Here is a 1,134,018-nt window from a genome sequence, read left to right as displayed (position 1 = left end):
ATTTTTGTAACAAAGATGTTAATTGTAGCGCTAACAGCCAAAAATCCCGAGATAAATACCAAGAAACCAAAAATAAATGTTCAACTTTTTTTTTTTAAATTTATTTGTTTGAGAGGTTGAGTTACAGACAGCGAGAGGGAGAGACAGAGAGAGAGGTCTTCCATCTGCTGGTTAACTCCCCAGATGGCAGCAACGGCTGGAGCTGAGCCAATCCGAAGCCAGGAGCAAGGAGCTTCTTCTGGGTCTCCCACGCGGGTGCAGGCGTCCAAGCACTTGGTCCGTCTACTGCTTTCCCAGGCCATAGCAGAGAGCTGAATCAGCAGCCAGGACTAGAACTGGCACCCATATGGGATGCTGGTGCCACAGGTGGAGGATTAACCTACTGCACCACAGCCTTGGCCCCAATGTCCAACCTTAAGATACTGGTTAACAAATTGCAACAAATTTACATACCGGAATCCCGCCTCCTTCCATGTATTAAACAATCACATGGGAAAATGCTCACCATGTAGGATACAAAATTGCAGTTACAATAAAACCCCAATTTTGTTTAATTGTAACAAGTGGAGACCTCTGTAGTGGGATCGGAGGAGCTTCTCTCCCTTTGTATATATTTGTGTTTTTGAAAAGTCCCATAGTGAATTCTATAGTACAGAGATATTACCTTTTTTTAAAAAAAGATTTATGTATTTATTTGAGAATCAGAGTTATACAGACAGATGAAGAGACACAGAGAGAAAGATCTTTCACCCATTGATTCATGACCCAAATGGCTGCAATGGCTGCAGCTGGGCCAGGCCAAAGCCAGGAGTCAGGAGCTTCTTCTCGGTCTCCCATGTGGGTGTGGGAGCCCAAGCACTTGGACCATCTTCCTCTGCTTTCCCAGGTGCAGTAACAGGGAGCTGGACCCAAAGTAGAGCAGCCGAGTCTCAAACTGGTGCCCATAGGGGATACTGGTGTCGCAGAGGTAGCTTTACTGGCTACACCATAGCACTGGCCCTGATATTACCTTTTGAATAGGAAAAATGGCAACTTCTTTTCTTAAAGATTTTACTTATTTATTTGAGAGGTAGAGTTACAGAGAGAGGGGGAGAGAGAAAAAGAGAGAGGTCTTCCATCCATTGGTTTACTCCCCAAATGGCAGCACTGGCTGAAGCTGGGCAGATCTGGAGCCAGGAGCTTCTTCCAGGTCTCCCACGCGGGTGCCAGGGCCCAAGGACTTGGCCATCTTCTGCTGCTTTCCCAGGCCACAGCAGAGAGCTGGATCAGAAAAGGAGCCCATATGGGATGCAGGCAGAGACTTAGCCCATTATGCCACAGCACCAGCCTCAAATTGGCAACTGTTTTAAGTCAGGAAAAGGTAATCTTTCTCCAAAGAGTGGAGCCTGTCTTGGGCAACGAGTACTTTGTGTGCTTTTTGGTGAGTCCGAATGTCATCCAGCCTACGGGCGCCTTGGTCTTTGGGTTCAGGGTATGATTAGGAAACCATTGTGCTTCTCCACAGGCTTAGTGCAACTCTTTCTCTAAACTGCGGTGATCAATGCTTCTACCCCTTCAGTGTGGTCTCTTCTTCCTCCCAGGAGAAATGAGCATTCAATTCTCATCTCCACACTGAGCTTTTACAGGTGCCTGCTTGACCTTGGTAGGTCCTGCCAGTAACCTTGAAGGAAGCAGGGATTGCATGCCCACTTTTCAGAAAGGAAGCTGCAGTCTACGAGATACGCAGTGATAAGCCCAAAGTCACAATTAAGACCAGGAGTGACAACTGGTGCCCAAAGAGCACAGGGTTTGTGGGGTGGGGGTGAAGGGACAAGCATGTTTTCTCTGGTGGAAGCTTCTATGTGGCAGGAATTCACTTGGCTCCAATAAAACAGGAGTTTATGAAGGTTTGCTGTGTGCATGGCACAGGCAAGGGGAGTGGGAGCAGCCTTCCCCTTCTATTTTCTGTGGTGATTCTGACCAGACATGGTCTCCCCCAGGAAGGAAAGCAGCCAAGACTTTGTGCACACGAAAGTACACAAAATGTAACATTTAGCCATTCACTTAAAAAAAAAGATTTTGAACCTACAATATTTTTACTAACGACCCCAAGAAGGAGACTGACATCCCAGGGAAACAAGAAAATGGCTCATTCATTTATTCACTCAAGCATTAATTTAAAAAATATTTAAAAGACTTAATTATTTGAAAGGCAGAGAGAGAGAGAGAGAGAGAGAGAGAGAGAGAGAGATCTTCTATCTTCTAAATCACTCTTCAAATGGCCTCGGCCAGGTGCGGACCATGCTGAAGCCAGAATCCAGGAAACTCATCCTGGAATCCCACACGGGTTGCAGAGGCCCAAGTACTTGGGCCATCTTCCACTGCCTTCCCAGATGCATTAGCAGGAAGCTGGATTGGAAGCAGAGCAGCCAGGACTCAAATCGGCGCTCTGATATGGGATGTGATGCCACAAGCGATGGCTTAACCTGCTGCACCACAACACCAGCCCTGAATTTAAACTTTGTTTAAATATTTATTATTTATTTTTATCTTGGGGGTGGGGGGAGAGGGGGAGAGAGAGAGAGAGAGAGAGAGAGAGAGAGAGAGGAACTCCCATCCACTGGTAACTCCCTAGTGCCAGGGAGTTGAGAACTCAGTCTGGGTCTCCCACGTGGCTGGCAGAGACCTAACTGCTTGATTGCTGCCTGGGGGGAGCAGAGGAGGACACGGCCCAAGTTGAGGGATGATGCTGCAAAAGGCAAGGAAGCAGAGTCGCCCCCAGAGCCTCTGGAAGGAATGTGGCCCTGCCGACATCTTGCCTGTAGCCCCCTAAGACTCATTTTTGACCTCTGACCTTCAAAAGCATGAGATGAATTTGTGTTTTTCTGAGCCACCAGATATAGGGTAACTTTTAAACAGCAGCAATAGAAAACTAGTACCTGTTATGTGAGTGCAAGGGATAGAAACAGACTCTGGCTACATTAAACAAAAATCAGTTCCCTTGGGCGGTTACAGTTGTACAGCCATGGGCTCAGAAATGCAAGGAGTGAGCACTGCTGGGTAATCTGGAGACCAGGACTAAGTGAGAGGAGCTGCTCACCTCCACCCCAGCCTTCTGCGTGTGCACCGCCTTGAGTGGCCCTCTTTCTGCTTGCATGCATTCCCCATTGCTCCCTGGAGGAGTAGGCAGGTAGGGTCTGACTGGTGAGCGGAGGGAGGAGGAACGGAGCACAGCTTAGCCCTTCCCTTTTCTTTTCCCCTCAGATCTGTCTGCCACCTGGACTCATTCCCCATCCCTCTCCTTCGTGCTCCAAGCTTCCCAGGGTCTGGCTGTCTGGGGAGGACTATGGTTTTCTAGCACCGGCCGGGACCAGGAGTAGAAGTTTGGTTTCGGGGACCAGCCTGAGTCTGCCCACTTATCCATGAATAAAGATACGTCTCACACAGCTGTGTCAGCCAGAAAGGCGATGGGTTCCTCTTCCTCTGCCTTCCTGCAGTGGTCTCGCTTCACTTAATTCTAAACTGGGGTGAGGCCACACCAGAATCCAACAATTTCTTATGAATGACTCAGTCCCTGCCATTGTCTATATCTTATTTCACTCAAGATTCAAATCTCTGGCTCACCGTGGGTCTCACATTCAAGCCATGGGCAAAGGGGGAGAAGATCTTGATTGACGGCTCCCTCAGGAATGCAAGGAATGGAAGTCATTTCCTCAAAGCAAATGGTGGCTGTTTCCAAAGTAAGAGGGAAGATCTATGGGGGAGGCAGAAGCAGCAGATGTGTCCTCCACAGGGAGTGACTGCATAGGTCCAAGAGAAAGACAACCAGGGCCCAGACTATGGAGGTGGAATGAATGGGACTTGACACCAGGCCAGATGGGGATAGCAATGTCCCAGTATTGGGACCCCATGGCTGGGGGGATGATGGTGCCATTAATAGACATCACCTTCATGTGTTAATTGATTCGTTCGACATACATTTAATGAGCATTTACTGTGTGCCCACTACTGTGCCTGGTGCTAAGGACCCAGGCATGAATGAGAAGGGCCAGGTCTCTATCCTCATACAACCTGCAGTCATGCAGGGGAAAGAAACAAAAATGGTGTTGATGGCAGCTTGCTGTAGTGAGAACACAAAGGCAGGAGGCACCTCGCTCAGGTTTGAAGGGAAATGAGGTCAAGATGAGATGAACCTCTAAGAATGAGCAGGATTTGCCAGAGAAGAAAGCTTTTCCAGTTAAAGGGAACAGCGTGTGCGAAGGCTTGAGACCATGGAAACAAGAGAAATTCTGATTCCCAGCAGGAGGAGCATCCCTTGGGCATTGTGAAAATCCTCTACTGCGAGGGACTCGGGGCAAACAGAGATGTCGTTCACCTTGCAGAGTTGAAAGGGCAAGGGCTGGCGTTGTGGCGTGGTGGTGCCAGCATCCCATACCAGAGCACCAGTTCATTCCTGGTTATCCCACTTCCAATCCAGCTCCCTGGGAAAGCAGCAGAAGATGGCCCAAGTGTCTGAGCCCCTGCCACACATGCGGGAGCCCTGAATTCATTTCCAGGCTTCCAGCTTCAGCCTGGCCCAGCCCTGGCCATTGTGGCCATTTGGAGAATGAATTAGCAAATGGAAGCTCTCTCACCACCCCCAGCTCCCCATAACTCTGTTTTTCAAATAAATAAATAAATCTTAAAAAAGGAGAAGCTGGAAGGGCAGCATTGTACCTGCCTTCCCAGCCACAAGGGAATGAGTGCATGACCAGGCTTGGCCAGGGCCTGTCCCTAACCAGGACTTTGACCCCTGGGGCAGAAGGGATGGGGGGCAGATCTCCTTCTTGGTGGGGAGGTGAGAGTCCAGTAGCAGTGGGTGGCCACTGGCCGTCGTGGCTGTCCAGCCGTGTTTTGCCTGTGCCATGTCTTTGGCTATGTACTTAGCCTAATTGTTTTTGGTTCCTACTCATGTTTGGGATTCTTGACAACCTGACTTTCTCCAAGAAATCCCTTCACTGCTGGGGTTAGCCCCCGAGAACCCAGACTGGTGCAGAGCCAGGAGAGGGTCACTGTACCCAGAGCTCCAACTCAACAGGGAAAGGGAAGAAATAGAGGAGTGGAGGCCGAGTCCTACCTTACCCGGATTTCATGTTTGAGCCGAGTCCAGGTACAAGCCCCACAGCTCAGGGAAGTGCACCACGCTGGGGACCTGCTCTGTTCCTCTCGCTGGGATCTGGGCCAGGTGGTGGGTTGAGAAGGCTTTGCTTCCCAGGAGACAAGAGAGATGCCTGGGAGGAAAAGTCTCCCTGCCTGCCTGCCTTTGGATGCAACGCTCAGAGTAACTGACATCTTGGGACCACAAGGGGAGAGCTGAGAGCTGAGAGAGAAGCTGATCCACAGTCTGAAAGCACTGAGCTGTGGAGTTCAACAACCCGCATGTCACCTTCCCCCAGACTCCTCGTCATGGGGGATGATCTCCTAAGGCTCAAAGCACATTTATTGGAGTATTCCAGTCCCTGTCAAAAGCACCTTCTATGGCACTGCAAGTCGCTTCACCCCTCTGGGTCTCAATTTCCCTTTGCAAAATCAGCAAGCTGCCAGCTAGCTCCCTCCCAGGATCATGGCGAGCATCAAATCTGACAGCGTTTATGTCGAGGGTTTTGCACCGTGTATCTCTCACGGCAAGCGCTCGGTAACTTACCTATGTGAACTGTGACCACCTGCGTTAAAACCATGGCATGTATGAGTTTGTCTTGGAGAGAGTAGAGTGAAAAGGAGAATGAAGACTAAAAATCTGAGGAGGTGGCTGGCGCCGCGGCTTAATAGGCTAATCCTCCACCTAGCGGCGCTGGCACACCGGGTTCTAGTCCCGGTCGGGGCGCCGGATTCTGTCCCGGTTGCCCCTCTTCCAGGCCAGCTCTCTGCTGTGGCCCGGGAAGGCAGTGGAGGATGGCCCAAGTGCTTGGGCCCTGCACCCCATGGGAGACCAGGAGAAGCACCTGGCTCCTGCCTTCGGATCAGCACAGTGCGCCGGCTGCAGCGCACTGGCCGTGGCGGCCATTGTGGGGTGAACCAATGGAAAAGGAAGACCTTTCTCTCTGTCTCTCTCTCTCTCACTATCCACCCTGCCTGTCAAAAAAAAAAAAAAAAAAAATCTGAGGAGCTGACACTTGAGAGGAAAGAAGTGGCCCACATAGGAGTCAGGGATGATTCGGGAGTTTGGGGGGAAACCTGAAATTCCATCCTGTCCACATCCTTCCCATCTGGAGAATTCCTACTAATCCATGTAAGCCCAGGTTAGATAGCCCCTTCATGAAACCTTTGTGGGAGACTGGTCCACAGCCTCACGCGCCGAAAGGTTTGCCCTTTCTCCCCTTGCATTTGTCATGATTTATTATGATTTCCTGCTTCTATATCTGTCCTTGTCCTAGACCATGATAGAATTCAGAACCCAGCGGTGCCCTGACCGTATTTCCTGCTGCTAGCCTGGGGCCTGGCAGCCAGTGGCAATAATGGGAGCTATCTTTGGATGATTAATTAACTTGTACCAGGCACTATACTGACTGCTTTATGTATTTTAAATCATTTAATCCCCATGACAACTTGATGAGGTAGGTGCTATTATTAGCCTCGTTTGACAGATGAAGAACTTTAAAAGCAGAGGCTGGGGTGGGTGTTGCGATACAGCTGATTAAACTGTCACTTAGGACTCCTGCATCCCGTATCAGAGTGCTGGCTGGAGTCCTGGCACCTCCGGCTTCTGCTCCAGCTTCCTGTTAATGCATCCTGGGAGGCAGCAGATGATGGCTCAAGTGCTTGGGCCCTGCCACCCGCTGTGGGAAACCGGGACAGAGTTCTTGGCTCCTGGCTTTGGCCTGGCCTGAAGGTATCTGGAGAGTGAACCAGAAGATGATGGAGGATATTTCTCTCTATCTCTGTCTCTATCTCTATCTCTATCTCTATCTCTATCTCTATCTCTATCTCTATCTCTATCTCTCTCTGCTTTTCAAGTAGATGAAAACAAATAAACATTTAAAAACAACAGAGAGGTTAAGTAACTTGCTCAGTACGGCTACAGACTCAGGGGATCTGCCTGCCTAGCCTGCTAACCACTCTGCCGTTGTTGTCTTTTATATGTCATGGGTGCTGATAAATGTTTGCTGATTGAAATGGTGAAGGATTCGTTACCAAAAACAGTAAGAGTTTCAGGGAGTGTATTCGTCAGTTTCAACTAAGTTTGCAGCAGTGACAGCCTCTGAATCTCAGCTTACGGAAAGGGTTGCCTTGAGCTGCAGTTCAGCCAGGGCTCTGTTGCAAGCTGAAGGAGCGGCTCCTATCTGGAATAGCGCTGCCTTTAGGGGAGAGGGAAAACATACACTGGTGTACTGGAGTCCCCTTGCGTTAGAGACAGCTGACAGTGTACATCTCTTCCTAACCCTGGTGGCCTGAAACCAGTCGTGATGGGAGGATTCCTGCTATGGAAACCAGCAGATGTTTCCTCCCCCCGGAGAGCTGGTTGTTGAACACCAGCACAGCACTGCTAAAGGACAGGATTGGCACGGGTCATGGAAGTGCCCCAGGTCACATGTACTTATATTTTACTTGTCAAAAAAAGCTCCTGGCCAACTGGTAGTCAAGGGAGCCAGGAATCCCCTTCTCCCACTGGGGGGGGGGGGGGACTTCGTAGGGGAAGCAATGAATATTCATGAACAAGGACATAGCCTGCCTTCCTTGGAGGAGTCAAGGGCAGTGACTGAGAAAGGATTCTGAGACCTGGCCTCTGGCGTTTGTCTGTGACCTTTGACAGGGAAGCAGTCACAGGGCTTCCGTTTTGCTCCCACCATGTGACAATCCAGGTTTCCTATCACTTGATAAAATAAGCCACCATTTGTTGAGTAAGGACTGGTCCCAGGCCCTGGGTTCTGTTCTCCACATACAATTCCATTGCATCACCACACTACTTCTGCTATATCAGAAATATCTTATCTCTGTTTTACGCAAGAAAAACCCGAGGCTCAGCAGGGGTAATTGGCTTGCTTGAAGTCACACATACCATGTTCTTTTTTGGAGGACTGTACTGCTTTCCAGAAATATTTGATGTCCCTCTCTATGGGAGGATTTTATGTATCTGCTTTGTTGAACTTCTCTGAGGGCATGTGACTTGCTCTGAGCAATAAAATGTTGGCAGAAGTGACACGCATGTCACCTCAAGGCTGGAGTTTTGAGAGCCAAGGCAGGATTCATTTGTTCTCTTCTCCCTGCCTCTGCATTCCTAGAAAACCATGTTGAGGGGCCAGCGCTATGGTGCTGCGGGTTAAAAGCCCTGGCTTGCAGCACCAGCATCCCATATGGGTGCTGATTTGAGTCCTGGCTGCTCCACTTCCGATCCAGCTCTCTGCTGTGGCCTGGGAAAGCCATGAAGATGGCCCAAGTGCTTGGGTCCCTGCACCAGGAAGACCCAGAAGAAGCTCCTGGCTCCTGGCTTTCGATCAGCACAACTCCGGCTGTTGTGGCCACTTGGGGAGTGAACCAGCGGAAGGGAGACCTTTCTCTCTGCCTCTCCCTCTTGCTGTCTGTAACTCTGCCTCTCAAATAAATAAATAAAATCTTAAAAACAAAACAAAACTGTGTTGAGATGGAAACTCTTTCCACCTAGGTCCTTGAGAAACTACCTTGAACAAAGCAAATGAATTGATTCTGATGAGCAGATAGTACGAGCAAGGATTTTGTTGTTTGCAACTACTAAGACTTTCCCGGTTGTTTCTTACTGCGGCACAGTCTAATGATATAACCCACGCTGGGGTGGGGATAACTTTTTAGAGTTCATAATCCCAGAACTGAAGGCAGCAAAAAAGAAAGGGGAAGAAAGAAGCATTCATTGGGCAATTGCCAGTGGTTTGGTGTAGCCAAAGCATGGAGTGTAAACAGAAGAGGAGCGGGAGACCATGTGAGAGACTAGGCTGACAGGGGCTACGTCTTGAAGGGCCCTGGGTGCTGGATCTAGGAGTTTGGACTTAACCTGACAACAACCCATTGGAAGGGTTTTGAGTTGTGTACTAATCATTTAGGAAGCAGGTTCAGCTAGTATAGATCAGCTATTATAACAGAAACTCTAAAATAACAATGGCCTATACAAGATAAAAGTTTAGCTCTCATGTATGTAAAACCTTGGTGACAAGAGAGAGGGGGTGGTTTGCCCTACTATCAGGGACCCTGGCTCCTCCTGGATGAGCGCTCTGACTTCTTCAACAGGCGGCTTCCTTGTTGTGGTTCAGGAGAGCAGCTCCAATTCTTATCATCACTTGTGTGCTGCAGCCAGAAGGGAGGAGGGGTAAAAGCACAACCTGGAACTGCATGCGTGACTTTCATTCACATTGCACTTGCTGGAGCTGAGTCACACAGCGCAGACAGCAGTTGGGGTGCGGGGAAATGTCGTTTTTATTCCGGACAGGCCTGAGCTCAGCCAGGAGGCAGGATAGATAGATGCTGGAGGACAAGCTTCTCCAACAGGGAGGGACAATCCCACTTGCCTTTTGGAAAGCTCTCTCTGGAGAAAGCTGGAGAATGGGCCAGATGATCGGGGTCACAGCCGAGGGAAAGACCAAAATAAGACACTGAGGTCCAGGCAGAGCCATGTGGGACGAGAAGTGGCAGAAGGATTGGGAGATATTTGGAGTTAAGTGGCCAGTACGTGGCTGCCTCCTAGGTGCACATTGGCAGAAGCTGGGTCAGAATCGGGGTGGCGGGCTAGCATTGCGGTGCAGTGAGATAAGGTCTGGGACTCCAGCCTTCCATACGAGCGCTGGTTCAAGTCCTGGCTGCTCCGCTTTGATCCAGTTCCCTGCTAATGCATCTGGGAAACCAGTGGGAAATGAACCCAATTACTTGGACCCTAGCAACTTACATGGGAGACCTGGACAGAATTCCTGGCTCCTGGCTTTGGACTGGCCCAGCCAAATGGCCGTTGCAGACATCTGGGGAGTGAGCCAGCAAACGGAGTAGCTCTCTCTCTGTCTCTCCGTCTCTCTCTCTGTAACTCTGCCTTTGCAATGAATAAAATATATCTTAAAAAAAAAATAAGTGTAGTATCTGACACATGAACCGGGTGCTCCAGTATGGGATGCAGGCATACCAGGCACCAACTTAATTGCTGATAATTAACTGTTCTCTTCCTTCCTTCATTTTTTAAAAAGATTTATTTATTTATTTGAAATACAGAGGGAGAGGGAGAGACAGAGACAGAGACAGAGATACCCTCCTTCTTCTGGTTCACTCCCTAAATGGCTACAATGGCCTGGGCTGGGCCAGGCCCAGGAACCTGGAACTCCATCTGGGTCTCCCATGTAGGTGGCGGGGTGGGGGGGGGGAGTTCTTGGGCCACTCTCTGCTGCTTTCCCAGGCACAATAGCAGGGAGTTGGATCAAAAGTGGGGCAGCTGGGACTCAAACTGGAACCCACATGGGATGCTAGCTTTGCAGGAAGTGACTTAACCTGATGCACTACAATGTTGGCCCTGGTTGTACTTCTTATAACCATACTTCTCATAGTCTGAAACTGTACATGTACTTGTGTGATGAGCTGTTTAATGTCTCCCTCCCCAGACTCTGGGAGCCTGTGCCTAGCACAATGCCTGGCATACAGTAAATGCTCATGAATGAATGAATGAATGAATGAGATGAAGGAGGAGGAGCTGATGGCAATGACAACTCCTTGATCTAATTTGACTGAGGAGTATCAAACTTTTCAACTAAGCATTGATCAGTTATTCTTTTAAAAATAATTTCTGGGACCAGTGTTGTGGTATAGCATGTTAAACCACTGTTTATTGGCATCCCATGGTGCCACGGCTCACTAGGCTAATCCTCCACCTGTGGCGCCGGCACTCCAGGTTCTAGTCCTAGTTGGGGCGCCGGATTCTGTCCCGGTTGCTCCTCTTCCAGTCCAGCTCTCTGCTGTGGCCCGGGAAGGCAGTGGAGGATGGCCCAAGTGCTTGGACCCTGCACCCGCATGGGAGACCAGGGGGAAGCACCTGGCTCCTGGCTTCAGATCAGCGCAGGGCACTGGCCATGGCAGCCATTTGGGGGGGTTAACCAATGGAAGGAAGACCTTTCTCTCTGTCTCTCTCTCTCACTGTCTAACTCTGCCTGTCAAAAAAAAAAAAGAAAGAAAAAAAAGAAAAAAAAAGAATATTGGCATCCCATATCGGAGCAATGGCTTGAGTCCCAGCTGCTCTGCTTCTGATCCAACTTCCTGCTATTGTGCCTGGGAAGGCAGCAGAGAGTGGCCCAAGAACTTCGCCCCCGTCACCTTTCAGGATTTGGCCTGGACCAGCGCTGGCTATTGTGGTCATCTGGGGAGTGAAGCAACAGATGGAAGATATCTCTCTCTCTCTCTCTCTCTCTCTCTCTCTCTCTGACACTCTGCCTTTTAAATAAATAAATACATCCTAAAAAAAAATTTCTACTCATTGGAATCCACCATGCCCCTTTCCTAATGGGCATTAGGCTGTCCTAGTAGCGTCTCCAGCTGGTTGGGGAATGTTTCTTTCATTTTTAGTTATTAATGCTGTCTCTGGTTCCTGGAATTAACTCGGCCTTTCCAAAGGTCAGTGTCCTGTTGGAGTCAAAGTGCAGAAGGCAGGACTTAGCGCCTGGAGAGGAGGTGGGCATGGGCTGCTGTCCTTGCCCTGCCCTCTGGTGGGGAGGAGGAAGGGGAAAAGGCTGCCACCTGGCCTTGTCTAGTCCCTTCTTCGTGTCTTGGAAAGTGGCTGGGCTCCTGTCCTGTCTGTCTTCACAGCTCATTATCGACAAACACACCCCCACAGGCCCTGCTGATAAAGGGCTTGGTGCCAGGCAGCTCTCCTCTGTTAATGGCCTACCGCCTCCAGCTCACCCTCATGGCTCACCTCTTTTTTTTTTTTTTTTTTTTTAAGATTTATTTATTTATTTGAAAGAGTAAGGGCAGAGGCAGGTGGAGGTGAAAGAAGGAGAGAGAGAGAGAGAAAGAGAGAGAGAGAGGGGTCTTCCATCTGCTGGTTCATTCCCCAGCTGGTCACAATGGCCAGGGCTAGGCCAAGCCAAAGCCAGGAGTTTCATTGTGGTCTCCCACGTGGGTGCAGGGGCCCAAGCACTTGGGCCATCTTTCGCTGCTTTCTCGGGCGTATTAGCATGGAGCTGGATGGGAAGTGGAGCAGCCGGGATTCAAACCCATGCCATACGGGGATGCCTGCGTTGCAGGCAACAGGTTAACCTGCACTGGCCCCTAACAGCTCACCACTTTGCCCTCACCAGGTTAGCAGTCCCCATCACATCTGCTCTGTGCAGCTCCAACCCTGGGGTCGGCGGACATGAGCAGGACCTCTCTTTCTATCTCTTCTTGCCCACCTGCCATCTGGGCACGTCCTGGGCTCTCTCCCTGCGACGCCCTCTCCCCTCTTTCAGGCAGGCAATTGTAGTTGCCCAGCAGCCGTCAAGCAGGGAGGAGAAGTCCGATGCCCTCTGGTGGCAGCCCGAACCCAGGGACTGTGCACCAAACTTAGTGGCATAACGCAACCACCATTTAGGGAGTTAAAAATGTTTTTTTTTTTTTTTAAAAATCGATTTAGTTATCTATTTACCTGAAAGGCAGAGCAACAGTGAGAGGAGAAGAGAATGAGAGGAAGGGAGAGATTTTTCATCCATGGATTCGCTGCCTAAATGACCACAATAGCCATGGCTGAACCAGGCTGAAACCAGGAGCAAGGAACTCCATCCAGGTCTCCCACATGGGTGGCAGGGACCCAAATACTTGGAGCATCTTCTGCTGCTTTCCCAAGTGCACTATCAGGGTAGATCAGAAGTGTAGCAGCCAGGGCCGGCGCCGCGGCTCACTAGGCTAATCCTCCACCTAGCGGCGCCGGCACACTGGGTTCTAGTCCCGGTCGGGGCGCCGGATTCTGTCCCAGTTGCCCCTCTTCCAGGCCAGCTCTCTGCTGTGGCCAGGGAGTGCAGTGGAGGATGGCCCAAGTGCTTGGGCCCTGCACCCCATGGGAGACCAGGAGAAGCACCTGGCTCCTGCCATCGGATCAGCCGGCCGCAGTGCGCCGGCCGCGGTGGCCATTGGAAGAAGACCTTTCTCTCTGTCTCTCTCTCTCACTGTCCACTTTGCCTGTCCAAAAAAAAAGTGTAGCAGCCAGGACTTGAACTGGTGTTCTGATTCGAGATTGGGTTTAACCTGCTGCACCACAAGGCTGGCCCCTGGGGGTTGGGCATTTGGCAAGGCAGAGTGAGCATAGCTGATTTCTGCTTGTGGAAGGTGGCCTCTAAGCTGTTTCCCAGTGACACCTGCCTCCTGGGTTCACCCCCTTGTGTAGTCCCCAGCCACGTTTTACCAGTGTCACCAATAGTCCATCACTTTCTAGATTGTGAGGGCTGCTGTGGTTTCTGCCCCTCTGTCTCTCGGGGTCACTCCCTTTGGGGGATGCCAGCTACCCTGCTGGGAGGACAGTCACAGGTGGAGAGGTCCACCTGGAGGGGAACTGAGGCCTTTGTCAATGGCCACATGAATGAACTTGGAAATGGATCTTCTAGCCCCAGAGAAAGTTCTGGATGACCCCAGCCCTGGCCAACAACTCGATTGCAACTTCATGAAAGACCCTGAGTCCGAGCCACCCAGGTAACAGCTCCTGGATTCTTGATTACCTGAAACTTTGTGAGCTGACGACTGGGCGCTGTTTTTAGTTGCTACATTCTGGGGTAATTTGTTATGCAACAACAGATAATTAATGCTTCGCTGCATCATGTCTGGGCCTTGGCTAGGAAGACACGAATGGGGGGAGCTAGAGTCACCCGGAGGCTGCCTCCCTCACAGGTCTGGTGCCTGTGCTGTGCCTGTCACTGAGGGCCTACACGTGCCTCTCCCTGTGGTGTGGCCTCTTCCCTGGGCAGAGCAGCTGGATTCCAGGGCAGAGTGTCTGCAGAGTGAGCTCTCCAAGAGACCAAGGAAGAAGTTGTAAGGTGTCATTTGGCCTAAGCTTGAAAGTCAAGCATGGTGACTTCTGCTGCGTTCTCTTGGTTCTAAGGGAGTCGCCAAGGCCAGTTCGCGTTCATGGGGAGGAGAATTTGACTGGTCCTCCTGGAGGAAGAGTGGTGAGATCATGGTGCAGAAGAGCACAGTGGTGGCCATCTTTGCAAAACGCTGGTGGCCACAGCCGCCTGCCTCCAGGGGAGCAACCCATCTGTCGCGCTGCTCCAGCCCTGTGGGAGAGGGGCAGGTGGTGACTGGTGGTGACTTCTTCTTCTTTGTCTTTTTTTTTTTTTTTTTTAAGATTTTGCTTTATTTACTTGAGAGGTAGACAGACAAAAAGACAGAGAGAAAGGTCTTCCATCCGCTGGTTCACTCCTCAAATGGTCCCACTGGCTGGAGCTGGGCTGATCCAAAGCCAGGAGCCAGGAAGTTCTTCCGGGTCTCCCACGTGGGTGCAGGGGCCCAAGCACTTGGGCCATCTTCTACTGCTTTCCCAGATTATAGCAGACAGCTAGATCAGAAGAGGAACAGCCGGGACACGAACCAGCGCCCATGTGGGATGCTGGCGCCACAGGCAGAGGTTTAGTTCACAATGCCACAGCGCCAGGCCCAGACAGATGACTTCTTTTCACAAGCCCTGCACACCTCCAGCCATGAGCAGTGAGAGTTAGAGCTGACTGGTGCCTCCTGCACGGCCTCTCTGGGCTTAGAAGGTAGAGATCTCCTAGCCTTTCGTTCTCAGCTGTGGACTCTGGTATTGATTCTACCTTCCTGGGGCAAAAGGGAAGGTCTCTCCCCACCAGTTCACCCCACCCTTTCTCTGCCAGCCTCTGTGCTTATCAGCACTTACCTCTCCCGTTCTGTACCCATCTCACCAACTGGGAGTGATGAGCCCATTTCACAGAGGAGCAAGGAAATGGAGGTTGCACAGGTGGTAGAGCAGGGACTGCGTGCCAGCTGTGACCCCTACATCCATGCTTTAGAGGATCTGGAGTTCCAGAAGGCCTACCTATAGGTGTAGGAGCACCAGCCTTGGTCTCCTCGGGGACTCTCAGAGGGTGAGTAGTGTGGGGGGCCTTTGAACCCCCATCTAAGTGTTGGGGCTAGATATCAGGTGTGCTCTTTGGGTGAAAGGGGAGGAGAAGAGAGAGAAATGTTTTCTTTTTTAAAGATTTTTTTATTGGCCGGTGCTGCGGCTCACTAGGCTAATCCTCCGCCTGCAGTGCCAGCACCCTAGGTTCTAGTCCCGGTCAGGGTGCCAGTTCTGTCCCGGTTGCCCCTCTTCCAGTCCAGCTCTCTGCTGTGGCCCAGGAGTGCAGTGGAGGATGGCCCAAGTGCTTGGGCCCTGCACCCACATGGGAGACCAGGAGAAGCACCTGGCTCCTGGCTTCAGATCAGCGTGGTGCACCAGCTGCAGCGCGCCAGCCACAGCGGCCATTAGGGGGTGAACCAACGAAAAAAGGAAGACCTTTCTCTCTGTCTCTCTCTCTCGCTGTCCACTCTGCCTGTCAAAAAAAAAAAAAAAAAAAGATTTATTTATCTATTTATCTGAGAGAGTTACAGAGAGAGGTCTTCAATGTACTGATTTACTTCGCAATGGCCAGGGAAGGGCCAGGCTGAAGCCAGGAGCTTCATCAAGGTCTCCCACATGAGGGCAGAGGCCCAAGTGTTTGGGTCATCGTCTGCTGCCTTCCCAGGAGCATTAGCAGGGAGCTGGATCCAAAGCGGAGCAGCTGGGACTGGAACCGGCATCCAAATGGAGGCTAGCATCGCAGGCGGTGGCTTTACCTGCTGCACCACAGTGCCAGCTCTGAGAATGGATTTTTACTTTCTCTCAGGCCTGGCCCCCCAGTCTGACTGTGGCCTGAAGTTGATCCTCGTCCAGGGTGCAGCCCTGGACTCAGTGCATCGCTGTGTTTGTTGTACTGGAACTTTGGAACTTCTGGTCGGAGAGCCCTCTGAACTCGTGGGGCCCGTGGATGCTGGTCTCCTGCCAGTGCCCAGCCTGCCCTGCTCCCTGCCGACCCCTGCTTCCCATCATGCCACACTCACAAGTCCTAGGATGTGACCGTTCCCGGCACTGACTGGCTGCTGGGCACTGAGCTCATGTTGGGGACCCAGAAATAAGGGAGACGGGACCTCTGTCCTCCAACAGGTCCCTGTCTCGTAGCAGGAAAAACAAGAGGACTTAACTGCCGGTATCGGGGAGCGTTTTGTCAGGATAAGGAGCACACAAAGGTGAGCGTGCGTCACTCGACAGTAAAAGGGGCTCAGTGAGCCACCGACAGCTGCAACAACAGAGATGACACTCAGATCACCACGCAGAACAAAAGCAGCATCCCTGGGCTGTCACTCTCGAGATGAGGTTGTCCAAGATTCTACAGCCTCTCTCTCTCTCTCTCTCTCCCTCTCTCTCTCTCTTCTCTCTCTCTCTCGGATCGCTTATTCTGGGAGCGGCCCTATGTCAAGCATCGCAGTAGCAAGGACCCGGAGTCGCTACCAACAGCTACGTAAGTGAGCTCCTAAGTGGCTCATCCAGCCCCAGCTACAGCCGTCAGCTGCTGGTGGGCCTGGCTGCCTGCTGGCCCACAGACCTGGCCCAACCGCGCAGCTGAGCTCCCGCCTCGCTCCTGGCTCTCAGAACCTGTATGAGATGAGAAATGCTGGTTTTAAGCCGGCTACGTTTTGAGATTACTCGTCACACAGAAGTAAATGAGGAATATAATATTTCAATAGGTTAAATGTGTGGATGTTGTAAGTGCTTCTGGGCCAGGTGGCTCTCCCAGGAACTTCCAAGGGTTTTCTGTGCTGGGCTAAGCCTCGGAGATGGGGAGGCGAGGGGCCGGGCGCCGTCTAGATGTCAGGGGCTCTCCAAAGCAGCCACAGACTCTGCCCATAGAACCAGGCCTAGCACAGCCACGCAAAGCGCCGAGGCGCACACCTGCAGCAGGCAGAGGGCTCCAGGAACGCTCTCCCAGCCCTGCCCGTGGGCCCCGGCTGCAGCAGGAATCCACCCGGGGCCCAGATGCTAGGAACAGCTGCTATCCTGGGAGCTCTTTCGGTGTGCCAGGTGAATTTCCGTGTGCCAGGTGAATTTCTTCGTTCGCTCTTCCCTAGACCTTCTGAAGAAGCTATTACTACGCCTATTTTACAGTGGAGAACTCGCAGTCTCCATAAGCTAAAGGGCCGCAGAGTGACCCGGGTGTGGCAGCGGTAGAGGGAAAGCCCGGTTCATTCAGTTCCAGGACAGAGAGGCAAGGAGGCAGCCACCTTAGACCTGCAGACACTGATCTCGCCCAGTTCCTGGGAGTCTTGTCCTAGGAGGACAAAGCACGGAGAGAAGGCCACACATCTCCGCTCAGAGGCCCTGGGGTCACGGATGAAGAGGCTGGCAGATGACAGCAGGGCTACCTGGCCATCATGGGAGTCACAGAGGTGGGCGCTGAGTCACAGAGAGGGAGGAGGTGGCTTCCGCCCTGCCTCCTGCTGCCCGATGTGTGTGGTCGCCGTGTGGAGAAACATTAGGGTAGAGAGGAGGTGGGGGAAGGAGTGAAAAACCAACTACAGAAATCAGATGTCGTAATTGTGCCTGGGGCCAACCACACACTGGGTGGGCGCTGTGTCAAGCAGCCTCACGGGTGGGCCCGGGGAGGGCCTTCCCAGTTCTGGAGTGTGCCACAGAAGAGCCGGGAGCAGCGGCTGACCCAGGCGGGCCGAGGGGAGAGCACCGAGCCACCTGCTGGCTTTGACCATGGGCGCCTCGCTCATCTAGGCAATAAACATTTCTAAGCAATCAGCTGCTTGCGTGCTAAGCACTGTTTTTGAGGAGCTGCGGATATATCAGTGAACAAAATGATCAAAGACCCCCGAGCCTAGGGAGATTCAAATACTTAGACCAATCTACAAAGTTCAAAATGAGAAAAAGCCAAGACAAGAAGAAAAATAGAGGCAAGAGGAGCAAGATTGACATGATATGCAAGAGAGGTGGGTTGAAATATATTGTTTTCAAGATTCATTTATTTGAAAGGCAGAGCACACATCCAGAGACAGAACTTCCATCTGCTAGTTCACTCCCTAGATGGCTGCGGCAGCTAGGACTGGGCCAGGCCGGAGCCAGAGCCTGACCTCCATCCCGTCTCCCTCACGCGTGAAGACCATCTTCCACTGCCTCCCAGAGCTGGATCAGAGAGGAGCAGCCAGTGCTCTCTATATGGGATGCGGTGTCACAGGCGGAGGCTACACCAGCTATACCACAATGCCCGGCCCAGGCTGAATTCTTAGAAGGCTCACCAGCAGGGCTCCTTGAGAAGGTGGCATCGCAGAGAGACTTGAAGGGGGGGAGCTGTGCCCCGTGCAGAGTCTGGGCATCTGGGAAAGGCCTTCCCGGCAGACACGCTGACGTACTTAGCATAAGGTGGCCTTACATCTGTCACTTACTCCTTAACACTTGGGAACAAATAAATTATATATCATAGGTTGATAGATGTACAACATATATGTGTACACACACATGTGGATACTATATATACACACATATATAAAAAAAGAATGAGAAAGTGAGAAAGCAAATGTGTTAAAATGTTAGCATTTGGGTGTAGGGTATGTACTATTTTGGGAATTTTTTCTGTGTGAATTTCAAAATAGAACATTAAGAAAAAATTTTAGCTGGTGTAAAAATTGTACATATGGAGCCAGCATTGTGGTGTAGCAGGTAAAGTTGCCGTCTGTGGTGCTGGCATCACATATGGGCGCCGGTTCATGTCCCAGCTGCTTCACTTCTGATCCAGCTCCTTGCTAATGGTCTGGGAAAAGCAGGGAAAGATGGCCCAAGTGCTTGGGACCCTGGTACCCACATGGGAGACCAAGAAGAAGCTCCTGGATCCTGGCTTCAGCCTGGCCCAGCACTGGCTGTTGCAGCTATTTGGGGGAAGTGAACCAACAGATGGAAGATCTCTCTCTCTCTCTCTCTCTGTAACTCTTGAGTTTGAAAATTCTTAAAAAATTGTGCATGTGTATATGATACCATATAATGTTTGCTACATTTGTGTATTATGTTCAAATTGGGGTAACGTATCTATCTCCTTGAATATTTACCATTTCTTTATGGTGAAGACATTTAAAACCCTTTCTTCTAAGTTTTTTAGAGAAATACATGTTAGAGAAGTACATTTTCATTACTTGTAGTCATCCTACTATGTGTAGCATACCAGAACATCCAGCTAAAGCCGATCTAACTTCTACCCAGCAATCTCCCTTCCCCATCCCCCCTCCCCCACACCCCATCCTCCTGTCAACTTCTATGGTGACATCAGCTTTTTCAATGAGATCATGAGGTACTTATCTATCATCTATCCGTGCCTGGCTCCTTCCACTCAGCATGACTTCCAGTTCCATCCATGTTGTTGCAAACAATAGGATTCCATCCTTTTTTATGGCTGAATAGCATTCCAGTCTGTATATGCATCACATTTTCTTTGTTCAAAACAAACCATGTTTTACAAAAGGATTTATATTACTCAAAAAAAAAAAAAAAGTCCCTTTGGGTGTTGATTGTGAGTGTGATCTGATGACAAAAGTCATTTCTTGGCATGTACATTGTATTTTAATAAAATGTTTAAAAATAAAATTTGAAACTTAATGGGCCGGCACCGCGGCTCACCAGGCTAATCCTCCGCCTTGCGGCGCCGGCACCCTGGGTTCTAGTCCCGGTCAGGGCGCCGGATTCTGTCCTGGTTGCTCCTCTTCCAGGCCAGCTCTCTGCTGTGGCCCGGGAGTGCAGTGGAGGATGGCCCAAGTGCTTGGGCCCTGCACCCCATGGGAGACCAGGAAAAGCACCTGGCTCCTGCCATCGGATCAGCGTGGTGTGCCGGCCGCAGCAGCCATTGTGGGGGTGAAACAATGGAAAAGGAAGACCTTTCTCTCTATCTCTCTCTCTCACTGTCTAACTGCTTGTCCAAAAAAAAAAAAAAAAAAAAAGAAAAAAGAAAAAAGAAAAAAGAAAAAGAAACTTAACACAATTTTTTCCAAGTTAAAATAAAATCCCAAGCAGGAGGAATGCTGGGCAGAGGTCTGAAAGGTGGGCGAGCACCTGGGTGCTGGCCACGAGGATAAAGGGAGCCCTTGGTGTTTCACCCCGGCCGCATCATCATCCCTTCCCCACTCTCATTCCCTGCCTCAAGGGCACAACCCCCAGCTGGGGTCCAGGGGGCTCAGGACCCTGGTTGGCCCATCAGGGAACAGGGCCAAGGAGGAGTGGCTTGGAGGCCCCCTGCCAGGGTGGGAGTGGGGGAGAGGTTGGTGAGGGTTGGGGGAGGGGGAGCTGCGAGCCTGCCTAAGGAGGAAGCCAACTCTGAGGAAGGAAGCGCAGAGACTTGAAGCAAAACAGATGCCCAACGACATTCTTGAACTCCTGGATCCGGTCCATGTCTGAACCTTTAGCCCTCAGCAGCTTAGTTACACGAGGCAATAAATGCTCTTTTTACTGGAGCCAGATTGAGCCAGGTTTTCTTTTACTTGCAAGGAAGAAGTGGGTGGGCTGATCCAGGGGCAGCCTGTCTGGCGAAGGGATAGAAAAGCAAAGGCCTAGAGGATGAGCAGCAGGATCTCAGGTGCGGAGGCAGAGAAAAAGTTCTGGAGAGAGGAAACAGCAGGTGCAAAGGCCCCGGGACAGAAAGGAGCAGGGCTGTTTCCTGGAGCGGACGGCCAGGAGACGGTGGCGGGGTGATGGGGAAGACATGAGGCCGGAGCCGGGGACCCTGACACAGACCTTGGGGGCTCTGCGAAGGATCTGAGACTTTGTCCCAAGAGCAATGGAAAGTCACTGAAGAGTTTTACTTTATTTTATTTTGTGCTGTGAAATTTAGAAATAGATTTTAGTTAAGATCTGAAATACCATTCCTAAAATGTTACCTTCTCTAGAAAACCACAGTTACCCAAAAATGCGCTGCCTCTATCGTGTTAGAACGTGCATTAGACTCAAATACAGAAGCCAGGAAGCAAATCACCACCCCTCAACAACCTGAGCAAAGCTGGAATGCCTGGGGGACAACACAGGTGGGCCTGCAGAGGAGGGGCCGGTTTGCTTCAAGCATCATAAACAGCGCAAGTGCATGGGTTTTGGGTATTTGCATTAAATTGAACCTTTGGACCAGGAGTCAGGGCATTTTACCACATATTAGAAAATTCTAGGGTGTCAAAGAGATAGAAACACCTGTGTTGAAGCAGTGCTGTCAACTAGGTAGTGCAATGTTCACTGAATTCTTCTTCTTAGGCTGTGTAAACTGGCAGCAACTCCCCGTTCTACAGCTGAGAGAAACCGGGCACAGAGATGCAAGTAAGTTTCCCAGGGTCACATCAGTGCAGAAATGTTCAAAGGGGTCCAAGGCAGGAGCTCTGACTCCTCGCATCCATAGGACCGGGGACCCTGCCACGCTGCCTCGGTAAAGGGACTCACTGCAGGGACCCAGGGTCTCATGGATGCTGGCGTGGCTGGAAGCCTCGGAGACACAGGCCCACACCCTGGGGCTCCCTCTGGAGAGGATCCCTTGGACCTTTCTGTCACCTGGCACCTGGCTACAGCCTCTGTGTCTCTGCTCGTTACCGGAGCATGTGGAGGGGGAGCCCGTGGGCGGCCAGTCAGCGGTGAGCAGGGCAGCAGAGGATCCTGGGGTGCAGCCGGGGCTGCCTGGGCACCCCCACTTCCTTGGCATGAATGAACTGCTTTTCCGGAGAGCATGGCTACCGCGCCAATCCTGGAAGAGGCCAGCTTGAGTCAGGCTTGCGTGACCCAGGCTCAGCCTTTCCACTCCTGCCCCTGTGGAACCTCATGCAGAATGCAAAGGACGCCCACCACCCAGCCCCGAGCCCCGCTGGGTGTTCCTCTGCTCAGGGCCCCCACCTCCCTGGGGGACTGCTTCTACCGTCCCACCCCAGCTGTCCCCCTCCGACGCAGTTCTGGACTTTCTCCTCTGACGGCATGCACGCTGGCTCAGGGTCAGGATCCTAATAGCTGCTACTCGGAACACGTCAGCTGCTGCAGGTGCCAGGCGCTAGGCAAGAGCTGGATGGGTGCCTCGACTCCTTACGTCAACCCTAGGAAGTAGCCATGGTCGTTATGCCCATTTTACAGATGAGTAAAGTGAGGCTCACAGAAGCTAAGAAATCACACCAAGGTCACACAGCCAGTGAGGGTTGCCGCAGGAGGCCTAACTCCTGTTGTCTAGAATCCGTGCAGCCACCCAGCCCAGGTTTTGCCCTGTGCTACCTCCCTGCCAGGGAGGGGTGGGGGTGAGAGCACGAAGCCTCCTCTCAAAGGTGCATGGCTTTGACCGTTCTGCCTGTCGTGCTGCAAGTTCATTTAGGCCCAGGGCGTCTCAAAGTGTGGTCTGCAGACCGGCCGCATCCGAAGCGCCTGGGGATTTGTCAGGAACGCAGGTTCTCAGGGGCGCCCCAGCCCCCGGGAACCCGAGTCTCTGGAGTGGGACCAGGAGTCCGGGCTCTACAAGTCCTCCAGGTGATCATGTGATTCTGTGCAGGCCCCAGCCCGAGAGCGGCAGCGGCGGCCCTTCTTGAACGAAAGCGTGTGAGTTCCTTAATTGTCGTATACTTCTCCCCGATTTTCCCCCAGATTTGTGTGAATAATAATATTAATAGACATGATAATAATAATAATAATAATAATAATAGAGAGTGAAAATAAGGACAAAGGGATCCAGTCCACACAATTCAGCATTTTAGCATGTTGTCTGTCTAGGAGAGGGCACATCAAAGGTTCATGGAAAATCTAAGTTTATTTTGCTGCAAAAGACTTTTGAAATCAGGGGCCAGTGTTGTGGCCCAGCAGGTTAAGCTGATGCTTGCGACACAGGCATCTCATATGAGCGTGCTGGTTTGAGCCTGGGTTACTCCGCTTCCAATCCAGCTCCCTGCTAATGTGCCTGGGGAGGCAGCAGAAGATGGCCCAAATCCCTGGGCCCCTGCCACCCATGTGGGAGACCCGGATGGAGTTCTGGGCTCCTGGATTAGGCCTGGTCCAACCCCAACAGTTGTGGCCATTTGGGGGAATGAATCAGCAGATAGAATATTCTCTCTCTCTCTCTGCCATTCAAATCAATCAATCAATGCTTAGAAAACACATTCAGGGCCAGCACTGTGCCACAGTGGATAATGTGCTGGCATCCTATATGGTGCCAGTTCATATCCTGGCTGCTCCACTTCCAATCCAGATCCCTGCTAACGCACCTGGGAAAGTAGTGAAAGATGGCCCAAGATCATAGGCCTCTGCTGCCCACCTGAGGGACCCAGATGAAGCCTCTGGCTCTGGGATTCTGTTGGGCCCAACTGCAGCCACTGTAGCAATTTGGGGAGTGAACCAGTGGATGGAAGATCTGTCTGTCTTGTCCTCGCTCTATGTAACTCTGCCTTTCAAATAAATAATTCTAAAAGAAAAGGAAAACACTTTTAAAACCATGTATATGAGGAAACTTTAAAAAGTTTACAGAGGGAATGTTGCTGTGGCGTAGCAGGTAAAGCCGCCGCCTGCAATGCTGGCATCCCATATGAGCACTGGTTAGAGTCCCGGCTGCTCCACTTCCAATCCAGCTCTCTGCTATGGCCTGGGAAAGCAGTAGAAGATGGCCCAAGTGCTTGGCCCCTGCACCCACGTAGGAGACCCAGAGGAAGCTCCAGCCAATGTGGCCAACTAGGGAATGAATCAGTAGATGGAAGTCCTCTCTCTCTCTCTCTCTCTCTCTCTCTCTCTCTCTCTGTAACTCTGACTTTCAAATAAATAAATAAATCTTTTTAAAAAGTTTATAGAAGATACAAACCATGGAAAAAGAATGCATGGATTTCAAAACATTTTGGCATCACAATAAACTTACCTTTAATTCCACCTTTTCATAGCCTTTATGAGGTCCCCTTGGATAATCCCTTTCCATCAGTGTACTTGAGCTTTGCTTTCCTGGTGCTGGTCCTGGGTTGGGTCCCGATGCACACGCCAGGTGCCTGCCTGCCTGTCCCTGTGTCAGGGGACACGGACCCCTTCCTAAGGACCAGAATGCAGGGTTTCGAGGGTTTGGGCCCAGAGATCTGTTCTACCGTGACCCTGAGCTGCATTATTTTAAGTTCCTCACCTGTGTCCGGCCCTCAGTTTGAGTCCAGGCTTTGTCATTTATGTGCTGTGTGCTTTGGTCCAATCGCTTGGCCTTTCTGAACCTCAAATTCCTCCCTTGTGGAATGAGGGTAATAGTTCCCACCTTGCAGGCTTGTTATGAAGATGGACAAAATGCATGTAGTGGAATGATGCCACTGTCTTGCTGTGCGACCTTGAGCAAATTAGCCTCTTGATGTTAATTCCTGCCTTGTAACAGGCTGTTACTAACGGCACATAGCTCATGGAGTGGCCGTGGCGCTCAAGGCTATGTAGATCTTGGAGCAGGCTGCGCGGAAGCAAGCACTCTCGGGGGGTGAGCTATGGATACGCCTGCAGCAGTGCCCAGAGGGCAGCAGAAGCTCAGTAAGTGGCAGCCACAGTCACGATTCACTTTCATCCCTGCATGTGGACAGCTCCGACCATACCAAGTCCCAAGACTGCCTTTCCGTTTCTGGGTCTCCAGCTCACTAATGCCTTCAAGTTTGCCGTGCTGACGGGGTTTGATTTCCTTCCTGCTGGTTCATCTGGTGTCTGACCCTGGGCTCCAGCCACCACTCAGGTCCCCTGCTTGCTCTTGGCCTGCTGTCAGCATTCTTTGCTTTGGGCTCATGTCCTATTCCCAGGGCCCACCTCACTGGCATAAAATCAGACAGACCAGAGTTAAGGTCCTGCTCCATTACTCACTAGATGTGTAACTGTAGACAAAGAATTTAGTCTCAGTGAGCTCATCTGTAAAATGGGGCTAGTAACACTTATCTTGCAATTGTGTGTTTGTAAACAGTCAGCATGGTGCTTGACACACAGTAGGTGTTCAACAAGTGTTAATTTCCTCTCTGTCTGCTCCCTGTGGAGTGAGTCTCATAATATTCCTGAACTTCTGGACCAGCCTAGGCCGTTGCTGTCAGCATTGCCTACGGGGGCTTCATCTGCTGTGCCACAAGGCTGGTCTCCAGGAAATTGACTTTTTTTTTTAAAGATTTATTTATTTATTTATTTGAAAGTCTGAGTTACACACAGAGAGAAGGAAAGGCAGAGAGAGAGTGAGAGAGAGGAGAGAGAGAGAGAGGTCTTCCATCCGCTGGTTGACTCCCCAGTTGGCTGCAATGGCCAGACCTGTGCTGATTCGAAGCCAGGAACCAGGAGCTTCTTCCAGGTTTCCCACGTGGGTGCAGGGATCCAAGAACTTGGGCCATCTTCTACTGCTTTCCCAGGCCATAGCAGAGAGCTGGATCAGAAGTGGAGCAGCTGGGACTTGAACAGGCGTCCATATGGGTTGCTGGCACTTCAAGTGGTGGCTTTACCCACTACACCACAGCACTGGCCCTGGTATATTGACTTTTAAAAGCAGGAAAAGTCTCTCTTACTTGTGGCAGAGGCTGCAGTTGCCCTGCAATACCCTTTCTTATTTAGGGGAGGGTGGGAGGAGCAGCAAAGCACCCAAATAAAGGCTAAGTCTCCCCACCTCCTCACAGCCAGTGACCTGAGAGGAAGTGTTTGGTGGGGGTGAAGGTTGAATTATGTGCCCCTCAAAAACATCCATGGCAACCCTCGTTTCCACAGATGACCTTATTTGGAAAAAGGACTTTACAAAGATAATCAAGTGACAGTGAGGTCCTTAGGGTGGACCCCAATGCAATGTGATTGGTGTCCTTATTGAAAGAGGAAGTTTGGGGTCAGCGCTGTAATGCAGTAGGTTAATCCTGCACCTGCGGCAACAGCATCCATATGGGTACTGGTTCTAGTCCCGGCTGCTCCTCTTCCCATCCAGCTCTCTGCTGTGGTCTGGAAAAGCAGTAGAAGATGGTCCAAGTCCTTGGGCCCCTGCACCCGTGTGGGAGACCTGGAAGAAGCTCCTGACTCCTGGCTACAGATCAGCGCAGCTCTGGCCATTGTGTCCATTTGTTGAGTGAGCCAATGGAAGGAAGCCATTTCTCTCTGTCTCTCTCTGTAACTCTGTCTCTCAAATAAATAAAATAAATCTTAAAAAAAAGAGGAAATTTGGATCTAGAGATAGAGACACACAGGGAAGCTGGTGAGAAGACACAAGGAGAGGACAGCCGTGAGGCTGGAGTGATACACCCAGAAGACAAGGATTGTTGGCAAAGACCAGAGGCCGGCAGAAGCCAGGAAGGATCAGCCCCCAGAGTCGTCAGAGAGAGCTCGGATCTGCCAACCCCTAGATCTGGACCTCCTACTTCCAGAACTACGAGATGATAAAGTCCTGTTGTTTTAAATCACCAGCTCGTTACGGCAGCCTTAGAAAATTAATACAGGTAGGGCCAGTGCTGTGGCTTAGCTGGTAAAGCCGCCACCTGTAATGCTGGCATCCTATATGGTCGCCAGTTCAAGTCCTCGCTGCTCCACTTCTTTTTTTTTTTTTTTTAAGATTTATTTGTTTATTTTAAAGTCAGAGTTACACAGAGAGAGAGGAGAGGCAGAGAGAGAGAGAGACAGAGAGAGAGAGAGAGAGAGAAAGAGGTGTTCCATCTGATGGTTCACTCCCCAATTGGCCACAATGGCCGCAGCTGTGCTGATCTGAAGCCAGGAGCCAAGAGCTTCTTCTGAGTCTCCCACACGGGTGCAGGGGCCCAAGCACTTGGTCCTTCTTCTACTGCTTTCCCAAGCCATAGCAGAGAGCTGGATTGGCAGTGGAGCAGCCGGAACTTGAACCGGTGCCCATATGGGATTCTGGCACTGTAGGCGGCAGCTTTACCCACCAAGCCACAGCGTCGGCCGCCCATAGGCATTTTATTACTGCGGTGTTGGTGACTTGGATCACAAATGATTTAGGAAGAACAGTTGAAATTGGCCAGAGTTCAGAGACCCTTTATTCTGCTTTAGTACCCTGTTCTCCTTCCCCCTCCTTCTCTTCTCCTTCTTCTTCTTCTTTCTTCCTCTTCCTCCTCCTCCTTCTACTTCATCAGATTTATTTATTTACTTGAGAGGCAGAGTTACAGAGAGAGGGAGAACAGAGAGGTCAGTCTTCCATCTGCTGGTTCACTCCCCAGATGGCCGCAACAGTCAGAGCTGGGCTGATCCAGAGCCAGGAGGTAGGAGCTTCTTCCAGATCTCTCACGTGAGTGCAGGGGTTCTAGCACTGGGCCATCTTATACTGATTTTCCAGCCCATCAGCAGAGAGCTGGATCAGAAGAGTAGCAACCAGGGCTTGAACCAGTGCCCATATGGGATGCCAGAGCCACAGGCAGATGCTGAACCTACTACGCCACAGCGCCAGTCCCAGTTCCCTGTTCTTGAGGGCTCTGCAGAGCAACCATGGATGGCAGGAGAACAGTGGCAAGAGACTGGCAGGACAGGAGCCTTTGGGCCAGACGCCAGCAGATGACAGTAAATTTTGCTGAACTTTTGGCAAGCAGTCGAGCATAAAGGCTGAGGTCAGAATCGAGCTCTGCCCTTACTTGCTGTGTGATACTCAGCAGGTTATTGAACTTCTCGGAGCTTTAGAGTCCTTATCTGTAAAATGGGAACAATTATAGCTCTTGTGACATAGGGTTGCCATGGACATTCAGTGACATCACAGAGCCGGTAGGGACAAAGGCAAAGCCACAGCCTACCTATACACAGCCCAGGAGGCAGACCTATCTGCTCTGATTACTCACCCTTGAGATCGCAGATGGACAGAATGGATTCTGATTCATTCCTCCTTGCTCCTACTGAGGCACTCAGTAAGCACACTGAGTGCACCTATTTTGTGCCTCCTGTGTACCAGGTAACGAGAAGCTGGTGAGACAGACCCAGGATGTAGCATCCACAGCTGCCAGCTCTCAAGAATGAGCAAACAGAAGGCAGAACCAAAGCCAGAGCCTCCCCTCCCTGCACTTCCACCTTTCCAGGCTCTGCCGTGGCCATCCTGATGTGTTCCCTCCCCATCACAGACGCTTGTTCTCTTCCTCACGAGAGAAGACTAGGATGTGAGTTCTCATACTATGGTGTAAATGACTACCAAGCTCTCAAACCGTGGACCTACAAATGACCCTCCTGGAAGGCTGTCGCTGTGCACAGAAAGCCAGAGGGTTCCAGGTAGGAAGGTGTCCGAGAAGCCGGTCTGAACCCTCTCCGCACAAAGGGGGAAGCTGAGCTAGATAATAGTGTCCCAGGTCCTGGCAAGATGACTCAGCCAAGGACACTGAGCCATCCGGGGCCCACTGGGTGTGGAGCAGAAAATGGCCCTCCCTGACTCCAAGGTCACTGCCCCGCATCATCCGTGGAATGAGCGTGTTCTGGCCAGGTTGTGCACGGTGCCTTAGGCAGAGGCCAAAGTAGGACAAGAACTGTCTCTGGGCATTTTTTTCGAAAAATGTTACTTCGGCTGGCGCTGCAGCTCAATAGGCTAATCCTCCGCCTGCGGCGCCGGCACCCGGGTTCTAGTCCCGGTCGGGGCGCCAGATTCTGTCCCGGTTGCTCCTCTTCCAGTCCAGCTCTCTGCTGTGGCCTGGGAGTGCAGTGGAGGATGGCCCAAGTGCTTGGGCTCCTGCACCCGCATGGGAGACCAGGAAGAAGCACCTGGCTGCTGGCCAGATCAGCGTGGTGCGCTGGCCGCAGCAGCCACTTGGGGGGTGAACCAACGGAAAAAGGAAGACCTTTCTCTCTCTCTCTCTCTCTCTCTCTCTCTCTCTCTCTAACTCTACCTGTCAAAAAAAATCTGCTTTAAATGTTACTTTAAAGATTTATTTATTTGAAAGGCAGAGTTACAGAGAGAGGGAAAGAGGGAAAGAGAGAGAGATCTTCCATTTGCTGGTTCACTCCCCAATGGCCTCAGTGTCCAGGCCTGAGCCAGGCTGAAGCCAGGAGCTTCTTCTGGGTCTCCCATGTGGGTCAGGGGCCCAGGCACTTGGGCCATCTTCCACTGCTTTCCCAGGTGCATTAGCAGGGAGCTGAATTGGAATTGGAGTAACTAGGACACGAGCCAGCACCCCTATGGGATGCCAGCATCCTAGAGGGAGGCTTAACTCACATGCCACAAGGTGGGGATGGGGTTAGGGGGTGGAGCCAGAGCCTGTGGGTTTTAAAAAGGCCACCTGCTGCCAGCAGACGTGAGCACATGCTAGACCCAAAGCCCTGTGGCCACATGGGTAGGAAATGCTGCCTTCACGGAGCACGGAATTCTCCCACAGGTACAAGACTCTAGACTGCTGCCACCTCTTCCTGCTCCCGGCTGCTTTAAGGACCACAGTCGGGCAGAGCGAGACCATTGCTCCTTTTTTTTTTTTTTTTTTTTCTTTTCCAAGGGAGACCCAGCTGCGCCTGTACGGTTACTGCTCAGCTCAGCGTTTGCACGCGTTTCCAAGTAACACAGCTCCTGGGTCTTCTTGAGCTGTGGCGGTGAGCACTCTGAGGAGCCGGGCACTCAGCGCCTGCCCCGGGAGCTCACCCGGAAGCTGAGCCGTGCCGAATGAGGAGCGTGAGGCACCACAGGAACCCCAGCCGCCGGCCGCCAAAGCCAAAGAGGGAGGCCTCGGCGCAGGGGGATCTCGGCATGATCCGCAGAGGAGGTGCCATTCCCGGGATTTTGTCGGGAGGGAAGGAGGAGGTGCTTTGAGCTGGAGTCACTTCCCTTGACAGGTGAGCGCTGGCAGGGGGCAGGTGAGGGAGACCCCTCCCCGAGCTGGGCAGGTCCTCTCTGTCTGGAGGACATTTTAGCCGGGCTTTGGGTCGGGGGAGTCCTGGAATATGTGTAGAAGCGGCAATGAAACAAAACCGCATTTTATTAGAAACACAGAGATGGCATTGGATCCGCACTCGAGGGATGAGCGAGCCGCTCCTGAGGAGCGGAGGGCGCAGCGGCAGCATCGAAGAGGCTTCCCGCCCACGCTCTGAGACCCAAGTGCCGCATCCGAGGCCGCCTCCCGCGCACACCCGCGCAACCCTGCGCTCCCGACCCGCCGGCGTGCGGCGGCCGCGGCACCGCGGCGCGGGTTTGCGGAGACGCTGCGCCGCGCTGAATGCTTTATGTCGGAATGGACCAATGGGATGGCGGCACCCGGTTGCCAGGGCTACACGGCGAGCGGGGGCGGAGCCGGGGCGCCGTGGGCGGAGCCGGGGCGGGGCTTATATAAGCGGGCGGCGGGCGCAAGGCGGGGCGTGGGGTCGGTGGCCGCTGGGCGGGTGGGGCGCAGGCCGCGGGGCCCGAGCCGGGGGGAGCGAGCGAGCGGAGGAGCCGAGGATCCGATTCACTCGCTGGGGAGACCTATGGGCCGAAGCCGTGTAAATGCGTTTTAAGGCGAGTGCGGGGGGTGGCTGGGGAGCCTCGGGCAGCGGCAGCCCCGGGCCAGGGCGCTCACCTGCTCCCCGGGCGCCGCTTGCCTCCTCTCAGCAGGGGCCTCGGCTCCGCAACTGCCACTCCTCCTCGGGGTGTTGCACAAGTTTCGAGGTCACCGGCGACCCCCCCTAGCAGCGCGCCTGCTCTGGCCCCCGCGAAGGAGGACGGGGCTTGGTAAGGGGGTCCAGAGGGTGGGGCGGGACCTCGGCCCTGCGCTCGGGAGGGGTCACCTGACAGAGCCTTAGCCTACGGAGCGCTCCCGGGAGCTCGCGTCCCCCGCCCACCACGGGGCGCCCCCTCCTGGCACGTCGGGAGCAGCCCGAACACCCTCTCCAGACGGGGAAACTGAGGCCCTGAGAGCTGAGTGCGCTAGAATCTAAGTTTCTATTCTGAGGCTGAGACCCCCCCTGGGTGTGGCTACCAAAACCCCACCGGGTGGGCGTGGCCAGGAGGGGGGGCGGTGGAGCTGGAAACTTCCCCACTCAAGTTTCTTATATTTTTTCTCTCATTCATTCCCTCTTTCCAAAGACCCAGAATTGCAGAACTGAAAAGGATCTTAAAAAAATTTTTTTTACAGATGTAGCCACTGAGGCTCGAGAGCCGGTGACATCTAGGCCTACGAGGCCTGGTCCCAGGGCTGCATCTAGGATTCTTGCCCGCCCACCCCCAGCAGCCCCAGTGAATTTCAGCTCCCGGGCTCGCGCTGGGGGCCGGGCGCGGTGGGACTGGGACGGGAGGGAGGGAGGCGGCTGCGGAGCCGGAGCCTGCCCCCAGCCCCGCTCTCCGTGTGTCCCCGCAGTGTTGCATACTTTCTAAGGCGTTGGCGGCGGCGGCGGGGGCTCCATCCAGGTCGCCGGCCGCTCTTCCTCGGCATGGCTGGCTACCTGAGGGAAGCGGACTTCGTGATGGTGGAAGAGGGTTTCAGCACCCGCGACCTGCTGGAGGAGCTCACTCTGGGGGCCTCCCAGGCCACCACGGTGAGGGCTGCGAGAGGGGGTGGGGCCCCTGCCTGGGGGAGCCCTCGCTGGTTCCTGTGCGGTTCAGCCCTTGCTCTGTGCCCGAGACGGGCTCCTCTTCTCCCCATTCCTGGCCCTAGATGGAGGGCTACTCCTGAGCACGCTGGGCCTTCTCTGCTCCTCCCCCTCTCCGTGGCTCCCGCAGGCATCCAGGGTAGGGAGCTCTGTGCATCTGGCCTCCTGAGATAACTCACCAGGGTGCTCCTCTCACATCCCCCTCACTGTCTTAGCAGCCCACCCCCACCTGCATCACAGCCCTGCTGCAGCCTGGAGTTCTTTGGCAGCGCCCCAGTGCTTACAGGATCACAGATCAGTCCCTGCCTTCCCGCAGGGCGCACTAGGCTTGTCAGTGCCCAGTGACTCTGTTCATGTTTCCCAGGGAGGCCACGCACTGTTGGCACACCTTTGCCCAGGCTGTGCCTCTGCCTGGAAGGCTCTCCCCTCAGCCTCTCCCCTTCACAAAATACCCCCTTTGCACCTTCTTTTATAAGAGTTATGTTTGAAAGAGCTACAGAGAGGGAGGGAGAGACAAGAGAGATCTTCCATTCATTGATTCACCCCTCAGATGGCTGCAATGGCTGGGGCTGGGCCAGGCTGAAGCCGGGAGCCAGCAGCTTTTCCCAGGTCTCCCATGTGGGTGCAGGGGCCCAAGCTGCCTTCCCAGGCCATTAACAGAGAGCTGGATTGGAAGAGGAGCACCTGGGACATGAACCGGCGCCCCTAAGGGATGCTGGCGTCGCAGGCGGCGGCTTTCCCCACTCCACCACAGTGCGGCCCCTGCATTTCTTTCCTCATGGCCTAACTACATTTTGTTGACATTCCCATTTGTTGCATGGATTAGTCATTGCCTAAGGGTCCTGCCTGGTCATCCCCGTCTGGCACCATAATGTCTGGCAGCAAATGGGCATCAGTTAAAAAAAAAAAGTGTCGCATAGAAGGGAAACAGTCCTGGGGAAGGCTTAGCCAGTGTGGTCTCACCCACAGGCTCAGACATATTGGGCCTGCAGCAAGGGTTGCCCGCGGGCTTGCGTTGCGGTGCATGGGACCACCTTGAGGCGTCATCCAGCACCTGTTCATGAAGGCAGGGGGCTGTAGGCCACAGCTTCAGCCCTCAGGGGATTGGCCCTGTCCTAGAGCCTGGGAGGCTGGAGCAGTTGCAGTGGGAGGCTCAGAGGTGCAGTTGCCTTCGTGGTTTGGGGGAGGTGGCATTTGCGCTGGAATTGGACCAAGATTAGGATCTGGTGGTGGTGGGGGGGGGGTGGATTCTACAGGGAGGGCCTGGTGAGAACAAAGGCTGGAGGTGGGGAATGGGCCAGTCTAGGGCTGGAGCTTTTGCGGCTTTGAGGGGAGGGGCTGGAGCTCGCTCACAGAGCCTTGGACGTCAGGCTCAGGAGCTCCGCAGGCTTGGGGAGCTTCAGAAAATGTTACAGCACCATGGCTTCTCGGCCAGGGCTGAACTTGGGGCCGGGAATTGCAAGGTCTGTGGGTGGCACGCATGGGGAGGGGCCGGGAGGGGTCTCACATCTGTCCTCCTCTTGTCGCGCAGGACGAGGTGGCTGCCTTCTTCGTGGCTGACCTGGGTGCCGTGGTGAGGAAGCACTTGTGCTTTCTGAAGTGCCTGCCGCGAGTCCGGCCCTTCTACGTGGTCAGGTGCAACAGCAGCCCCGGTGTGCTGAAGGTCCTGGCTGAGCTGGGGCTGGGCTTCAGCTGTGCCAACAAGGTGAGCCCCTGCCCCTCGGTGCACTGACCCTCCATGCCTACTGAGCACCGCGGCCCAGCTGGTGCCGGTGGTGCTTGGCCCCTGCCCTCTGGGAAGACGGTCCACTCAGGAGGGGGCTCAGGGGATGAGTGGGGGAGAAACAAGTGTGGGATTTGTCAGCCTTGAAGTTCCGAGTTGGAGCCTTGTGTGTCCCTGGCAGATGGGTTCCTGTTTTAACAGAGGTTTTTTTTTTTTTTTTTCATATGTTTTTGCATGCAGCTATCTATGGTATCTTCTGATTAAAACAAAGCAAAACACCTTCATATTGTTGGTTTTATTTTCTTTTGTAAAACGTGTGACCGCTTTTTCTTAACTGATCCTTAGCGCTTGTTGTTGTTCCCAGTTCTGCTGACTTCTGACCCGATTCCTGCTGTTTTGATGCCCTCCTGCTCTGTTCAGCTTTGTGTGGCTTGTGTGTTATCATCCAGCGTTCGCTGACCCGCTATAACGTGGCAGTAGCTGTGTCAGTGGGGGTGGCAGTACAGCATGACACAAGACAGACTGGAACGCTGGATTCATCTGTTTTCATTCTGTTCTTCTTAGAGAAAAGCCTTTAAGCTATGAGACTTCCTCAGAGTACAGCTTTGAATACATCTCGTGGGTTCATTTGTTCATCAGATATTTACCGAGCACCTCCCATGGGACAGGCGCTTTTCTAGGTGGGGATTTAGCAGTGCATACAACAACACACATCTTTAAAAAGTCCTTCCTTCATAGAGCTTGCTGTCTCAGAGATAAACAGTCTCTTAGCTGCTCAGTGCTGTGGAGAAAAAGCAGGAAAGGGAAGCAGAGAATGTTAGGTGAGAGGAATGCACTTTTTAGATAGTTTGGCCAAATCTTCGTTGAGATTTAGATACTGACTTGAAGGAGCCCAGGGCCCATGCCCGTGGATAACTAAGGGAGGAGCCTTCCAGGCATGGGCAGCAGCCAGTGCAAAGGCCCTGAGGTGGGAACAAGTCCCGGCGGTTGCTGTCTTGTGATTTGCTGGTTGGCAGCATGGCAGTGTTGTGAGGTGAGATCCAGAAAGGGTTCCTGGGGGAGAGAGGCGAGCTGGGCTGCACAGGGCGGGGGCACGGGAGTGATTCCAGCAGCTGGGGAGGTGTGCCCTACCTGGTGGGAGAGATGCCCTGGTGGGAACAAAGGCCTGGAGGGGGAAGTGCCCAGTGCCCGAGTTTCAGCTGCACCGAGGGGAGGTCCTGGAGCTGGGGCGCAGACGCTCAGAACGAGTGGGCTCACCTTCCAGGTCTGAATGGCAGCTCTTGGTGTGGGAGCAGAGCCCCTCCCTCTCGTCTGACAGCTCTTTCCCTGCGTGGGGAGATAGTGCCACTGTACAGTTGTACTGTCCTGGGGGCCAGGGCTGTAGCCCTCCGCTGCTGCCTCTGCTCCCAGCGAGAAGGAATAGGACCTTTTCCCACCCCCTGGGTTGGGGTAAAGACGAGGAGCGGTCCCCACACTGGCCAGAGTCCTCTGTGTGTGGAAACCCAGGGGCGAGGTGCTTGGCCCTCCGGCCCCAAGGCCAGAGCTGGGCGGTGCTAGGCTGAGGAAGACCTTGGAGCCGAGTGGGGACAGCAGGCGCGTCCACCGTTGGCTGATGGTGCCTGCCGTGTCAAGTGCTTTGCTAGTTATTTTCTGCACGTGAGCTCATTTTATTCTCAAAACAATCCTGTGAGGTCATTGTTCTGGCGGAATTCTGACGACAGCCCTGCGGAAGTGCATTTAACAGAGAAGGAAGCAGGGCCACTCACCCAGGGTCCCGCACTGAGTGGTGGCACCTTGAGTCTGAGTAGTGTGGTCCCAACTCTGCCACTGTTGTCTCCTCCAAGGTCCTCAGAAAGGGGGTTGACTGACCCTGGACTTGGCTGGTGACAACCTCCGCTTACTTCAAGAGCAAGGTCAGGCCCTGCCTCCCCGGCCTTGGCATCTGCTGATTCCTCTGTGGGTTTACTGAGGACTCTTAGAAGGCCGAAGCTGCCCTCTGCTGGTCAGTTGTGGTGGGCGGCCATGCTTAACATCGCCGCGCCTTAGCAGACCAAGGGCTGGGCATGAGCTGGAGTCACAGGTACAGACAAGTGCATGTTGGACAGACCCCAGGGCCGGGGGAACAGCCACTGCTTGCCCTGCGGCTGTGGTCCTCCTGGTCACCTTCCCAAAAACCCTGTGCCCTCATCCCTTGCCAGGCTTTGCTGTCTCCCTTGGCATCCTCCCATCTTTAAAAGCTTCCTGTGGACTCCACTTCCTCCTGCAGCCCATCCCTTGCCAAACTAAATGTAGTCATTGCCCTCATCTCACGCCCTAAGTCATCGCTCCCCAGCCTGCACACCGCTATGCTAATAATGAATTTCCTTTTATCGAGGTCCCTCGCCATCTCCAGGACCCAATAAATGCTTTATTTTAAATATTAATCACTGAATTATTCAACTCATCCTCTTGTTCACTCAAAAAGAAAGTACCTTTGTATCATCACAGGTAATCACCATTAGGGGTTTGGTGGAAATGCAGTACAGATAGTCCCCGATGGATGGGTTTTCTACTTTACAAAAGCAATGCACATTCCTTAGAAACTGCCCTTTGAGTTTTGAATTGTGGCCTTTCGTGGGCTAGCGATGTGCCGTGCGGTCTCCTCTCATGCTGCGGGCAGTGGCCGTGGCCGTGGCTCCCAGGCAGGGGGAACCACTGCTCCTCTACAGGGCGCTGTGTACCCAAGTCAGAAGGCTTGGTAGGTGAGGCACTATTTCTTTCTTTCTTTCTTTCTTTCTTTCTTTCTTTCTTTCTTTCTTTCTTTCTTTCTTTCTTTCTTTCTTTCTTTCTTTTATTATTTTTGACAGGCAGAGTGGACAGTGAGAGAGAGAGACAGAGAGAAAGGTCTTCCTTTTGCCGTTGGTTCACCCTCCAATGGCTGTCATGGCTGGCATGCTGCAGCCGGCACACTGCGCTGATCCGAAGCCAGGAGCCAGGTACTTATCCTGTTCTCCCATGGCGTGCATGGCCCAAGCACTTGGGCCATCCTCCACTGCACTCCCGGGCCACAGCAGAGAGCTGACCTGGAAGAGGGGCAACCGGGACAGAATCCAGCGCCCCGACTGGGACTAGAACCCAGTGTGCTGGCGCCGCAAGGCAGAGGATTAGCCTAGTGAGCTGCGGCACCGGCCGAGGCGCTATGTTTTCAATTAGTGCTGGGCTTTGTTGGGGTGTAACCCATCCTAAGTTAAGGAGCATCCATATCTTAAGGAATAACAGGTGATACATAGAAAATAGATAAAGTCTTTTGTGATTTTATAATGAAGCATGAGCAGATAGATATTCGTGGGATGTATGCTGTCTCACGGCAGCTTTAAGCTCAGCAGGCGTGGAAAGCTGTCCGTGTGATGTTGGGCACCTGATCTGCGGCAAGTTCCTTGGTCCTCTTATCCAACCTCTCACCATCATTCAACGCGGCAGTGTATTCTTTTTTTTAAAAAAAGTACTCAATAATAACATACACCTCTAGCTTTTAAAAAATCGATTTATTTGAAAGAGTGACAGGAAGAGAAACGAATGCACATACACACAGTGGGGAGAGAGAGAGAGAGAGAGAAAGACTCATCATCCATCCACTGTTCATTCACTTCTCAAATGTCCACAACAGCCAGGACTGGGCCAGGTTGAAAATAGGAGCCAGGAACTCCATCCTGGTCTCCCACATGGGTGGCAAGGCCCCAAGTACTTGAGCCATCTGCTGCTGCCTTCCCAGGCCCACGAGGAAGAACCTGGATAAGCAGTGGAGCAGACAGGACCCAGCCTGGCATTCCAGTGTGGGATTCCAGGATCAGAAGCAGTGGCTTCACCCACTGTGCCACAGTGCCGGCCCCACACTCCTGGTTTTATGGACCAGACAGATGTAAGGCAAGTGGACATTGCTCTGCCCTGCCGCACCCTCACTGGGCGCTTCTGACCACTGAGACAGTGCCGGCCGCCCAGACGCGAGTTTTGGTTTTACAAGAAAACGTTATGATCAGTGCAGTGCCCTCTTCCAGACAAGGTCTCCCACGCTGCCCCGCCCCGCCCCTCTGCAGGTGCTGGGAGACCTCCCTTCCTGCCTTCCTCTGCCTTTAGGGACCTTCTTTGTGACTCTGTCTTCTTGATTATCTCTTCTAATGGCCTTACGTGCCAGCAGCATGCCATGCCACCAGCAGCCGCAGCGGGGCCTGGCTGTCCCGCGGACTGGCACCAGCGTGTTCGGATGCGCGCCTTGCACAGGCCCTTCGTCTAGCCGTGCTCTCCGCACTTGCGATCTGTCACCCTGCTGGCCAGCCCGGCCTCTAGAACGGATCTCCTGTCCTTTTAGAGCTGGCCAAGTCATCTGTCCCAGGGCACTGATGGCAGCCTCTGGCCAGACTCCCCAGAATTCCCTCAGGCCCTTCCTAAGGTAGCTGGAGTGAAGTGCATTTTTAAAAAAATGATGTGTTAATTTTGGTGTTATTTGCAAGGCAGAATTAGAGTGAGCAAGCCAGTGAGTGAGCGAGAGAGATATCTTCCATCTGCTGGTTCATTTTGCTAAATACCTGCAACAAGCTGGCACTGGGCCAGACTGACACCAGAGACCCAGAACTCCACCAGGTCTCCCACATGGGTGGTGGGGTCCTGAGTGGTTGCGCCATCACCTGCTGCCTCCCAGGGTGCACGTTAGCAGGCAGCTGGACCTGAACCCGGGCATCCTGATATGGAATGCAGGCATCTCTGGTGGCACCTTCATTGCGAGGCCAAATACCCAGTCCAATGATGGTGTGTTTTGACCTTGTATTTAAACTGCGAATCGAACCATGCCGTTTCCCTTCCTGGACCCCGCCATACTTTCCCGTAACCTGTGAGATATAAAGCCAGATGCAGCCTTTTTGGGTTCCTGGCTGGCTGCACCTGCCTCCCTCCCACCTCCTTTTCCCTGCTGCTCTTCCCTTGCCCCAGCCCCTCTAGTGTCCTCCATTCCATAGCCGGGCTGAGCATCTTGCCTTAGAATTTTTGCGCAGGCTGCAGGCTGCAGGCTGCAGGCTGCAGGCTGCTTTCTCTGCTGGGAACACTCTTTTTTTTTTTTTTTTTTTGAAGAGTTATACACAGAAAGAGGGAGAGGGAGAGTGAGAGGGAGAGGGAAAGGGGTTCTGCATTCGCTGGTTCATTCCCCAGTTGGCTGCAACAGCTGGAGCTGCGCCAATCTAAAGCCAGGAGCCGGGAGCTTCTTCCGGGTCTCCCACGTGGGTGGGTGCAGGGGCCCAAGCACTTGGGCCATCTTCTACTGCCTTCCCAGGCCATAGCAGAGAGCTGGATCAGAGGTGGAGCAGCCGGGACTTGAACCAGCATCCATATGGGATGCCAGCACTGCAGGCAGTGACTTTACCTGCTATGCCACAGCACCGGCCCTGGGAACATTCTTTCCTTCCCTCCTGGCCTTGCAGAGGCCTCCTGTGGGGTTCTTCACCCCGGCCCCCATCCCAAATTCTCTAGCCTCTCCAGGGCTCTTAGCCATTGTAACACCATCATAATTCAGTGCTCGGTCATGACTGCCTGCCTGCCTTGCCAGCCTCGAGGCTCTGTGGGGCAGAGGATGCCTGCCTGCTCTGGTCACCACTTCACAGGTGTGCATTGGCACCTGTCTCAGAGCTTGCAGCCCAACAGATGCCCCAGAGACAGCCGTCAGAGCAGAGGTGAGGCTGTGCCCCATTGCAGTGCTGGGGTGCCATCTCGTGTGCCCTTAGAAGCTCTGTGACTTTGGAGAAGTCACTTCAAAGTTCTTTGAGCCTTTCCTATCTCAGGAGACTATTATGAGGATTCAATGAGACTGTATATAAAGCTTTTTCAAGGTGTATGTATTTTATCTGAAAGGCAGGGTGACAAAGAGAGGGAGAGTCAGAGAGAGAAAGAGATCTTCCATCTGCTGGTTCACTCCCAAATGACTACAACAGGCAGGGCTGGACCAGCCCAGAGCCAGGAGCCTGGAACGCCATCCGGGTCTCCCAGGTGGGTGGCAGGAACCCAAGTACTTGGATCATCATCCACTGCCTCCCAGGTGTATTAGCAGTGAGCTAGATTGGGAGCACAGAGTAGCTGTGGCTCCGATTTCAGATGCGGCATCCCAAGTGATGACTTAACCTTCTGCACATAACACCCATCCCGAGAGAATGTATATAAAATCTTAATGCCGTGGCTGGCATATAGTAAGTCTTTAGTGGATGACAACACCTACTTAAATATTTAGAATCAAAGCTAAATCCCAGGTCCCCAGCTCCCTCCTGTCATCACATGTCACAGGGCAGGGAGCAGAACCGCACTCACACCCAGAGGGGTGGCACAGTGGCTTCTGGGAAGCAAGGTGCAATGATGGCAGCGAGGCTGGCTCTGGAGTTGACCTTGGCATCCCCCTCCACTGCACATCAGATGTGTCACCACAGGCAGATGGCCCTCTCTGTACCCCATCTCGTCCTCCATAAAGCGTGGCCCGTGAGCATTTCATAGGTGAGTTCCAGGCGCTGTGTGGAACAGTGTGTGTGCACAGCCAAGCCTAATGTCCCTTACTTCTCAGTTCAAGTCTTACTACAAACTCAGGATGGCTAAACACAGCTCCCGTGTATCCTGCTGGGTTTCAAAACTGGCTCTCTCTGGACTTCCTTCCCTTCGTAATTCACAGAGCATCAGAATTGAGTTTCAAAGTCCATGCTGGGGCCAGCATTGTGGTGCAGCGGGTTAGGCTACCACTGTGTCGCCGGCATCCCATATGGGATCTCCGGGTCTAGTCCTGGCTGTTCCACTTCTGACATAGCTCCCTGCTAATGTGCCTGGGAAGGTGGTCTCAAATACTTGGACCCCTGCCACCCACATGGGAGACCCTAACGAAGTTCCAGACTCCTGGCTTCAGCCTGGCCCGGCGCTGGTTGCTCAACCACTTGGGGAGACCTGAGGATTGATCTCTCTCTTCGTTTGTCCCTCTGTCACTCTGCCTTTCAAATAAATAAATTTTTAGAAAATGGGGGGAGGGATGCATTCTGCCACTCATTTGCTATTTGAATTCTTTTCCTTCTCCATAGAATGGAGCCAACGCCCATCTGAATGGGCGATTCGTAACACCTGAATAAAACGCTGGCTCTAAAGCAGAGGCTGGCAAGCTATGGACAGGTGGCCAAACCCAGCCCGCCGTTGGGTTGTGCAGAGTTCTGCGGGATGGGGTTAAGCCCCTGCTTGGGGTGCCCACATTGCACACTGGAGTGCCCGGCTTGAATTCCACCTCCTCTGGTTCCAATCCAACCTCCTGCTAATGTGCTCCCTGGAGGGCAGCATGGTGGCTCAAGTGCATCTCTGCCTGGGGCCCCACGGGCGGAGATGGAGTTGGTCCAACATATTGGTGTCCCCACCAGGAAGATCATCTCTGCCAACCCCTGTAAGCAAATTGCCCAGATCAAGTACTCAGATGTCGCGTGAGAGACCTGGATGGAGTGCCAGACTCCTGGCTTTGACCTGGCCCAGTCCTGGCTGTGGCAGGCATTTAGGGGGTGAACCAGTGAATGGAAGACCTCTATCTCTCTGCCTTTCAAATAAAATGAAAATAAATGAATACAAATGAACGGTTTTATGGAATGCCACCACACTCAGTCATTTATCTGTTGTCTAAGGCTGCCTTGGGGCCACAGTAACAGTTGAGTCGTTTCAACAGAGATCCAGGTCTGGCAAAGCCCAAAGTGTTTACTCTAGCCCTTTATAGAGAGGGTCTGCCAGCGCCTGCTGTTTCGATATCCATGCACATTGTGGAATGGCTAAATCAAGCTCACTGTCATGTGCATTTTCTCACAGACGTCACTTTTTTGTGTTGAGAATCTACAGTCTCTTCCACCTTTCCTTTCCCTATATATTTGAAATGTGGAGAGACAACGGAGGGGAAGGGAGGGGAGGGGAGGGGAGGGGAGGGGAGGAGAGGGGAGCGGAGAGATCTCCCATGCCCTGGCTTAATCTGCCAAAGCCTGAAATAGCCAGGAACACCGTTTGGGTCTCCTCGATGTTGGCAGGAACTGCAGTCTCTGGGTACTTCCAGGTGCATTAGTAGGAAGCGGGTCGAAAGGGAAGTAGCTGGGACTTGAACTGGCGCTCCGGTGTGGGATGTGGGTGTTGAAAGCCGCGGTTTCCGCGGTTTAACCTGCCACTCTGCGGCCACAACTCTGCCCCACCCAAGCAGCTTTTCATCTCAGTGCACTATTGGTAGCTGCAGTCATCTGTCCTCACTAGAGATCTTCAACTTACTCCTCTGAATTCACACTTTGTGTCTTTTGACCAACGTCTCTCTGGCGCTCCCCGTCCCCTCCTAGCCCTGGCGACACCATTCTACCTGTCACTCCTCTGCCTTTGTCTCTGTCAGATCCCAGGCATGGGTGAGGCCGTGCACGTTGGTTTGTGCCTGGCTTATTTCATTTAACACAACATCCTCCAGGTTCATCCACGCTGCTGCAAATGGCGGGAATTCTTAGCCGGTTCCATGTCTTGGCTGCTGTGACACAGCCGCAGTGCTCATGGGAGATCAGATGTCTTGTGACACACTGATTTCATTTCTTTTTTTAATTTATACCGGGATGAGGTTGCTGGGTCTTGTGGAGTCTTATTTTTAAATTTTTGAGGAACCTCCACACTGCTTTCCAAGTGATAGTCTCTAAACATTTAAATCTACCAGGAAAATGGAGCCAGACGCCTGTTGTCAGTCCATACCATTCCTCTTTCTTAAGCCACTGAGTCGTCTGCATGAATAGAATCCTTTTTATTTGAATGACATAATGAAGTAGAGAGACTTGCAAATCTGCCTATGTTTGCTGTAAATGGGATCCCGTCCACCCCAGGGAGGTGCAGTGTACCAGCTACACGGCTGTGCGTGGCGGCCCCACATGTCCCTCTGTGACCCCTCGGCATTGGGCCTGGTTTCCGTGTTATCTGTTGTCTGAAAGTGAGCCCCGCCTGCGATGGACCTCCACCTGCATAGCTTTGCCTTTGCCCGTCTTTGTGTTTTCTTGGGGTCTGTGGGCCAGCAGGCCCCGGTGCCTCTACACAACCACCTTTGGGGCCCCACAGGCAGAGATGGAGTTGGTCCAGCATATTGGTGTCCCCACCAGTAAGATCATCTATGCCAACCCCTGCAAGCAAATTGCCCAGATCAAGTACGCTGCCAAGCACGGGGTCCGGCTGCTGAGCTTTGACAACGAGATGGAGCTGGCCAAGGTGGCGAAGAGCCACCCCAGTACCAAGTAAGTGGAGGAGCTGCCCAGGGCGGGGCTGGGGGGAAGGGGAGGGGGTGTGGAGCTGCCGGGAGGTCAGGGCCCTGGCCAGAATAAAGACAGAACTACCTGGGCACAGCCCTGGGCAGAGGGAGGCCGTAGAGGAGGTGGTCAGGAGAGCTTCATGGCAGAGGCGGCATTTGAAGCAGGTGTAGATAGTAAACTGAGCAAACACGTGGCAGTGAGCAATGGCCCGGGGTGCTCCGGGGTGAGTGGATCTGTGGTGTGGCTGGGACCTGCCGCGTGCACGGAGGGCAGGAGACGGTGAGCCACGTGGGTTCCAGGACAGTGGACTTTGGGATGGGTCTGGCCTAGATGTTTTCCTCCGGCCGTGGCTTTTCCTGGTTCCTCGACATCCTGGGATTCCACGGGAAGCCTGGCGGCCAGGTTCACCCGGAGCAGCTTCCGTCATGGTTTTGGGCTTCTCCTTAAGACTTTGTTGAAAGCACAGGTTCGTCTCATGCTCAAAAACTGAAAAGCCCTGGCTGCCCTGGAGGCTGAGTGGGAGGATGGAGCTCTAGGGAGAGGCGGCGAGGTCCTGGACAACACAGGCCTTGGAGGCGGCTTGGCTGTACTGGGAGTGGACGGGCCAGGCGCCCCCATGCGCTCGCTTGTCTCTGAGCCATGCGGGGGTCCACAGAGGGCGTGTCTGGGGGGCGGGGCTTCCCCTGCAGGCGTGCACTGCGTGTCTCATCAGGTTGGTCTTGTGCGTTGCCACGGACGACTCCTACTCCACGAGCCACCTGAGCCTGAAGTTCGGAGCGGCGCTGAATTCCTGCAGACATCTGCTTGAAAATGCCAAGAAGAGCCACGTGGAGGTGGTAGGGGTGAGGTGCGCACCGGGAGCCATCCCCTCCCCCGCCACTGCCTCCACTGGGCCAGGCCACAGCCCCTCTGTCTCCCAAGGGGGAATCCCTTCGGTCTGAGATCTCCCCTGGGCCACCCAGGGGGCCTATCCCTGGGCCTGGCATTCTGGAGAAGGGCCTCCCTCTGGAAAGGTTAGAAATATCCCCTTCCCTAACTCCCAGTCTCCAGAATGCCTTGTCCCGGGAGCTTCTCCCAGCAGCTCAGAGGCCACAGCCTCGAGACGTGGCTTTCCTTGGAGGGCTAAAGTAGAAGCGACACAGATGGCCCGGCACCTAGTGTTGTCCAGTCATCCCTGGAGGCCTCTGCCAGCTGCTCTGTGCACATCACCCTTAGCCTGTGGTCCAGCCTCCCTCCCCTGGCCTTGCAGATGGGAGGCTAGAAAGGCAGGCTGAGCACCTCACCAAGGCCACACCACTGACCAGGAGGCATGTCCAGAGCTGGCTGACTCTGGGGTCCCAATCCTCATCCTGAAAAGGTCACCTCCTGGGGCCACGTGGAGGGCTTGGGAGGAGAGCCAAGTGCCAAGAGACCTTGCTCTCCACGCTTCACATGCCACGAGGCCCTGGGCAACCCATTTAGCATTTTGGGCCCTCAGTCGGTGCATCTGTGAAATGGGTACAGTATGGTGGCACCCAGAGACCTGCGGGTAAGCCAAGGCTCCTCCTCCTTCCCCAGTTTCCACATCAGCAGTGGCTGTCCTGACCCTCGGGCCTATGCCCAGTCCATCGCAGATGCCCGGCTGGTATTTGAAATGGGTTCCGAGCTGGGTCACAGGATGCACATTCTTGACCTCGGCGGCGGCTTCCCTGGCATAGAGGGGGCCAAAGTGAGATTCGAAGAGGTAACCCTGGGTCTGGGGGTGTCTTGCTGGGCTCTTGGGGCGGGCGGGGGCAGGGAGCCCTCCGTGAGTGGTCTTGCGTGCCACATGCTGTGCGCTTGGTGCTTTCGCTGCGTTGTCTCGCTGCTTATTAACCTTGTGCTGCCGCTGAGCAAACAGGCTCAGAGAGATCGCTCACTTCCAGAGTCCACAGCAGGGCTGGCTGCACACTGGCTCTGCCTGACTCCAGCTCACGCACTTAACAAGCCCATATCTGCGTAACTCACAAGGCTCTGTTCACCCTCAGGTGGGGGTGGTGGTGGTGGTGAGAAATCAGGTGGGAAAGCAGGGAAAGGCCAAACCAACCTTGAGTCACAGCCTGGGTCATCTGTCTCCTTCCCATCTGTGAGAGGAAGAAAAAATGTGTTATAGCAATCCCTCCAACAACCACTAGGAGTCGCTGCTCCTCCAAAAGAGCCTACTTCTGTACTATTCATCCACATCCGGCAATTGACCCTAAGGAGATAATTCCAGATAGACGGGACGACCAAGCCTGGAAGACAGCTTTGTCGATAACAGAAGACCAGTGGACATCCCCGGTGCACCTAACACTCGGGGTTGCTTAAATTATGATCCATTCTTGAGAGGAAAACACATGCTGTGGGGAGGTCATTCGCAAGTCTGCTGAGTAAAACAGATTATTAAAAACAGATACACATTCCCATTATCTTTATAACTATTTATTTGAAAGGCAGAGTTACAGAGAGGCAGAAGGAGAGAGAGAGAGAGAGAGAGGGAGAGGGAGAAGAAGAGAGAGAGAGAGGTCTTCCATCCGCTGATTCACTCCCCAGATGGCTGCAATGGCCAGAGCTGGGCAAATCTGAAGCCAGGAGCTTCCTCCAGGTCTCCCACTCAGGTGCAGGAGCCCAAGGACCTGGGCCATCTTGTAGTGCTTTCCCAGGCTACAACAGGGAGCTGGATCGGAAGTGGAGCAGCTGAAACTCTAACCAGTGCTCAAATGGGATGCCGGCACTGCAGACAGTGGCTTTACCCACTATACCACAGCACTGGCCTTTTATCTTTATAATCTTTAAAATATGTATTTACTTGGAAGGCAAAGTGATGGGCAAAAGGGGAGAAAGACACACAGACAGAAAGAGAGAGAGAGAGAGAATATGAGTCTTCCGTCTGCTGGTTGACTCCCCAAATAACTGCAACAGCCAGGGCTGGGGCAAGCTGAGCCAGGAACCAGGAGATCCATCCAGGTCTCCCATGTGGGTGGCAGAAGCCCATGCACTTGGGCCATCCTCTGCTGCTCTCCCAGGTGCATTAGCAGGGAGCTGGATCTGAAGTGGAACAACTGGGTCTCCAACTGGTGTACTCTCGTAAGGGGTGCCAGCAGCTTAACCCGCTGTGCCACAATGTTGACCCCTATGTTTATAATTTTAAAAAGTTTGTTTGGGGGGGCTGGTGTTGTGATGTGGTGGGTTAAGCCTCTGCTTGTGGCTCCAGCATCCCATATGAGCACCAGTTTGAGTCCTGGCTGCTCTGCCTCTGATCCAGCTCCCTGCTAATGCACCTGGGAAAGCAGCGGATGATGGCTCAACTACCTGGGCCCCTGCACCTACATGGGACATCCAGATGGAGTCCCAGGCTCCTGGCTTTGGCCTGGACTAACTCCCAGCTGTTGTGGCCATTTAGGGAGTGAACCAGCAGGTAGAAGATGCTTCTCTGTCTGTCTCCCTCTCTCTGCATCTTCTGCCCATCAAATAAATACATAAATAAATCTTATAAAAAAGCGTTTTTGCGTGTTCATTGAAAAAAGGATTAAAGGAGCTAGTCCAGCAAGTTAGCAATGATTAGGTTCATCTTCAGGGCTAGGGAGCATTTTTTTCTACCAAGGGCCATGTGGATATTTATAACCTCATGTGTGGGCCATGCAAAATTATCAGATTAAAAAGTAACCTGCTCTGGGCTGGCGCCGCGGCTCACAGGCTAATCCTCCGCCTTGCGGCGCCGGCACACCGGGTTCTAGTCCCGGTCGGGGCACCGGATTCTGTCCCGGTTGCCCCTCTTCCAGGCCAGCTCTCTGCTGTGGCCCGGGAAGGCAGTGGAGGATGGCCCAAGTGCTTGGGCCCTGCACCCCATTGGAGACCAGGAGAAGCACCTGGCTCCTGCCATCGGATCAGCGCGGTGCACTGGCTGCAGTGTGCCGGTGTGGCGGCCATTGGAGGGTGAATCAACGGCAAAGGAAGACCTTTCTCTCTCTCTCTCTCTCTCTCTCACTCACTATCCACTCTGCCTGTCAAAAAAAAAAAAAAAAAAAAAAAAGTAACCTGCTCTGGATTGATTGACTTTGAAGTCCCACCTTGCAGTGCCTTGGCAGGGTCTCCAGCAGCCCTGCCCCTTCCTACATTCTGCCTGACTGCGAGTCACCGCTGAGCCGTAGCAGCCCCGAGCCGGAGTCACGGAAGCTTTCACAGGAGCTGTAGCGAGTCTTGAGCAGAAAGCCCCCCTCCGAAACCCGTAACTGTGCCCCGCCCCCGTCCCACCAGGTTGCTTCTGTGATCAACTCAGCCTTGGACCTGTACTTCCCAGAGGGCTGCGGTGTGGACGTCCTTGCCGAGCTGGGCCGCTACTACGTAACCTCGGCCTTCACCGTGGCTGTCAGCATCGTTGCCAAGAAGGAGGTTCTCCTGGACCAGCCCGGCAGGGAGGGTAGGTGCCAGGTGGGCAGTGGAGCCCCGTTCGCCCCTGAAGCAGGCACGGTGGCTGGCTGAGCAGGGTCTGGTTTCTGGGTCCAGTGACGGGGGTTGGGGGGACGAGAAGAAGGGGTCCTTGCTTTAGAGAAACCTACAGTCAACTTCCCCCACCCCCACGACGCATAGCTGGCGTCTTTTTTCCTAGGCATGTTCTTATGTTGAGAGTGGGCTCCAAAAAGCCTTAGAGGGAGAATGGATGCTTTGTTGACCCCATTTTACAGATGAGGAAACTGAGAGCCAGAGGGAATGCAAGTGAATTGCTTAATAGCGAGTAAGTGGCAAGGCCTGTGTTTGACCCCACGCCTGTCTCCTCTCCAAGGGCGGGCTCTTACTCACCCTGGGGCTTCTCAAGACATCATGAAAATGACTAATGGCAATATTACAAATGACGAGTGTAGGCAGGGAGACTGGGTCACTGGCCCAAGGTCACAAGGCTGATAAGGGGCAGTGCTGGAGTTCAAGTTCAGGCTGGGCTGACGCAGAGCTGCTGGGCCAACACTGAGCACATCCATGCTCTTCCCTGACCTTCCAGATGGATCCGTTCCCAGGGGGGGGGGAAAGGGACTCTGAGCTTGGGGCTTCCCCGCCCCCCTGCAGGACCCTCAGGCAGGGGAGGCTGAGTGCTGTGCGTTCTTCCCCAGGGGGAGGCACGTGCTGGGTGGTGGGCTCAGGTAGGCCATCCTGTGTGTGTGTGTAGGATGGTGTTCCCGCGGCTTCCTTTATAGAGCTAGAGCGTTGTCTCCGGCCAGGACACCTGGGCCCTCCTGCCAGCGCACCCCTCCCTATGGTGTGCCTCTGCGCAAATGGCTTAACCCCTTGGGGTCTCAGATTGGGGGGGCTACTCTTTCTGCCTTTTCTGGGGCAGCTTGGGGCTCAGGTGCAGGCGGGGGACCGTGTCCCGGGCAGGGTTGCCCTGCTGCAGGGTGAGTGTTCCCAGCATGGCTGTGAACCCTCCTAATGACGGGGGTCAGTGACAGGGCAAGGCTGTCGGTGGCTCCTGGAACGAGACCCACCACCCTGTGGTTGCACGGACCTGTCGCCCCTGCTGAGGCCACAGTTGGACCAGCTCCTCACGCCCAGCCCCCTCCCATCCAGCTTGTGCTGCCCCTGACCCCTGTCTCTCCCCCCCTCCCCGCAGAGGAAAACGGCTCCACCCCCAAGACCATCATGTACCACCTCGCAGAGGGCGTGTATGGGATCTTCAACTCAGTCCTGTTTGACAGCGTCTGCCCAACCCCCATCTTACAGAAGGTGAGCTGCCCACACGTGGGTGGGGCTGTCTTCAGTTGTGTGCCTCTGCGTGTGTGTGTGTGTGTGTGTGTATGTGTGTGTGTGAGCCACACTGCTTGTGTTTTACTGTTGTGTTAAAAGTACGACATACTCATTGTGGAAAATGGACAACAAAGATGTTGTCCACTCCACGCAGACTTTGAACGTTCTGTCTGTTTGTGTTTTTAAAATGTATTAGACTTTCCCCCCATAACATTGGGCTCACATGGCTTTGCGACCTGCCTTTGTCATTGTATGAGGTGTCGCTATTTCTGTGCCTTTTCCCTGTTCTTTGACAAAAGTGCCTTCTGCTTCTTTTTTGTGACAATGTGCTTTTTGATGACCTTGTAGTATTTCAACCCCTCTCACTCCGGTTGGGTTGCCCGTCTGGCTTCCTGGTTTGAGCCCTGGGAGTGTATCTGGACATACATCTCCAACTCCGGCCCCGGGGGAAATGCCTGTGTTGAGTGTTTCCATAGCAACAGGGATGCAGGAACAGACAGCAAGCATCCCTCGCAGCCTGCTGAGTCAGCCCAGGGCCTCTGCAGCTTCCACGGCAGACACAGCTCTGGGCCTCAGTCGGAGCGCCCCGCCCCCTTCCTGAGCGGCACCTAGACCCCTGCGAGCACTCAGTATGCTTTTTCCCTTCCTCTCACACCGTCTTATTTCTCAAGACCCCATCAGGGGGACCTCGAACATCAGCTTCTCTTTGGCCCCTTATCTGGCTGCAGGTGGGGGAACTCCCCCTTGCTTCCCTCCTCCAGGAACCCACGTAGATGTGGACCTGCTTGGTGGCTCCAGGTCCGTCCTTAAGCGTGGCTATGTCTGCTTGTCTGAGGAAGCCTCATGCTGGCTGAGAAATCCAGACGTTTCCACCCTGCACACGGGTGTGGCCTGTGTTCCTGTGGCCGCTCACACCCCACTTCCTGTATGGAGAGGGGAGCGGGCAGCAGCTGTCCCCAGCAATTCGCCCCCTGCCTGCCGCCTGCTCTCTTCCCTTCACGCACCCCATAGAAGAGCAGGACTGTGGCTCCAGCCATTGCCACGCCCCAGCCCTGGGTGCCCGCTTGGTCTGATCTCTGGTCGGCATTCCCGACTTCGGCACCGGATGTCACTGACTCTCTCTGGGGCCTGTGCAGTCCCACCTCTGGACTCTGCTGTGAGAGACAGAGGTCGTGCGGCTGACGGCACACGTACTACAAGTGGGAGTGTGTGTCCGGGGCGCTCAGCCTGGCTGGGTGGGGGTCTCTGCTCTTCTTCCCCCAGCCAGGGTCCCCACCCTGCTGGCCGTGCAAGCTTTGCACCCCTGCTCTTCCCTCCAAGGAGTTGGTGTTTAGACCCCAAGTGTAAAAAATTGTGGGACGCATAATCGTGTCTCAGGGTTTACTTCTTATTGTTGAACCTCGGTTGACCCTTTTTTGTGTTTCTTATTTTCTAAAATTCAGCAAATATCTGAGCAGGGGCCTGCAGGGACGGGGGTGAGTGAGAATTGTCTGTGCCTGGGAAATAGAAACTCACGGGATAGACGTGTGTGTGTGTGTGTGTGAGAGAGAGAGAGAGAGAGGGAGAGAGGGAGAGAGGGAGAGAGGGGGTCAGGTTGGTCCACAAGTTACAACAGTACCATCAGGAACATACAGAGCAAATACCGGCATTTTTATTTTTTCAGAAATATTTTTCATGTACATATCTCTAAAAGACAAGGACTTTGAACAAAACCCCACAGCGCCACTAGCCAAGTTAACAAGTCCCCAGTATCTCCCATCACACTGGCAGTGTCCAGAGATCCCTGAGCACCTCAAAGATGGTTTCCTTTAAAAAAAAAAAAGGTTTTATTTGTTTATTTGAAAGGCAGAGCTGCAGAGTGAGAGAGAGCGGGAGAGAGAGAGAAAGGTCTTCCATCCCCTAGTTCACCCCCCAAATGGCCACAATGGCTGGAGCTGCGCCAATCCAAAGCCAGGAGCCAGGAGCTTCTTCCCGGTCTCCCACGCTGGTGCAGGGGCTCAAGGACCTGGGTCATCCTCTACTGCTTTCCCAGGCCCTAGCAGAGAGCTGGCAGCTGGGACTCGAACCAGGGCCCATATGGGATGCCGGCACTGCAGGCGGCAGCTTTACCTGCTACGCCACAGCACCCGCCCCTCATAAAAGGTTTCTATACTTGATTTGCTTAAATCAGGAACCCAAGAAGGTCCATGCAGTGCGCTTGGCTGCAGTGCGCTTGGCTGCAATGCCTCTCTCTTCACCTGCCAGCATCGCCACCGTCCTTTGGCCTTGCAGACCTGTTTCTGGCAGCCCATCTGCCGACGACACCGGGCTGCTGTCCTGCACTTGCCTGCGTGCTGGGCTCTGCTGGTGGCCGTCTCTGGGGTTCCCCGGAGTGCTGTTGAGTGGGTTGCCCGGAGCCTGGGACTTTTTTTCTTGAACAGATTCCCAGTGAGTTTCTGGATGAACTTTCTTCAGGAGAAGTCTTGGCTTTGTTTTCCTCTTAGTAAGAAGCATCCTTATCATCTTACTGCCTCATCTCTCACCTTCCAGATCATTTGGTCACCTGTTTAGTTTCTTCGTAGCATGTCATCGTCTGAAATTCTCTTGTTTGTTTCGTTTTCTTGCTCAGAGTCTGCTCTCCCCTCGGGCAGGTAGGCTCTGGGAGGGTCACTGCCTTCTCCAATTTGTTCCCTCGGAGTTCCCAGTCTGTGGCACCGTGCCAGGCATGGCAGGTGCTCCACAAAGATTTGTTGAATGACTTAGGAATGGATCCATCATCCACTATGCTGTGAGACCTGGGGAGCAAGAGCTGTTCACATCTGCTTCCCCAGAACACAACTTGGTACACAGCAGGTGCTTAGTATATGTTGGAATTGAGTAGATTTTTAAAAAGTCAATAAGCAGGGGCAGATGTTGTGGTGCAGTGGATTAACCCCGCACTTGGGACACTTGTATCCCACATTGGAGTGTTGGTCCGAGTCCTGGCTACCGCACTTCCAATCCAGCTCCCTGCTGATGTCCTTGGGAAACAGCAGATGATGGCCCAAGTGCTTGAGACCCTGTCACCCACGTCGGGGTCCTGGAAGGAGTTCCTGGCTCCTGGCTTCAGCCTGGCCCAGCCCTGGATGTTGAGAGCATTTAGGGAGTGAACCAATGAATGGAAGAGCTCTTTCTCTCTGTCACTCTGCCTTTCAAATAAATAAATAAATCTTTAGTTTTATTTAAGTTATACAAGTTTCACATATTTCATATATAAAGATTTAGGAACACAGTGGCTTCCCCCCACCCTCCCTCCCACTCATGCTCCAACCCTTCCTCCCCCTCCCTCTTGAATTCCCACTCTTAAATTTTACAATAATCTATTTTTAGATATTATATAGGCAACATAAAATTTTATTTTATTTATTTTTAAAGATTTATTCATTTATTTTTGGAAGTCAGAGTTAGGGAGAGAGGGAGAGAGGGAGTGAGGGAGGGAGGGAGGGAGAGAGGGAGAGAGAGACAGAGAGAGAGACAGAGAGAGAGAGAGAGAGAGAGAGAGAGAGAAAGGGATCTTCCATCCACTGGTTCACTCTTCAGATGGCCACAATGGCCAGGGCTGGGCCAGGCCAAAGCCAGGAGCTTCATCTGTGTCCCCCCTGTGGATGGCAGGGGCCCAAATTCTTGGGCTGTCTTCTGCTGCTTTTCCCAGCTCATTAGCAGGGAGATGGCTTGGAAGTGGAGCAGCCGGGACATGAGCTGGAGCCCATATGGGATGCCAGGGTCACAGGCAATGGCTCTACCTACTATAACACAACACTGGCATCACAAGCAACATAAAATTTAAAGGGACTTTTCAAAAAGGATAAAATGTAAGCCCTTCCTGCAATCCTGTCCCCTAGCACAGCTCTACCCATTCGCCCCTCACGTCCCCTCCTTTTTCACCACGCACGTGCAGTGGTGCACGGTTGTGAATGTCGCACACACACTGGTGGCAGCTGAAGTCATTGTGCACTTACAGTGCAGTACTCCCGTGAGGTAAATACTACTATGCTACTCACAGATGAGGAGACAGAGGCTTAAAGAGGTGAAGTGTGTTGCCCAAAGTCCCATGGTTAACAAGGAGTAATGCTTGTGAACTACACAGAGACCGTGAGCCCCTTGGGGCTGGGATTCATGTCTTGCTCATCTTTGATTATCCGTCTGGTGCCAGGGAAAAAGCTCTTCCCTGCACTTCTACAAAATGACTGCCTCCTTATAAAATTGCTCTGTCACTGAGTGTTGAGCCGTTGCTGGTTGTGTTCTGACTCATGCTTCCCTGAATGTGCCCTCTGCCTAGGATGCGCGCTGCTGATCTGCAGAACCGGCTCGAGGCACTCATGGAAAGCGCATTCATTCTTAGGCTGAGTCTGCACTAGGGGGACTGGGCGAGAAGCTGGGAGCATTTCCTGGCCTCATGGTGTATATGCCAGGTGGTTTTCCCAAGGGCTCCCGTGAATATCTGGTGGCCAGCTGTGCCCATTACACAGGCATTGCTCACTACGCCCTTTGTCGTGTTGCTAGTTTATCTGAAGTTTTCCTCAACACTTCCTTCATTTGTAGGTCTTTGACGTGGTGAAAGCATGTTGATCCTTTGTGGTTTTATTCCCTTTGGCTTCAGTGTCAAAACCTTTGAAATCCTCCGTTCACCTAATTTGGGAGGTCGTGAAGTCTAACAGAGACTGGTTTGCATAGGTATGTGTGTGTACTTAATATGCTATTGAATCCAAATCTATTTTTTCAATCTGTTGGTTTATTCTAGCTTTGTGGTTCTTTGTTATTTTTCCATAGACGTTTCCACACGCACTCGTATGTCTTAATGAAGTGTGCTGTGATGAACGGTGAGGAAATTCGTCTCCCTTTTGTGCCCCACAGCATCTATATTCCCTTTTTATTAATATGTAAGGTTTTTCTCTTATAGAAACAGAGTGTTTATTGGAGAAATTTTAGCCCTAAACAGTAAAATAAATATAAAATTTTGTATATAGATTCCCTTTTTTTCTAAAGTACCACACAGCACATTGTTTTAATTTCTTTAAACTGATATACTGTGAGCACGTGGTTTTCTTCAAATACTGCATGTTGGGTGGACTTTTATTATATAAACATTTTAAGTGTTTATTGTGTGGTCTAAAATGACATGTTTTTGGGTGTAGAGGTGCAGTTTAAAGCGTGTGTCACTCGTTCATAAATGCAAGGTGTGGCTCAGTGCAGATAGAGACCCAGAGGGAGCATGTGCCATGGGAGTTTTGTGGGAATCTTGGGGTGCAAAATTCAGAGTGGAAGCTCCAGTCACCCTGCTTCACATGGAGGGAAGACTGGTGCCATCCTGTTTATTCTAGTATTTGTGCCTTTTTTTTTTTTTTTTTTTGGACAGGCAGAGTCAGACAGTGAGAGAGAGAGAGAGACAGAGAGAAAGGTCTTCCTTTTTCCATTGGTTCACCCCCCAAGTGGCTGCCACAGCCGGCGCGCTGTGTCGATCCGAAGGCAGGAGCCAGGTGCTTCCTCCTGGTCTCCCATGGGGTGCAGGGCCCAAGCACTTGGGCCATCCTCCACTGCCCTCCCGGGCCACAGCAGAGAGCTGGATTGGAAGAGGAGAAACCGGAACAGAATCCAGCACCCCAACCGGGACTAGAACCCGGTGTGCCTCAGGTGGAGGATTAGCCAAGTGAGCCGCGGCGCCGGCCAGTACTTGTGCTTTAAAAGGTGTGCCTGGGTGTGCTGTGTTAGCACTTACATGTATGGGTCTAGACTAAGAGAAAAGAGAAGCCTCAAACAGAATTACAGATGAAAGAGGCGACATTGCAGCTGATGCTACAGAAATGCAAAGGATGGCTGTGATCGGCCGTATACCAACACAGTGAATACCTATAAGACATGGAGAAGTTCCTAGTCCTAGCCTTCTGACCAGGACTGAATCATGCAATAGAAAAAACACACATTGACACTTCATTGTCAGCACAGAAAACCACACATATCTGAGAACTTAAGTGTTTTTTCTTTTTTTTAATTTATTTGACAGGTAGAGTTATAGACAGTGAGAGAGAGACAGAGAGAAAGGTCTTCCTTCCGTTGGTTCACCCCCCAAGTGTCCGCTACGGCCAGCGCTGTGCCGATCCAAAGCCAGGAGCCAGGTGCTTCTTCCTGGTCTCCCATGCGGGTGCAGGGGCCCAAGCACTTGGGCCATCCTCCACTGCCTTCCCGGGCCACAGCAGAGAGCTGGATTGGAAGAGAAGCAACCAGGACTAGAACCAGCACCCATATGGGATGCCGGCACTGCAGGCGGAGGTTTAACCAAGTGAGCTGTGGTGCCAGCCCCAAGTGTTTTGTTTTTTTTTTTAAGATTTTATTTATTTATTTGAGAGGTAGAGTTACAGACCATGAGAAGGAGAGACAGAAGGAAAGAGAGAGAGAGAGAGAGAGAGAGAGATCTTCCATCTGCTGGTTCACTCCCCAAATGGCCTCAACTGCTGGAACTGAGCTGATCTGAAGCCAGGAGCCAGGAGCTTCTTCCAGGCATCCCACATGGGTGCAGGCACCCAACCACTTGAGCCATATTCTACTGCTTTCCCAGGCCATAGCAGAGAGCTGGACTGGAAGAGGAGAAACCAGGACTAGAACCAAGCACCCATATGGGATGCCGGTGCCACAGGTGGAGGATCAACCTATTACACCACAGTACCGGCCCCCTAAGTTTTTTTTTAAAGATTTATTTATTGTGGCACAGCAGGTTAAAGCCCTGGCATGAAGTGTCAGCCTCCCATATGGGCACTGGTTCTAGTCCCAGCTGCTCCACTTCCGGTCCAGCTCTCTGCTATGGCCTGGGATAGCAGTAGAAGATGGCCCAAGTGCTTGGGCCCCTGCACCCACGTGGGGGACCTGGAAGAAGCTCCTGGCTCCTGGCTTCAGATCGGTGCAGCTCCGGCCATTGCGGCTATTTGGGGAGTGAACCAGCGGATGGAAGACCTCTCTCTCTGTCTCTACCTCTCTCTGTAACTCTGTCTTTCAAATAAATAAAATAAATCTTTTTTTTTAAAGATTATTTGAAGGGAAAGAGAAAGAGAGAGAAAGAGAAAGATTGACCTTTTATCTGCTGGTTCACTCCCCAAATGCCTGCAAAACCTAGGTCTTTGCCAGAAGTCAGGAACTCCATCTTGGCCTCCCACATGGTTGGCAGGGACCCAAGGACTTAAGCCATCATCTGCTGTCTCCCAGATGCATTAGCAGGAAGCTGGATCAAAAGTGTAAAGTAGCCAGGACTCAAACCAGGCCCTCTGATGTGGGTGCAGGCATTCTAAGCAGTGGCTTAACCTACTGTACCACAACACCCACTCCAAAACTTCAGTATCGATAGGGTTTGCACAACAGGTCATTAGGAATTGTTGAATAGCTGACACTGGGCAACTGGTTGTCAATATGCAAGAAATGAAATTGGATCCCTAACTCACACCCTCTACAAATATAAATTCCAGAAACCGATATAGGAGAATCTCTGTTTGACCTTGAAACAGGGAAGAATATCTTAAACTATGAAAAGTGGGAGAGCACTTTAAGATTTCTAGCAAATGGAACTAAATGATAAGTTTATTTTGTTGCAAAACAATTTTGAAGTCCATGTCTTCAAAAAGTTCATGAAAATGCACATTATGAGAAATTATGCACGAATTTCAAAATTGCTTTGTGCCAGAATAAGCTTACCTTTAAAAAAAAGATTTATTTATTTATTTGAAATTCAGAGGTACACAGAGAGGAGAGGCCAAGAGAGAGAAGTCAGAGTTGCAGAGAAAAGGAGAGGCAGAGAGAGAGAGAGAGAGAGAGAGAGAGGTCTTCCATCTGCTGGTTCACTTCCCAATTGGCCGCAATGGCCAGAGCTGCACGGGTTGAAGCCAGGAGCCAGGAGCCATATGGGTGCAGGGGCCCAACAACTTGGGCCATCTTCTGCTGATTTCCCAGTTCATAGCAGAGAGCTGGATTGGAAGTAGGGCAGCCGGGACTTGACCTGGCAAGCACATGGGATGCCGGCACTGCAGATGACGGCTTTACCTGCTACACCACAGCACTATTTCCCACTAACTTTTTTGAATTCTCCTTATAAGAATCTTAAGAAAATTAGGAAAAAGCAACCCAATAGAATTATTAGCAAAAGACTTATCCAAAGCAGGAGCTCTTCCTGGGTCTCCCACATGGGTGCAGGGTCCCAAGGACTTGGGCCATCCTCTACTGCTTTCCCAGGCCACAGCAGAGAGCTAGATAGGAAGTGGAGCAGCCGGGAGTAGAACCAGTGCCCCTATGGAATGCCGGCGCTTCAGGCCAGGGCGTTAACCTGCTGTGCCATAGCGACGGCCCCGAAATTTGTCCTTTTTTTTTTTTTTAATTTGACAGAGTTATAGACAGTGAGAGACAGAGAGAAAGGTCTTCCTTCCATTGGTTCATTCCCCAAATGGCCGCCACGGCTGGTGCTGCACCGATCCGAAGCCAGGAGCCAGGTGCTTCTTCCTGGTCTCCCATGGGGTGCAGGGCCCAAGCACTTGGGCCATCCTCCACTGCCTTCCCGGGCCACAGCAGAAAGCTGGACTGGAAGAGGAGGAACCGGGACTAGAACCGGCACCCATATGGGATGCTGGCACCGCAGGTGGAGGATTAACCAAGTGAGCCACGGCATCGTCCCCTTCTCTGTAGTTTTAATCAAATACGGGTGCTGCAGGCTGTTAACATGGACTGGGAAAATTATATTTGAATCACAGATCTATATTTTTTGTGTATTATGATGAAGGCAGTAATTGACTTTGCTCTTCCTGCCTTCCATTTACAATTATTGATCACTGAAGCTTGTTGAGTATAAGTTTGAATTTGGTTAGCTGAGGTTTCGTGTCAGATTTTTGTCTCTGTTCACGAAGGAGATTTTGACCATTGGGGTTTACTTCTGTGCCCCTACCCTGTTTGTGTATTGCTCTTATTCATCTCATTTTTTCACTTGGGCCATCTTCTGCCGCTTTTCCCAGGCATTGGCAGGGAGCTGGATTGGAAGTGGAGCAGCTGGGACACAAACTGGCGCCTATATCGGATGCTGGCGCCGCAGGTAGCGGCTTTACCCACCATGCCACCATGCTGGCCTCAGGCCCAGCTGTCTTTTGCAGGATTGAGCCCTGTGTTCCGTGGATCTGTGGGGAGCTGCTAGGAGGTCCCTTGTCTGGGACAGCTCAGAGCCCTGCTACCAACCCCCTGCAGAACCTGGGGAGGGTCTCTTCCTCTGAGTTTTCTCATCTGTAAAATGGGAGTTTGCAGCCTTGCCAACTGCCTCCCAGATGGGTGTGAAGGCATGGTGGATGTGCTGTAGACCAGGAAGCCCCGCCCCCTCAGAGGGCTTGCAGCTGGCTGACTGGCATCGGGCTCCTGTACAGACCTTGTCTTTTCCACGCACTTACCACGCGTGCCGCCAGCTGAGATTCACAAGCTTGACATGTGCTTTTGGAATATTTATCTTGCAGATTTGTACTTTTTTTCTTTTTTAAATAGTGACTTTACAAATCACTTTATTCTTATGAAGTTTCAAAAAATTTTTCCACCTACTTTGTATTTATCCCTCTATGGAGAAGTGAGTGCATGCTAACTTATCACCAAGGGTGCCTTTGCATTCATGGTGGACGAACATTTAACTCCCATTTTCTCAACAATCCTTGTGGATACATTTTTAAAAATTTGACAGGTAGAGTTTTTAGACAGTGAGAGAGAGAGAGAGAGAGAGAGAAAGGTCTTCCTTCCGTTGGTTCACCCCCAAATGGCCACCACAGCCGGCGTGCTGCGCCGATCTGAAGCCAGGAGCCAGGTGCTTCTTCCTGGTCTCCCACACGGGTGCAGGTGCCCAAGCACTTGGGCCATCCTCCACTGCCATCCCAGGCCACAGCAGAGAGCTGGACTGGAAGAGGAGCAACCGGGACTAGAACCGGCACCCATCTAGGATGCTGGCACCGCAAGCGGAGGATTAACCAAGTGAGCCATGGTACTGGCCCCTTGTGGATACATTTATAAAGCATGCCATACACCACATCTATAAAAGATAGCAAAGTATTATTTTTAAGATTTTATTTATTTAAGAGGCAGAGTTACAGAGAGAGAGGTCTTCCATTTGCTGTTTCACTCCCAAAATGGCCGCAGTAGTCAGGGCAGTAGTCAGGGCTGGGCCAGGCTGAAGCCAGGAGCCGGGAGCCCCAGCTGGGCTTCTTTTTTTTTTTTTTTTTTTGATAGGCAGAGTGGACAGTGAGAGAGAGAGAGACAGAGAGAAAGGTCTTCCTTTCGCCGTTGGTTCACCCTCCAATGGCCGCCGCGGCCGGCGCACCTCGCTGATCTGAAGCCAGTAGCCAGGTGCTTCTCCTGGTCTCCCATGGGATGCAGGGCCCAAGCACTTGGGTCATCCTCCACTGCACTCCCTGGCCACAGCAGAGAGCTGGCCTGGAAGAGGGGCAACCGGGACAGAATCCGGCGCCCCGACCGGGACTAGAACCCGCTGTGCCAGCACCGCAAGGCGGAGGATTAGCCTAGTGAGCCACGGCGCTGGCCCCCAGCTGGGTCTTCTTTGTGGGTGGCAGGGACCCAAGCACTTGAACCATCATCTGCTGCTTCCCAGGAGCGTTAACAGGGGACCAGACTGGAACAGAGTAACTGGGGCTCCAACTTGCATTTCCATACGGGTCGCAGTTGCAAGCTACTGTTTGACCCAGTGAACTACAAAGCCGCCCTGGAGAATGTTAAATAAACAGGACACACTTGTCTCTCAGGCCTGGAGCAAGAACCTCTGGAGCACTGTGCTCCCTGCTCTGTCCCAGCTCCTAGATCTGGGAATACAGCAGGTGCTCAATAAGTACTGACTGAATGAATCATGGCTTTAGGATCCTTTTCATTATTGATTTTAATAAGATGTGTGTTTTTGTTTATTAATGGGATGAATAGCTTATTAATGCTTTTTTGGGCCAAATGTCTGCATGTTATTTTATGGAATCTGTGACCTTTCTTTCCCAATTTTTTCTCCATTGCCTTTTTCTAGGCTCTTTTATTTATATCCTTTTCTTTCTTGTTCTTATCACTCATGTCTTTTATTCTGTCATTTAAAACAAAGAGTACATGAGCACCCCCTGGCTGCCAGATTGCCAGGCACGGAGGAGCTGGGGTGAATGAGCCCTGCTGACCCCTGCGCATGAGGGGTTTATGGTCTGATAATGAAGTCAGGCCTGAGCAGGTGTTTCACAAATATTGAATTATGAGAATGGTAAATATCAGGGCCGACATTGTGGTGCAGCGGGTTAAGCCGCCGCCTGTGACAGCAGCATCCCATATGGGTTCTGGTTCAAGTCCTGGCTGCTCCACTTCTGATCCAGCTTCCTGCTAATGCGCCTGGGAAAGCAGCGGAGGATGGAACAAGTTCTTGGGCCCCTGAACCTACATGGGAGACCCATATGGAGTTCTGGGCTCCTGGCTTCAGCCTGGCCCAGCCCTGACAGTTACAACCATTTGGGGAGTGAGCCAGTATAGATGGAAGATCTCTCTCTCTCTCTCTCTCTCTCTCTCTCTCTGTCTCTCTCCATAACTCTGCGTTTCAAATAAAAAACATGGCAAATGCTGTGAAAGCCAAGTTGGGGAGCATGGAACCTCAGGAGAGGCTTCCCCGAGGCTGCCTGGGATCAGATGGAGAAATAGGAGTTGGCAGATCGGGGGCCTCGAGGAACAGCCTGGGGACTGCAGTGGGGCGGGGGAGCCAGCAGGGATTTCTCGGGGAAATCCAGAGCGACTGGGGTCACAGGACTGCAGTGGGGGCTGTGAGGGGCACGGTCGGGGTGCTCTCACGCCCATCTTTGAGTGCTGACTCCCCTCTAGCACTGCCAGGCAGGACCTGGCACCACGACAAATGGCACTGAACTCTTGGTTGCCCCCAGATGACCTGTGTTACAGGTTTCTTCTCTGGATTTGGAATTCATTTAAGAATACAAGGTAGATTTTACGTCATTGGTAGTTGTATCTTTGGGCAAGTCACTGCACCTCCCGGAGCCTGGGCTCCCTGCAATGGGAGCAGTCACGTCTGCCCCGACGCGTCTTCCGTGACCTCCACCTGTCCTCCACGCCAGAGTCAGAGCCTGAGAGGGGCTGCGTCCCACCCACCTGGGCACTTCTGGCTCCTGCCCCTGGGCCTGCCGCAGAATGAAGGGCTCGGGGAGGGCTTCCCAGCATAGGGAGCTGGGCTGGGCTGGGCTTGAGGGTGGAGGTGTGGGGAAGTGGCCAGAGAAAACCAAAGCACAGGGCAGCAGCAACGATGACAATAAGACAGTGACCACAGTGCCTGCTCACTGCACCTGTGCCCACTTCTAAATGCTCTCCACTCAGGGAGGCGCTAGTGTTCCCATGTGACAGATGAATACACTGAGGGACAGAGAGATGGAGGGTATTGCCCATGGTCACGCAGCTCGCAAGTGTTGGGACCCGGATTGAAGACAAGGCATGGCAGCTTTCAAGTCTAAGAAGCAACACATGCAGAGAAGCAGCAGAGCGGGGAGGCTTCTCTCTGGTCCTTGTCCTAGTGGCTACGAGAGCCATGGAAGGCTTTGGAGGGAGGGAGTGCTCAGGCTGTGGCCTGCCCCGCAGAACTGATGTGGCCATCGCTCTCTCCTACAGAAACCATCCGCGGAGCAGCCCCTGTACAGCAGCAGCCTGTGGGGCCCGACGGCCGAGGGCTGTGACTGCGTGGCCGAGGGCCTGTGGCTGCCACAACTACACGTAGGGGACTGGCTGGTCTTTGACAACATGGGCGCCTACACCATTGGCACGGGTTCCCTCCTCAAGGGGACCCAGGCCTGTCGCATCACCTATGCCATGTCCCGGGTGGCTTGGTAAGAACTGGGGGGTAGGGGGAACGCTGTGCAGAAGCAGCCTGGGGGAAGCTGAGATCTGGGACCCTGCTTCCGTGTCATCCAGTTTGACAAGTAGCTCTTGGCTGCTGAGTCCAGGAGAGGCCTGGGCTTGGCCTCTGGCTGTGGCCGTGAGTGAGGCTGAGCATCCCCGGAGGAGCTCACGGCCCTGTGAGAGACACCGAGGGGCAGACAGGCACTCACGATCCAGGCCAAGTATCCCCTGTCCCAAAGGCTGAGGGCCAGCTGGGCTTTGGATCGGGGCTTATTTTGGATTTTGGAATATTTGCCTATCTGTAATGAGATTTCTTGGGGCTGGGACCCCAGTCGAAACATGTTCATTAATCACGTATAAGATGTGTATACATATACTTATTTTTTATTTTTAAAAAAGATTTATTTGAAAGGTACAGTTACAGAGAGAGAGAGAGAGAGAGAGAGAGAGAGGTCTTCCATCTGCTGGTTCACTCCCCAAATGGCTGCAACAGCTGGGGCTGGGCCAGGCTGAAGCCAGGAGCCAGGATTTTTTTTTTTTTCTGATCTCCCACGTGGGTGCAGGGACCCAAGGACCTGGGCCATCCTCTGCTGCCTTTCCGGGCACATTAACAGGGAGCTGGATCAGAAGTAGAGCAGCTGGGTTTGGAACTGGTGCCTAAAAGTCTGCAAAGGCCAGGGCTGGGGCCAGGCTGAAGCCAGGAGCCAGGAGCTTCATCCAGGTCTCCCCTGTGGTTGCAGGGGCCCAGGTACTCGGACACAGGGTGGAAGCTCTGAGCCCTCCCTCCCGGAGGAAGCGGGAGTCAGCTGGCAGGAGGGCATGGGCAGGGTTCTGCCGGCAGGAGGAACGGAGCCCAGATGTGTGCTGGAGGCACTAAGGGGCTGGTTGTGACTGGAGAGGGAAGCGGGGCTAGGTCTGGGGTTGCCTTGAAGGTTGAGTGACAGGGGGTGTGGGTTTGTCAGCTGCATCCATCACTAAGACCCCAAAATGTTGATGCGTTGAAATGCGTAAGTCTAGACGTTTCCCTTATCAACTTGTATTCCTGCAAACGCTTTAGTGCCTGGCTCTGTGCCCGGCCTCGGGGCCACTGGAGCATCTACAACAGCAGGCAGTCAGCTGTGGCGCAAAGCTGCACCCAGATGCAGGCAGAGAGTGACAGGGCCACAGGGAGGGGGAGACAGCGAGCTGGGGAGGGGCGCTCAGGGCCGCCCCTCGGAAAGCAGCACCCGACAGGCAAGGGGGTGTCACTGGCCTGCAGGAACAGGGGAGCAGGGAGGACAGTGCCAGTCTGGGAGGGTAGGGGCTCCAGCACTTTGGGAGCTGCTCAAAGCTCCGGAGCGGGGGTTTGCCCTTTGGGGAGATGTCTTGGGCCAGGGAGGCAACATGAGCAGGCCGGGAGACCACGTGGGGATGCCAGTGGGAGCGGAGACCAGTGCATCCATGCAAGGATGTCTGGTGGGGCTTCGCTGGGAGCAGGGACAAGATCTCCAAGGGCAGCCCCCGCAGCTGATCAGAAGGTGGAGCCATTTATTGATGAGGGCACGCAGGGGGAGGAATGGTTTGTGGGATTGGGGGGGTAGGCAGGAGATGATGTTTTTCAGGCCCTAAGCCTGGGGTGCGAGGATACGGACTTTGGAGTGTGATTGTTGGGTTCACATTCCACCACCTGCTAGAGATGTGCTCTGGGAAGGCCCCTCCTCTCCGGGTCTCATTTTTCTCAGCAGCAAAATGTCCCCTGGTGGGGTGTGGGGGAGGCCACCGTTAGATAACGTAAGTCAAGTGCCTAGCACATCTGGCACACAGTCAGTGCTCAATCAATGCACTTCCTTCTCCTTTGTGGGTGGTGGTGGTGGTGGAAGGGGGCAGTGTGGGAAGGTGGGCAGGTGTCAGCAGGTGCCCCCACCCCCCGCCAGCCAGGTGCCCAGGCCCATGGCCCCCAGCACCCCTCTCGCCCCCAGGGAAGCGCTGCGAGGGCAGCTGCTGCCCGCGGACCAGGAGGAGGACGCCGAGGGCGTGTGCAAGCCTCTGTCCTGCGGCTGGGAGATCACAGACACCTTGTGTGTGGGCCCCGTCTTCACCCCGGCGAGCATCATGTGAGCGGGCCCCGTTCCCCCCTGGAGAACCCCCGCGGGGCCCCAGCGATGCCTCTGGGAGAGGTGGGGCAGGCGGCGAGCAGAGCGCCCTGCGGCCGGGACTCAGGTGCCTGCTCTGCTGCCCCCACACTCCACCTGTAGTTTCTGCCCTGTAAATAGGACCAGTCTCACACTCGCTGTAGTTCAAGTATGCAACATAAATCCTGTCCCTTCAGTCGTGTCTGCCTCCTGTGCCTCGCAAGGGCCTGGTCAGCCAGGTGTGTGTGTGTGTGTGTGTGTGTGTGTGTGTGTGTGTGTGTGTGTGTCGGGGGGAGGGGTGCAATACAGGGTCTCCCGCCATCTCCTTCCTCCCTTTGTAAATATGAAGCAAATAAATATTTAGTTTTCTTATACTCCAGTGGCACCGAGCAGTTAATTCATGAAGCAGCCCGGACGAGATTTGCCCGCGCTGCCCGCGTGCACCCATATCCTCGGCTTCAGCCCTGACCTCACCCCTGGGCCCCAGCTGCGGTGTGGGTCTCTCTCATGGGCGCCCACCTTCTCTGACTCATCCCTCTCCCCGCAGGCCTCCAAAGCTGGCAGGGGTAGCTAGGGACTGGCGAGTGGCCTCTGCGTGAACCCAACACCCAGCCCAAGGCCTGGCCCAAAGGACTTGATAGGACTTTGGAAACGCACGCCAAAGGTCAAGGGCAGAGATGGGTGTCTGGGAGGTCGTGAGTGGCCTCTGCCTCCTGTTCTGTAAGCTGGCAAGGTGGGAAGAGGGATGCAGGCGCATGGCGGCTGACTTTGTGCCTTCAGGCAGCAGCTGCTGGAAAGACTTGACCATAGGCTGTTGCTGTGTCCCGGTGTGCATGGCCCTGCCACCTGAGAGCAAGTGCTTATCACAGACAAGGCTCCCGCACGCAGCCAGGGCCCCAAGCTGTGCTCCTTGGGCCTGGGAGTTGCTTATCAGCTGGGCTCAGAGCCTGGAGCTCCCCTATCTGCTGCAGGAGATCTTACAGTTCACATGGCATAAACTTGGCCTTCAAAAACACCTTCCAAAAATATATTTACAAGAGACAGCGAGCGCGAGCTCACTCCTGTCTACTGGTGCACTCCTCAGTGCCTGCAACGGCCTGGCTAGGAGCCAGAAACTCAATCCAGGTCTCTGACGTGGGCGGCAGGAGCCATCAACACTGCCTCCCAGAATCCGCATTGGTGGAAAGCCGGAGTCAGCAGCTGGAGCTGGGAATTGAACTCAGATTATTCTGATATTGGACACAGGAGTCTTACCAGTGTCCTCACTGCTAGGCTAAACACCCCCCACATTCACCCTTTCAGAGTGTTGGCGGGACCTCCCCAGAGCTGTGCAACCATCACCAGTCAACCCTGGAACACGGTCGTCAGCCCCAGAAGGAACCCTCCACCCGCTAGCAGTCTGCATTTTCCCTTTCCCCACCCGCTGTGAGCACGGCCCCTCACCAGCTCTACCAATCTGCCTACTCGGGACTTTTCACTCAGTATCCCAGCCGGTCCTTGGAGCCCCTCCCAAGTGATGCAGGGGCAGTGACCCCTCACCAGGCCGTCCTGCCTGGGACCTCCCGAGGGACACCCTCTCCCCAGCACCTCCCGTGGCCCTCCCCTTCCATTCACTCCTTTGCCCGCTCTGGGAGGTATGACCACACCGTCTCCATGGCTGAGCCTGCGCTGACTGCCCTCGCCGGTGATCGGGGGCCTCATTCCCTTCGCCCAGCTTCTGCCCAGATGCCTTCCTGTAGCGTAGCGCCCCCCCCCCCCCCCCCCCGCCTGTGTCCTCACGGCGCCTACGGCTATGCCCAGCTTCCTCTGTGGCATGTTTGCGTTGCATCTGCCTGTAGTCGGGACAGCAGCTCCTGGGCTGCAGCAACCTTATTTTTTATTTTTCTCACTGCTGTCCTTGTCACCCGGAACAGAGCAGATGTATATGCTAATGAATAACCTTTCTGAATCTGTTTAATCGTTTGTAAAATGTGGCTGCTGAGTGTTTTCCCCTCTGGGTTATTGAGATCAAACAAACAAACAAAAAAAATGGGGATAAAGTACTTCGCGCAGAGCCTAGTGCATCACTAGGTGCTCGATAAATGGCACTGAGAAGGAATTCCTCGGGCAGGTATTAAGCGCTAACTGTGGCCATGCCCGGCGGTGGACATCGGTGATGCAGAAGTCCGCACGCGTCCTCAAGGGACGCACGGAACAACGCAATCGTGAGGAGCTTGAGTGACAGAGGCTGAACTTGATTCAGCAGGCAGCAGGGAGCCCTAGATGCTCTGAGCACAAGTGTGACAGGCCCTTTGGGAAGACAACGGAAGTACATTCGACAGGGACAGCTGCGTCCGCGGTGCCTGGAATACTTGTAGCTGTCCAGTAGCTGTGGACCAAAGGAACTTTTGGGTCTCAGCTTGGGGCTCTACGCCTAGGTTAGAGCAGCTTCTCCCGGCTTCGCCAGCATCCTGTAGAGAACTCTGCTCACAACGTCCTGCGATTGTTCTACCTTCCTGCGCCTCTGTTAACCCCACAAGGGCAGCGAGCCTCTCTCCTACTTGCTAGCAGGATCTGAAGCCTCCGTCCACCCTTAGACTATGGTCTTGCTAACTCTGGGGAGAGGGCACCCCTGAATCCAGAAGGGGGCAGCATTTTGGCCCTTTCTCAGTTGGGGTTAACACAGGAACTGAGAGCCCTACGAGTGACCCCAGGGTTGCATGTTCAGGTCTAGCCCCACCCACTAGCGGGCAGGCGCTTTCTGCCGTCACTCAGCTAGGTGACCCTCGGGTAGGCTAGCCGGATAAATCCGAACGCACCTGCTGGCTGGCTGGCTGGTTGTCTACGCACGGCCCATGCAGTAGTAGGAATCCTAACACTCACTCCTTGGTCAGCTGACACCCCACTTCGACGTCCGGCCACTTATCTGCTCTACCCTGGCAAGCCCCTGTACGCGGGATGCCCGTCCCGGGCTGCGCTTCCCCGTCTGTGGGACGCGGACACTCCGTCCCCAGGGACGCCGCACAACGCGACCCCGCAGCCCGTGCCCCGGCGCCGCTCTCCGCGCGTGTGTGGGACGCGCGCTGGTGCCGGGGAGGCTCTCGCAGACGGGACACGAGGAGCCCCTTCCTCTAGAAGCGCCCGTTTCAGGGTTAGAAACGCCTCTCGGAACTACCGCCTCGCCCAAACAAGACGACTCGGTGTCCAGCCGACGGAGCCAACCCTGCCCATCACTCCTCAGTCCTGGAGGCCGTGGAATTCCGGCGTGTGACGTCACTTCCGGACCTGCCCCCCGACTCCGCGCACCCCCTAGCCCCGAGTCACAGGCTCTTTCGCCCTCTGCCGGCCCGGAGGAGGAACTGAGTCCACACAGCGGTGAGAAGAAACAACAGAGCCCATTGGTTGAAGTTAGAGAGACGCAGCTCCGCCCCTTAACCTCCACCAACGAAAAGCCGACCTTCTCCGAGGGCGGGACGCCTATGGGAAAGGGGTCAAGCCAGGACGAAGGCGGTATGGGAAGGGGGCGGCCTGGTGTCTTCCGGGCTAGAAGGGCTCCTGACAACACCGGAAGTGGGCTTGGTGACCATCAACTACTTCCGCTTCCACTTAAAAAGTACCAGTACCCCAGAATAAAAGACCTGGAAAACACGCAGGTCTGAGGCGGTGTATCCGCAGTGTTCTCAGCCGTGCGTTTCGTGTTTGAGAGAGGACATCTGCTGAGTGCATGCAGAAAACCAGGGGCTGTGAACAAATTCTTGATTTCCACACCAAGATGTTTTACATTTTGAAATGAGAGTGTCTACCAGCTGCTGATACCTAGCTTCGCAGTTTTGAAAGGGTAACAGAAAGTGGGCGAGACAGCAAGAGAGATCTTCCATCCCCTAGTTCACTCCCCAAACAGCTGCAACAGCCGGGGCTGGACCAGGGGAAGCCGGAGCCTGGAACTCTATCCAGGTCTCCCATGTGTGTGGCAGGGGCCCACATACTTGGGTCATTTGCTGCTGCTCTCTGGGCGCATTGGCAGGGAGCTGGATCAGAAGCAGAGTAGCCTGGACCGGAACCTGTGCTCTGATACAGGATGCTGGCTTGGCCTTGTGCCACAGTGCCAGTTCTTCACATTAAGTGATTTAATCCACACGGACTTGTAAAGTGCTTGTTATGGCACAGGCCCGACCCCTCACTGCCTGTGTTGCAATCCTGATTCTGCCACTTATTAACTGTATCCTTGCAAGTCATGCTTTGTGCCACGATTTCTGCGTTTGCTCAAATGAGATCATTGTACCTACCTTGTGCCATTGGTCTACAAATTAAGTTAATATGTTTAAAACACTTAGAACAGTACCTGCCACGTCTTGGTGTGCACACAATTTATTTCCATTTGCCAATTGGGAAACTGAGGCTTAGATACGAAGTGACTTTTCTAGAAGAGATAGTGACTCGTGGAGGCAGGTTGGGAAGCATCTCTGCCTAACCTAAAGGGACTGGAACCTGCTATACCAACCTCACCCTCTTCCTGTGTTTCAAGAAAGCCTGGATGGGACTGGCACTGTGGTGTAATGGATAAAGCTGCTGCATACAGTGCCGGCATCCTATATGGATGCCAGTTCAAGACCCGGCTGTTCCACTTCCGATCCAGCTCTCTGCTGTGGCCTGGGAAAGCAGTAGAAGATGACCCAAGTCCTTGGGCCCCTGCACCTACATGGGAGACCTGGAAGAAGCTCCTGGCTTCACATTGGTGCAGCTCTGGCCGTTGCAGCCAATTAGGGAGTGAACCAGTAGATGGAAGAGTTTCTCTCTCTCTCTCTCTCTCTCTCTCTCTCTCCCCTCTCCTTCTCTGCTTCTCCTCTCTCTGTGTAACTCTGACTTTCAATTAAATCTTAAAAAAAAAAAAAAAGGAAAGCCTGCGATGATTATAGTGGCCGTAATAGAAATATGTGTATTTGGTGGTACTCTGTTACCTAATGATGGCTCTCTGGCATTCCAGTAATCCAGTGAAGTTATCAGAGTTTACAATGAGGGTCCACAACTTGTCCCCCAGACTCAAGGCAAGGTTTCTGGGAGAAGTTACAATGGAGAACTCTGAAGAACCATCTTCTGCTAAATCCGATTGATTTAAAAACAAAAACAAAAACAAAACAGTAGAGGGGCTGGTGCTGTGGCATAGTAGGTAAAGCTGCCACCTGAAGCGCCAACATCCCATATGGGTGCCAGTTCGAGTCCTGGCTGCTCCACTTCTGATCCAGCTCTGGCCCGGGAAAGCAGTAGAAGATGGCCCAAGTCCCTGGGCCCCTGCACCCATGAGGAAATTGTAGAAGGAGCTCCTGGCTCCTGGCTCCTGGCTCTGGATTGGATCAGCCCAGCTCCAGCCGTTGTGGCCATTTGAGGAGCAAGCCAGCGGATGGAAGACACACTCTCTCTCTCTCTCTCTCTCTCTCTCTCTCTATATATATATATATATATCTTTCTCTGCTTCTGTGCAACTTTACCTTTCAAATAAATAAAATAAATCTTTTTAAAAAGCAAAACAAAGTAGAAATGAGCGTATGAGCATGGGAGGTTTGAGATCCTGTGACAGCCAAGTGGAGGGCACTGTGATTGGTGTGTTCGGTGCTGTGTGAGTGGAAAGCGCTCACCAGGAGGTCTGGTTAGGGATGCGCAGAACTGCCTGCTCGGGTTAGCACAGGTGTGCCGGAAGCAGCATGTCTTGGAGGATGAGCAGGAGTTGGCCAGGTAGAAAAGTCTGGGGAGACTGGAGGAGCTTCCGGACCAGGGCCGCGGCGTGCAGAGGTGCAGTGTGTGATAATTCAGAGTCCTGTCTTAGGAACTGGAGAACAGGCTGGAAGATGGGAATGAGATGATTGTGGGCATATAGTGAAGGGTTGTGTCCTGGAGGAATCAGTAAGTCATTCGAATTTCCGAGCAGGGGAGAGAGGAGGTCAGTTCTGCACCTTGGGCGGTACAGATAAGAAAGAGGCCATAGGTGATTTCTAAAATATCTCCGATGGTCCCACACTGCAGCGTTCACCTGCTACTGTGTGTCCATCCCCTCGAGGCTGGCCTGGGTGTGTCGGTTCCGTGCTAATGAACAGAATTGGCCGGCAGTGATGGGTTGTCACCTCTGCAATTAGACCCCTAAAGACTGGCGTCTGCGCTCACTTTCTTCTGGGGAAGACGTCAGCTGTGTCGTGAGCTTCCCCGGGGGCAGGCCCCTGTACTAAGGAACCCATGGCTCTGACCAGCGACCAGAGAGGAGTCCAAGCCTCTGGCAGCCACATCATGTGAGCAAGCTTTGGAAATGGATTCTCCCCCAGGCAAACCTTGGGCTGACTGCTTCCCAGGCCCACACACACTGCAGCTCTGTGAGGGGCCCTGGGGCACCCAGCTAAGCCACACCCAGGCCCACAGAAATTGTGAAATAAATGTTTATGGCTTGAAGTGTTAGGTAATTTGTTACATGATGATTGATAACCACCACAGAGGGAGTAGAAGCAAAGAGAGAAAGCAGGGAGATGAGACCACGCTGTAGGCCGAGGATGGGGTGGGGAGGAGCTGAACCAGGCAGCAGCTGTGGGGGTGGAGAGCAGGGGTGAGACTAGGCTATGTCTGGAAGAGGATGGACGTCATTTGGCGATGGAGTTGGATGTGGGAGCCAAGAAGAAGGCAGAGGAGAGAACGAGGCCTGTGCTGGGTTACACGGGGTGGGTGGTGGCTCCTGGAGCCGCTGGCACTCGGGTCACTGGGGAGGAGTTAACCAGGAGCTCCTTGAGGTTTCTGGTAGCAAGATACATCTGCAAAGCAGACCTGAGGTTGGACAAAGAGAGGGAAGGAATATGGCCGAGAAATGGAACTGGGGAGTAAGAGCTGGGAGAACTCTCTTCCCTGACGGGACCTTCTCTCCGCCCAGCCGTCCATTTCACAGACGTGTACCAGGGGCCGTCTTCGTGTCGGGCCCCGTTTCAGGCACCTGCGGACACAGAAGTGAGCACCAAAGTCCCTGCCTCCTGGTGTCCACGTGGCGGCAGAGAGAGAAACGGTAAGAGTCTTAGCTCCTAAATGTCTCTCAAGTTGCTTAACCATCCTGATCTTTGAGGACTCCCATATCCACAGAGATGATCCCCCCAACACACTGTCCTGTCAATCTCCTGACCTCCCCCAAAGACCTGGTCCCCTGTCCACCTCCGCCACTCACTCGGATGGCCATGCTACTGTCATCTCTAAGCAGCCCTTCCTGTGTTTCAAGCCAGTCCCTCCCACGTTTTGATCCCTCCATCCTTCCACACTAGGAGCTGCAATCTGTTGGTCCTGCCTCCTGTATCGCCCGTCTCCTTGTAGATGTGCTTTCTCCCAGCTGTATACATTAGCACAGGCACAGAGGTTCTGCAGCGACAGACTCCCAGGAATTCAGTGGCTTACGTCTAAGCTTTGGCATAGTGCAGGTTTGTTTATTAATACTACTTCAACACTGTGGGTCAACAGGGGCATTACTTACTGCGGCTCTTTAGAAACCCAGGCTGATGGTGGGGCCCGTGTTGTGGCGCAGCGGGTTAAGCCACGGCTTACAATGCTGGTGTCCTGAACTGGCTGCTCTGCTTCTGATCCACCTCTCTGTTAATGTTCCTGGGAAAGCAACAGAAGATGGCCCAAGTTCTTGAGCCCCTGCCACCCCTGCAGATGGAGTGCCAGGCTCCTGGCTTCGGTCTGCCCTGGCCTAGCCCAGCCTGTTGTAGCCATGTGGGAAGTAAACCAGTGGAAGGAAGATCTCTCTCTCTCTCTCTCTCTCAAATAAAAAATCTTTTAAAAAAGTAAAGAAACCCAGGGTGATGGAAAAGCCGCCATCTCTGATAAGGAGGACCCTGTGCCAGAGGGAAACACAGCTCCAGAGAGGCTTGTAGGCAAGGAGAGGCTCCAGCTGGGATCTGTCCCTGTTGAATTGGCCAGAGTGAGTCATGGCCACACCCAGCATCAAGTGGACAGAACAATGCTTTCCTACTCAGTGTCCACAAGGGGGGTGAAGGGGTGGGTTGGAGACCTGGAATACTTGTGCACAGGGATCTCAGGAGGCAGACGTAAAGGTTCTTACGCCAGCTTGAATTCATTGGTTGGGGCCGGCGCTGTGGTGTAGTGGGTGAAGCCGCCACCTGCAGTGCCCGCATCCCATATGGGTGCAGGTTCAAGGCTTGGCCGCTCCACTTCTGATCCAGCACTTTGCTAGTGGCCTAGGAAAGCAGTGGAGGATGGCCCAAGTCCTTGGGCCCCTGCCCCCATGTGAGAGACCCAGAGGAAGCTCCTGGCTCCTTCCTGGTTGGTGCAGCTCTGGTCGTTTCGGCCATTTGGGGAGTGAAACGGCCGACACCTGTACACCTGGAAGTCCCTTTCTCTCAGGTTCACAGCAGCTCCCCAGGGCAGGACATTCAGCCTCCCTGTGACTGGGGCAGGGGGAGGGGCAACATTTCCATTCCCAACTTTCAGATTTCAGGATTGGGACTCAGGCGTGGGCTTGGGGCATCCAGGTGTGGGCCAGAACATTCAGCAGAGACTTTCTTGAGGGGGGAAAGAAACAACCTTTTATTGATCTCCTACTGTGAGCCACTTTTCTCCCTGTTGGGTTACTTCAACTGCTTCCAAACCTACCTCCCCAACTCCAGTTTCACCTCCTCTCCAGTCCATGCTTTGTTATTAAAAATGTATTTATTGATATGAGAGGCAGGGAGACATACACACACAACTATACACACACACACACACACACACACACACTGGATTTCCAATCTGTAGGTTCACTCCTCCAGTGCCTACAATGGCCAGGACTGGGTAGGGCCAAAGCCTGACTCCAGGGATTCGATCTAGGTCTCTCACTAGGATGGCAAGAATCCACCCATTGCCTCCCTCCCGTGCTGTCTATTAGCAGGAAGCTGGAATCAGGAGGCAGAGCCAGGAGTCAAGCCCAGGCACTCCAATGTGGGACATAGGCATCTTAATTGGTAACTCGTCTCAAGGCCAAATCCATCTTCTGGAGTCCAGTTCAATTGTTAAGTCAGCATGTTCTACCTAAGGTGATATTTTGATCATGCCGTGTCCTGGCTTGAATCCCTTTAGGGGATGCTTCCTGCTTTCAGAATGAAGCTAGGGGCTGGCGCCACGGCTCAGTAGGCTAATCCTCCGCCTTGCAGTGCCGGCACACCAGGTTCTAGTCCTGGTCGGGGTGCCGGATTCTGTCCCGGTTCCCCTCTTCCAGGCCAGCTCTCTGCTGTGGCCAGGGAGTGCAGTGGAGGATGGCCCAAGTATCTGGGCCCTGCACCCCATGGGAGACCAGGATAAGCACCTGGCTCCTGCCATCAGATCAGCGTGGTGTGCCAGCTGCGGCGGCCATTGGAGGGTGAAACAATGGCAAAGGAAGACCTTTCTCTCTGTCTCTCTGTCTCACTGTCCACTCTGCCTGTCAAAAAAAAAAAAATGAAGCTAGGACTCTGGTCAATACCGCATGGCTTAGTGGGTAAAGCCACCATGTATGATGCTGGCATCCTCTATGGGTGCCAGTCGAGACCTGGCTGCTCTGCTTCTGATCCAAGCCCCCTGCTAATGTGCCTGGAAAGCAGCAGCAGATGGCCCCAATCCTCAGGCCCCTGCCAACCATGCAGGAGACCCAGATAAAGCTCCCGGCTCTTGGCTTCAGCCTGGCCCAACTCTGGCCATTGCAGCCATTTGGGGAATGAACCAATGGATGGAAGATTCTCTCTCTCTCTCTCTCTCTCTCTCTCTCTCTCTCTCTCTTCCTCTCACTGTATAACTCTGACTTTCAAGCAAATAAATGCATCTTTAAAAAAAAGAACAAAAACAGAAACAGAAACAAAAACAAAAAGTCCTACATGGCCCTAAGATTCTAAATCTGTGGTTCCCGTCACAACAGCTGGCCGCCAATGGCCATGGAGCACTTGTGATGTGGCCAGTCCAAATTGAGATGGTCCATACATCAAAGATGCCGTTCCAAAGAAAGGACTGTACAAGGTCTCCGTAATTTAAAATGCTACATACTGAAATGATTTTAGTTAGTACACATTGAGTTAAAGTATATAATTAAAATGAATTTTGCCCATTTCTTTTTGCCTTTTTAAATGCAGCTATTCGAAAGCTTAACATTCTGTGTGAATGTCCCATTATGTTCACATTGGGTCACACTGAATACCCCACCAGCTTCATCTCTCTCCACTCCTTTAATTTTAGTTAATGGAAATGTTTTTTACTTAGAGGTAACAGAAACTGACTTTGAGGGGAGATGAAAGTGAACGCTAGGAGAGTTGGTCAGCAGGCCTTCTGACCCTAAGGAACTGTGGGTCAGGGAGTCTGGAGGGAGCCGGACAGCGCCAGGGGCCTCAGCTGCAGAGGCGCCCGCACGCTAATGGGACTGAGCTCCATTTCCGGTCATATATTCCACATTTCAATTATTTATTTATTTGTAAATAATTGAATTTTATATAATAATTGTATAAATTATTTATTTATTCAATTATTTATTTATTTATTTATTTGAAAGGCAGAGAGACAGAAAGGGACAGAGACAGAGAGGAATTGTTCATCTGCTGGCTTGCTCCCTAAATGGCTTTTTTTTTAATTTAAAGGTTTATTTTTATTTATTTGGAAGACAGAGTTACAGAGAGAGGTAGAGAGAGAGAGAGAGAGGTCTTCCATCCGTTGGCTCACAGATAGCCGCAATGGCCGGAGCTGCACCGATCTGAAGCCAGGAGCCAGGAGCTTTTTCTGGGTCCCCCACGTGGGTGCAGGGGCCCAGGGACTTGGGCCATCTTCTACTGCTTTCCCAGGCCATAGCAGAGAGTTAGATTGGAAGAGGAGCAGCCGGGACTAGAACTGGCGCCCATATGGGATGCTGGTGCGTCAGGCCAGGGCGTAAACCCACTGCGCCACAGTGCCGGCCTCCCTAAATGGCTTTAAGAGCCACAGCTGGGCCAGGCCGAAGCCAGGAGCCTGGAACTCAAACCAGGCCTTCCGTGTGGGTGGCAGGGTCCAAATACTTGGGCCATCGCCTGCTACTTCTCAGGGTGTGCATTAGGAAGCAGCTGGAATCAGGAGAGGAGCTGGGACTTAATTCCAGGCACTCAGTACGGGATGTGGGTGTCCCAAGTGGCATCTTAACTGCCACACCAAATGCCCGCCCCTGACATCCCACAGTTCAAATTCCTGGGAGGAGACACCTGGTTAACTTAGTGCGAATCAGGTGCACCTGCTCTGGATCCACCCCCTGCAGCTACAGAGGACACCGAGAGCTGCCGGCTGCCTACTCCCCACACCTACCAGGCAGTGTGCGCTCTGCAGCCCCCAGGGCTCAGCGGGCCTCTGTCCAGGGCCCGAGGGTGAATGATTTCTGCTTAGCAATGCAGAGGGTTTTTGTTTCAATGACTCCGCTCTGCTAGGCAGAGCAAAAGCCACCAGACAATACACAAATTGTAGGTGTGACTATGTTTCTTTCTTTATTTTTTTAAAAGATTTATTTATTTATTTGAAAGCCAGGGTTACATAGAGAGAGAAAGAGAAGCAGAGAGAGAGAGAGAGAGAGATCCTTCATTTTCTGGTTCACTCCCCAGTTGGCCACAACGGGTGGAGCTGTGCCGATCCAAAGCCAGGAGCCAGGAGCTTCTTCTGGGTCTCCCATGTGGGTGCAGGGGCCCAAGGACTTGGACCATCCCCATTACTTTCCCAGGCCGTAGCGGAGAGCTGGATGGGAAGCGGAGCAGCCGGGACTCGAACTGGCACCCATATGGGATGCTGACACTGCAGAAAGCAGCTTTACCTGCTACGCCACAGTGCCGGCCCCAACTATGCTTCAATAAAACATTATTTACAAAGCCAGGAGGTGGGCCTTTGTGTACCAACCCCTACACTGCACTTTCTGTTCTCTGCCTGGGCTTTCCTTTTGCTCTTTCCTTCCGGCAAGCTCCTAGGTCACCTTCAAGTCTCAGCTTCTTGGAAGCTTTCCTTAGCTCCCGCACCATCCTCCACACCCCCTCTGCTTCCACAGACCCCGGAACCACACCCCAGAGTGTCTCAGATGTTATCCTCATTCTGTTCTAGGCTGCAGTGTTACACGCTCAGCCCCTGTCACGCCTGGCACAGGGCACACACGATGGAAGGCACAAAGCTTTTTGCTGTGAGCTTTTTTGTTAGCTATGTGAAAGCCACCTTCTGAAGCTCATTACCTCACAAAAGCATTACAGAGAGGCAGAGGCAGAGGCAGAGAGAAGGAGAGAGGGAGAGAGAGGGAGAGAGAGGGAGAGAGAGAGAGGTCTTCCAGATGGCCACAAGCACATCTTGGCCAGAGCTGCACTGATCCAAAGCCAGGAGCCAGGAGTTTCCTCTGGGTCTCCCACATGGGTGCAGGGCCCTAAGCACTCGGGCCATCTTCTGCTGCTTTCCCAGGCCATAGCAGACAGCTGGATGGGAAGTGGAGCATCCGGAACTCGAAGCAGCCCCCATATGGGATGGCAGCACTGCAGGAGGTAGTGGCTTTACCTGCTACACCACAGCACTGGCCCTGAGTGAAGGTTTCAAGACAGGAAAAGTGCAAAACTCTAAGGACAAGGAGCCTGCCTGATGTGAGAAGCCAGCCACACCCTAGGCGGGCTGCAGCCAGCGTGCGCTCATCCCGTTCTGGGATGAGGACCTGCTCCTGGTCAGGGCCCTGTGGAGGCAGGGGGAGGCTCACAGTTGCTCAGGGCCACGGTTACAGGCATGGCACCATGGCCCTGCCTCTTAGTAACCTCCAACAGAGCCTGGACGGGGCAGGGGAGCCTCTGGGGCCATGCACCACGGTGGTGGCCCCTGTGAGGCTTGGTCCAGCTGAGCACAGCGTCCCTGTTGCCCGGACAGGGTCAGGAGAGTCTCTTCTTCAATGTCACATCTTTGGGCAATGCGGATGTGACAGGTCTTTTCCCAAGCCTTGTGCACAGAGACTCAAGAGTAACAGGGAAATGGCTCCTCCCTGTCATTCCAGTCCACAAGAAGCTCCCCTGGGCCCCCGGTGGTAGTGGTGGTGGTGCGGGACCACCGGCGGCATGCCTTCCATAAGATGTAGCTGAGGCACCCAGGGCCGGGATGATGATCACTACAGCCTGCAAGCTGCCCACATCTGCCAGGAGAGACGCAGGCATCAGGGACGGCTGAGGACCTGCACCGCCCAGCTCACACAACGCGAGGCTCCCCAGGCATGGAGGGAGCACAGGGCTTGGAGGCAAAGAGTGAGCAACCGTGGGCAAGTCAATGGTTCTGGCCCCACGTGGCAGGTGCTTGTGCTTGGGTCACAGGGAGAGACAATAATGGTCACAGCAGGTGCTCTGCATGCCCTAGCTTATTCAACAAGCAAGCCCTCTCTGCTACCACCATGTACCTGCTGGAGAGGCTGGCTTCTCTGAGGTTGAAGAGTGCATAGGAGGAGCACCTGAACCCAGTTCTGCAGGCTTCCAGGCCATCCCCCTCTCCACTTGCTTCTATACTGTGTGTTCTGGACACTTACCAGGAGCTAGCCCACTAAGACAGCAGCTGGCACGTGGGAGACCCAGAGTAAATTCTAGCTGTCGTCAGATGTTACTATTACTTGGATGCATTTGGTCCTCACGGGAACCCAATAAGAGTAGAGATTTTTATCCCTATCCTGCAGGTGGGAAAACTGAGGCCAGTGAGGTGAAGAGTCTGGCTGAGGGTCACCCAGCTGGAAAGCAGGCAAGGCCAAGCTTCCATATGGGTTGACCCCTCCCCCTTGTCAGCCAAAGGGCTTGGTTAGCAGAGAATCCACTGCTTCCGCCTTAGTTTATTCAGTTGAAGAGTAGAATGAGTCCTTGGAGAGGGGTGAACAGAGGCCCTTTGAAAGCCCCATCCCATAGAAGGGAGGCCAATCGTGTGGGCACAGGCTCAGAGGACAGAGCTGGGACCAGTGCGGGCACAAGGGAACCCACGTACAGAAAGGCTTGCTAGTGATTGTTGTCCAGGAGTGGGGTAGGCTGACACACAGGTAGTGAGCTCCCCGTCATGGTGGTGTAGGAGCCTACAAGAGGAAAAGGCGGGGTTGTGCATTGCCAGGAACATGTGTGTGAGCTCTGGGTTCTGGTCCCCCAGCAGCTGTCAGCCTGCGGCTCTGTGAGAGGGCAGGGACGGCAGTGGGGCTTGGAACCTGCCCCCAGTGCTCCCTGGAGAAAGCTCCGCCCCCTCACTTCTTCCATTTTTTTCATTGCAGCCCAGGACTCAGCCTCACCCACCTCGCAGCCTTTACTCTGGCCTCCCTGCCTCCTGCTCTGCTCGGCTCCACGCAAGGGGGACAGACACCCGTGCTGCCCAGTCCCTGTCCTGGGCGCCTGCTGCCCTCAGGCGGCTCCCAGTGCAGCATCACAGGCCCCGCCTCCCTCTCCAGGTCCACCTGCCCCTCTGTCTCCCGCTCAGCCCTTGCCATGCGGCGCCTATTCCTCCCGCTTCCTGGGATCTTTGCTCATTTTTGGCAGGACCTCCTCCAGGAGGCCCCTGTTCCCTGAGTCTCCGTGCACACCCCCCACCCCCACCCCGCGCACGTGTGCAACACCGGCTCGCTCTCCACTCTTTGATGGACACTGGGGATGCTGCTGTCAGTAGGCATGCAGTAGGAACTCCACAAGGACTCTCGGGGAAGCCACGGAAGGAGTGAGCAGGGAGTGGCCAGCACCCTGGAGCTGTCTGAGGGCTGGAGAAGGGGTGTTCTCTGGTCTGGCCCACCCCCCACCCGCCCCACAAGTCCTGTGGCAGTTTCTGTCTCTGCGACTTGCCCAGAGTCAACACTTCTCCTACCCGAGCCGGGGGAGGATGGACCTGGCCTGGCCTGAACAAACAGGGCCTCCCCTACCCCGGCCAACTGCCCCACTCCAATCAGTTTGGGCCTTGGCTCCAGCCCAGGGGGCTGTTTCTGGTTCACCAGCATTCCTTTGTGTTTAATGTTAAACTTTTTATTAGTTTTATTTATTTGAGAGGCAGTGAGCTAGAGAGAGAGAGAGAGAGAGAGAGAGAGAGAGAGAGAGAATCATCCCCCTTCAAATGTCTGCAACAGAGGGGCTGGGTGGCAGCCAGGACCCAGGCACTCAATCTGGGTATCTCACATAGGCAACAGGAACCAAACCACTTGGGCCATCACTGCTGCCTCTCAGGGTATGAACCAATAGGAAGCTGGAGTTAGGAATCGGAGCTGGGACTCGAACCCAAGCTCTTCAACCAGTATCCCAACTGCCATGCCAAATGCCCACCCTAGAATCCCTGTTTGAAAACAGCCGGAGGCACTGGGTGCTGCCTGGGATGTCTGCATCCCATATCAGAGTGCTTGGTTTGAGTCCTGGCTGCTCCGCTTCCAACCCAGCTTCCTGTTAACCCAGGGGGCAGCAGATGATGGCTCAAGAACTTGGGTCCCTGCCACCCACATGGGAGACTTGGCTCCCCATTTGGCCTGGCCCAGCCCTAGCTGTTGTGGGAATTTGGGGAATGAACCAGCAGATGGAAGATTTTGCTCTCTCTCTCCTCTGCCTTTCAAATAAAAGGAAAGTAAATACAATTTAAAAGTGAAAAGGAAAAGCGGGAGCCAGGTGGGAGATGAGAGCGGGCGAGGCCCGGCTTCACCCAGCAGCAGTGGCCACTGCACCTGCAATTTCTGCAGGATCTTGAGCTCATCGCCTCCCCGCCTGGCCTCAGTTCCTCCACTGTAGCAGGGGAAGAATCACCCCTTCGTCCATCTCAGAATAGCATGGGGATGGGAGACTAATAATTAAAAAACCAACCAACCAACCTAACAAACAAACAAATAAAAAGGCTTTGGGACCACACAGCCCTGGGTCCCGGTCTGAGCTCTGCTATTTAATTGTAAGGTTGTAAGATGAAGCCTTTGCACTTGGCTTCTCCTTTGTAAATAAGGAATCTCCTTTAGGGTTGTTGTGAGGATTAAAGGAGACAGCAGCAAATGCTAATTATTATGTTGTGGTGTCTCCAGCAAGGCCTGGTGCCTAAATGAGTGGCAAATCATTAGGTGTCAGGATCTTTGAGAGGCAAAGATTTGAGACCCTGGGGAGCATTTGAGACCCCGGGTTTGTAAGGGGTCAGAGAGTTTCAGCTGGAAAGTCCCTAGGAACCGCGTGGTCCCAGGATACAATGGGTGAGGATCTTCCTAAGCTCACACCTAATTCCGGTGTCTGGCAGGTGACTTCCCCGGGCAGAACGTGAACTTGGCCTGGAAAGTTGGGTGTTTTCTTAAGGAACCAGAAAGTTTTCCAGTGGCTCAGCCTCTCCCTGTCCCACCCTTGTACTTGCCCTGTCCCTTCCTCAGTCCCATCAGTCTGAGGGCAAGTGGCCAAGGTTCAAGTACAAGGGCCTTGCCCTTGCCCAGCTGGAAACCAGAGGGCCTCTCTGCCTCGGTCAGGACCACTCAAGCTCCCTGGCTGTTGGGTAGAGAGCCCAGGGTCCAGGGAAGTGACAGAGAGGAGGGGCGGCGTCTACTACCTGTAGCAGTGGGCAGCAGTGGACACGCTGCAGGGGGAGCTACAGACCCAGCGCTGTGGGGTGGGAGGATCTTCAGCCCTGGATGGGTGGAGGTGGCAGGTGCTCAAGGCCCTTTCAGGGTGTTTCTCTCCTGTAAGGGGGCGACAGGCAGAGGCGTCACCCTGGGGCGACAAGGGTCCATCCACCTGCTGCAGCACCCCCTGCTGCTCAGAATGGGGCTCAGCACAGCAGGCTTCTTAGAAACCTCAAGGTCAAAGTTCCTATTAAACTGATGATGGCAGAAGGCTGTTTGACACCATGGAAAAACACTCATGGTCTTTCAAGTAAGAACGAAAACCCAGGCTATGGAGCGCTAGGTGGAATGTGCTTTGGTCTTTGTCAACTACACTCACATGGAAAGAAGACTGTAGTAAACCTTATCACCTAAATGTTGGCAGTGGGGATCCCCGGACAGTGACCGATGCGTGGTTTTCAATTTTGTGAAAAGATTTTCTACAGGGAGCACATTGCAGGGGGAACAAAAAAGACAAAACAAAAAACCTTTTTACCAAGGAAAGCAACACATTTTCAACGCGCACCTTCTGGCCACATTTCTGTTTGTAGGAACTGACTCTGCAGAACGCAGGGAAGGATGAACGTAGGTGACACATGACCATGTTTTTTGTAAAAGCAGATGACATTTTTACTGATGCATGAGCCAAAAGGTCTGGGAAGACCCGCATTGACGGCTAACAGCTGCTGACTCTGGGGCGTGGGACGGGGGCCTGTCTGAGTATAGTTACTTTTATGTTGCTTTGAATTGTGCTTCTTTTCCATGAGCATAAATTGTGTTATAATTTTTTTTAAAAAGAAAGGCAAACAAACCACTTCCCTAGTTCTTGTTCCTGCTGTTTTTTCCTGGTCCCTCCTGCACATGATCTGGCCAGGGGGTGGTCTGTGGGGCTGCCCTGGGGCGGGGGGCTCAGCTCCCAACTGAGCATCTTTCGAAGTGGGTTCTCTCTGACTTTTTTTTTTTTTTTGACATGCAAAGTTAGACAGAGAGAGAGAGAGAGACAGAGAGAAAGGTCTTCCTTCCGTTGGTTCACTCCCCAAATGGCTGCCACGGCTGGCGCGCTGCGCCGATCTGAAGCCAGGAGCCAGGTGCTTCTTCCTGGTCTCCCACGCGGGTGCAGGGCCCAAAGACTTGGGCCATCCTCCACTGCCTTCCCGGGCCACAGCAGAGAGCTGGACTGGAAGAGGAGCAACCGGGACAGAACCGGCGCCACAGCCGGGACTAGAACCTGGAGTACCAGCGCTGCAGGCGGAGGATTAGCCTAGTGAGCTGCGGCGCTGGCCTCTCTCTGACTTTTAGGATCCCACCTGGGGGCTGGCACTCTGGCTCCGTGGGTTAACGCCCTGGCCTGAAGCGCTGGCATCCCCTATGGGCGCTGGTTTGAGACCCAGCTACTCCACTTCCGATCCAGCTCTCTGCTATAGCCTGGGAAAGCAGTAGAAGATGGCCCAAGTCCTTGGGCCCCTGCGCCTGTGTGGGAGACCCAGAAGAAGCTCCTGGCTTCGGATCGGCACAGCTTTGGCTGTTGCAGCCATCTGGGGAGTGAACCATCGGATGGAAGACCTCTCTCTCTGCCTCTCCTTTCTCTGTGTAACTCTGACTTTCAAATAAATAAATAAATAAATCTTAAAAAAAAAAAAAAAACAGGATCCCACCTGACTTGGAGATGGTGGCATCACGATTCCAACTCTGGTGCTAGCCAGTTTACCCAATAAACTCTCTACATCCAGTAGGTGGACCCGTATGACATGGTCCCTGCCCAAAGATGCCCATGATCTTGAACTAGTGCAAGACCCCACATGCTTCAGGGTCCCAGGCCCATGAGTTCTGCTGGGGCTGGATGACTGGCCTGGAGTGGGCGTGGCCTTGGTGGGACATGAAGGAGGAGTAGGATTCCAACCTGAAGGCACAGGAAGGCACAGGCCTTCTAAGCAGGGAGAGGAGTCCTACAAAAGCAGATGTGTTCAGATCAGGAGTAGCTTCTGGTCCTCAAGTGCCCGGGCTTAACATCACCTCACAGTTGATTTCCTGCAGGAAGTGCCTACAGACAGAAAGGCTAGAGAGTGTCACCAGTAGTCTGTGCTGGGTGCTGGTGATGAGATGAAGCTGATGCCTGGGCCCAGAGCGGCCTCCGACCAGCTGAAGTGAGCACCCTGCCACCTCCAGCCTGCCCCATGCCTACACAGTAGCAGTAGCCCCAGCACAGCCCACACTGTGTCACCAGATGTCCCCTCTCCCTTCCTGTTCAGAACCTGTCCCGCTCCTGCTTGCCTTGGTACCTGAATCCCGCAATTCCTTGCTCTTCTAGAAGTGTCCTGTTAGAACTGTGCACAGGTCAGGGAAGGGGAGACAGCCCTGACCCCAAGCCTGTGACCCTGAGAACACGGTGGGGGGATGGAGGGTGGGAGGCATTGCAGGCATGTGACAGCGGGAAGCCCCTGTGAGTAAGAGCCTTGGACCAGGGACCCCATCCCTCTTACGGAGCCAGCCAGGCATGGAGACTCTTCAGGTAGAGATGAAGGCAGCTGTCCAGGGTCAGCTCTCCCCGAAGTTGGAGCCTACTCGAGGTTGGCCCAGGTCTCAACTGGCAGCCCCACCAGGGGATGCCCGCACCTGAAGCCTCTTCTCTCAGACCTCTGGGGGCCCTATCAGCACCTCCCTCCTCTCAATGGCAAGAACAGAGCTGCTGGGCCCCAGGAGCCTGCCCCAGGTTGGAAGACCTGGCAGCTTGGTTGGGCAGGGCCTTTGGCCTGGAGCAGGGAGTGAGCAGAGAGGTTGGTCCCGGGGCTCAGCCAGTAGGGAGTGAGGAAGGGGCAAAGGCTGCTTTTCTGGAAAGAAAAAAAAAAAAAAAAAAAAGGACTTCAGAGCCTGAAGGTCCTGAGGTCCCAGCATTGACTCCAGTGTCATGAAACCCGGCGCCCTGGGCTGTCGGTCCCAGTGCTCCTCCTACCTGGGCTCCCTGCAGCTCCAGCAGCTGCCAGGTTGGGCTTTGTCCTATGCTGCGCTGGTGCTGGCTCTGGACTCGGTGCCAGCCGGGGAGGTGCCAGGCGTGGGCAACCATGAGCTGGGGGAGGGGCAGTGCGGGCCAGACCAACTCTTTTCTCCTTGGTGGGGAGCACAGAGGAAGATGGTGCCCAGCGCTTGGTGTCTGGAGCCACAGGGACCCTGGTCACTCCCTTTCTTCCACTCAAACTCCAGGGTCCTTGGAGGTGGGAGGGGTCACCAGAATCCACCTGGGGCAGGCCGAAGCTTGCGTGGAAAGAGGTGAGGGCTTTGTGTCTGGAGGCCTGGGTCTGGGTCTTTCCAGCTGGGTCTCAGCTTTCTTTCCTGTGAAACATGGGGCTGAGACCAGGGGTCTCGGGAGCTCGCCTGGAGGCTGTGAGCAGGCTGCTGGGCACCAGGGCCCTGTGCTCAGTGCCCGGTTTCCACTTATGAGATTCTGGGGCCCGGATCCTGTCACCCTTTTCTCCCTCCTCCACCCTGCCCCTGCCCCTTTCAGCCTGCCCATGGTGCTCCCCCCCCCCCCCGGCTCAGGGTCCTCTCTGGCCACCGTTCTCCCCCACCCCTGCACACAGACTGGGAACCAGGACACTCCAGGTCTGGTCTCAGCTCCACCTCTGTCTCATGCTGTGTGACCTTGAGCTAGAAACTGAATTCTCTGGGCTTTGGGTTGTGGTAGAGGATCACACAGGATCCTCCAGCCTTCAGACTGGATCCCATCGAGGCCCACGGTTCTTGGGGGCTCACCAGGCTGAGGCTTTGTGCCTCTGGACTTGTCGTGACACTGGTCCAAAGCGTCCACCCTTCCCCCACTTCCTCTCATTCCTAGGGGGATGGGGAGCGTTTGCTAATGGTCAGAATGCAAAACCCAACTGTTGAGATTTGGAAAGCAGAGAGAAGACTGTTCTATTCTGTATCTAGGGTCAAAAAGCACAGAATTTTCACAAAGATGGAAAAGAGAAAAGAAAATAAACACATTCAACATTTCAAAATAATCTTTCCCCCTCCTATTTTTTGGAGACTGTATACCCCTCTCCTCTTCCCTCCCCTCCCCTCCTCCCCTCTCCCCTCTCCTCTCCCCTCTCCCCTCCCCTGCTCTTCTCCCCTCCCCTCCCCTCCTCTTCTCTTCTCTTCTATTCTATTCTCTTCTCTCTCCTTCCCTCCTTCTTCCCCTCCCACCTCTTTCTCTGTTCTGCCTCCCATCACCCTCTCTTCCCTTGTGTGGCTCAGGCTTCCCAGGGACATTGGGAGGAATCATCAGTGTCCCAGAGAACGACCATACCCGGTCCCGGTGGGCAGTGGTGGTTCAGCACCGCGGTCAGTACCCCCTTCCCTCCTGAGCACCTGCTTTCCACTGACCTCCTGGGGGGGGCGCTTGAGGACCCAGGCAGGAGGGGCGGAGGCAGGGAGTGTGTCCCGGTGAGAGCAGTCAGCCTCCCCGACAGGAAGGAAAGCCGGGTCCCGGTGCCCCTGAGGCAGGCCCTGTGCAGCCGGGAGACCTACTCTGCTGTTTTCTGCTGCCGGCTGCCACCCAGGGAGGCCTCAGAGCTAACGGCCTTATTAGGTGCTGAGCTGGCCAAGCGGTGGGACCCTGATCATCAGTGCTAGGATGCTGGCAACCAATCCTCTAGATCCTTAAGGCCTCCCCAGTAGGCAGGGGGAGACTGAGGCCCTGCTCACGGTCCACCCTGGGCCCTGGAGACACATGAGGCACGGCTCACAGCTGTGCCTGGATGCCCAATGGCGCAGTTCTATGACGGCGTGGAGCCTGGCTCCAGCCTCCCGCCTGGCACCGCAGGCGATCACAGTTCTGGCGGCCGCCGCCCGTCGCTCCAAGTCGAGCCTTTCCCGAGAGCTCCAGTGAAGAGTGTGGCTCTAGCTTCGGATGGAGCTGGCTTTCCTGCCAGCTCTGCCCAGCACTGGCTGGGGCCCCTGGGAAGAGACGTTTCCTCTCTCAAACACTGAGGTCCTGAGGCCGACCTCCCGGCTGGTCTCAGGGTGGGGCAGTTAAGGTGTAAAAGGGTACGAGCGCTTTGCTTGTCCACTAGAGATGGACACCCCGGGTGTGGTCGCTGTCATTCTACCCACTCCTTCCTGCCCTGGCTAAGATCTAGCTGATCTCGTCTTCCTCCCCAAGGCTTGGCTGCCTGGGTCTCCCATTTCACTGGGGTTCCTGGGATTCTTTCCTTTGGGAATTCTCTGGACACTTCTGCACACATGACCCTTGGAGAAGCCCACATTCCCTGGAGTCCTCACTTGGGTATGGAAGCAAGGTCCCTACAGTCGCTTCCAGAGTCAAGCGTGAAGGCTGGGAAGTGGCATTGCCTGGGCCTGGTGCTCAGGCCGGGTGGGGAAGGGGCAGGAAGGACTTTGCAGAGGGTGCTGCTCCCAGCACGGAGAAGACAGAAAAGACAGATCCACTGCGCTGAAGTGGAGGGGCATGGATTTGGGGGAGCCAAGGAACATAAGAGAAGGGGGGTTTGGGGATAACCTAGTCTCACAATCACTGCCCATAACTTCACTTAAATGGGGCTGTTCCCCACCAACCAACAGCCCGCCACCATCCTGGCCCAGGCCCCTCTTCCCAGAGCTCCAAACAAGTCAGGGACTGGGTGCTGCCCCGCTGCCCCCACCTGCAGGCTACAGGTGAAGATCCACTGGTGCCTCGGGCTGCACCTTCAGGGTGAAAAGAACCAAAGAAGCCAAGACTGGGCCCAGGACTCCCGCTTCCAAGGCTGCTGCCCTGCAGAACCGTGGCGGGCCAGGGGCCTTGCCACTTCCACAGCTCTGGGGCCAGCCCAGGGGGGCCATGTGCACAGCTCTCCCAGCTCCGGGCCAGGCTGTTCCCCCAGAGGTCAGCTGTCATGGTGGTAATCTTTCTAACAGTCTGCCACGTGGACCTGGGGACCTCCCTGGCCTAGGTGGATGCATTCAGCTCACAGAGCATAAGGGGTAGGGTGGGCTCCTTACAGGAAGGGCTGGCCTAGGGGTTCCAAATCCCAGCCATCTCTAGGCACTGACATTGGGACGCGGCTGCAGGGAGAGACAGGGTCCCTTTGAGGGCACTGCATTTTATAGCTTACCAGGAAACCATGCAAAACTGCCATTATTATCCCCATTTTCCATGTGGGACAAGTGAGGCCAGAGAGGCTAAGTCATTTCTCTACAGTCACACAGTGACAGAGCCTGGATTGAAGTCCAGCTCTTGCCACTGTCCCATGAGCGCCCCTCTGCCTGCTCCCAAGGCCACCATTGCTGCTTTTCCAGCCAAAGACTGACAGTCCTGCCTGGCTGTTAAGCTTCACAGACTGGACCGGGGTGTGAGCGCTGGCTCAGATCTCAGTTCCAATCCGAGCTTCTGCACTTACGAGCATGGGACATGGGACTCCAGACAAGTCACGTGTGCTCCCTGAACCTCGTTGCTCCTCCTCTGTAAAACAGGCACAATCCCACTGACCTAGCAGGCTGCAATGTGGACTGGCCATGCTGACTAGAACCCTGCCTGGGACAGAAGGGGCGGGGCTCGATGTTTGTCACAATGAACGAAACTGACCACTGACACCCTGTAACGTAGATTTAATACAAATGGACCCTAACGCACAAAATGGGCAATGTTTTAAATAAAAATACTGCTGTCAGGGGCTCAGATTCTGGTAGCTGAGCGGGTAGGTCAGGGCTGAGGACACCCCTAGCTCAGAGGAGGGCCCGGTGGGCAGAAACCCCCCAAGTTCAGCTATTGTGGCTCCCTTGGGATGGGTGGGCTCAGAGACCCCCTAGGCCCCAGGACAGAGGGGACTCTGCTGCCTGGAGGCCCAGTCCTTGGGTTCCCACCTCTGGGCAGGTCCAGGGCCTTGGAGCAGGGCACCTGGAGGCCCTGCTGCTTTCACGCCGTGGCCCAGAGGCCGACTCCAGCCTGAGTGCCTCACGGTTGGATGCTGTGGGGAGCAGCACGGCTGGGCGTGCCCAACATCCATTCCGACTGCCTTCCAGCGGCTTTTTGTGTGTGTGGTTGCAGCTGGAAAGAAGTCAGCTACATTTCCCAGACTCCCCTGCAGCCAAGGGTCTGGCTATGACTTCAGTTTCTCCAAACAGAACTGCACGTGGAGATGTGGATTTGAGACCTGAGTTAGGTGGGAGAGAGGCAGGCCTCCGGACATCCATTGGTTGGCCTGGACGGCGGCAGGGGCAGCACAGTTCTGCAGCCCAGTGGTTTCTCAGGCAGTGGCTTCCCACAGAGGGGAGCAGCTTTCCGGGTCACAATGGACTTGAATTTGGCAGCTGGGAGCCGTTCCTGGAAACTCGGCAAGGATTCTGCTCCCCGGCCCTTGCCAATGACTCTAAAAGCCATCAGGGATCTGGTGATACATCCTGGTCTAATTAAACCAGCCAGAGAGGTTCTTGTTCCTGTGTCAGGATCCCAACACAGATGCCAAGTCCGATGGGGGGATGGTAAGGCAGTCAATGGCGACAGCCCCTCCCAGGGCGCAGGTCCAGATGGAAACAAGCACCTGTGTCTGGATGCCTCCCCATCCCCAGCAGGGCACAGAGGCCTGGCTGGACCCCTGTCCGGTGCTGCTGGTCCTGCAGATACCTCTGGGCTAGTGGCCCTTGCCTCGGCCTCGGGTGTGCCCTCATCCCGCAGCAGGCCTGGGCAGAAGGTGGTGGCACAGTGACGGTGCCATGTGGGCTCTACTACAGGCTCCACAGGCATCATCTCTGACCTGCAGATCCATGGGAAAAGCAGGAACCACCCACCTCTGGGCAGAGGAGGGTGGGTTTCAGACTTCCTAGGGCCAGCTGCGGCTTGTGCCCACCGTGGGCTGGAGTCCAGCTTAAAGCTGCCCATCACGAGCTTGGTCAGGGGCAAGGAAGGCGTTCACGTGTCTTCTGAGCTGCTGGCTGCTGGCCACATCTGGCAGGTCCTGAGGCCACAGCAGCTGGGCAGGGGGCAGACACGGGAGGAAGTCAGTCTCTTGCCCCTGGAGGAAGGGGCTGAGGGCTGGGCAGGGGCTGCCCTGAGGAGAAGCCATGTCGCATCCTTGGACCAATGCTGCATCCCCTCAAGGTCAGAGCCACAGAGCATCCATGCTGGAGGAGTTTAGAGCTTTGTGGAGCACAACCTCCACCTTTCACACAGGGCAATGGGGGCTGGAGGTGGCCGAGGCCGGCTGGAGCCCAGGCCTCCCGTGTGTCCTGGGCAGGGCTCCTGGTGGTGGCAGCCGCCCCGAGAGAAGCTGGGGTCAGCCCCGGCTGGGGCTAGATGCGCACGGTGTTGATCCGCAAGGGCTGCACGTTCTTGCCATTGGCGTGGCTCTGGCCGGGGCTGAAGTAGGAGCAGAGCTTGCCCGGGAACTTCTCGCGGAAGGTGTAGAGCCAGGACATGTCGTCGGCATTGTAGAAGATGAGCAGGCCCTGGTCGTAGTCCAGGAAGACGCCCACCTTGTCCAGCTTGTCCCGGACGTTGAGCCGCGTCCAGGGCTCCGTGCAGGCGCTGTACTGGTTGCCGTCATGCATGACGATGCAGTAGAAGCCGCGGCTGGGCTGGATCTGGATGCTGCCTTTGCGGCTCGCGGCCTCGTGGGCCAGGCCGATCACCCACTGCGTTTTCTCGGCCACCACCACCTCCCAGTAGTGGACGCCGCTACTGAAGGCCTCCGAGCCCAGCACCGACACCTCCACATCGAAGCGCTTGGGCGAGTCCTGCAGCGGCTGGGGGTGCAGGTTGCCGTAGGCCACGATGGTGCAGTCGTCGGACAGGATGAGGCGCTGGTGAGCAGTGCCCGGGTCCAAGGTCAGGGCGGCTGGGACTGTGGGGTGGAGGAGAGAGGAGTTGAGTGGAGAGAGGGCAGCAGCCTGGCGTCTATTGGAGGGCAGGGCTCTGGCTGGTTCCAGGAGGCCACTGACCTGCTGTGTGGCCCTCAGTATGAGCCTCCCCTCTCTGGGCCTCGTCTTCGTCTGTGAAATGGAAGGGGCTGGCTAAAGCCTGCCTGGTTAAGCTTGGCTGCAGGGCTGGTGCTGTGGTGCATCAGGTGAAGCCACTAATCACATATCGGAACATCCTTCCCTTTCAGTTCCCTGCTGAGGTGCCTGGGAAGGCCGCGGAGGGGGGACCAGGTACTTGAGCCCCTACCACCCATGAGGGAGACCTGGATGGAGCTCCTGCCTCCTGGTTTAACACTGACTGCTGCAGCCATTTGATGAGTAAACTAATGAATAAAAACTCTCTCTGTCTCTCTCTCCCACTCTTGCTGTCACTCTGCCTTTCAAACAAACAATAAATCTTTAAAAAAAGTTGGCTGCAGGAAAGCCAGGGCTGGGGCTGCCTGTTCACTGCCCGATGCCCACGGTCAGGCACAGAGCGGGCATGCCACCAACCTGAGTTCAGTTATCCAGAAAGAGGTGCAGAAGCAGGCACCTGCAGAGCAGGACGGAGCCTCAAGACGCTGCAGGTGCTACTGCCCCCTAGGGGTGACTTGGAAATTATGAATGACAGGCAGGGCTGCTAAGGACCCTGCAGGAAATGCACAGGGCGGCACTGCAGAGGGCATACTCTCTGCCCTGCCCCCACCAACAGCCTTCAAATGTCCCAGACATTCATGGAGACCTGAAACTACAACCAAACTGCCTTTTATGCATAAGCATGACGTCACGTTTGCAGCTTCAGGATCCACTGGATATGTTGGAATGCGAGTGCCACGTAAGGGCAGGGAAGGTGGGATTCGTTTTGTTGGGACCTTCACTGAGAGACATCGGCTGCTTTGAAAAACCAGGGCGACACCACTGACAGTTACAACCCACCTGAGGGACTGTATTTGAGGCAGAATGATGTTTGACCTACTGACGTGAGCACCTACACATTCACATGCAAACAGTGTAGCATAAATAACTTCCTGCCGTGGCTCACTTGGCTAATCCGGCTAGTCCCGGTTGCTCCTCTTCCAGTCCAGCTCTCTGCTGTGGCCCGGGAGGGCAGTGGAGGATGGCCCAAGTCCTTGGGTTCCTGCACCCCCATGGGAGAATGGGAGGAAGCACCTGGCTCCTGGCTTTAGATCGGCGCAGCGCTGGCTGTGATGGCCATTAGGGGAGTGAACCAACGAAAGGAAGACCTTTCTCTCTGTCTCTCTCTCTCTCTCACTGTCTTAACTCTGCCTGGCAAAAAAAAAAAAAAAAAAAAAAAAAAAAAGAAAACCTTCCTGGGGCAGGGGTGGTGGTGTGGTGGTTAAGCTCTGCTGCTTGGGGGCTGGTGTGGTGCAGCAGGTTAAGCTGCTGTTTGCAACATGAGCGTTCCATGTTGGAGCACTGCTCTGAGCCCTGGCTGTTCCGCTTCAGATTCAGCTCCCTGCTTATGCACTGGGAAAGCAGTGGAGGGTGGCCTGAGTGCTTGGGCTCCTGCCACCCGTGCAGGAGACTCTGGACTCCTGGCTATAGCCTCGCCCAGCCTCAGCCCTGAGGTCATTTGGGTAGAAACCAGCGTATGGAAGACCCCCCCCCCCTTTGCCTTTCAGATAAATAAATAACCCCTCCCCCCCTTTTAAAGATGCTGCTCAGGATGCCTGCATCCCATACAGGAGCTCCCTATTTGAGTCCCAGCTCCACTCCAGATTCCAGCTTCCTGCTAATGTACACATGATGCCTCAAGTATGTGGCTACCTGCCACCATATGAGAGACCTGGACTGGGCTCCTGGCTCCTGGTTTCAGCCTAGCTCAGTCCTGGCTGTTACAGGCATTCGGGGGATTAACCAGTAACGAAGATCTGTGTCTGTCTCTGTCTCTTTAAAAAAATAATAAAAATAAATTGTAATCTCCTATTGTCCTTTATATTATAGTCAGAGTATGCATATATATATATATATATATATATATATGTAGATCCGCATATGTTATATACTCACATATGTATATTTGAAATTGTAGAAAGGCTATACTTTGGGACATTACACATTATTTGCTATGAAGAGTAGAAGATGGATCTAAAAGGTTGAAAACCACTCATTCTAGGCCCTTTTCCCCCTGACAGATGGGGGCACAGACCCAGGCCATGCAGCTGACAGTGGCAGAACCAGGGCTGATAAACGCTGTGGGCAGTCTGGCCCCAGCTCTCTCCTCCAGCCCACCTCTTACTCGCCACCCCCACCCCATGCAGCCCCAAGTCTTCGTTCCCTCCGCCCCTTCTGCTTGCTGCCATCACCCCTACAAGGCTCAGTCTCTGGGGAGACTGCTTGGCCACCCGGCAGCTGCACTCACTCTTCCCTCTGAAGTTCCCAGCCTCTGTCTCTGGCCCTCTACTGGCGCAGGGCATGGTCCCTTGCACCTGCACCTCTCCGCCATGGCACCAGGAGGGTGGGGACTGCAGCAATGAGCCAGGCTCTCCCTTGCGTGGCCAGTGCCCAGCACAGGGGCTGGCATGGGCAGGGCTCTGCAAAGGTTCATCAAATTAAATTGACCCTGTTGGTGTTGGGCAGGTAGCACAGGCTGGGGCACCTGGCTCTGGGCTGGCCACACCAGCCGAGCAGGTCCAGCTCTCATAGCCACATCTCTCTGTTTGCTCTCTCCTACCCGAGGGAGTGGTGACCAGCCAGGGGAGAAGTGGAATTTGGGGTTGGCTCTCCTGAGCCTGGGTGAACACCTCCAGGCCAGAGCAAGACGCAGTGGAGGAAGCATGGGAAGGAGGCAGCCCGGGACCAGTTCCTGGGGGCGAAGGACCTCTCCAGCGAACCATGGACGAACCCTGTGCCCTGCCATCTGAGGGGCACAGGGCAGCGGGACAGGCCCCTAAGGGCTTTAGCCACAGAGACATAGGGTGGGGAATCCCCACAGCAGGGATCGAGGCAGGCAGTGGGAGGGGGGAAGGGAGAAGAAGAACCTAATTGGACGCAGATGGGAACCAGGCTATGGGCAGAGGGTGTGGACCACACTCAGAGCCCGGGGCGGGGGCTGGGCAGTTCTGAGTGGTGGGGAAAGCCGGGCCTCTCCTCTAAGGCGCCCATGGGGATTTGGAGAAGAAACCGAGACTCAGGGCACAGGGCGGAGACACCCACGCAGACCGGAGGGCCCGGCCTCAGGGCGACGTGGGCCACTGCTGGAGATGGGAGGGGCTCCAGGAGACAGCTCGTGGGCTCTGAGACCCTGCGACAGCTCACAGGGCATGGGGGGAATGTTGTCGCCACCCAGCCTGGACCATGTGTTCTGAAGCCCCCTTACTGGGGGGGAGGGCAGGGGGCAGGGTCTGACTCTGGGGAAGCTTTTATAAGCACCCCAAGGGTGGGGACTGGCATGGGGCCTCCCGCAGAGGGGCCTGTCTCCTGGGATGCCCTCCTGCCCTCCCCCTGGGCAAGCATGGGCAGGAGTAAGAGCCTCAGACTCCAGGGAGCTTGGTCAAGGGCAAGTGCACACCCTGTCCCCCTCCCCGAGGAGTGGGTCCCTACACAGTCGCTTCCACCAGCCCCCAACCCCACCAGAGCTGTCAGGCCCAGCAAAACAAAGGCTTACAGGTCTTGGATCCAGACCCTGAGTTTTATAAAAACCAAACCCCAGGCACTGAGACAGCCGTCTTGTCCCCACAGTCCCCAAGTGAGCGGAGGCCTGTCTGAGCCCCGGGGTCAGAGGCGTTCGGGAAGGACCGTGGGCTGTGGCCCCACAGTGTTCCCGGCCACAGGTCAAGCACATGGCAGGGGAGGCCCTCCCTGGTCGCAGCGCCACGGCCGGCCTGCATCCCTTTGTTCTCAAGGGCGGCCGTGTGGAGCCGGCAGGGCCCTGACAACACAGGAAGCTCCGTCGGCTCTTTCCTCAGGGCAGGGCTCTAAGAAATCTGGCCCCTCGGGTCTGGCGCTTACTCAGGCTCTGGGCTGCACAGACAGGCATGGGGAAAAACCTGCTCACGCCCACGCCGGGGTATCACCGCAGGCCCAAGGGCATGCGTCACTGTACCCATTTTCCAGAAGGGGAAGCCGAGGATTCAGAGCCCTCTTGGAGTAAAGTGCCTTGCTCAAGTGGCCACTTAGGGTGGGAGTGGAGCTGGGGCTTGAGCTGAGGTCTTTTCACGTGACCTTCTGTCCATGAATGTGGCCTCAGACCGCCTGTTCTGCCAGAATGGGAAGCAGCTTGATGACTCAAGAGAAGAGAAAATAGGCACCAAGAACTGGCTGAGTCTTGGGGCTGTTATCACAGATAAATAATCTAACCCTCGTACCTACCGCAGGAGATAAATGGGACTATCCCTGTTTTATAGAGGTGGAGACTGAAGCTCAAAGGGGGTGGGCTGTGCCCTTGGCAGTGAATCTGCTGGGACTTAGGGTTCAGACGAGCAGGGGGAGGGGAGAGGGCAGCGCAGGAGGGGGAGGTGTCGGGAACCAGGACGGCCCTGTCCAGTGTCCTTGGGACAATGGGCTGCCTGGCCTGGCCGGGGAGGAGGCTTGAGCCCAGGAGCTGAGGCAGTCAGATCAGGGAGGGCAAGGTCATGGTCAGAATGGGGCTCTATAATGTGAGGCTGGGGGGTGAGCAGGGGGCCGGGGGGTGGTGGGGAGGGGAGGTTCCATGGCAGGGCAGTGACATGTGCTCCGTGGGGTCCTCGGGCGACCTAGTGGGCGACTCGGTAGGAATCTGGAGCTGCAAGGGAGGGGCAGGCAGGAAGCTGCTGGACCCCACGGGCCGGGTCCCTCGGGACACCCCTCCCATCCGGTCAGAAAGGGCTTTGGCGCTGGGAGAGGAGCCAGAGTGACTTCACAGCCCCCGGGAACGGAAGGGGCCTGGTTCGGCAGGCCACTGTGCTCTGATGTCCCACAGCTCCCTGAGGCTGCTCTCTCTGGGGTGCGAGTCCTCAGCTCTGGACACATTTTCAGTTGTTACACTGAGGGCGAGGGCCCAAGCAACCTCCAGCATCCAGTGGACAAAGGTCACAGCTGCTGCTCCAGGGCCTCTGACGCGCAAGACAGCGCCCCACACAGGGGTGCACTGGTCTCAAGGTCAACAGTGTTGTCAATGACGAGCCCTCCTCTGGGGCCAGCAGCAAGTCCCCACATCCACCTGCTCACCTATGACAAGGGACCACTTGCATGCCCTGGGGAACTGAGGCTCAGAGGAGGAAGTGACACATTTCCTCTGTTAGGGTGCTGGGCCCACAGGTGGTCCTCATCCCGCTGCGTCCTCCTGGGGAAGTCCCTCCCAGCCTGGGAGCTAGCCCGGAACCAGCACCACCAAGTCTGCTAGAAGATGGGCCCCTCCCCCACCTGCTGCCCCCTTTGTCAGTGGGGACCCGGGACCAGAGTTACGAGAACAAGGCAGTGTTACCTGCAGGGAAGCCCCGGATATGTGGCCCGGCATTCTCACCCTTGGAGATCATCCGGCCCCTCTTGGTCCTTCCAGAAAGCCACATTCTGGACCTACCCGGGCTCTCCCCTCCCCTCCCCCACCGCAATGGGGGTGTCCGGCTCCCGCAGTCTTCAGCGCTCAGTTCAAATACCATCTGTTCTGTGCCTCCCCAGCCCCTCCTCTGCCCCACACAGAGCCTCCTGTTGTCCCCCTCGTCGCTGCCCTTGTCCTAGGGGACCCTCAGGGTCTGGCTGCTTGCTCGTCTGTCTCCCCGGACTCCTGAAAGTGTCTTGGGAGTGATGAATGCATGACTCCAGATGGGTGGGAGAATGGTGACCTCTATGTGGCCTTGGGAAGCCAGGGTACATCCCTGACCCTCAGTCTCCCCAGCTGTTCCCACCCCCAGTGGGGGGGCTGGAGAACGGCCAGTGGGCTCGCTGAGGGCACAGGCCCTGGGGTCTGACGTCAGGGTCTCAGTCCCACAGGCTGCGATAGGAGACACATTCGTAACAGCTCCGAGGATAACGACGGTGCGAACCACCCCTGAGCGAGAATCCCCTTCCGTATCTGCATCTCACCTCTAGAGGACACTGTGCCGGACTCAGGGACACACAAGGGGCCCTGCCCCCAGTGGACCTGAACCTGCCCACTGACCCTCCCCTCTCCCTGCAATCCTGCACCACCGAGTGTCCATCCGGGCCAAGCGGTGGTCTCGGTCCCTACCTCGCTGGGAAAGGGGAGGCCATCTCAGAAGAGGATCCCATGAGTCCCACCTCGGCCCCACCTGCTTCAGGGCCCATTAACTCCACCTTCTTGGGGCTCCTGGCTGAGCCGTGTGGCCTTGGCCGGCTGGCAGCAGAGGCCAGCACGGGTAGCAGGCAAGGCTGTCCCTCCAGCAGCCAGAGATGCTTTCAAAACTTACGCCAGCTCACATCACTTCACTGCCCCAACTCAAGAAAGTAAGATCCACAAGGCAGGGACTTGTGCCTGTTTTGCTCATGGCCATAAACCTCTAGCACCTAGAATGGTGGGGCGAGGTAGGGGCCACAGTGCACAGGGACTGCCGGTGAAGTGCCCAGCGTCTGTCCCTTTATCTGGAGAGTGGGAATACGCATGGAACCTACCGCAAGGGCTTTTACGAGAAGGATGCACTGGGGCAGACAGAGGATACTGGGGTAGGCTGCCGCCTGCAGTGCTGGCATCCCACAAGAGCACCTGTTCAAGTCCTGGCTGCTCCACTTCTGATCCAGTTCCCTGCTAATGTGTCTGGGACACAGCTCACAGGCATGAGTTCCTGCCACCCATGTGGGAGACCCAGATGAAGCTCCTGGCTCCTAGCCTGGCCTAGCCCTGGCCACTGCGGCCATCTGAGGAGTGAACCAGCAGATAGAAGATCTCTCTCTCTCTCTGTCTCTCATTCTCGGTCACTCTGCCTTTCGTGTAAATAAAATCTTTGTTTTTTTTTTTTTTTTTTTTTTTTTTTTAAAAAAAAAACAGGAAAGAGGGAGAGGGGGTAGAAGGCCTTGCAGATTTCATGGGGTTCACTCAGTGAGCCGAGTGCCTGTGTGGGTGCCCAACACTGGCCTGGAACATACCAGCTCATACATGCTCAGCTCCCTGCTCCTGTGCTGGGGACACGCCCCCACTCGCTCCAGCCCCCGCTAATCCATGTGTCTTCCTAGTCCCCCTCAGCAGTGGCAGGGCCTTACCTGGGTGGATGTCCTGGAACAGGGACTTCCAGATGGTGTACTGCAGGGGGCCTGTGTACTTGGAGGTCGGGAAGTCTTCGTATGTCAGGTTGGTCTCGTGGGTTTTCCCCTTGAGCCTGGAAGGGCAGCAGGACAGAGGGCTGCACTGGGCCCTGGGCTCCTGCCCCAAGCCAGGGCCCTGCAGCCACCTTCAGGGCAGCAGACACAGGGTGAGGTCAGGAGCGAGAACTCTGTGGGACCCCGACTCAAGTGCTGCTCGTGCCACTTCTGACCTCTCTAGCTGTGACCCTCAGCTTTCTCTTCTTTAAAATGGGTACCACACCAGCGTCTGCCTTTGAGGCTTATTGTGAGGATTACCTAGCATAACGTGTATGAAACACTTGGCACAGTGCTTGGTTCATGGTCAACCCTGAGCCGTGATATTGATCAGCAATAAGCCCACATCTAATTGTTATTACTGAGGGCAGCACTGGGGCCAGAGGAACCTTGGTGGGTCAGGGAAGGGATGGCTGCCTGGGGAGGAGCCCCGGGGCACAGAGGATGGTGGCACTTACCGCTCGGACAGCGAGGCCACCCCGGCCAGGAAGGTGTGCCGGTCGGTCTCGGCCAGCCGCTCCTGCAGGATCTGGGCGCCTTCCTGCACCTTGCGCAGCTGCTGGCTGTAGCGCTGCACTTTCTGCTCGATGTCGGTCAGCGTGCGCGCCGTGTCGGCCTCCAGCTCCTCCAGCATGGCCTTCTGCCGCTCGCGCAGCAGCCGGTGCAGCCGCTCGAAGGCCTCGCCGATGGTGGTGCGCAGGCTCTTGGTGGAGGACTGGAAGGGAGGGGTGGGGGGACAATCCCCAGGGGTTACCGTGGGGGGAGCAGAGGGGGTGATCCTTGGATGAGAGAAGGAAAGGCAGAGCGGAGACAGAGGGGGAATCCCCAGCTGCCCGGCTTGGGTGGGAGGGACAGGGAAGCTGGGATGGGGGCTGGGGACAGGGGGAGATGCTGAGTTCAGCCTGGGACACTGAGGTCTTCGGTTTTCAAAACTCTGACTCCTGGGGTTCAGGGGAAGATGATAAGTAGGTCACAGATGCCACAGCTTTATCAACGGCCACACGCCTGGTGAACCTTGCTGATCGCTGGCCCTGTCCTGCCACAGCCAAGACCCTCAGGCTAAGGAACAAGAGCTAGCGCTGGGGGCCGATATCAGAGAGGGTGAGCACGGGCGTGCAGGGTTCTCTGCCCCAGCAGGTTCTGTGAGGCCCAGGAGTGCAGGGAGGAGGGATGGGGACAGGGTATGGCGCCTGGCAGCCTGGATCTCCGGTTGTGCCCACCTCAGTGGCCTAAGCTCCGTGAACCTGACATCACAGGGCACGGCAGAGATGTAAGGAGGAGACGCGCACCATGTGCCCCTGATTCCATGGGTACAGCCTGGGAGTCTGCAGGGAGAGGTGGCTTCTTTTTTTTTTTTTTTTTTTTTTGACAGGCAGAGTGGACAGTGAGAGAGAGAGACAGAGAGAAAGGTCTTCCTTTGCCGTTGGTTCACCCTCCAATGGCCGCCGCGGCCGGCGCGCTGCGGCCGGCGCACCGCGCTGATCCGATGGCAGGAGCCAGGAGCCAGGTGCTTTTCCTGGTCTCCCATGGGGTGCAGGGCCCAAGCACCTGGGCCATCCTCCACTGCACTCCCTGGCCACAGCAGAGGGCTGGCCTGGAAGAGGGGCAACCGGGACAGAATCCGGCGCCCCGACCGGGACTAGAACCCGGTGTGCCGGCGCCGCTAGGCGGAGGATTAGCCTAGTGAGCCGCGGCGCCGGCCGAGGTGGCTTCTCACGGGGCCGCGGAGGGCCAGGCAGAGGCGAGGCTGGCGGCAGGAAGACGGGGTTCAGAAGAGCCCACCAGGGGAGCAGCAGGTGGGGCCAGCCGCCTCCGCAATCGCCCTTTGTGGGATTCTGGCTTCGAGTTCATCGAGTCAGAGACCCCACTGTGTTCAGTGCCCGGGGCTCTGCGGGAGGCTCCACAAAGCCTCAATTAAGGCCTGTTCGCTCCCGTCGTGGCGGCAGGAAGTGCGGCTGGCAGCGGGCCAGCCTCTCCACGCATGCCCACCCAGACAGCCCTGCAGACAAAGACGGGGCGTGGTGCTGGCCTCCCTGCACCCCCCTCACCCAGGGGAGGGGCCCGGTGCTGATGGGGAGGGGGCGAGCTGCCCTCCAGAGGCTGCCCCATCCGAGGCCACCCGCTGTGGATCCTCTGAGACCCCGGGCTGCGCTGTGCTGCCCTCTGTGCGCTGCGCTGTTGCCTCTGCCGGCCAGCCCCTTCCACTCCACCCCTGCATGCCCTCCCTCACCTTTGATGTCCCTGCCCCAAGGGCTGCTGAGTCCCCATGGCCTCCGGTGACTCCTCAGTGCCACGTCTATTTCCCAGCTGGCTCCCCTCTCGTCCCACTGGGGTCCCACAGGTTCCTCTGATGGACTCAGCCCACAAGTCAGCCCCAGCCTCAGTTAGGGGGCTTCTCACGTGCAAACCCCGCCCCTGCCCCCATCCCTCCCAGTGACTAGGGAGACCTTGGGTTCCTCAGCTCGGCATTCAAAGCCCTTCTCACTTTGATTTAGCACCACTGCGCTGCAATCCCACCTGTCAAGGATGACCCCTGACTCAAATCTTTCCCTTACATAGCAAACTCCAACTGAGCCTGCAAGGCCCAGCTGGGAGGCCACCGCCTCTGAGACACGGTCCCCAGTGTTCCCAGAGCCTTCGGGAAGCAGTGTGAAGGCACTGTTGCACGTCTCCCTGGCTAGAGGATGAGTGACATCGCCTGGAGCCCTGTACCTCCCAGGCCCACCCCAAGGCCTGGCCCAGCCTGGCCCAAGGCTGGCAGTCAGAAGCTGTTTGAGGGGTAAGGGAGGAAAGGCGAGAGGCCGGCGTTGGGGTGCAGAGGGTTAAGCTGCTGCCTGCGACACCAGCATCCCACACAAGCACCAGTTTGGATCCCGGCTGCTCTGTTTCTGGCCCAGCTCCCTGCTAATGGTCCTGGGAAAGCAACAGCAGATGACCCAAGTGCTTGGGCCCCTGCCATCCATGTGGGAGTGGATGAAGTTCCAGTCTCCTGGCTTCAGCCTGGCCCAGCCCTGGTTATTGCGGCCATTTGGGGAGTGAACCAGTGGATGGAGGACCTCCTCTCTCTCTCTCTCTCTCTCTCTCTCTGTAACTCTGCCTTTCAAATAAATAAATAAATAAATAAGTAAATCATAAATAAGTAAAGTGAGAATATTTTTTAAAAAAGGAGGGAGGAGAGTGGGCTCTTGTTCAGGGTTGTTCCACAAAGTGGGTGTGGGCTCTGTCTTCCGTCCAGGCTGGGGCCCAGTGTTCCCAGACAAGAGAGGATGGGGTAACGAGAGACAGAGGCAGGGGAGGGCAGCGGGAGCCCCTGCCCCCAGGTCTGTCTCTGATGACTCCTCCCAAGTTTCCTGGCTTGCTGACCAACGCTGACCGATGAGCGTGGCTCTGGCCGCAGACATCCATGTGCAAGGTGGCGGCCGGCTCACTGAACTGGACAGCAAGCTGCTGATTTGCCACTTGCTGGCTGTGGGGCCTCAGGCCGGGCCCTCAGCCTCTCTGTGCCTTGGTTTCCTTACTGATACAACTGAGATAAAACAACAGTTCCTACCCTGCAAGGTGTATGTTTTCACTCATGTGTTCTACAGCTTTTTAATGTGTGCGTGCCAGAGACCGTGCTAGGTTTTGGGGAGTCCTGCTGTGGGGGTTCTGTGAGACAATGCAGAGGAGACAGAGGCGGCGCCGGCTCCACGTGCAGGCCCCCTGTACTCCAGTTCCCTCCAGACTAGAGCCCCCTCCCCCCACTGCTCCTTCCAGGGCCAGAGCTGGGAAGGCAGTCCCCCCCTCCAACCCCCAGCCCACCACATCCCATGGAACACCCCGGGGCCTGGAGGAGCAGGGGCCCTTGCAGACAAACACCCTGCCAAGAATGCGTCACCCTCAGGGCCAACCAAAGAAAACAGAGGCCCTGAGGAGGGAGATCAGACGGCCCCGGGGCTGGGCCACCGCAGGGGCAGGCGCCTCAGGAAAGCCAAGTCAGGCACCAGGTGAAATATGAGTCCACGGCATCCACAGGCATCTCTTGTATAAACAGCCCATGCAGACAGGAAGCGCTGGGGGACTGCAGGGGCGGGGGCCCCCAGGACCCCCCAGAGGCAGACAGATGGACAGGAAAGCCGGGGAGGAAGAGGTCAGTGGAGAAAAACAAAGGAGGGGTGGGAGGCGGCCGAGAAGAAGCAGACCCCTGTCCCGTCTCCTCCATGCAGACACTCCCTTGTGCCTCTCATCACCGACTGGGACAGACTCGCCGGCCAGATGGGGAGACTGAGGCAAGGAGAAGCAAGTAGGCCACGGGGTCCTGGGGCTGTTTCTCATCTGTTACCCACTGAGGCTCCTGCCCGGAGGCACTCTGGAATGTTCTTGGAAGAAATGCTTGTCATGACCTTCCTGAAACAGTCCCTCCCCCAGCCCCGCAGCGGGCTGGTGGCCACGCTGGGGTATGGATCTCGGTTTCCGTGGCCTCCTCGGGCCCCAGGATGACCTCTGGAGGCCCAGCACAGCCTGCAGGCCCCGCTCCCACTGCTGCTGGCGGCAGCACTCCTGCATGAGCCAGCCGGAAACCCCGGACCTCACTGTGCCCAGAGTCAGTCCAAGCAGTGGGGACTCCCCAGACTCCTCCTAGCCCTGGAGCTCCCGAAGAACTCTTCCTTGTCCCCCTCCCTGTCCCAGGACAGGTGGGGGCCCCAAAAAGTGTGCCCTGTGAGGTGGTGGCCAGATCAGAGCCTGGGCCCTTCCTCTTGGGTCAGGGAGAGTGACTTTCTTCCCACCCTGCCCTCACTAAACCACGGTAGCCAGAGACAGCAGACCGGCACCTGTGTCCCCATGGCTGGGTGGAAGAAGGGAGATGATTCCAGAGCTGCTGCACAAACCATCAAACCATCAGGAGGGCTGGCAGGGGACATGCTCAGGACTGCCCGCCCCAGCAACAGGCGTGTCCAATAAGGGACAGCAAAGACTGCGCCCACTCGCCCAGCCCTGCAGTACTCTGGGGGGTTCCGGAAGGCCCCTGGTCCCACCTCAACTTCCACCCCAAAATGGCCCCATCCTTAACCCAGTACCAGCCCAAATCTTTGCCCTCTGTCACTGCGGGGTGAGGGTCCCACTTGTTCACCTTCGCGGGAGCCCCACCAGCGGCCCCACCCCAGCGTCCGCCAGGCTCACCTTGGTCTCCGCCAGCTGTCGCTTAAGCAGCTGCAGGGCCTCTGTGTGCTCCCGCTCGCTGTCCTGAAGGGCCTGAAGCTGCTCCTTCAGCTCCCTCTGAAACACACAGAGGGCCGGGATGAGGGTGCGGGCGGACCTGCCCCAGGCATCCCGGGGTAGGTGCCGGGCATCATCCTGGCCTCGTAGCCCCCTTCCTCCGCACCTGCTTCCCCTGACAGCCCAACCAGCAAGTCCTGGAGAGTCTGACTCCTAAGTGTCTCCAGAATCCATTGGCATTTTCCATCTGGATTTTTCCCAACAGCCTCTCCTCTGCCCATCCTGGGAGTCCCTGGTCTCCCCGTCTCTCCAATCCACTTCTACGTGGGTGCTCCCTGGTCCCCTGCTTGGCTGCCAGCTCCCTGCTTAGAATCCTTTGGTGAGAGCAAGGCTGTGCAACAGTCCATTGCTACAGACTGAACGCCAGCATTTTTCAAATGCTTATGCTCAGCTCCGATAGCAAATTGCAAAATAAACACGTGACCAGAATGACTGATGGCTCCTTTGCTTCAGGTTTCAGAATGGCTCAGCAGGGCCCTGCTAGTGACCTTGTCCTTTGGGGTAGGGATTGCTATTGCAGAGCGATGGGTTTGGACACCAGCACCCTCTATCAGAGTGCCTAGGACTAAGTCCTACCTCTATTTCCAATCCAGCTCCCTGCTAATGCACTTGGGAAAGCAGAAGAATATGGCTCAAGTGCTTGGGCCCCCACTACCCATGCAGGAGACAGGGATGGAGTTCCAGGCTCCTGGCTTCAGCTTGGTCCAGCCCTGGCCATTGTGGCCATTTGGGGAGCGAACCAGTGGATGGAGGATCTTTCTCTGTCTCTCTCTCTCTCCCTCTCTCTCTCTCTCTCTCTCTCACACACACACACACACACACACACAATACCATCACAAGACCCAGCGATGTGCTAGCAAGCTGGATCTCCAGGAAGAAAGAAACAAAGAAGAGCCTGTTGCCCGATAGAGCTTGCCGATTTCCGTGGTGTGAGTGCCCCCATCAAAGCGGGTCTCAAGGTCTCAGTGTGAGGGCACTGGGTGCAGGGCTGGGAAGAGATGTGCACATTCAGCTCTCAGGAGCCGTGTGGTCACCTACAGCTCCCCACCACCTGCAGTCCTTCCCTACAGACTTGTTTTACATAAGAGAGAAATATATCTGCATCCGATTGCAGCTACAATGGTCAGGTTTCTGTTGCCAACAGCTGAGGGTCATTCCTAATGGCATCATGTGTGTCTGAGTCCTTGGTGCAGATGAGTCTTGTTGGCCTAAGGGTGCAGAGTGACCGGTCCTCGGCTCCCCTGCTGGCCTTGGCCTGTCCAGCTTAGGACGTGATGTGGCTGAGCAGCAGGTGCAAGGGGCACTGGGCTGAGCGGTTCTCCTCCTTGGGGGCGCCCACGGATCTCTGCAAGGGCCAGCCACCCAGGCCACTCCTCGTTGTTCTGAGAAACCGCCCTGGAGGTCTGCATGGCTTACATTGCTCAGTGCACCCCAGGGACTTGGCCAAATGCCTCCTGCACTCTGGAGGGGACAAGGAGATCTGGGCTCGGGGAGCAATGGCACACTCTTGACCCCGCCCATACACATGTGCTGCCACCTCCTTGGGCCCCGCATGGTGTTGGGGAAAGGGTGGGGGATGAAGGGCCAGTCCCAGCCCAAGGTGTGCACGTGAGCTGGAAGATACACACATACCCCAGTGAACGCTGGGGCAGTGTTTGGGGACCCCAAGCTGTTCCTCCTCCCACCTCCCCATCTCAGGGCAGGGTCCCCCATTTCCATCCAAGCCAGAAGCCTGGGAGTCATCTCTGCCACCTGCCACCCCCTCTCTACACAGTCATCAGCTTTGCTCTGGGCTGGTTCTCTCCTCTCTGTACCCGCTGCTCCTGGCTTGGTTTTCGTCCCTTCTCTGGACGGGGGCCCCAGGTGCCTCCCTGCCTCTGCCCTCTCCCTGCTGCTCCGAGCCCCCACCAGCAGCAGGAGTGACCATTCTCAAGGACAGACCCACACACGCTGCTCCCCTGCACCCCTCTGCAGGATTCCCACGTTGTCAGGGCAGAAGGGTACACGGCCTTAGCGTGACATTCAAAGCCCCTCACCACTGGCCCCCACCTTCTTCTCCAGTCTTCTGTCTTGGTCCTGACCTGTCTGTCCAATGTGCGGCCACTAGCCCCACATGGCCATTTATACTGCAATTCATTAAAATGAAATAAAATAGAAAATTCAGTTCTCTGGTTGCACTAGTTGCATCCCCGCACTCAGCAGCCACATGGAAACAGCGGCCATAGAACCAGGCAGTGCAGAGGCAGAACCCCCAGTCTTCCAGAAAGTTCTACAGGGCAGCGCTAAGCATCTCTCAGTGTCCTCAGGAGGCCTCTTCCCGGAAAGCTTCACCCACACACGTCCCCCCCCACTTCCTGGACGTGCACCCACCTCTTAAGACCCAGCCCAAATGTCAGCAATACCCAAATTGCCCGCATTTCACTGCCTCGCGGCGTTTTGGTTACAAGGCTTCCTGTCAGTGTCTCCTGCTAGCCTGGGGGCTCCTGAGGGCAGGTGCCATGTTGCAAAGATTTCTATGTGCTCAGTGTCCAGGGCAGGACCAGGCACAGACCAGCTAGGGTGGGTGCCTGCCTAGGGAACAGGGCCAGGTGGGAGGGGAGAGAGAGGGCAGGCCTCTCCCCCAGGGGGCGGGGGGTAGGGGGGTAAGGGCTAGGTGCAGGGCCTGAGGGAACAGCTAACTCAGGAAATCCTAACCCTAGCACGCCGGGACAGGATCGAGGAGGCAGCCCGAGCTCTGGGCCAGCTCCTACCGGAAAGATCTCCTTCCAGGCCTGGGGCCAGACAGACCTGCCTTAGGAAGCTGGCTCTGCCACCCATTCACTGTGTGACCCCAGGAGGTCACCAGCATCCCTGTGCCTCAGTCCCGGAGCTGCAGAATGGGGACAATAACTGCTCCTAGGGCCGGGAGGGTGAGATGAGGCACCAGCAGGAGAGGTTTGGCCTCACCGTGCACAGAGCCCAGCATACACTGGGCACACGGGCGAGGCGGCGGTCACTGTGTCCTGCCCGAGACCCCTCAGCCGCTTCCTCTTCCCTGGCTGTGTCCTCGGATGGCCAGAGTGGGAAGGAGCAGAGGGGGCCATCTGGCCCAGCCCCAGGGGTTGCCCAAGCAGGGCACAGCGGCACAAGGAAAGGGACTGACCGCGCCACGGCCGCACAGCTTGACCGGAGAGCACACCAGAATGTTTCCTCCCAGCAGGGCATTCAGACAGGAAGCAGGAACCTGCTGATAAAGTCCAAGGGAGAGAGCAGCCCGAGGAAGGACACTGGCACTGGTGCAGGCCCAGGAGCGCAGGGGCTAGAAGCGGGCGTGGCTTGCGCTTGAATTTCACAGGCACCTTGTCACCTAATTCTCACAAGGAGCCCTGAGATTAGTAGTGCCTTTATGACCCCATCTCACAAATGCGGAAATAGAGGCTCAGAGAGGTTGGGCAGGTTGCCTAAGGTCACACAGCGAGTATGAGATTGAGTGGCTCCAAGAATCCACTCAAAAAAACCACTCAGCCTCTCTGCCTCCCACTCAATTCAATACAGCAATAGTCCCATTCTCATTCTCTCCCCCCCTCCCTCCCTGCTACCTTTTCTTTCTTTTTGAAAGGCAGAGAGACAGAGAAAGAGACAGAGATCTTCCATCCACTGGTTCCCAAAGGGCCGCAACAGCCAGGTCTGGGCCGGGAGCCTAGAACTCCATCTGGGTCTCCCATGCAGGTGGCAGGGACTCAAGTACTCGGACCATCAGCTGCTGCCTCTCTGGTGCACATTACCAGCAAAGTGGAATCGGAAGTGGAGCCACAGCTGGAACCCAGCCACTCTGACATGCAATGTGGGTGTCCCAAGCAGTGTCCCCACTGTGGTGCCAAAGGCCCGGCCTGCAGCAGTAACTTCTGAGCACTGTGCAGCGCCAGGTTTGTGCTGGCCCTTTGGGCTGGACACGCAGGCTTTGCCTTGAAGAGTGTGCAGGCAGGTGACAAGGCAAAAACTTGGACAGGTAGGTTACCAGGGAGAAGAGGATACACGTGGACAGCCTGCCTTGGACCCAACACAGCTGTCGCCACCTGGCTGTGTGGGTGACACCCCACCTCCACCTCGCTCTCCAAGTCTGTAAAGCGAGGCCATCACAGCACCTGGCCCTTAGGTTTGCTGCAAGGATGAAATGAAGTCATGTATGACCTGACATGATGCAGGGGTGAGCTTGGTCCAAGCTGTGTCATTAGCATGACCATTGTGATTGCACGTGAGACACGCAGGCAGAGCCAGGCAGCTTCAAGGACAGAGCTGATCTCTGCTGGGAGGTCCCGGGGAGACGGACAGCAGCGTTCCTCCAAGCCTCCAGGATGGGGCTGGGGCCTCCAGGTGGACAGAACTAGCCAGGCCGGGCTCAGGCCTTCCTGGCGTGTGCAGGAAGTGGGCACAGTCAGGGACGGCTGCAGCCAGGTGTGTGACATCTGGATGAAGTCACAGCAGGAAAGGCCAGCTGGGGCAGGGCAGGGGACACAGGGCGGGACACCCCTCTGACGACACAGCCTGGCTCTGGGCACCGAGTTGTGCAACTCTACCTGCTGAGAGGTTTGGGGCTCCCGATGGTTCAGAGAGGCCAGGAGAGGGTGGGACACAGAGCAGGGCTCTACCACGCCCAAGGCCAAGGCCAGTCTTCCACTCTCCCCAGCCCAGGAGTCCCAGCTGCTGTGGGAAGCCGTCTTGGCTCTGGGGTTAGGGACCCTTCTTGTCCCAACTGAGACAGCAGGAACTCTGGAGTCAGAAAAACCTGGGCTGAAATCCCAGTTGCATAGCCTAGGGCAAGCCACTTCTTCCCCTCCCATGGTGGGGGTGTGGTGGGGGCTACCGGGATGACACTGACTGGTGGGTCCAGCAAGATGCCAGCACACAACAGGTGCTCAGGGCCTCTCCTCATCTCCATGCCTGGGCACTGCTCTCTGCCTCCCTGATCCAAGGACGTCACCACCAATCCAAATGTGGCAAACTGGAGCCTCTCCTTTCTCTCTCCTCCACCTGGCCTGTGTCCATGCCTGAAGCCCTCTTGTCCCTGGCCCTCCTGGCAGACCTGGATTCTTCTGGACCTTTTGTATCGTTGGGCCCCACCCCCACCCCCAGGTGCACACTGAAACTGCAGAGTCTCTGGCAACACCTGGCTGCTCCCCTGCCTCCAGTTCACGGTGCACACTGACCTATCGGGCCCAGGGCACACTACAGATCTGACCAGGCCACCCTCGCTCGTGTGAACCTGTTCCTGGCTCCCTGGCACCTGCAGGGTCAAGCCCAGCCTCCTTGGGCATGCGTGTGCGTGTGTGTGTGCACTCAAGGCCTCCCTGTGCTGGTCAAGCCTCTCTTTCCCATTCTAACATACCCCCTCCCCTCCAGCCACAGCGAGCACGGCCATGCCTGTCCGCGGTCAGACTCAGCTGGCCTGAGCTCCAGCTCCAGTCTCAGGGACACTTCGTTGCTGTGTGACTTAGGCAGTTTCTGAGCTTTGGTTTCCTCATTTGTAAAATGGGGCAATGAGATTCACCTCCTAGGGTTGCTGTGAACAGTTAATGAGAGAGAGGGAGAGACAGGAGAGGGAGTGGGAGGGGAGGGAAGAGAGGAGGGGAGGGGGAATGGTAGAGGAGGGAGGGAGGAAACGGAGGGAGAGAAGGAGGGAGGGGGAGGGGGAAAGTGCCTAAGTGAGCCTGCCAAAGCAGGCAGTTTGCACCCAGGCCACAGAGGCTGGGACCCTTTGATTCCCCCTGCCCATAACACCTCTCTCCCTGCTCCCTGGCCTGAGGCTCTCAGCACACCCTGGAGGACTCAGCTGGGCAGGCCTCAGCCCTGTCTCCCGGGACCCTGGCAGGGCAGCTGTGTTGCGAGCCCACCGAGGTCTGGCCCCAGCAGCCACAGAGGGAGCTCTGACTGCGGATATTGTAACATCCTCCACCTCCAGCCCGAGGGGGGACAGGTAAGGAGGGGCTTCTGAGTCGGCCCCTGCTGGGACCCCTGTGCTCCCCCCACTAGCAAGTCACTCCATCTCCCAGCCTCAGCGTCTCTATCTGTGGAGTGGGGCTGCTCCGAGCCCCACTCAGGGATCAGGGAGAGGTGAGATGCCTTTAACCCAGCCCCTGGCACACAGTCTGGGAAACAGCCACTATTATTCGTTAGTTGTTATTCTGTTGTGGCTCCCACCAGATCCTTTTCTTCCTATAAAATAAACAAACACCTTGCCCAGCCCCCTCCATGGCATTCACTCTGTCTACACCAGGGCTCCCGGCTGCCCAGCACCTGTGAAGCAGGAAGTGGGAATGCCAACAGCCAGTCCCAGTGTGTCCCCAGCCAGCCTTGCCCACACAGGGCTGCCCTCTGCACCTAAGTCCTGCCCTCTCCTGGAACAGTGACAGCTGAGGCCACTTCCCCACGACACAGCTGACCCAGCCACCGTGGGATAAACCAGCGACTCAGCCGCTGTCATTTCTTTGGGCGGAGAGCAAGGCCTTCTCCCTCTCTTCACTTGAAGTCAGCAGTCTCCGTGTCCATCCACTGTGCAGGAAGAGCCCAGAGCCAAGATCTGAACCCAGCCCCTGGCCCCGCTCTCTCCTGCGAGGCTGCCTTGGCGTCGCGGGATCACCACGTCGGCCCGTCTGGGCTCCCGGCCAAGGCTGATCCACCACTGTCTTTGTTGGCATGAAGGAGGCCTTGGGAAAGGCTCCAGTGGTCACATGAGGCCCGGAGCGGGTGGCCGGGTCTGAATCGGATCCCCTCTCTGGGGGTTAGGAACCCGAGACAGCCAGAGAGCCGGATGCCAGGCCTCACCAAGATGTCATCGCAGCCACCTGCCCTCAGGGCGTCAGCTGGCACAGACCGTGTCCTTCAACCCAGCTCTGTGCTGAGCCCCCTCAATTCAAAGCCAGGCAGGTGGTTGGGAGACGGCTCCGCAGCCTGCAGGGGTGGCTCAGAGGCTCTGGTCTGGGCCCTGCCTTTTACAGCTGGGCCACCAAGGCATCCAATTTTCGGAGCCTCTGCAGAGCCTGCTCCACAGGGGCGTGACGGAGATGGGAGGTCACACAGAGAAAGCTCTGATGCACAGTCCCAGGCATGGAACTAGGGCGCAGCTGGTACTGGCTGAGACGCCCTAAGCCACTGGAGCGAGCCGGCCAGGCCTCTCCTTTTCCACATGGCCCAGGTTCTCAGGAGCAGGTGAGGGGTGGGGGCAGGGAGAGACATCAGCAAACACACATTACATAAAGATTCTGTTGAACTATCAAGTAAGTCTAGCCATGTTTATTCATGGGGGGGGGCGGATTTCATTTTTATATTCTATAGCCTTACTTCTTACATTCATTTTATAATCAGGGTAAGTAGATACATAAAAATCGCTGTGTGCCCACTGGGCCAGTCAGATGGAGTATTCCTAACCCTAACAACATACTTCCCAGGAATGTCGCGTTATCCCCATGTTACAGGTTTGGAGAAGTGAAGTGACTCGGCCAAGGACATGCAGCCTGCTGGGACCGGACCGCTGTATTGGTACTGGAGCATGAAGCAGTTCTGCCTGGCACGAGCTGATGTTTGGGCTGAATCTTGAAAGCTGAGTGGGCTGTCGCTAGGTCAAGGCTCTCAACCAGGAGTGATGTTCACCCAGGAGATGTGTGTCAATGTTTGGAGATCGGTTTGGCTGTCACAACTTGGGGGAGGGTATTCCTCCTGGCAAACGGTGGGCAGGGGCTAAACTTCCTGCAGAGCACAAGAGGGCCCTGCACAACAAAGAGTTAGCCGGTCCCAAATGGCCGTGTGCTGCGGATGACAGGAGGCACTGGAGCTGCCCATCTCTCAGGGCCACAGAGGCTAATGTGGCACTATGCTTTTTCCTGGTTCATTTATTTTATTTTCGTCCACTTGGAAGGCAGAGCACACATGCATGTGTAAGAAAGGAGAGAGCTCAATCTTCTATCCACTGGTTCCCTCCCCAAATGGCCACAACCACACAGCCAGGGCTGGGCCAGGCCAAAGCCAGGAGGCAGGAACTCCATCTGAGTCTCCCGTGTGGGTGGCAGGACCCCATGCACTTGAGCCATCATCTGCTGCCACCCAGGGTGCACTAATAGGAAGCCAGGACTGGAGCCAGTGCTCTGACGTAGGATGTGAGTGTGCCACATGGCTTGCCCTGAGCACTAAGCTCTTCTAAGCTCATCTTAAGTAACGTCAACCCCATTACTTCCATGCTGTCAAGGAAGAATTGAGGCTCTGAGACTGCGATCGCAAGGATTGCAAGGCCAGTAATGGCAGAGCCAGGACTGGAACTTCCTGAGTTCAAGGCCAGAGCTGCTATTCTTGCTCTCTGCTGCCTCTAGCATTTCCAGGAAATGTCAAAGCTCCAGGCTAACTGCTAGGCAAGCTGTCGGAGACTGCAGCTGAGCACAGCCCTGGGCCCTGCTGGCTTCCAGGCCTCGGGCAAGTCCCTGCCCTCCCCTGCCGGCTGCATCTCCCCACCCGTTGAAGAACAAGGGTCCAGATGATCCCCCAGGCCCTGCTGGCTCTGAGGCTCCAGTGGCCACCAGCTGCTAGGGGAGGCGGGGGTGTGAGGGGTGGGCTCAGCCTCCTTCCAGAGCAGAAACAGCTAAGGAGCCCTGCTTTCCCACAAGAGGGGAGAGGCGGGCAGGGTGGAGGGTGGCTTGAGCCTCACTCAGGAGCGTCTCCTCTGGAGGGGGAAGCAGGTCTCTCTGCCACCACCCTGCCAAACCCAGAGGGGACCAAAGGTGTCTCCTTCCCAGGCAAGAGAGACAGGTCTGGGCGACCACCCAGCACAGGAGCCCTCACCGGCAGAGCGGGGAAGGATGGGAGCTGTGTTGTCCTGGTCCCTACCAAGTGCCAGGCACCGCACATGGCAGGTTCACCCTGGGTCAGCCTCAGGAAGGAAACATCTGACCTCATTTTATTAGAGGGAGCATCAGGCCTTCCCTGAAATGCCTTGCCAAGTTACACAGACAGGGCCCAAGGCAGGTCTGGAACCCAAGTGTGTCTGTGCCCAGGATAGGGCGCTCATGGGTAAGCGAGTGGCTACCCTGCTTTTCTTTCCATCCAAGAATGAAAGTGTCTCAGTAATGTTGGCAGGAAATATATGTTCAGTTTCTCCTGCATGCCCCAGGTCCTAGAATGCAGGGCAAAAGCCCAAATCACAATCATTCGGATTTCCTGGTTTGAGGTAGGGCTAGAGAGACAGACAGGGAGTGAAGAGCAGGGAGGCAGGGCACAGATCCGCCCAGGTATGGCTATGGGGGAGTCCCGGGACTTCCCCGACCTCAGTCCACATCTGCATAGTGAAGAAGCTGGCCTGCTGCTTCCAGGGTCCCTCAGACTCTCACTGTCAGTGTCCAGCTCTGTCCAAGGTTCTGGCCCCCTCCCTCTTGATGTGACTTCACAGGTGGGGAGACGGGGACACCAGCGCCCAGCAAAAGGACCTCAGGGATGGAGGGCCAATGCTCACCTCTGCAAGCTCCCAGAGCCCCTGACTCCTGCTCACCCTCCCATGTGGCCTCCATCCTCAGGCAGCTGACCTGAAGTCATGTTTTTGGGAGGAGAGAGACAGGGAGGTGGCGATGCTGAACACTGGCCATTTCTCCCGGGTCGATGGTCATCCTCATGGCACCTGCTAGGTACAGGCCACCTACCAAGATTTGCATGGGTCAGGGTTGGGACCCCTGGGAACAGAGAGGAAGGGCAGGTGTTGTGGTGCAGTGGGTTAAGCTGCTGCTTGTGGTATGGGCATCCCATATCCAAGTGCCAGTGCCTCGCTTCCGATCCAGCTCCCTGCTGCTTGTACCTGGGAAGGCAGCAGAAGATGGCCCAAGTACTTGGGTCCCTGCTACCCATGTAGGAAACCCAAAAAGAGTGCCTAGATCCTGGCTTCAGCCTGGCACAGCCCTTGATGCTGCAGCGATTTAGTGAGTGAACCAATAAATGGAAAACATCTCTCTCTCTTTCTCTCCCTATTGCTATGCCTTTCAAATAAATAAAACTTTTTTTTTTCAAAAATGAATGCTTTAAAAAAAGAACACAAGGGAAAATAGGTACTTAGCTCCTGCTTGAGAGCTCACTACCTCCTGGGTGAGCCCAGTCCATTTGCATAAAATGTTTCAGCCAAAAACCTGCTGCTTCCAAACTCTCCACGATCTGGGCCAGCTTAGAACAGAGTTGGTCATTCATTCACTCTTTCTTTCATTCACCTGTACTGGCGTGTCCTGGGGGCCAGGTCTTGCACCAGGCTCGGGGGCCACAGCCCTGCCCTTGGGAAATTGTGTGCTAGAATGGTATTGCAAAGCCAGGTGCATGGGGCTGCGGATTTAAATGGTGTGGATTAAGAAAAGGATTCCAGGTTCAAGCAGGCTTGGAAACCATTTGATCAAACACAGTTAAATAGGCTCATTTGCTACAAGATTTCCCCAAGCCTTTAATAGGCAAATGCTCACAGAGAATCCTCAGGATGTAGGTGTGTGATAATAGAAAGTATACTATGCTTCCCAAATATAGCCTGTCTTGGAACACATCTTTTTTAAAACATCATACTTGTTCATAGAGAGTATTTGAGGAAATCTTTCTCCAGCGCTAGGTTTTTGGCTGGTGGTGCTGGGGGAAGGCTTCATGGGGCGGGGGACACTGTGTAGGGTTTGGGGAGCTGAATGGCTCATCAGCAAGGTTTAAGGAAGATCAGTTACAGTTCTCCTCTGCTTGCCAAAACACCTGATGGCAATGATGAGCGAAGGGAGCCATCAAAAGCCCCGGAGGCCATCTCCCCTCCCTCAACTCCAGGCACCTCCGCTCTGGGTCTCCTTCTCCAAGTCTTTCATCTTCAAGCCTCAACCTGGCCCCTTCCTCTGGTTTACATCCAATACGGTTCTTACAGGTGTCCGACCTTGACTGTGCAGCCTTACAGAGCCGGGCCTCACCTAGGCACCCAAACGCCCCACTCTGACCCCTCTCAGGTTTACCCGCATCCCCCCCGCCCTCCCCCGGCCCAGAACAACGGAGCCCGGGTACTGATGCAGCCATACCTGATTCAGGTGCTGCCCTAGAGGCGCTCCTCCCAACCCGGCCCCCTCAGCTCCTCGCGGCGGCCCCGACCCCTGACAGCCGCCCCGCCTTCGCCTGGCCTTCCTCGGGCTTGGCCCCCTGGCTGCCCCAAGCCGGGCACTTGCTCAGCTCTGCTGTCCCGTGACTGCGCCGCCTCACCCCACCCTCGCCCTCTCCCCCACCCCGGGCCCGCCCCTACTCCAGGTCAATCTCAGATCCAACCTGGCAGAGACAGCCCGAGGCCCCGCCCCCGAGGCCCCGCCCCTTGCCGCTGCCCCACCCCGGATTAATCCTGATAGGCCCCGACCTCGCCGGCGGCCCCGCCCCGAGACACCTCCGAAGGGGCCGTGCCCGCGGGCCGGCCCCGCCCCCGCCCCGGGCCGGCCGGGCAGCGCACCTGCAGCTCCTCGAAGGCGTCGTCGATGCCGGTGACCTGGTGCTGCTCGTGCAGCGCGGGCTCGTCGCAGAAGAAGCAGAGCAGCGCGCGGTCCGTGAGGCAGAAGAGCTTGACCTTGTCGTGCGCCTGGCAAGGCCGCGCTGCGCGGCGCGCGTTGAGGATGGCGTCCAGCGGGAAGGCGCTGTAGCGCTCCACGATGTTGGCCAGCTTGAGGCTGGGCGCCAGTGCGGGCTCGGCGAAGGTGCGCCGACACTCGGGGCAGTCGCGGGCGCCCTGCGCCTCCTGCCGCACCCAGTGCTCGGTGATGCAGCGGCGGCAGAAGTAGTGCTCGCAGCCCAGGCTCACCGGGTCCTGGTAGATGCTCAGGCAGATGGAGCACAGCAGCTCGTCCTTGAGGCTGCACGCCATGGCGCCGGGGGCGGCGGGGGCGCGCGGGCGAGCGCGGCGCGGCCGGGGCTGCCCAGGGAGGGGCGAGGGGACCAGGATCGCGGAGGAGGGGGTGCCGTCCGGGAGGGGCGGCGCGGGAAGGGTTAAGGGTAGAGACCGCCTGGGATGAGCGCCCGGGGTGGGGGGCGGTCCGAGGTGATGGGTGGCCCCGAGAGCCAGGAGCAGCAGGAGGGGGGTACCTGGCGAGCGAGTTATGTGGGGAACGGGCAGTCCTAAGGGAGGAGTGCTGGGAGCAGGGGACTCGGGAGTGGGGGCGGAGGCCTGGGGGGGCTGAAATCCGGGGATGGGGGCAGTGGGGGGAGGGGGAGAGGCTGGGAATGGGGAGTCCAGGGGGAGGGGGCAGCCAGGCTGAGGAGCACAGCGGCTGTGCTCTGCAGGAGAGAGGAGAGGCGCCGGCCTGCTCCACTGCCCGAGCCCCGGCCCGGCGCGGTCCCTTACCCCGCCGGCTCAGCAGCCACCGCTTCGGTCCAGCGCAGCCTCTCAACCCGGAACCAGCCGAGCCCGAGCTGCCGGCGGCCGCGACTCCCTCCCCGCCCCCGTGGGCGGGACCCGAGCGACTCCGCCCCCGAGGCGGGCGGGGGGAGGGGTGGGGCGGCCCGCCCCCCACCCCCCCACGCGGCTGCTCCTGGAAGCGCCAGCCCAGCTGTTCTGTAGGGTCTGCACAGGGAGGGCGTCTAGGTCTCTCCTGGAGTCCTTTCCAGGGGCTGGGGTGGGGGAGGAGGAAACAGGTAATTGCAGAGGGCAAGGAATAAACAAGGAGCGTCTTTCCGGATCATCAGTTTGAAGAGTTGGGAAAAAAAATCAGGTTTTATATTGAAACAAACAAGGATATGTTATGTACTCCGCACAGCGCGCAATTTTTGCCTGAAATAAAAAGGTGAATCTTGAGAGATACCCTCAGCAGCAAGTTCAAGGCCCTCACACTCCAAAGCGTATCTGGGGGAGAAGTTCAGAAAGCCCCGGCTAATGTCCATCCCGTTGGGCAAACATTTCTGCATGTGTGTAAGGGGGAGGGGGTGGCTCAGGAGCAGAAAGCATAACAGGAGCCCACGTCTGGTGTGCCAGATGGAGGGGATAGGGGATTACCAACGGGCGAGGCGCGAAAGGGGAGAACTTAGGGCGGTGGGGTGGGGAAGGGCCTTGGGGGCGTGGGCAGCCTTGAGAGTGGCACTGGGCTCTCTGCAGGGAAACGACCTGGCCAGATCTGGGTTTCAGGAGGTGCTCACCGTGGCGTCGCAAGGTGAAGGCAGGGACCAGGGCCTTGCTCTGATGGGTGTGTGCAAAGAGCTCAGGACACCACAAAGGTGCACAGCTGAGTAGCAGCAGCAGTGGCAGCGGCTGCGAGGGTTGGGGGGGAGGGAACAACACCGGGCCCCAGGGAGGTTGCGGTTGCCATAGTGCTTGTGGGAGGTGAGACCTGAGACCTCCAGCAGTGGGTAAGGAGAGAGGACGGGGCCATTGTGACTGCATTTGGAGGTGCGGGAGAGGAGGGAGTCAGCCCCCCCCTTCCGCCTCCTTTAGCAACGTCTTCCCTGGACTGAACTTGACTGAGGCATGGCTGAAGAAGCCGCTCTTAGTTCCCTGCTGCCTGCCAGCCCTTCATCACACAGTCCCCTGGCCCAGTGTCCCCAGCCTCGCTGGAAACAGGCTGTGGGCTCGAGCAGCAGGCACTGCTCCTCCTGGCCGTCGGAGCCTGCTTCTGTGCAGATGGATCCCACGGCGTACGCTGACACGCACCCCTGTTTCCTTCCTTCCAGCAAGCAGGTTAAGGGCTAGGTTGCTGAAGCGTTTGAAATTAAAACGGGCTTGATGACGGATGAAGCCATGGCTTTCTTATCCAATGCCTATCTGCTGATATGACTCCAGCAGACCTTGTATGTGCGGATGGAATAAATTAACGCTCCTCACTCCCATGATGCTTCAGCCCAGAGGGAAAAACAATGAGAAATTGTTTTCAGGCACAGTAGGGTCTGCTGAGCATGCTCACATGTGGATCTGAGTGTCTATCTCAAAGGCTTTGTAACTGGTGTATGCTATTGTCCCCACTTTAAGAGGAACGTACCAAGGCTGAGAAAGCAGAAATTATTTAGTTGTCCACCAGAATGCGTCCTCTCACTCTCCTAGGATGTCTGGCCCCTGGAGGCTGCGCTTCCGGCTGCTCCTGGACCCCAGCGTGGCTGAGTGTGTGTGTAGGGGGCGGGGGTTCTTCCAATAGCACAGATTTGGAAGCAGGCTGGGAGGCACCGGGCTTCTGCTCGTCCATGCTTCGGTTCCTCTTCCCTGGAGTCAACACAGCTGTGCCAGGGCCCTGCTTTCACAGTGATGGCCAAGGTTACTGAGAGAGCAAAGATCCGGAGGGGACCTTAGTTCCTCTAGAACCAGAGGCAGCCAACCACATGGTCCAGAAAGGGACACTCCCACTCTCTAGAAGCCATTGCCTGTGGACCTTTTTGTTCACAGCTGTTTGTAGAAGAGGCTCTGGTCGTACCTGGTGCTGCTGGATAGATCCTTTCAGGAGGGAAGTTCCTCTTCATATCCAGCTCCAATCTCTTCCAAATGTACACAACATGGTTTTCTCTGGCTAAAAGTCACATCTCTTTTCTCTCTCCTAAGACTTTACAGTCCCAAGTCTTTTTGCCGCTTGAGCCGTCTGCCTCCCCTAACTCCATCTCAGTGAAGGTGCAGGACAGCAACGTCACGCTTCAGCCCGGCAAGTCCAGTTGCTCTGTTTCCCCGACATGATGGAGCTGAGGGGTCTGGACCAAGACTAAGAGACACCACCTGCAGCTCCCATTCATGGTCTAAAAAGTAACACCAGGAATGTATTCAGTCTAAAAAGTAACACCAGGAATGTATTCATAGTCTAAAAAGTAACACCAGGAATATATTCAAAATATATTTATATATATATATTTATATGGAAAGCTGTCCAAGAGATTGTTGAGGGAAGGAGGGGGCTTGGCACGGTGGTTAAGATGCCTGCATCCCATATTGGAACACCTGGGTTCAAGTCCTGGCTCTGTTTCTGGTTCCAGCTTCCTGCTCATGTGTGCCCTGAGAGGCAATGGTGGTGGCTCAAGCAGTTGGGTCCCCGCCACCCACATGGGAAACTTGGACTGAGTTTCGGCCTCCCAGCTTCTACATGGCCTAACTGCGCTGTTGTGGACATTTGGGGAGATTTCTTTTTGTCTTTCTATCTTTGTTTCAGTCCATCCCTGCTTTTCAAATAAATGAAAAGTAGATAAATAAGAAAAAACAGGGGCATATGACCATCCCATATGAGTGCTGGTTCAAGTCTTGGCTGCTTCACTTCCAATCCAGCTTCCTGCTGATGTGCCTGGGGAAGCAGTGGAAATGGTGCGTGTACTTGAGCCTTTGCCACCCCTGTGGGAGACCCAGATGGAGTTCCTGGCTCCTGGCGTTAGCCTGGCTCTGCCCCTGCCATTGTGGCCATTTGGGGAGTGAATCAGTGGATGGAAGATCTCTCTCTCCCTCTCTCTATAACTTTGCCTTTCAAATAAATGAAATGAATATTAAAAAGAAAAAATGAAGACTCAACCATACAGAGACGTATGGACATGGGCACACAAACATATACAGCGCATAAATTAAATAGAACTAAATGACAGTTATGTGTTCATCTATGGGCTGGGATTATGGGTAGCCTAACTTTGACATTATTTTTTTTTTTTTTTGACAGGCAGAGTGGACAGTGAGAGAGAGAGACAGAGAGAAAGGTCTTCCTTTGCCGTTGGTTCACCCTCCAATGGCCGCCGTGGCCAGTGCACCGCGCTGATCCGATGGCAGGAGCCAGGAGCCAGCTGCTTTTCCTGGTCTCCCATGGGGTGCAGGGCCCAAGCACCTGGGCCATTCTCCACTGCACTCCCTGGCCACAGCAGAGAGCTGGCCTGGAAGAGGGGCAACCGGGACAGAATCCAGCGCCCCGACCGGGACTAGAACCCGGTGTGCCGGCGCCGCAAGGCAGAGGAATAGCCTAGTGAGCCGCGGCGCCGGCCTGAAGCTTCTCTTAAAATGCTGTTTTCTGTAGTTCCCCCACTGCTAGCGCCTACCCCACGGCTGGCCTTTTGCTAGCCCGGCTTCTAGAAAGAATCTTCTACACAGCCATCCCAGCTGTTCATCAGCCTCTGCAGCCTGGTCCTGCTCCCACCACTGCACTGAGCTCACTCACAGTCTCCCAGCTGCCAATTAAAAGTAGCTCCAGATACACAGTTGCTGTGTAGCAAACCAAAATAGAGGGGAAAACTAAGAAGAAATCTGAAATATTTGTAATTCCACTACCAAGAAAGAACAATTGTTAATACTTGGATTATATCCTTAAAGACACACACATGCACACACACACAAACATGGGAGGGGGAGATTTGTTAAAAATAGAATTGAACTTACTGGGGTGGGTCTGTGGCCTAGCAGTGAAGATGCCTGCATGGGATACCGAAGTGCCCAGGGTTCTAATCTCAGCTCCGTCCTGATTCCAACTTTCTGTTAATGCAGATCCTGGGAGGCAGCGATGACAGCTCAAGCAGTGGAGTTCCTGCCACCCACGTCGCAGGTTTGGATTGAGTTCCTGGCTCCTGGCCTTCTGCACTGGCCTACAACTGGCCTGGTGCATTTGCGGAGCAAATCAGTGAATGAGAGCACTCTGCTCCTCTCTCTCTCTCTCTGCCTCTTAAATAAATGAACAAATAAAATATCAAAAAGAGGCTCACTCTCTAAACCAGTGCTTCTCAAAGCATAGTCCTGGACTAGCACTATGGGCTAGCACTGTGGCATAGGCAGTAAAGTTGTCACCTGCAATGCTGGTGTCCCACATGGGTGTCAGTTCAAGTCCCAGCTGCTCCACTTCCAATCTAGCTCCCTGCTGAAGATGGGTAGCACATGGCCCCAGTAGGTTGGGCCCCTGCCACCCATGGAGGAAACCAGGATGAACCTCCTAGCTCCTGGCTGTTGTGGCCATTTGGTGAGTGAACCAGAAGATAGAAGATCTCTCCCTCCCTCCCCTTCCCTCCTCCCTCCCTCTCAGTTACTCTGACTTTCAAATGAATAAATAAATCTTTAAAAAAACAGATAAGGAAGGACTAGAGTGGAATGGTTTATCTGGGAGGCGCAAACGTTAGCAGGAGAGTGGCAGCCCCATAAGAGCACCTTATTTCCAGAGAGGGCAATGGAGGTTCACCCCACAGGTCAACTCTGGGAACCGCTACAAGACCCATGTCTCCGTATGATTTCACCTAAAAGCCAAGGGAGCCGGGGTACTTAGACACCATCTTTGAATGTTCAGGCTGCTCCACAGTGCGTGTGAGCCGCGATGGGTGCAGTCAGCTCTCCGTACCTCTGAGGAGAAAGCCCCTCAAGCGCCATGCAGATGCCAGCGGTCAGCAGTCTTGGGGCACCCCTACAGGCTGAGGGGTAAGGCAGGCATGCACACTGTCTGCTGGAGTTCACCCCACGCACCTACGCAGGTGTACCTATACCCATGTTCGATTTCATGTTGTCACCGCTTCTCCATGGTGGTGGCCCGTCACTATTTATTTATTTATTGACAGATAGGGTTAGACAGTGAGAGAGAGAGAGAGACAGAAAGATCTTCCTTCCATTGATTCACTCCCCAAAAGGCCGCCACGGCCAGCGCTGCACCAATCCGAAGCCAGGAGCCAGGTGCTTCCTCCTGGTCTCCCATGTGGGTGCAGGGCCCAAGCACTTGGGCCATCCTCCACTGCCTTCCCAGGCTACAGCAGAGAGCTGGACTGGAAGAGGAGCAACTGGGACTAGAACTAGCACCCATATGGGATGCCGGTGCCGCAGGCGGAGGATTAACCAAGAGAGCCACGGCGCTGGCCCCCATCACTATTTATTATTATGGATATTATTGGGAGAAGGAAGAGGAAAAGGAGTAGGAAGAGCAAGAGAAGGGGCAGCCGGAGGAGGAGAGGAAGGAGGTAACAGGGGAGACGGTGGAAGGACCTCCAGCCCCCATTGCTGGAGTTGGTCCTGGGACTGTGACTGATGACATCTTCCTGGTCTGCCACCTATTCCACGTGCCCGTTACCTGGGCCAGCAGGGTCACCCACCCCTGCCAGTTCAGGAACTCCTGTCTTTGCCTGCTGGCCCACTGGCAAAAGGAACCCCAAAGTGCCCGGGAGCAGATATCCTGGAGAGAGAGACCCCCAGCTGGCTAGACAGGGACCAGAGAGCCCCTCCCCAGCGCCCGGGGAGGATCTGCGAAGAGACAGCACAGGCCTCTGTGAAGGCTGTCGGTCATGAGCTGAGCTAGTCCTTGTAGGCAAGGCTTGTCCGTGCTGTCGTAAATGACCTAGGAAAGGAGAATTTTATACGTCTTGGGGGAAAGTTTCACATGTTCTCCGTTGTCTTTATTGAGTCTCGATTGAAGACTTAACTTTCACCCGACTGACCAATGGAGATTATCTCCGTCCCCAACCAGTCACGAAAACTCCCCTTCGCCAGCCCATGAAACTCCAGGACAATCAGCTTTCAATGGTTCCCTTCTTCAGGGATCCCTCTGGGCACTGCTGGGAGCTTTTTTTTTTCTCCCCTTTTCTTTCTTTCAATAAACTGCTTCTGCTTTACACACTCTTCCTCGCCTACGCTCCTCATTCTTCGTGGATGCAAGACTTGAGCCAGCAGAGAAAAAGAATTGTAACTACTGCAGACTCCTGAAAGGGACTTGACGTCAGGATCGTTACTAGGTCCATTGTTGGAAACATTTTCCACCTTCCCCTGGGAATTAGGATCTCTAGGCCAACAGAACCCAAGCTCTGGGGACAGGAAGCATAATTTACCAAGAGCGTCATCAGGGAAAAAGGGGCGAGGGTCCCCTTGGCTCCCAGAGCCACATGTTCCACCCGAGAGGGCTACGGCATGCGTGTCGTGGCTGCTGCCACAGGGTGTGTGAATCCAGTTAAAGACAGCCCCTCCAGCAGACCTTCAAGCTGATTCTTTAGGAATGCCTTCCAGTGGTGATTGCAACAGGGTTCTCAGCCTGGCAGCTTTGGCTGATTTGGTCTAGAGAAGCACCAGTGACTGTGAACAGAGAAGTCAATTCAATACGAATCCCGTGAAGCCGTAGAATTCCAGCCCCTCCAGAGTAGTGGGGCTCAATGTAATCAACTGGACACACACGGGGCGGGTGCTGGTCTTAAGGGCTCAGCCTCAGCTGCTTCTCTGACAGATCGGATGCTTAGCGGTAGTAAAACCAGAGCAGCCTTGACCACAGGGAGCGGGTGCTCTCAGCACGCACACGGCTTCTGTCCCGGCCACCAGGGCTGCCTGGCTCCCTGGCCCGTTGCATGTGCTCTGGAATGGTTGAGGCGAGAATTAAGCTCACTTTCACAGGCGGAGCCACCCTATCTAGCCGGCTGCTGGGTGCTCACTCTGCCAGGGGTACTCTCTGGTGGACAGCGAGAGGTGACAGAGACCCGCACGTGCTGTGTCTTGCCTTGGGACCTTTCCGTCCGGTGCTTTGGAGGTTCTGAGCGATCAGCCACACGCTCGCCGCTGCCCAGCAGTCTGGCCTCAGGCTACTTCTCTCTGGGCACAAATTGGATGAAGTTTCACCTCCTGGGGAAATTCAGGGCAGCGAGAGAGCATTCTTACCTCTTACCAACTGATTGTGCCGAGCTGCCCACAAGCAGGCCCAGGCCCTCTCCTCCTTCGTCAGCTGGTCACGAGGAGCCCACACCATTTCAGAGGTGTGAGCAGAGGGGGAGACCCCAGGGCACACAGAGGTGGCAACAGGGGTTGCTGGGCCAGCATGTGTATTTTTTGTGACCTTTCCGCCTGCTCGGGCCTACTCTTGAGTGTTCCATGTCTGGTCTGCATGGCCTGGCACCTGCATGACTTCAGTGTCCACAATGTCCCTGGAAGCTCTGGATTGCCTATAGACAGCTTTATTTTTTATTTTTATTTTTTTTAAAGATTTATTTATTTGAAAGTCAGAGTTACACAGAGAGAGGAGAGGCAGAGGCAGAGGGAGAGAGAGACAGAGAGAGAGAGAGAGAGAGAGAGAGGTCTTCCATCTGATGGTTCACTCCCCAGATGGCTGCAACGGCCAGAGCTGTGCCGACCCGAAGCCAGGAGCCAGGAGCCAGGAGCCAGGAGCTTCTTCCCAGTCTCCCACGTGGGCACAGGGGCCCAAGGACTTGGGCCATCTTCTACAGCTTTCCCAGGCCATAGCAGAGAGCTGGACAGGAAGTGGAGCAGCCAGATCTCGAACTGGCGCCCATATGGGAAGCGGGCGCTTCAGGCCAGGGCGTTAACCCACTGCGCCACAGCACCGGCCCCTCCTATAGACATCTACGTAGCAACTATTCAAACCAATGTCAGGCATTGATTTTCAAGCCCTAAATGGTTCGCTGCCTCACAGAACACACCCTCGCTCTAGAATCCTAGGAGTCTGAACTGAACCCTCCTGCCGGGGCTTGCCAAAGGTTCCATGTGTGTCTCTTTCTCTATGAGCACTTCCATTATGTGTCATCTGATAATTAAATTGGCATGGTTGGGGCCGGTGCTGTGGTGCCGTGGTTAACGCCTTGGCCTGAAGTGCCGGCATCCCATATGGGCGCCGGTTCAAGACCCAGCTGCTCCACTTCCAATCCAGCTCTCTGCTGTGGCCTGGGAAAGCAGTAGAGAATGGCCCAAGTCCTTGGGCCCCTGCACCCACACAGGAGACCCGGAAGAAGCTCCTGGCTCCTGGCTCCTCGCTTTGGATTGGCATAGCTCTGGCCAGTGCGGCCAATTGGAGAGTGAACCATCAGATGGAAGATGTCTTCTCTCTCTGTGTAACTCTGACTTAAAAAAAAAAAACAAAAACTGGCATGGTCTTCCTACAATAAATGGATCAGAGCAGTAGTCCCACATGAGATGCATGCCGTCTCCCAAATCCAAAGAGGCCCACTGAGTGACTCTTGGTGGTAAGAGGGACAAAGCACAATTACCACCATTGCTTTGGAGGGGATGTCTCTGCATCCAGGGTGCTCGCCACTTCCTGTTCCTTTGGTCTGACGGATGCGGGATCATCACGGTGGAGAATCAGCCGATGTTCTGAGCAACGGCTGGTACCATACTGTGACAGAGCAGGCGAGTGGACACAGCACTGGAGCAGAATCCTGCGCGTACCCGCCGTCTGTTAAAAGTGGACGCCAGGTGCGTCTGATCTTCCTCCCTGCCCAACTGGAGAACGTGAAGGCCAATGCATTTGCCAGAACCCTGGCTGATAGCAAGTGCCAGAGGTGAGCTTGGTCTGTTTTAGTGAAGTTACCGCACCTGGCACAGAAGCTGCAATTGAGTCTGCCGCTTGTTACATTCATGGGATCACACAGTCACCCACCACCATCCATCTTGTTTATCATTTTGACTTTTGCAGCAGTTGGTTAAATGGGGATTCACGGGCACCACCCCTGCATTCTTTAACTCTCTCTCTGCAGTGAGCGGCAGGTGTGTGTGACGTCAGATGCTGCACTTGGGCTTTTCCCATCATGGATATTTCTTTATAGCCTAAGAAACTGAGAGGGCGCTTTCTCCCGCTGTTACCTTTAATCATCCCAATTAAATATCCGGGTGGGGAAACGGTCAAAGGGGAGTCTGCACACTCTGGGCCCACTGTGACATGGCCTTTGGCAAAGATCCCGTCCACCATCTTGTCCCCATAGGCCTCCACTTTCCAGGAGTGCCAGGGTAGCACTTTGGATCCCGGGTATCCGTGTCAGCGCAGAACCACAGAAATATCTGGATAAGCCTTTGTTCTGCAGTGACAGCCACTCATGTCAAATGGTTGGGGGATCGATTCTGTATACACGCACCATGGCATTGTGGAAGGCACCCTCGAAGGGGCTGGGTCTTTCCTTCAAACAGTGTTCTCTGAGCCCGAGGACGAGCACTGAAAGTGGGGGCGAGGGGAACAGTGATGCCCCATTGTGATCGCTTGCCTCCGCCTGCAGACCACATGCTCTTGCTCTGCTTGGGTTCTACTGGCCAATAATACCCTTGCTGGTTGCCCATCCATCTCCTCCATAGGAGCTCTGGGTTCCTGCAGATGCCTGTGTGTGAGGGCCCTCGGTTCACTTTCTGACTTTGCAATCGTGGTAATCCCACGTCCCTTGCCTCTGATGGCTACGTGCTGCCACGTGGTCTCTGCTGTCCTGGAATCCTAGAGGCCAGTTCCGTAGCCACCTCTTCTACTGTCCACCCGGCCTAGGGAGCGGTGCCGGTGCCCGCTGTGGGAGCTCCTGCTGTACCGCTCCAGTCGGGGAGCGCCCCGGGAACAGCCTCGGCTGCCGGGTCCTGGGTCTCAGGCCACGGATTCCTTGCAGCAGGCCCAGCTCTCTGCCCCTCTGCCCCTTTGTTCTGGTGGTTCATGCGGTTCTGCATGGTTTACGGCAGCTGCTCTTTCTGTGAGTTCAGCCATTGTCCACCCTACCGCGCGGTGATTTAGAGCGCTGGAGCTGGGGCCCACAGCAGCAGCTTGGCACCGCCAGGTGCTCCCTGTTAGCCCTGCCAGTGAGGAGGCGGACAAGGCTGAAACAGGACAGGGGACCCCCCCTTCCTGCTGCCTCTCAGCTGCTGTGAGCGCCACTCGAGCGATGCTGCTTCCCCTGCGGCAGCCGTGCCTTCGCTTAGCAGCCCCCGGCTCCAGCCCACGGCTTTCTTAACACGTCAGAGCACCAGCTCCGAATCGGAGTTGCAGAATCTCAGAATCCTTCCTGTAAGCGTCGCTACTTCTCCCCTCTTCCTTTGCTTCCCCAGCCCTGGCTGTCTCCCCGCTCCTGTCTCTGCTGCCTTTGTGATAATGTAGCACCCCCCCTCCCTTTACCTTTTCACTTACCTGCTTAAGAGATTTACTTCTGCTTTGTAATTTGTAGTGACTCTATTTTTTAAGAGATTTTTATTTATTTATTTGAGAGGTAGAGTGAAAGACAGAGAGAGGGAGAAACAGAGAGCGAGAGAGAGAGAGAGGTCTTCCAGCCACTGGTTTACTCCCCAAATGGCTGCAAAGGCCAGAGCTGGGTCAACCTGAAGCCAGGAGCCAGGTGCTTCTTCTGGGTCTCCCACTTGTATGCAGGGGCCTAACTACTTGGGTCACCTTCCACTGCTTTCCCAGTCCATAAGCAGAGAGCTGGATTGGAAGAGGAACAGCCAGGACATGAACCAGTGCCCATATGGGATGCTGGCACTGCAGGCAGAGGTTTAACCAGCTACTCCACAGTGCCAGCCCCTAAGAGCTTTCTTTCTGCTTAATAAATTATAGTGCGGTTTAACAAATTAGTGGTGTGGTTCCCGTCTCCTGATTGGACTCCGGTAATTCCTCCCCCACCCTCCGACGCCAAGCTTCAAGGAACCATCCGGGCTCCAAGTGTCCCTTCAAGGCCTCCATGGTGACAGACTCCTTCCCTGTCCCTGTGCTCCGTCCCCCTTCTTGACTGAACACCTTCAACTCCCAGGCCGAGGCACGACCTCTAGGCTCCTGTGGTACCTACTAGCCAGCCCTGAAGTTGAACAAATCCCCTCTCTCTAGGCAGAGCTGCTACTTCCTGTGCAGCACCCTGCTAAGGCTGGACCCTGTGACTGGCCTAGAGGAGGGAGGCGCAAGTGTCCCCTGCAAGGGATCTGCCTTAGGTGAGGCCTCGGTGTGGTCTCCAGGCAAGGGCTGGGGCCTGCCGCCCTCCAGTGAGGAGGAGCTGGACTGGCTGCCTCTCTCTTCATCGGCTCCTGGACCGGGAGCCCTCGCTGCCCTCCCTGCCCTCCCTGTCCCCCCTGCCCACCCTGCCCTCCCTGCCCTCCGGCTGCAGGAGATGAGGGGATTTCACAGAGGTTACCCTGCAGGTTTCTGGCTTTTGTGCTGTGCCCCAGGTCCGTGGCTGGCTATTTTGACCCTATAATTTTCTTCCTCCGGCGCAGCAATGGTGCTTCCCAACAGCCAAAAACTCCCACTGGCTCTTTAATTACCATTGCCTCATATCGGAAAGTACTGTAAAAAGCTCATGAGAAAAATGTCTATGAAGAAACTATGCATGGATCTCAAAAAATTTTTGTGCCAAAAACTTAACATTCCACCTTCCATGAACATTCGGAAGTCGCCTCCTTCCGGCCTCCAATTGACCACAGGTGAGCGTCTTTACAGCGGGGGTTCTCGCAGGCATCAAGGGCAACCAGCAATGGGATCTTGCTGCTATTGGCTGGCGAGGCATCTGATTCCAGAATCCACCCTGGGGATCTGCTTGCTAAGATCCCTTCTGATACAAGCTGTCTTCACTTTGGCAAGCAGAAGCAGACTCTGAGACAAAGATTTGGGTTAAATGAGCTTATTTGGGAAGTGTGGGTTACACTGGTAGGGAGGTGGGAAGTGAACAAGGAAGGCGGCCAACAAGAGTTTTCTTGAGCCAGCTCCCCCGGTGCGTGGGGAAGCTGACTCCTCAGGGAGCCCCAGGAAAGGGTGTAAACTGTGCTTCAGAAACACCTGCCAGAGGGCCGGGAGGCTGGGACACGCATGCAGCAACTCTCAGGGTTCTGGGTCAAGGGCAATGCCTACAGCTGGCAGGAGGGGCCCAAGGGTTACAGGTGGGGAACTGGCAGCAAGTGCAGCAACCGGCGTCTGCCTCTGAGCCGTGGGGTCCCCTGCTTCCAACACGGACCCTTGGAGATTGGAGGAAGCTGGGAATAGGGCACACACGGCTTCTCTACAGCTTCCTGTGAATCGACAATTCAAAGTAAAACATTAAAAAACGCATGGGCTGCCCCAGGGAACACATCGTAGGCAATTCATTTAACAACTGTGCGAATTATTCCATTCATTTACCCAATGCAGTTTCCTGGGTTTGCTTTTCCTGGGTACCACACCGAGGACAGAAGCACGTTTCATCTCTTACTCCAAATAAGTAGAAATGCTGGTTAGAATGCAACAAACAGGAGTGAATCTTCAGCCTAGCAGTTAAAAGGCATGCGTTCCACATGGGAGCACCTGGTTCCCTCCCTGGCTCCAGCTCCTGCCAGCGCAGACACTGGGAGACAGCAGAGGATGGCTCAAGTAATTGAATTCCCTTTACCCTTGTGGGAGACCTGGACAGTGTTTTTGGCTCCTGGCTCTGACTCCCAGGTGTTGAGAGCATTAAGGGAGCAAACTGTCACTGGAGGAAAGAGCCATGGGAGCTGTGGAAGCCGCAGGGTTCTTGTCTTCATGCAAAGAATTCAGGCGTGAGACAGAGAGCGAAGTCATACGCTTTTATTGGGGACAGGGCATCCGTCAGAATGGAAGGGACAGAGAGAGGGTGCCCAGTTGCTCGCACTGGGAGAAAGCGAGGTTACATGGATGAATGGAAGAATACACCTGGGCAGGCCAGGCGGGCGGCTCAGCAGAGAGCAGGGAGCTAAGCACGCAGTCTGTGTTTGGACTTCTGGTTTTTAAGGGAGTCTTTTACCCCCACGCCCTTTCCCTCCAGGACAAAAGATGGGGAGCCCTGGTGAAAAGGTTTGTTGGGTGAAAATTAGCAAATTGCTCCCCAGATTCGCTGGCACAGGGCAGAGGAGAGGGGCTTCCCTTAGGGGTGTGAGAAGGTTTCATTGCCCCATGTTGTCAGGTCAGGTGACCCATTTGGCCCTGAGGAGAGAGAATTCTCCCGGGAGCTTTCCTTGGGGGAAGGGCTGGGACCACCTGGGAGGTTATCAGGGTCTGGGCAGGACTTTGAAGTGCAAGATGCTGGGCTTCTGGGGCTTCCAAAGCAGATGCTGGTTTCTTCTCACACACTCACAGGCTAATTTTTAACTTCCTACCTACAAAACCAGGAGACAGAAAATCTCTCCCTGTGTCTCTCTACTCTCAAATAAAAGCAAGATGCTTAAAATCTGTATATTTAAAGCTATACTGCTGAGTGTCAAAGCTGGCGGTAGAGCCGCCAGGGAGCAGGTGTCATTGTAGCCTGCATTAATAGGGGTGTGAGGCTGAACTTGTCATTAGCTCTCTACCAATGGTGGGGGCTGGGAAAACCCCTGACCATGAAATTGATAGAAAATTTGTCTTGAAGGGCCGGTGTTGTGGAGGCAATGGCAGCATATGGTATCAGAGTGCCAGAGTGAGTCCTTCTGCTTCCAATCCAGCTTCCTGCTAACATGTCTGGGAAGGCAGCAGATGATGGCCCAAGTGTGTGGGCCCCTGCCACTCAAGTGAGGGGCCCAGATGGAGTTCCTGGCTCCTGGCTTTGGCCTGGCCCAGCCCAGACTCTCACATGAATTTGGAGAGTGAACCAAACGGTGGAAGGTGTCTTTCTCTCTGTATCTTCCTCATTGTCACTCTGCCCTTTGAATAAATAATAAATCTTCAAAAATTGTCTATTTTATTTTCTTAAAAGATTATTTATTTATTTGAGAGGCAGAGTTACAGACAGAGATGGAGAGACAGAAAAAAGAGATCTTTCATCTGCTGGTTCACTCCCCAAATGGTCTCAACAGCCGGAAGCTGGGTTGATCAGAACCCAGGAGCCAGGAGCTTTTGGGTCTCCCACATGGGTGCAGGGGCCCAAGCACCTGTGGGCCATCTTCCACTGCTTTCCCAGCCCATAGCAGAGAGCTGGATCAGAAGTAGAGCAGCCGGGACATGAACTGGTGCAATTATGGGATGCCAGTGCTGCAGATGGAGGCTTAGCCCAGTAAGTCACAGTGCTGGTACCCAATGGAGCTTCTTAAGACACCACCCACAGCACTCCTGCACCATACAGGACACATGGACTTTTCTGGAAAACAGCTCCCCCTGAACTATAAGACAAGTGCTGGGAGGGAGGGTCAGAAGACACACACACACACACAAAAAAAATCCAACGTGGAGAGTGTGTGTGCTGTATTCACTGAGACCCCCTCGAAGGGGCTTGTTGTGGGGGAAGAGCCAACAGATAACGCGGGGAGGCAGCAAGACAGCCAGGACACAGATGGGACAAAGGGCACTCCAGAACAAACAGCTGCCCCTTAGAGAAGCCCCCTGTTGAGCAGAGATGCCAAGACACTGCCCCCTCTCCCATGTTCGCTAATTGCTTAGGGCCTGTGCAGGGAGAGTATGGCCTGAGCTCGAAGCCGAGGCAGATCCTGAAGTCCCAAAGGCGGTGAGGCCGTCCGCTCCCCGTGTGGCTGCATGGCAAGTTCTCCCATGACGGGACACCTCGGGGCGCGCGTGCCCCAGCCCAGGGGAACGGCACTTGGAAGGAATCAGCGTAAGGCCGTTCTCAAGAGATGGAATCAGAAATAGAAGACGAGAGCAAGAGGAAGGGCTTCCGGAAAGAGAATCAGAATCCTAGGAATGAACTATTTTATAACACAGCTAATAAATTTATTGTAAGAACCACATGACGGGGGGATGAACTATTAGGAACTCAACAGATGTTCTCAAGGTTAGACGAAACAGCTAGAAAGAGAATCAGTAAATTGAAATTAATCTGAAGAAACTGCCCAGATGAGTCTGCCATGACACCCAGTGATGAGCAGCAATATGAGTGGGGGTCCAGGCCCCCAAAGCCACACATCTGGGATTAAATACCTAGTCTGCTACTTACCAGCAATAGGTTTAAGCATGTTTGTGTCTCTATTTTCTCATCTATAAATACCTGGAGATAACTAGTACCTGCCCCATGGTGTTGCTGAAAGGTTGAAATGAGTTTATAGTTCTAGGCACATAGTAAGTGCTCAGTGAACAGTAACGACTCTTATAGAGGAAAGGAGAATATATAACATAGATTAAAAGGTGTGGAGGACAAAGTGAAATGCTTCAACATTTATGGTAGATTAGAAATTCCAGCTGGCGCCGTGGCTCACTTGGTTAATCCTCTGCCTGTGGCGCCGGCATCCCATATGGGTGCCGGGATCTAGTCCTGGTCGGGGCGCTGGATTCTGTCCTGGTTGCTCCTCTTCCAGTCCAGCTCTCTGCTGTGGCCTGGGAGTGCTTGGGCCCTGCACCCACATGGGAGACCAGGAGGAAGCACCTGGCTCCTGGCTTTGGATCTGCGTAGCTCCAGCTGTGGCGGCCATTTGGGGAGTGAACCAACGGAAGGAAGACCTTTCTCTTTGTTTCTCCCTCTCACTATCTAAAACTCTACCTGTCAAATAAAAAAAAAAAAAAAGAAGAAAAAAAAAGAAAGAAATTCCAAAGGAAGAAACAGGGGAGAAGCAGAATTTGAAGAAATGACAGTAAACATCTTTCAGAAAGTGAAGAAAATGAGCCCTGATAGTGAAAAGGCGCTTGCACCTAACGTCCGCGGAGTGTGTGATCACTTAGGCTGCACAGGAGTTTTCCCAGCGTTTGTTCTAGACCATGGCGCAAGCATCAGCAAATTCAATGGGCTCAAGTCCCGTAGAGTGTGCTTGCTGACAACACACTGAAGTTAAAAGTCAATCACCAGAAGCTGTCTAGACAATCTCCAGATATTTGGAAACTAAGTAGCAGACTTTCAAGCAACCCAGGAGAAAAGAAAGAAATCAAAAGATAAGTTCAAAAACATTTTGAATGGAATTGAAACACTGACACAAGGCATTGACACCTGCAGGATGCTGCTGAAATAGTATGTGGGCTGAAAGTTGCAGCACTCAATGTTCTGAATGAGGAAAAAAAGTATCAACAGTGGCTTTCACTTTAAGAAAGAGAGAGGGAGAGAAAGAGAGAGAGAGAGAGAGAGAGAGAGAGAGAATAAAATGTAAAGTAAGCAAGCAGAAAAGAGGAAGCAATAGGGATGAGAGTAACACTCAATGAAATTGCAAAAACAATAGACAAAGGAGACCAATAAAACTGACCAATCTCTATCCAGACTGATCAAAGAAGAGAGAAGATAGAGATTTAGTAGTGCCAGGAATGAGTAAGCAGCCATCACTACAGATTTTAAACATAGCTAAAAGATAATAACAGCAATTTTATGCCAATACATTTGATAACCTAAGTGAGATAAATAAATTCCTTGAGAGTTACAAACTACCAAAGGTCACCCCTGAAGAAAGAGATAGCCTGCATAGCCCTATAAATATTAAATACATTGTATTTGTATTTAAAAACCTTCCACAAGGGAAACTTCAGGTGCAGATGGCGTCTCTGAGGAATTCTTCCAAATATGTAAGAAAGAAGAAATACCAATTTTAGGAAACTATAAAATTAAAAAGGAAGGAATACTTCCCAATTCATTCTGTGAAGCCAGCAATGTAACTTCAACAATGTATAAGAAAGCTGCATCGCAGGCAAAAGGGTCACACATTTCAGGAGAGTAGGATCGATGTGAGATTCTGAGTGTTCGCTACATGCCAGCGAATCAACAGACTGAGAGAGAAAAGTCTTAACAGACATAGGAAGAAAGTTCCTCAAAAACCAGCTTCCATTCCTCATTACACTCTCAGGAACAGTAAGAAAGTTTCCCAATTTGGCACTGTGATGTAGCAGGTAAAGCCATCTTCTGCTGCATCCCATATGGATGCTGGTTCAAGTCCCGGCTGCTCCACTTCCCAGCCAGCTCCCTGCTAATGGCCTCGGAAAGCAGTGGAAGATAGCTCAAGTCCTTGGGCCCCTGCATCTACCTGGGAGACCTGAAAGAAGCTCCTGGCTCCTGGCTTCGGATTGGCTCAGCTCCAGCCATTGCGGCCATTTTGGGGAGTGAACTAGTGGTTGGAAGACCTCTCTCTGTGTGTCTCTTCCTCTCTCTGTCTGTAAATCTGCCTTTCAAGTAAACAAATCTTTTTTTTTTTTTAAGAACATCTCAAATCTACTCTTTTAGCAAAAGCATCTTGAAAACAAGGTAGTCTAACTGCAACCCTTTCACTGCGTGATAGAGAGCTTCCATGTCTGCACTTGCGGCCTCTGACCCAGGTCTCCCCGTCTCCTCCCCTGCCCTGGCCACCACCTCAATCTCTAAATCTGAGCATTCGACTTTCTCAGATTCCACCTGGATCGTGATCGTGTGGTGTTTTTCTTTCCATGTTCAGCTTGTTTCACCGAGCATAACGTCTTCCACATTCATCCATTTTGTGGCAAATGGCAAGATCTCCTTTTTATAAAAAGAATAATATTCTGCTCACGTGTGTGCACGTGTGCACACATGCATGTGCGTGAGGATATCTTTATGAAGTAGTGACTTCATGTGGAAGTTGTATTCTATTTTATTTTCAAGATTTATTTATTTATTTGAAAGAGTTAATGAGAGTGAGAGAGAGGGAGACAAAGAGAGAGATCTTCTATCTGCTGGTTCACTTTCCAAATGGCTACAATGGCCGGAGTTGGGCAGATCTGAAGCCAGGAGCCAGGAGCTAGGAGCCAGGAGCTTCTTCTAGGTCTCCCACAAGGATACAGGAGCCCAAGGACTTGGGCTATCTTCCATTACTTTCCCAGGCCATTAGCAGAGAGCTGGATGGGAAGTGGAGCATCTGGGACTCAAACCTGTGCCCATGTGGATGCTGGCACTGCCGATAGTGGCTTTACCCGAGACGCCACGGTGCTGGCCCCGGAAATTGTATTTTAAATTTCTTTCCCACAATAGCTGCACCAATACACATTTCCGTCAACAGTGTATAAAACTTTTGCACTCTCACCAACACCTGTTAGCTCTTGTCTTTTTGATAACAACCATCCTAACAGGTATGAAGTGATATCTCATTATAGTTTAGTGATGTTGCATGTCTTTTGGGCATTTTTATGTCTTTTTGTGAGAGATATTTATTCAAGTTTTTGGCTCATTTTAGTTGGGATTATTTGTTTTTCCTCATTGAGTTGTGTGAGTTCTTTATATATTTAGATGGTTACTCTCTATCAGACATATGGCTTGCAAATACTTTATCCTAATCTTTTCATTTTGTTGATTTTTTTAGCAGTTTTTTTTTATTTATTTGAAAGGCAGAGTTATGGTGGTGGGGAGAGATATCTTTCAATCCCTGCTTGGCTCCCCAGAAGGCTGCAAAGGCCAGGGCTGTGCCATGCCAAAGTCAGGAGCTTGGAGCTTCTTCCATGTCTCCCATGTGGGTGCAGGGGCCCAAGCATTTGAGTCATCTTCCGCTGTTTCCCAGGTACATTAGCAGGGAGCTGCATCGGAAGTAGAGCAGCCAGGACTTGAAGCAGTGCCCATATGGAATGCTGTATCCACCCACTACGCCACAGGCCCCTTGTTGATTATTTGCTGTACAGTAACTTTTTAGTTTGATATAGTCCCATTTCTTTATTTTTGCTTTTGTGGCCTGAACTTTTAGTATCACATCCAAGATAACATTGCCAAAGCCAACATTAAAGAGCTTTCCCCGCTTTCTTCTAGGTGTTTTATGGTTTTAGATCTTGTCTGTAGGTCTTCGATCCATTTTTTTTTTATTTAATAAATGTGAATTTACAAAGTGCAACTTTTGTATTGTTGTGGCTCCCCCCACCAACCTCCCTCCCTCCCATGGCCCTCCCCTCTCCCACTCCCTCTCCCATCCCGCCCTTCATTGAGTTTCATTTTCAATCACCTTCATATACAGAAGATCAAATTAGTATACACTAAACAAGGATTTCAACAGGCTGCACTCACACAACCGCACAAGGTATAGGGCATTGTTCGACCAGTAGTGTTGTTTTTAAGTTTCATAGTAAAACACATTAAGGACAGAGATCCTACGTGGGGAGCCTGTACTCAGTGACTCCTGTTGTTGATTTAACAATTGGCACTCTTATTTATGATATCAGCAATCACCCGAGACTCTTGCTATGAGCTGTCTAGGCTATGGAAGCCCCTTGAGTTCACCAACTCTGAACTTGTTTAGTCAAGGCCATATCACAGTGGAGGTTCCTTCCTCCCTTCAGAGAAAGGCACCTCTCTCCTTGATGGCCTGTTCCTTCTGCTGGGGTCTTGTTCACCAGGATCTTTCATTTAGATTGTTTTTTGCCACCGTGTCATGGCTTCCCATGCCTGTGAGACTCTCATGGACCTTTTAGCCAGATCCGAATGTCCCAAGGGTTGATTCTGAGGCAGGAGTGCTGTTTTGGGCATTTGCCATTCTATGAGTCTGCTGGGTATCCTGCTTCCCCTGCAGGATCATACTCTCCCTTTTAATTCTATCCTTCATTGTTTGCTTACACTGGTCTTATTTGTGAACTCTCTTCGACACTTACCCTATCTTTTTGTTGAACCATTTTGAGGTAGCTGCTGTGTCTAATGTAAGATAAAGATCCAACTTCATTCTTTTGCAGGTGGAAATCCAGTCTTCCCAGCAGCATTATTGATGAGATTTTCCTTATGTGTTGTGTTGGTGTCTGTGTCATGTTTGGGTTTATTTCTGGGATTGGTATTCTGTCCCATTTGTCCATGTGTCTATTTTTATGCCAATACCTGCTGTTTTGATTACTACCTCTCTCTAATATAATTTGAAATCAGGGAATGATACCTTCAACTTTGTCTTTTTTTTCCCAAGAATTGCTTTGGCTACTCGGGATCTTTGCTGGTTCCATACAGATTTTAGAATTGTTTTTCCTATTTCTGTGAAGGGTGTCATTGGAATTTCCATAGAGATTGCATTGAATCTATATATTGCCTTGGGTAGTATGGATATTTCAACAATGTTATTTCTTCTAATCCATGAATGTGGAATGTCTTTCCATTTATTTGTGTTTCTTCAATTTCTTTTTTTTATTTGACAGATAGAGTTAGACAGTGAGAGAGAGAGAGAGAGACAGAGAGAAAGGTCTTCCCTCTGTTGGTTCACCCCCCAAATGGCCGCTATGGCAAGAGCTACGCCGATCCGAAGCCAGGAGCCAGGCACTTCTTCCTGGTCTCCCAAGCGCGTACAGGTGCCCAAGCACTTGGGCCATCCTCTACTGCCTTCCCTGGCCACAGCAGAGAGTTGGACTGGAAGAGGAGCAACCGGGACTAGAACCTGGTGCCCATACAGGATGCCGGTGCCACAGGCAGAGGATTAACCAAGTAAGCCAAGGCATTGGCTATTTGTGTTTCTTCAATTTCAAATGGAATTCATGTAGAACCTCTAGTTGACATCATTCTGACTACTGGAGCTTCCCCCTGTCCCCCGTAGTCAGAATCAAAGCAAGGTGTCTGCCCCCAGCCGTAGAGCTCAGCATTGTCCTGGGGATTCTTGGCCAGTGCCACTGGAACCAAGTAGGGTATCAGGACTCAAGATTAATGTGTGAGAACCTATCCTATTTCAATATGCTGGCACCAGTCGGAAATGAAAAGTAATGCCATCATTCAAATAGCACAAAAATATACAAAACACTTAGAATGAATCTGACGAAGGATACGTAAGTCCTACATGAGGGGTTTTTAAAAAGTACATGAAAAGCATATACTGGGGCCAGCACTGTGGCATAATGGGCTAAGCCTCCTCCTGTGGCGTGGAATCCCATATAGGCAGCAGTTCTAGTCCCGGCTGCTCCTCTTCCAATCCAGCTCTCTGCTATGGCCTGGGAAAGCAGTAGAAGATGGCCCAAGTGCTTGGGGCCCTGAATCCACGTGGGAGACCTGAAAGAAGCTCCTGGCTCCTGGTTCCTGGCTTTGGATCAGCCCAGCTCCAGCCATTGAGGCCATTTGGGGAGTGAACCCGTGGATGGAAGACTTCTCTCTCTTTCTCTCCCTCTCTCTGTCTGTAGCTCTACTTCTCAAATAAGTAAATAAAATATTTTTTTAAAAAAGCATACATTATGACAAAAGCATGCATGGATGTCAAAAACTTTTGTACCCAAATAAACTTATCTTTTAATTCCATTGTCCATGAACTTTTTGAAGTTCTCTCACACACTGAACAATACAGAGCATTGCTGCAAGAAATTAAAGAGACTATACACCCAAAATTCATCTACAGACTCAACAGGATCCCATTAAAAACCCTGGCAGGTCTTTGAGTATTATGTGTATAGAGACTTACAAGCTAAAGTTTATATAAAGTTATTAAAATTTAATTAAAAACACAGAGGACCTAAGACAGCTAAAAATAACTTTGAAAAATAAGAAAGTTGGAGCTATATTAAAACTTCAATATCTATTATAAGCTCTAACCCTCCAGACAGTGTGATGTTGATATCAAGGTAGAAATGTGGATCTATGGAACAGAGTAGAGATTCCAGAAATAGAGACCACTATATCAATTCCTCCCTCCCTCCCTCTTTCTTTCTTCTTCCTCCTTTTTTTTTTTTTTTTTTTTGACAGACAGAGTGGACAGTGAGAGAGACAGAAAGGTCTTCCTTTGCCGTTGGTTCACCCTCCAATGGCCGCTGCGACCGGCGCACCGTGCTGATTCGATGGCAGGAGCCAGGTGCTTCTCCTGGTCTCCCATGGGGTGCAGGGCCCAAGTACTTGGGCCATCCTCCACTGCACTCCCTGGCCACAGCAGAGAGCTGGCCTGGAAGAGGGGCAACCGGGACAGAATCTGGCGCCCGACCGGGACTAGAACCCGGTGTGCCGGCGCCGCAAGGCGGAGGATTAGCCTAGTGAGCTGTGGCGCCGGCTCTTTCTTCTTTTTTAAAAGATCCAAAGCCAGGAGCCAGGAGCTCCTTCCAGGTCTCCCACATGGGGGAAGAGGCCCAAGCACTCGGGCCATCTTCCACTGCTTTCCCAGTACATCAGCAGAATTGGATCAGAAGAGGAGCAGCCAGAACACAAACCACTGGCGCTGCGGGAGGAGGATTAACCCACTGTGCCACAGCACCAGCTCCAGCCAATCGGTTTTTGACAAAGATGTGAGAATAATTCAGTAGAGAAAGGAAAATCGGGCCGGCACTGTGGCGTAGCCAGTAAAGCTAAGCCGACACCTGCAGTGCTGGTATCCCATATCCATGCCAGTTTGAGTCCCGGCTTCTCCACTTCTGATCCAGCCCTCTGCTGTGGCCTGGGAAAGAGTGGAAGGTGGCCCAAGTCCTTAGGTTCCTGCACCCACATGGGAGACCTGGAAGAGGCTTCTGGCTCCTGGCTTCAGATTGGCCTGGCTCTGGCCATTGCTGCTGTTTGGGGCATGAACCAGCAGATGGAAGACCTCTGTCTCTGCCTTTGCCTCTCTGTAACTTGCCTTTCAAATAAATAAATCTTTAAAAAAAAAAAGAAAGGAAAATCTTTCCAACAGAAAGTATTGGAACAATTAGATATCCATAGGCAAATACATAAATACAACTTGATCTGTAACTCAAAATGGATCATAAACTTAAGTGTGTGATGTAAAGATATGAAACTTATGGAAAAAATCATAGAAGAAAATCTTTGTGAACCTTTGGGTTAGGCAAAGATTTCTTGGATATGACCCCGAAATTAAAAAAAAGTATACACCACACAAGAAAAATTAATAAATTGGATTTCATCAAAATTAAAAACATCTTCTCTTTGAAAGACACTTTCATAAAAATGAAAAGACAAGCACAGACAGGGAGAAAGTATCTCAAATCACACATCTGATCAAGGTCTTATACCCAGAACGTGCCCTGGGGTCTTCCCTTTCTCACAGGGTGCATTTCAACCCCCAGTGAACACCGTGGATATTACCAAGCCCTGCACACACTGTGTCTTTGCTACTTACCTGTGATAAAGTTTAATTTATGTATTAGACACAGTAAGAGCTTATCATCAACAGCAAATAGCAAACTAGGACATGATACAGTATGCTGTAATACACGTCTACACTTCGGGGCCATCGTAGAGTAAGATGAGAGCTGTTTGGAGACAAGCAGTGCAATCCTGTGACAGTGGAGCTGATGACTGAGGTGTTACCAGCGAAGAATGGGTGGGTGGCCGCATGCGCAGCGTGGGTACCGTAGGCCAGGGGATGAGCTGTGCGCCGGGTGAGACAGAGTGGGAAGGCACAACACTCCACACTACTCAGACAATGCCCAGTTTAAAACTTACAAACAAACAGACAAAAAAACCCATTTCGCTTATGAATTGTTTATTTCTGGAATATTCCATGGAACATTTTGGAGCACGACTGACCGCGGAGAGCTGGACAATGGACAGTGAGAGCCCAGATCAGAGAGGGCTACTGTAGAGAACTCCAACACTTGGGTGTGAGAGGACACACAACTCTTCCCAAAGAGCACACACCACCCAGACGTTTCACTCCAGAGCGCTGTGGATGGCAAAGCCGCAGACAAAGAGCTGTCTGCCATCATCAGTCATCGGGGAAACGCAGGTGCAAATGGTGAAGAGGCGCTCCTCTGCCCCTGTGACCACGTCGGAGCCCTCACCAGTGCTACTGAGGATGCGCGGCCGCTTCACCTCTCTGTCCTGCTGACGAGAATGTCAAGGGCACAGCTCTTTGTGGATAACAGCTTGACAGCTTCTTAAAAAAGCTTATGGGGCCAGTGTTGTGTCACAGAGGGTTAAGTCATCACTTGTGACGCTGGCATCCCACAGAGAGCGCTGGTTCTGCTTCTGATCCGGATCCCTGCTGGTGTGCCGGGAAAGCAGAGGTGGCCCAGGTACTTGGGCCCCTGCTACCCTGTGGGTGGCTTGGATGGAGCACTGGGCTCACGGCTTCGGTCTGACCCAGCCCAGGCCATTGAGGATATTTGGGGAGTGAACCAGAGGATGGAAGATCCCCTGTCTCTCCTTGTCTTTCTCTGTTACTCTACCTTTCAAATAAATAAATAAATTTTGCAAAAGAAAAATTTAAATATGTATCTACTGTATAATTCAGCCATTCTACTCCTAGTTACCCAGGATGAATGAAACTGTCTGTTCATACAGAGAGCTGCACACCAAGTTCCTTGCTGCTTTATTTATGAGAACTGAAATTTAGTTAGAAATAACTCAAATGTCCCAAATCAACAGGTGAACGGCTAGACAAACTGTGGCATGTTCATACAATAGATTACTACTTAGCAATAAAAAGAACAAGCTATTTATATGCACAACTTGGCTGAAATCTCAAAATAATTGTACCGAGTGAAAGAAACAACAAAGTAGCATATATATTCATATAAGATCCTAGAAAATGAAACTAGTAGTTAGTGACTGGAAGATTGGTGGTTCCCTCTGGATGGCGTGGATGGAGCAAGGGGTGGAGGGAAGGAGAAATTACAGAGTGACTAGGAAGCCTTGGGGGCGCCAGTGTTCATCGTCTTAACTGTGGTGATGATTACAGAAGAGTGTAAGTGAGGGGATTCTAGAATATTCACGGAAATAGGAATTGGGGCAGGCATTTGAACTAGTAATTAAGCCACTGGTTAAGATGCCCGTATCCCCGCTGTGGTCTGGTGGGCTAAGCCTCCACCTGTGGAGCCAGCATCCAGTATGGGTACCAGTATATGGGTACCAGTTCAAGTCCCACCAACTCCCTGCTAATAGCCTGGGAAAGCAGTAGAAGATGGTCCAAGTGCTTGGCCCCTGCACACGTGTGGGAGACCTGGAAGAAGCTCCTGGTTCCTGGCTTCGGACCAGCCCAGTTCCAGCCATTGGCAGCCACTTGGGGAGTGAACCAGAGAATGGACGACCTCTCTCTCTCCCCCCTCTGTCTGTAACTCTACCTCTCAAATAAATACAATCTTAAAAAAAAAAAAGTGCCCGTATCCCAGATGGGAGTCCCTGGGTTCAAGTCCCGGTTCCCCCTCCTGACTTCAGCTCCCTGCCAGCGCAGACCTCAGGGGGCAGCAGTGACGGTTGGAGCAGGTGGGTCCTTGCCCCTCACGGGGGAGACCTGGTGGGAGTTCCTGGCTCCCGGATTTGGCCTCAGGCCAGCCCTGGCTGTTGAGGGCATTTGGACAGTGAAGCAATGCACAGAAGTTCTCTCTCAAATTAAAAAAAAAAATTGAACTCACCAAAGAGAAAGTAAAAATGGAATTAGAGAATTCAAAGAAAGTTTATTTTGTTGCAAAAAAAAAATTGATACCCAGGCTTAATTTTTTCACAATAAGCATTTTTGCATGAGTGAGGACCCCTTGCAGGTCATGGACTTCAATTTTTTTTTTTTTTGCACCAAATAATCTTATCTTTCAATTCCATTTTCTATGAGATTTGGAAGCTCCCTCACGTGTTTGTCAAAGCTGTTCGCTTGCATTGTGTGTGGCTCATTGTCAGCTGCACCGGGAGGGAGTGTGGCCAGTAGGAAGTAAGGGGGTATGGAGATTCACAGTGACCACCGGATTCCAACGAGAAGGGGTTAGTGCAGTCATAGTGAGAATTTTTATTTTTGGAGGTTTTAAAGTGTGATGCGATGAAAACACCTTATTTTGTATATTTGGGACAAGTCTGGGGATTTCACTGTATTTTAGGTTTAAGTGTGCCCGGTGTGTACTTAACTTCCATGCCGGCTGAGGGACCAAAGGGAAGGGGTTAAGAAAATAGTCAACCCAAAAGTTGGGAAATAAGAGAAAGGAAGCCAAGGAAAAGCATGGTAAATGGAAAGACCCAGAGTAGAACGCTCCTGGACTCCATGGGGAGGCGGGTAGGGTTGGTTTAACACAGCCCCTTAGAAATCCCTATGGGAGCCCGGGAAGGCTTCCTGGAGGAGGGAAAATTTGTTTAAGATGTTTTTGAAAAACGGGCTGAAGTTGCCCACACAGAGCAGGCAGGGCTACAGTAATAAATGAGGGCTGCGTGAGCCGATGCAGAGAGGTAAACAGACGTGACGGCATCAGCACATAGGTGCCACCCCAGTGCCGCTGGCAGGAGGCTGCAGATGGAGGTTGGGGCTGCACCACCGAAGGCCGTGAGTGAGGGCCACGGACAGCCATTCCAGCAGAGGCAACGTGGTGAGAGTTGTCACAGATCCCTGTAGGGTAGCGTAGGGAGTGGACAGTGGAGCAGGGAGGGGGTGAGGAAGGCCCAGAGGGGCGAGAGGAGCCATTACTCCCTGATAACTCAGCTGCGTGCTCAGCGTCAGCGACAGATGCTCCGAGGAGCCGAGACTGGTGGGCTCGGCAGAGGCGGCTGTGGGGGGAGAGCCGCGCGGTCTCACAGCAGGTGTCTGGGGAAACACAGCCGCGTGGAGGCGACCCACCTGCCCACCTCCGGATCCACCCTAGCAAGTGAGAGTGGCAGGGAAAGAGCCCGGCCTTGGGGTCTGGCTCACCGCGTGTCCTAGTGCGTGCTTGCTGTGTGACCTCGGCCAAGTCCCTCGCTGCGTCTGGACCGTCTGCTCTACCACTCTCACCTCCAAGGGAGCCCGTGAGACGACCAGGCCCTTCCTTCTCTGGGGGCCCCGGCCTCCCTGCAGTAACGTCACCTCAGCTCGGCAACCCCAGCCCCACGTCTCTGTGCCCCCGAGTGGCCCAGGCCACAAGTGTGCCTTCCTAGTAGGACCACCACATCCCCACCACTGGGCTCCACAAACCCAGGAAGCAGGGCCCTCTGCTTTCTTTTCCCAAAATAAACATAGCTTCATTGCTTTCACACTAAAAATAATACGGGCTCAATGTTTAAAAATGTGAACTATAAGAAAAGTATGCATATGAAGGAGAAAGTAAAATTCAAATGAAATTCTATTACACACAGTAACCTCCACTAAGATTTTGTAAGTCTTCCAGATAACTCATTACACACACACGTACACACACACATTTCAAATACTCTTCTTTTTTTAAAGATCTATTTATTTATTTGAGAGGGAAAGACAGAGGGGCCTTCCATCTACTTGTTTACTTGGCTACAGCAGCTGGAGCTGGGCCGATCAGAAGCCAGGAGCTAGGAGTTTCTTCCATGTGTCCCACATGGGTGCCGGGGCCCAAGTACATGGGCCATCTTCTACTGCTTTCCCAGGCCATTAACAGAGAGCTGGATCAGAAGAGGAGCAGCCGGGACAGGAACCCTCACCCATGTGGGATGCCGGCGCCACAGGTGGAGGCTTAACCTACTACAACACAGCACCGGCCCCTTCAAATACCCTTACACACAAGTTCATATAAACTGGATTATAGTGTTTTGACTATGGTGCAATCTAAGTTTTTCACTCAATAACATATCCTGAGTATCTGTGTACCTTGTGTTATTTCTTTCTTTTTTTTTTTTTTTTTTTTTTTTTTTTTTTTTTTTTTTTTGACAGGCAGAGTGGACAGTGAGAGAGAGAGACAGAGAGAAAGGTCTTCCTTTGCCATTGGTTCACCCTCCAATGGCCGCCGCAGCCAGTGCACCGCGCTGATCCGAAGGCAGGAGCCAGGTGCTTATCCTGGTCTCCCATGGGGTGCAGGGCCCAGGTACTTGGGTCATCCTCCACTGCACTCCCTGGCCACAGCAGAGAGCTGGCCTGGAAGAAGGGCAACCGGGACAGAATCTGGTGCCCCAACCGGGACTAGAACCTGGTGTGCTGGCACCGCAAGGCGGAGGATTAGCCTAGTGAGACGCGGCGCCAGCCACCTTGTGTTATTTCTAAACATTTATTTTGATTACATAGTTACATGCAACTTACATGAAGATATAAAATCATCCGCATTGACATGAGTAGATCCCAGCTTTTTCTTTATGATTTGGTTTTTAATAGATTAATTTATCTGAGAGGCAGACAGAGAGAGCTCAAGTCTGCTGGCTCACTCCCTGAATGCCTACAACAGCTGGGGCTGGGGTAGAAGCCTGGGGGGTTGGGAGCTCAACTCCCACGTGGGTGGCAGGGACCCAAGTACTTGAGCCATCATTGCTGCCTCCTAGGGTCTGCACCAGCAGGAAGCGGGAGCCAGGAGCCGAAGCCGGATACTGAACCCAGGTACTCTGCTGTGGGACTCAGGCGTGTTACCTGGCAGGCAAAATGCTGGCCCTTCATCCTATTTTTATTATTGATTCCCTATTTCCTTCCCTAAAGGGATGGGCCATAAACACGGCTTCAGTGGAACTTCTGTAAGCATAAATCATTTCGTGCTTTGAGGACAAATTTCTAGACTTGAAATTGTTGGGTCTAATATATAAATATTAGAATAATTTTTAAAAATGTATTTATTTATTTATTTGAAAGGCAGAGTTACGAGAGAGATATCTATCTATCTATCTATCTGCTAATCTGCTGGTTCACTCCCCAAATGCTCATGATGTCTGGAGCTAGGCCAGGCTGAAGCCAGGAGCCAGGAGCTTCTTCCGGATCTCCCACATGGGTGCAGGGGCCCAAGGACTTGGGTCATCTAACACTGCTTTCCCAGGCATGTTAGCAGGCAGCTGGATCTGAAGTGGAGCAGCCGGGATGCAAACAGGTGCCGCTATAGGATGGCAGCTTTACCCATTATGCCACAGCACCAACTCTGAAAAGTTTCATGTTGCCCAACTACCCCACCAAAAGTTGGTACCAGTTCTCACTTTCCTCGATACATAAGTGCCCACTTCCCAACACCTCTTCTAAAAGAAGGCATTGACGGATTGTAACCTAACAGGTGAAGACGGCATCTTGTCATTTTTGTTGTCGTTTTGGTGAGTAGTGAAATTGATCATCTGCCATTTGGCTGTTGGAGCATTAGTGACACGGCCTGTTGATGCTCTTGTCTATTGCTATGTGGCATCCATTTGCTTATTTCTAATTGCTTTTTGAGAGTTTGTTGCATGTTAAGGGTTTGATCTTAGCTGCTACGCGTTCTCAGGGTCACCGGAGTCGAGCAATGAGGTCCCCTGTGAAGTCCCAGGAGACTGGAGCAGTTCTGCCTCTGGTCAGTGGAGGGCAGCAGTGGGCAAGGTTCACTTTCAGGCCAGATGGGTGCCTGGGAGCAGGATATGCCTGCAGACACACGCACACACACACACACACACACGCACACGCAGACACATGCACACAGAACATTCCACAGGGCTTCTTGGGGAACCAGTTGCTCCACTGCCTCTTCAGGGCCCCCGTACGGGTTACCTCCCCCTTAGTCCCGGGGGGAAATTCCAACCAGTAACCGAGAACCCCTCTGAAGTCAGTCACCTCCCAGTTGCTAGCAGGCTGCGACCTCCACGACCTACCACCTCTCTTTCTTTGTCTGTAAAATGGGCCCAGTGCGGTGGAGGCGGAGTGTGCTGAGCAAAGTAGTTGGGGTGCTTTGTGAGTGTGTACCCTGAGCTGGAGCCCACCCAGCCGCCTCCCCGACCTCCCCCACGTCCACTCACTGGCTGAGCTGGAGAAGCTTTGGTTCCTGCTGTCTCTGCTGGGTGTTCTTGCCAAGGAAGACTCTTCCTTTGGGTTGTATAGGGGGAGATGGCAGAGGAGGAGGCCAGTGAGGACGGAACCAGGTCATGGGGGTGGGCGGGGGCGGGGGCGGGGGAGAGAAGCTGTTCCTGGGCAGGACAGGCTGGCACCTGGTGACCTGTGGGAGGCTGGGGTGGGCTTCCTGTCTCCTACCTGAAGGACAGGGTGGACAGCAGGGGAGGTGCCGCTTTGCCATAGAGCAGATGAGTTCTGCCTTCATTGGGCTGGGTTGGAAGTGCTAGAAGGAAGTCCAGATCCTTCCAGCAATGGAAAGTCATGTCGTCATCATAGCCAGACCACCTCTCCTCCCCACCCCACCTCCTGCCCCTCCCCGCTCCCCCCTGCAAGCCTGGGTTGCTGTGTGCTCAGGGGTCGGAGCTGCTCTCCACCAACACAGGTTCAGGAAGGGTACTGGCTCCCCCTCCCCTCCTCTTTGGCCCTCCGCTTGCTCCCCAACTCCCCTTGGATCCTAGGGCACAAAGGGAGCCCCTTTCCACCGTTGGGGCTCCCTCCCCCTCCCTGATGGGGGGTGGGGGTGGGGAGGAGCAGAGCCCAAGGGGCCCCAGCTCAGGAGGGCAAACCGGAAAAATGACTTTCTGATGGGCACAACTCTGGCCTGGGGGTGGATGACTCATCAGAGGCAGCAGAGGGTGAGGGCAGTGGAGCGGGAAACTGGAGGCTGGGGAGCAGGCCCCTGAGCGGTGGGCCCGAACAGGCAGGTGGGAGGTCGTGACAACCCAGGGTCCGCCATAGGCAGGGGCCTGTCTCTGAGTTTCCCTCGGCCTGCAGCCTGGGCCCAGGGCTGAGGTCAGGTTGGCGACTTTGACTGTGACTGTCAGAGGCACAGCCCGGCAGAGGGCTGGCTGGCCGTGAGCGGGGCCTCCTCTGGCCTTGACCTGCCTCGTGCTCCTCTCCATGGACACTCAGAGGTCAGCCCCCTGTGCAGGTCCCACGGGGCTGAGCCTTCCCCCGACCCCTACCGTGTCTCACACCCGGAGTCCTGGGAGCCACAGTCAAGGTGAAGAAGCCAGAAGTGGGGGGACCACCCACCATGAAGCCACTCTGGCCCTGGGCGTTTCTCACGCAGCTGAGGGGGTCTGGGCAAGTCCCCTCTGGGGGTTTCAAGAGGAAGAAAGGAATGACACTGGTTAGAGAACCCCCTCCAGACGGACTGCAGGAGCTGTGGCTCTGTGGGGCGCGGTGAAGCTGGGACAACCCCCGCCTGTGTGTAAATGGGAGTGGCACTGGCAGGGAGCGGGAAGACCTCCTGTCACCCCTGCACACACACACACACACACACACACACACACACACACACCGGTTCTGGGCTAGGCTGTGGGTGGTGGGTGTGGCTTTCAGAATCTTATCAATCCCAAAGGAATGTAGGCAGCTTCAGTAAACCCCAGCCTCTGGCGGAGGAGTGGGTACAGGCCAGAGCGTGTCCTGGCTGTGGGTGGGGAGCCTGGCAGGCCTGGGCTGGGGCTGGCCAGGAAGTGGCACAGCGGGCATCAGACACACCTGCCCCTCCCCCCACTCCAGTTGGCTTTTCCTTCCTGCCAGGATCCCAGATGCCAGCTCCCCACACCTTCCTCCAAGGTCACACCTATCGGAGTGCTACAACCTTTGTTAGCACAGGGGCTTACATGGTGCGAGGCAGTTTTGTTTATGAGCGAGAGATCTTGGTTTGCTGGTTCTCTCCCCAAATGCCTGCATTAGTGGGGGCTGGGCCAGGAGCCAGGAGCCAGGAATTCAATCTGGTTCTCCCACAGGGGTGTCAGGGGCCCACCTTCTTGAGCTGTCACCTGCTGGGAGGCTTCCTGTGTATCAGAAAGAAGCTGGAATCCAGAGCAGAACTAGAACTTGAACCCGGGCCCTGGAAGACGGGATGTAGACACCCAAGGAGAGTCTTAGCTGCTGTGCCAAACTCCCACGCCAGATGTTTTTCAGTAGTATGTTATTTAATCCTCATGCCCACCCCCAATTCTCTCTCTCACTCTCTCTCTTTATGTGTGTATATATATATATATGATTTATTTTATTTATTTGAAAGAGTTACAGAATGAGGTCAAGCCAGAGAGAGAGAAAGGTCTTCCATCCTCCACTGGTTCACTCCCCAGATGGCTGTAATGGCTGGAGCTGGGTCAATCCAAAGCCAGGAGCCAGGAGCTTCTTCTGGGTCTCCCACGTGGGTGCAGGGGCCCAAGGACTTGGGCCATCCTCCACTGCTTTCCCAGGCCACAGCAGAGAGATGGATCAGAAGTAGAGCAGCCAGGAATCAAACTGGTGCCCTTATGGGATGCCAGCACTGCAGGCAGCAGCTTTACCTGCTACGCCACTGCGTCAGCCCTCCTCTCTATATTTATTTATTTGGAGGTAGAGTTACAGACAGTGAGAGGGAGAGACAGAGAGAAAGGTCTTTCTTCCGTTGGCTCACTCCCCAAATGGCCGCAATGGCCGGAGCTGTGCAGATCTGAAGCCAGGAGCCAGGAGCTTCTTCCAGGTCTCCCACACAGGTGCAGGAGCCCAAGGGCTTGGGCCATCTTCTACTGCTTTCCCAGGCCACAGTAGAGAGCTGGTTTGGAAGTGGAACAGCTGGGACTAGAACTGGTGCCCATATGGGATGCTGGCGCTGCAGGTGGAGGATTAACCTCCTGTGCTATGACGCTGGCCCCCCTTTTCTCTATATTTTTAAAGTTTTATTTATTTACTTGAGAGGGAGAGAGAGAGAGAGAGAGAGAGAGTTCTCATCTGCTGATTCACTCCCCAAATGCCCACGATGGTCAAGACGGGGTCAGGCTTCCCAGGCTTCCCGTGTGGGTGGCAGGAATCCCATTACTTTGGCTGTCACTGCTCCTTGAGCTGCCACTTCAGCAGAAAACTGGAGTCGGGATCCAGAGTTGGCCGTGAAACTCCGATACTTGTATGTGGGGCCTGGACATCCTGACCAGTGTCTTAACCACTTGGCCAAACGCCCACACCTGGCTCTGTGTTTCTAATCACTAGTTTAAACTTGAGGAAAAATAGGACTCAGAGAGGTTAAGCAGCTTGTCCAAGGTCAAGTAGCTCCCAGATGTTAGGGCCAAGTACTTACTGGCTGACTCCAAAGCTGGCTCAGTTCTCAGTTCACTCAGCTGGGTGTTCAGAAGAAATAAGACCTGGACTTGCCCTGAAGCCGTGTCCTAGAGGTAGTGGCAGACGGACAGTCTCAGCGCACGGATGGGGCAGCAGAGTGCGGTGGAGAGGCCCTGGGGTGGCTGCCCTTTCCCTGCAGTCTACTCTGTGGGTGGGGGCACGGCTGCAGCCACTCAAGGATTCAATCATTCCAGCAGAGAAGAAAAGGAAACCGGAGGAGGAAGATGAGGGGGACGAGAGAAGGAAACGGAGAGAGTGAGATAGTGTGTGTCTTCATGACGGCCATGGCGCCTGAATCCAGCTGTCCATCATTATGTCAGCCAATGACTTCTCATTTTTGCTTAAGCCAGTTTGGCATTTGCAATCCAAAGACACCAAATAAATGCCACTTGCATAGCATGGATGTAGCTTCAGAATGGAACTCTTGACTTTTATGCCCCAAGCAGCCATACTTCCTCATCTGGATCTTAGGCTCCGCCATCCACACAGTTTCTCAAGCCTTTTTTCATTTTTTAAAAAATTTATTTAGTTTTATTTGAAAGTCGCACTTACACAGAGAGAGGCAGAGAGAGAGAAAGAGAGAGAGAGGTCTTCCATCTAATGGTTCACTTCCCAGATGGCCGCAATGGCTGGAGCTGCGCTGATCTAAAGTCAGGAACTTCCTGTGGGTCTTCCACCTGGGTGAGTGGTCCAAGGACTTGGGCCATCTTCTACTGCTTTCCCAGGCCATAGCAGAGAGCTGTATCAGAAGTGGAGCAGCTGGGTCTCAAACAGGCACCTGTATGGGATGCTGGCTCTGCAGGTGGTGGCTTTACATGCTGTGCCAGAGCGCTGGCCCCTCAAGTCTTTTTTTTTTCTACCCTCTAACACCATATGTAACCTAGCAACAAGCACTGTAAATCCTGTATCCAAAATTTATCTCAAATTCTCCAATTTCTCCTCATTTGCTTTGCACTCCTGTCTGTGTTGTCACCCTCTCTCACTTGGATTGCCGCAAGTAGTCTCATCATGGGTCTCTCTGCTTTAGTCTTGTTTCCATAGTGATATTTCTCCACACAGAGGCCAAAGTCATCTTTCAAAAAACAGGAATCAAATTTTGTCACTCCTTTACATACATTTCTTCAGTATTTCCCACTGTACCTAAAATGAAATCCATGCTTTTTGCCAGGGCTTCCATTTCTTATCTACCTTGTTATGTCATCTTGCCTTCTTTCTATTCCACAAAGCTGCCAAGCTCATGTATGCCACAGGATACTTACATTTTCTGTAGAATCTGTGTCTTCACATGGCTGTCTTCTCATCAATCAGATCGGGTCTCTGGTGTCACCTCTTCTAGACGCTTTCTTTGAGTACCTTAATATCCATTTATCACTCCCTTCCCAAATCACTCTGGTCTGTCACCCTTCACTTTACTTCCTTCATAGAACTTTCCACAGCTTGTAATTTTGAGTGAATCAGAAATAGACTAGGCATCACAAAGATTGGAAAATAGCTTTGGACTAAGCTCAGGCCCTAATTGCATGAACATGATCTGCCTATACTCCTTGTCAAAAGAAAATGTATGCCCTGTGTTGAGGAAGGGAACATGATCCAGAGCTTCAAATTATCTCTACATCTTTATATACAGTGTCAAAATTTAGTTAAAATTACTAAGCATGTAAAGACACATGAATTGGTAAAAATAGCAAGAGGAAAAATGTGTAATAGAAACAGACCCACAGATATTGACATTATCAGACTTTTAAAAAACAGTACTTAGTACAAAAAATTTAAATAAAATGGGAAATTTCAGCAGGGAACTCAAAACTACAAAAATTGTAAAAGAAATTGTAGAACTAAAAAAATATTGAAATTAGGAACTCAACAGATGGTTGTGGTAACAGGTTGGACACAGCTGGAAAGAGAATTAGTGGACTGGAAATCGGCCAAAAGAAAAGTCCAGACAGGAGAAAGAAGAGATGAGAGAATAGAAATACAGAAAAGAATGAGACAACTGGAACAGAGTGGAAATGTCTAAATTGTGTGTAGTCAAAGACTCAAGTCAAAGAAAAGAAAGATTAGAGCAGATGTGGAATTTTCAGAGATGGTGGTTGATAATTTCCAAAACTGAAGATATCAGGACATGAGATTCATGAAGAACTATGAACTCCAGATAGAATTAATACAAAGAAGACCATGTTCAGGCACATGATGGTGAAAATTCTGAAAACCAGAGACTATGAGAAAATCTTAAAAACAACTAGAGGGGGCCCAGCACTGTGGCACAGTGGGTTAACGCCCTGGCCTGAAGCCACCTTCTGGGTGCCAGTCCTAGTCCTGGATGCTCCACTTCTGATCCATCTCCCTGTTGTGGCCTGGGATAGCAGTCGAAGATTGCCCAAGTCCTTGGGCCCCTGTACCCGTGTGGGAGACCCAGAAGAAGCTCCTGGCTCCTGGCTTTGGATCAGCGCAGCTCCGGCTGTTGCAGCCAATTGGGAGTGAACCAGTGGATGGAAGACCTCTCTCTCTCTCTCTCTCTGCCTCTCTTCTCTATGTGTAACTCTGATTCTCAAATAAAAAATAAATAAATCTTAAAAAAAAAAAAGAAAGAACTAGAGGAAAAAGAGTCTACAATAGGGTATACAACAGACTTCTCCACAGAAACCATGGATGCCAGAAGACAATGGAATACATGTTAACTTGAAATTCCCAAAAGAAAATGTTAACCATCTAGAATTCTATATCCATTACTGCTGTGATCTCATCTTCCTCTACTTCCCCCTTCACCCATTCATCAGTGGCCCTGGCTGATTGTTAGTCCTGTCATTCCAGTCATGTGTACAACATTCGGTCTTCGTACAGTTTCCTCTATCTGACTCGCTCTTCTCTCAGATATTCATCAGGTTGTTGCCCTCCTTACTTTCTTTTTTGGAGTAAGATTTATTTGTTTATTTATTTGAAAGAGAGGGGGAGAGAGAGAGAGAGAGAGAGAGAGAGAGAGAGAGGTCTTCCATCCACTGGTTCACTTCCCAACTAGCCACAACAGCTGGGGCTAGGTCAGGCCAAAGCCAGGAGCCAGGAGCTTCTTCTGGGTCTCCTACATAGGTGCAGGGACCCAAGGACTTGGGCCATCTTCTACTGCTTTCCCAGGCCATTAGCAGGGAGCTGGATCAGAAGTGGAGCAGCTGGGACTTGAACTGACACCCATATGGGATGCTGGCACTGTAGATAGCAGCTTAACCCACTGCACCATAGCACTATCCCCTCCTCATCACTTTCAAGGCTTTTCTCAAATGTCACTATTTCTACGAGTGACTTCCCTATAAAACCATGATGTACTTTCTCCATCTGGCATTCCCCATCCCTTTTTCATAAATTATTTTCTCTGTATGTCATTAATTTCTAATATATTATGTGTCTTTCTTATCTATGTTTATTTTTGTTGTCATCTCTCTTTTTTTAAAAGAATTTTATTTTATGCATTTTTTTTAAAAAAGGAAAGCAGCTTTTTTAGGAAGACTAAAATGATTGTCTTAAGGATTTGAAAGTTTCATTTCTGATGTCCTCCAATGGGAGGCCTTTTACACGCACCTGTTCTTTCTTCAGACTTTTATTTAAGGCTTCTTACCAGTAGCTTCAGCCTGGAATTCAGCTTAGTTTCCCTGGAATCACATCCTGGGCTCCAAGGTGCTGGACCTGAAACAAGAAAGATTGAGCCTGTCACTGTTGCTTACACCCCACATTTGTTCTCACAGAAGACACCGTTCCTAGAAGGTCAGATGTCCAAGTCTCAACAGCAAGCCATCAGCCTAAGGAGATCTCATTAAGTCATCATACATTATTTTATGCATTTGAAAGGCAGAATGATGGAGAGAGAGAGAGAGAGAGAGAGAGAGAGAGAGAGAGAGAGAGAGAGAGATCTTCCATCCCCTGGTTCACTTCCCAAATGGCTACAATGATCAGGGCTGAGCCAGGCCAAAACCAGGAGCCAGGAACTCCATCTGGGTTTCCCATGTGGGTGATAGAGGTTCAAGTACTTGGGCCATTTTCCACTGCCTTCCCAGGCACATATCAAGGAGCTGGATTGGAAACAGGGCAGCTAAGACTTGAACTGGCATTCTGATATGGGATCCAGTGCTGCAGGTAGTGGCTTAACCCACTGTCACAGCACCAGCCCTTTTTGCTCTCTTGACTTAAACGTAAGCTGATTGCTAAAATTTATTTATTTAAAAAAACAAATTTAAAACAATTCCAGGTGCTTGTATGAGGAGCATCATTCAGGGATTTAGGATGCCATGATGCCAGAAACAGAAGCCCCTTTTCCTTACTTGCTTATCCTTGGTTTGATTTTTCCCTGCATATTGTATTATAAGGTAAGTTTGATTTTTCTTTTGTAGTGTATGGGATAAAAGACAAATAAATGGATACTAACATGTGTTCAAGAATCAAGTTTTGGGACTGGCGCTGTGGCATAGCAGATAAAGCCGCTGCATGCTGTGCCGGCAACCCATTTGGGTGCCAGTTTGAGTCCTGGCTGCTCCACTTCTGATCCCGTTCTCTGCTATGGCCTGGAAAAGCAGTGGAAGATGGCTCAACTCCTTAGGTCCCTGTACCCATGTAGGAGACCTGGAAGAAGCTCCTGGCTCCTAGCTTTGAATCAGCACAGCTCCACCCCTTGCAGCCAACTGGGGCATGTCCGTCTCTCTCTGACTTTCAAATAAATAAATAAATCTTTAAAAAAAAAGAATCAAAGTTTTCCATTGCAAGTTATAAGAAATACAGCTACAGGGCCAGTATCATAGTGCAGTAGGTTAATCCTCTGCCTGCAGCGCCGGCATCCCATATGGGCGCCGGTTCTAGTCCTGGCTGCTCCTCTTCCAGTCCAGCTCTCTCCGTGGCCTGGGAAGGCAGTGGAGGATGGCCCAAGTGCTTGGACCCTGCACCCACATGGGAGACCAGGAGGAAGCACCTGGCTCCTGGCTTCGGATTGACGCAGCTCTGGCCGTTGCGGCCATTTGGGGAGTGAACCAAGGGAAGGAAGATCTTTCTCTCTATCTTTCCCTCTCACTGTCTGTAACTCTACCTCCTAAATAAATAAATAAAATAATTAAAAAAGAACACAGCTAGAAGTGACGTAAAGAACAAGGACATTTATTATCTCATGTAAGAAACCATCCAGGGGCAGGAGTTGTCTAGTGCTACCTCAGTGGTGGCCTTTGCTGTCCATCTTCACACTCCGTCACACCCAGGAGGTTGATGGAGGTGCAGTTTCATGAGCAGACACAAAAGCACCGTACTGGAGAGGGGTGGTTGCTTCTGGCTCTCTTTATGGGATAAGATATTCATTTTTTGCAGTGCTCACCCAGATACTTCCTCCATCTCATAGATCACTAGTGCACTGGCCACTAGGTCATTCCCAAGCCATTTACCAGTGAAGACAGATGGATTAGGCTGCTCGCTGCTGGGCTGGGAGGGGTCCTGGCCTCTGAGGCAATGGCTGCTGGGTGCCTGACCAAAATCAGGGCTCTGCCATCAAGAAAGGGCGTGGCAGCAGGTGGGCGATCGCGGACTCTTACGAAGCTTCTCTCAGTTGACTGTTTAAAAACTCATGTCACCTCCTTGAGCTCACTGATCCTTACCTGGCCAGGAATATTTTGTCATCTCGTGTTGCAAATGGACCTCAGAGACATTTGGTGCCTTACTGAAGGTCAGAGAGCTAAGACACATAAAAATCCTGTTTGGGGGTCTACCAGCCCTCACTGTCCTGCCAGTGGTCCAAACACCAGCCACAAAACTTGTACAGGAGGAATACTCACAGCTAATATGCGTGAGTCAAAGGCAGAAATAACCCAGATGCCATCAGCTGGTGGATGAGTAACCACGACGTGGCGAATGTGCACACTGAAACATCACTGACCCAGGCCAAGTAACACAGCATGGATGCGGGCAACAGCAGGAAATGAATCTTGTGCTCGTTGGAAGAATCCAGTCACAAAAGATCCCGTACTGTGCCACTTACGCAGAATGTCCAGAGAAGGGCAATCTCTAGAGACATAAAGTAGATTAGTGCTTGCCAGGGGCTGGAGGAAGGGGAGGGAATACGGGGCTCATTGATAACCAAGGCTTCGAGGTGTCTTAGCAGGGAGTGATGAAAATGTGCTGAAACTGCTGGTGGTCATAGGTTGTGCAACTCCATTTATACGCTCCAAGACACCGAGTTATACACTTTCAATGGGTGAACTATCTAGCATGGGAATTATACCACATGAAACTGTTCTGAAAAAAAATAACTGGCTGCAAAGTGTTTGAATTCCTCCCGTGGAGAAGCAGAATCCATACCCCCTCCCCTAGAATCTGGGTGGACTCGAGACTGCTTGACCAATAGAAGATGGCAGCCGAGACACCTGGTGACTTTGGGGTTTAGACTTTTCTACAGCTTCTAGGTTTCTCTAGACACTGCCCCTGGAGCCAGTCCCTCTCAAGACCCAACTGCCTTTCCTTGAGAAGCCCAAGTCACCTACCAGCCCTCCAGGTGACACTCCGAGCTGAGCCCTGCCGTCAGCCACCCGGGGCCGGGAGCCAGACAGGTGAGGGAAGGAGTCCCCACTATGGTCCCCGTCCCCAGCCACTGGCGTGTTCCCGGTTAGAGCCTGAGCCATGAAGGAGCAGAGACCAGCTGTTCCATGCTGTGTCTCACTGAGTTGTGAGGCTTGTCAGGCAGCCACAGCAGAAAGTCCTGGCTCCTTTCTCTGTCCCATCTGACCCCTCCCCAGTCTCTCAGGAGCCCCCCTTCAGGTGCCTTGGAGAAGCAGAACAGGGGAGGCCCACGCTCTGTCTCTGCTTTCCCCACTTCTTCCCAGGGTGCTTCCTTCCCACGCTGTATGAATATTTCACCTGCAGGTTCTCGTCCCTGGGTTAGTCCCTGATACACCTGCCTCCACACCTGGCGCCCTAACTCTGGGCAATGAGACCAGGGCTCTGGTTCACATAGATTTGCATGTCTTTTACATAAACTTGCTGGTACTCGAGTGACCGCAGTCTCTGTCTCTCCCTGCCCCTCTCTGAGGTCCCCTGGCCCCTCCAGCGCACAACAAGCATATCCTCTTCCCTTCAGCTCCTGCTCCTTCCCCTGGGTCCTCCGCCTCTTGGAAGGAAAGCAGCCTCCCAGTTGCCCAAGTCGTAACCCAGGACTCCCCGTGGACCTCGTCCCTATTTTCTCATCTAGTACTTGGTCTTTAAATACCATCTGTTCTTTGATGAACTCCTGAATTTTGTCTCCAGCCGTGACTTTTGCTCTGAACTTCTGGCCTGTCTACTCGTCTGGCCACCTGGCCACCTGACATGGGCGTTTGGAAGGGATCTCCAACTCAACACACCCACCACCGGTGCCCGGCTCGCCTCTCCCACATCTGCCTCTACTGCGGAAGCACGCGCTCCCTCCTCCCAGGTGCACTGACTGCCAGTTTTGCCTTTGCTCCGGACTCTGCATCACGCATCCAGGAAGTCGGAAATGCTGTTGGCTCCATTCCGAGTACATTCAGAATCCAGTCGCTGCTCAGTGTGACTTGGCCGCGCTGGAAGCCACCAGCATCTCTCTCCAGGATTGCTGCACAGGCTTCCAACCTTGCCTGTGTCTCAGTGATCCTTTTAAAAAAGGCCAAGCCTGTTACTCCTCTGCTGGAAACTTGTGCTGGCTTCTCATCACACAAGGAATAAGAGTCTTGGAGCCCACACCATAGCACAGTGGCTTAGGCTGTTGCCTGTGATGCTGGCTTCCCATATAAGCACACTGGTTCAAGTCCCGGCTGCTCTGCTTCTGATCCAGCTCCCTGCTAACGCTCCTGGGAAGGCAGCTCAAGATGTCTCAAGTGCTTGGGCCCATGCACCCACCTGGGAGACCTAGACGGGGTTCCAGGCTCCTGCTCTTGGCCTCGCTCAGCCCTGGAGGTTGCAGCCATGTTGGGAGTGAGGCAGCTGATGGAAGAGCTCCCTTTCTCTCTCTCTAACTCTGCCTTTCAAATAGGTAAAATTAATCTTTTTTAGGAGTCCTGATGTCGGCTGACTGCTTTCCCTCCTTCCTTCTCCTGAGCCACCTGGCCCTCCTTGCTCTTCCCTGCAGGTACTCCTTCTACAAAGCCTTAGCAACTGCTCTTTTCCTCTTTTTTTAAAAAAAATTATTTATTTGAAAGTCAGAGTTACACAGAGAGAGAAGGAGAGGCAGAGAGAGAGAGAGAGAGAGAGAGAGAGAGAGAGAGAGGTCTTCCATCCGATGGTTCACTCCCTAGATGGCCACAATAGCCGGAACTGCACCAATCAGAAGCCAAGAGCCAGGAGCTTTTTCCGGGTCTCCCACGTGGGTGCAGGGGCCCAAGGACTTGGGCCATTTTTCCCTGCTTTCCAGGCCATAGCAGAGAGCTGGATCGGAAGTAGAGCATCCAGGATTCGAACTGGTGCCAATATGGGATGCTGGCAGGCACTGCAGGTGGCGGCTTTACCCACTATGCCACAGCACCAGCCCCATGCTCTTTCCCTCTGCAAGGAATAGCTTTCCTTAAGCTGTCCCCAGGGCTCATCCTCTTGTTTCCTTCCATCTCTGCTCAAACCTTTCCAAAGGGAGGTCTGCTCTAGCTGTCCCCGGGGAGCCCAGCCCTGGCTTTCCTTCCCCCTGTGACAAGGGCTCCGACACGTCTTCCAGTGCCTTGTCTTCCTTCAGTTGAATGGAGCTCAGAGATTTCACCTGTTTTGGGCAACTGTGGATCTGGGAATTGTGCTTAGGGAAGTAGCTGGCATCTTGACCGTCTTCCGTGGACGGAATGGATTGATTGCAGACGGCCCCTCACTCACGTCCCTGTAGTCACCAGGTCCTTTCTGTTCCGCTGACATTGTCCGCCTGCGCCGCCTCCTCCACACATCCCCAGCCCACATCCTGGTTCGACCTCACCTTCTCCCGCCTCGATGATCGCACTTGTCCATTCACCCAGGTCCCTCCCCCTGCCCCCCACCATCTGGGCTTGCTGCAGCCACTTAAGATGTTCATTTTCAGAAAGATTTATTTATTTGAAAGGGAGAGAGATCTTCCATGTGCCGGTTCACTCCTGAAATGGCCACCATAGTCAGGTCTGGGCCAGGCCAAAGCCAGGAAGCAGAACTCCACCCTGGTCTCCCCTGCGGGTGGCAGGGGCCCAAGTACTTGGCCGTCTTCTGCTCTAAGAGTCATGCATGTTTTAATGGAAAACTTAAAAAGGCACAGATAAATGAAAAAGGGGAAACCCCACCCAAACCCCTCCCGATTAGAGACAAGTACTGGTGACCTCTGAGGCGTTTTCTGTGCCCTCCCTCACACAGCTGTGCTTCCACTGACTCCCAGATGAACGCCTGACTTTGGAAAAAGCCCGTAAGTGCAGCAGCTGACGTGTACGCTTGCTGCGTAACTTAAAGCGTGCTTTTTGACCTTGCAATGCCTCAGTTTCCCTCCTGTAACACAGTGGCATCCATACCTACCTCATGGCAGATGGTGGGGATTAAGTTTGGAAAGTGAACTTGTGCAGGGCTGAGCATTTACGCTGTGCCAAGCACCACTCCAAGCACATTCCACGCACGCACTCCTGTAAGCTGCAAAACCTCCCCATGGAGCAGGTGTGGGAATAGCATGGTTACCTAGCGAGGCTGCCGCCGCTTAACCAAGGGGAGGGGGCGCCAAGGTGCTCAGGGCCATCGCCAGCTTACAAGAGCCTGTGCGACACATGCGTCTCACAACCATCGCTGCTATTCACCCAACACTTAACCTGCCCTGGAGCCGGGACGAGCAGGCATTCTTCCCACAGTGCCAGCTTCCATAACCTGAGCCGTGCAGTGCTTGATGGATCAATCAGGGAGCACAATTTGCATCAGGCAGCTCGTGATTGGTTGTTCGCTCCTGCAAGCTGGGAGCAGCCCGAAGCTGCGGCAGCCCTGCGGCCGGCTGAGTTTTGCTTTGTTTATCCTAACAATGCTTGCTTCTCAAGGTGTGTTCCTGACGGTGCTGGTGGTGATAGAAATAGGAAGACTAGCTCTCCCGGAAGAAAACCTGGATGAAATCGAAGCCACAAATTGCTACGACAAACACCTTGATTACTAAGGTATCCACAAGAAAAATGACTTTGTAATTGCTACACTGAGAGTCTCTATCACAACCATTTTCCCATCTTTGATTAATTTAGAAAGAACAATAAAAATAGTAATGTGTGTTCACGTTTGTTGGGTTTACTATGTGTCAGGCTCTATGCAAGGCCCTCTGAATGCATGATTGATTTAATCATTTGAACCATGATCTTTGTTTTACATCTGTTCTACAGATGGGGAAACTGAGGCATAGGGAGATGAGCTCATCGCTCAGTGTGACACAATTAGAGAGGCAGGCAGAGCTGGGCCTCGAGCCCGTTCAGTGAGCTTGAGCTAGAAGCTGCAACCCCTGTGCTATGCTACTGGGTTGTACATAGTGTGAGGTGTCTTAGAACTGCAATTTGTGCACTGTAGTCGAACAGGCCACTGTTCAGTTTCTACCAATTTTGGGGACAGGTACTATTACTTATGTTCTTTATCAATGAAAACCAAGGCACAGAGATGTCAAACAAATTGCCTTAGCAAAGTCACCCAGCCAGTAAATGACTTGATCTGATATCAAAAGGGTACCTGTGTTGGAGCCGGTACTGTGGCATAGCAGGTAAAGCCACCGCCTGCAGGGCTGGCATCCCATATGGGTGCTGGTTCAAGTCCTGGCTGCTCTACTTCCAATCCAGCTCTCTGTGGCCTGGGAAAGCAGTAAAAGATGGCCCAAGTCCCTGGGCCCCTGCACCCACGTGGAAGATTCAGAGGAAGCTCCTGGCTCCTGGCTTCGGATCGGCACAACTCAGACCGTTGCAGCCAGTTGGGTTTGGGGAGTGAATCAGTGGATAGAGACCTCTTTCTCTCTCTCTCTGCTTCTCCTTCTTTCTCTGTGTAACTCTGATTTTCAAATAAATAAAGAGATTTTTTTAAGATTTATTTTATTTATTTGAAAGACAGAGTTACAGAAAGAGGTAGAGACAGAGAGAGAAGTCTTCCATCCGCTGGTTCACTCCCCAGATGGCTGCAACGCCAGAGCTGCACCAATCCAAAGCCAGGAGCTAGGAGCTTCTTCTGGGTCTCCCACGTGGGTGCAGGGGCCCAAGGACTTGGGTCATCTTCCACTGCTTTCCCAGGCTATAGCAGAGAGCTGGATTGGAAGAGGAGCAGCTGGGACCCGAACTGGTGCCCATATGGAATTCTGGCGCCTCAGGCCAGGGCTTTAACCCACTGTGCCACCGCGCCGGCCCCAGTAAATGGATCTTTAAAGAAAAATAAAAGAAGCTGGATCAGAAGGGGAGGAGCCAGAACTCCCAGGACTGAGCCCACTGCCCCACAACATGGGCTTCAGATTCAATGCTTTTTTTTTTAATATTTATTTATGTATTTGAAAGGCAGAATTACAGAGACAGAAGCAGAAACACAGAGAGATCTTCCATCTGCTGGTTCACTCCCCAAATGGTCGCAATGGCTGAAGCTGGCTGATCTGAAGCCAGGAGCCTGGAGCCTCCTCCAGATCTCTCACACAGGTACAGGGGCCCAAGGACTTGGGCCATCTTCTACTGCTTTCCCAGGCCATAGCAGAGAGCTGGGTCAGAAGTGGAGCAGATGGGACTCGAACCGGCACCCATGTGGGATGTCGGCACAGCAGGCAGCGGCCTTACCAACTATGCCACAGCACTGCCCCGAGATTCAGGCTTCTTAACATGGCATTCAGTGCCCTTCAGGTCTACACAGTCCTCGTCAGCTTCAGCTGTCCCCGGCCTACACCCCCCACCTCACTGCCCTCTGTAGCCTGGTGCAGTTTGCCTGCTGTGCCCCTTGCACGGGTCGCCCCCTCTGCCGGGGACAGTTTGTTTCCTTTTGCCTGACGGGCGTTCACTCCTGAGACATTGGTGGCACTGTCACTGCCCCTCACAAGGCTTCCCTGACCCCCCAGACTGGCTCTGGCTGGCCCTTGCCCATGCACATGCAATGCCCCCATCACCTCCCACACGGTGTTCTCATGGCCTGGCGTCAAGTTTGTCTTCCCGTGGGGCCCTGGGCTTCCAGAGGAGCTGGAGGGCAGTGAGGCGCAGTGGTCGCCTGCTGGCTGTGCAGCCATGACGTGTCCTCGCCCCTGCCTGTCCCTGTCACTGCCCGCCTCGAAGGCTCGTTGCGGGGATGCAGTGAGTCCATGCGTGTGGAAGACTCAGGACAGAGCCTGGCACGTCCTCATGAAGTGCTGTGCGTTTCCTTTCTGGTCTCTGTGCCAAGTGAGCGTGGTGTGGATGCACGGAGCGGCACGAGGCCGACGACACAGAGAACACAGTCCCCGGGGCAGAGTCGAGCCCAGCGAGGGCTCTCGAAGCAGACAAACGTGGGCTCAGATCCCAGACGCACAGCCCTGAGCAAGCCGCCTCCACCTCCTCCTCTTCCAGAGGAGGATGAAACCCACGCCTACCACGGGGACTCGGCTGTGTCTGTGGCCGTGCCCTTGGCCCAGGGCCCGGCGTGTGCTCGGATGTCATTTCCTTCCACCCAGCCCCCTCCAAGGGCCACAGCAGAAGAAAGATGGGCAGGGAAGTGGCTTTGGTCCACTTACAATCTTAGGGGATAAAGTTGTCTTTGTGAGTGAAAGACTCTCTCCCCAGCTCATGCTGTCCAGATCCCCGACCGTCCTGGGCCCCTTTGAACTCACCCAGCTTTGGCAGGAAACGGACTCCCCGCTGCAGAGCGAAGGGAGTGAGGCGCCCTCCCAGCTGGCTTCCTGCTGGGCGCAGGGCTGGGGGCAGCTGCAGGACGGACCGGGGAGCTCCTGGGCTGGACGCACTCTGCCCGGATGCTGGCCCCTCCTCATCTGCTGGCTCCCTGTGCCACCCCGACGACGAAGGCCTGTGCCTCTCCCATCTCACTGGCCCCGTCTGGGCACCGGGGTTCCCTTCACAACTTGCGAGGCCGCTTCCGGAGCAGGCATTCTGGGAGGCAGGAAGGGGGACCCCGCGGCTGCCAGGGAGATCAAAGGGTGTCTTCACAGAGGAGACCTCACAGCTGCTTGGCCCTGAGCAGCTCCCGGCTTCCTGCTCCGCACGGAGCCTGCTGGGCGGCCCTGGGAACGGCCGTGGCCTTGGCCAGGGTCAGCCACTGGGCTTCCTCGCTTCCTCACTTCCTCGGCGAGCCACCTGTGATGGAGGCACCACACTGGGTGTTCTTCAAGCTGAGCGCACAGGAAATGCCTGTCTGTAGCCTAGGACACCGGGGAGCTTCCCTGTTCACCCTTCCGGAACCTCCTGGGACTCTGCACGGCTGACGGGCCCTGGCCACCCTCCTCGGCTGGCCTTTGAGGCCCCGGCTGCTGCTTTCTGCTCGGGCCAAAGCTGGCTGCTCTCTCCCTGCCCTGCTCGGAGCTTCCTCCGCACGCCTAAGAGCTTGGTCCCTGTCCCCTCGGCCTCTCAGGGGCTCAGTACCAGGAGGATTGAGGAGCGGCACTTGCCCAGGTTGTCACCAAGGGAGGGAGATGGATTGCTGTCTTCCCTCTCCAAGAAGCCTGGGAAAGGCCAGGTCTCTGCACCCTCCAGGCTGAGCCCGCCCCAGGAGCTGCCTCTTCTCGCCACCCCAGCACCCTGGTGAAAACACAGCAGAACCTTGTTCCGAGACGCTTGTTGGAGCATGGGAGGGCATGCTGTGTCCAGGCCCGGGGCCAGGTGTAGGGACCACTGCTGTGGGATTTTGCAGTGGGGGAGGGAGACAGGGTCCGACTCCAAATACAAGTGTACTTCAAAAATTCATGGAAACTAGAATGAAAGGATAAAGCTATTTAGGTGCAAAGATGTAAAATTCAGGCACTATTCTTGCATCTTGTGCATTTTCTGTGAACTTTTTGAAGGCTCCTTACACAGCATGGGCAAGAATCAAGAAAGATGGAGAAGCCGGTGGGTGGAAAATGACTAAGGGCCATCCCCGGGTCAGGGGCCCAACAGGACTCTCGCTAAAGGCCAGAGTGACCAGGCATCACCCCGGTGAGGGGCTGGGGGTTGGGGGTGGGAGATGAGGAACCTGATTGGATATTGAGGTGATCAGATACAGAGGGAGGGTTCTTGCTGAACTGGATTTACAAGGAAATGCCCAATGGACCTAGGAGAAGGGTCAGGAGTCGGCTAACGTCTGATCAGGCAGAGACTCTGCCAGCCTGGTCCCCACTCTCCTCCCTCATCCCCTTGGTCAACGGGTGGCACAGCACAGAAATCCAACTTAAAGGTGCTTCAGCTGAAGGGGAAGTCATGGACTTACTAGTCTCTAAAATGGTTTCCTAGCTCCCCTCCCTGCTGTGGAGTGTGGCTTGAGTTAGCAAAGTATTAGTATCTATTAAGAGCGTCACCAAGCCCCAGCGCATGCCTAGGCCCACTGAGCCTTTGCTGCGCTCACTGTGCTTGTCACCAAGGTGGAGTCAAGGGCAGCGGGCAATTCAGGATCATCGGGACTCTCGCTGGGCGCTGTCTCTCACCCCAGCTCTTCCTCCTGTGAATCCACATCTCTTCTCACTCTGGTTTCTCCACTCCGTAGGAGCCAGCGTGCAGGCGGCTCTGATGGCGTCCGAATGGCTCTCCCGCCGGAAAGGAAACAGGAGCTGTCCCTGTCCGGCTCCAGCCTCAGTCGTAAAACGTGGTACACATGCATAGTGCGTGAGGGAAGCCAGGCTGCTCTAAGTCTTCCCAGTATTCTCGCACTCCGTCTCCCAGGGTCCGTGGCAGGGAATGGCTGGGAACTCCTTGGACCCAGGGCCTCTTCCGGCCCACCAGTCAACTCCATTTCCCAGATGGGGCCGTGCCACTCATTCTCACCGGCGGAATGAATACAGGGGCCCAGGCCCAAAATCCCCTGCAAAGTCAACCTGGATCCTGTGCCTTTGGCTGGACCAATCACTGGAGCTGAGAGGTGTGAGAGGCTGCGATTGGCCAAGCTTGGGTCAGGTGCTTGCCCCTCAGCCAATCAAAGCATCTGGAAGGCAGGGCCATGCATCCAGAGCCAAGAGGGGTGCCATGGACTGCATTCTGTCTCCCCTGAGTCCGTATACTGAAGCTCTGACCCCAATGTGACTGCATTTGGAGTGAGAGCCTTTAAGGGAGCCACTGAAATTAAATGAAGTTATAAGAGCAGGGCCGTAATCCAACAGGACTGGGTCTGTATGAGGAGAGGAAGAGACGCCAGAGCTTGCACGTGCTCTCTCTCTCTCCTTCTCTCTCTCTCTTGCTCGCTCACTTCTATGTGAAAAAGCCTCATCAGAAACCAGCCCTGCTGGAACCTTGATCTTGACCTTCCCACCTGCAGACCATGAGAAATTCCTGTTGTGTAAGCCACTCGGTCCGTGCTGTTTTGCTGTGGCACTGAGCAGATTCATACAGGATGAGTGGTTTCCCAAACAGCTGTGCTGCTTGAGGGCAGGGGGACTAGCAACACGGTGGATTACCACTGGGAGAACCATCACGAACCAGGAACTCCATCCCCAGGGTGTGGCTGCTGCACTATTGTTTGGCCCTGTTAACAACAGGTGTTTGTACCTGGAAGTAGTGACGTCACAGGCGGAGCAATGGCATCAATCTCACGCTGGTGAGGAGTAGCAGGCCAAGTCCAGAGTAGCTCTCAGCTTTGCTCTCTCCACTTGCATGTTCTCGCTACCACCCCACACGTGGGCCCTGATTCCTCTGGGTTGAAGGTGGAGGCCTTTGTAACCAAGAAGCAAGGTGGGAGACACGTGTGAGCACACATGTGCCTTCCCAGGCTTCTGCGCGTGACTTCTTCCAGCCTTTGGTTAGTGTCTCTCATTCTTTCTCTATTTAGTATTTTGCATCCCCTGTAAGGAAAAGGTATTTTCTCCTCCCCAGTTGACTTACTTATTTGTATCTGTATGGACTCATATAGTCCCGTTTTTCCCCAGTGGGTTCCAATCGACTGCTATCATCCTTTATTTCAATTTTCAGATTGTTCCGGACTTGGCCAACGGAAGCCTCTCGAGTTGGCTCCTGGGTCCTTTTGAGCCATCAATCTCCTGCACACTTCCATACTTTCTGGTGTGCGCCGATGTGCACCTGAATACTTGTGTGTGTGTGTGCACTGGCATGTGTTTAAGCACCAGGGAAATTTTAATTACCTATCTTTTAATAAATGCCGGATTCCACGGGGAAAGTTTATTTGGAGACATCGTGGGTATGCAGTCAGCTCTGGTCTCTGTGGATGCCTTGCGATGTGTTTGTTTTCGGAGTGAGTTCATTATGAGTCTCATATTGATCAAGCTAAGTTTGGTCTGATTTGGATGTGTCCTTGTGCTGTTATAGCAGACTAAAAAAAAGGCAATGGTTGCAGAATGATGGCAAACAAATTGAACCTGAGTTAGTTTATTTTTACTTTTTAAAAAAAAGATTTATTTATTTATTTGAAAGGCAGAGCTACAGAGAGGCAGAGGTAGAGGCATGGAGAGAGGTCTTCCATCTGCTGGTTCACTTCCCAAATGGCCGCAATGGCCAGAGCCGGACCGATCCGAACCAGGAGTCAGAAGCTTCTTCCGGGTCTCCCACGACGGTGCAGGGGCCCAAGAACTTGAGCCATCCTCCACTGCTTTCCCAGGCCACAGCAGAGAGCTGGGTTCGGTCTCAGCTCCTCTCCTGATCCCACCTTTGTGCTAATGGGAACCTAGAGGGCAGTGATGATGGTTCAGGTAGCTGTGTCCCTGCCACCCACATGAGAGCCCCGGATGGAGCTCCCGGCTCCTGGCTTCTGCTGTCCCAGCCTTGGCTGTTGCAGGCATCTGGGGAGGGAACCAACAGATGGGAGAGTTCTCTCTCTCTCTGTCTCTGCCTCTCTAACTAATAAAATTATAAAACATAAACAGAGAGGCTGGTGTTGCAAAATAAAGGGAGCTGTCTGAATACCATGAGTGAACTCTTTTTCTCTCTCTCTTTTTTTTTTTTTTTTTTTTTTTTGACAGGCAGAGGGGACAGTGAGAGAGACAGAGAGAAAGGTCTTCCTTTTTCTGTTGGTTCACCCTCCAATGGCCGTCGCTGATCTGAAGCCAGGAGCCACGTGCCTCACCTGGTTTCCCATGCAGGTGCAGGGCCCAAGGACCTGGGCCATCCTCCACTGCACTCCCGGGCCACAGCAGAGAGCTGGCCTGGAAGAGGGGCAACCGGGACAGAATCCGGCGCTCTGACCAGGACTAGAACCCGGTGTGCCGGCGCTGCAGGCGGAGGATTAGCCTAGTGAGCTGCCGCGCTGGCTGAGTAAACTGAGAGCCCATGGATCAAATCCTGCCAACGTTCAGCTACTTTGTTTCTGTACAACAAGAAGAATCAAGTAAAACAGAAATACATGACGACTGCTCACGGGAATGCATCTGAGTGGGAATTTGACTGTGGAAATGTTTGCCTGAGGATCAGTCACCACGTGACACAGGCACGAGCGGCCCCACGGTTGCTTGGACTTATCATGAGAGGGGCTTTCTGTGACTCATTTCCAAATTTATCCTATGTTTAAGACTTTCTCTTGGCCGGCGCCGCGGCTCACTAGGCTAATCCTCCGCCTTGCGGCGCCGGCATACCAGGTTCTAGTCCCGGTCAGGGCACCGGATTCTGTCCTGGTTGCCCCTCTTCCAGGCCAGCTCTCTGCTGTGGCCAGGGAGTGCAGTGGAGGATGGCCCAGGTGCTTGGGCCCTGCACCCCATGGGAGACCAGGAGAAGCACCTGGCTCCTGGCTTCGGATCAGCACGGTGCGCCGGCCGCAGCGCGCCAGCTGTGGCGGCCATTGGAGGGTGAACCAACGGCAAAAGGAAGAACTTTCTCTCTGTCTCTCTCTCTCACTGTCCATTCTGCCTGTCAAAAAATTTAAAAAAAGAAAGAAAAAAAAGACTTTCTCTTAAAGAAACTTTTCGCAATTGAAATCAATAAAAGGTGTTTTTTCTCAACTATAGTGGAGGTAGGTTTACAAATTTGGTTACACGTTTATTCACATGAACCTATGAAGAAGATCAATGCTGATGAGGCCGCGAGGAATTATTCTTGTTTAAAATATGTTAACGGGCCGGCGCCGCGGCTCACTAGGCTAATCCTCCGCCTAGCGGCGCCGGCACACCGGGTTCTAGTCCCGGTTGGGGCGCCGGATTCTGTCCCGGTTGCCCCTCTTCCAGGCCAGCCCTCTGCTGTGGCCCGGGAGTGCAGTGGAGGATGGCCCAGGTGCTTGGGCCCTGCACCCCATGGGAGACCAGGAAAAGCACCTGGTTCCTGGCTCCTGCCATCGGATCGGCGCGGTGCGCCGGCCGCAGCGCGCCGGCCGCGGCGGCCATTGGAGGGTGAACCAACGGCAAAGGAAGACCTTTCTCTCTGTCTCTCTCTCTCACTGTCCACTCTGCCTGTCAAAAAAAAAATAAAAATAAAAAAAAAATAAAAAAATAAATAAAAAAAATATGTTAACGGACATCTAAAATTTGCATATTGATAGAATACATTATGTGTGTACATTGATTAGTATGTAATTAGGGTAAACATATTTAGCCTTGGAAACACTTAACTTTTCTTTAGAGGGAAAACATGCACAATCCTATCCTCTAGGTGTTTTTAAATAGAGAAATACAGTACATTAACATTATCTATAGTCACCCTACTGTGAAATAGAACCCCAGAACTTCCTTCCCCTTCTGGTTATAACTTAGTACCTGTCAATTAGCCCTTTCCCGTCTGCTCCTCCCCCGTTCCCTCTGCAGCCTCTGATAACCACCATTATACTTTTAGCTTCTGCAGGATCATCTATCTTTTAGATTCCACACGTGAGACAGATTGTGTGATATTTGTCTTCCTGTGCTTGGCTTTATTTCATTTAACATAACGACCTCCAGTTCCATCCACATGCTGCAAAAGGCAAAGTCTTCATCCTTTTTCATGGCTGCATAATACTCCACTGCACATAGCATGTGCAGTATGTGTCACATTTTCTTTATCCATTCGTCAGTGACCAGACATTGAGGTGGTTTCCATTCCTTAGCTATTGTGAATTGTGCTGCAACAGACATGGCAGGTGTCTCTTCACAGGTGGACTTCATTTTCCTAGGATTATAACCAGGAGTGGGATTGCAGGATCAGATGTTAGGTCCTGTTTTTAGTTTTTGAGGTGCCTCCACACTGTTTTGGAATCACAAAAAGCTTACAGAAGTTAAGAAAGGAAATCAGAAACTATGAGGTTATTATGTACTTCTGTGGCAGATTAACACATAGGTGCTGTTTTCCTTCCTTCTTTTAAAGATATTCATGTATTTGAAGGTGGAGAGATAGAGAAAAACAGATACAGAAAGACAGACCTCCATTTGCTGATTCGTTCTCCAAATGCCCCCAACAGTCAGGGTGAGGCAGGCCAAAGCCGGGAACCAGGGACCTCATTCAGGTCTTCCAGGTGGGTGGCAGGGACCCAAGACTTGGGCTACCATCTGCTGCCTCCCAGGGTGCACATTAGCAGGGAACTGAAATTCAAAGTGCAGCTGGGACTCGAACCCAGGTACTCAGGTGTGGGGCGTGGATCTCCCAAGCAGCACCCTAGCCGTTGTGCCAAGCCTACCCCTACCCTTCTGACAACTGTACTAATGTAATTAAAATCACCCATCATTAACGTTTCCTTTTTTGTCTTTCAGGATTTTTAATATTTTATTTTCTGGATATTTCCCTGGCATATCTGTGTTTCTTGGAAGATCTTTTTTATCACTCACAGAATTTCATGACTTTTTTGCAAAGAACTGTGTCACACACGAGACACAATTATTTTTTCAAATAAATTATTGATTTATTTGAGAGGCAAAGCAACAGGCAGAAAGAGAGAGAAACAGAGAGAGAGAGAGAGAGAGAGAGAGAGAGTCTTCCATCCACTGGTTCACACTCCAAATGGCCTCAACAGCCAGAGCTGGGCTGATCCGAAGCCAGGAGCCGAACTTCTGGGTCTCCCACGCGGGTGCAGGGCCATCTTCTACTGCTTTCTCAGGCCGAGCAGAGAGCTGGATCGGAAGAGGAGCAGCCAGGACTTGAACCGGTGCCCATATGGGATGCCAGTGCTGCAGGTGCAGGCTCAGCCCACTAGGCTGCAGCGCCGGCACCAAGACACAAGTATTAATAAAAAGACCCTCTCTGGGAGCTGAACGTCCTAAGCCGCAGAGAACGTGTAATTCCCAGTGATATTCCTGTCACAAATGTCTGATCAGATGCTGATCACGAGGAGACATCAGATAACCCAAACTGAAGGACGTCTCGCCAAAGAGCTGTTCTGTGGGATCTGCAAACCTGCCAGGGCCACGAGTGACGGGGAAAGGCCCCGGGCAGCTCCGCCGACGAAAGGAGCCTGGAGAGGCAGACGCCGTCCTGGCTGCCGCCTGCGCTGCGACCCTCCTCCCAAACGGCTTGCTTGGAATGAGTGATAAAAGTTGAACAGCGACTCTAGGTTCAACAACAGAATAGGATCAATGTCCTGTTTTTCTCAGTTGTATTGCTGCTTTAAAGAGAATGCTGTTGTTATCAGGACATGGGCTTTGAAATGGTTAGTGGAGGGGCAGGTGCCGTGGTGTAGATCCAGCTCTCTGCTATGGCCTGGGAAAGCAGTAGAAGATGGCCCAAGGGCTCGGGCTCTTGCACCTGTGTGGGAGACCCGGAAGAAGCTCCTGGCTCCTGGCTTTGGATATGCACAGCTCTGGCTGTTGTGGTCAACTGGGGAGTGAACCAGCAGATGGAAGACCTCCCTCCCTCTCTCTCTCTCTCTCTCTCTCTCTGCCTCTCTAACTCTGCCTTTCAAGTAAAATAGATAAATCTTTAAAAAAAGAAAGAAATTTTTAGTGGGAAAGGTCATGAGGTCTCCGTGCTGTAGTCTGATGTGTCCCCCGGAAGTTCATGTGTTGGGAACTTAATTCCTCGCGTGGCAGCGTGGGAAGGTGGAGCTCAGAGGGGGCGTCTGGGGCACAGAGGGGGGCCCTCAGAAAAGCATTAGTGCCTTTCGTGCCTCTTCTGTGAATGCGGAGCTGGTTTAGTTATCAGGAGAGTGGGTTGTCACAAGCAGGTCGGCCCCTCCTGCCCCTCGCGTCTGCGTGCACCTGTTTGCTTGCCCTCTGCTTCCCACCACGAGCTGAGGCAGCCCGAGAACCTCCCCAGGCACCACCGCGGACCTTCCAGATCTGCCAGCCACAGGAAATCTCTTTTCTCTACAAAGGACCCAGTCTTAGCATTCTGCTACAGAAGCAGAAACTGGACCAAGACCCTCCCTATGAGTGTGTGTGTGTGTGTGTGTGTTAGGTAGAGCTACAGAGAATGACAGAGGGAGTGAGGTGAAACGTAAACTGTTGGTGAACCTAGGTAGAAGACATTTGGCCTTCTCTTGTGCTATTCTTGCAGCGTCTCTGAAATTTTCCAAAAAAGATCCCCTTAACAAAACCCCCAAATGCATTCAGAAGGACCCAGTGACGTGGGGTAAAGCAAGGAGGAGAGCTAAAGGTGACCTGAGCCACTTACTGGGGGTGACTGGGGTGTGGGGGTTGGGGGAGAGAGAGAGAATTGAGAGAATATCAACCCAGCAAGAAGGTATTTGGAGGAAGATGACAGGAGGCTCCAGACAGGTGGAGTCTGATCAGGTTGGGAGATTAACCTTGTGTCCATCGTGGGAGGGATGGGAGAGAGGGAGAGCCACGGTTGACCCCAGGGAAAACAGTGTGTAAGAGCCAGCCAGGGGGGAGGAGCCCGGAAATCAACAGAAAGGGAGCAATCAGAGAGGCAACGGAGCAACTAAAGGACAGTGGTGTCACAGAAACTGGGGAGGGAGCGGCCCCTGGGGACAAAGGCGCTGAGGGGCCAAACAGGATGCGGGACGAACTTATAGAGCAGATTGCCCGTTCCAGGCTGCCCTCGTGGGTCAGAGCAGCGCCTCATACCCCATAAACCTAGGTAATTTGTCCATTAAAAGGTGCATTCTAGCCAGCAGTGTATGATGGACCCACGAATATACCCGAGAAGACCCTGAAAAAGACAACAACTCATGAAGACCCGAACACCAGTGTTGAAAGTCAACCTCGGGTCAGAATCAAAACCTCCCAGCCACTAGAGAGTGTCGGAGGTGGCCTGACCGGCTGAATGGGCGAGCCCCTGTGACAGTCGCTGAGAAGTGCAGGGTGTGACTGTCTCATTCCTCCCTCCCTCTCTGCTCCTGGCTCCGAAACGGAAGCTTCATTGCACTCAGGAAACCAGACAGCAGCGTGTCTAGGGCTCGGTGCTGCTCTGGGGAGCTGGAGTGTCGTCTCCCCTCCTCCACATCAGTCCTTAGCTGGGAAAACCCCCACAAGCCCTAGAAAAACAAGCAGGAGGTGGAGGGAGGGAGGGACCTGGATTGCAGCTTGGATTGGGGGATTCTGGGTAATATTTATTTTTTCTTTGTCTTCCTCTTTACGCTTGTATACTACCACTCACGACTTCTGAAAATTCCTGGCCAAAAAAAAAAAAAAAAAAAAGCCTGGAGGAGCAAAGCATAAGAATATTAGCTGTCACCAGGCGCCGAGTCCAGAAGAGATTTTTCTGCTCTTCCTTGGACTTTTATGTCTTTCCAAATGTTTCTATAATTAGCATCGCATTGTTTTGGGAAAATAAAAAGTAAATGTAATTTAAAAAAAAAAAAAAAGAAAGATTCAAAGCTGCCCATGCATTTGCAGGGTGGTAGAAGTAGTGCCGGGGCCAGCGCCGCAGCTCACTAGGCTAATCCTCTGCCTGCGGTGCCAGCACACCGGGTTCTAGTCCCGGTTGGGGTGCTGGATTCTGTCCCGGTTGTCCCTCTTCCAGGCCAGCTCTCTGCTGGTGGCCAGGGAGTGCAGTGGAGGACGGCCCAAGTGCTTGGGCCCTGCACCCCATGGGAGACCAGGAGAAGCAGCTGGCTCCTGGCTTCAGATCAGCGTGGTGCGCTGGCCACAGCGCGCCGGTTGTGGCGGCCATTGGAGGGAGAACCAACGGCAAAGGAAGACCTTTCTCTCTGTCTCTCTCTCTCACTGTCCACTCTGCCTGTCCAAAAAAAAAAAAAAAAAAAAAAAAAAAAAGAAGTAGTGCCGCTGAGGGGTGAGTGGGGAAACAAACAGGACCGGGGTTCCTGTAATTGATCACTGGGGTTTCTAGAACACCCTTGGCTTTCAAAGCACTTTCACCAAGCAGAGAGCTTTACTTTTGCTCGCCCTGGGTTTCCTCCCTCCTGCCCTAGTTCCCGGAGGGGGCAAGTGGAGCATCGGGAGATGTCTTGCTTCTCCTTCGGGGATGAGCGTTTTCTTACGGATCCCAGGCTGCCCCCAACCCCCCCGTCTCTTTGGTTCTATGTCTGGGCCTAGGGTCTTGACCCAGGATGTGACCCTTCGCTGTGGGTGTCACGGTGTCCCCCCTTCCATGCGGTGCTGCCACCAGAGGCCCTAGCTGCCTCCCTCCACTCATCTACCAGGTGTTCACTGAGTACCAGCGAGGTGCCAGGCCCTGTGTAGTCCCTGGGCATGGAACTGGGAGCGAGGCAGCTGATGGACACGGGAGGCAGCCTACATGGGGAACACCCTAGTGGGTATCTCAGAACTCCGCCTTGCTCTGCTCCTAGCCACGTCCATGCCACTTGCCATGCAGACTCTCTCCAAAGACCACACGGTGGCAGACACGAAGGGGTCGGACCAGGCTCAGTGGCTGTGTGGCCTCAGACCCTGACTTCATCTCTCTGGGCCTCAGAGACCTTGTTTATATAACACGGATCCCAAGAGCTGCCTCACAGGATTGTGGAGAGGATGGGGGGCGGAGCAAGGGCCTGAGGGTGGGGCTTTGCTTAGAGGGGGCACCCAGTAAGGAGCGGCTACTACTATGGTTCCTTTTATTTATTATTTTTTAAGATTTATTTATTTATTTGAGAGGCAGAGGCAGAGAGAGGGAAAGAGGTCTTCCATCTGCTGGTTCACTCCCCAGATGGCTGCAATAGCCAGCGCTGAGCCGATCCAAGCCCAGAGCCAGGAGCTGCTACCGGGTCTTCCACATTTGTGGGCCAGCCTCCACTGCTTTCCCAAGCTGTTAGCAGGGAGCTGGGTCGGAAGTGGAGCAGCGGGGATTTGAACCAACTTGCTGTTCCCCGCTTCATCAGGGTTTGCTGTGAGCACTCAGCGCTTGTTGGGTCCTTGGGAGCTTGGGTGTCTGCCAGCTGCATGCTCCTTTATCCAGGTCTGGCACGCGATGGGGCCCGGCGTGAGCCATTCTTGAGAGTGTCACTCACCTGCCTGGCGTAGGACCACTTGGTGGCATTTGGCATGGTAGCATCCTGCAGCTCCTGTTAGGGAGGAAGGGTATCAGAAGCCGGCGGCGCAGGTGGAGGCTATGCCACAGCGCCAGCCCCACTATAGTTCCTTTTAAAGTTGTACTACATTTGCATGTACCTGTGGCATCTTCATAAGAGAGTGAAGTCTGCAGAAATGACCAAAGCAAGATTTTTTCTGTCGGTCTGTCTAGCTCTCTCTCTCCTTCCTTCCTCCTTCCCTTCATTCCTTCCCTCCTCCCTTCCTTTTATTTTTTGAGACAAAGAGACAGGAAGACAGAGAGAGCTCCCAACCTCTGTTTCACTCCTCAAATGCTTGCAACCCCAGCCTTTGCAGGCTGGGGCTGGGCTGGGCTGGGCAGAGCCAGGAGCTGGAATTTAGTTCAGGCCTCCCACCTGCGTGGCAGAAACCTACCTCCTTAAGCCATCACCTGCTGCCTCCCAGGTGTGCATCAGCAGGAAGCTGGAATTAACTCCCGGAGCCAAGAATGAATCCCAGGGACTCCGGAGAGGGCTGTGGGTGTCCTGACTGGCATCTTAGCCACTAGACTAAACGCCCAAACCTTTTTTTTTTTTAATTTGACTCCAGGATTTCCTTCACGCAATTCAAACCTCCATGGCCAGAAGCTGCAGCCCTCAGCTCTACGAGAGCAGAAATTTCATTTTGTCAGGTGCAGAGAGTCCAGTCTGGGTGAACTTGGTGAACTTGGATGAACTTTGGTGAACGATACTCTCAGGAAGCTGCTGAATGAACCAGGTGTGGTAGATCATATACACATGGAGCCGACCCTTCACAGGGACCTGGACACTCATGTCCACCCTCAAGCCTGGGAAGAGGAGCTCATCTGGAGTGTAGACTGTGACACTGAACCCTACCTGGGACCCCTCACACCAGCCCCTCCGCAGCCCTGTGGACAGATGGCGGCTATTGTTACAGGTGGTAAACAAGACCCAAGGCTCGGAGGAGGACCCATTCCTAGAAAGGACTCGGAGGTGGTTACGAAAGGTTGCTTCAGGGTAGGTGTTGGCCCAGGGGGCTGTGATGCCGGTTGAGACTCCCCTTCCCCATCCCATGCCGGAGTGCCTGGGTTTGGCTCCTGGCTCCAGCTCCAGCACCCTTGGAGGCTGCAACAAGGTCTCAGGGAAACCTGCATTGAGTTCCCAGCCCCCGAGCTTCAGCCTGGCCCGGGCTATTGCAGGCATTGGCAGGAGTGAGCCAGCCATGGAAAATTCCCTCTCTCTCTCTCTCTCACGACGCCTTTCAAGTACTTTTTTTTTTTTTTCAAGGAAGCTCTATCGAGAGGAAGGCAGGCATTCAGCCCAGTGGTTAAGAAGCCACTCGGAACACCTTCGTGTGTATCACATGGGCTCAAGTCCCTGCTCCACTCCTGACTACGGTTTCCTGTTAATGCAGACCCTAGGAGGCAGCAGCGGTATCTCAGGTCATGGGAGCCCTGGACTGAGTGTCTAGCTCCCAGCTTTGGTCGAGCCCAGCCCTGCCCTGCCATTGTAAGCATTTGGGGACTCAAAGCAGTGGAGGAAACACCCCTCCCCAACTTTATATTTCAAATAATAATAATAATAAAAGGTTGCTTTGGCCTCTGGAACCAGAACAAGGGTAGGGGACTGACCCATGTCTACCCCCCCCCCCCACCATGTGAGGAACATGGGCTTGCTGTGGGCTACACGGTGACTCCCATGGAGTACGTCCATGTCCTACCTCCTGGAATGTGTATACATGACCTTATTTAGTAGAAGGATCTTTGCAAATGTAATCAAGCTAAGGATCTCAAAATGAGACCATTCTGGATTACCCAGGGGGGCTCTAAATCCAAGACAAGCTCCCAATAGCAAAGGAAGGAGAAGATGTGAGGATGAAGGCCAAGGTCAGTGTGAGGCACCCCCAGAAGCTGGAGGGGTGGCGGCAGGACTCTCGCCTGGAGCCTCCGTGGGGAAGCTCAGTTTCAGGCATCCCGCCTCCACAGCTGTGCGAGAACCAATTCCTGTTGTTTTAAGCCATCGAGTTTGTGGTAATTTATGATGACAGCCCTAGGAACTCATACGCTGGCTCAAAGGGGAATTTGCTGGCTCGCTGTATAAAAAGCAAGGGCAGGGCTGCCCCTCTTGGCATGGGGTTTCAGGTCTCTGGGGCCATGGCTTCGGGTGCCCCCCACCAAGGAAGGGCCAGGAGAAGGGTTCTGATCGGCCTGGCTTGGGTTCTGTGACCCCCCAGTCCCCCACGAGAACCACTGCTCCAGAAGGGGGACGTGTGCAGCCCATAGAGGAAGAGCCTGGAGGGCAGGCGGCTTGCTCCGTGTCCATTCCCAGGGCATGTTCATCTGCAGCGTGCGTCTCTGTCTGACCTTGGCCATCACTCCAGCATGGGATGTGGGTGTGGGTAGCTCAGCTGGCATCATACCCCTGGGCCAAACACCTGCCCTGAAGCAACATTTTCGTAACTACCCCTGAGTCCTTTCTAGGAATGCAGTCCTCCTCTGAGCCTTGGGCCTTGTTTGTCACCTGTAACCATGGGGCTGATGCCATCTGTCTCCAGGGCTGCTGAGTGGCTGATGTGCTAGATAGGAACGGTGCCCAGTTAAGTTACATAGGTCAGGGCAGCTGTCTCTATCCCAGCCCCAGGAGCCTCTGGTATTCCTTTTATTTGCTTATTTAAAGAAAAGGTTTTCTGGAGTGTTTATTTCTTAGGAAGACAGAGTGACAGAGAGAGACAGAGGGACACAGAGAGGAGATCTTCCACCTGCTGGTTCACCCTCCTGATGGCCACAATAGCAGGGGCTGGGCCAGGCCAAAACCAGGGCCTGGAATTCAACCTCAGGCTCCCACGTGGGACCCAAGAACTTGGACCACCTTCCAGTGCCTTTCCAGGTGCATTAACAGGAAGCCGGATCTGAAGTGGGAGTGACTGGGACTCAAACTCGCACTCTGATATGGGATGTGGGTGTCCCAGGTGGTGGCTTACCACACTGCGCCACAATGCCTGCTCCTAAGTAATGTATTTTTTTTATTATTATTTATTTGAGAGGCAGGTACAGAGAGAGAGAGAGAGAGAGAGAGCGCCTATCCATAGGTTTGCTCCCCAAATGCCTGTCATCTCAGCTGGGGCCAAAGCCAGGAACCACAAACCCAGTCTAGTCTCCCACGTGGGTGGCAGGAACCCCATCACTCGCACCATCACCACTGCCTGCCAGGGTCTGTGTCAGCAGGAAGCTGGCGTCGCGAGGCAGAGCCAGACATGGAACCCAGGGACTCTGGTAGCCAGCACCTTAGCTCTGGGCCACGTGCCCGCCCCAGCCTCTGGTACGTGCGCAGGCTTTGCTCTAATGGCTCTCGTCCCTCCCCCTCGTTCTGTAAGCCACATGCAGGAATCTCATCTCAGGGAATGACTGTTAGGTTGCCTGCCTTGTGGGCCCTACTTGCTCTGGCCCCTTGTCTTGTCCCCTAGGGTAGCCATAGGGCGTTGTAGACCCTGCCCCTGTGGCTGCAGTTCACTGGCCCAGGGCTGGCCACCTGCCCGGGACCAGGCCCCTGCAGGGGAGGGTAGCTGCTGGTGCCCAGGAGTCTGATCCTCGGGAGAAAGCTGGAGATGCACACAGTTGACAGAGGCTTGAGGAAGGCAGAGGGGATGGCTCCTGGACCTCTGCTGGTCTCACCTCTTGGCTGCTCAAACCTTTCTTGGCTCCCGTGAGCTGGTCACACCTGCCTTTCCTGCTTATTTGCTAGCAAAAGACCGAATTGTGCCTCTTGTAGCCAAGGTGTGCAAGGGAGCTGCCCATTTTTATGCCTGAACGGATGAAAGGCTGCAACTACAGACTTGCTGACTCCATGTCATTTTACAGATGGGGAAACCGAGGCCGAGAGAGAAGAGTGGGTCGCCCAGACTGCAAGCCGGCACCCCAGGCACAGGCCCCCTGTTATCTGGCACTGCAACACTTCTCCAAAGACTTTTCCCCTAGTTCTGGTGCCCTGGTTTGTGTTCAACATGGGGTGACTTTATTCTCCTCTGCCTCAGTTTCCCCAACCTGTCTCCATGGGCGTTCGAGTCCTTGCAGAAGGGAGGGGAAGTAGATGTCAGACGTGGGCTGCTTTGCCTTCCTGCAAAGGGCTGTTGGCATTTCACTACTGCAGATGGCAGTCGTAAAGTCAAGGGCTGCCCTCAAGTTCTTTTTTTTTTTTTAAAGATTTATTTATTTATTTGAAAGGTAGAGTTACAGAGTGAGCAAGCGAGCGAGAGAGAGAGAGAGAACGAGAAAGAGAGGGGGGCTGGTGTCATGGTGAAGTAGGTTCATCTTCGCCTGCGGTGCCAGCATCCCATATGGGCGCTGGTTCTAGTCCTGGCTGCTCCTCTTCCAATCCAGCTCCCTGCTGTGGCCTGGGAAAGCAGTGGAAGATGGCCCAAGTGCTTGGGCCCCTGCACCCACATGGGAGACCCAGAGGAAGCACCTGGCTCCTGGCTTTGGATCGGCGCAGCTCCAGCCATTGCGGCCATCTGGGGAGTGAACCAATGGAATGAAGACCTTCCTTTCTGTCTCTCCCTCTAACTGTCTGTAACTCTACCTCTCAAATAAATAAATAAATAAATCTTTAAAGAGAGAGAGAGAGAGACCTTCCATCTGTTGGTTCACTCCCCAAATGGCCCCAATGGCTGGACTGGGGCTGTTGCCAGGCTGAAGTCAGGAGCCAGGAGCTCCCTCGGGGTCTCCTACATTGGTGCAGGGGCGCAGGGACTTGGGCCATCTTCTGCTGCTTTCCCAGGTGCATTTGCAGGGAGTTGGATCAGAAGTGGAGCAGCCAGGACTGGAACAAGTATCCACATGGAATGCCAGCACAGCACTGTGGGTGGGAGCCTAACCCGCTGCACCACAGCGTCGACTCCTCGTGTGGGCTCCTTCTCCCCTTTGGCAGCCCCTGGCCAGGCATCAAAGGAACCTGGGTACAGATCAGCAGGGAGACCCCACATGGGATGACTGTCAGTCCAGCGGGGAGCGGGGCCGATTATGGCCATCAGCCTCACTGTCCGCAGGCGATGGGTGGACCAAGTGGCCCTTCCACACCCATGAACTGCTTGGAGCCTATAGGAGAAGGGGAATTTGCACCGGTTGAGGACTGGTCATTTCCTGGACAACTACCCTGGGCAGTCTCCCTTCTCTGGGCAAGATCTGAACATTGAAAGTCCAGCAAGGTGCCTTGCTTATAGCGGGCACGTGACAAATGCTGGCACACGCTAGTTCTCATCTTGGCTGCCCTGTGAAGCAAGGATTATTAGGCTCACTGGGTGCCTGGGAAGACTGACATCCCCCAGGTTCTAAAGCTACTGGGAACCAGAAATTGAACTCTGTGTGCCTGACCTTGGCTCACAACTTACTGCAGAATCTTACTGGCCCATTTCATAGCTGGAGCAGCTGAGGCCAGAGATGCATCAAGGCTCACTGAAGCTCACTCGGGGTTGAACGGGGTCACGTGCGCTGCCCTGCCTGGCCGAGGCCCTGGCTTGCACTGGGTTCTGCTCTGCTCCCTGCTCTTCCCCCTGCCCCTCCCTCCGTGCCACAACTCCCAGCTCCCCACTGATGGTAGAGCCGCCAATGATGACTAAGACGTAGCGTGACCCTCTGGCTGGGAAAACAGGAGGCTACACTGCAGACGGGCGTCCTCAAATAACCATGGTGGCCAGTGCGGACCAGACTCAGAGCGCCTCCTGCTTGGAGCTCGGACACCCAGTCCTTAGAGATTTAGATTAACATAGGCTGGGCTGTCCTAGCTCGCACCTTAGGTCCTAGCTCACACCAATGGTGTCCCTAAGACCTCTTCAAACACCAGTGATTGCCAAAGTCCTGGCCACTTTTGGCTCCCACTGTCTCCTCCCTGCCAGCCCTTCCCACCTCCCCTCTGCTCAACTCTACTTTGTACACCCAAGGGCCAAGCTGCACCCAGTGTCCAGCTCTTACTGCAGGGTGGGGTTTGTGTCACAGCCACACCAGGGCAGGGAGCTGGATAGTAAGCACCCCAGCTCCTGGAAGTCCTTCAGCCACGGGTCAGCTGGCCTCTCAGGCTCTCCGTTCCACCCATCTCCCCTGCACTCCAAGACAACGCTCACGTATTCCCACGTGACCATTTCCTGAGCCTTTCACTTTCCAAAATTGAATCCCCAGCATTTTTCGTTGGATAAATGAACAGATACATATGGGATTTCACAGTCTGATGTCAAATAAAGCGATTAGATGTTTGAATGCAGAATTACAGCTGGGCACAGCTGGCCTTGTGACACAGCAGGCTAAGCCACCCTCTGCGACACCAGCGTCCTACGTCTGAGCACCAGTTCAAGTCCTGGCTGCTCCGCTGTCGATCCAGCTGCCTGCGAATGCACCTGGGAAAGCAGCAGCAGATGGCCCAAGGGCTGGGTCCCTGCCATCCACGTGGGAGACCCGGATGGAGTCCAGGCTCTTGGTTTCTGCCTGGCCTAGCCCGGCTATTTGAGGAATAAATCAGTGGATGGAAAGTCTTTCTGTCTGTCTCTTTTTTTCTGTCTTCTTATTCCTCTCTCTGTCCCTCTGCCTTTCAAATAAATTTTTTAAAATACATTAAAAAAAAAAAAAAAAGGAATTGCAGCTGGGATAAGTGAACTGAAAAGAGTCCTGAAGGTAGCAGAAGGCTGCATTTAGCAGGTGTCTGTGAGCAGGGCAGGGGGTGTGGTCAAGCAGGACAGCATATTCCAAAGTGAGGGGACCGCCTGTGCCAAGGCCCTGTGGCCAAAGGAGTCAGCACGCCTCCTGTGATCTCACAGGTGGCTGTGTGTGGCCAGAACACAGAGGCCAAGGAAGAAGATGTCTCTGGCTGAGGATGCAGAGGTCAGCAGGGGTCAGGCAGTGCAGACTTGGGGGCCATAAGCTCCAGCAATTTTTATGTTGGGCAATTTAGACCACTTCTCCTGCTCAGACCAGCACCGCTCTGGTGCAGCCAAAGCTCCCCTGATATCTCCGCTCAACAGAGAGCCAGCGCCCGGGGGTTCTCTAGAGAAGGTGGCAGCATTTTCCTCTCTGTCCCACTCCCCAAGAAAGCAGAGGCCACAGAGAGATCCACGATAGGAACCAGGCCACGGCCTTGTCAAGGCAGAGCAGCCACGTGGGGGTGTCCTCCAGGCCATAATTTGGGAAGCCGATGAGAAGGGCTTCAGGGGTTCCTGTTGGTTGGGAAGTGGGGACCGGTGTTCTTGGAGAACCGTTTCCAGGCAAGGTGGGCTGGAATTCCCAGGGACAAGTAGCCAACGTGGCCATGGCCTAACGCATGTGCCCTCTCGCAACCCCGGCCCTGCAGGTATTATCAGTTTGCATGTGGGAAAACAGGCCCGGAGAGGGGGAAGAAACTTGTCTAAAAATCACCAGCCCGGAGTGGCAAAGCTAGGATTCAAAGCCAGCTGGGTTGGAGGCTTAACCCTAAGCTGTTAACTCTACAGCCCCTGGCGGGGAAGAGGGTCTCCACGGGGCCCTGCTGCTGTGTGACCACACGGGCCCTGTGGGGAGAACTCTGACTACCAGGGCTCTGCTCACCTCCTCGCGCTCGTGCCTTCCCTCCTCTGAAGCTGAAGTCAGACTCTCACCTGCTTCTGCCCCGCTAGGTGCCCCTCCCTGCCCTGCCTCCTCCTTGTCCCAGAGCCCAGCGGCCTATGTGTCCTGCTGGGAGCTCTCTGCCCTCAGCTCTTCCCTAGCCTTGACCTCGTGCCCCTCTCTCGGCCCCTCCCCAGGCCCGCCAGCCCCCATGCCCCTCTCTCAGCTCCTCCCCAGGCCTGCCAGCCCCCGTGCCCCTCTCTCAGCCCCTCCCCAGGCCCGCCAGCCCCCGTGCCCCTCTCTCGGCCCCTCCCCAGGTCTGCCAGCCCCCGTGCCCCTCTCTCGGCCCCTCCCCAGGTCTGCCAGCCCCCGTGCCCTCTCTCGCCCCTCCCAGGCCTGCCAGCCCCCGTGCCCCTCTCGGCCCCTCCCCAAGCCCGGCAGCCTCTCCTAGGAAGTGAAGCTCTAAGTGGTCCTTTGTGGACCGCTGTCTCCTGGCGCAGACTGAGCTCCCCAAATCCGGTTCTCTCCTTCTGGGGAACACGTGGCTTCCCAGGCTTCCTTGCAGGAGGGCAGGGCCTTGTGACCAGCCTTGGCCAGTGGCTGGCCAGGAGTAGTGCGTGTCCCTTCCAGGCAGCACAAAGCCCCCTGCAGGAAACTGGGGAGGCCATGAGTCTTGGTGGCTGCATCTCCAAGATGGTAGGGACTCCTCAGCCCTGGGTTCTGAGCGACGAGAGAGAGAGAGAGAGAGCGCACAGAGGACCAGGGTGGGCGCACGGACGGGTGGGCTGGGTCCCCGCGGCCGTGGAGTTGCTGCACCACAGCTGGAGGATACCATGCTGTCTCCTAGCAGGGCCTGGGCCGTGTCCGTTGCTACGTCCTCAGAACCTGAGACCCTGCCCAAGACATTGGAATAGGTGTGGCAGATGGATACCTGTTGGGTGAATGAATGAGTGAAAAACACAGAAAATGTGTTTTCAGGGCTCACTGTGACCATTCCCCCCCTCATTCTAATCCACCGGACAGACCCTTATGCACACAAGAGTTAGGGTGCAATGCTGAGGACTAGAGAGGGCCAGCAGCGGGTTGGAGCAGGCACAGAGGGCTTCCTGCAGGAGAATGAAAAAGACTGGCAGGATCGGAGAGGATGCAAGGGGCCTCACTGGCCACACCATTGTTTGTGCATTCACTCAACAAACATTTTCTGATGCATCAATATAGATAAATGCTGTGTCAGCAATACAACCAGAGGACCTTGGGAACCAGAGGAAGTCTGTCTTTCCACGCAGAGGATCCAGTGTGGCTTCACGGAGGAGGTGATCGTTGAGCTGGGCCTTCATAACTAAGTGTTTGCCAGAGAACGAGAAGCCACGGGGAGCTCGGCGTGGACAGAGGCTGGGCGGCACACAGGTGCACGGTGTGTTCAGGCGCCAGGCAGCATCTCGCGCGGCTGCAGCTGCAGGGGTCAGAGGCAAAGAGCCCAGCTCAGCTTCCTGCACCGCACACACCGCCCCTCCCAGACCACAGTAACAGGGCCGTGGGAGGTACCTTTCTCTGAAGGGAGAGAGCTTCCACTTTGATTATGGCCCTGTCTAAAGTCGGAATTTGTGGACTCAAGAGGCTTCCATAGCCTCGCGGCTCATGACAAGAGCCTCAGGTGATTACTGACGTCATAAATAAGAGTGTCAATTGTTAAATCAACAACAGGAGTCACTGTGCACTTGCTCCCCATGTAGGACCTCTGTCCTTAATGTGTTGTACGATGAGAATTCACGGTAAAACTTGTCTTCAAATAGTACTTTATACTTTGTGTGTCTGTGTGGGTGCAAACTGTTGAAATCTTTACTTAGTATAGAGTTGGTCTTCTGTGTTTAAAGATAATTAAAAGGAATCTTTTTTTATTTGACAGGTAGAGTTATGGACAGAGAGAAAGGTCTTCCTTCCGTTGGTTCACCCTCCAAGTGGCCGCTACGGCCAGCGCTGCGCCGATCCAAAGCCAGGAGCCAGGTGCTTCTCCTGGTCTCCCATGCGGGTGCAGGGGCCCAAGCACTTGGGCCATTTTCCACTGCCCTCCCGGGCCACAGCAGAGAGCTAGACTGGAAGAGGAGCAACCGAGACTAGAACCCAGCATTCATATGGGATGCTGGCACCGCAGGTGGAGGACTAACCAAGTGAGCCATGGCGCCGGCCCCCTTATAGGGAATCTTAATGAAGAATGGGATGGGAGAGGGAGTAGGAGATGGGATGGTTTGGGGATGGGAGGGCAGGTATGGGAGGAAGAACCACTATAATCCAAAAGTTAAACTTATTTATTAAATAAAAGCTTTCTATAACAAATATAAATTAAAAAGCGAAAAAAAAACATAGCATCTTGGAAGTTCTAGAAGGCTTTTTAGAGAATGTGTAAGCTGAGCCCTCAAGGATGAGCTCAAGGTGGCCAGGAAAGACAGCGTGGAAGGCAGAAGGAACGGCACGTGCAAAGGCCTTGCAGATGGGAGCGAGCAACATGTGTGACAGGACTCACTGCATGTAGCTGTGTGTGTGACAGGGTCACTGTGGCTGTGTGTGTGACAGGGTCACTGTGGTTGTGTGTGTGACAGGGTCACTGTGGCTGTGTGTGTGACAGGGTCACTGTGGTTGTGTGTGTGACAGGGTCACTGTGGCTGTGTGTGTGACAGGGCTCACTGTGGCTGTGTGTGAGACAGGGTCACTGTGGCTGTGTGTGTGACAGGGTCACTGTGGCTGTGTGTGTGACAGGGATTACTGTGGCTGTGTGTGTGACAGGGATTACTGTGGCTGTGTGTGTGACAGGGTCACTGTGGCTGTGTGTGTGTCAGGGTCACTGTGGCTGTGTGTGTGACAGGGATTACTGTGGCTGTGTGTGTGACAGGGTCACTGTGGCTGTGTGTGTGACAGGGATTACTGTGGCTGTGTGTGTGACAGGGATTACTGTGGCTGTGTGTGTGACAGGGTCACTGTGGCTGTGTGTGAGACAGGGATTACTGTGGCTGTGTGTGAGACAGGGTCACTGTGGCTGCGGTGTGTGTCAGGGTTCACTGTGGCTGTGTGTGAGACAGGGTCACTGTGGCTATGTGTGTGACAGGGATTACTGTGGCTGTGTGTGAGACAGGGTCACTGTGGCTATGTGTGTGACAGGCTCACTGTGGCTGTGTGTGTGACAGGGTCACTGTGGCTGTGTGTGTGACAGGGATTACTGTGGCTGTGTGTGTGACAGGGTCACTGTGGCTGGTGAGCAGAGATGGCTGGGCCACGCCCCCGAAGCCCCTCCCACCCAGCAGCGAAGGCCTTCAGGATCCAGTCTCCCACCTCCCTGTGCCTTTCTTTGCATATGTTTGTCCACATGCTCAGGATGATGACGATGACGATGACAATGACAATGACATAATAGCTGAGGGTCTTTAGAGTGTGCTAATGCTGTGACAAGCATATCTCATTGACCCTCCCAGCCATGCCATGGTTGGTACATTTTAAATTTTTTGTATTCTGAGTGGATTTTCTCATACAGAGCATTTGTAGATTTATAGAAAACTTGGAGGCTGTTACAGAAGAATTCCCATACCCTGCCCTTGTTTCCCATACGAGGAACACGTTGCACTACTATTTGTTATGATTTGTCACAGCTGTGGATGGACACCTATTGACACAGTATTACTAATAAGAGTCTACTCCTTATTCAGAAGTCCTGGGTTTTACCTGACAACTGACTTCTGTCCCCCTGTCCCAGCAGGATTCCAGGTCACATTCAGTGGCCATGGCTGTGACGACTTCCTTGACTTTTTTTTTTTCAAGATTTATTTATTTATTTGAAAGTCAGAGTTACACAGATAAAGGAGAGGCAGAGAGAGGGAGAGAGAGAGAGAAAGTCTTCCATCTACTGGTTCACTCTCCAGCTGGCCACAACAGCCAGAGCTGTGCTGATCTAAAGCCAGGAGCTTCCTCCTGGTTTCCCACGCGGGTGCAGGGGCCCAAGGACTTGGGCCATCCTCTACTGCCTTTCCAGGCCACAGCAGAGAGCTGGATCAGAGGTGGAGCAGCTGGGACTCGAACAGACGCCCATACAAGATGTTGGCATTGCAGTCGGTGACTTTACCCGCTACGCCACAGTGCTGGCCCCTCTCTTTTTCTTTTCTCCCCCCTCTTTTTTTTTTTTTTTTTGCATTTTTTTTTTTTTACAGGCAGAGTGGATAGTGAGAGAGAGAGAGAGAGAGAGACAGAGAGAAAGGTCTTCCTTTTGCCGTTGGTTCACCCTCCAATGGCCGCCACGGCCGGCATGCTGCGGTCGGCACACCGCGCCAATCCGATGGCAGGAGCCAGGTACTTATCCTGGTCTCCCATGGGGTGCAGGGCCCAAGGACTTGGGCCATCCTCCACTGCACTCCCTGGCCACAGCAGAGAGCTGGCCTGGAAGAGGGGCAACCGGGACAGAATCCGGCACCCCGACCGGGACTAGAACCTGGTGTGTCAGCGCCGCAAGGCGGAGGATTAGCCTAGTGAGCCACGGCGCCGGCTCCCCCCCCCCTTTTTTTTTTTAAAGATTTTCGGACTTGATATTTCCAATGACCTTGACATTTTTTGTATATATTGGGATTTTAAAAATTTATTTTCATTTTATTTGAAATGCAGAGAGATCAGCATCTGCCTCTTCACTCCCCAAACGCCCTCCACAAACGTGGGCTGGGCTAGGTGGAAGCCTGGAGCTCCATCTGCATCTCCCATGTGGGTGGCAGGGACTCTAACCCTTCAGCCGTCATCTACTGCTCGCAGGGTGCTCATTCTTAGCAGGAAGCTGGACGGGACTTCATCCGGGCACTAGGGTATAGGATGTGGCCGTCCCCAGCAGCGACCGAAGCTGTTCCCCAGCCGTGACTGTTTTGAGGAGTGCTGGTCAGGTGTTTTGTGGAATGCCCTGTCCCTCTCATGACAACACTGGGGTTATAGGTCACCGAGAGGAATGCCACGGAGGTCAGGTGTCATCTCCATCCCGTCCTAACATGCCTAGTCTTATCCACACCCTCTGTGGCTGAGGCTGGTGGCCTGGACCACGTTGCAGAGGCGGAGGTTTTGAGCTGTTCTCGCTGCAAAGGCACATCTTGCAGGGGGCACAGCCCACGCCCGAGCAGCGGGAGGATGCTCTCCTCCTTCGGTACAAAGTATTCGGACTTCCGCACAGACCACTGGTCTCTTCTCCCCAGGTATAAGTCAATTTTCTCATTGAACTTCTCGACATGCGTTGGCACCTTTATCATCGAGGCCTGCCTCTCCTGCCCACCTGGCTCACCTCCCATCCGATTTCTGGACTTTCTCCACCTGGCTGGGAAAAGGAGTGGTCACCTGTGTGCTGTCGCACCTGCTTTGTGATCCCAGCTCGGCCAAGCTGCACACACTCAGGGTAGCCTGCTCTGTGTCAGACACCCAGCTTGGGGCTGGGGGCTGGAGAACAGCCCCTGTGGAGCCTGCCCTTGATTGCTCAGTGTTTGTCACCCTATGTAGACTGCAGTGTCCCTGGGGGTGGGGACTTGGCCCATTTCACGGCCCTGCCCGGCTCCCAGCCCACTGATGCTCAGTAGGTCCTCAAGGAACATTTGCTGAGTCGGGGTACACTTTCCCCTGGGACAGGCAAATGCAGCCAGGTGAGTGCTTGTGTGTGTGTGTCCCTCCCCTGAGGTCAAGGCCAGCCCCTGCCTCCTCCTGGTCTTCAGGCTGGGTGGCAGCGAGCACAGGAAGCTGGGACCTGGCAGCCTCCCCAGGTGGAAGTGAAGTTTGGAAGCTGCCACAGCCGGGAGGCCGAATCAGGAGGACTTGGTGACTGATTGGCTGGGGAGGGTGAGGCGGGAGGAGGAGTCACACGGATGGCTCTGAGGTCTGGAGCTGGGGACAGCCGGTGCCACCTCTGATAGAGTCCGCGAGAGAAGCCGCTGCCAGCCGCGGGTCGCCCCGACCGCCAGGCTCCGAGGCCTAGGGCCAGGGAGGGGTGGCCCGGCCTGCGCAGACTTCTGCCCCCCGCCCCCTCCATGTGCTCGTCTCTTAAAAATCAAATCTCAGCCTGGATTTTGAGCCCGGTCGTTTGTCATCAGGTGTGAGGGTCCATTCTGGGGGTCTTCCAGGGAGACCCCCAGGGGCAGCCTGGCACCGCCCGGGCTCCGGCCTGGTCAGGGCCCTGGCGCGCCAGGCCCAGGTTCTCGGGCCGCCGTCCCCGGGAAGGGGGGTGGCGAGGCGGCGGCGGTGGCCGCCCGGCCTGGGCGGGACAATGGCCGCGGCCGCCGGGGCCCCGGGAGCCCCCGCGCTGGGGAAGGGGCTGTCCTAGGGCCGGGCGCCGGTGCCCTCCCCGCGCGCGGCTCGGGCGGGCGGAGGGGGCCGAGGAGTTCCTTTGTGGCTGTGCCTCCGGCGCGGCGCGAGCTGGGGGCGCCGCGCAACTTTGCGAGGCGGCGGCAGCGGCGGCGGCGGCGAGCGCGAGACGAGGCCCCGGGGCCCGGACGGGGGCCCCCGCGCGCGCGCGCGCGCACCCCCGCCCCCCGCCGGCCCCCTCCCCTGCGCGCCGGCGCCCGCGCCCGCGCCCGGCGCTGCCCACTCGCGGGAGCCCCCGGGGCGGGCGGGCTGCGCAGCCGGAGAGGCGGGGGCCCGACGCGGCCCCCCCGAGCCCGGCGCCTGGCGCGGGGGCTCGCCGAGCGCACGGGGGGCCGCGCGGCGCTGCAGACCCAGCCTCCCGCCGCCGCCGCTGCCGCCGCCGCCGCCGCCGCCGCCGCCTCGGCGCTTGCAGAACCCAGAAGTGAACAGCAGGCGACCCGGAAGGTTTGCGCGCCGCTCTGCACCGAGCCGGAGCCCGAGCCGGAGCCGGCGCCGGAGCCCCAGCCGGGCCCTGCTCGGGCCGCCGGGCGCGGGGCTGCGGCCGCGTCCCGGAGGCGCCGCCAGCACAGCCAGGTCCGTGCGGGCCCGGGGCGCGCGGGGAGCGGGCCCGGCGGTGGCGGCGGGCGCCCGCCCGCGGGAAAGTTGCGCGGAGTTGCGGGCGGGGGCCGGGCCGGGGCGCGGGCGCTGTCAGCGCGGGCCGGGGCGCTCCGAGGACCGGGGGCCGCCAGCGCCCGGGGCCCGGCCCGGGGCGGCGGCGCGCGGGGTCGGAAGTGTCTCGGGCGGCGTGTCTGGGGCCGGGCTCCGAGTGGGCGCGCGCGCGTGTGTCTCCCTGAGCCGGGCTATTCAAACCTGCCGCAATTCTCCGGTAAACAATGATTCATGGGGCTTAATGCAAATAAACGGGTCGCAAACGGCGCGGTTCGCGCACTTTGCAGCCGGCCGGGTGGAGCGGCCAGTGCCGGATTTCTCCCTTTTTTTGCAGATCTGCAGAATATGGCGTCCCTGTCCTGTTTTAAAAATAAGCCAGGCTGCCATTTTTGTTTTTCTTTTGTCTGAAAATTTTAATAAAACTGTCTGAGAATGTGGGAGAGGCGGCTGGAAGCGGAGGGGCACGCAAAGGGTTGGTTTTTTTCCTTTTCTTTGGCGAGAGCCGAGCCTTGCCGGGAGGTGAGACACAATGCAATTGCACTTTAAAGAAAAAAAAAAGGGAAGCTGTCGGGTGGTTTTAGGGGGGAGGGCTGGGAATTTAAAGTTAACTCCGAAAGTTTTCTCTTTTTTTTTCCCCGTTCTTTCTTTTTCTGTTTCTCCTTTTTTCAAAGCTTCCCTTTCTTTTTCTTTCTTGTTTTTTTTTGGAAGGCCCTGAAATGCCGCCAAGGGGTCTCGGCCGGACTGCTCCCCCCAGCCGGCTGCCTTTGCAGGATCTGGGGGAAAAGTTAACTGCGGGTTGAGGTGGAGGGCTAGGGAGGGGAGTTTTGGGGGCGGGGGGGACAGGGGTCATGTGTTGGGAGGCATTGTAAGGAACTCTGTCCTCAGGTTTGGGGAGAGGGCGGGCAGCAAGGCTCTGGGTGGGCCCAGGATGTCCAGCCAGGTCCCCTGTCTCGGGATATAATCCTGCTGTCTCACCGCCCTCCAGCCGCCAGCCAGGTGGGCCCTTCAGGAGCTGTGTGGAGGAGGTGGGCCTGTCTCCTTCATGGGTGGTCAGGACTGCCTAGCAGGTGGGGGTCCTGGCCCAGGCACTGGGGTGGCCCTGGACGCTTTGGACAAATGTGCTTGACTGTTTGCATTTAGCCCCTTCCCCAACCTGGTGGCCCTCCTAGCCCCCAGAGGGGGCATCTGCTGGGGGAGGGAGGGCAGAGAAGACCCCCGATGTGGCTGTGGGCTTTCGGCTGGAGCAGGCCTGCAGCCCTGCTGGGTCTTGTCTGGTGAGAGAGGCAGCTGGTTTGCTGGTCCCCTGTAGGGGAGCCCATCCCGCGTGGCACCCTCTTGAGCTTTGTGCCACCCCTGCGGACACCCTGCAGGCTCCGGGTCAGAGGCAGTTCGGACTTCCATTTAGTTCCTGAAGTCTCTTGCTGGATGGGTCAGGGCCGCTGGCTCTGCGGTCTGCACATGGGGTCCGAAGGCCAGGCCCCAGGACCTAGGGTGGCTGGCGCTGTCCAGGGCACCAGGGCAGGGCTGGGCCTGGCCTTTCCCCTGTTGGGAAAGTCTGATGGTCCTGGGAGGCCTACGCTCTGCCCTGAGCCCGTGTAGCCCCTGCTCCAGCACTCCCTGGAGGGGGACCCTCTGGCCTCCCCTGGCTCTGAGCTGTTTTCACTGGGGAGTGGCAGTTCGCTGAGGGCAGAGGCAGGGGTTGGAGCCTGGGGTTCAGCAGCTCCGGGATACAGAGCTTGGCAGGCTCTGGGCTGGAGGGTGCCATGCCAGGCATTTTTAGACAGACAAACTGAGGTCCAGAGAGGGGGAGTGAGTTGCCCGAAGTCACACTGCCAGGTAGGAGGAGAGCTGTGCCGGGACCCGGATGTTCAGGCCACCACTGTGGTACTCAGCCCTGTTCTCCAGTGGGGGCCCTGACTTCTGGAAGACTTGCGTTGGGCAGAGCGGGACAGGCACAGCCCCTTCACTGCCCAGATCAGGATCCTTCCCGAGAGTCCGACTTTGTCGCTTGCAAGTGTGGGGTGTGACCGCTCTCACCCCGGGCCCTGCCACCAGCTCAGCTGGCATGGGTTGGTCTGGGTGGGATGCTTACCCCTATTGCAAATTTAGGAAACCGAAGCCAGGGTGCACAGGGGCAGAGGGAGCGTCTACGCAGGCCTGCGGACTGCTCATCTGGACCCTGCCCCGGTGGGCTTCGGTGCTCCGGGCCAGGACACATGCCTGCCTTCTGGGCTTTGTCGCTCAGATCTTTCTGCTAACCCCTGTGACTGTGGGAAAAGCCAGGGAGTGGAAAGGCCCTGGAGGCCATGGGGGCTCGGAGAGGGGAAGGCTCGGAGAGGGGAAGCCACCGCCTGGAAGGCCCAGAGCTCTGGCCTCCTGTCTGTGTGACACACTCAGAGGGGGAGCGGACCATTCTGCCCACCACTGGCTCCACCGGGCCCAGGGGAGCAGCGGTTGCTGTGGGTGGGGCCGCGGAATAATGGCCAGCGCTTGGGGGAGTCGTTGGGTTTGTCCCAGGGGTGGAGGACCCAGCCATCTGTGGTCTTGGGGAGTGGAGACAGGCTGTCTGGGTGAGAAGGAGGCATCGGGGTGTAGGTGGGCTGCGGACCGGACCTGGAGCTCACCTGACCCCCAGCTCACCTCTGGGCAGGTGCTTCCCTGCCCTGCCTGTCTGTCCAGCAGGGATTCATTCCTTTCTCTCTCCATGCATTCATGCTTCTGCCATTGGTCAGTTTTCCCTTGCTTTGTTTGCGAGCTCATTCCTCTGTCCCTTCCTTGTCATGCATCAGTTTAAGGTCGATTCTGTATTTTTTCGCAGTTGTGACAAGTTTTGGTTTTTGTCTCTGTTTCGGGAGCTGGCTGAGATGACTGAGGTCCATTCATCACTCTGTTGGCTTCTCATTGCAGCGGTCCCTCTGTCGCCCTTCCGTCCACCCGGCCCAGGCTGGGCAGACGTGTGGGGTACAGATGTAGCCCCCAGGGCTGCAGAGCCCGCGAGGACTGAGAGGCGAGGCTGCAGGTGCAGGGAGCACTCGCCAGGGCGGTGCTCGCTGGGTGCCTCTGTGAGTGGTGGGGGATGGGGTCTCGGGAGTTGACAGCCGTCACCATGGCATGCCGAGTCCCATCGTGTCCCATGGCTCGTGCGACTCTGAGCACATTCTTTCTCTCTTCGAGCCTCGGTCCCCCCTTCCCTAAGATGGAGAGTCCTCTCTGCCACTGGGAGTGACCCTGAGCCTGTGTCTGGTATCTCCCAACCTGACCAGAGGTGTGGTGGGGTGTCCACTGTTGTGTAGGCCTGACCTTGACTTTGAGGACCATGGTGGTGGCTTCACACTGAGCCAGATGATCTGGGGACCCCCAAGAACCCTGCTCTGTTTGCCATTCCCTTGCGGAAACTCTTCAAATGTTCCTGGGTGTTTTGGAGGGAAAAAAAAAAAGTCTTCTCTGGGCCTGAAAGGCCCTTCCTGGTCACCTCTCAGCCTCAGCTGCCCCACCCCCACCTCCCGGTCTCTCCCACCCCTGCCCCAGCTACATTGGCAGCCGCTTTTCCATGTGCAGGGCCTTTGCACATTCTCCCTCCAGGAATGCCCACCCCTAGATGTTCACGTGGCCGACACCTTCTTGTTCCAGGGGCGTCCTCCTCCGGGGGGCCTCCCTGGCCACTTGTTCTCAAAGAGCTTCCCACTGTCACTCTGTCACATCAGCCTCCTTTCGTGGTCTCTGTGGCTCTTGGCGGCATCAAAAACTTTCTCCCTTATTTGCTTCTTTGCACTTCTGGTCTGTCTGCGTCCCTCAGACTGGCTTAAGCCCCGTGCCCACGAGTGAGCGGGTGGTCGCGGTGTGGCAGGGCTGGGGCGTGGTGGAGGTGAGAGGCTGGGGAGGCCGGGTGGCTGCAGCCCTCGTGGCCAGGCAGGGCCTGGTCTCTCTCTCGCCCTTCCTCGGGGCCTCAGGGCAGTTGCTAGGACACAATGAGATGATTAAATCGTGGGCTCTCGGTCTCCCGGTGGCCTCTGATCTTTGCACATGAGCACATGAGTATCTTCCAAGCTCACAGCCTCTGACGCTTGCCTGGTCCTCTCTTGGCCTTAGAATGAGGGCAAGGCACCCTGGCAGCCCGGCTTGTGCAGCCCACAGTCTCTGTGGCTCCGTGAATAGTAGTGTGTTTCATCCTCATTGTTATTGCCCCCATTTTACAGATGAAGAAACCGAGGCACAAGAAGGTTAAGTCACTTGTGTGAGTTCCCACAGCTCCTCAGGGTGTTGCTGGGATTTGAACCCAGCACTCTGGGACTTAGACTCCCACGGCTGTCAGCTGTCAAGGGGAAGTCCAACCTCACCCTGCCCCTGCATGGAGCAGGCATCCCCTCCTGCAGCCCTGACGAAGGGCTTCTGACTGCGTTCGGAACCCGCCTCACGTCCCTCCTGGCCTGGCCTTCCAGCCTCCCGGGCCTCCCCTTGTTGGGCCAGGAAGTTAGCAAGGGTGAGCGCCTGGGAGGCGGTATCCCAGGCGGTATCCGTGTGGCCACTGCCCTGCCCTGCCCTCTCCTGGCTCTCGGGAATCGCTTCCTCCCCACTGGGTTGTGAGCGCCTTGAGGGCAGGTGGCCTGGGTGCATGGAGATGAAGACACTAACCCATGAATGAGCAAACACTGCACCGTGTCCATCCCCGGCAGCCAGCCACGGCTCTGCAGCTCCAGGCTCGCACCGCCCCGGCGCTTGGCCAGCCTTGGGGTGCTGGGGAAAGCAAGCAGCATTCTCTGTCCCCTGCAGCCTGTAGCTGACGGTGTTTATGCACACGACCTTGGAGCGTCGTCTGCAATCCGAAGTCCTGCGTCGTTAGGAGAGAGGTGGCCTTCACCGGTCATCCGGTCAAGCCTCATTTTACCGAAACCGAAGTGAGAGGGAGGAGCAGACCCTGCCCAAGGCCACGCCTGGTGGGCGTTCCCTTCCTCAGGTGCCAGTGGGGCTGCCATGGCACCTGCCTGGGCCTCCCAAGGTAGCAGCGGGTCCTCACTGGTGTAGTCATCGCCACTGGGGGCAGCTTTCCTGGATGTGCGGGGCTGCGTCTTGCCCTTAGGTGGTATTGAGGAAGCTACCGTGGGGGAGGGGCTGAGGACTATGGGAGTGGGGATGGTGGGGCTGCAGAGGATGTGGGTGGTGGCTGGACAGTGTGCTTAGTGGGTACACTGCGTGGAGATGGCCTGCCTGGGGATTTGGCTTTGCGGCTGGAGGGGGTCCTGCCTTACGTGTGTGGCCACCAGGATGTCCCATCTGGGTCCTTTCATAAGCTTTAGGCAGAGGATTCAGGCTCCGTGTGGGGACGGCCTAGCCAGCCATCCCAGGTCCTGGGGTTCTGCGAAGGGGACACCTGGCTGGGCCCCACCCCAACACAGACACACACATTCATCCGTGTTCGCATCGGGAGCCACTCCTCCATCACCGCTCGCCCTCCCCCTGCCCCTTCTTTGTCGGTTTGGGGTGCTTCCCAGCTGTTCAGGAAACCCCCCACACATGCTCTAAACGGGGCCCCCAGGAGCCAGGTGTTGAGGAGGCGTGCCCACAGGAGCGTGCATCCACACCCAGGACACACAGGTGTCCTATGAGAGCTCACCCATGCAGACCCCCACGTGTGCCTCCCAAGAAACAACGCGGCCGCACCCCTGCACCCCTGCGTGCTCTCACACTCGTGGCACCCACCCTGCTCCTCTGCTCTCCTCACCCAGGTCTCCGCGTGCACGGGGGTGTCTTCACACGCAGGTGCCTCTTGCACGCGCATGCCCAGGGACACCTGTGAGTCTGTAGCCTCCCCTTCTGGGCCTCGCACACCCTCGCGCTCCTGCGTGGGCCTGCACCCTGCTGGCACCTGCCTGAAAGGGTGGCCAGGTGGCTCATTTGCATTGCGCACCTCCATTCCAGCCCTGTGCTGGAGGCTTCAGGTAGAGGTGAGGAAGGCGGGTGTGGTCCCTGCCCGAGAGGGGAGACAGCTGTTACACAGAAGATCCCGCGAGAGCCGCCCCGGAGTCTGGGTTCTGGTCAGTGCCGGGGAGGAACTGCTTTTCTAGAAGGGCTTCCCCAGCGTTTTGTGCTTTGAGATTGGCTGTGATGGGGGTGGGGGAGGAGGGGCTGAAAAGAAGTGACATCTCGGCTGGGATCTGAAGCCTGCCAGGGGAGGCGCCCTCCAGGTGGCGGAAACAGCCTGGGCAAAGGCCCTGAGGCAGGAAAGCAAGGAGCATGAAGAAGGTGCAGGCAGTGAGAGCCGGGGGAGGTGGAGGCCACGGGGAGGTGGCAGCCCTGCCGGCGGCCCTCCCTGCTCTCCGCTTGCGCCAGCCTGGCCCTCCTGTGGCTGCCTTGCCCTGCTTAGGGCCCAGCCTTGCTGCTGGCTCCCACCTGGGCCTGAGCCCTGTCTGAGCAGCCCCACAGGCTGCCTGCCTTGGAGCCGAGGTACAGCAGTGCTGGAGGGGTCCGTGACCACCTACCCACCCCGCCCCGCCCCGAGGTCTGTCTGGGGAGCTGCTGGGGGTCAGGCCAGGGCTGCTGGTCAGCACGGCTTCTGCTTTGAGTGGATCCCAGTCCTGGGTCCCCACCAGTGGGCAGAGCAGCCCGTGGGGTCCTGCCTGCTCCCAGAGCCAGCACACCTCTGCCACCCAGGAGTGCCCCTGGTGGGCCAGGTGTCCGTGCAGGTCCTTGGAATGTGGAGAAGACCCTTCATGTGCCCTAGGGAACCTAACTGGCGACAGCGCCTACGGGGTCCTTGCTGTGCACCAGCCCTGTTCTAAAGCTATCACTTGGACTAACTCACTTATCCCTCACAGCAACCACAGTTCACAGATGAGAAAACTGAGGCTAGGGGGTTTAGGCACCGCCCCAAGGAACCAGAATGCATACTTTGAACCCCCGAGTGACCCCGTGACCCTCTGTGATGGAGTCTAAGATGTTCCGTTTTATAGAGGACGGGACGGAGGCCCAGTGGGGACAAGGCTCGCCACAGGGTCCTGCTGCCTCCGCCCTGATCAGCTGCAGGCCAGGCACCTCTCTGGGCCTCATTTCTGGCCCCCCAACAGGCATGCGATTACTGCAGAAGCCCCGGGGGAGACCTGGGGGGCCAGGCGGGGGCTGTATTTGAGCAGGACTTGGGGAGGCTCCTTAGGTCCTGCATGTGTGCTCATTTATTTATTTATTAAGATTGACTTGTTTCTTTGAAAGGCAGAGTGACAGAGAGACAGAGCTTGACCTGCTGTTTTACTCCCCAGATGGTCCCAATGGCTGGGGCTGGGCCAGGCTGAAGCCAGGAGCCCGGAACTCTGGGTCGCCCACCTGGTGGCAGGGGTGAGGGACTTGGGCCCTGGTCTGCTCCCTCCCAGGCGCGTAAGCAGAGAGCTGGATGGGAAGCGGAGCAGCAGTGCTCCTGTGGCTGTAGCTTAACCAGCAGTGCCAGGTGCTTTGTCACAGCCCCCCGGGGCCCCTTTCTGAATGTGTGTGGTGTCCCCAGCCTCTGCCTGGCAGGCCGGTAGGGGCATCTCCCTGGGAGCCAGAGCCGGAGCCAGAGAAGGGCCTGTGCTCCCTGCCCGCAGAGCCTTCTGTGGGCGCACTCCCGAGATGAGGGCGCCAGGCTCCCCAAGCGGGTGCCCTGGTTGCCGGATCGGGGGTAGGGAGCCCAGAGGGTGAGGGGAGCGGGGAGTGGGAGCCCCCGAGGGCCAAGGGTGGCCTCCCAGCTCCCCTTGCCCTCTGGCTGGCTGGGATCTGCCACCGTCACCACAGCGACAACAACCCTTCCCAGCCCCGCGGGGCTTCGGAGTCCCAGCCTAATTGGATGCAGGGCCCTTGGGAGCCTCACTCCTCAAGGAAGTTCCCATGAGCGACCTGAGACTTGCTGGCCGGGTGGGGCACAGCAGGGGGGCCCGGGGCTCCAGGCTGCACAGGGTGGGGGCGTGTGGAGGGTGGGGGCGTGTGGAGGGCAGAGGGGCCGTGGCAGGCAGCCCCCGAGCACGTGGGCATCTCAAGGAGCGGGGAGAATGGGAGACCTCGGCTTCTCCCTCTTAAATCGTCTCCTGCTGGTGGCTTCCTTCCGGCCCCTTGAGGACATGTCCCTTGGAAACTTGGACCACAGCAGCCTTCCCCAGCTCAGGGACAGCCCATGACCCCCCCCTGAACTTTTGTCAAGCACTGTAGCCTGCAACCCGGGCCGGTTCCCTTGTGAGTTCCTGCACTGTACCCGCACCGGAACAAACGCCTTGCCGTGTGCTGTCTTGCCTCTGGGCCTTTTCGCATGCTTTCCTGGGAGGCTAGCAGTTTTCCTTGCTTTTGCACGTGCTGCCCCTCGCTGGGAATGCTCTTTCCCCACCCCCTTGCTGTCCTGGTAAGCTTCTTCCCCTCCGAGGCCTGCAGGGAAGAGCCCGCCTCGCCCTGGTTCAGGGAACATTTATGGAGCATGGAGGGTGCATCAGGCAGACGGGCACCTGTCGTCGTGTGGCCCGTGCTCGGCTCTGGGGCTGGCTCACAGCTGATGGGAGCTGGGCCTGGAGGAATGCTTAGAGGTGTGACACACAGGAGGCAATGGGAGAATGTGGGGGGCGTGGGAGTGTAGAATGGGGGGCCCAGTTCTGTCAGGGCGAGGTGAGACAGTGACCCCCACGCTGAGAGCAGAAGCAGGAGCCGAGTGAGGTGTGGGGTCACAGCCCTGCCTTGGGGGAGTGTGCGCTGACGTGTGGGGCAGGTCGCCGGGCCGTTCACTCGAGACAATGGCGCCTGAGCTGAGCTTGTACTTAAGAATTGTGTTTATTTGATTTTCGCTTTATCTGAAAGGCAGAGAGAGATTGAGAGATTTCCGTGTGCTGTTTCACTCCCCAGATGCCTGCAACAGCGAGGCCTGGGCCAGGTCAAAGGCAGGAGCCAGGAGCTCCGTCAGGGTCTCCCACAAGGGTGGCAGGGACCCAAGCAATTGAGGCTTCCCTACTGCCCCCCAAACGTGTGCACCAGCAGGAAGCTGGAATTGGAAGCAGAGCCAGCACTTGAACCCAGGCCCCCCAGTGTGGGTCTTGGGTGGCCCTGGCAGTGTCTGACCGCTGCCCCAAATGCCCGTTCCCTGAGCTGAACTGATGGGAGGTCTCGGCCTGTGCAAAGGCCGTGTGCTGAGCGCTCCTCGTCCTGGGGGCCCTGCAGGCGCTGGAGGGATGGGTGTGCTGGGCGAGCCGGGTGAATGGGGCTGGTAGGACTGCTGGTTCTCAGAGTAGCCCCTGCGGCCCGGCTGTGGGTTAGAGCTCTGCCCCAAAGTGATGAGAACCCAAGAGGGATTTTAAGTGGGAGAAGGAGTGACAGGGCCTGCGCCTCCCCACCAGGGCCCTGCAATGGGATGGGGAGTCCTGCTGGGGCCTCTGTCCCCTGCGGCGGGTCAGAGCTGTCCTTGCCGGGGTCAGAGCTGTGGGACTGTGAGCAAGCCCCGCCCCTGCCCGAGCTCCTCTCTCCGCAGCAGACATGCAGCTCCCAGTGCAGACTCCTCAGTCCGGCCCTGGCTGGGGAACTGGGGCCTCTTGCCTTGCCAAAGCTTGCTCAAGCTTTATGTATTCGTGTGAGAGGCAGAGACAGACAGACACTCATGTCTGCTGCTTCACTCCCTAATGTCCGCAATGGCTAGCCAAACCAAAGCCAGGGCCGGGGAACCCAAACCACGACTCCTGCATGGGTGGCAGGGACCTGGCCAAGGCCTTGAGCCATCACTGACTGTGTCCCGGGGTGCGCATTAGCGGGAAGCTGGAACCGAGAGCAGAGCCGGGACTCACCCAGGCACTCCTGTGTCAGCTGAGGGCATCCCGACCTGGCGCCTTAACCCCTGCACCAAAGGCCTGCCCTGTGCACTTTGAGTTTTATAACAATATTCCCTTAAGAAGTCACATAACCGGGGGTGGAGCTGTGGCACAGTAGGCTAAGCCTCTGCCTGCAGTGCCGGCATCCCATATGGGCTCCGGCTCCTGTCCCAGGTCCCAGCTGCTCCTCTTCCCATCCAGCTCTCTACTGATGGCCTAGAAAGCAGCGGGGGATGGCCCAGTGCTTGGGCTCCTGCACCCACGTGGGAGACCCAGAAGAAGCTCCAGGTTCCTGGCTTTGGATCAGCCCAGCTCTGGCCGTTACAGCCATTTGAGGAGTGAACCAGCAGATGGAAGACCTCCCTGTCTCCCTCTCTGTCTGTAACTCTGCCTCTCAAATAAATAAATAAAAATCCAGTCCCATCTTTGCATCTGCCCCAAGCCCAGAATACCAGCACTGCCAGCATTTGGTGTCTTCTTCCCATGGCATTTTTTATAACCATGTTGCTTTCTTTCTGTCTCTTAATTTTTAAAATTTCTTCTCTGACTGTTTTATCATGACTGTAGGGGGCTGTTTTGTTCAGATTTTTTTCTTAAGATGTGTTTTTTTTTTTTTTTTTTTTTTTTGAAAGGCAGAGTTACAGAAGAGGAGGAGAGAGAGAGAAAAAGAGAAAGAGAGAGAGAGGTCTTCCATCCGCTGGTTCATTCTCCAAACAGCCACAAGCAATCTCTGCTGAAGCCAGGAGTCTGGGGCCTCCGGGCCTTCTATGTGGGCGCAGGGGCCCAAGCACTTGGACCGTCTGCCACTGCCTTCCCAGGTGCACTAGCAAGGAGCTTGAGTGGAAGTGGAGCAGATGGGTGTTGAACCGGTGCCCATATGCGTGCTGATGTCACAGGCAGAGATTTAACCTGCTAGGCCACCACACCGAACCCTCACCCGGATTTTTTATTTTCGTGTTATTTGAAGGGCAGCGAGATGGCCCGTCCCCTGGCTCGGTCTTGTGGGGGTGCTTTTGATCTACCCTGGGGACCCAGCCTCAGGGAAGAGGGCCGGGTCCAGAGCTGGGGGTGTGGATTCAGGTCCTGCGCTTCCTGCAAGACCTGGGTCACGAGACCTCATCTCTCTGGGCCTCAGTTCCTGAGGGGTGGCGCGTTGTCACCTGAGTCCGGCCAATGCCAGGAGCAGGGGCTCTGATGCCTGGATGCCCATACACTGTGTTACTGGGTAGCGAGCTTGCCAGAGCCATCTCCCCCCGTGTTTCAAGTTTTTGTCTTTTCTAGGTTTTGGCTATCATAAAACACCACTGAAGGAAACAGCTTTGAGCGTATAACTTTGTCTGCAGGTCATTTTTTTAAGGATTTGTTTTTATTCATTTGAAAGGCAGAGTTACAGAAAGAGAGGGAGAGACAGAGAGAGAGAGAGAGAGAGATCTTCCATCTGCTGGTTCTCTCCCCCAAATGGCCTCAATGGTCAGGGCTGGGCCAGCCAAAGCAGGAGCCAGGAACTTTATCCAGGCCTCCCACACAGGTGCAGGGGCCCAAGCATTTGGGCCGTCCTCTGCTGCTTTCCCAGGCTATTAACAGGGAGCTGGATCGGAAGTAGAGCAGCCTGGACTTGAACCCGTGCCCGTGTGGATGGCAGCATTGTAGGTGATGGCCTAACCCGCTACGCCACAGTGCCAGCCCTGCAGGTCATTTTTTTCGGGATGGGTGACCAAGAACAGGATCACTGGGCCAGGGAATCTGAACCTTTTTAGAGCTCTTGACACCTTGTTGCCAGGTTGTTTTCGGAAGTGACTGCGCCAGCTCAGCCGCGGGGGCCAGGTCCCCCTGCCCGCCCCAGTGCTGGCTGTCGGCACTTTCTGCTTTCTCTGCTCTTCTGACAGGTGAGCCTCACCTGCTGCTCCCTGCCAGGCAGGCGGGACCCCTTGCTGGCGTGTCAGCTGCTGGCATCCCTTCTGGGGTCACCCCTTCTCAGAGCAGTTAGGGAAGCAGGGCGGAGATCCGGGAACCCGGGGGCTGGCTCAGGAGTGGACGGAGGCCTTTTTCTGTCCAGGGACCCTGTCAGTGACTTCCCTCCACCTAAGCACTCATTCATTCATTCATTCATTCGTTCAAGCGTCTAGCAGAGGCTGTGCAGAGATTCAGAAGTGACCGACCCAGCCATGATGCCTCCCTGACTGTGTGTCCAGCCGCAGAGATGGATGAGAACAGAGACACCATGGTGCCTGGGTCCCAGTCCCAGCTCCTCGCACAGTGCCAGCTTCCTGGGGCAGCAGCTGATGGCTCCAGTGCCGGCTGCCGCAGGCATCCGGGGAGTGACCCAGTGGATGGGAGCCCCTCCCTCCCTCCCTCCCTCCCTCCCTCCTTCCTCCTTTCACATATAATAAATAAATAAAATGTAGAAAGGATGACAATGGAGTAACAGGGCCCTGATGATGAAAATGCAGGGTATAGAAGGGCAGAGAGGAGAGGCAGCCCGCATAGCCCCGGGTGGAGCTGGAGCAGTCCCCGAAGGCTTCCAGGAGGCAGTGAGGAAGGAGGGCAGAGGCACCAGGGAGAGGATGCAGCCTGGCTGGGTGTGAGGTGCGAGAAGGGGAGTGGAGCCTCAGGGTACAGGGAGCCATGGGTCTGACTCAGCCGGCCATGGTATGGTGGAGCAGGCAGAGAGGCAGGGAGGGCAGCCCTGGGGGGCGGGGCTGCAGCAGGAGGCTGTGGTGGGTGATGGTAGCCAGGGTGCAGGTGGGGCAGCCAGGGAGGGGGCTCTTGGCCAGAGCTGGAGACCGGGGCAGGAGAGGTGGCAGGGTACCCACTCGTGCCATGCAATCCCATGGAATTTCGAGGGCTAATTGCATGCCACCTCTTCCAGGCAGCCTTCCTGACAGCTCACTTGTGCCTTGAGGACAGGCGCTCTGCAGGGCCTGGCGTGGGTGCCCACCGCCAGCTGACCCTGCCCTTCCCCTTCCATCTGTGCCCCCACCTTGGGCTTCCAGCCACTTTCTTTGATTTTTCTTTTAGGAATAAATTTATTGTTTTCATTATAAAAGCAACCGAATGACATTACTGAGTTTGGAAATCGGAGAAACAAAGACAAGAAACAGAAGGGCCCGCGCCTCCCTCCGGGCGTGGCTGCATGCGGCTTTCCTTTGCTGACGCACGTTTTTATTTTTGCCTCCTGGTAATCATAGTGTCCGGGAAATTTTGGGTCCTGCTCTTTCCCACTCGCGTGGTCGGGAGCTGGTTCCCATGTGGCCAAGGGGGTCTGGGCAAGTCTGCGGGATAGGCTGGGGGTGCGGGGGCAGGACTGTGTGTCACAGGGGCAGAGCACAGCACAGGCCATCCTGGGCTGCCGGTCCTCTTTGTGTCCATCTGTCCAGGGCTGAAAGTCCCCCAGGTGGCAGGGCCTGGCATCTGGTGTGCCCCTCCCTTGGTTCCACCTCCCCCAGGGCCACTTTAGCAGAACTTCCTGGGCTGGCCTCAGAGGCTGCCCTCTCAGGAACAGGTGATGGACAGATTTGGTTTCAAACCCAGACTCAACTCTGTGAACTCAGGCAAGTTGCTTAACCATTCTGGACCTCAGTTTCTCCATCTGTACAATGGGTCTATAGTAACAGTAAATTAATGGCTGTGAACTATCCCAACAGAGTTTCTGGCCAGTTATGGGTGACCACCTTGGGCCAGAGGCTGGCACAGGTGACAAGTGAAGCCCACCGCTGGGCAAGTGGGACCCTGCCCGTGAAGAGCCGGCAGGCTAAGGGAGAGACGCCCAGGGAGACGTGCTCCCAGCCTGGAGTGTGGTTGGCTTTGTGTGTGGTGCTGGATCAGATCTGAGGGGGCGGGGTGGGGCGGGTGTTCTAGCTTTCTAACTCTGTTATGTCCTGGCTGTGTGGCTCTCACTTGTGGGTCAACCTCTCTGAGCCCCCGTGTCTGCTGTGAAACGCACACCTCGAGTCCCTGGGCAGATCCGGGACCTGGCTGCTGACACACTCAGCACATAGGTATCGGAGTCGATGGTAGCTGCCACTTATTGTTGTTATTGTTATTCCCATGTACAAGGTGCTGTTGGGAACACACAGGAAGTGACTGGCTGGGGGTCGGGGAAGGCTCCGTAGAAGAGGGAACACTGGGTCTTGAAGGATGAGTAGAAGTTCACCAAGTGGGAAAGCACACTCTAGGTAAGGAGCCTGCGATCCCAGCTTGCACCTGTCATCGAGGGGTTCGTGCTTTGGGGACGGCCCGGAGTGCCCTCGCTGCCGCCCTGGGGTCCGCAGCCTCCTGCCCCCGGCGGCTGCCGCGTCTCCCGTCCGTGTCTCTGTCTGGTGCTGTCTGTCTGCATGTTCCTGTGGTAGTGTTTGTCTGCATCTGAACCAGCGCATACGGGCCACACTGCGGGGGCTGAGGTGGGGGTGGGGCTGCCTTGGCCTCTAGCCCTAACCTCTGGGCATGGCCCCCCTGGGGCCCGGGGACAGCCCCTGCCTCTCACCTGCAGCCCTCAGGGGCCTCCTCGCCGGCCTCTCCAGTCCCTTCTGCGCCCAGCACTCGGGGTCCTGCCTAAGAAGCAGGGTCAGCCCCCCGGCTCCAGCCTCGCCTCCCAGCTCCCGGGGAAGCCTGGCAGGCTCGCAGCTCACCCTGCGTGCGCCTCTCCCCCGGGGCCTTCGTGTAAGCTCTTGCTCCCCCTCTCCTCAGGCTTGCCCCCCCATTCCTCCTTTGCTGACTCCCACTCATCCTTTAAGACCCAAGGCAGGCCTCACCTCCCCTGGGAAGTCCTCCTGGTGAGTCAGGGCCCTGGGCTGCTTCTCCAAGGGGCAGGGGGATGTGACTTGCCTGAGACCACATGGCAGGTGAGCCGGGGCCCAGTCTGAACTCGGGCTGCACACACAGCGGGCTGTTCCCTGGGCCCAGGGCTGGTGCAGGGAGTGGAGTGGGGTGGCTGGGTCTGGGGGTGATCCTGGAACCGCGGGCTTAGTCGGGGGGTGTGGGCTGAGGCGGGAGGCGTGGTGTTGTGGGTCAGTTCGTCTGGGCAGTGGGGAAGTCCCACTCGGAGCTGGCAGTGGCCAGGGGAGGTGCAGCCATGAGACACGGAGGCAGGTGTCAGGAATGCAGCTGGAGAGCGAGCTGGGGGCTCCTGGGAGGCCCCCGGCTGGTTAAGGTGCTGGGGGGTGACACTAGGGACTCCTGCCCCGCCCCCCGTGTGGGTAGGCGGTGGGAAGCTGGGAAGGAGACTGAGAAGGTGTGGGACCTGCAGTCTCTGCGTGGGGGGTCTTCCCCCAGGGCCTGGGTGAGGGGGCATGGAGGACGGGAGTGGCGGGTGGTCCATGGGCTGTGCGGAGGGCGTGGCGGTCACTGGGGGGCGGCGGAGGTCTCAGGCCGGCCCTCCCTTCTGCGGAAGCTGGGCCTCCTCCTCTGCTTTACCAGGGCTCCAGGGTGCAGGCTGCTTTCCGCCGGCCACCAGGCGCCGGTTTGGCCCAGAGTGTGTGTGGGGGGGGCAGCAGGACAGAGGAGCAGCTGCCAGCAGGGGCTGCCCTCACCCGCCACCTAGCTCAATTCGCTTTTAGAACAAGCAGAACAAGTGACCGCTGTTCCCCTCGAGCCCGGCAGGGGTCAGCCTGGGTTGCGGGGTCACGGCAGAGCCTTGGCTGATGTCTGGCACACAGTGTGCCTGTGCTGTGTGTCTTCCCTGCCTCTCTGAGCCCAGGGAATCAATCCCCACCAGCCTGGCTCCTCCATCTCCCCTCCCCTGGCTTCTCTGGGGCCTCTTGGTCCCCGCTGCTTCACTGCTCCCCGGTGCCTCCTCCCTGCTCAGCTCTGCCTTCAAGGCCCTGCCGGGTGGCCTCTTTGTCCGTCCCCACCTGCCCGCTCTCCACCCCTCCCTGCTGTCTGAGGGTAGCCGCTCCCCCTGCCCGTGCCCAAGCTGCCCCTGTGCCTGGCGTGCCCATCTGCCTTGTCCATCCATCCTCAATCTACATCTGACCACGCCCCTCTGCCGCTTCCCACCCTCGCTAGGAAACAGGTCTAAGTAGCATGGCCTGGCCCTGGCCCCCTTCCTCCCCACCTCTGCCCGAGACCCACCCAGGGTTGCAGGCTAGGGGCTCCCCGAGACTGGTGGTGAGCACCTTGCCCTGTTGTCAGCTGCTCAGTGAGAACCCAGCAAATGGCCAGCCCCCACCCCGGCTTCCCTGCTACTGGTGCACAGTCGAACACAGGAGCCAGGGTCATCGGTGACATCATCAAGTTACTCAGCAGCAGCCAGACAAGGACGCAGAGAAACAGAGGCTGTGGTCCACGGCAGACCCCTCCCCTCTGCGGGCCTGGTCCCCCTGCCTGACCAGGGGCCTGATAAGTGACAGAGAGGGTGCTCCTAGTGTGGCCACCCTGGGAAAGTCACCCCCTCCCCCACCAGCTCCCTGACCAGGGTGGAGGTTCTGAGAAGTGTGAACTTGGCAATGAACTGTAGGGGGGAGGAAGAGGAGAGGATGGCTCCCCCAGAATTGTCTGAGAAGTAGCCCAGCACAGCGGGTGGAATCCTGGGCTAGGAATGAAGTGGGGCAGCCTGTTTCACCCCACTCTGCAGATGAGGAAAACTGAGGCTTAGAGAGCCGACACGGGACCTCAGAGCACAGTGCTGCCCCCTGTCTCCTGCTGTGTGACCTGGAGCAAGGTGCCCCTGTCCTGGAGCCTGGGTCTGTCCCTCTGGACAGTGGGGTTGAGCATTCTTCCTTGCTTACCGGCTCCGATGACAATGCCGGGGGGCACAGAAGTGCTCCGTAAACCAAGCTGAACCAGAGAACTGTGATGACCTGTCCTTAAATTATCGCTGTATCCTCCATTCCGTCATACAACTCACCGCACTCCTAGCCTCTGGCCTGGGTGCTGGGGAGGCCCAGGTGAACAAGACAGCTGCAGCCAACTCCCAGGCTCCCTCAGGGAAGCTCCCCAGCTCCCTGTCCCCCCAAGCCTTGGAGGGGCCCCCCTACCTGGCCTTAGAGCTCTGTTCCGCCCCCTACTCCCCACCCCACTGTGGACAGTGGCAGGGCTGAGGCAGCTACCGAGCCTGCTGGCCGAGCAGGTGCACCCCTGGGCTTGCAGCCAGGCCACCCTGGGCAGGGCTTATTCCTAAGCCTGCAGTCAGGATGCTTTGTCCTTCCCTGAACAGCTAAGGGACTGATGAGCTGGAATCTGGTCGATTCTACTGGGAACCTCAGCTCCCTGCTTCTTTGCTGTGTGATCTTGAGCAAGTCACTTCACCTCTCTGAACTTCCATTTCCTGTGTTGTAAATGGGGCTGAGAGCACCTGTCTTTCAGTGTCCGTGTGCCTGGCACAAGGCAGGTGTTCGCTCATGCGCAGCCTCCTCCAGCCCCAGGGATCGGGAGCAGTCAGGGAGAGCTCCAGGCAGGAAGTGCTTCCTGTGCGGGGCTGCGTGCGGTTTGGGCGGGCAGAGAGAAGGCCATCTTGTGCCTGCCACAGCCTACTGGAGGAGGGTGTTTGAGCCCCAGCCTGGTCAGGCTCAGAACACTGGCTCCCAGGCTGGGGGTGAGAGGTGAGGACTTTTGCATATAGATACTGAGCTGTTGGCCTGTGGATATTTGCTCTCCCAAGGACTAGGGTTTGCAAAGCAAATTCCCCAGGGCTCAAGCAAGTCTGATTGGTAGGCTGGCTCCCCGGCAGTGGTCTTGGGCAGGTCTCTTCCTTCCTCTCTCTGCAGAGCCTCAGTGCCTTCGCCTCCACAGGGGGCTGGCAGTACCTCTTGCGCTTGCTTTTCGAGGAACAATCAGAGGAGAGAATTGGCATGGGAGTTTCTTAGAGCTAGAGATGAGATTGTATCCCTAGTGAGGGCTTTCTCCCGCAGTTGCAGCAGGCTTCCCACCTCCGGGGCCAGGAAAAGAGGCTGAAGGCACTTGGTTCTGGTTTTGCCTCTCAAACAGCTTCATTCAAGCCGCAGTCCCAGTTAGGCCGGTCGGTCTTATGAGAGCCTTGGTAGGAGCAGGAGTGACTGGGACCCACCCCTGTGCAGCAGGGGCCCTGTAAGGTTCCTGCTTGACCTACTCTGCGTCACGGGAAGACTCGGGTCCTCTGGAAGACAAGCTAGCCCCCCCCCCCCTTCACCCTGCCCTGGTTGAATAAAAAAGGCCTTCTAACCGCACAGGCCTGCCACAGACTCGCCACAGGTGAGGGCGGCCACACACATGTCCACTGTGGCACACTCGTAGGCAGGAGCCCCAGACCCCCCTAGCCTCAGCCCCAGAGCCCTCCACAGTGCACATCCCCAGGGATCAAGCGCCACCCGGGGCTGTGCCTGTTTCCTGTGGCCAGCTTTCCAGCAGTGTGGTTTGGGTCATGGAGCAAGAAGCCCCGGGTCTTGCCCAACTGCCCCGTGTCCTGAGGAGCACATGTGCCCAAGTGGGTGGGGAGGGTGGGGGGCAGGTGCTCTGGGGCCATTTACCGCCCCACCCCCGTCTGCGGATGGGTCTGTGGGGTTGGCTCTGCAGCCTGGGGGCCCTGCAGCAGGGTGCAGGGAGGGGGCTCTGGGTGGGTGCTGAGGTCTGCACGTGACCTGTGCCCCCTGAGGGAGAAGGCAGCCTGGAGGTGTGGTTCCCCAGGCTGCCCTGTTTGGGGGCTGAGGATCCCATGGGCACAGGGATGGTAGACACTAGCCCCGGCTTGGTGGGCGTAGCTGACGGTTGCTCTCTCCCCTCCGCAGGATGGCCGAGCCTCGATTTAACAACCCCTACTTCTGGCCCCCTCCTCCCACCATGCCCAGCCAGGTAAGCTCAAAGTCACCCCTGCGGCTGTGCCCTGGATTTTGGCTGTGGCCTGTGGGGCGGGTCCAGGGGGCTGGTGGGGTCTGGCGGCAGGGGGCTGGGAGAGGGGCAGGGCGTGCCCCTAGCCCCCCTCAGCCCCTCTCGGCTCCCACCCACAGCTGGACAACCTGGTCCTGATTAACAAGATCAAGGAGCAGCTGATGGCCGAGAAGATCCGGCCGCCTCACCTGCCACCCACATCAGCCTCGTCACAGCAGCCACTGCTCGTGCCGCCGGCGCCCGCCGAGAGCAGCCAGGCCGTGATGTCACTGCCCAAGTTGCAGCAGGTGCCAGGGCTGCACCCGCAGGCCGTGCCACAGCCTGACGTGGCGTTGCACGCGCGGCCAGCCACCAGCACGGTCACAGGTGCAGTGGGTGGACCTGGGTGGAGCGCAACGGGTGAACAGAGGGTGGGACAGACAGCGCTGGGGAGGGGGGTGGTGGTGGAGGTAGAACCTTGGAGAGGCCAGGTTGATGGGCCAGCCACAGCCCCCATACTGACCCCCACCCTGTCCTGGGAGGACTGCCTTCCCCCAGTGGCCCAGCTGGGGCCAGAGGCTCACTGGGAAAGCCAAGGCAACAGAGAAGACCCTGGCCGGTGTAGTAAGTGAGGGGAGACTTTGCTGGAGGAACTGAAATGCAGGGAGGGGTTATCCGCAACCCCCGACAACGCAGCCGAAGAGAAGATGTGGCTTTGAAGGGGATGCGGGCGGAGAGAGCTTGGGCGCAGGAGCCTCTGTGCCTGGGGAAGACAATGTGATGCTGCCGCTAAAGTCCTCCCCACCTGTTGAGCACCCATGTGTTTGCCAGTATTCAGTTTTCTGCCCTCTGCTGCCCTGTGAGTTGGGTGCTGTTAGTATTGCGGTACACAATGGATTATTAAAGGAGTTATTTATTTGAAAGAGCAATAGAGAGAGGGAGGGAGAAAGAGAGAAAGAGAGAAAGAGAAATCTTCCATCTGCTGGTTCACTCCTCCAGTGCCTGCAAAAGCCAGGTCTGGGCCACGCTGATGCCAGAAGCCAGGAACTCCATCCGGCCTTTTCAGTGGACTTTATCCACTGAAGGGGACATCGTGGGTCAGTGTCGAGGGCTTGGAGCCCCCAGTGGCCTCTGGAAAGCCTGGTGGGAAGCCTTCTGCAGAGGGTCACTGCAGCAGGACCTGTGTTCCTGGCCTGGCTTGTCTCTGCCACCAGCCAGGCCCTCTCCCTCTCCCTCGCCCCCGCCCTTGCCGTCACCCTCGCCCTCCCCTCCCCCTTTTCCTCTCCCCTCCCCCTACTCCTTTCCTTCTCTCTTCCCCTCTCCCTCCCCTCCCCCTCCCTCTCTCTCTCCCCCCTCCTCCTTTCCTTGGAGATACCCAAGAATTCTAGGGGTCTGGTGATCCTCATATGGGCCCCAGCCGCACTGTACACATCTCCTGTTATTATGATTTCATTAAACTTGTTTTTTTCATTATGAAAGTAATATTAAAAAAATAATATAAGCATATTAAGGGAAATTTGGAAAAAAAGAGAAACTAAAGAAAAAAATAACCACTCATAATCTCCAGCTCCTAAACCCAGAAGCTTAGAGAGCCGTTTGGTCCATTTCCTTCCTTTTTCATATCCGGGCTTGTTTTTTTTTTTATTTTCATCTGCGCGTGTGTTTTGCTGAGCTGGTCTTACGGCCACTTTATCATAAACACATTTATCGCACTTTCTGTTATGAAGGTAATGCATAGTTACTATGGAAAGCGTAGATCGCAGACAAGTTTTCATATGTTATCTCTAAAATTTATTTTATTTTATTCTTTAATCACAGATGTAAGAGATGGATGAATTCACCAGGTAAAAGATTCAAATAATATAGAAGCAGATAGACAGAGTCTGACAGTCTCCTGTTTCCCCGAAATTCTTCTCCCGTGCTGGAGAGATCCCCAGTTAGCTGCTGGCTGTGTCGATTCCCCTACACACGTGCGCACACGCGCACACACGCGCGCACACACTCACACATGTGTCGTCCACACAGACGGATGTGGTTTTACTGTGTGTTTTTTTTTAAATAGACGGATGCAAATCTGAGCTTCCCTTTGCCACGGGCGGCCCGTGTTGGCGGTCGGTCTGTGTCCCTGCTCTGTAGCTGTGCGGTTTCCGGGGCCGAGCAGTCCTCTGTGTGCACTTCCTCGGGCCGGGCTGGGGACAAGCAGGCTGTGTCTCGTCTGGGCTGCTCACAGTTGCACAGGACAGGCCCCGTGCACACAGATCTTTGGGCTCCTATGCAAATATGCCTTTAAGGTAGATTTCTAGAAATAGAATTGCTTGCTCAAAAGTTGTGTCTTCCGCTGCCTGCCGAGGGCCACACCCCATGCCTGTGCCCCACCCCGTGTGAAAGCGAGCAGAACTCGCCACCCGGGAGTCCCTTTCCCACACACAAATTATTGATTTTTCAGAAAAGGAATTCAAATCTCATGATAGATCTAGTTTTTGACCTTTTGTCTACTTAACAATATGACTATTTCTAGGCCCCTCAGTTTTAATAGAATAATTACAGAAGTTTAAAAAAACAGTTCACTGTTAAAAGAATCAGAGGATGCAGTTAAGTCCTTTTTTTAAAAAAGATTTATTTATTTTTTGAGAGGTAGAGTTACAGCCAGAGAGAAGAAGAGAGGGAAAAGGAGGGAGGGAGGGAGGGAAAGAGAGAGAGAGAGAGAGAGAGAGAGAGAGAAAGTCTTTCATCCGCTGGTTCACTCCCCAAATGGCCATAACGGCTGGGGCTGGGAGAGAAGCCAGGAACCAGGAGCTTCTTCTGGGTCTCTCATGTGAGTGCAGGGGCCCAAGCACTTGGGCCTTCATCTTCTACTGCTTTCCCAGGGGATCAGTAGGGAGCCGGAACGGAAGTGGAGCAGCTGGGACTTGAACAGGTGCCCATATGAAATGCTGGCACTACAGGCCCCAAGTTAATAGTTTTTTTAAATTACTGCTAATTCTACCATCCGTGTCTCGTTTGGGTACAGCTTCGCCTGCTGATCTTTCTGTCCCTGCACATGCAGAGTTTAAAACATAGTGTCCTTTTGGGGGGCAGTTGGTCAGAGGACTCGGGTGACTGCTGGCTGCGCCCTGCACCCAGGTGCCTGTCTCAGTGCGTCCTGGCAGTGAACCTGCTGCACCTAGTCTTCTGGGATTTCCAGGGCAGCCTGGTCTTCAGGCATCCACAGCATTGTGGGAAGGGGAGGCTCAGCCAGGTGGGGGACCCCGGGGTCCCGGAGGCCCTGCAGCCCCGGGCCCAGCCCTCGTGTCTTCTTTGCAGGTCTAGGGCTGTCCTCCCGGACTCCGGCTGTGAGCACGTCCGAGTCGAGCACGGGCACGGGCACGGGCACCGGCACGGGCACCAGCACCCCGTCCACGCCCACCACCACCAGCCAGAGCCGCCTCATCGCCTCGTCCCCCACCCTCATCTCAGGGATCACCAGCCCCCCCCTCCTGGACTCCATCAAGACAATCCAGGGCCACGGCCTGCTCGGCCCCCCCAAGTCTGAGCGCGGCCGCAAAAAGATCAAGGCGGAGAACCCAGGTGGCCCGCCGGTCCTCGTCGTCCCCTACCCCATCCTGGCCTCGGGCGAGACTGCAAAGGAGGGCAAGACATACAGGTGGGGGTCTTGGTGGACCGAGCATCACACCCCGGGGGTTGGATAAGAGGGGACCCAGAGGGGCGAGGCTCCCGGCCAGCCCCGCCCACACCCAAGGCCCCGCCCCTCCTCTCCTTAAGCAGTGGCCTGCTCTAGGAGCTCTCCCAGAATGCCAGTGCCATGGCTGCCCCTCCAGCAAGTCCAGAGTTACTGTTGGAGGCCGGGGTGCCGCAGGTGCAGCCAGGTTTGAGAACCACTTGGAGCGCTGGGACCTCCAGGCTGTGGCCCTGGCCAGGCTCAGGCCTCCCGTCTTCCCCGTGAGGTGCAGCACCGTGAGGTGCACCCCCGGCTGCTACACAGGTCCCCCACCCCGAGATGTAAGCACATCCTACTCCAGGTCAGCAAATGCCCAGGTTGGCAGCCGCCCTCTGTCCCTGCCAGGTGGGTCTGTGTCCCCCGACCTCCTCACTGGCCAGATCTGCCCTGGGTAGATGTACGGGTCGGGAGCTGGGGGGCGGGGATCTCCCAGGTGTGAACCTGCCTCTTGCCCGACAGGTGTAAGGTTTGCCCGCTGACCTTTTTCACCAAGTCTGAGATGCAGATCCACTCCAAGTCGCACACAGAGGCCAAGCCCCACAAGTGCCCGCACTGCTCCAAGTCCTTTGCCAACGCCTCCTACCTGGCCCAGCACCTGCGCATCCACCTGGGCGTCAAGCCCTACCACTGCTCCTACTGTGATAAGTCCTTCCGACAGCTCTCCCACCTCCAGCAGCACACCAGGTAGGTGGCGTGCCCGGGGCTTCCAGCTCAGTGCCTGGGCCTGGTACGTGGAGCGGGTGCAAGGAGGGGCACCATTTACTTGGCATTCCAGGCCGTTGGCTGTGTGGCTCCTTGGACCTCTGACTGTTGTCCCCTCCCACCCAGTTCCTCACTTCCAGTTCTTGCACCTGCTGTGCCCTTCACCTGGGATACCCTCCCCCATTTCCCATCTCTTAGCCCAGCTTTCTCCAGGAAGTCCTCCCAAGGTGTCTCCAGCTGTGGGCGGGGCCTGGCCTCTCCCCTCGGGCGCTGTGCATCCCCATCACGGCACCGCTGCCCCGGTCACGTCCTTACCTGCCTGTCTGCCCCCCTTTCTCAGCACACTGGGGCTCTCGAAGGCAAGGGCTCGGTCTCCGTCATCTCTGCCTCCCCAGCGTGTGGCACGTGACAGGCGTGCTGAGTCCTTGTGCAGTAAACGCAGCCAGTTTCTGCAGAGTTCCCGTTTCATGTTGAACAAATAGTGGCAGAGCCCCTGCAGACCGGGCCGAGGGTCCAGCAAGGAAGGAAACAGACAACAACCCTGCCCTCTGGGGGCTTCCAGACAAGTGTGTGAAAGGCAGAGGCAAAAATGCACGTTTGCTTTCAGGAGAGAGGTACAGACATCAGAAAGCCTGGCCCCCAAAGGAAAACACGCTGGGTGTCCCAAGAGACCAGCCGAAGGTTCCCCAAGATCACCGTTCCTCCGTCCGGAGGGCGGGAGCCCCGGTTTGAGTAGCTCTGATGCCGGGGCCCAGGCAGTCATTGCCGTGGAGTTTGTCACATCCAGACATCCAGAAAGAGCTCACGGCTGTGTCTGTCAGAGGGATTAATAGAGAGGCCGGTGTTTGTGTTGCTGGCTGTGGGGGCTTAGTTATGTGTGTATCGCCATTGCTGTTTTTTTATTATTATTATTATTATTTTTGATAGGCAGAGTGGACAGTGAGAGAGACAGAGAGAGACAGAGAGAAAGGTCTTCCTTTTGCCGTTGGTTCACCCTCCAATGGCCGCCGCGGCCGACGCGCTGAGGCCGGTGCACCGCGCTGATCCGAAGGCAGGAGCCAGCTACTTCTCCTGGTCTCCCATGGGGTGCAGGGCCCAAGCACTTGGGCCATCCTCCACTGCACTCCCTGGCCACAGCAGAGAGCTGGCCTGGAAGAGGGACAACCAGGACAGAATCCGGTGCCCCGACCGGGACTAGAACCCGGTGTGCCAGCGCCGCAAGGCGGAGGATTAGCCTAGTGAGCCAGGGCGCCAGCCTCCATTGCTGTTGAACCTGTGCACCCGAGGGTGCAGGATGCCTCACCTGCTCTGCCTCTCTGACCTGGGGCTGCTGTGTCTTAGGCTCCTCAGGAGAAGCGAGCAGCTTTCCAAGGCTCCTAAGGCGCTGATCTCAAAATAAGTACATAGATGCATAATAAATAAATAATAAAATAAAGAAAAGAACCTGCGGCACTGATCTGACCACGGAAGTTTGTTGCAGCAATTTTCTGAGTTTGCCACTGCTTTTATCATTTATTTGAATGTGGCCAGTTTTGTTTGCGTAGGGGTGCGTAACAAGTTGTTGATTGATTTAAAAAATCATCCTAGTTGTATGGCCCTTAAAACAAGAGCATGTGATGCAAAGGCTTGAGAGCTTAACTTCTGGCAGGAGACTTTGTAAAACCTCGAGTCAGAATTTTAATCGTGTGTGTGTGTGTGTGTGTGTGTGTGTGTAGCAGAAAAACAATTCATGCTGCCTTATCAAGGACTGGAACCAAGACCCGTCCAGCCAGACTGCCAGACTGTGCCCACACAACCCAGCACAACCCTGCTTTTGGAGAATCCTCGCGTTTGTCAACATCTCTAGACTCAAAGGAATTGACAGTATTTTTTTTTTTCCCCGATCGTAAGGCCTGGGATTCCACACACCCTGGAACGGGTTCCAGCCAGTTTCCTGGAGGGGCAAGGAGGCCTCCTTCCCCCATTTGAAGCACTAGCTTTCTCTCGGGCTTGTCAAGCCTAATTCAATGAGATTTGTCTTCAAGTGTGGCATTTCTGGCACGGTGGTGGTTGCAGATTTGATTTACCCAATTAAATCCTGCTGGAAGGAGGACAGATTCTTACTGAGCCTATTGACAGAACTAATGATCGGAGAAAGAAAAGGCTCTCCGTGGAGGCGCTGCAGATTTTTTTTCTGGCAATTATTTCAAGCCATTTTATACACAAGGCTAATTGCTGATGTTGTTTTTCAATGGGATTCTTATTTTAAAATTTCCTTGATAACGTATTAGTTTATATGCTCAGTTTTTATAGTTCTGCCACCCTCGCCCCCAGCATTCTTGAGACTTAGTGAGAAGGAGGCTTAGGGAGTGTTCGATTACAGTTAGCTAACGAGATCCTGCAGAATTGAGGGTTAGAGCCAGATCCAAGGCAAGGGCAGGGTGTAGACCGTGGATGGTTACCCACAGTGAAGTCAGCTGGAGCCAGTCCTAGGTAACACTTCCTGTTCCCGGGGTCTGGGCTCAGGGCGTCCACTCTGCACAGCTGTCTACTTCCGGACGCGGACTCGCGGATCCCGGGATCCCGCCGTGGCCTCTGGCGCTGTCTGCTCCTGGATGTCAGCTGCAAGCCTGCGCCCGTTTGTCTGCTCCTGCAGGAGGAGCCCAGCGTCACTCCTTCTCTTGCTGTCTGTCCCTGAACACTCAGTTTCTGACTTGCAGCTCAGGGCAGATGCCTTTAGGCTTGATAAGGGGGAGCCTCAGACCTGTGCATCAGTCCAGAGGGTTTGCAGGCGTGGAGGCGGAGGGAGTCGTCCCGGAAGGGGCCATGCATGACCTGAAGTTGGGGTTAAGAACCTGGGATGGGGCCGGCGCTGCAGCGTTGTAGGTTAAACATCCACCTGCAGCATCGCATCCCATGTGGGCATCGATTCAGATTGGCCCTCTGCCTCTCTGTGACTCTGACTTTCAAATAAATAAATAAATCTTTTTTTTAAAGAACCTGGGATCAGCACCCTTTGGGGTCTTTTCATTTATGTCCCACAGCAGGAGTTACACAGATGGTTACTGGTCGGTGTCTAAAGACTAAATCTTTTCATTTGTATTTATTTATTATTTTTTTTAAAAGATCTTTTATTTATTTGGAAGTCAGAGCTAGAGAGAGAGAGAGAGAGAGAGAGAGAGAGGTCTTCCATCCACTGGTTCACTCCTCAGATGGCCACAATGGCCAGGGCTGAGCCAGGCTGAAGCCCGGAACCAGGAGCTTCTTCCGGGTCTCCCATGTGGGTACCGGGGCCCAAGCACTTGGGCCATCTTCTGCTGCTTTCCCAGGCCACAGCAGAGAGCTGGGTTGGAGGTGGAGCAGCCGGGACGCTCACTGGCACCCTTACGGGATGCTCTCGTGGCAGGCAGCTTCACCTCTGTGCCACAGCGCTGGCCCTGGGACAAAATCTTCTTAAAGAAGCATCAGCAAAGATGATTGTGTTGGTCTCTGTACATGAACATTTTTTAAAGGTTTATTTTTTTTTAGATTTATTTATTTGACAGTTACATACAGAAAGAAGGAGAGGCAGAGAGAGAGAGGTCTTCCATCCTCTGGTTCACTCCCTAGTTGGCTGTAATGGCTGGAGCTGCATTGATTCAAAGCCAGGAACCAAGAGCTTCTTCCAGGTCTCTCATGGGGGTGCAGGGGCCCAAGGACTTGGGCCATTTTCTACTGCTTTCCCAGGCCGTAGCAGAGAGTTGAATGGAAAGTGGAGCAGCCAGGACTCAAACCAGTGTCCATATGGGATGCTGGCACTGCAGGCACTGGCTTTACCCGATACACCACAGTGCCAGCCCCTGCCCATCTTAAAAAAGTATACAAAATGTGTATATTTATTGTGTATTACATATATATTCCCATATTTCCATATGTTTAAAATTAACCCAGGGAGCCTGCACCTGTCTTGTGTTGAGTTGCAACTTTTGTGGCTGCGCTGATATTTGGCTAATTAAAAAATACAGAGACTATGACGAAGCAGGCCCGAGTGCACCCCTCTGTAAAGCGAGGGATCCGATCTTTGGTATTGCCCAGTGGCCATCAGGAAACTCTGAGAACACTGCATGTAACAGACAACCTGCCAGTGTTATTATTCTGAGTGAGGGGCCGGGGTCTGAGGACGGGACTGCAGGACGGCACGGGTCGGCAGGATAGGCAAGGCGCAGAACGCTCGCTCGTCCAGAACCTCAGCCCAGGAGCAGGTTGAGATGAGTGCGAAGAACTCTGTTTTCCACACGTAGACTTGGCCTTAAAAATATCATTTAAGCATGTGACCCCCAAAACCAACAAGAAATGAACAGGCCCGGGCAGGAGAGGATTTTCTAGAATGTTCCTTGGCCCAGGCATTGTTCTCCGTTCTGAGGGCACACTTTTTTCGCTGTCTTTTTCTCCCCTTTGGCATGATTCGAGTTCCTAAGTGCAGGAAACCAAACCAACAAGTTAAGAGGATTCTGTCGACATTTGGAGGACAATTTGTAAGCCACCAAGATTAACGAGGTGCCCTAACAGGCAAGAGGTGGGTGTCCCAGCTGCCCCCAAAGCCCCCGAGTCATCGAACAAGCAACAACAAAAATGCAAAGAAGAAGCAGGGTCCCCACGCCTCGTCGTCTGCTCCTCCACAGAAGCCCTGTGTCGTTCCCCGTCCCTTATAGGGACCAGAGGACCGGCTCCTGGAGTCAGACCCGCCCTCCCAGTGTTCCTGCCACTAGGGAAGGGGCCGAAAGCAGCCCCACCCAGCAGAGAGGGAGCAGGGCCCTGCCCCGGGAGCCGAGAGCGCGTGTCGCTGTGACAGCACGGAGGGTCTCCAGGGGAGTGGTGTGACGGGCGGGGAGGAGGAAGGGAGAGCAGGTGACTCGCAGAGCATCGCCTCCGCCTCCGTGCGGACTTCAGAAGGACCAGCCCTCTGAGCGTTAAACTCCCCGTGTCCTGACAGCAGGCAGGCAGGACGCTCGTCCCACAGGAGAGACAGCAGCGGTGTCTCGTGCAGTGAGCAGACGTGCCTGGGTCATCGCGTGGCGGCAGATGTGACCAAGTGGCTTCGTGGCTTCGGGAGGGGGTTGGTAAACCACAGGAATGGGCCCCCAGTTCTGTCTGTCTGCAGACCCAGCACGAGACAGAGGGAGTCTGGGTTGGTTGGTTTGTTTGTTTATGCAGGGAGCAAAGTGTGTTTGGTTTTTGTTTTGCTTTCCCTGACCGTGATGTCCTGTAGCCGCCTAATGGTGATGATAGTGGGGAAGGTGTCATTTGGTGTCCTCGGCTCTGATGGTAATAACGTAGCAGCAGCTGAACAACGGTCCCCCGGCTAAGAGCTCCTGTGTGTCCGGCCTGCGGACGAGATAGCCGGAAAGTCCTGTACATCTTGAGTTTGGTTTTGTTTTTTTTTAATTTTTTTTATTTTTTATTTTTTTGACAGGCAGAGTGGACAGTGAGAGAGAGAGAGAGACAGAGAGAAAGGTCTTCCTTTTGCCGTTGGTTCACCCTCCAATGGCCGCCGCGGCCGGAGCACCGCACTGATCCGAAGGCAGGAGCCAGGTGCTTCTCCTGGTCTCCCATGGGGTGCAGGGCCCAAGCACTTGGGCCATCCTCCACTGCACTCCCGGGCCACAGCAGAGAGCTGGCCTGGAAGAGGGGCAACCGGGACAGAATCCGGCGCCCCGACCGGGACTAGAACCCGGTGTGCCAGCGCCGCAAGGCGGAGGATTAGCCTAGTGAGCCATGGCGCCGGCTTGAGTTTGTTTTTCTGCACTAGAGATAATGAATTTGAAAAATGTCATGGAGAGGGAGACATCCCAAGGGATGTTGCTTTCATTGTATCTGCCATTGTTTCAGTTGCAAAGTCCAAGATGGCTGAAGCCATTCAGTCTCATGTGAGTTTAATACCTGGGAAAGAAAAGTGAAAGCTGACGAGTCCTTAGTAATCTTATCTAAATATTGAGTACATTTCCTCTTCACTAATGCGCTAATGCCAGAATTTGTTTTACCACACTGAAAGTGGGCGTCGCAACAATAGCCTATGAACACCTGTCGCATAAGTCATTTCGTCCCTCAGCTGTCATCAGCTGGGTTGTTACACTCACTTTAGAGCTGAGGGAGCTGGGTTCGTTGGGGCAGAGTCACTCGCGCAGGATCACCCAGCTAGGAGGCGGCAGAAAGGGGATTGGAGTGAGTGCCCCAGGCATGCGCGTGCTGCCGGGGGAGGCAAGGGGCTGGGCTGCCAGGCTGCAGGAGGGGCTCACGGGGGCTGGGCTGCCAGGCGAGAGAGCAGCAGGAGCCCGCGGAGCCCCTGGGCTGGGCCTGGCCCACGGGAGTGCAGGAGCCATCCCTGGTGCCATCTTGAGCTCACTGCTGCCTGAGGAGGTGTGACCGTCAGGGGTGGGGATGCCAGGGAAGATGCCCTACAAGGAGAAGATTCTGACCTGAGCGTTGGGGGCTTGGACCTGACCTGAAAGTTGGGGCTGCAGGCAAGCGCACTATGTTCAGTGGGAACAGGCAGCCTGGTCCTCGGTGCATCCGGCTTCCCCACCAGCCCGGCGCCTGCGGTGATGAGAGGCAGGCCTGGCCCCCAGGACTCCCACGGGGAGCTGGGCTGGCTGGTGGGTGTGGAACGCCCGTGGGAGAGAGGGAGAGATGCAGAGATTGCGGAGGAGCCCTGAGTTGAGCGTGGAGGGGGCTGTGCCCCCGCCCCCACCCCCACCCCCACCCCCAGCCTGAGGGCAAAGGGCATTCCTGGGGAGAGGAACAGCAGGAGCGAAGGCTCGGAGGCCTGGAGGGGGACCCACCTGCATGGGTGTTGGGGGAGGGGAGCGTCCAAATTTGAGGCCGGAACGTGGTCCCTCGCCTCAGTTGCCGTGTTTCCGTGGCACCTGTTACCTTCTGGGGTGGTTCACCCGTGTGCTGCCTCTTGCTGCTTGTTCAGGCGGTCGTTTGTGTCTGTTTTGTTCACGGATGTCTGGCAAGCACCCAGCATGGTGCCGGGTGCACAGGAGTCTGATGTGATAAATGTTGAATGAATGAATGAAAGTAATAGTGGCCAGTGTTTATTGAGGGCCAACTGTGTGCCAGTGCCAGGCTAAGCCCCTGACGGGTGTTGTTCACAAAGCTCAGGAAGGAGGCGGGGAGAGAGCTGCATTTTTATACGCTTTTTACAGATGAGCAAACAGGTGCAGGGATTTGCCCAGGGAGTCAGTGGTGGAGCCTGGATGAGACCTCCAGAACGGGGGGGGGGGGGGGGGGGACAGCAGGCACCTGACACGGAAAGCGGACAGGAAGTGGGGAGGGAGGCAGAGGAGCGGGGAAGGTCTCCCGGAGCCAGGAGTCCGCGTGCTCCGTGTGTGCTCTGGAGAAGCCGGGCCGGGTCTCCGTGTGGGCACTGGCTTGGGGTTGGGCGGAGCGGGGACCTTGGGGGGCTGGGTCGGGAGACCTGGTCAGCGAGGTCCCCAGCTCCTGCCACGGCCACCGGGGAGAGTGGGCGGCGTGGGGCTCCCGAGGCCGTGGCGGCGGTGGGGGGGCCCTGCCTCACTGGACTGCCCGTTGCAGAATCCACACAGGCGACAGACCCTACAAGTGCCCACATCCTGGCTGCGAAAAAGCTTTCACTCAGCTCTCCAACCTCCAGGTGAGTGCTGCCTGCTCCCCCTCCCCGGGCCGGGAGCCTGTGCGGATCCAGGACCCCTGGGCTGGGGGACCCGGCTGCCTTGTGACCCCCACCCCCCACCCCACTGTGCTCCCTGCAGTCTCACCAGCGCCAGCACAACAAGGACAAGCCCTACAAGTGTCCCAACTGCTACCGGGCCTACTCAGACTCCGCCTCCCTGCAGATCCACCTCTCGGCCCACGCCATCAAGCACGCCAAGGCCTACTGCTGCAGCATGTGCGGGCGGGCCTACACCTCGGTGAGTCCTCGCTCACTGTCCCCACCCCCCAACACCCCAGGGTCACAGGGAAGGGCAGAGCCGGCTTTGTGCTTCCCGCCTTCGTCTGCAGCTGCCCGGGCAGGGCCCCCAGTCTGGTTCCCGGGGCCCTGGGACAGCCTGGCCGGGTGGAGGTGGGGTGAGGGGTGCAGGAGAGACAAGCGCCTTCCTGGTGGCAGGGAAAGCTGCAACCCCCACCGTGGCCACAAGGTGGCCCCGTGACACGGCCCAGAGCAGCCCTGGATGGGAATTCCACACCCAGTGGCTTGGTCGGATATTCTGCCTAACAGACCTCCTAGGCCCCACGTAGGGACCGCTGAGCCTCTGTTTCCTCGTCTGCGATGGAGGCGCCAGCAGAGCCGTCGGCTGCTCACTGCAGTCTGATGAACGTTTGCCGGTGCAGCGATGGAGGCTTGGGCCGGGCCCTTAGGAGTCAGGATGAACCAAACACGGTGCTGCCCCCGGGAACGGCTAGGAGCTTCTGCTAGAGACAGGCACGGGACAGGGCACCGCGTGTGCAAACGTGCAATGGCCGGCCATCCTCAGCCCTGCATGGCAACAGGTTCCCAGCCCTGATCCCAGACGTCAGGCAGGATACCTGGGGGCTTCCCTGCGCATGGTCAGTGGCATCCCTGGCCTCTCCCTGCCAATGCCATTAGCCACCTCTCTGTAAGCTGTGACAGCCTGGAGGGTGTCCTAGGTTGGGACGTCACCTGTGATTGACAGCAGTGCTCCAAAGGAGGCGCGTGCCCCGGGAGGGGCAGGACAGAGAGGCCATCCGGGGCAGGGACATTTCCACGGAGCCTGGAGGACGGGTAGGTGAGGAGGAGAGAGGCGCGAAGAGCAAGGCGCTGACTGTTTGGCCGAGCGTCGCCCATGGGGTTGTAAGCGCAGGCACGGTTGGTGTGGTGCAGGGACCAAAAACAGATTCAGCTCACGCAGGGCCCCTGTGTGGAAGTTTGCATTTTTTCCCAGGTGGAATGGGAGGCCAGCAGGAGACCAGCAGGGAAGATTTTTTAAAATTTTATTTATTTTTAATTTTTTTAAAAGGCAGAGTGAGACAGGCACATTTTTTCCTTCTGCTGGTTCACTCCCCAAATGTCCACAACGGTCATCACGCTGGGCCAGGCTGAAGCCAGCAGCCAGGAGCCTCACCAGGGCGCCCACATGGGTGGCAGGGGCCCAGGCACGTGAGCCGTCACCTGCCGCCTCGCAGGGTGTGCGTGGGCAGGAAGCTGGATCAGAAGTGGAGCCAGAACCAAAGCCTCGCACTGCCACGTGGGATGCAGGCGTCCCACCTGATGCGCCGAGTGCCCGCCCCGAGGACGGTGTTCTTGGGCGGTGCCTCTGGCTGGGGGCAGCCAGTGTGGCTGAAGGCGGGGTGCTCAGCGAGCTGTCCCGTGCCAGCCAGGGCTGCTGCTTGCCAAGTGCTGGGAATTCGACATCTCCCCTGTCCTGGAGTTCAAGGTCAGAGCAGAGTTGAGAAACTGAAGCCGCGACCCACAAGGACAAGGCCCAAGAGGCTGGCTGATCTCCCGTCAACCCTTGAATTCTTTTTTGGTTTTTGAGGTTTATTTACTTATTGGAAAGGCAGAGGAACAGGGAGGGAGGGAGGGAGAGAGGAGGGGAGGGCCCGGGAGATATCTTCCATCAAACAGCCAGGGCTGGGCTAGGCCGAATCCAGGAGCTTCTTCCAGATCTCCCACATGGGTGCAGGGGTCAGGCACTTGGGCCATCCTCTGCTGCTTTCCCAGGTGCATTAGCAGGGAGCTGGATTGGAGGTGGAGCAGCCGGGACTTGAACCAGTGCTCCTATGTGAGATGCTGGTGTCACAAGCAGTGACTTAACCTGCTGCTCTGCACTGCCGGCCCCAAGCCTCAAGTTCTTTTCTTTTCTTTCTTTTCTTGGTCCCCTGGTTCCCGGAACAGTCCTCTTCTCGCTTGGCTCCTGCTGGCCGCTTGCCCTGGTGTCACCAGCAGGGTGCCAGTGCCCGTGAGGGCTCCCTCTGTTGGACTCTGAGCCCGCCGCGGTGTGAGGCCCAGGGGTGGCGGGGGGGGGGGGGGGGGGACAGGCTGGTAGGGGGGCGTGGCTTGGCGTGAGGGCTGAGAGCCTGCAGTGAGCCCCGGGGTCATGTGTCTCAGAGCAGACTTGGGGGCTCGGCTTCCCCCTGAGAGGACCCAGTGAGCAGGTGCCGAGTTCCAGGTGCCTTGGGCCTTCTGGAATGAACCACTGGGCCTGCGGAAGGAGTGGGTGCCGCACCCCATCCTGCCTGCTGGGGCCTTTATCCACATCACATCAGCAACCCCTTGAGGATCTTCCCTCCCCCTCCCTGCTTACAGAGGGGGGAAACTGAGGCTTGGGAGGGTGAAATGCCTTGTCCACGGTCCAGCTGCTCTGAGAAATGGCAGAGCCCTGGGCAGACCCGGGCCTACTGGGAACAGCAGGTAGGTGCAGGGAATCCTGCAGGCCCCCTGCCCTGGGACAACAGGACAGGCAGTAAAGTAGGCGCTGCCGAGGGGTGAGCCTGGTGCCAGGGCACTGGCTTGCACTCCAGCAGGTGAGCCAGAACTCCCCTGCCCTGGCAACAGTGCAGTCCATGCCGTGGCTCTAAACCAGTGCTGAATGTCCTAAGGCTGTGGCCACCACCAACCAGCAGCTGGCCCATCTTCCAAGGAGCCCTCCAGTGGCCACTTGGGGAACTGCAGCCTCCTTGCCTCTTTTTTTTTTTTTTTTTAATAAATCAGGATTATCTTTTTTAAAAGATTTATTTATTTATTTGAAAGGCAAGGTTACAGAGAGAGAGAGAGGAGAGACAAAGAAAGAGGGGAAGATAGAGATCTTCCATCCACTGATTCACTCCCCAAGTGACTGCCACAGCCAGAGCTGTTCCAGGCTGAAGCCAGGCCAGGAGCTTCTTCTGGGTCTCCCATGCAGGTGCAAGGGCCCAAGGACTTGGTCATCTTCCACTGCTTTCCCAGGCGCATTAGCAGGGAGCTGGATCAGAAGTGGGGCAGCTGGGACTCGAACTGGTACCCATACGGGATGCCGGCGCCACAGTGCCCACCCCTCCTGGCCTTTCTTGCCAGTGCTTACAGTCTCCTCCCTGTCCACAGGAGACCTACCTGATGAAGCACATGTCCAAACACACGGTGGTGGAGCACCTGGTGAGCCATCACTCTCCCCAGAGGACCGAGTCCCCAGGCATCCCGGTGCGAATCTCCCTCATCTGAGCCCCGCCCGGCCCGCCGGCCTGCACCGACCCAGGCTGCACCAGGCCCCGACGCCCTCCAGGGGCCCTCCGGGAACCACCAGGCGCTCTCACGACCTTCCCGACCTTCCAGAAAGCGTGGTCCACAGAAGCCCTGCCCGGTCCAGCTCCGAGGACGGCCAGGCCAGCTGCGAGGTTCTGCAGTGTCCGGTGGCATCCAAAGACGATCTCAGAGCACTTTGAACCTCTGCTGGATTTTCTTTCTGTTTCCCGCCCTTTACTTGCTTCACTGATTTTTTTTTTAAGTTTGTTTTGGAAATAACAGAAAAAAAAGAAGATATTTATTGGTCAGGAAGTTGGTGCTGCTAAGACCGAGACATGAAAAGAACTGGACGGATGGATGCAGAGAAGCAGAGGGCAACGTGGGACCTCCTCTAACCGGGCCTTGAAGGAAGGATCAGGCCTGGGTCTGCAAAGGGGACCCCAGGTGGGAGCGGGCAAGAAGCCGCCGGAGCGAGCCCCTTGCCCCTGGCTGCCTGGCCCAGCCCTCCGAGGGCTGCAGCGGCGGCCGGGACTGGCCAGGCTTCAGCAGGCGGAGACGAGAGAGGGGCCGGGGAGATCCGCAGGACCAAAGGGTGCAGTGATGGGCTGTGGGGCCGGGGTGGGCTGGGTGAGACCCGGCCCCTCCCCTGTTGCCCTGAAGACCACCCCAGTCTACCTCGGTGCTGGCCGGGAAACCTATGGGCTACCTCTCCTGCCACCCCAGGCTGTGGGCCTGGGCAGGGAGCGCGCCTGGGACCAGGACCCCTGTAGGGTTTCCTCCAGATGGGGACAGTGCCCAGGGAGGGGGTTGGTTGCCTTCCCTGCTGTTGGGGTGGGGGGGCTCCCCAGCCCCCCACCCCGAGCCCAGGGGAAGAGGGTCCCAGGAGCAGGCCGTGCCCCCAGCCCCCACAGACACACCCCGATCTGAAAGCCATGCGTGTCCCTGTATATAGGAACCATGTACAGAGCCCGGAGAAGCCCCCCACGTTCCCCCGGGGAATAAAAGAAAGCTAGACAGAAACTCATCTATATATTCTGTATCTGGAGTTCCGTTTTGAATATTAACTGTGTTATTTTTATACACTTTTTAAGCCTTAACTCGCCATTGATTTCCCAGTTTGACGATTCCTGGGGTTTCTCCTCCCGCGGGGGTCTCTGCCTCCACCCCACCCCTTGTTTGACTTGCGTCGTCCGAATCTCAGTATTGTAGCTTCTCGTCCGCATGTTACTGCCCTGTAAATACGCTGTGATCCATGCTGTTAACACCCCTTTGCTTTTTAATATGGGACCTCCAGGCCACCGTACTTAGAGACTAGTTACCTTATTAAAAAAAAGAAACCGTCTGTTGGCTTCTCCGTCTGCATCTTGGTGGCAGGGAGGTGAGGGCAGGCGCCCCTCAGGCTGTTCAGGAAGGAAGTTCGCGTCTGGGGAAGGAAAGGGGTGGGGAGCAAGGAGGAAAATCAAGTGTGGGGGGAAAAGCACTAAAGGGGGCAAGAAGCGAAGGAATGACGAGCCCTCTGCTCTCTGTATTTCTCTGTTGTGAAGAATAAACTGTACCTGCACCCGGGCGGCAGCCGTGTGTGGCGTGCTCTGTGCGGGGGCGGGGCGGGGCGCCCCCCCACTCTGTGCCTTGCCCTGCCCACCTCAGTCCCCCGACTTGGGGAAGGGAGCGGCCCCTTACCCTCTGCCCGTGGGCACATGGCTCCTGCGCCGGGAGGCCGGCAGCAGGTGGAGGCGGCCGTGCGGTGCGTAGGTGGCAGGGGGCTCAGTTGACCAGGCTCGTCCCGTTCTAGAGCGTCCACAGTCAGTGTTGGGCCCATCCGCGGCTCTCGCTTGCCCCTGCTTCGGGGGCAGAGGCACCCCACGCCTCTCTGGGCTGAGGGCCTGATGTGCGGAAGTCACGTTAGGTGTCTGGAGACAGGCCAAGGAGTCGCCTTCACGTCTGGTTCCCCCCATGGAGGCCCGTGAGTCGCTTCTCCAGGAGAAGAGCGCGGGAATTACGGCCCCCCAAATCGATCAGGGCTGCCCCCGGGGACCTGGACGTGGCTTAGCCCCGCGTCACCAGGGAGCCCTCCTGGCCCTGTGGGTTGAAACTCCGCTGCAAGGGATGGAGGGTCCCGGGGGGATTTATGGGCTGGCGTAACGGGGCAGTGGTGGGGCAGCTGCCCACTTGGGGCTCTCAGCATCCGCTTCCTGCGGGGTGAGCAGCCCCAGACAGACTGCAGCATTGTCAGGTCATCTGGCTCTGACTGGGACATGGCGCGGGCTGTGGGACCCACGTTCTTCACCCAGAGCACGGGGTGAAGCCCTCATCTCCACTGTGTCTCCGGAAGGGGGACCCAGCATGTGTCAGCGTCAGGAGGCAGAATGGGTGTGGGACCCCAAGGACCGGCATGCTTGCCGGGGATCCCACAGGTTGTCCTGGCTCATGAAAACAGGTGCACACCCCTGCAGTGAGTGATGCCATTGAGATCGACCACAGTGGCGTTTCCACCATGGAGAGTGGCAGACATGGCGATTCCGGGCTGGCTTCCCCCTCCCCCACACCCCACCCCCGAGAGCCAGGTGCTGCGTGTTTACCCAGCACCTGTGCTGCGGATTCTACCCAGGCTCTCCACTCCTAGGAACAAGTTAGTCAGGAGCCAGCAGGCACCTGCAGTCCCTGCAGACTGGGGGCAGGGGTGGCCGTGCTGGGCACAAGTGGACACAGGAGACCCAGAGCCGGTGGTAGCTCGGGTTCCCGTCCGGCTTCATTCTTCGGCTGTGTTTTGTTTCCTGTTTGCTCTCACATTGGTGAGTGAAAGCTGCTGGTGGTGTGAAGTCCATTCTAGTCTGCGCCCGGTGTCCTCATGGGTCACGTGAGGCAAGTAACAGGATGAAAGGAGTTGGTACTGAGGCTCAGGGCTGTGCCTGGCACCTGCAGGGTAACAGTAAATGCAGGTGTTGTCCTTGGCATAGTAGCCCTGGTGCATCTGTGTTCCTCGCCATCCGTGATCCCGAAGACACTCGGGAGTTTCTGGGGGTGCCAGGTGAGCTGGCGTGGCAGGGCAGGTAGAGGCTGCACAGGCAGCAGCGACACCCCGGGGACCGGGAGTCTGATTTCACCTGATCGCCCCTGTGGGCCTGGGATTCGTGCTGTGGCCTGCGGCTACGTCCGTGGAGGTAGCTGGAGAAGGAGCTTCCGTTCCTTGGCATTCCTGCTTCAGACTCAGGTCCCTGCATCCCCTGCCCCCTCCCTTCTTAGGTCCCAGGGCTCACTAGGAGGGAGCCATTTCCAAGATGTTGCCCACCCAGCAGCTCCCCTGGGGAGGTCTCCATCAATAGCACACAAGGCTGCTCCTAGCCCAGGGCCTGGACACTTCTTTCAAACAGGAAATGGCTGTTCTTGGGCAAAGTCCTTGCACTCTGAGAACTTGCTGGGGAAGGGGCAGGCAGGGAGAGGGAGGGCAAGTTGTGTTTTCCAGAGCTCTAGAGCAACCCCTGCAAGGAGGGGACTGGCATCCCCGTCGGACAGGTGAGAAACAGAACAGACCCAGCAAAGGTCAGGAACGTGCCCACGTCCCACACAGAGGTAGAGGAAGAGTGGATTCACGCCAGGATCTTACTGGCTTTCGGTCAGGTCTCTGAGTGGCCCAGGGTCATTAGGGTTGGTGCATGTCACCCTCGGTGACCGTCACTGGGTAAATCGGAGGACATTTTCCCACCAGTGCAGCCAGAGCATGACCACCTGGTCTTAGGCGTGCCTGGCTGTTCTCACCTCCAGTCCATAGTCCAAAAAGCCTTCTGGGTTTTGCTCCTGTAGCTCAGGCAGGAGGCCCCTGGGCACTCGAGACTGCGCTTTGGAGGAAAGAAATCCCCTGTGTCATGCCATCAGTACCTGAACCTGCTCATGGAAATGTATAAACATCATCAGGCTCGGACTGCTCTCTGCAATGCGAGGTCTGTGACAACACTGCAGAGAAAGGACAGTGTTGTGGCACAGCAGGTTAGGCATAGCAGAGTGCAAGTTTTCTCTCTCTCTCTCTCTCTCTCTTTCTCTCTCTATTTATTTATTTGAAAGTCAGAGTTACAGAGAGGCAGAGGCAGGGAGAGGTCTTCCACCCAATGGTTCACTCCCCAGATGGCCACAATGGCTGGAGCTGTGCGGATCAGAAGCCAGGAGCCAGGAGCTTCCTCCAGGTTTCCCACAAGGGCTTGGACCATCTACTGCTTTCCCAGGCCATAGCAGAGAGCTGGATCGGAAGTGCAGCAGCCGGGTCTCGAACCGGCGCCCACATGGGATGTCGGCGCTTCGGGCCAGGGCCACAACCCACTGCGCCACAGCGCCGGCCCCAGCCTTGGTTCTGCCTGAGGCCTGATGACATGGCCCCCCAACTCAGAGCCTGTGTTCTAGGAAGTCCACGAATGGAGACACTCACCTCCCAGGCACTGTGCTCCACTCCCACCCCACCCCCCCAAGCCCCACCAGCCTTGCGGCCAGGAAATATCATTTTCGTGGATTTAGAAAAGGCCACACGGCCACTTCTGGGACACTTTATTCCGATAGTACTTAAGGCACACAAACGACACCTGAGGGGCACCAGCCACCACCCGGCCGCCTGCCTTCCCGCTCTGCGGCAGTGCGTTTGGGCACAGGGACCAACCCGACTCTCCGCTGCGGACAGCACAGGGACCCACCAGGATTATCGGGCAGTTCGTTCTTTCTTCGTGCCTCAGTTTCTTTATTTTACAAAAGAGGGTCAGGCGAAAACATCCTTACAGGTGGCATCTGCTCGCTGATGGTGGCAAGGTCAGTGGTGCCCGGTCTCTAGACTGCTGGTCTGCGGCCAGCAGTGGCTCAGCCCAGCAGGAAAGTGCGGGAAGGAGACAGGGCTGGGGCCAGGCTCATACGCGGCTTCTGCGCGGGACCCCGGCTCGCGGGCCTCTCCTCCTCCCAGGTCCCACTCCACACCCTCCTGGAGCTACAGGAGCCACGCGGGGCCAGCAGAACCCCGGCAGGCAGGCGGGCTACGCCCGGGCTCTGGCGGTGGCGCTAGGTGCGCAGCAGCGCGTACTCCTTGCGCGCCCAGAGCAGGCGCGGGCGGCGGATCTCGGCCCGCGGGCCAATATCCGGGCTCCAGCAGAACTCGGGCGACAGCACCTTGGCGGGCTTGTGCAGCCAGAAGAACTTGTTGAGGTGGCTCTCGTCGTGCCAGCGCGCCTCGAGGCCGCGCGCGCGGTCCTGCCGCAGGCCCCGCGCACAGTGCGTCGTCAGCCCGCGCAGCGCCGCCACGCTGCCCCCGAACACGGCCGCGTGGTAGTAGAAGTCGCCCTCGCCCGGAGCCAGCGCGGCGGCCGAGCGCGCGTCGCGCTCGAAGGGCAGCAGGCGCCGCGGCCAGTGGTAGTGCCAGGCGTGCAGCTGCGCCACCGACTCGGCCAGCGCCTCGGGCCCGAAGGCGCCGCTGAAGTGCTGGTCCACGTCCATGCACAGCACGAAGTGCGCCTCGCGGCCCAGCCGCCCAGCCAGCGCGGCGCGCAGCGTGGACATGCGAGCCATGGACACGTCCTGCCAGCGCTGCTCGCGCACCACGCGCTGTACGTGCAGCCGGCGTCCGGGGCCCAGCGCCAGGCGTGGCATGGCGGTGGGGCGCTCGGTGAACACGTAGTACAGCACGCGCTGGCCCACCATGAAGTGCTGCTCTGCCGTCTCCAGGAAGCGCGCCAGGTACTTCTCCAGGTACCTACAGGCCGGCCGGGGCACCCGGGTCAACCCCAAAGCGGCTCCCTGCACGGCCCGCCCACGGGCGCATCCTCCACTCTGGTCTTGTTTCCTAGACCTACCCAAACCAGTGTCCTGAACTCCAGAACCTTCCAATTCTAGAATCTTGGAGTGGCAGATTAAAGAAGCTTGCAGGTGGTGTGCCCCACTTGCCTGGAAGGGCGGGGTCGCTGTGTTCCCTGGGACTGCTTTGGCCAGCAGGACACCTAGGGAGTGAGGCTGGGCTGGACCCTTGGGGGACTGGCATCGTTTGTGCCTGGAGAGCCCTGACCCTGTGTGCAGGCAGATGCAGAACGTTGGTGCAGCCCTGATGGGAGGCAGGCCAAGGTCGCCAGGCATAGAAGCCAGGTGGAGAGAGGGGCCTCCCAGGGGAGATCCAGACATTTGGGAGCAGTGAGGAGCCTGGCCGGCTGGGCTCTAAATTCCTGACACCCCCGCCCTATCACCATCTCTAATGCTAAGAAGTTTGCAGTTTTAAGTCATTGAGTTAGTGGTAATTCCTTAAGTAGATAGCCAGACTGCTTAGAATACTGGAAACTTGTATTAACAGACCTTGGGACAGTGGGATTTAACAAGAGCAGTCGTGCTAATATTTTGAGCATGTGTCACGTGGCTCTAAGACCATAGGTGTTATTTCATGTAAAGAGCTTTAGGCACGTGTACGCCGTGCGTAAGTGGGAGAGCCAAGTGCCTAAGTGGGAGAGCCAAGACTGCAACCCAGCTTGGCCCTGGCCTGTCCTTGCACTTGCTCATGGCTGGTGGCCCTGTAGGACACTGAAATCAGAGACCTCAGACACCTGAAGGCCCGGGTGCTGGAATCACACCCGGAGAGCCTGGAGTTTGTGGACCTGGAGATGTGGTCCACGGGCTGCCTCAGGAACGCCTTCGCGTCCCTGTCGTAAGTAGGGGGACAGAGGACCTCACCACTGGCCCACGGGTCAGCCCTTGGTCCTGTTCCCCCCCACACACCTTTCAGTGGTCCTCCTGGCTTCCTCTCCCTTCCAGAGCACGGGGGGAACAGAGTTAGAGGGGCCTTGAGTACCTGTTTGGTGTGTCTGGCAAAATAATAATAATAATAGTAATAATAAAAGGCTTCCCCGGGCTTTCAGCGTTCTCTGGAGGGGGAAGGAAGCCCTCCCACTGCCTTTGCAGAGCTGCCGGCTTTAACGTTAGACCTGTTTCCTTTAGTTGCTCTGAACTCTGTATCTTTGGGCTGTAGGATCTGGTCGCCGTCCTCAGCCAGGAGTCCCCTCTGCATCCAGCTTGGCCCCACCCCTCCTATCTGTACTGGGAGATCCACCTGCCCATCCCCGCCCCCTCCTGGTGTCCGGGCCTCAGTTCCTAGACGGATGCCCGCTCCTGCAGTGGTTTCTTCCACACTCTGCCGTCACCTGCTGCGGTGGCCAGTCCCTCCGCTTGGTCGTCATCAGTATCTGTCCCATGGCCAGACCTGCAGCCCCAGCCTTGCCACCCTGGGCGCCCCCTCTTGCAGCTCACTTCCTGTCTCCCCGCCCCACTCCTCACACCACCGAGTAGTTACTGAATCCTCTGAGCTGATGATCCTGCCCCTCTACGGGTACCTTTCGTCTCCCCCTCCCTGCAGTTCCCTTTCCCCAGCTTGGATCCACTCCCGTACATCTCCCCAGCACCCCCTCCCTGTCAAAATTCCCTGGCAAAATCGTGTCCCCCCCAACCACCACCACCATGCCCTCCCCTCCCACCGCCTGCAGCAGAGCCGCTGACCACCACCAGGCGCCCGGCTCCCTCTGTTCACCCAAGTGCTTGTCCCTTCCTCTCCCACTCTCACCTGAAGGACTCTGTCACCTCCTGACCACCGCCCCAGCCCCCGGTGGGTCAGCCCTGGTCTCTAGGCTGGCTCCTTCTCAGAGGTCCTGAGCCCCTGGCTGCCGGGCCCTGTGACGCTGGTGTCCAGGGAGGAGGGGGAAGAAGGGGATGGCCCTGGACTCGGCCTGGGAGTCTGGGGCAAGGGTGCTGCCTTTGCCTCTCGCTCCACTGTGGAATCGCAGTCAAGGGGAGCAGGATGCCCCGTGCCCTATGCACAGGCACAGCCCTCAACCTCCCTGCCTAGACAGCACCCCCATACCCAGGCCTTACCTGCCCACAGCAAAGACAGTCAGCCCAATGGTGAGGTTCCGCTCTCCTGCCACTTGCTGGGCCACATCTGGGTCAAAGGTGCCGTCCCAAATAATGGGAGCCCCCCAGGAGGTGCAGGTCAGGACTTCAGGCCGGGCCCTGGCCAGGGCAGGGGTGGGGAGACAGCTCCATTCAGCCGCCTGCTGGAGCCTGCTCTCTGCTGTCTCCCCAGTGCTGGGCCCTAGGGACCTGCAGATGCATCAGACCAGTCCTTGCCCCCCCCCAAACCCCTGGCCATAAGCAGTGAAGGTGGCTAGAGGACTGTGAGACATGTGACCCTAGGGTTGTGGGCTGAGCTCCTGGCTCTACTGGGGTGGGGGAAGGACAGGGACACCAGGACAGAGGGATGGCCACTCCTTACCAGGGATGTAAGACACCTGTGAAGTTGTCTCCCAGCTGGGACATTGTGGCTGAAGGGCAGAAACCCATGGGGATGAGGACTTCCAGGTGCCTGTAAGATGGGGACAGCTAAGGGGCGTGGGCACCTGCCTGGGGCTGAGCTCGCCACCACCTCCCATCCCTGGAGAGGGCTCTTGCAGAGGTCCACCCTAACCCTGACCCCGGAGTGCCCACCTCGGGTGCTTGGGAAGGGGCTTGTACCTGACGACTGGGAGCCCATACAGGAGCAAGCCCAAGAGGCCAAGTGCAAGTAGGATCAGCCGCCAGAGGGTTTTCTTCCTGGCCCTGGGGGTGAGGGGTGAGGATGGAGAGGAGCATCAGCAATTCATTCAGATATGCGCGTGTATGTGTGCGTGTGCGGGATCCACTGTGCGCTTCCAGTGTTTCAGTTTATTTCCTCTTCTGAATAAGAGTATTCACTGTGCACGTGGTGCAGGCACTCGCGGGGATAAATGAGTGTGTATGTGTATATATACATATGCCGTGCATAGTCTTCCCCTCTCCCAGCCACTCCGCTCCTGTGTATGGGGCAGCCAGTCTAATATTCTCTTCTTTCTTCTTAATTATTTTTGAGAGGCAGAGAGACATAGGGACAGAGAGCTGTGGTTCCCTCCCAAATGGCTCCGAGCTGGGAGCAGCCGGGAAGCAGGAATGCGCTCCAGGTTTGCATGGGTGGCAGGAACCCAGTTACTTGAGCCATTGCCGCAGCCTCCCGGGGACTGCATTGTTAGGAAGCTGGAATCAGGGGCCAGAGCTGGAGCCAGGGATGGAGCTCAGGCACTCCAGTGTGGGATCCGGGTGTCTTTACTCCCAGGCCAGATGTCTGCCCTGCTGCCCCACTAGTGGCTGCGGAGGGGCCCAGCTGGTTGGCACCTTGCATTCCCCATTGACCGTTATATCTCTTTGAGGCTGTTCCATCTCACAGCTTAAGGTCCTCACCCTTTTGTCAGGTTTCCCCTGCACTGACTGTGAATAATACAATTTACCGAACCAGGGCACCTCTGAGCGTTTAGATGTCTAATCCTTTGCTGTCCCCAGCAGTCTGACCTTGGGCATGCCTGGGGACTATGACATTAGGGTTGTGTTCATAGCCTGTGGGGTGGGTGGGGCTGATCTTGGACCTAAGAAGGCTGGGAGAGGATGAAGGGGGCTTATGGCTTGGTGGCTGGGAGTTGAGAGCTGTCTGGGACGGATGAGTTGCTGGGCTGGCTTTGATCAGAGACAATGTACTGGGGCAGGCATTTGGTGTAGGGGTTAAGATGCCACTTGGGATATTGGCATCCCACACGGGAGTGCCTGATTCTAGTCCCAGTTCTGCCTCCAGTCCCAGCTTCCTGCTAGTGTGCCATCCTGGAAGACAGCGGGTGATGGTTTGGGTGGTTGTGTCTCTGTGTCCCATGTGGGAGACCTGGATTGGGTTCTGAGTGCCTGGCTTCAGTGTGGCCCAGCCCTGACTGTTGTGGGCATTTGGAGAGATTTGGAGAGTGAACCAGTAGATGGAAGACCTGTCTGTCTCTGTCCCCGTGCATTTCAAATGAATAAATTAGAGGGTAGTGGTATAGTGGATAAAGCAACCCCATCCCGTATGGGTGCCTGTTTGTGCCCCAGCTGTTCCACTTCCAATCCAGCGCTCTACTAATGGCCTTGGAAAAGCAGCAGAAGATGGCCCAAGTGCTTGGGTCCCTTCTGCTCACATGGGAGACCTGGCTGAAGTTCCTGTTCCTGGCTTTGTTTGCCCAGCACTGGCCATCGCAGTCATTTGGGGAGTGAGTCAATGGATGGAAAATCTCTCTGTCTCTCCCTCTCTCTCTGTAACTCTTTCAAAATAAATAGATAAATCTTTAAAAATTAGTAAGTTGGAGAGAGAGAGAAATGTACAGCATCAGTCTGTGGTGTCTCTAGCCACCTGGCTGGGCGGGTTCCTGCCGCTCAGCTCAGTGGCCCCAGCCCTGGCTTAGAGGAGGTGAGGCCTTGGGACATGTCCCTGGTTAGCTGTTTCTCAGGAAGGGCCCCAAATGTTGAGAATCTTAATAAGCCCCTCCTGGGGAGCTTGTCCCACTCCGCCTTCCCCTGCTTTCCAGGGAGACTTCGGCTGTATGGTCAGACACAGACGCCGGGGCCCGATGCCCAGATTTGAGTCCCGGTCCCACACATCACTTAGTAACTGCATGGCCTCGAACCAGGTGTGGCCCTCTGCATGTCAGTCTTCGTGAGTGAAAGGGGATGAGAAGGACAGCTAGCTGAGAGCGGTCATCATGGGGTTAACGGGAGCTGGGCTACCAGAGTGAGGCCTCGCACCCCGCAGTAGCTCTGATGTTAGCTGCTGCGGACGGTGGGGGTGCCTTCCCCCTGCACACCCCCTAGGCAACCTCCTGCCCCCACTTCCTGCCTTACACGTCCTTCCCAAACATGGCTTCCCTGGTCTCTTTCAAGAAGGTTGCCTGCACCCTGCGCCTGCCTCTCCTGCTTCCTCAGCAGGTGTATCTGGGACGTGGCTCTGGGAACCACTTGCAGCTTTGTGCATGTGTGTGTCCACCTGGTGCCATTTCAGTCCGCACAGAGCACCTCCTCCTGCTCAGCTGGCCGAGCCAGAAACCGGGTGCACCTGACCGCTCCCTCTCCTGCACCACTGTCCGGCTGCTCTCGGCCCCCAGGTTGGGTTGACTTGGGCCTCCTTGATCTCTGCCCCTTCCGTTCTCCCCATAGTGACCCTGGCCTACCCTTCTGTCGCCGAGACCGTGGCAGCAGCTCCCTCCCCTCTCACCCACGAGGGTCATCTTGTAGAAAGCCCACCTGCCTTAACTGTTCCCAGATCACACAGAGGGATCCTCAAAGAAGAAACGCATTTAGAAGGCAAACATATGGAAATGCGCTTACCCTCACTGGTAATCAAAGACACACAAATCAGAACAAGGTGATATGTTTTGCCTATAAAATAAGCACTTTAAGAAAACCAATGAAAATAGCCAAGCTGCAAGAATGTGGAGAGACGGGCGCTCGTGTAAAATGCCACAGCCTTTAATCTTTGAAGGCTGCTCAGCTGTGGGAATGCAAAGCTCTCAGCATCCCTCCCCTTTGATTCAGAAACCCCTGCTTCTGGCAGTGTGTCCAAAGAGAATTTTCAGTATGGAGAAAGTTTGTGCCCCAAGAGGTTGGTCGGGGTCCGATCAGCCAAGCGTGCAGCATATTGTTTCTTGCACATACACTCAGCATCAAGCACGGTGGTAGGTCAAGGAGTAGAGGGGAGTGATACACAGCCCCTGGTTGGCAGGGTTGAGCCATGAAGGCAGGAGTGCGATTGGCGAGGGGGTATGGGTCATGTGACTGACGCAGAGCAGGTGAGCGGAACCCAGCACAGCCCATGTTGTGAGTAGGGTCAGCACAGGCTGTTCTGAGGGCGAATTGGAGGGTGTCACTCAGCCCTGGTGGGTAGGAAGTCGGGAGCCTTCCTGGAGGAGGGAGGTGACCTCTAAGCCAGGACCCGAAGAATCCCAAGTTATCCAAAGATGGCAGTGGCCCGTACAGAGGAAGCACCAGTGTGGCCAAGGGAGCAATGAGAGCGTAGAATGTGCGTGGACCTGCAGGTCGTTGTGCAGAGAGCGTGAGAGCCGAGCACGTACAGACAGGCAAGGCTGGTGACGCAGCACCTGCGCTCCAGGCCCAGGGCTTTGAACTTCACCTGAGGGCCTTGGGCAAGCCCTGGTAAGTATTTTCTCCAGGGTGTGGCACATATTTTCACACTTGAGAAGAAAAAAACAAATTCTCAGGCTGATCTGTTATACTTGGACATCGATGGCTAGGAAAGAGGGCCTGGCCAGAGGCAGGAGAAGAGCCAGGGGCCAGGGTGCAGCCAGGGGAGCTACTTGGGGGTGTGAGGCAGCGTGTTGGTGGTGGGCAAAGGAGCAGTGGGTGGTGAAGGGCACGACTCGGCCGTTGATTAGAGGGTCGGGGCTGGGGGCCAGGAAATGGAACAGTGGCCTGGCTGGGGCCAGGGGCCAGCGCCCAGAAGGCAGACTCAGTTCTGGGATTGACCTGGAGGATAGCGGTGTCACGGGAGAGAGCACCAAGGGAGAGGAGGCCAGGGCCACACAGGATGGCAACCAGAAGGGAATGAGGGTGGGGATTGCTAGAGGTGCTGTGTCTTACACAGGAAGACTTGAGCTTGGGTTGATGCTGCCCCGACAGCATGCCACGAGGTGCTGCCTGCCCCACTCAGCGCTGAGCCTCCCTTCATTAGACTTTGTGTTCTTGGTGCCAGCTCCCAGAGCCTGCCTCCTAATTGGTGGTATTAACATCGATTTGTTCAGTCAATAGATGAAGTGATGAATGGGTTCTTTGTCCTCATTCTCTTCCCCAAACTGTTACTCCTTTGCTTTTTAGCACTCCCCCTGTTTTCTCCAGGATTAAGGCTGCACTCCTTGTTCATAATCGTGACACTTCACTGAGCCAGCACTCTGCCAGGGGGCCCTTAGAGGGGACAGCGACTGAGCTCTGGAAGGCTAGGCCACTGGCTCAGGGGCCCACGGCTGGCGGGTAGTGGGGCCGAGCTTGGACTTCTGGTCTGTCTGACCTCCAGCATGGCTTTGGGCTCACCTTCTGGCTGCAGCTCAACCCTGATGCTCCTCTCCCCAGCGTCCTGGACCCTGTTACTCTCCCTGTAGGTTGGGCTCCTCCCAAGTCAGTGTCTGGTGCACGAAGCTGTGCCTCCCTCACTCTGTCTAAAGCAGCCCGGGCAGAACTGGCTGCGGCTGGGCCACTCTGGCTACCAGGAGCCTGGGGCAGATGCTGTCCAGGCAGCCACCCGCTCTGGGAGGTAACAGCCTGCGGCAGGGACAGGAAAAGGCGGCAGCCGGCCTCCCAGGCCTCAGCCGGCCCCAACTCCCCCATCGGGGTAGGACAAGCCAGTGCTTATCTAGGACACTGGATCTCGGCCAGGGCAGCCAGACAGAGTCAGCCCAAGTGGACTAGTTGAATTCACAGTCAGATCTAGGGGGGTGCTGGGACCCATCGGCTCCTCCTGCCCTCTCCCTTACTCCAGTCTGGGAGCCCTGGGTCCTGGGTGCCCTGCCTGAGCCGCGCGTCTCACCCTTGGTTCCGTGTTTACAAAGGGACCAACCACCCAGGCCCTGCCTGTAGAAGGTGTCCCATAAGCCCCACCCCAGCCCTGCTCCCCACTCCCTGCTTCCAGAAGAGAACCACAGCTCAGCCATTCTCTCCTCCGGGGAGAAGACTTCCTAATCCGCGGAGTCCCGGGGGATGGGGCGCTTGCCTGGCTTGAGGTGATGGTTCCCCTGGCCTGGGCTCTCTGGCTCACCAGGGGCTCAGAGTTGAGGGAAGCAAGAGGGGCTGCCCAACCATTCACAGGCCATGAGGGCCCCTGGATGCAGCCCCCTGCCCTGCTGTCCTCTGCGGATGGTGTCTGAGTTGCCTTTGCCCAGGATCTGGGGCTCAGCCGGTACCAGCTGGCTGGCTCGGGCACCTCTCCTAGGCTCCTTTGGCTGCTGGCAGCCAGCCTGGACCCCTCTCAGGTCAGCTGTCCCTCCCCGTCCCCCGTGACAGTGTCCCCACTCACCTGAGTCCTTCCTTGAAAGCCATGCGTGGAAGCTGGAGGGACAGACTGCCAGAGCTCTCAGCTCGGAGCCCAAGTGGCTCCTGCCCCTCTGCCTCAGGAGCCACACTCACAGGGGCAGTCTCCGGTGTACTGCCTGAGAGGGACCTGCTTGGGGGTGGGGCCTGCTGGAGGAAGTTGGCCCCGGCGTTGGGTGGAGCCAGTCACCTGGAAGAAAGTGGCTCCGAGGAAGGCCAGCCCTGGTCAGTGGAGACTCTGAGCCATTTTGCTCTGACTCCTGTTCCCTCCCCAGGGGCCCTCGAGCCCCTCCCCCAGGACTGTTCTGTTCCTGGGAATGGGGGCCAGGGGCTGGTGTTTGCCTGTTCTGCACAGAGCCTCAGCTGGAGGCTCTTGTGACGCCAGGCCATTCAGTTCACTCCGTGGAGTGCTTGTAGCTCCCCAGTGAAGGGGGCGCGTGCACCAGGCACCCAGGACGGCGTGGGAACCAAGGTAACTGGCAGTGACGGTTCTGTCGAAGTGGACGCTGGGTAGTGTCAGCTCTGTGATGACCCCGTTGCGGGTCACACTCTACCCCATAGGTACATAGTGTGGAGGCTCCCCCAGGGGCACAGGGCAAATCCCGAAGCTAAGGGCGGTGCCCGCTCCCCAGTTCCACTTCAAACCGCCACTCCCTTGCCTGGGACAGCCACTGGATCGTGAAGATAGTGCTGTCACAGGTTCGCGCCTTAGATGGTCGTCCGTGATGCCGCGGCCAGCCTCTGGCCGGGCTGCCCACCGCTCCCCTGCAGTGTGCTCAGTAAGCCTAACTCTGCTCGCCGACTGCCCTGCTGAATTTTTTTCCTCACTGGGGCCACTGGCCTTGGCTGCTCGTGTCCCGAGACGTTTTGGTAGCTTCTCTGATTGCCAGGAACCAACCTCCCACATGTGGCGCCATAGGCAGCAGCAGCTCCTCCGGGAGAATCCATGCCTGCTGTTGGCCTCCTGGTCACTCCCAGCCCTTCCCCCCGTCTCTGGCCTGGGAGCTTGCCCATGTGTGGGTCACTCTGGTGGCATGGGGAGGCCCCGTGCTCGCCCTGGGAGCGGAGGACCCCTTCCATTCCATCTTGGGGGGCTCCCTCTCTCCCTGCTTCTCAACTGACCACCCCTCTTGGGACCACACTGGCCTGAAAGACTTGTGGTGCCACTCTCCTTGCTGAGAAGGTGCTGTCGGGCCCTCCAGTGGGCGGGGCACTCTGCTGAAGCCGACTCCCATTGGAACCGGGCTCTCCCTGACAGACGCCCTGGCAAAGCTTTGCAGGGTTGTCTCTTGGGTGGGGCATTTTCTCCTCTTGTCCCGATGTGTGGTGGTTCTGAAGAATGGGACGATCTCCTTAACTGGGATCAGCTTGGCCCCCTGACCCCAAAAACAGGCGTCACATTTTCTTTTGTAATGTTGCCTGGACCCAGCAGACTTCCAGAACGGGCGGCCAGTCCTTGAGCAGAACTCTGAGTTACGATGCTGTCCTCAGCGTGATCTCTCGTCGCCGTCTGTAAGATCATCTGTTGTCTTTGTGAGCCTGACTGCTTAGGAAAGCTGTCCTTAACTTATTTATGTTTAAAGATTTGTTCAGGCCGGCGCTGCGGCTCAATAGGTTAATCCTCCACCTATCGGCACCGGCACAAGAGGTTCTAGTCCCGGTCGGGGCGCCAGATTCTTTCCCGGTTGCCCCTCTTCCAGGCCAGCTCTCTGCTGTGGCCCGGGAAGGCAGTGGAGGATGGCCAAAGTCCTTGGGCCCTGCACCCTATGGGAGACCAGGAGAAGCACCTGGCTCCTGCCTTCGGATCGGCACGGTGCGCCGGTCGCAGCACACTAGCCAGTCGTGGCGGCCATTGGGGGGTGAACCAACGGCAAAAGGAAGACCTTTCTCTCTGTCTCTCTCACTATCCACTCTGCCTGTCAAAAAAAAAAAAAAAAAAAGATTTGTTCATTTATTTTGAAAGTCAGTTTGGGAGAGGCAGAGAGAGACAGAGATCCATCTTCCATCCACTGGTTCACTCCCTAGATGGCCACAACGGCTGGGAGGCTGGGCCAGGCTGAAGCCAGGACCAGGAACTCCATTCGGGTCTCACGCCTACGAAACAGCTCAGCCTAAAGCTTAGCAATGGACCCCAGGTAAAGTTAGTCTAAGAGCCACTCCTGAAACCTTTTGGGTGCTCAGATGTGGCTGAAAGTGTTTCTGACACTGTCTCCTAGGGGTCAGATATTCCCTCCCAGCGTGGGACGGGACCAACAACCAGCTCACAGCCAGCCTGGCTAGGAGGGACAAACAGACCCTGGCTACAGGGCGACTGACTGATCAGTGGTGTGCGCCGAAAAATTCTGTTATCACATGGAGGGGATAAAAATCAAGATGGAATCCTGGTGTCGATCCTAAACAAAATCAGAAAAAGCCAACAGGTTGCAAAGGAAGGGTTCTTAGGTGTGACTGCCTGAGAGTAACTCAGCGTGTCTCCTCCAGAACACGCAAACACAACTCTCCTCCAGGTGGGGCCACCTACAGGCCCCTGGGTAACAGGACATTTCTAGGGCATCACCTCCTCCTCCTCGAGGCTCTGCCACTGCGGGAGCCCCGCAGCTGGGACACTGGGACACCCTGAAACCCTGGCACAGTTCCAGGGCGGGACACAACACCCCGGTTCAGCACGAAGCAGTTACAGGAGACCTTCCGAGTGCCACAGACTTGTCACTGCTGGCCCGCTGGGAATGCAGAGGGTTGCCCCAGCTCCCCTGCTCTGCCCAGATATGCAAATCACCTAGCTGGGAAAACCTGTTGGATCATGGGAAAACTCACCCTGACTGGGAAGACACTGCAGATAAATGTATGCCTCCTAGTTTGCAGCTGTTTAAACGCGCAGCCTCTGGCCGTCCTGGTACGGCATTGCTCACTGCTCTGGTGAGTGCTCTCACCACCCGTGACACTGTTCAGTCAGATGCTTCTTGCAGCATGTACAATTAGTGTTAATAAAAAGGAAAAAAGCTTAATGTTTAGAGATGGAAATGCTAACTTAAAAAGTGCTCGCTATAAACCATCTGGGAGCTGTGATACCAGTTCAGTGGATGAGGATCACGACTTTAAAAGCACCAAGAGAAAGGGAGACAGGCTAGGAATGGACTGCATGTCAAGGGTACTGTTTCATGAAACATGTTGCTGACACCCAAGGAAAGAGAGGTCTTCAAGAAGTTCATGGAAAATGTGTATCATCAAAGCTATGCGTGGATTTCTAGATTTTTTTATTTTTTGTGGCACCAAAGTACTTTTTGAGACTTACTTATTTGAAAGGCAGAGTTACAGACAGAGCGAAAGGTCTTCCATCCACTGGTTCACTCCTCAAATGGCTGCAAGGGCCTGAGCTCGGCCAATCTGAAGCTAGGAGCCAGGAACTTCATCCGGGTCTCCCATATGGGTGCCAGGGCCCAAGGACTTGGGCCATCTTGTACTGCTTTGCCAGGCCATCGCAGAGAGCTGGATGGGAAGAGGAGCAGCCGGGACAGCGAGGAAGTGTGGGACGGCAGAGGCTGCCTGCTTCCTGGCACCCATGTGGGATGTTGACGCCACAGGTGGATGCTTACCTACTGGCCACGGTGCTGGCCCCCGGGAAATATTTTTTAAAACTGTGGGCCACGACTGAACTTGCAAAATTCTGTGTGAAATGTAAGCAACAGGAGCAAGTACAGATTTAAGGAAGCAGTCCTCATACGTGCAGGGGCTGAGGCCTATCATTCACTGCACATAAAGACGGCCTCCCATCTGTGCAAGCCAGGTCTCTTGATTCTCTGTGTTTTTGTTTCTTTTCCACTGTGCACATGAAGTCAAGCTCTCTCCTCTGGCCTGTAGCTCCATTTTACCAGGCTTTTCAGAGAGGAGCTACAAGACACAGGCATTGTGGTTCTGAAGTTGCCATGCCAAATATTCCTTTGGAGATTCTGAATCCATAGGGGTGGGGCCTGGGGTTCTGAACAGTGCCTGGAGGAAAAAACCTAGGGGAAGGGAAGGAACACTGAGGCCCTTCCCCGTGGCAGGTGCAGGGTGGGCACACCTGCTGGGTTCTAGCCAGGCCTTGGCTCATAGAGGCACACGGTCAGCACCAGCCCTGCTGGCCTGCTGTGCCCTGTGTACCTCACAGATGTCTTAGCTTTGGCCTGGAATGTCCTTTCTCCTTTATTCAATGCTAGCGGCCACCTTCTCGGTTGTAGTCACTTTCTGTGGCAGCACCTGAAACACGCGTGGGAAGTGCTGAATGAAGCAGCGCAGGCCCACGGGTGCTGGAGCTGGGTGCTCGAGGGCGGGTGGGAGAGCCTGGCCCAGCATGCCTTCCAGGTGGGAATGGCACGGAGCGGGCTCCTGGATGCTCCCTCTGAGAGGCAGTGTGACAAGCAGAGGCGGCGTGGGCTCCCCCGTGGAACCTGGGCCCCAGCAGAGAGCACCGGAGCCGCCATCTGGTCAGGCAGTCGGGTAGGACACCCCCAACCCAGGGACCCGCCCCTCCGCCCTGACAGGCGAAAGGCAGAGAGAGACGAGATTTTACAGATTTATTTTTAAAAAACAAAAACAAAAGGTTAAAAAAGTCCTTCATTTCCAACCCTGCCTGGGGGTGTGGGTGGGAAGAGAACAGGCTGAGGAGGGCGCCCACCCCTGCTGGGAGAGGCCCCCTCTGCCCCCAGGAGCCTTCCGTGGGGATGGGACATGCCCTTCCCGCCCGCCTCCTCCTTAGGTAGCTCAAACTGCTGCTAGAAGTTTCCAAGCGAAGACGTGTGGGAGCGGGAGGGCAGAGGCCGCCTGCTTCCCGTCAGCAGTGGCTGCAGCTCGCCCTCCCCTCACTCGCGGGTGGGCAGCGGGCAGCCTGGGAGGCTCAGCCTCTGGGCACGAGGCCAGGCCACCGGCAGCCTCCTTAATGCTGTTTGTGACAGCAGGGCAGTGCAGGGACGTCACAGTGTGGGGAGGGGCTCCGGGGGCCCCGCGCGAGTCTAGCCTCCATCTCCTGCTCTGGGCTCCGCAGCAGGGCTGCCCTCCTCCTCTGTCCCCATCCTGAGGCTGGGTGGAGTCCAGGACAAAGCACTAAGCGGCTGTTTGCTACAAAACACCTGGAGGCGCCAGAGGGCGGCTCTGGCCTCTCTCTCAGTCCAGGCTCCCACAGTCACACAGTCACACACACAGCGTTAAGGCGTCTGTGCCAGCAGGCGTGGCCAAACTGGGCCCGCTGCTCCCTGTCCCCCTGCAGAGGGCGTGAGGGAGAACCCCCGGCCGCCTTGGCAGCAGGCTGAAGGGGAGAAGCTGGCAATGGAGAAGGGAGTGGGGTAAGAAAGGCAAGGGCTTTCAAGGCCTCTGTCCAGGCCTGCTGGCTGCCCTTGGAAGTAACCCAACTCAGGTTGGGAGCCCTGACCATATGCCCCCTGGAAAATGGGGACAGGGAGAGGGGAAGAGGGCGGGGCTAGAGTACTGGGACTTTGGAGGAAGCCAGTGCCATCAGTATTTACAAGCGTAAGCCCCGTCTTCTGCGCCACCTACCTCTCTGCCCCTCCCACAGAAATGAAGGCCCCTGAGAGCCACGGAGGGGGTGCCCAGACCCCCTCACCAGCCACGCCCCTAGGGAGAGCCCTTCCTCCACCTGGCCCCCTTCCTGGGCCCCTCAGGAATGTCTGGCTGGCTGGCTGGCTGGGCTGGGCTCGGGCGGGAGGAGGAGCCCTGGCCGAGTGGGCCGCGCCCTACGAGTCCTTGAGCATGCTGATGCGCGCGTAGATCTTGAGCGCGGGCCCCAGCTTGATGTTCATGGCGCTCATCAGGTGGTCCTCCTTGAGCAGCAGCAGCGCCTGCCCGTCGATCTCCTGGGCCCGGAACTCCTCCGCTATCTCCTGGCAGCCTGAGCGGGCAGCACCAAAGACGGGGCCATTAGCGTGGGCAGAGAGCTCATCCAGTTCAGTCCTGGACCCGCCCCTGGAGGACAGCACTGCTGTAGTTGGGCTGCAGCGCGAGAGGGCCTGAGTGACCCAGCGTGGCCGTGATGCTCTGGTGCGGAGCCCCCTCCATGACCAGGGCAGGCCCAGGGGACCACACAGGGGCTGAGGAGGTGACAGCACGGGGTTTCCAAGGTTATGTTGGAGTCGGCTGGCCGCGTGGGCTTGAGGACATTGAGCCCTCTGGAGAGGCCACCTCGCCATGTGAGCGAGCCCCTTGAAGTGGGCCCTCCAGCTCCCAACCTCACACCACACAGCCCTGGCTGCTGTCTTGGCTGAGACCCACAGGGGCCCCAGGCCAGAGCAGCTCAGCTCAGCCACCAAATTCCTGTTGCACAGAACTCTTGCGGTGGCAAGTGATGGCCATTTAAAGCCACAAGGTTCTGGAGTAATTTCTATCAGAGCAATAGGCAACTAACCCAGGTTCTGGTACCTCAAAGAGGGGCGCTACTGTTTAAAAAAAAAAAAAAAGCAAAAACCTACATACAAGGGCACAGCACTGGAGGAGGCTGTGAGCATCCCCGGTGCTCTGAGCGGCCTCACAGCCCAGGACCAGGATGCCACCGGGAGGCTCGGAGGAGGTGAGGGAGGTGAGGGAACTGCCACTGGAGGTGGGAAGACGTTCTCACGAGACAGCGAGATCCAGTAACCCTGCTGCAGGTTATGTGCCAAGGTTAATACACCTGCTGAGTGCAGTGAGCCAGCCTGGGAGGTTTCCAGGCAGGATGCTGAAGGTGTTGCCTGGCTGCTTGTGGCTACTTGGAAGCAAAATGAGAGAGGAGAAAGGGAAGGTAACAGGAAACTTGTCCAACATCAAGGAGTCTGGAAAATCCCAGCCTCTCCAGATGGCACATGCTGCTACCAGCAAGGGAGGGTTCTAACCAAAGAGCAAGTCCAAGGCAGAGTCAGGAAATCAGGTTGTAGATGAAACCGAGGGGGTGACTTAAACCTGCTGGAGCCTCAGAAAGATCTCAGGGGACACCTTGGAGAACTGCTCCTTTTAAAAAAAAAAAAATTTTTTTTTTTGAGAGGGAGATCTTCCATCTGTTGGTTCACTTACCAAATGCCTTCAATAGCTAGGGCTGGGCCAAGTCAAAGCTAGGAACTGGGAACTCAATCCAGGTCTCCCACATGAGTGGCAGGGACCCACTGCTCCCAGGGTGCACATTGGCAGGAAGCTGGACGGGGAAGCGGGGGAGCAGAGGCCAGGACTCGACCCAGGCATCCCAGCTGCACACAATGCCGCCCCTTGGCTTGCGGCCGAGGCTCACGGGCCGTCTCTCTGGAGCGGTGGTCAAGAGCCCCAAGAGCAACGAGAGCACGGTCCTCGGCGTGAGCAGCAGCCCAGGGAGAGAAAGGCTCATCGTACAGCCAACTCGGGGTGGGCCTCTGGCTAATGAGTGGAGCCAGTACGTGACTGGATGTGCGAGATGTACAGGAGCAGCGCTGGCAGAAACAGCCCGAGCTGGGAGCGGGGGGCAGAGGGGACGGAACTACGCGACGCAGGCTGAGAAGACGGTGGCCCTGAAGACCAGGCACACCTGTCACAGCAAAGGACCGACCACTCGGGCTCGTCCCCAGCATTGAGTCCTGCAAAGGCTGACGTGTGCCCTCCCGGACAGCGTCAGACCGGTGTGGGTCGGGGCCTCTCAGGTGCTCCCGAGGTCTTCCCTTTCTCAGTGGGTGCAGCTACAAGGGTTATCCTGTGTCTCCCCGCTATGCTCTGGGCCTGGGAGGGCACCAGTTCTCAGGGCTTCAGACTGAAAGGAGCCATGCCTGGGGAGCTGGCCTCATGGAGTCCACCTCTGCCCAGGCCTCAGGGAGAGGATGCGGTCCTGGGCTTGGAACTGACACTGTGATAGGCGAGGGGAGGCACGCTAATCACTGGGGGCCAGTGGTACTAGGGCAGCCCACCTCCCACCCAGCTCCTGGTGGTCGTGACCTCGTGAGTGTCCTCAAGCCACGGCCCCAGGGTGACCTGTGCAGAGGTAACGGCATGTGGCTTTAGGCTGGATCACAGAGGGCACACGGCTCCTGCCATGCTTGCTGAGACCACTGAGGCCTCCAACATCCGGCCCCTACTTGGAACCACACGAGGGAGGCGCCTTGGGAGAAGACCCTACAACCGCAGGAAAGCCATCGGGTGGCCTCAACCTTGGCCAACACCTCAGCTACAACCTCACAAGAGACTTCGAGGCAGAGCTGCCTCTCCCAAATCCCTCCCTCTCCGAGACTACACTGTCACAAGTTGGAAAAAAGCAGTAACCAATACAGTGGCTTCAGTGACAGTCAGCAGCTAAACCCAGTTCCGTTCAACTCCCAAGTCCGTGCTGTCAACCACAACACCACTCTCCAGAGTGGGAGGAACTCAGGCTGGCGGGCGCCACCCACACCTGGCCTGCTCACCGGGTGGGTGAGACCAGCAGGCCAACCATGTGCAGGCTTTGGGTCCCCCTGGAAGTATCGGGAATGACATGAGGTGTGCCTTTCCCGCTTCAGCTCAAGACTCCAGCCCTCCAAGCCACTGCGTTTGCTGCACAGGGCTTAGCGCGGTGCCCAGCTGCACCCCGACCTTCTGGGTCTCCCGCCTCTGCGCAAGCGGCAGTCTCCCCAGCTGGCACAGGCCCGAGTGTCATTCGCTTCTAACTTTCTTCATTTTGATGTTCTCCAGGGCAGATTTCCCATGTTCCCGCCAAACTCGGCCCCCAGCCTGCGCCAGGAGGGAGACGGGTTAGTGGCGACCTCAGCTCCGCTTTCTCCCGTTGGGCAGCATGCCAACAGCTAAGGAACGCTCTCCACCGTCTGCGTCTGTGCTGAGACGCCTGAGGGTCTCCCAGGTCGGAATCTCAGCTTACTCTTCTCTGCACCCCAGCTCACAACCCGAATCCTTCCTGGTGTGGGGCTCAGGTCCCTCACCCCTTCTCCTCCTTTGTGGTGGCAGGCCATCAGGGAACGCCCAGGGCCTTACCTGGCAGAGAGCGGATGAATTCGTAGACATCTTCTACGTTCCATTTGGTGGGCTCGCTGGGAAGGAAGTGGTGTCCCATGCCTACCAGGTCCCGCATGTGCATGTCAGGGAGCTCCAGGTCCCGCTGGCCTTGTCGCCGGCGGGAGGTGGAGGAGCTGGCTGAGATGGGCGACAAGGGTTCCTCATAGCTTGAGTTATCTGAGCAACGGCTGGAGTCCTCCTGGCTGTGTGTTAGCTGCAAAGCGGCAGTGACGGAGAGGGGTACGGTGCCTGTTGGCTGGGAGCAGAAACAGTGGCTTCAAGAAGGGCACAGCGTCTCTAGCAGCATGAGGGGCTAAGGCAGGTGGCTGCCCCCTTCTGGCCCAGCTGACTGCTACCTGTGAGTTCCTAGACAATCGCGTCTCTGTGCCGTCCTCTCAGACCCTAAGCAGAGGTACTCCCTCCCAGCCCTGCAGGATCTACCACACTGTGCTGCAGTTACTATTCTTGTAGATGTATTTTTAAGTTTTTTTTTTAAATTTTTAATTATTTGAGAGAGAGAGACAGTTTGCTCCCACTGACTCCCTAAATGCCTGCAATGGCTGGGGCTAGGCCAGGTGGGAAACGAGTGCAATCTAGGTCTCTCAGATGGGTGGCAGGAACTCCAATTATCTGAGCCATCACCATGCACTGGCAGGAAGCTGGAGTCAGGAGCCAGAGGCAAGTATTGAACCCAGGACCTCTGGTAGGGGAAACAAGTATCTTAACCAGTGTCTTTTGCTTTCCCTTTCAGATTCACTTATAAATTAGAAATACACAGTAACACGGAGAGAGGGAGAGAGACACAGCAATCTTCTATTCATTGGTTCACTCCCCAAATGCCTGGAAATCCATCCGGTCTCCTGTGTGAGCCACAGAGACCCAAGTGCTTGGGCCATCATCTGCCTTCCCAAGGACACTGGCAGCACTCTGATACGGGCTGCAGGCGCCCCAAGCTGTGACCTAACCTGCAGTGCCACAACACCTACCTTTTAACCAAGCATGTGTCCTAGAGTGAGGGTTTTTTTTTTTTTTTTTTTTTTTTTAAGCTTTAAAATGCATTTTCATGTGTTTGAAAGGCAGAGTTGAAGGGGAGGAGATTATCTTCCATTCACAGGTTTACTTCCCAAATGTCCACAACAGCCTGGGCCGGCCTAGGCCAAAGCCAGAAGCCTGCAACTCCATACAGATCTCCCTTGTGGATGGCAGGAACCCAAGGACTGGAGCCATCATCTGCTGCCTCCCAGGAGCACTAGCAGGAAGCTGGACTGGAAGCAGTGGTGGGACTGGATGCCAGGAACCCTGATGTGAGACACAGGCAGCTTAACCTGCGGTGCCACCCCACATGTGGGGGCTTTGAGTCAGGGCTCCATGTGTTTCAGGAGGGGTCTGTGAACCCCTTGGAACAGCATGTAAGTAAAACTGTGTGTGCATACATGTTCTGAGCCAGAGTTTTCATCAGATTTTTAAAAACATTTAGGAGGAAACATCAATCCCAACAAGAAGCCTGGTGCATACACGGCTGTGAAGCCTCACCAAGGCCATGAGTTCCTGCAGGGCATTGCTGTCCTCGGCATACAAGAGTTCCTGGCAAATGGCTGGTGCCACATCGAGCTTCGTGAGTGAGCATGCTTGATCCAACAGAGACTTTCAAGAACTCAATGCCCTGATGTTCAAGGAGGCAGAAAGCTGACAAGGTGAAGGATGGCAGCTGCCTTCTACCCCTAGCCTTGCAGCTAAGAGAGCCCAGAACCTTGGGGTGTCTTACACATGGCCAGACAGGGGAGACCCCACTTCCATGGCTCAACGAGTCAAGGTGACGCCAGGGCAAGGCCACTGCAGAGTGAGGCACCTCCTCAGAACTGGGTGTAAATGCAGGGACCCATTAAGGGGCCCAGGGGAGGCCTGGCTGCTAGGCCGTGAGAAGCGACCCCAGCAGAGTGTATAGGAGTCGGCCAGAGGGGAAGGTGGTGGGGACTGCTGGAACAGGGTGCGCACCTGCTTCTTGGTGTCCTTGGTGAGTGTGGGCAGACTGGCCTTGCTGGCTCGACGGCGGCTGTGGGCCGTGGTCCCAGCCTTCTGCAGCTTGCTTCGGTCGGAGTGGAAAAGCCCCACGCGTTTGGTGCACCCCACGTTGTACCTGTGGGAGACGAGGCAGTGAGCACAGTCCCAGGAGGTGCTGTCCCAGGCAGGATGAGAGCAGTCACCCTGTCTAGCACCGTCTGACCTGGCTCCACAGGTACTATGGGCTGCGTGCCTCTGGGCAGGTCACAGGCAGAAGCACAGCATGCTACTCAGGACCTGGGGGTGAAAACCAGTCCCTTTCTCCCACTGGTCTCACAACACAAGGGAACACCTGGAAAATGCCTGACCCGGCCTGGATCACAGTGAGCACTCGGGGCTGACACATTCTACTGCAAACAAGGCCCGTGCCACAACACTGCTGTCCCTTGTCCTGCCGGACGGCGGCTTGGCAAAGCCCGACAGAAGCGCCCTGGCCACCTCCAGCACAGCCAGAGGGGTACAAGGCATGTGCGCAGCTGAGCTCTAGCGCACACGGTGAGTGCTTCTGCCTAGTCCTGGGCCACCCTTCTCGCCTGGGCGCCCGGGGTCTCTGCCATTGCACAAAAACCATGCGGGGCTTCAGAGTTGGATGGCCCCAACCCCCAGTCTGTGACTGACTAGCTGGTCTCCTTGTACCCTAGTGTCCTGGCCTGGGCAGAGGGGACAGCAGTGACAGCTGCCTGGCAGATCGCCTTTGAGGCAGTGCAGAGCACCTGGCACGCCCCAGTACATGACAGAGGTTTTACTCTGATCACCAGTCTGCTAAGTGGTGGGAAAGCTTACAACGGAACACTGGGCTGCAGGGTTTTGGGCTAAGCTTCCAGAGGAAGGCCCACCCCAAGGGGTGACACTGCCAAGGGCAGGACAGAGAATGGGTGCCACAGGGACCGTGGAGGCCAGCACATGTCCTTCCCTGGACCCTCTGCCTCTCTCTGACTCGCACTCAGGGGTTCAGGTTTCTCTGGCTTGCTGCCGCTCCAGGCTGCAAAAGGAAACAGGGGGCTGGCTGGGTCCTGTCTCTGGCCTCCTGCAGGAAGTGACTGCTGGAAGGAGGTAGGCTGTAAAGGCAGGACACAGACCCAGTAGGGAAGGGAAGGGAGGGGTGGCAGCGAGGCCGAGGTCACTCACCTCTTTGCACAAGCCATGGAGCAGAAGCGCTTGGAACGCTTGAATTTGTAGGCAAAGTCCACCCGGCCACAGAGCTCACACTTGAGCTTGAGGGGAGTACCCTCCTCTTTGGATTCTGAAAAGGATGGAGACGGGTGAGCGTGGAGAATGAGGTCTGTGACAGCTCCGCAGGGCCCCCTGCTCTATCCTGCCTCTCACTGTGTTCCCTTCCACATGATAGGCAGGAGTGGTCCAGCCTGGGCGAGGCCAAAGTGTTTTCCTCCCTGTTTCGGAAGGGCTGTCTGTCTCTCAAAGTGCCCAAGCATATGCAGTGATGCCCCTCGCACAGTGAGTGCAAGGACTTCCCTTTCTGACCTTGGGAGGAAGCAGGGGCTCACAGGGACTGCTCTGTGGGCTGTCCCAGCGCACCTTCTAGAACTGTGCCCACGACTGTGACCCACCTCACTGGCTGCTGGCCAGGGTTGCAGACCCCAGGGCCTACGCTGCTGGGCCCTGCACAGCCCAGGCCCTTGCCTGGCCACCATGGTGCCCCAGTTCCTGGTGCAGGCTCCTGGGGCAAGAGGAGGAGAGCACTCGTGCCTGGTGCTGCCTCCAGTCACTCCCACAACTCGCCGGTGACTTCCCTAGGGAGTGCGGCTCCTGAACTCCTGTGGCTGCAGCAGGGCTGGGGAGCAGGGGACAAAGTGTTCCCTGGACGTCTCCTGTCCCTGCTGCCTAGGGACAGAGGGAAAGGTTCGCACGGCACCAGCTCCGGGTCAGACGCGTACCTTGCAGATAGGGCTCCTCCATCTCCGAGTCCGTGGTGGTGGTGTGATCCTGCTGGGGAAGCTTCTCAGGCAAGAACCCCTGGGCATACTTCTTCTTGAGATTCCCCACCAGCAGGGACGAGCGTCCCACCTAGAGGACAGGCGACACAGGGGCCGTGAGGGTCAGGGGGAGAGGCTCCCTCACCGCGCAGCCGCATCACAATCACATGAACCAAGTACCCAGGCAGATGCCAGCCCCCCTCCTGCCGCCCCCACATCACCATCCCAGCGTACCCTGCTCTGCTGTCTAGCTCACGAGGCACCCAAGTACAGGCAAGGCTTCCGCCCCGGGCCACGAGGGCTCGGCAGGCTAGGAAGTTACCTATTCCTCCAGGTGTCTGAGGGCACAGATCAGGTGTGCCACAGCACAGAGCAAGCGCCAGGCCTTGTGCTCACACACCGGCCAGGTGGGCCCAAAGCTGGGGCTGGGGTGCACAAGGGAAATGAACACCCTCTGCTGGCTTCCTACTCTTGCCCACATCACCGCTGCCCTGCCCAGGCCAGGGGCACAGGCAGCTAGGAGAGCTGACTCTGAGCCCCCTGGGGAAATGCGGCCCCACGCATCCTCATTTTTGCGCTCCCTTTGTGATCTCTGTCCAGGCAGCCTCTCTGGGGTGCTCTTCAATATGCTGGTGCCTCAGCCTTACTGCAGGAGAGCAGGGCCGAAGCAGGAGCTGGAGCTATGCACAGCTATGGCGCACAGCTTCCGGGGGGAAAGCAGACAAGAGGCGACTTGTCGTTGGCATTTAGAGGGGCGGTTCAGCCGCATGCTCATAGCCTTCTGCTGACTCATCAAGCCTCTCACGGATCCAAGAATGGGCACAGGGCAGATGGCATCGCAGGAAGGCAGCGACTCTGGCAGCCAAGTAATTGTCAGAAGAGAGCTCCTGTACACCTGCCTCTGGGCTCGCAACACCTGCAGGGCGGGACCGCCTGGCCTCCAGCTCCCGCTGTCCCCAGCCACCCCGGGTTCTCCTTGCTTCCCTGCAGGCTTAGGTTTCTACTGCAGACAGTGGACTACGCCCTGGCCAGAGCGCTCCCTGAGCACACTGACTCCCCTTGCAAGGCTGTGCCTGCAGGAAATGAACTCCAGGCGGGGACCCCGAGCCCCACCCCATTCCTGGTTTCCCTAAGAAGTCTGTTCTGTGCAGGGGCTTTCTGCTCCCTAACTGGCCAAAGCTCTGGCACTCACAACTCAGTGTGGCCTAATTTCAGAGTCTCTCATCTCTCATCAGATACCCAAAGTGAACTCCTTCTAACCGAGGAGTCACAGGTCACTAGCCAGGGACACAGCTGAGTGTGAAACCCCTCACCTGGGGACCCTGCCAGTTATTACTGATCCCTGACCCCTTCACGACCTTGCAAACATACACAATTCTAGAAAGAAACGGCTCTGACATTCTTTTGGGGGGGAGGGAATTAGCAAAGAAAGAGCAAATTGTCTACATTTTCAGAAATGTTACATGGAAATGTAAAAATATTCTAATACACATCCAAAATATACTTTAAAAAAAAAAAAAGAGGGGAAAAGAAGTAGTCCGTACCGGGAAAGGCTCCGCCCCCTCCTGGATCACAAACCCTTCGATAACATGCGTCAGGATTTGGGGTTTCACAATGGCCTGTGGTGGTTTATTCTCACCATTCTGGGGGGCAGTGCCGGCGATGCTGGAGGCAGAGTTTCCGTTCCCTGAGGTCATGCCGGGGCTGCTGAGGTCGGTCAGTGCATGAACAATGCCCTGCCCTGTCTCTGCAGGAGGAGAGCAGAACAAAGCATGCGCCGTCAGGACCAGGGGCCAGGCCCTGGCAGGAGCGCCCACACTGCAGGCGGGCCTGGCTTTTTGTGTGCCGCCACACGGCAATGCCAACCAGGCGGGCCCCTCCCCCAACGACCCATCTGCAGGCGGCACCGTTCCACGGCTGCACCACGAAGTGCGAGTGTCGCCCTTCCTGCCACGGTGCAGCCAGGCAGCCAGCAGTCTGTGCTGAGGGCCGTGGCACAGGCAGCCAGAGCCGTGTCTCTGAGGAGTTCAAACCCTGGGCAGCATCAACTTGGACAAATAAGGTAATGGTCAGCTACAGGGAGAAGCAAGCACTCAAGGCGATGTCCATACAACCAGGACAAGGGGCTGACCTCTGCTTAGGGCCTAGGGCATCCTGGGAGGCTCCTGGGAGGAGGATCAGACTTCAGAGCCCTGGGCATTATCAAAGCACTGAATCCCAGACGTCGATTCAAGGGAACTTGGTGTGTAGATCTGACTGTCCAGGGGCTGATTACCTGGGGTCACTCATCCAGACCTGCACCTGGGCATATCCCAGTTCTCCACGGGGAGCTGCCAGGCAGGACTGCGAGTTTCCATGCTGCTCCTGCTGCCCGCTGTTCTCAGCCCCACACACATCACAGACCCTCTCCCCCTCACTTCTCTGTGGCCCTTTCCTGAGCTCTCCCCTAGGAGTATGCTAGCTTTCCCCTGCAAGACCGGACAGCACGCTCCAGGAGGTATGGTGAGCCGCCTGGACACAGCCCCGGCCTCGCACAGCTCCCCAACATGGCGAGAGCTGCCTGCCTGTGGCCAGGGTGCCAATTCAGGAAGGCAGGAAGGAGGAGGGAGCAAACAAAGCAGTAGCCATGTTTGTGCTGCAACAAGCCTTGTTACTAAGCCTAACCCAGCGTGTGTGTGTGTGTGTGTGTGTGTGTGTGTGGAATATGCACTTTGATTTCAGTACATTGACAACTGAAGTAATTTTTGCACAAAGCTTTCTATGAAGATGCTCTTATTTCATATTAAAGATTGGAACTACCACCAGGGAACAAGAATCCACAGTGCCTGGTTGTATAGTAGGGAGAAATCAAAACAGGGAAGGTTCATGACTGGGTCGCAACAGGTCTCAGTCCCTTAGGCTCATTTTCTCACCAGAAGTGCTGGGGCTCAGTAAATTGGAATAAACTCTGTCTAATGAGATAAAGGGCTGCTCCAGCAGGCCATCAGCACAATAATGCCTCTGAGCTAAGCAGCCACCAACCAAGAGATGGCACTGATGAGGTGTTTTGTGTTTGCTTGTCACACCAGCAAGTTAGGAAAGCTGAGATGTCTATATTCCCTTGAAAAAACAATTATTTAACAGTTTCATCTTTTCTGCAGAGATGGAAAAAGTTCTCCTTTTTTTGGAATCAGTCTTTCTAAACTGCAAAGGTGTTTCAAAACTGAAAAAGGGAAATCTTTCCTTTATAATCTATAAATAGCTAGGAGGACTGAGTTAATCACACAATTAAATCAGATTTCTCTATTTTAATATTTAAAATTTTTAAGTATGCATTTGCATAATTATATTTTCCTCTGTTACCTAAAATATTTTAAATATGCAAAGACAAATATAGTTTATGTACATGAATAACTGTCATTAAAATACAAATCTTAGTATAGTATGAAAGCTAAAATTTTATTTTTAGATGGTGGCTATATCCTTCTCATTAGGACCGAGTGGAAACGTGCCCTGATAATTTAATGAACTACAGACAGCGGGACCACGGGACTGGAAAGCCGGGTGCACTGAACCCATCCAGCGATTTTCTGGCATCTGTTTGAATACCTCCGAGTGACAAAGGAACCCACTGCGTCTTTAGTAGTTTGCTCCCACCTTGGGCAACCCAATTAGAAAGTTCTTCCTTTGAGCCAAAAATCTGTCTTCCTGTTAATTTCTACCCAATTATCTTGGTTCTGTTCCTTAAGATCATAGAGAACAAGGCCAACTGGATTTGTATAATGGGCAAAAACACAGGCTTAGACCTGGCTTAGACACTGGTCTCCGTCACTGAGTGAATTATGGGCAAGTCATCGTCTCTCACTGAGCCACAGCGTCACGGGCTATAAAATAAGGATGCTAGTACCTACCTCACAGCAACACTGCGGGCACCAAGTGAGATGAGGAACAGCAGGAAAGCCACTCATGACCTCATACCAGCTCTCTCCTTCAGCCAAACCCCCTCTTGCTCTTTCAACTATGTGTTATATACAAAGTTGCAAGTTCATCGTTATCCTAGGTCTTCTTCACCTGCATCTTTTAACATCAGGTACCCAGACAATAATAAAAAAAATACCAAATATAGTTGTTGTTGTTGTTGTTGTTTTAAGAGATCTGGTTGGAAGACTTTTATTCAAACACCCCTGAAAACATAGGCAGAGGGAAGTGAGCTCTGTCCTCAGGTCCTAATTCCTCCATGAAACTCTGGGCCCACCCCCACCTGCCACCTGCCACCAGCACTCATCACCCACCAGCTGCAGATACCTCGTGGCCTTTTATGGGCTCTGTGCTGGCTCCCCGCCTCTTCCTTCCCCCTCTCAGATCGGTGCCTATTAACGCACACTGCCAGACGGGGGTCACTCTTGAGGACGGATTCCTTCCTTGTGCCAAACACTCGAGAGGACGCACAGATTCACCGGCCAGAGGCTCCAGAGCCAATGCCTGACACTGGGGAGCAAAGCCTTCAGAGGCAGAGTTTTTCAAAAAGGATCAGATAGAGAGAACACAAATAAACCTTTCGCCACGACACTGGAAACAGTCGCTTTCCGTAACCTCAGGAGACAGCATGCGGGAAGGGCGAGGAGGGTGTCTGTCTGGTGACTAGCGCGTTCGCAGCTTTTCTGCTTTGCACTCATCATCTGCTTTAGTAACAAAGGAGTTTGGGCTATTTCTGGAGCAACCAAACACAATCCCACCCCCTGCCACGCTCAGCACGCTGAGATTAATTTAATCTGCTTCCCGCTCTCCCAGACTGCTTTGCGGCCTGCTTGGGGGAAAGCAGCTTAACAGTGAACTTGCAGAAACCTGCCCTGCTGGTTGAGGCCAGATCAAAGAGACAAAGAAAGCCCCTATCTTCGGAATTCAGTTCTTTGCTCAGTTCCCTCCACCAGTCTGCAGGCTCTGAGTGCTGCCAGGGATTCCCACAGGTCTCAAATGCCTCCAGACAGTCAGACAGTCATTACCTGAACCAGAGGCTCACAGGCTGGGTGCTGGGAGTGCAGACTGGGGGAGGGAACTGAGGCCGAGTTTCTGAGGGTGGGGAGCAGGATCTTGCCTTTAACCGAAGCTGCAAGGGCCAAGCATTCGGATCCGAGTGAACAAGCCAGCGTGTGCCGGGGCGTCGCACGGCATCCACGTGTCCTCCTCCAGGCTTCTCAGTCCAGGCTTATTCACAGCCTCCGGCAAACTTCCTTTACTCAGAACAAACTGAAAAGACCGGCCAGTGGCCCCTCTACAAGCTCCTGTTCGTGAAATTATCTGCTTTGGGACTGGTCACTCTGATGAGCACAGCAGATTCCTCTGGGCAGGGAGGCTATAACTCACCTCTGTACCTTTCTGATTTTTAGACAGTGTATTTCATTTACCTGAAAGGCAGAGATCTCCTATCTGCCGGTTCACTCCCCAGATATCTGCAACAGCCAGGGCTGGGCTGGGCCAGGCCGAAGCCAGGAGCCTGGAACTCAATCTGGGTCTCCCACATGGGTGACAGGGACCCAGGTACTTGAGCCATCCCTCTGCTGCCTCCCAGGGAGCACACTAGCAGCAAGCTGGAGTGTAAAGTGGAGCCAAGATTGAACCAAGGCACTCTGATATAGGATGTCAGCATCCCCAGTGGCAGCTCCACTGCTGTGCCAGACGCCTGCCCCCGGTTCTGTATTTTTAGGAACTAATCCAATATCCAAGACATGGTGACATTGATGCCTGAGGTCTGTTCAGCTGGAGTGTACGGGAACCATGGTCTCAGCCTTCCCTGTCAACAGAAAAACTGCACGTCTCCCTGGTATCAAAACAAGCAACTTGGCACCAGCCGAGATTCGCAAATTGCTTTCTAAGGCTACGATGATTTGAGAGCAGCCAGGCTGGTGCCTGCCTACAGGAGGGACGCTTCTGGATACCTGTCTATAAAAAAGGAATAAGATACTCTTAGGCCACCGCTCCCTGTTTCAGTGGGGATTTCCTTAACAGAGCGGACACACAGCACTAAGTCTGCCATGGAAGACTGGAGCTGAGCAGATGCCCTGTGCCCTCTCAAACAGCTATGCTAGAACCAGACAACGTGGCAGGGCAGAAGCAAAAAGGCTTCTAGAAGAACAGTCCTGCCCTCAGGAGCAGGTGGAACGTGAGTGAGCAGCACTGAAGTCAGGGGGTACGCTGGTCCTGGCAATGCAAAATCTGGCCACTCTGGAACCATGTCTGAGGACAAAAACCACCAGGTTTGCTGGGACACGGTTTCTCACCACATCTGAAATGGCCATTTCTGATGGCGTGGCACTCACTCCCATCCACCCTTGACAAAGCCCTGAAGACCTGGGTCGGACGGGCGCCTCCTTCCAGCCCTGGGCGGGTCACTGCTGCTGTGTTCTCTGGACAGGAATCTTCTACCCAGCTCCGCAGACGGCAGTGGAAGCAAAGCAGAGCTGGTGAAGGCAGTGAATCGCCACCATGGATCATTCTCTTGTGGCAACTTCCGCTCAACAAATGGGCAAACGAGGCCACCTAAAGAACAGAGCAGGGGCCAGCACTGTGGTGTAGCGGGTAAAGCCACTGCCTACAGTGCCAACACTCCATGTGGACACCGTTTCGAGTCCTGGCTGCTCCACTTCCAGCCCAGCTCTGCTATGACCTGGGAAGGCAGCAGAGGATGGCCCAAGCCCACATGGGAGACTCGGAAGAGGCTCCCGCCTCCAGGCTTCAGATCAGCCCAGCTCTGGCTGTTGTGGCCATTAGAGGAGTGAGCTGGCAGATGGAGTACCACCCCCACACCGCCGCCTCTTTGTAACTCTTTCAAATAAATAAATAGATCCTAAAAAAAAAAAGAACACAGAGCCCTGTCTCTAGGCCCTGTGGTGCTGGTCACCTCACGGTGCCTCCACTGAGCAGGCCCCGCCTTGTGGGCAGGGAGGGTGAAGAACTGCTTGCTCTGAAGACAGCCTGAGCGAGCACCTGCAAGTGATGCCGGTGAAACCGTATCCAGGACGCCAACAGCAGCACGCCCAGGTGGCAGAGCGCACCTAGTGGAAGCAGCAGGCTGGACTGAGGGCAGAATGCCCAGCCCCTGTGGAAGGTCTGGGGGCCACTTGGGACCCCAAAGAAATTAGGGCCACCTGAAAACTGAGGGGTGGGCATGAGACATCATGAGTGCCAACTGTTGACACCTTCCCCCACTGGCTCCGCAGGGGAGGGGAGGAAGGGGGCTGGCCAGCTCCAGCTCTACCCTGGGACTGACTGAGCCCACTAATTAGAGGCTCATTTGGTTAACAACCCTCTTTAAAACACACTTGCAGTCATTCACACCTTCCTGTGAATCACCTGCCTCAGATAAGCACTGCTTTCCTCCCAGATTTCGGGAGGTCAAGTGTGCTGGGCGGTGGGGTGGCACTCACAGTTCACAGAGGACCGTGAACAGCTCAATTTTCCAGATGAAGCAACCTGGTGACTCACCCAAGGTCACACTGTGGCAGAACTCAGTGCCTCAGGTCCCCTGGGTGGGCTGCTCAGGGGAGGAAGGGCCGTGCTGGGATCCGTCACAGGACAGAGGACAGGGAACGGAAACCGCATCCTGGGACGTTTGAAACCAGAGGCCGGACGGCACATGTGGTGGGAGCGGTTGAGGTGAGAAAGGTGAGATGATCCCAGGGACTGGTTTCAAAAATGGGACTGCTGAGCTATTCGGGAGAGGCCCCTGCATCTGGCTCATCAGAACCTGGGCGCACTTCCCCGGCAGTGCTAACATGCAGCTAACACCACGTTTCCCCAGTTCTGAAATGCTTCCACTTTTAATGTGGCTCGTTTCCCCCACAGGACTTTGACACTGAAGTCACACATCGATCGCGCCTGAATCTGACAGTTCCCACACGCATGTGCACTTTGGAAGCCAGGCAAGAGCCTCTACCACATGCACAAAGGGCACTCTTGAGGGTGGGCGAGCTTCCCGCCCCGGGAGGCCTCTGTGCACCAGAAGGCAGGGCCAACCAGTGCCAAATGCTTGTAATTTTCCAGTCCTGCAAGGACACGGCTCGGACACGCACCTGGCCCGGAGGACGCGCGGCAGGCTGTGGCTCTCCTGGGGACGCCATCGCCCCTGCCCCGCAGCCCAGCCTCCTCAGGAGCAAACAGCAGTGCAGAGGATCCCTTGGGGCCCACGTTGCTGGGAGAGCGGTGAGCTCTGTTGTCACTGGAGGGTGAGGCCGAGTCCACCGGGGGTCCCTGCAGAGGCTGCGGTGTCGCTGCCCGGTGACCTGGTGGAGCCTGGGATACAGGACTGGAGGGCAGGCCTGCGCCCCGGGTCCTCAGCATCTGGGCTCGGGCATCTGTTGGGAGGGTGGCTCCTCCCGCGCTGGCAGCCATTACCATACAGCTGACTTCCCTGCTGTCTCCCAGGACACAGGCGGGGAGCGGGCCCTTCTGACTCACCCACAAGCCCCGGCTAAAGTGTACATAAGCTGAATTGTCAACAGCTGAATGTTTTCCAAGCTGCCACCCCCAGCTAAGAAGGAAGGAATCAATGGCACAACAGCCACCCCTCCCCCATGCGGTCAGGACACTGGGAGCCAAAGGGGATTTCCAAACAGCTGCGGCACCTACTCCCGGCCCACGACTGAGGACACGGGAGGGGCTGGATCACACACAGCCGCACCTGCAGGACCACAAGCAGCCAGGGAGACTCCGCATCCTCCTGAACACTGACAAGCAGGGTGGGTCCGGTGACACCCACTGGCAAGGCCAGGGGCTCCCACAGTGTCACATCCCAGGCTCTGACACGTTACAATTTCAAAAGGCAAAACGTCCGGAACTACTGGGAGAGGCTCTGCAGTCCCCATTCAGATCACGGGAGATGGCAGCAAGAGCAGCAGCAGCCCTGGCCTGGGCTCAGACCCAGGCTCATGTTCCAGCTGCATCTCTCACTCTCTGCGGGGCTTCAAGCATTTGCTGTCTGCTCTGAGACCGGGTTTCTCCTACCGCAAGGGAGGATCACGCTGCCTGGTGTGCAAGGTACAGTATCAGTTTCTACGTGGAACACACTTGGCACTGAATGGAGGGCGAAGCTGTGCTGCACCGCAATGAAAACTTCAGAATGAAAGATCTGGATTAAATCCTAGCTTGTGACGCCCAGCAGGTTGTAGACCTCAGTCTTCTCATCCACGGCATGGGGCATTTCGTTTGCCTTCCATGGAGGGGTGGGGATTACAGGAGGTGATGCAGGTATCACTCAGCGGGACAGGCCTGGCCTGGCCACAGGAGCACCCACGTCAGCGAGACCTCAGAGAAGCAGGGAACCATCCGAATCCCTCTCTCCCCAAGCCTGGCCTTTTGCACACTGGCAGCAGAGCTGGTCTTTCCTTGGCCCGAACTGAGGCAACACTCATGTTCCACAGACGTCCGATCTACTCGGGCTTCTCGTCCTGACGTTCCTGAAGTCAGGCTTCATGTTTCTCCCTCTTCTTCTTAATTTTTATTTATTTATTGAGAGATGAGAGAGAGGGAGAGCTCCCTTCTGCTGGTTCACACCCAAATACCTGCAATGGCCACAACTAGGCCGGGCCCAAGCAGGGAGCTGGGAGCTCGATCCAGGCCTCCTAGTGGGTGGCAAGACCTAACTGCTTGAGCCTCCCAGGGTCTGCACTAGCAGGAGGCCGGAGTCAGAAGCCAGGTACTCTGATGGGGGGCTGGCCACTCCTAACCAACCGCTCAGCTGCGAGGCCAGACTCCACCCCCCATTACCTCCACTCTGATGATGACAGAACAGAACAATTGCTTGTGCCCTTCGGGGCAGACCAACGGCCACTAATCCACAGAACAGGAAGAGAGAACACCAGACTCCTCTCCACACAGTTCAGAGTCCCAGAGCACTGTGCAGACAGTGCAGAAGAACCTCAGAAACCAGAGGTTAACTTTGAGACAAACAGAAGAACTGCTACATCCGGAAAACAGTAAATTGAAGAAGCCTGCGATGCCTTGGCCTATGAAAGAGAATCCATATAAAAGGCTGAAGACAATCGCAAGGAACAAAGATTTCTATGGGTTTACAAAAGAAATCTAGAAACCTGTAGGCAGCCATCTCACTATTTTCAGGCTGGTAACAAGGGCACGTAACCACTTTCCCTAACTTGGTAACTAATTTTTGGTTACTAACTGCAGGACCACTAATATTCTCATATACGTAGGGGTGGGAGGAGAGTGTAGGAGGAGTGCTAAGCCTCACTTTTCTTGACTATATGGGGTACTTCAAAAAGTTCATGGAAAAATGGAATTAAAGTTTGAGTTTAGGGGCAGACATTTGGCACAGCTTCAGTCGGCTGCACTGCAAACTGCAACGTCTGAGTTTAAGTCCCGGCTCCACTCCTGATTCCAGCTTCTTGCTAATGCACACCCTGGGAGACAACAGTTGATGGCTGCCACTCTTGTGGGAGATCCAGAGACTTCCAGGCTCCTGGGTGTGCCCTGGCCCAGCTCTGGCTGTTGTGCGCATTTGCGCAGTGCATCTCCCTCTGCCTTTCCAGTAATAAAATAAATGAAAACTTTTTAAAATGTGAGCTTATTTTGCTACAGAAACAATTATGAAATCCAAGCACAACTGTTCCCACATATTATGAGAAAGAACTGTTCTGCATCAAAAATCTCATACTTTAATTTCATTTTTCCATGCACGTGCTGAAGTGCCCTTGTATAATGCAATACATAATTAACAGTAATTTTGGAAATCAATCCTACTGCTAACTTCTGCTCTTGGAAAACATTATCATCTTCTGGTAACCACTAAGTTTTCAATCACCCTCCTCTGCCACTGTCAACGCACAGAACAGATAATGATCATGGGAAGCCTAGAAATATAGATTTAATCAAAATACTTTAAAAAATGTGTTTGTTTCATATTGACTGTTTTCTTTTAAAGTGTCATTTGTTTTCTACAAAAATGTCTTAATATAGCTGTGTGGCTGCAGGCCACATATGTATGGTTTTGAATATTCTAAAGATATCAGTGACGAGGGATAATTATACAGCCTTTGTGTCGTAAGAGCCATGCAAGTAGAATTTTAAAAATAGCTCGCAGCAGTCATGAACTTCCATTTCTTGCCAACAGTTTCAGTGTTCACTATCAGGAGTGGTCCTCCACATCTCCTAAAGAGCTGGCTTTGAAAGGGCAAGAATGCCACCTCTTCTTAACAGAAATAATACATTTCATTGCCAAGAAGAAAAGCATACATGAAGCAGACGTTTGCTTATGCTTTAAAGAAAGTCGTAACGGGGCTGGCTTTGTGGTGCAGCGGGTTGAGCTGCTGCTTGATCCAGTCCTAGCTGCTCTGCTTCTGATCCAGCTCCCTGCTCATGCGCTTGGGGCGGCAGCAGAAGATGGCCCAAGTACTCGGTGCCCTGCCACCCACGTGGGAGACCAGGATGGAGTTCCAGGCTCCTGGCTCCAGCCCAGCCCGGCCCTGACTGTTGTAGACATTTGGGGAGTGAACCTGCAGATGAAAGATGTCTCCCCTCACCCCTGCCCTGCCTTTCTTTCTCTGTTACTATGCCTTTCAAATAAATAAATAATCTTTGAAAAGGAAAAAGGAAAGTCACAATAGGGAACTGGGGCTCTGCAACCCCTGGATCACCCTGGCTCTCTGGCATCCGGGCTGCCGGCAGCCATCTCTTTAGCAGATGTAGAAGGCAGGCTCCTTTCTTCTGGACTTATGGAACTAAAATACCTCTCGGAAACAAAGCACAGGAAAGCCCGTCCTTTCTCACCAACTACACATAACTGGGAAGGGGAGGGAGAGAACAAAGACGTTTACTCTGCCAGCCTGGATGGTCTTCAAGGACCCCAGTAACTATTCTTTTTTCTTCCCCCTTTTTTAAAAAATTTATTAACATAGAGATTTCATGTATTTTTTGGTGCAATTCTAAGATAACTATACTTTCTTCCCTTCCTCAATCCCCCTCCTTCTTTCCTTCTATTGTTCCTTTAATTTTTACAGTAACATACTTTCAATTTACTGTATAATCACATGCTTAATGCACCACTAGCCATAAAGTTCAACAACTAAAAAGTAGAAAGACCAGTATTCCACAGGGGTATAGACAAGGGCTAAAACCAGTAAGCAAATCATAAGATGTCAGTTTCACTCTTAGATTTTTTTTTTGCATTCTATATTAACTACCACATATCAGGGAAAACATGATATTTGTCTTTCTGGGACTGGCTTATTTTTGTCTATTCTTTAAATGATATGCTGTGCTCTGATTATGCTCTTTTCTTCAAAACTAAAAACTTAAAATATTATTTATTTATTTTGAAAGTCATAGTTATAGAGAGGTTTTCTACCCACTGGTTTACCCTGTAAATGGCTGCAAAGGCCAAGGCTAAGCCAGGCTGAAGGCACAAGGCAGGAGTTTCATCCAGGTCTCCTATGTGAGTAGCACGACCCCAAACAGTTGGGCCATTTTCTGTTGCTTTTCCCAAGCCATTGGTAAGGAGTTTGACTGAAAGTGGAGTAGCCAGGACTCGAACCAGTGCCCATATGGGATGCTGGCATCACAGGTGGCTGCTTTATCTGCTATGCCACAGTGCCAGCTCCAGAACTAATTATTCTTAACTGTACAACTCTGGAATGACTCTAACATAGCCCAATTGCATTCTACTTCTGTTACCAATGAGGGAAAAACTCTAGAATTTGTAAGAATGCTGTGGTTGACAAGCATGAGGTTATTTTCCTAGCAAATTCACAAATGCCCATGATATAAAGTAGAATTAAACATAGTGTTTCTGAATGTCTTTACAAATATCAAATCAGTGTCCTGATGTGGCTAGAAATTAAAAATTTAAAATTTAAATAAAGTAATGCATAAAATAAACCCAGATCCATCTTAGTTGTGAATAATTATAGTTATCTCACGGGAAGGCATTTGGCTTAGTGGTTAAGAAAGCAGTCAGGGGGCCGGCGCCATGGTGCACTAGGTTAATCCTCTGCCTGCGGCGCTGGCACCCCATATGGGTGCCGGTTCTAGTCCCAGTTGCTGCTCTTCCAGTCCAGCTCTCTGCTGTGGCCCAGGAGTGCAGTGGAGGATGGCCCAAGTGCTTGGGCCCTGCACCCACATGGGAGACCAGGAGGAAGCACCTGGCTCCTGGCTTCGGATCGGCACAGCGCCATCCATTTGGGGAGTGAACCAATGGAAGGAAGACTTTTCTCTCTGCCTCTCTCTCACTGTCTATAACTCTACCTGTCAAATAAATTAAAAAAAAAAAAAAAAAAAAAAGAAGAAGAAGGAAAGCAGTCAGGACACCCATGTCCCACATCAGAGTATCTGGGTTTGTTCCTGGCTCAGGCTGCTGACTCCGGCCTCCTGCTAATGCAGACCCCAACAGGCAACGTTAATGCCTCAAGTCATTGGGTTTCTGTCACTCCCATGGGAGATTCAGATTTCTAAATTTTTTTTTAAAAAAGATTGATTGATTTATTTGAAAGGCAGAGTTACTGAGAGGCAGAAGCAGAGAGAGAGCTCTTCATCTGCTGGTTCACTCCCCAAATGGCCACAATGGCCAGAGCTGGGCCGATCTGAAGCCAGGAGCCTGGAGCTTCTTCTAGGTCTCCCACGTGGGTGCAGGTGCCCAAGGACTTGGGCCACCTTCTACTGCTTTCCCAAGTGCATTAGCAGAGAGCTGGATTGGAAGTGGAGCAGTCAGGACTCGAACTGGCACCCATATGGGATGCCGACACTGCAGACAGCGGTTTAGCTGATATGCCACAGCACTGGCCCAGGGGATCCGGCTTGTTTCCAGTCCCAGTTTTGGTCCAGGCCAGTTCTGGTTGTTGCAGGCATTTGGGGAGTGAACAAGTAGATGGGAACACTCTCTATCTGGCTCTCAAATAAATAAAGGGCCTCCACTGTGGCTTAGCAGGCTGCTGCCTGTGATGCTGGTACCCCACGTGGACGCCTGTTTGAGACCGAGCAGCAGCTCCATTTCCCATCCAGCTCCCTGCTAATGGCCTGGGAAAGCAGCAAAAGATGGTTCAGGTACCTGGGCCCTTGTATCCACATGGGAAACCTGGAAAAAGCTCCAGGCTCCTGGCTTCAGCCTGGCCATTTGGGGAGTGCACCTCCCTTTCTCTTTCCCTCTCTCTCTGTCTCTCCCCACCATGTTCCTCTGCCTTTCAAATAAATAAAAAATAAATCTTTAAAATAGATAAATAAAACTTAAAACAAACTATCTTACACTTATTCAAAGTCCTTTTAACTAGTGAGTCATGTTGTAGTTTAAACCATGCCATATGGCGCCAGTATTGTGGCATAGCAGGTAAATCTGCCACCTGTGATGCGGGCATCCCACACGGGTATTGGTTTGAGTCCCGGCTGCTCCACTTCTGATCCAGCTCCCTGCTAATGGCCTAAGAAAAGCAGTGGAAGGTGGCTCAAGTGTTTGGGCCCCAGCCATGAGGAAGACCTGGATGAAGTTCCTGGCTTCAGTCCTGGCCATTGCAGCCATATGGGAGAGTGAACCAGTGGATCCAAGATCGCTCTGTGTCTCTCCTTCTCTAACTCTGCCTTTCAAAGTAATAAATAAACTTTTTTAAAAAAATAAACCAGGCCATAAAGACGTTCAAGCACAGGTTCCTATATGCTGAGACCCTTAATGCAGCTCTGCGCTCCCCAGGAAGGTGTGCGATCCCCGGAAAGAGCCGCCTGTGGTCAGCACGGAGGCCCCGTCACAGCAGGTTGCATAAGGCAGTCAGGGCGGGCAGGCTCCGGCACAGGACCTCACTGTGAGACAGTCTCCCAAGGGTGTACAAAGTCCCTCTACATCCCCTTCTGTGAGATTCCTCCTGACCACAGAAAAACATCCTCTTCTTCCAGTTGCAAATTGGCACAAAACAAAGGAAATAAAAGAGAAAGCACCACTTAGGAAGACTGCTTACTCTCATCTCTCCACGTGGTCTCTGTTCAGAAGGGAATCTTTATGTGGGTGGGACCAAACGTCGGAAGATTAAATATGGAACAGCTGAAGAGAACTTGGACCGTAAACTCAGAATGACTCAAGAAGCGGGAACAAACCCACGGTCAGCTCATACTTGGTAATTACCAAACACGCGGCGGCAGCACCAGCGCTGGAACCACCATCCTAGAGCCTAGTTTTTCGTTTTGTTTTGGCTGCTGTCCCAATACCAGATCAAAGTGGACTCTGCCGGGAGGAGGGTGATCTTTATTAGGCAAATGGTTGCGGGAGTGAGGCCCATGGCCAGAGAGGAGGAGTCCCAGGCAGCCACGTCCCAGGACAGACGGACCCCAGCACACGGGGAGAAGCTCCTAGTTATCTGTGTGCGTCCTTACATGAGACCACCGAGGAAGGGCACGACCACGACCTGGGGGAGACCAGCTGGTTTTACACCATCATCTCGCCACTCCCTTTCCCTCTGGAAGATCAGAACCAAGGGATCCAAAGTATCTGAGACAGGAAATGAGTAAGGCAGGAAAAAGGATGTGGTCTGAAAAGGAGTGGATTCTGGGGCTGAGCCAGAGCGAGTAACAGCAGCAGGGTCACAGCTGGGGGAAGGGGTCCCGGTGGCAGGAAGAGGAATCTCAGGGGCCGTCAGCCGGGACTGGCAGAGTCTCCGTCTGGAGCAGCGAAACACCACCCTCCTCAGAGGAATCCTCCGCAGCCGGGCTCAGCGAGCCCAGACAATGGCCGGAGCCGTCACTGGGGAAGAGGAGAGGCGCTGGGGTTTCCTCTTTACTTGGGCTCCACAAAGGAAAATTAAAAATTAAGCCGAGACCTGGAAGAGAGGCAGACAGGACTGGGAGGGGTGTGATCTAACACCCACACACACGGGCCAGGCCCCGCAGGGCCCGGGGCCGGCGGAGAGACTGCTCCCGACAACGCGGCAGGACAGCGGAGAAGCCAGCCCGGGACGCAGAAAAGCGGACCGAGGAACGACCCACTTTCTCAGGACCAAGGCTGGAGAGCAAACAGGCATCTATTCTTCCCAGGGGGCATGGTCAGGCCTGGAAACAGACTTCGGGTGGGCTGAGAGGCAGGCCTCACGTGACCCAGAGGGCCTGGAAGGGGCAGGTTCCCAAAGAGCACCACTCCCCAGCTGCCAGACCCTCTGCGAAACAAGCCCGCCCTTGTGATCGCGCCAGGCCCAGAAGCTCTGGTTCCCTGGCAGGGGCTGTGACTTAGGTGCTGACTCAAAAGTGTGAACACCCCCCCCATCTCCCCCAGCACAGATGCCCGTGCTGGGTGTGGGCTGTGTGCTAAGATCACCTGTGTGTTCTCTCCAGTGCCTGGGGCAGCATGGCACAGCAGGCAGGAGCCTAAGCAAGCCCTGCTCGTCTGACACAATGAAACCAAAACTACTTTGCTTCCCTTCTAAAACCTAAGCCAGCAAGACCCTTTCTTTATGTGTTCTAGAGTCAAAACGATGGGAATCCCTACATCCCTTCCGACCCAAGCTTGAACCCCAATCTCCTGACCTGTGCCAGAATGGAAGGCTGGGGTGGGGAGGGGGCGGGAGGTGGAACTTCCTCATTAGCCTGTAACATTCATGCTGACCTAGAAATCCCGGCAGTGACAACATTTGGGTTGACTCAGGAGGGGAAGGAAAGCTCCTAGGTGAGTGCTAATTGGATTACCCAGTTATGCCCCAGAGCCAAATGGCTGGGAAAGGCCAGGACATCAGGGTCTGGTACAGCGAAAGTGACACTCTTCCAAACTACTAATCCAGACCCGCAGGCTGTTAGACAATGGGATGGGACAGCTTGAACTGGAGCTGTCCTAGAAAAATTGGGGCCACGGAGTGGATGTAGGTCGGTGGCTTTCCCACCAGGGGATCCTTGGGGCCCGCAATGCTAATGGGGAAGAGGGATAAGGATGAGGCGTTGGGCAGTGTCTGGGGGTAGAGCTGTCACCCACTAGGTGCGAAGTCCGAAGCAAAGGAAAGTTGACCAGAAGTGAAAGCAAGTTAGCCAAATCCGCTCCGCCTGTGCAGCGGGGCTGGGCTGGGGTGGCGCTGGCACCAACCGGCGTCCGGCCGCCCCCGGGGGACACGGCAGCTGCCCCGCCGGTCTGCAGCCTGACCTCGGTGGGCGCCGAGGTTAACGGAGAGAACCGACGACGACAAGTGGCACACAGCAAATGAACATGGAAGCGGACGGCAAGGCAAGGCTTGTCCTTCTCCAGCCAATAAAAACCCTGGAGACGCGGCGAGACGAAGCACCAGACCCCGCAGCGAAGCCCAGCCCGCCCTCCCCAGCCGGGGGGCCCGGGAAGTCGCTCTCCCCGGAGGCCGCGACGTGCGAGGCGGGGGTGTGCGGGCCTGGGACACGCGGAAGCTCTGGCGCGCAAAGGGGCAGCCGGCGCCTCGCGCGGCCCCGCAGGCGAAGCCGGCGACGCGCGGGCACCTCCCAGGCGCCGGGAGGGCGAGCGGCGCGGCTGGCACGGCCTGGTGGCCGAGTAGGCCCGGCCGCGAGTGGCACGGGAGGGCGGTGCCCGACGCCCAGCGCGGGCCCCGATGCCCTCCTGCCGAGAACCCTCCCCCGCCCCGACACTGACCTGTCCAGGGCCCGGCTGGGCCTGGCCGGGCGGGGCCTACGCAGCCCCTCGGCCGGGCGCCGCCTCGCGCGGGGTCCCGGGCCCGGGCGGGCCGCCTCCTCTCCGCCGGGAGCCTCCGAGCCGGGGCCAGGGGCTGCCGCGGCGCATCCGAACGCACCGGCCGGGCCGGCGTCAACAAAGGGCGGCGGGGACGCGAGGCCGGGGCGGGGGCGCGGGCGGCGGCTGGGATTGCGCGCGCGCGGCGGGCGCTCGAGGGCTGCAGCCGCCGCGGAGACAATGCGACGCGTCCGGGACGGCTCCCGCGGCCGCCTCCGCCGGGGGCGGGGCCGGCGCGCGGGGCGGGGCTGGCGCGCGGGGCGGGGCCAGGGCGCGGGGCGGGGCCGGCGTGGACGCGGGTCCGCGCGCTTCCTTTGTGCCGCCGAGCCCCGCCCGCGCCGTCGCCGGGGCTCTGCCGGGCCCGGGGCGCGACAGCCGGAGTTTCGGTTTCAGGGAGGCAGGCGGTGGGCCGCGAGCACGGCCGCCGTGACCGGTCTGCGAAGCGCCCCAGTGGCGGGGCGGCCTGCGAGTCCCGCTACGACCGTCGAGTGTGTAGGGCCTGGGTGGGGGGTAATGGTGATAGAGACCACCAGGCATGAAGGGCCGAGGTGCGGCACGGCCTGTGCTGTGCGCACGCAGCCTCCCTGGCTGTTCACCGTAATTCTCCCCACCAGGGACTAAGGGCTCCGGCCACAGCTCCAGACAGCTGGTCGGCCCCGCGGCCCGCCGCGAAGGTTACCCGAGGAAGTTGCTGCCCGCAAAACGCAGCCCGAGCCCGGGAAGCATCAGCGCTCGTCCCGGAACGCACCGGGCTCAGGGCTCGTCAGGGAGCGCGCTGGGCTGTGGACGCCAGGGCGTGCTGCGCGGGGCTGCACGCACACGGGGCCGGCTGGCACACAGGGCTCGCTGGCCCTTCTTGACCTCTCCTTTCCCAGCGTCCCTGTTCTCTGGACTTTTCTACCGTCCCAACTTCCTTCTCTGTCGCTCCTTTTCCTTTGCAAGGCCTCGTCCCCTTCCTCTTGTTTCCCGGCTTTACATTACTTTAAAAAATGTTTTTGACATTTATTTATTTGAGAGACAGCTCTCGACTGCTCCACAAATGCATGCACAAAAGGCAGGAGCTGGGAAGACAATCCAGGGTCGCCTACGGGGGTGGCAGGAACGCACCTGCTAGCTGTCAGGGCCACCTTCCAAGGTCCACACTAAAGGAAGGTGGAGCCAAGAGCCAGGGATGGAAACCTAAGCCAGGCGCTGCTATGCGGCATCCTAACCTGGGAACCTAACCCGGGCACTCGAAGGTGTCCTAGCCTGGGAACCTAACCCAGGCACTGCTAGGCTGGATGCAGGCATCCTAACCTGGGAGCCTAACCCGGGCATGCTAGGCTGGACGCAGGCATCCTAACCTGGGAACCTAACCCAGGCACTGCTAGGTGGGATGCAGGTGTCCTTAACCTGGGAGCCTAACCCAGGCATGCTAGGCTGGATGCAGGCATCCTAACCTGGGATCCTAACCCGGGCATGCTAGGCTGGATGCAGGCATCCTAACCTGGGAACCTAACCCGAGCACGGCTAGGCGGGATGCAGGCATCCTAACCAGTCCCTTAAACTCGAGGCCAGATGCCTGCCCCACACTACTTGATACTCTCAGACTGCTTATTTCTCTCTCTTTTTCCCATGCCTTTCTTTCCCCTCCACTGTTTTGCAAGCCCCTTTTTCATTAATGTGCACATCCTCTGCCTGCCTCGCTTTCCCCAGCCCTTCTGGGAAAGCTCCCCCCCCACCTCAAGGTCCAGACTCACAAGAGCAGCGGGCAGCGTTGCCCAGATTGGGACAGACAGGAAGCGCTGTGGCCTCTGCATGCCACACAGGCGCTCGGCTGAGCCGCCGCACGCGGTGTGGACGTGTGCGAGTGTGGCCGTGGCCCAGTGGAACTTTGTGGACAGCTGGAATTTCACCTACTTTTCACAGCTCACGAAACTGTGTTCTTATAACTTGGGAAAGATGTTTCAGCGACCCTTCTCGGCTGTGGACGGTGCAGACCCGGCCAAGCGATGGATGCAGCCGTGGCCCGCCACTTCCTCCCGGCAGTAGACTAACGTCAGCTGTCGGCCGCGGCTCTTGCTTTTCGTCCTCCAACGCGCGTACCTCGAGCCCTTCCGGGACGCCCCACATTTCAGTTTGGGTGGTCCCTTGCCCCTGTGCGTGGAGGCAGGCAGGGGACAGACCCCGCTTCCTGGGGAACCGCCTGGCGTCCACGGCGCTTTGTCTGCGGTGGGCGATTGCACGTGCGCAGGGTGGGCCGCAGAGCCCTTTGCAGCGGCCTCTGCTGCCAGGCGCTGACCGGTCCAAGAGCTGGGCCCTTGGGAGCGCAACTGATTTCAGAGAAAGAGGGGCTGATGGCCTCCCGGACACGATGGAGAGAGGCAGGCGGCTGGCAGCAACTCAGGGCTTGTTGGGTGACAGATACTTCAACCCTAAGTGCTGCTCCCCACCAGCGTGGACACGACGTGTGTCCTCGCGTGGGTCCTGGAGGAAACGTCTGTCACCAAATCGGTGGAGGAGGGAAGTTGGAGAGGGCAGAGTTAAGCAGAGGAGTCCGGAGAACAGTATCCAGATATGGAAGATCCCTGCCTCACCACTTTCTTATCTTTAAGATGCGAATAAAAAGGGGCTGGAGTTCTGGTGCAGCCGGTTAAGCCATCACGTGGTATGCTGGCATTCCAAATGAGTACCAAGAGTTCCGGCTACTTCACTTCTGATCCAACTCCCTGCTGATGCTCCCGGGAAAGCAGGGGAGATGGCCCAAGTGCTTGTAGGAGACCTGGGTGGCCACTTGGGGAGTGCACCAACGGATGGTCTCTCCCTCTCTAACTCTGCCTTTCAAGTGAATAAATCTAAAATTTTTTTTAAATGGTGGGACTCCCAGCCATTGCGGCCATTTGGGGAGTGAACAATCAGATGGCAGACCTCTCTCTCTATTGCTCCCTCTCTCTGTCTGTAACTCTGCCTCTCAAATAAATAAATAAGATATTTAAAACATGGGGGGGAAAAGTATGTAAATCCTGGCAGAGAGGGCTCAGTAACTGTTAGTTATTCTATTTTCTGGGCTAGAACTTTGGGCTAAATTCAGAAGATAACATTTAACAGATTATAATTAATTATAGTTTGGTTCTAAGCATAAATCTGAGACTGAGGAGACCTGGCATAAGAGTTCATATAAAAGGAAACCTCAAAAACAAACTGAACCCAGGCCGCTGGAATTCAGATGACACAGCACCCGACCCGGTGTCACCCCTATGGGGTCAGAGGAGTTGATGTGGAGCCACTGGGGCAGCGCTTGGGCAAGGGAGGGGAAGTGCTGCCCTTTCACACGGGGTGGCCCAGAGCCTCTTCGCGGTTTTGTTTTGTCCTCTGAGGAGTGGGCACTAGAACATTTGCCTCTCAGGGGCATTACGAGTGAGCCCACGTCTCAGGGTGGTGCCCAGTACATAGTAGGTGTTCAACAAAGTCTAATTCCTTCCTGCTGTACCAGAGGGATTTCAGAAACAGTCCTGCCTATGCCTTAAATAGGCAATAAAGACAAGTGGCTTTTTATATTTGATACCGGTTTGCTTAATTTGGGGATCACACTTTGAGAGAATTAATGAACAGCCAATCATGACCAGGATGGTGGTCCTGACGGATGTTGGTAAAAAAGGAAAACTGGAGGATCTTTAGCTTGATGCCTGTCTGTCTGTCTGTCTGTCTCTCTCTCCCTCTACCCCTCTCCCTCCCTCTCTGAATGGGTGAGCAAGAGACCTCCTAACTGTGTGTAAGCACTCTGAGGCACACACTGCTACAACTAACTGGAAGGACAGAATCACGACCAGCGGTGGCAAGTTCCAGGAGAGTAGGTTTCGGTGAAATCCCAAGAGCGACTTTCTGACAACCAGGGCAGCGCCCAGCACAGAAGGCTGCTTCCCAAGCTGGGCCCGCGTGTCACTGCCAGCATGCAGAGGCCACGGATGGCCTTCAGCCCGTCCTTTAATTTTTCGAGCATATTTTCTCCATATTTGTTTGCTTTCCTTTTTCTTGATCCCACCCCCTCCTCTTTATCGGACCTGTCTACCCTTGTTGCCCTACCATTTTCCAAAGTATTTTCTACGCATTTTTCCATCTTCAGTTTCCACACTGTTTCTGTCTTGGCTCTTCCTCCCCCCCTTCCTCCCCCCAGAGCTGCCGGCCATCCACGGCGCAGAATGTCACCGAGATCTGGGCCAGGACCGCTGTGCACACTGGCAGAGAGGGGAAGGAAGGCAAATGGGTGGCTGCAGAAGGCGGGGCTACCACTGTGACTCTCCCAGCAGGGTGGAGGGAGGCAGCAGAGTCTCGGGCCCTGGACCGGGCCCTCCCAGGCAGGTGACCTGGCATCCCAGGGTGGAACACAGTCCCATCAAAGGTGCCTTCTGTGAGCTGAACTTGCTCTGAATCCTCTTCTGGCTTCCCCTGGGCATTCCCTTATCCTTGAGATTTGGGAGCCATCTTGTTGTATTTCCCACGGCTAGGACTCCCGCTGACAGTGAATGAGGCAGGGCATCACAGCAACCGCATGCCCGCCTCCACTCCCCGAGTGCCCAGTGGATACCCATCTGATGCCAATGACCGTGGGCCTCCGAGTCCGCCTCTGCCATCATCTCTACTGTTCTTGCTCTGCTCTTTGACTCGTGCGTCTTTGGGTCCTCCCTGCTCACCCCTGCTCACCCCTGCTCACCTCATTCCCATCCGTTCCAGGCTTCCTTCTGGCTTCCTTGGGCTTGCAATGGCTGACCCTCCCATTCTAGATACCCCAAGAAAACGTGCCAGGGGTTGGCAAGGAAGGCCGACTTCCTCCCCTCTCCCCAGGGCCCCGCTCTGCTTCCTACCGTGAACTGGGGACTGCTGGACGTTAGGGCTCTTGGGTACAGGCAGGCCGCCAGGCACGGCAGTGACAATGGCTTGCTGATGCGGGGAGAGGCCAGGCCGCGACTCAGGCCCACTCTTCTCCCCAGGTGCCGCGTCTTTCCAGGCATCAGGGGCACACTGCTGGGGCTGTGGGGACAGAGAGAGATGGTCTTCCCACACACTGCCTCGATGCCCTTGGAGCTTGGGTGGAAGTCCAGGAAAGGGGAGCACTTCTCGTCTTTCTTAGAATGTCCAGGGATGACTTCCCCCACTCAGCCTGCCCAGGCACTCCTGCGGACAGGGGCTGTGGGACTGCCTGAACCAGGGCCTCCCCGTCTGCTCCTGGACCCCTGGGCCTGCTTACTCACCACTGGTGAAGCGGGCTGTAGTTGCAGGATGACAGCTGACGCGTGCTGGAACCTGCGCTGAGGAGTGTGTGACACGCCCTCAGGATGTCCATTCTGAGGCCCGGCATCTGCTGTGGGAGGGTGGCATTGCTGACTGCTGCCGGCCTTGTGCAGGTTGGCAGTGGGGCACTGGAGGGGCAGGGTAGGGGTCACGGGCCCTAGCGGCACAGCATGGGCTTCAGAGCTGGGCTGCAGGGCCAAGCTTGGTGGGACCGAGGCGAGCTGGGGTTGGGCCTGGGCTTGGAGCACAGGCCGTGCTTGCTGGCTGTGCTGTGGCTGCTGTGGCGGGGACGGCTGCTGCTGCTGCGTCACAAACTGGGGCTGGAGGTGCTTGGAAGATGACTGTGGGAGGATCTGGTGGGGCTGGAGTTGGGCATAAGCTGAAAGGAGAAAGACGGGGTTAGACAACGCGGCGGGACCCCTGCTCCGCTGTGCCCCAGCTTTCCCCCTCCCACAACCAGATTAAAAACTAAAAGCGACCTCCCGAACCCATTGTGTCAACTCTCGTCCCCTTCCTCTTGCACCACGAGCTGGGCCTGCTCTCTTCTTGCGTTTCACCCCTGCCGAAGCACTGGGCTCTCTGGGCTGCTCCTCAAAACCCAGCTCAAAGCCCACCTCCCCAGAAGCCACTTTGGACCGTTCTGGCTATGTGGGACACACTGGGGAGTGTCCCCACTCCCCCCACCCCCGCCCAGCTTTCACTTGCTGTCCCTGTGCCTGCAGACTCTGATGCTTCCCGCCAGTGCTGTGCGGCTGGTCCCTGTCCACCTTCTGGCTCTGCTCAGGCTGGGCTCCTGCGGGCAGAGCCAGCAGACACAGCAGCCCCCAGGCCCCGGCATCAGGCAGACTAGAGCTGCACTACTGTTTTCTTTTTGCTACAAACGGTGGAACCAGGTCCTTGCTATTTAACCTCTCTGGGCCTCAGCTTCCGGAAACTGAACACTGAAAAGAAAGAGAGTTTCTGCCTAGAAAGCTGCTGTAGAGATGAAAGGAGGCCAAACTGTGAGGATGAAACGAGAGGCACTGATACACCGTGCACAGCACACCACGCTTAGTCATTTCCAGCTAGAATTACAACCATTATTTCAGTCTTCGCTTAGCTGCCCAAAGTCTCCTGGGTGTACCTGTTTTGTGAGTGTTCATCACACTGGGGGATACTTTCTTATCAGTCCCCTTTTCCAGCCCATGAGTCCTCACAGTCAAAAATGACCATGGATCTCTCTTCCCAGAGCCTACTTCACTGCCTGCTAGCAAATGCTTTTACTCATGGCAAACTGTCCTGATCTGGAATTTATTTGCTGTCATGTGCTGCTGGTTTGTTCTTCCATTTCTAACCCAGTTGACTCCCTGAGGTGAGGATTCGTATATATTTTTAGGCATCCCTTCAGCCTCTGGCTTGCATCCTGAATACAGTAAAGATGCAGGGCGTTCAGCTCAGCCATCGCTTGTCCTCAGGCAGGTCACCGTGTCCGGCGGCATGCAGGTCAGCTGAGGATGAGGCCAGCGCTGCACAATCTTTCCTGCCTGCAGCTGCCCCTGCAGAACCTCTGGCCACTGCAGAGCCAGGGGAACAGAAAGTCCATAGATCAAAACCTCAAGACATGTTGGGGAATGTACCCCATTAACCATTTGAGGTTAATAAAAAGGAAAGAGTATGATTCAATTGCAGTATTGTTTGGGGGCCACATAATCCACTTGCTCCAAGTACTGCGGTAACTTTCTGTCTGGGCTCCCTAACTTCTCGCTGTAATCCATCCTACAGACGCAGTGCACAGATCGGACCTCTGACCAGGAACGCTCAGGGCCTCTCCTTTGCTTAGCGCAGCCCACAGCCGCTGGCATTCCAGATCTCTTTACAGCATAAACTCCCTTTTCACTTTCATCGCTTCTTTGACCTACACAGTCTTGATTGCTTGCAGAGCTCTGTACAGTTCGTGCCTGGGCTCCTTCTGTCTGGGGTGCCACAGATCAACTCCGAGTCTCCCTTCTGGGACCCTTACAGCCAACAGGACTTGTCCTTGTCCCAAGCTGCCCTGCCCTGCACTTCCCTGCCCTTGGATGCGAAATGCTCCCAGCAGCAGAGCTGGGGCCTGGGGGTCGCAATGCTTCAATCCGAACCCTAGTATTGTCGCTTGCTGGCTGTGTGGCCTGGGGAAGGGACTTGACGTCTCTGCTCCTGTGTCATCATCTTTAGGGTGAGGGTAGGGATGATCCCTATCTCACCATTATTTCAGAAAATCACTTGTTTTCTTTAGGAAGCAAGTTTTGTCATTTGTTCCCTCCAAGGTACCAGTGTTGCTCAACGAATGGACGACCATGCAGTGGGATTCCCCTCGGGGGATTCATTGGTCCCACGGGTGAGATGGGGGTCATCCCACAGGCCGCGATGATCTCGCTAACATTCTGGATTGCTGAAGACCCTGCACCTGGCCAAGCCCTGCTCACCACCACCACCCCTCCCCGCACTGGTGTCAGCCCCGCCTTGCTGATCTCCCTGCTGTTCTGCTCGACCTCATGTGTCTGTGTGCCTTTTTGGCTTCAGGTTCAGGGCTTCCACTTTCAGGAATGTCCTCCTTTCGCTTCGATGATTTCGAGTTTAATCCTTTGGCCGGGGTTCAGTTCCTGTTTTCTCTCGGTGTGCGTTAACCCTCCATTACCGGTTTTGCTCAGGGTTCTGGCGTGCTCTTTTTGATTCATTGGTGACTTAGCATCTCCTACAGACGTACTGCCGTGAGTCACGAACACCGGTTATTCCCCACACGGCAGCATCTTTGGAACTGGGCGCTATTACAGCCAGGGGACAGTCAGCTGAACTGGTGGTTAAGTCAGCTTAACTTCTTTCTTAGATTTAGCAAAATAAATAACGGCACTGCTTACAATCAGAAGTGACTTAGACGAAGTGAAAGGGGGCTGCTTTTATTCTTTTGTGTGTCTACGTCCTGCCTTTCTCTCTAGGCTGGATCCTTCTGAGTTAAATGTGCATCTGACTGTTATTCCTCTTCATTTAAAGGACACGCTTTAGCTGGCAGGAGTGTGTACTGTTTCACTCTCCGCACCGCCCTACGTAACACTCCACGTGTGCAGGTGCATGGCCACACCTGCTGCCAACCGCTGTCAGATCGATTGGTGCCTCTGCCTCTCCCGGGCCCTCCAAACAGTCTCGGGGTAGTGGAGGAGGGCGTTCCTCAGTGGAGCCAGGACGGGGCATGTCAGTTTGTGAAATGTCAAGGCACAGAAACCTCTCTAGAACTTTCTTCTCACTTCTTCCTAAGGTCCCGTAGCTTCATCTCTCCCCTGCACTCATTTGGCTCCCCAGCTGCTTCTAAGAAATGAAGGGAATGGGTTGGTTCCATGGGACCTCAGTGGCAGCTTCCGGAGAATCTGATCAACGCTTTCTGTTACACAGCAGGGAAGGGCAGGGCCCAGGGCCGCTATGGATTAAGGCCTCCTTCAGAGACTCCAGGCAAGGCAGCTTCCTGGCTGGTGCTCTAACCTTGAGTCACCTCCTTAGAATCTGAAGAAGCAACTTGGCTGTTTCCAAAACAGTTGTTGGTTAGCAACAAGAGGATGAGGTCTCCCTGCCCTTCGTCCCCTGCAGGAGGGCTGACTGAAGGCTCCCTGATGCACTCCCTCCCCAGCCCCAGGGCCCTGCATCCACTGCTAGGATGGATCAATAGCGGATCTATTGCTCTCAAGGCTTCCAGCTTGTAGGAAATACCTCACCATCCCAGAAATGCTACGACTCTTGCCCCAGGTAGAAGGGAGCTGCGAGCATAGGTCACAGGGTACCTTTATGCTCTTAGTTTTCTAGGAGTCCACTACAATTGACTTGAATTACTTGGCCTGTGAGTATGAGGGAGGGTGCCTAGGGAGAGGAAGGGCATATCACTTTAAGATTTAGAAAGTTAAGTGAAGATATACTTTCATACTTTCCACCATTCACACACTCAACAAACATTTCCTGGGGCCAGTGTGGTGGAATAGTGGGTAAGCCTCTGCCTGTCGGCTGTAAGGGTCCCCGAAGGGAGACTCGGAGTTGATCTGTGGCACCCCAGACAGAAGGAGCCCAGGCACGAAATGTACAGGGAGCAGCAAGCAGTCGAGACTGTGTGGGTCAAAGAAGTGATGAAAGTTTATGTTGTAGAGATCTGGAATGCTACAAGACCTGGAAGAAGATCTTGGCTTTGGCCTGGCTCAGGCCAGCCCTGGCTGGCAGCCATTTGGAGAGTGAACCAGTGGATGGTAGATCTCTCTCTCTCTCTTTCTCTAACTCTGCCTTTCAAATAAATAAATGAATAAATAAAATCCTTTTAAAATTTTTTACTAAGCATCTACTCTAGACTGAGTACTATGCGTGGTGCTGGCTAAAACCCAGTTCATAGAACGGATCACAGTCTAGTGAAAGAGACAGATGGTAGACAGACACCCTCGGCATAATTTGGTCAATGTTATGCTAGGAGATAAGCACAGGATATCAAGAACAAAGAAACAGTGGTTGGGTTTGGAAGCAGAGCAGGGAAGGCTTCCCAGAGGAAGTGGGTGTTTAACAGGATTCAGAGGTAGGAAGGTGACAAAACGCGCCTCTCGTGGGGAGGGGCAGAAGCAGAAGGTCCCGTGGTACAGCCAGGGCCCTGCACGGCAGCCTGCGCAGCGGAGGCCCAGGGTGTCTGCAGGTGAGGAGCCAGAAGAGAATGCAGCTTGATAGTATGTGTGCTGCCCAAGCCAGCACAGGAGGGGCCGGACTTTAGGTGGGGTCTGAATTAGGGTCACACCATCGAGAGGCCGCTCATCTCCAGCGGTGTCACGTGATTGGGCTTTAGGGAGCAACCAGGACTGGTGGACGCCGCAGGTCAGGGCCTCACATGCATGTGGATAGACAAGGAAGCCCTTTTTGGAAAGGCAGCCACGCACATTTTCCATGATGCATTCCCTGGAGGTTAGGGGCAGGAGGCACTTGAGAGGGGAAGGAGAGCTAAGGGAAGTGTCGTTGCAGGGCCACTCTGTGGTGGCTTTGACGTGCCTGGATGTCTTAGGCCTACTCTTGGCCACCTGGCAAAACCATCCAGTGCCCTCTATGTGCAGGATCCCTCGCCCTGTAGCTTGGGACAGTAACAAAGAAACTGGTGCCCGCACCTCTGGTGGCACAGCCTCAGTGGCCAAAGGCAAAGGTTTGCGAATGCAACAGCTCTGGGTTTGGATTTTGGTTTTGCCACGTAGAGGTGTGCAGCCTTAGAGAAACAGCTTCACCTCCTAAGGAGAAGCCAGGGAACACCATTCCCATCTTACAAGTAGGAACCGGGAGTCATTTCCAAAGTGATTCCCACAGTGTAGACGGTGAAGGGAGAGCTGACTTCATGTGCGACATGTGACAGATGAGGCGTGGGGCCCCACACGTGGCAAACGCTCAGAGACTGCCCACAGTTGAGTGAACAGCACGCCTGCAAGCACAACTTAGCACGGCAGGCCTGGTAGCCGCTGTGGTTGCCAAGAACTTTCTGGGTCATCTTGGAGAGATGGACAAGGGACAGGGTGTGTTATGCCACAAGGCAGGGAGGTCACAGGTAGATGACAAGGAAGTCCCAGAGGGGAGGAGTAAGGAAGAGGAGACAAGAGCATGCTTGCTGGGCTGTAACTCCTAGCAGAGTGCAAACCCTTGCTCACCTCTGTAGCAGCTGAGGTGCTTAGCATAGTAGATGCTAACAGCATTTGGGGAACTGAGCTGAATAATTAAGCAGAAAAACTGTGGATGGCAGTTAACGTATCTTCTTCATTTGTGAAATGGAATCATGGTTGTCAGGATGATACAAGAAGTGGAGGTAAAGCCTTTAGGACATCAGGGGAATGTGGTTTACTGGGAATTATTACTATTAATTACTATTATTATCATTAATTATTAGCTGGTAGCAGCCTGGGAAGCAGTATAAGAGAAGCTTGGATGGCTGGCACCGTGGCTCACTAGGCTAATCATCCGCCTGCGGTGCCAGCACCCAGGTTCTAGTCCCAGTTGGGGCACTGGATTCTGTCCCGGTTGCCCCTCTTCCAGTCCAGCTCTCTGCTGTGGCCCTGGAAGGCAGTGGAGGATGGCCCAAGTGCTTAGGCCCTGCACCCCATGGGAGACCAGGAGAAGCACCTGGCTCCTGGCTTTGGATCGGTACAATGCGCCAGCCGCAATGCACCTGCCATAGTAGCCACTTGGGGGGTGAACCAACGGCGAAAGGAAGACCTTTCTCTCTGTCTCTCTCTCTCACTGTCCACTCTGCCTGTCAAAAAAAAAAGCTTGGGGTGAAGGATTTCAGAAAAGAAGGAATGTCCACAGCGCACAGTCGGCTTGCACGCTCTCAGGCACACATGCACACATGCACACACGCACACGCTAGGTGAAATACACAGCTCCTCCACTGTAGCCCTGTGGTGATCTCGGCTTGCTCGTACAGTGGGTAGCTGAGGTGGCCTTCGTGGCTGGCTCCACGCTCTGCCCGTCAGCGCTGAGTTCAGCGGGGTCACGTACCCACCTGTCTGCTTGGGTTTCTACTGGGTTTCCTAAGCTGGCAAGTGTGGCCACCCCACAGCTCGGTGGCTGCTTTCAGAGGGAAATCTGGCACCTACGAATCCCGAGTCGGCCCGCAGCACAGGATCTGGCCCATCTCAGACACCACTGTTCTTGGATACAAACCCTTCTGGGAAGACACACAGCAGCCATGATGTGGCTGGGTGCTCGCCAGCATCTGGGGGCATAACTGGTGGGACAGGGCCAGGATTTCCAAGGAACTCTCAGTGCCACGCCACACCCCCCCCAACTTGATGAGTCACTTTCTCCTCACCTCTGGGCCCCGGCATGCACCCCAAGTCCTAACCTTATCCTCCAAAATGAGGACTCCATGAACCAGGCCTCCTGTCTAGAACGGAAAGCTGGGGCGAGATGGGGGCAGCTCCCTTGGGACTTGGCCTCCCTGAGGCCTGAGGTCAGGCCCTGGGCCCCTGGCTGCCCTCGGTGATTCAGTCCTCCCCAAGCGAGCAGGGTACCGCCAGACCTTCCCCCTTCCCCACCAAAGCCCAACCTCCTAGGCCCTGCTCCCTCCCCTGCATCCTCCCCCTCCCCCCTTCCAGGGCTTAAGGGACCTTTTCTATTTGCAGAGCCTAAAGAAACTGGTTGCCAAGGTGACAGAGCAGGAACAGCAGGGAGCTGGCCACTGCGGGAGGGGTTTTGCCCCCAAACAGCTGTCAGTGGGAGCGGCCCCAGCTGGGACTGGAGGGTTTGCTGCTCCGGAGGAAACACCCCCAGGAGAGGCTCCCCTCTGCTCTGTGCCCCCCCCAACTGCAACAGCTCTCCCCTAGTTACTTTCCCTGGGGGCAGCAGCCTGCCCATTTTAAAGCCTCTAATAACAAACAAAACTCTCTCTCTCTCTCTCTCCCTCTCTCTCTCTCTCTCCCCCTTTTGCTGGCACAGGCTCAAGCATGCTGCCTCCAGATCCCAGGTCTCCCAGTGGGTTGGCTGGGCAGGAGGCCGGAAGTCACCTCTGGGAGCTGCGCAGACCAAGACAGGTGCGGTGCCCAGCGCCCCGCTGCCCCTACTCAGGGCGTAAGGACTTGCTCCCAGAGAGGATCTGCCCCTCCTAAACCTCTCCCAGCTGCCTTTCCTTTGTGGGGGTGGGGGTGAGAGTGGGGGCAAGGAAGGGGGGTTGGCGAGAAGGGAAGAGCAGGAGGGACTGGGAGGCAGGGACAATGAAGCCGGCTGACCTGTGTCTCTGGGCAGAGCGTCCTCGCAGCCCTGCAGGGCACAGCTGCTCCCTCAGAATGTTCTGGGAGCTGCTTGTCTCTGCCCTGCAAGACAGCCATACCCTCAGGCCACAACGGCCTGGACCTCACTGGTGTTTATCTTTGCCCAGTGCAAGAGCAGACAGCCTCTGTCCACTCCACAAGCCTCAACCAGCCTGACACCCCCCAGGCTCTTAGAGCCCTAAGGCCAAGGAGGCCCGGGAAGTGCCTGTGAGAGCTGACCTGGCCATCTAGCCCTGACCCAGGCAGACACGGAGCTGGACCCCAGTTCTGCCACTCCGACTAGGTGACCTCGAGCGCGTTCCTGGGAGACTTCTCTGAGCCTCAGTTTTCTCATCTGTGAAATGGATAAACGTTCCTAGCACACAGAGTTCTTTTGAAGGTGGGGGAAGTGGTGTGCACAGGACCACCCAGCACATCGGCTGGTACGAGGTGGAGTTGGTTAGCGCTGGCGCCCGCCCGGGGCCTCAGTGCTACCACACAGCCTCAGGAGGAGCCCGCACTCACTCCAGAACTGCCCTTAGGATTTCAGGGTCTGTCTGAGGTTTGGAGAGAGGCTGCATGGCCCAAGGCTCTCGGGAAGTCCTGAGGCCCCAGGGTTTCTCCAAGGCTTGTGGGCTGAATGAGAACATTCGAGAAACACTGCCTTACGCCCTAGCTCTAGTCCAAACTGCTGTCAATGGTTTCTTTATCCACGAGAGGAAAGCCTAGCCCCGTCTCTGGGGAAACATCTAGAACCACAGTGCAGGGAGCCTCGGCAGGGAGGCGCCTTCCTCCACTCTGCAGGGGCCACCGGAAGGTGGCGGCTGACCTTCAGCCCTGGGTGGCTTTGGAAATCTCAAAAAGGCGAACAGAGAGCCTCGGCTCAGTTTCCCCAACTCAGTGCCGCTTGCTCTCCCTGTGCTTTCCTCCGGCCGTCTGTGTGAGACACACGTGCCATCCCTCTGACCCTCTGTGTCCACCCTGTGCTTACTCCTCAGATGCTGGCGTTGATGGGACTGGCTTAAACATCTGCCCCTTCCTTCTGACTGTGCACTCCTTTAGGTAAGAGATAATATTCGGGGGCCGGCGTGGTGGTACAGACAGTAAAACTGCTGCCTGCACACCGGCATCTTGTTATCTGAGTGAATTTGAGTCCTAGCTGCTCTGCTTCCCATCTAACTCCCTGCTAATGCCCCTAGGAAAGCAGAGGAAGACAGCCCCAGTGCTTAGGCCCCTGAACCCACATGGGAGACCTGGATGGGGTTCCAAGCTCCTGGCTTCAACCTGGTCTAGCCATTAAGGAGTGAACCAGCAGATAGAAGATCTCTGTCTATGTCTCTTCCTCTCTGTTGCTCTGCCTTTTAAATAAGTAAATAAATTAAAAAAAAAAGGATTTTATTTATTTGAGAGGTAGAGTTACAGACAGTGAGAGGGAGAGACAGAGAGAAAAGTCTTCTTTCCGTTGGTTCACTCTCAGATGGCCGCAATGGCCAGAGCCACGCCTATCTGAAGCCAGGTGCTTCCTCCTGGCTTCTCATGGGGGTGCAGGGGCCCAAGCACTTGGGCCATGTTCCACTGCTTTCCCAGGCCACAGCAGAGAGCTGGATCGGAAATGGAGCAGCCGGGACTAGAACCGGCGCCCATATGGGATGCTGGCACTGCAGGCCAAGGATTAACTTAGTGCACCACAGCAGCAATAAATCCTAAAAAGAGAGAAAGCAGCCCTATTTTGATCATCTTCGTTTTAATCCAGGGACAAGGACGCAGCAGGTTCTCAAGGGCAAGAGTGCAGGTTAGACTGGCTGCACACAGCCTGGCTGCGGACACGGGGTTGGCGGCCGCCTGGGGAGCAAAGCCTCGGCTCCCTGTGATGCTTAGTTCTGTGCTCTGACAGCTTGCTCGTGTTCTCCAGGCTGATAAGGCTGGCTTCTAGGGCTCTTGCCAGATTTTTCCATCACAGGTTTCCTATAATAGGCAGTGCTGGGAGGATTTCTGCAGGCAGAGAAGGGAAGCTGGCCAAGGAACACTGATTGGTCCCGACACAGAACTTGCCTCCCACGCTCTGCTGGCCCCCAGGCCAGGGGCTCCATCATGCTCCTCTAGCACTCGCAGCACAGTGCAGCACAGCACCAATAACACCCTACCAGCTGGCTGCCTTCTCACTGAGGCCTAGCTCACAGCAGGTGGTCCTGGACCACTGATCACTGGTCCCTGCATCTCCAGAGCTGGCCAGGGGCGGGGCCCAGGGCCCAAAGGTCCCTGCATCTCCAGAGCTGGCCGGGGGAGGGGCCCGGGGCTCACTGGTCCCTGCATCTCCAGAGCTGGCCGGGGGCGGGGCCCGGGGCTCACAGGTCCCTGCATCACCAGAGCTGGCCGGGGGCGGGGCCCGGGGCTCACAGGTCCCTGCATCTCCAGAGCTGGCCGGGGGCGGGGCCCGGGGCCCAAAGGTCCCTGCATCTGCAGAGCTGGCCAGGGGCGGGGCCCGGGGCTCACTGGTCCCTGCATCACCAGAGCTGGCCGGGGGCGGGGCCCGGGGCTCACAGGTCCCTGCATCACCAGAGCTGGCCGGGGGCGGGGCCCGGGGCCCGGGGCCCAAAGGTCCCTGCATCTGCAGAGCTGGCTGGGGGCGGGGCCTGGGGCCCAAAGGTCCCTGCATCTCCAGAGCTGGCCGGGGGCGGGGCCCGGGGCTCACAGGTCCCTGCATCTCCAGAGCTGGCCGGGGGCGGGGCCCGGGGCTCACAGGTCCCTGCATCTCCAGAGCTGGCCGGGGGCAGGGCCCGGGGCCCAAAGGTCCCTGCATCTCCAGAGCTGGCCGGGGGCGGGGCCTGGGGCTCACAGGTCCCTGCATCTCCAGAGCTGGCTGGGGGCAGGGCCTGGGGCCCAAAGGTCCCTGCATCTCCAGAGCTGGCCGGGGGCGGGGCCCAGGGCCCAAAGGTCCCTGCATCTCCAGAGCTGGCCAGGGGCGGGGCCCGGGGCCCGGGGCCCACTGGTCCCTGCATCACCATATTGGAGGATGAATGTCTGCAGTACAATGAGAAGATGAAGGTCACCCTTTCTAACCTCCCAGAGTGGCTCTCACCTACTTCTGGCTGGCCCCGTCCTGTGTCCTTTTCCCTGAGCCATAGGAATTTCAGAATGGTCTACTGCCAGCCTCCACGCACTCCAGGCTCAGAGCCATGAGTGTGCACCCAAGAATCATAGCAAGGGAGCACTGGCTTATGCCAAGGGGTGTGGCTTCCCTTCCTTAGTCAGGCAGAAGCATGAAGTGGGATCAAGGGCTGGCGAATACCTCCGGACCGGGAGAGAGAAGGGCGGACGCTGCACACCAACGCCCATAGGACGTCAGAAAGCTTCCCCCGACCTGTGCTCTGGGATGCCTTCTTCCTGGAGCTCTTACCTGGTGCAATGAGGGGGTGGGCGGCCACAGCGGGCACTGCCCGGCCCGGTCCAGCCCGGCCCTCCGTGCTCCCGGGCACGCTGCTGCTGCTGCTGGTGCTGCTGCTGCCATCTCCCTTCTTGAGCGGCTCTGTCACACTGTCCGTGACACCAGGCTTGGCACCTGCAGGGGACCCCTGGGCAGTGTTTCTGCCCTGTGAAGGGGTAGGCACGGGCTGGCTGCCCCCAGGCGAGGGTTTCAGGGCCAAGTTGGGCAGCACAGGCTGAGTGGGGGTAGGGCCCGAGCTGGCTGCAGCTGGAGTCTGCTGTGTTCGGAGGGTCAGGTTCTGCACCTGGAAAACAGGGGTCCATGGGAGTCCAGACAATGTGGGCAAAAACAAAGCCACACAGGCCTGGGAGATCGGAGGAGTTCGGGTGGGCCCAGCAGTGGCTCAACAGGACAGTGGGTTGGAAAATGAGACAGAGAGAGAGAGAGAGAGAGAGAGAGGATGAACATGAGAATGGGTTAGAGCACAAGCAAGGTTGTGTTAGTGACTGGATCCATCAGCAGAAGGAACTGGATTCGGAGAAGGCGCCACTGCCCAGGCGGGGGCTGGAGGCCAGGGACTCCCTTCTGTCACCCTCCCTCCTCCCCCAGACCACCAGGATTGGAGGCACACGACCCAGAAACAATTCCCAGACACGGCAGAGCAGGGGGCTTCCTGCGGTGCAGAAGGCCGGGGCACAGGTGAAAGTTAAATGAGCAGGGCCACCACCAGGCAAAGGACCGTCCTGTCCTCAGCCTAAGGTGAACTCGGCCCTTTTCCAGGCGGCCAGCACACTTATTCAACTCGGTCCCTGGCGCCCTCTGCTGGACACATGGAGGCTGTGCCGGACGCCTTGCTTGCAAACCCTCTGCCCAGGCCCTTTCGTAGACCGGGTTGGAGACGCTAGTGGGAGAACACCCTTCTCCACCACCCACGGAACCTCACGTCCACAGGCATCTCAGCGGAAGGCAGGGGCCTGGGATGCACCCTCACACCCTCTCCCATGCTGTTTGCCCGGATCCTAGCAGTGCCAGCGGGCATGACTTGGATGGAAGGTCCCAGTTAGGAAGCAGTGACAACAAAACAAGTCATCTTGGAAGGGTGGGAGGCGCGAAAGCCTCAGCATGCTGTCTTCTGACTCCTAACCCACGTCAGAGGAAACAGAACAGAGTCGAGAGGGCCCGAGGCCGCCTGAGTCTGGGAGTCCTGGGCAGCCCTCTCTCCCACCTGCTTTCCTGGAAGAACCCCCCCCTCCCCAAGCCTTAGCAAAGACTCAGAGCTCCTCCAGGGCGGGTGCCCCTCCCCGGCCTCAGTCCCCCTCTGCAGCTGCCCACCCCCGGCCCTCCCGTAGTGTGGAGTCCTCACCTGGGCGGGGGTGGGGGGCCGGGCGGGGGCGCCAGTGCCGAGCTCAGGCTGCACAGTAGCGACGGTGGCCGTGGGCGTGAAGATGAGCTGAGGGGACAAAGGAACAGTGCCGCCTAGGCTCCTAGCTACCTGCACCAGGTTACCTGGCTGGGCCTGGAATCACAGGAAACGAGGCGCCGTTTACCTGCCCAAGGTGGGCTCAGCCACAGGACAGAACAGGTTAGCCAGGGAGCAGGCATGGGGCAGGCTAGGGACACAGCAGGGCAGGCCAGGAGGGCAAGGGGACAGCTGGATGCCTGGCAAAGTTTGCAGCCCCCTCAGCACCCTCTGTGAGGGGCTCGTGCCTTCCCAGCACACCTCCAAGTCACCATCTGCTCAGCCTCCTGGTGAGCGGGGACCTAGGGCAGGGACACTGGCTGGAGGACCACGTTCTAGGTCTGACCACTCCTGCCCTTGGGGCTGGGTCAGAACAAGACTCTCCCCCAGAAGGGATCACATTCGATGCGTCCTTTTGGTGATTTTCTAGTCAAATTCGGATGTGATGGGGCGGGGGGCGGCGCTATACCAGCAGACGGCCTGGAGCTGTGGTGGTGTGTGACTGTCACCCACAAGGGTGCACTCGTGTGCCATTCTCTGTGACACCTCACCCTTTACGCCTAGGTGGCGGTGCTGTCCCTGGAACCTTGGGAGGATGCATTCTGTGACCATGTGCCCTGCTCGGGGGAGGGACCCCGCCAGGGCAGTTGAGTGGGACATGGGGAAGAAGCTTGGGTGTGGCAGCATGTGGCTGTGCAGGTCTCTATAGAGACAGAAGTGCATTTCACACTGGGTGTCTGACATCCCTGGGGATGGAGACGGGCCTCGGGCCAGGAGCTCAGGGCTAAGGACAGAAGTGTGGCAGTGGACCCAGAAAGGCCCTGGGTGCCAGGTTCTCGCCCCAGAAGCACAGCAGGGTATGTGTGATGGCACTGTCTTTAGGCTGGCGAGTCCCAGGCCCGAGGGGGAGCCTCGCACCTCACACACACCTGACCCAACGCAGCGCTCCTCCTGCCTCCCAGGGTCTCGGCTGCTGTCTTCCCCGGACAGGCTTCTTTCAGAGCCTGCTACGCTTCTAAAGGGCACCTTCAGGACACGTGCAAGGGGGGACTGCAGGTGTGCTGGTGATCCCCTGACCTGCCTGGGACAAGGGCCCTGCAGCTGGAGGCAGCCAGTCCGTGCAAGACCCTGCTTCTGTAGGGCATGTGGATGCCCGAGTGGGCAGGACCACATGGGTACAGACTCCTGCATCACCTACCCTCGTGAATTTTGAGGAGTGCTTTCTGATAAGAAGGGGACACTTCCGCCTCGCTTTGGGAGGAGAGAGAAAGGAGCCGTCACAGGTAACTTCGCTCTTTCAGCCTGGAACCCCACCCTTGCTTGAGTCTTGAGGCTGCACCAAAGCTGTCACTCAGCTCCCCCCCACCCCCGCCCCGGGCCCAACCTCTCTGCCCCACCCCCACAGCCTCCTGGGCTCCCGGCCTCTCTGTCCCCTGTCCCCCCAGGCTCGTGGGGCCCCGGCCTGGCTGGCTGGGACTCACCATCTGTGCTCTCAGGTACATCTGGGCTTGGCTGGCCGTCAGGGCTGGAGCAGATGTGTTGCCCAGCAGCACAGCCTGCTGCGCGATGCCTGAGGCTGTCGCCGAGTTCACGCTCTGAGCCCGGTTGATGAGCTGGGCTGCGGCTGGGGAGGCTGCCAGGTTGATCTGCTGGGACAGACAGACAGGAGTGACGGGAAACGGGAGGTTCTGCTGTGAGCGGCGATCCCTCAGCCACTTCCTCTCCCCTTCTTCTGTCCCTTGGTTTGTTCGGCCTCCTTTGCGACCCTCTCTGGCCCTTGGGCTTTGGAGCTACCCCCACCAGGCTCCCTGTCCCCCCATGCTGCCCTGTCTCTGGCCTAGGCACAGAGATGCCTGAGCGGAGAGATATAGAGATAGAGATAGAGAGAGATGATAGAGAGAGAGAGAGAGAGAGAGAGAGTCAAATGCCCACAATAGCCAGGGCTGGGCCAGGCAAAAGCCAGCAGCCCAGAACGTCATCTGGGTCTCCCATGTGGGTGGCAAAGACGCAGCACGTGAGCCATCATCTGCTGCCTCCCAGGGTGCGCATTAGCAGGAAGCTGGATCAGAAGTGGAGGAGCTGGGATTCAAACCAGGCACTCCTGGGATGCAGGAACCCCAAGTGGTGTGCTAACCCCTGCCAAAGTCTGCCCCCACCCCCCACCACCGCCTTCTTTTTTCTGGCGGGAGAACAGCCCCAGTTCTGCGTGGGTGAGGATTCACCACAGCCAGAGCGTCTCAGGCAAGGAGGAAGGGGCTGGCCAGAGCTGGGCCCTCAGCCGTGGCTCCCCGACGCTGCTCACCGAGGACGGCTGCGCCGGGGCCTGCGTGGACACACTGCTGCCGGAAGCGCTCCCCTGTCTGCTGGCCACCAGGCTCGCCTGGAAGAAGAAGCAGCTCCAGTCACTGGGCTCCAGCGACACGCCTCCCCCAGCCTCTCTTGCGCAGGATCCCGTGGTGGGAAAGGCAGCCCCGGAGCCCCCCGCCCGCCTGCCCCATCATGCAGCTTCCTAGCTTCCTCTTGCACAGGGCAGGGCTACCGTGGTCCCACGCTGCCGCTGGCTTGCTGAGGGCACTGAACGAGACCGAGCGCCGAGGCACAGCCCTGGGACTGCTGGCCACTCCCAGCGTGGGCATCTCCAGCTCTCTCCAGCCCCTGCTCTGGCCGGTCCCTCGCCCGCGACCCGCATCCCCCGGGCTGAGGCCTCAGTGTGCTCTGGACTGCCCAGGCTGCCCCCTCCCCTTGGCCAGCTTCCCTGCCGCCTGCCACCCAGTGGGAGGAGCCCTCTTTGTCACAAATCTTTGTGACTTGTCATCAAGGGGAAGGAGCTGTTCTGCCCTCTCATAGTGCCTATCACAGCTGAGACACTGAAGTCTGTTTCTTTGTTTCTATGGCTTCCTGTTTTTTTTTTTTTTTTTTTTTTTTTTCTGCATCCCCACTATAAACTCTAAGAAGACAGAGTCCAGGGTACCCAGAGTCTGACGTGGACTTTGCATGCAGTAGGTGTGCAAAGTATTTTGCTGAGTGAATGAATGAATGAATGGATGAACTCTTCTTCTCAGCCAGTAGGAGGAGAACATCAGACGGACAAGCCCTTCCCCACGGATGCCCCTGCGGAGTCCACGGTCCTTCTCCTGGGGGCAGGGAAGTGGGGAGAACTCCCTGTACTTCTGCCCTGGCTGGCGGGCGGCTTTGGGCTCAGCTCGTCACTGTCAGAGGCGATGACGACAGTCGTGTGGCCTCAGAGAGAGCGGGCACGGGAAGCCCCCGCGCAGGGCCCGCCTGGCTTCCGCGCCGCGACCCCTGGCAGCGCGTGGTGCACCTGTGGCTCTCACCTGCTGCACGGCCGCCAGGCTCTGGAGCTGGGCGCTGCTCAGGTGCTGCTGCTGCAGGGCTGCGGTCTGCAGCATGAGGTGCTGCTGCTGGGCGGCGTACATCTGCTGCAGGTACTGGGCCGCCGTGCTGGGCTGCCTGTGCAGTGCCTGCTGGATCACCTGGGAAGGTGGGAGAGGCGGGGAGCCTCAGTGGCCTGGCAGGCCCGGCTCTCCGCAGCCGCTCGTGCCCCAACCGTGACGAAGGCCGGCTCTGCAGCGGGATGGGGCAGACGGCTACGTGCACAGCTTTACAAACGCCCACCCTGCCTCCCCTGCACCTCTCCCCTGCACCTCTCCCCAGCACAGTCTGCTCCCGCGCCACTGCCTCGGGACATGAGGGAAAGCAGCACCGGGCCCTGAGCAGCTCTCGGGACAGAAGTGCCACGCCAGGGGCCAGGGGTGCTATTCCAGCATCAACAATGGCTGCCAAACTTGAACTCCCTGCACAGGTGACACAGTCCCCTAGGGTGGGGGTGGGGGCTGCAGCTCCAAGACTTGCGCAGTGCGGCTCCCTAGCTCAGCCACAGCTGAGCAGAAAGCCCTAGAAGAAGGTTCCTGGGCTCTGCAGAGCACCCCCAGCTCTTCTTCTCTGCCTCCCACTTCCTCCTTCCGGTCGCTGTCTCCCCTTCTCGGGCCTTACTGCCCAGGGTGGCTGAGCAGCCTTCTGCAAGAGGGGAGGACAGGCTGCTCTGATCCCCACTGGCCCCCGGAAGAACGAAGAGCGAAGGCCTTCCTGGCAGCCCTGAGACCCTCGGTCTTCTCCCAAGCCCCAGAGACCCCCTCCTCCTCCTCCCCCCACTGCCCTCCTGCCTTCTCTTCCTGGGGACGTCCTGGACTGGCCCCAGCCATGCCTGCTTCCTCTGAATCCCAGCCACAGGGACACTCCCGACGCTCGGCCCTGCCTGGGACAGGCCAGCAGGACTTCCAGGACCAAACAGCGTCTGGGCCCAGACTGAGGCTTCCGTGAAGAGGCTGAGACTGTCGCTCCCCCGTGGGCTCTGGGGTCTCTGCCGACACCCCCACTGCACCCAGCTCATCCGCCTTCCCCTCACATTCCTGTTTTTTCCAGAGTGCGTGCCTCTCTGGAACCCCTTTTATATCAACTCCCCTCCTCTGTCTTGAGCTGGGATAGGAAAGGCACGTCCTGATGTCCAGCAGCTGAGATGTGCATGCGCCAGGGGCTGGGGGAGGGGACTGTGGGCAGGGCAGGGGGGGCAGGAGCAGGTAACTCGGGTTTATTAAGCAGCAGGCAGAGGCACCGGTGTGTGTGTGTTGGGGGGGGGTGCAGGTTAGAGTGTCTGTTGTCTTCTTAGATCAGGTTTCTCAGGCCCGCTTACTGTCTGCTGTGGATTCCTCCCTTTCCTGTCTATCTCCGGGCCTCAAGCCAAGCAGGGTGAGGTCACTTTTCCAGTGGATCCTGAGCACAACAGCAAAGCCACTCTGAGAACGCGTGTCTCAGCCACAGCCTCTCCTTCCTGCCCTCTAACAGGACAGGAGGCCTGGGAGCCTCTAACAGACACGGCAGGGAGTAAGAACAGGAGCTTGGGGTGGGAGAGAGGTTCTTTCATCTGGTCTTTATCTGAACGACCTTGGACAAGTTGCTACCTTCTCCGAGCCTCTGTTTTCTCAGCTCTAGAACCGTCCCTGATAACAAGCAGTCACACAGCCGCAGGAGGAGGACAAGTCTGCAAAACGCTGAGCGCACTGCTGGGCACGCAGCAGCTGGCAGTGCACGGTCACGCTGTGTTTGCAGCAGCGTGCAGCACCTGGGAGGCCCTGGTGATGCCGCTCAGCAGACTTCGGGGAGGGGGGGGTAAAAAGCTTCAAACAAGGGTTCATTGGCTGCTCCTTTCTGGTCCTCTGTCTGGAAAACTGCAGCTTGCTCTTCACAGGGCCATGGCCATGGGCGCGGTGGGCTTGGGCCACGGCTGAGTCATCTTGTTCCCATCTGCCCTTTACTCTCTTAACCCGCCCACTCTCCCAAAATGGCGCTCTGGGATCTGAGTCCTCACCTCAGGAGACAGCAGCTTTTCCACCTGCTGAGAATCCTCCCCCTCGCCAAGCTTCCGTGGTCGGCCCCTCTTGCTTCACTCTCCTATTCTAATGACGCACAAATCTATGTCCCCCAACCCACTCATGTACGTTATCCATCAGACCATGCCACAACCCGCTCTGGGCCAGCCCTGTAGATCATTAAGGATGACAGTTCCTGGATCAGTTAGAATCTTACCTGCACAGTCTGCCGGTCAGGGATGCCACTGTACACAGAAATCTGGGGCCCCGTGGCACGGCCGCTTCCTCCGCTGCTGCCGCTGCTGCTGCCGCTGCCGCCATTGCTGCTACTGGAGCCACTGGTGCTGCTGGTGACACTGGCGCTGCCGGAGGTGTGCGGGGCTGGTGGCTCATTCTCCATGGCCTATGGGTGGCACAGTCAGGGTGCTCAGATGGCAGAAGAGCAGGCGGCTGCCAGAAAAGAAGAGGCAGAGGGGCGATGTGCGGCAAACGCATGCTAGCACGTGCCCTCGTCAGCCCTCCTAGCACGTGCCCTCCGTATCTGTGTGGTCGGCATCTGTGGATTCCACCAACTGAGAGTGGAAAATAAGCGGGGAAAAATCTGCATACGTACTAGATACACGCAGACGGCTTTTTCTTGACACCATTCCTTATACAACTCAATACAACAAACTATGTACTTGGCATTCACTGTGAATTAGGTATTTTTTTTACTCTTTTTTTTTTTAATTTAATGAGTACAAGCGTCATAAGTACAACTTTAGGAATGTAGTGATTCTTCCCACCATACCTGCCCTCCCACCCCAACTCCCACCATCCCCCCGCCTCCTCCCTCTCCCATTCCCAGTCCCATTCTCCATTCAGATTCATTTTCAGATAACTTTATACACAGAGGACCAACTTTATAGAGTGAAGATTTCAACAATTCGTGCGTGAGGTGTTTGAGGTGTGGAGAAGACGTAAAGCACGGGGAGTGTGCACAGGTGACGTCTGTGAGGCTGTGCATTCACAGCGCTGTTCCAGGCGAGGAGCTGGGGCACCTGCAGATCTTGGCGTCTGTGAGGGATCCCGGAGGCACCCCCCCCCCCCAGGAACACAGAGGAGTGACTGCGTATGCGTACACGACTTCCCACACGGCTTGTGGCGTGAAGTACTGAGACACACTGGTGACCAGGATGGGGCCAGGCTGCCTTCATCAGGTGAGACCTGAATCAGCTCTGCCTGGTTCCGGAGTCCACGATCCGGTCGTGCTGCGGGGACGTGGTCAAGCCGGCACAGCGGGGCAGATTTCCTATCACGTTCTCCCTGGCAGTGACCTCAGCTAGGACCTCTCACCCCTTCGACCTCTTTCTCTCTGGGATGAAGGAACTGAACTTCAGAGAACTCACAAGGGGCAGGATTACAGATCTGCTGAGAACAGGAGAGAAAGAGGCAGAGAAGGAGGTAACAAAATAAACGGAAGTGTTTGTTTTGTGTTGTGCTCAAAGCCAGAGGAGCTTCACTTAGGTTAGAAGTTTCTGTTTTCTTTACAAAGTCCATACTGAGTGCTGTCTGATCGAACGCTGAGCAGGGTGCTAAGTGGAGCAATGGGTTCAAACCTTAGGGTTTTGATGGGGCCTGTGTTGTGGGGCAGTGGATGGAGAGACCAGGGAGACCAGGATGGATTTCCGGCCTGGCTCAGCCCTGGCTGTTGTGTGAACAACAGATAGTTGGAGGGTCTCTCTTTGTCACTCTGCCTTTCAAATAAATAAAATAAATCTATTTTTAATCATTTTCACAAAGCCACAAAGAGGTAACCCGTTTTTTAAAAAAGATTTATTTATTTATTTGAAAGGCAGAGAGAGAGAAAAAAAGAGAGAGAGAGAGAGAGAGAGAGATGAAGTCTTCCATATGTTTGTTCATTCTCGACATGGCCACAACAGCCGGAGCTGAGCCAATCTGAAACCAGGAGCCAGGAGCCTCTTCTGAGTCTCCCACATGGGTACAGGAGCTCAAGGACTTGGGCCATCTTTTACTGCTTTCCCAGGCCATAGCAGAGAGCTGGATCAGAAGTGGAGCAGCCGGGACTCAAACCAGTGCCCATAAGGGATGCTGGCACTGCAGGCAGCGGCTTTACCTGCTATGCCACAGCGCTGGCCCCAATGAAATCAATCTTAAAAAAAAAAAATCCTCATGTTTTGGAGTCAGAAAGACCTGGCTTTGAGACCTGGCTCTCAAACTTTCTAGCCGCAAAGCTTTGCGAGTGGCACCTGCCTGACCTTCTAACTCTTCATCTGTCCCGGTCGGGAGCGTAGAGCAACATGTGACGGGTGCACAGCAGAGTGTCAGGCACCCACGTGCTGCTGCGTGTGGTTTATCAGCACCGTGCCCAGCCTGGCTCTTGCAGACTGGCTCCAGGGGATGGGGCCGCTCCAAGACGGACTTGGCAGAGCCTCTGGAAACCTCCCGTTCCTGCAGGGAGCATCCTGGGGCCTCCAAACAGAACTGGAAATTCCATTTCCCCTTGAGGCTCCATGCTGGGGACAGAGAGGGGCTGGAAAGAGGGGACGGGCGGTGGGAGAGGCACACCCAGATCTGAGGTCAGGTTCCTTGTGCTTCTTTCCGGCTGTTCCGCACAATCTCATTTCTACGCAGAAGCCTTTCCTTCTGCCATTCTTTCCTAGCTGTAAAAATAGCATTTCTCCATCACTCCATCAGTCAACCCCGTGCTTGCTGCTTATACTAATTTCAGGAGTGAAACAAATGTGATTTTCTGCATCCACGAAAGCACTGACTAGTGCCAAGGACAGAAGTCGGCGTTGGCGTCCTGTTGGCCTCCCCCCAGGCTGCCTTCTTCAGTCCAGGTGGGTTTCACTGGGGGCTGCAAAAGGTGCGGGCAGAGACTCATAAACCGCAGTGCTGGGCATTGGGAAGCCCGAGCCACTCCCAGGCGGCCAGCAGCGACTTGCTTACAGCTGCCAAAGCAGTCTGAGTCGGCACTCGTGACCTGGGCCTCAGGCAGTGATTCCCCCACCCCGGGTGCTGTACACCTGCTCTTCCTGCACAGTCCAAGGCCCCTAGTCCCCCATTCCCTTCGTCCTGCGCCCCACTCTGTTCTGGGGCTCGTTCCGGCCACTGGCTTGTTCAGCTTGCTCACAAAGTTGCTGATGCAGGAGTCAGTGAGACGGCAAAGTCAATAAGTGTGGCCCAGCCCTGCTCTGTGGAAATCCACCTTCTCTTCTGTTCTAGGGACGTGTAGCTCCCGATCTTGCAGAAACTGAAAAAACTGAGTAGATGAGACTCAACTGATTTTTTTTTTATTTGACAGATATAGTTAGACAGTGAGAGAGAGAGACAGAGAGAAAGTTCTTCCTTCCGTTGGTTCACCCCCCAAATGGCTGCCACAGCCGGAATTACGCCGATCTGAAGCCAGGAGCCAGGTGCTTCCTCCTTGTCTCCCATGCGGGTGCAGGGGCCCAAGCACTTGGGCCATCCTCCACTGCCCTCCCAGGCCACAGCAGAGAGCTGGACTGGAAGAGGAGCAACCAGGACTAGAACCTGGTGCCAATATGGGATGCTGGCACCACAGGCGGAGGATCAACCAAGTGAGCCACGGCACCAGCCCCCTCAACTGAAATTTAAGGATCATCGTGCAACAAGCCACCAAGTGGCAGCTCTGTTCAAACAAGGAACCCCCACAGAGCTCCTCTCCTCCCTTCCCAAAGCACTGAGCCACTCTGGGAATTCCCAATGGAAGTATTCACAGAGAAAATACAACGGAAGGGGCTGGTGGTGTGGTGTAGCAGGGAAAGCGCTACCTGTGACGCCGACACTGGCACCCCATAAGGGCTCTGGTTCTAGTCCCGGCTGTTCCACTTCTGATCCAGCTCTCTGCTATGGCCTGGGAAAGCAGCAGAAGATGGCCCAAGGCCCTGGGTCCCTGCACCCACGTGGGAGACCCGGAAGAAGCTCCTGGTTCCTGGCTCCTGGCTTCAGTCTGGCTCGGTCCTGGCTTTTGTGGCTCCTTGGGGAGTGAACCAGTAGATGGAAGAGCTCTCTCTGTGTGTCTCTTCTCTCTCTGTAACTATGTCTTTCACATAAATAAATCTTAAAAAAAATAGAGTAAAATAAAAATAAAATGGGAAAATAGGGTAGTAGCCACAGTAAATCAGAGGCTAGGATAAGCCACATCCCAGTGAGCAAGCCTCAACCTTAACTTTCTTTTTCTGTCTAATGCAGATGTGGTGGACAGTGTACCTGGATCCTTGCTGAGAAATAAAGCAAGACACAATCTAAGGACGGCACAGCATTCCTTTACGGAACAAACACCGTCCCTGCCCTGGTGAGGACAGCCACCGCTCTCCCGCAGGGGCCAGCCTTACCCTAGCCTCCTGGGGACCCAGGCGGGAGACACCGCTTGGACTCTGCCCACCTGCCTCCTTCTTGCTACCACAAGCATGCCTCGCCCTTCCCTCTCCACTGTGTCCTTCTCGGCTTCTGCTGCTCCTCCTCGCTTTGCCTTTTGGGTCTCCCTGGGTTCCCGGTCTCCATGGGTCTTTGCTGGCTGCTCCTTGGGCGGCCCTCCCCCTCCGGCACACTCAGCACGCTCGCTCGCTGTTCCCCTGTGGGCTCCTGGCACTCCCGTTCTGCTTTTGCCCTCTTGGCCTCCTGCGATTGATCGTGCCTGGCTGCTCTGGCTCACTCTAATGAGCTCCCTCTATTCTTGACCTCGCTGCTCGCTCCTGGCCCCACTCGCTTGCCCTTGACCGCCTCTCCCTGCATCTGGCTCTGTCCGGTTCTGTCTGTGCCTCCCTCCCTTGTCACATGCTCCAGTTCTCCCTCACTTGCTGTGGACTCCCTTGCTTGAGCTTGCTCCTCCTCCCCTGGACCTAGACAGCACATGAACTTGCCACTTGCTCTCCTCTCCAGCAGGCTGGCACCCTCTCTTCCATCTCATGCTTTTGATAGCCACAACTGTCAAGTGTGTGCTCCCTCACTCTCTTGCCTGCTCTCTCGCAATCACTCATGCAAAAGACAGGGGAAGGAAGGAGGCACAGACTCTGATTAGAGGCATCAGAGAGGCAGAGGGACAGCAAGCTTCCCACATACTGGGTTCACTCCCCAAATGCCTGCAATAGCTGGGGCTGGGCCAGCGCTGAAGCCGGAAATCAGGAACTCAATTCAGGTCTCCCATGTGGGTGGCGGGAACCCAATTACTTGAGTCATCGCCTGCTGCCTTAGCCAAGGTCTGCATTAGCAGAGTCAGGAGCCAGAGCTGGGAATGGAATCCAGGCTGCCACAGGATGCAGGCATTTTAGTCACGAGGCAAACACCCACCGCTGGACTAAAATCTGCAATTCAGTAACATTAACCGCACTCACAATGTTGTGCAACCATCCCTGCTATGGATTCCCAGAACTTTGTCATCATCTGAAACAGAAACGCTATTAACTCTTGGGCAATCACTGCCCATTCGGCTCATCCTGCCCCCTGCCTGGCCCCTGGTGACCTCTCATCTCCCTGTCTCTGTGAACTCACGTGTTCTAGATCTATCATCAGAGTCCACCCATGAAGTATTTGTCCTCTGGGTCTGGCTGATTTCGCTCAGCTTAGTTTCCAAGGTTCAGCCACAGGGTGGCATGGATCAGAATTTCCTTGCTCTTTATGGCTGAATGGCCACACACACGGCATCTGTTTATCCGTTCATCTGCCAAGGGACATGTGGGTTGCTTCTGCCTTTCGGCTGCGGTGGATTCCGATGGACAGCCACGTTTGAGTCTGTGCTCTTTGCTGGGTAAATGCTGGCAGGGAGGCTGCTGGGCTTGCTCACTCTAGTTGTCGTCATGTCATTTTAAAAAATGTATCTCACATATATTAGAAAATATCTCCCATATATTAAGCTTTTATTTTATTAAGCTTTTATATTAAAAAAGTATCTCACATATATTAAGCTTTTGTCTGAGTTTTATTTTTAATTGACAAACAACAGTTATATGTGCTTAGGGTATGCAATGTGGTATTTGATATATACAGCATTACAAGGTGGAATGATTAAGTCAGGCTGATTGAATCCATCCATTCATGTACTTATATTTTGTGGTGAAAGCATTTAAACTCTACTTTTGGCAATTCTGAGAGATATGTGCATTGCTATTTGTCACAGTCACCCTCCTGAAGGACAGGTCCCTGGAATCTATGCCTCTGCCTAACTGAAACTGTACCCCTTTGACCAGCCTCACTGTTCCCCTGATGCCCCCACACTCGCCTTGGGCAGCTGTCAGTCTCCTCTTGACTTCTACGACTTCCTCTTCTTCTTTTTAGATTCCACTTCAAGAAGTCTATGGAAAATGTATATTATGGAAAGCTGCGTGGATTTCATTTTAAAAATTATTATTTAAAGTTTATTGTATTTATTTGAAAGGCAGAGTGAGAGACAGATACCTTCTCTCAGCTAATTCCCTTGCAACAGCCAGGGCTGGGCCAGGCCAAAGCCAGGAGTCAGGATCTCCATCTGGGTCCTCCATGGGGGTGGCAGGGACCAAAGTATCTCTTGCCTCCCAGGACGCCCATCAGTGGAAGCTGGACGGGAAGTGGAGACGGGACCTGACCAGCACTGTGATGTGACATGCGGTAGCTTAACCTACTGCACCACAGAGCCCACCCCTCAAATTTCTTTTTGTATCAAGATGAACTCATCTTTTAATCCAATTTACTCACAAACTTCCTGAAGTACCCTTGTATATCTCTGAAGTGTTATTTTGTGAATATTTCCTTGTTTCCTTCTTGTAGCTCACAGTGTCGGGTCTTATACTTAAGTCTTTCATCTATTTTGAGTTGATTTTTATATATGGCATGAGATAATAATTCAGTTGCAGGGCCTGGTGTTGTGGTGTAGCAGGTTAAGCTGCCACCTCCAACTCCGGCATCCCATATGGGCACCAGTTAGAGTCCCAGCTGCTCCACTTCCGATCCAGCTCCCTGTTAATGAGCCTGGGAAAGCAGTGGAGGATGGCCCAACCACTTGGGCCCCTGCACCCATGAGAGAGACCTAGTGAAGCTCCTGGCTCCTTTCTTCGGACTCACCCAGCCCCCAGCTTTGGAAGCCATTTGGAGACTGAACCAGTGGATGGACGATCTCTCCCTTTCTCTTCCTCTGTAACTCTGCCTTTGAAATAAATAAAACAAATCATTTTTTTAAAAAAGAATTGCACTTTTCTGCTTGTGGATACCCAGTGTTTCCAATAGCATTTAATAAAGAGACTGACCTTTGTCCATTGTGTGTTTTGTACCTTATACAAAATTCAATTGGCCATACACATGGGTTCATTTGTTGGCTCTGTATCCTGTTTCATTGGTCAGTGTGTCTGTTCTTTTTTTTTTTAAAGAATTATTTTATTATTTATTTGAAAGAGGTGTTACAGAGAGAAGTAGAGATAAAGAGAGTAAAAAGAGAGAGAGAGAGAGAGAGAGGTCTTCCATCAATCTCCAATTGGCTGCAATGGCTGCAGCTGCACCAGCCCGAAGCCAGGAGCCAGGAGCTTCTTCCGTGTCTCCCATGCAGGTGCAGGGTCCCAAGGACTTGGGCCATCTTCTACTGCTTTCCCAGGCCATAGCAGAGAGCTAGATTAGAAGTGGAGCAGCCGGGACTCGAACCGGCGTCCATACGGGATGCTGGCACTGCAGGCCAGGGCATTAACCTGCTACACCACAGCGCCGGCCCCAGTGTGTCTGTTCTTATGCCAGCACCATGCAGTTTGGATTACTATCCTGGATCATCTGTTGAATTACTTCTGTTCTTGCACTGACACAACTCCCTGCTGAGCTACCCACTGGGGTATGTGAAGCCCACCTTGGTCTTATTCTGCCTCCCCAATGTCATCCACACCGTATTCTCACTGGGATCAGCACTGCTGCACACCACCTGAATCTGTGGACACCTTGCTATCCCCACCTCTGTGGCTCATAGTTGTGACTTTACTCCTGCTGTTCCCATCCCCTGAAATGCCTTCCTTCCATTTTTCACTTAACTTACTCCTTAGATCTTCAAAGAACATGAGTCTCTGCTGTGAACCATGTACTGAATGGCACCTTATTTAACTCTTTTCCTCTTATGCCCTTCAAATTAGGTCCTACATTCTTGCTTACAGTCATCCATTTGGACGACCGCTCCTACAACACTTTGTGCCTGGGGCTCTGTCTACCTTTGCCACTGGATCTGAGCTCTTGGAAAATAGGGATCATGTCATATTTTTCCATATATACCTGGTGCTTCCTTCCATAAGCGGTTGTTAATCAGGATTCCTTGAAATGTACCATCTTCCATCCTCTTCATCTGAAAGCTGAATTACACCTCAACTGAAGAATTTTCCCAAATTAGTATAAAGCATCAACCACCTATTATTTAATTCTAGTAACACCCATCAATGGTATCTATATTAGTAAAATGATTACTTACTTAGTGCCTACTGTTTGTCAAGCACTATATAGTAGGCACTTTATTAATATATACTCAAGATCGCCCTTATGGGGTAGGTATGAATATCCAAGTCTTGCCAATGAGAAACTTACCTAAGTAATTTATCTAAGGTCATTATAGAACTGGGATTCAAAACCAGGCCCAGCTCCAAAGTCAGTGCTCTTCCCATTACCCTTTCTGTAATTTCACCGAAAAATCACACCTTGAGCCCCTATTTCAGTGACACTAGGCAAAATCCACATCAGAACATACTAGATTTCCAGAACTGGAAAGAACTGAGATCACTGAATTGAATCTGCCAGTTATTAACGAATGTCCCCTAAATATTTTATACTTATAAAATGATCTCTCAATATAATGTATAGGTAAAGGTAATAATCTGACTATGTACCTATCAACCAGGTTAAGAAACTGAACACTACTACCATAATCTCCCTTATTTTTCCTAAGCAAAAAGTGAGGCCCACTTCTGAGTGATTAAGTGACTTACTGGAGGTGATATGGCCCCTTAAATCCCCATCCAGGACCAGGGAAGGCACCCCCAGAAAACCCAGTAGTTTTGAGCTGTTGAGGACTTACACTACCTTAGAAGTTAGCTCCTCCATATGTCACGCTCATTGTTTTCCAAGTAGAAGGAAACCTGAGGGCTGGCACTGTGGCCTAGCAGGCTAAGCCTCTGCCTGCGGCACCAGCATCCTGAATGGGTGCCAGTTCATGTCCCAGCTGCTCCTCTTCTGATCCAGCTCTCTGATAATGGCCTAGAGAAGCAGTGGAAGATGGCTCAAGTGCTTGAGCCCCTGCACCCTTGGGAGACCCAAAAGAAGCTCCTGGCTCCTGGTTTCTGGCTTTGAACTGGCCCTGTTCCTGCTGTTGTTGCGGCCATCTGGAGAGCGAACCAGTGGATAGAGATCTTTCTCTCTGTCTCTCCCTCTCTCTGTCTATAATCCTGCCTCTCAGATAAATAAATAAAATCTTAAAAAAAAAAAAGAAGAGAACTTGAGTTAGAAAAAGCAGAATCAACCAGGAAGGATGGATCAATAGAGTAGCTTTCTGCCTCCAAGCCCTGGACTTGGGAAGTCAAGGAGGCATTCCTGGAGGAGGCGTTCCTGGAGGGATCCGGGGGTATCCGTGGGTTTTCTTTATGCCTTGCCCTCTGTGCTCCCCACTGGGAAGTCTGAATTCCTTACACTTCCACTATGTCTGGGTGTCCAGCAATTTACCCACCTCTACCCAATTTCCTTTTCATCCCTACTCTTATTTCTGCCTTCTCTTTCTCTAACTTGTTCCTTATTTCTTCCTCGAGGCTTCCCGGCCCTGTGGACTCCCACTGTGAACCACAGCCAGATCTCATTAATGGCTGACATCCAGCGCTGGGTTCCAGCGCACTGTGTGGTTTTGTGTGAGCCCAGGCTCTGCCGGGCTGCGATTCCTACTTCAGTCATCCTCCCCTCCCAGCCGCAAGGGACCACTTTGAGCGATGTGCTGACTGTAACTGGCGTGGATGGTGATCTTATTACAGGTCCCTGCTGCCCGCAGGCCGAGACCAGCAGCTGGAGAAACACCGATGGCTCTGCCCTCCTAGGAGCCGCCGAGTCTCGGGAACACTAGGCCTTTGTCCCCAGGGTCAGGGAAAGCCATTTGCTGTGGATTACAGCTGTGACCAAGGTTTCAGGGAAGCAGAGGGGAAAGACACTGAGAGCAGAGCTCTCCAGACCTAGCCTGAGTCCCTGGGGTGAGGCGGGGTGAGGTTTTCTCTAATAGAATCAGAGCCTGACGGGAAGTGAGAGGTCCAGGCACCCCCACAAGGGCTGCTGGGATCATCACGCCTGTAGTGGTTTGCGCAGGGAGTTTGCAGAGGTGGGGGAAGGGGTCCTTTGCTATGGCTCTTTGGTTCCTCTCTGTCCCAGGCCTAAGGCTGTAAGAGCAGAGGGTGCAGACCCTAGACCTTGGTGCCTTAGGGGAGACTGCCTCACCTCTATGCTGCTGCCCGAGCCCAAGGGTCCTGATGACACCTAGGGGCCTGGCAATGGTGCTGGAAGTCATTGATGCCTGAGCTCAAACCTGGCACCACTCTCCCTCCCTGTCGCCAGTCCATGTCTCTAGAAACCGAAGTACCTCAATGAAGGCCAACAAGGCTGGAAGGCAGGATGAGAAGTAAAAGCCAGTCATGTCATCCTCGTCATCACTAGAGAATTGCACTGTGCAACAAACACCACCAATGTATGCCTTACTGTTTCCTTATCAGTTATCAGAGGCAGACTGCAAGTATTCCCATATTTACACTACACACCGGCGCTGGCTCATTGGAGCATGTGAGGAAGAAGGACCCAGTCCTTTGGGAGGGGCGAGCAGTCCAAGCCGCATATCATGCGGGAGCTGAGGGTCTGGGGACTGAGGCCCAAGGGTGAGTCTGTCCAGATGCAGGCAGCCTTAGCCTCCTTGCTCTAAGGCGGGGGTGGGGGGTGGGGGGTGGGGAACGTCTGGCCCGCGGGCCTATAAGGCCCTCAAGATCATCAGGTGTGGCCCTGCCAAGGCAACCTCGGAAGGACTTTTGAGAGTCACTACATCTGTAGCAGGCTCATTTTTAACCTGGTGGTTTCAAATGGCCAGGAAATGATGGCATAAATATCCAGATTGGCCCTTGGCAGAGAGGTTGCCCACGCCTGCTAAGGCCAGGTGATCCACAGCCTGCATCTTGCACGGGCCCCTGACCCAGGAGGAGTCGTGACCTTACTCTCGAGTGCCACGTGAGGAGAGGCACACACACAGGGAGAAGAGAGCCAGGAGAAGGTGGAGGTGGAGACAGGAGTGAGGCTGCCCCGAGCCAAGAACACCTGGTGCTGCCGGAAACCGGGAGGAGGCAAGGAGAGACTTCAGAGGGGGCCTGGCCCGCAGCCCCCCTGCTTCCACAGACCTGCGGAGCTGTCGCGGCAGCCCTGAGACATTACTGACCGGCCAGTATGCAGCCTGACAGCCCCAGATGGTCAGTGAACCTGCGGGTAAAGAGGAGGTGCAGGCAACAGCCTCGTCAACGTGACTGCTTACAGGTGTCAAGGCAGGGCTTTTCAAACGTGGTTCCCTGGCAGCTCTCCAAAAATGCAAGATTGCAGAAACTCTGGGAGTGGGGTTCTGCAGCCCCTGTCTTCCCAGGCCTGCTGGGGGATTCTGGTGCCCATAAACTCTGAAAGCCCTGCTCCAAGGGGCCCCACTGTCAACCTTGTGGGAGATTATGAAGTAGCAGCTCTGCTTACGATATAAGATGGCCTGCTGAGGCTCCTAAAAGAGGGGGCTAGAAGCTGGGGGGCAGTCCCCTGCGGAGAGTCAGAACCCCCAAGCCTCTCTGAGCCGGCAGGGGAGAATGATGGCATGCTCAGTTTAGCGTCTTCCTACTTCTCTCCAGCCTCCGGGCCTGCCTTCCAGGTGCCCACTCCTAGCACCTGCCTGCCACGTGCCCACATACAGCGTCTGCCTACCATATGCCCACTTACCATGTCCACCACAGGCCCAGATTCCGCGTCCGCCTGCCATGCATCCATGTACAGCACCTGCCTGCCACACACTACCACACACCCACATAGAGTGCCTGCCACACACTTCCATGCAGCACCCAGCCCCTGCCCACTCACAGGGCCTGCCTCCCACACGTCCACATCCAGCATCTGCCATGTGCCCACAGTCAGTGCCCACTTACAGCAGGTTCCAGGACCGTCAGTCACACTCCGTCTATGCCTTTGCCCAGACCTTCCCTCTGCTTTGGCCCCTCCCTCTCTACCTCCCTGGCCAGAACCCATTCATCCATTGCCATTCAAGCCTTCACGCCCACTCCCCTTACAGGCCTCCCTGCTGAACCCAGCCTGGATTCGGTGCCTTATTGTACACTTGGATAACACAGTAAGACAGCTGGTTTTCTTCACCAGGCAGCAATTCTATTATTTTTAGAGATCTGATGCTTAACATGGTGCCTGGCCAGCCATAGTCATTATTTGCTAAGTGAGGGAAGAACAAACCTTGAAGCTCTACTGGTGGATCTCAGTCTCCTGATGAAGAGCCCCAGGGTAAGGTGCTGAAGCACCCCAGGGAAAATGCAAAGTTGTCTGAGCAGGAACCTCTAAAGCTGTTAGCAGACAGTAACACCTCTACTCAGACGTGTTGGTCCAGATCACTGCTCTCAATAGCACGCACACTCCTGGACTTGGAGGTGGAGAGACAGGGACAATGAAAGACAAGAGGCACCAAGTGATGGGCGTGAATGGGAGATGACGAGCGCCCTGCTCAGAAAGCCCGGGCTCTGGACCTAGCTGGGCCATTCACTAGCCAGCACCAATGCAGCAGCATCACGCTTCTCCCTTACAGAAGCTGTGCAAAAGCGGAACATAATAGATATGGGAGAGCGCTTTGGAAACAGAAACTCCACAAATGCAAAGTGTCGTGAGAGAGAGTTCGGAGGCAGGGAGAGAGCTCGGGACTACGAAAATGAACAAACACTGCTAGAGCATAGTATAAATGGCTATGACCCTGGCCAAGTGACTGCACCTCTCTGTGCCTCGTTTTCCTCTTCTGTAAAATGGACAAAATAGTAGTACAGGTTTCATTGGTTTATTTTCAAGAATAGGTGAGAAAATGCACTTAAAGCATCAGACGCAGCTCAGGCACAGACTGGAAGAGAAGAGGTTCGGCCGGCAGTGTGGTACAGCAGGTCAAGTCTCCACCTGTGACACTGGCATCAAATACAGGTGTTGGCTGGTGTCCCTGCTGCTTCACTTCCGATCCAGTTCTCTGTTAATGGCCTGAGAAAAGCAGCAGAAGGTTTGGTTCAAGTGTTTGGGACTCTGCCACCCACATGGGAGATTGGGATGAATTTCCTGGCTCCTGGCTTTAGCCTGGCCCAGCCCTGGCTGTTGCTGCCATTGGGGGAATGAACTAATGGATGGGGGAATGAACCAGTGGATGGAAGATCTCAATCAATCTCTCTCTCTCTCTCTCTCTCTCTGACTTTCAAATAAATATATACATCTTTTTTTAAAAAAGAGGAGGTTAGAGTAGGATATGACCTTTTTTTCCTTAGAAGAAAAGATACTATAATTTCCTTCACTTGCTTCAAAATTAGAGAAATCCTCCTTGGGCGAGAGTGTAAATTCTTTGCACTGTGACCTCAGTCAATTGTTCCTTGTTTAGTCATGGTAGACCTCTACATTTTGGGGATTTGTTATAGAAACATCAGCAGCCAGAACTACAAAAAAAATTACAAAAAAGATTTATCCCAAAAATCTCTCCACACGAAATCTTGGCACCACACATGCGCACCACTGCCATACCTAGAGCTGGCCATTTTCTGCCCCTCCAACTCATTCTCAAGGCTGGGCTAAGCGTGGCGGGCCAGCCTTGCTGCCACTGCTGACTTCCCGACAGTCCTAACTAGACCAGGACAGGGAGCAGGGGAACAGCTGACTAGCAGGCTTTCAGAGGGGCTGCTCAAGGGCCTAGACTTTAGCTAGAAATTTTATACTCAGCCTTCTTTCTCTTCTTCCTCTTGCCACCCCTCCAAACTGAGTTGTACCCCAAACCTACCAGTGGCCCTGCAGGCATGGGGCCCAAGCACGGGGGCTAGGAATTTGCTGACTTGCTAAACACTAGCATTGCAGGTGCCATGGAGAAGCAGGGGCTGTGTGGGAGCTGTTTTCCTGCCACCACCTTAGCTCCTTCCTCCCTCTGAGGTTCTCTTACCCGCCACAAGCAGAGGAAAGGAGCAGAGTTGAGACATGTGATGTGTTCTAAAGAGACAGAGCGCTGGGGGGATAGGGCAGCTCCTGTCCTGAAGACTCCCATCTGGCACGGAAATGAGCTGTGTGTGTGTGTGTGTGTGTGTGTGTGTTTTTAAGATTTATGTATTTAATTGAAAGGCAGAGTCACAGAGAGAGAGGGGAAGACACAGAGAGAGACAGAGAGAGAATCTGGTTCACTCCCCAAATGGCCACAGCGACCAGGGCTGGGCCAATTCGAAGGCAGGAGCCAGGAGCTTCCTCCGGGTCTCCCATGTGGGTGCAGGGGCCCAAACACTTAGGCCATCTTCCACTGCTTTCCCAGGCCATTAGCAGGGAGCTGGATTGGGAGAGCAGCAGCCAGGACTTCAACCGGTGCCCATACTGGATGCCGGTGTTGTAGGCGGAGGCTTAACCTGCTGTGCCACGGCACTGGCCCTAGAAATGACCTTTTCTCCACTGGTAGACCATGTCCTGGGACCTGGTACTGGTGAATGAGAACTGTCCTTACTGCTGATTCTGTACCTGCTCGGGGACAAGAGCTTTAGAAGCAAGCTCTCATGTTTTCCTCATAACAACCTATGATACAGGGATGAGGTCCTCGTTTTCCCCAAAAGGAAACCTATAGGCTTGTAGAGGCCATGGAGCTAGCAGTCGGCAGCTGTAGGTCCATGCACAAGAGGCAGGATCACCTGTTCTCACTCGAGTCTAGGCCGCTGTGGGCGAATCACTCCTGTCAGGTTGACCTTGGCTCCTCTAGCCTTTGCCTCACAGCCCGTCTCTAGGCGTCTAAAGCACCGGGGTCAGTCCAGGGCAGACCTGTCACCTGTAGCTCTCCTGGTCCTGCCCGAATCCCAGGAATCATGGTGGAAGCAATAACTGGTGCACGGCTAACCTTTGCAGGCTCCCCCGCTGCTGAGTACTTCCATACACACTATCTACACAGAAGCCGGGTCTTATCTGCAGTGCTGGCCCAGCCATTTTTATATCACCTAATTCATAAGTGATACAAAACAAACGCAGCTGCCCCACAGTGCTCTGGAGAGAAAGGACAGAGGAAGGCAACCTGTTTGGATGCCCACATGTGCCAGGTGCAGTCTCAGGGGGTCAGTGTGATTGGAAAGAAAGGGGAGATGCTTTGTGCCCAGCAAAAGCTGTTTAGGTTCCTGCGCCTGCCCCAGCTAGTTGACCTTGGGCAGGTTACTTAGCCTCCTTGGATCTCAGCTTCTCCATCTGCCAGCCAGTGCTAATGATATTAAGAGGTAATGGGAAAATGCTGGCGCCGCAGCTCACTAGGCTAATCCTCTGCCTTGCGGCGCCGGCACACCAGGTTCTAGTCCCGGTCGGGGCGCCAGATTCTGTCCCGGTTGCTCCTCTTCCAGGCCAGCTCTCTGCTGTGGCCCGGGAGTGCAGTGGAGGATGGCCCAAGTGCTTGGACCCTGCACCCCATGGGAGACCAGGATAAGTACCTGGCTACTGCTATCGGATCAGCGCGGCGCGCTGGCCGCAGCGGCCATTGGAGGGTGAACGAACGGCAAAGGAAGACCTTTCTCTCTGTCTCTCTCTCTCTCTCACTGTCCACTCTGCCTGTCAAAAAAAAAAAAAAAAAAAAAAAAGGTAATGGGAAAATAAGGAAATGCAAGCCAAACACCCAGCGCCACGTGCAGCACAGAACAGGCACAAGGCCTTGCTTTGCCTGCTTGATCTTCTCAGCGTTGCTTTAGAGCAGGGGCTGCAGTGAAAAAGAGGTAAAGTGACCCTTCCAGGACGATCAGGCCAGCAAGTGACACAGACAGGGACAGTCTGAATCTTGAGCCCATGTTGGAGTTGTAATACAGAGTGTGGCAAGGGGAAGACCCTCAGACACCTGCACTTCTCATCCTTAGCCCCGCCTGGACGCGAGCTTTCCACTGGACTCCAGAAACCCCTATTCTCAAACTCTAGGAATTTTTCTTCCTAAGAAAGCAAAACAGAAAGACAGGTGAAATTGGAAGTGATAACCAAAAGAGACATAAGAGTGTGTGTGTGTGTGTGTGAGAGAGAGAGAGAGAGAGAGCGAGCGAGCACATGTGCACTCATGCACAGTGTGGGCCTTCAGACAGCTCATGGCCCAGTGGAAGGAAAAGTGCCAATTGTCTATGAACTTTCTGAAGCCCCCCATATGTGTGCTGGGGAGAGGGGGACAGTGAGAGACTAGAAGCTTTGTAGCAGCTGCTGTGACTCTGTTACCCTCCCCACACAGCTCCAAGCTCTGTGCAGCAATGCCAGAGTTAAGTGAATGTCCCAGGAACATCCTTCCTGAAGCTACTTTTCCTGCAATGATCAGCTTTTCAGTGCTCTCGGTGCTGGGACCAGGACCACAATACTCTGTGCACAGGTGTCTAGCTTCCTTTCTCTACCCCCTACATCTTCTTTGGGGAAGTTCCCTCCTTAGGCCCTCACCACTTTGGCCCAGCCACCATTTGGAGGACTCAGCCATTCCTAAGAGGCTTCTTCCCACCCTGCTTCTGCTTCCCCCAACTAGTCATGGCAGCTGTTCACAGCTTTGGCCTTGCAAAGCGACTCCAGAGCCCCCCAGTCCCAGCTCCGGGGCCTCCTTTCTCTCACTTATCCCAAATAAGAGCCGCTGATTGCCATCAACATCATGTTTCCCACAGAAACATAACAGCACCTCTGCAGTGGGTCTCTGAGCTGCTGTGACCACAGCCTTTGGCTTCCAGTCATATTTGGAATGTCCTATTCCACTTTACACCTGTAGGTTCGCTTTCCCTCTCTTAGCATCCCCGTGAGATTATAGCTGCTTGTCTTTCTAACTCATTCTTTGATATTTGCAGGAGAAAACAGATCCTCTTAACCCTCTATACCTGGACTCAAGTATAATTGATCTCTACTTCTCTCATATTTATAAAATTTAGGCAGCTAATTTTGGTAGCTAAAGTAGGCAGAACTAGGACTACAAAGGATATGATAAGGAAATAGATTCAAAACTTCTGTCTGAGCACCATAAATCCACTGAAATGTTAAGCTTCTTGCATGTTTAGCTCTTTTGTTTATGAATGTTTGAAGCCAATCTTGTCTTTCAGACTTGCAAGGCATCTCTGAATTGGTTTCATTATTCTAGTTACTAACAAAAAAGAGTAAATTCCATCCTATGAACTTCCTGATACTCATCTTCTGCTTAAGGTAGAAGAGACCTTGTTCTTATGTCATGGATGGGGCGACCATGAAACAGCTAAACAAAAAAGCTGGTCTCCTGGATTACTGGAACACGTGTCAACTCCCCAGCTGGTTCACACAACCACTGTTCATCTATCTTTTCCATATTCATCATACACTTAACACAGGATTGGTACTGAAGAGAATAAAAAATGATTCAAATGTTGACTGTTCTCAAGGAGCTAACAGTATAAGAGGAAAAACAACAAAAGTGGAAAAATGCATAAATAAATGAGTTAGCAAACATTTTCTGTAAAGAACCAGACAACACCAAGTTCAGGCTATACAGACCACATATGGTTACATACTCTTCTTTGATTCTACCCCCCCTCCCCATTTAAAATAACACTGTTCTTGGCTTGAGAGCTTTACATGAATAGGTGTGGGCTGATGTGGCCTTGGATCAGCCCCAACACGTGCAAGGTGTAAAATGGTCATTTCTGCTGAATCAGCTCAAGTTCCATTTGGGAAGGGTCTTTAATGACGGCTTTGATTGGGACTTTGGAAATGGAGAGAGGGACAGTCTAGGTGGAAGAAGACCATTTCCATTACACACTGTTCCCTGTTTTCTATTCTTAGAGTGGAGATTGAGAAGAGGGGTCGGTATCAGCGGGGAGCATATTAAAATGCAATTCTCAGGCCCACAGTGGGTCTCAGGCTTCAGCATTCACAGAATCACCTGGAGGGTGACTGCTGAGCCCCACCCCCGATCTCCAGTGCTGCGGCTCCAGGGACCACAGTTGGAGGACCACAGGTGGAACACAGTGGGGCAGAGCTGGGACGGAGATTGTTTTCAATTCTAAAGCTGTGATCAGGGCCTGAGAATGGAAAGGCAATGGCAGCCATCACTGGAGACAGGAGGAGCAGGACCCCTGCCAAAGGGCCCAGAGGCCTCGCAGAGCCCGGGGTCATTCCGCTTAGTCCAAGGCCTTGGAAAGCGGCTTTGAGCCACTGCGAGGGCAGGAGCTTCGAGGCTGCTGAGGCAGACAGCAGGTCACCGCGGGAGGCTCCTGGGCGGCTCCCCGGTCGTGGGCACACACTCCTTGTTCCTGAGACGCGTGCATGTTTTTACCACTCTTAGCAGACGGGCTCCTCTGCACTGTGCTTAGCACGGTCTCCTTTGATCGGGCCCAGTGGCAGTGTTTCTATCTCAGCAATTTGAGAAATGCCTTCTGAAAACTCAGATGTGGGGCTCAAAAGCTGAGATGAGGGAGGGACGGGGGTGGGGGTGGGGAGAAGGGAAAGACAAGCCAGAGAGAGAGAGAAATCTCAGAGGAGGCCACGGGCAACCAGACACACGAGGAGTCATTAATCTGGCAGACAGTGAATAGCAAAAGGCAATTAGCTTGCCTGGGGTTGTAGCAAGCCATTGAAGTCTGCAGGATGGCAACTGAGGGTCTGGTGTAAGGGCAGGGCCATTGCTAGGGAACTCAAAGGGACAAGATAAGGGAGGCTGGGGAAGCCACCTGGGGCTAGCAGGAAGGAAAAGGAAAATGCTGGGGGTGGGGGGGTCTCCATGGGTATTCATTACCCAGAGGAAGTGGCCAGGTGTGGCCGCACACTTGCCAGGCCTCGACGCACTGTTATCCTAGGACACAACCTTGAAAATGAACTTGGTGCTTTGGGTGTGTGTGCATAGCCACGCTAGCGCATGCATGCAGGCACACACATGCAAGCACGCACACATGTTCTCTTCCTATTTCTGCCTTTCCATCTACCTGCCCATCTACCCAGGCAGCTGGGCAGCTGAGGGAAGACTGCCTGGCGGCGTCATGGGGAACCACATGCCACAGCTCTGACGGAGTTGAGACAGACACAGCGCTCAACTCCAGTTCGCGGTGCTGCTTTCCAACGCTCTGGAGCAGGCTCATCCTTTCCGTCCTGCGCCTCACTCACACACGCATCCGCATTCCCACGTTCAGCCCTTGCAGGCACTCCCTGGCCACGCCACAGGATCCTGGTCCCTGCCTGTGCTCATTTTCCAGACACACTCATTCATTCGCCCGCGCTCTGCCGCTGCCATGCGTCAAACGCCACCTCCTGCTTCTACAAATCACTTCCAGTGTCAGAGTTGCTTCCGTAGCTTCTGTTCCTGCTGCCTGCAGGGCCCTGCTCGCTCTGTCACTCTTACAGAAAAGGAAAACGCATGAGCACTGGCTTGACTGAGGGAAGAGCCCAACCCCGAGCAGATTGTCCTACCGTGGGATGCAGGCTTGTGGCTGTGGTGTCCCCGCCTTCAAGACCATCCCATTTATCTCTCTTTGTTCCACTCCCTCTCTCTTCTTGCACAACGCTGCAATCACACACATACTCTGGGTTGGAAAAAAAAAAAGGGACGGCCTAATTTCCTGATGATTATGTTGTTACCTAGCAACAGCCAATCAGGGGCTGGGCTTTTTGCCTGCAGTATTTCATGCAAATAGTTTGGAGAAATTGCAGGGTAGCCCAGGCTGCTTAGTCTGTTTTCTCAGGGGACACATTACAAAATAAAACCAACCCAAAAGGGGGCTGGCGAGGCCAGGCACATGCTCCTGACCGCAGGTCCCCCCATCTCCCGCCCTCCCCTCTCTGCCCTGCACCTCCTTCCAAAAGCATGTGGTTCCTCAGGCAGACACTGGGGGTGTCCTGAAATGCACAAAGGGGCTCACTGGCAGCCATCTTTCACCCTGGACCCCTGTGCTGATTAGGGCAGCCTCTGGCACTCTGGAAACCCTGCCTCCCGGGGGCAGCAGAGAACGCTGCATGCCTGGCAGCTGTCTGGGGAGCACAAGGAGGAGAACCCTCAGAGAGCGCAAAAGCCTGGTGCTTGTCACGTAGGGCGTCCCTCGCACCCTTGCTGGCCAATCAGCTATGGGAAAGTCTTTATTGGCCACTGTACTCTTCCTGGTGCTAGCTGGCAAAATCCCCATTCAAATGACTGAACTAGGAAAGAAGCCACATTACTTCTTAGACCCCTTAAAAAAAAGTAGAGGCGGAACTCAAGCCCAGACACTCTGGTAAGGGGTATGGGTATCCCAGGCAGAAGCTTGATCCACTGTACCACAATCCCTACTCCTGCTGAGATTTTTTTTTTCTTCCAATAATCACTGAGCATTTGCTAGACAACACTGCAGGAGCCACACACACTGATTCTCTGTAAAGTCCTGGGGACTGGTTTGGTCAGATCTGGACAGCACTGGGCAAAGTGCACCCAGAAGGCAGTCCCCACACCTGCCTCCTAGGGGTGGCAGGCTGGGCTTTAGTCGGTATGGACCAGACTGCTGTCAGTTGGCTTGTCGTCATTGTTGTCGACTGCTCAGCAAGCAGGGCATTTTCTCTTGAAGGCAGAACACACCCAGTCGTCCCTGCCGGACGGCTCTTCCCTGCTGTTACTACTCACTGTGTTCAACAGCCTGGCAAAGGCATGGTGTTACTTACATGGGAGTGAGCACAGACATCAGCCCGGGCCATCATCAGGAATGGAAAACCAGTCCAAAATGCCTGTCCCATTAATTCATAGCTTATGCACATTGGTAAGAGCAGAGAGAATTATACCTCAATCATTGTAGGAAGGTGGTGACAGCTCTTCAACCTCTGACATTTGCAGTCTTACCACCCAGAACCATATTATGGAACCAAAGAAAAGGACTGTCAATCTGCCTTTGTGCAGAAGGGCGAGCTCGGGAACCACTGGGGGGCTGGGGACGTTGGAGAACTCTATTTCTACTCTGGGCCTAGAGGAAATTTCAGAAAGCTCTTTGACTCGGGCACTTCTATCCTCATAACCTTGGACTACATAGTAGAAACCCTGTTTTGCAGGGGGGAAGCTGATGGCCAATGTCCTCAAAGTTGTATGCTTATAAAGTGGTGACACTTGGATTAAAAAAGCAGGACTCCACAGTCGAAAGAACCCTACAACACCCCCAAGTCATTATAGCGGTAAAAGTAAAGGGAAAAGAGGAATGACAACAGGAAGTCATGTTTCAAAGGAAAATAAATAGCAAGAAAAGGGGGCAGGAGACAGCGAGAGTGCTTGTATCTCCTAGTTTTCTCCCCAAAGGCCCACAAAAGCTGGGCTGAGCCAGGAACCACATGGGTAGCAGGTACTCAAGAACTTTAGCCATCATCTGCTGCTTCCCAAGATTCGCCATGCACTCTGATGTTGGATGTAGGTATTCTGCTATGCCACAATTCCACCCACTGAATATCTTACGTTAATCATTGTATATTATTTCTTGAACATGATATGGCACTTTGCATTCCCTCCTTCTCATCTAAATATGAAGAGTCCTCAAAAAGTTCATAGCACCCTCCATAGCCTTGGCAGCTCGAGCCTCAGGTCTTTACTGATGTCATAAATAACAGTGTCAATTGTTAAATCAACAACAGGAGTCACTGTGTACCTGCTCCCCATGTAGTACCTCTATGCTTAATGTGTTGTAATATGTGAATTAACAGTAAAACTACTACTCAAACAGTACTTTATACTTTGTGTATCTGTGTGGGTGCAAACTGTTGAAATCTTAGTATATACTAAGTTGATCTTCTGTTTATGGGGATAGTTGAAAATGAATCTTGATGAAGAACGGGATGGTAGAGGGAATGGGAGATGGGATGGTTGCAGGTGGGAGGGAAGTTATGGGGGAAAAGCCGCTATGATCCAAAAGTTGTAATTTTGAAATTTATATTTATTAAATAAAAGTTTAAAAAAAAAAAAAAGGAAAATAAAGATTCGTGTTTTGCATTTCTCCTAAGTATCCAAAGATCTTTCATCTGGAGTTGGATGTTAAGCTTTCACCAGAATCGTACACTAGAACCACCAGGTGAGCCTGTCAGAAATGTCAATACCTGGGCCTCACTCCTGACGAATTAATTAAGAATCTCAGCAGGAGTAGGGATTGTGGTACAGTGGGTGAAGCTTCTGCCTGGGGTACCCATATCCCTTACCAGAGTGCCTGGGCTTGAGTTCCACCTCTACTCTTCTTTAAAAAGATGTATTTTAGGGGCCGGTGCCAGGGCTCATTTGGTTAATCCTCCTCCTGAGGCGCCAGCATCCCATATGGGCACCGGTTTCTAGTCCCGGTGTCTCCTCTTCCAGTCCAGCTCTCTGCTGTGGCCCAGGAAGGCAGTGGAGGATGGCCCAAGTGCTTGGGCCCTGCACCGGCATGGGAGACCAGGAAGAAGCACCTGACTCCTGGCTTCAGATCGGCGCAGTGCCGGCCGTAGCAGCCATTTTGGAGGTGAACCAACGGAAGGAAGACCTTTCTCTCTGTCTCTCACTATCTATAACTCTACCTGTCAAATAAACAAAATTTAAAAAAGATGGTATTTTACTTATTTGAAAGACAGAGTTCCAGAGAGAGGCAGAGACAGAGACAGAGACAGAGAGAGAGAGAGAGAGAAGGAGAGACAGAGAGATCTTCCATCTGCTGATTCACTCCCCAAATGGCCACAATGGTCAGAGCTGAGCCAATCTGAAGCCAGGAGCCAGGACTTCTTTGGGTCTCCCACGTGGGTGCAAGGGCCCAAGGACTTGGGCCGTCCTCCGCTGCTTTCTCAGGTGCATTAGCAGGGAGCTGGATTGGGTGTGAAGCAGCTGGGACTTGAACCGGTGCCCATATAGGGAGCGGGTGCTGCAGGCCGGGGCTTTAATCCACTGTGCCACAGCGCCAGCTCCTCACTTCTCATTTTGATCCAGCTTCCCACTAATGTGTACCCTGGAAGGCAGCATGTGGATGGCTCAAGTACTTGGGTCCCTGCCACCCACATGGAGACCCACATGGAATTCCCGAGAGACCTAAATGGAGTTTGGCCTGCCCAAAATGAGGGCCTCTGGGGAGAAGACCAGCAAATGGAAGAGCTCTGTTGTTCTGCCTTTCCAATAATAAAGAAGCTCTTTAAAAACAAAAGAATGTCGGCAGCAGGGGGAAGAGGCAGTGTTTTTTAAAAGCTTCCTAGGAATAGCTTAACCACTTTGGAAAAATGATCTGGCAATTCTTTTTATAAAAGTAAACATTCACCTTCCCTATAACCCAGAAATTCCATCCCTAGGAATTTACTCAAAGTGAAAACATATGTCCCAAAACGTCTTGTAAAAATATGCTTTTGGCTGCTTCATTCATAATCTTCAAAAACCTCATGGTACCCCAAAATGACAGAATACTACTCATCAAACAAGGAACCAGCTCTCCCCGTGTAACAGCAGACTGAGCACAGGAAGCCGTGCACAGCAGCACCCACGGACTGGCTCCGTGTCTGTGGAGTGCCAAGGACAGGAAAGTTTCCTACGTGGGAAAATTCAGCAGTGGGGCTGGCGCTGTGACATAGCACGTATAGCTGCCAGCATCTCATAGGTGCACCAGATCAAGTCCTGGCTGCCCCACTTCAGACCCAGCTCCCTGCTAATGCTCCTGGGAGCACAGTGGAAGACTTGGGCCCCTGCACCCTTGTGGGAGACCCAGAAGAAACCCCTGGCTTTGGGTTGGCCCAGCTCAGGCTGTTGCAGACATTTGGGGAGTGAACCAGCGGATGGAAGGCCTCTCTTCCTGTCTTTCCCTCTCTCTGTAACTCCTTCAAATAAATACATAAATCTCTATAAACCAACAAAAGAATGCAGCGGCTGCCTCTGGAGCTGGGAGGAGCCGGGAGGGGCTGGGAGGGACACGAGTGAACCCGTGCAATGCTGCTATGGCTTTGCACTCTACCAGCGCAGGCATCTGTCAAGATGTACAGAATGATGTTCTTCACATTTCTCTATTTTATGGTAGGCAAGTTTTATCTCAAAACAGAAAATCCAATAAGCACATCTGAACTCTAGTAAAATATTATGCATTCTGAAGTGTTCAGGGGTGAAGTATACTGATGCCTGCAACTTGCTTTGAAGTACAATTTTTAGGGCCAGCACTGTGGTATAGTAGGCTAAGCATCCGCCTGTGGCGCTGGCATCCCATACGGGTGCCAGTTTGTGTCCTGGTTGCTGCTTTTCTGGTCCAGCTCTCTGCTGGTGGCCTGGGAAGTCAGTGGAAGATGGCCCAAGTGCTTGGACTCCTGCACCCACTTGGGAGACCAGGAACAATCTCCTGGCTCCTGGCTCCTGGCTTTGGAGTGGCCCAGCTTTGGCCGTTGCTGGGGTGTGAACCAGCAGATGGAAGATCTCTCTCTCTTTCTTTCTCTACCCCCCTCCCTCCCTCTACCTCTCTCAGTAATTCTGTCTTTCAAATAAAAAAATAAATCTTAAAAAAGAAGGAAATGCAATTTTTTTTGGACAGGCAGAGTTACACAGAGAGAGAAAGAGACAGAGAGAAAGGTCTTCCTTTTTCTGTTGGTTCACCCCTAAAATGGCTGCTACGGCCAGTGTGCTGCGCTGATCCAAAGCCAGGAGCCAGGTGCTTCCTCCTGGTCTCCCATACGGGTGCAGGGCCCAAGCACTAGGGCCATCCTCCACTGCCTTCCCGGGCCACAGCAGAGAGCTGGACTGGAAGAGGAGCAACTGGGACAGAATCCAGCGCCCCAACCAGGACTAGAACCCGGGGTGCCAGCGCCACAGGTGGAGGATTAGCCTAGTGAGCTGCGGCGTCGGCCAGAAATGCAATTTTTAAAAAAAAGACAGGGGCTGGGCATTGCAGTGCAGTGGGTTAAGCCACTGCCTCCTGCAGTACTGGCATCCCAACGGCTCTGCTTCTGACCCAGTTCCCAGCCAATGCACCTGGGAAACAGCAGAAGATGATGCAAGTGCTTGGCCCCTGCCACCCACGTGGAAGGCCTAGATGGAGTTTCTGGCTCCTTGCACTCATTTGGGAAGTGAACCAGTGGATGGAAAATCTCTCTGTGTTTCTCTGTAACTCTGCCTTTCAAATGAATAAAATAAATCTTTTTTTTTTTTTTTTAAGGCGACTGGGGCTGGCATTGCCATGTAGCTGGTAAAGCTGCCCCCAGTGACACCAGCATCCCATATGGGCGCCAGTTTGAATTCTGGCTATTCTACCTCCAATCTAACTCCCTGTTAATGGCCTGGGAAAAAGCAACCGAAAATGCCCAAGAGTTTAGGCCCTTGCTGCCTGTGTGGGAGACCCTAATGAAGTTTCTGGTTCCTGGCTTCAGCCTGGCCCAGTGCTGGCTGCTGCAGCCACATGCGGAGTGAACCAGCAGATGGAAGATCTTTCTCTCTCTCTCTGTCTCTCCCTCTCTCTGTAACTTCAACTTCCAAAGCAAATAAATTAATCTTTAAAAAATAAAAAAATAATTTGAAAAAGATGGACTGATGACTGGCCAGAGGAATGGGTAGTTGGGCAGACATGGGTCTGTGGTAAGGCAACTATGGTAAAATGCTCATTGTAGAATCTAGATAGGATGATATAATATTCACTGTATAATTCTTTCAATATTTCTGGTATGTTAAAATTTTTTTTTCATAAGAAAATTTGGTGAAAAACTCACCAGGTAATTCTTAGGAGCAGACTTTGGGATAAAGGACAAATATCAATGACCTTAGTTGAAAGTGTGAAATGGGGCCAGCGCCGCGGTTCACTAGGCTAATCCTCTGCCTGTGGCACCAGCACACCAGGTTCTAGTCCCGGTCAGGGTGTCGGATTCTGTCCCGGTTGCTCCTCTTCCAGGCCAGCTCTCTGCTGTGGCCCGGCAGTGCAGTGGAGGATGGCCCAAGTGCTTGGGCCCTGCACCCGCATGGGAGACCAGGAGAAGCACCTGGCTCCTGGCTTCAGATCAGGCGCCGTGCATTGGCCGCAGCACGCCGGCCGTAGTGGCCATTTGGGGGGTGAACCAACAGCAAAGGAAGACCTTTCTCTCTGTCTCTCTCTCTCTCTGTCTAACTCTGTGTGAAATGAATAATATTGTGTCCCCAGATCTACAGAGATGAATGCAATCACCTCCCTCCCCAACCAAAGGACAAAACCCTGAAACCATGGAATGAATGTCCAAACTGAAACAAGACCTTCTAGAGTTAGGCTAAGTCCTCTGGAGCCACAATGGCCCACTTCACACTGGGCTTACAAAAGACACATCACGCCTCATGGGTCTACATGTCTGAAGTGTGTGCAGTCCTGGAAGATTCGGGCAGTATGGTAACCACACCCATGCTCGAGGTAAGAAACCCTCACCGTGGCCGGCAGGGCGGGGGTGCAGTGTGCAGTCACTGAGCTCTCCACTTCCCCTGCTGGGCCACAGATCCACAGGGACGGTGCTGATGGAGCACTTGGAGAGGAAGACGCAGGCGTGTGGCGCCTCAGAGGATCTGAATGGACAGTGGGTTTTAATGGGGTGGGAGAGGGTGAGGGAGGAGTAGGGGGAGTGATGCAGCCAAGTGCAGTATGGAGCCCCTGTTCCCTGAGCTGCCCATTTATTCTGCATAATTGCTTCATTTCCACTGGCAGTGCATCCCCACATGGATTTCATTACTGGTGCCTTGGATATCATATTGATTACCAGTTTCATCGATCCCTATCTTGCTAATTAGCATATAAATTAGCCATTTGGGGGAGGCATTAGGCAAAATTGAATTTTCTCCTTAATCTTCTTTCAGAAGGTAAATGAAAATGGATGTGGCCTTCCTCTGACACAATCTACGTGCTGTTCACAGCCAGGACAATCGTGCACTGAGGCCTTCCTACTCTGGGACACACGTAGTGGGGGCACAGCCCCTGAAGACCTCCCACAAACAGGTAAGGCAGAAGATGGAGCTGCAAGCCTAGATGCATGGCCCAACTGATGGACAGCAGTGTCCCCTCCCACACAGACACTAGAGCTGCCCCCCCCCACCATACAGCTGGCCCCCCTCCACGGCTAGGGTGGGGAACCCCACTCTGTTCTTTGGCTTGCTGTCAAGATGGGGAGTTGACTGTCAGAGGCTCTGGGTTGCAGGGCCTGCTCTGTCTCTTACCAGCTGTATAATCTCGGACACATTAACCTCTCCAAGCCTTAGTTTCCTGATCTGTAAACTGGGGATCATCACAGCACCTACTCCCTGAGAGAGCAAGAAAGGTACTCAGTGCACTCAGCACGGGGTCTGGCACACGCACGGCACATTAGTTTCCTGCAGCACCACCCCCAGGCACAGAGAGGCCAAATCAGAATTTTGTTTTTAAAGATTTATTTATTTATTTGAAAGTCAGAGTTACAGACAGAGAGAGACAGAGAGAGGTCTTCCATATGCTTGTTCACTCCCCCAAATGGCTGCAACAGCCAAAGCTGGCCAACCCAAAGCCAGGAGCCAGGAGCCTCTACCTGGCTTTCCACACAGGTGCAGGGGATCAAGGACTAGGGCCATCTTCTACTGCTTTCCCAGGCCATAGCAGAGAGCTGGATTGGAAGTGGAGCAGCCGGGACTTGAACCAATACCCATATGGGATGCCGGAACTGGTTTTATCTTCCATGTCACAGCCTCGGCCCCCAAATCAGAATCTTAGGAAACCAAATGCCAGGGTTCTGCAGAGGGAGCTGCACTACTTTGATATAAAGGCTGAAATCCAAGGCGCTTAGTCCTTGGAACAGGTCCCAGGCTAGAAGTCAGGTCAGCCCAGGTCAACCATGCAGGGCTGCATCCTGCGTCCTTGGTACTCAGGATGTGGCCCCTGGAGCAGGAGGGTCTCATAACCTGGGAGTGTGCCGAAAATGCAGAATCTCCGGCCCCTGCCTGGACCGCTGGATCAGAATCTGCTGTAACAATATTCCCCAGGTGACTCACATGCGGACTACAACTTGGGAAGCACTGTTTTGAGCAACCCTCTGAGTTAAAATCATACTGTGAGGCTGGCATTGTGGCATAACTGGACCCAGCTGCTCCACTTCCTATCCAGCTTCCTGCTAACGTGCCAGGAAAGCAGTGGAAAATGGCCCCAAGTACTTAGGCCCCTGCACTCTCTTTGGAGACTTGCATGAAGCTCCTGGCTCCTGGCTTTGGCCTGGCCCAGCCCTGGCCATTGTTGCCATTTGGGGAGTGAACCAGTGGATGGAAGATATCTCTTGGTCTCCCTCCCCCTCCTCCTCCCCCTCCCCCTCTGTGTGTGTGTGTGTGTAACCCTTTGAAATAAATAAATAAATATATATTTTTCAAACATTTATTTATTTGAAAGTCAGGGTTACAGAAGCAGAGAGAGAGAGAGAGAGAGAGAGAGAGAGAGAGGTCTTCCATCTGCTGCTTTACTCAAAAATGGCCTCAATGGCTGGAGCTGCGCCGATCTGAAGCCAGGAGCCTGGAGCTTTGTCCAGGTCTCCCACGCAGGTACAGGGGCCCAAGCACTTGGGCCATCTTCCACTGCCTTCCCAGGCCACAGCAGAGAGCTGGATCTGAGGTGGAGTAGCCAGGACTCGAACTGGCACCCAAATGGGATGCTGGCACTGCAAGCGGTGGCTTTACCCACTACACCACAGCACCAGACGCTAAATAAATATATTTTTTAAAAATCTTGCTCACATCACCTCAGATTTCTTTAATATAAAAGGAAAAATTTGAAAAAAATCATACACTGTAGGGGAAAGAAGGGGCTTTGGAGGTTGCCTAGTCAAAGCCAAGGCTCGGCAAGGCCAGAACGTTTGCCTGCAACAGGCCCTGGGGAGCCGCATCAAGCTTCCACCTCCTGCCTCTGAGCCAGTCCGGGTCCCGCCGTGGCCCTTCCCAGCCTCCTACTCCAGCCCACCTGCTCCTTTGGGAAGGCCTTGGGGTGCTGGTCTGGAGCCTGCCTCGGCTTCTAACCACCCCTTTGGGACATGAGGCCTGGTTCCTCGGGGGCCCCAGAGGATGCCGGCGCAGTGGAGGAACACACAGCTGAGGGCCCCTGTGAACGCCTATTCTTTGAACTCAGAAGGCGGGGCAACCAGGCGGCTGGGAGACAGCTGGGAGGGAGGCATATTTTCTATTGCAAACCCTTTTGCATCTTTTAATTTTTTGTTCCCATGCATGTAAAGCATATTCAAAAATTAGTCAATAATAATTTTAACTTCTAAGAAGGCCTCAGATAGATTGCAATTGAAAGTGATACCCGATCCTTGCCTGCCCGTAGATCATCTTGTTCTACTTGGGACTGCATCTTTACCCTGCCACCCCCTTCCTCTGAAACCTGAAACTTAAAAAGCATTGTGGAAAGATCCTGAGGCCAGGTGCTGACATAGATTCTGGTCCTGCCTCGGCACTATGAGCCAGACTCAGTTTTCTTCTCTCTGGGACGCGAGAGAGGCTCTGTAAGGTTTTCAATCCTGGTAAATGCAATTTCAGTCCTGCCCCCACCCCACTCAAGTCACAGGGAGAGGAAGGAGAGGACCTTCTGCCCTTGGGGGCTGTCACTCGACTTGGAATAACCAGTAAAAAAGGAAGGGCACTGAGCTTGTTACCAACCATATTTGCATAATATAATCCCATTTTTCTTAAGCACGCATGGCTCAATACTATAGCTTAGCCGGGAGAATACATTCCGAAGTGTTAATAATGGTTGCTTTGGGTTACTGCTGGTTTTTATTTTTCTCATTTGTGCTTTCCTTTATTTTCCAAATTGCCTGTACCCTTAATAGTATCGGAGCCCAAACACCACAGTGTCCTTAGCACAAAACCTAGGTGGAAGCTGGGGGAAGGATGTGCCTTCTCCACCTGGACAATGGGTCACTCCGAAGCTGGTGCCGCAGCTCTGCCCTGTGTGAGCTCACCGGCACTCCTGGCTTCCTAAATCCGTACTCCATGGATTCAGGGACTACATGCATGTTTCAGAGCCAGAAGTCACACTCAGAGGGGAAGCATCGGCTTCCTTGGCTTGTCCCCTAACGGAGTACAAGTGGCTCAGGACAGCTCCCGACCTAGAGGCTGACCATGAGGTGTCCTTGAGGCAAGGCCAGTTGATCCTGAAAGCCTCACATGGAGCCACATGCTAGGCAGGTGAAAAACACGCAGTTTCTGCAGTCAAGGACTTGGACGGTGTGCTAAGGACTACGGAAACATGCAAGGCAAAATGTGGAAAACTGGCGCTGCCATACAGAGTCAACAGCATAGCGCGGACACAGCCACTGTCCTTCCCTGCCACACTCGGTCACTATTTCCTCATCTGTAAAATGCAAATCACAACCCTGAAGGAACAATCACACAGAAGAATAAAGAGGATGCATGCAAAACTTCTAGAACAGTGTTCACACTCAAAGGCCCCTCAAAATGATCATTATTACTTGGGGCAGTGAGCTCACAGGGGCCACATTATCATCATCACTGTCCCCATTCAGAAAAAGTTCCAAGGAGCCATACAATGAGAGCTGAATGGCCCCCTAGAAGCTCAGAGTTTTGGGTCTGGTGGATGACACACAATCGGGGCCGTCCGCCCAGCTGCTGTGGGAGACTTCAGCACGCTGGCCTCTGGACACCAGCAGCCAGCCTGCATGGCCGCCGCATGAGCCAAGGGACGGTTTATGTCTTAGGGCTGTGACTCAGTCTACCTGCCACAAATCTGGCAAAGAAGCCACTGGGGCACAGGGGACAGGAAGGAACAAAGAAACGGAAATCACAGTCCTTGACCCCAGGATGTCTTAGGCGGGAACTCTCCGGATATAGTGGGGAGGAAAGGGGGAAGGAAGCTTTAAAATATTTACAAAACAATAACAAGTGAATAAATAATTCATTTATATCTAATTTTCACAGGAACTAGGATTCTGAAAATTGATGTGTCAATATTCTTTTCCATAAGGCACTGGGGACTCAGAAGTATATAAAAGAGATGTAGGAAAATAGGCAAGCTTTATGAGCCAGCTGTTTACTGTTATTTGTAAAAAATTTATGTGATAAACCTACAAGAGTATACTTCATCTTATGCAAATTTAAATAGATGCAAGTCAAAACTTTTAGAAATTTGGTGATACCTAGGGTTGACATAAGGTATCATCTTATACTACCGGTAGGAATGTAATTTGGGATATCCTTTTTAGCAGGCAATTTGGCAATAGACAGCATTTTTAAGGGCCATCCCCTTGCCATAACAACTCTGTTCTGATATCCATCTCCTACAGTATTTTAAGATGCATGGGCGAGGGTGTTCAGCATTGCACTGTCAAAGCAAAAACCTAGGAAGCAGCCACGTATTCATCAGCTGTGTAGCAGCAGGAATACCAATGTTAGCAATAATAGGAACGGAAATAACTGCCTAACGTTTACTGAGCACATACTATGTGGTAGACAGGTGCTGAGGCTCCACATGGATTACCTTATTTCATATTCACACCAAGTCTACAACATAGGCACAGTTACTCTGCCCATCTTGTAAATGAGGAAAATGAGACTCACAGAGACGCGGAAATTTCCCTCACCTTGTGGGTAACACAGGAGGATTGTGAGATGGCAGTCTGGTTCCAGAGTTTATGCTCTTAGCCACTATCTCTCTCTCTCTCTCTCTCTCTCTCTCTCTCACACACACACACACCCTACAGGCTAATTCAAAAAGCTCATGGAAAACGTGCATTATCTTTTCATTCCATTTTCTCATGAGATTTTTGAAGTAGCCTCATACACCTATACACATAATTAAATACTCTGTTATCAATTAAAAATAATTAGTTATGACTATACATGATGATATGGAAAAATCATAATTAATTATTAATCGAAAAGATCCAGGTTGGAATAATGTGCCTCAGATGACTGCCCTTTCGTGTTAACACGAAAGGAAATGTGTCAATGGGCCATCATATCATTCTTCTCTGCACTGAACAATAAACTGATCAACGCTTTAGGGGAATTGTCTGAAGAGTACAGGACACCAGTCCAAATATAAATCCTTTTGAAACATAAAAATGACATCAATTTAGTTTGGGTGGGAAGGGTAAGGGGTGCTGAGTATACATTTCTTTTTGTTTTTAAAGATTTATTTGTTTATTTGAAAGGTAGAGTTACAGAGAAAGAGATACACACACACACAATCCTCCATCTTCTGGTTCACTCCCCAAATATCTGCAATGTTCAAGGCTGGGCCAGCCTGAAGCCAGGAGCCTAGAACTCCATCCTGGTCTCCCATGTGGATGAGAGGGGTCTGATTACTTGGGTCATCCTCTGCTGCTTTCCTAGGCACAATAACAGGGAGCTTGATCAGAAATGGAGCAGCTGGGACTAAACTAAATTATTTTGTTACACAGTGAGAGGATGGACATTGAAAGAATGAGGGGAGGGGTTAAGAGAACTGGTATGAATGTTGAAGGCCCAACACAGGTACAGATTTAAAGCACAACATAGGGCATTTTAGATGTTTGTTTAAAAAAGAAGTGATTGATAGCATTACATTTCTGGAGAGAGATGATTCCAGTGGCCAGGGTGGGGTAGAATAAAGCTGCAGAGACCTAAGAAGAACATGTCAGAGCTTACAGCAGCAAGGTGAGCACAAGGTCACCGAAGTTGGGAGCCCGCTGCAGGAGAGGCAGCATGGCTGCCACGTATCTGAATGAAATCCAAGTCATAGCGTGGCTCTTTGTGCATCCGGCGGCTGCTTGTCCAGTCTCTCTTCTCTCCATTCTTTTGCATTCTGATAGATCCCCTTAGTCTAGGCTCTTAGCAAAATATGGTTGAGGTACTGCAAAAGCCTTCTAACATGTTCCCTCTTTCTAGTGTCACTTCTCTAATTCATTGTGCTCAGCCCCAGAAGTTGAATCTTCATATAGCACTGGTTCTTTCCTGGAAAGACCGCCACAGCCAACCTTTAGAAAAGGATCTGGACAATTCAGTGCGAGTCACTGCCCTCCAACCGGCCCCACCGACCCAGCGTCTCTGCTCACGCATTCAACAGAGCACTGAGCATGAACCCTGTGCAAGGCACCGCTCCTGATACTAGGGACAAAGCAGCAAACAGAACAAAGTCCCCTCGCTGCGGCGTCCACGTTCCGGCGGGCAGAGAGCAAATGAGCATTAGGCGTCGGTAAAGGCTTTGGAGGAAAGTAAAGCAGGGTCAAGGGCACACGGGCAGGATGCTATTACAGAGAGGAGTCCCAGAATGACTCTCCAATAAAGGACATTTGAGCAGAGACCTGAAGGGCACGCGGGAGTGAGTCACACAGCTCTCTGGGGAAGCTCCTCCCAGGCGAGGAGAATAACAGCTGCCAAGGCCGCAAGGCAGGAGCACGCATCACATGTCCAAGGAGTAGGAAAGACCCCTGGTGTGGCTGAGCTGGGGTCCGGGAGCTGGGTGTGGCAGAGTGCACACTGCATCCTCCGGGCAGTGGCTCTCAACTTCAGACGGTCTCACCTGCCCAGGGACATTTGGGAGTGGAGCCACTGGTGCCCAACAGATAGCAGTCACGGGTTCTGCTAAACAGCCCCACAGTGCACAACAGCCCCACCCACCCCACAACAAAGAACTCTCCACCAACAGTGTCAAGGTTGAGAAACCCTGATGTGGGACTCTTAGGCCACTGCGGGCACTCGGGCTTTTACTCCACGTGGGACGGAACGCTGTTAGAGTGAAGGGGTGACACCACAGAGCTTTGGTTTTGGAAGTATTACCCCTGCTGCCAGGTGGGGATCAGACTGCGGGCGGAAGGGGTTGAAGCAGAGCCTGACAGGAGGCTTCTGGAACCATCGACGCAGGAGCTAGCAGTAGTTTGAACTACGGTGGATAAAGGCAGAAAGAAGTGCTTCCATCCAGACACATTTTGAAAGAGGAGCTGACAGGATTTCACGCAGCAGTCTCACTCCAGCACCTGCACACCAGGCTCCCTCTCCACCTGGTTACTGCTACCCCTCCTCCTGCCCTGGCTTGCCTTTCTTACTTGGTTAAACTCTGTTTGTCTGTATTTCAGGATTTCAACCCAGAGTCTTTCTTAACACTAGGACGTACCTGTAACTCTTCTAGTCTGTACTTCTTTATTTAACCTTCCATATTCTTCGTGAATATATAAAGAGGTACCACATTTTATGGGAAAACTGAGCAAGTGCCTAAAGTTACCACTTAGTATTGTCATGGAAGTCCCAGACATAACATTAGGGCAAGAAAAAGAACGCAAATAAACAAAGTAAAACTGTAGTAGAGGAAGAAATCAAATTGCCAAAATTTGCAGATTATAAGATGTGTGTTTAGAACATCTGATTGAATCTAGTTACACAATTAAAACTGTAAGAGTTTTGCAAATTTCTGGCTAGAAAAATCAATATGTGGAAATCAAGCATATTTCCATACCTTGAATTAAATAATTAAAATACAAATTTTAAAACTCCATTATTTATAATATCATTAAAAAGGATAAAGTATCCAGGAATAGAACTAAAAAAAGACGCATATGATGCTCATGGGGAAAATTATAAAAACTTAGTGAAAGACATTTATTAAGACTTAAATAATTGGAGAGAGACATTATGTTCATAGTTTGGAAAACTCCATATTGTCATAATGTCACTTTTTCTTTTTTGACAGGCAGAGTGGATAGTGAGAGAGAGAGACAGAGAGAAAGGTCTTCCTTTTTTGCCATTGGTTCACCCTCCAATGGCCACCGCGGCTGGCGCACTGCGGCCAGCGCACCGCGCTGATCCGATGGCAGGAGCCAGGTACTTCTCCTGGTCTCCCATGGGGTGCAGGGCCCAAGCACTTGGGCCATCCTCCACTGCACTCCCTGGCCACAGCAGAGAGCTGGCCTGGAAGAGGGGGCAACCGGGACAGAATCCGGCACCCTGACCGGGACTAGAACCTGGTGTGCTGGCGCCGTAAGGCGGAGGATTAGCCTGGTGAGCCACAGCGCTGGCTGTCACTTTTTCTTAAATCAATCTATAGATTAAATGTAATTTCAATATAAATATTCCAAAGGAACTCTGACAAGCTGATTCTATGTGGAAATGCAAAATGCTCAAATTATATGCGAATCACTCTTGAGGAGAACAATGTGAGGAGAACTGTGCCATATCATATTTTAAGCTCCACTAATGAGGAAGGTTTGGTATTAGTTCTGGGACAGACCTTGTCCTTGACCTCCAATCATTATTAACACCTCTTCCTGGCTACACATTAAGTGACCTCATATTGGTAGCTTGAAACTAGTCACGGTGGGAGTATTTATACCACAGAAATCAACAAATACTACAACCAGGGCTGTCTGTGCATGGGACAGGGCTGGGGAGAGCTGGTGGTGAATCGCTCACCAGCTCACCACTGGACAGAATCAGACAGAATCCCAAAGCGGACCCCCATTCTGCGTATTCCATGGCAGGTGGGATCGGGAGGGAAGGCATGGTCATTTCATTACGTGGTATGAGCAAGCCAGGGGTCCACACGGAAAAATGAAATGGGTCTCCCATCTCACAACAAACCCTCAAATAACATTTTAGTAAATGAAGTATTTATGTGGAAAAGACAAAAAATACAAGATTTTCAAAAGCGAATGTGGGAGAAAATCTTAATGACTTCAGAGCAGGAAATAATTTGGACAAGAGACAAGTGATAAAAAATCTGCCTACATTAAAAGTAAACACTTCTTGGGGTTGGTGTTGTGGTGCAGTGAGTTAAGCTGCCATCTGCAACGCTGGCATCCCATAGGAGTGTCAGTTTGAGTCCCAGCTGCTCCACCTCTGCAAAATTGTATATTTTATAGCAAAAGAAAATTAGAAATGTACCAGGTGTCTAGCCTATTCCAAGGTCCTGTGGATGCTAAGGAAGGGCTGACTCCACTCCATCTCCACTCTGAAGTCAAACACTCCCAAGTCACTGAAGCTAATAAACATTTTCAAACCTTTCCCTTTGTGACTTGGCAGCATTCAGCCTGCTGACCATTCTTCTTGAACGGCATCTTACCTTGGCTTCCACGAAGCCCTAGTTCTCGGATCAGTCCTGTCTCTTTCAAAGCCTTGTAACCCATCACAGATCCACTGTACCCTAGAGTCCCCCAAGGACCACTCCTGGAACCTCCTTTGTTCATATTCTATTCTCTCTAGACACTCACATCCATGCCCATGGATTCAATTACCACCTGTACATCGAAGATTTAGGTCTCCAGCTCAGATTTGTCCTTGGAGCTCCAGCTAATCCATCTTCTTGTCAATGGATCAACTCAGATATTTAAAAGAAACTAAACTTTAATCTGTTAAATTCAAAACTCATGACTTCCCTTCAAAATAGTTTTTCTGGTGTTCTTTCCCAGTGGATGGCCCTACCAGTCATCCTTGACAATTTTGATCCTGAAGTCTTCTGCTTTTCTTTCTATAAAACCAAAGAACTCACTCTCTTTTCTTCCGCGGAAAGGGCTGAAAATGAGCAAAGTTATTTTTGTGATGATTTTAAGTTGGAATAAAGCCTTTCAACAAACAGCATCATCTGGCAATTTTGGTTCCATACACAGAAGGAGCTCAATAAAGCCAGTTCCTTTCCCTCTAATCAAGGGTTTTTCCAAAACACAACACCACCACCGTACAATTAAAGCACTTTCCGTTCTCCTGCACTTAACCCCTTTGGTGCACATTTCCTTCTTTCCTTTATATTTTTGTACACAAGAGGTTCTTAGTTTCTGATTTTTCCTCACTTTCTGCTTCTACTTTTTCCTGCCTTCCCTCAGCCCGCCTCCCCATGACTAAATCAGAACATGGTGTTTCCATTGACAGCTACTGCGTGCACCCTGGTGTAGAGGGATGAGCAAGGCAAGGTTCCTACTGTGGTGTGTCTTATATCTGGGGTGGGGAGCCAACAAAGTCAGATGGTAATATTAGCTAATTAGGAATTAGAATTAAAGGCGGTAATAGAGAACAATGAGGTGGTTCCGTCAGACTGGGTTGGTCAGGAAAGGCCTTTCTGGGGAGGCTCCATTTAAAAACAAGATCGAGTCACAAGAAGTCAGCGATCGCATGCATCCCTTTGCACTTGGGATATGCATGGCTTGGCAAAAAGACTAACAGAGAAACAAACTCAGTCTGCTGGACGTGCACAGTGGGTGAGAGCGAGTGGTGTGGGGCGAGAGGGACGCAGGGACTAGGAGACACGAGGCTTGGTGCACTCAGAAGACGGAACTCATGCTTTAGGGATGTCTTCTTTCTAGTGTCTGCGGGAGGTGCAGGGATGTCTTCTCTGTTTCCCTTCCAGGTGTTGGTTGTCTGTGTCTTCTTTTTCCCTTTTCCTTGACAAGTCTTTGTAAGGATTTATAATCTAATTAATCCTTAAAAAGAGCTAGTTTTTGGCTCTGCAGCCCCTGTCTCAGAGTGTTTTCTCTTTCACTAATTTCTGCTGTCTTTATTGTTTCCTTCTTTCTACTTTCTCATGATTCAGTTTGCTGGATTTTGGTAACTTCCTGAAATGGGGGAATTTAAGGGTATAAAGTTCCATCTAAGCTCAATTTCATTTATACTGCAGATGATTTTTTTTAAAAAAGACTTATTCATTTATTTGAAAGGCACAGTGATAGAGACAGAGATTTTCCATCCATTGGTTCACTTCCCAGATGTCTGCAACAGCCAGGGGCTGGGTCAGGCCAAAACCAGGAACAGGAACTCCAACTGGATGTCCCACGTGAGTGGCGGGGGCTCAAGCACTTGGACCACCCTCCTCTGCTTTCCCAGGCATATGATCAGGGAGCTGGGTAAGTACAGCTGAGGGACTTGAACTGGTGCTCCTATGGGATGCTGGCATCCATCACACGTGGTAGCCTGAGCCAGCATGCCATAATGCCGTCCCCTGAAGAAGACTTTATACAGAGTGTTTCTTATTCTTACTCAGGAATATTTCTTAATTTTTGCTGTGCTGGGTTATATACGAGTACACTGCTTAATTTCCAAATATATGGTGTTGGGGTGTTTCTAATCAACCTGTTCTTATTGAGTGCTAATGTAAGTACGTTGTGGTCAGAGAGAAGAGTCATGTGTGATTTTCAATCAATGTCAGTGTGATTTTCAGTCAATGTGTGAAATTTGGTGAGGAGGGTTCTATGGTCCACTACATGGCCGACTTTTATAAATGACCCGTGTGCATGTGAAAAGTGTATTCTGCAGTGGCTACACACAGTATTCTACATCCATCCGGTGGTGAAATCTGATCGTTGTGGTAGTCAAATCTTACATATTCTTACTGGGTTTTTGTTTGTTTGCTTGGTTTTACTACTTGTTAGACTGAATGCTGAGAGGAGAATGTGAATATAAAATACCTTGATAGTGAATTTGTCTTTTTTCTTAGAGTTCTGAAATTTTGCTTTATATATTTTGAGGCCATTTTATTAGATATGTAAAAATTTAAAATTGTTACAGCTTCCTAGTAAATATAAACTGATCATTTTAACGTAATTCCTTTTGTTTATATGAATGCTTTCTGACTAATGTAATTCTATCCTTAATGCACATATGGCTATATCAGCCTATTTTTAAAATTTTATTTAATTTACTTATTGAGATGAGAGAGAGAGAGAGAGATCGCATCTACTGGCTCACCCCATGGTCAGGACTGTGCTGGGCTAATGCCTGGACTGTGAACTCAATCCAGGTCTCCTACATGGGTAGCAGGAACCCAATCACCTGAGACATCACTGCTGCATCCTAGGGCTTCTCCATTAGCAGGAAGCTGGAATCAGGAGCCAGAGACGGGTATTGAACCAGGTACTTCGATGCAGGATGCAGGCATCCTAATCACTTTTTTTTTTTTTTTTTTTTTGACAGGCAGAGTGGACAGTGAGAGAGAGAGACAGAGAGAAAGGTCTTCCTTTGCTGTTGGTTCACCCTCCAATGGCCGCCGTGGCCGGCGCGCTGCGGCCGGTGCACCGCGCTGATCCGATGGCAGGAGCCAGGAGCCAGGTGCTTTTCCTGGTCTCCCATGGGGTGCAGGGCCCAAGCACCTGGGCCATCCTCCACTGCACTCCCGGGCCACAGCAGAGGGCTGGCCTGGAAGAGGGAGCAACCGGGACAGAATCCGGCACCCCGACCGGGACTAGAACCCGGTGTGCCGGCGCGTCTAGGCGGAGGATTAGCCTAGTGAGCTGCGGCGCCGGCCCTAATCACCATCTTAATCACTAGACTACCCACCCCTTGGCTTGCTTTTTTTTTTTTTTAATTTTTGCGTATTTTCATGGCATATCTTCTTTCCTATCTTTTTATTTTAAGCCTTTCTGCTTATTTTTGCCAGGTTTTCTCATCTTTGACACTACTGACATTGGGCCAGATAACCGTTGTGTGAGGGAGGTCCTGTGCATTGCAGTTTACAACAGCATCCCTTCCCCCAGGTTATGATGACCAAAAACAACTCCAAACACTGGTAAATATCCCCTCGGGGGCGGGGGGAGGACCCTCGGCTGAAAGCTACCGACCTGTGTTTCAGGTGTGTCTTCTGTAAATAGTGGATATTGAATTATTCTCTTTTTATACAGCATGATAATCTTTTTTATTTTTAGGATTATTTATTTGAAAGGCAAAGTTACAGAGAAAGAGAGGGAGGTAGGGAGGGACAGAGAGATCTTCTATCTGCTGGTTCATTCCCCAAATGGTCCTAATGGCCATGGGCTGGAACAGGCCAAAGCCAGGAACCATGAACTCCATCCACACAATGGGTGGCAGGTGTTCAAGCAGTAGGGCCATCTTCCACTGCTTTCCCAGGGGCATTAGCTGGACCACAAGTGGAGCAGCCAGGACTTGAACTGGCACACGTATGGGATGCTGGCATCACAGGCAGTGGCTTAACCCATTGTACCACGATGCTGGTCCCAGCAATCAGATTTTTAACAGGATCATTTAATCCAATTACAGTGAATGTAACACAGAAAGCTCAGTTTTTATTTGCCTCAAAATGCCTTTCTGGGCCACTCACCTAAGATCAACTTTCCTCCTGCCTGGGCCTACTTATGGAAAGAACAGAAAGGATGCACAACTTCACCACGGATGGAGACACTCTGAAGTTGCTGCTAGCTCATTTGGTGATTTCATGCAAATTAAATCAGGGCACCTGCTCTAGGCAGATGCTGCCCCGCTCACACGTGCCTTGGAAAGTGGAAGGGATCTTCGTGGAGATCAGAAAAAGCCAGCTCCTTCTCTGGGCAGAAGTCACCCAGAGCCAGGCACGTTTTGGCATCTGGGGTGAGGACTTGATTTTGGCTCCACGCATGCTCTTGGCAGGAAACTTTCATTCCACAAACAATCTGCAGAAAGTATTACGGAAGCCTTGGTCTTCCCGCTTCTATTTATCGGCTGCTTCTTTGAAGGGAGTCTGTTCATTTATTATGATTGTGTTTTAAAGGCATGTCTTTGGTTGTCTACAGTTTCCCTATGACATGTTTCAGTGTGGATTTCTTTTCATTTACCAGCTAGGGATTCATTAGGCTTCTTGAGTCCATGGATGGGTCTTTATATGTTAGGGAACATTCTCAGCCTGCCATCACCTCCTCAAATACGTCTGGGTTCCAAAACTCATTTTTCTGGCCTCTGCACCCTTCATCAAAGGCATGTTAGAACGTGCTCTTGCTCTGTGTCGATGTCTCTGACCCTAGCTTGTACAAGTTCTTTTTATCTTCTCTGCAGAATTCTGCATTATTTCTTCAGAGCCATCTTCTAGTCCTGTCCTACAGACCTCATTCAGTCCTGTATGATTGACTGGTAAATATGCTGAGTTCTTAATGTGGGCTGTTGTGTTTTTCAGATCTGGAACTTCTATTCAGTTCTTCTGCAGACTGTAAACAAGAATGCAGGATTTAGGCCAGAGGAGGGCAAAGGGACAGGAGCAGAGCATCTGGCACAGTGCACTCCTCAGGGCAACGGCGTACTCAGGGGGCCAGGCCAGCGGGGACAGGACAAGGTGCGAGGCGCCGGGCTGAGGCAGCTTTCTGAATATACAGCGCATGAAGTGCAGGCTGCTTGTGCAGGAAGAGCCCTCCTGCTCCCCTTTCCTACGCCCTGGACACCCTCCTAACCTTTGCCCCGGCAAATGCTTCTCAGGGACTTGGGGGACTGTATCTCCCACTGTCCCCTTCGCTTGCCACAAGTAAAGAAAGCTTTCCTCTGAGCAATTCTTGCTGGAGGTTGATTACCTGGTACCTCCCAAGCATCCCTTGTGGTCACTAATAAAACCTGTTAAAACACTTCTTATAGATTCCTATTATTTTTCAAAAGATTTATTTATGTATTTATTCATTTGAAAGGCAGAGAGAAGCAGACAGACAGAGACAGAAAGATCTTCCATCTGCTGGTTCACCCTCCAAATGCTCGCAACAACCAAGGCTGGGCTGGCTAGACTGAAGTCAGGAGCCAGGAACCCCATCACGGTATCAGAAACTCAAATCCTTGAGCCCTCGTCCCTGCCTCCTGGGCACACAGGCAGGAAGTTGGGTCAGAAACAGAGTAGCTGGGTCTCAGACCCGTGCTCCAGTATGGAATGTGGGCACCGTAAGTAGTGGTTTAACCCACTGAGCCACCACGCCCACCCCCGGACTCCTCTTCTTACAGATCTCTTTATGCTCAGTTTAAAAAGTCTCTTCACACGTGGTCAACGTAGTTCCTTCAGCCTGTCTAATGGCTGCAACATCAAGCGTTTCTGTGGTTCTCTTAGTGTCGCCTGTCATTTCTGTTGGCTGTTACTCAGTGTATCTTGTTATTCGGTAGAGCTGGTTATCTTCAACTGCTGGGCATTAGGCTACATTAAAAAGTTGGCAGAGGTGAACTGAGTCCCAGGATGATGCAACCTCCTGCAGAAGAGGCTTTTTCTTTGCTCTGTCAGGTGCCAGGGACACTGCAGGTATGGAACCACGCTGGTCTAAGTCAAAAGCCAGAGGCTGGCACCTGAGCGTCCCGGGCGTGGTGCGCTTCCAGCTCCCCCGCTCTGAGGCGCAGCGCCTTCGGGCTCCAGAGCCAAGGGAGAGGCCCATCGACTTTCTTACCTTGAGTAGGCTCCCAGCCTTCATTCCTGTCTTCCTCCCCCTACGAGACGACTGGAAGCTCTCAGCTTGATGTGCCAGGTATTCCTCCAGGCTAGCGACGTCCTCGAGACAGGCAGAGGTGTGAGTGCCAAGCCGGCCACTCTGGATCCTTGCTTTACCCTCTGTTTTGGCCAGGAGCTATCTGACTCTTTTGTTAGCACCTCAGTGCATGCAGGAAAATGTAAAGAATACGTCTCTCAGTTTTCGTGGCTGTCCTCAGTGGTCCTCATTACCTAGCTCACCACTCCCAGAAGTGAGAGCTCCCAGGTTAAGTGTGGTGCGAAGCCAATGGGTAATTTCTGAACGGGGACAGAGGCAGTCACCTGCTCACTTGTGGTCACGTCCTGTCACACTCTGTTTATAGGCAACAGACCAACGTGTGTAAACCATTAACTGAGAAGACCACAGAGTAGCTGCATTGTGTGGATTTACCGGCACCACTTTGCTTCACATAGATCCGTGTTCTCGCTCGCTCCTGGGTAGACAGGAAGCCCTTGGGTTCTGATGAGTGTCCACTCTTTATGACCTAGCACAGAAAGATAAAATGCGAGCCGGCCGCTTGCTCTGTCACCGTCCTGGGGCTTCAGAACCCAGAGGAGAATTCAGTTCTCAGGGATTCACCTCTTTCCCCCTCTCCCGCTTACTTGTAGTAGAACATCAGCTGAATGCTAAGGGCAATGAAAACTACTTTATATGACAGCTGAGTATCTGGTCAGAGTGCAAGGATCCAACTGGGTGACTACAAATGCAGGGTATGGGACCACCCAATTATGGCCCCCCGGAAGCCAGACTTTCCCTCTGCTGACAGACGTATGAATTAGAAATTCAAAAGACGTCTATCAAGAGCCACTGTATTTTATACAACTTTTGACTCACTAATCCTATGTTTATGAATTTTTCTTAAAAGATAATCATGGGAGTTCACACAGATTTAGCCACCAAATGGTAATTACAAGAGGAGAAATTAAAAATTTTAAATCTCATCATTGGGGATTTAGTGATGATACCTTCCAACACAGATAATATGATATTTAACGAACATAAATGTTTGCAATAAGATGGCAAAAACAGTTTATGAAAAAGATATGAAAAAGTTATGAAAAAAGGCAAGATCTTTTCTCTTTGATAAAAAATGTACTCATAAACTTAAAAAACTAGAAGGATATAAAACAAAAACATGACTTTGGGATGCTGCGGTAACAGATTTTGTTCCCTGGCTTTGCTTATATCCTTCCCAACCCCTGCATATTTGAGAGTGAAAACTTACTTTTCCTATAATAAGAAAAAATAACCTTGATTATTAAAATCAAAGTAGGAGTCCTTTTCATCTCTAATTGGCCACCTCAGACCAGCCCTTTCGGGTAGATCCATCTGCCCACTGCTGATCAGCGGGAAAGTGTCCCCTCTGCTGTCGCCATCCTCTGTCCCACCAGGGCCATTTGCTGCTTTTCAGCCACCTGGAATGGGGTGGCACTCACCCACCGGGCGGTAGGTGGTTCACAGTGTGTATTTGCTGAACCATACCGATGGCTAAGAGCCAGAAATTCACACACACAATGGAAACAGAATGGCACATCCTTAAAACGTGATGCTCGTTCCCCACCATACAGTCTCCATTTGAAACCATCCTTACGGCAGCATATCACTGTCACACTCAAGCTGAATAAAAATGGTTTTGAAAGAAAACCCAATGGGAAACTATTACTATGATGACTTCACGCCATCAGCCGGGAAGTGCATAGGGGAAGGCCTGCTTGCTGTTCATTTAGCAGTTCTGTGTCTTGCTGCTCAATGGGGCTTAATCACCTCTGCTGCTGAATTGCCTGTCTCATGGAGAGAAGCAAACCTACCCATACCCCTTCATAGAAAAAACACATGCCTGCAACGAGCTGGAATTTCCAGGAAAAAACACACCAGCTCAATTTGTAGGCATCCCCGTGGGATCACTGCACTGATGTCATTTTTAATATGCCTCGCTCTTCCCCTCCGCTTGGCACGACTCCTCGGCTCCTTCCTCCGCTGGCGCTGCTGCTTCCCCTGCCGGAGCAGATTGTCTTTGTGAATGACTCTCGCAGGGAGCATGTGCAGAAGCCCAGAGGCTCACTCCATGGGAACCCGAGAGACAGAGCTAAAGAATGGGCTAAACACAGCAGCTGAATGGAGCAGGTCATGCTGTTCCTGAAGCTGAAAAGGCTGATCCTGTAAAAGAGTTGATGAGAGCACCTAATCGGGTTTGACCTCACAGGCCGGGTGTGCGGAGGGCTGGGAATTGCAGCTTTGCACGGGAGAAGAGTAGCGAGACGCCAGGGCTGCCATCCAGACACACTTACTCACTCATTTGCTTGATTCAATTTTATTTGTACAAAGGGTTTGTTGAGGCAATGGCAGACTAAGCCTTCAGGGATCAAGGGCTATGCAAATAAAACCTTAATGGAACTAAATTAGCTGATGCCCACCCCCTCTCCCCCCCTTCACTGCTATTTCCCTTTGTGAGGCTGGAGCTGTCAATAGGAGGATTGAATCATTCTTGCTATATTTAAACACAGATTTTAAAAGGCCTCCTTTACAAAAATAGCAGTCACTATAATAAAACAGGCCTGATAATACCTAGTAACAAAACAACAAAAATATCTGCCTATAAAGAGAACAAATATCACATCACGGTCACAGCTGAACAGCAAGCTTGAGAAATGAGGACACCGGCTATGCCAGCCCTCGGTCCCTTTATTTCCTAATGAAGAACCAAGCCTTTCTGCAGAGCCAGACACTCTGCTTATGGTTGCTGCTCCAAAATAACTGCTGGATACGGAGTGGATCACATCCCAACAACCACACTTTACCTAGCCAGCTTCATTATCTAGTATATTCCTTTCTTTAAAAAGGAAGATCTCAAAGAATTGAAATTATTTTTCTGTGAACTACGGGAGAAGTAAATTGATCAGGAAGTTGGTGTAAATACTACATTCTCCTTGTAGTGGTCTACACTTTACTAAAATAGATTTGAATCACTCATCAGGAAGTCTCAATGTAGTCACTTGTCACCCCCAAAAGGTATATTACTGTTGATTATTATGTCTTTATAATTGAGAGACAAGAGAATAAGCCCAGAGATTTAAAACTACCTGAAGATTCTGCCAGTTTCCCAGCAAGGCACAGAACAACGCACTGGAATACCTGCCTTTCCGTTTCCTTATACAAGAAAGTTTAACATGCAAAAAAATCAACTGATGTAAACACCATATTAATAGAATGAAGATCATAGAGGGGCTGGTGCTATGGCTCAGCAGGTTAAAGCTCTGGCCTGAAGCACCGGCATCCCATATGGGCGTCGGTTCTAGTCCCAGCTGCTCCTCCTCCAATCCAGCTGTCTGCTATGGCCTGGATAGCAGTAGAAGATGGCCCAAGTCCTTGCCCCACATGATTTGGACTGTCCTGTCGCTGTTCTGCCATCTTGGAGCACTCAGTCAGTAATCACAAATTTAACCCTCCCCTAAGAAATCAACAGATAATAAATAGAAAAATAGCCACTGTTAGGAGTATTCATACTCTCAGCACCCCTGAGGGAGACCCAGAAGAGGCTCCTGGCTCCTGGCTTGGATTGGCACAGCTCTGGTCATTACGGCCATCTGGGGAGTGAACCAGCGGATAGAAGACCTTCTCTCTGTCTCTACCTCTCTCTAGAACTCTTTCAAATAAAATAAATCTTAAAAAAAAAAAAAAGATCATAAGATCATCCCTACAGACAAAAGTAAGCCATTCGACAAAATTCAATACCCAATTGTCATAACAACTCTGAGTAAACTAGGAATAAACAGAAAAGTCCTAGATATCACAAAGGACATGTGACAAAAGCCTACAGCTAATATTATGTTTACTTAGTGAAATGCTTAATGCTTTTCTCCTAAGATTGGGAATGGCGATTAATGGTCGATTGACTATTATACTGAAGGTGCTAGACGGTGCTATAAGGCAGGTCAAAAAAGGCATAAAGATTAGAACACTAAAGAAGTAAAACTGTCTTTAGTTGCAGGCAACATTATTTCAATTATAGAAAATCCTAAGGAATCTACAAAAAAAACTATTCTAACTAAATTAAATTTATCAAGGTCCCATGCTTCAGTGACACAGAGAAGGGAATTAATTTTACCAAAGTTGCAATTGTAGTTAGTAATTAATAGAGCCAGAATTCAAGTCCAGGGAGTTTGGCCCTGGAGCAGCCCTCTTAACTATTACTTCCATGGTAACAGAAATCAAAGTGCTACTGCAGATATACAAGGGCACTTCCAAAAGTTCATGGAAAACAGAATTAAAAGGTAAGTTTATTTTGTTGCAAAAAATTAAAATCCATGCACATTTTTCCCCATAATGTGAATTTTCCATGAACTTCTTAAAAATCCTTTGTAAAGGCAAACATGAACATCATTTTTTCTCTTCTATTCAACTACTACTAACTTCATCCTAAATTTTGGTGAAGAGGAATTTAAAAAAATGAGTTGTGAATTTGAATTCTCATTCTACATAAAAAAAGCATAAAAAAATAAAAACTGGGGACCAGTACTATGGCATAAAAGGTAAGGCCACCACCTGCAGCACCGACATCCCATATGGGCCCCAGTTCAAGTCCTGGCTGCTCCACTTCCAATTCAGCTCCCTGCTAATGTGCCAGGGAGAACAGTGGAAGATGGCCCAAGTACTTGGGCCCCTGCCCAGAAGAAGCTCCTGACGCCTGGCTCCCGGTTTCAGATCAGCCCAGCTCTGGCTGTTGCGGCCATTTGGGAGCGAACCAGCAACCAGCAGATGGAATCTCTCTCTCTCTGTAACTCTGGCTTTCAAATAAAGAAATAAATCTTTTTTAAAAAAATAAAAACTGTAGATTTAATCCTTATACAGGGCAGTATATTTCACACTAAAAAGAAAATCCCTCCCTAACACCAAGCCAGACATATATACCTTACCTAGCTCCTACCCCAGTAAATGGCAAATACTCAGGTTCATTCAACTTATCTCTAATATTTGAAAACTTAAAAGAGTAATTTTAAGAAAGATTTATTTATTGGGAAGGGAGTTGGAGAGAGACAGAGAGACAGAGAGGGAGAGAGGGAGAGAGGGAGAGAGGGAGAGAGAGAGAGAGAGAGAGAGAATCTTCCTTCTGTTGGCTAATTCCTCAATGGCTACAATGGCTGGGGCTAGTCCAGGCTGAAGCCAGGAGCCTGGAGCTTCATCCAGGTCTCCCACATGGGAGGCAGGGGCCCAAGCACTTGGGCTTTCCTAGGCACGTTAGCAGGGAGCTGGATTGGAAGCAGAGCAGACGCAACACAAACAGGCTTTCCACTATGGGATGCTGGCATTGCCTCAGTAGCTTAGCTCGTTGGGCCACAACACGGGACCCAACTTGGAGAGTATTAATGACGCATCAGAAACATCACTCCTGTTTATGAAACATAGTATGGCTCATTGATAAGCTCAGAAACGGTTACCAAAAGCCTGGTGTGGACTACAAAGATATGGCACTAATGCTACGGCCCCATTAGCCATAAGCCAAAGTAAAAGCTGGTAGCATTTATGTCTTCACAGGAGAAAGTCAGAGTTAACATCAGGGATATTATTTATGGATCTTTAAATAGTTATACTCAAGACTGCCTGTGCCATTAATAACAAAAACTAACAGGATAACTAGTGTTGTAAAGTTAACAAGTATTTATGGAGCCTACTATCGTTAGAGAAGTCAAAATACAGCCAGCCAGTGGACACCAGGCAGCAACACAAAGGTGAGAAGAAACTACAGCTATAAAAAGTGCAGGCTGAACATCCCTAATCCAAAAACCTGAAATCACATGCTCTTCAAAGTCCAAAATGTTTTGAGTGCCAACATGATATGACAGTGAAAAATTCTACACTATAAAAACTGCTTCATGCAAAAACTTGTTAAAAACGCTGTGTAAAAAAAAAATACCCTCAGCTATCTGTATGAGCTATATATGAACCATAAAAAATTATGTGTTTAGACTTCAGTCTCATTCCCAAGATATCTCATAATGTATATGCAAAGAGTCTAAAATAAAGAAAAATCCAGAGCTCTTCTGGTTCCAAGCATTTTGGAAAAGGGACACTCAACCTGTAGTTGTTATAGGACATTATAAAGAATAGCACAGCTGGAAATCAGCCACAGAAAAGTCATTTCATGGAGCATGTATGTGAAGGCTCTTTATGGAAATCCTAAGTTTAAAAGACAGTGTTACAAATACAGTCACACTTAGGTTATACCGACTATGATATCAATGGCAAGGCCCGACTGTGAACAACAGACAATATGACATTGGGGATGTATCCATCTTTTTCAGTTAATATCGATAATATAATGAACTGTCTTCACTGCTTTATTGTTGTTTTGATCCACTGTAGACATAAATGACAAAAATGAAATTATTTTTCTAATTAAAAAAAACTGCGCTCATCCAATTCCATCTTGCAATGCCTCCTGTGGCCCAGAACACATGATTGTAACATGAATATCCAAGGCTGTGTTTGTGGTCTAATGACAGTTGCACTGTGGAGCCACTGAGGGTGATGCAGCATGGCTTTCTAAGAGAGAGCATGGTATGGTACAAACGTGAGCAGGCCATCTAATATCACTGGACCCCAGCTTTTCCATTTAGCACCTAGTGTTACTGTGATGATTGAAATGCCTGGTATATAAAGCTAAATAAGTGAGCATGCAAACTTGCACATCTCTCTCTCTCTCTCTCTCTCTCTCTCTCTCTCTCCTCATCCTTCCTTCCCCTCCTCCACCATAGAAAGATTAATAGTTGAGGTTGATTTATTGCCCCATATAACTTGGCCCAAGAACAGATTGTTGTAATTGGACTCACTCATTTTCAGCATGGTCAGCAAGGACATAGAGAACAAAGTATTAATTCTGGAATTGGATAGTCTGCAGTTAGTAGAGCGTTCCACAGGTTCAACACTGCTAGAATTTAATTTGACTTTTAAAAAAGATTTATTTATTTGAAGGGCAGAATGACAGAGAGAGAGAGAGAGAGAGAGAGAGCGCGCGCAATAGTGAGAGCGAGAGACAGGGAAAGACTGGTCCACTCTCCAAATGGCCACAATGGTCCAGGCTGGTCCAGCCCAAAGCCAGGAGACTGGGACTCCATCCAGATCTCCCACAATGGGTGGCAGGGGCCCAAGCACTTGAGCCATCTTTTGCTGATTTCCCAGGTGCATTATTAAGGAGCTAGAATGGAAGCAGAGCAGCCAGGACCAAACCAGCACTGAGATATGAGATGCTGGTTGGCATTTCTGGCAGCAGCTTAACCCTCTGTGCCACAATGTCAGCCCCAATTTTTCTGACTTTTACTACTGTTTTGATCTTCCATTCACTTGTTCTGAATGTTTTACTCTTTGTTTGAATATTGGAATGAAGCATCAAAATAAGCATGTAAACACTGAAGACCCCTGACAAAGAATTTAAATAGAAGGTATGGCAGTTAAAGGGTTTATAGCCAAGACTCAGTAACTGATTATAGCTCTGTGTAATCATGGATGTCAGCAAGTGACAATCTGATCTGCCTTAGCCATATTGGGAAAATCCTTTTCAACTCCCTGCCATTCTAATGAATTAGTCTTGAATCATATGTTAAGACAGTCACGTTTGGAAGTCTAAATCTTATTTAGATTTATCTAAATGGATGATTCTTACTTTAAATATAGATCTATTTTATTCTTACTATTCAAAAGTGACATTTTCTCTAAAGAAAGAAATCTACTGTCAGTATGTAAGGTACCTAGACAATACGTGAGAGATTTCTCTAGGTGAGAGAAATAGCGACCAGATTTACCCTCCTGCCTTAAACTACTAAAAATCTGGACAAAAGATAGAAGTCAATGGTTTTCTGACATTATCTCGCAGACAACATGGGCCTGTGACATCTAAGAAAAGGGCTACAAACAGCATGCGCCCTGTGGGTGTGCTGGTCCCCTGCCTGTTCTAGGTGCTGTGCAGTGAAGGGGACTCCATGGTGAGGACACTAAGCACAGAGATCCAGGGAGGCAAAGTGGCCAGAATTGCAGAGCGGACAACTAGAGAGAAATGAGGGTGGTGGTGGTGGTGGTGATGGGAGAAAGAACCCTCTAGAATGCTACAGACACACCTCCCTGAGGCTTTGGGTAAATACTGATCTGCAAACACGTGAGAGGAAACCACTCAAGACCACTGGAAAGGAGTAGGAAGAGCAACTCCCAGGGCTCACATAGTTGGAAATAATTTGTGTTCCTATCAGTCAGATTGCAAGGCTCTTGTAATAGGCAAGGAATCCAACAGACTCCCCAGAAGGACACTGCCAAAATAGTGGGGCTAAATTAGTCCTAGACTAAAGGCTTCTGGACCTACCATAATACAGATCAGGATCAGTCTTTAAAAGGACTAAAGTGATTCCAGGAAACTTAATGGAAATCCAAAACAGAAGCCAAAACTAATTATAACAAAATTTAGTTACAAAGAATATAAAATTTACCATGCCTAGAACAAACTGGAAGACAAGACCCTCAACCAGAATAAAAAAAAAAAAACACATATGCAAGGGATGCAAAAACCAGCTGGCAAGGATATTAAAACACCTCAACAGATATGTAGCATAGATGTCCAAGAAGTGCAGGAAAACACGAACACGAGGACAGGAGAAGAAAGGGGGAACTGTAAGAAAGGTTTAAATCAAATTTTTAGAGACATAGAAACATAACATCTGAAAAATGGATGGGATGAGATTAACAAAAGATTAGAAACTCCAGAAGGAAAGATCCATGAACTTGAAGACACAGTACTAGAAATTATCCAAAGTAAAGCACAGAAAGACAGGATTTTGCATAAAAATGAACAAAGCATCAGCCAGCTGTAGGATAATATCAAGGAATCTAATATCCATGAAACTGAAGCTCTGTAAGTAAGAAACCTGAGGAGGAGGGGAACAGGGAAGGAATAATGGCTACAAATTTTCCAAATTTGATTATAATTATAATCTACAGGTTCAAGAAGCCCAAACCCAAGTAGTACAACTATAAAGAAAATGAATCCAAGGCACATCACAATCAAATTGCTGAAGTTATAAAAAGATAATCTTAAAAACAGCTAGAGAAAACTACATACTTATAGTGGACTAAAGATAAGAATTATAGCAGATTTCTTATCATTAACTATGCAATCCAGTAGACAATGGATGGAAATAATTGAAGTGCTAGAAAAACAAAATTATTTATCCAGATGCACAATGCTGGCTCCCTACCAACCTTATCTAGATGAATAATATAACATTTTGTTCAATAACAAGAGAACATACATTCTAGACCATAATAAGTCTCAATAAATTTAAGAGAATTGAAATCACACACAATATATTGTCTGAGCCTAACATAATTATCAGTAACAGAAAGCCATTATGAAATCTCTAATGTTTAGAAAACAACCAATGTACTTCAGAATAACTCAAAGGTCAAAGAAGAAATCGTAAGGAAAAATTAAAAATATTTTGAATCTAATGAAAACAAAAACATGAAATATCAAAATTCATTTGTATAGCTAAAGCAGTACTTTGAGGAACTTTTATGGTATTAAAACATCCATATTAGAAAAGAAGAAAGGCTTCAAATCATGAATCTCAGCTCCTCTCTTAAGAAACTGTAAAAAGAAGAGCAAGGGGGCAGTGTTGTGCCACTCTTAAGGAACTATACCTCTCTTAAGAAACTATAAAAAGAAGAGCAAGGGGGCAGTGGGTTAAGCCACCACCTGCAGTGCCGCATTCCATTTGGGCACTGGTTCAAGTCCCAATTGCTCCACTTCTGATCCAGCTCCCTGTTAACGTGCCTGAGAGGGCAGCAGAGCATGGCCCAAGTGCTTGGGTCTCTGCACCTGCGTGGGAGACCCAAAAGAAGCTCCTGGCTCCTGGCTTTGGCCTGGCCCAGTCCTGGCTATTGCAGCTATCTTTCAAAAACATAAGATAAATCTTAAAAAAATGAAAAAAAAAAAGAACAAATGAGATGCAAAGAAAGAATAAAGAAGGAAGTAATAAGGATGAGAATGGCAAACAATGAAATAAAGGCAGAGAAGCCGGCGCCGCGGCTCACTAGGCTAATCCTCTGCCTGCAGCGCCAGCACACCAGGTTCTAGTCCCAGTCGGGGCGCCGGATTCTGTCCCAATTGCCCCTCTTCCAGGCCAGCCCTCTGCTGTGGCCAGGGAGTGCAGTGGAGGATGGCCCAAGTGCTTGGGCCTTGCACCCCATGGGAGACCAGGAGAAGCACCTGGCTCCTGGCTTCAGATCAGCGCCGGGCACCGGCTGTAGCAGCCACTGGGGGGTGAACCAACAGAAAAAAGGAAGACTTTTCTCTCTCTCTCACTGTCCACTCTGCCTATCAAAAATAATTAAATAAATAAATAAATAACAACAACAACAACAAAAAAAAAGGCAGAGAAACTAGAGAAAGATCGATGAAATGAAAAGCTGGTTCTTCAGGCAGACCAATACAACTGACAAATCTTTAGACAAAGTGATCAAAAAGAGACAAAAGATACAAATTACCAATAGTAGCAATTAAAGAAATCCAACTGCAAAGGAAGACCTTTCTCTCTGTCTCTCTCTCTCACTGTCCACTCTGCCTGTCAAAAAATTAAAAAAAAAAAAAAAGGATAAGCCAAGGGGCTGGTGCTGTGGCATAGTGGGTAAAGCTGCCACCTGCAGTGCTGTCATCCCATATGGGCGCTGGTTTGAGATCTGGCTGCTCTACTTGATCCAGCTCTCTGCTATGGCCTGGGAAAGCAGTAGAAGATGGCCCAAGTCCTTGGGCCCCTGCACCCATGTGGGAGACCCAGAAGAAGCTCCTGGCTCCTAGCTTAGGATCGGTGCAGCTCTGGCCATTGCAGCCATCTGGGGAGTGAACCAGTGGATGGGAGACCTCTCTCTCTGCCTCTCCTCTCTCTGTGTAACTGTGACTTTCAAGTAAAATAAATAAATCTTTTAAAAAAAGGATAAGTCAATATTATCAAATAATTTATGCTGACAAATTAAACAACTTATGTAAAATGGGAAAATTCCTTTAAAGACACAAACTATTGGCACTTACTCAAAGAAATAGGTAGCTTGAATAGCAGAATAACTACTTAAGAACCACAATTCTTCATTTCTAACCTTTCCACAGAGACAGCTCTAGGCCCAGATGACTTTACTGGTGAATTCTACTAAATATTCAAGAAAGCAATAATACCAATACTATATAAACACTTTCAGAAAGTAGAAAGAGAGGAACACTCTTACCTACTCATTCCATAAAGCAAGGATTACCCTGATGCCACAGCCACACGAGGGCATTAAAAAAATAAAATATGTTGAAGGGTACCTAGCGGAAGAAGACAAACAGCCTATGCAGCAGAAACATGGGGACGAGAAAGAGGCCAGAGGATGGGAGGGACTTCAGATAGTGTCACACTGTCTTTGTGGAGCGTCCCTCAAGCACAAAGCCCTAACTGACATAACATTTCACAGCACAGGCTTATGGAGCTAGACAGCTCGGGTTCAGGGCCAGGCCCCACTGCTTACTATAGCTGTGTGACTTGGGCCGAGTCACCTAACTTCTCTGAGCTTCAAACTTTCTAGCCATACAGGGACATGGTAACAGAGAACCTCCCTCGTGTGGTGAAGATTAGATGAATACATTTCAAATGCTTACTCCAGTCCTGGCGCATGGTAAGCACTACCTACTTGTTTGCTCAGCTTATTGCTATACTGACTACTTTAGTGGGTTGTGGTTTCATTAGGTCATAATATTTGCCCTCAAAGTGAACGTTAAGCAGTACAATTAGAGACATTCCTCATTGTATTAGCTCCCTGTTGCTACCATACCAAATTACCACCCACAGGGGCTTTAAACGACAGCAGCGTGTTCTGTCACACTCATGAGTTTCACTGGGCTCTGCAGTGTTGTGTTCTCTCTGGACGTTCTCAGGAATAACCCATTCCTCGGGGCTCCCAGGTTCAGGGGCTGCCAGCACTCCTGCGCTAGCGGCCGTGTCGCTCTAATCTTTGCCTCGATGGTTATGAAGCTTCCTCCTCATCTCTGCCTCTCTCTTGCTAAGGACACGTTGTGAATGGGTTTAGGGCCCGCCCTATGCCCAGGATAACCTCCCCGTGTCAAATCCTTAACCATGTCTGCGGAGATCCCTTTTCCTTGTAAGGTAACAAGTACAGGTTCCAGGGACTAGGACCCACCACACTCACCAGTTGGGGTGGATGGATAGAGTGTGGGGATCACAACATCAATAGCATTAGTTTTTAAAGGACGTTTAAGGCTCGCTACAACTATCTATTGGCACACACACTACATTCCAAGGCACAGTCCATTCATCTGGATGCAGGTCCCAAAACCGGGAGCAGTGTCCACAACGGATTCTAACACCTCTGTGGTGCTGGCATGCAAACACAAATCTATAAAATTATGACACTCATCACAGCTTGGGATTTCTGGTGATTCAAAAAAATATTTTACTAAGATCACTAGTTAGAATCAATAAAATTGGGAGAAACTGGATTTGATGTCAGGAATTATGACTAAAGGAAGGCTGAAAAAAACTGACTCCATCTTAACGTGTATAGGTGCCTGGGCTTGGACCCTGTGTATCTCCGCTACAATAGACAGTAGTGAAAGCCTTCGATTCTCTACTTGAAAATCTGGCTCTCGTGGGGCTGGTGCTGTAGCACAGTGGGTTGAGCCTCTGCTTACAGCACCAACATCCCATGTCAGTGCCAGCTGCCCCACTTCTGACCCAGCTTTCTGCTGCTGTGCCTGGAATGTAGTGGGTGACAGTCCAGGCGCTTGGATCCTGCCAGTCATGTGACAAACCTGGATGGAGTTCCAGGCTCCTGGCCTTACCTGTCCCAGCCCTGGGCACTGCAGCCATTTGAGTAGATGGGAAATCTCTCTCTGTCACTCTGCCTTTCAAGTAAATGTATAAATCTTAAAAAAAAAGAAAATCTGGCTCTCTGAATTACTAGCAGCTTGCTGTGGGAGAAATTACTTCACCACTCTCAGCTTGCTTCCGCACTGGTGAAGTGCTGCAGAGTTGCTGGGAAGATTTTAAAAAGAATCCGTGTAATGCCAAGTCTATGACAATTAGCCTGTACACAAATGTTCAGTAAGCTGGAATCTCAGTTATTATTATGTAAAAAATGCTACTATTTATAACACAGCTCCATCTTCTAGTCCATTTCAGTAGAAATCCTTAACCTGTCCATTTTCAGGGGCAGGGGAGTTACTCCTTTGGGACTGACCTCATGGGGGTCACATAGAAAAACGCATAGGAAATTCTGCAGCCTGCCTTTCTGGTATGCATATCCTTGGGGCAACAGGAAAAGAAGAAGGAAGGAAGGACTTTGTAAGCCAGCCAAGGACAGGAAGAAGGGCCCCAAGAGTTTAAAGTGTGACTGAGAGGGGTACCAGGCAGGCCTCGAGGCTTGGGAAAAGCAAGAGAAAAAGTTAAGAATTTAAATAGCAGAAGTCTAAAGTGCTACAACAGATTCGTTCTCTGTAGGAATTCAACGTTAGGGCCTTGCCTTGCCCTTAGGAGAGATGAGGGCTGAGAGGATGGAGTTATAACAGGGACAATAAAATCAGGAAGCAACCAGGCTGGGCCAACCTAGGCCAGCTCCCTTCCCCGTGAGCACAGAACTGGGCCTGGGCCTGGGCCTGGGATAAAGCTGAGGGCAGACAAGGACCACCGACAATGCAGCAAAGTTTATATTTAAGGTGAATAAAACTCCAAGAACACGGTGTGCTGCTTCTCTCAGTAGCTCCAGCAGTTAGCCCAGTACCCCACATCATCGATGCACTGAGCTAGGACAAGCCCCGGCAGCCAATGAGAAGTCCACTCAGAGGACCCTTCTGACTGAGTGGCTCTGCCACTGGTCTCACCCTGTCCAGAGCACCCATCACATTGCTGACGGCATCTGGAAAGGCAGCTCCAAGCAGGTTCCTCCTAGGGGCCCTAAGAGCTCCTGGTGGCCCCTCTGTGAGCTCCGGATCCCTCGTCAGTGGGCCAGGCCCTTGGGGTTGGACACCAGTCTCCTCCTCGGCCTTGTTCCTGCACTCACCTTCCTCCAGGGCGCGCTGCAGCCCGGTCAGGCTGTGTGGAGCCCCTGCACCTGCTCACACACACACACACACACACACACACACTTTACCCATCCTGCTTCCTGTCATTCAGGAGCTCCTTGTCCTTTGATTGTCATCTCTGCTGTCACTTCCTCCAGAAATTGTCCCCAGAGCTGCTAAGCAGGGTTCAGTGACCCCGGCCCCAAGCTTCCCCAACACCTTGTCCGTCCTTCTGTTAGGGCGCTAACTATAGTACTGAAAGTACCGCCCCATGTCTGTCTTCCTTTGGAAATCTCTGGGGTTTCAGGATGCAGATCTGTTTACCCTTGCATCCCAGCCACTAGAATGGGGGAGAGAAGCTTGAACATGTCTGTGGAAGAAAGGCACAAGTTGTGAAGACCAAACAGAAATAAAGCTTAAATGTTTGGGTGAACCAGACACAGGAGGTTACTAGATGACAGGGAGGGGTAGGTCACATCTATAATTAGACATGCCATGGTTGGCAGCCACCTCCAATATTCCCAATTGTCCCTTGCCATCATAATCAGAAACTGATCAGGAGAGGCCTGATCCAGTATAACATTTTCTATCTTATATTATTCTTCTTTAAAAAAAGATTTTATTTATTTGAGAGGCAGAGTTACAGACAGAAAGAGGGAGAGACACAGAGAGAGGTCTTCCATGCACTGGTTCACTCCCTAAATGGATGCAACAGCTGGAGCGTGGCCGATCAGGAGTCAGGAGCTTTTCCTGGGTCACCTACGCAGATGCAGGGGCCCAAGCACTTGGGCCATCTTCCACTGGTTTCCCAGGCCACAGCAGGGAGCTGGACGGAAAGAGGAGCAGCCAGGACACAAACCAGCATCCATATGGGAAGCTGGTACTGCAGGTAGAGGCTTAGCCTACTACACCACAGCACCAGCCCCTTATATTATTTTTAACCATTTCTCATATTCACTTGTCTCTGAAAAAGCAATTTCATTTTCATGTGCTTCACATATACCATCTTTTGTGAAATAATCTCTGTTTCAAATGCTCCGAAAACCAGGTTCTTGCCTCTTACTCTGATTTTTCATTTTCTCTCTCCTTAAGTAGAATGGAAAACTTCCAGTGCAGATCAAGGATGAGAATAATCTCAGTGCAGATTTACTGTGCAACTTTGGGAAAGTTATGACACCCCTATACGTCTCAACTTTCTCTCCCTTCAAACAGAATCAAGTCTACTATTTAGGAGGTCACAGGAAGAAATAAAAATAGTAAAATTTACATAGTGCATACTATGCAGCTCACATGTATTAACCTGCTTAATTCTATAACTCTTGGAGACAGGGCCTCTGGTCATTTCCATGCTGCACCAGAAGCCTGGAACACACAGAGGGGATTCTTGAAGAAGACTGTGAGAGTTGCAATTGGTAAGTGCTACAGGCAAGGCTGGAACCCAAGTACTGTGACTCCGGTGCTCCTGCTGTTATCCATGGTCTCCCCTTGCCCTCTGCAGGCCACAGAACAGGAGTGGGGAACGTCTGGTCCACAGGCCGTGTAAGGTTTGTGAAATCATTTGGTCTGGCCCTGCCGAGGCAACTGCAGGTGTAATTCAAAATTCAATCAATTTTGCAGGATACATTTTAAGTTGGTAATTTTGTATGGCCTATGAACAATATTATAAATATCCAGTGGTCCTTGGCTGAAAAAAGGTTCCCTGCCCCTACCATAGAATGAAACTTAGAACAAAATTCCAGGATGTTCAAGCACAAAAAGGCTTTAAAATTATAATTTTTCTCAAACAAATGCATACCTTATCTTTTTAAAGATTTATTTATTTACTTGAAAGAGATTGTCCAGCCATTGGTTCACTCCTCAACTGGCTGTAACAGCTGGGGCTGAGCCAGGCTGAAGCCAGGAGCCTGGAATGATGCAGGTCCCCCTGTGTGTGGAAGGGGCCCACGCACCTGGGCTCTCCTGGCACATCAGCAGGAAGCTGGGTTGGAAGCAAGGACTTGAGCCAGAGCTCTGAAATGGGACGTGGGTTTCCGAAGGGGGCAGCTTAACCCACTGCGTTACAACAGACGCCCCAAAGGCACATCTTATTTGTAACTGAGATATGAGAAGGCCAAGAAAGGAGACACTGAATGGCAGACTTCAATCCAAACACATTTTACAGCCAAGATTGTAAGACCTCAACCACCCAACACTTACAGCTAAAATAAGAAAGTTCTCCTGTGATGCCAGCCCTCAAGGAGATGCATGGCTCGTCACTGGTACTATTCCCACAGCTCTGATGCTGCTGCTACGGGAACATCTACCCTGGGATATGGCTTTATGGATCAGCAAAATAGGCTTTTTGCAGGAGTAACTACACTTGGGTTATATATTTTCTACAGAAAAAACTTTATTTTTAGTAAATGCGTTAAATACTTAATTACATCCTATCACTCTCTACTCATGGAAACTAATTAGGGTCAATTTGAAGGAATATCCACTAGGGATACCTTTCTTTTTTTAAAAAAACAATATTTATTTATCTATTTATTTAAAAGGCAGAGTTACAGAGAGGCAGAGGCAGAGAGGTCGAGAGAGAGGTGTAGAGAGAGAGAGATAGAGAGAGAAAGAGAGGTCTTCCACCTGCTAGTTCTCTGTCCAGATGGCTGCAATGGCCAGAGCTGAGCTGATCCGAAGCCAGGAGCCAGGAGCTTCTTCCACGTCTCCAACACGGGTTCAGGGGCCCAAGCACTTGAGCCATCCTCTACTGCTTTCCCAGGCCATAGCAGAGAGCTGGATCAGAAGTGGAGTAGCCGGGACTCGAACCAGTGCCCGTATGGGATGCTGGCACTGCAGGTGGCAGCTTTACCCACTATGCCACAGTGCTGGCCCCAGGATACCTTTCAATTGTTGTTAGTCTGGTTATCATTACATTCCCTTCTGGACAATAGACCATTTAGAAAGTGCTGGATAAATATTTGTTGGTTAAATTACTATTATTGCAGAGTCAGAATTGTAGAAGCTTGCATTTCCAGATGGTTCCTAAAAAGGAATGGGTGCTTTGCAGTAGTCATCATTTGCCCTGGAGAACTTTGCCACGTGGTCTCCCTCTAACAGGGAGAACTTACTCAAGTCTTCCAAAAAGTCTGAGACCACCTTTATCGGGAACTGTGGTTTCTTATGTCTTTCTTCCCCCATCAGAAAGGAAACCAGAGAAAGATCAGGTTACACTGCTCCTCTGGGCCCGTATAAATTCCTGCGAGGTTCTCTCTTCTGTCAGGAAAAGTCTCCCTGGCAACCATATTTACACATGCCTCCTTTCACTCCCCAGTTGGTATAGAAATTAATTTGCATTGAATTGCTGAAGTTGACAAGTTAATCAGTCTAATAGACTTCCCAAAACTTCCTTCCTAAACAGTCTGCTCACTTTCTTTAAAAGTCTGAATGTAATTCTCTTTCAGCTCAAATATTTCTAAGCCTATCTAATACGTATACCAGATGCTTCTGGCTGTAGGTAGAGTAAAGGAGATTCTTGAAAGGGCACCCAGTCAGTATTATCAGTTAGCAGGATCCGGAGCCTACCACGGGACACTGAGTTCTGAGTAAGTCAGAGGTCACGCTCCCCCAGGAGCCGGGAAGACAGCCTGCACCACGCAGAACGACTCCGGCCTCAGATTCTGGGTGACCAGAGATTGCGACCTGGGTTACGGGAATGGCCATGAGTTACCAATGGCCACTCACTACTTTATCACCAAGCACTTCCGAAGCATCTGTTATTACTCGGTAAACAAGCCAGACATGGACCCTGACTTCACAGTGCACACTCAAATGTCTGAATAGTGAAGTAATACTGAGTTTGCTATTGGACTAAGGCTCACTATATGAGTTCCTGTCAGGGCTAGAACTGGGGACTTGGAGAAAGTTCGAGAAGTCCTCAGTGGAGGGGACGAGCTGGCCAAACAGTCTTTCACATAAAACGGCTTCCTTACATTTTGACGCAGACTGATGCAGCAATCGCACAAGGGTCCACAGATGGAAGGGGTTTATTTACCACAGGGCATAAGGCTGGGTCCTTAGCAGTACACCCGAGCTTTCTAAAAATAGTGTGAAAACGCATAAATGTATGAGTTATTCAGAAGCTAAACAGCCATTTACTGAACGATGACTACGTTCAAGGAATAGATTTAGTAACTGAAGTTATGTGTATGAAAAAGATCTAGTCCCTAGTAGTGACAATGTACAAAGTATTATAATGAGATACTAAAATACCAAAGAAGGATACCAATTCATAAAAATAAAGTTCAGAAATGCTTCTGAGAGATAATTCTTAAACTGAGTCTCACAAGCCAAATGGAGAAATTCGTTGTTCTAACAGGTGAATTTTGGGGTGATTTGCTATACATCAGCAGATTACTGCAGTGCCCTGTGGAGACTATACCACCAACACAAACGGGAGACTATGGAGAACGCCTACCATCTAAACTTTGTTTCAGGGTGCGTGTCGTAGGTTATGGCAGAAATCTCTGCATATATTTAAGAAAGCTCACATATCTTAGGCTTACCTGGTCCCTGCCGGAAGTGAAAAACAAGAACAAGCAGTCTGAATGGGAAAGAGCGAGGTAACCGGGGGAAGTAATACAATCTCATCATCTGCTTTCTCCCATCAAGGATCCAGGTTGGTCGGTGCAGGAGTTGGTCAAGTGTTGGTTAGTGTCAAGTGGTGCCAGGGCTTGGTCCAATCACTGCTCAGAGAGACCAGGAGAGGGAGGAGCAAGACAGGGAGTAAAAGTTGTTTGGGGGAGAGCAAGAACTATGAAAACCAGAAAACCTTCATTTGTTGCCAGTACCAGGTAATGGCTTTAAAACCAAAAATGAGGAAATCTTTTAAAATTTTTAAGTGTTTCTGCTTTTCATGATTCAAGCAGGTAGACAAAGCAGCCAAGCCAGCATCAAAGGCAGGAGTGGAACAGGAACATTCTGGACAGTGGTGTACACAGGGCCAGTGTGGTTCAAAGCTGCTGGGCAGTTCACGGTTTGAGGGACAAGTGTGGCCTGGCCACATCGTGGCTACACAGGTACCGTATCGCAGCAGACAAGTGCAGCCTACCTGCCCAGCTCCAACTTCTGCCTCCAGGAGAGAGCGCTCTCCACACCTTCCCATTAGCAGACAGGTACAAGTGACTACAAAAGGAACAGAAATGAGCTCGGGTCTTGTTTGACTTGGGAGTAACGGCACCGACACCGCAAGCCTATCTCATAACACCCTCACAGGATGATGGACGCGTGCCCAGAAGTCATTCTGCATGAAGAATGCCTTGGCTCTCGATTCTCTTCTCCTAGTGCCTGGGCATCTATGTGAAGTTCAGAAGGGCTTCCTTGCGCTCTTCATTTCAGCAGGCCCAGGGAGTCCACACTGAGGATCACAGGAAAACACAACTGTACCTACAACACAGCAAGGCCTCAAAGCTGCCCGGCCAAAATAAAGGTGACGGCATGACAGGAGCACCCTTTGTGGTTCCAGGAGGTACTAGTGACATGTTCGGGTACGACTGGTTGCATAATTTGCGGGCCCCAGTGAGAAATGAAAGTGCAGAGCCCTTTGTTACAAAACCTTGTGAAGAATGTCAGGACAGCGATGACACAGCATCAGGCCCTTGGCAGTGGAGTTTCCTGGGGCGCTGTGGGGGTTGCACACCCACGAAGCTGGCTTGCCTTCAGAGGCAGACAAGCACGGCCCTTGAAAAGAGCTTCAGAGCCAGAGCAGAATGCAAAACCCATCTGTGCCACTCGTTAGTTACGTGATCCTGGGCAATTTATTAAGCTGCTCCACGTCTTTGAGAGGTTGTGCGCAATCCAGCATTGTGAGAATTAAATGGGATAATGAAGAGAATGTATACAAAGCATTTAGCACAATGCCCATCACATAGTAAGTACTCAATAAATGGTGGCTATGCTGCTATTGTTCAATGAAAATGTACAGGTAGAAATTAAAGCAGTAAGTTTAAGAAATGAAGTGCTGTATCGCTGATAAGAATACGAATAAAACAAGATTTTAGAGCAACTAAAATCACAAGATGGACAGGGAAGATTAAACCTTTGGCTTGGCTCTGCTGCTTTCTCTAACCACTTTTCTATTTTTTTTCTTCCTTTCATTGCCAAACCAACAAAGGGCAGTCTACATGTTGCTTCCACTGCATGTCTGCATCCTATGCTACAATCCTCTTTTATCTGGCTTTTAATACCCCTATGGCCACACACACACATACACACACACACAACACTAAATTGAAGCTACCACTTTTAAAAAGTTACTATTGACCTTCTTTTCACTACACACACATAATGGGCATTTGCTACTTTCTGTACTATTTCATACTGCCGACCAATTTCTCCAGCTTGCAACCTTGTCTTTTCTGGACTTTTGTGATTCTAGCCTCTCGTGGGTCATTGCATATCTAACTGGCCATGCAGCCATCAGGTATACAGCCAGTGGTGGTGAACAGAACATCTGTTAGGTGAATAAAGTGAATGGTTCTTCTGCTTCTTTGATCCTCCTTGTATCAGAGATCCTCCTCGTATCGGACACTACCATACCGACTTCATTTCTTGTCCCTACCTCCCTAAACGTAGGCAGTCTCCAAGCTTCAGTCCTCGGTCCTCTCTTCTCTTCTGTGCTTTTACTACCAGCAAATCCAACTAATCATATGGGCTCAACTATTAGCTTCTTTACAGAAGACTCTGTGACTTCTCTCAAACCCTATCCTTCTACTTCCAATCAGTCGTGGGGCATGTTTACTGCAAAGCTCCAGGATCACCCCAGGATATCTAGCACTGAGCTGCTCCTCCCCCCGACCCCTCCAAAACTGTCTTTCCTTTCTGTCTGTACTATTTTTGCTAATTCTTCACCCATGGTTAAGACTATATTTGTGGCTCAGCAGATTGACCTGCCACCTGTGACACTGACATCTCATGTAAGCAACTGTTTGAATCCCAGCTGCTCCACTTCCGATTCAAGGTTCCTACCAGTGTGCCTGGAAAGATGGCCCAAGTGCCTGGACCCCTGCCACCCACGTGGGAGACCCAGATGGGAGTTCCAGGCTCCTGGTTTTGGCCTGGCCCAGCCCTTGCTACTGTGGCAGTTTGGGGAATAAACCAGTGGATGGAAGATTTCTCTCCCTCTCCCCCTCTCTCCCTCCCGCTCTCCTTATAACTATGCCTTTCAAATACATAAAATAAATCTTTCTTTAAGAAGACTATATTTGGGCTGGCGCTGCAGCTCACTTGGCTAATCCTCTGCCAGCAGCGCTGGCACCCCGGGTTCTAATGCCAGTTGGGGTGCCGGATTCTGTCCTGGTTGCTCCTCTTTCAATCCAGCTCTCTGCTGTGGCCCAGGAAGGCAGTGGAGGATGGCCCAAGTGCTTGGGTCCCTACACATGGGTCCCGCTAACTGGTTGCAGAGTTCTCTTTCCATATGATAGTTTATTATCCATAGTGTCGTTCAGAACCATCTGAACATACTACTTTCATGACCCTGCACTTAAAAATGTTTTTAAGACAGAGAGAGAGAAGCCGGCACCGTGGCTCACTGGGCTAATCCTCCGCCTTGCGGCGCCAGCACACCGGGTTCTAGTCCCGGTCAGGGCGCCGGATTCTGTCCCAGTTGCCCCTCTTCCAGGCCAGCTCTCTGCTGTGGCCCGGGAGTGCAGTGGAGGATGGCCCAAGTACTTGGGCCCTGCACCCCATGGGAGACCAGGAGAAGTACTTGGCTCCTGCCATCGGATCAGCACGTGCGCCAGCCGCAGCGCGCTGGCCGTGGCGGCCATTGGAGGGTGAACCAACGGCAAAAGGAAGACCTTTCTCTCTGTCTCTCTCTCTCACTGCCCACTCTGCCTGTCAAAAAAAAAAAAAAAAAAAAAAAGAGAGAGAGAGAGCAAGCAAGTGCACTCCCATTAGCTGGGCCACTCAACAAATGTCTGCAATGACTGTGGCTGAAATCAGGAACTGAAAACTCAATCCAAATCTCCCACATGGGTGGCTGGACCCAGTTACTTGAACCGTCTCTGCTGCCTGCTATTTCTGTATTAAACAGGAGGCTGGAGTCAGCAGTCAGAGCCAGATACTGAACCCAGGCACTACAATGTGGGATGTGTCTCAGCCAGCACCTTAACTTCCAAACATTCACACAGATGCCCCCATAGACTCTCCATCACCTACAGGATAAAATCCTGACTTCTTGGGCATTTAATGTTGCTACCATCTGGCTTCAACCAATACTTGCAATCTTATGACGTCTCCCACTTTAACCTCATTTTGCCAGACTGGTCAACCACATTGACTGACCTTTGAAAACTTTCTACTATATTCTAGCCCTGCTTTTCAAAAAGACGTATTCATTTATTTGAAAATTGGAGTTACAGGGACGGGGAGAAAGAGAAGGGGAGAGAGTCGAGATCTTTTATGTACTAGTTCCCTCCCCAGCTGCCTGCAACAGCCAGGCTGGGCCAGCAGCCAGGAACTCCATCTCCCATGTGAGGGTCTTCCATGTGAGAGGCAGGAACCCAAGTACTTGGGACCATCATCTGCTGGCCCCCAGGTACATCAGCAGGAAGCTGGATCAGAAAAGCAGAAGGCTGGGACTTGAACTAGACAAGACATATGATAATGGGCTGTGGGCAACCCAAGTGGCGGCTCACCCAGCTGCACCACAGAACCCACCCTGGCCCTGTGCTGTGCGAACATCATTTCTCTTCTCTGGAAGTCCCTTCTACTGTGGCCATGTCTCTGAAGGAGTCTTCCTTTTTTTTTTTTTTTTTTTTTTTTTTTTTTTTTTGACAGGCAGAGTGGACAGTGAGAGAGACAGAGAGAAAGGTCTTCCTTTTTTCTGTTGGTTCACCCCCCAATGGCTGCTGCAGCCGGCGCACCGCGCTGACCCGAAGCCAGGAGCCAGATGCTTCTCCTGGTCTCCCATGCAGGTGCAGGGCCCAAGCACTTGGGCCATCCTCCACTGCACTCCCTGGCCACAGCAGAGAGCTGGCCTGGAAGAGGGGCAGCCGGGACAGAATCTGGCGCCCCAACAGGACTAGAACCCGGTGTGCCGGCACCGCAGGCGGAGGATTAGCCTAGTGAGCCGCAGTGCCGGCCGGAGCCTTCCTTAATCAGTGTACTCCATCACCATCTTTTTCTTTCTCAACTCCTACAACATCACAGGTTCAAGCACCTCAAAAATGTACTAAATTACTGCTTTGCATGAGTGACTTCACTCTCTCTTCACAACTCTAGGAAGTACATGGGATTACCACCCACAAGAAGCTGATGTCAAATAACTTGCCCCCAACCACACAGCAGACAACTGGGGGACCTGGGACCCGAGTCCTTGGTTAGCTGAGAATAACCCCATGCTACACCACCTCTCTCATTTCCCCGTCTCCTTCGGAGCACAAATACAGCTCAGTATTTGCACACAGGCAGGTGTTCGGTAAATATGCTGATTGAGAAGATTGCTTAAATATCACCCATGATTTTCTAGCACTTACAGAATTGTCGGTCTTAGCAAAGTGCATTAGACGTATCACCCCAACGTTACCTTTATACATGGCTTGATTTATGATGGAAATGGGAGCTTTGCCAAAAACACACCAGGATGCACTGTGAACGTGAACCGCGACGGAAGGAAAGAGGAAAGGCCGAGCTGACTCAGACGCGAGGTGAGGTTTGGGGATGAGGTTCACCTCATTACTCCCGAGCCCACCGTGCTCTTCTTCTAAATGGTTAAGCACTAAAAATAGGCGAGCTGGTTGAGGTAAAATGGGTCTATTTATAGTTCCAGAGATAGACGTGAAGGCAGCAGAGTGGGATTTTCTCTGCTGTGGCAGCTGGGACCTCAGTCAGGGAAGCCCAGCCCAGGTGAATGGGGGGGGGGGGTAGGAGCTGGGGCGGAGATGGGAGAATCACACTCAGGAGGGAGAGGGAGCAGGAAGCAGGCGGCACAGGAAGTCGCCCAGGAGGAGTCTGTCCCATCCAGCCCTGTCTCTGTGGGCTCTGTCCTCTTTGCATGAGCTGTGGACTCCTTGTCCTGACCCCTACCACAGTCCCGCCCTCTCTTAATCCAGATCCTTCTAGCTCTGATCTCATGACTCATCTCCTTGGGTGTCACAGATGTGACATCAACACTGCTCCCTGGGTCTGACTGTCCTTTCCCTTGTGTGGTTCAGACTTAACTCCCTCGGGAAGATGTCCCCAGCGCTGAACACGATGCCCAGGTCCCGAGCTCTGGACCTCGGAGCAGCTGTCAACGACTCCCTTTCTACTTGCAAATGTCAGACCCTTACTTGGAAACTTTGATGACAAAGGCAGGAGAGAGGCTCAGAAACACTGCTGGGAGGGAACTGTGGGGCAGAGAAACAGTAAGAAGGAAGACACCGCTGTGAAACTGTGGTAGGAATGGGAAAGTCCAGGCTACCTCTGCAAAGCTCTGTTGTAGAGAAACTCAGACACCAGGGTTGCAAGATGAAGTATCGCCCAGAGACACCAGACTCAGAGTGACGGCACTCACTGTTCCCTCTGCTTCAGCCATCCATCCTGCCCTTCCAATCGTCCCCGCATGGCAAACTCCTATTCATCCGTCAACACCTTGGCTTCTGTGTGTTCTGCTCTGGAAAATCTCCCGTCTTCCCAGACAGCCAACTGTTCCCTCCTCTGTGTTTCCACTGCTCTTTTGAAAAAGCCAGCTATAATGCTATTACCACTTCTACAACAATTCTGTCTCTCCCATTACTTCTTTGAGGACGAGAATCAATTTCTCTCATTCTGCTCTGCATCCCCAAGGACACAGCTGAGTGGCCAACATGTCCCTAGGGCTTCTTGTTGTGTGATAAAAGACATCAGGAACAACACAGCAAGTGCAATGTGCACTTCACTTGCAAAAATCAAATGGGTTCCCAGTGCTTTCCATGCACAGTCATCTTCCCTTAATTTTGAAGAAACGCCTTTAGACTCACAAGGCAAACACTACTGCTCTAGCTCTTGCCTCCGTCGGTTTTTCATACCCACTGGCCACAGAAACATTCCCCTTACGCACACTAAAACTCCCAGGGCTAGCTCAATATTAGTGACCCATCTCCCAGGCTTCCATTTCTATTGTAGTGCAAGCTAAATTACACTGCGAGCCCGAAGCTGCCACCAGGCTTATTGAACTGGCGGAGGGGGAATAATTAAAAGACACTTCTGCAGCAGACCCAGGAGGGGGTGGCGGAGGAAGACGAATGCAAGCCTTGCTTCCTAAGAAATGTGCTGGCGACACACAGAAAACAGTCGCTTCCTCTGTTCCCAACAGCCCCGATCCAGGTGTCCGACAGTGGCCTCTCCCCCTGGACGCCGGGTCATCACCCGGCACGGAAAACCAGCGGCCAGCGCCTTTCTCGGGCATCCTTCGGTCTCCAACCTTGCGGCCTGCTTTTCCTTCGGGGAACTGTGGTCTCCCGGCAGCGCCGGCGGCCACCCAGGTCCCTGTGCCGGTGCCCCCCTCCCAGATCCCCGCACCAATCTCGCCCGCGTCCCACAGGGGGCCCCCCAAGCTAGACCGACTCCGGGTCAAAAGTGCCTGCGGCTGGGCTGTCAGGCGGCCGCTAGGAGGGGGCGCCCGCGGTGCGGCCCGACCCTCGGGGCTCCTTGCACTGTGCGGGACCTGCGGAGGAGACAGCGAAGGCCGCTCGAGGCCACGGGCTGCGGGGCCAGGCCTCCGAGCCGCTCGGCTCGCCCCGCACGGCGCGCGCGAGTGCCGGGACTGGAGCCGACTCGCCGCCGTCTCCCGCAAGCCCCAGTCCCGGAGCTCGCTCCCCATAGCCCTCGTCGCGGCGGAGTCCCGGACGCAGCCCCTGGCCCGTCGGCCCCGGCGCACCACGGTCAGTCGGTCACCGGCCCCGGACCGCTCGCTCCCCGAGCGGGCCCCACGCCGTGGAGCCCGGGTCTGACCGCCCGCCGTCTGCTGCCGGTGCCCACGGCAATGCCCCGCCCCGCGCGGCCCGGCCACCGCGCCGCTGCCCGGCGGTGACAGCTGAGAGCCCAAAGGGTTAAGCCGGCAGCGCGGCGGCCGGTATCCCCCCGCGCGCGCCGCCGGTCCGCCGCAAGCCGGCCCCAGCGCGCACGCGCCCGCCCGTTACCTGCGGTCGCCTCCGCGCTCCTCCTCCACCTGGCCGCTCTCTCCCGGGGGCCGCCCCTCAGCCCGCCCCCTCGGCTCGGCGCCGCGCACCCTGCTGCCTACTCGGACGCGGCCCGGGGAGGAGGGGCGTGGGGGCGATTACCATATATTAGCATACCGGCGCGCGTCACGTGGTCGCCGCAGCCAATGGTCACCGCGGAAAGGCGGGGATTGGGCTGAACACGCCTCTGTACTGCTCCCGGCCTGAACCGGTGGCCATGGCAACGGCTGGGCGGGCGGGGGAGTGGGGGGGCGCTGCAGCCCCCGTGGCCTCCCGGGAGCTTCTGGGCTACCTGAGCTCTGAGCGCCGCGCTTTCCCAGTCCGGACCATGGAGGGGGGCCTGCATTGGGCCCAGCCGGAGAGAGACTCCGATTCGGCACAAGCCAACACTTCCGCAGAATACGGTTCTCGGGGTCGTCCTGTGCTGTGGGCACTGTGTCAACCCGCAGGACCGCAGGGGAAACGGAGGCACGTCTAGAGCCACACCACCTCGCCACAGGGCAGGAGTGGAGCTCCGAGCCCGTCTCCAGCGAGGGTCTCCCAGCACCACCTCACCATTCCAGGTAGTCCAAGCTGTCGAGAACACTCAGAATTTGTGTGGTGCGTTTTCTGTTTCTCACAGTGCGGGCAGCCATCAGAACCGCCGAGTGCACAGGGGACTCTCCCGGAGGTGCCGGGGCCTGCCTAGGTCACACAGCTTTTGTAAAGGGCTGTGCTCAGTTACTACGATTTGTATTTGCTCGAGCTCACTGCTTCAGACACTTTGAATACCATGTTTTGAATTTTGAGTTCAAAATTAAATGGCAGTTATTGCTGTGGCCACTTTCCAGATTAGGAAACTGAGGCTGTGGGCCGTGAAGGGCATTGCCTAAGTTTGCCGTGGAGGGAAGTATGGGATTTAGGGTTGGTAGCTGGGTGGATCCAGCTCCAAAGCCACTGTCCTTGCGCCAGGTTCATTTAATTTAAGCTTGGCTTTTCGAACCCCCTCTGTCCTGGAAGCTTCTTTTCTCTCAAGACAGGACTGGGTTGTCTCTTACTCCTACAGTGAGTATGGCCTGTGACAGGGGACGGTGTATTAGGGCCACAGAAGCTAAACAGGAAGAGAAACTGGAGTCACCAGGTGGGGAGGGGTATTCAATTCTCCGAGTCTCTGTTTTTACCCCTGGGGATTCGATTGCTCACCTCAAGGCAGACAAATGTGAAAGCACAGCCCATCTACACGCAGACGGGCTTAGCTCAGTGGCTCTGCACCTTGAAGGTGCTGTGTAGGAGCTCCTGGACAGAGCCCGACACCACGAGCTGAACACACTTCGCGTCATAGGCATTTCAGGAGATTCTGGAAGGTCCTTGTGAGTGTCCGTACATTTCACCTTACCAGACTGAATGAAAAGCCAATGCACTCCTAAAGCGGGACTGTTGGGTGCGTCAGAGCACAAATGGAGAGGCAGAGCTCCTTGAGTGAAAACTCTGACTCACTGTGTGACCTTGGACAAGTTACTCAACCTCCCTGTTCCTCAGATTCCTCCCATGTGAGATGAGAAGCCAGTGAGTTAAGGTATAGAAAGCACTGAGCACAGGTAAACCCTCCTTGATCATTAGCTGTTGCCATTCCCGTTATAATCCCTGCAGCTGTCCCCTGAGCAGACAAGCCGACCGGACAGGATCGCTCAGGGCTCCCTCGCTGGCTTCAGGGTTTCAAAGCTGCCTCCCAGCCCTCGTGGTGCATGAACAGCCTGTTGTGCTGGTGAGTCTGGTTACAGCTCCGAATGACACTCTGTCGTCTGGGGACCATAAATAATTCCTGGGCTCAAAGGAGCTGGTTTCCCACACACGTCTCCTAGCACCAAATTACTGGAGTGGCTCCTTGCAGAAGGAGATCTTGCCGAACAGTGGAGCCATAAGTCAGGCTCCTTGAAACACTTTTATGAGCGCCTTAATGAGGGAGATGAGCTGTCATCAGGAACTTGCCCGTCCTTCCCGGCCACAGGAAATGAGCTCTTTGTGCTCAAAGGGTTTCCGAAGCGGAGGCGCAAAGAGGCTTCAGGAAGTGGGGTAGGGTTGAGAAGCTGGTGGCCCAGAGAATCCCAGGGCTAAACAGCCGCCATCCTGCCATTCACCCTAAAGGGTCAAATTACTCATGGCCTTATTGCAGCAATAGTGCCAAAGGGTGGCCTGTGCGTGGAGGTCCACTGTGTGTGCCCTCCAACAGCCAGCCCTACAGCAGGGGACCGCGGTTAAGGCGGGCACAGGGACAAGGGGGCGGTGCTGCCTGCAGCACTCTGCGTGGGAGGTTAGACAACTCGCTTAACCCCTTTGCCTCTCCCTGTCCACATCTAGAGACAGAACTAGGACCAGTGTCCACGTAGTAGACTCTTGGGAGGATTCAGTGAGTTACTAACTCAGAGGGCTTAGCGCATCCTAGAGACAGCGCTGGGGACCTGTTTGCTAATTAAACAGAATAAATACGTTAAGTCCCATGCAAACAAGGTCCTTGCTCTAGAGACAACAGCAGCCTTCAGTAAAGTGCCCTGGGCCCTCTCCCAACCGTGTGCTGCCCTCTGCTCGCCTGATGTTTATAAATGCTGCCCGGGACCAGCAAGAACCTGGGCTAACCCGGCCAAGTCATTTTACAGCAGCTGCTGTTTCATTACTGCGTTGTCCTCAGTGTTCAATCAGATAGTCTCTGCTGAGAAGTGACGGGGATCTGGGCTGGACAGAGGTCCTGTTTATCAAAATCACCTTCCTCTTCAGTATCTGGCTGTTTCTGGTGAACACCTTTGCTCTCCCATAATGAGAACAGCTAATTTTTCAAGCACTTACCTTGGCTTTGTGCTATAAACTTCGAAGGGTTCATGGGAAAATAGAATTAAAAGAGAAGTTTATTTTGGTACAAGATTTTTTTTAATCCATGGGTAGTTTTTTCTTTTTTAAAAATATTTTATTTATTTATTTGAGTGTTAGAGTTACAGACAGAGAGAGGGAGAGGCAGAGAGAAAGATCTTCCATCCGTTGGTTCACTTCCCAAATGGCCACAACAAGCCAGAGCTGGGAAGATCTGAAGCCAGGTGCCAGGAGTTTCTTTCAGGTCTCCCTCGTGGATCCAGGGGCCCAAGCACTTGGGCCATCCTCTACTGCTTTCCCAGGCCATCAGCAGAGAGCTGGATCAGAACAGGAGCAGCTGGGACTAGAACCAGCACCCACATGAGATGCCGGCGCCACAGGCAAAGGTTTAGCTCACTATGCCACAGCACTGGCCATGTAGTTTTTTCATAATATGCATTTTCTGTGAACTTTTTGAAACTTTGTGTATCATTTTATTTAACCCAGAGAGATGCAGTAACTTGTCCAAGATCATGGTGGAAGGCAGCTGGCAGAGCCAGGATTCCAGATAGGACTATCTGATACTCAAGCCGGAGCTAATACCACACCAGGATACACACATGCCTTCCGGCTCGCAGAGCCCAGGGAACGTGTTTAATTTATTTAACAGTCTTGTCCTATCCAGAGACACCCCTTCAGTTACCCACCAGTGCCGCGCTAAGAAAGTGCTCCATCTAATGAGCAAAGATAAATGACTGTGACGTCTTCTTTTAGTGATGAAGGCCCCTTTTCTCCTGGGCTGTCCCTGGTGGGAGGACAAGTAGCTGGCAGCCCTCCCCCCCACCCCATAACACCCTCTTCCCACTAAGTGGTCGCGTGGAAGGGCTTCCTCCTTTCCTCATGGTGGGGGAGTCGGGCTTCTTGGGTTCTGAGAGCCACAACAGAGGCAGTGGTGACTCATCGTCGATGTCTGTTTGGCGAGGACGGCAGGGCCGCCGGAACTTCTTGGGGGCTCTTTTCACACTGGCCTCCACAGGTGAGTTCATTTCCTAGGGCCTCCGTGTCTAAATACCACGTGCTGGGTGCCTTAAACTATCACAGACTTACTCTCACGTTTCAGGAGGCCAGCAGCCTGAAATCGAGGTGCTATCGGGGTTGGGTCCTTCTTCGGGGCTCCAAGGAAGAGTCTGGGGTTTTCCTGGCTCCAACTCGTAGTGTCTGCCGGCAGTGCTTGGTATTCCTTGGTTTGCCGGCCGGTGGGGTAGCTCCATCCTCTACCTCCGTTGTCCCGGGGTATTCTCCCTGTGTGTCTGTGTCCAGATTTCTCTACTCTTTATAAGGACACTAGTCATTGGGTGAGGGTCTGCATTAATCCAGCGTGACTATCTAAACTTGATGATGTTTGTTAGCATCTCATCTCCAAATAAGGTCACGTTTGCAGGTATTGGGGGGTGGGACTTGAATGTATCTTTTTGGGGAACACAAGTCAACCACAACAATGTGTTCAGGGTAGAGGAAAGCAGATGGGAGATGGAAAATGAAGGGAGGGGATGAAGGGAGAGGGGAGCAGTCCCCTGGCGGAAGAGAGTGGGATCCAAAGTCCCACTTAAGGAGGGGATCGCCTTTTGTTTCTTGGCCAATTCCATTCTTCCCCAAAGAGATCTGCTTGAACGTTTGCAAGATCAGAGCTGGAAGGGACTTTGCAGATGGGTTCCTTCACTCAATAACGTGTGTCCAGCTGTCCATGAGGGACAGGGCATTTGGAGAGACAAGACATGGACTGAAGAAGCTGTGGCCCTGAGACTGGGTGGGAGGCATCTAACATCACGCATCAAGTTCTAGTCCAGCCAAGCACAGCCAGGGGCATCAGGAACCCCACTTGAGGGCCCCCTGGGTGACTGCTCAGAAGGCCACCCTGTCCCTGGGCCTGACCCTCTGGTACATTCCCAGATCTAAGTTGTCAAAAGTTGTTTGTGTCTTAGGCTCATTAAATCCAGCTTCCCAAGCTTCCGTGAGCCGGGCCCATGTTGGAGGGTCTTTGGGTCTCTCCAAAAGTATATCTAGTCACCTGTCTTCTGTTTGGTCCAATTAATTGCCTGATATTTGAAACATCACCTCTGGATGGAACAGAAAAATTGGACAGAGATAATGTCTTATTCATTTTTCTTCTGCCTGTGGTGCTAATACAGAAACCATCATGAACTTGGCTCTCAATAACCATTTGTTCAATGAATGAGAGAACATTGCTCCAATTAGTACCAAGGGCTATTTATATCTTAGTGTCCTACATCCCATGCTCAGTGACAGTACCGAGCTGGTTTAAGATCCCTGAATTCCCCTCTCAAAGTCATAGTTGCTTTAGCATGAAATGCCACTTGTCACTATCAGAAGAGAAGAGGCTTTGATCGCAATATTGGTGGCTGATAGGAATATTGTCCCCCCTCATCCTGTCACGATGTGAGCTATCAGCCTAGAGCAGTGAGCCTGAAAACTGGGCAGGCTGGGGTCAGAGATGGGGTCAGCCCAGCAGGAGTTGTCAGATCAGAGCAGGGGTGAGGAGGAGGTCAGATGGGAGATCAAAGTCCAGGAACTGGGGCAGGTACCCTCTGTGCGGACTCTGGGGAAGCTAGCTCCTGGGCAGGTCCTTGGAGCAGGCCAGGCCTTCTGCCCGAAGGTCCCCAGACTATTCTTTGTCATCCATCTGGGTTTGAGGTCCCCTTTCACAAAGAGGATACAATCAGTCAACGCTATTCAGCAGGCCTTGTGTTCACATAATCAGATAAACTTCAAAATCCTGGAAACAACCTTATTTGTTCCAGCCACACGGCCCCGGGCTTACTGCTAATGTTTAGATTTGCACTTGGAGTCCTGGTCCTGGCTCTACAGCAGAATTAGCCAACAATCCGTTAAAGTACCCATCCTCAGGTCCCACCACAGAGATCCCGGCTCCCCAGGTCTGGGGCGGGCTGCTGACATCCTGAGAGGCGGTGTGACCACGGTGGTTGCATGTGGAGACTCGAGGGACAGGCAGTGTAGTCTTCTAATTGCTCTGGCACCAACCCGAGACTGATGTCTGTTAGGCACAGTGACCTTCATTTTGTGACCCTGAAATGAAGCAAAACAGAACACAGGAGTCATCTGGACCGGGGGCTCCACTTTCTGGTAGAGTGACATCGCACAGAGCCCACGCAGAGGCTACCTTCCATCCGTCATCGCCTGTCCAGTATCCCTGTTCTAGGATTCTCCTAGAACCTCCCGCACCTACAGGGCTGGGAGAAGAACGGCCAAACACCCCTGAGATTCTGCCCTTCACCCCAGACCACAGATAACTGGCCAGGGTGAGCACCTGACCCAAGCTGAGCCAATCATATCCCATCTCCAGCTGCCTGAAGCCTCTCCCCCAGGCCTTGGATGTTCTCTTGAATGGAGGGGATATAAACACGGGAGCTGCTAGCAGTGGCCATTTCCCACCATGCAAACCAGGGGGAAAAAAGGGTCACTCCAGGCTGCAGTGAGAAGGTAAAACTACCTCCAGCACTTGGCTCTCCCAGGGTGCTAAGGCTCCCGCTGCTTCCCTAGCCCAGGGGCCCCGCACCGTCTCCAGCCTCTGATCCCACAACACAGACTTTTTCATCACAGTAATCCTTCCAAGTGTTCAAGGCAGATGCAGCTGGCACTCTTTGTTTTTATTTGGTGCCAGGCAGTCAGGCTTCACCCCCAAGAAAAAGCAAAGTCAGGAGTCTCAGTGTGGAGTCTTGAGACCAAAAAGCCCTAGCCCAGCTCCAGAGCCTCTGCCCCTGCTTTGCATGAGTTTCTGCATCAGGGAACTTCAAGGGCTCAGAGAGCAGAAGAGACCTGGCTTTTGTACACCAGTTGGGTGCTGAGCCAGGCGTTCATGGGAGGGACCCCTGTTCCTGACTTTGCTTAGCTAAAGAGGTTTCTCTATACAGCCACCTGTCACACCCATGGGTGCCGTTCTCTTCCTTCATGTTGATAATTGCTCAGGGACTGACACCTGGATTCCCCCTCCACACACACACACACCTGCACTTGGTGATTAGGACTCATCTGTCTTTCTTGCAGCAGGAAGGTGAGGTGCAGCGGTTTCTGTCCTAGTATGGCTTCCTTTAGGCCTGCCTCTCCTGGCATGCCATGGGGCTGACTGGCGTGACCTCCTCCAGTGCCTCTTCTGCTCAGCTGTGTGTGCATCCATTCCTCTGCTTGATAGACAGGGCTCACTTTGAACTGGTTTGCTCCAGGACAGCCTCAAGTGCTGCTAATTTAGTGAACTGTTTTCCCGTGATCGCTGTTTAAGCCCCGATAGTGCCCTCTCCCCATGCTCCCTGACACCCCCAGTTTCTCCCCCGTGATCCTTCAGACCTCGAAGGCTTCTATTGCCTTTTCATTCCTATAACAAAATGCCCGAACCAGTCTAACTTTACAAAGAGGTTTATTTTGGCTTATACTTCTGGAGGTGCCAGGTCTCAAGGCTTGATCTGGTGATAGCCTTCTTGTCGGCAGGGTCCAGCACAGAGCATCACACAGCGAGAGAGAGGGAGTGTGAGCCTCTGTCTATACCTACCCTCTTTTTTATTTTTTTTTAAACAGATGTTTTTCAAAAGAGGAAAACCAAATGGCAACAGACACATGAAAAAATGCTCAGGATCACTAGCCGTCAGAGAAATGTAAATCAAAACCACAATGAGGTTTCACCTCACCCCAGTTAGAAAGGTATTCATACAGAAATCAACAAACAATAAATGCTGGCGAGGATGTGGGGAAAAAAGGTATCTTAATCCACTGTTGGTGGGAATGTAAACTGGCAAAGCCACTATGGAAGAGAGTATGGAGATACCTCAGAAATATGAATATAGACCTACCAGTGACCCAGCCATCCCACTTCTGGAAATTTACTTAAGGGAAATGAAATCAGTGAATAAAAGCGTTATCTACACTCCCATGTTTATTGCAGCTCAATTCACAATAGCTAAAACATGGAATACCTAAATGTCCATCAACTGAAGACTGGATAAAGAAATTACAGGATATGCACTCTTTGGAGTACTACACAGTAGTTACAAAAAATGAAATCTGGTCATTTGCAACAAAATGGATGTATCTGGAAAACATCCTACTTAGTGAAATAAGCCAGTCCCAAAGGGACAAATACCATATGTTCTCCCTGAACTGTGATAACTAATAGAGCACCTAAAAGGAAATCTGTAGAAGTGAAATTGACACTTCAAGAAGCAATGACTTGAACAGCCCTTGTCTTGACTGTCAAGGAAAAGCTTTTTTTCCCTTCTATTTGTTGAACTCTTTACTTAATATAGAGTTAATAATATGTGTATAAAGTCAATTGAACATAGAGCTCAGTAAAGAATAAGAATGGAATAAGAGAGGGAGCAGGAAATTTATAACTGTCAAGCTGTATAGTTTTGCATTATTCCTATGGACTTAACTTCTAAGTGTATAGTTTAAAAACTTGCCATGGGACCCCAAATCCCATTAAGCTGAGTGGTAAAAATGGTATCTTAAGTGTTAAAGTGGTCATATTAAGTGTTAAAGTGATCATATAAACAGGAACAAGTATCTGATAATAATAATGGATATAATTTAAAAAGGAGAGAATGTTCCAACATGGGAAGCAGTCCACACAGTAGACTCATAGAATGACAATTGCTTTAAGTAACACTCTGACCTCAGAATCAGCCCTTAAGGCTTCTTGGTTTGGCTGAAAAGCCCATGACAGTATTTCAGTCATGGAAAGCCAAGACATTGTGGCAAAAAAATGTTCTACATAAAGGATCTCTGTGAGTGAGACCCCAGTGGAAAGAAGGGGCCATCAAAGAAGGGTGTACTTTTCTCTGAAGGGAAGAGAGAACTTCCACTATGTTTGTATCCCTGTCTAAATATTGACAGAGTTCATGGATTCAGAAGGCTTCCATAGCCTAGGCTGTGCATGTCAAGAGCCTCATGTGGTCACTGACATCATGCATAAGAGTGTTAATTGTTAATTTAACAACAGAAGTCACTATGCACTAACTCCCCATGCAGGACCTCTATCCTCAGCGAGTTGTATTATGAGAGTTAACTGTAAAACTTGTTCTCAAAGAGTTTTGTGTGTGTGTGTGCAAATTTCTGAAATCTTTATTTAGTATAGAGTTGGTCTTCTGTGTATAAAGTTAATTGAAAATGAATCTTCATGGAAAGTGGAACTGGGAATGGGAGAGGGAGGGGGGGTAGGAGTGTGGGTAGGAGGGCGGGTATGGTGGGAAGAATCATTATATTCCTAAAGTTGTACTTACAAAATTTGTATTCCTTAAATAAAAGGTTTCTATGGAAAAAACATTTATTTATTCATTTGAGAAATAGAGTTATAGACAGAGAGAGGGAGAGACAGAGAGAGAGGGAGAGACAGAGAGAGAGGCCTGCCATCCATTGGTTTATTCCCCAAATGACTGCAACAGCCGGAGCTGGGCAGATACGAAGCCAGGAATCAGGAGCTTCTTCCAGATCTCCCACACGGGTGCAGGGGCCCAAGCACTTGCACCATCTTCCACTGCCTTCCCAGGCCATAGCAGAAAGCTGGATTGGAAGAGGAGAAGCTGGGACTGGAACCAGAGCCCCTGTGTGGAGATTTAACCTACTACACCACAGCGCAGTCCTCTTAAAGCCACAAGGAATCAATCGTGGGGGCTCCACCTCAGTGGCCTAATCCAGCTGAATCACTTCCCAAAGGATCCACCTCTAAACACCATAATGGATCAAGTTTCCACCCTCCTAGGACAATTCGTGTAAGACTTTGGGGACTCAACTTCTGAGTTTTGAGGAAACAGTGTTCAAAGCATAGCAGGACCAGTCGCTGGCACAGCACAGAATGCTGGCTGGAACATTTGACTGGTTTTCCTGTTCATTCCTGCCCCTGCCTTACTCTTCAGATATTTAAACATCCTCCTTGCTTACAGGTGAGGTTTAGAGAAGCTAACTAACTTAAGTGTTAATATTTTGAAAGTTTATTTATTTATTTGAAAGGAAGAGAGAAAAGGGGAGAGAGACAATCTTCTGCTCACTAGTTCACTCTCCAAATGCCTGTAACAGCTGGGACTGGGACAGACAGAAGCCAGGAGCCTGGGACTCAATCTGGGTCTCCCATGTGGGTGGCAGGGACCCAAGTACTGGCCCCTGCATCCATGGTGTGCATTAGCAGAAAGCTGGATTGGAAGCAGAGGCAGTACATGAACCTGGGTACTATGATATGGGTGCAGTGTCCCCAGCGGTGGCTTAATTTACGGCACCTGATTGATTCTTTTGGCTGGTAATTCATTCATTCAGTTGGCAAATTTTTATTGAGTAGCAGCTTTGTGCCAGGCCTGGGCTAAGCACCAAGAATGCAATGCTGAACAAAACTAGCGTGAAGAGTCCAGATTGGTGCACAGACATGAAAAATCATATATGTATGTATGTATATGGTGTCAAACTCTGATTGGTGCTGCAGAGAGAAAGACAAGGGTGCCAAGAAAGAGAATCATGCAGATTTATTTTAGATGGGGAGCCTCTGAAGACTTTTGGAATTAACCAGATAATGAAAGGAAGAATTTTTTTTTATGGGGGGGGGTGCGGGGACTGCATGTTTGAAGAATACCACGTTAGGTGACCTTGCCCAAGGTTACCCAGCTGGCATGGGACAGGGCTGGGTTCTGGGCACAGGCTCCCTGACTCTGAAGTCCGTGTTCTTTCTTTCCTCCAGGTTTTGCCCCTGCCCATTCAGCCGTCCTTCCTAGATCCCTGGGTGTGGGCCTCAGATATTCTCCAAATCACTGCTGTTTGGTCTATACCATAAAAAAAATGCTATCCTGGTAATATGGGCACAGCTGTGCCTTATGGAGAGGCCTCCTGCCTCCTCAAAGAGTCTGTCTTTCCCTAAACAGAGCCACCTGAGCTCAAGAATGTAAAGGAATATTAGAAAATCTACATGAGGAGTCTCCCACCGCAGTACAGTGAGGAAAGGAGCTCCCACTCCCGGGCTGCACACAGTGCCCACGGCTCCTCTGAAGTCACGTTCCTCACGACCCCATCCTGCAGCTGCAGTCCTGGGCACAGCCAAGGAGCCCAGGGCAGGGAACCTGAAGGCAAGGGAGAGAGAACAGAGGCGCTGCCCTTGTGAACATGTGTCACAGGGTGTGCTTGCACGGCAGAGAGTGAGGAATCCCGTCAGCAGTGGGGAGAGGAGGCAGCAGAGGCACCAGGAAGACCCAGCCTGACGGGGGGGCAGACACGGCTCACTGCCTCCCGACACCCATTGTCCTCAGTGAGGTCAGAGGTTTCACGCTGGCTTTTGGTAGGTCTAGACTAAGGGACAGGCAGATCTGTATCGTCTGCTGATTTCTGCAGCGCAAATGCTCCCACCAAAGTTGATTTCAAGTCATATCAGTCAATGCAGAGCTGGGGAGAAAATGTGTTCAGTCGGCTCTCATGGGCCCACGGGAGCTGGTTTTGGGACACCACTGACTATCTCTTCCTTTTCCTTGTTCAGCTGATAGGAACTCCCCCTCTGACTTTTATCAAGGAATTTAGTCACCTGCTAGAAACTACATTTCCCAGCTTCCCTAGATAAGAAATGACCGTATACTCATAAGAAAGATCTAGTCAATGGCCTGTGAATGAAAGTGATTTGGGAACTTCTCAATCAAATCCTTAAAAGGGTCATTGGTTGATTCTCTCTCTCTCTCTCTCTCTTGCTCTCTCTCTCTCTCTCTCCCTCTCTCTCCCTCTCCCTTTCCTACAGGCTGCAATGCAGACATGGTGTAGATGAGGATAATACCACAGGGGATGGCAGGAGCAGTGGATTAGAAACAACCTGGGTCGTTGAGCCCTGCCCAGGAGCAGGGCTGCCCGACAAGCCTGGGCCACCTGCTCACCTCTGCACTAGTCTGTGAGGAAGAAGCCAACGTGTACCTCATTGAAACCTTGAGTTTCGCCATCTGTTTATTAAGGCAGCCTCCCTTGAACACTCACACCTGCCCCAGAGCCACCTGGGACTGGGAGCATTTTTGGTTCTCTTTACCTCAAACTCTGCCCTCCATTTTTTTATGTCAAATGATTCTATTATAATCCAAAGATTATTTGTCAGCCTTTGGTGGGATGTGCCGCAGAAGTTGCCCCCAGATCTCAGTGGCTGACAACAACAAATTTCTTTCTCACTTATGTTCCCAGCAGTGGTCCCTTAAGCTTCTGCCCCATATGTCTTCACAGTCTAGGTCTAGGACTGAAGGAGCAGCCCCTGTGTCTGTCTGAAGACAGAGGACAAATGCAATGGTGAAACTTTGCAAAGTCTCTTAATGCTTCTGCTAGAGTGTGGCATGTGCCGTTTCTTTTCTTTCTTTTTTTTTTTTTTAAGATCATTTATTTGAAAGGCAGGAGAGAGAGAGAGAGAGAGAGAGAGCTTCCATTCACTTATTCACTTCCCAGATGGCTTCAACAGCCTGGGCTTGGCCAGGCTGAAGCCAGGAGCTAGGAATTTCTTCCAAGTCTCCCACGTGGGTGAGAGGTACCCATTTACTTGAGCCTTCACCTGCTGCCTCCCAGCATGCATATACACAGGAAGCTAGATCAGAAGCCGTGATGTGACAGAAATCCAGGCACTCCCGTATGGGATGCGGGAATCCCACGCAGTGGCTGAACCAGCTGCACAGTGACACCCGCCCCTGGCATGCATCATTTCTGTCCCTTCCACCGGCCCAGGTCGTGCTGCAAGTCTCATTGCAGTGGCAGAGATGGGGAATCCTCTTCCTGAGAACCCAGTAAATTGCTGGGAATAATATGACCTCCCCCAAGAGCCCAAAGTGAACATGATGCATCATGGGAGGGAAGGTGCTACTATGATTGCCATTTTACAGATAAGAGCACTGAGGCTTAGAGATGGTAAAGGCCACACAGTCATATGGTCTTCTACTTGCTCTTAGAATCAGAACTTTCCGGGAATCTCACCTTGACTTGTCTGCTATAGACAATACAGTTGTTAACCAAACCTTGTCGATCGGGAATACCCTTTGCCTTCTATAGTCTATTTTTGGAAGCCAAACTCAGGAGTCAGTGGAAAGCTCACTTAGGCTTAGCTTGTAGAAAGAAAAGGGCACCTGCAGGCTAGGAAGGAAGGAGGTTGGGTTCTGATCCAGGGGCTCTGCCAACACATCCCTGTTCAGACTCAGAACGTCGCTCTCTGGATATCGGCTCTCTGCACACGGACAGGCCCGGGGCATGCAAACCTATTCTGGCTCCATCTCGGTCTGTTTTCTGTTGCTATAATGAAGTAGCTCAGACTAGGTCGTTTATATAGACCAGAAGTTCATTTGGCTGACGAGCATCTCAGGGCACGGGGCCAGCACCTGCTCGGCATCTGGTGAGGACCTTCAGGCTGCACCCTCACACGGCAGAGGGCATCGCTTGGAGAGGCAGAGCAGGCCTGCCAGCTGGAGTCCCTGGGGATCCCGCCCTCATGACCTCATCTCGTCCTGATTGCCTCCCCAAAGCCCCACCCCCAAATACCATCAGCATATGAGTCTGAGGATTAAGTTCCCATTCTATGAACTTTGGGGAACAGGTTCAAACCATGGCAGGCTCTAAGAAGCTAATATCTAATTTCACTATTCCCAGAGGAACATGAGAAGCCCTGTTTTTTATTTAAAAGACAGTCTTGATAAATTGCTCCTGCCTGTTCATTTGTGCAGTCACTCAACCATTCAGTCAGGAGTGGACGGTGCGACCTTTGTCCCCGGTCTGCTCCAGGCACTGGGGGTGCAAGGATGAGTCACATCCAGGCTTTTGCTTCCAGGAGTTCACAGCGCTTTGGAGGGGACAGATAGAGATAAGGATCATGGGAAGCCTATGTTGAACATCCTACATACAAGGCAGGGCAGTCAGAGCTGTAAGGAACGTGCACAGAGACACTGAATCTGACCCGGCTATGGTGCTAGCCAGGAGGAGGATAAGGAGAGAGGAGCAGGCAGAGGGGTGAAGATGCTGCCTTCAGGCTTGGAATTATGGGACATGCAGGAGGCGTTCCAGCAGGCCTGGGGATGGCTGAAACTGAAGCCGGAAGGAAGTGTAGGTTCAGGATGTAGATTGGAGGGGGCAGCGGTCATTTACAAACAGATGGTCACTGAAGCCACGAAGCACCCGAGATTGGGATTTTTCCATCCGTCCATTGCTTCTGGATGCTGGGTCAAGATCAGTGTCCTGAACTTCAGCTGCACAGGGTGGCCGCACACAGCAGTGCTTCCCAGAGAGGGCCCTGCCAGGGACTGACCTGAGCGGGGTGCAACAGCATCCGAGCTGGCCCTGAAGAAACAGCCCCAGTCGCGTTTTATGGCCTTGTCTGACTCTGGAACACGGAGAGAGGGCACCAGGTCATCCCCCAGGCAGCAGCGACATCAATCAGACAGCACTCTGCTTCCTGAGGCCCCAGCCAAGAAGCCAGGACCTACCCAGCCCTGACCGGGATCAATTACAGGCCACTGCTCCGCCTGCCGGAGTTGCTTCCCTGGGCTTGTGCGGGCCTGGCCCTGAGAAGCCCCTGCGGGGAGGCAGCTCCCACACAGTGTCTGTGACAAGGTGCAGAGCTTGAACCCGGACAGGGCAAAGCAGCCAGAGCTGTTCCCCCTGAGAGAAGAGGGTAAGAGTAATGGCAATGAAACAACAGCATCGGCTGTCGTTGACTGCAGAGGGCCAGATGCCAGGCCCTTTGCTTCCCTGACTTAATCCTAACCTCACGGTGGCCTTTTGATCGAGGTTCTGCTGAGACTCATCGAGGCCCAGTGGCTCGCCCTGGGGCCACCCACTTAGGAGGTAGTGGCAGTCCAAGTTCCAATCCAGGTCTGTCTGCCTCCAGAGGCTGGGTTTAAAAACTGGCTGACAGCACCTATCTGGGGGAGTCAAATAGGTTTGGATTCAAATGCTGGCTTTAGCTACTTCCAATGATCTGAAGCAAGCGCTGAACTTTGGAAACCTCAGTTTCCTTATCTGCAAAGTGGGGAAAACAGAACCTACCTTGGGACATGGTTATGAAGATTGAGAATAATAAATGGGGCGGGCGTGTGGCTCAGTGGTTAAGTCACTGCTTGGGATGCCTGCCTCTCAGATCGAAGTGCCTGGTTTGAATGCCAGCTCCTCCGCTTCTGTTCCATCTTCTTGCTGTTGCTCACCCTGGCAAGCAGCAGATGATGGCTCAGGTTCTTGAGTCCCTGATGGAGTTCTGGGCTCCTGACTTTGGCCTGGCCTAGCCCTGGTTACTGTGGGCAGTTGGATTAAAAAAAAAATCAGTGGATGAAGATCTCTCTGTCTCTCAAATAAAGTAGAAATAAATTAAAAATGTAAAAGGATGGGGCCGGTGCTGTGGCGCAGCAGGTTGGTGCCCTGACCTGAAGTGCCTGCATGCCATATGGGCACCGGTTCTAGTCCCGGCTGCTCCTCTTCCTATCCAGCTCTCTGCTATGGTCTTGGAAAGCAGTAGAAGATGGCCCAGGTCCTTGGGCCCCTGCACCTGCGTGGGAGACCTAGAAGAAGCTCCTGGCTCCTGGCTTCGGATCAGTGCAGTTCCGGCCATTGTGGCCATCTGGGGAGTGAACTGTCAGATGGAGGACCTCTCTCTCTCTCTCTCTCTCTCTCTCTCTCTCTCTGCCTCTCCTCACTATGTAACTCTGACTTTCAAATAAATAAATAAATCTTAAAAAATGTAAAAGGATGATATTAATAAAATATAACACATAAGAGGCAGTGTTATCACCCTCCTCTGTCCCCTCCTCACTGCCACGTACCCTTGCTTTCCAAAAAGCCAGCATCAGTGAGGCAGGTGATTTGCTGTGGCTGCAAGTGAAGGGAAAGGAAAAGTAACTGAGAATTGAGGGCAAAAAGCAAGCAGAGGCTGGGTCACGAAAGGTTGCTTTGTAAACCATGATGAGGACTCTGGGCTTGATCCTGAGGTCAGGTGCAGCACTGAAGAATTGTAAACAGGTAGAGGAATAATGTGGTTGATTCTGCTTCTCAGAGAGAAGGCCGTTCGTCGATGTCTAGGACACAGTAGGTGTTCAACAACTATTCATTGACCAGATTTGCCCGCTGCTTCTCCCAGGTTTCCTTGTTTATGAAGATCAGGTAAACAGTCTTGCTAGCCCAGGGATGGCTGTGGATGCTATCATGCTATCTACGAGAGCCAAGAACACAGATAATCCTGGGTCCAAGGAGGCTTCAGGTGCTTTGCGAACAGGATGCATGGGTTGCACAGACACAGTGTGTCTGCAGTCATATCCTGCTTCTTCCCTACCCATGGGCCTCTCTATTCTTAGTTTTAGTTTCCCTAGCACTTTGGTTGCATGAGGTCCTTGAGTTTTCACTGGCTCCCTCTACATGATGAACTTGCAGTCATGGGTTTTTTAAAAATTAATTTATTTGAAAGGCAGAACTTCAGGAGAGAGAAAGATCCTCCATCTGATGGTTCACTCCCCAGGTGGCTGCGAAGGCCAGGGACTGGATCAGGCTGAAGTCAGAAGTCTGGAACGCCATCAGACTCTCCCACATGGGTAGCAGGGGCCCAAGTACTTTGGTCATCTTCTATTGCCTTCCCAGGTGCATTAGCAGGGAGCTGGATGGGAAGTGGAGCAGCCGGGACTCGAACCGATGTTCATATGAGATGCCAGCATCATAATTGGTGACTTAATCCACTGTGCCACAATGCTGACCCCTGTCTTGGGTTCTTTTGAGTGTTTAGGCTCATGATTTGTCTTTTTAGTTCAGAATCTATGAGAGAATCAAATGGGCCTAAGCTCACCTGTTCATGCAGTGTGGATCTTAGTGAGAGAGGCATTCATACCTGATTAAAATCAGTATTCTATGAGCAAAAAAATGGAGAGGGATAGTTTCTGGGAAGGCGATCAGTAGTGACCACTATAGTGACCACAAGTCGTTATGCAATCTCCGACCGTGATAAATGCTTGAAGAGGTAGAGGATGCTACAGGGGGACATCATTGAAACAGTGTGGGGAGGGGAGGCTTCAAAAGGACTGTGAGTATCTGCTCTGAGTCAATGTAGTACTGCTTAGTGCAGGCTACACTGCCACAACAAAAGTCCCCAAATACAGCAGCCTAAACGAGAGATGTCTACCTTCCTCATGTGAATAGTTCAGAGATGAGTAGTCCATCTACTCGGGGTGGACAGGGCTGGCTGTGTTCCAGGGGATGGGCTGGGACCCAGGTTGGGGAGGCGATGCCGTTCATGTAAGGCTCCTATTTCTGGGTGCAGAGCAGCAAGGGTGCCCACATCCTAGTGGCAAGAACTCACAGAGCCACATCTCACTGCAGGGGCAGACGGGAGGGTCCAATCCAGAGCGGCATCCAGGCCGTCCGTCAGAGCCCCGGGGGGTATAGCAAAGGAAGAGAGAAGAGAGCCCCTGAAAGCTATCCCCAGTCTCCGCTGTGGGCACCCTGCCCTTGAACAGGAGGTGAAAGACCAACGGCACAATAAGTAGGTAAACGCAGTAGGGGAGCCCAGGAAGAAAGGGACTTGGCATGGGAGACATTTCTGCGGCCCCCGAGGGCAGGAGCTCACGGGCACTGGGTTTAGCACGAGAAGTGGGGATGGAGCTAGCAGTACAGGCAATGCTTTGGAGTAACAGGGAGAAGAGGAGAGAGGCAGAAATAGACAAATCGAGAACAAAAAAAAAAAAAAAAAAAAAGGAGGGCTTTTTTAAGAAGTTGGGAGAGCTTTGAGAACGTCTTTAGGCAAAGAGGAAACCTCAGCAGAGGAGAATTTGCAGATGTGGAAAACAGGCAGCTGTCAACGCGGACAGGAGGGGATCGAGGACGCAGAGAGCAGCCTGGAGCAGAGACCTTTCTCCTGAGACAAGAGGAAGGCAGCGGGGTGGGTGGGGGGCATGGGAGGCAGCACTTCCTGCCTGATAGCACCGCTCTCCGCTCTCCGAGTGAACCAGAGAGAGGGGATCCCTGGCAGAGAATAAGCAGGTGGTTGAGCAAGGAGTGAAGGAATCTGTGCACCCATGAATAGATTCACATGGCTTTGACTCACGTATCCAAAGTCCACCAAAGCAGCTCAGTCTAGTTTAGAGACAAAGTAGGAGATGGCTTGTAGATCCAGAGGCAGGGAGGGCCTGGGGGCTTCAGAGAGAACCCGGATCCAAGGATATGGACGGCTCCATTCTCTCACTGTGCTGTCCATTCTCTCACTGTGCCATGGTCCATGGCACAGCCATGGGAGGTATGGAAGGAGTGAGAGGAGTCAGGAAATCTAGAACCTGGAAGGGGAATTGAGTTCCTGCTGGCTCAGGTGGGAGGTTGAAACATGAAATCTGGGTCTAAAATATATTGTGATTTAATGTGCACTTGTAAGTCGGTGACACCTGGGAGCCCCTTGAGTTAGGAATGCAACAGTGAAAACAGTAGGTGTGCTCCCAGTGGGTAATTTGAGAAAAGTTAAATTAAGTGTCTTTATAAAGGTGCTGGCAGGGTTTAGGGAAACCATAAGAGACAGTGACAGCAAAGCTCTTGTCATCCCAAGGTCTGAGAGGAAAGAGTGGTTGCCTGAGTTCAGGCGGTCTTCTTGGAGAGGCCCCCCAGCAGAGGCTGAGATCTGCAGCCTCATGCTGGGAGAGTCATGGGGACTAGGACCCTGTCTTTCTCCTCCTACCCGCCACTCTCCTGCTAGGGCTCCCATTGGCTGAACCCAACATGAAGTCTGAGGGCAAGAGTCCTCACTGAGGCGGTTCCTAGAGGTCAATTTCCTGTGCCAAAGCCGGGTGGGTGTGGCGGGGCGAGTGGAAGACTACGGGGCGCACATGCACAATGGACTCAGCCCCGCTGAGTAGCTGACGACCACCGTGACACTAACAGGACAGCTGGAGGCTTTGCCTCTGCTGGTGGGAGGGAAATGGCCCCATCCTGATTTTTAAGGGAGCTCTGTGATTGCGGTTTAGGTGTGAACAGGTATGTTTGGCAAATCGGGAGAGAAGGGGGCAATTACAGAAGGCAAGTTACGGGCACCAACCATGAGGAAGAATCCATTTAGCTGGTGCCCAGCGCAGTAGGCAGAGCAGTGGCCTCCCACAAATGTCTGTGTTCCCATCCCTGAAACCTGTGTATTTGCCACCTTACACAGCAAAAGGAGCTTTGCAGAATGGGATTAAGTTAAGGAATTTTTTTCTTATAGATGATCTTGGCTTATTCAGATGGGTCCAGTGTGTTCACAGCATTCTTATCAGAAGGAGGCAGACAAATCAGAGTCCAAGAAGGCAATGTGAGGACAGAAGCGGAGGAAACAGTGATGGGGGCCAAAAGCTAAGGCATGCAGGGGGCATCTAGAGGCTGGGAAAGCTAGGGATGCATTCTCCCCTGGAAGTCATGCAGCAGGCTGACCCATTTTAGATTTTTGGCCTTCAGGGCTGCAAAATAATATATCATATTATCTTCAGCCACTCACTCGATTTGTGTGACTTTTGTTATGGCAGCAACCGGAACCTAATAGACTCAATTATGATTGTTTAAACTGAAAAGAAACAACAGAAAAATATATACGCAAGTAAAAAGAACCACTTTGGGAATGAGCCGAAGGACTGTAACCTAGGAAAGGGGCTATGGCAAAACACAGGTACCCCCAGAGAGGGAAGTGTGGGGGAAGCTTTGTTAGCAAAAAGGGAGACATTCGTATACGCTGCTTGAATACACAGTCTTGGAGACCTGAGGCAGGAGTCGGTGGCAGCTCAGTGGTGCAGCTGTCCTTGTTGGAAGGGCGTCTTGTTTGAATTGGTGCTGTCTTTAAGAGTGTTAGGGATAAATGTGGGGTAGGCATCTGACCTAGCAGTTAAGTTGTTGGTTAGGATATCCACCTGCTATATTGGAGGGCCTGGGCTTGATGCCCACTCCTGGCTTCCTGCTAATGCAGACCCTGGAAGGCAGTGGTGATGGCTTAAGAGGTTAGGTTCCTGCTACCCCTGTGGGAGACCCGAATGGAGTTCAGGCTTCTGGCTTTGCCTCACCATTGAAAGCATTTGAGGAGTCAACCAGCAGATAGACCCTCTCTCCCATCCCACCCCTATCTTGCTGTCCATCTTCTAAGAAATGAATAAAAAGGTTTTTTTAAGTAGATGCGGATACAGAAGTCTGTCTGTACACACCTAGCATGCAAAGCATGGGGTTCACGAGGGACCTTTTTGAGCCAGTTCTGGTCTCAGAGGGGCAGAACACGAGCTCCTCTCCTCCATGCTCTGAACTTTTTAGCTCTTGTCAGACCCACTTCATCTTTGTATCAGTGATGTTCACCTTATAATTGTCTCTCTCTCTCTCTCTCTTTTTTTTTTTTTGACAGGCAGAGTGGATAGTGAGAGAGAGAGACAGAGAGAAAGGTCTTCCTTTGCCGTTGGTTCATCCTCCAATGGCCTCCACGGCCAGCGCACCGCGCTGATCCGATGTCAGGAGCCAGGTACTTCTCCTGGTCTCCCATGGGGTGCAGGGCCCAAGCACTTGGGCCATCCTCCACTGCACTCCCTGGCCACAGCAGAGAGCTGGGGCAGAATCCGGCGCCCCAACCGGGACTAAAACCCGGTGTGCCGGCGCTGCAAGGCGGAGGATTAGCTCAGCGAGCCGCGGTGCCGGCCATAATTGTCTCTTAAACACGTTAGGGACTGGTCAGTGGGAGCCGAATGGATGAAGGAGCCTGTGGTAAAGAATGAGACCCGATTCCGGCCTGAGAAGTGCAGGTGGTTTGTGGCTCTGGGTTCAGCATCTGTGTGTATCTGTATGTGTGCAGGGGAAGATAAAGGCAACTCTCTAAATAACATGCAAGCCCAGGACTTGCAGTCCCGCTGTGGTTCTCCACACGGGGAGCAGAGCCCAGTGGCTGGGGGTCAGTTCCTCTGCAAAGCCCAGGGTCAGGGGCACAGCACTGGTCTGAGAGGGGTGGCCGTGGCAGCCCAGCAGAACACCACGCAGCAAGCAGCACAATGCTAGCATCTGCCCAAGCTGAGCACTGGAGGGCGTCTAAGGCAGAGTGCAGGACCAGCCCCGGGCAGGGCCGGAACTCCTGCGGACACCAAGGGCATGGCGGCCTGGGGATGGCTCGGAGCCCCGCAGTTATCTGGGTCAGAGATGGGGAGGGACTGAGCTAGCAAAGGGGATGTACAGGTGCTACTGCAGCCTCATCACACGAACATAGCTCTGTGGCCTCCTGATCACTTCTGTAACACAAAGAGAAGGGATCTCTTATGGACTGATTTGTGACTCCCTAAAAAGACATGTTAGGGTCCCAGTGCTCAGCTCCTCAGAATATGACCTTCAAAGACAGGGTCTTGAGGAAGGCATTGAAGCAGCAGTTAAGACATCTGTGACCCACATTAGAGAACCTGCGGTTGATTCCTGGCTCCAGCTCCTAACTCCAGTTTCCTGGCAATGCAGATTCTCAGAGGCTGCAGTGATGGCCCAAGTGTCTGGGTCCCTGCCGCCCATGTGAGAAACCTGGATTGCGTTCTCGGCTCCTGCCTGTCTCCCAACCCCTGAGCACTGCAGGCATTTGGAGAGTGAACTAGTGGATTGGAGTTCTCTATTTCTCTGCCTGTCAAGTAGATAAAAATGACATAAACAAAAACTTTTAAAAAGGTAGGGTCTTTACAGAGGTAACAAGGTCATGAGGGCAGGTCCCCATCCAATATGACAAATGACCTTACAAAAAGCAGAAATTTGTGCTCAGACAACACAAAGGAAAGGCAGTGGAAAGAGACAGAGAGAAGTCGGCATCTGCCATCTAGGAGAGAGGCCCAAGGCAGAGGCTTCCTTCACAGCCCTGGAACGAATCAGCCCTGCTGATACCTCAACCTCACACTTTACACCTCTGCAACCATAAGATAGTGCAACCATAAAGTAAGTGACCAGCGTTGTGTTCCTGTGTTATGGCAGCTCTAGCAAACTAATACAGAGACATTGTCTCATCTTGCCTCCTCCATTCTGCATCATCTAGGGCCTCAGAGAGCTGCTGGCCTCTGTGTATGCATGAGTGTGTGTGTGAGTGCGTGTGTGTGTGTGTGTGTGTGTGTGTGAAGGGCTGGGCACCAATGGGTCAGCACCACTGTCACACCCAGCGGTGGATCAAGGGAGCAGGTACCATCCTGCCTCCTGGGCGGAGTGGTTGCCGGCGTCTGCAGATATCAACGGTGCCTGGCAGGAGCAGCTGTGGGAAATCAGGCTCAGAAGGCTGGAGAAGCCCCACAGAGGAGCGTGGGGAGTCCCTGGGGTCAGCAGCACGGCAGGGCTGCAGTGGGAACACACTCGTGTCGTGGCTTGAGTGAGACGTGTCCTGTGAACCATAAACCCCTGGAGACAGTGCAGAGGAGGCTGCAGACACTCGATTGCTTACCGTCACCTTCACAAACACACGCAGATCCACCCTCTCCACCAGCAACTGCCGTTTCAGCAGCTGGCGGTGGCCGCTCCCCAGCTTCCTCTCCTGCATTCGGAGATGACGCTGCTCCAAGTCACGGTGCACTGTGTGGTCTCGGGAAGTGGTCCCCCCAGCTGTTAAGGCTTTAGGGAAGTGGGAAGAAGCTCGCCCCACAGGGAGGCTTTGGGTGTTGCCTTAGATCAGCTTGGGTGAGGTGAGCCCCTGGGTGGAGCACCCTGGGACCCAGAGAGGGAAAGGTGGTTGAGACAAGGGAGGAAGTGGAGAGAAAGCAGAGACGTGGCTGGGTGCAGCATGTTGAAGTTCTGTGGGGTGGCAGCAAGGCGTGCACATGGGGACCTGATGGGAGGTGGGGCTTGCAAGCAGACAGGGGCCAGATTATGACAATGAGGTGTCCCATGGTGCTCCCTGGTGCTGGATGGAGTCCTGGCCTGGCCTGGGATGTCACCCTCCTCAGGAAGACCTGTGACTGCAGCCTCTGGCCGAGCAGCTTGGGATGCCTACTGGCCGATGAGCCATTCCTGTCAGTGACTTTCCAGTGTACAACACGCTTTCACAATTTCCAGTTACCTGTGGCTGCATAGCACACCAGCCCCAAACAACATTCACTGTGCTCACAGACCTACCATTTGGGCAGGCACGTCCAGGCTCCATTCTGCCTTAGCTGGGGCATCTGGGACCCTCTGAAAGCTCTGTCACCCACAGTCCAGCAGTAGACACTGGGCCCTCTGCCGGGGCTATGATTGGAGCCCACATTTGGCCTCTCCCTGTGGCCTGGCCTTTTTTTACAACCTCGTGGCTAGGTTCCAAGGGTGAGTGTCCTCAGAGTGAGGGCCAGGTGGAAGTTTTCCCAATTTAACCTTGCAAGTCTGAGCCATTTCCTCTATAGGCTACTCATTAGCGGCTGCTCACTAAGGACTGCCACATGCAAATGCGACAGAATTAGATGCTGCTACCCTACTTGTGGGTCTGCTTCTCAGGAAGGAGAAATGAGAACCTCCATGAGACATCGTCGCCACACAAAGTCATATATTTGCAGCAAATCTAGAGACCGTGGGAGATAAAATCTAAAGCCATTGGCCAGCGCCACGGCTCAATAGGCTAATCCTCTGCCTGCGGCGCACACCGGGTTCTAGTCCTGGTTGGGGTGCCAGATTCTGTCCCGGTTGCTCCTCTTCCAGTCCAGCTCTCTGCTGTGGCCCAGGAGTGCAGTGGAGGATGGCCCAAGTCCTTGGGCCCTGCACCCGAATGGGAGACCAGGGGAAGCACCTGGCTCCTGGCTTCAGATCAGCGTGGTGGGCTGGCTGCAGCGCGCTGGCTGTAGTGGCCACTTGGGGGGTGAACCAATGGAAAAGGAAGACCTTTCTCTCTCTCTCTCTCTCTCACTGTCCACTCTGTCTGTCAAAAAAAAAAAAAAAATCTAAAGCCATGGCTCCCTGGGCAAAGGGAAGAGGGCATCTTCTATCTTAGGGGAGAAGAGTAGACAAGAGGGGAAGTACTTGTCCTCACATGTCGGGGTGGGCACGGGCTCATGCAGGCACAGGTGAGAAACATGCTTAGACATATGCATGCCGTGTTCAGAAGGCTTAAGTGCCTCCTGGTGTGGAGACCTTACCATTCAAGCCAAGGAAAGGCGCATCCCCAGACATCGGTGCACCGCAGTTGCCCTGGCTGTGATCAGGACTGGTTCCAGCTAATTTCTCCCATCAGTTGAAGCCACCTGCTTGCTCTGGCGAAGTCATCTGTTTCTATTGTCTGGGCCTGAAAGACAATTTAATGCAATGTTCCTCTTCTGCCTAGCTACCTAAAGGGAGGAGCTCTTCAAACCCTTGTTAAGTGGATCACAATGCCACCTTTTGTCCGCAGAACTGTCAGAAAATGGTGGCTATGCTTTAACACCGCTGCCGTGCGGTAGGCCTGATAATATTCCAGAGAAGCAGTGACTTGCCTAGATCACATAAGCACCAAGGTCGAACCCCAGCAGGACAACACACACATGAGTACATGCACAAACACACAGACACATACAGGCGCACATAGCAAGTGCCTCTGGTGCCTAGCCCTGTGTCACTGTGTAGATGATGGTCTTTTCAAGCTTAACACTTTGGGGCCGGTGCTGTGGCATAGCAGGTAAAACTGCCACCTGCAGTGCCAGCATCCCATGTGGGTGCTGGTTCGAGTCCTGGCTGCTCCACTTCCAATCCAACTCTCTGCTATGGCCTGGGAAAGCACTAGAAGATGGCCCAAGTCCTTGGGCCCTGCATCTGTGTGAAACACTCAGAAGACGCTCCTGGCTCCTGGTTTCGGATGGGCACAGCTCTGCCAATTGGGGCCAGGTGAACCAGTGGATGGAAGACCTCTTTCTCTCTGCCTCTCCTTCTCTCTGTGTAATGCTTTCAAATAAATAAATCTTAAAAAAAAAAAAACACTTCAAAAGTTGGACTCCTAATTTTCCTAAACTGATTGTCCCATGGTCTTGAGATCATCTTTGATTTATTCTCACATCCATATCAAATTCATCAGCCGATGTTGCCAGTTCTATCTTCAAAATGCATTCAGACCCTAACCATGTCCTTTTTGTTTTAACTTTCTACACATATTTACTTTATATTTGTTTTTATTTATTTTAAGTAGGCATGATTATAAACTCTCAGCTGAATGCTAATGGACTATTTATTTATTTATTTATTTGACAGATAGAGCCAGACTGTGAGAGAGAGTCTTCCTTTTTCCGTTGGTTCACCCCCCAAATGGCCGATACAGCCAGCGCTGTGCTGATCCGAAGCCAGGAGCCAGGTACTTTCTCCTGGTCTCCCATGCAGGTGCAGGGCCCAAGCACCTGGGCCATCCTTCACTTCCTTCCCGGGCCACAGCAGAGAGCTGGACTGGAAGAGGAGCAACCGGGACAGAACCTGGCACCCATATGGGATGCCGGTGCTGCAGGTGGAGGATTAACCAAGTGAGCCACGGTGCTGGCCCCCCTACCCATGTCTTAACCTCTTAACTAACCCACGTCTATCACCAGGGTTCCATGTCATGTCTATGAGTGCTGTCGCAATAGATCTCCACTTACATCTCGCTTCTGTCCTTCTCATTCCCTTCCCCAGCCATTCTGCTCTCATCACAGCAGCCTGAACAGTTCTTGTGTCATAGCACGAATCAGATCCTGTCACTCTGCTTAAAACCCTGTGGCATCATAGGCTAAGCTGCACCCGCAATTTATTCCACATGGGCGGTACTTCAAGTCCAGGCTGCTCCACTTCTGATCCAGCTCACTGCTAATGCATCTGGGAAAGCAGCCAATGATCCAAGGACTTGGGCCCCTGAACTCATGTGTGTGACCAGGATGAAATTCCTGGTTTCTGGCTTTGGCCTGGCTCGGCCTTTGGCAATGTGGCCATTTGGGGAGTGAACCAGCAAATGGAAGATCTCTCTCTCTCTCTCTCTCTCTCTCTCTCTCTCTCTCTCTCTCTCTCTCTCTCCTTCTCTCTGTAACTGCCTTTCAAATAAATAATTCTTAAAACTAACAAACTCTATAATGACCCTATATCTCCTGCAGCATAAAAGCCAAAGTCAACACCACAGTCTACAGGCCCCACCTTAAGCTGTCTGTTGGCCCCAGACCTGGCTGACCTCATTTCCTGCCACTTTCCTGGTTTGATTCATGTCAACCGCTTTTGCCTCCTGGCTTTTGTTCAAGTGGGCCAGGTGCACCCCGCTTCAGGGCCTTTGCACTTGCTGTTTCCTCTGCCAGACGGCTACACGACTTCCTGTCCCTCCTCCAGGCATCTGCTGCAGTGTCACCCCATTGGCAAGGTCTTTCTGGAACATGCTATTTAAAGTGGCAACTCCAACTCCACCCCTGTTTCTCTCTAACTCTCTCCATTGATTTATTTTTCTCCACAGAACTCGTGATTACATTACATGTTACACATTTGGTTTTTAAAAGTTGTGTGCTTTCTCCCACTAGAGCTAAGTTCTGCAATCTCAGGGATTTTGTGTTTTGCTCATTGTTTTTTTTTTTTTTTTTTTTTTTTTTTTTTTTACTACTTAGAGCAGTGCCTGGCACATGGCAGGCTATTATGTGTTTCAAAAACAAATGAAAACGATGATGACTTCACCCAAGCACCCAAGTTCTCCTGGTGTTTCTAAAAGCAGTGGGGTATGTGTTCCTTTCTTGCATATGGTGTAGCCTTTATCATTTCAACATGATCCTTGGGCCATCTTCTGCTGCTTTCCCAGGCACATTAGCAGGGAGCTGGATCACTTAGTGATTTGGGCTTAAATTCTATTTTGTTTTCATATTGTTATTGTTACCAAGTTATATTCTTTTCTCTTCATTGTTGGATTGACTTCAAAGTGTTTTAAGTTCAAAGCCATGTTATCTGCTAAGAAAATATAATAGGAGAACAGAATCTTCTAACGGCTTGGGAGAATTGTTTTGTCTCAGGCAGAACATTCCTCAAGTGGTGACCCACATGCAAAGTTGTCAGTTTTGTGGTTAGTAAAAACAGACACACACAAGCACGCACACACGCACATACACACACACGCAGACACATTCACAGGACTACCAACTTCCCAAAACACAAAGACAAAGGCTTTCACAGGTGGGCAAACTTACCAGGGAAGGGAACAGCTATTGTAAAAGCCCTTCTTGGCAATGGGCCTGGCCATTCTGAGGAAGAGGCTGGGGTTGGGGGGGCTCAGTAATGTAAGAGAGGTGGGCCACTCAGGTAGAGCATGCTAGGTCATAGATGGGAATCACTTTTTATTCTAAATGTGATGAGAAGTCATTGAGGTGCTGAAGCAGGGGAGTGAGAGGACCTGGTGTGTGTGTGTGTGTGTGTGTGTGTGTGTGTGTGTACACTTATATATATATATATATATATAATTTTAATTTTTTGACAGGTAGAGTTATAGACAGTGAGAGAAAGAGACAGAGAGAAGGGTCTTCCTTCCGTTGGTTCACTCCCCAAATGGCTGCCACGGCTGGCGTTGCACCAATCCGAAGCCCGGAGCCAGGTGGTTCTTCCTGGTCTCCCATTCGGGTGCAGGACCCAAGCACTTGGGCCATCCTGCACTGCTCTCCCGGGCCACAGCAGAGAGCTGGACTGGAACAGGAACAACTGGGACTAGAACCCGGAGCCCATATGGGATGCCGATGCTGCAGGCAGAGGATTAGCCAAGTGAGCCACGACGACAGCCCCTATATAATTTTAATTTTATTAAAAAGGCAGGGAGACAGAGAAAGATATTCCAGCTGCTGCTTCACTTTCTCTCTCTCTTTTTTTTTTTTTTGACAGGCAGAGTGGACAGTGAGAGAGAGAGACAGAGAGAAAGGTCTTCCTTCTGTTGTTTCACCCTCCAATGGCCGTTGCACTGCACTGATCCGAAGGCAGGAGCCAGGTGCTTCTCCTGGTCTCCCATGGGGTGCAGGGCCCAAGGACTTGGGCCATCCTCCACTGCACTCCCTGGCCACAGCAGAGAGCTGGACTGGAAGTGGAGCAACTGGGACAGAATCTGGCGCCCCGACTGGGACTAGAACCCAGTGTGCTGGCACCGCAGGTGGAGGATTAGCCTATTGAGCCACAGTGCCGGGCTGCTGCTTCACTCTTTAAATGCCCTCAACAGCCAGGGATGGCCCAGGCCGAAGCCAGGATCCTGGAACTAAATCCAGGTTTCCTAGGTGGGTGGTGGCGATCTGACTACTGGAGTCCCTACCTGTTGTCTCCCAGGAGTGCATTAGTAGGAAGCTGGCAATGGAAACAGAACCAAGACCCAAACCTAGGCCCTATGATGGGGGATGCAGGCATCCCGAGCAGCATCTTAACATGCTGTGCCAAACATCTGCCCCTGGGCTTATAGATCTATAATTAACATTCATTTATTTGAAAGTCCGAGTTAAAGAGGGAGAGGGAGAAACACAGGGAGAGAGAGATATCCCATCTGCTGGTTTGTTCACTCTCCAAAGAGCTGCCACAGTCCAGGCCTGTGCCAGGGTTCTTCCAGGTCTCCCGCATGGGTGCAGCAGCCCAATGCTTTGGGCCATCTTCTGCTGCTTTCCTGGGCACATTAGCAGGGAGCTGGCTGGGAAGTGAAGCACTGGGTTCTAACAGGTGCCCATACGGGACGCTGGCATCACAGGCAGCAGCTTTACTCACCAGGCCACAGCGCTGTCCCGCCCCTGGTTTATATTTTGAAAGTCTTCTCTGGATTCTGTATGGTGGTGGGTTTCAAGGAGGTAAGAATGAAAGCAGAGACGATGGCCATGTAACTTGGGGGTGCCTAGGGACTGAGACAGGAAGAAGCAGGCAGACGCAGGCCGGGTGCTGATGCAGAGCCACAGGGCTGACTTCAGGGTATGAGCGAAGAGAGAAATCAGGTTTGGAGCTGGAGCATCTACGTGAAGGTGTCTCGTTATGCGCTGAGACTTCCCCTAACATGGGGACACTGGTGGGAGGCAGGTTGTGATGAGCGTGCAGGCTGGGAAGTCAGGGGTTTGTTCTGGCTGAGTTTGAACTGCTTGTCTGACCCTGAAGTGAAGATTGCAAATAGGCGATCGGATCTACAATTCCGGAGTTCAGGAAAAAGTGCTACCGATGCGGCTTTGTTAAGTCACGGGCAAACAGATGGTGTTTAAAAACCACGCGACTGCATATGTTCCCAGAGGGAGAGGATGCAGAGGTGAGAAGGGGCCTTGCGGTCCCCTGGAAAGAAGCTCATGGTTGGGCAAAGCTGAGTGGGAAGAGCAGAGAAGGTGCAGAGGGCGGGCCCGGCTAGAGTCCAGACCAGGGGTGCAGCGAAGCAGAGGTGACAAGTGACGACCACAGAGAACTGGCCTGACTTGTAAGCATTCCCAGAAGCTGGCAAGGGACCTGATTTCCTGGAGTCTTGCAGGCCCAGGGCTCTGGTGGCCGCTGCTCACACGTTCCTGGGGAGCGTGGCATGCTGTTGGCAGGAGACTCCGAGACGGTATCTGGGGTGTTGCTGAGGATGGGAGGCCCTACCCCTTTTATCCCTGGACCGCAGCAGCCCTCTCAGAGTAGCGGTGGCTTGAAAGAGGGAATGGAGTTGGCAGCTAAGAGCCCTTGTACACTGGATAAAAAAGGAGATTATCTAAATCGTGAAATCTGCAGGCCAAAAGCGAAAAGACTGAAAAACCAGGACAGTTGATTCCCAAGCATTGCCCCCCACCCCCGCTATCGGCCCTGGGGGGCTTCGTTGTTCCCCTTAGCAACAGATCGTTTTGCTTCTCCCCCTAGAGCCCGCCAAGAACCCCGTGGTCCCCAAGTAGAGAGTCTCACGCAGAGGGGGTTGATGGAGGACCCCAAGAAAAGCAAGCTGCTGGTTTCTGCTTCCCTCTGGATTCCCACAAAGGATCCCTGGGGTGGGGAGGGGCAAGTTCAGCACCTACAAGGAAGAGATGTGGTCGGTGGTGGTGGTGGGTGAGGAGATCAGGGAGGGGTGAGTTCTGCGCCCTCCAAAGCCGGCCCTGGGTTTTAGTGGAGCCTGGTGTTTGCTTGGGCGGAGGCGGCCGTTGCTGGCGGTGAGAAGGTAGAAGCTACCGGCAGACTCCTGTGTTGGACTCAGTGGGCCCCCAGGTGCAGCTGATATAGGTTCCCAGAGAGACACCACCCCCCCAACACACACACATCTGGCCAAGGAACCTGGTTGGGGTCCTCAGACTTTCTTTCAGTTTCTGGACACAAGAGGAACCACAACTGAGACCGCAGGCAAGCCCGGGACTCTTTCACTTCCCCAGACCTCCCCGCAGGCCCACCCAGCCGCTCTGCTCTGCAAACCCTGCCCCGCTGCCCTGCTGGCGTCCCCATTTGTTCTGGGACTCAGTGAGAGACAGCTCCTCGTTCCATGGCCCTCGGTCAGTCTCCGTCTGTCCTTGTGATGTCCGAAAGAGCAGGAAGCAAGGGCCTGCCAGGGAATCGCCCCTGACCACCCCAGAGCCACAAAGACTTGCCACCGAAGCCCAACTGTCGCCTGGAGACCCAAGTGGGGAGGTAGCGATGGCGGCTTTCTCGCTGTGGGCAGAGGAAGGCGCCTTGGCAGGCCCCAGGATGTCTCCCCTGCAATGTTTCTTCTAGAGAATGGGGGGGTGGGGTGCAGAAACAAGAACCATGCCGTTAGGATGAAGAGAGGGTAGTGCAGTGGGGCCTGTGTTCTCCACAAATGTGAGTTGTTTCTATTCCTAAAAGGCATCCTGGGTGACCAAATAAAAGGGGTCCTGGGAACCCACACACATCCAGCCGTATCGTTGAGAGATGCTTACCAGGATGTCCGACAGAGCAAGGTGCCGACAGCGGTAGTCTTACAGCGTTCAGTGTTGGGATGAGAATTGAACTCGGGCAAGCAGGACCTGCTTGAATGGAGGATGGCAGAGTTGCAGCTGAGCTGTTTCTTCCTTTGATTTAGAATCGACTATGCTTTGCAGTGACGTGGCTGAGCAAGGATGCCACCGGCTGGCCAGCTGACTGCTTCCCGAGAGGCCAGTGCTTGGGCTTGTAGGAAGTGTGTCTCCCAGGAGGGCAAGAAGGCCAAGGTGGAGTTGGGGAGCACACTGAGTGTGAATAAAAGGAGGTGATGGGGTCCAGGGACCAAGGGACTGCGTGGGAAAGGAAGTGAGACGGGTGGGTGGGGGCGGAAGGAAAGTGGGCCCTCCAGAAAGTGGACATCTATTTCCATTTGATTTATTGGTTTATTTATTTGCAAAGCTGGTCTCTCGGTTCTCTTTCTTCCCACAGCAGTTCTCTGGGCAGCCCTGGCCAAACTCTGGCGTGAGAACTTGTCAGGCTTCAGCCTCCTTCTAGGAACTCCTTACCCCATAGCCCCCAGAGGGGCTGGAGATTCAAGGGGGTAGAGGGGGGGAGACTTCTGGGCCTCAGGAGCTTCATTTTATTTCCCATGGTTGGGGGTGGAGGCTGCTCCTTGCCCCCCATACTCCATCCCCACCCATCCTGACCACAACCCTGGGTTTTGAACCCACCTCTCTTTGGCCCTGGAAAATCCCCTTCTTGTCTCAGTCTCTCCATCTGAGAAGGAAGGGGTTGGCCCAGGTGAACACAGCCCCTTTCTGGCTCAGGCAGCCTGTAGCTCTGTAAGCCTCCAGGACTCCTGGGGGAGGACTGGGGAAAGGAAGCAGACCCAGATTTTCCCGTGCAGCCCACAGTTGGGGAATTGCGATAAAGTAAGCTAATCTGGCTCACGCGACAAGGGGAAACTGAGGCAGTCATATTCTAGTATTTGCTGACTTTCTACAGATTTTAAATTCCACTCTTCTTGCTTAAAAAAAGATTCAGAGACACAAAAACCAAGCGGGAGAAAACAGATGGAGAGAGAGAGACAGAGGGTTCCTCTCTTCCGTTTACTTCCCACATGCCCATTATGGCTGAGGGGGTTAAAGCTGGAAGCTGGAACTCAGTCCAGGTCTCCTGGGGAGGTGCCAGGAACCCAACTACTTGAGCCATCTTCTGATGTCTCCCAGGATCTGTATTAGCAGAAAGTTGGAGTGAGGAATGGAACCTAGGTACTCCCATGTGGTACCCAGGCCTCCTAAAACGGGCCTTAATCTCTCATTTTAGCGCTTCTCACTTTAGAATAAAATACTTATTTATTTATTTATTTTGCAAGTCAGACGAGAGAGCAGAGATAGGTAGATAGACACACCGAGAGCGAGAGAGAGAGAAAAAGAGAGAGAGATCTCCCATCGACTGGTTCACTCCCCCAAATATCCCACAACAGCTGGGGCTGCACCAGGCTACAGGCCAAAGCTGGGCTATTTTGCTACCAATCTGCACATTGAGGGAAGTGAGAGTCTTTTTACATACCTTTTAATTGTTCCTTTTCCGAGTTTTAGCAGCTGCTGCCTGGTTCACCGACTTTCGGTTCTTGCTCTTCCTCTTTGGACCCTGACATCCGAAGCTGGGCGTTTCTCCACGGACGCTGCTTTAGGGTTCATGTTTTAGTGTTGCTGGGTAGCATTTTTGTCTTTGTTCAGCTAAGACGCTTCCTGCTTTTCCTTAGGCTTCCCTCTTGGCCCATGGGCCCTCCACCATCTGTCATGTTCCAGACCTAAGAGCCCTGGGCTGAGAGGTGTACTACAGATGCCTTATCTTTCTCCTTTTTCAATTGTATTCTTCCGTGAGTGCAATTTCTGAACTTTAATGAAGGCCAGTTTCTGAAAAAAAAAAAAAAAAGTTATAGTTAGAATTTTTGTGGCCTACTTAGTAAAATTTTTGCCTATCTTAACACCATGAAAATAGTCCATGTTTCCCCAAAAAGATTTATTGCTTTATTTTTTGTATTTAGGTTTCTGAGGAGATAAACGGAACAAACCAGGTATCTTTTGGTAAACCAGGGGGCTGCCTATGCTGAGGTCTGTTTCTGGACTCTGTTCTGTTCCATCTGTCTATGTGTCCTTGGGACTTACAAGTGTTCCTCGGGTTTGCTTTCAGGGCACATGGTTACATGTGGGCGGATGGCCACAGCTGGCCCCTGCACAGCTTCTTGTCCTTCTCTGTCTTGCTCTTTGCCCAGGGAGGCCGCCCTGAACTGATCATGCTAGAGTTCCTTCCCCAACCCTGGATTGCACGAAGGCCCCCTCCCCCGCCCTGGATTACACTAGGGCCCCCTCCCCCACCCTAGATACACTAGGGCCCCCTCCCCCACCCCAGATTACACTAGGGCCCCCTCCCCCATTTGGATTGCACTAGGGCCCCCTCCCCCACCCCAGATTACACTAGGGCCCCCTCCCCCATTTGGATTGCACTAGGGCCCCCTCCCCCACCCCAGATTACACTAGGGCCCCCTCCCCCACCCCGGATTACACTAGGGTCCCCTCCCCCATTTGGATTGCACTAGGGCCTCCTCCCCCACCCCTTCTGATTCTGAAGCCAGTGCGGAAGTCTGGTGACAGCTCAGAGGGAGAGAGGAGGGGAGAGACCAGAACATTCATGCCCCTGTTTCCCTTCCTGCGAGGTCCTCCCAGGTTGGTTTCATAATTGGACCGAAGTCATTGCTGCTCTCAAGGCAGCTGGTCCTTCCAAACTCTCTCTTTCCAGGCTCTGGCAACATCTCCCAGACGTTATCCCTTTCCTTCAAGGAGAGCTGACAGTGCCTATATCGCTAGCTCTTCCTGGCTTCCTGAAGTAGCCCGTGATCCCCCTGAGTCCTGCTAACACTTTTGTGATTAGTCCCTTTGCACAAGAACCTCTTAGAGGGGACTCTCTGTTCATCCGTCTGTCTGTCTCTCAAAATGTATTTAAAATTCTAATTTGAGGGGCCAGTGCTGTGGCACAGTGGATTAAAGCCCTGGCCTGAAGTGCCGGCATCCCATATGGGCACCAGTTCAAGTCCCAGCTGCTCCACTTCCGATCCAGTCTCTGCTATGGCCTGGGAAAGCAGCGGAAGATGGCCCAAGTGCTTGGGTCCCTGCACCCGGGTGGGAGACCTGGAGGAAGCTCCTGGCTTTAGATCAGCTCAGCTCTGGCTGTTGTGGCCATTTGGGAAATGAACCAGTGGATGGAAGATCTCTCTCTCTCTCTCTGGTTCTACCTCTCTCTGTAACTCTTTCAAATAAATAAAATAAATCTTTAAAAAATCTAATTTGAATGTGCTTTTCCCTATCAAGATCCTAACTAAAGCACTGGTGAATTAGAAAGTTTCTTTTTAAACTATCTAGTATTCAGCATCTTTGCTAACCATTCTTCAATTTTAAAAGTCTGTTTCCAAGCAGTGGAAGATGGCCAAGGGCTTGGGCCCCTGCAACCCTCATGGGAGACGCAGAAGAAGCTCCTGGTTCCTGGCTTCGGATTGGCTTCGCTCTGGCTGTTGCAGCCATTTGGGGAGTGAACCAGTAGATGGATGACCTTTCTCTGTCTCTCCTTCTCTCTGTCTATAACTCTACCTCTTAAGTAAGTAAATAAAATCTTTTTTCTAAAAAAAAAGGTCTGTTTCCAGAAATTCTTGGGACCCTAATGTAACCAGGGCGTCTTACAAATGGTGACCCTGGGGCTTCTCCTTTAAAGTCCACATAATGTTCATTTCTGAGCCTTTTCTTTCTTTCTCATTCTCCTTGCTGAGGATTCCATCGTAATGTTGAACAGAAATAGAGGTGTCTCATTTCCAGCTTTAGATGGAATGCAGTAGATGGTTCTTACATTTCTTGTAGAGTTGGGTAGACAGCCTCTCCCTGTGGAGAGCAACCGAGACTGGACTAAATTACTGGAATTGCTAAGACGAATTCTATGCATCTGATCTCCCACAACCTGGAGCTGAGAGAGAGTAAACAACTTCTACACAGCTGCCTCACCAATTCGACTGATAAGCTGCAGGAGCTGATCCTGCTCCTGATTGGAGGAGAGCAGTGTGCTCGGCGTGTGGGCAGCAGAGTTGGGATTGGTGGAAGAGGACTATAAAGGAGGAGAGAGACAACATGCACCAGGAACATCTAAAGGGAACATCTGTGCAGCCCCCGAGAGAGCCGGCCGGCGGTGTGACGCTCCTCTGCGGAAGCGGGGAAAGCGGTGGGGGTGCCGCCGCCCCTCCATGGAGGCGGGGGGGTGGGGGTGCGGCAGCTAACCCAGGACAGCGTCGTTCCTCCGCGAGTGAGGGAACGGCAGCTAACCTGGGAAGGGCCGGGCAAAGAGAACAGCGCAGGGTCCAGTGTCGTTCCTCCGCGAGAGGGGGAGCGACATCTCCCAAGTCAAGGAGTTTGTCTTCTGAGCAGATCGTGGTTCGCTGCATTGCTGGCGATGGTCACCTCCTGCCCTCCCTCCTGCCTGACCCTGCACGTCAGGGTCCACGCCCAGGGGACCTTCCCTCCCTGTGCCTGCTTGGAAGGGCGGGAGCAGAGCTGGCCGGTGCTCCCAGCTGCACCTGGGCTCTTGGTCTCTTCCAGGCAGAACAGGACGTCCACAGGGCAATGTTTTCATGTTTTATTATTCTTACACAGCATCTGCTTTTTCAAAATTCCTGATTTACTTCTCGTTTCTGTTAAGAGTAAGGAGAGGGAGCAGTCAAGGGGGTGATGAGGAGAAGACCCCATTTGTAATTTGCAACAATCCTCCGAAGCAGGTATTAGGATGCTTGTAAAGAAACTGGAGCTCGGACCGGTGGTCCCCAGCATCTCCCACTACTGTGGCAGAGAGGGATCCCGAATCCCTGGCGCCAGAACTCGTGCTTAGGATGCTACTTCCTTCCTCGTGGTGGAGAAGTGAACCCTGGCCCCATTTCACCACTAGCATTCTTCCCCTTCCCCCTGACCCTCGGAGCCCTCATCCCACCCTGACATTCAGTTCCCCAGCCGTTCTGCAGATTGGAAGCGCTGGGACCCTCTGACCCTGCTTCTGGATCCCTTCGGGTCCCTGCTGTGAGTATTGTGTACATACGCGTGCAGAGGGAGGGGGTGGGGGCTGGGAAAAGGAGGGGAGCTAGTGGGGTTCTGATTCCACTTCTCTGTGGCCCAGGCTTGGAGCTGCGATGGGCAGGCGTGTGCTGCTGCCTGGTCTGCTCCTGTGTCTTCCTCCGGCTGCAGGCTGGACGGCTTCTAACTGCCTAGTGACCGAAGGCTCCCGGCTGCCTCTGCTGTCTCGCTACTTCATAAGCTTCCGGCTGTACTCTAGCCTGCCCCTCCTTGCCACATGCTTCTCGGTGACCAACCTGACCCAGGCCTTGGAGGCTGTGCCGCAGAGGGTGCAGGGGCTCTGTCTCTCTGGTACTGTTTCTGTTCTGCCCCAGGATGCCTTCTCCAACTTTCTGGGACTCAAGGTCCTGGAACTGAATCTCCGTCTCAGCCAGCTCCTGCCAGGAGCTCTGCGGGGCCTGGAACAGCTGCAGTATCTCTGTTTCACGGCTCCCCCAATGAAAAAGACGCCACTTTTCCTACCCCCTGATGCCTTTAGCGGCCTCAGTGCCCTCCAACAGCTCAGTTTCTCGGGCCCCTGCCTGGACGAAAGCTTGGGTGTCCGACTGCCTCCTGCGCTACGGCAGCTGTCTGTCACACACGGTTGCCTTCAGGATATGGGGACGCTGGCCAACATCTTCCCAGATCTGGTGCAAGGCGCTTCCTCTGAGGATGCCTGGACCCTGGACAGGCTGGATCTGTCCTTCAACGCGAAGCTGCAGAATATCAGTTCTGGGGCTCTCCAGGGCCTGAGACTGGGGACCCTGCGTCTGGACCGCACCAAGATAAAAGCAGCTGCAGTGCTGGGACTGGGGTTGCAGAGTCTGGACACACTGTTCGCGTCATCCTCTGACACGGTGGTGCTGCCTGCCGAGCTGGTTGCCTCCTTGGAGCTGCAGCAGCTGCATTTGGGGGGCAATCGGATAAAGCGCATAGCGCCGGAGGCCTTGGCTTCCTGCCACAGCCTGAAGACCTTGGATCTTGGAAACACTGGCCTGACGGAGCTGCCACCAAGTTTCCTGGCCACCATGCCCAGGCTTCAGAGACTGAATCTGGCCCAAAACCAGCTGCAGGCTGTCATGCTGTGTGCAAACGAGACAGGGCCTGTGTCAGGCCTGTGGGCCCTGGACATGTCCAGCAATGGATTGCGCATCCTGCCTCCAGCCACCTTCTCCTGCCTGCCACAGCTACAGGAGCTGGAACTTCAGATAAACCAGCTGACTCACCTAGAGGGCCAGATGTTCCAAGGCCTACAGAGGCTAAAGACCTTGAACTTGCACAGCAATCCTTTGGTATCCCTGGGTGAGGGCTGGCTGGCTCCTCTGCGTGCTCTGACCAGTCTGAACCTGCTCAACACCCATGTGGAGCTGAGCTCAGCCGGGGCCTTCTGGGGAGCAGAGAGTCTGCAAGACTTGAAGCTGCAGCTCCCCCGTGGCCCTCCTGGGGTGGCGTTGTCCCTGCCCACCAGGCTGACCAGCCTGGAGCTGCACGCTGTCCCAGGCAGGAAGCCCTGGGAACTGGCTTCTAATGTCTTTCCAGTCTTGCAGACAATGACTTTAAAAGACTGGGGCCTGCAGCTGGGGCCCCAGAATATCTCCAAAATCCTCCCCACTCTTCGCCAGCTCTTTCTGATTGGCCGGAGCTTGGAGGCCCTCTGCTCCCAGGACAACTCTAGCTTCTTCCTGTGGCAGCTCCCCACGCTGCAGTCCCTGAAGGTCCAGGCGCTGGGACACATCTCCAGACCCTGCCGCATCACGGGGCTGCCCAGCCTCCAGGAGCTGAAGCTGGAGTCCTTGAAGTCTAGAGCCCAGCCCCGGCCCCTGCAGCTGGCAGAGCTGGTGGGGGAGCTGCCCCGGCTGGAGGTGCTGCAGCTGTACCACACGGGGCTGCAGACCCTGTCCGCCGCTGCGTTCCGGGGCCTCGGCAGTCTCCAGGTCTTGGTGCTGATGGAGGAGGACAACCTGGTGCTGGACGACAGCCTCCAGGACCACAGTCCCCGGATGCCCCAGTACATGTACATTCTCTCTTCATCCTTGGCCTGTCTCTGCGCCAATGCCTGGGTGGCACCCTGGCTGGAGAGGTCCCCTAGAACCTACTGGCACATCAGAGCGTACCAGATGTGCCCGGCAGAAGCTGAGGGCCGTCCCAAGAGCCCTCTCTTCCCCTTTCTCCAGAGCCACTGCTTCCAGACCTTGGAGCTGGCGCTTTTTGTGGGCTCCTCCTGCCTGCTGCTTCTGTTGATCGCCTTGCCCCTCCTCCAGGAAGCCCGCAACTCTTGGGTCCTTTATCTCCAGGCCTGGCTCAGGGCTTGGCTCCAGGGTCTGTGGGGTCAGAGGGGCGAGGGCAGGAGATTCCTCTACGATGTGTTCGTGTCCCACTGCAGCGAAGACCAGGGCTGGGTGGTGCAGGAGCTGCTGCCTGTTCTGGAGGGCTGTCCTCCAGCTGGCCGCGGACTGCGCCTCTGCCTCCCCGAGAGGGACTTTGAGCCGGGCAAAGACGTGGTTGACAATGTGGCCGACAGCATGGCGGGCAGCCGGGTGACCCTGTGCGTGATGAGTCACCGGGCCCTGCACACGGCCCGCTGCCGCCTGGAGCTCCGCCTGGCCACCTCCCTGGTGTTGGCTGCCCCTCGGCCCCCCGTGCTGCTGCTGGTCTTCCTGGAGCGCATCTCCCGCCACCAGCTGCCCCGCTACCACAGACTGGCCTGGCTGCTCCGCAGGGGCGACTACTGCCTGTGGCCCGAGGAAGAGGAAAAAAAGGAGGGCTTTTGGGCTTGGCTGGGGTGCAGGCTGCGGCAGTCTGGGTTAGGGTAGGGTGGGTGCTTGTGTGCTGGGGGCTGGGCTTAAGAAAAGCAAAGCAGCCTGGCAGGGAGCCAGCGGGTATGTGCCGGGGCGGGAGACAGAACCCAGCTTCCTGTAGGAGGTGGGGGGCACTGCCTGTGTGCGGAGGGTCACTTGTGAGGAGCACAGGCTCTGGAGGCCGGATGGGAGGATCCGGGAGCTGGCAGGTGGCCATGCAGCATGCGACACATTCCGACAACCTGCAAACCCTCAGTAAATTTACTAAATCCACAAAATGCTTGGCTTGCTGGAACTTTATTATGATGATGACGATGACGTTTTGAACGGAAGGCAGAAGGTGAAGGGGCAGCAGCCACAAACTGCAGCCCAGAGGAAATGAGCCTGGGAATGCACGGGGCAGGGTGGGGGAAGGGGCTCTGAGCCGCCGGAGACTGTGCGATGGGGTCCAGGCCAAGTCCGACCAGATCTTCAAGGGATAAGAGGGCCCCCTCTGCCATCTGGGTTAGAGAGGGATTGGCAGCCGAGCACTGCAAAGCTGGGATGCTGCCCAGGAGGCAGCAGATTGCCTGCTCCCGCGGTAAAAACACAAGGGGGCGTTCGCATCGATCGACCTCTGAGCCTCACAGCAACCCTGGGGGGAGGAAGCTGCCCCCTTGCTGCTGTGTGCCGCAGCCCTGATAAACCACGGGTAGCTCCCAGAACACTGTGCGCTCCTGCCCCTGGGCCTTGGAACGTGCTGCCCCTCCACTGCCGGAGTCTCTGTCCCTGCACACTCGGGCACTTGCCTCCATGTCCTCTGAGATCCAGCTCAGCTGTCACTTTCTCGGGAAACCTCTCCTGACTTCTGGGTCTGGGTAAGCTGTTGTCGCTGGGTTCCCACAACACCCTTCACCCCCTTTTCTCCGAGAACTGGTCACAGATCTGGGGGCCTGGAACCGTGGCACCCAAAATGGGGCATGGAAGATGACTCCCCTGGGTAAGAAAATGTTGAAACATCTCTATGTATTTTTAAAATTTTAAACTCATCTTATTCTGAAGCTAGACTGCCTGCTTTTTAGCCAGCTGACTTTGGCCTGTTAACTTCCTTGTATCCCAGTTTCCCCCTTTGTAAAATGGGCTAGCCTCAGACTCTCCCTTACAGGGCTTTGAGACAATTAATTGAGTTAATACATTTAAGGCACTGAGAGCAGGACCTAATTGTACATTGCAAATGTTCAGGAAAATGAGCTATTATTACATGTATATCATTGACAAATTTTTAAAAAATATTTATTTGTTTATTTGAAAGGCAGAGTTACAAAGAGAGGGAGAGACACAGAGGTCTTCCATCTGCTGGTTCATCCCCTGAATGGCCACAACAGTGGGGGTTGGGACCAGGCTGAAGCCAGGATCCAGGAGCTGCTTCTAGATCTCCCATGTGAGTGTAGAGGCCCAAGGACTTGGGCCATCTTCTACTGCTTTCCTAGGCCATAGCAGAGAGCTGGATTGAAATTGGAGCAGTTGGGACTCGAAACGGCCCCCATATGGGATGCCGGCACTGCAGGCGGCGGCTTTACCCGCTACGCCACGGCGCCGGCCCTGGTCATAAGTTTTGCTCATAGGAATGCTGGATCCAGAAAAGTTTGCAGATAAGGCCCTGGAGGCAGGGACCAGGTTTGGATTGTGACTGAGAGCCTAGTGTTGGGGCAGGTCAAGGTGGCAGTGACAACCGTGGGCAGCATGCTTGCAAACCCAACCCTGATGCACATCACAGAGCACCCAGGCCCGGTTAAGCTCTGGTGTTTTTTTCCATATGACACTCGCCAGGGCATTTGATCTCTTGGGACCTTTCTTAGTTTTCCTCTTCTGAAAACGCTAGGGCATTCCTAGACAAAGGTTTAGGAATCCACGGGCGAGTCCAGGCTGGATTTGTGGTGAAGCGCGCCCTCTAGTGTCCTAATGGCGCCCTTCCTTCTCCTCTTGCCTCCTTCCTCTTCAGGGCAGAACAAGGGAAGTAGACCCTTACCTGACCCTGCGAAGCTGCCTGGCCAGCTTCAGACCCCGCCACACTCTCAAAAGTCTCCAGACTGCCCCGCCCCCCCGAATCCCATACCACACTGTTCCCTCCACCATGGTGCCCAGTGGTCTCTTCCCCATAGAAGTGGAGCCCAGATGAGCCCCACATACCCACGTGGAGTCACACACATAGTTTTAAGCTTTCGTTTCAGGTATGGCTCGTATTGTCCGTGTGACCTTGTGCAGGTCACTTCTTTCTAAGCACTCAGTCTCACAGGACTGCTGTGAGAATTCAACCACACGGAGTGTTTATAGGTCGCTGTTACGTCCACTGAGTATTGAATGACCCAAGTTATTACTATAAATAAGTTGAAAAATGGTTCACAGAGAAGGAATTTGAACTAGGTCATCAAAACTAGGAAATCCCTTAGTTTTAATATAGTCACTATGTCCTTGCCATGTGCTAGGTACTGTCAATTTGCCCGAAGTCTCAAAACCATTAGTAAAAGTAACAGCAGCCAATGGTTACGAACCGACTTCTATGTGCCAAGCTCCTTACACACTTTCTCCTGCTGATTCCTCTCAATGACTCTATCAGGAAGATGTCATTATTAGGGTTTCCATTTTACAAATGAACAAACCGAGGCTTAAAGAGGTTAGGTGAAACCTGCCCAAAGTTTCACCACCACCGGTGAGCTTGGGCGAGCTCTGCATCCTGCATTTGAAAGCAAGAAACTTCAGACATAAGCACTTTGCTTTACCCAGGGCATCTCAACCTTCACAACACCCTGCAACGTAGGTGCTATTCCACCTGCACTTTACAGACTGCCCCCACCCCCCAAAAAAGTGCGTTTAAGGACACACAGCCAACATACTGTCAGTGCATACTGACAGCCAGCATTCGCCGGTCAGGACCCGGACCCCGAGCTAATCGGCTAGGTGTGTTATCTCATGGGGGCCTGTCAAACCCCAGTGACATGGATGCAATTATTATCTTCACGTCACAGGCGAGAATTCGCCTAAAGCCACGCTGCTTAGTTGTGAGCTGGAAACCGAACCCTCAACTGCCCGACCCCTCCTGCCCACCGGTCTGGACACCTCCAGCCACCCCTCCCCTTATTTCTCCTTTGATCTCTCCGGGTCCACGGCTCCCTCCCACCCTTCAATAGGCCCCGCCCCTTCCCGGTCCAGGCCCCGCCCACCGGGCGGTGCTGTTATCCCAGAGCCTACGAGAAAGGGTTGGCATCGCAATAGGCCCCGCCCCCACGGGTTGATTTGTCCCCGTGCCAGGACCTTGAGAAGGTTGCACATCTATTAGCTGACGACATCTGAAAGGCAGCGAACGGAGGGGGACGTCCACTGGCGCTCGCGCCTTGCCTTCTGGGAGTTGTAGTCTCAGACGCCCCGTTCCTGGGGTGGCGCCGTTCGGACTCCGCGTCCCAGCATCCTCTGCGCGAACTCAGGAGCACTTCCGCCCTGTTGTGAAGTGGGTGTCTCGGTGGGTGAGTCCGGGTGGCGGGGCGGGGGCAGCCGGGACTCAGGCTCTGGGCTGGAGGCTTAGGAGTAGGCGGTGTCAGAGGGGGCCGGGGCAGGTGAGAGGGGAGGAAGCGGCTGAACTGTGCGGGTGGAGGGAGAGGGGCGGTCAGAGGATGAACGCCCGGCGCTGGGACGGGTCACCGAGGGGTCGGGGAGGAGGAGGGAGAGAAAGGGCCCTGGTGGGGGAGGAGGGTCCTCGGAAGGAGGCTCAGAGAGGTCTGGGAGGTGGGAGCGTTCTCGGAGAGTCTGGAGCCCACACAAGGAAGGGTCGCGAGCTCTGGGGCCCTGGCCAGAAGTCAAGTCCGAGGGCCTCAGCTGGAGCCCGACCTGAAGGAATAGCGTTTCCGTCTCTGCCTGCTGGCCTAGAACAAGGGGGCCCACCCCGGGCTCCGCCCTCAGGGATGTCGCCTCGGGAGCCCAGTGGGAGGGACCGGCTGCGCGTTCTGTCCCGAACTTCCTTGTGCCCGAGGGAAGTGAATGGCAGTCTCCCAACATGCCTGCCCACCTGCTGACCCACGGATTGCTCTCCCATTTTCCCGCATCTGAGGGTCACCACATCGTTCTGCTTCTTCGATGTGTCTCGAATCCGCCCCTTTCTTGGCAGGGTTTTTTTGCCGAAGGCACCTGCCTTTCCCCTTCTCTTCAGCGTGGACAAACACACAGTAGCCAGTGTGGTCCGTTTAACCCACTTGAGCGGTCTCTTTCGCCCGCTTGAAGGCCTTCTTGGGCTCCAGCTGCCTGTTGAATTAAGTCCAAACACCCTAGCCTGCTATTCTAGACCCTTGCTAAACTTCCTTTGCAGCCTGCCTCGTGCATTCCACACTCCAGGGCTGTCGAGGGTTTCCCCATTTCCTGATCAGGCCGTTTGGCTTTCTACCATTTTGTATGCTGTTCTCTGTGCTCAGAGTATGCACCTCCTGCCCTGTCCCATTCTCTGCCAAGAGAGCCACTCTTCCTTCAAGAAGCAACTCAGCTGTCACTTTGTTAGGTTCTCGGAAGCAGATTAAGTGACCGGCTAACCCCCATGACTTCCTATGACTTCTCCTTAGATGACAGTTATCTGTGATTTTTTTTTTTTTTTTGGCTCCTTCTCTGAAATCTGAGTACCTCCAGGAGAGGAACAGCATCTGCGTCACCTTCGATTCCCCACTGCTCAGCTCAGAGCATTGACACTGCTGTAAACCAGGTCATTCGGTGAATATACCGGGAATGTGTGAGCTGCAGTCTTAGCCTGGCGAGCTGTCCAGGGACAGGGGCTTCAGTCTTTCACGGGACTGCAGGAAGCTGAGGCTGGTTCATTGCCAGAGGAGGGTTCAGCCTGGGATGGCAAATACATGGAATAGTGCTGCCACTTCCCTTCGCTGCGTGTCTGGCAGTCCTGGCCGATTGGTCAGAATGTGGATTCACCTGGGACTCAGGGTCCTTGGGACACACTCTAGGCAGCCACTTCCAGTTGATTGAAACTTGTGTTTTAAACAAAACCTATTTGCTTTCCCTGGTTTAAGTCCTGAAGTGTGAAGTCAGCCTGCTCCTAAACCAATATTTGGACCATCAGCCAAGTGGACCTAACAGCTGTTGGGAGCTTAGGAGCTTGCTTTCTTTCTTTTCTTTCTCTTTGGAGGTCAAGAACCAGTCTAGGTCTTTCCCGTGGGACTGGGGAAGATCTTCCTACTCTTCATTCATTGGGTGAGCTTTTCTTGTCTACATCCATCCTCTCTACCCCAACACCCAAGATGCCTGTTAGCTTCCTTGTGTGTGAAAAAGGATCCTGATGTTAACAGCAGTCAACACCTGGCCCTCACCTCTGTACCTTTTAGGTCTTCCTGGGTGGTAGAAGAGACTTCTGAGGTCACTTAGCTGAAAGGGTACAAAGTAATAGCCTCTGTTGAATGAAGCTCACCTCATGCTTTATTTAATCTTCATGTTTTTGTTGCTTTTGAAACAACGGTTTGTTGCCAGTGTTTAAAAATCCAGAGTTCTAGCAACTCTTGGAAAAATTGGAAGACCTGAGAACACACAAGCCTTTTGTTTCCCCCAGCCCTCCATAGATAGCCAGTGTTCCCATCCAATTAACATCGTTCATTGACTTCTTTTCCATAGCAAGGCTCCTGTAGACTTGTAGCCCCGAATTCTCATTTTCCTTTCCCTTTGCTCTACCCCCATCATGCTGATTGGGGCCCCTGGGGTAACTGCTAAGTAGGGTCAGTGGTAGATTGTGGCCTAGATAAGGTAGCTGCAAGGGCTACCTGACCAGTCTAAAGTCACACAGCTAGGAAATGGCAGGAAGGGAACTAGAACCCCCGTCTGCGCACTCCTGCCTTAATGTTCTTGCTGCTGTCCCATCCCATCTTCCCAGGAGTTTGATGACTAGCAGTACATAGAAGGTATGTGATGTGGTTAAAGAAAATGATTGGAGAAAAGGGATCTGGGCTTAGATGCTCACTCTACCAGTTGTGTCACCTTAAGTGAATCATGAAGCTCAGTTTCTTCAAATGTAAGTGAGGATACAGTGGAGTCATACTTTACTACTCGCTAATTACATCCTAAAGTCAGCACAGAAGGTGAAAATCACATTCAGCCAAAAATCACAGTTGGCTTGGAAAATCCTTTGGCAAGGAGCCATTTCTGAAGTCAACACACAATCTTTCAGTAAGTTAACCAGCGCAGCTGAGTTTTCTTGTTTGAACACTAGATCAGAGAGTTGGCTTGTGTTAGAGACCAGGCTGTATGAAAGATGCTCCGCTCAGACTCAGTGAAAAGAGAGGGAGCAGTGCAGCCATGGCTGTCACCACCACATGCTCGCTCTGCATCAGACACATAGTAAATGGAACTGCTTGCACTACTTACATTATTCTCTTTCGCTTTCTGGTCTTTGTATGTAGTGTGGGTTACAGGTCTGTGAAGTGCAACTGGATACTAATGGTACTACCTGCTTGTCTGGAGGACTCAGTGAGATTATGAATGAAGGGCACTTAGCACTATGCCTGCACTTTGTGGGCACTCAATAAGCAGATACTCTTGGAAGCCCAGACATTCCTAGTAGTGTCAGGGCTGAGGAATACCCTTGTCCATTTTCTCTTGGTCACCTCTCATAGAAGTCACCCTGGTGTTGGCTGATGGTGTTGATCTCCCTCTCTCCACAGTAGGTTACTGTCCACATTAGTCTTAAGGAAGGAGTGGAAAAGGTTGTGGTTGCATATAGTCCCTGGGGCTTTCTTATTTCTATTTGACATTAACCTTTGGGTTTTTAAGGTTTCCCAGAAGAAAATACCTATTATGTGAGACTCAAGGCTTTGGGCCAGGAAGAACTTTTAATTGCTATTTTTCCCCCCAGAAACCTTTTATTTAAGGTGTACAAACTTCATGCATTTCATAAATACAACTTTAACAACACAATGATTCTTTCCACTGTACCTGCCCTCCCACCTGTTTTCCTACCTTTCTTCCTCCTCCCTCTCCTAATTCCATTCTTATTTTTTTACTAAAATCCACTTTCAATTAACTTTATACACAGATTAATTCTATACTAAGAGTTCAACAAATAGTATGAAAAAAAAATACTGTTCCTCAACAGTTTTTTTTATTTCTCTTTTGATTTCTTCTGTGACCCACTGTTCATTCAGGAACATGTTGTTCAGTATCCATGTGTTTGCATATGTTCTAGAGCTTCTTGAGTTGTTGATTTTCAACTTCATTCCATTGTGGTCAGAGAAGAAGCATGGTATGATTTTGATTTTCTTGAATTTGCTGAGACCTGTGATCTATCCTAGAGAAGGTTCCATTCACTGGTGAGAAGAATGTGTATTCTACAACTTCAGGATGAAAAGTTCTGTAGATATCCATTAGGTCCATTTGGTCTGTAGTGTCAATTAACTGTTGTTTCCTTGCTGATTTTCTGTCTGTTTGATCTGTCCATTGCTGAAAGCAGGGTATTGAAGTCCATTACTCTTGTATGGGAGTCCATGTCTCCCTTTAGATCCATTAACATTTCTTTTAAATAGCCAGGTGTCCTGTAATTAGGTGGATATACATTTATTATAGTCACATCTTCCTGTTGAATTGATCCCTTAATCATTGCATAATGCCATTCTTTGTGTCTTTTAACAGTTTTTGTGTTAAAATCTATTTTGTGTGATACTAGGATGGCTGCACCAGCTCTTTTTTGGTTTCTGTTAACATGGAATATCTTTTTCCATCCTTTCACTTTCAGTCTGTTTGTATCTTTGTTGGTGAGATGTGTTTTTTGTAGGCAACACAAAGATGGCTTTTGTTTTTGAATCCATTTAGCCAGTCTGTATCTTTTTTTTTTTTTTTTTTTTGACAGGCAGAGTGGATAGAGAGAGAGAGACAGAGAGAAAGGTCTTCCTTTTGCCGTTGGTTCACCCTCCAATGGCCGCCGCGGCCGGCGCGCTGCGGCCGGCGCACCGCGCTGATCCGATGGCAGGAGCCAGGAGCCAGGTGCTTTTCCTGGTCTCCCATGGGGTGCAGGGCCCAAGCACCTGGGCCATCCTCCACTGCACTCCCTGGCCACAGCAGAGGGCTGGCCTGGAAGAGGGGCAACCGGGACAGAATCCGGCGCCCCGACCGGGACTAGAACCCGGTGTGCCGGCGCCGCTAGGCGGAGGATTAGCCTAGTGAGCCGCGGCGCCGGCCCGCCAGTCTGTATCTTTTAACTGGAGAGCTGAGGCCATTTACATTCAAGGTGACTGTGGATAAGTAACAACTTGGTCCTGCCATTTTCCCATAAAGATTTCTGTTGCTTACTATGGATTTCCTTTATGCTGTTACTGAGATTTTCTGCCTTCACCTTCTTTCATAGTGATGACCATGTTTCTGTGATTCTGTGTGAAGCACATCCTTAAGCGTATTTTGTAAGGTTGGATGAGTGGTGACAAATTCTTTCAATTTCTGTTTGTTATGGAAGGTTGTTATTTCACCTTCATTCATAAATGAGAGCTTTGCAAGGTACGTATTCTGAGTTGACAATATTTTCTCTTAAGATTGGAATATATCTTGCCTGTAGAGTTTCTGATGAGAAGTCTGCTGTGAGTCTAATTGGAGATTGTCTGAAAGTAATCTGGTGTTTCTCTCATGTACATTTTAGAATTTTCTTAATGATTTACTGTGGAGAGTTTGACTACAATGTGTTGTGGTAAGGATCTTTCCTGGTCATGTCTATTAGGAATTTTATGTGCTTCCTATAGTTGGATGTCCCTTTCTTTCTCCAAATTAGGGAAGTTTTCTGTAATTATTTCACTAAAAAGGCCTTCTACTCCGTTTTCTCTTTCTACACCTTCAGGAAATTCTAAGACCTGTATGTTGGGTCATTTGATAGTGTCCCATAAATCTCCAACACTGTTTTTTTAGTTTTTTAAATTTCTTCTTCTTGATTTTGGTCTGTCTGTAAAATTTCCCAAGATTTGTCTTGTAACTTGGATATTATTTTTTCTGCCTCACTGAGTGTGTTGTTAAGGCTTTCCACCACATTTTTTATTTGATCTATTGAATTCTTCATTTCCAATATTTCATTTTGATTTCTCTTTAAAATCTCAATTTCATGTGAGAAATTTTCATTCATGTCATGTATGGACTTCTTTAATTCATGGATTTGCTTTTGATTACTTTTAAGTAATCCTATGATCCATTTTTTGAATTTCGTTTCCAGCATTTCTTTGGTCTCTTCATTTTCACATTCTAGTATTGAAATGTTGCTGTGTTCCTTTGGAGGTGTCACTTTGTCTGCCTTATTCTTGTTTCTTAAATTGCTGCATTTACTTTTAGGCATTTGTGGAGATACTTGTTGTTTTTTAGTTTGTTTGTTTTTCCCTGTGATGGCTTTTATCTTTTGGCTATGCCTCTGTGGATTAGTGGAGTGTCTGTTTTTTCAGTGAATACCCTGAGGGGTGTACTGGGTGTGGCCAGGGAGCTCTGTTCAGTGCTACAGGGTGAGAGGAGTGTCCAAGGTGATACCCAAATTGGGTGTGGTAAATCTCTCTCTCTCTCTCTCTTTTAATCAGAGGAGAGATTTAATCTGCTCTGTTGGCATAGTCTTATGCTCACCCCCTCTCCTCCAAGGAGACCCTAGTGCCTGGTTGCTAGCCCCAGTGGGTGTAATATTCATTTGCACTGCCACAAGAACCATACAAAGGATCTGTGCAGTTGTCTGTGTGAGCATGGATCCTGCAGCAATGACCCTGACCAGGGAATCTGAGAGCCCCAAGTGTGTGGAGACATCCATAGTGACTGCCCAAAGACCCAGCCACACCCTGCGCCCTCACATGCAGCCACAGTGTTTTCACAGTCCCAGCACAAAGACCTCCACAGTCACGAGCCCTTAACCCCTGTCAATTCTCCCAGCCGGACTCAGGGGTCTTCTCTCAGCTGGATACTGGGTGTACAGACATGAGATGTTGCAGCTGTTACAGATGTCAAAAATGGCACCTACTCCCTCTCAGCTAGTTACAGGATGCAGGTGCTGGGTGGTCGGGGAGAGAAATGTGCCCCCCTTTTTAGCCTCTAGGTTGGCAGGTATACTGTTCCCCATAGGGCTCCAAGCCGGACTCTTACCAGTCTCTTCCCTCAGCTTTATCACCAGAGGCTTAGGCTGTTGCAGTCTGGTCTCGCTTTACTCTTCAAAGCTGGTTCTGAGGCTCTCAACTGCTGGGGTCCTGAGTTGTGTGCATCCACACCCTCCACGTAGATCCACAGTGTCCCTCTAATTTGTGTGGAGTTTCCTCTGCCATTTTCTCCCTAACTCTTCCCTGAGATTGCACTCTCTCCATTTTTTAAAAACTATCCTCCCCTAGACTAGAGCAGTAAGTCCCCTCCCTGTTCCGCCATCTTGGTCTCTTCCCTCCACCCATTTTCGGCTGTTATGTTGTAGTGGCTTCTTTGTGTTGGAGCACACACATCCTTGCTTGTGTCTTTTACTAGACTTCAACTTCCTTGAAGGTAGGGACTGTCTGTTGTGCTGCTGTTGAATCTCTAGCTCCCAGTACAGTGTACCTAGTGTGTATGACTGTATACAGTGTGAATGACTGGTGAATTAGCGCTTGCACATGAGAGTGATAGAAATGTGTTTGTATAGTCCATCTGTAAGGTTGTGGTTGGAGAGAAAAGTCTCCTGAATGGTTAATTATTTAGTTTAATATAAGTTTTGGACCTTTCATGCCCACTGGGCTCTTGATCTACCAGATTTACCATTTGAATAAAAGACAAAAAACCTTTTTGATGGTCCCACTATTTGTCAGGTACTGGATTGGACACTGAACACAGATTTAGGTAAGTTTCAGTATTGGCCCCAAGAACTGAGTTTAGTGGGGCTGTCAGATGTGGAAACAGGCAACTCTGTGAGTGTAGGCTACCACATCTTTTAGAGATACTTTGGGGTTTGCTTTGGGAACCTGGGACTAGGGAGGCAGTGCTTGGAGAGCAGGGCTGGGAGCAGGACATGACATGAGGGCGTGTTGATGAAGTCTTATCAGAGGAGGCACCATTTGAGCTGGTAGCTGAAGAATGGGCAGGATGTTGCCAGGTAGCCATGCGTTCTACTCCCCGCCTTTTCCTTAGTGTATGGAGGTTTTTAGGACAAGCCTTCATTTTTCATCGCCCTTGCCTTGTTCCCATACAGTCCAGTCAGATGACCTAAAATGCAAAATGCCACCCTCCCTTCATTCTCAGTTTAGCTGTGTCATAGCCACTTGGAAGCAGCTAATGGCCTCCTTTGAGCCAGAATTTTTTTTTTTTTTGTATCATCTACACTCGTTTGAAATGTCACAAAGAGAGCATTTTTTCAGATAACCCAGCATGAGTGTCATCAAGGAGGCAGTCATCTCCTTGGGGACACATATACATATCCCTCTAATATTAACGTAGAAAATGTATCACAGAGTGATGGCAATGGAGAGGAGAAAGGAGTTCCTCTGGCATGAACAGGAAGGTCGTTTATTCTTGTTTTATCGAGTGTGCACAGAAGGGGATTAGTAGTAATCCTTGCTTCGTGACACACCAACGTCATTAGTTGATGGGTTGTGCCTTTGCTGTTTACTGAGGGCTCCCTGTTTGCCTGTGTGCACTGAGCCCTAGGCTAGATCCCTTTGGAAGCTTATGATCTAGTGGGTGAGATGATTACAATAAAGGGTTAGGACTCGGAAAACAGAAGATACTGTGGAAGCTTGCAGTTTAGGACTGGATCTTGTTTCAGGAAACAAAGGCCTTGTGGAAAAAATGTAATCTAAGCCAAGACCCAGTGATGCGAAGAAAGGGAGGAGGAGGCCGCAGCACAGGGAAGGGTTCAGAGGGCAACACAGTATAGGGACTGCTTGCAAGCTGTGCAGCTAGAACACCCTGATGTGTGGAAACTTGAGGAAGAGATGAGGTTGGAGACATGGGCACGGTTTGTGCTTTATGCCCAGGGAAATGGGAGAGTGCTGATGGGCATTTAGTAGGGAAATGACGGAGTCAAATTTGATTTAGTCTAGGCAGCAGTGCAAAGGATGGACCGGGGTTGGGGGAGGGGAGTGGAGGCAGAGCTGTGAGTTGGGCAGCTGATCAAATGAAAGACAAAATGATGTCTGGACTGAGGAGGTGGCCCTGGGGATGTGGGGACCTAGGGAACATGGCTTGGTGATGAGTTGGATGTGAGGGATCTTGGAGGAGGATGACCAAGTGTCTAGTGTGTGTAGCTTGATGGCAGGTGATGCCTTCACTGATAAAGGGGAGGAGGGGGCACCAGACAGGTTTGCAGGAGAATGTGATAAATTCGATTTTGACACATGAGTTTGAGGTGCTAAGGGAAGCGTCCAGAGGAAACATCATGTAAGTGTTTGAATCTTGGGGTCTAGAGATTTGGAGACAGTCATGACTGGAGTTTTGGGAATAATCTGATTGGACGTTTGTCGCTCCCCCTCTTCGTGGAGGAACGACACTAAACCCTGCCTAGGCTTCCTATCCGAGTCACGGCACCATTATGTCGCTCCCCCTCTTCGTGGAGGAACGACACAGGACCCTGCGCTGTTCTTTTGTCTGCTCGGCCCTCCCCGGGTTTGCTGCTGGTTCTTCCCGGGTTGGCTACCGACCCTTCCACCTCCGTGGAAGGGCGGTTCCCCCTGCCACTTTCCCCACTTCCGCGGGGGAGCAGCACACCGCTGGCCAGCTCTCTCGGGGGCTGCTCAGATGTTCCTCAGGTGTTCCCCTTAGATGTTCTTGGTGCATGTTGTCTCTCTCCTCCTTTATAGTCCTCTTCCACCAATCCCAACTCTGCTACCCACACGCCGAGCACGCTGCTCTCCTCCAATCAGGAGCAGGATCAGCTCCTGCAGGTCATCACTCAAGTTGGCGAGAGGCAGCTGCGTAGAAGCTGTTTACTCCTCTCCCAGCGCCATATTGTGGGAGAGCAGATGCATAGAATAAGTCTTAATTCGAGTAACTTAGTCTAGTCTGAGTTGCTCCCCACAGACATTGATGAGTAATGCCAAATGGGTGCGATGGCTGATGGGGAGTGTAGAGGGGGAGAAGGATTTTGCAAGGGGGGCATCATTAGAAGAATGCCAGGTTTTAGAGTTCAAAAAGAAAGGCCTTAAGGAGGGGGTGACATTTGGAACCCAACTTGAGAGAAGGTTCGACCTTGGACATGTGTAGAAGGGAAGAAGGCTACACTGGGCAAGTTCTAGGAGGTTAGAGGGACCAGGTTAAGGTGTTTGGGTATGTCCCAGAGGATTTAACCATGTGCTGTCTTCCTCTAAAGTGTGCTGGCTGCTGGCGTCAGATTGTGGTGTCATTTCTGCATCTCTTAACACCTCTGTGCCTTGCAAAGGTGAAGGAAGGTGTAGGGGGATGAGGAAAGTGAGGCTCCTGGATCCTCTTGCTCACTCTGTCCTTTGTCTTTCTTCCTTCAGAGCCTTGGAGGAGCAGTCCTTGCCTCAGGAACCCCATGGAGGACGCCCTATAGATGCAGGAAGCCAAAGACAGCCCAGCTGAAGTGAGGCGTCCAGGCTAGACCATGGCTGTGGTCTTGGACTCTTGGGCCCAAGCCTCTCCCCCTCCAGAACCTGAAGACTTCCTGATTGTAAAACTGGAGGAGGACTCATGGGGATCAGAATCCAAACCCCTGGAAAACCACCATGACCCTGTCCCTGGGCCCGAGGCCTCCCGCCAGCGTTTCAGGCAGTTTCAGTACAGGGATGCGGCTGGACCGCACGAGGCCTTCAGCCAGCTCTGGGCTCTCTGCTGTCATTGGCTGAGGCCGGAGATCCGCCTCAAAGAACAGATCCTGGAGCTGCTGGTGCTGGAGCAGTTCCTGACTATCCTGCCCAAGGAGGTCCAGACCTGGGTGCGGGCGCGCCACCCTGAGAGTGGGGAGGAAGCAGTAGCCCTGGTGGAGGATTGGCACCGCGAGGCCCAGGCCGCGGGACAGCAGGTGAGGCAAATGCTCTGTTCTCTGAGTCTGTCGGCCAAGGTGGGGGACTGGGACTGGGTTAATAATAGCCCAGACCACTGTAATGGTAGCAGTAATTGATGGGCAACTGACATTTTCCGAGCCTTACTGTGTAGCAGGTACTGTTTCAAGTGTTTTATGTGTATTAGTGAGATAAGTACTGTTGTCAGTGAGGCAGAGAAAGGTGATCTGTCCAAGTCACACGGCTTCTAGGATGATGGAACCCGAATTTGAACTCAGTGTATCTCTAAAGCCTGTACTGCCTCCTACAACAGGACTCACACTGTGGCTCATCTGAAACGTCTTTTGTTTAGCAAAATTAGCAAAATGTTTTCACATATGTGATCTTGGATGCTTTTAGCAGTAATGTGGGTGGACAGAAATGGTATTGCCGTCCTCATTTTATAGGTAAAACTAGGCCCTGCAAGCCAGGTGCTCAGAGGGGGTCACTCAGTAAGTGAACCAGAGGCTGAACCTAGATCCTTAGCTTCTGAGGTCATTGTTCTTTCTACTACACAACAGATGCCTCTTCTGCAAACTATGGGAATTAAAATACCTCTAAGTCATGAAGCTCAAATAAGATATTAACTGACATTCTGTAACATTCACTGTGTGCCACACACTGTTCTGAGCTTGTTATACGTATCCTTCATCCAGTCAGCCCAGCAACCCAATAAGGCAGGTACTGTGATCATTGCCATTTTTCAAATGGGTAACTAGACAAAGTCCGTTGTTTGAATTTAGATAACTAAGTGGTAGAGCTGAAATAAGGGAAGCGGATGTATCATGTCGCAGATTTCACATTCACAGTTGTTTTAATTTGCAAGTGACTGAAGGTCTGTGATACAATTCATAATCATGCTGTTACACAGCTCTTGAGTCCTGCTTCGAGCTGGCATCCTATGTGGAACAGGTCCTTCACCTGGCCATGAGCTGGGCTAGCCAGCCAGAGTCTTCACCTCAACATAACCCTGTCGCTTTCCGCTTGTTACAGTCAGAAATTCTTAGGATATTATGCCTAACCACGCTTTGTTTTGGGAAATTAGAGGATTGGGAACCTACCTGATGCAAATGGCAGGGTTTTTCTGCACCTTTAAAATGGAATGCTCTATACTGCTGTGAGGTTGGGGGAAGAAGGTTTAAGAGCTGTGGCTTTGCTTCTGATTACCAGCTGATTAAACGTATGGTAAGAGTAATATTTAAAGTTACAGAACTATGTATGAGAGAGAGTGCCTCATTTTAATTGCCACCACCTCCCCATATAATTTCTTTGGGTATTTGGGCAGTGAATAAACAATGGAAGTCTTAGGGCTTCAGAGCTGGAAGAGGATGATCTTGAGACCCAGAGATGAGAACAGTCTTTATGATTACTCATCTGTAAAGTGAGAGGGTTGGACTAGACCAGAGGCTCTCGAAGTATGTCCTTGTGAGCTGACCGAGGCTTGAACTGCTTCTAAAATAGAAAATAAAATAAAATAAAATAAGGGAATGGAATCTTCTCTCTTATGTTTATTTTTCTGTCTTTATTTATTTGAAAGGCAGACACACACACACATACACACACACACATCTTCCATCTGCTGGAGTTGCTTCCCAAATGTCTACAACAGCCATGGCTGGGCCAGGCTGAAGTTGGGAACTGGGAACTTAATCCAGGTCTCCAAAATGGGTGGCAGGAATCCAACTACTTGAGCCGTCACCAGCTGCCTCTCAGGGTGCATGTTAGCAGAAAACTGGAATCGAATGCAGAGCTGGCATTCAGATGCTCCTGGGACTTTTGAGTTTTGGCTCTAACTTTTCTGGCTACTTCAGAGTGCTCACAAATTTCAAAACCATTAGGTAAGTAGTAAAGGCGCTACTTTTCGGGTAAATGTGGTATAGTTTATTCTCTTGCATTGCAAGGTGTGTGACTTAGTTACCTTCTGTGCAAGAGAAATTTATTTGTAGTGAGATGAATTGTATCAACTATATTCCTCAAAGTGAACTGCCACCTGAAAAAAGTCTGTGTCTGTAGACTAAATCGCTCATAAGATATTTTCCTAAAGGGCATTTTCAGTTATGTTATTTTGTTATTTTTAGTTTCTTTCCATCTATTATTGCCAATTTTTCAGGACCCGCTTGCTGCCAGAAACACAGGTGTTTTTAAAAAACGGACTTTACTTTTTAGAAAGTTTTATATCCAAGGCAAAATTGAGCAAAAAAGTAGAGTTCTGGCCCCTGCCTCCCTCCCAACATAGGTTCCCTTTGATGAGCCTATATTGATACATCATTATCAAAGTCCACAGTAGAATCAGGACTCTTAGAGTTATACATTCTATGAGTTTTGATAGATGTGTAATAACGCCCACCAGGAGTGTCATACAAAATAGTTTCACTGCTCTAAAAATCCTGTTCATTCTACCTATTCATCTTTCTTCTAACCCCTGGCAACCACTGATTTTTCTACTGTCTCTGTTTTGCCTTTTCTGGAATGTCATATGGTTATAATCATATGATATGTAGCATTTGCAGATAGCCTTTTTTGACTTAGTAATATGCGTTTTGGGTTCTTTCGTGTGTTTCTGTGGCTTGTTAGCTCATTTCTTTTTAGTGCTATGCAGTATTCCATGGTGTGGATATATCACAGTGTAGTCAGCCATTACCTACTGAAGGACATCCTGGCTGCTTCCAGGTTTGTTCAGGCTTTTGTGTAGTACACAGGCATTTTTGATGGATTTGTTGTTCACTGCCCCCCCCCTCCAGTATTCTACTGATTTTAAGAAAATTAATCTTTTTTGTGAATAGTGTGTCTAGTGAATTCTGAGGGTCACAGCAAAATTAAGAGAAAAATAGAGTTCCCATATTCCTCCTAATCCAAGATAAGCACAGCTCTCCCTCTGTCAACATCCTGCACTGAATTGAAGATCTGTTGTGAATGTTGCACCTACCTTGACAATCATTATCACCCAAAGTCCTTAGTTTACACTGAGGCTCACTCTTGGTGTTGTGCATCCTATGGGTTTTGACAAATATGTAATGTGTGGTACCCACCGTTATAGTATCAGGAGAGTTTCAGCTGCCCTGAAGGTCCTCTGGACTCTGCATATCAGCTTAATTATCCCTCCTGCGTCTCTCGACCATGGAAAACACTAGCCTTTTTTTTTTGGCTCCATAGTTGTTTTTTTTTTTTGTTTTTTTTTTTTTTTTAAGATTTTATTTATTTATTTGAGAGGTAGAGTTATAGACAGTGAGAGGGAGAGACAGAGAGAAAGATCTTCATTCTGTTGGTTCGCTTCCCAAATGGCTGCAACGGCTGGAGCTGCACTGATTCGAAGCCAGGAGCCAGGTGCTTCTTCCTGGTCTCTTATGCAGGTGCAGGGCCCAAGCACTTGGGCCATCTTCTACTGCTTTCCCAGGCCTCAGCAGAGAGCTGGATTGGAAGAGGAGCAGCTGGGACTAGAACCGGCGCCCATATGAGATGCCAGTGCTGCAGGTGGAGGGTTAACCTACTGTACCATGGTGCCTTTCCAGAATATTATATACTTGGAATCATATGGTATTGCAGCCTTTTCAGATTGGCTTCCTTCACTCAATAGTATACACTTAACTTTAATGCGTTTTGAAAAATGCTTTTTTAGCTCATTTCTTTTTAATGCTAAGTAATACTCATGGTCTCAATGTTTACTGCAGGTTATTTATCCACTCCCCTACTGATGGACGTCTTGGTTGTGTCTGTTTGGTAGCTATGTATAAGGCTGCTATAAATGTCTGTGTGCAGGTTTTTGTATGGACATAAGTTTCATTTCAGTTGGGTAAATACCAAGGAGCATGATTGCTCCATCATATGGTAAGAGTATGTTTAGTTTTGTACAAATCTGCCAAACTGTCTTCCAAAGTGGCTGTACCATTTTGTATTTCTACCAACACTGAATGAGAGTTCCTGTTGTCTCACATGCTTGCTAGCATTTGGTGTTGTATTTTGGATTTTAGCCATTCTAATAGTTGTCTAGTGTGTCTCATTGTTTTATAATTTGCAATTCCTGAATGACATATGATGTTGATATGCTTACTTACCATTGCTATGAGAAGATTTCAGCAAGTTCATGGAAATGCATATTATGAAACTATGCATAGACTTTTTTGCATCAAAGAAAACTTAAATCAGCTTGTTATAACATGTCTGAACAGGATCTAGTTTGAGGCACTAAGATGGGTAAGACATTGGTTTGTAAAGAACCCCTCAGAACAATATGAATTCTGCAAATATTGAAATAAGAACAAACTGAAAATTTATGGTTAAGCTTGAGTGGAAGCATTGGAGTTTTATGTAATGTTTATGGGGACTGTGGCCCAGAGAAATCAGCAGTTTACAAATGAATAACTTGCTTTAGGAAGGGACCAGATGATGTTGAATGTGAAGCCTGCTGCAACAGATCATCCACATCAAGTTGTGCAGAAAAAATTGCTTTTGTTTGTGCCCTAGTTGGAGAGCAGTGATTAATGGCAGAAACAGTAGCCTACATCATAGACATCTCAGTTGGCTCAGTGTATACAGTTCTGACTGATAAATTGAAGGGGAGCAAACTCTGTGCTTGGTAAGAGTGCCCATACTTGTGCCCAGATCAGCTTCAGATGAGAGCAGAGCTTTCAATGGAAGTTTCAAACCAGTGGGATCAAGTCCCTGAAGGATTAAAGAATTATAGCAGGAGATGAAACATTTTTCCAGTATGGTCCTTAAGACAAAGCACAAAACATTGGCTTCCAAGAGGTAGAAGTGGTCCAATCAAAGCAAAAGTGGACCAGTGAAGGGCAAAGGTCATGGCAACAGTTTTTTGGGGATGCCCAAGGCATTTTGCTTGTCAATTTTCTAGAGGGCCAGAGAATGATAATATCTGCTTTTCATCCAAGTGTTCTGAGAAATTCTCCAGTGCTTTAGCAGAGAGTGCCTGGGAAGCTTCAGCAGAGCTCTTGTCCTCCTTGATGGTGCTTCTGTGTATTCCTCTCATTGAGCAAGGACGATTTTGTGGACATTTGATGTGAAATCATTAGGTATCTAACTCACAGGCCTGAGTTGACTCCTTCTGACTCTTTTTCCTAATCTTCAAAAACTCTCAAAAGGCACATATCTTTCTTCAGTTGATAATGTAAAAAGGGTGGGGCCAGCTCCATGGCGCAGTAGGCTAATCCTCTGCCTACGGCGCCAGCATCCCATATGGACACCGGTTCTAGTCCCAGCTGCTCCACTTCCAATCCAGCTCTCTGCTATGACCTGGGAAAGCAGTAGAAGATGGCCCAAGTGTTGGGCCCCTACACCCATGTGGGAGACCGGGAGGAAGTACCTGGCTCCTGGCTTTGGATCGGCCAGTTCTGGCCGAGTGGCCATCTGGGGAGTGAACCAACTGAATGAAGACCTTTCTCTCTGTCTCTCCCTCTCACTGTCTGTAACTCTACCTCTCAAATAAATAAATATTTTTTTTAAAGAAAGGGCTACATTGATATGGATAAATTCCCAGGACCCTCAGTTCTTTAGAGATGAACTAATTGACTTGAATAACTGCTTAAAAAAAAGTGTCTTGAACTTGGGGCCGGCTCCATGGCACAGTAGGTTAATCATCTGCCTGCAGCGCCGGCATCCTATATGGGCGCCAGTTCTAGTCCTGGCTGCCCCTCTTCCAATCCAGCTCTCTGCTGTAGCTAGGGAAAGCAGATGTTCCAAGTGCTTGGGCCCTTGCACCTGCACAGGAGGCCGGGAAGAAGCACCTGGCTCTGGCTTTGGATCGGCACAGCTTTGGCCATTATGGCCATCTGTGGAGTGAACCAACAGAAAGAAGACCTTTCTCTGTCTCTCCCTCTCACTGTCTGTAATTCTACCTCTCAAATAAATAAATAAAATCTTTTTTAAAAAAGTATCTTGAACTTGATGGAACTTACTTTGAGAAAGTTTATATTTTAAATTTTTATTCCATTTTCCACCGACCTTTTATTTTTATTTTTTTAGCAAAGTAAGCAGTTTAATCTTTTTTTCTTTTCCCCCTATACTTCTGCTCCCATATACTTTATTATTTTTTCCCCAAAGAAACCTTTTATTTAATGAGTAAAAATTTCATAAGTACAACTTTAGGAATATAGTGATTGTTCCCACTATACCCACTCTCCCACCCCAACTCCCACCCCACCTCCTCCTCCCTTTCCCTCCCAGTTCCAGTCCCATTCTCCATTAAGATTCATTTTCAATTAACTTTATACACAGAAGACCAACTCTGTACTAAGTAAAGATTTCAACAATTTGCACACACAAACACATACACATATACACACAGAACTGAAAACAAGTTTTATAGTTATTTCTCATAATACAGCTCTTTGAGCACAGAGGTCTTGCATGGGAAGTTACTGCATAGTGACTTATGTTAATTTAACAGTTAACACTCTTATGTATGACATCAGTGATCACCTGGGGCTCTTGACATGAGCTGCCAAAGCTATGGAAGCCTTTTGAATCCACAATCTCCATTAATATTTAAAGGCCATAAGCAAAGTAGAAGTTCTCTCCTCCCTTTAGAGAAAAGTACATCCGTCTTTGATGGCCCCTTCTTTCCACTGGGGTCTCACTCACAGAGATCCTTCATGTAGGACATTTTTTGCCACAGTGTTTTGGCTTTCCATGTCTGAAATGCTCTCATGGGCTTTTTAGCCAGACCAGAATGCCTTAAGGGCTGACTCTGAGGTCAGAGTGCTATTTAAAGTGATTGTCATTCTATGACTCTGCTGTGTGGATGCTTCCCATGTTGGAACATTCACTCCTTTTTCATTCTATTATTATTGCAAGACACTAGATCTTATTTAACACTTAATTCTATTTATATGATCTCTTTAACACTTAAGATGGCATTTTTACCACCCAGGTTAATGAGATTTGGAGTCCCATGGCAGATTTTGAAACTGTACCCTTAGAAGTCTGTGTGAATGTATGCAGAACTATACGGCTTTACAGTTACAAACTTCCTCCTCCCTCTCTTATTCCCACTCTTAACTTTTTTACTGAGATCTATTTCAATTGACTTAATACAAATATGATTAGCTCTATGTTAAGTAAAGAGTTCAACAAATAGTATGAAGAAGAAAAAAAGCTGTTTTTTGACAGTTGAGATGGGCTGTTCAAGTCATTGCTTCTTGAAGCATCAATTTTCTACAGATTTTCTTTTAGGTGCTCTGTTATCACAGATCAGGGAGAACATGTGATATTTATCCCTTTCGGACTGGCTTATTTCAATAAGTAGAATGTTTCCAGATTCATCTATTTTGTTGCAAATGACCAGATTTCTTTTTTTTTTTTTTTTACCGCTTTGTAGTATTCCATAGTATACATATCCCATAGTTCCTTTATCCAATCTTAAGTTGATGGACATTTAGGTTGTTCCATGTTTTAGCTATTGTGATTTGAGCTGCAATAAATATGGGGGTGCAGCTAACTCTTTTATTTGCTTATTTCATTTCCTTTGGGTAAATTCCCAGGAGTGGGATGGCTGGATCATATGGTAGGTCTATATTCATATTTCTGAGGTGTCTCCATACTGTCTTCCATAGTAGGTTTACCAGTTTACATTCCCACCAACAGTGGATTAGGGTACCTTTCCCCCACATCCTTACCAGCATTTGTTGTTTGTTGATTTCTGTATGAAAGCCTTTCTAACTGGGGTGAGGTGAAACCTCATTGTGGTTTTGATTTGCATTTCCCTGATGGCTAGTGATCTGGAATATTTATTCCTGTGTCTGTTGGCCATTTGGATTTCTTCTTTTGAAAAATGTCTGTTTAAATCCTTTGCCCATTTCTAAACTTGGTTGTTTCGTTGTTATGGAGTTTTTGATCTCTTTATATATTCTGGTTATTAATCCTTTATCAGTTGCATAGTTTGCAGATAATTTCTCCCATTCTGTCAGTTGCCTCTTCACTTTCCTGAATGTTTCTATTGCAGTACAGAAGCTTCTCAATTTGATGTAATCCCATTTGTTAATTTTGACTTTGATTGCCTGTGCCTCTAGAGTCTTTTCCAAGAACTCTTTGCCTGTGCCGATGTCTTGGAGGATTTCCTCAATGTTCTCTCTCTCTCTCTCTCTCTCTCTCTCTCTCTCTCTCTCTCTTTTTTTTTTTTTTTGACAGAGTGGACAGTGAGAGAGAGAAAGGTCTTCCTTTGCCATTGGTTCACCCTCCAATGGCTGCTGCGGCCAGCGCACTGCGGCGGGCGCACCACGCTGATCTGATGGCAGGAGCCAGGTATTTATCCTGGTCTCCCATGGGGTGCAGGGCCCAAGCACTTGGGCCATCCTCCACTGCACTCCCTGGCCACAGCAGAGAGCTGGACTGGAAGAGGAGCAACCGGGACAGAATCCGGCGCCCCGACCGGGACTAGAACCCGGTATGCCGGCGCCGCAAGGCAGAGGATTAGCCTATTGAGCCGCGGCGCCAGCCTCAATGTTCTCTTAATTTGATAGTATCAAGTTGTAGGGTTGGTTAGGTCTCTAATCCATTTTGAATGGATATTTGTTTAAGATGTAAGGTTGGGGTACTGCTTCATTCTTCTGCAAGTGGGAATCCAGTTTTCCAGCACCATTTGTTGAAGAGACTGTACTTGCTCCAGGGATTGGTGTTAGCTCCTTGGTCAAATATAAGTTGGTTGTAGATGCTTGGATTGACTTCTGGCATTTCTATTCTGTTCTGTTGGTCTATCCATCTGTTTTTGTACCAGTACCAAGCTGTTTTGATTGTAACTGCCTTGTAGTATGTCTTTCAACCTGGTATTATGATGTCTCCAGCTTTGTTTTTGTTGTATAAGATTGGTTTCGCTGTTCAGGGTCTCTTGTGTTTCCATATGAATTTCAGCATCATTTTTTTCTAGATCTGGGAAGAATGTCTTTGATATTTTAATTGGTATCGCATTGAATCTGTAAATTGCTTTCAGAAGAATGGACATGTTGATGATACTGATTTTTCCAATCCACGAACATGGATGATTCTTCCATTTTGTTGGTATGTTCTTCTATTTCTTTATTTAATGTTTTATAATTCTCATCATAGAGATCTTTGATATCCTTGGTTAAATATATTCCAAAGTATTTGATTTTTTTTGTAGCTATTGTGAATGGGATTGATCTTAGAAGTTCTTTCTCAGCCAAGGCATTGTCTGTGTATAAAAGGCTGTTGATTTTTGTGTATTGATTTTATATCTTGCTACTTTACCAAACTCTTCTGTGAGTTCCAGTAGTCTCTTGGTGGAGTCTTTTGGATCTCCTATATATAGAATCATATCATCTGCAAACAGAGATAGTTTGACTTCTTCTTTCCCAATTTGTATCCCTTGATTTCTTTTTCTTGCCTGATGGCTCTGGCTAAAACTTCCAGGACTATATTGAATAATAGTAATGAGAATGGGCATCCTTCTCTGGTTCCGGATCTCAGTGGGAATGCTTCCAACTTTTCCCAGTCAATAGGGTGCTGGCCCTGGGTTTGTCATAAATTGCCTTGATTGTGTAGAGGAATGTTCATTCTATACCCAGTTTGCTTGGAGTTTTCATCATGAAAGGGTATTATATATATTTTTCATTTATTTTATTTTATTTTATTTTTATTTATTTATTTATTTGACAGGCAGAGTGGACAGTGAGAGAGACAGAGAGAAAGGTCTTCCTTTGCCGTTGGTTCACCCTCCAATGGCCGCCGCGCTGCAGCCAGCGCACCGCGCTGATCCGATGGCAGGAGCCAGGAGCCAGGTGCTTTTCCTGGTCTCTCATGGGGTGCAGGGCCCAAGCACCTGGGCCATCCTCCACTGCACTCCCGGGCCACAGCAGAGAGCTGGCCTGGAAGAGGGGCAACCGGGACAGAATCCGGCGCCCCAACCGGGACTAGAACCCCGTGTGCCGGCGCCGCTAGGCGGAGGATTAGCCTAGTGAGCCGTGGCGCCGGCCCGAAAGGGTATTATATTTTATCAAATGCTTTCTCTGCATCTGTTGAGATAATCATATGATTTTTCTTCTGCAGTTTGTTAATGTGATGTATCACATTGATTTATTTGTGATATTGAACCATTCCTGCATACCAGGGATAAATACACTTGGTCTGGGTGAATGATCTTTCTGATATATTGTTGGATTCAATTGCCTAGAATTTTGTTGAGGATTTTTGTGTCTATTGGTCTATAGTTCTGTTTCTCTGTTGCATCTTTTTCGGGTTTATGAATTAAGGTGATGCTGGCTTCATAGAAAGAATTTGGAAAGATTCCCTCCCTTTCAGTTGTTTTGGATAACTTGAGAAGAATTGGAGTTAATTCTTCTTTAAATGTCTGGTAGAATTCAGCAGTGAAGTTGTCCAGTCTTGGGCTTTTCTTGTTGGAGAGTCTATTACTGATTCAATTTCCATCTTGGTAATGGGTCTGTTTAGGTTTTCTATGTTTTCATGGCTCAATTTAGAAAGGTTGTATATGTCCGAGAATCTATCCATTTCTTCTAGGTTTCCCAGTTTGTTAGCATATAGCTCTTTGTAATTGTTTTTGATGATTCTTTTTATTTCTCTGGTGTTTGTTGTTACATTTCCTTTTTTATCTCTAATTTTATTGATTTGGGTCTTCTCTCCTTTTTTTGCTTAGTTGGGCCAATGGTGTGTCAATTTTGTTTATTTTTTCAAAAAATGAGCTCTTTTTTTGCTGATCTTTTGTATTTTTTTTGGTTTCAATTTTGTTGATTTCTTCTTAATTTTATTTATTTCTTTTCTCTTATTCTCTTACTAGTTTTGAGTTTGGTTTGCTGTTGTTTTTCTACATCCTTGAGATGGATTCATAGCTCATTTATTTGGTGCCTTCCAATTTCTTGATGTAGGCACTGATCGCTATAAACTTTCCTCTTAACACTGCTTTTGCTATATCCCATAAGTTTTGATATGTTGTATTGTTATCATCATTTGTTTCCAGAAATTGTTTTATTTCTCTTTTTATTTATTTTCTGACCCACTATTCATTCAAGAGCTTGTTGTTCAGTCTCCATGTGTTTTCATATGTTCCTGAGTTGTTGATTTCCAGCTTCATTGCACTGTTGTCTGAGAAAATGCATGATTTTGATTTTTTTTTAATTTGCTGAAACTTGCTTTATGGCCTAGTATTTGGTCAATCCTAAAAAAAGTTCAGTGTATTCTGCAATTGTAGGATGAAATGTTCTGTAGATGTTAGGTCCATTTGGCCTATAGTGTCGATTAGCTCTGCTGTTTCCTTGCTGATTTTCTGTCTGGTTGATATGTCCATTGCTGAAAGTGGGGTCTTGAAATCCCCTATTACTATAGTATTTCAGTGTATGTCTCCCTTAGGTCCCTTAACATGTAACTAGTCAGGTACCTTATAATTAGTTGCATATATGTTTATAATAGTTACATCTACCTATTGAATTGATCCCTTAATCATTACATAGTGCCTTTGTCTCTTTTAACAGTTTTTGTGGTAAAGTCTATTTTGTCTGATATTAGGATGGCTATACCAGCTCTTTTTTCGTTTCTGTTAGCATGGAATATCTTTTTCCATCCTTTCACTTTCAGTCTGCCTGCATTTTTGTGAGATGTGTTTCTTGTAGGCAGCAAATAGATGGGTTTTATTTTTTAATCCATTCAGCCAGTCTGTGTCTTTTAACTGGAGAGTTGAGGCCATTTACATTCAAGGTGACTATTGCTAAGTAACAACTTTGCCCTGCAATTTTTCCATAAATATTCCTAGTTTTTACTTTGGATTTCCTTTATACTTTTACTGGGAGATTTTCTTCCTTTACCTTCTTTTGCAGTGAGGACCATGTTTCTGTGTTCCTGTGTGCAGCATATCCTTAAGCATTTTTTTGCAGGGCTGTACTCTTTCTATTTTTTTTAAACTATTTTCTCCTAGACTAAGAGCAATAAGCTCCCTCACTGCTCTACCATCTTAATCTTCCACCAACCTTTAAAGCCCTCTCATATATCTTCTTTGGTGAATTGTCTGTTCAGCTCTTTTGCTTACTTTTAATTAAGTTAGTTATTTTAGTATATTTTGGGCTATTTGTTTAGTATATTTTGGATAGAGGCCCTTTGTCAGATGTGTGTCTGCAAATATTTTCTCTCAGTCTTTGGCTTGTCTTCTCATTCTCTAGATGGTGTTTCTCATAGTACATAAATGTTTAATTTTAATTAAGTCTAGCATTTCAACTATTGTTTTTTTCATGGATCCTGCATGCCTTTAGTTTTGCATCTAAAAATTTATCACTATACTTAAAGTCATTTAGATGGCCTCTTATATTATCTTTCAGAAGTTTTATAATTTTAGCATTTTATATTTAGGTGTATGATCCATTTTCAGTTGATTTTTATAAAAGGCAAAAAGTCTGTGTCTGGATTCATTTTTTTTTTCAATGTGGTTATCCAATTCCAGCACCATTTGTTGAATACTATTGTGCTTCCTTGTATTGCCTTTGCTCTTTTGTTAAAGTTTAGTTGACCGTATTTATGTGGATCTATTTCTGAGTTCTCTGTTTTTTTTTTTCTTTTTATCTTTGTCTCCTCTTTTGCCAATACCACACAGTCTTGATCACTGTAGCTTTATAATAAGTGTTGAAATCAAATAGTATCAGTCCTGCAACTTTATTCTTCAATATTGTATTGGCTGTTCAGTATCTTTTTGCTTTTCCATATAAACTTTAAATTTAGTTTGACTACCTCAGAATAACTTGCTGGAATTTTGATTGGGACTGCATTGAATAGCTAGATCAAATTGGGAAGAACTTGACAATAATGAGTCTCTGTCCATGACTATGGAAGATTTACATGGTTCTTCTTTGATATCTTTCATCAGACTTTTGTAGTTTTTCCTCATATTGTAAATATTTTGTTAGAGTTGTACCTAAATAGTTTAGTTTTTTAAGATAGGAATGGTGTTATGATTTTAATTTCAAGTTCGACTTGTTCATTGCTGGTATAAAAGAAAGTGACTTTTGTATATTAACCTTGCTTATTAGTTTCAAGAGTTTTTTGTTGATTCTTTCAGATTTTCTCTTTAGATGAACATGTCATCTATGAGCAATGACAGTTGTATTTTTTCCTTCCAGTCTGCATGTCTTTTATTTCCTTTTCTTGTTTTATTGCATTGGCTAGGAGTTCTAATATGATATTGAAAGAGTAGTGAGGGAATATCCTTGCTTTCTTCCTGGTGTTAGTGTGAAAGCTTTGAGCTGCTCACCATCATGTAGTTGTTGGCTGTAGGTGTTTGTATATATTCTTTGTAGGGTTGAGGGAGTTTCCTTGTATTACTAGTTTGCTGGGAATTTTGGAGAAAAAATGTTATTTTTGAAAGGAGAAAGAGAGAGAATTAAGAGAGATCGTATGAGCTGGTTCACTCCTCAGATGCCCTACAAGTAGGGTCCCCAGCTGGTGTTGGGCCAGGCTGAAGCCAGAAGCTGGAACTCAGTCTGGTCTTCTACACCGTGGCAGGAACCCAACTACTTGGGCTATTACCTGCTGCCTCCCAGGATGTGCATTATTAGGAAGCTGGGAGCAAAAGCAGAGCTGGGACTCACACTCAGGCACTCTGTGTGGGACGCAGGCATCTCAAGTGGCATCTTAACTGCTGTACAGATGCCCACTCTGCTGAGAATTTTTATAATGAATGGGTGTTGGATTTTGCAAATGCTTTTTTTAATCTGTAGATGTGATCATGTGATCTTTCTTCTTTAGTCTACAGATGTAATGAATTACATTAATTGATTTTCAAATATTGGACCAACCTTGCATATTTGGGAAAATCTCACTTGATTCTGGTATATAAGTTATTTTTATACATCATTGGGTTTGATTTGCTAAGAGTTTGGTGAGAATTTTTGCTTCTATGTTCATGAGACATTCGTTTCTAGTTTTCTTGCAATGTCTTTCTCTGGTTTTAATATTAGGGCTGTTCTGGTAGAGTATGTAAGAAAGTATTCCCTCTGCTTCTGTCTTCCAGAAGAATCTTTAAGAATTGGCATTATTTCTTCCTTAAATGTTTGGTAGAATTCACAAATGAACCTCTCTGAGCTTAGGGCCTTTTGTTTTGGAAGGTTGTTAATTATTGATTCAATTTTAAAAATAGATGTGGGCCTGTTCAGATAGTCTCTTTCTTTTGCATGTATTTAGGCAGATTGTGATTTTCAAGGAGCTAATCCTTTTCATCTAGGTAATCAAATATGTGGGCATAGAGTTGTTTTTAATGTTCCTTTATTATCCTCTTAATATCCATGGGTTCTGTAGTGATATCCTCTTTTATTTCTTTTTTTTTTAAGATTTATTTATTTTATTTGAAAGTCAGATTTACATAGAGAGAAAAGGAGAGGCAGAGAGAGAGAGTGGTCTTCCATCTGCTGGTGCACTCCCCAATTGGCCACAGTGGCTGGTGCTGCACCGATCCAAAGCCAGGAGTCAGGAGCTTCTTCTGAGTCTCTCATGGGGATGCATGGGCCCAAGGACTTGAGCAATCTTCTGCTGCTTTCCCAGGCCATAACAGAGAGCTGGATTAGAAATGGAACAGCCAGGACTCGAACTGGCACCCATATAGGATGCTGGCACTGCAGGTGGCTGCTTTACCCACTGTGCCACAGTGCTGGCCCCCTCTTCTATTTCTAATATTAACATCTCGTGTCTTCTCTCTTTATTTTCCTATTTACTCCAACTAGAAGCTTGTTGGTTTTATTCATTTTTTCAAATAGCTGACCTTTGGTTTTGCACTTTTTCTCTATTACTTTCCTGTTTTCAGTTTCATTGATTTCTGCTCTGATTTTTATTACTTTTTTCTGCCTACTTGGGGTTTAATTTGCTCTTGTTTTAGTTTCCTGAGGTAGAAATTTAGATTATTGATGTTAGAGCTTTCTTCTTTTCTAATAAATCCATTCAGTGCTATAATTTTCCTTTAAGCATTGTTATCACTATATTCCACAAATTTTAATGTTTTATTTTTTATTTAATTCAAAATGTTTAAAATTTTTCACTTGAGGTTTCTTTTTTGACTCAGTATGTTGCTTAGTTTCAAGCTTTTGGGATGTTCCAGCTTTCTCTCTGTTATTGATTTCTAGTTTAATTCTACTATGTTCTGACAGCAGATACGGTTTGACTTTATTCTTTTAAATTTGTTAAGGTGTGTTTTATAATTTAGAATGTGGTCTGTCTTTTGGGGAATGTATCTGAGCTTGAGAGAAGGATGTATATTCTGCTATTGTTGGATAAAATACTCTATAGATGTCAATTATATCCAGTTGATCGATGGTGCATCTGATGTATGTTTGTGATTATGGTATCTCTCTTGCTGGGTAACTCTCTGTCTACTTTACTTTACTGAATTTGTTTTTTTTACAGATTATTTTTGCCTACTAGATCTTCCATTTCTAACAGAGGCATATTAAGATCTACAAGTATAATAGTGGATTAATCAAGTTCTCTATAGTTCTATCAATATTTTTCTCACATATTTTGATGATCTGTAGTTAGAAGCAGTAAGGGTTAAGTGTGTAATCCTTAGGTGTGTTATTAAGAATTACTATGTCTTGGGCCGGCGCCGCAGCTCACTAGGCTAATCCTCCACCTGTAGCACCGGCACCCCGGGTTCTAGTCCCGGTTGGGGCGCCGGATTCTGTCCCAGTTGCTCTTCTTCCAGTCCAGCTCTCTGCTGTGGCCCGGGAGTGCAGTGGAGGATGGCCCAAGTGGTTGGGCCCTGCACCTGCATGGGAGACCAGGAGGAAACACCTGGCTCCTGGCTTTGGAGCCGCACAGCGCGCCTGCCACAACGCGCTGGCCGTAGCGGCCACTTGGGGGGTGAACCAATGGAAAAAGGAAGACCTTTCTCTCTGTCTCTCTCACTAACTCTGCCTGTCCAAAAAAAAAAAAAAAAAAAAAAAAAGAATTGCTATGTCTTATCGGAATACTGTTTCCTGTATCATTATGTAATGTCCCTTACCTCTGATAATTTCCTTTGGTCTAAAGTCTGCTGTGTCGGAAATGAATATAGCTTCTCTCACTTTCTTTTGATAAGTGTTAGCTCGGTATCTTTCTCCCTCCCTTTTAATTTGTATATAGCTTTATATTTAAAATGGATTTCTGTGGGGACCATTTGGTCTAGCAGTTAAGACACTGGTTAAGATGCCCATGTTCTATTTTGGAGTGCCTAGGTTTGATACTTGGCTCTGGCTCCAGATTCTAGCTTCTTGATAATGTAGACCCTGGAAGGCAATGGTGATGGCCTGGGTAATTGGGCTCCTGCCACTCATGTGGGAGACCTGGATTAACTTCCTGGTTCCTGGCTTTGGCCTCCAGTACAGGCTTTGCCCTCCAGTACAGGCTGTTGTAGGCATTTGGGAAGTAAACCAGGGGGTGGGAGCTTTCTCTATCAACTAGATTTTAAAAATTTAAAGTATATTTATGACAACATATTGTTGGGTCTTGTTTTTTCGATCCACCGTGGCACTCAGTCTCTGCCTTTTACTTGGTGCATTTAGACCATTGACATTTAAGGTAATTATGTAGTTGAATATTATAATATTTTCCGAAATTCTTGGTCTGACAATTCCAATGTTTCCCCCATGTCTGACTCTGACTCTGATGCTTATTCTCTGTAGTGTTTTTTCCCTTTTAGTGTACCTTGTAATTTTTTGTTGAAAAATGGGCAGTTATGCAGAGGGCAAAATTAACTGTGGTAAGTAGGCTGTTAGTAATGTTGTGATGAAGTGTGGGGGCCTGTGATTACGTCTCCATCTTTTGGTTAGCTTGGACTCTGAACTTCACCAGTGCTTCTCAGCTTCGCCCACAACCCTTGGGTGGGACGGGATGCCGGGAAGGGGGGTAGTTGGATATTAACCACTCCTCACGTGCCAGTCTCATCATCCCTGCTGCCCGTTGGGTGAGGCTGGTGGAAGTTTCTCCTGAAGGTGGGCCTTGTTAAGAAGAACACAGGGCTCCGTCATGTTTCAGAATGGTTCCTTTACCTTGTTCCTTGCTGGAATCATAAGGGATTTTTTCCCTCAGTGTCCGCTGTGAAGATCTAGTGGAGCTCTTGGAGGTGGAGCTCAGAAAAGTGTGTGTGCCCCTCTCTCTGCATGGAGTTTTTAGCCCTCGGAGTTGTCTGTACTGAGCCTTCAGCATTTGTTTCTGAGGTTTAGATTCCTCCCCTGGCACTGGTTCCTGCAGAGGTTTCTCCTCTGGTCAGTTATGATTCTCTGAATCCCCCTATTTGTGCAGTTTTGGGGGCAGCAGTATGCCCATTACCTTTTTCCTTGTCAGGGTATAGTGGCATCCCATGTGGGTGCTGGCTCGAGCCCCAGCATCTCCACTTCTGATCCAGCTCTCTGCTGTGGTCTGAGAAAGCAGCAGAGGATGGCCCAAGTCCTTGGGCCCCTGCACACAGTGGGAGACCTGGATGAAGCTCCTGGCTCCTGGCTTCGGCTTAACCCAGCTCTGACCGTTACAGCCATTTGTGAATGAACAAACAGAATGAACATATGTTTCCCTCTCTCTCTCTCACTCTCTCTCTCTTTCTCTCCTTCCTCCCACCCTCCCTCCCTATAACTCAGTCTTTCAAATAAATAAACAAGTCTAAAAAAAAAAAGAATCTGAATCTTTGTTTGGTAATGACAGTAGTTAGAGAGCTTGGGCTGGGAGTAGAGATTATTGTTGAATAACTGTAACAAAATGAGGCTTTTTTAAAAAAAAAACTTTTTTTTAAAGATTTGTTTACTTGAAAGGCAGAATTTACAGAGAGAGAGAGAGAGGGAGAGACAGAGAGAGATCTTCCCCAAATGGCCCCAATGGCTTGAGCTGGGCAAGTCCAAAGCCAGGAGCCAGGAGCTTCTTCTGGGTCTCCCACTTGGTCCAAGCACTTGGGCCATCTGCTGCTGCTTTCCAGGCACATTAGCAAGGAGTCTGGATTGGAAGTGGAGCAGCCAGGTCTTGAAACATCATAGGCAACAGATTTACCCACTATGCCACACACCGCCCCCGAAAAATTTTTTTTTTTAAAGAATCTTGGTAAACAGATGTTGTCTTCCTATGAGGTCACGCAGGACTTTGATGGATCTTCTCAGTGGGGTTGATCTTTGATGCTCATGGCCATTCCTAGCTATCTCCTTAATGGTAACAATCCCGTTCTTTGAGGGTGGATTTGAGTTCTCAGACTAACTGAAGGATTTTGGAGCTATGTTTGGCAAACCCAGTAAGTTGATGAAGATGGATATTATTTTGGGGTGTTTAAAATGAAGGTGCAGAGAAATATGTCTAGTTCCCATCTTTTCGGAAAAATGGGGGAGAACAAGACTTCAAGAATATATTTACATTTTGCTGTGTATGGAGAGAAACTCTGATCGAATGCAGAGAACCTGTTTCCCTGTGATAAGGAGGGGTCATGGAGTTGGGCAGAGGGCTGGAGACGGGTTGGGGTGGGGTATTTTCATTGACTACAGCTTTGTGTATGTCTGTTTTTGAGCCAAAAATTGAGATATGTTTTTTAAAGTTAAGTGTTTCTATAAAGCAAAGGCATTGTTACATTATTGGGGTTTTAGAGCCAGAAGTAATGCCTTGGTCTGTCTCTGACTTTGGAACCTACTGAGAACCTAGTGTTATGATTGATAGAGTTGATTGGATAATGTTATCCCGAGGTTGATCATTCCCTTTTGTTTTATATATATACGTATATATATATATATGTATGTATATATAAAACATATATATGTGTAAATATAATATTCTCTATCTCAGTACTTTTTTGCTTGGAATTCTACATTGACATTAAAGTTGCTGCTGTACTGCTTTCCTTTTGAGCTGTGTGTGTTAGCTTTGCTTATGCTTCTGTTTTAAGGTAAGGTGTGCCTTTCTAAACAACACATACTTTTATTTTATTTTAAAATTCCATCTGTAATTCTTCATTCCTCAGAATTTTTTATGTCAAAAATATTTTTGCTTTTAGCACAGATACTCAGAGCAAATACATTTAGTGTTATAATTGTATCTTTCTACCCCTTTTATACCTCCCTTTGCCTTTTAATGTATCTATTGTTAACTTTATCTTACTTTTTCTGTAACTTAAAAGGCAAACAACCTACTTTTTCATTTTTATTTGAAAGACAGAGACACTCAGAGATAGATAATAAACAGAGTGCTCCCTTCCATTGATTCACTCCCCAGATACCTACAGTGGCTGAAGCTGTGTCAAGCTAAAGCTGGGAGCCAGAAACTCAGTGTAGGTTATGATGTGGATGACCAGCCTCCTGCCTCCCAGGGTGCCCATTAGCAGGAAGCTAGAATTAGGAGTGGAGCTGGGACTCAAACCGTGTCATTCCAATATGGGATGCAGGTGTCGCAGCTGCCATCTTAACTAATAGGCCCAGCACTCGCCCCTATTTTTTTTTTTTTTGACATGCTGTATCAAAATTTATTAAATTATTTCTCTAGAATATACAGAAGACCAACTCAGTATACTAAGTAAAGATTTCAACAGTTTGCACCCACCTACACCATCAGGTATAAAGTACAGATTTAGAGCAATTTTTTAGTTATTTCTCATAGTACAGCTCATTAAGGACACATGGGGAGTAAGTGCACAGTGACTCCTGTTGTTGATTTAACAGTTAACACTCTTATTTTTGTGATCAGTGACCACCCAAGGCTCTTGACATGAGCTGCCAAGGCTATGGAAGTCTTTTGAGTCCACAAACTCTGACAGTATTTAGACAGGGCCATATGCAAAGTGGAAATTCTCTCCTCCCTTCAGAGAAAAGTACATCCTTTTTTGATGGCCCCTTCTTTCTTTTTCTTTTTTTTTTTTTTTAAGATTTTATTTATTTATGTGAGAGGTAGAGTTACAAACAGTAAGAGGAAGAGACAGAGAGAAAGGTCTTCCTTTCCGTTGGTTCACTCCCCAAATGGCCACAACAGCCGGAGCTGTGCTACCCGAAGCCAGGAGCCAGGAGCTTCTTCCTGGTCTCCCATGCTGGTGCAGGGGCCCAAGCACTTGGGCCATCTTCTACTGCTTTCCCAGGCCATAGCAGAGAGCTGGACTGGAAGAGGAGCAGCCAGGACTGGAACTGGTGCCCATATGGGATGCTGGTGCCGCAGGCAGAGGATTAACCTACTGCACCATGGCGTGATCCCTATGACCCATTCTTTCCACTGGGATCTCACAGAGATCCTTCATACAGAACATTTTTTACCACTGTGTCTTGGCTTTCCATGCCCGAAATGCTCTCATGGGCTTTTCAGCCAGATCCACATGCCTTAGGGGCTGATTCTGAGGTCAGAGTGCTGTTTAGGGCATTTTTCATTCCATGAGTCTGCTGTATGGACTGCTTCCCTTGTTGGAACTTTCTCTCCTTTTTAATCCTATCGTTATTACCAGACACTTGGTCTTATTTATGTGATCCATTTGACACTTAATCTTATCTATATGATCAATACCACACTTAATATCACTTTATCGTGTAAGATGCTGCCCCTATTCTTAATGCATATGGATTATTTTTTGATGTCACAAAAATTACACATAATTTATTCATTTATGAATAAAAAATGAACAATGAAACGTTTATATAGTCTGCCTGTGTTAATCAGAAGAGTGTTCATTTGGTGCTATAAATGCTGGTCTGTGTGTTGATATCTGTCTGATGGCTTTCTCACCATACCTGCAGCCATCTTTGAATCTTTAAAGAGTCTGTTAATCCCTGGAACATATTTGTAATCCAAATAACGTTCCTGGCCCTGTGAAAGTGGGCCTTAATTGAACTGACAATTAGGAATTTTGACCATCTGTGTGTAGGAAGTGGAACTGTGTGCAGAAGAGGCCAAGTCCTTAAAGGCAGTGGAAGAATCTCAGTGCTTCCAGCTACAAGCAGTAGATCACTGGCCTGAGGAACAGTCCCAGAAGCAGTGGGTGAAGGATCCATGTTCTGATCTTCCCAAGCATCTAGATGCTAAGGTGGCACCACAGCCCTTGAAAGAGAGTGGTAAGTACCAAGAATCTGGGAACATCAGAGAAGGCAGCCTGTCTTGCTCAGGGAGAGGGGTGGGGGGTAAGGAAGGGTGCATGGAGAAGAAGGATGTGTAGAATTCAAGGAATGGGTGGGATGGTGTCTGATGGACCCGGTTCCTGAGAAGTAGGGTCAGTGGCATTGTGAGAGAGGATGCAGCTCTCAGTGATGCTGGCACACTGTACTGTATCTGCAGGCAGGTAGCAGGTGCAGGCCGGGGCTGTGCTGAGCAGTAGTCACAGGAGGTCAGGGCTGCCATCTCACGCATGGCACACCACTCAGGATAGCTTAGGAACTACACATTCCAGAAGGGACGTAAGAGGGGGAGAGCTGCATGGCCATGGAGATGGTTTGGTCCAAGTATGGTTTTTGGAAAGCTGACTCTTAGAGGGAGGTGGTTTTGGGGGAACTAGAGCTTAGATTTCTAATCCATTTTCCCCCTCAGCTGTCCTCACTCCCCGAGTCCCTGCTGTCCCCAAGATGGGGAGTGTTGGAGATTGGGAGGTGGCAGTTGAGTCGCAGGTAAGTCTTTTGCTCTTTCTTTCCTGTCAGTACTACTCTTGTTCTCTTGCCAACCACTGGTCCTCCTCTCAGTCCGTGGCCTACCCTCAACAAAAGGCCACAATGCACATGGTGTTAGCCTTGTCCCTGTCTCCCAGCCTCCCTTTGGTTGTGCTGCTCCTTACATATGGTTCCCTGTTATCTTTCCTTGGGCCTGGGAGGGTATTCAAGGGTCAGTGACGTTTGGGCTCCTTTTCTTGCACCCTCACAGGAAGCCCTGGGCCCTGGCAAACCAGCAGAGAAGGAGTTCTGCAATGACCCCCTGGGAGATGACTGCGGGGACCGTGTGTGCCTGGGTAAGGAAGCAGTGCTGGTTTCTTCTGCTCTCAGTTCCAAAGGAATGCTTGGTCCATTCCCTTGTGAATCATGGCTCTGACATCTCTGGACTTTCAGAGACAGGGAGATTTGCCCTTTGTAGCTTACGCTGTAATGGCAGGGATGGAATCTTCCCTGATGGAGGCTGCAGGGTGGCTTCCAAGAGCCTGCCCTCTTGGGGCTCATTACCTTCCTTCCTTCAGGGGTTGCCTTGTCTGCTTTCTCAGAAATCCAAACTTCTGGCACCAGGTGGGTTCTGTCTATCAGGGCAGGTACAAGTGAACTAAGTTCATGAGATGGATGCATTAAGCCGTGATGAGAAAGAAATGTCACAGGACTCAAATACTTGACGGCCTGCTGGTCAGCTCAGGCTCCTTTCTCTGTAGGCCCCCACATGGAGAGCTGCAGAATAATGAGAATTTCCTGTGGGGTTTGGGATCACTGAGAGGGGAGTTGGACTCATGGCTGGGATACAGTAGAGGGACTGTGACAGGTGTGACTCTTGGCAAGGTTAGATGTGAGAAGCTCGCTGGCCACTTGCTTGACTGTGGTTCACGCAAGGGGAAATAGTGCTCGATACTCCCAACTTTGGCTGAACTAGATTGAAGCCTGTTACGGCGCTGGATGCTTTTCATCTGGTTCTCCTCAAGGACTTACTTTCATTGAAGGCTTCCTATTTTGTTCGGGCTGGGGGCTGTTGGGACAGCAATTTTTTAAGCTTAGCTGACTGTTTTACAAAATGAGGAAATTTACTTTGTCACATTATTAGACGTCTAGAGGAGGACATGCTCCAAGCATGATGCACATGAGCTCAGCTGCATTCTAGTGGGCATGGTCCTTTCCTTCCCCGCTGGCCTCAGGACACTGTCACAGTCAGAAGATGGATGCCAGTGGTGATGGAGGCCACACATCTCCTAGCAGGAGACTAGGACCTCCCCCACGCCCCCCGCACCTGCCACATACACTGCTCTCTATTCCAGCCACAGAATTCAGTCTGATCGGGCCCCTGTAGGTCATGTGCCCATCTGTGGACCAAAGCAGTCACTCCTGTATGTGATGCATTCCATAACAACAACAGAAAAGCCAGTGAACAAAGCAAACTGCACACTTCCTGGTACTTCCAGTTACCTCTCCCCATCCCTCCAGACACTGTAAGGGATTGGTATTGGGATTTCTCGTCAGCCTCTTTCCAGGAAAGAATGTATGTTTTAGGGACATTTTGAACAAATGCTGTTCAACAAATCATTTCTACTCAGTCGTTGCTCTTCTTTTGTTTGTATAGGAGTTCCAGTTGCAAAACCAAGTGTCACCTCTCAGCAAGAGCAAGGACCAGAGTTTTGGGGCTTAAGCCCTGTAAATTCTAGGGAAAGGAACGCTACAGATTATAGCCTGGATAATGAGCAAACAGAAGCAGCCCCAGCATTGTCCTGGAAGGACTCTAGGGCATGGGAGGAACAATACCAGTGGGATGTGGAGGACACGAAGGTGTCAGGTGTGCACTGGGGCTACGAGGAGACCAAGACCTTCCTGGCAATTCTCAGTGAGTCGCCTTTCTCTGAGAAGCTCCGCACCTGCCACCAGAACCGCCAGGTGTACCGGGCCATCGCAGAGCGGCTAAGGGCTCGGGGCTTCCTGCGGACACTGGAGCAGTGTCGCTACAGGGTCAAAAACCTCCTACGGAACTACCGGAAAGCCAAGAGCACCCAACCCCCAGGGACCTGCCCCTTCTATGAGGAGCTGGAGGCCTTGATGAGGTCTCGGATGACCGTCGGAGCCACAGACAGCCCAGGAGAGGCCATGGCACTCCCCAGGTTGGGGGACAGTGACGCCGAGATGGATGAGCAGGAGGAAGGGGGCTGGGAGCCTGAGGAAACAGCAGAATGCTGTAACGGTGCCGGCCTGGCCACCGAGGAGTCTACCCAGGGACACAAGATTGCAGGGGGCTCAAATCTGCTCCAGAGTCGAATTGGTAAGGACATGGGACAGCTTGATTGGATCCAGATTCCAGCCCTCCTGCCAGTCAGACTGCTGTTCCCTGAGGTCAGGGTGCAGACTGCAAGGCTGGGTTGGTGGTAGAATAAGGCACTCCTACTCCTCCTCTCTTGTTCTGGGACCAAGTCTCTTGGCTGGGTTTTCTTGGTTAAAGATGCAAGCACTTCTAAAGTGTTAAGGGGCCGTAAAAGAGGGAACTCAGTATTTCCCAAAGTGTGTCACTGGTAGTGTATGTGACTGGGGATGATCACAGGTGTTAGGTGAGTGAACTTGGAATTCTACTAATTCTATATTTCTCTTAATGTGTCTGAACACATTACTTAGCTAAAGAAAGATAGTGAAGTACTGAACAGGTAGAGCAGAAATCAGGACAGTGCAGAATAGAACAGACGATGTGTGGGGAGTGTCCAGTCGTTGAAAGATGGAAACGCTGGGGCCGGCGCCGTGGCTCACTTGGCTAATCCTCTGCCTGCGGTGCCAGCATCCCATATGGGTGCTGGGTTCTAGTCCCGGTTGCTCCTCTTCCAGTCCAGCTCTCTGCTGTGACCCGGGAAGGCAGTGGAGGATGGCCCAAGTGCTTGGGCCCTGCACCTGCGTGGGAGACCAGGAAGAAGCACCTGGCTCCTGGCTTCGGATCAGTGCAGCGCCAGCCGTAGTGGCCATTTGGGGAGTGAATCAACAGAAGGAAGACCTTTCTCTCTGTCTCTCTCACTGTCTGTAACTCTGCCTGTCTAATAAAAAAAAAAAAAAAGAGAGAAAGAAAGAAAGATGGAAACACTGACGCCCATGAGATGGAGCATCTGATCTGAAGACACAGAGGTAGGAGTGGAACCCATGGCCCCTGCCTGCCCATGTGAGGTGGGTTTTTCTGTACCCTACTGCATCCTGGGCCACATCATGTCCCCCGAGGAGCTGATATTGGACAGCTCTTTAGGGCTCTTTAGCGCCCATTAGGCCATCTTTAGTCAGGTTCTACTGTAGGGTTCTTTGAAGGCAGTTGTTGTCTTCAATCATTAGAGATTCTCAGCTGCCATGTTTTTTAAAAGACAAATTCATCAGGTAAATAGAGGATATTTTATTCAGAAGATAGAGGGAGAATCCTATGGGCCTTTCCCTGAACCAATCAGCTGAAGCCATAGACGTGGGGTCACCGGATAGAATTGATACAGTATGGTCCTTCGTGTTCTCCCAAACAGCCAAGACTCACAGGTGTCAATAGAATCACTTAAAAGGGGGTGGGGTGAGATGCTCTAGCTGACTTCCCCCCCGCACCCATGGGAGCATTCTCTCTAGCCACGCTGGTGCTTTCTGGATGCCTGGGTTCTGGGTATTTAGAAGGAGAGGTGACCCTGACCACTGATGACCTAGATAATCTCAGTAAGTCTCACACTTCTGAACTCTTCACTCCTGACAGCAGGTGTGCACTGGGGCTACGAGGAGACCAAGACCTTCCTGGCAATTCTCAGTGAGTCGCCTTTCTCTGAGAAGCTCCGCACCTGCCACCAGAACAGCCAGGTGTACCGGGCCATCGCAGAGCGGCTGTGTGCGCTGGGCTTCCTGCGGACACTGGAGCAGTGTCGCTACAGGTTCAAAAACCTCCTTCGAAGCTACCGGAAAGCCAAGAGCACCCATCCCCCGGGGACCTGCGCCTTCTATGAAGAGCTGGACTCACTGATGAGGGCTCGGACTGCAGTCAGGGCCCTGACCACTGTCAGGGAGGCCCCAGGGCTCCCGTGGTCTGGGCAGAGCAGTACTGAGACCTGGGCTGAGACGGCAGGCGAAGATGCCATCAAACCCGGAACTCCAGACACAGGTAAGCCCGGAGTCACTGTCTGCACACTGTGCAGGCATGTGGAAAGAGTGGGGGAGCCAGGTTCATGTCTTTTGTTTCTGAACTAAGAGAATGGGATTGAGTAGGGAAAAGGATTGTATTTTGCTTAAGTTGTCCAGTCTCTGACTTAGTGTGATCCCCTGTATGAGAAGTTACTCTAGCTTCCAGGGGTTCAGCCCGTCAATTACAGAGCTTTTCAGTTTGATATGACACAGGATATGTACTGAATGTACTAGAAGAAGGAAGTGTTCGTTATTGAGTAGTAAGACTGGGGAGACTGGCTGGCGGGTGCCTTGGGCTGGGCTTCCTGGCTCTCTGAGTGGAGTTACCACATCCCAGGCTGTGTCCCTCAGCTTTTGAGGTGAGCAGTGATTGTATATATCAGAACTTGATCAATTTCATGTTAGTGACATTTACAAGATGTGCGATACAAGATAAAAGTTAAATACATTTACCATATACAGGATCCGGACGGATAAGTAAATGCTAACGAGTGAGTGAACAAACGCTGCCTTTCTGTCCGTTCTTTCAGGCTTTGAGATGAGGTGTGAGGACGGAGATCAGACTTCAGAGCAGGACGCTGTGGAGGAGCTGCCTGGACATTTATCAGAATGGACTCCAGACGCGATTTGCCAAGCTGGTGACTGGGGGGATGACAGTGACAATGAAAACAATGGCGAAGGGGCGTGGGAAGACCCCCCAGAGGAACAGTGGGAGGAGTGTTCTTCTGAAGAGGACTTAGAAAAACTCATCGACCATCAGGGTCTGTACCTTGCAGAGAAACCCTACAAGTGCGACTCCTGCGTGCGGAGCTTCAGCCAGAGCTCCCCCTTCCTGGCTCACCAGCAGAAGCACACAGAGGAGAAGGCCTACGCATGCGGGGAGTGTGGGAAAGGCTTTCGTCACGGCTCCCACTGCAGTGCCCATCCGAGACTCCGCGCTGGGGAGCAGCCCTACAGATGCCTTGAATGTGAGAAAAGCTTCAGTGACCACTCCAGTCTCATTGCCCATCAGAAAACGCACATAGGAGAAAAGCCCTATAAGTGTGGGGAATGCTGGGAAAGCTTTAACAAGAGCTCGAACCTTCTGAAACATCAGAGGATCCACGGGGGAGGGAACCTGGACCCACGTGGTGAGCCTGGGGAGAACTTGGGCGGAAATCCATCTTGTAGCCCCCGCCGGAGGAGAGCCGCGGGGGAGACGGCCCCCGAAGAGCCTCCGCGTGTCAGGAAGAACCTGCGTGCTTCCGGGCTGCACGGCGCCAACTCAGGGGAGAAACTCTATCAGTGTCCGGAATGCGGAAGAAGCTTCTCCAAGAGTTCTGCCCTCATCAGTCACCAAAGAATCCACACAGGGGAGAAGCCCTTCGAATGTGGCGAGTGTGGGAAAAGCTTCAGTAAGAGCTCCACTCTGGCCAACCACCAGCGGACCCACACTGGGGAGAAGCCGTACCAGTGTGCGGACTGCGGCAAGTGCTTCAGCGAGCGCTCCAAGCTCATCACACACCAGCGAGTGCACACGGGGGAGAAGCCCTACAAGTGCCCCGAGTGTGGGAAGTTCTTCCGCGACCGTTCTAACCTCATTACCCACCAGCGGATCCACACGGGAGAGAAGCCCTATCAGTGTCGTGAGTGTGGGAAATGCTTCAACCAGAGCTCCAGCCTGATCATCCACCAGAGAATCCACACTGGGGAGAAGCCCTACAAGTGTACGGAGTGCGGCAAAGACTTCAACAACAGCTCTCACTTCAGCGCCCACCGCAGAACCCACACAGGGAGGAAGGAGTCCTAGGAGGCCCTCCCCCAGCTCCGAAGGCCATCAGCGTCTGTTTACGTCTCCCAAGAGCATAAGACACATGCTAGAAAGAACCCTTCCTGTTTGTAAGCTTGGTGTATGCCCAGGGAGGTTCTCTTGGTGTAATCCAGGTAATTTGGCAGCGAATTCAAACACTAAGGATCCATATTTGAAGGCACTTTCCTCAAGTGTCGTTTGTTTTCCTCCTGTGAAAAGCGCCACACCACACAATCCTCAGGCTGTCCTTGTATTTGCTGTGAGAGCTTTAGCAGTATTTGAGCCTAACTGCTCAAGTAGAGGATCAGGGTTAAACAGTGACCCCAGCACTGAGTTAGGCAGGGATTACCAACTCTTGCTTTGCCGTGAGTGTCCCTGTGCAACACCCCTCATCCACAGTGGCTTTCATACGTGGTGGTTTGCATTTGGGGCATGTCCTCCCAGAGAACTTTGAGACCTGCTGGGGAGAAAGGGGAACAATTGCACATCGATGGCTGAGAACAGTCCACCGTGAGCTCGGCAAAGTGTAGGAACAATCGTGACCCTGTTACAAAACCATTAAGAACAGTGAAAACAGCCAGTGTTTACTAAGCATCTGCTTTTTGGCAGGTTCTGGCTAAGCACTTTATATACATCATCTCATTTAGTCCCCACAGCAGCCCCAGGCTAGCTCCTGATGTTTTCCCCATTCCCCAAGGGAGAAAACTGAGGCCAGGGGGAGCTAAGAAACTTGCGAAGGTCACTCATCTGAGCGGGGGCGCAGCAGGAGTCCGGCAGGCCTGGCTGTCTCTAGAGTGACAAGCTGTTTGTGTAGGGCGGGGGACTCGGGTGCCAGGGCCTCCAATGCTTGGTGGATCACACCTGTTACTCCCTGGATTCTCCTTTGAACAAATGTGGAGATCCTCTAACGATGAAAGACGTGGGCTCTTCAGCACTAGGGAGGTGGGATGAGCAAAGCTGAGCCCTTACCAGAGCACTTGTGAGTTTCCACCTCTGCGGTGCCATGGGCGAGAGAGAGATACAGGTGGCTGAGGTTGGGAACACCACGTAGCCCAAGTGATGTTGCAGTGGGATTCTACGTTGGCTGAGCCAGTGGGGCTTAGAGTTTGCCCTTTCTCAGGGATCAGTCGTGCTTCTTGTGAGACCAAGGTTACAATTCCGGAGTCCTGGGGCCTTTCACCACTCCTCACAGCCCTGTGCTTTTGCTTCTCTTTGGTGTGGCGGGAGCTCTATTCCTGACCCCCATGCCAAGACTGGGGTAGAAGGAGTCGGTGAGTGTGGTTCTCGACTGGCAGAGGACTTTGAACACTGTCCACGTTCCAGGTTCTGGTACCATTTTATCCTGAGTCTGCTTGTCCCAGGTCTACCCAGTGCTTTCTGCATATTGATCATTCAGACCTACCTCCCACGTGGACAGGCTAAGTCAGAAAGGCTTTGGGCTCTAGAGATTCTCCTTGCAAGGGGTTCCATTGGGTTGTAAAGGAAAATCGCTCTCCTGACATCCCCCTGTGACCTTGAGGTGCCCTTCACGCCCAGGTTATTTTATGGTCTTGGGAAGTCCTTACTGAAAATGGATGACTGGAAGATTGGGGCTTTGTGTTCACATGTGAGGAAGTCAAAGGAGAGGCAGGGCATTCCACAGAACGGGGTCACTCCGTAACCCCTTCCTGTGCTTCAGGACCTGCCTTCCCAAGGTCCAGCCCATCTGGGACCACCATCTGTCAGCTGCTCTCCAACACACCCTTCCTGGTTCACGTTATCTCACGGGCAGGGGTCATGGGATAAGTACCTACAAGGAAGTGGTAGTGAGAGAGGAAGTGTCAGGAACTGCAAGAGTAGGTGAGATCAGAGAGGAAGGGTCCCTGCAGTGGGCAGGTGCCACGGTGTGAAAGCAGGGATTCAGGGTGGGGCTCGGGGCCATGAGATAAGCACTATTGATATGTAAAATGGGGGTGGGGTGTAGTGGGAGCTGCCATTGGAGGAGTTCTTGGGACAGGGTCTTGTAGGACCTTGTGTATGAGTGGAGCTTGGGCTCCAGGCTCAGGCTGACATGTTCTGGTATGCATTGTCAAAAGCCATCAGCCAGCCGGCGCCACGGCTCACTTGGCTAATCCTCTGCCTGCGGCGCCAGCACCCCGGGTTCTAGTCCTGGTTGAGGCACTGGATTCTGTCCCGGTTGCTCCTCTTCCAGTCCAGCTCTCTGCTGTGGCCCGGGAGTGCAGTGGAGGATGGCCCAAGTGGTTGGGCCCTGTACCCGCATGGGAGACCAGGAGGAAGCACCTGGCTCCTGACTTCAGATCGGCACAGCACGCCGGTCGTAGCGGCCATTTGGGGAGTGAACCAACGGAAGAAAGACCTTTCTCTCTCTCTCAGTGTCTAACTCTGCCTGTTAAAAAAAAAAAAAAAAAAAAAAAAAAAAAAAAAAAAAAAGCCGTCAGCCTAATGGAACTTACTGTTAGGGTAGCCTGTTGGGATACTTAGGAATATTCCAGTTAGGAGTGAGGATCTGGCCTGGAGTAGCAGCAGTGAAGGCAGATGCCTTGGGTGACTGGAGAACCTGTGTCATTCAGAACTGAGTGTGCGAGGTGCAGATGGGGCAGGTGGACAGGAGGCCACACATCTAGTTTGGGCCATTTGGAATGTCAGGTGACCAGAGGACAGTTGGTGATGCTGTGCATGTGGCTGTCTGGGCCTAAAGTAAGGGGGGAGGATAGGACTAGAGAGTTTCTTATGATAATGGTAGTTAAACCCAGGAAAGGGCGATTATGTTCCACATCAAAGAAGTGTTGGGCCTGAGACAGAACTTGATGGGAGGAAGGTACCCCTCAAAGTATACTCCCCACACCTACCACATCCTTCCAACTCCTGCCATTCTGGGGACACTGCCCCGCTTTCTGCTGACTCCTGAATTCTCCATGAATTTTCTGGAATGTTCACTGTAGAAGGCAAGCTGAGCTGTGAGTGGAAGTGAGATGGTAGCCCTCTCCCCCTTGAGTGTCACCCTTCCCCCTGCTCTTGGTGCCAGTCTCATGTTTTCAGTGAACACTTTTGGTGTTTGTATTGTCTACTGTTCCTTTCTCCTAACTCTTAGCCATAGGGTCAGCCGTGAAGGCAAGGGCAGGGTGAGCCAAGAGGGAAAGCTGAGACCAGTGGTCCCTCCCCAGCCACCTGACTTCCTTTGCAAGGACTCCGTCAGGGAGTGTCAGTGTTCGGGGCCTGGGCCTTCACCTTGCTGGGTCACCCAGGCCTCCTCCAGCAGATCCGTGCTGTTCCAGCCGGGCATCTCGTGTCACACACCCTGGGCATTGCTCACGCGAGTCTGTGGGAAGGAGATTCACACTGCAGAAGCAGAGCCCAGTTCCTCAACTCACACAGCCACAAGGTCAGACTCTGGTTCCAGAAGCCAAGGCTGTGCGTGCTGTCCTGGGAGGGTGTTCTGTGTGAGCTGCCACAGGCAGGGCCGCCTCCCCAGGTGGCTGCAGCCCCTTCCCTGATTTCTGTCCTTTCCACTCCAAGAAGGGCTTTGGCTCCTCTGAAGTGACCCCAAGGCTCCTCCAGGCGTCTCTGACTCCACAGACCCCTCAGGAGGCAGTGGACCCAAAGGCAGGGGCAGGGAAGGCGGCGCAGGGCGGCACTGGATGCCTAGATTGTTCTTGGGCCTTGGCGTCATCACTGAACTCATGGTTATGGCCCTCTGCCTTGCCCCTCCCATATGTAGCAGTGTGAAGTAACTGAGGTCCCCCTGCTGAAAGGTAGGACCCCTGGGTAGCACCTTTCCCTTGGGCCACAGAGGAGAGTGGAGGGGGAGAAACAGCTTTGGGCCCGGGCTGTGGAGAGTGTTGAGGTAGTGAGCGCAGTGATGTCTAGAGTGGAAGGGAGTATGGTGGGTGGGCTCCCTCTACCCAGGCTGCCTGAGACTTTGTGCGCCAGAGTTCCATCCGAGCTCCCATCATTTTTGCATTTTTTAAAAGCCATTATGTGGATGCTGATGACTTCAGATCTGTCTCCTGCTCTAGCCTCTTCTCGTGGGAGCCCAGCTGCCAGCAGGCCAGCCCTGCCTGGTGACTCCCAGGCCCCGGAAACCCCAAGTCCACCTGCATCTGTTGTCGGTCCGTCCACCCCACCAGCTCAGCACACAGTGGCTCCCAGACAAGCCGCCTTCACGTGCCCGGGAACTTAGAACTTCAGCCCCATCCCGGGCCCGTCTGCAGCTCCGTCTCCCTCCCAAGGGCATTCCAGTTGGGCTTCTCGCCTGGGAAGTCTCTGGATGGAGTCCCTGCCTAAAGCAGCAGCTTCCCTTTCCTGCAGCCTTGCTTCCTCCCTTTGGACATCCCTCAGCCCCTTTCATGTTGGCAGCAAACGCCAGTCTTAAGCCCCTGCCACAGTCTGCTGCTGCAGGAGGGGAGGGGCTGGTCCTGGGCTGGGTGATCGACTTGGTCCTCTTTTCTCTTGCACAGCTCTGGGCTCTTCCTCTTCATCTCTTCACCTCCCGGCTTCGGCATTACCACTCGCACATCCGCACCATCATTCTTTGCCTCTCTGGATTGCAGCAAACCTGGAGTCGCCTCTAGTGCACTTTTGAGCCAGGGCAAAGGCTGGTCCTTTCCTTCATTGTTATTCCCCAGCCTCTGTCCCGCCTTTTCCTCTGTTGTGTCTCTCATCTGGTCCCTGTTGGCAACCCCAGCAGCCCCCTCCCATGCTGCTTGGAGGAAGAGGCAGGGAGCCCAAGAAGTCCTGGCTCTTCTCAGTGTGTGGTCAGTTCACCCACTTCTGAAAGCTGGGAGCCCCTTTAAGAACCACTTGGGTAGGGGCCAGCGCTGTGGCTCACTTGGTTAATCCTCCGCCTGCAGCGCCGGCATCCCATATGAGCGCCGGGTTCTAGTCCTGGTTGCTCCTCTTCCAGTCCAGCTCCCTGCTGTGACCTGGGAAGGCAATGGAGGACGGCCTAAGTGTTTGGGCCCCTGCACCCGTATGGGAGACCAGGAAGAAGCACCTGGCTCCCAACTTTGGATCGCCGCAGTGCTGGCCATAGCGGCCATTTGGGGAGTGAACCAACGGAAGGAAGGTCTTTGTCTCTCTCTCACTGTCTATGACTCTACCTGTCCAAAAAAAAAAAAAAAAAAAAAGAACCACTTGGTTAAGTAAAGGGTGGTAGATGGCAGATTCCAAGTAAATGAAATTTTGCCTAAACACTGGACATGCAGACGGGGGCATCACATAGACATTGCTTTTCCAGTCAGGGCACGGTTAGTGATTGTCTTGTGTGTAGATGATGCTTCCGAGCCTGTCTACTCTTACCTGATCCTTACTCCTAAAGTGGCATTTATTTTTGTGCCATCTGGAGGGTTAGGGCCAGCAGAAGGGAGACTAGGAAAATAAGAATTTGGGGCTGGCGTCACGACTCAATAGGCTAATCCTCCACCTGCGGCGCCGGCACCCCAGGTTCTAGTCCCGGTCTGGGCACCGGATTCTGTCCCGGTTGCTCCTCTTCCAGTCCAGCTCTCTGCTGTGGCCCGGGAGTGCAGTGGAGGATGGCCCAAGTCCTTGGGTCCTGCACCCGCATGGGAGACCAGGAGAAGCACCTAGCTCCTGGCTTCGGATTAGCGTGGTGCACTGGCCGCAGCGCGCCGGCCACAGCGGCCATTGTGGGGTGAACTAACGGAAAAAGGAAGACCTTTCTCTCTGTCTCTCTCACTGTCCACTCTGCTTGTCAAAAACAAAACAAAACAAAAAAAGAAAAATAAGAATTGGGTCTAAGGCTGGTCTTGGAGCACTGAGCCCAAGCAGGAGAGGAGCCACTGGTTGGGGCTGCCAGAGCTGTTGTCACTAAAGTCTTTTTTCAATTTTTTTATTTTTATTTTTTAAAGATTTGAGAGAGTTACAGTGAGAGGGAGAGACAAAGTTCTTCCATCCGTTGGTTCAGTCCTCAAATGGCTGCAATGGCCAGAGCTGAGCCGATCCAAAGCCAGGAGCCTCCTCTGGGCCTCCCCTGCATGTGCAAGGGCCAGAGGACTTGGGCCATCTTCCACTGCTGTCCCTGGCCATTAGCAGAGAGCTGGATCAGAAGAGGAGCAGCTGGGACTAGAACCGGCACCTAGATGGGATGCTGGCACTGCAGGTGGTAGCTTTACCTGCTACACCACAGTGCCAGCCCTGTCCCTAAAATCTTGAGAGTCACTGGGTCAGGAAACCCTAGTTTGGTGGCAGGCGACAAAAGTGACACAGAGGAAGAAAGTCTTCCTCCTTCCACACAGACCACGCCTTGGCTTCAGTGCTTTGGGATTTATAGGCAGTGGAGACCTCCAGGGGAGGTTAGAGGGTGTGCCCTGAAGGTGGTGGAGAGAGGCTGCTTAGAAAGCCCCACTCTTGGGGCCGGCATTGTGCCACCTGCAACACTAGCATCCCATGTGAGTGCCCATTGGACTCCCTGCTGCTCTGCCTCTGATCCAGCTCCCTGCTAATGCACCCGGGACAGCAGTGGAAGATGGCTCAAGTACTTGGGCCCCTGTACCTATGTGGGAGACCCAGATGGAATTCCTGGCTCCTGGCTTTGGCCTGTCCTAGCCCAAGCCATTGCAGCCATTTGGGAAGTGAACCACTGAACGGAAGATTCACTTTCTCCCCCTCTTCCCCTGTCTTTGAAATAAATAAATCTAAAAAAAAAAAAAAAAAAAAAAAAAAAAGCCCTGTTCTGCAGACATCACCCAGGTCCCAGGGCACGTGAGAAACAGGAGGCTTGTGCATCGCACCCACATCTGAGGCCAACCCTGCTCCTGAAGTTTCCCAGATGTCCTTGTAGTGGAGGGGGAGAGGCATCAAGAAGGGGCAGGGGCTCCTTCCCGGGGCTGCTGGTGCGTCCTGGGGAAACAGCACAGAGACCTTATAGCAGCTCAATATTTGTGGTTGATTTTGATTGCCTCAGACTAACTGAAGTTAAAAGGGGTTAAATTTTGGCCACCAGGACGCTAGGGACTTAAGATCTAACTCTAAGAGCATGTCCTTTCAGTTTACAATTTGAGCCCCTGGCTTCATTTTGTCCTCCTTTCTCTTCTTCCTCTGCCGCTGCCTCCTCCTCCTCCTCCTCCTCCTCCTCCTCCACCTCTTCCACCTCCACCACCACCACCACCACCACCACCTTCTCCACTTCCTCCTCCTCCTTCTTCTAAGATTAAAGATTTGTTTGAGAGAGTAATGGGGGGGGGTATCTTCCATCTGCTGGGCTCACTCCCCAGTTGGCCACATCAGCTTAGGTCTGGTCAGGCTAAAACCGGGAGCCTAGAACTCCGATCTGGTTTCCCATATGGGTGACAGTGGCCCCAGTACTTCTGCCTTCCCAGGCACACTAGCAGGAAGTTGGGTTGGAAGTGGAGCAGTTGGGGCTCGAGCTGGTGCTCATGTGGGATGCCAGCGCTGGACGTGTCAGGTTGACTTGCAGTGCACAGTGCTGGCCCATCCTGTCTGTCTTTTTCCTGTGGTACTCTGAGCATCTCTTAAAGCTAGTTGGATCCTGTTTTGGGATGGGGTGGTCTGATAAGTTAGTAAGTTATATTAAACTACTGCCAGACAATAAAAAAAGGAACTTGTTTTGGATTCTTCTGGCATCACCCTCAGAATGGAGACGGGAGGAATGGCAATAAATGGTGGAGGCACAGTGAGGCCGCTGTAGTAGCTCGCAGTTGAAGTTTGCTCATCCACGTTCCCTCCCTTCTCCTCACTGAGTGGGACAGGGTAGGCAGCTCTTCGCCTTTAGACCCTACTGTCCTTGAAATCTGAGCAGGAGTTGACTGAGTGCACTATTTCCGAATTTGACTTGCTTTGTCCAGAATCCTTGGGAAACCTGTTTCTCCCTGAAGTTCCAGAGTACAGCACATACTGTAGCAGTGATTGGGATGCACTCATACTTCGTGTGTTGGGGACAAAGATGAGACCTGGGAGGGAACGAGGAGGAGGAAGCCCCAAGTCGTGTTCACATGTTTGCGTGGAACTTCTCTCCAGTAGTGGCTCCGATACTGACCAGACCCACGGGACTTGCCTTCCTGGGAGATGGGACAGAGGCCACAGACGTCTTGTCCATGCTCTTGCTGTTAGCCATGGTTTGACCACAGGTAGAGCAGGCATAGAGGTCAGTTATGAAATATGGGGTCTACAAAGGCTGACCAGCCAGTCCAGGCATGAAGAACTTTGTTGTCCAAGAGGGTTTAATCTGGATAGCTGAAAGCTGGCCAGGGCCAGTGGGACTGAAAATGTGATACTAGGAAAAAATCCTGTGTGAGAGAGATGCCTCATGGACTGGCGCTCACCCCCCGGCAGCCCCCATGGCAGTATGAAGCAGGAATCTGACTTGCGGGGCCAACTTGCTCTTAGGTAGCAGGAACCGTCAGGTGAGAGTGGGGTATCCTGGGGTTGAGCTCTAGGGAGGGGTGGGGCGGGGAGGGACCTGGTAGTTACCTGATAGGAGGGAGCTAGCTTGGGGGCAGAGGAAGGGCCGAGGGAAGAAAGGAGAGCAACTCAGAAAGCGAGGGGGTGGGTGAGGAGGGAAGAGGAACAGAAATGAGAAGGAGCAAAGGAGCAGGCGGGGAAGAGGTCACCAAGATAAGAAGGTGGGAAAAGCTAAGAGGTAGAGAGGGACCAGCTGTCGTCCAATGAGTGAGGGAGGCAGACAGCCAGGCCAGGTGGGAATGGGGCAGGCAGAACTGGAGAGGCAAGAGCAGGAACTGGAGCAGGTTGGAGGGGCAGGTGAAGCTGGAAGAACAGGAGGCAGCTGCTGTGGTTTCCAAGTGAGACGTGGAGGGCGGGCTGCACTGCTTGGCTCAACCTTCTGTATCCGCCCTCTGTTCCATTCTGTGACCCGGACTCCGTAGTAACCACGGTCCAGGATTCTCAGGCTGCAGTGTCCAAGATGCGAGCCACCAGCTACGTGTGCCGACTGAGCCCTCCACATGTGATGAATCTGCATTGAGATGTGTTGTGCACGTGAAATAGACACCAGATTTTGTGGACTGGTATGAGAAAAGGAAAAGATCTCCATATTTTTTATATAGGTTTCATCTTGGAATATCTTGAAATAATATTTTGGATATATTAGGCACAATAAAATATTTATTGAAGTGAATTTCACCTGCGGCTTTTTCCTTTTAGAATGTGGCTACTGGGAAAATGTAAATCATGCACTCCACTTGCATTTGCAGCTCACAGGCTGTTCCTCTTCTTGGCACTGTTCTAGGACATTTGAAGTAGAAAGACCCCCCGAAAGCCTCATTTTGTAGATCAGGCAGATAAATCCCAGGGGCCTGTTCAAGAGCACCCGGCGAATGTAGCAACCCCTGGACCAGGACCCGGGACTGTCGATCCCGTCAGTGCAGTTTCCTCCGTGAGCTCGAGCCGGCCGGACACAGCCTGTGCTGCGCACAGCTACGAGGGCGGTCACCCTCCTGTAACCACGCGAGGAGTACGAGAGGTGGACCTGCTGCCCCACACCTGCCTGCCTGCCTTCAGGGGCCTCGCTGTTGCTCTTGTAGGGAGGCTCCTTCACGATGGGCCACCAGGTGAAGGTGTAAGCAAACTTGACCCCTAGCAGCCTGTAGTTGATCCACGAGCCGGGACCCGGAAGGAAATATCTGCCTTTGGCGTGGGGTGAAGCAGAGGAGTCGCAGTCTTTATCTCCTATCATCCTAGTTTTCAGAACCTTTTCAGAGCTTATCTCATTGACACCTACAGGGAAGCTTTTGAGTGAAGATACTGTGCCTGCTAAGGAGGGGAACTTGTCCCGGAGCCTGCGGTCTGATGAACTTGGAGCCAGAAGAGCAGAGGCCTCTCGCCTGGGCTTGCTGGCCGTTGGTCTGCTGCTCTTTCTCCTGTGGGATCCGGAGGCGGGTCACACTGCCATCAGGCACTCTTCCGCACCCAGGACTTTGCGATGCTGATTCACCCCCGGTTTCTGTAGGATCCTAGGGTGTGGGAGATGGACTTTGATACGGGCCTAGCACGTCTCATCCATAAGAATGCCCTATGTCAGGGCTGAAGTCTGCCCCCAGCACTGCCCACCCGAGAGTGCTGAATCTCCCAACTCAGTCCTCTTGGTCCTTGCCGGTGCTGCGTGTGCTTCTGCGAGGGCTCGGGCTCCACAGCCCTCTCCCGGACCTTGTCTTCAGTCCATGGCAAGCAGAGTTCCTACAGATGAACTCCATGAGACCGAAGCACCCAGGGTCAGGACTGCCTGCCTCTCCCGGGCCTCCCTCACGTGGCTGGTTTTACCCATCATCGCCTCCTAACGCCTTGGCTGCTGCCTCTTCCCACTTCAGGCTCCTGCCCGCCCCTCCAAACCTGTCCATCCAGCCCTTCTGAAATGCTCCATGTTGACCAACACACCCCTCACCCCCCATAGTCTGTCTCTTACCCTCTTCTGTACCAGTTGACCTTACTGAAGCCTAGCTTTTTCTGGCGGATCCTGTATCTTTGCTGGCCTTTCCGAAAGGAAGCTGCCCCTGGCTCCCAGCTCAGGTGCCTCTTGGCATGGAGGCATGGTTGCTGTCCTCAGTGCCTGCTGCTGCCTGCAGAGCGTTGCTGCTGTTCCTTCCTATGCATTTGACCACGGGGCTGGCGTTGTGGCACAGAGTGGGGTAAGCTACGGCCTGCACTGCCAGAATCCTCTAGCTGGTTCGAGTTCTGGCTGTTCTACTTCTTATCTGGCTCCCTACTAATGCACCAAGGGCTTGGGCCCCCACACCCATGTGGGAGACCCATGTAGGCGACCCATGTGGGCTCCTGGCTACTGGCTTCTGGCTTTCGCCTGGCCCATCCATGGCCATTGCAGCCATCTGGAGAGTGAACCAGCAGATGGAAGAGCGCTCTCTCCCTCTCCCTCTCTTTCTATAACTCTTTCAAACAATAATTAAAAAAGGATCCAATAGCTATAAAGGGTCTGAGGGCCAGGCACGATTTGGGACTTTAGGTAGCTGACCGTAATTTCAGCCTCCCCCAACTCAGTGAGATAGTTTTGTTAGCATCCCCATTTTACAGTGGGGCTGTGGAGATTCAGGACAAGTTGCTTGAGTAGGAAAGCCCAGATTCCAACTCAGCTAGTTTGGGTCCAAGGCCTGAACTCTTAATGCCACTCTACCATAAGGCCCTTTGAAAGTCCCTGTTCTTTCAATGCCTATGCCATTCATCTGTATCATAAAGAGTCTTCCGCTGGGGGACTGGCACTGTGGTATAGCAGGTAAAGCTACCACCTGCAGTGCCAGCATCCCATATTGGTGCCAGTTCGTGTCCCAACTGCTCTACTTCCAACCCAGCTCCCTGCTAATGGCCAGGGAAAAGCAGCAGAAGATGGTCCAAGTGTTTGGGCCCCTGCCACCCACATGGGAGACCTAGAAGCAGCTCTTGGCTCCTGGTTTGGCCCAGCCCTGGCCATTGTGACTATCTGGGGAGTGAACCAGTGGATGGAAGTTCTCTCTGTCTCTGTCTCTCTCTCTGTCTCCCTCTCTCTCTGTAAGTATTTCAAATAAATAAATAAAATCTTAAAAACAATAGTATTCCCCCCGTGTCTGGGTCAGCTCTCACTTCCTGCATGTTCTGCAGTCATCCAAGACTTCCTCCCCTGTTGGCAGTCTTCCTCTACCCCCCAGCTCTTGCTGTCACCCAGGCTGACTCTGCATCCTGCAGAAGGGCTATGTGGAAGGCCATCTTTGATTTCATGGTTGTCTCTACCACTCCAGCTCGAACATATCTTGTTCTTGACCCCACCTGTGACAGCATGAATTCAACTAATTTAGACACCCATCTCTCTCCTGAGCTGAATATTTGCATAAACAACTACTGGTATCCCTTCTGGGGGATGACATATCCATTTAATTTCTCCAAGCCTGCTCTCCAGCCACCCACCCCTTCTTTTCCATCATTCGCCATCATCCACCTGGTTACTCAAGGCAGACATCCAGGAGTCACCCGAGCCTTCTTTCTCCTTCTACATTCAGCCCGTCACCAAATCATGTGAAATCGGTCTCTGAGATATCTATCATAAATCCTTCCGTTTCTCGCCATTCCTAATAATTACCGCCTTCATCCTGGCTGCCATCGCCCCCACCTGGCTGCTGTTGGTCCTCTTACTCGTGCTCCTGCAGCTACTCTTGGCTATCTTCAACCGAAGCTCCAAAGAAAACCGAGTCATGCCATTCGGCTTCTTGTGACAGGTGCATGATTTTGCACTTGCCTTGGGTCATGCACTGTTCACACACCAGCCACCTTGACCTCCCTTCAGTTCCTCCAACAAACTTCGCACAAGTAGTTCTCATTACTTCCAGAGCTCTTCCCCGCATTCACCACTCACACTCATCCTTCAGGTCTCACTTCAAGTCACCAAAATGCAGTCACTCCTGCCTCAACCTCGGGTATCGCCTGCTCCCACTGGTTCCCACAGAACACTCGTCGCAGTCTATTAGTCCTTGCTTATTTCTTAGTGTTTGTGCTGAGCACTGCTGGTCTTCCTTACAAGCTCTGGGTAGCTAGCGCCTTCCATGGAACCCATGTGCCCCAGGCTTCCCCTCTGTTAAGTTCCAACATGCTCATGCTTCATACAAAGGCAATCCCAACCCCCTTGATCCATGCTCCTTCTAGGACTACAGTAATAGGACTATCAGAGATGTTGCCCATCTGTCAGTAGGGGATGGAGCCTGGGTGGGGTTCAGTGCGCGCAGAGCCTTCTGGGATTGTCACGGTGCCTCCACATGGAGTTTAATTCCCATGCGGCCATCATGGCATTTCCTCCTTCCTGGTCCCAGATAGGACACAGGTGCATCATGGGAAAGAAGGCAGGTAAGGGGATCAAGTTACTATGCAGGGCTGCAGGATTTGAACCCAGGCTCTCAGATATGGGATGCAGGTGTCCCAATTAGCATATTAACAACTGTGCCAAATGCTGGCCTCCAAACTCTATACCTCCCTTTTACGTCCTCTCCTCAGCCCTTGGAAACCACCATTCTATTTTCTGTTTTTATGGACTGTTCTAGGTACCTTATATACATGAGGTCCGGCAGGGTTGTCCTTTTCTGACTTGTTTATTCTGTTTAGCATAACATCCTCAGGTTTCATCCATGTGACAACATGTGTCAGAATTCCCTTTTTATGGCTATGTACTATTACACAGTATGTTTAGACCACATTTTATATAGCCACTCATCCACGGATGGACATGGATGGCTCCTTCTACCTTTTGGATGTTTTCAGTAATACTGCCATGTCTACACAGCTCTCTTCATGACCCTAACTTTAATTCCTTCGGACATACTCTGGAGCACAGAATTGTTGGATAATATGGTAATTTCATTTTTAATTTTTTGAGGCACAACCATATGGTTTTCCACACCTGCTGCACCATTTTACATTCCCACAGCCAGGACACAAGACTTCCAATTTCCCTACCTCCTTGCCAGCATTTGTTATTTTCTGGTTTTTTTTTTGATAGCAGCCATTCTAATGGCTGTGAAGTGGTATCTCATTGTGGTGTTGATTGGCATTTCCCTCATAATTAGTGATGATGACGATCTTTACACACCCCTGTTGGCTACTGGTGTATTTTATTGGGAAAATGACTTCTTTTGTAGGAGTTCTGTATGTTTTGGAGGGTTCATAGTCCTTCCTGATCTTGGACATTAACCCCTTAGCAGAGACACGATTGGAAATATTTTCTCCCATTCCACAGGTGGCCCTTTTCACTCTGTTGTCTTTTGGTGCACACAGAAGTTTTACATTTTGATATAGTCTAATCGATGCACTTGTTTTCTTTTGCTGCTGGTATGTTTGGTGTCATAGCCAGGAGTTCATTATGAAATCTAATGTCATGAAGAGGTCCCCTGTGTCTTCTGGCAAGGCTTTTATAGTTTTAGGTGTTACACTGGGGTCCTTGATTCATTCCGAGCTGAGTTTTGTGGGTGGTGGGAATTCTCAGCAGGTGGCATTGGCAACACGACACAGCTAAAAGCGACTCGCACTTTTCCACTCTTGGACTGTGGCCCGAAACGTTCTCTTTCCTCTTCACCTTCCCCAACACTCACCCTTAGCCATGAAAGAAGCCATAAAGAATGTAAGAAAACCAATGCAAAAATTTATATTTTATTTGAATTCAAAAAATTTAAAATTGCTTTCAAATTCAGGAAAGTACCATAATGCAGGACCCCAGGGGGAAGCCTCACAGACAGAGACAGATAAATTAAATGCATATACTGCAGACAAGCCGGGGGAGGTGTAGATTACATATTTACAGCACTTGATGTTTTCTGAAAACCATATTTATACATTTTATTACATTTACAAAAAAAGGCTTCCACTACCGTTTACCTACAATAATGAAAAAAAATGTACACCTTTTTTTTCTTTTTTGGTACTGTACAAACTTTGTATAATAAAAATATATCTCTGTACAAAAGATTTTTTTGTTCATTTTTGTTTTACTTTTTTTTTCTCATGGGATGGCGGTGGTGGGCCTATGGCGTGATCGGCAGGGGAGGGGCTTGTTCTGCCCTGCTCCTTTCCCAGCCTCTGCAGGTGGCGAGAAATGCCGGGGGGGGGGGGGGGCGCACAGCAGAGTGCGGGGCCCCAGCAGCAAGTGCTCCTTGGGCATCTCTTGGACTTGACAAGGAGACACAAGGATCGAGAGGTGGGGGGCGGGGGGCGGAGAGGGAGTCCACAGGTGGTCTGAGTGAGAGTACGAAGCTGGAGGGCAGCAGCCGGAGAGCTTCCTGCGCGTGTGTCCAGGGAAGGAGAGAGGCGAGAGTGTGGGTGCCTGGCTTGGTCCTCTCCCACCGACCCAGAGATGCTGCATCCCAGCGTGGGTGCAGGCAGGAAGGGGCTCCCGCCTTTGTCTGTCTCCACTGTATCTGCTGGAAGCTAATGTGTCACTTCACTAGGGCCATCTCAACAGCAGAGCCCGTGTCCCCATCTCTCCAGTCCCACAGGACCCGAGGCCAGGCATGTCACACAGGCACAGGTGTGGACGCCTACCGGGACCTTCCCAAGGACAGAGCAGGTGGCTTCCCGGCAGTCCTCGTGGGGAATTCATGGCTGAGCCATGCACACAAAACTGTGAGAATCAAGCAAAGCCACTTGCAAGCAGCGGCACAGGGGTGACTTCCCTCCTCCCAATCTTTTGATTCAGGAGCTCCCGTGTCCTTGGTTGGCTGTGGGCAGGGGCTGCTGGGAGCCAAGGGACCTGCACTGGCTCCAGGAGGCCTGGGGTCCTGGGTCCTTGTCCTGATGTTGCCCACGTGCCAACAGCAGAACCCAGATAGGACACACGGGTCCCCGGCCCAACCTGCCAGAGCTGGCAGAGTGCTCCTGTGGGGATTCATCCACTCCTCCCTGCGTTTGCTGTCCCCTCTAGACCTGGGTGTCGGGCAGCTGGTGTAGCGGGGTCAGACCCATCGGCATTTGTACTGACTCCTCACTTCCTGACCTTTCCTCGCCTGTACCTGCTGGTGGACCGGAAGTAACCGCTGAGAAGCATCAGGCAGAGCAGAGGAGCCGTCATTCGCTGGGTCCTGCGGCAGGCTGGCTCCTCTGTCCTGCCCGGGGCCTCCCGGCTGCCTCCAGACCTGGCGTCCCCGTCTGGACCACAGACAGTCTCCTCTTCCGTCGGCTGACAGATCTGAGCTTGGGATCTTGGCAGATTCCTGCCCTGTCTCCCTCAGGCTCCCCCTTCTCCCATGCTGCCCAGGACCCAAATGACTTTTTAATTCCTTGGGTTCAGAACTCAAGGCAATGATGTTTGGAAAAAAATAAAGAAATTCCTTTCCAAGCTGTTTCTGAAGATTCCCCCCGGGCCCCCGGGGCCATCTTGCTGTCCCTGTCCGCCCACAGACCCTGGCTGCCGAGTGCCGGCCAGCAAGGGATGGATCTCGGTACTGCATTCACCAGGTTCTCACATGTGGGACGCCGGAGGCCACGTTGGGTCAGAAGCTGATCGTGCCCCTCCCCCCAGCCCCTGCCTCTTCTCTGTGTCTCTGGGAGCAGGGCTGGGCATCCTTGCCACACACATCTCTTTTTATCTTTTATGGCCTCTTCCATGCGATGCAAGTGAAGGGGAGGAGCGTGTGTGTGTGCTCAGTCCCACACACACACACACACACACGCACATCCACAAACTGCTTTGCTTGTTTTCAACCCATAAACTCCCTTCCTCTGTCTGCAGCCCGGCTTCCTTGACTGTCCGCAGCCAGGGCACGGCGGGAGCCCCTCTCCAGGGTGGCAGACGCAGAAGGTGGCAGGGCGAGGGCCCGAGTCCCAGCAGTGGCAGACACAGGCGGAGAGACGGACGGAGATGGGGGACTGGGCGCTGTGCTCAGGGGGCTCCTTCCTGCCCCCCGGGGAGCTGGGGACAAAAAGACCACAGCAAGGTTTGCACAAGGAGAGCGGGGTGGAGGAGGAGCTGGGGAGCAGAAGGCAAGAGCAAGGAGGCAGGGCCAAGGAGACGGTGGTGGTGGTGGGGGGGGAAGAACAGGCAAACATCGGCTGTCTCTCTCCTCAGCTCTGCTTTTCGGTCTCCGCCAACAGGGACAGGGCGGGGCGTGGAGGGCACACAGGCTTGGCTTGCACTTCCATCTCCATCAACACTTCAAAGACCCGACTAAAACTTCGCAATTGGACGTATTTAAGGGGGACAGTGTGATATTTCAATACATGTAAACAAAAATGATGGCTAGAGGTTGCGGAGTGGATGGGGACACCTTAACCTTAACTGTGCCTGACCAGCGGCCTGAGGCTCCTCCCCGTCCTTGTTGACCCAGGGGCTGGAGGCCAACACCCCCCCTTATTAGCCTCATGAACTTGGTCAGGGTCACCCGTTAGGCACCTGTTTTGCATTTTCTCATCTGTAAAGGGGATGCTAAGAGTATCTTCCTCCCAGGTGGTGTAGGGAATCATTGAGCCTGCGCCGCCACGTATCTGGGAAGTGCCTGGTGCACAGCCCTTGTGCGTGTGTGTGTGTGTGTGTATGCAGGTGTGTGTCAGCGCCCCCACGCCCGCCCAGGCACCAATCTCTGCCATCCCATCTCAGGCACCTCCCACTCACCGGCTGCTGGAGGCGGGGCTCTCGGTGGCGGTGGGGCGGCAGCCAGGCCTGGGGGCTATACTGCAGTACACACCGTGCTGACCGTGAACTCCGCCTCGCTGGCCATGATGTCCGTGGGCTGGATGTTGCGATCATACATTGGGTTCTCAAACGTGGCTCGAACGTTCGTGTTCTCGTGGCCTGCGTAGCCGTTGAAGGGAACCTTGGGTCTTCTCCTGGGAGGGAGACAGCACGGGGTGGGGCCGTGAAGAGGGGGAGGCACAGCGGGCTCCTTGGGGCCTTTTAGTCCTCACAGCTCTCCTGAGCTGCCAAGGCTCCGGGTGGCTTTGGGCTGGGGCATCACCCTGCCTGCCCAGCCGCCTCCCTCGTGGGTACCTGTGTTTGTAGAGATACAGCACGAAGCCCGCGATGATGAGGGCGATGAAAGGCACCAGGATGGCAGCGGCCACCGAGCTGCTGTTGGAAGCAAAGTGGCGGCCGATGGACTCGGGGTCTGACTCCCACAGCCTGAGGTCTGCAAAGGCCCAGAGCATTAGAACTCAAGTCACAGCACCACACCCCGAGGCGCACGACCCCGGCATGCGTGGCTGTGGCCGGGGACGCCACCTGGAGCCTGCCCGCCCCTGGGGAAGGGTGCTAATGGCTGCCACGCCCCGGAGGCCGGTGCTCAGGCCCTGGGAACGTAACCTGCGGGAGACAGGGTCTCAGAACCGTCTTCCGAGGCTGCCACGCCCTCCACGTGTCTTACATAGCTGTCCTTGTCCTTGGCACTATCCCAGAGCTTGTGTTAGACCCTCAAGCACCTGCCTGGCCCCAGAGAGGATGAGAACCCCAGTGGGGCCTTCAGCACCGCCCCCCCTGCCCCACCCACCCCAGCCCCCTGCTCGGGACAGACACCAGTTACCGAGTCTCTGAAAGCCGAAATGCCCGAAGCCTTGGCCCTTGACGGAGCCTTGGTAGATGAAGGTACCTCCAGAGGACTCGGAGGAGACCTGGGAAGTGAGGAGCACAGAGAGCGAGAGGGGAGGCTGTGGAAGGATCTAGAACTGCTGCTGACACGTTCAAAGGTAAAGGCTGCCAGACAGGCCAGGGTCACCACTGACCCGGCGCGGCAGACGGGTGACAACTTGCCCACCCCCCGGCCCTGGCCGGCCTGAGCGACCCACTGAGTTGGGCCAGGGGCACTCCCACTTGGATGAGGTGGGGTGAAAACCTTAGTTTTTACTGCTCAAATCACGAAATGTATCCCTGCCTGTTTCTCATTGTCAGGTGGGGAATAAGAGCCACACCTGTGTCATGGGGTTGTGAGGGTTAAATGAGCTCACACAGAGAAAGCACTCAACTCGGAACAACCAGGCTCACACCCATGGGCGCTGATATTCCTGACGTGAATGAACAGCCTTTGGAGCGTGACAGACCAAACAGAACCTTGACTAAACTGTGCCAAGTGCATTGAGCGCATGTGGGACACGAGCCACCATTCCAATGGCCGCTATTTGGCTCACAATGGCCGACACAATGGCTCCCTGCCCCCCAGTGCTGCTGTGCCTCCATGATGCTCGTGTGACACGTGGCCTGTGGCCTGAGCTTTGAGGATACTCCAGGAGGCTTCCCCCTGCTCCAGTGCCCGAGGGCTGCCTTCTGTCTACCATGCCCTAAGCGGGCTTCCCCATCTTGTTCCTCCAACACATGGCTGGCTGTGGAGGGGGCCCTGATGGCCGGTGGTCGTCCTAGGCGCCGGCTGCAGCTGCTGCTGGCCCTCCAGAGCCCACTCTCATCTTGGCCCTGGCCTGCATGCCCAGCTCCACGTCCCAACTTTGACCCTTGTTCTCGCACGTCCAGCGCCCCTCCCAGCATGGTGGATGGCAGAATCTCTTGTTCCTTTGCAGAGTTTGCACTGCCACTGTTGGAGCTGGCGGGAACCTCCGGGCATACAAAAGGCCTGTGTGTGCCAGCCCCTGGGGAAGCCAGATGGTTCTCTGTATAAATCAGGCAATGTCACTCCAGTCACAGTGCGCTACCAGCTGGTCCCGTTGGGGAGGATGCACTGTGACCCCTCAGCTCTCTGCCACTCGGGCCCACTATGATGTCACTCTCCTTCCCACCCTCCTCTTCTAGCGCCAAAAACCCAAGGCAGGGAGGCCAGGGTACTCAGGGCTGCCACCTGGGAGGCAGGGGTGCATGGCTGTGGCACCCCCTTCCACCTCCAGAATGCCCTAGGACGCAATGTCTTTCCCACCGCAGAATGCAAGGCTCCTCCCGCCCCCATGTCCTGGTCTCTCAAGCTGTGCTAAGTCACACTGTGTGCACACCCTCAAGAGAGAGTGGACGCCACAGGTGCTCCTCTGGGACTTGGCACCTCTCCCGGTCCCCACCACCACCACATCCCCACTGCACTCCCTCCCCTCGCTGGCGCTTCCCTTTCTGGAGTTTCTGTTACTCCTGGTCAGTTGTGGTCCCAAAATACCACATGGAAAATTCCAGAAATAAACATTTCATAAGTTTTAAATCACGTTTATGTTATACTGTAATTGTTCAACCGTACTATTAGGTTTTGTTGGTCTTTTTACTGTGCCTAATTGACAAACTAAACTTTCTCACAGGGAGAAACAGGTTCAGGACTGCGCACAGCTTCTAGTACCCACTGGGGGCCCCGGAACACATTCCCCTGGGCTGAGGGTCGGGCTCTATGCCTTGAGTTCGCTCCCGTCCCACAGGCCCACGGCCCCGTGCTTCCTGTTCCATCTCCCTCCGCCCTGCTGCCCCCGGACTCCTAGTCCCCCTCTGGCCTCCTCCCTTGCAGAGGGGCACGCCTGTCCCCAGTCCTGGCCCCATGAACCCTCCAGGCGAGTTTCCATGGAGCTCCTGGCGTTCCCACACTCTGTCCTCCTCTGCCTGCAATTGGGGAACCGGGGCTGGGGTGGGGACGAGGAGTCAGTGAGCCCAACTTACGTGCCCGTCCAGAGCCCAGTGGTCGTCTCTGAACTTGTTCACGAAGATCTCTGCAGGCCCCATGATCTGGTAAACGTGGAGCAGGAGGTGGAAATCTTCTTTCTTGTAAGTTCCTGGGGAGAGAGAGACCAGGGAGTGCCCACACGTGTGGCTGCGAGTGAGTGGAGTTTCACCCGTACGTTGAGATAAGCGACAGTTATGTACAGCGTTGGGTGGGGGGCGCTCTGTGGGCTGAATGTGAGTATTGGCAAGCTTGTGCACACATGTGTTCACAGCTGGGCTGCTGGGAGCAGACTGGGGTCCTGGTCACACATGCCCAGCTGAGAAGATGACTGTGTTTCCACCTGCCCTTAATACACATTCATGTTTACAACTCGGTGGGTGCCACAGTACAGGACGGCAGGTGCATGGGAGAGGGCCAAGGTGTTTATGACTGTGTGCTGGAACAAATGAGTGAAGAATGTGACTGTGGAATTGTGCTGTGTGTGCACATGGGTGGTGTGTTAATCTATTCAATGAACACTTGGTTTCTAAGAGATGTAGTTTTTCTGATTATGGAAACATTGAATATTGGGGAAATTTTGGAAAATGCAGAAATCCCTGAAGAATCTGTCTAACACTAAGAAACTACTACTATTGACATTTTGGTGTAAATATTTCCTGATTTCTTATGAAGATAAACTTTGCCTTTAAGAGACTGAGGTCTGGGACTGGGGCAGCGGGTCAAAGACCTGGCCTGAAGCACCCGCATCCCATATGGGTGTTGGTTCTAGTCCTGGCTGCTCCTCTTCTGATCCAGCTCTCTGCTGCGGCCTGGGGGAGCAGTAGAAGATGGCCCAAGTGCTTGGCCCCTGCACCCACGTGGGAGACTCGGAAGAAGCTCTTGGCTCAGCTCCAGCCATTGCAGCCATTTGGGGAATGAACTAGTGGATGGAAGACCTCTCTGTTTCTACCTCTCTCTGTAACTCTGTCTTTCAAATAAGTAAAATAAATCTTTAACAAACAACAAAAAAGAGACTGAGGTCTTATTTTAAATGCATCAGGGTGGCTGCACATCCCCTAAAATTGATGAAATATTGTACTTAGTGGAAATACTAAAAATTCTATTTCTTTATTTCTGGGAAATTACCTATTTCCAATTTGTATGCAATGGGGAAAAGCCCTGTAAAGTGAACATCCTTTATTCCTATGTGTTAGGCTCCCTCTGTATCCGTGTCTTGGGACAGACAGTGGTAGAAGTGTAATTAATGGATCCAATCAGTTTCCAAGATCTGGATACAAACTGCTGACTTGTTTTTTAGAATGGTACTGTTTAATCCTCTCACCAGCACTCAGGTTTACTGATTCCAAAACTCTTGAGCTGATGGGATGAAGTGGAACATGACATTTGTGTTGACTTGTTTTTTGATCAGTGCTGAACAATATTCTTGCCTTTGTTCACTGGCTGGCTGTGTTTTGGCTTCTGGGAATTCCCTGCCTCCTATTTTCGACCTCTCTTCTCTTTGCTTAAAAAAGTGCTTTCCACCGGCGCTGTGGCTCAATAGGCTAATCCTCCACCTAGCAGCGCCGGCACACCGGGTTCTAGTCCCGGTTGGGGCACCGGATTCTGTCCCGGTTGCCCCTCTTCCAGGCCAGCTCTCTGCTGTGGCCAGGGAGTGCAGTGGAGGATGGCCCAAGTGCTTGGGCCTTGCACCCCATGGGCGACCAGGATAAGTACCTGGCTCCTGCCTTCAGATCAGCGCGGTGCGCCGGCCACGGCAGCCATTGGAGGGTGAACCAATAGCAAAGGAAGACCTTTCTCTCTGTCTCTCTCTCTCACATCCACTCTGCCTGTCAAAAAAAAAAAGTGCTTTCCACATTCAAGGTACTAGTGTTGTCATCTGACCATTTCTCTTTAGTCCAAGGTGCTTTCATCACTCAAACAGTCCCCTCCTCTTCCCAAGAGGCAAGGCAGAGCCTTGCATGACAGCGCGATGCCATGATACCACACTCAGCCTTGGAACGGGCACTGCCCACCACCCTCACCGCCCGCCTTACACTCAGGACACGGCTTGCTTCTTACCAGCCAAGTGCAGCTCCACACCACTGTGGTCAATCATGGTGGCGTTGACCTTGCTGTTGGCCACCTGGAGGCCAGTGACTTTGAGCATGGCCGGCTGCTTCTTCCCTTGGTACTCATAGGCCCCTTTCCACAGAGAATTCTTGGCAAAAACGTCCCCAGGAACTAGAGGAATTGAGCAGCAGATGTAACAGGGACTTTGTGTGGCAGAACTGGGCCACCCGATTTATACTTAGACCTGATCCCAATCTACTGACTCAGCTGTTTCCTGTACCCAACACATGGGGAGGCGGTACAGTGCTCTGGCTCTCTGTGTTTCAGGGCAGGTGGGAATTGAAGTGAGCCTGTTGAAGAGATGTCTGCACTTGCATGTTCTCCGCAGCACTGTTCCTAGTGGCCAAGGGACGCAATCAGCCTGACCACCAACAGATGACCGGGTAGGAACTGTAGCATGGGGCTGATGCTGTGGAGCAGCAAGTTAAGCTGCAGCTTGCAGTGCCAGCAGCCCATCTTGGAGGGCTTGTTTGAGTCCCGGCTGCTCCTCTTCCAATCCAGCTCCCTGCTAATGCAACTGGGAAGGCAGCAGAAGATGCCCAAGTGCTTTGGTTCCTGCCACCACATGTGAGATCAGAAAGGAGTTTCTGGCTCCCGGCTTTGGCCTGGCCCAGACCTGGCTGTTGCAGCCCCTGGAGAGCAAAGCAGTGGATCAAAGTTCTCTCTCTCTCTCTCTCTCTCTCTCTCTCTCTCTCTCTCCTTTCTCTCTGCCTTATTTTAAAGAAAAAAGAAAAGGTGGCACATACACACAATGGAATACTATTGAGCCTTTAGAAAGAAGGGAATCCTGTCACTTGTGACCACATGGCTGAACCTGGAGGACACTGTGCTGAGTGGAGTGAGACGTTCACAGAAAGACAAATCCCATATGGCCACTTAGATGTGGGAGCTGAGACTCTGGAACTCACGGAGTGCAGAGTGGAAGGGTGGTTGCTGGGGCTGGGATGGGAGGGAGGGGGAGGTGGTGGTGAAGGATACAGAAGTTGAGCTGGGCAGAGGAATGCTTGAGTATCTGTTGCTCAGTCATGGACGCTGGTGAATAACAATGTGTTGCATATTGGGAAATTGCAAAAAGAATGCATTTCCAGTGTTCTCACCACACACACACACACACACACACACAACTAGGTGAGGCAACAGATATGTCAACCAGCGTGATTTTTCATCCCACCATGTAAACGTGTATCAGAATATCATAGTGTTGCCCATAAATACATGTAATTATTTGTTAATAAGAAATGAAACATAATAAAGGAAAAGGAGAGATACAGAGAAAACTAGAAAGAGAGAGGAATAAAGAGAAAAAAGGAAGGGCTTAAAAGGAGGAGAAAAGAAAAGAGAAGAGAAAGGAGTGACATGGCAGTTCAGTTTGATGGACAGGAACACAGCCAAGGAGTCAGATGGAGCTGGGTTCTTGGTTTATTTAATTGTTTTTTTGAGAGTGAGAGTGAGAAAGAGAGAGAGAGCGAGAGTGAGAGCGTGCAAGCATGAGACTGAGTGAGCACACTTCTTCTGGTTCACTCCCCTAACGCCTGCAGTGGTCTGGTTGGAGCTTGGCCTGGGTGGAAGCCAGAAGTCAGGAACTCCAGACCAGATTTGGAGACTGGGTTTGGAGAAACAAAGAGACGTCCAAGTATAGGAAGCACACAGAACTCCCAATAGACATGACCAGAAAAGATCCTCGCCACGACACATTATAATCAAACTCACCACAGTGAAACATAAAGAAAAGATTCTAAAATGTACAAGAGAGAAACGCCAGATTACTCTTAGAGGATCTCCAATTAGACTCACAGCAGACTTCTCATCAGAAACCCTACAGGCTAGGAGGGAATGGCGAGACACAGCCCAAGTACTAAGAGAAAAAAACTGCAATCCCAGAATATTATATCCTGCAAAGCTCTCATTTGTGAATAAAGGTGAAATAAAGGCCTTTCATAGCAAACAGAAATTGAAAGAATTTGTAACCAAAGGCCAACCCTGCAAAAGATGCTTAAAGATGTGTTACATAAACACAGAAACACGGTCATCAATATGAAAGTAGGTAAAGGAAGAAAATCTCTCAGTAAAAGATCACAGGAAGTTCAAACTATAAATTAGAAATATCTTTGGAAAAACAGGGCAAAGTCACTACTTATCAATAATCACATTGAATATAAATGGCATTGACTCTTCAGTTAAAAGACACAGACTGGCAGAATGGATTAAAAAACAAAACCCATCTATTTGCTGATTACAAGAAACACATCTTTCCAACAAAGGTGCATGCATACTGAAAGTGAAAGGTTGGAAAAAGATATTCCATACCAACAAAAACAAAAAAAGAGTTGGCGTAGCCATCTTAATATCAGACAAAATAGATTTTAACACAAAGATTGTTAAAAGAGACAAAGAAAGGCACTATATGATGATTAAGGGATCAATTCAACAGGAAGATGTAAATATTATAAACATGTGCACCTAATTACAGGGCACTGCGCTACTTAAAAGATATGCTAAGGGACTTAAAGGGAGACTTAGACTCTAATACAATAGTACTGGGGGGACTTCAATACTCCACTTTCAGAAATAGACAGATCAACCAGAAAGAAAATCAGCAGGAAACAGCAGATTTAATCAACACTATGGATCAAATGGATCTAAAAGGTATCTACTGAACTCTTCATCCTAAAGTTGAAGAATACATATTCTTCTCAGCAGTGCATGAAACTTTCTTTAGTATTGACCACACACTAGGCTATAAAGCAAGTCTCAGCAAATTCAAAAGAATCAAAATCATACCATGTATCTTCTCAGGCCACAGTGGAATGAAGCTGGAAATCAGCAACTCAGGAATCCCTAGAGCATATGCAAACACATGGAGACTCAATAACATGCTCCTGAATGAACACTGGGTCATAGAAGAAATCAAAAGAGAAATCAAAAACTTTCTGGAAGCAAATGAAGATAACAACACAACATATCAAAACTTATGGGATACAGCAAAAGCAGTGTGAAGAGGAAAGATTATAGCAATAGGTGCCTACATCAAGAAATTGGAAAGGCACCAAATAAATGAGCTTTCAGTGCATCTCAAGGATCCAGACAAACTACAGCATGACATATCACTGGTCCAACTAACTAAAAAAAGAAGAGAAAAGACACAAATCAATAAAATCAGAGATGAAAAAGGGAATGTAACAACAGACACCACAGAAATAAAAAGAGTCATCAGAAATTACTACAAAGAGTTGTATGCCAACAAACTGGGAAATCTATCAGAAATGGATAGATTCCTGGACACATACAACCTACCTAAATGGAACTATGAAGACACAGAAAACCTAAACAGACCTATAAACAAGTCAGAAATTGAATCAGTAATAAAGGCCCTCCCAACAAAGAAAGACCCAGGACTGGATATATTCACTGCTGAATGCTACCAGACATTTAAAGAAGAACTAACTCCAATTTTTCTCAAACTATTCAAAACAATTGAAAGAGAAGGAATCCTCCCAACTTCTTTCTACGAAGCCAGCATCACCTTAATTTCTAAACCTGAAAAAGATGCAGCATTGAAAGAACAGACCAATTTCTCTGATGAACATAGATGCAAAAATCTTCAATAAAATTCTGGCCAATAGAATTCAACAACACATCAGAAAGATCATCCACCCAGACCAAGTGGATTTACCCCTGGTATGCAGGGATGGTTCAACGTTCGCAAATCAATCAGTGTGATACACCACATTAACAGACTGCAGAAAAAAACCATATGATTATCTCAATAGATGTAGAGCAAGCATTTGATAGAATACAACACCCTTTCATGATGAAAACTCTAAGCAAATTGGGTATAGAAGGAATATTCCTCTACACAATCAAGGCAATTTATGAAAAACCCACAGCCAGCATCATATAGAATGGGGAAAAGTTGGAAGCATTTCCACTGAGATCTGGTACAAGACAGGGATGCCCACTCTCACCATTGCTATTCAGTATAGTACTGGAAGTTTTAGCCAGAGTCATTAGGCAAGAAAAAGAAAGTAAAGGGATACAAATTGGGAAGGAAGAAGTCAAACTATCTCTCTTTGCAGACGATATGATTCTTTATTTAGGGGATCAAGAGAATTCCAGTGAGAGACTACTGGAACTCATAGAAGAGTTTATCAAAATAGCAGGATATAAAATCAGTGCACAAAAATCAGCAGCCATGGCAGAGAAAGAACTTCTAAGATCAATCCCATTCACAATAGCTACAAAAAAATCAAATACCTTGGAATAAACTTAACCAAGGATGTCAAAGATCTCTACGATGAGAATTACAAAACTTTAAAGAAAGAAATAAAGAGGATACAAAAAAAAAAAATGGAAAAATCTTCCATGTTCATGGATTGGAAGAATCAATATCATCAAAGTGTCCATTCTCCCAAAAGCAATTTATAGATTCAATGTGATACCAATCAAAATAACAAAGACATTCTTCTCAGATCTGGAAAAATGATGCTGAAATTCATATGGAGACACGGGAGACCTCAAATAGTTAAAGCAATATTACACAACACAAACAGAGCAGGAAGCATCACAATACCAAATTTCAAGACATACTACACGACAATTAAAATCAAAACAGCATGGTACTGGTACAAAAACAGATGGATAAACCAATGGAACAGAAAAGAAACAGCAGAAACCAATCCACACATCTAAAACCAACTAATATTTGATCAAGGATCTAAAATCAATTCCTGGAGCAAGGACAGTCTATTCAACAAATGGTGCTCGGAAAACTGGATTTCCACATGCAGAAGTATGAAGACCCCTGCCTTACACAAAAATCTACTCAACATGGATTAAAGACATAAATCTATGACCCGACACCATCACGTTATTAGAGAACATCAGAGAAACCCTGTAAGATATTGGCACAGGCAAAGACTTCTTGGAAAAGACCCCAGAGGTACAGGCAGTCAAAGCAAAAATTAACAATTGGATTCCATCAAATTGAGAAGTTTCTGTTCTGCAAAAGAAACAGTCAGGAAAGTGAAGAGGCAACTGACAGAATGGGAGAAAATATTTGCAAATTATGGAACTGATAAAGGATTAATAACCAGAATCTACAAAGAGATCAAGAAACTCCACAACAAAACAAACAACCCACTTAAGAGATGGGCCGAGGACCTCAATAGACATTTTTCAAAAGAGGAAATCCAAACGGCCAACAAACACATGAAAAAATGTTCAGGATCACTAGCAATCAGGGAAATGCAAATCAAAACCACAATGAGGTTTCACTTTACCCTGGTTAGAATGGCTTACATACAGAAGTCAACTAACAACAGATGCTGGCAAGGATGTGGGGGAAAAGGCACATTAATCCACTGTTAGTGGGAATGCAAACTGGTAAAGCCACTATGGAAGACAGTTTGGAGATTCCTCAGAAACCTGACTATAGCCCTACCACACAACCCAGCCATCCCACTCCTCGGAATCTACCCAAGGGAAATTAAATTGGCAAATAAAAGAGCTATCTGCATCTCAATGTTTATTGCAGCTCGATTCACAATAGCTAAGACATGGAATCAACCTAAATGCCCATCAACAGAAGACTGGATAAAGAAATTATGGGATATGTACTCTATAGAATACTACACAGCGCTAAAAAAAATGAAATCCAGTCATTTGCAACAAAATGGAGGAATCTGGAAAACATCATGCTGAGTGAAATAAGCCAGTCCCAAAGGGACAAATATCATATGTTCTCCCAGATCTGTGACAACTAACTGAGCACCTAAAAGGAAACCTATAGAAGTAAAACTGACATTATGAGAAACAATGACTTGAACAGCCCTTGTCCTGTCGAGGAACAACTTACTATTTTATTTTTTTCAGTATTTTCTCTTAATTAACACACAATTATTCCTAGGTGTTTAAATTTAACTGAAAATTGATCCCTGTTAAAAATAAGAGTAGGAATAAGAGAGGGAGGAGATGTACAGTTCAGCACATGCTCACTCGGACTTACCCCTAATGGTAGAGCTAGAAATGTGCCATGGGACTCCAGATCCCATTAAGGTGGCAGGTACCAATGCCATCTTACTAGTTAAGGTGATCAGTTTAAGTTCATAAATGATCATAAAGACAGGATTAAGTGTCAAAGGAATCACATAAATAAGACTAGTGTCTGCTAATAATAACTGATAGAATTAAGAAGGATAGAACGACCCAACACTGGAAGCGGGGCACATAGCAGACTCAGGGAATGGCAAATGCCCTAAAAAGCACTTTGGCCTCAGAATCAGCCCTTAAGGCATTTGGATATGGCTAAAAAGCCCATGAGGGTTTCTCAGACATGGACAGCCAAGGCACTGTGGCAAAAAATTACCTAAATGAAAGATCTCTGTGAGTGAGATCCCAGTGGAAAGAACGTGCCATCAAAGAAGGAGGTACCTTGCTCTGAAGGTACCTTGTCTAAATGGCCTTGTCTAAATAAGGTAGGAGTTTGTGAACTCAAGAGGCTTCCATAGCCTTGGCAGCTCATGACAAGACCCTCGGGTGATTACTGACATCATAAATAAGAGTGTCAATTGTTAAATCAACAGGAGTCACTGTGCACTTACTCCCAATGTAGGATCTCTGTCCTTAATGAGTTGTACTATGCAAATTAATGGTAAAACTAGTCTTCAAACAGTACTTTATACTTTGTGTGTCTGTGTGGGTGCAAACTGTTGAAATCTTTACTTAGTAGATACTAAGTTGATCTTCTGTATATAAAGATAATTAAAAATGAATCTTAATGAAGAATGGGATAGGAGAGGGAGTAGGAGATGGGATGGTTTGTGGGTGTGGGGGTAGTTATGGGGGGAAAAACCGCTATACTCCAAAAGTTGTACTTTTGAAATTTATATTTATTAAATAAAAGTTTTCTTAAAGATGATCTAATGTTGTCACTGTGTATTACAGGATATCACACACATAAAAGCATGGAAGGGGTGATAGCGAGTAAAACTGTCACGTACCCTTGCAGCAAATCTCTTAGGTGGGAATGCTGATCCCTGCTTCACCACAGGAAGACTGGACCTCAGAGGTAGAGCCCATCCGCCCAAGAACTCAGCTCATTAGAGGCCAAAGCGGCACCTGAACTGAACTTAGCACGCCCAACCTGGTCTAGTTTCCCATGTACTACACATGCTGACATGATGGACGCAGGGAGAAAGGCTATGAGGATTCTGCAGTGGTCAGGTCACGGCTACTGTTCTGAGTTCAGTTCTGCACGTGGTACTTGCAAAGACACCAATCCTGTTTTAGAAAGGTCACCTGTCCAGGAAGCTCCCTGGACAGGACTTGGGCCTGTGTGTCTGGATGACCACACACTGGTGGTCCTGTGCCAGGAGGGGCTATGGTTCTAGATAGTTCCAGAGCTTGAAGCCCTGGACATGTGTCTGGAAGGCCCTGGCCCCTTGCCCTTGGTCTCTCCTGGATGGGGCTTCTCCTTCCTCCGGGAGCCTGCCTGGGCCCAGGAGTCAGGTGGGGACTCCTGCTTGGGTCGGCAGCTGTTGTTCACTTCTTCCCCTGGCCACTCAGCAGCTCACATGCACGTTTCTGGCCAACTAGGTGACGGAAGCACCACCAGTGTCTGGAGCCAGTGATGGGGACGTACGTACCTGAGGCTTGGGTGAGTGGCGGCTCTCGGGCTGTGTTGATGGGTCTCCCACTGGGCCGGACCTCTGCTGGGGAGAAAGAATGGAAGACAACAGGTTCAGCCTCTAGTTCACACTCTACTTGGAAAACAATGGCCACCAGGTCAGCGTGTTACTCTGAGATCTTGCTTTGGGTTTATCTGTTTAGACATAAGGGGCTGCTCTGATGGATTTGTGAAGCCATAGATTTATCGCAGAAGAATAAAATATCGAGGAAATCAGTTACTGAAATATTTAGGCATGAGGATAGAGATGTATATGTGATTTAGCTGTAGAGTCTTGTAATCATAATCTTGAAGTAGTCAGGAGAAAAACTCAAAATAGAATTTCCGCATGATCCAGCAAACCCAATTCCATTCGGCCATAAAAAAGCATGAACTTCTGATAGCTCTTGCAACATGGATGAGCCTGGAAAACACTCTGCTATGTGAAATGAACCAGACACAAAAAAGCAGGTGTTAAGGGTCTGGTGCTGTGGCATGGTAGGCTATGCTTCTGCCTGTGGTGCTGGCATCCCATATGGGCACCAGTTTGAACCCTGGCTGCTCCTTTTCCAATCCAGCTCTCTGCCATGGCCTGGGGAAGCAGCAGAAGATGGCCCACACGCTTTGGGCCCTGCACCCGCATAGGAGACCTGGAAGAGGCTCCTGGCTCACAGGTGGATTCAGAGAGACAGAAAACACAAGCAAGGTTTCCCCGGGCTAGGGGACGGGGAGATGGAAACTACTGTTCAACAGGTGCAGAGCTTCTGTTTGGGGTGAGGAAGAAATTCTAGAAACAGACAGTGGTAATGGTTATACCATGTCATGCAGGTAACTAATGCCACTGAATTGTACACCTTACCTTTTGTTTTATGTACATTTTTACACAATAAAAAATGAATAATAAATGATTTTTTTTTGACAGGCAGGAGTGGACAGTGAGAGAGACAGAGACAGAGAGAAAGGTCTTCCTTTGCCGTTGGTTCACCCTCCAATGGCCGCCGCGGCCGGCGCGCTGCAACCAGCGCACCGCGCCGATCCGATGGCAGGAGCCAGGTGCTTCTCCTGGTCTCCCATGGGGTGCAGGGCCCAAGCACTTGGGCCATCCTCCACTGCACTCCCGGGCCACAGCAGAGAGCTGGCCTGGAAGAGGGGCAACCGGGACAGAATCCGGCGCCCCGACCGGGACTAGAACCCGGTGTGCCGGCGCTGCAAGGCGGAGGATTAGCCTAGTGAGCCGCGGCGCCAGCCTGAATAATAAATGAATTTTAAAAAAGAAACCGATACTACCCCCATATATGGAAAAACATAATGATAAGTGTTTGAATAGATGCAAATGCTAATTACCCTGATTTAATCATTATTCATTGTCCTCCTGTACCTTGTAACTATGTACAAATATTATATGTCAATTAAAAACTAAAAAACTAAAGAGTAAAACAAATGATACTTTCCATAAATACAAGAACCTTATAAAAATTAATGCGGTGAAACTAAAACAATGCTACAGAACGCTGGCCCTGACAGAGGTGCTGCCCTGAGGTCCTCACGGGGCAGGGAGGAAGAGGGCTCAGAGCACGGATCCTGGTCAGAGCATCAGCCGGGTCTCCTGCTCTGCCCCCTCGGCAGCAGGTGGCCTGGGCTTCTCTGTGCCTCAGTTTCCTCATCGACTCCATGGGGACCTCGGAGGGTGGCTGTGAGGATTGGCATTAACCCACAGAAATGTGCCTGGCCTACGGCGAGATCAGCACCTGTAGGAGCTCAATGCGATTCCAGTAGCAAACTGATCCCCTTAAAATTTCTTCATTTTAAAAATTTGTGCTAGTGTTTTTAAAAATTATTTGCTTATTTATTTGTGGGGGGGGGGGAGGAGGGGGGGAGAGAGAGAGAGAGAGAGAGAGAGACTGACTTCCCCAAATGCCTACAACAGCCAGTCCAGGGGCTGGGCCAGGCTGCAGCAGGGTTCAGGAACTCCATCCACGTCTCCCATGTGGGTGGTAAGGACCCAGCTCCTTGAGCCATCGTGGCTAACAGGAAGCTGGGACTGGCAGCAGAGCTGGGATTCATACCCAGGCCCTTCAGAATGGGATATGGGTGTTTTAACCTCCAGGCCAAACACCTGCCCCGTAACTCCTCTGGTCTTTTAAATTGTTTTTACTGCTCTGGTTGAGTCTCCTACAGACTCTACCCCTCAGACAACCAGAGGCAGGAGGTAGCTTCTGGAAGTCCAATTCTGCCTTCTCTCTTGTCGCCTTTCAGCTCAAGGTCAGTCCTCACTTTGGCCTCCCACCCCGGGGGTGGGGGGTGGGGGGGAGGTTCACAGAGCCAGCACACTCACCCAGGCAGATGGGCGGCTTGCCTGTCCAGCTGCCATCTGCTTTGCAGGTGCGGTGCTCGGAGCCGCCCTTCAGAGTGAAGCCCTCCTGGCAGGAGTAGATGAGCGTGTAGCCCATGGAGGGCAGGTCCAGGGCCCCGACGTTGGCGTGGGTGGGCGTCTCTGGCTGCCTGCAGTGGTGGGCTGGGCGAGAGGGAGGGAGTGCTGAGCCCGAGGGGCTGAGGGTCTCCAGGGGCCTCTTGGGCCATTCACGCCCCTGTTCCCAGGTGGGGCATCCTCTTCCTGCCCCTTCTGGGCCCTTTCACAGCCCTCCCGGCTCCTCTCCCCGGCCCCAGGCTGGCATCACTAGGCCTAGGTGAACGTTCACGTGGATGTCTATGAGGGCCCAAGGGGTAAGGACTACAGAGAAACGAATATTGGCCCAAACGACGAGTAGTGAGCTCCCTGTCACTGACAGCATGCAAGCATGTCGGGATGCGGGTGAGTGCACTCACGGACACAGTCGGGCGGGGTGCCGCTCCACGTCAGGTTCGGGAGGCAGGTCCTGGTGGTGGAACCCTGGAGCAGGTAGCCTTTCTGACAGCGGAAGAGCACGGTGCTTCCGACCTGTGGCATGGACGGAAGGTTCCATCGCCTTCCATCCAGCAACGCCTCATACGCCTCCCCCTGAGTTACAGACGCTTCTGTGGCCCACCTGCTGCCCAGGCTGCTGCCTCTGCCGGCAATGATACCCTCCCCTTCTCTGCTGGGTGAAATCTATTTATCCTTTGGGGCAGCTGACACCACGCCTCTTCCCCCCGGCCTCCTCCAATCCCAGGAGCCAGATCAGGGCTCCCCTGTGCACACGGCACGCTGCAGTAGACAGAGTGCCCAACTCGGGGTCAGAAGACGCTGGATCTGAGCCCTGGCTTCTGCGCTGGCTCACTGGACGGCACTCCCTGAACTTTACTCTTCCATCCTGCCCCAGCTGCACGGGAGCACCGTGACACTTGGATGAAGAACTATGCAAAATTAAGTGATGGCTTGTGTCTGTGTGTGTGTGTGTGTCCCTTTCTCCTATGAACCATAAGTTCCTTAAAGCTGAGAGAGGCTTTTTTACCTTGCACAGACACCTGTGGGCGCCCTGTTTGCAAAGAACCCCTGAGCAGAAGTGCCACCCCCACACTATCCTGCCCTCTCATCAGCTGTCCCCCACTTCCATCCCCCCATGGATTCCTGACTCCTGTAACTGCCGGCTCTGTCTCTCCCACTCCACACCCATCTGGCAGAATTTTGGGGGTGGGACCAGATTCCCACACTGCAGTTTGATTTCACTGCTCCCCAGCTCAACCACTCCCACTGTCCCCATTACGTCCGGGAGCAAATTCAAAGGCAAGGTGACCCTTTCGTTCTCCATTCTTGCCATCCACGCCTAACCTAGGTGCTTCTTGGATTCCATCATTTGTTTCAGCAAATACGGCATCTTTATCTGCCTAGCGGAACACATCAAAACCTCAGGTCACGTTTGATTCCACAGAACCCTCCGTCCAACACACCGAGAAGTCCTCTTTGTTCTACCTGCACGGTGCGTTCTGAACACCTCTCTGCCTCCCTGTCACTCCTGTCACACAATGCCGCCCCTGTCCCTCTCCTGAGCCGTGACAACAGTGCCCTCCTTGTCTGAGTGTTTCTATTTGTGATCTCTTGTTATTCATCGTCTACTCAGCAGCCCGAGTGATATGTCAAACGACGAATCCGATAGCGTTGCTTTCAAATGACTTTCAGCATAAAAACCAAAATGCTGGTCCCAGCCCTAAAATGCCATGTGACCTGACCCAGGCCGCCTTCTTGGCAAAAAACTATTGTGTGACACCTGATCAATGCAGGGAACACATAAAAGGGGACTTCAAAAATTCATGGGAAAAAAAAAAGGAATTTAAAGCGAAGCTTATTTTGGTGCAAATGCTTTGAATCCGTGCCTAGCTTGTTTCATAGTGTGCATGTCCTGTGGGCTTTCTGAAGACCCCTTGTACAGAGATGAAGTGTGAGAATGAAATGGATGCCACAGTGGAGCCTGATGCTTGGAGCAAGGATGCTCTTACCCCAAGCTGCTCCTTAGCGCCCTGGACGGCACCTGCTATCGTGAGCTTTGTGGTGATGAGCCTATCCCATATGCGCGCACGCATCTCCAAACACTTGGTAGGTTTCACTCACTAGTGTGTTTCTAGACAGACCTGTGCCGCAGGGAGCCGCATCATTCACTCTCGCTGCAGTAGAACAACCTACCGTGTGACCACACCATAATTCTCCTGTCTCCTGGTCACATGCAAACAAGCATCCGGGGTGTGTTCCCAGGAGCTGGTGAAGTGTGCTTGCAAGCCTCACCCAGCCGTCTGATGTCGTCACCTGCCTCTCTCACCACACTGTAGACTCAATGGCAGGCCTGCCCGTTGGTCCCCACCATGCTCCCTGGGAAGGCCACCGGCTGCGCATGCGGCTGACCCTCCCCATGTAACGTGTTGCCCTCAGCAGGGCTCTTTCCTCACTGCCGTCCCTAAGGTAGCACCTCAGCGCTGTTCACGCCCCCTCGCTTGGCCCTGGCTGGTGCTTAGGGGAGGTCTCAGCAGTGACCTTGCTTGTGTGCTTGTCCTCACCAGCCGTGCGGTCTCACTGGAGCAGGGGCCGGCTGCCCTGGTCCCACTCCCCTCCTTGTGTTCCTCGTTCCGAGGACCGTCTTAGGTCATCAGCAGTGGCTGAATGAGTGCTGACAGCAGGAACTACATCACCCGATTAGACCGCAGTCCCCAATTTTCTCCTGGGTGTCTCTTGGCTCCAGTTCATTGTCTGCCTCAGGCTGTGCCTTCCTGCCTCCCCCTCTGTTGAGTGTCCCAGCCCAGGCTGTCCCAGCCCTTTCCTCCTCCCAGTGCTCGTTCTCGGGTGCCTGGCCTGCCTCACAGTGGCCCTTGCTCGCCCCTGCTGGCCGGTCGAGCTCGGCTCCACGGTGGGGCTGCAGGAACCTTGAGGACCCAAGGTCTGCGTGTGCCCCAGCTGCCAGCAGCTGGGAAGTGTCTTAGAACGACACCGGCACGCCCTCTTCCTCCCTGGCTTCTCTGAAGGAAGCAGGATGCTGAGAGGCACTCCTGTGGAGCACGAACCAAAGAGGCAGGGCGCTTCCCTTCTCTGGTTTCCAGGGTCTCGGCCTCGCTGGGTGCTGTCAGGAGGGAGGTCCCTGGGGTCGCTGATGGGCAGGGACAGGAGGCAGGAAGGCCCAGGCTTGGTGCTCTCCTTACCTGATAGCCCTGGGAACTGTTCTGCATCCCAAACTGTGGCTTGCCGGGGTCTGCACACACAGTCAGCGTCGGATCTGAATCGCAAAACAAAGACAAGGCCCTGTGGTCACTGAACTTTCTCTGCCTTGGTGCGCCCTGAGAAACAGGTGCAGGGAAGAAAACGGGCCACCTCCCGCCTTCCCAGATCTGCACCTGCCTCACGCCTCCCGCTGGCCAGTCCACCCCCGGTGCACACTCGCTCGGGCTACTTCATATCCTGCTCCAAGCATCCCAGACAGCACCTGTGCCCTCGTGCAGATAAGACCGCCCAAGACTAGGGACGGAAGGCCTCACCTGCCACCAGCCCGGCCACCCTCTGCCCGGAGCACCTCTCACCTACGCAGCTGGGCTGGGTACCACTCCACGTCCCGTCCGACTGGCAAAACCTTCGTGGAGAGCCCACCAGCAGCAGAGGGGGCTGGCAGGAGTAGGAGACGGACGACCTGTAGGAGAAGCCTCGGTCTTCTCTCCTCCCGCGGGGCGGGACGCCTGGGTCTCCGCAGAACACCGCTGGGAAGCAAAGGAGAAAGGCAGGCTCGAGCTACTTTCCAGAACCTGGTCTTCGTCTGCCTGTGTCCTGTCTTCCTGCAGGTTCCACCTGAACTCGGGAAACCCGGGTTCAGTCCCGGGTAAGAGCTTAGTACTTACAACCGCCTTGGGGCTGCCGCTGCCACGTGCTTCCTCTCCTGCCCACACCCTAATGCTTATGCTCCACCATCCCAGTCATGGGGGACACTTCAGTAGGGTTGGAGCAATGAGAAAAAATAACCCACCCAGAATTTTCCCTTCATTCTCGTGCACCTTCCCTGCTAGCTCTCACTTGGATGCGTGTGAACTTGTGCACAGCTGCAAATCCAAGGCTGGTGTGATTGTGGCTGTGGCTTGGTTCACCTAATGGCATCCTGGAAACATTTTCCACATGTGTGACGTTACCAGTACTGGCCCCACAGTTCTGCAATGGGGGCAGTATCATAATTGTACTTTATCATAATCCTCCGACCAGACATCTCCTATTGTAAAGTTATGTACAACTTTTCTTTCACATGGTTTACAATTTAGGCATGGCATGTTACTTTGAAGGTTGGAGCATGCTGCCAGCTCTAGATGTGTACTGCCACATTCCTTTTCCAAGGGTGCCCACTTACACTGTGCTGGGAGTATGTGAGTGTGCCCATTTCTTTTTTATTTATTTATTTATTATTTATTTATTTATTTTTGACAGGCAGAGTTAGACAGTGAGAGAGAGAGAGAGACAGAGATAAAGGTCTTCCTTCCATTGGTTCACTCCCCAAATGGCTTCTATGGCCGGCGCACCGCGCTGATCCGAAGCTGGGAGCCAGGTGCTTCCTCCTGGTCTCCCATGCGGGTATAGGGCCCAAGCACTTGGGCCATCCTCCACTGCCTTCCCCAGCCACAGCAGAGAGCTGGACTGGAAGAGGAGCAACCGGGACAGAATCCGGCACCCCAACCAGGACTAGAACCCGGGGTGCCGGTGCCGCAGGCGGAGGAGTAGTCAAGTGAGCCGTGGCGCTGGCCTAGCGTGCCCATTTCATTCAGGTCATGTTATTGTCAGAGCATATCATTAGCTGTGGGCTGCAAAGCTCTCTCTGACAGCCCCTCAAGTGTCACTCCGTGCTGTGATATGAGTGTGTGTGTGTAGGTGAGGGGGCTTCTAAAGGTCCTCAGGAAGACAGAATTAAAGGTTATGTGAGTTTCCCACGAACTTCTGGAAGCATCCTCGTGGAGTCAGGAGGTTCACAACCTCATGCAAAATAAAGTGGACGCTGGGCCTGCGGCTGGTGCCTGGCAGGCGGGGCGCCCAGGCTGGCCGGTGAGAAGGCAACGCAAAGCCACGCTGCTCAGAAGCTCGCAGGCCCACGACGAGACAGCGCAAGGAAGACATGCAGATGTCTGACAAGCAACCTCCACTGCCGGAGAGGTGTGAGTGAGAGACTGCTGCGGGGATGTCCCCCGGGGCCTTCTTTCTGGAAGACAGCTGGGTGACACGCGTCAAGGAGCACAGCGTGCCTGCTGCTTGGCCCAGCCCTCTCACTCCTAGGCTTTCACCACAAGCGTCAAGAAGTGCTATTTTCAGGGCTGTTGGTTACAGAACTGCTCTACCATGAAGTCGGAGACCACCTGACTTGGTCACCCACTAGAAGACTGAGGGATCTACAACAAGGACATTCTTCAAAGCCATCAGCATCTATGATAGGTGGATCAGTCCGCACTAATAGCCAAAGGTGCTGATGGACAGCTCTTGGTGGCCTATCAATGGGTATGAGTTATGAAACAGTGTGTACAGCATGGCCTAATAGCATTTATAGGAGATTCTACTCATACACATGGCAACACACAGGTTACTACATGTGCAAAAACTGGTCCACGTGGAGGCACAATCCAAAGCTTAGGTGTAGTTATCTTCGGGAAGTGACAGTTCAGGTGATTTTTAGCTTCTTCTTTGTATTTTCTTGTATGTACAATTTTCCCCCTAGGACTCTGACCTTATTCATTGTTAAAAAGTAACTTGGCTATTCCTCAAGGGGCAAAGTGAGGTGGCTGAGTTCAGACTCTGCCCTGTGACTTGCTGCTTTCCAATTATCTCCCTGGTGGGACGGGAGGGTCTGAGAAGTTAATTATGTACCGAGCACCCGTGTCCACTTTTGAGCTGCTGGCCTGAACCTCTGTGGAAATTCCCAGAAAGAAGCAGATGTTCAGAGGTAGAGGTACCCAGAAAGTCTCATGAGCAGGTGAATAGTTAGAGAAATGTCAAGTAGAAAGAAAAAGCGGGTCTGGGCATTTGGCCTGGCAATGCAGACATCACAGCCCGCATCAGAGTGCCCGGGTTCTGCTCCCGGCTCCAGCTTTCTTTCTGCACACCTGGAAAGGCAACGAGGCTGACTCAAGTGACTGGGCCCCTGCCGTCCACATGGGAGGCTTGGGTTGTGTTTCCAGCTCCTGGGTCCAGCCCTGGTTCAGCCTTCCTGTGGGTATCTGGGGCGTGAACCAGCTGGTGGGAGCTCTCTCTCAGACATACAAATAATAATAAAAAAAACAGGTCCTGTTTTTATACAAAGCATGCCCAGGTGTGGGGGGTGACAAGCAACTCTGGGGTCCTCAATGAGTAGCTCACCCTGGAATGGACTTGAGGCTCTTTAGGACACTTTTGGAACGTTTTCCAGGAAGACAGGCATGTTGCTAGCACAGGGCATCCCCAGATCGTCCGGCCTTAACAATCTTTCATGCCAGGAAAACAACGCCTGGCCTGTGGCTTATTGCCCCCCACTCTGACTCCTGGCAGTGTTCAGGGTGGTATGGCCGTAAACTCCTTCCCTCTTTCACAGAGCTCTGCCCTGGTTTTCAGGAGGGGACGATCTACCCCAGGCCTCCCAGCACAGAGCAACGAGGAAGGAAAGGGAAGGGGCCAGCAGATGGGGGGCTCCAGGGGCCCCGCTGAGCCACTTACGGAAGCACTGCGGCAGCTCTCCGGTCCAGGACCCGTTCCCCTCGCAGGTGAGCACCGCGGGCAGCGAGAGCTGGTAGCCCTCCAGGCAGGCGTAAGTCACGCTCGAGCCCCACATGAAGTCGGATCCCACCACCTTCCCATTGGGGATGAGCTGAGGCGGCTTGCACATGATAGCTGGGGGGAGACCAGGGAGGCTGAGTTCTGGTGCTGTCCTGGGAGAACCAGCCCAGTTGTCATCACCGGTATCTGTGGCTGCCCCGCACCTCCTGGGAGCGTGGCCCGGCAGGAGGAGCCAGAGAGGAGCCATCTGGTGGTGGCAGCTCTGACTTTCTGCATTGCCCAGTGCCCTCTCTTGATGTCCGAGGGTCAGGTCCCTTCCCACTCCCTCCTGGCAGATGGCTATGGGACAGTCCTCTCCTTGGAAAAATGCTAGGGCTCTGTCTCGCCACTCCCATGCCCTGCCCCGGGGTTCAAGGCCCTCCATCCGCATCTGCGGCCCTCTGACGCACCTTTGCAGACAGGCTTGGTGCCATTCCATGTCCGGTCCTTGGTGCAGCTCAGCACGGACACCCGATGTGACTCCATCATGTATCCAGGGACGCACTGGTACGTCACGGTCTTGTTATACCTGAAGTCGTTGCCCAGTCGGAGGCCGTTGGCTGGAATCCCAGGGTCACCACAGTTTATGACTAGGAGAAGAGTGACGCAGCATTGGCCACTCCTGGTTCAGACCCCATTTCTCCTTAGCACCCTGATACCATGCCTCCACTCCCTGCCCAGGTCCGAGAAGGCAAGGGCAGATCAGCCACACCCTCCCTCCTCACAAGCTCCCAGGGTCCATTCTCAAGTTCATTTGGTTAAAACTCTCTGCATTGGCCCTCCCACCTCCCTACTGCCCTTGCCCACGCCATCCTTGTGTGGCCAGCTCCTTGGGCTGTGGAGACCTGTCTTCTAATCAAAGCAGGCCCCTGAGAGGAAGCACCCAGAGGGTGCTCTGTTCCTGAACAAAGCAGGGGCTCAGGAAGAGGGGGAGGATCTCCAGGCTGAACAGCCTAATGCGCTAATGGAGCACCTGAGACAATTTGCCCCAGGGTGGGTCTTAGCACCTGCTGTTCTGCCCAGGTCGCTGTGGGCTGCACAGCCTGGAAACAGAGTCTTGTTATGGTAAGGAGTAAAGGTAGGGTCTCTGATCAAAAGTGGACCTGACATGGGATTTCAGAGGCAGCCTGCAGCAGTAGACTGAGACTTTTCCATGGAGGATGTGGTCTGATTCCCTGGCCTGATCTCTCCCTAGCTGGGTGCCGCACTGGCTGCTTTCCCAGGGAAGGGGGCTGGGGCCACCCTGGAAGGAAGCAAGAAAGGGCAGCCATGAAGCTGCTCCAGGCTCAGGTTGGGGAGGGTCCACAGAGGGAGAAGGAAGGGACAGAGATAGTGGCCAGGGGGAGCTGTAAAGTGCTCAGGGAATCTGGTGGAGCCTTAGGGTTTTGCCTTCAAAGATTAAAAGGCCGAAGGCACTGGCTGGAGCCCAAGAACTGGCCAACATTTTCTCAGCCTCCCTGAGCCTTGTCATCTCATTCAGAAAGCAGGGGTGGATCGTAGCTGTTCTGTGGACTGAGGGAGGATCCAGTGGCGCGTGTGTGCAACAGAAAGCCTTCTGTGAAGGGGCTGCCCCACCTACTCACACACGACTCACGCAGGCTCCCGGTCTCACGGGGACTCCCTTCTCCTTGGGCATGCAGTAGCCGGGTCACCCCGGCTCTCACCTGTGCACTCGGGGTCACTGCCCGTCCAGGTGCCATTGACGGAGCAGTGTCGGCTGAGCAGGCCTGTGGCGTAGTAGCCTTCCCGACACTCGTAGACGATGGAGCTGGAGAAGACTAGTCCGTCGCTGAACGTGACTCGGGCATTGCTTGGCGTCCCGGGGTTCCCACAGGAGATCACTAGGAAGCCAGAGGGGCACATTATCCACCAGACCCACAGCAGGTGGCACTGGGGGCTGTGAGCTGCCTAGAGTGGAGGGCTCTGGCTACAGGGACCCTGCGGAGGGCGTGCACAACTCTCCTGCTGCCTCTGCCTCCTGACCATCTATCTCACCCCAGGCAGGGAGCAGAGACCTGGATGAAGTTTTCAAAAAAATTATTTTTAAGTAAAAAAGGCTACAAGGCTATTTGTTTTATTATCACACCTAGAATTTTAAGCAGCAATTCCTAATACCAACAAATATCCAATCTTCCTCGATTTCCTCTCTTTATTTATTTTAAATATTTATTTATTTGAATGGAAGAATTACAAATAGAGGGAGATGGGGAGTAAGACAGGGAGAGAGAGAGGGAGAGAAGGAGGAAGGGAAAGAGAGTGAGAGAGAGAGAGAGAGAGAGACAGAGAGAGGTATCTACTATCTGCTGGTTCACTCCCCAACTGCCAACAATAGGCAGGTCTGGGCCAGGCCAAAGCCAAGAATTCCATCCTGGGCTCCCACATGGGTGGCAGGGGAAAGAGAGAAGAAAAAAGAGAGCTCCTGTCCGTGGTTCACTGCCCCTGTGCCTGCGATGGCTTGTGCTGAGCTGACCTGAAGCTGGGCACCGAGAACTCAACCCAGGCCTCCAGTGTGGGTGGAAAGAGGTCAGCTACGTGAGGCTGCCGCCTTCCAGCATCCACATCAGCGAGAAGCCGGGGCCAGGAGTGGGAGCCGGGTGTTGAACCCAGGTGCTTCCGTGTGTGACACAGCATCTTAACCATCACTAGGCTAAACATACCCCCCCCCCCCGCCTTTTTTTTTGGACAGGCAGAGTCAGACAGTGAGAGAGAGGGACAGAGAGAAAGGTCTTCCTTCCATTGGTTCACCCCCCCAAATGGCCTCTACGGTTGGCACGATGCGCCAATCCGAAGCCGGGAGCCAGGTGCTTCCTCCCGGTCTCCAATGGGGTGCAGGGCCCAAGCAGTTGGGCCATCCTCCACTGCCTTCCCGGGCCACAGCAGAGAGCTGGCCTGGAAGAGGGGCAACCGGGACAGAATCCGGCGCCCCAACCAGGACTAGAACCTGGGGTACCAGCACCACAGGCAGAGGATTAGCCTAGTGAGCCATGGCCCCAGCCCCCCCCCCCCCCGCCTTTTTTTAAACAGTGACTGATCTGAATCAAAATCCACATAAGGTTCGTGCATGATGTGTGGTTGGCAGGTCTCTAAGACTCTGAATGCAGAGGTTAGCGTTCTCTCTTCTGTAGCTTGTTAGCAGAAACCAGACACCTACGCTGTGCAAGTTCCCAGTCTGAACTGTACTAACTGCATCAGGATGGTATTGTTTACCATGCTTCCCCTGTTCCCTGTGGAACCCGTGATCAGGCTTTCCTCTTTGGCTAGGATGCTTCCTAGATGACTGACCAGCAGTCACAGATGATTTGGTTGCTTTCTTGCTCATGAGGTTGAAGCGGATGAATGATTTTTGGTTTTCCTGCCTACTCAGAATTCATAAAATTCCCATGAGCTTCTCACTTAATGGTTTCGCAGCAATGGATGATCATCAACCAGATCCATTATTTCACTAGGGGTTAGACAGCGGTGATATTTTAATTCTATACTCTAGAAAGAAGCATTTGAGTTTGTTAATGAAGAAATTTGAATATTTGTTAATGCTGAAATCAGATAATGGTTCTTTCCAAATCAGATGTCAGAATAGTGAATGAGTTCCTTAGCAAGATCTAAAGGCGATTCCTGGTTTATTTAAGGATCTTTCAGAACTTAGGGATTTGAAATGATTTACTATGTTGCCACCCATTGCCTTTATCCATCTTATGGAGGCTCAAATTATCCCATCTTTTGTCAATGGGCATCTCTTCAAGTCGGCGCCTGAGTCCTTTTCCTATGACCCCAGTCATCCCTGGTGGATTCCGTGCTGGTGCGAGAAGAGGTGTTTTTGTATAGTCCCTGCCCTGATTCGGGAAATTTTCCCGAAGAACCTGGTTCTTCTGACAGAGAGCGGATTTAGAGACTACAGCCTGGGCACTAATGGTGCTCACTGCTAAGTGGTCAGTAGCTGTTGACTCTAGACTTCTAGAGTAGGTAGAGCTGGAGAAATAACTTTTTTTAAAAAAAAGATTTATTTCTTGGTTTATGTATTTGAAAATCCAAATGACAGGAGAAGAGGGAGAGACAGAAGGAGGGAGAGGAGGAGGAGGGGAGAGAGAAACAGAGAGACAGAGAGATCTTCTATTTTTTGGTTTACACCCTAAATGGATGCAACAGTCAGGACTGGGCAGGCTGAAGCCAGGAGCCAGGAACTCCATCCAGGTCTCCTATGTGGGTAATGGGGCCCCACACATGCTTGGGCATCATCCATTGCCTTCCTAGGAACATTAGCAGGGCACTGGATGGGAAGCAGAGCAGCCAAGATTCAAACCAGTACTTCAATAAGGGATGCCAGCATTGTAAGCTACAGTTTAACCTACTGTGCCACAACACCAGTCCCTAGGAAAATAACTTTTTAAATGGAAAATACATTATGAATTTATACCGATACTGCCAATCCAAATTTAGGACTAAGGGTTTTCCGTAACTTTTTTTCTTTAAAAATTTTTTTATGTTGAAAATATTGGTTCTTAGTGATAGTAAATAATTCACATTTGTTTTATCCGCATATGCTATATAATATATCATTTCAAAATAGCACTAGTTTCAGAATAGTAACATAATGTTATTACTAATAATATGATTGCTGAAAGCAGCGGAAGATTTCTTTGCGGCCCTCTTTGTCCTCAGGATACATGTCACAGTCAAATTCCATTTTTTCAAGTCTACTGTAATAATTCTCTGGGTTATTAAATCACCAACTTAAATCATGTTCCATTGGGGCTTTGATATTTAGAGCTTGTATGCTTCTAATATGTGATTTGATTTAGCCTAATTTTACAGCATATATAACATTCACACGGTGCTACAAGAAAACCTACAAAACAATTCCTACTGATTAGCACAGCAGATGAGCTCTAACATCCATTCAATCCACAGCTCTTTGTGTTGCCTAGGTGTGCAGAGAACAGCAGTCATCCAGTTACGTGCCCTGCTCCTGAGGAGCTTAACGTATTGTGAGGAACCTACCCACAGATGAATGAAAACTTGACACGGAATAAGGGTAGTGAGAAGAGATCCGCCTACCAGGACTGGAGAATGAAAATCTGAATAGACCACACCCCATATCAGAGTGCCTGGGACTGAGTCCACCTCCACTTGCGGTCCAACTTCTTGCTAGTGTGCCTGGGAGGCAACAGGTGATGCACAGGTGCTCTGGTCCCTGCTACCCATGTGGGAAACCTGGATGGAGTGCCTGCCTCCTGGCTTCAACTTGGTCCAGTCCTGGCTGTTGTGGGCATTTGGGAAGTGAACCAGTGAATGCAAGATCTCTGTCTGTCACTCCACCTTTCCGATAAGTAAAAAAATGAGTAAACATTTGGAATGTGATAGAACCAGTAAGTGTAAGTAGGAGTTTGTCCAGAAGAGCCCTAAGAGCTGAGTGTGTGTGTGTGTGTGTGTGTGTGCATGTGCATGTGCCACCTCTCCCCCTTAACAAAATTCACTTCGAGGCACACAGTCTTCACTACCCACCTCTGGCTCTGAACGCACCTGACGTGGTTACCTGACCCCATCCTGGTGCGGGGCAGGAAAGCGACACAGGTTGCGTGCATTACACTTTCTCACTACCACAAACCTCCTGGGCTGCACCTCCAAAACTCTGCAAACAGCACCCCCAGAAAGGCCCGATTCTGGGCAGACACTGTTCTCATCTCCCGGCCAGGAATTGTCTGATCAGAGGCCAGAACACATCCCTTGCTCTGCAGGGCAACACGACAGCCTCAGTTTCCAGCAGGCTGCTTTCCAACACTGCCTCTTACCTTCATCTCCCACACCCAGGGACTCGTTCTCCTGTGACTGCTTTGGTCCTACGGGGACCACCAATCCATCAACTCTACCCCTTTTCTCACTGCCTCTTACTCCACGAAGGAAGTTGCTCCTCCGTGCCCAGCTTAGACACCAAGCTCCCTCAATAACTGTGACTTGCACCCCAACCCTCTCCCCACACCACTTACTGCCCCTGTCTTAAGTCGCCTGGCGAAGCCCCACCTTCAAACGCAACACGACATCTCACTCTGTGTCTGCACCTATATGGCAGAATGGGGTTGAGCAAAAACAGCCCGACAGGGGCTGCTGCTTGGAAATTGCACTCTGCCCTGTCCTGTCCCCACTGCCACCTGCTGGATGACGGTGTCCTGGGAGCACCGTTCTGCGTCTCCTCATGCAGCCTGGCGCTCAACTGTCGGATGTGCTTCCTAACTGCGAGAGTGCTGTGCAGGCTGTGCTTCAAAAGAGAAAGACAAAAATTCCTGGGAGCAGCTGTAAAAGGTCTGGAGAAGAACATGATTTTTTTCATCTTAAAAATATTATTTTCATTTTATTTGAGAGAGAGAGAGAGAGAGAGGTCTTCCATCCATTGGTTCACTCCCTAAATGCCTACAACAACTGCAGCTGGGCCAGGCTGAAGCCAGGAGCCCAGAACTCAACCCAGGCCTCCCACGTGGGTGGCAGGGACCCAGGTGCTTGGGTCATGACCTGCTGCCTTTCAGGTGCATTAGCAGGAAGCTGGATCACAAGTGGAGTAGCTGGGACTCAAACCGGGGACTCTGACATGGGACACACGTGTCCCAAGCAGTGATTTAAGCAACTGTGTGCCAAATGCCCACCCTGAGAAAGTTTTAAAATGATTTTTCCTCCCATGTTGAGGAGCGTGCAGAACAGGGACCCCTCCATGGGTGCTACCTCAGGAGAGACCGAGGTCAGGGTGCTTGGACAGCGTTTCCACTGACGGGTCTGTGTTTGGGCACTCTGAGTGTTTGTTTCACACAGGCTCTTCTCCTAGTGAGCTCCCAGGGAGCAAGGGGACGTGTGTCTCAGTGCACCCCAGCTGCCGTAACAAAACCCCAGAGCCAGTGGCTCGAGAACAGCAGGGATGGATTTCTCACAGTTCCCGAGACTGGGACGTCCAGGGTCAAGGCCGTGGCTGATTCAGCTTCTGGCGATGGCCCTTTCTGGTTCAAAGGTGGCAGCTTCCTGCTGTCTCTTCACACACCAGAAGGGAAAGGGAGCTCTCCGGAGTCCCTGCAGGAAGGCTCCCCTCATGATCTGATCTCCAGGGACCCCACTTTCTGTCCCTATCACGTTGTTGACCAGGGTTCCACGTAGGGACTTTGCAGGGACACAAGCGTGCAGCCCCCAGCAGCGTGTCTGCCTGGTCCTGCCGTGTCCCCAGCTCATGCCGCCACATTGCTGAGTGAAGCCAAATGGAAAGTGAATTCAGCAGTGGGCTAGGTTTAGTCTGTTTTGGTTTCCTCTTGGGTGTATGTTTGGCTCTGGATTCCCAAGGAAAATGAGTGTGATCTGTTCATCTCCACCTTCCGCCAACCCCTGTGGGGCCATCCATGGGCTCTCTCTGAGGGCAGGTGTGTGGGGGAGGGAGCGGGAGCAGGGGGAGGGCGCTGGGGCTGGGCAAAGGGGGCAGCAGAACGGTCACATACATTACCTCCACACTCAGGCTGGGAGCCGCTCCACGAGCCGTTGGCCTGGCAGGTTCGCTCCGATGATCCCCGGAGCGCGTATCCGGCTTCGCAGCTGAAGCGCATCAGGCTGCCCGGAGCGAAGCTATCCCCCAGCCGGATGCCATGGGCCGGGATGCCGGGGTCGCCGCAAACCCCCACGCTGGTTCCTGTGCGTGAAAACCAAACAAAGCCCATTGTCTCCGCAAGGAAGAAAAGGGGGGTGGTCCTGGGAGAGAGAACAAGATTGAGCAGTCACCACCGGGAGGCAGTGAGCCCCAGACTGGGACCCGGACAGGCTCCCACCTCATTACGCAACAGCAAGGACCACAAAGACCTGAGGTCCTGGGTGAGTTCCTGGGAACCGCACGGGAACAGAAACAGGAAGGCAAGGAAAGGCGTGCTGTGGAAAGCCCACATTTGTTCTTCGGCCCGTACCGGAGGGGAGCCGCCACGGTCCAGAACGGACACAGCGCCCCCTTCTCCCATTTACCTTTGCCCACTGACAGCCGCTGAGTCTGCGGCCCTGCTCTGTGCCCAGTGCCGCTGCCTCGGCCTAGACGCTCAACATCGTGTTGCCTGGACTCTGGCAGGATCCTCCAGGCTTGAAGTCTCTCTCACCCGCCTTCCACTTCATCCTCGGATCTGGACGGTGAACAGCCACCAGCCATAGACCCCGTCTTCCTGCAGCCATGTCCCTCCGGCTTCCCAGCACCTGCTCCCTAGTAAAGCTTCACCTTCTCAAGCGCTCACCCTAATCCCCACCCTGGGCTTTTTCACTTATTTTTATTTATTTAAGTTTAATTTTTAATTTTTATTTGAGAGGGAGGGATCTCATGTATCTGCTGATTCACTCTCCAAATGCCTGCAGCAGCTGGGGCTGGCCTGGGTCAAGGCCAGGAGCCAGGAACTCAACCCAGGCTCCCATGTGGGTGGCGGGAACCCAACTCCTTGAGACGTCGCTGCTGTGCGTCAGGGTTTCCAGTAGTAGGAAGCTGGAGCCAGGGGCCAGCGTCAGGGATCGATCCCGGACACTCCAACATGGGACGCGAGTGTCTCAAGTGGGGTCTTCACACCTAGGCTAAACGCCCACCCACGGACTCACTTTAACCAACAAACAATAACTGTATGCACTCATGAGGTACAAGGTTGTGTTTTGATACATTTATTATTTATTTCAAAATAGTTAACAGAGCGGATTTTATGTATTCTCACTGTACACAAATGGTAAAGATTCGAGGTGACTGGTGCTGGGCCTTTAGCGTACCCTCTACTCATACACCCTGCGGTGAGTGAGCTCTAGGTGACGTGTCTTGTCTGTGGCTTGTTCCTGGCCTCTGGCTGCATTCCTGCCTTTATCTGGCCTCAGAAAGGTGCAAATGCCCTCGGGAGAGCAGGAGCGAGCTGCAGCCCCTGCAATGCTTCCCAGCTCAGGGGTGGAGAGGTGGCATCGTCCCATCAAACCAGGCCACGGCAAGCGGAGAGGGAGGGAGAGTGCAGGACATATGGCCACCGCCCGAGGGGACAGAGCTTCTGGCTGTGACGGGACCTCTCCCCTTGTGGACCCACGTGGGCATCCACCAGCGCCCTGTGCGTCACTCAGTTCAGTTTGTTGGGGTTGCCCCACGTCTCAGCCACACCCACCTGTGCCACTAGATCCCTGCCAGTCTCCCAGCCCTGGGCTCACTTCTGCTTCATGTCCTCGGCCTGGGAGAGGGCCACCTAGCCCTGCGTTCCCGTTCTCCTCCCCTCACAGAAGGGACCCTCACCTAACCTTCGTGGGAACCCTCAGAAGAAGGGGGCCCACTGACTTTGCCTGGGGTTCTCTTGTTTTTCAAGTTCCCCAGCTGCGGCTCAGGCACTAGGCAGGGCTGGGACCCCTCCAAGGCAGCCTGGATGGTGAGCAGTTCTCACTCCCACACTGGCTAGCTGACCTCAGCTGCAGCCGGTCCTGCTGGGAAACAGGCACGGGATGGGGTTCTCCTGTCCTGGGGGCTTGTTCTGCAACAGCAACAGTGCCGCCTGTTAGGAAACTGGCGCAGTTTTAGCCAGGTGGCCACAAGGCCCAGCTACCTGAGCCAGGCTCCACCCTCATCCTAATGGGATTCACTGCTCCTGCTTCCCTGCCCGCCCTCGGGTGACATTTTAAAAGGGCCTGTTCCTGAACACGCTTGACTCTTCTCTCTCAGTTCCTCTCTCTAGCCTCCTCCTCTGGTTTCTTAGCTCTTGGTTCTTCTCTCTTGGCTCTGCTCTCCTCTCCTCTATCTTCTCTCCTTGCTAGCTCCTCTCCTCTCTATCTCTCTTACAGTCTCCCTCTCTTTTTCCTTTGCCGCCCCTTCACTCCGGTCTGTAGGGTGTTCCCCAATAAGCCCTTTCCCTTACTCCGGTGTCCGGTGTGCTTTGCGACGGCTAACATTAAGATATAACACTGCCCACTGCAGTGTTAGGGGCTTCAAGGAAGTCTGGGATGGAAAATTGCACATTGGGGCAGAGCACACAGCAGGCCCAAGTCTGTCAGCAGGGAGGGTGAGACAGAGGAGGTGGGCCGTGAACCCCTCCGCGTGGGGCTCCATGTCCAGAAGTCTCTGCATGTCCTCGGTGCTCAGGGACTCAGGCGACCTTGCTCCACAGCATCTGGGCCTACTGGGTGCAGGGAATGAGGCTCAAAGTGGGACGGGAAATGTTTGAATGTATTTCGGGAAGGCAGGAACTACTTCTCTTGTATGCAGTGGTATCTACCTGGTGCTGTTTCCTGATGGCCTGTTTGCCTTGTCTCCCACTTCCTTACCTGAGGCATTTAAGGTTCACTCATTCCCCAGCTTCAGCATTTACAGACTCCCTTCTAATCCTGTCCCTAGTGGTCTCCAGGCAGGCGCTGCCCAGCCATCTGGCCTCCTAAGTGTCTGTCACCTATGCCGGACACACAGGGGAGACAAGGCTGCGCCCTGCTCCTCAGAATACGCAGCATCAGGCATGAAGCAGCCGAACACACATCCCCCGATGGCCGGGGTCCATGCCCTCTGGAAGCGCCTTCTTGTTTCTTACTTCCCACGTCCCCGAGGCGTCAGCCCATCTCCAGTCTCTCCTAACACTGCCAAGGAAGAGCTCCTTGCTCTGCATGCAGGACCACAACTCAGGAAGCCTCAGAGCAGGGACATCGAGGCCCAGAGGGCTTTGGAGGATCTCTAGCTTAGCTCCGATGCCACCCGAGCACCACCTGATGTTCCCACGGGGGCCTCTTCCAGCCTCGGCTAGCACAACTCCACGGCAGGCAAGTTATAGCCTGGGACAGAGGACACTTTGGATTCCTTGCCACGGGACAGGAGTGTGAACACGTGGCTGAGTCACATGTGCTAATGGGTAGGAGGCGCTCAAGGCTTTCCGTTAGCTTTCTTTCTCCTCTACCCTGTCCACCCCTTATCCACCGGGAGCAAAGAGCCCCCAACAGACAGACCTTAAAGCATCAACAGCCGCGTGCCCTAGAGCAGTGTCTGCAGGAGGAGGTCTGGGCGAAGGAACTGTCTCCGAGGACATGGGGGCAGACATATGCTTGGCTCCCCTTCCTGCTGGGAGTGTCCTTTCCCCCTGGAACTCACTCTGGGCCCACCCAGGAGGCCTCACAGTGCATGACCCTGGCCCCTGTGCCACCCTCCCAAGTGACTCCCTCCAAACACAGAGAAGCCGCAGGCCCAGTCGGCAGGCCTTCCACGAGCTCATGCAGAGAAGTACCCAGGGCACCCAGGCAGACCTGCCCAGTTCTCTAGCCCTGTGACGAGGGAGATTTATAGGGGCCAGAGGCCAGTGTCCTGGATGGTCCCACAGAGTGCTGGGTCTCAGAGTGCTTTGGGCTTTCAGGGGGACCTACCAAACATCTGGCCCAGTATTCCGGTGGTGACCCCAATTTTGGCAGACAGGCTTATCTGGAGCCTCGGCCGCAAGGACAGCTGCCCATCTTACGAGGAGGGCCCACACCAGAGCAGCCTGCTGAATCAGGAGACAGGGGATCCCCGCTTCTAGCAGGGAACAGGCATGGGCAGAGCTGGAGGGTTAATGTCAACACCAAAACGGGATTCCTGCAGAACCTGAGCTCTGAGCAGCTGCCTCTATTTTTTTTGTTTTTTTTTTTTTTTAATATTTTTTTATTTATTTGCAAGGCACAATTACAGAGAAAGAAGGAGAAACAGACAGAAAGGTCTTCCATCTGCTGGTTCACTCCCCAGATGGCCACAAAGGCCAGGGCTGGGCCAGGCCGAAGCCAGGAGCCAGGAGCTTCATCTTGGTCTCCCATGTGGGTGCAGGGGCCAGGTTCTTGGGTCACCTTCCATTGCTTTCCCAGGCACATCAGCAGGGAGCTGGATAGGAAGTGGAGCAGCCAAGACTTGAACTAGTGCTCATATGAGATGCCCGTGTTGCAGGGCTGCTTAACCAGCTGAGCCACAGCGCTGGCCCCTCAGCTATCCTCTTGAGGGCAACAGACTGTAGAGGACCCCTTGCCAGGCTGGGCAGGCTCACTTCAAAAAGACAAAGCTGCAAGGAGCTCATTCTTCAGCTTGGTGGTTCCTGCTACCTGTGGGGCACTTTGCTCTTTGGTTCTGTGAGACAGCGTCTTACAGAGGAATTGCTGGTTTGGAGAACACGGGTGTGGGGGCCTGGCCATCCCTACCTTTGCTATTTTGATAGCAAGCCACTATGCTCATAGGTTAGCAGGAAGATGAATTTGTTCAGAGAAGTCTGGGGACTGCATAGTGTCTCAGGGCAGCAGGAAAGAGGACTGGCCCCCACTAAGCAGCTAGGGCAATGGGATAAGCAGGGGGAGGAAGCAAGCTGGGGCCCAGGAGTTTGAAACAGGGAAGCAAAGAACCCGGGTCGGGGGGGACCAGCATTGCAGTGCAGCTAGTAAAGCTGCCGCCTGTGATGCCAGCATCCCATATAGGCACTGGTTTGTGTCCTGGCTGCTCCACTTTGATCCAGCTCCCTACTAATGGTCTGGGAAAAAATAGTAGAAGACGGCCCACATGGTTGGGTTCCTGGCTCCTGGCTTTGGCTGGTCCAGCCCAGGCTATTGCAGCCATCTGGGGGAGTGAACCAGCATAGAAGATCTCTCTCTCTCTCTCTCTCTCTCTCTCTCTCTCTGTCTTGTCCTCTCTTTCTGTGACTCTGGTTTTTAAGTAAATACAGTAAATCTTAAAGATAAATCTCAGGAGTGGGCTTGGCTGTGGACTAACAGAAAGGTTTGGCTGTTCCTGGGAGCTTGTGGAATTAAATATCTAGACAGGCCTGGCCGTAGCTGACTCACAAAGCTGTGCCCCTCCTACTTTTGCAATCTCTTGGTTCTATGGGGCCGAGCAGGGCTGACCACGAGAATGAAGCTGGGATGAGGCCACCAAGGGCTCACGTCCAGCTGGGCCATCTTCTAGCTGTGCTTTCCACCTGTGAGCAAAGGGTTTGATTCCCTCCCATCCATCAATCACACTCACACCGTGGGAGCCCATCCACTTCCGTTCCATGGGACCCTCCACAGCGCCATGCTCCGTACCTGAGCAGTGGGGGAGGGAGCCAGTCCAGTGTCCATCCAGCCCACACATGCGCGTGGCGTTTCCCACCAGAGTCCGCTTGCCAGTGCAGCTGTAACGCACGACCGACCCCACGGTATAGCTGTCTCCCGACATCTGGGCATGAGGCGGGGCGCCCGGGTGGCCACAGGACACCACTGCGGGGAAGAGCATACGTTTAAGCACCTCTGCTCAGGGCTGGGTCATCATCACAGAACCCGCCCCAGGCTTCTTGCAGCAGGAGGCAGGGAAGAAGAGAGGCCCGGGGGTACGCACGGAGGCCCACCTGCAATGCTCAGCCACCTCACCGTACAGTCCCCACGCCTGGGGAGCAGGGAGAGTAGTGCTGACTCAGTAGGTGATAGGTCCACAGTATCTGTCTCCTTTCTGTCTCGTCTCTGGGCTCACCTCCCCACAACCCCTCACTGCCACAGGAACACTGCAGATGTCCCTGGGCAGACAGACGATCCACATGGTGCCCTGGAGACACTGGGAGACCTGGCATCCAAGGATCATCTTAAGTGGTCTTGGGGTCCAGAATGAAGGCCAGCGATGGTTCTTTTCCAACTCTGTCTTACAGGTGCATCTTAAATTATCCCCAGCTCATCCATTTAAGTCTGCAAATTCCCTTTCCTGAATCACCAAGTATAAATATGAAAGCCAGTGGTCGGGTAAGAACACGAGAACTGAGATGGACTGGCAGGGGCGGGATGGGGCTGTTGCATCACTGGGCTTGGCCTTCCCATCACTCTTGACACAGGTTGGCTGATCCCAAGGTTCACTGACTCAGCTCATTTTATTGAGCATCTATTATGTGCACTGTTCTATGTGTTTGGGAGAACAAAGCCCATGTACTCACTGAGATTATCTTCCAGTGAGGAGGAGAGACTGCAAAGAAGAAAATGGGTCATTCCAGGGGGTTCTGGGAAGAAAAAGAGAGCTGTCCCAGGAAAAGAGCATTCTGGGGTGAGGTGAGGGCATTGTGTTTGAACAGGGAGGTTGGGAAGCTCTCTCCATGGGGTGACGTCTGACCGGTGGCTGGAATGATGTGAAGAGGCCACTTGGGCAGAATCTGGAGGAAGAGCGCCCAGAGGACAGGAGCGCCAGGCACAGAAGCCCAGTGGCCAGAATGAGGGCCAGCAGGGAAGCCGGGATGCTGGACAGAACGAGCAGGGGAAGAATGAAGACATGGTGGGGGCGGGGCACTGGGAGCCAGGGCACGGCATGGCGGGGAATTCAGGTTCCACTGTGAGCACAGTGCGGAGGCGCTGGGGGCAAGGTCCGATTTCCACTTGATCAGGCTCCGTCTGGCTGCTGAGGGGAGAGAGGCCAGGCTGCGGCAAGAGAGAAGGGGCAGTGGGTCAAGAGGAGATGAAGAAGACCTGGACTAAGTCTTGGGGTCTGGTGGGAGGTTCTTCTAGTCAGCACTTCTGTGCGGACAGGACGGCCTGGGTACTGGCCAGGAGAGGTGACCAAGGGTTGGGCCCACACTGATCGTGTCCCTGATGATGTCACTGTGGCAGAGTGCAGGGATGGCTCGCAGGTCTCCAGTGTGAGTACGTCCTCACTTCTCACGGTGGTCTCGGTAGGCACCCAGGTCTCTTTTAAGTGCCTGTGGCAGACGGATCTGCAAACACTACTGCTGAGGATTCCTCCCATCAGGAGGTGGAGTCTGCTTCCCTCTTGTATCTGACCTAGACCTGTGACTGGCTTTGAATGATGGACAGCACTGGAAGCGTCACTGGGCCAGCTGCAGCCTATGGGGTCCAGATACCTCTGCCTTCCTTTCTTGGAATACTATTGCCGCTGTGTAAGGCAGTCTGGCCTGAACTCCTGAACAAGAGGACATCACGTGCGGAGAGCGCCCACGGACAGAACACGCACAGTTCTCTCAGCAGCAGCCAGCACCGAGGTCTTGACATTTGCCTGCAGGCATCTTGGCTCTGCTAGGTTCAGCTGACCTACAACAATCAACAACGATGAGCTGTCTCTACTAAACCCTACCCAAGTGGCCAATCACAGACAATGAAATGCTTGTTGCCACCTACTGTTTGAGTAATTTGCCGCACAAGAGAGAAGGGAAACAGAATGGGTAAGTCGCTGGGGATCCTGAGGGCCAGGGGCAGTGTCCTGTGCATGAGGGGGATGTGACCTTCGGTGCTCAGAGGCTACTGTCTACAAGAATGGCCACTAATGTTCCCCATCCCTGTGCACATGCCACTCCTCCCATTCCAAGAGCTGCAAACAGGTATTTCCTGTCCTCCTGCATCTGGGCTGGCCTTGTGACTTGCCTTCATCAACAACTTGGGGTGGAAAAGGGGCCTTGAGAATTTCTGAGTTCTGGACTTGAGAGATCCTCTTTTGCTCTAGCCTCCAAAAATGAAGAAGCCACTCCACGTGGAGAGGTCAGCCACACAGAGAGGTCAGCCACACAGAGAGATCAACCTCCTTCTCAGCCAACCGCCACCAGCAAGGCCCCCAACAGGTACGCATGGCTGTCTGGCATTCTTGGTCCTCCTGGAGAGATATGGGGCCGGGATGTTAGTTTTATGTGTGAATTTGACTGGGCCACAAGGTGTCCAGATATTTAGTCCAACATTATTCTAGGTGTTTCCCTGTGGGTGTTTCTGGGTCAGACTAAGCACATTGCCCTTCCTAATGAGAGAGGACCTCATCCGATCCTTGAAAACCTGAACTGGACACAAAGGTGGAGAAGGGACTTCTCTCTGTCTGCCTGTCTTTCAGCTGGGACGTCAGTCTTCTCTGCCGCCTTCAGACTCAGACTGGAACTTGGACCCTTAGCTCTCCTGGGCCTCCGGCTTGCCGAGTGGAGCTCTTGGGATTCTCAGCTTCTACAGCCATGTGAACCAGTTCCTTTTGGCAAGTATATATATATATATACACACACACACTATATACACTATATATACAATATATACACACACCATATACACTATATATATATATACACTATATATAGTGCATAAGTATCTCTCATCTATGTCTCCATCTCTAGATAGAGACAGAGATCTGTGTATAGAGATATAGATTAGATATCTGGATCTAGGTCTAGATCTGTCTCCTCTTGGCTCTGTTTCTCTGGAGAACCCAGACTAACACACCCGCAAAGCTGTATCTGAGTTTCTGGCCCAGAGAACTGTGAGGAAACAACAGTGGTTGCTATTTAAAGCCACTTAGCTTTACTACTCAGCAACTGATAACTCAAACAGGAGGTGCCAAGGGTTATGCGGTTTATTCCTTAGCACAACCCTGTGAGGCAGACGCCCTTTTAATCTCCACTTACTGAGGAGGAGAACGAGGCATGGCGAGGCTAAGAAACCTGCTGTGGACCCACGCACTGGAAGAGTCAGCTGGGAGACCGCAGTTGGACTGAGAGTCCACACGCTCACGTGTGCTAACGGATCCCCTCTGCAGCGTGGCTTTCACGTGCCCACCGACGTCCCTTCTTCTGAAAGGAGCGGAGTCCCCAGTCACCATGTAAATAAGCCCATGGTTTATTAAAGGTTTGTGGGCTCCTAGAAATCATCCTATCTTAACGCGCTAACAGTTTCCCAAATATATTACTTTCTAGTGGAAGTCAACACACCTGCAGAAAACACAACTGTTGCATGTGTGCAGCTTCATGAATCGTCACGAAGTGAACACGCAGATCACATGCAGGTAACCACAACCCTCCGGTCAGCAAACACGACAGGCTCTCCAGAAGCTCCTCATGCCCTCCACCTCTCACCCCTTCTCCCCATCACCCCTCCCCCCACCTCCTCTACTCTCAGCCCCTCTCCACCTCTCACCCCCTCTCCTCTCACCCCTTCTCCCCTATCACCCCTCCCCCCACCTCCTCTACTCTCAGCCCCTCTCCACCTCTCACCCCCTCTCCTCTCACCCCTTCTCCCCTATCACCCCTCCCCCCACCTCCTCTACTCTCAGCCCCTCTCTACCTCTCACCCCCTCTCCTCTCACCCCTTCTCCCCCATCACCCCTCCCCCACCTCCTCTACTCTCAGCCCCTCTCCACCTCTTACCCCTTCTCCCCCATCACCCCTCCCCCACCTCCTCTACTCTCAGCCCCTCTCCACCTCTCACCCCCTCTCCTCACCCCTTCTCCACCATCACCCCTCCCCCACCTCCTCTACTCTCAGCCCCTCTCCACCTCTTACCCCTTCTCCCCCATCACCCCTCCCCCACCTCCTCTACTCTCAGCCCCTCTCCACCTCTCACCCCCTCTCCTCACCCCTTCTCCACCATCACCCCTCCCCACCTCCTCTACTCTCAGCCCCTCTCCACCTCTCACCCCTTCTCCCCCATCACCCCTCCCCACCACCTCCTCTACTCTCAGCCCCTCTCCACCTCTCAACCCTCTCCACCTCTCACCCCTCTCCACCTCTCACCCCTTCTCCCCCATCACCCCTCCCCACCACCTCCTCTACTCTTACCCCCTCTCCACCTCTCACCCCCTCTCCTCTCACCCCTTCTCCCCCATCACCCCTCCCCACCACCTCCTCTACTCTTACCCCCTCTCCACCTCTCACCCCCTCTCCTCTCACCCCTTCTCCCCCATCACCCCTCCCCACCACCTCCTTTATTCTTACCCCCTCTCCACCTCCCCAATGGCAGCCACTGTCTTGATTCTGTACTACCAGCGGTTAGGTCTGCCAGCCTTGCTTTTGCACTTTATATAAATGGGATCATATACTACACAATTTGTATTTGGCTTCTTTCCCTCAACATTCCGTTTATGGAATTCACCTATGCTGTGTGTAGCAATAGTTCACCCATCACTGTTCCAGGATAGTAGGGTTGGCAAGCTTTCTGTCAGGGGCAAGAGAGTGACCGTGTTAATCTCCGAGGGCCATGTACAGTCTCTGATCCACATTCTTCTTCCTCCTCATTAAAAAAATAATTTAACAGGAAGGATGGTTTATCTGACCTTAGAACAGTGACTACTGGGGGCTGGAGGGGAGGTACAGGGAGATAGAGGCTGGGTCACGGCTACCAAACGGAGCCACACTGAAGAATTAAGTCCCCGTGTTACGTAGCACAGTGCGGTGACTGTGGTTCACAATGATGTATTATATTCTCTATCAAGACCTGGAAGAGAGGATTTGGTAGGCTCCAAACACAGAGAAAAGATAAGGAAATGAAAAGCCGGCTGCCTGGCTTTATCAGTTTCCTCCGTGTATGTCCTGAAATATTGCACTGCATCCTATAAAATGCACAAGTATTTCCTGCCAGAAATTTCTAATAAAATAATATTAAAAAGCAGAATTAAAATGATCCACACGAATTATACACACACACACACGCTTTGGTCCCTGCACATCCATACAAATTAAAGCAGTTTGCTTTCACCTGGAAGGAACAGGTGATTTTCACCGAGTGGCTTCACTCTGGGAGTGTAAAGTCATCTGTAGTTCCCCACAGCCCTGGTCACAGGTACTTGCATCTTCTAGATGCAGAAATGCAGTTAGTCCACTGAAGCAAGGCCATGGTAACCACCAAACATTACTGAAAATGTTCCTTACTGGGAGCCAGAGGAAAAAATAGACAAATTGGACTTTGCTAAAATTAAAAACCAGCATGCAGCAAAGGATGCAATCAAGAAGATAAAAAGACAATCCCCCAAATGGGAGATAATATTTGTCAACCCTGTATTTGATTGGAGTGAGGTATCCAGAATACAGAACTGTTACAATGGAACAATATCAAGACAAATGACCTCATTTAAAAATGGACTTGAATATACATTTCTTCAAAGGAGATACAGGGACAGCCAATAAGCGTATCAAAGGTGCTCTATGTCACTGGCCATTTGGGAAATGCAACATAAAACCACAAGGAGCTACCAATACACATCTACTAGGATCCACAGTCATATCCATAGTCATGTGATGGAAAGAGATGGATAACAACATGTCTGTGTGAGGCTACAAAGAAGGCGGCGCCCTTACACACTGTTGACATGTGCGGCCACTTTGGAAAACTGTGCAGCCACTTTGGAAAACATTTAGGCAGTCCATCAAAAAATTAATGCAGAGTTACCACGTGACTCAGCGATTTCATTCCTGAGTATACACCCAAGAGAATCTTCAACTCATGTTCACACAAAAACTTGCACACAGATGTTGTCAGCAGCCTAAGGGAGCCTACGATAGCCTGGAGGTTGACACATCCATCAGCAGATGGATGGATACGCAGGCTGCTGTGGCCATCTAACAGGACGGTTTTGGGCCATAAGAGGAATGAAGTGCTGACACCTGCCAAAACATGGGTGGGTGCTGAGAATTACGCTGAGTGGAAGAAACCGACACAAAAAGCCACGTATGCGTCCACTGATATGAAACGTGCAGAACAGGCATGTCCATGGAGACAGGAAGTAGATCAGTGGTTACAGGTGGGGGGGGGGAGGAGCGGGGACTAAGGAATGACAGCTACAGGTTTCCTTTTGCGTTGCTGAGAATGCTCTGCAGGTAGAGGGCGCTGATGCTGTGCAACCGTGTGAGTGGATTAAAATCACTGAGCTGGATTCCTTAAAAGATTGAATTTCACGGTCTGTGAATAGTGAATCACATCTCACCGCAGAAAAAGAGAAAAAACACAAATGGATGGAACCTTCCAGGGGAAAGAAAATGTTATCAGATAGGTTTTAAAAACCTCACAGTTATGTGCTTTTTACAAACAACAGGCAAAAGTGACATGATAAAAGCACATTATGTATTGCTTGTACATGATATTAATATGATGACACATTAACATCATACAGATGTTAACATTAACATCTGGTAAGATAAGCGTTGGAATAGAGGTTAATACAGATAGTAAAAGCTTCATCTCATCAGAAGGTGGGACACTTTGAACCCCGGGGCCCTGAATCTCAGCCGGCCTCCTGCACACAGGTGAGCGTTCACCTCCAACCCCCAGCACCTAGCTGGATGGCCAGGGTGGGGTCCTGAGTAGCTGTAGCAGCCGCCACTACACCTCCAGGCACAAGGGCGCAAGGAGGTGGAGGCTCCTGGACTGCAGGGCCTGTGAAATGCCCACCAGGGACGGGGGACTGTGTGCACCTCCATCTGGACTACTAGGGGGATGTGGGAGGGATGTGCATTTAGGGGCAAGAGGAACAGGAGACCAAGGGGGCTGCTTTTCTCGCATGTGGAGTGTGAGGCCAGCAACCGGATCTCAGGAGCCCAAGCACATCTCCTCCTCCCCTCCCATTTTACATGTCGCCCCCACAGCCTCTCCTAAGACCAATTCAAGCCATTCTGGTTCACGGTTTACGGAGCAGCTTCTGTGTACCAGGCACTAGGTTGGGCGCTGTGAGTGGCTTCTCCCATTTAGTCCACCAACCATCCCGTGAGCTAAGTATCAGCGTCATTTTGATGGGTGAAGGAATGGAGGCTGTGGGAGAAGACTTCACCAGAACCACTCAAGCTTGCCAAGTGGCAAAGCCAGGATTCCAGTGCCGGTGGGTCTGGACTATTTCCGCTTCAGTCCTTCAAATGTAAGGGGCTCCCGTGTCATCTTTCTGGAAGAGCCGGCAAGGGATGAAAAGGGGAGATGGTGTCCTCTAGGCAGCCAGCTCTATAGGCAGGGGACCCTGAAGGTGGCAGAGGTCAGTGGCGGGTGCAGGAGGAAGGAGAACAGGCCCGTGGCCAGGAAGAAAGAGAAGGGCTCTGGTATCCAAGGAGCAGCCAGACTGACTGCCATGGTGACGCAACACACGTACGAATGCGCGCGTGCACACACACACACACACACGCGCGCGTGCACAGGCACGCCCCCCAGAGGGAGCACTGTCCTCTCCCAGGGACCATGCCAGCAGTCCCTTGGGGCAGACGACAGGTACTTACAGAGACACTGGGGGCGGGGGCGGTCCCACGTGCCATCGCCCTGGCAGCTGAGCACAGGGGTGCCCAGCAAGTAGAAGCCGTGGCTGCACTGGTAAGACACGGTGGTGCCGTAGCTGAACCTGTGCGGGCCGCTGGCGTGCACCTGGCGGATGCTGTTTTCTTGGTGCCCCGGATCTGTACAGTTGATGACTGCAATCAAACAGGACAATTAGAAAGCTGGAGGAGAGGGTCTTCCGAAGCCCTGGAGTGAGAGCTGGAAGTTCGGAGAGGGAGGCTCGGCCAGGAGGGGGCGGGGGCGCACAGTGGGTGCTGGTCCTGAGCTGCCGGTCCTCCTCCGGCACCGCCATCACTGGTCAGGAAATCGTCCTTTCCCGACCAGCTGGGCAGCAGCTCCTTACAGAGCCTCCCCCTCCCCCTCCCTCTTCAGTGCTCCTGGCACAAACCCTACTGCTGACTTCGCTGGCCTGGACTGGGATTTATTCGAATTTACACGTCGCTTGTCTCTGTGTGCCCCGGGTCACTGGCACAGAGCTCATTCGTGGTAGAATTGAGGCCCTGAGCTCACCTGGACGGGGGAGGGCTTCTTTGGAAACTGTTTTAGCCTTACTTCTAGGAGTATTTTGGGAAGACGGTAATATCCCGGGGGCAGAATCTGCCTTTAGAATGTTAAAGGGTGGGGCTGGCCCTGTGGCACAGCAGGTTAAGCCGCCGTCTGCAATGCCGGCATCACATCTGAGCACTGGTTTTGTTCCAGGTTGCTCTACTTCTGATCCAGCTCCCTGCTCCCTGGAAGCAGCAGGAGGTGGTCCAAGTACTCAGGCTTCTGCCACCCATGTGGGAGACCTGGATGGAGTGCCAGGCTCCTGGCTTTCGCTTAGTCCAGCCCTGGCTGTTGTGGCCACGTGGGGAGTGAAGCAGTAGATGGAAGATCTCTCCTTCCCCCCATCCTGTAACTCTGCCTTTCAAATAAATAATTTTTTTTTTTAAAGAGACAAAGGATTTGTGAAGCATCTTAACTCAGACTCAGACTGAGATGTTAGAATAATGACAACATTGTTCGTCGCCCATGACTGGCGCTTTTGCTCTTGCAACGTCTTCCCATCGGCTCACAGGAGTCTCACAGTCATCACGGCAAACGGGAAGGGATGAGCTGTGTACAGAAGCTTTGCTACGCCTTCGAGGTCTGTAAGGCAGCGGCACCTCTCCCGAGGCCTCACTGCTTCACTGCCGTGGGAAGCCCGGCTGTCTCTTAGTCTGCACGGGGCTGAGACATGCTCAGTCCGTCTGTGGTTCCACCTTGCTTCCTTCCTTTTCTCTTTTCCTACGCACCCTTACCCTTCATCTCTGCCTTTAGGTTTCCATCCCAGCCCTGCTGCTTTAACATAATTTCTGTCAAGAATGCAGCTCTAGTGAATGTGGTTACGAAGGAGCTGCAGCAGCCATTCTGCACCCATGAGGAAAGGCCAGGATGTGGCTCTTGTCCTCCCTGAGAAGCTGTGGAAATAACAGAACCTCTGGATTTCTTGTTGATGTCAGAAAAACAAGCCTCTTCTTGCTAAAAAAAAAAGGGGGGGGGGGATGTGCTTCTATATGGTGTTGATCACTTGTTTTTCTATGGATTGTAACCAAGGAGACTTGAAAGAAGACACTAAGTCTTACTTCCGAGGAGAACCCACGGCTGTGTCCAGGGGCTGAGAAAGTCCCTGTTTGTGACCCTTCTCTGCCCCAAGTCTTGCTGGCCCATCTGAGTCAATGTGATGTGGGGACGGAACTCACTGGCACCTGCTCCTGGGCTGCAGTGCCCCAGCGAGCAGAGTTGGTGGGGAGTGCAGGGGGCGGGCAGGGCGACTCACTTCTGCAGGTGGGCAGCGCGTCGCTCCACTGGCCGCTGGCCAGGCACTGCGACCTGGCAGCCCCCTCCGCCACGTACCCAGGGTTGCAAACAAACTTGACCACGTCGTTGAGGTTGAACTGGTTGCCCTGAGTGAGGCCGTTGATGGGGTTGCCTGGGTGTCCACAGGTGATGGCTGTAACCGAAACAGACAACAGGCAGTAAGCCCTCCTGGGAGGCCACACCTCCTTTCACGGGGCCTTCTTCAGGCACCTCAGTGTGGTTCAGCGCTAAGCACAACTTAGTCTCCTTTGCCGTAAAAACTCTGTTTCCAGAAACTGCCACGGGCACAGGCCCCCTCCCCCGCAGATTGGACAACTCAAGAAAAAGCTTTGCCCGACTTCCCACAGGGCCCTGGGCAGCTCTCTGTGGCTGGGGCCGACAGTTCCACCTTACTGTCTCTGGCCCTGATGGCCCCGGCTCCCCATCCCCACCCTTCATAGGTGGACACAGTGATGAGAGGCGTCAGGGACAGGAGCTGCCGAGTGCAGACTCCTTCCTGTCCCTGCCTCCCGCAGCCCTCGCTGGGCCCCGTCACTTCCTCTGCCCAGGAATCAGAGTAGCCTGCCTGCCTGTCCAGGGAGGAGGGCGCCCACTTTCCTGGCTGGCTCTGCCTTCCTCCGCTCAGGGCCCAGCCGCCCTCAGGGAGCGATGCCCTCAGCGGCTCCCCTGGAAGCCGCCTCTCCCCAGCCCGGGGCTGCTCATGCCCGGGCGAGTGAATCCTCCCATCCAGCCCTCACAAGCCCCAGTGGTCTCCTACTTTGCCCTTATTGGTAACAGAGGTGGTATTTGGGCCTCCTCCCCCACCCCCAACTGCTTTGGTCACAACTTGTTCAGACGTGGGCAGGGAAGGGCTCGAGGACCCTGTGCGCGCAGGTCTGGCCTCCGAGCCCCTGCTGAGCCCTCAGCTCTCTCTGCCTCCCTGCAGGGGTGCAGCTGACTCCACCCAGCTACACTGGCCTCTGTGAGGTTTCTCAAACACACCAAGCAAAGTCCTACCCCAGGGCCTTTGCGCTTGCTTCCATGTCTGCCTGGAGCGCTGTGCCCTCCGATATGCCTGGCTGCCTGCCCTCATAGCCTCAGGTTTCCCCTTAAATGTCACCTGACCAGTGAGGCCTTGCCCTCCCCAGTGAACCGCACCCCCAGCACAGCCAGGCCCCGCGCCCTGCGCTGCCATTCTCTGCAGCGCCATCATCAAGCCAGCCACCACAAACACACTCAGAAACTTGTTTCCTGCCGGTCTCCCTTCCCCTGCACGTGAGCCCAGGGCGGCAGGGGCGCTGGTGGATCGCTGGATCCTCGGTGTCTGTACCAGCGTCTGACTCTCACCAGGAGCTGGAGAAGCGTGTGCTGAGCGAAGGGCAAATGAGTGGGTGCAGCAAATGAGTGGGTGCTCCTGCCTGGCTCCTTAGTCCTCAGCTCTACATAGGCCCTGCCTGGCCTGGGTCTGCCGCGACGGAACTCCTCCCGGATGTGTTGGCCAGACCTCTCCCTGTGCTCTGGGTTTCAGCTGTGAGAGGATGAGCAACCCCGAGGGATGCTCTCGGGGCCCAAGCCTCGGATCCAGGAGAGCCTCCCCCTAAGCCAGACACTGGGCATCAGACTCACGTGCAGGACCACTGCTGCCTTGCAACGGTCGGGCCCTGCCTGGCCCGGGCTCTCGCTCACATCCCCAGCCCCAGGCCCTGTGTAGGGAGCAGAGGGGCAGGAGCAGTGCTGCCTCCCGCACCCCTGTGAACTCCTGTTCCTCTCTTGGGCCTGGGCTTGCTGCCAGCGTCAGATCTCCAGATGGCACTGCCCAGATCTGGGGACGCTTCCTCAGGGCCTAGGAGCAGAGCTGCTAGGGACTGGGATTAGCGGGGACAGGACCCCGACTGTGGGGACAGGACACAGAGTGTGGGGACAGGACCCAGACTGTGGGACAGGACACCGAGTGCAGCACTTTGCGGCTCTTGAGGGGGCAGGAGGGCAGCAGAGTTGGCAACTCCTCTGAGTAGCATGGAGGAGTGATGGTTTCTTTCTTTTTTCATTTTTAAAAGTTTTAATTCATTAGTGAGATAGAGAGGGAGGGAAGGTGAGGGAGAGGGAGAGATAGAGGAGGAGGGAGGGAAGGAGGTGGGGGGGAGAGAGAGAGAGAGACTCCCATGCACCAGTCCACTTCCAAATGCCTGCAATGGTTGGGGCTGAGCTGGGACCAGATTGGGGCCAAAGCTTGGAGGGGCTCAATCCAGGCGTCCTGCATGGGTGGCAGGGACCCACCAACTTAAGCCTTGCCACTGCCTTCCAGGGTCTGCATTAACAAGAAACTGGAATTGGGAGTGGCACTAGGAGATGGGAATCTTACCCAGTGCCTTAACCACTAGACCACTGCCTGCCCAGTGGCGGTTAAATTTAAGGTATGAATTTGGCCAGTCCATGGTACCCAGATAATTGGCCAAACATTCTAGAAGTTTCTGAGAAGGTATTTTTTAGATGAGCTCCCATTTAAGGCAGGAGAATGTGAGAGCAGCGTGTGGCCCTCCACAATGGGTGTGGGCCTCCTCTGACGAGTGGAAGGCTTTGATACAGAAAGTCTGCTTCCGGGACAGAAGAGGGAGTTCTGCCTCAGTCTCCGACCTGGGCCTGGGCCGCAGATTTTAGACTTTCTGACCTCCCCTATACATCTCTCTGTAGACAATACCTGCAGGTCCACTGTTTTCGTTTCTCTGAGAGCCCCGACCTAATGTAGGCTGACAAGGGGAGAGGAGGGAGGAGGCACTGCTCGGAGGAAAGTGGGGGTGCTGCCGAGATGCGAGTGTGGGCACAGGCACATTCCTTGCCCTGGATTTTCCTAGGGCAGAGACCCCAGGTTGCTTGATTCGTGTTTACCCGCAACATCTAACACAGAGCCTGCTACACAGCAGGTGCTAAGGAAGTACCGGAAGTAGCAGACGGAAGGGCAGGGGGAACGGAGAAGAAAGTTAGGAATAGAACAAGCTCACTGCAGAGGCAGCAAGGGAGGGGATCCAGGGAAAGATTCTGCTATTGAGGTGGGAGGGAAGAAGGCAAGACAGACGCAGACAGGACAGGTGTGTGGCGGGGACGCAGGAAGTGGGAGGAATGCTGGTCTGGTGGCTTCTGTCGTCTTTCTCAACATCTACGGCTGGCGAGGCTACCTGGCTGGCCCCCGATGCTCGCTGGGGTCTGGACGCATGGGCTCGTGTAATTCTTGCAAGCCTGTGAGGTAGGCATCGTGTGTATCTCCTTAGGGAAAGAGAAGGTCGGGGTGCCAAGGGACACGCTTGGGTTCCTAAGTGGCTCCTCCAAGTTCTGAACCCAGGTCTCCTGACTCCAGGCCATCTTGGAGCTGTGTGCTGAGAGGAGAGGCAAAGGCGGGGAGCAGGGGTCCCCACAGAAGCACTGCCACCGCAAAGCAGCAGGCAGGAGATGGGCGGGGAGTCAGGCTGATCCTGGAGACCACGGGTCTGCGTGCCATGGCGGCTACCACAAGGCCTGGCTCAGGGGAGACACTCAGAGATGGTTACTGTTTCACCCTTGCCTTCTTCCTCCAGACTCCGGGAAAGTCTCTGTGCTCCCGGAGTGACCGGGGCTCGGGAGGAGAGGACCGGATTCTGTGACGGACAGGGCCGCACCGTCATCACCGATCGTCATGGCAATAATGACCACGACAGTGGCGGCAGCCAACCCTGCCCATCTGGCTCAGGCACTGCCCTAGGCGCTTTCGACTACTTCCTCTTCACAGAGGAGCCTGAGACCCGGTGAGGATGGCTGACCTGTCCAGAGTTCTGTGGCTCCACGGTGTCTGGATGTGGGCAGTCGTGGCCCACACCAAGTACCTGCTTACTTTACCCCATGGCCCACGGGCAGGTGTTTGGTGCAGCGGTTAAAACACCGCACAGCACACCTGCGTCCCATACTGGAGTGCTGGGTTTGATTCCTGCCTCTGCTCCTAATTCCGTCTTTCTGCGCCTGCACACAGGAGGACTTAGCAGGTGACAGCTCAACTAGTGGAGTCCCTGCCACCAATGTAGGAGAAACGAGAGAAAACAATTGAGTTTTGGGCTCCTGGCTGCTCCAGCTTCACCTGTTGCAGGCATCTGGGGGAGTGAACTAGCAGATGGGAGACCTCTGTCTTTATCTGCCTTTCAAATAAATGAAGTACTAAAGTAAGCATTAACAAATACAGCCCAGGCCTAACCTGGAATGTCTTTGGGCTGGGCAGGCAGTCTCCGGCCAGAGCCCCACGCTTGCTATAGAGTTTAAATCTCTTCCCACATTGTGTGCCAATTTTCTTGGAGCTTCTGCATTTGCATCTTCTGGATGAACCCAAATATATTCTGCTCAGACCTGAGGGGATGACTGATTACGGGCGAGTCGTGATTCCCGTTAGCCTAGCACTTTAGAAACCATTCATGGTTATCTGGGGGGTGGGCATGCGGCCCAGTGGTTAAGCTTCTGGTCTGGAAGTCCACATCCGGTTTCAGAGCGCCTGGGTTTGAGTGCCAGCTCCATTCCTGATTCCAGCCTCCTGCTAATGCACACTCCGGGAGGCGGCAGGTGTTGACTCAAATAGCTGGGTTCCTACCACCCATGTGAGAAACCTGGGTGGAATTCCTGGCTTCCGGCTTTGACCCGGGTTAGTCCTAGACTTTACGGGCATTTGGGGGAGCGAATCAGTGCATGGAAGCTCTGTCTGTCTCTGACTCTCAAAATAAATACAAAAATTTCCTATAAGATTAATTTTCATGCATGGCTTATTGAGCAAGTCTCACTTTACTGTCCTATCCCCTATATGAAAAGCCAGATGAAGAGAATTAAAAAAAAATTGCCTTACAAATTTAAGAAAAAAAAATCTGCACTTTACATAAAGGCTCACTCTGGGGAATTTTAGAAAGTGATGAATTTTCCAAATGACTTCTGAGGACAAGAGGGGCCACTTCAATCTCAAACAATGCAGATGCACAAGCAGAACAAATGAAAGGAGAGAAAGCTCAGGCCGACCGCATGAATCAGAGAGAGAGAGAGAGAGAGAGAGAGAGAGAGAGAGAGAGAAGGCCGCGAGCTGTAAATTCTGTGAGCAGAGACATAAACACAAGCCAGGCCGAGCTGCTCCTCACGCTCCTGTGGTAACCTAAGCTTCTGTGACTGAACGGAAAAGGGAGGGGAGGAGCCGGTGAGGGGCCCGTGCGGACCTCCAACCTCTGCTAGGAAAAGTGACTTCACGTGCCCGGTTAGCACTCCGAGAGGGAGTGCTGGCGTGGCAGAGCTCGGCTCAGGGAGGGGCACAGCAGTGTGACTCCCCCCGCCCCTTGTCCCGGGAGAGAAGGAAGAGCTCGCCTCTGCCGGCAGAGCAAACAGAAGCAGAGACAGGCAGAGGGGCTTCAGCAAGACAGAAAAGCAAAACCAAAAACTAAAGTGCAGGACACACACTCTCTCCCTTACCAAACCCAAGAAAAGACCATATATTAAAAAACATAAAACCACAATCAAAGCAAACTCAGGCAAACAACCTAGGGAATTAAAATGAGATAGAGAAAGAAGCAAAAGCCTGCAAGAAGTTGTCACAGCGGCAGAAAAGGGCACTTCTGCAAACCACCAGAAAGTCTCCAAACGAACAGAAAACGCCAGCCTGAAGGTACACACAGCTACTCCGAGAGAACAGAAAAAGTTGCAATCTTTCAGCCATGAAAATCTCCCACCAGACACAGACGCATGAAACACAAGAAACCTGAAGCAATATTCTAATCTGAATTAAATATGTGAAAAATAACCTTGAGAATTGGAAAATCCAAAAACTGAAAGCTGAATGGAGAAAAAGGTGAAGGGAAATAAAAGAAATTATTACATTCAGGAAGAAATAAGAGAAGATAACAAAGTTGTCTCAGAGATGAGGACTAAATCATAAACTATTCTCAAACGACAACTTAAAAGGAGGTATTGGGCGGGGGCTGTGGCTGCGGTGCCAGCATCTCTCATGGGTGCTCCTCTTCCAGTCTAGCTCCCTGCCTGTGGCCTGGGAAAACAGTGGAAGATGGCCCAGGTGTTTGGGCCCCTGCACCCACGTGGGAGACCTGGAAGAAGCTCTTGGCTCCTGGCTTTGGATCGGTGCAGCTCTGGTCATTGAGGCCATTTGGGGAGTGAACCAGCAAATGGAAGACTTTCTCTCCCCCTCTCTGTCTGTAACTCTACCTCTCAAATAAATAAAAGAAAAAAATCTTGAAAAAAAAAAAAAAAAGAGGTATTGCGGAAAACTCAGGCAACCAACCAAGAGAATGGAAGCAAGATAAAGTAAGAAGTGAAGTCATGGGTGAGCGAGAGGCTGAGATATAAGATACGTAAAGAAGACTGAACACACACACAGCTGGATCTGATGAAGAAGGAAGAACAAAACAGCTTTCCAGAACTAGTGTGGAAAAATATAGCCAAAGAAAATATTTCAGAAATACAAGCAGAGCTGAAGCCACATATTCAAAAACCCACAGAATCCCTGGGCTGATTCTCTAGGAAGATTCAACTCTGAGGTCTAGCTTAGTAAACACAGCACACCTAGAAAAATCATTAAAGAACCTATAAGAACAATAGAATTAAATGACATTATAATTCTATAGGTTGAATGCATACAAATGGAGTCGAATGGAGGTTACCAGAAGCAGAAGGTTACCAGGAAGGGAGCAGGACGAAGAGGGAGAGGTCGGTCAAAGTGAACAAAGTTGCAATTACATGGATGAAGTGGAGAGATGCAATGGCCTGCGGGATGACTGTAATTCGTAACACTGTGCTGTACACAAGAGTTGACTTCTCTTGCCACATGCACACACACACACAAAGGGTACTATGTAAGGAGTTGGATATGCTAACTGGCTTGACCTTAATAATCATTTCACTGTGTACATGTATATCAAAGCATCATGTTGTCCATCTTAAATATATACAAAAAAAATCAAGGTGCCAGAGAAAAAAGAGTGTGATGCAGAGCAAAATAATGATGGAGGAGCATTTTTAGGAAGGTCACAGAAATAAATGGTGGTGAGAATTTTATATCTAGACTAGCTGTCGTTCCAGCTTTGCGGTACAGAGAAGTAGCTTTAAAAATGCAAGAACCTGGGCAGTATTACCCAAGGATCTTACTGAGGAGTGCACTAGAGACCGAGCTTGTCCCTGCCAGCAGACGAGGAGCAAAAGTCCAGAGCACTGGTGACCTTCTAAGAGATTTAACTGCAGATCTAGGAGTAAAATAAAAGGGAGGGAAAAAGGTAGGATTCCATATAAACTACACATAAATAAACATTGTATGTTCTGATAAAGTAGAAATAATGCAACCTAAAATGGAGCAGAAGAAGTGTGGAAAGGAACCTGGAATAAACTCACTGACGGTAGTACAGCTAATACATGAAAGCCAAGGGATGATGAAAAACTGATGAGCTGAGCAGGCACGTGGCAGGGTGGTTAGGCTGCCACCTGGGATGCCCACGTCCCCTGTCAGAGAGCCTGGATACATCCCGGCCCCTCTACTGCTGATCCAGCCTCATATCAGATTCTGGATCCATCCGGTCCCTCCACTGCTGATCCAGCTTCATATCAGAGAGCCTGGGTCCATCCCGGCCCCTCTACTGCTGACCCAGGATCATATCAGAGCCTGGATCCATCCAGCCCATCCACTGCTGAGCCAGCCTCATATCAGAGCCTGGATCCATCCCGGCCCCTCTACTGCTGATCCAGGATCATATCAGAGAGCCTGGATCCATCTGGCCCTTCCACTGCTGATTCAGCTTCATTTCAGAGAGACTGGGTCCATCCCAGCCCCTCTACTGCTGACCCAGGATCATATCAGAGCCTGGATCCATCCCGGCCCCTCCACTGCTGAGCCAGCCTCACACTAATGCACACCCTGGGAGGCAGCAGGTGACAGCTCAAGCACTTGGATCCCTGCCACCCACATGCGAGCTCTGGATTGAGTTCTGGGCTCCGGGCTCCTGGCTTTAGCCTGGCCCAGCCCTGGCTGCTGTAGTCACTGGGGAGTAAATGAGAAGATGGAAAACTCCTCTGTGTCTCTCTGCTTTTCAAATAAAATGGAAATAAATAAATAAGTATATATCAGTAAACAGAATGATAAAAAGCTATATAAGAAAATGCAGACAAATGGTACTAAAATGGTACAGCAGTAAATGAAATAACAGAGATACAAGCATTCCTAAATACACAAATAACACATTGCACGAAGATACACCATTAAATAACATTCTATATATAAAAGTTAAATAAAAACTATAGAATTAAGACCAAACACATCAAATAATTCAATATATGTGAATTACTTTAACTAACCTACTAAAAGAAAGATTTTCAAATGGGCTCATAAGGCAAGGGTAAGCTCAATGCTGTGCACAGAGCCATCCAGATAGGCTGAAATAAGTGCATGGCCAAAGGTCTGCCTGGAGAAGAGCTGGAAGGGGTTGTGAGCCCAAAGCCAAGCAAAGCAACATTCAAGCTGAAAACTGCGAACAGTTATGATGAAGGTATTTTAAAGGTTCAGAATCACAACGTACAATGGAGATATAATGGTTAAGAGTATCTATGAGCCATTAACACAAAAATGTCTCTAGTGTAGCAGAAACAACAGGAAATGCAGGGGAAAGAGAGAAACACTAGTGATTGGAAACATTACACACACGTCTCAGAATGAAACAGGTCAAGTGGATGAAAAACAAGTAAAAATGCAGAGGACTCAAACAATGTAATCCATCAGGTCTACCTTATGAATATTCACAGAGAGCTAGCTGTGCTCCCTTTCTTCTCCAGTGTACAGAGCATTCATAATCATCGACCAGAGTCACAAAGAAAGCATCAGTAAATTCCAACAACTAGAAATATACAAGCAGTAAAATCAGAAATTAAAAACAAAATAAAAACAAAAAGGCCCTTCGACCTAGAGATTAAAAAAGCAATTGTCTATTAAAGATCTTCTGGGCAAAAAGGGACACTAGTAGTAAAATTACAGAATTTCTAATAAATAATAAATATTCATTATTAGGATCCATGGGATACAATTAAAGCAACAATCAGAAAAAATGTGATGGTCTTAACACTTTCATCGATGAAAATCAATACAAACTTGAAAGAATGAGAACGAACGACTTAAATTCTTAACTCAAAAACTAGAAAATGAACTTAAAAGTCGTCTGAAAGAATGCACAAGGAGGAAATAAAGTAAAAGACGTAATTAACGATGCAGACACCTGAAAACGATACACGGAATGATTATGTCTTTGGAAAAAAAATGAATCCATCTACAAAAGCCCCTCGTAACTGGATCACGAGATAAAGGGGGAGAGCGCTTGCAGAACCGAGCCCCACGGCGAGGGAGAGCGGGTGACATACTTACGCACACAGAAAGGGGTCTTGCCAGACCAGCGGTGATCCTGCTGGCAGATGCGCACAGACATGCCGATGAGGCGGAAGCCGGCGTTGCACTGGTACACCACGCTGCCCCTGTAGTTGTAGTTCTCGCCATTGATGTGCCCGTTGACAATGGGGTCGGGAGTTCCACAGTGTCCGGCTTGAGGGCAGCATGGGGACAGAGAGAAAACCCAAGAGGAGGTCACAGAAAGTGAAGTGGAGCCTGGGCAGGGGGACGAGACACAGGGACGGACCCAGACACAGGGATGGTGGCTAATGATCCAGCCACCCTTGCTTCCCCAGCCTCCTCCCGTGGGTAGCTCTCCAAGAGTGACCTCAGGGGTCCTAGGCATGATGGAAATGCTACTGAGGATTTACTGATCTGGAACACAGAGGACACCCGGGTCTACAACCAGGCAGTCCAAGGCGGGTTGTGTTGGTGATAACCCCGTAAAAACATGGGGTTTGGCTACATTCACACTTCCTTCTTGAGAGGCACCCAGGTGAGTCATGTTTATAAATGGGGTTGGGTAGAGTGTATTTCTGGCATTCCCACCAGCTTCCTTGGGCCCCTTGTGGAAATAACCTGTGACTGTGTCCCTGCCAGGGGCCTGAGACAGCGAGACAGCCATGCCTTCTATTCTCGTTAGCTTTGTGTGGCCGGGTCTCTCTTTTGGACTTGAGTGATCCAAGAAGGGAGAAAACCTTAGCAGCACAGCTCAGGCACAGAATGGATTAACTGTGGGGGAAAAGCTCTTTGTCCTCTGTAAGCCAGGTTGTTTTATGGCTTCTGTCATTTGCTTAGTAGAGATGTAAAACCGCTAACTTGCAATATGCAAGGTACTCTCGGGGTGTTACAGTTGTCCAGCGGTGGAGACGGGGCTCTGTCCCTTATGAAAGGGTGAATAAGGGGTACCTTTCCAATCAGGATGAGAACCCTCAAAATCTTGCCTCAGGAGACTGAAAGCTCTTCTCATTCTCTGGGTGTCCCCGAAAGAAGCCAGCCCAGGGTCTTATTTATTTTTTATTTGGAGAGAGAGGGAGGTCTCCCACCTACAAGGTCACTCCTCAAATGCTTGGGAGCTGGGAACCCCATTCAGTTCTCCCACGTAGATGGCAGGGACTCACCTGCTCAAGTCATCACTTGCAGCCTCCCAGGGTCTGCATCAGCAGGAAATGGGAATGGGGCCTGGGGCCAGGACTCAAACCCTGGCACTCCGATATGGGATGCAGGCATCTTATAACAGGTGCACCAAGTACCTGCCCCTAGTTCAGGGTTTTGCTCATGGTAGAGGAGCCATAGTCTGTGGATTCAACATTTTATGGAAGTAGGCCAATGATAGGTTCCAAGGCTGGCCCCTAGTTTCGGAGAGATCTGACTTGTCCTGGGGAGGCCACTTACCAAGGCAGCGGACCTCAGAGCCGCTCCAGAGCCCGTTGGCCATGCACTCCCGCACCCTGGAGCCCACCAGCGTGTACCCGGAATTGCAGGAGAAGATGGCCGTCGCCCCGTAGACGGACAGCGTCCCGATGCGGTGCCCGCTGGGAGGGATGGGCAGCTCGCCACAGGAGATGACTGCAGGGACCAGAACACTCAGTGAGCAGGACGCCCTGCTGCAGCTTAGCAAGGACGACGACAAAAACCAGAGCTGCCTGAACCTGCTCCGCGGGAACTCATGGCCGGCGTTTGGGGGGTGACACCGCTGCTGGTGGCGTCCCCAGAGCTGAGGAGTTCCAGTGCCCCTGGGTTTCATGCGCCACCATCTCTGGATATGAAGGACACCCAGGCAAGTGTATTTAAAAACTCCTGGGGTGGTTCGCGGTGCACTGTGGTGTGACCCTGTGGGGTGCTCCCCGGCGCCCAGGGGGACGCTGCCAATCAGTCTCTGTGTGCTTTGCTGCTGGGGCCAGCGGCAGGCAGCCTCGGGCTCCTCATCCCAGCTCCGCTGCTGGCCTCTGGCTGGCACAGGAGGTGGGGCCTCTTTGCCAAGGCTGTATGAGATGTGAGCGGCTGCCCTGGAGTGAGGCTGTTCCCGGCCTGTGAGGTCTGCTCATGGACCCACACGTGGTTCCGCTCCACCGTGGAGTCCGCACCACCGTGCACAGACCTGAGGCGTGGGAAGATCACTCCTCATCCCACCCGGACTCACGCCCCCTCTCAGTGACAAACTGCTCCCTCTAGCCCACGGCGGGCTCCTCCTCTATGATGGCCTCGTTGACCACACACGTGCGACAGGCAGAGCTCTATGGCGGCGGTGCTGTGGTGGGCCAGTCAGAGCTTCCTGGGCGACGGAAGCTCCGATTTCCCCAGGTGGTGGGAGACAAGCCTTGGCTGTGGGCCCTTCTCAGAGAGCCTGGGTGGAAGGCCCTCCCACCTGAGGTCACACTCTCTGCCCGGCCAGCCTGCAGGCAATCGAGGGGCAGCGTGGAGATGGTCGTCTGTGACAATTCTGAAAGGCGAGCCCAGCTGCAGCGCTCACCGGGGTGTTGGCGGAGGCTGCCAGAGACTGCGCCAGCTCCGCTTCCCCGTGGCCCTGCCCTGACCCCTCCCCCGCCTTCTGCAGGTGGTGACCCTGAGACCTCTCCTTAACAAACCTCAGCCTCACAGTTTCTTCTCAGGGACACAGACTTTTGCATTTATATTAAAGAGCCAGAGGAAAAACAGTTCATGGTGAAGGACAGGCAGGCAGGCTTAGGTGGCCTGACCCCTATGGGAACTTCATGCTTCCTATACACCCTTCCACTACAGGTGTTACCATGACCACTGCTTCATGACCACTTAGCAGGTGCACTGCTTCTTTATTCGTCTACCTGTCCAGTGGACTATATGCCCCTTGCAGGCAGGAACCACAATGCTATATCTTCACACCTTGCATCGCTTGATAAATGGCAGGAGCCTGGGGAATGCGGAGTAAATGACATTGTGCAGGGTCACCTGGAGAAAGGCAGCTGTTGATGAGATGACAAGAGACTAATGAGTGCTGGAAAGGAGGGGGTAGGCTTTTCCCCAGCTCCTGACTCCAGGTGAGTGTCTGGGAAGAGGACCACGGCAGTCCCCGGTGATGCCGACAGCTCAGGGAGGAGGCTGCTGTGCCAAACTTGCCCACCCCCCTCCTGGGCTTACTCTGGCAGGTGGGCATGGAGTCACCGAGGCTCCATCTGCCGTTGGCCTGACAGCGGATGACCCTCTGGCCAGTGTAGTAGTAGCCAGGGTCACAGATGAGCATGAGCTGGGCTTGGAACTGGTACTGTGTCTCAAAGATGAGCCTCCAGCGGCCATGCTCCACGCCGATGCTGCTGACTTCGGGACAGGTCACGGCTGGGGACACAAGGGGCAAGGGGCATTCATTACTCATGGAAGAGGCTGCAGGAGTCCAGCTTTACGGGGGAGGGGGTCTCCACGCAGTCACGATGAGTCCAAGAATCAGTCCCCAGGCAGCGTGGGAAGTAACGAAGTAGGCTGGGTGGAGGATACAGGAACCCTGGGGGTGCGGATCCACCAAAAATAGGAACGATGGTGCCGTCACCACGACTGCCGGGTGTGAGACTGGGGAAATGTCTCTTCTGATCAGACCTTCAGTTTTCAAGGGAAGCCAGAAATCTGGAGTTTTGATGGAAAATTTCCTCATTTAAAAATGGTGGGAAGCAATTCAAAACTTTTTTGTAAGCAGTGAAGGCCAAACCAAGCAAAAAGAAGGAAAAAAAAAAAAACCATATCTTTCAACTGGACATGACACTGTAGGTGGCCAGCATGTTGTCATTTTAGTTTTGTGGCCAGGCACATCCGCACACACTTTCTGACAGCTTCTCCACTTAAGAGGCAGTGGACCAGGTGATTTATTACTAGATTCCAGGTATTTTATGGAAACATCTCAGGGCAAAACGGTCTAAGGACGCCTTGAGAGCAACTTCGAAAGGGACCATAGGCTGGGATGGCACTGCCCACCGCCTCCCACCCCCGAGCCCCCCAGCCTGCAGGTGCACATTTTCCCCCATCACAGCTCCTCAGCAGCTTCCCCAGCCCCTCCTGCCTGCTGCCCGCACTCCCCGAGGACTCACGGACACACTGCGGGGGCACGTTGTGGTTGCTCCATCGGCCTGTATCCAGGCACTCCGCAGTGGCCTCGGCGCCTGCCTGCAGGTGGTAGCCTTCGCCGCAGCTGTACACAGCCTTGGTCCCCACCGTGTACTCCTTGCCAAACACCATTCCATTCTTGGGAGCCTCGGGAAGGCCGCAGGAAAGAGCTGGCGGAGGAAAGGAGACGTCATGAGCACTTCTGGCTCAGAGAACCAGAACGTGTTTTTATCTTTCCTCTCCGCAGACAGCCCTATGAAGATAACAGCCAAAACTTAAGAAGAGGGAAAAGTCTCATAGTAAAGAAGGAAATGGGAGGTCATTGCCAGGGGCGACTGTTTTAATATGTGGAAAATGGAATGCAGGTAGAAGTCTGCTGATGGAGTAAGTGAAGCCAAGAAATCGCAGCCCAAGATACATGGGCGGGAGGCTTAGGGGGAGAGCAACTCCTCTCCTTCCTGTCCCCTGCCCTGCAGAGTGGAGAGAGCTTTAGTTTCCAGTGAAGGGGAGGAATAAGAACCTCCTCGAGAGAGCCAGGGTTGCTGGGGGGTGTTTGCGCCCCAGAGGAAAGCTCTTCTGATTCAAGGAGTCAGGGTTTCTTGGCCTAAATAAACCGTTCATCTCTATCACATCCTCATCAGCTCACTCCTGCAGCAGACCTAGTGGGCCGACACATCTGAATACAATAACAGCAAAGACTGTCCGCCTCTGGCTGCTGGAAAAACCCATCTAGTCTTCACTGTCCATCTGTTTCAGAGGGAGAGAAGCAGACGCTGTGTTGGTGGTGGTGGGGTGGGGGGAGCAGAGAGAGCCAGAATGAGCACTCCATCTGCTGGTTCACTCCCCAGATGCCAGAAATGGCTGGGTCTGGGCTGAGGCCGGGAGCCAGGAGCACAATCCAGGTTTCCCGTGCAAGTGGCAGAAGTCCAATTACTTCAACCAGCACCGCTGCCACCCAGGGTTGCATTAGGAGGAAGCTGGGGTCAGCAGCTGGAGCTGGGAGTCTAACTCAGGGACTCCGACGTGGGTCATGGCCATCTCACCCACCAGGCCGGATGCCTGTCTCACCTCTACTCTGTAAATATGAATACAACATCATCTGTCTAGATCAGGCACGTGTGAGGAAAGCCAGCAGCGTGAACGAGAGGAACAAAGATAACACTGAAAAATAAAATTGAAAAAATTGAAGAAAAAAACTCCTTAGGAATCAGAGCTCATTTAGGAAGCAAGATGCACCATCTTTAAACTTCTGATTAGTAAGATCTCGAGAAAGTCATGGTGACATATGGTAATCATAAAATGAGAACAGAGTTCTTTGAAAAAAGAACAATAAAAAGAGAACAGGAAGAGCTCTTGTAAATTAAAACTGTGATTGCCTAAATAAGCATGAAATAGAAGGGTTGAAGATTACAAATTAAGAAAATTTCTCATAATATAGACAAAAAATCCCCCATAGGACTGAAAATAAGAATAAAAGACTCAAAATAGAGGATCAACCTAGAAGTTCAATATAATTGTTCATAGCTCCAGATAGAGAACAGAGTAGATGGGTTGCAATCATCTTAGATAAAAAAAAATTCTCCCAGAGCTGGGAGACAGACAGGTAGATCTTCATATAGAAAGGAAGCATAAGGGATGTAAAGGGAACCCTTCTTGGATACATTGTTGTGGAATTTCAAAATCCAAAGACACATGTAAACAATCCCAAAGAATCACACACTCACAAGTTTTGAGAGAGAGAGAGGGAGGGAGGGAGGGAGAGAGAGAGAGGGAGGGAGGGAGAGAGGGGGAGGGAGGGAGAGAGGGAGGGAGGGAGAGAGGGAGAATATGTGACATAACCATGAAGGAATGAGAATCAGACTTCTTAGCAGCAACACCAGATCTTCAAAGGTAATGGAATGGAGCCTTTAAACTACAGAGGAAATGGTTTTCAGTCTAGAATTTTTCCTATTCACAAGCATGTGTGAAGGCTAAAATATTTTCAGACACAGAGAGACTCAGAAGATTTACTTGTCATGAACCCTCTCTGAGGAATGTGTGTGTGTGTGTGTGTGTGTGTGTGTATTCCATCAAATAAGGAGGAACTGACACTCTGAGATGCAATGACTTTGAACAGCCCTTGTCTTGACTGTTGAACAGTTTTTTTGTTTTCATACTATTTGTTGAACTCTTTATTTAGTATAGAGTTAATCACTGTGTATAAAGTTAATTAAAATAGATCTTAGTAAAAATTAAGAATGGGAATAGGAGAGGGAGGAAGAAGAGGAGTGGGAGTGTGGGTAGGAAGAATTACTATGTTACTAAAGTTGTACTTATGAAACGCATGAACTTTGTATTCCTTAAATAAAAGGTTTCTGGAGCAGGGAGAAGAAGGAGGAATCCAAGACAGGGCAATATGTGGGATATTAAGTAATAGTACTAAGTCAGGAGTATAGTGAAATCTCAAAGTGACAGCTCTGGAGAGAAATGTGCAGAGTAGATCTTGTGGTCCTTGAAAGAAATTAACAGTCTCCAACCATTGCCTTGGGATGGTTTAGGAGCTACAGTGTCCAAGTGCCCCCTACTGCCCCCCATCCCCACTCGCCATGCAACTGGTTTAAACCTCAGACTTCCTCCACTCACAGCCAGAATGAGCTCAAGCAGAGAAAAGTCCCACTGATAAGGGCAAACAATGGTGCTTGATGCAACTAGAATTTCCAGAACCAAGAAGCTTCGGGGGGGTCCCATTACGCTGCACTATAGAGCAGGCTGCAGGGAGAGGGGCTTCGACATCAAGATGGAGAACAGATCCAAAGGCTGCACCTGACACCGAAAGAGGGGCGACAGAGCAATGAGGGAACAGGGGAGCACCTGCACCTGGGAATCCCCTAATGCCCACCCGCCAAGACCTTGAGCTTCCTCAGCAATACTAGATTAGCCAACTGTCACATCACGTCGCCTAGCTGCCCTGCCTCCCAGACCCTGGCGAGGAGATCCTTAGCTCCTCCCTGATGTGTTGCATGGGGAGTCAAAGCAGGTGAAGCAGGTGGGCGGCAGGCCCGAGAATAACTGAGCAGAGATAACTTCCCCGTCTGAGAGACTGGGAGCTTGGATCTCGTGATGGAGGCTCTCAGGCCCAGAGGGGAGAGGGACACATCCTGGGGTGGAGGCAGGAGAGGACACAAGCCCAAAGCGTTTGAAACCTGTGGTCTGAGAGACAGACAGACAGACACTATGCTGAGAGAATGGGGCTGGGGAAGGAGAGAAGAGAGGAGGCACAGCCTCTCTAATGGAGAGAAGGAAGCTGTCTTTGGGGAAGTCTCAGAGAACTGGGAGGAGGCCAGGCTCTTCCTGGCCCTGAGTTATGTGGGAAATGGTTGGGGTGGGGGGAGGTTCACACACTGCACTTGAGGGGGCTGCAGTCTCCATGGAACCTTCTGGATTACGAGCGAGGGTATGCACGGTTGGCCATGGAACCAGGGTTCCAGAGAATGCAGAGGCGTTGGGGGAGGTGCAGGGTGGGGTTGGGAGAAGACACAGAGCAGTATTGGGGTGAGTGGGCAGGAGCCTGGGTGGGCTGCATTTGGGTGGTGATGCACGATAACAGACGAGAGGCTTGGTAGCTCCAACAGGAGCTCTGGAAAACACAGATGCAGTTAGAGATGCAGACCCAGGAGCCCTGACAGCTGCCCTGTGTGGACGACAGTCAGTTCTCTGGGACCTTTGCTTAGGGCTTAGACTAGAATACGAATAACACTGTTTTCCTCCACTGAGAAAAAGCAGGCACAGACGAGAAGATTGTGAGGCTCAGAGCTGGCAGGTGCTGTTAACAGCCCTTCACCACGCTGGGCAGCAAAGGAAAGTCAAACCAAACAGCAAAGCAAGGTCCTGTCATCGTCCATGCAATGGGCAAAGGTGTTTTCTTTTTTTAACGCAGGATGAGGAGACTGAGAAAAACAACAGCTTTTACCTGCTGCTGGTGGACGTTTAAATGAGAACTAACTTTCTGCAGGGCAATAACAATCAGCAGAAAATTTAGCACCAGTTATGATTCAGCAAGGCCATTGGTGGGAATTTATTTTAAGGAAAAAGTATGGATGTTCATAAGATGGGTTTACAGGTTTACAGAAATCTAAATGACCAAAAAAAGGATGAGATTTGAATACATGAGCTTTCCCATAAGGCTATGCACCAATGGAAAACACTGGTAAGGAAGTGCATTTAATGATACACAAAGAGTTAATGAGATATTAAGAATTTTGTACACTCAGGATTCTATTTTTGTGATCAGTATATACAAGAACAAAGAAAATATGCAAATGTTAATAGGGGTACGATCATCAAGTGATAGGATTATAGGTCAATTTTTCACTTTTTTTCACTATATAATTTTTTCCAAGAATATGAGATAAATTATAAAAAGCAATGCATGCAAGCTGCCTGGTGCATTTCCAGTGTTTATCAGTCCACTTTGTTTGGGAGCCCATGCCCAAACACCCCGTCTCTGGGAGCCCTCTCTGGTTGTCCAGCAGGAGGTTGGGTCCTGCTTACCTTGGGTCTCCCACCACCCAGCTTATACCTCTGAACCAGAGCTTCCGCACTCTGTCACCTGGCATTTCTGTGCTCACATACCCATCTCTCCCCTGCCCTGAACGCAGAGACTACTGTGCATATGCCATCCCCAGGGCTGGAAATGACAGAGCCTCAAAAATGACCCATGGAGAAACCCACACTTGGCAATGACTTGTCCTGGGACAAGCCCAAGATGTGAGTTGGATCGGAGCCATGGTGTACACACCCCACTTCCTGCCTGCTCCTCACCTTGGCAGAGAGGGATGGCTTCGCTCCACAGGTGGTAGCCCTGGGGGTGCCGGGTACAAATGGCCATGCTGTGTCCCACCAGGCGGTATCCAGCATTGCAGCCGAAGTGGATGGAGCCGCCGGGCTGGGTGCTCGTCTGGCCCAGGATGAAGCCGTGCAGTGGGGCCCGAGGCAGGCTGCAGTAAGGGGCTGCACACAAGACAGGGCTCAGGGAACTGGACTCTGCCAGGGGGACGTGGTCTTTCATGCCTGCCCCGCCCCTTTCTCCTCTCCCCATCTCCTGTCTTCCCACTACCAGGTCCTCCGCTACAGAGGAAGGTGTGAGTCATTTAGACAAACCAAAACACAACAACACAACACAACACAGGAAGATGGAAAACAACCCACGAAGCATGGGTCCCCACTGTGTTCTGAAGGCAGCACTGGTTGTAGGGCCAGGCTCAGCTCTCAAATCCCTGCGGCTCCCAGGCCTGGAGCGCCACACCCCATGGCGCTGGTTCAGGAAAGGTGTGACTGTAAGAGCGTCCCCTTTCTGACCTCACCAGCTCTGCAGCTTAGGACGAATCGGTGAGGCTTGTGTAGCTCCAGGTTCCTCGGCTGGACATCGGGACCGTACCTGCCTCGCAGGTTTTTGTGCTTGTCAATAGCCCAGCACAGCAGAGTGCAGGACACACAGAGCTCAGCAAAGGGCCATCCCCCTGCTGTCTGCTCTTAGGGAATGGGACCAGGGTGGACCTGGGGTAACCTCGACTGTGAACTTCCCTGCAGGGGAAGGTCATGGCTTCAGTATAGATCATTCATCAGTTCAACACATCCATCTCAAGTCTGTTATGTGTCAGGTGCTGTTCTCAGCACTGGGACAGCACCATGAAGACAGCAGGGGAAAACCTAGCCTGGAGAGCTGGCATTATCAATCCTGCCAGGGTCTGGGGTGGGGAGTACATGAGTCTGGGAAGAGGATAACCAAAGGACCACTCTGCCTGCCACTTGTCCCTGGTGTCCTTGGCTGGGTCTCCAAGGCACACAGGGTCAAGTTGGTACCGGGACACCAGGGCCTTCACAGCCTCTCCACAGCAAAGGCCTCTGCTGCCGAACTTGGTGTTTATTTTTTAAATATATTTAAAATTTATCTATTTAAAAGATGTATTTATTATCACTTTATTTGAAAAGTGGAGAGAGAAAGAGGAGGGAGAGAGAGAGAGAAGGGGATGGGGAGAGAGAGGGAGACAAAGTAGGGGGGGAGAGAGAGAGAGACAATGAATGAATGATGGAGAAAGATCTTCCATCTGCTGGTTCACTCTCCAAATGCCCACAGCAGCCAGGGCTGGACCAGGGCAAAGCCAGGAGCCAGGGACATCATCTGTTCTACACGGGTAGAGGGACTCAAGAACTTGAGTCATGATTTGTTGGCCCCCCGGTGTGCATTAGCAGGAAACTGGACTGGAAGCAAGGAGCCAGGACTCAAACCAGGCACTTAGACATGGGTATCTCAAGTGGTGTCTTAATTTCTATGCCAAACACTTGACTTTTTTTTTTTTTATTTTTTTTATTTGACAGGTAGAGTTATAGACAGTGAGAGACAGAGAGAAAGGTCTTCCTTCCGTTGGTTCACTCCCCTAATGGCCTCTACAGCCAGCGTGCTGCACCGATCTGAAGCCAGGAGCCTGGTGCTTCCTCCTGGTCTCCCATGCGGGTGCAGGGACCCAAGCACCTGGGCCATCCTCCGCTGCCCTCTCTGGCCACAGCAGAGAGCTGGACTGGAAGACGAGCAACCAGGACTAGTACCCGGTGCTGCCCCAACCAGGACTAGAACCTGGGATGCCGGTGCCACAGGCAGAGGATTAGCCAAGTGAGCCACAACGCTGGCTCTTTTTTTAATTAAAATAATACTTATTTGAGAAAAAAAGAAGAGAGAGAGAGAGAGACAGACAGAGCTCCTGTCTGCTGGTTCACTCCCCCAAAAGTCTGAAAAAGCTGGGGTTGGGCAGGCCAAAGTCAGGAGCGGGGAACTCAATCCAAATGTTCCACATGAGTGGCAGGAACTCAACGGGAGCCATCACGGCTGCCTCCCAGGATCTGCAGTGAAAGGAAGCCGGAACTGGGAGCTGGAGCTGAGATTGAACCCAGACATTTATATGGGACACAGGCACTAAAGCGCTAGGACAAACATCAGCCCCCAACTTGGTGTCTTAAATTCTCCCTTACCATGTCAGATGTGTGTCCTTCTGTTCCATGTACTATGTACACTGCATCTATGTGCCCACCTCACCCAGGAACAAGAGTCTTAGTTATAAGATATGCTTGGTTGGGGCTGGCACTGTGGCATAGTAGGCTAAGCCTCCACCTGTGGCACCGGCATCCTATATGGGCACCAGTTCTTGTCCTGGCTGCTCCTCTTCCGATCCAGCTCTCTGCTTTTGGCCTGAGAAAGCAGTAGAAGATGGTCAAAGTGCTTGGGCCGCTGTGCCTGCATGGGAGACCTGGAGGATCCTGGCTTCTGCCTGGCCCAGCCCTGGGCAGTTGTAGCCACTTGGGGATGGAAGATCTCTCTGTCCCTCTATCTCCTTCTCTCTCTCTGTAACTCTGCCTTTTAAATAAATAAATATATCTTTAAAAAAAATTAGTCCAGCATTTTTTGGAATTCAGGCCAAACACAGCCAGAGAAAAACTCCTGTAGGGGCCGGAACACAGTGAGACCCCTCCCACACTGCCTCTGGCCTTGCTGAGCCAAGGCAAGGTGCAAGGCACCTGCCTGCCTCCAAGGCAGCCAGTCATCAGGCAGCGTATCCAGTTTTCTTTCAACATAGACAGCGGCATTTATGATGGAGTTCAGATAAATTCAACTTTGTCCATTTCGTTGCACCCCCTGGGTGACTCTTGGCTCATTAAAGATTTGTTGCATGGGTCGGCACCTAGCAGGCCTGGCCTTTGATCTGACTCTGCCTGTACGTAGAGAGGGAGGCTCCTGGACTTGAAATGCAGCCTGTCCTTTGCTGCCTGCCCAACACTGGCCAGTTAGAGACACACAACTTCAGGTTTTGCAGTTTTAAGGACCTGTTGTCAACATTTCATGTAGCAATGGAATTCCCTGTAGACTGCTAGCCTTTCCTACAGAACAGTTACAGACCCAGGCTATAGGATGGCAAAAAGAGTGGGCAGAGGGGAAAGTGGGGAAAGGGGGAGGGGCAGAGGAGGTAGGAAAGAGCCAAGGACCCTTATGCAGCTTCCCTGGTCCTGAGCTTCAGTGGTGGAGACAGACAGCACAGGGACCCTCTGGTGAGGGACTGGAGGAGACAGGTTGCCTGAGCCCCACACAGAGCTAGCTATCCTGATGAGGAAACAGCGCGGGGCGCATCTGGGGGTTGTGAGTGAGCAAGGTAAGGGGCCCTTCTCCAGTCCTGGAGACCTACTCACCCGAATACCGGATCTTGAAGCCCTTCCGGTTGTAGGCGTGGTCAGACGACCAGCGCAGGTACACAGAGTTGCTTGAGCTGGTGACGATCAGGGGAGCCGAGTAATTCCCACTGAGGGCTTTCAGCAGAGGACTTTGTCCAGAGGGCCCTGGGGAGAGAGGGACAGGGCATTACAGACCATCACGCTCTCCCGGAGACCCTCAAGTGCAGGCTGGGGTTCACGTGGCCACTTGCTGAGAGTCAGCAGCCTCACTTGTACCCAGCTCCTTTTGGTGCCCAGAGCTACTGCTCCAGGGACCCCCTCCTCTCCTGAGCCGTGTCCTGAAACAGCGCCCTGGGAAGTCCCTGTCTACCTCCAGAGGTGGCAGGTGCGATGGAGCCTATTTGCCATTTGGGCCTTGCCCAAGGCCAAGCTGATGGGTAATGAGAAAGCTGGGCACCCTACCTCTCTTGTGCACACCAAATACAGCTCCGTGCCTACCACATTGGGAAAAAAAACACCACTTATTGAAAGAATATACCGCTGGAGGAAAACATCTCACATCTCAGGATCAAAAGGAGCTCCCCAGGGCTCCCGGAGAAAGGCCTCCCTCTTCCTTTTCCCAGCCTCAAGTGTCTGGGACTATATTCTTTGGGGGGCTGGTTCACAGTGGGCAGAACATAAAGCTGGATAATCTCTAACACGGGATTATCACTCTGGGAAAAGCCCCGAGGGAAGCTGCTGGGACAGCTCTTGGAAGCTTGGAAAAATTCATGGAGCTCCTTAAACAGGCAGAGCCCTGGGAACTGCTGTGACCACGAGTGGAGGAGGGGTCTGCAGACACAGAGAGGGGGCCTGGGAGAGAGGTCTGCCGTGCAGACCAGGATGCCCACCAGCTGGCTGTGCCCGGACCACAGTCCACTTCCTAAAGCAACCAAGAATGCACTGATGAGACGTGAGCACCAGCGCCACTGAAAACCTGGGGAGTGGCTGTGTTCTAGGCTGCAACTGAGGGGAGGGGAGGCGTCGTGGAACCAGGCTCCCCGGGGCCAGGGGCTTGAGGAGATCCTGGAAGATGCAGGCCAGGTAGACGCATGTAAGAGCCAGAAGCTAGGCTGGTATGAGTATTGACACAGACAGAAAGGCTGGAGTGGCAGCAGGGAAGGTGTGACCCCCGGCATCTGTGGAGATGGCTCGTAGAACCTCATTCTCCTGAGGGCAAGACAGACCGGTAACCAAACAAAGCAGTCAAGGCCAAGTGTGACTGTGGGAAGACAGCAGACACCAGGGCAAGAGGAGCTGCCCCTGCTGGAGTCGTAGTCCCTTGCCGGGTTTGCAGGCTCCGGTTTCATTTCCCATCCCAGAGCGCTGTGGCTGAAGCAGAGGCTGAGTCCCCATGAAGAAGGCCCCTGCAGAAGGACACCAGTGTATACAGAGGCAACTCCTCCCGTTTGTGTCCCCAAAGACCCACCACTGTTCCCTCAGGTAAGTGTACACCACAGGTGAGGGCATGACCAGGTGTAACAAAGGCTTCTGGATGCAGGGTGTGAAGTGACCCTGACACCCTGGGATGCAGAGCACCATCCTGGCTGTCCATCAGAGGGGGCATGAGTAATAGTTGGTAATAAATGGAATCCTGGCTCAGGCCCACCCACAAGGTAAACGTAGCCAAGCTGTGGCCTCAACTGCACGAGACGTGCCTGACGTAGCGTGTTTATTAGAGCAGGACTGACAGGCTGGTGACAGGGGGTGCACCGCGGATCAGCTGATGCATGCTTTCCCTTATCTGCCTTTCTAGGCAGATGAGAAGCAGCTTGTGTGGTAGGGGTGGAAGGCAGTATACCGCCTCGGTTTTGCCCCGGAGCTGTGTTCCTTCCCCTGCCCCCAGTCATGGTGTTGTCTGAAGGGATTCGGACACCTGGACACTCCTGCAGAACGGACCGTGTTGGCTCACTCACGTTCATGGGATCTGATGAGCCAGAAGCGACAGGCAGTGGAGATGGTTTTGCAGGCTCATGGGCTTCAGAAGGCAAGAGATAAACCCTACAAAGTCTGCAGTGCAGTTGTTAGGGCCGAGTGGTCTGGGGCACACTGAGACGTTGCCTCCAAATGAGAGAGGAGATGACCGCATTGTTGACTTCCTGCTACCACAGAAGAGGCACCCGTGTTTGGGTTCTGGAGGCTGTGTACCCTTCACTGTGACCTTCACAAGGTCACAGCTGTTGACCTTGAAGGGTGCTGCCTCTGGGTGGGAGCTACTTGGTTCTGCGACAGGTCCAAGCTGCAACACCAGCAGCCCTGCTGTTCGGGCCATACAACGTGTCGGATCCCCTGGTCCCGAGATTCCATGGTGGAGACAGACAGCACAGGGAGCCTCTGGCAAGCCCCAAGAGAAGTGCAGCAGAAACCCCAGGGTTCCGGAGCAAGCCCAGCCCCTGCGCAGCCGCGGTCGCGACAGCACGTTGTCCACCTACCGTCGAAGATCTCAAACTCATCGTACTGCTTCTCGCTGAGGAAGTACTCCACTGTGATGGAGATGTTGTAATCGGGCTCCACCCTAATGAGCCAAGAGCAGGTCTGGAACTGAGGGTAGCTTCCGGGGTAGCTCTGACTCAGGATCACGCCTGTGGAGTCTGTCAGAAGCTCATTCGTTGGGCAGTGCACTTGGAGAGAGAGAGAGAGAGAAATACCAGGTACATGGGGGTGGAGAGGGGACGAGAGCCAACACGTCTGCTTCTCCCTGGTGCAAAAGACAACCGTGGGAAACTAGTGGTTGAGTGCATTCACGCAGGACCCCATGCCCATCATTCCACTGTTCTATGACATGAGGCGACCTCAGATCCTGGGAGAGTTTTGCAGGATTGCTGGTGCTCATACACGGCCAGGTGGTTGCAATCACTTCCCTGAGCTCAGGTGTGGGCCCTACTGCCTGAGTTTGTAGTCAGTGAAGAGGCCACACACAGAGAGAAAACGGAAACACATGCTCAAACCCACAGAGCTAATCCATAAAATGGGTTCGACTTGTACTTGTATGAAAGATAGGGTGGGACAGAAGGAAGCACAGGGGATTCTGATAAACACACCTGGATTTGTAGCCCAGCTCTACCTGTGTGATTTCGACCAAATTATTTTCTCTGTGTGCTGATTTCTCTATCTACAGCACCTCCCACTATACTACATGAAATAATAAATGTGAACCTGCGACATAGTCCTTCAATGAACTGCAGAGCTGAGGATGGCCATTCTGGTGCAGACAGACTCAGCAGAGCTTGGGCATGGCCTAGGGAACCCGTAACATAGCTGAAGAAAACAATGGCATCCTAAGGAGGACCGTCAGTATGGGATTTAGAAAGAGGGAGCTGCAGGGGCAGGGCTGGGTTCTGTCCATCACCATTAAAAGGAGTGGGGATCCTGGTTCCCAGGATTTGTGCACCCCAGGCACTGTGTGTTTGTGTGTGTGTGTGATCAGTGTTACAGGGGCACAAGGATGCATCCAGAACAGCCTGCATGAAACCCATTTCAGGACTACCCGCCTACAGCCACTTGGGTTGCAGACTCATAAGCATAATTCTGAGGACCAAGCCAACTCGTTCAGTCGCTTGAACGAGGCGTGCTCTGTGCAGTAGCTGCAAGCACTCCACTTGCTGCAATGGATCAGTCAATGTGCCTCTGGACAGGCTTCCTGTGAGTACTGGCTTCTGGGCCCCTGGTACAGGAGGGTATCTGGGAGCGCAAGGCCAAGGAAGCGCTGTGCTGGGGAGGAGACCTCACCACTGGCCTCCCCATCTCTCCTGTTTCCTTCTGCCCTCACCATCACAGGAGCAGGGCTTGCTACTCAGCTTCCTCCTTAGCTTGTAGCAGGAAGAGGAGGATGAGGGGCATCTGTAAGAAAACCCGCCCGGCTGCTTAAATGCTCCTGACTCTACTAACCTGATGACCTGCGCGGGGCACTGAGGTGTGGGGACTTTTGGGGCTCCTCGCTGGGGTCTGCTCCCCAGGTTCTCCTTTCTACTTGAGCGTCTGCCGAGCACAGGCCTGCTCTCAAAGGGGACGGCTTCACCCGTTTTCCTTTCTATGTGCAGCTTCACCAGACCAGGGCACTCGCGTTCCCGTGCTTCTCTTTCCTCTATGCTCAAGTTGCTCTGGCCTTGAAAGGCTTACTGGTATTCTCCTATGACACCACCTAGTCCTTCTAAAAATTTTCTTTTGAGAGACAGACAGACAGACAGACATAGCTTCCAACCACTGGTTCACTCTGCAAGTGTCCCCAGTGGCTGGGGCTGGGCCAGGCCCAAGTCAGGAGCCTGGAACTGAACCCAGGTCTCCCACGTGGGTGGCAGGAACTCAAGCGCCTGAGCCATGACCACTGCCTCCCAGGGTGTGCGTCAGCAGGAAGCTGGAGTCAGGAGCCGCAGTCAGGCATGGAACCCAGGCCCAGCACCCGCCCCCAACCGTCTTGTCTTGAGATCTCTGGGGAGGCAGTTCCTCTGTTGACATTCCCTATGTCTTTTGGAGAATTTGGACAGCATAAAGTTCCTATGTCTTCCTGGAAAAATCATTCATATAATTTTGGTTTTCAAATTTATTGGCACAGATTTGTGCAGAAGAGTTTTGTAATTTAACACAGTTATTTGACTTCAGTGGTTATATCCCATTTTTATTTCTCATTTTCTGTCTTCCTGCTTTTGTTCTTTATTGTTTATTAGCTTATCTAACAGCTTGACTACTTTGCTGCTCTTTGTTTCAAGTCTATCTTTTTACTTGGTTACCAGAAGGGCAGTTTTTCTGTTTTATAATATTAATTTCTTTAAAAATGCACTTAAGTTCATTCATTTTCATTTTATGTATTTTTTTATTTACTTATGTTTAAAGATTTCTTTATTTATTTTGAAAGAGAGAGAGAGAGAGAGAGAGAGAGAGAGATCTTCCATCCACTGGTTTACTCCCCAGACAGCCACAATGGCCAGGGTTGGGCCAGGCCTAAGCCAGGAGCCAGGCGTTTCATCCAGGTCTCCCACAGGGGTGGCAGGGGCCTAAATACTTGAATCCATTTTCATCTTATTTGAAAGAGGGGTTGGTGAGAGAGGGAGAGGGAGAGAGAGGGAGAGGGAGAAAGAGAGAGAGGGAGAGAGAGAAGGAAACAGAGAGAAGTATTTCACCCACTGATTCACTCCCCAAATACCACCAATAGCCAGGGCTGGGGCAGGCCAAAGCCAGGAGTCTGAAACTCCACGTAGATCTCCCAGGTGGGTGGCAGAGGCCCAAGTCCTCGAGCCATCTTCTGCTGCCTCCCAGCATGCACATCAGTAGAAAGTTGGGTCATAAGTGGAGTAGCCAGGACTTGATCCAGGCACTCTTGATATGGATGTGGGTATCCTGGGTAGCAACTTATGCAGTTGTGCATGTTTGAGATAGAACTTATGTACAATAAAATGCACAGATGTCAAGTGCATGGTTCAATAAATTCTGGCAAATGTATATATTAGGGGGCTTCAAAGAACTCACAGAAAAATGGAATTAAAAGGTAAGTTTAGGGGCCGGCACTGTGGTGTAGCAGGTAAGGCCGCTGCCTGCAGTGCTGGCATCCCAAATGGGCGCCGGTTTGAGTCCCGGCTGCTCCACTTCGAATCCAGATCTCTGCTATGGCCTGGGAAAGCAGAAGAAGATGGCCCAGGTCCTTGGAACCCTGCACCCGCATGGGAGACTCAGAAGAAGCTCCTGGCTCCTGGCTTTGGATCAGCACAGCTCCGGCCATTGTGGCCAATTGAGGAGTGAACCAGCGGATGGAAGACCTCTCTCTCTCTGTCTCTCTCTCTGACTCGCCTTCTCTCTCTGTGTAAGTTGACTTTGAAATAAATAAAGAAATCTTAAAAAAAAAAAAGGTAAGTTTAGGGGTGGGTGTTAGGCCTAGCAATAGCAGTTAGGATTCTGTGCCCCCTCCAGAGTACCTGAGCTCAGCGCCTGCCTCTGGCTCCCGACTCCAGCTTCCTGCCTAGGTGAACCCTGGGGGACGGCAGCGATGGCTCGAGTAACTGGATTCCTGCCTCCTACGTGGGAGACCTGGATTGAGTTCCCCGCTTCAGCCCAGCCCCATCTTGGCTCTTACAGGCATCTGAAGAGTGAAGCAGCTGATGGGAGCTTGTTTTCTCGCTCTGTCCATCTGTCTGTTCATCTGTCCCCCTCACCCCTTAATCTTTCAAATAAATAAACTTGAAAAGATAAGTTTATTTACTGCAAAATGTTGAAATCCATGTGACATTTTTTCATAATATGCATGCTTCATGAACTGTTGCTATCCATCCTATCTGTATAACCACTCCCACAGTTAAGACACATATCTACATCACCACGGAACGCTCTCTCACATTCCTTTGCAGTTGATGTGATCTGCCCTGCTCCAGGAAATCACTGATGTTATTTCTACAACTGTGGGTTAGTTTGCCTGTACCAGAGCCTGACAGCACTGGAACCATACATGGGTTATTTTTGTGTTTGGCTTCTTCTTTTTTTTTTCAAGATTTATATATATATATATATATATATATATATATATATATATATATTTTACAGACAGAATGGACAGTGAGAGAGAGACAGAGAGAAAGGTCTTCCTTTTCCATTGGTTTACCCCTCAATGGCCGCTGCGGCCGGAGCACCGCACTGATCCGAAGCCAGGAGCCAGGTGCCTCTCCTGGTCTCCCATGCAGGTGCAGGGCCCAAGCACTTGGGCCATCCTCCACTGCACTCCCAGGCCACAGCAGAGAGCTGGACTGGAAGAGGAGCGACCAGCACAGAATCCGGTGCCCCAACTGGGATTAGAACCCCGTGTGCTGGCGCCGCAAGGCGGAGGATTAGCCTATTGAGCCGCGGCGCCGGCCTTATTTATGTATTTGAAAGTCAGAGTTGCAAAGAGAGTGAAGAGACAGATATAGAGAGATTTCCTACCCATTGGTTCACTCCCCAAATGGTTGCAATGGCCAATGCTGGGCCAGGCCAAAGCAAGGACCCAGGAGCATATGGGTGGCAGAGGCCCAAGCACTAGAGTCACCTCCTGCTTTCCCAGGCCATTAGCAGGGAGCTAGATTGGAAGTGGAGCAGCTGGGACACGAACAAGCATCCATATGGTTGCCAGCCCTGCAGACAGCGGCTTTACCCACCACACCATGACACCAGCCGTTTGGCCTCTTGCTAAATAACATGTCCATGAGATTCAGCCCATACTGCCTTGTGCACCATGGCTTCATTCATTTCTGCTGTTCAGTGGTACTCCACTGTATGATCATAGCACACTTTGACTATGCATTCTCTCACTGATGGACAGACATCTGGGTTGTGGTTTCTAGTTGTGGCTTATTATGGATGGAATCATGTAAAAGTCTTTTTGTGGCATAGGTTTTCATTTCTCTTGGATAAAAAAGCAAAAGCAGAATTACCAAGGAGACGGTAGGTGTACGTTTAACTTTAAAGGAAACTGCCAACCCTTTTTCCAAACTGGCTGTATGAGTGATGTTATAACCAGTAATTTATGAAAAACTGCACTTGTTCTACATCCTTGTCAACATTTACAATCTTCTGTCTTTACACTTTGGCCATTCTAGTGGGTGTGCAGTTATATTTCACTGTGGTTGGACTCACATTTCCCTGATGACCAGTGCTGAGCATCTTTCCATTGCTATGGGCCACTCATGTATCTTTCTTGCAAAGTGTCTGCTCTAGTCGGCTGTCCATGCTTTTATCAGGCTGTCTTACTGCTGAATTACAAATGGTCTTTAGTATGTACCGTTGATTTCTTTTTCCACATTCAGTTCTGTTAGTTTTTGCCTCATGTATTTTGAAGAGCTTTTACTAAATGCATATACACTGATATATCCTTTAAAACTGTGGCCGGCGCCGCGGCTCACTAGGCTAATCCTCCACCTTGCGGCGCCGGCACACCGGGTTCTAGTCCCGGTCGGGGTGCCAGATTCTGTCCCGGTTGCCCTTCTTCCAGGCCAGCTCTCTGCTGTGGCCAGGGAGTGCAGTGGAGGATGGCCCAAGTACTTGGGCCCTGCACCCCATGGGAGACCAGGATAAGTACCTGGCTCCTGCCATCAGATCAGCGCGGTGCACTGGCCGCGGCGGCCATTGGAGGGTGAACCAATGGCAAAGGAAGACCTTTCTCTCTGTCTCTCTCTCTCACTGTCCACTCTGCCTGTCAAAAAAACAAAACAAAACAAAACAAAACAACCACACACACACACACAAAAACCCCAAAAAACTGAAGGACCCTTTCATCATTATAAAATATCTATTTTTGGTAATTATCCTTCTTTGTAGTACTAGCAGAAATTTCTTTTTATATTTCTTATGTTAATCATATTCATGGAATGTATTTTTCTCCTTTTATTTGGAATTCATATAGTATGTATATATTTGAAGTAAATATTATATATAAATATAAATTTATATACAAATAAATATATAATCTAAATATATATAAGTATATATATTTGAAGTATATATATATTTGAAGTAAATCTTTCATAGAAAATAAATAGCTACTGTTTAGAGCTTCTAAATGTTGAAAATGGTTTTTATGCAGTAAAAGCTTATGGATGTAAATGTGTTATTCAAATATTCTGTTTTTGAAAAAAGATTTATTTATTTGAAAGGCAGAGTTACAGAGAGGGAGGGAGAGAGGGAGAGAGAAAGAGAGATATCATCCCTCTGCTGGTTCACTCTCCAAATTGTCACAATGGCTGGGACTGTGCCAGACCAAAGCCAGTAGCCTGAAACTCAGTCTGGGTCTCCAACAAAGGTGGCAGGGACCCAGTCCTTGGGCCACCATCTGCTGCTTTCCAGGCACATTAGTAGGCAGCTGGATTGATAGCAGAAGTGGAAATCATTCTCAAGGACTCTGAAATGGGATGCGGTCTCCCAAGTGGTGGCTTAGCCTGCTGTGCCACAGTGTCAACCCCGACACTGGCTTTTAGAAGAAGTGGCATACATATAAATTTTTGTTTTCATACCAGGAATGAGTGACACCTTTCTAGCTATTTTTTTTTTTTTTTGACAGGCAGAGTGGACAGTGAGAGAGAGAGACAGAGAGAAAGGTCTTCCTTTGGCCGTTGGTTCACCCTCCAATGGCTGCCACGCTGTGGCCAGTGCACCGCGCTGATCCCAAGGCAGGAGCCAGGTGCTTCTCCTGGTCTCCCACGGGGTGCAGGGCCCAAGTACTCGGGCCATCCTCCACTGCACTCCCTGGTCACAGCAGAGAGCTGGCCTGGAAGAGGGGCAACCGGGACAGAATCTGACGCCCTGACTGGGACTAGAACCCGGTGTGCTGGCGCTGCAAGGCGGAGGATTAGCCTAGTGAGCCGTGGCGCTGGCCTCATATCATTTTCAATAAATGGTACCAGGACAACTGGATTTCTACAAGCAAATGAAGGAAGCTGGACCCCTCCCTCACACCACATACAAAACTGGTCAAAATAGATCAAAGACCTAAATGTAAAAGCTGAATCTATAAATTTTAGGAAGAATACATAAATAAAAATCTTTTAAACTTAGATATGACATCAAAAGTACAAGTGACCAAAGAAAAAAATAAACTGGACATAATCAAAGTAAGAACTTCTGTGCTTCAAAGAATATCGTCAAGAGAGCGAAAAAATAACCCGTGAAATGGAAGAAAAATATTTTCAAATCCCTGTCTTATAAGGGAGTGGTGTCTAGGGTCTATAAAGAACTCCTACAACTCAATAATAAAAAGACAAATAATCTAGTTTTTAAAATTAGTATCCATCATCTCAAACATTTATCACTTCTTTATGATGACAATATTAAAAATCCAATGTTCTAGCTATTTTGACTTATACAATATTAATCATTATACAAGGTATACAGTTATACAGGCACTGAGATCACAGTGTACCCCATAAGTACATACAGGTATTATTTTTAATTAAATATAAATGAAATGGGTAAAGGATTTGAATAGACGTTTCTCCAAAGAAGATGTACAATAAGGACATGAGTAGGTACTCAAAAAACCATCAGCTATCAGGGAATGCAAATTAAAACCACAATCAGACACCACTTTGCACCCAGCAGGATGGCTACAATTTAAAAGACAGATAACAGTAAGAGGATATGGAGGAACTAGATCACTGAAACACTGCTGGAGGGTAAAATTCAGCTGCTTTGGAAAACAGCCTGGCAGTTTCTCAAAAGGTTAGATATACACTTACCACCCGACCCAGCAATTCCACTCCAGGTTACACATCTAAGAGAGCTGGGAACATGTGTCCACATAAAAACAAGTGCTAGCATGTTCAAAGCTGCATTACACCTCATACTCCACAGGAGGAATGGCCCAGATGTTCACCAAGTGATGGTCAAGTCAACAGAATGTGGTGTATCCACACAATGGACTATTATCCAACAGCAAAAAGCAGGAAGCGCCAACAACATGCTGCCATATGGATGACCCTTGACAATGCTGTGCTAACTAGAAGGAGGCTGCCACCTAGTAGGATTCCACCAATCTGAAACAGCCAGACAGGGCACAGCCATATGGACAGAAACCAGAGTGGTGGCTGTGTAGGGCTAAGGGGGTTGGAAAGAAGTGAGGAGTCACTACTACTGGGTATGCTATTTCTTTTGGAGCGATGAAAGGGTATAAACTTTATTGTGGTGATGGTTTCAAAACTGCAAAGACGCTGAAAACTACTGAACCATACACCTGAAGGGGGTGAACTGCATGGCATGTGAATCACATCCCAATAATCAAGCCCTCAGGACACAGACAGATCACAACGGTCATGTCTGAGGGAGCAAGACTGGCACCAAGTCCCAGAGGGAACTGTGAGACTGAGACTGGAGAGGAAGCCCTGACGGGGGCCACAGAGACACAGGCACAGCACCAGAGGTGAGAAACCCGGCGTGGAGCAATGCAGGCAGCCCTGGAGCAGGAGCCTGGCTGGCTGGCCTGAGGGTGCACACAGAGCTCAACCGAAACAAACAGATGGTGAGATTCTGGTTGCATCGGGGCAGCCCAGTTCTGTAGCTCATGGATCCTGACTTCCTCCTTAATGGTTCTCACTGTAGATTCTTCCTGTCCATGCCTTCTAACCACTGGAGGGGAGGTGGACCTCTTCATCCAGGGGCTACTGAATATTTGTTGGGAATAACGACACTAGAAACAGTCCAAGGACTGGCTATCGTAACAATAACCACCAACACGGAGCACTTCATCCGTGCAGGGACAGTTTAGAGTGCCTTGCAGTATTACGCATTAACTTCTCTCGTTCATCACAGCCTCCCAGGACGATCAGATGGCCTGCCGTAGGCTGCCTGCCTCTTGAGTGAAAGCTATGGTTTCTGGTGTCAGCTGGGAGAACAAGGGAGGCGAATTCACCTTCTGCCGATTTCACTGCCCAGCAATGAGGGCGACCGTGGTCTCCTGGCTGCCCAGTTCAGGCCCCAGGACCTGGAGCATAGGCACGCCATTGTCAGGGAGGGCCCGTGCCTGTGCCCACCCCTCCCTGAGGCCCCAGAACATCTTCCAGCCAATGCTCAGGATGTACTTCCAGGAAAGCCCAGGCAGCAAAGAGGAGGACAGAAACCAGCGTGCCACCGCTCCAGACCTCAGATCAGGGCAGAGACCCTGTAGAGAGCATGTGGGGACTCAGCACGCGGCGTTCACCCCGTGGCCTCTGACTTCATGGGCAGTGGCCGAGAAGCGGGGATAACTAAGAACTCAGACCAGGAAGAGGAGCTACGCCAGGACTTGGTCTGGGAGGAGCCGGCCCCAGGGAGACGCAGCTCGGACGATTACCTTCACAGAGTGGGGGTGGGCCTTCGAATTGCAGGGACGTCCCAAGTTTGCAGGTCAGGATTTCATTCCCCACCAAGGTGAAGCCAGGCAGGCACCTGTAGCGTACGATGTCACCTGAGGAGAGAGACAGACTGGAGAAGTCTGGGTGGGGCTGCTGTGTGCCCCTGGGCACCTCGAGCCCACTTCCAGGTAGGACAGTCAGCAGCTGGGCTGTTGCTTCCCTCCCCCAGGGACTATGCACACAACTGTCACGTGCACCTTCACTTCTGAAACCCACACTGCCTGCGTGACAGGGCCTTCCCAGCTCCTCTCCCAGGGTGGGGCTACAAAGAAGGGGGCTGCACTGGGGCACAAACTCTGTTCACAGGTCTAGATTGTTCCGTGCATGGGCAGGAGGGAGAGGTGAGCCCCGCTGGCCAGCCCCCACCACTGCCCCACCCTCTGTGCCTGCCCCCCGGGGTCCTCGCTGGCTTGCAGGTGGTACCTATGTTGAACTCCTCATTCTCGGTGACGACTTCGGCGTTGGGGAGGATGGTGGGAGGAGGGCATTTGGTGAGTGGATAAGCTGAAAGTGAACGCAGACAAGGAAGACGTCAGTGTGCGTGTTTGTTGGGGGGCTGGGGGTGCGGCCATCACTCATTCTCTCAGTTCTTCACCTTCTCATTCCTCATTTATTTACACCACTGACTTTAAGGACTATGCATCTGCACACAGGGAAAGTTTAGCCACGTGCTATTTTGCTTTATCTTCTTTTGGAAAACAACAACAACAACAACAAAGCTTCAAATTTACTTGAGAGGCAGAGAAAGAGAGAGAGACAGGAGCTCACATCTGCTGGTTCACTCCCCAAATGCCCACCATGGCCATGACTGGGCTGGGCCGGAGCCACAGGCTGGGGACTCCCCCCAGGGCTCCCATGTAGGTGGGACAACACCAAGTACTTGAGCCAGCACTGCTGCCTTCCAGGGTGTCTGCGTTAGCAGGAAGCTGGAGTCAGGAGCTGGAGCTGGGAATCCAATCGAGGCACTCCAGTGTGGGGTGTGGGCCTGCCTAGGCTAAATGGTCTTGCTTCTCTTTGGTTATCCCTTTCAGTTTGTTTTTGGTGCAAAGCCCAGGGACTGTATTTAAAAGCTAATGATAAAGGCGAGGGGCGAGTGACGTCACCAGCCCTGCAGGTGGGACAGCAGCCCCTGCTGAGTGCCTCCCAGATGCTGGGCCCTTGCACAGGCCGTGACCTCGGAGCCCTGCTCACGCCGGGGGGCGTTCTCACTCTGTCTGTGAGCAGGTGGGATTCAGAAAGGTGCCTCTACTTTCCCACAGTCACTCAGGACCTGAGGGGCGCAGGCAGGATCTGAATCCAGCCTGTCTGTCCCAAATCCCGTGTTCTTCCCACTGCTCCACCTTTGTGTTCTGTCTGTGGACGCTGAAGCATCCCATGAAGTCAGCTTGTTTCCCCTCGGGCTTCTCAGGGTCTTCTCAACTAGGATCCATCCCTTTGGAAGCAGGATGTTGTTACTAGGACAAAGCTCAGTGTGGGTTTGTACTTTGGCTTTCGTTTCCTGCATACAGGTGTGAAATCCATGCATAGTGTTTTCATACCATGTATTTTTCATGAGCACACTTTTTCTTAAAATTTTTAATGAATTATTTTTATTTATTTGAGAACCAGAGAGACAGATGGAAGTCAGATAGAGAGAGATCTCCCATCTTCAGGTTCACCCCTCAAATGACTGCAGTGGCCCGGGCTGGGCCAGGCCAAAGCTGGGAGCTGAGAACTCAGTGTGAGGCTCCCTTGTGGCAGGGACCCTACAGCTTGAGTATCACCTGCTGCCTCCCGGCATGCGCATTAGCAGGGAGCTGGAATGGGGCAGAGCCAAGACTCAAACCAGGCACTCAGATGTGGGGTGTGGTGTCCTGTGAACTGGCTTGCTTGCTAGTCCAAATGCCCACCCTGTGAGCTTCTGGAAGATTCTCTCTCCGACTGGATTTCAAGACATTTTTGTACCAAGATGAACTTACATTTCAATTCCATTTCCATGAACTCTTTGAAGTCCCCTCTTGTTATCTTCAAAAGCCCCTCAACCCCTACCCTACTGTGCTTTTTAAAAACAGCATTCTTTAAAAAAAAAGTACAAGTGGAATACATTGTGATTAAAGAAAATCTGAGCTTTGCTATGAGAACAGCAGGAAGAAAATTAAACTCATCCATTATCCTCTCAGAGAGAACCACCGTTAACCCTTTACTGTGCGTCTATGGAGAACTCACACTCTGCATGTGTTAACATTTTCCCCTCGCACGACCTGCACCATAAGTTACAAACTTTGCACTGATCTTTGCATGTTTACTATTATATTGCAGAAATTTTTCATAATAATGAATTTCTTCCAAAATATGACTGGAACATCTTCATAGGATTTAATAATATACACTTCCTAGAATTTATTTCACAGATACTGTTATTAAACATTTAGATTTCCAACATTTTAAAATTTAAATAACTGTGATAAAACCCTACATATGTGTAGTTTGTGATTTTCAAGTTTTTCTTTTTAAATTGGGAAATATTATAGCTAATGACCTTTTAAAAATGCAGGCATCTCCTATTGAATGTCAGTAATCCACTCCTGGAAATAAGATGTTCTCTATAAGATGTTAACTAGGACCCCCTTTCTGCATCATTTTAAGTGGGAAAAAGTTATAGTGTGTTATACATCAACCACAAATTGAAAAAGAAAGGCGTGCGATAAATACCTATGCTTATGCAGCAAATCTTATGCTAGAAGTTAAATACTGAAAACATCATTTCATGATCACCCAACAATGGTCACCGTGGTTAACAACACAGGGGCTCTGTGCCTTGGAGCACGCACACTTTGTGAACAGAGCTGAACCACAAACAACCAGTGCATTGTGGGAAACTTCTCAGCTTGCAACACTGCAAACTCCAGGCAGAAATAAGGGCTACATAGGAAAGTCATGGATGGCGATGTGTTCAGAACAGGCAGTAGGTGGTGCTACCGTTCACACCGCCACCATGCCACGGCTCACAGCCACACGTCCTCAGCGTGGGACTCGGGCTATCTTCCCCATGTTCACGTGGGATTCTGGTACTTCACCAGGTGTAGCTGGCATGCAACTTGAGATTTTTCCTTTGCACAGTTTTATTTAACAGTTGTGTTGGGGCTTTACCTTCGAACTTTTTAGGCATGTTGGCTGGCAAATGTCGCATTGAGAGATACCTACGCTTTATGATATGTTTCTATTAAAACTAAGAGGGATGCTTGAAGCTACCAAGCAGATTTAACCTTGACTTTACAAGAACCAGGGAGCACCGTGTCTGCACTCGACTCATGCTTCCGCTTCACTATCCAGGAAGCTGGCTCCGATCGGTGCTGTCAGCTGACGGCACTCGGTTTCTCCTACCCTGAGCGCATTGTTCTCCATCCCGACCATTTAATGGTTCTCTATTGCAGGCTCACCTGGGTCAGGTGCCGAGGCTGAAGGAATAAACAAACAGGCAGCTGTTTCTCTCAGAGAACTCAGAACCCCTGGGAGCGAGTCACTCACCTTCACCTTTGTCAGCCTGACGAACAAAAATGGGGGCACTTACTCTGCCAACTGTCATGTTCCTTAACATTTTTTTTAAAAAAAGATTTATTTATCTATTTGAAAGTCACAGTTACAGAGAGAGAGAGAGTGAGAGACAGGAAGAGAGAGATCTTCCTTCCACTGGTTCACTCCCCAAGAGGCCCCACAGCCAGGGCTGAACCAGGATGAAGCCAGGAGCCAGAAGGAAGTTAACAGCCTGACTGTGGTTAACCAACCACACTGTGTTAAAGGATTGCTGGGTATGCTCAAACTGCCCACTACCCAGTGGACAACTTCCTGCAACCTGACCAGCAGGCTTATCACTCTGGAAATTACCACCACAGACTGGCACACTCATGTGAAGGGCAGCATCACTCACAGTGGACCAAAGGCAATCCAGGGTCCATCTGCAGATCAATGGATATGGAAAATGTGGCAATATGGCGTGTCCACGCAACAGTGCGTCTTTCAGCCTTAATAAGGAAGGAGGCACTGGTACATTCTCCTGTGTGGGTGATCCTTGAAGACATCACGCTATGTGAAAGCCAGGGACAGAAAGGCAAACCATGTATGATTCCACCCATACAAGGTGCCCAGAGAAGTCAAATCTAGACACAGAAATGGAATGTTGGCTGTCAGGGGCTGCGGGAACAGAGGGACGGAGAATCAGTGCTTCCTGGATACAGAATCTCGGTTTTACAAGATGGAAAGAGTTCTGGTGGTGGATGGTGGTGATGGTTGCCCAACAGTGTGAACGTCCTTAATGCCACTCAACTGTTCACCTAAAAATAGTCAGGATGGCAGATTTTATGCTACATGCATTTTATCATAAAGAGAAAAATCATCATTACAGATTATGGCGTTCTCCAATCTAAAATAATTCACTTTGTCCACTTAATACTCTTTGCTTTGAACTCCACTTTTCTCTTTCATTATCATTATTTGTCCAGTATGTTACTGGTCATCCTTTTATTTTTGAGATATGTCACTCTGTCTTAGTTAAGTTCTGGTAATAAAAATTCAGCTGAGTATTATTCAGCTGAATCTAAGAGTCTTTGTTATGGTAATTGTGAATTGAACTTTACCCCATTTGCATTATTTCATGGGATGATTTTATTTTGTGCTTTCTGGATCTTTTGTTTCTAAATAGTTCATTTGCTTTTCTATCCTTTATGTCAGGACTGTATTTTGCTTGCTTTTTCTTTTAGTGATTTAGAAGTATTGTACTCTATTTTAAACTGATTACCTCCTACAGTGTATCCCCAACACACTGATTTCTCTAATGATCAAAGCCAACCAGTGAATAATATCTATTGGTTACACATGTGTAGCCAGTAAGGACAGTCTCCTGTCCCTCTTCCATCAACTTGGACACTTATTAATACAAATCCATAATTTTTAATACTTTAAGAGTGTTTACTGTATTTGCATTATGCTTGAATTTTTATTTTCAATTATTCAGACTCCAAGCTGGGCTTAGCAAGCAGCAGTGTTTCCTGTGCTTACCTTCTCCTTTATGCACCTTCTCTATTTTGTGTCACTGCCCATCCATGCCTCGGTGGCTGATCACAACTTGGGTGGACAGGTCCAGACTCTCATTTTAAGCACTGGAATTCCTGCAATGACTGCTTCTTGCCCTGCACTCTTCTTTCTCCTCTTTAACATCTACCGAGAAGTCTCCTGTTTTCTGTAATCTAATGCCCAAAGGAGACTTCCTCGGGCTGGGGTCTAGTCGACCTCCCTATCCTTCATCCTTTCAATCGGAAAACCTTGCCAGGCTGTTTCTCATCTTCCCCAGTGAACAGTGAGCTCACTCATTCTGTAGGTACAGGTTTTCCATCTTCTCGGAGTCTTTTATTTTTCCACTTCTGTTCCACGCGGTCTGTTCTCTCCTTTGTCAATGCTTCCTACCTCTTGCTTGGCTCTTGTTCACTGGATCTCCTATTCCCCATCTTCTGGACACCACCTCCAAGTGGTGTCCCTCTCCCTCTTGGTTTCCATGGCCAGGTTTGTCTTCCACATCTTCCAACTGCCCTTCTACAGTGTTGGTCTGCTCTTTGCTGATTTGTGTGCTGATTCCAATTGTGCTACTGTATTCTTTCCAACCTTATTTACTTTATTATGTAGCTCTCCTTGTAAGCAACATTTTTAATTTGAAATGACCACAAAGGTATAGGAAAAGTTGGAAGTATGAGGTGCTTCATAAAGTTCACGGAAAAGTGGGATTGAAGACATTTATTTTGGTGCAAAAACCTTGAAACCCATGCACACAAGTGGTTTTCCAAAACATTAATGTAAAATGCACATTATGGAAAAAACTACATGTGGATTTCAAAAATCTTTTGCACCAGGATAAATTTATTTTACTTCTGCGTTGCATGAACTGTCTGAAGCACTGTACAAGAGCCTGTCCCCCCCATGAACCATTTGAAAGTACATTTGCCAGCACGTTGCTCTCCAACCCCTGCACACCTCAGCGCGGATTCCTGTGAGCACGCACATCCCCTCCATCACCGTGAAGCAACTGTCAAAGCCAGGGAACCCCCACGGCGCCCTTCCTGCCGTGCGGGCCTCACCCCCGTCAAGAAGCTTCACCACCTGCTCCGGGGAAGCAGGATCCGGTGCGCAGCCCCGGGTCGCGTGTCGCTTCACGTCTCTCTGGTCTCCTGCAGTCTGGAACAGTTCCAGCGTCTTTCCTGGGCCTTCCTGACGGTTACATGTTGAAGGTTACCTACGCGGCCGTGGATTCAGCGTGTGACGGCTCCCGGCGACAAGAGGCAGGCTGTGCAGTGCTGCTGGGACCGTGGCAGCGGGACGCTGGCTCCTCTCCCTGCAGCTCTCGGATGGGGCAGGGTGCAGTCCGCTCTGCTGCTCATCTACAGCACTTGCTTAGGGGGCATCTTCCAGGCTTCCCCGTTGGAAAGCTACTCTCGTTCCTTTTGTAATTAGAGTGTGAGGAGGTCACTGGAAACCACGTAAATACCCATTCTTCATAGGAACTCATCCACCCGTCCACTTACTCACTTACTGTACCTGTTTGGATATACATGGTGTCCTGTTTTACCCAACAGGTTACTGTCTGCCACGGTCATTAATGCCTTTGGTGCTCAGTGACCTCTGTATGGTCAACTGAAGCCTCTTCACGCCAGTGTCTGTTCTTTTGACCCCCATCATTCCTTGGGCATTTCCCTACTTTCTTTTCCTTTTTTTAAAAAACAATAGTTTCAGACATTTTTAAAAGATTTTTATTCATTTATTTTGAAAGTCATAGTTACAGACAGAGGACCAGAGAAGGAGAGAGGGAGAGAGACATCTTTCAGCCGTTGGCTCACTACCCAGATAGCCGCAAAGGCCAGAGCTGGGCCAGGCAGAAGCCAGGAGCCAGGAGCTTCTTCTGGGTCTCCATGTGGATGCAGGGGCCCACGTACTTGGGCCATCCTCTGCTGCTTTACCAGACTCATTAGCAGGGAGCTGGATCTGAAGTGGAGCAGCTGGGACTTGAATTGATGTCCATTTGGGATGCTGACATTGCAGGCAGGTGCCTAATCTGCTATGCCACAATGCCAGCCCCCATTTCCCTACTTTCTTTTTTCTTTTTTTTTTTTTTTTTTTTTTTTTGACAGGCAGAGTGGACAGTGAGAGAGAGAGACAGAGAGAAAGGTCTTCCTTTGCCGTTGGTTCACCCTCCAATGGCCGCCGCTGCGGCCGGCGCACCGCGCTGATCCGATGGCAGGAGCCAGGATCCAAGTGCTTTTCCTGGTCTCCCATGGGGTGCAGGGCCCAAGCACCTGGGCCATCCTCCACTGCACTCCCTGGCCATAGCAGAGAGCTGGCCTGGAAGAGGGGCAACCGGGACAGAATCCGGCGCCCCGACCGGGACTAGAACCCGGTGTGCCGGCGCCGCAAGGCGGAGGATTAGCCTATTGAGCCACGGCGCCGGCCATTTCCCTACTTTCTACCAAAAGATGCTTCTGTCTTGTCTTGAACTTTCCTGTGCCCCAGCCACTTCTTCAAGGGGCCCTGGTTGATTTTTGTGGAAAATGCAATTTAGACACCAAAATCTGGTCTAGATGTGCATACTGGTGTTGAGTCACTGCTCTGAGACCCATTCACTGGGAAGAGCTAGGCACGCATGGATGCACACACACTCACACTCACACACACACACACATGTATGCACATGTGCACTGTTTACACAGTGAAAACCAAGTGTTCACACCATGAGTCCCGTTCAAAGCCAGCATGACTGGAGAACCCTGTTGTCCCCTCCCTGCCTGTCCCCCTGCTCTCTGACATCAGAAAGCTGCCCTCTGTGGCCCTTGCCTTGGTAACTTCATTTCTCACTCACTGCTGTGGAACCAAGTTCCCATCTCTCCCTCCCCCTTCCCTCCTCACCCTGCCTGCACTGTGACTCCCCCGCCAGCCAACCCACTGTGGGGGTGCCCTCCCCACTCCGGTGGGCTCCAGTGCCCTATACAGAGGTCTGCCCCCTTTGCTCAGAGCTCTGCACCACACACAAGCCCCCTCCCTGTACAGACAGCTTCTCAGTCCTCATGAGCACCAACCCCCAGGCCAGGCAGCCCCTCGGCACGGACCCTCTGCTCCCTTCCGGCACCGCGGCCTGGGCCACAGTGGCTCCTGTCTCTCATTTGACTTTGCTGTCTCCGATATGATGGCGTCAGGACTGGAGTGCGCAGGAAGGGAAGGGAAGTTTCTCTGGCATGCCTCTCTCTGCATCGCTGCCTTTTGTTTGAATTCACGTGATCTACACTCTTAGGCTGGAAGAAGGTGCCTTCCAAAGTCTACTTCTAGTTCCGAAACTCTATATATGTCTTCAAGAGCTTTTCTTTGCAGGTCAGGTCTTATTTTCCCACTAAAAAAAAATCACAGGATCTTTTCAGAGGTTTCCTTCAGGTACTTCTCCTCTCTGCTTAGTGATCCTGACAGGAAATGAAGTCACTTAGGGCTAATGTTTGCCTGCAGATGGGCAGACACGCTGGCCTCCCACCCTCCTCCTCCTCTGCACTTTTGCAAGCCTACTTCTTGCTTTTGTTCTTGCCTCAAATACCACTGCTTATGTTTTCCACAAGGATTCTCCACGAAACAGCATTCTCCACCTTTCAGTTCACTATCCTCGCCTCTTTTTTTTTTTCTTTTCTTTTTTTTGACAGGCAGAGTGGACAGTGAGAGAGAGAGACAGAGAGAAAGGTCTTCCTTTTTGCCGTTGGTTCACCCTCCAATGGCCGCCGCAGCCAGTGTGCTGCGGCCGGCACACTGCACTGATCCAGCAGGAGCCAGGTACTTCTCCTGGTCTCCCATGGGGTGCAGGGCCCAAGCACTCGGGCCATCCTCCACTGCACTCCCTGGCCACAGCAGAGAGCTGGCCTGGAAGAGGGGCAACCGGGACAGAATCCGGTGCCCCGACCGGGACTAGAACCTGGTGTGCCGGCGCCGCAAGGCGGATATCCTCGCCTCTTATCTGTTTCTTTCTTGGCCCTTATTATAAATTACAAAGATCGTATTTGTCTGCTTTCTTGTTTTTCATCTCTCTGTCCACGGAGGAAGAGAGCAGTATGGGGAGCAGGTGCGCTGCTAGGCGGGAAGTGAGGAGCAGTTAACAAGGACATGAAAAGATGCTCCTCCTCTTTAGCACACAGTGGAAGGCGGTTTCGTCAATCCGCCGGATGTTCAATAAGACCCTGTGGTTGCAAGGATGTCGAGCGCCGAGAGCTCGTCCTCAGGTTCTGGAAAGAGTGTCCACTGTCGTCAGACAGACTGGGCATTTCCCAGAGACCCGACTGCGTGGACGGGCAGGGCCTCACAGTTCTGCACAGGCCTGGAGCTAGTCAGGCTCCCATGCACGCTCACCGGGAGGGACCTACAACCACGTCCGTACCGTGTGGACCTCGCTAACTGAGTGCTCAGTGACAGCAGACAGGATAACCTGCTGTGTTTCTGCGCCATGGAATACGACACAGCCTCGACAAATGAACCCGGGATGGTGACAGGTATCAGCAGAAGTTTCAAAACCTAACTCTGGGTGATGAAGTCAGGTCACAGGACGGGAATGACATGAAACATGAAGAGCATGTGTGTCATGAGACAGACGTGGCATAAAATTAGAAACATAAGTAGCGAGTGATAATCAGAGCTCCATTTCCTGGTTAGCTCTGGGGCAGGGGAGGAAGGGACAAGAGCTTCCAGGCCCAGGTGGTCTTAACACTGGGCTTGGTGAGGGTGTCCCTTCCATTAACATCCATGTGACCTGAGCTTTCTATATGCATGAGACATTCCACAACTGAGCCACGGGATGGGCTTCTCTTGGCCTCTCATCGGCCTCTCCCTGTGGAGCCTGCTGGCCTGGCCTGGGCACAGTAGTAGCTTCTTTCTTGCCCCAGGCCCTTGCCTGCTCCCTCAGCCACTGAGCTGTTGGACTATGGCTTGAGCTGCCACTTAAGGGCTTCATCTCTTAGGGTTGCTATAAAAGCTTTCCAGACACCAGGTGACCCACGGACAATCGAGTGTACTTCCACAATTCTGGGGGCTGTGAAGTCAAGTCCAAAAACTGAGCGTTAGCCAATTCGGGTCAGGTTCACGGACAGCTGTCTTGTCACATTGAGTTAGCTTCCTGGTTCTCTTTTGGAAGAGCACTAGTCCCATCTGCCACCCTGCCAGGGCCCCACCTCCTAACACTAGCATCATGGGGGTCAAAAATTTAACACATGGGTTTTTTTTGGGTGGGGGAGGACACGCACTTTCAGGCCATAGCAAAGGCCTCACACCTACTGGAGAGGCAGAAGGGGCACTGTGCCCAGGTCATGTCCAGAGACAGGCTGGTCTGATGGAGACACTTACGTAGGGGAGTGTGGACAAGGATGGCCACAGCTGTGTGGAGCCTCCTTGACCAGGTCCCGGCATAGGTGAGGGCTCAGGTGCGGGAAGAAGAACACTGGCTAGCACCAAGGCAACTTCACACTGAGCCTGTCGCTGCATCAGCAGAATACTATTTGTGATGGTGGTGGCTGCTGAAGCTGTCATTTACTTAGTGCCTTTTACACTCTGTGCCTGAAGCTAAGGGTGCCCATGCGTTATTTACGTAACTGTGTGAGGTTAAACACTGACCCTGGGGTGGGAGTTTGGGCTGGTGGTAAAGATGCCGCTTGGGGCAGCCACACCCCGCATTGTATGGAGTGCTTGCATCAAGTCTCAGCTCTGCTCCTGACTCCAGCTTCCTGCTAATGTGCACCCTGGGAGGCAGCAGGTGAGGGCCCAAGTGCTTGGGTCCCTGCCACTAACAGTGGAGACCCAGACGGAGTTCCTGGTTCCTGGGCCACATTGTGGGCATTTCAGGAGAGAACTAGAGGCCAAGAGCTTAGTCTCTGTCTATTGTCTGCCGTCTCTCCTTCTGAATTTCAAATAAAGTAAAAAAATACTTAAAAACACAGATATGTAGATAATGAAACTGAGACTCAGAAACATGAAAGGAAAGACTTAAAGGCAGGAGCTCACGTGTGGCAGAGTCAAGGTCTGAATCCACCTGTCCACTCTGCAGGAAAGTCACAGGAAGCCAAAAGGAATTGTTCCAAAGCCCAGGTTCCATCATGAGGGTGACGGGGGTGCCCAGGAGGAGGGGCAGGGAAGCTGAGGCCGGGTTCCAGCTCCATGCTGCACTTGCCCTGGGCCACAGCTCCTGGGAGTGGCGGCCAGACCCGCCTATGGTCTTCACATTGTTGATCCTCTCTTCCTGTGTTGTGGTATTGCTACCTCTTCCATGGGCTTAGGGCTGAATGCATTCGAGTTCCAACAGATGCATGCAAAAGGTACTAACACTGTAGGTCACACCAGAGCAGCCACTGCAGAACGGAGAGGGTGGAGCGCGCTTCCTAATTCTATCCACAACCATTCAGGTCACCTTCTGGAACCTTCCTCTGCCCCGCTTTCCTCCTCTGTGAAATGGAGGTGACGATTTGCACCTCACTAACTCACTGTACTCTGAGAGGTTGAAAACTCCAAGCCTTTCACCCCACAGATGAAGAGCCAAGGGGCTCGAGTGGGAGAAGGTCACACAAAGTCATACAGGCCTGGGCTGCGGTGGAGGCTGGAAAATAATCCAGCTTTCTTGATGGCCACACCAAATATACACAAGGCTCTGTCCACTGCAAAGCACGTACGTCACCCCATGGACGGGCACACTCCTGCAGAGAACCTCCTATACGATCTGCTATGATAAAAAACAGGGAAATGTCCCGGTCCAGAACTCTGGACTCTAAGAAGCAGACAGGCTTCCAACAAAGGCAAACCCACCATGAGTAGTTCATGCTCTTCCTTCTGGAAATCACCACACCTTCACTTGTGCAAAGACCCAAAACCAAAAAAACTCTCTCCTTGTGAGGTCAGCAAAGGCCCTGGACAGCCCTCTGGAAGGTGCGCAGGGACAAGCTGGGACACAGGGAGGTAGGCAGCACAGCCTGGATCCAGGAAAGCCAGGGCTTGGCACCAAGAGTCAGCCTCCTGTGCCCCCCGGCCCCAGTTGCGTGAGGAGGAAGGGAGCTTGAGGGGAGCTTGCACTATTAGAGCCCTGTGTGGGGAGGGCTCACATGGACCCACACATTCTCTTCTCCTAACTCTGGGACACACGGTGGCTCTGAGAGCCTCCAAGTCACACAGCCTGTGGGAGGTGGAGCCAGGAGTCCTGCCTAGGCTCCACTTGAGGGTCGAGCCCTTCCCTCCAGGCCGGGTGCCCATACTGACCCGAGAAGGCGATGGCGAAGATCCCGCCCGTGGCCGCTTCATGGCGGAACTTGAGCAGGACCTGGTTGGATGAGCTGTGCATCATTTTCTTGGCCAAGGTCCTGGTGAAGACTCCAAGCTGGGGCGCTGTCTGCTGTGGCCCATCCCTATGTGGAGGACAGAAGGTAGTGGCACGTTGCTGCTTGTGCCCAGCCCCCGCCCCATCCATCGGTGGCCTTGCGACAGAGCTCGACTCCTTTTGCACCCAATGCTATTTCCAAACACCTTTCTACAAACTCTCCTGACTCAGTTTCCCAGCAGAGTTGGCAGAATTGGAGAACCTAAGGTTGATTCCTGTTCACCTGGTCTCCAGCAGCCCTGCCTCCCAGGGGGCTCCTGGGACAAGGCAGGTGCCAGTGGGCAGGGCCGCAGGTGCCTGTGGTCTGAGGCAGTGGTAGGGCAGGGCCATGAATGGCTGTGAGACCCTTCTGCTGCTCTCCACAGCAGCCCCATTTCCTTGTCCCCCAATATAAACCCCCGGTGCCTTTCTGAGCAAATGACCTGCTTCCTGGAACCTCTTTGAGTGCCTCCCAACCATCTGCAGCCATTGCTTGGAATCCAAGCTAGAAATCAACTCAGGGCAGTCCCGTTACAGTTACTCAGCCCTAGGAATTTCTAGGGGAGAACCCCACTATCCCCTGATAATTCCTTAGTGGCAGTCACTTCCACACAAACACATTTAAAAATTACATCTGTAGGGGCCAGTGCCGTGGTGTAGTGGGTAAAACTGCCGCCTGCAATGCCAGCATCCCGTATGTGCACCAGTTGAGTCCCAGCTGCTCCACTTCCAATTCATCTCCCTGCTAATGCACCTGGGAAAGCAGCGGAAGATGCCCCAAGTGCTTGGGACTCTGCACCCAGAAGAAGCTCCTGGCTCCTGGCTTCAGTCTAGCCCAGCTCCGGATGCTTCAGCCATCTGGGGAGTGAACCAGTGGATGGAAGATCTCTCTCTCTCTCTCTCTCTCTCTCCACCTCTCCCTCCCTCTCTCTCTAACTCTGCCTTTCAAATAAATAAATAAATCTTAATAAAAAAATTATATGTATGTCCAAAGATCTAGCAGTTTGAAAAAACCTAAGAAGTTGCACTTATCAGCCAATATTTCATATCCTCACTATAAAGTTAACTCACATGATACATCACTGTTGCTCAGTGGGCTGGCCAGTTTAGTCTCCACCAGTCACATGGGAATTAAACTTAAGTAAAGCTTAACCATAAGCTCGTGAGTCACTCCATTTACAGCGAAGTGCGCCATCGCTGCCTGTGGCTCGTGGCTGCCACGCTGGGCGGCGCACTTAGAGAGCCTCTGCATAGTGAACGGGACTTGTGCCGGGCAAGGCTGCATCAGCATGAGATGACCAATGGGCCTTCCCCAGGTTCCATCAAATCCGCCCCCATCATTCCGGGCAGCTTCTCCTGGGCACAGGCACCATGGGGAGACGCTGAGAGAAGTACCCATGCCCGCTCCATCCATACACCCACTGGGCTTTCCCTGGCCCCAGCAGGTGGCCCAGCTGGGAGCCGCTCCTCCCCTGCCCCTCCCCGTGAGGAGTCCCAGTGGCTAATGTTTGTTTGGAGCCAGGGGCTGCCCCCCTCGGAAACTGTTCTGCTCTGGCTTGGAGGGGCAGCCCGGCTTACAGCTCCCGAGATGCTCCTCTCGCAGGGGCTGGCCGCGTGGCACCTGGCCTTACCAGACGGTGATGAAGTCTCCGGAAGGCTCAGTCTGCAGCAGGCTGAGGTTGAGGCGGACGCCATGACCGATGGGCACGGTGATCAGCCAGATGCAGTCCTGGGAGCTGGCGTATGGCTGGGGGTACCCCGGGGAGTACACAGTGCCGTTGAAGGAGGTGACGTTCCCGCCGCAGGGAACTGTGGAGGGACAGCACAGCATTCGTTGAGCACCCAGAACGCACTGGACTTTCCCACGAAATCCCAGCTCCCAGCACAAAGCACCCTGCTGGGGAGGCGGGGAGACCCCACCTGTCAGGTGCCCTGTGGGCCTGCCCCTCCCTCCACCTCCCTCTCTCTCTGGCACGGAAGAGACCTAAGCAGGAAGCACCCGGCTCAAGCTTTCCCCTCTGCCTTCCAGGATGGGAACAAGCAGAGGTCAGGAAGCGATTTGGGAAAGGAAAATTGCTCTTTGATCTGCTCTTTCCTGGGTGGATTTGACTTCGAGCTGAGGCTTCTGAGAGGTGAGAGTCAGGGCCAAATTAGAGCAGAGCCGTCTATTCACCCGAGGACGCCCACAAGTGCTTCAGTCTGAGTTTCTGTTTCCTCGCCTGGAAAATGGGCCCGAGAGGACCGTGGTGGCTGTGAGGCGAGGGACGAGTGCAGGACACCCAGCCCTGCACCTGCCACATAGACATGGCCGCCTCTCCTTATCTTCCTGTTCTCCCAAAGCAACACCCACTTTGGGGCTCACTCTGATGGAGCTTTAGGCGGGGGGATGAAGAGGCCTTGAATGCCCCATAGTGTTGGGACACAGTCACCAGGGAGAGGATAACCAGGGATGCTGGGCAAGAAAACCCCCAAGTTCCCTGGTCCAGAGTCAGGAGTGCCTTTGGCTGACGGGGCGTGAAGCAGACACCCAGGGTGGGCAGATGGGACTGGGCAGAAAGAACCCCAGCTGCCTCCATGCAAAGTGCAGAGGACAGGGTTCCTGAGAGTGGTGCCATGGACCCACACACACACACACACACACACACACGTGCCGAGTACCCACATGGGGCCAGTCACGGCCTGGAGGGATGGGGGGAGCAGGAGGCTCACTGCCACCCAGCCATGCACCCAGCAGTAGGCAAAGGCAAGGTGAGGCAGGTCATGGGTGTGTAATGTCCCAGGGCTTCTGGAGGGGTTCTCCTCTGTGTGTGAGCATAGGGAAGGGTCCCTGGGAGCACTCACATCTAGATGCAGCCCCGAGGGATGACAAGGGCTAAGTGGCAAGGTGGCAGAGTGGGTTTTTATAAGAGGAAGGAGCAGCAGGTGCCAAGAACCAGAGGCAGGATACCCCAGTGTACTGGGGAAATGGAGGGCATCTCAGCTCAGGTAGGGAACAGGCTCCGTGAGAGCGGAGACGAGAGGTGGGCAGGCACCAGGTCCTGAGACCCACAGTGTGCTGCCCCAGGTTCTAGAATTTACCCCAAGCAGTAAGGAGCTGCCCAGGCTGACCTCTGAGTGGGGGAATGGAGTCCACACCGGCGGTTTTGAAGGCTTGCTCTCCCTGCATTGAGAAGCCAGCACTGAGGAACCTAAGACTGGGTTGGGTGAAGCTGGCCCACGGAAGAAGCCAGCAGAGATAAGTCAGACCCTTGGTGGCCTGGGTTCAGGTAGAGGCAGTGGAGAGAAAGAAGCGGATGCGCTCGCCAGACACTTAGGATGCAGAGGCAGCACTTGGTGATTGTGGGAGTGAGCAAACGAAGGGGCGAGCGGCCGGAGTCCTCATCACTAGGCAGGCATTTCAGCTTAGTGGAGGCCAGGATGAGAAGGTCCGTTCTGAATATGCGGGGACGCTAGACGCCTCTGAAGGGAGTGGAAGTATTTAGGAAGCGTTGCACGGACGAGGGCACTTGGAAAAGTTCATGGAAAGTGGCATTGAAAGGTAAGCTGACGTCGGTGGAAAGAGATTCTGAGAGGCACGCCCAGTGTTCCATGAGATGTATTTTCTGAGAACGTTTAGAAGGTCCCTTGACTGCGTGCACTTTGAACTTTCTGCAGTCCCCTCACGCAGGGGGAGTCTCAGCCCAGGGACTGTAGCTCGAGATGGCATCTGGGGGACGTGGAAGTGGGTGAGAGCAAAGAAGAGAAGGGAATAAAGTCCAGAACAACATTTAAGGGGCAAAGGATGAGATGACCACAAGAGGTGGCAGAGGCGGAACGGTGGTTAGAGAAGCAACTTTGGTGTCAAGGAAACCAGGGGAAGAAGCCTCTAGAAGGAAGAGGGCAGACTGCTCCCTTCTCTCACAGCTGTGTCGGAAGACGGCACGCAAGGAGCGAGAAGGGCGTGACACGCCACCCACCAGCAACTCGGGAGCGATCCACTGCGCAAGCACAGGGTGGTTCTGGCAGTCCGGAACTCAGCGGACGTTTCACCTCTAGTACCGGCACCAGCACCAGAACCAGAGCTGCATGCAGAGCTTCCTTCCCACGTAGAGTTCCTGCTGAGCGCTCCCCAGGGTGAGGGAGCCGTCAGCGAGGTCCCAGTTGTTCAGGGCGTTCAGGGATGTGCAGGGGGAGGCCCGTGATCTGATTCCAGGGTTGAGCTCTCTCTTTTGGGGTATTGGCCCTGCCCAGCCTCCCCTCTAGGAAAACACTGGGCCTACGGGGCTGGGGTGTGCAGGTCGGGGCAGAGGCGGCATGACCCCGTGTCATCTTCCATCTAGGTTCTGGTTAAGGAAGAAAACTCAAGAGAGTGCCAACAGCTCCCTGGAATCCACCAGCTGGCTCCAGACCCATGCAGGACACAGGACAGTGACCAGAGGAGCAAGAAAGTTGTTAGGAAAAGGCTACGTTCTCCTCTTCCCTTGGGAAGGTGCCAGGATTCTCTCAACCTCCCCAGGACTCAGCACAGCACTCGCCTCCTTCACTCTCACATAGAGCCTTCCCTTCCAACTGGGGACATCTAGCCTGTCCAGGCGGGTCTTCCCAAGGGCTGCCTCAGTGGGCCCCCAGCTTACACCCCCTCTAGGTCTTTGCCGGTGCTGGCCCAGTGCTCTGTCACCAGGACGCCCTCCTCGGCCAGCCTGGGTTACCCTCACGTGAGAATGGGACCTACTGGAGAACCCCCGGAGCAGGCAGGTACACGGTGTGACCACCCAGGGAGAGTGGCCAAGGGTGAGCGAGGGACATACCTTCACACCTGGGCAGGGGATGGTCCCAGTTCCGGTTGGTGCCATGCTGACACGTGAGGACGGGGTGGCCCATCAGCTGATATCCCGGGAGGCACTCGAAGGTCACGGACTGTCCCACATTGTAGCCGGCTCCCCTCACGATGCCATTGGCGAAGGGCTCTGGGTCTGGACACTCCTGAAGCTCATAGGCTAGGAGAGTACAGGAGAAAATGTGACTTCATCCTCCCCCAGTATCTTCCTGCAGCCAGAACGCAGGAGCTGCGGAGACTTGGCACAGTGGGGAAGCACTGAGACTTGGACTCGGGAGGACCTTGGTCATTTACTAAAAGCTGTGGACGCTGGCTGAGTCATTCAACTGCTGTGCCCCGTTTCCTTACTTATAAAGTGGTTATTGTGGGGATACGCAGGGCAACACTTGCACAGCTCTTGGCACGGCAGCTGCTCATGGGGAGGGCTCCGTTGAGGTGCCCCACCATCGGCATTTCCACGGGGAAAGGAGGCTCCGCTTCGGGAAGCCACCGAGATTCCACTGCTGTTTCCGGAGCAGTTCCTGGGGCCAGGCAGTGGCCTGGGGGCTTCCGTGTTGGTCACTGCATTTAACCTTTACAACAAGGGCCAAGGCCACAGGCAAAGGCAGCAGTGGGGCGAACAGGGCTTTCGGACTCTGAGAACTCAGAAGCTCTCAGGGAGGAAAGCAGGGGAACCTGGGACAAGGAGACAGTTGTCAGAGGGGGCGGCTGGGCCACCAGGGGTGTGCACCTGTCATTCCAGCCAGCCTCTCGGAGGAGCCCGAGATCTGTTACCATGAGAATGTGCAGCCCTGACTCAAAAGGAGACGCCAGGATGTGAAATGGCCGAGGCCACCCCTATTGGGGATGCCACCAACGGAGCTGCAGAGCGGGGCCCACAGGACAAGGAGCAGCCTTCACGGCAGGCATCGGGCACAGAACACCAGCAGCAGAAGGAGCTGGGACACTCCCACTGTAAGGGTTCTCCATGGATGTAGCTGAGACCACATGGCGGCCCCCAGCAGGGGATGCCTCTATCAGAGGCAGTGACACCACTAAAAGACACGATCGCATCTCTAGGCAGCTGGGCTGCTTCCACTCGCTGTGGCCCAGGGCAGGCTGTATGGCAAGAACCCGGCAGGTGTCACTCTGAAGTCACCCAGCTGGCTGGGTGTGTTGAAGAACAGGGCCCGAGGGGAGCCATGCTCTGTTGGGGGTTAGGGCTGTGGGTGGTGGGCACCCCAGTGGAAGCAGGGAGCCTGTTGCTCAAGGAATGTCTGCAACAGGACGGCCTGGGCCTTTAAAGGACGCCTCCCCAGGAACATGTGGCCCCAGGGTGGTACACAGCGGCACGGGCAGACCCCTGCCACAGCCAGGTGTGGCCTTAAGGAGAGGGGCCAGGCTTTTGAGAGAGAGGGGACAGTGTCAGTGACATCAGTGATGGTGGTGCCTGGGTTCCAAGGGAAAGGCGGGGCCTATGGGGACAGAAATGACCCTGAGGACAGCGGCTCCTTAACTTTCCCAAAGGGAGACTCCTGCGGGGATGAGGTGGGTTTGTACTGCAGGGAGACGCTGTGGTGGGCATGGAGAGGATTTCAAACACAGTGCACACTTTAAAACACTGTGGGGGGGCCGGCGCTGTGGTGTAGCAGGTAAAGTTGCTGCCTGCAGTGCCGGCATCCCATATGGGCACCATTGTGAGACTCGGCTGCTCTACTTCTGGTCCAGCTCTCTGCTATGGCCTGGGAAAGCAGTGGAAGATGGCTCAAGTGCTTGGGCCCCTGCACCCGCGTGGGAGACCCAGAAGAGGCTCCTGGCTTTGGATTGGCATACCTCTGGCTGTTGTGGCCAGCTGGGGGGTGAACCAGTGGATAGAAGACCTCTCTCTCTCTCTCTCTCTCTCTGTCTGTCTCTCTCTCTTTCTCACTCTCTCCTCTCTGCCTCTTTGTAACTCTTTCAAATAAAATAAATATTGCATCATTGGAATTCGGCATCTCCGCACAGGCTTCTGTCTTCCCGTGACGTCACTATGGCCTGAACATTTCTGTCCCATCAGAATCTGTAACTGCGGCCTCCTCGTTCACATGGAGGTGTCTAGAGGAGGGGCCCTTGAGGGGTGGGTGGCACTGGCTTCCTTAAACAAGAGGCCTGGGTGTGGGCGCTGGGGGAAGTGGCTGGGCCACCACTTGGGGCACCCATGTTCCATCCTGGGTGCCTGGGTTTGCGTCCAGGCGCTGCTTCTGAGCCGTTTCCTGCTCATGTGCACCCTGGGAGCCGCAGTGATGGCTCAGGTGCCTGGGTCCCTGCCACCCATGTGCGAACCCCACACAGAGCTCCTGGCTTCAGCCTGGTGCAGGCTCAGCTGGTGGGGGCATTTAGGGAGTGAGCCAGTGGACAGGAGTTCTCTCTTTGCCTCTGTCTCGCTCTCTTTCAAATTAATAATAATAATAATAATAACAATAAAGGCCAGAGAGAGCTGCTCTACTCCTTCCGTCAGAGAGGACACAGCAAGAAGGGGCCACCTGTGAACCAAGCGCTGCTCCCCCCGCAAGGACCCTGCCTGACCGCAGGTTTCCCAGCTCCCAGGGTGGGGAGAAGCACAGCTGTCAGCTCCCCAGCCCGTGGAGTTCTGCTACGACAGCCCGAGCCGACTCACGATGCACTCAGAACCCATCTGCAGTGCTCTCCTTTTTAACAAGGACGTGTTTAGTATCAGAAAAGATGTCTACAAACAAGACGGAGAGGCAGTGGGACAATCTGGGAAGGGCTTAGCACAGAGGGCTCATCAGTCAGCAGCACCAGGGGTGCATCAAGGGAGACGAGGACGTGGAGGCCGGGTTGGGGGAGGGGAGTGGCCTGTAAGGGTTTCCCCTCAGGCAAGGCAGAGTCACAGTGAGGGTGGCTGAGCCTCACCCAAGACTCTCACAGAGCCCCTGACGCTGCCACGGGAGGACCCAGAGGGACAGATTCCACCACTGGACCTGGGGGGAGTGGTTGATGGCACAGGTGGCGAGAAGGGCGGGCCGGCCGCTTGCCCGGGGACAGCTGCTGGCCGCGGGGTGGAGCCCTGGAGGCTGCCCCTCTGGAAGAGGCTGCAGGGAGCACAAGCGGTCAAGGGCATGGCATGCAGCCACCATGGGGCCTGCCGCCCCCTCCCTGCCACCTCCCCTGCCCACGTGAAGGCGGGCTGGGAAGGAGCCCGCAGCACGTCCGTCCTTACCCTGGTACTCCAGCTTGAACCCCGGCCGGTTCTGGGAGTGGTCGCTGTGGAAGTACACCGTGGTCTCGTGGGACGTGGAGAGCAGCGCGCTGGGCAGCTCGCTGCCGCTGAACCGGCCCATCATCCGGCTGGTCTCGTACGGGCCATTGCGGATTTCGATGAAGTCGTGGTTGGGCTCGGTGGAGAAGTTCAGGAACTGGATGTGAGCTCCTGGGAGCAAGACAAAGGCAGCCAGTGCCCAGAGCAGCCCAGCCCCGCTCCGCCGCCTGGCCTGGCCTCTCCCGCCACAGCCTGCATCCCCGCTCCTCACTCCCCGCTCTGGATCCTGTCTTCAGGCACGACTGGAGAGTCCATTATTCATTCGAAAGGAAAGCCACTGGTCATTTCAGAGACTCTGCCCCGAGTGCATTGTGTTTTGAGAACAAAGCTCAGGGTTAACGCCTGCTCTGATTAGACTTCATCTAATATCAGTAGAAAGATAGTTTCACCTAAATAAACTTTTTACTTAAAAATAACACCCACCCCAGGGCAGAAGACATACATCCAACAGTCACATTTTCTAGGCTGCTTAAGGCAACCCAGAAGCATAAGGCTTAGCAGCACATGCATTACCCCAACTACTCCCTTCCAAGTCCCAGGCAGGTGCTCCCAGGGTCTCAGTGGGTTAATCTAGACTTAGCAACCTGACAGCTTACATGGATCCAATTAGACCCTTAAAGTACAAATGAATGTACTCTTTGGAGGTGGGAATATTATACTGTGTTTACTGATGAGATTTTTCTAAATTAGACTACGTGGAACACGTTATTCAAGAGATCCATTTACTGAGCATGGGAAGATACCTATAATACATTAATTGTGAAAATTGGCTGCAAAGTAACATACGGAATACTACTAGGATGTTTATGCAAAAACCTAGAAAAAAATCTTCACCTGCTTGCTCACAGCAGCTCCCAGGCCCCTGCCAGGCCTTCAGGCCGTGCGAGGCTTCGGAGTGTGTGAATGAGATCAGGAGGGACCGCCTCCACGGGAGGACTCTCCAACGCCGGGGACCAGCATGAGGTCGCTGAGGATCCACAGGGTGCCCACGCAGGGGAACTGTCATGCTTAAAATGTGCTCATCTGTTGCTTTCTATCTGGTTCAGAATGAACACATGCGTGGGCTTTTTTTTTTTTTTTTTTGGTCTCTGATTAAGTACGGATCCCAGTGTGGGGCTGGAAAGCGCAGGCTGCGTGCGTGATAGGTGTGAAGATCACTGCAAAATTACCCACAGTCTGTACCAGTCTCTGTTGTACCTGCTGTACAAGGCTGACGACCCTCTGTCTCCTGCCCTGTCCCACCCCACTGCGTCCCTCCACAGACACTATCCCTTGCATGAGTCTGGAAAGCATCCTTCCAGCTCCTGGGTGTAGATTCTGAAATATGTACTGGGGTTTCTGGGTTTTAAACACGTACATGCGTGGCACTGTATTAATATACAAAAACTAGCACTCATTCGTTTTAACTCCATCTTGTGAGTGTCTGATGGTACAAGTCGCTCTTAGCAGACCCTGTTACAGATGGCAGGTAGTTTTGCAGTGAGCCTCTTTACAACCTATCACCCACGGAGCCTGTGCTTTCCATCCCCACACTAGGATCCCTGCGGCCCTGAGGGCCATCCAAGAGGCTACTGAAGGCTGAATTTGTGAAATGTGTGAAAAGGACTGGCCTGCGACCTCCACCTAGTGGCAGCAGCTTGTAAGTGCAGGGGCCCTTTACACAAGGAAACCAGGGGCTATAATTCTAGGCCTGGTGAGTGGTCCAACACTCGCTTGAAGTCAAGGGATTCTGGCAGCTGCGACTGGAGCCCACAGTAGTGCCTTCCCCAGAGCTTGCTTAAGGCCCCAGGACTTACAGATGCAGCGCGCTGGTGGCTGAACACAACGGCTTACCCAGAGCAGCCCTCCCTTCTGAACTCACTGGCCTCAAGATACGGCCTTCTCCTCGCCCTCCATCATTGGAGGCTCCACTGCCCCCAGCCTGCATGCAGGTCTACAGGGTCTCCCAGACACCCCCTTTTTCAGTGTCTCAGGATCTGGAGTCTCCCAGGGCTGCCAAAGCTGTCATCACGGTGTGCCCGGTGTCCTTTGGCAGATGGGACCTGGTCGTTAAGACCCCAACCTTCACTGCCCTGCCAACCAGATTTAGAGAAGCCCAGTCAGGCTGCTTCTCCATTCTGGAACCTGAAAACACACTCCCACTCCACACTGTAGAGCAAAGGACAAAAGGGGCCCTCTTCATGCCTCAGCCTCCTGGGATGCGGGCTGGGAGACCAGGGCCCATGCAGAAGCTCCATGGTATGGGCAGGGTGGTCTCCATGTGCAGCCCTTTGGATCCATGCCAGTGCAAAGCCTTTACTCCTCCAAACAGATATGTCTGGGGTTGCATTACATTCCCAGGGAATACGTGCATCGCCAGCCATCAGATTTTGTACCGGCTCAGTGCCCTCCCTACTGGACCATCCCCCGTGCCTGGCACACTTCCTCCCTTTCCTTCCTGCCCCCTTCAAAACCACCTCTCCATCTCCAGCCAGCTGGAATGTGTGCATGAAGAATGCAAACTCAATTTCATATTGACCTTGGCTCAATTTAATTAGGATGATAAATCGGATGGGGAGTTCAAAGCAAAACTTGAGGTTTGGTCTCTGTAACATAGATTATTATTTCTTTTCTTTTTTAACCATCCCTGAGTAACTCCTCATTCCACATTCTTGGATTTTAGTTCCCTGCTCGAGGGATAATAACAGAAGTCCCTAAGATTTCTCTCCTCCCCCATACTTTCATCTGCAGTTCTCCACGGAGTCTCACGATGGCACAGGGGGCAGTGGGCGAGGACACAGAGGAGAATCCCTGCAGACTTGGCCGGGGTTACGGTGCGGACAGCAGTACACAGCTGCTGCAGCCTGGGGCGTGGCATGAGCGCCCATCTCCCCGAGCAGGCTGAGACTTACCAAAGCCCACGGGCAGTGCGATCTTCCAAGAGCAGTCCATGTTACTGGGGTAGTTGCCTGGGAAGCCAGGGCTCAGGATGACCCCCTCCATCTCCTCCACTGCTCCCCCACACTGCGCTGTGACAAGGAGGCGAGACCGAGGGTTAGGACCGGGCCGTGCCGGTCGTCCGAGGCTCCCTTACAGCAGCGAGTTTTGACTTTCCTGAGTCACAAAGCTGTTGCAGAATCCAGAGGGCTCACCCTGCAAAACCTTTGCCCACCCAGATCAAGCTGAGTGAGTGCATTCAGGGAAGGGCGCTAGGAGACCACAGATCCGGGAGCGGGGCTCTCGGGCTTGACGATGGCCCTCGCGAGTCCCTGCCCCCAGGACCTGCAGGAAAAGCGGGGTGGGGCTGCTCCAGGTCCTAGCACTTGGCACACAGTCCCTCAGGTCTCCCTCGCCTCACTGCCTGAGCCACTCTTCCAAGATGGAGACAAACAGTGAAAGAAGGAGGTGGTGGGCGTTGCACGCCTACTGCATGTCGGCTCAAGTCGCTGAGCCCCTGCTACCCATGCAGGAGACCTGGATTGAGCTTCAGGTTCCTGGCTTTGGCTTGGCTCAGTCCTGGCCTTTGCCAACCTCTGGGCAGTGAACCGGCAGATGGGGGCTCTTTCTGTCTGTGTGTGTGCGTCTAGGAAAGCACTGCATGTTACTTGCGACAGGGCTGCCACACCCAGCAAACCTCAACAGACAGCAGCCACTGTCGATGCGATGGCTTGGCAGGGCCTCTACAGGACACCGCGGGGAGCCCAGTCACCTTGCTGCCCTGCTCTGCAGAGGACCGAGCCCTGGCCCCTGGGGAGATCACTTCGCTTCCCACCCCAGGCCTGCTCTGAGGGGCTCTTTCCTACCTGCTGGGCATCTGAGCACCTGGGTTTCCTTTCGTGACTCTGCCACTTTCTTTTCCACCCCTGAACACCTTCAACTTCCTACTTGTATATAGAGGATGCCGATTCCTCCTCCACAGAGCCACGGGGAGGAAGCAGGAGCACCAAGCCTTGCACGCAATAGACACTCAGTCAATGCTCGCTTCCTCCTTGCCTGACCTGACCAGAAGCTTCTGGAGTGGACGCCCAGTCTTCTCCTGTTTCCACTGATGTCATCATCACTGCTCAGCAAGGCTAGGACACAAAGCCAAGCCAAGTTCACCCAGAACCCTCAGCCTTTCACTGTTGCTGCTGCATCTTTTCAGTCTCACAGAAAGTCAGAAGCCCCAAGTCCCTGGTAACCCCACTTGGGACCTGGGCATTATCTGGAACCAGAACAGTCACTAGGATGTTTTCCACTGGGCAAGCCTGTGGGCAGAGGTCTCCAAGTCACGACAGCCTTGAGTGATAACAAAAACAGGGGTCTCCAAGGACTGACTTGCAACAGATCGACTTGGACTTGAACTCCACAATAGGCTACTGAGCTCAAAGTCCTGGGGGCGTGGGTTTGAGTGGATGCGGGTCCGGGCTGTCTTACCAATGCAGAGCGGAGGAGGGTAGTTCCAGCGCCGAACGGTCCCCGGCATGCAGGAGATGTGCGCGTGGCCCTAGGGGCGTCAGGAACAGGGCTGAGCTAAGCTGCCCACCGGCACAACCCCACATACAGCCTGGACCAGGGCCTTGCTCGGGACTTCGTGTTGAGGAACAAGAGACACAAAGGCACCCGGACACACTGGGAGCTAAAGCAGAGGGAGAGGGCTGGGCAGGACAATCACTCACAACCATTACCAAGGAATTCTCATTACTGAAGGTTTCCTTGTGAGATTTCTTTAATTACGAAATTCCCTCATGACCTTCAAAGAAAATTAAATTTTCCTAGGGTCCAATCACATCCAACTCTGCAGGAGCCCTTCTGAGGTGGGCTTCTGCCAACTCTTCGAGGCCAGCCAAGTTTCTCTTTTGCATGAATAGCTCCAGGAGGGGATGGTGGGTCCCTGGAAGGCTGGGGTCTGTTCCCTGGTCTTTGAGGATTTGCTGGTGCAAGGCTGGCCAACTGCATCCCAGGGGACACCTGCTTCCTGCCCTGGGGGTATCTGGAGGGGGAGGTACCTGGAGGGCATAGCCCGGCTCGCACTGGAAAGAGACCACGTCATTCACCAGGTAGCGCTCGCCGCTCTTCACCCCGTTACTGGGCACAGCGGGTTCTGGACAGCTGCTCAGGCCCACGGCTAGACAAGGCAGAGAGAGAGTGAAGGGAGAATGGCAATGCCCCGAGGCCGAGGCAGTGGGGAGAAGCTCCCGGCCCCGGGGCTGGGGCTGCCCATGGCACAACACTGCTACGGTTGGCTGTGTTTGTCCCCCAGGGGTCCGTGTGTTGGGACCGTGGGCTCCAGGGTGGTGGCACTGGGAGGCGGAGCCTAGTGAGAGGTCCTGGGTCAGCTGGGGGTGTGCCCTGGAAAGAGATGAAGGTGTTTCTCCTGTCACTCTTCTAAAACCCTGAGCCTGCCCTGCCCCTCTCACTTCCACCCTTGGCGTCACCTTGACATGACACAGCCAGGAGGACCCTTACTAGAGCTGGGCTGATGCTAGCGTCATGCCCTTGAACCTTCCAAACTGTGAACAACATACGACTTTTTCTTTGTGAGCAGCCTGCCCCGGGCACTCCATTATAGTAAAGAAGGAAAGGACTAATGCACACACACACAGACAGCACCGAGGCTCTGCAGACTCGAGATCCCTGGGGCAGGAAGGCGTCCTCCAGGGGCCTCTGGCTGACCGGTCCACCTGCTGAGCTCGGGGCCAGGAGGCACCCCAGCCCCAGGCCAAACACCTCAGCACTGTCTCCGTGAGCCCCTCCCAGCACCCTCCCTCTCCTGCACCCTGCGGACAGATCCCAAGAGTGAAGACACAGGGGGAGAGGCAGGAGGAGGGCACCTCTCCCAGATGTGCCTCAGCGATGCTCAGGGGCTCAGGCTGAGCCCACAGGCCAGTGCAAGTGGTCCCGAGGCAGTTTGCCAAATTTCTCCTGCTGTGTTTTCAAGGTCAGGCCAGCTCCGGTCAGGGAGCAGCCAGTGGCTCCTTGAGCTCTGCCTCCCACGATCAGCACTGCCCCCTCTCATTCCCTACCCAGCCCCCGGGCTGCTCCAACCACCCCACCCTCACTGGCAGCTGGGCCTGCTGAGCCTGTCCCCCTGCGCCAGAGCACTCCCTAGGCCACCACTCGGCCATCACAGGGAGTCCACCCTGCTCGTCCAGAGCCTTCACGACCCTAGCAGGGGCCCTTCCAGCCTCACCTCCGTGGGCTCCTACTTCTTGATTTTTGCACTTCAAACGGTGCTGACCCCGCTCTCCTTATACACCCAGCATTGCACACGATTTCCTCGGCCTTCCTCCTCCTCCTCCTCCTCCTCCTCCTTTCTACTCAGGCCTTCCACACGGGCACAGCACATGCCCGGCACGTCCCATGAGCAGGACGGGGCCTGTGGGGCCACACGTCCCCTCCTCCCCTCACCGCGGGCCATGTCACTCCATACCATAGGGGAGGACTGGCCTGAGAACTAACTGGCCTGAGAACTACGTAAGCCACAGAGCCAAGATTCAGACCACACCCAATTTGATCCCAGCTCTCCCCAACAGGAGGACAAGGGCTGAGGCCACATGAGCTCATGCTCGCCCCTGTCCACTGTGGCTCTCGCCTCCTCTCCTGAGATCGTCCTCGCCCTGCTTTGAACCCTGTCCTGGCTGACTCCCAGGCAGCAGGTAGAAGTGTGGCATCTCCTGACGGGCAGCCTCTGTGCTTCTCCCATGCCCCGAGGGAGTGCATCTGCAGGTGCAGGCCCTTAAAAGACACCAAGTAAATCTCCGTGTGTCGGAGTGGACTTGGCGAGGGCTGGAGGGCTCAAGGTGTGGCTGTACCCTGCCTTCCCCACCCAGAGCAAGGACAGCAGAAGGGAGAGGAGGGCAGGGAGCTAACTGTAGCCAGGTCTCACTCTAGGCACTTGGGGATGGCCCAAGGAGTCTGGGTCAGTTCAGACTCTGCCCTCCGGGTGGCTGCCTTCGGAGATCCAGGCTGCCTGGGACCCCATGCACCTGCAGGGAGCCGAGTGCTTGTGGAAAGGAGTGAGGAAGGACCCGTGAGCCTCAGCTCCCAGCCCCAGCCCCTCTTCCATGCAGCAGCTGGGCGGTCGTCCATTCAGGAGGCTCTGATAACTACTTGGGCTTTCTGTTTCTTCAGAGAGGAACTTACATACAATGAAACGCACGAATTGTCTGCGTTTACGCTGTCATGACTGGAAGCGTGCACCTGTGCTGAGTGTTGACACAAGCTGGCACCTGTGTCACCCAAACCCCTGTCAAAACTACAGAGCATTGCAGTCGCTCCAGAAAACCCCCTATCACCCTTCCCAGTGCAGGCAGTTCCCGACCTGCATGTGAAGGGGAAGCTTGGAAATGCAGGCCATCTGGGGGCCCATGTCCTAATATCCCAGCAGCTGAGACAAAGGCCAAGGCCAAGGACAGAAAGATCACCAGAGTGCATTTGCAGGGCCTCGTCCTGAGGGGCCTCCTGTCTCTTTCTCCCTGTCCCTCCCCATGCTTCAAGAATGTGGCCCAGCCCCCACGGGCTGCTCACAGCTTCGGAACTTGAGACCTCTTACTGGGAAGGGAGGGATGGGCAGAGAGAACCAGAACAAAGCAGGAGGGAGGCGGAAGGGCCACTGCAATTTCTCTAACACCGCACGGCCTGATTTTATTTAAGCCATGCTTCAACAGAGGGACAATGATTTTTTATCATATGTAATTTATTACTTTTGAAAGCATATTGTTCCATTTCCATTTCAATTAAATGGAAATTAAGCGTGAGTCATGGCTGTGGATGTGACTTTACAGCACTCTGCGAAGCCACTGCCCTCTACCGAAGCAGCTAATTCTTCATCTTCCTCACCCCCTTGGCAGATTAGCTGCAAGACAGACTACGAGTGCAGGGGCCTGGCTCCCAGGAATTCCAGTCTGCAAAGACCATGGGGGCTGTCTTCCCTCCCAGGTCCCAGCACGAGAGGACAGCGATGAGCAGCGTCTGCTCCTGAGACAACGGCCAGCTCCCGTGCACACAGACAGGGGCGTTTTGCTGGGCACGAAGCACAGTGAGTGAGTGATTTAGGGAAGAAGTGAATCTCTGAAGAAGAAAGAACAAAGGTGACTCCAGGGACCACTTACAGACTCAAAATACTAGACGAAGACACACAACTTGGGAGAAGAGAGAAGAGGGTAAAAGGGACAGTGTGAATTATTCAAGAAACCTGGCTACTCCTCCTCCAGGTGAGTGACGCCTCGGCTGTCTGCAGAGGGGAAGGTCTGGGGTCCCAGCCCTGTCCAGCGCCCCTCTGGGTCTTTGCTTCAAGCTAAGTTTTTTAGTTCTTTCAGAGAGGAGCATCCTAGGATCCAGGTAAGCCTTGCCCAACCACCTAGATGAAGTCCACTTACGTGGGTGAGCCAGGTGGGCACCTGTGTAGGATCTGGGGCTGACCCCACCAGGCTTCTAGCCACCCCCTGGGGCTATCTCTGCACAGGCCATGTTGTCCCACATGCCCATGCCTTCCTGCGTTTCTGACTGCTCTTTGCAAGCCTGACTCAGGCCTTCCCCTTCCACAAGGCCTGCCTGGCCGGGTTTAGCTCTGTACCTCCCTAGCATATCTGGCTTCACTGAAGTGCCCGTTTGCAGATCCACCTCTCTCCCTACGCTGTGTGCTTTTGAAGGCAGGGACCGTGTCTTATTCATCTTGGTTCTATAGGGACCTATTAGGGCTCGCCACTCGCAGGCACTCCAAGTTTCTCCTCCACATTCACTTCTCCACCTGGCTCCGTAGAGCCGCAGCTCCGTCTTCTAGAGACATCCACGAGAGCATCTTCCGCGCTACCCTGCACTGCCCTGTCCACGTGTCTGCCTCTCTCCAGTGGGCTCCGGGGATACCAACCATCCTGATCTTACCCAATCCTAGCAAAAACCAGCATAGCACCTGGCAGGTTGCAAATGCTCTGTGTTTGCTGCACGAAGGTGTCACAGATGCTGCTGCCTACCTACTCTCTCCTATGCCCAGTAGGGAGGGGGGTCCCAGGACTCCAGCAGTCTCCCCAAGAACCTCGTTCTTTGCTCCTCAGGAGGCACGCCCACCATGCGTTTCTTGCTGAGAGCTTTAACCATGACCTCGTAAGGATGCTGGAGGCCGGGGTGTAAGGGTTTGAGTCTGGAAGGGAGCGATCTGGTAGACAGGGAATGAAGTTTCTGGGGTGGGGGGTGAGCACTTTCAAAGACAACTGCATCACAGAGCCAGGGGTTAGAGACCCATCTCCAGAACCGGAAGACGAAAACCCTGCCACTTACTTACATCCCAGGATATGTCCTGGGGCCCTGGTCTGTGACCCAGCCTCCTGCCCTGTGCCGATGGGGATACACAGGAAACACACAGGTTCCACTTGGCAAAGCTCGGCTCTGCCATGCGTCTTGGCTGTGCAGGTCTGTGCAAGGCTTATGTGGGGTGGAGAGTATGCAGCCCCAGGGGCTACCCAGCAGCTGTGGGTACCCACCCAGATCCCCCCCCACACAGCCAAGACTCTGGATTCTCACTTTTGTACTCCAGGTGGAAGCCGGCCGCAGATACGCTGATGTCGGAGTAGAAGTGAAGGTAGAGCTGGTTGGAGGTGCTGTTCAGAAGGGCAGGCACGGTTGTCCCTGGCAAAGAAACCAGGGTCATTTAGGCTGAGTCTCCCCACAGCCCCCAACCCTGAAGTCCTACTGCTTTTGCCGATGTCCTCCCACTGAGACCCCCAGGGGGGCCCCATGGTTGAAGACACTGAACAGTAAATTAGCACCCCTTAGAGCGCTGGGTTTCAGGGAAGGTGGACTCCAAACCACTTCCTGCAGGATGAGCAGGGCCATAGCTGCAGATCCGCAGGTGGGGAGTTCCTCGGTGGCCCTGCCAAGGCATCGTCAAAATGGCCCTGACACGTCCAGTCATCTGGGCAAGTCAGCATGACAGACAGATTACTTGGGGGGAGCATGGATCCCACTTCTGATGTCTTGGTAACATAGGATTCTGGGCCCCACACTCTGTGGGAAGCCCCCACTGGAACAGACAGAGCTGTGCCCACTTTGGAAAGCAGACTGGCCATGCCCCAGACAGCTAAACACAGCTACTGCAGGACTCAGCGACCCCTTCCTAGGCGGACACCCAAGATAACGGACAGCGTACACCCCACAAAACCTCTCAGTGTTCATGCCAGCATTGTTCATAATCTGCCCAAAGTGGAACAACCCATGTGCCCACACACTGAGTGGATAAACAAAATACTGAGTCCCCATCCAAACAAGGGCTAGTCCACCTGACAAGGTGGTCGACCTTGAACACGTGCCAAGTGCAAGAAGGCAGACACAGAAGGCCACATAAAGTATGAGTCCTTTCACATCAAATGCCCAGGCCAGGCCAGCCCATGGGGCTAGAAGGTAAAGGAGTGGCTGTCAAGGACTGGGTGGGGGGTGGGGGGGTGAGAATGGGAGCTGAGTGCAAATGGGTCCCTAGTTTTTTTTGGGGTGATCAAAATGTCCTGGGATTAGACAGCAGTGACACTTGTGGGACCCTGTGACTGTACTAACCACCAATGGCATATGTATGTTACAACAGCAAGTTTCATGATACATGAGTTCTATCTTGATCATAATAAGGATGCTCATATCCACCTCTGACGGCCCTGGAAGCCCCGCCTTACCTGAGAAACTCCCCAGCATGGTGACCGTGTTGTCCGCACCATCAAACACTTCCAGGGAGTCCCAGTTCTGCTCTGTGACAAAACTGATGACTTGGATCTGGGAAGGCAGAAGGACTGAAGTGTGGGTTATGCAGCCCGAGTCACCATCCTTTCTCTGCCTGTCTCCCTCCCCTCTTCTCCTCTGCTTTTTTTCTCCTCCCTCCCCCCCCTTCCATCCCCACTGTGAGTTTAATTTTACTCTGCAGCCACTCCGGCCTGACACTGAGCTATGCCTCTTAGACAATGTAAGATGTAGTCCCTACCTCCGAGGAGCGCTCTGTCCAGGTGTGAAATAAATGGCTAAACTCAGGCACTGGGATTACTGTGGTCTAACTTCCCCCTCCTCTCTGGAACATTCTGTGGGCTCCTCCCTTTCCTGACTTGGTTGCAGGAGATGTCTTGCAGCATGGAGCTAGCCGCCCACCCCCAGCCAGGCCAGTGCAGCCCCAGCCGCAGCCACAGCCCCAGCCCCAGCCTGCTGCCTCTGCTGGCCTGCAGGCTCCCGCCCCTCCTCCAAGCCTCTGCCCCAAGTTGGCGCCCCCTTCGCTTGGCCCTTGGCCCTTGGCCCTGGGCGCTGGTCATGCCTCCCATTCAGCATCTGGGCTCTGGCTGGGATACCCCAGGTGTGCCGGGCACTTTGTTCCTTCTCCTTCAAGCCTTCATCTGTGGTCTCCCTCTCTACCCTCTTCAGTCCTAAGGAAAAGCCCTCAGCCATTTGGAGAACATCTGAGTCCTCCCACTTCCTATCCCAGGTGCAGGCTACTGTCTTCTCTCTGCCTTCCCAGCGGCCCAGCCAGTGCCCACTTGTCCTGCTTCCCAAGCTGCCTGGCCCCTCCCCGTGCCCCTGTGTGCGGGCCACAGGGGCAGGGCCTAGCCTAGCACCTGCCAGCCTGAGGTGCCCGCGTGCCCCTACCTGGATGCCAGCACCTTCAGGGACCATGATCTTCCACACACAGTTGAGGCTGTTGAGGTAGGGCTCCGGGAAGCCGGGGGACAGGATGGTGCCCCTGCGCTCTGTGAGGTTGCCTCCGCACGGCACTGGGAGGGGACGCAGCCATGGTCAGAGGCTCCTCCCACTGGACCCCAGGGCTCCCCGCACAGGCTCCTCCCTCAGGGCCCCCAGCCTCTGCCTGGGACTTCTCCATGCTGGTTTGCTTCTTCGTGTCCCCAGGAACACTTTTTTGTTCTGGCTCTGGCTTCCACCAAGGACTGGTCCCCCTATACCCCGCTTCAGGGACCAGGCCCCAGGCATGCCTGCCCCAATACCCCCTAGTTACACCTCCTTGCTGCTCTCACACCCAGCCTCAGGACTACGGGACAGCCTGCCTATGCCACACAGCTGGCAAGGGGCTGCCATGCACCTGTAGGCATCTGCTGGGCCTGCCGCCTCCCCCAGGGAGAAGGGGCTGTCAGTGCCCCCACTCACTGCCTTCCCTCACCTGGCCCTGGCTGTCCCGGTACTCACCCACACACGTGGGTGCTGAGACATTCCACTGGGCCAAGGCCCCTGGCACAGGGAGGCACTCGATTTCTTGGGACCCCTGCAGGGCATAACCGGAATTGCATTCGAAGCGGACGACGGCGCCCACGGAGAAGTCACTGCCCAGCCTCTTGCCGTAGCGGGGTTCCGGCACAGAGCTGCACTGCGTGGCGCTGGTCCGGGGCACGGCTGCAGGGGACAAGGGCACTGAGGGGTGGGCCGCATCCCTCTAGAAGCTGGCCCAGGGATGCAGACGATGGGACTGGAGCAAAGACAGTCTGCAGGGAGCCTGGGAGACTCTGGGCACTTCCCTTGGGGCAGGGGGCGGGGCTCTCTGGATGGGGCCCACTGTACTGGAACTCAGCTTGGATGCACAGCTTCTGGAGCCATGGAGTGGTTGCCGTGGTAGTGTGACGCACCTGGTCCATCAGGGACCCCATTCCCTAACAGGAGGATGGGCTTTCTTCTCGGCTCCCAGCACCTCCACCCTGCCTCTGGCCTCTCCTCCCTGTGGATCTTAACACCATGTCCTGGGCTCTGCTCTCTCTGAATCTCCTGTGCCCTCCCTGACCCCTGCAGTGGCTGAGGGGACCCTGTCACCCAGGCTCAGAGATGGTGCCCCACAGGGAAGTCCACCCTGGGCAGAGTAGAATGAACAGGACTATGCTTGGAACCTGGGCTCCATGAAGATGGACGTCCTCTGGACCCCTGGAGGTTGGGGCCTGCACCTGGACACCAGGAGCACTAAGACGTCGCCTTTCTGGGCCAGTAAGGACGGCAACACAGGCTCATGACCTGCTTGCTACCAGGTACTCTGCGCATTCTCTTTTAATCCTGTCAGTGTGGTGCTATTACTCCCCATCTCCCATCTTACAGGTGGGAAAACTGGGGCTCCAGGACGTGGAGCAGCAGGGCCCAGCTGGAAAGTGGTGGGGCTGGAGTTCAAATCCACGCCCATCGGATGCTGGACCCCTTCCTTGACCTACATTTTTTCTGCACCTTGTAGACCAAACAAAGCTTCCAGGGGAGACAGTCCCGGTAAGAGGCCTGGGCTGCTCACTCCAAGGCCATCTGGGCTCCACTGGAACATGGAGGGGTGGGTGTGGGGGCGGAGACTGATTCCCTGGGTCTGGTTTCCTTGCTCATTCCACAGAGCTTGGTCTAAGAAATGTCTATTGGCTAAGGGAACAGACTAAATTCAACTGAATTTCAGGGATGCGCCTCACAAACCAGCAATTGTCCCCAAACACAGAGGAAGAGGCTCAGACTAGGGTCAAAGGCACCTGTTCCCTCCATGACTACTTTGGGACCCAACGTGCCACATACCTTGGTAGACAAAGTGGAAGCCTCTGGCTGGTACTTGGCCTTTGGCACTGAACTTGATGAGCACTTGATTGGAGGTAGCCAAGGGCAGCGACTCACCTGCCGAGGTAAGGGACAAGGAGGAGAGGAGGACAGTCACGGTCCTGGCCACGAAGGAGGGGCTGCCACACCCCACACAGCAGCTCCTCCCACATCCAGGCCTTCCGGAAACAAGACCTCACGGTTTTACTGCACACACAAAATTCACGGACAATGTGTGTTAGAAGATACTGTGTGGGGCTGGGGCTGTGACATAGCGGATAAAGCCACCGCCTGTAGTGACAGCATCCCACATGGGTGCCAGTTCAAGTCCCAGCTGTTGTAGTCATTTGGGGAATGAACCAGTGGATGGAAGATATCTCTCTCTCTCTACCTCTGCTTCTCTGAAATTCCTTTTTTCAAACAAATGAATAAATCTTAGAAAAAAAGATGATGCTGTGCATGGGTGTCCAAAATTTCTCACATCAATATACATGTTTTTTATCTTGTAATTGCATTTTCCGCAAGCTTCTTGAAGGACGTTTATATTAGGACATTATTGAGAGTGAAAGGGCATAATAGCTATGTTGGGACCATCAAGTAGACCTGGGGGGCTGTCCCAGGCAAGCCAGGATGTGCTGTCACCCAACTGATGACACACAGCTTGGGAGGGAACCTGCAGTGGCACGGGGAGCCGTGGAAGCCACCGGAGGCGGAGGTGTGGCTGCTGCATGCCACGGGTGAGGGTGGCTGAGGGGAAAGACAGCGCCCAACAGAGCTGGTGAAGCCCTGATGCTCAGGGCTGCTTGTCATCATGCTGCCCCTCTGCACACACAGGGACCCCCGAGAATGGCTGCTGACCACGCCTGGAGAGGGGAAGCAGTGATAACCGGGAACCGGGCTGCAGCAGAGTGGGCACCACGGGGAGGCCCAGCAGTGCCTCCAGAATGCCCACATGGAGCCAGTGGCCACGAGGAGCAGAGAGACTGCTGCACGGCAAGCTAACATTACACGTGGCCCAGATGACTGGGCCCAGCCAGGAGTTGTTGCCCTAGCTGACCTCTGGCTCCCGACTCAAAACAAGAAGTCATGAAGACCACCTGTCTTCATCACCGCCATCTCAGCTCCTTCTGGAGATGGACATGAGCAGAGCAGAGCTCAGCCTTCCCAACCTCCCCTCCTCCGTCCTCAGAGAAGTGGGTCAGTGCCCCAGGGACTGGTCACAGAGCCCGCAGAGGCTTCGGTCCTGGACACAAGCACAGGAAAGCACAGAGGAAAATCGCTGGACTCAAGGGAAGATTTCTGGACTTTAAGGGGAGACTTCTCTGAGAAGTCAAAGCAAACGTTTTTATGGGAGGTACAACAAAGAACAGGCAAAAATCTCAGAAGATCCTCAGCCATGGTTGTCACAAGGTTAAGCTGAGCATTGCATTGGTGAGGTGACAGGAGGAGACGTGCCGGAGGCAGGACCGGTGGCCGGTGAAGGCACAAGGAGGTGAGATGCTGGCACCGGCAGCTGGAGTCCGCAGGAACTAAACAGTGACAGGAAGAGGAATTTGGGGGCCATTCTCCCAGAATCCACAGGGAAAGAATGAAGAGATGAAAATTATCAGAGAAATTACAGGAGACATGGAGGAGAGACGGAAAAAAATCCAAAAGCCATACGTCAGAAATGGCAGACTATGAGAAATGGTGACTTGATCAGCCCTCACCCTGTTGATGAGCAGCTTAATATGTTATCCTTCTTAGTATTTTTTTTGTTTGTTCTACTTAATATTTTTGGTTGAATACTGTAATCAATACACAATTCTTCTTAAGTGCTGAAACTTAACTGAAAAGTGATCACTGTTAAATGTAAGAGTGGGAATAAGAGAGGGAAGAGATGTGCAATTTGGGACATGCTCAAGCTGACTTACCTCAAACGGTAGAGTTAGAAACATACCAGGGGATTCCAATTCAATCCCATTAAGGTGGCATGTACCAATGCCATCTCACTAGTCCCAGTGATCAAGTTCTGTTCACAATTGATCATAATGATAGGACTAAGAACCAAAGGGATCACATAATCAAGAATAGTGTCTGCAAATACTAGCTGATAGAATAAAAAAGGGAGAGAATGATCCAACATGGGAAGTGAGATACACAGCAGACCCGTAGAATGGCAGATGTCCTAAACAGCACTCTGGCCTCAGAACCAGCCCTTAAGGCATGCGGATCCAGCTGAAAAGCCCATGAGAGTATTTCAGGCATGGAAAGCCAAGACACTCTGAGGAAAAAAAAAACCTAAATGAAAGATCTCCGCGAGTGAGATCCCAGTGGAAAGAACAGGTCATCAAAGAAGGAGGTACCTTTCTCTGAAGGGAGGAGAGAACTTCCACTTTGACCATGGCCTTGTCTAAATATGATCAGAGTCAGTGAACTCAGGGGACTTCCATAGCCTTGGCAGCTCATGACAAGAGCCTGAGGTGATTACTGATGCCATAAACAGGAGTGTCAATTTGTTAAGTCAACAACAGGAGTCACTGTGCACTTACTCCTCATGTAGGATCTCTGTCCTTAGTGTGCTGTACATTGAGATTTAATGCTATAACTAGTACTCAAACAGTATTTTTCACTTTATGTTTCTGTGTGGGAGCAAACTGTTGAAATCTTTACTTAACGTATGCTAAACTGATCTTCTGTATATAAAGAGAATTGAAAATGAATCATGATGTGAATGGAAGGGGAGAGGGAGTGGGAAAGGGGAGGGTTGCGGGTGGGAGGGACGTTATGGGGGAGAAGCCATTGTAACCCATAAGCTGTACTTTGGAAATTTATATTCATTAAATAAAAGTTAAAAAAAAAAAAGAAATGGCAGAGAGCAAAGACAGAGAAACTGAAGGAGAAAACCAACTTAAGAGAGGAGCTTCCTTTGCTAAGTCTTGAGATTCAGATGGAAGGAGTGTGCCACGTGCCAGATCCAGTTAGTGCAAAGGGGCCTCCTTCCATCATAACACACCCAAGCGTGTGTCTCAAGTTTGAAAAGGAAGAAAAAGTAAGAAAGTCCCATGCACAGAGAAGCACGGCTCCCATGCAAGGTCAGTGAATCAGGCTGGACCCTGATGTGTAATACTGAAGATTGGAATAGAATGGAACCATCGCTGGGGCACTGACCCATGGAGTGTGTGGCCCCCAACCTGGTGTGCAGTCAAGTTGTCATTCACGTGATACAGCACAAGGAACACATCCCATACATGCAAGATGACAGGGAGCACTGCAGCCATCAGCCCTGCCGAAAGAGAAGTGGGGGCAGGAGGAAATCAAGAACTGGCGGGGATCCACACAATCAGGAGAGCGGTTCATGTGACAGCTCTTATCAGTGAGGGAACACGTGAGCTGGAAATGTCAAAACTTGTTCTCGGAGAAGAAGTCCATAACTTAGCAGTAATCGCTAGCAATACTAGCAGAACAGAGTCCAGAGACACCAAGGAAAACCTGGAGCTTTAGAGACGGGTCAGGCGTGAATGGGGATGTGAGAAAGCAAAATCAAAACAAGGGCAAGGCAGGCACAGACCAAAACGAGGTGACCGATATCAGACGAGTAAAACAAGTAAGCCTCCTCCCAACAGAAAAGGTCTGGGGGAAAATGAGGGAAGACACGTCAGGCCAGTGCAGGCAGGAAAACCGTCAGTAACAAGAGAAGACGACAGAGTAGCTCAGTTGTCCGGTGAGCTGCTTGGACACGACATTCCCGAGCAGAACTGGAACATGGAAGATGAAGTGGAGACTGGTGGATTGTGGTCCTGAGTTTTATTTAAAGCCCAGCACAGCTCAGGGACAGGGACAGGGACAGTGCCCCCAGCAGCAGCCTGGCCCACGGCAGAGCTTCTCCAAAGGCAGAATGAGGGAACCTGAGTCTACTGCCCTCGATCCCTAGATGTTTCCTTTGTGGGGCCTTCCAAAGATTCGTGGGCGATGGAACTAAAAGATAAGCTTCTTTTGGTATCAAAAAACCTGGGAATCCTTTCATAATACATATTTTTAAGAACTTCTTGAAGACACCTTGTATGCATGGATTTCAAACTTTTTTTGCACAAAAATAAACTTATCTTTTCTTTCCATTTTCTGTAATGCTTTAGAAGTACCCTGTACTTGCAACTCTCACTCTCTCTTTCTCTCCTTTTCTCTATTTCTATAGGTCTTGTACGTCTATATTGATACCTATATTTTTATCTATAGGTCCTAAATATATGAAGGTACCTCCACAAGCTTGTCAAAAATGGAGTTAAAAGATAAATTTGTTTTAGTTCAAGAAAATTAAAGCCCATGGTTAGTTTTTTTTCTTTATACTATGCATTTTCTATGAACATTGTGCATACATCTCTCTCTCTCTCTTTTTACCTGTGGGTCCTGTATCTATACTTACACATCTGTATCTATACTTATGGCTATCTATCTGTCCATCCTTCCATCCACCCACCCATCCATCCATCTTGTATTTCTGCTTGTATATATCTATACCTGTATCTATGTCAATATCCAAATTTGTAAGCTCTGTATTTACACCTGTCTACCTATACATATACTTACACTTATATATCTCTATACATATACCACTTCATGCACCTGTCTACTGAGAGATTTTTGAGAACTTGGGACATTCTGATCCTACACATCTTGATTGGGAATGTATGGGGTGGTGGCATTGAAAAATCATTTGGTTTAGATCACTGATAGAGTGGATTTGAAAAATGAAATTAAGTCCGAGATACTAGTTATTGTAAGCTCCTTTACTCCTAAAGAGAACTCTGGGAGGCAGAACTTTCACTCTGTGCATTTCAGAGGAGGACTCTGTAGCTCCGAGAGAGTGGGCGCTGTGCCAGGAGTCACTCAGCAGTGGGCGAGCTGAGATGGAGAGTCCAGCCCAGCTGGCGTGACGGCAGAGCCGGAGTCCGACCCTTTTCACCTCTCTACCCACAGAGGACACAAGCTCTCCCCAGATAGTCAGAGATTTAAAAAAACAGTCCTTGGTCACTAGTAGGACCACATGCAGTTCCCAAGGCAGAGATGCCACTGAACCCATTCTGCAACCACACGACAATAAAAACAGAAAAGACAACAGGGGCTATAAAAGGCCCATCGGCAGCAGCTACAAAAACAACCAAAATCTCCAGGAAATATCTAGGGTTAAAATGAACAACAACACCACCAACAACAAAACACTGTTTAAATGAAAATTATAGCAACTTTCCAAATGTTACAATGATCAATAAATAGAGAGATGCATTATGTTTCTGGATAGAAGAAGGGAGGACATCATAAAGATGTGAGCTCTCCCCAGTTTAATTTGTAAGTTTTACAAAATTGAAGTCAACATTTTGATGCAATGTTTTAAAACTTGACAAGGTACTTTTAAATTTTATTAGGAGGCTAAAGTAAATGGGAACAGCAAATAAAACATTCAGGAAAAAAAGGGAGGGGCTGTTATGGGCACTGATGGTGCCATGCATTGAAAGGGTTACAAAAGTGAACACCTCGATAGAGGTGCTGTGATTAAAGCTGATACAAGGCGAAGCAGGCACTCAGAGAAAATGGGTACAAAGCAGACACACCAACGCTTAACTTCGCAAAAGGTAGGTTTAAGGAGACTTCAAAATATTCATGGAAAATGGAGTTTATTTTGCTGTTACGAATTTTGAAATCCTGGGGCCGGCGCTGTGGCTCACTTGGCTAATCCTCTGCCTGCAGCGTCGGCATCCCATATGGGCTCCGGATTCTAGTCCCGGCTGCTCCTCTTCCAGGCCAGCTCTCTGCTGTGGCCTGGGAAGGCAGTGGAGGATGGCCCAGGTGCACCCTCATGGGAGACCAGGAAAAGCACCTGGCTCCTGCCTTCGGATCGGCGTAGCGCCGGCCATAGCGGCCATTTGGGGGTGGTGAACCAATGTAAGGAAGACCTTTCTCTCTGTCTCTCTCTCTCACTGTCTAACTCTACCTGTCAAATAAAAAAAAAAAAAAAAAAGAAAAGAAAAGAAAAGAATTTTGAAATCCATGCATTTTTTCCCCATCATACACATTTTCCATGATGTTGTTGAATATCCCTCATGTATATGGATTTCTAATTTTTTTGCACCACAATAAGCTTCTCTTTTAATTCCATTTCCACCAACTTTTTGAAGCACCCTTGTATATGTCAATCTGCCATTCACGTATGCTGGCATTCTCATTGGACCACTGATGAATTTGAAAGAATATGGTTCAATTCTCTATATCAAATAACACATCCAAATAAATACCAAAGGTATTAAAGCAAAACAATGAAGTGAAAAAAAAAAGTAAAAGAAAGCACAGAGGAATATTTATTTGATCTATACTAAAAGCAAAGGAGAAAACTATAAAAGAAAACAGAGATAGATTTGATATCATGGGAAATTTAAATTTTCTAACATTAAAACATGCCCTGAAGAAAATTAAATGGCAAGTGCCAAAGTGGAGGGGCAGGCTTTTTATAGCATATAATCTTGATAAAAGGTTTTCAGCATGTATAATATATACAGCTTATAATTATACGGCGCTCCACTCCATAAATAAGAAAATAAGTGCTAATAGAAAAATCAACACCAATTCACAAACAAGAAACGCGTGGGCCAATAAACACATTACAAAAAGGTTACCCCCTAACTCGTAATAAAAAAGGCAAATTGGAAAATGAGATGCCATTTGCACTTTCAAACTGATGATGCCTTTGTTTTTTTTAATTACCTGCTTTTGTGAGAAAAAGCAGGCCCTCTGACTCATCGTGGGTGAACACAGTAGCAAGATCTTTCTCAGGGGGGTTTGGCAATCTGTATAAAAAGTCCTAATGATCTCACAAATCCTCTAACTTGGTAATTCTACTTCTAGTTAGTCTAAGGTCAGAGATTGCACATAAAGATATATGTATCATGCACTGAATTACTATGCATAAGAGGGAAAAATTAGAAAGAATAAAAATGCTCCATAATGAGGAATTCATTGCATAAATCTTAAATAACTGAGAGACTACTATGCAGCATTTAAAAATCCTATTATAGAGGGAAAATACAGCAGAGAAAAGCTCACAGCAAATATTTCAATACAAATATGTATATTGTTTTATGCAATAAAATACATGAAAGATTAAGTCGAGTAGATGTAAAGACTGGAAGGAATGACACTACATCTTATCAGCGGCTCTTCCAGGGCGGTTTTTATTTTAACTCTCTGTACGAGTATTCTGTTGTGCCCTGAGATGTCTACAATGAAAATGCAATATGGTGGTAATTAGGAAAAAGCTGTGTGGTCTGAATACAAACCCACAGGAGACTGAAGGCAGTCTAGACACTCTGGGGTGGGCAGCTCCTGCAGTCCAGAGAGCAGGGCGGGAAGCCGTGTAGTTCTGCCTGTGGCCATGTAGTGCTCGCGGGGCCCCTGGCCTTTGCAGCAGCCTGCCCGTGACAGCCTCAGCCCTCCACCCTCACCACTGGCTGGGCCCTGGTACCTGTGTGGGAGCCGGAGAGCGAGCTGAGGAGCCGGGCGTGCTGGCTGTGGCCGTCGTGCACCTCCACTACGTCGTTGAGGGCGGTGTGGAAGAAGGCAAACTGGCCGAACACCACTGCGGAGGAGACACAGTGTGCAGACCTCGAGGACAGGGCCCGGGTCGGGGCCCCAGGCCCGGAGGAGGGCAACCCGGAGGAGCTTGTTGGCTCACAGGTGCCCTTTTGCCTGGCTGACCGGCACAACTGCCAGACCTGGGGCACAGGTGCCTGGGGAGCTGGATTAGGCCCCAGGCTGGCCTTCTTCACCAAGGGCAAGACAAGGTCAAGGATGCTCCCCAAGGTCAGGCCGGTGAGGAAGGCATGGAGCTAACCTCATCCTCTCCCAGACAGCAGCCACAACAGCTGTCTGGGCAGTGGAGGGGCTTTTGGGGACACCCCCCTTTTTCCATATCATCTCAGGACCCCCATTCTCCCTTACTGTTCTTCAAAGATCCAGCAGACCAGGGCAGCCCCTCAGCACAAGACCCCCCACACTTGAGAGGCAGGAGGGTGCAGAGTAGCATCCTGCTCCCAGGCAAGCAGCAGCTGTCCATGGGACAGGCAACCGCTCCACCCCAGTGCTCTCTGCCAGAGCCCACGGGGCAGATATCATGTCTGCCAGGGCCATCATCTCAGACCATGAGTCTTCCAGATTTTTATCCCTATTTTGGAGACAAAGAGATGGAGGCTCACAGGTCAGCAGTGTTACCCAAGGGCAACCTGCTAGTGTGAAGGGGGCTGCAGAGCTGGTGGCCGGAACCCTCCGAGGTCCTCATCAGATAAGGCCTGTGCGCCTTGCTGCTTGCTGGGCATTCAGGCCAGCAGCTGTGGACTTCAGGGGCTGTCCTCAGCCCTCCCCTCCCTGCTCTTCACTGCTGGAGGGGCCTGGGTTGCTGCTGGGCCACCAGCGGCACAGCTGTCACAGCTGCCCGCCAGCCCCTGCTTCACTCCCAGGCAACCTGATGCCTCAAGGACAGGAGCCAGGGTGGAGGACTCTCAATTGGGACTCAGAGCTTTGAGCAAGCAGGAAGTCAGATTTGCGCATCGTACATGTTGTGTGTGTTGCCTACATGTGCACGTGTGTGCATTCCATGTGCTATGTGTGTGTTGTATGCACGTTTGTCATCTGTGCGTGCATGTACCTGTGTTCCACATGTATACTGTATCTGTTGTCTGTGTGTTGTATGCTGTGTCTCTCGTCTGTTGTGCATATTGTATGTGTTGTACGCATTGTGTCTGCTTATGTACTGTGCACATGAGTGCCGTGTGCATGCACAGTGTCGTGTGTATGTTGTGTGGGTTCTGCCTGGGTACACACATGTGTGTTGGGGCAGAGAGGGACTCAGGCTACAAAGTGTGTGCAATGTTGAGAGAAGCAATGGGAGTAGAGTAGGAGGATCTTGGCTGTCAGATCATGGAGCAGGAGGAAGGGTACCTTGCTGTATCCTGAAAATGGGCACTGAGTTAGGGCTGGTAGCAGGGGCCTCTCTCTGCTCTCCCCTGAACAGGCAGTGTCCATTCCAGGGGGAGGAGACAGGAAAAACAAAACAAAAATCCAAACCCAAACAGACACTTCAGCAAATAGAGAAACAATGTAATTTTAGTGTGAAGTTTTGGAGGTAATGGGGAAGTAGGACAGGGCAGGAGACTTTAGGTTAGGAATCCAAGGAAGACCCCTGGGAAGGTGAGGATACAGCTGCCCCTGGGCCCGGGCCTGGGGGAGTCTTGTGCCAGATCATTGCCATTCTCAGACCCAGCTCTACACAGGTGGATGCCAGGCCAACGACACTGAGCAGCTTTGGCATTGGCTGCTTGCGAAGGCCTGAGCTCCTCATCACTGGGGGAATTCCAGCATGCCTGCTAAGCGAGGACTGTGCTCTGGGAAGCAGACTAGATTGGACAATCATCTAGGGCTCTCCTGTCCATGGTCCTGCAGGTCTACGCTCCTGCCCCAGTGGCTGCTGGGAGCATGTGCACCTGCAAGTAAGTGTGCAGGGGCTGGGCAGGAGCCTGTGCTGGGACGCCTGGGGCCATGGCTGAGTTCACAGAGGGCAAGGAACATGTCTCTCCCTTCTGTGGTCCCAAGCCCCTGCATAGTGATGGCACTGGGAGGCGCTGACCTAATGCTTAGTGAATAGCTTGCACCATCCCATCTTAGGCAGCTCTCCTGGACGGTCAGGACTCTGCCAAAGCCACTGTCACCGGTGTTGAGAAATACCTGCGAGTCTTCCCACACGGAGGAGACCCAGGGATGGCGGCCAGGCCCATTGCCTGCTTGTTCTTCAGGATCTTCCTGAGCGTCCCCTGGTTGGCAGGGTCCCACCACCACCTGGTGACATGCCTGCGACTTTCTGCCTGCATCTCTTGGAAACTGGAGGTTTCTGTCTGCCCAGGGCCATGACCCGCTCCTCACCCCTTTCCTGCTCGTTCCACCTGTAGCTGCTGGGCCAGGCTCAGTTCTTGGAGGGGCTCCTGCTCTCCGTCACCTGCACGTCCCTCCCATTCCCTTCTTCTTGCCTGCTCCTTGGATACCCACCAGGGTTCCCAAGAGACTTGGGCTGTGCTGGGTGGCCCTCCGGTGCCCCCTGCCTCCTCCAGTCCCAGCCAGCTCCCCCCATCAGCTCTGGGGTGCAGCTGGTCTCACGGGTGCCTTCTTCGCTCTGTGTCAGCCCATGCCAGGGCATCCAGACTCAGGTGTCCTGTCTGTTTGTTCCCACTGGGCAACTGGAGAACTGAGAAGGGCCTCAGGTGTTTCCCATTTTGGAATGAGGTGGAAGGATTCATAAAACATACAAACCAAACCAAACCAACCAAGCCGTACCATAGTCCTTGGGCACAGTGACAAAATACAAGCAGATCTGTCCGCTGGTGTAGTTCTGGGGATAGTTGGGGGACAGGACCACTCCATCCGAGCCCACATACTGTCCCCCACAGGGGGCTGAAAGAGAAACCAGAGAAAGCCCACGTGACCTCATGGGCCTCAGCAGCTGTCCATCCTGTCTTCTGTCCCTAGCTTCTGGCTCTGGTGGGGTTGCCCTGAGGTGGGCGGCTGCCGGCATGGAGGAGGGGGTGGTGCTGAGGACACTGCCCTGCCCTGTCCAAGGACATCCTCGCTGGCCTGGCACATGGCCTGAAATCCACCCCATGCCATCCAGAGCCCCCTGGGCAAGCACCAGCCCTTGCCCTCTGTCCGTCAACACTGGTATCACTCCTTGAAGGTGATCTGGGGGAGCCTGTGGGCTGAGGAAGAGGCTGTGCCCCTGTGGTGGGCATGTGCACCCAGGCGAGTGGTGTCTGCATGAGCAGGAAGTTCCAGCTTCCTTCCCCAGACCACGCCCTGGGGGAGCTGCCAGCCCATACCACAGCCCCCTTGTCAGCTGCTGTTCCTGCCACCTTCTGTTCCTTTCCTGCCACCCAATTTCCACAATGGGTAGGCCCCAGTAGCCAGCCTCTCACCTTGTCCACGGGGCCTTTCGGCTTCTCTATGTTCTCATCCTAAGCTTAACCTACCTGCAGCCAGCCCATTCCTCTGCCCTTACCTGTCCATGTCTGAGCTCTCAGTAATTCTCCCTGGGGCCCAAGAATAAGTCTGGGGGCTCCCTTGATGCTCCCTTGTCCCAGGTGTGGCATCGGGGGGAGGCTCTGCTGAGGACATGAGACTCTGACCCATGGGGGTAAGGATGCCGAAAGGTACCTCAGCCACCCTCAGGCACAGCAAACCCAGGCTTGCCAGGCCTTCCTCTGCGGATGGTGCCCCGTTTTCCCTCTCCCTAGCCCTGGCTGGGCTCACGCCACCTGTGCACACTGGCCGGGGATTGTTCCACACAGGCTTCCCGTCGGGCCCCAGGACACAGCTCAGCGTGGAGGAGCCCTCGACTTCATAGCCCCCATGGCAGTAGTAGGTGATGGAGGAGCCCAGCTTCAGGTCAGACCCCACTCGTGTGCCGTTCTTGATGGAACCAGGATCAAAACATGATTCTCGCGGGTTTTCTGGAAAACAAGAACAACGAGCCCATTTGTGAACGTGGGAGGCTCGTGCATGGCCTCCGCCTGTGTTTCAGCACCCAGGAGGAGACCCTGATTTTAATTGGCCACAGAGGGTGTGGGGACTCGGGCCCAAGAGCATCTCTACGCTGGGTTGGAAATCCAGAGCCAGGAATCACATTGGAGAGGTCAAATTCTCCTCTCTCATCGCCCCACTGAGGAACAGGTGCTGTTCTACCTGCTAGGAGCCCATGGTCTCTGGACCACATCCCAGCCACGGGCAGGTTACCACGGTCAAGGCCAGGCAGGCACAGTCCACCCTGTGCTCCACCGAGGCCTCCCCCAACCCTGCATGGCAGGCTGCCCGGGCTCTGTGTCTGCAGCCGGCTTTTGGAGAACAGTCTTTCTCTTTTGTTCTGCCTCCACCATGCTGCAGGCTGGGGAGGGGAGGCTGCACCTGCTGGGCAGGCCCCGTCATGTCCATCCTGTCCACCCCTCACAGGTACTTCTGAGTGCATGGGAACCCACACCTGAAGTTAGGAAACCCCACTCTCAGCTGGAGTTGAGGTCCCCAGGACAGATCCCCAGGGCTCTGCATAGGGAATTGGGTGATTGCGAGTTTATTTCACCAGCAGCATTTTCCCACTGAGATAATGACCCCCGCCTTATGTCTTCACAATTAGACCTGAACTTGATGGAGGACAGGAGGCCTGAGACTCGGGGGGTTCCACCACAGCCCCCTTGTCAGCTGCTGTTCCCTTCTATCCATCACCACCTTTCCTTGGTCCCCTGTGCTCAGACCATGGATGGTCAAGAGGCCTGACATCAGGGCTGGGCAGAGGCCAACACGGTTGAGGCCAGTCAGTCCCAGGGAGGGGCAACTGAGTACTGGTTTTTGATCAGAATGCTTGAGGCTACATTCTGGGGTGCCCCAGAGAGGCCCAGAGATGGGGGCTCCTGCAGAGGTGTAGAGAGCTCTTCAGAAGGACTCAAAAATTCAAAGGGCAGAGCAAGGCAAGAAGAGGCCGGAACAGAAGGGATCAGAGCTCAGGGATGATTGGTGTGGAAGGTACTCTGTTGAGGGCTCTTGCTGTCACCTAGGTACACTTTCAGATTCTTTATATGGGAGGCAGCTGCTGCTTGAGGCTGTCACTCAGCTGTCAATCAACTTATTGACTGACAGGATGGGACTCAGAGTCCACGAGCGCATCAAGTCTGTCCTGCTCCCCAAGTGTTCAGCCACAGCTGAGGGGAGGGGTCGTGGGTGCACGATGGCCCTGAGACCCAGGAGAGTGTAGACGTGGGCCCTCTCCCAGTAGAGGACCTCTCAAGACTTTCTCCAGGTGCCCTGGGGTGCATCTCCCTGACCCCTGCATCAGCTCTGTCCTCTACCTAAGCCTTGTGGCTCTGGCCAGAATACAAATGGCCGTTGGGTGACCTAGAGGTGAATCTCAGAGATTCAAGGACCTGTCACCATGTCTGACATTTATCTGTCCTTTTCATCAATTAAAGTGAACCCAATCTTATCTGAATTTCATAGCAATTCAGTCATGTGGGGCCAAGTTCACACAGCTAGTTGTGGTGCTCCATATTCATCCCCCACGCCCCCGCCACCCTTAAATAACGGAACCCAGATTCAATTTAGAGCTTCAAAGTGTCAGCTAAATTCTACATTTCCCAACCTCTTGGGTGGCCAGGTCTGGCCAAAGAGCAGCATGCACAAGTTAGATCAGGTCTGCTGGAAGCAATCAAACAGCCTCCTGTCTCAAAGGAAAGGACCGCATCCTTACAGGCACACAAGGCCCTGCAGCGTGGCCCAAGCATCCCCTCTGTGGCCTCCACTCCTGGGGTCCCCTTGCCGCCCGTGCTCCAACCACATGGGCCTCCATGCATGCAGCGTCCCCACCTCCTGTGCACGGCTTCCTCTCTTAGCTCAATGCTCCATTGCAGCAGATATTCCCAGTTCCCCAAGGCTGCCCGCCACCACTCCCTGCTTTATTTCTCCCCATTGCGATTCGTACTCCCACCTACCACCTATATACCTTATGTCTTTCTATCTCCCTTCACTGGAATGTAGGCGCCAGGAGTGCAGCTTTTCAGCTTTGCTCACTTCTGTATGCCAGTGCCTGGCAGCCATTCTATAAGTAGTATTAAAGGTGACCCAGCAGAGGGAATGCTGGCCGGCCCTGCCCCCTCCCTGCCCCCTCCCTGCAGTCTAGGACCTGATGGCCACACCCCGGTCACCACCATGGATTGAGGGTAACCTTGAGGATGGGATCTGAGGGGCAGCACAGTAGGACAGAGAGACAAAAAGGCACCCGGGTGCTGGCACTCCATCAGCAAGCAGCGTGTGCCAATCTCTAGATTTCTTTCACTGGAGGTAGAACCCACTCCTACCTTGCTCGAGCAGCCAAGTCTTGGGGTAACTTGCAGTGGCAGCGGACACTAACTGGCCATGGCTGCCCTGCACCTTTCCTGACGTCAGAATCTCCTCTCTCCCCTTCCCTGACCAACTTCAGGCCCTCTTGGGGCAGGTTTCTTGAACTTTGCCTTTTCTCTGGCAAGATTCTGTTTCCCTTTTCCTGGTCACTGGGTGCATGTTTCTTTCCAGTGGGTTCTGAGCTCCTGGAGTTCAAGCCTATCATGCACTCTTCAAGAGCGCCAGCAAGCAGCACAGCACGGGGCTGGTCTCGTCTGGCGCAGAATAGAGGTTTAATAAACGGCTGCCGAATTCTTTGGCTGAACACTACGAGGCTTGGAAAATCAACAAGGGCATCCAGGATTCCAGCCACCGACTCCATTGTGTATTTACTCCCCTCTCAGAGGATGACAGCACCTCACTCAAGACATTACCTGTCACGTCCATAATAATGACAAGGATAATGGTAACGAGGGTGGCCCCTTGCACAGGAATATCGTTTCGTAATTTTCAAAGCACTTTCCCATTTGTTACCTCGTTTGCGTCTCACAATAGCTCTTCAGCAGGCAGGGCCGAGGCTGCTCACGCTCAGGAGATAGATGAGAAACGTGGTGATCAGAGATGCTAAATGACTTTTCCAAGACATCCAGCTATTAAGAGGTAGCATTAAGACCAAAATCGGGCCCTATGGCTGCCAAACCAGAGCTCGCCTGTGCATGATAAAGCTAAATGACCAAAGCATCACGATGGTAATAATAACTACAACCCAGGCCTCCAACAGGGGAAACGAAAAGAACCAGCTCCTAACAGATGAGGCCCGTTTCCTAGTCTTGTAATAGAGAAAACTGGAAACAACAAGCCAAGGAACTGGTTGAAAAGTTGGGAGGAGAGCTGTCCCCTGAAATACAGGCAGCTTTTAAGAAGGACAGGCCATAGGGCAGGCATTTGGCTCGGCGGTTGAGGGGTCCCATATTGGAGGCCCCGGAGGTTCAAGTCCTGGCTCTGGCTCCTGATTTCATCTTCCTGCTGATGCACACCCTGGAAGGCAGCAGATGGTGGCTCACGTGGTGGGTCCTGGCCACCCACGTGGGAGACCTGGCTCCCAGCTGTTGACTGTTGCAGGCATTTGGGGAGCCAGCACAGATGGGAGCACCAGGGTTTATGAATACTGATATGGGAAGATTTGTTGTTGAGTAAAAATCAATCAGATCACAGATTAGTCTCTGTGTTGTGATCTCGTGCATATAGAACCAGGATCACCAGCCAGCTGCAGCCCCCAGGTTTCGTAAATAAAGCTTTATTGGGCGGTAGCCATGCCCATTTGCCTGCACCTTATGTGTGGCTGAGCAGGGCAACCCACAGCATCTGGAGCGGGAGATTTACTCTCTGCCCTCCTCAGAAGACGTTTGCTGACCCTGGCATGGAATTTCCATGCCTTTGTATTTATGCCACATCTCTAGAACAAGAGAACAAATCATTGAGAGCAGCGCATCAGGCGTGGTAACATGGGCAGAATGGTTAAGTTTTTAGAGTACATCTGACATACTTCTGTATCGTTTGAATCTTTCCAGCAAACACGGGTGACTTTTTAAGTGGACAGAAGTGAATATATTCTCATTTTGAATAGCAGTGGCCAGCGGTGGGGTAGAGGTAGGAGCAAGGATGGGAATCTGGTTGGAGTTTTCCGTCACACTTCCAAGGGCCTGAAAGACTGTGGATTCGCCTTGGCCTTTCTGGAGTTATTTCAGACTCTTCCCCCTGATAACCCCCATGACCCCCACTCCAGCACAGAGGGCTTTCTGGTCAACCTTCAGGGTCCTGTCCAAACAGCCCCTGCCTGTCGAGGCCATCACCAGCCACCATTCTGTGGCGAGCACCCTGATTTTCTTTCTCGCAGTAACCTGCCCTGTTCTTTCCTAACTTCCTACCTGTCCTACTTCTTGTTTGCCCCCTTATCTGTGGTCTGTTTCTCTCACTCACCTTTCAGAACATTAAGGGAGAGATATGGCCCCCTCATTCACCGCTATATCCCTGGTGTCCAGCATAGGGTATAGAACAGAGTAGGAACCCCAAGCATTTGTTGAGTGAGTGAGCAAGTGAATGAATAAATGAATGTTCTCCCACAGGTGCATGGACACCCAGCCTGTCCCTGCCTAGGACACCTGCTGGGAGTCAGGAACACGGGGTTCCCTGCTGCACTCATTCTGCTCACTTCACAGCCGCAGGAAGACAATCAGTCTCTCTGGGACTCATTTTTAGCCAACAGGATCCTCTCTGCCACTGTCGTTTCCTTCCAATGCATAGCTGGCCCGAAGGATGCACGCAGGTGAAAAGCACCTCGGGGCAGTGGTCTAGCAGTAGTCCACAGGGACAGGACTGCACTCAGAGCCCTCCCCTAGATGGCCCGCCTGGAAATGACAAAGACACCCAGCTGTCTTGCAGGAGCACCCGAGCAGAGACACCTAAAACCCCACCTCTCTTTGCCTCAGAATCAGGTGTGTCTCCAACACCTGTAGGAGGAGAAACGCCTTCCAGTCTGGCTGCCACAAGGACAGGATTTCCACGGAGCCAGGGACTGCGGTCTCAGCCCTTACAACAGTGCCCAGCATGGGGCAATGCTTGTAGTGACCAAACGGACACCTGGATAAAAACGCCCATGCTGCCTCCACTCCTCACGCAAAAGCCAAGCCCCGCGGAGCTGCTCGGGGAAGCGGAATGAAGCCTGGCCTCTCTGATGATCCCTTTGGGATTCCAAATTGGGATATAAACTGGGAAGTGACTCACAGTCAAGTGTGAGGCAGCCATCCTGGTCCTGGGCGGGTGACCCGATCTGCAGAGTGGAGGATGCAACACACACTTGGAAAGGAACAGGAGGGGACGGGGTGGTCCCGGAGTGGAGAGGTAATCCTGCCTCCACCCAGCCTTCAGTCTCCTTGGAGTGTAGGCCTCCAGTCCTGGGCTCTTGTATTCTAGGAGTATTTTACTTTTTGTGTTAGGTTAGAGAGAATATGTTGGCCTGTACTGTTCAAATACAGAACCCTACTAAGCTCCAGTTAGTTTGATTGTTAGTTGTCTTCTTATAATCAAGTGCTCCTTTGGTCTCGGCTTGTTTTGAATGGGTTTTCTTTTTCTTACAGTCTTCTAAGAAATTACCCTTCCCAGGGCCGGCACTGTGACTCTGTGGGTTAAGCCGCCACTTGGGATGCAGGCATCTGGTTGCTCTGCTTCCGATGCAGCTCCCGGCTAGTGCACTTGGAGAGGCAGCAGAGGACGGCCCAAGTGCTGGGGCCCTGCACCCACCTGGGAGACCCAGATGCAGGTCTAGGCTCCCAGCTTCGGCCTGGCCCAGCCCTGGCTATTGTGGCCATTTGGGGAGTGAACCAGCAGGTGGAAGATCTCTTTCCCCCAATATGTGACTTAGCCTTTCAAATAAATTAAATCTAAAAAAATTATAATAATGACCCTTCCTCCCTTTCTATGTTGAGGGTGACCAGAGTAGGTTTTTTGGTCTGAAACTAAAATATTCCCTGAGATGAAACAAAACTGCTCTGGCAGGGAGTGGGAAAGGCTCCTGTTGTCAGTGCCTCGGGTCAGAGGAAGGGTTGACCTCAGAGGGTGGTCACTGTGCGGGGCTCACCTGAGTCTGAAACATCTCTCTAGATGGCGCTCTCCAAGGCTTTCCTCACAGCCCAAAGCAGCACCCTGAAAGGCACAGCTCCCCAGAGGCACAAACCCTCGGTGCTAGCAGCACCCTGGGTTTCTCTGAAGACATGGGCATGGATGGCTTTGGGGGGACAAGGCCAGCCCGCATCCTGAGTTTGCAGACCGCTCTGGGTGTGCGGCCTCATTAGACCCCGTCTCCACCTGTGGGAGCATCTGAATTCCTGGCTATGGATGGGAGAAGCATACAGGACACACACACATCACAGACATTCACGGTCCTCCACACTCACACATGTGTACATAAAAACATTATGTTCTCACGTCATATCTTCCATCAACAAAGACAATGTACAACATTCCACTAGGCTGGCCCCTCCAGGAGGGTCCGTCCACACCTATCTCACTTCTGAACAAGCGTGCAGCTAACACAATACCAACCACAGGACAAAGGCGATGTGATGGAGGAGGGTGGGCCAACATATGCGCCAGGAAGCCCCCAACACTGGGCACCCTGCCAGCTACTGTGCCCACTCACTACCCCTCCCAGACACTGCCCCGATGAGATCACTGATGCTCAGAGAACTTAGGAAACCTGGCCTCAGTTACTGGGTGTGGCTTCAACATGGGGTGCAAAGTTGGTGCAGTGGAAAGACACTGGGGGCAGGGGTCCTGGGGGTACTGAAGCGACTGTGAATGCTAAGAGAAATGGTAATGATGGCACACAGCAGGGGAGGTGGTGAGGGGAGCAATGGAGGCCCCAGGCTTTGCTCCGTCATGCCCTCAGACAGGATCCTGCATGTCATTATTAGCTCTGACGCAGGCATGGTGGGAAAGGGTTTGGGTGTAAGAGGCTGGCTGCATGGCAGGTATCTGAGGAACTGAAGAGTGAATATCCCTTCTGCAGGTCAACCCCAGAGGTGAGAAAAGCATGAGGATGACATTCTCTATCTTGTGCACCAAGTGTCTTCTAGAACTGTGCCTGGGAAACAGCAGATAACCGACAGTTCTGGGGAGCTCAACGGGCGGATGGGAACAGAATGCTTGGGGCAGTGGGCAAACCCTGAGTTTGCTACTATTATGATTGGGATTTTTTTTAAAAAGATTTATTTATTTATTTGAAAGGCAGAGTTACAGAGAGGCAGAGGCAGAGGCAGAGAGAGTGGGAGGGAGGGAGGGAGAGATAGATTGAGAAACATCTGCTGGTTCCCTCCCCAAGTGGCCACAATGGCCGGAGCTGCACCAGTCCAAATCCAGAAGCCAGGAGCCTCTTCCAGGTCTCCTGTGTGGGTGCAGAGGCCCAAGGACTTGGGCCATTTTTCACTGCCTTCCCAGGCCATAACAGAGAGCTGGATCTGAAGTGGAGCAGCAGGGACTTGAACCAGTGCCCATAGGGGATGCTGGCACTGCAAAGTGGTGGCTTTACCCACTATACCACAATGCAGGCCCCTATGATTGAGATTATTTAGGACTCCTGTGAGATAGTACCAGGGGTCACTGAGGCCCTACATTATGCAAGGGGGGGGGGGGGCAAAAACCAGAAAATTGTTAATTTTAACTGGGAGTATAACCCCCTGCACGTACAGAGGTGGCTAAGGCCTGGCTGAATTTGGGTTTTGGTAACCGTACCACAATCTATCACCCCAAGAGTGTTTGTAGAGTGTTTAATACTCAGTGGGCATTAGATATCTATAAAATAATATCTTTTAATGTAACCTTCTGCAATATAATTTTTATTACCACTATTTTGTAGATGGTGTTTGAAGAGATAATAACTTGCCAGGGCCACAAATCAAGCAAGAAATGGAGCTAAGATTTGGATAATGGGGTCTGGGATAATTAGGGAAGAAGAAAAGGTCAAAGAGAGAATAACTGAGTAGAAGCAAGAAAGCGGCGTGCTCACAGTCTGGACCTGCTCACTTCCATTCATAAAATTTGAACTTTGGAGAATGCCTGCTTTGTGCCAAGCACTGTACCAATGACTTGGACGCATGCATTCATTGATCTTTACCTCTGTTTCTTTGAGGCAGAAAATTTTCGATCACCATTGATAAGATGAAGAAATGGAGGTTTTGAGAGGTTAAATAACTTGTTCAAGGTCACACAGCTGCTCAACAATAAACATGAACTCTCAATCCAGTTAATCTGACAGGCTATGCTCCCGACCAGGCAGCAACCATGATCTGTTTTGCAAGCAGATTTTTCTTGGAACACAGCCCATTCCCGTAGCTGTCATCCATAGCTGCTTTGGCACTACTATGGCACAGATGGGTGGCTGTGATAGGCAAACCCAAAATCCTTACTATCTTTAAGAAAAAGGCTGTGGACTCCCACTTTTGACCCCTCCACTGTTCAGTTTGCCTTAATAAATTCAAAGATGTAATGGAGTGAGAGAATGAGATAGCAAGAAAGGTAAGGAAATATGATCAGGAAGCATCAGAAATGACCCGTGTGGTGGCACAGCGGTTCAAGCCACCACTTGTGATGCTGGCAACCATATCAGGGCACTGGTTTGGGTCTCAGCTTTTGATCCAGTTCCCTGCTAGTGTGCCTGGCAAAGCAGCAGAAGATGGCCCAAGTGCTTGGACCCCTGCAACCCACATGGGAGACTCAGGTGGAGTTCTTGTCTATTGGCTCTGGCCTGGACCAGCCCTGGCTGTTATGGTCATTTGGGGAGTGAACCAGCAGATGATAAATCTCTCACTCCTTTCCCCCTCTGTAACTCTGGTTTCCAAATAAATAAATAAATAAATAAACATACATTTAAAAAAAGATTATTCATTTGAGAGGCAGAGTTACAGACAGAAAGAGGGAGAGACAGAGAAAGATCTATTATCTGTTAGTTCACTCCACAAATGGCCACAATGGCCAGACCTGGACCAATCTGAGGCCAGAAACCAGGAGCTTCTTCTGGGTCTCCCATATGGGTACAGGGGCCTAAGCACTTGAGCCATCTTCCACTGTTTTCCCAGACCATCAGCAGGTAGCTGGATCAGAAGTGGAGCAGCTGGCACTGGAACCAACATCCATATGGGATGCTGGCACTGAAAGTGGAGGCTTAACCTACCTACTGTGCCACAGTGCCAGCCCCTTCTTTTTTTTTTTTTAAAACAGTATTGTGATGCAGCTGGTTAAGCCATTTAGGAAGTAAACCAGCAGATGGAAGATCTCTCAAGATATCTCTCTCTCCCTCCACCTCTGCCTCATACCTCTGCCTTTCAAATAATAAATAAATGAGGTTTTTTTTTTTTTTTTTGAAGAAATGACCAGTATACCACATGATGTCCAAGCATGGCCAAAGAGTGTCCTTGGGAGAGAGGTCCAAGTGCAGTGTACTAGGGTTGGATGGGGTGTCTATGTGACAGTGATGATACTCAGGATGGCAGGAGGCTTTGCGGTGGATAGGAAGGTTGAGCCTCATGTTAGAACTCTCATTACTGCAGGGGAGTGAGCAGGAAGCTGTGAGAGTGAAGTAGAGCTAGGAGGAGGGTCCTCAGAGGAATGCAGAGGAGAGGCGCAATGGTCTGGAAACAGAAACAGACCACAGCTGGAGTGCTGTCCCCGCCACTCCCAGCCCCGGACACACAGTGTGAAAGACAAGGCACCTGCAGGGCCACCGGGCCGGGGTTGTTGTGGGCTCCCCGTGGCCCAGCCTAAGGCTCTGCTCAGTGTACCATGCTGCCCGCTCTGCCAGGTCTGGCGGCCCTGCCCTCAGGGATCTCTGGCACCTGGGCCCTCACCTGTGTAGTCGATGACGAAGCCAGCGTTGCTCACGGATGCATCGCTGCGGAAGGCGAGGAAGAGGCTGTTGCTGCTGCTTTCAATGCGGCCTGGGAGCTGGGAGCCGTAGAAGCTTCCTATGAGAGGGCTGAGAGAGTCCCGTCCATCGTAGATATGGAGGAAGTCATAGCCAGGCTCCAAGTTAAAGCTGGGGAACAAAAACATCCCACCCCCACCCCACTAAAGTCAAATACAAGCTCGTGCTGGGGCCTTTGGCTCAACCCAAGGATGGGGCCTCCCGGAGGGCAAGCCACCCCCCGCCACTGGCCCCCAACCCCTAAAGACTGACTGGTGGGGAATGAGGGGATGGAGCCCCAGGGATGTCCCGGGCAGGCTCAGAGGCAGAGGAGAAAGATGCCACAGTTAGCATCCAAAAATCTGGAGCTGAACTGATTCAACCATGTTTGGAGAACTGCTGAGCTGTATCTACTAAGTCGACCATGGCTGCTGCAGCCTTTCCAGTCTTGTGTGTGTATCCAGCAAAGGCAACTGCTACCAGTCAAGTGTGCAAAGATGAAAAAAAAAAAAAAACAGAACAGTAAACAAGCTTGCAGAGAACAGATTTCTGATGCAAATTTGTTCATGCCCAGCCCTAGGCTGGGATGCTCTGAGGCTCCACTGGGCTGAGAATGAAATGGCTGTTATGCTCTTTAGCAAAGACATATGGCACAGAGAGGGGGCCAATATCACAGGACAGAGAGGGTGGGGCTGGCAGAGGGACAGGGTGGGGGCGTCAGCTCGATGTGCACTGGCCTCCACTAATGCTGGGTGATGAGGTTTCCTTGCCTCCCAATTCTGCTCTACCTCTGTGGTCTTTCAGAAGGCTTGGGGGAAGGGCTCTGCAGTGACCCAGGCCTGGTCACAAAGCAGGAGGCTGCCCCTTCTGAACTACCTGCCTTCCGTCCTGCCCTTCCCTCACTGTTGCATTGTATCCGAGCACCCTTGATACGCCGAGCGCTGTGAAAGGCACCACAGCCACGGGACGTGTCAGACACCACCCCTGCCACCCAGAAGGTGATGGTGCTGTGGAAGTGAGGGCTGCGCAGACGAGCAAGTACAAAGTCTACACGGAGTGCTGACGGCTGTGTAGACGAGCAAGCACAGAATCTGCGTAAGGTGGCGGGGGGCACTGCATTTCTCAGGGCCGGTGAGAATCACGGCTTCTGTGGAGGGGGTCAAGCTTGAGCTGAGTCCCAGGGGATGAGAAGCCTCTCGGGGGTTGGACAGGGAGGGGAAGGAAGTTGCTGGGAAGGCAGAGGCAAAGGCACAGAGGTGCGAGACAGTCAGAGAGACCTGGCAATCACATAGGGTGCTGTCTGGCAGGAGCCCGGGCTCTAGGACGGGAAGGGGCAGAGACTGACTGGAGAGGCAGGCAGGGGGGCCAGATTGTTTGTGCTGAAACTCAGAAGTGGGGACTTTTATTTTCAGGTAAGAGACAGCCATGATAGGGTCTTAAAATAAAAGATCTACTTGCTTCTTGGTTTTTAAGTCGAGGTATAAATTATGCACCACGAAGCGACCAGCTCTGAAGCATCTGCTCTGTCAGTGTTAACACACACAGCCCCACCCAGGACACGCCCACCAGTCCAGAAAGTCCCACTGCCCCCTCCCTGCACCCTGCCTACACCTAGAAGCCACAACTCATCGGATCTGCTCACCATGGACTACGTTAGCTGATCCTAAAGTTCCACCTACGTTGACTCATACGTCAAACCCCTTTTGGGGGTCCTCTTTTCCTATAGGGTGATATCTTGGGGCTCCCTCACACTGTTGCACATATCAGTAGTTCATTCTCTCTGACTGCTGGGCGTGACCGTGACAGGATGCTACAATGGGAAATGGGGTGGTGACTCCAGCGTCCTGGAGTGACATGATCACTCTGACAGCTGGCTAAGGCAGAGACTGGCACAGAAGACATGATGGGGGCAGAGGAGGCAGTCGGCAGACCATGGCAGTCATTCGGTAGAGTGATCAGGGCTCAGACCAGGACAGAAGCTGGGAGGCTGGAGAGGACGGGGATGCACGAGGGAGGTCAAGGAGGAGCAGGCTCCCGTGAGAGCAGTGAGGGTGAGTGATGGAGCCACGCCCTGGTGTTCAGAACACAGCTCGTGAGGGCAGAAGCAACAGGCTGAGGCTTGTATGCACTTCAGCTGGGTGCTTGCAGCCACCAGAGATGCTTGACAGTTGGATATGGGAGCCTGCAGGGCAGGTCGCCGAGGGGGTACCCCGTTTACAAGAAGAGGCTGGATCCATAGACAGGTAGGAGGGGTGAGTGGAGGAGAGAGGACGCCTGAGCTGGAGCCTGGCCAGGAAGGAGGGGCATGGAAGTCACAGAAGAGGCTGCGACCAGGAGAGAGGAACTCCACACACAATTGGGGGGAGGGCGTGGTGGTGCCTGCACCCCATGTCAGGAGCTGGGACTTCTACCTCTAGGTGAGAGAGTGAGCCAGGATAGGCCTATTTGTTTCTCTGTTTTTCTGAATCTCAGCAGCTTTCGAGGTAAAAACAGATAATAAGAGCTACCCCATAAATTATTACAAGGATGAAATAAGATAATGAGGAGGGACTTCAAAAAGTTCGTGGAAAAATGGCATTAAAACACAAGCTTATTTTGGGGCAGAAAAAGCTGAAATCTGTGCAAACAACGGCTCTCTTAGTCCCTTGGCAAGTGCTAAGCAGTGAGCAGGGTGCATGGCAGGCAGGAGACACTAGGAAGTGCCTGTCTCTCTCCTCTTGGGCTCCCTCCCTTGCGTGGAACCCAGGATCCGGCCCATGGCCTGTGTGTGCTCACGGGAGAGCTGGTCCCGCGGCCCCGTGGTGTGGACCCCTTGCCCCCGACCCGGGGTGTGTCGGGTACCTACATGTTAAACACCAGGGCGATCACGTAGTCTGGCGAGACGGTCACCTTCCAGTCACACTCCTTGCCTGGTGGGTAGGGCTCCGGGTAGTTGGGCGAGAGGATGACTCCTGATGGCCCCGTCAGGTCTCCCCCGCAGGGCGCTGGGGACAGGAAGAGAGGTGAGGCCCACAGGTCGTGGTGATGGGCGGAAGACGGGGGCTAAAGGGACAGGGCTGGCAGGGGTCCACTCCGAAGAGGTGGGAAGGTTCTGGAACCAGACAGCGGCAGCGGCGCACATCCCTGTGAAGGTACTGGGCGACATGGGGTAGGCTGCTGGTTTTGAAATGTGTGACTTTATGTTGTGTGCTTTTTGCTTCAATGCACTATTAAAAACAATAATACACAGGTGGCTCTGGCACTTCCCGGCTGTGTGACTTTAGGGAATGTACCTAAACCTCTCTGGGTCTCAGGAGCTATCATCTGCCCTGTGGGGTGGCCATATAGACTGTGTTATAGCACTGGGCGTGGGGCAGGTGGGAGTCACAACACAGCTGCTGCTGTCTCCCAGACACGCAAAGCACGTGGTGCTCGTCCCTGCCTCCCATCCGGGTTCCAGGCAGGCTTCTGGTGTGTGCTTTCCATGAGCTCTAGCGCCCTCCATATCAGGAGCCGTGGGAACCATGCGCATAGCCACCTGCCAAGCCCTGCTGGCGTCCCGCTTTGGTGTCATGTGATTTTCTTCCGTGGGAAGACACATCTCATGACATGCGGCATTTGAGATATATCACTCTGTTGCTGTCTCATCCACAGCTCGACAAGCTGAGGATCCTGCTTGCTGACTGAGAGAGAGGGAACTGAAGCACAGAGTAGCCAAGCAACTTGCCCGAAGTCACTCTGGGATTCGAATCCATGCTACTCTGGCCCTAGAGTTGGGGACACTGGGGCACAGGACTTCCATGAGTGAGGACAGGGCCTTGCGTGCATCGGGCTGCTTGGATCCCCTCACCCTTCCTCTGTTAAACCCTCTCGAGGGGGAGATAAATGGTGCAGACTGGGACCCGCATGATCAGACCAACGACCACGTGATGGCCAGTCCAGTGACCCTGTCCTGGCCACCTTGGAAACAGAGGTGATGCAGCCAGTGAGGGTGGAAACCTGCATTCCAGCAGAAGTCCCAGAGGCCCGGGGACTCTTCCCCAGGGGCATGGTGAGACCTCCACTCTGGGCAAGGCTTAGCGGGCTCTGCCTCCCTCTGCCAGCTCGGGGTAAGGCTCCCATGGCTCCCCTCACATGCCCCACAAGGGCTTGTGGTTTGTCTGGGTTCCCGGCCTCTGCCCCAGCACAGCTCTCTTCCACCTGGCCCCTGGCATCAGACACTCCCTACTCCTCTACCAGGTACACTCCGAGCCCCGGACGGAACCCCTGGGCTTCACCAACTTCACCTCCTGATGGTTACAGGGTTAGGTGAGCGGTACAACTCAGTTCACCCAACCACAGATGCCAAGTTGGGAGTGGGCAGAGACTGCTGATGATTCTAGAAGACAGGAAGTGGGCGGGCTGAGGGGAGTAGGTGATGAAAAGGGCATCGGCTTGGAAATCCCCCAGTCCTGGCCTCCAGCTCTGGCCATGCCACCCACCAGCTGTGTGAGTGTGCGCACGTTCCCCCACCTCCCTGAGCCTCCACTTCCGCATCTGCCCAATAAAACAAGAGGGACGAGCATGGCGGCTTGTAATACACACAGCGGTCCTGAGTGCTTGCCAGGAGTAGCTTCTTTAATCCCCAAAACAACCCTAAGACATAGATGTGAGTACCTTTCTTACATTTCTATTTATTTTCATTTTTATCTGAAAGGGAGGTAGGTAGATGGAGAGACAGACAGACAGACAACAGACAGGGAAACTAAGGCAGAGGTTAGGTCACTTGTCTGAGGCCATAGAGCTTGCTGTGGTGAAGCCAGACCCGAGCCAGAGTCAGGTCTGAATCTAGAGCTTGCACTCCATGGCTGCTGCACACCGACCTCCATGGGAGGTCGTGGCTAACATGCCCGGTGCTGGGCCTGCCGTGGGGCCCACACTTGCTCGGTAGGGGATCTGCTTTCTTCCTGTAGTCCCCCGATGGTGCCAGGCCATCACCGACCACCGGCCATGTTGGGAGGGGCGGGGTTGGACATGATGGGCTCGTCACAGGGATTTCCAGCCCCCTTGGGAGAAGAGGCAAAGGCATTTTTTTTTTTTTTATTTTGTTGCCCGAGGAACACATGCCAGGACCCAGTGCAGAAGACTGATCGGCCTGTGAGAGTCGAGTGAAGCTGGCCGCCCTGCTCACCACCTGCAAGCTGCTCCCATCAACGGAACAGCGCACCCTCCCCCCTCCTCTTCCTCCATGGGGGCAGCCTTGCTGGGGGCCGCTCTGGAAACTGAGTGTGGAGAACCAGAGCTGTGCGTGTTGAATTTGGAGAAGACTGCAGAGGCCGACGGAGTCTCTTCCAGGCCCCTGGACCAGGTGGGTCCTGGCTCAGGGAGGCGCAGGGAAGGCAGGAAACAGCGGAGGGACGGAAGGAGGGAGACAGGAGGGAAGGAAGCCGGCGCTGCTGGAGATGCGGGCCACGTGTGTCGCCGCTCTGAGCCATCGTGCACCATACTCCCCCTCGCGGAGGAGGAAGCCGAGGCTCCGAGTCGGAGCAGTTTTCCAAGGCCGCCTGGACCTGCTTCGTGTGCCACACTCTCGCTGACACATGCTTCAGCTTCCTGGCCTTGTCCATTCACCCAGCTCCTGCCCCTATGAGCCCCGGCATTCACTTCCCACTGAGCTTGGCAACCCCTTCCCCGTCAGTGTCTCACTGTCAGGGCCAGGCCTCAGAGCCACGGACCCCGCTTCCCACGGACCCCGCTTGCAGCAAGGCCAGGGCACGGGCAGGGCAGGCACCGCCAGGGAGGAGAGAGGCTCAGAAAGTCTCTGGACCCCATCTCAGGCAGGGGAGGGGGCCTGGGAGGAAGGGAAATTCAGACTGGTGAGGGGGTGGTGAATCCCGGCTCTGCTGTAGCCTAGCCCTGCCACTGGGGGCAGGACAGCCACACTTGTCTAAGGTTCAGCTTCTGCACCTGTGAACCGGGGAATGCGGGGCATTTCAGAGAGCTGCAGGGCTCTCTGAGTTCAATGAGGTTTTCTGAGTCAGCATCTCAGGTGGGGCCTGCACGCAGCGAGGAGCCAGTGACCATGGGTGCTGCCAGCTCCTGCACCCATGGCTGACACGGGAGGAAACACACTGATCATCTGGCTGCAAAGCAGAGCCCCGTGGAGGTGAGCACTGGCATCCATTTCCCTTTCCTGTCTCCTTCTCCCTTCAAGTTGACCCCTCCTCCTGGTCTCAAGCAGCTTAGGAGGCGCGAGGACTCTGGCCTCACTTCCTGGACGCTGCATGGCTATGGACAAGCCTGAGTCAGGGTTTTGTCACCACTCAGGTGGGGAACCCGAGGGCAGATCTCCGTGAGCCCAAATCCAGGTGACCGATGACCTGCCCAAGAAGGGAAGAGCAAAATTCTTCCTTTGTACCCCGCGCCTGGGGCTGCCCTTCTGGTGCCTCAGGCCATAGAAGGGCCATTTTGGTACCTGTTGCCCCAGGCCACTCATTGTCCCCCTTGCCATCAAGACAGCCCTGCCCAGGGAGAAGGAGACACACCTGCCTGGCTTGAAACGTGTTGGAGCCATCTTACCAAGTGAAGCATTTGCTGTGTGTAGGGACTGTGATGTGTGCGCACACACACCAATGCAAAGCAGAGTGAATTCTGGGTTTTCTGTGGCTTTCAGTGTCAATTCCACCCCCACCCAGGCCCAAGAGGCAGCTGCCCCTGTGTGGGGAAGGGGCTGAGCGCAAGCTGGGAGAACCAAGGAAGACCACACGCCTCCTACCTATGCACGTGGGTGGGCTGGGCTGCCAGAAGAACCGGTTCTCGATCCTCACGCAGCTGATGGAAGCACTTCCCTGCAGCACGTAGCCAGGGTCGCACTGGAACACCGTGGAGTCGCCGGCCTCCCAACTGTCGCCGCTCCGGCTCCCATTCTGTGGGACCCCAGGGTCATTACAGGACGTTGCTGTGGACACTGGGACAGGAAAACACAAGAGGGGGTGGGGTTGCCCAGGCGTCTGCAGCCAGCGTGGCTCCCAGCTCATCACTCTGCCTGATGACTGTCACCAGTACCAACTGCTGTGCCCAGTCACCTTCCTACCATCCTGGCGGCTGTGGCGACAGTGTCACCACTCTCACCCCCAACTCTTGTCACTGCGTCCGCCAGGGACTGTCATCACACACCGTCACCCTCACCGACATCACCACCACCCATTCTCCCCGTACCTTTACCCTCCCTTCGCTGTCATGAGATACTCAGTTAAGCTGGACTGCATGGTGGTGACTGTGGAATTGAGATCAGTTCGATTTCCAAAAACAAGCAACGTAACCCAGAAGCAGCACTGGCTTCTGTAGGATGCAACTAATGCTACCCGAATGAGTGACACGATGAAGTATGAGCTCCCTGTATTTCATTAGAAGGATTTGCAAGGGGGTTTGGGAGTCAGCAGGCCTGCAAGCTGAGCAGGCTGGTGAAATTCCAGGCAGTTCACTGAAGCCGGCTGAACATGGCAAACAATCGAAGACTCAGTAGACTGAAACCATCTTCAAAGAAAAATCAGAAAATTGTAGCAAGTGATGGAGCAGAGTTCAAAACAGAGACAAATAGTTGAGTCATTGACAATCACAAAAACTCGGGATTTGGGAGATGTTTCTGGTCTTGTACCTAACCTAGTTTAACAGAGTACGAGGGCTGGGTAGAGGGGAAGAAGTGACACAGACAGATCTTCTTTGTGCTGGTTACTCCTCAAAAGGCCACAATTTCCAGAGGCTGGGCCAGCCCAAAGCCAGGAGCCAGGAACTCCATCTGGGTCTCTCATGTGGGTGCAGGGACCCATGTACTTGGGCCATTATTTGCTGCCTCCCAGGTGCATCAGCAGGGAGCTGGATAGGAAGTGGAGCAGCCGGGACTCGATATGCCAGTGTCACAGGCAGTGGCTTAATCTCTGTGCCAGAAAACCAGCCCCTCACAGACAGCAGATGTTTTAAAAGAGAATACTCGTATGAAAGGTGAAAGGGAGGAACAAATGAATCAAAGCATGAGTGAGTGAATGAATGAACAAACGAGGCATGGGAAAACACACTGAAGAGATGTGTAGGAGGCAGTCGAGGGGCGCGCTCTGAGGCAGCTGCTACAGCCCCAGCTGCCTCCAGGGCCCAAAGCTGTCCATAGAGCCTGGTCCCCTGGGGCAGGAGGTTTGGAAGGCCATGGGATATAAATAATGCTCATTTGCTTGGAGGCTCAGTTTTTTTTTTTTTATTCTCAAACATGTTTGGGAGAAATATTATTTGTATTAAAACAAAAGTATCTATTTTGGAGTAGAATGTACAATTCACGTTAGTTCTGAAGGAAAAGCAGGAAGCTGCCCAAAGCTCTGATGCTTGCTGCACCCCAGGCCTCCTGGGGAGAGGCACCCACTCACTTCTGCTGCGAGTACGGGTCTGATAAGAAACACCTGCCTGGGGCCAAGGTGCACACTGCATCACTCCCTGTAGAGCTGGGAGTATGTCTGGGTCCGGAACGATAGCACTCGTAGCTACACCTTATAGGAAATACTCGCAGGGCACCATGCAACAAACCAGGGCCCCCCACCCACTCCAGCTCCATGCTGTCTCCCGCTTTTTCACGTGTTGCCTATGGGTATTTATCTACCAGGGGAGAGCCGAGTTCTGATGGCAGAGACATGGTCCACACAGCATGAAGGATCTACTACTATGTAGCCATGTACAGGAACCGTTTGCCAGCCTCTGGTCCCTGGAGTTCTATTTCAGACTCTCTTCTTTGGAGATCGCATTTTAAGGCCAGCCCTTTTTTTTCATCTAGCTTTAATCACTGACACCATCAGCGATGTGCTGTCATCATGTGCCAGCCACATTTATAAAATCCTCTTCCAACACAGCAAGCTCAGGTCCCCCTCCTTCCTCCCCCCAGGGCCTTTGCACCTGCTTGCCCTTCTGCCTGGGATGGCCTTGCCATTCAGTTATCAGCTCCAGCGTTACCTCCTACCACAGGCCTTTCTGATCACCCTCTTCTGGATCTATCTTTCCCATCAAATTTTACCGTATTAGCCTATTTTGTTCTTTTCACAACACAATCTGTAATGATCTTGCTCATTTATTTGTTTGCCTCTTGATTGTACATCACTTGTGTATCTCCAGGAGAACAGAGGCTTTTGGCTGTTGGCTTCCAACTGCATCCCCTGGGCTTAGAACAGGGCTCAGCACACAACAGTACTCAGTAAATATTTGTCGAATAAATGAATGAATGAACAAATCGTCACCGTCTGACACTTACGGAATTTATTTATAAAGTCAAGTAAGAATCAATCTTCTTCCGTCCCAATTACAAACAGACTTAGCTTTCATCTCTGACTTCACAGTGCACTGTACACATGTAAATGATGCCCTCGAAGAAAAACAGCCCGCTGTTCTCCCCGTCCTCACAAGGGTCATTTATATGGGAGGCAGCGGAGTGCGGTGATGAAGAGCCCAGGTTTGGGAGTCAGACACGTGAGTTCTGAGCCAGCCTCTGCTCCTTATTAACTGCATGACCTTGTAGGAGAAGCCTCAGTGCTCGCATCTGCAACACAGACTAATAATAATGCCCCTAGCTTAGGGTCTTTGTGACAATTCCAGGAGGTGATACGGCACGGGCTTAGTGTGGCGCCCACACCATAGCTGGCAGCAGTTACATTTCATGCTTATCTTTTTTTTTTTTTTTTTTTGTTCTCATTTTCTCTCTTTAATGCTCCTGAATTCGAGCTGCTTGGCAAAGCCCCCGGGGGAAGGGCTGATCCACGTGGTACAGACAGGATGTTGGATGTTACACAGCCGTGTTTACTTAATAAAGCCAAGCCTGTGCTAATCGTCTCTGGCATTTCTGCACAATCCCCTGTCAAACACACACTATAAAGTTAACATGGGCTAAGCCATTCTCTTCTCCCTAGAGGAGTCCTGGTATTTGCTGCCCGACGACAGCAACAGGGAAGGTGACCTTTCCCAAACCTCCGGCCCACCCAGAGCACTGGGCCAGGGTGCCCCAGCCTTTCTGGAGCCTGGGCTGGGCAGCTTTGACCACTCCATGCTCTGTTGGCCCACGTGGTGCTCAGGGCAGCTTGGACAAGGATACACTGGTGATAGGGGAAACTCGTCCATTCATGTGGCCATGTGGTCAGTAAGCAGTGAGTGAACACCTGCTTCACACATACACTATGGGGCAGTTGGAGGCACGGCATGGCCTTGGGTGGGATGGCAAGCAGGTGGCCAGGGCTAAGGCGAGGCAGAATGTACGGTATTGACACTGTGCTAAAGAAATGGAAGGCAAGTGCTGGGGCAGCCGAGGACATCAGGCGGCAGTGGCATCTGAGATGAACCTTGAAGGATGAACAGGACTCCCAAGAGCTGGGTCACGCACGAGGAAGCAGCTGCGTGAGGCACGGCCACAGGAGAGCGACCAGCGACTCTGTCCCTTGTGGCCACCCTGAGGACGCAGTGGAGGTCAGATTGTGCAAATCTTCAAGGGAATTTATCAGTACAATTAGGAGCTTCGCTTTCTTTTTTTCCTTTTTTTTTTGTGTAAAAGCCATACCCATCAGCTTGGGCGCAGTCGGAGAAAATACATGGCCTTTAATTATTCATAATAGTCCTTTCCCTAGAGAGTGGACCGAACAGCCTCCTTGGCATTCTACCCTCCTGTCTGCGGGGAGAGCCTTCTGCTGCTTATCCCAGCGATTTCCAAAGTCTGTGCCACATAACACAGGCCTTGAAAAAGGCCATCCAGGGCCATGCATGTCTGGAAGCCGTGGCCGACCAGACACCTTTTGAATCCACGCACATCTGCAAAGCCAGCGTTCTCGGGGGTCCTGCGCCACAGACCAGACTGCGAGGTGTGCCTTCCCAACATGGCTTTATCGTGCAAACTTCCTCTTCCTGCAACACCAATGAGTTTCCGCAGCACTCCCGAGAATACAGCGGCAAGGCTAGGCTGGAAGCCCGCCTGAGTGTTAAGTGGACAGGTTAATGGGACAATCGTCCCCTACAACCCACAGGAGATGGGCTCCAGGGCCCCTGCGGAGAGCAGGATCTGCAGCTGCACCAGGCCCTTCTGTAAAGTGGTGTGGTGTTTGCATAGAACCCAGCACACCCTCCCACATACTCCTAATCATCTCTAGATTACTTATGATACCATGGAAAGGCAATGTAAATAGTTGCTACAATCTACTGTCTAGGGAGTACGGATAAGAAAAAAGTCTGTATACGTTCAGTACAGATGCCATTTTTTTTTCCTGACTACACTTTATCCATGGTTGATTGAATCCACGGATGGGTAAAATAGATCAAAGTGAGATCTGCAACCTCGGGGTAGATGCTGACCACCCCCACCGGCCACACCACCTGGGAGAGAGTGTGGGGCAAGGCCACGGTACAGGTGCCACACGGGCTTGCTCTGGAGTCACCATGGAAGCTCCCTCCCAGCCCCCAACACGCAGCACAGGAAGGGGATGGTGAGGGGGATGGCTGCACCCAGGGGGACAAACACAGGCAGAAGTATAACAAACACGGGCAGAAGTGTAACAAACACGGGCAGAAGCTGAGGCTGAGGCTGCTTTTCAGGGAGATGACACGATGCATCCCGTGGAGAGGCAGGCCCAGTCCTCCCAGCCGTCCAGTCCCGGGGTGTGGGCGCTCCTCGTCACACCCCTCCATGACAGAATGCAGAGTGCTCATGAGTGCTTCCAGTCCTCCCCAAGACCTGCACCGCACTCGAAGTAGCTTATGCCTGTGCTGCCAGCCGTGCCCCCACAACCCCGTCCCCCCGGTCTTCCCTGCATCCCACCATGCTCCCGGAGTTTCGGCCACAAGGAACAACCTCCGTTCCAGAACCTTCCCTGCTCCTGCACTTGCCCGGGTGTTCTCAGCACCTAGGACGCCTTTTCTCTCTTACTCCTCTCTTTCGGGCCCCACAAATCCCCTGAAGTTCCACTCGGGGGCCCCTGCCAGTGGCACAGACAACTAACTGAGCCCTCCTCGGAACGCCGTTCTGAGTAACTGCTCCTTATCCTCCACCCAGACACGAGCATGGCATCATCTTTTGGGGAACCCAAAAGATGGGGAACCTGAGGTGGCCACGACAGCCTGTGGTTCTCCAGCCAGAGACTTATCACCGACGGGTAAATCAGTGGCTATTAACCCACCCTCTTCACGGATATCAGAACACACACTCCCTGTGTACCAGGCCCAGGGGTACTCAGTTACATCTCTGCACAGACGGAGGGAGGAGGCCGCGAGGGGGCTGGTGGCATGTGGGCTGACACGGGGCGACCAAGGGGCCGGCGTGGGCAGGCACAGACCTGAGAACTGGATGGCGAAGCCCTGCTTGCTGGTGAAGAAGTCAGTGCTGAACTGCAGGACGACTGAGTTGAAGGTGCTGTGCAGGTCCTTGGGCAGCGTGGGGCCGCTCAGCTCCTTCAGCAGGACCCCGCTCTCCACGGGCCCGTCCCAGATGCGCAGGACGTCGTGCACCTCCTCTGTGTCGAACACCAGGAAGTGGAGCCTGAGCAGAGACGAGAGGCAGTGGTCACGGTGTGGGCTGTTCCCAGGGGCTTCCCCTTCGCTCCTGGGGCCCAGGCAGGGCAGCACAGAGGGAGGGAGGGAGGGAGGGAGGGCAGCGTCTTCACTCGTGGTTCCCTTGGGCCAGCCTCTCCCACAGGGGCCACCCTGGAGCAATAGGTGTGGGTTGAGTGAATCTTGTTGACTATTAGGAGCCTGCTGTGGCCACTGCCAACTGCCCCTCTCCTGGACCCTACACAGCCCCAGACTTCACTCAGAGCCCCGATCCTTTTCCTCCTGGATGGGGAGGGGGTGCTGAGAGGCAGGGTCTGGGTTGCATGAAGGCTGCAGGTTACAGAAAGGCATGGGGCAGGGGAAGCTGCAGGGTCGCTGAGGGGCTGGCCGGGCTGCAGCCAGGTGGGGGTCAGGGGGCGGTGAGCCTATATCTTGCTATTCTAGAGCAGAATTCTGGGCCTGGGGCTATTCACAGGCTTGACTGAAGGGATTCCTGCAGCCCGATGAGGCCAGGAAGGGGGGGGGTCCCCCTGGGTGCAGGGGGCAGGCAGTGGAGGGGGGTGGGGGGCTGCAGGCCACATCCAGGGCTCTCAGAGCAAGGGAGCTCAGGAGGAACCTGGATTCTTCCGGGACAGAACACTTCCGGCAGCCAAAGCCTGTGTGATCGACACTCTGCTAACCTTTTTTTTTTTTTTTTTACACTCTGGAATAATTTTAGATGCACAGAGAAGTGGCAAAGACAACACAGAGAATTCCCCTAGCTCCTTTACTGCTTCTCCCACTGTTAGCCATGTGCATTTCCATGGCGCATCTGTCACAACTAAGAAAGCCACATTGGTAGATTCCTGTGAACTAAACGCCAGACTTTATTTGGGTTTCACCAGTTCCACTGATGTCTCTTTTTTTTTCTGTTCCAGGATGCAGTCTATGTATCACTATCTCTTTTTAAAAAATCTCTTTGTAAATTATAGAAATGACACAGGAGCAAGGTGGAAAAAAAGGCAAACAATACACAGATGTGCTGAATTCTCGAGAATCCTCTCTTTGCTACTCAGAGACTTTCACTGAATGCGGGGCGGGGGTGCTGCATTTCCTACTAGCGTTTTCCAACGCACATGCAATGAAAAGGGGACTTCAAAACATTCATGGAAAATGGAATTAAAAGAGAAGTTTCTTTTGGTGCATTTTTTGTAATTCATGCACGTAGCTTTTTCCTAATATACATTTTCCACAAAATTTTCAAGATCCCTCATATGTATGAATCTGCCCAAGTGTGAGTGCATTTTCTGCAGTTTCAGGAAACCTCGCTTTTCACTTCATGACATCATGCACCTGCACATGCACTTCAATTTGTATCCTGCAGACACGAACATTAAATTGTGAGAAACACTCCCACCTTGACGTGGCTTGGTGTGTTTCGGTCACCATTTCAGTTCATTTGTAGGAATACTTTTTTTTTTTTTCAGGGAAGGGTGCATAATATTTTTTTTTTTTTTTTTTTTTTTTTTTTGCTCAAGACTGCTAAGTTGTCCTCCCAGGTAATTGGATCCATGCATATTACCACTAACTGGTATTAAAGCGACATCTCTCTGAACTTCACCTCACCAACATCGGACAATATGATGTGCAAACACGTGCTTTGTTAGAACACACTACCAACTGCTAGAACAAAACGGAAGATCACTGGTGTTTTCAATCCAGATAATGTAGTAAGGTTGGGTATTTCCGCACAGATTTACTGGGCCTTGATATCTCTTCTTATCCTTTATCCGTCTTAGTCTTTTACAGTTCTATCCACACATCATGATTTCTGGTATCTGTACATATTTTAACTTGTCTTTTATAAGACACAGGTATTGCAACGTTTCCCCCAGTCTCTGGCAACTTTCATTCCTCCTTTAAAAAAATATTTTTTGGTTTATGTGAAAGACACGAAGAGAGAGCACTTCCGAATGCTGGTTCCTTCCCCACAAGGCCCACAACGGTCAGTGCTGAGCTGGGGCTGGCGCTCAGTCCAGGTCTCCCGCAGGGCAGCAGGAACCCTGTAACTTGAGCCATCACTGCTGCCTCCCAGACGGTGAAGCTGGATTCTGGAGCTGGACCAAGAACCCAACTCAGTCACTTGGATCTGGAATGGAAGCGCCTTCACAGTTTTTTTGAAAGATGTATTTATTGATTTGAAAGTCAGAGTTTTGGAGAGAGGGCGGGGCGGAGGGAGAAAGGGAGAGGGAGGGAGGGAGGGAGGGAGAGAGGGAGAGAGGGAGAGAGGGAGAGAGGGGGAGAGAGCGAGAAAGAGAGAGAGAGAGAATGAATCTTCCACCTGCTGGTTCACTCCCCACTCCCTAAATGGTTGCAATGGCCAGGGCTGCAATGAATCAGGACCTTCATCTGGGTCTCCCATGTAGGCCATCTTCAGTTGCTTTCCCAGGTACATTAGCAAGGAGCTGGATTGCAAGTGGAGCAGCTGGGACTTGAGCCAGCCCCCATATGGGATGTGGTGTCACAGGCAGCAGCTTTACCGCTATGCCACAACACCAGCCCCAGGGGCCTTCACTTCCAGGTTAAATGCCCACTCCCTTCGGGCTGTTATTTTGGTGTAGAAGTCATTCATCTTTTTTTTTTTTTTTTTTTTTTTTTTGACAGGCAGAGTGGACAGTGAGAGTGAGAGTGTATGTGTGTGTGTGTGTGAGAGAGAGAGAGAGAGAGAGAGAGAGAAAGGTCTTCCTTTTGCCGTTGGTTCATCCTCCAATGGCCACCGCGGCCAGTGTGCTGCGGCAGGCGCACCACGCTGATCCGAAGCCAGAAGCCAGGTGCTTCTCCTGGTCTCCCATGCGGGTGCAGGGCCCAAGCACTTGGGCCATCCTCCACTGCACTCCTGGGCCATAGCAGAGGGCTGGCCTGGAAAAGGGGCAACCAGGACAGAATCTGGCGCCCCGACCAGGACTAGAACCCGCTGTGCCGGCGCCGCTAGGTGGAGGATTAGCCTATTGAGCTGTGGCATCAGCCAGAAGTCATTCATTTTATATAATCAAATACGTCACTGTTTTCCTGTAAGGATAACAGGTGTCACGTTATGCTTAGAGAAACCCTCCCCTAACTCCAAATGATTAACTCTAGCATTTTCCCAGAACTGGCATACTTTCATTTTTAAGGGTTGACAGGGTCACTGTTCTTCCAAGTGGACAGTCAGTTGTCCCAGCCCCTACCTGACGTGGCCTCTTCCCTGAGCATTCAACGGCCCAGACTTTCTGCACGTTTGTTTACTCTCCCTCTCCCCAGTGAGAACAAAGTTCTCCCAAGTGCAGGCACAGGCTGTGCTTACTGTAGGATGCACCTGGCATGTGGACGGGGCTCACGAATACCTGTGGAGGGAAGACTCCAGGTTCTCTCCATGGGTGTGGAATGCCCCTGTGGTTGTCTGTCTGTTTCCAGACTCCTTTCTGGTGTCCCCTCCCTCGCCCATCCTGGACGCCATTTATGGGAGTGGGAACATAGCCCTTCAGTTAACCAGTATCTGTGGTCTTGTGTTCTGACATTCTGAAAGGGCAAGTTCCCTTTTCACGCCCCCCCCCCGCCCACCCCGCTCCTATAAGCTTCTTAGCTCATTTCCTAAATTTACAGTTTCAGATGAACTTCATGGTTACCAAGTTCCAAAAGAATTCTGCTGAGCCTGATGGGAACCACACACCTTATGGATGAACTTGGGGAGAATGGACACCTTCCTGTTACTAATGGTTCCCTGCGAGGCACACTGGACATCACTCAGCTTACGCAGTTGAAACATTTTACGGTTTTCTTCTGTGCTCTGGTTTCTTCTTTGAAGAAACTTCTAGGAACTATTAAGCTTGTTCTTGGGCCGTCTGTGCGGTTACAAGTTTCGGTTCCACTTGAGAAGGAGATTGAATGTGTAATTACACTTTCTAGTTAGCTACTGTTGGGTTTATACATGTGTGTGCATCTTATTTTTGGTCAACAATGGGCACTAACGCAATCGGAGCGACTCTCTTGGATCTCCTGGGTAGACCTTCTTTAGATACAGGGGAGATACCTGGAGGCCAGGAGCTGTGAGGCTGCCCCCACCCTGCGCCCCCTGCTTGATTGAGAAGGCTGAAAAGGAGCTCCCCAGGAGGCGGAGCCAACAAGCGCCCTCTCCCTGGAGTCAAGCTGCCCCCTTTCTCTGCTGCTTCCTCCCTGTCACTCAATGCACTGAACAATGTGGCTGCCACCTCAGGAGCAGCCCCGCTGGCCAAGAGGGGAGCAGCTGCACCTACTCTCAGCAGAGAGGCTGGCGTGGGCTGCGCTTGCCAGGAACGGGCAGAGAGGTGAGGCTGGAAGTTCAGGTGGTGGGAAAGGGAGTGTGTATTCATTGGATTCAAGAACACAAGTCAAGACCCAGAGGCAGAGAGGCGGGAAGGGTGTCTGGGAGGAAACCATGCTTGAGTTCAGCTGTTGTTCCGATGTCACAGGGGACAGAGCAGGACAGAGAGGGAAGTGGCTGACAGCCTCACAAGTAGAGAGAGAACGTCTTTGTTCTCTTCCAGTGACAGCTCAGCTCTGGGGGCTGACTGATGTCCCAGAACGTAACCAACTGAATGAGTGAGTGAGTGAGTGAATGAACTCCCAGGACAACCAGTCTACAGAAGTTCCAAAAAGTGATATCATGTGGGGCTGGTATTGTGGATTAAGCAGCAGGCGTCCCATCTGGGCACCGGTTTGAGTCCTGGCTACTCCACTTCTGATCGAGCTCCCTGCTAATGTGCCTGGGAAGGCAGCAGAGTACCCGAGTCTTTGGGACCCTACCACCTATGTGGGAGACCCAAATGGAGTTCCAGGCTCCTGGCTTCGGCCTGGCACAGCCTCTGACCATGTGGCCATTTGGGGAGTGAACCAGCAGATGGAAGATCTCTGTCTCTCTGCCTTTCAAATAAATAAACAAATCTTTCAAAAATGTGAGAATGTGGAGACTAACTAGCAATGCAAGATGTGTTTCTATAACAACCACTGCGAGTCCAGCATTTTCACATTATCCCACTGAGTCCACGTAAGTATCTCCATTGTGTAGGCTGCATCAGTCTCTTTAGAAACCGAAATACTGAGGCTGAGAGGTCGAGTAACTTGCCCAAGGTCAAGGGCTGTTATTGAGAGCAAGCGGGAATGACTGTTTACATAATCACAGTCTGGGTCAGACTTCAGCGCTTCCATCCTGTCCCCAGACAATGCCGGCCACACCCGCAGGAGGAAGAGGCTGTGGGTGGGAGCTGTTCACACATGAATCACATACGAGGCTCCAGGGCTGACAGTCAACACCGTCAATTAAAAGTGCTAGCTCTCGGTACGGAGCTTGGCTGACTGGATTATCAGACAAAACAGAGCTCTCGGTGTTGGTGTGGAGGAGGGGCAGGGGGACGGGAGAGGAAGGAGCTGGGGTCTTCTGCATGCAGAAACAATACAACTTGGTAGTCAAAAGGACAGGGGCTCAAGTCCCAAAATGCTTCCCGTACTCACTGAAACACATCCCAGGTGCTGGGTGCAGGAACAGAAGGGTGCCAGTGACAGCCAGGGTACTGTTTTCTGGGAGTTTCTGGAGATGGGTGAGCTCCACATGTACACAAATTCGTTAAAAGATTATCAGCCATGGCAGACCCCGTGAGGGAGCCAGCAGTGCTGGGACAGGCTCACCACTTCAGGTAGAGGGACTGAAAAAAGCCTCTTGCAGGAGGTGACATTTAAACAAAATGACAGGCTTGGGGCTGGTGCTGTGGCACAGCAGGTTAAGCTGCTGTCCTGTGGCACTGGGATCCCATATGGGCACTCGTTCGAGTCCCAGCTGCTCCACTTCTGATCCAGCCCCCTGCTAATGCACCTGGGAAAGCAGTGGAAGATGGGTCCCTGTACCCACATGGGAGACCTGAAGAAGCTCCTGGCTCCTGGCTTCACTCTGGCCCAGCCCCAGCCATTGCAGCCACTTGAGGAGTAAACCAGTGGATGGAAGACCTCTCTCTCTCTTTGTCTGTCTCTCTCTCCTTCTCTAACTATGCCTTTCAAATAAATAAATAAAATCTTTAAAAAAGTGTTATTATGAAACAACTATACATGATTTGATTTAAAAAAATTAACAGAAAAGGATGGGCTCAAAGGGAGGCGGCCACAGGAAGAACAGGCGGGGTGGGATGAAGCCTTCCAGAGCAGAGGCCCTGGAAGGGAACTGGCCTGGAGCATTTGAGCATCAGAAAAGCTGGAGCCAAGAGAGGCAGGTAGAGGTCAGGCCTGGTGGGACTCCGTGGGATGGGGAATGAGAGGACATCATTGAAGGATTTTACACCGAGGCCCAATAGGGGCCAATGGACGTTTGGAGGGGACTCCTGCTGCCTGGCTGAGGTCAGCGTGGCAAAGGTAAGAGTGGTGTGGGGAGATGCGCTGGGGGGACTGCCAAGGGGGCACAGTGACCCCTTTTATTAACACCTTTGATGACAGCCAGGAAGGACTCGGTTTCTAAACCAACTGCAGCTACTCAGACTCTTCTTGAATACTGTTTGCAACTTACAGACATCAAAGTCTACACGAGTGAAGCTGAGGCTCTGATCCACAGAGATGATTCCAGGCCACAGCAGACTCAGCATTTGTCTGGGCAGCTCCCTGCACTGTCTGGCTTTTGAAAAACTGAAAACCATTTGAGGACCCACCCGTCACTCCCCCTGTCCTTCCCCAGCCCCTGGTGGGGAGACATAGAATGGGAGGGGAGAGGTGATGGTGCTGTGCTCATGCCTGTGTGTGTGTGTGTGTGTGCGCTCCTGTGTCTAAATGTGCATGTATGCATGTGTATGCATTCCTTTGGACCACAGATGTCGACCAGGCCACTCCCAGGGCAGAGGGCTGAAGTGTGCCGGGTGCCCAGCTCCGCGCTGAGAGCTGGAGGAAGCCCTGCAGGCTGCTGCTGCTGACTGAAGGAGACGCACACAATTCAGCAATGTGTCCAACAGGCGTGAAAGGAGGATAAATGAGGTGCTGTGCAAATAACTGTGGGAAAAAGAGAAAGACTTGTAGACCATCTCCCACGTGCCAACTCCTTTAGGTACACTGCCTGCTACCCTCCTAAAATCCTTGCATTTTGGAGTCTCTCCTCACCACTTTGCTGAGGGGGTGGAGTTCTGAGGGGTGAACATAGGCACCTGCAGGATTAAACAGCTTGGAGCCATCACAGCCAGACTTCAGACCACGTGTGCTTGGGGTCAAAGTCTTTCCTTTACACCAACTGCTTCTGCTTCTAATTCAGGAAGGCAAGGAAAGCTTCGAAGAGGAGTTGTTTTGGAGCAGTCTTGGAGACATAAAAGCACGGAGAAATTGAGAGAGAGGAAGAAGATGCCAAGAGAGGGGGGAGTTGGTACAGAGGCATCAACAGGTAACTGGGGCTGGATGCTGTAGCGCAGTGGGGTAAGACGCCACTTGGGAAAACTGCATCTCTTATGGGAATGCTGGTTTGAGTCCTGGCTACTTTCCTTCCCATCCAGCTTCCTGCTAATGCATCCTGGGAGACAGTAGATGGTGGCTTAAGTGCTTGGCTCTCTGCTACTCAAATGGGAGCCCTGGATGGAGTTCTGGGTTCCTGGCTTTGGCCTGGTCCAGCCCTGGTTATTGCTGGCATCTGGGGGAGTGAACCACTAGAGGGAATCTCTGTCTCCTGCTCTCTCTCTCTGACCTTGTGCTCTAAGCAGATGCATAGACACACACACACACACAGCCTCTTCTCCCTACCCTCCTTTGAAGCCACCCCTTGCACCAGGGCTAGGAGCTCTTTCTGAACCACACATCCGACCCGGTCACTCTTCATTCCTACAGAATAGTCAGACTTCCTAGGGGCGCGCCAAGTCCTGCGTGAACTTCTGCAGGTGGTGGCTCCTATTCCCCTCCTCCTTTACCCATTTCCTTCTTAGTCTCTTGCTTTGGGGCCTCCCCTCTGCCTGGAGGGCTCCACCCCTGCAATATTCCCACCACCACCACCTGTAGGGGGTTGCACTGTGTCTCGTACAAGTTATGAGCATGCTCACATCCTAACCCCTGGGTCCTATGACTACGACCTTATCTGAAACAGGATCTTTTCAGATGTCATTGAGTTACGACAACAAGGTCAGCCTGGATCCGGTGAGTGACAGCTTTACAAGAAGAGGGAGCAGTGCATACAGAGACACAGAGGAGAAAAGGGAGGCAGATCACACAAAGACAGAGGCAGAGATGCGAGCGACGGGTCTACCAGCCCACAAAGGCCGAGGATGGCGGGCAACCTCTGGGAGCTGCAGAAGGACACAGAGATTATTCCCTGGGGTCTTCAGAGGGAGCTCAGCTCCTGACGCCTTGATTTGGGACCTGCAGCCTCTAGAACAGCGGGAAAACTCATATCTGGTGTTGTAAGTCCCTTGGTCCATCATGGCAGTCCTGGTAAACTGGTAATATACCTGGTAAACTAACACACACTTGAGTGCCCCAGACAGGAGCTTTCCCAAGGCTCTCCACCTCCCCCATCAGGTGAGATGCTCCTTCCAGGTGCTCCCGTGTCACAGCCCTCCACTGGCCTCTCCGTCTTGCTGAGACGCTCCACTCGTGCACCTGGATCTCATTCATCTCTGTCTCTGGTGCCCAGCACCAGGCCTGATCCCCACTAAACCCCTGAATGAATGCAGTCTGATCAAATGGATGAATGAATCAATGCCCTACCTGCTTTCAGATTTCCCAGCCCACCCACTGTACTTGTTAGGCATGCGCCTGTCCACAAGAGGTGATCTGAGCAAACCCCAGGTGTTAAGGCAGAGATCTCCCCTTCTCTGGAGGTTCTGACATCTCCCTTCACTGCCCATCCAGCCTCCTGGATCTCACAATCCCACCTTTGATTTCCTCCACTGCTAGCAAAGATGGAGGCTCCAGGCACACAGGTCGAAACCCAGCAGAGTCTAAGGAGACTGCAACCCTGGGCTTGTGCTCTCTGAATCCAGCCCTGCAGGTTCTCTGGGCTTCTGCTGATGCTGCCCCGCCTTCCAGCAGGCCACTGAGTCCCCCATGCTTTGCTGGTGGTGCTGAGGAGGTTCCTGACACTCAGCTGCAATACCAGGAAGACGTTTTCCACCAAAGCCTACATCTGAGAGCCTGGGGGGGCGCTGGCTTCTGACTGCAGGAGCTGGTCCCCTAAGTGCTGTCCACAAAGAACCCTTGCTTCTGGGATTGGGGTCCTCAGTTCTCTGAGTCTGAAGGAAACAGCAACACCTTGAGCACTTTTGGGATACGGGCCCTGCCGTTGCTTACAGGTGGCCTGTCTGAATCCACTCCACACAGGAGAGCTGTGCAAAAATGATCACGGGGAAAGGAGTCTAGGACACCTTGACAAGTCGATTTCACAGGCCTTGGGACTGGAGTCCCAGAACATGAAAGGGCCCTGAGTGCTCCCACGCAATGTCACCATGGCAGGGACACCCCAGGAGCCATGACACAGGCTCCTGCTTCAGGGGAACCGACACCGGAGGGAACAGCTGCTGCGGCGGGGCAGGGATGGCCCAGAAGTCACTGCTGTCCCCCGGTGAGAATGCAGCCCAAACTGCCCTCTGTCACACTGGAAATGACAATAAGAAAATAACACTCATTTTATCAAATGTCCCCCACCCCGAGCCACCCAAGTGGCAAACCAACAATTAAATCAGGATCATAATGGCAGACATAATAATTAAAGCATCATGCTATCCACAGAGCAAAACCCAAGATGACAGCCCAAAGCCCAAAGCCGGCGTTGGCGTCAAGAGCCTCTCCTAGGGCCAGCTGGTGTTCAAAAGAAAAAAAAAACAAAACAAAACAAACAAAACAAAACAAAATGATCTTCGGTTATTTTCAAAAGTGAAAGAGAAAAACTATCTTCAGGTCCCTGAAACTGCTGCATGACACCCTGGGTGGCAACGGGTGCTTTGGGCTCAGCTGTCGCCTTATATTTCCCTCTGACATGTGGGTGACCTTGGGCCACTGCATTCTCTGCACCACCCTGGCACTGGAGGCTCAAGGTTGCATTTGGTTAGACAGAGCCTGCCCTCTCTGTGTCCAGGGGCAGGTGCATCTTTGTCCTTGGAAGAAATGTTTTTCACTAAAAACAAAACAATGGGTTCAGGTATGAGTTTTGTGGCCTTGCAGAGCCTCAGTTTACCCTCCTGTAAAGTGGCAGTAACATCATTTATCTAGCAGTGTCCATAAGAGGATTCCTGTAGTGTTACAAATGAAATCACACGTAGAGCACCTGGTGCATCAGATAAAACCAGCCAATGGTAAAAATCACCTGAATTAAAGTCCAGTTTCATTCTATTTATTTATTCTTTTACTCGACTAAGAGAGATTGTTAAAGTCTCCCACAATGGCTACCAACCTCTCTTTATATTTCTCATAGATTTTGCTTTATGTTTTCCCCCTTGGTTATCTGGTGCACAGGGATTCATGACTGTTAGCATCATTGTGGACTGTGCATTTTATCACATGTAAGAATTCCTCTGCCCATTCTAACACTTTTTCTTAAACTTTGCTTTCTATCACTGTTGAGTAAAGCATTATTATGACACTAGCTGTCTACGTAGGTATTCACTGAGGCTATTTTGTCCCAAACTTTAAGTTTTAGCATTTTGCTGTTCTGATTAGCACTGTTTCTTTGTCTCATGGCCAATCTGAGAGTCTGTGTCTTGCACCATGGATGTCTGACCTGCAGGCACCACACAGCTCCCTCCTGCTCACAGGTCCACCTGTGGCTGCTCCACACAGAACTGTCCAGGCTTCCTTTCCCTGTGTGTCATCATCCAGGGCCTTTCTCTGGGAATCCTACACACCACTCTGCCTGTACCTTTTGCACGCCGTTTGCTCAGCGTCGGTGTCTTGCATCATGCTCACCACCAGACCAGGACTCAGAATACAGCCCTTCTCCGCTCTGGGCTCTGTGTCTGTGGGCCCTCCATTTCCCTGCCCATCCTGAACTTCTGTTACCTTGGCCTCCTCCAGGGCCTGCCTCTGCTCCCCTCCCTCCCTTTTGGGTGGCCAGCCAAAGGTGATTTATACTCATTGGAGCTGATATGTTTGCTCTGGGCGGAAGAGTAAATGCTTGCTTCCTCTTCCTCCTAGGCATCCCCCCCCTTACCATCAGACGGAGCTGGGAAACGTGCTGGTTGCTGGATGTGGGAGGGAGGCCAGTGCTGCGGTCTGAATGCTTCCGTCCTCCCCAGACTGACAGCTGCATGGATCAGGAGGTGGGGTCTGGGAGGTGATTAGATTGCAAACGAGCTTAGTGCTCTTAGAAGAGGCTCCAGGGAGCCTGTGTGTCCTTCTACCAGGTGAGACACTCGGGAAGGGTCCCTCGCCAGACACCACATCTGCAGGTGCTTCAATCTGGACTTCCTAGTCTCCAGGCTGTGAGAAGCAAATGTTTGCTGTATCCAAGTCACCCCATCCAAATATTTTGTTACAGCAGCCTGAGTGAGCTAAGGCAGCCTGACACTTTAAGATTCTGTTCCAGGGGCAAGTGTTTGATGCAGTTGTTAGGAAGCCACTTGGGATGCCCACATCCCACGTTGGAGTTCCTGGGTTCAAGTCCCTTCTCCACTTCTGATTCTGGCTTCCTGCTAATGCAAACCTCCCAGTGTGGGCTTGACCTAGTCCCAGCTGCTGTGGGAATTTGGGGAGTGAGTGGACCAGTGGATGGGAGATCTCTGTCTCTCTCCATCGCTCTGCCTCTCAAAAGAAGTCATTGTGTTTTCATCTTTGATGCGGTCTCTCCTTTAGCCTCACTGCTGTTCAGGAGGAGGCACTGGAGGATTCTGTGGCTCCACACGTGGCAGGAACCTGGAGCCCTGGGTGATTTTTGTGCACTCCCCAGTGCTGACCAGCATCAGACTGTGAATTGAGTGCAAAGTTAACTTTTCTTGTGTTAAACCACTGAGATGTGTGGATTACTTATTACATCAATTGGCCTCCACTGTGGGCTAATACAAGTTTATTTCTATCATCCTGTTTTATGCATTTTTGTTTAGGATATTTTCTTCTTAGTTCCTTTATTTTTCACTTTTTGTAGCATTTCTTAGTTTCCAAAATTCTTCAGGGATCTGTGACATATCCATTGTGTTTTCAATTCTACTAGTGGCCATCTTTTTGAGCGTTTTCAAAAATACTCACATTGGCTTCACCCCTCCTGCGCATGATGGCCAATGTAAAAATGGTCTGACTTTCCTTGACACCTTCCCCCTACTATCAGACCACTGACAATACAGCCAGGGACTGCAGAGTCAACTTAAACACAACCTCACAAGGCTGTCAGTTCTCGTGGTTATCCCTAAACATCTCAGTGTCGGTTTTAGTCCTATGGCTGATGCACCACGTTCCCCCAGACCTGGCACCTCACACCTCTGGAGGGTCACTCCTTCACAGGCCTGGGGCCGAAGTCTGAAACCAGCACTGCTGCCCTCACAACGAGGTGACCTTGGGCTGTGCTTCCCTCCGAGGCTCTGGCGACAATCCAGGCCTCGCCTCTTCCAGCCTCCGGGGCGCCTGGCTGCATCCCCCCCATTTCTGCCTCCGCCTTCCTCTTCTCGGGACACACGTGACTGCACCCAGCCAGATCATCCAGGATAATCCTTCCATTTCGAGATCCTTCATTCAGTAACATCTACAAAGATCCTTCTCCCAAGAAGGCGACACTGACAGGCTCCAGGTGTTGGGATGTGATCATTCGGCCTATTGCAATGTTTCACAAGTGCCTAAGAAGCCTGCCAGTGGCTGTTTTGTGTGTCTATCTGAGGGAAATGTGTGAATTTTGTGTGAATCATATTTTCTGGCTGAATCGACAACTGTGGGTTCTCACCACAGCACTGACTTTGGCCTTGGAACGTGGGAGGGGAATCTGAGGCAGGTTGGATTAGACTTGGAGGTTGTCCTCTGGCAAATGATTGCAAGAATCTGCTTAGGGCTGAGGGTGGATTCGGTCCTGTGAGTGCGTTTTGTCAGACTCTTGGAGGGATTTTCATTATTAGCATCCTTGGAATGGTTTCATTTTTCATCAAGTTGCACTGAATTCATTTTGCTTGGAATTCAGTGAACCCCTGCAATCCACAGAGGATGCTTTAGCACTGGTCACTCCCTCGCTCCACCCCCAGGCCCAGGGGACTCTGCTAGCAGTTTGGGTCTTAGGAGTCCCTCTGCTCCATTTCCTCACGGCTCTTCATTTCTGCTGCCTGACTGGCACTCTGTCTTCCACGCTCGGTGACTTTTCCTTCATTACTTTGACATCTTCGTGCTTTTTCTCTGCGGTCTTAGCAAGATCCTGTAGTCCGGCTGGTCTCCAAATCCAAAGCTTTCTTAGGAGGCAAATGCTGCCCCCGGGGATTTTGCCGGTTATTACGTAGCCAGTTCCCTCCATCCCTCACCTGTCTCCAGCACTGTCTTTGTAGCTCAGGAGCTCCCCTCCCCCACACCATCACTCATCTTCTACTTATCACCCACACTGTATATTTAAAGGGGAACATTATATATATTGACATTTTCTTTTATGATAGCAAAAATTTTCCAGAAAAAAATATGATCTTTTTTAGGAAAATGGCACTCATTTTAAAAGAATAGTATGTCTTACCTGGCATCCCTTATGTTTATTTTATTTTATTTTGGATTTTATTTATTTGAGAGGTGGAACCACAGAGAGAGGGGGAAAGACAGAGAGAAAAGCCTTTCATCCGCTAGTTCACTTCCCAAATGGCTGCAACGGCCAAGGCCAAAAGTCAGGAGTTTCCTCCAGTTCTCCAACACACGTGCAGGTGTCCAAGCACTTGGGAATGTTCTACTGCTTTCCTAGGCCATAGCAAAGAGCAAGATCAGAAGAGGAATAGCCAGGGCCGGTGCTGTGGTGTGGTGAGTAAAGCCGCTGCCTACAGTGCTGGCATCCCATATGGATGCCGGTTCGAGTCCCAGCTGCTCCACTTCCTGTCCAGCTCTCTGCTATGGCCTGGGAAAGCAGTAGAAGATGGCCCAAGTCCTTGGGCCCCTGCACCCATGTGGGAGACCCAGAAGAAGCTCCTGGCTCCTGGCTTCGGAGCAGCACAGCTCTGGCAGATGCAGCCAATTGGGGAGTGAACCAGTGGATGGAAGACCTCTCTCTCTCTCTCTGCGCCTCTCCTTTTTACTCTGTGTAACTCTGACTTTCAAATAAATAAATAAATACATCTTTATTTAAAAAACAAAGAAGAGAAATAGCTGGGACTCGATTCGGTGCCCATATGGGATGCTGGCACCACAGGCAGAGGCTTAGCCTATTGCTCCAAAGAGCTGGCCCCTGTTTATTTTGTTTTCAACTTAATATGGTATTTATTTTTTGAGCTAACATTTTTAATTGATGTGACAATCAAAGGCTCTATGGATCTACTAAATAAAGAGTTTAACAAGTAAAGAGTCCCGAGACCGTGGTCCAGCAGACAGTAGGCGAGCACTGGAAAGCACTGATTTACCGGAACCCGTATGTGAAAGGCGAGGCCTGCCCTGGGCTAGCGTGATCAGGCACTTCTCTGCTTGAAAGGTTTCCTCTTCCCCTCAGAGACGTCAGAACTTGGTTCTGGGACTGCACTGGGCATCAGGCCGATGATGCGCTCTGGACCCTGCACCTGCGAGGGGCGGCTCAGCTGGACTGGCAGGCTTGGGTCCTTTGCAGCAGTTTGTTTCTCGGTCTGGATGTGATCCATGACCAAGTCCACTGCCGGCGAGCACTGCCGCTCTTGAGGCTACATGTCCACCCACGGGGCTGGCCACAGCCTTTCCTTCCACACAACCACCAGCTCCCCTGGGCTATTTCTTGATTTGTTGAACTCCTGCCTGCGACAAAGGACTTCCCCCACGGCCTGTGTTTATCTGTTCCTTCCCTTCGGGAGGTCGGCGCCTGCAGGGCCAAGTACACGGCCTTGCCCTGTTTCAAGTGTAACTCGCTGTGGCTGCTCAAAGGGAGCTGGTGGACCTGCGGCCAGGCTTCCCGCCAGACCTGCCGTGCCGTCTGCCTCCCCCGGAGCAGCTGCCCCCTGGCTGCTTGGAGGGAGGCGACGCTGGCCACAGTGGGACACTGCTGCCCTGTGAGGGAGCTGAATGGCGGCAGGGGATCTGGGCCTTGGGCACAGCCAGGTGTCGCATCTGGTCCCACGTCCTCGCAGGAGGACAAGCCCTACTGGGCACGGCTTTGTCAACACTGGGCCTTTCCTCTCAGGCCCCTGCTGCATGGTGTCTCTAGACTGCCCTGTGCGTTAATCATGGAGAAGCATGCCCACGGTCAAAGCCAGCAAACAAAGGCTGCTCGCTGAACATGAGCTGCACGGCTCTGGACCTGAGGAGCGGAAATCCAGGTGTCCACGCGCGAGAAGTTCGTCACCCCCCGTGGGTCCCCGATCTCTGGAGGGAAAGCCCACCTGCACCTCCCTTCCCCTTGCCCCCTCCCCTCCACACAGCAGCCGTCCAGGGCTCTCTCAATTCCAACCACATTTGTAGGCAAGGGGCAGAACTCAGTCCTGAGTGAAACCTGGACGCCTCGAGCCGTTACGTTGGGCTCCTTCCTGGTTTCCCGGCCACCACCGGTCTTGCTGTAGCACAGCCACTTCGGCTGCCCAGGGAGCTCTCCCGGAAGCAGCTGTGCGCACCCAGTCCCCCCTGCCTTTCCCAAGCCTGGGAGGTCCCGCTCTTGGCCCTGCACGCTGAACTCTCGCTGCTCCCTGACCTGCAGCTAGAACAGGGCTCGTGCTCAGTGACACCCAGAATCCTGAACTCTCCGCCAAGGGGCTTTTCTACCGTGTTCTGTGTGCACTTTATGACTACAGCATTTATCACCTCTGATTAGCATCTGTAGCCGACACTGCGCTCCACAGCCAAACCTCTTATCTGTCTCTGCTCTTGAGTGTGTGAGAGCGAAGTGAAACTGCTTCCCCACTTGCCCCCAGCCACGCGTGGCAAGTTCTACTAATGAGACAGAGAGCGACGCCTCTAAGGATCGTGGTGCTTCCCAAATAAACACAAAGAGCCTTTGTGAGGACAGGGCTCTGTACCCTCTCCTTGTCCCTTTTCTTTTAGACTGGAACACAGACACAATGCCTGGAGCTGCAGCAGCCAACAGGTGACATGCGGATGAAAGCCCGAGGATGGCAGAGCCAGAAGGAAGGTTGTGGCATCCCGAGCAGCTGCACCAGGGAACAGCGCAGCCTCACCTGTTGGCGCCAGCTGCACTCAGTGTTTCTATTTCCATCACTAACTAATAGAATTTCTATGATGCCGGCGCTTCAAGGGAAAAGCTTGTTTCTTATTTATATCTCTACTCTCGGGCCTGGCAGAATGCCTGGCACGGAGCACATGCCCTGAGTTTCTGAACTGAACTGAATGTCATCGCTGTCTTCAGATGTTCCAGCGGCTCCTCGTGGCACGGAGAGCCCACTCCGGGTGCTCCAGGCCCCTCTACACAGGTGGCCTTGTCCCCGTGCCCAGCCCCCACACATCAAGGGAACGCTCTTTCATGGACAGGTGCTCAGCTTCCCCCGCGTTCCTGCCCATGGCTGGAATCATCAGCTCCACCCCTGTGGGCAGCCAGAACTCGGCCCTGCCCTCTCAGCCGCTGACCCCCTTTCCTGGTGTCAGCATCGGCCTTGTCTTGGGGGCCCCTGCTTGTCTGACTCTTTCCCCCCTAGAACGCCAAAGTCTAGCAGGAAAGGCCCGGCCCATACCCGCTCTGTGTGTTTCCCACTGCACAGCTCTGCACGACTCGGGCACAGGGAAGGTGCTTGGTGCAGGTCTGGATGAGTGGGTCAGGACCTGGGCCAGGGGACACAGTAGAAAAAGCAGAGCCTGGAGCTCATCAGATCGCACTCCCAAGCCACATCACTGGGAACAGGGAGATCTCAACAAGGTCACTGGGCCTTTCTGGGACTTGATTATTTCATCTATAAAATGGGGATGATACTCACAGACCCAGAACCTGGAGCTATTTGGTGACTCTTAGGTGGACGGGCAGGGTCAAGAGCAAGTGGTTTGGCCGCCCTTTTCTCTTCCAGTTCTCAGCTGAGCTGCTCTATTCATGGCTAAGCGGGAAACTCGGACCCCAAGCTGGACATTGCAGAGTTCCTACCACGTGGGATGGACCTACTATGCTCCATGCACTCCAGCACGGGAGAGAGGGCCTGGAGGGTACAGCTCACGGCTCTGTTCTCCTGCTGTGAGCTGCTGGGCCTGGGTGGGGCCCACCATGCCACCCACCCCATTCTTGGCACTCGGGAAGACACAGCTCTTAGATGCTAAGACACCACCTGAGTTCCGGGAAGGGCCTGTCTGGTGTCAGGTCCACTGGTGTCAGGCACTCCCAGGGATGGCCACTGTCCAGCTTGGAGCACGCTCAGGGGTGGGCCTGACCACAGATCCCTATAGTCTACACTGCCCCTCCTTGGCACTCCTGGAAAAGAACTACCCTCGCCCAGCTTTCTGGGGTGACCATGTCCGTGGACTCTGTGGCCATCCCTCATGCTTGCCTGTTCAGGCCCGGGGCAAGGTGCACAGGGACCTGAAAGTCTTCTGCCTGTGCCCCTGGAAACAGTCCCTTGGCCGTCCTGGGGGCCACTCCACGTCCTGTCCCGCCTGGTGCACCTGCTTCCAGCCACAGCACAGCACCACCACCTAGGACCCTTGAGGGGAGACCTCCAGCCTGCTGCACTCAGGCACGCCCTGCCTGGGTATCACCAGCTACATGGAGCTCCCAGCTCCAGGTGGGAGCTCTTAGCATTTGGGAATGGCCAGCCAGTCACTGTTGAAAGCACTCTGCATGTTCATGGAACACGCAGATTATAAAGAAAACCCCACTATTTCAAAAGTCAACTTACAGCTTCCCATTTCATGTCCCATGAACTTTGGAAGTCCCCTTGTATACGCTAAGTCACTCCTCATCGCAGCCGGCTCCTGTCACCTTTGTACAGATCAGGGAATGCCGGCAGAGGGCCTAAAGAGTTGGCCAAGCAACTCAGCCAGGAAGGATGGCCGGTAGTGCTCTCAGCCATGGCTTGGTGCTGAAGGAATACTGGAGCTGGGTGAACTTAAAAGAATCCAAGCTGAAGAATCGAACCACTTCAGAGAGACACAAGTGCCGTAAACAGTATTCTCAGAGAGAGGTAGGATGCTCAGATATTGATAACAACGCAAATGGCCCAGTCTGGAGACCAAACATGCAGCTTCCTTGCAATAAAAAGCGAAAGCGAGATTTGCACAATAAAGAGGGAGTCCCTAACAGGATAATTACTGTTGAGCACGGAATTAATGAAAACACAAGTTCACTGGCATGATGAAAAGAGAATAGAGAGTTTTCAAATCACAAGAAGCAAAACAAAGCCAATAATCAGATGCGCCGACAACAGGAAACGCTAAAAATCAGAGCAGGCAATAGAGAAGCGTAAATACGTTGCTGAAGGGAGGCGCCGTGTGCATCACGCAAGGGGAGTATAGAACCCTGCACCCTTCAGATTTTTAAATATCCACAGAGCCCGCATAAAACAAAACAGCTCCACAAAGTTAAAAAAAAAAAAGCACAAAGCAATAAAAATGAAAGTCACAAACAAAAGAACATACACAATCTGTGACCACATAGCAACTTGTGCAAATTCTCAGGCATGGGTCATTCTGCGTAAACCAAACTGCGAGGTTAGAAATGAACGCAGCTGAGCCCTCCTATCAGAGACAGACTCCCCCAACCCAAGTGGTCTGGAAGCCACAGAGACAGCTCCGTGTTCTCCTGTCGGTCTAAGCGGTAAAGACTAGGAGGGCCAACAGTATCTGGTGAAGCTGCACGTGGGGCCACAGGCCTTGGCACAGCCTTTTGGTGGGCGTGGTCACTGCCATAATATCTGGATGGCCATTTTATAAACCAAAGTTTCCTCTTAAGAAAATTTCCCAAGGAAGGAATTTCACAACGATCCGAAGGCTGTTCACTGGAGTGCAGAACGGAAGGGAGCCACTTTCTCACCAGGAGGTGGTTAAATCAGCCACGGCTGTGTGTACCGCGGAGTTCTCTGTTGCCATCCGAGAGGAGAGGGCGGATCTATACATATTGACAAAGTAAGATGATGATAGATGATTAAGTGGTAAAACAAAGCGCAAGTGCCTGAGCCACGCAGAGAGATGCCCTTGTTTTAGAAGTCACACTCATTGCATTTGATTTATGCATATTTCAGCGCAAGCAATTTCTCGAAGAACAAGGAGGACAGGTGGCTGTTGGTGGTGACCTCACGCGGGGAGGTGGAAGAATACAGAGTGAGTCTGCAGGGGCTCCCCACAGCTACTTGATAACATTTTGTTGAAGTTTTGAAAATGAGTATTTTCATACTGAAAACTCTATAAAGATAGTCCTGAGGATTCAAGCAAAAAGCAAGGGGTGGAGCTGTTCATGTTTATTGAATTCGGAGTCTTGCAACTTTGCGGCTGGTTGTCCCCATGGCACGTGGGCAGGAAGGAAAGAGTGAGGGTGGGGGGCAGAGAGAGAGAGAGAGGGAGAGGAAAGGGAAGGAGGAGAGGGAGCTGGCCCAACATGAGGGCATGTGTGCAGGTGCAGGCTGCGCCCCCTGGCGGGGATGGCCGGCTGGGGGTGGGTCTTGCCCCACCAGGCTGTCTGCCAGCAGCTCTCAGGCAGCTGGAGGGGCACCTCTGCTGCCTTGGCATTATCACCTCCATAGCGGCGGCTGTGGCTGAGGGTTCCTCACATACACTCCTGTGCCCCATGATTTCACGTTTCTGGCTCTGCTAGTCTGGAGTAGGTATTTCCTGTGTCTATTTTGCCCTTTTCTTCTGAAGGTGAGGGAGGGCGGGGCCTCCTGTCCCTTCACCGGCACGTCTATCATTCTCACAGTGGAAATGCGGCTTGCCCCTGCCCAGAAATCTCCTTGCTTCTCTCTCTGCCTTCCCCGTATCCACGGCTCCCCACTCTGCTCTGCCGGCCTCCACCTCGGGTCCGAGACCTGAACCCTGTGAGAAGCAGCGCCACACCCCTTAGAGGTGCTCATGCGGCTGCACCCTGGGCAGCGTGGTCTTCTCTCGGCAAAGCATTCAAGGCTGAGGCATCATGACTTGTGAGTGATTCAGCAAAAAAGGACAACGGAAAGACAGAGAAGGAAGAGGGAGAAGGCAGGAATGGCAAAACGCTAGCAATGGCTGCGTGCAGGTGGCAGCTGCAGGTGCCCGGTGTGCATGTCTTGCACCTATCCCGTATGGTTTATGCATCATTGCCCCACACAGCAGGGAGGAAGAGAAGAAAACTCAACTTCTGCACTCACCGAGGAGAGGGAGGTCAGCCGGTGTGACTGCTCATGCCCCATTGGTCCCCTCTTGTCCATCCGCACCATCACTGCTGGATTCAGCCAGCCGCATGTGGGAGCCAACTCCTCATTGGGCTGCCCCTTTTTCCACAAAGCAGCCAGGTAATATCCAGGCACTGCATCTCATCCCTGGCCCTCCATGCCCTGGCCACTGCCAACTCCACCCATCGCTGGTGACCGTGTAGCCACGTGGTGCCATGGAGCCACTGCCAGCTCAGGCCTCCTCTCCCAGGAAGCCTCTTGTTCCTGCCAGTGTCCCTCCTTGGTGACACACTGTCACTGTCCCTCAGGGCTTGGCTCGAGGTTCACCGTTCCTGGTGTTCATGCCAAAGTTATTGACCCACTGGTCATGTAACTACCTTTATACCCGGGCCCTGCTTCATTCATTCATTAGCTCCTCAAACACCTGTGCTAGGAACGGGGAGACTTGCAAAGATGAATTCAGTTAGGGACACAGGTTAAGGTCACGATGGCCCTGACAGTTGGGATGTGAGGTTTCGCTACAGGTGCCACAGGTGGCCTCTACCAGGACAGTGAAGGGACAGATATGCTTCCAGAAGGTCACCCCAGCAGTGGGGTACAGGAGAAATGTGTACCTAGGAACTCATCCCCATAACCGTGCAAGGCCCCTATGAAACTGCTAACGTCATTCTGCACATGGTTTAGCTCAAAAAATACACTCGGCAAACACACACTGCATTTCTTTAACTGAACTGAGTCTCAGGACATCACACACCAGTGAATACATGCACATCTACGTCCCTGCAGCAGCAGGTCCGGTCGGCTAGGTCCTCCTAACTGCAAACTCTCGAGGGCACAGCTACAATTGCAGCTGCACTCCCAGCTACGCTCTGCCTTTCCTTGGCTCCCCGCTGTTGCAGCCCCGCAACACTTCCTTCTGGGATCACTGCACAGACTTCTGACAGTTGCCTTCCCATGGCGGACCAACCCTGTTCAAGAACCTCCCCTGGCTCCTTCTTACTTACTGGCATTTAAGATCTCCCATAACCAGGCTACACTCTAACCCCATCTCTCTCACTCTGATCCACACACATCTTCTCCAGTCAGACTGTTTCCTCCCCAGGTCCCTTGTCGGATCCTCTTTTCCCGCCTCTACTCACACTGCTAGTCCAACCTGCTGTTCTTTTCTTATCAGTCACCTCAACCACAGCTCCAGGCCCTGCTGTTGGCCAACACCAAGCAGAGTAGCAACACTGGGCTCGTGTCCCAGCTTTCTGATTCCCTGTGCAAGCTCAGACATGCTGTGTATGCGTCCTCATGGAATCTCGCTGCTCTCATCTATAAGATGGGGAAAATAATAACAACGTCCATTCGATACTAGGGCTCATGAATACCGCTGCCCATCAACAGGGCTATTGTGAAGTTATGAAGGCAGGCCCTGTGCTCAGCAGGTGGTGACATTCCTTTCTCCTCTGACTCCAGGAAGAAGTTCCTGTTAGGCAGGTGCTCACGTGGGAAAGAAGTGGTATTTCTGAAGGAATAAACAATCAAGTTGCAGACACTGCAGGGTTTTCGTTTTCAATCCCTCCATCAGCCAAAAACACAAGCATTTTCATTCTCATTTTTACAGACGAGCAAACTCACACTGAGAAAGGGAAGCCGTCAGCCCAGGATTCTTACCATCAGAGAAACGTGCAGTGACCACTATTTAATATGTTCCAAGCACTACACTGGGTACACTGCATGCAGTGCCACATTTCCACGCTTTATCCGAGACTCACACTCTGTGCAAGAAGACAGTGAGGCGCAGAGAGGCTAGGGCCTTGCCCCAAATCCTGCCCACAGTCAATGGAAGGGCTGGTGTTCTAACCCAGGCCACCAGTGACTCTGCTGTAACAGTGCTGTGTAGACTGCGAATTGTCTGGATTGGGGAAGTAGCCATTGGAAGTTGAGACTGACCTTTCTAGGTTCCCCATGGGACCAGCCCACATGACCCTAAGAGCTTCCATGGGAGGTCAGCAGGGCAGGGCAGGGTGTTAGCAGCAAGGCCTGGTGACACTTACCCAATGGTGCAGCCGGCATCTGCTTCGATGATCCAGATGCAGTTGAGATTGTGTTCATAGGGAGCTGGATACCCGGGTGACAGCACCTGCCCCGACACCTCTCCTTTCACTGTCCCTCCACACTCAGCTGAAAGAAATCCCAAAAGAGTGAGCTGCATGGGGTGACCTGCGCTGCCAGCAGTCCGTCAGTGTCTCCTCTTGCCTGCGTGCCCGAGTCCATCTTGTCCATCCCACAGGACAGAGCTTAGCATGTGCAGGGGTGCCTGGATGAGGCTCGTATCCAGAACCTATGAAGAGCTTTTACAACTTGACAATAAAAAGATAAATGACCCAATTAAAACACGGGCAGAGGACCTGAACAGACATTTCTGAAAAGAAGATACATGAATGGCCAACAGGCACATGAGAAGGTGCTTCATATCATCAGTTATTATGGAAATTGCATCAAAACCACAATGAGATGCCGCATGATGGTCACTCGGAGGGCTATGGTGAAAAAAGACAGTAACAGGTGCAGGTGAGGATGTGGAGAAAGCAGAAACTTTTACATCACTGATGGAAATGCAAAATGATGCAGCTGCCTTGGAAAATGATTTGGTAGCTCCTGGAAGCATTAAGCATAGCTACCATATGACCAGCAATTCCTCTCCTGGGTCTATATCAAAGAGAGATGAAAACATATGTCCATGCCAAAACTGGAATGTGCACGTTCAGAGCACCGTTATTGAGAATAACCGGCAAGTGGCAGCAACCCAGATGCCCATCAAGTGAAGAATGAGGTCTACCTACACCACAGAATGTTAATCAGCCAGAGGAAGGAATGAGGTGCTGATACAACACAGATGGGTTTTGAAAACATTGTCGGAAGTGCGGGAAATCAGGCTATCCTGTGTGTGTCCACAAAAGACCACCCATGGTGGGATTTCATCTATATGAAATGGCCAGGACAGGCAAATCCATGGAGATAGAAAGGAAAGTAGTGGTTGCCAGGACATGTGGGGAGGGGACATTGGGAGTGACAGCTAAAGGTCCTGAGTTGTACACATTAAATGAGTGGACTGTATGGCAGGTGAATGATGTAACAAAATGAAGGTTGCTGAGTGAGGGTCTGACTTCCTGTTCTATGGCCAAATGCCTCACAACCTCCCAGGAAAGATCATGTGGGTAACTTGGACTCGCTCATAGATGGCAGGAGCCAGAAGAACAGAAGTCAAGGAGATACCCCCTTTTCTACAAGCGTTCACCATCCAGTGGATGCCGTGTGCCTCCACGGGCACAATCGTGACAAGTGGCGGCCAGAGGATGAAGTGACAAATCTCCCCCAGCATGGAGCATGGAGAGTGCAGGAGGACCTGGTTTCAAATGGACCTCAAGGTAGGAGCAAAAGTTGATTAGGCTGGTTGGGTAGCTGGGGTGGGATGGGGGGTAGGGGGCAGAGGGCATTGCCGACAGAGAGGACAGAATGCACAAAAGTCCTGGAGGTGTGGGACAGTGTGGCAGGCTAGGGGACAGGGTATGAACTGTGGAGAGGTGGCGGCCAGGGCCAGCAAGTCGGGCAAGCAGTACACGTTGAGGCGGCATCGTCTGTAAGCTTGCTGGCCATTCACTGTTACGGGTGGGACCTGCATGCTCACACCTGTGAGTCGTTAGTGGACACAGTGAACAGCAGCATCTGAAGGGTACAGGGAGACCAGAGCTGAGATCTCTATGCCCCATCAGAACAGCTACCCTGTGAGGGAAGCTGGTGGCTCCTCCTGCCCTCGGCCCCTTCTCCCACTTCCGCTCTGTAGTCCTGGCTTTGGCCCTCACCCTCAGCAGCGCCACCAGAGAGATACACAGCAAATGCAGAAGTGCCACTGCCTGCTGGAGCAAGTGCAGTCCAAACTACACAGTGCTCATGGAACCCTCCAGAAGGGCTCCCGCTGTCCTCCCTGGCTCCTTCCCTGAGCCCCTCATCCAGCCATGTCTCATAAACCCCACAAGCCCAGGCTGCCCTTTCATGCACCTGCCTGACATCCTGCCTGTGAAAGCTGTTGTGACACTCCTTCCCCTCCAGGGGGAGCTGACACTGTCCTTTCGTTGCTGTTGTTGCTCTTCCATTATAACACGGACAGATTTTTATCATATCATGTGTGCCACGTTGTTAAAATCATGCTGTCTCCTCCACAGGACATATACCACTTCCTGGGCACTGGCTGACCCAAACTGGACCTTGCGTTTCCCATGCTGCACGTCGAGTGCCGAGCACCGTGTTCGGCACGCTGCTGAAGCTTAGTTACCTCTTCTGGAATGAATGTGTGGGTGGATGAACGAATGAATGAGGGAAGTTTGTTGGGAGCTTGAGTGCGAGTGAAGAGGAGAGGTGCTGCAAAGCTGTTTGGGAGAGGGCGTAATTGATTAAGCAAGGTTCTCAAAGAAATTAGACAGGACGAGATTAAAGTCACAGGAAGACCCATCGAGAATTTCACGGGCCCCATGGCTTCACACAGGGGCCACAAGCAGGGGCAGGGGAGCGAGCCCCCTACCAGTGAGGGTACTCAGGAGATCGGATTCTTTGCTCAAGCCTGGCCGTGAGCCCTCCCGCCTGGTGCTCCTGGGCAGGTGGATGCCAATCGGACAGAAAGGCAGCAGGCTGAACGGGCCTACAGTAGAGAGCAGGGTGAGTGAGACACAACGAGCTACAACTTTGAGGATGATGTCGTTCTGGCCCCAGAAACAGGGGAGGGGGCTGCTGAGGGGGCCTGTCCCTGGTTACGGCTTCCTTGTGGATTCTAGAAGGAGCGGCACCTCCTCTCGCCAGCATGTGTTTGGAAGCAGCAGCACTGGGGGCCCTTTGACAAGGACACCTCTGCTTCTTTCCCCATGGAGTCCTCTGTCTGGCAGGTGGGCAGGCAGGACTGGAGGACTCTACTCTTTCCGGTCTTCTCCCTTCTTCCCATCCTGGAGCCTCGGCTGCTCTGTGTGGGTGGCAGAGTCTGCTTGGCAGCGTTTGCCTGTTTTGGCCATGCCAGTCACTCCTGGTAGCCCACGGTGAAATCCACCACCACATGGCGTTACGTAAAAATACACACATTACTCCCCAAACAGCCGTGGGGCCAGAGGGAGTTTCAATGGGGAAGGCCTCCAAGATTCAGAGTATAAATATTCTCACAGACACCGCTTGAGCGGGTCCTCTAAGTCCAGGCCAGCTGGCACATTTGCTTTGCAAAGCGAGCGCACAGTGAGTCCTTCTGCAGGGCACACTGCTATCTTATCACGCGAAGCCTCATCGTGCTCTGGCGGGGGTGCCTGTGGCACTACACTGTGGTCTGGCGACGCAGGAACCTGCCTGGCTGCTCCTCCTCTGTGTTCCCAGGGCCTCGCAGGGAGCCTGGCACATGCAGGAGAGAAGGGGACAAGGAGCAACAGAGGGAGAAAGGGAAGGGATGTGCCTGCAGCCTGGGTGAACCTCAAGGGCAAGGGCAGAGGAAGAGCGTGGGGGCTACTGAGAGGCCCCTACTCCGGTCTGTTCACTCTCAGGCTGAAGATCCTTGCCCTGAGACCCTCTGCTGAAAATCAGCACTGGGAGTTCTGATCAAACACAGGCCTCTGGGGGAAAAGGACAACGACGGCCATGGGCACTTCCCACCGCGCGGATGCATCCTTGCCTGTGCTCAGGCTGGAGCGTCCACCTCCCCACCTTCTCCCCCCGTTGGTGAATCCTTACCCGTTGAAATACCACTTCCTGTACCAAACTTTCTCATACCCCCCCCCCCCCCCGTCCACATAGCCCCTTTCGTAGGGCTTATCTGCCATGAGAATCATCTGCTGCCCTGTCCGTTCCCCTTGCTGGAGTATGGGCTCTCCAAGGGCATGCAACAGGCTTTGCTCTTTCTCGTCTCATTTATTTGCCCCCCGCATACTCAGACATGCACCTGTGCCCGTTCTGGCAGCCAGGGCTTGGTAGGCACTTCAGTGGTTTCCCAGAGCTTCTGCTCGTCTAAGGTGAGCCAGTGCTGCATGGACCCACTGAGGCTGTGCGAGGTGGAGAAGGGGATGGAAAGAGGCAGCAGGATGGAGCAGGCTGGTGTGAGTCCTAACCTGCAGGGAGGTATGAAGTCCGGAAAAACAGAATGACTGCTGTTGCCTATTCCCCACTTCTGCCTTGGCCCACTGCCTCTTGTCCTGTGACAAATGCACGAAGCCTCTGGATGGCCTCTGCTGACATTCCAGAAGAGCCACAGGCTTCAAGGAGAGTTCATCATTGCATTCCCTTTACAGCGTGAGACCAAGTCCTGTTCGCTATCTTCTGCTTTGTTCTAATGCCCCTCCAGAAAGGGGGACACGAGCCCACCCTGCCTACAGGGAGACTGGGACCCAGAACGAGCCAGGGACTTGGGGAGTCTCGGTGTCGCAGCAGACCTGGAATCCAGGCACGGACTCCCCCACTTCTTCTCCATCACCCGCATGATAGTTCCGAGGGTGTGGCTTGGCTGTGGTCCCACTGGCTAACTGCGTGACAATGGCAAGCCACCTCCTGACTGTGCTGCCGTGTGGTGTAATGAGGTGTGAAAATGAGGAAATGGAGAAACGGGGCAGGTGAGCCATGATGCCTGTTACCAGGAGGATTCAGTCCAGGGAGATGGCCCCGGACCCTAAAGATCCTTAAGGAGACCGGGGCTGGAGCTCGGGGCTAGAGGAGCCCCAGGGGTGCCTAGAAGAACAAGAAGCCTCCTACCGACACAGGTGGGCAGAGGCCGGTCCCAGGTCCTGCGCTCCCCACTCAGACACAGCAGCTCCTCACTGCCCCGCAGGCTGTAGCCAGGGTCACAGCTGAAGGACACAGAGCTCCCTGCAAAATGACCGCCGTCCTGAACCTTGTAGCCGAACTGGGGCGTTCCTGGATCCTCGCATTTGATGAGCTCAAAACCTGGGAATGAGAAGAGAGGCCGAATGAACAAGATGGAAGGAGGCAGAAAGCCAGCGTCCTCGCCTCCCTTGGAGGCCACGTCTTCCAGGAAGACGTCACCACCGTGTTGTCTTGAAGCGCTGATGGCCTCGCCACTTAGGGGTCCCTCCATATTTCTCAGGGGATTCCCCCCCACGTTCCTAGACTAGGTTGAGAGAGTGCTGGGGAGGCTGTGGTCCCCTGTTGATAGATGTAAATGACTTCAGCGTTTAATAGTTTTTCAGGTCTAGGGGCTGCATTTTCTATTTCTTTCGTTGACCCCAGAGCATTCTGCTAGCGGGAGCTGTTCCTTCCATTTTGCTCACTGATGGGGTAGGGTAATATGGAAAAGTCACTTTCAATGCGTGTTTAAAGGCTCAATTACATCCTGCTTAAACATGCTCTGTTGAAAGAGGCTGGAGAAAGACAAGCAGACTCATCTGGAGCTCCTGCTCCATGGTGCCTTGCGTGTGTCCTCTCGTATTTGTTATTCATAGGAGTCTTACGGAGAGGTCTAATTATCTGCATTTTACATCTGAGAGCATGGGCTCAGGGAAGGTTAAATAAATTGTTCCAAACTCACACAGTTTTCAGATAATGGAGATGGAATTCAAGTGAGACGCTATTTAATCCTCTTCCACGGAACCAGCTCTGTAACAGGCAAAGACCCCTCTGTCAGCAGCATCAAGGCCAAGCGAGGGGATCTTGAGTTAGCTCCTTGGGCTGTTTTCCCTGGCAGATTTACTGAGATCTAATTCACTCACTTAGCATGTACAATGCATTCAATGTCATTCCGTTGATTCACGGAGTTGTGGGACTGCGATCACTGTCGGTTTTAGGGCCTTCCCATCACCATGGGTGGAAGCACCATATGTATTTTCTACCTCTGTCCTGGCAAGTGCTCATTTGCTTTCTGTCTCCTTGATGTGCCTATTCTGGACAGCTCGTGCAAATGGAATCACATAAAATGTGGCCTTCGTGGTTGGGTCTCTCCGTTACTGTAACGTCTGCAAGTATCAGCACTTCCTTCCTTCCCGCGGGCAAACAGTATTCCACCATATGGAGGCAGCACATTTTACTGCCATTCAGCAGCTGACGGAGACTTATTGAATTTGAAAACAGTCATAACAGTGGGGCTGGTGCTGTGGTATAGTTGGTTAAACCTCCACCTGCAGCGCTGGCATCCCATAAGGGTGCCAGTTCAAGTCCTGGCTGCTCTACTTCTAATCCAGCTCTCTGCTAATGGCCTGGGAAAGCAGTAGAAGATGGCCCAAGTGCTTGGGCCCCTGCACCTACATGGATGTCCCCAAGGAAGCTCCTGGCTCCTGGCTTCAGATCAGCTCAGCTCCAGCTGTTGCAGCCACTTGGAGAGTGAACAGCAGATGGAAGATCTCTCAGTCTCTGTCTCTCCCTCTATCTTTTGAATAAAATAAATAAACCTTAAAAAAAGTCATAAGAGCTCCTTCTTTGGGTATAGTGGAAATGTAGAAGTTCAAATGAATGAATGAAATGGAAGAGCTGGACTTCATGGCCTCCTTGGATGCAAGGAAGACTTACTGGAAAACTGAAGTTCAAAGCCCTTGCTGGTATTTTCAGCATCCGTGATGAAATCAAGCCATAGACTGCTGGATGTGCTGTTCAGAGTCACCCCCATCATCTCTGAGCGGCTGAAGACCCCCAGCAAACGGGCGGAGTTGTTGTTGCCATCATAAACCTGGACACAGGAGAGACCCGCCCCCCCAACAAACTGTCATCAGCATGGCCTTGTTTGTTTGGAAAAACTTCTTCCCCCGCAGCCCACATCCCCAGAGCCTAGTGCTGACAGCAACTGTCAGAGGGGCTGTGAGTCACCAGATGCGAGCAGAATGGCAGAGTGAAGCCACTACTGAGCAAGTGACATGGTTTCCCCTTGGTGTGCAATCTGCGCCCAGTCCACAGCTCGTGTGAATCTAGTCTTGGGAGCTGGTTGCTATCCTAACCTTTCCAGTGGAGATCTGTGCTTGTTCCCTCAACCCCCATATGGCACCAGCTTACTCTTCAGCAGCCTGGTGGGGGTTGCCTGATGCCCCAAACCATCTGTTTCTGCAGACGGGCAGGCTGAGAGAATTCAGCAATGCTCATGGCTAAACACTCAGTCCCATCTTTCCAGGAGGGGAGACAACCATGCTCCCGCCTGAACCCATCCCACTGGCAGTGGCCTGTGTTGGCCATCCTGGGATCCAGGCAGGATGGGGTTAAAATGACCAGCACACCCCCTTCCCAGAGGAGCCCAGCCTCTGCCACTTCCCTCCTAAAATGAGGTCCCTGGTGAGGGCCTGCTGGGCTTGCCAAGGGTGGAATGGCACAGGCAGCTGGCTTCCCCGATTCCCATCTGTCCCTCTGAACTTCTGAGTGCCAGGAAACACAACAATCATCAGAATAATGAACTGGCTCCCCAGGTTTCGAGGTTGCTGCTCCTTTCTGGATAATTGTACAAATAACAACAGAAGTTGTGACTGAGTGAAAGACCCCCTGGTGCTTTGGTAAATATCAAAGATGGGATCTATGGGTGGGTGATGAATATTTGTGCATGACACACGATGTGGTGCCAGCTGCCAGCAAATTGGAATAATATTTCCATTCCACTACTTATGAAGCACAGCTTTCTAAAAGAAGCCATCCTTCAAGCTAACAGCGCTGTATATTACAGAGATTTGTTGAGGCTCCTGGGCACCTCAAATCTGTTTCCAGATTCCATGTGCAATTGCTGTATGTCACCGATAGACTGCGAGAATTCTGGGGTTCCAGCTGACACTGCCGTGACATCAGTTCAAGGAGCTTAGCCCACTGCTGCATCCACGTTGCTACAAAAGCATTCTTACCAATTGAAACATGTGCTGGAATTAATCAATCTTGGCATTAATCATCAGGGCTTGCTAACATTCCAATAAGAAAGACAACCAGATGCCACGTGTGCTTCTTAATGGGAGACAGACTGTCACGTAGGAGTTATCGTGCCAAAAAACTCACACCCGATCAGATCAAGACACTGGATCTAATTTCCGGCCCACAGGATACACCAAGGGCAGAGGAACAAATGAAGTGATATCCTGGAAGAGAGCAAGCTACAGAATGTGGAAAAATCCACTGAGCAAATGGCTAGATTTCCTCAAGAAATAAATAACAACGAGGAAAAGAAAAGAGATGGAGGGAAAGATCTTTAGAGTTAAAAAAAAAAATCTGATACCATGGATCCAACGTGTGGGCATTTGGATCCTGATTTTAAAAACACCATGATGTTTATAGGCTAATTGGAAATTCAAAGAGTCACTGGATATACAGGGGTACTTAGAAATTATTGTTAATTAATAAAAACTATAATGGGAACAGAATTTCTTCCTTAATTCTGAAACATAATTCATTTTAATTCCTTAAGAACAAAAATGTTATTTGTATTTGTCATTACAGTAAAATTTTTATTGCAGAAGAACTTATCAAATATAAACGGCCAAAGAAAGGAGAACAGCTCTCGGCAATCATCACTGTCCTTCTCTGTCTTTCCTTGCACAGAGATCTTAGATTTAAAAAAAAAAAAAAAAAAAGATTAACTATAGATACTGTGTGGCAATCTATTCTTTCACTTAATAGAATGTGCATATTTTTTTCAAGTAATTGTTTTACATAACAGTATTTAAACAGCTCCAGGGATTTCTACCACACAATTAACCCAATCCATAATATAACTGCCCACATATCAGTGTTCAGTGTATGTGCTCCAGCATATAAGAGGCGCTCAGGAAACGTGGGATTAACAAATAAACCAAAGGTTTCTTCTCATATTTTTATCCTTAAACCCACCTGGAATTTATTTTGGTATATGATATAAAAAATTCTATTGGTCGATAAGTCATTTATCCAAACCCTTTCTGTAACATATTTCACCTACCACCAATTTAAATCCATTTTCATTATATACCTAATTTAAAGTACTTATTTATTTATTTTACTTATTTGAGAAGGAGAGGGAGGGAGGGAAGGAGGGAGAGAGGAGAGAAGAAAAGAGAGAGAAAGCGAGTGAGAGAGAGAGAGAGAGAAACACTACCATCCACTGTTTTACTCTCTAAATGCCTACAACAATCAGGCCTGGGCCAGGGTAAACCAGGAACCTAACCTAACGACCATCAGCTGCTGCCTCCTGGGGTCATCTTGAGAACCTGGAAGTGGGCGTGGTGACAGGACGCAAACCTAGGCACTGCAACACGGGATGCAGGGGTTTCCAGTGGCAAACACCCGCCCCACATACATCACTTAGATATAATTACATAAATTTGGTTTTGTCAGTTTTCTATTCTGTCACATTTATCTGTTCCTGCACACAGCCCACAATGTTTTAGCTATTGTAACTTCACCACATATTTAAATATTTAGTAGGAAAAGTCCTTGTTTGTCTTTTAACTTTAAAAATATTCTCCCATATTTATTCTTCCAGATAAACTTGAGAAAAAACTTTCTAGGTCAAAAAACAAAAAACAAACACTCCTAAGAAAACACAGCCTGTACAGTTCTGAGTTACATGAAATGCATGGATTGATATGAGAAAGGAAGGTCTCTGTGTGACATGCAGTCTTCTTACCCAGGCACATTCTCTCGGTGCATTTAATCGAGTTGTCTTTTTACGAGTATGTCTTGGTAAAACTCTGTATGTGTTCCTGGGTATTGCTATAGTTTTGGTTGCTGTTGGGAAGTAGGCCTTTGCATACATTTATTTACCAACAGGATACTGCTTGGAGGTCTACTTCCTCACTCTCTGCAGGTGATGGGAAGGCCTCCAGGAGAAATCCACGGGCCCCTAGGCACAGGCGTTACATGGAACGAGGCGGGCCTGCAAGGCACTGGTCTCCCAGCCAGCATGGCGAGTGCAGCCCTTTCAGCGTGCGCAGTGTTTCTATCATGTTCCTGCAGGTCTGCTGGCACACGTGTGCTCCAGGGCATGCATGTGGCTGGAGAGGCTGGGTGCAGGGGTGGTTAGACAGAACCAGCCTGCTCTACAACGAGAAACACCGAATACTCTCGCTAGCAACGAGCGACGGCTTTCACTGCTTTATGTCCTTGTCAACATTGGTGCGTACAGGCATTATGGTGTTTTCCGATCTGATGGGTGTGAAATGGTACCTCATTTGAATCCACATTTCCTTGATTACCGGCGAGGTTGAGCATCATTTGCTATATTTATCAGCAAGCCTCCTTTCTCTTCTGTGAATTGCCTGTTCATATCCTCTCGGCATCCATGTGCATGGAGTCTCCCGGCACTTACTTTATTGATAGCAGCTTCAAAACCGAGTTGTGTAATTTTCTCAGTAAGGATTACACACATTTTGGGGGAGTTTATTTTTAGGTGTCTTAAAGTTTGTTCTATTATGAATGAGAATTTTCCCCCTGATTACTTGTTTTAATTGGTTGTAGAAATACAAGCAGCTTTGCTGGATTCTTACTGGTTCTGATAGTTGATTAGCACATTCTTATGGATTTTCTAAATAAAACAGGTGATTTTTCTATAATGCTTTCTGATTTTTATAGGGCTTGAGAGAGGGATAATTGCAATGGCTTGGATCTTCAACACCATATGGAAAACTCCGAATAGCACTGGAGATGGAACTGCTAGTTTGACTTTCCTGGGCATCCTCAGGAAGTTTTGTTAAGTATGAGAATTGCCATAAGCCGTTTGTAGAAACATTTAATCAAATTCAGAATGCCACAATCATAATTTGGTGAGATTTAAAGAAGTCACGAATGAGCACTGTGTTTCATCATACGATGCTTTCGTTGTGTTAGCAGGGTCATGTGATCTCTTCCAACCCTGATATGAATTTGAACCACATGAAGAAGTTGTCAATATTTGAGGAGCTTTCTCCTACAAAAATGACAATTTCATATGGGTTGTCTAACAACATTATCGCTTATTCTTTTTTTAAAATATTAGTTTATTATTCAAAAGGCAGAGTGACAGAGAGAAATGAAAAGAGAGAAAGAGAGAGAGAGAGAGGTTTCATTTGCTGCTTCATAGCCCACATCAGCAGAGGTTAGACCAGCATGAAGCTAGGAGCCAGGAACTTAATCATGGGTCCCCCACATGGGTGGCAGGGACTCAAATACTTGGGCCATCATCCTCGGCTTTCCCAGGTACATTAGCAGGAAGCTGGATCAGAAATAGCAAAGCTGGGATCAAACCAGGCACTCTGATGTGGAAGGCAGGCATCCCAGGGGCGGCCTGAACCAGCAGCCACCACAAAGTCAGCTTTTCCTGCTGCTGACACGTCCTTACCTTCCTGGAATCGGGCCTACTTGGTCCTCTCTGTTTTCATACACAGCCAGATTCCAGCTGATACTGCATCTGGGATCGATGATCCGATTGATGAAGGACGCACATACGTAGGACTGGCCAACTACTTTCTGCCACCATTTAAATTTTTATTTTAATTATAAATTGTCAAATTATAGTTGCATATATTTTGGGTGTACAAAGTGACATTATGGTTTATGAATGTAATGTGAAATAATTAATCAAATTAGTTAACATATCATCATCTTCTATCATATCACCTTTTGGGGTGGTAACATTTGAAATTTACTCTTCTAGTGATCTTGAAATGTACAAAAAATTATTATTTACTATACCCACCAGGTTGTGCAATAGATCTTAAGAAAAAAGCTCGCTCCTCCCCGCCAATTGAACCTCAGGACTCTTTGGCCATTGCCTCTCCATTCCCCAGCCTCTGGCAACCTCTGCTCTGTCCTTTGATGTCAAGGTTTCTACTCTGCCTCATTTAAGAAAATCAGTTGAGGATGGATCTTCTCTGTTCTGAAACTGTTTGATTATTGCAGTATTCAGTATTTCTTGGAGATCGGTTACAGCTTACCTGTAAAATAGTTTAGGCCTGGGGCTTTTGGGAGAGGCTACTGGGGAATTCCAATACTTTAATGGCTACGGGTTTATTCAGATTTCCGTCTTTAAACATTAGTACCTTTCATCTGTAAAAACTTGCATTTTGGGTTGGGCATTTTACAGGGGTCGGGACCATCTGGCCCATGGGCTGTAAAAGGCCCACGGAATCACTGACTGGATCTGGCTCTGCCAAGGCAATTGCAGGTGGGACTCATAACTCAATAAGCCTAACGCAGGCTAATTTTTAAGATGGTAATTTTGTATGGCCCGTGGATGATGTGATAATATCCAAATGGCCCTTGGCAGCAGAAAGGCTGCCCGCCCATGTGAGACACTGGTTGGAGTGCCTGTTTCCCATGTGAGTACTTGGGTCCAGGTCCTGGCTCTGCTCCCAATTCCAGTTTCCTGCTCATCACCACCCGGGAAGCAGCAGGAGAGGGCTCAGGTATGCTCCTGACAGCCATGGGGAGACCTCGACCGAGGCCCTCGCTCCTGATTTCGGCCTGGCCCAGCCCTGGCCAGTGCAGGTATCTGGGGGGTCGACTGGTAGGTAGGGGCTCTCTGGCCATCTGTGCCTCCAATATAACAAACAAAACTTTCATTTTATTTGATCTTTCAGATGCATTGGCTGATAGATACTCATTTTTTTATTTTCATAATTTCAACTATAAATATCTTCCTTTTTTCATTCTTAATGTTTCACTTGTGTGACATCTTTACTTTCTGATCGGGCCTGCCTGATCAGAGACGGTTTTGTTGATAATTTATTGTTGATAATTTGTTGAATGAGACGGTTTTTGTTAATAATTTGTTGTTTATTGGTTTCCTTTTCCCTTTGTCTTTAAAAGAATCTTTTTCCTACTTTCTTTGGATTTACTCTGTTATATTACTCGAACTACCCAAATTCTTATTTATTTTCAACCTAGATGATATGTCAAAGACTAACAGAAGTATATTAAAATCTTCTACAACGACTGTAACTTTATTAAAATTTTTTACGTTTCTGGCACTTTTTATTTAATTTATTCATACTATGTTATTTGGCACATAAAATTTTACTGTGGATTGATTGTGCATTTTATTAATATAAAAGAATCCTCTTTCATTTCCTTGTGAGATGTGGGAGAAATTCTCAAATTTATCTTACAATAAACTGATTCCATTTCTGTGCTTTTCTGTCTTCCGCTCGTTGCCTCTGCTCCCTGTTTTAATTGGGTGATCATGTTTTTCATCTCTATTCAATCTTTCCTCATCTCAGATAGCTCTGTTTGCATTATTGCCTGTTTTGCGCCATAAATATAATATTCTCTCCAATCCTGTTAAGAATACAAATCAGGAGCTTTTAAAAACATGGTTCTTTTCCCTGCTGCTTCCAGAGGGGCAATTAGCGCCGCTTTCTCAGAGAGCTCCCTCTCTTCTGACCTGCTGAATAGTCTACCCGAGTCCAGCTAATTCCTTGTTGGCACAGCATCATGGGGGGAGAGGAGAAACGGAGAAGGGAGACATTCCCAGTCTCTGAGGGAGGCCAGAAGAGCAAGGCCAACAGAGGTCCCGGCAGGAGCATTTCCTGTTCCCGGGCTGGAGAGTGTGTGTGTGTGTGTGTGTGTGTGCACATTTCCTGTTCCCGGGCTGGAGGGTGTGTGTGTGTGTGTATGTGTGTGTGGCCCGTGCACAGCAGGATGCTGTTTTCCTGGCTCGCCAACAGAAGCCAAAGGAAGGCTTGGGTCCGTGTCCAGGGCCAATCTGGTTCTGTGGTCTCTCAGACCTAGTGTACTTCCAGAGGAGCTGGTACGACTGGCACCTGTTCCCTGTCCGTAGTCCACAGGCCCCAGACTCTGCTGCACTGAATGAGGTTGTCTTTGATCTTGTTTTTTTTTCCTGAAGGTTTCTGGCACTTGATTTCCGGCACTTGATTCCAGTTTCCTGCTCATTACCACCTGGGAAGCAGGTAGGATCTTACTTCATTTGTGGCAACCGTACCTTGACTAGGCCTTTTCTCTTTTTTTTTTCTTGGGTATCCAATCTGTCAGAAATTTCTTTAAGCTGTTCATGAAAAGCACCCTTGCTTAACTTCCCATCTTTATGTCCCTTCGGCCATTCTGAAGGGAACCTGGAGAGGAGGTGTTATATACCTTCCCTTGCCGTCCGAGCTAGAAGTCATCTTTCCATACTATGGCAGGTAAAGGCCCTTCCTCTTTTGATCACGTCATAGACGCAGAAGCAGCAAGGACCACACGGCGAGGAGGCAAATAAAAATCAGGTGGTTCTGGAAGCCGGCTGGATTGTGGGGTGGTAAGGACGACATTGAGGGTTACAAATGTGACAAAACAGGTGTTTCAAGAGTCAGAAATGCAACACTGGAGAAGGTTTGGTGAGTTAGTCAGACCATTAAGTACTGTGTTTTGGAAGAGAAGTGAGGTGTGGAGGAGGGCACAAGTTTCCCTGGTTCAGGTGTGTATCAGGGCTGCTTTGGTAGAACGGGCAAATCCTTGGGAGTAGGGATGTGCCAGGGTCTGGGACGTAGGCCAGCAGCACCAGGGCAACAGCAGGATGCACCGGGTTCCTTCTGCACGTTTCTGTGTTGAGGTGGACCCCAGTGACAGCCTTCCACATCAGAGCCTCGACAACCAACTGGAGGTACAGAGGGGTTCTGGAGCCCATTTGGGAAACCCCAGCTGTGGAGCAGTTCTCATCCCCATACACAGCCAAGCTCCTTCTCAGGAGGGCCAGGGGTCCTGAGTGGGGGCCAGAACAGCAGGGGATGTGTGACATCACCCCTACGCCCTCTGCTCCTTGCCTCCTTCCCCACCACTGCCTCGGGACCTCGTTCCAGATGCTCTGGGATCACAGGGTCCCTTGCGTGGCCTTTCATTCAGCTCAGAAACCACTGTCTGACCTTCTGAGGATGCTAAGGAACCTAGAAGCAGGAGGAGGACTTTGCCAACAAGGTCAGGCCCCATACTGGAAGGCTGCTCCCCAGGGCCAGCTGGGTGCACGGCTGCAGAGACAAAGTCTGCATTCTGAGACGGTCCTCCCCAGGAAAGGCGGGGATGGGCCCCCTTTTCCCCAACGTGCAGGACTGCCTGGGTGCTGCACCCCATGTGAGCCTTTTTGGTCTCTGACCTAGGTTTTTTGCCCCAGCCTGATTGCCTTGGAAAGTCTCTGTTGTGTCTGTCTACATAGCTTCCCACTTAGCTAGGAGGCCAGGCCCTTGCCAGTGCAGCTGTGTGTGCGAGCCTGCTGTCTCTGTCTTAGGTGCTATTCTGAATCTAGACCACCCTGGAGAGGAATCTTGGTGCTGGTGTGCTCCTTGTGACCTCCAGCAACCTGGCAGCCATTTTTGCCTCTCCTATCAGACCATGTGCACAGAACTCCCCTCTCATCCCCCAATTATCCTATGCCACAAAGCTGCCTTTTGTTTCTAATGGCCTTCACCCAAGAAGGCCTGTGACTGTCAGCTCACACTCCTTCCATCTGCCCCTCTGTGGAGAAGGGGGTCCCTCTGACCCTATGGTCCCAAGTTCTGCTGTTGCTGATGACAAGTGGATGAAGGAGTGAGAGTCCACAGCTATGCCTGCAGACATGGTCCTCAGAAGGGCCCTTGTCTTGTGCTCTTTAGCTGGGATGTGCACAGTGTTTTATGCGGGGTTGATAAGCAGGGCCCAGGAAGCCACAGAGAGGGCCCCAATCCCAACTGGGCTCTGCTATGCTATTTCACCCAGAACCATCCAGTCATCTAATGAGGGCATCCTCTCAGGGAGGGGGAGAGACACCTTTAAACACACTTCCAGAGGACTCAGGCCCCAGGGAGTGGGTCAAATTTATCATCTCTAAAAGAAAAGGGCAGTGTTGTCACCGCAGCCAGAGAGCATCCTAGTGGATGAGGACTGATGGTTTCTTTTCGGATTTTCCAGAGCAGCAGCCGGTTGTTTCAAGTTTCTTATTTTTTCTTTTAAATAAACCTTTGCCTAATGTCACGACTTCTTTGGTTACAGGGAACAAAACTATATTAGAGTAAGTTAAAAGCTCTTTGGTCTAGGATGAAGATGGACATATTCTAGATGAGGTTTCCCTAAGAACCCATGTGATTAAGGCAGCTCTGTAACAAATTCTCTAAAGTCAGCTCTTTGATCTCTCTCTCTCTCTCTCTCTCTCTCTCTCTCACACACACACACACACACACACACACACACTATTGGAGAGATCCACTTAATCACACACAAGGAAATACAAGACATATGCATACACAGTGTCTTAACAACTGTCTCTCCATAACCCTCTGTCTAATCCAAGTTCCGTGATTCTTCCTCATACACGTATCTTCGAATTCGTTTTCTTTAACACAGACTCCAACATAGACTCAAAATAGGCGCAAGTGCACAGGCATGAGACCTGCTGACTCAGTACACAGGGAGACAAGATTCCCCAAACCAAAAAGTGCAGCCAGGCATTCACACGCATGTGGAACTGCACATATGAAAGAGCCCGTATCGACACATGGCTGCACACATGCACACATCGAAGGAGCTCTTCACTGTCTGTGTCGATGGTCCAAGTTCACAGTGAGAAATCTGATCCATGGCTGCTCCAAGTGAAGCCACTATTACTCCTTATTATGCAGTCACTCGACTCTCAGTCACACATGCATTGCCACAGGCAGCTCCTAAGCAAACTCTAGAGCCGTAATAGGCACTCACATACCATTCTCCTTCGGCCCCCACTTTCTCCAGAAGAGTGAGGGCAGTATCTTGGGACTCAGGCGGGAAGGAGGAAGTTCGGGCCGTTCACACAGCGATAAGCGAGTGCGTGCTGACCCCACCTCACCGCTAACATGCACACTCTGCCAAGTCTACCGTTTTACCTTGAGCACATCTCCTTCCGAGAGTTCGAACGCCCTGGCTTTCAGCTGAATCCCCTTCCCTGGCTGGGTCTGGATGGAGTAGATGCACTCGTGATTGTTGCTGTAGTTCACGGGGAAGTTGGGGGACAGCAGAGTGCCCTGGGTGCCCGTCACTGAGTTCCCACACTCAGCTGGAAAGAGAATCACAATAATCACAGATTAGCCCCCAGCAGCTGCACCCAGAACACAGCTCACAGTGCTGGCGAACCTCAGGAAAGCGGCGAGTTCTTTGCCTGCCCACTGGCCAAAGTCTGTGTACCTGTCCATCTGTCTGCCAAACTTAAAAATAAATAAATACATAAACAAATAAATAAAATAAAACCTGCCTGCTTACTGTGTTGCCTGGTCTTGTGCTCTCTCTCTCTCTCCTTCCTACTTATCCATCTCTCTTCTTCAGAAATAGAAATAACCCCCAGAGACCCTTCGCTTTCCTTGTGATATCAAGCAGCCCTTCCTCACACCTGTTCAGGTAGTCTCATAGCAACAGAAATGACCTGGGAGGGTGTCAGGGGAGGAGGGGACAGCCAGGGGAGGAGAAGAAGCCACGAGGGGTCCGGATGGAACAATAATCACCAGCCCCCGCAGGTAAAACATCACACAAACTTCAGTAAGCATAGGGGTCCCTGTGGGAGCTGGCACCATGCTCATTCCTGGTTTAAAGATGAGGAGCTTGGCGCTTAGACCTTCAGACCACGCCTCTGATTTCATGAAGCGCAGGGGGCTGGGAACGCCCTCTCCTTGGTCCTGAAGCTGAGGGTGTCCCTGGGGCTCTGGTGAAGGTTCTAGGACAGTCCCAGTGGAACTTGATTCAGTCAGCGGTGAATGAGGGCACACCCTCCGAGGGACATGTTTCTCCTTGTGCAGAATTAGTGACCCTCTTCCCAGAGTCCCCAAGCCTTCATTTACGGTAGGCACCACGTCCTGCCTGACTTGTCTGTAACACTCCTATTTTCTCTGCTGCACTGTGGAGCCCTGGGGCTCGGGCACATTTCCACCTCGCCAACATTCACTCAGTGCCTAGACAAGGCAGGCCCAGTGGATGAAATGGGGGGCAGCTAAGGGGCAGGGTTAAATCTGGGGAGCCCACAGCGGGATCTCTAGGATCTGTCATCATGAAGCCCCTCTCAGAGCGCCTACCATCATGCACCCGGATTGCTTGTTCTTGCCTGGATCCCCCACCCGCACTGGGAGTGGAGGGCCAGGGTCATGTCTGATGAATCACTGAATTTCCAAGGCTTAGCCCAGATGGTCTGTAAAATAAATATTTGCCAAATGAACGAATGAATGACGGCGGCATACAGTGACCTCAGAAGATGTACAGTCCTAAAAATAATTAGGTTCCGAGAGGATGGAAATACAGGTCCAGATGGCAGGCCTGTGATTTGTCTGGCCCCGTGGGGAGTCTGGAGCACGCCTTCAATCTCTGGGGTTAATGGCGGAAAGTCTGCTTTCTCTGAAATGTTTTTCATGCTAGGCACCATCTGAGAAGAACACTGAGACTGATAAAGGAACCACGGCTTTGGCCACACAGTCCATCCTAACTGCCCTAAGCCATGGCGTTCTAGGTCCAGGTAGAGGAGCACGTGGAAGCTGGGGACCACACCTCTGGCGGGCTGTCTGCTCAGGTTCTCTCTCCCTCACGGCTGCTCTCAGTCCTTCCAAGACGGCAACCCCATGCCTCCTGCAAGACCCTGCGTTTTGGCATGTCCTGCTCCCGGGCCTGTCCAGCTCAGGCCCAGCTTCAGTTTCCTAAGGCGCTACACAAGCCCTCACTTACTTATCTTGGAGGAGACATCAGCTTTGTGATCCTTTAAACTCATTCTGTTTGCAAGCCCACCAAATATCACGATGAATGCACTGGGCTGGGACCAGACACTACTGGGGCCATGGTGTGTGTTTCCTGGGGGCCCTCAGATGAGGGTGGGACTTGGAGGGGTAGCTGGGGGCTGTGCACATTTAAACACCTGTTACTCGGGGGCCCCTGGGCAACACTTGGGGGCATCTCTCCACTGTCTCTGGGCTAACACACCTTTCCCCTGTCCAGGAAGAGCATGGGGCAGCGGGATAGGTGTGGACTTTGGCGTCAGACAGAGGAGTTATCTCACCTCTCTGACCTCAGTCTCTTCCATCTGCCTTCATCTGGACATCATCATCATCCTCATAGGACCACAGAGAATAAATGCACATGGCTTTAGGTGTAAGACAGCTGAACACATGGGAGTGGTTAGTAATTACGACGTCTCTAACCAGTGTTACTCTTCCTCCGTCTCTTCACCTACCCTAGGGGAATCTTTGTGGTTCACCTGCTTCTGTATGGGGCCATAACTGCCAGCATTCTGGGAACTGGCAGGAATCCCAGGGCGCTGATGCGAATCCTGCCTTAGCTGCCTGTGGTCTGCAGCCTCCTCTTCACTCCTGATGGCTCTTGCCCTCTGCCCAGTCCCTGTCAGTCAGCCTCTCCTGAGCACAGCCTTGGCATATTTCTGGCCCTCCCTCCCGGCCCTGGCATCCCGCATCATAGCTGAATGCCCGACCTCTGCCCCAGCGTCACCTCCTCATCTTTCCCACGCGCTCAGCAGCTTGATAAGGGACGAAGCAGGGCCAACAGCATCAGATGTGGCCAGCTCCTGGCCAGTCCCCAGGTCCTGACTCCCTGCCAGGGCCTCTGTCCTGGGTACCAGGAGGGGCACAGAGGGTGGAGGGACACGGCACTCACTTCTGGGAGAACTTCCAAATGAACAGGAGAGAGGAGCAGATGCACCGAGAAGTCAAACACCAGTGTAAATGGAAACAAATCCGTGTTCCAGGGAAACAAACAGTCACGGGCCCCAGAAATTGCTTGCCGCTGATTCAGACAGCTGCGACTTCTGTCGTCCCTGTCGGACACGGGCTCGCTAAGGGCAGGGGCCGCGTCTCAGCCATCAGTCTGGGGCTCCTGGGGCCGAGGGCCAGGTCTTCTCTATCACGTGGGGACTTCCAAGGACAAGACCATGTCTTTTGTGCGGCAGACAGGGGGGTCTTCTGGGGTCAGGGCTGTCTCTTCCATGTAAAATTCAGGGGCCCCTGAGGTCAGAGGCTGTGTCACTCCCCATACCCCCCTCTCAGTCACATCATGAATTAGAGCCCATGGCTGTCCCTCTCCCACTCAGCTGGGAATGGTGCTGGTCACACTGTGTGGGCTAGGTCATCCCATTTATACCCGCGGTGTGTGCGTGGGTGTGTACTGTGGCTGGGATCGTCCCCTGGGCAGGTGCTCCCATGATGCCTCTGGCCCCAGACTCTGTAGCAGGGCTGGTGGTAATTAGAGGTGATTGTAATTGCTGTGCGTTATTAATAACATGTGAAACAGAAGACAAATGTAATAATGAAAATACTGGGAGGTGTCATGGACAAACAGTAATTGGAATAATAAGTTAAAGAATGAGTTTATGTAATGAGATCAATGAGGCGAGAGCTTACGCCGGGTGTGCATTCACAGTCCTGGAAAATCCCATACAACAAACCTTTACCATCCCTGGAACCACTTAGGTGGGGATGCTCTCCAGAGACAGGAGCTGCTGGAGGGTGGGTGCAGATACAAAGGGACCCTCCCTGGGGAGTCGAGGGGGGAGGGGAAGAGCTCCCTGCATGTCTAGATAGGGCGGGGGGTGGGGGATGGTCACAAGGGAAAGGATAAACTCTGAGGTTATTTCACGGGTCAAGGATGGAATCCTGCAACTCTATCTCAACGTTTTCTCTCTGAGATTGTAAAAGGCTATTGGCAAAATAGCGATACTTAGTTATCAATGGAAAACGATAAGAAGGCTACTGGGAAAATAATGATTAGGAATTAGTAGTGATCATCTAATCTGGAATTGAGCTGGTACCTGCATTGGGTGGTGTTATCGCTGCTTTGCAAGTGAGGGAGATGGGGCTGGGAGGCTCAGAGGTCTGACCCAGCTCACCTGCCAGTACGGGGCCCAGCAGAGAGACTGGTGCTGGAGCCGAGTCCACGTGTCAGCCTGCATGAGCTGACTCTGCCTCCAGGGAGTGGTGTCAGGTAAGGCTGACCTCCTCGGCTTGGAGATGCTGCTCTTGGTTTTAGGCAGGGCAGTGCTGCCTTGATCTGTTTGGAATATTTTATGGAGTTTTACACCATATTTCACTTGACGTGGGTTCCGTAGCCAACAGCGAGGCCGGTGAGCACCCCGTTAAGTCATTCTGTATCTCATCTGGCCCTACATCACGAGCATGGAGCAAACAGAGCTGCTGACCTCACAGCTCAGGGATAGCAGCCATTGGCCCTGCTCCCTAGACTATCCCCTCACACACACACACCCTCCCCTGCCCCCAGCTTGGACTCCGGACAGCATTCTGTAGAGCCCTGGCAAGGAGACAGGCAGGGGCCTGGGTCCAGCACCAGCCAGCTCCCCCTCCACCTGCAACCCTGTTCTCCCCACCGCTGCTTCCAGGCCGTGCCTCCGGGCACTTCCTTCTCTCTCCTCCCAGATACCTGCACTTTGGAGTCTTGAATCCCTTCCCGCCTCCCTGAAGCACGCACCCATCAGAAAGGCCTCTCCTGAGTGCTCTCTCTCGGAGATGAGCTGTCCCTCCAGCACTTCCTAAGCAGAATCCCCCGAACTCCTCGGCCTGCCCGGCACCTTGCACTCCCACGTGTTCACGGCTGTGTCCCTCACTGAAGTGAGCCCACTGGAGGGGAGACTCCCCTGTTTTGTTCACCGTTGTATTTCTAGGACCTAGAAGCATGCAAGGGGTGCTTGGTAATAAGCCCAACTCCTGCTCCCCTCTTTCTTCCCCTGCTGAATGCAAGGGGTTTCTCTAGGGATTCTCCAAGAACAAGCACCCCAGTTGGCTGGCAAGAGCATCACCTGCTCTGCAAGACTGGGACTCCTCTTGGGCGAGGCTCCACCTCCTTCCTATGGACCCACCCAGACTTGTTCTCTGCAAGAGGCGTCCTGCGGGCCGGTGCTGTAGCACAGTAGGTTAAGCCGCCGTCTGCAGCGCTGGCATCCCATATGAGCTCTGGTTCAATTCCCTGCTGCTCCACTTCTGACCCGGCTCCCTGCTAATGCGCCTGGGAAAGCAGATCTTGGGCCCCTGCACCCATGTAGGAGATCTGGAAGAAGCTCCTGGCTCCTGACTCTGGTCTGGCCCAGCTCCAGCTGTTGCAGCTATTTGGGGAGTAAACCAGCAGATTGAAGACCTCTCTCTCTCTCTTTCTCTGCCTCTCCCTCTCTGTAATTCTGCCTTTCAAATAAAATAAATGAATTTTTAAAAGAATTTTAAAAAGAGGCCTCCTGAAGCCTTGGGCCTTGTGTAAAGGGGGCACGGGGGTGAGGCACAGAGGTGAGGGGATGAGACAGTTGATGTCAATTTCATTTGCATGCACACTGTACATCTTCTTGCCACTAGCCAGCGTCGCCTACAGAACAGCCCCATGGAGCAGGTGCTGCCATCCTCCTCCACAGACAAGGAGGCTGCAGAAGGAGGTTAGGCCACCCGCCCAGGTCTTCAAAGGCTCCACCATCCTCAAGCCCAGGCCCAGGTGCGTCCACCGCCTCCTCGTGTCAATCGACTAACATTGGGCCCACCCCATTAGTGAAGCAAAATGAAAGCACGTGACCACCTACCAACACACCTTGGCAGAGGCGAGCTCCAGAGGCGCCGTCTGCCCCCCAGGCACGTGATGCGGGCGGTGCCCTCCAGACGGTACCCGGGGAAGCAGGAGAAGGTCAAGGTGTCACCCACGCCGAACTGCAGGCCCTTGCGGATACTGTAGGCTGGGACCTCCGGCTCCTCGCAGGGCTCCAGGTCGTACTCTGCAAAGGCAGCAGGAGGGCCATGAGGGCCATGCTCAGGGGCACGTGCAGGTGATGCAGGGAATGATGACAGGACACACAGAACACAGGACACTCCCCTGCCAGGGGAGCAGGGTCAGAGACACAGACAGGAGCCGGACACACGCGCATGCGTGACGGTCCACAGACGGTAGAGTGGAAAGAAGCACGTGGCTGAGAGGCAGGGAGGACGAGCTGGGGCGGTCGGAGGCCCGACTGCTGTGAGTGGTGGGACAGGGCGCCCGCTTAGGAGAATCGCTGCCCAGGAGGGCTCAGGAGGCGCCCCAGGACTTGACCCTTCCCTGCTTGGTCCTTTCATCTGCATTTGAACCCTGAGCCCAGGCAGCTTGCAGATTCTTCCTCTCTGGGCATTGAGCCCAGATCCATGCAATCACCAGTTCTAGAGGGTCACCCTGGATGACCCAGCCTCGGGCAACTTTCACAGCCGGGAAGACTCCAAGCACCCGGCCCGAGGCCATGTCTCAGCACAGCACTTGAAGCAGCTGGTCGGCAGGATGGGTGGCGTTTACAGCCTGAGGACTTGCCTGTGCCTCTAAAGACAGGACAGACACTGGTTGGATCTCTCTTATCGGCTAGGCCAGCCCGGGCAGTGGCGGGGCCCGGGCAGTGGCTGGGGGCTAAGCTAGGCCACATCCAACTTCCTAGAGGCCAGATGCCTCTGGCCTCCCAGGGGGAATCAGTCTGGCAACTCTGCTCCTGGCTGACGGCCGGGGCAGGCAGGAGACTGTTGCCCAGGGGACACGAGCGGAGGGCAAGTCGGCACTAGAGGAGGGAAGGGAAGCCAATGAAGGGACTTTCTTGTCCGGATTCCTACACCCCAGGATAACCGTCCATTACTACATCAGCACGGACAAGGAAGATCTCAAATGAGATTAAAACACTCTGATACACTAATCTCAGACTCCCTTGGCTCCCTTCTGTTTGTTTCTAAATGTCTGGGGTTGTGAAAGAGTAGAACCAGGAGAAACATTTGGGATTAGCAGGGCAGGAGGGGGCTTGTGGGCAGTCCTCTGGTCTCACCAGCTGGGTGAGCAGTACCTAAGAGATGGAGATTCCCTAATGCACCTGTCATCTCACTCCCAGACCATGACAGGGAGCTCGTCCTTGTGCCTAACCCACGTATCTATCTTTTGCTGCAACGCTGCAGTGACTCCCAGAGACTAGGGAGTATGTTGATACCCATCTGCTGGGAAGGCCAGAGGCTGGCAGCACTGGGTGGGAGGGAGCGGCTCTGTGGCCTCCTCCCTCCCAGGACCCTCAGGCTCTTTACCTGAGAAGGTGATGTTGAATCCTTCGTAGGACATGGAGAAGTCGGAAATGAAGCGCACTTGGGCGGTGAAGTTGCCGTAGAGGCCAGCGCTGATGGGCGCTGGCAGCCGCGAGCCCGTCAGCTGCCGCAGGGGCTGCGTGAAGCTGCCGTTCTCGGTGATGAGGAGGTAGTCGTGGCCGCTCTCCAGGTGGAAGGTGTGGAATGTGAAGAACACACCTGCCGGGAGACCAGAGGGGTCAGGCTGGCCACAGCCAGAGGGCATGGGAGCCCGGCTGCAGGACAGGATCTGCGTCCCCTAGGGGGCGTCACACCAAGCATGCATGGAGAGTCTCAGTGAAGGCACCTGGACTTGCCATTACCCAAAGATCCAGTTGGGGAGAAGCGCACCTTTATGTAGTAGGAACATTCGAAAGGCAGGTGTCTGGCTAGGGCGGCGAGAAGGCTGCGCAGCCACTCCCTCATTCATTCAACGGGCATCTGTGTGTGTGTGCTGAGTGTTCCCTACGGGCTAGGAGCCAGGGGCGGTGCAAGGGAGCTACAAGATGTGGCTCCCAGGTGGACTGATGGATGCTAGTAGGAATGCAGATCCGGATACCATGAGGTCAAACGGGGAGCGGTTTACAGCGGGAGGTGGAGAGTGTAGATGACTTCTCTAAGGAGTAAACACTGGGTTCAGGTCTCCAAAGGATGCACGGGAATTAACGAGGTAAGAGGAGAAAGAGCTTATGCAGAGGGACAGAGGTGGTGCTGACTGTGGGGCTCGGGGAGGCTCGGTGGGCAGGGCGCTGGGGCCGCACGTGCTCAGCAGAAACACCTGCAGCTGAGGCTGCAGAGGGCTGGCGACACGCCCCATCTTTTTCTGGAAGCAACCAGAAGCCACGCTCAGGGAACAGGTTTGAGTTTTAGCCAGACTTTGGTGGTGATGAGGAAGACAAGGTGGACAGGGAGGTCAGCTGGAATGATGTGCCCTGTGCGAGCAAGGATGGGGCTCGGTGGATGGACACAGGACCTCAGGGGGTGGGGTGGACAGCAGCCAGTGGGCACAGATGTGAAAAGATGCCTAGGAGGGCCTTGCCTGGAGGGACCCAGGAGTTCTTTGTTATTTGGGGAAGGATGTGAGGGAGAGGTAATGGACTGAGCCCGGAACACAGCAGGGACATGTACTCAAAGTGTGGAGCTGGAAGCTCAGGACTAAGGTGGGAGTTCAGAGGTAGATCTGAGAGTGGCCACTGAGCGGGTGCTCCTGGAAGCCACAAGCAGGGGGAAGAGGGAGAGTAGGCAGAGGCAGAGTCAGACGAGGGGTGAGGGGACGCCTGGGCAGAGGGACAAGAAACAGGAGACAGGGGAGACGGGCAAGGAGTCGTCAGGGAGGTGGCAAGAGGAAGCGGAGCACTGTGCTCAAACAGCCAAGCACAAAACAGAATAAAACAACCACACTGGTTGGCACGTTGGTTGGACCCAACCTCCTAATCCTAGAGCTGCACATTTGGTGCCCCTGTCCTGTCTCATCAGCTCTGCAGACAACCCCTGGCAACAGAGAGGAAACATATAACAAATCCTCTGATCCTGCCAGCAGCCCCACAACATGGCTATGATGGGTATCATCTCCAGATCGCAGCCGAGGAAACAGGCACAGGGAGATTAAAGTCTTTTTTCCAAAGGTGTCCAACTAGCAGGTGGAAGGGCTTGGATGGGAAATGAGGCTGCAGAAGCTGTGCTCTGGACCGCTCCAGGACGCTGCTCCCTGGACTCACAAATAGAGCAGGTGGTGGGCAGGCCACACCGTGACAGGACTAGGTAGCAAGGAGGGTTGTGGAGCAAGTAGCGGGATCTCAGCACTCAAAGCAAGTTCCTGAATCTGTCCAGATGGCTCTTGTGTTTGGGAAGTGGTGGGGGTGTACTTGTCAACATGCATGAACCCACAAGTGAGTGTGGCCATGGGATTTGTGTGTGGACCATGCCAAGGCAGGTGCATGGGCAGAATTGAGTGCCAGACCCACTTGCTACTCAAAGTGTGGTCCATGGATCAGCAGTGCGGGCATCACCTGAGAGCTTGTTGGAAATGCAGAAGCTTGGCCTTTATTGCAGACGTGCTAAATCAGAATCTGCATGCCAACTAGGTCCCTGAGAGATTGGTAGGTACATAAAGTTGGAGAAATACCTCTCTAGATAATTACTAATACATTTTTGATAAGTAATGGTTGGACCCAAGCTCCTAATCCTAACCCTTTTATAAAGCTTTCCTACTCTTGCCTCCCTGTTGGTAGGAGCTGTGGATCCCTACGTATGAGGCTTCTGTGGGTGGGGATGGGGAAGACAGAACCAAGCAGAGGTGGTGAGACTGGGTATGTGGCTCGCCAATGGTTAGACCCCGGCAATTGTGAGGATCCATGAGTTTATTTGCTCACAGACATGGCTCTGAAGCATCTACTGAGTGCCAGGCCTTGTGCTAAGCCTGGTGTTGTAGAGGAGACAGAAGCACCCATAGTGAGAATCTGGGGTGAGGCACAGAGGAAGGGTGGGTGACTCAGCCCCCAGGGTTGGGAACATTTCACAGCAGGTGTGATCCTTGGCCGGAGGGAGTGCGCATCCATGGAGCAGGCACACGGACATGTGTGCCTGGAGCTATGCTGCTCTCCTGACATGTAAACTCACGTGCAGCTGAGAAAACTGTTTTTAGTCTAGAGAACTGGGGAAATGCATCTCCCTCCCCTCCTATGGGTGCACCATGTTGGGTAGGGGGTGGGGCAGACACAGTAGCAGGTGGCAACAAGTTGATTAAACACCAGGCTTTGCACTGTATTCTCCTGGCACGCAAACACAGCCCCTCCCGCGGAGTCAACATTCGGCTGGGAGTCGAAGGATGAGCAAACAACTGAGATGAAACCAACCCCTGGGTTTCCCAGCTGTGCTGATTGCTTAGGGCTCTTTGGGCCACTGTGAGAAAATGAAGACATTGTCAGGGAAATGGAGAGGCCCCATGTTGGAGTCTGAATCCACATTTGGAGTGACAGATGCACACACAAACGAGTGTTTTGCTGCAGTAAGCCATGTAGAATTGCACCAATGAATTCATGCAGGGGCATCAGGAGCAGGGCCCTGGACAAGGCACCCGCGGGTGGCAGTGAGACAGGCTTGGATCCAAAGCCTACGCACTCGCTGGAGGCCTTGGCCAATGAGCTTGGCACCGTCGAGTACTGGCTTCCTCAGCTCTACGCGTGGATAATCTCTCACTCACAGGTGGCAGCTAATGCCCCAAGGGAGGAACAACCGCACGAGCATAAAGCACGCAGCAGGGCACCTGGCACACGTGAGGTGTGCAAGAGCCATTCTCGGACAGCCTGGCGGGTTGAAAGATGCCCGCCCTGGGCCTTGGCAAGGACACAGTCTCTGAGCTCCTGAGCTGGCCATTCCCTCAGGCTGGGCATGTGGCAAGCTGGGCAATTCCAAATTTCATATAAAGTTTTTTGTTTTTCCAGCCTGTTTGGGAGCCAGCAGAGCCAGCAGCACTAGTGGTCAGTGGCCCCGAGACACTCCTACGAGCAGAGCTCAAGCAAAGTAGCACGAAAGACTTCTCCAAGCTCGCGTGCCAGGCCCGGAGCCAGAGCTGGGGAAGTGAGACACAGCTGTCTCTCAAGCAGCTCGTAGCCCGTCACGGATACAGAAGACAAAAATGCAAGGCCTGGGCAGTGGGTGCAGGCTGGGACCGGGCAGACGCACGGTGCTCCACAGGAAGGAGCCCAACCCGGACGCAGGACTGGGGCCAGGGCGTCAGGGAGGCCCACTCACTGGAGGAAGCGAGTGCAGGGAGAAGAGCTGGCAAAGCAAGGGGACTGCTGGGAATCCCTAACCCCTGCTGAGGAGTGCGAGCACCACTGAGGGACGTGATCCCACAACGCGCACAGCTCTAGCGGGTTCCAAGAACTGCAGGGTCGGCGCAGCCAGCACTTGTTTAGAGGGCTCGGGAAGCGGCTGAGAAAGCGAGCCGGGGCGGCAGGGCCGTGCTGCCTAGTTCACCCTTTGGAGCTCTATGCGGAGGCTTCAGGGAAGCCTTCAGAAGGTTCTTAGGAAGAGGGGCCCGGCCATCCACCCATGACCTCTTGTCCAGTCTCCTAGCACCTTTCATCCAGGCTACTCCCTACCAGCTTACGCCCCTGTCTCAGAGGCCTTTCCCCAGCTCTGTCCGCTCGGTCACAGGCTGGCCGCACAACACAGAGCTCTCAGTTTGGGGCCCTCTCTCTCCTGTGTTAGATCAGAGTTCTCCAGGACAGGCCCCCGCACAGTGGCTTGCTCAGGCGCACCTTGCCAGCAGCATGTGTACAAAACACACCTTTGGTAAACGGCTGATGACCTGTGCTGACTTCTAGGCCCGGACACAGGCAGAGAGTTGTGCACCCCTCCAACAGCAGACACCCAGGTGCAGACTAAAGGGCCCGTCCCCTGGGGTCACACGGAGATGCCCGACTTTTTCACGTGATGCCACAGAGTAGCTTCCAGCTCCTACAGTAGGCACGTCTGAGCAGCCCTGGTGGAAAGGCCTCTGGGGCTGATCAAAGATGTCGCCCCAAGTCTTCCCCCAGCCCAGGAACAATACTGTGGGACAAAGGGGCAGCCTCAGGACTTTTTTCTCAGAAAAGCCTCAGACCATCCTAGTGTTGGCCAGGGGGCCAAAGTGCAGCCCCTGAGTTCATGTGGCGGGGTCATCAGTGACTTTCATTACATATCTTCTTTGTTTACATAAATAATGTGTTTTATATGTAACAGATACCTCTATTGCTCAAAAGTAGAAAAAAAAAAAAGCCAAAAAGTGCAAATGAGAGGCATCCAGACTTTTCTCTGCACATTCTTGCTCCGGTACTGAACATATTCTTCCGGCAAACTTCATTTGTTCTGTACCAATGGACTACAATCACCTCTGGTCTTTACGTATTTTTCCACATTATTCCGTTCAGTAGCTGCCTAGGAGTTCACGTCATGGTTGTACCGTAACATGGCATTATTCGATATTTTCTTACTGATGGGCATCTGAGGAGTTCCTAATTTTCAATGTAATAAATAAATACTTTAGGAGACAGCCTTGCAGCTAAATCTTGCTGTGTAGTTTTCTTTATCTTCAGAGAAATCCAGTAGATTGGAATCGCCGTGTCCAAAGGCATGTCTGTGGAATCTTCGAAAAGTTCGTGGAAAATGTGACTTAGGGAAACACTAGGCACGGATTTCACAACTATGGCACCAAATGAAACAGAGATTTGCATTCCGTTCTCCCAGGAAGGGTCTGAAGTTCTGTTGTTTCTAGGGAAGGCTGTGGACAGCCACCTGCAGGGGGCTCTCTGGGAGGTCACCCATTTCACGGGGCTTCAGCAGTGAAGTGCTCCTGTGACTCAAAGGGGACAATTGCACTCCTTTAATTATTAGAGGGGGGTTGATGGTTTTTCATTTGCATTTCCTCTACCACAAAGCCTGGGGTTACAGCTCTGCTTGTCTTGCAGGTCCATGGGCCTGGGCTATGACTCTTATTAAAGATTTTAAAGGGTTCTGTATGCGTTAGGTTGGGGATCCTTAGCCAATCACAAACACTGCAAATAATTTTGTCTACTATTTGACTTTGAGCTTTTTATGGAGTTTTTCTTAGACAGAAATCCTTTCCAAGTTGTAATTAATTGAGCCTAACAGTCATGGCCCTGATGCATCCTGCTTTTGATGTTACTCTTAGAGTACATCCCCACCTGAGGTCAGATGGCTGTGTTCTTCCGCTGCTGGAATTACCAGTTAAGTGTACGAGGTAAGCATTGGGCTATTTTCCCAAATGTGTAAGCCCACTATTTTAACGTCGTTCAATAAGTAACCCATCCTCTCTTAAATGGATCTAAATATATCATTTGAACCACATACTATGGTCTGTCTCTCTCATCTGTCCACAGGCAGGTGTGTATATGCACACCTGCAATACACACATGCACACACGTGCATACACGGGCACATGTGACCCATGCATTCATAGGAACCTATTTCTGGATCTCTAGTCTCCCATGTTGATATGTTTATCCCCTTGTGTCCTGTCCTCACACCACATTGCTAATGTTATTTTAGCTAATAACAATGTTCTTGAATTTTTTTTCTTGGCTCTTGTACATGGTAATTCTTCTCTGTCAGAGATTCTTAATTAAAGACATGCAACAGAATGACTGGTGAAGTGTCCAGAAAATGCAGCTGCCTCATCTTTACTTCCAACATGGCCAACCCAAACCCCCAGGGTGGGAGCTCAGCATGAGCGCAGTTGCTGAACCAGAGGCTACTTGCCAAGACTCAGTAAACTTCTTACCATGACTCAATAAACTTTGCAGCGAGCGCCTGAGGGTAGAGGCTGTATGTGCCTGCTCACTCCTGATGTCCAGCCCTTGCATCACCCACACCCGTGTCATTTAATAAATATTTGCTGAATGAAAAAGTAGATTGATGAATGCTGATTTGTAACCGTCATCCTTGCTTTGAACTTGGACTCTCAAAGATCACTTATGTTAGGGAAGCTGAGGCAAGAGCAGAGCTGGGAGAGAATATGAAAGTAGAGGAAGAGCTGAGTGCTGCGAGAGGGGACTGCTCTGTTCAGCATCTGAAGGGAAGATGGGAGGAAGCCAGGGCAGGTGTAATGGTCCTCCAGGACAGGACAAGGAAGACTGTTTAAGAGACACCCAACAGACTGCAAGAGGGGACAGGTCTACCGGAAAAATGATGTGTGCAATGAGTTGGTGACTTCCCTATCAGTGAGATGTTTAGGTAGAGGCTGTGCCATCCTCTTGTGATTTCGAGATTTGACAGGCGGGAACCAGGAACATCTCACTCAGCATAACGATTTTCGATTTGGAATGTTTATTGAGTGAGCTCTGTGATTCGAAGAGATAAGAAGGCTCTGGTCGGTAAGAAAAGTTCAAACTCAGCCTTTGTGCGTCACCTGAGTCACAGCTCAAGGTCAGGCTGAGGGGAGATCCCCACTGCCAGCACCCTGGGGAACTTGCTGCCCTGACCCGGTCACAGACCCGCCGTGGACCTGAACACTCACCCTTGCCATGCGATGTTTCAATGACCCAGGTGCAGTTCAAGTTGTTGGGGTAGAAGTCAGGGAAGCCTGGTGACAAGATGGTCCCACTGGAGCCTTGAATGAAGCCCCCACAGAGAGCTACAGGAGGAGTGAAGAAGAAGTGAAGACCCACACGGCTCAGGGTGTTCCCCCCATGATACCTCCCGAGACCCCTTCCCCAATCTCCTCCCAGACCCGCCGTGTCTTGTTGATGGGGTGGAAGAGCCAGGAGTCCCTGGAAGGCAGGGAAGGAATCTGCAATTTCAGGGTCCCTAGGGGTGTCCCTCACCTTCACAGCTGGGCAGAGCTCGACTCCACTGGAAGTTGGGTTCACATTCCAGGGGCTCCCCATCACTCAGTGTGTAGCCCGAGTCGCAGCTGAAGGTCACCAGTGCGCCAACGTAGAAGTCATTCCCGTGACGCTGCCCGTTTACAGGGATCCCTGGGTCCAGGCAGTGGTCTGACTGCAGGGTTATAGCTGGAAAGGAGAGGCCAGAGCTGGGAAAGAGCTCACCGCCACCACACAGGGACCCCAGCTACTCACAAAGAGAGGGCACAGAGAGCCCTGGCTCATAATAGACAGAGGATGCCCACTATCGATTGAGGGAGAAAAACACAAGTAAGAAAACGGCCTGGTTGTTATGGTGCTCTCAGCCCTAACTTTCCAGATTGCTCTTCAAAGACCGGAAGTAACATAGGTTCTTCCCATTCAGGGGGTGAATGTAGAAGCTGATGAGAGAGGGTGAGGGTGATGGGAGACGGCGTCTCACTTCACGTTCACACTTGGTCAGATACTCTGTCTCCAGAGTGCCCAGAGAGGAGGGGCACCCCATTGCCTGCACACACAGGGGGATGTGGGGTGAGCACACAAGACCCCAGTGAAGGTCACGGGCAACTCCACAGGCTCACGATGCTGACAACCAGGGAGCATTCCGGGAGGAGCACAGGCTGACACAGAACCCCATGGGACAGTGCCGAGCTGTCCTGGGTCCTCTCACCCTCAAAAGCCAAGCTCTCCGTCACCTCCCGCTGCCCGCCCCCTGAGACTCACTCTCGTAGCGGAGCTGGAAGCCGATGTCTGAGTGACTCTTGTCAGTAGAGAAGAGGAGGTAGAGGAAGTTGCTGGTGCTGATAAGGAACTGGGGGACCTGGGTTCCGTGGTAAACCCCGATCAAGGGCGCCGAGTACGTCCGTCCATCCCGCACTTCCAGGGTATCGTAGTTGACTTCCGTTTTGAATCTGCCAAATGGTGGAAAGGAAGATGTCTCAAGACACCCATAGCTTACTAATTTACAAATTACCAAAGGTGCTGCGGGACCCAGGGCTCCACGACCACGTCTGGGCAGGCTGGGATCTCTGAACCCGATTTACACGCGTTCATTAGCCATGTGGAAGGACCTTCTCCACTGGCTCTGACCCCTCTTCTTTCCAGGGTTGGACAGAGAACTCCCTACCCTCTCCCAGGCCTGGACTGACTGTGCCCCACCTTAACTCCTGGAGGCACCAAGACTCACCACATGGAAGTGAGAATGTTTGTGCCCAGAGGTCAACAAACTAAAGCCTGAGGCCAGATCTGGTTTACTGCCTGAGAGGTAAGAATGGTTTTTACAAATGCTCAAGGGGTGTTAAAAAAACAGAAGCAAGGAAGATGATACAACTTGTAAGAGGGTAAATCATCCATAAAACCCCCAATATTGACCATCTGCACTCTTGCAAATAAGTGTGCAAGCTACTCCAGGCCACGAACGCTTTGCCAGGAAAAAGTATGTGTGCACATCTGGGGGGCTGCTTTTCCCTCTCAAGGGGCACCAGCAAGGCGGAAGCTACAAGTGGCGCCTATGAGCAGAATTTGGGTCAGAGGTCAGCGCGGCCACCTTTCCACATGGGACATCAATTTCTGGCTCATGAACCCTTGAATGCTTCGACACCTGATGGTGTCTGTCTGCCTGCTCTTCTGTTGGACTGGGAGAGAAGGACCCTGACATCCCAAGTGACACCCCAGCCTACCCCAGGCATGGTCCCCACCCAGTACAAGCCAAGCACAGAGGCCAAGTGGGTAAGGTCCGGCCTGCCCCCTACCCGGGGCAGTGTGCTCCAGAATCCTCTGCTCTTGTGACATTTCCACCTCGGGGCTGGCCCCCTACCCACCCTGCATTCCTTCCAACATGGCTCCACAGGCATAGCCCCCTCCTCCCTCTCCCCCAAGGCTGTGGCTACAGGCACCTGTCGAAGGTGATTTTGATGGGGTAGCCTGGCTGGGCTTCGATCACCCAGGCACAGCTCAAGGCATCCTTGTAGAAGCCAGGCCAGCCCGGAGACAGGATGGTCCCGCTGGGCGCAGTCAGATGGCCACCACAGGGAGCTGGGGAGACAGAAAAGAGAGAAGTTGTTTTCTCAGTGGGGTGGGGGCAGGGCCAAATGAACAAACAGCAGAGCCTCTCTACGAAATGTATTTCTTCTGTTCTCATGGAAAATGGCATAAAACACAAACTGTGTGTTTCGTCTACTAGGGCCTTTAGGGGACACAGCCAGCTACATCCTTGGAAATTTTTATTAAAGGCCAGAGGGGGAGGAATGAAAAGAATCCTTTGAACAAGGTCCTTCTGTCGTTGGAGAAGGGCTGGTGCACAGCTAGTATGTGGGTCACACTGGCTCCATCCTTTGTTCCTCACTCAATTGTCAGGCCTGAGGCAGAGGCCTAGGCCCAGCCCACCTCCTCGCATCCAGCTCTGGAGACCCAGTGGTCACGACTCCAGGGCTCTCAGCACAGAGCTCGCCGCTCCCTGCTCCACTGGCAGCTCCCTAACGTGTCTTACACAGCACCACCCCCTCCCGCCTGCCTTTAGCATGGCGCTAGGCATGCGCCTGTTTCTCAATGCTTGTTTTTGGACACACGGATGACTGAAGGGAAGGGTAGACGGCTGGCAGCCATGGCCAGCGAACCCCCCGAGCCCCAGGGTGGTGGAGTCATGTCTCCTGCTGTCGCCAACCTTGCAGAGCCTCATTGCAGTGCCCAGGCCACCCTCTGCCCACTCCTCTCTTCTCTCAGCTCCTCATTCTCACCTGCATCTCCTCCTGCTTCTTCCTGCAAATAGCCCCTGGCCCCTGTGGTGGCTGTGACAGCTGCCCCAGCACTCCTTGTTCAGGGTCTGCAGCAAACATCACTGCCCACCTCCTTGAAGGTGTATATGTCACAGGGCTGCTCTGATCAAGAAAATGAGAGCTGAAGTCATGTGTGTCATGTCCATGTGTGAGCCGAAGAGCCAGTGTGTGATGGGCAGAATTTCCTATTCTTGCCTCTGGGATTGGGGAAGCCAAGTGTGTCGATGGAGCAGACACCCCAACTCTGATCCTAATGACCCACGACAAGATGACAAGCACACATCCTGAGTGGTCTGCATGGGATTTAAACCCCACTTCTAAGCCACTGAGCTTCTGGGGTTGTTTGTTAATATGGTTTACCCCAGCCCACCCTACACACCTACCTCCCCAAGACTCTTGATGCCCACTGGCCTCACCCCGCAATGTTGCTGCCACAGTCAGCACCAACGTCACTGTCTGAGCGCTCGTCCGGCTCAGGCACTCAGCTTCCCGGGACGTAACCATGTTCATGCAAGAGAGATGCTGTTAGCATCCCCTAAGAACACGAGGCGGGTGGAGGTTAAGTAATTGGCTCTGGATTAGCAAGTCACGGAGCCGGATGCAGCTCTGGACAAGACAGCACAAATCCACAAATCCTAAGCTAAGCAGCTGCCTGGAAATCCTTCTGCTTCCTTCAGATCCCCACCACAGAGTTACTGGATGCCCCAAACGCCCTGATCAGGACTAGGGACAGAGAACTGCATAGCACTTCTCTCTCTGCAGAGTTCTGGAGACTTCTCCAGCGAATCAGTTTCATATGCTACAGCCAAATATATCCCACCCTTCTTCTTTTCACTTCCTAACCTTCTGGAATTATCTTAGACACAAGCATTCCTAATAGAAAATTACACGAGGAAGTTTATCAAAGAAGAGAACATTAGATGCATTATTGCCTCTAAAGGCACACTTTATGAAATATTATCCCCATTTTATAGAGGAGAAACCAAAGGCTGGGTAGGTTGAGGAACTAGATCCAAGGCAAGAGCCAACAAAGTTAGAGCTGAGATCGAACCTCAAGACCTCTGCCTGCAGACCTCCTGCAGCACACAACAGAGCTACGACCGTGCTGGACAGTAGTGAGCTCAGGGTACTGAGTGCGCACAACCTATCAGGGCTGGGCGTGGATTATTCTTGGAACAGTAGCAACAGGGTAAGGCATATACTACTATTATACTCACTTTACAGTCAGGAATTCTTACCCCATTCTCAATGAGTGGAGGCTTAGAGAAATGAAGTAATTACACAGTGCCTGTGTCAAACACCCAGGAAGTCAATTGCACGTGCAAATTCTCACATCCTGGGAAGCCTCCACTTTCACACTCCATCCGTCCAGTCCAGCTCACTGCAACCACTAACCCTGCTCTCTGCTTCTTGGATGGACGTGTGTGCCTCTGGCTTCGTCCTAGGGTTCCTGCATGGGTACCGAGTCTCAGCAGTGAGTGGGGACTCTTTCTTAGCTCCAGTTCAGCTGAGGCCCAGTCTCTGGTTGTTGGACTGTGATAAGTCACAGACCGCACAGCCACTATTGCCCGCCCAGCCTTATCTCTGCTTGGTGCATGACGTCAACGAAACCCCGCCTCAAAGCTCCAGGAAGGGAAATTCAACCTCATTCTTGAAGAGGTGGGCACCTTTCTGCTGGCTTTCTCTGCTCCCCCATTTCACTGATTTCTCCCTGTGCTCAGGTGATGCCCAAATGACCCCTCCACTCACTACTCTGTCCACTGTCTCTCCCACTCACCCACACATTCCAGAGGGGTAATCAGCAGGCAGGACTTGGAGGGCAGGCTCCAAGGGCAATACCTGTTAGATGCTTTAAGGATGCCCAACCTCACGCTTACTAAGGAAAATACACTTAAAACGACCATGAGGTGGCATTTCTCGCCCATCAGGTCGGCAAATGTGAAGTCTGACGACACGTGAAGTCGTGAGGAACCAGGAGCTTTAGCACCTTGCTGGTGGAGATGCAGAACAGCACAGCCCCCCGTGGAGAGGGATTTGATAATGTCCAGAAAAATTCGTATGTGTTTGCTCTCTGGCCCAGAAATTCTATTTCCAGAACTCCATTCCAGAGATACACAGGCAAAAATGAGAAAAAATAGAGATATGTACAGGCTCTATGAGGCATCATTACTTATAATGGCAAAAGAATGGAAAGAGGCCAAACGTTCAGCAACAGGGCTCTGACTGAACAAACTCAGGGAACCAACAAGAGACTATTTACGCAGCTGTAACGCAGTAAGATGAACATCTATAGAATATCATGGGGCAGTCCCAGAAAACACTGCTCCGTGAGCAAAGGCGAGGCAGAGAACAGTGGTTACGGTGTGATCCTATTTATCTCAGAAGCTGAGGTGACAGACACCAACAGCCACTGCATTCACTCATATTAACAACCAATGTAAGGGGAAACCAGACACAGAAAAACAGAATTACTCATGGAGACCGGGGAGGGACCGGGTAGAGAGGGGAGGGAGAAAACTATACTTGCTCAGACTATACCCTGGCGTATAGATTTAACTTTAATATTCAGCATCACATTTTACATAATTGAAAGAAAGATGAATTTTGGGTAAATAATTTCTAAAAACTCAAAAGCAGAATGAAATAAATGAATACAATGCTCTATGGGTGATGATAAAATCACACAATGAAGCAACTAGTTAAAGAGATTTTAAAACGCAGTCATCTGACTAACCACCTCTCGTAGGAGATAAGGACAAAAAGAACTAGAAAGAAAAACCACAAATGACTTCCAGCAATCACACTGCTGTTGAAGGCACTGGTGTTAGAATTCGTGCATTCTTGGCTATGTACTAGGGTACTTCAGCGGCTCGTGGGAAACTGAAATTAAACGTTTAGTCTATTTTGGTGAGAAAAAAAAAATCTGTGCACAGGTTTTTCATAATACGCATTCCCATGGACTTTCTGAACCTTTCTTTTCTTACAAAATGGGGAGTTATGGTGGCATGTGGGGAGCTAGGACTTTTAGCAAGAGCAAAAGGAGATATAGACACGGTGGTGAGGAAACTATGTCAGGAAGATAGAAGTCTAACACTTGCAATGCTGCATTTCCTTAAAAAACGTATTTCTTTTTTTTTTTTTTCCGTTGGTTCACCCCCAATGGCCACTGCTGCCAGCGCACCATGCTGATCTGAAGCCAGGAGCCAGGTGCTTCTCCTGGTCTCCCATGCGGGTGCAGGGCCCAAGCACTTGGGCCATCCTCCACTGCCTTCCTGGGCCACAGCAGAGAGATGGACTGGAAGAGGAGCAACCAGGACAGAATCCAGCACCCCAACTGGGACTAGAACCTGGTGTGCCAGCGCCACAGGTGGAGGATTAGCCTATTGAGCTGCGGCGCTGGCCAAAAAAATGTATTTCTTAGCTGTGCTCCTTGAAAAGGCTTAGAAAGGAGGATTAACTCGATCGTAATAATCACCCCCAAGCATTCAGGTTCTAAACATCAGTTTCCAAGGAAGGAGTCACTGGGTCACTAAATCACTAAAGGGATTGAAGAAACTGGTTCTAAGTCAGGGATAGAAAAGGGACAGGCCCCACCGCCTTCAATAAGGCTCACACTATTCAACGGGACAGTCTAGTTATCAAAATGGCAATGTCAAGGGACTCAAAACACATGAAATCTGCTCCAATCCACTGGACTGAAATGGCATTTGAAAACGTTCAACTTTGGGGGCCTGTACTGTGGTACAGCAGGTTAATGCACTGGCCTGCAACGCAGACATCCCAGATGGGTACTGGTTCAAGTCCCGGCTGTTCCACTTCTGATCTAGCTCCTTGCTAATGCAACTGAGAGAGCAGCAGAGGATGGCCAAAGTCCTTGGGCCCCTGCACCCGCATGGGAGACCTGGAAGAAGCTCCTGGCTCCTGGCTTCAGATCAGCTCAGCTCTGGCCATTGCAGCCATTTGGGGAGTAAACCAGCGGATGGAAGACCTCCCTCTCTGTCTCTCCCTCTCTCTGTAACTCTTTCAAATAAATAAAATAAATCTTAAAAAAAAAAGTTCAACTTTGGAAGATGTTCAGATGTCATCCTGCTAATACAAAACTGGCAAACCAAGCAAAATAACTAGGTATTTTAAAGTATTTATGTACTCTATTTCAGAATGACCAAACAGTTGATGAGGACAAGGTTTCTTTAAGTATTCCAGTGTATAAAAGGAGAAGAGATGATGGAATCTTACCACTTTGCAGTTCCTAGGCTGTAATCATCAGTGGCTCCTAACGTCCCCAAGAGAGACAGCCAGACATCATGTGCCTCTGACAGAGACAAAGGGCCCTGCCTATAAAATATTCTGGCCAAAAAATGGAACCCAAATCTGATTACATTTATAGATCTTACTGTCAATTAAAGGGAATATAAGAGAGAAGAGATCATGTGAATCAGACTCCCAGGGAAGCAACCAGCTACGTTCAGCAGGCAGGAGACTTTGCAGAATAAATGTCCTCACTTCTTTAACAACAACAACAACAAAAAAACACAGCAAGATGCGGGAGTTGACAGCTACAGATTTACAAAGACTTGAGACATATCAGCCTATTAGAATGTATGAACCTATTTAGAAGTCTGATTTTTAAAAAATAATGAAAGAACATCTTAGTCAATCATGGAAATTTGATTGCAGGAACTATTTTTCATTTGTAAGACATCAGTGTTGTGGTTATGCCTTAGAGAGTTCTTTTTATCAGTTAGAGATACATGCTCAAATGTTATGGATGAAATGTTATGCCTGAAATTTGCTTCCAAATGATCCCAGAAAAGCAGGGCAGGAGTGGGGTTTCACCAAAACAAAGCTGAGGGATGGATACAGAGGGGCTCAGCATGCTTTTCTCTCTGTGTCGGTACCGGTCTGAAATTCTCTATTCAAAAAGTGGTAGGGCACAAAAAGGCGCACAAGAAATGCACACACACGAGGAAAAGACAGAAAAGGGTCCTGCCTTGAGCAGGGAGAGGAGCTTTAGCACGAGACCGAGGGGGTCTTGTGCCTAACCCGTGCCTGACACACAGCAGGTGCTCACTCCACATCTGTGGAAGGAATGAAACACCAGTGGGAAGGTAAGAAGATTGGGTGTTAGGGACTGAATTGTGCCCTCCCCCACTTGATAGGCTGGTGCTAACCCTCCATGTGACTGCATTTGGAGATGGAAACTTTGAAGAGGTGAATAAGGGTGGAAGCCTGATCCCACAGTGGTGCCCTTGTTAGAAGAGACGGTCAGGGTGCACACGCCCAGAGGAAAAGCCCAGCTGAGAACACACACACACACACACACACACACAGTGGCCATCTGCAGGTGCAGGGGAGAGGCCTCCAGAGAAACCAACCCTGCTGGCACCTTGATCTTGGCCTTGCAGCCTCATGAGCTGCAAGAAAATAGCCTGCAGTGTTGAAGCTGGCCAGCCTGTGGCATTTTGTAATGGCAGCCCAGGTTGACTACGGCACTGGGACTCCCATGCAGGGCTGGCGGCCCCTGACCGAGATGAGCCACCACCACTCCTGATCCCTGATGCTAAGGCTGTGCATAGCAAGGAGGAATCAGGACAAGGGAGAGAATAAAGCCAGAAGCACTACCCGTGGAGCCTTTACCTATCCCTCCTCACAACAACCTATAAGGTGGGGACAGCTCTAAGCCTCATTGCATAGTTGAGCAAAGACGACTGATGTGCAAAGAGGTGAGGTCCCTGGTCCAGGACACAGCAGAGTTAGGACTGAAGCCTGGGTGGTCTGACTCCAGGTCCTGTGGTTCTAACCACTGCAGGTGGGCTCAGGGACACCTTCCCTGACTGCTGCTTCTGCAATGGACGTGACCTGCCTTCCGAGGGCTTGGGTTGTCTGTTGAGAGTGACCTGAAGCAGGGACGGCCCGTTGCTCTCACCCTGGAGTGCCTCAGCCCTGCGGCTGCACGTGTGGCTTCTACTGTCTTCAGCCCACTTCCCCGCTACCCACCCGTGCCCCTCACCACCCGCCATCCTGCAGCACTCTGAAGCAGAACGAATATAGAGTGAATTTGCACTCAGACCTCATCTGGTCAAAAGCCACGGAGCTGAATACACATTCACCGTCGATAAATTATCTCCTTTTTTTCCCGTGTATTTCTTGTAAGCAGATTTTTTTTTTTTTTCAATATAGTCTGAGAGTCTTTGCCTCTCAATAGGGGGCTTAATTACTGTTACATTTGTCTGACCACTGTCATCTTGTTTTATGCTGTTGATCGCTGAGGCTTCCATGGGCCATCTTGTCTTCTTTGAGTTTCGCAAAGGCAGTATGTTTCCTTGTGTTTCAGTTTTCTACCAGGAGGAAAAGCTGCTTCTCACGCCACTCCTGGATGCTTTTATAAACATGTCGGATACCATATTCTCCCTAGCAATGGAATCCATGCAGAACGCAGTGACAGGGCAGGCAAGAGCCTGGGTGTGAATCCTGGCTCCATCCCATCCATACAGGGAGGATCCTGGGCAAGTGGCTTCACCTCTCTAGACCCCAGTGGATGGTAACTTCACCAGTTTCCCAGAGCTGTTGAAGTTTAAGACGAGGTGGCTCTTGAAAAGCCCTTAGCCTGGGGGCAGGGGTTGAGTGAGTATGATTATCTGGTCCTTCGAAGAGTCAAGTGAGCATGGGCGAGAGACAGCCAGGCACTCCCATGCAGCTACCTTCCCTGGAAGGCTTGCCTAGGAAATTTCTGATTTTAAACCTATGGGTGCCCCATGTCCTTGGCACTGCAGGTCAGAGGTCAGTGAACTTATAGTCTGCAGGCCAAAGCTGGCCCAACCTCATCTACGGCTGTCTTGGCATCGGCAGAGTTGAGCAGAGGCCGTAGGATCCGCCAAGCCCAAAACGCGTCCTTTCTGGCCCTTTAAGGGGAAGTTTGCTGACCCCGCTCTAGCTCTGGCAGGTGCTCATCCTTCCTTCTAAATTTAGGAGAAGCCATTTTCTCCCTTGTCCTATTACAGCCTCTCAAATACTAAGTGGCTCTTAGCATATATTAAAAGATTTTCCAGAAGACCATTAGCATCTGCATCTAATTGTCCACAAGGTGGGGATACTTAATCAAAAACAAAACTGGAAAACACTGAAAAGACGAAGTTGCTGATTGCCAAGCAGGGTTCTCCTGAGGCTTGGGCAGAGGAGGAAGAGGCCAAGGAGGGGCAGCTGCCTGGGGTTTCTCCAGCCCACCTGCCCTGAAGTTTTTTTTTTTTGTTTTTTGTTTTTTGTTTTTTTTTTTTTGACAGGCAGAGTGGACAGGGAGAGAGAGACAGAGAGAAAGGTCTTCCTTTGCCGTTGGTTCACCCTCCAATGGCTGCCACGGCTGGCGCGCTGCGGCCGGCGCACCGCGCTGATCCGAAGGCAGGGCCAGGTGCTTCTCCTGGTCTCCCATGGGGTGCAGGGCCCAAGCACTTGGGCCATCCTCCACTGCACTCCCTGGCCACAGCAGAGAGCTGGCCTGGAAGAGGAGCAACTGGGACAGAATCCGGCGCCCCTACCGGGACTAGAACCCCATGCGCTGGCGCCGCTAGGTGGAGGATTAGCCTATTAAGCTGCGGCTCCATCCCCTGAAGTTTTAATACTGGGGTTCAGCTGCCCTTGGTGGTGTCTGGCTCTCCCTCTGCTTCTCTGATAGGCTGCTCCCCAGATCCCTGAAAACCAGGCTGGCACCAAAGACCCATCCCTCTGAGGAAACCAAGTTCAGGGCATCCAACAGGCCGCAGCTTTGTTCTGATGCCCACTGTCCCCAAACCTTCACCATTTCCCCCATCCATAGACACAATAAGACAGACGGTTTGAATTTCAACACAGGGCCTCTGCCTGTGCAATAGTGAGTTGTATGAAGACCCAGTACCAGGGTGGAGTTCTCTCACGGTCCACCCTTGGTCTCCAGGGTCTCCTTGCACCTGCAGAACTGGGCTCTCAGAGTTCCTGATTCAGAGTGTGGGGAATAAACAGCAGAGAAGGATTCCACAGTTACCAACTTCCGAAGCTTCTCCAGCAGGGTCACCTCACTGGGGACAGGGTCCCTGTGAGTTCAGGGACCCTGGGGTTCTGTATTTCTGGCCTGGGACAGCCTATGATCTTGGTGGGGAGATAGGACCAAGTCTCATGGAAACTGGTAAAGAAAAATAGAATAGTGGCAGATAGTGTCTGAGAGAGTGGCCCAATGGACCATGGCGAGTAATGGGAATGAGGAGAAGGGGAGATCAGGTGAGCAAGACACAGCAGGGCGATGTTCAGGCAAGCAGGACCAACACAAGAAGACCAAAGAACTCACAGGAGACTGAAGAGTGCTGGAGAGGATTAGAAGGGAGGGCAAATGCCTACTGCCTGCCCATCCTCCATGCTGGGCTGTGTGTGGGTGCGGCCCATGGTCACTGTCATATGTTGCACCCACAAACAGCTGCACTAAGTGAGCAGGATCAGCTCCACGGTGCTGGTGAGGGGAACCAAGGCTGAGGGAGCTACCTAACCCGGCAGGGAAGGGCTGGGAGTTTCACGTTGTTTCTCCCACTGCAAAGCGTGAGTCCCTTCTACAAGTACTGGCTGCCCTGGGGCGGAGCAGCAGATGGGCCTGTGGGGACCACACTGTGGGGACCTTGGATGTCAGAAAGAAACATCCATTCAAGTCCGGGATGGGGCAGGGGCCTCGAAGGATGGAAACCTCTCGTCCCACAAAGTGGAACCAGTCCTGATGACAAAATGGTGGCCACCATGTTTGAACAGGGCTAACAGCCAATGGTTACTGGGTTCCTGGGTGGCACCTCTGTGCTGGGCACTGCTCCAGGAGCTGCGCAGTGAGGAGGTCACTACAGATGGGGCAAAGGGGACACAGAGGGTCCAAGCTGCCTGCCTGGGTGATGCCGCTGGTAGGTTGCAGAGGGCAGACAGCAGAGTAGGGGCTCTGGAGGGCTTTTACCCACGCATCATTCATTCATTCATTCAGTTATTCATCAAGCAGCATCTGCCATGTCCCAAACAACATGCCACGAGTGGAATGCAAGGCCGCAAAGCTCACCTAACCTCACAGAACCTACACGTCCAAGAGAACACACCCAAGATTCATAGAATTTCCCAAAAGTTGGTGAAGAAAAAAAAATGCATGGAATAAAAAAACCAAGCATGGCTTTCAAAAACATTTTTCACAGATAAACTCATCTCTTCATTCCATGTCCCATGAACTCTTGGAAGCGCCCTCACGTGAGTTTAACTTGATGCCAGGGACGGCTCTTTACCAACATGGTTCATATTTGTCCCTGCTTTTCCTCAGCAGAAAAGAAACAGGTTCAGAGGGAAAGCGATGCGCCAGGCCTGCAGTTACACGAGAGCTTGTGTGGACAGTCTGCTCCATGCAGCGTGTTCTGGGTGGTGTGTCCTCTCCCCCTGCCCTCCTCCATCCACCTGTCGGCTTGGGGTGGTGCTCTAAGGCACACCTCCCTCTGCACTCTCCTGTCCAGCCTCCTGTGGCCAGTGTGCTCAGATTGGGATGTGGGGAGTTGGTATGTGGAGAAGTCTCCTAGGTCTCCTTCCTCCATGTCCGTCACAGGCAGGGAGGGGAAGCTCCCAGAAGGTTCTCTCCTTCCAGGACGTTGTCCCTGCCTCCTCGAGGGCCTGCGGATACTCACTGCTCATCCAAGTCCATACACACTTATTCTGTGCCAGGCCCCTTGCTGGGTGTGCAAATCTGACAGGATTCCTGCCCTCAAGAAGCTCCATCTGGTGGGACAGATGACTGGGCTCTGAAATCGAGTCAAAAGCTGCCCTGTTTGGGGAGGCAGGGGTTTAGGGGCTGCCATAGTGAGCCTAGCACTTGCTGCAAGTGGGGTCCTCCCAAGATTGCAGACGGCAAGGATAGCAAGGCAGCATTTACCAGGGGCACAAAGGCTGGGGGCTGGGAGCCACCCCAGGGAACTGGGGGAGATTAGCGTGTGGAGAAGGGAAGAGTGGTAGACAGCTTGCCAGACTTGAGAACTCACAGCGCTGTCAGAGATCCCTGGGGCAGGAGCTGGAAACGGAGCTCCCTAAGGGCTGTGACAGTGAGAGCGAGCCCAGGCCAAAGAATAGGTGTTTATGATGCCTGACCATTCAGAGTCAGCAATTCTCCAGCTGAATCTCTGGCTGCAACTCAAAGTCCTATGCCAGGCAGTCCTCCAAGACTCCTGTTAGCTCGGCTGAAGGTAAACAGTGGCCCTGGGTCCTGGAAGAAGAGCAAGGATGGGTACAGAAGGTGAGGTGGGTGCTTGGTGTAGCAGTTAAGATGCTGGTTGGGACACCTGTGCCCCACATCGGAGTGCTTGGGTTTGAGTCTTGATTCCACTCTCTAATCCAGCTTCCAACTACTGCTCACCCTGGGAGAGAGCAGGTAATGGCTCAGCACTTAGGTGCCTGTCACCCACGTGGGAGACCTGGACTGAGTTCCATTCTCCTGGCTTTGGTCTGGCCCAGCCCTGGTTGTTGCAGGCATTTCGGGAGTGACCCAGCAGATGAGAGCTCTGTCTGTCTCGCTGGTTTTCAAGGAAGTAATGCATAGATGTGCGAGTAGAAAAAGAATGCAAAAACAAACCAGATTGCTACTGTGAGGGCTGCTTGGTCCCTGTCGCCCTACCCCCCCCCCCCCCAGGCAGCTGCCAGCCCCGGCCCACAGGCCTGGTACCTTCACACCGCAGCACGGCGCTGTTCCAGACCACGCTGCCCTCCTTCAGGACGCAGGTGATGGTCTCCGAGCCCTGCGTCCCTAGGAAGCCTTCGTCACACAGGAAGGAGATGGAGCTGCCCAGCTGGAGACTGTCCCCAAATCGCTTGCCGTTGACCGGGACGCCAGGGTCGGGGCACTCGTTGTGTCGGAAGGCTGTGGAGGTAGGGGTCACAGGCATGATCAGACAGAGCTGGTGTGCAGATGGGCCCCCCCCCCCCAGGAAGTAAATATCATTAGGATGGGGAATGCCACCTCTGTGCCACTTCCTCCAGAACCTGCCATGTGGCAGGGACAGCTAGACGCCCTGGAACCCAGGAGCCCAGGGTCACCACCGACAGGCCACCTCGGGCACAGGGCAGGTGCTGCTTCCACTCATCTCCAGCTTTTCTGAGCACCTAACTCAACTTCTGCCCACTGGACATGTACAGGCGAGGCGGGTGAGCTAGGGGGTTCTCACGTGAGCTCGTTCCCACTGTGTCATGATTCTAGCACGTGCCTCTTACTGCCTCAGTTGACAAATGAGGAAGTGGAGGCTCAGGGTGGTGAAGGGGCAGATCTGGCTCCTCAATGTCAAATCCACTCCATGCTTCCCTAACTTCCGACAGTCACGGGATCGTCCCCGCTGCAGGGGAGCTGGGCTAGGAATCTTGTGACACTAACAGGTACTAAGCACCATAGAGCAGGAGCCCTGGAATTAACCCTGTCTGAAGCCATTGCCTTTATTTCCTTGCCTCTTGTCAGGGCTGCCTCTCACTCTGTAGGCAAACTGATAACGCAGGGAGTGGGGACAGGAAAGAGGCAGAGCGCTGCGGCTTTCATCCGCTCTGCCTCTCCTCCGTCAGTTACACGGCTCTGGGTAGCTTATGTAATCTGGTGGGGGCTCGGTTTCCTGAGCCATCAGACGGGAGATCACACTTCTCTAGCAGGCTGCTTCTGAGACAGGAATAGAATGAAAGTTGGTAGGAAAATGAAAATGGCCAGAGTTTGCTGCAATTAAGTATGAGTTCTCCTCCCCCTTCCCATCCCGGCATGGAAAGACACCCTCTCCTGCTCCAACTACACCAGGCGCGTCCCCAGCCTTCCTCCATCGGCAGTGCCGCAGTGCCTGCACTGGTGTCCCTGGCACCAGGCCCCGTTGGCATTCCTGCCATTTTTAAGGATGCCCCCTTTCTGGGGGAGACAGGCTCCATGGAGGCATGGGCACGTGCCACTAGGAAGGAAACGTGCACACACACATGCTCTGAGACAGGAGCTGGAGGCTGCTGGATCTTGCTTATAAACGTGGCTGCCTTTCCCACTGCAGAGGAGCTGCAGGGGCCGACAGAGAGAGGCTGCGGTGCTCCCACGCTGGGCCGTGGCTGAGTCCCTACATCCCTCCTTCGGAAGTGCAAAGGCTAGGTCAGCCCAGACTTCAGTCTCTCAAGCTTTCTTCATTAGGAACTACAACCATGGAGTTGCCCTGAAATTTAGAGACATAGACTGGTGCCTGGGACCCAGAATCCAAGCATCTGCTATACCAAACCCTATCAGTCACACACACACACACACACACACACACACGTATGCACATACACACATCCCTGCACACATGTACCATATATCCATGCACACATCCATGTACATACATATACATGTATGCATATAGGCCCACATATAGTGCATGCATACACTCAGGCAACACACATGCAGACACATACCAACACACATCCCTAAACACACATACACATACTTATTCAACACATGCACACACATGCCTTCACATACAATCTTGGCAGGAACACATATATGTGTACACACAATCCAGGCATTACACACACATGTAGGCTTACATCCATGCACACATACATGGATGCACACACACATGCATGTGTAAGCCCACATGCAAACCCAGGAATGTCCACATACACACATGCACATATGTATGAATACATACACACAGACACCACACATCCATGCATACACAGGCATGCAAACATGTATGCACACGTGCACAAAGCAGGGGGACAGACCATTTCCAATGTCTGAGAGCAAAAGCTCTATGTCAAAGATTTAAATATGGCCCACTTCTTTTTATTTTTCAAGGCCCCGTTTTCCTGGTGTGTACAAAGGGACAGATCTTGGCTGACAGAGTTTTTGTCACCAGGCTATCAGTGATGATGCCACAGTGCTCAGTGCAGTCCTGCGTGCAGTAGCTGCTCCATAAACAGCACCTCATCTTTGTCCACCTTCTCCACATGGAGGAGCATTAGATTTATTCCCAGGAGCTCCAGCAGAGCCAGGGAATCGCTGGTCCTCGATACAGGTTTCAAGTCAACAGAGGGAAAGCAGTCAGAGCTCACCAGCTATGGGGACAGCTGCTGGGAGATGAGCTCCCCAGTCACAAGGGAGGAGATGAATGCCCCCTGGGGAGACTACCTTCATTCTCAACACTTGTCCTTGGACTCGTGTTTTATGGAATGCACCCAAATTATCTGGGAAGTCTGTACAATGTAGATTCTGGGCCCTCATCCCCTTAGAGACTGACTCAGCAGGCCTGGGATGGGGCCCAGATTCTAAAATATATTTCTAGCTATGCATCCCACTGTCCAATAGTATGAATGCACCGAGAAGCACATAAGACATGTAGTTGTGCTGTAGGAACATTTCCGGCTGGGGGTCTTGGGGGGCAGTTACCATTTCTGCTTTGACCTGTGCCATGTTTCGAGTATTTACAGATTATATGCCTATCGTGTTGACAATTGTGGAGAAATCCTGGAGAGAAACCCGTAGGTCAGTGTGCTGCCTGGGCCTGGGCTGCCTTCTGTTTCCTCCCACGGACTTGGCATGCGTTCCTTTCCTAGAAAACTGGACTTGTTAGAATTCAACTTTCCTGGGAGACTGCCAGTTATCTGTTTCTGCCCCAAGTCCCTCCTTGGGGTCCACACCGACTCCAAACCTGCAGAGTTCTCAGCCCTCACCACGTTGGGGAAGCTTCTCTGGGGTGTCTCTACCCCTGTTCTTCTCACTCTCTGCACGCTGAGAAAGCACAGAGTCACCTGTGGATCCTCCAATTCAAAGGCACTTACTCATCTCCACCACGCGCAAGCCCTGAGCTGGGCAGAGCAGATGGTAAAACAGGGGGTCTCTACCTGCTCCTTCCTAGAACTTTCATGATCCTTTCATGGTCTCATGGGGAGAACACGTATGAGCACAGACATGCTAACAGCCAGAACTGTCCATGTTAGACTGAAAGGTCAGGAAAGACAGAACTGGGCTCTACTTCCTCCAGCCCACAGAGGATGAGGCTGGAAATCCTCTGGAAGAGACACCCCCAGGGAAGGCTGGTTGCTTCCAGTAGCTCTGGTGTCTGGAAGATGGGTGTTGAAGGGATCAAGTCCTTTTCCTGGATGATCCCTTGGAACTGGGGGTCCCAGATGGCCCACCATGTAATACCTAATGTCTACAGCTCAACTGGGCCCAGGGGGATAAGGCTGCTATGCCAAAGGTGGGTGTGGGGCTTGGGGAGACAAGTTATGTCCAAAAGCACCAGAGGGGTGAGCTCTACATATGTGTTCGGGGAAGGGCTTGACTTGGGTCTTGTATTTTGTAAGCTGCCTTCAGAAAAGGATCAGGTATACCCAGCTTGAGCCTTTCTTGACTATTTGTCATTGGTCAAATTCATCAGGTGTACAGCTTCTTAAGACCTGATACTCACTTTTTAAATATCTTTGGGTGCTTGCTATTTCCAGTCTCCAGGCTCCTACCCCTATTCCACCCCCAAAGTAACCATGGGACACAAAAATGAAAATACTCATGGCTGAGTTTCAAGTTGCTTCTAGGGAAGGCCTCAGGACTGAAATGGGAGGTGACCAAGAGGAGTGTGCAGTGGTTTGAAGCCAAGGAGAAACTCTGCTCCAAGCCTCGGTTTCCCAACTGAGTATGGAAGGGGAACTGGGCAAAGCTAAGAGGGAGCAGCCCAGCATGGGGGGAGCACTACCACAGGTCAGCAGGGCTGGGGCAGCCACCAGAGGTCAACAGTGAGGCATCAGGGGTTTGGGCTGGAGCACATGAGGGAGGGGACAGGAAGCTAAGGAGAAAATGGCAGAAGTTTCATTTTGCTTGGGCCCTTGCTGGTTGCAGCTGGGCCTTCGACAAGGGGAAAGAATATGGGGAAAGGGCTAAAGGCTCCTTTTACATTATAAACCACACACATGGAATGAACACTCCAGCTAGAGTAACTCCATAGAAGAAAGCCCCTGCCCCATAGCCAGGACTGTGTGCCTTTTCCTGGTCCTATTGAGAACTCCATGCCTGGGCTCTGCAGCCCAGCAACACCCTCAGAACTGGCCCACCCACTTCCATGGGAGCCTGCTCAGAGCTCAGGGGGAAAACTCACTGGTAAAGGTGATATTGAAACCCCGCTTCCCCGTGGAGTGGTCGGTCTGGAACTCGAGACGGGCCACGTGGCCACTGCTGGTGATGGAGGAGGGGAGCTGGTTTCCTGAGAAGGTGCCCAACACTGGGGCCTCGGCGGTGGCACCATCCTTGATGACCAGGAAGTCAAACTGAGGTTCCACGTCGATGTCGTTGAAGGCCAGGTGGATGCGGCTCTCGGGCCTGGCCAGGATGAGCCAGACACAGTGGAGGTGGTTGCCATAGTCGTCCGGGTAGTTGGGAGACAGCACGATCCCAGAGGGGCTGGTGAAGTTGAAGAAGCAGGAAACTGCAAGAGAAGAGCAGTGGAGGTCAGCAGGTGTCCCCAACGCTGTGCCCAGGGCCACCGAGGACTGGCACAGGCAGCATTTGCTTACTCTAAAGAGTATCGGAGAGGAAGGGTGGCACCAGGGTTGGGCTGGACTGGCTGGGCTCTGGGCTTTAGGCTGGAGCCATGCTGGGTTCCATGCTGGCCACAGCACTGGAAGGATCCCTTTGGCAAAGGGTAGGCATGGCGGAGTCGGCTGTCTCTTGGCCCCTCTCCCCCTTTCAGCAAGCTCACCCCAGCTGGGGTCTGCATGCTTCTGGTCCTGTGTGTCTGGGAAAACCTGTCCCTCAAGCTCAAGTGTAGACCGCCAGGCCCGGATCCCTCTCAGTTTGGTTGGCAGTAGTTGGAAAGGACATTGCTCAGTGACACAGAGGGTGGACCCCCCACCAGGTGGTAACAAGGGCAGAATAGTCCAAATTCATTTCTCTCCTTCTAATGTTTTTGACTGGGAAATGAAAGGTTAGCCTTGGGAACTCTGAAAACCCCAAGTGACAGCACTCATCTCAGAAGGTGCCAGGTGAGCAACCTTGTTCAGAGATCCAAGCCGTGGAAGAATGGGGACAGGGAGGTGATGGTGCCTTGCCTACTTCCTGTTACCTCTCCCCCACTTGACCCTAATGGCCCACTCCTCTGAAAAGGCCTTGTTTTAAACCCTTTTCATGCCAATTAACAGAATATCCCTGGAACAAGGATGAGGCAAGGAAAGCGCTCTAAATGGGAAAACGAACACACACTAAGCAACATTACGAAAGAAAATAATAGAATGAAAAAGATGGCAACAATTATGACACTGGGGAAATACTGAATTAAAACTCTTAAAATTACATAAGATCATCACCAAGGCAAGCCAAGCATATCCTCAGAGGATCCATAAGAGAGAAAACAGAATGAATAAGAAAGGATCATTCATTTCCCTAGGGAAAAAATGAAGACAGAAAGCTAAAACCCAGTATCGTCAAGTCTTCGTGGAAACTCACACACGCATGCCTTGAGTGCGAGTTGCAGATGGAGTAAAGGAAGGGAGTCTACGAACTCTCATGAAGAGTCACTGGACTCTGTGAGTAGTAGGATTCAGCAATCTCTGGGAATTAATTCAAAAGAAAAAGTGCCACATGGACAAAGATGTTCATAGTGACATGATTTTATTACAGAAAAGAAATGCGAGCAACCTCTATGTCAGCCCAATAATGTGAGCTAAATTATAGCTTTTAATGTGATGCAGTTCGAACGCAGTCATTAAAGTGATAAATATGACCCCGTCGAAAGAGTGTTAAACATCATTTTAAGTAAAACAGTGGATCATAAAATTATATGTGTACTTTTGATTATAGCTATTAAATGCTTGTTTATATATGGACAAATACTACACATGAGCCCCCAAACAAAAACTGCTTTAGGGTAGTAGGTATCTGGGTGATTGCAAAAAACACTATAGGTTCATTCTAAATATTAAAAAAATACAAAAGCATGAAGAAGTCTGAAAATAAATTAATAATAAACATTTAAATCCCTTTGTAATATTCCACTTGGTGTTTGGTATTAATAATATTGGTACTTCAGTGAGTATATTTGACTTACTATAATGAAGCTCAGATGGAAAATAATAAAATCATATTTGTCAAAGAAAAGCACGCAGAAAACAAAGGCCTTGGTTATGGCTCATGGTGAGCTTTGTGCTGATTCTCGCCACCCCACCCATCTTCTGTTTTCTGCACAAGGTGTTTCCTTTCCAATTTGAGCCTGAAAGTCCTCCCATTAAACCCAGCAAAGTAAGCTTGGGCCCTAAGCCACACTCAGGCTCATCCCTGTAATTGTTAAGTATGGCAGGAATTTGAACAAAGGGGAGAGAAGACGATGACAAAGCTTTTAGGCAATGCAAGATACAGTTAATAGCAATGATCATTACATATTATTGAAGATTTAGGAAGTGTAGGCATCATTCTAAGTACTTTCATCAATTACTCAATTTGACTGTCATCATAACACTGCAACGTAGGTTCTGTTATTAACCCCACTTAAAGCTGAAGCACAGAGAAGCTAAGTTACTTGCCAAAGTCACATGGGCAGAAAAATGGGAGCATTGGATTCAGTGCATGCAAGCTGATACCAGGGAGTAAGCTCTTAGCCACCTCCTCTACAGCGTCCACCACTATCAACAGTGCTGCCCAATGCCCCTGAGGGCGTTCCTCCAGTCTGTTGGGAGACCCGCCTGTCAATCCCAAGCCTTCTCTCAGTATTGAACTGGGAGGCCCACCACATATTCATTCTGTGGTAGTTCAGATGAGAGCATAATACAAATGATAACCCCAAGCCAACGACCTTGAAGACAGAAGGGGGCAAGTCATGTGGCCTGCCAAACAAGACCAAGGCAGCACAAAGACAGGAAAGGCCCTGTGCTTTCAGAGGGAAGACGATCGGGGCACGGCAACCATGGACAAATGCATCTGCAGCAGAGAGAAGTGAGTCAACAACACCTGAGTTCCCATCCCCGACCCCATCATACTGCCCCTTACAGGGAGCACGTTTGGGAATTGGAGCAGCTAGACAGGGTGGCTCGCTTATCATTTCCCATCATAATCTTGTTCACCTGCTTACTTGATCATGGCCTGGCCTTCCCTCTCCCTGACACACACACACACAGGTATTTCAGTCTTGTGTGCTTGATTCTGTTGAATCCCTAACAGCTCCCATGATGCCTGGCACACTGTAGGCACTCAATCAATATCTGGTCACTGAAGCAATGAATGTTTAAGAATTGATATTACTTGAAAATATGATGCCATGAACAAGTGGGTCTCACAACCCATCCCACATCAAGCCTCAACCAATGGAACTCACCCAAGTCTATAAACATAGGTGCCAATGTGCATCCATTCTGTAAATGAGGGAAAAATATTGTTGTGGGACCCTTAACACATGTGTCTTAGACACAGCAGAGATGTGCCCTTAAACAATTTGCAGTAGACAAGAGTGTCCCCCAGTCAAGTTGTTAAACCAAAGAGACAACAGAAAATTGCTCGCAAATAGCAAAGACCTGAAAATAATATTCAGACAATGTTCATAAAACACTACTTGAAGATTTTTCTTTCCAGCCAAGAGATAAACCAAAATGAAGAATTAAAGTACGGGAAAGTTGTGGTTTATAAAAAAACAAAGATTTGCAATGAGTAAATAAATAAATATAGCAATTAATCTAAATAATTACTATAAACAGAGTTAGGAAATTAAATGCAAGTATAACAAATATTCTTTGGAAGAGAACATGTAAGATATCACTCCCATCCAAACCCCAGGGTAAAATATTCTAGATTATGCTGATATAAAGAGTAAAGTTGGAGCAAGGAGATATGCTAATTTCCTCATCTTGCAAGAAATTCTGTTTTATAGTTTCTGTGGTTAATTAGAGAAATATAGGTTAGTGCATGTTTTTAAAGATGTTAAGTGTAATTAGTAATAGAATATGAAATAGCTTATCTTCAAAATTACCAAAGGGAAAAAAGTAAAGCAGTCAATTTAGGGAGAAAATTGAATTCAAAGGGAAAAAATCAAAGAGGCATAAAGAGGGGAACTGTAAAGTGCTGAAAGAAAAAAGACAGAATGTCATCGTGAGAACCAGTGCACACAGGTTAATCTAAAACACAGCCCTCTCTATGAGACAACACACGGAGTTCAAGCAAAGTCGCTCTGAAAAGTCAAAAGGAAGGAATGGACCAGCACAGCTCAGGCTCCACACTGGAAGACCATAAAATACACCAATACCAGGGTTACAATGGTTCCTAGTTAACTGGTGGAGTGGACCCAGGGCTTCAAAGATTTTAAAACTCCCCAGGTGACCCTAAACTGTAGTTAGGGTTTGAGAATAAGTGGCAGAAGCAAAGGTGAGTGACATTAAAAAAGTGTTTTAACATTAACAGTAGACTCTTGGATGATCCTAGTCTTCTGGACAGCTGCCCAGAGATATATCCTCTCGCATCTGGATGCAAGATGGGCTGACAAATGGACACTACTAGAACAAGACAGGAGCTCTGCAAAGCTGGCTTCTATCTCAAGACATAGCTCAGACCCGTTACAACAGGGGCAGGTAAAGGAAGTCATGCTTTGTCCTCCAAAGGACAAAGCTTTCTGTCCCAGGAAGATTGCGTATGCATGTCACACTGCAGTGTGTCTAACAGGGAATAGGAAGAGCTGTTTCTCGATGTCGCAAGTGAGGAGCACAAAGAGAGCTGGAACTGGATCTCATCACCATCCATCATCCAGGCTTGAAGAGGGAGAACAGGTGCCTTCCCCTTCCAGAAATAGTTACAGGCTGTGCTCGTGGATCTTGACCTTGGGGAAAGTGCTGAGTCAGAGAGCTCGCGCACAACTCAGGCTCAGACTTCTGAAAGCTCATTACCAGCTGGATGCATAATTGCTGTGCATAATACCAGATTATTATTTAATATGATCTTGAGTAGAAAATAATAGGGGTTTGTTGAAAAACCCTCTTTTACTATGTTTTTCTTCAGGTGTTGTCACTGTTAGCTTCAGTGCTTTCAAAATGATAACTCGATTGCTTGAGAGTATTCATTAATTCTGACAAAGACCTGAAACAAAATCCAAAAGATGATACTTAAAACATGAATGATGGGAACATTTCAAAATGAATATATGACAGTTTTGCTACGTTATACCAAGGCACTAAAACAGACAAAATATATTAAACTGGAGTTAAAAAGTAATTAAAGACATAAGATTGGAAAAATATTTTGAGAGTGTATGTGTTAGATGAAATTTTGTAGCCTTTCAACAAGAACCACAAACTTCTTAACAAGTGGCCGCAGAATATCATAAAAATTGACCTCACAGTAGGCTACACAGAAATCTCCATAAATTCTGCCACAAAGCAAAAACTAGTGGTTCACATTTTCTGTTCACAGTACAAATAATTAGAATTCAGTAACAAGAGAATAGAGAACAATTTATACTCATTGAAAATTCATAAAACCCTCTCCTAAAATTAGTTCTTGATTTCAAAGAGGAAACAACTGCTGTCAATGTAGACTGTTTATAAGGATGGTAAGCCAAGGCTGCAGCAAGGAGAAAATTCATAGCCTTATTCATTGTTAAATAATTAAAGAAAAAAATAAGTGCAATGAGTGCTAAAACTCAAAAAGTGACAAAGAGAAAGACTAAACTGGATCAGGAAGCTAAGGGAAAATAACTTTAGGAAAGATCAAAGTAGAAAAAACAACTGGCTTCTGAAGAGACCAATAAAAGAGAAAGTGCTGAGTGGTGTACTCAAAAAATAAAGACAGGGTGCCAGCGCAATGGCACAGTAGATTAAGCATCTGTGGCACTGGCAGCCCATACGGGCACTGATTCAAGTCCCAGCTGCTTGACTTCTGATCCAGCTCCCTGCTGATGGCCTGGAAAAGCAGCAGAAGATGGCCCAAGTGTTTGGACCCCTGTACCCACGTGGGAGATCTGGAAGAAGCTCCTGGCTGCTTTGGATAAGACCTGCTCCAGCCATTGTGGCCATTTAGGGAGTGGGTGGAAGACCTTTCTCTCTGTCTCTCCCTCTCTGTCTGTAACTTTGCCTCTCAAGTAAATAAAAAAATCTTAAAAAAAAAAAAAAAAAGAGAGAGAGATAGCCATAGAAATGAGAAGTTATAATAAAGTTGATAATCCAATTACAAAACCATAGCAAATATAGCATACTAATAAAATTGGAATCCTAACCAAATGGAGAATATCCCAGGCAAATGTGAATTACCTAAACTTAATGTGAAAGGGAAAACCAGAGGAAAATGGAAAATACTTAGGGGATAAGTGGTTTCATGACCCGTGCTTTAAAATCTTAAGCAAACTTGTGACAGCCAAGCAATTTAAATTAGTCATGATGCAAGCACTCCTATAATGACAGTATATACGACGCACATTCTCATATCTACCTGCCCGCACAAGACACACCTACACTACACACAGCAGTCTTATACACAAAGTGCTAGCAAGCCAAAGCCAGGTCTGAGATAATAACCAAACAAGGCCTCTTTAACAAAAACAACAAAACTTTGGAGGCAGAAAAAAAAAGTAAAATTTAAAGTGGAGAAATAAACTACATTGTTGGATGAAAAGAGTTCATATTGAGGAGATCACAATTATTCTCAAATCACTGTATAATTTTAACACAATTCCAGGCAAGATCTATGCCAATTTTGTTCTGGAGCCTAAAACAGCTTTTAAGATGCAGCTGTTGAAAACAGCCCAGCTCTTTCATGTGATAGATGAGCATATACGAAGTGCTAGTTGGCTCTCCAAGAGGGCCATGTGACTTAACTCATCAGTCCTCAGAGCGACCCTCTGATGTGGGCTCCAGTAGCTGGCCTGTGGCCATAGAGCCTGTAAGTGATGGGGCTGAGAAAATGGACCCAGGCAGGCTGTTTTTTTTTTTTTTTTTTTTTTTTTTTTTAAGATTTATTTATTTATTTGAAAGCAGAGTTACAGAGAGAAAGAGATCTTCCATCTGCTGGTTCACTTCCTAAGTTCTCAGAAGTAGCTGCAACAGCCAGGGCTGGGCTAGACCAAGGTCAGGATCCATGAGTTTGTTTTTTTTTTTTTTTTACAGATAGGGAGAGAGAGAGAGACAGAGACAGAGAGAAAGGTCTTCCTTCCATTGGTTCACCCCACAAATGGCTGCTACAATCTGAAGCCAGTAGCCAGGTGCTTCCTTCTGGTCTTCCTGCAGGGCCCAAGCACTTGGGGCATCCTCCACTGCCTCCCTGGGCCACAACAGAGAGCTGATCTGGAAGAGGAGCAATCGGGTCTAGAACCCAGTGCCCATATGGGATGCCAGTGCCGCCAGCAGAGGATTAACCAAGTGAACCACAGTGCCGGCCCTGGATACACGAGTTTTATCCAGGTCTCCCGCATGGCTGCAGGGGCTAAGCATTTGAGCCATCTTCCACTGCTTTCCCAGGCACATTAGCAGGGAGCTGGTTCGGAAGTGGAGCAGCTGGAACAGGAACCTGGTGCCCATACCGGATGCCAGCATAGCAGGCAGGAACTTTACCCACTACACCATAATGCTGGCCCCCAGTCAGGCTGGTTCCAACACCTACTTCCCCTCAGTGGAGGAAGGACTTGCTAATTTAGATATCAAATATCAAAACATAATAATGTATACTGTATTAGCTTCAAATGAGACATCAATGAAACTGAAAAAGAAAGTCAAGAACAGATGTAGGAAGATAACAACCAATGCAGTATATGATAAAGGGTTTTTTTTTTTCAAATTAGTATGGAAAGAGCTAATTCATCAAGACATAATGCTAGCCCCAGTGAATAATGAGTCATTGAAAAAATTAGATCTACACTCCACTCCATGCACCACAAAAGTACAAGAAGAAAAATGTACGGAATATCTGTATAATCCCAGAGGTGTAGAAGGGATATCTACCTTAGAAATCATAAGGAAAATGATATTTTAAACCAAAGCAATAGAAAACTTCAGGATTTTAAATGTCACCATAAATAAAAACTAAACAGTGAGGAACAAATGGAGAAAAAAATTTCCAAGTTCCTAGAGTTAAGTTTTCACTATACTTAACATACGTAGAATTGTCATTCAGTACAAGTTATTCAGTATAAGCACTCAAAATGGAAACACTGGCCGAGGAAATTAAGAGGTAACAAGCAAAGGAATAAAGTTGATTGATATGGAGGCCGGCGCCGCGGCTCACTAGGCTAATCCTCCGCCTAGCGGCGCCGGCACACCGGGTTCTAGTCCCGGTCGGGGCGCCGGATTCTGTCCCGGTTGCCCCTCTTCCAGGCCAGCCCTCTGCTGTGGCCAGGGAGTGCAGTGGAGGATGGCCCAGGTGCTTGGGCCCTGCACCCCATGGGAGACCAGGAAAAGCACCTGGCTCCTGGCTCCTGCCATCGGATCAGCGCGGTGCGCCGGCCGCGGCGGCCATTGGAGGGTGAACCAACGGCAAAGGAAGACCTTTCTCTCTGTCTCTCTCTCTCACTGTCCACTCTGCCTGTCAAAAAAAAAAAAAAAAAAAAAAAAAAGTTGATTGATATGGAAAAAATGTACACCACCGGGGCAGGAGTCAGATGCAGTAGTTAAGACATGGCTTGGGGCTGGCGCCGCGGCTCACTAGGCTAATCCTCTGCCTTGTGGCACCAGCACACCAGGTTCTAGTCCCAGCCGGGGCGCTGGATTCTGTCCCGGTTTCCCCTCTTCCAGGCCAGCTCTCTGCTGTGGCCCGGGAGTGCAGTGGAGGATGGCCCAAGTGCTTGGGCCCTGCACCCCATGGGAGACCAGGAGAAGTACCTGGCTCCTGCCATCGGATCAGCGCGGTGCGCCAGCCGCAGCACACCGGCTGCGGCGGCCATTGGAGGGTGAACCAACGGCAAAGGAAGACCTTTCTCTCTGTCTCTCTCTCTCACTGTCTACTCTGCCTGTCAAAAAAAAAAAGACACGGCTTGGGATGCCCGCTCGCCATGTCAGTGCCTGGATTCAAGTTCTAGCTCTGCTACTGACTTTGGCCTCCTTCTCTCGTGTCCCCGTGGAGGCAGCCAGTGATGGCTCAAGTAGCTGGGTCTCTGCCACTCACACGGGAGACCTGGATTGAGTTCCAGGCTCCTGGCTTTGGTTGGGCCTAACTCTGGCATTGTGGGCATTTGGATGGAACATCTCCCTCTCTCTGTGTCTCTGTTTTTCAAATAAAATAAATATAAGAGGTTTTTTTTTTTTTTTAAGAAGTCCACCATTATTAGAAAACAAAGCCTTAAAACAACTGAGCTTTTGAATTGGTAAAGAAAAAAAATTAACATGAAACTTTCTGAGAAAAAAGAGAGAGGCTGGCAGGGCAGCCAGAGAGCAGTTGGGAAGCAGGTGTGGAAGGCGGAGCAGGTGCCACACAGGTGCGGGAAGGAGTCCCCAGGGGAGGAAGGCTGCTGCGCTTCATGCGTCATCTGGGCTGGAAAAGCCTCTACTGGGTGTCAGCCCCAAGAGGCTCACGGATGACCTCGGTGACAGCACCTGCGGAGGTGTGGAAGACTTGGAAATCAGAGTGGAGCAGGCAACAGGTAACTGAGAGGTGGGGATGGACATGGCCAGGACAGGCACCTGTCTAAGACGTCTGGATGAGAAGTGGGGGGAGGGGGGTGCCCAAGAATCTGCAAGGAGAAGCAGGTGTGAAGAGAGGTGTTTCAGTTTTTATAAGGGAACTGAGAAGATGTAAATGCTGCTGGGAAGGAGCTGGCAAGAGGAGGAAGATGAATCCCATGAGCAGAGGTCCTGAGCAAGCGACAAGCAAGGGAAACTGACAGCAAAATGAATGACTCAGTGGACTGCAGCCCACTGATGACCAATGGATACGGCTGGTACTGAGCCAGATACTAAAAAACAAAACAGGGGCCAGAGTCTTGGTGTAATGGGTCAGGCCGCCGCCTGCAGTGCCGGCAGCCCATGTGCATGCCAGTTAGCGTCCCGGCTGCTCCACTTCTCATTCAGCGTCCTTCTAATGTACGTGGCTAAGCAGCAGAGGATGGCCCAACTCCTTGGGCCCCTGCACCCATGTGGGAGACCCAGATGAAACTCCTGGCTCCTGGCATTGGCCTGGCTCAGCCCTGGCTGTTGTGGCCATCTGGGGCGTGAACCAGCGGATGGAAGATCTCTTTCCCTCTCTCTCTGTAGCTCCACTGTTCAAATAAAATAAATCTTTAAAAACAAAGCGCACAGAAAACAAATGGAACACAGCTGAGTCTGTGACTGCTGCTAAAGTTACGTATTGTTTGCGAAAGGTGTATTTCAATTCTCTGCAAGTGTGTGCTGAGCTGCAACGTAAACATGCACGTCTCACCGTGATCTTAACCGTGTTCCAAGGTCCCTGATTTCAAGCCTGAATGGGGATATGTTAAGTCTGCTTCTTGCTGTATGATCCGCAGGGGGATTAGCTTTTGATGGGAGAAAGAACTGAGCATCTCTTACAAAAGCAGAGAGGACAGGTGAAGGGTGAGGCTGGATATGGATCTGCAGGCCTGCCGTCCTCAGTGCTTGGAGGTGAGGGTGTTGCCTGTGAAGTGAGGGGGCAAGGTCATTCTCCAGGTCAAGGTCAAGAGGAGAGGCTGTGGATGACTACTGGGGTGGAGACTACTTGGGGTGGTTTCCAGCCTCTGCAGGCTTTCCTGAGACTGGAGCAGTAAACAGGTAGCTCTGTGGATGACAGCCACAGCTGAGCTGCAGGCAGAGGCTTTACAAAGCCATCCTCACAGCTCTTTCTGCTCTGAAGGTCCGTGCATGTTAACTTGTAGCTCAGTTACTTGAGTGTCACTTTTGGCACTGGGTCTTGGTAGAAGTTAGCATTTCAGTTCCTCGGTCCTGCAGAAGCTCCACCAGGCTCTCAAGGTCACAGGCATCAGGGGTGGAACTGGTCACCTGGTGGGGCTCATCCTTAGCACAAACAGGATTAACTCTAGTCTCCGTTCTCTCTGGAATACTGAGGGCGTCTTCCAGAGATGCAGGTGCATTCCAAAATGAGCATCAAGGTTAGGGGACAACAGGATTTGTACTTTTTAAGCTCCTAGTATGATCTCTTCAATGCACATTTGATAAAATCTGACCCCAAGCCATGCACTGTGCTCGAGCCTTTGTTTGCTTTTTTTCTGTCCAATCCCCAACTCTTGGGCAGACAGAATTTGGGCACTGGTGTCCGGAGACAAATGAGCAGGGCATTCAACAGAGCTGACGCCTCCCTCCTTCCTGAAACACGTTCTTCTGTCTTCCAGGACACCCACCCCAGCCCTGAGCTTTTGTTTCAGACGCACAAGCACAGTCACTTGACAGCTCTCCCCTTCTGCGTGATGGATATGAAAGGGTGTATCTCAGGGTCAAGTTCTCACTGTATTCGTTCTGTGTAGGGCACCCACTGCACACAGGACTCTAGAGCTCTGGCATGTCTCCTCCTAGCTTGAGTATTGATGGAGGGATGGAGCACCTTCTGTGTGCCCGGCACTGCTCCAGGCGTGTGGGATTAGTAGTCAGGAAGATGGATAAGCAAGTCCTCAGCCCCCGTGAGGTTCACCTTCTAATAAGTGAGAAGGAAAAGACTGGGCAAGAGAGAAAAGAGTGCGGAGAGGAGGGGCAGGCAACTTTCGCTCAGGGGGTCAGTGATGAGCTGTGTGAGCAGGTGCCTCTGCCCTGTGGTCTGATGAGCAGCAGCCAGTCATCCTAAGGGGAGAAAGAATTGCAAGTGCAAAGGCCCTGAGGTGGAAATGATTGTGATGCATGTGAGGCGGGGGGCAGGGGGCAGAAACACTGCGACTGATGAAGCGAGGAACACGGAAGGAGATGGATAGGAAGGCAAAGTGTTTTTATCAGGGAGGAGTTTGGATTTTATTACATGCATTAAACTAAATATACATACAACTAAACTCTTGGCCTTCTTCCCCAAATGTGGTTCTCCTAGACTGCAGGACAGAGGAGCTTGTCCGGTGTCAGCAATTGATCCATCACCCAGATGAGGGCCTTCCCTTGGCCCCCTTCTTATCACCACCATGCCTCCCGCCTGCCACATGCCAGAACCGATACCAACCTGTCTGATGCACATCTCCACTGCAGATTCCCCAGCACCTCCAACGCATGTCCAGAATTGAACTCTAAATCTGTTTGCCTAAGCCCCCTTCATTCCTTATCTCCATGAATGACAACACCCCATTGCCTAAGCAAAACATATCAACTCCTTCTCCCTGAATCCCACATCCCATTAGTAACTAACTCCTGTTGATTCTATCTCTTCAGCATCTCTTGTAGCTGTCAAATCCTCATCACAGCCTATTGAGTGGAGGCCCTTCTCCTACTGCCAGAGTCTAGACCTCTGTTCTTCTACCCTCCACGTTGGCACCAGGGTCAGTTTTGTGAATCACAAATTCCTGCGCTGTTAATATTTTTGCTTGGAACTCTTTTTCAGACTCCCCACTGTACACAGGATACAGTCTAGACCGATCAAAGGGGCACAAAAGACTCTCGACGACCTGAGGCCTTTGCCAAGTGCTTTTATCGTTATTTTCCCACTCCTGCCCTGCTGCGCCCTACATCTCAGCCGGCTTAGATCCCTTGCAGCTCTACGAATGTGCAAGGCCAACCTCTTGTCTACCCTTCTGTCTGGGCTATTTTCTTTTTCTAGAATGTCTTCCTTCCTGGTCCACCTGCAAGACCTGATTAAGCATCATTTCTAGTGAGTGCTATGGGTCACTCCCCGCCTCCACTTTTCCTTCTGAGCCACTGTCAAGAATAGCAGCCTCAGTCCACCCAGTGCCCATCAGGGTGATGGCCATGGAATAATATTCCCCTGCTAACAGGCCTGGGGTAGCCAAGCATTTTCCAAACCAAATTCTCTCCCACCCTAGCTTGTTGGCTTTGTCTATTTATAATTACATCTACACTAACACTGCTAGGAACTATCACAAATATAGGAAACCCACACTTACTAAGAATTCACTATGTGATCAGCACTGGAGCTACAATAACAAACACCACATGCACAGCTCTGTCCTCAGGGATTTTACAGTCCAGCAAGGGTGCCAGACAATCAAAGACTAAAATAAGCATCGTTTACTACGTGTGGTCGCATTATCCACTCACAATCACTTGTTCCTTCCTTGTCTTTTCCAAGCATCCCTTCTGGTAGAGCCCTCTTCGCTACTTTCACTGACTTGGGGCTTGGTCTTGGGATTGGTGTGGGCCCCTGGAGTGAGAGTGGACCTACCACAGGCATTTGCAAGCAGAGGCTTTAAATGCACTTGGGGGTTTGGCTCTATCTCCTGGTCCACGTTCCTTCTGCCAGGAGAACAGCGTGCCCTAGGGACAAACTGGTCCCTTATCTATGGTTCCAGAATGAGATGCCCCCTGGAGCTCAGCTTAGCCCTGTGGGGCCATAGTGGACTTCCAGCCCTCATGGAATATGAGAAATAAACATGCATGGTTGCAATCCATTGAGATTTTGGGGGCTGCTGATGCCATGCAGAAGTTGATGAATACACTCATAAAATGGGGTATGAAGAAAATAAAAAGTGAAGGAGTACTCTTCTGCAGAGAGAAGGCTTCTTTGGGCAGGTGATGGTCAAGGGATGATAAGAAGGGGCCAGCTTTGTGGGGAACATTCCAACATGGCGGACTGTAAATGCAAAGGCACTGAGGTAGGAAAGGGTTTTGAGGTGGGTACAGTGGTATGGGATGAGGGGAGAGAGGCAAGCAGGGATTCACCAGACTTGTCCTTGTAGACCAGGTGGTCAGGGATCTCCCTCAGCATCCAACTCACTCAGCTGAGACCCGATTCCTTTCTTGGCATGAAGTCTACTGGGTAGTGGTCAGAGTGGTCACATAATATATTGCTCAAGCTGGGACACTTTTGAGAATGGAAGGTGGCATTATTAATAGTTACCTAGAACAGAAGGTATAAACCAGATGGTCCCCCGCCAAGGGGATATATGGTCACCCCAGCCATGGCCTTTCTAGTTCCCTCCCACAGAAGCAGCCTTTACCTTGCTTCTGTTTCAAGGTCTTCATTCACAACCCAGCCCACTTTGGAACTGGGGTCTTGAACTAAAGCTCCCTGGTGCTGTTTGGTTTACCCACATGGTTAGACTCTGCGCCCCACAACCCTCAGAAGTTGGCTGGGCTCCTGGCATAAACCACCTGGCTGCTTATCAACACAACTTCTGGGGACCGTACCCTCTGCCCAGACTTATCCTGCAGCCATGACTGATTCCTGCCACATCTCTGGGATGATGCAGCCCCCAAGCCATTCATAGGGCTCACCCCAAGCCTCAGATTCTCAGAGGTCCCTGCCAAGGCCAGGCTCCTGACTGGCATGTTAATGGATTCCTCAGTGGAGGCTCCACATCCCCAGCTCACAGGACAGGGTTGGAGCCCTTAGCAGGACAAAGCATGAAGAAGACCGCTTGACCTGCCCTCCTGGGAAGCAGCTGAGCCCACACTTTTGAGGACTCAGCTTTTACCCTGAAAACAGATAAAAACTGAACCCTTGTAAAGCCTCGGTGTTCACAGGTCACTTTGCACTTACTCTTGGACACTTTCAGGTTCGGGCAGTGACTTCACCTCACTGGCTTCTGCTCTGCATATGGCCCAGTATCAGCCAGACGGCTGGGGGAGCCAGAGAGGCATCTCTCATTCCTCACCTGGCACAGCCTCTACCAAGCAAGACTCTAGGTCAAAAGATTTGCTCTTTGGGTCTCAGTCCCTCTCCTCAAGGCAGCTCCACACCTAGAAGACTCTAAATTCCTCTCCTGCAGGGATGACTGGCTGCTCGGCTGCCCACAGAGACTTGCAGTGCCACCTTCACTGGAAAGACCAACTTACCAAGGGAGGGACACTGTCAGCTGCAAGGGGGCACCCGTGCTGAACAGCTGCACACTTGAGGGTTGGCTATTCTGCCAGTCCTGCGTACTCTTGTGGGAACTGGATGGCCTGGGACATATGGGGTCAAGGATGGTCACCTTGGGGCCAGTGCTGTGGCACAGAGAGTTAAGCTGTCATTTGCAGTGGCAGCATCCCATATGGGTGCCAGTTCGAGTCCCGGATGCTCCACTTCTGATCCAGCTCCCTGCTAATGCACCTGGGAAAGCAGGGGAAGATGGCCCAAGAACTTGGGGCCCTGAACTCATGTGGGAGACCTGGATGGAATTTCTGACTCCTGGCTTCAACCTGGCCCAGCCCCAGCAACTGTGGTCATTTGGGGAGTGAACCAGCAGATGGTTTCTTTCTCTCAATCTCTCTCCCTCTCTCTCTTTCTCTCTCTCCCTCCTCCCCCTTCTCCCCCCTCTCTCCAGCAACTCTGCCTTTAAACAAATGAATAAATTAAAAAAAAGGATGGTTGCCCTGATGACTCAGGCTGCCCACTTCCCTCTAAAGTCCCTCTCACTCCTGTGAACTCCCATGGCTGCTGGTACCCACAGGACCTCTGAGTGATACTTGGAAGGTTCTGGGCTTGCCACAGGAGAAGCTCCTGGTCAACTTGAATGCCTAGCTAGGGTTAGTTTCAGCCACTTTCACTGATGTGTTCAACCAGACACAGGCGTTAGCTGGGGAGAAGGTACCTGGGCCTGGTGGAACCCAAGAGGCTAAGCCTAAGCCTAAGCAGTGGAATTCTAGAACAGCCATGGACATGGACTCTGCCTTCAGTGGCCCAGAAGCTGCTCCCAGGGCTGCAACTCAGGCCTTTGAGGCCCTCAGGACCTGTGCCTCTCCTGTGAGCCCCGGAACCCAGTCAGGGGGCTCCACTTTCTGCAGCTGCATGAGCACATCTTCACTCAGGGGTTCAAGAATCAGCTCCACTCCAGCCACGCCTCAAACCATCACCCACTAAACACTAGAAAAGAACACTTAGTGGCTGCTCACTGCACTCATAGGGCAGTATATTTGGGTTTATCAGGGGCAGTTTAACGTTCACAGTTTTCCTGGCAGAGATACCTTGAGACCGGGGGGAGCCTTATCTGGATCCCAGAACAAGAGGTGACTTAACCAGAGAGCCTAGGGCCAGCAGCCCTGTCCCCCATAAGGGCTGGACGAAGAACCAATAAACCTGAGAGGGTGACACAAGGCCCTCCTAGAAAGCCAAGCCACAGACAAGGGGAGCAGTGTCTCCTCCAAGAGCCACAGCACCCAAGGACACCCCCAGCATCCAGGGTCGGGGGTGGTTCACTCATGTCCATGTGCAATGACAGACCTGCCAAGAGGTTCAAAGAACAGGGCAGGAGGGTGGGGTGGCCTCTGGGCAGAACTTCAAGCTCTAGCTCCTGAGCCCGACACTATGAAACAGACCCTGGTGGGTAAAGCTTTGCATCTGCCCCCAGAATTCTGAGTTGGATACGGCACTGCGCAGCAGAGAAGGCACACACACACCGCAAAGAAGAAAGTGGGTGTCGGCTCCATCCCAAAGGTGAAAACTGCAGTGAGACTCGCAGAGACATCCCATTCTGCCCCAGAGAGCTGTCACAGCCCAGGACTAGACTCCTAAAGCGTGGTTGGTTTTCCCAGGCCCTATCCCACTCAGGTAGCTGTGGTCCTGACAGACCTTGGCCCAAGACTCATAGTCTTTGGTCTTGGCCTTGGATTAGGCTGTGCTCGTAGTTTGGGTCTGGGGAGACTTCCCAAACGCAGCCTGCGCTGCAGCCCTCCAGGAAGAGTCCTGAGAACCTGCCAGTCGCAGCCACTGTTCTTCCTCTGCATTCTGGTAGACCCTGTGACCACACCTGTTACAACAGCGGTCCAGAGGCTGCTTCATCACCAACGTCTGTGCTTGTCTCACTCACTCGACAGTGTGCTCTTAGAGGGAAGGCACCATGTGAGACTCGCTCCCAGCACTCGGCCAGTGGCGAGCACAGTGCCCATACACAGCAGCCCCTCCCCTTGCATTTAGCAGTGTGCAAAGTCAGAGGAACGGCAATCACTGGTAACATCAAGAGCTAATGTCAGAGTATTAGAGCAGGCACCCCACTCCTTGCTGCAGTATCAACATGGAGGTCCACGTTCCATGGACCCCAGTAGACCTCAGCCAATGATCACAACCACTGCGTTGCTGCAGCCTCAGGGAAGCAGCACAGGACCACGGCACGTCACCATGTGAGTGACAGCCCCAGGCCTCACCAGCTGCCAACTACTCGGGGGACTCTGCCCCTCGGGAGTGACTCACAACTTTCCCCAGGCATCCAATTCATGGCAGATGTTCATTGCCAAGGGTTCAGGTGTCCATCATCAGAAGAATGGACACATATGTGCACGTGCGTGTGCACACACACACACACACACAGTGGAATATTATTTGGCTATTAAAAACAATGAAATTCTATCATTTGCAGCCAAATGGTTGGAATTAGAGGACAGCATGTTGAGTGAAATAAGCCGGACACACGAACACAAATACTGAGTGTTCCCCCTTAAATGTGGGAACTAAAATTAAGAAAGGGAGGGAGGGAAGGAGGAGGGGAGGGAAGGGGGAAGGGAAGAAAGGAGAGATGAGAAGAGGGAGGGAGGAAGGGAGAAAGAAAGAGAGAGAGAGGGAAATGCCTATGTTTATCAGTGCTGCTGCAAATGTGGTGTTTTGTTGAACTTTGAGTCTTTGTGAAACAAATTGTTAAGAATTATACACTATTACAGTTTTAATGATTCTGTGACTATCTTAAAATGGACTTCATATGAATGAAGCTGAACATCTTTTCATTTGATTACTGCTCATAGCTCTTGCCTATTTGCCCTCTGGTCTAGGGTCTTTTTACTTTTGGTTTGCTGAACACTTTATGTAGTGGAGCCGTGAAGCCTTTGGCTGTAATGTAAATTAAAAGTATTGCATCTCAAAAGAATAAATAATAAATAAAATAAAATAGATTGGAACCAACTCCTACATCGCCGAGAATGTTTTCAAGCCGCAATTCCTGGGCCCCCTGCTGGACCTACTGAAGGGGGATTTCTGGCAACCAGACCACGGCTGCTGCATTTTTACAAGACCTCTGAGTGACTCTAGCAATTGTCTGGGTTTGGGCCCAACTTAGAGCGGGCAGGACCATGAAAGATTCCTCCTTCCCCCACAGCACATCTGCCCCTTTAAACTCAAAGGTGACAGCTGCTGCACGGCACTCGCGCTGGCCTGGCAGCTGCGACTCTACTTCCCTGGATGCTCTGGTAGGAACCGTGGATGTCTCCTTGGGAAGCCATCCCCGAAGGGACTCTGGGCAGGTGCTCTGCAGACCTTCATTCCGTGGGCATAATTCTTAGCGCCAGATCCCAAGCCACGTCCAGCTAAGGCTGATGGGAAGATCCATCCTCATGAGGCTGTGGGGTGCGACGTGACCGGCTCAATGGAGCCCAGCACACCCACAGGGCCTTCCCCTCCTGCTGTCCTTCCTCTGGCTTTTGGTTTCCTTTCTCGTCCTCACTACGGGTAAAGCCCTTGGAGGAACGGTTGCCTCGGCTGGGCAGGGTACACCTTTCCGGGGTGGCCCTGTTCCCCTGCTGAGGTCCTCTTTGCACATAGATGCCTCCTTCCCCTACCAAGTGTCTGCCAATATTGAAAACAGAAGCAGCCCTGACTGGGCTGGTGGGACAAGAATTAACTCCAGTTCCTGGGCCAGGCAGAGACGCCTCTGCGAGCCATGCTGTCACCCAGGCAGCAGTTTGCCCAAGCCCGTACTCCCTTGATTCTGGTTTCCCCTTCCCAGGCTGCTCCTGAGGCCCTGGGATGCTTCACAGCCATGGGTGTGGAGCGCGCTCTCCAGGGCAGGAGCAAGTTCAGACCCCGCCCTCCTCCTGCTACCACCACAGACTCTGCTCAAGGCAAGGAGCCCCAGTGGCCACTGGAACTTTGTTCTGCAAGGCACTAGCCAAGGGAGGCCACAGGTCTTTGGTGTCCAGAGTTTTGGGGAGGTGGTAAGAGAGGGAGGGCACTGCAGGACTTCCCAAATTCCTGATTATTTCCTTGGCCCATCTGGGGTCCATGAGACCTTGAAAGAGAAGAAAGGAGAATGCTACAGCAAGTGGAGGAAGCATGCACATTCCTTCTCTTAGCCCTTGCCCCAATACAACAGGTCCAAGGGATCCAAAGAGATATCGAAAAGGTCATAGAGGGGCTGGCGCTGTGGCGTAGTGGGCTAAGCCTCTGCCTGCGGCATTAGCATCCCATATGGGTGCTGGTTTGTGTCCTGGCTGGTTCACTTTCTTTTTTTTTTTTTTTTTTTTTTTTTTTTTTTTTTTTTTTGACAGGCAGAGTGGACAGTGAGAGAGAGAGACAGAGAGAAAGGTCTTCCTTTGCCGTTGGTTCACCCTCCAATGGCCGCCGCGGCCGGCGCACCGCGCTGATCCGATGGCAGGAGCCAGGAGCCAGGTGCTTTTCCTGGTCTCCCATGGGGTGCAGGGCCCAAGCACCTGGGCCATCCTCCACTGCACTCCCTGGCCACAGCAGAGAGCTGGCCTGGAAGAGGGGCAACTGGGACAGAATCCGGCGCCCCGACCGGGACTAGAACCCGGTGTGCCGGCGCCGCTAGGCGGAGGATTAGCCTAGTGAGCCGCGGCGCCGGCCTGGCTGGTTCACTTTCCATCCAACTCTCTGCCTATGGCCCTGGAAAACAGAGAAGATGGCCCAAGTGCTACAGCCCCTGCACCTGCATGGGAGACCCAGAAGCTCCTGGCTCCTGGCTTTGGATTGTCCCAGCTCTGGCCATTGTGGCCATTTTCAGAGTGAACCAGCGGATGGAAGATCTTTCTTTCTGTTCCTCCCTCTCTCTGTTTATAACTGCCTCTGAAATAAAAAAAAATAATAATAATTTCAATTTAAAAGAAAGTCATGGAGAACAGAATTAAAAGATGTTTATTTTGGTGCCATTTTTAAAAATCCATAGTTTGTTCTCCCATATTAGGCATTTTCCATGAAACTTTGGAAAACCCCTCATAAAGTCCCCAACCTGGGGGCTGATGCTTTCACATCTTAGCGAATCCCAACTCTGGCTCCAAGCATTTGAAAAAGGTCATTCCTGGTGATTGTGATATTTTCGGGGCCAAAGGAAAGGGTGTTTGAGATTACACTGGTCCTGGAAAATCTGCGATTATATGATTACAGGCAATACCAGGTTTCAGGCATGGAAAAGAGGAAAAGTAGGGGCAGGCTTCCCTTGTGCAGGGGCACCAAGGCCTGGGGGGAGGAGGAGGGACTGTCTATTGAAGAAAGGTGATGGGCCACATATGTGACCTAAGAGAAGACGACCACAGAGCTGTTATATTTAGAAACATGAAAGCAGATGGACACAAAGAGAGGCATCGCCGTGGATCTGGGTGGGAAGGCTGCACATTATAGAAATGTCTATTTTCTTCCAGTTAATTTATAATTTAACAGGAGTGCACACACAAAAATCCCAATAGGATTTTTATTTTTACTCTGGCAAAATGATTCTAAAATTAATCTTGAACAACAAACAGATGGGAATAACAATGAATATTCTGAAGGAGAAAATAATTAAGGGGGGAAGGAATTGTTTCTCGCTTTGCCAGATATTAGAACATATTATAAAACAACAATTAAAATTATTCAACACCGAGGCTAGGAGAGAAAGAGAGCAGCAGAACAAAGGGGTGACTCAAAAAGCAGACTTAACTACATTTGAGGATTCAATGTGTGGTAAAACAATTCATTTCCCTCAAATCAAAAGGGAAATGAATTACTTATTAAATTATGTTGGAAAACTGCATAAGAGTTTGGACAATGTTATGCATGCATCTAAATAAACTCCAGATGCATTAACAAATTATATTTTTAAAAATCACATTACTGACAAATAACCAAAAATAGAATGAACTGCTTCTTGGATCTGTGGCAGAATGATAACTTTGTCAGCTTTGAAAAGAAATCACAAACACTGAAGGATTTGTCTAGATAAAAGCCTAAAATGCTGCACAGCACAAAAGAGAAAAACAGAACGACAAGAAGAGGAAAAGGAGAATGGGAAAATTTATACATCACATACCACAAAGAGTTCTACCCACAACATAAGAAAAGTACTTTCAAATCAGAAGGGAAAATACCTACTGGATAGCCACATACAGGGACAGTTGGTTATGGCACAGGGAATGTAGCCACTGTCCCACGTCCGTGCTGGACAGGGTGGGCCCAGGCCATCGGAAGAAAGGCCAGAACGGAAGCTCCTATGCAGTGTCCTGCGTGGAAATCCTGGGGTGCTGGGCTCCGCCTGACACCTCCTTTGCACCTTGTGCCCTAACAGGGACCTGCCTCTGGCCTGGGGATCCCCCGCTGTCTCTCTAGATTCTGCTCCCACAGACCCTGCCTTCCTGCTTCACTCACACGCCTTTGGCTGTAACTTACCTTTTTTTTTTTTTTTTTTTAAGATTCATTTATTTAATTGAAAGTAAGAAATACAGAGAAAGAAGAAGAAGAACAGAGAGAGATCTTCCATCTGCCGGTTCACTCGCTAAATGGTCACAATTGCCAGGGCTGGACAGGCTGAGGTCAGGAACCAGGAGGTTCCTCTAGGTCTTCGATGTGGGTGCAGGGATGGGCCATCCTCCACTACTTTCCTAAGCCATAGCAGAGAGCTGGATTGGAAGTGGAGCAGCTGGAACTTGAACGGGTACCCATATGGGATGATGGCACTGCAGATGGTAACCTGCTATGCCACAACACCAGCCCCTGCAGCCTAGCTCTTTAGGAGCCACCACCAACCTTCAGTCGCAGACTGGCAATCCATGCATACACATGTGCCCACGTGGGCACCTCTCTTTTGCAAGGCCCAAATGCTATGGCTCCTCCCAGAACCCAGTGTTGCCATGTGGCTGCCTCCTTGTCTGACGGGGACCTCTGCCCTCCCACGTGTCAGGCCCCACCGTCCTAGCAGAGATGATGTCATGTCTGTGCTCCAGGGGAGAGGGGCTGTGGCGCCCGTGCCCGGCACCTGCCGTGATCTTGCTCTGACTCAGGCGCTCCACGGACACATGTGAAGTAAATGACAGGCATCTGCACCACCGATGCTTTCTCACTGAAAAACTAAACTTTAGAACACAAGGGACTGCTTTGATTTACATAATTGCATCTATTTCAACATCCTTGAGGTCAAGGACTGCGCCCAATTCATCTCAGCATCCGCGGCACTTATCCTGATGCTTGGCACTTTACGGCGGTCGTCAAGGGCGTGCCGCAGGGATGCGTTCAACTCAGGCCTATTAAATCAGCAAGTTCTGAGAGGCCAGGCGAACACTCGAGGAGAGGCTCACAAAGGTTACAGGCGAAACACGAGACTCAGCGGGAGAAAAGCACCGAGTTATCTTCCGAGAGCAAAGGAGATGGACGTTAAAGAGAGATGCCAGGGGCCGCGCTTCTACATGGGGGAGTTCTGCATTAAATGAGCCTTGTTCTTAAAGTAATAATGAACCAATTTGAAATAGAGAAAGACACACACACACACACACACACACACATACAGTGGGGCTGGGGTGCGGGGAGAGAATATCTTCAATCCACTGGTTCATTCCTTGAATGCTCTCAAAAGTCAGGAGCCTGGAACATGATCTGGGTCTCTCACGGAGGCTGGCAGGGACCCAAGGACCTGGGCCATCGCCTGACGCCTCCCAGAATGCACATTAGAAGAGGAAGCTGGATTGGAAGCAGAGCCGGAATTCACTATGAGATGTGGGCACCCCAAGTGGCAACATAACCCTGTGCCAAATGCCCACCCCATGACTCTTGTTCTTAATCTTAGAGCTTTTGCTATCGGTGGGTGGCATGAAACGGTGCAGCATTTCAGGAGAGAGATGTTCACAGTATGTATCCAGAGTTATAAAAACATCCTGGCCCAATGACCTCCCTCCTAGAAATTTATGCAAAGGAAATAACTTACGAGACGAAGAAAACCCACCCCATATACACAAGGCTGTTCACTGCAGCCTTCTATAAAATAATTGAACATAATTAGTTGGATAAGTCATGGTGTATTCATGAGACAGAATACTCCAGAGATCTTAAGAATAAGAACGATGAATGACACATGGCAATGTGGCGGGACAGTCAACACAATCCAGACTTTAAAGCAAAGGATGCAAAATGGTATCTCACCTTGAAGAATCTAGAAAGAATGGCTAAATTTGAAACTGGTTTTGCTTGTTGGGAGACAGAGAGAAATTTACTTATTCAAATTATTATTAAACTTACAAAATACTAACATAATACCAAAAGCCCGTATATTAGCCCTTGAGTTCCAGCTACTTCTTGGAACACAGGGACAGCACGCGACACAGGGCACGGCGCCAAGACTTCCCCTTTCAACCTGACATGACCATGGCCTGAGGCCCTCCAGCTGAAAATTCACTCAGGAATGCTCACATCATCTCAAGCTGCTCACTTTGTGTATGACTGGAGCTCAGTAAATCAAGATACACAGATGGATGGATAGAAGGAGAGGAAGCTAACGACTGGGGAAATGTTTCAATCTGAGTATATTACATATTGGTGCATGATATTGGTAAAGTTCAAATATGGGTCATGGATCTATTCTTCATGAACTCTTTCAGCTTCCTTTAAGCTGTTACATAGTGGGGGACTCCGCCACCACCTTGCTTTGGTTACTACCCTGGCCTAGGACACTTGTGCTAAGGATTCCTTGTCCTTACTTCTGCAGGTGATCCTGAGAGAATTCTGGACATCCAGGCAACAGAGTGCACGAACTGGAATGGGAGCATGGGTTCAAACTACTGTTGTAAGTGGATCAAATTCCAGCCCATCACTGAATGGTCCCATTTAGCCTGTGTGTTAGTTACAGTATCTCCTTGAACTTTGTTTTTGTCTATGAACTGAGAGAATAAACAGTCTATAAAGATGTAGAAAAGACCTACATCTTCCCAATAACATAAATTTTTTTTTTTGACAGGCAGAGTTAGACAGTGAGTGAGAGAGAGAGAGACAGAGAGAAAGGTCTTCCTTCCATTGGTTCACCCCCCAGATGGCCACTATGGCCAATGCGCTGCACCGATCCGAAGCCAGGAGCCAGGTGCTTCCTCCTGGTCTCCCATGGGGGTGCAGGGCCCAAGCACTTGGGCCATCCTCCACTGCCTTCCCGAGCCACAGAAGAGCTGGACTAGAAGAGGAGCAACCAGGACAGAATCCAGCACCCCAACCGGGACTAGAACCCAGGGTGCCGGCACCACAGGTGGAGGATTAGCCAAGTGAGCTGCGGCGCTGGCCATAAGAATGTTTAATAAATATCATTTCCCTCCTTGTCCCATGCTTTCTCACTGTCACAATCTGCAACAGACTTTAACTGTAGCCCCCTCATTTAAAAATGCAAACCCACAGCATGCTTCGTATTTGTAATTTAATAAGAGTAAGCTCTCCTAGACCAGGGGCTCCTCCGTGGGATGGTTTTCTCCCCAGGGAATATTTGGTGATGTCTAGAGGCATTTTGGTCATCACAGCTGTTGTGTGGGGTGGGCAGAGGATAGAGATGCTGCGAAAACACCCTAAAATGCAGAAGACTGTACCCTGTACAAACAAAGATCTGGGCCAAAAATCACCAGGGCTGAGGTTGAGAAGCCTTTCCCCAGAGGAAATGGTCCACTGGAGAAAACAGCCTTCTGATGATTCTATGACATAAAGCACTCCTTAGTCCAGAAACACGTGTGTGTGTGTGTGTGTGTGTGTGTGTGTCCAGAGCAGGAGGTGGAGAAGGTGGGAAGGGATTCAGAGCAAGGGGCTACTGGCCATGCCTGTATCCCTTTATCTCCCATCTGTCAAAGCCCAGCTCCAGTCCTCTGCCCCCTGAGGTCCCGATTCTCCCTCGCTTGCCCACTCCATGTTCAGCTGCTGGTCTGTAGCTGCGACTGTGTTCACCCCGGGAGCCCCTGTCTTCCCATTTCTCATGCACGCCTGAGGCATTAAGAACTGAGCAAGAGCGATTAGGATCCACACCTCTCACTGCACTTTACAGAATGGTGCAGGGGAGTGTGGTGTGCCCAGTCCTGGCATATCTCTGGTGAAGGCTGTTTTAAAACTTCTGTTGAAAGTGGCTGCTAATGGGCTGTTAATTGGTTTCCTGGCTTCCTTATAGAAGTGTGAAGTGTTTCACTTGCTTGTCAACAAAGCATCAAGTCCAGTGCACATCACCACCACCACTTCAGTTATCTGTCTTTCCCTCCCATGCTATTGCTCCTGGCGGAGGGATGACTGGACGGGGCTGTGTGGGAAAGACTCTCCATCCTTCTGGAAGGAAGCGGGTAAAACGGACAGAGCTTTGGGAAGGCACAGAATATGTGCAACCTGGCCCAAGCTTTCTCATCAGCACCGTCAGGACAAGCAAATTTCCTAAGCAGAGACTACACGGCTCAGAATGCAACACCTGGTGCCCAGCACCCGCTCAGGAAATACAGCAGAGTGGACGGAACTGGCGCTGCTTCTCATGGTTCTGAGCAGTGGTCCCAGGAGATGAGGATTCACCAAGAAGACGCGACAGAATGAGAGGAAAGAAGCCAGAGCCATCTTTTCTCTCAAAACGCTTTTCATGGCGAGTGGCAGCATGATACGGAGAACAGAGATGGAAAAAGACCATCTATGGAGCACCTACAGCTGTGCGGGCAGCTCGGAGGCCAATGGCATCATTCTGAAGTCCCTGTTTGCTGCAGACAATGTGCCGTAACATGAAGGAGGAGCGCATCTGTGCAGTCTCGCCATGGTGCTTCCCCAGCCAGGACTTGTTTTGAACAAGGCACTGCTTTGCAGCTCTTTGCACGATTATTCAAAGACATCGGAGCCATCAAGATCGTTTCCCCATTCCCCTCTAACTGCTCAGAAGGAAAGAGCAGCACTGTTTGCTAAGCGCTGTGTTAATATTTATTGTGACTAACATATGGCAAGATTTAGGACACTAATTTATGAAAGTTCATGCAATACAGAAACGCATGTGCTAGTTTATATTTTTATGGCATATATAGAAGCTTCTATTGATTACACACTAAGATGTTTGATCTGGAGTCAGGAGCAGAATACCAGAGCTTAACACCGTCCCTCCTTTAGTGGGAGCTTCCAAGAATTCACTGTGGAAAATGTGGAGGCCGCCCATGTCATTGTCACCCTTTGCTCTAAGTAAGATCAGTGGAACCTGAAGGGAGTGCTACCCAAGATAGATCGGGAAACTCACAGCCAGGCGGGGGCATCCTGGCCGCCAGCACGAAGCTGAGCGAGAACTAAGAGCCAGGTCTGCAGATTTTGAATCCAGAGGTATCTTAGGACACCAGGCCTTTCTTATCAACATCATTTTGCTCCCAATTAGACTCTGAGCTCCCAGAGGCAAAGCCCAATATTCTGGAAGCAACAGCCTAGGGGTGGGGTACTCAGCATAGGGCGGACAGATGGCATTCCCTCGCCTTCACGGGGTGCAAATGTGACGCTGCCACGTGGTGCACAGGCAGGTAGCCAGTTGGCTCTCCCTGGCCTCCTGCATGGAAGCCAGCATCCCTGGGACTCAAGCTGTGTTCTGCTAGACCCCGATGTCCAGACACTGACTTCAAGTGATGGACGTGCCTGGGATATCATCCTCCTCTATCCCAGAATAGTCCAGAAGAAAAAAACGCCACACTACCCTCACTGAGTCCCTGCTCCACAGTTCTCATCAACAAGCCTCAGGCACCCCGTCTTTGTTTCAACCCCACACTGCACCGGCCCATCCTGGCAGCACCAGCTCTGTCCTCTTTTCTTAGCCTTCGGGCGAGCATGGCTGGCTCTCGGGAGGCTGCCAGCCCTGCTCCCGCAAATGCGGGGCCTGCTGAGTGGCACTGCAAGATCCCACCCTCACTGCAGCTTTTAGAAGGAGGTGCTAAGACTACTCCTGAGAGCCCAAGGGCCAAGGGGATTCTTGGAGGACCTGAGTGACAGCCCCCACCCCACCCCCCAGGCAGCTTCCTGCCACCTGCACGCCTGGGCTTGTGGGGTAGCTGTCTGCTTTGCTTCCCACTTCACCCCCACAGCTCTCTGCCCCAGAGACCTGACCATCTCCCAGTGCTCCTTGCCTTGTTTCATCTGATGGATGTCACAGTTTGAGCCTCCCTGGTACCTGGGACCCTCACAGCCTACACCTTCACCTTCCAGGCCCTGCCTGCCACCTGCCTCTGTCCAATGTGGTCGCTCCACAATGTCAGGGTCTTCCATCACCGGTCACTTTCAAAGACCCAAGATGCTCCCTGCAAGTCTTTCCTGAACCTTCTGTCCCCATGGCTCCCACGGGGCTCCAAGGCTGACACTGGTGGGCACTGGATCCCCACCACGCAAAGGGAGCAGAGATGAGCAGCTAGCAGCTTTATTTTCCCTTTTCAGTAAGGGTGATCTGTCCAATGTGTATCTAAGGGTGACTTGATCTTTAAGCCTCTGTGAATTTGCACATAAACTCCTGAGTCATCAAAGATACTCGGTCAGACAAAGTGGCTTTTTTTTGTTTGTTTGTTTGCATGTGATGAATAGAATTGCTTTGGTACAACCCGACTCATACAGCAAGCCCTGCATCACGGCGGAGATGGGATCGTTCCCCCTAGGTTACCACTCCCCATCCCCAGGGGCCACCGAGCTCTGCTACTCAGACCTTCCAGGTCCCAGGCAGCCCACTGCGGGGGGTGAAGGATCACAGGGTCAGGCTCTCTGCCCTTCCCTGAGAGGATGAAACGGAAAGAGATGGAGGAGGTGGGGTGGCGAGGGTTGGGAGAAGAGGCGGCGACAGCCTGGAGAAGTTGGGACCCTGGGCTTTCCCACAGAGGCAGTGTCTGACCTCTCGCTACTGCACATGGCCCCTCACACTCGCCAGTCCCACTGTGGTTAAAGACAGAGACGATTTGTGTCGCCAAGTATGGCCGATGGCCCGAGCGGAAGGGAGAAGAGCTTCCAGGTTAACGCTGCAGCATGGAGCACTGGACTCCGGCCCCTTCCCCAGCCACCAACGAGGCAAGACAGCATGACCCCGCACCCTTCCCTCAGTGCCACACAGGAGGAGGCGATTCCAGGACACTTGGCACTCCCTGGCAGGTCTCCCGCAGTAGCCAGAGGCAGGTGCAGACTCTAATGCCCCCTCCCGTGTTGCCGGGCTGTAGGGTAGGAGTGGCGGCATCCAGGGAGGGGAGGAACTGGCAGGGTCTGAGCCTGGTGGACCACATTCCCCAGGGGGGTCTCTATCTTACTCCAAAGGGTCACCAGGGAGGGCGAGATGGCAATGAAGAAGATCCCCAAGTGTCAAGAGCACCTGGCCTCAGGGCTATAGTCTACACCACTGCCAGCCACGAGGACACCCGCAGCAAGCTTCCACAGAATTGAAGGAAGCTACGGGAGTGAAGCCCGCGTGGTAGGCCCTGCAAGGCTCCCAAGGACGCGGCCCCGGGACTGCTGGGCAGCAGTGACCCCTCCCGGCTCACTTACACACACAGCCTGGCTTCTTAGCCGACCACTGGTTATTCTTTTGGCACGTGATTGCCTTCTGCCCCACCAGCTCAAAGGCAGGCTGGCACTCAAACGTGAGCGTGTCACCGTGGCGAAACCGGGAGCCTTCCCTCCGGCCATAGGCAGGGATTCCAGGGTCACCGCAACTGCCCTGCTCGATCTCTGAAAGACAGGAAGAGGAACAAACAGAGACAAACGGTGACTTCGCCCCTCTTGTGGCGCGCGAGGTCCACATGCCCCAGTCTACTGCTGTTCTACCAGGAGTCAGTGCTCAGAGCGACACAGGTGTCACGAGGGATGGCATCCCTGGGAAATCCTGCAGCGTCCTGGGATGAGGAGCCCCCTCTCCTATGCTGGCAGCCCGGATACTTTCCTGGGCTCTACATTCTCCATGGGTTACCTCCCCAGAGCCCCCACGTCTGCAGACTTCCTTATGGAACTTGACCCTGCATCTACCGATGTCCCTTTATCGATCTTAAGCACAGTGCATTCCTGAGCAGCAAAGGCAAGCTGGCGCTGGGCTGCTGGCCTTGGTCACTAACCAGAGCTTGAGTGAAAATCAATCGTCTCTGCTCCTGATATGGACACGCTCTCCTGAAGACAGGTTTTGCTGCAATTTGAAATGGCAGCAGGTAAAATGAAACAAATGACTCATTAAATACGCGGACACTTTTGAGCCCATGGCAGTGAGGCAGGCATAGAGTGGGCTCCCCAAGATAGTTCTGGGGGCCTGGACTTGGTGGTGTGATAGGCTGGCCGCCTTGCTGGAGAGCCAGGAAGGGCCTGGATGCTTCTGGAAGGAGTCTGTCCTGGTCAAGTCCCTGGACTCCCCCTGAGTCACCCCCCACTTGCATGGTGCTGTGCCTGGTGCTGGGGGGATGGAGGAGGAGCAGCAGCAGCGGCAGCTCAGGACCAGGGAGGGCAGTGTCCTGCAGGAAGACAGGAGGTCACGCGGGAGGTGCCAGATGGTGCGGTGTGGACTATCGGTCCTGCGACTGGGCAGAGAGGAGCCTGGAGTCATGGGGGGCAGATTTTTTGGACCTCTTCCCAGGATTCTCAGCCTAAGGGACCTTGGCTTTTTTTGCAGATGCCATTAAGGGCATTTGGAATCCGTGGTCCTGAAAGTTGCTGTGTGTGACCCTGACAAAAATGAGTCTGCAAAAACTCTCTCAACCCAGCATGGGGCTTCTGTGGGCACAGTGGGGCTGCTGCGCCAGCCCCAGGCACTGCCTCCTAGGGTCCGGCTCTTCTTGGCTGTCCAGTCTGTGGCAGCCTGAGAGCCCTGGCCTCCAGCTGCCTGCTGAGGGCTGGCAGGACCGGGATTCTTTGGGGGGTGGGGTGGGGGTTGGTGTGTGTAAGTCAAACACCTAGGGCTCTGTGCGTGGGGGTCTCTGTAATCAGGAACCAGGTTGGAGGAACCTCAAGGGCGAGTCAACGAAATAGCTGTCCGCCCCCCAGCCCGTGGCCTCCCCTCTGCACACACACACCTGCAGAAACCATCTGAGCTCTCCTCTGAAGCTGGCTTTGCCCACGCTCAGGGCCGGAAGAGGGGATACCCCGAGGCATTCTGGGGGAGGCGGCCCTTTTGCTCCGGGTCTCAGAGCTCCAGCCATCTGAAGGAAAGGGAGAAGGGGCCCCTGTGACTAGCAGGCCTGGAGGAGCAAGCAGCTGTCCCTCATCCTCCCAAAGTGCTCGCTGGGCTCCAAGTCCCTGGGATGCAAGGACTGTCACTGCAGGCATTCCCAGGCCTGGTGAAAGTGACCAGGGTCTGAAGACAGCCGGACCCCGCTTGCTGCAGGGTGGGGCTCAGAGACGAGGTCTGAGCAAGGCGTCCCTGTGCTGTAGAGGATGCATGAGTGGGGTGTGTCAGTCCGCGTCCCTGTCCACGGCCCCTAACTGAGGCTGTGATGCTTCCAGAGAACAAGCATCCTGGGGGGAGGGGAAGGAAGCTGCCCAGCACCCCGCACTGTGTAAGCAGCCCTTCCCCCCTGCTCTCACCCAGCCAATCTCACCGGTTGTCAGTGCAATCAGAAGCACGTGCTGAACCCTGTGTGCCAGCATCTGTGCTGTGCACTCGAGATCTGGATGCGGTCTCTGCTCTTAAGGAGCGATTCAACAAGGAGCCAGGTATTCATGGCACTGCTGATTCGTGCTCGGCACAGAAGCCCCTGACTCAAATAGGATGCAGGGAGTGAGCCACTAACCTCAGGTGCTGAATTTCAGGAGGCACCAAAAACTCAACAATCACGAGAGATACCTTAGCACAATGTATTTGTAATAAAATCACAATTCGTGCATATCCATCCAACCCACAATGAAGACAGATACCAACATTTAAATTCAAGACTGGATTAGAGCTGGCCTTAGATGACTGACATCAGTCCCCTCTCCCTAGTCCTGGCTCTGTCACAGCCTGTTTCTACTTAAAATGTTGTTATTTTCTATTACAAATGTTTCGCATTTATCTTCATTTAAAAATACTGCATTAAACTGTTATTTGTCTTAATTACTGAGGTTTTTTTTTTTTTTTTGCTCATTTATATTTTGTGCCTGAGGTGAGTGTCTCATGCACCTTACCCTAGTCTCAGTCCTGGGTTAGGGATGGCTTCTTGGAGGAGGTGAGGTCTCCTGGAAGGTTCCAGGGTGTGGGGGAGTCAGCAGGGTGAAAGGAATATGGGAGGATGGAACCTCCGCGGGGTGGGAAGACTCCCAGCCAAGTTCTGGGGGGCAGGCCACAGACTGCAGCATAGGTGTGACAGCAACTGCCCAGCAGTTGTGACCAGAAGCGACTTCTAGTCTATGACCAGCGACTCTACCGCTGATTATGCAGGTGTGCACCTGTGTGACTTCCCACATAATGACTAGGTATTAGTGCCCCCATTTTAAAAGTAAGAAAACCGAGACCCAGAGAGAGACATCAGGTAACTACGCAAGGCACAGAACTGGTGGAAGATCTCAGATCTCAACTCGGGCTGTGTGGCGCTCGGGCTCTCCACCCGGGGGCCAGGCTGCTTTCTGCAGGCACGGGTGCTCTCTACAGCGTGATGGGAAAGAAACCAGGGACAAGGCACCCATGGGAAGTCTGCTAAGGAGGCTGGACTTCAGCGTGTAGGTGATAGGGAGTCGATCAGAGTTTTGATCTATATAGTTTATAGTCCATCTAGCTTTTGAGAAAGACCTCTCTGACCACTCCATGGAGACTAGCCTGGGGCAAACAACTGGATGCAGGAACACCATGCATTCACTCAACAAACATCTGAGCCACAGTGCTGGGCACCGAGGGCATGGTGGGGACCAAGGCAGATGCAAGCTCTGGATCCACAGAGCCTCCATCCTAGTGGGAAGTGTTTGATGGCATCCTGGACTGGGCACAGGCAGAGGGGATGGAGAAGGGTCTACCGCAGGAAGAAGCCACAGACCACACAGGCACTGAGGATACAGGCTATAGAGGAAGGGCAGGGGCCTAACGCTCGGTGGGCTTGGCCTGGGCACTGGGTGCTCTCACTGGAACACGAGGTCTGGAAGGAAGGTCATCACCAGGGCCTCCATGAGACTCTCCAGTGGAATGATCTATTCCACTTAGGTTCAGGAGAAAAGTCTGGTCTAGAAATAGGGAATTTGGGATTCAGCTCGTAGATAGGAAGAGAAACCCTGAAGTGCGTGAGACCACCCAAGGTTGGGGGGGTTGGGGGGGTCGGGGGTGAGAAGAGGTACCCAGGTAGGGATATCAGAGGCACAAGCAGAATGGGAGCCTGAAGTGCTGGGCAGAGCAGGGTCCCAGAAGCTTAGAGAAGGAGGAGTTCCCAAGAGATCTACAGCCTCACGTGCAGCTGGGGCATTTACAAAGCGTTGACGAGCAGTTTGCCATGAAAAGGAGGCCGTTGCTGATGCTGGCAGGAGTGGATCAGTGCAAGGATGGGAGGAGAGGGAGATGCTACAGGAGAAGGAGAGGACTTTCAAAGGCAGTGAAGGAATCGAGAGAAATTAGGTATCAACTGATAAGGGCCAGGGCCGTGTGTGAACATATATACAAATAGAAATGTACTTGAGATGGGGGAGACATGACCATGTTTCAATGCTGGGGAAGAACAAGGGGAGGGATGGGGAGGAAGACAGAGCGAGCAGTTAACTGTAGGTGTGGGGGAAGAAACAGGGAATGATGGCAGGAAGCTCCAGGAAGGCGGGAGCCAGGGGACCTGGAGCAGATGGGAGGGTCAGCCTTGGAGACCAGGAGGGACCGCCTTCCCTTGTGACAGCAGGGCAGAAGGGAGAAGTGGTGGCAGTGAGTTTTCAGGTCACGAGACAGGAAGTTGAGGAAGACCCTGTGATGATGCAGGCTCTGTTTTCTACCTGGAGGAAGAGGTCATGGTCTTTGCTGAAGGTAAAGCTAGCAGGTGTGGGTTGACAAGCAGCTACGATGAAAAAGAGGAAGCCCAGGCCAGACAGATAGCCACGAACTTCTGGTGCCCCACCAAGAGGCATGGCCTGCTTGTCCCAGCCGCCTGTAGTAACTCAGTTCACATAGGAGTAGAGAAAGGGACGGCAGGATGACTGGCGGGATGGGGGGTGGTGCAGGATGAGTTTGGAGAAATGGGATCCAGTTGTCATCCAGAGGGCTTAGGCTAAAGAAGGAAGGAAGTGCAATCAGCAGAAGGGGCTGGGGGACAAGAGAGCCAAGCAAAGGGTGACGAAGGGGTGGCAAGGGGGAGTGCAGGAGCGGAAGGGACAGAGGCCCCCAGAGCAGCATGTGTGACGCGGAGGGGTGACAAGGCGTGGCTGCAGCCAGAGATGAGTGCACAGAGAGGCAGTGAGAACAAGGACTGAGACAAGGCAGTGGCGAGGCCTGGAGGGGAGAGCAAGAGACCAGTGACCGTGAGAGGAGGGGAAGGAGGGGGTGGGCTGGAAACAGCGCGCAGTTAAAGAGGGAGGCAGAGCAGCACTGGAGAGCGAGCACAGGAGCCACCTCTCCAGTGCAGCATTCGTCAGCGGTGGGGAGGGCTGCCGGGTTGCAGTGACCTCAAGCAGAAGTCAGGCTCAAAGCAGCATCTGGCAAAGTGGTCCATGACACAGTGAGATGAGGTGACTGGAGAACCAGGACTGGGAAGAACAGAGCACGGTGTAGCGCGAGCGTGGAGGATCCTTCTGGAAAGGGACACACGGCCAGTGGCTGCCTTGTGTCCTGGTCAGGACCTTCCCTCATGCCCAGCATCATCACTAACAGGGATGGGGGGAAGGGATCAGGGCCCTGTCTTCCTGCAAAGCTATCTCTGGGCTCCACTGCCCTGCCTGCAAGGGGCTGACCTGGGCCCTCCTGGTCAGGGGCTGAGCAGTCTGATGCTAGGAAGCAGCACTGCAAATAGATAATGGAATTCTGACTCGGAGAAAAATCATGCATGCAACTTCCTGTTACCTGGTTTAAGCTAATTCTGTAAGTGTCTCTCTCTCTCCTTTTACTAGCAACAGCAAGCTGGGAAACAGGATCATGGCTTCTAGGACACCTTAGAACTGAACCATGCCCGGGCTCTGCCACGCAGCATAGTTCCTTCCCCTCCCCTGACCTGTGTGATCCCTATCATCTGTGATCAGCTGCCCTGGCTTCTCCCCAGGGTTTCCCATTTCTGATACCAAATCGGAATCCTCCTTTGGGACAAAATTTGTGCAGAATGGATGCATCACCTGTCTCTGACTGCATCACTGACTGGGGCCGGCGTTGTGGTGTAGTGGGTAAAGCCACCGCCTGTGACACCAGCAGCTTCCCATCCCATACGGGTACCCATTCATGTCCCAGCTGCTCTGGGACAGTGGAAGATGGCACAAGTGTTTGGGCCTCTGACACCCATGTAGGAGACCTGGATGAAGCTCCTGGATCTTGATTTTGGCCTGGCCCAGCCCTGGCCATTGTGGCCATTTGGGTAGGGAAGCAACAGTTGGAAATCTCTCTGTCTCTCTCTCTCTGTGTGACTCTGCCTTTCAAATAAATAACTGTCTTAAAAGAAAAAAGAAAAGGAAAGAAATCCATTGCCTATTCCATGTGCTCCAAGAAGAGAGGCAGGGTCGGGAGGAAGATGGGAGCCAGGTTGGGGCTGCCATCTGCTGCCTGTCCACGTGGGTGGGGCTTTGTTTGCCCCTTCACTTGTCACTGTTCCTCAACTGGGGTGATGGCTTCCTCCCCTTTCACAGGCCCAATGCCTAACGCTAACAGGGTTCTGCGTAAAACGTCACCTCCTCCAAGATGTGCTCCCTGACCACACACCTGATGGTGCCCCATTTCTTTGCTCTCATGGCATCCCCTTCTCTCTCGTCATCACACTGACTGACCCTCGTAACTATTCGTCAATTCATTCGACAGGTGTTCTATTGGCTACTGATCTAGACACGGTGGGCAGGGCTGAGGGATGATAGCCTGTCCGCAGTTCGCCATCTGGCCAGGCATTCCCCAGCCCAGCCCCTCGCTCCTAGGTTGGCCTTCCCTACCCCTCGAATGTGAGCCTTATGAAGGGGGGCGCTAATTACGTACTTATGACCACCGTGTACCCCGGCACTCTGCACAGTGCCTGGACCACAGCTAACACTGCTGAATGCATGTGTTCAGCTCATATCTACTACAGGGACACTCTGCCAACAGCCACCCCAAGCACCAAAGATATGGAGCCACCTGATCCATGGCTGCTGCCCTTGGAGATACAAATGATTCCACAGCAGATGATATGGGCAATGGTGGTGTGCATGTGGCCACAGGGCCTGTGGGAAGCAGAGACGACAGCTCTGGTCGCTGGGAGGGACATGGGGCAGGCTTCAGAGACTGTCCCAACCAGAAGCCTGGGAATCAGCCTGGATCCCGCCCTCCCCCTTCTTTCCCAAAGCTGAGCCAGCGGATGGAAGACCTCTCTCGGTCTGCCTCTCCTCTCTGTGTAACTCTTTCAAATAAGTAAATAAATCTTTAAAAAAAAAAAAAGACCCTATCTCCTTAGTATGACAGGACCCCTGAAAGCCCCTCCCAGCCCAGCCTCGTGTTTGACCGTCACTGACCTTGACAGTTCTACAACACAAAATGGAGCCACCCATCCACAGGAAGGGCTCTGAGTGAGGGCTCTGAGGTCAGGAAGTCCTGGTTCCAAATCCTGGCCCTGATACTAAGGAACAGACCTGGGTCACGTCACTTAGTCTCTCTGAGCCTTGGTTCTCTCATCTGTGAAATGGGAATTGTAACCTCAGCACTATCTTCCAGGGCTACTGTGAGGATTCCACGAGCTCTCACAGATACAGCGCCTGCCAAACTGCCCGGCACAGGGCACGTGACCAGTAACTAGCTGGCGTCCCCTTGCTGGTATCACCATCGCTGCTGTTTGCAGAGCCTGGGTCCCTCATCTGGCACCTGCTGTCCTCTTCTGCCCATTTGGGATCTCCCAGGTAGCCCAGGAACCCTTTCTCGCTGCCAGCCCCGTGGACGGCACTGTTAGTGTTGGGGTTGAAGCTGCCATGCAGGGTCGGTTGCTCCCTGTTCTGTGCTAAGCGCTCTGAGGACTGAGATGGTGGTGTTTCTGGAATGTCGCTCCCCTAGCTTCTGGCAGAGGACAGGGCCCAGGACACACGGAGGGCACGGAGTAGAGGCTGCAGGAAGGAGGGGAGGCAGGAGGAGAGCATGGGAGGGCCAGCAGGCAGTGGGGCATGGAGGATGTGTGTGTAGACTGGAAAGCAGCTAGATGCTCACTGTGGCAGGAAGTGAAGAGGCAGGGGATGGGGCAGGGAGGTGGCCCAGGGAGATGGTGAAGGGCCTGGCTCACTGAGGGACCCGTGGTTAAGCTGCATCCTGGAGGGTGTCAGCCAGTCCCATCCCAGTGCCTCACACAGGCTAAGTCCTCCAGATCCATGAGCACAAGCTCCTTGTCCGGTGCCCAGGCCAGCTGAGGCACATGCAATGTGGCTATCACACCACAGGGGAGGGGGCGGGCTCAGGTCCTGGGCTGCTCCTTAGAACCAGACCCCACCCAGAGTTTCCGCTTCTGATGACGGAGAAGCAGCAGTGGTGACAGCGTGCATCTCCCTGTGTCCCTCTGGGGCTCAGTGCATCTCTCTGCACTTGACCTTCATGAGCAGCACGCGGGTACAGAGGGCTGAGGTGGGCGGCATTCTTCCGGCCTGCGTCCCCTATAACACGGCCAATGGGGCTGCACTGGCTGAAGAAGGTTGGGAACCGGGTGAACACAGCCATGTGGAGCTCTTAGGTTGCCTCCATGCTGTCTGCAGCAGCCCCAAACCAGAGCTTCCATTTGCAGAAATCCATGCATGGAGGGACTCTACCCTGGACAAATGCCATCCTGCCAGCTCTGAATGTGGCAGTGTCCTCTGCCGCTCCCCAGCTTTCAGCCACCAGGGGCTGGTTCAGACTGGGTCCTGACGGGCTCCGCCAAGGGGAGGCAGCTTTGGTTCTCAGCGGCCGAGAAATCTTTAAAGGTGTGGTAGAAAGCCGTCAAGTAGCTAAGGAGGGATCGGCCTGTGGATTTCCCAGGCCAAAGTTGCAGTGTTCTGGCCTCCTAGTTTATAGGGCCCAGACAAGAAGGGCAGGGGTCTGGAAAACAGGGGAGGGGAGGCTGAGAATGGTTCCATGTCGGACATCCTCCGCCCCCCCCACCAGACAGAAGTGGCACCAAGGGAGCGGAACCATGCACTGATCTGTAGCCCTCGGCTTCCTTCCACACCTGGCTCCACCACCGCCCTTTGAGGAGGCCCAGCCATGCCCACGGGGATGTGGGCTCTGCCCTCAACTTGGTTCCCATGGAGGTTCCACCTTGACCCCAGCCAGGCCGCCCCTTGCAGCAGTGTCTGCCCACGCCCCTTTCATCTGTCCAGCAAATCTCTGACTTCAGCTCTTCCAGGCAGCCTTCCCGGAGGCCCTCCAGCAGGTCAGTGGCTGCTCCTCCCTATGTACCCATCCTATGGCACTTGCTGTATGCTAGCATTAGGTGAAGGCCAAGGCTGTCACCCCAGTGTCCTGAACAGTGTCCGAGACACATCTCAGGGCCTTAGGAAAGGCTGAGCAATGGGATGAGCTCAGTCCTAACAGGAGCCCTGGGCTGCTGGGCATCCATCTGCATAATCACTCATCTCCACCTCCCTCCACCTCCTCCCTGCCTCCAGGGTCAAGTCCCAGCTCCTTCCTCCCCCAGGGCCAGCCTCCCAGATTTAGCAGGAGGCTGGCGGATTCTAGGCTCCAGTCAGAAGGGAAGGAGACTTCCAGATTGATGCTAAAACTTGTTAGCAAGTTGTGTGTAATTTTATAATGTTTCTGGTAAGTGCTAATTGCCTGTTCCTTAAATATTTCTTGTTCTACTGGGAGGCAGAGCAATTGCAACTATGAATGCGTTTCCCACAGCTGGCCGCCCCCATGGAGGGGGACCGAGTTTCTAAGCGCAGAGCGCTCAGATAGTGACAGATCCTGAGTTCCCTCCCCCGCCTGGCCTGGGATTGTGACAGGCGGAACTAGAAGCATTTCTGGGAAGCACATGCCCCAATTTTCCCATCGGGGCTCATACTTTTAATGAGGCAGGGGGATGGGAGAGGTGACAGGGCAGAAACTGCAGTGCCACCTGCCTGCCCTAAGGTAGGAATGCCTGGGGGAGGGGTGGGAAAACAGATCAGGAGGTTCCTGCCCTCAAATGTCTCACACCATCCATCCCAGCCACCTGCTAATCTTGAACCCTGATGTCTCTCCTGCGCGGAGTCTCTCACAGATCCAGGGGGCTCAGGGCAGGAAGGGTCCAGGCTGAAGCTTTGGGCAATGGCGCAGGTTGGGAGGAGAGCTGCAGGCCTGGGAAGGAAGGGCAGGGAACAAGCGTGCGCTGGAGCATCTCTGAAATGCCACGCCCTCCACTGGGCTCTTTTCCACATTGAGCCCTCGTAAGACTCTGGAGAGCTAATGAGTCATCAGCCAACTCTTCACTGGGCTCACTGACCAGAAGGCACGGGAGGGACTGGCCAGCAGGGAGTCCACAGAAAAGCCCCATTTTAAACTGGGTTTCTCCAACCCCAAAGCCTACAGGGACCATATGCATGGGCTCCGGGCACCCAAACGCCAAGAGATGGTAATGTGGGCAAAACAGAGCTGAGAGGGGGCCCGTGTGAGAAGTCATGGTGGCTTAGTGCTACAGAGCTTTGCCCAGCAAAGCCCTGGACCACTGAGAGGCGAATAAACTGTAACCTCTGTCTTGAATGGAATCACAGGAGCCAGAATTTGGTTTGCAGTTACTCTTATGGAGAACTTGGAGTGCATGTGAAAGAATCTGTACGTTGTCCTAACATCAACAGAAAGTTCTCATTCAGTGTTTGGTGTAAAGTAGAAGTGAACTGTGCCAGATTTGGATTCTGGGAAAATCACTGCACTCCAATGGCAGGTGGGGGGGGGGGGGAGGCTGGCATGAGGGATGCTGGGTAGGAGGACGCGCTGCCACTGAAGTGAGAGAGGTCAAGGGAGGGGCTCACCCACAGCAACCAGGGGTGGAGGGGGAGAGGGAAAGGAGTATGTGGGGAGGGGACCCAGAGATGGGCTGGATGGCTGTGCTGATGGTCCAGAAGCGGGGCACAGGTGCAGGGATGTGGGTGTGGGAGTGGAGACAGGGAGCTTGGCTGTGGATGGTGTTGTGGAGTGAATCTTTGTATTTCTTCAAGTTCATAGGCAGAGGCCCTTAATCCTGCTGTGCGTGTATTTTGAGAGGTGGCCTCTAAGGAAGTAATTCAAGTTCAATGAGGTCATAAAGGTGAGGCCTGATCCAACAGGACTAACTACTGCTTCATAAAATAATCTCTCTTCACGGGGAGGCATGCTCTGTGCACGTACACTGAGAAAAGGCCGTGCATGGACAGGGTGAGAAAGTGGCCGCCTGCAGCCAGGCAGAGAGCCCTCACCAAAAAAACTAGCCAACACTGGACTTCCAGCCCCCGGAACTATGAGAAAAGAAATTTCTGTTGCTTAAAGCACCCCGTTGGAGGCATTTTGTACAGCAGCCTGAGTAGACCCATGCAGATGGGCTGGGTTTGAGATGCTTGAAGGGGAATTGTAAAGACATGCAAAAGGCAGGCATGGGCATTTGGCACAGGGGTTAGGATGCCACCCAGGATGCCTACATCCCATATCACAGTGCCTGGGTTCAAATCCCAGCTTTTCTTCTGGTTCTAGCTTCCTGCTAATATGCATGCTTCGAGGGCAGCAGGTGATGTGCCAAGTACTGGGTTCCTGCCACCCATGTGGGAGACCTGGATGGAGTTTTGGGCTCCTGGCTTCACCCTGGCCCAACCTCAACTGTTGAAGGCACTTGGGCACTTACAGAATGAACCAGTAGATGGAAGATCAATGAACTTTTCTCTTTCAAAAGATAGAAATTAAAACTAAACGTGTAACAAGTTGACTGAAATGCAAATGGGAACAGTTGTGGAAGTTGATGTCATGGGGGGTAGGTGAGACTAACTGCAGAAAGTTCTAGAACAACAGGACTGAAGGCTGAGGATGGACCCCGAGGAAGGGCAGTAAGGAGCCACACAGGAGCTGTGAAGGGGCAGCCAAGAGGTAGAGGAGGACCAGGAGGTGCAGATGAGAGAAGCCCAGAGAATGGGATGGGCAGGGACAGAGTTACTGTGGGCTCAGGATCTCAGCCCACCACCTCCTTGCACCCATGGGGCTCCTGGCCATGAAGTGTGACACGGACTGGCTGCATCCCTCAGCAAATGAAGGCAAAGCTGGCAAGGACCAGGAGGAAGTGGGTTCACTTGGATGAACCCTCCTAGGCTGGCTTCTCTGACCAAGTTCTAATGTTTTTGGAGGCCTCTAGGCTGTGTGTGCCCCAGATTCTGCCTCTACCCCTACACTGTGGCCACAGTGAGCCACCTCGTTTCTCAGCCAGTCTGGGGAGGGAGATCCCTAGAGGGGTGCTGTTGTGAGGCAGGGATCTAAAACGGGAGCCTACAAAAGCCAGCACAGGCCCCATGGCGGCAGAACCAGGCCCGGCCTGGAGACAGCGCCTGGAAAGTTTAGGTGGAGAGGCACTTTGGTTTCCCCCTGGGGTGAGTGCTCTCTGGGCCAGGCAGTGCCCAGGGAGCTTTCTGTGGTCCCATTTCACCGTCGTGATGATGCTATAGGGTTGGCATTATTCTCCATTTTACTACTGGGGAAACCAAGGCTCAGCGAGAACCACATGACTGTTCCAAGGTCACACGGCTATGACCATGCCAGGTCCAATTCCAGGGTCTATTCCATCTTCATAGGACCTGCTGTCACTTTGTGCAGAACCTCATGTCACTCTGCTCGTCAGCGACGGATGGAAACACCCCGCCTCTCCTTCCCAGTTTTCCATGGGTCCAAGGAGAAGTCACGCCGACACCCAGCCCGTGATCAGCACTCACACAGTGCATGTTCTTAGACCACATCTAGCTTGCTATTATACTCACGGCACCCAGAACAGCACTGGGCACATAACAGGAAGTTAATCAGTACCGACTGAGTGACATGGACTCATGAACAAAAACCCAACCGCTAGTGTCACGGAGTCCAGGCTCATGATAGGCGTATGGGCTACGTGGCTGGGGCAAGGCTTTGGCTGCTAGAGATCTCACGTGGAATAGACATTCTCCCAGTGCAGGCTGGCCAATCATGGGCTTTGAAGCTAGAGACGCAGGGGCTTGGATTCCACACCACTCTGCGTGGCCTCAGCAGGTGACTCCAGCCTCTGGCTCTGAGGCCTTGGCCATGAAAGAGCAGCCTGTCATGCAGAGTGTGTGATGTTTGTGTGCCTTAAGTAAAACTTAAAATAAATAAATGAAAAAATAAAGTACCCCAATACTACATCTTTCTCCATATAAAGATCTGTGATAAAGTTTAATTTGTACATTAGGCATGATAAGAGATTAATAATCATGAAGTGGAAAATCATAACAAAATAAAATAAAAAGAAAGAGCAGCCTGTGTACCGTTGTGAGCACTGAATGAGATCACTCACGTAAAAGGAAAGAAAAAGAAATGGGGGCGGGGCAGGGTGACAGCCCTCCCTGCTGGCCTTCCCTCCCCTCCCTCGGGGGCTCGTGGGGATTTTGAGTCTCGGCATGCCACTGTTTGAAAACCCAGAGGCGACAAGGAACCTAAAGCTCTTACCACAAGCAGGCTCAACAAAAGTCCCGGCCCTTTCCCAAAGAAATCACAGCAAACAGACGTGATGTGATCCCTCTCTCGCACCTGACAACTCTTCAAACATCTCCATGCGGCTCTCTAGTCTCCAGAGGCCACTTTCCCCTCCAACAAACACTTAGGGTCATAAACATTTCTCTCAGGGATTGGCCTAAATCCTCCCCGTATGTATCTCAGGTTGAGATCCACACAGCTAAGCTCCCCTCTCTGATGCCTGATGGGGCAGAAGAAAGCATGACTAAGCTCCAGGTGGGTAAAACCTGGGAGCTACTTTTTTGAATCTTAAAACAGGACTTGCTATCTATCCACACTTCACCTTGTCCTACCAACTCAGCACACAGCCTGGCCCCATCAGCATCCTCGTGCCCTGCCTGCTGCTGGGCACCGCCCGCCCCTCCCAGGCGCCCGCACCGTGTGTCAGATGCAAACCACGGGCAGCATGCAGACAGAATAGGGGCACGCGGATCGCTTGGGATCCCTCCTCCCCCCTTCTGGGGACATCCTCTGCTGGAACAGTCACAGCATTTAGGAAAGGGGGGAGGCGGGAACTTCAGACACTTTGCATCCGAATCTATTTCCATCTGAAAGTGGTGAGGGGCAGAGAGCCCAGACCTGAACCAAGGACTCCGATTTCTCCTCTGGAGCGTTTCCCACCGCCCATGGCTGCTTGTGTGTAATTTCACACTCCAGAAGAGCCCATTCATTTCACTCCTGTGCCCTTACACACTGCTCACTCACTAGCCACCTTGCAATGCCCTACACTTCTTGTTTTCACAGTTTTTAATCTGACCATCTTCACGGGACCATGGTGAGCCTGGCTGCATCTTTATCTCCATTTCACAGATGGAGAAAGAGAGCCTTGAACAGGTTTCAGGACCTCTCATGGGGCTAGGAAGTGACAGCACCGGCATCTGTCACCGCCAAGCCCCTGTGTCTGCTGCTCTGCCTTGTCTATTCCCAGGGCTTCTCACTCATACAACAGAGCAACCCTCATCTCCGCCCCAGGGGACCTTGGCCCCAGCGGACACGTCCGCACATGAAATACGGACTAAGCTCTGTGGTGGGGGCTGAATTGGGTCCCCTCCCTCCAAAGAATGCTGCAGTTCCAACACCTGTCACCTGCACATGTGACCTTGTTTGGAAACAGACCCTTGACTGATGCAATCGAAAAAGATGAGGCTGTTTCGGAGGAGGGGGCACTCCCTCCTAAATGCTGGTGTCCTCACGCGAGGAGGAGCAGAGGCACCGGGAATGTGAGTGACGGCAGAGGCGGAGGCTGCAGGCATGCAGCTGCCAGCCGAGGAGTGCCAAGGCCTGACAGCTGTGAGGCAAGGCAGGCATCTTCCCAGAGTCCCCGGGGCTCATGGCTCTTGCACCCTGGACTTCAGACTCAGGCTGTAAGCCCCCAGTTTGTGGTACTTTGTTGGAGCAGCTCGTGGAGGCTGACATGCCTCCTGTGTCCTGGCACAGGGAGAACCCTGTGCAGCAGGTGCATCCTGCCTCCCTAGCAGCATCCCGTCCCTTGGAGAAATCAAGGCTCACCCTCGCTCTCTGCGGCCCTGCACCAACCGAGCAGCCACCTTACTTTCAACATCCCATTTGTTCTCTCCTCTGTCCCACCTGCAGCACACAAGCCCCTTGAGGTGAGGCCTGGCTCTGCCAAACCTGTTCCCCTGGAGCTGGTCTCGAGCCTGGCACCTAACAGGTGCCCTAATGATCACTTCCAGAATGGCTTCTCCGTCCTTCTCTTGTTCTGGGCAGCAGGAGCAGCAGTCATTGGCCAACCAGAGCTTTGGAAGCATGCGGAAGGGCAATGGTGGTGGTGTTTCATCGACCCAACACGGGGCACTCCTTTTGGGCTTGTGCCCAGTAACACACAAAGAACTTGGTCTGCATCCTGCTCATTAGGCTACCAATGATGCTGGGTGTCTGTCCCTAGCCTGATGCACAGAGTCACTTACTTATCACTAAGACACTCAAATAGGGTAGCTTGGCAGACTACTGTACCAGGGTAAGGATTTCATCAATAAGCAAGGCTAAGAAGGCTTGGAGGGACTTTTAAAGCCTACAAGAGCCAGGCATGAATTGGGGATGAAATTGATTAATGTGCCTGGGGTGGGGAGACCAGAATCGTATGTGATTTATCTCAGATAATGCTCAGAATAACCCAGGAGGGCTCTCAGAGCAAAGAGGGCTGCAGAAGTCAAAGAATGTGCCTAAGGAGAGGAAGCGGGTGGAGGGCAGGACCAGGATTCAAACCCAGGGCTTTCTGACTCCAAAGGCAGACACCTAGTCTCTGGTTCTCAGGGGTGGGGGGAGTCATCTGGCTCCCCGAAAGCAGTTACCTTCGTAAGAAGCCTTGAATCCCAGGGAGCTGCCGCTGCCATCGGTCTGGAAGAGGAGCCACATTTGATGGTGAGTGCTGACAATGAGATCTGGGACCGATGTACCCGTCAGGCTGTTGGGAGAGAGAGGTCTTCAGGGGTGTGTGTCCCACAGGAAATGACCACCCAGCTGGTGACATGGAAGGCCCATCTAGGAGTCAGGTCCCCTCTGGAGCAGATTCTGGGCCCCACAGTGTTCCTGAGCTTGGAGCCCAGCAGCATGCGCCCTGCTGGGTGGAAGACTCGTGTCCTTTTCCTCCTGGACCCTGGGTACAGCTGGACTCTCAGCTTTGCTTTTCCAGCCCAGACTCTGCACTCCTTGCTTGCTCAGGGGACAGGGACAGCCACAGCCAGATCTAATCAAGGGGTGTCCACATTCTCGCAACCTCTGATCTCTCGTGTGAACGGTTTCACAGGAAAGGCACAGGCTTTCCCCGTCGGATCCCATCTCACTCCCTTTAATGAGGCATTTCCGTCTGCTGCAGGATGAAAAGCAAGGCTTCAAGCGCAGCCACCACCGAGGGACACTCTTTCTGAAGAAGGACGCTGATGCAACTCAATCTACTGAGCACCGAGCTCAGGCAGACAGCGCGCGGACAGATTCCCAGCCCTTATCTCTCTGAACGACTCTGGGGCAAGGCAGAGTTGTCGTCCCCCACTGTCAACACCCAGAGAAGACAGAGGGGCAGAAAGGGCAGAAAGGGGGCAGTGGCAGAGCCAGGAGCCCACTGTGCAGGTGGGGCTTCTGGAAGAAACGTGGCTGCACCCTTCCGCTGAGAGCAATCGCAGGCCCAGGTGGGGCAGAGGATTGCACACAGGGAGACAGAACCGATGGTCCTCATCTCTGCTCAGCCCAGGGTCTCAAAGTGTGGGGGCTGCTGAACTGGCTGCAGAGGTCACCACTGCTCCACGAGCTCCATGTGGGTGGAGCTGGGAGCGACCTCCCGGGCTCTAGAGCTCCTGGGCCCGAGGTGCTGACATTCTGCAGTGGGTAAAGACGAGGCCTCACGGGTGCTGGTCCCTGACTCTGGGGCCAAGTTGGAGACCTCTGCTTCTCGTCTTTGACCCACTCATGACGACAAAGGAGCCCAGGTGTTCTGTGTGTTTTCCTGAAGGTCTGAGACCCATGTTGGCTGAAAAAGATCTAGAGGTGGTGAGAGAGCCCCCGGGCTACAACACTTGGTGGGGCGCGGGGTTGGGGGCTCCCTCAGTCAGCACTGAAGGGGGACCTGGGACCAAGCCCTGGCTCTGCCACTCAGTTGGTACAGGAACTCAGGCAAGTGCTTGAGCCTCTCTGGCCTTTTTCACTCCACATTACATGAGGGGAATGCACTGTCTGATCACCAAGGCCTTTTCAGCTCTTGTTCCAAGGCTTTCTCTCTCTCTGAAGAAGCACAGAGGAGTATGGAGAGGAGTGGAGGCTGGGATCCTGGGCTCTTGGGGACCTGGCATGGATGCACCATGCAAGCCAGCAAACTAGGGTGGGAGACGAGAGATGGGCACTCATCAGGCAGAGGAGAAGAGTGGCCGTGACGGAAGATGCTACGCGTCACCCTCACCAGGCTCGGACATTTGGACCGACGTCGTTCTGAGAGCATGTTTGGGTGAGGATAATATCTACATCACTACAGGAGTCAAGCAAATGGGTGACCCTCACCTTAGCAGAAGGCCTGCCCTGAATAAGAGAATTCTTGATGCCTGCCTGCCTGCCTGCCTGCCTTTGAACTGGGACCTCAGACTTGAACTGAAATGCTGGCTTTTCCTGAGTTTCAAGCCTGCTGGCCTTTTGTCTAGAAGGACACCATGGGCCCTCCTGGGTGCCTTGTCTGCTAACTCTCCTGGCAGACCTAGGGACCTGTGAGCTTCCCAAATGCTAAGAGCCAATGGTAACAAATCTGTCTCCACCTACCTGCCTGTGTGGCCCTGCCAATTGTCTTCTGTTGGTCTGTTCCCCTGGAGAACTGCACCACAGAAGGGCAGGGGGAGGCTACCCTCTGCACTCACTACTCCGTGCCATGTCCCAGCCATGTCACCTGACTCAGCAGGTGTCACTGGATGAGAAGAGTCACTGAGCTGCTCTGACAGCATCATTTCCTGGTGGGTTTGGGGAAGGCGTGAGAAACACCCAGCACAGAACCATCCCTGGACAAACCAGCCATCACCCATTGGCCATTTAACATCTAGTAGTAGGGCCAGATGGTAACTGGGTGGAGCAAGCCTGGTGGTATAGGGTGTGGCATGGGGCACTGTCCTTGACTGAAATCAAAAGACATGAACCCAGCGCTGGTTCTGATGCCAACCATCTCTGCAACTGCCAGGCCTCAGTCTCCCCACCTGCTAAACCTGGCGGAGAACACCTTTCTTGCGAGACTGTAGTGGGGATTAAGCAAGATAACTAATGCGAAACATCCCATCCAGTGCCTGGCTGCCCAGGAGGTGCTCCGCACAGGGGGCCTCCCCTTCCTGGAAAGGGAGATGGACACAGTCAGGCACACGGCTTTTCCCGGCTTTCACACCAGGCTCCTGGTGCTGGGAAGGCAGGAGATAAATGGCCCCAAGAGCAAAGACCCAATGTACTGGACTCTCAGGCCAGTCAGATATCGCCGTCTCCCTGGACTAGACCATCGAGCTGGCCTTTTCTGGTTCATGAAGTGTGGTCACTGCATCTAAGTGATCCCGATTCTCCAAAACCAGCCATCTCCCAGGCAGTTCTGAGCATGGGGGCAGGCAGGCCAGGCATGTTCATGGTCACTGTCCAAAGACAAACTGCCAGGGCCTGGGATAGACACTGCCAGGGGCAGAAGCTGGCTCTGCACAGAAGCAGGCAGTGAAGGGGGTGCACCAGGCTCCCACAGAGCACTGCCATGCCCCCTGTCCCCAGGGAGATCGCTCATTCTTAACATGCTTCGGGTGACTTCCCAGGGAGACCCTGAGTGTGTGCTCTGTCTCCCTGGGTTGGCACTGAGAGAGGCAGGGAGGGCTGCTGCTGAAAGTAGGGACACTGTGGGATGCTGTCCTTGCCACATGTGGTCTTGTGACCCAGATGGGCTCAGTAAGCCCAGCCCCCTCCCCCAGCCAAGGTCCCCAGGCAGCCCCACCCACAGCCCCCACACAGCACTTCACTTACATGTAGAGAACCGTCTTCTGGTCCCCGTCCTGCCCTCCGTCCCCAACTGTCAGGGTGTCATAGCCCCTCTCCAAGTCAAACTCCTCAAAGGCCAGCTTGATCACCTAGGGAGGGACACAGAGTTAGCGTGGGTGGGGCTGTGAGGAAGGTGGCGGCTTTCCCCCTTGTGTCCCAGAGTCCCTGTGACTCCATCCTGCACAGACTGGCCACTTCTGGGCCACCTTTCTGAGCCTGAGCTACATCTCTCCTGGCCACAGGGTCTCTGAGGCCCCCACCATTCCTGAAGATGATTGAGGCCCATCTGGCCCGTTCTGGAGGCCTTACAGCACCCCCCCACACACATCTGGCCGGCCAGGAGCTGATCAGACTCTCCCTTCACGCTTTATCGCACAGAAGTCCCCGCGGGCTTGGGGGCGATTTTGCAAGCCACATGTGGAGTCTCATCTCTCTTGCCTCCAGGGATCTGCAGAAGTTTCTCTCAGCTTCTCCCTGCCTGCTGTCCTCCATCCCTGTTGTCTGTTTATTTGTGGAATAAATGAATGCTCTCCGAAGGAGACTTCCACAAGTCCCCCATTCCCCACTTCCTCCCGGCCTGAATGCTGCCTTCCACAAATATTTACCGAGCAGGCACCATATGCCAGGGTAGGGGTGGGACTCAACAGTGAGCACTCACAGTCCCTGCCTTTGGTGAGAAGGGGAGACAGAAAAGGAAACGGAGAATCGTGACAGCAGGAACCAGATGCTACCTCTGGCAGGGGCCATGGAGCGAAGAGGAGGCAGTGGCTGGCCTGATGAATGGGGTGACAGGGAGGCCACTTGCAGAGGGGGCATCTGAGGGTATTCTGAAGTCCAAAGGTAAGAATCCCGGGAGAGGGAAGGAGCCAGGTGCACAGGGCCTGAGTTACGGCAAGGATAGAACATTCTGGAACAAGCTGCTCCATGTCTGTTGATGGCAGTTCTACACTGAGCATTTCTGCTGGCTGCCTTGCTCTGGGGGACGTGGCTGGGACTCCAGTGCGGGGAGATGACTCAGGAGAGCCCAGAACGTGGGAAGTTTGTCTGGAGCTTGGTCCTGAAGGTATCATGTTCCACTCTCCCACCCTAAACACACACACATACACACAGCATTGGGTTTTAGGCTGAGGGAGTGGTAGAAGGGCCTTTTCAAGCCCTGGGTGATGGGGACACATGTATTTGGGAAGACATCAGCCTGCTGGCTCACACTGAACAGGAATGAGGCAGGAATGCCATGGCAGGTGAGGCCTGTGGTATGTGGGTGAGGTGGGCTCCAGGTTTGCAGTAGTGCAGGTCAGTGATGAAGCGGCATCCACGCAGGTGGAGACAAGGCTGGGTCTGAGTGAAATCTCAGGCTTTGTGATTGGATGGGCCTGGGGACTGTGGAGAGGGGACATTTACGGTGACTTGCAGGTTTCTGGCTTAAAACATTTAGAGGGTGGGTGGCGGCTCCATTCATGAAGACAACACACAGAGGAACCCACTCCTCATGTCTAATCTGGGTCTCTTGGCTGTGTCAATCTTATGACCATCCTTACCCTTCCAAAAGGGATGCCGACGTTGCTCCTCTGTGTTCTATCTCACAACCCAACGACTACAGAATTCCCATGGAAAGTCTTCCCTAGTTGTGACTGGTGCCTTCTGTAGGCTTCCTCCATCCAGCACCAGTGTGCTGCTAGGCTGCCAGCAGAGCCAACCCCAAGGCGCACTGCAGTGTCTCTGTCCTCATGCATGGGCAGGGCTCCTCTGCACATGGGTGGGACTCACAGTGGGGAGCATCTCTGGACAAGGCCATCTGTGAGCACACCAGTGGGTCTGCGGGTGGACGCAGGGGAGGGAGGGGGTGATCGCCATTGGCCAGAAGAAAGGTCAAGGAAGCTTCCTGGGGCCACGGGGCCCTGCTGAGTTTGGAAGATGAATTGATAGAGTTCAACTGACTGACGGAGAAGGAAAAGCCTTCGGGCAGAGGGGTAAACAGGGACATGGAATGACGTGACTTGTCCAGGGTCTCCTAATTAACCTGGACTTGCTGAAGTGAGGGGGAAGTGGAGGGTGAGGACGAGAAACAGGAGGGCCAGATCGGGAAAGGCTGCCCACCATGCTACGGCTTTGGGTTCTGTCCTGTGGACAGCAGAGAACCATGAACAGATGTGAGCAAAGGCATGACTGTTTAGGGCAACAGCATTGTGGGGGAGGGGGTGAGAACCAGGAGACATTTCCGGGGCCACAGCAGTGGTTTAGGTGAAGGGCTGTGGGCCTGCAGCAGGCAGTGGCTGGGCTGGGTTGAGAAGGATGGGCTGGACCTTAACTGTCCACAGAAAGGGCAGTTCCTCGGCCTTTCTGCATTTTCCCAGGCAGAATGCTACCTGTTGGCTCCTGGCACCATCGTGGGATCATCTGCACCGAATGGAGTCTTCTCCCCATCCCTTGCCTTCCACAGTCCTGCCACTCCGAAGATTCCCCGGCCTGGCACACAAGGAGGGGCCTCTGCCTTGGCTGCCACACGGACTCTGAAGCCACGTAAGCGGCTGGGTGCTCCCATCATGGTGGCCTGTTCACAACTCCAATCTGTACACTCTTCCCTCTTCATGTCACTTCCCTGGGAAGCGTCCCCTCATCCGTGAGCTCCCCCTTGTCTCAGTTCTCTCTGCCTAACCCTGACAAGGGGGCACGGGGTGTGTGTGTGGGGGTCACCTAGCACCTTCCTCCCACCTCTGTCTCAGAACTGCCTACTGCTCTGTGATTGGTCTGTTGACCTGTTCCTCCACTATGCTGCAGAGTCCAGGAGGGTGAGGTCAGGTCTCAGTGCCTCTGCACCAGCAGTACCCATGAGTGTGCCAGGCACGTGCTAGGAGCTTGGAAAATACGGACCGGGAGCCTGCTTCCCGAAGCTTCCCTGCTCCTCCAGGTTGATGCACTGCTGGGCTCTCAGCTTTCCAGCAATTCCCACCTTGGACGAGGTGGGCCAACATCTTCTGTGATGGGCCAGACAGTAAAGGTTTTCCTCTTTGTGGGAATACGGTCACTGTCAGAATTTCTCATCTCTGTTATTGCAGAATTACACAGCCACACACAGCACAAATGAGGGAACACTGAACAGCTCACAGGCTGGGTGTTCAGTCTAGTGGTTAGGACATCAGTGTCCCACATCAGAGTGTCTGGGTCTGAAACCCAGCTCTGCTCTGTGCTCCAAGTTCCTGCTAGTGGAGACCCCAGGAGCCAGTGGTGATGGCTCAAGTGGCTGGGTTCCCGCCACCCACGTGAGAGACCTGGACTGAGTCCCAAGCTCCTGGCTTCACTGTGGGCATTTGGGGAGTCTCTCTTTCTGCTTTTCAAATTAATGTTTTTAAAGATTTATTTATTTGACAGGCAGAGGCAGAAAGAGAGAGAGAGAGAGAGAGAGAAAGTCTTCTATCAGCAAGTTCACTCCCCAAATGGCCACAACAGCTGGAACTGTGCCCATCCAAAGCCAGAAGTCAGGAGCTTCTTCCAGGTCTCTTACGTGGCTGCAGGGGCCCAAACACTTGGGCCATCTTCCACTGCTCTCCAAGGTGCATTAGCAGGGAGCTGGATCATAAGAGGAGTAGCTGGGACATGAACTAGCACACATATGGAATGCTTGCACTGCAGACAGAGACTTAACCTACTATGCCACAGTGCTGGTCCCTTCAATAATTTTTTTTAAAATTTCACAGGAAATGGAGTCAAAAGATAAGTTTTTTCTGGGTCACAGCATTTTGAAATCCATGCATGCGAGGTATCTTCAAAAAGTTCGTGGAAAATGCATACATGGAAAAAAAAAAACTATGCATGCATTTCAAACTTTTTTTTGCAACAAAATCAACCTATCTTTTCATTCCAGGTTCCACAAACTTCTGGAAGTATCTTCATCCATGAGTGGGTGTGGCTGTTCCAATATAATTTTACTGACAAAACAAGTAATGAGCTAGATTAGGCCACAGGCCACAGTTGGCTGACACTCGGCCTGGGAGGTGCTCCGGAACACTTCACTGCAGTGTCCTGCTTCTGTGACAGTGCAGGGACTGCAGCAACGACAGCAGGCAGGGTCTGAGAGACTTGCCTGAGACAGGGCCGAGACTCGCCCTAGCCAGCCACAGGCCAGGCTCTTCGTCACTCTGCTCTGGCACCTTCTACCATCCCTGCCAGGCCTCAGGTCCGCCATGGAACCCCTTAGACCATCCTGACTTTTTTTTTCCTGGACCCCAGCAGGTGCCCAGCAAACCCCGCTGGCCACAGTCGCACAGGCCATGCAGTGCTTTCTGCAGGAGAGGCCAGGCTCTGCAGGAGTAAGGGGTCCTGGCTGCACACAGCCACTGCCTCAGCCCTTCCAGCAGCCTGGGGGCAGACGACCCTGCTACCCAAGCCAGAGCCAAAGATGGGAGTTGATGATTATTGCCGCTATAACAGGGAACTATTGCCTGGAAGGCCAGAACCCAGAGTCATAAGAGGATTCACATCACTAGTTAGAGCTGCCGTGGACGTGAACCACATTTCAGGGCGCTGACCCTCTGGGGGAGCTAATTATATCAAGAACAGTGCTGCACACACACAGCACAGGCCGGTGGGGCAGCCTGTGTACAAGGCACTGAAGCTGTTTTTTTTTTCCCCCTCCACTGCTCTGGCCATTGTTTAAAGACAGAATCCTGTAACGACTCAGGAACTGACATGCAGCTCAATCAGGCTCACACAGCCCCTTGCTGAGGCAGGGGGACGGCAGCACATGAAACAGACGTGATCAGATAGGCACATTTGTATACAGCTCAGACACCCCATTTAGGCCCATTAGATAAATGAATAAACAAACCCATCATCTAGGACCTAATTACCAAGCACCTGCTTTGTGCCAAGCACCGAGTGAGCTGCCTGCCATGAGCTACCTCACTTGCCTGATGATCTAGTGCAGAATCTAAATGCCAAGGACGCCGTGCAGATGGTGAGTGCTGGAAGACGGCAAACAGGGAGAAGGAAGGAGAGCGCGAAGGAGGCGGGTGCACTTGGCCTGGCTGGGTGCAGCAAGGTGTAGGCATGGCCCGGACAATGCTGCGAGCAAGGAAGGGAAAGAGCGAGCAGGGGTGACAGCGGAGGCAGGGCAGGGAGCCGGGAAGATGGCCTGACAGAGTCTGCCCGGCAGCCATCAAAAGCTGTCTGGACACCACGGTCAAGTTGATGGGAAGGTATGACTCAGCATGAAGGGAGAACGAGACGCAGAGATGAGCCAGGGGTTCAGGCAGGGCCGAGAGGCAGGAGGAGGGCTCAGGAGGACCCTGAGCCTGAGCTCAGGACAGAGGGCTGGTGGGGGCGGAGTCCCAGCGATGAGACCCCGCAGGGCACAGCACCTGCCCTGGGATTAGTGGGGGTGGGGTGGGACCACGGAGGATGCCCACCTGCAGCCCTGGGGGACACTTGTCACATCCTGGCTGCTGTCCAGGACCAGCCAAAGGATGGGACTCTGGTCCTGCCAGCCAGTGCCTAGGATCTGGGGGCGGCCGCAGAGCATCCATGGTTAAGGGGCATGTCTGGGGAGCAGCAGTCTCCCAAGGGCTCATGGTTGCTTTCCTGTAAAAAACTGGGTTCTCTGCCCCTGCTGCCCGCCCTCCACCCTCCCAGTGCCTCACTGTCCCCTAAAGAACGGGGTGGGAAACTCTGCCCCCTCCACTGTGTGTGTACATGGTTCCTGGAGTTAAGAAGGGGCTTCACATTTTTTTAAAGATTAAAAAAGCAAAAACTTGCAATGAAGAACAATGCAAGAAAGACATTACATGGCCGTCAAAGACTTAACTATTACTTGGTGCTTTACAGACAAGTTTGCTGATCGCTGACCTAGAGAGATGGTTTTCAAACTGGGTTCCCAGGCACCCCAGGGTTCCATAAAGTATTTTGGGGGTCATCCACAAAGGTGGAAAAGAGCCTGCTTCAACCCAGCAGAATCTGCTCTGATCCAGATCCCTTTTGGGGATTCTGTGACAGGCATGGGTAGTGGTTTACTCCATGCCCCTTCCTTCACTCAGCCCTTCTGAGCACAGCCCTGCCTTGCTGGGAGTGTGGCATTGTCCTTAGCTGGCCTCAGAGTTAAGGATGACCATGGGACAGAATTCTGAGGGATGAGATGTGAGCTGAGGAGTTGTGAGCCAAGGCATCTTACCATCCTTTGCTTCTTGTAGTCAGGAGGACGAGAGGCACATGCAGAGAATGGTACATGGAAAATACAAGGTGCCCAAGACACTGGAGGAGTTTCCTGCACCCCACAGCCAACGTCAGCCTAGCAGCTGCAAGCTACATGCACCGCACAGCCAATGCCAGGCTATCAGGTTCTGAAGAAAGGCTTTCGTCACCACAGATGACTCTTAAAGGTTCCGACACTCTGGATGGATCCATTATCCTGGCACGGAAACTGAGAGCCTGCCCTTGGCCTTTCTCGGCTTCCCCTGTCCTCCTTGGAACACTTCTCTGAGCTCTCCAGGCTGAGAGAGCCTCAGTTTACCAATGCTGCTGCCAAAGTGGCTCTTAGCTCCATGGAAGGAGGGCACTCACTTTCCCTGCACGCAGCCTGGACAGTGATTCCTGCTGGGGTCATGCTGAGGGCCAAGGGCAGGGCTGCAGCATGAGCTCCTGGGGGCGGCAGGGAGGGGGAGGCCAATGGGAAGGCTGAAGACCTGAGCCCCCTGGGGCTTCCCGAAAGGGGCCCCAGGACCTTGGAAGAAGGCACTTGATGATTTAGGTAAAGCAAGCCACTGGGGACCTCTCAGAGGTCCTGGAGCTCTGGTCACTGCCTTGGGTTTAACTTTGGTGGTTCTGAGAACAGGGAATCTTTTGGCCCCTCACTGACTCATTCCCCTCCTGCTTCGTGGATGCAAAGATTCCCCATTCACTCAGCTGTCACCACGCGCCTGCCCAGTGCTGGGGTTTGGAAAGGCACCTGCAGGCAAGAGACACGTGGCCACCTTCAGAGAGCTTGCAGTCCGGTAGGAGGGGCTGCCAGAGGTCGGGAGTACAAAGGAAACTACACAATGGGATGCTGCTGCTGAAGCCAGGGGTGCATGGGGAGGGGCTGGGAGGGGTATGTGTGCAGAGCAGGGAGACAGCTGTAAGGAAGACAGGAGTTGGGCTTTGGGTATACAGGAGGCTATTAGAGGGTCCCTGTGCAGCCACGAGGGGCAGGGGCCAGCTCTCTGACCATGGCATCTCCCCCGGGGCCAGTTCAGAGAGGGGGTGCGAGTCAGTGTTTGCTGAGTGAATAAGTGAGTGAACAGACGTGCTCCTGCCATTGGCACTGGCCGGGCTCACTTGCTGCCAGTCATTTCTCCACTCTCCAGCTTGACAAAGGGAGGAGCGGCAGTGGCCGTTGTCAAATCAGAGTACCGTTATCTGGCTCTGCAGCTCATGAGATCAGCTGCCCTTTCCTTCTTCCTCTCATTGCCCCTCCCACCCTCATTCTCTCTCTCCCACTTTGACCCACTTCTGCTGCTTCTCCGCTGAAGGTGGACTGACTTTCCTAATCCAATCCAGCGATGCTCATATGCAAATTGGGTCAGATGTCTCCGCTCACACTGGGAGGCTGCAGAGGAGAGGCAGATGTGCGCAGGTAGGGGGCACCTAGGCAGGTCTGGGTTGCAGCCCTGGCCATGGAAATTTCATCAGCCATGTTTCCTTCCACCAGGCTGAACCCAACACCCAACGGTCCTGACAAGAGGTGGCTCTGGGACAGTGGCCCGAACCTGAAGCCCAACCTGGGCCTGGCCAAATGCAAGGAGCTGCCTGATCCAGAGACGGGGTCTTCCCCATCAGGTGCGCTCATACTGAAACACCTGCTGAGCTTCACCTGCTGCCAAGTGCTAACAGCAGAGGAAATCAACAAAATGCCATCGCTGCTTTCAAGGCCCTCGTGAGTCAGTTAAGACAGTGAGTCTTCATGGTTCCCACAGCACAGAGCTGCGGAGCATGTAGGTGCTCGGTTCATGCTGGAACAAACCTTTATGCAAGTTCTTGGCTGTTCCCACAGGAGAGCATTTTGGACCTTGTGATTACCATGGAGGGCCCTGGCTGCTGGGACATTTCTGGCTCCCTCAGCTCAGCGGGCGGAGGTCCTCTCATGGCGGGTGTGGAACTCCAGGCAAGAAGCGCCTGGCAGGTGCCATTGTTCCACAGTTAGGAGAAGACCAAGGGGCAAGCACCCCATTCCACACTCCTGCAGGGAAACCTCTCAGCCCCTTCGAGTAACAGCAGCTTCCTCCATTGGCTCCTTGCAAGAGGGGCGTGGCATTCCCAATCCCATTCCCTCCCGGAGCTTTCTTGTCTCACCATCATCTTTCTCCTGTATCTTCACTCTCCTCCTCTTTGTTAGCTCTGCTCTCAGCCTATAAACAGATTCCAGTTCTCAATATTCTAAATAAGCAAATACTCCAGCTTCCTCTCCATCCTGCCTCCCTCACATGCTACTGCCCATTCTCCTTCCTTCTCTGTACCATCAAACTTACCACGAGGGCTGTCTACACCACCGGCCTCCAGTCTCACTTCCATCCACTCACTTCTCATCCCACTCTGCTCTCTGCTGCTCCCCCAGAGCTCCTCTGCAAGGTCTTCCTCCAAAGGCAAAGCCAAGGGCTCATCCAGTTCCTTCCCGACAAGACTTTCCCAGCATTCACATCCCCAGACATGTCCGAGTTGGAACTCCCTGCCCTGGCGCCAGGAGCCTGCTCCTGCCTCTCAGACTGTTCCTCCCTTGTCTCTTTCACTGGATCCCATTCTTCTTCCTGGAAGGATGGTGTTCTCAGATCCGCTCCAAATCTCATTCTCTGCTCACTTTCCAAGAAAGAGGGCCCTTTCCTCAGGCGTCTGTTCCTGCCCTGGTGGTGGTAACACCCAAATCTGTCCCTTGAGCCAGATCTGTGCAGAGTTCCCACCCAGTGCATCCAAATGACATCAGATGAAAACCACAGGCACTTCACATGTATCGTATTTCCCTGTGAGACCCCGCAAGGCCTGTTATCCCTCATGCATTTCATTTTTACAGCTCACATTGGCCCAAGTCAGAAAGCAAATAAATACATGAATACCTCATGAGCACCCTTGATGCCACTTGGGATAAAATGCTGAATAAACTCTACTTGGATCCCCCAATCCAACCAGCCACCAAGTCCTGTTCCATCTCCCAACACTCTCTCATCCATTTCCCCTCCATGCTTCCAAAGCCTTGGTTGATGCCTCCTTTTCCCTATGTAGGTAATGGATTCAACCTCCTGACTGGTCTCTCTCCCTCCACTGGCCCCCTCCAGGACTCTCACTGCTACCAGGGCCATCTTTCAAAACCTCAGGCATTCCTGCTATCGCTCTGACCCTGAAGGACGTGTGGACCTCATCTTCCCTGGAGCCATCCCAGGCCCTCACACCCACACTGAGACTGTGTTTCACCCAGCAGCTCAGCACAGCTAGAGAAGTGTATGGATGCTGGAACCACAAAGACTGGGTTTAAATCCCAGCTCTGCCACTTCCAAGCTATGGGCGACAGCTATTTCCTAGCTATTTCCTACCCTTTAATCTGCACATGGCTCAGTTTCTTTGTCCATCAGATGGGTCTATTAAAACTTAGTTCACTGTACTGTTCAGAGAATCATATAAAATCATAAATTCAGAGGGATCAGCTCACTGTTTAGTACAATGTAGGCACCCCAGCAGTAAGAATTACCATTGTTATTTATTTTTTGACAGGCAGAGTTAGACAGTGAGAGAGAGAGAGACAGAGAGAAAGGTCTTCCTTCTGTTGGTTCACCCCCCAAATGGCCACCACGGCTGGTGCGCTGTACCAATCCGAAGCCAGGAGCCAGATGCTTCCTCCTGGTCTCCCATGCGGGTGCAGGGCCCAAACAATTGGGCCATCCTCCACTGCCTTCCCGGGCCACAGCAGAGAGCTGGACTGGAAGAGGAGCAACCAGGACAGAATCCGGTGCCCCAAATAGGACTAGAACCTGGGGTGCTGGCGCCGCAGGCAGAGGATTAGCCTTGTGAGCCGTGGCGCCAGCCATTACCGTTGTTATTAACAACAATTTACACTGCTAGCCTTGCAGAGCTCTGTTTCAGAATAAGACCCAGACCTCTTGGCTATGATCTAGAACCTGCTTACCTTCCCATCCTCACGTTGACCTAGGTACACTGGGTTACTTTCAGTCCTAATAGACTATACCAGACCTCAGTGCCTTTGCACATACATCCACTCGGAATACTGATTTCCAAGCCCACCCAGCCTTCCAGACCCTCTTAAATGTCACTATGTTGCTTTCTCTGTGAGAACTTCCCAGAACTTCTGGCTAGCAGCTCCATCCTGGGGTTTTTATAGCACCCTGGAGTCATCTCCATCAGCACTTTTCTGTCTCTACTGTAGTTTTATATTTCTTTGTCTGTCCTCACTGCCATGATCAAGTTCTTCAAGGGCAGAGGTTGTACCTAGAGTCCTTGAATGGATGAATGCTCACCTCATAAAACACCATGAACTTAAGAGAGTTCTGCAATTCTGGCTGAAGGGGACACCCAGAGGTGAGTGGACAGGAAGTTCTTGGACACCTATATCTCACCTGTGGACCAGACCCACGAATAGGGTTAGGAACACGGCACCAAATTCCCTGGTGTTGGCACGAAGGCAACGTCTATTCTCAGTCTTAGGCCTTGAGTGTCCACACTTAAGCCTGCATTGCGCTGTATGTCCCCGGCTCTCCTCCTACCTGGTGTCAGGCTGGGAAGCCCAGCAAGAGTGCATAGAGATGCCAGGAAGGCACAACCCATGGGAGTGTCCTTCAGTGGCCTCTGGCAGGACACACGGGAGAGCGACCAGTACTGGCCACTGAGCTGCCACACTGGCCAGGACTAGGCTTTCTGGGGGTACATCCAATCGCTTCTCAGAAAATCCCCAGGCCTCACCTAGACTTTCCTCCATACCCTATTTTCAAGTTCAAAAGAAAATGTAAACAACTCTAACAAAGCCCAAGGCAGAACCCTCAAGCCCCCACTTCATACCATCATGCTATCAGGTCCCTCTGCCGTTCTAGCCTCTGTCCTCGCCCCAAGGGGCTGAGCACCCTCCTCCCTTGACCAGGTAAATAAAATGGGAGGCTGGTGCCATGGCTCAATAGGCTGGTCCTCCGCCTGCGGCGCCGGCACACCAGGTTCTAGTCCCGGTCAGGGCGCCGGATTCTGTCCCGGTTGCCCCTCTTCCAGGCCAGCTCTCTGCTGTGGCCCGGGAAGGCAGTGGAGGATGGCACAAGTGCTTGGGCCCTGCACCCCATGGGAGACCAGGAAAAGCACCTGGCTCCTGGCTTCGGATCAGCGCAGTGTGCTGGCCACAGCGGCCATTGGAGGGTGAACCAATGGTAAGGGAGGACCTTTCTCTCTGTCTCTCTCTCTCTCACTCACTGTCCACTGTGCCTGTCAAAAAAATAAATAAAATAAATAAAAATAAAAAAAAAAGAAAATGGGAATCCCTCTTTGTGAAATGCTGTGCAAAGCCTGCTTCCACCGGTCCCAGCGCTGCAGCCCCAGGCACTTAGACCCAAGAGTTCAAGTGTTGGATGAAATTTAAGACGAAAAAGCTTTTTACAAATTAGGAAGTATTAAGGACTAAATTATATTCTCCTAAAATTCATATGTGGGGAGTCTAATCCTCAATGGGACAGCATCTGGAGAGGAAAGGACTCCTTTATGGGGGCCATTAAGTTAAACAAGGTCACGGGGGTCTGGCTCTAATCAGAGGGCACTGCTGTCCCTGGAGGGGAGCAGGAATCTTCAGGGCTCTCTGCTGCTCCTGCACCTGCACCGCGGTGAGGTCACGTGAGGACACAGTGAGGAGGTGGCTGCCCATGAGCCTGGAAAAGAGTCCTCACCAGACACCAGATCTGCCCGCACCATGCTCGCCGTGAACTCCCAGCCTCCAGACCCATTAGAGAACAAATGTCTGTTGTCTAAAGTACCCGCACAGGTCACAGTATTTTGCTGCAGCAGCCTGAGCGGACCACATAACAAGGAATTCTCAGAGCCCAAACCACAGAACTTCGGTGCACAGAAAGGATCTGGTCGAGAACAGCTCCAGCTGTCAGGGCCTCGTGAAGAGGGGACAGGAGACCAAGGTCTGGGCCCCCTGTGGTGGAGCCCTTGATACAACACCCTGCACAGAGCTGGGCTCGTGACAGCTGGACCTGTGGCACGGAGATGAACCAGAAGTTGGGCTTCCTCCCCCTGTCCCGCCAGCCTCTGGGTAGACCTCGGGGCTGACTGCTTCTCTCCGACCTTAGTCCTGTGTGCCCAGGAAACAGAAAGGCCCGCGAGGATGCACAGCTCTAAGTGCGCCTTCCCGTGGACCTGCAGCCTCCACGGCGCGGGTGCTGTGAAACTTGCACACTGAGCTTTTGTCTGCAGAGGTTTCTGGCAGGCAATGCCCTCAGCACCGGCAGCAGCGGATGCAAACCCTTCCTGGAGGACACCACCTTCTACCTAGGTCTCAAAGAACTCTCAGAAACAACGTTTAGGATTCTGGTGGCGTAGCCAAAAATTATACAACAAAGAAGGAAACCTGGCTCTGGGAGCAGGAAGTGAGAAACAACCAAAGACTGACCCCAGTTTGCTGAGACTTCAGATGCTAGCCGTATCAGACACAGAATATAAAACGGCATGTTAAACACAGTGAAAGAACTTGAGCAGGATCATAGGATCCCACACATGAGCAAGGAGTAAGAGACCGTAAAATATGACCAACAACATTTGACACAGAACCAACCAGGGCCTTATAAAATAAAAAATGATTAGTATTTAAAGTTACAAAAAATCTTCAATAAATGACTCTAACAGAGGCTAGAAATCACTGAACAAAGATTAAGTTAGCAGGCTGAGAGGGACACCACAGGAGACGGCTTAGGAATCAAGACGCGACAGTGAGGAAGACAGACACGTCCTGTCAGACTTCTGGAAGGAGGGAAGAAGAAAGGAGGGGTAGCGGCTACACAGCCTCCAGAGCTGAGGAGAGACGTGCTCCATGGATCCAAGAAGCTTATGAAGAAGGCAACAGCCATATCACACCTAGGCACGTGATGGTGAACCTGCCAGAGACCGGAGGCAAGGACAAGACCACACAGGGAGCTGGACACGTGTCGCAGGAAGGAGCGGCGAGAAGCTGACAGCAACAGTGTGGCGTGTAGAAGACACTGGGAAACACCTCCATGGGCACAGAGAATGTCACTGTCAACTGAGAATCAAATGTCCGGTGCATAGCAGTGCTCTTTCAAAACTCAGAGGAGACAGCCATTTAAAGACAAACGAGAAGTGGGAAGGTCTGCCATCAACTGGAAAACAAATTCCAAAGCAGGTACTCTGGACAGAAAGAAAGTGATTCCAAAGAGAAGGACTGATGTGCAAGAAGGGAAAAGCAGTAGCTACGCAATGCACTCTTAATGGATACTGACTCTATGCAACAATAACTAAGAGTCGCTCAGGAGAAAAAGTAAGATACCATGAAAGTACACACACCACAGAGTATGAATCAGGAGGGGGTAATTAGCACCGTTGTCCTCTAAGATTACTGGCTTTTCAAGAGGAACATGAAATTACTATTTAATGTGAGACATCATTAGGTAACCATATTAATATTGCTGGGGTACTTTGGGGTAATCCTGGAAGAATAGAAATGGTTGCGTAATTTAAATGATTTAAAATCTCTTGTCAAAGGTAGACTGTCAGACTGGATTTTTAAAAATCCAGCAATACACAAAACACATATAAAGCATAAGGAAGTAGAAAAGTTAATAGTAAGAGAACAGAAAAGATTAGACAAAGACCCAAAGAAAGCTGATATAATAGCTAGTGGGGAAAAAAGCTTTAAGGTCAAAGATATTACTACAGATAAAGACAGTCTCATAATTGGTCCATAATTGGTTTTGAAACAAACAGCTCAATTCACTAGGAAGATGTATAACATGCAGTTTGAATGTTGTAATAAAACAGCTTCCAAATATATAAAGCAAAAAAATTGACAGAACATTTAAAGAGTAATAGACAAACTGATCATCAGAGTGGGAAATTTTAATATTCCTCCCTCTTCAGTTGATTGATCAAGAAAACAAAAAAAAAATCAATGAAGATATAAATACAATTAACAAGCTTGATGTAATGGGCATATTAGAAGACAAAAATTGTAAAAGCCGCCTCTATTTTTTTTCGAACACAAATGGAATAGATGTGAAACTGACAATATTAGTCCAGAAAGTACTACAACAAATTTCAAATGCTTCAAAACAGACAATGTTCTCTAACCAAAAGCTTAAGAAACAGTAACCAAAAGACAGCTAGAAAATCCTTTATTTGGAAATTTAGAAATACTTGCAAATAAATCAGGGTTATTAGAAGCACTGCTGTTGTTCAACAACAATAATGGAATTAGGAAATATTCAGAACTCAGCTATAACAGAAAAACTGCGTATAAAAATCAGTAGGAATAGGAATACAGCCAAAGTGGTCCATGGAGGGAAATTTATAGTCTTGGATGCGTAAGATTGAAAATAATGGACTAAGGACGAAAATTAGATGCTAGAAAGAGAACAACAGAATAAGCCCAGATGCCATAGAAGAAAGGAGATTATAAAGATGAGAGCAGAAACAGTTGAAATAGAACATAAATATATTAGCAGGAGTATTAACAAAACCAAAATTTGTTCTTTGAAAAGACAAATAAATGTGAAACTTCTGACCATACTGACTACAATATGATGTCAATAAATATGCAAAAGAAAACAGAAACAATAATAGCAAGAACTATAAATGTAAGAGGCAGTATGCACAACTTCATATGCAACAAATTTGAAAACTTAACAAAATGGACTCCAGAAAAAACGGATGGCCTAAATAATCATTCAGTCATCACAGACATTAAATCTATAAGTCTAAAATCTTTCAACAAAGGAAATGCCAGATCCAGAGAGTTTTGCTGAAAAACTTCACTGAACACTGAAAGCAAACGTTATTTCACCTTCCATTAATAACCCTAAAAGACAGAAAGAGAGAAAACATCCTCAAATCACTCTGTGATGCTAGCATTATCTTGATACAAAACACTTGGCAAGGGAAATATGTAAACAACAACAAACACACAAAAACCCAAACCCCAAAGAACAGACTGATCTAACCAAGGACATAAGAGTGAATGATCCAACAAAATGTTAGCGAATCAAATATAGGCATGTATGAAAATAACAATGCTAAATAACAAATCAGCTTTATCCAGTGCAAGGTGGTTTTAAGATTATAAAAGTCAAACAATTTAATTCACTACACTAAGAATCAATGAGAAAAATAATATGAGCATATCAACAGATGCAGAAAAGTGCTAGATAAAATTCAACATCCATTCTTGATAAAAGCTACGAACAAACTAGGATTAGAAAGAAACTTCCCTAAGCCACAAAGGAGTATATTGAAATTTTAAACAGACTTCAGCAAACACCAGATTTAGCAGTGAAGAAATAGAACACATTCCATCGAACAGCAGTGACAAGAGCACCCCCCTCCCTCCGACCATCACAACAACGTGACCTCACATGGGAGGTTCTGGCCAGACAGTGAGGGAAGCTGAAGAAAGAAAAGGTATAAGGATCAGAAAGGAAGAAACAAAACAAGTCCCTCCTTGCAGAGGCATGCTGTCCATGCAGAAAACTTCACAGAATTCACAGGTGGACTATTATAAGGTAGTTGCTTTATACAAAAACCAAAGTTTAAAAATTGGTTGCCTTTCTAAACACCAGCTGAGAGACAGGTAGAAAAATGCAATTTTAAAAGATGTGATTTACAGTGACAAAATACAAGACATTTAAGAGTAATTATGAGAGTACTCCAAAAAGTATGTGGCAAAATGTATTAAAAGGTAAGTTTAGTTTGGTGCAAAAAAAGTTCTGAAATCATGCAGCATTGTTTCACAATATGCATTTTCCATGAACTTTTTCAGATATTAACATATGTTTAAGATCTGCCATGGAAACATTACACAAGTTTATGGAAAGCCTTAAAAGAGCCTGCGAGGGGCCAGCGCCGTTGCACAGCCAGTTAATCCTCTGCCTGCAGCACCGGCATCCCATATGGGCGCCGGTTCGAGTCCCAGCTGCTCCCCTTCTAATCCAGCTTTCTGCTGTGGCCTGGAAAAGCAGAAGATAGCCCAAATTCTTGGGCCCCTGCACCCACATGGGAGACCAGGAAGAAGCACCTGGCTCCTGGCTTCGGATGGGTGCAGCTCTGGCTGTTGCGGCCATTTGGGGAATGAACCAACAGAAGAAAGCCCTTTTTCTCTGTCTTTCCCTCTCATTGTCTGTAACTCTACTTTTCAAATAAATAAAGAAAAAAAATTTTTTTTAAAAAAAGAAACCTATGCAAGCCGGCGCCGTGGCTCAATAGGCTAATCCTCCACCTTGCGGCGCCGGCACACCGGGTTCTAGTCCCGGTTGGGGCGCCGGATTCTGTCCCGGTTGCCCCTCTTCCAGGCCAGCTCTCTGCTATGGCCAGGGAGTGCAGTGGAGGATGGCCCAGGTGCTTGGGCCCTGCACCCCATGGGAGACCAGGAAAAGCACCTGGCTCCTGGCTCCTGCCATCGGATCAGCGCGGTGCGCCGGCTGCAGCGGCGGCCATTGGAGGGTGAACCAACGGCAAAGGAAGACCTTTCTCTCTCTGTCTCTCTCTCTCTCACTGTCCACTCTGCCTGTCAAAAAAAAAAAAAAAAAAAAAAAAAGAAACCTATGCAAACAGATTTACAATGTTCATGGACTCAAAGATTTGGAATCAAAAGACACCAGTTCTGCTGCAGTTGATCTGCAGCAGAATATCCTGATTCCAACAGGATATTCTGTGGATCTGGGCAAGATACTTATAAAACTCATGACAGAGAATAAAGGGCATGGCAAAGGAAAAAAAAACTAAATGAAAGATAAACATGAGAAAGATGTCTTAGCAATGCAAAACTAATCTCAATAACATAGATCAATGTTAGGGACTTAATTCTGACATCAATTAAGAACACCTGCACATATGACATGCTTACATTGACATGAAATCCGAAGGCCAACAGAGCTGAAAATGTACTAAACACACAGAAGTTAACAGTCATCTCTGAGGGTTAAGGCAATGAAATGGGGTGGATGAGGGACACACATCACTAATGCAGCTGTGATGACTTTTCCTTAGGTTGGATGATGGCTACACAGGTGTTTGTTGTAGTTGGTGTTCTTTCTATCTTACTTATACGTAATAAATATATTTTTTATCTATGCAGCACTTAATCAAAGGCATGTCAAAGAATTATCTACAGAGACTCCAGCACCAACCAAGTTGTGGGTTTGTAAAACCCTTGCATACCAACTGCCCCGACCCGGCCCTACTCAGGGCACACTTCCCCCCGCCCCCAGAGCCTTACCTTGGCAGGATTGAGTGCTGTGATGATCCACACGCAGTGTGCATTGTTGTCGTACTGAATGGGGAAATTTGGGGAGGTGATGATGCCCGAGGGACCTCGGAGGTGGGCATCGCACATGCGGGCTGCCAAGAGGAGAGGAGAGGAGAAACAGGCCTTTCAGATTAGACTCGGTCCAGTCCCCCTTCCTGCCTCCCACGTCCTGCCTGCACAGAACAGATGGACTCTGGAGAGACCCAGACCCCAGACATAACCTTTGGCCTCTGGCATCCTTCTTGCACAGTCCTCAGCAGGTTCACCTGGAGATCACTCCAGAGCCTTGGTGTAGGGGCAGTCTTCGTGTGCCTTGTCCTGTCCTGCTGCAATGCAGGCCACAGTGGGCTTCCAAGGCAAGCCGGGAACCTCCCTGCAGCCCCTGCCCACACCCATCACCCTGACTCCACCGTGGGAATGGGTTAAAAACCTGTTGCCCTAAAGCTAGGTGGACCCCCGGTACCTATGGGCCTGCTAAGCAGCCCAGTCCTCACTCTGCAGATCTGCCCGTGTTTGCCTATTTCTCTCCAATTCTCCAAACCAGCCAATGCTGCTCTTCACCCAAATCTGCTCAGTCAGGAGGCTGATCTCATTCCAGGTCCTGCCAGCCACCCCTTTCTCCCTTGTCCACCTCACTGGCCTCCCAGAGTGGCATCTCAGGATGTCCTTGTCCAGGCCACCCCAGCAGGTCTCAGGTGCCAGGCACACAGGGCAAGCTCAGTCCCATCAAGCCCTTCCCTCACTGTTCCCCACACTCAGCTCCTGCCTGCATCAGGGCTTCCAACTGGAAGCATAAAGATTCAAGGTGAATTAGAAGAAGTGCTCTACTCAAGTAGATATAAAGTGGTATCAATCACAGCTTAATCTAATTAAGCTCTTTAAAATAGCTTCTAAACTAATTAGATTAAGCAGTGATTGATAACGGTTAAGGTACCACCTTGTACCTAGCTGTTTGCTTTCCTTCCAGACGCCTGCTGCAGTCCAGGCCACTTCATTCTTCAATGTTAGCGCTCAGCTATTTTCATCAAGGATTCTATGAGCCCGTTCCAGGACTGCCCACTCGGCAGTTCATCCTAATTGTAGGCAAAGCGCCTAACAGTATGGAGCTGTGAGCAAACGCAACACGCCCGAGTATATAAAATCAAAGTCATATCAAACCTGGTTTCTGCTGATGGGCACGAGTATACTAGTGCACCTGTCCACATGGGGCCAGCATCATGACAAACCTTCCGTGGACAGCCTACCTAGGAGGGTCTAGGAAGTAAGATCTGTGCTCCCAAACATAATGAAACTCTTCCCATTTCACGAACTCATCCTGTGCCCATTCATTCCAGAGTTCATTAAGTGCCTGTTGCTGCCCAGGTGGCGGGCAGGGAGAAACATCTGACTCGATGCTCCTCCCTGAAGGGTCCCGGCCAGTGTAGGCAGCAGGTGGGAAAATGATTATGATCCAGCAGAGCAGGTGTGGTTAGAGGGGTCTCTGCAAGGGGCTTTTGGGTCAGGATTGCTCCCTCCTCTCTGCATCTGGCTGCGTCTCTCCCTCCCAAAATGAGTTTGGACACGTCTCAAGAGGAAGCTCCTCCCCTCACGTGTGCCTTTAGCTCTATGCTGAGAACCACTTAAATGAACAGATTTTTGCATTGGATACAGGTGGGCCCTAAGGGGGGCGCTGGTTGAACAGCGGGCAGGCTGCCAGGTGTGCCATCTCAGCCTCCCGCATCTAAATCCCTTTACTGGGTGTTGAAGTCTGAGTGCATTAGAAAACCTCTCTGGGTCTGCTTCCTCGTCTTTACAATGTGGTGGAGGTGATAAGACAGCATTGTAGGCCGGCACCGCGGCTCACTAGGCTAATCCTCCACCTTACGGCGCCGGCACACCGGGTTCTAGTCCCGGTCAGGGCGCCGGATTCTGTCCCTGTTGCCCCTCTTCCAGGCCAGCTCTCTGCTGTGGCTGGGGAGTGCAGTGGAGGATGGCCCAAGTCCTTGGGCCCTGCACCCCATGGGAGACCTGGCTCCTGCCATCGGATCAGCGCGGTGTGCTGGCCGCAGCGCGCCGGCCGCGGTGGCCATTGGAGAGTGAACCAACGGCAAAGGAAGACCTTTCTCTCTGTCTCTCTCACTGTCCACTCTGCCTGTCAAAAAAAAAAAAAAAAAAGACAGCATTGTGCAGCGATGAGCTAAGCTGCCACTTGTGACACCAGCACCCCATTTCAGAGTGCCAGTTTGAGTCTGATCCAGCTCCCGGCTAAAGCAGTGGAAGATGGCCCAAGGGCGTGGGCCCTGCTACCTACATGGGAGACCTGGACCAGCCATGGCCATTTGAGCAGTGAACCAGCAGATGGAAGATCTCCCCTGCCCCCATCACTCTCCCCTACAAATAACAAATTATTCATTTTAAATGTGGCCAAGATATCACTTCATGGAGCCCCAGGGAGGTTGAAATGGTATGAGACGAGGCATGTGAAGGCTCAGCCAGGCCTGGATGTGGTCAATATTCAACAAAGCGGCCCAGGACTCTACCTGCCACATCCATTCCTTTCTCTATGCCCAAAATTGTGCCCAAGGTGAGGATCTGTTTTCTGCCTTCCCTGGTTTCTTTCTGGTCATGCTTGAGACTCACAGAATCACTAAACAAATTAGAACAAGATCATCAAAACCGTGGCCACGAACCAGCCCACCTTTGCCAGGGGACCCGTGCCTTCAGAACTACAGGTCAGCCAAGAAGCCCACACACCTCCTCCACCTTTTCTGGAAAGTCAGAGTCTGCTGCCAGAACCCTTAGCTTCCGACTCCATTTATCCTGCACTTGTTTCCAAGAATCAGACGGTATTTGCAGTCTGTTGACACATGCTGAAGGTAATTAGAGAGACAGGGCAAAAAGGCATTTCCCACTTACAGTACAGAGGGGTTTAATTAAAATATTACGATCTGCAGATAGCATGGAGCACCTTAAAATACACTCTGAATGCAGCATCAGCTCCTTTTTGCCTCCAATATCTGGGCAAGACCAGGGGTTCTGTGGGCAGACAGATGTCCCCCTGGGACCCACCACCAGACAGGGAGCTCACCGTTGGTGGCCACTGAATAAATGAATGAGTGGATCTTGCAGTGCCTCCACTTGCCTCTTCCCACCCAGGGCTCCTCTAGACAGGTGACAGTGACACTTCTAAGGTGTCTAAGGTGACTGAGACCTTCTAAGCCCGAGTCTTCCTCTGAGCACCACTGACCTGATGAGGGCCGTATCACAGTCCAGGGCACTGTGAGGAGATACCCCCAACCCGCATCCACTGCCAGGTGTGGCACTGAAACAACAAGCCAAGTGCTCCTCACGTAAACACCTGTGCTCTTCTAGCTTCTCCCCAAATCTCCTCCCCCTCTCCGTTCTGTGCTATCCTCCTGGCTTCTCCTACTACAGACCTCCCCTCTCGCCCTGTCCTCAGTCCTCTGGACCCACCACCCCACCGACCAATTCTAAGGTGCCCTAAGCCCTACTTAGAGCTGCAATGGCTTTCAGACCTCCTGCTCCAATTCCTACCATGACTGAAGCCCAGTGCCCATGCCCCGCCTTCTGTATTTCTTTCTACAGATGTTTGCTGGGCCTCGAGAAGAACTCATTCTTGCCCGCTCCAGACCTCCATTCTGAGGACACATTTTCCCTCTGCTCATAAGCCCCCTGCTGCCTTTTCTCCTCGCAGGGCCCAACTGACACATCCTTGGCCACCGTTACGAGTTTTCTCCTGCAAATCCTCCACAAACCCTTGTTTCCTTTGCTCCCTGGACAACATCAATTATGGAGGAAGCTCTTCGCCTCCATTCTCCATCCCTGCTCCCACACAGATGAGCTTAGCTGGGAGAAAGACCACTCATAGGAATAGGAAGACTGATGACCCTGCAAGATCACGATGACCTATCTCAGAAGAATCCTAGACACTGCCTGGCGACCCTACCATCTCGCCCTGCCAGCTCTCGCTCTCCTGCATTCTCACACCTTCCGCACGCCTCTCTCGGACCTCCCCCGCTTCTTCTCACCTCCCTTCCTCTGGGCTGGTGATCTGAGAAGCCATCTGGCAGGCACATCCTTCCTTCCCCTCCCTAAGTGTGCAATCCTGCCTGCTTACGTGCTCTTTGTCTTCCTCCTGTAGCAACACAGCACATCCTCTCTTTTTGGAGCCCAACCTCTTCTCACGAGATCTGGCACCCCTGCCTTCTTTCCATCCCAAGATCAACCCTGTTCACAGCTGGCCCCGGGGCCCTGCTGTCCTGAGACCCTGGGAGGTCCGACTCTCAGGTCTTAAACTGATCATTCCATTCCTTCCATTCCTTCCCTACCACCTGTGCCTCCAGCGGAGTGAGTCTCGGCGTCATTGTCCCTCCAGTCCTCTGGCTCCTGCATCTCTTCCCGTCTCTTGATCTCCTGACCCTTCCTCTCTCATCCCTCTGCCTGGACCTCAGGGCTCCTCACTGAAACCATTCGCTCCCTCCACACCTTCATATCTGCTTGGCAAAACGGCCGCCTTTGAGCGGCTGTACCGTCCACCTTTTCTATTCTTCATCCTTGGTGCCTAGGGGCCGCCAGGAGAGCCACAGATTGATTGACGGTCTGTCATCATGATGGAAGTCTCAGCCCAAGTCAGTCCTCTCTTCCTTCAGCTCCCTCACTGATTCTTTGCAGAGACAACTTCAAATCTTGGGCCCTGGGCTGAGCCGTGCAACCTCAATAATTACTTTTGAGTCATTATTATCCTTGAACTTCTCTGGAGATCTGACCCTGCTGACCCTTCTCCCTTTGTGAAACTCACTTTCTTTGGCTTCAGTGAGCCTGTTGGATTTTCTCTCTGGCCCTCTTCAGTGTCTTTCTTCTATACTAATGCCTTACAAGTAGTTTTAAAAATCTAGATAAAGGTTATATGGGTGTTCTTTGCACATTATTGCAACCCTCCTGTAAATTTTGAATTATATCAAAATAAAGAGTTACCAAAGCACAGAAAGGGTGGAGGGGGAGTTGTTCTGCATGGATCCATCCAACATGCAGACTCAAGGATGTGCAGGCGCAAGGACTGAGCCTTGGAGCCAGCGTCTGAAGCTCGGCTCCACTGATTGGCTTTGTGCCCTTGGGGAAGTTGGTCATTCTAAGCTTTAGCTAAACATAAAATATGGTTATTACCATGCTCCTCTATCCAGAAATTATGAAAAATGCCTGGTGCAATGCTTTCGACAAGTATAAAGAGCTTAACCAATGGGAGTGTTATCATTAGTACACATAGATAAGGGATTCAGGGACATTCTCAGGGTTGGAGCAATGGGGCATGTAGTCTAGCGCAGTCAGTGTGCATCACCTAGGGACACCAACGGAGAGGAGTGAGGAGAGAAAGGAGAGCAGGGGAGAGAGATGAAAATAGAACTCTGGGCGACCATACTGTTTAAGGGGTGGGCCAGGAAACTGATCCCATGCAGGGCACCAAGAAGGAAAACAGCCGCCTCTGAGTATCACGGCCTTGACTTCAGCCTGGCTGGTGCTGTATTTGCCATGTTTCTCTCCCATTTCACAGATGAGGGGAAAGATTCATAGCATTTCAGGGTGGTTTTCTCCTGTGCCACATGGTTGATCAGTAGTAAAATAAGAACTTGAATTTAGGTCTCTGAGTTCCAAACCTGAAATTCTATCCCCACCAAAGAATTATGCTTATATTTGTGTGTATAAATATCTGAAAAGTTCATGGGACGTGTGCATTACGAAAACCTGTATGTATTTGAAATCACCAAAATAGAGTTCTCTCTTAATTCCATTTTTATACAAACTTCATGAGGTGTGTGTGTATGTGTGTGTGCAGATTTAGCCCAAAAGGAAAAAATACATGGTTTTCTGTTAATGATTTACTTGGGGCTGGACAGTCCCTGCCCTCCACCAACACCAACCTGTGGTCACAACAGACCGGGTCTCCCAGATGTCAGTGGGTCCTCTTGCTATGCTAGTGGTGTATGAACAGCATTCTCTGGAGCCCCGATATCTCTGCTTAGAGGCTACTGAGAGCGGCCGAGGGAGAGGTGAGTGCAAACCTCCTGCCCCTGCTCTCATCAGAGAAGCTCCTCTTGCACCTGTCTTACTTACTTTCTGCAAAACCTTATTTTTAAATGTTGGGCTCCATCATGGCAAGCCCCATATTATACCACTCTGCCTCTCCCTGGGTCTGTGCACCCTTGGTTTAAGAGTGTTTCTTTCACACTGACCACCGTCTCTAGGAATCCAATTTGAAGCACGTCTTCTGGTCCTCTGGTGGGAGGCAAAGGAAAGAAATCCCCTGAATAGGCCTGATCTCAAATTCCAAAGTGAGGGCACAGCCCCAGCCGGTTCATCTGCTTCAATCCCTGACGCACTCAGGTGGTCCTCAAACGCCTGTTGAGACCCTTGCATGTGCCAGGCTCTGTGTTTTAGTGGAATCAATTGTGTGGAAAAATGAGTATTTAAAATCAAATCATATTTTAAATGCATTAGAGGAAAAATAATACCAGTGTGGATGATGGCAGTCCTTTCTAGAATGTAATTTTTTAGGAACTTGTTTCGGAGTTAGAGCTTCTTAGAATTCAAAGAATTTTGTCTCTTTTTGTTCTTAGAGTGGGGTTCACTTAAACTAAAAGAATCACAATTATAATAGGAACTCCAATTAATTAAAACCAAAAGATTTTAAAAGAAAAACCTTGAAAACTGCCAACATAAAGAGACCCTTGAATCTAATATCCGTCTCAGCCCTGGGCCTTCAGATAAGCCCAGGACAAATCATGAAGTCCAAACTCCAAACCAGGAGCCTTCCGCCTCTCCCTCTCTCCCTCACAGTGGTCTTTGTGAGGGGAGCCAGAGAGAGAGAGACTGGGGCTGGGTGTGTGACTCAGCAGCTGAGATGCCTGCATCCCTCATGGAGTCCCTGGGCTTCAGTCCCAGGTCCCATCCTATTTCCAGCCTCTGGCTAATTCATATCCTGGGGGGCTGCAGCTGATGACCCAAAAACTTGGGTCCTTGCCACCCCTGTGGAAGACCTGGATGGAATTCTAGGCTCCTTACTTGGTGTGGCCAGCCCTGGCTACCATGAGCACTTGGAGAGTGAACCAGTGGATGGGAAATCTCTCTCTCTCTCTGCCTCTCAAAATAAAATAAATAAACAAAAAATTTAGAGGGAGACAGAATGGCATGAGGGTGCACCTCTGTTGGAAATCCATGCTCCGCCACACTTGGGGCTGGTGGCTGTCCACACAATGACCTAATTCAGTCTGACAATCAGGGGGCAGGGCAGGTTTTATTGGTCCTGTGCAGGGTTAGCAAGTGACCAGGTGGCAGGACTGTGATCTAGATCAAAGTTTGTAGGGCTCCCAAGCAGTAGCCCTGCCATGTGACTGGTGAGGATGGTGAGGAAACCAACTCTGCAGGCCTCCAGGGCCGCCAGAGGCCGAGGCTTGCTCTGGGACTTGAGGAAGCTGTATATGCACAGTGCTCAGCCCACACATGTGTGCAAAGAAATCTCAAAGACCCCCAGCATCACTTCTCAACAAGCATGTTCAAGGTCACTGCCTCACCTCTTCTTCAAAGTCATGCCATGAAGCAATGTTCTATTATTACCTCTTTTTAGCAGGAAAAAGATAAAAGAAATTTAGAGGGGTGAAGAAACTGGCCCAAGGGCACACAGCTAAACTGTAATGATGGCTGGACTTGAACCGTGGTCCCCTTCCTCTTCCTCCTCAGTGGCAGCGGATGGAGAAAGCTGAGCCCAGTGCTCAGTGAGGGTGCAGCAGCAAATGCAGAGCCCAGTGGGCCAGAATCACTGCAAGTGCTCAAACGAGGCCCACAACACATTTGGGGAAAAGAAGAGTCCATTATTCAACTGTGGACTTCCTTTCAAAGCACCAGAGCTCCCCCCCCCCCCCCCCGCAGGTGTTCATGAAAACAATCACCACCACTAGAAAGCAATGGCAAGTCTTGGACAAAAATCAGATCCCACCACCGCCTACAGGCATTGCTGTGTAGGCTTCTAGAAAGGAATCCTGGAAGGACAGATCGGCCAGGGCACCCTCGGTCCTCAGGCTGGATAAACCAGGCCTTTCCACACAGCTGGTGTCTTGACTCTCTCATTCAACACACGTTACTTGACACCTTCCAGGTGCCAGGCCCAGTTCTAGGTGGTGAACACAACAAAGTTCTCGTCCTAAAGGGCTGCTCTTCCACTGTGCCCTTGCTAGCGCTTCCCAGTTCATGAAATGTTCACACATCCAGAATTCCATTTCATCCTCACATTAGACACATGGGTAGTGGACACTATTAGCTATGTTTAACAGGTAAGAGAAGAGGCCCAGGAAAAACAGGCAGTTTGCCCAACTGCCAATCGTGAGTTGTACCAAGACCTCACCTTTTAAGGGAATGATAAAAAAAAAGCAGCTATGTCGAATTCTTGAAATAATTAAGTGAAAATCAGTAAAAATGCAAAGTGCATTATGAACCGTGGATCACGGCCACCTCAAGGTTGAATAGAGATGAATAAATTGTAGGCTTATTTGAAAGATATTTCCATGACCTTCTTCCAGGTTATTTATGGACACATTAATGAACAAGGAGTGGGCTTCGTTTCTAACTTTGCCATCTTATGTGTGATAATGATCTAGGTTCTTTTTCCTGGGCCCCTCTTATACTGCATGGATCTCAGCCAGATGCCTATGCCTAGTGAGAGGTGAAATTCTTAGATCAGAAGAATCCAGAATGAAACTTTAGGGGGAAACGGGCCTTCTCTTCCAAAAGGGCACTCAAAAGAGCATCTGGGGGCTTTTGAAAGGACACCCGAGAGCCCCGTGCCCAAGGGCTCTCCTTGCTGGTGTCCAGAGCGAGCGCAGGAGAAGCACCTGTTGTCCTTGCCCCAGTGAAGGCACACTCCCAGGTCTGGTATTTCCAGGTTTTTGGTGGGGAGAGGGGTGGGGGCTGGGCCAGCCCAGCCATGTGACATCGGGGAGTGCGCGTGACAGGACCTTGAGGACAAGATGCCCAGGGGTGGGGTGAGAAGAATCTTGCAGAGAAGCCTTGTGATGCTTTGGTCTATGTCACTGCACAGCTAGGAGCATTTCTTCAGAAGTGACAGCTCCATTGTCTGCAGTGTGGGAAAAGAAACAAGGGCACTGGGGAGAGGGGTCGGGATGCACATGTGTGACAATGGAGGAATCGAGGTGATGGCAGAGAAGGTGACTCCCTTTCCTACCAAGGTAGGGCCGGGCTATCTTTGTGTAGTGAGCTAGCAACATCCTCCATTAGACTGTGAGGTCCAGACAGGGAAGGGACTCCTCTCTTTCTCACCCCTGTATCTCTTGATCCCAGTATGGGCTTTGACACAAAGAAGATGCTAAGTGAGTATGATGATTAGTAAACAAACACAGGACTCCAGGCCCAGGGAGCAGCAAGGGAGTCAGGTGAGGTGGTCTGGGTGGCAGCCTGGGTCCCGGGATCTAAGCTCCACTTTCCATGCCCAGTCTGGCTTTATGGTCCACGCCCTTCCCCGGGGCACCCTCACCTCGGCACACTGGCCTGTGGTCGCTCCAGGCTGCAAACATGTCGCTCACTCTCATGCAGGTGATCCGCTTGGACCCTTGCAGGTCATAGCCCTCGTTGCAGGTGAACTGGACACTGGATCCTAACCTGGGAGACAAGATGTGTCCGTGAGCTCGATCCCCAGGCCTGCCAGTCCTGCCCCGAGTCCTTCCTGTTCCATGAGGAAATCCACATGGATGGACCACTCTCACTGCTTCCGACCTTAACCTCTCCTCCACTGCTCAATTACTTAAAAATCTCCATTTGAAGGAACATCTGCTCTTCCACTTCCTTTTTTGGACCATTTAATGGTTTTAGGATTGAGTTAAAAGGTGACTTTGTGAGCAAAATGGGGATCCTCTGAGATAAGTATCAATTAGGGCAGCTAAGAGTGGGCGGATGATGCCCATAACTCTAATGAAAATGGAGGGTTATGGAAAAATGCCTTGAGAGTCAGAAACTCTGCAAAATGCGCCACCTCAGGGACCTGGAATCTTCTAGATGATCACGGGTCTGCTAGCGTGTCATTACTGAGAATGACAGCCTCTATATGCTGGCTACACAGGCAGTCTATCCCTTCCCCGCCCCCTATAAGACATGGACTCCGTACCAAGGGCTGGACCAGGACAGAACACCCAAGGCCACAGTCTACTCCAAAAAGGTCTCTGTCTCCATGCCATCACCTCCACTCCCTCCCTCTCCCCCAGGAAGGCCCTCATCTTGCGCCCCGCCCCCCCCCCACCCCCCCGAGGCCAGCACACGCTTGTGACCAGAAGGTTCCCCAATCGATCTTACCTGAAATCTGAGCCTAGTCTTTTGCCCCTTTCGGGTATGCCAGGGTCTGGACACATATTATGTCCTTGGGAAACACCAACCTGAGTTACTACAAGGCAAAAAACAGCACATACAGAGATGCAGAGTCACAGGGAGGCACCCGTCGGGGCAACGTCTCAGGGTGGGTGGTGGAGGCAGAGACAGAATGAGGCCCTGCTCTGCGGGGACCATGTTGGGTGGCTGAGGTCTATCGGACAGGGGTTTCCTGAGTGTGCAAGGTGGGGAGCTGCTTTGACAAATGCCTTTGCAAGTCCAAGTGAAATTCATCCAGGAGCTTGTGGCTCAGAGACAGGCCCCGCCCCCATACCAACAGCCACTCCGTTCCTTTGTTCATCCCAGTGGCCAGCTCCTGGTGACCTCCCCACCCTGTGCTTCAGACCCCGGGAGTGGAGACTCTACATGGGATGAGCCCCCCGACCCCAGCCCCAAATGGAGAAATGACTCAAAGAAAGTGAAATAAAAGGTGGATGCATGGTCAGAAACGGTAAAGAATGTAAGAGAAAGCTGCAGTCTGGAGTTCAAAGCAAGGACTTGAGCTCAAATACAGGTATTTTCTTCCCATCAGACACTTCTCAAACCACAGTAAGCAGTCACCAGAGTACCCTCCCCCAGCTATTCCAACGCCACGGCCAAGGGCACTGAGCAGAGATGGCACCTGTGACGCTTCTGGCAGGCGGTGAGATGCTCTGACACCTGCCGACGCCAGAGTCCTGTTTACAAGAACCATATGCACAGCCGTCTGGGCTAGAGAAGGAACGCGGTCCAGGGGCGGCGGACACAGACGCGGAGGGGAGGGCGAGAGGCCCCGGCCCTGCCTTTTGGTTTTTCTCCAACGCTATGGTCAGACTGCTGAGGCTGGAAGCCCTCACACCTCTGCATTCCTGGCTTCGAGGCTGACCAGGAGCTCTGGCCAGAGCAGCCCCATTCAAGGACTCGCCAACCCCCAGCCCCAATTCCAACAGTAACATCTGGTCAAGGGAGTATGGGGTGACTGGAGCAAGCCCCTTCCCAAGTTTGCCCAATCCCTTCCCCTCCCCTTCCATGTCTCAGAGCAAGCACCCCATCACCCGACCACCCACTCAGTCATTCCCCCATATGGGTACACAACAAGCATTCATAAAGCACCTACTGTGCACAAGGCCTTCTGGATACCACGAGATATGACCACTGTCCTCTAGGAACAGCCAGTCGGGTGAAGACACGACACATGGAAACAAACCACAGGGTCACGATGGGGAGAGACAGCAAGTACAGGAGTGCCAGAGGGGAGGCCCAACCTCACTGCTGGGAGAAGTGCGGATGCCTGTCTGGGACTGTGTCTTGCACACACTTCCGAGGAGGTAGGATTTGGAATGGTGGTGACAGAGGTGACTGCGGCAGGCAGAGGCACACGGACACAGAGCTGGGGGTCTCTCAGTGTGACCGAACGAGAGACAGTGGTGAACAACGGGGTGACGGGGTCTAGAGGTCAGACTTTTAAAGAAGGGGACCCACGGAAGAATCCTGAGTGGGGTCAACACCCCGGGAGGCGCGGATTGCTCAGGCATAGGCTGGATATCTCGAGACGAGTTAGAGAGGCCCATGATTGTCCAAGTCAAGGACAATGAGAGGCCAACCGTGGGGTAGAAAGAGATGGTGGAGTTGGCTGGCAAAGAAAGAATCAGCAGGCTCCACGAAGGACCAGGGCACGATGCGGGAAACGGGTTCCCAGGCCTGGAGACACATGAGGATGCAGGTGGCAGAAGGCAGCAGGGCCAGGGGAGTCCCATCCCCCACTTGCTCAGTCCAGAACTCGTTTCTGCAGACAGAGGCCTCCTGAACACCGAGTTCAAACCTGCAGGCGAGCCCCGGGTGGGGCCAGCCCAGGGAGATGCAGGCCCCAGGCAGAGCAGGTGGCTCAGGCCAGGCAATGAGCGCGAGTCCCCCCACGCTGCGTTTCTCCAACTTTCCACCTCACCAGGTGAGTGCCAGTCGTTCCCATGGGACCTGGGCCCTTGTTCCCAACCCTCTCCCTTTCCTTGCCAAGCCTCTACCTCTACAGATTTCACATCCTCAACTTAACAAAGCCCTTGTCCCCACCAGTGCAGAAACCTCAGGCTGGGAGAGGAAGACTGAAGCACCGGTGCCGAGGCAGGGCAAGCTCCTGCCTCTTGGGAACCCAAGTGATGGATAGAAGGAAGAAGATAACTGGGGCCAGAGAACCCCAGTGGGTAGGAAGGAGAGAGGAGGCTCTGTTTTCAGAAGGTGAGGAAGACACACTTGCTGCTCTACCTGGTTTACCACCAGCCACCCCCTACAGCCTCGCAGGATCAGTCCCTACCGTGGGCTTCCAGACTAATTGCCCACCTTCTTGAGTTGCTGCCTGCTCAACCCTGCCCACAGACCACACCCATCCCGAAGTCCCCGTTGACCACCACAGGGAATCACCCAGCCCCCTCGGAGCATGGTAAGAATGCCTGGGCGACTCAGCCCCCAGCTCCTGCCCTGGGAGGCAGACAGAGCAGCAGGCTGAGAGACAAGAATGGGGCTGGACCAGTGAGGAGAGACTACTGCAAAACCCTCTTGGACAACAGCCCTTGACCTACACAGCAGACCCCACGGCCTCCCCTTCAGTCGTGAGGCTCAGGAACCAGCCACGGAGTTACAGACCCAGCGGTGACGCAGCTCACACCCGGCCGGTACCCCCCTCTGCAGAGGGCTGAGCAGGCGATGGCAGTCCCAAGAGGAAGTTCAAGGCCCCTAGGAAACAAGCAACCTCAAACCCCAGTGAATGGTTTCTTGTATGAATTACATTCCCCCACCCCCCGATTCTCTGTTTAATCCCAGCCTTCACTGCCTATTCAAAACCAGCCCGTGTGCTTCCAGCATTAGGCCCCAGCAGGGTCCCTATGGTGTGGGAAAGGCCATGGTTTCTGCCCAAAGTGAAGAGAGCCATAGACAGCTGGGTGGCCAGGACCAGTGGCCAGGGTCTGTGGTGCCCACTGTCTGGTAAGGGTAGTAAGTGGGGCCCACTGCTCCGCCGAAGTCCAGAGCAGTTGTCCTTGGGGAATCCAGGCAGAACACAATGGCCAGACACCACCTGCACACATTTGCTCCCTGCCTCCAAGCTGTTGGAATCCCATCCCTGGCCCTTCACAGGAATCTTAGGAAGGAAAACTAATGCCTTTTTAGTGGAGAGACGCACATTTTTTTTGCAAAGAGTATTTGCATTATTTCATTAGAATTGGGTTTTTTCATCTTTTCGAGGGAGCATGGGCATCTCTACATAGCGAATGAAAACCATGGATTCGCCAGAAAAATCCATGTGCAACAGCTGGTTCATGGGTTGTTGAAGTCCTAGGTTACAAAGACCCAGCTGAGATCCAACCCACCCTTGGGAAGAAGGCAGGGTAAGATTTTGCCTTCCTAGTCTCCAGATGTAGCCACTGGGACAACACAACTACCTGGGGATGCATCTGAGATAAACACTTGCACTCGTAAATCCAGGCTATCTCCTTAAGTTTACTGGTGCCTCCAGGATAAAATCAGAAATGAAGTCATGCCTGCCTTGGGTCACCTGGTTTCCTGTGGCTACAGCAAGAGTCTGTGAGGGTCCTGGTCAGAGCTTGAGCCTTCTCAGCAGATTCCTAGCCTGACTCTGGACTCTCCAGGGTGCTGCCCCTTCCCTTGACCTCGTGGTCAAGCACAGAAGCAGGGCCTCCTGGCCACCCCTGCCATCCAGTTCCTCAGGCTGGACCATCAGAGATGCAGGTCTCCAGCTGCACCCAAGAGCCTGTCTGTGGTCCCCTCTCCACTTGGAAGACTCATGAGGCTGGTGCAAATCCCCACACCCAGGCTCTGTTCACCTGGGGCCCAGGATCCAACAGCCTCACACCCTCCCTTCTCCTGGCCACAGCCACCAGCACGGAGCTCTGGGACTACAAGGGATCTCCCCTCAACAAGTGCTTTTGGCATCTCAAGGCAAGTGAGCATGCGGAGGGAGAGTGAAAGGGTGAGGGGCGAGGCAGGCACTGACAGGGGTTGGGGGGCAGAGTACGAGACGGGGAGGAAAGGGAAAGAAAGGAGACAACGTGGAGGCGGAGAGAGGGCCAGAGAGGGAGCCAGGGCAAAGGAAGGGGAGAAGGAAGACCGCAGGGTCGGTCCCTGGGCACAGGGGCAGCCTCCCTCATTCGCCTGCAGGTGGGGGATGGAAAAGGCTCCCTGCTTGCCAGTCCAGCTTCCAAGGGTGACCCAGGACCTTCCCAGGCCCTTCCCACGCTCTTACTCAAAAGCCCCCCAGCACAGCCATGATCAGGTGCTCCTCAGGTGACACTCCGCAGCCACACCCCCGCATCAGACCCCTTGTCATCTTCCAAACACACACGGCAGGAGCAACGTTCTCAAAGGCGCCGTCTTCCCAGTGCCCGAGCAGGAGCCACCCGGCACGTCCCCACCAGCCCGAGAGACAGGAAAGGGACCCCTGGAGCAGGTTCTAGGCATTCCCCACCCTCCCCTTCCCAATCTGGCCTTGGGAGCCGGAACTGGGCCCAAGAGCCCGTCAGATCCCAGGCCGAGGTTATTGACTCCAAGGAGAGGAGCCAGAAAGAGGCCCGACTTAGCAGGTGGAAGTGACTCAAAAGGAAAAATAAAGAGAGAAATGTAGCAGTAATGACTCCCTGGAGTGCAGTTCGAATGGGAAGTGAGGGAGGAAGAGGAAACGGCAGGGAGATGGGCGGAGGAGAGGGGAAGGGCAGGTCCCGGGCTGCTGGCTGGCTGCCACCGTGCATCCACGTGCAGAGGCTGGGGTGCAGGGAAGTCACTCCAGCACCGTCTGGCTTCCCGCTGTCACTGCTTTGCAGTGTGACCACGAGCAAGGGGCCCGCGCGGGCGGACACTTACACACAGATGTCTTCTGGTTGTTGTCTTTGCTCGGCATCAGCTTCACGCCTCGGGACTTCAGCTCGATCTGCTTCTTGACTACAGAGGAAGGAAGGACAATGGTGTAAGCTGTCTGCTGTGGGCAGGGACAGGAGTCCCTCCAGAAGGACCCCCCTCTTAACAGAAGCTTGGGACACTGCAAGGTGGGTCAAAGCCAGGAGCTCCTCTGCTCAGGGACAGGGACACACGAGGCATAGTGTTCAAGTACAAGAGGGTCTCAGACATGGAGAAAGCTGCTATCAGGGCTGGCCACCAGGGGGGAGGCAGAAAAAGTGGCAGGTCTCCCGCCCGGTGGCTGCTGAAGGGGTCTGCGATTCTCCGAGTGGCTTCTCCAGATGTCTGAGATTCATCACTAGGACCGACTTCAGTCAGCTCCCAGCTGACCTCACGAGCATCTATGCACGAAGCTGTGTACTGCCCTTTCCACCTGCCTTTTTATGGGTTCTTGCCTGACCCATCCCTCATTTCTTTTTTTTAAACAGAAACATTTATTTGAGGGACAGAGAGAAAGAGAGAGAGAGAAAGGCCATTCCCATTTTCCTACTTGAACTTCCCAAATGCTTGGGTGGCTTTGTGAGGGGCTAGAACCAGGAGCCAGGGACCCAACCCAGGTCTCCCGTGTGGGACATGGGAACATAACTACTTGAGCAGTCACCTGCTGCCTCCCAGGGTTTGCATCACCAGGTACACTGGAATCGGGAGCTGGAGCTTGGGATCAAAACCAGGTACATCTTAGCCACTAGGCCGAAAGCTCACTCCATGCCCTGCCCAGTTTCTGAACCAGCCATGACCGGGGAGGGTAGATTGGGTTATGGGCCCAAGCTGTCACACTTTCCACTAGCCACACCTTACAAAACGTGATCGGGTAGTTCCTCCCATTACAGACCTGGAACATTTGGATTTGGCCATGTGTCTTTGAAAACACACAGGCCCTGTCATGCCAAAGGCTTGAAAAACACCTTCTGGATGGGGCTTGCCCTCTTGCATCCCCAGCTTCACAAGTGAGAAGATTCACTCGGTCCCGGGAGGAGGAAACACATGTGGGGCCAAGCCAGTTGGCCCAGCGAACACAGCCCATGTCTGCCAACCTACTGTATGGGCGGGGAAGCTGAGTCTTAAGGGTCACCAGGTGGGCCGGTGCCTGTCTCAAGTGGGACCCTGGGGGATTAAAGACAATGTTTACTCTGTCCATAATTCATCAGTTCACCCAAAAGCACAAAAATGTGCCAGTGCCAGAACTGCACAATCTCCACGGCCTTCCCTCCCTACCTGTCAATGTCCTTTGGTCTGACTTCCTCTGTTCCCCAAACCATGCTCCTGGATTCCGGAGACTTCACCCCATCTCAGGGTCTATGCCTTGGTGTGTCTGTGCAATTCCAGATGTGCTATGCTATCTTCCAGCTGACCCCTGCTCAGAGTGACACCCAGCAGTAGCAATCACAAGTGTGACCAGGCACTTCCCGTGTGCCAGGCCTGGGTGCTTGGCGAGCTCTTTATTCAGCCAGCACCCTTGACTCCTCTCTGTCACATCCACACACAACCCATTAGCAAATCCTCCCAAATATATCTCCAGGGCAGTCTCTTCCCACAGCGTCCATGTGGTCCACGATCTGGTCTACACCTCCAGTACATCTGCCCTTGTTGCTGTGACCTCTGGCCTGCACCCCATGCTCTGGTGTAGATTGTTCTCAGTGCGAGAGCCGGAGGGGTGCCATTAGGACATAAACCGCACCGTGCTCCACCTCTGCTCAGAGCTCTTAGCGGTAGCCAGGTTCTCCTGTTGTAACAGCCGTCTTTAAAGGGCCCTCAAGGAGCAGCCTGCCTTGTCCACGACCCCTCTGGCCCTGTCTTTGACCTCCATCATCCTCTCCAGCCTCATACACCTCCTGATGCTCCTACAATGTGCCAGGCATATTGCTTCAGCCTGCAAGCAACCAGGAATGCCGTGCCCAGACATCTCATCCATTTTTCTCTCGAAGCATCTGTGTCACTTCCTCACTGAGGCCTCCCCTGACTACTCTGTTAAGTCCACACCCCTAGCCCCACTCTCCCTGCCCCTTTCCCTCCTTCATCTCCCAACTTCCCAATGTTTCCTGATTTTTGCCACCCCCACCCATGTAATGCGAGCTCTAGGGAGGCTGAGGTGTTTAGCCATTGCTTCATCCTTCAGATTCAGCCATCCCTCACTGAACTCTTCCTCCTGGGGTCCCAGTACTGGAGTAGGGGGCAGGGGAGGGCTATCTGTGACCGCTCTTTTGAGGTTGGCTCTGCAGAAATGGCTCAGGGCAACTGGCCAAGCTGTAGCGGTGAAGCCAGAGTCTTCAGAGGTCGGAGGAAGGGGATGTAGATGGGGACCAGAGCACCAATGCCACTGCCAGGGGCACCTGCTGCTGGGGTTTGCTCTGTAGCTGCTGTTGGGGGACAGTGAGATGCCCCTGGGCATAAGGAGGGTTATTAAGAGGGAGCCCTGCTTCCTCTTCTGCAGGAGGCATTGGAAAAATGTCTTCTGGCTTCTCTCCCCTCATGGCCTCAGAAGGAAGCCCCTGGCTTCTCTGTCCAGCCTTTCACTCCTTCCTCCTGGGAAGAAAGGTCTCACTGATGGGGCAGCACTCAGTACTCACGGGGATGCTTTCAGCAGGGGACGTGTCCTTGCTCCCCCCAAGCAGAACTAACTTCCCTTCTTCCTCTTCCACTTCCTGCAACTGACACGGGCAGCGGCTGATCACGGTGATGGGAATGGAATGAGAAGCAGCCTGCAAAACTCCTGGGGCCCCTTAATTTACATGTAGACCTTGTGACTGCTGGCTCCTTCGAGCTGTTCTGAGAGGCTGCATCACCCACGAAGGCACCACATGGCCATCAGCTGCACAATGGAATCCACACAGAAATGATGTCCCCAGGCTGAGAAATACAGGGCTCGCAGCTGTTGGGACAGGGGGTCCTCCTACCAACAACACAGTCTTTAAAAGATGTGGGAGGGGACTTCTTCCAAAGTCCATAGAACATGCATAAAAGAGTTTATTGTGGTGCAAAAAAAAAAAAAAAGATGAAAATCCCCATACAATATTATAATTTTTCTATAATATACATTTCCCCTAAACTTTCTGAAGACCCCTCAGATGCAAAAATTTCCAAATTTTTGCACCCAAATAAACTTCTTTTTTAATTCTGCTTTCCATGAGTTTTTTTGAGATCTTTTGGCACATCTAGATCCGTCTGACCCTGACTCAGGCCTGGGGAAGGTGGAGCCTGTGCTTGGCCCACAACGAGCAGAAGCTGATAAACGGGTCATGAGACTTCCTTGGATGGGGCTAAGTTCTAGGCCAGAGCCACATGTCAGCTTCCAGAAACCACCTGCAGATGCTAGGGCCTCAGCTTTTGGGCAACCCCAGGGAGGTGGACACAACCTAACTGGGTTTTTAAACAGTCTGTCCAGGGAGGTGGAGAGGGACCATGAACTAGGGCACACTATGGGACACCAGCCAGCAAATGAGCTCATGGAGGAGCTAGCATGATAGACTTGGACAGACCTGGGCATGAAGGCTCAGAGAACAAGGGCAGTGCTCCCAGTGCATCCCCGGAGTGTACCAGCAACAGCCCCCGTCAGAAAGGACGGTCACACGAAGCAGATGGATGGAATCACAAGAACCTAGAGAACTTCGATGTTTGTTTGTGTTGTTTGTATACTCATTCATCTATGGAGTGTCTGCTAGACTTGTGCCAATAATACTACACTGACGCGCTTCTAAACAGAGGAGACTGTAGTAATCAATACAGTAGAGATAAACAGTGCCTGGGGCTGACCCCGTGGTTCCCGCCACATATGAGTGCTTGCTCCTACCCCAGTGCACACACATGTGCACCCATCCAGGTGCACGTGCACATTCATGCACATGCACATGTGAACACACAGCCAGTCATGTACATGTCATACACATGCACATGCTTTTTTTTTTTTTTTTACTTATAAGAACAAAGGCAAGATTCCCAAGAGACAAGTGCTGCCTCTAACTGGCTGATGAAAATCTTACTAGGTACATTCATCTCCTCCAAATGATAATGACTACAGGAGACTGCCAGTCTGCTCCATTCATCCTTTATATTCTGGTTAATTACAAGACATTTCCCCGCTGTTGTAAAGGTTAGCGGGACACATGGTACGCATTTAGCTAGAAGAATCTGGCAATACAAATGGTTCTCTAGACTGCAGCATGAGTTATGGGACTGAGCTAGCGGGAGACAAGGACCTGTTAGGGCAGTGTCTTGAAGGCTCCAGGAGTCAAAAAGGGGATGGGTTATGCAGATTCTTTCCACCCCAATAGATGCAGACTTCCCTCCTGAAGGGTGAGCTCTTCCGTTAATTTCGGTCTCTCCCTTCTCTCTCCCTGCCAAACTGGCTGTCCTGCTGGCTGAACCACAAGACACCCACTCCTTCACCAGATCCAAAGCGTCCAGTCTCAGAAGTTTTCTCCAGTCTGCTCCTACTTTCAATGTCAGAGGCCACTGCTGCCTCAGCTCTGCCTCTCGTTTGGATTTTGTTCATGGATCCATCCTACTCCAGTCCATCCTTTAAAAAGTTACACTGGGTCATGTTTTAAAACTGAAACTGACCTCCCCTCTTTCCTACTTGACAAATTCTTGGGTGTGCATCTTATATTCTGCCCCTCCCGGACCACCTGGTCACCTACTTTGCAGGCTTGCTTCAACTATCCACAGTCCTTTGCCCGACGAGGCTGGTGTGTGGCAGGCACACTGGCTCCTAACCTCACTCAGATTTGTGACAAAGATATAAAGTTTGGTGCAGACGCCTAAGGCCTAATGCTTCTTGTAAATACTACAGTCAGGCCTCTGCAGTCAAAGGGAAGAACAGCGACTCCTGGACAGATGGGGGGAGCCTCAGAGTAACAGCAGATGATGTGTGTGTTGCATGCTCAAGAGACTTACAGGATAATATAAAAGTATTGGCACCAGACTCGGTCAGGATGTTGCCAATACAGAAATGAAGAGGATGGGGTGGCACCACCACTGCTCCAGGACTGGCAGTGCTCAATCAGCATGGAAGGCTTAGTGAGGATTAACCAAGATGTTAATCCAGGGAAACCAGGAAAGGTGCAATGTTGCATGTTGCTGCTATAATCACTGAACTCAGGAAGCAGCCTAAATCCATGACAATCCCTGAAGAGATGGCTCAATTTGCCACACACCTGCAAACGGAGACAGAAATCAGCAACATCATTTCTGATGTAATCACTGAGGCTGGAAGGCAGCATCACAGCCAAGGACAGAGAGACACTGAATGATGAATTAGAACTGGAAGGCACAGCGACTGACCGGGCTTAGGTCTCTCACTACTTGAACACATCAAGTTCAGAAGGATGCATAGGATTTCTGTATGTATAGTATGTAGTATGCATAGGATTTCTGGTGTCCACTCTATTGCACCCACTCTTGAAACCACCAGTACCCACAGGTGTGTGGTCATAATTGCTGAAGACGCTCTCACTGTGCTCATTTTGAGTAGGATAAGAGCTGGTATTCAGATTACAGCAGTCAAAGCCCCAGGTTTCAGTGACATAGAAAGAAGCAACAAAACCTACTGCTGCTGACGGTCGATCAGACATCTGGAAAAGAGAGCTGGGCCCTAAATCCTGAAGATATTCCACTTTATTCCTTAGGACAAGGTGGAGAGGTCACTGGGACTAAAGATGACATCATGTTCTTTCAAGGAATAGGTGAAAGACTTCAACACATGCAAGGAATCCTTTGAGCAGTTAGGTCCTACTGCTAGTGTCTAGGAAAAAGCAAAGCAAACATCTGGCCAAACTTCAGATAGAGTAGCTGTGCTGGAGACTGATGGGGCAAGCGACAGAGAAGGGAAAGCAGAGAAACCGTCACTGCTGGGCTGAGAGCCGTGGGATCTGCTGGGGAACACAGATAGCACCCACGTGCTCTGCTTTGGCCCCTCTCAGCCTCAGATTCACAGCCCCAGCTCCTGGAGAGCTAACAATCGGCACAGAAGTAATTAAAAGCATACTCAAAATTCTGGCAATAGTCACTGCTGAGGGTGCAGGTACTGAAGGATCACTGAGGGTTGAGAAAATTATGCAGAGCTGGTTATGCACCAAGCCCAGGGAGTTTTTTGAATATGGCAGGCCAAAAAAAAAAAAAAATCAGCCTAACAGTCAAAAGTGCTTTGTTGGCTGCTGGTGTTGGTGTGGCTTCCTGGTCAACCCTAGCAGAACTGGTGGCCTCTCCACCAGGCTCTTGCATGGTGGAGGGGAGGGAGTGTGTGTGTGTGGTAGGGGGAGTGGGGGCGTGTTCTGTATCCCAGAATGGTGTGTGGCCCTTGCTAATGAACGGCTTCCTTAATGGTTTCAGAGAGTTCAGCTGCAGGAAATGCCTGGCGGAAGATGCTTAAGGGAGCGCTACATCCGTCACTTATTGGTTTCAGGTGCCTGTGCAGTGCTGTTTTCTCTTCCTGGAAATCCCCCCCCCCCCCCGCTTCTCTGCCTTGCTAACTGGTGATAACAGCTAGCTAGGGCCTCACTCGAATGTCACTGCCTCTCTCTGGCTGTCTCTGCATCTCTCAGGAAGAATTCACGGCTCTCTCAAGACTTGGACCTCTGCTGCTGCTACCCTTATTACTCTGCAATTTTGTTCTCCCAGCTATCGCTCTGTGATCTCCTCCACGTGCATCCTGGGACAGACAGAGTCATACAGCCCGAGGGTTCTTAACAACAGTCTGATGACTGAATGAGTGAATGGCCAACCATCAGAAGAATGCACGCTTTAAATCTGCTTCCTGGCAAAAGGAGTGAGTTACACTGGAGACCTTGTTGGGGAAGGGATGTTGTATTTTGTGTCAGGCATCGGTAAGAGCTCAGCTTTGTGGGCACCTGGCCCTGGGCTCCTGAGCCAGGTAGCAGCAACCCTGTAATTGGTGCAAAGGCCCCTGGAGGCCTGGAACCTGTAAATGAGGCTGGAAAGAGCTTGGCAGCTCAGCAGGCCAACAAGAATAGGACAAAAGAGTCAGAGCTTGGGCCATGGGACGCCAGAGGCATTTTCACTGTGGCCTGTGCTGGTGGGGAAGGCACAAGCAAGAAAGAACACAACATGTTCCTGCAGAAAACAGAAGCCTCTGTTGATGCTATAAAAAGCCTTGAGCATAGTGTACATGCAAAGTGTCTTCAAATGGGTAAGTCATTCAGCAGAACATCGAGGCTCAGAGCAGGACGTCTAGAGAGCCAGGGAAGACTGTGCTTTTCACGGTGGTGTAGCTTCCAGATCTCAGGCCCTAGGACTGACTTGGCAAGACAGGCAGTGAGAGGAACAGCAGGGCCTTGCTGGGATTTGGCTGAAGGGCAGGTAGCCACCAGATGATGATCATGAGGTTCGAGCAGGGGGCAAAGGCAGGTGTCCGAGCAGGAGCCAGAGTCACAGCCCTCTCCCTCTCATTGCTTAAGGTTTCACCATTTAACAGGGAGTCAAGGACACTGGTGGGCTACAGGGTCGAGGGTTCCATTTCCCGAGCACCGACCATGCACCAGGTATTTTTATCAGGATCTCCGTGACTTTCCAACAACGTCTACAGATGAGAAGGTTAACAGTGGGTGGGGGCTGTCCTCCCCGCCCAGAAGGCCCCTCAGCAGCTGTGATGATTGTTAACCATTGGGTGCATCAGGGAGGCGCTTCTGCCCATCATTCCTGGTAGGCTTGACAACCCCAAAAAGCAAGTAACACCCTGAGAAGGATGAAGATATTCCTCGACTAGAGGCAAAGGGACGGATTATACAACCTCCATGGCTGTAGCTCAGGGTTAGGGAACAGCCAGCCCGCAGGCCATTTAAGGACCACAGACTCATTTGGCAATGGCAGGTGGGACTGGAAACTCAGTGAGACAACCGCAGCTCATTTGCTAAGTGATCATGTTGTGTGGTCTGCGAATCGTGTCGTAAGTATCCAAATGGCGCTTGGCAGAAAAAAAGGTCTAGCTTAAGAAACTTCAGGCCTGTGTTAGACAAACACTTCAGCTTCAGGAATCTCACATTTCAACCAACTCTTAGGTCAATACCCACTGCACAAATTCAGGCAAAGAGGGACTGCTCCGGCACACGTGGAGGTGGAAACTGGAGGCTGTTTGCCGTAATTCCAACTAAAACCCCTAAATTCCAACTGGAATGAGACAGGGTAGAATGTGCTATGCTGCATGTTGTTTTTTCTTTTTTAATTTGTTTTTTTTGTTCCCCTGGGGAAAATGCCCATCAATACAATGAGGCACTGGCAATTATTAGCTCTGAAGCCACATAAATCACTCAGCCCCGGAATCACCTGGTCTCCAAGGAACTCACTTGGAAAACCACTCTTTGGTTCCATCATCTCATGCTAAACATGGGAGGGGGGAATGGTGGTTTCAGCTTCTACTCTGGCCTGAACCTTTGACACCTGTCTCTAGCCTAGACTCTTCTGCCCTGAGCTACAGGCCCACAGAGTAGCCAACTGCCTGCTGGAGGGGCCCCCCAGTGCCCCAGAGTCCATCTCTCTCTGCGCCCAGTCCATCCTGGCTAGTATATGCATAGTATCCCTCTTCTTCTCAGTCAAGCTAGAAGTCTAAGCTTCCTCCTGGGCTCCTCCCTCTCCTCACCCCAAGCCCCTCCCACTCCCACCACATCTAAGCAATCCTGAGTCTGGTGGGGTTCACCTTGCAAGTCTCTCCTCTTGGCTGTCTCCTCTTCTCCAGTTCTTCTCCCTGGTGATGGCCACTGAATTCTCAAAGCTTCCTAACTGAGCACCCTATCGTCATTCTTGAGCACAGCCCTTTCTGAAATAAAATGTGGTCATGTCTCTCCTCTTGTTCAACACTGCTGGTCACCGCCCATGGGTGACCCACAGAATCAGGCCTGTCCTCACTGAGCTATCAAGGGACTCAACCCTGTCCCGGCAGTGCTGAAGCCGCCGTAGATGAGGCACAGGTGAATGAGCATGTGTGTGTTCTAATAAACCTTTATTTATGGACACTGAAAAGTGAATTTCATACAATTTTCCTGTGTCGCGAAATATTATTGCTCAATTTCTTTTTCTTCAAGCCTTTTAAGATGAAAACCCATCCTTCGTTTGGGAGGGGGAGGGCTGGAACTGGCCTGGGAGTCGTGCTCTTGATGCGCGTAAATATTTGTGGTTCCTTAGACTTAATCATTTCACACTTTCTTGACTTTGCTCGGCCCGGGAGGCTTGGTCCTGTTGTCTGTCTGGCACCTCTGAGACCCACACTCGAGTCACAGCTTCTCCCACGCTCGCTCTTTCCCTCTTTGGCTTTCCTTAAGTCCTTCCAGCAAAACTAATGGCCCCTTTACCTCTAGTCCTAGAACTCTTACTCAGGCCCCAACTACAGCTCTTATCACGCTGTATAGAAGTTATAAATTTATGTGTGTGCCTCTTTAACTGGTTCTCCCTGACAGCAGAGATTGGCCTGGGAGTGTTCACCCTTCTATGCTGTCCCACAGTAACGCCACACCAAAGATGCTCTTTCGATGGAATTCAAATGCTGGCCTTCCAGCTTAAGTTGGAGGCAGAGCCCGGCCAGAGCACTGACTTCCTGTCCATCAAACCGTGTCTGGCCAAGAACACCCCTAAATTCCAACTGGAATGAGACAGGGTAGAATGTGCTATGCTGCATGTTGTTCTTTCTTTTTTAATTTGTTTTTCTGTTCCCCTGGGGAAAAACGCCCATCAGTGCAATGAGGCACTGGCAATTATTAGCTCTGAAGCCACATAAATCACTCAAGTCCCGAAGGCCTCCAACCTGAGCATGCGTGAAACAGATGCCACAGGGATGATTCTCCACCTGCCCTTCCAGGTCATGCTCCGAGCTTCTGTGCCCTACTCTGTGCCCCAGAAGGCTGACCTCTGTGGGTTGCTCAAGAGTGAGGAGACCTGTGGGTAACGCCAGGCAGCCTTGCTGAGCACAGAACAGCAAAGCAGGGCCTCTCTTCCCCCCACCGCCCCGCTTCTGGCTGGGCAGGCACACAGGGACTAGAGGGAGAGCCCAGCTTCTGACCCTTGGGGCCTCCTCCTCCTGCTCTGGCTGCTGCCTCCTTAGCCCCTTTCTCCTGCTCTGTGGGTTGGCAGGAGCCCTTTAGGACTGCCTGGGTGCCCCTCTTCCATGGCTCAGCTCTTGCTCCTCCACCCCTGGAGATTTAAAGCCTCGTGCTGGTAAAGACCAAGCTGCCCTTTCGCGCCTGTGGCCCTGGCCATCCCGTGGGTTCCTTGAAGCCCAGCCTCACCTCCGTAAACGGTCCCTTTACTAAAGCCCCTTTGGTTCAAGCCATGAGGCATCCAGGCCACCAGGTCCATAGTGCTGGGGCTGAGGACCCCCATTTCATGCGGCCACCAACCAAGTCACTAAATGACCCACATTCTATCCTTGCCCACGCGCCCTTTATCTGGAAAACACTAGAAAAAGGAGGTTCCGGGGGGTGGGGTGGGGGGAATCACTTATTAACACCATCACGGTAATGAAGCTGCCCAGATGAACGCTTCTGAGGTTCAAATCCTGGCTCCATCATGCTCTGAACGAGACTGCGAGCCTGCTCGGAACTCTGACTCCCTTCTCCCATCTGTGAAATGGGCTCCTAACTGTACTCGCTTCACACAATCACAGTCAGGATTGAACAAAGCCACCAGGGCTGAGTGTCTGCCCCTCAGAAAGGCCCCCTGAAACGCTGGCACGCACTGACCCATAGAAGCCTGCCCAGGCTGTGCGAAAGGAGACCGGTGCACACAACCAAACCCGTGACTGCAGGCTGTTCCCTGCTACGGCTCTGTGAAATTAATGTAAAGGTGGAAACTGGCGTTAAAGCAAAAGGAAAAAGATGTTTTCAGGGTGCATCGCTGAGTGAGTCAGGGCTGACACCACTTGGTAACATTTCGTTTTCATTCTATAGATGCAGGTGTGTATGGGGTTCTGATGGAAAATGTAAGTCTTCTCCCACACTGGGCTGAGATGAACAAAACAAAGTGTATAAGCCACTGGTCAAGCAGGGAAAGGCAGATACTCAAAGCCCAGTAACAGGAGGCCTGTGATACTGCAGATCTCACGCTAGCCTGTGAAGCAGTTCCGGCATCAACATTTACAGGCTGTGTGATCTTAGGCTAGTACACAACCTTTCTGAGCTGCAGATGGAAAAAACAGGAACACATATGCACGCACTGCACTACGGAGAGGGATGCATGGAGTAGTAGACACACCCGGCCCAGGGCCTGGTGCACAGCAGGCATGCAGTCCATGTGTGATTTAAGGACTGCGTGAGCTGCTACCTCCTGTTTAGCTTCAAACCTCAACCTAGGGTGGGGACAACTGGGCTCGAAACACCCAGCACTTATTTAATCAGGTGAGACTGACACACTCAGCTGTGCACTTCTATTTCGGAAAACACAACAGACAGGTGCTTCACTCACACGAATAGGCCCAACCTCAACGGCCAGAAACCATCTCCAGGAAAGTTCTCAGCGTGAGAACCTTGGGCAAGTCGGTCTCTTTGTTTATTTCGTAGACATTCCGCACGTGTGCTGCTACCCAAGACTAAGTAACTGAGGCTGTTTATAGACGGTTCAGACCTAGGAGGTTACTGCCTCTGCCCCTAGAACTGCTTTCACCCCGGGCTCCACCCAGAGAGCCTGGCCCAGGCAACTCAAAGAGGGGACTCTTTGACCAGCTGACGCTTGGCCTCAGAGCCCAGTGCCTCATATATATAGAGTCTTAGACTTATTAAGTGCACAACACAAGTTCATGGTCAGTCCCTTAAAACCCACACGGATCTGAGCTCTGTAATGGTCAAAGGCTTAATGAGCACATTAGGAGGCAATCCTTGGTGTTTGTAAATGTTGAGTACTTTGAATGAGCTCCAGGTTGAGAAGGAACATCCTCCTCCACTCCCACGCATCCCTGGATTTTGGGGACCTCCTCCAGCTGCAGAGAGTTCTGCCCTTATGGCGAGCCCACTCCCAGTAACGGATGGCTCCCGGCTGAGGCAAGTGTTCATCACAGGAGCAGAAATTGCTCACCTGCGAGTCCCACCTGCCACGCCTGGTCTGAGCCCTTCCCACCAGCCAGCTCTCCCCCACTGCAGCATCTAAGCTCTGAGGCACCCTGAAGTGCCTCTGCCTATGTCTGTAATGCCTTTGGGGTCCAGATGAAATGGAAAGAGCTGACGTGTGGGCTGCTCTTCCGCTTTGTGCAGTTAAGAAGGTGGGCTCTTGGCCAGTGCCGCGGCTCACTAGGCTAATCCTCCGCCTGTGGCGCCGGCACTCCAGGTTCTGGTCCCAGTTGGGGTGCCAGTTCTGTCCCGGTTGCTCCTCTTCCAGTCAAGCTCTCTGCTGTAGCCTGGGAGGGCAGTGGAGGATGGCCCAAGTGCTTGGGCCCTGCACCTGCATGGGAGACCAGGAAAAAGCACCTGGCTCCTGGCTTCGGATGGGCGCAGCGCACCGGCCGTAGCAGTCATTTGGGGGGTGAACCAACAGAAGGAAGACCTTTCTCTCTTCTCTCTCTCTCTCATTGTCTAACTCTGCCTGTCAAAAAAAAAAAAAAAAAAAAAGAATGGTGGGCTCTGGCTTCAAAAGGCAGCCTGGGGGACTGGCGTTGTGGTATAGCTGGTAAAGCCGCTGCCTGCAGTGCCAACATCCCAAATGGGCACCAATTTGAGTCCTGGATGCTCCACTTCTGACCCAGCTCCCTGCTATGGCCTAGGAAAGCAGTGGAAGATGGCCTAAGTGTTTGGGCCCCTGCATCCACGTGGGAGACCCGGAGGAAGCTCCTGGCTCCTGGCTTCGGATAGGTCCAGCTCCAGATGTTGCAGCCATTTGGGGAGTAAACTAGCAGATGGAAGATTGATCTCTGTCTCTGTCTGTCTGTCTCTCTCTCTCTCTCTCCCCTTCTGCCTCTCTGTAACTCTGCCTTTCAAATAAATAAATAATTAAAAAAAAAAAAAAAGGACAGTAGTCTGGATGGCCTTGGGAAACTGACCTCATTTCTCTGAGCCTCAGCTTCCTTGTCCATAAAATGGGGGTGGTGACACTATTGACCTTGCAAGGTGACAGTGAAGATCAAATGAGATGATGCTCATCCAGCGCTTCGCACTGTTCCTGGCTCTCAGAAGGCAGTGCAGGATGCATGACCCAAGAAATGTCACTTCCCGAGGCCGGCATTGTGGTGCAGTGGGTTAAGCCACTGCCAGCAACACCAGCACCCTATACTGGAGTAACGGTTTGAGTCCCAGCTGCTCTGCTTCTGATCCACCTCCCTAATGCAACTGAGAAGGTGGCAGATGACTCAAATGCTGTGCCTCTGCCACCCACATGGGAGACCCAGATGGAGTTCCACGCTCCTGGCTTCCACCTGGCTCAGCTCCAGCCATTGAGGCCATTTGAAGAGTGAACCAGAAGATGGAAGATTGCTCTTTCTCTCTGTCTTTCTCTCTCTTCCTCTCTGTCACTCTGCCTTTCAAATAAATAAGTAAATCTTGTTAAGAAGTCATTTACTGGTGCAAAAGTCCACAAAAGGCAGATGCAGAGAAGCAGAGAGGAACAGACAACAAAGGCAAGGGAGCCGTGAACTGCACCAGAGCCAGCCTGGGCCAGGATGCATGCTCCAGGGTTGTGTCTGCCGTCCCCCGAGGCAGCCCAGCAGTCCAGGGTGCCACCTACCTTGGTACTGGGCGCTGAAGCCGCGCTGCCGGTGGTTGCCATCCGATGTGAAATGCAGCCGCAGCCAGTTCTTGCTGCTGATGACTGGGGCTGGGAGGCTGGCTCCAGTGAACCTGTGGGGACAGAAAACAGTGGAGTCAGGGCCCAGAGCCAGGGAAGAAGGGGCCCAGGCACCCAGAAGGCTCTCCACCTCCTACCCAGTTCAGCCCTGGAGCAGGGTGGGAGGGCTCTGCTGCTCCTGCCACCTCCAGTGGTCTGGGGTCTGAGCTGCCTGGATGCACACCCAGGGCCTCATCCCACTGCTGGGTTTCTCTGAGATGCTGTGAGGAGGGGCCTGAGTCTTTAGCCTGGAGCAGAGGTGAAACACCCCCTACTCATTACGCTCCTTTTCTACTTCCTAGGTCTTTGGCTTTTTTTTTTTTTTAATTAAGATTTATTTAAAGAGCAGAGTAACAGAAAAAGGGAGACACAGAGAGAGAGCTTCCATTTGCATTCCCCAAATGGCTGTAATGGCTGGGTCTGGGTCAGGGCCAGGCTGAAGCCAGAAATGCCCACCACCTGCTATGTGGGTGGCAGGAGCCCAATCACTTGGGCAATCTTCCGCTGCTTTCCCAGGTACATCAGCAGGGAGCTGGACTGGAAGTAGAGCAGCCGGGACTCAAACCAACGCTGGCATGGCAAGTGGTGGCTTAACCCACTGTGCCACAATGCCAGCCCTGGTCTTCGCCTTTTCTGTTCAGAAGAGATCCACCTGCACCCCTTCTCCTGCACCATCCATGCCACCTAAGACATCTTCTGGAAGCTCCTTTCTAGGATTACACTGTGATGTGTCCCCCTTGGCACTCACCCTAGAGTTTAATTTCCACTACAAGGTATGAAGAGGGTGGAACGGTAAGGAGACTCTTGGCTTTGGAGGTGGAGCCTTAGGGCTGTGATTCGGCTTAGAGAATTAGGTTGTTGGGGTGGGGCCGCCGTGATTGGATGTTGATGGCTTTATAAGAAGGGAGAGACAGAGACCAGAGGACACACACACACACATACCTCTCTCTCTCTCTCACATTCACACACCCCACCTGGATTGTGCCAGCAAGAAGGTGGTCCCTTGAGCAGGACCGTAAGCCAAAAGAAACTTTTCCTATGACTCATCTCATCTATATATTAACTGCAACAGAAAATGGACTAAGAGACCCCTATGATATCACATCACTGTGAAAGCCCTTCCTACTCATAGAGACAGGGACAAGGAGAGACAGAGACAGAGAGAGGTCTTCCATCTGCTGGTTCACTCCCCAAATGGCCACAACAGCCAGACCGGGGCCAGGCTAAAGCCAAGAGCCTGGTACTCCATCTGGGCCTCCCACGTGGGTAACAAGGAGCCCAAGCACTTGTGCCTTTTCTGCTGCCTTCCCAGGCACATTTGCAGGGAGCTGATTGGAAGAGGAACAGCAGGGACTCGGACGGCACTCACACCGGCCCCCCTTCTTGGCTTTGATGCCACACAGATCTGGGTTCAGACCCAGACTTACCAGAGAACAATACTGTTCCTGAGAGTCTGTGGGAGTCAATGGGAACCCCGGTGGGCACAGCTCCAGCCCAGTACTGACCCCTACTAGCTCAGCAAACATAGTTTCCCTTCCTCTTTCACAGTGATGCTATAGCATTTTATTCAGATTAGGAATCATTTCTCCTGGTGTGTGTCTCCCTAGAGTGGGCAAGGGAGGCCAGTGGTAAGGAAGCCTGCACCGTGCAGGTGACCCTGTCTGTGAAATGGGGACGATGCTAACGGCTCCCGTAGAGGGCTGCAAGGGCTAGGTGAGATAATCCACCCAGAAGCCCTCAGCCGCATCCCGGGCAATGGCAGCCGCTGCTTTATTCCGGATCCTGGCTCCCAACCCCCAACACTCATGCAGAGTGGGCGTGTCAGGGTTCCAGCAGGAGACAGCAGGCACAGCCATAACAGGAGGAACCCCAGTGTTGTGTGTGACATCAAGCAACGGCAAGGCAGGCTGTAGGGAGAACTCCAGGGAGGGGGCAGCAGCCTGGGACTGGGGAATGGGGGTGGGGCTCCTTAGCTCACTGCCATGCTCCACTGTGGGGTGGCAAGGCGAGGCAGTGGTTATCTGTAAACAGACGGCCAGCCTCCAGGGTCTGTAGCCGTCTGTGAGAATCCCAAGGCAGGGAACGAGCAATGACGATCCAGAACTCACTCCCCTCGCTCCCCTCCTCCAGTCTCCTGCCCATGCTCCCGCTGATCCAGCCCCACTCTGAGCCAGAAGGCATGGGAGCATCCTGGTGCTGCCCCGAAGGGTGAGTCTCCCCAGGCCGGGGCAGGGAGACCTGGAGGCCCCCACGGAGGAGACCAGGCAGAAAACGTCTCCATAAATATGCATTAAACACGGGAAGCAGCCGAGGAGGAGTCACACCCTAGGAAACTGAATTTTTCCTATAATAAAAATGCTGACACACACCAAACTCCAGGAATATAAGCCATACTCGTATGGTAAAAACTATTATAAAAACCAATTACTGTATTTCGCCAGGTCCCATTTAAAATAGTTTATTATAAGGTGAGTCATTTAAGTGTTCCAAGGAGCCACAAATTGTATTGTGGACTTCTTATCCCCCAGGCCAAATTCAATTCTATCTCATTGACAAAACCTGGAGGCTATTTACATAAGAGAAGTGGACACCGGGAGAATTTACCTGAATAATTCAGAACCAGGGCTCTCCATCCCAACATGGAAGGACCGCAGGGCTCAAAGTCCCAGGAGCAGGACAGGGTGAGGGCTCAGGGCTGAGCCCGGAAGTCGCTGAGAGCCCCTGGGCGGGACTTCCAGGTTGGCCTTGCCGCTGAGGCCTCTGGGGGGCGCGTCACCACCCTGCGCCCAAGGCTTCCAGTGGCAGGAGCGTCGAGCTTTGCTCAACGCCCAGTTGCTGGGTCTCTGGGCGTCTCTGCGGGGCTCCGGCCCTGCCCCTGTGGGCATGCGCACTGCAGAGCAGGTGGGGGGCTCTGAGGCGGCAGGGTCCCCCCAGAGTCCGCCATTGAGCCGCTGTGCCGCTTCCTCGGCACTCTCTGACAACAGCGACTGACAGCTGCCAGTACCGGCAGCCATGCGGAGGGCCCTGGGTCCGAGCTTGTCCGCTGTGTGTGTGCCAGGCCGCGGCTGTCACCATGCTCTGCGTGGGCCTAGGCTTGGGCCAGGGAAGCAGAGCAGCGGCTCCCGGGGCTGGGGCCCAGGCGAACGCGGGGACCTTGGGGCTGGTGGACGTGCTCTGGGTCTCGCACGAGCTGTTGACCACGTGGGATGGGCTCCTTTGTCAAAGCAACGAACTGTCCATTTGAAACACAGATTCTCATTTTATCTACATTATGCCTTACAAAACCCGACCCCCAATGGTCCCGGCCCTTAGAGGGCAAGACTTCATTGTGACCTAGGACGCCTTCAGAAACAGTGCACGTCGCCTCCTCCACCCCCTCCTCTTCTCACCTCCAGGTGCTTCGCACTCCGGCCACATGGGTCTCCTTGTTCAAAGCTGGCCAGGTCTGCTCCTGCCTCAGGGCCTTTGCACATGACACTCCCACTGCCTGCTAGGCTGGCTCTTCTCCCAGACCTCTGCCTGGCTCGCCCCTTTGATCAACTGTCACTTGCTCATCAAAACCTTCCTAGTCTGAGTCTGCTGCCTGTCCATCCTGAGTGTACCCCCGCTGGCCCCCAGTACACACACACACATACACACTGATGTTCTGTCAAACAGGAGAGCAACCGTGTCCTGGAACACAGCTCTTCGGTGGCTCCCTGCCTATTTCACTTCCGCTCTTTATGCCCTTTGTGGTCGCACCCTGAGGCTGCACAGAGAAGCAAAGAACCTCGCTCAGGGTCACACAGCACTTGAAAGGCAGAGGTGGGATTCAAACGCGGTCCACCCCATTCACAGCCCATGCTCTGAGCCACTGCACTGAACATGCAGGCTGAAGGAAGGCAGCAGCTGCGGCCGGCTCCCATTCTGATCCTGCTCGTCTCCCTCCCCCTGCTTCCACCCCCCAGCATCCTCTTTAATTTTGCTTCCTCTTACAATCATAATTAAAGGAGAGAAACACAAAGAGAGAGGCTCCCCTCTGAACCTTTCTGTCCACATTAACTTCACTCTGGGGGGCTTGGGGAATTCCAAGTTCGCACAGTAAATTGCTATTGCAGTACAACATAAAATGTGTTTAAGCAATTACTCTTTTTTCCTCCTTCTTTTTGGTAAATTGACTTCCGTTAAATGGGGCTTCATTAATGGAATCTGACTTAGAATAAAAACATCACTGCCTTTAATGCATGTGGCTGATGATGGAAAAAGTGGCTTTGAGGTCCTCTGCAGCCGGCTCTGGAGCCTGCCCTTGGTCACAGGAGAGCTCGGGGCAGACTTCGCGGAGAGCACTGCTTCCTAGAGGTTGCTTGTGTGGTCAGGACACTGGGGCGTCCACAGGCAGCCCCCACAACTGGACAGCAGTGACTCTCGAGGGATCTCCCCGATGGTAAGCCGAGGAGGGGGAGGAGTGTCAGGAGAGCTTGGTTAGTAAATCCCAGAGTCCCTAAAATCTGACGTCCTCAGGAGAATTTTCATTCATCTGCTCACCAAGCTCATGGTGTTTACAAAGCACTGCGGGGGCCGCTCCCACTATGGTGTCCCCAAAGTGGGCAGTCCCGCACAGCCTGTAAACTGTCCCATGCTGCTGCACCGTCTCCTCCTCCACGTAGCCCCCGCTCCTTCTCGGTTAACACCATCTGGCTCCCATGCTCTCAGAGCACCTCTTGAGAGGGTGCTATGTTTTTAGGAAATTTTTACTTATTTATTTGAGAGGCAGAGTCTCAGACAGGGGGAGAGATGGAGAGAGAGGTCTTCCATCTGCTGGTTCACTCCCCAGATGGCCGCAACGGCAGGAGCTGGGTCAGTCTGAAGCCAGAAGCCAGGAGCTTCTTCCTGGTCTCCCACATGGGTGGCAGGGGCCTAAGCACTTGGGCCTTCTTCTGCTGCTTTCCCAGGCCATAGCAGAGAGCTGGATTGGAAGAGGAGCAGCTGGGACTTGAACCGACACCCATGTGGTATGCCAGCACTGCACATGGAGGCTTAGCCCACTACACCACAGCACCAGCCCCAGAGGGTTCTCTCTTAACAAAGCCGTGTCCATGGCCCAGGTCTGATCCAGGAGTGAAGCCCTTCTGAATCCCAGTTTCCAACATAAAGCATCCCACCACCACCAAGGCTGGCCTGGGAGAATGTGGAGTAGGGGTGGGGCCCACTGTCTTATCCCCTCCCAAGCTCTCTTCCCTTGTCACCTGCCACCTGCTCTCCCTCCTGGCAAAGAGGATACTAGAATGTGACCAGGGAATCCACTTTTGGAGATGTCTTGGCCAGCGGCTGGCTAAGGGTACCAAGGCCACTGTTGGGTGCCCCAGCCCTACCCAAGCTCCTGCTATCTTAGAAGTGAAACTTTACTGACAGCCCTGATGCCCAGTCTCATCACAGATGCTTCCCATAATCTGTTTCTCATTAGTCAAATTCCTAGGACTCTTGTTATATTAAGATAAACCCTTTTCTGAAGACAATTCCATGAGTTACACATTTTCCAGGAACTGGGTACGTGCCTGGAAAATGCAAGTCTCTGCTGGACATGGGCACCCCTGCCATCCCCACTTTGTCTTTGCAAAGCGGCCCCCTGGCCTTCCCCAGCTCTGTCTCATGGAGGTGTCTGTCCACTCCATTCGTGCAGGCAGCTGTGAGCCACACTACACAGATTCCACTCTCGGTCACCTGCCATGTGTTGGGGTTGCTTACTGGGGCTCTGAACAAACTATGCTTCTCCCTAATCATTCCTGTACCTTAAGGCACCTTCTCCTCACAATCTGTCACATCTCAGCTCACATCCTCCCTGGGCCCCCATGGCCAGTTTTGGCCAAGACCTCATCATCTTCCATGTGAACTGCAGCCACAGCCCCTGACCTGCCCTCTGCCTCCAATCTATCTCCCGTACTCAGCATGGGTATTGATTAAGTTCCTGCCATGCTGGAAACCCAGCAGCCAAGGGTGAGTCCAGTGACCCCAAAATCAAGTTCAAACTTTTTAATGCCTTCCCACTCCGGTGACATTGACTTTGAACACCAGCAACAGAGTGGCTGATGCCTACCGGAGCCTCACAAGCATTCACACGTGTCCATGCTTTTGCATAGGCTGTCCCCTCTATCTGGAGTGCCCTTCGCTGTTGCCCCACCTGGCTGCCAGGGGAAGTATCACTGAGGCCAGAAGTCCAACTCAGTGTCCCCTTTCCTCCCACTCTTCCTGTCTCCTTCCACCATGATGGACATATCAAGATGGACTTGACCATCTTCCCATCTCATGGAAAGCAAGCCCCATGAGAGCCCAACCAGGGCTCTGTCTCGGTGTCTCCAATGACACAGCACAGTGCCGAGCACTCAAAGCTCCATAGCACAAGCCTGCCTGTGGTGCCGATAACAGCTCACTGAGTCACAGCCATCCCCATCCATCCATTTCCAACTGTCCGCGACTGCTTCCACACTACACTAGCACAGCTGAGTAGTGGTGTCAGGGAATAACAGCTTGCAAAGCTAAAAATATTTATTTCCTGGCCTTTTACAAAAAAAAAAAAAAAAGTTGGTTGACCCTCTACCATAGAAACCTCACAGATGATGCAGTTAGATTGGAAATTAAAATTTAATTTCCAAGTACCGAATCATGAAAGGGCATATGCATAGGTTAAACATTGCAGTAGAATGTAAAATACATCAGTGACCATTTGTTTGCCGCTCAATTTAAGGCAAAACCAGGCCAGGGCCCTTCCTTGGACCATAGGTCTGGTGGCCACATGGTCTGTCTCAGATAAACTACAACCCCAATGCATCATTGTTGTCTGCAGCTCATCCAGCCAAAAGATACATATGAGGCACCCACTGTGCGCCCGTCTTTGTGCGGGGCACTGGAGATGCTTCTGCCCTACTCCCACCTCCATGGAATTGCCCAGTGGGTGGGTACAGTGGTCTCACTCACATACACACCTCCTCTTTAGGAAGCAGTTCTTTTGAAGAGACTCTCCTTTATGGAGTCATTCCAAAGCATTCAATTTCGTTGCCATAGCTGAGACTATATTTCCTTTCACACTCATATTTCATCAGTTTATGTGATGTTTAATTTAAATCACATAATTACAATAACAAGTATGACTGGCACTGAGAGAGCTGGCAACAAACCCAATTGATTCTCAGAAAGTGCAAGACTCAGCTGGGGGGAGCAGGAGCGCATAGGCGTAGAGGATGGGGGTGGGAGACAGCTTGCTGGCAGCGGGTACTCAGGGTGCCGTGGGCACCAGACAGGGAGATCTGCTGATGCCATGGGAGCCCCAGTGAACCCAAGAGGTCGCTTGGCAGGAGATGGGCTCACACACTTTTATCATATGTGTTTGGGAACGAATGAATAAATGAATGAAAAAACCAATGGCGCCACTGGCTTTCAGTGATGAGGCAGCTTTGTCAGTTACGTCCCTTCCGCTATCAGGAGTGGGGTCCAGCCGGCCAGCCCATCTCAGAATCACTGAAAAGGACTCCAGACATCATCTAGGTCTAACCTCAGCCACAGCACTCTTTTTTTTATGATTACTTGAAAGGCAGAGTTGGAGAGAAAGGGAGGAGGCAGGGAGGGAGGAATAGAGGAGAGAGAGAGTTTTCTATCTACTGGTTCACTCCCCTCATGGCTACAAAGGCAGCAGACCGGGCCAGATTGAAGCCAGGAGCCTGGAACTCCATCAGGGTCTCCCACATGGGTGCAGGGGCCACACTTCTACTTTCTTGGGTGGATTAGTAGGGAGCTGGATCAGAAGTGGAGCAGCCAGGACACAAAAACCAACCATACAGGATGCCAGTGTTGCAGGTGATGGCTTAACCTACTGTACCACAATGCCAGCCTCCACCACAGCAATCTTGATGTTGGTCAATCACAATCTGTTTTGACCACTGTCCACAATCAAAAACTCACCTCCTGGCCACCTGGATCCTTCCCCACCCTTTTTCTAGCTCCTTCCTTCTCATATGCCAGATGTCCAGCCACTGGCTCCAGGACACCTGTCCTTAACTGCTCATTCTGCTTTGCTTCTGCCATGGACCCTGGGATCTGTGCATTCTCTCTGCCTCAGTTCTTGTCTCACCATGCATTGTTCTGGGGTCTGCCCTACCCACGGCACTGTGAGCTTCCTGAAGACTAGAGTTTTTCCTTTTTTAAAAAAAAGATTACTTATTTATTTCAAAGGGTCAGAGGCAGGCACCACAGCTCAATAAGCTAATCCTCAGCCTGCGGCGCCGGCACACCATGTTCTAGTCCTGGTTAGGGCGCCGGATTCTGTCCCAGTTGCTCCTCTTCCAGCCCAGCTCTCTGCTGTGGCCGGGGAGTGCAGTGGAGGATGGCTCAAGTCCTTGGGCCCTGCACCCACATGGGAGACCAGGAGGAAGCACCTGGCTCCTGGCTTTGGATCAGTGCACCGGCGGCAGCGGCCATTGAGGGGTGAACCAACGGAAAAGGAAGATCTTTCTCTCTGTCTCTCTCTCTCTCTCACTGTCTACTCTTTCAAAAAAAAAGGGGGGGGTCTCTCTCTCACACACACACACACACACACACAGAGAGAGAGAGAGAGAGAGAGAGAGAGAGAGAGAGAGAGAGGACATCTGCTGATTTACTCCCTAGGGCTGGATCAGGAGCCTGGAACTCCAGCTGTGACTCCCACGTGGATGGCAGGGCCTCAAGCACTTGGACCACCTTCCAGTGCCTTTCCAGGTTCATTAGCAGGGAGCTGGATGAGAAGTAGAATAGCCAGGAGTGGAACTGGTGCTCCTATATGGGACGCCAGTGTTGCAGGTGGCAGCTTAACGTGCTGCACCACAGCACTGGCCCCAAGTTTCCCTTTATGTTCCCAGTTCTTTCCTCGGTACCTGCAGAGTGTCTGATGCTGGAAGAAGGCTTGGTTAGTACTACTCAGTGGAAGAAGGAATGATTGAACGAGTGAATGACTCCCTGCTGGAGAAAACACAGAGCATGGAGCAAGTGAGCCAGGGGACAGCTCAGAGAGCCTTGAATACTATGCTGAGCTCATCTTGGTTTCCTGGCATCACACGTCCTCTAGTCCCCAAGCCCTGGCTGCACCCCCGTTCACTCAGCAGCTGCTGGAACCTTCCTGAAGTCCTCTTATTATGCAGAGCAGCCGCCATGGAGGGTGGTGAACAGTGTGGGTGAATACTCCTCCTTCCTCAGAAGCAATTCAATAAATTCCAATTATCAGAGCTCTTTCCTGTTCCCTAATTGCTAGCTCCAGGGAAGCCACACAAACCACGTCAGGTAAATGTTTTTCCTCCAGATGCCCAGCTCTCTGGAGGAGGCGTCTGAGTCTGGGCGTGATGACGGACAAGGCTCCTGGCCATGTTTGCTGCTGGGATGAGGCTGCATCGCCAGCCTCCTGGGTCGCGTGTGCTGGGCAGGGACATACTGGGAAAATCTGGGCATGACCCGACAGCAGCCCTGCCCTAGGTTCCCCCGAGGAAGTAGGGATGCCTGCACAGCACCCAGAGCAGCTGCTGCACTTGGCTGAGGGGTGAGGACCTTCCTGCCTCCGTGCAGGTGCACACTTGATGCCGCAGGGACAGGACACGGTAAGGTCTGAAGGTGAGAACTGGTGTCAGGTACCACACTTTGGGCAAAGGGGCTTGGGTGGATCCCCAACAGCCCTCCAGGGTTTACCCAACTTCTCCTGTTCTGTGTCCAGGTCTAAAACAGTCAGTGCCACTGTCCCCTGAGCACTAAAAGCCTCTGAGGGTTCCCTGCCTCAGCCCACAGCTCCTAAAAGTGGCCTACTATGTGCATATATGGCCACAGCTGATTGGATGGGGGTGGCTGTGTGACCCAAGCTGTGGCCAATCCACTGCCGGAGTCTCTATCAGAAAAGTGGTTTCCTGGTGCAGAGAGGGCTGAGCACTTCACATCTCACAGCGTCGCTGTGAGGACTGCAGGAGAGCAGGGGAGCTCACGGAGCTGCCCCTGAGGCCCCTGGAGCACAGCAGTGACAGTTCTAGGTCCTGCCACGTCTTTGCAGCCAGGAAGACAGGCGGGCAACGGCATGGCCATGTGCTGAGTGGAGAACAGCCTAGGGTAGAGAGCCTGGAGGGACTCTGCCCACGTTGAAGTCTCAGCTCCCACTTACTACTGTCTCACTTTGGGCAAGGAAGTGACCTGCGGGGGCCCCATTTCTCCACCTATCTACTAAGACAACAAGGCCCCCAGTTCCTGGAGCTGTTCAGAGCTTTAGGTGAGAGGATGCACAGAAAAGCCTTCGGTGTGGTGCCTGGAACCACCCAGCCCATCCCCTGCCAAACATTCAGTATCAAGGGTCCACGACAAGAAACCTGGGGGGCCAGGTCTCAGTATGGTGCGGCTAAGTCAAGCAGAGGGAGGGGAAGGAGGAAACAGGGAACCAGGGGACGGGAGTTCCTGCCTTCTCACAGCCCTCGCTCCCCTCATATCTGGTTAATATTTTACATTCTCACTCTCCAATGGCAGAAATCCACATCAAGTCCACCTGGAACAGAGGAGGAATGAGCACCTGCTGTAATGCATGGGAGAGCCGGGCTGTAGCTGGTCCAGAGATGCCCAGAGTCAGGAACTCCAACACTACCAGACGCCTCTTTCCAGGCCCCCGTCTGTGCTGTGCTCCATCTGCCACATTGCAAATGGCGGCTGGTGGAGCCCGGGGCCGTGGCCGTTGTGCCCAGCTCCTGTACTCAGCCCCTCCCTTCATCACTGAAGACCACCTCCCAGGCTTCTGACGGGTTCAGCGGGATGATGTGCCCACTCCTGGGACCAAGGGCATGTTCCTTGGGAGAACCCCAGCACTGGTTTGCAGACAGCTGTCCACAAAGAGGAACACACTCACAAGAAGGGAGGGTGCTAGGCAGCTCACAGATGTCCGCTGCAGCTGGACTGCAAGGCCAGGGCCACTGTCTGCCCTACTCTGTGGCTTAAGGTGTGAGTTTGCCAAAGCCTGTAAGGGGTATCCACAGGTCACTGTGGGGGGTGTCATCCCAGAGTCCACCTGCTTCTAGACTGTTCCACATCTTGCCCCTGTCCACAAGACTGCTGCACTGGGTGCTAAGTGCTGACACCCAGCTCAGCTTCTGGTAGCCTTTGCCCTTGGCAGTGGACCCAGGCTCCTTGTGAACCTGCAGGTGCTGGTGAAGTTCTGTGGGTTGCCCCAGCCAGTCTGCCTGCTGCACACAGAGCCTCCCACAGCCTGCAGAGAACTCGACTGGATCCACGCGGAATGAGAATGAGCGCAGAGGAGATGAGACGCACCTGAATCCAGGTAAGGGATGAGACGCAGACAACTCGCTCTCCTTCACCCACTTCTCTTCTCCTGAATCGCCCGGCCTTGTTCTCTCCCAGGTCTCAGCCGAGGGAGTTCCTACATGACTAACCAAGGCTACACGTGCGGCTAGGTAGCGTGTGGCCTTGGACACATTCATCTCTGCCCTGGCTTGCAGAGAAGATGAACCTCAACTGTGATCATCACTTTTGTTTGAAGTATCATGGTGTCTTCTGATGGCGCATCAGTTCCTGGCATGAGGCCAGTGCCCCGGAGCCCAGATCTGGCTGCTGCTGGCCTTGCCTCTCCTCACCAGCCTGGCTTCCTAGGTGCAGATTTCCGGAAGCACTCAATGCTTGCCTCTGCTCCCACCCTCTTTCCTGAGACACATCCGTTCCTCCAACCCCGCTCAGCACTGGCCATCAAAGCAGCAACCGCAGTGCTGTGGCAGCTTGCCTGCTATTTACTGGGATGCGAGTGTGTACGTCCATGAGTGACTGGATGAACAGAAAGAATGCAAGAGTGAATTAATTAGTAAGAGAATGAGTGAATTAGTGACTTAATGAGTCAGCAAGTGAGGGGAAAAGAGTGTGTAAAATCGAATAGACCAGGCTCTTGGCCCCTCAACTAATCCAATCAGCTGTGGCTTTGTAAATTTTTAATCTTTAAGAACACAAGCAGGGCTTAAAGAATAGCACTGGAGAAAAAAAAATCACAGACCACCAGCTGGGTGAGAAGGATACTGTGTTACTTTCCCATTGCTGCTACGCCAATTGCTGCAGATATAGTGGCTTAAACAACACAAGACTATTGTCTTACAATCCTGGAGGTTAGAAGTCCAACACAGCTTTCAGTGGGCCTGGGTCAAGGTGTGGGCAGGGCAGCACCCCCTCTGCTGGCCCTGGGGGGAATCTTTGGCCAGCCTTTCCCAGCTTCGAGTGGCCGCCGGCATTTCTTGGCTTAGGATCTCTGCATCCTCAGATGTCTGGCTCTCACCCTCTGCTTCTGTCATCACATCCAAGACTACGCCTTCCTCTCGTGAGGACCATGTGATTATGGAAGGCCCACCTGGATATCCCAGGACAATTATTCCATCTCAAAAATCTTCCGGGCACCCTCCTCTGTAACTCACCTTTGCCAGGTGAGCTAACGTTCACAGGTTTCGGGCTTGGAAAGGAAGCATCACTGGAAAGCCACCAGCCTGCCAGCGGCAGACACCTGGCTGAGAAGGTGATGCAACCAACAACACCCCCTCCCCAGAGGGAGGGGCAGGAGGGGGACGAGGAAGCTTCAAGGCACACCTCACACGCCCGTGCCAGCTGCTTCCTCTCTTGCTGTTGCTGTGGCCCGAGCCCTGAGGTTGCTCAGAGCTTAGGCGAGTCTTAAGCATGCCCACGGATTTGAGAAACACTGCGACAGAGACATGCTGAGAGCATCTGGTGCCACAATCCTTGCGAACTGTGGCCCTAGGCTTCCAGGAGGTGATGGACTGGGAGCCAGGTGTCTCAACCCTGGATGCGCATTAATATCAGCTGGGGAGATTCTGAAAAAGTGTTTTGTTCAGAAACAAGAATAGAGTTGCAAAGGCAGCACAGAAATGTCCTGTGTTCCCCTCACCCAGTTTCTCTGGTGTTAGCCTCTTATGTAACCAGGCTATCCACATCAAAACTAAGAAACCAACCTTGCTGCAGTACTACTGCCTGCACGGAGCGCTTTGCTCAGATGCCCCCAGCTCTCCACGGTGCCCCTTTGTTGTTGATGTTCTAGGGCCCGTCCCAGCGTCCCCCACTGCTTTGCTGTTACTTCCCTTGTCTCCTGCAGTCTGGGCTGTGTCATATTCCCAGGCTCTTCTCGTTTGCCCAAGATACTGATACTTTGCAAGAGTACTGATCAAAGTAGGCTTTTCCTTTTTTTTTGTTTGTTTTGATTAGTTTTTATTTATTTAAAAGGCAGAACAACAGTGAGAGCCAGATCTTCCATCTGCTGCTTCACTCCCCAAAAGGCCACAAGAACCAGGGCTGGGCCAGCCGAAGCCAGGAGCCAGGAACTCCATTTGGGTCTCTAATAGGGTGGCAAGAGCCCAGGTACTTGGGCCATCGTCTGCTGCCTCCCAGGTGTGCATTAGCAGGAAGCTGGATTGAAACAGAGGCGGGACTTGATCCCAGGCACTCTGATACCGAATGCACGTTTCCTAAGCAGTGGCTTAACCGATTATACCACAGCACCTGCCCCCAATAAACTCTTTGTAGACTGTCCCTTTGTCTGGGTTTGGATGCTGTTTTTATGACATCACCAAAGGGATGCCTGTGCTGATTGCTTGGTTGAGGTGGGGTCGGTCAGCTCCCTCCACCGTAAAGGTACTGCGTGTCCTTGTCCACGCTCTGTTCGTGGAGGCGGAGTCCCCATGTCCAGTCCCCACAGCAGGGCAGGGGAGCGGCAGCTGCTTTCACCCCCGTCCTCTCCTTTGATGGATCCTCCTGGCCTCATCATCCCCTCCCCACTTTTTACATAGTTGCCATGAGCTAGACAAGCCCACCGTTACTCAGTAGCAGACAAAACTCACACCTGCTTGGTCCCAAAGACCAACTTAGTCCCACCTCACGCTCTTGCCAGCTGGCCTGGACGCTGCTTTCCACATCAGCCCATGGAGTGTGACCCTGGGTGTTGGGGTGGGGAACGTCCAGCCCGCAGGCCGCACAGGGCCATGAAACCATGTGGTCTGGCCCTGCCAGGGCCACCACAGATGAGACTCAGCATTCAAAACATCTACAGCAGGCTTGTTTTATTTTTTTCTTTTTTAGAATGATTTTTAGTAGTTTTTAAACTTTACTTAGGTTATACAAGTTTCATGTATTTCATTTATAGATTTTTTTAAAACTTTTATTTAATATTAATTTTGAAAATACAACTTTTGGATTATAGCAGCTTTCCCCCCTATAACCTCCCTCCACCCGCAACCATCCCATCTCCCACTCCCTCTCCCATATAATTCTTCATTAATTTTTAATTATCTTTATATACAGGAGATCAACTTAGTATATACTAAGTAAAGATTTCAACAGTTTGCACCCACACAGACACACAAAGTATAAAGTACTGTTTGAAGACTAGTTTTACCACTAATTCACATAGTACAGCACGTTGAGGACAGAGGTCCTACATGGGGAGCAAGTGCACAGTGACTCCTGTGGTTGATGTAACAATTGACACTCTTATTTATGACATCAGTAATCACCTGAGGCTCTTGTCATGAGCTGCCAAGGCTATGGAAGCCTCTTGAGTTCACAAACTCCAACCTTATTTAGACAAGGCCATAATCTAAGTGGAAGTTCTCTCCTCCCTTCAGAGAAAGGTACCTCCTTCTTTGATGGCCTGTTCTTTCCACTGGGATCTCACTCACAGAGATCTTTCATGTAGGCTTTTTTTTTTTTTTCCCACAGTGTCTTGGCTTTCCATGAGCAGGCTCATTTTTAAGTCAATCATTTTGTATGGCCCGGTCCCTGGCGGGACCAAGGTGCCCCAGCCTCGCGTGGATCATGAGCTCGGTCTGTGGGTCACATTAAAGGCAGGGCTGTAACAGCCCAGGACATAAGGAGTACATCACAGGAGGAAGCAGAGTTTTCTCAGACTCTTGTTTCCGAGAGCCCTCTGTGCAGAGCCACCTTTGTCCATACAAGAGGGACGAAAATGACCGCTCCTTCCCCACGGGGTTGCTGTGAGGGAAGGGGATGACGGATGCAAAGGCTGGCGCATACTGAGACTTACACGAATATTCAGGATGCACCTGTGTAAATGAGTGTGATGTACAATGCACTTCTTACTGCAAACTGCAATCAGAATCTCAAAAAGACTGAATTCACATCTCTAGAGCAGGGGCTGGCAGCATTCAGAGCTCCCAGCCCGCAGCCTACTTTTGTAAATAAAGTTTTATTAGAACATAGCCATGGGGCCAGTGCTGTGGAGCAGTGGGTTAACACCCTGGCCTGAAGCGCCGGCATCCCATATGGGCGCCGGTTCTAGTCCTGCCTGCTCCTCTTCCGATCCACCTCTCTGCTGTGGCCTGGGAAAGCAGTCGAAGATGGCCCGGGCCCTTGGACCCCTGCACCCGCGTGGGAGACCTGCAGGAAGCTCCTGGCTCCTGACTTCGGATCAGTGCAGCTCCGGCCACTGCAGCCGATTGGGGTGTGAACCATCAGATGGAAGACCTCTCTCTCTCTGTGTCTCTCTTTTCTCTCTGTATAACTCTGACTTTCAAATAAATAAATCTTTAAAGGACATAACCATGATCCTTCATTCATACATCGTCTGTGGTGATGCTGGGCGATAATGGCATGGCTGAGAAATTGTGGCAGGACCTTGGTGGCCCATAGAAACTACACTATTTACTATCTGTCTCTCTAGACCAATGTCCCTGCCTGGAGTTCATCCCATCACACAAGGGATATTGAGGCCTCACCTTAGGCCCTCCTACAGAGTGGCACCCCACCCGCGCAGGCACTGCCTCAGCCAACTGATCTGGGCCTGTGAGGCGGCCAGGCCCCTGGGGGTCTAGAAGCTCCATACCCAATTACTTTGCACTGGTGTCTGCCTAGTGCAGGGCTGGGACTCTGGTCAAGATGCCTGCAGGAAACAGATGGTGACTCACATTAGAATAATCCAAGGAGTGTTTAATAAGGAGACAGTCTACACAGGTGAGGGCCGAGGGTAGGGAAGTCCCAAGCGGTAGGCAGGAAGCAGAGCACTCAGGCTGGGAAAAACAGAGCTGTTTGTGGGGAGCAACTCGGACTAGACTAAGTTACTGGAATTAAGACTTATTCTATGCATCTGCTCTCCCACAATATGGCGCTGAGAAGGGAGTAACAACTTCTACGCAGCTGCCTCTCACCAACTTGAGTGATGACCTGCAGGAGCTGATCCTGCTCCTGATTGGAGGAGAGCAGCGTACTCGGCGTGTGGGTAGCAGAGTTGGGATTGGTGGAAGAGGACTATAAAGGAGGAGAGAGACAACATGCACCGGGAACATTTATCTGAAGGAACACCTGAGCAGCCCCCGAGAGAGCCGGCCGGCGGTGTGCCGCTCCCCCGCGGAAAGTGGGGAAAGTGGCAGGGGGAACCGCCCTTCCACGGAGGTGGAAGGGATGGTAGCCAACCCGGGAAGAACCAGCAGCAAACCCGGGAAGGGCCGAGCAGACAAAAGAACAGCGCAGGGTCCTGTGTCGTTCCTCCGTGAAGTGGGGGAGCGACATAATGGTGCCGTGACTCGGATATGAAGCCTAGGCAGGGTTTAGTGTCGTTCCTCCACGAAGAGGGGGAGCGACAGCTGTTGGCACCGTAGGCTGAGCGAGCAGACAGGGCAGAGAGCTATTCCTGAACTTGGAAGGACAGGGTCACATAGAAGGGGGACCCCTTGTTTAGGAACAGTGGGGAGCCAGCTCCAGGGAACCCCCAGAGTGGGAGCCAGGACACCAAATGCCTTGATCTCCTGTGGAGGGTTCCCCACCGGCCCAACTGCAACGGAAGCCAGAGGCAGGAGGCTCTAAGGTCTAGGGGCCCAGTGGGGCCCAGTGTCCCAGGGCAGAGAGCCAGGTAGAGAGGCTGGAAAGGGCACCTGAAGGGCAAAGCCCCCGCCCCGGTATTCAGTGCACTGATTTAAAGGGCCAGGCTGATTCACCATCCATCCCCAAGCCCCCTTCACATGCCCCCCCCCACTTCCACCCCCCTTCACCCCTGCAGGTCGGGAGTTTCACCTGAACACTGAAAGGTGGCCACAACTTTCGCCTTTCTTCTTCCTGTACCTGCTGGCCTCCAGATGGCTATCATGGGGTTAATCTTCCTGGCTCTTATCATCATCAGGGGGTGGAAGGTTAGGAGAAACAGAGATAAGCTGCTGTTTTGTGGGCTTTGGTGAGCCTGAGCAAAGCATGAGTCACAGGCTGTAGATTCTTACACTTCTCTATGTCCTGTCTTTTGATCTCAGGAAGGAGCCATGTCCCATTCATCTCTGCGGTGCAGCTCAAGTCCACAAACAGGTGAGCCCACCTCTGGCCCTCTGGGAGTAAGAGCCAGTGTGAAGAGCTGAAGGGTGTCCCCAGAGTAATCCACTCCAGTGGCCAGATCCCCTCTGCTGGCCCAGACTTCCTTAGCTGCCATCTGATATCTCATAAGCTCTAAACGCAGCCAGAAAACTGTAGCACCTTACCCAGAGGGGCTACTGTGGCTAGTTCCAAAGGCTCAGCTGGTGAGAACTCACAGAGAGGAAGGCATGGGTGAGGCAGGCCAGCCGCCTTGCAGCAGAGCTGGGGCTGGAATTCAGGACCGGGGATTATCAGGGGTTTCCCGCTCTCTTACAGAAGATAAAAGTTGAAGTCAATCTTGCAGCCCTGGGAACAGACTTGGCAAAAATGCAAAGTGTGGTCTAGTCTTAGGCACGTTTCTGTGTCTAGACCAGCCCCTGGATGTTTGCCTAGCTCCAGAAAACAGTTCTGTGTGGGCTGGGTGAGGGCACAGGCCCTGAAATGCCACACCCACCCTCCAGTGGCCATTGGACATTCAGCACGCGTCAGTGAAGCTCAGTTTTCTAGTCCTCTTTGTCTGGTGCTGCCATCAGGCTCTGAGTTGTATGAACCCCAACACCACACTAGCAAATGCCCTGCAGTGGCCAACACACAACGCTTTCCTTTTCTTCATTCTCCAGTGGAAGGCCAGGGAGATCTTTGCAAACACTTTTTCATAAAGACAGGGGCCCGTGAGTTTGAGTGAAGCTCACCCTTTATGCTGCGACCCTAAGGACGGGGACCCCTCCTCGCCTGAGAGTGCGAGGCCTCCTGGAGCGCTCAGCTCTCTCTCAAGTTCATGGGCTCCAGCATCACTCAAATTCCCCCTCCCTCCTTCGCCTCCCATCTCTTCAGACACACGAAGAGCTGAGACTCGTCACCCAAGTGCTCAGGGTTTAAATTAGCCAACTTTGTCCTGACAGGAACTGAGTCACAGCTGTCAGAGCTGATTATTTTTAGAGTTACTACTACAGCCTTCGCACGGGGATGAGCTGCCACCGTTCAGGGCGGACAGAAAGCTGCTCTGTTTCATCGTGACAGCTCTGCAGCCATCTGCCTCCCCGGACGGTGTAGCGTCCTGACACTCCCACCGCGAGGAAGGCGGGCCCTGTGGCTTGTTCCTACGTCTCAGGGACTGGACGCCCCCAGAGCTGAGTCAAGGAGAAATATCTCCAGGAGCAGTTAGCTGTTAAGGAGTTTTGCTCACAAGAACCATCATCCTGTGTGAGTGGCAAAAAAATGGACCCTCCGGTAGCCAGCCAATGAGAGTGTCAGATGCAAATAGCCACAGGTGTCGGCTGGGATTGGCTAGCTTGTGGGTGACGTCACAATCTCCCTCCTCTGACCCAACAATGTCAGCAGCACTGAAAAGGCGGACACCTCCTCCAGCTCTTGCAGAGAGGAAAATTCACCACAAGCAGAGAACCTTCTCAGTTGCTCCTGGAGTGCAAGGGCAGTGGTCTCTGCTGTCCAAGTTATTGAGCCCAGAAAAAAAATGATCTTATGAATTATGGGAAAAGAAGTCCAGCCGAGGCCGAAGGCGAATGTCTCTTCTTACATCCACTTTTTGCTGAATTATCGAAACAAGTGCAAGGAGCAACAGCCAAACACCTACCTTGGGTTTAAAGAGTTCTCTAGGAAGTGTTCAGAAAAATGGAGGTCCATCTCGAAGCACGAAAAGGCCAAATACGAAGCCCTGGCTAAGCTCGACAAAGCCAGGTACCAGGAAGAAATGATGAATTATGTTGGCAAGAGGAAGAAACGGAGAAAGCGGGACCCCCAGGCGCCCCGAAGACCTCCCTCGTCCTTCGTCCTTTTCTGCCAAGACCACTATGCCCACCTGAAGCGGGAGAACCCCAAGTGGTCAGTGGTGCAGGTGGCCAAGGCCACGGGGAAGATGTGGGCCGCGAAGTCGGACGCGGAGAAGCAGCCGTATGAAGAGAGAGCAGCTTACCTGAGAGCTAAGTATTTTGAGGAACTGGAAGACTACCAGAAGCAGCGCCACGCCAGGAAGAAGAGCCTCCGGGTGATGGCCAAGAAACGGCGCCGAGGGCGAACAGGCAGGCAGAGATGATGGATCCGATATGAGAAAATAAAAATGCCATTCAACCATCCCTGGTCTTGTGTGTGGCATGGAAACAGCCGCGGAAGGGAGGGGCTGGGTGGAGGAGAAGAGGATGGGGCTGGGAGATGGAACCCTGGGCATTGAGAAGGGAGGGCAGCCACATCCGACGGAGTGGGGCTTGGGCAGGGGGGGCGGGGCAGATTCCATGGATAAAGAAGCCGGAAGTCACACAGGAGGTGCATCCTGGGTGGAGGACCCTCACTCAGGGTCAGGTTCAGGAATTGCAGGCCCAGTGTTGGTGAGGACTGGGTGGCTGCCGGGGTCAGAGGTGCCTAGAGCTCAATGCAGGCTTCCACGTCAGGCCCCCATGTGGGAACTATCCCATGGCCCCAGGTTGGACCCCACTCAAGTGTGGGATCAAGCCAGGGGAGGCTGGGAAGCTGCGTGTGGGTGGGCCTGGGAGGCGGTGGGGGGCATGCTCCCTCAGCCATTCCAGATCCCAAGTCCCCTGTAGGACACCTTGTTGGGCTGTGTGACACCGCAGTGCTGTACCCTAGTCAGGATGAGGCCAGGAGCTATTTTCCCAAAAGGAACAAAACGAGGCCTGGAGCACCCAGCCGCTCGTTCTGGGACATACACGATGGAACAAATGACCACCTGGAGTCCCTGCCTCTTCCTCTCGGCCATAAAGCACACCTGACTCTCTTTTGTGGTCAAGGCTTGCTCAGAGGACAGAACCTCCCTGGACAGAGCGATTGGTTGAATGATGGGCATGTGACCCATGCTGGCCCAATCAGAGTGGATCTCAGGCCTTGTGGGTGGGGGCGGGGGCGGGTGCAGCTGGGGGCTGCTGACAGCCTCTCAGGGCCTGAGGACCAGGCCCCTTGATACCAGGGCGATCTCTAGGACGTGTCGTGACAATGAGCTTACACACTTCTTTGCCTTCTGCCTAAGATGGTTTGGGCTGGGTTTCCTGCCATGTGCAGGTCGCTTCACACACACGGACTGGGCTGTCTGTGTATAGCTGGAGTCTTCCAGGCACCAGGTACCGCAGGCAGTGCTGCATGCCAGCTGGCCGAGACCGGGAGGGGACACTTGGTGAATGGTGCTGTGGATCTCTTGTGGTTCTGTGGATCTCAGAACGACTGGGCCCAGCCCGCCTTTCCTGTGACCTTACTCGTGCGACGCGCTTCCCTAACTCCAGTCCACCCCCGCTCTGCTCTACTGCGCCATTGAAATTTTGCCGAACAAAAGCCAAAACACAGTTTTGAAAAGTCTTCAAGACCCGCCTGAGTCTTCGGAGGCCAGAGGCCACATAGACTCAGGCAGGCTGCTAAGGACGGGGTTCCCTGGGCTGGAAACAGGGGACACAACACAGAACACCGTTAGGCTCTCGTCCTGCCAGTGCTCCCCTTCTGACGAGACAGGCGGACTTGGGCACGAATCACAGGCAATGATGATGGGGGAGTGGGGAGGGGGCCCTACCAGGCCAATCTCAGAGGTCTCCATAGAGGCAGAAGCCATATTCAACTCAACAAACTCATCCCCGTGCTGGCAAAAGTCCTGGCCCGCATTCTCCACCAGCCTGGCTCTGCTTCCCTCCGGCCCACCCCCCACCCTCTCAGGAGACGCCCTCCTTTGCTGCTTCATTGAGACAGTAGAGATCACCAGACCTAAGTGCTCTCAGTTTTCGTAGTGTAATGCTCAGCCTAGCCTTTCCTCCTGGTTGCACATCTCCTAGGGAGCTGCACCCCTGCTCCTCTGGCTACCCCCACCCCTGCCTCCCCCCACCCCTTGCTTCTCACTGTAAGGACTTGGCCCCTTCAGTGTCTGCACCTGCGCAGGTTAACATGATGCCAGGATACGGTGGCTCCAATCTTGTCCCTCTGAGCTTCAGACTTCTCACCTGCACAATGGGGGTACTGCTGTGTTCTTGGTCGCTTTCAATGGGGGTGGCACATGCAACAGCGTCTGGCACACACCTGGACACGGATGGGTACCTAGAGGTACACCCCCTCTTGGACAGCTGTTCCCAGTGCTCAAACCCTCAGGTAATGCCCTCCCGTTAAGTGGGAGCAGGGCCCCTGACTAGCATCTAACAGGTGGACAATGGCAGAGGGGGCGGGCTTCCTTTCTGTGGTTAAGAAACGAGATGTCACACTCCCCTTTGTTGGCTGGTTTGCTCTGACTGATGAGCTAGGCAAGCACGTTTGGGAAGCCCATGTGGCCAGGACCTGGAGGAAACCTCTGGCCACTGAGGGAGCCCTCAGGCCCACAGCCCCCAAACCCGGGAGCTTGCAGTGTCACCGCCGCAGGAAGTGATAAGCCACCAGATGAGGATGCAGCCCTGGCCGCCACCCAGATTGTGAGACCTCAAGCTATGGATCCTACTAAGCTGTTACTGGGCTCCTGGCCCCTAAGCGTATAAATGCATGTCTCAACAGAACCAGTGAACCATTGAAATGCTTTTCATTTGTGGTCATCTGTTCCACCAAAACAGATAACCTAGAGTGTTACTCCCTGACTGCCGGCTTCCTCCTAATTTTGGAAGAGGATATTTCTTCTCCTGGTGTCTGCCTCCAGCCTCTACCCTCTACCCGGTTAATTTCCCTTCCTTTGAGACCAGGCTCTGGAAGGCTGTGCTGCCTGGTTTCCAGTGTGGATGGTGGGCTCATGGTGGGAGCAGCCGTGTGATGAACCATACCACTCCTTGGGAACAGGTAGCCCACAGAGCTGGCCCTGGGCCCTCACGCCACCCCTTTCTGGTTTCCCAAGTGATCAATTTCATGAATGTGGGTGGCCAAATCCAAGTTTAGACAACAGTCTGCTGTGCCCCTGCCAATCACAAACTTCCCTGACAGCCCTTTATGACAAAGACAATAGGTGCATGTGACTGCTAAGAACTGGAACACAATGATGGTGGGGGTGGGGAGAAGTGGGGGGAGCCTGGACCTAAGCTAACAGGTGAGAGGGAAACCCCTTGTGCTGCCAGTATCCCAGGCCTGCTCCACTGGGCTCTGGTGCTCTGTCCTTGGGGAACATGTCTTGGTGAAGGAATGGCTCCACCCTGACCCTTTCTCCTGTGCTCACCAAGTCACTTATTTATTCATTCATTCATTCAACACATATTCATGTAAATCCAGTGCCTGCCCCATCCCAGGAATGGTTCTGGTACTGGGACACACAGCTACATTCCAGTGAGGAGGAGACAGACCACAAGGAAGTCAGCACATAAAGCCAGATCACTTTGCACTACTGTCAAATGTGGCAGAGGAAATGAGGCAGGGGTGTGAGACAAATGAGGACACGGACCCGGGTGGTTAGAGGCTCTCTGGAGAGATCAGATTTGAGGTCAGGTTTAAAGGGCAGGAGGGGGCCAGGCATGCTGAGGTTTAAGGGGAGAGTTCAGCTTGCCAGGCAGCAGGTACAAGGCCTGAGGCAGGAGAGAGCTTAGAATGTTAGTGGGACAGAAGCAAGACCAGAGTGGTAGAAGTGAGAGCAAGCGGGGGAGATGCAGTTGGAGTGTGAGCCTTGGCAAGGAGTTTGTTTTGAAATCAAAGTGTAGTGGGAGTGCTACGTTTGGAACATTCGTCCAGCTGAACTCAGGAAGTTAGTCCCCAAAGTCTTGCTCATAGAATGAAGAGGTCTTTCATTATAGTGGCGAAAAGCTGATCAATACAAGCAGCCACAGGAAGTTTTCAACAGTGGGGAGCCGTGTGCTTGATGCCTAGTTATCGGTCATCACAGGGTCTTCAGAGGCTAGGACGTGCCGACGAGGGTATGCCAGCCCCTCCGAGGACTGTAAGAGAAGCAGGCAAGGCTGGAAAACCCAGACCCATAATGCTTTCCCTTCTGGATCTGGGAGGACAAGAAGCTTCCAGTTGGTATCCCTTGGGGCAGCTGCAAGCTCAACTCCAACTGTGGCGACATCTCTCTCTGTGATTCACTCTCCCAGTGTGGGGGCAGTGCCTGGGCATGGATGGCAGAATATTCCAGGGACACACTTCTTCCTGGGTCTCAAGTTTCCACTGGAACAACTTCCAATAGGGCAATCAGGGCCTGTCTGAGACCACCTGCAGGGCTCACCACAACCCCAGGGTACGACTCGGTATTTCTGGACCTTGGACCCACAAATTGCATTTCTGAAAGCCCCCAGGTGGCACTGATTCTGGGACCCCAGAACCACAGAATTCTCCTTGCAGCCTCTAATTCACTCTGCAGAGGGGCCAGACACATTTGACCGGTGGGCCTGGGAGGAGTGGACCACGCTCACTGCAGCCTCCCTCCCTCTCCTCTCCATCCTCTCTTCTGCTCCTCTGCCTTGCTCTCCACTCTCTGATCAGTTCACCAGCAACACAGGTGCCATTCTGATCCTTGTCTTTCTCTCGCATCTGCCCACTGATTCCACTCTTGAGAGGGGAAGAGCTATATTTATTTACTGGCTTTCCCTCAAATCCAGTGAATCAGAGAAGCTGAGCCCAGTGGCAAAACAATGACTTGGCCTCCGGGGCCCACAGGCAGCACAGGGATCTTGGGCCTGCGTTCAGCCTCCATGGAGACACTGACATCTCGGGGCAGAAGCGTCCAGGTCCTAGGCCTGAAAGGCTGGAGGTCAGGTCTGCGGACAGGCTGGGGTCAACAGGATGAGGTCACAAAGGCATTGGTGCCCACTCTGTCCTATCCTGTGACCTCTTATCCCAAATGACAGCTGTCCGCAGTATCCTGGGGAAGAGATGGAATGCCTGGGCCACTGCTGCAAACAGAGGCAGGTGTGTAAGAAGCACCTCCGGTCCCGGTCTCTGAAGTTCAGTTTAAAGGATGCAGGAGCAGCATTAGAAACAGTTCCACGTGGGAGAGGCAACTGACCAGAGCCCCCAGAGGGCCAGGTGCCTCTCGGGGCTGGCCTTGACCTCTGGGTTAGATCGCCAAGGGCACAATGAGCACCCTGTTTTGAGGCCATCCCCTTGCTGCAGTCACCTTGTCACTGCACCCCCATGCATTGCTCCATTTCCAATCCTGTCTCTTCTCTGAGTGGCGTTGCCCATCGCCTATGGGAAGGAGGCTGGCACAGCATAATCAGGGCAATGGGGCCTCACCAGTGGCATTGTCCCTGACATTCATGATGGTGGCAGCTTCAGAAATGCTCCCTGTGAGCCCCACCTCCTGAGATCCACACCCTTGTGCCAGCCCCTCCCCTTGAATGTGTCTGGCCTTAGTGACTTGCTTGAAATGAATACAGCAGGGCACACACTGTCTCTCGCATGTGGAAGGAAGGTGAATCATTGCAGGTCAAAGGGCAGACTGTGGTGGGCAACTGCGGAAATGACCCCTGGTGCGACCCCCACCCCTGTGGGGGGGCTGAGCCTAGTGACTGGATACTAATGAAGAGAATGCAGAGGGAGTGATGGGGACGGCACTTCTGACACTGGGTTACAAAACACGGTGACTTCTGGCTCTCTCTCTCTCTCTCTCTCTCTCTCTCTCTCTCTCTGGCTTGCTCTGATGAAGACAGTGGCCATGAGACAGCGGCCCTATGGAAAGGAGTGAGGGCTGTCCCTGGCTCACATCACCGGAGAACTGAGCCCTGCAAGCAGCCTTGTGAACACCTGGAAACCCTAAGCCAGAGAACCGAGCCCAGCCACACGTGAGGCCCTTATTTCTTAAATACTTATGTATTTATTTAAAAGGCAGAGTGACAGAGAGCCAAGAAGAGGGACAGGGAAATGAGGCAGAAGAGAGCAAGTGAGAGATTTTCCGTTCACTGGTTCACTCCACAAATGCCTGCGACAGCTGTTAGCCCAGAACTCTTTCCTCCTCTCCCACATGGGTGTCGGCGCCCAGGTACTCGGACCATCACCTGCTGCACATTAGCAGGAAGCTGGAGGGGCTGGTGCTCAGCCTCTGCCTCTCTGTCACTCTGCCTTTCAAATAAATAAATACATCTTTAAAAAACCAGAACAAAAGCAGGGAGCTGGATTGGAAGCAGAGCAGCTAGGACCGGACTGGCTCTCTGACGTGGGCTAGGGGCAGCTTAACTGGCTGCATACCACCAACAGCCACCACACACAGAAGCTATGAGACAATAAATGTTTTAAGCCACTAAATTTGTGGGCTACCTGTGACACAGCAATAGATTCCTAACACACCCACTCCAAAGTCCTGCTACACTGCATTTCCCCAGAAACACTACTCTGTGTCCCCAGGACCTCTTCACATGCTACTCCAGGCTGGGGTCATCTCTCCCACCTTTAGGTCTGCAGAACTTGGACCCATGCTGCAGGACCCAGGTCAGGTGCCCCTTCCTTCAGGAAGCCCTCCTTGACTCTCCCACCCTCCTCTGTGTTCCCATAACAGCTTGCGTAAGTTCACACATCACCACCGCCACGCACAGTTCCTTCTGGCTATTGCTTGTCTTTGTAACTGACCGAGGAGGGCAGGGACCTTGCTGCAGCATCACAGAGCCCTAAAACAGAGCACCAAGTTTCCCACGGAGCAAAGCCATCATAGCCAACTTTCATTGAATGCATCTGCCATGCCTGGGACGCCTTGAAACGATTCCATGTAATTATCTCACTTAAACCAATTCCAGTGAGGTAGGTAATTGCCACGCCTCATTTTATACACCAGGAACCTGCACACGGTGAGAAGCTCAGTGCAGGCTGGTGGGGAAATGAGGGATTGACTCAGGAGGGGCACACAGTCCCTCTGGTCCTGTGCCTGTCGGTGGCCCGTCCCGCTCCTCTTAGGAACTCTGCAAATACCAGAGTTGACAGAACTGGACACATAAACACACACACACCCTGTGCTTGTGCTCGGCTGTTCACATAGAGAAACACCTGGATCTCCCCTCTGAGGAAGGGCCTGGCTGGTGCCCAGACTTGGATGGGCACCTGTAGCCACGCCCCTCCCACCCCACCCCAACATGCCAGGCTCACAGTTAGGCTTGCAGGCTGAATGAGCATTTCCCACTCTCCACACCCTGTGGTCAGGAACCACCAGATTCCTCGAAGCTCACGCTGAAACGAGCAGGTGCAGCCCTGTGTTCTAAAGCATCATCTGCAATCAGCAGAAGCGGGAACAGAAGATCTCCGTGGCCTCCGGGAAATCTCTGGGCTCAGGGAAGCTGGAGAGGCTCCTCTGGCCCCCTCTGCCCTGGCTGGTGGGCAAGAGCGAACTCCCACCTGCAGAGGACCCACTCTGCCAGGGGGCAGGAAGGGGACCGCAGAACCGCAGAGGCCTGATGGTTACTCCGCGGGTCACCTGGCACCCCTGCCTCCTCTCTGTGCTGTATGGAACACCTCGAGGATGCCCCATGGTGGGGGGTGGGGAGGCAGACCACAGGGCCGAATATCAGAGGCAGACACGGTTATCATGGGGTTGAGGTTTGCAGTGCAGAAGGAAGAGGTGTGAGATGCAGAAAGGGGAGGTTCAGTGCCCAGGGCCACCATGGCAGGGGTTTATGTGGACTTTTTAGAAAAGAAGCTGCTTGGGGCCAGTGCTGTGCCACAGTAGGTTAAGCATCTGCCCGTGGCCCTGGCATCCTATATGGGTGCCAGTTCATGTCCCAGCTGCTCCACTTTCGAGCCAGCTCCCTGCTAAAGGCCTGGGAAAGCAATGGAAGATGGCCCAAGTGCTTGGAAGATGACCCAAGTGGGAAACCCAGAAGTTGTTTCTGGCTCCTGGTTTCGGAGCAGCACAGCTCCAGCCATTGCAATCAACTGGGGAATGAATCAGCAGGTGGAGATCTCTCTCTCTGTCTCTCCCTTTCTTCCTTCTTTCTTTTTTTAAAGATTTATTTTTATTTATTTGAAAAAGCTGCAGAGAGAGGTAGAGACAGATAGAGAGGTCTTCCATCCTCTGGTTTACTCCCCAGATAGCCACAACAGCCGGAGCTGCGCCGATCCGAAGCCAGGAGCCAGGTGCTTCTTCCGGGTCTCCCATGTGGGTGCAGGGGCCCAAGGACTTGTGCCATCTTCCACTGCTTTCCCAGGCCATAGCAGAGAACTGGATCAGATGAGGAGCAGTCAGGACTAGAACCCGCACCCATATGGGATGCCAGTGCCTCAGGCCAGGGCTTTAATCTGCTGCACCACAGCACCAGCCTCCCTCTCCCTCTTTCTGTCTGTAGCTCTGCCTTTCAAGTAAATAAATAAATCTTTTAAAATACAAAAAGAAGTGGCTGGATAGGGAGAACTCTGGGTGCCCCTTGGCTCTTGTCTGCAAGAAATGGAATCGAACAACCAGCATACATTGCACACAAGCTAGGCACCAGACTCTCCTCCCAGGCCTCATCATGCCGAATTGCAAAGGCAGTGTCAACGTTGCTCCCCTGCCTCCCCCCCGCCCTCCGCCAGGCCGACTCCAGCCAGGAATCCACTCACAGCTGCCCAAAGTTGGGTTTGTGGACCAGTGGCAATGGGGGAGAACGAGTGCCTCCAAGAACCGCAGGGTGCCTCTGTAAGAAGGTACTGGAAGGAACTCACAGCAGGATTTTGTGCTGTGTTAGGTGACCATGTAGGGGGAGGGTTCAAGGGAGTAGAGCTTTGGCCCCATTGGTTGCTGCTAAGAAGGAGCTGTCATGCTCAGGCTGGCTACTCCCAACGTTTTACCTGGAAGGTCGGAGGCAAGAAGCAAGACTAGCGTTGCAATTCAGCAAGATTGGGAGCGAGGGCGCCATGAGGTCGTTTTGGATAGTGGGCAGTGTTCTTATTTTTGTCTGAGGTCAGACATGATTTTGAAGTCGTCTTCTTTTCAACTTAATCCATCAAGTGCACAGAGTGGCCTTGTCTGCTGTTGACATTTTGTAAGATTATTTATGGACAAAGGAAATCCCCAAGGCCTGGGTGCAGCGGCCAGGCTAGTTTGGGATCACCAGGGGCTACTGTTCTCTTTTTCAGTTTCCAGTTCCAATTCCCAGCAACAGGCTCAGAGGGGTTGAATAACTGGTCCAGGTTGTCACAGCTAGGAAGTAGTGCCCGGGTTCCAGGGTTATTGACACTGGGGGGAACCCAGACACTCGACAGTGAGATGGGACAGGAGAGTCTGAGATGACAGGAAGCCAGGCTGACCGCAGGGTGAGACAGAACACAGGGCCTGGAGGCCGAATCTGTCCCTGCTACTTAGCTATGTGGCCTCGGCAATTTGCTGAGCCTCAGACATTGCACTGATGGCTCGATAGGAACACACAAATCTGTTTCCTGGGGTTAGCGTGAGAATAATCCCAGAAGACATGGAGCAGAAAGCAAGGCGATGCCCGGGAAACCAGGACCACTCCGAGCCCTTACTGCACGCCAGGCATGGCCCCTCCCATGGACTAACTCTTCTGTGCTCGTGGCAACCCCAGCAGGCAGATTCTTTTCTAACCACTGGCTTGCAGGTGAGAAGATGGAGGCACAGAGAGCTTAAACCGCATGTCTGAGGTCACACAGCCATCAGCTCATGCAACTCGGGCACTCACTCTGGCTGCAGCTCCCTCACCCCATAGCCTCTCCCATAGCAGCTGCAGGTGCCACCCCTTCCCGTGCTGCGCCAAGTCCAGACCTGCAAGACCCTGGCCGCATTTCCCCGGCAATGGAAGGCCAGGAAAGTCCCCAGGCCCCCGGCTTCTGCTTGCTTCCCTCTAAGTTACTCGCTTTGGCTCTGGTTCAGACAGCATTCATTTTCCTGTAGAAGGTCAGAACATTCTTGGCATGACGGAAACACAGATTCAGGTCGCCGTAGTCGATAGATCAAATAAAATAGAGTATTGCCTTATTGGTATTTCCACACCTTCCAGGAAGAACTGAAGTCAGACAAAACGCTGCGAAAGGAGTCAAAACGGAAGAGGCTGGGAGCACCAACCCAAGGCTGTAGCACCAGCGCCCTCTGGGCAAGATGGACGCGTGGGCTGAAGGCAAATGGCTGCCTGGGAGGGAGGGGACAGGCCACTCTAGGTCCCCCGATCCATCACAGCAGAAGACTGATGCATGGTGCAAGCCTAAGCGTTCACTTCGCCTCTCCCGCTCCTGCGGAGTGGGTTTACAGGCCGCGTCACACGTTTTGGGAGAATGGGAGGCTGGGATTCCCAGCTCCGGCGACACCAGTGACCAAGGTCCCTATGCTGCTGATCCGGCCAGTCAGTGCCCCTGCTGTACTTGGGGGAGACGGAGGCCTGGCACGCACATCCAGCCTCTCCCTGCTGTTTGGGTCCGGTCTCGATCCTCGCCATCCACGTGGCTGAGGCTCATCTGTTCTTAATTATACCTCTAAATCCCAGGGCCTTACGACTTGGCGACTCTGGGAGACGGAGCTGCTCAGGGGCTTCCCAGCAGTCTCCACAAGCCCTGGTGTTTACAGAGCTCCCCTTGGCAGACGGGGAGCGCCGGGGACACAACACCGCAGGGGTGAGAACGGCCTGAGACTGCTCCCGAACTCTCGGGCCCTTCCTCCCTAGGATTTTGCTGGGCTCGAGGACAGGAACGTAAAGAGCTGCTTTTTCCATTACCTCCTGAGCGAGGCCAGAGAGAAGACAGCGAGGCTCTAAGTGGAGGGGAGGCCTGGGTGAGCTCGCTCACCCGCGCTCCCTTCTCGGGGCCTGCCCTGCACTCTGCCCCTCTGGCCTGGCTGCTGAAGGGGTGGGCTCCCCGCACTGTGCTTGGACACCCCCCCCGAATGTGCCCCTTCTGAGCAGCAGCTGATTGGACAAGGAGAGAACACGTGACTAATGAGCAGAGCCAATGAGAATCGCTCCTTGACAACTGGACTTAAGAGATGTAGGAAAAGAGGCAGTCAGTTGGGCCTCTGGAACCGCAAGGTCAGGTAGACTCCTGGGGCTGGAGTGCCCCCCCTCCCCCCGGGGGGGGGGGCCATGCATTTTGACGAACAGAGAGAAGAGGAGTAAAGCCAGGAGTCATCCCATGAGGCCATTACCGCATGCAATTGAAGCACTGGAAATCGCCTGAGACTCCTGCTTTGTCTTCTCAGATATGTCACAACTTCCCTTCAGCTTCGGTAGAACACAAGGCCAGCAGCTCCTGGGGATCCTTGTACACGAAATGGGATCAACCACCCTGGCCATCTAACGGGGACAGCCAGCATCACAGGTGAGCGAGGGACCAGCGAGTGCCTGGTCCATTCCGGAGACCCCTGCTGACTTTCATCAGACGCCAACATGGGCCTCCCTGGAGCTGCTGGGGCGTGGGGCCAGCTGCCCTGACCTCTGCAGCTGGAAGGAGAAACAGGGACCAAAGGCCCTGCCGAGGAGTCATTGTGGTGACACAGCACAGCCACCTGCTCCCCGCGTTGATCAAGGCCACGGACAGGGAGCACGGCTCCATGAACAACCCACGCTGATCTGTCTGCCTGCCCCAGCGCTGGCCCCAGTCTGCGTGAGAAAGACCCATGGAAGGGCAGGCCTGGAAGGGGCACCTCAGGGAGGCCCCAGGACAGAACAGGATTGCCACAAACGAGAAAAGCAAGCCTCCAACACAGTCCTGAAGGCTCACCCTTCCAATTTCCATCCCAGGACTCCAAGGAGCTCCCACTGCTTGCAGGGCAGCCGCGGGGAGGGAAAGGGGTCTTGCTGTGTTTTGCAGCCCTGTGATCCCCACAGGGAGGAAAGCAAAGATCTTCCCGCAAGTCTGCAGGGCTGAAACACAAGTTCTTGGGCTGCAAGGAAAGGGTCATTCTCACTACCAAGGTAGCAAGGTGCTGTCTCGGGTTCGGAGCCCCCACTGTCCTTGCTCCAGTGGATACGGACCGGAACCATGCAGAGCCGGCTTGGCGGGGGCTCCCCCGAATGAACCGTGTGGGACTGGGGTGGCTTTGCAGATGCTAGCTTTGGTTCAGCCTTGGTTTAATCACACAGCTAGGGCCAGAGTCTCCAGCAAGCAATTCATCATGAATACCACTCCCTTTCGTCAAACCGATTCTGGAGTCCACTTCCTCTATCTCCGATGCCATGGGGCATGGAATTTGAGTCCCTGGAGCCTGGTTGGTTAACCACTCACCCAAGCGTGGCCCATCTGCCTGGCTGCTCTTCTCCAGGCTCGGGTCCCCCTTCTTGCTCTGCTGTGGGCTGGGTGTGGAGATCATCCCCCTAAGAATTCAGATTTATCCTCCTCATTGCTAGTAACTCACAGGCATTCCTGACCTGAAATTCACACTAGCACCTGAGACCTGTGCTCATGTCATTCCTTTAGACTTTTGCCTTTTCAAAAATGCCAGCCCCGACGGCAGTGGAGTTCACCTCACTCCCTCTAACACCATGACCGTGAGCACTGGCGTTAGAGGAGAGGACTGGCTTTGTAGTCGGCTCACAACGACTAGCAAATGATAAACCTGGGCAAGGTATCCAACCCCATTCTTCCGAGATGCATTTTCCTCTCCCATGTAAAGGAGTTATTCAAATGTATTTGACATGACTGGTGTAGAACAAATGAGAGAACGAATGAGATGATGGATAGAAAGAACTTACACAGTGCATCCCACCCAGTGCTAATACGGTAGAGTCACCGAGAGCTTACCATATTTTAAGTTCTGTGCACAGCACTTTGTGCCAGTATTACGTTATTTAATCTGCACAATAATCTTGTGAGCTCCTATGATCCTGGATTTTTAAATGAGAAATCTGAGGCTTAAAAGGGTAAGTGAATCGCTCAGGCTCAACAGCTGCTTAGTGCTGGAGCCAGCACTGATTACGACCTCACAGACACCAGCGATTATGCTTTATCTAATTTGATGTCTTAGTACAGTGCTCAATCTATGGGAGGCGTTCGATGATGTGTGCTGAATGCTTACGTGGCTCCAAAGTCAGTGACCCTTCGCATAACTGGGTGGAGAGCTCAGCTCTACCAAATTATTGTTTCTCTTTCTCTCTCTGTGTGTGTGTGTGTTTTTAAGAGGACAAGAGCACTAGTTGTTTTATTTCTGCCAGTTGTGTTCTTATCTCTAATATCTAAGATCTATTACTGGATCTTTTTTTTTTATCTTTTATTTAATGAATATAAATTTCCAAAGTACGACTCATGGATTACAATGGCTCCCCCCCCATACCGTCCCTCCCACCCACAACCCTCCCCTTTCCCACTCCCTCTCCCCTTCCATTCACATCAAGATTCATTTTCGATTATCTTAATATACAGAAGATCAGCTTAGTATACCTTAAGTAAGGATTTCAACAGTTTGCTCCCACACAGAGACATAAAGTGAAAAATAATAGATGATTTTTTTTAAATGATGATGAAATCAGATCAGACCTATTGTCATGTTTAATCCCTATTACTGGATCTTTTAATACATTCAGACATTTTCTCTCAAATGGATATCTTTCCATACAGCCTATTCTTTAACCAAAGATTTAGCCATCTTAACTCACAGATTCAGAACTTTGGACAGAGCTAGGATTTTGGAGCTAATGCACAGGCAGTATTGGATTTGCATTTAAACACTATTTACATTAAATGTGTGGCCTGTATATGAGAAAATATTGCAGTCTCCACTTCCAGCTCAGCGGTTCTGGCTCTCTCTCCCTTCTCATATAGTCTGTGTGATGAGAAAGTTTGCCATAAAGATTTTATGACTCCAAGAGAAACATTCCTCAAACTGGATTTATTTCAAAGGAATCGCTCTGAAGCTGGCGTTTGTTGTTTAAAGGGGAAGCAAAGCTCATATTGGTGGAATTCCTGTATTCCAATAAAGCCCAAATGCAGCAGAATATACCCTTAATGTCTGCCAGGTGAACAACTTCTTCCATTTGGTTCACATCAACAGGCTCTTGATAAAGCATTCTCGGTATCTCTGCGTGCATACTTGAAACCTGATAGCTGATAATAAGCATGCACTCTTTCCCCCATTCACACCAGGACAAGGAGGAAGGTAACTACTTTATTGGTCCTTTCAGACCTGCACGCTTGGGGAAAAAAACTGCCTTTTTGATGCCCGGCACGAACTGAACACTGCAAGGCACACAAGCGCTTGCTCTGCCCTTGGTGGCCCCCTCCCTGGCTGGTGGGGGAGAGACGCAGACCCACATGCAATGCACTACGCAGTGAGATAAGGGCTAAGAGAGAAGTAGGTACAAGAGCCTGCTAGCTGGGAACACGTTCTACAACCGTCTGCCTGATAAACTCCTACCCAGTCCTCAAGAACTCTCCTCCTCAATCCTTCCTGCCTCTCCAAGACAGAGTTAATCTTCCTTCCTAGGGGTTCCCCCAAAAACCTTAGAGAAACATCAGGCGGGAATGCCGAGCACCACACCAGGTGATGGTATGGATCTCTAACGAATGTTCTGCAGTGGAAGAGGGCAGGAAGCAACTAGGCATCAGCAAGGGGCGGAGATGCCTGAATTGAAGGTCCTGGCAGGCGGGCAGAGCAGGAGGGACCGAGACACGGCAGCACGGGTGGCTGTGACGTGGAGAGGTGGGCGGGTGGCAGCTGCAGCCTGGTGCACAGGCCAGGTGTGGGCAGGGTGGGGAGAAGAGCCTGGGGTAGGATGTGTCCGATTCTAGCAGTCTCCACGAGGACGAATGCTCTGCGCCGTGGAGGTGGCGGTGGGAGCTGTGAAAATATTTTAACTGGTACTGAGTGCTCTCTGTTGTACCCAGGAGGTAATTTATGCTAGTCGTAAAATTTTCAGAAAATACACAAGAACGTAAAAAAAAAGTACATTAATACCCCATTCCGAACTGAGGGTGTTAACATGTTTTGCTTTAATGGCGAGTAAATATGTGTGTGTGCAAAATTTTTAGATTATAGTGTACATTTAGTTTTGTGTGTTGATTTTTCCATTTAATATCACAGATTAAGCATTTTCCAGTTTCTTTGAAATTCTGCGAGATTGTAATTTTAATTGCCACATGTTTTATTAGCCCCAGGCACCTCAGTTTATGGAACCATTTATGTTGGACATAAACTGTTTCCTCTTCCTGACTATGATAAATAACACTGCAGTGAACATCCTTTACATATCTGATGTCTCTCTTTCCTCAATACATGTTCCTAGAAGCCATATGCACATTTTCTATTGTAGTCATGGCTGTGAAATAACCTTCCACAAAGGTGATGCCAATTATAAGCCCAAGGCAAGCAGGCGAAACAAGCAGCCTCAGATGAGACAGCCTTTGGGCGGAGGCTGCGACTCAACCACCGGCTGCTGGAGAACTTGGGTGGCGATGGGGGCGTGGCCCGAGGTGACCCAGTCTGCAGGGTGAGACGGACTCTGGGAAGACGGGTGGTTGAGTGGGCGTGGAAGGACTGGCCACCCTGCACACCCCATGTGATTTCATACCCTCTGCTCAGGGCATGGCTTTTCCCGGCGTGGGGCTGGCCTTCATGGGCGGGCCACATGTGAAAACTCACCAGTTCTTCTGGAAGTCAGTTTGAGGGGGACTCCCCACTAAAGCATGGGTTCCCTGCAGAGTCAGCACTTGGTGTGATCAGCCATACAGGAGACCGGGGGCTCTTGCCCCTCCAGGGGTCGCCCGTGCCTTCTGTCGCCTCATGATTAAGACAGTGAAGGAGAGAAGCCTCAAGATGTGTGGCCCTGTCAATCCTCACCCTGAACGGTGACCCAACTACTCCCTCCCCCACCTCCCTTCTCTCCATGGCCACAACGCAGTGACGGACACCTGGGTCGAACATGAGGCCCCCAGTCGGGGAGGAGACCCATCAATGCTCCCTATCTCAGGCACCACTGGCCCAGGCACACCAGCCCACTTCATCAACCCCTCTGCAATGCTCCCTCTGGCACTGCCCTGCCCCCACCTAACACCGCCATGGGGATCCCCCGCCCCGAAGCTGTCCTATTCAATTAGATTCTACCTGGTACAGAGTCAAGGTTTGATTCCTGCAGCTACCCAGTGAGTCAGCTTCCGCCAATTACCTGGGCCTTCTTCCATAGGATGGGCCCTTCCCTGGCCCAGAAGCAGGTGCCAAGTTCTGCTCAGCAGGTGCCGTGCTAGCCTGTAAGTGCCAGGCAGACCTGGGGACTCAGTGTTGACTGCTGGCACCCAGCTGTGTGTCCTTAGGCAAGTTTCTCAGAATCTCCAAGGCCTGGATGGTTTCCTGGACCATAAGTGGAGGGTGAAGAGGACAAAGCAAAATGCCAACAGTGCGGCCAATGGCGGAGCGCTGTGAGATGCAGGTGCCTCACACTTGTCCTATCTCGGTCAGTCTTTCTCAAAGGTGGTCTTTGATCCACGACTTCTAGATGACCTGGGCTCAGTATCGGAAATGGTGACTGGGTCCTGGCTTCATCTACTCAGGCACCGCCCCCGCCCCACTCCAGGGAAGAATGGGATCCGGAAACGTTCTCTGGTCAAGTTCAGGGAGCATCCATGGCACCAAGGAGTCGGCAGACCTCGAACAGGCAGAACTCTCCCAGGTCGCGGGGAAGGGGTCCACCATCCGGGACACCCCCTCATCTCTGGGACCACAGCCCTAACCTGGACAGCAGGTGCCCCCTTTCTGAGACATCTCACTCTTAGGCTCACTCCCAGGAGAGAATTGGGATGTGTCCCCACTGAGCTATGTGTTGTAATCACTGCCCAGACACGTGCGCTCTTCCTCTGCAACGCACATAGTAAGACCTTGACATTCAATCTCGCAACTCGGCGGCCCCTTGGGACAAAGACAGATGAAGCCCTGGAGGCCCAGGGAGGTTAAGCAACTTGCCCAAGGTTGTACAGTGACATAAGTGGATCAGATTGCTTGACTTCTAAGACATATCAGGGAACGACATCAAAGAACATGCACAGAGCAGATCTGCTGCCAGTGGTGCAGGCAGAAAAAGCTGCCCTGCCCAGACAGACGCCCCTTAAGACATCTGTCCTCCAAACCCCGAGTGCTTATCCTGGCTTATGGAGGAAGGAAGCAGTGTTATCTGCCCCAAGATGATTAGGACAACAATGAACTTAAATCTCAGCCGCTGCTGGAGAGTATCTGCTTCTGAATTCAATTTGGCTCAATTCAATCCAATTTAAGTCAGTGCGGTTATCGGGTGTCCACCGTGTGCCACGTAATGACCGGCTGCAGAAGGCCCAGGGAGATGCACAGGGCTCTTTGGGGAATTCATCATGAACCCAGGTAAGAATGGGGGTGCTGGGAACTGGGGTTCAGGGTGGGAGTCTTGTGCGTGGCCCTGGAGTATGTAGGAGGAGAATTTGCTGAGTTCCTACACTGGTCCCCGGCCAGCAGCAAGTTTTGTAATTAGTGGCTAATTAGAAGTGTGCATTCCATGCCTGTGTTTCTCATAAGCTATGCAGACAGAGGAAGATACCATCGGTTTAGTAGGGGTTCTCTGGCACGAAACATATGACAGGAATTGGGATTTGATATGTGATTGAGGGCAGGGACTCTAGCAACAGAGAAGATGGCTTTGCTGCGCCCCAGCTGAGCTCACTGAATAGGCTATGTTGACTTTATGAGCCTCAGTGTTCTCATCTATAAAAGGGGAATGAAACCAACGCCCATCTCAGAGTTACTGAAAGGGTGCACACAGAACAGGCATATCAGTGTTCAGTACAGCCCGAGGGCAGAGAGAGAGAGAGAGAGAGAGAGAGAGAGAGAGAGAGTCTGCTAATACCCTTCTTATTCTGAACTTTGGAAAAAAAATCACCTTCAGAATTCCAATCCCAAATTGAATAAGGAAATGTAGAAGAGCAAGGCACAGTGCAGCAGTGACAGCCCAGTGCAAGTCCCTGGGTGCTTAGCCAAGGGCCTGGACTCTACCCCATGGGGGGAGTGGCCAGGAAGGGAGACATTGGGAAGGATCCCAGGAGCCAGGGTGGAGTGTGGGTGTCAGGGAGAAATTCTGGAGACCAGCAGGAGGCCACATCCATGTTGTGGGCATGACAGCACCTGCACAAGGCTGGGGCCCTGGTGGTGTAGAGAAACAAGCTGGAAAGATGCTCAGGAGGTCAAACTGGCAGGGCTGGGCAAGCAAGAGCGGGCAGCAGGTGGTAGGTGCCAGCCTGGGGAAGTGTCCACGCAGGAGAGGCTCCAGCTGCGGGCCCGGCTAGGGGGAGGTGGTGGCTTCCATGGAGGCTGGGCTTGCTGCTCCTCCCTCAGCCCTGACTGCAGACAGAGCAGGGCATGGTGGGCAGCCACGCAACCGGCCTCAGAGACTATAGCTGGGGCCAGTCGGCAGCTACGAGAAAGCGTTTCCCCCTTGGCGGATGGGTTTCTTCGAAGGTCGCTCCTTGTAAGGACACCTCCAGAGTTGGTTCGGGAAAATTCCCTTGAGCCACCAGCCAGGTCAACGACACCTACTGGTTCAGAGCTACTTTGTGCCGAATGCCATCATCCATTCACTCTCATACAGCCTTCAACATGACTGCAGAGAAGTAGCTGCACATTTTACAGATAAGCAAACTGAGGCTGGGCTGGCTCTTTTATGTTGACTACCACCCAGCTCTTCAGTGGAGGATTCAAACCCATCCCTCCCCCAGCTCCAACGTCCATGCTCTTTTCGCTACAGCATATTTCACAATCTTTCATTTTTAAGTCTCAGTGCTCCAGACACGCACACATGGCCAGTGGCGGTGTAAAATGATGTAATGCTTTTAGAAAGTAATTTGGCAATACGAATCCAGAGTCTTAAAAAAAAATTCATTCTGGGAATTGCTCCTAAAGAAATAATCATAAATTCAGGGGAAAAAATGCTTTACACTGTTATGTGTTCCTCGCAGTGAGATTTATAACATGGACAACCAGAGAAGAAACAGGAATGGTTAAGTAAATTGTGATACATCCATATAATGGAATATCGTGAGGCCAAGGGTGTCAAATAGAAGATACCCCAATGGCATACACTCAAGTTCATCAGGACAGAGGTGTACACAGCGCCACCTGGTGGTGGTGCCCCAGAGCCACTGGGGTCCACTGGGGCACTGCCCTTCCAATCTCCATCTGCCCCTTTCTGGTCACTCCCGATTTTTAAAAATAGCATTATTTGGGGCATGTGTTGTGGTGCAGCAGAGTAAGTCAGTAGATAGACGATGGATTCCCTCTCTCTCTCTGTGTATGTCTGCTTTTCAGATAAATAAATAAATAAATCTTTTTTGTTTAAAGATTTTATTTATTTGAGAGGTAGAGTTAGACAGTGAGAGGGAGAGACAGAGAGAAAGATCTTCAATCTACTGGTTCACTCCCCAAATTGCTGCAACGGCCAGAACTGGGCCAATCCAAAACCAGGAGCCAGGAGCTTCTTCTGGACCTCCCACGTGAGTGCAGGGGCCCGAGCACTTGAGCCATCTTCCACTGCTTTCCAAGGCACATTAGTAGGGGCTGGACTGGAAGCAGGGCAGCTGCGACTTAAGCCAGTGCTCTGACAGGGGATGCTGGTGTCGCAGGTAGTAGCTTAGCCCAATGTGCCACAATGCTGGCCCCTGCCACTTCTCTTTAATACAGCCCTGCAGGCACTTGCCTTATAAGAAGCTTAAAAAAAGAAAAGAAAAAAAATCCTATACATATTGGAAAGGAAGAAAGAGAATTATTTTACTTGTAGCTAATCTGATTGTCTACCCCAGAAAATCTAAAATAATCAACTTTAAAACTATTAGAGCTAAAGAGAGAGTTCATCCAGTCAGATGTCTGGTTACAAAAGAAATGTACAAAAATCAAGTTTCTTTTTTTTTTTTACAGATTTATTTATTTATTTGAAAGAGTTACACAGAGAAAGAAAGAAAGGTCTTCCATCTGATGGTTCACTCCCCAGTTGGCCGCAATGTTCGGAGCTGTGCCAATATGAAGCCAGGAGCCAGGTGCTTCTTCTGGGTCTCCCATGTGGGTGCAGGGGCCCAAAGACTTGGGCCATCTTCTACTGCTTTCCCAGGCTACAGTAGAGAGCTGGATTGGAAGAGGAGCAGCCGGGACTAGAACTGGCACCCATATGGGATGCTGGTGCTTCAGGCCAGGGCGTTAACCTGCTGCACCACAGCACCAGCCCCCCAAAATCAAGTTTCTTATTTACCAACAATAAGCAATAGAAAATACAATGGGAAAATGACCCTATTCATAAATGCAAGGGAAAAAACAAAACTGTCAAGATACCTACGAATAAACTTCACAAGGAACTTACCAGGCCCCCAGGATGAAGACTCTAACAATCTATTAAACACCATAAACAGGACCTGAAAAATGCAGGCCTGCAGAGGAAGAAGCACTGCTGGAGAAACACGAGCGCTCAGAATTCAGCTATAAAGTCAGAGAAATGGCAGACAAAGTCACAGTGGGCTCTCTTTGGGAAGCAACTCTGAGGAACTTCCTCTAATTTTCATCTGGAAAAGTTAAGTGCACAAGGACTGCCAACACACAGCGGGTTAACTTGCTGCCCGTGACACCAGCATCCCACATGAGCACCAGTTCAAGTGCTGCCTGCTCCACTTCCAAACCAGCTCCCTGCCAATGCTCCTGGGAAAGCACCAGAAGATGGCCCAAATGTCTGGGCCCCTGCCACTTACATGGGAGACCCAGAAGAAGCTCCCGGCTCCCGGCTTCGGCCTGATACAGCCCTGGCCATTGTGGCCACTTGGAGAATGAACCAGCGGATGGAAGATTTCTCTTTCTGTGTCTCTCTCTGCCTCGTTCTGTCTCTGTCTCTCTCTGGCTTTGCCTTTCAAATAGATCAGTAAATCATAAAAGAAAAAAAAAAAGAATTGACAATACTGGGGTAGGCAGTCTGGAACAGGGTAAGTCACTGCTGGGGATGCAGCTTGCTGCTAGTGTGCCTGGGAGGCACCAAATCACGCCCAAATACTTGGTTTCTTGCCACCCTCACGGGAGATGTGGATGAAGTTCCTGGCTCCTGGCTTTGGCCTGGCCCAGCCCTGGCTGTTGCAGGCATTTGGGGAGTGAACTAGCAGATGGAAGATCTCTCTCTCCTCTCTCCCCACATCTCTCTCTGTTACTCTGCTTTTCAAATAAATAAATAAATCTTTTCAAACAAACTTAGAATCACCAAAAAAAAATGGTTTAAAAGTGAAAATAATGAGGGAAGTTTCTCCCACTCAAAGACAAAAATTCGTATAAAACTGTGGGTAAGTTGAGTTGCTACAATTGATACAGAAATAGAACAGGCAGATTGAGAAGAGGACAATGTCCAGACACAGACCATGCATCGACGTAAGCTTGAGTTTATGAGAAAAGGACTATTTCAAATCAGAAATGACAGATTTGGGGGAAAATTCATTATTCATTGGGAGCTAAAATAAAGCTAGACCTAGAGCTCAAACTTGGTACAAAAGCATAACTCAGATTAAAAAGCTAAGTGCGAAATATAAAACTCAGAGTTCTAGAAGAAATAGAGAAAACTATTTTTATCATCTCCAAGTGAGGAGGTATTTGCAGCTATGACACAATAGTCAGGCATTTTATGCGATCGAATCATGAGATCAGCCGATTTGATCACATCGAAGTCTAAGTTTCGGCTATGAAGGAGAATAAAGCAAAGCAAGAAGTCACTGATTGATAGAATTCTTTTTACAGCACACATATTAATGTTTGCAATATACAAAGAGCTCCCACAAGTCAATAGGAAAACCCTTATAACCCAACAGAAGAACAGGTGAGGAGTTAAAATAGGCAATTCAGAGAACAACATCAGAGAGATCACGAACACACCACGAGATGATCAACGACACTGATAACTGCAGGAAGGGTAATCAAAAGAACAAGGTGCTATTTTTCACCCATTTCAATGGATAAACCAACAGAACTTTAACTCAGGAAGGACATAGGGAAGCATCCGGTTTCATACAAGATTGATGGTGGCGTTGAATTGGCAGCCTTTTTGCATGACACTTTGGCAGGATCTAAATTTAAAAATAATGTATACTCTGACCCAGAAATCCCACTTTGAGGAAGCCTACGGAAGCCAGCCTATGAATGCACAAGCGTGCATAAAGATAGACCCACGGTGACGTCAACCTTACACTGTTTGAAAGAGTGAAAAAATAATTTTTTTTTTTGACAGGCAGAGTTAGACAGTGAGAGAGAGAGAGAGAGACAGAGAGAAAGGTCTTCCTTTTTCCGTTGGTTTACCCCCCAAGTGGCTGCTACCGGCCAGTGCGCTGCGCCGATCCAAAGTCAGGAACCAGGTGCTTCCTCCTGGTCTCCCATGCAGGTGCAGGGCCCCAGGACCTGGGCCATCCTCCACTGCCTTCCCAGGCCACAGCAGAGAGCTGGACTGGAAGAGGAGCAACCGGGACAGAATCCGGCGCCCCAACCAGGACTAGAACCCGGCGTGCTGGTGCCGCAGGCAGAGGAGTAGCCTAGTGAGCCACGGCGCTGGCCGAAAAAATGTAATATTAAACAAGTGTTAAAAAGTGATGACGCACACACACACGCACACACACACACACTGACAAACAAGAAAAATCTCTAATAAGATACCAAAAACAAGCTGCAGGATATTATGTTTATGTTCAAGCTCTTGTCCTGTGAGTGTGAGAACACCTGGAGATGCAGGTCTACAAGGCTATTTATCAGCTCATTAATGATGTGTGCCTCTGGGGAGACAGTGCGATTAGGATGGGGCAGACACACAGAAGACTCTAACATTTAACTCCATGTTCTTGGGTGTGTTCAGAATTTTTCACCATGAGCTTGAATTGCTTTTGTAAATAACAAACATAGATGGAGATATGTATGTCTACATATACACACAATACACTATATATACACACACACATTCATACGTATGTACACACACACACTATATATACACACACATTCATAAATACTGTACGAACAAAGTTCTTTATTAAAAACCAAACAAAGCCATGCTTTAAAACAACACAGAAGGAAATGCATAAGAACTTTCCCCTGTGAGAGTTTATCTACATTTTCCTCTATTTTTTAAATTGTCTTTGATGACCACGCTTTTCATTTATAATGGAAATAAAAAATGCATGCCCTTTTTTCTTCATAAGTTCTGCTTGCTTTTTTGCTGGAAACCAATTCTGTAAAACAGGCACTCTTCCTCCCTTCTCCACTGGGGCTGGTTGGGTGATTCTGCAGCAGAAAGTGGGGGGTGGGCATTTGTGGGCCCAAAGCACTGATAAGAATACATTAGTAGTAGGTGAATGACCCAGTGCGGATGGGAGTGAGAGCAAATGGGTTTGGTGAAAGGGCCCACGATAACTCATTAAAAGTGATTAATGGGATGTTCCCAGCATAATAGCATGTGTGTAAAAAATTGACGATGCTTTATGATGACTGTGAATGGATCATCACGCTGTCCATCCATCCAATCCTCACACCAGGATCAACACCCCGGGCACATCTCTGCCTGGTACGAGCCGGACGGCTGAGGATGGGGACGGCATGAAGACAGAGAATGAAAAGGGCTCGGAAGAAAGCAAGGGCGAGTGGCTCGGAGCCAGCACTGGCCGGGTGCCGCTGGGCTCTCGGGCACCACTTGAGGGGCACCGTGAGGGGTGAGTCGCCCAGCTGGATGGGTTTCTCTGGCCCTTCCCAGGAGCCTCCCAAAGAGGGCGAGAGAAGAGGGAGGAAGAGGAAGTGACGCCTTGGGGAGCTTGCACCCACGCAGCTTTCGAGAGAATGAGTCTGATCGCCGAGCCCGTTCCTCCTCCCCAGGCCGAGGTCTGAAACTTCTCGGGGCGGCTTCAGAAAGCGATGAAGGGAATGTGGGGATGTCTAAATACAGCACCCCCGTGGGCGTCCCTGCTCAACCCTGCAGGGGCTCTTGCTGACTGCACCCCCAGTGCCTGCGACTCAGAGAAATAGCACGACCGCACTCAACGCTCAGAGACACCAACCTTCCAAAAATATGTGAATGTTGACAGCAGTCTGTCTTGTATTTCGGTGGATAATTGGTGTGTGTGTGTGTGTGTGTGTGTGTGACCTAAATCCAGAAAACATACCACAGCCCTGATTTTCTGAATCTCAATGGCTGGTGGCCGAGTTAGCAAGCAGCACGGCCTTTTCCTAGGACTACAGGGACAGGGGGTCCTGGTCCTTGAAGCAGCCCTGCTGCTTGCTGGCCGCTGCGGCCTGCTGGAAGGGCAGGGGGCCACTCCTCCTCCTGCCCTGGGCTATCTCCAGGGCTGTAGCCTTACAATGGTGATGGGGAAGGGGCCTGTGGCACCACAGTCCTGGGGCAGCCTGAATAACTGATTCTTGTCCTCTGCACCTGCTTCCCAGAGCCACCTTCCCCCCTGTGCAGGAGTCTTTGGATTTGCCCCAGTCTCAGCGTTTCCCCAGGGCTGAAGCAAAGATGCTGCTTTGCAGGGTCATGTCTACTGAGCGCCCGTGTTACACCTGCCAGTGCACCTGCACGCTGCCCTTTCAGATTCATGCCTGTAGCAGGTGCTACTAGTGCCATGCTTGGAACCCTGGATCTTCCCGAGTGGGCCCAGTGACTGCCAGCTGCCAGGGTCCCCGTCTCTGTGCCTGAGGGCGATCTAACCCCGTTGCAGGCCACTTTGTCCATGCATGCAGCAGACTGGAAGGGCTGAGGAATTACTACAGCCCACCCCAGAAGCAGCCCTTATCCAGTGGCCTTCAGGAACTGCTGTGTGTGAATATCCCAGCTCCCTCCCTCCCTGAGTGGGATAATTCTGACACCTGAGTTCTGCACGTGGGATGCTGTCCCAGGCCCTCACTGTGGCACCTGGGTGATCCCACACACGCTGCCTCGGCTGCTGCTCCTCCCCTATCAGGTCCTCCTTTCTCTACCGGCCTGACCTGCACCTCCCAACAAACTGCTTGTCCTTGAACCCTTGTCTCAGGTGTGCTTTGGGAAACCTGAGCCAGGGTACCACCTGGTGCTGGGGGCAAGTGCTCCAGCAGCAGACAGTGAGTGCCAAGAAGCAGCCCTCCCCTGGGACCTGCAGGTCCTTCCCTGTGGGAAGTCTCCTCTTAGCCACCCCTGTCTTCTGCAGGTGCCAAGTCCTTTTCTCTCAGGTACTTCTGCAGAAAGGAGGTGCTGCTGGACTCCCGTCCACCATATCCCAATCCCAGCACCTTTGAACTTCAGAAAAATGGGAACAATACCTGTCCGTTTCAACCAGTAGCTACAATAAATGGCTATGGCGTTAAGCTAGACCCCTATATGCTAGAATCTCTGCTTGGTGAAAATGTTAAATTCACAACAGCCCTAACCCATATCAACAATTATTCCTGATATTAGACCTAACGAAAGAGAGACCCAGAGGGGTGAACTATTTGGTGCAAACCCTGGAGCTGAGTTCTGAGCCCATGTCTGACTGTAGGCCCCTGGCTGTAGCCTCTTGTGTTGCTGGCAGCCACAGCAGTTGGAGGCAGTGCCTGCAGGGGGTGTGGCTGTGTGGATGGGTTTGTGGGTTGAGGATGAGAGAGGCAGGGATTGGCCCAGCATAGGGGTCCTGGGCAACAGTCTGAGTTCAAGCAGGTATGGGTTGAATTGGTCCCGTCCATGGAAAGCCAAGACATTGTGGCAAAAAATGACCTACAGGAAAGATCTCTGGGGGCTGGCACTGTGGCTCAGCGGGTTAACGCCCTGGCCTGAAGCACCAGTATCCTATATGGGCGCTGGTTCGAGACCCAGCTGCTCTACTTCCAATCCAGCTCTCTGCTATGGCCTGGGAAAGCAGTAGAGGATGGCCCAAGTCCTTGGGGCCCTGCACCTGAGTGGGAGACCTGGAAGAAGTTCCTGGCTCCTGGCTTTGAATCGGCACAGCTTTGGCTGTTGCGGCCAATTGGTGAGTAAACCATCAGATGGAAGACCTCTCTCTCTGCCTCTCCTCTCTCTGTGTAACTCTGACTTTCAATAAATAAATAAATCTTTTTTAAAGAATGAAAATGATCACTTAAAAAAAAGATCTCTGTGAGTGAGATCCCGGTGGAAAGAAGGGGCCATCAAAGAAGGAGGTACCTTTCTCTGAAGGGAAGAGAGAACTTCCACTTTGATTATGGCCTTGTCTAAATAATGTCGGAGTTTGTGGACTCAAGAGGCTTCCATAGCCTTGGAAGCTCATGACAAGAGCCTCGGGTGATTACTGACATCATAAATAAGAGTGGCAATTGTTAACAACAGGAGTCACTGTGCACTTGCTCCCCATGTAGGATCTCTATCCTTAATGTATTGTACTATGAGAATTAACAGTAAAACTAGTCTTCAAACTGTACTTTATACTTTGTGTGTCTGAGTGTGTGCAAACTGTTGAAATCTTTACTTAGTATAGAGTTGATCTTCTATATATAAAGATAATTAAAAATGAAACTTAATGAAGAATGGGATTGGAGAGGGAGCAGGAGGTGGGGCAGTTTAGGGGTGAAAGGGCAGGTATAGGGGGAAGAACCACTATAATCCAAAAGTTGTAATTAAGAAATTTATATTTATCAAATAAAAGCTTTCTACAAAAACAAAACAAAAAGAAACACTATGAGCAAGGTAATTCAGTCTCTTCTCTGCCCAGCCTGGCAATTATTCCAGCGAGACTTAACCTGGAATTTCTGTCTCAAAATCTCCAGGAGAGGAAGGCAAGAATTGCTAGCAAGCTCATTTGGCTCCCACACGTACCCTATGTTATCTAATACTTTTATCAGTGACAAATGTGATATTTGTCTTCAAAAAAAAAAAAAAAGAAGAAGAAGAAGAAGAAATTGGTCCCTTCTGGGAGAACAGCAGACTTCTGGATGGAGGGAGTGGGCTTGTATGGTGGTGACAAGAGCTTTGCGGGGCTGGATCTGAAGTTGAGGGGATCTTCGATCCAACACGAGGTTAGCAGTGTCAGGGCCAGGTCTGAGGGTTGGGGATAGGGATGCAGGCATCGGGCTTCAATGGCCATAGCAGTAAGGCAGCCTTGCGGGCGGCCCCTCCAGACAGGCTCAGAGGGGATGCCATGGTCCAGATGTAGTCTGTGTCCCTGCCAGGGTCCAGGTGGCAGGAGCTTGTTCCAAGGATGGCAGTATGGGAGGTGGGATGGACCCGTGGAAGGCATGCCCTCAGATGGGTTCGGGTATTGAGTTTTCCGGAGAGGACTGACTGCAACAGAAGCCTGAGTCTGGCCCCTACTCAGTTGCTCTGGCTTCCAGTTTGAGATGTGACCCCCTTACTCTGACTTCAGCTCTGCAATTGCTACCTGCTATGACGTCACACAGTTGATTCCAGAGGGCCCTCGGCAGTGCTGAGCCCACGTCAGCACCATGTCCTTGAACTTCTAGGACTGTGAGATAACCAACTCCCTTGTCTTCTTTACCAGCCTGCTCTGCTGTTTCGTTATAGCTATGGACTGCTGATTAATACAAAGGGGCTTCCGAGTCTAGAGGTCTCCACCCAGAGCACGGAAGGGGCTGTTCCGAGCCCCAGGGTCTGTGGGATGGAGCAGATTGGACATCTTTGCAGCCACGTCTTCCTGGGTTTGGAGGTGGAGGGTCTGTAGCTGCAGTGCTTGGGCGAACGAAAGCCTGACTCTGAGAACCAAGTCCCCTCTGGGCTGTGGCACCTGCTGGCACCGTGACCACCCGCAGTGGGCTCTTTCTAACCCCTGATACAGAGGCAGCAGCATCTCCTGCACTGCCCAGAACCCCAGAGGCTGGGAGCCCCGCAGGTCCCAAAAACCAAGCTGGGTTTTCCCTTGTTAAGTCACAGGATGAAGCACTTTACATATTAATCAGGTTAGGAATCTGAGACCACATATCAGGGGATTGAAATATGTAGATTTTGATGATGAGTTCACGCTCATCAGAAAACCAATGAATCATCCTAACTTCATTATCAGGAATTATTTGATGGGGGAATTGGCAGGGGGGTAACCGGGGTGAGGAGAGGCGGGGGTGGGGTGGGGAAGATTTCTTGGTTCTTGGCCCAGGCTGTGTTGTTCTCTTCCAGCAATGGCTTTTCTATTAAAGCAGTTTGTCTGTGATGTGGGTCCTGCACATGGCCACATCCTGCAGGCCTCGGCGAAGCTTAGTAGGGTCCCACCAGGAGGCCCAAGGCAAAGAGAGACACGAGCAATCCCATGAGGACAACCTCCCTTCCGGTCATTCTAAGATGATGTGGGCACAGCCACTCCCATGATGCTGACTCGGTGAGGAGGGAAGGCCTTGTTGAGGCTGCGACCTCAGAGGGGCACCTGCAGGAGGTGAGGGAGTGAGGGCCATGGACGCCTGGTTCTTTCACATTAGTGGTTTCAATGGAAATCCCCACCCCACCACCACCTCCCAGGGGGCGCTACAGAGTGGGGGTTTCCCTTCCATCTTGCAGATGAGGTAGCTAAGGCTCAGAAGTGAACTTGGCCACACGGCTTGCAGGTGCTGGTGTCCTGCGTTCTGAGTCTCTTGCTTCCGTCGTTGCACCAGCTTGCTCTTACCCAAGCTCGACTCTGGGAGAGAACAGCAGAGAAGAAGTGGAAGGTCCGAGAGGTGAAGGACTAGCCCAAGGTCACACGGACAGCACGCGTCAGAGCTTGCATGTGCAATCAGGTTGCTCAAAATGCACCATGTCTGACTGCATTCGTCCTAACCCAACGGCCCACCGCCCAAACACCCCATCTGGGCTGCGGCTCTCCCTGGGGGAACACAGCATAGTCATTACCGCACTCCGAAGAGATAAAGCATTGCAAATTGAAAGAGAAAATCTATTTTCACATCCTGATGAAGACATAACTGACACTGAAAGAGTGAATTGTTCTAGAAAAACACAGCCCCTGCTTTTCTCCCTTAAAAAAAAAATAACTTGGAGTTATAGCTTTGGAAAAAGGAGGAGCAGCTGACTATCACAGATAAAAATGCCCTTTTGCCTAATTGGATCTTTAATAAGGAATCCTAATTAATTCCCCTGAATGGAGAACTTTTACACTGGTGTTATCGCAGGCCCTGAGCTGATGCGGCTGAGTATTTCCAGATACAGAATACTAAATCTTTCCCAGCTGGGCTAGCCATCGCCAGACACTTGTCAACTTCCCTGGGAAGGGACTCACTCTGCCAGGGCACCGCGGGGGAGGTGGAGATGGGGAAGGGGCTTGGGGCAGGGGCAACATCAAGCAGTGGGACTGGGCAGCCCTCGGGGCTGGGGGGAGCTTGGGAGGCCACTGTTGGGCCAGGGTTAGAAGCAGCCATGACTGTTGGAAGGACAGAAGCTGCGGCAGCATCTGGGATGTCACATCCAGCCCAGAGTGAGGCCTAGGAGACACCTGCCCTCCTGTGAGGAACATCACTTGGCGGGGTCTGATGGAGTCCAGTAACTGCTGCGAGCAGAGGGGGCAGCAAACAGAAGCTAGGAGCGAGCCTTGCCTATAGCTCATCTTGGTTGGGCAAAGGCCGGGCTGTCGGTGCCTGGGGACTCTGGGGGCACCGCCAACAGCAACACTAAATGCAAAGGCTTATCTGGAGCACTCAGGACACCAGCAGCAATGAGGAGGATGCGGGGCTCATGGCTGGATGACCCGGGCCATTTGTCTGCAGTGACAGAGCTGTCATGGAAGAGGATGGCTGGCGGCAGTCCGTCCCATGCTCACCAGGCCCTGCCAGCTTTAGGGGGCTGGCAGCATGTGGCAGACGAGGCCTCCGGCAGCCCGGGTGTTTATGAAACCAGCTTGAAGCTGCAAGCAACCTCAAGGGCCAAAAGCAGCAGCAAGGGGAAGCAGCGGATGCCCAGGGTCCAGGCCCCGGAGCACCCCCGCAATATGCCCAGGCTCCTCCCACCTCCAAGAGCCAGAGGGGCAGAAAGAGCAAGAGGCTGGGAAGCAAAGGGCCCTGGCTTCAGCTTGCAGCTGCTGTGAGCGTGACCTTGGGCACGTGACTTGGCTGAGACTCCGTTTCTTACAGTTGCTTGAAGATGCAAAGAGAGCCATCAGTGTGGATGTCTGGCGTGCAGTTGGTTCTCTATACATGGGGTCTTTTCTTCCTCAAACCCTCCTCCTGGTTCCAAAAAAGTCAGTGGAGGGGGCAGTTTCTGTGGGAAGGGACCCCACTGTGCTGTGCTTTGAAGGGAAAAGGTTCGGCGTCTCTGGGCACTAAGCCTCAAGTTCCCGACAGGTGGGGCTCCAGTGGGGAGGACCCATCCCCTGCCTGAGTAAACTAGGGCAGCTGAAGTTCCGAAAGCTGAGTGACTTACACAGAGGGAAGAGACACAGCCACGACTGCTCGCCCCCGACTTTCTCCAGGGGTCTGTCCAGTGGCCCTGGGATTTCAGAGCTGTCTGGCCCAGCAGGGCATGACAACCTCCTGCTGTGGCCTCTCCCCCTGGGCCAGCCAGAAGCTGCCTCCATGCCTCAGCAGCCGTGGAGGCCAGGACCCGCAGGAGGGAGCTGAGTGGTATGTAGCCGCATGTGCCGAGCACATGCTGGTAGGCTCTGGCGTGCTGTGGGAGGGTGGCGGGGGACAGCCCCTTCCTCCTGCTGTAGCCATGCAAGGACAGAGGAAGGACATATGCAGGCTGTAAAAGGTAGGGAGCTGGGCCTGTTCAGTGTTACTTCCTGTAACTCTCTGACAGGCCCTGGGAGCATAAGTAAACAGAGGGCAGCAGAATCAGCACTTGAACCTGACAAAGACACGGAAAGCCAGACTCCAGATCTCCTTCCACGGTGTCAGGCCAGAAGACGCGTCAGGTCCGGGTGGGGGCTCAGAAGAGGGGCTGGGGAAGAGCAGGATGCAGAGGCCAGAGGACAGGGGACCAACACCCGGCTCAGACACGTGCAGGCTGCACGCCTGGCGCAGGTTTCTGAATTGCCTGGGAGTTTTAGCTTGCGCACGTGAGAAATAGGGACACTGATAGTCTTCCAGAAACGTTGGTAAGGAACCAGTGAGACGCTGCACATGAAATGCTCAAAGCAAGACGATCATACTCTTGAGGGTATTGGAAGCAGGAGGAAGGCAGGGACCTGAGACTCCCAGGGGCCTGACAGGCCACACCAACCTGCTCTAAGGGCAAAGAGTGGCCTAGGAGGGGCTGGGCCAGCATCTGCTGAGGGAAGACCCTGGCAAAACCCAGTATGAGAGCAGGGTGTGTGTGAGGAGGGAGCTAAGTGTCCGAGGTTCAGTGTCTTTCCAGCAGGGTGGGTACAGCAACCCCCGACTCACATGGTGGGGAAGCCATGTGGCCAGCTGGGTGATGGCCTCTATTCAATAGCAACCAACACATACTTGCCTTTGTATGGCTCTTTCTAGAAAATACTTTCTGGTGTACATACTTAGGGCACACAACATGATGTTGTTAAGACACATACAAAGGTATGAAACAACGAAATGAAAAGGTGAGGGTTTTTTTGGTGCAAAACCTTTAAAATCCATGCAACTTTTTCATAATATGTATTTTGTAGCAATTTTTTGAAGATCTCTCTCAGTATTCATAGATTTAAAAAATTTTTGCACCAAAATTGACTTATCTTTTAATCCCATTTTCTTTTAATATCTTTTTTATACCTTTTTCTATATTTTTAATATCTTTTTCTTATCTTTTAATCCCATTTTTAAAAGCACCTGCATATACAGGAAAGTGGTTATTACAGAAGAGCAAATTAATATATCCATCACCTCATATTGTTATTTATTGTATTCCCCAGCCCCCAGCCCCACAGCACAAATCGAACTCAGGAAGAGAAATATTGCATAATCTCGTTTATATGTCGATTGAATTCTTTTTAGAGGTCAAATACTTAGAGACAGAGAATAGAGCAGCTGTGGCCAGGGTCGGGGTGGTGGGAATGGAGAATTGTATGTCAAAGGATACAAAGTAGCAGTTCTGTAGGCTGAGCAGGTGGGAAGATCTATAGCCCTGCAGGACTGTAATTAACAACACTGTTTATTCTGATGTCAGTCCTGTTGCCAAAGGGCTCTGAGACCAGGAAGGGGAGAGGAGTCTGGTGGCAGTCAGATGAGGCTGCGAGGAGGGACACCGAGACTCTAAGATTGCGGAGACTATTTTTATTCAATGAAGTGTCAGCAAATCTTTGTATCCGTCTCTGCCAGTACTTGGACTGAGCATTGGGTGTTCAGAGACGATGAGCCAAGCCCTGGTCTGCAGGTCTGCAGATCTCAGGAGGGAGCGTTCCTTTGCATGGGCCTAAGCAGACCGCGTGAGCAGGTGAGGCTGTGCAGGCTCCCATGGCTTCTGGAACACTAAGAATTTCTAGTTTCTGGTCACAGTCTCAGGGCCTGTCACAGACAGCAACAAAGCACAAGCAGCCACCCATATTAGTGAAAGAAGTCATGTGTATTAGAATGGTGGGCTTTGTTTTATGTAATAAGAGTGCTCACCCAAACCTGTACATGAACCCTAACTCCATGTGTGTTAAAGGCAGCTAGGGGCTTTCCACGCTGAGAAATACTATAAAGAATTCATGCACCAGAAGCCAGATCACTTTGTAACTGGGGGGACCCAGCTTCTAGGTCACTGCAGTGGCACGAGTTCTGTTTAGGCACTGTGTATGCCACTCAGTTGTCCATCCGCTTCAGCACGCCCAGGAGAATGGCTGAAGAGACTAAGCTATCCTTGGGGCTTCAGGCAGGACCCAGGAGTCTGCATTCGGAAACACCCTTCCTGCCAGTCTTCTGAGCAGAGAGCTGGTCTGGCATCCCCAAGTGAGAAACATTAGGTAAGTTCTAGAAGGGATTTTTTTAAAGATCGATTTTGCATATTTATTTGAAAGACAGAATGACAGAGAGAGAAAGAGACTTTCCATCTACTGGAAAACTCCCCAGATAGCGTAATGGTGCAGGCTAGGCTAGGCAAAAGCCAGAAGCACGGATTTCCATCTGGGTCCCCCACGTGGGTGCAGGGGCCCAAGCATTTGGGCCATCTTCCGCAGATTTCCCAAGTGCATCAGCAGGGAGCCGGATCAGAAGTGGAGCAGCTGGAACTGGACTCTGCACCCACATGGGATTAGGGCATAGCAAATAGTTGCTTAACCCGCTGTGCCCCATGCCAGCCCCTAGAGGGTATCACCCAGGAAGGAGGACAGAGACGGAACAGGAGCCCTGGGACCACAGGTCACAAGACAGGCAGATGGCCCTTGGTTCCTGAAAAGCCTGTTTGCTGCTCCACCCTTGGGTGTTTTTCATGATCTCTTGCCCATGGCCTCCTGCATGTTCCCCACTCTGATGCACGCTGGGATTCCAGGGGCAGCTTTAAGAAAGACTAAGGCCGGTGCCGCGGCTCACTAGGCTAATCCTCCGCCTTGCGGCGCCAGCACACCGGGTTCTAGTCCCGGTCGGGGCGCCGGATTCTTTCCCAGTTGCCCCTCTTCCAGGCCAGCTCTCTGCTATGGCCAGGGAGTACAGTGGAGGATGGCCCAAGTGCTTGGGCCCTGCACCCCATGGGAGACCAGGAGAAGCACCTGGCTCCTGCCTTCGGATCAGCGCGGTGCGCTGGCTGCAGCGCGCCGGCCGCGGCGGCCATTGGAGGGTGAACCAACGGCAAAAGGAAGACCTTTCTCTCTGTCTCTCTCTCTCTCACTGTCCACTCTGCCTGTCAAAAAAAAAAAAAAAAAGACTGAGGCCAGTGGTCCCTGCCAGGGCATCGTCAGTGGCCTGGAGAGCTGCTCTGTCACCCGGCAGCTTTCGGAGGGGCTCAGGGCAGTGCTGCCCACACCCAACCCTCTCCTCCGGCCCCGAGCTCAGCATCCACAGAGCCCTCCGAGGGAGGCTGGCTTCTCTGTGTCTGCCCCTCTCTGCTTTATCTCCAGTGAAAAGAAGAATCTAGAGGAGAAAGAGAAAGCCACACGCAGGCCTGACTTTGAAGATGGTGGCTGCAGACTGAGGGTTCAAAGATGCAACCACCAAGTTCACGGCTTCTGGGGGTGGGGAGGCTGTTCATCACCCTCTGATTGCCTTTTCTCCTGTCTCCCTGGGGTTTGTAGGCAGGAGGCAAGCAGCACTATCAGGATTCCCAATGGGAATTGTTGGCAAATTGATTCTGCTCCAACCCCAGGGCAGATGGCGGGAGGGGAGCCCCCCACATCTCCCCTGCCCTTATTGGCAGGCACGGGGAGCGGAGGAAGTGAGTGCAGAGCTGAAATCCACGTGGCTGTAGACATTGACCAGAGGAGCCAGATAGGCATTTGCTAAGCAAACTGGTTAATTTTAACCTCTGCCTCCCAGACCCAAACCCCTCTTACGGGAAAGAATGAAAAGGAGAGTGATGTTTAACACATTCCCATTTCTGGGCTACACGGTCTGTCTCTGCGGTAGTGAGTTTGAGCCTAATTGATTTCTTAGTCAAAAGCAGAGCAAAAAAAAAAAAAAAAAAAAAAAAAAAAAAAAGACAGAAAAGAAAAACAAACAGCTGAGAAGCCTCACCTCACTCATGGTGCAATCAACCCTCTCCAGGTCTGCCGACTGCTGGGCTCGTGCGGGTTTCTTTTCTTTTTTTTTTTTTTTTCCAGACTGGCCAAGTGACTTGCATAATTTAAGATCTTTTCCAGCACAGATCAGCCGCTCTGGCTATGCCGTTTGCTGATTAATTATTAATCAGACTGAGTTTCAGATGAGTAATCAGCATGAGGCAGGGCTAATTTGCAAGTGTCCCCCAGGAAGGTTATTACTTAAAATACTTGGGGGAGAGGCTTCTGTGACCAGCCACAGGACACGGCCAGCGCTGGCGAGCCAGCAGCAGGTCTCTTCCCTGCACACAAACCTGCACCAAGACCTCCAACCGGGGCTTGTCAGCCTTCTTCTGGCACTGGTGGGGGAGGGGAGGGGCACAGAAAAAGGACTAACAAGAGAAGACTTCAAAAAGTCTGTGGAAAATGGAATGCAAAGGCAAGTTCTTATTTTGGGGCAGACATTTTTGAAAGTCATGCATAGTTGTTTTTTTCGCCCAGAATATACATTTTTCTACGAACATCTAGAAGACACTATAGAAGGAAGCAAGAAAAGATAAAGTACTGACCAAATGCCTAAAATAAAGCAAGACAGTGTGACGGACAGCGAAGGGTTCTGTGAGACAACAGGGTGGGGAGGCCTTGCTAGAAGAGGGCAAATTCAAACTGAACTCTATATTTCACAAAAGCCAGCTCTATTTCTTCCCTTTTCTTTTCTTTTCTTTCTTTTTTTTTAACTTTGAAGGAAGCAGATGTGAAGACTTTGAAGGAGGAAGATCTTAGGCCACTGTGGATGCCTTAAGAGGCAGCCTGCTTCAGCCATCCAAGGAGCAGGAGGGAGGCACGTGAGGCTGGGGCAGAGCGGGTGGGTGCAGGCTGGTGACAGGAGGAGGGTCTGGGAGGGACCCAGTGGCTGGACAAGGTGGTCTTGTTGCAGGAGTTTGTTCTCAATCTGAGGGGAAGCCTTCGGCAGGGCAGAGACATGGTTTGATTTATTACACCAGTCGCTCTGGTTGCTGTATGGAGAAGGGATGTGAGAAGACACAGGGCAGGCAGACACTGAGCACCCCAAAGGTGCTGGCAGCACAGGAACAGCTTCCTCTAGGGAGAAGGTCCATGTGGGGAGTATGGAGAAGGCTAACTGGAGACAACCCAAGTGGATAAGCAAAATGTGGTGTACACAGCTGATGGAATATTATTCAGCCTTAAAAAGGAGTAAAATTCCAACACATGCTATGACCTTAGAAAACATATGCTAAGTGAAACAAGCCAAACACAAAGGCACAAACGAATGATCTCACTCATATGAGATACCCATAGCAGTCAGATTCACAGAGAAACAGTGGAGTGGGAGTGGGGTGGGAGTTATTATTTAGTGGGTAGAGAGTTGCAGTTTGGAAGTGAAAAAAGTACTTAGAGATGAACAGATGGATAGTGGTGTTATTTACCAGTAAGTATCCAATATCCTTAATGCACAAAATTGTATACTTAAAAATGGTTAAATGATGAATTTTAGGTTATATATATTTTACCATATTACAAAAATGTGTGCTTTCGACATGTTCATTTTGAGATTCCCATTCATATACACGGAAGATTCATTAGTGATGAATATTTAAATTGAGAGCTATTGGCATATACATGACAAGAGGCAACCTGTGTATGGATGAGGTTACCAATGGAGAAGGGGAGAGTCCCAGGATGCCCTGGGGCAGTGCAGATATAAAGACTGGACAGAGGAGGACATTGGAGGAGCAAAGGGAACTGAGAAGGAATGGCCATGGTGGCTGCTGTGCAATGTCAGGTTAGCTGAGAGACCAACAGATGGCCAGTGGCATGCGTTGCCAAGGGGCCAAGTCAGATGAGGATGGAGGTGCGACTTTGGATTTGGTGAACAGGAGGTCACTGGAGGTCTTAGCAAGGTCAGCTTCAGAGGCAAGGTGGAGCAGAAACTGATACCTGTCTCCATACTTGGTGGTTGAGCAATGGGTCAGTAGCTGGATGGGCTGGAGTGACCAGGGGTTGGCTGAGTGCTGTTACGGTTTTGGTTTTAGATGGCAGATTTTAGAACATGCCTCTGGGCTTCTGAGAGTGTTCAATAGAGAGGGAAAAGTTCAAGAATGAGAATGAAGAGAGGAATTTGGTGGGGAAGTTTTGGGGAAGATGAGGTCTGGAGCAGAGGGGAGAGGCCCGCCTCTCAAAGGGTCCTGGCTACCTTGTCTGCTGAAGAATGAAGTGCCACAAGAGGTTGGCTCACCAAGCACTTCATCTGCTCATCCACAGTTCCTGGCTCCTTTGCAGCTAGGCTGGACCATGTCACTGTTTCTGGCCAATGGAATATGAGTTAGCAGTGACATGTATCATACCTGGGCCAGGGCAGTGGAAAGCCCATGTTGGATTCTCCACTCACTTTCCCTGCCATGTCACTGGAGAAAGCCATGCATTCCAGATGCTGGGACACCCACCAACCTCCCCCGCCCCGCCCCGGCCCCCGTGAGCCTGGACAGCCACCTGTGTGAGCAAGTGGCTCAGAGCCACACCCACTGACCTACGAGACAGGGAACATGAGCAAGAAATAAACCTTTGTGGTGTCACCCTGCCGAGTTTTAGGGTTTATGGGTATCAGAGGAAGAGGTGGCGAGAGCTGAAGCTGAGGTAGATCCAGAAAGGCCTTTCGTGTCTTGTCAAGTGCTTGAATCGTACTCTGTAGGCAGCAGCAGATGATTGAAAGCTTTTGCCTGGGGCTTAGCATGTTAGACCTGCATTTTAATTAAGCCATTCTGGCAGCAGTGGTGAGGGTGAACTGGAGAATGCCAAGATGCTGGGAGATTGGAAGGAGGCCCTTGCAACCCACAAAGAAACAATGATGGCAGAATTCAGGAAATGGTAGCAAGGATGGGAAGATATGTCAGAGGAGATACATTGGGAGAACTTAGCAATTAACTGAGCAATTAGTCAAACAGGATAATTCCCAGCATCTGGGAAAACTGGGTAGAGGGTGGTGCCATAAATTGAGAAAAGAAATAAACTGTGTAAATTTGAAGAGTCGGTTATGAGCAAAGATGGGACAAGCTGAGCTGGTGATACTGCAGGTGCATCGAGGTGGAGATGCTCAAGATGTGGCTGGCTTTATGGTTGGATGCTCAGTGGTGAGGCTGAGCCAGACTGGGGAGTCACACCCAGCAGGTGGCACCCGAAACCACGATGTCAGGAAAAGTTACCCAGGGAGACTATGTGGCGTGAGCAGAGAGGGCCATGGGGGCATCCAAGGAGACAGAGAAAGAATGGCCAGAGAGGCTGAAGAGGAATCGGGACAGGTAGCACAAAGGCAGGGAGAGAGGAGAGATCTGCAGCGTAAAGCAATGTAGATGCTTCTAGGAAGACGAGACCTGAACGGCATCTTCAGGACTTGGCAACTGGAAGGGGCAGTGTTTGGGGTGTGGCAGTGTCTCTCTGACAACGAGTTCAGGCTGATGGCTGGGAAGGAGAAGACAGAAGGGTGGGGTAGGCAAGGAGTGAATGCAAAGATAGGAGCAGGCAGTACAGACCACCTTCCAAGAGAGGGGGAGAAAGTCTCCAGACACAGTAGGGGTCCACCTCCCTGGTGAAGTCTCCCTGTGCGTTCAGATCAACCCTGCCCAATGGTTGAGTGCAAAGGGATCATTTCTACTGTTTCATCAGATTGTCCAGTGCTCATGCTTGGTGTGAAACACTAGCTTCCCTGCTGAGACTGTGGGCATCACACGCCAGCCCCTGGAAGAGGAGAAGCTTGGAGAGAACCAAGGACGGGGGTTGTCGCTCCCCGTCTTTGTGGAGGAACGACACAGGACCCTGCGCTGTTCTTTTGTCTGCTCGGCCCTCCCAGGTTTGCTGCTGGTTCTTCCCGGGTTGGCTACCGTCCCTTCCACCTCCGTGGAAGGGCGGTTCCCCCTAGCCACTTTCCCCACTTCCGCAGGAGAGTGGCACACCGCCGGCCGGCTCTCTCGGGGGCTGCACAGGTGTTCCTTCAGATAGATGTTCCCCTTAGATGTTCCTGGTGCATGTTGTCTCTCTCCTCCTTTATAGTCCTCTTCCACCAATCCCAACTCTGCTACCCACACGCCGAGTACGCTGCTCTCCTCCAATCAGGAGTAAGTCCTACAGTTTATTGGTTGAACTGGAGGCAGCTGTGTAGAAGCTGTTTCTCCCTTCTCAGCGCCATATTGTGGGAGAGCAGATGCATAGAATAAGTCTTAATTCCAGTAACAGTCTAGTCCGAGTTGCTCCCCACAGGGGGTCAGTCTTAGGAATCTGGGAAGAGGGTGAGCATGGAGATTCCCAGGTGTCGCTGTTGGTGTCCTGGGACTGCACCCCTGGGACTGCCCTGGGTGCTCCCAGAGGCTGGGCATCAGCCATTGAAGACAGCAAAGTCCCTGCTGCATCTTCCTCACTCGGCCTTCCCTCCCCTGTCCCAGTCCACTTTGTGCTGGAGCAAAAGAGAGGAGCAATACCGGTATGTTGCCAAGAGTGAATGAGGCCAATGCTTATAGCCAAACATGAAAACAGAGACCAAGAGGGCACCCTTGAACATTCTGAATGAACGACACCATTTTGGGAGACAGGTCTTGCCAGCACGAGGGGCCTGTAAAAGCACCCAGAACAACTCCTTCCATCTGTCTTAGCAGCACCAGCAGGTGCCTGGCCGCCCTTCCAGGGAGTGGAGGACAGCGTCTTGTCTGGTGCCCTTGGCCATGTAGCCACTTAGGCGAGATAGTTAGTGCCAACCTGTTGCCTGCAATCTGGCCTCCAGGGGGCAGGCCAGCTGCCCAACCCCAGCTTCCCACGCACAGAACTTTGCCAAGTCACAAGCTTTAGCAGAGCTGTGGTGCCCATCGTGGCCACTACCAGCTCGAGTCCTGCTCCTCCCAGCTGCGGCTTTTGTTCTGTTTCCGAGAGCAAGTTCTCACGCACGGGAGCAAGGGAGTCACGCTGACACTCTGCGGAGAGTGCAGGAGGCCGGCCCTCGCCCCGTCAGACGTGATCCTGACAGCAGCACGCAAGGGCACGGATCCCTTCCTGTGGCTGGGCTGCGGAGTGTGTGATGCTATTTCCAACTCGGAGAGATACGAAGATGGGATTTTAAAAGGCTGGTTATTTATGGCCGGGCTCCTGATGGATCCAACAGATGCAATTTCATGGGCTCCATCAGAAGAGAACAGTTTCCTGGTGTGGCGTAAAGCACTGGGAGGTGGCTGAGACGGGAAGGAAAGCAAGGGCATCCCAGCCCCCAGCAAGTCAGCAGGTTGTGAGCACCAGCCTGCTTGCTCACCAGCTCCGTGGCATCCTCCAGCACGCACCATCTCAGCTGTTTTCTGACACACCCGCCAGCTTTAGATCTTGGCTCTGCCTTGCTCCTGATAGTAAAACAGGACAGAAGCCCAGAGGACAGGTACCAGTCCTCTGCCACTTCCATGTCTCAAGTTTAAGGGCAAACAGGGCATTAGGGGTGGTGCTGGCATCCTGGAGCAGCGGGTTAAGCCTACGCCTGGAACTGCAGCATTTCATATGGGCACTTCTAGACCCGGTTGCTCCACTTTCCATCCAGCTTCCTGCTAATGTGCCAAAGAAAGCAACAGAAGATGCCTCAAGTGCCTGGGACCCTGTACCCATGTGGGAGACCCGGAAGAAGCTCCTGGCTTCATCCTGCACAAGAGACAGACCTAAGTAGTCTGCTGGGTGATGGGAAGGGATTGGTCTCAGTGATGGGGCTGGCAAGGCTGCCGTGAGAATGAAGCAGAGAGGCTGTCCGTGAGGACGGTGCTCAGCATGGAGATGATTCCCCTGGCTCCTGCCAGCAGTTAACACTAACACCAAACTTCCCAGGTGCAGCCAACCATGGTATCCAGCCACCCTCGCCAGTGCCCCGAAGACTGCCTCACTGATCAAAGGGTCCCACATGGTGTGTAGCTATTACAGAAACATCTGTGTAGTGAAGAAATGACTCCCTGGGAACCTAGCCTGAGCCTCTGTCCCTCCAACACCAAGTGGGGCTTGGGAAGCATCTCAAGAAATGATTACTGAAAACAAACAGGGGAAAGGTGGACAAGCAGAGAGGCCAACCTGATGGCTAGGTCACGCATGTGTGAACGAGCCAGTGCGTGAAGCTTCTACCAACCAATGCATCTGGTGGGCTGCCCTCATCCCCAGCACACCTCAATCTCAGGGCTCCTGGATAAAACACCTCGTGAGCTGGTGCCCAGATTGGGGCTGGCGCTGTGGCATAGTGGATAAAGCTGCAGCCTCTGATGTGGCAACCCCCAAGGGCGCCGGTCCACATCCCGGCTGCCTGACTTCTGACCCAGCTCCCTGCCTGGGCAAAGCAGTGGAGGATGGCCCAAGTGCTTGGGCAACTGCACCCACATGGGAGACCCAGACGAAGCTCCAGGCTCCTGGCTTCAGCCTGGCCCAGTGCTAGTTGTTGTGGCCATTTGGGGACTGGCCCAGCGGATGGAAGACATTCTCTCTTTCTCTCCCCCACCCCTTTTCTCCCTCCCTCCCTTCATCTCCCCCTCTCTCTGACTTTCAAAAGAAAGAAAGAAATCCCGGGGCCAGACCCATGGCGCAGTAGGTTAATCCTCTGCTTGCAGTGCTGGCATCTCTTATGGGCACCGGTTCTAGTCCCGGCTGCTCCTCTTCCAATCCAGCTCTCTGCTGTGGCCTGGGAAAGCAGTAGAAGATGGCCCAAGTCCTTGGGCCCCTGCACCCACATGGGAGACCAAGAAGAAGCACCTGGCTCCTGGCTTTGGATTGGTGCAGCTCTGACCGTTGCAGCCACTGGGGAGTGAACCAGCGAATGGAAGACCTCTCTCTCTGCCTCTCCCTCTCACTGTCTGTAACTCTACCTCTCAAATAAATAAATAAAATCTTAAAAGAAAAAAAGAAAGAAATCCCTTTTTTAAAAAAGGAAGTTGCTGTGATCAACAGGTTCTAGTCGGCTCAGATTCACGGATACCTGCACTAAGGTCTTCCCCCAGGACAGACAGTGTTGCCAGCAAAACCTGCAGACTGAAGATCCTGGAGGCTGGGGCGACCCACTGTGTCCCCCACCTGCCACAATCAAGGTGAACAGACGCAGCCAGGCAAGGTCGAACACACTGCCTCCAACCTCTGATGCGTGCGGGATGGGGACCTTCAGGGATGAAACGCGGAGGGCCGGCCTCTGGACTCCGAGTGCAGGGCAACTGAACTTTCTGGAACATGTCTTGAAGCAGCCCGAGTCTCCCCAGAAGCTGCAGGAGCAGGGCAGGGCGGTCCTCACGGTCGCAGTAGACTGGGCTCTGTTCCCAGGTGCAGCCAGCTGCCAGACTCCCAGAGTCCCACTGGGGGCACAGCGAGGAACACACTCCCTAGAAAACACTGAGGCCACCTGCTCTGGCCACATCCCTGGGTGGGGCGGGACGGCTTGGCCAGAAGGGTCCACAGCAGCCCCAGAAGCTGCCTTCCCGGTCCCCTGGTCTCCACGTGGAGTTCACATTCGCACTCCCAGGTGCTGCTGCAGGAGACCCGGGGCACACACAGCCTCCACTTGAGGCTGTGGTCCCCACCACGGGACAACATCCTCGCCTGAGACCCTGGAATGGGCTCTCCTTTCTTTGCCAACTGGGAATGGTTGCTTGAGGTAGGTGGCCCCCCCCCCCCGCGCCCCCCAGCTCTGTGGGGTTGAAAGGCTTGGGGCCGTAGAGATCCGATACCGGAACCGGGATGATCAGGGCAAAGCAAAGGAAGGAGGAGAATCGGAGTCTCCTGAAGGCGGCCAGGAAATCACTGGCCCCGACGGGTCCACGGAGTCACAGGCGGGGACAGGCAGAGGCGGGGCTGGAGTTGGGGTCCACCCAGGACCCCCACGTGTGGGCCGGAGTTTTGGAGCCCCCACTGCCCGCACCCCACAAGCACACTCTGGAGACGGGCACTGCCCTCAGGACACGAGTGGCTGCAATTCTGAGTGCAGGTCAGGCCCTGGCCGGCAGAGGAGGAAGACGGTGCCGCTGGGGGTAGGAAGTCGGGGGAGATGCAGGTGGGAGTGGGAGGAAGGTCAAAGGAGCCCTGCAGGCTCACAGACCTAGGCCCCGCCCCAGGGAACCTGGCAGAGGTGCCACGCCCCCCTCTGTCTATTGAAGTTAATGCCTCCATGCCTCTGTCCCTGTCCCCTCCTCCTGCTTGGGCTGGGCCTGCACAGAGCAGAGGTGGAAGCTGACCTAGGGGCCCTCTCTTCTGCTTTCCTAACAGACCAGTCAGGGGCTGAGCCCACACAGAGATGACCACGCTGCCAGGGACGACAATGTGCCAGGGGAGACATCTGCGGCAGAACTACTGCCCCCCATCTGACCTTTGCAGGGCCCCCAGCAGTCTGGCCCAGGGCCTCCCCAGCACTGTCACCGCTTGGCTCTCAGGCATCTGCCTGGGGACTGGATCAGCCAGGGAAGCTGAGCTCCGCCTTTGTGCCTGGTGAGATGTCACTGCAGGGGAAGGTGTGGCTGATGGCCTCAGTGGGGCCACCAAGCATTGGGCCCATGAGGCTCTGAGCTGCTCTCCTTCTACCCTCAAAGAGTGGGCCCCTGACTGTGGTCTCTGTCCCATGAGGACTGTACCTCCACAGCCAGCAGTGGCTGACATGTTCGCCCTCTCAACATGCTCTGTAAATTGGCATACAAACCCCATTTTCCGGATGTGGAGACTGAGGCTCAGAGAGGTAAGGAAACACTCTAAGATGACACCGCTACTGAGAGGCAGATCTGGGTTTTGCGCCCGAGTCTCTGTGACTCCCAAGCCTGCCTTCTCCCCAGCCAGATGTCACAGATGCAGGCTCCATGCCGGATTCCAGAGGGCTCTACAAAGCCCCCAGGAGGAGGTAAGCTTTCTCTCCTTTCTTGCATCCTGGGGCAGGGTTCCAGAGACTCGGGGGGAGGGTGCTGACCATGAGGCACAGAGGAAGGGGAGGGTCCATGCCTAGGGCTTCCCAGTGGTCTTCACCTTGCTCATGTTCTCCAATAGTGAGGCTGGCTCTGTAAGACGCCGATGATCACTGTGCTCCTTGCAACCTGAGCCTGATAGCCTCCAGGAACCCGGGTCCCTGTGGATGCAAAGGATCTTCTGCATCCTCCATTCCTTGCCTTCTGCAAAAGTCCAGGACCACCAGAAGAACTTGGGCAATGGCCAGAGTATTTTCCTAGAATCTGGGGGGGAGGCAGGGCCCTGCCATGGTCACAGCCGATGGATGGGATCAGAGCAAGGCAAAGAGAGATCCTCCACCCCAAGAAGGGTCAGTGAAGAAGGCATGGCTGGGGCCAGCACTGTGGCACAGTGGGTTAAAGCCCTGGCCTGAGGCGCCGGCATCCCATATGGGTGTTGGTTCTAGTCCCGGCTGCTCCTCTTCCAATCTGGCTCTCTGCTGTGGCCTGGGAAAGCAGCAGAAGATGGCTGAGTCCTTGGGCTCCTGCACCCACGTGGGATACCCAGAAGAAGCTCCTGGCTCCAGATTGGCACAGCTCCAGCCATTGCGGCCAACTGGGGAGTGAACCAGTGGATGGAAGACCTCTCTCTTTCTCTCTCTCTCTCTCTGCCTCTGCCTCTCCTTCTCTCTGTGTAAAAGATATGGCTCCCAAATTGAGCTTGGGGACCTGGAGATCACAGTGTGCATGTAAGTGTGTGTGTGCATCTGAGTGTGAGTGTGCATGTGCATAAGTGTGCCTGAGAGTGAATGTATGTGTGAGTGTACATGTGTGTTTTCATGTGTGAGTATGTATGTGTGCGCAAGAATGTGCGTGCGAGTATTTGTGCATGTTTTCATGTGTGAGAGTGCAAGTATATGTGTGAATGTGTGTGTGCAAGCGTGTGTGTTTTCATGTGTGAGTATGCGTGAGTATATGTGTGTGCATGCATATATGTGAGTGTGTGTATGTGAGTGATGGTCATGGGGCTGGACTTGGTGATGAGCATATGGTGGTGACTTGGAGGTGTTGGGCGGGGGGGATGTGGGGTAGAGCATGTGTGTGTGCATAGTTGAAGAGCAATACCAAATCCACTATCTGGACTGTAACTCTCAGCTGGTTCAAGCCTAGTTTTTGCTCACGGACAATCACCCACACAAAAAAAGCAATTAACTTTAGGGAGAGTGAGTCTAACATGCTAGGGAATTCTTGCAGCATGTCAGAGCTACAGGGTTCAACGCTCACCATAGTAACAGCCCTTTGCTGCACAAAACAGTGCCTGCTGGACTCCCAAGGCTGGCCGTGGGCCAGCACCACAGGGAGGAGAAGGCCACTGACGGACGTGTCAGTGCCGCTGGACCCCTCAGTGACGGGCACACTCTGCCACCGACCGTGGCTGTCCCCACCCCAGCCTGCATGATGTCAGTGCAAGGTTACCACATGATTATTCCCTGCCACATTCTTGGCTTTGACGTGTCCTTTGTTTTATGAAATAATGGGCTGAGGACTTGGCAGGTTTTCTTCTAATAGCCTGACTTAGAGAAATAAAAAAAAAAAAAAGATCAATCCTATGTTGCTGGAGTTGTTTTAGTACCAGTCCACAAATCCCGAACAAGCGAAGGCCCTGATTAAAACCCTCCTGCCGGTGTCCCCCTCGGGGAGAAGAGTGTGGAAACTGAGGCAGGGGTGCCGAGGGCCACGCTCCCTTGGGAAGCAGTGGGCACCTGATCCCCACCATGGAGGTGGCTGTTTGTTTTTCCCTCCGATGGGAGTCCCTGTCTTCTCTGCAGGTAAACCAATGCCCAGCTAGTCCAATCCATCTTTTCTAACAGGATCTGTTGTCTTTCGACGCCTTGGCACAGAACCAGGAGAACAGCCTGAAATCTTAATGGATGCTAATAAAAGCAGGATCCTCATAAACCTGCAGCAGCGGATTTTCACAGGAATCCCGGGATGCATCAAGGCGAGGGGCAAGGGAGAGCGGGGATTCTGCGCACACATCCGTCCCGAGCCTCGGAGTGTGTTTATCCGTAACTGCTATGCAGGTATAAATTAGAGCACAATGGGGACCCTCGCCCTGTAAATAATTATAATTTAATCTTATAGCAACAAGTGAGAAGGACTCCCCTACCCTTTTCCTCTGCTTCATTCCTTCCCCACTGAGGGAATTAATAGGAAAAGGGATCCTCACTCCGATTCGTTTCCCTCCAGAAGTTCGGACAGCAAGGCATTGACTCACCCTTGGTGGGCAGAAGCTGGAGGAGGCCTTGTGGCTCCCAAACAAGTGAGTGAGAGACGGGGGTGCTGAGAGAGACAGAACCGGAAAGATCTTTCATCCTGGCATCTGGTTATGGCAGTGAAAACTGGGGGACATCCTAGGCAGAGAGCTGGTGAGTAACCGGGCCACAGGCTTACAAGGAGAAGCCGGGCAGCCATGAATCCACCCCCCGCCCTGCCCCGGATGTGGCACTATGGCTAAGAAGACAGACTTCAGGGTTGGATCCCAGCACTGCTCCTTGCTGTGTGATATCAAGCAAGTAGCCTAATCTCCCTGGGCCTCATTGCCCTCTTCCAGGAGTTATGGCCTTCCTAGAGTTTTTAGAGAGATGAAATGAAATGTTAGCTTAAAGAGTCTGGCACTGGTTGGCATATATTGGGAGTAAATGCTCAATAAATAATACTATTACCACGCCTATTCTATTGTGGAGACCTCTGCGGTGATAGAACAATTTCCATGATACGATGTTAAGTGAAAAAATGACTACAGGCATCTTATGATCCTAACTCTCATATTAAAATACAGCTAAGGAACTAGCTAACTGGATCTAGGCCAGGGAAAAAAGGCCGAAGGGGAAGATAGAAAAAATGATAACCATTGTTGTTCATTTCTATATAACTTTGTATATTTTCTACAAGGAGCAAGTGTGTTAGGTTTACAGTCAGAGGAAGAGGTCTTTTACAAAAAGAGACACGGGTTAGGGCTGGCGCTGTGGCGCAGCAGGTTAAAGCCCTGGCCTGAGGCGCCGGCATCCCATATGGGCGCTGGTTCTAGTCCTGGCTGCTCCTCTTCCAATCTGGCTCTCTGCTGTGGCCTGAGAAAGCAGTGGAGGACGGCCCAAGAGCTTGGGCCCCTGCACCCACATGAGAGACCCAGAAGAAGCTCCTGACTCCTGGCTTCGGATCGGCGCAGCTCCGGCTGTTGCATTCATCTGGGGAGTGAACCAGCGGATGGAAGGCCTCTCTCTCTGTCTCTACCTCTCTCTGTAACTCTTTCAAATAAATAAAATAAATCTTAGAGAGAGAGAGAGAGACAGGGGTCTGAGGGTGTGAGGGCTGGGCAGCCTCTGGGGCTTCCAGGCCAGGGAGGGCTCATCTAGATGCTCAACCCCACTCCCAGTGGGAAACTGCAGCCGTGGTCCCAGACTCACTCACATGGCCTCCACCTCTGCAGAGCAGTTCCAGCCCTGGGCTGCCCTGGACTCCTCTGTGTTCTGTGCAGGATGGGGAATGACCCCAGCCACACCCACAAGGCACGCTGGCAACAGCCATGGCACCAGCAAGCCTGCATTCTCACTGTTATGCTGGCCCCCAGATCTGAGCCCGTATCTGGGCAGAGTCCATTCCCCCTCCTGCCTCTGCAGTGGCCACACGTGGCTCCTACCAGGAGCTTGTCCGATTTCACCACCCAGCAGACGGGGAGCTCTTCCAAGGTGCACGTCTTTCTCACCTGCCGTTTCTGCCACCATCAAGCCTTGCATGCAGCAGGCATGCAATAAATGTACCGCTCGCCCTGCTCTCTTCCTCTCCAGCCTGACCATGGCGCCTCCCTTCCTCCCACAGCTCCCTGTCTCTGGCTTGTGTGACTCTCGCAGCCTCCACTTTCTGCTGCACTCAGAGCCCTTGGCGACACCACCTGCACCCTCCACCCCCACACACGGAGCCCTGCTGCTCCCGGGCACACAGCAGCGAGCGCTGCAGCCCTGCCCCTCCTCTCTTGAAGCACATCTGGACACACCCTCCTACTGGCCCCCGATGCGCTCCCCAAGGTCCCCTTGAGGCTCGCAACCTGCTCACGCAGCTACAGTGCAACACACGAGAGGGTTCCACATGCCGCACACCACCGGGCACACAGGAAGCTGGCCACTTCCCAAGGTCTGTAGACAACGAGAGGAAAGTTGCCAAGTCCTCCATCACTCCCTATCCCATCCACGGTAGGAGAATGGGTATGGAACACACCACCAGAGAGCTGGCACTTTCTGACGAGGCCACAAGGCAAGAGGTCGGCCTTGCCCTTTGCACAGTGCCTGGCTGGGATCACAGGGCCAGATCCCCCCAAACGCTCAATCACTTTGTTGGACGCCTTGTGTCTTCCAGAAGCAGAACACCTGTACAGATGGTTTTACCATGACCACATCCACGTTGAGACCAAAAGGTTTTTAGTCCCAATGCCAGTCACTCAACCGAGACCCCCCAGGGCAGTCTTCAGCAGAGACACGCATTGAATCAGAGAGCAAAATGACCATCACTGTTTACCATGGTGTTGGAAAGAGCCCATGGATTCTCACTGTGATTGGACCAAGGGCTCCAACGGCAGGGGGAAGGAAGCAGCCCCAGGCGCTAAGGAGACAATGTGTGTGTACACCGGGAATTCACAGCTGCATGGGCAGAGGGCAGGGGGGCTGGAGCGCGCACTTACCACAGAGAGGAGCCCTCGGTGCCCGTGACCTCCAGGAAGTCGTAACCGTCCTCCAGCTGGAAGTCACTGAAGACCAGGGCGATGGTGTCCCCCAGCTCGGCCAGGATGGTCCATGTGCAGTCGGCGTTGTTGTGGTACTCGGAGGGGAAGTGGGGGCTGGAGATGATGCCACTCTGGCCCCGCAGGGTTCCACCGCAGGCGTCATCCGCTGTGGGCACAGAGACGAGGGACTCGCGTGAGTGGCTCTCACCCAGGAGAGGCAGAAAGAGCCCTGGACTATGACACCTGCACCACAGTCTGACAAGAACCTGGTCTCGTGCATCCGTGTAGCCCCTGCCATGCGCCAACCACCGCGCTGAGCATTTTAGATATTGCTATGCTTGCTTAGTGCGTCCAGAAAACTAAGGCTCAAGGCGGCCAAGCCATGCGCCTGGTGACCCAGAGCCAGCTACCCAGACCTTCAAAGCCTGCCCACCCTGGGCCCGGTAGGCAAGTAATTATACTGCACCGGGGCACACGTTGTCTTAGTGTAAAGAAAGGAACCATGCAACCAGTGTCTGTCTGAGTCTCAGAGGCGTCAGGTGCTAATAACGAACAGTCATATTTGTTGAGTACTTAGGATACTCCAGGTACTATTCTCCAGCCCCTGCCACATTCATTTAGTCCCTTCTAGGGAGTGCCGTTCCCGTTTCATAGGTAGGAAGCCAAAGCACAAAGAGATCAGTCACTGGCCGAAGGTGACACAGCTCACTGAGACTTAATTCTAAATTCTAAAGCCCTACAACCCTCCTCCATTGACTGGCGTGCTCTTCTGTCTTCTGAGAGCATGGCTCACACGTTGTGGAGATACATAAAGCAGCAAGTAACCATCATTACGGGGAGGGGGTCAGTTTGGGAAGGCTGAACAGGAGAAGGGCCACTGGAGCCAGGTTTTGAAGGACGGATAGGAGTATTTCAAGGAAGAGGGGCCCAAATACCCAAATGGCTATGCACACAGACATCTGGAAGTGCAAGGCATGTCTAAGATAAACAGATGACTTCTCAGAGAGTAGAGTGGCTGATGATGGGTGATGGCAATGGAGACGCAGAAGGGGGCACACAGGATAGGGTCCACAGATCAGCAGGCAGCCAAGTGTGCTAGAAAGAAAACTTCAGGAAGGTCTCCACAACTTCCCAGCCACGTGTGCAACCTCAGGCAATTTATCTTTCTAGGTCTCAATTGACTTCTTTCTACAATGGTTTACTGTGATAACCAAAGGGGATCATTAATGTCACGGTTCCTGGCACACACTAGTGACTGACCGCAGTAGATGCCCAACTAAAACCAAGAGCTTCTTTTCCTTCCACTTCATCTTGAGGATCAGAGGCAGTGAAGGAGTGAGTCTGCTCGCACCTGCGATAGATCACTCAGGCTGTGGCATGGAGGGGGTTTGAGTTGAGGAAGCAAGCAGAACACTCCAGGCAAGGCACAGGCGCCGAAGTCCAGGGGAGCCCAGATTTGGGGGCAGGGGAATTACTGAGATATTTAGAGAGTCTACAGCACTTGGACCCAGGAGGGATGGAATCTGGGTCTCTGGCATGAGCACCTAGGCAGACAAAAAGGTGCCATTTCCTAGGGCGGGGAGCCCAGGCACACAGCGCCTTGTGGTGTGCAGGTCAACTGAGAGTTCAGGTTTGTTTTCATGTTGTCTATTTTTAATATACTTGAATGGCAGAGAGGTGGCAGGGGAGGGAAGGGAAGGGAGAGAGGCCAGGAGAGGGGAGGGGAGGGACAGAGATACAGAGAAAGACAGAGAGACGAGTGTTTCCATCCACTGGCTCATTCCTCCAACACTTGCAACAGTCAGAGCTGGGCCGGCTCAAAGCCAGGAGCCAAGAATTGCATCTGGGTCTCCCACATGGGAGGCAGGGTCCCAAGCACTTGAGCCATCACTGCTGCCTCCCAGGGTGTGCATTGGCAGGAATCCGGATCGGAAGTGGAGTACCCAAGACCCTGATATAGGATGTGGGTGTTGCCAAGAGGTGGCCTAACCTGATGTATCACAGTGTCTGCCACTAGAGTTCAGTGTTGGAGACACAGAGCTGAGCATGTCTGTGGGGCATCTGGTGGACAGAAAAGGATGACCACTGGACGTACAGGTGCAATCTGGGCTGGAGAGAGAAGGGATTCTGTTTAGTGGCTGTGGAGTATCCTGGGTACTGTCACTGTCCAGGGTCAAGAGAAAGGGGCCATTCCTCAGGGTCCTGTGGATACACAAATGAAAGGACCTTCTCTACAGTAGGTGCACATGAGTTTTCTGTTCCTGTGCATGTGAACTGAGCCCCTACTGTGAGCCCAACCCCGGGGCTTGACTCAGCGGAAGGGCAAGGGCAGCACAGACTTGTCCTGGCTGAGGCCCCGAGGCTCAGGGGTCAGAGGGTCTGGGGAGGATGTGGCTTGGTAGATGGTTCATGGGTGCATTTGGCAAATGCTCGCTTGCTTTCTCTCTCTCTCTCTTAAGATTTATGTATTTAGGGGCTGGTACAGTGGTGCGATAGGTTAATTGTTCACTTGCAGCACTGGCATCCCATATGGGTGCTGGTTCTAGTCCTGGTTGCTCCTCTTTCTGATCCAGCTCTCTGCTGTGGTCTGGGAAAGCAGCAGAAGATGGCCCAAGTCCTTGGGCCCCCTGCACCTGCATGAGAGACCTGGAATAAGCTCCTGACTCCTGGTTTCGGATAGGCCCAGCTTCGGCTGTTCCAGCCATTTGGGGAGTGAACCATTGGATGGAAGACCTTTTTCTCTGTTTCTCTTTCTCACTGTCTGTAACTCTACCTCTCAAATAAGTAACTAAAATCTTTAAAAAAAAATTCATGTCTCCGCCTTGCGGCGCCGGCACACCAGGTTCTAGTCCCGGTCGGGGCGCCAGATTCTGTCCCGGTTGCCCCTCTTCCAGGCCAGCTCTCTGCTGTGGCCAGGGAGTGCAGTGGAGGATGGCCCAAGTCCTTGGACCCTGCACCTCATGGGAGACCAGGAGAAGCACCTGGCTCCTGCCATCGGATCAGCGCGGTACGCCGGCCGCAGCGCGCTGGCCGCGGCGGCCATTGGAGGGTGAACCAACGGCAAAGGAAGACCTTTCTCTCTGTCTCTCTCTCACTGTCCACTCTGCCTGTCAAAAAACAAAATTCATGTATTTATTTGAGAGACAAATTGACAGAGAGAAGGAGAGACAGAGAGAAAGGTCTTCCATCTTCTGGTTCACTCCTCAAATGGCTGTTAATGGCCAGAGCTGGGCAGAACCAAAGCCAGGAATTTCTTGTGAGTCTCCCACATGGGTGTAGAGACCCAAGCACTTGGGCCATCTTCCATTGCCTTCCCAGGCCATAGCAGAGAGCTGGATCAGAAGAGGAGCGGCCAGGACATGAACTGGTATCTATATGGGATGCTGGCAATGCAGGCAGAGACTTAGCCCACTACACCACAGAACTCACCTGACAAAATGCTTTATGAATGCTGCCATTTGTCAGGCATGGTTCTAGGCATTGGGCAATTCAGCTGTGAATACAGAAATGATTGGTACCCCCATGGAGCTTGCCTTCTGCTCAGAGGGATAAAGATGACTCCGCGAGCAACGAAGAGATGGAAAACGAGGTGCAGAGAGGCCTTGGGTATCTCAGGTGGGGTGTGAGGCATGCACATTCCAGAAAGGGGGCTCAGAGCAAGCCTCACTGGCATGGTGACCCTTCAGCCAAGGCCTGGGGAGGATGAGAGGGAGCCACGTGGTTATCTGTGGGAAGAGCATTCTGGGCAGATGGAACAGCAAGTGCGAGGGTGTGCAGGGGTCTGGCATCTTTGAAGGGCGTCAGAGGGAGGCAGCATTGTGGCAAAGAGGGTTAAGAAGCCTCCTGGGATGCCAGCAACCCCCTATGCATCAGCTCGAGTCCCAACTGCTCCATTTTCAATCCAGCTTTCTGCTGTGGCCTGGGAAAGCAGTAGAAGATGGCCCAAGTCCTTGGGCTCCTGCCCCCATGTGGGAGACTCAGAAGAAACCCTTGGCTCCTGCTTTGGCCTGGCCTAGCCCCGGCTGTTGCGGCCATTGAGGAGTGAACCAGAGGATGGAAGAGTCTCTCTCTCTCTAACTCTGCCTTTCAAATATACAATAAATAAATCTTTTTTTGTGTGTGTGACAGGCAGAGTGGACAGTGAGAGAGAGAGACAGAGAGAAAGGTCTTCCTTTGCCGTTGGTTCACCCTCCAATGGCCGCCGCGGCCAGCACGTTGTGACCGGCGCACCGCGCTGATCCGATGGCAGGAGCCAGGTACTTCTCCTGGTCTCCCATGGGGTGCAGGGCCCAAGCACTTGGGCCTTCCTCCACTGTACTCCCTGGCCACAGCAGAGAGCTGGCCTGGAAGACGAGCAACTGGGACAGAATCCGGCGCCCCGACCGGGACTAGAACCCGGTGTGCCGGCGCCGCAAGGCAGAGGATTAGCCTAGTGAGCCGCGGCGCCGGCCGAATAAATCTTTTTTAAAGACAGGAGGAGCGTCAAGGGCCCAAAGGCACTGGAGCAATAGAACAAGGAGAGCAGAGGGGCCCAAGTCAGCAGGGAGGCTACCGTCAGGACGCAGGTTCGACCCCGGGTGAGGTGAGAAGCAGTGGAAGACTCTGAGCACAGCAGGTGACGTGACCTGAGCCGGGAATACACAGGACTTCTGGGCTGCCATACGGACCGCAGAGCACGGAACCAGGATGATCCAGGGCGGAGAAGTGGGTGGCTGGGACCCCGCGGTAACAGGGAGATGTGGTTGGAGCAGGACTGCGTATGGAGCTGAGATGGCAGGATATGAGGTCTGTTTCCCTGGGCGGCCGCAGCACAAGGCGAGGGTAGCAGCCTGGAGGCTGACGGTAGTGAGTGTATTGTGTCAGGCCGGGACTGTGGGGCAGGAAGAGGTGACAGCGCTGGACTGGGCGGGAAGGTGAGGGTGTCCTGGGAGGACCTTTGGTGCCACGTGGAGGAGCTGAAGCTCTGTTCTCCTCTCTTCTTCCTGTGCTACCCCAAGTGCAGGTGCCCAGGCCTCGGGAGAGAGGCAGGGAGGGAAGACGGGCAAGGCCAATGGTGCTCGGCTTAGTGGTGCTGTTTGTTTGTTTCATCAAGTTGATGCTATTTCCACCCTGGGTATCTCTCTGGCAGGAGACTACGAAGTCTGACATCTGAGGCCAAGTCTGTCTTCTTCTGATGTAAATAAATTCACCATAAACATTACCAGGGAGGTAAGTTACAGGAGCCACTCCATGAGTGGGAGATTTGTCACCGGCATCCCCAGCAGGCCCTAGTCCACCAGTCCCCAACAGCCCTGTCACCAGTCCTGTCTATGCAGGCAGATCCTTCTTCTGCGGTGTAGGGGACTTGGAGGGCTGGGGGTGGGGAGATTGGAGACGTGGAGAACAGCGAAAAGGGTGTTTGAATCATCAAAGCACGGAGCAGGCAGTGGCCCAGGGAGGGACTGGGGGAACAGCCAGGGAGGAGCGAATGGGGGTGGGCTCCAACAGGCAGAGGGCTGGCCAGGAGGAGTGGACCCAGGGAGCCCTGGAGAGAAGCAGCGCAACCCAACCCAGACCATACTCATCCTCTCCTGTTCCTCTCCTGGAGTTCCCTATCCTGGACAGCAGCAGCACCATGGGTCTGGTGCCTCCTGCTCTGGGGACATCCTCAGCCCCTCCCACCTCTTCACACCCAGCAGGTGACCGCATCCTGTCCCTCCTGCCCAGTGCTCTCCATCCTGGCCCTGGTCCGTGCTCCTGGGGGACTGTGAGCCATGCTGAGCTTCAAGTCACCTACAGCTGTGAAGCCTCCTGGTCCAGGCCAGGGTACCACCGGGAAGCACAGACCTGGTGATGCCACTCTATCTGAGAACTTTCCACAGCTCCCACTGTCACATAGGATACAGGAGGCCACATGGGGGCTTACAGGAGCCTTACCCTCCCGACTGCCCTCTGCCCAGCTCTGCTCGTGCACCAAGCATCTTCCTCGTGAAGGACCTCCACAAGTGCGTCAATGCACTTGGACACGGCCCCCCAGGGTCTCCTACTGAGGGGATGAATGTAGATAGGCAATTACATGGCACTCCTTTGTGGAGCTGTGGTTCTGGGCCAGGTGTGGTACCTGCTGCACCTGCACCTCCTCACCCAGTCCTCACCTCACCCACACTCTACAGATCAGAAAGAGGGGCTCCGAACTGTGCAAAGTTCTGTTTGCCCATCATCGAACCTTCTTCTCGACTTCATTAGATCTGGCTAATCCCTCCTCCGTCTAAGTGTCATTTTTTTTATGAATCTTTACAGGGACAGGGCACCCCTCTCCTCACCAGACGCTGTCTGGCGTACCACTGTTCTCTGATTGGTTTCGTCCTGACTCCCCGTCTAGACAGGAAACTGCGCAGAGGCTGGGTGTGTGTCGGTTCTGTTGCTAGCACCTAGCCCATTTCCTGGCATAAATCAGGCGCTCCATCAACATCTGCTGAGCATCTAAATGAAACGAGGAACTGAAGCTTCAAGAGGTTAACTTTCCCCAGATCACCCAGGAAGAGGCTGGGTCAGGATTCTACGGGAGTCTCCTGCCCTCTAACGCACTGTTCAAAGGCAGGTTAGTGGGCTATCCTGGGAGTTTCAAACTCCCCAACTTCACCCCAGGACCTCTGTGCTATGCTCAGAAGCGAAGACTCGGGAGCCTGAGACCCTCCGGCTGGGGCCAGCAATGGACTCCGAAGCTGCGGCTCGTCCCGGGGGCGCCTCTGCCACCGGGGCTCTCGCCCCGTGCTGCTGTGATTGAAGATGCGATAAAAGCTGTTTGGAGATTCTCTCCCCCTTTAAACAAGGCACCATATTTCATGGTTACAACTTCAGAGTCATAAAATACAACCTTCAGCCGCCACCGCAGGCCTGAGATATTCATTTATTCTCTCCCCTTCCCTGGCAGTGAGTGTGGCCCACCGCGAAGTCACGCATGTTCCGAGGCGGGGTGCGTGGTGCTGACGGTGCCTTCCCAAGCTTATGGCTTTATTTACGACTGGCTTTAAGTGCTCCTGAAATTGCTTCAATTAACCATCGTTTTGGAGAACGATCCTGCAATCCTCCATGATGGCTGTGAACTCTACGGTCACTCCCAGATGTTCACTAAGGATGGCGGGGCTGCTTGAGGCCAACTCCTGTGCACCATCTCAGAGGCCTGGGACCCTGAGGATTCTCGGCGTTGGGCATCTGTCCATGGCCTTCCCTCCCCCAGGTCCCTCAGCTGCCAAGAAGATGAAAATGCCAACAGGCCCCCTCACCCTGGGGGAGAAGCCACCATCTTGCCATGCAAGGCCAGGCCTGGGAGAGCTGGGCTATGGGTGCCCAAAGCTGTAGTCCCCCCCACCCCCCCTTTTCTGGCCCTGCGTAGCTCAGTGTCTCTGTCCCTACTGGGGGCCCTTTCTAGGGGACTCTGGACTCTGCCCCTGGATCCTTGGCTTTATCAAGGACCTTCCTTCTTCCACGTAGGAGATCCTAGCTCTAGACAGCAGCACCTCTGCCCCCAGAAGCCTTTCCTGGATACGGCCCCCCCAGGGTCTCCTACTGAGGGGAGGAATACAATTACATAGCACTCCTTTGTGGAGCTGTCCTCCTGGCCCAGGTGATGCACCTGCTGCACCTGCACCTCCGCACCCACTTGGGAGGGAAGGTAGGGTCACTCGCACTCTACAGAGGAGGACAGAGGAGCTCAGGGAGCTTCCAGAACTGTCCCATGACCACAAAGCTATGCAATGCTGGCGCCAGGATTCCAGCCAGGACACTCATGCCACAGCCCACCTACGAGGGAGTTGTTCATCATGATACTGAATGAAACAAGCCAGTCCCCAAAAGACAAATACTGTGTCTTTTCCCTGGTCTGTGATAACTGGTAAGAGTATCTAAAACGTAATGCATAGGGGTGGAATTTTTGAGACTGGATGATTGTTTACAGCCCTGTCTCTACTGTTGAGGAGCAGTGTTTTTTCCTTCTTAATACTTGCTGAACTCTTTACTTACTAAAGAGCTGATCTTATGAGTATAAAGTAAACTAAGAGTAGATCAATGTAAAAATTAAGAGAGGGAATAAGAGAAGAAGGAGGAGGTAGAGTGGGAAGTATTGCTATGTTCCTAAATCTGTATATATGAATTACATGAAATTTGTTTACCTTAAATAAGAAAAATGAAAAAACCATAAAAATGTCAATAAAAGATAAAGCTTATTTTCATGCAGAACAATTTCTAAATCCATGAATAGCTTTTTTTCCCTGTAAGGTACATTTATCATGAACTTTTTAATAAGAAAGCTATGTACGGATTTCACAGTATTTTTCACCAACAACATATGCTTATCTTTTAACTCCATTTCTCATGAGCCTTTTGCAGCTCTCTGCTGCTTGCCTGCTCTTCAGGTTTTGGCCAATGCAATGTCTGACCCAGGTACCACTCGACCGAGGGGGAAAGGGAGGGGTTGGGCCTCCACTTAGGCTCCTTGGGTGAGGAGGCACAGCAGCCTCTGCCCATCAGAGTCACTTCAGGCCCTTTCAAGGAGCAAGTGAAAGAGGAAGGTTAAGGTGAACCACAGGAGACTGAGAAGCCCGTGTGCACCTGCGGATTGAGCTCCTGTATCCTGGACCACGTAGACAGGCTCTGGGAGTCACAGGGCCGTTGTGAGTCAGGTTCCTGCTATAGATCACAGGCCACCATCCCTGCCTGCAGTAAACAGTGATGTTCAGATCATGGCTGGGGCCAGCGCTGGGGCGTAGTGGATTAAGTGGTCTCCTACGGTGCCAGCATCCCATGTGGCTGCGCCACTTTCCACCCAGATCCCTGCTAATGGCCTCAGAAAAAGCAGAAGATGCATCAAGTGCTTGGGCCCCTGCACCCACGTGGGAGACCTGGAGGAAGCTCCTGGCTTCGGCCTGGCCCAGCCCTGGCTGTTGCAGCCATCTGGGGAATGAACCAGCAAATGGAAGCTTTCTCACTCTCTGTTATTCTGACTTTCAAATAAATAATATATTTTAAAAAATCTTGGCAGATATGCACACACGTGAGGGCTGAATCCTGGCTCCTCCTTCTGGCTGCAGCCCCTCCAGGCCCTGGTGCCCTAGACCATCACAGGCAATGACAATACCTTACCCTCCCAAGGTGCTGGTGAGGATCATGTTAGACAACAGGGCCTGGAGCACAATCAGGGCTGAGTACATGCTGGCCAGCAGTAGCCATGGCAGGAAGACACACTGAGAGAGAACTCTCTTCTGGTGGGTGCTAGGAACAAGGATGAAGTTGGGCTGTGGTTCCTATTTAGAGGTAGGAAAACCCAGGCACAGAGAGGTTGAGTACGTGGCCCAAAGCCACTCAGCCAGTGGATGTGAGATGGGACTGCACACCCTCTGCTGTCAATCATTCTGCTGTGGTAATGGGGGGAGGGGAGGAGTAGCATCAGTGACCCCAGGAGTAGCAGAGGAGCCTTGCCATAGGAGTGGCTTTGGCAGCCAGGGCCTGTGCCGAGGCCTCTGTGCTCAGAGTCACTCAGGGTCCACGCTGTGCCCGGCACCATGTCTGGTGCCTTCTGTCTCTTTGCTGTCTGGTGGCTGCCTGCTGTCCCTTGTCACTCTCCCAGACCATTTCCCCCTCAGGGCTCCTCCCAGCTGGTGAACTCTTCTCTCGGCTTGGAGTCTCCCAAGCACCTCAAACTTTACCTGGAAAACTCTGGATTCTCTTTAGGATGCACACTTCCTGCCCCCATCCTGCCTCCACCATCTTGCCCGTCAGCATCCCTACCCAGCCAGCACCTCACACCTGGGCATCGCCTTGAGCCCTGGCTCCATCAGCACCCACATCCAATCCATGGCAAAGACCTGTCAGCCACACCTCTTAACCCCAGCCCCGATCCGCCCACGTGCCTCTGTCTCTGCTACGGCCACCACCATGGCCGACACGCATCGTCTCCAGCCTGGGCACCTGCAGGAGCTGCCTCCCGATGGCCTCCCCTTGAGCCTCTTGCCCAGCTACAATCCCCCTACCTCACCGCACCTAGAGCCATCTTCCTGAAACATCAAGTTCAGTGGAACCAAACCTCTGCTTTAAACCTCTCCCCCATATGCCTCCTGAACTTGGACACGGAGTCTACCCTTGACCCAGCTGTCCCACTTCTGGGAAAATATCCAGAGGAATTGAAGTCAGCCTCTCCAAGACGTAGCTGTACTCCCATGCTTACTGCAGCACGAGTCACAGTAGCCACAATGTGGAAGCAACCCAGACTTCCATCGGCGATGAACACATAAAGAAAACATCACAGACACACACACACACACACACACACACACACACACACGGGTATTATTCAGCCATAAAAAAGAACGAAATCCTGACTCGCAGTGAAATGGATGGAGCTGGAAAGCATTATATTGAGTGAAAGAAGCCAGACACAGACAGACGAAAATCAGGTTTTTTCCCGTACATGTGGAAGTTAAAATACAGCAGATCTGAATTTGGAATAGTGAGTACTACAGGCCGGGAAGGGTGGGGACAGGGGGCAGAGGGAGGTCAGATTATGGGCTCTAAAACACAATCAGACACAGTAATGGTTTCTGGGGCTCCGCGGCCCAGGGGGTGATGAGGGTCCACAGCGCTGTATTCCATGCGGCATAAAGAACTGGAGGAGGAGCCGGCAGACTCTAAACACTGGGAGAGGAGAAGGGAGGGCTCCTGTGTGTGTGTGTGCACTGAAATACTGCATCGTGTGTGTGTGTGTGTGTGTGTGTGTGTGAGTGAGAGAGAGAGAGAGAGAGAGAGAGAACTGAGATACTGCATCGTTCCCCATAAAAAGTAACAAGCAATACCTGGTAATCAAAAATGTTAAATAAAATAAAATTACAGGGGCTAGTGCTGTGGCATAGCAGGTAAGGCCATCGCCTGCAGCACCGGCATCCCGTATGGATGCCAGTTTGAGTCACAGCTGCTCCACTTCCCATCGAGCTCTCTGCTAATGGCCTGGGAAAGCAGTAGAAGATGGCCCAAGTCCTTGAGCCCCTGCACCCACGTGGGAGACCTGGAAGAAGCTCCTGGCTCCTGGTTTTGAATTGGCCCACCTCTGGCCATTGTGGCCATCTGGGGAGTGAACCAGCAGATAGAAGACCTCTCTCTCTGCACCTCTATAACTCTGCGTTTCAAATAAATAAATAAATCTTTAGAAATAAAATTATGAAGAAAACCTTTTCAGTAAAAAAAAAAAAAAGCAAACCTAAACTTCTTGGCAAGTTTCCCACTTCCCTATAGCCCTGGGTTCTCCTCCCCCTCATTCCATATCCGCCACATAGGCCCATTCTCCATTGCTCTAACTTAGCAGACTCTTTCCCACCCCAGGGCCTTTGCACTTGCTCCTTTTGCCAGGAGAGGAGTCCCCTAGGTCTTCACATAACAGGTTGCTTCTTACCACCTAGGGCTCCATTCCAATTCACCTCTTCAGAGATTCCCCTGACCGGCCCTTGTCACACAGCCTTCCTCATCACTGGCTCCTGTCACCACCGGCCAAGCGGTCATTCCGTTATTGTTGCTGTGCTGTCTCCCAGCCGCTGGAATGTGAGCTCCGTGAGATCCCGGCACTGGGCCTGACTCGGTTGGCATCGCGAGTTTCCGTATTTGGAACAGCAGCTGGCACTTGCCAGGCCGTCAATAAATAACGATTGGATCCATGACTGACTGGCGCATGGTAGGCGCTCAGCAGCAAGCTGCTGGGTTGCTGAGGGAATCGACGAGTGAGCAATCGGCTCTGTTTCCACTTTAAAGCTCGCAGAAGTCTACCCGCGTGCTGGCAACCACACGGCACAGAGCTGGCCCAGCTGAGGCCGAAAGCAGACCCGGGTGACTACGCATTGCCCATGCTCCACACCGCTGCCTCTGTTTCCCGTTCTGCAGCAAAACTGGATGCAACTTGGCAGGTGCAGGTTGAGCCTCTCTGCCGGCCAAATGCCCCTTTCCCCTTGCCTGGTGGAGGCTGCAGGGGGCTGCAGTGGCCGGCCACGGCCAAGCAGTCGGCACTCAGGCCAGCTCACTCTCTCTGCCACCTGCCTCTCGGCCCCCAGCGAGTCTGCTTGCTGCTTTCCTTCCTTGTCCCAGGGCCAGTGCCCCTCGCAAGTCAGAGGCCAGCTGTGGAAATCCACACCATCCACACCATCTGCTTTCCTGTGCATCAAAGAGACGCCACGAAGTCAGCTCTTCCCAGGGACCTCTGCCTTTGAAAAGGTGCCCGGAGTGACACAAAGGGACAGGGGGTCACAGGCTTTGTCTCCTGCCAGCTGTCAGCTGCACTGACCCTCCGGGGGGTGGGGGCCTGGAGCCTTGGGACGGGTCTCCCTGCAGTGCAGCCTCCCACCTGTTCTGCCTCCAATCCTGGTGGCTCCCAGTTGGTCCTTAGGCTGTGCCATGCTCCCAGAGTAGACCTACCTTCCAGCCAAGCACATGCGTTTCCTGGAAGGAGCAGAGGCACACGACTCTCTAGTCTGCTCTGAGAAGCTCTGGGCTGGAAGTGATCCTGTCTCCCAGAGCTGATGGGCAGGTGTCATGGCCAGGCTTCCCTTCCGGGTCCAATGGCTGCATGATCCTGGGGGCAAGTCAGCTGCCGCCAGCCAGCCGCTCATTCAACCAATATTTCCAGACCACTGCCCAGTGGATGAGGTTTATTCGGTCACAGATGCCAGAGCTCGAGAGCTCCACATGAGAGGAAGACAGGCCAAAAGCCTTTTAGTCCTTGCCGAGCCCAGAGCCCTTAACTCGGGCATGACTGCAGCTCCTGGCACGGCGGGTGTGCGCTCCGTGAGCGCCCTTCACTCCTGTTTAGCTTGGCATCCCAAGGAAGAACAGTCCAGAAAATCACCTTCAAAACAGCACTGGCCATCCTGGGGACGCTTCTCGGGAAAGTCAGGCGGCTCATGGAGAATGAGAAGGGGGCCGTGGGCCTGGAGTGTGGGGGGCAGGCCAAGGCCTTGGGGGGCTCTGGCAGAGCCATGCTGCTCTCCCCCAGACTCAGAGACAAAGAAGCATCTGCAGGGAGCCCCCAGGTCTGACTGCCCTGGCAGGCTCCCCTGGGGTGTTCTGAAGACAGCGCTCTGTTAGAAGCCACTTAAGAGAAGCTGAACAGACAGACTAGGGAAGTCTGGAAGGGCCTCATGCTCCACGCTGAGGAATCTGTCCCTGACCCCATCAGTGACGAGGGCCCGCTGCCGAGATGTTAAGCCACGGGTGGGTTTTGTCAGATCTGCAACTTAGAAAGCTCACATTTGCAGGGGGTGGGGTAGTACTAGCAAGAGCAAGAAGGGGAGGGGGTGTCCCCAGGGCCCTCCAAGGGGTGGGCTGCTGCTGAGGGGCAGGGTGCATGAATGACGTCCCTGCTGTGTGACCGGTGTCCCTCTGGGTGGGGACACTTTCCACCGAGCAGGGGCAGGTGATGAAAGGGACATTGTAGAGGCAAACACAACAGTGGTATTTCAGTGCAAAGCAGTTTGCTCCATACCCACAGGGGCCTGCAGCTCAGGCAGAGGTGGGGCAGGAGGCAGGGAGCCCAGGCAGGCAACCATCAGGAGAATAGGAGGTAAAAACACCCGGAGGTCCTAGAAGTGGCCGGGAGGCTGAGCAGGGGGAGGAGTGGGGTGAGAAGTGGGAGACAAGGCGGGGCGGCACTGTTTCCAATGGGGAGGCCATGTGGGAACCAGGGACACCTCAGAGGGCACTCAGGGCCCCCTACGCCCGCGACCCCAGGCCCTGGTGTGGGACCTGAGGCAGGCGGAGCCGCCTCACCCCTCCCGCGCGGCCCCCAGGGCTGGACACGCAGCCAGGATCTGACCTGGCTGAGGAGGCAGCCTCATGCCTCAGCTCTGCCTGGTGGCGCGGGCACCCGAGACCCTGGAGACTTAGAACATCATTCGCAACCTGGATCCACTGCATTTCCACTCCCGCCTGCAGTCGCCTTGGCAGGGGCTCATGCAGGCCTTCCCTGCCCCGCCCCACCCCTGGAGGCGGCCACACCAGCAGAAAGCAGCCTCTGAGAAGGGGCTGCAAATCCTGACGTGGGACCAAGGCGCAGGAAGCCTCCAGGTGGCAGAAGAGAGGACCCAGCGCTCGCCATGGGGGTGCAGGAGCCTCCGAGACAGACGCCTGGGAGCAGCTTCCTGGGAGAAGGGCTGATGGCTCAGCCTTTGCCTCCAGCCTCTGGCGCTGTTGAGATGTGAGCTCCCTGCATGGCCACTGAGCCTTGGCGGGGGGAGACACCTTTCTCAGGTTCTGTGTTTGGCTTCTGGAGAGAAGTGGCCAAGAAAAATGGGCCAAATTCCCTACCTCAGTTGGCAGAGCAGACCTGGGGGAAGCGAGGCAAGGCGGTGAGTTCAGGGTTCAGAGGGGGCCAAAGCTGACGGGCTGCCAAAGACCCTGGGGGAATGGGGCTCACTGCGTTAGCCCAGGACCCGAGGCGAGCTGCACCCCTCTGCCTCTGACACTTGGAGGATATTTAAGTTTGGTTTCTGTCTAGAACAAAAGGACGTGCTATAAATAGTGCTCTTATATTTCCCCATTTAAAGTTGTGATTTCGTTCGCTGTCCTATTTCCTGTTCTGCTGCCACGTCACAACCTGGGACACCCTCCCGGCAGGGTCAGAATATTACCAGTGACATCCCCAGGCAAGTGGGGAGGGATGCCGCGAGCAATGGCAGGTGCAGCAGCTTCTGGCTGTGGTCTCCCCCGAGAGGCAAACCCTGAGCTAGAAATGAGACCGGAGGGGTGGTGGGCCTCTCATCTCCTTGGGCACCACCGAGATGGAGCAACACGGCTGAAGCCAACTCTGTTGGCTGAGGAGGGTAAAGCAAGGGGAAGTCAAGTGGCAACTCAAAGGGATCGATTGGCTGTGGCTTGCCTGTTGGGAGAGAATTCACAGCAATGTCTGGGCTCCAGCAGAAAGGGTGCTATGATCAATTAATTATGTCTGCCACAGGAGTGGGAAGGAGCTTAGATGCACGTGCCAAGTAATTTCCATTCCTGCTGTCGATTCCAGAAAGTGAGGGCATATGGCAGGAGGAGGGGTGACGTATCCTGGGAACTAGTCTTCCGATAATCGTTACAGAAAAACACACTGCAAGAGAAAAGCAAAGCCTGCACGCGAGGCGGAGGTACCTGTTCCAGTTATTCCTCAGGGCCTTGGAATGCTCTTCCCAGGCCCACAGCTGGCTGTCCTGGGATCCAGGGCACATGATAGGGACCATGAGAGCTTCAGGACGCCAATAGCGCAACAGGCTGCAGAGAGGTCCGGCACGCAAAGTCCAAGACAGTCGCCATGGGAATTGGTGATGCGAGGCAGAACACTGGGGACCGAGGGGTAAAGGAGAGGAGGGAGGGGCACCAGGCTGAAGGGCACCTCCAGGACGCTGGGCCACGTGGGCAGTGTGGGGACATCCACATGTGCTGGGGAGTTTCTCCAGGGTGGTTAAATGTGCTCCATCCACAACACAACCCCAGCAATTCGTCACACACACAACTGTGCAGAACTGGCAAAGATGGGCAGGAAATATGAACTCAGGATTCCATCTCCGGAAGGTCTGGGACCGCAGTATTTGGGATTTCAGAGTTTCCCAGGCTTGGGAATATTTGCAGATGCATAACTAGCTATCCTTGGCATGGGACCTGATTTTAAACACAAACCTCACTTACGTCGAATGTGCATCTTACACACGTAACCTGAGGATAACTCCATTCAATATTCTTACTAACTTTGCACACAAAACAAGGTTTCATGGTGTGGAATTTTTCACTTGTGATATCATCTTGACCTCTGAAAAGTTTCAGGACTTGGAGCATTTCAGATTTTGAATTTTCACATTAGGGATGCTCAACCTGTACATGAAGATTTTGCCTAAGATAGAGTCATTTTGTTCCTCCATTTATATTTTCTCTGTGTGCTAACTCTAAAATTGATCATACATTATTTTTGCTATGACAGAGAAGTCATTCAAAATTATTATTTTTATTTATTTACTTTATATGAAAGGCAGAGGAAAGGGCTAGGAGTAGGAAGAGAGAGAGAGAGAGAGAGAGAAGAAATGGGGTGGGGGGAAGATTGCCTACACACTGGTTTGCTTCCCAAATGCCTGGAACAGTCAGGGCTGGGCCTGGATGAAGCCAGGAGCCTGGCGCTCAATCCAGGTCTCCCATGAGGGTGGCAGGGACCTGATTACTTGAGACATCACTGCTGCCTCCCAGGGTCTGCGGCAGTAGGAAGCTGGAATTGTGAGTGAATCCGGGACTCGAACCTGGGGACTCTGACATGGGATCCGGGTGTCCCAAGCCACACGTCTGAAGTATTGTGCCAGATACTCCCACTGGACATCATTTTAGAACTCAGCTGGGCTGTTAGGAGTAGGGGCAGCAGAAAGGAACAGGCTGGGAGGAGGGCACCAACGTTCGGCTTTGCTTGGGCCCCAGGTGCTGGTTTCTAGGGCACAGGCTTCCAGGACTGAAGCTGGGGCTGTCTTGGGAGAAGGCAGATGAGGTGGTCGCCCTTGCTGGGGGCTGAGGCCGACCCGGCACGGAATAGTGGGGTTTGGGGAGAGGTGGGCATGGAGTTTTGGGGGTACACGAGTCTTTGGCATGTTTGGAAGGAACCATTAGGTAAGGTGGGAGGCAGAGTGGGTAGGAGAGAGAAGCAGCATCACCAGGTAAGGCGTGCAGGAGTGACTGGGGGCAGAAAGTGACACCACGGCTCTCCCGGGGCAGAGGGACAGGCCAGAGCAGGAGACGCCTGTGCTCCCGAGGCGCCTGCAATACCCACAGCCTGGAGGACCCTCTGGGCCCCAGACGTGGCTCCCCCTGGTGGGAACCCCACACCGGGCTGTGGTGCAGCCCCTCCCCTCCCCAACCCAAGACAGGATCCCACTGGAAGCTCCGCCTCCTCTCCGGCTGCTGCCCACTGGCTCCCTGGGATCCCCTGTGGCCACCTACCTCTGCAGGAGGGCAGGGGGAAGTCCCACGTGGCGCTGTTCTCCGAGCCCGCCTGGCAGGTGAGCACCGCGTGGCCCTCCAGGAAGAAGCCTGGGTTGCAGCTGTAGCGGACTTTGTCGCCGAGGGTGAAGGTGGAGCCTTGCTGGACGCCGTTGGGCAGCCTCCCCGGGTTCCCGCACGTGTGGCTGGGCAGCACTGTGAGGACAGAGATGCACAGCCAGTGAGCCCAGCTCTGCCCCACTCCCGGTCCCCAGCAACACCTCCCTGGTCCACCTCTTACAGCCGCCAGGTCCCCAAGAATAGGTGACCTGCAAGGGGAGCCACATGTGGCATCCAGGGTCCCCGTTTCTTCTAGTGCATAGCCCTGCCTGTGAGTTGTGGCCCTGGAGCTCACTCTTGTGTCTGGGGCATGGTCATGGAGTCCACGCTCCTTCTCCATGTGGACACAGAACACGGCAGAGAGCAGATACTTGCTAAATCCCGTGTCCTGTCCATCACACCTGGTTTTCTGAACCAAGGGGTCATGGGTTGAAGGTTCATGCTGAATGAAGCAGTGAGGTGGTGGGAGAAGAAGGCGGGTCCTCATCAGCCTGACCTGTTTACCAGGGGGAACGTGGGAACACGGTGCTCCACACGTGGCCAGAGCCAAGGCAACCATGGCCACAGCAGGAGCGCCTCATTATCCAGAAGAAACAGCCCTGGTGAGGGTGCCAGAGCCCCACAGCCCGCCCGCCAGGAGGGAGGCAGTATGCGGCTGCTCAGGGCCCACGAGCCACCTGTTCCACCTGACCCAGCTCCCCTGCCTTGGAGCTGTCCAAGCCCCACAGGCCACCCGTCCCAGCCATTCCAGGCAAGCACTGGGCTCTCAGCCATCTCTGCAAGGCCAGGCAGCAGGGTGGGCAGTGCAGACCCCAGGCGCCACGCTGCTGCCCCACCTCCCAGCCTGAAGCCTTACCGAGCAGCCCTGGGCCCTCGGGCATCTCTTAATTAACCTCTCCCTCCCTCGGTAATGGGCACATTTGTAAGATATGGAGCGCAACAGCACTATTCCCGTGGGGTTATAATGAGAACTAAATAAAGTAAGGTGGTCAAAGTGCTTAGCATAGGGCCTGGAGTATGGTGAGCACAACGCCATGAATCTAACTTCCCGAGGGACTATGAAGGAGGCAGGCACGATTAAAGCTATGTTATGCATTATGGTCGGGCAGGGACCAGGCAGGGGACCAAACCATGTCCTGGGGGTAGGGGAGAGATCAGAGATGCCTTCACAGAGGAGGTGACATCTCTGCAGTACGCTGAGACATTAGTAAGGGTCAGCAAAGACAGAAAGATGTTTCAGGCAGTGAAAAGAACATGTGCGAAGGCCCTGGGGTCAGAGACAATCAAGAATTTCAGGGCGAGTAGAAGTGAGGGAGGGTGGGAAGTATCATTATGCTCTTAAAATTGTATATATGAAACTCAAGAAATTTGTTCCACATCTCACACACACACACAAGAATCTCAGGGAGCCTGCAGTGAGAGGGCAGGGTGGCAATGATGAAGACGTGGACAAGGGCAGAGTGGACTCCACAGGCTGCCCAGGCCCGTACGATACCCTCTCACTGCCCATGTTCCTGCTGGCGCCTGCCCTCCAGGTCTCTTTCCATCAGCTCTGATCATCTCCAAACCCTCCTGAAAAAGGCTTTCCCTCTCCTCTCCCCTCTGCCCCCTTTTCTGGGAGGAAACAGGTCGCCGAAGAGGGAAACGACAGACTTCGGAACCAGCCTGATCTGGTCTAAGACCAGTCGCCATCCCTGCCTCACTCTGCATAACCTTGAGTCAAGCAAACTCGGAGAGCATCAGCTGCGGAGGACAACAGTGCGCCACAGCTGCATAGACGCTGAAAACCTAGGCTTCAGGGCATCCCGGTACCCAGCACAGAGCAGGTGCCCAGCACAGGCAGGCTGGGGCGGGCTTCCGGCCTGGCAGTTAAGGTGCCAGTGGGGTCACCCGTGTCCCATGTCTCACTGCAGCTTCCTGCTAACGCAGTAGCAGGTGGCAGCTCAAGCAGTTGGGTCCCCGCCATCCACACGGGAGACCCAGGTCGAGTTCCTGGCTCCTGGGTCCCGTCTGCCCACACCTAGCCATCGCGGGCAGCTGGAGACCCCGTATTTGTGTGCTCATTAACTAGCTGTTTAAAGAGTCCTCTGTGCAACGAGCATCTACTAGGGGCCGACCGTGCTTAGCAGTGGGGACGCAGCAGAGGCCCAGGGAGGGTGGCCCCGGCCCTCGGGGCCCATGTGGGACAGCTACTATTGAGGACTGAGAGCACCTCTCTTCCTCACCCAGTCTTTACCTTCGACAAGCGAGATGACTCAAGAGATGAAAATCATCTCCCTAACCCTGCTGAACCAGCTTGGCATTCCCCATAAGCCCGTCGAGTTTCCCAGGATCCTGTGCTGCCAGATCACTGTTTCCCAGAATCTCCTGCTGCTGGCTCACTTGGTATTTCCCATAATCCTCTGCTGCTGGCTCATTTGATATTTCCCATGATCCCCTGCTGCTGGTTCAGTTGGCATTTGCCATGATCCTCTGCTGCTGGTTTAGTTGGCATTTCCCATGATCCTCTGCTGCTGGTTCAGTTGGTATTTCCCATGATCCTCTGCTGCTGGCTCACTTGGTGTTTCCCATGGTCCCCTGCTGCTGGCTCACTTGGCATTTCCCATGATCCTCGGCTGCTGGTTCAGTTGGTATTTCCCATGATCCCCTGCTGCTGGCTCACTTGGTGTTTCCCATGGTCCCCTGTGACTGGCTTTCCTGGAGTTCCCCAGGATCGTGTGGTGCTGGCTTACAGTGGAGGCAGTGACTGTGTGTGTGCATGAGTGTGTGCACGTGTGTTTAAGTGTTGCGGGTGGGAGGCGTGGGCCAGGTAAACATTTGGAGAGGAAAGCAAGCTAAGGTGAGGGGAGGGAGCCAACCAGGGGAAATGGGCTGAGAACCGGTGTAGAACTAACGCTCATTTTCCGCAACGAGACGCAAAGACCCAATTTAATTAAATTACTAATGTCAAATTTTTAATGAACTTGCTTCTGCTTTGGGCTTTCTTCCTTTGAAATTAATGACTGGAACGTCACTATAAATAAAAGTCGATTCTTTTTAAAAAGTCACTCTCAAATGCTCGCTGCTCTTTACTTAATGAGCTGTTCACAATCAGAGGACTCGGACCTGGTGTCCCCATGAGACGCAGGCTAATCAGAGGGCACTGCCGGCCACCCCCACTGGCCTTGACACCCCCAGTTCTGATCCTGAGAGGCCACGCAGTGAACGGGAAGCAGGCAGACCTTGGGTTCAGAAGGGCCTAGGTTCAAATCCCAGCTCACCCAAGTCTTGAGCCAGAAAATTGCACCTCTGAGCTTGAATTTTTCTTTTGAAAATGGGCATACTTTTCTTCCTGTATTAGTTTGTCAGGACCGCTCTACAAACTGGGTAACTGAAGGCAACCCGAACCCCTTGATCACAATTACGCAAGCAAGAAGCCCAAAACCAAGGGTGGCAGAGCTGAGGGCCCTCTGAAACCCAGAGGAAGCTCTGCTCTTGTCGTCCTAGCTTCTCGTGGTTGCTGGCACTCCTTGCCTTGTAGATGCAGCACCCCAAGCTTCCACGCCCACATGACGCTCTCCGACCGTGTCTCTGGGCCCAAATGCCCCGCTTCTCCAAAGGACACCAGTCACTGTCGCCATGGCCTGGTCATCTCGTCCCCACCTGATCATCTGCAAAGGCCCTGTTTTCAAAAGAAGACCACGCTCATAGACGCGAAGGGGCATCCGCCTATCATTTTAGGGGACACAGCTGCACCCGTCACAGGGCTCCTGCGCAGATTAGGGAGGTCTGCTTGGACTTTGGGGCTGCAAAGATCTAATTCTCAAAACAATGCTGGGGGATATGCATTGTCCTTGTCCAACAGGTCAAAACGAAACAAAACAAAACGGAAACAGAGAGCTTACAGAACTTGCTATCCAAGGCCACACAGCTCAAAACTGGTAGAGCCACACAGGCCCTGCACGTGGCTCCTGTGGCTCCACCTATTAGCACTCTGAATCAGCACTGGATATAGCTTCTGAAGGAAACACAGCACCCAAACACACAGTAGGTGCTTCCTGAGAAGGGACCATGACAAAAGTCCAACTGTCTAGATTTAATATTTTGAGTTTTTCCCCCTGAGTCTGATTGCAAATCCTACACTTTTTAACAATGTCAAGGGCCACTTTTAGAGTGTGGTCTTTTGTTACATGTCTAATGTGCAATGCTGGAAAGACAGATTGGAGATAAGCCAGAAAGCAAAGGGTTTTTAAAGCTCAGCCGTCTTTGATCTCCCCGATTTTGTTCATGTGTTTTTCCCGCACAGATATTATAACCATTCATGTTCTCCTGTCCATAAAGCTTCTCTTTGATTGCTTACAAAATGAAGAGGGCGATATTTACATCCAGCGCAGCCCAGAACAATATTATTAAAGCTGTGCCTGACACTGAACAATTCCACTGCAGATTAGCTGTGGGGAAGTTGGTCCCTTCCACAAAGCCCGGCTCTTGCCAATCAGCATAATGTTCTCCGTGATTGTATGACAATGACTCTCCTCTGCGGTGGGAGTGCAGTAAGAGCCACATCATGCCTTTCTCTATTTTTAATTTGAGACTTTGGTTCCCGTATTATCATGAAGAGTCGTTTATGCTCTCTGGACAAGCACCCTCCGTATGTTTTGATTTCTTATCTTCCCTCAAGTTCCTCGTTCCATCTCTGTGGCCATACCGTTGACACTAAGTGGCAGGAGAGCCGGGGGGTGGGGTGGGGGAGGATTCAGCCCTCACCAGGGAAAGGTGTGCATGTGTGGGTGTGCCTGGGGGCAGTGGGCAGGGTCAGGGGAGGGAGGAATAATATCCATCGTCTTCTGATTGCCAGCTCTGGGAGAGGCACTAAGGCATCACACACTATCTCACTCCCTCTTTATGGCTTCTTTCTCTTTAGCTGTTTGGCCTTTTAAACATAATTTATTGCATACTTACTCTGGGCCATCCTCAGTGTCAAGTGCTTTGCATTTATTTCCATCCCCAAAGTGTTCCTTGTCCTGGCTGTTTCCACTTCTGCACTCTGCTGACATACATTTACATTCTATAATATGTTTGATCTATGATAGTCTATATCTATACAGTTATAGGTAATATATTATGTATTATGTACATCTATGTAACACCTATGATATATTCATATATTACAAGCATTTATATTCTATATCTTAAGTGTGCACATCATGTATTTAAATTTTAATATCCCATTATTATATGTAATGAACAGGGATCATATACAGTATATGATATATTATGGGTTTGATACATTTATTTGTTTATTGTTTGTCTCACACTGTTACACGGCAAACTCCATGAGGACAGGCAACTTTTGATCTGTTTTGTTCACTGTTGTGTCTCAGTTCCCAGGGTGTATAATAATTCCTTGATAAAAGTTCATCGAAGGGACTGGTTGTGGTGCTGTGAGTTAGGCTATCTGCTGTGACGGCCGGCATCCTATGTTGGAGTTAGCAGTTCAAGTCCCAGCTGCTCCACTTCCCATCCAGCTCCCTGCTGGTGCACCTGGGAAAGCAGCAGAGGATGGCGCCCAAGTGTTTGGCCCCATTCTACTCACATGCAAGACACAGATGGAATTCCTGGCTTCTGGCTTTGACCTGGCATTTGGGGAGTGAACCAGTGGATGGAAGATCTCTTTCTAGACCCCCCCCCCACCATGTCATAGTGCCTTTCAAATTAATGCAATATTTTTAAAGTTAATATGAAGGACTTAATGACCTTATTTCACTCTCCCAACAGCCTATTGAGTGAGGTGCTATTATCATCTACTGCTGTGGAAGTGGGCGTGGACATAAGAGAGCTGGGGACATTGACCCAGGGGCATGCAGCTCCTTGAGGGGGCAGAGGGGGTCAGGTACAGAGCTGGGTCTCCCCATCAGTGCCCAACTGCTGGGTCCATGGCCTTTGCACCTGTACTAAGCTGTGCTTGCATGGATCATCGCACCTTGCAGTGACTCTTGTATCTTGAAACAAACTCACAAGAGTCACTCATCCTCTCCATAGGGGGATTTGGAGTGACAATTAGGCAAGCTAACCTCCAGCTTGGTCCTGCGCACTTCTGGTGACCTGTCCATCACTCCAAGGCAAGGGTGCCAGGCTTCAGGCCAGGCTTGAGCCCTCCAGCCTGAGCCTATTCCCTAACCCTAACCCTAACCCTAACCCTAACCCTAACCCTAACCCTAACCCTAACCCTATTCCCTGGCTTGTGTTTGTGATTCTGCAAGCTTTAGCATCTGGGGCACGTGGGGAGTTTTCTAAAGACACAAATGCCTAGAGCCTGCGCTAAACCTACTGAATCAGAATGGCAAAGAAGCTGGTTGCTTCATGAGACTGCAAAGCCGGGCTGGGCTGGAGACCAACCCACAGTAACCTATTCATGTCAGCTAATCCATTGTGCCAGTCTGTCTCTCTCAGCTCCAGACTGTTCAATCTCTGGGGCTTTTCTTGTCATAGCTTTGACTTCTGAAAGCAGCACGCTGGCCTGGCCCTTGAAGTTCCCTGTCTTCCAGAAGCCACCCTGGCTCTGTTCTTCTTTGTCACATGCAAACACCCTTGTCACTGCTCTCTGGGACTCTGATGTCCCCACTGCTGGCTTTGCAATCCCTTATGGCATTGTCCCCCCTCATGCCGGGGTGAGCATCACCAGCACGGCCCTTCCCTCGGGACCCCAGCAGGTGCCCCCCGAAAACAGAGGGGACACAGGCAAATCTAGGGTTCTGGCCTTTTGGGTGACTCCCAGGAGCCCCGTGTTTAAGAGTTTGAAATATTAATTGAAAAAAAATCAAGCAAAGGAAGTGGAGAGAAAACCCCGGGCTCTTCTGCATTGTTGCGAGGACAAATCAAAGCTTTGGCGCAGGCAGCCCAGACCCTGCCTTCTTCCCTCCCCTTTCCGTGTCCCCACCCCCACTGTTGCTTTAATCCTCAGGTTCCCCAAGCACACCTTGCTGGTGTCACAAATTCCCCATCAGGTAAACTCCCGCGACCCTCCAAGGCCACACTTCAGCGTCAGCTGCTTTGGCAAGGCTGCTCCCTGCACACCCTGGGTGTCTTTATATACCGTAATAACTCGCAAGAGCGTACCTGGGCAGAATACAAACAAGGTTGCGGTGGCATGGGCAGGTGCCTCCCAGAATCCTGGAGTGCGGTCCCTGCCTGGTTGCCAGGCGGCTCGCTGTGGCCACGCTGTTAATTCCACAAGCTCCCTCTCAATCCCTCGGCTTATGCAAGTGGACATTGTGGACCCCATTTATGGAGCTATGTGGGGCTTCCCTTGCACTTTAGCGTCCACACTGGTCATACAACCTTGTAATTCATTCATTCATGCATTCACTCATTCGTAACGCGCTGGCTTCTCCACAGCAGCTGAGCCTGCCTGTAATTGCTTCCTTAGGTGTTTATTTTCGTCTCTGGCCTCCTCAAGGGGCGGGAACGGTGTTGTAGTTTTTATATATCCAGTGTTTGATTTAATGCCTGGCAGGAGGAAAGTGACTACTTGCAGCTGCAATGTGGTGAGTGAATTAAATATAGATAGTTGTCCCAAAGTAGCCATGGGGGAGGGGTTCCAGCTTCCCCACGGACCCCCAAACCTGCAGACGCTTCAATCCCTTATAGATAATGGTGTAAATATTTGCAGATAACCTACACACATTCTGCCTTAGACTTAAACCATCTCTAGAGCACTTAAAATACCTAATACAATGTAAATTCTATGTAAATAGTTGTTACATTGTATCGTTTGGGGAACAATGGCAAGAAATGCTTAGTATACAGGCAATTATTTTTAAACAAATATTTTCAATCCATGATCAGTTGCATTCATGGATGCAGAACCTGTGGATAAAGAGCACCAACCGTACATGTATTTATCTAATAAAGACATATATAGACATATACGTGTTTGTATGTACACACAAACACACAGAGCAACACACCACTAACTTTCTGTTTGTGCCCTTGTGCGCCATGTGGTCTTTGCCGCAATGACTCAATCTTTGCTTAGAGTAGAAAAGCAGCCACAGGCCACACAGGCTCCCATCAGACTTTATCTATGACACCAGGCAGGGGTCCTCAAGCCACAGACTGCTGAGCCGGTGTTACACCACTGGGTTATGTCCTTATCTCCGTTGTGGTTTATATCTCCAGATCTGCCCCTCCCACAATGGAGAAAGACAAGCAAGGGAAGGTCAATTCCAGTGCAGGCCAAGTATGGGAGGGAGGCCGGGCTGCAAAGGTGAGGGGCCTGGAGGAGGGCTGCACAGGGGAGGGGCGGGGGGGGGTTGCACAGGTGAGGGGCCTAGAGTGGGGGGCTGCACAGGGGAGGGGCCTGGAGGAGGGCTGCACAGGTGAGGGGCCTGGAGTGGGGGGCTACACAGGGGAGGGGCCTGGAGTGGGGGGCTGCACAGCGGAGGGGCCTGGAGTGGGGGGCTACACAGGGGAGGGGCGGGGGAGCTACACAGGTGAGGGGCCTGTAGTGGGGGGCTGCACAGGGGAGGGCCCTGGAGGGGCTGCACAGGGGAGGGGCCTGGAGGGGGGCTGGCCCAGGCAGCGGTGCCTGAGGATTGAGCCCCAAATCCAATTTCTCCGCCCCCACTTCCAGCCTAGTGTGGCCCTGGGGAATACAGGGCTGGCTGGAGGGAAGGGCTTGTGTGTTTTTAGCCCCAATGCTTTTCCACTAGAATAGGACTCATGCGAGACCCCAGGGAGCTGTTCTTCCTGCCAGTTTTACCAGCCAGCAGGCAGAGGACTGCCTGTCAGCGGCAGTGGTAGGAACAAGAAGAGTCACAACAACGACCACTGTGAGGGTCCAAGCTGAACCGGGCTTTTTGCTCAGCCCACGACATGGACACCTCTGTTGCACTGCACAGGGATAGCCCAGCCCCTCTGCACAGGGGTGAGGACTGAGGGACGTGAGCCTGGCTTGAACCCACAGCTATACAGCAGGCTGCGATCAGAACAGGGGCTGACTGTGTCCTTTACCAGGGCTAACCTTGAACTCCCAGGATTCAGGGCCACTGTTGGCTTCACCGCTCTCTGGGTATGAAGTCAGCACTCTGGGCACCTCTGGAGTCCATCTTCCATCCAGGTTGAGAGCACACCCAGCCCACACGTAATCCCCTTGGCCCCTTGGCATGGACCTGGGACTAGCCCGGGCTGCGAAGGCACCCATCCTCCCCCTAGCGGGACCACGGAGAAGCTGCCTGAGAATTCTCCATGTTTCCTAACCCCAGCGCCCCACGACTTCCTCCTTGTCACCTGCCATTCTTCAGAACCAATGCCAGAAAAGGAAACACCATGGGCTCCAGAACAGAGTCGCCATACAAACTACAGGCTGCCCTGTTACATTTGGATTTAGGAGAAACACATATTAAAGATAAGTATATCTCTTGGAATAATTGGGATATACTTATGCAAATGCAAAAAAATTATTTGTTGTTCAAACCTGACGTTAACCAGGCATCCTAAATTTTAAGTGGCCAATATTGGCAACCCTGCCTCAGACACATCTCCTAGGCATCAAAGATTTCAGGCTTTAAGAAGCTGGGGACACGGGGATTAGGAGAAGAGGTAGCCTGGAAGGAACTGACCTTGAGTTGGACGAGTGGGAGCACACGGGGAAGCCACAGAGCCTCCTGGGGCAGGGGCTGGGCAATCTGGGCTACAGCTGGATTCCAGGGCAGCCATCAGCTAGGCGGCCTCCTTCTCCCTCCTGGCACTTGGTCAGGAGCTCAGATTTTCTAGACTGACAGCACGTTTCAGGAGACTGCGGCAAGCCCTTGGCCGCTGGATGAGGAGCTTGGGGCCAGGGCCAGGGCCAGGGGCTTCCCCAGGCAGCACTGGTTAGTATCTCCTGTCCCTGCACCACAGCCCCAAGCTCAGCCCTCCCTGCCCATGCACAGGGAGTCTCCATCCTGTCTAGACAGAAAGCCACAGGGGAAACCAGTGGGACCCTAGGGGGAGACAACACAAAGTACTGCTCAAGTCAAGCTTGGAATAGCAGAATCTGCAATCTGGGGTTAGACCAGACTAACAGCCAGCAGAGCCTAGGGATGCTTCCCAAGGTGCACTCCACATCGTTTCAAGAGAAAAACATCCAGTGGATCCGAACGCCTGCAGAAATCCCCCCACCAACACCCCAAAAGCAATCAGCGCTCACAGCTTGAGCTGAGAGTCTCTGCACGGGACACATCTGCCCACCTGGCCTGAGCCAGAATTTCCCAGACTGTGCCTGTAGAAGCCTGCACTCCCCAACAGGCACACTTTTTTTCCCTCCCAGTGTGGGACATACTTTGGGAAGTGCAGGAACCTGGGATAAGATAGACCTGAGTTGTTTTGTTTTCCTGATTGACCATCCTCATCCTAAAGTAACAAGAGCAGTGATGTCCATCCACGTGAACTTTTCCAGATGAACATATTTTACAAATATGCTCCCTCTCTGGACATGCAGGACTGTGTTTCCCTGGGGGCAGGGAGGCCCACCTCACTGGCCAGTGACTGCTGGTGGCAGGGCCAGTTCTAGCCAAAGAGGCACACTCAGCACTTGCGGCTGAATGCGGAGCATGTTACAGGAGGGCAGGTGGGAAGGGTCTTTCTTTTCGCCTGTTAGGCTGGGACAAGATGACCCCCCCAGGCCTGGTGAGCCTAGAGGTAAGGCCAGGGCCAGTCACCAATGGCCCTCACCCTGCCTGGATGCCATCACCTGCAGCCTGCGCTCTGAAACAGTCCCGGCAAAGGAGCTAGAAGAGGAGGAGGCTGTGGACCTGGTGTAGCAGGAGGGTCTTGCCTTGAGGCTGGGACTTGTGACGGTCAGGGTGGCTGCCCACATGGGAGGCCATCTGGGCCTTGCCACGCTGGGTCCAGGCTCATTAACCTCCCACACTGCCAGCCCTGCTCTGGCCCAGGCTGTGCAGCTCCATCCCGGAGCTGGGTCCTGGTCCCACAAATCCTGCTGACTAACCGGGAGGTACTGCCTCTGCGACCAGACCATCTGGGTTGCCCAAAGCTGTACCCCACCTGCCAGTGCCAATCCCCTGGACAACAGAACCCAGCATCCCTGTTTCTTCCCCTTAGGCTCCCAAGCTATCTCTCTTCTTAGGACCACAGCCAGCCAGCCTCACAGCCCACTGCAAGACTCCCAACATCCCAAAGGCATTGGGACCCCTAGCTTCATGAAGAGGCAGACAGGAGGGCCCCAAGAGAATGGAAGAGCGAGGCTGCCCACCACCACCAGGCACCTCCTTCCTGTACCTTCTGCAAACGAGAGCAGACACAGCAATGGCGAAGACAACAGTAAAACACTGGATGCATCTGTGGCCCCACAGAGTGCCTGCGCATCCTCATTCTCCTCACTTTCCTCTTTGTCATCAGCGCCATCTCCCTCTGACCCCTAACACAGAGGACCCTGCCACTTCGCCCCATCTCATTTAATGCTCCGCGCAGCACCGGGGCAGGTATGACGCCCATCCTACAGGGAGGACAGTGAAGGTCAGAGAGGTTGGCGTGTGCACCTCAGTCAGCTGGGAACTGGGGGAGCTGGGGGCAAGCCCCGTTGGCCCGGCATCCACACCTCCTTTCTAAGCCACAGCATCACAGGGCTGGAGCAGGCAGGGCTGCCCGTTTAGAAGTCTGTGTGGAGGACCATTTCCCTGCTGGGTTAAGGGTGGTGCCTGAGGAACAACTGGTGGCTTGAGAATCGGGGAAGTGGGGGAAGGAAAGGCCCCGTCTTCGGTTTGTCCTTTTGCTGTCACTCATCTCTGGAGTCCCGCTCCTTCTCGGTGTGCTCGGGGGCCCCTCCCACACAGGTGGACGCTGCCTATTTGGGGCTTGCAGGGTTGCAGAAGCAGGAGGTAGAAACTCAGCCCTGCAGAAGCTCCTGACTCGAGACTCGAGAGACCCAACAACATCTTACACAGCCTACTGACCCCTGTCATGCTCCATGTGCAGAACCCAGACCCTACCCCTCACCCCCCCACACACACTCCCATCCATCCTCACGCACGTGGGAGAAATGGGCAAGTGCACAATGCATCGCCCGCAGCTCTTGTGTGTACACTCATGACCACACAAACAGCACACACATGCCCCCATGCATGGAAGCTACACCCTGTGTGTACCACGCAAAGCGCAGGTGCTTTTCTGTGTGGCCCCTAGGGGTTAACAGCCCTTTCTCCCCTGCAGGCCAGTGTCCTGGTGTCCACACTCACAGGGCCTGGCTGGCACTGGGGTGTAAGATCTGGTCACCCAGGCTCTGTGGGACTGCAGGAATAGGGGTGCAGTACACGCCTGACCTTGGAGTTGCCCTGGGAAGCTGAGGGCCCAGTCTGTGATACCTGGAGTGAGCAGCGAGGGCTACGGGGGCAGGGCAGGAAGGCCTGGAACATCAGGGTTATGTTTGCAAGAATGGCCCTGCTGGCCCACAGACCTGGGCCTGAATTCGTCTGTGCCCCTCCTTGCTGTGGGTTGCTGGTTCCTGGACACAGGCAGCAGAGTGTCCACGTGAGGACACTGGCCCTGCAGGCAGCTGCCCAAACCCCACCTCTGTTACACAAATAGCCACTCTGCTAACAACTGAGGCCCTGCACCCCATCCCTGCTTGCTGGTTTTCCCCCCAGTAAGATGGAGGGAGGCAGGAGTCGCTCAGCCCAGCTCAGAGTTGTTGAAAGGATGAAGATAGGGAAGCCAGGCAAAGGGTGCATCCCAGAGCCAGACACCAGGGCTGTGTGAGCAAGGCTGGGGCAGAAAACAGAGTGACGCCTGGACAGGAGCCGGGGAGAGCACACGGCCCAGGAGCTGAGTGCCGGAAGCCATGTCCGGCTCTGCCAGGCAGCTGGCATCACTTGGACCTGCGCTACCTTCCTGGAGCCAGGCAGGAACCTGCTGCTTCGAGTCTGAAAAGCTCCCTTGAGACCCTAACAAGACTCATCTGTGAATGGTCCCACCTGGCCCCAAGCAAGACCACAGCGGCCAGGAGGTGACCCGGGGGTCCCGGGCCCACACCTGCTGCTCTCTGCCTCTCTGCTCAGTGCCTGTGGCTCACAGTCTCGGGGATGGTGGGAAGGAAGGATTCGGAGAGGTTTCCTGGCACTGGCACTTGGTACGGGCTTGGCGGAGAAGGGAGGACATTCCAGGTACAGGGGCTGGCACAGTTCCCTGCTGCAGCGTCCCGTGTCCCAGGTGCTCGTCCCCTCTCACACCACGGCGTGCTGGGGTCTGACCATGAGCACCCTCTCTGCTCTTGTCACCTTTACTCCAGAGAAGAACCTAGCCGAGCCCACCCCCACGAGGAGGGGAGGCAGCGGTGGCCGAGGGCCTGCTCTGGGCCAGGCCTGATGCCAGCCACGTGCACAGCCGCCTGCTGAGAAAAACCAGATCGTGGCCCAGCCTTCTACCACCATCCTCGCAGCCACCCCTCAGCTTCCCTGCCACCCTTCCTCCCTCCTCCATGCTATACCCCATACTCCGCTGCCCATAAAACCATCCCAGCTTCCTGTGGGCCCCAGGGCTCCCTGCACAAGGCGTCCGAGATCTTCACAGTCTGGACTCCGTCATCTGTCCAGGCTTTCCCGTGGACCCATGTCCTTCCCCTTCCCTCAGCCATGCGTGCTCCCACTCCCGTGGCACTGCCCGGGCTCCTTCGCTGGCCTCTCCCCAGCTCCGTGCGTGCTCCTTGGCCTCTGTCTGTGGGCACTCGCCGTCCCCTCTCTCTGCAAGGCCCATCTGCTCCTCCATGTCAGGCCACGTCCTACTCAACCTTGCAAGATGCGGTTCCCACGTCACTTTGCCGTAGGCGAGGAGGCAGTGAGGGAGGAGGGGCTGAGTCCTGCACAGCCTGCGGTGAGACTGCCCAGGCCAACCTGCCCAACAGCCCGGCCCGCACCATGCAAACCCTCCTCTGTGCAATGCCAAACCTCCCTTCCAGGCACCGCCCAGCACTCCCTGACCTCAGTGCAGGGGTAACCCCAACCTCTGCGATGCTGCAACTTAAAATCAGCGAAGGCTAGAGATCTCCAATGTGGCTGCAGGCCGTGTCCCGGCAATGACCACGGCCGGCACTCCCACTGCCATCATGCAACTGACGTCATGACACTTCCAAGAGTTCCAAAGTATGACACAGAAATGGGCGGTACTCAAGCCCTGTCCCAAACTCCACCCTCTTTGAATATTCAATTAAGCCAGACCCCACCCCCTACACCTCCAGATCCTATAAAAGGGCAGCCCCAAGCCTTGTCGCTTGCAGTTCATTCTCTCTGGAGCTGGCCCATGCTCATTCCTGAGTGTGTACATTTCATTGTAAATAAACCACTTCTCTGCTCATCCTTAGCTACATCTCCTTAAATCCTCTCTCACCTGGAGACATGAACCTGGACCAAACCTAGCCAGGGGCTACCCCACCGCAACTTCTGCTCAAATGCCCTTCTAGGCAGCTGTACTCCTTTCCCCCCGGTGAGTCAAACCCTCCTGGTACTGCACACACACCCTAGCACCCGAAGCTGCAGCAGAGGCCACGCTGGCAAAGGCAGAGACAACAGGAAAAGCAGAGGCAAGCGCTGAGGCCCAGGAAACTGCAGAACAGGAATGGGTGGACCAAGGGGCCACAGTGCTCACAAGGATCTAGGGGAGGACAGCCGGGCCAGCAAGGCGGGAAATGCCACTGGGCGCTCACCTGTGTAGAAGCTCCCACTCCCCAACACACAGTTTTTTCTTTCTCCCAGAGTGGGACATGCTTTGGGAAGTAACGGGAGAGGATCAAACAGAGCCATTGAGCTTGGTGGTCCAGTTATGGAACCAGTGGCATGAGACAGAGTGGAAGTGGTTTGAGATCTGAGTAAGGATGGTGGTCATGGTAGTGACCAATCCATAAGGGCATGAAGCTCTTCTCTGCCCCAGGGCCTTTGCATGACTTCCCTTGACCCGGAAGTATTTTCTGGCCTCTATGCTTTGCACGGGATACTCATGCTCCTCCTTCAGCTCAGCCCAGACGTCATCTCCTCAGAGAAGCCCACCCTGAGACCTAGCCCAGTTTCCCTTATCTCCTGTGTCACCATTCTGTTTTACCTTGGAGCATTTCTGGCAATGTGTAATCACTTCATGTGTCATTCACTTCATGAATTATTTTTGTGGTTCTCTCGCTCTCTCTCCCACACATTTAAACTCTTTTACAGCACAGATCTAGTCTGACTTTCTGCACCTTTGCACACCAGCTTACAACCCAGCGGCCAAACCACAGGAGGCCTTGGCGACCTATCTGTTGAATGAAGGACCATGTCACTGAGTGGATGAATAGAAGAGGGGACAGGTTTGCGGTGAGACTACCCATGGTTTATTTATTACCAGCCCCTCCACTCGCCTTGCCACATTGGGCGTGTGTTCCGGCGTTACTCTTGCTATGCCACAGTGCCAGCCTCTATATGGAAGTTTTTAGAGGCCACACCTGACAGTGGCTTATGTCACTGTTGCCCACATTCTACTGGACAGAACCAAAGTTCAAGGAAGTCTGGGAAATACTGACTGTGACCACAGACCCAAAAAGGGAAGAATGGACTCATGGGGAGCTGGCTTGTGTTCCACAGGCGGCTGCTGCCTGCAACCCTGGCATCCCATTTGGGCACTGGTTCAAGTCCCAGCTGCCCCACTTCCATTCTAGCTTCCTTCTAATGAGCCTGGGAAAGCAACAGAAGATGGTCCAAGTGCTTGGGCTCCTGCCACCCATGTGGGAGACCTGGATGAAGCTCCTGGCTCCTGGTTTCAGCTTGGCCTAGCCCTGGCCATTTCTGGTAGTGAACCAGAAAGACCCTTCTTTTTCTCTGTCTTTCCCTCTCTCTCTGCAATTCTTTCAAATAAATAAATAAATCTGCTTTTTTTAAGAAAGAGAAAACCTCCATGCAGACTCCCCCACATTCTTTCTACAATGGCAGGATATGGGTGACCAGACCCAAGGAAGCGTGGTCTCCAAGGTGTACAGAGGCTTCACCCAAGAATCAAGAATCAAGAATCGCCTTGTGGAGGAGCTGCCCCAGAGCTGCACCTGCTCACGAGACATAGGAGCTAGAAACGAGTTCATACTCACTAAGCCACGGGCACATGGGGTCTTATGGTTATGAAGGCCTAGCCTACCACTGTCTGCACCCACCCCCGGCAGGACCAGCATGCCTCCACTGCCCCTGAGTCCTCACTGGGTCTGCTGGTGCTGCAGCCACAGCCTGTGTGGACTGGCAGGTGCCCAGGGGCTTGGCTGCCTGTGAGCCTCTGCACAGCACTGCTCGGCTGCTCAGAGGTCTTAGCAAGACGGTGGATCATTCTGGGATCCAAGTACATCTTCATCATTTTGGAGTCCAGGATCTTTTAAAAAAAATAAAACACGTGGATCCTCATCCCACGATGATATGGCGTGCAGACTGCCAAGGCCAGGAACACCTCCCTGGGGCTTTTGCCCAGAGTAGCAAAGCTGTCAGCCCCGTGCCAAGATCCAAATGTCCAGGCCAAACGAGGGCCTTGGCTGCTAAAGCTGACAGTGCTCCCCAAGGGAAAAGGGTTGATTTTCTCAACCCCAGGAGCCAGCTATGACCCTGTCCAAAATGTCTGGGACCGGGCCTTGTTTGCAGGGTTCACCCTCAGGTAAGTGCACAAGCCCAGGGCTCAGAGTCCCAGCATCACTGCTTCCCGGTGTGGAACCTCAGGCAAGTCCCTGAAACCCAGTTACTTGTCTATCAGGAGGGCGATGATCTAGCCACCTCTTAGGGCAGATGTGAGGACCGAGTTAGATCAGCCAGACATGGCTCCCGGCAGGCAGGATACCCAGCTCAGACCAAGGGCACGTGTGGTGCTGCAAACCCTCCTGAGCTCTGCAGTAGAGACTACAGTGATCCCGGTTCTACAAACGAGGAGACTGGGACCAGAGACTGGAATTAGCTTGCCCCAGTCTTAGGCCTCATAATTGATACAGCCGGAACCCAGACCACTGCCCTCGGCTGCCTTTCACAGCTGATTGATACAAAGTTGCTATGGAAACATGCAGAGGCCATGGTAAGATGTGGCGAGGTCAGGAGAGGGGGACTGAGGGCAGGGTGCAGGTGCAGTCCTGTGTGGGGGTGCTGACTTGCCCCCGGCCCCCTGAACGCCCCAGGCTACGCCATCAGGGTCAAGACAAGCAGAGGGGAGTGTGCACGAGCAGCGTGACGCCCAGCTGCCACAGGTGTCATGGACGGGTGGACGGGGGTACAAGACACGGCCTTAAAGAGGAAGGGGATTCTGATCCACGCCACGACTGGGCGAGGGAGCGAGGGCACTCAGTGGGCACAGGCTGCAGCCAGGCAAGGTGGGAAGTCCCAGGGATGGACGGTGCTGAGGGTGGCCCTGCAGGGTGAAGGCTCTGGGTGCCGCTCGACCCTGAGACACGGCTGAGGCAGCCCCCTATGTGGTGCACATCTCACCAGGATGTGAGCAGGGGCAGTGAGGGTGGCCGAGGTGCTCGCTCACAACTCCAGGGCCCAATTCACTCGCCCAAGAGAGGACCAGAAAAACGGGGCTGCCAGGCCCCTGGCACTTCCACCTGCCTTCCGGCCTCATTTCCTGTTCCAGAATGACTTCTCATCAAGGAGCTGCAGGAGATGGAAGGGAGGGGCTGCTGCCTGAGGGGGTGGGGCGACTTGTTGCCAGGCAAAGGTGGTACCAGCCCCCACGCAGAGGCTGAGTGCGCAGCACCCTGGGGCCTGCACATGGCGTGCTCCCTCCAGGAAATCATTGTATGACATCCCTTCAAGTTAGCCCGAGAAGCAGGTGCCGTTAGACCCTCTTAATCCGTCTCCACACTGACCCGCAGCCTTGGCCAGCCAGGCACCGAGACGCTGGAGGCAAACAAATGAAGCTCTGTGTCTTCATTCCTGCTTACCTGTGACTCAGCTACAGGGCCTCAGTCTTCCCATCTGCAGAATGGAGATGATGGACATGCCTACCTTGGAGGGCTGATGAAAGGCTATGGGTACAGGGCTTGGCACACACGTGCCAGTGGGGGAGGAGACACTGCCATCACAGTGCTGTCATTGTCATCATCATCATCATCACTATGCTTTCTAAAAGGGTGGCTGTGCCTAGGAGGGCACCACTAGGCAAGGTGAACATCTTTTGTTTCTCTAAAGGGGTGGGGCAGTGGTCAATTACATCCCACAAGAGAATTCATAAAACATCCTAGTAGAGGACACCTGTGGGGCTTCCTTGGTTTGTGTGGAGAGGGGAGGCCTCTCCGACTACGTTCATTGTTTCCTTTTTTTTTTTTTTTTTTTTTTTTTGACAGGCAGAGTGGACAGTGAGAGAGAGAAAGGTCTTCCTTTTTGCCGTTTTTCACCCTCCAATGGCCACCGTGGCCGGCGCACCACACTGATCTGAAGGCAGGAGCCAGGTGCTTCTCCTGGTCTCCCATGGGGTGCAGGGCCCTAGCACTTGGGCCATCCTCCACTGCACTCCTGGGCCACAGCAGAGAGCTGGCCTGGAAGAGGGGCAATCGGGACAGAATCCGGCGCCCTGACCGGGACTAGAACCTGGTGTGCCGGCGCCGCTAGGCAGAGGATTAGCTTATTGAGCCGCGGCGCCAGCCTACGTTCATTGTTTCTTGCTCTACTCAACCATGTCCCTTGCAGGTGTCAAAGCAGCCATGCCTGGGCCTGGTAGCTGTGTTCTGATCCCCACTCCCCAGCACTGGTACCCAGGTGAGCTCACACTCAGGTGGGCCCTGTGTTCTTGGAAACAAAGGCTCCAGAGCTCAGTTGTCTGAGCCCGGTTCAGACTGGTGTGGCTGAGCTCAGTTCAGACTGGCGTGGCCTGCTATCCCCAGGGGAGCCCGGGCCTCCTGGTTTTCACTGTGGTAAAATGGATGAAAAGTAGAACTTGGCTTCCCAGCCACTGTTGAGGGTGCCATTCAGTGGCATCACACCCATTCCACCAGCACCATCATCCACCCACAAAACTGTGCTCAACCTGCAGAACTGAAACTGCGCACCCACTAGGCCAGAACGCCCCGCCCTCTGCCCCTCCCACCCCTGCCAACCACCAATCAGCTTTCTGCCTGTTTGGATCTGACTGCTTTAAGTCCCTCATGTAAGTGTGTGATCACACAGTACGTGTCTTGTGACTGCTTCTTCCATCTGGCACAGTGTCTCTGAGGTCCGTCCATGTGGTAGCAGGTGTCACGCCATCACGGGCTGCACAATGCCGACCACAACATACCCTAGGGTTGCTGGCAGGGTACAAGCTCTGTCTACCCTGCTACTCAGAGCAGGAACCTAGGAACACTCCAGCATCCACTTTCCTCTACTCCCATGTCCACTCCATCAGCCCGCCTTTTGGGCCCTATCTGAACTCGTGCACCCCTCCTCACTCCCACGCCACCTCGTGGTCACAGGCTCCTATGTCCTCCACCTGCTATCTACAAGACTCTGTTAACGGGGCTCCCTGAGCCTATTCTCACCCCAGCAAGCGTGTGAGAGCATGACCCTCTTCCCTGAAAGGCCTCTCCTCTGCCTTCACCTCTAGCCTGGGTCTCCCTGGACAACCTGTGCCAGCGCCTTCAATTCCTTCCTCGCCACATTCCAGTGCTCCGTGCTCTTCCTGTCCATGCCTCAGCCTCACCAAGCCAGTTCCTGCCCCAGGACCCGGTGCCTGGCACAGCTTTTATTCAAATGTCCACTTTCCTATCAGGGAGGCCTCCCCTCAACACATAAACCAAGGAAGCCCCACAGGCCTCCTCTACTAGGCCATTTTATTTGAATTCTCTTGTGGGATGTAATTGGCCACTGCCCCACCCTGCCTTTTTTGCCCCACCTCCCTAAAATGGGATCCCCCCAAGAGCAGGGGCCCCGTCTGAGCCATTCATTAGCATCTGCCCAGAACCTGGCGCAGAGTCATTGCTCAATACACTCCTGTTGAGTGGGGCCAGGGTCGCGGCGTAGTGGGTTAAGCCGCCACCTGTGATGCTGGTATCCCACATGGGCAGCGGTTTGAGTCCCGGCTACTCCACTTCTGGTCTGGCTTCCTGCTGATGGCCTGGGAAAAGCAGCAGAAGATGGCCCAGGTGTTTGGGCCCCTGCCACCCATGTGGAAGATCCGGCTGAAGCTCCTGGTTCCAGCCTGGCACAGCCCCGGCTTTGCGGCCATCTGGGGAGTGAGCCAGCAGATGGAAAACCGACCTCTCTCTCTTTCTTTCTTTCTCTCTCTGTCTCTCCCTGTCTCTGTAACTCTTTAAAATAAGTACATAAACCTTAAACAAAATCTGCCAAGTGAGCTGACAGAGCGGCAATCGCACGCCATGTACTCAGCGCCCTTTGTGAGGGCCAGATGAGAAGTTGCACCCAACCACTGCGGTCCTCAGCACTGCCCTGCCCCTCCTGCCTCTTTGATCAGCAAGGACAGCACCCCCACTTTAAGACTTGGGGCAAGATCCCTGCGTGTCCAGGAGTTTCTGTGTCGCCATGGGAACCGGAACTCATCAGAGGGGCTGGGAGAGAGCAGCTGTGGGGCCTCACACTTCTCTGAATCCTGCCCCGTCCTATCACAGCCTGGATAGGCAAAGGCACCAAGATGGCTGATGGGAGAAGGCCCAAGGCAGGGCCAGGGCAGGAGTGCAGGCCAGGCGGAGGAGGCAGACCACGCCTCCTGGACCCACAGCAGCAGAACGCTGACAGCACCACCGTGAACATCAGGACCTGAACGCTTTCTGGGCCTCCATTCCCTGAAGCAAGGACTCAGGCCAGAGGCGGTACCCCTCACAGCACATTCTCTTTCATCCACAGAGCTTCCGGACCCCCACCACGCACCCTCCGCGAGACCCACCAACTCAGCCACACTGCGCTGCTGCTCTGTGCCCGCAGAAGCCACCCTGAAAACATAATCAAACAGCTTTTTAAGTGATGCTTCATGCAGGGTTTCCATGGCAACGCCTTATGAAACAGCAATGAGAACTCTGGTGGGCTTCCCTCCCCGACTGCCACAGGAGCCTGGCTCCAGGAGACGGTGCTTCGACAAAGCGCTGGGTCCCAGGGGCTCATCACACGCCTGCTCTCTGCCTCAGTTTCCTTGCTTGCAAAATGAGGATGACAACAGCGCCTATCGCATAGGACTGTTCCGATCAGCACACGCGTGTGCGTGGTTGGTGCGGATGGCAGGGTGACATCAGAGGAGAGAATGTGTGCGTCCTCACGGCAGGTGGCGGCACAGAAGTGATGTCTAGGAAGAGCATCCTGGGGAGCGAATGCAAAAGCGAAGCATCTGCTGTGATGGCTGTGGACGCTCTTCTCTGTGTGCCCTGAGCCTGGGTGGGAGACGCCACAGAGAAGGCGTGGCCACTGCCAGCCTAACTGCCAGCGGGCGAGAACACAGAAGCCCTGAACTCTGTGAAGGTAGGATTGCATGCACCTTGTCTCTGCTCTCCCGCCTAGTGCAGGGCCCCATGTGGACACTCACAGGTACTTGTTAAGTCAAAAATGAGCCATCGGGGGCCGTGCGGTGGCGCAGCAGGTAAAGCCTCTGCTTGGAATCCAGCATCCCAATCAAAGCACCGGTTTGTGTCGCAGCGGCTCTACTTCCAACCCAGCTCCCTGCTAATGCGCCTATGAAAGCAGCGGAAGATGGCCCCAGTGCTTGGGCCCCTGCACCCACATGGGAGACCTGGATGGGGTTCCAGGCTCCTGACTTCCACCTGGCTCCGCCCAGGCCACTGTGGCCATCTGAAGAGTGGCTGGATCCAGCTGGATGGACGATCTCTCTCTCTCTCTCTCACTTTCGTTGCTTCTCCTTCTCTCTGTCACTGTGTTTCAGATCCAGAAGTCTTTTTCAAAAAAACTGAGCTTCTATTTTCCATTGCCATCAAATGCTGAGCAAGACCCAAAGTCCTCCCATGATCTCAGAGGTGACCCTGCGTGTCTGCCCCGCGCTCTCCCTGTCCTCATGCCCTACTCCTGAGTGAACAACACTGTACCTGTCAGCCTGGGACATGCCCAGGTTTTGCACTGAAAGTCTCATGTGCCAGGAGACCAAAGCAGTGTGCTTGGTTCCTCTGCTCTCTCCTCCTGTGTCCTTGCCACCTTCTGTTCATGCCTTCAGGTGGCTGCTCACACACGGCAAACTCAGAGCCACCTCTGTAGTACCTTTGTCTGCCCCACTCAAGGGCCAGCTCCACTAGGAAGCCCTCCTGGATTGCCCTGTCCCACATCGTTCATCTCCCTGGCTTCTCCTGGGGCTCCTTGCATTCCACTGAGGCCCACCTGAAGTCAGATTGATTTTTGGTTAACTTGACTGCTGGCCATCCCACAGGAGAATTCAACCCATGCCAGGGCAGCAGCGCTGTCTCTCGCTCACGGATACACCCTGGTGGTCTTATACCGGTCAAATGAATAAATGAAGCCTCATCTTTTAAGCTGACATACACTCCCTTTCCAACTCCTGGTCCCCACAGGAGAGAAGCTCCAGGGAACTCAGAGGTGGCCCTGCCAGCTCCACACCTCCAGCCCAGTGGGCAGAGCTGCCGCCTTCCCCCACCTCAGCTGTGCACCTCGCCCCTCTCTCCAGTCCCCTGCCATAGGCTGGCCTCCTGGGAACTCGGGGATCCACAGAAGCCACACCCACGGCCCCCTGCTCTGTGTTGGGAACCTCTTTCATTTGTCAGAGGTCAGGGAGACGGCCCGTGTGCTCTCACTCAATTATTCAACACAATAAAAATATCCACGGGAGCCGGAGTCACTCAGAAAGACAGCGTCAGACCACTGGCTGGGCATCGCCACGCTCCCCAGAAGCGGCTTCTCCTCATCAGTCATTCATTTATTCTATAATTCTATGGAGCGGCCAGAGCCAAGCATGGAAACAGGGCCGCGGGTCAGACACGGGCTCTGCCTTCAAGGGGCTCCCGGTCTTGTGGGGGACGCAGCTAAGTGAGCAAGCAGAGGGAACAAGGGCAGGGGCGGGGGTGGGGCGGGGGCAGGCCTCCCCCTGGAAACAGAAACTCCCCCTTGCCAGCCGCCCCACCCCCAGCACGCAGGGAGGACCAGCGCTCCCCTCTGTGCCCCGTGAGTGGGGATGCATCGGGTTTGAGGGCAGCCTGGGGAGTATGCCCACGCTGGGTGGGGCCTGATGTAGCCCAGGTCTCGAGTCCTTGTCGGGATCCCTGTGTTGGCCGCACAAGCCTGGGTTAGGGTTTCTGACTCCTCTCTTCTCCCATTCCTAGCCCAGGTTAGACCTAGCCGTGTGCTGCCCTGCACAGCCCGCCCTGCGGCCCCTCACTCAACAGCCAGGGTGCTGCTCTCACAGACATGGCACCCACAACCTCGGCTCCAGAAGCCCCTCCTGGTCTCACCCCTGGCATTGGAGCCCCACAGCACTATCAGGGGATGTGTGCAGCACTGTAGCTAGAGCTGGGGGCATCCTCCTTGGATCTGCAGCGGAGGCACCGTCCTCAAATCCAACCTGGCCCCAAACCCCACCGCCTACACGCAGCCCACTACCCATGCCCCATCGTGCCCTGTACTGTCGGACAGCGGTGCTCACTCAGAATGGGGTCTCCTAGCCCGGCACCCCCTGTCCTGCTTGGAAGACAGCAGATGTCAGTGTCTCAGCGACAGCAGGGAGAGGCTGGCAGAGTCACGCAGCACAGCTCTGGGGTTGGACAGACCCGCTGTGACCTCGGGACACAGAGCACCTCTCCGATCCTCAGGTGCTGCCTCTGGGAAATGGGAGCTGGGAGGATTCAGGGAGATGGATCCCGAAGAAGACGCCTGTCCGCTTACCACAGCCTGGTGCCTGGCGAGGCTCTCACCTGGCTGGGCGGCACAGACTCCTCGGTGCGGGACCCTGCCTGCGGGGCTGGGCAGCCTGCCTGGTTCTTTGTGTGTCTCCGTCCGTCCCAGCTGGCTTCATCCGCTTTTCATGAGGGGGAGGGGATCCAAGTGGAAGCAGCCCCAGGTGTGGGCATGAGCTCTGGGCATGGACGGTGCTGCTACTTGAGGGGCTTGCTCTCTCACCTAGAGAGTTTGGAGTTCAGGGGTCACAGGAAGACTTAATTTGGGGCACGAGTGTGCAGCATCTGCGCACATGCACCTCCCTCCAGTGGGATCCATGCAAGAGCCACCAGGTCAGCCTCGGATTGGGAATATTTTAAGTAACATTCGCTCAGCAACAGATCTGCAAACAGCCCTGTGGACTAGATGCAGCCCCGCTTCTCTGCACTGACGATCCCACAGCTTCCCTTCTAGCTCAGGGCCCGTCAGTGGCTACCGGAGGTCTCCCTCCGCCCTTTCCTCTCCCCCTCTTCCCCTGGCTCCTGCCTCCGGGCCTTTGCACTTGTGGATTCCTCTGCCTGGGACAACCTTCCTTCCTTCAGGTATTTCTTCCAAAGTTAGCTTTGTGGTGAGATGGCTGACTGCCCTTCTTAAAATCACCAAGTCCAGCCCCAGCCCCACCTCTCACCAGCTCTCTTCTTGCTTTCTTTTTCCCTTCAGAGTCTTTATAAGCATCCACTGTGTCCTACAGTGCGTGGAATCACAGGCTTGTTTTCTCTAGAATTTTCTAGGGAAATTTCTAGAATGGTTCTCTAGACTTTTCCAGGAGGGAAGACGTTTCTGTAGGTTTTGTTCATCCCCACCCTTAGAGCTTAGAGCAGGCACATAGTAGGCCCTCAGTCACTACCTGTTGATGGCATGGATAAGGGAGGAAGGAATGGAGACTGAAGACCAACCCTAAGAACACAGATGCTGTTGACAGAAGGCAGAGAGCTGAAAACCTGCTTTCCTCACCCTGGCTCTTATTTTTTAATTCAAAGGCAGAGTTGGGGGGGGGGGGGAGAAAATATCTTTCTATCTGCTGGTTCACTTCCCGAATGGCTGCAAGAGCCAGGGCTGGGCCAGGCCAAAGCCAGGAGCCAGGAGCTCCTTCTGGGTCACCCTTGTGGGTGCAGGGACCCAAGGACTTGGGCCATCTCCAGGCCATAGCAGAGAGATGGATCGGAAGAGGAGCAGCTGGGACTCGAATCAGCGCCCATATGGGATGCCAGTGCTGCAGGCAGCGGCTTTACCTGCTACGTCACAGCACCGGCCATGCCATTCTCCTCCTTACAGCTCCTCCTTAGGCTCCCTCCTTAGGGAGCCCCTCACCCAATCCAAAAACCCACCACCCATTTATGCCTCAGCCTCCACACAGCTCAGGTGCTTCTACTCCATGGCAGCCTTCTAGAATCTCTGAGGAGGCTGAAAAATCCTGGTGTCTGGGTGCTATGCCCAGAGACTGCCAGATGTAGCTTGTGATACGCATGGAGAATTTTTGTTTGACAGCTTTGTTGGCTTTGTCATTGACACTGTGGACTATACACACTTGAGTGTACTTACATAGTATATATGTAAAGTATACACTGATAAATTATAACATAAAAATACCTCTCTCAAGCCATGATCACAATGAAGGTGCCGGCCGCGCCGAGAACCTGCAGCCTCTGTCCCCATTCCCTTCACCACTACCACCCCCTTCCCTGCTCCAGGTAACCACTGATGGACTTTGCTTCCCCTTAGTCTCACAATTTCTAGATTGTTCCCACCTAGGCTCACGCAGCATGCACTCGCTCCTGGCTGGCTTTCACCCTGGGTATTTCATCAGAGGCTCATCCCGTGTGCGTTGTTACCCGTGTCCATGGTTCGTGTGTGTAGCCCACGAAGACCCCGTAGGATGCAAACCCATCTGTTGATGCCTCCACCTGTGGTCTGTAGACAGCTGCATAATTTCCAGAGGTTGGTTCTTACAAGTCAAGTTATATCCATTTGTGATAACGACTTGGGTACAAGCCTTTGTGTGGCTATGGCTGTTTATTTTTCTTGGGCGTGGAATGCCTGGGCCATCCAGCAGATGTGTGGATAACTTTTAAAGAACCTATCAGACTCTTTCTCCAAGAGGACTGCACCACCTTGACTTCTCACCAGCATCGTGTGAATCTCAGCAAGCACACGGTCGGCCACAACTCCCCAGGTGATTCAGCGGGCAGTCGGGGTTTAGAGCAATGCCCTGAAGGGCAAGGTGTCTGAGACGGAGGTGTGTTGGGCATTGCCTAAAACCTCCATTACAACATGGCATCTGGCGGATGTTCGAGGGGCGTGTCTGCAGCTGCTGCGATTAAGCCACGCGAGATCGGACCACCTGCAGAGATAGGTCTGCTTAAGTTCCAGACACGTGGACACTGTGTGATCCCTATATGCCCCCTGTGCGTGGTCCACCCACACCTGCATGACCTTTTTGCTGATTGGCTCCCCTGCTGTGCATGTCTTTTTGTAAGCTTTATAAGCCTGTACACTTCCTCAATAAAGTAGTTCCTGCTTTGACAGACTCACGGGTGCTTGCTGTGTTCTTGACCCGTCGACCTTACCTTTCCCGTTCTCCTTGTCGGGGAGTGTTTGCACTGCTCCTGCTGGTCAGGGGCTAGCCTCAGGCTTAAGATCCTAACAGAGGTAGAGCCCTGGAGTGACAGTAACAGGACTGCCTCTCTTAGCTCAGATCCCCGATCTGCCACTCACTGGGTGTGGGACGACCCCCTCTGCCCCAGCCTGCTCAGCTGCATGGGGATGATGATACAGTAAGTAAACTTCCAAAACGCACCTGCCTCTCCTGGGGCTCCTGGAAAGAAGGGCATGCCAGGTGCTTAAAACAGGCCCTGGGGCGTGGCCAGCTTCTCACCTATGTTTGTAATTACCTTCTAACCTCTGCAACCCCAGGATGCAGGAAAATCTGCCTAGCACATGGGGGCTCCCCGGGAGCAACTGTGGTATAAGAAATAAGCAGGTCAAGTGGAGCCTGGTCAGTGTCCCAGAATCCCGAAGGATCCTACATCCCAGCCTCCTGACAGCCTCTGGGGTAATTCCAGGACCCACCTTCCCAGTCCTACCGAGCCTTCTGCTTTTCTGCGTTTATTCCTGAGGATGGAGACCGCGAACCTCCTCTCCTTATGGCCTCCGCAGTGGGATGGAGGCAAGACCACTTCCTCCATAGAAAAGCTCTTCTTCCCAGATCCCAGACCTCAGAGGGAGGGGGCTTCCTGGCCACAAAGGGAGAGGGGCAGGGTGGGCTGCAGCACTGTGCAGGGTTCTGCACCAGGTATATCTGGGCTCACATCCTCCGGTGGCCCCAGAGACGCTGGTGACAGGACCCAGGCTTCAGAGCATCTCAGTGCTCGGGGATACGGAGGGCACCTCCCCCACAGGACTGAGCACCCAACCAGAACTTGCACAGACAGCATTTTGCACTGGGACAAGCAGCACCCGGAAGACGCTCAGGATGATTCTTCATACCTAGAAGACAAGAGGCAGAGGACCCCGTGCCGCCTCTGTCCCTCTCCGCTGCCTTTATTCAGCAAGCTCCCCTTGGTAAAACTCATACGCTTGATTCAAGGACACTAGGATGGAGGGAGAAGTGCTGGCACTCACTGCCTCCCCCTTGGCTATGGAGCAAAGGCCCTCCTGCTTCCTGCTTCCCACAGAGGCCCACGTGGGATGAGGCACAGCATGGCTCGTGAAGCCATGTCCTCCTGATGTGTGAAGTCTCATCAGAGCCTGGCATTTCCTGGCCTTCTCTCTGTATGGCTCTGAAATTATGCCAGGAGCCAACAGCAAGCATGCTTAGTGCCTTCTGTGGCTTGGGTGTGATGGGGCTACTGTGCCTTTGTGCACAGAGAGGATGGACAGTTAATCCAATCGGGGTGTGTGAGAGGCAGGCTTTGGGGGGAAGTCCTTGGGTCATGGGGTGGGGGGGTGTGCCCTTGGAAGGTGGTTCTCACACTGGGATTGCTGTTGGGAGCCCGAGCTGGGCCCCACCTGTCTCTGTACTTCTCGGCTCACCTCGTGACCCCTCCTCTACACATGTTCCACCAGTGCCATCTGCTTCCCTCATCAGAGGCCAGAACGTTGGGGCCACTTGATCTTGGACTTAGAACTCCAAAACTGTGGGCTATGTAAACCTCTTCTCTATATTGAGTTGCCTCAGGTGTTTCATGGTGGCAATGAAAAGGTGACAAACACAACGCCATCAGCACACAACCTCCAGATGCAGGCTCATGGCTCTTGTTGAAGGGGCCACTTAGGGGTAGGCAACTCTCTCGATGTTTCCGATGTGCACCAGCCAAGGCCCAGGGGTGAGAGAGTGATGGGGAAGGATGCCCTTGCACCTGAGCACCTGAGCTGCTGCTGGACATGGTCAGAAGAGGCCACACACCTGTAGTTCTTACCTGCAGGGATTCTCATCGTCTCCTACTACACCCACAACAGACGCAGAATCACCACAACGCCTCCCAAACACCTCCCGTCTCCAGATTCATTACACACAGGTCCCAGTGCCTACATAATCTATAGGACCCAGTGCTGAGTTGAAAATGCAGGGCTCCATGGCCAGCACTGCAGCTCACTAGGCTAATCCTCCGCCTCTGGCGCCGGCACCCTGGGTTCTAGTCCTAGTTGGGGCACCGGATTCTGTCCCGGTTCTTCCTCTTCCAGTCCAGCTCTCTGCTGTGGCCTGGGAGTGCAGTGGAGGATGGCCCAAGTGCTTGGGCCCTGCACCCACATGGGAGACCAGGAGGAAGCACCTGGCTCCTGGCTTCGGATTGGCAGAGTGCGCTGGCAGCAACGCACCAGCCGTAGTGGCCACTTGGGGGATGAACCAACGAGAAAAAGGAAGACCTTTCTCTCTCTGTCTCTTTCTCACCGTCTAACTCTGCCTGTCCAAAAAAAAAAAAAAAAAAAAAATGCAGGGCTCCTCATTCAAAGAACAGTTACAAATTTCAAGAGGGCAGCAGCAGGTCAGAAAACCACGCATGGGGGCCTTGGTGCCCTGTGATGCTGGCCCCAAATGCAGATGGCAACATGAGGGCACATCCTGCCCCACAACCACGTGGCAACAGAATGAACAAATGGGACAGGGTGGAGAGTGCCTGCCCGAGTCTCCTGGTGGACGCAGAGAGGAGAGAGGTCAGCAGGTAAGCTGAGTGCAGGATAGCAAACAGAACGGCCAAGGCATGACAGGGAGCAACGTGAACTTAGTACAAGTCACACACCTGCTCTGGGAAGGTCAGAGATGGTTTCCAGGAAGAAATGGTCCAAGATCTGAATTTTCTGGGACAGGAAACTGATGGGGCTTCCTGGACTTCTAGGGGGTTCCTTGCTCCATGCCTTGACCCCAGATTCCAGGCAGCCATCTAGCTGTGACATCTTCTTGACCATGATTCTCAACCATCCTAGGCCACACCTGCACATCCTGAGTCACATCCTGAGTAGTAGCCACAGAAACCTCCTGACCCTACCGTGGCAAATCCTTGCAGGTGCATTCCACATGGAGTGAACCTTGGGCTTGGGCCACAATTTCCAGTTATGCTGAGGCTTACATGTGAGTCCCCTGTGCAGGAGGTTGATATGAGAGGGGGACACCAGGCTACGGAGTAAATCTAGCTGAAATCCTGGCTTCTCTGGTTCTTGGGGGTTTTGTTCTTGGGCTTATGTGGCAATTTCTGTAAAAGGATGAATATCTTTATTTTATTGTGAAAAATCATTTCCCCCAATAGAACCAACTGCCTGGAGTGGTAATGGAAGTGAAAAGTAAATGCAGGAGTCTAAGAAAGTAAAGGTTTTTTAGCTGGAAAATAGAAGCTGTGGGTAAATTAAGGAGTGGATGTCGAGTTGGATGGTGGCACTGATTTGCGAGTGTTTGAAAACAAGAAAAAGATGATTTATGAAATCATTTCAGCAAGTGCTTCAGCCAGGGCAAAAATTGCTCATTGAGTGGGAATGAATCTGTGGGTGACAGCTAAAAAGCCGGTTGAGAGTGTTGCGAGAATTTGCCCAAGGAGCCTATGACTGTCTGTGGAGACGCTTTGGGGTACAGCTGGGAGCTACAGGAACAGGCTCAGAAAGCAGCAGGTGGTGGAGACAGCCCCGAGGCAGCCGACTCACCTTCGGGCACCAGCAAAGACTGCATTTGGCCAAGCGCTCTTCCTGGCCATGGTAGGTCACAAGGGCACGGCGTCTTGATTCTGAATCCCATTTCAGTGCTGAAGTCCTACTTAAACTCCATGGGAACGGCATCATAATGGCGTGGGGCACACAGAAGGGCAGTTAGCTGAGCGGAGGATGGATTTTAATAGCTTATAAGTGGCTTTGGACTTCCAGTTATGGAATCATTAAAGGTTTGAAGAGGTCACGGGGATGTCGCTTCTCAAGTACACACCTGACTGACTTCTTAATAGGGGAAACAGCCCAGAAAGATACCTGAGAATTGGGGAATGTCAAGTTGCCAAGGTATGTCCTGCTTGAATTTCAAGGCTTGGCATGCATAGGTAGACACAGATTGTCTGGTGTGAACACACACATACATGCTCCTGCTTAATCACCCAGACACCTGCTTCCACAGGTGAACTGAGGTTCAAATGTGGACACAGTGATCCTTGCTAGCTTCTGTGTCTTTTCATGGCCACCCTGCTTCCTGCTCTCTGAACTCCCCAGGTCAAATTCCCATCAAACATCCCTAAGAGCCACTCAGCGGAGGTTCTAGAAGGACCATGAGGAAAACAAATGAACTCTTCGTGACTGTTCAGGTACTAACCAGTGCATCGGGGCTTCCATGATGGGAAGAAATGCCAGTGAGATCAGGCTGATGGGACTGGGGCTCCCCCAGTGTCAATGCCTTCCTTGGGACAAAGGGTCCCTGAGAAGACCCAGTGCACACTCTGCCTCACCCCTGTTTCACAGATGCTGGTCTGAGAAGAAGGATCTACATGGAGTTACACAGACCTTAACATGGAAGAAGAAGGGCTGCTTTGGTTGAGCTCCCTCTTCTAGGGTCCGGGATTCCCACAAAGGAGAGAATCTTCCTGGAAGAGTTCTGTGCACGGAGGTCAGAGACCGTCCTTGTTGGAGCACTCTTTGATGCTCTCACATGGGAACCACCCACATAGGTTGAGTATGACTTCGACACCCCAGTAAATCAAGCAAGGGCAACCTGGGAGAACTCATGCTTGGAGTGCCCAGGCTGACTCCATCCCTAGCCTCCCTCCAGCTGTTAACTGAACAGTCTTTGCTGCTTTCCCTGACAGGAGAAGAGCAGAGAGAAGTGAGGGCAAGGGTCAGTAGTTGTACAATTTCTCTTCCTTCTGGAGCCAGCAAGATACAGAGGGAAAGAAGAACATGATGGGCCCCTGGATGCAGCATGCAGCCGTGCGGCTAAGGCACCAAGGTCACTCGCTGGCTTGGAGTCTCAGCCTTCTCGTCTGCCACTCCCTGTCCTGTGCGCTGCTGGTAGGAAGACCCAATGGGTCAGTGGACAGGGAGGTGAGTCTACACATTCCAGAACACATGCATGTGGTTACTTAGTACCCCACAGTGGGCCTGTCACTTCTTCCTGATCCAGCAGAATCAAGCATTGCTTGTATGTGGGTTGAACAGGGGATCCTTACCTCCCCTCCATAGAGGAGAAGACATTCCTGGATTCTTTGCCCCCTCTGCTACCCTTCTTTGTTCTTCCTCAAGAAAAGAGGAGTGACTCACAGAGCACAAACCCCAGGTGGCAGATGGACCCCAAGGTAACCCCCAACAATCCCCTACCTTTGTGTTAATGATGACCTACTTGGAGCCTGAGAATCATGGGCCATATTTTACTAGGAGCAAGGTCACTGCACACGCAACAAAAGGAGCCGTCCTTTTTGCTCTGATTGAGTCTACCTTTCAGAGGCAATGCGCCCATTCTCTCCTAGCCCTCCTTGTCCAGGTGAGCAAATCTAATCATTGCCCACGCACCTGCTGTCTTGTCTTTGGGAGGGAGTGTCACTCATCTTCCTTCCAGCCTATCACGGGCCCCACACTGTGGGAAACATAGCTAGAAATGAGTCAGGTTGGTTCTGTGATTCCTCTTTGGTGAGTAATCTTTGCATCCCTTCTTCCCTTGACTGAGAACTCACTGGCAGGGGTGGGAAGTGGGGGTGGATAAACCTGCTGACTTCTTGGTGTTCATCTTCACAGACAACCCCCAGGTGGCAGAGGTGACCCTCAGCAATTCTCTGCTTGCTGGTCTTCGTTCCTCTGTGTAATCACATGCCTTGAAGTGTGAGTGGACTCGGAATTGCTTCTAACCAACAGAATATGGCCGAGCTGATGGGCTGTCACTCTCACCATAAGGACAACTTAAATAAGACTCCAGCTCAGCAGACTGCAGTCAGACACCCTCCTTGCAGGCTTCGGGAGCTAAGTGGCCACAAGGGAGAAGCCCCAGTGACCCAAGGACTTCCTCCAGAGCCTGAAGGTTGCACCCACTTTGCAGCAACCTGGTTGAGCTTGGAGGCTGTGCCTTCTCCAGATGAGAACACAGCCCCCATAAGCACTTGACTGCAGCCTTGTGAGACCCTAAACAGAGGATCTAGCCAGACTATGCCCAGATTGCTGACCACAGAAGCTGAGATAATGAGTGTGTGTTGTTTCAGGATAATTTTATAATTGTGATCATCTATAATTGTGACCATTGATAATTGTGACAATTTACTATGGAACAATAGGGAACTAATAGAGCCAGCTTCTGGGGCTTGACCATCCTGATGCCACTGTCTGAGGCTGTAACTGCCCTGGCCTTCTTAGTCACGCCCCCTCCTGGCATGTTCTCTGCACGGCCTCTCGGCTCCCAGCTCCCTGGACCAAGTCCTGTAAGTCATCCCAACATTGTCCACTCAGAGGTAATGACTGAAACTCTGGAAGCCAATAAGACCACAGGAGAAAGAGCATGGCGAGAGGACAACAGGACAGGAAGAAACTCCGGGGATATTGGGATATTGTCACACATACGGGTGGCTGATCCAGACTGAGAAGTGCTGGGAGGAACAGGTGCACCCAATCTCGAAGACTTAGTGTAGACACCAATAAGCGCTAGACAGGTAGGTAGACAAATATAGATGGAAAGAAATAAAGAAAGAAGTCTCAGCGGTATGTTTTATATCGATTCATGTTTAAAGTATATTGGGTGAAAGCATATTATTCAATTTAATCCACCTATTTCTTCTTACTTTTTTACTAGAAATTTAAAATTTCATCTATGGCCTACATTTGAGGTTATATCATATTTCTACTAGATACATAGATTGATATACAGGTGGCTAGATAATGTTAGATGATATAGATAGGTAGATGCACAAGTAGATAATGTTAGCTAAGGTTGGATAGATGGTAGGTATAGATAGATAGTTAGATGGATGGTAGGTAGACAGAAAGACACATAGAGACACAGGTAAGCAGATAGATGACAGAGATCTGAAATTCCTTGTTGGGCATTCACTGGTCCCAGGCACAGTGGGCTGACTTGTAACACTCCCTCAGCTGATCTTCCTCATAGCCCTGCTATAATTTCCATTTTATCCCCAAGAAAGTTGAGGGTCTAAGAGGCAAGTACCCTTCCCCAAATCACACTATGACCTCAGGTAAAGGCAGGCATTCAAAGCCAGGTCTGAGCCCAGAGCTTGCGCTCATAACCACTAGGCAGTGCCGGGTCCTGTAGTGACTATGTGTGTGTGTCTCAGATGCAGATGGAAGTTGGAATGATTTCAGCTCCAGGCAAAGGCACTGTGGTTGTGGGGCAGTATCTGGGGTCATCCCTCTCCCTGCTGTGTCCTGCCCCTTGGGAGGCTGCCACGCCCTCCCCTGGGAACCCTTGTGTTCACAATCACAGAGGTCCCCATCATTTCAGATCTTGCCCATGGCCCCTGCTCCCCTAAGGTGAGGCCAACTTTGCAGAACCACAAGGCCAAGTCCAAAGGCTTCTAGACTGAGCTCAGGCCTGGGCACACAGGAGCTCACCCAGCACATCCCTACCTGCTGCCCTTCCCAGAGGGGAAGGAGAGATACCCACTGGACAGAGCAGCTCTGCCTGCCGTCTTGGGCCTTCCACAGAAAGATGGAAGGTGGCTTCGGAGGCCCTTCCCTGGCTTGCAGGGACTGTCGGAGCCCACATGTGCAGGTGTCAATGTCTCCACCTGTGCCTGCCGACTCTCTCCAGCTTCCTTGAGACTGAGAGCAGGGGAGTAACTCCCCAGGTCACTTACGTGTTAAGGGACAAACTCAGGATTCCAAATCAGACCTGTGGAACGCCCAGACACATACTCTGTTTACCAGAACCCGTGCTCCCCCCGCCCTGCACCAGCTGGGCACATCATTCATTTGTTTTCCTCCTAATTCAGTGACACCGGGGCTGCTGGGAGGATGGATCAGCGCAAAGCACACAGTGCAAGGCTCAGCATGGGGCCCGGCCCTGCACAGACACACCCTCCACGAGAACAGGGACTGCTATCAGAGTGATCACCGTGGTTCTTCCGGCGGCCCTTGTGGCATCTGAGGGGACAGTTCCAAAGTCTCTGGCACCCAGGCCTTCTCAAGGACACCCTCCCAGAGTGCAGGACTCATGACTAATGTGTAGGAGATGCACAGCGGCTCTTATCCTCCATGGAGGCCCCATCCATGCCCGCTGCTGGTGATCTCCAGCACCTGTGCAGGTCGGGCAGTCAGCCCAGGTGGCCCTGGGGAAATAGACGGCCACCGCCCATCTTCCTCCAGGCCAGCCCAGCACAGAGGCTGGAGGATCTGCAGGGCCTATCCTGGGCTTTTCTCCTGACGCCCAGCACTTCAGCCCTGTGTGAAGCCGGATGCAGCCCCATGTCTTTTCCGTGTTATGTGTGGGCAGGTGAAAAGCCACCAGCTTCCAGTCAGTGGCTCCAGGAGTCACACCCTAGTGCAATCTGTGTGGCCCACAGATCCCAGTGCCAAGGAGGCTGATGGCTCTCTTGTCTTCATTAGAAGCTTTGGGATGTCGCAACGGGACTGATGCAAGTGGTGGGCATGTCCTTGAGAAGGTGGGTGAGGAAGGGGGTTCCCCGGCACTCCACTTGTCCTCTCCTTCCTGCTCGGCTCCTATGAGGGTCCCTGGGAGTTTCAGGAGGGAAGGTCTATTCCTGTAAGAGTCCCAGGAGGCACAGGAGGCTCTGGGTGGGCTGGGGAAGCAGCTAAGTGAACCTCAGCCTGAGCCTTCATCTGCCCGAGAGACTTGTGTCCAGTCCACATTGACATTTCTGCCTCCAGATGCTCCTAGGGCAGTCAGTCCTCAAAGTCCCCTGCATGGGATAGAAAAGCAAGTTCAGGCCTGCACCGTGGCTCACTAGGCTAATCCTCCACCTTGCGGCACCGGCACACCGGGTTCTAGTCCCGGTCAGGGCGCCAGATTTTGTCCTGGTTGCCCCTCTTCCAGGCCAGCTCTCTGCTGTGGCCTGGGAGTGCAGTGGAGGATGGCCCAAGTACTTGGGCCCTGCACCCCATGGGAGACCAGGATGAGTACCTGGCTCCTGCCATCGGATCAGCGCGGTGCGCCGGCCACAGCGCGCTGGCCACGGCGGCCACTGGAGGGTGAACCAACGGCAAAAGGAAGACCTTTCTCTCTGTCTCTCTCTCTCTCTCACTGTCCACTCTGCCTGTCAAAAAAAAAAAAAAAAAAAAAAAAAAAGAAAAGAAAAAGAAAGAAAGAAAGAAAAGCAGGTTCAAGGTCCCAACAGCCACCTGTGTGTTTGGTGACCTCCCAAGAACAGCAGGTGGCTATAGAGAGGGACTCCCTGGGGACATCTGGACAGCAGGTGAGGTGGATGCACAGGGTGGGAGACAATGGGGGAACGTGGTCCAGCCCTGGCTGCTCCCAACTAAGCCAGGCACCTGGCAAAGTTGTCATCATGCGGTGCTGTGCTGTGGCTACTGCCACTGCAGCTCAGAGTCAGACACTTATTTGGTGATTATTATATTAACACTTTTATGTTTTACTACACTGGTATGTTTAATAATATCCCCCTCCCTCCAATCCTCCCCACCAAGACACCCATGCCCTAATTCCCAGGAGCTCTGAAGAGGTTACCTTACCTGGCAAAATAGATTTTGCAGGTTTGATTAAGTTAAGGATCTTGGAATATCGGTGTGGGCCCAATGTCATCGCAAGGGTCCTTGTCACAGGGAGCAGGAGGGTTGGAGACGGTAGTGGGAGATGTGACCACAGGAGGAGGAGGAGGTCAAACAACGGGAGGAGGGGCCAGAAATCCAGGAATGCAGGCCATTTTGGAAGCTGCAGAAGGGAGGGAAATGGGTTCCCCCCAGCTCCCTTAAGACTCAGCCCCACCACCTCCCTGACCTCAGCTCAGGAACCTGATTTTGGACTTGACTTAAGGGCCTCCACAGCTATAGCAGGATTCATCTGTGGTGCCGAAGCCATTGAGGCTGCAGAGATTTGTGACAGCAGCGATGGGACAGCCACACACACGGCCTGCACTGCACAGGGGCTGCTGACTTGTCTGGGATTTTGGTCCATGGCCTGGCTCAGGACCGGGGGCAGCAGGATAAGACCCACCACGAGAAGACCAGGAGTCAGCATTCAGGCTTCTCCTTTGCAGACAGAGAGAAAACTGAGGTTCAGAGAGGGCAAGCCACGGTACAAGATTGCACAGCAGGATGGCAGTCTCAGCCTCGGACACTGAGTCTCAGCCCCCAGCTGCCCCTTCTGACCCAGGCTCTGCCTGCCTCGGCACGGTCCTGCAGCATCCAGCCCTGCCCACACCGTTGGCCCTGGGATACCCTGGGCCCCTTGCCTGGCCCTGACACGGCCCCCCAGTGCCTCTGCTGCAGGAAGAACCTGCGATGCCAGTGGAAAGACCCGAGTAGGGAGCAGCACAGCCAGGCAGGAGCTGGACTCTGATGGGGCTCAGGGAGGAAGGCCCACAAGGTCAAAACTGTGTTCCCATGGCCGGTGCTGCAGCTCACTAGGCTAATCCTCCGTCTGTGGCACCAGCACCCCAGGTTCTAGTCCCAGCTGGGGTGCTGGATTCTGTCCTGGTTGCTCCTCTTCCAGTCCAGCTTTCTGCTGTGGCCCGGGAGGGCAGTGGAGGATGGCCCAAGTGCTTGGGCCCTGCACCCGCATGGGAGACCAGGAGGAAGCACCTGGCTCCTGGCTTCGGATCAGCATAATACGGTGGCCGTAGCGGCCATTTGGGGAGTGAAGACCTTTCACTCTGTCTCTCTCTTTCTCACTGTCTAACTCTGAAAAAAAAAAAAAAAAAAACCACACACACACACAAAACACAAAAAACAAAAAGCTGTGTTCCCTGATTCCCAGGCAGGAACTTATTCTCTCAGAACCACCCCAGGCTCTGCAGGCACAGAGGAGGGGTCCCGGGCGGGATCAGGCAAGGGTCCCACCCAGGGGCTCCCACACCTGTGGAGGAGGCGGCAGGTGTGATGAGTGCAATGGGGAAGTGAAGCACGCGTGGCTGCCAGAAGTTGAGTCTCCGCTTCGCTTCTGAGGCTGCCCACCTGTTACAGGCAAGGCATTCTGCTTGGAGCCAGCGGCTGGGCTGGGCGGCAGGAGCTGAGTAGAATGGCCGGCCGTGCATCCCACCCTTCAGGTCTAAGGACTGGCTGGGAAACAAGACTCCCACATGGGAAGGGCCTGAGCCCTCAGGGTGTCTGTGGAGGTGCAGTGTCCAGGCAGGTAGAACAATAGTTTGGGGAAAGGAACCAGGGCAGACTACAGGGAACAGGCCGGCTCTCATCAGATCAGCACAGGCAAGCTGAGCAGAGTAGGAAGAAGGCAGCAAAATACTGGGCTGTGTGTGCACCTGCCCTGTGCTTGGGCACGTGGCACCTGCTGCTCCCCGTGTCGGTCTCAGCCCCCGCAAGCAGTCCACTGAGCTGACAGCCCTGAGCGAAGGCTCAGAATCGGTAAACACACTTCATTCATTTGCCTACCTTAAGGGCAGCTTGTAAGTCTTTCTTTGTGTGTGTTTCCATCAAGAAGTAATCTTTACAACCACGAAAAGTGTCCAATAACATTTCTCTCCCTTGGCAAACATCCTTGTATATCAAAGGCTCCAGCACACAAGCAGGAGCTCACAGGGACAGGTGTTGGCACAAGCACTGCAGCCGCCAGTGAGAACAGTCTGTGGTCACGTGGCTCACACAAGTCTCCCGTGGCCCCGGAGACTGGTCACCCAGCACGCAGGAAGAGCTGCCTCCCACCCGCTGTCCCCTCTGCCTTCCTCCTGGGACATCTCCCCAGCCAGCCTCCGGGCTGCCTTAGGACCACTGTGACTGTGGTGAGCAAGGCGGGCAGCATGTGCCCTTGGTGAGTGTTGCACACTGTAATTCCTTTAATCCTGGCAGAAGCCCTGGGCGGGACTCTGACTGGCCCCCTTTCACAGGCAAAGAAACTGAGACCCTGAGAAATGTCAGTGTCTTCATGTCTGTCCCAGCACTGGCAAGTGGCGGTGCCTCTCTGCTGCCGTTGTATCCTCCACGGGATGGCAAGCGTCCTGGGAACAAGGGCTCAGCATCCCCGGGAAGAGATAAGGATGGCCCCAGGTGGGCAAGCTCCCATGCACACACATACACATTCATGCACACACATGTATACATACACATCCATGCACACAAACATCCATGACACATTCACATGCACACACATTCATACATACATGCACATTTGTGCACACACATTTAAGCACGCACACATTCACACACATGTTCGTGCGCACACACATTCATGCATGCCCATGCACACATTCAGGCACACATGCACACATATTCATACACACACATGCACACACACACACTCTACTGCACACATTTGTGAGGGACACGGGTTAGGGAACTCCACACCGTGGCCATCTAGATTCCTTCCGTGATGAAATTTCTGGCAGCTGAAACCCGCCTTTCTCTAACAGGGCCAGTGCCACACAGGTGCCACCTGTGAGATCTGGCCAGGGAGATGGGACATCTGGAAGTCAGCAGGGCCCCTTTGGACGTCCAGTTGAGGTGCCAGCGGATGCTGTCCCCACGCTTGGCTGTGGTCCTGCCTGAGGCTGCCAAGCTCAATTTGAGCTCCACGCCCCCTCCCCAGGGAGAATCGCAGCCAACGGGTGGGGTATCTTCTCTACTGCCCCTCGGTGGCCTCTGAGCACGGCTGATGAGCGAACCTGACCTCACACACTCACCCCCGCAGCTCCACAAATGTCACTCAAGATCCCTCCTGACACCCAAATACACAGGGCACCACGTTTTCAATTAAAAGCTACGGCCCCACATGTTTCGTTTCTCTACTCTTTCTAAAGCAATTGGCTGGTAATTCCGGGCCCTCTGATGCTGATCCGAGGGACCGGGGGGCACCGCTGTACCCGAGCAGAGTGTGCGGGCTCCACCTGCAGAGGAAGCACACGATGCAACCAGCTCAGAGTCTCTGCGAGCTGTGATGAGGCCCAGAGCAGATGCTTCTCTGACTTGGCCAAGGGCTGTGACTCGGGTACACTCGCGCACAGGGGCAGGGGCAGGAGACAGCTGAGGATGTGGGGACATGAGCCGAGGCTGATGGAGCCCAGCATAGGGGCTGGTGAAGCAATCAAGGACCCACCTGGGACTCCCCTTGACATTCAGCACAGCCCTGAGGATCTGGCCTCTGGCCTCCTCTTCACCCTGGCTCTTCTGCCCTCCCAGCCCCAAGGAAGCCAATGCTCTTGCTGCCCCTGGGACCCCGTCTGACTCAGGGGAGCTCGTGGGGTCTACACCAGGCTCAGACGAAGGCTGCAGATTGATCATCCCTGACCCAAGGTTGCAGTGGCCGAGGCATCACCACTGGGCGGTGCTGTGGCTGGGCTGGGCAGGGCTCCCGCTGCCCCTCAGAGTCCCTGTGATTTCACTCTCCAGATGAGCCTCTTCTCCAGCCACTAAAAGGCTACGGCTCTTATTTATAGGGTCAGGACACAAACACCTACCTCCTGGGGCAGATTTAAGAGTAAACAAATGGGCCAGCATTGTGGAGCAGTGAGCTAAGCTTCCCCCTGCAATGCCGGCCTCCCACGTTGGAGTGCTAGTTCAGGTTCTTGGTGCTCTACTTCTGATCTACCTCCCTGCTAATGTGCCTGGGAAAGCAGTGGAAGATGGCCCAAGTGCTTGCACCTCTGCCACCCATGTGGGAGACCAGGATGGAGTTCCTGGCTCTTGGCTTCAGCCTGGACCAGCCCCAGCCATTGCAGCCATTTAGGGAGTGAACCAGTGAATGGAAGATCTCACTCACTCATTCATTCACTCTGCCTTTCAAATACATATGTAAATCATCTTTAAAAAGAGAAAGAATTGGGGCCAGTGCTGTGGCATAGCAGGTAAAGCCACCGTCTGCAGTGCCGGCATCCCATATGGGCACTGGTTCGAGTCCCAGCTGCTCCATTTCTGATCCAGCTCTCTGCTATGGCCTGGGAAAGCAGTAGAGGATGGCCCAAGTCCTTGGGCACCTGCACCTGTGTGGGAGACCCGGAGGAAGCTCCTGGCTCCTGGCTTCAGATAACACAGCACCGGCCATTGCAGCATTTGGGGAGTAAACCAATAGATGGAAGACCTCTCTCTGCCTCTCCTTCTCTCTCTGTGTAACTCCAATTTTCAAATAAATAAATAAATAAATAAATCTTTTTTAAAAATAACACACACACACACACTAAAAGAGAGAGAGAATTAAACATAGGAACCATGTGAAGTTCCTGGTGTAGTTCGGGGCATATCCAATGTGTTCATTTGGAATTGGGTCTCCTCCCTCTTCCCAGCACCAAGTTCACAGCCCTTGCAGCAAAGAGGCAGATGATGGAAGGTGGTGGCAAGGCCAGGGGAAATGGACAAGGGAGGCTGATTCATAATCTGAACGTTTATTCCAGGGAAGAGGTAGACAGGGAGGACAGTAGCTAAGGAAGTTAGTTAGGAGGAGGTAAGTTGTGGGGCCAGTGCTATGGCACAGGTTAAGCCTCTGCCTGCAGCCTCGGCATCCCATAGGATTTGAATCCCAGCTACTCCACTTCCAATGCAGCTCCCTGCTAATGCACCTGGGAAAGCAGTGGAAGATGGCCCAAGTCCTTGGGCCCCTGCACCCACGTGGGAGACCCGGAAGAACTCCTGGCTCCTGGCTTTGGCCTTGCCCAGCCCCTGGCATTGGAAGCAAGAGCTCTCTCTTTGCCTCTCCCTCTCTCTCTGTAATTCTGATTTTCAAATAAATAAATAAATCATTTTTTTTTAAAAAATGGAGGTGAGCTGGGAAGTAGGAAAGGTAGAAAGGAGGCAAGATGGGACGAACTTCCACACACATTGGGCCGGGGCCTGTGCAGGTGCTGGGGGAGCAAGAGATAACCAGGGACGATGCTGCCCACAGAAGTCCCAGGTGCCAGCTCGGGTGGGTGGGAGTGCCCAGTGGCTGAGTAAGAACAGGACCCTGTGGAAAGGGGAGACTCGATCCCAGGGAATGTTCAAAGACAGCCCCCCCATATCCATCACCCAGCAATACCCCTGTTTCCAGCCCTCCACCAGGGTGGTCTCAAGTCTCCCCTGCTCAGAACTGGCAGTGTCACCTCCCTGCTTTCAGGCTAGATTCCAAAGCACTCCCTGGGACTACCATCCCCACCATGGCTGAGCCAACAGCTGCACCTGCCTCTCCTCCGTGAGACAAGACCTGGCCCTGGCGCTCCAGAGTGCCCTGCTCAGCCCTGCCCCAGAGACCCTTCCCAGCCCCTCCCTTGCACCTGCCCCTGTGGATTCAGAGCTCAGGAGGCAGAACTGCTGCCTGCAGGGCGGGAAGTCCCGCCGCATACATCCCTCCTCTCTGAGCCTTCATCAGACTGGGTCAGGGCTTCTCCCTCTGCTGTGCCTCCCAAAGCACCCAAAATCACCTCACTTATTGTGCTGTGGGCCACATGCCCAGGCCACTTCTCATTTGCCACTGAGCCTGCTACATCCAATACGATGCCTGGCACCCAGTGGGTGCCCAAGTGAAATGCTAAGGAGCATTGGCTGGCTCTGGCCCTGGAACAAGGAAAGCTGAGTCTAGACAAAAGACCAATCAGGAAGTCCAAAGAGACTGGGATGGAGAGCTATGAAATCGGGCAACGGATGGCCTGGCTCCCCAAAAGACACACACATACGTGCACACACATGAGTGTGCACAAATACATGCTCACACATGCACATTCTCACACATGTACGCATACACACATTCACACACATATGCATACATGCACATATGCACACACCTAAAAGCACACCAGCATTCCTTCACAGGGCATCTGGCTGAGAGCACTCCGGCCAGTCTGGGATCTGTTGACCATGGGCCTACACAGCTGACCAGGGGTGCCGGGGGCTTCACCAGACGCTGCAAACCTAGCGACCAGATGAACAATGGCAAGCCTCGCACTACTGACAAGGACTTCAGTCTGAGACCCTGACCCCATCCTAACTGAGACGGCTTCCCTGTCTCCTCTTTGTGCATCATATATAGTACTTGATATAAAGGATATCAACACTAAATTAGGAAAACTCAGTTCCCCAATTCGCTACAAGAGTCAACAGGAGGCTGGCGCCGCAGCTCACTAGGCTAATCTTCCACCTTGCGGCGCCGGCACACCGGGTTCTAGTCCCGGTCGGGGCGCCGGATTCTGTCCCTGTTGCCCCTATTCCAGGCTAGCTCTCTGCTGTGGCCCGGGAGTGCAGTGGAGGATGGCCCAAGTGTTTGGGCCCTGCACCCCATGGGAGACCAGGAGAAGTACCTGGCTCCTGCCATCGGATCAGCGCAGTGCGCCGGCTGCAGCACGCCGGCCGCGGCGGCCATTGGAGGGTGAACCAACGGCAAAGGAAGACCTTTCTCTCTGTCTCTCTCTCTCACTGTCCACTCTGCCTGTCAAAAAAAAAAGTCAACAGGAGAGCAAAAAGGCCCAGAAGGGGCCAACGTGATCCACAACAGGCGAGGGCAGGCACTGGGGCAGCATCTCCCCTCGACAGCCGAGGGGTGCTGAGCACTCGGTCTGGGCACCCCGTTCTAAGGACTTCAAGAGCACTGTGCGAACTGGAGACTTTACTCCCATTTTACGGATGAGGAAATTCAGGAAGGGAAGTGTCAGGAGACTTTTCCAAGATCTCACAGAACCAGGAAGTCTGACTCCACAGCCGCTGCTCTTGGCCACAGCGCCATCAGCACCGTGGTCTTCAAGGTGCTGACATAGGCACCAAGTTCAGTCTTCAAGTTGCACCTGGGAGACAGACATCTGTGCAGCGGTTAAGCCAGCACCTTGAAGTGTCTGGTTTCAGTCCCAGCTACTCTGCTCCCAATCCAGCTTCCTACTATCGTGCATCTGGGGAGGCAGCAGATGATGGCTCAAGTGCTTGGGTCCCTGGCCTTGAGCTGGTCCGGCACTGGCTGTTGTGGGCAGTTGGGAAGTAGCCCAGCAAATGGAAGATCTGTCTGTGTTTTTCTCTTGCAAATAAAAAAGTAAAAATGAAAGAAGCACCCAGAGGTGATGGGGCATATTCTAACATCTGCCGTGGGAGGGCTTCTTGCCTGCACCCCTTGGTGTCTCACGCGCTATGAGTGTCTGAGGATTCTGTGCCATGCAAGACACGTGTGGCTCCTGCCTCCACAGGGGGTGGACGGGGAGACCACACACACACCCAAGCAGAAATATCAGGACAGGGCACTGATAGAAGGGCACTTTTAAAAGTTCATGAAAAATGGAATTAGAAGATAAATTTATGTTGATGCAAAAAATTTTGGAACCAACGCATATGTGATGTTTTTAAAAAGTTCATGGAAAACACATATGAAAAAACCATGCATGGATTTAAAAAATATTGTATACCAACATAACCTTATCTTTAAATATCATTTTCCAAGAACTTTTGGGAGTACCCTCCTGTAGGTGGCTCTGTGGGTCCCACCAAGTGGTCAGGAGATGCCTCCAAACAGTGAGGCCCGGGTATGCAGCAGAAGGTGAAGGAAGGGTTGAACCAGAGAAGCCAGGGAAGGGTGCTGCAGGCAGAGGGAGCAGCTGATGCGAAGGCAGGAGGACAGACCTGCAGAAAACAGAAGAAACCTGGGGTGGCTGGAGGGAGGCAAGGGGGGAGCCAGCCTTGCCCCTTGGGTCTCCTGAGGTCCCCCGCCTTGCCCCTGGCATAGGCCCTTCCACCTCTCCTCCTCTAACTAAGTCCTCATCATCCTCTGTATTACCAATACGATGAGCCAATATGCATCACACGCTTCTAACATTGCTGGCACTGTCCTGAGGTCTTGGCAAGACTATGTCATTAGGTTTTCTGATCATCCTCAGGAAGTAAGAACCATTGCCATCTCCAAGACAGCATTTCCAAAGGTTCGTGGAAAACGGAATTAAAAGATAAGTCTATTTTGGTGCAAACAAATTTCGCCTTCTTTTTCCTAACATGCATTTTTCATGAACTTTTTGAAGTGTATGGATTTCAAGAAAAATTTATATGCATGGATTTCAAAGATCTCTTGCACCAAAAATAAATGTACCTTCTCTATTCCATGGCCCACGAACTTTTGCAAAGAAGCCTCTTACAGAAGAAGGAACTCAAACATGGAGCATTAAATCAGCTGCCCAAAGCCACACAGCTGGGGAGTCCCCCAGAGCCAGGGCCTGCCTCAGCCATCTCCACCCTCCCTCCCAGTGCTGTCCAGCATCTCCGAGACTCCACCCACACTCGGGTTGCTCTTTGCACCCACCCCATATGCCTCCATCTCTCCTGCTTGTTGCCTGTTTCCCTGCTTGGATCTCCTGGGGCTCCCCTCATCCACCCATGCGCCCGGTCCTGCTGGAGAGACGCCCTGGGTCCTTCCCTGCCACTGCTGAGCAGGTAGGGGAGGGGCAGGTGTCAGTGCAGAGGGCCAGCCAGCCTATAACACTTTGTGCTAACAGGCTCCTATGGAATCTCTGAATTAATAGGACAGCGATAAAGGAGGCACTTGGCCTATCAGCCACAGCAGCTGTGAAGCCAGGCCGGGGGCCTGCCCGGAGAGAACCCCGCCCCCACCATGGGTCCCTGTCTCCAAGGGAACTGCCGGTTCACGGGTTTCTAGAGCCTCATCTCCAGCCTGGCTGGCGAGAGGCTGGCACTGCCCAACCACAGGAGAGAGAAACAAGAGATCTTTCCTGGTTTTGCATGGGGCTTTCGGCCAGCCCAGCCCGAGAGCACATCAGGAGAGGGAAGAGGAAGAGGCAGGGAGCCGTGCCATCGGCATCCCTGTGTGTGTGTGTGTGCGCACATCCGCATCCACATGCCTGTGGTGGCTGTGCCCGGGGGTCTCAGACCATGCCGCAGGGGTTAAGAGCAGGGACTCTGGAGTTAGTCTCAGCTCTGCCACCGTGGCACTGTGGGACTTTCCCTCTGAGCCAGGCATGGTGTCATGGGGTCATGGTGTCAGGCATGGCGTCAAGCCAGAGCTTATACAAGGCTGATGCTTCTTATCACTTGGGGTCTCTCTATGGCTCACGGGCCTGTAGTCTTTCTTCTGTGCTTGCTTTTTGGATTTGTGAGACAATTGTAGGCCACTCAGGAAATGGACGCTGTCCTGCCCAAATCTTCATCGGGCTGGGGGCCAGGACCCTTGGGGAGGAGTGAGCAGGTGGGGAGCTCCCTGAGACGCCAAGCCCAGCAAAGTCAGACCTCAGGAGCCATCTGAGAGCCCAAGTCTTCCTCTTAAATATGGGTAAACTGAGGCCTGCAGGCCTTGGGATGCCCCATGGCTGTTGTTTCCAGCAGGGGGCAGGAGCACTGGCAGAAATATTCTATTTTTTTCTCTAGAAGTTTCCTGATAGTGAACAAGGGTGAGCATGGAAATCTGACTGTGGGAAGAAGGCTTCCAGCTTGTGCACCCTGGGTGTGAACAAGAGGGGTAACAGATCACAGGACCAGGTACACAGCAGGCACTCAATAAGTGATGGCTGCCTCAGCCCCATTGCTTTGGTTCCCCCATCCATCCCTGTGTCCATTGCATGCTTCGGAGCGCCTGCCACACAGCAGGTCTGAGCCTGGGTGCGGAGCACACAGAGGTGATGGGGTCACGGCCCTAGAAGCTCACAGGGGATAGGGGAGGTGGGCGTTCACAGGAACACCTGACAAGCACAGTGTAAACATGGGACGGGCAATAACCGTCCCGGCTGAGGACGGAGACAGGAAGACAGGAGGGTGAAGGGAGGGGCTGGCAGCGGGAGGAAGCCCAGCCCATCTGAGGGACTGAGAGAAGGTGGCAAGGCTGGAGGGGGTCAGACTCAGACACAGGTGGGGCTTGCGTGAGGGCTTGCAAGACAGCCTCCGGGGTCCCATGGCACCGTCAGGAGGGAGGAGGAAGTGCAGGGACCAGGGTACCTCGGTAGCTGGTGGCTTCCGGGGCTGGCGTGGGAGCGGCCGCATCCACAGCCTGTGTGAGTGCTGAGGGTGCCTGTGTCTCCAGCAGCTTGCAGTCTCCTCTGCTGCTGCCTGCAGTTCAGCACCCTTTATTTGCAAGCCTTGTCCTCGGGAATGCGCCATCACCACCCCAGCTGTTCCAGCCATCCCGCAGATAACTGCAGTCACCACCCCAGCTGTTCCGTCACCTTCCCAAATGCTGGCAGCTGCCACCTTGTGCTCTGCACAGTCCCCCTCCAGCTGCCTGCAGTTACCACCCCAGTTATGGGCAATTTCCACCCCCTACCCCTCTGGGCATCAGGTGAGGCTTGCTCAAGATTGATTCCAGGAGTCGGCGCTGTGGCGGAGCGGGTAAAGCACTGCCTAAGTGTCAGCATCCCATATGGCATAATGGGTGAAGCTGCCAATTGGGATGCCCACATCCTGTATCAGAGTGCAGGTTGGAGTCCTGGCTACTCCACTGCCCATCCATTTTCCTGGTAACACACCCTGGGAGACCAAAGATGATGATGGTTCAAGTGCTTGGGCCCCTGCCACCCACGTGAGACCCAGATGGAGTTCTGGGGTCCTGGCTTAGGCCCGGCCCAAAACTGGCTGCTGCAGGAATTTTTAGGAAGTGATCCAGCAGGAAGATCCTCCCTCCCTCCCTCCCTCTTTCTCCCTTTCAAGTAGACAAAAATAAGCATTTTTTTTAAATAAAAACTGTAACTCGGGGCTGGCATCATGGCGCAGTAGGTTAATCCTCCGCCTGTGGCACCGACATCCCTTATGGGTGCCAGTTCTAGTCCCAACTGCTCCTCTTCCAATCCAGCTCTTTGCTGTGTCCTGAGAAAGCAGTAGAAGATGGCCCAAATCCTTGGGCCCCTGCATCCACATGGGAGACCGGAGGAGGCACCTGGTTCCTGGCTCCTGGATTTGGATCGGTGCAACTCCGGCTGTTGTGGCCATTTGGGAAGTGAACCAGCAGACAGAAGACCTTTCTCTCTGTCTCCCCCTCTCTCTGTCTGTAACTCTACCTCTCAAATAAATAAATAAAATCTTCAAAAAAAAAAAAAAAACGTAACTCGGGGCCAGCGCTGTGGCATAGTGAGTAAAACCACCGCCTGCAGTGCCAGCATCCCATTGTGGGTGCCAGTTCAAGTCCTGGCTGCTCAATTTCCATCCAGCTCTTTCCTATGGCCTGGGAAAGCTGTAGAAGATGGCCCAAGTCCTTGGGCCCCTGCACCAGCCTGGGAGACCTGGAAGAAGCTTCTAGCTCTGGATCAGCACAGCTCCGGCTATTGTAGTCAATTGGGGAATGAACCATTGATGGAAGATGTCTGTCTCTCTCTCTCTCTCTCTCTCTCTCTCTCTCTCTCTCTGACTCTCCTTCTCTCTGTGTAACTCTGATTTTCAAATAAATAAATAAATCTTGAAAAAAAAAATCTGTGTCAAAATTAAAAGACTGGGGCTGGCACTGTGGCATAGCAGGCAAAGCTGCCACCTGCAGTGCCAGCATCCCATATGGGTGCTGGTTTGAGTCCCAGCTGTTCCACTTCTGATCCAGCTCTCTGCTATGGCCTGGGAAAGCAGTAGAAGATGGCCCAAGTCCTTGGGCCACTGCACCCATGTGGGAGACCAAGAAGAAGCTCCTGGCTCCTGGCTTAAGATCAGTGCAGTTGCAGCCAACTGGGGAGTGAACCAGCAGATGGAAGACACCTCTCTCTGCCTCTGCCTCTCTGTAACTCTGCCTTTCAAATAAATAAATAAATCTTAAAAAAAAGATTGATTCTATCAGCTAATCATCAAGTGTCTGTTGTAGGCCGGAGACTGTACTAAGTGCTTTTCCACAAACTCTCTCATTTGTCTATCATAATTCTAGCCTGCCTGCTCTCCATCAAGCCCCAGGCCAGGAGCTGGGTTGACAGTAAAGACCAGAAGGAGACATGTTCCTGCTCTCCTGGCTGCTCTGTTCTCGTGCACGAGACAAGTACTGGTAAAAGAATGACATAACTAAGCATACAATCATACCATGAGGCGGCTTTGTAGAGATGGAGGTATCTGAGCTGGACAGGGGAGCAGAGCGGCAGCCCTGGGCTGAGGAACCTGAGCTGAGGGTGAGGAAGGGGCGAGTTAGGTTTGGCTGAGGTCAGGGTGTGTCCAGGCAGAGGGGGCCGGCTGTGCAGATGCTTCGAAGGGAGGGCTGGGAATGGCCAAGAGGCAGGCAGAGGGGCAGTGAGGGCAGCATGTGAGGTCAACAGGGGCCATGGCAGGGTGACCTGGTGAGGCAGGCTACACATCTGTCAGCTTCTGTGAAGGACCAGTGGTCAGGGGCAAGAGGGAAAGCAGTGACCACACGAAGAGGATCCTGCAGGAGGTGGCCGGGGACAGTGCAGGGAGAAGGCTATCGGGAGAGAAAGTGGGAGGCAACAGGACCCGGGAACTCAGACAGCAGGGACCAGGGGACTTCGCTCGATGGGAGCAGGCAGGCGGGCTGGGGCTGCGGGAGGCAGGGGCCGGGGCTGGAGGGTGGGAAGCACTGGGTGACACTGAGAAGGAGACTTTGCAATCAGGCTGTTGATGGCGTGGCCCGGAGTGTGATCCTTGATGGTACCTTCGAATCCTGGCCGCCCCACCTTCTCCAGCTGTTTGTCCTTGTGCTGGTCACTTAGCTCTACTGTGCCTGGATTCCCTCATTAGCAAAGGCAGGGGTGGAGGGGTGGGGGTGGGGGTAGTGGGGAGAGGTGATCTGGGAGCTGGTGAGTCTAAGTACTTCCCAGCCTTGACCATATGGACCACCACAGCTTACAGCCCCAGACTCTGGCTCACTGAATTCTTGCAGAATAATTGGATGAATAATGGACGGATGGCATGGCTCCTGGAGGCGGGTTCTAGGAGACCTGCCTGTGGGTGGAGATGAAGGGTATCCCAGGCAGAGGGCAGGGCAGGTGCACAGGCAGCCAGGTCCATGTAGGGGTGGCACCCCCAAGTCCCCAGACATCATGTTGTCTCATGGAGCATGGCCAGGGAATGTGCTTAGACTAAGGCAATGCTTGGGGGCCACTGTGGCTCTTGTACGATGTAGGCTCCGTGCTTCTCCCCAGCTCCTGGTGAGACCCATGGTGCTGGTCCTTGGGCCACACTCTGAGGAGTAACAGGACATGAAAAAAATTTTTTTTCACAGGCAGAGTTAGACAGTGAGAGAGAGAGAGACAGAGAGAAAGGTCTTCCTTCCATTGGTTCACCCCCCAAATGGCTGCTGAGGCCGGTGCGCTGCAGCCAGCATGCTGAGCCAATCTGAAGCCAGGAGCCAGGTGCTTCCTCCTGGTCTCCCATGCGGGTACAGGGCCCAAGTACTTGGGCCATCCTCCACTGCCTTCCCGGGCCACAGCACAGAGCTGGACTAGAAGAGGAGCAACCGGGACAGAATCTGGTGCCCCAACTGGGACTTGAACCCAGGGTGCTGGCGCCGCAGGCGGAGGATTAGCCTAGTGAGCCATGGCGCCAGCTGGGCATGAGAATTTGAAGCTCTGATTTCCAAATTTTATTTTTTTATATTTATTTATTCATTTTAATTATTTGACAGAGCAACAGAGAGATACAGTGACATTCTCCCCAAATGGCTGCGATGGCCAGGGCTGGACCAGGCCAAAGCCAGGAGCTTGCAATTCCATCTGGGTCTCCCATGCGAGAGGCAGGGAGCCAAGTACTTGACCATCATCTGCTGCCTCCCGGGCACATCAGAAGGAGGCTGGAATGGAAGCAGAGGTGGGGTGGGACTCAATTCCAGGCACTCCGGTGTGGGATGCCAGAGTCCCAAGCTGCAGCTTTAACCCACTGTGCCACAAGGCCAGCCCCACAGACTTGAAGGAAATAAACCACTCTCAAAGAAACCCTGCACAGAGCCCCAGTGTGTACAACAGATGGCATCGATATAAAAGCATCGTACTCATCCCAACGTGTATTTTCTGCCTATTATAAAAACCATCAGTAGAAACAAGGCTGCTCTGATGAAGGCCAGAGTCTGAGGTTCAAGATTTCTATTGCTGTCGGTGGACACGGGCCTCAGAATCCATCGTGTTCAAACCACATCCGTGCAGCAGCCCCAGTGCCACAGGATCAAGGCTTCCTGGGGTGGCACGTGCAGGAGAGGCTGCCCTACAGGCACCCAGGCAGGAGGGCCGGCGCCCCACTTGCCTCCCTCTCATGGTGCAGACTCAAAGCTCCAGACTTAGCCTGCCTTCCCCATCTACCCGGCTCCTCCCTGGGAAGTAGCCACAGCTAAATATAGCCTGGAGCCAAAGCTTTCTAGGGGATGCAAGAGCGAGAGGGAAGCTGTGAGGAACAATTGCTTGTGCACACTGGAGCCCACGCTGCCAGGCACACTAATTAGAGGATTGCCAGCAGGAGGGGTGGCAGGAACTGCAGCACTCCAGGGCCCAGGGCTGCCCAGGCTCGGCCGGAGGAGGCAGGACGCAGCTGCAGCTGCAGGGCTTGGTGGACAGGGGCGAGTGGCCAGGCTGTTGGGAAGTCAGAGAGGGGGCTAGCAGGAGGGGGGGGCGTGCAGGGCAGACATGGCCAGTGGAGCGAGCAGGACCAAGGGGTACCCCTCGCTCGCTGTGCGGCTCTCTGTGCTTTGACTGACCACTCTGGGCTTTTATAAAAAAGGTATAGTCTGCACTTGAAGGGGGTTTGAGTGCAATCATGTATGTAGAAGTCCCTGCTCCCCTATACATCTGCTGCTTTTTCCTTAGCTGGAGGTCAGTGTTCTCCGGGCACTGCTCAGCTTAGTCCTGTGGGTTCAAACCTGTGCTTCCCGTCAGGCATCCAGTCCATACCATGGAGACCTGGAGCCTCTCTGATCCCCGCATCCCAAGAGGGACCCACACAGGTTGCCGAGGCAAAGCAGTGGATGCGGCTATAGGAGGACCAGGCAAAAGCAGTCTCTTTCTCATCTGAACTGTGTCCCTGGTTCATCCCTTGAGCATCACTTAATGCCACCAACAGAAATGCTCTATTAATGAGTCTGACTGCCCCCACCCAGAACAGCTCCTTGTGGGTATAGGCAGGATCTCACCTGCTGTGGCCACACCCAAGTCCAGCCCAGAGCCTGGCGCAAAGCTGGCTGTGGCCAGCATTTCCAGAACATTGGAAATCTTCATCTTCTGGTGCCCATAAGTCCTTCTGCCCTAGAGCCCTCCTCGCAGCCACAATGTCTGTGGCTACAAGGCTCACACCCCTACTCTCTCAATCCACATCCTCCCTAATCCCCAAATACTGTGAAGGCCTGTCCTTGGCAGGGAAGCCGCCCTCCGTGTGGGGCAGGCGCAAGGGCAGGGGAGCTAATGTGCAATGTCCTTGGCCCAGCACTGTCATCCCTCTACCTTGTCAGGCATGCATCACCGTCATACCCATTTGACAGGTGAGGACACTGAGGCTGGAGCGTGGCAGGTGAGTAGAGGCAAACTTGCTTTCACTGCCCTCCCCAGGGCTGGCTGCCTTCCTGCTTCCCCGCTGGGCTGTGATTCACCGAGCTCCTTAACCACAGCTTCTGTCAGAGTGCCCGGCCTCAGTCTGGGCATCCTTTGCTAATAGCCCTAAGTCCTTGCCAGCCTACTGCTCCCCTGGCTTTAGCCTCAAGCCGCCGTGTGCTCTCAGCCAGGGCTGCTGACCAGCTCTCCTCCCAGTGGGGAGCCTGGAGCATGCCGCAAGGCGCCAGGCATGGTGACGGCCTCTCTCGGCTCCCAGCTGAACGAGGCCCACGCTCCTTCTCCCTCTGCCCTGACACCGAGGCAGGGGGCACACAGCACATGCCTGATTCTGATGTGGCACAGAAGGTACAGAAAGAACACAGTGCCATGAAACGCCACACGGTGATCTCATGACAGCGCATGGGCATCAGAGTAAGGTCACTGCAAGGAGGATAGAGTGGGGCTCCAGAGCAGGCTTCCTGGGAGGTGGGGAAGGATCTGGATCCTAAAGACCAGGGGCATGTGGAGAAGGCAGACAGGCAGTGTCCTGTTCACACATGCTTCAGGCCTACAGGCTGGTCTGCTGGCTCTGCCAGCCCCAAGCTAGAAGCCGGAAGAGGCTGGGCATGGCTGATGGCACAGCTGTGACGAGGGCTCAGCCAAGCATCGGAACCCACCTGCCCAGGGGGACAAAGTTACTCAAGTTGCCAGTGAGTGCCCAGGCCTTTTGCTCCAATGGGGATAGTCTTGCGTGGTAAATTCTGGGGACACACAGGCCTGAATTCAAAACCTTGTTCTTTCACTAGCTAATTCCAAGACTTTGAGCAATTCCCTTATTTGCAGAACGGGTGATGATGATCCCTGGCTTGCTGGATGTGTTATGAGAACTAAAGGACATTTTAATTAACTGGCCTTCATGGATTACACAGAAGAATATTCTTCTACGTTCTGTGTATGTACAACTACTTATTCCTCATAATCCTCCCACAAGGTAGGTTGGCATCATTGTGTCACAGGTGAGAAGTGGAGGCACAGAAGGGCAAAGGGACTCCCCCAAGGGTACCCTGCCAGTAAGCGGCAGTGCTGAGGTCAGCACCCAGGAAATGGGGTGTCACAACCCAGTGTCCTAACCAGTACACCGTGCACTTAGCAACAAGGAGGGCACAAAACCAGACACAGAGAAAGAACTGCCTAGATACCACCCAGGAGTGCCTCATCCACCTGCAGTGTTATCTGGGATCTCTCTCGAGATGGCTCCCAAGGCCTGGCCTCCAGCAGGCCTCCTCATGAGCTCCAGACCTCCAAGTGCAATTAAGCCCTGGCCAGGAGCACTCCACCCCTAATATACCCCTAAATGAACTCCTCGTCCTCCTACTCAGCTGCCCACCTACCCTAAGCCTGCTCTTCCTCTGGTGGCCCCCACGACAATCAAGGACACCACCACCAGCCTGTGTTCAGGTCCACAGCCTTGAGTCTCCCACTCCCTCTATCTCTGCTGCTTGCCTTCACTCCTGCATCCCATCTTGGCTGGCCTATTGCAAGACTCCCATAGGCTCAACCCCACTGTCTTCCATCTACTCTGCCCCGCCCCCCCCACGCTCTAGAATAAACCACAACCCAGTGACCGTACAACAGCAAGGGCAGTCATTGCCTCGGTCATTTCCTGGAGCTCCCGGCCTGCGGAGCAAAGGCCTCGTGTGCTCAGTGCATTTAGGACTCATCTTGTTCTGGCTCCTGCTGCAGCAGTAAGTCAGGCCCATTCATTCATTCATTCATTTCTGTCTCCCCAGGGTCTAGCGCAGCACGGAGCACACTCAGTGTGCTTAATACACGGCCTTTGATGGAGGGAATGAATGGACTCAAATGTGCTAAGGTCATTCCCAACAACTTGTGGCACAATCTCTGCTGTAAAATCCATAGATTTGTGAGCAATGGCCAGGGAAGGCAGGGGAGAGACCTGACTTGACATCTGACGGGACGTGGGCTCTGCAGAGGCCCCGAGGGTGTTTCTGAGAAGCTGGGCAGGCAACGAGAGGTGTTGGACATGAGGCTTTTCCCCTGGACGCCCACCTGCAGACAGCAAGTCCCTGCTGTCCTACCCTGAAGGTCTCTGCTGAGACGCTGCCTTCTCAGAACTGTCGTCCCCCCATCTCACTCCAGTGCACCCCAGCACTTTCTGTTTCCTAACTCTATCTTATTTTTCTTCCAAGTGTCTGGTTCTTTTTTTATTAGATTGTTTTTTTAATTGTTGTTGTTTTAAATCCCTTCCTACCCCCAGGTAACCACCATTCTACTCTTGCTTCTACAAGCTCAACCTGTTTTAGATTCCACATATGAGATCATGCAGTATTTGTCTCTCTGTGCCTGGTTCATTTCATGAAAAACAACACCCGACTTGTAGTACAAACTCAACAAATAAATACCTGTTGATTAGTTTTAGAAGCTGGGGGCGAGGGAAGGGCTGATTGAAAATCAAGCCTGTTGCATCTTAATCCAGATAAAAAGGGTCTTCACAAGCAATGCTGCTGGAGCAGCTCACAAAACGTGTGGAAGAATGAACCTTCAGCCCACCAAGAGTGTAACAAACTGGAGCATGCGCCTAAGTGCACGCACAGCTACCGCTGCAGCACTTCTAGACACAAGTAGGAAAAAACCGTCATGGTGGTGGGACTGGGAAAAGTTCACATCTCCCTCTCTCTCTCCCTCTCTCTCTCTCTCTCTCTCTCTCTCTCTCTCACACACACACACACACACGATTTTATGGTCCCCAACTAAGAAGACAAATATTTTAAAAATGATCCCAAAACTTGAACAGACAATATTGAAATAGGAAAAACACACATGAAAAGATGTCCCTCATCACTGGTCATCAGGGAAATGGAAATGAAAGGCACCAGGACTTACCGCAACACACCCGTGAGAATGGATGAACGCTCAGAAGACCAGGGCCACCTAGGGCCAGCAAGGTACAAAGGGTGCTGACAGGAAGGTCAGGTGATCTAAGCACAGTGGGAGGCAGCCGAGCAGTGCTTTGTGACATTCCACAGGCTTCAGTAATTTCACTTCCAGGTATTTACCCAAGAGAAATGAAAAACTATGACCTTACAGAAGCTTATATATTCATGTTTATTCTTGGCAGCATTATTTATAATGATCCCGAACTTGAAATAACCCAATTCCTGGGTGAAGGGATAAACAGGTTATGGTATGTCCACATAGCTGAATTCCATACCAGAAAAGAGGAATGAACGACCGATACAAATAACAATGCAGAAGAATCTCAAAATAGTTCTATTGCAAAAAAGCCAGATACCAAAGAGAATACACCCTGCGCTATCCCATTACGTGAACCCCTGGGAAAGACAGATCTAACCCAAAGTTACCAGGGTTCTGAGTGAGAAGGGATGAGCTAAGAAGGGACACAAAGGAAGTTTTGGAGGTGAAGAAAATGTTGGTCTTCGTTGTGGAAGTGGTGGAACAGGTGCATGGACTTGTCAAAACATTCACTTGTACACCGTAAGATGGGTGCATTTGATTGTACATAAAACATCAGAGGTATCAGAGAAAAAGACAAGATATGCAGTAATATCAGATATGTAGCAATCAGAGGCCCAGAGAACCACTCATGAACTGTGACTCACTCCTGGAAATGGAGTTGGAGCCAATTAAATAGTTATTTAATTTGAATTAATGTGGATTCACTCCATTTAAGGTGATGAGAGTCTTGCAGGAAACAGACATTACTCTCTCCGCTGGTCCTCTCTCCTGAAGCTTTCTCCACAGGGTGAGCCCAGGTGAGGAGGGCTGGCTGCCCACACCCTTTGCTGCAGCTCTGCCACCTCCTCCCCAGTGGGGCAGGGCTGGCAAGAGAGGAGCTGCAAGGCTCCAGAGACAAGGAAAAGGTGAGGCAACGGGAAGACGGCTTGCCTGGCTTCACGGGCTAAAGCTGTGCATCTGTCTCTGTGTTGAGATACTGCACTGTGCTCTATAAAAAAGGTACAAGTGCTACGTATGAATCCCAAAACTGTTAAAAACAAAATCATTTAAAGAAAGAGGAGAATTGGCCTCCCTAAATTCAGGACACTTGGGAAAAATCATGAGCTCTTCTACCAGAAACATTGTGATCCACATCCTAGCTCTGCCGAACCACTGGGTCGCTCTGCGGCTTAAATTCTTATCTAAAAATCCAAGGCACTGCAAAGTGTCACCCAGTGGGTGAGGCCAAGGGTGGGCCCATCTGAGCCCACATGGTTGACCTGTGTCTTTTTCCATCATCTCTAGCTTAGGAAAGTGAGGGAAAAAAACCCTGATCCCAGTTAAAGCTAACCTCAAAGAATGATTTTCTAGTATCAGTAAGAGTTGCATCCTAGAATATTGTATTGGGCTTACTTATTTACAAGAAATTCAAACTTCACTGGGGTCCTATATTTCTGGTTGCAAAATCTGGCAATGCTAACCCAGACAGCCCCTACAGGCCTTCCTTCAACCAGTAAGATCTCAGAGAACATGCAATTTGAGACTCTTACGTTTACAGCAGCATGTCCTAAAGGAACTGGGACTCTGGACTGGAAAAAACTTGAAATTCACCCACTGGACCATAGAAGAGAGCACGGACTGTGGACTGGGACCTAGCAGGGGCCACTGCGGTAGGTTTCTCTGCCTTGGCCAGCTGTGCAGCCTGAGAGAACTCACACCTAGCTATGTGTGCAATGTTACAGACCTCCCTAAGTAACAGCCACAGGGGGCGATGGGGGTGCGGGAGCAGGGCTTTCTGTCCTGCACAGGAACACTGGGGCCAGGCAACAGCTCTAGCCAGAGGGACTCCGGGAAAGTCATCTAAAATCTCTCTCTGGGGTGAGCATTTGGTGTAACAGTTAAGCTGCCACTTGGGATTCCTCCGTCCCACATTCAAACACGGGTAAAGATTCCCGAAGTAACTAGGATGTGGGGCAGGTTGGAAATACCAGGATATTATAAGGGGCATTAGGCCCGATTAGGGGTTAGGGTTCTATGGGTTATATTACAAACAGGGCTGTGTATCTACATAGCATGGGTTAGGATCCTGGCTCCACCACCTACTACTCTGTTACTTTGGGCTGTCTGGATCCCACCTGCCATATTCACCTGCCAAGTGGACAGTGATACATGCCACATCCCATATTCCAGTCCCTGGGTTTGAGTCCTGGATCCCCTTGCCATTCCAGCTTCCTGCTAATGCACCCCGGAAAACAGAAGGTGATGACTGAAGTACTTGGGTCCCTGCCACCATGTGGGAGACCAAGATTGGTTTCCTGATTCCTGGTTTTGACCTGGTCTCGCACTGTCTATTGTGGGCACTTGGGGAGTGAAGCAGCAGCTGGAAGATCTCTCTATATATAACCATGGCATCTGTCTCTGTTTCTCTCCCCCTCAAATAAACATAAATAAAAGCTTAAAACTTCTGACTTCGTTCCTTTATCTCTAAAATGGGCCTCAAAGAAAGTAAAAAGTACAAGCCAGAGAACAGAGCCACATATGTATGTAAAATACACATAACAGCAATGCTTACGACACATTAACAGCTCCAAGTCAATAAGAAACAGGCAAATAGTCCAACAGAAAAAAAAAGTACTCAGGGGATATGAACAAGTAATTCACTTGAAAAAAAAAAGATAAGGATATGAAAAGAGGCACTTCATTAATAATCAAGAACATGAAAATCAAACAACCATGAGAGAACATTATTTGACAATCAAATTGGCAGCAGTGAAGGAGAATGATAAAATCTAGCATTGGGATTGAGTTGGGCATCAATCTAGGTCGCTGGTGGAAATGTAAGCAATGATGGCTTTGGAGGATGACAATTCTACAATGTCAAAGTTAGAGCCGAGTGTACACCGTGGCCCAAGCATTCTGCTCCTTGCTTGTCATCTGACAGACCTCCTTACAGAAGCTCAAACACATGCATGGACAGCGGCACTGTGACAAATGGCTTTTTTTTTTTTTTGATAGAGTGGACAGTGAGAGAGAGACAGAAAGGTCTTCCTTGGTTCACCCCTCAGTGGCTGCTGCGGCCGGCACACTGTGCTGATCCGAAGCCAGGAGCCAGGTGCTTCTCCTGGTCTCCCTTGTGGGTGCAGGGCCCAAGCACTTGGGCCATCCTCCACTGCACTCCCAGGCCAGACTGGAAGAAGAGCAACTGGGACAGAATCTGACACCCCGACCGGGACTAGAACCCGGTGTGCCAGCACCGCAGGCAGAGGATTAGCCTATTGAGCCGTGGCACCGGCTGACAAATGGCTTTTAACAGAAACCTCCGGAAGCCATCAATAACACAGTTAGATAACTCGCGGCACGGAAATCTACAGCGCCACAAAGAATGAAGACAAAAATACAGAGTGCTCCAAAGGCATATGACATGAATAAGAAAAGCAAGTTCCGGAAGAGTCCATTTTGTATGATCCCATTTATATAAAACATTGCACTTGCATCTGCGTTCGTGGGTGTGTGCGCAAGCATCTGTATACTGTGTGCACCTGTGTCTGTGTATTGGTGTACACATCTCTCTCCAAATGCAGGTATAATGGCAATAAGATATGCAGAAGGACCCAAAGAACTCTGCAAGTCTCTGAGGAGTGCATGGGGGAGAGGGCTAGTGACGGGACACGGTCAGGTTGCACCATGAAGACATCTGCATTGTTTGAAAATGATAGAGCGAAGTATAACACTGACACATTAGCACCGTGGAGCTCAGCTTACAGAACTGTGATGGGGCCACGCTGGCTCCTCCACTCCCCTTCTGCATCTCTTACTGCCTCCTGGAGTGGCGCTGACTTTGCTGGCCTGCTCGCTCAGAAAGCATGTGAACCCCTGGGCTTGCGCCCTCTACCCCCTCCCTGTCACCATGTTCATGCTCTCTCCTGTCTGGTCCCCACATTAGCCCACGCCTTCCCGCAAACCCAGCCAGCCCCTCTCTCTTCATTTCTTCTTTCCTTCCCTACTTCTGCTTCCGCCAGCCACCACCATCTCACTTCATACTTCTGACTGCCCAAACATCTCCAAAGACATTCCATCCCCTTACCTGTGCCTCTCGCGACCCACATATCCATGCCATCTGGTTTGTACCCACTGCTGCCACGTGAAATAAACGCATCTCTTATCGCTCCCCTCCTGTCGGCCACAGCCCATCTCCTCCTCCTAAGCTCCTTGCTTCTGGAGCCCCCTGGCAATCTTTAACTCTTTCACTTGTATCCAAGTTCTATCCACTCTTCCACGTGCAGCTTCTAGGCTTCCCCCTCCCAGAACCCCAACACCCTCTCCCTACTAAGCCCCGGGTCCTCTTCAGTGTCTAGCTCCTAACTGCCTGTCACTGGAAGGATGGGCAAATGGATAGGATTGAGTTCTGCTTGCAAGTCTTTCTTCAAGGGATAGCGGCAATTTTCTGACACCAGGATGTGTGAATTAATGAAGGGATGCCCTGGAGGAGACTTAGAGGACTGAGACAGTGGGGGAATCTGAGAAGCAGGGTTAGTGTCAAAGGGCTTTTCTGGAGTAGAATAAGTAGGGCACAGTGAAGAACTGGACCTGAGTGCTGCCTTTGGTTAAGGGAGTGGGGCAGGTGAGCCTGCAGATGGACGGAAGGAGAATGAGTGATGCGAGGGTGCACGTCACTGAGCCGGGGATGCTCATCTTGCTCCCTTGTGAAGTCCTTGTCCCTGAAGAGCCGGGCTCAGTCACCACTGCCAACCATGAGTTACGTTCACAGCACTGTGGGCTGCCCCTATGTGGGGCCGTCTCATCATCGTGATTTACACAGGTTTCTAGCTTCCTGGATTAGTGTCTGTTTCCTGCTCTCTCCTTTAATATCCATGAAGGGAAGGACTGCACCTGTTCTTGTTTTTCATTTTATTTCTAGAGCCCAACCCAGTGCCCAACACATGGTCGCTATGCCATGAATAGTCGTCGGAAGGAAGGGATTCAGTGACTTGGTAGTTAAAGTGCCCTCCACCCTGGAGTCCCTCCCCGATGCCACTTTCACCTCTCAAAACTCTGGTGGGCCCAGGGATCTGACCTCAGCTGCCTCGTCATTGAACAGCTGGGTTTTGCAGCTAAGAAATATGTCCACGAGCCCCCATCGGTCCCCAACACAAGAGACATGGGGAAGCTGTGCTTCTCAGTGATGAAGAGGAAGAAAAGGACCACCAGAGTGTAAAGCCTCCAGGGGTGGTTCCAGGTGGACACCCACAAGTTCAGCTGTGGACCCTCTGTGCTGTGTGGGTTTCCTGCAGAGTGACCGCCCCAAGTCACATCTACTTGTGGAACTCGGGCTTTACCCAGGTTGGACTCATCCACTTGAGACCTCGATGGCAGAAATGCTAAGGTCCCCATGTGAGGCTGCCCAGGGCACTGCTCAGGAACCTCAGACCCAGACCCTTCCAACTTCCTAACAGCCCAGGGATCTAGGACCAAAGCCTTGCCTGGGCTCCTGCCTGTGGGATTCCCTTACTGCCCCCAGAACAAGACTAAGACCAAGAGCCTGTGCAGAACCTTCAAGGCCTCCAGGAAACAGAAAAACATAATGGTTGCCTCACCAGTCGCCACTCCTGGATCATTCTCTGAAGATTTTGTTCATTTTCAGTTCCTAGCTACAGCAGGGCTGTAAGAGTTTATCACGTCCGCTTTCTCTTTTGCCAGAAACCTTATTGTAAATAGAAAAGTATTGCTTTAGAAATTCCCAAGTTAGAAGGCAGCACAACACGGCCGAAGTACCTGGGTCCCTGCCACTCATGTGGGAGACCCTGATGGAGTTCCAGGCTCCTGCCTCTGGTCTTAGCCCAGCCCTGGCTGTTGTAGTCATTTGAGAACAAAGCAGCAGATGGAAGATTTCTCTCTCTCTCTCTCTCTCTCTCTCTCTCTCTCTCTCTCTCTCTCTCTCCCCTCCCTTTCAAATACACAAATAAATAAATAAATACTCTTTAAAATTTTCCCAAATCCAGATACGGTCATATTCGGTGGCTGGGAGCACATCTGCCAGGTATTCAGCCCAGGTGTGAGGTCGGCCATGGTTACAGATGTGCACACCCTGAGGCTGGTGCCTGTCTCCCTGAGGTCAGCTGGCAGGCATGGTGAAAACCACACTGACAAGCAGCCAACCGGAGGGAAACATGCACAAGAGACATAGTAAACAGAGGAGGGATGCCTGGCCATCATTCAGAGCCCCTGCAAATTACAGAAGAAGGAAAAGAAAAGTGAATGACCCGAGGAAACAGGCAAAGGATATCAACAGACAATTTAAAGGAAGGGAAATGCAAGGATCAATAAACACCAAAACGTGGCCAGTCTCACTGGTCTTCAGAGCAGGATGCAATGACCACACCCTCTGGCTGTCTCTGCCACCCCTTCCACCTTCCCCATAGCAGGACACACGTGGCCTGCCAAGATAAAACTCAGAGGGATGAACAAGTCGTGAAAGGGGACGAGAAGCCACACTCTGGCAAGCTTTGGGTCCCTCTGTCCAGGCTTCGCCATGGAAACCCCTTTGCCTGAAGGTCCTGGCACAGGTGTGCAGACTCCGTGCTGCTCAGCTCTCAGGACACAACGTGCAGGGAACAGACAGAACGTCTTGGCAGCAGGTCCCAGAGGGCTGAGCCTGGCTTGCAAAGGAAGGGTAAGAGGAAAGGGCTGCCCACGCACGGGGCCCACTCCTCCAGGAGTGTGCACAGGGCACCAGGTCTGCGTGGGATGGGTTGGTGTGCCTCTCCTCCAAGATCAAACTAGAGAAATGGGATCTCATCTGTGCATCAGCTTATGGGGAACTGGAACTGATTCCAGAAGAGATTAAAGGAAGGGAGTGAGGGAAGGAGGAACAGAAGGGAGGAATAGATGGGGATGGGGAGAGGAAGGCAGGCAGGTGGGCGGCTGAGAGGAGTGAGGGATCAACAGGTACTATTTATTGCGTCAGCACTGTATCTTGTCATCTCAATCCACAGAACACCCCTTTGTTAGAGTTATCACTAGTACCTGCAGAAACTGAAGTTCAAGTCATTTTCCCAAGGCCATACAGTGGATGAGTGACCGTGACAGTTCATCAGACGCTGGGTTCTATGCTCAGATCACACTGCCAAGTTCAGCCTTTTGCAACGGGGCAGTGATGAGACCAGAGCTGGTTTTCTTTCTCATCAATGTCGTGGAAGCTGCCCAGGCTGGCAGGGCCTGACAGGAAGGGCCTAGAGGCTGCAGAGGTAGAGATCAGCAGGCAGCCTTGGGCACAGAGGCACAGTTGGATGAGAGAAGCCAGGCGATGACCTGTGGCCCCAAGATGGCTCCCAGTACAGATGTGGCTCCCATGTGTCCCCACGGGTGCCCAGATGTCCTCAGTCATGGCATTATTATTCTCCTCTTGCCACGTCTGATCTGATTAATCTAATCTGCACATGTGAACGAGAAGCTGCTCTGATCCATTTAATATGTTGGGACCACATCCCAGCTCATTTGCATGGCGGGTCTGGCCAACAAGGTACCTCCTGCTCCCTGCCTTCCTCTCCTCCCTCCATCCTGCCTTCCCACCAGGCAAATTCTTGCTGAGCAGGCAAATGGTGATCCGTGCTGTTGCTTTTAAGTCTTAAAACCCATTAGAAGTGTATTAGCAGACGTGCTGAGAGCTCATTTGAGTAATAAAAATCTTTTTTGTGCAGATAATAAAACAGGAGAAAGAAACAAGAGAAAGGGAGAAATTGGAGGGGGAGAAAGAGGCTGTCTCCCAGCCATGGTGACAACGGAACGCTGGGCTCCAGCTGCAAAGGGATGTGTACTAGGCTCCTTCACATCAGTGACGGGAGAGACGTGGAGGGAGAGCGAAGGCACGCCCTCTTTCTAGCAACCTCCATCATCAGAACAGGTAGGAAAGCTGGGCATCTTGTCTACCCTGAGGTGCAGGCTGGGGATCTCCAGGTCACTGGCATGCAGAATGAGCAGGTGGCCAGGCAACCAGCTGTAGCTATGAGCCTGGAAGGCAGTCACCTTATCCAAGGGAGTCTCTCCATCTGCACAGCCGCACCAGCCTTGCTGCTGTTGCCCACCCCAACCTGCCCAGCCTACAGACCATGGAGCTGTGGGCTCCAGAGCTGCAGCCCTGGGATTCAGCTCTCTGCTTCTCCCTGTGGCAGCCGGGCAAAAGAGCTCAGGATGGTGGCTGACACATGGAAGACCAGCTGCAGAGTGGGCATCCAGTAAAAGCAAAAACACAAGGCCCTGTGTCCAGACATGAGTCGGTTTTCCAGAGGGCAGCAGGAGAGCATTAAGTCAAGTGCAAGGCCTTACATGACTGCCAGCCCCGGTACATGCTAGGTACTCAATGGTTTGTCCTTTATGTGTGAATACTTCCAAAGGACTGATCCTCAATTTAAGGAGAGCCAGATATCTGAGTTACAGAGATAGCCAGACGTCCAGACTCTGCCTTTAATGAGGACTTTGGAGATGAGCTTCTGAAAGGCCTTCTCTGGGCAGGACCAGCCTCCCCAACACCTCCCTCTGGCCAGAGCTGGCCCCAGATGTTCCTCTTGCCCCTAATGGCCCATTAAGGCACCATAAGCCAAGACTTATCTAAGTCCTTTTGTGTGAATCCAGGAGCAAAGCTGCACAGAAATCCTCTTACAGCTAATCCCTCGGAGAACAGGGGCTAACTCTACAAGAATGTGGAGCCAGAGGAGGCAGCAGTCGGACGGGAGAGGGCAGGCATTGGGAAGGGGCTTTCCTGGGAGGGACAGAGAAGCAGACGGGCGGCAGGCTGGGCAGCCACGAAACGGGCACCTCGAGGCTGGGCTGGCACTCCCAGGTCTATGGCATGCTGGACGCCCGACCCGGGGCTAATCCCTCAACCTTCCTGAGCATCTCCTAGGAGGGCATCTGGGCAAAAACCAACGGCTGCCAGCCCAGCAGAGACTGTCACCAAAGGAGAAGAAAGCCAAAGGGAAGGAGAGAAGGAGGAAGTGGAGGAGGAGGAGGAGGAGGACAAGGGGACAAGACCAACGTCCTCCAAGAAAGATTTGTAGTAAATGAAACGTCGCCACATTTGCACAGTGGGATCCTACATAACCAAGGATCATGTGGGAGATTTCTTTTTAAAGATGTCAAAGCAAGACAAATATGCTCTGTTTTTTCTAAAGCCTAAAGCCAACAACAACAATCAGAACAAACCTATAGGGAGTAAAAGTGAGAGAAGGAAATGGCCCCAACCACAAACCATCAGGGACATCTGTCCAACAGCACACAATGTGCTCCTTGGTGAGCGTCCACCAGGAAGCAGCTTCCCCTAAGACAAAGCATCTCAGGTCTCTGTCTCATAAGAAGGACAAGATACAGGGACGTGGAGCAGCCTGGGGAGAACAGAGGAGGTCCGGCAGAAAAAGATCAGCACGAAGGCAGGCAAGGGGGGAGGAAGCAGGAGAGGCCTCGCTGTGGCCCCGCCTCTGTCCTAGGGAAGCTGTAAGGGGAGCAGTGGACAGGAGAGGCACCACACAGCGCAGCTTTGGCACCGAGCAAAGACCAATACCGGCTGGAGTGATAGGATCTCCTGGGCGTAGGCCTGGCTCACACTCACACCTGCACTGCTCATGATCCCTGCCTTCCCAGGCCCCAGAGTTTTGCACATCATTTTTTTTTTTTTTTGACAGGCAGAGTGGATAGTGAGAGAGAGACACACACAGAGAGAAAGGTCTTCCTTTTGCTCTTGGTTCACCCTCCAATGGCCACCGTGGCTAGCGTGCTGCGGCTGGCGCATCGCGCTGATCCGAAGCCAGGAGCCAGGTGCTTATCCTGGTCTCCCATGGGGTGCAGGGCCCAAGCACTTGGGCCATCCTCCACTGCACTCCTGGGCCACAGCAGAGAGCTGGCCTGGAAGAGGAGCAACCAGGACAGAATTTGGCGCCCCAACCAGGACTAGAACCCGGTGTGCCAGCGCCACAGGTGGAGGATTAGCCTATTGAGCCGCGGCGCTGGCCTGTGCATCATCCTTTAGGAAATATTGGGCTTCATTTGAAACAAAGACGTCAGGGGCTGGCATGGTGGCATCGTGGGTTCAGACGATGCCTGCAATGCCAGCATCCCATATTGGGTGCCGGTTCAAGTCTCAGCGGCACAACCTTTGATCCAGCTCCCTGCTAATGCAGCCAGGAATGCAGCAGAAGCCTTTGTGTCCACATGGGAGACCAAGTTGAAGCTTCTAGTTTCAGTCTGGCCCAGCCCTGGCTGTTGTGGTCATTTGGGGAGTAAACCAGCGAATAGAGGATTTCTCTTTCTCTCTTTCTGTAACTCTGCCTTTCAAATAAATAAATAAATAATTTTAAATATTTATTTATTTGAAAGGCAGAGTTACAGAGAGGCAGAGGCAGAGAAAGAGGTCTTCTATCCACTGGTTCACTCCCAAATGACCACAATGGCCATAGCTGAGCTGATCCAAAACCAGGAGCCAGGAGCTTCTTCTAGATCTCCTATGCAGGTACAGGGCCCAAGCATTTGGGTCACCTTCCACTGCTTTCCCCAGCCATAGCAGAGAGCTGGATCAGAAGTGGAGCAGCCAGGACTCAATACAGTACCCATATGGGAAGCTGGCACTGCAGACTGGGGCTTTAACCTGCTGTACCACAGTGCTAGCCCCTAAATCTTTTTTTTTTTTTAAGATCATTAATAAGGAAATAGTTAGAGAAGGGCCAGTAGCAATGACAAAAATAAACAAAATCAGGAACCTGTGAGTAAAAGAAAGAGCTACAGAACACATCGACCTCAGAATGGCCTATGCAAAGGAAGCAAGATGAATTCAGAAAACATGGTGGGGCAGGTGCTGTGGCATAGCAGATAAAGCTGCCACCTGCAGTGCCAGCATCCCATGTGGGTGCCAATTCGAGTCCCAGCTGCTCCACTTCCCATCCAGCTCTCTGCTGTGGCCTGGGAAAGCAGTAGAAGATGGCCCAAGTCCTTGGGCCCCTGCACCCACGTGGGAGACCTGGAAGAAGCTCCTGGCTCCTGGCTTCAGATAGGCACAACTCCAACTGTTGTGGCCAACTGGAGAGTGAACCAGCGGGATGGAAGACCTCTCTCTCTCTCTCTCTCTCTCAGCCTCTCCTTCTCTCTCTGTATAACTCTGTCTTTCAAATAAATAAATCTTAAAAAAATAAAGAAAACACATCATTCTCTAGTGTCAAAGAAATGAGAGGGTTTCCATTTTAAAGGAATGAAAAGAGTGCCAAGGATCTAATAGAGAAATTAGAAGATACACAAGAGGTGTGAAGGGCGAGCTGGTAGAAGGGGAGAAACAATTGTGTTGATGGCAGCAAAGTCATGTGAGGAGGAGACAGAAGATGAAGGAGGAAAAACAGGGGTACAGAGGGGGAGGAGGGATAAATTAAACATACCTGGGCCGGTGCCGCGGCTCACTAGGCTAATCCTCCACCTTGCGGCGCCGGCACACCGGGTTCTAGTCCCGGTCGGGGCACCGGATTCTATCCTGTTGCCCCTCTTCCAGGCCAGCTCTCTGCTGTGGCCAGGGAGTGCAGTGGAGGATGGCCCAGGTGCTTGGGCCCTGCACCCCATGGGAGACCAGGAGAAGCACCTGGCTCCTGCCATTGGATCAGCGCGGTGTGCCAGCTGCAGCGCACCAGCCGTGGCAGCCATTGGAGGGTGAACCTACAACAAAGGAATACCTTTCTCTCTGTCTCTCTCTCTCACTGTCCACTCTGCCTGTCAAAAACAAAAACAAAAACAAACCATACCTGAAAACCCAAACGAGAACACTAAACAAACGGAAAAGATCAACTCTATAAACACAATTGTAGAGATCATAGTCATGGAATATTGACAACATATGCACAGAGAAAAATACATAAAGATATGTTTGATGAAAACAGCCCTGAAATAGAGAAAGCTGAATCTCAAGACCCAAGGGCACAGGAGGCCTCCCAAATGGTCTACGTAACAATCATCTTCAAGACCTGCTACGGTGAGGTTACTCAACCTCAGGGGAGAAGCACGCATCACGCGGGCAGCCAGGCAGAAAAGCAAGCCAAGCAGAGACAGTGAGTCTGGTTGGCTCCCAACCAATGCGTCCAAGCACTGAAGAGAACCACGGCTTATGAATCGAACACCTGCAAAGTTGTCATTGAAGTATTCAGACAACAGACAGACGTACTGGAGTGTGTCAGAATTCAGAGAATGCAGCACCCACGAGCCCTTCTCCTACAATAACTTGACAGTGGACTTCAGCAGAGAGAAAAGTCTATCAAAATACAGAACTCTGGAACGTAAAGTCTGCAGCAGGTAGGTCAGAGGTAAGCGTTAACTCCTACCAAATATGGAGCTGGAAATACATGACTGGGAATGTTATGCATCATGACAACTTGAAAAAATGCAAAAGAGGTCAAGAAAATGATAAGTATACATGTGCTAACCTCCACCTTTCAAGGCAGAGGGTTAATAATGTTTTTAAGATTTATTTATTTATTTGAAAGGCAGAGAGAGAGAGAAGGAGAGAGAGAAGGAGAAATCTTCCATCTGCTGTTTTGTTCCCAAATGGCTGCAGTAGCCAGGGCTGGGCCAGATGGAAGCCAGGAGCCTAGAACTCCATCAGGGTCTCTCACATGGGTAGCAGGGGCCCAAGCACTCAGGTCATCTTTTGCTGCTTTCCCAGGTGCATTAGTAGGGACCTGTTTGAGAAGTGGAGCAGCCAGGACTTGAACCAGCGCTCATATGGAATGCCAAAGTCATAGGCCATGGCTTAACCCACTGCACCACAATGCCGATCCCAAGGGTTAATAAATGTTACAAAAATAATGATAATTCAAAGATTAAGAAGGGCTGTACCTTCACAAGTTCTTTCAACAGTGTCCTTAGCTTTGGAAGCACTATTTCAGAAACCAATGTCTATTTAGCAACGTTTAATGAAATCTTCACTTTTCTCTACTTTTTCACCACCTGTTGAATTTAGTCAAAAGTAAAAATAAAATGGAGACCAGGCAGCAACCCCACTTTCTTCCTAAAATCCTCCTCAGCTCGCTCATGAGCTCAGAATCTCCCTGGTAGCTGGGAGGGCAGCGTGATGCTCTCTAAGTGTTAACAAGGCTTTCTTTTTGGACTGCTGGAATTTTGTGTGTGTGATTACAGAACATCTTGTATTTACATTTTCTTTCTGTGTTGCTTGAATGTTTACAAAGACTAAAAGGGTTCCTTTTTACATGCTCAGGAGGTGGCTCCTTCCCAGGAGGCCTCCTCTGGTGCTAACAGCAGGCACCAGTTCTGAAGTTTGGGGTTCAACACTCGCCTGGTCTGTTCAGCACTCTGTGCCTCAGCTGTCCCGCCTGCAAAATGGGAACACAAATTGTTTATAGCACCTGTGTCTGAGATTTGTTGTGAGAGGAAGTCAAATAGTTCTGGCGATAGGAGGAGACGAAATAAATGTTAATATTAGGAGTGGCCACAAAGTCTCAGAGCATGCTGATGATAAGTGATTTGTATGCTGCCTTCTGGTCAACACACACATTTTAAATTCCCCATGTTCTTAGGGGAACTCTTGCTGATTTTGTCTTTGGGTCTTCAACTGTTGTTAGGCAGAGCTGTTACTAAACAAATAATTAACAAAAGACCTAACCTCATGTCTGCAGCAACTGTGGCCACTCTCAATTGCTGTCTGAGTTTTGTCACGTGAATATACTCCTGCTACACCTGTTAACTCGAACAATGAAATGCTAAAGAATTCAGTGATTCGGCAGGTGTATACACTGGGAGCCGGCAAGGTGAGGAAGCTGGAAGTGGGTATGGGGGGAGGGGTGGTCAGGGAGGACCTGCCTCCCCCACACAATACAAAGGCTCTTCACAAACACAGGCAGGTATTTAGCCTAATGGTTAAGACAGCTGAGCCTCACATCAGAGGACCCAGGTTCAATTCCTAGCTCCTGACTCCAGCTTCCTGTTAGGCTCTGGAAGGCAGCAGTGATGGTTCAAGTAATTGGATTCCTACCACCCACATCAGAGACCTGGCCTGAGTTCCCAGGTGCAGTGATGGCCCTGGCCCAGCCTTAACCACTGCATGTATTCAGGGAGGGAACCCGCAAATAGGAGTGGTCTCTCTCTCTCTCTCTCTCTCTCTCTCATAAATTTTAAAAATAATGTTTTTTAAAAGATCATGGAAAATGGAATTAAAAGATAAGTTTATTGTGGTGCAGTACTGTGAAATCCATGCATATAATAAAAGGAGTCTTCAAAGAGTGGATGAAAAATGCATATCATGAATAAAATGGATTTCAATTTTTTTTGCATGAAAGTAAATTTACCTTTTAATTCCATGTTTGCAGCACCTTCAGGAGTACCCTCCTAGAAGCTGATGTGCATGAACGTCACTGCTGGGGCTTGGCCTGAAGTCAGTGAAGGTGCAGGAGTTGGGGCAAGGCCTCCATGAGGACACCCCTACCTCTCCACACCAACTCCCCCTGCCTCGTCCGATTCCCACACCCCTCCCCAACATCCCGGGCCAGGGCACTTAATGACGGAAGGAAAAAAGACCCTGAAGTCCGGCTGGGATCGTGCAAATCACAGGTCCTCCTTCCCCTGGAGGTCTTCCCAGCGGCTGGATGAACCCCTGCCCTGTGTGCTCTTGTTTCCTGGTGGAGAACAGCAACTTGTGATTTCATGAGCTGAGCTCCCTCTGCGCCAACTTTGTTCTGTGTCTTGCTCTCATTGCTTTTTCCAAGATGACTAATAACTAACCCCCAGCACAGAGAAGCAGTCAGCAGCCATCAGGCCCAGGCTGCAGGCATGGAAGGATGCTCCCTAGTGGGCAACAGGTCACTGGTCAGGCACTGAGCACCAGGCATGAGCTCAGAACCCCCACGCATCTTCTCCTCTGCCTCCTCCTTGCTTGCCGGAGTGGCTTAGGCTGCCCTGAGCATCTCCAGCTCTTTCGCTCCTTTGCCCTGGACGGCATTCCCCGGTGCCACCTGGGCACTGGTGCAGCGCCACACTCTGCTGCCTCCTCTCCCCGTCCTCTGTCACTCCAGTGGTCTATTCCACACTGGCCTTTCCTCAAACAGGGGTCCTAAGAGCGAGTCTCAGAGCGGACGTTCACGGCAGAACGGATTTGCTTTCCAAGCACGTCTCTTCCCAGGGCAAAGTCTCCCTGCCCCAACCCCATGCGGTTCTGGGCAGTCTGTCAGTCATGATGCGCGAGCTGCCTGGTAGTCACGTGTGACCAGCTTTGCCGAGATTCCATCCCCAAGCCCACTGTGATGGACACTGACAGCTTTCCTATGATTTCTGATACAAGGGTGTCGGGAGAAATTGACATATTCATTCTCTCTCTCTCTCATATCACATAAGCCCACAACTCCCAGAAGCCACTTTCTGCCACATAAACAATTCAGTTGATCTGAGAAATGAACAAGATCCCAGGAATACTGAATTCTGCTGTCTCCATCCGCTCACTTCCTTTGAACTAGGCCAACAGAGGCCTTTCAAGTTCAAGTTTGAGCTGACTTTCTTGCAGGTAGCACCAAAAAAAAAAATATATATATATATAGAAGACATTGAAGTAGGCTAAGACATTTTCTTTGGACTCCAGCCAGCTTCTACGAGCATTTGGAGCCACAGCTTTATCCTGTACCCAAGGATCCTTTGCCAGCCTCATTTTCTGCATAGGTGCCATGTGTAGATACCATATTTCCAGGATTCCACAAGCCATCAATAATGATACCTGCTGCCAATTCAATGAGAGAAAAAATGCAGCAAATTGTATTGGTTTATTGTAAGATCTGTTTTACTTTTAAAATGGGTAAACTACTAGAGAGGTGCAGGATGACAGAAACCCCTGGAGTCTGACCTGGGGGTGTCTCAGAAGGCAATGGTCTGAGGCAGGGTCCAGGAGCTCCTGCTGCACCTGGCCAAATACCCTCTCAATTTCACTCAGTCTGTTGCTGGCAGCTCCCTCCTGCAACTGGGAGTTTAACGTTTTTCCAAGAGAGGGTCCTCTGTCTGGCTCTCCTCACTCTCTCTCTCTCTCTCTCTCTGCCCAAGCAATCACCTCTCCACCGTCCTCTCTGGGCTTGGCCCGGTCAGGCAGTCCAGATCCTGTCTGCTGCTATTGGTCCTTTGCCAACTACCACTGATGATGGTGGATGTGGGAAGGCTGCAGCAGGGGCCCAGTCACTTGCAGTCAATGGCTCTTCACTCTGGCATGGGAAAGCCATGAACAGAGTCCCCGTTTGGGGGAAAACCATCTCTCAATTGGGAGGCTAATTAGATCTGTGATGGAGAAATCTTCCCAGAGAAGAACCAGCCCAAGTCTAAGCAGCTCAGCAAGGAGAGGCCTTCTCTGCTTTGGCCAAGAGGCAGGTGGAGGGTGACAGATCCACCTCCTGCACAGCGACGGGTCAGGTGCTCTTTCTGGCTAAGACATTATATGGCACCACCTTTGATGATGGAAATACAGGCAGAGCCTGGGCTATGGGAGAGGATTTGGTTGGGAGGAAGAATGGAGATTATAAATGTTCCTGACACTTCACTGGCCAGGGGCCCTCCTGCTCCCCTATCTCTGGCTTATCCACAACGTTCTCATGAATAGGTGGGACCCATGCATACTTTGCATGTCCTATCATGCCCAGGCCCTGGTGTGGTCCCAGCCAAGACAAACAGGTCATTAGAAGCTGTACTCCAAATTAGTGATGTGGCCACAGTTCCAAAACCCTGAGCTGGAAGACACACTGAGCTGAAAACTTCAAAAAGTTCATAGAAAATGCACATTATGAAAAAAACTGTTGAAATCTTTACTTAATATATACTAAATTGATCTTCTGTATATAAAGATAATTGAAAATGAATCTTGATGTGACTGGAATGGGAGAGGGATCGGGAGATGGGAGGGTTGCGGGTGGGAGGGAAGTTATGGGGGGGAAAAGCCATTGTAATCCATAAGCTGTACTTTGGAAGTTTATGTTCATTAAATAAAAGTTAAAAAAAAAGAAAAAAAACTATGGATTTCAACATGTTTTGCACCTTAAAAAGTCTCTCTTAATTTCATTTTCCCATGAATTTTTAAAGTACCCTCATATATATGACTTAGGTCCTGCCTCAGTTTCCCTAACTGGTGTTGCAGATCCCCTAGCACTGGAATGTTATCTGGAACTGCTCACCAAGGTTTGCACCATGACGGCTCCTATCCCTATGGCACATCTGGCTTGTAACCCAGGGGAGCCTCCCCACCCCCACCCACAGAGATGCACCCAAGTCATGCACACCATCCGGCACTCTCTTCTCTGTCCTCCTGCAACAACTTCTGTGATCCCTGAGACCAGGGCTGATAAAAATGGCACACATGTCACCACCCCTCTCATCCACTCCCAGGCAGACATCACTAACTGATCTCTGCATTCTTCTCAGTGAATCTACCTGTAGACTCAATGCATGGCTTTTGTCAGTCACAACCAATTGATGGATGCTGAGCACGAAATCCTTCGGCCCTATCCTCCAGATCCTTCTGTCAGTACACACCTGGCCCCTGCCTTCCAGGACTCCAACCCATCTCGGTTTATCACTAGTCCCACCCTGATTCCCAGCCAAATCAGATCCCACAGATGTCTCAGTCCAGGATTGCCTTAGGAACAGTTCTCCCAGGTTTCACCTGAGCCCCTGGGTCCCTAATTCAGAGGCTTAGATCCTGCCTCATAGCAGGGCGACACTGCATATTACTCCTGGAGAATCCGGTGGTCTCTAGACTCCACCCACACCTGCTCTGATTATCCCAGTAGCTTCAACCAAGGACTGCCAATAGAGCCCTGGCTCCAATCCCACTCTACCCTACCCCAGAGCTCATTACCTGCTCCTCTCACCTCCAGCTCACATTCTCACACTGTTTCCAGAGGAATTACGGTATTTTTATATACTATGAGAGAGAAAGACAGACAGACAGACAGACAGACACTCTACCATACGCTCATCTACTACCCATATACCTGTAATGGCCAGTGCTGGATTGGGCTAAAGCCAGGAGCCAGGAACTAGGTCTCCCAGGAGGGCGGCAGGAGCCCAATAACTTGAGCCATCACTGCTGCGTTGTCAGGAAGCTGGGGTCAGGAGCCAGAGCCTGGCATTGAACCAAAGTACTCCAACGTGGGATGCAGGCAACTGAACCCATGTGGTAACCACGAGGCCAAATGCCAGCCCAGGAATTCTTTCCTAAACTGTCAATAACATATGATGACAGGTGAGCAAGCTGGGCTTGCAAAGCCTCAGGAAAAACTCTCCTGAGCTTGTCATTCACCCCCTCATTTTGAAAGTACTGGCTTATGGGCTTGTCCATCTTACTCGTAAGCTTCTAGAGGGCACCCAAGGGCCTGGTCCTGTTTACCTTCATCCTTCTCCTAATATCTGGCCTCGTAAAAGAGCGGATGAATCAATGGAGGAGCCATAGTCCATTCTGGACACCAACTCAGAAAGCTGGCACTTGCGGCCTGCTGCCACGTCCAGGGCAGAATCCTCACTGCCCTGAGGTGCACCTGGTCTGCAGATGGAAAGTGCCCAAGGACAGGCAAGTGCTGGCGGGGAAGACATAAAATGTCCTCTCCCTGGGTTGAGGCCCCCGGAGCGTGTGCATCTCCTGGATACAGGCAGGTCCCAGGAACAACCCCGTTCTGGAGGAGTCTAACACAGCACCCCCAAGTCTAGGCCAGAAGCACGTTCCCAGTGATGGGTGGGGCCTGCAGCTGAAGCCTTGCTCCAGGGCTTACAGCTCCTGAGCATCAAATAGACCTCAGCCTCCATGAGCAAGCAGCCAAGGAGCCTGCACCCGGCCTCAGGGAAGGAGGGGCAGACCAGGGCCCAGCCATGGAACACCAGGCTTCTGAGAAACTGGGGTTCTCCTGAGGTTCCTATGGCTGCTGGGATGTGGAGGCACTTGCAGTCGGCCTTCCCTGACCGCCACTGGTGAACCCTCTTTTACCTGTTAGACTGGTGAACCACTGTTTAAGGTGTTTGGGCCAGCATTGTGGTGTAATGCATTAAGCCACGCCTATAGCACCAGCATCCATATGGATGCTAGTTTGAGTCCAGGCTGCTCCACTTCCCATCCAGTTCCCTGTTGATGCACCTGGAAAAGAAGTGGAAGATGGCACAAGTGTTTTGACCCCTGCCAACCACGTGGAAGACCCAGAAGAAGCTCCTGGCTCCTGGCTACTGGCTCCTGGCTTCAGCTTGTTCTAGCTCTGGCTATTGCAGCCATTTGGGTAATGAACCAGCAAGTAAAAGATTCTCTCTCTCTCTGTCACTCTGCCTTTCAAATAAACAGATAAATCTTTTTAAAAAGATGCTAATATTCAGTGTTGGGGGAAGGGGTGAGGAGAGGGAGCTGCATTGCTGGTAGCAACATAAATCTTGGGGGAAGGCGATTTGCAACCACACAGCACCATCTCTGAAATGGCCATACCCTTATGGATTTATTCTCAGGAAATAATCAGATGCAACCCAGTGATTTACGCACGGGGATTCTCACTGCAGCATTATGTACCATAGGGGAAAAGTGGAAACAATCTAAATTTTAAACACAAGGGACTGGTGTAATGATTACACCAATATAAATAATACAAATACATGAATGTAGGTTACATATTTTTTCCCAATTCTATGCACACAAATACACACATATGGCTGGAAGAAGAAACAACATATCCATTGTGGTTATGTCAAGGGAGTCGAGCAGCAGTGGATTTTCATCTCTCCTTTGTGCTGGAGTCCCCCATTCTCTCCCATGAACACGTAGCATGATCTGTAACAGTGAGACATGTGCTCTGGCAACCAGAAGGGCATATCTGAGCCGGGCTGTCAGCCTGCAGTGGGAGTAGAAATTGTTTGGCTCTCTGGAACAGCTTGGAGATCTCACTTAAAGCAACACCTGATGATGCTTTATAAAGCAGGCAAACCCCCCCCCCCCAAACCGGGACCCTAACACATGCTGCCAGGTCTCTGCACTCGTCCACCCATGGCTCCAGCTCCAGGTGGGTACAGGTGGGAGTGACCACCACGGCTGCGCTTGGTACTTTGGCCTGCACTACCCATTCCCCAGACACCTCTGGAAGAAGGCAGAGTGGGCATCAGTGTTAACCCTCATGTTGTCTCCCCCGGCCCCTGCCCCGTGGGGAACTGGATGGGACCTGAATGCAGCTTTCTGGATTCTAAAGCCCAGCTCTTGAAAGCCCCCTATTGTCCCTCACCTTCTGGATCCCTGAGGACAGGCAGGAGCAACTGTGAGTGGAGATGGACCAACGCAAGGCCTGAGTGCTAAGAAAATGGCCTGGGTTAGGTCACTGGGCTGCTGTCCACCTCGAGGCAGTCCCTAGTGCTCTGCCACAGTGTGCTATTATCTCCTGCTCTGTTCAGAAACTCTCCCACCTCTGTACACAGGTGGGCAGCTCCCAAGGCAGTCGGAGTTTCACAGGCATACTCGTGAGGTCTTCAGATAGCTGGCGATGAAGATGTCCATTTATCTGTCAACACATTTATTTAGTGTGGATTCGAAGTTTCACAAGAACAGGCTCTGTGCTGTTCAAAAGGCCCTGCATACAGTGGCTGCATAACTATTTGCTGTATTAATGAATGAGTGAACGAATGAAGGAATGATCCGAAGACCTCACTATCCTTGGTAGCCTGCTACTGAGGAAGCTGAGGCTCTGGGGTGTGGGGTTCCTGGGGTCTCCCTGGCTTCCCCACCTGCCCCCAACACTCACATGACACACACTTTTATATGTGGCAGCATCTGTCCCCATCTTGCCCAACTCAGGGATGGTTTCAGAGACCTAGGGCTCCTCCTCTGTCCCTGCCCCAGGACTCTGTCATCTCTCTCTCTCTCTCCTTCCCAGCAAGCTCCTCCTCTTCAGTTTTTTTTTTTTTTAAGATTTATTTATTTATTTAGAAAGGCAGAGAGAGAAGGACAGGCAGAGAGAGAGAGAGAGAGGTCTTCTACACGCTGGTTCACTCCCTAGATGGCTACAATGGCCAGAGCTACACTGATCTGAAGCCAGGAGCCAGGAGCTTCTTCCATGTCTCCCACGAAGGTGCAGGGGCCCAAGGACTTGGACCATCTTCCACTCAGAAGTGGAGCAGCCCAGACTTGAACTGTGTGGGATGCCGGCATCTGCAAGTGGTGGCTTTACCCACTACTCCACAGCTCTGGCCCCATCCTCCTCAGTTTTAAAACCCACCCTTGCCTCTCAGAAACACAGCCAAAGGAACCTGGAAAGACACTTGGCCCCTCCCCTCCCCTTACTCTGCAAACATCTCCCAGTAAAAGGTCTAGGCCTTGCTTCACACTGGACTCCAATTCAGGCCTCAGCTCCCTTTCCTGGTGATGGGGCAGCCCTGGGGTGGCATGGAGAGTGGAATGTGGTAGCTGCTGTGCAGTCTTGATCTTTCTTTCTTTCTTTCTTTTTTTTTTTTTTTTTTTTTTGACAGGCAGAGTGGACAGTGAGAGAGAGAGAGAGAGAGAGAGAAAGGTCTTCCTTTGCTGTTGGTTCACCCTCCAATGGCCACTGCGGCTGGTGCGCTGTGGCTGGCGCACCGCGCTGATCCGATGGCAGGAGCCAGGTGCTTCTCCTGGTCTCCCATGGAGTGCAGGGCCCAAGCACTTGGGCCATCCTCCACTGCACTCCCTGGCCACAGCAGAGAGCTGGCCTGGAAGAGGGGCAACTGGGACAGAATCCGGCACCCCGACCGGGACTAGAACCCGGTGTGCCGGCGCCGCAAGGCGGAGGATTAGCCTAGTGAGCCGCGGCGCCGGCCAGTCTTGATCTTTCTGGAGGCCTGTGCTTCATTGTCCATGGCTGACCCCTATTCTCCCAGTAGCTCTGACACCCGGTATCTGCAAAGCCCAGCGTCAGCTTCCAGGACCTTGGCCAGGGCTCCCTGGGGGCTCCCATGCCTTTTCCCTTTTCCCGGTGTTAAGGGGCACACAGGGCTTTCACTCCTGAACCCGCTGGACCTCCCGGGACCTCCTGGACCCAACTTTGCCTCCTCACCCCTCCCCCATATAAAATACAGTATTCAGCCCTACGGCTTCTGCTTCAGTGGAACAGCTCGCCATCCTCACCGCCATCACCCTGGCCCAGGCCTCAGCTCCTCGCACCCAGACCAAGGCGATGCTTCCCAGCCTCTCACCTTGAACCCTTGCCTTAAACCTTTGCCATCCACCCTCGCCGCAGCAGCCAGAATGATCTCTTGAATGTCTTCTGCTGCCGCTCACTTGCTCAAAGAGCCCTTCCATGGTGCTCTCGTCCATCCGCAGGACACAGTTCAGGTCCTTCACTTGCAAAAGTCGCACCTGTGCGCTCAGACCCTGCCCGTTTGTACAGCGCCATCTTGCCCCTTTCCTGCCTCGGAGTGTCACCTCCTAATACTGAGCCACATGCAGACTGCTGCACTCAGCCTGCTGCTCTTGGCCTCCAAGTCTTGCTCAGGCTGCTGCTTCCTCCTGGAGATTCCTTCCTCTTCCTCCCCTTCCCTCGGGCACTGTCCATCTTCCTTTGGACTCAGAAGCACCTCCAGGAGGCACAGCCTTGGCTGGGAGTCTTGGTCCACACCACTCTGCCACATCGGTCTACACTGATAGTCTACACCCCCTACGGAGCATTTGGAAGGTGCTCAGTAGTTTCCCTGCAGTCTCCTGTTTTGTCCCGAGAAGAACTCGCTGGGCCCAGGTCTGCTGTTAGCTCTGTTCTCTACATGAGGAGACGGGGACTAAGAGAGGTTTGACCGCCTCCCCAAGGTCATGGCCCAGACAGCTGGAGTCGGAACCCAGGTTGGTATTTGCCAGGGCTGCCACCTTGACTCTATTTTCCCCCAGACTTATTTCATTTATTTGAAATGTGAGAGACACAGAGAGAGAGAGAGAGGTCTTCTATCCATTTGTTCATCCTCAAATGGCCGCAATAGCCAGGGGTAGACCAGACCAAAGCTAGGAGTCCAGAAACTCCATCCTGGTCTCTGACATGAGTGGCAGGGGCCTAAGTACTTGGGCCATCATCCTGTGCCTTTCTAGGCACAACAGCAGGAAGCTGGATTGGAAGCAGAGCAGCCAGAGCTCAAACCAGTGCTCTGATAAGGGATGTCAGCATCGCACCACGGCACTGGCCCCAACCCCAACACCGAACAATCCCTTTGGGAGTCTCCCTTCCACTCATCCTGGACTCCTTTCCGCTCCTGAGCCCTGCCAGCCCTGCCTCAAGGCCTTTGCATTTGCTGTGTCTGCTGCCTGCAACATTCTCCTACAGATGCTTCTCCAAGAGGCCTTCCCTGGCTGGGCAATGCAAAACGGTGATCTCCCCACCGCAGCTCCAAGCATCCTTTCTGCTTTCTAATTTGCTCTGAACTCTTCCACATCTCGAGACTGTGGATTTCACTCACTGAGCTGCTCTAGTGTCTCTCCATATCCCCAAATGCAGGCTCCCCATCGGCACCTGCTGTGTTCACTGCTTTAAGCCTGGAATTTCAAACTGGGGACCCGGCATTTACGAGTAAGTGCTCAGTAAATATCGGTTGGGTGAATGAATGATTCTCTGAGAACACAGCTATGCAGATGAAGCCAGTGAAGTATTGCCAAATCCCAGCTCCTTTCATTACAGCTGCCTGGGCTCAGGGACAGAGGGGACCCATTTCCCTCCTCAGAGCTCGTCTGCATGTAGCCATAACCAGTCCAGAGGCCTCCACCTGGGAGGCGTCCCCAGCCTTTACAAAGAAGTCCAATGCCAAGCTCAAGCCATGGATCCACTTGTCATTCTCTGCGTGCTAGCAGCAACAAGCTGTCTCAGCCTTCTGGCAGTCTCCAAAGGCACAGCGAAGGGAACCGTGCGCCCACTGGCCTTCGGGAGTGTGGCTTTGAAAACACATGCGGTGATTTCCTTTCAAGTATCATCACTCACTGTTGTTCTCGTCATGGAGCTTTCAACCCATCATCCCCAGGGCCACAGGTGCCCACCAGGCAGAGACGCGCCCAGCACCCCGTGCTGCAGGCCATCCTGGGTCTGTGCCATCCCAGCTCCCCAACAACCTCCACACACCCCAGAGGCCTGGCTCTGCTCAGTGGGGAACCCCCTTAGCAACAAGGCCCTTCTCTTGCTTCTATTGGGAACCCAGGAGCTCCCCTAAGACCCTGCATCCCCCCACCTCACCCTGACCCTGTCAACATTGGCTGAGCTCCTGCTAGGGGCAGGGTGACGGCTGTGGGAGGATGAGAAGGGAGTAGGGAGGCCTCTCAGGGCAGGGGTCAGCTCCCTGCCTCCCTGCAGGCTGACCTGCCCTTTCTTAGACCCCTGGGAGGAACTGAAGCTACAGCCGCTGCAAGAATGAGGAAGGAGACACAATGGTCTCTACCACCCCCTGCAACATACAAACCTAGGACATAGAGCAGGGGGTGGGTTGTGAATGCCACAGGCAAAGGCAGCTTTGAGGAGTAAAGAGAATCTCTCTTCTCTCTCTCCTCCCTCTTGAGGACATCACAGCTGACTGCATGGCTGTGAGGACTATCCACACGTTGAGGCTGCTTCAACATGAACCTATGGACATGCCTTCCCCCTCCTTCGGTTGCCCACCAGCCCCTCCTGGGTCCCCAGGAGGTCTCTCAATGGAGCACCCCATCTCTATGCTCCAAGCCCACTTCAGTCCACGAGCTCCTCCATCTCTGTTAATAACAACTTTATGCCATCAATTGCTCTGGCCCAAAGCCTTGGAGACAACATTAGTCAGCTTGTTACTATAAGGAGATATCAGAGGCAGCTTAGCTTTACAAAGAAAAAAGGTTTATGCTGGCTCACATAATGCTGACGTTCAAGTCCAAGATTGAGCCATCCCATTGGCTTGGGCTTTGGTGAGGGTGGTGGGTGGCAAAGTTGGAGCAGGTGTAGTTCCATGGTGAGCCAGGAAGCAAGGAGAGAGGCTGGGTGCAAACTCAGGCTTTTATAGCAAGCCTCTCCTGAGGGCACGCCCCCAGCGACCTAGGGACCTCCCCCTGGGCCTCACCTCACCAGAGAACTGTCATGCTGGAGACCAAGCCTTTGATGCATCGGGCTTTGATGGACATTCAACCTCCAGATTACTGCAGAGCAACACTCAGCCTCACACTCACACCCATTAAGGCAGCTAGTTCTGCTCCCTCCACCTTCAAGGTCCACCTGGAATGCACCCACTTCTCACCCCTCCACTGCTGCTCTTGCCTGGGCCCCCTTGTCTCTCACCTGCACCCCTGCAGCCTCCCTGCCCCCACCCTGCTCTCCGTAAGCATATCCTCTACACAGCACCTGCTCACAGGTTGGTCCGAGCAAGTCACCCTCTGCTCAGAACCCAACAATGCATCCCTCCTGCTTAGAGCAGAGACCAAGTCTTTCCCTGTAGCACAGAGGCTGTGTATGAGCTGGCCCCTTCTCTGACTTCATCACAGCCTCCCAATCTCCCCTCATTCATTCTGCTCCAGCTGCACGGGACAGCTGCATCTCCATCCTCCAACAGTGCCAGGCTAATGCTCACACAGAGCCTGGGGATTCCCAGGAGGTGGTGGCGTGCAATCCAGCCCTTCTGGGGAGCTCGTTTCCTGGGACCTAAGCAGGGACCGCTGTGTCACACGCCCTCCTCTCTCAAGTAGTTGTCGCTCTGCATTTCAGCTATCTGATGCCTTATCTGCCTGCCCAACCAGACAGACCACGATTATCCAAGGGCAAGGACCAACGGATTATCCCAGCCCTGAGTTTTCCCAGACTCTGTACAGAGTAGGTATTCAAGGCATGTGGATGGAGGGAGGGAGGGATGATGGATGATGGGGAGAATGACCAAAGTACTAAATTTTCATAACCTTTACTGTGTTGGGGACATTTTTCTCTGAAAGATACTTTGTGTCTCAAGAAGCCCCAGCCAGAAGCCAACTGGTGCAAGTGCTGCCTCTCAGCAGGGCTTGTGCTGTTCTCCAAGGCAGCTGGGTGTGCAGCACGGGAGAATCCTCTCCCTTGTGAAGGGTGGAGAGCCTTGCAGACACATTTCCCAAGAAGGGAGGCAAATCAAGCCACACGTCCACCTCCCTTGGAGATGGACAAGGAGAGGAGAGTCCCATGTGGCCCTGGGGCAAGAAGGTATCTTGGCGAAGGAAACACACTCAGCCTCTTTGGACACAGCTGTGGATGATCCCTGCTGTCGGCTCACTGTGCACACACCACGCCCTATTTCACAGCTGAAACAAGTCTCCAAAGTATTCTAGAGCATTCCTAGGGTAACACTCAGTGAGTGGTAGGCTAATCCAACAACTGCAAGGTCATCCAACTGTCCTAGGTGCTCCCTGCTTTCCTGCTGCCTCCAGGAGCAGGTGGGAGACCAGCTCAGGGAAAGGCATGAAGGGGCACCATGGGCATTGAGACCTGGTGCCCCAGGGGAGGCTGCCAGGCCTTCCCAGGCCCTCGCAGCTCCCTGGATTGCCAAGGACTGCAGAGGTTACAGAAGACGCCGGGAACACAGGACAGGAGGAGGGTCGTGGGTGGGGAACTGGCCATGTGCCTGCACCCCTGCAGTCTTATTGTTGATGAGGACTGATTGGCAGGGCCTGGACCAATTCTAGAGATTAGAAAGTGTGCTGGAATCAAAGGCAATCAACTAATGAATGGGGAGTTGATGATGTAAAGCAGTGTTAAGAGTCTCACAGATTCTTCTAATTAGTGACTCTTAATTTGCCATGGATTTTAGAAGGCATCTACAGCAACCCCCTACCCGGCTCAGGCAAGCTTCTCACAAGAAGAGATTCTTGGTGGGAGGGCAGGGCATGGCTCCATGGACGCCTGCCTGGCTGCCCACTCACATTCCACACCTTTCTCTGTCCATGTACACTTAATGGAATGTGATGTAGTATTTATTTATGTAACACATTCATATATTAATGGATGTATATAAGTGTGTTTTACAAATATACAAGTATATATTGAGCTAAAATATTGAACATGTAGGTAAAAGAGGTTCAATAATTAAAATGTTTAGTTAAAAATTAGCTAAAATATTGAACTAAGGTTTAAGTAAAATAGGTTCAATAGTTAATATTTGATTCCTAAATGTTAAAATATTTAGTTAATCAGTTAAAATATTTCACATTTAGCTAAATATACATATTTAGTTTACTTTTTGACCTTTAAAAATACATTTTAAGCATATATTTGTAAATATATGTAGTGTTAACATTTCATATTTAGTAAAAATGCATATTAGTTAAAATATTTAGCTATAAATTTAGTTAAAATGTATATTTATTTAGTTAAAATAGATATATGCAGTTTACTCCTCATCAGATATAAATGCATTTTTAAATATATATTTATGAATATGTATTTTGCTAAAATATTTAATTTATGTATACAGACAGAAAGAGAGAGACTTTACACATACATACAAACATACAGAGGGCACTTCCAAAATTCATAGAAGACGAAAGAAAAAGATAACGTATATTTTGCATGAACTTGTTGAAGACCCGGTGAGTGTGTGCATGTGCTGTCTGTGTAAGAGAGAGAGACAGAGACAGAGAGAGTATATTTGCTTCTTGCAAGATGAGCCATGTTCAGTCTGTACACTCACCTTGTATCCCCCAGGGCTGCATAGTATTTCATTGGTTTCTTTCCAAAATCTAAATAGCTTAGACTTTGAGATGAGTCTGCCATTTAAGTGTATGTCATACATAGCTCAGTTGGCAGAGTTTTTCTTTTTGGTGGTGCACAACATAATGGCACATCCTTCAATACAACATTGTCTTTGATGGAGCCAGTGCACCCTGCAGACTGGGGAAAGACTGGTCACAGCAGTCCTGGCAGACCTGGGTCGATCCAAGCCCTACTGGGGAACCTCCAAGGGTGGAAACTCATTACCTGGCCAGGCAGACTTTTGATTCCTCGCTGTAATCCACCCACCCCTAACATCTTCCCCCTGGACAGGGCTGCGCTCTCTGGGCAACCTCCAATGGACTGATTTCTCTTGTCCATGACAAACCCTCACGTCACCCCTGTGTCTTCTCTTTAACTGTCCTTTGCCACTTCTCTCATTCATTCCTTCCCAGCACTCTGGGGCTGGGGCCGTGCGCCTCACTATGGGATCGGGGTTGTGTGCTGCTGCGGAACGCTTTATTCTGTGATGTCCTTCCTCTGCGTGCACCCACCTCCCAAGATCCAGAACGCAACCTCCTGGGGCCAGAGCTCTGTGCACCTGACACACGTTGAAGTTCAGAGCCGACTGACACTTCCACGGAGTTTCCACGCAAGCCAGAACGTCATCGCTGTTGGTTTCGATATTCGTTCAGTCTTTGATTTTGGATTCCTGCCCCTTGGCTACTTATCACACATACACCAGAGTAATCATTAAAGAGGAATCCTTAAAAAAAAAAAAAAAAAAAAAAAAAAAAAAAAAAAACCTCCCAATCTCGCTGCCCTCCCCTGTCAACTGCTTCTCTTTCTATCCAGTCTCAGTCCACAGAAGACCTACTTTTTCCATGGATGCAACAAATATTAGGAAACAATTTTGCTTTCTGTTCTTTCCTCTTGAAAATAATACAAGCATCTCTCTCTATTACTAAGTAAGGCCATTATAATTTTAAATGACTGCATAAATCCATTAGTTAGATGTACTATAATTTTCCCAGCCATCCCCCTATTGTTGGACATTTTTACAGTTTCCAATTTTTCATCATTATAAATAATGCTGAAATCAACACTTTCCCGCATATAACTTTCTTCTTCTGTTGAGTTATTTCCGCAGGATGGATTCCCAGGAGGGGCATTACTGGGTCAAACGACAGGAACATTTATGACTCTTGATACATGCTGTCACGTCGGATTCCCAGAGGACTAATTAACGTTGCCACCAGCAATGTGTCAGTGTGTCCATCCCCCACAACTGCCCCAGTACCGTGCACCGTCAGCGAAGTCCTCCAGGCTAACCGAGTAGGGATGAGTGCCATGTGGCTGTGCTACTCCGGATTACTCTGGCTTCCCTGCGTGTTTGCTCGGTGCCTCTATTTCCTCCAGGATGAACTCCTGGAGCTTTCTTCTCACTGTGTTGCTGCCTATTATCTAACGCAGGGACGCACCTGTCGCTGCCACCCCTGGTACACCATGCTCAACTGTCAGGTGTCTCCCTATCCATTTCAAATGGCTTCCCTGGTACAGGACTTCTACATCTGAATACGGCCAGATTACGACATCTTTCCTTTTGTGACCTTCTAGAAAGTACGAAGCCTGACATTGCTCTCTATGATAGCTGAATATGTTCTTTTTATCATTTGGTCCAGCTGCATGGAATGACTGTATCCTTTTCTCTAACAAAGCCTGGGTTCAAACCCACATGCTTCTTTTCTAACTCTACTGTTTGAGGTAAGTCAGCTTGAGCATGTCCCGAATTGCACATCTCTTCCCTCTCTTATTCCCACTCTTATATTTAACAGGCTTCTTTTTAAAAAAAAATACTTATTTATTTATTTTCAAAGAGTTACAGGGAGAGGGAGAGGGAGAGGGAGAGGGAGAGGGAGAGGGAGAGGGAGAGGGAGAGGGAGAGGGAGAGGGAGAGGGAGAGGGAGAGGGAGAGGGAGAGGGAGAGGGAGAGGGAGAGGGAGAGGGAGAGGGAGAGGGAGAGGGAGAGGGAGAGGGAGAGGGAGAGGGAGAGGGAGAGGGAGAGGGAGAGGGAGAGGGAGAGGGAGAGGGAGAGGGAGAGGGAGAGGGAGAGGGAGAGGGAGAGGGAGAGGGAGAGGGAGAGGGAGAGGGAGAGGGAGAGGGAGAGGGAGAGGGAGAGGGAGAGGGAGAGGGAGAGGGAGAGGGAGAGGGAGAGGGAGAGGGAGAGGGAGAGGGAGAGGGAGAGGGAGAGGGAGAGGGAGAGGGAGAGGGAGAGGGAGAGGGAGAGGGAGAGGGAGAGGGAGAGGGAGAGGGAGAGGGAGAGGGAGAGGGAGAGGGAGAGGGAGAGGGAGAGGGAGAGGGAGAGGGAGAGGGAGAGGGAGAGGGAGAGGGAGAGGGAGAGGGAGAGGGAGAGGGAGAGGGAGAGGGAGAGGGAGAGGGAGAGGGAGAGGGAGAGGGAGAGGGAGAGGGAGAGGGAGAGGGAGAGGGAGAGGGAGAGGGAGAGGGAGAGGGAGAGGGAGAGGGAGAGGGAGAGGGAGAGGGAGAGGGAGAGGGAGAGGGAGAGGGAGAGGGAGAGGGAGAGGGAGAGGGAGAGGGAGAGGGAGAGGGAGAGGGAGAGGGAGAGGGAGAGGGAGAGGGAGAGGGAGAGGGAGAGGGAGAGGGAGAGGGAGAGACATCTTCTATCTACTAGTTCACTTCCCAGATGGCTGCAATGGCTGGTGCTGAGCCAGGCCAAAGCCAGGAGCCAGGAGCTTCATCTGGGTCTCCCATGTGGGTAGCAGGGGCCCAAATACTTGGGCCACTTTCCGCTGCTTTTCCCAGGCCATTGGCAGGGAGCTGGATTGGAAGTGGACCAGCTGGGACTTGAACCAGCTCCTGTGTGGGATGCTGGTGTTGCAGACTCTACCCTCTACACAACGCCAGCCTCGCAGTCCCACACTCTGTCTCCAGCTGTGTGTCCTCTGGCAAGTGACTTAACCTCGCTGGGCGAGCCTTGTCTAAAAAGCAGAGATAATAACAGTGCCTACCTCACCAAGCTGTTGTGAGGATTCGATGTTAAATAGTCGCGTGCTTAGGAGAGCGCCCGGTTGTCACTCCCCCTCTTCGTGGAGGAGCAACACTAAACCCTGCCTAGGCTTCATATCCGAGTCACGGCACCATTATGTCGCTCCCCCTCTTCATGGAGGAACGACACAGGACCCTGCACTGTTCTTTTGTCTGCTCGGCCCTTCTCGGGGTTTGCTGCTGGTTCTTCCCGGGTTGGCTACCATCCCTTCCACCTCCGTGGAAGGGCGGTTCCCCCTGCCACATTCCCCACTTCCGCGGGGGAGCGGCACACCGCCGGCCGGCTCTCTCGGGGGCTACTCAGGTGTTCCTTCAGATAGATGTTCCTGGTGCACGTTGTCTCTCTCCTCCTTTATAGTCCTCTTCCACCAATCCCAACTCTGCTACCCACACGCCGAGTACGCTGCTCTCCTCCAATCAGGAGCAGGTCCTGCTGTTTATTGGTTGAACTTGAGGCAGCTGTGTAGGAGCTGTTTCCTCCTCTCCTAGCGCCATATTGTGGGAGAGCAGATGCATAGAATAAGTCTTAATTCCAGTAACTTAGTCTAGTCCGAGTTGCTCCCCACACCTGGTGCTTGGGAAGAATTTAAGCAACACCAGCTTTCATCACCGTCCTCACAGTCACCACTGTTTCGTGTGGCTTTCTTCCTCCTCGTTCCGAGTGCTCAGCACGCTTCCCAAGGATTGTCTTTAGGGCTCCACCCACACCACTTGGAACTGAGACCCCTGCATGCATCGGGACCCTCCAGGTGAGTCTGTTCAATCAGCTGCAGGCACCCCACGAACAGGCGAGAATACATAAACGTCTGGGCTAAGCGACGGTGAAAGCGACGCTGCCGCAGGTCACCGGCCTTGCCTTTGCTCCACCCAGCCACAAAAGGAACCTGGGGAGTGCGCCCTGGGGTAGATGGTCCCTTGGTCTAGCCTGGCTCGCAATGCAGGTGCAGGGCCAGGCACATGGTGGGCTGGACAGCACTCCCCGGCCCCATCCCTTGTGCAGGTCCCCCTGCCTCCAGTCTGCCCTTGCCCTCCTCATGGTCCCTAAAGCACAGATCTCACTGTGCCACCTCCCTGCCCAAGCAAGACCCATGGGTGACTACCCTGCCCCTCCCCGCTCCCCACCAGGGAGAATAGAGCCCAAATCCCTCCCGTGGCCTCCCAGGCCCTGCCCCTCACTCCAGCTCAGCCCCTGCCATGTTCCTTTCTCCCACACCACACCTCTGCCCAATGGGACTTCTTCCAGCTGCTAGAATACCTGTGCCTGCTTTCTCCACCCTTTGACTTCATCCATTCACCAAATAGTGGCTGGGAACCTTGCCACACACCAGGACCTGACCTGGGAGCTGTGGATTCAGTAGAGAACAACAATAACAATGCAAAAAGCACAAAAGCCCTTGACTCCAGGAAGGCTCCCTTCTGACCAAGGATATGGACAACAGGCAAAGAAATTGTTGCATCAAACCTACAGGGTCATAGGGAGTGATGAGGTGGGGGGCCATAGTATGGACAGGAAAAACCACTCAGCTAGGAGATGTTTGGCCAGAAACATGAGTGAGAGGAGAAATAAAGCTATGGGGCTACTGGGCAAAGCAGGATGGACAAAAGGAACAGAATGTTCAGAGGCCCTGAGGCTGACACCTGCCTATCTGGCTCATTCCTCTGTGACCTCCAATTTTCAAATGTAACTCCTGGGGACTGTGGCTGTGGCTTAGCAGGTAAAGCCACTGCCTGCAGTGCAGGCATCCCATATGGGCACTGGTTCAAGTCCTGGCTGCTCCACTTCCCATCTAGCTCTCTGCTATGGCCTGGGAAAGCAGTGGAAGATGGCCCAAGTATTTGGGCCCCTGAACCCATGTGGGAGACCCAGAAGAAGCTCCTGGCTCCTGGCTCCGGCCATTGTGGCCATTTAGGGAGTGAACCAGCGGATAGAAGACCTCTCTCTCTGTAATTCGGCCTCTGCCTCTCTGTAACTCTGCCTTTCAAATATAAAAATAAATCTTTAAATATATATAATACTTACATATTTATGTAAATATATTTAAAAACAGAGTAACTCCCAGTGAAAGCATTCATTACCAAGCCTAATGCGTGTTACTCCTACGATACGGCTGGATACCAGGGAGAAGCATGAATGGAGAGCTTGGAGTAAGTGTTGTGGGACAGGGAAGCAGAGATGTTGTCCAGAAGAACAAAGTCTCAGGCAGCAAGGCCAGGACTGGGGTCCTCAGGCCCCAAGAGGGGTGTGGCATCCTGCTGCTGGCCCCCCTGCTGCTCCTACCCCCATCCTTCTGCGAGGTCAGGACACGTGGCATGCACAGGCCTGACAGCTGCATGGGGCGAGTCTGAGAGGCAACACGTGGTGGGGAGAGTGTGGGCTTCAGATCCTGATGGATTTCCAACGACGCATGGCCCTGTGAGCTGTTGACAAAGCTTCTCTGTGCCCTGACTTTCTGAGCTGTGAATTGGGGCTCCTACGACTTTGCACACCAGGTGGGGGCGTGTCCATGTTTGCAAGGCCCTCCTGCATCGCTGGGCATGCAAGAGGCAGCCAACAAGCTCCCTGGGCTCGGTTTTCCTCATCTCAGAGGCCCTGGGCTTGTATGAGGACTGGGAAACCATGGCTATTGCTGCTCAAGGGGGAAGGACTGAGATGGCATCTGTCCACTGCCAAATCTCCAAATCCAAAGCCCCCACCTAACACACTAAGTACTCTCTCCTCTCCTGCTGTTAGAATGAAATGTCAATGAGTTCAACCCTCCATTACCCACACTAATGCAGACAAGGGTCGGGAAGAAGAACACAACACAGCGGCTAATCATCCCTGAACTGCCAATTAATGGGAGGAGTGGGATTAAAATACTTGGTTGGACACTTCTGTTGAGAATGCTCTCCTCACCAGTGTGAGGCTCACGGCTTGGGAGACAAGGAAGAAGTGGTAGAAAGGCATGTGTGGCCCTGAGCCTCCAGGGCCAGCATTCCTGGAGGAAGCTCCGACTGGGTCACCTGACCCAAGTCCACAAGAGGGAGGCACATGTGTGTGTCCTGCAGCTGACGTTGCACCTGTCATCACAGCCAAGCCCAGCGATCTCTCAGAGCCACAGGGGCCATTATGGGAGGAACAGGGATCAAGCCGGAGGGGTCCTGAACATGTCATGTTTGTGGTTCCCAAGACCCCCATGTCTCAGGCAGATTAGGAGAGGGGGATCTGGGCTGGAGCAGCCCACTGCCTCCCACGAAAAGGGCGTTTATCAACAGAAGACTCGTGCTAATAGGTGTTAAATAGAGTTCAATGCAGAAAATTGAGAAGTAATGAGACTTGGAACCAAGAGAATACATTCAGAGGTGGTCACGTGGCCAGAAGTCCCTACCTGAATGCTGAAAAGCAGGCGGCCTGAGCATCAAGAGTGTGGTGGGTCAGAGGGGAGGTGAACAGGATGCACCTGCCCCAGACGGAGGCCGTGGGGCTCACACAATCAAGCAGTTACCATATTTCAATGGCTCTAGGGCACCTGCTCTTCCAGACTCCCTCGTCTCCTGCACTGGGGCATGCATCTCATAAATGACAGCATGGCATTCTTTAATTTGCAGCAGTTTCTCTTCCTTAGCAGTACAGCAATTAAAGCTGCACCTTCTAACTGAGGGCATCCCGGGGTCAGTGAAAGATAGAACCAGCCACAATGAGCAAATCGCTTCCCTGGTCTGGGTCATCCACAGGGGACCAGACAATCATTTACTCTTGCATTTATTTACTGAGCTTTTTTTTTTTTAAGATTTATGGATTCATTTATTTGAAAGGCAGAGCAACAGAGACAGAGGGAAAGGCATACAGAGAGAGAGAAAGAGAGAGGGAGGGAGGGTGGGAGGGAGGAAGAGAGAGAGAGAGAGAGAGGTAGGTAGGTAGGTAGATTTTCCATCTGCTGGTTCACTCCCCAAATGGTTACCATGGCCAGGGCTGAGCCAGGCTGAAGCCAGGAGCTCAGAACTCCATCCAGGACTCCCACATGGGCGGCTGGAGCCAAAGCACTTTGGCTATCATTCACTGCATTAGCAGGACGCTGCATCGGAAGTGTAACAGCTAGGACTGGAGCCAGCATGCCAATATGGGATGCAGGCATTGCAAGCATCAGTTCAGCCCACTGTGCCACCAATGCCAGCCCCCATCAGTATTTACTAGATATCTGCCATGTCAGAGCCCATGGCTGGACAAAGCCATGAGCCGTGAAGACAACAGCTCTCATGTCTGCTTCTGCAGGCTGATTCTCTGCTGGGCACGGTTAGAGGTTAGAACACATGACACATGTTGTCTCATTTCTCCTCTGCAGCCATCCGGTGGAGTGGTGTGTATTATTATCCTTGTCCTCCGTGACAAGCGTGGTCAGAGGTGGTTAAGTGACTTGCTCAAAGTCACAGGCTGGCCACTCACCGGCAGCGTGGGAGTTGATCCTCCCCCTGCCCTGAGCTGCAGCCAGGCGTCTACTCTCTGGAAGCACACAGGAGCCGAGAAGGGAAGCAGGACAGGAATACCACAGTAACACACATGATGCAGAGAAGTATAGGGAGCCAAGAAAGAACCAAATGAGGCATGGTGCGCTGGGCCGGCCTCCTGGGTTGAACTGAAGAAGAGACTGGAAGAGCCAAGGTTGGGTAGCAGGGAGGTTCCGGAGAGGGACTTGGAGTGCTGGAGGGACGAGCAGGGAGGCTGTGTGTGTCTCAGGGCTGGACCAAGTCCAGTGTGCCTGGAGGAGGAAGGGTGTGCAGGCAGGGCTGATGTCCAGGGCTTTGATGGCTGAGCAAGGACTTCAGACTCCACCCTGGGGCTTGACGCGAAAGCTCCAAAATATCTAGTGATTCCCTGAATCTCTGTTTGGACAGCGAGTGACTGTGGAGTCCTACGGAGGGCAAGAGTGGCTCTGAAGGAAACCTGCCATGCACAGTTGTACAGGTTGAGCACCAAAAAAGTGTGCCCAGACAGAGGAGAGATGATGACTACAATGAAGGCTACCATTTATCCACTAAGCCAGGAGTTCACGGGGATGTGGCCTCCAAGGGTGGCCACTAGTGCCACTAGGCCTTGAGTTCAGGGACTGTGACCTCTAAGGATGGCCAGTAGTGCTAGTTTGCACAAAAGCTGTCCAGACAAGCAAAGACTCAGACCAAGAGAGGCAAGCACTAGCTACTACTCCTGGGTCCCGCTGCATGCCAGCCCTGGACTAAGGTGCTGCGATGGCAGAACAAACAAAAAACAGGTGACAGTCCTTGCCCTTGAAGACCCATAAACCTTGACCAAAGGTTTTGTCAGGTGAAAGAGACATGTCTTGGCTCCCATAAAACACACCATGATCTGTTAAAATAGCTTTCTTTTATGGAGTGCCTACTATGCACCAAGCATCACCTTAGATGCTTTCTCTACCATACCACATCTCACCACACCCTTGAGGGGACGAGAGGGTCATCGTCTTTCCTACGGGGGAACTCACTGGGCACTACGGTTCCTGCGTTGCAAAATTTCAGTTCTGGGAAGCTGGGAGACACTCACCCAGGGTCCCATAGCTCATGGGAAGAGAAGCCAAGCTTTGAACCCACACCTCTGACTCTGAGGCCTGTGCTCTTGCTCCTCTCTGAGCGTGCTGAAGCCTCAGAGCTTGTTGAAGCTGGAGGACACGGCTTAGTCATCTTAGTCTCCTCCAGGCCTCCCCTGGGGCCGGCAGACAGCAGGTACCTGTTGCTGAATGAATGAACAGGGACACAGAAGTACAGCCGAGGTGCACCTTCTATGTAGGCGACCAACCCAGCCGCCTGCAAACGCCCTTTTCCCCTTGTCACTGCTTCTTCCTGCACCCTCCCTGGAGGGCGCCCTGGACACCACAGCTTGCATGATAGCATCCTAGAGCCATGGTAACACTCCTCCTAAAGTGGGGGCGGGGCGGGGGAACAGCACCATGCGCAGTGAACTCTGTGGGATTATGGAGGATGTGCTAGGAAAATCATCCTCATTCTTCATGTAATGAGAAGCGCTGCCCAATTTGTCTCAAATGCCACATCGCTGTGTATTAATTTGCGACTCCACGGTATTGATTAGAACGGATGTTCTCCAGCTCCCGAGGCAGGGCCCGGAGGAGAGGAGCAGGAGCACTCAGGAAGGCCACGCTGGGCCTCCCGAGTCGAGGGGGTGGACACCCGCAACCCCCTCCCATCCCAGAGGAGGCCTGGGCAGGCCTGCACTTCCGGCCCGGAGTGGCCTGAGTGCTGAAAATTGCCTGTGAGTATGCACACACAGATGTTCAAATAGCTTCCATTAGCCCAATTTTGAGATGTCTGCATAACGTCCCTGAATGGGGGAACTTTGTCAGAATGAGGAAATGGTCTGAGAGGCCGAGGCCAGGAGAGGAGAATCAGATGTAATTACAGTGAGGCAGGAAACCAGGAGGGGCCGGGTGGCCAGCACCCACGGCTCTAACTCCATCTCTGGGCATCAATTTCCCAGTGTGCATGGTAGCACGGTCACCTGTAACCCAACCAAATCTTCCAAGAGCCCCAAGCGCACACTCTGTCCCAAAACCATCTCATAATCTACCTCTCCAGGTGCAAGAAGACAAGGAGCGCCACGCTCATCTGTCCATCCCCCACCCACAGACATGTCTGTCTGCCCATGTTGCAATGCTTTGTGGTCCACAGGCAGCGATGACATGGCTGACCTCCTGGTGGTAGCCAAGGCCCATCCAAGCCCTTTTTTTTCCCAGAAGTGACACTAAATTGAGCACTGTTTCTTCCTCCCAGTTCCCGTTTTTGAGGGGTCATGGAGAATGGTTGCAAGGACACATCTGAAGACTGTGAAAGTGAGGATTTAAAAAATCAGGGGCTGTACACAGTCAGCGCTCAATAAATAGTACCAGGATGGATGACAGAATCCCTACCACCAACTTCACAGGTGCTGTTAGCCTCTCTGGGTTGTTTTTCAGGGAGACTGGGGGCAACTGGATAGGTTCCAGGGTACCTGTGAAATCCCTGAATTACACAGAAAAGTGGCTTGTGTGTGTATGTGTATGTGTGTTTGAGAGAGACAGACAGAGAGAGCACTTTCAAGTTCACAACTTCAAAAGTCTAAAGCCTACTTACTGGGCTTATAACAAGACCCTCAGTTCTAATGCCAGCATCTCCAATACAAAGAGAAGAGGCCTTGGCCTTGGCCTCATTAGCGTGAATGCCCCAGGTGACAGGGCCTGAGCCCTCACCGGGAGCTGATGGGGCAGGTTCCCCATCAGCTGGAAGCTCACAGACGCAAAAAACACTCAGATCCTTTTGCCAAGAAGCAACAGACTGGTTGCACGACAAGCCACACTAAGAACAGCAGCCCTGAGGATTTTGTGCAAACTCAGGAGCCAGGGAATTGGAATAGGGCTGGGACTGTGGCCTATGGATTTTACATATTTCTCTGGTCTCTTGAAAGATTCCCAGTCAAGTCAGGTTAGGATGAGAACTAAGTACTGAGCTGAGGATCCGCCAGGGCCCGTGCTGAGCACATCACGTGACCTGTGTGCCCTCTTCCCTAATCCTACAACAGCTCCATGCACTAAGTGCAGCCTGGGTGTCTCTTATTTGCACTGCCTGAGACTTCAAGTGTTCCAGGGAATGTTCGGGATTGGGGAATATTTGTATAGACAATCTCTTGGGGATGGGTCACAAGTCTGAACACAAAATTCATAGATGAAGGCGCTTTCATGCAATGAGTTAAGCACCTCTGTGTTTGGACTGTGACCCCTCATAAAGGTCAGGTGTGGAATTTTCTACTCATGGCAGCACATTGGCTCTGAGAAAATTTTGGACCAGGGATGCTTAACCTGTGCTATCAGTATTCTGGTTGCACAGGCACAGAGGCTGGGGCTCAGAGAAAGGAAACAACTTGTCCAAGGTCACATGGCGGTAGAGCAGCAAGACGGGGTTTGGTTCCAGATGACCGACCCCAGAGGCTGAGGTTATATTTTTGAAATATTTACTTATTTATTTGAAAAGCAGAAGGCAGAGGGAAAGAGGGAGGGAGGCAGGGAAGGAGGGAGGGAGAGGGAGAGGGAGAGAGGGAGAGGGGGAGAGAGAGAGAGAGAGATAGAGAAAGAGAGAGAGAGAGAGAGAGATCGATCTTCTATCCACTGGTTCACTTCCCAAATGGCTACAACAGCCAGGGCCCAGCTGGGCCATTATGAAGCCAGGAGCTTCCTCCAGATCTCCCACCTGGGTGCAGCAGCTCAAGAATTTGGGCCATCTTCTCCTGATTTCCCAGGCACATTAGCAGGAAGCTGGCTCTGAGGTGAAGCCAGGAATCGAACTGGTGCTCATATGGGATGCTGACTACAGGTGGTGGCTTTACCCACTAGGCCACATCACAGGCCCTGAAGCTGAGGTCTTAATCCTTGTACTGTGCTACCTCTCAACTGAAGGTTATCAGGGAGTTTGCCAAAGTAAAGGCGCCCCATCCTTACAGATCCTATGCAGATGTAATCAGTGGGCAGAACGGGCCTGACTCTTAAGGAAGCCTCTTGTATTCTGATGGTGAGCTAACAAGGTCATACTTAGACTTGGCCAAACACAGAAATACCTGAGCTGGAGACTGTTAGGTAGACCGAATAGACCGAGACCCACTTAAGATTCACACTGCTAAAACCCAAAGGTGTGGCCAGGATCAGGTGTTAAAAGGCTGCAGAGACTCTCGCCTCGTGGGCACTTCTGGTCTGCTCGGGATTCTGGTTCACGTGATGATCTCATTCTGGAGTAGACAGAAACAATGCCATGCAACCCGTGAGAGCTGGGGGGGGTGGGGGGTGGGAAGTCGGACGGCGAGGGTGGGACAGATGACACCCAAATGGCACCAGGGGCAAGTGGAAAAGAGGCAGACCTTCCCCACCCACCCAGAGTGACCCACAGTGAGCAACCATGCGGGAGCCAGGGACAGAACGGGATTCACAGACACCAACGCAAATGCCACCGGATTCCAAAGGGACTTGAAACAGCAAGGTACAAATCAAACTCAAAAAACGAGATGAACCTTCAAAGGAATATTTATCTGATTCTGGCATGGAAAAGGGCCTTTCCAAGCAGGGCACCTGAAGTAGATCTCATAAAAAGAAAAATTACAAACATTTAAATTTAAAATTAGTGGCGTAGAAATTAAAACTGCAGAACATCAAAAGGAAACTGATCATATTAATATCCTTAATATGCAAAAGCCACGTCCAAAGAAGATAAGGGAAGTACTAATGCCCCAGTGGAACACTAGACAGAGGCTGGGGAGAGGCAATTTACAAAAGATCTACAAATGGCCGGCAAGTGATGACAGGTGCTCAGCCTCACCTATAATCAAAGAGATGCAAATTATCACAACAAATGAGGTTTTTACTGTTCACTCGTTTTAATCAGCGAAACTGAATTAAAACTCACCAACATGCAGGGGAGGAAGGTGAGGGTGGGGGAGGCCTGGCCTGCTCACAGGCTGAAGACAGATGTGTGCATTAGCATAACCTTTCTAAAGACACTCTGGGATTCTGTATCCAAATGTAAAATCTATATGGTCTTTGACCCAGCCACTGCACTGCCAAGAATTTGTTCTAAGCAGCTAATTAGATGAGGGCTCATGCTGTATTTACAAGAATGTTCTCCACCAAACGTCTACAGAAGATGACTGTTAAATAATCAGAAGATGTTCAGACCACGGCACTGCTTCACTGGTATCCATTCCAGAGAACAAACCGGGGCTTCTCCTGTTAACACAGAAAACCACTGACCTCATCAACACAGATGATAGAGTCGCAAGATGGAGTAATCCCGGCTGCCCACAGGGTGGGTCTGCGGCTGTGCACGCACTGGGAGTGCGCAGAGAGCTGTTGAAATGTGCACTTGCTAGGACGCAGCTGGATAGCTGGCCTTCCCCACGCAGAACAGGATGGGGGCAGGCCTGTGAGCAGGAGGAGAAAGTGAGTGAGGGGAGGGCTCCTGGGCCTACTTTCAGACTCGGTGTTGAAAGCTGGGTTGCTGAATTCAGCAAATAAAAAGCCAGGTTGATTAGTTAAATTTGAACTCTAGAAAAACAAATGTTATTTTTTAAAGACTTATTTATTTGAAAGGCAGAACATCTGAGAGAAAAGCAGGGTGGGGGTGAGGGAGGTGGAGAGAGAGAGAGCGAGAGAGAGAGAGAGAGAGGTATCTTCCATCTAGTGGTTCACTCCCCAAATGGCCGAAACAGCTGGGGCTGGGCCAAGCTGAAGCCAGGAGCCAGGAGCCAGGAATTCCATCCACATCTTCCACATGGGTGCAGCAGCCCAAGCACCTGGGCGGTTTTCTGCCTCTTTCCCAGGTGCATCAGAAGGGAGCCGGATCGGCAGCAGAGTACCACTTCGATGTGGGATGCCAGAGTCGCAAGTGGCGGCTTCACCCACCGCACCACAACGCCAGCCCCTAGAGAAGCTTTTCAGTATGGACGTATGCCATGCAATATTTGGGACATATGAGAAATTTGAGTGAATTCAGATCAACTGGGCATCCAGTCCTTTATCTGCAACTCCCAACCGCGAAGCTCAGGAATGCATTTCTGGTTGTCTCCATGGAATGACGCACGCCAGCCTGGAGGGACACGGAGGCCACGCAGACTTCCTGCGCCCACCCTTGCTTCTGACCTGCCTGTGCTGTGAAGTCTCCAGCCTCGGCCTTACCGAAGGGGTTTTGCAGGGAGCCTCTCGCAGGATCACAGCACAGTCTTTTGTGCCAGAAAAAGCCACACTCGGGCTCCTGGCCAGCAAGTAGCCATTGCGTGGCACACAAACCTCCCACGAGGCCCAGCTGCTACGTCTGTAAGGTAGAGATAGCAACATCGGTGCACGGGTGAGCTGAGGGGGACTAAATGAGATAAGGTTCGTGAAGTGCCTGGCATACAAGCCGATCCCCTTCCCTCTAGTCCAGCGGCTGCGGCCCACACTCTTTCCCCCAAGGGATCACAAACTAAGCATCCTGTGTCATCTCAGTGCTTGACCCCTGGCTTTTCTGATCTTCCCCTCTGTGCAGGGCGGGCTGACACCCTGCCCCTGGCTTCAGCTCCCACTGAAGCCCTCACAGCGGCTCAGGCCCTTATCTGCACTTCTCACACTCGGGGTGTGGGTGCATGAGGACCAAACTCGCTTGCAGGGCAGACAGTCGGGGACTCAGGCCAAGGGTGGCCACCAAGGGCAGGGCCTGGGTGCCATCTGGAAATGGAGAGGGCGATGTGGTGAACAGAGAATGCAGGTGGCTGTTCTGCCTCGGGACAGCCCAGGCTGGCCGCAGGTTCTGCTCCTCTGCCTGCTACACAGCACAAACCCTAAGATGGGCTCTGCCACGCAGGGAGGGGTTGAGCCCCACCCCTGCATGCCAGATTGACACACAGCCCTTGTGGCTATAGGAACTTCCCTTCCTCCATCCCTAGTGAGCCCCACAAAGTTTAAAAATCTGCCAGTCAGCTAGGTTTTATGCCCAAGAAGCTAGTATTTATCAGCAAATCCCCAGATATGGAATTACCAGGACTGTTGATGAATAATCCCAGGGAGAAATTGAACCCAGGGGTATATTCACAGCAGGAGCTGCCCTTGTCTATTCCCCCCAACTTCCCTCCTTGCCCTGCCACTTGGGGTATTTCACAAGTGGGTGCAACTCACTCGGTCCAGACGCACAAATTACCCCGTGGTCCAGTCCCAAGCTCAACAGTGTGGTGACAACCACAGCCTTGGCTCATCGGAGCCTGATGCCCCTGTTAGCACAGGCCTCCGTGACCCGCTGCAGGGACAGCTAACCACATGACCTGGGAAGTCTGCATAATCCCTGCACCCGTGACTGCTTAGGCCCTCACTCTGCCACAGCAGCTGTGTGCACTGGACGTAGGCTTGCTAGGGCTCCCCTGGGAGGCTTTGTGGTCCTGGTGCCAGTGACTTAGAGACCCAACACCATCACCTGGCTCAGGTTCCTCACTCTGGTGTCCCTGCTGTGAATGCTGAGCAGCCCCCTGACCCCCGAGCTGGGCTGCCACTCCTGGCTTCCTAAGTCATCCCGAATGTTCTGTAACCTCTTTGGAATCACAGGCCCTTTCGTGAACCTTGCAGAAGCTGTAGCTCAGCTTTGTCCCATAGAACTTCCTGCCGTGATGGAAACGTTCTCTGTCTTCGCAGCTAAAAGCTGCATGTGTTAACTGAGCACTTGACATGAGGCCAGGGCAACTGGGACCCTGAATTTTAAATTACATTTAAGGTCAATGAACTTGGATGTAGACAGACACAGGAGCCTCACGGTGGACAGCACAGCTCTAGACTGAGGCTTAGCACACTTCCGTTCCAAAGGGCGAGAGAGTATTTTATAGGGCTTGCAGGTCACAAAGGCTCCGCTGCAAGAGCTCCCCTTTGTGGCTGTAGAGCACACAAGCACCCTTACTCTACCTATAAACAAATGGGCATGGCCATATCCCGATAAAACTTTACTGACACACAGTAAATGCATGTATCCGTAGCAATCCTGCATTGCTCTGAGAAACATGCTGTTTGACCATCTCATCTTTGTGCCACCATATAAAGTGTGCTTACACAAACCTAGAGGTCTGGTCCACTGCACACCCAAGCTGTGTGGTGCAGACCACTGTACAGGATCCGTCGTTGAACAAAAAGGGCACTCTATGGGGCATGGCCATGTTTGCTTTCTGTGCCTGGCTTAGTCACATAGCATGTGTCCTCCAGATTCATCCATGTTGTCACACATGGCAGAATTTCCCTCCTTTTTAAAGCCAAATAGTATGCTCAGTGTGCATTGCATGTCTTCTTTATCCACTCATCCACTGGTGCATACTTAGACTGATTCCACAACCAGGCTATGGTGAATACTGCTGCAGCACAACCCCCCTGCCAGCTGGACAATCTGGTCAGCGGGCCTTGGCTGGCCAACCTCTGCTGCACACAAGCTCTCAGAATTCTGTCTGCAACGCAGAGGTTCAGAGACCTCTGTGACTACAGACTTTGCCCTTAAACTCTGGGCTAGGACCTTGGTTTCCAAAGGCTCTGTGAACACTCAGACCTGCTGAGTCCGATGGAGAAGTACTTGACCTTGTCCTACAGACAACAAGGTGTGGCCAGGGAGCCACAGGACACTTTTCTCCTCAAGTCTTCTGAAACCTCGGGCCTCAGACAAAGAGAGATCCATGAGGATGGTTGAATGAGGACACTAAGAAGGCCCAGCACACACAGCTGGGCCCCATACATGCCAGTCACTTCTAGAATCTCCAGGGGGTACTTCCTGTACAGTCCCTGGCTCAGATCCCCCACCCCCAAACACAGAGACTCTCCCCGAGGGAAATACACTGTAGAAGGAGCTAATGGCCATGGAGACTTTCACATGCTTCCGAAGAGGTCTCTCTTACTAAGGAGCTTGTAGCTAAAACTTGAAGAGAATGAGTTTGGATTCAGGGCTGGAGTGAAGGCAGAAGCAGGATGACTTAAGACCAGAGACTTGATATTTGGAAGAGCTGATCATTTTTTTTTTTAAAAAAGAAGCCAGGCCATCTCAGTAGTCCTTACTTGAAAGACAACTGGGCTTTTGTCAGGAGCCCTCAGTTAAAGTGAAGTGGAGCCATGTCAGGAGCCCTCAGTTAAAATGAAGCAGGCTTACATCAGGAGCCCTCAGTTAAAGTAAAGCAGAGTTGTCAGGAGCCCCAGTTGAAGTGAAGAGCAGTCATGTCAGCAGCCCTCAGTTAAAGGCATGCACAACTTTCTTGGGGCCTTCTCAGCAATCTTTAACAACTGAGATTTTTGAAGGAGCACTCAGTTGCTCAGGTTCAAGTCTCCAACTGCCTGCCCATTCTGCCAAGGAGGTAGAATGATCCTCTTCACATGGGAGACTCCCAGCCTGGACGAAGATGCTTATCTATTTCTAAATTGCTATAAGTTCATTCAAGAAAGCATCATTTAGCCTTCAAGTTCTCAAACAAAGGCAAGGGAAAGAAAGCTTTCAAATAACTGCTTTACTGGGATGTTATTAATTATCATTAACAGTCTTAAAACATGCCTATTAATGATCTCAACACAAAATAGCAGTGCAGGTCTTAGCCAAGAACAGCATAATTACCTATTAATGAGATGTAAATTTCCTAGGGAAATGACAGAGATCTAGAAGTACCACCTTCTGAACTAACATAATAAAGTTAATAATAATAGTGTATAATCTTAAGACATTAGTGTTAATTTGAATTCTAACTCCATACTTAAACAGACTAAGAGAAGTGAAATTACCTGCATAGCTCAAACCAGAAAACCCTGATCCCTGCTATTAAGCAAACACCGATTGTTCTTTTCTGAATGATATAAACTAACTCTTTGTAGTCCCTGTATGGAGTTTTCAGCTGTTTGTTTCTCCGAGAGCTTATATCGCTTTTACTTTCAAAAACAACCTGAGGTACCTTATGCAATTAAGCTTCATAGGAAACAGAATCCACAAAATAAAAACACAACACAATCCAGTTAAAGGTGGAGAAGTACCATCGCCAGGCCCTAAGGATGAACTACTGCAGCTAAGCTCTGGTTTCAATGTTCAGCTTCCTGAGCAGGTGGAAGGAACCGTGCAGGTAACTGAGTTAGGTTACCAAGCAGCTGGGTTAAGACAGGTGCAAGCTCTGAGGCTGAAGAAACCTGCCCTGCAGAGCTGAGAGCACGCAGCCCTCACATCCCAGGCTCTGGGGGTGAGCGGGAGCACCTACCTTCATAGCTGGCGTGGAAGCCCTGGGCGCTGACTGCATAGTCACTGATGAGGCGCAGAGTAAGGGTGGTGGCCGCACTAACGATGGTGGCAGGCAGCTGGAAGCCGGTGAGTCTGAAAGACAAAGAGATGCAATTAGGGAGAGGACCCTCCTGGGAATCTACACATCCTTGAGGCATTTATTGAGCACCTGTTGGATGCACAGTACTGATCAAAGCTAGGGAGAAACAGGAAGACAGCATAACTAAAGGCATAGAGAGGACATTTGGAAGACGTTCAAAGACAAACGACAGAGAGGATGAAAATCAGCAGTCTTCTGCCCCAGAAATATGAGGGTTGCCTGCCCCAAAGCCATGGCCCGATGCCCGACCCAGAGGCCAGCCTGTTCCTTTGCCTTTCATCCTTTGTTCCCTCTTCTGTTTTTTTTTTTTTTTTCCCCTCTTATCTCTTTCCTCTCTGGCCAAGGTTCTTTGAGGCTTTGGGTAGAATTCACCAGAAATTGACAGGTAATAATTGCTATCAGACAATATTTATTCACATATTGAGAAAAAAATTCAAAATCTAAGTAACAATGTGTGAGTGCTTCTTATCATAGACTCTATTCTTTAAAAGGGATGTCTACCGCTTTTTATAGAAATAAGTGCTTATTAGTTGAAAAGAAGAATGCAAAAAACAAAACCCCAATACAATCCAGAAACATTCACTGCTGACAGCTGACACGCACCAAAATGAACAGATCAATAGGTGGGATCATATTCAACCAAATAATTTCATACAAATGGGATCACGCTGTGCATGCTTTTAAAATTAAAATGCTTAAATTTTCTTTCTGGAATTCAAGTGAGGAAAAAGAAATGGGTGAATCTAAAGGAACTGCTGAACTTATGGTAATAAGTTTTTTGTACAAGACAGTCATTTAAAAAAGTGTTTATTTGCGAGCCAGAGAGACAGCTCTAAACCACTGATTTACTTTCCAAACGCCTACAATGGCTGGGGCTGGGCCAGGGCAGAAATTGGGAGCCAAGAACACTATCCAGGACTCTGCAAAGGGTGGTAGGAACTCAACTACCTGAGCTATCACCACTGCCTCCTAGGGTCTGCATTCCAGGAAGCTGGAGTCAGGAGCCCAGCACCAAGCCTGGGTAATGATGTGCAATGATGGCATCTTAACTGCTAGGCTCAATGCTTGCCCCAGGAGAGTCATTTGTAAGTCTTCTAAGGTTAAAAAGACAACACTGGAGGCCAGCGCTGTGGCACAGTAGGCTAAGCCTCATCCTGCGGTGCTGATATTCCATATGGGCACTGGTTCATGTCCTGGCTGCTCTACTTCTATGCAGCTCTCTGCTATGGCCTGGGAAAGAAGACGGCCCAAGTACTTGAGCCCCTGCACCCACGTGGGTGAAGAAGCTCCTGGCTTCAGATCAGCCCAGCTCTGGCTGTTGTGGCCATCTGGAAAGTGAACCAACAGATGGAAGATCTCTTTTTCTCTTTCTCTTTCTCTTTCTCTTTCTCTTTCTCTTTCTCTTTCTCTTTTTCTCTCTTTCTCTTTCTCTCTCTCTCTCTCCCTCCCTCCCTCCCTCCCTCCCTCCCTCTCTCTTTCCATAACTCTACCTCTCAAATAAATCGATAAAATCTTTAACAAAAGACAACAATGGGCACTCAGGGACACGTTTAGTGAAGACTTGCCCACCACTGGGGTCCTGTGCACACACAAGTGGCAGGGAAGCAGCCAGTCTCCTGCTCAACTTTGTCCTTTATCCCCAGGCCCTGGAAGGGAATCCAGGTTTACATTTACTACAATTTTTAGATGTTTTTGACTGAGTGTGGTGCTTCTAGAACCCATTGTCTACCTCCCACTGCTATATGACATCTTGATGCCTAGAATGTCCCTGAGGAGAGTGGATATTGGGCTCAGACAAGTTAAAGTGAATAAAGTTAATATCTAAAATATCTGTTAGATGTTAGTACTGATTTTTTTAGCCCTGCGGACTTGTCTTCACCACCATCCTAACTTTGTAGGATTCACAGCGACTCAAATTCAGCTCAGAAAGAAGAAAAGATGATCAAATTATGGTGAATCTGAGCAAATAATTTTCAAGGTCAACTTGTCTTCAAATATAAAAACATCCAGCAAAAGGATCCCTACCTCTCCCCATATCTATTGATTCTCCTTTCCCTTTCTCTCTCTCTCGTTTAAAACCTGTATGTAAAATCATGAATCCATACAAATTACAAGAACACTGACTTTAAAAAGACAGTCCTCTGCTGGGAATGGGCTCGGCCTTCCCAAGTGTGACATGTGGACAGGACTGCTTTGGCGTCCACCTACCCTCATGCTTCAAGGGAGCTGTCCACAGCATGGGTTCTGAAAGGCAGCCCACTTCCCACTGCAGTGGCTCGAACGGCCAATTGTGCACACTGTGCCTCCTTCTGACAACCTGTTCAAGGTATGGAAACGAGGGAAGAGGGCACACCACCTGAGCAAGGTCATTCTGAGTCTTTCCATGGGATAAACACATGCTGAAAGTCTGTTATTTGGGGTCCTTAACACCACATAGACATGTTTTGAAAGCTCAGCAGTGAAAGAGAAGAGAAGCAAAGCTCTGATGATGCTATTTCTGAGATTGCTGATCTGGCCACGCACACAGACCCCTCTCTGCAATGCCCAGTGCCATAGCCAATATTCTTTCTTTCCTTTCTTTTAGTTCTTCCCGAGCTAGTCTGATGTGGGTTTCTATTTGGTGAACTTGATTCAGTACTGATGAATGCAACATGAAGCCCCAGAGGCCTAACAAAAATATTGATTGATTTAACTACATGAAAATTAAAAGCATGCATGCGTGACAAAAGAATCAGTAAAAAAGATAAAGAGAAAAATGAGGCCCAGATTATTTATAATATATATGACAGGAAGAGGGTTAGTATTTATAACCAGAACAAGCCCTGACAAATCAATAACAAAAATAAACAGCCAAACAGGAGAAGGGAAAAGGCATGAGTGAACAGAAACAGAAAAGTGCTCCATTTAGCTGACACCAAAATATGAAAACTAACCTGCGAGATTCATCCCTCACCTATAGATTGGCAAACACTGTGAGTTGGCCAGAGTTAAGGAAAACAGAGCCTATAGTCATCAACTGCATAACAGGAAAATGCTACAGGTTAGACATATACACTAAATCCAATGAGATGTCCAGAGACTTGCAAAGCACAAACTATCCTAACATTCCCATGTGAAACAGATTATATGTATTGTCTTATACCAATAATGGAAATTGAATTTGTAATTTAAAAACTTCCCAGTAAGAAATATCCAGGCTCAGATGGTTTCACTGTAGAATTCTGTCAAATGTATAAACCAAAATTAACATCAACACTACACAACCTCATCCAGGAAAGATAGGGAAAGAACACTTCCAAACTCATAGGAGGCCAGGTATACACCGATACTGAAGCCAGAGATAAGACAAATAAAGAAAACTAAAGACCAATATCCTACCTGAAACACAAAAATCCTTAACACAATATTGGCAAAGATAATTCTGCAATCTACAAAGGTAATTGTACCCTCTGATTGAGTGGAGGTTGATTCTGAAGATGCAAAACTGGTTCAATATTTGAAAACCAATCAGTGTAATCCACCATATGAAGAGGCTAAAAGTAGAAAAATTGCATGGCCAGATTAACTGATGCAGAAAGAGTACTTGATGACATTTAACACTTAGTCATAACCAAAGACTTTCAGGAAACTCAGAACGAAGGGCGGCTTTCTCAATTTGATAGAGAACATCTAGAGAAACCTACATCCGGCACCACACTTCAGGGTGAAAGGCTGAGTGCTCTTCCCCTAAGGTGGAGAACAACCCAACCACCCCATTAGAAAACCAGCAAAGCACATGAAGAAGCATCTTACCAAAGAGGAGAACAGATGTGTGGCGAATGTGCACAAGAAAAAATGTTCAACATCACTGCCATCAGGCGTGCACAGTTTAAGTGAGAGACTAGCACCCCCCCACCCCAGGAGCACAGCTAAAATAAAAGTGACAATACCACATGCTGGTGACAATACAGAACAACTGGGTCTCTCATACACTGCTGGTAGGAGATAACAAAAAAATCTAGTCCTTCTGGAGACAGTTTGGTAGCTTCTTACACACATCACACACACACAGACACACACACATGCAAAGGATAACACTTAGCAACTGCCCCCTGTACATTCATCCCAGAGAAAAGAGAATTTACAACTGCACAAAAACCTGTGTGTGTTGTTCATGGCAGCTCTATTCATAATAGCCCCCAACTGGAAACAACCACAAGAGGTGACTGATTCAATAAACTGTGGTGTATCCACACGAGGGACTCCACTCAGCAATAAGAAGAGATGGACAACTAATCAAAGGACATTGGGTGGACATCAAGGCCATCACACAGAGGGGTGGTGGGGGGTGGTGAGGAGCTGATCACAAGCTGTGTGAGTCTGTCTATACAACATTTTTGAAATGACAAAATTAAAGAGACAGGGGCAGGCCACTGGGCTAGTGGTTAAGATGCTGGTGAAGGCACTTACATCCACCACCAGAATACCTGGTTGGATACCCAGCTCCTGACTTCCTCTTCCTGCTAATGCAGACCCTAGGAAGCAGTAGTTATGCTTCAAATAATTCAGTTCCTGTCACCCGTGTGGGACACCTGGATACCATTCAAAACTCCTGGCTTCAGCCCCTGCCCAGTCCTAGCCATTGTGGGCAATTGGGAAGTGAACCATTCAATAGGGGTGTTTGTGTTCTATCTCTGCCTATCAGATACTTTAAAACACATATGGGTGTGAATCAAAAATAAGTTTAAAAAAAAGTAAAGAGATTGGAAGTAGATTTGTGCTGGCCAGGGGTTGGGGTGGTAAGAGGCAGGGAAGTAGATGTGGCTACACAGGGGTAGCCCAAGGAGGTCTTGTAGGGAGGCAACAGTCCTACCTGCAGACTGCAGTAGCAGCTACCTGAACCTGTACAGGTAACAAAATGACATATAAGGATACACATACATGGCAGTGACATCAACTTCCTGGTTGTCACATGGTGCTAAGGTCACAGAAGATGTAGCCACACGGGGAAACTGGATGAAGGGCACAGGGGACCTCTCTGTACTATTTTTGCAATTTCCTGTGACTCTGTAATGACTTCAAAATAAAAAGTTCAAAGAATTCCGTATGTCAGTCATGTTGTATTTCCACCAGACCGTGTACCAGTTCACTGTTAGATCTGAACTATACTTGGACACCCCGGGTTGGGTCTCCACCTCCTATCTGGTCCTTGCTGGGTCCTCTTACTGTAGCTGCTTTCTGTCCATCCCACTCCTTCCCCATGGCCATCTACAGAACCAGCCAGGGCCTTGCTGGAAATGGATTGACCATAAGAACCATAAGCTAGGCCCCCAGGCCACCACCTACCTATGGCTTGATTCGTCCATGCACCAGGCGCCCATCTGCCCCTTAAATATTCCTGTCTGTGGATGATGGATCACTGCCTCCCTTTGGATCCTAGGCATTAAAATACCAAGTTGTCTCCAGTCAGGCCAGACCTCCACAAGGATCTGATCCCCCAGGTCCCATCCCCAGAGGTTCTACCTCCTCCTGGACCCAACACAGAGCAGCTGAAACGTGCCTCACCCCATGCCCACCAGAACTGTGCTCCTGGGTGCACTTCCAGTATCCTCAGCTGGGGAGAGCCTTTTCCTTCAGCAACGTACGGCATCACAGAAGAATCTCAAAGAATCTCCCATGAAGTTGGCTCTGGGAACAGCATGTCTCCCACCGAGTAGAAACTGTTGCTTTGATTCCCCAAGTTAGCTCCACGATATTTTTTGCACCGCCATTAAAGATTCCTGGATCCTAGTTTCTTGGTGCTCTATTGACACAAGCTGTGAATAGCTAATATACACTGTCAACAAACAATTACAGTTTTATCACTCGCAATATATGGGATTGCAGCTGCTGAGGCGTTTTCTCCAATCTGATATTTACCGCTGCTCTGCTGTTTCCCAGGCTCTTTAGGTAAATTCTGGCACGGAGGAGACAGGCACTAGCGCCAGGGGGCGGGTGTGTGTGAAAGCTGGAATCTCCCCATCTGGATCCTCGGACCATCCTTCCCACTCTCCCCACCCACTCCTGCTCTCTGAGGTTGACTTTGGCTGGTGAAGCTGCAGCCTGCAGGGATGACCACGCTGCTTGTCAGATTAGCAGATGACACTCAGACGTGCCCATCTTTTATCTGACAACTCTGAATGCCACCATGGGAGGGGCGCCCTGCCTTTCGATAGCGCAATGCAGACTTAGAAGAGAAGCAGGGTGAAGTCATGGCAAGGAAGGCGAGAGGCTGCACTGCCCCTGGCTATCTCCCCTGTTGCCTCCAAACGTTTGCCTGAGAAGTGCATCTTGCAATCACGCAGTGTGGCCATCCACGTGCAGGAAAACACCCACCCCCCCACCCCGCTCTGCCTCTGCCTTCCTGTTTGGCGTGCACAGTTTAAGTGAGAGACTAGCACCCCCCACCCCAGGAGCACAGCTAAAATAAAAGTGACAACACCACATGCTGGTGACAATGCAGAACAACTGGGTCTCTCATACACTGCTGGTAGGAGTTAACAAAAAAATCTAGTCTTGAAAACTGGGGATGCCCACAGCCCCAAGCCCTCACTCTCAGTTCAGAACCCAGCAATAGCCTACCATTGTTGTCAGGATCAAGGCCAGAATCCCTAAGGAGGCCCACGAAGCCCATGTAACTCAGTCCTGAAGGATGCTCTGCTCTGTCTCCTGCCTGGCTCCGGCCCCTCCAAGTCTCCTTTGGTCAGGAGCATCCCACAGGCAGGGAGAGAGGTCAGCCCAGAGTGCAGGCAATAATGGGGCACATTTCCTGCTGCAGCTTTGAAGACAATACAACTGATTTTCACTTCTTCCTGGGGTGTGTACATGGCACAGCAGTTAAGCCACCACTTGGAATGCCCACATCCATGCTGAAGTGTCTGGGTTATATATCCAGCTACTTCCTGCTAATGAGCATCCTGGAAGACAGCAGGTGATGACATAAATACCTGGGTCCCTGCCACCCACGTGGGATTAAGTTCTGGACCAGCAGTTCTGTTGTGGGCATTTGAGAAGAGAATCAGCAGATGGGAGATTCCTCTCTCTCTCTCTCTCTCTCTCTCTCTCTCTCTCTCTCTCTCTCAAATAAATAAACCTAATTTTTAAAGATTTATTTATTTTTGAAAGATTCATAGAGAGAGGGAAAGACAGAGAGAGAATTTTCCATCCATTGGTTCACTCCCCAGATGGCTGCAACAGCCAGTGCCTGGCCAGGCCAAAGCCAGGAACAAGGAGCTTCTTCCGGTCTCTAACACAGGTATTAGGGACCAAGCACTTGGGCCATCTTCTGCTGCTTTTCCCAGACCATTAGCAAGGATCTGGATAGGAAGTGGAGCAGCCGGGACTCAAAACAGGTGCCCATATAGGATGCTGGTGTCACAAGCAGTGGCTTAACCGGCTACAATGCCGCCCTGATAAACATTATTTTTTTAAAAAAAGAGTTGTTACTATCACAATGCATGTACACTCCAGATATTGTCAGTGATAAAAACTCTTCCCCTCCTCTCTCCCTGCCCCTGTCCTTGGTGCACTGCTGGTTTCAGCTCCTCCAATTTTCCATGCCCCACCCTCAGGATCTCAGCACATGCTGTTTCCACTCCAGAATACGTTCTCACGTCTCCTCCATAACTCTCAGGAGTTATCTGTTAACTCCTTCCCTGCACCCAGACCTCACTGCAAATGTCTCCTGCTATTTCTGGAAAGATGCATTCCTGACCTCCCAGACCAGCGTATCCTACAGTCTCACAGGTCCTCGTGGAAGCCTCGGGCACTGTTCTCTGGTGTCCAGTCTTCCTTCTGGATATGGGGTAAGTGGCACCTCCCTACCCTTGCTGAGGTCAGGCCTGGCCATGACACCTGCTCTAGCTGGGGAGGTGTGGGTAGGACTAAAGCATGCTGTTCCAGGGAGGGAACCAGGTGTGCACCTGTTGCTGAAATCCAATTCCTTCCCTTCCCCATAACGCAATGACCCTGGGCCTCTACCAAGAAGGGTCCCTGAGGGACTTCTCTAGGCAGAGAGCCCCTGCAAACCCTCTCTGAACACGCAGGAGATGCTGGCCACTGAAAAGAGAGCTCATCACTCACAGTTCCCAAGAGGAGAAGCACACCAAGACAGGCAGGGCCACACGGGGAAGCAGCAGGGTGAGTAGGGGGGCAGAAGGAGCAAGGGTGGGAAAAGCCTTTGTTATGTTTTTCCAGGGAAGAAATGGAAGAGGCAGGGGATACAGCTTAGTTACAGAATGGCAAAGTTCAGATGATGTCAGAGGGCTCCAGGGTGCAGGGCCTGCCCATAGCTCTCTGGCACCTGGCTCTACAGGGATTGGTAGAAGAACACATGATCACCCAGCACAGGAACTATGTGGGCTCTGGATTGGCTGGGCACACAGCTGGATGGGTTGTTTGCTATCTCGGGTCAGCAAAGTCCCAAGATGTCAAAGCATCAGAAAATACAGAAAATAAATGCATGACTCATACACACAGCACAACCTGACCCATCCTGACTGACAGCTGGCTCTCAAACCCACATGGCCATGGCCCCTCCTATTCTTAGTGTGTTCTGGGGCTGAGACAGCGTGGAACCCTCTCTGGGAGATGAAAGGCCCCGGGAAGGCAGGTCCTGGAGCACGGGCTGTTGCTTCCTTGGCCGTGGGGCTGTCCATGCTCCAGATCCCAGAAGTCCCAGAACCCAGAGCAACTGATGGTTCTAGTACTGCCCTAAGGCCTGCAGATCCTGGTGATAAAGCCCCATTTCTGAGGGTGAGCCACGGATGTCACTTCTTCACATCTTAAAGAACCCTACTAATATAACATAATCCTGGAATCAACAGTAATAGAGTAAATGGGGCTTTTATTGAATGGTTGTCATTTATGGCTCTTAGCACATCAAGCAGGGATATAAAAAAAAGCCACATCAATTGACCTTGGAAAGAAAGAAAAGAGTAACGGTAGGCAACATTCGTCACACTGACAGGCTAGGCAAATAGTGTTTTGATTTGCCAGCAACCTTCCTCCAGGCAGCAGCCACTAGTTAGGTACATAAACCATTAAGCTAAAAACAGAACTATCATTATAGGCATCATCTAGTAATTTGCAAATAATTGATGGACATTAGTCATAATCACACACAATACACAAACACACACACACACACACACACACCCTCGAGATACATGCCCTCTCTTGTGAGTCTCATCTGTATTTCATCACGAGCTTCTAAAACTGGGGAACTTAGAAAAATTGGGCTTTCTCTGCCTGTTGGTACATAGGAGTACCACCAAAAGCTCAAGGATATGGCAAATGATGAAAAAAAAAAACTATGCATGGATTTCAAAACATTTTTGCACCAAAATAAAGCTACCTCTTCATCTACTTTGCACAGACTTTGTGGAGTAACCTCATTATGTTTCATAGATCCTTTTATTGTGAGAGCATCCTGGGCGCTGGGGTTCTGAGGAACCCTCTCAGGGAAATGGCACACTCAGAGAAGGCACGTCACAGGCTCAGGCTGCTGCTGAGTCGGCCAAGAGACCACGGACACCCTCAGTCTTGGAAACCTTGGAAACCAGAGCGACTGAAAGAATGAAGAGAGCACCCTTGTCCTGCGCCCAGAACTGGAGGTCTTGCAATAAAGAAGCCTCCTTTCGGAGGTCATCTGGCATCATCCAGACCCCAGCAGATATCCAGTTACATCCAACTTCCATCCCAATGTGTCCAGAAGACACCTGCAGGCTCCACTAACCCCTGCTTTCAGCTGCAGGCATACATCGATGGCTGGAGGCCAGGGGACCTGTCCGTAACTGTGGTGGGATGGGGCCAAGGCCTGCTTCCCAAATCTCTACACCACCTCCTAGGATGTGTCCTTGGTTAACATAGGAGCACCCCCCGTTGTGGTCTAAAAATAGGAGAGCAGCACTGTAGGTGCAGAATGCAAATCCTCTAAGCACACCCACTCTGCCTGGGGGCACTTCCCACGGACTGCAGCTTCTCACTTTGCAGCAGCTCAGAGTCCTGGGCGTCCCCTCCACACACTCTGCCCCCCAGCCCCCAGACCGTGTAGCACCAAAACCCATCTGATGGATGTAAGCAGCCTGGCTGGGGAGAATGGACACATGCTTTTGGGAAATGCTACAAACAAAACTCCCAAACTGTGTGCTAAGATGTCCCAGGGTGCGTCATTGGACTCAGACGGACACTGTGGACTGATCTAAGTGATCAAGGACACGATGACACTATCCGCTGGACACAGAAACTAGTAGCTCAACCTAAGGCAACATTGCATTCAATGACACTGTATCTTTGCAAAGCTGGGGCATGGGTGGTTGGTGTGATAAGAAGCAGGTGCATATGAAAACCAGCGTGGAACAGGATGTGAGCGTGCCAGTGTCCAATCTGATTCCAGGCTTTGAGAATCTGCAGAGTGCCCAGTAAGTACACACACAGCAAGAGTAAGTAATTGTGGCTATTTAAGGATGAAGCATAAATATTTTTTTCTTTAGAATTAGATTTGTGGGAATTGGTGCTGTGGCCTAGCAGGTAAAGCTGCCACCTACAGTACTGGCATCCCATATGTCTTCCACTTCTGATCCAGCTCACTGCTAATGAGCCTGGGAAAGCAGCAGAAGATGGCCAAAGTCCTTGGTCCCCTGCACCGACGTGGGAGACCCTGAAGAAGCTCCTGGCTCCTGGCTTCAGATCAGCTCAGCTCTGGCCGTTGTGGCCATTTAGGGAGTGAACCAGCGAGTGGAAGACCTCTCTCTGCCTCTGCCTCTCTGTAACTCTGCCTTTCAAATAAATAAATAAATCTTCAGAAAAATTAAATTTGTGATTTTTTTTTTCCAAACAGCTACGGCATTGTCAGGATATACCTTTTGATTGAGTTATTTGGACCCAACTACTTAATTAAGGGAGTTGAAAGGCATTCTTTTAAACCCACTCAGCACCATAGGAAAATGACTGAGACATTCATGGCACCTTAAATTAAGAAACCAGGAATCTAGGCAGCAGTGTGCAAATGGCTCTGAGAAGTCCTGCAGCAAGACGAAGAGACCAGCCCAGCAGAAGCCAGCACGCTCCCTACCACCCCTGAGTTCAGCACGCCTTGGTACAGCCCCACTTAGGACATCAGCTTGGGAAATCAGGTGGATGCTTCCCATGACTTGCTCTATGCTCTGATAGGTTCAAAAAAGAGACCAGAGGCTGGTTTTCTCCCATGGGTAACATTTAGCCAGTTTCTCTCACCAATCATTCATGCAACAAATATTAATTGTGTGCCGGCTTAAATGTCACATACTGCACTTTGTTCTGAGGATAGAAATTCACAAGACATGGATTTAGCCGCAAGGATTCATCCTCAAAAGGAGGCATTTACATGGATTTATCCCAAAGCCCAGAAACTTCTTATCACCTTTGTGCCTACCCCTCTCCCCCGCACCAGGCTGCCTCTAGCTCCTGCCTTGATGATTCCAGTAACAATCTCCCAACCGGTCTCCCTCCTCGCTCCCGCGTCCACTCACAGACCACCCTCAGCACAGCAGCCGGTGCGATCAGTTTACGACCAGCTCAGACTCCTCAGACTCCTCCCACGCATCGCACAGGAATGAAATAAAAACCAAAGTCATTACAAAGGCTGGAAGTCCCTGGACCGTCTTCTGCCCCTGCCACCCGCTCCACCACCTCTCTCCTGGCCACCAACAAGTCTTCCCTGCTCACTTGCTCTCGCCACGACAGTCCCTTGCTGTTCCTCAAACATCTCTGGCAAGTTTCCGCCTCTGGGACTTTGTACCTGCTATTCCCCCGTCTCCAGCTACCTCATCTCTTCTCCCATGTGTATATGGCTGGTTGTGTCGTCGCTAGGAATATTTGTGGGAAAATTAATATTTAAATAGATAATATCCCCATGAATGTCTGCTTTTTTTCTGGCCTGTGTTTACATGTCCTTTTTTTTTTTTTTTTTTTATCTTTTATTTAATGAATATAAATTTCCAAAGTACGTCTCATGGGTTACAATGGCTTTCCCCCCCATACCGTCCCTCCCACCCACCACCCTCCCCTTTCCCACTCCCTCTCCCCTTCCATTCACATCAAGATTCATTTTCGATTATCTTAGTATACAGAAGATCAGCTTAGTATACCTTAAGTAAGGATTTCAACAGTTTCTTCCCACACAGAAACATAAAGTGAAAAATAATAGATGATTTTTTTTTAAATGATGATGAAATCAGATCAGACCTATTGTCATGTTTAATCCCAGTGAGAGTCAAGTTGGGAATTGATAGTTTCTTTTCTTTTTTTTTTTTTTTTTTTTTTTAACAGAAGATCAGTTTAGTGTACATTAAGTAAAGATTTCAACAGTTTGCACCCCCATAGAAACACAAAGTGAAATATACTGTTTGAGTACTCGTTATAGCATTAAGCCTCAGTGTACAGCACATTAAGGACAGAGATCCTACATGAGGAGTAAGTGCACAGTGACTCCTGTTGTTGACTTTACAAATTGACACCCTGCTTATGGCATCAGTAATCTCCCTATGCACCAGTCATGATATCGAGGTCTTTGATGGTCACTCTTATTTAAAGTGGCAGCCCTTCTCCCCACTCCCACCACCATTCTGGGCCGCACTTTCTTCAGACACTTATCACCATGCAATGTACTCTATACTTCGTTCACCCTCATTTCTAAGTCCATCCTTCCCCATCAAGCACACCCGATCTACAAGGACAGGGATTATGGATCTGACCCCAACATGGAGAACAGTGCCAGGTGCACCGTTGGAGTCAGCAATTATTTTTTTATTGTTGAAGACACAATTATAATGCAACCCAGTTAGTGCAAGGATAGCAATGTACCCACGGACTCTGACATCACCAGCCTGAGCTGATCCAAAGGATGCATTGTTAGCTGGTCACCCATAGGACATGGAGCGCTGTGATAGGACAGGAGGGTCATTTCAAGTAAAGGGGGTGGCGTGAGTGGAGGAAAGACACAACCCAACCTTACATGTAATTTATAAAACTGTTCCCAAGCCAATGACAGGAGAACAAATGGATATAACCAGCTGTTCATCCTCCACTTGTTTGCCGTGACTGCTTAATTACCAATCTCCCCGAGGGATAGGGTGGGGGAAGAATCTGGAGTCTGCTCAGCCTTGCAGCAAGCACAGATGTTGTTTTCTTCCATAGGAGCCTGGAAAACCTGACCCAGGTTGGTCTTCCACGGGGGAGACGGAAGCTTCCAGCACCGTAGCTCGGGAGGGTGGGAGTGGGGAAGGGATTTCGAGGAAGAATGGCTGTCCTGTTCCAGGAGCTGCTGCTGTAGCAGCCTCCCTCAGTCCTGGCTCCCGGATACCAGCCACTGGGAATGGGAGCTGTGGTCAGTTGAGACCGCCCGTAAGGCTTGCACCAGCTCTGGGGATCCACAGAACAGCTGAGACCACGAAGACCCTCACATGCTGCTGCTAGTCTGTGGTTGGTGCCATGCAGAATTCTGCATTTTTGTGCCTCGTGTGCCAGGGAGACAAAAACAGCAAGCACTGCCCAAATGTCAATGAACAGACAGTGGTGTCTGTCTCCATGGGTTATCCATGCTGAGCAGCTGGTGCCACTGAGCCCCTCTGAAGGATGCTGAGGCCACCCAGGGAGGCAGCAGGTGGAGCCTCTGAGAATCCTAGGGAGGGAGACGCAAGATGTTGACATATCTGCAAGAGGGCGGGGACAGAGAATGGGTGGGCTACCCCTTACCTGCTCCTGTCACCTCGGTGTTCTGCCCATTGGCCACTACAGCCTGGTCTGAAAAGGTTGGCTCTCAAGTTAGAGACGGCACTATGTGGTGTGCTGCGTGCGGCAGCTATGTCCAGCTTCGAGCCACACATCACTACTTCCAGGTGCCACACGGCCACCCCCAGGAGGAGAAGCCCAGGTCCTATCTCCGTGAACAGGACAGAAATGACTCTTGGACATGCTGAGAAGGTGGAGCCAGGCCCCAGGATACTCAGGGCACCAGGTCTGCTCCTTTCCCACACTCCAGGGAGCCAGGAAAAACAGGTTTCCAAACACCAGCCTTAGGGCCTACTGCGGAGACCCCCCTCCCCTGAGTGGTAGGGGTTCCTGGGGGGCTGCTCAGGCTGGGTTTCCAGGATAGGCTGAGCGAAGAGCTGGGAGGTGTGAGGATGGCAAGGTCTCAGGAGACCACGGCTCCCGACCGCAGAGGTTCAAGATGAATTATATCCAAACCAAAGACATTTGAGCTTATCATGAAGAGGCTTTACCTGTGGGCCTTACCTGTAGACATGAGAAGGAGGGACCACAGGGGCAGGGAGAGACTCTGGTCACTCAGTTTCTGCAGGTGTTCCAGGGCCTCTCTCAGGCTCTGCTGCCCAGTGTCCGCTCTGATTTTCTATCTGATTTCTAGGGCCACCACGTTGCACAACTCCAACGGGCGCCTTTCATATTACAGCACATGGCCACAGAGTCTGAACTATTGGCCTAGCCCTGAATTCTGCCTTTCTGCCTGGGCTCTTAGGATAAAGTAACTGCCAAATGGAAGTTGGAACTGGGTTTCACTCCCTCATTGCCATCTTTTGGGATCATTTTGGAGGCCACTATCTGCAAAGCAGGGACTTGGCCAGTTCCCAAAAACATGCCCAAGTCGAGAGAAAGAAGCCACAATGGAAGACATGAAACCCTGGAGACTGTGGCAAGATTTAAGGGGCTGGCACGAGAGAGCAACAGGGCAACACTTCTGCAGAGAGGGCCCACTGATCAGACCTCCTAATGCTGCCCTTGGTCGAACCACATTCGTTCCTCTCTTTGATTTTTCTCCTAATGCTTGCCCCTTCTGAATGGCTTGAGTTATGGACTGAGTATTTCTGTGCCCCCAAAATGTATGTGTCATAGCCCCAACTCCTGATGGCATTTAGAGGGCAGATCTTGGTGGTGTAATTAGGGCTAGAAAAAATCACAAAGGTAGAGCCCTCATGATGGGATTAGTTTCTTTCCAGGAAGAGATACCAGGAACTGGTGCTGTGGCGCAGTGGGCCAAGCTTCCGCCTGCAGTGCCGACATCCCATATGGGCACTGGTCCACGTCTCAGCTGATCCACTTCGGGCTCAGCATCTTTGCTGATGGCCTGGAAAAGCAGTGGAAGATGGCCCACATGCTTGGGTCCCTGAACCCACATGGGAAACACAGAAGCAGCTCCTGGCCCCTGGCTTCAGATCTGTCCGGCTCCAGCCATGGTGGCCATTTGGGAAGTGAACTTGCAGATGGAGGATTTCTCTCTATCTGTAACTCTACCTTTCAAATAAATAGATAAACTTTCTTAACAAATAAAAAAGAAGAGACACTAGAGATCTTTCTGGCTCTCTTTCTCCTGTGTGAGCACACTAGCAGAAGGCTTACTTGTAAGCAGCAAGCAAGGCCTCACCAGGACTCAACTGTGCTGACACGTTGATCTTGACTTCCAGAGTCCAGAACTGTGAGATGATATTATAATATTTAAGACACCCTGTCTATGGTATTTGGTTATAGCAACCCAAGCAGACCAAGACAGTATTTGATGTCAGGGTCGGGGTCTCCAACATGGCCCCACTGGTCAGTAGGATCAGCCAGCTATCTCAGGGCACTCTGATTACCTACGCCCACTTCCATCATGGAAGGGGTAACATTTTGCTCTTAATGAAATGGACACTTATTCTGGATAGGAATTTGTATTCCCAGAGTGCAATGCTTCTACCAACACTGCCGTCCATGGACTTGAACACATCATCCATCATCATGGTGCACTGCTCTGACCAAGGAACACAGTTCACAGCCTAAACCATGAGGCGATGGGCCTGTACTCATGGAATCACTGGTCTTGCCATGCTCTCTGCCAACCTGAAGCAGAAGGCTTGGTAGAATAATGGAACAGCCTTTTAAAGACTCCATCACTGTGCCAAATAGGTGGTGATATTGTGCAGGGCTGGCAGGAGGTGCTCCAGAAGACTGTATAGTGCCCAATATAAGGTGCTATTTCACCCATAGTCAGGAGTCAAGTCAAGGATAGGAGTGTTCCACTCACCCTGGCTACTTCTGGTGATCTACTAGCAAACATTTTTGTTTCCTGTCCCCACAACCTCGGGCGATGCTGGCCTGGAGGAGGATTCCCTGGAAATGGAAGCTAAGGCTGCCACACAGCCACTCTGCATTCCCTCTGCCTCTGAATCAACCAACAGGCAAAGAAGAGTGGTCAGGGTGACTGGTCCTGATGACCAGAGGGACAGCTACTCCCTGGTGGAGATAAAGACACGCATGTCTAATGTAAAGGAGACCCCTAGGGCCTCGCTTAGCGTCACCACACCCTGCAGTTGAGGTCCACAGAAAACCATGAGAGCCCCATCCAGGGAGAACTGCTACGGGCACCGATCCTTTAGGAATTAAGGTCTGGGTCCCTGCCAGTTAGAACCATGAGCAGCTGAGATGCTGCCTGAAGGCAAAGGAACTATAGAGTGGGAAGCAGAAGGAGTTATCAGCACCTGTTATGACCACAGAGTGGTTCCAGAAATGATGACCATAGTTGTTATCTGCATCCCTTCCTACTTTGTATATAAACATGTACATATCTATATATATGTACATGGATATACACAGAGACACACACGTGTACAAGTCTAGTGAGTAAATATACTTGTTTAGTTCTCTCTCTTATTCTCTTACCATGAAGTGCAGATGTACTGTTGATTTCACATGACAACACTTCAGGTATGGACACCAAAGTGAGGAGTGAACTTGACCCAAGGATAAGGAAGGGACTGGTGCATTTTTGGTTGTGCACAGAATGGCTAAATCATGTTAGGTGGAATTGTAAACCGCCCATGGTCTCCATTTGGCTATTTAGTGTGTTTTAAGGAGAAGTGTTTGCGTGCCACACTGACAATGAGTGGACTCAGGACAGTTGGTTGTGGGCACTAACTCTGCGGGGCCTGGAGTGCCCAGCCACTTGGCTAACAATGATTCTGAGTCTGGAAGGATGCACAGCCTGCAGCCAGGGTGCAGAGCAAAGCAGCTCGCCTTTCAAAAGGGGGTACGCTTCATGCACTCCACTAAAGGCCCCCATAGAACAAAGGGCTAGGATAGGAAGAGTTTGTTCTCTCCCTCTGACCGTGCTCCAGCCTGGACATCACTCTTCTCTGCTGTCTTCCGGTCTGGACTCGGGAACAGCCCTCCTGGCCTCCAGCCTGCAGCTGCAGGTCTCAGCAGTTCTCAGCCTCCACAACCATGGGAGCCAATTCTGCATCATAAATCGCACAAGTATGTACATGCTCATCTATGCCTGCACATTTGTCTTTAGATACATGATAAACACAAAAAGGGTCTTAAAAAGGTTTATGGAGGGGCCGACACTGTGGCGTAGCAGGCTAACCCTCTGCCTGTGGCACCAGCACCTCATATGAGTGCTGGTTCATGTCCTGGCTGCTCCTCTTCCTATCCAGCTCCTGGCTTTGAATCAGCCCACCTCCAGCCATTGCAGCAATTTGGAGAGTGAACCAGCGGGTGGAAGACCTCTCTGTTTGTAACTCTGCCTCTCAAACAAATAAATAACATCTTTTAAACATTTTTAAAAAGGTGCATGCAAATGTGCATTATCTTCTCATCCCATTTTTACATGTACTATTTGAAGTACTCTGTGTGTGTTCGTATATGTGTGTGTGGGTGTGGGGGTGGTGTCTATTTATCCTATTGGCTTCATTTCTCTGGAGAACTCAGACAGCTCTGAATGCAAACTCCACCTAGAACAGGAACTGTCCATCTTGTTGACCCTGGCATGCTCAATGCTTAGCACAGTCACTGGTGCACAGCAGATAATCTACACACTGAAGTTGAATGAATGAGTGAGTGAATGAATGAATGAATGGGGAATTGATGATATCAGAGATCCCAGAAAGAAGAAAGCATCTAAGAAGAGTGAGATCAGCCACAGCCAATACTCAGTGGGGACAAGTAAGGCAGGATGGAGAGCTCTCCTCTGCAGCAGGGTCAGGGGGCCGTGGGACTGAACTGGGCAGGCAGACACTGAGCTTAGGCACCTCGCAGGTGTGCCTTGGAAGAGGACAGTCAACGGCGAACTCCTTCCGAACAGAAGCCCTTCCGCCCCCTGCTCAGCACACGCTCAGTTCTACCTTCCTCCCCTGCTCGTCCCTTCCTGTGGCTTCTCCCAGGGCGCACGCCATTAATCACCTCTTGTTACTTTATTTTTTAATAGAACAAGCAAGTTCACGGGTGTTGATTCCAGTTTGATATTCATTCTCCTGGCAGGATAATAATTGATACTATGAGTGACCTCATTAATCAGCAGGGACAATTAGGAGGACGGGAGTGGAGGACAACCAGCCGCAGAGCCAATTGGGAAAGACTGAAAGGTCACCACCTCTCTGGGTCAAGACAGGACACGTGCATGGGTCACCAACTCCTCATTAGTCCACCTGTGTGGGTCCCCCAAGCAAACTGGAGACAAAAACGCTCCAAGGAAAAGTGGAAATTTAAAATGGCACACAGAGGCTCAGTGCAGGTTCATTTTTGTTACAAGGCTCTGCCACCCCTGACGCCCTCTTTCTGCCTTCACTCCTTGGGGAAACCAGGCCTGCCTCGCTCTGCAGACTTCGGAAAAGGCCAATGGAAACCCAGCATTAGCAGATGAACTTCTGAAAGCGTGGTGAGCAGGCACGCTGTTTCAAGGCAACCTCTGATAAATCATTTGATCAAGTGGCATGCTCTCTGCAGAGCGCATTATCATCACCTGCATTCCCTTGAAAGGAGTTACTTGGTGGAAAACTTGGAAAACGCGACAGGTATGCAATAGCCTGGCTTCAACAAGACATTTATAAAGAGGAGGGGCCAGTGAGCCGGATCACTCTAAGACGGATTTGTTCCTGGCTCAATAACTGTCTATAGAGTTCTTTTTTTTATTATTAAAGATTGATTTTATTTATTTGAACAGCAGAGTTACAGAGAGGCAGAGGCAGAGAGAGAGAGAGAGGTCTTCCATCTGCTGGTTCACTCCCCAGTTGGCCACAACGGCCAGAGCTGTAACAATCCGAAGACAGGAGCTTCTTCCAGGTCTCCCATGTGGGTGCAGGGGCCCAAGGACTTAGGCCATCTTCGCCTGCTTTCCCAGGCCATAGTAGAGAGCTGGATTGGAAGTGGAGCAGCTGGGACTAGAACCGGGGCCCATATGGGTTGCCAGCACTGCAGGTGGCAGTGTTACTTGCTATGCCACAGTGCTGGTCCCAGGAATAGGGTTCTAAAAAGTGCCATGCAACAGAGCTAAGTGCTCAGTCCTGCCCTGCTCATTATAAGTTGTAAAACATTTGTTTATTTATTTGAAAAGTAGAGCATGGTGGTGGGGGCTGGGGAGCTTGGTGTGAAATGAGAGAGCAGGCTGGCACCGCGGCTCACTAGGCTAATCCTCCACCTTGCGGCACCAGCACACTGGGTTCTAGTCCCGGTCGGGGCGCCGGATTCTGTCCCGGTTGCCCCCTCTTCCAGGCCAGCTCTCTGCTGTGGCCAGGGAGTGCAGTGGAGGATGGCCCAAGTCCTTGGGCCCTGCACCCCATGGGAGACCAGGATAAGTACCTGGCTCCTGCCATCGGATCAGCGTGGTGCGCTGGCTGCGGCGGCCACTGGAGGATGAACCAACGGCAAAAAGGAAGACCTTTCTCTCTGTCTCTCTCTCTCACTGTCCACTCTGCCTGTCAAAAAAAAAAAAAAAAAAAAAAAAAAAAGAAAAAGAAATGAGAGAGCAAGTGAGAATCTACAGCTACTGGTTCACTCCCAAAACGCCTGCACCAGGCAAATCTGGGCCAGGTCAAAGCCAGGAGCCAAGAACTGCATCCCAGTCTCCCACATGGGTGACAAGGGCTAAACACTTGGGCCACCCTCCGCTTCCTGCCCAGGAGCATCAGCAGGAAGCTAGAATGGAAGTGGAGTAGCTGGGACTTGAACCAGCTTCTATCTCTGATGGAAGATGCTAGCATAGCACACCAAGGGGTTAACCTGCTGTGTCATAACACCTGCCACATGCATTATAATTTATAAATAAAATCTGAATTTTGGGATAATTTTAGATTCACAGAAAACCTGTAAAGACAATGCAGAGAGTTTGAACACACTCTTCATCCAATTTCTCCTGACGTTAACAACTTACATAACCATGGCACAAACAGCTTACTACTGGTATTTCAAAACTAAGAGATTAATATTGGTATTTTACTATTCACTAAATATTTTATCTGGATTTCACCAGGTTTTTTTCCCCAAACGTTCTTTTTCTGTTCCAAGACCCAATCCCAGATTCGGTGTTGCAGTGTCATCCGTGTGTCTGTCTTGTCTGGGACCAGAGGAAGCACCTTGGTCAGCTTATGGCTGGCAATAGCCTGCATGACCCAGGCCCAGCTCCAAAGATCCTCCCAGGCTTAATGTAGCGGACTTGCCCTGAAGAGACAGACAAAACTTTTGTCTGTGGGTTCTAGACACAAATGGAAAAGCAGTTTCCAAGCTGCCGTTGTTAAACATTCTTGGGGCTTGTGGTAGACCCCGAGTGTGACCTGTGCCCTAAGAAAGCCCACACGACCTCAGAGGACTTTCCCAGGTCCAGCATGTCCAAAAGGACAGGGTGATGACTCTAGCTCTCCTTGTGCGTTTGTTTACCTCCTGAATGCTTTCACTTTTCCAAATTGTTGTGGATTTTTTTTTGTGAAAATCTCCCAGAAACACCAGAAAGGATCAAGGGCAATATAATGATCACCCGTGTCTGTGACATCAGACAGAAAGTGAAACACTGCAGACACAGAGTTCCCAGCCAGCCCCTCCCTAACCTGGCCTCTACTTCTCCCAGCACTCATAGGCTCTCACCTCCAACAACAATAACAACAAAACAAATAAGCAGAAAGCCAGCCCGCCTCAGAGAAGGCTGTGCAAGTCCCCGAACGTCACCACGGTGCACCCTCTCCAGCCTCGTCATACCACCCTTCCCTCTGCCTGGACTGTGTCCCCCCACCTCTGACTCGCCCTTTTAGGCTCCTCAAGCAGCATCCCCTTAGCAGGACCTCCCTTGATTCCTCCAGCTGCTGCCTCTGAGCTCGCCTTGCTCTGGGCACACCTGTGCACCTGCCAGGCTTCTGCCCAGACCTCCAGCTCACTGAGGTCAGGGGTCAAGTCGGCTTCATCTCTGGATCCCAAGGGCCAAGCACGAGGCCTGGAATGAAGAGGTGTTGGAGGCATATTTGCGACACCAGCAGGTGAGAGCATTGGCTGAGCAAATTGTCTCAAAAACTCACAGTGCTTGGGTTGGCCTCCTGGCTCAGCTGTGTGATCTCGGGCAAGTTCCCTAACACCTCTGTGCCCACTTTCCCCTTTATCAAATGGGGGATTAATAACAGCATTCCAACTTGAAGTGCTGAGCTCCTTCCAGGACTCAGTAGAAATAAGATATTTAGAACAGTTCCTGGCAGAGGGCAAGTGCTCAAGAGCTGCTACGATTCAGCTCTCCCAAAGCGTTTGCAATCAGTAGCTACAGTCACCAGGGCTGGGACCCCAACAGGACCTGGGCTGAGGGTCTGGGTGCAAGTGAGACTGTTTGGGAATTGACCCCACAAGGCACAGAGAGAGGAGGAGATGAAACAGGAAAGAGGAGGCAGCTAGCAAAGGGGCCCCCGTCACACTGGGCACCGTTGGGAGTAAATGGGGCTGAGGCCTATTGGGCAAAGCAGGGTACGGTAAGGGCAGCATGCGCAGCTCAGAGTCACCTGAGCAAAAGGAGAGGGGGCTACAGTGGTCGACCTCCATCTCCCGTCCCTGGCTGGCTGCTGATGGCTCCTCAGAGTATCAGCTCCAATCAGGGAGCCACGGACGGGCGTGAGCCATGGATGAACCAAGGCATCTGCCGGGTACTGCACTCCCATTTCATTCCTCAGTGCAGGAGATGGTCAGGGGCAAATGGCCAACAAGTCATCCTACTGCAGCCCTGCTCTCCCCGCCACTGACTCCATCCTGATCACCTCCTCCCCAAGGCTGGCATGATAAAGACGCCACCGAGCTGAAAATGGACTGCAGGTGCCAAGCACGGGGGCCACTCTGTCCTGAGCAGCAGGCTGACGGCCGGCAGCAAGTGTCCTGTGCTCATTCTCAGGCACCCCCAACTTGAGCCCGTCTCCCCCACTGCCTCTGCGACGTCGGTTTCGGCAGCTCTCACGATGGGAGGCTCCTGGTGGAGCGGTGCCCTGGCACACCGGCAGGACCCACAGCAGCAAGGACAGCCCACTACAGCCACGTGCCGCCCGCTCCCACTCCAGCTCCCTCCCTGCAGGCAGCTCAGAGGCTGTGCCAGACAGAGCAGGGCACAGACAGGATCCAGCCGCCGATTCCTGCCCTCTGCCCCTTCCGCCGCCTCCTCCCAGCCGCCACCCGCTAATCATCACTCCCTTCCACACCCCCTCGCTAGCTTGTCCTCAGAGCCTGATAATTAGGCTGTGTTTATTAAACCCTGGGCTCCGGCTCTGCTCACCCAGATTCTGCTTCCCATAGATTTCCCAGCGAGAACTGCAGAGATCGTAAACACAGCAACCCACCTTGTCTCTCGGGCTTATTTACTAACTTGGCCATAAATAATCCTGGCGATTTGCATATTACTATTGGGCTTTTTACAGCACCACACATCTGAGCACTGGCAGGCAGTGCTTGGGCGCTGGGGCAGGGAGGTGAGCGGTGCCCTGGGCCAGAGCTGCTTCCCACTTCCTTGAAGCTAGTGTCCAGCAGGCATGACTTCCCCAGCCCTGAAAACAGAAAGGGAACCAGGGCTGGGTGGGGGTACGGGCTGAGGGAAAGCCATGCATAGTCACCTGTTCAGGGCACAAGTGGGCACAGCCATGGAGGGGGGCATGATAACTCCTGGTTGTCCCTTTGCAGAGGATGGCTTCTGAGATGGGACTACAGGTGGGCACCCTTCTCCAGGCTCCTGCATCACCTAGGAGCTGGCCAGAGCACAGCACTCGCACACTTCATTCAGACCCCAGCTCTGTTAGTTTCTTGCTGTGTGACCCTGGGCAGATCATTTGCCCTCTCTGATGCCTGCTTCCTTAAGCACAGAATGTAGCTAATGGAAGCACTGACCTCAGGCCATGCTTAGCACGCTACCTGGCATATAGCAAGGGGGAGAGAGGAGGAGGAGGAGGAGGAGGATGATGGCAGTGGTGAGGAGGATATGAAAAGGGAAAAAAAAACCACATTCCTATAGCTGTCAAGCAAAATTCCTGAAGAAAAATAGACCAAGGCCTACTGTAGAGAAAGAGAAGCCAACAGGCCAGAGTGCCAGGCTGGTGCATCGGAATGGAAATACGAGGGAACTTCAAAACGTTCACACAAAACGGAACCAAAAGATAAGATTATTTCAGTACAAACAATTTTGAAATCTGCTTTTTCATTACATGCATTTTCCATGAACTTTCTGAAGACCCCTTGGCACGAAAGACCCACAGGAGCATGGGAAATCTACAGCCCCCAAGATGGAGAGCCAGGCTGGGTCCGTCAGGGGTCAGGAGGCGTTGAAGTGGACATCAGCTCTGAGGGTCCAGGGTCTGCTGGGCTGCCCGCCTGGCCCCCAGCACAGCCCTGGACTGGGCCCCTGCTCTCCCAGCCTCAGTGGACAGCCCCTCCCTCCCCCACACCCCTGGACTCTGCTCTCCACGCCTCAGCCCTGAGTTGCACTCGTGTCCCACGGGCTGGGAAGCCTTCTGACAATCTGGAAACCCTGGGTGCTCTGGTCTCAGCTGCCCTGGCTGCCTCCAGCCTTGAGTGGCATCTCAGCCTAAAGCAAGGCTTCGAGCCCTGCCTCTGGGGCACTGGCCAGGGAACACCCAGGCGGTGAGCCCCAGCTACTCAACCCCTTCCCTTCCCACGCAGCAGGCCCCTGCCAGCCTGGAGGCTGAGCTACTTCCTCCATCCCACGGGACGGAGGCACGAAGGACACAAGCAAGGAGCAGGAGCCTCAGATATGTGCCTGACGGGGCCCTTTGGGCTCAAGGGTTCCCCAAATCATGGTCCCGGGTACTTGGTGACATTGTGACCATCAGATCACTGCTGCCTTGAAAAAGGTTGGAACTGTCGGTGTTCCCAGGAGTCAAGGTGTCTCCAGTGACCCCAGTGGCTGGGGGGGGGGGGGGGGGCTCATGGGAAAGTCACCACCTCCCTGGCTCACTGCTTCTTGCCAGGGGTGCTTCTGCCTGGCATCTGCTTCCCTGGGCCCTCGGCCTACTCCCCTACCTGTCCCTCTGCCTCTCAGTCGGGCCCCAGGCCGGCTCTCCTTAGCTCCTCTCATTTCCTGCAGAAAGCTCACCTAGAGCTGCAGCCATTCTGTCTGGGTCTTTGTGTGTGTGCTTCTGAGTCTCTTGCTGGAGGCTGAGTCTGGGATGGTGGAAGAGCCGAGTGTTCTGTCCCCGCACTGTTTCCCAGCACCCCTGTGGGGTGACATCCTAGCCCAGTGTAACCAACATATGACGTGGCTACTTTCAGGGCCAGTCCCTCTCGAGAGGTGCGCAGTGACCAGAGAACAGGTGACTACGCTCCAGCAGCACCTGCTGCTGTGTTCGCTGCAGCAGGCCTGCGATCTAGTGGGTGGGTCCCTCCTGCTTTCCTATTTCCCACTCCACATCCCCTAGTCAGAGTCCTCATCAGCCACACCCTGGAATCCATCCACCAGGCTGCTCCCATCTCACCACTAGTCAAATGCCCACCCATCCAGCCCTCCTGTGTGCTGCCACAGGCTCAGCTGTGCCTGAAACTGTCCCTTTGGGGGACCAGTGCTGTGTCACAGAAGGGTAAGCTTCTGCCTGCAGTACTGGCATCCCATATGGGCACCAGTTCAAGTCCTGGCTGCTCCACTTCTGGTCCAGCTCCCTGCTAATAGCCTGGGAAAGCAGTAGAAGATGGCCCAAGCCCTTGGGCCCCTGCACCCACATGCGAGACCTGGAAGAAGCTCCTGGCTCCTGGCTTTGGCCTGGCCCAGCCCTGGCTGTTGCGGCCATGTGGGGAGTAAACTAGCAGATGGATGATCTCTCTATCTGTCTCTCCTTCTCTCTCTGTAACTCTGCCTTTCACATAAATCTTTAAAAAACATAAATAAATAAATTTACCCTTTGGAGCTCCCACACTGATGAGATCCAGGAAAGTAGGGTAGAAGAAAGCCAGGACAGCACAAGAAATCCAGGGGCTGAGGGTGAGGACTGGGACAGGAGGGGTCGGGGAGTGACTACCCTGGGACGAGGATCTGCAGGCGAGGGGGCTCTGACTAGATTCAGGGGCTCATCCCACTTTGGTAAAATCAGTGTGCCGGGGCACTTCAAAAAGTTCATGGAGGAGTGGGCATTTGGGATGGCCCTTAGGAGTCCATGTCCTATATGGGAGTTCTGGGTTCAGGTCCAGCCTCCTGCTGATGGGCACCCTGTGAGGCAACGGGCAACAGCTCAAGTGCTTGGGTCCCTGCCACCCACATGGCAGACCTGGATTCAGCTGCTGGCTCCTGGCTTTCACTTGGCCCAACCTCAGCTGTTGTTGGCATTTGGGGCATAAGGCAGCAGATGGTCTGTCTCTCTGTCTCGTTCTGTCTCTCTGCCTTTCAAAATAAAATGAAAAAAAAAAAAGTTCATGGAAAATGGTATTCAAAGCTAGGTTCATTTTGGTACAAAAAACGTTTTGAAATCCGTGCACCATTTTTTTCACAACACACATTTTCCATGAACTCTAGGAGGCCCCCTGGTATGCATGGCTTTCACAAATTTTTGCACCAGAAACAAACTCATCTTTGCATTCCATTTTTTCCATGGACTTTTTGAAGTCCCCTGGTATAAGGATTGAGGGGTGGAAAGGGAAGAGGGAGGGGTGTCATCAGTGGGGTGGCAACCCTGCTGCTGATTCTTAAAAATTCTCCACAGTCCCAGTCTGTGTTTTCCAAGTTTTCTGCAATCGGGGAATATTTACACAATGGAAACCTCAGTGCCACAGGAAGGCAAGGAGAAAGCTGAGGGGCCCAGGGATGAGGAGCGCTGGCCGGGCAGGCCAGGAGGATGCTGGGCCCCGCCCCCACGCCCAGCCCCTGCATCCTGGAATTCCTCCTCAGCTGGAGCCACACTGCTCACTCCCAGGCAGCAAATGTGGGATTTGTGCAAGTCATGGGGCTCCCTGTTTCTATTTTTTTCCCCCTCTCTCGTTCCCACTTTGTGTTTCGTATGGATCTAATTTTAAACCCTCCAGATGCCACGTTTTTGAGCTTTTCAATTGATTCTCTGCGGAAATGGAGTAACAGACGCGCCGTGCATCGGTTTCACGGAAAAAGGATAAAAAGGCAGTGAAGGCTTGGAAAGTGGTCAGCGTCCAGTCCCCTCTCAGCCAGGCCTCCCTTCGGCCGCCCCCAGTCTGACCCCTCCTCACTTCTACCCTGAAGCTGAGATGCGCATAGGGCCCACCCACCTGCATCCCAGGAGCTGAGAAAGTCAGCTTCTGGCCTCAACTGCAGGCAGCCGGTGGCTCTGGAGGTACCTGTGGGTGAGCCAGAGACCCTGGGACAGAGGGAAGCTCGGGCAGCCTCACCCCTGAAGCCGTTTGGCCCCTCAATGCCCTGAGACATCTGCCAATGCCTGGAGACGTTTTAAGCCTTCACAGTGGGAGAAGGGGTGCCCGAGGCAGGCCAGGGACACTGTGCACGGTCCTACAATGCAGAGGACAGCCCCACCAGCATGGGGAAAACCCTGCTGGCAGTGTGCCTGGCCGGGGCCAGGCCTGTTGACAGGCACAAGCTTGCTCCGACAGCCAAGGGCCCATGGCATTGACAGCTGCCCATCATGGGTCACCCAAACACTCAGCAAGCTGCCTCACCACAGAAGCCATCAGGGCCACTACTTACTGCTCCTGCAGCACGCCATCTCTGTGTGGAAAGCAGGAGTCAAGGGCTCAGCTGCCTGAGTTCAAATCCCAGCACCACCACTTACATGGCACTTCATCTCACCGAGCCTCAGCTTAACTTGTGTATAAAATGGGGGCAACCTATTTCACAGGGTTCCAGTGAGACTTACAAGCGTTAACACAGGCACAGTGCTTGAAGCAGTTTTGGCACACAGTACATGCTCAATAAACAGTAGTCAGCAATACTGTGGCCACCACTGCAAACAAGGCCTGTCCCCTAAAACACACACACACACACACATTCAGTTCTGGCTCCCACAAGACCTGGAGGAGGCCTACCACCTGCTACTGCGATTGTCATTGATGCACTCAGCCCAAGAAGATAGAAGTACTCGGCTCTCTGACTCTCCAGGTCCATGCGTGGGGCAGTGCAGGATGCTGCGACAGAATAGACCCCAGGGCAGGGCACCTGCTGGCTTCCCCTCCAGCAGGGTGGAAGTGTCTGCTTGCACCCTCACCCTCCTGGCTGGGATGAATCTGAACTCAATAAGAGCGCATCCTACCACAGCCCTTGACCTCGAAGTTGACCCAGACATGGGCAAGAGCTCGGAGAGGGGCTGAGCAAGCTCCCGCCAGGCCCTCGGGGGCTCTGCAGTGAGTATTTTGAGGCAAGAACATTTGGACCCAGGCTAAAAATAACCCTTAAGCCTTCAGCAGCTATTTTTATTGCCAAGCAACCCATGTCGTTGACATCCATCAAGGGTGTCCACGGCACACACATCTGGTAACAAAAGAGAAGCTGTACATTCTGACAGTCACTTTCATGTGGGTGCTTTAAAGGGGCCCAGCCAGGAAGTCCCGCTGTGGCCACATTTCAGGTCATGCATTTGAGCTGGCTGAACTGCAGCCTGGGGGACAGGGAGAAGGCAGAGGGAGTAGAGCAGGGGTGGGGGTGGGGGAGGCAGCGCCAGGAGCGGGAGGGCCCATCCCTGTGGGCAGGCAGCCAGGCAGACACCAAGGGAAGCCTGTGAGGTCTGCCTCTGGGCCTGCTCCCCTCCGGCCTGGCCTGCTCGGCAGCCCCCCTACCCCATTGTGTTTCTGCTACACTTTAATAAGCCTCTGCTTTCTGACACCCCTCCCCCACCCCCAAAGACCTGACCATCCCCAGAGAAGCAAAGTCCAAACACTGACAATGGAACCCAATGCCCAAACCCTTGTCTGCTACAGGAGCCTCCCCAAGGCCCCTCCTTCTCCCGGGGCCCCCTCTCTCCTTCACTGTGGTGGTCTCTTTGCTCTGAGAGTGTCTTCCAGATTGCCCAGCTCACACCACACCCTCCCTGCCCTCTCGTGCGTAGTTCTGCCTGCAGGTCCACGAAGCCCTGCCTCTTCGCGCATCTCTGTCTTCCTGCCCTCAAAACGGGCCCAGCTGCTGGAACTGCTTAGAATCCATGATGTTAAACAAGGACTCCATCGGGCCCGGGCTGGGGTCCAAATCTTCAAACGGTTGGGCAATAAACAAGTCCAGCAGCATCCATTAGAAACCATTCCTCAAAATGCTTCTCTTCCTCCACTCAGGCCCAGCTCCAGGGCCCCAGCCAGGCCTCTGCAGGGCCAGCACCCTGATGGCTGAACACACGGCCTGTGCCTGGGCTGGCATGAGAGGCTGGGCCCTGAGAACAGCCCTGCTCCTCCACCCCGTGTGGTTTCTTTCAGTTCTCACAGCCCTGAGTCGTGATGAGAGGGAGACATGCGGAGAAGTAGATGCTTGCTCCAATTCCACGCTTGATGGGTATAAAGTGCACATCATTAGCCGCAAGAGGAAGATGCAGACAGCAGAGCGTGATTTGCCAGTGATAAACAGACAAGGGCACAAATCCAAACCCGCACGGAAGATGTAAATCTGAGAAGGAACGCCTGGGTCTGCCACTGCTGAGAGGCAGCTCCTGAGCCGCACCTGGGTCAGGGGCGCTGCCTTCCTACACCATTCCTCTCTGACTGCAGACCCTTCCCAGCCCCGGCCATTCTCCTCTGGACCCACTGAGTCTACTGATGTCCCTCTTTGGGTACAGGTGGCCAGGAATACACTGAATTACCCCCCCCCTTTGACACTTAACTTTGTACTAACTGCAAGTGCGTTCTTATTTTAAAAGGAACATGTCTACGTTACAACAAAACTTTCAACATGTAAGACAAGTCATTTATAACTGAGCCACCCTCATACCCATATTTTTAACACATGGCTGGGTTTCTTTGCACTCTTGCTGTGTGTATCTTTTTACACAGACCACGGGTCATCAACAAGCTCATGGAAGGCGCATGTGAAAAATCTATGTGTGAATTTCAAAAATTTTTTGCATCGAAATATATTAGTTTTTAAAGTTTTTATTTATTATTTGGAGAGATAGAGAGAGAGAGAGCACCCCCATCCACTGGGTCACTCCCCCAAATGCCTTACAGCAGCTGGGACTAGGCTAGGTCAAAGCCAAGAGCCAGGAACTCATTCAGTTGCGGTCTCCCACAAGGGTGGCCAGCTCTGAACTACTTGAGCCTTCACCTGCTACCTCCTGGGGTGTGCATTAACAGGAAGCAGGAATCGAGAGCCAAAGCCAGAACTAGAACCCAGGTACTCTGATGTGGGAGGCAGGTATCCCAGCCGCCTCCAAACTAACCTTTTCATTCCACATTTCACAAAGTTTTGGGGAGTCCCCCGTGTATCACTTATAGACAGATCATTCTGCAGTCTTTTTTATTTAACAGAAATATTTCCCGTGTTACAGAAGTCTTGGTCATCATCCTCGGCCGCCTCCCCCAGCGTGTGTGAGAGAGCTGACTTCACGCCCTGACAGGGTCTGATCAGCCGAGAAGACGAGGACAGTTTCTCCCCCAGTGCTCCCAAAGGACAGCCCTCGCCACACTGTTCAGGCCAAAGCCCTCAGGGCTCCAGGAAAGCAGCAAGGTTTCCACCCCAGACTGGCATCATCCACTCTTGGGGAGGCCTGAAAGCACAAGGCACTCACGCATTCATTCACTCACTGGAGAGTCTCTGCAGGGACCACTGTGTACCCAGCGGTGTGCAAGGGCGCTGGTCCCATGGAGCCGTCATGGTGGTGGTGATCTTGGCCAACAGGACAGGGAAGGGATAGGCTCAGCAGGGGTGGCTGACGTACAAACATGGGTGCTTCAGAATGTTCATGGGAAACTGGAATTTCAAAAAGATGCTTATTTTGGTGCAAAAAATAATGAATTCCATGCACTTGTGCCTCAGCTTATCAAACCCACAGACCCCCTGCTTTGCAGAGGAAGCAGCTCCAGGATGTTTACCTAAGTTCAAAGAGCCGGTGCAGGACAGGGAGGGAACTCAACCCAGCACCTCCTGACTTCACATTCTGCCTATTGAGTTCCCTAAATTCACACCGAGATTACGAGAGGCTTGCTTTCTGACCCTTCAGGAGGCTCCAGCAATTTCAAAAGGCCATCTTATGAGACACTCCCAGCAATGCGCTTCAATTATTTCATAAAAGAAAGACAAAAATAACAGAAGACCGCTTGGTCTCCTGGGCGTGATTAGAGTTGGAGAAAGGAGAGAAAGGGGGACTTTTTCTACGGAAGCGCATCAGCCGGGAGCGTGATTTAGACAGAAGTGTAATTTAGACACCTTGGCTTTCCTGTGGCCAGCGAACAGACGTGTGCGCAATTTAAGCCGTTTCAGAATCACGGTGACAACTGAGTATCCACACGTCGACGCAGCCGCGCTTCTTATCGCCAGCAGACCTGAAAACGCCACCTCCCTCCTCATAATTACTCCAGGCAATCAGCACCAACTGATCAATCAAACAAAGAAAATTGCAGGTTTGAAGCTTTAATTAAATCTATCCGGCACTATCTAATTAAAGAAAATCTTTACTCTTCTACATACTCCAAAATAGAAGGAGCCCACTCCTTCGGGGTTCTACAAGTAATCTGCCATGTCGGGACCTCACCTTCACGTGCTTCCATCGCAGGAGGAGCACAGAAGACAAAGACCGCAATTCTATTCCTCTTGTCCACGTGCAGACACGTTCCAACATGGGCAGGGATGAGCGGTGAGGGAGAGCCCCATCTCGGGTAGCTTCTCACTGACCCGCTGCCACCCTACAGGTACACAGGTGTTTGGGCTGCCAGCTCCCATGGGCCTTTCTCCTGCCCAGTGCAAGACCAGGTGCCTACCTGCTGTTGGGCACCAATTCAGAGCAAGCAGGAAAATGCTGAGAACTCAGCTATGCCTAATTAGCATTGGGTTTATGACCATTCTGACCCCCAGCTTTCTCCTCTGAAAGGTGGAATGAGTACAGCTCTTCCTGGCTTGCTGAGAGATGGAAATCAACCAACCCATCTGGGAAGCAACAATCAGGCACAAGTGGGAGAAGCAAGAGCAGGCACTTAAAGGGTACAGTCTTGAAGTTTGTTAGTGGCTGTTTTCTAAGCTGCCTTTAACTGCTTTTCATTCCCTAAAGATTTATTTATTTGAAAGGCAGAGTTACAGAGAAAGAGACAGAGACAGAGACAGAGGCAGAAGCAGACAGAGAAAGAATCTTCCATCTGCTGGTTCACTCCCCAAAGGGTCACAACAATCGGAGCTGGGCCAATCTGAAGCCAGGAACCAGGAGCTTCTTCCAGGTCTCCCATGTGGGTGCAGGGGTCCAAGGACTTGGGCTATCTTCACCGCTTTCCCAGGTGCCTTAGCAGGGAGGTTGATTGGAAGTGCAGCAGCCAGGACTTGAACCACGGGCCCCTGCCTTTAACTCCTTGGCTCTTATTCCCTGAGTACCCAGTTGACGGTATTCTAGTTGTTTTCATCTCTGGACAGTGCTGACTTCTGCTGCTCAGGAATGAAACCCAGCTGGACTGAGGGAGCTGGGACCTGTGACTGTTCCCCTCTGCTTTGTAGGGTCAGTGGATATCTAAGGTCCACCCTGTCTGTTGCAGATGGGAGAGGCTGGCTGTGCTTCTAACCAACTGGCCAAGGCTTCATGAAAATCCCCAGTTCACTAACTGAGAGCCCTCTGGGGAAAAAAAAAAAAAAAAGAATCAGCTAGGACAGGTGGTGGCACAGGTCCAGGCTTCCTTCTATCTGATGCTTGGTAAGGCTGCTTACTAAGGGACAAAGGTGACCAGGATGATGGGGGACCTTGAGCCAACAGGGAACAATGAACAGTGTTGTTAGATGTGAAGAGCTTCCCAATACTAACCTCGTGAACACACTTTCTCCTTGGGAGAAAGACTGAAGACACTGCCGGTCCCTAAGATGTCAGGGGGTCAGAAATCGCTTTGAGGATTTCGCTAGCAGCCAGACTAGTCTACACTGTCTACACTGCCTTCACCACATCACCCTGGAAACTCCAGTCACCTGCAGCTGCTGGCAGTCCTGGCGTGCAAGGTGCACCTGTGTGTCCCTCATGTTTCCAGATGAATATAGTTACTTCCCTCTTAAATGTCCCTCATAAAACCTGCTGGGCCCTCCTGAGAAAGGAAACACAGGTGCCTCTGGACACCTGAAGGTAGGTGAGAACACCCTACTCAGGTCGTTTATTCAAGAGTCTCCTTCCTGGTGGCAGCTTCCTTGGTCACTCATTAAGATCTCGCCCTTTGTAACTTCACACCTTCTCCCAGGTAAAAATTTTCAGTTTTTTTCATAGTGAAAAAAAAAAACCATATATGTAGAATTAGCCAGCTGGACTCAGCGTAAGTGATCCTGATTTTGTGAGCAGCATCCAAAGAAAGCGTCATAACCAGGAGCCAATGCAGCACAGCCCTCCTGTGAGCCAACAGGCGTGCTCAGGGTGATGAGCTCAGGGTGACACGTCAGTGTCACAGAGCTTCTTCACAGCCTGTCTGATCTGCTGCTCCTTGGCCTCAACAGCCACACTGGGCACAAGCGAGTGTTGTCTTCTATCCTCTTCACGGCAGACTCACTGGTCGGGGGAAGCTGATGCTGGCACATTGGTCAAGCTGGTTTCTCCTGGGGGTGGTCTTTCAGGGGTATTTGGGCTGCCCCCAGAGAAGCAGTGTCTTGGGCCCAGGAAGGTGGGTGATGTGTGGCCGTGGACTCCTTCAGCACTGCCTTCTTGGTCTTTAAAGCCAGTTCTTAGCCTTTGTCTTTGGGAGGGGCGGGAGCTTCCTTCTTGGCCTTGGGCTGCCTTGGTGAGAAGGCCCACATGTCAATCTCCGCACAGGGCTGACCTCACATTTTCTGCTCTGTCCTCCACATACTAGAATGTAAGCAAGGGCGCACACGGCTGTCTTTTCTTCCCTTCCCTATTCTCCCTGCCTAGGAAAGAGCTTTGTGCATGGTGGAGGCTGAGTCACTCTCCATGGGGTGAAATCTGCTCAGTGACTGAGACAGAGGGGCCAGGAGTGGTGGGTAAGGCCTGAGACTCAGGTCCCCAGGTCTGGGAGCAGAGGAAGGGCCAGGCAGGAAGGAAAGGAGGTAAAGGGTATGAGGAGGGGAGGAACCCACTCTGCCCCCTCCTCATCTCCAAAACAGCTCAGGCAAACCCAGTGAGTACCTGAGGCCCTGTGTGTGCCAGGCATGTGCCTCGTGCTAGAGACACAGTGCCAAACCCACAGATGTGGGTGCCTGCCTCCTAATGTTTCTGCTCTAACTGGGAAAGACAGGAAACCATCAGATACATTAAACATATAAGGGGGGAGAGAGAGAGAGGAGAGGTAACTGTACCCTGAAAGAAATGAATATGGTGATGCAGGGGAGAATAAAAAGAGATTCTGATTCAGATCAGGAGTTCCAGGAGGTCCCTAGGGGACAATGACATTTCATCCAGGAGAAGAAGGAGGAAGGGAGGGAAGGCAACAGGGCAAAGACCAGGCAAGGGCTGGCAGTGGCTGAGAAGCTGAAGGGCACACAGTCCATGCAGGCAGAGCGTGAGGGCCATGGAAAGTGGGCACTGAAGCTCAGTGAGATGCTTGAGGCAGCCAAGGGTTCACACTCTGCAGAATCCCCTGCTGTGCGGCCCTGAGACAGGGAGTTTCTGAGTATTCTGAAAGGCACCGGAGAGGCTGGGGTGCTGGGAGTGTCCTGGGCAGTGGCAGTGGCTGCTGCTGCCCACAAGCAACTGGAGGGAAGACCTGCATCTGTGGCCTCCACAGCCAGCACAAGGGGTGGTGATCATGTTTTTGGAATGCGTGAGAAACAGCCTTGTGTTCACTCATTCCACAGCCAATTTCACAAGCAACAACTTCCTTCATGGCTTGTCCCAGGTTCTGGATGTAAGAGGCGGTAGGGGCAAAGGTGGCTTTGGAAATCAGTGGAGTCTATAGGACGAGAGGGGAAAGAACCAGACCTCAGTACTGCATCTGGCTGAGAAAATGGTTTCCCATGGGAGCACCAGTTGGCAATTCTCAAGCAACTCTACAAGAATACTGCAACTGAACAATTAAGCACACGGATGGCTGATGGTGGGAGCCAGGTTTCTTCTCGTTGCAATGGAAGGTTGCAGACAAAGCTGGGGAGAGGTTAGAGTGATGTATGTGGTAATGGGCTGGAGTGAAAGATTCCACTGTGAACTAAGGCTTAACTGAACATAGAGCCACAGATGGATGCATACAGAAACATTTATAGATGTGCGTGATACGCATGTGTCTAAGTGCCTTTGCTTTGACAGCTGAGAAGGTATCAATGTGACAATACCACAACAGCAGCCAACACACCCAGCACCCAGATCTTGGTTTCTAATACCCTTCTCTGATCAAAGAAATTGAGCTCTTGGGATCCATGGTTGATTCTAGGACTGGGCTGGAAAATACATAAGACAAATGTGGAGGGTCTTGTAGTCCCAGAAATAAAAGCAGCAAAGCACTAAGTAGTGACAACTTCATGACAAAAACTCACAGTGATGGGAAACATCAAAGGACAGAGGAGCCAACTGCCAACTGAACCAGCATCCAACAAGTCAAGCAACAAAATAAAGTAGCGTTGGATTACAACGCAAGAATCAAACATGCATGAGAGCCTACTGATATAAATAAGTAATTGAATAAATTAATATATGGAGGAGAACAGATAGCTCTCTCAGGCAGAAGAATCCCAAATAACTTACAGAGACGCTCTGCATTCAAGGAGATGAACACTCCACTCCTCAAGTGGGGGCTGCACTTACAGCTTCCTTACAAAGGCTACCGCAGTGGGGCCAAGGGAGCGACTCTGCCACAGAGCAACCTGACACACCCCACCCCAGCCAGGTGGTCAGGGCCAACAGAGGTAAGTCATGTGGATGGCACGTGCGTTTGATGTGATGTGATGAGAATGAGGCCTTCCTTCCAGACATAACCAGAAGAAATCAGAAAGATCCCAACTGAAGGATGTTCTATAGAAGAAAGCCTGGGAAACCGTCACAGCCACAAGACAACCTGACAGATGTAACGTGGAATCCTGGACAGGGTTCGGGAACTGAAAAGGAAACCCCATAAAAACGGAGGGAATCTGAATGCCGTAAATAATCTTACATCAGATCAGTATGGGTTGATGGACGGCAACAAATATACCATACGAATGTGAGATGTTGAAGACGGGAAATGGTGTGGGGGTACACGAGAACTCCCCACACTGACTTCACAACTCTTCTGTAAAGCTAAATCGATTTTATTTGTTTTAATTAATAGATCTTTACTCTTTTTTATTTTTCTCTTTTTTATAGAAGAGTTCCCTAAGGCTGGTATTACAGATGGACTGAAGGGAGCAAAGCAACAGCAGGGAGACCAGGTGGAAGGCTATTGTGATCATCGAGGTAGAAGACGATGGTGATGTGGACCATCACCCATGGTGGCAGGGGAGGCTGCTGGAAGTGATGAACTTGTGGACTGGAAAATAACAAGACTAGCCCTTGCTGGGTGGGCTCCTGCCATGTGTCCAGCACTGTATTTTACACTTGTTCGGGTAGGCAACTCTTTAAAACCGCTCCATGATGTAGATTCTACTGGAATCCCGGCTCTGTGGATGTGGAAACAGAGACTCAGCAAGAGGTGGCTTTCTCAAAGTCACACAGCAAGTAGGAGGCTGTGCAAGGACATGGACCCAGATAAACCCTCTCTCTTAATCACACACCCAGTGGGTGCTCTGCCAGGGCTGCAAGGGATGGGGCGGGAGGCAGTGACTACAATAAGAGCCACAGCTGGGGGCCGAGAATCCACCCAAAGTCAGTAGCATCAGCAATTGCTTTAAGATGATCACATCTTGTGGTCCAGTGGCCTAACTGGTGGCCCGACCATCCAGAAACTGTATCTGCCCAGAGGCAAGCAGTTCCAGAAAACAAATGGCCTCTGCTGGGCTGAATCCTTGCCTACCTCTGGGCTCTAAAATAAGTTCTTAAATGCCAAGACTCAGAGCCTTCAATGACAAAGGGAATGCTAGTCGCAGTAATAATTAGTCCTAGACTCGCAGAAATCTAAATTTACTTACAAGCTTATTTACTTGGGTAAAATGCATCTGGGAGGGGCAGCTTCTATTCTATGTGAGTCACCCAGGCTTCCTCCAGCTCCTGTGCCCAGGGAACGAGAGAGTAGAGGGTTGCAGGGAGCTTCTGTGGGGCAGGCCTGCAAGGCACGCACATCACTCCTGTGCTCTGTGTGCTCACCACTGAGTCCCATGGCCCCACCTAGATGCACGGGGGCTGGGACACATCAGCCCTGGCTGCGCACTGCTTTCTGCTGGCAGCTCCCTGCCATGGGAGAGGCACAGGGCCTCTGGTAGACAGTCGGCCTTCTCTGCCACACTGCTTAACACAGATTGGAAAAAAACCCTTATGCCAAAGACAAATGCTGGACTTGTTAAAAGAGCCAAGAGCAATACCCGGCTAGGGCAGAAATAATCTCACAAGATCCGGGTTATCTCTGAGTCCTACGTGCATCCCCAGCATCAGTGGAAGGCAATTTCAGAGCTGGAGGGAATGCTGGATTTCCTCTAGACTTCAGTCCGCACATTGTAAGTCAGGAAAACAGAGCGGGCCCTGAGCAGGGACAGGACTGGGTAAAGATGCAAGCAAACCAATGGCCAGGGTGGGATGGAACCCACCCCAGTCCTGGCGCTGGGTGCCACACTGCACTTGGTGGCAGTTCAGACTCACCTGCTGGTTCAACAATTCAGCTGTTTGTCCCCTTAAAAACCAACACATGGGAAACTGTATCTGGGAGGTGGTGATTTGTGTCCCATTTCTGCTATCAGAAGGAGGACGAGAATGCCTGCACCCATAGACTCGGGGACTAAGAATCGAGGATGAAGAAGGACCACGTTCGCATCTTGGCAACAGCCCTGTCGGCAGCCACTTGCAACCAAGAGGCAGATGACAGTCAAGGGGTGGCCAGCTCCATTCTGGGGTCCTGTTGACTCTTGGACCCACATCTCAGGGCACGGCGGGCAGGACCGAGGGTGAGGAGAGGCAGTAGCCAGCACAGCCTTTTGGCTCAAGCCTCAGTCTCTGCAGGGCCTTCAATTTTGGCCGCTATTACACGGCAGACTTGGCAAATATGCAAGGTGAGACTTTGTCACAAAAAATGATTTTGACCTTGAGCCGCAGGGTTCTGCTGTGCACGGAGTGATTGCCCAGGACTCTGACACTGCGGCCCACCTGGCTTTGTGTACCACCTGCTGCCAAACCCTCTTCCCACTGCTGCCCAGATCTTCCCTTTGGCACTGGGCGATGCGCACGTGGCTGCTTGCCCCAAGGGTCACTGCCATTGGTTTCCAGAGCCCCAGTCCTAGAGGACCTCCATGCCTCCCATTTCAAAGCCCACTTTGGCCCTGATGTGAACTTGGGTGTCAGAGAGCTACAAGTCTGGGAACGGCTTCCCGAGGCATGTCGCCTCTGAGACACCGATTCTTAGGCGTCAGAAGCCTGCAAAGATGAAGTGAGATAAGGTTCAAGGACACAAGAAAGTTAATGGGAAATGGAACCAAAAGATAAATTGGGGAGAGGGGCACAAAAAAGTTGAGATGCATGCATTTGAGCACATCCATCATCTGGCACACAGCAGGTAAATAGGATTCCACCCCTGGACCCTCCCTACAGCCATCTACGTCATCACAGTTCATATAGTTCATAGTTCAAGGCGATAAACTGAGTATTTTCCTCCAAAAGTCCTACAGCATTTCCTTGGCCCAACTCTGAGCCCTAGATGCTCGGGGCCCAAAGCCGGGGTTGGTGGTCACACCGGGGACCTCAGCAGTATCCATCCCCCTCAGGACTGTCTGTTCAAGGACTGCATAGAACACTGAGTACAGTCAGCCAGGACTGCTGTCCCAGGCAGCTCTGACCGGCAACTCCCAGTGGGCTCTGGCCTCTCCACCCGACTTCTGCTGACTCATTCATCACAGAATAACTTCCCCAATTAAACACATGGCTCCCACCAACAGGTTTGCTGCGGGATGCAAATTTGCCAGCATTTAGGGTGAATCAAACATATTTACTTTTCAGATATTAGGGGTTTGATAAAATCCATAATGCCTTTGGCCTCAAGCCCTCTTCCTATTAATTATTAAACCCTTGTGTGTTTCAAGGGTAATTGAATCCATGTTTCTAATTAGTTTACACTTAATTCATCAGAACAATTTTTAAAGGGCTGATGGATGTCCCAATAAGCCTCATGGGCAGTTTAATGAATCTTTATTTAAAAATAAATTGGCCACACACCAAACTGTTAACAGCGCGTACCCCCAGGGAACATGGCCGGGACGAGCGCCTGGGGAAGGAGGCACTGGGACTTCACTCTCTGTGCTGCACTGCTTGACTTTGTAAACAGTGCGCACCTGATGCTTTCACTTTTTTTGGAGAAACTGCTTAAAAAGGAAATGAAATAGTTTTTTTAAAGGCTATGGAGTGCGTGCAAAGGGACACAGCATCTCAGGTCAGAGGAAAGCCTGGCTTCTGGCTCTGGGCTTCTCCCGTCCACTCCTCCTGTAGCCACTGGGCAGCTCAGAGGGCTTGGCTGCTTACTTCACCCCTACAAGCAGAATGGCTCCTGCCCGCCTCTGGGTGCTGGCGGTGGGGGTGGTGCGGATGGTTTCTGAATTATTGGCTTGTGTTTCTAATGCCTGTTTAGAACATTTCCCTGCGTCCCCACTTCCCTAGGGACATGTGTTAAGCTTCCCAGCAAAGTACACAGGCCCCTGACGATCTGGCCACAGCCATTCTCGCTCTCCCTGACACTGCAGCCATGACGAACAAAACTGGTGACAGTCTGTGCCTTGTCTCCCCTCACCCTGGCCTGGACCTACGCACATTTTTCTCTTGGCTTAAAAGACCCTCCCCATCTCCTCCCTCCATCTCTGTCAGGGAGCCCTTCCTCCAGACAGCATCCACTCATTCACTTCAGAAATACTTGTTGAGCATTTTCTATATGCCAGGCACTGTGTGGGGTCTTGGAACTACAACAGAATGTAATGAAAGTGGCTAATTGTGGAGCTTACAGTCTTGTGAAAATGGGATAAATCAAAGAAGTTGCCTCTCCTCTCACCTCTCTCCTCTCTCCTCTCTCCTCTCTCCTCTCTCCTCTCTTCTCTCTCTCTCTCTCTCTCACACACACACACACACACGAAAAATTATGCAGCATGGCTGCACAGTGATCTGAGCAAGTACCGCAGAAAGGGTTGACCAGGATGGGCAGTAGGGATGTCACACGCCTGGGTGAGGAAGCAACCACTGGGTCGTGATGTGAAGAGAGAACTGAGCCAAGGGGCAGAGGAAGCGAGGGTCCCCAAGCTTGCAGATGAGCATCCTCCAAGACCCGGTCAGGCTCCCCATCCCTGTAGCATCCTGGACCCCCTGCTGCTCAGTTTTCTGCCTTCCTCATGATAGAGCAAGGTCCTTGCAGGCCAGAGCTGCCTTGTGAACCACTGCACCTCCAACACTTGGTGTTCCTGTAGACTTTCCATAAACGTGTTGTAAGTGAACAAATAGGTCTAGCATGTTGGCTGGCACACAGCAGGCATTCTGTGTTCGTTTCTTCTGTCCCCTGTTCAGCACCCTCACTGGTCCCATCCTAAACAAAGCTTTTTCCTTCATCCCATTGGATCCTCCCCCGACAACCAACCACCCCCTACCCACTAGAGCACCCTCCAGAAGGACTCCGGGGAGAGGACCCTCCCAGGACACCCTACTGATATGCAAGGCACATTTTTTAATCCAACAGACAAGTCCTTTGAGGGCCTCTGCTGTGACATTTATTTATAAGAAGACAATAAACCTGGCAAACATGTGGGGTTTTACAGCTTCCAAACAGATGTCCGATAGCAGTCAAGTGACATCTGGAACTCACACCAGAGATCTCCAACTGCATCCACCTTGGGATCAAGACAGAATGCGCATTGCCAGTAATTGCGGGGGTGGGGGGTCAAGCTGTGGCACGACCCCTCACTCGAGCCCAGATGTCTGCACTGAGGGTGGCTTCCCAGTGCTTAACTGATGCAGTGGCCACCAGCTCCCTATAAGCCCTACCCTACAGAGGGAGGCCACTGATTACCAGCGACTCCATGGATGATGTCCGTTTGTGTCCTACTGCAAAACTTCATTCCACGTGCAACTGCAAAGCCATGGGGCTGTGTGCCAGCACGGAGAGGCAACCCTAATTGTGCAGGAGCGGAGACATGGGAATTGTTTCAATAATTCATCCAGCCAGGGCTGACACTGCATTCTCTGGAAGGCTCTTTGTTCTTCTCTCGCTAATTTCCAAACTCCTACAGCCTCCCCGGCCTCAGGATGGGCTCCGACTCCAGTTTCCCACCCTGACCCATTATGAGAAGGCTCTGATCAGCTTCCATTGTAAATTTAATTTCGAGCAGCCAGAAGCTGCCTTCTGGCACCCCAGGCTGCTGCTGCATGTGAATAGCTCCAGATGAAATGTGAGATGTTTTCGGGGAGATGGCTCGGAGCTCCTGGTGGAGAAAGGGAATGGCTGGGAGAGGCATGGCGTCTGCACATGGAACCAGCTATGTGCAAGGTGCCCGCTGGCACCGTCTCCTGAGCAAAGCCAGGTGCAGCTGTCGCAGCATAGCCGAGAGGAGCAAACCGAGGCTCAGCTGGGCTGACTCACTTGCCCTCAGGTCACTGGCATAGCAAGAGGCTCAGACCCAAGTCTATCTGGTGCCAAAGGGCCGTAACTCACTATCTGGTGCCTCTGGGCCTCTCAGCCTCGGCACCACTGGCATTTGGAGCCGGGTGATTCTCTGTTGAGAGCAGCCGTCCTGTGCTTTGACAGATGTTCAGCAACATTCCTGGCCTTGACCTGCTAGATGCCAGGAGCACACTTTTTGCTGTGGCAATCAAAATGTCTCCAGACATTGCCAAGTGGCCTGGGAGGAAGCTGGGGTCAGGGTGGGGCAAACTGCCTTCGGTTGAGACCTAAAAAAACATTTATTGAATTGCTTCATCTTTTTGTTTAATGGTGTTTTCTCATTTTTCAACATGTATACAAGCAATCCTTTTGTGTCACAATCCAAAGTAGTTTATGTACCTCATTTGATTTAATCCTCACTGACCAACCTGGGTGGCATATCTTGATATACCTACTTCATAGATAAGGATACTAAGGGTAAGGGTCCAGGCAGTTTGCCAGTGCCACACAGTGAGGGAGGAGCTGGAACTCAGGCTCACATCAATCACTCATAAGACTAGGGCATGTTTCACTGCTGGGCTCTCCCTCAGCAAAAATGTGGTAGAAGGCATGGCTCTCAGGCTCAAGGAACCAGAATCTACCAGGAGGGAAGCTCACTGCCATGGCAAAACCCAGGACAAGGTGGATAAAGCTGATTTTAAAGGGACCTGGGGCCTTGGGTGGGAAGGGGACCCTTCAGCCTTTTGTTGGCGCATATCCATAATACGAAAGGTCAGAGCATGGGGTGGAAGGAGAGAACAGGGAGCTGCATTCAAAAGGCAGCAATGCCACGCACTGCAAGACTTGTGCCCATCAAGCTTCAGACAATAAACACAGCAAGCCCCCAGGTGGGGCAAGTAGAGAGAGACCTGCTGTCTGCCCCTCTCCACACTGTCTGCATTGGGAATGGGGTGGGGGAGAGGATTACCATGGGATCAGCAAGGATATGATGCATAATATGCATACACATTGCATGCATACACATGATACATAACACACATACACATTATGTAGTTACACATGCTGCATTACTCACATGCATGTTACATGATGTCCATGATATAGTATGTGCGCATACCCAATATATGACATGCATATGGACACATGATACATTGCATGCACACACACTACACACAGACACATAACATAGCACATACACAATGGGCACTCCCTCAGCCCAATGCCTTTTTCAGCATCTTTCCTCCACATCAGCCATTCCCCCAATCTAAAAAGTCCAATGGGTAGGCTGGGATGAAGTCAGGACAGGCAGCAAAGCCCCCGAGACAGGTCTAAGTTACTAAGCCCGAAGAACAGGAAAGGACGCAGATGCCAACCGTGTTTACAGACTGCTTAAGGATCTGCAGCAGGGGGGCTCCCCTCCAAGACAACAGCCATGGAAGGTGGGTCCCCCACACCCACTTCATGAAGGAGGCTCAGAGAAGCCAGGCCTTGTATGAGGTCGTGGTGTTCATCAACGCAGAGCCGCAGAGCCCAGTGAGCTGTAGATCCTGGTCTGCACCTGCGGCACCTGAGCATCCCAGGACAACCCTGCGTGCAGGGAGTCCCCTGCTCTATCAGATGAGTGGAGACTGCAATCCATTGCAGGCCCATCTGGTTTGCTTTCTGTTTCCAAGCCAGATACTGCAGGGTCATCCCCCACTCCTTTCTTTCTCTTGTTCCCACTGCAGAGTCCCTATAAATCCACCAACAACTCTCAGGACAACTCCTTCCCAACAGCATCCAAATCCACATCACCTTCTCTGCTCATCGTTCCCATGCAGGCCACCACAGTCGCCAGTCTGGCCCCTATCCCAGAGTATTTCCACATTGCAGCCAGATCATGCTGAATCCTCTGCAGACAGGGTCGGTGCCAGGGCGCAGCAGAAGAGGCCACCACTTACAATCCCAGCACCCCATATCCCAGAGGCGGTTCAAGTCCCAGCTGCTCTGCTTCAGACCCCCTTCCTGCTAATGCAACTGGGAAAGCAGCAGCAGATGATGACTTAAGCAGTTGGGTCCCTGCCACCCTGGCTTCTGGCTTTGGTCTGGACCAGCTCCAGCCATTACAGCCATTTGAGGAATGAACCAGTGGACAGAAATCTTTCTCCCTCTCCTTCTATCACTCTGCCTTTCAAATAAATAGATAAATCTTTTTTTTTTTTTAAAAAAAGGTGTCTACAGAGCACCTACTGTGAACATCATACTGAACAGTGGCTTCCCCCATCCCCATCAGATCAGGATGTCCATACTCATCCCGTCCTTTCAGCATTACACTGGCGCTTCTAGCCAATGCAATCAAGCAAGAAAAGAAATAAAAGGCATCCAGATTGGGAAGGGAGAAACAAAAATGTTTTGATTCACAGATAGCAACAAAACTATTTGAACTCAGCAAGGTCCCGCCTATAAGACCTATGTATGGATATCACTGAATTTCCATGAATTAGCAACAACCTGTCCAAAGATAAACATAAAAATTAAAAACCCAATTTGAGTCACACTGGCATGAGCAAGATTAACAACGTTTATGAGAGGAATTCCCAGTTCAAGATGCAGAGCCAGGATGCCGTGTTAAATGCCCAGGAACTCTCAAGGAAGTTATCTGAGGTCCGAGAAGAGATGGAATACCTGCATTGGTGGCTGGGAAAACCAGACAGCTGCCACTTTCTACCAAAACTGAGGAAGGGGCTGGCGCCATGGCTCAATAGGCTAATCCTCTGCCTTGCGGCGCCGGCACACCAGGTTCTAGTCCTGGTCAGGGCACCGGATTCTGTCCCAGTTGCCCTTCTTCCAGGCCAGCTCTCTGCTATGGCCCAGGAGTGCAGTGGAGGATGGCCCAAGTGCTTGGGCCCTGCACCCCATGGGAGACCAGGAGAAGCACCTGGCTCCTACCTTCGGATCAGCGTGGTGTGCCGGCCGCAGCGCGCCAGCTGCGGCGGCCATTTGGTAGGGGGGTGAACCAATGGCAAAGGAAGACCTTTCTCTCTGTCTCTCTCTCTCACTGTCCACTCTGCCTGTCAAAAAAAAAAAAAAAAAAAAAAAAACAACTGAGGAAGGTTTCCAAGATGCAGAGCCAACCAGACCTGATTAGGGAAAAGGTTAGCCAGGCGGGATGTTGACAGAGAGGAACAGCTTAAAATGTGCTCTAAAGAAGGAAATTTTTACCAGGAGTAGAACAAAAATCAGAGAGGAAGCAAAGCAAACATGCATTTGTAGACAGAAAAAGAAGTGACAGTAAAGAGGCTTAAAAACAGAAAGCACTGGAGCCAGTGTTGTGGCACAGCAGGTTGAGCTGCTGACTGTAATACCAGAATCCCACACCTCCAAGCTCCTGCTCAAGTCCAGCTACTCAGCTTCCTATCCAGCTCCCTGATGATGTCTTTTTTTGGACAGGCAGAGACGACAGTGAGAGAGAGAGACAGAGAGAAAGGTCTTCCTTTGCCGTTGGTTCACCCTCCAATGGCCGCCGCGGCCGGTGCGCTGTGGCCAGCGCACCGCGCTGATCCGATGGCAGGAGCCACGTACTTATCCTGGTCTCCCGTGGGGTGCAGGGCCCAAGGACTTGGGCCATCCTCCACTGCACTCCCGGGCCACAGCGGAGAGCTGGCCTGGAAGAGGGGCAACCGGGACAGAATCTGGCACCCCGACCGGGACTAGAACCCTAGAACCCGGTGTGCCGGCGCCGCAAGGCGGAGGATTAGCCTAGTGAGCCACGGCGCCGGCCCCTGATAATGTCTTGAAAGGCAGCAGATGGGGGCCGGTGCTATGGTGTAGTGGAAAAAGCCACTGCTGTAGTGTCAACTTCCCACATTGGTGCCAGTTTGAGTCCCAGCTGCTCCACTTCCCATCCAGCTCCCTGATGATGTCTCAAAAGGCAGCAGATGACCCAAGTGCTTGGGTCCCTGTCACCAATATGGGAGTCCAGGATAGAGTTCCTGGCTCCTGGCTTCTGCCTAGCCCAGACCTCACTTGTGGCCATTTGGGAAGTGAAACCACATATGGAAGATATCTCTCTCTCTCTCTCTCTCTCTCTCTCTCTCTCTCTCTTCCTCTCCCACTCCCTTTCTCTCCCTCTCTCTGTCACCCTGGCTTTCAAAAGAATAAATAAATCAATCTTAAAAAGAAATAGAAAGCATTAAATACCAAAGAGGAGCAGACATACTAGTTATCACCAAAAAATGAGAGTGGACTAAACTCTCTTATTAAAGAATACAGACCACCAGGACTTAATAAAAATAACCAAGGAAATGCTTTACTAAGAAATCCCCCTAAAATGATTACATAGATACAATCATGTAGATGTATCAAAAATGAGGGACTAACAAAGACGGACCCAATAAATGCAGACCTAAAAAGAGAAGACAGTGGCAATATTGGTGCCAAAGCAGAATTTAAGGGCCCCTAAAAATGTGGGAGATAAAAATAATTTATATTAGAAAAGCATAACATTCCTTTTGAACATTTAATGTTTAAAAATGTTGAAGAATATTGCATGCTGAAGCATACAGCAACAAATACACAAAATTAAAACAGAAATAAAAGGAGAACTAGCAAAAGCCACAGTGAAAATGTGAGACCAAAACACTCTTTCTTGAAAAATATTAATTAGGCAATAAATAAGAAATTAGAAAAAATTCACTTATATGAATAATGGGATTTTTTCACCCTTCGATGACAGAATATCTGTTCTTTTCAAATACTCATAGAACGTTTATAAAAATTGATCTCATGCAGAGGGAAAATGTCAACAAATTCTCTATAGCAGAAATCATAATCTGATCATAATGCAATAAAATGGGATAATAATTTCTTAAGTACAAACAAATATTATTTGAAATTTTGAGGAAAAAGCCCTAGAGCCAAAGAAAGAACAAAACTGCAATTAGGAACTCTCTCTAAACTAACAACTACCCATCAAAATTTATGGGAAATGGTCAAAGTTGTACTTAGGGGAAAATGTCTCTTAATGTTTTTATTATCAAACAAGAAATAATGGAACTGATTCAATTCACAAAATCAGCAAAAGAGCAACATCAACCTAAGGTAAGTGGGGGGAAAAAGAATGGATACAGATAAAAGCAGAAATCAATAGGTTAGATAACAGAGAAAGAATAAAATTGATAGCCCTCGCATTGGAACCTTAAAAAGACCAATAAAACAGGCAAACTTCTGGCAGGACTCAACAAGTAAAAAAAAAAAAAAAAAAAGAGAGAGAGAGTGCAAATGCACCAGGGCAGATGCCAGAAGTGGGACGTAGTACCCCTACTGCGGGGATCGGAAGATGGAGTGGGAAAGTTACAGAGTCCTAGGCTAACACACTTGAAAACCTCAAGACAAGACGTGATTTCCTAGACAAACACACAGAAGAAAACCTGGCAGCAATGAAGAAGCACTTGGGACACCTACCTCCCATAACTGAGACACTCATTTCCTATAACTGAGACACCCACCTCCCATAACTGAGACGCCTGCCTCCCATAACTGAGACGCCCGCCTCCCATAACTGAGATGCCCATCTCCCATAACTGAGACGCCCACCTCCCATAACTGAGACGCCCACCTCCCATAACTGAGTGTCTTGATTTGAGTCCCTGCTCTGCTTCTGAATCCAGCTTCCTGCTAATTTGTACCCTGGGATGCAGTAATGGCGGCTCCAGGACTTGAGTCCCTGCCACTCACATGGGAGACACAGATTGAGTTTGGGCTCCTTGTTTCAGCCTGGCCAATCCCCAGCTGTTATGGGCATTTGAAGAAAACCTGTGTATACTAACAATCTTGGAAGAACATGAAAACAGTTCACAAAGACTCAAGGTCCCCACCAAACACATCCTTGGGGCCCCTCTTCCATACCTACTTCAATACCTCCGAGGACATCACGTTCCAATGTCACCAGATGGCCTCTGGGGTCAGTTCCCTTTCTAGTGTGAGCGAGCTTCTCTGGTTCCATGTGTGCTAAGAGGCATGAGATCCTTCCAGCCCTTCCCCGGGCTGAGGCTGCAGCCCTTGGCTACTTGTGAAATGAGCAGACCAGGAAGACAGAGACGAGGAGCCCAAGCAGGGGCACCCAACCGAAGGCACCACACCCAGTGCCGCCTCCTCCCACAGGGCTGGAGGCCAGACTGCTGTGCTGCAGCTGGGAACCCATCAGGTTCCTGTGTGCCTCCTAGGATGACTGGCGGCTGCCCTGGCCAGGACCACTTATTTCCCTAGATAATGGAAAGCCCAGCCCTCCATGCCTTGGAACATGGGCCAAAGCAGCTCCCACTCTGGTGAGTCTTCTTTCCCTCAGAATCCAAAAAAACCAAGCATCAGAAACACAGGCTCGACCACACCCTGTAGGTCCCAGCCTGGAGATCCAGGGAAGCCTGAAGAACGCCAGGGCACAGAATTGTAAATCTGGCTGCCTGCGGCCACACCTCAGCCAAGTGCCTGGCTGGCCCCACCCAACTTTTACTAGACATTCACCCAAAGTCTTTGCAGGTGCCCCAAGGGTGGTGTCACCTGAGCTTCAAAGTCTGAAGGCCAGGACCAGCTCCCCTGGAACTCACCCAATCTCACGGCTTTTAAGCACCACGTGGTCCCAGTATCCCAAGTTTACGTCTCCAGCTCCATGTCCTTGAATGCTAAACTCACATCCTCAGTGCATGTTCACAGCTCCGTCTGGGTATCCACGAGGCACCTCACACTGTAGACTGCAAAACTAAAGCCTTCACTTCCTCCCCCCCACCCACCCACAACCACTCCTCTTGCAAAAGCAGCCCTCCCTCGGTATCCGCAGGGGATCAGTGCCAGGACCCCCCAGTGGGCACCAACGTCCACTGATGCTCAAGTCCCCCATCTACAGAGGTGCTGCATTTGCATGCAAGCCTTCTCACGGGCAGCATGCCCCGGGGCCTGCAGACCTGTCCCTGGCTTCAGCTGTGTTTGTCGAAACAGAGCGGGGACTCCCCCTCTTCCAGCATCCACCACCCCACAGTCTCCTCTGCATTCACAACCTCCAGGGCCACTTCCCAGCCATCTTCTGCTTCCAGGACCAGCCAATACTTTTGTGTGTTTTTCCCTGTTTCCATCCAAACATGGGCTCCCACGTTGGCCAAAATTATTCCTCCGGGGAAAAGGCTGCTGTCCAGCACCTGGTCCATTTGCATCCTCAGGCCTCCTACACCTTCCTCTCTCTGGGCTTCTATTTCCACCCAACCACAAGGGTGGGAAGGGTCAGGCTGCTTCTTCTGCTCACTGGCTGAGAAGCACAAAGCTGCCCAGCACCTCTTTCACATGCAAAACCTACACCTGGGGTCATGCCCTCTTCCAGGCCACCCAGGAGCCTACTCTAGACACCCAGGATGAGTCCCAGATGCCACAGGAGCCACCTTGGCCCTGGAGAAGCTGAGCCAGGCCATTGGATTGCCATGCCTTCAGTTCTGCCCTCACCAGCCCCCATATCTGTGATGTCCTGGGAAGCCACTTCCCAGAAGATAAGGAAGTGAGATTCGTCAAGCAGATAGGCGATCACGTACCAACCCCAGCATCTCTCAGAAAAGCTCCCCCTCCAGGATGCCTAGGCGCTTCACCCTCAGAGCCTAGAGGCGCCTCAGCAGCTCCTGTATAATGGCTTCTCCACAGGCCTCCCTTTCCAGCCATTTTGCAGCTTTGTAACCACCCCAGAGCCAATGGACCAAACGGAAATACGGCTTTTTGCAGGAAAAAAAAAATAGCAACCTACATACATCCTCCCATACCCTTTAAACCATCTCTGGATAACTTATCATACCTAATGCAAGGGAAGAGCTATGCAAAAATAGTCAGTACACTGTGTGGCTATTGTTTAGGGAACAATGATGGAAAACAGCAAGCACAGAGGCATTTTTTTTTTCTCCTGACATTTTTGCCACAGCTCCCATGGATTCAGAGGGCTGTGGGCCTCGAAGCCGTCCCCATGTCAGGAGACAGCTACCTCTTGCTGCCACGCATGCTGGCCAAAAAGAATGGAATCATCCTAGCCCTTCTTCTGAGTCTCATACCTCATCCCCAATCCAGCAGCAAATCCTGTCCACGCTGGGTTTGGAAGAGGGCCCAGCCTGACCGTTCCTCCCCATCACAGCAGCCTCTGGCTGACCAGCTCCTGCCTCACCCCTGTCACTCTGCTCTCCCCATGGCAGTCAAAGGTAGATCAAAGAATGGGTCTCCCTGGCTCAAAGCCCTCCAAAGATTTCCTGGTTCCTTGGACACCAAGTCCTGACATGGCCTAGGGGTTGCAGCTTTCCCAGACTTCATTGCCTGCAGAGGACAGGTAGAGGGGAGAGAAAAGAGACATGGCCTAGGAACCCTGGGCTCCTATAAACATGGGGTGACCCTGCTCCAGGAACTGGGAAGCAGAGAGCACCAGTGCTTCTTAAACAAAGCCTTGAGGTTAAGCACCAGGCAGGGGATGCTCAGAGTGTACCAGATCTTCAGAAGCAATTAGCACTGGGACTCCCTGGAGCTTGGCCACACCATTAACCCTTTGGCTTCCTGAGGCACCCAGAAGCCTGGGCGGAGGGGACAGGGACAGGAACAAGGCTTGTGTGGGCGGATGCAGGCCTCAGAGTCATCAAAACCCAAGGAGCTATGATATTGTGGCCTTCACTCTTTGCCCCATAACCCAGAAACGTGAAGCAAGCCTTCCTGTCTTCTTCCTCACATGTGGACACTCCCCCTTGGGGGACACTCCGGGGTACAGGTTTGGGAGCATGGGAACTTCCCCAAACTCCAGATTCTACAGCCATGGTGAAAGGCCACCCAAGTGCCAGGCAAATCCCAGCAGAGTAAAGACAGTTTAAAATCCACGTTGCAAGGCATATGCGTTCTGATCACCACCATCCTTCAACCTCTGATCTGCTGGGTTCAAGGAGAAAAATGACTATGGCTGCATGTGCAAATACACACCAACAGACAGACACATGTACACACCCCGGCATGCAGGATCAATAGAAAGACATGAGTATGGTGGAATGAGAAGGCCATGCCAAGATGGCCGCTGGCAAGTGAGCATCAGTTACTCAGGAATGGCTTTGAAACCCATCTGATGGCCGGCGCCGCGGCTCACTAGGCTAATCCTCTGCCTTGCGGCGCCGGCACACCGGGTTCTAGTCCCGGTCAGGGCACCAGATTCTGTACCGGTTGCCCCTCTTCCAGGCCAGCTCTCTGCTGTGGCCCGGGAGTGCAGTGGAGGTTGGCCCAAGTGCTTGGGCCCTGCACCCCATGGGAGACCAGGAGAAGCACCTGGCTCCTGCCTTTGGATCAGCGCAGTGCGCCCGCCGCAGCGCGCCGGCCGCGGCGGCCATTGGAGGGTGAACCAACAGCAAAAGGAAGACCTTTCTCTCTCTCTCTCTCTCTCTCTCTCTCTCTCTCTCCCCCTGTCCACTCTGCCTGTAAAAAAAAAAAAAAAAAAAAAAAAAAAAAAAAAAAAAAAACCGGAGCCTGCCTGGCAACAGGCTGTGATTGGATGGCTTCTGATACCGCCTGGCAACAGGTTATGATCCGTTGGGGCATAGACCGCCCCTTGACCAGATTGACTGGTCTTGACTATATAAGCTGTTGTACCAACTGAAATAAATGAGTCTGCGGGCTGCTCACCTCTGGCCCACTTTTACCCGACTCCTGGGGTCTGTGTGGTGACTCTGTGCCTCTTGCCCCCACCACGCTCCTCCTCTCAGAACAAGTCAACCTCAACATCTGGCGCGCCAACGTGACTGAGAAAGAGATAGCATGTGGGACTCAGCAAGGTCCCCCCTGGATTTCGGCAAGTAGGCCCCTCGGTGTTTTGTGTGCTGTTCGGTTCTGTGAGGATGAGCACAGAACCCCCTCCTACGCCCCTTTCCTTGTCCTTGTCCTCGGTCTAAGTGACCCCAGGTTAGGCACACACCGCCCAGAAGCATACACCGCTTCTTGGCTCTTCCTTTTACTTTCAGTTCACCTGGCGAATTCACATAAGGGACTGATCATCCTAGAATTCAGAACCAAGTCATCTTCCCTCACTCAAGAGAGGTGACGCTCCGGAGACACCGTGTGGGCATATGGCCTTGACCTAACTAATCAAGGAAGTGCCCCACTAAGCAGAGGACATACGTACGATCTGATGCACCATTGTCTGTTTGTCTAACGTAGGGAACCCCCGGCAGAATGCCATTAGCTGCTGAGGTGCTAGGAATTTGTTTTGTTATGGCAGCAGTACTGTGGGTATCTTTCCTTTGGCTAGAGTTGGTGTGGCGCACCGCTCTTAAACACTCAAACATGGGAAAAACACCCCCCTCTCAGAATCCCACGCAGATTACCAAACACAGTGAATCTGTGAGTGATAAGAGCCTGTCACTCCAGGTGTCTGCCTCACAGACAACAGTTGATGACTTAGGGAGAGAGACCTCCAACAGTGAAAATGACAATGTAGCAAACAAGGTAGCAAACAAGGCAGCAAACAATGTAGCAATGCCTAGTCAACCATCCCCCACATACCCGAGGGATGAACTTAGAGGACCTCCAGACAATAACTCATGTGAGGTCATTCCATCTGCACCCAGTGAGGATCCCCACATTTGTGGCAGCCCCCAGGCACCCCAGGCTCTCAGGGCAGCCGCTAGACCCCATCCCACCTGCATGTTTGCCGTTAATATAGGAGTGGACACAGAATTCAGGCCCTGGATTCCAACGCCCTTAGAAAGGCTTCTGCTAACCAAGGGTTGAGGATATGCTTGTGTCTTTCCAGAGAATGCAGGACAGCCCATTTGGGTACCAGCCAGAAACGTCAAGCCTGCAACTGACAGCCAACCAGAACCAGCTGAACAAGAGTGAGAGTCTGCCTTGTTAGCAGATGCACCTGCCCTATCATCCTACCCTGAGAATCTACCCATAGCCACATCCACAACTGTTTTATACTCCACTAGCTTTGGTCAGCCACTCGAACGGCCCACAGCCTGCGTGTGGTCATGCCATTCCTGATTACCACTGTTCCTCATTCCTACCCCCATCTGAGCAAGCACTCCTGTGGTCTCCTGTTTTGAGCTCTGGTTAGTCAACGACGGGTAAGATCCCCTGGGGGACAACCTAAGACAGGCATAGCTGCGTACAGAGACCACAAGGAAATGGGGTCAACAATGGTATGGCCAAGAATTATGCCTCCCATTGCTCAAAAATAAATGAAAAGGGGGAAACATGGTGGAATGAGAAGGCCATGCCAAGATGGTCGCTGGCAAGCGAGCATCAGTTACTCAGGAATGGCTTTGAAACCTACCTGGCAACGGAGCCTGCCTGGCAACAGGCTATGATGGGATGGCTTCGGATACTGCCTGGCAACAGGCTATGATTGGTTAGGGCATAGACCGCCCCTTGACCAGATTGGCAGCCTTGGCTATATAAGCTGTTATACCAACTGAAATAAATTATCTGCGGGCTGCTCGCTTCTGGCTCGCTTTCACCTGACTCCCAGGGTCTGTGTGGTGACTCCGGACCTCTTGCCTCCACCACGCTCCTCCTCTCAGAACGAATCCACCACAACACACAAGCATTTCCATATGGAGGTTTTCCATCTAGTTCCCCCAAATGCCCTACTCATCAATCCTACTTATTAGATACTTATGCACATCAAAAGGAATGGGGAAATTAAAAGAAGGTGGTCTTCTCGGGGACCATAAACCTTCCTCCCAAGCAAGCTTCTCTTCTCGGGGCCCCGGGTGTGCACTAGGGAGGGGGTACCTTGTCCGCAGGTTCTCCGGCTGGGGCGGGCCATCAAACACTGACAGAACATCGAAGTCCTCTTCCAGGGCAAAGGACTGGAACACGAGCTGGATCCTGTGCTGGGCCTGTGCGGTGATGGTCCATGTGCAGTTGGCATAGTTGGGGTAGCCATACGGGAATCCTGGGCTCTCCACCGTCCCGTTGGGACCTTGCAGCTGGAACGTGCAGTTCTGGCCTGGGAGAGAGAAAGGGCGGACTTCAGTGTAGGCCACAAGAACTCCTAGAAGCTTACAGAAGGATGGGAGCACCGTGTTAGGGACTCATTAACCCAAGTTCCACCTGCTCCCCTGGGGTCAGCCCTCGTAGAGGCTCAGCGACTGTGAACTCAAAGGCAACCCAAACCAGGCTGAACGTGGACTTCCCCTTTGTGGCATGAAATGCCAGAATGAGCGTTTCAAACTCCCTGCAGCCCCCTGCTTCCCACCATGGTCCCTCCCTCCACTCTCCAAGTACAGGGATCCCCATGTGTTCCTAGTTCCAAGCCCTCGCAGCTGGCCCCATGCTGTCTCCAGCCTCCCACAGAGGAACCGCCCCTTCCACACTCCAGACTCCCTTACTAAGAAACCAGCTCCCTACTCTACTCCCCCCCTGCCTCCAGTCTCTGCCCTGTCCTCTGCTTCACAGCCAAATGTGCTGCGAACACAAGCTGTCCACACTTTGTCTCCATCCCCTTACTTTCCAGGAGCTCTCCCACCATCAGCTCTGCCACGGGTCCTGCGGATCAACCACAGGTCTGGGAAGGCCACCAAAGGGATGTGTTTGTCTTGGTGTTAACTGACCACCTGCCCACTGCCTTCGATGATGAGGCTCCCACACCCCAGAAATGCCCCAGCCACAGCACCCCAGGCCTCACTGCACTGTATCCCCCGTAGTAGCCACAGCACCCCAGGCCTCACTGCACTGTATCCCCCGGAGTAGCCACAGCACCCCAGGGCTCACTGCGCTCTATCCCCCAGAGTAGCCACAGCACCCCAGGCCTCACTGCGCTCTATCCCCCAGAGTAGCCACAGCACCCCAGGCCTCACTGCACTCTATCTCCCGGAGTAGGGGTAGGGGTAGGGGTGTGGAACCATGCTCACAGGAGATTCTGGGAGACAGGTGTGTATGGAGGAGGAGAGGAGCCTGCAATGCAGCTGATGTCTGGGAACCACCCTCTGAGCAACCACACCCTCACACTCTCCTTCCTTCCCTTTGCTCTTCTTCTGTCTCCTCTTCTGGCTTGGGGTCAGTGTCTCCCCACCCTCTCCCTGTGTGCCCTGATGACCTGCAATGGCAAAGGCCAGGTCCAGCCTCTCCTTGGGACTCACAGGCTCCCGATGTCCTCCACCTACTGTGCCCCTTCCGCTGTTCCCTCTCTCCACCTCTGTGTCTGAGTGAGGCCCAGATAGATGCTGACAAGACACCTCTGTCACATCCCCACCACACACACACACACACACACACACACACTCCAAGCTCTTTCTGGCCTTTGCAAACCCATTCTTCACACTTCAGCTAGGTGTATCCTTGCAAGACTGAAATCTTATCAGATCACCCCACCTCCCATCTCCCTCAAACCCTCAATGGCTCCTCATTGACCTTCAATAAAGAGTGGGGGGGAAGTAAGGTCTACAAGGGACTCTGCACTTTCCAGCAAAACCCTGCTGTCATCAGTCCTACACCTCAACACCTCTTGGTTCTCTCTGCCTAAAACCCTTGTCCTTCCTGTCCCTCAGACCCACACCAGTCACCTCTTGGACTGGGCCAAGCCCTCTGCCATGCGCTGTTGCAACCCCAGACCTCTTGCTGGTAGCACTTAGTACAGAAGCAACTTGAAGAGTTCTTCACAGTTGTTTCAGGGGTGTCTTTTCACAGCGTTATCTCCTGGAGCACAGAGACCATGGTGAGTCCCCCCAAGTTTAAACCCAAGCCCCAAGCTCTGTACCAGGCACAGGGCAAGTTCTCAATAATCTAGTTCCTGTATTTATCTGATCTTTGTTCAGACACGCTTCTGGCCACTTTGCCTATGTTGCCTGGTTTTATCCTCACAACAGCCCTGCTGACACCATCAATCTCATTTCTGTTTCATAGACAAAGCATGAAGGTGAAGAGAAACTAAGGAACGAGGTCCAAGGCACCATCACTCAGAGGTGGAATTTAAACAGGCACAGTCCATTTTGGACCCATTCTCTTCCCCCACGATGCTGAGAAATGGACTTGACACTAATGTTTGAAAAAGCCACTGTAGGGATTAACTAACAAAAGACAGTTAAGCCCGGAAATGATTTTAATATTAAGAAATCTCTTAACAAAGTATCCCCTTAAAGGAGAAAAAAAAAGTTAAAATCTTTCGAATTGCTAAATAAGTATTTAATAAAATTAGCCATGCAATGCTGATTAAAATAAGCATTCAGTGCTAGAGAAAAAGAATATTCCCTAGTCATAATAAAGCATAGATTTAGGACAATATCCAACATCGTCCTTTTGGCAAAAAAACCTGATTAAGATCAAAACCAAGACAGAGAGGCCCCATCACCTCTGAGATTCCAAGTCTTACTGCAAAGGCTAGACCCTATGACACAGAAAAAAGAAGTGAGAAAGTAGGAAACAAAAATATGATTTGCAGATGATATATTAATGTATCTAGTAAACCCAGGAGAATCCATTATAAAGCTATTAGCACTAATAAGAAATTTCAGCCAAGTAGTCAAATGTAAAATAATTTACAAAAACCAGTAACATTCCTGTGTGCCTATAACAGATAAAACATAAAAGAAAAAAGTCTTGTTTACAGTCACTACAAAATGCACATAACACACAGAAGTAAACTTATTAAGAAATCTGCAGGCATTACATGAAGATGAATTTTACAGGGGGATTAAGAATTCTGAATAACTGGATAGACACAGCACCATCTTGAGCAGGAAGACTAACTACCGGAAGGTTAATTTATAATATTAACCTCTTGGAAAGTCATTGAAAAGTTAATTTATAAGTTTAATGCAATTCTGATCAGAAGCCCAATGAACCTGTTTTAAAGTTGGTAAAATGATACCTAAGTTGAACTGGAGAAATAGATTAGCTCAGACAATGCATTCAAAAGGAAAAAGCAGTGAAGTGAATAGTCTCCTCCTACGAGACACAAATGACACCCACGAAAACAGCGTGGGAGAGGCCTGGGAGTTGGCAGGTATTGCAATGGCCTTATTTCACTAAAAATTAAAACATACATAAGGGAACATTTTTTAAAAAATCAATGAGAGAAGAAAAAAGATTTTTACAGGTCAACTAATTAACTGTGTGGGAAAGAAATTAAGTTATCGTCTCAACTCACACCACAGGCTAAAATAAATTCCAAATGCAGTCAAGAGTTGAATGTTAAAAAAATCAAGACATAAAACAATTAGAAGAAAATATAGGTAAGCAAGTATCTATGACTTTGTGAATATAAAGCCTATGGGAGATACTACAAGACTGATGGTTTTTAAATAAAAACCATATGTACACCAAAATTACAAACAAAATCAAAATGCATACAAAAATGTTACAAAAGTAATGGCTTCTATATAGAAAGGGCTATTACTCCACAGTGGCACAGGCGCCAGGTCTACTGGGTTCACATCCCTACAAACTTGCCTGGTGGCACTACTGCATCACGTCACCCAACAATTCAGTCCTCTCAGACACTATGGTAAGGCGTGGGGCTCGGATCATAGACCAGCCTTAAGTAAACACATCCTGGGGGCAGTGTTGTGCTAAAGGGGTACACACAGACGTTCTGGGGCTACATCTCAATGGCCACCTTCGTTCACATTCTGGACAGTCATAGACCCCAACATTGCCACCATCCCCAGCTTCCCAGATTCTGGCCTCTGCTATCTGGGATTGTGATTCACAGTCTGGTCATGAACAGTACCTCTCGCTCTACAGAGAGAAGTGAAGGGGTCTCAGAAGAGAGCCCCAGGGAAGATTTTTCACTAAACAGACAGGAAAGGTGAGAGAGTAAGGAGCAGGAGGCCAGGCCCAGTGGTGGGAGGAGACCCAGAAAACAGTGCACACAAGAGAAGCTGACACAAGAGAGAGCCTCAGATAGGGGTCGTAGATGAGGTCACTCGGTGTAGTGTCTAACTGTTCTCTCTTGAAGCAAGAAGGTGGAGAACGAGAGCTTCGTCCTGGCCTGGCCACATCCCCAGCATCTAGAATTCAATAAGTATTTGCTGAGCGGACACATCAATTTGAGCATGGGCAGGTGGGGAGGGGCAAGGGAGATGCAGGCTTGGCTGGTGAGAAGGTGGAAGGCCGCTGTGGTTTGCACAGTAATAACGCACATCTGACACATTGCAGACAACATAGAAAAGACAGGCAAGATTTAGAGAGAGGATGCTGTGTTCATCTCCCTTTGCTTCCAGAGGCAACGGCTGTTAATATTTTCATTTATTTTTTCTTGATTTTTCCATGCGCATTTCCCACTGTAGAAATAATAACGCACCCTGTATAAATTTTGTGTGTGCTCTTTTCTCAGCTATGCTTCAGTCCTAAATTGCAAAAGGCAACACACACTTGTAATATCCACAGATATGCATGTGCACAAGGCAAGCAGAAAGATTTATTCCAGCTCCCTCCCCTTCCCCCAGTGCAAAGTTATGGAAGGTGACAGACAGGTCCGCGGCCCTTCCCTGCCTTCCCCTTGCTCGTGCAAACATATGGACACATTCAGGGAGGATTTGTATTGCTTTGTTTTAAAAATGAGATCGCAGTTGAGCTCATTTCTCTGCAACTTGCTTTCTCCCTTAACAATCCATTAGGGACACCTTCTGGGTCAGCAGATACAGATCTAACTTATTTTTTACATAAATGTACAATATTCCACAGCATGGATATGTCTCCACTTACTCAACCACCCCCTGTTGGTAGCTGTTCGGGTCATTTCTCTTGGTTTTCTTTTGTAACAATTCAGTAAACATTAGCTATACCATGAGCTTTCCCCAGCATATTGAATCTGCTCATAAACAGCATTTTAAGTGGAAGCCCAACATTCCAATATACAGCTACACTGGAATTGACTCAGCTATTCTCCTGTTGTTAAATATTTAAATTTCTTTCTAGATCTTCCTCCACCCAGTTATAAATAAGACCTGGGTCCTCAGTAAGGGTTGAGGGCAGGACGTGGTGGGTGCAGTAGAAAAAGCATTTCCACGGCCAGACTCCCAGGAGGAATGCTCTCTTCTGCAGTGGAGCACGGCTTCCAGCTCTGGCTCCTGGGAGGTATGGTGCACATCAGGGTGGCTGACCCCTGCAGCAGGCACTGTTGGGATGACTGGGAAGGGCTAGAGGCCCGACTTGTTCGGAATGCCCCTGAAATCGGATGGATGGTAGTAAGGTGAGGAAGTTGTAGCCCAGAGCAGCCACTCCAGGCTGAAACACTAATGGAGTAGGAGCCCACGCCCAAATGGCTAAGTGTCCTCACATGCCCATGAACTGTGAATTTCTTTCAAGACAAAGGCTACCTGTTCTTCACTTCTCTGGACCAGCATTCTGCCTTGTACATACAAACACTGCTACTGGCTTTCATCCCCCACAGCACCTTGCATTTTTGTCCCAGGAGCCAGGATGGTCCTTCCCACACTCTTGCCTTGGTCAACCTGGTCAGTGAAGCTACCCAACAAGGCCAAGGCTCAAGAGCAATCTCGGAGAACTTGACCTTTCAGTTGCTAGTCATTCACTGTCTGGGAGACGTCCCTGTAAAACAGGCCCCCAAAAGTGCAGGTTGCTGGGTCAAAGGGTGCAAACATCTCTGAGGCTTTGGCTCTGCACGGCCAAAGTGCTTTCTTGAATACATGCACCAATTTCATTCTCAACAGCCAGTCTGGGAATGCCCATCTCAAAGTATCTCTGCAACAACGCTGTGTATCACCTTCATGGGAAGTTTGTGCCTGCTTCACAGGTGCCAAAAGTGCTATTGTGTCTTAATTAGCATTTCTCTATCACAGATTCAACATCTTTTCAATTTTTCCTACAAGTTTAGTTCCTCCTTTTGCGAACTATCCCGTGAAATCTTTGGCTTGTTTTTCATTGTAGTGTTTGCTTTTTCTCGTTGACTGACATATCTTTATATTTTATGTGCAATCATATACAATATCTAAGCCATCTATGTATCATATGTGCTACATGTATGGTTTATGGTCATTTTGGCTTTTTACTTGTATTGTGTTTAACATACGAAAGTTTCTAAATTTCATACATTTAACTCTTTAAATATTGCTAGTTTTTTTGTCAATTTTTACTCATTATAGAATCAGGCTTTCTGTTTTTAGATTTCTTAGAGAGATTCACATGTTTGGATTTTATAGGCAGTCACATTTCTCTTTTTCTTGGTAATATTTGTCCTGTATTTACCTAGAGAAAGGCTTCTTTCAACTAAAGGTCATTTGCCCTTCTATCTCGCTCAACATGAAATCCAAAGTCCTCACTATGGGCCCAAAGCCCTACATGAGAAGGCGCCCCACTGCCCCTCATCTTCCTCCCCCGCCTCTCACCCAAAATCCTTGTGCTCTGGCCACCCTGCATCCCAGATATCCCCTCAGACCTTGCACGCTGACCTGGGGACCTCTGAACGTACCGGTCCTTCAACACCTGTGTGACCCAATCCTCCACTCCTTTCAGGTGTCGAGGCAAGTATCAACCTCAGAGGGTCCCTAAATACAGTTCAGGTTTCCCTCCTCTCAACCCAGGTGCTCCAAGTGCCTGCTTTTAGTCCACAGCACTAGCACCTCTGACCTACATTTTCTTCTTGTTTGCCTTCTGCCCCTCTACCCCAGGAGAATGCAGTCTCCATGAGAGCAGAGCCCAGCTCACAAGCCTGGACCTGGCACATGGTAGATAGTCCCTGAATCGTGGCTGGTTGCATGAATGCATGCATGCATGAATGAATATTAGATACCCACTCCGCTGTCTGTGCATGGATTGCTCCTCCATCCAGCTAACACCAGGCACTTTAAGACTCATTACCTCCTCCAGAAAGTCTTATCAGAATTCTCAAGACAACATCAAGTATTCTTCCATTGCTGGTTCATCATTCACTATGAATATCATTGCCTTCACCAGTGGTGATAATGATATGTTTATGTGGCTGCTTCTACCAGCAGACTCCTTGAGATTTTACTCACATTTCTTCTCCAGCAACTCAGTACTTGCCCACTGTCGACACTCTGACACTCTGTATGTATTTTTTGAAGGCATGGTTGAGTGAAACATATTAATCTTTTTACAACATCCAGACAACACTCACTAACTTCATTGGCCTGTGTATTTATGGATTACTCTGGAAGTGGCTTAATTAGTAAAAAGATTAAAAGCATGGGTTTTAGAAGCAAAAGGCTTGCGTTCGAATTTCAGATTTCCCACTTAATACCTTGTGGTCTATTTGCTGAAACTCTTTAAACTTGAGTTTCAACATTTTCAAAATTAACACCGCTTCTGAGATAGCTGTATGGTGAATGCGATAACATCTGCTAAATTACTAAATGCTAGGACAGTACCTGGCACACTATAAATGATCAATAAATACCAGCTAATCTTTCAGTAAAGAGCTCTATTTTCCTTATGTGCCCCAGTCACATCAAGTTAATGCTATTCCCAGACATTTTATGCACTTTTTGTTGCTCCAATGAATGGCATTTTTCCCCCATTACTTTTTTCTAACTAGTTATTACTGCTATGCAGAAAACCTATTGATTTTTATATATTCAACTTGCATCCAACTGGGTTTCTGAACTCTTATTAATTCTAAAGATTTCTCGGGTGATTCCCTTAGGTGTTTTAAGTATACAATCATGTTGTCTATAAATAATGATAATTTTGAGCAGATAACTCTTTTGAGAAGTTTGGCAGGAAAATTCAATTCAATTCTGCAAATATTTATTGACTGATAAGGTCAATTTTGGACAAATTTAGTTGGAGATGCCAGTGGGACATCCAGGCAGGAATGGCCAGAAGGCAATTAGGGCTGTACAACAGTATTTGGGAGAGCAATCTGGGCTGGAGATATGGATTTGTGGAAGTGATGCAATTAATGAAACTGCCCTAAGAGGGAACCTAGAGGAAGCTATGGAGGCAGGAGAAATCACCACACTCATGGACGAGTCTCACCTGTGGCAGGGAGAGCCACCTGGACACCTCAAGGCTACGGACAGCCTCTGGCCCATCACTATATGTGCCCCCCCGAGCAGGGACACCTTGTCTGAAGACAGGGGATACAAGGGTCAAACAGCATCTCTGCCCCCCCACTAACCCTTTAGAGGAGGACCAAGACTGTGGGGAGCAACTCGGACTAGACTAAGTTACTGGAATTAAGACTTATTCTATGCACCTGCTCTCCCACAATATGGCGCTGAGAAGGGAGAAACAGCTTCTACACAGCTGCCTCCAGTTCAACCAATAAACTGTAGGACCTACTCCTGATTGGAGGAGAGCAGCGTACTCGGCGTGTGGGTAGCAGAGTTGGGATTGGCGGAAGAGGACTATAAAGGAGGAGAGAGACAACATGCATCAGGAACATCTAAGGGGAACATCTATCTGAAGGAACACCTGTGCAGCCCCCGAGAGAGCCGGCCGGCGGTGTGCCGCTCCCCCGTGGAAGTGGGGAAAGTGGCTAGGGGGAACCGCCCTTCCACGGAGGTGGAAGGGATGGTAGCCAACCCGGGAAGAACCAGCAGCAAACCCGGGAAGGGCCGAGCAGACAAAAGAACAGCGCAGGGTCCTGTGTCGTTCCTCCACGAAGAGGGGGAGCGACATAATGGTGCCGTGACTCGGATATGAAGCCTAGGCAGGGTTTAGTGTCGTTCCTCCATGAAGAGGGGGAGCGACACAAGACTTCTGTCATTGCAGACGCTGGCGTCAGGCACCATCTCAGCCCCTCTTCCCTGCACAGCGTGTGCTTCCGTCATACCAAGTGGCTCATCATCTACACACACCCCAGGCCCTTCGTGGCCTTGACAGCACTTGGTCCTGTGCCTGGAACACCCCTCTCCTGCTATCCCTGCCTAGCAAGTGGAACTCGCTGTCCAGATTCAGTGTGCATGGCACCTTCTCAAAGGAGCCTCCTTCGGTTCCCAGGTAGACTCACTCTTCCTCCTCCCTCTCCACTGCAACTCCAATCTCCCCAACCCAAGAACACTTTCCGAGGCATAGGCCCTTCAAAAACAGAGATGAGGGACCATGCCTGCTTAAAACTCACCAATGAAGGGTGCGTTGTGGCACAGAGGGCTAAGCCACCGCTTGTGATGCTAACATCCTGCATCAGAGCACCAATTCAAGTCCTGGCTGCTCTGACGCTCATTCAGCTTCCTGCTGACGTGCCTGGGGAGGCAGCAGCAGATGATGGCGCTCAAGCATTGGGGCCCCTGCCACCCTCGTGGGAGACCCGGATGGAGTTCCTGGATCCTGGAGTCCTAGACCTGGCTGTTGCAGATATCTGGGGAGTGAACCAGTAGATAAAAGATCTCTCTCCCATCCCCGTCTCCCCTCTCTGACACTCTGCTTTTCAAATAATAAATCTTTAAAACTCTTTGGTGACACTCTGAATGAAGCCTCAAATCCTAAATATGATGTGAAGTCTCCCCATGAGCCAGCCTCTGATTCTCCCCCAGGCTCCCTGTCCTGCTGCCTCTCCTTAGACCCCAACCCAGGCCACACCCTTCGGTTCCCCTGCCTCTCCACATCCTGTGGCTCAGTCTTGAGTCTCAGATGCCTCTGGCTGAAGCATGCTTTCCACACGGCCTGCCCTGGTCAACCCTACTCATTCGTTAGCCCACAGTGCACTGCCCCACTGGACTCGATGACCCCTGCACTGAGCTGTGTTCCCCTCCTCCCAACACGCACCTTGCTGCATGTTCACACGCAGTCCTGCACCTCCCCTGTCACATGGGACACACATCATAGCACTGTTCCAGGGCTGCCTTCGCTGAGAGACGTGGGGACCAGGGAGGTGGAGACCATGCTCTGCCAAGTTCACATGAAGGCCAGTGCTGTCCCAGTTTGTGTTGCCTTTGCTTCCATTTGAATACAGGATATTGGGGTGACTCTCACAGCAGAAGCAGGGCTCAGTCACCATTGACACAATCTCCAATTCTTCGCCCAGTTCTCAATTGACCCTTCCAGGAATCTGCCTTCTGTAACCCAGCTCCTGGTGACCACCTCCCTATGGGACAGCTAGACACAGCCTGCTGGACTTGTCCCACTGACACCCACACCCTGAGCGGACACACAGACAAGCCACGGCAATCCGCTCTCAGTCACGACAGTGTGACCACAGAATGCATGTCCTCTTGCTCTGCAGTCTCCAGGGAGAGCTCCCCTTGGGAAGCCTTCCTGAGTGACAGCCTAGACCCTAGAAAACACCAAGGGCTGGCGCTCTCTCTCTCAACGGTAACCCCCTTCCCACTGGGCCTGCAAGATGTGCTGCTCTCTTCTCTGTGGGATCTGTAAGCAATAAAGACCCCTTCCAGTACTTCATGGGTTTCATTGAGCGGCCTCCTGTGTGTCTCCTCTGACCAACACACCAGAAACTGCCTGTCCTCCTGGTCACAGGTGTCTTGATAGGAAAGCACTGGACACAGTTCAGACAAGAGCCACAGCACAGAGGCCAGCATCAACAAATCTTCCTCTGGGAGGGACACCTGGACACAGGTCAGATGCTTGGGCATTAGCCTCCACCAGGATAGGGAGTATGCTGTGAAAGGCACACTGGACACACCCACAACCACATGCCCTGGAGTCCTGACCAGGCAGGCCTAGAGGTGACAGCCACCCTCCTAAGCAAGACCTCCAGACCAAACCAGAGGAAAATACCACAGCCAGCACCAGGCACATTAGAGGTGGAGTCATCACTGTACCTTGCAGGTAACTCCATTAGGTCACATATGCAGAACCAGAGCTACTCAAGAGCCCTACACCAGCGTGCAATCCTGGCCCCAAGCCCAAGGCCTGGAATAGACTGGAGGTGTAAGGCAGGTGTCGAGTGGGAGAATTTCCATGGGAGTTTCTATGAAACCAGGCACTAGTTTGTTTTCCCTGGAGTTCTTAACAATCAGTAAGATTTCCATGAATGTGTAACAGTCTAGTACAAGGTTTCTCAACCTCAGACTATTGGCATTTGGTGGAGTGGTTCCTTGTTGTGTGGTGCCATCTAATACACATAGGATGCTTGGTAGTGTCTTGGGCTTGGACACACCGGATGCCGATGGTACCTCCCAGTTTTGACAACCAGAATTCTTTGTAGCCACTGCTAACTACTCTGGGAGGTGTAGGTGAATCACCCTTAGCTGAGCACTACTGATCTAACTCTTAGCCAGTTTGGAGTCCCTAATGAGTGGATGGGCTTGTTCTCTGTAATAACATCCATAGGATTGACTGACCTTCCCATCATTTCATTCCATTCTGGGGATTTGAGCCCAAGAGGCCTATCCATGAACCCCCTAGACAAGAGGCTCTTCATCTTTGTTACACCGAGGGTCCCTTTGACAGCTTGGTGCTGCCTCATCCAAGGACATCATTCAATGTGTAAAACAAATACACAGAATTGCAAAGGAAATCGATTATATTAAAATGCAGTATTCAAAACATTTTGAAATTGTATCATTCAGCAATATAGGTACTCCTCTATTACTGCATTACATTACTAACCAGACCTAGTAGTGGGTCCGATAAATATCACAGTACAAGGCATGAACTTGACTTCGAGATGGCTGTAATAACAGTGATGTGCTTCAGAAACAACCCATGATCTCATCAGTGATGAATGCACAGGACCTGCTCACACAGCTGCGCTTTGTTGCTCATATTTATGATGGCAACAAATGCTAAGTTTCCAAGGCAGGTGCTGTGCCTAGTAGGTTATGTAAGCCTCTGCCTGTGGCACCGGCTTCCCTTATGGGTGCTGGTTCTAGTCCCAGCTGCTCCACTTCCAATCCAGCTCTCTGCTGTGGCCTGAGAAAGGAGTAGAAGATGGCCCAAGTGCTTGGGCCACTGCACCCATGTAGGAGACTCAGAAGAAACTCCTGGCTCCTAACTTCAGATTGGCCCAGCTCCAGCCATTGTGGCCATTTAGGGAGTGAACCAGGGAGTGGAAGACCTCTCCCTGTTTCTCCCTCTCTTTCTATGTAATTTTGGCTCTCAAATAAATCAATAAATCTTAAAAAAATAAAATACATTCAAGGACAAGCATGTAGCAGTGGAAGAACTGGGATTCAGACTCAGAGCTGTGCAAAAGCTAAGCTCAGGCTCTCTAAAATCCCATCACACCTCCCTCCACCAGGCTGCAAGGACTCCGTACCCCATCTGGGGACACACTCCCAAAACTACAGTCCTGGTTCCATTGTGCTCCTAGTGCCAGGGGGCCAGAGCCTGGGATTTACTGGAAAGAGCTTGCCACAGTTGCTGTGCCTCAGGGATGTAGAAACAAAACAGGGACTCCCTCCTGCTCGCAAGTTGGGGGATGCATACAACAAAGATACAAAGCAAAGCATGGCAGGTGGGGTGAGTGAGGCATGGAGCCTGGCGCTGTACCTCATCCAACTGCTCCATGGGAATAATCCCATGCCACTCAGCTTTCTAATTCTAACTCCAGGCTCCCTGATTCTCCTGGACATGCTTAACACAGAGGCCACCACTGTGGACCAAATATGATTTTCCCTGCCTAGCAATACAGATGCAGCTCATTTTTCATCCTCTCAAGCCCACACCAGCCAGAGGTTGTTTATTATGTTGTTGGGGAAACCTGGACCAGCAGAGGTATCTTGCTTTACTAAAGACGGGACTCTCATTCATCAAGTTGCGCCACGTCCCTGGACCGGCACCAAGAGAAGGGCCCCAGTGTGTCTGCCAGGCTGGTGCTGTTCCTGGCTGGGTCTTTCAGAGCAAAAACGGGCAACTGTCATTCAGGTGTCCCCAGCTGAGAAGACGCTGGAGCTGTGGCTTTGGCCCAGGAGACAGTAGTTTAACAAAAGCTTGCTCCATTCATTTACTCATTTGAAAAATGGTATGAATCACCCCTGTGTCCCAGGCAATAACCCTGCCTTCATGAAGTTTACACACAGTCTAATAATAAGAATATATAATTAAAGGAGTTTTCTGTGCCAAGTGCCACTGTCAGTAATCCAGTCCATCCTTACAATTGTATTATTCTTCCCATTTTACAGACAAGGCAACTGAGGTCCAGGAAGGTTAATTAATCTGCTAAAGGTCGAAAGCTGATAATGGTGGAAACAGGAATCAACTACAGGCAATTTGGTGCCAAATTCTGTATTCTTAACCAGTGTTCATGGCCGGGCAGACAAGTAGATAAATGCGCGAATGCTTATTTTGGCCAATGTAGTAAGCCTTATCTGTTTCTAGAACACTCTCAAGAGGCAAAAATAAACCTCTGCCTAAGGGAGTCCTTTCCGCAGTGGCAAACATCTTGAGTCAAATGTCTAGGTTTGTACCTGGCTGCCTGGTCATAGTGGGAGGAGCCCACACAGTGAGGCACAGCACAGCATCAGAAGGGGAAGCTGTGCACACTGAGTGTCGCAGGAGAACATAATCATAACAAGAATAACTTGGGAAGCAGGAGTGGATTGTCAAAAGTGTGCGAAAGCAAGCTATGTCTGTCTCTCTCACCAGTCTTAGCAACTCATGGTGGCAAAGCCCACACCCAATTCCCTATGGAGTCCCCACCTCTGGGTTCGCATTTCATAGACACTCAATCAATATTTGCTGAGTAAATAAATTCCTATGTGCAGTTGAAACCTGTGCCTTTACTTTATTTATTTATTGTTGCTTTTCAATTCTTTATCCATGAAAAATTCATGATTGTTGTTTTGCCTGATACACACATAGTGGAATTGGCCTCATCTTTAAGGAAAATGGGCATCTTCAAAAGCTTTGTCCTCATAAGAAACACATTTGAAAATTAATAGTTCAAAAAAGAACAACAAAAATGCAGGGAAAAAAGGCGAAATAAAAACCTTAAAGAATCAGAAAGCCTGGGTTCTCAACCCTGCTCTGCCATTTAATAGTAAGGGACACCATCAAGTCCCTTAGTCATTTAGGGACCCTGCCCCTCCACCTATGAGGTGCAGTTTCAAAGCCACCTTCACACAGCTGCTCTGAGATAGCTCACCCTTGTGAGCGGTTGGCTCCAGGCCTGCCTAGAGCAAGAACTCTGTCCATGGTGCTGAACTCAACTATGGCCGTCTTTGGGGGTGTTAATTTCTCCTGACTCTTGGCTTCTGAGGATGCCTGTCCCATCTCTGCTAGGATTTGTGCAGCAAGTGAGAAATTAAAAAGAAACAGGGAGAGAAAGAATCAGAAAGGGATATGAAGTGGGCAGAGAAAGAGGCTGATGAGATGGAGGAGGAGGCAGAGAGCGTGGAGCTCCCCTCAGGATCCTGAGTGCCTGGGACAACGTCCTCCAGCCTCAGGGCAGACAGAATCAGAGGCTTCTGATGGTTTGCCACAGGAGGCCTGTGGTTGAGGGGGATCCCTCAGAGGTGTACTTGAGATGTCCCTGGCACTTATTCCTTAGCAGTCATTGAGGGGGACGATAAGCAGAAGGCTACAGTCTAGAGATGACAGTGGGAAAAAATTAGGCAGCATGAAGGCCAGCATCAAGAAGGGCATGACGTGTGGTCACCAACTGTTGGGTACAGTCCATTCCACCTCCACAGCAGCCTCACCCCCTCAGCTGTCCAGCAGCTTCGGACTGGATGCCTGCAGGAGTCCACTCACGGAGATGCTCTTAGCGGCTGCAGGGCAGGCTCAGTCCAGACCTTTCTTTAAATGAAGGCATTCAAAGGTCGTTTGCAATTTCACTTTGTTTTTCCCAATCTTCAGCAGATGTGTTGCTCTTTTTACATGCAAAAGAAAGGGCTTTGTGTCTCCATGCCCCCAACTGCACATTTGAATTTTATATGAGCTCCGTTGGTGATCTGAAAATTGTTCCTATCAAAAGGAAGAGCTCTAGCAAATTAGTGATGGGGTCAGCCCTGGCCCAGCTCAGCTCAGCCCAACCTGGATGCCAGCAAAGCTTCATCACCATTCCACTGACATTCACCACACTTCTACCACAAGCCAGGCAAAGACAGAACACTCTGCTCTTCCAGGACTTCCTTCTCTTTGCCTATCCCTCCTGAGCCATGTCTGCCTCCTTCTCGTTCCTCCAACATATTGGCCATGCTCTTTCCTCAGGGTCTCTGCACCTGCTTTCCTTTCCTCTCTCAAAGTTATCTCCTCCTCATGAGGCTATCTCTTTCTTTTCCTTTAAGTCTTTGCCCAGCACTGTCTTCCCAGTGAGGTCTACTGTGACTCTCCTCTATAGAATACCAACCCTTCCCCTTCCATCCCTGGCACCTTCAATCTCCCCTATTTGCTCCAGTCTTTCTTTCTTCAATAGCAGGTATCATCATCCCCATAGCACCCTATGTAATTGACTTACATGTTTTATCAATGCTTATCTCCTCCTGCTGGAACATGCGCTTCACAAGAGCAGAAGTCTTTGCTTTATTCAGTAATGCATCCCAAGTACCTAGAATAGTGCCTGGAATAGTGCCTGACACATAGAAGGTACTCAATAAATATTTATCTAATGGATGAACAAACTACAACCCAGTATACTTACAAAAGTAGAACTCAAGGGAACTCAACTCCCTAAAGGCCTAGGGAGCCAAACTGGTTGGTGTGGCTCTGCTTGCAATGGAATCTGTCCACAGTGGAATCAGAGCTGGAAATAAGGGGTACTGGATGCCACTTGCCCACTGCTCCCCATCAGACTGAGCTCCTTGAGGTCAGTGAGCACTGCCTGCCTTTCTCACCACTACGTCTTTGAGGGCCCAGCACAGGGTTTCCACTGGATGCACATCTCAGCAAGCAAGCAAGAGGGGGAAGGAATCTCAACCATCATTTTTCAAGCACTGAATACCAGCCCCATACAATGCCGAGCTCCTGTCTTGCATTATTTCCTTCAAAGCTAACAATGTCCCAGAGGTAGGGATTATCTCTGACCTTGTTTAACAAATGAGGTTTAGGGTAAGCAACTCACACACGTTCAGACATACAGTAACAGCTGGCAAAGCTGAGGTTCAAACATGGGCTTGTCTGAGTCTAGAGATTGAGATCTTAACACGGATGCTCTGCCACTGCCTTAAGCTGGGAGGGAGAAGGGGAGGAAGGTAAGGAGGAAGAGAAAGAAACAGGGAGGGGCCAGCATCGTGGCTCAAATGGTTAATCCTCTGCCTGCGGCACCGGCATCCCACATGAGCGCTGGGTTCTAGTCCCGGTTGCTCCTCTTCCACTCCAGCTCTCTGCTGTGGCCAGGGTGGGGGGAGTGGAGGATGGCCCAAGTGCTTGAGCCCCTGCACCCCCATGGGAGACCAGGAAGAAGCACCTGGCTCCTGGCTTTGGATTGGTGCAGCACTGGCCATAGCAGCCGTTTGGGGAATGAACCAACAGAAGGAAGACCTTTCTCTCTCTCTCTCTCTCTCTCTCTCTCTCTCTCTCTCTCTCTTTCTAATTCTACCTGTCAAATAAAAAGAAAGAGAGAGAGAAAGAGAGAAACATAGAAAGAGAGAGAGAAAGAGAGAAAGAAAGAGGGGGGGATGGTGACTGGCTTAAGCAGTTGGGTCCCTGCCACCCATGTGGGAGACCTGTATTGAGTTCTTGGATCCTGGCTTCGGCCCAGCACAGCCCTGGCTGTTGCGGGCATTTGGGGAGTAAATCAAATCAATGGATGAGATCTCTCTCTCTCTCATTATGTCACTGTCTTTCAAATAATACCTGACATGAAATAATACATAAAAATGAAAAGAGCTGACCAGAGTTAAGAAGACTTTCCTGTTGGCTGGACAAGGCTCCACAACAGCACTACCCCTCATCCATTCCCCCAGAGGAAGGGCACAGGCAGTGCTTCTTGGCCTGGAGGAGACTCCAGTTTAATTAATTATTTTGAAACCCCACACACACACACACACAGAGTTTGAATGAAGAAAAAATACTTCTGAGTGACTGGATAGATAATCTAAAAGTTGTGTCAGAGAGAAGTTGAACAATTCACTTCCTCATAAAATCTCTATAAAAGGAAATCCCAAGAGCACCATCCTTGCCCCTTGCCCATAGAGCCATAGACCACAGCTGGGCATGGGAGGCACATCTGATTCAGAACCTGCCCCAGGGACCCCAGACTTCTGCCTAGAAGACATCTCCATGATCATTTGTCCAGATGCCCAGTTTTGCCCTTAGTGACCAGACAGGCCCTGGACCTCAATCAGTATGGTCAGTGCAGCTCCAGCTGTACACCCACCTGCTACCCCAGCAGGGCCCTGGCACCAGCAAAGAGCTCCACCTGCAGGTACTCCAGCCATGAGGTAATACACGGGGTTCCCAGTGGACTTCTCTACAAAGTTCTATGGAGGAGGGTACCAGAGACCCTTCACGGCCTCCAGAAGTCCTTCCAATAATGGTGCCACCATTCACGGACTGGGGCAGGGATTCCTGGGACCACCCACTGGCCTTGGAAAAAATCAAAATACACGTGGTATAAATGAATGGGCCTTCCTGCTGGAGACTGTCAGGGAGAAATCTAGGAGAGCCTCTGGGAGCCAGCTGGTTCCATTGCTGGAAAGCTCTGACAAGAAACTCACTGGGCTATGGAAAGAAGAGAGTGCAACCAAGCCAGTGATGTTTCCAGGGCCCCTCACAGGGCAGGCTGCTGTCCTGACAGTCCTCAGGCCTGAGGGACAGCTGGTGGGCAGGTGCAAGGCAGGGAAGAACAAGGAATTTACAGAAAGCAGAACCAGAATGGCATGAAGGTAGTGGGACCCAGCTTCACCCCTCTCACTGTGAGTTAAGCTCTGCTCCTGCCTGAGACACCTCATGGCTCAGACCCTTTAACGTAGGCTAGGAAATATCTTCTGTCCCTGAGTGTCCCCAAAGCCCCCAGTGACAGTTCCCATCTGAACTTATGGGGTTAAGAAGAACACATCTCCTTACAACCCCCAAGGGGGAAGTATGGGTCTCGTTATGCACAAGGCATTGGGAGAGCCAGAAGTGCCACACAGGTGTGGGGGGAAAAGCCAGAACCCATGACCTTGGCTCCTGCCAGCTCCCACTGATGCATCATCATTTCAAAGCACCTCTGTCCCAGAAGTGTCCAGGAGCACACGGCCACCTGCAGCATGGATGCAGTGCAGACTGTACCTGGATGCGCAGGGCAGGAACATACTTGGGCCCAACCATCACAGCCCCAGCCCACAGGTGGTGAGCCACAGGGAGTTCAGTACGGTCTACTTCACAAGTGTAAGGCCCTGTTGCCCTCACACCCCTGAAGTCCAGTGACCCCTGCTGAGGGGTAGTGGAGAAAGGCACCTAGAGAGGCTGCCATTCAAAAGGGACTTGGGAGTGACTTCAGCAAGATGGCAGAAAGGAAGTGCCAGCCTCTCCCTGCACAGACACTGACTTACGAACAACGCACGGCTCACAAAAGCCTTCATGAGAACTCCAGAAATCGGTGAAGTCATGGTGGCCCAGGCAACCTCGAAGTCAACCACAGCCACATTGACTGCGTCAGGAAAGCTATTTCCTGTCAACTGTGATGACCCTTCCCCCAAGCTGGCTCAGCTCAACAAGCCTGGGACGCAACTTGCAACTCTTCCCCTGGGAAGGAAAGAGAAGCATGTATGGATGTCCCAGGTTCCAGCTTTTCCAGGACGGACAAGGGTCTGGTTTCTGTTTCTCCTAACTCAGAGTGCTGACAGGGAACCAGCCTGGGGATCACAGAAAACAAGAGAGCTCAGTGGTCTGTGGCCACACCAGAGAACCTGAGTACCACAGTCAAACACCAGAGGGAGCAAGAGATTATAAACTCCTGGGGAGAAAAAATGCAAAGGGAAAAAAACCCAACCCACAGCAAGTCCCTCTAATTGGGAAATTATAAACACTCAAGCACAGAGAAGATGCGGCACCAGGGAAGGCCTGAGAAGCCACCAGAACTTCCAGCCAGGCTGCCTGGGCACTACCTTCTCTTGCATAAAATCAATCTGTAAGGACTGTGAGAGATGGCTGGTTTCTCTAATGAACAAATCACATCAAAAATAAGAAGACACAAAAAAATAAGGCAACATGACTCAATTAAAGGAAGGAAATAAATCCCCAGAAACTGGCCCCCAGAGAAACAGAGATGCATGAATTACCTGACAAAGAATTCAGAACAATTGCATTGCTAAAGAGGCTCAGGTGCTACAAGGCGGCAGCAACATACCTGAATGACATCAGGAAAATGATGTGTGAACAAATGGAAAACATCCACAAAACATAGACATTATGCAAAGTGCACAATGAGCTATTATTCAACTGATGAGTGGATAGGAGAGGAGATGCAAGGCTCCAACCACACAGTGGTCATGGGAAGAGGAAATGCCAATTGTCTTGATCTGATAGGTACATGTTGTGCACTTCCGTTGTGTCACACTGCACCCCACAAAAGACGCAATTGTTATTGTTAATCAAAAATGTTTACAGAGATGTAAATACTAACTAATCTGATTTACTCCATTAAGTATGTATATTGAATTATTATACTGTGCCCCATAAAAGTGTACAATGAAAGTATTTCATAAAAAATAAAACTGAACTATGAAAAAGGAACTTACAGAAATTCTGGAGATGAAGAATATAATATTCAAATTTAAAAATGTATTAGAAGGCTTCAACAGTAGACTTGATCAAACAAGGCAAAGAATCAGTGAACCCCAAGATAGGTCACTGGCAATTATCAAGTCAGAGGAGCAAATTAAAAAAGAATGAATAAAAGTGAATAGAGTCTATGTACTTAAAGACACCATCAAATGAACTAACACAAATATTATGAAAGTCTTAGAAGGAAAAGAGAGAACAGAAGAGCTACAGAGCTTATTTGAAGAAATAATAGCTGAAAACTTTCCAAACCTAAAGGGGGAAATCAAAATTCAAATTCATGCAGCTGAAAAGACTCTAAGTAAGCTAAAGCCAATGAGGTCTGCACTAAGACACACAATAATCAAAAGTCAGAGATGGAGTATAGTGGATGAGATGCCCCATGGAATGCTTGCGTCAGTGTGCCTGGGTTTGAGTTTCAGCTCTGATTTTGATTCCAGCTTCCTGCCAATGCACACCTTGGGAGGCAGCAGGTGACAGCCCAGGTAATTGAGGCCCTGCCTCCCACGTAGGAGACCCAAATTCAGCTCCTGACTCCTGGCTTCAGCTTGGCCAGCCCTAGCTATTGTGTGCATTTAGGAGTGAACCAGCCAATGGAAGCACTCTCTCTGCCCCAACTCACCTCTTTATTTCTCTCTTGCCCTTTCAAATGAAAATAATTAGTTAATTAACTAACTAAATAACTAAATGTCAAAGACAAGGACTAACTCATCATGTACAAGGGAGCGCCTATAATATTAACAGATTTCTCAGAAAATATGTTACAGGTACTAAGGAAAGCACATGATATATTTAAAGTGCTATAAACAAAAAAAAAATTGACACTCCAGAATACAGTTTTCTGGCAAAGCTGTCCTTCAAAAAAGGAAGAAGAGATAAAGACCTTCATCAATAAATAAAAGCTGAGGGAGTTCATCACTACTAGACCTGCCTTACAAGAATCATGGAAGAGTCCTTCAAGTTAAAATGAAAGAACACATCAGACAGCAGCATGAAAAAATACAAAAATAGAGAGCTCTCTGGCAAAGATAAATATAGAAAGATACAGAATCCTGTAATGCTGTAAGGATGGTGCATAAATCACTTTTAATTCTGGTGTGGAATTTAAAAGATCAGAACATAGGAGTGGGCATTTAGCCTGGCAGTTACGATGGCTGTGTTTCATGTAAGAGAGCTTTAGTTTGATTCCCACTCCAGCTCTTGGCTCCAGCTTCCTGTCAATGCAGATCCTGGGAGACAGCAGTGACGGCATAAATAACTGAGTTCCTGCCACCCTTGTAGGAAACCTGGATGGTGTTCCTGGCTCCCAGTTTTGGCCTTGGCCCAATCCCAGCCACTGCAGGCATCTGGGGATATGAACCAGCAGATAAGCACTGTCTGTCTATCTCTGTCTCTGACTCTCAAATAAATAAGTAAAATAAAACAATACAAATAAAAGAGCATATAAATAATAACATCAATAGCAAAGTGGAGGGGGTGTGAAGGAGTAGTGTTTTTGTATGCAACTGACATTTAGTTGTTATCGGGTTGTGATAATTATTGGGTGTTTTATGTAATCCCCATTGCAACCACAAAGTAAATACCTATAGAAGATGCATGAAAGAAACTAAGACAGGAATCAAAGCGTGTCACAACAAAACAGAAAGGAAGGCAGCAAGAGAGGGAGAGAGGGACAGGATCACTGCAGGACACAGAAGACAACACACATAATAGGAACATTGAGCCCTTTGTTATCAGTAATTACTTTCAATGTAAATGGATTAAACTCAGCAATCAAAAGACATAAAGTAGTTAAGTGGATAAGATAAAACAAAGTCCAACTATTTACTGACTATAATCACTTTAGATAAATGTTCATAGATAGGCTGAGAGTAAAGGACAGAAAATGACATTCCACGCCAATGGTAACCAGGAGAGCAGGGTGGCCATGCCTATATTGGACAAAACAGATAGTAAGTCAAAAACTGTCATAAGGGACAAAGAGAGAATTGAATAATGAAAAAAGGATCAATTCAACCAGGAAGGTATAACAATTACAAATATATATGCACCTAACAGCAGAGCACTCAAATATATGAAGCAAGCATCAGCAAAATTGAACGGATAAACAGACAGTAACATAATAGTGAGAGGAAATTTGAATGGCAACTTTCAATAATGGATCGATCAACCAGACAGAAGATCAATAAGGAAACCAAGAACCTGAACAACACTACAAACCAATTAGCCATAGAGACCTACACCAGACCCTCCACTCAACAACAGCAGAGTATGTATTTTTTTCAAGTGAACATGTCACGTGTTAGGCCACAAACTATGTCTTAAAGAAGACTGGATTTATATCTTTTTCAACTGTAATGAAAAGAAACCAGAAACTGGCCGGCGCCACGGCTCAATAGGCGAATCCTCCACCTAGTGGCGCCGGCACACCGGGTTCTAGTCCCAGTCGGGGCACCGGATTCTTTCCCAGTTGCCCCCCTTCCAGGCCAGCTCTCTGCTGTGGCCCAGGAAGGCAGTGGAGGATGGCCCAAGTGCTTGGGCCCTGCACCCACATGGGAGACCAGGAGAAGCACCTGGCTCCTGCCTTCGGATCAGCATGGTGCGCCGGCCGCAGCACACCAGCTGTGGCGGCCATTGGAGGGTGAACCAACAGCAAAAGGAAGACCTTTCTCTCTGTCTCTCTCTCACTATCCACTCTGCCTGTCAAAAAAAAAAAAAAAAAAAAAAAGGAAAAGGAAAAGAAAAGGAAAAGAAAAAGAAAAGAAACCAGAAACCAACAGTAAATGGAAAACTGGAAAATTAAAAAATATATGGAAATTGAACACCCTACTCTTAAACAATCAATAGTTCGAAGAAGAAACTGCAAGGGAAATTAGAAAATATGTTAAGATAAATGAAAATACAACAGAGCAAAAATATGGTATGCAAAAAAAATGTGACCAAGAAGTTTACAGTAGTATATTACACACATATTAAAAAAGGAGAAACAGAGGTAGGCACTTGGTGCTGTGGTTAAGATGCCACATGGGATGCCCATATTAGAGTGCCTGGGTTTGAGGTCAGTTCAGCTCCTCATCCCAGCTTTCTGCTAATATGCACCCTGGGAGACATCAGCTGATGGCTCAAGTTAGTCACCTGCCACTCACATCCAAGACCTGGATTTAGTTCCCAGCTCCTGGCTTTGGCCTGGCCCAGCCTCAGCCATTGTGGGCATCTGGAGGGAGAAGCAGAAGATGGACTCACACTCTCTCTCTGCCTTTCAAAGAAATCAATAGATAAGACTGACTGATCAATGAAAGATTTCAAATCAACCACCTACCTTTACATCTCATAGAACTAGAAAAGGAAGAACAAACAAAACCCAAAGTTAGCATAATAAAGAATCTAACAAGGATTAGAACAGAAACAAGCCAATAGAGAATAGGAAAAAGAATACAGAAAAAGAATAACAAAATTCAATTTAAAACAAAAATAAAATTGACAAAGTCTTAGCTAGATTAGCTAATAAAAAGTGAAGACTCAAAGCCAGAATTAAAAGAAGAGACATTAGGACTGAAGCCACATAAATAAAAAGGATCTTAAGAGACCACTATGGGGACCCATGTTGTGGCACAGTGGGTTAGTTAAGCTGCTGCCTATGTTGCCAGCTTCCCATAGGAGCGGTGGATGGAGTTCCAAACACGCCACTGTCAATCTAGCTCCCTGATAATGTGCCTGGGAAAGCAGAAGATGGACTAAGTGTTTGGACCCCAGACACCCACATGGATGGAGCTCCAGCCTTCTAGCCTTAGCCTAGAAGACTCAGCCATTGGGACCATCTGGAGAGTGAACCAACAGACAGAAGATCTCTCTCTCTCTCTCTGTCTCTCGCTCTCACTCTCTCTCTCTCCTTCCTCCCTCCTTAATTCTTCCAAATAAATAAATATAACCTTTTTTAAAAATAAATTTAAAAAAATTAAGAGATCACTGTGAATAAGTGTAAGCTAACAAACTGGATAACCTAGAAGAACTGAATAAATTTCTAGAAACACAAAATCTGCCAAGACTGAATTATGAAGAAATAAAAAGTCTGAACAGACTTATAACTAGTAAGGAGATTGAATCAGCAATCTTAAACCTCTCAACAAAGAGAGGCCCAGGACCAGATGGCTTCACTGGAGAATTATACCAAACATTTAAAGAAGAATTAACACTAATGCTTTTCAAACTCTGCCAAAAAAGTGGAGAGGATGGAACACTTCCAAAATCATTTTCTGAGGCCAGCATTTTCCTGATACCAAAAGCAGACAAAGTTACTGCAAGAAACTGCAGACCAATATTCCTAATGAATACTGATGTCAAAATCTTCAACAAAATACTAGCAAATCTGAATGCAAGGATGGTTTGACATATGAAAAAGCAATTACACCATAATATATCAGTCAATATAATAAAGACCACCTACAAAAGGCCTACAGCTAACATTATACTCTATGGTTTAAAAAAAAAACTAAACTAAAAACTTGGGGCTGGTGTTGTGTTGTGGTGGGTTAAACCTCCACCCACAGTGCGGGCACCCCATATGGCCTGAGTGCTTGGGCCCCTGCATCTGCATGCACTCATCTGCACCCGGAAGAAGCTTCTGGCTCCTCCTGGCCCTGGATTGGCTCAGCACTGGCTATTGCAGCCATTTAGGGAGGAAATGAAGAGAAAAATTCTCCCTGTCTTGCCCTCTCTCTGCAATTTTACCTTTCAAATAAATAAACAAATCCTTAAAAAAGTCCCCTCTGAGATCAAGAATAAGACATATATGCCCTCTCTCACTTCTATTCTATATAATACAGGAAGTCCTAGTAAGAGGACAAGAAAAAGAAATTGGGAAAAGGAAAAAGTAGCCTTATTTCTGTTCAAAGACAACATGATCTTATATGTAGAAAACCCTAAAGATTATACACACATACACACATGTTAAAACCAATTAGAGGCAGGCGCCGCGGCTCATTAGGCTAATCCTCCACCTTGCAGCGCCGGCACACGGGGTTCTAGTCCCGGTCGGGGCACCAGATTCTGTACCGGTTGCCCCCCTTCCAGGCCAGCTCTCTGCTGTGGCCCGGGAGTGCAGTGGAGGATGGCCCAAGTCCTTGGGCCCTGCACCCCATGGGAGACCAGGCTAGGTACCTGGCTCCTGCCATCGGATCAGTGCGGTGCACCGACCGCAGCGTGCCGGCCGCGCTGGCCATTGGAGGGTGAACCAACGGCAAAAGGAAGACCTTTCTCTCTGTCTCTCTCTCTCTCACTGTCCATTCTGCCTGTCAAAAAAATTAATTTAAAAAAAAGAAAAAAAAACTAATTAGAAAATTCAGCAAAGCCTGGATATAAAATCAACATACAACGATCAACTGAATGTCTATACATACTAATAACGAACATCTGAAAAGGGAGTTAGAAAACAATCTCACTTACAAAGGCATCGTGAGGAATAAAACATAGAAATAAACTTAACCAAGAAGGCATAAGATTTATACACTGAAAACTGCATGACATGCTGAAAGAAATGAAAGAAAACCCAACCACATGGAAAGACATCCCATACTCGTGGCATGGAAGGCTTAGCATTGTGATAGCATCCATACTGCCCAAGGCAATCTACAGATTCACAGAAATACCTACCAAAATCCCAATGCTATATTTTGCAGAAATAGAAAGAAAAGTCCTAATAATGTAATTAACTCTCAAAGGACCCCAAATAGCCAAAATAATTTTGAGAAAGAAATATAAAACTGTAGGCCTCCCACTCCTGATTTCAAAACTGATTCCAAAAACTAAATTAATCATGATACTAGAATAAATAGATACTAAAACTAAAATAATCATGATACTAGATATTTAGACCACTGGAACAGAACAGAGAGCCCAGAAATAAACCCCTGCCTAGACAGACAAACGACATTTGCCAAGCAAGCCACTATAAAATCAGTGTATATAAGACCTGACACAATAAAATTCCTAGAAGAAAATCAGGGGGGAATTCTGACCACATTGGATTTAGCAATGATTTCATGGATGGGACAACACAAGCAGAGGTAACAAAATCAAAAAGAGACAAATGGGATTATATCAAACTCCTGCACCACAAAGGAAATAATCGACAGAATGAAGAACCAACCTACAGAATAGGAGGTGCTGCTTTTGAAAGGGGCTAATATCCATTATATATAAAGAGTTCCTATAAGCCAACAATAGCAAAAATAACCTGATTAAAAGTAGACGAAGGACTTGAATAGACATTTCTCCAAAGAAGACACAAAAGTGGCCAATAAGTTAATGAAAATAAATTCAACATCACTAATGATCAAGGGACTACCAGTCCAAATCTCAGTGAGATATCACCTCACTGCTATAGGATGGCCAGCACCCAAAACGTGGAAAATAACAAGTGTCGGTGAGGGTGTGGAGAAAGTAGAAACCATAGAGACTGTCGGTGGGGTGTTTTATGGTGTACCTGCTCTGGGCAACAGCAGGGACGTCCCTGAAGGAATTAAAGATAGAAATGTCTTAGGATTCAGTGATCCTATTTCTGGATAAAAAGAATTTAAAGTAGGATCTGTAAAAGATATTTGCACATCAATGTTCGCTACAGTTTTAGTCACAAGAAGTGGAAGCAACCTAAATGTCCATGGATGGACGAAGGGACAGAGGAGATGTGGTATGTATGTTCAATGGGCTACAAATCAGTCTTTTAAAAAGAAGGACATCCTGCCACTTGCTTCCACATGAATATGCCTTGAGAACATTCTACTAAGTGTGCTAAACCAACCACAAAAGACCATTTTGCATGATTCCACTTATATGAATGCTTAAAATGACTCAGAGAAGTTGTTCAATGGGCACAGCATTTCAGTCTTACAAGATGAAAAAGTTCTAGAGATCTGTTGTGCAATAGGGCATACGTGACGGACACTGCTGCCTGGCATACTTAACGGCTAAGATAGCAAACTGCATGTTAATTTTTTTAACCACAATAAGGAAAATCGGGAAGGGGCTTATGAATTTGCCTAGGATTTATACAAACAGCCTACAAGGAGCAAAAATAGGACAAAAATCGATTGGTAATTCTATTTTCCCCAGTTCCAATGAGAAGCAATAAAAACACATCATGTTCCTTCCACATACTCAGGGAGCCTTTCCAACTATGTTTTCTCTGCTTTATACTCTTTTCAGAGCACTTATCACTACCAAACATTATATTATATATTTCCTTCTTTATCTGTTTATTGTCTGCAAATAACCAGATACACAAAATCCCTGAGGACAAGAATTTGCTTTATTCCTTTCTTATTTATTCCTGAATCACAACAGTGTGTGGCCTCCAGCAAGTACACACTGAATATTTGATAATGAATGAATGAAAGCGGACGGGGGAGAGCTGGTGGGGAATCGGAAGTCTCCAGGACACACACACGACCAAGAGCAGATGCCTCTTCTCAAGTGCCAAGGATGCAGAGGCCCCATCGACCATTCAGCCTCTGTCCCCGGCCCCTTCCGGTTCAGTGGCAGAAGGGGGATGGGGTCCAGCAGATGTTGCCAGTGTGTTCCCACCACATTTCCTTCAGGTCACCCAGTCAGCAGATGCCACGGTTCAGTTCTCCTGCTTTTCAGTGTAGCGTGGGTACAAGTCACCTGAGCATGGAGCTTCCAGGTGACACTGGTACAAATCCTGGCCTATTGTGGCGAGTCCTCCACCTGGTGGCACCCAGAAGGTTCTGTAAAATCATTGCACCCAAGGTTCCCATCCCAGACCCCTTTAAGCAGAGCCTCTTCAAGGGAGACCCTGGCAGTGTTGTAACTAAGGTTGAGAACCGGCGTCCCAGGGGCTCTCACAGAGGGCGCTAACTCCCTGTTTTCCACTTTGTAGTAGTTCTTCTTGTCCAGCTGCCACACCCTTCCTCAACAGCCCAGTGCTGCCAAAATGTCACTGCTCCTGCTGAGGATGCCCCCCTCGACCTCAGATACCCAAGAGTTAGGTTAACCCTTAGGCAGCTAGAAGGAACTTTGCTGTTTTATCCACCTCCTGATTTCCACTTCTCACGTCTCAGCCCACCAGGGACGAAGTCAGCCTCTCCCAGTCTAGTAGCATGACAGTTCCCAGTTGCAGTGGGGGTTGGGGGGAGTAACTGGCAATGACCAGAATCTTTGAGGATGGCCACGACTTGGGACAGGATGGCATGTGCTCCAAGCATCTCATGGACAGAGGCGGAAGTGGCTGCCACATGTTCCACAGTGCCCAGGGCAGCACTGGAAGATGAAGAGTCCAACTCCAAATGGCCAAAGCTGAGAAACACCGCAACAGAAGAGAGTCCCACAGCTGCGGGATCTGGGTCTCTTTCTCATTTTACCGAGCTGCCCTCTGCTTCTTTAGGCCATGAGGTTATGCAGGTCCAGGGAACTGAACAGTTTGCAGTGGGTCCAAGAGCAGCTTCCACTGCGTCCAGAGCCTCTGCCTTCATGTGACCCTGGGGCAGGGTCCCAACCCCCAGAGCAGGTGCATCTCCTCCCTGACCAGGCTCTATGTCATGGACATTGCAATTATCAGGGAGATGCCACCCGCCCATGAGACAGGTCTGCGTATTTCCAAACTACTCTGTGTTCAGGATTCCCACACTTCCTCATGAAATTCCCAATTCCTATGCCAACCGTGGGTGAGGCCAGTTGCCCTGGTTTGTGAGAGGTAAGAAGACATCTGACGAGCGGACAGAGCGCCCGTAGCCTGATTCATAAAGATCTTTGTGTCTGAATCTCAGCAGGGCCTCAGCCAAGACGCCCTGCCACACGTGTCCTGGTTTATCCTCATGGAACACTCCTGACAGCCCTGTGACGTAAGCACCTCCATTTCCCCCATACACAGATGAGCAGACTGAGGCACAGAGATGAACCAGCTGTCCAAGTGAGGCCAGGAAACCAGGAAGTCTGGGTCCAGCAGCCATGAGACAAACAGTTCCACCAGGTGTCCCTCATGTAACTCACGCCGACAGCAACCCAGGCAGCCCTGGATTCTGATCTTGGTTTGGCATATGGAAATCCGCTGCCCATCCCCCTGGCACACACTCACCTGCACACCCTCGTGCCGCCTCGTTTCGTCCCCATCTGTCTTCTCCGGGCTGGTTCAGAGGTCCCCGTTCATAAGCACAGTGTGGGGAGAAAGCAGAAGGGGCCGTGTGCTCCCCCAGCAGATCAATGCCAGCTTGGCATCCCAACTTATCATCCCAAGGTCCCAGAGACAAACCAAATTGTAACTGTCAGGAACACGACAGAACTGTCAAAAGCAGACAAAATCAGCCACGTAAATTGTGAAACCGAAGTCACAGTTCTATTTGTTCCGCGAGAGTGAGCATCGCACATTTTTTTTTTGTCAAGACAGAAAAGAAAAACAAAGCCAGTGCAGGGGCCTCGCAAGTGCTGCGTCTCTCTGCAGAGACCCCTCCCCACTCAGCACCACCACCACGGCACCACCAGGTCTCCTTCTCGAGTAGCGACCTCTCCCCACAAACCTACACCTGCTTCCCCACATGGTGAACACCCAAGGAGTCAGGGAGTCATACAGCAGGCACCTGATCCCTGCCCTTGACCATCCTTTACCCAGCTAACAAAATCAGAACCTGGAGCGAGACCAGACCAAAGGAAGCAGGAGGCCGACCCAGGAATCGAGGGGCCCCACCAGGGCAGAATGAGAGGCGGACACTTGGCAGAAGGAACACCTGCACTGGGCCATGGAGGAGGAACTAAATTTCACCCCTCGAAACAGAAAAGAAGGAAGCTTTGGAGACAGGGGAAGGCGGAGGCACAGGCAGAAAAGCTGCGCCGGGAAGAGGAAGGGACTTTGGAAGCGAAGCCTCCACTCCAGGCAGCAAGCAAGCAGCAGGCCAGTCCCGGCTGGGGCAGCTTCCAGGGCTTGATTGCCATCAGGCAGGAAGGCAGGCAGGCAGCACTGCCCGAGGTGGGGAGCAGGTGCAGGCCTCACGTGTGCGCCGGGCTGCACACAGTAGGCTGCGCACAGACATGGCGGACACGCTTCCTATCAGCCTGAGTCGTACATGTGCCGGCCCTCCTGCGAAAGCCCTGCGGCGCCACGGCTGCTCCCCAAAATAGCATCGAGCAATTTGGGTCAGGAAGCAAGGACTGTGTTATTATTACTAGTTACTGGTGAAGTTATTTAATAAGAATGTCACATCCAATTGAGACCGTGGTGGGAATTGTCAGCAGGAGGAATGTAATTACACAAACTGCAGGCAAGCCGGGCCCCTGCCGCCCGCACACCTCGGCAGAGCCGTGCAAAGGTGGATTCTGCCCCAGCCCCACGGGCACCTGGAGGGCAGGGGAGGGGGCCCTGTGCCCGGCCCCAGGAGGGGCCTTCAAGAGGGGACCTCCAGGACTCGTTGATGTCATGACCCATGGCTAACAGCACAGTGATGGTCAGAGAGGAGACAGCTGAAGGACCCCACCAGCCCCCTTTTCTCACTCCATGTCACACCAGCAGTCACCACTGCAGAGGCCCGGGAAGGCCAAGAGGCCACTCCACCTGTGCCCTGGCTCTGACTTACTCCAGGGTCCACAGAGGTAGCCAGGGTGGCAACAAACACTTCTTAGACACTTCCTCCTTCCCCAGCCCGCAACTCCTGCTGGCTGCACTACCTCCAAACTAGCTACGCCCACCGGCACCCTGCTCTGAGATTTGGCACAGGGGAGCCCAACCTAAGACATTTCCTCTGCTTAGAGTCTTCCAGCAGCTAAAGGGAGCTCATCCCACACAGCCTTCCAGCAAGGGAGAGGGGTGAATGCAGCATTAGAAATGACCATGACCCAGGCAGCTCAGGCTGGGTCTACACAGTGCAGGCTTCCTGCTGTTGGTTGAGCCCTGAACCGAACTACATGTCATAAACTGGGGTAGGCAGAACCCCAGGATCCTGGGCTGCAAACGCAGCCTCTGGGACCCTCTAAGGCCACGGTTACTCGAGGGTGGCACTGGGAGTCGTGCAGGAGTGCAGAGTGAAGCCACTGCCCATTCGCCACGTATCATCCCTGGGACTCAGAAGTGCTAAACTCCCACCCTGCTTCCAAGTTGACACCCTGTGGGGTCCCTGAGAGCCCTGAGCCCTCCCTCCCTTGTAGCAGCAGCCATACACCAGACAAGGCAGAGGGGGAGGCTTGGAGGCAAAGACAGCGGAGAAGGATGACGGTCCCGGCTGTGCCAGGCATCACAGCCACAAGACTGCTGTCCTCGTGGCCAGGCAGAAGGTAGAAAGCTCTAGCCAGGGCTGCAGGAGAAAGATACAGGGGAAGAATGGAGGCTGTGGAAGAAGGTGGACAGAGGAAGGAGACAGAAAAACAAGGACATGTGGAGACAGGCAAGCAGAGAAATCGGAGACTCAGGAAAAGCCACGCAGTGAGATGTGTAGAGAGACAGACACAAGGACAGAGAAGAGGGATACTGCAAGGCAGAAGAGACTGGGAGACACAGAAAAGCCACAGAGACTCAGGAAGGAGGCAGATGTGCACAAGAGCCAGTCAACAGTGAGAGGGCCGCCGCATGAGACGAGAGAAGCCCCGAGCTCCCGCACAGCCTCATGGCAGAGGTGACACCCCGAGCCCCACGCGGGTCACCTGTGAAGAAGCGGAGATGGCATCTAGACAGGGGATGCTGGCTCCAACAGCGGAACAGAGCCAAAGCCAGAGAGAGGCCCCCCATCCTGAACTTGTTCTAAATTCTAGGAATCAAGTTGGTGAGGAAGACAAATAAAATGCCAGGGTGGAGGGAGAGAAAAGGCAAGTCTCAGAGAAGGGAGAAAGAAAGAAGGTAGGGAGGGAGACAAGGAGGGACGGGGAACAGAGGCGCAGGAAAGACCCCCGCTCTTCCTCTAGTGGTGGTGGGAGAAAAGGGAGTGGCCACAGGTGCAGGTGGCTGCGGTGAGGACAGGATGTGGGAGACTCCATTCCTGATGGTTGGGACGTCCTCAGAGAGGTGTGGGTGAGGTGCTAGGCGTTTGTATCTTGGAATGGCCACAGCCGAGGATTCAGACGGGAAGCTGACCAGCAAGCCGACAACAAGACAGCTAAGCTGTGTGGGGCTTAGGTCAGGGAGGTGGGCAGGCAGTGCCTGTGGCACGATTCGCAGCCTAGGGGGCAGGCCCAGCTCTGAGCTATGGGACTGACCCAGTCCGCAGTGCACAGGGAAGGGGCAGCAGAAAGACCCAGGGCTGGAGGCCACAGTGGGACCGCCACTAGGGGGTGGATTGTGGAGGGCAGCCTGGGGAAAGGAAGGGAGCTGGGAGGGGCTGCTCTGGAGAAGAGCTGTTAACAAGGGGGCGTCTGGCCTCTGGATAGGCCTTGCACACTGAGCGCTGTCCAGCCCATCAGGCCAGCCCCTTTCTGCCCAGGAATTAGGGCCGGCAATGACCTCCACTTTCGTTAGCTATGATTCTTGGCTCATTGCTCTCGGGAAGAGGCATTCCCCAGCAGTGGGTCTCTGCTGCTCCCCAGTTCGCTTCTGCTCCATACCTAGGGCCGCAGGCACCCCCTCCCCCCTTCCTCTTAATCTCCGTGTTCAGTCTAGACCTGCTCTGAGGGGCTTCTCTCCTCCAGACTCAACCCTGGTATTTCCGGGCCCTGGCTGTTGCCAGGCATGGCTGCCAAACACAGACTCACATTCTGGGGCATCAGAAAGCTGCCTGGAGACAGGCAAAACAGCCCCTGGTGGAGGAGCAGAGGGGAGCAGGTTGCCCAGGCTCTTGTTCCCAGGAAAGCCACGCCCTGGACTCCACACAGATTTCAGAGTGAGGTCTGGGAGGGGCCTGGCCCCTAAACTGCCAGCTCAGGTCAGTGACTGGGGGCGGGATAGGCCCCAAGTCACGGTCAGACCTGCCAATAGGGCTGGAGAGCTAGGAGCTAGGGGCAGGAACCTGGCTGAGCAAGATGTTCACGAAGCCAACTGCCAGTGGACAGGATGCACACGTATATGCGTGCATCACCAGCTGCAGACATGGAAGTCTGTGTGTACCGCCTACACGCACACACACACATCCAGACACACATACACCTTGCACACACAGCTCTACCTGGGCACATCCTCAGGACACAGATGCACACCCCACACCTCCAGGCCGGCTGGAGGGCTTCATGGGGCTGCTTTCCTTCCTCCTTCAAGACCTCAGAGACCTTCTGGAAGGATCTATGCAAAGCTCTGGGTGCCCCATGGGAACTGTGTTTGTGCATGGTATAGCAGATTGTAAGTGTGTGAACGAACGCACCTTGTATATACAAGGGTACTTCCAAAGGTGTGTGGGAAAATGGAATTAAAATACATGTTTATTTTGGTGCAAAAAGTCTAGAGATCCATAGAGTTTTTTCATAATATGCATTCTCCATGAACTTTTTGAAGATTTCTTATATGCATGACTTCCAAGTTTTCTGCCCCAAAATAAGCTTGTCTCTTAATTCCATTTTTCCATGCACACCTTCAAGTGCCCTCACAGAAGCATGAATGAGTGCATATGTGTGCTTGCGAGAACAGTTCATGATACAGGGAAGGCCCCGTGTAAGTATGGGGAAATCAGGAAGAACCCATGGCAGCTGGGATTTCACATCAGCACCTCCTGCTACCACGGGCACACACGTGCCCCAGGGCATCAGCAGTCCTGGCCAGCTCCCTACTGCACACTCACATACGCCAAAGGGAGCAGCACGCAGGGAAACTTAGGCTCAGCCTACAGACTCGGGCAGAGCTGAATACACAACGCCACTCAGCCGCTTGTGAGCTGTGTGGCCTTGGGCACTGTGCTCGCCCTGTCTGAGCCTCGGCTCCCTCAGCTATAAGGAAAGCATAATGCTTCCCTCACAGGCATACTGGGAAGATTAAATAAGATTATAGATGGGAAGCCCCAGGCCCGGGGAGGCTCACTAAACATGAATCACCACTCACTCTCTCCCCTTTGCCCATCCCCACGCTTTTCATTCATGCAACTGATGAATATTTATCAAATGCTAACTGTGAGTCGTGGGTGCCACGGGCACTGGGCATGCAAAGTCCCCATCCTCCTCCTCACGCGGTTTGTCAGCCAGTGGGGGAGACAGACAGGAAGCAACCAGCAAACAACACAGTGATGAGAATCCCAGCTACAGGGATGAGGAGGCACCTGCTTCCCTGGGGCAGTCACCTCTGAGGAAGTCTCAGGTAAGCACGGACCTGCAGGGTGAGCATGCGTGAGCCACATGAGGATCTGCAGGGAGAGCATTCCAGGCAGAGCCACCGGCAGGCAGGCAGAAAGGGCTGGAGGCAGAGCGAGGTAACAAGACCAAAGTCAGCACCCTTGCAGAGACTGGGCAGGGATGGTGAGAGAGAGAGAATCCGGGCAGATTCTGCAGGTCCAACCTGGATGGTTTTCATGGTAGGCAGAGGCAGAGGTGGGACCAAGAGGGGGTGACTGAGCCAGAACCGCATGCTTGAGGCTCTCCCGCCTGCCGGGTGAAGACTGCACTGCAGGTGAGGCCAAGGAAAGCAGGCGAACCAGCCAGGGACCAGCTGTCCTGCAGGCCCCACTCCTGCCCACAGCCCTCCTGAGCCCCTCGCTGAGGGCTACAGAGGACAGAGGCCACTTCCCTACACCAGAGCACATCCTCAAAGGCTGCCTCTCCCCGAGATCCTCCCTGCCACCCCTCTGCACACACTCAGCTCCCTGGTTTAGGGGACAATGACCCCAAGTCAAAGCTCTTTGTCTGCCCTGTTGGAAGGTGGGGTGGATTTGTGTCAATTTTTTATCCTGGGGCTGGTGCTGTGGTGTAGCAGGTAAAGCCGCCACCTGCAGTGCCAGCATCCCATATGGGTGCCAGTTCAAGTCCTGGCTGCTCCACTTCTGATCCAGCTCTCTGCTATAGCCTGGGAAAGCAGTGGAAGATGGCCCAAGTCCTTGGGCCCCTGCACCAACATAGGAGACCCAGAAGAAGCTCCTGGCTCCTGGCTTCAGATAGGCTCATCTCCGACTGCTGAAGCCATCTGGTGAGTGAACCAGAGGATGGACGACCTCTCCCTCTCTCTCTCTCTCTCCCCACCCCCAACCCGCCTCTGCCTCTCTGTAGCTTTGCCTTTCAAATAAATAAATAAAATTTTTTTATCCAATAAACAAGTAAGTGAATGTATCTTGCAACTTATTTGTGCAGGCTGGCCTGGGGGAGGGGGTGTGTGTGTGACTCTGTCCTGCACCCTCTAAGAAGTGCACAGACTAGACCCTGGTGTTCACTTGGCTCAATTCCAACATCCTGCCCCTTCTTCCTCCACTCCTCTCCAGGCACCCAGCTTGATGGAGTTTGCCTACCACTAGGAATCATGGGAAGTAGTGGGGGCAGGTAGAAGCCACAGACTCCCTCCCCACCCATCCACACACACAGGCCTAACCCAGGCTTCGCTGGGAGATAGTATGACTGTGGGCGTTCCCTTCACTCTTGCAGAATTCATCTGAGCCCTGGGAAGCCACAGAGACCTCCCCTCCCCCTCTCCACTTAGCACCACCTGCTAGCGACCATGTTCCTCTTCCTATTAGGACTCGACTGGGACATCCCCTGCTGCCCTCCCTCCCCACACAGAGCTATGTGCTCCCTACTCTGGGCTCTGGCCATGGTTAATTTTATAAACCAACCTGACCGGGGTCCAGGATGTCCCACAGCTGGTCAAAGAGCATTGGTGTGTGTGCATGTGTGTGCGCACACGTGTGTGTGTCTGCTTCAGAAGGCACTAGCCTCTGAATCAGCAGCCTGAGCAACCAGGTGCACACTCACCCCTGCGGGCTTCATCCAGTCCACTCCTTCTCATCCCCTCTCCCTTTCTTGGAACAGGGACAGTCTCCTGCCCCCACATATTGGGCATCACAGCTCCTAGTTGTTGAGCCCTCAGATGCTGGCACTTACACCAGGCTCCCCACACCCACACCCACCCCTCCCCCTCACACTTCCAGAGAATCCCCATCAGCTATCCTGGATCTCCAGCTCACAGACGGCAGGTGGCGCACTTCTCAGGCTTCATACTCTCATGAGCCAGTTCCCATAATAAAACTCCTCTTATGGACATGTCTACACTGTAGAACCGATTGGGTCTGTTTGTCGGTGGGACCTGGACCAGCTCAGTTCTTAAGCTCATTCATTCAACCATAAATGCTGGCTGGGCACTCCATGTCAGTCCCTGAGTGAGGTCCCAAGACCTGACAAAGGACAAGACCCGGCTCTACCCTTGTCAGTCTAGGACCTTCTACAAGCACCTCTCTCCCTTTTTTTAAAATGCCACCTGGAGGGGTGGCGCTGTGGCCACTTGAAGCTACCACCTACAATGCCAGCATCCCATGTGAGTGCCTGTTCAAGTCCCAGCTGCTCTACTTCTAACCCAACACGCTGCTAAAGCACCTGACAAAGCAGCAGAAGATGGCCCAAGTACTTGGGCCTCTGTACCCATATGGGAGACCCGGATGGAGTTCTAGGCTCCTAGCTTCAGGCTGGCCCAGCCCCAACTATTGTAGCCATTTGAGAAGTAAACCAGCAGATGAAAGATATCCTCTCTCTCTCTCTCTCTCTCTCTCTCTCTTTTTTTTCTCTCTTCTCTTCTCTTCTCTTCTCTTCTCTTCTCTTCTCTTCTCTTCTCTTCTCTTCTCTTCTCTTCTCTTCTCTTCTCTCTTCTCTTCTCTTCTCTTCTTTTCTCTTCTCTTCTCTTCTTTTTCCCTCCCTCCCTCCCTCCCTCCCTTTCTCTCTGTAACTGCCTTTCAAGGAAATGAATCTTTTCAAAGAAAAGTCAAGACTGGCAGTTGCCTGTGGAGTGGTCCACTAGGCTGCCAGTGCAGTGGCTTGTCAAGGGCTCAGTACCTGAGCTGTGGCAGTAACTGCCAAGCAAGCCTTGTGAAACTATGAAGATCACACTCATTGTCAGCCATTAGTATGGGTTCTGCAGGAAGAAGAGTGGTGATTTTCCATGCCCGGTCCTCCTCTCCTAGGGCCCCGCGTTTTCCCAGTGTGGTGAAGGCCCGGGCGCAGGTGCGGTGAAGAAGCCGGCAGAAAGGGGAACCCGCTCTCGTCCACACACTGCCTTGTGCTCGTAGCTGCCACGGTTCTGTGTCTCCCTCCCCTTAGAAATGGGCTTGCCTGAATACAGCCACACACTTTGCCCTCAAACCTCAAACTTCAAACTCTTTTTCATCTCAGCTCATCACAGCCATTGCCTGAAGAGGGGAAATCATCAAATGGGAGTTTCCTTTCTCTCTTGCAGGCCCACAGGAGAAAGAGGCTGCAAAGATCCCTTCGGGTTAATTCAGAACTGGGAAAACTTCACGTTTTCATTTTCAATTAAGTAATTACGATATCACCCTAGCAACATTTGCTGCCCTGTTGTAGATTAGAAACACAAAGGCAGCATGAAGACACAGCCCTTGTGAACTTTTACAGAATTGTAAAGTGACAAAGAGCTTTCTCTGAGTAGGACACAAAACTGGAAATCCTAAACACTGGCAAGTTTGACTGTATGTAGAAACAAACAGGTAGAAGCTACACTGTAAAAAGATAAAGACAGGGGCCAGTACTGGGACATAGTGCGTTAGGCTGCCACCTGCAACACCAGCATCCACATCAAAGTGCGAGTTCAAGTCCCAGCTGCTCTGCTTCTGATCCGGCTCCCTCTAATGCACCTGGGAAAGTAGGGGAAGATGGTCCAAATGCTTAGGCCCCTGAAGCCGCGTGGGAGACCCAGATGGAATTCCAGGCTCCTGGCTTCGACCTGGCTCAGCCTTGATCATTGTGGTCATTTGAGAAGTGAACCAAAGAACAAAAGATCTCTCTGTGTCATTCAGCCTTTCAAATAAATAAAATAAATCCTTGAATCAATAAATAGATATAAAAATAAAGATATCACTTGAAGCATGCAGTAATCAAGAACTCTCAAACACTACTGGCAGCATTCAAATTAGTGGGATTGGCATTTTATCAGCTAAACGCATGCACCCTGCATTCTCTAGGCACATTTGCTCATGCTGAAATCACTCGTGCACACACATACACCCTCATAAACATACACCCATAAACACACACTTTCACACACTCACACACACTCATGCACACACATATGCACAACTATTTTGTCACGGCATGGTTTGGGGTAGCCCCAAACTGAAAAAAGCCAAGGCAATTAGTAGCTGATTGACTAATTCATGGACTATTTTGTAGCCACTAGGAAGAATGAGATGAATTATAAATGCCTCCCCAGAGAAATGTAGGAAAGACATGACTAGCAAAACACACACACACACATTACAGAATAGGATCCGTTTCTGTTGTGCACCGTAAAGAAACTGTGTTACATTCTAATGTTCTTACACGCTGTGGAGTCTTCTGGAAGGATTCAGGGGAGCCTGTTAATATATGGGGCCGAGGGCGGGTAGAAAGAGAAGGGCTGTTTGTCACCAGATGCTCTTCTATGAGGTCTGAATTTTTGCCCCAGGCATGCATTCCTGTTAGAGTAATTAAAAGGAAGTTTTAACTAATTAAACGTAAGGGAAAGCGAGTGAGCGGGAGAGAAGTGGGGCTGGCAGGGAGGACAGGGAAATCAGGTCATCCGGGAAGCGGGAGCCTGCAGAGGATTCGGGCCCAGGCGGAGAACCAAGGAGATTGCTCTGTGCTTATCTTCAGTCACACAGGTTGCTTTGGTAAAGGAAAACTGCAAACTCTGCTTCCCTGAACCGGTGGCATTCAAACTCCATGGTGCGCCTAGCAAAGGGAAACACGGCACACCCAGTAAGCAAGGCCAGGGCTCCTGAGTCACCTGCTTCGGCTCCCCAGTGGTTCTTCCCAGCCGGCTGAGTGTGCTGTAAGCACTAAGCCGCTGGATCTCACTGGCTTCCAAGCAGCATACCTACAGGTGGCCGGCTGTGCGTATCATACGTGAGTGGCACTACCGTATTTGCAAGTCTGCGTCCTAAAGGCTGGGTCTCACTGGCTTCCAAGCACCATACCCACAGGTGGCCGGCTGTGCGTATCACACGTGAGTGGCACTACCGTATTTGCAAGTCTGCGTCCTAAAGGCTGTGCTGTGCTTCAGCAGACACAGTCGGTCTGCACAGAGCACTGAACGTGGTCTGCGGTGGCTGTTCCAGGTCTGATGGGCCATGAGTTTTCATTCTGGAGTTCACGGGACTGGATAAGAAAATGATACAGAGGAGCCCAGCTTCCCGTCTCCAGCAGTCCCTCTAAGACGGTGAGATATTGTATTCTCCTGTTCAGCTTTTATCACCACTTTTGGCCAGTCAGTCCCCAAGTGGGTTTACTTGAGTAATAAATTATAAAAAGCTTGGTCAATCATTATTCAATCATCCGTCCATTCACCCACTCACTGGTCCTTTTTTTATCCATTTATCTGTCCAAACATTCATAAATCTATCCATCCCATGAATCTCTTCATTGTTCATAACATCAATCCTTTCACCCAGCCACTCCATTTCATCCCTATAACCTCTATCAAGACAATCCTTCCATCTACACATTCACCACTCCACTCACTCATTCCATCCACTCAGTCTGTCCATCCCATCCATTCTTCCCCATTACCAACTCATCAACCACATCTCCCACTATGTCATCCATGCATGTATCCATCCCCACATATAACAGTCCAGCCATCCATTCATCCAACCCAAATATCTATCAATCCTGTCCAGCTGTCCATCACATCCACTAGCCACTCTTCTATCACTGACTAACCATCCTATCCAACCATCCATCCTATCCATCCATCCATCCATCATCCATCTAACCAACCATTCAATAGTGCATCACTTCACCCCACCCCGTGATCTGCACCTGACAGTGCATCTGCAGATGAAGAGACTGGAACAGCCAAGGTCATATGATTTTATAAGAAAAACAAAAGTGATTGAAACTAGCACTTTCCTAAAGGCCCACTAAGCTCTTTTCACCCAGGATGTATCTGAACACCTCAACAGTAAGTCTTGGGGCTGGCGCTGTTGCTTAACAGGTAAAGCCACTGCCTGCAGTGCCAGCATCCCATATGGGCACCGGTTCGAGTCCCGGCTGCTCCACTTCCAATCCAGCTCTCTGCTATGGCCTGAGAAAGCAGTGGAAAATGGCCCAAGTTCTTGGGCCTCTGCACCTGCATGGGAGACCTGGAAGAAGCTCCTGGCTTTCGGATCAGCATAGCTCCAGCCATTGCAGCCAATTGGGGAATGAACCAACAGATGGAAGACCTCTCTCTCTCTCTCTCTCTCTCTCTTTCCCTCTCCCTCTCTCTCTCTCTCTCCCTCTCCCTCTCGCTCTCACTATCCTTCTTTCTGTGTGTAACTCTTTCAAATAAATAAATCTTAAAAAAAAAACCAGTAAGTCTTTATCCAAGTTTCATGTCTCTCAAGAAGAGAAACAAGCTTCATATTTCACAAGAGAAAAAAATTCAGGCTCAAAACTAGTAACCTCCAGAGTGCACCCTGAGCCCAGTTACCCAGCTGCTCCCCGGACCCTCCTCTCACTTTGAATGCCAGTCTGGAGTTAAGTTCCAGCCATGGTGTCTCTGCCCCCAGCCCAGGTAACACCCAGGCTTTGGCCTACAACTACTCTCAATCCAGTGCCACTCAGCAAGCCTTCCACTGAAGAATGCTTCTTCCACTGGGAAGCAAAGCCACCCAACACGTAATAAACACCTGCTATAACGCAGGGACTATTTTAAGTGCTTCCTCTTTCACAATGTTGTCTTCACTGCAAGTCTCTGCATCGGGCAAGGAAGCTCAGGAGGAGACGCTGAGGCTCAGAGAGGGTAAGTAGTTTGTCTAGAATCACACAGCTGCAGACAGTCAGTACAGAATTCACACCAGCTCTGATGCCAAAGATCTGGCTCTTCCCACTCCAAAAGCTGCCATCGAAAGAACAATTTCTAAGCCAACTCAGGAAGGAGAACTCAGAATGATAAGCAAGAAGTCTTATTTCCTGACTGATTCTCTAACCAAGGAAAACTTGTCATATGAATTATAATAGTGAACGAATTCTATGTCTGTGCCAGGTGCTGGCTCAAGGCTCTTCATATTATTTCACTTAAAAGGAGGTGAAGTCACTCTGATGGCCTTGGGGGGGGGGGATTTCTCTGAAAACTACGGTGGAGCAGGCCCCAGGTCAAGGTTGTGAGGGTTTGGGGCACAGGTTTGGGACTGTACAGAAACGTCTTGCAAGAGACACAGTTGAACAGCAAATTCTACCTTGACCATACAGGGCATCCGTCAGCTTTTCATCCACACAGCTATCTGACACTGATGGAGAAAGGAGGTCGATTTCGGCTTACAGTTTTGGAGGTTCACAGTCCAAGAGCGTGTAGCCCCCACAAGTTTGGCTGTCTGGTGAGGCCACAGGATGGCAAGGGCAGGATGTACGTGGAGGAGGATCACATGGCAAGCCAGGAAGCAGAGAGTGGCTAGGACCAACTTGGCTTTTGCAACAAACCCTTTTGTAAGAACCACCTCCCAAGCCCACCTGCCAGGAGACCCAAGGAACTTCCAGCAGGCCCACCTCCTGAACACCATCATTGGCTCAAGCCTCCATCCTCCTAGCACTACCAACTGATGACTTTGGAGTTTAAGCATCTCCGTGAGTTTGGAAGTCTGATTAAGCCATAACACAAGCTTATCAGTAAGGTAGGGATTCTCTCATGTCTTTGCAAATGTATCAAACTCTGCTGCACTTACTTGTTCTGTTACTGGACCAACTTCCCTCACCTCTCTGATTCTGTTCCCTCTATCTGTGAAATGGACACCATAAGAGTACTCCAATTCACAGCACCATCATGAGACTTCCAGTCACTGTTTGATGTAACAGTTTGCTTCACCTTTCTCTTACGGTTGGCTACTTCGTTGATTTCCATTTTTCCCTCTATTATACATAATAGTATGCATCTCACCCATAAATTGTTGCCTGCACCTCTGGTTATTTCTTGAGGGTAAATTCTTTGAAATGGAATACTGAGTCCAAATACATGAATATTCCAAAGGTTGTTGATAACACATTGCCAAGTTGCTTTCCAGAAAGTCTGGAACAATTTACGCTCCTGCAGGCAGTTTATGAAAGTGCTCATCACACTACATGCTGGCCAGCATACAGTACTTTCTGGAATGATCTGCATGGATTTGCACACAGACACATCCACCATCTTGTATGAATACATAAGTATGATCTTGTGTGCACTGAATGCATAAGTATGACCTTGTGTGCACTGGGATTTTAGTGCAATTTTGCTTTTTACTTTTCCTGTTCACACTAGGCTTCCTCCCCTCACTGCTGCCCTTACTATCCACATCACGCTAACCTGCACCCTAGACAACTCACAGGAAAAATCTTGTTTGCCTCTTTATCTTTGCTTAATTCTTGCTATAAGACCATATAGGAGGGCCCGGCACTGTGGCGTAGTAGGCTAAGCCTCCCACCTGAAGCTCTGGCATCCCATATGGTCACTGGTTCAAGTCCCAGCTTCTCCACTTCCAATCCAGCTCCCTGCTGATGGTCTGGGAAAGCAGTAGAAGATGGCCCAAGTCCTTGGGCCCCTGTAGCCATGTGGGAGACCTGGAAGAAGCTCCTGGCTCCTGGCTTCAGATCGGCTCAGCTCCAGCCGTTGCAGCCATCTGGGGAGTGAACCAGCAGATGGCAGATCTTTCTGTCTTTCCTTTCCTCTCTGTAATCCTACCTCTCAAATAAATAAATAAATCTTTAAAAATAAAAGAGCATATGGGAACATAAAGTTATATATCATCATATACACACTGATGTGTATAGCAGAGGCTGGCATTGTTGGTCTTTGCAAAATTGGATCATATGACACCTACATCTCGGCATCTTGCTTACTCAATGATGTTCCAATTCAATGAAGTCATGTCTGTCTAAAGAGTACTTAGCATAGCGACCGGAGCGCTGAGTACCTGTTATTTATTGTTGGTGTTGTTATTGTAACAACAACAAAAAAAACCCCTGGTGTCTCTGCTACAGCTGGAAGGTTTACGGAGGCTCCCTCAGTCCCTCCCATCTCCAGGAGGGACCAGGACAAGGCAAGGTCACCACAATCGTGTGTCACACCCATCTTCCCTGAGTCACTCTTCATGGTCACCAAGGAACTACTAGTTTTCAAGGCACTGGCCATGGTCAAGATATAGGACGACAGGCAAAGCCAGACACAGGCCCTGCCCTCCTGAAGACTGTAGTCTAGGGAGGGAGATGGATAACAATAAAGGAACGATTCTGAACAACGCACAATCTTCTACCGAGATAACCATCAGAGGGTAAGGAACACAATTCTCCAAGAAGGTTCTAGACTGGGGGTTGGGAGTGGGGGTCCAGGAAGGCTGCTTTGAGACCTGACACTGGAGTCATGGTTCATGAAGAAGGCAAAACAGAGCCATGGGACATGTGCAAAGGCCTGGAGGCAGCAAGGCTCACGACCCTCTGGGGGCCTGTGAGAAGGTAGCAGCCTGGAGTGCAGGCTTTCTGAGCAAAGGCACAGCCCCTCCCAGGCAAGGACCAAGAGCACCTGCGACCCCTCCAGGAGCTTAAACAGCAAGTTTTCTCCCGTGTCACTGATGCCATTGGATTCAGCAGGCTCGGTCACCTTGGCAACCACGACCAAGTACCAGGCCAGGCCCAGACAAGCACTTCATGTGCATCTTCCCTTGTGTCACTATAAAGACTCTGAGTGTGGGATTACGGTTTGGGGGGGGGGGGTAGGTGGGTGGGACCAAGACCTGGAGAAAGGATTATGTCTTTTCCACAGGCTGATGCCGGGCAGGGCCAGGATGTACACCAGGGTCTTTCTCTCTGACTCTCGGACCCAATACCGTTCTGAGATCCTAAGCGATGACTTCGCTGCCTCCTCAAACAGTGGCTCCAGCTTCCGTGCAGGGCCAGGCCAGGAGTCCAGGCTCATACTCCCTTCTCAGTGAGCACCCCACTCTCCCTGCTCTTCTGTCTGCCACCCACTTCAACCGCTCTCCCTGCAGTCCAGCCACAGGGCACACAAGGGACTCCTGGCCTATTCCTGTCCATCGTGAGCCCTCCAAGGTGTAGCAGCTCCTTCCAGGGTACCTGCCGCTCCTCTCTATGTCCCCCCTCCAACGCCCACCCACGCACACTTGGGAGCTCTCAGCCACATCTTCTGGGTTCCTATCGTCTTGTTATTCATTTGTTCATTCACAAGGCCCAAAGGAGGTGCTGAGCTTCTGCCAGGTGCAGGATGGGAGCTGGGTACCACAGAGATAGCACAGAGCAGATCCTTGGCCTCCTGGGCCTGACTTGAGGAGCCCAGTGGCAGAAGAGAACGCATGCGTGATAGGCCAGGCGGTTACAATGACTATGAGAAACCTGGTGCAAGGGCACAAGGAGGGCCTTACTGGGGCAAGGGAGGTGGGGTGGCCTCACAAAGCAGAACTCGAGCCCTGGGACTTCCTGGGGGACGGTAGGCACCCTGCACCCAAGCCCATCTGGGAGCTTGCCCAGTGTGTTTTGTGACTGAGAAACACCGGGGTGGGGCCAGCACTGTGGCCTAGTAGGTTAAGCCTCAGTCTGCAGTGCTGGAATCCCATATGGGCACTGGCTCAAGTCCCAGCTGTTCCACTTCCAATTCAGCTCTCTGCTATGGCATAGAAAAGCAACAAAATATGGCCAAGTGCTTGGGCCCCTGCACCCACAAGAGAGAACCGGAAGAAGCTCCTGGCTCCTAGAAACTCTGGGCTCCTGACTTCAGACTGTCCCACCTCCGGCCATTGTGGCCATTTGGGGGGTGAATCAGTGGATGGAAGATCTCTCTGTCTCTCTCCCTTTCTCTCTGTAAATCTGCTTCTCATGTAAACAAATAAATCTTAAAAAAAAAAAAAAAGAAAGAAACACCCCAGAGGTGGCCCATTGGGAGGAAGAGAAACTGAGGAGGGTAGAGGTGCCAGGGACAGCTACCAGGCATGTCACTCACTGGCTCATATTCCAGAACCCGGCACCGAGTGGGAACTTGGTACAACTTGGTTCAGTGGGAACATGGAAGGCTGGCTACATGGACAGAAGGAAGGATGGAAGAAGGGAAGGAGGGAGGCAGGAGGAAAGCATCTTGGCACTGCTGTGCCACGTGCCGCAAAGCTCCTCTGCCATCCCTAGCAGGTTCCTCTGGCCTTGGGCCTCCTCCTATTTTCCACTCAATTTTGCTCCATCATCTGCAAAGCAAACGTGTGATGCCTACCTCTCCTCCAACATCAGTTTCTATCAAGGAGTTAACCAAGGAGAATCGGGTCTGACTCCAGAGTAGATGCATTTTAAAGAGTGATCCCATTTCCTAACAATTCACAGGGAGGCGGCACATCCTCCATCCACTCTTCCAGGGGACAGTGAAGGGGAGAGAAAAATAAACAATTTATTCTCTTATTGAAATATGTCACCAAGATACGCGAGCCAGATGATCAATGTCTCAGTCAACATCTCGCACCTCCTCTCAGTCTACAGAAGGGCTTGGAGAAACCCCCAAGGCTTCCTGGCACCTGTGGCCGAGCCCAGGGTTGGTGGGGCCTCTACCATGCAGGGGGCCAGGTCCTGCCTGCCCCAGCCACCCTCAGCTGCAGGTGGTGCACACCTGCTCAGGCCCAGATCCACTGTGCAACATTAGGGAGAACTCTCACCCAGCTCCTGCCTCCATACAGAGGACAGAATTCCCACTCCAGGTCCCAGAGAGGAAATAAATACCAATGGCACACACTTGAGCCCTCACCCTCTCCCCATCCTGGAAAAGGAGTGACTTTTTATGCAAATATTTTGAGTGGAAAAAAAGAAACAAAAAACCTGGCATGTTTAGCTCAACCCCCACCTGCCTTGCAGCTCCCTAACTCATCCTGCAGTCCTTGTCCCTGTGAGTTCCAGAAGCCTGAGGTTGTCCCCTTGGCTACTGAGAGGGCTGACCAATGTCTCCAACTTCAGAGTGATGTGTCAGCAAGCCAATCAGGCTGCAAATCCGAAGCCACACTGTCCAATCAGCCTTATCGTAACAAGGCTGGCATTTTGATTTCTCCATTGACTCATGTGTTTTTCACTCACCCCATTCCAAACTTGAGAGGGTGCACAGGAGCAAGGAGACGTGATCGACGCTCCCCGCCTGAGGTTCCCAGCCCCCTACGGCTGGCTCTTCAAAGGCAGTCAGGAGGGTTTACCGAGATTTCAAAGAGCTTCACAGAAACTGCATGTACCCGCAATCAAGATGCACAGACGAGATAAACACCAAGAGTCTGCCTGGGGCTGGAACGCTTCCTCATCCATGAGGTCACACTGCCCTTTGTCCACTGTGAGTGATAAGGACCCTTCCCTGGCCCATCAGGGACCTCAGAGACTTGACAAGGAGGAGCTGCTGGGGTCTCAGGCCCATCTGCTCGACTACAATGAGAAACCTAAACTCTTGGCAAGGCTGCCTGCTGATCTGAAGGGAAACTGAAATGGGGGTACACTGGGGGGGGTGCTGGGGGGCTTCTCGGTCTTAGATAAAAGGAAGAAGAATGAGGTTCCAAGAACAGGCCTTTTCCCATTGCCAAAGAACAGAGCCCCACCCAGCTTAGGAAAGCAAAAGGTCTCTGCAACAAGTCAGACCCCAACACCCTTTAACACACGCAGTCTGCTGGAAAGAGTGCCTCCAAGTGCAGGGTCCCCACCACGTCACAGAGCTGGGCTATGTCCAGCATGGGGACACAGTGTCCCCAAGGCAGTCTCTGATGCAGAGGACAGGGCAACCTCTATTCTGACCCAGCTCCGGAGAGGGGTCCGGAAGGCAGCTCAGTGTCTTTCTCCCACCAGACAACCCGTGTTCTACCTGAAACTGGTGGGCAGACCAAGCCCATCCTTCTCATGTCCAGAGCTGGCCGGGGAAGTGGGTGCTGAGTGTGCCCTGGACACTCGGTCCCAGGTAAAATCCTGCAGGTGCTCCCAGCTTTCGGTTCCAGGGTGCAGAGTCAGAGAAGGATACAAGAGAAGACCCATGAGCTGAGGCGGGTCAGGCCTGTGCCTGGTTGCTAATCACAGAACCGGTGTCTTCCCAACGTCCTGGCTCCTGTTCCTTGTCCTGGCCCCCACCGGCGGGGCAGGGGTGGGGGGTACCTCTAAGGCCAGCAGTGTTCACACCTGCCAAGGACACTCCCATCCCAACAGCTTCAGGTTCTCTGCCACTTCCTCATTTCCTCTCGGCTCTCGTGTCTTGCTCCTCATCTTCCATCCCCACGTTTCTCTGACTGATGTGTGGCAGCCAAAGGAGACCTGAGAGACCACACTGGTGCCACTGCAGAGGCAGGAGTGTGGGCTCTGCTGGCCAGGAGGAGAGAGACGGGCTCTGAGCCACAGCAGCAACCACAAGGACGCAGAAGGAGGATTGGCAAAGAGTTGGGAGGCAGAAGCCACAGGATTTGGCTAGGGGTGGAATATTCCAGAATGATTCCCAGCTCAGGAAGGTACACAGTTGCCAAAGTGAATCGGGGGTGGGGGGAGACTTAGGGAGACCACACTTGCTGGGAGTGCAAGAGAGGCGCAGAAGAAGAGCTCTGCCTATGGCACGCAGAGTGATGGCCCGTGGAACATCGTGTGGTAGGCAGGCCCGGAGTTCGGGAGCATTTGGACAGCACCACTGTGAAACTCAGAGGAGGGACGGGAAGGAGCAATAGAGACTGGAACCATCAGCATTCAGGCCAGTTTTCAGGCAGGGGAGGAGTGGGCGGCAGTGTCAGACGCCAAAGAGGGGAGGCGAGGAGACAGTTGGAGGAAGGTCCAGGGGCAGGTTGTGGCCAGACTGTGGAAGGTCTAGAAGCTAGGGAACCTCCCTAGCGTGGAGCGGGGTGGGGGTGGGAGGCAGATGACAGGTGCTGAGAGCTGACTTTGCAGACACACTCTCAGCTAACATGGCCGGGGAAGGAAGCAGTGGTTCAGGGTGTTTTGGAGGCAAGCTGGGCCTGTGCATGGGCTCATGAGGACAAAGCAGAGGGGAGAGAGGGCCAGAGGAACAGGGCAAGGATGTCAGGGACAGGAGTGAGGCCCCCGAGGCAGCCAGGGAACGGGGACCTCAGCACTGGCCTACACAAACCCTGCAGCAGAGTCCACGCAGTGTTTTATTGAGTGTCCACTTTTCTGTGAAGCAGGGGACAGGGTTGTCCAGGAGAGTCAAGTGAGCGAGGCTGCTCCAGAGACAAGAGTGGCCCCAGGTGGGTCAAGAGGCAGGGGCAGGACACACAAGGGTCTGAGCTGGAACAGAGGGGCCCACAAGGGGTGCACATAAGGGAACAGGTGCACTGAGTCAGTTGGGTCGGATTCATTTCTCAGACCCAGAGACACTGCCTGGGTCCAGATCAACCACGTCTACCTTTTGACCACTCTGTCTGACCCTACTCTTTCTGGACCAATTAGTTCATTCTTTAAAAAAAGAGATTTATTTAATTATTTATTATTAATTTAAAGGCAGAGTTACAGAGAGGCAGAGAGGCAGAGAGAGAGAGAGAGAGAGGTCTTCCATCTGCTGGTTCACTCCCCAAATGGCCGCAATGGCTGGAGCTGTGCTGATCTGAAGCCAAGAGCCAGGACCTTCTTCTGGGTCTCCCACACACGTGTATGGGCCCAAGGACTTAGGCCATCTTCTACTGCCTTCCCAGGCCATAGCAGAGAGCTAGATCAGAAGTGGAGCAGCCAGAACTCGAACCTGTGCCCACATGGGATGCCAGCACTGCAGGCAGTAGCTTTACCCACTATGCCACAGTGCCAGCCCCATGAGCTCATTGTTACTAAGGTGTCAATGGCTAACATCTCCCATCCCATTTGTCATTGTGTCTTGCAAACCAAGGCCTTCAGCACTAAGCGAATCTTCCTGAAGCACAGGCTGACATAAAGCAGACATCTCGCTGCTTCTGTCACACCCTGGGCTGGCCTCTCAGCAGTCCTTTGTCTTGGGACACCTGCCACAACTGGACAGGAAAAGCTCTCTGTGTCTGTGCACCTCCAGAAAGCAGCTCCCAGGAGCTCCCTCTCACCTGGCAGCCAGCTGGGGAGCATTCCTCCACCTCATTATTCAGAGTCTCCCAGGCTGCCAGCACTGTCCCAGGTGTTGGGGACGCAGCTATGAACCAGAAGGCAAAGCCCTGCCTTAGTGGGGCAGGAGCCTGATGCGACCAAGGCGTGGGAACATGCGTGGTGAGCCAGGCACTCTGCAGGCATGGCTGCGGGGTCAGGACATTGGCCCCATCTGATGAACGCAACAACTGAGGCCCACAATGGACTTGCGCTGAGACTTGCCACCCGTTGGCTTTACTGGCCCAAAGCTTGTGCTCAGAGGATGCGTCATCTGGGGCATCTCAGAATCCCCAGGGGCCTTGTTAAAATATCAGGATTGGTTCAAGACCCAGCTGCTCCACTTCTGATCCAGCTCCCTGCTAATGGGCCTGGGAAAGCAGCGGAAGATGGCCAAGTGCTTGGGCCCTGCACCCACATAGGAGATCTGGATGAAGTTCAAGGCTCCTGGCTTCAGCCTTTACTAACCTGTAGCGACCATTTGGAGAATGAACCAGGGGTGGAATATCTTTCTATCTCTCTCTCCCTCTGTGTGTGTGTCTCCCTCTCTATAACTCTGCCTTTCACATAAATAAGATAGACAGATAGATAGATAGATAGATGAGTGGTTGATTCCATAGGTGGGAGTAAGCTTGTTTTTCTATAAAGCTCATGGCTAGGGCTTGGACCACTCACTGGAAACCAAGAGTCTAGGGTTTCCCAAACTCCTCTGTTCATTAAACAAACCCTTCTCCCCAAGGGTGCTCATTTAAAAGTTCCTGTCTTGTCACCTAAAACTTGAGGAATGAATGAAACCCAAGAATGGGTGAATGAGTTGATAAACTAATTATGCACCAAACACGGTGCCTCCCAGTGTTTCTGTACTTCCCGCCTTAGCTTCCTTGTTTGTATAACTGGCCACGTGCCTCAGTTTCCCTGATGAGCCATTGGCTCCTCACTGGGACTACAGACTCTTCCCACCTGGCTGGCTGCCTGCCCCACCCCCACCTTGGTGGCTTCCTCCTCTGGGGCCTGGGTTCTGCTGCAGCCTAGAGCAAAATCAAACTTTGAACCTGGAGACCTCAGCCCCACCCTCCCAAGCTGCCACCCCAGTCTCCCCTCAGCCTCCCTCCCCAGCTGACTGTGTCCTAGCTGCCCAGCATGCCTCAGTCCCAAAATGCCAGCTGCCTCCCACCAGCAGGCCCCTGGAAAATGGCATGGCGGTGCTTAGTGCCTGCTCCTCAGTGAGTGTTAAATCTACAGTAATGGAAGTCAGTACACGGAGGAAGTTGAGGATAAGATTCCCCTGAGTGTCCTGATTTCCCACCTAACAAATCCGGGGCTGGAGGACGGACCTGGTGGTTCGGGAGCCCCACGCGCTTCAGACCAAGCCTCACCAACGGGCCTCTTTCCTGCAGAGCCAAGCATTTTAGGATTGCTAATGCCAGGTCCACAGGACTCTGGCTTTCCCAGGCTCCTCTGTGGGCTATCCAACTCATCAAGGCACATTGGGGCCCCCAGCGACCACCTCTTCAGTGCTACAGCCTCTGGACACAGCCCTGGTGCTGCCAGTGCTGGAGCTGAAAATCACGGATGGGGCAGGGTGAGGGGAGTGAGCTGACAGGTGCAGGCAGAGCCTGGATGCGCGTGCACCAGAAGGTGAGCCCGGGTGTCAGCTTGGCACCTGCACTGAACCTGTAGAGCTGGGAGCCAGTATGGACAGGAAGGCTGTGGCTCTCTGCAAAGCCCTCCATTCACAGAGCAGATCTTGCAGGAGAGAAGGCCTGGGGGGCGGTAGGTAGGGGGCCTGGGAGCCTGCCCTGCCCCCTAGCTCCTCAGAGACCTCAAATGTCTCAACTTCTGCCCCCTGCCCCACAACACCAATGGAGCTGCCCACATCAAAACAAAGCATTTCTGTGCAATGGAAGACATTGCTAGCCTCTAAAATTAATATTGGGCAGTATCCGAAATATAAAAGGAATTTCTATATGCACACCTATTAAGAGGAATCTAATGTAAACATGGACAAAGAATAGGAAGAGCTAATTCACAGAGAGAAGACCAAACAGATAGCAAACAAGTAAGATATCCAACCTTAGTTGTAATAGCAGAAATGCAAATTAAAACAAAGAAATGTTGCATTAAACTCACAAGAATGGCAAAACTAGAAAGGTAGATGATGTCAGGTATCGGTGAGGACACAGGAACACAGAAAATGGGACTGGAAAATGCACTGGCAGAAAGCAGAAAATCCACATACTAAGTCAGGGGTCCCAATTCCCCATGTGTACCGTCCAGAGTTAGTCTCACACCGAGCCCCAAGGCGGCAGGTCCAAGGATGTCCTTCAGAACTTAGTGCACTCTGGGTAGGAGCTGCAGGAGAGCCAGGTGTCTTTCTCCATGATGTGTGTGTGTGTTTGTAAATGGACATGTAACTCAGAATGTAACACAGCAGTTGGAGACAACACATTAGATCTATCTAAGGAGTAAGGCTAGATCTTTTTTTTTTTTTTTTTTTTTTTTTTTTTTTTTGACAGGCAGAGTGGACAGTGAGAGAGAGAGATAGAGAGAAAGGTCTTCCTTTTTGCTGTTGGTTCACCCTCCAATGGCCGCCACGGCCGGCGCGCTATGGCCGGTGCATCGTGCTGATCTGAAGCCAGGAGCCAGGTGCTTCTCCTGGTCTCCCATGTGGGTGCAGGGCCCAAGCACTTGGGCCATCCTCCACTGCACTCCCGGGCCATAGCAGAGAGCTGGCCTGGAAGAGAGGCAACCAGGACAGAATCCGGCGCCCCGACTGGGACTAGAACCCGGTGTGCCGGCGCCGCAAGGCGGAGGATTAAAGGCTAGATCTTTAAAACACATGCAGACTACATAAAGAAACCAGATGAATGCATAGCTCCACAGCATTTGTGGAAACTAAAAGTGCATATACACACATGTGCGCAGCCCTCCATGTTCTATAAGGCTGCATGCACCCTTCAAGCCATAGATCAGATATCTCAAAATGGGTGTCTATTGGGGGAAAGCAACAGCAGCCTTGAGTGTGGGCATAAAGGCAAGGAAACATTTTGAATAAAGAGGGTCCTGCACAGGAAAGCACCTTAGAGCCCTGTGGACTGAAGGCAGAGGCACTTGTGTTATCCACCTGAGACTGGTGTGGGAGTGACAGGGAGCAGCAGAAAACAGAAAGCCGCACCTGGGGCCGGTGCGGTGGTGTAGCAGGTTAACGCCCTGGTCTGCAGTGCCAGCATCCCATATGGGCGCCGGTTCAAGTTCCGGCTGCTCCACTCCCAATCCAGCTCTCTGTTATAGCCTGGGAAAGCAGTAGAGGATGGCCCTAGTTCTTGGGCCCGTGCACCCACATGGGAGACCTAGAAGAAGCTCCTGGCTCCTGGCCTTGGATCGGCACAGCTCCAGTCATTGTGGACAATCAGGAAGTGAACCAGCAGATGGAAAACCTCTCTCTCTCTCTCTCTCTGGCTCAACCTCTCTCTGTAAATCTATCTTTCAAATAAATGAAATAAATCTTAAGAAAGAGAGAGAGAGAAAGAGAGAGAGAGAGAGAAAGGAAAGAAGGAAGGGAGGGAAGGAGGAAGGGAGGAAGGGAGGAAGGAAGGAGGGAAGGGGCACCAGTGCCTCCCGTGTGACTCAGAAAAACCACCCCGGGAACGTTTTCCTCTTTCCACACGAGTCCCAGTGGTCCTAGAATATGTCCTGGCTGCTCCACTTCCTGTCTTGCTGATGGCCTGGGAAAGCAGTAGAAGATGGCCCAGGTGTTTGGGCCTCTGCCACCCTGAGACCCGGAAGAAGCTCCTGGCTCCTGGCGTCAGCCTGGCCCAGTCCTGGTCATGGTAGCCTTCTGAGGAGTGAACCAGCAGATGGAAGCTCACTCACTCTCCCCCCAACCCCATCTCTCTGTCTCTCTCTCTCTCTAACTCTGCCTTTCAAATAAATAAATAAATATTTTAAAAGAGGAATGTAAGGAATTTCCATTCTGCTAAAGACAAAGGTCTAAAATCAGATCCTATCCCCTGGATGGCTCTTAGGAAATCCCAAGCAGCCACTGGGCCCAGACTGAGCCCATAGTGCCCTGGCCCAGGGCTGGGGGTGCAGGAGGGAGGTGGTGGCCAGGATGTCTGATAAGCCGAGAATGGGAGTGGCACGGTTCCTCCTTATCCAGTTCTCAGGAGCAACCACACAGCCACGGCAGGGGCCCTCCTTCTGCCACCACCCCGGTCCCTAGAGTACAGCCAGGCAGCTGCGGGCAGAGGCAGGGAGCTCCCCACCTGGGGGAAGTGCAGCCGGCCTGACTCCCACAGGGCAGGGCTTGGCAGAAGTCACCTCTCCAGGCCTGTTCTAGTGACTCTGTGTCCTTTATGTTTTGTGGATTAAACAGTTTCCAAGGCCACGGTTACCCAGACAAGGTGAATATTATTGTTCCCATTTTACAGATCAAGAAGCAGAGGCCCTGGAAGCTGAAATGATTCAATCATGGTCACCAGGTTGTCAGGGGCGTGACCTGGGCTTCCTGATTCCTGAACAGAATGGCACCTTCCTCCTGGCCCCTGTGCTGGGGGTCAACCCCCCGGGCCTGCACACGTGACGAGAGCCAGAAGGGCAGGAGCGCTGAGGTCCCCAGGAGGAAGGGATGCCATCGTGCAGAGGGCTGTTTCCCACACGAGGAACGCCTCAACACACACTGAAAATAAACCATTAAACTTTCACCTCCAGCTTTCTGCCAAGTACTGTGCCAGACACCCACACACCATCGCCCAGCCCCACTCCTTCCTGGCGCTTCCCCTCACCCTCCACCCCTGCCCTCTGGAATGGTGAGTGGGTGGGAAGCGAGCTAAAGGCTGGTGCAGGGGAGGAGTGGGAGTCGGGCAGCCACCGGAAGTGGAACCTGATGGGGCCTGAGTAGGAGCTGCCACACTGGCTCGTCTTGGGGCAGGCCATCAATCATTACGCACAGAATGCCTGCGCAGTCTCCTTTCAGATACCTGTATCTCAAACGGTCTCCATTTCAAAGTCTCTGCTTTCTGCCTTAAAAGTTACAACCATCACACTCACTTACTCTCAATCAATACACAGATGTAGCTGCTTAGTAACAGAACTTACTCCACTTTCCCTGGGAAAACCTGAGGATGGACACATCACGTTTTGAGGTTTCTGGATGACAACTGCCCTTAATTGAGAGTAGATGAGTCGTTGGCAGGGAGGGAGGCGACTTTGTGCTGCGATAGGAGCCCTTGTTTTCTGTTCCAGACCACACAGGAGAGTCTCAAATGCATTTCTCAGGGTTATTTGGTGCTGGCACTAATTTAGGGAGACTGACATTATTTTCTGCATCATGAAAGTCCCTTATAACAAGGATAGGACCGCCAGCCCCTGGGAGTCACACTTAGTATAAAGTTTTCTGACACAGAAATAAATAAGTAAAAAGTAAAAGGAAGATCCCAGTGGGGGAGACTCTGCAGAATTAGGGGGGCATGGAGGTGAAGACCTCTCCAGCAAGGGCTTCGCTGTCTATGGGTGCAGCCACGCAGGAGTCCGAGGGAAGCTCGGCACTGTTCTCTAATGTTGGATTCCACACGAGCTACCCTGGTGCTCCTGGCTGGTGCCGGGCATGTTTCTCTGCTAGGGTGCCTGGTGGAGGCCACATGGGTGCCCAGCTTCTCCCTGCAGAGATGAGCTCTAGCAGCAGGAGAGTGGAGCCTCCAGTATTGGAGGATTTGTGCCACGTGGGAGCAAGGGCTGGTAGGGGCTTTCTATTGGCTGGAAATCTCCCAGTTCAGGCGGAAAGAAACAGACCAACGTTCAAGGAGTTCTGGAGAGGAAGCTGAAGATGCCACAAAAATGTAAAGTGGGTTAAGCTGCTTCTGCTACCTTTGCCCACTTCCCATCGGCTACAAGTACACAACCCCAGCACATCTCCCAGTTCTCCAGCCCAACACATTGCCATACGTCCCTACTCAGCTCCATCTCACTCCATTCCACCCATCTCAAGTCCATGTACCCCATCCTGTGCCAATCTATTCTAACACACTTCCACCCACCTCCCCGAACCCTGGTCATCCCCCTGCAGCCGCCATATCCTGCCCTTTCAAGCCCATCCCTAACCGCATGCCTCAACCTTATCCCATTCCACTCCGCCACCTGTATCATTCTTTCCATCACATTCCCTTAAACCTCAAGATCCGCTCTTGATTCCACCCCACTCACTCCTTCCTCCTCGGCCTCAGACCATTCTACACCTCTTACCTCTCCAAGCTCACCCTCCCTCCCTGGCCTGCTCCACTCCACCCCCTCCCCTCTCATCCCCGGGGGCTGGATCAAAGTTCTCATCTGTGAATGTATGGGGTCAGGGCCATCCTTCATGCTACACTAAGCTACCGAGAAGGAAACGGGTCTCCCCTTCCCCTACAGATGTAAAAACTGAGTGTTCTTCAGGTGAGAGAGAAGATACAGAGTCTCCACTTGAAAGGCAGAAAAAAAAGATGCATGGTCCACCCAGAAAATCAGTTTTCTTTCTTCTGGAAACTCACCAGAGTAAGGAAAGAGCCCTAAGAACCTCACCATCATTGTCATGCTGAGAAACTCTCGCGCTACATACCCCACTGCTCTGCTTTCTCTGGGTCAAAGGGAGAATCAGTTTGATTTAAAAGTAGGGAACCCTAGAGAGATTCTAAAATAATCCTCATCTGCGCATTCACCTGTATGTTCCCCTGTTGTTGACAAACCCCTCAGATGGTGTGGCAGGTGGGGGGGGGGGGAGGCCGGATCTCACCAGGAGAGAAAGCCAGGGAGGGCAGCACAGTGGCGTTCTCCAAGCCTGAGGGGGAGCAGGAGAGTCCTTCCTCTCTATCCCTGCAGAAGAGGAGCGCTGGCCCCAGGGTTGAAGAGCAGGGCTCCAGGGGGAGCAGCAAAGGCAAGACTCTCCTGGGTGCTCAGAGTGGCACCTTACAGTGGTACGGGGCATGCATTGCTTCCCTGACAAGCCTAAGGGGTTGCTGCAGAAAGTAAGCTGAATGTAGCTGTAGTAACAGCATCTAATGTACCTGAGAATTGAACGCCACCATTGGATCTGGCCCTACAGTCAGGCAGCCCTGAGACTCAACCCTGCCTCCTTCACCAATCCGCTCTATAACTGTAGCCAATTTGTTTAATCTCTGATGTTACAACACCTGGGCAGCTGTGAGAACTGAATGGTAACCAGCACTGATGGAGGAGAGCTACAATCGCCATGCAGGTGGCTCCAGGGCTGCCTCCTACTTGGAACTGCCCCCTTCCTCCTGCCTCTCCCCCCTCCCCCCAGCCCCCAACTACTTTGGGACGTCCAAGAAGATGGTGTGAGGGAAAGACAGCCCTGGGCTCCAGATAATCTGTCCCAATGGCCCCGTAGCCTCTACCGTGCACTGTGAGCTGGGCTTACACTCCTTTACAGGACTCATTGAGCAAGAACTCCCAGTAAGTCCTATAAGAGCAGAGCCCCATCCACATGGGCTTTGGGGCTAGGAAGCCATGATGACTTTGCAGTCAGCCCCAGGGAGCTGATAGTGGAGACCGATGGATGATGGCTGCTTGATGATGGAATTGTGGGGCCCAGGCATCCATCAAATGCCAAAAGCAGCAGAGCTTAACGGATGGGTGCTACCTAGTGGCCCGGGGGAGGCCAGGGAGGTCAGCTTGGACAGGAGGCTCGAGAGTGTGGCACCAGCCGAGTCTAAGCTGAAGAGCAGTGAGGTTACCAGCAAGGGATCTGGAGTCAGGGACACCGAGGTGCAAAGCCCAGCTTGGACATTCACTTCCTGTGTGGAAGACTTCCGTGAACTCTCTGCACCTGCTCCTCCACATGTAAAATGGGGATGAGAGCAGCGCCGGCCTCATGGGTTAGGAACAACTTAACACACGCGAGTGCCACAGACAGAGCTGGTGAGCCATCAGTGAGCTTCAGCTATTGCCTTGACCCCCCTAGATGCCCAGACAGCTTTCTGAGCCCCAGGGGCGGGGAAGGATGTGGTGAAGGCACAGGGACTTCCTGGCCCCAGCTTCCACTGAATGCTCACACTGGCTGAGGCAGGAACAGCACTGGCCTGTTGCATCTCTGATCTCTACTCCTTCCTGTCCCACAGGGATTTCTGGTGCCGTCTGCAGGTGGGGAACCTGAGCCTTTGAGAGGTCTGAGGACATCTGGGTCCTCTGAGCACTGAGATTTCTTTGCGCTGCTGGTGTGACAGTGAGGCTGAAGCAGGCAGGCCGGGGACCAGGAGTCAAGGCCAGGCTGCTGAAGCCACCTGCTGGACTCTTCTGGACAAACGCAAGGCCCTGCAACCTGGTCCACGGGTCCCGTTGCAGTCGAAGCTGGCCTCACCTTCAGCAAAGCCACACACTCACCAGCCCGAGATCTGACCAGCCCTGTTTGCTGTACTGTAGTCAGCTTTTTTATACAGCATAAATCCACAGCTCGATTGCAAATGGAAATTCAAATCCATACACACATTGGTGACTAAGCAGTTAAGTGTCTTTCCTTGGTGCACTGGGGAAGGGGAGGAGAGGAGGGAGGGATGCCAAGGACCTGTTGCTGCACTGGTTCTAGAATCTAGGGAGCTGGTTCACCAACCTGTGATGTTTACTTTTGGGGGGTGGTAAGAGAAGCAACTGAGGTCCAGGTGGCTTTGTCATCTCACTACCTCTGCAAACCAGCTGGTAGCCTTGACCCCTAGAACTCATGATTTAGCCTCATCAGTCCCTGGAGGACCGTCTGAAAAAACAATCATAAAAAATCATTTGCTGATTTCAGACATCTCTCAAGTACCAATTCTACGCTACCCAAAGTGGACACCCAAAGCAAGCACTGTTTCTGCCTTCAGGAAGCTCATGACATCCGCAGCCCATAAGGCTGATGTGCACTTTTCACGCAACCCAAACTGCCATGACAGAATGCTGGGTGCAGTCCACGCTCCCGTCTGCAAGAGGCAGGCTAAAGGCAGGCACTCGGGTCATAAAGCAAAGCAGGAGGAATTAAAAAAATAATAATAATAACGGAGTATTTGATGTTTTGTAAGCCATGAAGTAGATAGCATAGGGAAAAAATCCGAGTGTTGTAAGTGTTGTGAGTTTAATGTTGTGTTTATTCTTCATTACTTATTAAGGGGCATGGGAGCATTACACTGTTTCCATGCTCAGAAAGCCTTGCTCCAGAGAAAAGTAGCCAGGTGTGAGAATTGCTACACTGCAGGCATAAAACTGACAAACCTGATGGCCCCAGATCAGAAAGGAGCTGAGGGTGATCTAAGGTTTCCAGGGTGGGTAACTGGGGGGCGACAGGTGCCAGCAGGCTACACAGGGAGCATGGGAGAGAAGCAAATGAGTTTGCTTTGGAAGGGAACCATGTAGGGATATATGGGCTGTCTCGACCCAGAGTCTCCATGGACTAGGAAGCCAAAAGACATACATCACGAGAGATGTCTTGGCAGGACAGATCCGTCTGGAAGCTTCAGGGTGTGATGGTGGATGTCGTGGGCATGGTGAGCTCACCTAGGGAGTGGCAAAAGGGGAATCGAACAAGAAACCAGACTTTAGGAAGTGAATGCTAACATCAGAGACTGGGAACACCCAGAGGCAGGAGAAAACTCAGCAAAACATGGCACTCTAGAAGCCCAAGGAAGAGAAATAGAGAAAGAAGGGGCCCAAAGTGCCTGAAGCCACAGAGAGGTAAAGGAAGACCTGCCGGAGAGAGTATAGTGGGTCTGGCAATTCAGGTGGGCATCATGGGTCCCTCCTAGCATGTTCCAGCGGAGTCCTGGGGACAGAGGTCAGACCTCAGTGGGTGCCTGGTGGTGTAGATGGGACTGATTGTGAAAAACAAAGACAGGACTGGGCTTGTTTCCCATTACAGATGCACCTGTTTATAGGCCAAAGGGAAAGGTATTCGAAGAAGGGAGAGTGACCGAGGGACTGCGAGGAGAGGAGGTGACTGGCAGGGGTCCCTAAGGAGGCTGAGGATGGCAGTGAGGCAGGGGCACCTGGGAAGGGGGTGAGGGAAGAAAGGAGAGGTAGATGAGGAGGGGTCCCCTTTTCAAATCCTTATCTTCTCTGTATCCAGTGATCACTGAACCAAGAAAGGGCGCCGGTTCAGTCCTAAGCATCTTTGAAAGTCAACAGCCTGCAGGGAACACAAAACCTAAGTGCTTCCCCCTGGAGCGGGCCGGGTCCTGGGATCTTCGGTCACCAAGTCCATTTGCAAATTACTGCCGCCCCGGTAAAGGCCAAATGAGGCAGCTCGGGGCAGGCAGGGTTTGAGAGGAAAGGCACTGGGAGCTCCGGAAGGCAGAGCAGGGTCTGCCTACCGCAGCCACCACCCCCAACTTCTCTGCTGACCCAAGCCCTCCGAGTTACACGCATCTCGGCGAGGCAGGAATCCATCACGGAGGAGCAGCGCGCAAGCTCCCCTGGGTCTGGGTCGGCCTTTTTATTTCCCCAGCGACATGGCATGCCCCAGGGGCAGGGACAAACCCAGCCAGAAAAAACGGTTCAGACCCAGAGCAATTCTCCAGTTGGCTACGTCACAGCGGGGGTCTCGCACCGACAAGTGTCCTCCGAGAGGCCTGGCCGGCACCCGCCGCTGTGGCAAGTCTGGGTGACCGGCGGCGCCGGTGTGAACGGCCTCAGGGTGGGTGTGGGTGTGCGCCAGGCCAGAGCTCCCAGGCGCGCGCGCCGCGGGCGCCCCTCTCTGGGTGTCGGCGGCTATGACTCTTAGGAGAAGCCGACAAAGTCCGGTCAAGTAGGGAGGAGAGCGAGCCAGGGTTGGCTGCAGGCGCCCTTCCAGACCAAGAGCCCCAACATCCGGCGGCTAAGGGGTGGGCGACGCCGCCTGCGGGTGTAAGCTTCCAAGATGCTGGAAGCCGCCTTGGGCGCTCGCGCTCCCCACTCATGGGCGCGTACCGGGTCAGCAGTAGGGGGCCCCAGGGTGTTGGGGTGGCCGAGGCCAGGCCTTTGGAGGTCCAATCCATAGCTTACAAACATAAAAATAAAAAATCGACACTAACAGGCATGGCTCCGGGCTGCAGGTGTGTCGAGTTCAGGCCTGGGCAGCAGGTGTTTCGGGTTTGGGTCAGCCTGCGGGCTCAAGAAAAATGCGGCTCCAGGCGTCGGCGTCTGGACCCGTCCCCACCGAGCACAAGGAACTTAGCAGGTGGCGGCTGGAGCTGTGCTTCGGCGGCGTGCAGTAGGAGATTAGGGAGGGGGCCAGTCGAGGCCAGTGGCGTCCATAGGGGACAGGGTTCCCTGGAAGATCCGCGTGCCGCCCCCTGCGAGCTGCTAACTGCAGCCACGCGCACCCGCCGAAGTTCCGGGACTCTCGGCGCCCGCCGGGTCTGCCTCCCTCCCGGCCGCGGTCCCGGGGAGCGGGTCCCGCCGCCTGCGCCGCCGCTGCCGCAGCCCGGGCGCTCGCTCGGCTGCAGCAGGGCGCGGGAAAGGGCACTTTGGCGCGGAGTGGGAGCCGAGGGGAACGTGGCGGCGCGCGGCCTGGCGGCGACACTCCCTCCCCCGCCCCGGGCATAGTCCCCGCCCCCGCCTCCCCGCCATAGGACACCCCCAGCCCCCACCTTAGTCCTCTGGCAGTGAAGGCGCGGGACCCCCTGCCCGGGAAGCGCGTCCACCTGGACACCCCCACCCTCCACTTCCTAGGTCCGAGTGCGGGGTGGGGTGGGGGGGCGGCCGCAGGCTCCGGGCGGCTCCGGCGGGGGCTAGCTGGAGCTTCCGACCGAGAACATGGGCGGGGGCGGGGAAGGGCAGACCCTGCCAACGCGGAAATGGGGAGGGGGCGCGCGCGGCTCTCCTCCAGCCCCAGGACCCGCGTGCCAGGCGGAATCGGGAGCGGGGGGAGTAGGGCTCCGGGAAAGTTTATCCGGGAGAAGCCCTGGTACCCTGGGGGCTGGGAGGCTGGAGAAACTGGAGCCCGGGTCCAGGCACCCCGCAACCCGGGGCGGGGATGTCTGTCTCTCAGGCCCCCACGCCAGCCGGATCTGGCCAAGTTGCGGCTGGGGCTGGGGGTAGCGGCGAGGGTGAGGGCGGAGGTGAGGACGTGGTGGAGGGTGGGGCGGAGGACTGGGGGGCCGAAAGGGGCGAGGGTGGGAGGTGAAGGCAGAGGTGGGGGCGGGGGAGGGACCCGGACCGCGACCCGGGTGGCGAGGGGTGGGCTCCGGGCTGGGGCGCGGCGCGCGGCGGCCGCCGGCTCCCCGGCGTGGCAGGACTTACCCGCGGCGGCCGAGGCGCTGAGCAGCCCCCAGCCCAGCAGCAGCAGCAGCGGCGGCGGCGACAGCGGCGGCGGCGGCGGGCGGCCCCAGCGGCTCCTCGCGCCCGGTACGAGCGCCGAGATCCCGGCTTCGCCGCGAGCCCTCCCCGCGGGGCAGCCGCAGCGCCCCAGCTCCCGTGCCCGCGAGCGCGGCATGGCGCGGCCGGCAGCGCCGAGGGAGAGGCTCCGCTCGCCGCCGAGGAGAAAGGAGGTCAGGGGAGCTCTGGAGCTTTTTTCTGCTCGGAAAAAATCCCGGTACGCGGGAGCCCTGAGCTTCTGCGGCTGGAATGAACCAAGTGTCCGCCCGGCCGGGGAGAGGCGCGCTGCGCTCTCGGAAATGACTCGCTCCAATCCCGCTTCGCGGGGTTCGCGCCGGGGGGCGGGGGGTGAATTATCCCCGGATTAATCACTCCGGAGCCGCTTCCCCGCCGCTCCAGCGCTGGGGGTGGAGGCTCAGCCCAGGGAAGAATATTGGGGGGGTGGGGGCTCCTCGTCAGCGCCACCTCCACCTCCAGATAAACCACAGAACGCGTCCAAAGGGCTGTTTATTCCTGTTTGTTTTACAATTGACCAGTTTTCTTTTTAAGTTCGGTCCAGCCGTTCTCATTTATAAGATCCCGCATGAACACACCTCCCGCGCGCGCACACACGCCTCTTCCGCGTTCGGAAATGGGCAAAGGTAACCCAAGCAGGACCCGGCTGCCCAAGTCCTGGCTCTGGAGAGCTGATGCTCTTGGGTGGTGGCTTTGAACTTGCAAGCTGGGGCCGGGGGGCGATGCTGACGCGCCCCTTCCGCCACGGCCCTCTACCCACACGGTCCATCCCACACGGGGGGCGGGGGGCGCCGTGTACGTAAACAGAGGCCGGGTTAAGAACTGGGGGGAGGGGGTGCAGTGTGTGTTGGGGGGTAACCTGTTCTTCCACCCGTGCGGTCCCGGCACCGAAGAGGGAGTGCCTTGCGGGGAAGGGGGAAAAGAGGGGGGAGTGAGGTTGGTGGATGGACGGGGCCAGAGTTACTTGTACAATTTATCCTCCCATTCCAATAACCCGACCCTTCCTCCTCCTCCTCCTCCCCACCTCGGCCTCAGACGAGACGAGTTTCTCCCAATGGCGTGAGCCGCTCCACACCTCTCCCCGGTAACCGCTGCCGACAGCCCCAAGGGCTCGGCGTCGGTCCCCACCCCATCCCCCCACGCCGACTCGGGCGCCGTCTACCCGAAGCTCCTCCGCCAGTCACGATGGCTCCCCAGCTGTCTACGCCAAACTCTCCGCGAGAAGGAAGAGACGCCGGGGGCGGGGGCAGCCGGAGCGGACCGGGCAAGGCCCGGCCGAGGGAGGAAGTAGGAGGCCGCGGCCGACGCGCGCGCAGCCCAGAGGCACCTGCCGAGGGGTTGTGCTCCCGGTTTGGGAGACCCTAGCGATTTGGCCAGGCGGCCGGCGACTCTGGCATCTTTTGCGTGGCCCAGGCGGCATCCATGGGCTGGCCAGCGGCGAGGCCTTTGGCTTTCAGGGGAAGGGGCCTAGAGAGGGATTTGGGGTTTGGCGACCCAGGTTGGTCTGCAGGCCGCCCGCCGAGCCTGAGGATGGATTTCCGGGAAAGCGGATGCGGAGGGACCAGGGAGTTTGGGGGTGGGGGACGGGGGGGGGCAGGGCTAGGGGGTGGGTGCTTGTCCTTACTCCCCAGGAAAAAACTTGCTGCCCAGCATACTTTCACAGCCTCCTTGGTGCGGGTCTTCTTCCCCACCCCCATACCCGCAGCCCAAGTTATTCCGGTTTCCCTGCATGAGCTCATCCCGCAGCTGGGGGCCCTGCCCGGTGGCCCTGGGCGGGCCAGCCTCCTCCTCCTCCATCTCCTCCTCCTCCTCCTCCTCAGGATCGCAGCACATCCCCGCCCCCAACACGCCGGCTTTGCCGCCCCTCCCCAAGCCGCCCACCGCGGCTCTGAGTGCCAAGAACCAGCCGAAGCAGCCAGAACTCCTCAGTGAAAGGCCTGCTTTATGTCCCTGGGCAGCAGGGAGGGGGCTTCTAGCTTCCCATTGTCCAGACCCTGCCCCTGAAAGCGAGGGCCCAACCAGCAACGAATGCCCAGGCCCTGCCGCCAGCCCTGCGGAGGAGGGAGGCGCTGGCTGGGAGCTGAGTGGGCCGAGGCCTTCGGGGCTGTTCACTGGGCCTGGCCTGGAATGGGCTCTCAGCTCTTGACCTTGGGCCTTCTCTTGGGGGCAGCATTCTCGGAGAGAGGAACTGGCAGAGTTGTCCAGGCCTCTTCTGCAGCCCACAGCTGGGCAGAAGAGAAACAGGGTCCAGGCAGCCCCTATTTCTGGGGCCCTAGCCAGTGGACTTGTGCCCAGCTCCTTCCCAGCCCCCCAACTTTGCTGTGTGGCTGTGCCTGGCTGGTAAGGTTTATCACCAAATCCCCCTGGCCAAAACAGCGTGTGTCATCCTTCTCTCTGGGGGCCGGGGAGGGCAGGGACACCCTTTCCACCCCTGCAAATGGCCCAGTTTCTAACATCCTCTGTCATCGGTGTCGGTGCTCTCTGATCTATTTGGGTCCACATGTGTGTACTGAGGGCCTCCTGTGCTGTGGGCAGTACAGAGCTGGGCCGCTATCATCACCATGGCTGCCCGAGGGCGGAGAGCCACATCCAGACAGCTTTTCTCAGGCCTGGGGGGTCAGAAGGCTAATTTAAGGGGGCAGGGGGAGGATATTGGCTGGACTTGGAGGCCTGGACCAAGACTAACAAGGTGAAAATTTATTCACTCAACAGATATCTACTGAGCATCATTATGTGTCCGAGCTCCGTGCTAGATAATGAATCCAGCCCAGAGTGAACAGTCCCTGACTTGAAGGCAGGCCATAAATAAACAAATATGCAGAAAGTTTCTAATTAAGGACACTATGAAGGAAAAGTTCACAGCACTGTGAGAATGAACAGGGAGGCTTGCTCTAAACTGGTGGACCCGATGAACATGAAGGCAGGGTCTAAAATTAAGCTACGCAGCCATGCAGAGTTGGAAGAAGGGGTTTTGGTCCAGAGAGCAGGGGAGGGGACTGGGTCAAGGGGAGGTGAGGTCAAGGCCAAAGGCAGGAACCAGATCATGTGGGGTCTCCGAGGGGGTGGCGAGGACTTGGGGTTTTATTCCCAGGTGGGGTGCTCGTCAGCTGGGCCTGTGCAGACTGGGTAACTTAAACAGCAGCAGAGTATGTTCTCCTCGCAGGTCTGGGTGCTGCAAGTCCAAAATTGGAGTGTTAGCAGGGAGGGTTCCTTCTGAGGCCTCTCTGCTCGGCTGCAGGTGCCTCCGACAGGGACACCACCTCTATCGGAGTACAGCCTAAATGCCCGTGGCTTCACTTAGTTACCTCTCACAAATAAAATAAAGTCTCCTTCCGAGGCACAGGGGGTCAGGGCTTCCATATATGAGTTGGGGAGGAGGCACAATTCAGCCCTTAAGGAGCGGGAGGTAGGAGACAGGGAGCAGATACGTGAGAGCCAGGTGCATGACAAGAAGGGGATGGCCAGCTCGACTGTGTGCAGCGTGCTGCTCCGGCAACACACACTCTGGAAATGATGGACAGCTCCAGATGCCAGAGGTGGGTTTCCATTTCTAGGAAATGGGAGCCAATTGGCACAGCCTGGCGGGTACTTGCTTCTCTATGGGGAATGGGAAGGAAGGGGTGGGTGGGAAAAGAGTGGTCACTTAGGGGGCTACTGGAGTAGTCTGAGTGATGCGGACAGAGGCAGAGACGCAGGCATGGAAACACTAGCAAGGCAATAGGCAGGAAGCGTGCTGATGGCCCTCCCTGTCCAGCCTGAGAGAGTGTGGATCTCAGCCCAGCCCCCAGAGTGAGCTCCCTGCCCCGTTCAGTCCTCTTGATGAGCAATAGGCAGCCTCGGGTCGAGGTCTCTTTACCATATCACATTGCAAAAAAATAAATAAAAAGCCCAATGCAGTGTAGTGACTTGCCCAGATAAGCCTAATATCCAGATAAGATCAGAGTTCGTTTTAGAAAGAAAACAAGGCCTGATGCTCTGAAGAACTCAGCCTGCTTGGAGGAGGAACTGCAGACTTGATGCCCTGAAATTTTCATTCTGACCCAAGAAGAAAATCAAAGAGCTTTCTAAAGCTGAAAGAGGGAGAGAGAGAGGGAGCACGCACACAAATGGGGGTACTCCAGCACTGTGCGAGCGGAAATGGAAGCAGATGGGCGAGTTGGTCTGCAGCGCAGAGCTCCAGGGTGAAGGCAAGGTGGGGGGCTTGGAGGGAAAGCTGGAGTCCTGGGCTGGGGGCAGAGACTCTGCACTCCCACGCATGATCAGACAGAAGGGAGGATTTCCCCGGGGCGAGGCTGTCGCTGTAGAGATGGCAGAGATCTGCCTCCCAAGGAAAGGTGGCAAGAGACACTCAGAAAGGAAAACCAGGAGAATCTACAGTGGGGCTGTGGGGCCTGCACAACCAGGAGGCAGAGGGGGTAAGGGACTGCCCCCACCCGCACCCTTCCCATTTGGGCCGTTTTTCCAGGGCTTCCAAATGCTGGGGCCACTGGAGTCTGACCTCTTTGCAGAAACCTCTCTGGAAGCAAAGAAGGGGACAGAGCAGGCAAAGCACAGGTCAGGGCTCCCCTTGGGGCGCTGGAGGCCATACCTGCAGGACAGGAGCTGTGGCAGGCCATCGGCTGTACTGACAGCTCCTCCACTCAGCTGTGCCGTCGTGCCTCCATTCCTGTACTCATGCTGTTCCCTCTGCCTGCAGTGCCGTTCCCTCTCTCATCTAATTCCCTATAGGCACTCGCCTCGAGCATCAGGTTCCCAGGGGCGCCTTTCTTAAATTCCCCCGCTGGCTCCTCCTAATGAGCTGGACGCCTCTCTCAGCATGGACAGCTAGGGGACCCCAACAATTTCTTCTTCCTGTCCCCTGAACAGGACACGCAATTGAGAGTGATTGTCCACCAGGGGACACTCAGCAATGGGGCACACATTTTCAGCCGTCCAAGCTGGAGGGTGGTGCTGGCATCTAGGGGGCAGAGGCCAGAGATGAGGCCAAACACTCAAAATGTCAGCAGTACCACATTCTCACGGAGGAGTGGCTGCCCCACCAGAGCCCCGCTGTAGCCCCCATTGAAGCTGGGTGCCTTCGTGAGATGGGATTCCAGCCAGCCAAAGGACTACAAGCAAAAGCATGTGTGTCACTTCAGGGTGTACCCTCTGACATCTTCCCACTGTGAGTCCGTCTGCTGACAGGGTGCAGTGCATTAGGGTCCCTAGGGGATGGAAGAGTCACAAGATGGAGGAAGCCTGGGCTTCGAAGTCACCACACAGCAGAAAGTCATCCACTACCCAAGAATACCTGCATTACAGGAGCAGTGACCTTGCACAGCGTTGAGCTGTTGGAATATTGGGATTTGTTATAGCAGCTGGCAATGCCCTCATGCATCCTTCCCTGATTTTCCTGTGGTATCCTGCAAAGTCATTCTCTTACTCCTCACTCATTCATGCATCTGTCCATGGCAAAAATAATGATCTGCATGCCAGTCTGTGTGCTGGGTGCTGAGGAAACAAATGGAAAGAAAAAGGAGGCATTACCCGGGGGTCCCTGCTCTCAGGGTGCTGATGGTTTATGGAGAAGTGAGTTAGGCACCAAGGCAGGATTAATTACTCCAGGCGAGATACAGCGTGTGCTAGAAACAAGGTGCAGAGCTGGCAGCTCAGCCCAGGGAGGGGCAGGTGAGAAGTGACACTTTCCAGGAAGCAAATGGAGTGGGCCAATGCGGAGCAGGACACACGCAGAGAATCTGCAGCGCTCTTAGTGGCCCAGGGTGCATGAGGGGAATGAGACCTCTGTCCGCTGACTCTCCGGTCTCATGTTGTTGAGGGCTCTGTCATTTGTCCCCTCCCCTGTGGGCTGGCAGCTCCTTACAGCAAAACCCTCTTGCCTCCTGAGTCCCCAGTAGTTTTGTGTCTGCAGTCCTCTCCCCTTGGGTGACCCACAGCCACTCCATCCCACATGCTCGGAATGCAACCAGCCCACTTGTCATCTCTGCCTGCTTACCACATCCATGCAGTTCCTGAGCCCCATGAAGCTTGGAGCCCTTTCTGCTCAGCCCCCACACTCAGGCAGTGACCCCAAGCCTTTCAGACTCTGCCTCCTGAATGCATCCCATGTCCTAGCCAGGGTCCCCCTGTGTGTGTGTCAGCTCAGTTACAGCAGCTGAGAAGCTGCTCTTGCCCCATCCCACCCCACATAGCTTCCTCTTTGTGCCCAGATCTCTTTTGAAAACACTAAGCTGATTTCACAGCTCACTGCCTCGCCTGGCCTTTTCCCCATGGCTTCCAGAGTGACATCCAAGCTCCCTTCCAGATCCTCATGCAAGAGACCCCATTATCATGCCCTGCCTGCCTGTCTAGCCTGGAGTTTCCTTCTCTCGAGCCCCTCGGCTTCAGCCATTCTGAGACCCCGGGGACCCCTACAATGACCCGTGGTTTCTCTGTTCCTCTCTCGGGACCCTTGTGTGTGTTGCTTCTTCTGCCTGCAATGTTCTCCTCCCCCTGCTCTCCTTTTTGCCCTTCAAAATTCAGTTCAGGTGTTAGCTCTTACAAGCAGTCTTCACCAGTGCCATTTAAAGTGCCTGGTACCTGGTGGACATTCAGTGGATCATTGTAGGATGGATGGATGGATGGATGGATGGATGGACGTCTGAGGCGGTGCTCAGTAATATTTGTGAACAGACTCAAAAGCACCTGTCCTAGACTTCCTTATCTGAGTTCCTTAAAGAAATGCCTTTACTGACTTATGATTTAATGTTGTATTCTCAGTCTTCAGAGAACCCTGATGTGAGAAACTGACCAACTTAATGGCATTGCTGACTTTCATGAAAACAGAATTGAATATATTGCCCACTATGTCACTCAGTGTCCTTTATACAAGGATTCATGATAAATTCATGCTTGGGGTTATTTCCAGGAAACATTTTGTCTCTGCAGATGAAGATGTGTATTTTCTGCTGTCAGAAAATAAAAACTCTGCCACGCGACGTGTTTCCATTTTTGCTTTAGCTGACAAATATGAATACCCAGTTTTATTACCTTATTACCTCTCTGCGGGCTGACCGATTCCGGGGCCTGAAAGTAGCAACTCTTTCTGCTTTCTTAAGATGAAGTCAGTTCTTGCACTATTCTTCAGTGCCATATTTTGTACTTTTTAATCTGAGAGTTGCCTCAAATCATCTCAGCAGTAAGCTAGTAGAATACCTCAATGAATGTGTATTAATGATCAATGACCTGGTGTGGAAACCATGGACGGAAAGGCAGAGCCCCAAGCTTCCAGGGGAGTGGGATTACGTGAAGGGGCTCTCCAGGAATCCTCGGAGCATTCATCCAGACCAGGGGCTGGCACAAAGACCAAAGCCAGAGACAGAAGGGCACCTGCATTCTGGCTTTGGTGCCACCTTTCAGGGCCACCACTGCCAAGTCATATTCTCTTCCTCTGTCAGCTGTGGCCTGCCTTTTCCCTAATTTTAGAAGGAGATTGCATAGGCTGCCATGTTGACATTACAAGGATATTAATAATGATAGCTAACAAGAGCAGGTGTTTAACATAGCAGTTAAGATGCTGCCAGGGACACTCACTTTTTCTGTGGGAGCACCTGCGTTTGTGTCTCGACTCCATGACTGATCCCATCTTCCTGGGCTAAGTAGTTGGCCATCCATGTGTGGGAGACCTAGATTGAATTCCTAGCTCCTGGCTTCACCCAGGCCCAACCGCAGCTGTTACAGGCACTTGAGAGAGTGAACCAGCAGCTGGGAGCTTTCTTTCTGTCTCCTGTATCTCTGTCTCTCTGCCTTCCAAATAAACAAATACATTTTTAAAGTAACAGTTGACAATAATAACAATTTCTTTTATTGGAGACACAGGAGCCGTGTACTGTGCTAAGAGCTTTATATTCATTTCCTTATTTGAAACTTGCACCACTCTCCAAACCTTTGCTTCTGTTTAATTTCAAATTACTCTCCATTTATTTGAGAAGCAGAAAGACAGACAGACAGACAAAGCTCCTTTCTGCTGGTTCACTTTCCAAATGCTGGCAACGACTAAGGCTGGGTCAGGGCCAGGAGCCAAGGGCTGGGAACTCCATCTATGTCTCCCACCTATGCGGCAGGAACCCTATTACTTGAGCCATCCCACAGCCTCCAAGAATCTGCATCAGCATCGATATTACTTGAGAAGTGCCACAGTCTTCCAGAATCTGCATAAGCAGGAAGCTAGAATCAGGAGCCTGGGCCAGGAATCAAACCCAGGCACTCTGCTGTGGGACTTGAGCATCTAATCCACTAGACTAAGTGTCTGTTCCATGTCTATAGCTTCTACCACTCCACAAATGAAGAAATGCCAGAGACATTTAAGCAGGTGCAAAGCCACACTTTAGCAAGTAGCAGAGCAGGAATTCAAATTCGAGTGGGTAGACTGCCATTGCCCCAGCTCCTCACCATCTCCTTCTGTGTAGGCAAGGAAGGAGGCAATGATAAGGGATAAAACCCCTTGGAAAATTGCAAAGATTGCTGATGGTGTTGCCAGGAGAGAGAAGCCAGTGTCTCATATTTGGGTCCAGAACACTGCAGTTGCCTTTTCAAAGTCCTGGAAATGTCTTAGTGTTTGGCAGTCCTGTTCTGTTGCTAAGACAATACCCAGAGGAGGCCCATTTCCATGAAACATGGCTACCGTTTCCTCTTCCTCCAGCTCTGATGGTTTGTCCCTCAACGACTTTGCCTAATGTGGCACCAGTCACCATAACCAAGAAATAAAAGCATGTGTCCATCAACTGATGAGTGGAGAGAGAAGACATGGTACAAAAATGAGAGTACCTCAAAATGTTCATGGAAAAATGTGTATTTTGAAGAGACCATGCATGGGTTTCCAAAAAAAAGTCTGCACCAAGATAAACTCATCTTTAAAGTCCATGTTCCATGAACTTCTGGAAGTACTTTTGTGCACAGTGGAATACAATTCAGCCAGAAAAAGGTGACAACAGGATGGAGCCAGAAATCTTTATGTTAAGTGAAACATGCCAGACACAGGAAAATGATCTCTCTCATATCTGGAATCTTTAAAAAGTTGATTTCATGGGAGTTGAGAGTGGAAGACTCACTAGTACAAAGGCAGGACAGGATAGGAGTAGAGAGGAGTGGGAAAGGTTTGATTGTGGGCCCTCAGTTATAGGTAGAAAGAAGTGCTGATGTCCCAGGGCAGAGGGAGGGAGTATACACAACGGTGATGTATACATGCTTTATTATAAAGCTAGCAGGGGTGATTTTGAATGTTTTCAGGATAGAGAAATCATCAGTGTTTGAGGAGATTGATACAAGGGTACTACAGAAAGTTCTTGGAAAATGGAATTAAAATATTTTAGTGCCAAAAAATGTTTGAAAATTGAGCATTGTTTCTTCATGGTATGCATTTTCATGAGCTTTTTGAAGACTCATTGTACACGTGGATTTCAAAATTTTTGCACCAAAATAAACTTACCTTGTAATTCAATTTTCTGCAAACTTTGAAAAGTACCCTTGCATGTTGACCCTGATTTGAACATTATACGATGTCTACATAGATCAAGATATTACATAGTACCCTATAAATAGGTATAGTTTTTATGTTTCAATTAAAGAATAAAATTGTATGGGATATCCTTTTTTTAAAGATTTTTATTTATTCATTAGAGAGTTAGAGTTACAGACAGTGAGAAGCAGAGACAGAGAGAAAGGTCTTCCGTCTATTGATTCACTCCCCAAATGGCTGCAACGGCCGGAGCTGTGCCGATCTGAAGCCAGGAGTCAGGAGCTTCCTCCAGTCTCCCACATGGGCACAGGGGCCCAAGGACTTGGGCCATCCTCCACTGCTTTCCCAGGCCATAGAAGAGAGCTGGATTGGAAGAGTAGCAGCCAGGACTAGAACAGGCAGCCAAATGGGATGCCGGTGCCTCAGGCAGAGGATTAACCTACTGCACCACAGTGCTGGCCCCTGGGATATCCTTATACCTGAACCCCACCACTGGGCAATCTGACCCGTTAGAGATTATCAGCATGTCAACGAAGGTCTCTAGGGTGTTTAGGGACCCACAAAAATTATTTTGATGCTTGCAAATGTTTATTACTGTATTAGCTGCACAACAGAGAGTCACCAGCAGCATTGAAATCAGTAAATATTTTATTAAATGCAAAGTCTAACATTATGTCAACTTCATTAACTGTGGAATTTAGTAGCCATAAAAATTGCATTTCATTCTGATAACAACTTGTAGGTTGGAGTCTTTTCTCTGTTCCATATTTCCCAAGATTGGTGAGAAACCACAGTCAAGCATATTAAATAAATTCCTCATGACCAAAAACCAAGTAAAATGTCAAAAATCCTTTCGATTTTCTTTTATAGCCAAAAAGTGATACTGGGCGTGGGAGGTGGGTGTGCTTGAAAATGTCAGAGGGGGGATAGCGCCTGCAAGAGAAGGAAAGTATCGGGTCTTACAATGATCGTAAAGAGCCCTGGCCACACCCACCTTCCTTGAGTTTTCCACCTGGCCATGTTGTACCAGAGATGGCAGCCAGGCGAACAGCAGGAAAGCATGCATCTCAGAATCATAGAGTGAGGATAGCTAACATTCACTGGGTATAGAGTATTGCCAAACTAACTTCTACACGTTTGGCACATATCATCTCAACTGTCGCAGAAAACTCTGTGAAGTCAGCATTATATTTTGTCTATCTCATAGACAAGCAAAACAAGGCATAACCTGCTTTGACTAATATGGCTAATAAGGGGAATTTAAGAATTTTTCCAAGCTAAAGGGAATTACAGATGAAATGACAAAAAAGCAAGACCCGGGCCCATTGTCTTAACTGTTCTGCCTGGGCACCCACCTTCATGTGCTAGATGAACATAGCTACATGTTGCATAGAGACTGGGACAAACTCAGTTTATGCCACCCCTGCTCTAACACAAGCATTCATGAAATATGATGCTGCTTTCTCTAGGCTGTGGCTCAGCCTAGGATAGAGGTCTTACTGACCCCTGTGACTTGTATAATCATGGCCCATAAAAGGTGCTCAAAAGCAAACCACGCCTGGAAAGGCTTAGGTGATCATCTGAGCCTTTCGCAGAACAATGTCTCCAGTCTAGCTACAGTTCTCCCTTCCCACACATAGCACAAACACTGGTATTCAGAGACTCCAAAGACATCCATTTCAATGTAATCAACAGCAAGCTAATGTACCACACGTTAATGTGCCTCTTATCTGCCAGGTGTGGTTCCAGGGACTTTCCATGTGTTAAGAAATTGCTTAGTAATAGAACGTCCACAACGATTCTACAAAGCCAATGTTCTTTATGATCACCCTCCTTTACAGAAGAGGAATCACAGCTAATAGGACAAATTGTGTCCTCTCCAGATTCCTATGTTGAAATCCTACCCCCAGGACTTCAGAATGGGGCTACATTTGGAGGTATTGCCATTAAGACAGGCCCTCTTTTTTACAAGAGGCAAAGTGGACTTGGGGATGTACAGATGGAATACCAGGTGAGGACGCAGGGAGAAGACAGCCAAAGGGAATGAAACCAACCCTGCTGACATTGAACTGCATCCTTCAGCCTGTAGAACTGTGGCAATGTCAATGTCTGGTACGTGAGTCCTGCCGTTGGTGGTACTTTTTTAGGGCAGCCCCAGCAAACAAGCATTGTGGCCCAGGAGGCTTGTCCAGTGAGTAAATGAGTTTTGTGGTCATGGAAATGTTTTCTGCTTTTTTTTTTTTAAAGATTTATTATTCATGTATTTGGAAGGCAGAATATGAGAAAGAGAGATAGAGAGAGAGACAGAGACAGAGAGAGACAGAGAGAAGGAGAGGGAGAATGAGAATCTTCTATTCACTGGTTCACTCCCCAGTTGACTGCAACAGCCAGGGCTAGGCCAAGTGAAAGCCAGGAGCCTACAACTCTATCCTGGTCTCCATGTGGGCAATAGGGACCAAGTACTTGGATCATCTTCTGCTACCTTTCCAGGCACATTATGAGGCATCTGGACTAGAAGCAGGGCAGCCAGGACAGGAAAAAGAGCTCTGATATGGGATGGTAGCTTAACCCACTGTAACGCAATTATGGCCCCAATGGGAGTGTTTTCAGTGCTGTCCAAGAAGGTAGCCACTAGCACAACTGAGCAACCAAATTTTTAATTTAATTTACACTAAAATTAAAATCACCCCTGGTGGCTATTGACTGCCATATTGGACATAGCTTTATGCTTTTTCTTTTTTTTTTTAACTTTTATTTAATGAATATAAATTTCCAAAATACAGCTTTTGGATTACAATGGCTTCCCCCCCACAACTTCTCTTCCACCCACAACCCTCCCATCTCCTGCTCCCTCTCCCATTCCATTCGCATCAAGATTCATTTTCAATTATCTTTATATACAGAAGATCAATTTAGTATAAATTAAGTAAAGATTTCAACAGTTTTCACCCACACTGAAACACAAAGTGTAAAATATTGTTTGAGTACTACTTATAGCATTAATTCACATTGTACAACACATTAAGGACAGTGATTCTACCTGAGGAGTAAGTGCACAGTGACTCCTGTTGTTGACTTAACAAATTGACACTCTTGTTTATGGCGTCAGTAATCACCCTAGGCTCTTGTCATGAGTTGCCAAGGCTATGAAAGCATTTTGAGTTCGTTGACACTGATCTTATTTAGACAAGGTCATAGTCAAAGTGGAAGTTCTCTCCTCCCTTCAGAGAAAGGTACCTCCTTCTTTGATGGCCCTGTTCTTTCCACTGGGATCGATCTCACTCGCGGAGATCTTTCATTTAGTTTTTTTTTTTTTCCAGGTTGTCTTGGCTTTCCATGCCTAAAATACTCTCATGGGCTTTTCAGCCAGATCAGAATGCCTTAAGGCCTAATTCTGAGGCCAGAGTGCTGTTTAGGACATCTGCCATTGTATGAGTCTGTGTATCCTGCTTCCCATGTTGGATCGTTCTCTCCTTCTTAATTCTATCAGATAGTATCAGCAGACACTAGTCTTGTTTATTATGATCAATTGTGAACTGAAACTGATCACTTGGACTAGTGAGATGGCATTGGTACATGCCACCTTGATGGGATTGAATTGGAATCCCCTGGCATGTTTCTAACTCTACCATTTGGGGCAAGTCCAATTGAGCATGTGCCAAATTTTACATCTCTTCCCTCTCTTATTCCCACTTATATTTAGCAAACACTATGAGAAACAGTGACTTGATCAGCCCTTGTCCTGACTGTTGATGAACAACTTAATACTTTATCCCTTTTAGTATTTTTTTATTGTCCTACTTAATGTTATTGGTTGAACTCTGTAATTAACACACAATTATTATTAGGTGTTTAAATTTAACTGAAAAGTGATCTCTGTTAAATATAAGAGTGGGCTTTATGCTTTTTCTGAGTGCATCATTTAAGTTTTCTATAGAATCCTCTAGAACTCTCATTTGTGCTCCATCTTTGATCCCAAGTCCCACTGTGTTTTACTTACTTACTTATTTTTTTTTTTTTTTGCAATCCTTTCTATATAACCCCTGTTGCCTGGTCCCCTGTGGAGAAGGAGGGAGAACTGAAAGGATGAGTGAACTGGGTATCCTTCTGGAACCCCATGGCCTGGGCAGTACCAGGTCCCCGGCAGTCTGCTCTACACAGAGGTGTTAGCCAACCAAATGCCAAGCAGCACAAACACTGAGTGACATTTTCGGAAGTATTAATATTTCATCACAAATGATCACTTTCCCTTTAAATACACTATCTTAAAAGGTTTTCTACATTCTTAACTATAATTTTATTCAGTCTGGGTCCTTGGAATTTTCCCCAAAGGAACACATCTTCAATTTTATAATGAAAATCAAAAGGGAATGAAGCTCAGATTTCAAAATTTAGAGTCAACATTTCCAGGAACTTCTGTAAAGAGCAAGGTTGTATATTTGGCACCTACTGTATGCCAGGCACTTTACATACAGTACATCATTAATTCATCCAACACCTTTATTGAGTGCTTACTGTGTGCCAGGAATGTTTTACAGAAAAGATTCCCTCTCATCCTTCCACTTCTCAAATGTCACCTCCACGAACAGACCTTCCTGGACCACCTCCTCCTGTTGTTATTTTCCACCTGAGCCCTCGCCCTCTCTGTAATTATCGCTCCTTCACGTGCTCTGGGGGGGGGGGGTTTGCGATCAGCTCCCCCCAGCAGAACTGAGGCCTCCACAGGAGCAGGGACCGTGTCCAGGAGGATCATCCCGACGCTCCCTCTGTGTCCAGCAGCTCCCTTGGCACACAGGAAGGGCTCCATTCCTCCTAGGGGGAGGGAGGGAAGAGGCGGAGAGAAGGAAGGGGTGGTTGAGGTCACACAGCAGTGGCAACCATTACCCGAGTCCCCCTTCTCTAGGCTGCTGTTTTCCTGGCTTCCCTTCCGTCTTCTTCCTCTGCCTCTTGTGCTTCCTTTCCAGGGGAGCCCTCCAGTCACCACCTTGAATTCCTGGGGCCAAAGGTGCCGCGTCAGTCCCAGGTTTAAGAAAGCCGCTCCAGGGAGGGCAGGATTCTATGAATTGGCCAATAGCCTACCTTGACCCTTTCTGTATCTCCCACCCCACCCCCAACCAGGCCTGGGACCTACTGAGCCCAGCGCAGGGTCTGGAGGATCCGTGCTGTGCTGGCCAAAGCCAGGCAGAGATGGGGCAGGCCCGCCAAGGCATGCGAGCCCTGCAGAGCCCGGCAGCCGGGCTGCCGGCTCCGCCTCCTGAGCGGCGACAGCGCCCGGGGTTTGCGGTGCACGCCCACCCCACCCCCACCCGCATCCGCACCCGCACCCGCACCCGCACCTGCATCGCGGAGGGCCTTGGGCGCCAAGCCAGGAGCCCCGCGCACCGAGCCGTTGCGTTTGAACTCCCGGAAAGAACTCCAGCGCTCGACGGCAAGGGTGTGGGAGCCACCGACTCGCACATTGGCCCAGGCGGCCAGCCTGCCCGGCCCTGCCCAGACCACGCCCTTCTCGCGGTTGAGACTCTCCCCTGGGGGTGGCCCCACAACCCAGCACGGGCGCGGCAGGTGTCTTGCTGCGACGCTAGGCCGGCGGGTGCGGCCCCTGACCCTGCTGGCCAGGGGAACCGGAGCGGGCGGAGCGGAGCCTAGGCTGGACGTTAGCCTGGCCTGAGCGGGGCTCCCAGGAACACCCTAGCCCAGAGCCCCGCGGGCTAGCCGCTGCCCGCAGCGCCTTGCGAGGTGCCAGGCCCCTACTCTGTCGTCCACGCAGCTAGGAGGGCGAGAATGGGCTGAGCCGGGCCAGGGCGTCGCGGGGTGTACCAAGGGGTGACTGCCAGGTCTCTGGGGAGAGCCAGCCTCCCCCTCCAGCGGTTCCCAGATGTCATTCTGCCCGCCCAGGCGCCTGGTTGCTGAGCTCCGGGGGATTCCACGGTTACTAAGCTACTGGTTTTTGTTGACTTTTAAATATTTTCTTCTAAGGGATACGGGGAGGGGGACAAAGGTCAGGCGAGAGCAAATAAGAACGAATCGAAACAAGCTCCTCCTCCCCCAAAGAGAGCAGCCCCCAACCCACTGCCCACACGCAAGCCAGAGGCCTCTAAGCCCAGGCCCTTCCCTGGAGCAGCAGCTGGACCGGACTGAGCAGCTTCTGCCAGGCCCCGCCCTCCACCTCCTCACTGGTGAATGAGAGGTGGGGGTGCACGGTCCCCCTGTCTCCGAGCCCTGGGTGGACAAAGGGGCTTCTGGAGAGAGAGGAGGAAGATGGCCAGTGGAAACGGGCTGCCTTCGTCCTTGGCCCTGGTGGCCAAGCGCCCCTCGGCCCTGGGCCCATTCCCCCGATACATCTGGATCCACCAGGACACGCCCCAAGACAGCCTGGATAAGGCTTGCCATGAAATCTGGAAGAGAGTTCAGGGCCTGCCCGAGGACTTGCAGTCCAGAACCTCCACAGAGCAGCTCTCTGCCACCGGGGCAGGAATGCCAAGGGACCACAGGCTCAGCTTCATAGACGAGTGAGTATCCCCTCGCTTGGTGGGCAGCAAGGGCTGTGGCAAGGTCCAGTGCAGTCTGAACTTCTAGGGGACTGTTCGGGCCGTGTTCGGTCTGGTTAAACCCTGCATTCTGCAGACATTCTCTCCACCGTGCGCCCTTCATTGGCAAGCTGGAGAAAGAGCTGACCAAGGTGCTGAAATCACCTGGTTGAAAGGCCAGGCCAGAGCTGCCTTCCAGGCTCCCCTTCATTGGCCCTCCAAGGGGTACATTTCTCATCCTGAAGGTGCAGGCAACCCAGATGTGGCTCTGGGGTCCTTGAAAGCCCCTCCATCACAGCAAAGGCCAAGGGTTAGGTGATTCATGTCCTTCCCCAGAGGCAACTTGAAGAAGCTTCCCCTTCCCATGCAAAGGCCAGGCATTTGCACAGATGAGCCTGGTGGTTTCAAGCCACATCTGGAATTCCCTAATACAGGGAGCAGCTGTCCCATTCAGCCTACACAGAGGCTGCTGCAAGAGCGCATATCAAAATATTTACTGGGAAGGCATTGACATATTCAGAGGACATAATAGAAAATTAAAGTGCGGGAAGATGGCTGTAAATAGCCAGCTTTCTGGATGGGGAATCCTGTGCCTGGGAGACACAGAGCTAAGTGTTTCTCTACCAGGGCAACGTTGGGCAGAGATTGTTGGGCATGGATATTCACGAGGAGCAGGAGAAGCAGACAGGAGGAAGAGACCTCATTAGGGAAAGGAAGTAAATCTGCTGTGGTTATTAATGTCACTGTCAAGCACTTCTTCAATGCTTTGCATCTTCAAAGTGTGCTGCAAACATTAATTAATCCTCCCAGAGTTCCTATGAGGCAGGTATTAGTGTCCCCATTTTACAGATGGATTAAGTGTTAATAATTAAGTGCTAATTAAATACTAAGTGATAATTAAGTGTTGCCTGCTCCAACACATGCTCACGTTCAGTTCAGAGATTGCTCTGAAGTGGGAGAATACTCAGGCATTTATCAGCCGCCTCTGGTTTCAGGGATGTCTAAGCAAGAGCTGAGGACGAAAGCCATAGTCAATGGAGGGATACCCAAGTGTGCACTCTCTGCTGTCGCTTTGCAGGCCTCTCTGCTTGCTGCAGATGAAGGTAGAAGGCACTTTGGCTGTTCCTGCCTCCACTTCCCTATGCTCAGCACAGGATGGCTCAGACAGGAATAGTGTGGCTACAGCCAAAACCTTGCTGTCAGGCCCTTCGGAGGCACAGAGCCCTTTTCCTCTGCCCATTGCCATCTGCTTTGGGACCGGGCCTTGGCAGGGTCCCTTGGGGCCACGGTCAGTCCTCATGGCCAAAGAGCTGATTGTCCACTTTGTGGACCAAGGGTCAGTAGCAATTTCCAGTAGATGGCACCCTCTCTGCCAGGTCACTCTGAGTTAATGGAGACAGACTCTACTTCCAGCCTGCACTTGGCTGCAAATTGAACTGGCACACCTTTGGCCAGTTGCTTAACTCCCTTTGGCCTTGATTTCCTCATCTGCAAATTGAGGATGATTTGCCCTGCCTTGTCCACCTCAGAGCTGATCACGAGAATGGAATGTGATGGTAAGCAGGGAAGTGAAAGATGCATTACACAAATGAGACTACCCTCAAGGTGTCATTCCTGGGGTTCTGGCTCTGTAGTCGCTGTTGGCTTCTGTCTGGGGTTTGCATGCTGTGCTCTGTGCAGCCCAGGATGCCTCAGCAGCCACCCTGGGTAAAGTGGGCTGGTTTCTAGGGCCCCTTCCCCACTTCAGCCAGAGCTGTTGAGCTTTTATCAGTTTTACTTACTGGAGTTCTAAGGCTATGTTTGAAAGAGTTCTGCTACTGAGAAAAAGAGCTAGGAAACCACTGACTTAGATGAACAAACGATACAGCAATCGTGTAGATATCAACCAAGTGGAACACGATGAGCTGTTCTTGAAATAAAGGCAGCTGTTCTGGCAGAGTCAGATAACTCCAGTTTCAGATTGCACTTCCACCCTGTGCCAGCAGCAGGGTTTGTTACTGTTTAATTTATCTGAGCTTTGGTTTCCTCATCTGCCACGTGAAGGTGGGTTATGTGCATTTCACAGGGTTGTTGAGAAGATTCAGTGAGATATTTAAATATGCCAGCTAATAAATAGGACTTGCAAGAATTCCTTGTAATGATGATCACCATTTCTTTAAGGCCTATAATTATTTCATGAGGTTGGTACTAGTTTAAACTCCCCACATTTTTCACATTTTATTATGCAAAATTTCAAATGTAGAAAATAGAATAATATAATGCATATGCTTATCACTATATGTGTATCATTGTGTTCTAATGATTATCAAATGGTGTGGTTCTGGTTTCAATTGCTCCCATCTCCATTTTGAAATAAATTATTTTTGTACAGATAGGGCCACAGAGGTTTGGAGGGGTTAATTTCTTCTTTTTTATTTTTAAAAATTTGTTTATTTGCGAGGCAGAGTCACAAGCACAGACTGTGACTAGCAGCACAAATGGCAGCAACGGCTGGAGCTGGGCTGACCCCTCTGAAGCCAGGAGCCAGGAGCTTCTTTCAGGTCTCCCATGTGGGTGCAGGGGCCATCCTCCACTGCCTTCCCAAGCCATCATCAGAGAACTGGATCAGAGAACTGGATCAGAAGTGGAGCAGCTGGGACTCAAAGCAGCACCCATATGGGATGCCAGGCTGCAGGTGGAGGCTTAGCATATTACACTACAGCATCAGCTCTAAGGAGGGGTTAATTTCATTGCCCAATTCCCTCTACTTAGGAAGTGCCAGAGTTTTAGAAGTGAAACAAGGCACTACCTTAGCTCTTAGGAAAAAAAAAAGCAGTGACTGTCTTCCCCTGGAATGCGAGGCACCCTTGGGTAATCAACATATTTGGGAGTTTCGTGTTCTGCATGACTGATCACACATAGGCCTGAAGTCTAGGAGGGTGTTTGTACTGTTTCTGGGAGAGACACCATGCTGCTTAGCCTTTCCACTGCTTAATTTGTCGACCTGGTTTTGCCAGTGTTTCTTCTACTGGGTTAGCTAGGTAAGTTCTAGAACTCTAAGCCAGATTTTTCCCCCTTGATTCCATCTGTACACATCACAGAAACTCAGACTTCTCCAGTTTGATTTAGAAGCCATTTCTGCGCAGGAGCCCCTTCCTCACTCAGTGTCTTCGCTGAGTGATCACCTGCTTGTGTGCTGTCTTAGATGGGGAGCTAACTACTTGCTAAGCAGCTCCTTCCTCTGCAATCAACTCTTTCAAAACACCATTGGCTTCCTGTAACTGAAATCTGACTACAAAATCAACACCCACTTATCTGGATTCTACCCTTAGGGTTCCACACCAAGTCTACCATCTCTTTTGCTCAACAGCCCTTTGTCTAGGTAATAAAATACAGCAGCAATACTCCTCCTGGGATTTTTTTGTCTCCACAAGCAAAACTGCTGTGGCTTTCTAAGATTCTCCTCTGTGTCTACCTGGTTTGTTTCTTGTCCACACCACAGGTCCTTGTGGCCAAGAACAAGAACATTAATCCAGGCATGATCCAGTTAATGTAGATATGTTCCTCTCTATCTACACCTTGTATTCCTGTTAATGGAAACTAATATCATATTCACTTTCATCTCCAAACAAACCCTGCACTGTTGACACTTATTGAGTTCATTTATTCATTCACTCATCAAATTATTAAGCATCTGCTATGTGCCAGGCATCGTGCTAAAAATCAGATAGAGCTGTGAACCAGTTCAAAGTACTATCTTCCTGGAGTTCACATTCTAATAGGGGAGGGAGAGAAAGGGAAAAAGTTTTCCTTCCTTATCCATGGGCTGTGCATCTATAGCTTCCATATCCTTGGATTCAAACAACCATGGATTGAAAATATCTTGGGAAAAAATGCATCTGGACAGAACATGTAGACTTTTGTTTCTTGTAATTCTTCTCTAAGCAATACAATATAACAATTATTTATGTAGCATTTATATAGGTTTAGGCATTATATGTAATCTAGAGGTGATTAAAAGTATATGGTGGAAGTGAGGCAGGTATTTGGCCTAGCAGTCTGTGTCCCATATCCAGGTGCTTGGTGTGATGCCCATCTCCAGCCCCTGACTTCAGCTTCCTGCTAATGCAAACCCTACTAATGCAGCAATAATGGCTCAAGTAATTGGGTTCCTGCCATCCATGTGGGAGACCTGGATAACATTCCCAGCTTCTGGTTTCTATCCTGGCTCCAGTCATTTGTGGGCATTTGGAGAGTGAACCAATAGATGGGATCTCTCTGTCTCTCTCTCTCTCTGTGCCTCTCAAATTTTTTCTAAAACTTAAAGGATAATGAAAGTTGTGCCTAGATTCTATGCAAATATTCTGCCATTTTATGTAAAAGACTTGGACTTCTGTGGGTTTTGGTCTCCTAAGGGGTCCTGGAACCAATTCCCCCTGGATACCAAGGGATCTCTAAAAATGAGAAAGCTATGATACCTTCTCAATGTGAAAAGAATTGGTCTTCTAGTTGGAGGAGACCAATAACAAATGCAAAAAGGTAAACAAGATAATTTCAGATGGTAACAAATGCAGTGATGGAAACAAAAGGGAGTAAAGGAACCTTCGGATGAGTGTCAGGGAAGACCAATCACCTGAGCTGAGTGCTGGATGCCAAGAAGGAGTCAGCTGGGTGAAGATTGGGGGAGGCTATCCAGGCACAAGGAAGTGCCAGTGTAAAGATCTGAGGCAGGAGTGAGCTCAGCTGGCATGCATGAAGCACGGCCCATGGTACCAAGTGATGTTGCAGGGGGCCAGGCAAGGTTGCAGAAGACCTGGGTCATCACTCCAGGGCCTCAGAGTTGCCCTTCCATGTGACACCTTTGGAGGAAGGAACATAACATGACCAGACTTACTGTTGTCTGAAGATCTACCCTTCTTGTGTGTGGAGGTGGTTTGTAGATGTGTGAGGGAGGGTGTTGGGAAGATGCTGCCACAGTCCCGGGGAGCCTGGTGGTGCTGGCGGCTGAACCAGGGCATTGCTGTGGAGAGGGAGGAAGCAGGACATTCTGTGTGTATTCTGAGAGGTGCCAACAGAGCGGCTGATGGTTTAGGGCACACAAGGACACCAAACCTGAATAGAGGTTTCTGGCTGGAGCGTATGGTTGGACAGTGGTGCCATTTGCTAACTGGGGAAGAAATGGGGAGAAATGGGCTTTTGGGGAGAAATCAATAGTTCTGTCTAGAGTCGATTAAACTCAAGCATCTTGTTCAGTTATCTTTTAATTAGTCTTAAATTTGGGTTCAGAGAATTGTGGCATGCCACTTACTGACTCATATTCAAGGATTACTTACTCATTCGTTCCTTGCGTTGCTGAAACTTTGCAGCCTCAGGATGGGGGCCTTGGATTTGCTGTCAACTCCATTGCCCTGACCTGCATGTAAGGATTCACTCAATGCACACTGACTGCCTTCTCAGTGCTGGGCCCTGTGCCGGGTCCCAAGGTTAGAGACAAGCAGGGCAAAAACCTTCCTCTCAAAGAGCTCCAGCCCATGCCGTGTGACAGATGCAGGTGCATCAGACAATGAAGACTTTCAATGAATATTTGTTGTGCACCTGCTATGTTCCAGGCGATATCTGAGAAACCCTCCATGGTGGTCAAGATAGGAACAGTCTCTGACCCTTGTGGGACATCAGTATCTTGGAGAAGGCAGAACACAGCACACTGTACATTGTGCTGTGGGTACATTGCTGTCAATGGGATCACAATGCTGAAACACAGCAAGGGGAGTTCCAAGGAGGGAGACACTTGCCTAAGTGCTGGTCTCAGGGCAAAGATTTCCAAGGTGCAGCCCTGGGGTCTCTGCAGGCACTCCCTGAAATCAGTGCACTCCCATCCTGGTTGGTCAGGTGAACCTGTGTGTGGGCCAGTGATGGCTGGGGCTTGAGGATGCCCTGGCCTCCCCTCCTCCATTCTTGGCACACGTCCTGTCAGTCCGCCTTCCTGGTGGCCTTTGCCTCTAGCCTACTGCTCATCTCTTCTCTGCCACTTTTATGACATCTCGTCTCATTGCATTTGGTTCCTTTCCTTCCAGGATGTCCTCCATCCTTTGCCAGCTTCATCTTCCTGAACCACATCAATGGCTCTGCTCAGGCATCTTTCATGGCTCCCCATGGTCCTCTGGCCCCTTGGCCTGGCCTCAAGGGTCTCTGTAGTGGTCACTTCTGTATCCCTCAATGCACGTCTTGCTGTTCTCCTGTACATGCTCTGTAAGCCAGGATGAACTCCTGGCAGGTGCCACTGCTCTGGTTTCTCCGCTACTGGGGATGCTTTTCTTGCTTATTGTTATCAAAATCCTATCAAGCCATCCTTTAAGACCTAGAACAAGTGTGTCATCCTCTGAATTTTTCACTGCTCATTCAATTCAAGAATTTTTTTTAACTTTTATTTAATGAATATAAATTTCCAAAGTACGATTTATGGATTACAATGGCTTGCCCCACATACCGTCCCTCCCACCCACTACCCTCCCCTTTCCCACTCCCTCTCCCCTTCCATTCACATCAAGATTCATTTTCGATTATCTCAATATACAGAAGATCAGCTTAGTATACATTAAGTAAGGATTTCAACAGTTTGCTCCCACACAGAAACATAAAGTGAAAAATAATAGATGATTTTTTTTAAATGATGATGAAATCAGATCAGACCTATTGTCATGTTTAATCCCAGTGAGAGTTAAGTTGGGAGTTGATAATTTTTTTTTTTTTTACAGAGGATCAGTTTAGTATACATTAAGTAAAGATTTCAACAGTTTGCACCCCCATAGAAACACAAAGTGAAATATATTGTTTGGGTACTCGTTATAGCATTAAATCTCAATACACAGCACATTAAGGACAGAGATCCTACATGAGGAGTAAGTGCACAGTGACTCCTGTTGTTGACTTTACCAATTGACACTCCTGTCTATGGCATCAGTAGTCTCCCTATGCTCCAGTCATGAGTTTCCAAGGCTATGGAAGCCCTCTGAGTTCTCCGATTCTTATCTTGTTTAGACAAGGTCATAGTCAAAGTGGAGGTTCTCTCCTCCCTTCAGAGAAAGGTACCTCCTTCTTTAAAGACCTGTTCTTTCCACTGGGATCTCACTTGCAGAGATCTTTTGCCAGAGTGTCTTGGCTTTCCATGCCTGAAATACTCTCATGGGCTTTTCAGCCAGATCCGAATGCCTTTAGGGCTGATTCTGAGGCCAGAGTGCTATTTAGGACATCTGCCATTCTATGAGTCTGCTGAGTATCTCACTTCCCATGTTGGATCACTCTCCCCTTTATTTATTCCATCGGTTAGTGTTAGCAGGTACTAGACTTGTTTATGTGCTCCCTTTGACTCTTAGTCCTTTCATTATGATCAATTGTGAACTGAAATTGATCACTTGGACTAGTGAGATGGCATTGGTACATGCCACCTTGATGGGATTGAATTGGAATCCCCTGGTATGTTTTTAACTCTACCATTTTTCTCTCCTTCTTCCACTTCCTCTTCTCTTAAAAATTATGTATTTATTTGAAAGGGAGAGAGAGGAGAGAAAGAGAGAGCACTTCCATTTGCTAGTTTACTCCCCAGACGTCCACAACAGGGCTAGGCCAGGCTAAAGCTGGGTGCTGGGAATTCAGCTTGGGTCTCCTGCAGGTGTGGAGGGGACCCCACTACTTGAGCTATCATCCTCTGCCTCCCCAGGTTTGCATTAGCAGGAAGCTGGAATTAGGAGTAGAGCTGGGACTCAAACCCAGGTGAACAGTGGTTTTGCAGCTAGACCAAACACCAGCCTCCATTTTCCTCTTTTTATTTTATTTTTTAATATTTATTTATTTGAGAGGCAGAGAGAGAGAAAGGTCTTTTTTTTTTTTTTTTTTTTTTTTTTTTTTTTTTTTTTTTTTTTTTTTTTACAGGCAGAGTGGACAGTGAGAGAGAGAGACAGAGAGAAAGGTCTTCCTTTTCCGTTGGTTCACCCCGCAATGGCTGCTGCGGCAGGCGTGCTGTGGCTGGCGCGCCATGCTTATCCGAAGCCAGGAGCCAGGTGCTTCTCCTGGTCTCCCATGCAGGTGCAGGGCCCAAGGACTTGGGCCATCCTCCACTGTCTTCCCGGGCCACAGCAGAGAGCCAGAGAGGAAGAGGAGCGACTGGGACAGAATCTGGCGCCCCAACCGGGACTAGAACCCAGGGTGCCGGTGCTGCAGGTGGAGGATTAGCCTATTGAGCCACAGTGCTGGCCGAGAAAGATCTTCCATCTGCTGGTTCACTCCCCAGGTGACGCCATAATGGCCGGAGCTGCGCCGATCCGAAGCCAGGAGCTTCTTCCAGGTCTCCCACGTGGGTGATGGAGCCTAAGGACTTGGGCCATCTTCTACTGCCTTATCAGGCCATAGCAGAGAGCTGGATTGGAAGTGGAGCAGCCAGGACTCAAACTGGTGCCCATATGGGATGCCGGCACTGCAGGCGGTGGCTTTACCCACTAAGCCACAGTGCCAGCCCCCCTCTTTTTAATTTAAATAAACAATTACATCCTGCCACCCTAAGGTTTTTAAGGTTGTTCAGATAACATAAAACAAGGAAACAAGTCGATTCGAATCCCACCACAAGTCGATTCAAATCCTTCCTAACTGTAACTAAGTTCCTCCCAAGTTCCTCCAATTTTCTGTGCCCTAATTTCCTCGTCTGCAAAATGAGAAGTTACAGCAACTATCCTAAAAAAAAAAAAAAAAAAAAAAAGTGGAGGCTAATGAAACAACGCATGCTCACTCTCGCAGCACCTGCAATGAGTTAAGGAATCTGTGCTTATCACTGTCGTCCTCATCACCATCATCCGTGTTGCGGTTTTCAAGGGTAAAATGACAGGACAGGCAGGGCATGGGGACAGGAGACTTGCATGCCAGAGGACATGCATTCTGAGCAGACATCTGTCTCCATCCACTCCACCCCCCACCCCACAAACCCTGTTTCCCATCTCCTTGAGGTTTTGAAGCAATACTGCTCCTGGAGATGCCCAACCAGGTGCAGAAATCCCTGTGGGTGCTTGGCAGCCATCCCTTGCCTGTCAGCAGGGGCACCCAGAACGTGGAAGGGAGACACCCCCTTCCCTACCATGTCCCTGTGATGGTCCCTCCAGGGAGCAGGCGTCAGCTGGGTCAAGGACTGGAGGATCTGGGCGTAGATGAGGGATTCAGTGAACTGGGGAATGAGTCAGGTTAAGGAAAAATACTCTGCTCACGACTACGTTTTGCTTTGAGATTCTTGGCAGCCATGGCAAAAAGGGACAAGATCAGGGTTGGTTTTCCAAACTCATCCCATAAGAGAAAGCAGAAGACAACAGAGACATATTTCCCCAGTTCTGAGCAATGCATGGTACAGGAGTTTATGTGAGGGCAATGGGATGGGAGTCAGTTTACAACCAGTCCTTGTAGCATTGGTCAGTGGGGAGTCCAACTGGATCTGATAGTGCAGTGCTGGGGTGGCGTTTCTGATGCGAGGATGGTCAGCAGGCACATAACCTCCTCCTCCCTGACTTGAGCGGGGGCTGGGTAAGGGCAGGAGCTGGGCCTTACTCAGCTTTGTCTCCCCAGTGCCCAGACAAGTTCCTGGCACTCGGTGACTGCCAGGTGATTGAATGAAGGAGGAAGTGAAAGACAGATGAGCCGTAAAAGTGCCAGCTCAAGGAAGGCAAGGCCCAGGGGTGGCTGAGATCCAAGCATGGAGTCACAGTCCTCAGGAAGCCTTGGAGGACATGGAGACAGGCTATGAATACGTCAAGACGTTGCAGGCTATATTCTCCTGCAGAGAGAGGTGCAAATGCTTTTTGGAGCACCTTGTATGTGCCAGGCCCTGTCTTTTTTTCCTTTGCTTTTTTTTTTATTGTAGAAAGCTTTTATTTAATAAATATAAATTTCATAGGTATAACTTTTGGATTTTAGCAGTTCTTCCTCCCATACCTGCCCTCCCACCCCCAAACTGTCCCACCTTCTACTCCCTCTCCTATCCCGTTCTTCATTAAGATTCATTTTTAATTATCTTCATATACAGATCAACTCTATACTAAGTAAAGATTTCAACAGTTTGCACCCACTCAGACACACAAAGTATAAAGTACAGTTTGAAGACTAGTTTTACTGTTAATTCTCATAGTACAACACATTAAGGACAGAGGTCCTACATGGGGAGCAAGTGCACAGTGACTCCTATTGTTGATTTAACAATTGACACTCTTATTTATGATGTCAGTGATCACCCGAGGCTCTTGTCATGACCTGCCAAGGCTATGGAAGCCTTTTGAGTCCACAAACTCTGACATTATTTAGACAGGGCCATAATCAAAGTGGAAGTTCTCTCGTCCCTTCAGAGAAAGGTACCTCCTTTGATAGGCCTTGTCTTTTAATTTTGTGTTTTATTTCATTATCTCAGCAACTCTTCCCAGTAGACGGCCAATATTGCTCCCATTGTATAGATGAGGTTGGTGAGGCAGCTTGACCAGAATCATCTGGCTCAAAGGGAGCAGAGCGAGGATGAGAGTCCCAGGGGGCTTTGCCACCTGAGCTCCGCCTGGACACCAGAAGCCCTCAGCAGAGCCCTTTGGTGTCTGCTTGGCACCAGGAACCACGCGCTGTGAAGGAAGATGAGCCCTGATTAACATGCCGCTTCCCGTGTCCCCCTTTGTAATTTAATTTTATGGTTTCGGGAGCTGTGTCGCAGGTTGTGGGAGCCTGCAGAGATGGGCCACCAGTGGTTTGGTTTAATCCCCTTTTTAATATCTTTGTTGCAACGTTCTTTCCAATTCAGCTCCCAAGTCACATTAAAAAAATACCTCTTCCTTAGGGTAAGCCTTCCCTTATTAAACAGATTCAAATGAAAAGTTTTAGAGATAATTTGAACAATAAGAATCACTCGGTAGCTTCCAGCCGAAGCTCCCTTTATTGCTGTATTTATTCCCCAGTATTTCCTGTCTCATTCCCCAGCTCACTGAATCCCTCATCTACGCCCAGATCCTCCAGTCCTTGACCCAGCTGACGCCTGCTCCCTGGAGGGACCGTCACAGGGACATGGTAGGGACGCGGGTGTTTCCCTTCCATGTTCTGGGGTGCCCTGCTGAAGGCAAGGGATGGCTGCCAAGCACCCACAGGGATTTCCATACCTGGGTGGGTGTCTCCAAGGGCAGTATTGCTTCAAAACCACAAGGAGATGGGAAACAGGGTCAGGGGGAGGGAATAGAGATAGATGCCTGCTTAAAATGCAGATACTTGGGCTCCATCCGAGACCAGCTAAATTATCGTTTCTCCCAGGATGCCCAGGATCTGCGCGTGCAACAAGCGCACAGGGACTCAAGAGTCTGCATTGCATGCTCTCTGATACTCTGAGGGTCAAAGACCCCTGAACCTGAGGTTTCAAGTGCAAGTTGGGGCATGGCTTTGAGAGGGAGATGTCTGAAAGGAGTGTGGGAGGAAGGAGGGCGACCCACTCTCACTGAGTTCTCGGAGTGTAAGTCACGGGCAGTTCACAACATTGCAGCTACCGTGTGTGAATTCCTTTGCTAGGAAAGGAGGTGAACATGAAGTCCAGGTGTGGCGCTCGGGGAGCGGAGAGCTTGCACTGTGTTGCCTGCTTTCACCCTGGCTGGGCATCACCATCCCAGCCTCACTTTGCAGGTGGAGGGACCCAGGTCTCAGCCACCTGCCTGACTTTACACCTCTAGTGAGCAGGGCTCTGGGCTGTGAATGGGGCCAGTGGGACCTCAAAGCCTGGGCCGAGCGTGGCTCTCCTGCCCTCACTGCCTCTGGGTCAGAGCTGCTAACATTTGCATAGCGCTTTGTACAATTTACCCAGCGCTTTCGCATTCATCATCTTGCTTAATCCTCACTGCAACGGGGGAGTGCGGGAGGGCTGGGAGTGGGGCGTCGAGAGCTTTCCCGATGCCCTCTGATCACCCCCAGCCCCAGCCAGGGAGGTCCCAGGGGACGGAGCTCTGCAGGTTCCCAGAAACCTTTGGGACCCAAGCGCACAGGCCGTGGGGTGGCAACTGAGTTTCCAGCTTTTCTCATCTGTCCCCGCCAGCCCCAAACAGACGGTGGGGCTCTACCTTCCTTCCCTGGTTTCATTCCTTATTGCTGGTTGTCCAGGAAAGAAGGCTGTGGTGGTGGTGGTGGTGTGTGTGTGTGTGTGTGTGTGTGTGCGCATGGGTAAGAGTGTGCATAGGTGTGTACATGTAGGTGCATGTGTGCTGTGTGTGCATGGTCATGTGAGTATGCACTGGTGTATACATGTGTGTGCATGTGAATTGCGTGTGCATAGGTGTGTGAGTGTGCATTGGTGTATAAATGTGTGCATGTGGGTTGAATGTGCATAGGTGTTTGAGTGTGAGTGATAGCTGTGGTGTATGTATGGCTGTGGTGTGTGTGCATACATGTGAGTGTACATGCATGATTGTGGAGTGTGTGCATGTGCACATGTATGTAGCACATGCAAGCATTATTGTGGTTGGTGTGTGTCTGCAGTATGTGTGGAATACTTCAAAATGTGGAAAAGTGGAATTTAAAAGTGTGAATTTAGGGGTCAATGCTGTGGCGCAGCAGGTTAAAGCCCCAGCCTGAAGCACCGGCATCCCATATGGGTGCTGATTCTAGTCCCAGCTGCTCCTCTTCTGATCCAGCTCTCTGTTATGGCCTGGGAAAGCAATAGAAGATAGCCCAAGTCCTTGGGCCCCTGCACCCACGTGGGAGACTCTGAAGAAGCTCCTGGCTTCAGATAGGCTCAGCTCTGGCCATTGAGGCCATCTGGGGAGTGAACAAGCACATGGAAGACACCTCTCTCTGTGTCTACCTCTCTCTGTAACTCTGTCTTTCAAATAAATAAAAATAAATCTTTTTTAAAAAAAGTGTGAGTTTATTTGAGTGCAAACAGTTTTTTAAATCTGTGCATTTCCTACAAATTATGGAAAAATGTTTTTGCACTAAAATAAACTCATACTTTTAATTCTCTATTTGCACAGCCTTGTGGAAGTCCCTGTGTGCATGCACATGTGTGTATATGCGCATGATTGTATAAGGGAGAGAGGCCCTGGGCAGCTCATTGAACTCCAGGTCTGGAGGAGAGGAGATGTGAAGACACGGGCAGCTCTGATGGGGGCACCGCCTGCCTTCCCTCCACACTGGGCAAGGCCATCCCATGCATACTGAGGATGCTGAGCCCCTACCCCCCATGCAGGAGTGTGCACAGGTGTATACATGTGTGTGCATGTGGGCTGTGTATGCATGGGTGAGTATGCACAGGTGTATACATGTGTGTGCATGTGGGCTATGTGTGCACAGCAGTGTCCAGGAGCCAGAGTAGCCAGGAAGACGCTGGGCTGGACTCCTTTGAGGAGGGTCTCTTCCTTGTCTGCAGCCCTGGTGCCCCCTCCCCCACAAGCTGCCAAGGCTCCTGCCTGTCTCCTGAGTTCTGCCTTCTGCTGCCTCTTCCTTCTGGGCCCTGAGAGACCTCCGCTCTCCTTGCCCCTGGGTCTCAGGGAAGGGAAGGGAATGCAGGTGGTCATCCATCAGGAAGGACTCCTGCTCTTCTGTGAGCAAAGCCCTGCGCTTTCTCCCTCTTCTGCTTTGGTCAGCAGTAGGGGTTTGGGAACCACGTGGAGCTGGAATCTGATCCTCTTCCAACACTTCCTCTCTTGAGTGAACTTTTACAAACCTTTACCCCTCCTGAGCCCCTTTCCCCTTTCTTCTCCTTCTTCTTCCTCCTTACCTTCCCCTCCCCTCCCCTTCCTCCTCTTCGTCCTCCTCCTCCTCTTTCTTCTTCTTCTTCCTCCTCCTCATCCTTCTTCAAGATATATTTATTTTAAAGGCAAAGTTACACACAGAGATACCTTCTATGTACTGTCCACTCCCCAAATGGCCACAACAGCTGGGTCTGGGCCAGGCTGAAGCCAGGATCCTGGAACTCAATCTGGGTTTCCCACACAGGTGGCAGTACTTGGGCCATCTTCTGCTGCCTTCTGAGGTTCATTATCAGAGAACTGGATCAGAAGTAGAGCAACTGAGCCTTGAACTGGTGCCCATATGGGATGCCAGTGTCTCAGACAGCAGCTTAGCCTGCTGTGCGATAGCACCAGCCCCATCTGAATTGGGAATGAGGACACTATCTATCTCTCATGGTTGCTGTGGGGACAGCTGGCAAGTATAATACTAGCCACCTACTAGGCTCATTCTAGACAATGGTTCAGGCCTTAGGCCTGTGCTGTCTCTCCTCTTCCTGCTTCCTGGGAACAAACTCTCCTCACCCAAGGGACCCAGTGCTGGACACTTCCTTGCTAAACTCTCTCCTATGCTCCTCTGTGCCTTTATGCTAACATCCAGCACCTCCAAGGCCTGGAAGATCCTGACTCTCCCCTTTATTTCTGATTTTATGTCCTCATCCAGTTGAGCATTATTCCCACCAGTGTACTCAGCTCTTGTCCGTCTGGTGATCTTTGCACATGCTGGACCTTGCATCTGGAAAGCCCTTCCTTGCATTAGCTACCTGGCTAAACACCTATTCTCTTTTAAACCTTTCTTGCTGTCCTGTGTTAGGTGTTTATCCCTAGATCCCTGGTGTTCTCACACCTAGCCTTCATTTTTGAGTTCCAGAGCAATGTAGCCTGGTGCTTAAGACAGTGCCATCGTAATTATGCATGCTTGGGAAAAATTACCTCATTTCTCTGTCCCTTGGCTTTGTCATTTTTAAAAACTGGGGTATTTGTATATATTTGTGTCTGTTACCTTTAAATGCAACAAACTACCCTAAAGCTTAGTGACTCAAAGCAACTATTTACTGAGCTCCTATGTCTACAGTTTAGCAATTTTGGCTGAGTTCAGCTGGGTGGTTCTTCTGGCATGGGTGGGGCTTGGTGGAGCTTGGCTCCTGCTCACTCTGACACATGCCATTGTTATCTGGGTCTGGCCAATTGCGGATGGAGGTGCCTTGGGGATGTGGAGTTGTGATGTGCTATCCTGCAGCAGGCTAGCCTAGCCTAGTTCACCTGGAAGTTACCTGGTCCCAATGGGGGTTGAGTTGTCATGCCCAAGCACTTCCAAATTTCTGCTTCTTACTGAATCCAGATGAGAGGGAGTTATCCAAGGGTGTGGATTCAGGAAAGTGTGATGAAATGGGGGCCGTTGCAAGAGCCAGTCTACCCTAACATGTCACTGGGGTTGTAGTGGGAATTAAAATGGAAAGTGTTTGGCATAGTGCCTGGCCTGCCAGTTAGCCAGCGATATGTGCCAGCTTCTCCGATTGTTTTGTGAAATAGGACTTGGGGCTTAGACAGATTAGGCCACTTGCTGAAGGTCTGACCTCTGATAAATGGTGGGGATTTGAATCTGGTGTCTGCCTGCTTGTCTCAACTACTTGGCTGTGCTGCTCCATCCACGCACACACGCAGGCTGAATCGCACTCTGAGTTTGGAGGTCGGCCTTCGGATGGACAGCAGTTGGAGCCCAGTTGGAGCCCAGTTGTACGACTTGCTGCCTTCTTGGCTCAGCCTGGCAGCCAGGGAGCCGGCCCTGGGCACGGTGTTTGCTGTCAGCCTGAAGCACCATAGCTGGGAGGAAATATTTGTTTTGGTGTCCTCCTCTAGCACCAACAATTTTCTGCTTGCATTTTTCTGTTGTTTGGCTCGGATGAATAGCAGTTTTCGTCTTTGCTCTGGGTTATGGTGTACACAGAGCTGCTGTTGGGAGCTAACAACATGCTTGCTTAGTCATTATTCTGGGAAGGGGTGCCAGCCACTCAATAGCCTTGATTTTTACACGACTGCATGCTCTGCAAATGTGGAAATCACGCGTAGCGGCCGAGGGTAGAGACACCGTCAGGCACCTGTCATTTCTGGGAGAGGGCGAGGCACAGGCAGCCCTTGAAGCCGCAGCCCGGCTTCTAACTGCCTCCCCTGCCAGCCTCCTGGAGGTTGCATTACCTTCCCAAGTGATTCACAGAGACTGAGTCTGGGGTGGATTTTATGGTTTTTCTCAACCCACAGGAGAAAGCAAACAACATGGGAGAGGTGCCAGGACTGGCAAAAATTCTCAGGGGGAAAAAATTAAGGTAGATTCCAGGAAATGCAGAGGAGTGCAGCTGGACATTGAACCCAGCACAGTCGTGGTGTGTGTGAAATATCTGTCTGGGAGCCCCATGGTGATGGCTTGGAGTCAGGGCAGGATCCCCCTGGGTGGAATCTGCCACGGGGCTACCTTAAGGCCCTGGCCAAGCAGGGTGGTTACTGTTCATTGTGGTTCTGAGAGCTCCCGGGATGCCGGGCTGGAGGTGCCATGTGAGAGGGAAGGCAGGACAATGGAACCAAAGCCAGACAGGCTGCGACCCAAGGGAGGAGCTGGGCCGTCCTTGGCCTGGGGGAGGAACAGGAGTGTGCACCCTGGAATTCAAGAGCTCTGAGAGACTGAATAGGGTAAAGGCAGGGGGAGCATGCTTATTCATTCATTCACTCAACAAACACTTATGGAGCTGGGGTTCTAGGCTCGGAGGCCTCTATGTGGTGAACAAGGGAGTCCCTTCCCTGGAGCCGAGACTGACGCTGTATGGTAGTGACACGTCCTAGGAACAGCCAGATGGATGGAGAGCAGGTGCCTGGTAAGAGGAAAAAGGACTTGGTTTTTAAAGGGAAAGAAAGGCCACTGTGGGAAATGACTCCTGAGCCCACCTGGATGATGAGGGCACAAGCAAGGGACCCCCTGTGGGGAGAAAGCATTCTGTAGGAAATGCAAAGGCCCTGGGTCTGGAATGAACTTGGCATTCCTAGGAATAGATGCAGGGCCACAGTGGCTGAAAGAAGAGGGAGCCGGGGCCAATCTGTGTGGTTCTGGCCGCATTGCAAAGGAGCTTGGATTTTACTCTGTGTGTAATGAGAATCCACGCGAGGGTTTTAAGCAAGGAACGGTTTGATCTGAGTTCTGAGAAAGTGCTACCTGCCTGGCGTGCAGTCTGCAGACCAAATAAACACAAGCAAATCTTGTTTGCTCAGGGGTGGAGGGGACAGGGTGGGAAAGGTGCCGGATCAGAGACTCCTGGCTACACGGGACTTCAGATTGCATCGAGGGGCCTGATAAAGGCACTTGTGGAGGAGAGGAGATGAGATGATAGCAACTGGATGGATTTGTTCCCCCCAAGTGTTGATCCGGGATTACTGTCAGGCTGGGGGGAGGGTCTCTGGCAGTGTCCCCAAGACTCTGCCCTGGACTCTCCTCCCTTCACCACTTCTTTCCGTACGTTGGCGGAAGACACAGAAGACACGCTCATCAGACATGCGGCTGGCACAGAGCTGTCAGGGACAGCTAATGCCACGGATGACAGGCTCAAGATTCACGGTGATGATCCTGCACAGGCGGGAGTGACGGGAGGAGACCAGCAAGATCCCTGATTGCATTCAGTCTGGGGAACAAAGCCCAGCTCCGGAGCCAGGGGAGCCTCGCTGGCTCACCAAGCCCCAGCTGGGGTGGGCAGGGGACAGTGCAGGCCGCCGGCTCAGCCACATCCCCACAGGGGCCTCCTCCTCTTCTCCGTGACGAGGTTCTTAGCTCTTCAGGGTCCCTCTTGCCATCTGTCGGGTGGGGCCTGTATTGCTGTTGACAAGGGTTGTGTGTGGGAGCCTGGCTTTCCATCCAGCCCATGGTGGATTCGTGGCACATGACAACACTTTGAGACAGCTCTCAGGGGCAGATGGAGGGCTCATAGCCAGGGGAGGGGACACAGTAGCATCCTTTCTGTGCTTGCCAGCATTCCAAGGTCCCCATTGGCCCCTGCTGTATTTCCAGAGGAGAATGACCAGGAGTACTAGGGAAGCTGCATCTGCCAAGAGCCACCGTGAATCTGGAGTAGAGAGAAGGAGGGGTCGCACCTGGGAGGGACATGAGTGTTTGTGCCTCTGCTCCCACAAAGGCTGCAGGGTGGGAATGGCAACAGTTGCTCCCCATTGCTCCAGATGTCAACAGCAAAGCTTGAGAGAGGAAGCAGTGCAGAGAACATATTTTGGTGTGCCATAACCAAAACCTAGCCACTGGCCGCCATGGGGCAATCATGATGTCGTGCACCTGTTGCATGGTCTTGCATCATTGCTGACCATAACCTGTGACCACCACATAATGATCAGGACACCATGCATGTGTCTCCATCATTGCTGAGTTCTGACCACTGATCACATTGGGATCTCAATGCCATGCACCTGTCCCATAGGCTTGCATCGTAACAGATCACTCTGGGATTGTGATGGGGTTGCTAGGCACCAGTTTGTGGTCAGCATTTTGCACAATTTATCTCCTAACAGCCGCAGTCTGACCTTGAAGGGTAGGTGTTATCCCACTTGACAGATGGGAATTGCAAGGCTTAGCAGGCAGCCAGCGAGGGGCAGTCCAGAGACTCGTGCTCTGGTTGCCTGCTCTTTCCTGTCCACCAGTCAGCCTCCTGGGGTGCTAGGGGTGGGGGTGGGGTAGGAGTGTTCAGAAGAGATCTTCTCTGGGCTGTATTTTTGGCCCAGGGACCTCAGGGTGCTGTGGGTCTTTTGGAAACTGTCGTGAGTGATCCTCGGAGCTGGTGCTTTGCAGGATTCAATGATGAGCTGTGTGTGTGTGTGTATGATTATTAAGAAACAAAGCAGAAGTGAAATACAGACAAGAACAGAGTGAGCAGTGTGTGATGACCGCAGGAAACATCCCCCCCGGCTTTAGCAATGGCTAACACGTCTGTTATCTTATGCCCTCCTTCCCTTCCCCTGACACAGGGTTCACTTTAAAGAGAATCCCTGTGTAATTTTATTTGTAAATACTTCAGTCTGTGTCTCTCAGGGATAAGGACTCTTTCTTTGTTGTTGTTTAGGTATAGCCACAATACCACTATCCTAATTTTAAACATTGTCATAACCCTAGTGAACCTTTCTTATTCAGAACCACTCTCGGTACACAGCTCGCTCTGCAAGGGGTTAGAGGGCAGGGAGGGGAGGCAAAAACTTGTCCTGCTGGCCTCTGATTCCTGGGACTTGCTCCTTGGTGGTAGGTGGTGGAGAGGAAGAGGAGGCAGATCTGAAACTTGGGGCCAGAGATTGGCAACCTCTTTATTCTGCTTGTTCCCAGAGGGGCCTATTTATAGCCCTAAGTCTAGACACAGGAGGGAGGTGAGAAGACAGGAATGGGTGGGAGAGCAGGGAAGAAGGAGAGGAGAGGACTGGAGGAAAAGGGACGTCCTGAGAAGGAGCTGGCCTGGGCTCCCACATAGCTGGCGGATATGCACAGCCAGCTTTCATCCAAGGCAGCTGCGCGTTCAGGATCACCTTACAGGGAGGGCCCAGAGACCCAGGGCTGATGGGAGTAGATTCACACCAGGTGCATCTGGGGGGAGTCTGCTTATTCCTGGTGTCACTCCCAGCATCTCATTACATGCAGGACTGGTGTTCAGCTGGTGCTCTTGTTGTGGCTGTTAGAGTACCGACAAACCCCCGTGTCTTTGGCACACATCTCTCTCCCGAGCTCCCCCAGTACCCTGGCCACCCAGCTGCTGCCCCAGGACCTCTGGGCCTCAGGAGGACCCAGCTGCTAATGTGTTCATGCCCGGCACAGCTGGAAGTTCTGGGTTGTGGTGCACAGGGCGGCCTGCTAGGGATATGTGTGTGGTGATGTGTGAGTTATGTACCTCTTATTCCTCTATGTGTGTGTGTGTGTGTGTGTGCATCAAAGACATGTGTGTAGATGTCCATGTGCACATGCATGTGTGTGCATACCCAAAGAATAATATGGGGAAGGCCTGGTCCCTGCTGCGGCGTTAGCTGGCTGCGGCATGTCAGTGTGTCCCCAGAGTGGGCGCTGGGTCTCCCGACTGGAAAAGACCAAGCTTTGGCAGCTGAGCTCTGCTCATGGGGCTCTGTTCTTCCCCCTCAGTCCCTCTATACTGGTTTCTCCTTCTGAGCTGCCAGGAGCAGGGTGCTGGGCAGTTTCCAGAATGCTCGAGGTGTAGGCCACCTTGTCTGGCCCTCACAGGAGCTCACCAAGGACAGGAAGCAGAGGGTGCTAAGCTGGGTGGCCTGGTTCCCCTGGGAGCACCAGGAGGAAGTCCCCCCTCCTACCCCTTGCCGGGAATGCTGGTAGGTAGGCGGGGCCATCAGCCGGCCCAGGATCACCACTGGAGAAAGCCAGCTTAGCGTCCATAGAACCATCAGATCCCAGCAAGCATGTGCCAGCCAGCCAGGGTCTAGCTGGGTGTGTAGGCTCTGAGGTTCAGCAGAGGCCAGTGTTTGAGCACAGGGGGATCCCTCTGAGGTGGTGCAGGGATCAGCTAACTGTGGGTGCCACCATCAAATGAGGCCCAGCCCAGAGGCTGTGACCTGGTCAGGTGCCATTCCAGGCAGGTCGACACAGATGTACATGGGCCCCCAGTGCAGGGTCCAGGGGTCTGGCCAGGCTAACAGGCTGTGAACAAGAATAGCTGGCACTGGTACTACCCTAAGACTCCATGCCAGACACTGCCTGACAGTGCTTGGAATCTCTGTGATGTCACTATTAATCAGACAAAGAGGCCAGTGCACCCAGATGCTGATCAGCTTGCCCAGGGTCGCATGGAGGGAAAATGACAGTCAGGGTGAGCTTGGGCCACCCACTGCACCACTCTGCAGTGAGGGGACAGGACCTGCACAGTGCTTCTCTGGACCCCACACTTAGAGCTGTTGCCCCCCCCCCCTTTGTCCCTCTGCTGCTGGGCAGAACTCCCCTGTGAATCATGTCTCTGGTCTTTTGTTGGCTCAGGTCTTAGGCACCATGAATGGGAGAGAGGGGCTGAACTTCAGCTCCATGCTCTTGGTACTGCATCCCTTAGGGTCATGTAGAACCTTCTTGGGGATCCACTGCATGTCTGTTTTTGCTCTTTATTTCTCTTCTCTTTCTTCTAAAGATTTATTTATCTATTTGAAAGGCAGAGTGATAGAGAGAGACAGAGACAGAGACCTTCCATCCACTGGTTTACTCTCCAAATGGCTGCAATGTCCAAGGCTGGGCCAGGCTGAAGCCAGGAGCCTGGAACTTCATCCAGCTCTTCCACGTGGGTGCAGGGGCCCAAGCACTTGGGCCATCATCCACTGCTTTCCCAGGTGCATTAGCAAGAAACTGGATCGGAGGTGGAGTAGCCTGGACTTGAAACTGTACTTCCATATGGGATGCCGGAGTTGTAAGCAGTGACAACCTTTTCTCTCTCAAGAAAGCATTAGTTCTCTCCCTGGGTCCTGCACAGCCGCAGTTGGTGAGCTGGCACTAACCCCGGCTGTCTCTCTGACCTCTTTGCAGAACTCTGGAGATCAGCAGTGGCAAAGATGAGATCTCCCTGTTGGTGGAGCAGGAGTTCCTGAGCCTCACCAAAGAGCACCTCATCCTGGTCAAAGAGAACTCGGGGAAACCAGAGGCCCCAGGTAGCTCCCCCGAGGAGGCCAGGGACCAGCCAGCTCCCTGCACATCTGCACCTCCTCCAGTGGCAGGTGGCTCTGAGCAGCCAGGAGTCTCTGTCACTGCTGGAGATGAGCTTCTGGAGCAGAAGGTGGCTGGGTCTGCCATCGGCAGCCGGCAGGACTGCGATTCTGCTGTGTCTACGGTCACCGGCATCCTGCGTGCCGCCAAGGGCAAGAGTGCCACGGGCATGGAGAACGGGGGTCACAGCCCAGGCGCCTGCAACTCAGAAATCAGCAAGCTGCTGGCCCAGTTCCCGCTGAAGTCCACGGAGACGTCCAAGGCCCCCGACAACAAGATGGTCCTGGAGGAGACCAGGGTCATCAAGGACTTCCTGCAGAACAGCATGTTCAGCAGCTCTGGACCCAGTGAGCCCCCGGGGCTGGGTCCCTTCCTGCTGCTGCCACCTGCACCTCCTCTCACAGCCCCCGGCAAGCTCCCCGAGCTCCCTGCTCAGAAGAGGCAGCTCCCTGTGTTTGCCAAGATCTGCTCCAAGCCTGAGCCTGACTCCGAAGGGCACCCTTTGCTGCAGGGTGAGTGGGGCTGGGGCTCTGTGCAGTGGCGGGAGGGGGCCTCTGTGGAGGAAAGAGAGCTTTTCTGGGGAGCCAGTTGTTACTACAGCACGCACAAGAAGCCTCCTTGTGCAAAACAGGGCAAAGCAGCCTCTGGTGGGCACAGCCTCCAGGGGCAGCCCTGCCCTGCTGATGCCCCTGGGCAGAGCACAGCATGTGCAAGCAAACCCAGAGGCCCTAGTCCCAGCATGCTTTAAGAAAAGAGATAGGTTCCAGGAGTAACTGGCGCATGTTTTTAGTTTTATTTCTAAAATTTTATTTTCTTTGTATTCAGAAGAGAGAAAGAGAAGCTTCCAGTTGCTGGTCCCCTCTCCCAAACGCCCACAACATCTGGGGCTGGGCAATGCTGAAGCCAGGAGCCTGGAACTCAGTGTGGGTGTCCCACATGAGTGACAGGGACCGTAGTGCCTGTGTCATCCCCTGCTCCCTCCCAGGGTGGGCATTAGGAGAAGCTGGATCACAAGTGGAGGAGCCAGGAGTCCAGTGCTGGAACTCCAGATGGGATTGGGCTTCCCAAGTGCTGTCCTAATAGCCTGCCGCCGGTGCCATGTATCAACACCTGCAGGGATCCAGGCACATGGAAGGAAGTGCTTAGGAAGGAGTTTGACTGGCAGCTTCAGGGATGTGGCTTCCAAAGGAGGTGCCTCTTCTGGCCACAAGGCCTGATCCTCCTTGGGCAGTGAGCAGATGTGCACATTTCCCCAGGGGACAGTTGAGGCTGTTGGCCCTGGGTTTGTTCCCTGGGCTCTAGGGGTTCACAAAAGAGCACTCCCATTAGCTAATGGGGGATTTCCTTCCCAAGGAAACCCAGCCACCTCCTAAATTACCCCCACCTCCTCTCCAGTGATTTGGCCTTTTTTCCCCCCTGATCTAGCTGCTCAGACCGATTGCAGTGGCATTTATGCACAGTCAGCAGTCACTTGGAGAGCAGGTCATACTCATGTCACCCAGAGGGGAAAAGGACCCCAGGCTGTGAGGAACAGGGGTGGACCACTGCGGGTGGGGGGTATCAAGAGGGCCTGAACCCATCTCCCTGAGAAAACAGGAGCAAGGTCCCCCATGAGAACACTGTGTGTTGTGTGGCATTGTGGACAAGCCAGGGAATCGAGCTGTGGCCAGAGAGCTAGAATCTGGGTGTTGGACAGGTTGGAGCAGCCCGAGGGCTTTGGGACCATGGAATGGGCTTGTGAGAGGATTGAGTCCTGCCCAGGAAACCTCCCTGTTAGATAGGGGTGCTAGGCCCCAACCACTAGTACCACTGTGTGTGTGTGTGTGTGTGTGTGTACAGATGCATGAGCCAAGAGGTTCTAAAGAGAGCTTTGCAGATATGAATGTGTGTGTGTCAGAGAAAATGCAGCTGTGGTGCAGCTGAGTGCGTCTCTGTACATTCTTGTGCATGTGTGGCAGGTGTGTGCTTGCACACGTGTCAGTGCAGACAAAGGAATGGCAGGCAGGAAAGTGTGGGCCTGGCTCTTGGAGGAAGGAGCTCTGTAGATGTTTCAGGCAACTGTAGGTGTGCGCGCGAGGCTGCAGGTACTGAGGTCTCTGGGGAGAGGGATATTATTAGTGAGTGCTGGTATTTCCGCATGCTGGCTGGGGGCTAAACTCGGCAACCAGATGAACTCTTGGAAGAGACTCTAGGGATGTGTTTTTGCTAAAAATGTTGCTTTCTCCTAAATCGGCTCAGGCTAGCACAGCTCTTTCCTGTGCTAGGATGGTGTTAGGAGGGCAGGCCCAGTCCCATCGTGGCCACTGAGCCTGCAGTGCTGGGGTCAAAGAGCTGGGAGGATGGGGTACACTCCTAATGGGCAGCTGAGGCACAGGTCTTCAGATGGGGCCACTCCCAGAGGGAGCCCAGAGGCCTGCAGTATGTCCAGCATGGGGACAGTCATCCAGCAGGTGACCGGGTCTCCTAGCCAAGCTCCAGGGAGAACTTTTGAGATCCCAGGCCCAGAGGAGGAGTGGATGGGGCCGGGTGGGTGCACAAAGCTCTCTTCCCTGCTTCAACCAGGACAATGCCTTAAAAAAGGAAAGGAACAAACCAACTGCATATATGGAGTTCTTTCTGCCAATAGATTTCCTCCCCATGCTTAATCACAAGCAAGAGTCCCTTAACAAGTTCCTGGAAAAGTGGAGTTAAAACATATGCTTGTTTTGGTGGGGAAAAAAATGGAAACCCATGCATTTGTTGTTGGTAATACACCTTTTCCAGGAAAATTTTGGCACTCAGGTGAGTGAGAGCCACTGCTGTGGAGGACCCCATGGTGGTGCAGACACTGTCCTTGTTCTGGGGTGACTGCCGGGCCAAAGCTGGCAATGGCTGGGCCCCCACCCCACATCCCAGCCGTCTCTGTTGAATCCCCACAGCTCTGAGTTTGCAGCCTCTGGCCCAGTTCCCACGCCTGTCTTGCCTTCCTCCCAGACATCCCAGCATGTCTTGCCTTGCTGAAACCCCACCTCGTTTTGGAACACAAAGCCCCATTCAGACAAAGAGCAGTCTCAGCCATCTTCTTCTCCCATTGTGTCCCCTGTCACCTCCTGGGTCCCACCTGCCTTGTCCCAGAGCTATTTCTGAGCATGTCTCTCTCGCCTTCCATGTGATGAGCTACTGCAGGGCAGAATGGCTCTGACTCATCACTGTGTCCCCAGTGCTCAGGGCAGGGTCTGGAGCTGACAAGCCAGCTGAATCACCTGTGAGCCACAGACAGAAGTAGAGGCGTGATATGGTGCCAAACTGTGGGGTCCAGGCTGTGTTCCGTGGAAATGCGAGACCACCCTTAGCTCTCAGTTGCACGCTCCTTCAAGGAAGACTGTGTCCAAGTCATCTTCCTGGCACTATGGATGGCTGGAAGGAAGAAAGGAGGGAGTTAGGAGAGGAGAAAAGAAGGGAAGGAAGTCGAAATGTGGAAGGAAGGAAAGGAAGAGGGAGAGAGGAGCAGAGAAAAGAAAAGTAGTTGAAGAAAGGAATAATGTAAGAAAGGATGAGTGAATGGATGAAAGGGGAAAGGGAAACTAACAATGGATGGATAGAAGGGTGGATGGATGGATGGATACATGGGTGGATGGGTGGATGGAGAGACACATGGGTGGATGGGTGAATGGGTACATGGGTGGATGGGTGGATGGAGAGACACATGGGTGGATGGGTGAATGGATACATGGGTGGATGGATGGATGGAGAGACACATGGGTGGATGGGTGAATGGATGTGTGGATGGGTGGAGAGACACATGGGTGGATGGGTGAATGGATGTGTGGGTGAATGGGTGGGTAGATGGATTAATGGATGGGTGGATGGCTGAGTGATGGATGTGTGCATGGAAGCATATATGGGTGGATGGGTGTGTGAGTTAATGGATGCGTGAGTAGATGGATGGAGGGAGAGAAAGAAGGAAGGATGGGTGGATAAATAGGTAGATGCTTGAGGTAGGAAGACTAGACTGGACAGTGGTCAGGGGAGTGCCGAGGGACAGACTGGGGCTGTATGTATCTGAGAGTGTCCTCTTGAGTGGTCTGGGCCTCAGATGTGTGCTGTGGGGGATCCGTCATGCAGCCACAGGATGGTGCCTTCCCTGACTCTGACTTAATTTCCCTCCTACTGTAGAACAAAACCCTAGCAACAAAGACTCAACCAAGTGTCAAGACAGCCTCTTTGTTAGCCAGTGGCCCCAGAGTCGGAAGGATACCTGTGGTGAGGAGGGTTGCAACGACCCAGTGGGCACCCCGTCCATGGCCCTGCCGCCCAAGAAGCCTGCATGGCCAGCCGAGAAGAATCTGCTGTATGAGTTCCTCGGAGCCACCAAAAACCCAAGTGGGCAGTTGAAGCTTCGCAACAAAGTGGATGTGGATGGGCTGGAGCTGAAATGTAAGCTGGCCTACGGTGGGGCTGCAGAGGAAGGAAGGGATTCCAGACACCCTGCTTAGGCTCTGGAGAGTGGTTGGGTCACCAAGAGGCTATGCTATCCATGGGCAAGTCACTGCTCTTCATATCCTTATCAGAAACGTGACCACTAGCAGGAGTGGGAACCTGTTTACTGCCAAGAGCCATTTCGATATGTATAACATCATTTGTGGGCCATAAAAAGTATCAACTTAAAAACTAACCTGTTGTAGATTTGTTGAATGTTGAGTTCCGACTGTGGTTGCCTTGGCAGAGCCAGATCTTATACAGCCCCTGGGCTGCCTGTTCCCTACCCCAGCGACCAGATGACTATAGTTGGCTTTCAGGGGTCACATGAACATTAGTAGTGATGAATTTTAAATATAGCCCCAACTCAACATAGACCATACACTCTCAAATTGCCCAAGATGAAAAAAACCCATGCTTTATATTATTTCTATGTAATCAGATTATTCATATCTCTCCTTCTTCCTAGCCTTTGTCCAACTATTTCAGTCAAATTTCCCTTCCCAAAAGTGATGCCAAGACTGGGGAAACCAAAGATCCTTTTCTGATCCGATCAGCCTGCAGAATAGCTTTTAGAGAGGGAGAATTCTGGATTCACATCCTGAAACAACTCAACCTTATCCCATTCATCTAGACTGACTTTGAGTCACTCTGCCCTAAATTAGTGTCTTAAAATATTTTAAAAATTATTCCCCTATGGATAACAACGTGTGCAAGATTCTCAGTTTTACAAAGTATATGTCCCATGGAGGGGCTGCTTTCATGATGCGATAAGAATGAATTCCAATGGCGTAGCAGTTGTTTATAAAATGCTGGCTTTTTCTGAAGCTTTTGAAAGGATTTGGTTTTGTAAGTGAAACATAGCTCTAGAAATGACATCCATTTTATTCCCTTGCTAAACTTTCTCCTTCACTAATGAATGATGGAAACTCCAATCTAGACCTTCCGGGATTTCTCTCTCTTCCAAATGCGTAAGGCATGACCCAGGGGAGTCTTCCTAGAGTTGGAAACTCAGCAGGGCTTTGAAGAGCCCTCTCCAGGCTTCACAGGCCTGGCCCTGGGGCCGTCCTGGTGCTGCAGGCCTCTGCCTCCACCACTGACATGCTCTCCCCTTCCTGTGACTTACAGTGAACCCACCTGTCACGGCTGCCGACAAGAACAACATCAAGTACACAGGGAACGTTTTCAACCCACGCTTCGCCACAGCCTTGACCTCAGCCACCCTGAACCAGCCACTCTGGCTCAACCTGAACTACCCACCTCCACCAGTGTTCCCCAATCACTCTACCTTCTCACAGTACCAGGTGAGTGGGCAGGCCGTGACACTCGCTGTGGCCATCCACAGTGGCTCTGGCTATGCCAGGGGCGGGGGAGTGGGTGGGTAGGGCTTGCTGGGACCCTGTTTCACAAAGAGCCCTTGGACTTCCCTTAAAGGCCATCCCTCCAATCGTGAGACTCCATGGGGTCTACAGCAGGGCACTATCAACTTGTCAACTTATTAGTTATATTTGCTTTTTATGGCTGCATCAGACCTACCGCTTGGTAAACACACACGCACACGCACACACACACACACATACACACAGAGTTCTTTTCCACTGCCTGGAATCTGCTTCACTGTGCCATTTGTTCCAGAGGTGCTTTGCTGGTCGTGGCTGGGTAAGTGCTTGGGTCCCCAGGGTAAGATGGTGTCATAGTCCTGTCCATCAGCTTCTGTGACTTTCTTTAAAGTTAGGTAAGGGGCAGCCTGGATTATTTGGGACAGTCTGGGTCTTTGGCCAGAGAATAGTGATTAAAGCCATCCCCTTTCACTCTCACATGCTCTGGTTTGGATGACAAACTATTTGACCACATGCAAGCTGTCTGAACTTTGTACCAGCTGAGGTGGCTTGGCACACACTCTCGATCTTGGGCTCATAGCAAGAAGAGAATTAGTGGCCAGACACACAGAGGTGGTGAAACACTTGTAGCAGCATTGGAAATTCTACTCACAGAACTCATTTATGCAGGGAAAATGTAGTTTCTTTATTTTGTCCATTTAACTTAATATCCCTTAAGAGCTGCCGCCCACTTGGTAGAAGGAGGGAAAAATCAAATAAACGTCCACTCTGGTTTCAACCTTTGTCCAATCCAATAACTTAAGCAGTCCCTTTAGGTAGTGCTCCGTGTTTTTTTTTCAGGAAAGCTGCTCAGCATCTAAGATTTCTCAACCTTCTGTCCCATCCCCCTTCCCCAGCCTGGCTGCTTGCCCAATGCATCCAGGACCTTAGTTTGTATGTCCACGGTCCATGACCTTGGCCATCTGCAGCCCCAGTCTGGTCCGGCAAAGCCTGGAAAGGGCAAGGGGAGAAGGAAATACACCTGCAGCTGCCTGCCTTCCTCTGGGTCCCATCTGAACCCCTCCCCGAGCCCGGTGTCATTTCCTCTTCCTCTGTCACAGAGCAGATGAGCCTATGGCTTCCATGTGCTAGGCAGAAGGGGACCGTCTACTCCATCATGATGCTCGGAGCTGGTCTACCAGGCTTAGCCATGGAATATTCAAGAATTTAGCAAAGCCTCTCTCTCTCTCTCTCTCTCTCTCTCTCTCTATCTCTATCTCTATCTCTCTCCTTCTCTTCCCTCCCTTCCAAGCCTTTCATTTATTTGTTTGCTGAAGGAAACAAGTGCCCACTTTTGCCCTTGGGAAAAGCCTCAGGCCCACCATGGGAAGGAGAGGTTGTAGATAAAAGCAATCTCAGGGGAAACTAAGTATCCGTTTCATGTTGCTAATGCAGTCTGCCCACACAGGTCTGGGGACTAAATAGCACTCGGGTTCCGGTCCTTAGTGCAGCGACTCCTTCACTCTTGCCACTTCTCCCCTTGCATCCTGGGGCTTGTTCACTCCCTGGTCACTCACTCCCCTACTCCCTGACCTGCTCATTCCTCTTTCTTCATTTCCTCATTCATTTCACTGATTCTGAAAGCCTTCCTTCCGCAGTCCCTATGGGCCGGCTGTGGGGCTAGGGGAGAGGATGCAGAGAGGGCTATGAGGCTCAGAGTCTAACCCAAGTTCGGGGCTCCACCGCAGAGCAGCCGGGCCCCTCTGCTTCCACTAGACAGACAATCCCATAATTTTATTTAGTGTAAACGAATTCGCTCTAAAATGCACTCCCAGAGCTCACCACGTAAAGCTAATTTGCCACGGTTTGCTTTATTAAGTGGGGTAGTGTCTCTTTGTTATGTTAATTTCATTGCACTTGACTTTTTGAATGCCTGAGATTTCCTCTGTCTTCAGAGATGCTGGCGTTCATAGGGCAGGGCCAGTTCCCCTGAGGTTCCCCCATTTCCGGGCGAGGTGGTGGAAGGGCCTTTTGGGGCTGAGCAGGCCCAGCTGAAGTCATGAGAGAAGGAGGTGACCCTTCCAGGTGGGGACAAAAGGCAGCATCATTTACCTCCTCCCAGCTTCTCACGGTCTCGTCATGCTTATCTAGCTGCGAGACAGCTGCTCAGGGCCTGAAATAATAGCAAGAAGGCAGGTTTGGAAATCAGTAACCTTGAGATTCAAGGTTCTGCTGCATCTAAGCTCTGTGGCCTTGGACAAGCTGGTTGGCCACTCTGAGTCCGGGTTTCCCTGCTTGTGAAATGGGTTCATCATCATCATCATCACGGCAGTAACAGCAGCACCAGCACAGCACGGATATGGGTGCACGGAGTCCTGGAGTCCGCGGCTGGCGAAGGGCGCTGCAAATCTCACGTGTGATGCAGATGTTGGCTTTTATTATTATGCAGCCCTGGTCGTCCAAGGGAATGGGGTCAGGAGCTCTGCAGGCCCTGAGAGGACAGAGAGGGGAAACGGGGACTGGCTTATCCTGGTCTCTCCCCTGCTTGGCACTGGGAGTAGACATGAGGTCCCAGATCCAATTTACCCAGAGCTCGGCAGTGGAGGGACTCGGAGGCGTGGGAGACAGGGTCCCCGACCCCGAGCAGCTTCAGAGGTTCCTGGGCCACTTGGCATAAAGGAACTCTGCTCCCAATTAAGGAGGGGGGAGGTGGATGGGGAAAGGCCTTGACCTCAAGCAAAGAAGGAGTGTTTATTTACCCTCACTTGTGATTTTACGAAATTGCAATTCTAACAACCAGTGATGTCCTTAAAGTCACATGGCCTGGCTTGTACTGATGAATGTGGCGCCATCTCCTCAAACCCCGCCCCAGGGTGGAACCAAGCCAGGGCAGCTGCATGGATCCCAAGGTGGCCTAGTGCGGGCAGGGTGGGGATGGTGGAGGCCTGCTGTTCGCATCCTCGGGTCTGAAGAAGTTGGTGGTGTTAACTCCTGCCGAGGCTGAAAGGGGAAGGGGGTGGGGAATGGAGGAGGTGCATTTAATAAACAGCTTAGTGGCCCTGGAGCTCCCTGAGGGCTGGCCATGGGCAAGGCTGCCCTGCTTCTCTGACTTTTCTGTCCAAGATCAGGCCAAGGCTGTGTTTGCAGGGAGCACATTGTGGTCAGAATGGTGAGTCAGGCTGCCTTGGGCTACAGGGCTGGGAGCTGGTGTCAGGTGGAAGTGGGAGGTGCCCAGGTGTAGGATGCCCTGAGGCCCCATGCATGGGAACAGAGAGCAGGGAGGAGCACTTGGGAGATGTGCACTCCTAGGGGCCTGGAAAGTGGGGCAGCAGGATTTCTGGGAGATTTTCCCACACCTCGGGGTTCCAGAGCCTTTTACGAGGAGCTTGTGGGCCGTGAGGACATCAAGAGCATGGCATTAGCCATTAACTCTTTGAGAATTGGCACAAGCTATGCCCAGAGTGGAGGCCGGTTTGGGGCCTCTGGGCTGATGTCCTTGGCTGAGAGGAGCTTTGGCTTTGACATTTGACCTTTACCTAGGGGGTAGCTCTGGATTGGCAGCTGGGGGCATAGTCAGAGGCTGGAGGGGCCCCTGCATATGTGTGTGTGTATGTGTGTGTGTGTGTGTGATGTGTCTCTGCGTGGACACATGGACACCTCCAGTGTGGCCCCACAGAGAGCTGTGGACAACATTTCCATTCTCCATTTGGCTGAGTTGCCAGAGAGCCATTGCAAAGGGGGAGGCGTGAGAGATGAGCCGCAGCCCTGGCCACTGCAGACTCTGAACATGTGCTGGACACCGGTGAACGCTTTAGATAATTAACTCACTCATCTTCATACCAACACTCGTGTTCCACTGAGAGACACAGGCGCGTGCGTGTGCAGCAGACATTCAAACTCACATATCTGAATTCCCAGTAGCACACGGGTACATAGCCCATGGATGCCGATGCAAACACACGTGCAGATGTACTCAAGTATACATGGGTGCAAACCCCCCAACACACACAGATACTTCAAGTTCAAGGGCAGGACTGGGGTTCAGGGAAAGACCTTTGGAAAAGATGTGTGGACAGTGACAAAGACAGCACAGTTTCCCTCACAAGCTTTGCAGGCGTGAGCACACATTCAGGGGGAGCCCAGAGAGCTGGAGTCCCTGTCCCAAGGCCACAGGGCCAGTGAGGGGCAGATCTAGGATTCAAGCAGCAGTCAGATTCTTGGAGCTTTCATCTTAAACGCTCACCAAAAAGACTGTGAAGTCTGCTAACCATGGGCTTCCCGGGAGGCATGCATTCTGCTTGCCCTGGCCTGCTCCCACGCGGCCCAAGCTCGGCCCTGCCTGGAGACCCAGGCGTGGGAGCCTCAGGCTGAGCTGAGCGGCTGCTGCTGCAGCTGCTGGGAGGCCTTGTCCAGCAACGCCCACCCTCTTCCTCTCTCCACAGGGCCTGTACCCGCAGCGGGCTGCGAGGATGCCGTACCAGCAGGCTGTGCACCCCCAGCTGGGCTGTTACTCCCGGCCGGTGAGTAGCCCACCCACCCCTCGCCCCCGCCCCAACTCCACCGAGGTCTCTGGGTCTGAGGCCATCAGCTCCTGTGGTGCTGCCCTGCTGGTGACCTGCTATGCTTTCTGGCTTGCTGTTGTCTCCGGGGGACACACACACATCCCGATAAGAGGGTAGAAACAAACCAGTGTCCCCATGCGACAATAGCCACTGGCACTTAGCGGAGCCCTACCTGGGTGCCAGGGCCTTCTCTGAGGGTCACCTGCACTAACCTAACCTTTTTTTTTTTTTTAAAGATTTTATTTATTTATTTATTTAAGTGGTGGAGTTACAGACAGTGAGAGGGAGAGACAGAGAGAAAGATCTTCCTTTCGTCAGTTCACTCCCCAAACGGCTGCAACAGCTGGAGCTGTGCCGATCTGAAGCCAGGAGCCAGGAACTTCTTCCAGGTCTCCCATGTAGATGCAGGGGCCCAAGTGCTTCTACTGCTTTCCCATGCCATAGCAGAGAGCTGGATTGGAAGAGGAGCAGCCGGGACTAGAACCGGTGCCCATGTGGGATGCTGGCACTGCAGGCAGAGGATTAACCTTCTGAGCCACAGCGCCAGCCCCTAACCTAACCTTTGTAACCACCTGACATGAGTCAGGTGACAAGTTAGGAAACTGAGGCCTGGGAAATACTTAGGCTAAAAAATAACCGTTATTTATCTGAAATTCCAATTTAACTAAGTGGCGTCTTTCTAGATTTATTTATTTGTTTGAAAGGCAGAGTTACAGAGAGAGAGAGAGAAGGAGAGAAAGAGAAATCTTCTATCTTCTGGTTCTTTCTCCAAATGGCCACAAAGGCCAAGGCTGGGCCAGGCTGAAGCCAGGAGTCAGTCGCTTCATCCAGGTCTCCCATGTGGGTGCAGGGGCCCAGGCACCTAGGCCATCCTCCGCTGCTTTCCCAGATGCATTAGCAGGGAGCTGGATAGGGAAATGGAGCAGTCAGGGCTCGAACTGGTGCCATAGGATACTGGCATTGCAGCTGGTGGCTTTACCCACTATACCAGGATGCCGACCCCACACTTCTGTATTTTTACTTGCTGAGTTACTTCTTCTTCTTTTTCTTCTTCTTCTTCTTTTTTTTTTTTTTTTTTTTTGGACAGGCAGAGTTAGACAGTGAGAGAGAGAGAGACAGAGAGAAAGGTCTTCCTTCTGTTCGTTCACCCCCCAAATGGCCATTACGGCCAGTGCGCTGCGCTGATCCAAAGCCAGGAGCCAGGTGCTTCCTCCTGGTCCCCCATGCGAGTGCAGGGCCCAAGCACTTGGGCCATCCTACACTGTACTCCCGGGCCACAGCAGAGAGCTGGACTGGAAGAGGAGCAACCGGGAAAGAACTGGTACCCCAACTGGGACACGAACCCGGAGTACCGGCGCCGCAGGCAGAGAATTAGCCTAGTGAGCCACGGCGCCAGCCTGCTGAGTTACTTCTATAGCGTGGTTGGGGATGACTCTTTGCTGAACAGCAACACAAAGGCAAAGTGGCAGAGCTGGGTTCTGGCCTTGGGTGGCCTGGCACTCTCAACCCATGCTTTATTGCCTCTGGGACATGGAGACACAAAAGTGCAAAATGCAGGATAAAAATAAAGCTGAGGAGACAGAAACACACACACACACAGAGGTGGATAGAAATATGGGTACAGTTAGCCACCAAGCGGCCCAAGCACACAGCCACGCCCAGCCACGAATGGGCCTGGAAGCCTGGGCAGAGGCATCGAGTCTCAGGGCACAGCTGGGGGGTGAGGAAAGGAGCTAGAAACAGGAGCACAGAGGCACCAGAGACTGAGTTGCCTCACTCCCAGGATGGCTGTGCATGGCCCCCAACAGGTGTGCACCCCGGTGCCCCAACCCATAGACAGCACTGGGAGCCCCAACTCTCCTCCGCCAACATCACTCCGATCTGAAACATATCAGAACGTCCCGGAGGCAGAGGAAGAACGCAAGAGTGAAGGTTACTCGATTGTGTGGGCCAGGTCTGAGCCCCTTGCACCCTGAGATGAAGCATCTGGCTCATGGGGCTTGGTCACGTCCCCTCCACCAGGCAACCAGTGGTAGGGTCCTGGCCCAGAGGGTCATGTGTGTGTGTTTGAGGAAGGTATGGTAAGAAACAAGTTTAAAAACTTAAAGGCAGTCACTGTTTCCTGGTTTCTTACGTACCCTTCTAATGATATCTGTTGGGATGGGAAGTGCTTTTCTGCTAAAGGTCACGTGGAGATTTATAAAATAACCATCTACAGACTTTTTGAATTTTGAGTCCTGCCTGAGGTTGCCCTAGCAGGAGCAGACCAAATGATTTTGCAAGCCTTATGTACGGCCCGTGGGCTGGACGCTGTCCACCCTGGTTTATAGAAGCGTGTTGTTGTTTTCATACAAACGTAGCACTCCAAGCATGCTGTTACGCTGCTTGTCAGGGAAGAGGAAATTTGGAGATGCTTTGAGCAGTATACTAAGCTCAATTTCATGGCTTTTATGAATTCCATAGACTCAAGGATATGTTTGCATTTCTTATGTGAGAGACAGGAAGAGTGAAAGAGCGACAGATAAAGAAAGCCCCCATCCATTGGCTCACTCCCCTGATGTCTGCAAAGACTGAGGCTAGACCAGGCTGAAGCCAGGAGCTGCAAACTCAATCCAGGTCTCCCATGTGGGTAGCAGAGACCCAGCTTCTTAAACTGTCCCCTGCTGCCTCCCAGCAGGAAGCTGGAATCCAGAGCCATAACCACATACTCAGATAGGAGACGCAGTGTCTTAACCGGCATCTTACCCACGGGTGAAGCGCCCACCCCCAACAGCAGGTTTTTGAACAGGGCTTGTATGAGCCCAAACACCTGCCTCTTGCATCCCAGCGCTTCCTCCCACTATGTGTGCCTTGCTGCCTACAGGGCCCGGCTCTGGGAGCTGCCTTCCTGGTCTTCCCCACCAGCTAGTCTCATGCCTTTGGTTTCCTTGTGCAGTATCTCCAGGTCTTGCATCCCCACTGGGCGGCTGGTGGGAAGGACCTGAGGTGGGGCTCAGGCTCCCAGAAGGCACAATGGAGAGCCGCTGAAGCAGGGGCACAGGCTCTTAGCACCCGCTTCTGGGGATTCTAACACAGTGCAGACCCTGGGAGCACAAGCGAGCCTCTCAACGTCTCTGAACCTCAGTTTTCTCATCTCTGAGATGGGAATAACAGGGCTGTGTGGAGTTCCACATAGGAAGGGCGGGGCATAGCAAGGCACTCAGACGCCGGCCTTGTGGGGGCTTTATCAGGTACAGCGAGCAGGGCCAGAGAGGGATGCAGAGTGCTGAATCGCTGAGCTCATGGCTTCCAGACACCGGCTACAAAGCAGAGATCCAGACACTTCTCTGGCTGCAAAGCAGGAATCCGGAAGCTCCCCACTTTCTCCCCTCTGCACACATGGGAGAGCAATCAGCTCTGTGCCAAAAACAGTTCCCTGATGTTTGGAGCTGTCGGTAGTGGAACATGGTGCTTGTGATGTAATGAGCTCCCCATCGTTTTAGGTATTCAAGCAGACGCTTAGTGGCGGTTCCCCGCCTCTTTGCTTCTTCCCCTTCCCCGCTCTTTCCTTCTGGCATTCATTCATGTAATGCATGCCTCTTTATTGCTGCATTCATTTAACACGTGCTTGTTGACAGTTGCTGTGAGTTAGCACTGGGGCCGTATCAGTGAACAAGACGAAAGGTCCCTGCCCTGTCTGGAGCAAGGAGGGAGCCCCGGCCCCAATGGGACTTTGTTCTGAGGACACCCCTCCCCAAAACCTGGCCCTGCTGTGTTTCTCTGGGGTTGGAGCTGAGCCTTGGAGCCCCTTTGCCCCATTGCACAGGGGGCTGTGCTGCTCACTAGCCATTCGCGGCTACGTGCATTTAAATTAATAAAGAGGAAGGAGCGTTGGAAATGCCGTTGGCTGTTCACAGAAGCTGTGTTCCGGGGTCGTGGGGCACTGGTGGCTGCCAAGGGGAGCAGTGCAGAGACCACTGCCCCCAGCACAGGAGCTCCCCCTGGGCTGTGGAACCCGTGGAGATCCCCGAGACAGAAGCTAGAGATTTGTCAATGACGACTGCTGCCTGGGGCTGATAAAACCTATGACAGCAGACAGGGCGCTTTGGGAATGGTTACCCAGATGGTTACAAGTAGTGAGGCAGGCAAGAGAACAGAAAGAAGATGCACTTGCTTCCTATTATGGCCTATCTCTTCATAGCCACGGACTCCATCACCACTCCATGTACATAGCGTTTGCCCATTTTACAGATGTGGAAAGTGAGTCTCAGATAAATGAAGAAGACTGCCAGGCTCATGGTTGATCCCTGAGCTTTTTCCATTCCAAATGTTGCCTTCAGTGAAGAGAGACACAGGGGCCCTGGGGTAGTGGCTGGGCTCAGGGTTAGGCTGGGAGCAGTGACCTCACCCCTTTCTCCTCTCTGCCTCTCAGGTGACCCCGTACAACCCACAGCAGATGGGACAGCAGATTTTCCGCTCTTCCTACACCCCGCTGCTGAGCTACATCCCCTTCGTCCAGCCCAACTATCCGTACTCGCAGAGGACACCTCCCAAGCTGTCCACCAATCCCCGAGACCCTTCCCCCATGGCGGGAGACGGGCCACAGTACCTGCTCCCCCAGGCATACGGGTGAGTCTGCAGCCACGGAGCTGCTGGAGGGGAGAGGGGAGGGCTGGGCCCGTGGGCTTCCCAGGCTGCGGTTGTGTCCTGGCCATGGGGAACGGAGGGTCCTGTGCCAGTGGCCAGTGGCTGTGTCAGTCCGAGAGAGAGCTGCAGTAGGAGTGAGCAGGGTCTGGTGGCTGGGGACTCCTCTGCTGGGTCTGTTCAGGGGCTGGAGTGCTCCAGGCTGGTGGCAGAATGGCAAAAGCAGTCAGGGGCCGATGGACGCCCCACTCAGTTGGCAGTGGCAAGTGGCAGAGCATGACATTGCGCTGCCTTCACCCGCTGCCTGGTTTCCGATGGGACCTGGCCGGGTAATCTTCTTATGGCTCTGTCCCCACGCACGGCACCCTGAGCTCCTCGCCAGGCTAATCTCCCCAACACCCCATTGCCTGTGCAGCGGGCCCTGTGGAAGGGCTTCCACCTGCTTATCAGAGCTGCTCACATCCTCCACCGAGGGACCCCAGTGAGCAGAGGAGAGGGACCGCTTCCTGGGATGGTCTGAGGGCTTAGCGGCCAGCAGCGGATGTAAAGGCAACACTTGGGCTGGAGAATTTCACCCAGATTTTGCATGCTGTGGAGTAATGAGATCATGTTTCTCTTAACAAGACAGTAAATGGCCTCTCCTTCCCACGCACCCAACCTTCAACGGATGCTTCAAGAGATAGGTGGTGCTGTGCCGCCCTGTGGATCTGAGGGTTGCAGCACTCTGGCCAATGTGCACCCCAGGTTGAGAAATTTGGTGAATAGGACAAGGGCCAAACTCCGCAACCTGACCTGGCTTCACGCCTGCCCCCTTCCCATCACAGCCCCTTCACATGGAGCCAACCCTGTGTCCCTGCACCAGGGTTTCCCCGAATACCTCCTTTAAAGTGCTCCATGCTGGAGGGAGGTGTCTGCAGTGACATCTGCATAGAGCAAGCCCAGAAACAAAGATAAACAGATCACTTAACTATTGGAATTCTCAGATCTTGTAATCCAGAGTGCACGGAGAATGCTCCAGAAGGCAGCCAATAGCCTTAGCTGAACATGCAACTGTAACCCCTTTGATGTCTTTCGGTCTCTCTTCTCTGCCTGCTCCCCACCCCTTGTGGAGCATATCCTCCAACACACCCTGGGGAGCGCTGTGCTGGTTCATGTGGTTACCGCAGATGACTGGGACTCCCTCCCTCTGTGAGCAGAAGGCAGATGAGTGTGGGCACAGCCATGTGAGTGCCCTGCAGGGTGGGACCCACCCAGTCCCAGTGAGCAGCGGCTGGAGGGGGTGCTGGACGGGGCACCCAGGCAGGAGCAGTGAGGCCCTTGGGTGGGAAGGTGAGCATCACGCTGGAGCGCCAGTGAGCGGGGGGTGTCTGCTTAGAGGATGAGGTTCGTCCCTGCACAGGCAGCAAAGCAGAAGTGGAAAAGCGAGGCTGGGGTTGGCTTGGTAAACACTCTAGACTGCTAGGCCTGGGGATCCAGTGAAGACTGGTGCCCAGGAGAGTGACCCAAGGGACTGGAATGGAGAGGAACAGGGAGCAGCGGAGAGTGGCCTGCAGGTGGTTGGAGGGGGTCTGGAGGTGAGCCTTTCGTCTTCTTGGAGGTATGAGAGTGGGTGCGGCTGCAGAGCGATCTGGGTACCTCTCTGCTTGTGGTGGGCGTCCTTGTGCTGTGCAGAGACAGAGACGCTGGAATCAGGGGACCCCGCTGTCAGGACTGGAGATGAGTGGCCTTGGGATGCAGGTGTGCCCACAGCCTCCCTGCTCAGCTGGCACACACTGACTGGGAGCTGTAGCAGCAGGGGTGAGACCTGGGCTCTGCACACCTGCAGGGAGGGGAGGAAGACAGGAAGGAGACCAAGGAGGCAGCAACATGAGAACAGGCGGGAGCCTGGTTAGAGCAGCACCCTCGAGGCAGAGGAGAGGGGAGTGCAGTTGTGGGGGACAGGCAGGACTGAGGAGACCAGGGCCAGAGGGTCAGGGCTGCAGGCTGGTGGCCCAGAGGGGAAGGTGGATTCATTCAAAGAATCCTGGGGTGGGCTTTACTCAGCATTTAAGGTACCAACTGAGAAGCCCACGTTCATGTTTGAGTTCCTGGGTTCAGTTCCCAGGTCCAATTCCGGACCCCAGCTTCTTGCTAATGCAGCCTCTGGGAGGCAGTAGAGACGGCTCAAGTACTTGAGGCCCTGCCCCGTCTCTGGCACTCTGGGCAAAGGGCTCAGACCTGGGGAGCATGTGGCTGAGGCACCGAGTGAGGGCCAGGGTGGGTGGAGGTGACCTTGGAGAGCTAGCCAGGGCTGGGCAGGTGAGGTGGGGCCTGGGAGGCCTAGGGAGGAGTTTTCTTTGATGAGCTGAACACAAGACACTGAGGTGTTGCAGCTGGTGAGGATGGGCTGTAATTTTCTGAAGGAAATAGATTGTGTTGGCCAAAGTAAGAAGAATGAACCCTGGAGGCAAGGGCTGGTGCAGGCAGCCAGGCAGGGACCTTTGGTGCTGTGTGAACAAGAGATGCTGGTGGCGTGGACAAGGGCGGTGGCCATGGGGGAGGCAGACATGTAGAAAGCCCGGGGTGCTCATTTTCCTGGTAGAACTGATGGGATTTGACAATGCTTGGATGTGGAAGAAGAATCAGTTGACAAAAAGCACAATTCTGAGGGTTTTGACTTCTTGCAACTGGATGAGTGGCAATGCCCAAATACCAAGGCCAAGGCTCTGTGTCTCCAGAGCTGAGTGCTGCACACATGATATTTGAGATGCATGTTAGGTGAGTGGTGCTGTGGATAGGCTGGGGTTTGGAGCTCAGAGGAAGGGCAGGGCTGGAGACAAATCTGGGCGTCATGAGCACTCAGATGACAGTGAAAGGTGTGGGGGGGTTGGGGGATGGGAGGCTCAGGACTGAGGTCTGGGGCACCCGGCAGGTGGAGAGGCTGGGAAGGCACAAGGGAACAAAGGAGGCCTCAAGGACCGAGCTGCGTGGAGAGGAGAGGAGAGGAGAGGAGATGAGAGGAGAGGAGAGGAGAGGAGAGGAGAGGAGAGGAGAGGCGAGGCGAGGAAGGAGCTGGGCAGGTGCCGTGCTCTCAGGGGAGGAGGAGGAAGACAGCCCTTCCTTCCCTCTGCCATGTCCATGTGCATCCATGCAGCAGGGAGACAGAGCCACACAACTCACCTGCCAAGCAATAATTAGTCTGAGAGTTGAAAGGAGCACAAGGTGATATCAGCAGAGAGACCACACCTGGAGGACCGGCTGGTGTGCTCCCCACGCTCAGGCAGCTCAAACCCCTCCTCCCCTTCCTCCTCCATGAAGCACTCTTTGATCACTCGAGTCCCCAAGGATTGCTTCTCCTGATGGCCATCTAGAACACGTCCTGTCCAGTGGATCTGATCAGACATTCTCACCCCAGAGGTTCTAGATGTGTGGGTGTGGCAGGCAGATTCAAGGTGTGTCATGAGTGATTGGGTATTGAGAATTGTTAAATACTGAAGCATGGGTTGCAGCCTTAATGTGATTCATCAGAGTGGGATCCAGATTATCCTATAATGATATAATCACTTCCAATCACTCATATTCCAAGATGATTTTTGAAAGAAAAAGAAGCAGGATTTCCACTGGTGTACATTGCTCGTTCGGCGCCCACCTGCTCCTGGTAAAACAGGGAGCAGCCATTTGGATTTCCTCTTTTGAAAAATGCCTTTTAAGACCTTTGCCCACTTAATAGCTGGGTAGTTTGTCTTGTTGTTGTTGAGTTTCTTGATCTCTTTATATATTCTGGTTATTAATCCTTTATCAGTTACAGAGTTTGCAAATAGTTTCTCCTGTTCTGTCAGTTGCTTCTTCACCTTCCTGAGTGTTGCTTTTGCAGCACAGAAGCTTCTCAATTTGATGTAATCCCATTTGTCAATTTTGGCTTTGAGTGCCCTGCCTCTGGGGTCTTTTCCAAGAACTCTTTGCCAATGCCAATGCCTTACAGGATTTTCCCAATGTTCTCTAATAATTTGATGGTATCAGGTCAGATTCAGGTCTTTAATCCATTTTGAGTGGATTTTTGTGTAAGGTGTAAGGTAGGGGTCTTGCTTCATACTTCTGCATGTGGAAATCTAGTTTTCCCAGCACCATTTGTTGAAGAGATGGTCCTTACTCCAGGGTTTGATTAAGTTTCTCAAAAAAAAAAAGCTTAAAAAAATATAAATTAAACCTCAGAAAGGCTTACTTTTATTGAATTAAAAAGTATTTTTTCCTTACTGTAAAAATAACCCTTATGGTGTTCTATTGCACAGTAGGGTGACAATAGTTAACAATAACATAGTGTATATTTCTAAAGAGCTAGAAGAAAGACTTTTAATGTTCACGCTACAAAGAAATCTTGAATATATAAAGTAACGGATGCTAATTATCCTAATTTGATCATTAAAATGTATGCATGTATTGAAATATTACATCGTACCCCATAAATATGTACAATTGTGTGTCAATAAAAACAAATAATAAAAAAATCCAAACATACAAACAAACAAAAACAGGGAGCAGCCCGATGGTGTCCCAGCTCTCACTGCACTTGTGTTAGCGAGAAGGGGAGGACAGAAACCCTGGGGCCCTGCTGACCCGCTGAGGCCCACAGGGAGCATGGGGACCTTGGCCAGCTGAGGCGCCGCGGGTGGATGCAGTGCCTGCTGCCACAGTGGCTTCCTTCCTCTCCCCCCTTCTCATTGTCCCGTTAAACTCCCAGGAAGGTGAAGCTCCTCTGCCTGGCTGAAAAACAACTGAGAAACCCTGGATTAGATGAAATCCAGCCAGTTGCTCTGCTGTGATTTGTATGGAGCCCTGTTCCCATTCAGTCAATGTGCCCTAGCAGACGGATGAAGAAATTGCAATAAGATCCAGGAGGATGAACAAATCATCCCATCTGGAGAGGTCCAGGAAGGCTCCTCCGAGGAGGTGGCTTTTCAACTCTAAAGTGTGAAGAAGAGTACCAGAGAGAAAGAGCAGAAGTGTGTGCATTTGTGGCTTAGTGGGTGAAGCTCACACCATCCCAGCTCTTCCTTCCCTGGGGATCTAGCTGAGCTGCAGGCAATCCGTGATGTCTCAGGGCTTACTCCACGGACTGGTGTTGAAACAAAGGGTCTGAGATAGCCTGGTGCTGACGAAGGGGGAATGAGCCCTGCCACTGTCTGGATGCTGGATTCTCTGATGCCATGAACTTTGCTGAGGAGCACACCTGGTCCTCCAAGGCAGGTAGAATGGTCATAGGCATGCAGGTAACATAAGGTCACAGGTGTACAGGTAAGGTCAGGTGTGTAGTAAGGTCACAGGCAAACAGGTATGGTAAGGTCAGAGGTGTGCAGGTAAGGTGCTCAGATTCCGAGAAATTCCCTGCTCCACAGTCCTGTGGACATGGACATAATCCTCAAAGGCTTCCTGGACCTTCCTGATCCAAGTTAGTGGCAGAAGAAGCTCTTTATGGTCCTCTAATTGCACCATTTTAATATTTTATTTTCCCAGAGCCAAAGCTCTTTGATTATGCTAAAGCTTGCAGGCTCTAAGCCTGTCATGGTCGTTGCAGTCCTTGACAGCCACAAAATTAATATATTATTCTTTTCTAATCTCCCTGATGATATCGGGAATTTCATCCTGGCCTCCCTCCTTTCTTTCAGGTTTGGCTCAACGTCTGGTGGGCCCCTGATGAACAGCCCTTATTTCTCGTCCAGTGGAAATGGCATAAATTTTTAGCTCTCCTTCTTTTCCCCTCCTCCTCCCTTAGCCCTTGGATCAGGGCTAAGGGCTCTGGAATTCTGGATTCTGCAACAGCTTGGTACGAAGTTTGGATTGCCAAGGTTCTGACCAGGTGACAGACAGAAAACAGCAAGACCAGATCCATCGATGCACCAACACACATACACACACACCACACACAGCCTCTCTGACACAGCACAGACCACACGCATGCACCCTTGTTCTCATACTCGCTTGTTCAACCACATGTGCTCCTGTATTTAGCTAACATGAGTGATTTTTGTTTTTGTTGTTGGTAAACATAGAGGTAAGATATTTAATTTTAGAAAGTTTGTATCTTATGATAAAAGTATGAGCTGTTTGACACAGTGTGTGCCTGTTTATTCTTGCTATGCTCTGTGTCATCTTTGCAGCTTGTTTGCCCCCTGGGACTTGAGGTTTACTCAGGATGTTAGAAGAGACCATGGGCCAGAGTCCTCAGAGAGCTGCTCTAAGCACAAGGGCCTGTCTTTTCTCCTGCGGTCTAGCCACTGCTCAATGTCCCAGCTTGCACATCTTAGGAGGGGACACTGTGGAAGGAATGCATCCTCCTCTGTTTTATCCCAAGTGGAAGTTTTGCAGAAAAAAAATTCCTCTGGGACAGAGCATGGGAGGATGCAGTATAGAAACAGCTTCAAAACTGATCCCCAACGTGGTCGACTGTGTCCAATAAGATCACTCTCAGAGCTGCACCAAGTGCCACTGTCCTGGGATCTAGCCTGTTCAACTTTTATCCATGGCTTGAATAAGGAGGGCATCCTCATCATATTTCTGGGGGACATGAATCTAGGAAGAAGGGAGAGCCTGAATCCATGACAGCAAACATCCTTCAATTCCACTCTACATTCATGGCAGGCATCACTAGTCGACAACAGCACTCTATTCCCCTGAGCCTAGACATGGCTACAGAGTCATTCTTTCTCTGGTGCCCCAGGCAGTCATCACTGATGGGAGTTACTCTGTGAAATGAAACCTATGTGCCACCCTCTGGAAAACTCCAACAAGAGGAGGTCAAGCAGGGGTTCATATGAGGGCACGCTTTTCAGTCTTAAACAAAGCAAAACAAAAACCAATGAACTATCCACATACAGGCTAGACCAATGCAATCAGTTCTATTTTTTAAAGAGATTTGTTTTATTTATTAGAAAGGCAGAGTTACAGAGAGGGAGATTGGAAGATTGGGAGATTGGGAGATTGGGAGAGAGAGAAAGAGAGAGATCTTACATCTATCATTTCATTCCCCAAATGGTCACAATGGCCTGAGCTGGGCCAAGCTGAAGCCAGGAGCCAGGAGTTTGTTCCAGGTCTCTTATGTGGGTGCAGGAGCCTAAGCACTTGGGCCATCCTCCACTGCTTTCACAGGCACATTAGCAGGTAGCTGGATCTGAAGTAGAATAGGCAACTCAAACTGGAGCCCATATGGGATGCCAGTGTCATAGGCTGTGGCTTTACCAGCTACACCACAACGCCAGCCACCATGGTCAGTTCTAACCTGCTCCTTACCAACACTATTAGACACTTAGAACCAGAACCCCACCTGGATGAGGCCAGTGAAAGCTGGGTCTGGGGGGCATGAGGAGCCCTGACTGCAGCAGTGAGAGGCTTGGGGCCTAGAATCAGCAGTGTGTCAGGAAGGGCAGAAGCCCAGTGCCCACAAGAGCCTTTCTCTTGCCCTCACTCTGGGAAACCTTTGGCTTCACTGACCTTTCCTTCTAGGTCCTTGGAAACCAACTTCTCTCTCGAGTGCCCTTAAGACTGACTGCCATCTCCCTTTCTCCGTAGCCTGAGTCTGGGACTCCCCCTGAATTCTTCAGCTCCTCACCCCAGTGCCGGGCCCTGGTTCAGGGTTTATTTCTGCTCGGTGCGTTGGGCTAATTGCCTAGATTCTCCATGGACTTTGAGAGACAATGGCCACCTAGAAGTCCTCACAAATCCAAGAATCCTTTGCTGCTTCCTCAAGCTGTACTTCTAGCTTTTGATCCAGGTTGCATTATAGTTGAACACTCTCCCTTAGTCTTAACATGTTTGAGGCAGCAGAGGATAACACAAAGAACCTAGGGGCTGGTGCTGTGGCATAGCGGGTAAAGCTGCCACTTGCAATGCTGGCATCCCATGTGGGTGGGCACTGGTTTGTATCCCAGTTGCTCCACTTCTGATCCAGCTCCCTGCTAACATACCCAGGAAAAGCAGCAGAAGATGGTGCAAATGTTTGGCCCCTGTCACCTATATGGGAGACGCAAATGAAGCTCCTGGCTTCTGGCTTAGATCTGGCCCAGCACTGGCCATTGCAGTCATTTGGGGAGTAAACCAGTGGATAGGAGATCTCCATCTTTCTCTTGTCTCTTCCTTCTCTCTCTGTAACTCTTTCAAAATAAATAAATCTCTAAAAAAGAAGAAAGATCCTAGGTTTTTTCTTGGCCAAATCTGGTTCCTTGGCCATTTTCCAACTTGATGTTTGAAGAAGAAGCAAACTTCCCCCAACTTCAGCCTGTTAATGGCAGTGAGGATTAATGTAGGCGTATGGTCTTCCATACGCTGCATTCTCAGTGAAACTGGATGTCCTCAAAACCATCCTATAAACCAAGGCAGAGAATGCAGGGAGGAAAGGTCACTGCCTTCACGTAGAGGGGAAGATCACATTGAAATGCCTGCCGCAGGACATACAAACAAGAGAGTTGCTTTCTCCAAAGAACCCTGAAAGTTTTAGGAACTTGAGGTGCACGGCAGGTGCTGGACACCATGGAACCTGGGCTGGAGAGAAACGGAAACATGAGGTCGATGTAAGAATGAGCTCCTATTCCCAGCCCCACAAAGCCAAGGACCATGGACAGTTCAGTAGGAGCCAGGGGACTTTTTTCTTTTTTATTTTTTTTAGAGAATTTTATGGGCCATGTCTAAGGAGTGTGGAGAAGAGGGCCTAGCTAGCACAGAGGGTCTAAGTGAAGTGCACACACACACCCAATGCCAGCAGAGACTTTACTCAAGAGGGACGAGTTTGGAGGCTCCTCTGAAGAAAATGAATTGCCCCAAAGGCATTTTGAGATACCAATGAAAATTACTACATAATTAATGCCCTCCTTTAAAATTGCATTCATTTCTCTCTTTTCTTTTTCCTGGAAGGGAGAGAGTGTCTATTGGCTCACTCCCCCAAATACCCACAACCTCTAGGGCTTGGCAAGGCCCAAGCCAGGAGCTTGAAACTTCATAAGGGTCTCCCATATAGGTGACAGGAGCTCAAGTCCTTGAGCCATCAGCTGCTGCTTTCCCAGATGTGCATTGGCAGGAAGCTGAATTGGAAGCAGAGGGAGCTGTGCTGCAAACCATGCACTCTGATACAGGATACAGGTGTCCAAAGTGATGACTTTAACCATTGCACTAAGTGCCTGCCCCTGATGAGTGCCCTCTTACAAGACTGCTGCTATGGTTTGGATGCTCCAGAAGGATTTATGTGCTGGAAGCTTGGTCCCCAATATGATAGGGTTGAGGCCATAAGACCTATTAGAGATGGGGCCCAGTGGAAGGTGACTAGGCTTTGGGGGCTCCCCCATCGTGGATGAAAAATGCTGTCTGCTGGAGTGGCTTGGGTCTCATGGTACAGGATTAGTTGCTGAGAGAGTGGGTTGCTGTCCAAGGGTGAGCTGGCTCCTCTCAGGTCTTCTGCGTCCTTGCTTGCACTTGGACCCCTTCCGCCTGCAGCCAGTTCCATTCCTGCTTCTTTACCAAGTTGGGACACAGTCAGATGGTGGTGTCATGCTATCTGAACTTTCTATCCACCAGAATCATAAACCACATACACCTCTTTTGTTGACACATGACCCGCTGTTGGGTATTTCACTATGGCAACAAGATGGACTAAGCTTCCAATCAACATTCCAGGGATGGATGCTTAATGTCACCTTTCTTATCTAGTGTTGATAATAACCCTACAAGATATATATGAATTTATTACCTATGCAGAAACTGAGGCTTGAAAGGATTAAGCCTCTTATTGAAGGTCGCGTGGTGAGTGACTCAAGCACACATTTTCATTCTCTTGACCTCCTGTTTCTGTCTCTAGTGACACAGCCCAGAGTGAATGAACTTTATTGAAATTTTATCTTATGGTTAATGGCTATTAAGTTTTCAGACAGCTAAGACTTATATGACATTTTCCAGTATTAAGCCACTGTCAAGAGAGTTGAGAAGCAGAGGCTGAGGCTGGGAGGGACAGCAGTGGATACTTCCGCAGGCAGAGAGGCAGGGTGGAAGTGCAGAAGTTGGCGCACGCGCAGCCTTTGTGCTCCTCCTCTGGGAACCTCAGGTCCTCCAGCACGGCTCCGCCCCCTGCGAGGGCATCTTCACCTCTGTGCCACTGGCTCATGGGTATGGTAGGGGATGCCAGCAAGTACCAAATATGCAGTGCCTCTTTTCTCCTTAGCAATAGAAACTGCTTTCACATCAACCCATGACGATGCAGAATGTGTCACTTAGTTCTGGTCAAACTGGCTGTAGGCAGAACTGTGATATGTGATTCTAAGTTTGATAGAGTGATGAGAAGGAGGAGCCAAGCCTTGTGGAGTGTGGAGGTGCCCAGACAAAGCCAGGACTGCCTGTCCCTGGGCTTTGTTTACATGAGTGGAAGGTGAACTTCTTTAAAATGCCATTGTTATTTTGGATTTTTTTTATACATATCCAATCCTAATCCAAATTAACATATCCAAAAAAGAAAAGACCATTCTTTCAAGAAGGCTTTCTTCTTTCTAGTACTAGTTGTTTTTGAGATCAGGTAATATCATCCATCCATCCATCCATCCATCCACCCACCCACACATTTGTCTAGTCCTCCATTCATCCTTCTGTTTATTCATTCAATTACTTAATAGACATTAATTGAATGCCTCCCTTGCACCAGGCGTTGGCTAAGTGCTGAGTTACACAGATGGGCCATCAGATTCTCTGCCCTCACAGAGCTAATTAACAAGAAAGAAGAAAGACTTCTCAACAAGGAAGATTTTTCTTTCCACAACCATACTGCCCAGATGTTTACAAAAGGAGAAGGAGAGAATTGGCTTAATGGGGTCAGTCGCATAAATAAAGCATATTTACTGTTTGCTTCACTTCCCCAGGGGGGAAAAGGTCCCAGACAGGGCTAAAAGTGGCCTGTGTATATATTTCCAGGATTGTATCTGTCTGTCAAATGAATAGGGGCAAGTCCCCACTACCAACCATGTAGGCTGAAGACAGAAGTGACTTCAGTTATTTTAACAGAAGGAATTTATGATAAATGCTAATTTTTCACTGGAGAACTGAAAGCATAAAAATTTGAGTAGCATAGAAGTAGCAACTTCCAGAAGCAGCTAGCTCTCAGAGGGAAGAATGCAGACTCCTGCACACTTAGGAAGCCCGAGGAGGTGTGTTGAGGGGCCCAAACTTGGATGTGTGGATCCTGGGAGCAGGGGCTGTCTGACTGGTGCTAGAGTCTCTGGACTCAGAGGAGGTGCTGTGGGGGTAGGGACCCACGTCTCTGAGGCAGGGAGTGGCACCAGCCTACTGGGGTTGGTGTGCTATGGAGGCACCGTGAGGCTGGGTTTTGCAAGTGTTGGGAAAATGGAAAACTCGAGGCAGCTGCTGCTGTTGGGCACACCTCTGTTGGGGGCTGCACATCTGTGTCCTTCCCCGTCTGGTGAGGTCCTGCATCTCAGCGTGCTGTTATCTGCAGATGGATTCCTTGGGAGATAATTAGGATTGTGTGAGGTCAAGAAGGTGGGGCTCTCAAGATTGTGTTAGCGTCTTTATATGAGGAATTGCCAGAGAGCTTGCTCTCTCTAAAAGGGTGTGTACACAAAGAGTGGATGGTGGTCACCAACACGCTGAGCAGAGGCCTCAGTGGAGCCGTTTGCTAGCCTCTGGTTCTTGATTTTCCCAGCCCTTAGAACTACTGGAAAAGGATGTCTGTTGTTGGAGCCACCCAGTCTCTGGTACTCTGCTTGTGGCAGCCCGGCAACCTTGATAAAGAAACTTCTTGGGGCTGGTGAAATGCTATGAGGTTGTCAAATGTGGAAGCGGCCACTTTGAAAGCTGCCTTCTGAGACTCACCTCAACCAGCACACGGGCACCCTCAGCCTTAGAGAGGAGAACGTGTGCACTCCTGGATGTTCATGTTCTCGGACAAGGCACTGCCGCTGGATGCTGCTCCAGATTATCCTCAATCTTCAGACAGCACCCGTCGTCCTTCAAAACTCCCTCCAGCGAGCAGGGGGCTGGGTGGGAGACGGTCAGAAACTATTCATCAACGGACAAGCCCTCCACTTGCTGCATCATAAAGTCGCGAGGCTCAGCTTCAGCAGTTTATTAAATTACCAGAACACCAAGAAAAATAGCTTTAATAACACATTTCTGCCTATCTATTATTTTTTTATAACCCAGAGTGGAGAATTAAAAGGCTCCCTACCATTTAAAATAGCATTTTTAAAATTAAAATGAACATGTTAGAGGGGATTTAAAAAAAAAAAAAAAAAACTCAAAAAAGAAGTCATTGATCCAGGGTGTGATTACTCTAAGCCAACATTTTATGGCTGAATCTTTGCGTAGTTTAAAGGAAGGAGAAGAACTGGTTTTCCTTGAAAGGTTTAGAGGTCTATCAATTAGAACAGGTGATAGACAGGTCACTTTGCCCTCTCATGTGGTTTCATGTTACAAGCGCTAGTTTCCCGAATCATGGCATTCGAGAAGCTGAGTTCTTGTCTAGGGACCAGCTCGCCACCCAGGTGGGGTTCACAGAGGGCACAGCCGTGGGGAAGGGAGCTCTGAACTTTGCAAATCCAAGAACTTCACCAGGACCTTAGAATTGACCAAATTCATGGGTTAATGTATAAACTCTTCTATAATTTCTTTCTTTTTTAAAGATTTATTCATTTATTTGAAAGAGTTACAGAGAGAAAGAGAGCGAGGAAAGACAAAGATCTTCCATCTGCTGGTTCATTCCCCAAATGGCTGTGAGCCCCGAGCCAGGAGCTTCCTCTGGGTCTCCCACATGGGTGTCAAGGGCCCAGGCACTTAGGCCATCTTCTGTTGCCTTCTCAGACACGTCAGCAGGGAGCTGGATCATAAATGGAGCAGCTGGCACCCAAACCAGCACCTATAAGGGACATCAGCACCCTGAGCAGCAGCTTAACCCACTGCACCAGAACACCAGCCCCTATGATTTATTTCTAATGACAGACTCATTAAACACTTAATGAGCTTCAGCTACAAGATAGGGACTGTGCTAAGACCCACGGATAAAATGGTAAACAAATGATACTCTGTGCCCATTAGAATCTACATTACAGTCAATGAGGAGGAGTGAGACATAGGCAAATACCACACAAAATTGTGTAGTAGTACAGGCACAGAGGGTTGGAATAGAAGTGACTTCTTGTTATGTAACAAATTATTGCGACACATAGTGGCTCAAGACAGCAGCATTTGTGGTCTTAAGGCTTCCGTGGGTCAGGAACTTGGGCATGGCTTAGCTGGGTCCTCTGTTTCAGGGTGTTTTGTTTTTGTTTTTGTTTTTGTTTTTGTTTTGACAGGCAGAGTTAGACAGTGTGAGAGAGAGACAGAGATAAAGGTCTTCCTTTTTCCGTTGGTTCAGCTCCCCCAAATGGCCGCCATGGCTTGTGCACTGCGATTGGCGCGCTCCGCTGATCTGAAGCCAGGAGCCAGGTACTTCCTCCTGGTCTCCCATGCGGGTGCAGGGGCCCAAGCACTTGGGCCATCCTCCTCTGCCTTCCCGGGCCACAGCAGAGAGCTGGACTGGAAGAGGAGCAACCAGGACAGAATCTGGTGCCCCAACTGGGACTAGAACCCGGGGTGCTGGCACCGCAGGTGGAGGATTAGCCAAGTGAGTCGTGGTGCCAGCTGTTTCATGGTTTTAGCATGGTTGTGGTCTTATCAGAAGGCTTGGTTGGGGAGGATCTTCTTCCAAAGTGACTGCCCCTGTATTTGTTGGCAGGACCAGATTCCTTCACACCACTGAACGGAGGCCTTGCTTGGATTCTTGTCACATGGGCCTCTCCATAGAGCATCTTAGGACATAGCAGTCAACAAGCAAAAGGCAAGAAGCAGTGCCAGTGAGAGTCTGCTGTGCCAGGGAAGTCACAGTCTTCTTGGGACCAGGCTGCTCGTGGAAGCAACAACCCACACTTCTGCCATAGTGCATTTATTAAAGGCGAATTGCAGGATCTAGGATCTAGCCCATGCTCAAGGGGAGGGGAGCACCTAAAGGCATAAATCCCCAAAGGTGAGGGTATTAGGGGCCGATTCAGAAGCTATCCCAGTAGTCCTGTTGTAATCGAAGGGGAGTCAAGGGGCTTTCTGAAAAAGCAGGGCCAATAGAGCACAGCCGTTCCTGGTTCTAAAATCATCCTGCCTGCATGCAAATCCTAGTCATACTACCTCTCTAAAGTGAAGATGCTTCATTCAACACATATTATTTAGTATCTACTACATCCCAGGTACTGTGGAAGATGCTGAGGAATCAGCAGCGAACCCAGCAAAGTCCCCGTCTCACAGCGGGTGAGGCCCAGTCAAGGAAGGCACGAACACTGCTGCTGGTACCAGGGGTGTCTCAGTGTAGAGCAGAAAGATGTGAGGGAGTCGCAGCCACATATTCCGGGCAGTAAGAACTGGGAGGCAGGGGAGGATCGCAGTGCCTGCTTTCTGTGGTGGTTGTGAATGCAAAACACAGTACATGCAGTAGCCAGTGATGATAAGAAACCACACAGAAAAGTAAAACACACTTAGGGATGAAGAGCGGGATGGGAGCTACTCTCAGATATTCTTTGCTGCTTTTGGTAAATTTTATTTTGAAATATTCTCAAATATACATAAGTTATAAAGAGCCACCCCTCCTCCCACTCAAGGTCCCTAACCGTTACCATTTGGCTGTGGTGTCGTCTTATTTTCTTGCCGATACAACAGTGGGTTGCTGACCCGATCCGCCACCCCCCTGCTTAGACACTTTCATGTGTATTTTCTAAGATCAAGGACGTTTTCTTTATATAACCACATATGGTTATGAAACTCAGGAAATGAACAATGATAGCATTATCTCATTTATAGACGTGATTAAAATTTTGACAGCTGTAAGAAAGCCCCTCCCCCCCTTTTCTCTGGTTCAGGACTCAGGATCGTACATTCGATTGAGTTGTCATATCTCTTTAATCTCCTATAATCTAGAAGAGCACCGTAGCTCTCCTTTGCTTTCATAACCTTGAAATTTTTGAAAGTAAGACTAGTTAGTTTTTTCACGTGACCCCTCAATTTGGGCTTATCTGATACAACAGGAAAACTGCTGAAGGTGAGGTGTCCTCAGTACCCTGTGTCAGGAGGCACACGACGTAGCTCTATCCCACTGCTGCTCACCTCGTCAAGGTGCTGGTTGCCAGCTTTCTCCAACAGAAAGCATCACTTCTTCCATTGTAACTAATAATTATTTGAGGAGTGAGGAGATACTTTGAACTTATGTAATTATCCTGTTCCTTATCCAATTTTACCCACTAGTTTCAGCAATCACTGATGATTCGTGAATCAATTACTATTACAGTGGTTGCTCAATAGTAATTTTCTAATTCCATCATCATCATCCTTGCTGCATTTATTGGTTGATATTCTACTATGAGCTATTTTTACCCAAGGCCATCAAGGAGGGTTTCTCAGAGGAAGTGATATTTGGATGGAGAGTAGAAAGGAATGAGAATTAACATGGAGATTATCTGGGGGAAGAGAGCTAGGGATTAGCAACTCGGAGTGTAGAGAGTAAAATTAATGTCCACTTTATACGGTGCTCGGAAGAGAGTGAATATGATATGCTGTGCAAAACATCCTGCAAGTTTTTACAAAGCCCTCAGTTGCAGCGGTCGTTAAATAAGGGAGTCTAAGCTGAGGTCTACAAGGCAAGAGAACAGGGCAGTGAACTTGAAGGGGAGTCCAGGTGCAGGAAGCAGAATTCCAAGAGGGTCCCCTAAGCCCACATCCTTGCATGATCCTCTCCTTCAGAGGGGAGGACCCTGAATATGACACAAAGCTCACTGTGTGATTCACTTAGTTTGAGTCCATTGTCAGTTGCTAACAACACAATGCCATAGACAGCATGAGTCATAAAGAAGAGAGGTTCATCCTGGCTCACAGTTCTGGCCCAAAGTCGTGGGGCTGCACCTGGCTACGGCTTCTTGCTGGCAGAGTCTTGAGGTGGCACAGGACATCTCACGCTGAAAGACAGCGAGCACGCTAACGAAGCTGCCACTGGTAGCCTCCCTCTTGAGACGACCCAATAGTTCATTAATCCGTTAATTGTATGAATGGATTCATTCATGAGGGAAGAGACCTAACTCCCTCCTTTTTTAAAGAATTCATTTATTTGGAAGTTACAGAGAGAGAGAGAGAGAGAGAGAGAGAGAGAGAGAGAGACATCTGCAGTTTCACTCCCTAGGTGGCCAAAACAGCCAGGCCAAAGCCAGGAGCCAGTAGCTTTATTGGGTCTTCCATGTGGGTGACAGAGGCCTAAGCACTTGGGCCATCTTCCACTGCTTTTCCTAGGCCATTAGCAGGGAGCTGGATTGGAAGGTCCCACCTGGTCCCAGTTCCTGATGGTTCACGGTGGGAAAGAAATTTAGGAGGAGACAAACCTTAGAAGTTATTCATGTGGCTTCTCACCTCATCACAGGAGCCCTTACAAGGGAAACGGCCCTTCCTGTGATTCCAAGGCAGAGAGCTGGTGCGCCAGGAGGGTTCCATGCGTGGGAAGTTCTCTGTTGCCGGCTTTGCACAGAGTTGCTCTTGTGACAAGAGTGGGAAGGCGGCCTCTTGGAGTTGAACACAATCCCCAGTGGACAGTCAGTGAGGAACTGAAATCTGCCGGCCTGAATGAGCTTGGAGGAGGACCCCCAGCTCCTAGCCGAATCTGCTGACACCTTGATTTCAGACTCTGAGATCCTGTCCCCGCACGCTAGGCTTGTGATTTCTGCAAGTTGTGAGATAATACATGGGTGTTGTCTGAAGCTGCTGCGTCTGTTGTACTTCATCAGGCATCGGTAGAGTGAACACCCACCAGGGAACAGCATTCAGAAAGGTCCCGGAGTGAGAGCAGGCGTGAGGCTGTTCAGCCGGGCTGAAGCACAGGGGTGAGCGGGAGGCGTGTGGAGCAGGCAGCGTTCGCCCAGGCAGGGTGGGCAGGTGGATCCAGCTGAATACATTTACTGAGGTCCTGGGGCCAGGCCCATAGATAGATAAGATCCAATCTCTGCACTGAAGACGCTTACGCCCTGTAGGGGGAAGAATCAACTCAGTGGATAAATGAAGGCCTGGAGAAAGCTACTCCCGCTAAAGCAATGGGGCTCTGGCTGGGGGTGGGGGGAGTCCCTCCACGTGGCAGGTGACAGCGCTGTTCGAGCTGAATGGAATTAAAGTGACGTTTCATCTGAGCCTGTGATTTTTTTCAACCACTCCCAGGGGCAACGCCTTCAGATGGTTTTGGTAGCCACGACTGGGGAGGTGCTCCCGGTATCGGGTGGGCAGAGGCCTGGGATGCTGGCATACATCCTGCAGTGTGCAGGGCAGTGCCTCCCAGCAAAGGGGCTCCTGGTCCAGAGCAGCACCAATGGAGAAATGATGATCTCGACAATGGTGAGACCCAATGACACCGCTCTTCTGGCCCACACAGAACAGCTGGTTGATGCTTGCAGCACCTGGGCCAGGCTAGATCAACAGTGACTTCCTCTCTGCCAGATCCTCTTAGGGTTTCATGAATTCCTGTTTTCTTTCATTGGCACTTTTTCCTGTAAAATTATCAAGGTCACCAATCTGAACCCAGTGACCTCTTGATGAAGTTGTCACTGGTATAGAGGTGTACAGCATGTAATTTTTACATGATAAAGTACACCACACTGTTGACTGTCAGTCCCACCCAGCCGGTTGGTTCTCATAGAACACTTCCCTTGATTTTTGCTGAGTTCTGGTACGTATGGCCAACGTGTGAAGCATCTGGGGGCTGCGTGTGGTTCTGCCAGGAACATTGGCTGATACAGTGATGAGTGAGATGAGAGGGAAGGCATGAAGGCCAGCCAGAACGCCACCCGTTCATCAACGATGTGAGTAACTGCTTTGCTGGACTAGATAATGCTTTTCAAATACAGGAAGGATATTTCCTCAATTTCTGTCCCATTTAGAGACACGACAGGCTTTTCAATTTAATGCACATGATTAACATTCCTCCATCCCCTTATTAGGTCTAGACAATCAACAACACAATAAAACAAGCCCTGGTTTGTAGCATTTCCATGTCTGATTCCATGATATGAACACTCCCAGTCTGGCCGATTGCAGGCTAGCAACAAGATGCCATTGAACCCTGAGCTGGGGAGACACACCGTGATGTAGTATTTCTCCCACGTGGATAGAACAGATATAAACCTTGTCAACAGCATGGATCGTGGTCAACTGTAAAACAATTAGGAGGTGATGAGTTCTTAGCAGTACCTTCATTTTTAATAAAATTTATTTAATTCTAGGTTTAGAGAATTTGACTTGTAATAATGTCTCTGCTTAACAAGCAGTTCACGGAACTCAGGAAAGTTTAACAGCTGATTCTTGCAAGCCAGGGGGAGCCGGCTCCAGCACGCCGTGGGTTTGCCCACGAGGGACCCTTGTGCTGGGGGGCACGCTGACTCCTCGGTGACCCTTGTCACAAATGCAGTCACGGAGTTATTCCACCTGGATCTTCCAGGGACTCTGAACTGCCTACACCCGCGGCATGCTCATGTACTGATCCAGCGCCTTCTGTCTACACACGTCTCCTGATCCTATGGGCCTTATTAGTCTAAAGGGAAGAAGACGCCTGCTTTTCCCAATCTGCTGGAGACGAATGCCTTTTCCTCGCCCTGCTCCCTGTGGTTCTCTCCCTGGTAGCAGGGGTGGGGCGCTGGTGGGCTGGTTGGCGGAGGATGTATGGACTCATGAATCCTTACTTGAAATCCGCTGATTGTCACATGCTTGCAGGAGGGAGAAGCAGGCAAGGCGCTCCAGGCATTCTCAGTGTGCAGGCTTAGTGTATGCGTGCACCACTCACCCCAGTACCTCCCCGTTTGATGGCAGGTTTTAGCTTCCTCAGCAACTCCTGCCTCCCGGCAATCCCATGTTGAGTTGGAGGCAGCGGGAGTCCATTTTGGCGCAGCCA

The 1,134,018-nt window shown here is 52.2% G+C and overlaps 10 protein-coding genes, 3 long non-coding RNA genes and 1 other non-coding gene across 51 annotated transcripts; 9 read left to right on the top strand and 5 right to left on the bottom strand.

Moving 5' to 3' along the window:
* The first annotated feature begins 27,677 nt into the window (after positions 1-27,677).
* On the top strand, positions 27,678-63,539 carry AZIN2 (antizyme inhibitor 2). Of its 5 annotated transcripts, XM_051832030.2 has the most exons (14): positions 27,680-27,845; positions 28,012-28,156; positions 29,365-29,698; positions 29,848-30,356; positions 30,450-30,569; positions 31,195-31,372; positions 32,958-33,131; positions 42,243-42,415; positions 43,143-43,277; positions 43,988-44,153; positions 46,685-46,847; positions 48,030-48,142; positions 60,821-61,035; positions 63,007-63,533. In XM_051832030.2, exons 6-14 carry the CDS (start codon positions 31,268-31,270, stop codon positions 63,143-63,145), a joined length of 1,383 nt encoding a protein of 460 aa, XP_051687990.2. In that variant the 5' UTR covers positions 27,680-27,845; positions 28,012-28,156; positions 29,365-29,698; positions 29,848-30,356; positions 30,450-30,569; positions 31,195-31,267; the 3' UTR covers positions 63,146-63,533.
* Positions 63,540-86,260: 22,721 nt separating this feature from the next.
* Positions 86,261-113,499, bottom strand: TRIM62 (tripartite motif containing 62). Its single transcript, XM_070077001.1, has 5 exons — positions 112,521-113,499; positions 100,973-101,068; positions 96,271-96,527; positions 95,717-95,832; positions 86,261-88,506 (listed from the first exon to the last, which is right to left on the bottom strand). Exons 1-5 carry the CDS (start codon positions 112,926-112,928, stop codon positions 87,956-87,958), a joined length of 1,428 nt encoding a protein of 475 aa, XP_069933102.1. The 5' UTR covers positions 112,929-113,499; the 3' UTR covers positions 86,261-87,955.
* Positions 113,500-149,926: 36,427 nt separating this feature from the next.
* LOC127487246 (small nucleolar RNA SNORD30) lies at positions 149,927-149,995 on the bottom strand. The gene has a single exon (XR_007913884.1). It is a non-coding gene; the product is annotated as a small nucleolar RNA SNORD30 (small nucleolar RNA).
* A 34,804-nt stretch (positions 149,996-184,799) lies between these two features.
* On the top strand, positions 184,800-220,850 carry ZNF362 (zinc finger protein 362). Of its 8 annotated transcripts, none has more exons than XM_051832061.2 (10): positions 184,800-185,032; positions 195,540-195,725; positions 198,964-199,082; positions 203,607-203,670; positions 203,826-204,072; positions 206,989-207,328; positions 207,863-208,087; positions 215,660-215,738; positions 215,857-216,015; positions 219,147-220,850. In XM_051832061.2, the coding sequence occupies exons 3-10, from the start codon at positions 199,045-199,047 to the stop codon at positions 219,261-219,263; spliced, it is 1,269 nt and encodes a 422-aa protein (XP_051688021.1). In that variant the 5' UTR covers positions 184,800-185,032; positions 195,540-195,725; positions 198,964-199,044; the 3' UTR covers positions 219,264-220,850. The 8 variants fall into 8 exon arrangements, with proteins under 8 accessions (XP_051688021.1, XP_069934899.1, XP_051688020.1 ...); XM_070078798.1 differs by having other exon boundaries at positions 197,027-199,082; XM_051832060.2 differs by lacking the exon at positions 195,540-195,725.
* A 2,950-nt stretch (positions 220,851-223,800) lies between these two features.
* A3GALT2 (alpha 1,3-galactosyltransferase 2) lies at positions 223,801-235,118 on the bottom strand. 3 transcript variants are annotated; one of them, XM_070078794.1, is made up of 5 exons: positions 233,167-235,118; positions 227,796-227,879; positions 227,557-227,646; positions 227,157-227,384; positions 223,801-225,003 (listed from the first exon to the last, which is right to left on the bottom strand). In XM_070078794.1, the coding sequence occupies exons 1-5, from the start codon at positions 233,187-233,189 to the stop codon at positions 224,316-224,318; spliced, it is 1,113 nt and encodes a 370-aa protein (XP_069934895.1). In that variant the 5' UTR covers positions 233,190-235,118; the 3' UTR covers positions 223,801-224,315. The 3 variants fall into 3 exon arrangements, with proteins under 3 accessions (XP_069934895.1, XP_017205709.3, XP_051688024.2); XM_017350220.3 differs by having other exon boundaries at positions 227,157-227,294; XM_051832064.2 differs by lacking the exon at positions 227,557-227,646 and having other exon boundaries at positions 227,157-227,294.
* A 2,601-nt stretch (positions 235,119-237,719) lies between these two features.
* PHC2 (polyhomeotic homolog 2) lies at positions 237,720-355,704 on the bottom strand. 9 transcript variants are annotated; one of them, XM_070078788.1, is made up of 16 exons: positions 355,584-355,704; positions 287,305-287,537; positions 285,036-285,194; positions 284,003-284,080; positions 283,182-283,346; positions 281,605-281,757; positions 280,215-280,545; positions 269,021-269,439; positions 268,634-268,799; positions 252,467-252,655; positions 247,684-247,886; positions 246,101-246,230; positions 245,334-245,448; positions 244,140-244,281; positions 242,124-242,400; positions 237,720-239,061 (listed from the first exon to the last, which is right to left on the bottom strand). In XM_070078788.1, the coding sequence occupies exons 2-16, from the start codon at positions 287,485-287,487 to the stop codon at positions 238,907-238,909; spliced, it is 2,865 nt and encodes a 954-aa protein (XP_069934889.1). In that variant the 5' UTR covers positions 287,488-287,537; positions 355,584-355,704; the 3' UTR covers positions 237,720-238,906. The 9 variants fall into 9 exon arrangements, with proteins under 9 accessions (XP_069934889.1, XP_069934891.1, XP_069934890.1 ...); XM_070078790.1 differs by having other exon boundaries at positions 281,605-281,691; positions 355,584-355,703; XM_070078789.1 differs by having other exon boundaries at positions 287,305-287,490; positions 355,584-355,678.
* Positions 287,535-293,010, top strand: LOC138850685 (uncharacterized). The gene is made up of 3 exons (XR_011390789.1): positions 287,535-288,530; positions 289,819-289,930; positions 291,306-293,010. It is a non-coding gene; the product is annotated as an uncharacterized lncRNA (long non-coding RNA).
* A 35,434-nt stretch (positions 355,705-391,138) lies between the features above and the next one.
* Positions 391,139-394,388, top strand: LOC100338778 (toll-like receptor 12). 2 transcript variants are annotated; one of them, XM_002720664.5, is made up of 2 exons: positions 391,139-391,279; positions 391,377-394,388. In XM_002720664.5, exon 2 carries the CDS (start codon positions 391,390-391,392, stop codon positions 394,123-394,125), a length of 2,736 nt encoding a protein of 911 aa, XP_002720710.2. In that variant the 5' UTR covers positions 391,139-391,279; positions 391,377-391,389; the 3' UTR covers positions 394,126-394,388.
* A 2,790-nt stretch (positions 394,389-397,178) lies between these two features.
* ZSCAN20 (zinc finger and SCAN domain containing 20) lies at positions 397,179-435,756 on the top strand. Of its 7 annotated transcripts, none has more exons than XM_008273722.4 (8): positions 397,179-397,610; positions 407,541-408,061; positions 428,875-429,061; positions 429,531-429,607; positions 429,858-429,942; positions 431,244-431,930; positions 433,371-433,766; positions 434,317-435,756. In XM_008273722.4, exons 2-8 carry the CDS (start codon positions 407,645-407,647, stop codon positions 435,573-435,575), a joined length of 3,108 nt encoding a protein of 1,035 aa, XP_008271944.2. In that variant the 5' UTR covers positions 397,179-397,610; positions 407,541-407,644; the 3' UTR covers positions 435,576-435,756. The 7 variants fall into 7 exon arrangements, with proteins under 7 accessions (XP_008271944.2, XP_051688015.2, XP_008271942.2 ...); XM_051832055.2 differs by having other exon boundaries at positions 397,180-397,594; positions 433,368-433,766; XM_008273720.4 differs by having other exon boundaries at positions 397,180-397,606; positions 433,368-433,766.
* Positions 435,757-444,133: 8,377 nt separating this feature from the next.
* CSMD2 (CUB and Sushi multiple domains 2) lies at positions 444,134-1,062,998 on the bottom strand. 10 transcript variants are annotated; one of them, XM_051832045.2, is made up of 72 exons: positions 1,062,512-1,062,998; positions 1,001,438-1,001,654; positions 948,518-948,630; positions 848,254-848,448; positions 831,247-831,454; positions 763,828-763,940; positions 750,091-750,168; positions 745,174-745,261; positions 744,362-744,486; positions 734,794-734,915; positions 717,333-717,436; positions 714,167-714,279; positions 700,138-700,263; positions 698,630-698,812; positions 670,323-670,649; positions 665,906-666,100; positions 654,337-654,475; positions 653,165-653,352; positions 652,403-652,591; positions 652,096-652,212; positions 645,039-645,254; positions 643,541-643,729; positions 637,872-638,041; positions 627,646-627,802; positions 625,879-626,070; positions 621,162-621,288; positions 598,564-598,766; positions 592,998-593,189; positions 589,110-589,248; positions 586,209-586,396; positions 576,201-576,395; positions 575,227-575,343; positions 572,369-572,482; positions 564,859-564,954; positions 563,518-563,721; positions 562,966-563,090; positions 562,014-562,110; positions 560,875-560,979; positions 556,362-556,480; positions 555,790-555,859; positions 554,286-554,402; positions 551,296-551,505; positions 548,068-548,256; positions 544,912-545,089; positions 543,184-543,329; positions 531,328-531,408; positions 530,844-530,957; positions 521,500-521,688; positions 519,047-519,193; positions 515,633-515,821; positions 510,817-511,002; positions 509,882-510,076; positions 508,160-508,333; positions 506,744-506,917; positions 497,324-497,497; positions 495,471-495,659; positions 487,588-487,761; positions 482,039-482,221; positions 476,235-476,411; positions 474,981-475,160; positions 474,472-474,645; positions 471,342-471,515; positions 470,967-471,040; positions 468,192-468,303; positions 467,701-467,880; positions 465,346-465,411; positions 457,652-457,813; positions 455,590-455,702; positions 453,542-453,629; positions 453,013-453,151; positions 452,638-452,852; positions 444,134-451,938 (listed from the first exon to the last, which is right to left on the bottom strand). In XM_051832045.2, the coding sequence occupies exons 1-71, from the start codon at positions 1,062,702-1,062,704 to the stop codon at positions 452,693-452,695; spliced, it is 10,956 nt and encodes a 3,651-aa protein (XP_051688005.2). In that variant the 5' UTR covers positions 1,062,705-1,062,998; the 3' UTR covers positions 444,134-451,938; positions 452,638-452,692. The 10 variants fall into 10 exon arrangements, with proteins under 10 accessions (XP_051688005.2, XP_051688006.2, XP_051688007.2 ...); XM_051832046.2 differs by having other exon boundaries at positions 465,346-465,408; XM_051832047.2 differs by having other exon boundaries at positions 586,209-586,336.
* On the top strand, positions 782,648-783,392 carry HMGB4 (high mobility group box 4). The gene has a single exon (XM_008273717.4). It carries the CDS (start codon positions 782,789-782,791, stop codon positions 783,350-783,352), a length of 564 nt encoding a protein of 187 aa, XP_008271939.1. The 5' UTR covers positions 782,648-782,788; the 3' UTR covers positions 783,353-783,392.
* LOC103352118 (uncharacterized) lies at positions 788,011-789,470 on the top strand. The gene is made up of 3 exons (XR_519648.3): positions 788,011-788,112; positions 788,852-788,987; positions 789,300-789,470. It is a non-coding gene; the product is annotated as an uncharacterized lncRNA (long non-coding RNA).
* Positions 1,062,999-1,077,471: 14,473 nt separating the features above from the next.
* On the top strand, positions 1,077,472-1,121,166 carry C7H1orf94 (chromosome 7 C1orf94 homolog). The gene is made up of 7 exons (XM_002720699.5): positions 1,077,472-1,078,603; positions 1,099,925-1,100,613; positions 1,104,257-1,104,517; positions 1,105,688-1,105,863; positions 1,110,321-1,110,398; positions 1,114,852-1,115,048; positions 1,120,706-1,121,166. Exons 1-7 carry the CDS (start codon positions 1,078,275-1,078,277, stop codon positions 1,120,779-1,120,781), a joined length of 1,806 nt encoding a protein of 601 aa, XP_002720745.1. The 5' UTR covers positions 1,077,472-1,078,274; the 3' UTR covers positions 1,120,782-1,121,166.
* Positions 1,121,167-1,124,308: 3,142 nt separating this feature from the next.
* LOC138850434 (uncharacterized) lies at positions 1,124,309-1,129,027 on the top strand. The gene is made up of 3 exons (XR_011390182.1): positions 1,124,309-1,124,825; positions 1,125,715-1,125,880; positions 1,128,799-1,129,027. It is a non-coding gene; the product is annotated as an uncharacterized lncRNA (long non-coding RNA).
* Positions 1,129,028-1,134,018: the final 4,991 nt, after the last annotated feature.

The sequence above is a fragment of the Oryctolagus cuniculus genome, chromosome 7 (assembly GCF_964237555.1).
Source record: "Oryctolagus cuniculus chromosome 7, mOryCun1.1, whole genome shotgun sequence".
Taxonomy (NCBI): domain Eukaryota; kingdom Metazoa; phylum Chordata; class Mammalia; order Lagomorpha; family Leporidae; genus Oryctolagus; species Oryctolagus cuniculus.
Note: the sequence above shows the minus strand (reverse complement) of the source record. Positions and strands in the feature narration are given on the sequence as shown.

Coding starts and splice junctions, on each gene's coding strand:
- AZIN2 (XM_051832030.2), top strand. CDS start 31,268: ATGGCTGGCTACCTGAGGGAAGCGGACTTCGTGATGGTGGAAGAGGGT. Junction 31,373..32,957: donor GGGCCTCCCAGGCCACCACG/GTGAGGGCTGCG, acceptor CTTGTCGCGCAG/GACGAGGTGGCTGCCTTCTT. Junction 48,143..60,820: donor CAACCCCCATCTTACAGAAG/GTGAGCTGCCCA, acceptor TCTCTCCTACAG/AAACCATCCGCGGAGCAGCC.
- TRIM62 (XM_070077001.1), bottom strand. CDS start 112,928: ATGGCGTGCAGCCTCAAGGACGAGCTGCTGTGCTCCATCTGCCTGAGC. Junction 101,069..112,520: donor ACGCCTTCGAGGAGCTGCAG/GTGCGCTGCCCG, acceptor TGTGTGTTTCAG/AGGGAGCTGAAGGAGCAGCT. Junction 95,833..96,270: donor GTGGCCTCGCTGTCCGAGCG/GTAAGTGCCACC, acceptor CTGCCCTTCCAG/GCTCAAGGGGAAAACCCACG.
- ZNF362 (XM_051832060.2), top strand. CDS start 199,045: ATGAGTAGAAGTTCACCAAGTGGGAAAGCACACTCTAG. Junction 207,329..207,862: donor AAGGAGGGCAAGACATACAG/GTGGGGGTCTTG, acceptor CTTGCCCGACAG/GTGTAAGGTTTGCCCGCTGA. Junction 216,016..219,146: donor GCGGGCGGGCCTACACCTCG/GTGAGTCCTCGC, acceptor CCCTGTCCACAG/GAGACCTACCTGATGAAGCA.
- A3GALT2 (XM_070078794.1), bottom strand. CDS start 233,189: ATGGCTTTCAAGGAAGGACTCAG. Junction 227,880..233,166: donor GCTTTCAAGGAAGGACTCAG/GTGAGTGGGGAC, acceptor CCTCACCCCCAG/GGCCAGGAAGAAAACCCTCT. Junction 225,004..227,156: donor ACTGTCTTTGCTGTGGGCAG/GTAAGGCCTGGG, acceptor GCCGGCCTGTAG/GTACCTGGAGAAGTACCTGG.
- PHC2 (XM_070078788.1), bottom strand. CDS start 287,487: ATGGAGAATGAGCCACCAGCCCCGCACACCTCCGGCAGCGCCAGTGTC. Junction 283,347..284,002: donor CCCCGGCGCAGCCGTCCTCG/GTGAGCAGCGTC, acceptor CTGTCCCAGCAG/ATCAACCTGGCAGCCTCCCC. Junction 252,656..268,633: donor CCAGCAGTCCCCAGTTCACG/GTAGGAAGCAGA, acceptor TCTGTTCTTTAG/GTGGCCTCGTTTGCCCATTT.
- LOC100338778 (XM_002720664.5), top strand. CDS start 391,390: ATGGGCAGGCGTGTGCTGCTGCCTGGTCTGCTCCTGTGTCTTCCTCCG.
- ZSCAN20 (XM_051832055.2), top strand. CDS start 407,645: ATGGCTGTGGTCTTGGACTCTTGGGCCCAAGCCTCTCCCCCTCCAGAA. Junction 429,943..431,243: donor CGGGGACCGTGTGTGCCTGG/GTAAGGAAGCAG, acceptor TTGTTTGTATAG/GAGTTCCAGTTGCAAAACCA. Junction 433,767..434,316: donor ACCCGGAACTCCAGACACAG/GTAAGCCCGGAG, acceptor CCGTTCTTTCAG/GCTTTGAGATGAGGTGTGAG.
- HMGB4 (XM_008273717.4), top strand. CDS start 782,789: ATGGGAAAAGAAGTCCAGCCGAGGCCGAAGGCGAATGTCTCTTCTTAC.
- CSMD2 (XM_051832045.2), bottom strand. CDS start 1,062,704: ATGCCGCGCTCGCGGGCACGGGAGCTGGGGCGCTGCGGCTGCCCCGCG. Junction 572,483..575,226: donor CACTGTGCCCAAGGACTATG/GTACGGCTTGGT, acceptor TCTCCTCCGCAG/TGGTGTTCGGCCAGTTTGCC. Junction 465,412..467,700: donor CAAGCCGCCCATCTGCCTGG/GTGAGTGTGCTG, acceptor CTTTCTCCCCAG/CAGAGGTCCGGCCCAGTGGG.
- C7H1orf94 (XM_002720699.5), top strand. CDS start 1,078,275: ATGAGAGGTGGGGGTGCACGGTCCCCCTGTCTCCGAGCCCTGGGTGGA. Junction 1,078,604..1,099,924: donor AGGCTCAGCTTCATAGACGA/GTGAGTATCCCC, acceptor ACCTCTTTGCAG/AACTCTGGAGATCAGCAGTG. Junction 1,104,518..1,105,687: donor GGATGGGCTGGAGCTGAAAT/GTAAGCTGGCCT, acceptor TGTGACTTACAG/TGAACCCACCTGTCACGGCT.